At 42.5% G+C, this 1,029,391-nt stretch overlaps 3 protein-coding genes and 2 long non-coding RNA genes across 15 annotated transcripts; 2 read left to right on the forward strand and 3 right to left on the reverse strand.

Moving 5' to 3' along the window:
- Window positions 1-20,044: 20,044 nt before the first annotated feature.
- Window positions 20,045-683,577, reverse strand: ATP8A2 (ATPase phospholipid transporting 8A2). 3 transcript variants are annotated; one of them, XM_038388027.2, is made up of 37 exons: window positions 683,468-683,577; window positions 600,204-600,330; window positions 570,182-570,281; window positions 567,228-567,326; window positions 563,834-563,879; window positions 558,705-558,745; window positions 556,248-556,321; window positions 551,747-551,816; window positions 547,757-547,884; window positions 545,758-545,869; window positions 543,518-543,683; window positions 539,414-539,541; window positions 538,316-538,393; window positions 532,052-532,140; window positions 530,677-530,721; window positions 526,037-526,112; window positions 514,094-514,199; window positions 511,165-511,247; window positions 508,753-508,802; window positions 503,899-503,968; window positions 501,628-501,712; window positions 498,734-498,873; window positions 489,020-489,158; window positions 474,759-474,823; window positions 393,745-393,917; window positions 266,964-267,147; window positions 259,433-259,543; window positions 198,715-198,789; window positions 187,760-187,882; window positions 186,526-186,604; window positions 178,807-178,868; window positions 178,448-178,504; window positions 172,309-172,416; window positions 64,159-64,247; window positions 53,967-54,071; window positions 36,052-36,143; window positions 20,045-20,438 (listed from the first exon to the last, which is right to left on the reverse strand). In XM_038388027.2, the coding sequence occupies exons 1-37, from the start codon at window positions 683,541-683,543 to the stop codon at window positions 20,341-20,343; spliced, it is 3,549 nt and encodes a 1,182-aa protein (XP_038243955.1). In that variant the 5' UTR covers window positions 683,544-683,577; the 3' UTR covers window positions 20,045-20,340. The 3 variants fall into 3 exon arrangements, with proteins under 3 accessions (XP_038243955.1, XP_043360249.1, XP_038243957.1); XM_043504314.1 differs by lacking the exon at window positions 683,468-683,577 and adding an exon at window positions 615,078-615,227; XM_038388029.2 differs by lacking the exons at window positions 556,248-556,321; window positions 570,182-570,281; window positions 600,204-600,330; window positions 683,468-683,577 and having other exon boundaries at window positions 567,228-567,317.
- Window positions 44,880-47,999, forward strand: LOC122457909. The gene is made up of 3 exons (XR_006277633.1): window positions 44,880-44,939; window positions 45,919-45,972; window positions 47,920-47,999. It is a non-coding gene; the product is annotated as an uncharacterized LOC122457909 (long non-coding RNA).
- LOC122457908 lies at window positions 679,796-681,919 on the reverse strand. The gene is made up of 2 exons (XR_006277632.1): window positions 680,934-681,919; window positions 679,796-679,914 (listed from the first exon to the last, which is right to left on the reverse strand). It is a non-coding gene; the product is annotated as an uncharacterized LOC122457908 (long non-coding RNA).
- Window positions 683,578-700,437: 16,860 nt separating the features above from the next.
- On the reverse strand, window positions 700,438-732,907 carry RNF6 (ring finger protein 6). 7 transcript variants are annotated; one of them, XR_006277634.1, is made up of 6 exons: window positions 732,655-732,847; window positions 731,982-732,208; window positions 726,359-726,571; window positions 725,590-725,697; window positions 718,928-719,712; window positions 708,242-708,255 (listed from the first exon to the last, which is right to left on the reverse strand). XR_006277634.1 is itself a non-coding variant. In XM_043504318.1 (5 exons), the coding sequence occupies exons 3-5, from the start codon at window positions 726,549-726,551 to the stop codon at window positions 700,986-700,988; spliced, it is 306 nt and encodes a 101-aa protein (XP_043360253.1). In that variant the 5' UTR covers window positions 726,552-726,571; window positions 731,982-732,208; window positions 732,655-732,847; the 3' UTR covers window positions 700,438-700,985. The 7 variants fall into 7 exon arrangements, 6 of the variants coding, with proteins under 6 accessions (XP_043360253.1, XP_038242667.1, XP_043360251.1 ...); XM_043504318.1 differs by lacking the exons at window positions 708,242-708,255; window positions 718,928-719,712 and adding an exon at window positions 700,438-700,990; XM_038386739.2 differs by lacking the exons at window positions 708,242-708,255; window positions 718,928-719,712 and adding an exon at window positions 715,271-717,842 and having other exon boundaries at window positions 732,787-732,907.
- Window positions 732,908-743,875: 10,968 nt separating this feature from the next.
- CDK8 (cyclin dependent kinase 8) lies at window positions 743,876-934,049 on the forward strand. 3 transcript variants are annotated; one of them, XM_038383687.2, is made up of 13 exons: window positions 743,876-744,419; window positions 826,334-826,409; window positions 849,256-849,366; window positions 851,918-852,058; window positions 894,006-894,063; window positions 896,938-897,069; window positions 903,390-903,533; window positions 906,349-906,418; window positions 907,905-907,977; window positions 926,668-926,765; window positions 928,237-928,315; window positions 928,432-928,590; window positions 932,771-934,049. In XM_038383687.2, the coding sequence occupies exons 1-13, from the start codon at window positions 744,292-744,294 to the stop codon at window positions 932,894-932,896; spliced, it is 1,395 nt and encodes a 464-aa protein (XP_038239615.1). In that variant the 5' UTR covers window positions 743,876-744,291; the 3' UTR covers window positions 932,897-934,049. The 3 variants fall into 3 exon arrangements, with proteins under 3 accessions (XP_038239615.1, XP_038239624.1, XP_038239628.1); XM_038383696.2 differs by having other exon boundaries at window positions 743,896-744,419; window positions 928,435-928,590; XM_038383700.1 differs by lacking the exons at window positions 743,876-744,419; window positions 826,334-826,409; window positions 849,256-849,366; window positions 894,006-894,063 and having other exon boundaries at window positions 851,926-852,058.
- The last annotated feature ends 95,342 nt before the right edge of the window (window positions 934,050-1,029,391 follow it).

The raw sequence follows: 1,029,391 nt of genomic DNA on the forward strand, positions 1-1,029,391 counted from the left end.
GAGCCCAGCAGCCACTATGAGGCTATCAGGAGTGAGAGAGGCCACTAGAAAGGCAGTATCCATTGTCCCTCCTCCCCTTCAACAGCAACTTTTAAGGGAGCCACAAGCATCTGAGATCCTCAGGGCATTCAGACCAGCTGTGGGAGTCAAATAAAACTGGCCACCACTTCCTCCACACAGAAGAGAAAGGACATCCACAGCCCTGAGCCCTCCTAACCTTCATTAAGAGGGGAAGAAGAGGTTGCACAAATGGGTTAAGTTCCTTCCCCTCGGTCAAGAGGTGGCAGCCATCTTTAAAATAGAGTCGTAGAATTTAAGGCCCAAAGGGGCCACTAGATCATCTAGTCTGGCCTCCTGTGCATCACAGGCCACCAGCATCCACACACCAAACCCAGCAGCTGAAACGAGACCAAAGTATTACAGCCCTGAGGAACCTGGACTGTTATGTGGCACAGGCTGACAATAGGAGGGACTGAGGGGCACCAGTGCCTGAGGCCCCTGGTAGGCAGAGACATTATTAAGTGAGAAATACTCAGATAATCCAGCCATGTGACCCGCCCCACATAGTGCAGAGGACGGTGAACTCCCCTCCTCTCCCCAAGGTCACTACTAATCTGATCTGGAGGTGAGGGAAGAGTATTCCTTTCTGACCCACACATATGGTGATCAGTTAGACTCTGAGCATGTGAGCAAGAACCAGCCAGAGAGAGACTGGTCAGTGTCACCTTAGAACCCTGTGCAGTGTCCCATCTCCAGCTGTGCACATCCCTGATACTTCAGAGGAAGGAGATATAATAATAATATAATATACACCCTCCATGGCTGGACTGAATGACAGAGTAAGGCAATGGCTGCCTCCAAAGCAGCAGCTCTTAAGGAAACAAGTAAGGCAGCGGAGATGGTCTTTCTGAAGACCTCTCTACCAGCTACTTATCTATTCCTATAAAAAGCTTGATTGCTCCAACTCAGCAGCAGCAGCAGTAACATAAGTAACCTCATCTCAGGACTTTAACCCATGCCACGGCAGGGTTGGGGTGACATGTCACTCTTTGGTTGGCCTGCAGAGAGCATGGAGGCATGTGAACTGTCCCTGCTTCTAGACCAGCCATAGAACTCTGTTGATCTATTCTATGTTAAAGGAAAGTGCAAACTTGGAAATCCGCTTTCAGCACAGGTTTGCCACAGCATGGATTAGCGAGGTGTTAATGTACATCCACTGCCTTCCCTGCTCCCACAGATCTTGTAATTTGATCACAAAAAAGCTATCATGTTTGCCTGGCTCAATTTGTTCTTTATATCCGGAAAAATCTCCCACACACTGATCCTGGGCTTTTTTCATGTTGCTTGTTAGTGGTACTCAGGGGCACATACCCCCTCACGTCCCTCTCCCCCACCTCCACACTGGGCATCATTTATTTCCTTCTATGGCTCTTGTTTTCCTGTGTTACCCAACCACTCACTCCTATAGGGTCCTTTGGATGTTTGTCTGTTCTGCATTACATAAAACTTTCCAGATCGCGCTCCTTAGTAAGCAAGGGGGTTAGGGCTGGAAGCATTGCAGCTCAGCTGAGGAGATCTGCTGCCATATGCATCCCCTACATATAGTTGCTCCATTAGCTAACCCTAAAATAAACAAATGGGGCAGAGGTATTAGTTGGTGCTGTTTAATATACCATGAATCCTATCCTAAACAGCAATTCAAGTCACTGACAAAAGCTTATAGTTTATTAGAAGTGGTCTTTATATGTGACAGCAGCAATGCGTCCTGGTTTGGGGACATGAAGAAGCTGCCAAAAAGGGTGGTGTCTTGTACAGGTCACACTGCATTGTAAAAGTATGTGCAGGCATTCAATACATTAAGATTAGACTTTCTACTGTCAAGATTTTCCAACTAGTATTAGCCAAAAACTAATGGCAAGAAGGCAAATGTTTCACCTGCAATGGCAGAAAACTTACTAGTGGTGTTGCAGGCTGTCTCCTGCTACTCCCTCATTTTCATTTACAAAAAAACTCCTGGCTGTACTAGCACACAGCTGGCAAATAGCCAAGAGACAAGGTATCTTCAGGATTGTGCTGGAATGGCCAGGGGCATTGGTTAATTTTATTTACTTTTAGTATTTACCATCTCCCTTGGGACTTCTTGATTATGTTTTCCAATGTGCAGACAACATTCCTAACAGAAACTTTTAGGATGTTGTCTTCTAAAGTTCATGATCCAGTAGTTAAAGGTGAACTTCAAAGGAAAAGGAGTTGTGGGTTTTTTTCCCTCCCTTTTTTGCTTCTTTAGGGTGTGTAATGAAGGAAAGTCTGTAAGGAAAGCTGTTTGTTTAAATAACAATCTCATTTTTTACATCAAGTTTTTTTCTACCTCATTTTTCATGGGTACCTGGAATACTAGTAGGATTATGACATCAGAAGGCAAAGAAAGTGAAGCTTGGTTAAGTAAAATGGTTGGTTTATTTTATTCAGACTTAAAACTCTGTTTTGTTTTTTTAATTCCTATTTAATCCAGATGCCCATCAAAAAGTGGGAATAAAAAGCCTCTTTGTTAAAGAGGAGCCTTTCTTCAATTAAGGGCTAAGAAAACTCACTCCTTTTCTCTGGGTGCCAAGGAAATCTTCAGCAAACCTAAGGACATAAAGACTTGATATCTCTAAGGTAAAAATCAAGTAGAAAAATAAATTAAAAAAAAAACAACCACCAACCTTTCAGACCCTTCAGTATAATTAATGAAGAAACATGTAAGAGCACAACCGCAATTACTTTTTCCTTTGTTAGTCACCTTTAAAACACTGCAATGGGACTACGGAAATCGGTCTTCCATAGCTGGGTCTGTGACTTTAGGCAAATCACTTCACCTCCCTGGACCTGTTCTTTCCCATCCATAAAACAGAGATGAAAATGCTTATCAGTCTCCCAAGATGTTAGAAGGCTTAATTCATTAAAGTTTGCCAAGTGCTTTGAGATCTGAGGGAAGGAGCTAGTGAAGTGTTTGAGACTGTTAGACACAGAGCCAAATTCAGCTGGGCAACAAACGCCACTGACATCAATGGAATTGTGCCCACTTATGCCTAGGTTGAGTCTGGCCGACAATTTACAGGATGTAAGTGAGGATGCTGATTTATTTTGAAGTCGCTAATAAGATTTATTACCCTAAAGGTAAATATTGTCTTAAGCAGCTGCTAATTCCCTCAATATTTACTCTGAGAGAATGACTCGTATTTATTCAAGACACTAGACAGTTTGTGTATTGTTCTGCACATTCGGTTTGTCTCTCACTTGCACCCGTGCAGTTCGGCAGCAACTTTGTTGAAGTCAATAGTTTTTTAAAGGTGTAAATATACTAAAGTCAGAATTAGGCTCTACATTTTAAAGTAAAATAGCTACCTTCACTAGGTATATATATATATGTTATATTCAATGTACATGATTTTTTAATGGCATATGTACATATTCAGAGATTAGGAATCAGGCATAATGACCTGCAATGATGGTGCAGTTTTGTATCAAGCTGTCCTTCAGCTTGTCCGATCAGCTGCATTCAGATATTGGTTTTTGCTTCTACATCAATAGAAAAGTAGGTTCATGTTAATTTTCTTCTGACTAAAATACTAAATTACTTTGCTTGGAAGTAGCTCCCTTTCAAGATTAGCAAGGTTTTTTTTCAGCCCAGTTATAAATCCAATATATATATTTTTTAAATTCCTTTTCCTCCAGTCGCCTTCCTCCCATAAAAAATGTGCAGGTGGCTGCTGTTATCCACACTGAGGGCTTGTCTACACCTGAAGTGCTACAGCGGCACAACGGCAGCACTGCAGCTGTGCCACTGTGGTACTCCAGCATAGACGCTACCCATGCGAACGGGGTGGGGGGGGGTTCTCTTGTTGGTGCAGTTAATTCATCTCCCAGAGAGGTGGATAGCTAGGTTGCCAGAAGAATTTTTCCATCGACCGAGCACTGTCTACACTGGGGGTTAGGTCAGCTTAACTACATTGCTCAGGGGTGTGGATTTTTTTACACCCCTGAGTGAAATAGCTGGGTCGACCTAGCTTTTTAGTGTTAAACCAGGCCTGAGTAAGAGGGAAGAATAGTTAGCTCAACAGCTTTGTTTGAGTCTAATGAATTGTTCTTCTTCAAGTGCTTGCTCATATTGATTCCAATTAGGTGTGCGCGCACCACGTGCACGATTGTCGGAAGATTTTTACCCCAGCAACACTCGGTGGGTCGGCTGAGGCGCCCCCTGGAGTGGCGCCTTCATGGCACCAGATATATGCCCCAGCCGACCCAGCGCCCCCTCAGTTCCTTCTTACCGCCCATGACGGTTGTTGGAACTGTGGAGCACAGTTGCCAAGTGAAGCAGGATGGCACTGGTCCTGGTCCCAATCTTGGTCCTGGGATCTTTCACGGCGTCACTCACAGTCCCAGCACCGATCTCATTATCGGCGCCAGTAGTACTCGCGACGCTGCTCCAGCTCACAGAGATCCGAATCGCGGTATGGCCGGTACCAATCAGACTCCCGGCACCGCTCTCGGTACTGGTCAGAGCGGCACTCGACCCGGAGCCAATTGTGGCACCGATCTCGCCGGAGGTCGTCATCGAGATCCAGATCAGGCTCCCGGTACCGATACGACCGCAGGCACCAATCGACATCTTGGTACCATTCTGCATCACACCACCGGTCCCAGCACCACGGCACCGTACAGCACTGAGGGACTCTGCGCCGACACATTCGGCACCGCCTTGGCCATCTAGCTCCACTTCCACATTGTCACGCCCAGGACCAGGGTGAGAACGGTGCAGGCCAGTGCTGCACGAAGGCCATGACCCGGGTCAAGGACCTCCACAGTGGTCTTTTTGGACCCCCTGGGCATACCATAAGGCCCAAGGGGTTCCCTTGGGGACTTCCCTTCCGCCCCTTCGGAGCCCTGAGTACCAGAGGTCACTGTGTCTCACCCCCACCCCCAGGGGGTTCTGAGATGATTGGTCCAGTGCCAATACAGGCCCACGCCCCTAGTGTGGTGGACCTTGGGCAACAAGATCCTCCACAAAAGGACCTCACAGAGGATCACTTAGTCCTGTGGGTATCTTCCTCATCCTCGCCTGATGAGGTAGTGGCAGGGACTACGGTTTTGGGCCCTCCTCCTATGGACCTCCGCGCCCACCAGGAACTGCTCCGCAGGGTGGCGCGCAATATGAACCTCTAGATGGAGGATGTGGTGGAGGTAGAGGACCTGGTGGTTGACATTCTGTCAGCGGAGGCACCATCCAGGGTGGCCCTCCCAGTCATACGAACTATACAGGCCAATGCCAAGACAATCTGGCAATTGCCAGCCTCTATTCCACCTACATCCAAGGGGGTGGAAAGGAAACGTTGTCCCCTCAACGGAGTAAGAGTACTTCTAAATGCACCCCCCCCAACTGGGCTCCCTTGTCGTGGCTTCGGTCAATGAGAAGGAACGGCACAGTCAGCAGGCCCAGCGCGTAAATCAAAGGACGCTAGATGCCTAGACTTTTTTGGGTGTAAGGTGTACTCGGCCGGAGGCTTGCAGCTCAGGGTGGCCAACCAGCAGGCACTCCTTAGCCAATGATTATAATTCGTGGCACTCTATGGCGAAATTCAAAGAGTTGGTACCACAGTAGTCCAGAGAGGAATTTTGGGCTCTAGTAGAGGAGGGCAAGAAGGTGGCCAGAACCTCTCTATAAGACTCTCTGGATGTGGGGGACTTGGCGGCTAGGACCCTGGCCTCGGAGATAGCCATGCACTGCATCTTGTGGCTGCAGGTCTCTGGCTTACCACCACAGTTGCAGCGGACACTCCAGGACCTGCCATTTTATGGCCAGGGCCTATTCTCCAAGAAGACAGACTCAAGGCTGCAGAGTTTGAAGGACTCGAGAACTATCATGCGCTCTCTGGGAATGTATACCCTAGTAATGCAGAGAAGGCCCTTCAGACCACAGCCTCAGAGGTCCTACCCTCCTGCTCAGCCAAGATAGGACTTCTTTAGAAGACGTGGCCGAGGTGGTAGAAAAAAACAAACTGTCCACCAAGCCAGACAAGGCCAGGGCCCTCCCAAGCCATCACCAGGGCCTAAGCAGAACTTTTGAAGATGCACCCAAGGACTGAGCACCAGTCTCCATTCAGGATCCATTCCCCGCCTCATCATCTCTCCCATTTCCTCCATGCGTGGTCTCACATAACATCAGAACGTTGGGTCCTATGCATGGTGGAAAGGGGTTACTCCTTTCAATTTGCTTCCCCCCCCCCGACCCCGTCCCTCTTCAGGGACCCTTCTCACGAGCACCTCCTTCTACAGGAGGTCCAATCACTCCTAACTGTGGGGGCGATAGAGGAGGTTCCAACAGAGTCAAGGGGTAGGGGTTTTTACTCCCGTTACTTCCTAATCTCCAAGGCCAAGGGCGGGCTTCGGCCCATCCTGGACCTACGCAGACTCAACACATTCATGGTAAAGTTGAAGTTCCGCATGGTCTCACTAGGGGCCATTATTCCTTCCTTAGATCCAGGAGACTGGTATGTGCCATCCTCGACATGAAGGACCCATACTTCCACATTGCAATCTACCCAGCGCACAGACGCTTTCTTCGTTTTGTGGTCAATCAACAGCACTTTCAATTCACTGTCCTTCCTTTCAGCCTATCCACAGCCCCCAAGGTGTTTACCAAGTGCATGGCTGTTGTGGCTGCCTCCCTTCATTGACAACGGATCCAAATGTTCCCATATCTCGATGACTGGCTTATTCAGGGTTGTTCCAGGGATCAGGTGCAGTCTCATGTCCAGCTCCCCCTGGGATCTGAGTAAGTTGGTGCCTATGCCGATATAGGTCTGCAGCGTAGATTTGGCCGTAGGCTAAGTCTACCCTACAGAACTATGCTGACAGTCCTCTTCTGTCGGCATAGCTGTGTCCATGGGCAGGTCTACATTACAGCACTACATCAGCTAGGCCAATGGGCATAATTACTCCACCTTGGTGAGAAGCAGAAGCTGTGGGCAGTGTAGATGGCTCGAAACATGCATTGCTGGGTAGGGGCTTTTTCACACCCCTGAGTGATGTAAGTTATATCGCCTTAAGGCTGTAATGTAGATCTGCCCTATCCTGGGGGTTTTGCTGGCATAGCTACGTTACCAGGGGATGCACTTCTTTCGGTGAGACAGCTATGTTGGTATAAGTTTGAAATGTAGACTAGCCCTAAGGCATTTGTGCCCACAATTTTAAAGGTGTTTCCCATATAGGCTCCTAAGTGCCTAAATCACTTTGGAAAATGAGCTTTGGGCTCCTAAATCAGTTCAGCCTTGCAACACTGAGCACAGAAATGCCTAAATAACTTTAAAAATCTGGGCCTTAGGACTTAAGTCTAGGTACCTAACTCCCACTGAACTCAATGGCAATCTAGGTGCTTAGGCACTTCTTTGAAAAATCCCACTACATACTTGTTTGCATCTGTGGGTGCTGAAGTATCTTTACAAATCTGGCCCTAAGTCCTGTTTCCTTTCAATGACTCTCAAGCCTGGTATACCCTTAAAAATTAGATTGACCTAGCTATGTCGCTCAGGGCTTTAAAAATGTAGTACATTGTGCAACATAATTTAGGGCTACCTAACTCCTGGTATAGACGAAGCTAGGTTGACTGAAGACCTAGCTACCACCACTTGGAGAGGTGGATTAACTACATGGATGGACCAATCCCATCTGTCAATAGAGGAAGCATCTATGCTACTGTTCTACAGTGGCGTATCTGTGACGCTATAGCAATGACCAGGGGTTTGTCTTACAACAACATTTTTGGTGGCCTCAGAGTGTGGCCACCAATTCTTGCTGGTGACTACTCTGACAGATTTTCCTAAAATACTTAATGAGTTTTAGGAAAAACAAATAAATATGCACTTATCATGTCCAAATCATTGTCATTCATTTAGGAAGGGTTTTGTTTTGTTTTTTTGCAGATTCATTAATAAAAATAATTCACATTGGGATTTTGGTGCCTCTGGCCCCTGCTGCCTCCCCCAGGCCTCCCATTGCCCCCTGGGCCCTGCTGCTTTCCCCCTCCCCCCCATTACCCTGAGTGGCCTTCTGTGGCCTTGCACTGCAGGCTCACCCTGCTCCTTGCTTCTTGACCAAGGTGCTGGGTACGGCCAGTACTGTAGATGCCTCGCTGCCCTGGGCTGGAGCCCAGAGCTGGAGCCCGGGGGCAGAAGCTTGGAGCCCGCTCCCAGAGCCCCAAGGCTAAAGTGGAGGAAGCTGAAGCCCACCCTCAGAGCCCTACAGCTGAAAGGTGGGGGAGGGGGCTGAAGTCTGCCACTGGAGCCTCTGGCTGAACTAGGGGAGGGTGGGGCTGAAGTCAACCCCTGGAGTCCCACAGCTAAAGCTGGGGGTGAGGGAACTGAAGCACAGAGCCTGCTGCCAGAGCCCCAAGGCCAGTGGTTCTCAAACTAGAGCCGCCGCTTATTCAGGGAAAGCCCCTGGCAGACTGGGCCGGTTTGTTTACCTGCCGCATCGGCAGGTTCGGCCGATTGCGGCTCCCACTGGCCGCGGTTCGCCGCTCCGGGCCAATGGGGGCTGCGGGAAGGGCAGCCAGTACATCCCTTGACCCGCACTGCTTCCTGCAGCCCCCATTGGCCTGAAGCGGTGAACCGCAGCCAGTGGGAGCCACAATCAGCCGAACCTGCAGATGCGGCAGGTAAACAAACCGGCCTGGCCCGCCAGGGGCTTTCCCTGAATAAGCAGCAGCTCTAGTTTGAGAACCACTGCCCAAGGCTGAAGGGGGAGAAGGGGTTAAGCCTGCCCCTGTAACCCCATGGTTGAAGCTGGTGGGGAGGCTGAGTCTGCCCCCAGAGCCCCTGGGCACTGCAGGGAGGGACTGCTGCTTTGCCCCTTCTCCCATCTCTGATGGGGAGGCTGTCGTGGCCTCCTGGGAAAGGCCACGTGGCCACGTGGGAAAACCCCGTGGTAGCCGCATGCCCGTAGGCTTCTATGTCACTTAGGTGCCCTTGGAAATTTTACCTTACATTCTGATATTACATTCAGCTGGAATGCCTTTATTTCTGTCAACTGTGTAGCATTATGGAACCCAGCACCTCCTGGCAATCTTGTAAGTTTTCATTCAATACTCCCATCATTTTTTAGTCCAAAGAGGAGATAAGGGAGAAGATGGTATCTGGCTAAAAGTCTCTGAGAAGACAAGGTTCTAGGATGGTAAGATACAGGAGAAATTGATAGCAGGGAATGGGATTTTTGTTTCTGAAATCTTCTTAACAGTCCGAAAGGGGACATTTTTAAGTTATACTTTTTTCATGCTCCTGTCTGAGGTTGAGCATGAAGCTGAGGGTGTAGACTTTGATTCCATTTTGTTCTGGTATGAGGCATTGAGAAACACCAGCGACAGCCTTAACAGCTGCTCCAGCAAATATTTGGCTTCAGGATGTGAATATTCAACACCGACAGCTTTGCAGTGAAGCAGTTTGAGGAATGAAGGACTTGGAACTGAGCAGAGAGACTTTAACTGATAGTGCTGATATTTACATCACTTTTCAACATTTATTTACCATTTCAGCTTAAAATTTTTTTATTTAGTTTCTTAAAAGTAGCACCTCTGGACTAATACTCTGTGTGAGAAATGGCAATGCAAGGAATAGGGTTCACTAAGGAGTGAGCTCTTACAGCAGTCGTCTTCAAGTTTTACTGTTAATGCTGTTTATTATTAATAATAATTGAGATGGACCCCACATGCGTGCCAGGCACATTACAGACAGTAAGAGCGAGGGTAAGGTTGCTGCTTGGAAGAGTTTACAATCTAAACAGACTACATGTAGGTGGGGGAGAAAGAGGGCACGTACTAAAGAGCAGTGTGAACGAATCAGAGAGCTGAGCATGTGACTTTAGTGCTGTGACTTCTGTTTAGTATGTTGCCATATGTTTGTTGGTTCTTTGAGCAGTAAAGGAGGGGTTAGAGTATTTTGCTTCTTGCATAAAAGTATTTTAAAGCAGTGTGTCCCACACGGTTGGTGTCCCCACAACAGGGGGTCAGGAGCCTGGTGTGGAGGGGAGGCCCCTGGTTGCGGGGAGGATGGTTGGAGAGTGAGCCTTCCTTGCACTCATCCCACAGCAGCAGTTCCTGTCCCACTGGGCTGGGCACAATGGAGGAGTGGACAGGCCAAAGCGGAGTGGCACTATGACCCCTGTGCCCAGTCACAAGTCACAATGCCCAGAGGGGAAGCTGGGTTCACCCCCAGGTCAAGAGCTACCACTATTGGGTAGTGGCAGGGCAGGCTCACTCGCCAGCTCCCTTTCCCAGGGACCTCCCCTCTGCACAAGGCTGGGGTTAGGGTTGCGAGGGTGGATGGTGCTACTACAGGTGGTGGGTGCCCCTTGGTGGGGTGAGGAGGAAGAGGCGCCAGCGGCAATGGGAAAGGCTGCTGGTCTATGAGTTTGGGGATGGGGGCATTCCTATGAATTTGGATGTGAGGTGGGTCACCAAGAAGCCAAAATGCAATTGGTGGGTCACTTTAAAACAGTGGCTCCCAAAGTTTTTACTAAAGTGCTTTAAAAGGTGACCTGTTACTACAAAAAACCTGGGTGGGGTGTGAATTGGGCTTGCATCCTTTTTTGCTTCTTTATAAAGTCCAGAGAGATTGTTATTTTGGGGGGTGGGGGGGTTGGGTTTTTTGTTTGTTTTTAAATTAAAAAATCAAGTTTTGCCAACCCTGGGAAAATCTGTAGTGACTAGAGCACTAGTTAAATCATGACATCATATGCGCCTGAACATTGAGTAACTCAGAGGGGCCCGGGATTTTTAGTCACACTCTTTCAAAAATCGTTTGTTTTGGTTTTGTTAACACCTATTTTCATTCTGCTGTCAAATTACGGGTGGGAGACAGGAAGGCTTGTTACAAAGCAAACATCAGTCACATTCAAGGAAGGTTGGAGAGCTCACGATATGCACTCCTGGAGCCCTCCGTTAAAACTCGGGAGGGCTAATCTTGACTGCAAAGTTCACTCGATTATTCTCGCTAATGCAAATTCCGTCCACACACACAAACCCTCAGCTGAAGTGTGGTGGTGCTCTGCACGCAAGCTGGCTGGCCCACTAGTGAGGGTCAGAGGGGGAGGAGAGGTTTACAGGCTAAAGTGTGTTAGCACAACTTGTCTGTTGCTAACACAACCACTCTGCTGTGTGGATGCCGGCTGGTGCTATTGAAGAGCTGAAAGTCCTCCAGTGCCTTCCCACAGTTCCCTCTGCATGTTCAGAAAGGATAGACAAGTTCCCCCATAATTCACTGGAAAAAAATTCATGGTGTGGTTCACCTTACTGGAGCATAAGGAACTAAGGGCTATGCCCCCAGGAGTCTTACTAATGCCACATACAAGTCAATGTGGTGCCGGTGCACTGGACACAGCAGCTAGAGTTTTACTTTGTAGCATGGCCAGTCTCACACAAGCTAGGCCAGCGGGTGTGGAGACAACTTGAGTTAACACTTCACTGAAGGCACACCCCGGGAAGAGCAGCCTTAATATTCCTGATCAGACTGTTGTCGGAGAGAGACCCTGTCTGGCCTTCTTTCCACATCATAAAAAAACCAAGAAAGGGCATAAGCCCAATGTTTAAAAACTCTTTGCACCTCCCCTGGTGAGACAGGAATGCAGGAGGTATTAGGCTTTACTGTTCCCCACACTGGTGCATGTCTGCCATTCTAGCTTCTCTATGTGGGTTTGAATATGCTGAGGGGTCAATAGACTGCCTCATCCTCACAGACATAGCTGTCCTTTAGTCAAGGAAACCAAGGGCAGTGGTATGAGAACACATCAGGCCACCACCTAGTTTTGTAAAAAAGGTAGGTTTGCCCTCTGGCTACAGTCAGAGGCCATTTGAATTGCAGGTGCAAGCTGCAAAGCAAGCCAGTGCCATTCTTATTTTAATTAGCTCATGCTGACCTTGGGGGCCTGATCCCCTTCACACTGAAACAATCATTGCTGGCAATGGGAGCCGGAGCAGTCCTTAAAAATCACCCAGTAAGTAACGAACGAGAGAGAACACAGCAGATTTGTGGGCTAAAGCTTGACTGCATTTAATATTGAACTTCTTTGCTGTAACACTCAGGGTGGTGAGGAAACAAAAGATAAAAATCCCCCCCCATTCAGTAATAAAAGATGTAGTGGAAATCTTTGTGGCCATACACCAATCAACAATACGGTTCAAAACTACACATTTACTAAGTTTACAAAACTGTCTAACTGTACAAGTAAATGACCTTCATTTGTATTCACTTTGGGAGGGAAACAAACTCAACTGTAATGCACTGCTGCTGTATGGAAACTACCAGAGGAGATTAATTGAATGTGAAAATGGTGACACTTCTAGAAGGAAAAAACCCACATACCAGCACAGCTCCTGTTTCTCTGCTGGGAGCCAATTAAATATCCCCCCACAGCATTGCTCCACTCTGCATATCCAGATTAAAACCTGCCCATCTGAACCAATATTTAAGCAATTGGCACACAGATATGACAGACAAGAGGGCACATGACTTTGCTCACTGATGAAAAAGATGCTGGTAAGGATCCTGTCACTTAAATGGCTATTTGACCTTCAGGAACAATGGGTTACACTGCAGTTGTAGAGAGACAGGATGTGGTTTCAAACAGAATGGAATATCCCCCATTCTTGCACGCTTTCACACACGCTCACTTTCTCTCTCTCTCTCACACACACACACTCCTGTCTCATGAGGCCTGACTGACTAATTGTTTTGCTAGCTTGAGTATCCTGGTTTAAAAGAGATGAGGACAATGCTAAGCAGCTTGTCCAGTCTAATACCTGCTGCTGCTGAAAGCTGTAAGCATTCACATTCATTTCCTGACCAAAGAGACAGACCTGTGGGGGAAAGCAGAAGTGTACACAACAGCTGTTGAATTCTGTTTTCCAAACATCCCTGCAGATGTTTTCGAATTGCTTCATTAATGCCAAAATGACGTCTGGAACAGCTTCTCACTGAAACCACCCAGCTAGAACACTCACAACCCAATGTTCGTGTCGGCTTTCTTTCCTTTTGCTTGGCCACTTTATAGTTACAAGTTTGCTGATGTCATCAGCCAAGTAGAGGTGTACTTAAGGCAGTCTTTCAGTCTAGCTTTGATCACTGGTTTTTTTCACAGGCGTCCCCATAGTCAGGCCTGGCCATTTGGAGGCTGTCGCTCTTCTGCATTTAGTTCCAGCTTACACCCATACAATCCCCTCTTTCCTGACATTATTGTCTGTCGAGCAGAAGTGTCGCTCCTGCCACCCAGAAACAGGCTTATCTCCTGCCGTACTTGCTCAGGTGAGCTGCAAATGTCTTTCCTGGGCGTATGGCTTCATTGATGAGTTAACTTGGGTGATTGGTACGCCAGTGTGTCCACTTCACTGAGTTCATACAGGGGCTGCACTGTCTCACATGAGGTGCTAGGACTTCTGGGGGCACATCCCATGCCCCTTAGTGCAGCCATAAACTGAAGTGAGCTGTAGCTCACGAAAGCTTATGCTCAAATAAATTTGTTAGTCTCTAAGGTGCCACAAGTCCTCCTTTTCTTTTTGAGCTGCTTCATGAACCTTTCCCAGAGAATTGTGAGAGCGTGTCTTGTTCGGCCTTTTATCTAGACCCATGGGGGAGAAGAAATGGTGGGTAGGAATTGGAGGGTGTGCAGGCCTGGTTTAGCCTGCATCCACACTGGCAAGAGGGTAGAGCCCAGCCCAGTGAAAGCAACACTCAGTCTTTAGACTGTAGCCTCTGGACGGGCCGACAAGCTGAGGTTGGAAGCATCACCACCCTTGTGAAAGTTTTTGTGTGTTGCTGTATCTGTGTCCAGCTGAGAGCTAGGCTAGAGGCCTGAGTAAGAGGCCAAGTTATTGCTGCAGTGAAGCCCTATCTCTGTTGTCTTCAGTATGACATAACTCAGGAGTTTTCAATCTTTTTGGGTCCACAATGCATACACTGCCCAAGAAATTGGTCTGTTGCCTACTCTGTCCCAAAGAATTGTGGGCTTTGGCTCACACGTAGAAACAAGGAAAAGATTTTGTGTGTTGTGGGGTGGGCGGTGGGAGATGACTGGTTGAGGATACTGCTAAAGTGAGCGGGTGCTAGTGGGGCTCTGGCATGGTGCTCCTCTTCCTTTCCCCAGAGCTCTGGAGCAGCATTTGTTCACAAGGCATTAAAGCCAGTGCCACAGTCCCTGGAAGCAGCACATCGCCCATCCCAGGGTGAGCCCTGTGTGCTAGTGGAAAAGAGCAGATGTGTGTGTGTGTGTGTGTGTGGCGGTGGTTGTTGTGATTGTTTGGAAGCAGAAGGGAGGCACTTGCTCCTCCTCTTGGGCCCAGCTGCAATACTCTGCCAATTTTTTTAACATTCTTGACCAAGTGGGGTGTGACCCACTGGGCCCTCCAGGCACCCATCTTGAGCACACATGCCATGGTCTGAGAGACGCCGAGGCTGGAACGTGTTAGCTGTGACCTCACTTGGGCATCATGTGTTGCCTGGTAGTGCAGACTGCGCCTTTCTGATTTTAATCTGTAAATAACAAGGATTGAGGGCTTCCTTGGGCCTACAGCACAGAACATACTGAACTGGCTAGAGTCTGTGGGTACCATTGCCTGAACGGGATGGAACAGAACTAGTTATCTGTGTGTCACAGGCCCCCTCTCTCAATGGAGAATTTCCTCGAGCTCAGATGGTAGGCGGACTAGCCTTTTGAATCAGGAGTGTCTGAGTGCTGTTGCTGTTGTTCTGAGTGGCCCTAAGAAGCAGCATTGCTACTAAGTCTATTAAATGGCAAAAAGAAAAGGAGGACTTGTGGCACCTTAGAGACTAACAAATTTATTTGAGCATAAGCTTTTGTGAGCTATAGCTCATTTCATCGGATGGCAGTAGCCGCTGTTGTGAGCAGTGGAGAGGCGGGGTTTGAACTCCTAGAAACCCCTGATGCTCAAGGACAAAGTTTGTCTAACTATGGGCGAATCTGAGCAACTGTGTTGGGCTTGATCTTGCAAGATGCAGAGTCCTCTAGCCCTGATCCAGTGATGTACACATAGACGTGCTTAACTTAAATATATTCCCATTGCAGATAATGGAACTGCTCATATGCCTGGCTAGTGCATTGCTGAATCTGAGCCAAAATGCTCTGCTCCCCTCTCAGGACTGAGCCCTACATGCACCATGCTCTCCATTCTGGATAGACTCAGCTCTGCTTCATTGTATGTCTAACGCCCTATTCTGCTAATGGCAATTGTCCAGGAATTAGGCTCTGCGTTCCTGGAGCAGGATGTTCTAGCTCCAGTGTTTCTGGGAATGGTCATGTGACCATTGTTTGCAGCATAAATAATAACCATACAGTTTCTACGTAGCCATATACTTATTAGAACTCAGTATAACAAAGCCCAGCTACCTGATGGTTCACTGGCCCCACCTGACTCCCAGGTGCTGCCTTCCAGCTCAGCTCATTTTGAAATGCCCATATTTCAAGAAGCTAAATATGGGGATAGGTCTCCTGTACAAAGGGCACTTGAGGGAAGTGAGTGAGGGAGGAGCATGCTAAAGAACAGGACTCTGCTCTTCGGTCATTCACTGGGAAAGTGCATATGCACTCTTGTATGGTGATCCTTTCACGACACAAGGGGGTCCAGACTGAAAGAACGCTGTTAAAAAACCCAGCTGTCATTTCCATAATTATCTGCCAGTCTCATCCTATCTCCGACTTTGGCTTTGAAAAACACTGGCGTGCACAGCAGTAGTTGCTAGTTGTACTGGGTGCCCAATCATCTGGATTTCAATTCACAACCCCTCTTTATTTGCACATCAGTGTGTCAGGTACTGCCTGGTTACAATGCTCTTTTTCATTACTCTCTCTCTCTCTCTCTATATATATATATATTTAGGGTCATCAGCAGATGAAGGCCTCATTATGACAACTGACTGACTTTTAAAATACTGCGTCAATTACTTCAGGTCTGCGACCTCACACAATGTGTCACAACTAGGTTAAAACATTTTGCCATGCTTCAAAACTAGGCGAGAGCTCATCTAACTCCACAGGGTTTCTTGGGTGTGACTCCCATTAAAGCAACTGTTTCCAGTTCAAATCCCTGAGTGCTGAGCATAAGAACAAGAACACACTCTCCACATTAGTTTAGAAATGAAATTAAAATTGACATCCATGCTAGTTATAAAGCCATGGCTGCTTGCAGAACAGACACCAGATCTTCACTGATTCATGCTGAAGCATGGAAGAACCAGTGCAAATTACTACATTTTGTGGATTAGCCCATAAGGGTGAAATTACCCGTGAATAGGGTAGAACCAGGCTTATGCCCCATTTAAGTCTTGTGTTGGCTCTCTGCACAGGGCTGAATGTTACCTTAAGTGAATAAGCACAAAGCTGGCATCACAACATGGACTTTTCACGTATTTTGCCCACCTTGATTTAGTTTTCATTATTTATGATAATTGATATTCTTCTAGCAAACACATTGTAATACGTGCTGTAAAAATTACATAATCTCAATAATAGACTTCACTGCAGCATCTGCTATTAGCTGTTAGCTGAGTGGTGGAGAGAGAATGCACATTTTTGGCAAACATTAAAAAGTGTGTGGTCTAGTGAATTGCAGATTAGGGAGGTTTGACTGTTATCTTAATTTACAGCCCATATAGTTTATGTTAACTTCTCATACATTTTTAAATATATTAGCAACTTAGTTTGACTCAGATACTTTTATTAGTTATTCACTGTTCCTCCTTGACAAGTTATTACTAACTTCTCCTGCTTGCTGCCTACAGCAAGACCTGAAGCTCTTGCAAGGAAATGAAAATGTCAACAGACTTCTCCGCAGCGCTCGGCTCAAAGCCTAGTTCACCGGTTTTAATTTACTAGGCATTTTGTTAAAGAAACAGTAGTTTCCATGCCCCACTCCAGATCATGCATTGTATTGATCCAAAGGGACAAATAATGTCTGTTTTTCACAAAGGAGCCTGGGCATAGACATGTCAGCTGTTCCCCAGAACTGGCAGATTGGTCAATGCAGAGAGCTGCCAACGAGTCCATTTTCTGGTCAGCACTGAAGTGTTAATACAGACTGTCAAGCAGAAATCTTTAGCTTATTCTGCTCTGCTCCCCTGTCTAGCTGATAACATTTTCACCATGTTGTTTCAAAGGCTACTCCTGCTGCTATACGCAGCTCTGTGATTGAACATGGACTTTTGTTGATACAGAGCTGTTGTGCTTCTCTTTTTTGCTAATTCGTGCTGGAATACTGTTCACAAAGACAAGGAACTAAAACAGCTAGGATATAGCTTACAAAATAGATCAGTGCTTGTAATGACTCCAAAAGACAAGAAGAATGCCAGGTCTTGACCTGGGTGGGTGCTGCAGCATTAACCCAGATCCACAGTAAGGTGCTTCACTAATGATAAAATTTGACCTACTAGTCCGCATGTCACATACTGTATAGCTGTGTGATCAGGCCCATGTGTAATTTCCATTGAGCTGACATAAGTGTATGTATCTCAGTTCAATCCACTATTCACTCTAGTGAGGGTTTGTGTGTGACACTCTCTGACCTCCATGTACAGCTGGGTCAAAAAGATACAGCCCATAGTCTGTGCTAGTAAAATAAATCACAGCAGCTGACAGCTGCTCCTCCACAGCATCCCTCATTTTGCTGAACAAAAGTTTGTTGCACTAAACAAATAACTGAAGCGAGTATGATGTCTTTCTATGCTCCCCTCAATGCATAAGCTTAGCTTGCATTGTTGTTCATACAATTTTTATGTACTTTTTCACATACTTTTAAAAAACCCTCTGAAAGTATTTAAATATTAACATTTGCGGTGTAGTTTACCGTACAAAGGCTTATTTTTGTCAGTGTAGGAAGTTAATTTTAATCTGTGGTGTTGGAACAGGAAGAAACATCAACTTTGTCCAAGTGCAGATTTATCTTGTGTAATTCTTAAGCAGGACTAGTTTCTGAATAAAAAGAAAATGTTTAATGTGTTGGATTGGCACAAAAAGGTTCTAATATGCCTGAGATCAGGTTTTGTTTTTTGTTTATTCGCCCTGTCTGTACTCACTCCTTTATGTCTCATACCTCTATCTCTCTCACTCAAACACACACACACACACACAAACACAGAGAGAGAGAGAGAGAGAGCCCCTTGACATTCATGCCTGTGGCAAATTACTTGCAAATTTTACTCATTGCATAATTCCCTCATTAGCACTGCAACTAGAAGGTGATGACTTTTCCCTCCAGATCATCACACTAATCCAGACTAGTGCTGTAGGACCAGAAAATTTACTGTTCAATGTGAGAGAAGTCAAGGCCCTAGAGGTGGCACTGGGAATTGAACTGTGGTGTTCAAGTGCTGGAGATCACTCAAGAGCCTTAAGTCAGTGAGCCAGGCTAGTGTTTTGCTTTTGCTTGCTGAGCATAAATATTCATATCTCTATTACTTTCAAATAGACTTAAATCAATAAACGCTCTGGATGATGGTCAGTAAGGCAAAAACAGTGTCGGCTTATTAAGTGCACATGTATAGCTTATGCAATAACTGAGAAAGTTGGCTGAACACAAACTGCGCAGCAATATTTACTTTATGCTATTCAAAAACATGGTTTGGTGACTAAAATTAATAGGCCTCATCTGGAGGACAGTATTAGCTTTCTAAGGGCTCTATTCAGTTCTTACTTCTGCCCCACTTCTTTCAGATTTTTGCATACTTCCAACATAGGCAATAGCAGGCCGTCCCATTCACAAAATAAGTCAGTAAAACCAGAATTCCTTTCAGCTTGCTGGATTCAGAACGTATCTCAGGAAATCTGGGGAGTACTCAGTTGGATCAGATCTAGGAAGGGAACTCAGTTGAACCCACAAACAGCTGGTCTTCTCTTCCCATCATGGCTAGCAATGCTCTTATGTGACAACATGAACTGATGCAATCATCCCTCACTTACTCTAAAGCAGCTGTGGCAGTGATCGGAGGGTCAGCTTTTCCAAAGGATGAAATGTCCTCAAACAGTTTCTCCAAAGCATTGGGCAGAAAGAGGCTTTTTTCCCCGTTTCCAAGTTGGATTTTTTGGGGTACAAGTTCCCTCCAGACTCCATGGCCATAGAGGATTTGGTAACGCACACTGATCTTTTCCACAGCCGTTCCCTTCTTGTACAGACATTATGCACATCTTGGCACGTGACAGTCCAAGATGTACTCTTGTTCCATGAGTTTACATAGAATCCACCAGTAGAGGATGTAAAGGCACCAGATTTTCAGACATTAGAAAGGAGAGTGTGAACCTCAGCATTGGGAGGAAATGTTGAAGCAGTTTCTGTCCCTGCCCACTTCCTATGAATTCCAATAGTCCTTCCACTACCCAACTCTTTGCTGGAGGTTGCTTCCTTGCTGCAGAATAACATGGAAGATACACTGAGCATTTCAGTTCTTGATGTTTTGTTATATAGTTTAAAAAGGGATGTCTCATGCCCAGATTTGAGGTTCTCATTCAAGTACAAAACTGTTGGAAAGGGGTTGTATATTTTTGGATGTTCCCTGTGCAGAATACATGCAATCACTGCACCTGTCCTGCCTTGCAACCTGAGGGACCTATAGATACTGTCCAGGTGAATAAGTTTTTTAAAGAAAGCTAAGATAAAGCCATAAAGAATCCTGTAAAAAGGTGATGAAATATTTTATAGACTTAATTGCCATACTATGTTAATTTGTCATGACCAGGTATGCAAAATAAGCACTTAGCTTTCCCAGCCTACCATATACTGTGTTGTTTTGTTCAATCAAAAAGTTTATACCTAATTTGTCCATTTAAAAATTCAATCAGCTAAAGTAAACAGTGACTGTTATAGGGTAAAGTTTACATGCAGCTCTGTGTACTTAATCTATGGGTAACAAAACAGGAAATGTCAGTACCCCATTCCAATTAAGCAAAGGCCAATTTCTCATGGAACATAAATTCTTTACTTTTCTCCCAGAACAATTTATACTGCTGTTTTAAATAGTGGTAAAACATAATGTTTTTAATTTCACACCTCACATAGCACAGTCAAATGCTTCATGACAACATAAACAAAAGTTAGGCAGAGCACTGCAATTGATTTAAAACAATGATTTCCCCACAATGTGTGCTCAAGGTCTGCAGGGGGAATACATAACAAATGTGTTGGCTAAGGCCACAGAAATGAATGTTCCGGTGTTTTAGCTGCTGCTGCCAACCTTAGTCAAGGATGTGTTAATAGTGGATGCATTGATCCAAATCTCATTATTCCCACTACCAATCAAGGAAAGAACTGTGTTATTCTACTCCAGCTCTCTGTTTGGTAGTGTCGTAGGATCGAACAACTTGAGACTGAGAAACAACTCCGTGTTCTTCTTGAGAAAATGCATAACCATCTGAAAAAGTGAGAACAAAGGCACAATGGAATCAGTTAAAGATGATAATCACAGTTAGACATTATTATATTACACTACTGGCGCTGTGGGGAAAGAGCACTTTGGTTTTACCAGCGAATTAGATTTCGGTGAAGTGTCTCCCCTCTTCTGGAACATGGTTCGTGTCACCAATGTGATTAGGACAAGCTGCTGCTAAGTTTTTGGAGTAGCAGCCGTATTAGTCTGTATCCGCAAAAAGAACAGGAGTACTTGTGGCACCTTAGAGACTAACAAATTCCGTTGAAGTGGGCTGTAGCCCACAAAAGCTTATGCTCAAATAAATTTGTTAGTCTCTAAGGTGCCACAAGTACTCCTGTTCTTTTTGCTAAGTTTTTGTCACTCTTCCTTCCTCTCTAGAGCAGCCCATGCTAACCAGGTGGTAACTCTTTTTTTATGACAACCTAACTAATAATCTACAGCTGTACAATGGGGCAAATGATACTGACCTCTTTTGTATGAAAAGCATTATGTCAGAGCTAGATATTAATTACTACTGAGAACAAGACAATGGGTTGATTTCTTGTGGAGAATCTGTAAAGACGTCACAGAAACAGAATTCTCTGGTAAGTACAAATTTGCTTTTCTGCTCAAGTCTCTCATTGTCTGTAGTATCATACCTAGCAGAACTTGAGAAACCCAGACTATGTGAGATGCTAAATCTGAGAGGAGACTATGATTAAGATTACAATTTTTTCATGGAGGTTGTGCAAGTCACAGAATCTGTAACACGATGCAGTGGCCGGAAGGTGCGGGGTACCCCCCCGCCTGGAGGGGGCCCCCCAGAACTACTGGCTGCCGTGGGCCCTCCAGAGGTCCCAGCCACCATGGGCTGCAGGGGTACCCCAGAGCTCCAAGTAGCTGCGGGCAGTGAGGGCCCCTGGAGCTGAAGCTCCCATGGGCGGTGGGGGCCCCCAGAGCTTGAAGTGGCCCCCGCAGCTGCTGAGCCGCTGCAGGCAATGTGGGGACCCTGCAGCTGAGCTCCCCATTTTGTCATGGATATTTTTAGTAAAAGTCACGGACTGGTCACAGGCGTCCATGAATTTTTCTTTATTGTCCGTGATTTTTACTAAAAATTTCTGTGACAAAATCCTAGCCTTAACTCTGATTAGTGTATCCAGAGGACTGCACCCACTACATTACAGCCAGCTGCAACATCTGAAGATGCTCCTTCATCTACCCTAGCGAAATGAGTGATTGTGTATATATACACAGGTGACAGCCTGGCAAACCTTATTGATTTTTCTCAGTCAAGAGGTTAATGTGTCCTGAGAGGAGCAAGCTTTAATATTCTGGGGTAAGTCTCCGAGACGCATATCCTTTTGGCTAGCACAGAATGGGAATCCTGACAAACACGTTTTGATTTTTTTTTAAACTCTCTAGTTCTGCCGAGAAAGAACTTCAGGTCTCTGACAATACCCAGGGGATGCCAAATTATTGATATAGTAAAAGGGAAGGCTCAAGAACTGACTCCTGTGAAACTTGGAACTATTGTAAAACGAGGCTTGTTCCTGTGGAATATTAGGAATGAGAATCTGCAGCACAGGGCAACAATGTCCTTGACACCTAGTCAGCCCTGAGGCCAGGTGGGGGAGGCTCCAGCTGTGAGCCTCAGACTCTGGCTGTCAATGCCCCATAATGCCCCACTTCGGTCAGTGCAAGTGCTCCTGGTGAGGACGTGCACCACCGGTGGAAGGAGGGTACACAAACAGCTGATGTAATTACTACAGTGGCTGTAGGTCAACCTAACTTAAGTCAACCTTATTTTGTAGTATAAACAAGCCCTAAGTAGCCTCCATTTCTTCTTCGAGTGATGGTCCCCAAATGTATTCCACATGTGGGTGACTGGCAATGGTATTCTGATTGGAGGAGGGTGTGAGGAAGCTGGTAGCAGAGATGCTTGTAGAACGGCCGTCATAGAATATCAGGATTGAAAGGGACCTCAGGAGGTCATCTAGTCCAACCCCCTGCTCAAAGCAGGACCAATCCCCAACTAAATCATCCCAGCCACGGCTTTGTCAAGCCTGACCTTAAAAACCTCAAAGGAAGGAGATTTCACCAACTCCCTAGATAACCCATTCCAGTGCTTCACTACCCTCCTAGTGAAAAAGTTTTTCCTAATATCCAACCTAAACCTCCCCCACTGCAACTTGACACCATTACTCCTCATTCTGTCATCTGCTACCACTAAGAACAGTCTAGATCCATCCTCTTTGGAACCCCCTTTCAGGTAGTTGAAAGCAGCTGCCAAATCCCCCCTCATTCTTCTCTTCCACAGACTAAACAATCCCAGTTCCCTCAGCCTCTCCTCATAAGTCATGTGTTCCAGTCCCCTAATAATTTTTGTTGCCCTCCGCTGGACATTTTCCAATTTTTCCACATTCTTCTTGTACTGTGAGGCCCAAACTGGACACAGTACTCCAGATGAGGCCTCACCAATGTCGAGTAGAGGGGAACGATCATGTCCCTTGATCTGCTGGCAATGCCCCTACTTATACAGCCCAAAATGCCATTGGCCTTCTTGGCAACAAGAGCACACTGTTGACTCATATCCAGCTTCTCATCCACTGTAACCTCTAGGTCCTTTTTTGCAGAACTGCTGCCTAGCCATTTGGTCCCTAGTCTGTAGCGGTGCATGGGATTCTTCTGTCCTAAGTGCAGGACTCTGCACTTGTGCTTGTTGAACCTCATAAGATTTCTTTTGGCCCAATCCTCTAATTTGTCTAGATCCCTCTGTATCCTGTCCCTACCCTCCAGCGTATCTACCTCTCCTCCTCAAGCAGGTGCGGCTTGAGTTAGAGCAGAGTGTGTCACGAACGTGTGGAAAGAGCTGCAAGTTGCTGCCCTGCAAATGTCCTGTAGCGGAATGTCCAATAAGGATATTGTGGAGACAGCTTGGGTTTGCATTGAGTGAGAGGTAATACCCCCATGCTAAGTTCCCTGTAAGCTGCGTGGCCATGCAGCAGCCTGTTTAGTCCTGCGCAGGTGCTCAGGGAACCCGCCTGGGCGCCTGCCAGGGTGCCCCTCCCCCAGCCCCAATGGTGATGCGGCCCGGATCTGCACCTTAGTCTGGGATGCTTGGACATGCCGGAGCAGCACAGCCCAGCCCCAGGTGTGGCTGGAGCAACCCGGTCTGGCCCCAGGCGCAGCTGGGGCGGCCCTCCCCCGGCCCAGACTGGCTGCGGATGGGGCAGAGGCACCTATCCTGCAGCTCCAGCCCCAAAGATGCCATGGCTGTGGGGAGAGAGAGCTGCAGGGAGTCCTCTCTCCCTACTGTAGACCCGGAGCACCCTCCTGTACCTGAAACCCCTCATCCCCGGCCCCACCCCAGAGCCCACACCCCAGCCAGAGCCCTCACACCCCTGCACCAAAATCCTCTGCCCCAGCCCTGAGCCCCTCATCCCCGGCCCTACCCCAGAGTCTGCACCCCCAGCCGGAGCCCTCACACCCCTGCACCCCAACCCTGTGCCCCAGCCCTGAACCCCCCCCAAACTCCAAACCCCTCGGCCCCACCCCCACCACATGAATTTTGTTATGTGCACCGATATGAAGGTGATGTGTGACACAAAGAAGGTGGGAACTTTCGTGGGAACAGTCATGGGGGAGTCCATGTGATCCATGTTTGGTTGGTAGGTGGAGTGGATCCAAGCTTGGAGACACCACAAGTGAAGTCTAGCCAATGGCGTCACGCAGGTGCATGTAGCCATTTGGCCTAATAGAGACAGACAACAGCACACCACAGTTCATTGCCTGCTCCACCAGGAACTTTTTTAGTTAGAGCTCTTGGGCCTTTCTAGTTTTGAGAAAGAAGGATTGACAGATACTGTATTTTGCAGAGAGACGTGCCTCACTCAGACAGTACAGGGACCATGGATGCTCATCTCTGATGGAGAAGGAGCAAGGGCAGGAGATGCAATTCTTGAACTCTGGGACTCTGGGCGTAGCCCCAGGGCCAGGGAGGATTTCCCTTGACTGTGGGGACACACACACGACTATTCTATACTAATTATATACTATACTAACTATAACTACTACGCTAAGATATACAACTATTTACAAAGATTTTACTTTACAGGTTATGCATGGATTGAAGAAGGACATGATTCTGACTCAGGCCATATGGCAGTAAAAAGGAACTGGAGAGGCATCAACCGCACTGCTTCTTATACCCTCAGTCAGGAATATGAGGGAGGCTACTGCGCATGTACGGGTCAACAGACATGGTTCTGAAGAGGTTTCCGGACCCAGATGCATGGCATGCATGCACATCCACATGTGGAATCCACATAAGGACCATCACTTGAAGAAGAACTTAATAGTCATACTCTAAGGAACAATGGGAGAAGGAGTTCTAAGTACTGTAATATGACCTGAAAGTTGATGGGCACTTGGACTTGAGGAGGGTCCCGTTTAACTTTCTCAGAGAGCCTGAAAACTCTCAGGGAGTCCTGTTCCTAAATCAGGCCTTGAAGTGAAACTTGGCTGGAGCACAGTGTAGAATGGCCCCTGTGATAGATGACCAGGTGCTACTGGCATATCTGTTGAGAAGGAAAATAGCCTCATTGTGCTGGGGAGAAAATTCTTTTCATTGTGAGGATCCTTAAGAGCTTGATTCAGTGACTTGCTGGAGAGCTTCTTGTCAATGTGAGCTGCTTGGAAGCAGGAGACGGAAGCTGGTGGGAATAGTGGAGTTTGGAATGGGGGAAGAAAAGCTCATCCCCTGAATTAGCCTCTTTAAGGGCCATCTCAACAATTAAATGAGTTCAGGGTTGAGACTGGATGCTCAAGGTTCCTGGATCTCATAAGAACAGCCATGCTGGGAAAGATCAATGGTCCATCTAGCCCTGTATCCTCTCTCTGCCAATGGCCAATGCTAGATGCTTCTGAGGGAATGAACAGATCAGGGCAATTCTGAGTGATCCACGTGTCATCCAGTCCTGGCTTCTGGCAGCTAGAGTTTATGGATGGCCCAAGCAGGCGGCTACATCCCTGACCATTCTGGCCAATAGCCATTGATGGACCTGTCCTCCCTGACCCTATATAATTCTTTTTTTTTTAACCCTATTATACTTTTGGCTTCATGACAACAAGTTCCACAGGTCTACTGTGCATTGTGTGAAAAAGTACTTCCTCTCGTTTGTTTTAAACCTGCTGACTATTAATTTCATCAGGTGCCCCCTATTTTTTGTGTGAAGGCAGAAATAACACTTCCCTATACAGTTTCTCCACACCAGTCCTGATTTTATAGATTTCTGTCATATCTCACCTTTGTCATCTCTTTTCTAAGATGAACAGTCCCAGTCTTTTTAATCTCTCTTCATATGGAAGCTGTTCCAGACCCTTAATCATTTTTGTTGCCCTTCTTTAAACCTTTTCCAGGTCCACTATATCCTTTTTGAGATGGGGTGACCAGACGCTAGCAGACATTTATTCCAGAACTTGTTTTTTTTAAATTTGCATTACGTTTGAGAATAGACCTCTTCCCACTGGGGTACTTCCAGGATCCTGTGCAACTCAGATCCAATATGATAACATGGCTCACTGTGTTTTAACATAAGCACGGTTACATGCTAATGACATGGTATACAGAAATACAGGGTGGACTTCCCTGTCTGTAACTGAAGGTGCACAGACTAATTTACAAAGTTTAAGACATATTTTAGCAAAGAACACATTCACATTGGATGCTAGCAAGGAAAGAAGATTTACGAAACATTCTTACAAGGGAGAATTCATACTTGCAAACAAATGCATTAAGTGTGCTTGTTCTATTCTAAGGGCCAGAATTCTGCAATCTTTAGGCAACAATCTCAACAAAAGTCAGCTTGGATAAAGACTGCAAGATTGGCCTTAAATAACTGAAGGCAACAGGTCATATGCTGCCCCAAATTAGGGCAGCTTTGCATTGTGCCCTGGAGCTATCTTCACTGACTGCAGGATTACCCCATACAGCAAGATCCTCAGGTGGTATCCAGCTGCCATAGCTACTACCAAGCCCCTTCACACCCCAGGCAATTACCCACAGACAATTATCTGTCATTATCCTAGGACTATTTAAATGACATTGAACAGAGCTTCTAGTTACTTTTCAATACTTGACTTTTTAAGATGCATTTTAATACTGGAACCAATGGCAACAAAGTCCTATCTTGCTGCAAAGTCAGACAAATTACAACAAAAGAGATGCCTGGTGAAACCGTTTCATGCAAACTGGTTAATGACTGTGGGACATACCTTGCCTTGGGAACTCCTTTTATTGTGTTTAAGAGAATCAAGGTTTGTAGGGCCCTTGATCCACATAGGGATCACTCTTTGGCATGTCCTTTCTGTGGGCAGATCACGGGCAGGGCATGTCCCCCAGTGTTGCTGATACAAACATATTGGTGACATCTACATTACTTTTGTCTACATTACACTTTTGGTATGAGTAGCTAGAGGCCACAGTGAGAAGCAGGCTTCATTCATGCTGTGGTGTGTAGCTACATGTCAGTGAAAAGTTCTGGCAGCAGGAGGCAGAGGGGAAAGGCTGAGCTGTGTCACAGATCCTGGGCTCCAGCCTGAGCCTGAATGTCCCTATTCTACTGGCGCTACATTGATGACATCTTCATCATCTGGACCCATGGAAAAGAAGCCCTTAAGGAATTCCACCATGATTTCAACAATTTCCATCCCACCATCAACCTCAGCCTGGACCAGTCCACACAAGAGATCCACTTCCTGGACACTACGATGCTAATGAGCGAGCGTCACATAAACACCACCCTATATCAGAAACCTACTGACCGCTATTCCTACCTACATGCCTCCAGCTTTCATCCAGACCACACCACACGATCCATTGTCTACAGCCAAGCTCTACAATACAACCGTATTTGCTCCAACCCCTCAGACAGAGACAAACACCTACAAGATCTCTATCAAGCATTCTTACAACTACAATACCCACCTGCTGAAATGAAGAAACAGATTGACAGAGCCAGAAGAGTACCCAGAAGTTACCTACTACAGGACAGGCCCAACAAAGAAAATAACAGAACGCCACTAGCCATCACCTTCAGCCCCCAACTAAAACCTCTCCAACGCATCATCAAGGATCTACAACCTATCCTGAAGGATGACCCATCACTCTCACAGATCTTGGGAGACAGGGCAGTCCTTGCTTACAAACAGCCCCCCAGCCTGAAGCAAATACTCACCAGCAACCACACACCACACAACAGAACCACTAATCCAGGAACCTATCCTTGCAACAAAGCCCGTTGCCAACTGTGTCCACATATCTATTCAGGGGACACCATCATAGGGCCTAATCACATCAGCCACACTATCAGAGGCTTGTTCACCTGCCCATCTACCAATGTGATATATGCCATCATGTGCCAACAATGCCCCTCTGCCATGTACATTGGTCAAACTGGACAGTCTCTACGTAAAAGAATAAATGGACACAAATCAGACGTCAAGGATTATAACGTTCAAAACCCAGTCGGAGAACACTTCAATCTCTTTGGTCACTCGATTACAGACCTAAAAGTTGCAATTCTTCAACAAAAAAACTTCAAAAACAGACTCCAACGAGAGACTGCTGAATTGGAATTAATTTGCAAACTGGATACAATTAACTTAGGCTTGAATAGAGACTGGGAGTGGATGGGTCATTACACAAAGTAAAACTATTTCCCCATGTTTATTCCCCATCCCCCACTGTTCCTCAGATGTTCTTGTCAACTGCTGGAAATGGCCCACCTTGATTATCACTACAAAAGGTTTTTCCCCCCCACTCTCCTGCTGGTAATAGGTCACCTTAATGACAGGTTTCAGAGTAGCAGCCGTGTTAGTCTGTATTCGCAAAAAGAAAAGGAGTACTTGTGGCACCTTAGAGACTAACAAATTTATTTGAGCATAAGCTTTCGTGAGCTACAGTTCACTTCATTGGATGCATTTGGTGGAAAATACAGTGGGGAGATTTATATGCACATACAGAGAACATGAAACAATGGGTTTTATCATACACACTGTAAAGAGAGTGATCACTTAAGATGAGCTATTACCAGCAGGAAGTGGAGGGGGAGGAGGAAAACCTTTTATGGTGATAATTAAGATGGGCCATTTCCAGCAGTTAACAAGAACGTCTGAGGAACAGTGCGGGGTGGGGTGGGGTGGGGAGAAATAACATGGGGAAATAGTTTTACTTTGTGTAATGACCCATCCACTCCCAGTCTCTATTCAAGCCTAAGTTAATTGTATCCAGTTTGCAAATTAATTCCAATTCAGCAGTCTCTCGTTGGAGTCTGTTTTTGAAGTTTTTTTGTTGAAGGATAGCCACTCTCAGGTTTGTAATCGAGTGACCGGAGAGATTGAAGTGTTCTCCAACTGGTTTTTGAATGTTATAATTCTTGACATCTGATTTGTGTCCATTCATTCTTTTACGTAGAGACTGTCCAGTTTGACCAATGTACATGGCAGAGGGGCATTGCTGGAACATGATGGCATATATCACATTGGTAGATGCCCAGGTGAATGAGCCTCTGATAATGTGGCTGATGTGATTAGGCCCTATGATGGTGTCCCCTGAATAGATATGTGGACAGAGTTGGCAAAGGGCTTTGTTGCAAGGATAGGTTCCTGGATTAGTGGTTCTGTTGTGTGGTTGCTGGTGAGTATTTGCTTCAGTTTGGGGGGCTGTCTGTAAGCAAGGACTGCCCTGTCTCCCAAGATCTGTGCGAGTGATGGGTCGTCCTTCAGGATAAGTTGTAGATCCTTGATGATGCGTTGGAGAGGTTTTAGTTGGGGGCTGAAGGTGATGGCTAGTGGCGTTCTGTTATTTTCTTTGTTGGGCCTGTCCTGTAGTGGGTGACTTCTGGGTACTCTTCTGGCTCTGTCAATCCGTTTCTTCACTTCAGTAGGTGGATATTGTAGTTGTACGAATGCATGATAGAGATGTTGTAGGTGTTTGTCTCTGTCTGAGGGGTTGGAGCAAATGCGGTTATATCGTAGAACTTGGCTGTAGACAATGGATCGTGTGGTGTGGTCTGGATGAAAGCTGGAGGCATGTAGGTAGGAATAGCGGTCAGTAGGTTTCTGATATAGGGTGGTGTTTATGTGACCCTCGCTTATTAGCACCGTAGTCTCCAGGAAGTGGATCTCTTGTGTGGACTGGTCCAGGCTGAGGTTGATGGTGGGATGGAAAGTGTTGAAATCATGATGGAATTCCTCAAGGGCTTCTTTTCCATGGGTCCAGATGATGAAGATGTCATCAATGTAACACAAGTAGAGTTGGGGCATTAGGGGACGAGAGCTGAGGAAGCGTTGTTCTTAGTCAGCCATAAAAATGTTGGCATACTGTGGAGCATGCGGGTACCCATCGCAGTGCCGCTGATTTGAAGGTAAACATTGTCCCCAAATGTGAAATAGTTATGGGTGAGGACAAAGTCACAAAGTTCAGCCACCAGATTAGCCGTGACATTATCGGCTGTTCCTGACGGCTTGTAGTCCATCTTTGTGTGGAATGTTGGTGTAGAGGGCTTCTACATCCATAGTGGCTAGGATGGTGTTTTTAGGAAGATCACCGACTGATTGTAGTTTCCTCAGGAAGTCACCTTAAGTGATCACTCTCGTTACAGTGTGTATGGTAACACCCATTGTTTCATGTTCTCTACGTATATAAATCTCCCCACTGTATTTTCCACTGAATGCATCCGATGAAGTGAGCTGTAGCTCATGAAATCTTATGCTCAAATAAATTTGTTAATCTCTAAGGAGCCAGAAGTCCTCCTTTTCTTACCGCAGTTAAACAGTCCGATAGCCTGATAGCCCGAGTCAGCTGACATGGGCCAGCTGCGGGTGTTTAATTGCAGTGTAGATATACCCTAGGAGGAGGCATCGATTGGGTGAATGGAGAGCCATGCAGGGTATGTACACACGCACACTCTTCAGGCATGTCTTTACTCACCTAACCCGTGCCGCATCAGCTGCACTGCTATTTATACCTGTGCTGGGGGGAAGTGAGGGGCTACATGGATATGCACATCTCGGAAAGAAGTGGGCAATGAAGATGCACTTATTCTCTCCACTCAGCCTGGGCTCAACATTTGACAGTTTATTTTACTTTTACTGTTGTTCTCAATAAGAGATGGTTATTTCACACTATGCAGTTCTTTAATCAACTCATTAAAGCTGTTCAGGCAGCTAATTATGCATCTAGCAGAATCAGAATGTGATGAAATGCTGTTGATTCTCCTAGACCTGGCTAACTGGGTCTTTCCACTATTTCCAGACACCACCCAAAACAATAAACGTTTCCATGGCCCGGTTACAATGGGACCTTTCGAAAGTCTGAACTTCTCCCAGCTTCGGCTTTTAAAACCACACCTCTCATTCTGCACTGGGAACAAAGCCCCCATTGTTCAGATCTTTTCCAGCAGTCCTAGCAGAGAGAGTGCTTCTTTGGAATTTTCAGTGAAGAATCTAGTCGCTACTGTTTCAGAAGTAAGACCCATCGTAGTCCGCATTCTGAGACTTTCAATTATTTGAGACTTTAAGTCAGGAGGATTTTAAAATATCTGATGGCTTGGTTCATTTGCTAGGAAGAGGGGGTCACATTCTAATCAAATATAAGGTTTCACAGATTCCGGATATTATCAGGCTACCTATTGAATTTTAAACGCATCTTGTTTGTTAGCTTTCACGTTCTGCTGTGAGGAGATCAGAATCTTGTCTCCCATTACTAGGTTTCTAGTTTAACAGTACCTTTTTCAGTATACTCAGCTGATTATTTTGTTCTATACAATGCTGTATTAGAGACATAAAGAACCATAGTCCACATATAGGTCCCAAACCTGTACACCTGGATGTAGGGGTCCACCCACACACTGCAGCTTGCAGAATCAGAGCCTGAGGACGTCCTGAACAATCTGTTTATTTCAGGAAATCCGTTACGGAAGTTCATGCATTGTTAGGTATTTAAGGGATTTTCTTTAGCGATCATCTCTCCTCATGCTCTCTTATTTGACAGTTGAGCTCAGGTCCATTGGGAAAGGACTTTTGTGCTGAGAGTTCATGGATTTGTTTGGCTCATGACTGGGGGCAGAGCAGCTCTCAGCGGAAACTTATCAACTCTGGAACTTCTTTCCATGCCTTGGGGCGACATACCCCAATAGCACAGACCTTCAGAGAATAGTGTCTCCAATTACTATTAAACACCAGTAATGTCTTGTCAATGGACAAACTTCACACAACTCTTTGAGTTTGTCAACACTGGGAAAGTAAGCAGTGTCTATATCATGTTAACTAGTGCATTTTAATTAACACATACTAAAAGACCCCTCATTTTCCCAGTTTTGAGAAATGATATTTTAAAAAGGACCCAAGGGGAAAAAATATGACGAACGTTCTCTAGAAACCAAAGTATTCACATTCAGGAAGCTTGGGACCAGATCTAACATCATTAAGCCAAACTTTCTCTTGCTATTCCTTTTCTTTTTAAGTAAATTTCGAAAGATCCCAACATCTTCATATTCAACAAATATCACTACAGCTATATTTGCTGTATGGAATTTGGCCAGAAAAAGTACTGAAGCCTTGATACCCAAAGAAAGAAGGTAATGGATTAATAATAATAAAAAAATCCCATGAAGTAACCTGATGGTTTTTCAGATCAACATGCATCCAGAGGAAAGTAGCAAGAAGGCAGCCTCTTTTAGGACACAATAAATGTCAGGACTAGAGCCTTCAGCATGAACACATTATTGTTATTTCTTATTCTCCAACCCCTATGCTGTGACACCAACTTGAAATGACAGGTGCTGTTTCTCTATTGATTAACAAGGTGTAAAATGTACTCTCTGTGTTGAGACTTACTCAATGCAGTTACCTTACACTGTCAAAGGAAGGGGTGATTTCCTCTGCCAGCATAGGAAATCTGGGCCAAATTCTATAATCTCTAGTCAGGCACAGCTCCTCTGGATTTCAGCGGGAGTTCTGCGGAGGGAAGGATTAAGGAGCGCAGGATTCAGCCTGCTGTTTTTAAATACGCAATAGGTCAAATGACAGCCCAGTGCTGACTGGAGGCAGACGAGGAGTGTTTTGAATTATGTCAGCCACTATACTTGTGGGATCATATGGAATAATCCAGGTGGCATCCAGGGGCTGAGGGGACATTGTTCAGTGGATTCCCGGAGCACGTGGGGAATGCCATCTTGGTAACACTGCTCTCCTTTTTGTCTCTAGAAACCTTTTTTGTGGGGATTCTGAGGGAGTTGGGGATCCGGGCTGGGGAGGGGAGTAGCTTGGAATTGGGGAGGAGAGTTGCTTTTTGCAGCTGTGGGGCCTCCATCTGTTCTTGGGTAACTGGCCAGGAGAGAAGTCCTCCACACTGTTGTCAAAGCAACAAGAGAGCAGTCCTATCATGGGGTCAGAAGAGGGCCAGAGGAGGCGGGGGCCAGAGGTGGAGGTTCAGGAGCTACAAGGCAAAAGCTCTGTTACCAACAGATTCCCTGGTATCCATGAGTTTTAGGAGCCAAACTACTCTTCCTTCCATGGAAAGGCAAATCCCCCTACACACACTTGAAGGAATGATGATAAGCAACATCTGTGAGAGGAACCTTGCAGCATTTCCTGCTCTCTCTCAGAGCTATTCCCAATTGTGGGCCAATCTCCCCTCTTAATTAGGGGGACTTGATGCTTTTCCTATTACTGGGATTTTAGAAAGCAGATGGGAATGGGAAATCTATTTGCAGATGTTATGCTGAGCTAACCAGCACTGATTTCATACAGGTGTCTCAGACAGGAACTGCACCAGCTCCTAGAGGCTAATGCCGTAATCACTGTACCATCTACTCATTTCCACTAAAACTTTTTGGGCTGCAGAAATGTTCAGCATGTAAGCTTGACAAAAGGTACAAAGCTCTTCTACTAAAAGCCACAGGATAATGAAATTCTAACTGGCATTGGCATCAAAATCTGAAGCTCAGTGGAAAATCTTTGTTCATTTTCATAAATCTTTTAGAAAGCCACGCCAGTCAGAAAAGAATGATGTGAACCTTGAGAGCCCAGTTAAACTATAGAACATTTCTGGCATTTCATCTGACACTCTCAATTCATGAACACAAAACCATGGCCATAAACAAATTAAAATGGCTGTTAGGGGCTAAAACTTCCAAGCTTCCTCCCCCCATTAGAAGTCGCCTAAAATCCATTGTTTGTGTGTATGTTGTCCTAGAACTAATGTCATTCCCATGTGCTTTGAGATCAAAGGTTTTTAATGCAATTTTATAGCAGCAAATCTTGGAACAGTTTTTGCCCCCCTCCTCCCCAAGTTTCAATATTGATTCTGGGTTATTTTATGATGTCTGATGGGAAACTGCCCTTATTCTCCCCCTCCCATTAACAGGGCAATGGGTTTGTTTCAGCCTTGTCAACCAGAACAAAATTAATGATCTTTGCTGTGTTAAATGCAAGCGTCCTGGCCTGAACTGAAGTCACATGATCAAGTTTTGGGATAGGCTGAACTCTTTGGGTGGGAACTTGGAAGCTCAGTGGAATCACAATGGCTCTAGAGAGCCAGAGGGTGTGATTCAAAATACATATTTACTATGACAAAACTACTGCCTTAGCCACCAGCTGCTTCTTTTGACACTTTTAAATATTTATACAACATTTGTTCAATTTAGATCCGTGAAACCAACACATATGTTCATATGGCCCTGCACATATAGCAGCTGTGCAATGTTTGAAAACAATGTTTGACAAGGGATGACAGAAGTTTTAGAGAATCATGGATCTGCCATAAAAGCCTCTTTTAGTCTTAACAACTTCACAATGAAAATTTACATTCATGTGAAAAACAGACATGCGATTGGAACTTGTCCTATCTGGACTGACTCATTTTACACTTAATCATTTGTATTTATGGGGAGCCAGTTAACTGAATCAAAGTTTATTTTGATATCTTATTCTTGTTTCCCAAAGCTTATCAGCCTATTAAAAACACAAAGATGCATTCTACAAATTGTGAGCATGTGGTTCAGATCTAACGGGTAACACAAGCATGCTGGTTTTCTGCACTGTCTGCAGGTTGGTTCGTAGGTTTTTCTAGCAGGTTTCCCTGATTCTTTTTTACAGGATTGTTCTGCCAGTCATCTCCTCTGGAATTGCTTCAAAGTGTCTCCATAGGTGCATGAAAGAGAGAGCTAAAACCAGCACCCTTTACCTCTGGACACAAAGGAACAAATCCTGGAAGCAGTGCACAGCCAAACTGAGCTTTTCTGTGGGGGTGAAGGAGAAATTGAATCCCTTCTTTCCAGACTTCACAATGGTAGTGGAGCTGGTCTGCAGAAGTTACTGCACCCTCAAGGATGCTCTAGCCCCTGCAGCCAGTGCACTCTCCCCTCTTTGGAGGAGAATGACCCAGTGGATCTGAACAGTCATGGATCTACCAGCCTTGTTCCTGTCCTGCCCTGAATCCCTCCTGAGGATCTGCAGGGGATCTCTGCATCCCATGTACGGGATTCTTAAATCCTACCCTATTTCTGCAGCAGAAACACACCAGTTCTTCTAGGTCAGGGTCCTCTGAGCAGTTATGATTCTGCTAAAGAAATGGGCACAGAGAAGAGATGAAATTTGGCTGTACCCCAACCTGCTGAAATCCTGACATTATACAGATCTCACCTTCAAAAACTCCCATCGTGTTAAATGGATGATATGGAGTCAAATCCTTTTGTCTTAGTGCTATCCTGCAATCAGCACCATTGCAGCTGATGGGGCTATTTCCCTTAGTAAGGTGAGCATGTTATTCATCAAAAATCTGACTGCAAAAGACAATCCACCCCAATAGCAAGACAAAATTTTTTTCTTAACTTTTACTAGCTCATGGTTCCCTGGGGGTTCTGGTCTGTGGAGTTCTCACATTCTATTTTAATGCTAGGGAAGCTCTGATGAAAATCCAGAAGTAGCAAGTAGAGATGCCAAGGACACAGGGCCTGTCTCATGGTCCTGTGCAGTGGGATAAACTGATGACCTCAGATGCAGTGTGAGAGATATTGTTCCTTTCCTTTAGCAGCAGCAGGCAGGTATTTTGCCCTTAACTTCCCCAGAACAGGCCAAGAAGAGGAATACACAAATGGCAGCTACAAGGACCTCCACCTGCTTATTAAAAACATTTAGAGTTTTTCTCAAATGGCACCGCTGAGCTATTTCTGTATTTTTAAAACCATAGTTAATAGCTATCATTTGAAAACACAGTCACCATTTAAAGCAGAGCTCTATTTCAACATTATTTTTTGTCCTGTCAAATTTTACAAGATCTTGAGAATATCAGGATTTTAAAGTTATGGAATTTCTGCATTGGGATTTTGTCATTGGGCCACTTGATTAGGTCCTAGGGAATTATCTACATGCAACTTCTATAAGCTTGGTGCCAAATACACTAATTCCCCTTCCAAATTTCTGACTCTTGGTTGTCAGATCAGTCTCTGTACCAGATTATCTCTACCTACAATTTAATTTAAAAAATAATCATCTTTCCCTTCATTCATTGGGGACTGACTGCTGAGAGACACACACTGGGTCAGGTACTTACGTGATACACCTTGCTGGACAGAATGAGCTCGGAAAAGGCTCGGAGGAGTTTTTCTGCCGAGCCTTTTCAACAAATGATCACGTTCGTTCAAGCTGGAAAAAAAGCCAAATACACAGTGAGTCCCTAGATAATTTCACTGCATCTCGAGTGTATTTAACCAAGTACTTTTGCTTTTTAAATAAACCAGTTACAGTATGTAAAAAACAATTCTTTTAACTTTCTTTACAGTGGACACCACCATCAGGGATCTATGATGACATGACTCCTTCTTTTTAAGGCATAGTGGTATAAAGTGTACATCTACTCTTTCTATCTCTGAGATGCTGAGGTTGCATCACTGTGGCATCTGGGTGCCTGATATCTTGGCCTTGGACATAACTGTACTGAACTTGGCATCCCATCTTAATTGTAGTAGATAATAAAAACTTCCTTTGTAGGTTGTGCCTTAGAGAGAAGGAGCAATGTATTTTTACTTAGTGTATGGTAAAGGCTTCTATCACACCTGCAGCATGGCTTGAAACAACCATAGAAGAAACCCATAATAATTCTTTCATGAATACAGCTCAGTTTTTTTCCCAGTGGAAAGTACAAATTTATCTCCAGTTTTTGATAAAAAAAGAAAAACAACAGAAATCTTCAGTTTTCACAATTCAATTTCTTGTCCTGTGTGGGTCTAAAATTAGCTTTTTAAAAGTTATTCAATTTTTACCACATGCAAATGCAATCTAGAGGAGAAAAACAAACACACTGACCAACCAAAAGAGACAGAGACAAGTGAATAGCTATTATGAATCTCTAGAAAGCTATACATGGGAATCAATAGCTACTATCTACCATGGATATTTGCACAAAACTATTATTTCAGTGAGAGTTTTGTTCACAGAATAAAAGGATAATACTGACCCTGTGGCCCTGATCCAGAAGAACACTTAAGCATGTGCATAATTTTAAGCACATGATAGTCTCATTGACATCAGTGGGCTTTCTTATACATTTAATATTATGCATGTTTATGTGTTTTGCTGGACTGGGGCCTTAATGATAGGCTTATACATCACTACATAGATTTCTTATTATGAAATATATATATTAGCATAATCTATTTTAGTTCAAAATGATAGGGGCCCTGTGTTTTCTCTCACACTCATGTAATTGTCCTGTTTGTAAAAAGAAAAGGAGTACTTGTGGCACCTTAGAGACTAACAAATTTATTTGAGCATAAGCTTTTGTGAGCTATAGCTCATTTCATCAGATGCATTCAGTGGATGCATCCGATGAAGTGAGCTGTAGCTCACGAAAGCTTATGCTCAAATAAATTTGTTAGTCTCTAAGGTGCCACAAGTACTACTTTTCTTTTTGCGAATACAGACTAACACGGCTGCTACTCTGAAACCTGTTTGTAAAGTTATTCCTGATTTACACTGGTGCCAGTGAACAGAGAATCAGACTCATTTTTGTTAACTCCACTGGCATGGTCTCATTCATACCGGTTTTACGCTGAATTTTCAGAATTCAGGGCCTGATTCTCTTCTCACTCCCTTTTTCCCAACCTCCACTGACTTCAGGGACTGACACTGGTTACACTGAGATCAGAATCAGACTACGTATACTAATGACTGTGCAGACATATCTGGAGTGAGGACCTAGATACCTTTTCTTGCTGACATTTAGGATTTCACATCCATGAATTATGTGAAATTTGGACTCCAAGAGGCACTGCTGCTACTGCTGTAGACAAGTCGATTGCAGTTTTAACAGGCCACTCTCTTTCACTGGAACAGTTAACTGCTTTAAACAAGAAGATGCCAGCCAGAATTTCTGAAATGTCTGTAACGTGCAATGCATCTTTGTGGGCTTTCACTCCACCTAGAATTTCATTAGATTCATTTCAAAGGTCAAATCCTCTCACAGCAAACTGAACAGTAGGAACATCCATGGAGGACAAAGGGAATAATCATCTCAAGTCACTTTGTGGCCACTTTTCCAGTCATGTGAAGTGGGGGTTAAATAGCCACTGGATCCTTTCCTAAATCCTTACATGCAAAGAGGGCTCAGACCACACTACACAGGACCTCAGACTTCTCTTGCACAGTGGAGCTACACATGATGCATTACAAGGCAGTCCCCTGAATCCATAAAGGAGGAGGCAAGATTTGTCTCCAAGAACAGAAGTGTGCACAGCATATGACTATTAGTCTTGATCTCAGTTTCTTTGCCTGACGGGGTAGGGATGGAGAATGCTAGAGGCAGGATGCTCAGCCTCTGTAGGAAAAGTGAGCCAAGCAGCTCCCTCTCTGGTGTCCCCTTCCGGCAGATGAATGGAGCTTTGGCAATGGGCCAAAAAGTGAGGCACCTCCAGCCATTTTCTATCATATGGAAAGTTCCAGCATCATGAGGCTTTGGAGGGAGGAGGCAAGGAGGAAAAAGAGGAAATATAAGGGGAATTCTTGGGGCTGTCAGAAACCCTTGAAATTACAGTTCCCCTGAGAAGCGCATTGTGTGAAGTACTTCGTCACACAATGCAGTCAACCCGTGCAACTCATTGCCAGGGAATGTTGTGAAGGCCAAAACTATTACGGAGTTCAAAAAAGAATTAGCTAAGTTCATGGAGGATAGGGCCATCGATGGCTATTAGCCAGGATGGTCACACAACCCCATGCTCTCTGAATGTCCCTAGCCTCTGATTGCCAGAAGCTGGGAGTGGACAAGAGAGGATGGATCACTCGATGACTGCCTGTTCTGTTCATTCCCTCTGAAGCACCTAGCATTGGTCACTGGGCTAGGTGGACCATTGGTCTGACTCAGTATGGCCATTGTTATGTTCTTATTTAGCTTTTCCTACTGATCACACTTCAGATGTATTTAAAATATGGGTTTTCTATGTCTCTCTCACCATTACCAAGTACAGCAACTACCAAGCAAAGCTGGAATGAAGCAAAATACTTTCTGCGTTGCCCTTTGTTTGAATAAAAATATTTTTTATGTCTTTTTGAAATGGCCAAATTGCTTTGTTGTCGCTTTTGAAGAATTCCCACTGACCTACAGATAAAGGTAGATGAGTCATATACCTGTACAGAATAAATCTGCCTATTCCTGAATCAAGCCACAGCACCTTCCAGTTTATTATTTTGGTTTCAGAAAGTGGAAACCTTTATAAATTCTCTTGTCTCCTGGAAACAAATATAAGGAAAAAACAAACAGATAATCCTAACAAAGTGTGCCAGGACACCCAGGACAGAGACACAAGACAGTATCAAACTGTGTGTGTCCAGGAATCATTCTGGACTGCCCAACTTAGAGCCATAGATTCCCACAAGCCTAGGAAACTGGCAGTTGTTATCCAAGGGAAGATGGCTACGCCTTGCAGGATCCTGGACTGTTTCTGTTCAGGTTCTAATGTTGTAGAAAGTCCCATAGTTTGAAAACCCTTTGGTTGCAGAAATATATTTAATTATTTCTGACATAGAATCTTCTCTAAAGCATGCTTAGAAGTTTGTGTGGGTTTTTTAAAATGCTACTTGGAAGAGCTTTGGTTTGCATCATTTTGGAAAAGACTTCCAAAGCTTGAAAAACAGTCCCCATAGTATTATTAATTATTATTTATGTTAGTGTAACACTCAACGGCTCCAGGCAGGATCAGGGTCCCATTGTGTTAGGTGCTGTATGTAGACAGAGGAAGAGCCAGTTCTTGCTTAAGGAGCCTACATTTTAAAAAAGACAAGTGACATATGGTGGGTGGGGATCGGAATATAATCAAGCACACATTTATATAAATGCCTGAGAATACCTGCTGCTTCTCAGCCTCTCCTTTCTTGTAGGTGCAGACACCAGAGTCTAGATGTGTCAGGAGTAGCAAAAGAAAGGCTTTCTTGCACTGCTTCCCATTTCTTCCTGCTGTGGGACTTCAACATATGCTTACTGAAAGCTCACCCTGGGCTTGTGTTGGCCAACTCATTGAGTACATCTTGGTGTTAAAGGGCTAGATCCAAAGCCCAGTGAGGTCCAGGGAATCATCTACTAACTTACATGGGCTTTGTATCAGGCCCAGTCAAGTACTGAATCATGAACATCTATATTCCGATCTAATTACCAGAAAGCTCTTTTGAGAGGAATGTGTATCTAATACCCATAACCAAAAACTTCATTTAAAACCAGGTAAGGCTGCTTAAGCGTGACATCACCTGACACAAACTCTTACAAGTAAGGAAATGCCAAGTTAAGAGACACCTTTTTACTGTACTCTCATGCCCACGCTGCTATTGAAAGACTCTACACCTCCACAGGGAATTTCTTTCTGCCTCCACAGATAAAGAAAACACACAGACCTTATTAATAACCCTCACACTGTAGCATAAAACCTTAACCACAATCTCATGCTTGTCCCACAGGCATGCACTATGCCACACACTTAACTTGGGCATGCCTGTCACTACTGAACATTTGCTGAGGTTGCTGAGGTCACAATTGTGGGTTTGTGACCTCAGTAAATACTGCTTCTGTGTTCAACGAGACTCTGTGCAGGTGTTTGAATTAACCCACATGGAACTTGTGCATGACTGGGCTACAGACTGCAATGGAAAGTGCACTGGGGGCAGAGAGATGACAGGTCTATTAACATATCTGGTGAGAGCACACCGGGAATGCCTCATACAGCTCCGGGCACCTCAATAACAGCACAATGTTACCAAACTGGAGGTAATCGAGAGAATATTCTTATAGGGGCCAGAAGGACAGATTTATGAGGAAGAATTAAAAGAAAGAAACATAGAATCATAGGGTTAGAAGGGACCACAAGGATCAATGTGTTGCTTGTTTAAACAATGACTCTGTGAGAGTTGAGAGGGAAGAGATATAATAATTGTTTACAACTATGTGAGGTGTAAAAGTACAAAAGATGTAGAAGAATTGCTTAAAGTGATAAAAAGGAGTTATGAAGTAAAATCAAAGCAATGATTATTTAGGATGAATTGTAAGGAAAATGTCCTTAGAATGAAGATGAAGATTGTGGCACAGTCTTGCGAGGAAGTGGTACAAAATTGATCATTTGAGTTATTTAAAACAAGACATTTAAAAGAAGGTGTCCTTCAGAGTTTGGTTCTTGGTCCTCTTCTATTTAACATATTTATCAATTTCCTGGAAGAAAACATGAAATTATCACTAATAAAGTTTGCAGATGACATAAAAATTGGGGGAGTGATAGATAAAGAAGTGCACAGGTCACTGATACTGAGTGATCTGGATCATCTGGTAAGCTGAGCACAGGCACACAATATGTGTTTTAATATGGCTAAATGTAAATGTATACATCTAGGAACAAAGCATGTAGGCCACACTAACGGGATTTGGGCGTCTATCCTGGGAAGCAGTGACTCTGAAAAGGATTTGGAGGTAATGGCAGATAATGAGCGGAACATCAGCTCTCAATTTGGCGGTGTGGCTAAAAGGGCTAATGCTATCCTTGGATGAAGTAAACAGGGGAATCTTGAATAGCAGTAGAGAGGTTATTTTACCTCTGTATTTGGCACTGATGCAACTACTGCTGAAATACTATGATAGTTCTGGTGTCCACAGTTCAAGAGGGATGTTGATAAACTGGAGTAGGTTCAGAGAAGAGCCTCGAGAACGATTAAAGGATTAGAAAACCTGCATTATAGTGATAGATTAAAGGAGCTCCATCTATTTACCTTAACAAAGACAAAGTTAAGACCACAATCTGTAAGCACCCTACTAGGGGAACAAAAATTTGATAATGGGCTCTTCAATCTAGCAGACAAAGGTATACCATGATCATTGACTAGAAGCTCAAGCAAGACAAATTCAGACTGGAACTAAGGTGCAAATTTTTAAGTGACAATAATTAGCCGTTGGAACAATTTACCAAGGGCGGTGGTGGATTTTCCATCACTGGCAAGTTTTAAATCAAAACTGAATATTTTTCTAAAAGATCTGCTCTAGTTCAAACAGGAATTATTTGGGGGAAGTTCCATGGCCGGCGTTATTCATGAGGTCAAACACAGTGGTGCCTTCTGCCTTCGATTCTATGAATTAACAATATAGAATATATTGTATACGGAACTTCCCTGCACTGGCTGCCTGAGATGGTCAAGACAACTTATTAGGTCTTTACCATTTCCAATGTGTATGATTCTTCTTGGACTATATCAATAACATGGCACTTGTTTGTTAAAGCTGATAAGGAATTGAAGGGACATCTTAAGGTGATACGTTATCATTTCAAATGATGACTTTTTCTATCCCATGCACAAAATCACTTTTGCATCCTGGGTACTAATTGTTCTAAGGCATCAGCTAAGATGCTTATTAACTGTGCTAAGAAAGTGGTTTTTGTCCTTTTTCCCCTCCAACAAAAGCAAACAGGCCCTAAGTATGGGCAACAAACATCTGGTTTTACACATTCAAATGAGGAGCATCAAAACAAACAGAATAATTCACAGCTGACCACAAGGTCCCGCTGGCTCATTTGTTCGAGTAATTAAAAAAAGATAAGCTTCACCACCAATTAACCTACTGAGCACTAATTAGCTTTAATGAGGATTTGAGGTACTTGGTACAGCTTGACCCAGAAAGTCCTCCAGAGTTCACTAATTGGCTGGTGGCAAAAGCAGGGCTCACAAAGAAGCGAAGATTAAAGTGGCTGCAGATGTCTCACTTAAAACAGAAAAGGAGTACTTGTGTCACTTTTAGAGACTAACAAATTTATTAGAGCATAAGCTTTCATGAGCTACAGCTCACTTCATCGGATGCTGTAGCTCACGAAAGCTTATGCTCTAATAAATTTGTTAGTCTCTAAGGTGCCACAAGTACTCCTTTTCTTTTTGCGAATACAGACTAACCAGGCTGCTACTCTGAAACTTAAAACAGAGTCTACCTGGAAAATATACGCACTTGTTGGGTTAATTTTTTTTTCTTTAGAATTGCATCAGAATCTCAGTGGTGATTTGCTAGCAGAGCTGCAGAATATAGTCAGGTTATTTATAATGGACAAGATAATTTAGGATTTTTTCTTAACCTAATGTGTCTGGATTATTTAAAACGTTTAGTCCAATACAAACACAATTATATGAGATGGTTTGTTTTTTCCTGCCCCTGCAGTATCCTGCAGGAAGAAATGTAATATTTGTAATTAAAGCCTTACAGGAGCCATAAAATCTGCAAACAAATTGTAAAAATTAAAAAATGTGTATGTATTCTCTGGCTGCTATCCCTCTACCCTCTGAATACATAGTAAATACAAGGCTGAAGTATGACCCACAGACTCCTAAATATAATAAAATATAGAGGATTACATACAGAAGTTTGAGCCAACAGGACAGGAAAATGCACAGCTGGTTTTCCTGTAACTTGAATATCTATGAATCCCATTACCCTTCTATCTGCAGGTACAGCATCACAATTTCTTCTAGTCAGTGCAGTAGCAACATTTAAATCATGGGAAGCTGTGACAGAAACCAGAAAAACCTCATAGTTCAAGCTGAAATTCTTCCCCCTTTAAAGGGACTAGTAAGTGGGCTCTGATTTAATATGTTGCTTTCTGCTTTGACACATCTTCTTACATATCTTCTTGTCTGAGGTATGTTCCTCAGCTCTGATCCTGCTAGCTCAGAAATAACGCCTCTTAAGCCAAGGGTGGTACACCAGGGCAGAGCAGGTGTGAGAGGAGAATCAGGTCCCCTTAACTTCAGTTAACTGGAGACTTTGCTGTGAGTCCAATAGTTTCCCTTTGTATCTTTTCTAAAGTTCATAAATAGTTTTAAAAGTACCTCGATATTTCTGTTGCTAAAAATGTTTGCTATGGGTTGCATGATTTGGGGGGAGGTGAATTAAACCTAGTTATGGGTTTCATCTGCCCCTTACAACCAATAGTTTAGCCTGGATTTTGCTGTTTCTATGTTGACATCAGTTCTGTTGCTGAAAATAACATTTCAATACATTGTTGAGAGAAGGAGAAAAGAACAAAGCCTCATGTTGAAGAGGCTCGGGTTTTCTTCCAGCTTTGGTCACCTCTAACAGTCACTACACCATTTACATGTAGATAAGTGTTTTTCATAGGTCCCCTTGCTCCCCTGAATCAGCCCATTTCTAACAGTAATTTCTACTAAAGGCTAATCAGAGGATTATACATAGTGAATTTTACAGCAGCACAACCATGGCACAGGGGGTTAGTTAATAGAGTCCTACCCGGCTATTAGAGTGTACCAATTCTTTTGGAGGATTCTTTCACTTCTTCACCACACTCATCCCCCCACTCTCTCTCTCTCTCTCTACTCTATATAAGGTTTTTCTATGTCATCCAGCACTCAACATAGTATCTAAGCACTTATGGTGTCCTGGTCACTGTTGGATCATATCCCCCATTCAGAGCCCATCAACATAGCTTCCTAACTGGCCTTAGAAGACTGATTCACAGGAGGACCCCTCTCCCATATATCTCTGATGTCTGATGGCATTCCCTGTACACTATCACTAGGCCACAAATGGTAATTTAATTGGTTTTCCTTTTAATAAACATTAAAAAAAATTGCTGATTTTTTAAAAAAATCCACTGTATTATGTGAGTTCCTGAAAGGGAAAAAGCTAAGATGGAACTATGCAATAGCAAGAGATGGCTGAAGAAGAGGGGTATGAGTGGCTTCAGAATGAGTAGAATGGAAAGGAAGGTTGTCATGGACTGAGAACTTAGTTAGATTAAGCAAATTCTGTGAAATTAGTTTAAGGTGACATTTACCCTAGTACTGAGGACTCATCAACACCCTGTGCATTACTTATGTCCCACTTAAGCCCACAACACAGATCTTAAGAGGAGCCGTAAACTGTGCCCATTTATGAGAGAGCCCTGTACAGGTGTGACTTTCACTCTCGGTGCATAGGTTAGTGGGTAATTTGAGTACTGATCAGCTGGGTTTTGGGCGTGTCAAGAAAAACAATGACTCTTACATGTCATGATGATAAGCACAAATAGCCAGGGGCTTGTGTTGATTTGTTTCTCAGTTGCAGTTCATGAAGGAGAGGTGTTATTTTTGGTTATCTGGCATCGGGTTGATGGAACCTTTTACTCTGTGAGATCAATCTGGGTAGGAGGTCTTTTTAATTTTAAAAGCAAACAGACTTTACTGATAATGAAGTGGCTATATAATCAGCAGAGATCTTCGGAGAGCTTCTTGAGGAAGTCATTTATGGCAGGGGTGTTTGATACCAATATCTGAAGTGAATAATTGAAATCTTCAGCCTTTTCTTTGCAAAGTCAGCATCTCAGCCAATATTCAATGTCACTCAAGTAGGAAGACAAATTATGGCTGGGGCACAAAGTGTAATCAGGGAGTGCAGAGAAGTGCACAGTGTTGCCCTAGATAAGCAGGTGAGTGACCCACCTGGGCATTTTTTCATCTTTACAATTCTAATAGATTTTTCAAGATTCTCTGAGAATAGAATGACGAGTTATTTTAAACACAAAACAAAGACTTATCAGTAGCCGGAGAGTCTGAGTTTAACGACCGATTATATTGTTGTCCTCTCCCTCTTTCTATGTACCTTAGAGATGATGAAAGTGTAGCAGTCAGGTTTCTAGAGGTTACACATCTGATGCCTGGGTCAGCTCAGTTCCCAGATAGCTTTTACCATCTGTTTATCCTCATCAGATGTCATGAAGGTTCAGAATATCACACAACATATATGGTGCTATTGCTATGTTTGGTTATGATTGTTATGGTTTATGAAATAGCTTGATAGCAAGAGGCCTTTATTTTACTGTATTTCTTGACAGTTCCTTTTACATTGTATATAACAGTTCAAACAGAAATGGTATTATATGGAAATTTGGGGCCAAATTCTTCTCTTTTTTCTCCCCAGGCAATCACACTCAGGAAAGTCAGCAAGGCTGCATGGGTAGAAGTGATTTTTAGGGTTGGTGTTCTTTTTTTTGTTTCAAATTATGTCTTGCTGAAGATAATACTTTCCTACTCACGGCCATGTAAAGACCACTTGGACCATCCTTCATTTTTCAGGATGTTATAACTGGAATTGTATTGTAACTTTAACTATAAAGGGTACTACCAAGCACCTACTTTAAATAAATGTAATTTAGCCACCTAGGAAAAAGATATAGACAGCACAGATACAAACAAAGCAATAAGCCTGAGATAGTCAAAGCACCGTTCATTTCGAAGTGCTTCAAATATTTTATATACTCATAGTGTGTGTGTAGGTGTGCACGTGTGCATTACTATTAAATGTCCCAAAACGGCATCAACACAGAGTTAAGATAGCTCCGTGCTGCTTCAGCTAAACTTAAACCTTTGAAAACCAGGAAATGAAGAGTGATTTATTGCTTTTCCAACCATCCTCACTTAAGTATCAGTGCTGTTTACTTCTTCTCCCTAAGTGCATCACTTTTCACCTACTGTGGGTGCTGGCAGTATCCTCTATAGATAAGGTTGCAATACAGTTCCAATTATAACATTCTTTTCCTACACACTCATATGTTTCAGACACAGTCACCTTTGAGGTTGAAATTTTCCATGCTTGATCTCTGCTCAAAGGTGATTTGTTATTGGAAAGTATAAACAAGATCCATTCAATCATTTTTAACTTTGGTAAGGGTAGGAAATATACTTTTCATGTTAACTACTCATTCCCCCCTCCAACCCCCTCCCCCACAAGAACCTCTTTTACTAGATTTTTTTTTGAATGCCAGGCCACTGTAAAAATGGATGAATTTTGAAACTGTCTGGGCATAGTTCTCAGTGCAGTCTATGGCATTTGCTTGGCTTGAAAAAAAAATCTGGTTGGATTGAGTTCTATGAGTATTTGGTAAAAGCCTACTGGGTACGTATACTGTGTAGTTGTAGCCATGTGGAGCTCAGGATATTAGAGAGACAAGGTGGGTTGAAAGCTTGTCTTTCTCATCAACAGAAGTTAGTCCAATAAAATATATTGCGTCACGCACCTTGTCTCTCTGCTGAGTATGGAGTATTTTCCATGTAGCCTTCCCTTGTTAAATGCAACCCTTAAAATAGCGCTCTTTGGGCTTGTCTACACCACTCAGATTTTAGCGACAAGGCTGTGTCAACACTTTTTGTTGGCACTTTTGCCGAAAAAATACTTCCAGCCCTACAAGCAGCGATAGATTTGTAGCTCCTGCCAACAAAGCCGCGTTCACCCTGCTACTTGCATCAGCAAAACTTTTGTCTTTCACGGGAGGGCTTTTTTAAGTACCCGTGAAAGACAAAAGTTTTGTCGACAAGTTTGCAGTGTAGACATACCCTTTGTTACTAATGTACGTCATAATAAAACATATAGGATGCAACTTCTCTTCCCTCCCCCGTGGGATTGGGCAAAGGAGGAACTCAGGCCAAAGAGACTGCTCAAGCTGTAGACTGGAGCTGTTGTCATGGAGCAGTTCTCCTGCTGTGCAGCCTGGAGGGAGGATTCCTTCCCTTTCCCCCTGTCGAGATCTCTAGAGCCTAACCCAGTAACTCAGGATTAAGCACTGGGGAGAAGACTAGCCCCTAATCAGTACTCATTCTCATTTTGTTATGTCCCCGCTGTTCCCACCTTTCCATTTCAATTTGCCGCATAATTTTGTCCTGTGTGTTTGTACCTCCTTCAGCTCTGATGTAGTCAGCAGATTTGATCACAGCTTCAAGCCTCATTCTGGATCATTGTGTTTTTTTAACTTTCTTCACTATTTTTTGGAAGGATAATTATTTGATAGGAATTATCAATGTGATGTGATGCGAACCTACTGTACTGTAGAGGGTGTAAGTATAATTCTATTAGTGTATTCTATAAGCTTGATCTAGCAAATTGTCACTTGGGAAAAAAATTAACCACCATGTTTATCTTTGCCAGGGCTATAGCTGATTTGCTGAGATGCTTCCCAACTGAAAGCAAGATCAAGCCTTGTGATTTGAAATGTCTTATGCAGAGGGGTCGAAGCACCGGAAATTAACAATACATATAAAAATGAAGAAAAAACTGTCATTTCTCCTTATCTACATCCAGATAAAATGGGATAGAATAAAATAAAACAATTTTATATATATGAGAGAGAGACAGAGAGAGAGGGAGCATTGATATAATTTTATAAGCATTTTGCTAGTAAAAAGAGTCTAATATCTTTTTAGTAGAAAAACTGCGAGAAAAAACCTTAAATGACAGTCACTTTATTGTGTACGTTGATGGAGAAATCTTTTCTTTCCTGAAATGGTGTGAAGAACATCTGGAAAATTTGCTAAGAAGTCCTCAACCTCAAAAAGAAAATATACCTCTCAACTGCAACCTAACTTTATTCTCCACTGCACAAGATGGGCCAGTTTCCGTTCTCAGAATTGTGTAAATCTTGAGTAAATCCACTGAAGTCAACATGTAAACAAGATCAGAAATTGGCCCAGTGTATACAATGCAATTTACCAATTACAACACATAAGTGTATTGTGTTTAATAAGATCAAGCCATTCTTTTGTATCTGTTGATCTGAAGTGCTTTATTGAAATGGTCTCCCTCTCTCAATTGTATGCTGATTGAAATGCATCAATACAAAATGACAAAAGGCTAGTACTTGGAAATATAACGAGCCCAAACCTTGATGTTAATGGAAAAATTCCCATTGAGTTCAGTGGCAGCAGGATCAGGCCCTTAATTTATGCAGAGGCTTGTTATAAAATATGTTTTAGCAATTCTATTTTTTCCTTTGTAAGACTGGAGGGTTTACAGCATTAGGCTACAGTACACAGTAGGGGGGCTGAGTCAGATTTCCTTGACTCTACTCTTTCTTCTCTCAAGGGGCCTATTGAATAAGCAAGCCTTCATAAGTTCCTGTGTCAGCTGGCTGAGCATTGATGGGGTCCTACAGTATCGAAATGACTAGATAGGCATCTGCATTCATGGACTAAGTAAACCAGAAGAGAAGATAAACAAGATAGCTTGCTCTAAGGAGGGAAGGCTAGTCATGCAGCTCCTTTTACCAAAGCAACAGAGTAAGTTGGACTCAGCAAAAAGCACTTAAATGAAAGAAGAAAAGGAGTACTTGTGGCACCTTAGAGACTAACAAATTGCCACAAGTACTCCTTTTCTTTTTGCGAATACAGACTAACACGGCTGCTACTCTGAAACCTTAAATGAAAGAGAATCTTAACCACAATTCAGCTGCTCGTTGGGCACAGACACCACAGAGACTGCTCTTTAAACAGGATCTGCTCTTTAAACTGCACTGAAAAACAGTGTTGGTTTTTCTTACCTGATGATAAAAATAGCTGTCTTTTAATGTGACTTTAAAGAGAGTTCAAATCATCAGAGTCAAATAAACAAAGTGTAATGAAAAATCCTGCATAGAAGTACACTCAAAGAACAGACCTACACCTGGTTGGCTCAGAAAACTGATTTTGCCTATTCCTGTGTTATTTTACATAGGGAAAGAAGGATAATGTTGCATCACAGTTCCAAATGATTTGGGGGAATTCTTTCCCTTTTCTAAATTATATGGACACTTTGCGGTTACAACCCAGACAAGTCCTTCAGTGCCTTGTAAGGGATGGAGTAAACTATTAAAGCATCAATATTATTCAGTATAAAATAAAAATCTCCTAACTCCCAACAAATAAACCATGAAGGAAGTTCTCTATGCAAGTCTGAGACATAGAAACCCTCTTGAATATCAAAATTCACATTCACAAAGCAAAGTATTTCACTGCTTTATTCACGGCCTATTGGTTGGACACGGTGATAATAAATGGACATGGATTTTCAAGCTAAAAGTCATTTTGGTCCCTAATCTGTCTTTATTCAGACTAAACTCGCACTGATTTCAATGAGAGGTTAGACAGAACAAACTAAATATGACCCTCTAAATTTGGCCCTTTATGAGCCATGATTAAAAAGGGTATTAACAAGTTTTAATTCAAAAATTTCTCCCCAGTTATTTTCAGAGTCACTTATGTATGTGGATCTGTAGAAAATGTGTTTGTTTTCTTCATGCAAATCTCACATAGCTCCTTTGGTCAGGTGTCCATGTTTGCTTTGGCATGTAAATTGCCCCCTCACCTTTCCAAGCTCATGTACATTTAGTGCTAAATCCTGCCTTTTGTTACATGAGTGTGCCAGGGAGACTATTTCCTTCCAGGACCAAGGCTCACTCAGGTTGCAACTGCACTGGATTCCGGCCCAGCAGTCTCTTGAGTGTCAAATTAGGGAGTGGCTCATGAGCCTGCAGATCCTCCACAGATAGCTTGCTGACTTGGGGGCATGGCAAAGCATCCTCTCCCTCTGCACACACAGAGGATTGTGAAGGTTTAGGATGCAGAATGTGTTGATCTCCTTCCCTTGAGCTGTCTACTTCCCAGCACAGGCAGGATGGCTCACTGAACCGAACATATGGCTGGCTCTACTGTTTCCTTAACTCGCCTGCTAGTCACAACACTGGTGAGTAAGGACAGAATTTTGCCCTTAGTATTTAGGTCATGAATAAAAATGATTTAGGTTCTAGAAACTAGTCAGATGGGGTTAAGATTAAGACGTGTTTAGTGTAATCAATGAAGGGGAGCTGTTTAATTTTCATTCATCTCAAACATTACAACTACAAGTGTGTTTCGTATAGATATTCTGATTTTGGATACATGTGCAAGACTCCCACTGATAGGTTTCAGAGTAGCAGCCGTGTTAGTCTGTATTCGCAAAAAGAAAAGGAGTACTTGTGGCACATTAGAGACTAACAAATTTATTTGAGCATAAGCTTTCGTGAGCTACAACTCATGAATGCATCTGATGAAGTGAGCTGTAGCTCACGAAAGCTTATGCTCAAATAAATTTGTTAGTCTCTAACGTGCCACAAGTACTCCTTTTCTTTTTACTCCCTCTGATGACACTGAGAACCTACCCAAGGCCAGAGTGTAGTCCATTGTGCTATCCTACCCAGCTTTTAAAAACCAAAACAAAGCCACCTGCAACCCAGAAGATAATTTGTGCCCCACACCATAATGCCATGTGCACTCCTGACTTCATGCGGTTTTTGAATCCCGTGCCGTTAAGCTGAAAAGTTTGTAATATCCAGAACGTGCTTGCATAAGTGTTCATAAGTCCCTCTCTTATCTTTAATTGGTGTGAAGTATTTTGTGATACTTTTCTGTGAAAGACACTATACAAAAATAGCATACACCACATGGGATAGGAAAGCAGATCCTGGTGACAGCCCAGCTTATCTCCCAGCACTGTCTGAACAAAGCATATATCTAGTGGCTATGTTTTCAGAAATACTTCCAACAAGTGCTAACATTTACTTAGAGGGAACTGGCCGTCCAGCACAGTTTTAATATAGCTTTACCCACCCCACTAGAAACAAGTGGACTCTGGTTACTCACTTCCCTTCCTAGGTAGTTCCAGGGTAAACAGAGATATCATGCCATCAGGGGGGCACCCAGCAGGAGCAAGCAAAGGAGCACAAATCACAGTGCTCCTGATTCCCAGCAGCCCTCAGGAAATTAAAAAAAACCCAAAACATATAGCCAAATGAGATAGACTGCAGCTCAAGGAAATCCCCAGTTTGCCTCTTTCCCATCTCCCTCCCTTCCCAAAGGACCAGCACATGATTTCAAGCAGGTGTGAAAGAGCCAGCAGACAAACAAAGGAGATAAAAGACATAATTCCAAGGAGCACTCAGGAGGCCACATCTTAAGCATGACACACCAACCTCTAGCAGACTGAGGCACTCCACCATTATCTACTTTACAGATGGACCACCCAGAAAATCTGGGATCAATTAGGAGGGAGAAAAAAATGCATGGGAGGGTGGGGGGTTGGGAAGGAGGGCCAGGAGGATTCCTTACATCATCTCCATGCAAGCGTTTCGAGAATGAAGTGAATCTATATGGAGGAGGAACGCAGATTAAAGTGTTTGCAGTGAGAATGCAATAAAATAGAAGGCTATGAAAACATGCGACATCTGAATGAATTACAACACAGATGTTAAATTTACAAAAAGCCACAACAATATGTAAACATAAATAGGGAAGCCGATCAAGTTCTAGGAGACACGTGCACATAAACAGCTTAAACTCCAACTGCTTCTTGATGACTATTAATGGTATTTCCTCCTGGTTTCACAACCCAGAGAGGCATTATACAAAGACAACAGTTTTACTTTCCCCCCTCTATTGGTGTCAATAACAGACAGTTAATTTTGTCAGTAAAATGCAAACTAACATAACACAGAAATACAGTTGCATATTCTGTACAAATACATGAACCACCCTCACAGCAGATTCCCTAATAGTTTAACAGAACTGAATGCCTGGGGGCTGAAGACAGCTTGTTCTCAGAGGAGTGCTTTGGACCCAATTCATTCCACTGGTCCAATAGGATTTGAGATTGTTGACTTTAGATCACAGTGCAAAGCATATATCTTTAAACAAGCTTTTGTCTGATTTTTAACAGGGCTGAGCACATTCAGTTCCCACTGACTTCAAGGTAGTTGCTCGGCACCACTAAAATTTGGGCCATTTTTATTTAGGCATCTAATTTTAGGCTCTCAAATTTCAAAATTTTGCTCTGAGCCTTTTACTTTTGTTGACTTTGCTCACTAAAGTTGCTTATTCATTTTAAATGATTCTAGGTTCACCCAAGCACCTTTGCATGTGGCTGCAATTTATAAATAAAACCATACATTTGTAGTACTCAAAAGCAGCAAGACAGAAAATGACTCACTGTTAATTAAAATGACCCCTACATATTTTGTTTTTTTTCTTTTTGTTTTGTACTATTTTTCCTTCGATCTTGATCCCTGAAATTGAGATCTGGGCACTAAGGGCATATTATACAAACATATTAAAATTCATACTAGGGAATCTCTAAAGCTTTTCAGTGTATTAGTCATGGTGGCAAATTCACTTCTTGGCAACTTGTGACTTGGTAGGCACTATCTGTAGAGAAATTAAGCTGAAAATTTATTATCCAGCTTGCCTCAGCAGCAGCTACAATACGGCAATTAGTTTACCTTAGAATAGACATCAAAAACTCAAAGGATGACCTTGCCCTGGAAGAATGAAATCTTTTTAAAAGCCCCATTCCACTCAGTTTGCTAGTTTATAAGGTTTGCTAAAATCCAGTTTAATGATCATGTAGTTTCTTAGCAGGTCATGTGGTGCCATATTGTTTAAGGAACACAAGAATTAGTTATAAACCCTTTTTGAACTCAGAGAGCTTTCCGATTTGCTGGGGCAGAGCCATTTTCTAAAGACGTAAATGAAACTGTCTGAAGGAAAAGCCTCACTATGATTTTCTTTAGCTTCTTTCACACCAGACAAAAGTTCCCACACAATATATACGCTCCCTTACAATGAAGCATTTAATAACAGCAATACATTCAGTCCATATGGCGTGGCTAGAAAGGAGAAGCGCAAGTGACTATGCTGAGAAGTCTGTACTCAGAGCCCTGTAAATTAAAGATGAAAAGTGAGAGCGCAAAAGCTGTGAGGTCAGACTAACTGGGCCAGGAACCAATGCAGACCTTATTTTCTGTTTTCCATTCTGCCTTTTAATGCTGGCCTAGAATTTTTCATGTCCGGAGTCATAGCCAACTTTTTTTCTCATCCGAATATTTGATCAAAACTCCTGATACCATCCAATATACAACAAACTTGGTTTAATCTGCTCTGGCGGCCAAGTGGTAGTGGCATATGCCATCATGAAGAAGATCTGAGTTGAAGTCTCAGATTTGGCTTTATGCAGCAATAATACAGGAGAGATGAAGTGGAAAAGATGGATTTAAAAAAAGAAGTGAGTGGATAAAATTGAGGGGGATACTTAGGGCCCCACCTAGAATTAGGTATGAATGAAAAAAGAAACTTGGGGTTGGGGGTGAAGGAGGAGAAATGTCTGTTCTTTAAATTAGGATGGAATTGCCTCACCTCTTTCCATTACTATCACGAAGCACAGCTTTTCCCAGTTCTTTGGTTTTGGTTTCCAGCTCCTGAACCTGCTCCAGCAAAGTTTTATGGTAGGTATGCTTGGCCCTGTATCACAAGGAAAAGACAAAAAAACCAAAAATAAAACACACATAAATGTTCACATGGCTGTAAAAGACCAAATTTCCTTCGAAGACAAAAAAGGCACAGAGCCTTTGATTTGGGAAGATTTGTGAAACAAGGCAATGCAAGAGTGTACAAGCACGGCAATTAGTCCAGATTCATAATATCTGGGTAATGTTACATGAAAAGGGCAGAACTGAAAGACTATAAACTCAGTATAGTTCATCTTCTTTAACAGAACACTCTGTCTGTGTAAAATTGTGCAGAACTGCTGGACTCTGAAGACCTGACACCACTGCCATGGGACTGCTCAAGACCCGGTCATCCAAACAAAAGAGCAGGGTTTCACTGAATATTCATTGAAGTAAAGCATGATTCCATTTTGTCCTTTGAGCCATACATTGCTGTGCACTGAAAACCTGATTACAGTCTCAGATAATCATTACCATTCAAACCTTCTAATTTTCATTTATGAGTATTGTGACACTGCATCCCAAATTCTTCATAGTGATATTATTATGATATGATTATAGCATAATTATGATGTGTTTTATGCAAGATAAGTCATGTGAGATGTCATTGGAAAAGTTATGATTTGCTGAATATGATTATCCTATTTGTATGCATGTATCATTTTTGTATCTGAAGTTATGAATATTGACTATATATCTGTATTTCAAATGTAGTTACACCTGGGTGACACCCACTAGACAAGATGCTTTCTGCTTCGATAGCTGGTTGGGAAGGGCCTATTCAGGGCAATGAGCCATTAGGGAAAACAACAGGCCTTTGGAGAAGCTAATCTCCCACCTGGTGAACCTTCCTGGAACACTCATAGATTCATAGATTCATAGATACTAAGGTCAGAAGGGACCACTCTGATCATCTAGTCCGACCTCCTGCACAGCGCAGGCCACAGAATGTCACCCACCACTCCTATGAAAAACCTCACCCATGTCTGAGCTATTGAAGTCCTCAAATCATGGTTCAAAACTTCAAGGAGCAGAGAAGCCTCCCTCCAGTCAACCATGCCCCATGCTACAGAGGAAGGCGAAAAACCTCCAGGGCCTCTCCAATCTGTCCTGGAGGAAAATTCCTTCCCGACCCCAAATATGGCAATCAGCTAAACCCTGAGCATATGGGCAAGATTCACCAGCCAGATACCCAGGAAAGAATTTTCTATAGTAACTCAGATCCCATCCATCTAATATCCCATCTCAGGGGATTTGGCCTATTTACCCTGAATATTTAAAGATCAGTTACTTACCAAAATCCCATTATCCCATCATACCATCTCCTCCATAAACTTATCGAGTAGAATCTTAAAACCAGATAGATCTTTTGCCCCCACTGCTTCCCTTGGAAGGTTATTCCAAAACTTCACTCCTCTGATGGTTAAAAACCTTCCTCTGATTTCAAGTCTAAACTTCCTGGTGGCCAGTTTATACCCATTTGTTCTTGTGTCCACATTGGTGCTGAGCTTAAATAATTCCTCTCCCTCTCCTATATTTATCCCTCTGATATATTTATAGAGAGCAATCATATCTCCCCTCAACCTTCTTTTAGTTAGGCTAAACAAGCCAAGCTCCTTAAGTCTCCTTTCATAAGACAAGTTTTCCATTCCTCGGATCATCCTAGTAGCCCTTCTCTGTACCTGCTCCAGTTTGAATTCATCCTTTTTAAACATGGGAGACCAGAACTGCACACAGTATTCTAGGTGAGGTCTCACCAGTGCCTTGTATAACGGTACTAAAACCTCCTTATCCCTACTGGAAATGCCTCTCCTGATGCATCCCAAAACCGCATTAGCTTTTTTCACAGCCATATCACATTGGCAGCTCATAGTCATCCTATGATCAACCAATACTCCAAGGTCCTTCTCCTCTTCCGTTACTTCTAATTGATGCGTCCCCAGCTTATAACTAAAATTCTTGTTATTAATCCCTAAATGCATAACCTTACACTTCTCACTATTAAATTTCATCCTATTACTATTACTCCAGTTTACAAGGTCATCCAGATCCTCCTGTATAATATCCCGATCCTTCTCCGAATTGGCAATACCTCCCAGCTTTGTATCATCTGCAAACTTTATTAGCACACTCCCACTTTTTGTGCCAAGGTCAGTAACAAAAAGATTAAATAAGATTGGTCCCAAAACCGATCCCTGAGGAACTCCACTGGTAACCTCCCTCCAACCTGACAGTTCGCCTTTCAGTAGGACCCGTTGCAGTCTCCCCTTTAACCAATTCCTTATCCACCTTCTGATGTTCATATTGATCCCCATCTTGTCCAATTTAACTAATAATTCCCCATGTGGCACGGTATCAAATGCCTTACTGAAATCTAGGTAAATTAGATCCACTGCATTTCCTTTATCTAAAAAATCTGTTACTTTTTCAAAAAAGGAGATTAGGTTGGTTTGGCACGATCTACCTTTTGTAAAACCATGTTGTATTTTGTCCCATTTACCATTGACTTCAATGTCCTTAACTAATTTCTCCTTCAAAATTTTTTCCAGGACCTTGCATACTACAGATGTCAAACTAACTGGCCTGTAGTTACCTGGATCACTTTTTTTTCCTTTCTTAAAAATAGGAACTATATTAGCAATTCTCCAATCATTCGGTACTATTCCTGAGTTTACAGATGCATTAAAAATTCTTGCTAATGGGCTTGCAATTTCAGGTGCCAATTCCTTTAATATTCTTGGATGAAGATTATCTGGGCCCCCCGATTTAGTCCCATTAAGCTGTTTCAGTTTCGCTTCTACCTCTGATATGGTAATATCTACCTCTATATCCTCCTTCCCATTTGTCATGCTACCATTATCCCCAAGATCCTCTTTAGCCTTATTAAAGACTGAGGCAAAGTATTTGTTTAGATATTGGGCCATGCCTAGATTATCTTTAACCTCCGCTCCATCCTCAGTGTTAAGCGGCCCCACTTCTTCCTTCTTAGTTTTCTTCTTATTTATATGGCTATAGAACCTTTTACTATTGGTTTTAATTCCCTTTGCAAGGTCCAACTCTACTCGACTTTTAGCCTCTCTGACTTTATCCCTACATCTTCTGACCTCAATTAGGTAGGTTTCCTTGCTGATCCCTCCCATCTTCCACTCCCTGTATGCTTTCTGCTTCTTCATAATCACCTCTCTAAGATGCTTGCTCATCCAGCTTGGTCTACAACTCCTTCCTATGAATTTTTTCCCCTTTCTTGGGATACAGGCTTCCGATAGCTTCTGCAGTTTTGATTTAAAGTAATCCCAGGCCTCAACTGCCTTTAGATCCATAAGTTCTTCAGTCCAATCCACTTCCCTAACTAATTGCCTTAATTTTTGAAAGTCAGCCTTTTTGAAATCAAAAACCCTAGTTGCAGATTTATTTTTGTTAATCCTTCCATTTAGTTTGAACTGAATTAGCTCATGATCACTTGAGCCAAGATTGTCCCCTACAACCATTTCTTCTATGAGGTCCTCGCTACTCACCAAAATTAAATCTAAAATGGCATCCCCTCTAGTCGGTTCAGCAACTACTTGTTGAAGGAATCCATCAGCTATCGCATCTAGGAAAATCTGAGCCCTATTATTATTACTAGCACTGGTCCTCCAGTCTATATCTGGGAAGTTAAAGTCTCCCATGATCACGCAGTTTCCATTAGTATTTACTTTATTAAAGACATCAAAAAGGGCTCTATCCATAACCAAATTAGATCCCGGAGGTCTATAGCACACCCCAAGCACTATCATAGGAGAGGCTTTACTAGTTTTCTTCCCCAATGTAATTTTTGCCCAGACAGACTCTGTCTTATCCATTGCATCGCTTCTTATTTCTTTACATTCTAACTCATCGTTGATATACAATGCTACTCCACCCCCTTTACCTTTGTTTCTGTCTTTCCTAAACAGCACATACCCTTCAATACCTGTAGTCCAGTCATGACTACTATTCCACCATGTTTCTGTTATCCCTATAATATCTGGTTTCACTTCCTGCACCAGTAGCTCTAGTTCCTCCATTTTGTTACCTAGACTCCTCGCATTGGTGTATAAACATCTTAATTTTTGCTGTTTGGCCTCGCTCACATTTTGTACCCTATTAGGCACAGTCATTCTACAGCCATTATAACCTATTAGACTAGTATCCACACCGCCCTCGCTCCTTATATACATTCTCCTACCCACGGCTGTATCCTTTCTTACTTCATCTTCTTCCCTCTCAATGCTAAAATCTGGCGTGGAGATTTTCCGGACATCTCCCATCCATCTCCCCCCAATTCCTAGTTTAAAGCTCGCTTTATCAGTTGTGCCAGCCTCGATCCTAGAAGTCTATTTCCTTCCCTACTCAGATGAAGTCCATCCCGAGAGAACTGACCTCTGTCCGTGAATGCCTCCCAGTGGCCATACATCCCAAAGCCCTCCTTATAGCACCACTGCCTAAGCCATCTGTTGACAGTCATAATCTTGTCACACCTTTGTTGCCCTTCTCTAGGAACAGGAAGGATCCCGCTAAAGATCACCTGAGCCTCAATTTCCTTAAGCGTCTTCCCCAGCCTAGCATAGTCTCCCTTGATACTTTCCAGCGAGAATCTGGCTGTATCATTTGTTCCCACATGAAGGATAATTAGGGGATTCTTTCCCGCTCCCTTGAGGATCCTTTTCAACCTCAGGTCTACATCCCTTATCTTAGCACCCGGAAGACAGCACACCCTTCTATTCTCAGGATCAGCTCTAGTTACAGGCCTGTCTATTCTTCTCAATAAAGAGTCCCCGATCACATAGACCTGCCTTTTCCTGGTGACAGTGCTATTCTCCAGTCTCTCCCCTGTTCCCTCTGGCTGCAAGTTCTTTCCATTCCTATTTTCCCTTACAATTCTCTTCAACCCATCCTGTATCCTCCTGGGGCTCATAATTGGTGTAGTCTCCCTTGACTCTTCCCCTTTTTCTATAGGGCTAGCCTCTCTTCTCTTCTTCCTTACCCTTCCACCTTCAGCGACTACCTGCTGAGCCCCCAAACAGCCTGTAACTAATGGCTGCTATCACTCTACAAGGACATGTGACCAGGCCACATGATTCAATGACATCTTGGGATGTCAGTATTTTTCCACAAACCAGTCTGGGAACCAAGTTTTGAAACAAAAGGTTCCCACCATAAAGCTATATAAGGCAGGGAGTGACATCATCTGTGGTGTTTCACTTCCTACACTAGAGGACTCCTGAAACATTTGAGGAACAAAGACTGAACTGGGGGAAGTGCTGGAACCAGGCTAAAGGGATTTCTAGCCTGTGTATGAAGACCTGAGAAACCCAAGCTGTAAAGCTAATGCAACTTGTTCCTTAAGAATCTATAAGTCTGCCTGTACCATCAGTTAGGCTGAGAATCTGCTAAGTCATATCCAATCTATTTAGTATATTCAGCTTAGTTTGCGTTTTTTGTTTATTTGCTAGGTAATCTACTTTGATCTGTTTGCTATCCCTTATAATCACTTAAAATCTATCTTTTGTAATTAATAAACATATTTTATCTTTTAATCCAAACCAGTGAGCTTTGACTGGAGTGCTTAGGCAACATCTCTGCTTGGTTATCACAAGTGTGCATTGTCCTCTTCACATTGAGGGAGAGGAGGACCATGAGCACAGATATGGAGCATTTCCTGTGCTCCAGGGATTTTATCTGTGCCCAGCTGCTGCTGCAGAGGGATGCAAGGAAGGAGGATGTGGAGGGGCTCTTTATGTTCTCCCCTCATCTGCTCCATTGGCAGAGCAGATGGGCTCAATCTGGCCTTAAGAAGGCCTAGATCTTTTACGCATTTCAAGATTTATTAATTAATGGGTGACTCCTGGTAATTCTGACAACACTAAATGATACATAGTTCAAGAGCAGTATTAATCACTTTTGTCCTCTTGTCCCAATTCACTACAACAAATTGTTTCATCTAATGATTCCCATGTATTCTTATAGGCTCAACTCTGCAACCCTTGCTGGTGCTGAGTAGCATTACTCACACAAGTAGTCCCAGTGACTTCAGTTGACTACTCAACTTAGTAAGTGCTTCTTATTGGAAGAGTTTACTCCTGGGGGAATTCTGTGCCACTGCGCACACACAGAATTAATTTCCCCCGCAGATTTTTTTTCTCTGCAGAATATAGATTCTGCTGGAGAGGTGCTGCAATTACACCTTTTGCCCCACCAGGAGCTGTTGTGGTGCCAGAAGAGAGGGCAGCCAGCCAGAGAAGCTGCGTTCCTCACAGCAGGGCCTGGTGAGGAGGCACTGGACAGACAGAATGGGGCACACAGGACTGCTGGGGATGTGTGTCACAGAATGGGGTTCAGAAGGGCTAGTGGGGGGAACAGACTGGGGTGCAGGTTCAGGAGCTAGTGGGGTGACAGCATGAGCCAAGGGCTGAATGGGAGGGGGGCTGCATGGCCACATGGGGATGGGGGGGGTACAGAGGCTGCAGGGGCACATAAAGACAGGGGGTAAGGAGTGCAGGGACACACGGGGATAGGGACAGATGTGCCTGACTGAAGTGTCTGTATGGGGTTGGCTCCCCAATTCCCTAACAATCCCTCCCCACCAAAAACCTCCCTGTTCCATACTTCTCCCACCCACACCCAACAACCCTCCAGGTTTGCTCCCAGACACCTTCCGTTAGCTTCTCCATTACCCTTGACTCCCCCAAGCCTTTTCACTGCTTTTGAGGTGTGCGGGAAATATGTTTCTGTATTTCAGTTTACATGAATTACTCAAAGTTCTGTATTAATATCCCTAGTAAGAAATCTATGTGTCAAAAAAAAATTCCTGATTTTTTTTGGTCTCTATTGTTACAGTCATAGAGGCTGACAGGTATTTTGAAATAAATTATCAAAATAATTGAAACGAACAGGATTATATTGTGTCATTTTGTCAAATAAAATATGCAGAATTTTAAAATTCTGGATGCAGAATTTTAAAATTTTTGGTATAGAATTTTTAATTTGTTGGTGCAGAATTCCCCAGAGAGTAAGAGTTGTAGAATTTGGACTTTTATAAGAAAGAAACAACCCCTGTAGATTTCCCAAAGCTGAAATTAGGAAATTGGGTCCAGAGTTAACAATGGGATATTAGAGCCAAGCACTTAATAGTAAGCGTCCTCCTCCTTCTGAAAAGAAAGGAAAATTTTCCATATTTTCTTGATTCAGTAAAGAGGTTTCAAGCACAGAGCTGCAGGGAACATGGGAGACAAGAGGTATGTTGACAACTATAGCCTACATAACAAAGGAAATATAAAACTAGCTGAAACTTGCCAACATTACACATTTCTAGAATGGGATACAATGTCCCAGATAAGAAATAAAAAGATTTGCATGGGTCTGGAAATATGCTTGTTCTTGTCCCTTTCAGTATTCTACCAGATGTAAACTGTACTCTGCACTTACTCTGTTCTGGCAGCATTCTGTACTGAAACTTAGCATATGTCTTTTGGGTCACAGGAATGCCCTTTCTGTGGACATATGTTTCATGTCCAAAAGGGACTGAAAGGGGTAAACTCCATGACCATGAAAAGCCAGAGCTTCTGGAATTTTATGTCTGACAATGGATTCTGCTGAATTATAGACAGAAGTATGTAGCTCCTGCTGCAGAAAAAAGCTGTCTAGTCCCTCTAATTTCCAGGGGCTTTGGTCATAGCTCAAGTTTTGCATGGCAAGCCTCTTGAAAAGGAAACAGACCTTTACTCCTCGCATATGGTAATGCTGATAGCTGTGTCATTTCATTTATCCTAGTTTAAATGTTAATGGTGTTAATTTTACAGCAACATCTAAAAAAAATCTTGTTTGGGAGAACAGATTCTTTGCTTAACATTGATAGGGGCCTCCTGTTTAAAATCTGTTGGACAATACCAAGTAAATCAATCTATATTTGTCTAGTGAGCTTCACAATCTATGTACATTCCTGGTCTGAACTAGTGAAAAGCACTGTTGCTGAAATCTCACTAAAAATATACAAAGAAGAATTATTCAGATTAAGTCAGTAATAGACATTTAATGACTAATAGTTTCTGATGACTGGCCCTTTATAAGATTTTACAATTCTTTAGTTATTCCTACTGAGCACTGATAAGAAGAGAGGGCAACTTGAGGACACAAGTTTGACCTGCACTAACTGTCAAGACAAACATTTTCAAAATCAGCTTGCTAACGTTATAAACACCTAAATCCATATTTAAGCCCGGTTCCTGCAAACAGTTACATACGTATGTACCTTTAAGCATGAGAATAGTCCCACTGAATTCCAAGTGGGTAAAATTAAGCAATGCATAACTCTGTGCACTACTGGAGCCCTAGTCACACTAATTAACTGACCAGATTTTCAGAGGTGAAAATCAGGCCACTTACATGCCTTACTTTAGGTACTCAAGTGTGACATTTTGGCCTCAGTAATTGTTGGACTTGTTCTACCATTTTCAAAAGAGAAGTCTCATTGAATACAACTAAAATGTCCATATTAAATCATATCAGTACAATGCCCATATTAAATCATATCAGGCTCCAATGGAAATGTTATATTACTGACATTAATGCTAGGGATGGTAATGCAGCTCATGAAAGTTAATCCAATGAACTTTAATGGAGGAAAAGGAAATATTTATTTTAATTGTTACAGATTTTTGGTAGGTAAATACAATTTAATTTTGCATTACTGTAAAGGCCACAGAAAAACACATTTACAATATCTGTACATGTAGCCTGATTTATCCTTTTATATTGACATTTTGAGATGTGTGTGCATATTGGGGAGGTTGTCTTACTTTCTACTGTATTTTCTTGATTCCTTCTGTACCTTCTGCTCTTTCTCCTAAAGACGAGACTTCCTCAGCTGGCCAGAAGCTTGATCCAGGGTGTACAGATTACAGGTTACGAGGCTTTTACCTTATGGCTTTGTGACAAATTACATATTAACCTTGCTATCTTCCTATTCCACTCCAGTGAGAATCTACAATACTAGCCCCAAGCCTGGAAGGACCCTGGGCCTTCCTCTGTAGAACGTAGTGAAACATGGAAGTACCTTTAATAAGGAACATAATGGTAATGCTTTCTTCAGATCATCATTATTCTTCTTCAAGCAGAAAAGAGCTGCTAATATAGTGATAGAAAAATCTACTTCTATTCTGAGTCCACGAGAATCACTTAGTTTAGGCTGATTATCGAGAAAAAGAGCCTAACAGATCTTAACAGTCACAAATATGACATTTTTGGAGGGAAGAAGTGGAAACCTGATTGCTTGAGACATTTAAAACTAGACTAGACAAAAACACCAGTAATTTTACAATAAAGAACAATCCTGCTTTGCAACGAGATGGAGTAGATGATGAAATCAGTCTCTTTCATCTCTAAGTTCTTTGAGTCTGTTACTTTCCTCAGTGCTTCCAACTCAGCTACGCTTGATCTTTCTTGTGTGAGGGAAGGAGTCATTAGGACTTTCTTCCAACAGTCAAGTTCCAGAACTATTATCCACTGTCCCAAGTACGTCCAGGAAGCCTCACCGTGGAAGGAGAGGCCTAAGAGTAGTTGACAAGCCAGTGGGTGTTTGTAAGGCAAACAGACTTAAAATTAAATGGCCAGACAAAATACAAAATAATTACCTATATAGAGAGCCACTGTTTCTCTGCCTACAAATTAATGTACTGTTACGTTCCACTTTCTGAATATCTAGCCAAAATGAATAAAGTTTTGACCCCCTTAATGCAGACAGGACATCTTTGGGGCCTGAAGCAATTGGCCCTCAGTTAGAAGTATACAATGCAAATAATCACAACAAGAAAGACCTTTATTGACCACAGTGAAGCATGTATCCTTAGAAAGTACTTCATGGATATTTTGGCTATTAATCTACTTATATTGCTTGTGTTATTACAGATGATGAACTCACACTGCTTTTCAGTTAGATTCACTTTTGCAGAAATGTCACTATAATTTAGCGTTCAGATAAAGTGTTAGTAGTTGTGTGATTGAAAGAAATGGAACAGAATGAACAATAGATGAAGAATGATTTCTAAAACAAATATAATTACTGTTGTATCCTTTAAACTTACGCTCTCCATGCCACATCTTTAACAAGGCACGCAGTGGGCACCAGAAATAAACCAAGCCAGAAGTATCCACATCTCAGAACCATTCCTGCCTATGAAGAAACAGAAATAATTAAGGGATGGATCAGCTTCATGTCATAGTGAGTAGGTGGTTGTTTGAAAAGAATAAGTAGGTGACAACATTATTAAATAGGCATACAGGGCCTGATCCAAAGTCTATTGAAGTCAATGAAAATAATCTCATTGACTTCACTGGGATTTGGATCAGGCCTATAATAAATAAATGGTAATGATACTTTACATTGGTATCATCCCTTTCATTCCAAAGGATGTCAGAATGTTTTAGAAGTACACACACAAATCAGTGCTAAGCCCACTGTTGCGATAAATCTGTGAATCCATCTATCCACACAGGTATATAGCCACATACGTAGAGCCATGTGATGTAAACCATTGACCATCTTTCTTGCCCTCTGCCTACTAATCCTTCAGGACTTTTGAACATTCCAGACCTCTGAGAAGCTTCAAATAACTGTCATTTAAAAAATTCATCAATTGGCCACAGAAATGTTTCAGCCTTTTCACACTTAAATATGGAATTTCCTCTCAAAATGTCTCCTACCTGAGACCCAGGATGGGCCAGATTCACACCTGTCCCCATTACAAGTTTTTCATACCTTCTAATATTTCACATCCTTGCAGGGTTAGCAACAAAAGCATTATAGTTTGGACAGAATTATTTCCAGAATTTCAATGGAGATCAGCACTCATGTCTAGCCCTGGAAGGCTCCATGATAAATTTACTTAAAGTCATGGCAGTGCTATTTATAGACAATCTATTTTAGGTAATATTTAGAGGTTTTTTATGTCTCCCCTCTGAACCTTGTACATTTAGACTAATGGTAACTAGAAGACCTCACTACAGGTAGGAGGGATACAAAAAAACAGTTGCTATAAAAATATTTAACTAAATGTGTTTTTCTATGAATGTGACATATATAGAATATGTGATGGTGAGGTGTGGTGTAAGGATTTTAGAACTTCTTTGGGAGGAGCTGCATAACTCATTTGTTCTCTCAGTATTCATGAATGATGTTCCCATTCATATTTAATCTTATAAACCTTTATCCCACATTATCTTGTATTCTATGCAAAATACCCACACTCACACGTGCACGCACACACACAGACACACACAAACTCCTCTTATTTATTTACATCTCTAAGGCATCCAATGGCACCTATGAGAGTAGGATCTTGGTATGTATATACACAGACTCACACAAATGGAAGAGCAGGCCCACCACTGAAATGCAGGCATATTTGATTTAACTATGCAACACCACTGCTCAACAATTTTGGGAAAAAGTGAAGAAGAATATTGTGTATAACTGAAACATCAGGGGTACTTAGGTAGATGTTGAGAGTGAATTTAGATATGCATGGAGTGTAAGAAGAATATAACCTCTGGAATTTGGACTTGTGATAAGAACTGTAGGATTTTCAGTTACACTTGGTGGTCAAGACCTTCGTTTTACACTTCAGTAGAAAAACAGTCCTCAAACCATGCAGAAACACTTGATCACTATAAAGAACATAAGAATGGCCAATGCCAGGTGCTTCAGAGGGAATGGGCAGAACAGGTAATCATCAAGTGATCCATCCCTGTCGCCCATTCCCAGCTTCTGGCAAACAGAGGCTAGGGACACCATCCCTGCCCATCCTGGCTAATAGGCTCCATAAACTTATCTAGTTCTTGTTTTAACCCAGTATTGGTTCTGGAGAGAAAACAGCCACACATTCAACTGCTAGTGTATCTTCTTGTAGCACCTGGAGTTCTTCTTGGTTTCTCATTATTTGATTTGTTTATAGGTGGCCATATCACAGTGCAAGTATAGTTAGCAACAACTTGTCCCTGATTAGTACTGGTTATAGGTAGGCGTTCCTGAATTCATTCATCAGTTGTTGGATGTTAAATTCTCCACACTATTTCTGGAGTGACAGATTAGTGGTAAATCTTTTACTGCAACAGAGACTAAAATATACCGAGTGCTAAAGCATTTATGGGATTTATGGATACTTTGCCACCCACTAGAACAGGAAGTAAACAAATTCCAGTCTGAGAATCAGTTCCAGGCTATTTGCGATCTTTCATTCCTGCTTTCAGATTAGAAATGCTTGCACCATATGGCCAGTTTTGATGTGTGATGCTTATCTAGGGAGGGGAAATCTCTATAGCCTATTATAAACCCAAAGGCTGAATGACAGGTTTCAGAGTAGCATCCGTGTTAGTCTGTATCCACAAAAAGAACAGGAGTACTTGTGGCACCTTAGAGACTAACAAATTGCATTATGCTCAAATAAATGTGTTAGTCTCTAAGGTGCCACAAGTACTCCTGTTCTTTTTCCAAAGGCTGAAATGTAACATAAACAAACAAACAAACAAACAAAAAGTACTGGCAAAATACCTTCCTAATTACCTTGTTACTTTGCCTTGGGTTTGCTCCTGCAGTCCTTGCATGATCCTGCCATCCTTGCACATACTAGTATTCCTTACTTACGTGAATATTCCCAGTGACCTCAGCTGGACTACTCACACAAGTAGGGACTAGTGCAAGCACTGCAGGATGAGGACTCGTATACATTTCCTAATATTTGTGCTTTTGATATTTTATGCTGTGTCTTTTGCCTTCAGTGTTGAATTTTGCCTTGGTGAAGTATTCTTAACATACAGAACAGTCTGAGACAAATTAAATAGAAATTTAAATATAATTATTTTACAGTCTTGTCAGTTTAATTAATGGTTATCATAGGTGGCAGGTATAATAGTCCAGGGAAGGCTTCGCAACCGCTGTCACAGGATGCCAGATTGAGGGTTTTCACTTATTATTATGCGCTATGCAGTTTCTGGGGCAGCTGAGGAGGTGGTATCCGCTATTCAACTTCCTGGGTTCATCAGTAATCTCCCTGGACTCCAGGGAGGGCCTGGCCTGGGGGCACAGCATGGGCGGGGCCACACTAGAATGTTTGGGAAAGCACAGCCTACCCCTGCCTATGATACCTGCCGCCCATGACTAACAGCGTTTTGTTCTAGTACATCAGAATCAGGAAGTCTTCCAAACAATCAGTGGGGCCACTGGGCAGTCGAGATACTAAAGGAGCACTCAAGGAAGACAAGGCCATTGCAGAAAAGCTAAATGAATTCTTTGTATCAGTATACACTGCAGAGGATGTGAGGGAGATTCCCACACTTGAGCCATACTGTTTAGTGACAAATCTGAGGAACTGTTCCAGATTGAGGGGTCAATAGAGAAGGCTTTGGAACAAGTTGATAAATTAATCAGTAATAAGACACTAGGACCAGATGGCATTCACCCAAATGTTCTGAAAGAACTCAAATATGAAATTGCAGAACTACTAACTGTAGTATGTAACCTATCATTTAAATCAGCTTCATTACCAGATGACTGAAGGATAGTAATACAATGCCAATTTTTTAAAAAGGCTCCAAAGATGATCCTGGCAATTACAGCCGAAAAGCATAACTTCAGTAGCAGGCAAACTGGTTGAAACTATAGTAAAGAACAGAATTATCAGACACATAAATGAACACAAAAAGAAAAGGAGTACTTGTGGCACCTTAGAGACTAACACATTTATTAGAGCATAAGCTTTCGTGAGCTACAGCTCACTTCATCGGATGCATTTGGTGGAAAAAACAGAGGAGAGATTTATATACACACACACAGAGAACATGAAACAATGGGTTTATCATACACACTGTAAGGAGAGTGATCACTTAAGATAAGCCATCACCAACAGCGGGGGGGGGGGGGGGAAGGAGGAAAACCTTTCATGGTGACAAGCAGGTAGGCTAATTCCAGCAGTTAACAAGAATATCAGAGGAACAGTGGGGGGTGGGGTGGGAGGGAGAAATACCATGGGGAAATAGTTTTACTTTGTGTAATGACTCATCCATTCCCAGTCTCTATTCAAGCCTAAGTTAATTGTATCCAGTTTGCAAATTAATTCCAATTCAGCAATCTCTCGTTGGAGTCTGTTTTTGAAGCTTTTTTGTTGAAGTATAGCCACTCTTAGGTCTGTGATCGAGTGACCAGAGAGATTGAAGTGTTCTCCAACTGGTTTTTGAATGTTATAATTCTTGACGTCTGATTTGTGTCCATTCATTCTTTTACGTAGAGACTGTCCAGTTTGGCCAATGTACATGGCAGAGGGGCATTGCTGGCACATGATGGCATATATCACATTGGTAGATGCGCAGGTGAACGAGCCTCTGATAGTGTGGCTGATGTGATTTATACTATATACTATATGCTATACTTCAACAAAAAAGCTTCAAAAACAGACTCCAACGAGAGACTGCTGAATTGGAATTAATTTGCAAACTGGATACAATTAACTTAGGCTTGAATAGAGACTGGGAATGGATGAGTCATTACACAAAGTAAAACTATTTCCCCATGGTATTTCTCCCTCCCACCCCACCCCCCACTGTTCCTCTGATATTCTTGTTAACTGCTGGAATTAGCCTACCTGCTTGTCACCATGAAAGGTTTTCCTCCTTCCCCCCCCTGCTGTTGGTGATGGCTTATCTTAAGTGATCACTCTCCTTACAGTGTGTATGATAAACCCATTGTTTCATGTTCTCTGTGTGTGTGTATATAAATCTCTCCTCTGTTTTTTCCACCAAATGCATCCGATGAAGTGAGCTGTAGCTCACGAAAGCTTATGCTCTAATAAATGTGTTAGTCTCTAAGGTGCCACAAGTACTCCTTTTCTTTTTGCGAATACAGACTAACACGGCTGCTACTCTGAAACCTATAAATGAACACAATTTGCTGTGAAAGGATCAACAAGGCTTTTGTGAAGGGAAATCATTCTTCATCAATCTTTTAGTATTTTCTGAGGGGTTCAACAAACATGTGGACAAGATCAACAAACAAGTTACTCCAGTGTACTTGGACTTTCAGAAAGCCTTTGACAAGGTCCCTCACCAAAGGCTCCTAAGCAAAATAAGCAGTCAGGGGTTACGAGGAAAGATCCCCTCATATATCAGCAACTGGTTAAAAATAGGAAACAAAGGTGGGAATAAATGGTCAGTTTTCACAGTGGAGAGAGATAAACAACAGAGTCCCCCAAGGATCTGTACTGGGACCAATGCTGTTCAACATGTTCATAAATGATCTGGAAAATGGGGTAAACTGTGAGGTTGCAAAATTTGCAGATGATACAAATTACTCAAGATAGTTAAGTCCAAAGCTGACTGCAAAGACTTACAAAGGGATCTAACAAAATTGGGTGACTGGGCAACAAAATGGCAGATGAAATTCAATGTTTGATAAATGCAAAGTAATGCCCATTGGAAAACATAATCTCAACTATACATACAAAATGATGGGATCTAAATTAGCTGTTACAACTCAAGAGAGAGAACTTGGAGTCATCATGGATTTCTCTGAAAACATCTGCTCAGTGTGCAGCAGCAGTCAAAGAACTAATGGAATGTTAGGAACCATTAGGAAATGGATAAACAATGAGACAGAAAATACCATAATGCTACTATATACATCCATTGAACTCCCTCACTTTGAATTCTGTGTGCAGCCGTCCCATCTCAAAAAAGATATATTAGAATTGAAAAAAGTACAGAGAAGGTAAACAAAAGGTGATTAGTGGTATGGAACAGATTCCATATGAGCAGAGGCTCATCTTAGAAAAAGATGACTAAGAACGGATATGATAGAGGTCTATAAAATCATAAACAGGTTGGAGAAATTGAATAAGTGTTATTTACCCCTTCACATAACACAAGAACCAGGGGTCACCCAATGAAATTAGTAGGCAGCAGGTTTAAAACAAACATAAGGATGGACTTCTTCTTCAAGTAGTGTCCCTGTGGGTGCTCCTCTTCAGGTGCACATAGGCCTCTCATGCCCTTGATTTTAAGGCCCAGCTTGTCTTAGTTGGGGTTGGTCCTGCTTTGAGCAGGAGATCAGACTAGATGAACTTCTGAGGTCTCTTCCATCCCTAATCTATGATTCTATGATTCTATGATTACAGGAACCCATACTTTGACAAAGACCCTTGCCCAAATCAGGGATGATGGAATCAGTCCTTGAACCATCCCCTCCCTGGATGTTCCTCCGCAGAGGCCATACTAGGATCCTTGGGCAGCATATTGGCAGTAATTTGCCATATCTGCACCATGAAAGTAGAGTCACACAGTCTCCTCCACCAAACCTCCAACATGAGGAGACCTTTGAAGAACAGGCTAGGGGGGCAGACAAGGAGTGTATCCCTCAAACCCCTATTCTGTCTTCGTCTCTGGATGAGGCTGTCTTGCCTCCACCTCCATCAATGGCTGATGATTTTTATCAGTTCCAGGACCTTGTGAAGAGGGTGGTGGACTCCACCAAGTTGCCTCTTGAGAAGGTTAAAACTTATATCACAATCTCCTGCACATTGTGCAATCATCAACACCCACCCGGTTGCACTACCCATTAATGAAGTGCTCCTGGGTCCAGCAAAGACTAGATGGCAAACCTTGCAGGGATATTTTGTGGATAAAAACCTCTGATGTCTGTGGTATCTTCAGATACTATTGTAATGGGGACCATAAAAATATATAAAGGATTGTGACCACCTGATTGTGGGTGGTACCTGTTTACCATTGGAACTAAGGCCCACAAAGTCCAAACTCCTGCCACCCAGGGCCGTCCCTAGCTATTCTGGGGCCCTACGAAGCCCTCACGTGGGAAGAGGCGGAGGAGGGGCTGGAGCAGCATGCAAATTTCCTGGTGCCCTACACAGCTGCGTACTTTGTGTATGGATAAGGGCGGCCCTGCTGCCACTCTACCGCCAACTTGTAAAAGGGCAGATAAGAAATGTTATGTTCCTCCCAGGAACTCAGAATTTTGTTTTTCCACCCCTCCATTCACAGTTGTCCCTAGGACAGACAGAAAAATAGAGGGGAACAACAATAGGTGATGTATATACAAGTCAACCTGATTCACTGTAAACAGAACGGCAGAAATGGGTATTTAAGGGTATGTCTACACTGCAATAAAAAAAACCATGAGCTCGAGTCAGCTGACCTGGGCCAGCCAGGTCTCTTATTGCAATGTAGATGTAAGCCCAGAGGAATAAATGTGGACAAGGAAGGGGTCTTACAGACAGGTTCACAGAGGTTGTACCAAGCTGGGGTGACTGTGTGGCTTGCAAGCAATTGTGTGAGAGGCTGACAGGTAGGCAGGCAGGCAGGCAGACAGGTAGGATCAGTGTCAAAGTGAGGGGGGCAGAGGAATTGAATAATTCAATTGTTATTGCACATTTTATTTATTCACAATGAACAAATAAAGAGCACAATCATGAGCAAAAGCATTGAGTTTGAGATTCTTGGGAACACACAGAGAATTCACCTTAATTTAACTGATAAGGTTGATGACTTCATCATAACCAATGTCAGGGGCAGCGGGTGGGCCCTTCCTTCAGAGAGGCTAGTCCCCCAGACCTGCCCCTTCTGCAGGAGGCCGCGCTGCCCCCCGCGGCCAGAGCCTTGAATCCCCCCCTCCCCTCCCAGAGAAGCCATGCGCCGGTCAGAACCCTGAGCCCCCTCCCCACCACCGGAGGGACCCTGGGCTGGCCCCATGTCAGTCGGCCGACCTGAGCCACCCCTGAAGTTCCACAACACCTATCTCAGCTATTCGGGCTGGGTAGGAGGTAGGGTCTAACTCAAATAAGAAAATAATATCACAGTCACTTTTTGTCTTCAACCACAGCCAGCCAATTAACTTTTTGGGAAAGGACATGTTAAACCCCCAGAACCCTGCCATGATGCCCAAACTTTTCTGTTTGAGGGTCAAACATATTATTTCAAAAAGGGCAAGGGGCCACAGTCAATGCTCAGCGGCAGATTTTCTACCCTTTGCACCACATCCAACTAGTACTGCTTTAACTTGTGCTGGAGCAGAGAATCAAGGACTCTTAACTAATGGGGAGTTCTCAGTGTTTCCTCTCACCCAGGCTGCCTGATACGTCTGTAGGGGAGGAGAGATATTCTTAGCTCATTGCTCCACTAGGCTCAGGCAGAGCCAGATGTATCTTGCTCTCCTTGGGGCTCCCACAGCCTGGAAAGGAAGCAAGAAATGGAGCAGCCAAGGCTATTCTCTCCTATGTGATTCCTGGGGGCCACAGAAGGGGATGTGGATAGTAAGGACAGAAGCTTCTAGGTGTGCTCCCAGCTGGAGCTCACTCTAGTGCAGCTTCTGGGACTGAGGAGAAGCCGTGCACCACGCTTCCCCTTCATAGCAACAGAGTGAATCAGAAACAGATTTACAATCTCAGGTCATGGCTTAGAGAACACAGTCTCAGTTCATAATTAAATACACATTTATTTTCATAACACCATTGCCCCTGAAGGCCTCAAGTGATGGCCAGGCTACATCTTGGACATCCTTGCTATAGATTTCCATAGGCTTCCAGTAAACACTTTAGGCCTGACTTCAATGGGAGCAGGATCAGGCCCCTAAATTGAAAAATCAACCACAAATGAGTGGAACAACATAGCTGCACAAACCCCTCAACAAGCAACTGATGGATCTACACACTTTTGTAAACCTTCTCGGAAAGGTCTTCTTCCTTTAGGAACTGAATATCTGCAATCAATGCAGCCCCTGCACATGCCGAGCTCTCTCTACATTGACTAGCTCCATGATAACCCAGGGTATTTTTCATGATTTAAAAGGCATTTTGAGAGGGTAAAATATGCCAAATTTGATCAACCATGGCTGTGTAAATAGCTCAGTAAACCTTAAGGAACAGAGGATTTAGGAAATATTAAGTGCATTCATAGCATGCAAACACTCAGAATATTTTCTATCACACAACGACGTATTTAATTATTTATATTCAGAAGAAGGAAAATAGTGAGGGGTTTTACTTCTCTCCATTTAAATGGTAAAATAGGAATAGCTAAATTCTCCGAACACCACTTATTGCTGTTCCTATTAGTTTTTGTCAATTGAATGCTCAGTAATCTCACCATACACTATTACATGGTATTAAATTTTTTTTATTATTATATGTATTATTGTAACACCTAAAGTCCCCAACTGCAAATGAGATCTCATTGTGCTAGGCACTCTGCAAACACATAGTAAGAGATAGTCACTGCCTCAAAGAACTTACAATCTAAATAGAAAAGACAGACACAGAATGGGAGGTCAACCAGAGGCACAAGGAGGTGAAGTGACTTGCACAAGGTCACATGGCGGGTCAGTGGGAGAGCTAGGAACAGAACTCATGTCGTCTCTTGAGTTATCCACTAGACCACACTGCAACAAGACTGAAAATTCTGTAGCATGAAGATGAAATAATTTCTGTTCAAAAATGTATACTGAAAGGTTTACCTTTAATGCCTGCTGGGGGCGGGGAGTGGGGAGGGGTTTACAGGAATATCCTGATTCTGGTATGCACATTCTGATTTGCCAAAGAATGTCAGATGAGATCTCAAAGGAAAGTCGGTGTCACAGTGATCATTAATATTGTTGTGAAATGTATGTAAAGCTACTATGTAAGGAGTTATGTGCGTGTATACATGTAAAATATGTTTTTAAAGTCTGTAACAAGATACTAGACACACAGCAAAGGTGAAAACCATTTTTCCTCCAGACAGGAAATATGAAATGTGTATCTGTCAGGATGTAAATTAAGCATTGTAAGCAAACACAATGGATGCCCATTTACATATGAAGTCACACTTTAATGAAGAGATGTGAAGTCAACAGGAAAAAAAAGCCATGGAGGGTTATTCGATCTATGGTAAAAACAATGAACTTTAGAGGTATTTCTAGAAGGCAAAGGAGACACCTCATTATCCTGCATGTAAAAAGTAAATGGACAGCTTGTTTACATTTTTGAAAACAGGATCTCAGACAGGATCTTGGTTGAAAATGCTGAAGAGGACTTTGGGTAAGCAACTTCTTTAGAGAGGAGGTTAAGCTATTCGTTAAGTTTAGTCTCTAGAAAACATGTTATGATTTTGTATTATATGTAAACATTTGTTTCCAATGTCTTACTCAATATCTCCTGAATTTCTAGTCTTTGAAAATAAACATTGTTGTTTTCACTACAAATATATCTCAGTGCTGTGGTGTTAAGCAAAATGCTGCTGGTCCTGAGCTGAATCTTACAAGCTAGTACGTGTACTGTTCTTTTGGGGACAGCAGACCTGGTATTTCTGTGAGTGTTCAGTGCACAAAGGAATGCTTGGAGAGGGCTCAGGGGTTGATGTGGGCCTGTCACTAATATGCCCAGAGAGAGTTAAGCCTGTGGGAGCCTGAAGGTAGTGCTGTGTTGCCAGAGGTTGGTGGATTTAGGGAGCTGATTCACAGCAAGCACAGATAAGGCTGATTTATGTTAAGGGCAGGTGAGGTGCCACACAACCCTGGCTACCCTTGGGAAGCATCACACCAGGGCACACTGGAACACAAACCGTACTAGTCACAGTCACATTACAAATCAGCTCTCAAACGTGACTGTATTTAGGATATTTTTTCTACTGTTACTGTAGTTAGCAGATTTACTAACTTCAAGGCTGACAGGTCTGATGGGCACATTTATTAGCTCCCGTCTCAAACAGATGTGTAAGCAGAAAATGTGCCTGAAGCCTCAGTGGCTAGGATTAGTAATGAAGTGATAAACAATTTGAGGCAGAGGTCCTGATTTTCCTCCTCCTTACACCTATGTAAATCAAAAGTGACTCCAATGAAATCAGTGGAGATATGGTGCACCAGAGTATTTCCAAGTCTGAAACAAATACGTGCTACTTTTCAGTAGCGTAAGAGTTCCTGTTGCCATGTGCACCGCTGTGGTTATGCTCTATTTTTAGCACACTAGTTCAATCAGAGCTAGCACAGGTATGTCTCCTCCAGCTGGAATTTATCCCTCCAGCTCAAAGTGTAGACATAACCTAAGCCATGCTAACATCCCCTCCCCCCCTGCCCTGTATCCACACATCCATGAGAGCAGCAGAGTGATAGGGGAAAATATCTGTAAGATTTTTCTCTGCTATTTTTTCTTTTAATTTTGCCAATTACTACTAAAACCCTACAGTTGACTAAAACCAGTAGGATTTTCTCCACATCTCTTTTCTTTATCCCCAGGACTCCTCTCCTCACTGCTGTGGATTTTGTTTTCCATTTATAAAGCTACATAGGAGGCATGGAGCATGCCCCCATCTAATTCATATGATAAAGAAGTAATGTTATAATTGGCCCACCTACGGGGTGATTCTCAAATGAAAAACTGACAGTCACATCATGGTCACTGCAGGGAGAGGGGTTCTGAACAGGAGGCAAAGAAGGCTAGAAAGAAGAACAATAATACGAGTATTATCAATTCTCACAATTTTGTCACGAATTTCAAGATACTTGTGGTTTTTGTAAAACCACAGCTCCTGTACTGGTGTTATTAGATGAGAATCTCGGCTTTATTTAAAAAACTAAGTTTCTAGCTCCCATGACTATAGAAAAGCTTGAAAACATAACAAGTGCACCCTAGAGGCTCAAAAACCAGAAAGCAAATAAAAATACCCATAATTATTATTTCATACAGTTTAATTATCTCATGTCTTTTTGGACCTTCATGATTTTTGAATTCTTGTGGCTGGCAACAGTGCAATACAAAAAACAATTAAGAAATTTCAGATATCTTCAGGAAAAACACACTGGCACAAGCCTCATTTACACTAGTGAAACGCCAATTAAACATTTACTTCTGATTTACACCAGGGTGGCAGCAGAATGAGACCCTTACATCTTCTTCTCTTTCCTCTTATTCCTTTATGACGACATATTTTTCACAGTGGTAGGATATATTTTACTGACATAACGTCATTTTTATTTTATTTTTAATTGCAATTTAAATATCAAATATTAATTTTAAAATTGCAATATTTTGGGTATACATGACTGGGTAAATGTATCTCTGTTTTGTATTAACTAGACACATACTCATGCATCATTACCCAAGAAAATACAAACTGCTATGTTTCACCTTTAAATTAATATAAAACAAAAAAGCTTCTCTGTGTTACTTTCCTATTATTACTCAAATGCTATAGAATTAAGAATGTTAATCCAATTGTGTTTTAATTTGATTTCATGGTTCATTGACAGTTTACACTACAATGTCATTTGATGCAGAGAATACAATGTCGAAACAAAATAATTCATTTACAAAGTCATTTAGAGGACACTGCTAGGTTAAAAGAAAAGGAGTACTTGTGGCACCTTAGAGACTAACAAATTTATTAGAGCATAAGCTTTCGTGAGCTACAGCTCACTTCATCGGATGCATTGTGAGCTGTAGCTCACGAAAGCTTATGCTCTAATAAATTTGTTAGTCTCTAAGGTGCCACAAGTACTCCTTTTCTTTTTGCGAATACAGACTAACACGACTGCTACTCTGAAAACTGCTAGGTTACAATCAGTTTCTTTTTTTGTTCCATAGGCGCCAACTCTGTGGGTGCTCCGGGGTTGGAGCACCCACGGGGAAAAATTAGTGGGTGCTCTGCAACCACCGGCAGCCAAGTGCCCCGCCCCGCCTCACCTCCTCAGCCTCCGCCTCCTCCCCTGAGCATGCCGAGTCCCCACTCCTCCGCCTACCTCCCAGCACTTGCCGCCACCAAACAGCTATAGCAAGCTCTGGGATGGAGGGGGAGGAGCGGGAACGTGGCATGCTCAGAGGAGGAGGCGGGGAAGAGGCGGAGGCGGGGATTTGGGGAAGGAGGTGGAATGGGGCAGGGAGGGGGCGGAGTTGGGGCGGGGACTTTGGGACAGGGATTGGAATGGGGGCAGGAGGGGACGGGGCAGGGGTAGAGTTGGGGCAGGGCCGGGGGCAGGATCAGCAGTGCAGACCCATACAGCATGTGCGATTGCCGCAACTTTCACAAAACAACTGGCCAGGTCTGACATTCTTGGTTTGAAATCAGAGTTTTCCTTCCCCTAAATGGACTGCCTGCCACAGCTAAAAGCCCCATCTGCCCAACAGAGGCACAGAGAGATCAAGTTACTTGCCAGAGGTCACCCAGGAGGTTAGTGGCAAAGTCAGGACTAAACCCCAGCTCTCCTGAGTCTCTCCAACTCCTGTACCCATTCCACTGAAGCACATTGCCTCCCTTAAGAGACATCCACTCCTACAGTACAATCACATTTCATGTAAACTGGCATCAGTGACATCTTTCAAAGATTTGTTTACAGAACGTCTCTTGAGTATATTACAATATATTATATTTCTACCCTGGATGAGAATCCACCATGTTCCTAGGTAAGTTGGCCCAACCTCACTGTTAAAAATTGGCACCTTATTTCTAGTCCAAATTTGTCTAGCTTCAGCTTTCAACAATTGTATCTCATTATGCCTTTTACAAGACTAAACAACCCATTTATTATCAGAAATTTCTTCCTGATGTAGGTACTTGTAGACCGTGACCAAGTCACCTCTTAACCGTCTCTTGGATAAACTACATAGATTGTAAAAAGAAAAGCAGTACTTGTGGCACCTTAGAGACTAACAAATTTATTAGAGCATAAGCTTTCGTGAGCTACAGCTCACTTCATCGGATGCATTTGGTGGAAAAAACAGAGGAGAGATTTATATACACACACAGAGAACATGAAACAATGGGTTTATCATACACACTGTAAGGAGAGTGATCACTTAAGATAAGCCATCACCAGCAGCAGGGGGGGGGAAAGGAGGAAAACCTTTCATGGTGACAAGCAAGGTAGGCTAATTCCAGCAGTTAACAAGAATATCAGAGGAACAGTGGGGGGCGGGGTGGGGGGGAGAAATACCATGGGGAAATAGTTTTACTTTGTGTAATGACTCATCCATTCCCAGTCTCTATTCAAGCCTAAGTTAATTGTATCCAGTTTGCAAATTAATTCCAATTCAGCAGTCTCTCGTTGGAGTCTGTTTTTGAAGTTTTTTTTGTTGAAGGATAGCCACTCTTAGGTCTGTAATTGAGTGACCAGAGAGATTGAAGTGTTCTCCAACTGGTTTTTGAATGTTATAATTCTTGACGTCTGATTTGTGTCCATTCATTCTTTTACGTAGAGACTGTCCAGTTTGGCCAATGTACATGGCAGAGGGGCATTGCTGGCACATGATGGCATATATCACATTGGTAGATGCGCAGGTGAACGAGCCTCTGATAGTGTGGCTGATGTGATTAGGCCCTATAATGGTATCCCCTGAATAGATATGTGGACAGAGTTGGCAACGGGCTTTGTTGCAAGGATAGGTTCCTGGGTTAGTGGTTCTGTTGTGTGGTGTGTGGTTGCTGGTGAGTATTTGCTTCAGATGGGGGGCTGTCTGTAAGCAAGGACTGCCCTGTCTCCCAAGATCTGTGAGAGCGATGGCTCGTCCTTCAGGATAGGTTGTAGATCCTTGATGATGCGTTGGAGAGGTTTTAGTTGGGGGCTGAAGGTGATGGCTAGTGTCGTTCTGTTATTTTCTTTGTTGGGCCTGTCCTGTAGTAGGTGACTTCTGGGTACTCTTCTGGCTCTGTCACTCTGTTTCTTCACTTCAGCAGGTGGGTATTGTAGTTGTAGGAATGCATGATAGAGATCTTGTAGGTGTTTGTCTCTGTCTGAGGGGTTGGAGCAAATGCGGTTATATCGTAGAGCTTGGCTGTAGACAATGGATCGAGTGGTATGATCTGGATGAAAGCTAGAGGCATGTAGGTAGGAATAGCGGTCAGTAGGTTTCCGATATAGGGTGGTGTTTATGTGACCATCGCTTATTAGCACCGTAGTGTCCAGGAAGAGGATCTCTTGTGTGGACTGGTCCAGGCTGAGGTTGATGGTGGGATGGAAATTGTTGAAATCATGGTAGAATTCCTCAAGGGCTTCTTTTCCATGGGTCCAGATGATGAAGATGTCATCAATGTAGCTCAAGTAGAGTAGGGGCATTAGGGGACGAGAGCTGAGGAAGCGTTGTTCTAAGTCAGCCATAAAAATGTTGGTATACTGTGGGGCCATGTGGGTACCCATCACAGTGCCGCTGATTTGAAGGTATACATTGTCCCCAAATGTGAAATAGTTATGAGTGAGGACAAAGTCACAAAGTTCAGCCACCAGGTTAGCCGTGACAGTATCGGGGATACTGTTCCTGACGGCTTGCAGTCCATCTTTGTGTGGAAAGTTGGTGTAGAGGGCTTCTACATCCATAGTGGCTAGGATGGTGTTTTTAGGAAGATCACCAATGGACTGTAGTTTCCTCAGGAAGTCAGTGGTGTCTCGAAGATAGCTGGGAGTGCTGGTAACGAAGAGCTGTTTTTCCAGACCTTGACTCATTCTTGTAGCTCTTTTCTGAAACCTTTCTAATTTTTCAATCCTTTTTAGTTTTTTATCAAAACTAAAATTATAATAACGCAGATACAAATACAAAGAATGTTTTGCAAATCACAATACAACTGACAATGAGGGAGATACCTGTCTCGTTCACATTTTTGTTTTCTCACTTAGGTGTGAACTGCTACATCGCACATGACAGTTACACCATATACTGTGTATCTTCAGTTAGTCAGTGCATCTTCATGTTCTTGTTTGGTATCCACATCTTTTTTGATTCATTTTTTAATAGTAGCCACTCTTACATAGTAGCTTCCCTTGTTTAATAGCTGGGTCTTTATCATGTAAGCTGCAGGGGGGAAATCAAATTTTACAGAACCCATCTTTGAATTAAAGGCTCAGAGGGAGTAATTATGTTTAGCAGAAACCATTGCTTCCCAATGAAGATATAAGCTACAGCAATACAGAACATTACATATGCAGAATTCGGCTGACATAGTTACAGAGGGAGCCCATAACCTTCACATTTCCTGATTTTTCTGTGTTTATATTTTCAACTGTATCACTGCATTCATATTTTTTTGTGCAGAGCAAATCTGTGTTTCAGGATGTTGTTCCTCCCCTACCTCTCCCGCATGCCAAATTAGTTAGGCTGTGTTACTGAGTGGTAACATGATTTACTGGGAAGAGCATAGGGTTTGTAGCCAGGAAGTAAGTTACAGTCCCAGCTCTTCCACTGAGTGACTATGTGGCACTGGGCATGCTACCTAATCTCTTTGCCACTACACTCCTTCATCTGTGAAATGGAGGAGATAAATACTTATCAGTCTTACAAAAAAGTATTGTGAAGATGAACTTGCTAATATTTGCATAATTCTTTGAAAATTTAACTTGCTATATCAGTGCTAAGCAGTAACATTTTCCCAGTTTCCTAAAACTAATTTTTTGGTATTCTACCCATTTCTCTAATATCTTTAAGTCCATTTTTATTTTCCCCCTATCCTCCAAAGTGTTTTCCACTCACTGTACCATTGTATCATCTCTAAATTTAAATGTACAGTGTAACTTCAGAGTTACGAACACCTGGGGAATAGAGGTTGTTCGTAACGGTGAAATATTTGTAACTGAACAAAACATTATGGTGGTTCTTTCAAAAGTTTACAACTGAACATAGACTTAATACAGCTTTGACATTTTACTATGCAGAAGAAAAATTCTGCTTTCCCTTAATTTTTTCAATAATTTACACTTAACATAGTACTCTACTGTATTTGCTTTTTTTTTAAAAATTTTTTTAAATGATCTCTGCTGCTGCCTGATTGCATATTTCCAGTTCCAAATGAGGTGTGTGGTTGATTGGTCACTTCTTAACTCTGGTGTTCGTAACTCTGAGGTTCTACTGTATGTGCTTTTGTACTGCCTTTTCCAGACCATCGAGTAAAATGTTTTTCACAGATTCATAGATTCCAAGAACAAAAGGGACCATTGTAATAATCTAATCTGATCTCCTGTACAGCACAGGCCATAGTACTTCCCCAAAATAATACCTAGAGCAAATCTTCTAGAAAAACATCCAATCTTGATTTTAAAATTGTCTGTGATGGAGAAGCCATCATGGCCCTTGGTAAGTTCTTCCAATGGTTAATTACTCGCACTGTTAAAATATTATACCTTATTTCCAGTCTGAATTTGTCTAGCTTCAACTTCCAACCATTGGATCTTGTTATACCTTTCTCTGCTAGATTGATGAGCTTATTATTAAATATTTGTTCCCCATATAGACACTAATAGACTCTAATTATGTCACAACTTAACCTTCTCTTTCTTAAGCTAAAATGATGGAGCTCTTTGAGTCTATCACTATAAGGCATGTTTTCTAAACCTTTAATCATTCTCATGGCTCTTCTCTGAACCCTCTCCAATTTATCAACATCCTTCTTGAACTGCGGGCATTATAACTGGACCCAGTATTCCAGCCGTGGTCGTATCAGAGCCAAATACAGAGGTAAAATAATCTCTCTACTCCTATTTGAGATTCCCATATTTATGGATCCCAGGATTCCATTGGACTTTTTGACCACAGCTCACATTGGGAGCTCACATTCCACAGATTATCCATCACAACCCCCAAATCTTTTTCATAGTCACTGCTTCCCAGAATAGTCTGTAAGCATGGCCTACATTTTTGTTCCTAGAAATACATTTATATTTAGATATATTAAAATTAGGGCTGTCAAGCGATTAAAAAAATTATTCATGATTAGTCACGCGATTAAAAACATTAATCACACAATTAATTGCACTGTTAAACAAAAACAGAATACCATTTATTTAAATATTTTTGGATGTTTTCTACATTTTCAAATATATTGATTTCAAATACAACATAGAATACAAAGTCTACAATACTCACTTTATATTTATTTTTGATTACAAATATTTGCACTGTAAATAAACAAAAGAAATATTATTTTTCAATTCACCTAATACAAGTACTATCGTGCAATCTCTTTATCATGAAAGTAGAACTTGCATTCAAAAATAAAACAATGTAAAATTTTAGCGTCTGCAAGTCCAATCAGTCCTACTTCTTGTTCAGCCAATCGCACAGACAAACAAGTTTGTTTACATATGCAAGAGATAATGCTGCCCACTTCTTGTTTACAATGGCACCTGAAAGTGAGAACAGGCATTCTCATGGCGCTATTGTAGCCAACGTCACAAGATATTTACATGCCAGATGCGCTAAGGATTCATATGTCCCTTCATGCTTCAACCACCATTCCAGGGGACATGCATCCATGCTGATGACAGGTTCCGCTTAATAACAATCCACAGAAATGGGGACCGATACATGTTCATTATCTAAGTCAGATGCCACCAGCAGAAGGCTGATTTTCTTTTTTGGTGATTCGGGTTCTGTTGTTTCTGCATCGGAGCGTTGCCCTTTTAAGACTTCTGAAAGCATGCTCCATACCTCATCCCTTTCAGATTTTGGAAGGCACTTCAGATTCTTAAAACTTGGGTCCGGTGCTGTGGCTATCTTTAGAAATCTCACATTGGTACTTTGCATTTTGTGAAATCTGCAGTGAAAATATTCTTAAAATGAACAACATGTGATGAGTCATCATCTGAAACTGCTCTAACATGAAATATATGGCAGAATGTAGGTAAAACAGAGCAGGGGACAAACAGTTCTCCCCCGAAGAGTTCAGTCACAAATTTAATTAATGTATTATTTTTTTAACAAGCGTCATCAGCACGGAAGCATGTCCTCTGGAACGGTGGCTGAAGCATGAAGGGGCATACGCATGTTTAGCATATCTGGCACGTAAATACCTCACAATGCCAGCTACAAAAATGCCATGCAAAAATGCCTGTTCTCACTTTCTGGTGACATTGTAAATAAGAAGAGGGCAGCATTATGTCCTGTAAATGTAAACAAACTTGTTTGCCTTAGCGATTGGCTGAACAAGAAGTAGAACTGGGTGGACTAGTAGGCTGTGAAGTTTTACATTGTTTTGTGTTTGAGTGCAGTTATGTAACAAAAAAAAAATCTACATTTGTAAGTTTCACTTTCATGACAAAGAAATTGCACTACAGTACTTGTATAAGAGGAACTGAAAAATACTATTTGTTTTGTTTATCATTTTTACACTGCAAATATTTGTAATAAAAATAATATACACTGATTTCAATTACAACACAGAATACAATATATATGAAAATGTAGAAAAAATCCAAAATATTTAATACATTTCAATTGGGATTCTCTTGTTTAACAGTGCGATTAAAACTGAGATTAATCACAATTAATTTTTTTAATCGCAATTGATTTTTTTGAGTTAATCACGAGTTAACTGTGATTAATCGACAGCCCTAATTAAAATGCACATTGTTTGCTTGTGCCCAGTATACCAAGTCATCCAGGTTGCTCTGAATCAATGACCTGTCCTCTTCATTATTTACCACTCCCCCTACTTTTATTTTGTGTCATCTGCAAAATTCATCAGTGATGATTTTATGTTTTCTTCCAGGTCATTGAAAAAAATGTTTAAAAGTGTGGGGCCAAGATCCGATCCGGAAGGGACCTCACTGTAAACATACCTGCTTGATGATGATTCCCTGTTTACAATTACATTTTGAGATGTGTAGTTAGCCAGTTTTTAATCCATTTAATGTGTGCCATGTTAATTTTATATCATTCTAGTTTTTTAATCAAAATGTTGTGCGGTACCAAATCAAAAGCCTTACAGAAGTCTAAGTATTTTACATCAACATTATTACCTGAACCAACCAAACTTGTAATCTCATTATTAAAAGATATCACGTTAATTGGACAGGATCTATTTTCCATAAATCCATGTTGATTTGCACTAATTACATTACCCTCCTTTAATTCTTTATTAATCAAGTCTTGTATCAGCTCTCCATTGCCTTGCCTGGGATTGATGTCATGCTGACAGGCTATAATTACCCAGATCATCCTGTTTATGCTTTCTACAACAGCACTACCTGTGCAACTCACTTGGACTGAATGTATCTATAAAAGTGGCACTATATCTTGTACTTTACTGAGGTACAACTAATGTCCAGGCACTCTTCTAGTGCAACCTCAGCCTTGTATTTAGATTGAAAACTGTGATCTAGGATCCATTATTACAGTTCTTATGCAGCAGAAACCTGGCACAACATCCTGATTCTATTGAAGTCTATGGCAAAATTTCCATTGATTTCAATGGAGCCAGGTTGTCATTCTTACTCCCTCAGTTTGCCCAGCATGAGCTATTTTTAATGATACAGTTGCTCTCTAGGGCCTTGAACCTGTAATTGAGGCAGTGAGCGCTAATACCGGAGTTTGCACAGAGCCCCACTGAGGTCACAGACCTGCATGGAATGAGTTGCAGAATCAGGGCCTAAGGCCCAGACTCACAAAGGTACTTAGGTGCCCAAGTCCCAGTTTTAGGATCCGCAAAATTCCCACCTAACCCCATAGGTACCTAAACTCACCTAGCACATACATTTTCACTGTAAAAGTTTCCTAAGTGGCTACATTTCAGCCCTGGTCATGCACACTACTGCCTCACTCTAGGTGTCCCAATGCCTATCTCCTACCTAAACTCCAGAGCAATTAATAAACTGGAGAAAAGAGTTATTTGCCTGTCTATCTCTCATGTGGGGCCTGATCTCCTAGGTATGCTCAGAAGCTGCCTTCCGGATCAGGTCCCATTCAAAATCTGGTCAGAGTGAGTGGTGTCACCCACCTTATAACTTCTAGTCCAGGGTGAGAGCACTCATTTGGGATGTGGGAGACTCAGGTTAAATTCTTTTGAACAGGGGTCTCCCCCACTTTCAGGTAAGTGCTCTAACTACTGAGCTATAGAATAGTCTGAAGCAGGGCTCTCTCAATCTCTCCTGTTGAAGCTGTTCCACTTTGTATAAATACTTAAAGCATCATTGGGCCACAGAAAGAGAAAGAAAGGAAGCACAACTCTATAGCTCAGAGTTTAGCACACCCCACATGGGAGACCCTATCCCCTGATCTAATGGCTCTTTAATTATTTATACAAAGTGGAACAGCTTCAACAGGAGTGACTGAGGGCACCCTACACCTGAATATCCCATAGCTCAGTTGTTACAGCACTCTCTTGAGAGAGAAGATTTGAGTAGCAGTCTCCCTTCTCTTTTTCATTATTTTCTGACAGCAATTGGCAATGGCACAGCATACATCTCTTCTAATATCCATAAGACCCTGATATATACATTATATTGACCTGCTAATTTGGGCCTCATTGCTGACCAGCCTCAACTCTTACTGCAGCCAATGTGAGTTGACACAACTCTGCACTTCAGAGGAGATGCTTAGCATCTTGCAGGGTTGGGTACTATATACTTCATTTTTAAGCAGATTTTTACCTGGTATTGATCCCTGTGATCTAAATCTTCATTAACATAACAGCTATTTCCTTGCACCATATATTTCTTTGATATAATATAGCTGTTCATTATTTGCCTACCCTTTTCATTACCAATGGATCTACAATGTCTCTGCTATTTTACCTGATCTTTTCCCACTGCTGTTAACCCAATAAAACCTTAATTTCTTCTGTTGGCTCCCTTCTCTCTCTCCTGAAGGCTTTAATTGACTAATTTTGCCAAATGCACGGCTGGTGTGAATGCAACTCCACGGAAGTCAATTGAGGTTGTGCCAAAAGTGACTCTAAGTAACGAGTATTTTCAGGTCTTAGTTAAGAAGAATGTTGCAGAAGCATGATAAGATTCTGCGGTACTTAGCTTTATTTTACTGTACTGATTTATGTTTTCCATTTAATTAAAGCTATCAGGAAAACATTTCTTTTACTTTCTGATAGGCAACTCCACTGACGCCTATTTCACAGAACTCCTTCGTGAAGGTTCAGCATGCCCTGTCAGTGTCTCTACAATAAATTACTTCCGCAAACACACAGGCCTAAAGCCTCGCTCAATCCTTCCCATAATCCCCAACATCTGTTCTGTATCCAATCCAGGCCAAATGTGGGAATCTGCAAGTATCTGCTGTCAGCATTAGCACAGATGAGTAAACATACAAGCGCCTGTGTCAGACTGTCATGTGATTTCAGCTGAAAACTAGGGACAAAAAGCAAGTTTCCCATTTAAACGATTCGTAACGTAAAGGAAACACCTGTTAAGAAACTATCCAAAATAAATTTGCCATGAGTCTTAAAAAAAAAAAAAAGTGATTGACAGCAGCAGTTCAAGATACAACAGTAGAAGTCAAAGCACTGTTACAAACTCTGGGCTGTAAGTAATACAAAGGAAGTTATCTTCTATCCCAATGATAACAGTTGCTATTTCATTTCTCATCTTTCATTTAAAGGGACACTCACAATGTTGGAAAGCCCAAATTTGACTTAGAATTCCCCCTCCCTCTTAACTGAACGCAATATACATTATGCTCTCTGTGCATGTGTAAGTTTTTGACTTCAAAACAAATGCTTCAGTGCCATTACTCATTCAAGTAATTAATGCTGGCAGTCCAGTCTCCGTGAACAATTTTAAAATAATCAGCATTGGTAAAAAAAAGTGCACGATGAAGGAGTTCTGTTTCAAGCTTGCATGGTGTTGGCAGCAGCAAGAGCAAAGAGTATTTTCAGAATTATTTACTAAGATGCCTCATGAGAATTTTTTTGTAAATATACAAAGGTTAAAGGGGCAGGACTTCAAAACCATTTAAATGACTTAGGAACACAAGTCCCCTTGACTTTCAATGGGACTTGTGCTCCTAAGTCATTTGGGCCCAAACCTTTAATGGTATTTAAGTGTCTAATACCTATTGGTTTCAATAGGAATTGGGTGCTTAAATATCTTTGAGGATCTGGGCCTTGGTTCTTCTGAAAATCCCACTCTTAATCTCTGTATATTAAAAATATTGTATTTTAAAAATATTATCCCCTTCAAGATTTCTGGAGATCTAAGGGAGGGACTGCAGCTTGCTTTTCTAGTCACTTCTCTTCAATGATCAAACTGCAGATGGGTTGCTAATGATACATTACAGTACAGTGAGGGTGGATTTTCAAATGGGCTTATGTGATTTAGGAGCACAAGTCCTACTGATTTTCAATTAGAAAACTGGTAACTAAAAATATTAGTAATTGTTTGTATTTCTATAGCACTTTCACCTTGAGGATCTCAAAGCACCATTCCACCATTCATTAACTTGTACATGGCACCAGGCCTGTGAGGTAGGCAAGTATTATTATTCCCATTTTACAGATGGAGAAGTTAACGTACAGAGCACTTAATCAATTTGTCCAGGGTCACATAGTAGTTCTGGAGCAAAGACAGGTACAGACATCAGATATCCAGGCTCTCAATCATCGATCATACCAACAACATCTGTTTCTCAAGACAATTTACAGTAAACTGCATCTAATCTGTGCACTCTTCCAAGGTGCTGTACATACACAAGGTCTTTTGGAATCTTGAGTGACGTTATAACGAACACCCTTCATTAACTAAAAATGGTGACAGCGTGTATGATTTACTCGTTTTTCCCTGGCTTCTGCAAACTGGCAGAGACTACAAGGCATGTGCAAGTCAGGAATGGGGATTTGACTTTCTAAACTTATCTTTCACCAAGGCTAGGCAGCTGCCTGTCTCAATGACACTTCAGTCAACATGAGGAGCTCTTCAAAGCTTTTAGTTTTGCTTAACTAAAAGTAACTTAACTTAACTAAACAGAATTGATAGCAAGGCAAAATCCATTTCAATCAAGAACTAAAAGGGAGAGAATGTAGATCTCAATTTGGGCACTAACTATACTGCTGTTTAAAGGACAATTCACTACAGGAAAGTAAATGTCAGAGTGGCAAACTTCAGGGTGAAACTCCCTCAAAATTCATGGTCTTTCAGCTCACAGAGTCACATGTTATAGCCATGCTGAATGCTCCCATTAGGAGAAGTGAAGCTCTAAAAAAAAAAAATCTCAGTGAGCTAATTCCATTTTACAAAGCACAGAAGGCAGTGGAGCTGCAGAGCTATACCCTATGGGAATGTTCAAAAGGATGTCAATGCATCTCCACTTTCTTGTGAGCATGCTTTTCATGTTAGGGGCATGTCAGAGGAAGAGCATGGACTGATCCCAAGAAACAAAATCTAAAATACCTTCCTTTCCTTCTTCAGAGAGGAGGGATGGGAAAGAGCTGGTCTGAGCAGGAAACTGCTCACAGAACAAATCCCACAACCATACATAATTGAATAATCCAGATTTTGACTTATTCAGGTTTTATGTGAACCAAAACATTATTTTATATGCTTATTTTTGCTCTTCTTTAACTTTAATTTGAGTTGCCCTAGGCTCAAAAGCCTGTCGAATTTGGGAAACTTTTTTTAAAGTACAGTAGCTGCTAGCCCTGGTGAGTTTTCCCACCTGGTTTATCCCTAAAGTTTGCCCCAAGCTTTATCATTTTTTTGTTTTTGTTTACCACAAGCTTATAAGCAATATGGAAATAAAGTAAACCAGGGGAAATTATTATTTTTTTATTTTCTGAAAAATTGCAACCACCAAATACATTAAATCTCTTTCGTACACTTAAGAGGTTCTCCTAAGAAGTTCAAAATTAACTGAGGTAAGACTTGGGGTTTTTTTTAGCCATATGTTGTGATATCCTGTTTGTTCCTCAGAACCTAAAACAGTTTTTCTGAATACCTTCTGGCTCACACAATAAGCCCATTTGCTACAGGCAGCCAAGGCATTTTCAAAGATTTCATTACAGTTGTCAAGTTGGAGTGATTCTACAACTGACAGAAAAAATGTGGGTTTACAATACCACCAAATGTATCCAATAGCTTCCGCCAATCTTTAGAAGGGTTAGAGCTTCACCAGGAAGAAATAATTCAGAATGTTTATGTAAAAGATATAAAATCGTTAAGCCTTTAGGAAGTTTTGCTGAGGTAAAAAGATTGATAAAAATTGTATAGCAACAAGATAATACCAAATGAAGGGAGTCATTATGCTATTGCACCAAAATGATTACATATCAGCAGGGGCGGCTCTACCAATTTTGCCGCCCCAAGCAGTTGCCGCCGAATTGCTGCTGTGCCCAGAAGAGCGGCGGAGCTGCCGCTGAATTCCCACCACGGGACACGGACTGCCGCCCCATTCTGAATGCCACCCCAAGTACCTGCTTGGAAAGCTGGTGCCTGGAGCCCGCCCCGCATATCAGTGCAAAGCTATTGATGAAGCAGAGAAAAGGCAAATTATATAAATGTGACTCTGAATCAAACCGAACACCTCAAGCAGAGATGATTCCAAACTTTAACTTTTGCTTTTGTTACATTCTACGTCTTATGAAACAACCCAAGAAAGAAAGAAAGAAAGAAATGTGTCTGAGGGCACTGCAGTATGGAAGAGAAGGGAATAACTCAAGGAAGATTTCAAGTGCCAATTCCCTATTAAAGGTTAAGATTAATTCAGATTGGATATGATCCTAAAGCCCTAGGGATTTACACATCCCTGCCTCAATTCAAGGAACTAATAACCAATCAGTAGCTTAGATAAGACTCTATAAATATTTAAAATTTTTAATCTATTGAGTGCCAAGAATAATATTTCTCATCTTGTCCTCGCCTTTCCCACAGTGACATTGTGGGATTTCTCATCTGGCACTGCTGGCAGCAGAATGCTGTCAGAATGTTTTAATAGTGGCAGTCAGTTAATTTAGAAAGTTATTTCTAATTGATCCATTTCCTGCTCAGATTATAAAAACCTGTAAACAAATACTTTCCCTAAGAAGAAGGGCTTTGTTAAAAAAAAAAAAATTAAACAGTGAAAGAGACTGTCTGACTAATGCTAGTTATGGCTATGTGAAGGGTTTTATTATAAATACTGTTTTTAGGGCCTTAAACCGACAATGTGAAATTAAATATAATGGGCCAAATCCATCACTGGTTTAGAACTTCAGTGGGATGAATCTGACCCATCAAATTTTTAAGGAATGAACTTACTTCCTTGCATAACTAATAGCACCTTACACAGTACTAGTAAAGCTGAAATAATTTTAAAAATCTAATTCTTTTTGCCATCTATTCTGTTTTATTACTTTTTATATTTCACTGAGCCTTGGATCAGGAAGCTAGATTAGCCTGTCTCACTTTTATTTCACTTTCACTTTTATTTCTATTCAGTTTCAACGTCTAGTTCTCATACACTAGCACAAAGCTGCGCTGTTTTCAAAAATGAAAAAAAAATCCAAACCATTTTCATTTCTTTCTTTCTTTTAAATTATGAAAACATTTCTATTAATATTAATCTTTGCAATCCTCAGCCTCCTCCACTTTAAAACACAAACAACTGCCACATTAAACTCCATCACAAATATTCCTCACTGGCTGACACTGGTTATAGAGGCATTTAATATCAGCCTTTGTTTTAGGTAAGCAACAAAACAACATGGGAGATCTGGGTTCAAATTCCTAATCCAAATCAGGCAAAGCAGGAACTTAAATCACCAGACTCTTGGCCATTCCAGGGGCTCTCGTTCTTTATTTTTTCATAAAAAAACTCAAAAGCTTTCAGTTTTGTCCTTATGCAGAACAGTCAACATTTTTGAAATGACAAAAATGTTCACAAGATGGGAACACTGTTTCCTGCCCAGCTCTAATATTCACATAATGCTTCAACAGATAAATCAAGTTATCTAAGAACAAGAACATTAAGGGTTCTTTCTTACTGTCTATTGCTATGGTTATTTTGACAGCTCCACATAGCCATTTGCTCTGACAAGTACAATCATGTACAGTCTATTGCAACAAGTATCATGACAATACAATTATTGAAAATGAGCCTATACTCATATACAGCTCAATTTTGCCTATTATGTTCTTTGCTCTTGTCCAGTCCAGGATGGGCATCCTAGCCATCTTTTATCTGACAATTTTAAACGTAGATATCAAGTTACTAGTCTGGGTTTGAAAATGAAAATTAAACAAATGATGTATTATTAGTATGGGAGTGGCTATGCTGTTAAACTTCTGGGCATGCTCAGATGAACTAAGCATTTTCTATAAGCCTGAGAAGGCTTATGTTTGTGCTGAGTACCAGTTAACAACTAGTGCTCAGCCTTCTCTCCTGAGAACACTGATTTTGAGAGCTTTACTAAACACTGCAATAAAATATACCATAATATTACTGGCTAAGATGAGCATAATCTGAGAAGAAGAAAACCTTGGAGTGCCAAACAGCAGGCTCCAAACATCTTATCCACCGCAAGTATGAACAAGAAATATAATAGCTGCTGCTAAAACAAGAGGTTGGCTTAATTTTGCTCTTTGCAAAATGCGGTGTGGCATGGTGAATGAAGAGGTAAGAAGATAAAAAGACCAAACCAGATCAAATCCACAAATCTAAGCCCCAAATATGACCACCCACCAGCAGAGAAAGCTTTTAAAGTATAAAAAGGAAAATGAAGATAGAAGGACAGCTGGCAGGTCCCAGGGCCCACTGAGTAGCCCGTGGGTGAGAAAATCTAGCAATAAAATCCAGTGCCACCAGTCTGCAAAACAAGCTAAAAGTGGATCTGCAAGTGGGCACATGACCCTTGCTGTCATGTAAAAGGACAATGAGCAAGTGGAGCATGATATAAACTCTGTTTATAATTCATTAATGTGACCGGGGGAAGAAGAATCATGACAACCATTTTGAGAAGGGACAGACAAGCAGTGAGGAAGTGGGATGATGGCTATCTCAAGAGGGGACTGGTGAGCAAGGAAGAAGTGACCCTAGAGCACTGAGGGACTAAAAAGTAACAAAACCTAGATGTCTAGAAAAGAAAGAAAACCTTCCCACATAAAGATCTCTTCTCCCCGCAAAACAAAGACATCACCACAGAAAAAGGATAACGCCTCCTCCAGCAAACAAACTATGGAGGCAGAAAGAGAGGCACCAGTCACTACAGATATCCTGAAGGATCTCCAAGCAGAAATTAAGAAGATGAATGAAGAGATGATAGAAAAGCAGCAGGCCAATATTAAAGACATCAAAATGAAATGAAGAGATTAATAAGAAAATAACATAGGTGGAAACAGGATTAGGTAAGCAATTGAACAATATTATCAATTTAATAAATATTTACATAATTGAACAGAGATGGTATTATAATTGGAGGACATGGAGAACAGGGAATATGGAAATAATATTAAGATTAAAGGTATGCCAGAGGACATTGAAGGAAGAAGTCTTCTGGGAATGATGAATGATGTTTTCTAACTGGGCAGCAAGGCATGCATTTGTACTGAAAGAACTCATAGATTCTTTTTTCCCCAAGCTCCCAGTAGGCTCCAGAGCAAGACATGTTATTGTCCATCTCCAGTACTACCAAGACAGGAAAAAACACTCAGTGCAATAAGGGAGAGATCTGAATCCCTAATGATTCTTCAATCAACCAATAAAAATCTTTTCAGATCTGGCAACCTCAACAGTTAGAAAACAAAGAATACTGCACCCGATGACTAAAATTCTTAGAAAATACAAATGAGGTTCTCACTTAGACCATCCTTTAATGGAAATGCAGATATGTGTCTATTTCAGATTCAATGGAAGGATAACAGATACTTATGGATACTAGTCAAATCAGCTCAGGATCAATAGACTGAATGGGAACAAAGACATCAGTCCTACCCCTCTCCAACAAACAACTGTGAATCATGGAGACCAAAGAGAACAATCCAAAAAGATGCACCATTAAGACAACAGGACAAACCTGAGAGCAGAAGTAGTAGTCCAGAGACATAAGAACAAGATCAGCATATGGGTTAAGACATTATACTAAGTAATAGATATATTTTTGTAGGGTTATAGTAATAAAGGAATACAATTAAATGGAAGTTGGACTGTACAGCACTGAGGAAACTTCATATATATACAGTACACTTAATATAGTTACAGTTAATTTAAGTATGTAGTTTATAGGATTTTCCCTCCCCCCCACCTGCAAATGTATCCAAAATTGACTACATCCTGGTCTCATCATCTTTGGTAGCAGATATTACAGACTGTGATATCATACCCCAAGTATGGACAGACCATACAATGGTTGCAACCCTATGTAAAATCAACAATGACGATGATCCTAAAGAAAAGACTTGGAGGCTAAATAACTCCCTAATAAAGCATTCAGTTACTCTGGACGCTATCAAAACAGAAACTAAGTTCTATTTTAATACTAACGATTAAGATCAAACATCTAAAAACATTGTCTAAGATGTATATAAAATTGTAATAAGAGGGAAATTAATTAGCCTAGCATCCCAGAGGGAAAAACAAAAGGGAAACAGAATAAGCAAAATTAACACAGGAGATTGGAAAACTGCAAGCTTTGCATAAAAGAGATGGTCTAGAAGTATATTTAAATGCCTCTGCTTTCTCAGAGAGCAACTAAATACTATACTTACAGAGAAAACTGAAAAAGCTCTCAGCTAGCTGAAACAGCAGTGTTATGGGAGGGGGATAAAGCTAATAAACTCCTCCTCTACAGACTAGGAAAAGAGAAGGAAGAGAGTCAAATACAGGTAATAAAAAATGCAAAAACAGAAGTAAAATTTAAGATTGTTGAAGAGTTCATGAGGTTTTATCCAGAAGTGGATATAATAGAAAATATCGAGACCACAAAAAGACAAACTGCTATACAGGATAATTTTGCTTATAATGTAGCTATCAAAATATTTTCAGAGACTCTTGCCAGAAGAATAGAAGAAGTCCTTCCTCAGTAAAACACACATTGATTAAACAGGTTACATGCTTAATACACAACTGACTGACAACATTAGGTGAATCACAGGAGTAATTTATAATATGAATAATAAACAAAAATAAAGATCCTTAGATCTTTAGAGACCTTTGGATGCCAAGAAAGCCTTTGATAAAGTAGCGTGGCCTTTCTTAAAAACACTGCTATTAGAGATGGGGTATCGAGGTAATATGAACATTTGGATAAACGTAATTACATGACTGTCCCTCAGCTAGGATAAAAATTAATGGGGTACACTCCAGAGAACTTCAACTACAAAGAGGAATCAAACATGGCTGTCTTTTATCCCCCTTGTTCTTCACCCTCTTTACTGAATCCCAGCACAGACACACACACAAAAAGGTCAGAGTAACAGGAGTTAAAATTAATAAAATGGAACATAAAATTGTGGTATGTCCGGACAACATGATACTAACAGTTACCAATCTAGTACAAACTATGACTTACATTCAGAAAGAAATGAATGAGTTCAGTGATATATCAGGCTTAAAGTTAATTATACTAAATCTGAAATATTAAACGTAGGGATGAAGGGATCTCTGATTAACCAGCTGCAAGGTACATTTGAGTGTGTGATCTAAACAAATAAAATACTGAGAGTCCATATTGCTTCCAACTTCAACTGGCTATATGAAATTAATTTTCCACCTATTATTTCAAAACTGAAAAATGATTTGCTGGATTGGAAAAAGGCTTGTCTTGGCTTGGCCGTATAGTAGGGGTTAAAATGAACTGGCTGCCAAAAATTAATTTCCTATTTCAGTACCTATCAATATGGATATAAAAAAGAACTCAAGAAGAAATTCAAACAAGAATTATTACATTTGAATGGAACAGTAAGTTCCCAAGAGTAAATAAGAAAACTCTCTACAGATCCCCAAGAGGGATTGGCAGCACCAAATGTTCTAAATTATTATTGGCCAAGTCAGATAAGATCATTATCAACTTGGTAGCATAGTGACCCCAGTAAACGCTGTTGGGGAACTTGAACAACATGATTTTAAATATAAATTTAATGCATTGATATTTTTACCTAAAAGACTAAGATCAACAAAAAAGGGAAACAACAATGTGGGTTTCAGTATGGCACTTAAAATAAAGAATTTCATGCAGTTAACAAAAAGAAAAGGAGTACTTGTGGCACCTTAGAGACTAACAATTTGTTAATCTCTAAGGTGCCACTAGTACTCCTTTTCTTTTTGCGAATACAGACTAACACCGCTGCTACTCTGAAACATGCAGCTAAGAGGTAGCTTCTTTTCATCTCTGCTTACACCCATCAGAGACATTACAGAATTTTAACCAGAGTTATCCAATCCAATATATAATGCAGGGGGGAGAGGAATGGTATGCAACCATTGGGCAGCTATTCTGTAATGATAAAAGTATGAAAACTAACAATATCAAAGAACACATAAGGAATATTAATATACCTGTTTTGGCTTATTTGCAACAAAAGCAAAAGCATTCTATCAAATCCCATGTAGCAAGACCAGGCTTCTGGAGATCATCAACGAGGTTAAAAACACTAGTCATGGGAAAGACCAAGACATGATTGATCTACATGTGGTATAATGAATTGTTACTGACAGATCTAGAAGCTAAGACTATACTTATGTAAAAAATTGGAAAAGAACCTAAAAACAGGTATCACTTTTGACCAATGTGAAAATATCTGGAGGAAACCCAAAACCTCATGCAATTTATTACAAAATACTTTATCCATGGTACTTCACTCCAATTTAAGAAAAATACATAAAAAGGGAGTGTAGTTGTAGCTGTATCAGTTCCAGGATATTAGAGAGGCCAGATGGATGAGGTAATGTCTTTTATTGGACCAAATTCTGTTGGTGAGAGAGAAGGCTGAGGGAAAGCTTGTCTCTCACCAACAGAAGATGGCCCAATAGAAGACATTACTTCAGCCACCCTGTCTCTGTAATATAAAAAAGGAATCATAAATGCTGGAGAGGACATGGAGAAATGCGGAGTCCTTCTGCATATATGATGGTAATGTCCTAATATAATAGTATTTTGGAGGAAAATAACAAATTGAATTTTCAAGAACACTGAAGTTAGGCTGGATTGTCCAAAATTTCTGGTCTGGAGAAATAAGGTATGAGAATTGCTTTCAATAGACAAAATGCCAGACAACCTTACATCAGGATCAAATAGATTCTATAATGTACATTTACCATTTTGGGAACTTAAATAAACAAACAGATAATGACTAGCGGATGCCCAAGCATAAATGGGTCTTTAAAGGGAGCAAGTACAGGTTAGCAATAAAATTTGTTAATGTATGTATGGAAAGTTCATATATGTTAGTAATGACATGATAAAAAAAAGTTTAAATAATAATTATAGCTCTTAACATCCTGGCTTAATGCCTAATGAATAGGCTCCATCTTTTAGCTACTGAGATTTAGTGGAGCAGGCAGCTGGTTAACAAGAAAACTAAATGCATTGCTACAGTGACTAGAAACACATGCCTCTGTCTGAGAGCTTTTCAAAGGGCTGCAATCCCATAACAAGATACTGTTGTCAACTTTGCACTACTTTTGCCTAGGCTTTAAATAGGCTGAATTTGTTGGTGTTCCTGGTATGCTGAAAGCCCACCTGTTTCCTTGGGCATTTGGAAAATACAGGGGTCTGAAGAGAGCAGTGTTCTGTGGTGGAGTGCAAGAAATGTTTACTCTATTGCTCTGATTGAATCTTTTGACTTTCTGGGGTGGGCTGAATGAGAGTGGCTGGCTACCTGCGACATTTTACTTAATGTAAAGGTGCTTAGTGTTACTGGTTAGGTTATTTTCTGTCATAACTGAATTAAATAAAATTAATAAATCATTATCCCAAATACTTGCAGTTTATCATACAGTTTGAAAGGACGCCATCAAATTTGGTAGGCCACAAGTTTGCTTCTTATTCCTAATACAAGTTCTCAAAGACCACGTTGTCTTTTATATATGACTTTCCCCGCAGAATACATTATGTCCGCAATCTCTCACTGCTGAGCTACACTATAATCACAAAGCAATGGCTGTCTCAAAGAAGGAAGAACAATTTGCTTAAGGAATTTCAGTCAGGAGATCCCAAGAGGCTGTTATAATTAAGAGAACAATGTGAGAGAGACAAGTGGGTGAGGTGTTATTTTTTATTGGACCAACTTCTGTTCGTGAAAGAGATACTGCTTCACTCATTGGTCTCTAGTATTCTGGGACTAACACAGCTACAACCACCCTGCAAAGAACAACGTGATTCAGACAATATCCGTGAGATACGGTGTTCAGTTCTGGTTACGCCATCTCAAAAGGATATAGCAGTAATAGAAGAGGGGGGCTAGAGATGAGAATGATTGGAAGCCTGGTAAACTTCCATATGAAGGGAGACTGAAGATTGGGACTGTTTACAGTAGACATAGATAGGAGGGCACACGTTAGAGATACACAGAATAATGAATGGTAAAGAGAAGGCAAACTGGCCCTGCTATGAACCCTTTCTCAAAATACAAGGACAATGGGACAGTCGGAAATAATTAAAGAGCAACAAATGTAAAACTAGGACACTGAAACAGAGACGTAAGTAGGCATTTTGGCCCTCGGGTTGAGTAAACATATTTGCATCCCCCTACCAGAGGCGATACATGGGAGAGGGAGGAGCATGCAGAGTCATGTCCTCCCCAGATTTTTTGGTTGCACCCCCACAACCCATACAGATCAGGAGGCCTGCTGAGGTGAGTCCGGGGGCAGAGGGGGTGTTCCCTCCCTCAACCCCACCATGCAGGCCTGGCCCTATAGGTGGAGTTTTACTTCTGTATTTGGGGGGGCATAGGGCTTAATAAAAATGTTTGTGATTAGAGAGTATGGAAGTTAGACACACAAGTGTGTGTATGTGAAGTGGTTGCACATTTACCCAATGACAGAACAGAGACAATGTGGTGTCACTTATCTGACTATTCATTACTAAATAACACATCTTAATTTTTGAATTTTGGGCAAGCCAGAATGCAGACATTATGAGTAAGTATCTACTGAGTGGAATCAATTTGAAGAAATTATGATCTTCCTATCTATACACCACAAACAGAAAAACGTGGCTCCATTTGCTGAATAAGTTATTCACTCAACTCTATTTAAAATCAGAAGTTAGAAGTGGAATAGACATATCGAGGTATTGTGTTTATCCCTTACCAGACTAGGAGCATGACCTTGATCCAGTGCATTCTTGTGTTCTTTATCTAGTCCAGTTTTATGAGGGGTGGTGGGGCTCTTCTCATTGCCTTTTGGACACTAGTCAGCAGTATAATAGGCATCTCCATTTACCCCAAAGTTTCCTTTGCTGAGTTTCACCCCATAACTCTTAGTTGTAATCCACTAGCATTACCCTCATCCAGCCATTCTCAGATTTGATCGACTGACCTTTTCCCGGTGGCCCTCAGAACAAAGCATTTGAGGAAGGACATACTGGAGGGATTGAGCATTTAGGAGTGGAGGGGGTCCCTGGAGGTATCTATCGTGTATGAAGTTGTCCAGCTAACGAAAGAGCTGGAAAACCACTGCTGTAAATAACATCTTGGGAGGGACAAACCTCAGATAGTTCAGAAGTTCAGTTCAGATATGAATCCAAACCTCTTTGTTCTGCAGAATATACTAGAAATTTCATAACTACAAGATTTGTGGTACTTCCTGCCTGGTCAGAAATACGACAAGAAAAGTGTTTCTCCCTCTATTATTTTGTCATTTCTGTTTCTGGTTCCAGCCACAGACTGAAAACAAATGGAAAACAGAGGGAAATAAATAGAAAATGTTAATCTATCATTTTCAAACATCAAAAAAGTTCTATAGCAGTAGAACTGGGCAAATAATTGATTTTTTTGGATTGATGGCTAAAACCAAAACAATTTTTTTTCACGTCCAATGAAAGGAAACATTTTATTTCAATTTTGGATGGTTTTTATTAATCTTTTTTTTTGTTTTTTTGCAGTTTATTAAATCTAGCTAAATTTCTAAACAGAACATCATTTTAGAAACAAAAAGCCAGGATGCTCCCAGAGAATGAGGGAGGGGATTTCGTGGGCGTCCACAGGAACTGCAGCAGGGTCTGTTCTCCCAGCACCTGATCCTGCCCCCATAATTTCTCCCTGCCCCCCAAAATATCTAGCTGCAGCTTATTGGCCCGGGGCTTCCCCTCCAGCTTCTGGGCAATGGTCTCCCCACAGCCACATGGCTCCCGTCCTGGGGCTGGCAGCCTGCCTGGGGTTGAGCCTGGGGTTGAGCCTTTCCCTCACTCCTGGTCCCAGGCTGCAGCAGCTGCTCCCCTGTGAGCTCCTGGGATCCTGCCCAGAGTTCCCAGGGAGGCTCTGGCCACCTGGCCCTTGTGGGGAAGTTTAACCCACCTTTTGACACCCCCGTCACCAGGGCCCCAAGGAGTTCACCCGTCGCATTTCAAGTGGCGCTTGATGAGGCAGAGGAGTGGGAGCACCCAGCTGGGGGAGGGAGCCCCTGGAGACCAGGGTGCCCTTCCCTCCAGCCACATACTAAGGAGACTCAGCTGTGGTGAGCAGATTCTGTGTATATTGCTGCCAAGGGGGGAGTGAGTCTGGTAGGCTCTGGAGCGCTGGGACAACTATACAGTTTGAGAGAGCAATGCCCCTGCACGCCCCTCCCCGCCCCAATCCACGGTGCTGGCCCCCCTCTCCCTCTCCATGCCCCATTTTTCCACCCTCCACATGGCTTTGTGCCCAGGGTAGCTGCCCTGGTTACAGTGCTGCACTGAAACACTTCAAAAAATATAATTAACCTGTGGAGATCATTGTCACAAGACATCACAGAGGCTAAAAGCTTAGAACGAATTCAAAAAAGGTGTATTCATTATAAATCATTAAAACATCCACAGGTACATTAGAGAGAATAGGGGTTGTCAAACTTCTTAACAGAGATGACTATTTTAGTGGATCAACTGTCTCCTGGATGGCCCCATTTTCGATCCCATAATAACCCTGCACAACTATGGAAGTTGCTTTCCCGGCAATGTCAATATCAGGAAAGTATTTGATGTATTTTTATCTGCATTTATTGCAATTTAGCAGCTGAAAACAAGACGACAAGCCAGCACCACGTGACCAGCTAGCCCTTTGCAGCCACCAGCAAGTGCTCCAGCAAGCATAGTTTGGGATCTGTAAAATAAGGAGGCGGGGGAATTTTTTTTCCAGAAGGATGTAAACTCTCACATTTCAGGGCATAAGCCAACCTCTAACTGACAGGGTTTAGGAAGAATCTTCCCCTATGAGCAAGTTATTCCATAATTGTCTGATACTATGTTTCTTGAATGCTTCTCTGACGCATCTGGGATTAGCCACTCTCAAAGATGGGATAGGGATTTAGATGCATGACTGGTCTGATCTAGTATGGCAATTACTGTGACTTTACCAGTGAGTGACAAAACTATCTGGATAGTGTCCTATCAATAATGAACTATCAGCTGTTTGAACATACAGTAACCATGGATTCTCCTAGCCTGTTGTGAAAATCAGAGAAAATCAACTATTCTGGATTATGTCTAACCCTTGCATACTTTCGAGATGTTACTGAAGCTTTGCTTTACAGGGTTGTGAAGGACACAGAAGAAAACAGCACTGCATTGCTTTTGGTGGAAATTTAATCTGGGCTGGTGATGTTACCAAACTGTGGTAATGTTTGATTTAAAGTTATATGTTTCCATATATTAACATACTTTCTACACTTGCTGACATCTGACCAAATAATCTATGAAATAAATATTTTCCACACTGTAAATATAGTACATATTTCTCATGCTCAGAGATACATCACATAATCAATCAACAGTAGTGCGAGCCAGTTTCTGCGACTAAGCCTTTCATGGTACTGCTTGGCTTGTGGGCAAGTAAGCAAATTAAATAAATTTTGCAGGCAGACAGTTTACTTTCCTTTCAGTTTATATTTCTCTTATACACATAAAATTTGTTTAAACTATTTAAAAAAAATAACCAATATCTACAGCATAACAGTAACTAGAACGTCATTCTGCCACCAAAGGAATGATTGAAACAAGAAAGGCTATTTCCTCCTTTTCATCTGCATGCACTACTCTGTAAATATTGATAGCCTATACAGTCCATGGGAGTTGGTGAGCTGGGTTAGTAGTATAAAGAGTGACCTGCAAAATATTTTTTAAAAATTGGTTTGTTTTTTTATGTTGTATAAAGAATGCCTGCATTTAAGAAAAATAATTTTTTTACTTTAGAAATAACAGCAACATCATTGTCTGGTCTTCCCTAGTTTTAGTAGATACTTAGTAGATACTAAAAGTTTATTGTAGTGAATCTTTAACAATGACATCCTTTCTCCAAAGTGTTCATTAGGCAATGGAATTAAATACAGGTTAACAAAAACAAACAGAAAAAGTTTTAAACCATCTGATTAAAAATCCCTTCTACTCCTGTTTGCTCAGCTTTCTTTCTCTTGTTTTGCCATAATTTCATTAGTTCTCCAGTCATCACAGAATCTATCAGGGTAGACAAGATGTGTAGTTATAATATAAAAACAAACAGAAACCATTTTTAATACAAAAAACCTTCTTTTTTAATCATAGAGAACCAAAAAATGGAATGAGCCAATTTCCTTTTCCTTTGCAGGTTATCTTTAAAACGTAACAAAAGAAGTAAAGAATGCAATCAGTTAATAACTACTTTAGGGGGAAAAAATCAGGTTTGTGTTATAATGGGTGCCAGTAGCAACTATTATAGTTAAGGCTGCAAAAGTTTCAATTCTAATTCCCTTTCTTATCATACTCAGAACTTTACAAAATGTTTATTTTGGGTGCTGAAAATTTCTATCTGCCTTAAGGTGAACTACTTTTAGAAAGTTCAAGGAAAATCCCTTCAGACCTTCTTGAGTTATAGGGGACTGAAAAAATACTCTTTCATTGTAAAATATATATAAATAAACTTAGGTTTCAGAGTAGCAGCCGTGTTAGTCTGTATTCGCAAAAAGAAAAGGAGTACTTGTGGCACCTTAGAGACTAACAAATTTATTAGAGCATAAGCTTTCGTGAGCTACAGCTCACTTCATCGGATGCATCCGATGAAGTGAGCTGTAGCTCACGAAAGCTTATGCTCTAATAAATTTGTTAGTCTCTAAGGTGCCACAAGTACTCCTATAAATAAACTTGTAACCACACCATTTTGAAAGAGGCTACTACAAAAGTAGCTGAAGTTTGAAACTTGGCCTGGGCATTGTCCTTAGTGAGAACTAGATTATTTATGTGATCTAGAAAAAAAAGTTGTTGAGTTTATCACTGATGGAAAATTGGCCAGGAAAGATTGTGTATTGATTGCCAGGGAGTGGGGAGTTCCTGTGCCCCAGGTGGTTAAGCATAATCAAAAGACAGCAACACTTGAGGAGTGCTGTAAACCTTAAATGTAAAGCAACTGCAGTATGCAACATTATGAAGTAATATCAGGACAAAGGGGTTATTCCTTTACCTGAGGTTATGAAATACAACTCTATTGCCTTTCAGGGCAGAGCAAGTACTCAATTTATCTGGAATTCACATCCTGAGAAGTTTCCTCAGCCAGGGTTAACAAATGCCCCAGTTTTACTGGGATAGTCCTAGTTTTATTGGAAACTGCAAGGCAGCATTATTAAATTCTCATGATCCACTCCCTAAAAAGCAATGAGGAAAATGTTTCCCCAGAGGAGAAATAACGATGATTGTAGAGTTATTGTGCATCATCTGTGCTGAAAAGGAAAATAAAAGAGGCAAAGGATCTGTGATGAAAATTTTTTAATAAAATTACTCTTAATTTTAGGAACTTGATTAGACCTTTGTGCCACGTCTCCTGGTATCTTGCCTCTCACAGTGGTTAATATCAGAGCTAGGTAAATTTTTTAAAATAGTTTATTTGCTGAAAAATGCTGTTTCGGTCTACCCAAATCTATTTGTGAATTTGACATGAATTCACTGAACAGTTTGGGCTAAAATATTTTGCTCAGGATCAATTTGCATGGGGACAAACACACCATTCAGGGAGAAAGAGGAGGTGGTGCTTGTGTTCCCTCAAATTTATAACCTTTAGACCACTGGCTAGAGCACTCACCTAGGATGTTTCACAGTAGCAGCCGTGTTAGTCTGTATTTGCAAAAAGAAAAGGAGTACTTGTGGCACCTTAGAGACCCAGCTTCAAATCCCAGCCCTATTTCAGGGCTTTCACCCCTTCCAGCTGAGTGTTCTAACCACAAGGCTATTCTGGGGTAGGTATCTGCTGAAACTGTTCCACTGTGTATAAATAATGAAACAGTCATTGGCGTAGGGACTTGAAGTTGGGTTTCCCCATATCTCCGATGAGTGCCTTAACCACCAGGCTATAAATTCATTCACACACATTGTCTCTCACCCAGTGACAATCCAAGTATTTTATGCCAAGTGGAACAGCTTCAAAAGAAGAGGCTGAAAAAGTTCTATGCCAGAATCCCCAATAGCTGTGAGGGCTAGGGGGGCATTATCTAGGAGGGGAAAAACATGGGTTCAAATACATGTTCCAGAGCAGGCACTTCCATATGAGTGCCCTAACCAATGGTTTAAGGGGAGTATGGCTCCTACTCCTCCAGCAATTTTGTGAATCTAGCCCTTTAAAAATGTCTGGAAACAAAACATTTCTGGTAGAAAGAAATGATGAGTTAGACCCAAAACAGATGTTCTGTCAACTTTTTTGATTTGATGAAAATTTCAAAAAGGTTCAGATTCAATTAGACCCAAACTAATTTTTTTTTCTAATTTTTCGGTAGTGCCAATGGATTTAAGAATCAGCTGTTTGCCCAGCTCTAGTCAACAGTGGTCCTGTAGTGAAGGGAAGCCCACCCACAAACAAACCCTGCAATAAATGATGCAATAGCCTTTTGTACAAATGGGCGGGAGATGGGATGTGTGTGAATGTTTCCTCTGAAGGCAATTTATGCCCTAAACCATGATATTTGATTACCCTTTTTAGCATCTTAGTTTGCACAGCTACAAACATTTAGTGATTATTAGTTATCCATTCCGTGTTCACACTTAGAATCCGAGCAATTTGCCTTGATGGCCTCCTGCTGCAGAGAATCACTCAGGATGATTACACATGCTAAAGGAACAAGATTCTTCTATTAGATCTAAACTTACAACCCATTCATTTCACCAAGTGGCCCCTTGTTCTTGCAGTATGGGATAGGATACAAAGATAGCACTGGTCAGTTTTCCCTGTGCTTTTCCACATTTTGAAATGTCTCAGGCTTTAACTTTTCTTCATTCCAGGCTAAATAATCCTTATCTCCAAAACAATCCTTCAATCCCGAAGACCCCACTACCACTTTATGGTACAAGTCTACATCTTCTCCACCTTGGGCCTGCCTGCTTCTGTCCAATCTCACATCTCTGCCTACCCATCCAACATCTCATCCTGAAGGCCTCATTGCCAACTCTTCATGCTACTTCTCTCCTACACACCTCTACCAGTCATGGCATCACCACCATCCTCTCTGTCACACAGGTTCATAAACATGATGTAATCTTTTCCTCTGTTCTCTCCTTCATGTAAGTGCACTCCTTGTTGTTTTCTCTCTATATCATTCTCAAAATCCATTTTTTCCTACCTGTTGCTATTTGTGTCCTTATTCAGGTAATTTCTCACTACTTTAGCCTCTCTCTCTCTAGCATTCCTACACCTTAAACCTCTGCATTAGCTCCCTCCTCCTTTTCTTCCTTCATCCCAAGCTCTCAGCCTTATCTATAAAGATAAGGTACTCAGTCCTACTTCATTGACCTCATCTCATTCTGCTCTCTTTGTTTCCAATTTCTTGAGCAGTTTTTATTTCATACTAGGACTTTGTCCTGCATCACATGGCTATTTATTTTCTGTAATAGAGTCATAGATATTAAGGTCAGAAGGGACCATTATGATCATCTAGTCTGACCTCCTGCACAATGCAGGCTACAGAATCTCACCCACCCACTCCTGCAATAAACTGCTCACCTATATCTGAGCTATTGAAGTCCTCAAATCATGGTTTAAAGACTTCAAGGTGCAGAGAATCCTCCAGCAAGTGACCCATGCCCCATGTTACAGAGGAAGGCGAAAAACCCCCAGGGCCTCTTCCAATCTGCCCTGGAGGAAAATTCCTTCCCGACCCCAAATATGGCGATCAGCTGAACTCTGAGCATGTGGGCAAAATTCACCAGCCAGATACCCAGGAAAGAATACTCTGTAGTAACTCAGATCCCACCCCATCTAACATCCCATCACAGGCCATTGGGCCTATTTCCCATGAATAGTTAAAGATCAATTAATTGCCAAAATCATGTTATCCCATCATACCATCTCCTCCATAAACTTATCGAGTTTAATCTTGAAGCCAGATAGGTCTTTTGCCCCGACTGCTTCCCTTGGAAGTCTGTTCCAGAACTTCGCTCCTCTGATGGTTAGAAACTTTCATCTAATTTCGAGTCTAAACTTCCCGATGGCCAGTTTATATCCATTTGTTCTTGTACCTGTTCCAGTTTGAATTCTTCTTTCTTAAACAAGGGAGACCAGAACTGCACACATTATTCCAAACGAGGTCTCACCAGTGCCTTGTATAACGGTACTAACACCTCCTTATCTCTACTGGAAATACCTCGCCTGATGCATCCCAAGACCACATTAGCTTTTTTCACAGCCATATCACATTGGCAGCTCATAGTCATCCTGTGATCAGTCAGTACTCCAAGGGCCTTCTCCTCCTCCATTACTTCTAATTGATGCATCCCCAGCTTATAACTAAAATTCTTGTTATTAATCCCTATGTGCATAACCTTGCACTTCTCACTATTAAATTTCATCCTATTACTATTACTCCAGTTTACAAGGTCATCCAGATCCTCCTGTATGATATCCCGGTCCTTCTCTAAATTGAGAATACCTCTCAACTTTGTATCATCCGCAAACTTTATTAGCATACTCCCACTTTTTGTACCGAGGTCAGTAATAAAAAGATTAAATAAGATTGGTCCCAAAACCGATCCATGAGGAACTCCACTGGTAACATCCCTCCAGCCTGACAGTTCACCTTTCAGTGTAGTCTCCCCTTTAACCAATTCCTTATCCACCTTTCAATTTTCATATTGATCCCCATCTTTTCCAATTAAACTAATAATTTCCCATGTGGCACCGTATCAAACGCCTTACTGAAATCTAGGTAAATTAGATCCACTGCATTTCCTTTGTCCCAAAAATCTGTTCTTTCTCAAAGAAGGAGATCAGGTTGGTTTGGCATGATCTACCTTTTGTAAAACCATGTTGTATTTTGTCCCATTACCGTTGACCTCAATGTCCTTAACTACATTCTCCTTCAAAATTTTTTCCAAGACCGTGCATACTATAGATGTTAAACTAACAGGTCTGTAGTTACCCGGATCACTTTTTTTCCTTTCTTAAAAATAGGAACTATGTTAGCAATTCTCCAGTCATACGGTACAACCCCTGAGTTTACAGATTCATTAAAAATTCTTGCTAATGGGCTTGCAATTTCATGTGCCAATTCCTTTAATATTCTTGGATGAAGATTATCTGGGCCCCCCGATTTAGTTCCATTAAGTTGTTCCAGTTTCGCTTTTACCTCAGATATGGTAATATCTACCTCCATCTCCTCATTCCCATTTGTCATGCTACCATTATCCCTAAGATCCTCTTTAGCCTCATTAAAGACTGAGGCAAAGTTGTGGGAAGTTAACTGGGAAGTTAAAGTCTCCCATGATCATGCAAAAAGAAAAGGAGTACTTGTGGCACCTTAGAGACTAACAAATTTATTAGAGCATAAGCTTTCGTGAGCTACAGCTCACTTCATCGGATGCATTTGGTGGAAAAAACAGAGGAGAGATTTATATACACACACACAGAGAACATGAAACAATGGGTTTATCATACACACTGTAAGGAGAGTGATCACTTAAGATAAGCCATCACCCACAGCAGGGGGGGAAAGGAGGAAAACCTTCCATGGTGACAAGCAGGTAGGCTAATTCCAGCAGTTAACAAGAATATCAGAGGAACAGTGGGGGGTGGGGTGGGGGGGAGAAATACCATGGGGAAATAGTTTTACTTTGTGTAATGACTCATCCATTCCCAGTCTCTATTCAAGCCTAAGTTAATTGTATCCAGTTTGCAAATTAATTCCAATTCAGCAGTCTCTCGTTGGAGTCTGTTTTTGAAGCTTTTTTGTTGAAGTATAGCCACTCTTAGGTCTGTGATCGAGTGACCAGAGAGATTGAAGTGTTCTCCAACTGGTTTTTGAATGTTATAATTCTTGACGTCTGATTTGTGTCCATTCATTCTTTTACGTAGAGACTGTCCAGTTTGGCCAATGTACATGGCAGAGGGGCATTGCTGGCACATGATGGCATATATCACATTGGTAGATGCGCAGGTGAACGAGCCTCTGATAGTGTGGCTGATGTGATTAGGCCCTATGATGGTATCCCCTGAATAGATATGTGGACAGAGTTGGCAACGGGCTTTGTTGCAAGGATAGGTTCCTGGGTTAGTGGTTCTGTTGTGTGGTGTGTGGTTGCTGGTGAGTATTTGCTTCAGATTGGGGGGCTGTCTGTAAGCAAGGACTGGTCTATCTCCCAAGATCTGAGAGAGCGATGGCTCGTCCTTCAGGATAGGTTGTAGATCCTTGATGATGCGTTGGAGAGGTTTTAGTTGGGGGCTGAAGGTGATGGCTAGTGGCGTTCTGTTGTTTTCTTTGTTGGGCCTGTCCTGTAGTAGGTGACTTCTGGGTACTCTTCTGGCTCTGTCAATCTGTTTCTTCACTTCAGCAGGTGGGTATTGTAGTTGTAGGAATGCATGATAGAGATCTTGTAGGTGACCCATAACTATTTCACATTTGGTGACAATGTATACCTTCAAATCAGCGGCACTGCGATGGGTACCCGCATGGCCCCACAGTATGCCAACATTTTTATGGCTGACTTAGAACAACGCTTCCTCAGCTCTCGTCCCCTAATGCCCCTACTCTACTTGCGCTACATTGATGACATCTTCATCATCTGGACCCATGGAAAAGAAGCTCTGAGGAATTCCACCATGATTTCAACAATTTCCATCCCACCATCAACCTCAGCCTGGACCAGTCCACACAAGAGATCCACTTCCTGGACACTACGGTGCTAATAAGCGATGGTCACATAAACACCACCCTATATCAGAAACCTACTGACCGCTATTCCTACCTACATGCCTCTAGCTTTCATCCAGATCATACCACTCGATCCATTGTCTACAGCCAAGCGCTACGATATAACCGCATTTGCTCCAACCCCCTCAGACAGAGACAAACACCTACAAGATCTCTATCATGCATTCCTACAACTACAATACCCACCTGCTGAAGTGAAGAAACAGATTGACAGAGCCAGAAGAGTACCCAGAAGTCACCTACTACAGGACAGGCCCAACAAAGAAAACAACAGAACGCCACTAGCCATCACCTTCAGCCCCCAACTAAAACCTCTCCAACGCATCATCAAGGATCTACAACCTATCCTGAAGGACGAGCCATCGCTCTCTCAGATCTTGGGAGATAGACCAGTCCTTGCTTACAGACAGCCCCCCAATCTGAAGCAAATACTCACCAGCAACCACACACCACACAACAGAACCACTAACCCAGGAACCTATCCTTGCAACAAAGCCCGTTGCCAACTCTGTCCACATATCTATTCAGGGGATACCATCATAGGGCCTAATCACATCAGCCACACTATCAGAGGCTCGTTCACCTGCGCATCTACCAATGTGATATATGCCATCATGTGCCAGCAATGCCCCTCTGCCATGTACATTGGCCAAACTGGACAGTCTCTACGTAAAAGAATGAATGGACACAAATCAGACGTCAAGAATTATAACATTCAAAAACCAGTTGGAGAACACTTCAATCTCTCTGGTCACTCGATCACAGACCTAAGAGTAGCTATACTTCACAAAAAAGCTTCAAAAACAGACTCCAACGAGAGACTGCTGAATTGGAATTAATTTGCAAACTGGATACAATTAACTTAGGCTTGAATAGAGACTGGGAATGGATGAGTCATTACACAAAGTAAAACTATTTCCCCATGGTATTTCTCCCCCCACCCCACCCCCCACTGTTCCTCTGATATTCTTGTTAACTGCTGGAATTAGCCTACCTGCTTGTCACCATGGAAGGTTTTCCTCCTTTCCCCCCCCCTGCTGTGGGTGATGGCTTATCTTAAGTGATCACTCTCCTTACAGTGTGTATGATAAACCCATTGTTTCATGTTCTCTGTGTGTGTATATATAAATCTCTCCTCTGTTTTTTCCACCAAATGCATCCGATGAAGTGAGCTGTAACTCACGAAAGCTTATGCTCTAATAAATTTGTTAGTCTCTAAGGTGCCACAAGTACTCCTTTTCTTTTTGCGAATACAGACTAACACGGCTGCTACTCTGAAACATGATCATGCAGTTTCCATTAGTATTTACTTCATTAAAAACATTAAAGAGGCTCTATCCATATCCAGATTAGATCCCAGCGGTCTATAGCACACCCCAAGCACTATCACAGGGGAGGCTCTAGTAGTTTTCTTCCCCAATGTGATTTTTGCCCAGACGGACTCTGTCTTATCCATTCCATCGCTTCTTATTTCTTTACATTCTACCTCATCATTGACAGACTACTTCACCACCTTTACCTTTATTTCTGTCTTTCCTAAACAGCACATACCCTTCAATACTTGTAGTCCAGTCATGACTACTATTCCACCATGTTTCTGTTATCCCTATAATATCTGGTTTCACTTCCTGCACCAGTAGCTCTAGTTTCTCCATTTTGTTACCTAGGCTCCTCGCATTGGTGTACAAACATCTTAATGAAGGTCCTTTTCAAAAGCTTTAGGAATATCCAAGGAATTTGTGCCAGCCAAGTCCTTGACCTTCCATTAACTTTTTCAAGAACCCAATATTTTAGAGAGTTTCCCTTACCAAAGCCATGTTGATTTGACTTATATTGAACTTAGATAATTACCCACCCACGCTGCCCGTACTTATATCTCGATGATCACATTTTTCTCTCAGTTATGCCAGTGTAAATCTGGAATATTTCAGGAAAGCCAATGGAGTTATTCTGGATTTTCACAGGTGTAACTAATAACATAATTTAGCCCTCAAGCTGTTTCCTTAAGAATTAAGGTTAGATTCACTGATGCCTAATTCTGGGGCTCTACCTGGGCTCCTTATGTAATTATAGGCTTTACATTAATGACTAAACTTTTCAAGAACACTTGCATCTTTAAAAAACACAGGGTAGGATTTTCAAAAGTTTCTCAGCATTGGTCTAATTCTGCTCTCATTGAAGTCACTGGCAGTTTTACCATTGACTTCACTGGGAGTAGAGTTAGGCTACTGTTTAGTGCTTTTAAAAATCAAACTCATATTGTACTGGCTTGTCAATATCTCCACGATCTCTATGTCCTGGTGATTTACTAAACTTGAACTTCGTAAGTGTCTCCTGACTTCCTTCGTAGGCATTTCGGGATTTGTTAAGGTCACACACTAATTTTCATGAAAAATGCCCTTGGAATAATAATTTTCCCATTGTCCTTTATGAAGAAAATAGATGTAAAAAAATTCATAGCTTTTCCAACTCACCATCTTCTTTAACTTCCCTCATCTCTTGATGCTCTAGGCCCAGGACTCTCCCTTACAGTCACACATGAAAGAGAGGTTTCAGAGTAGCAGCCGTGTTAGTCTGTATTCGCAAAAAGAAAAGGAGTACTTGTGGCACCTTAGAGACTAACAAATTTATTAGAGCATAAGCTTTCGTGAGCTACAGCTCACTTCATTGGATGCATTAGTGAGCTGTAGCTCACGAAAGCTTATGCTCTAATAAATTTGTTAGTCTCTAAGGTGCCACATGAAAGAGAGACCATGATCAGCTGATGTCACTGCCTATGGAGCCCACAAGAAGAAAGATACACTCCATAATATAGCTCTCCATTACCTCTTGTGAGTGATACCTCATTTGGCATCAGATGCATGGGGTTTGGTTTATGGGTGAAGCTTGGGTATACCCTCCCCACCTCCCTCTCCCTGTGGAGAAGGAAAAGGGGTCAGACAGAGCCAAGAGGGAGACAGGAATGAATGAGGTGGGTGTGGAAGAACCATGAAAAATGAAGGAACAGGGAGCAAAAGTGAGTGTGATGGAGTCAGGAGGATGCAGATCAGGGAAGAATGGGTGGGGTGACAAGAAGGTGGGGTACAGACAATGGGGAAGAGGAGAGAAAGAAGGTGAGAGGGCTGCCATGAAATGAGAGTGGAGAAATAGAGATGCTATTGTTCATGCAAAATACCTAACTACAAAAATATAAGAACATTTCCACTTTCTAGTGCCTATTAAGTACTTAAAATGCAAGCGCTTCTAGGGGTTTTGCCCCCTGACTCCCTCTGGGGTACTTGGCTGTGTCTAGACCCCCAACCATGATGTGTCCCACAAGGTCTCTCTGAAAACTTCTAAGATACATACGGTATTAGGTCAGAAACTTGGGTCACATCGCACAAATCTGCAGGGCTTCACTGGGGCCTGGTGACATCTTAAAAGCAAGACTGAAACTTGATTCATAGGTAAGAAAATAACCACATGTGATCATGTGACAAAAAGTGCAATCAGCTCCCTATACCATGTGTGCTGCTGTGGTGAAAGCCTTTCTTCCTATGAATGGCTCCTCAGAGGGAAACAAAGAGAACTTAAAAAGAAAAGGCTTGGGCTAATTACAGAGAATTCATTCTCAGACATGCTGAGCTCTCGCTCTCTGGAAACCTGACCAAATTCAGAATATTTCTAAGAGTGGCACCCAGGAACAGAGCAAATTTAAACGGAAAGAATTTAAGATGACTTATGTGAAATTAATCTATAATATTTTCTCTCCATTCATGCCCAGCTTATCAGCAAATTACTCAAGTATTTCCCCTGCTATGCTAATTCTCTGTTGGATGGCCACAGTTCTTGTTAAAAACCATGCAAAATAGAAAATATCCACTTAAAAATATCTGTCAACGTGCTACTCCCTTAGACATAACAAGGACAAGTATATTGTACAAAAGGCTGAGCAAAAATAGTAACGTTAACATTCTTACAGCACACTGATGTATGGTATCTTTGCAATTAATGCCCTCTTATGACAGAGAATAATGGATGGAATGAAATGAAATTCAGTGGAAGAAAATAAATCCTTCAGGTTTTTCTGGTGACCTTATAAACAAGAGAGAAATTAATATTATTCTTATTTCAACTAACCCACATCAATATTTTTTTTGCTTTGTGCATTTTTTTTTTGCAGGCCTGACTTTAGTGACCATGAAAATGAGAGACTAAAAAGCTCTGATTAGATCCAAGAACAGTTTGGCAAGCGCTGTGCAGGCTTCTCCACATCGCTCTGCCAACACACCTCAAGCCAAACCTTCAGGATCCTGACCTTCAGGGATGAGAGCTCTATTATAAATGAAACTGCAAACACATTTCCCCTGGGGATATGCTGTATGCATAGCTTGTCTGCATGATCAGGAGGGGGCAGGGAAGGGATTTTCCATGTCTGTATATGTTTGCCATATATATCTGCCAATCGTCGCTGGACTATTCCCAGGGCCTAGCCTGAGTATTGGTATAACTACTCTGTTGTACGCTATATTTTCTTTATAGATATTGAGTAAAATGCACAGGTATGGGCCAGTCTGGTCTCCAAGAAACTCCACTGACAGGAACTGAGTAACTAACACCAGTTGAACAGCAGTGTAACTGAGCAGAATTTACCTCTCAAGCCTGCAACCTCTCTTGGGAAATAGGAGTCAAAAGAAAATGTAAATATTAGAAGAGTAGATAACATAAAATGGTTTGGGATTAGTTTCTTTAAACTGAGGTTTGTGGAAATTTTATTTATGTTAATGACTCAGTATTCCTAAGATTAATAATTTACAATAATAAAATATGAGATGTCAAGAGGTCGGTGTAGGGAAGAGACAAATGTATATAAAGTGAAGAATGTCACCAGTAACACTCCCTACCCCTCCACACACACATTTTCACTTACAGAAACAAAAGCTTAAAAAAAGAAATCTCCAGTACAACTAAACTAACAGCACTGTCTACTATACAAATTACAGAACCTCTATTTGTAAGCTGCCAAACTACTAACTCAATCCCTTTTATTTCCTGCTTTGTCATTCTGTGGATAATTCTAAAAGCTTTCAGCGCATTTCCTCCCAGTTAAACTCAAATTAGTCCCCTCGACTGGACTCCTGCTGGGATGCCTTGGTGCATCACAGAACCCTCACTGAGAAAATCTCTTTTTCAGTAAAACACCTCAGTACCTGCTACTCTGACAAGGCCTGTGCCATTATTTATTGCATAATAAGCTTTTGCTGTTGAGGGTCAATTATTCCATTGACTGGGCATTACAATAATTCTTAGTAATTAAAAGAGGTACTTATGTGAATCTGGATGCATATTGAAAGAAACATTAGTCCTTTTGTTATCTTGGCAAGTCCATTGTTCCTAGCCAGGCCCAACCAATTAGCATCTTTTGCCAATCCCTGTCAGCTGGGGTTTGGAAAGAGTGAAAAGAGGGTCACTCAGATGCTAATTTAGATACAATTGTGACAGCAGAGTTTAGAGGGAGTTGCTCCAAAGGCGCCATCAGGGTTTAATGAAGCAAACAGCTTGGGTCCCAGTGACCCTGCAGGGGTAATTAAAAAAGACTGCTCTGTGTTGCTGTGCCAAATAAAAGAGTGGCATCATGAAGCCATTCCTCAAAAACATTTTTAAAGGACATATAATCATCCATTAAATCTGCTCATTAAACAAGTCTCTCATGCAGACTTAACATGAATTAGCACTTTATAAACGGCAAAATTTGACATAAAGCAGACGGTTCAAATGATTCTAAAGGTCATGATTCAAATCGGTTTTCCATTATTATTATAGGCTCAATTAATGCTAATGTATTAATATTTGGGAATATCAACATTTATGGAAGTCCATCACTCTAATACTGCTTTTATACAAAAATATGAACAGCCAGTTTTCAAAAGTGAAGTGTCTGTGCTATTGTCATCAGCGTTGTTAACCCACTAGGGCCCAGATTCTGTAGAGACCCTTACTCATGCACAATATGCACATCATCCCATTGATGTCAATGGGCCACATTCTGACTGGTGTCTAGCATCTGCATTTCCCACGGGATTTCTGTGGGTGCTCAGCACCTTTCAGGATTTGTCCCAACGAGAGGACTCTTATGAGCGTGTTCAGGATCAGTTTCTAAGGCTAAGTCCCTTCCAACCCTGATATTCTATGTTTTACACTAGCACTTTTGTAGGTAAAACTTTTGTCGGCCCGGGTTGTGAAAAAATACCCCCCCCGACTGACCTAAGTTTCATTAACAGAAGCACTTGTATGGACTGCACTATGTTGATGGGAGATGCTCTCCCGCCAATATAGATACCACCACTCATTGGGAGTAGTTTAATTACACAGACAGGAGAGCTTTCGCCCATCGGCATAGCGTGGCTACATGGAGACCATACAGTGGCGCAGCTGCAGCAGTACAGCTGTTCCACTGTAAGGTCTGTAGTGTAGACATAGCCTAAAACTTAAGCAGTAATATAATTCTTCACATAGTATTCTATCTATCTATACACAGACCCCCCCTCCCTCAGCACCTTCCCTGCAGCTGCCCTGCAGGAGGCCAGGCTTTAAGCAGCTGGAATCCCCTCTCTGCCATCATGTCCCCCCTCCTGGCAAAGGCAGCAGCAAGGCACATCCCACTGCTTCACAAGAGAGCGACAGAAATTAAAAAAATCCCTCCCCATTCAGGTCTGGGAACTGTCAAGAACAGACTGAAGTTAAAGAGGTATAGCCTATAGGGCACAGGGAGTCAGGAGACCAGAGTGCTATTCCTGATTGTGCCACTGCCATACTGTGTCACCTTGGACAAGTCAGTTTACCTCTCTGGGCTTCTGTTTCCCCTTCCACAATTTGTCTGTCTTGTCTATTTAGACTATAAGCTGGGACTGTCTCTAACTATGTTTGAACAGTGCCCATCACAACAGGGCCTGATCTCACTTGGGACTTGTAGGCACTACTCTAATACAAATAAGCAAGAAGAATTAAAAAGAGGGGGAAGAAAAGGGAGTGAGGGAAAAGGAATGGGGGGTGGGAGGAGGAGAGAGGGAAACACCACCTGCTTTCCATCATTGCATTTCAATACTGAAAAGATGACCTCCACCAGCTGTGTCTTTTCCCAGAACTTTGTATAAAGAGTCCACAGACGGCAGCAATTATGCTGCTCCCTGGATATTTAGCACCCTGATACATTCCATGTAAAGCAGCCTCCCACAGCATCAGTAACCCTCCATCCCAGTGTACTAACAAGAAGAATGAATCATCAGAAATGTCATCTTGGACCCAGAAAGAAAATCACAAGATATCTACATCCACTCAGCAGGCTCAGCCTATAACCTCCCTTCACACAGCCCCTAACCTGATCCCAACACCTGCTGTTCAATACTAGATCCTTGGTCAACAAGCAATTCAACATCTGCAAGTTGAGGAGAAACCACAGGCCCACTGCTAGCCCACCTTTTCTTTCTAGGTATATTACATCTCCCCCCCCCGCAGAATGCACAAAACTGAGGCTGGAATAGTGATCTTACTCCCACCCAGCCAGAGACAAAGAAGAGGTTCCCTTGGAAAAGCAGAATCCTTCAAGTGTATCCATCTTATCTGCTAATTCCTGCTACTCAGCAGTCCTCCAGACAGCAAATGCTTCCCAGAAGAGCTGATAGACATGCTGAATGACATGGTGGTGGGTTCCCCAAAGTTTGAACTCTGACCAACTTCAACATCTATGCAGATAACACCGCCGCTGACACCAAATCTCCTATCGACCATGGGTCCTGCAAAAGAGATCTGCAGGTCGCCCTCTTAGCTGGTCACATCCTGACAGGATCCTTGGCACAGAAGTGGATGCTAGTCAGTTTACTATCTCCTTCACAAGGACAGAGTTGAATTCCAGAGCAATGTAAATCTTAACCAACCCTCAGGCCAGGGAGAAGTAGTTGTGGTGAAACCTTACAACCACACATCTGGCCACTACTACTGACACTCTAGGTCCTAAATGTGCTCTTCCCTCCCCTCTCCATGCATCAGTTCCCCTCCCCCCCGCAAACAGATGAAGTGGGAAGAAAGGAAACTGGAGTATCATTGGCAGAAAATGCAAACAGATGCAGATAAACAAAGATTTCCTTAAATGTTACCCTGCAGCCACATTAGATGATAAGGGATCCTCCTTCTCATTAGCTGTCAGAATAGTTAAATCCCATCCTACATACATTTTCTGGACTATATATTGATTCATTAACCCAAACTCCTCATCACTCCAGAAACCAGTTCTGCATCACGTTAGGGAACAGGGAACATATTTCTTAGAGAAGATTATCTACATATGGGAAGTCTCCTCTGGACAGTAGCAGTTGACACTAAGCCCACGAAGTACACCTTCCCACCTCACAAATTTGGTATATGTATGGTATAAGATACTCTGAAAGTTCTGAAAAACATTCAAGTCACCACCTGTGATTCAAACTCTTGTCCATTATGGCTGAAGAAAGATGCCTCAGAGCATCTGCTGACACAGATTGTCAACCTAAGCTTTGTGAAGGGGAACCGGCTGTCTCTCTCTAAAGCACTACATAGTTCCAACAACAACCCACCTAGGGATCTAGTAGACCTTTCAAACAACTGCCTCGTATCAAACCTCCCTCTTTTGAGCAAGTTCCTTGAGAAGCTAATGAAAAACTGCCCACACCTGACCACTGCCTATATCTGGAATCCCTCCCAGTTGGCTTTCAGGTCAGGCCAAGGAACAGACTCAGCATGGACAGAGGACTTTTTCTTGTCCATAAACATGCAGGACTTCTATATACATCCTCTGGAATCTACCAGGAGCATTTGATATGATGACCAGGGCAGGCATACTACTTTCTTGGCTCAATCCCTTCCTCAAGAACAATGAAGCTGTTGACTTCAAGGGTGAATCTCTTAATAGGAGACAAGGCTTTCTTGTCCATTGGACCAAATCTTTGAAACTCATTGCTGGAGAAAATCAGAATGACCACAAATCTCATATCTTTCAGAGTGAAGTGTAAAATTAACTTCTTCAGATTACAATTTCCACACACACAATTAAAACAATGTAGAAAAACAGAAAGAAAAAGAAGCACATGCAAGGAGGGAAAGAGAGGGAACACAGAACGAACAGCAGGACAAGAGAGAGGGAGAAGAAAGTAAATTATCATTAAAATTAATTATATCCCTAAACTGCCTTGGGAGGAAAATTAGAGAATTAAACCACTAGTCTCCTGTGAGTTTGCTTATTATCTCTTGGGAGGTGCTCCGATATTATGGTGATAGTCAGCAGTACATGAACATATATATTCCTGTGTGTATAAATAAAATTACACACATACCCCTTGTATGTTTTATTATACTAATGAACAGTATCCCACGCAACTTGGAAGTAAATGGGGAGTACTTTATAAATAAAATTCTGATTCTGATTGTTCCTATTAAATTGTAGTTTGGTACCACTATTTGGAAATACTTTATTTAGCCCTAATTTTTTCTAAGTATAGATTCCCACTATGTCCCCACCACCCAGTAAATTTCTTAGCACACTTGGGGCAGTAATTTACTAGCTGGGCTAGTTACAACTAAACCTTTAGCTCTATTTAAAACTGCAAAAACAATGTGCTCTTTCTCTTGGGAGGGCTACACTACCATTTGGTCATACAGCAACACATTTTGGACACACTTCTAAAGTAGCTGCCTGCATCATGAAGATTTATGATTGGAAGGGGGTTGGGGGTACAATTCCGTGAAAAACATGTCCATATGGGAAAAAAATTCACACGTTAACTTCCTAAACAACTCTATGGTTCAAGCAGAGGGTGAGATTTTGTCATGTTACTTAGGTTTTTCTCAATTATAGTTATATGCTGCAAATGGCTCTGTAATTATAGTGTGATATACAATACTATTAGTGGTGTATACCTCCACTACTCCATCAGCATACGTGATAGTCATTCGAGACATTACAACCCTTTCTTTTTGTTTTTTTGGGTAATGTTCAGAAGGCTTTTGTTTTGTCCCTAGAAAACTTTATTTTTAAAAAAATCCTATGGCCTTAGATGTATCATCAATACAAGAATTTCTATAAACAAATACAGTTGTATAATAAACAGTAAAAGATTACCATGAGAAAATGTTGTAATAGGTATCATTCTAGTTTCTAAAGTCATATTAGCCTAACTCTGAATTTTAACAGAGTTTTAGTACAAAATAAAGTGTACTTAATCTCTGTTATACAATGAATAACTTTTAATCAGTGAACCATATTTCATTCAGAAATGAATTGTACTATTAAACATATGAATTACTAATATGAACACGTTAACTTATTAAAAGTATTCTTCGGAAAAAAACCATTAAGTACACTTTCTTATAAAAATTGGAGAGTAGATTCAGGCTCATATGACTTTAATAAATATATTTGCAAATGTATCAATACAGTGTATATCTCAAAATGTTCCTAACAAATAATGAATATTCATGACATTTCTGTCCAATCAATTAAAGAGTTATTTTGTTTAGTCATTAAGGTGGTAAAAGGTCTAAAAAATTATTGGTTTCTTCATGTTTTCAAGCACATGATCTCACTAAAATGGGTTAAATGAAATTTAAAAGCAAACTGAACAGGGATAAAACTAGTCTAAAAACTCACTCTCAGAATGTTTATTTCCCTTTAGCTAAACAACAGTGACAACTGGTATTTGAAATGTTTTCTTTATTTGGAGCTTGTAGCCTGAACAATAAGCCATGACAGCTCCAGCTCAGCCCTCTTGAAGCTTGTACCAAGTGAAGCCTAAACTCACCATTCAGCAACTGCATCAGCCATGGGATGTCTGGAATTTGTTGTGTGCACTCATCCTTAAAATGGAACAGCTGCTGTGAAAGGCGGTTACAAGACACCTATAGGGGCATAAGGCTCCAGTGACACCCTTATCTACAACTTGATATGAAGAGCATTTGCTGCAACACTGCTCCCATCCCCAGGTGTAAAGTTACAAGATACACAGTCCCAGAATACTTGGCTTAGTAAAGTGGAAATAAGTAAAGTTTCAGTGTTTCTTTTGGTGCCATTAGCTTTGCAAGATTTCTGAATGGATTAAATTGTCTATAACAATTATTTAATGTAACACATCAGTACACCCATTTTACAAACACACGCCTGTAAACGGCCTGCATTGTTCCTACCCACCCTTTTAAATGCCACAAAACAGCCATGCTCTTTGGTCCAAGTCCTACTTGTCTTACTCACTGTCAGTCCTACTGACTACAATGGGACTGCTCCCATGAGTGAAGCGAGCAGGATTTGGCAGAAAACAATAGCAATATAGTAAATAGCTCACAGAGGAACATAATTTCCAGAAAATATATTTTTGTAAGAAACATATTTGTAGAATTCTTATTAGCTAAGCAAAAGAGGAGAACTGATCAGTGATATAAAGACCCAATGGCCTGAGCTTTCTCCCACTGGAGACAATGGTAGATTTCCTACTGATTTTATTGGCTGCAGGATCAAGATCTAAAGTCAAAAACAGACAAATTGTCTGACAAAATTGTCAGAAGAGGAGGATCCTGTTTGCAAGCTCACTGTGTATCTGCAAAATTTGCACCTAAAATTGAATTGTGGGCATGAATAAGATTATGTATACTCTAAATACCTGACAGTGGGTGCCTAACCTGGACTAAAATTAGAACCCTAAATGTCTGTTTGGCCCAACAAGTCCTCTTTTTACAGTATAAATGTTAACTAAGTTTGTAACCAGTTAGTGAGATGGTTGACTCTTAGCATTTTTTGTATCTCCCCAACACATTATTAATACTCAATTAATAACCATGGTAGCTAATCACAGTACCCACTTTGTCCAAAGACTTGGCCTGGCATCTAGGTGTCTTCTTTTAACCAAGTCATAACACTGCTATTTTGATATGTGGATGAGATCCCCTAATCATGCCTGGGTAACTGGGGTGGTTGATTCTCTTTCCTCAGGTACAACATTCCTAGAATGCACTGTCCCACATGCGGCTCCTGCTCTATGTACATGTTCTCAGTGACCCTATCCCCAGTTGAGGCATTATACGATAGCTGCCCAAATTTTCCCAGAAGCCACTAATTTAACACACACATTCAGGAAGCATAGTAGGTTTGGATGCCGCACAAACATAGACAGCACATGGAAAATGCTGTTAAGTGGACATAATTCAACAGCATTTGTTGCAACTGGGTCAGATGAGAGCATCACAACCAGATTGCATAAACACAATTGTACATATAGCATACATAAGGCCCACCTCTTTGCTTTATTGTTATATAATCTTCAAACTTCTCTAAAGTGAGTTATTGCAGGGAGTAAGTAGGGAAATTCCCACTATAAACTATCTCTTCGTTGTCTCTTGTGGTTTATAAAACCACGGCCACAGAGGTCAATTGGATGGGGCTCTACATCAGCAGCACCTTCTGGATTCATTCCAGTTGCTTCAATCCTGAGGGAGGCAAAATGTCTCCAGGAGTGCTGGGGGAGTGCAGAGGAGCAGCTTCTGCACCCTTTGAAAGGATGCAGCATGTGCTCTCCACTTCATTCCAGCTGCTAATATAGAAGAGGGACAGAGCCAAATCTGTACTCCAACCTATCTGGAAAGTCTAGTTATGCCTGCAAAGCTCTTACTCTCCCAGCCTCTTCTTTTGTGCTCTGGGTGGGCAAGGATGTGGACTGTGGCTCTTCCCTGCATAGGTATGCAAGACTGTCGAAGACTATTTGCACTCTTCTTCACCTTGCACACCTGTGCAAGGCCAGACACAACACAGTCCTTAATAACTTTGTATCTATCCAGGTAGTGTAGTACCTGAGTGTCTCCAAAGTATTTACAAAGAGACATAAAAATAACACTCTCTCTAATGCACACTTTCTTCTTTTACAGACGTAGGAAACATAGCTTAGCTAGTTTACATTTAGTTAGAGAGAATGCGTGTGTATATATGTGTGAGAGAATGTGAGGGTTTGGCTACACTTCCAGCTGGAGGTGTAAATTCCAGGTCAAGGAGACATATGTGCACAAGCTCTAATCAAGCTAGTCTGCGCTAAAAGTAGTGCTGCTTTGGGGGTGTGATGTGTGAGTGGTGGGAAGAGCTAGTCGCCCTGAGTATGTACCTGCCCAAAATGCATTGTCCAGGGAAAGGAATATCTCACGTCTTCCATATCTTGGTTCCTTCAGGATCCATGTAACAACTTAGTTATATCATTACTTTGAGAAAGTCTCTGTTAGTATCCCGGCACTTCAGCCTCTAACTCTCAGAGGTCTCTTGAGGACTTCTCCATTGCTCACAGTTTCCTCAGTCACAAGCCTTTATGACTGCCTCAGCTTCATCCCCTTGTTAATAAAAATGGCTTACAAGTTCCAAGCTTCTTATTCAGCCCCAACATATTGAAAACAAAGGACAACACATCTCTCATGACACAGAATCCGAGAGACAACTCCCATTTTCAATCACTCACCACTTGCTACCCAGAATTTGTTGTTTCGGTAATCATATTGGAATGAGTCCCTGGGAACCCCACTGTAATCTTCTTTCATCCAGTTCTACAATCCAGCAATTCATTGTTCAATAATAACATTGCTTCCTTTGATTTGTATTGGATTTTATCCCTCTGTTGAAGTTTCCTGGTATTATTTATTTATTTTTAACTGCAGAGCTATACAGGGCTGATGGTTTCAAATGCATACAGTAACCTTCAATCTTATTCCTGGTCAGTGAACTTCATGACTGTTCCATTCATGTACTCTCCAGTTTTTCATGGTTGCCACTAGACTTATTGTTTTACATCTGCTTGCATTAAAGTGCATTTTCGACTTAATGACCTAATCACTTAAAAAACCCCAAATCCCTCTGAATCTGACTGCATAAATTCTGAAGTATTTGCCATTCGGTACCTCCAGCCTTGGTATCATCAGCTAACAACGAATATGATCTTACATCTGATATTCTCATCCAAATTATTTATGTACGTATTATTAAAACATGTGTTCCCCTAGAGTATACCACTGACAACCTATTTCCAACAAAAGAAATGATCATTTGCAGACACTTGCTGCATCCCATTTTGAACTACTTTTTAAGCCAACCAGCTTTTTTCGCTTTTTGTACCATCACCCTTTGGCTTAACCAGCAAGCTCAGTTGTGAAATCTTATCAGTTATTTACTGAAAATGCCAGTAATATACCCCTAAAATCCCCTTGTCATCTGTGGCAGTACAAACAGTATCTATTTACTCCATAACATAGAAAATAAAACACTAGCATAGTGCATCTGGAAATCCTGAATTCCAGTTGCAAAGGCTTAACGTGCAAAATATATTTGTTTTCACAAATAGTCCTGATTTTCTATTAAAAAATCTTGGTTTTTCTCCTCCTTGACTTAAACAGCAATAAAAAAAATACTTAAAAACAACCGTCTTTCAAGGCTATTTTAAAAAATGATACAGACATTTAAATAATTAGTTCTTGTCCATTTTTGTCTCTCTTGTCTTGCTTTTTGGTCCTTTGTCACTTTTTTCTTTCAGAGTCATCTCTGGTTTCTATGTCAGACAGTTGAGAGGTAGAAAGGGAAATGCTTTTAAAGATCAAAATTAAACAAACCTGACTGTGCACTTCAAATTTGCCACGGGACTCAATTATTTCTATTAGAAGCCCTTATTTTTAACAAGTAAGAAGTTATTTTTCTCAGCATCCCAATAATTATTTCTTATAATTTTGAAAATGTTGAGGCAGTTGTCTCCTGAGGGTTTACTAGTTAACTCTTTCACTGTCAGAAACAATGACAATAGGATTCTAGGGAAATGGAGACCTGATGCTTTCCATTTTGCTTGGGGACAAACAGGATGTAAAGGACTTTGAAATCCACAGCTGGAAAGCACTATAGATGTGCTAAGTATTGTTATTATAATCCATTCGTAATACTTCAGAATGGAATCACTTAAAGTGGACTCAATTCTCCCTCCCAGAACAAGTTCACTTATGGGTGAAATTCATCCAGTTGCAGAGGGCTCACACAGAGATGTGCAGTGACAATGTAACAGTTGTGCAGGCAGGGTCTCTGCATCCCTGTTTACACGTTTCCGCAACAGCCCTACACAGGCCAGCATGGAGAGTGACAATGGGGGTAAGCTGGGGTTAAAGCCACAGTATCTCTGCCTAGATAAATCCAGGGCCCTAATACGATGAACCTGATCCAGGAAAGTGCTGCATGCTCTGAACTTCCATTGCACCACACAGGAGGTGCTCAGCACCTTTCAGAACTGGGCCAACCCTGCATAAATGGGGCCTGAGTCTTCAAGGTGCTGAGCCTCCTCAACACCCATGGATTGCAGGATTGGATCTATCATGTGTAGGAAGTCTGGCTGCCATTACAGACCAAAGGCTAAAAGCAATGCGTAGGGAGCGTGGCAGGTGGGGTGGAGAGGAAGGCTGTACTGGAGCCCTAGTCACTTCAGACACAACAAGTCCTGCATCTTGGCAGGGGTTAGACTAGGTGATCCTTGTGGTCCCTCCTAACCCTATGAATCATAGAAGATTAGGGTTGGGAAGAGACTTCAGAAGATCACCTAAGATTAGGGTTGGGAAGAGACTTCAGGAAGCGGGTGGTGGTGGTTGGGGACTCTCTCCTCAGGGGGACTGAGTCATCTATCTGCCGCCCTGACTGGGAAAACCGAGAAGTTTGCTGCTTGCCAGGAGCTAGGATTCATGATGTGACCCAGAGACTGCCAAGACTCATCAAGCCCTCAGATCGCTACCCCTTCCTACTTCTCCACATGGGCACCAATGATACTGCCAAGAATGACCTTGAGCGGATCACTGTAGACTACGTGGCTCTGGAAAGAAGGATAAAGGAGTTTGAGGGGCAAGTGGTCTTCTCGTCCATCCTCCCCGTGGAAGGAAAAGGTCTGGGTAGAGACTGTTGAATTGTGGAAGTCAACGAATGGCTACGCAGGTGATGTTGGAGAGAAGGCTTTGGATTCTTTGACCATGGGATGGTGTTCCAAGAAGGAGGAGTGCTAGGCAAAGACGAGCTCCACCTAATGAAGAGAGGGAAGAGCATCTTCACAAGCAGTCTGGCTAACCTAGTGAGGATGGCTTTAAACTAGGTTCACCGGGGGAAGGAGACCAAAGCCCTGAGGTAAGTGGGATACCGGGAGGAAGCACAAGCAGGAGCACATGAGAGGGCAGGGCTCCTGCCTCATACTGAGAAAGAGGGACGATCAACAAGTTATCTCAAGTGCCTATACACAAATGCAAGGAGACTGGGAAACAAGCAGAGAGAACTGGAAGTCCTGGCACAGTCAAGGAATTATGATGTAATTGGAATAACAGAGACTTGGTGGGATAACTCACATGACTGGAGTACTGTCATGGATGGATATAAACTGTTCAGGAAGGACAGGCAGGGCAGAAAAGGTGGGGGAGTTGCATTATATGTAAGGGAGCAGTATGACTGCTCAGAGCTCAAGTATGAAACTGCAGAAAAACCTGAGAGTCTCTGGATTAAATTTAGAAGTGTGAGCAACAAGGGTGATGTCGTGGTGGGAGTCTGCTATGGACCACCAGACCAGGGGGATGAGGTGGACGAGGCTTTCTTCCGGCAACTCACGGAAGTTACTAGATTGCAGGCCCTGGTTCTCATGGGAGACTTCAATCACCCTGATATCTGCTGGGAGAGCAATACAGCGGTGCTCAGACAATCCAGGAAGTTTCTGGAAAGTGTAGGGGACAATTTCCTGGTGCAAGTGCTGGAGGAACCAACTAGGGGCAGAGCTCTTCTTGACTGCTGCTCACAAACGGGGAAGAATTAGTAGGGGAAGCAAAAGTGGATGGGAACCTGGGAGGCAGTGACCATGAGATGGTAGAGTTCAGGATCCTGACATAGGGAAGAAAAGAGAGCAGAATACGGACCCTGGACTTCAGAAAAGCAGACTTTGACTTCCTCAGGGAACTGATGGGCAGGATCCCCTGGGAGAATAACATGAAGGGGAAAGGAGTCCAGGAGAGTTGGCTGTATTTTAAAGAATCCTTATTGAGGTTACAGGGACAAACCATCCCGATGTGTAGAAAGAATAGCAAATATGGTAGGCGACCAGCTTGGCTTAACAGTGAAATCCTTGCTGATCTTAAACACAAAAAAGAAGCTTACAAGAAGTGGAAGATTGGACAAATGACCAGGAAGAGTATAAAAATATTGCTCGGGCATGCAGGAGTGAAATCAGGAAGGCCAAATCACACCTGGAGTTGCAGCTAGCAAGAGATGTTAAGAGTAACAAGAAGGGTTTCTTCAGGTATGTTAGCAACAAGAAGAAAGTCAAGGAAAGTGTGGGCCCCTTACTGAATGAGGGAGGCAACCTAGTGACAGAGGATGTGGAAAAAGCTAATGTACTCAATGCTTTTTTTGCCTCTGTCTTCAAGAACAAGGTCAGCTCCCAGACTACTGCACTGGGCAGCACAGCATGGGGAGGAGTGACCAGCCCTCTGTGGAGAAAGAAGTGGTTCGGGACTATTTAGAAAAGCTGGATGAGCACAAGTCCATGGGGCCGGATGCACTGTATCCGAGAGTGCTAAAGGAGTTGGCGGATGTGATTGCAGAGCCGTTGACCATTATCTTTGAAAACTCATGGCGATCGGGGGAAGTCCCGGACAACTGGAAAAAGGCTAATGTAGTGTCCATCTTTAAAAAAGGGAAGGAGGAGGATCCTGGGAACTACAGGCCACTCAGCCTCACCTCAGTCCCTGGAAAAATCATGGAGCAGGTCCTCAAGGAATCAATTCTGAAGCACTTAGAGGAGAGGAAAGTGATCAGGAACAGTCAGCATGGATTCACCAAGGGCAAGTCACGCCTGACTAATCTAATTGCCTTCTACGATGAGATAACTGGCTCTGTGGATGAGGGGAAAGCAGTGGACTTGTTGTTCCTTGACTTTAGCAAAGCTTTTGACACCGTCTCCCACAGTATTCTTGCCAGCAAGTTAAAGAAATATGGGCTGGATGAATGGACGATAAGGTGGATAGAAAGTTGGCTAGATTTTCGGGTTCAACAGGTCGTGATCAATAGCTCCATGTCTAGTTGGCAGCCGGTATCAAGTGGAGTCCCCCAAGGGTAGGTCCTAGGGGCTGGTTTTGTTCAATATCTTTATAAATGATCTGGAGGATTGCACCCTCAGCAAGTTTGCGGATGACACTAAACTGGGAGGAGAGGTAGATACGCTGGAGGGTAGGGATAGGATACAGAGGACCCTAGACAAATTAGAGGATTGGGCCAAAAGAAATCTCATGAGGCTCAACAAGGACAAGTGCAGAGTCCTGCACTTAGGACAGAACAATCCCATGCACCACTACAGACTAGGGACCGAATGGCTCGGCAGCAGTTCTGCAGAAAAGGACCTAGAGGTTACAGTGGACGAGAAGCTGGATATGAGTCAACAGTCTGCTCTTGTTGCCAAGAAGGCCAATGGCATTTGGGGATGCATAAGTAGGGGCATTGCCAGCAGATCGAGGGACATGATCATTCCCCTCTATTCGACATTGGTGACACCTCATCTGGAGTACTGTGTCCAGTTTTGGGCCCCATGCTACAAGAAGGATGTGGAAAAATTGGAAAGAGTCCAGCGGAGGGCAACAAAAATGATTAGGGGACTGGAACACATGACTTATGAGGAGAGGCTGAGGGAACTGAGATCGTTTAGTCTGCGGAAGAGAAGAATGAGGGGGGATGTGATAGCTGCTTTCAGGTACCTGAAAGACGGTTCCAAAGAGGATGGATCTAGACTGTTCTCAGTGGTAGCAGATGGCAGAAAGAGTAATGGTCTCAAGTTGCAATGGGGGAGGTTTAGGTTGAATATTAGGAAAAACTTTTCCACTAGGAGGGTGGTGAAACACTGGAATGCGTTACCTAGGGAGTTGGTGTAATCTCCTTCCTTAGAAGTTTTTAAGGTCAGGCTTGACAAAGCCCTGGCTGGGATGATTTAGTTGGGGATTGGTCCTGCTTTGAGAAGGGGTTGGACTAGATGACCTCCTGAGGTCCCTTCCAATCCTGATAGTCTATGAACCCCCTGCTCAGAGCAGGACCAATCCCAACTATGATTCTACTGCAGGAGGGTCATGTGATTAGGCAAGTCATGGGTTGAAGGGTAGATTTCACTTTCCCTGTCCACCCTCGCCTCACTTAGGTAAAGCCTGATTATTTGACCTTAATGCATAACAGGAGGTTTGTCATAACCGGAATTCCAATTAACAAATTCATAAAATCATAGAAATGTAGGACTGGAAGGGACCGCAAGAGGTCACCAAGTCCAGCACTCCTTCCATGCTTATGTAAGAAGAGTTTCATTGTATCAAAGCTTGCTATAGGCTGGTTTCATTTCACTTTTTATTTGCTAGATAAACTTTGTACCCTTTAACTTAAAATTCCCTTATTATGGATGAGTCAGTAAAATATCTGTGCAGAAGCTTCCTTGCAATGGTAGAGATTCTCAGCTATTTCCTGACCTTAATGCACTAGATCTTAATTTTTTTAGTGTGTGGGTTGTTTTGTTTTGTTCTTTGTTTTGAGGGGTTTTTTCCATTTTGAAATGAGGTATGTATTAGACAATATAAATGTTTCTGGAAAGTTAGATAGTAGGACATGGTATGGAGCTGAATGGGTTAGCTGCTCAGCAATCAATAGGCCTATGTCCTTTAAAAATATACTAGTTAAATCCTTTCATTGTCATTTGCATTTATCCAGAGGATAGTTATAACAAGAGTCTTCAGATGACTTTAATTATATTTTGCCTGCTGTAGCATCAGGCAGAACTAAGGTTCTGGGACAATTTTTTTTAGTAGAAGTGTGATTATTTTCTAAGTACATTTGAAAATATTCTCAGGTTTTTCAAAGAAAAAATGATAAAACTAAGTATATGATGTTTTTTCTGAGAAGATTCTTGTGGAAAGAGTAACACAAAACTAATGTAGAGTAGGGTGTACTGATTTAAATCAAAGTGATTTAATCTTGTTTTGCCTTTGAACTTTTTACTTATTTTCCTAAAGGAAGGTTGATTCTTATTATGAAAACATTTTGATTTGCAATTAAATATAGCCTTTACACTAAATATGGTGTTTCTTTATGATAATCAGGAGGAGACACTATCCACACCCATTTATTTGAACATTTATATAGCTTAACAGATGTTTATTCATAATATTTACATTTTTATTATGTTTGAAAACGGTAAATGATGCATTTCTTATGTGCTAAATGATTACTTTTTTACTTAGTGAAACAAGGTGGGCAAAGTAATATTTTTATTAGACCAACTTCTGTTCGTGAGAGAGACAGGGTTTTGAGCTACACAGAGCTCTTCCTCAGGTCTGGGAACGGTACTCATAGTGTCCCAGCTAAATATAAGGTAAACCAGATAGTTCAGCATAAGTTGTTATGACATGTTTTAAGGGACCATACAAGGTGAACTGACCCCTGTAGTCACAGGAAAGTGTTGGGCACGCTTCCTTTGAGGATGAGGATTGATAGGTCAGAAACAGAGTGATCGCTTTGTGAAAAGTGTTCACCCACAAGTGATATGGTATTTTTATGTTTTATCATTTTCCTGTGTGAGTTCATTTGAGAGTGACTGTCTGGTTTTGCCCACATAATTGTTATTGTGACATTTAGAATACGTTACAAAGCAACTAGACACCCATGTCTGTGCCAGCCAATTCGGGCTTATAGGGCTAGGGCCATGGGGCTATTTCATTGCTGTGTAGACTTCTGGCTTGGGCTGGAGCCCAGGCTCTAGGACCCTGTGAGGTAGGTGTGTCCCAGAGCTCGGGTTGCAGCCCAAGCCCTTATGGGTTCCAGTATGGAGTGTTAGGTGACAAGTGTTAGGTGACAGCTAGAGATGTGCAGTCAAAGGGAGGGTTATTTCTGTATTGAAGAATTGTTCAAGCTGATTGTGGTGTCCAGGAAATTGATGCTAGTGTCAGAGTGTTCCAGAGAGAGTTGAATGGACGGGTGGCGGTTGTTGAAGTTATGGTGGAAATCTATGAAGGAGTTTAAGGCCAGGTCTACACTGTACACTTACATCAGTGTAACTATGTCGCTCAGGGGAATGAAAAACCCACACCCGAGCGATGCAGTTATACCCGGTATAGACAGTGCTATGTCAAAAGGAGGGCTTCTTCCATCAACATAGCTACCGCTTCTAGCAGAGATGGATTAACTACACTGATGGGAGAAGCTCTCCAGTCGGCATAATAGTGTCTTCACTGAAGTGCTACAGCAGCACAGCTGCACTGGTACAAGCATGCTGCTACAACGTTTTAGGTGTAGACCAGCCCTTGGTCGTCTGTCCAGAGGATTCAAATGTTACTGATGTATCTCAGGTATATCATTGGATTTGTGGTGCACTTTGTGACACTACACCCTATATTTGTCATAGTAATATTATTATGATATGATTATGGCACAATTATGGTGCATTTTGTACAAGATGGGACATGTAAGGTGTCACTGGAAAAGTTATGATTTGCCAGATATGATTAGCCTATTTGTATGCATGTATCATTTTTGTATCTGAAGTTATACATATTGATTATGGAGCTGTATTTCAAATGGGCTTACTCTGGAAAACACCCACAGCCAGTCTTTCAGGTGCAACCATGAAGAAGCCAGACAGTGCTAATGGCTTATCAACAAAGACAATGGGCTGTGGAATAACCTTCTTGTAAATGTTTTGGCCAGCCTGTAAGTAATGGCTGATATGACTCTGCAAGGGCATGTGACCAGACCACATGACTTTGGATTCTATTTTGGGTATCTGTATTTTACCACAAACTGGTCTGGAAACCAAGTTTGAAGTAAAGGGTTACCGCCTTATGGAAAAAGCTATATAAGGCAGGGAGTTACATCATCTGTTGTTCTTCACTCCCCCACAGCTCAACACCTGAGAAAAGCTCTGAAGGAAAAGGACTTGGAACTACAAAGCAAGTGCATCTTGTGCCTCAAGAATCTGCAAGCCTGTTTGTACCACCAGTCAGGGTTAGAAATTGCTAATTAATATCCAATCTTTCTAGTATTTTAGGCTTAGTTTTCAGGTTTGTTTATTTACTAGATAATCTGAAAGGGATAGATAATAAGACAGAAAATATCATACTGCCTCTATATAAATCCATGGTACATGCACATCTTGAATACTGTATACAGATGTGGTCACTCAAAAAAGATATATTGGAAAAGGTTCAGAAAAGGGCAACAAAAATGATTAGGGGTATAAAATAGCTTCCGTATGAGGAGAAATTAATAAGACTGGTACTTTTCAGCTTGGAAAAGAGGCAACTAAGGGGGAATATGATAGAGGTCTATAAAATCATGAGTGGTATAGAGAAAGTAAATAAGGATGTGTTATTTACTCCTTCTCGTAATATAAGAACAAGGGGCGACCAAATAAAATTAATAGGTAGCAGGTTTAAAACAAACACAAGAAAGTATTTTTTCACACAACGCTCTGTCAGCCTCTGGAACTCCTTGCCAGAGGGTGTTGTGAAGGCCAATACTATAACAGGTTCAAAAGGGAGCTAGATAGATTCATGGAAGATAGGTCCATCAATAACTATTAGCCAGGATAGGCAGGAATGGTGTCCCTAGACTCTGTTTGCCAGAAGCTGGGATTGGGTGACGGGGCATGGATCACTTGATGATAACCTGTCTGTTCATTCCCTTTGGGGCACCTGCCACTGGCCACTGTCAAAGGACAGGATACTGGGCTTGATGGACCTTTGATCGACCCAGTATGGCCGTTCTTATGTTCTTCTTATGTTCTTATGATCAGTTTATTATCACTTATAATCACTTAAAATCTTTTTGTAGTTAATAAACTTATTTTTGCTGTATCTAAACCAGTGTGCCTTTGAGTGAAGTGTCTAGGGAAAAATCTCAGCTTGATTAATACAAGCATATTGTGCATATCCTTCCCACATCAAGGTGAGGGCGAACTTTATGAGCTTACATGGTACAGATCCCTATGCAGTGCAAGATGGAACAATTTTGGGTTTATACTCCAGCAAGGGTGCAGGGTGGAGGAGCTGGGAAAATGACTGTTGTCTCCTGCCTGTCTTTGAATAAGGCACTCAGGTAGTTCAGTTTGGGTGTGTGGAGCCACCTGCTGTAGTGCTGGGTGACCACAGGGCCTGAAGAGGCTGTGAGTCACCAACAGAGAAGTGTAGGAAAGGCTAGTCCAGCTGGGAGGTTAAAGGGGCAGAGTGGTTCCCACAGCTCCCAAAGGGGTGACAACCCAGCACACACTTGTCCAGAAATTCTTCTTCACGGTGGCCCATGAAGAGTTTGGTGTATTGGGAAGCCATTCTAGTACCCATGGCTGTTCCCCTGGGTTGGACAAGGTGTTTGTTGTTGAATGTAAAATTGTTATGAGTGAGTATGAAAGGAGGAGTTTGGTGATGTGTTTGGAGTGGATATCTGAGTGTTGTCCATTGTCTTGTAAATATATGAGGCAGGCAGCTATGCTGTCATTGTGAGGGATGTTGGTGTATAGGAAAATGTCATCCATGATGGCAAGGATGGTGTTCTAAGGGAGGTTGTTAATATCATGGAGTTTGTGGAGGAAGCTGGTTATGTTCTGGAGGAAGCTAGCCCTTTAAGTGGGGAGTGGTTTGATGATAGTATCAGGAGACTGGGTCATAGGCCATCAGGACTAGTGGTCAGAGCAGGAGTTAGGCCTAGTGGTTAGCATCTGAATGCCAAAGCCAGGGGTCAAGACAAGCCCAGAACCAGGGCTGAAGGTCACAACTGGAGTCAGAGTCCAAATACCAGAGCCAAAGGTTGAAACAGAAATGGAGTCAGAAATCAGAGCCAAGGCTGGGAACTGGATTATCAAGGCTGGTTCTGAGGCAGAAGAGCAGGAGTAGGGCTTGGTGAGAGATGAGCACAGGGAGACAGAGTCCGTAGGCATGTGCACTGAGCAGCCAATGAGTTGCTGCTGCTGAACTTAAGGATGGGAACAAGGCTGGGTGCAGGGAGGATCAGGACTAGCTGTGGAGGAGAAGAGCAGGAGCAGGGCTTGGTGAGACATGAGCAGAGTATCCAAGTTTTATCCAAGGATCATACTAGTCCTGTTTTTGCCACACCATCAGATTGGGCTCTTATGTTCAGTTGTTTACTTCCTAGGATATAGTCCCCCACTCTATTCAAATGGGCTGTATGCCTTTTTCCTAAATGTATGACACTGCACTTGTCTGTATTAAAATCCATTTTGCATATCAGGCCCCAATCAAACCAGTCACCCAGATCATTGTGACTACCCCATCTTCATAATTTTTACCATTTTGCCAATTTTTGTTTCATCTGCAAATTTGAGCAATGCTATGTTTAGCACCATATCATTGATGAAAATATTGCATAACATTGGCCTAGTACTGACCCCTGTGGAGCCCGACCAGAAACACCCTCATTCGATCATGATTCCCCATTAAGAACTATTTTAAGGTCTCTTAGTTAGTTTTTAATCCATTTAATACATGCTTTATGGATATCGTATAGTTCTTATCATATTGTTTAACCAGAATGTTCTTCAGTACTGTCAAACACCTTCCTTGTTTCTATTTCTGCATCCAGGAGTAAAGCATAAACTAATGGTTACAATTAGCATAGCCAACTATAAACACAACGTATGTGGATCATTTGTGGGGGGAGGGGCGAATCTGGAAAAAGATGGAAGAAGCAAACCCTCGATGACGTGAGTTTAAGGTATGTTAGCATGGACGCAGGAATACAATCTTAACCCCTGATGTGTTCTAACCACTAGAGGTTGACACAGCTCTATATGTGTTAGTGTGGGTTATACCAGACTGTAATTTGGCATATTCCTTCTGAAAGGCAGTATGACAAAGAGATGAAATTTGGGGCTGTTGTATTAGAAACCTGGTTTCTATTCCCAGCTTTGCTTCAAGTTATCTTGTGCAAGCTCTCAGTTACCTTATGTGTAAAATGTGTTCCTCCCCTAAGTAGCAGTGATTAATAAGAGCTGAGAAGATCACAGAAATATTATTAGGAGTCAATGGAAGAGATGGGGCTACAACTAACAGTGTTTTGGCCTGCAGCTCAGTACAATTTTGCTTATGCTACAGCGCAATATGTGGGCTCTCTCTTTTCCCAAATCATGAGAAGGCAGGATTTTACTGCAATTTCGCAACAGCTTCTGCAGCAGAGGCCAAATTCCCATTTCTTTCAGTACATTTGTGAAAGTTAGGAACACCGAACTGGATGCAGTGTGCAAGGAGAAGCTTGTGGAGGGATATGAAAAGAGGCATGTCTGATTGATCGGATGGGAAGATCATTTTAGCTGTTGCATCTTGGGAAAATTGAAGGAGAATGATTTGAGAATTAGGGATATTAGAGAGGAGGAGGTTGGAGTAAGTGAGGGGGAGATGGTTAACACAGAATAAGCATATTTTTAAAGCAGCAACTGCTGGGTCATATGTAAAATGTTTTTCTCTGACATAGGACTGCAGCCAGATTCCTAAAGGTATTTATGCCCCTAGTGGGATTTTAAAAAGTACCTAACAAGGTTAGACAGTTAACTCCCATTGAAAGTCACTGTAAATTAGTGCGATGGACTGTACCCTTGTATTCACCCTTTGCACAATATCGTAACAATCTTTGTTAAAATTAAGCCTTGTGAAGGTTTTCATTTGAAAACTCATAATTTGTGGGTCAGTATTATCTAGGTAAAATATGTGTGGCAACATTGTACGTAAAGTTATAAGATTCCACTGTATGATGTTACTAACACAAGTTCCAAGTCTGAGAAGTGGCCAAACCAGTGCCTCAGAGACAAAGCGCAAGCTGACACCTCAGCTAGGTGTAAACAAGGCCAATGGACCATTACATGCTAAATGGCCATTCTTTGGCAGGAAAGGGGGCATGGGTGAAAAAATCTACATTTTAGAAAAGAAACAGCATGGAGATCCCATCCACACAGACTGCCTGTTGCCATGCTCCCAGCTGGAAACGCTTCTCAAAGGGGGGAGAGGACTGTAAAAAGGGAGACACACCAAGAGCAACCCTCTCTTTCTCTCTGCCCACCGAATCCATGGCACCTGAAGGACAAAGGATGCAGCACTGGACTGGGGGAGGGGCCCAGACCTAAGAGTTCAGCCAGTAATCTGACAAAGCTTGTGGTAAGAAAACCTTGCTTTGAATTTAACATAGTTTAAATTAGGCACGAATTAAGTTTTATCTTTATTTTACTTGTAACTATTTCTGACTTCCTCATTACTTGTATTCACTTAAAATCTCTCTCTCTCTCTCTCTCTGTAGTTAATAAAGTTGTTTTATTCTTTGTTGTATCTGACCCAGTGTGTTTGAACTGAAGTGTCTGAGAAACTCCATTTGGGGTAACAGGACATCTGCATATCATTTCTATTAATTAAATGAGGGGCTTTATATAAGCTTCAGCTTGTATTGTCCAGGAGAAGGTTGGACAGTATGGGGTATATGTTTCTCGGGGAAAATCCAGGATGGGGGTGTGTTGGGGTTACCCTTGCAATATAAACAAGGCTGGTAATAGCCAATGTCTGTCTGTCTGTCTGCAGTTCACACACACACATACCTGGGAGTGACTTACATTCTGGATGCAGTTTGTGAGCAATCCAGGATTGGAGGCTACAGCAGCAAAGCAGTGTAATGGGCACCCCAGGTTAGAGGGCAAGTGGACACAGCTAGTCACTAGTCTGGACTGTACTCTGGGTATGTCACAGAGTTAGGTGCCTAACTCACTTAAGTACTTTTGCAAATCCAGTAGGGGCATCTCTGCATCTTTATGTGCCTAACTACCTTTGTACATCTAGCCCAATATTACCATAAATCACTGGGCCTAAGAGACGAGTTAAGATCAGTCCCTGCCTCTGAATCCACTTGCTTTTGTAAGTTTATATCCTATTACTACCACTAAACATGGACAATATGTTTGGCACCGTACAAGACAAATTACAGACAGTCCCTGCCCCAGAGAGTAAAAATCCAAACAATTACTATGACTGTAACGTAAGTGATACAAACACATTCTCGACTGCACATTTGTATGTTAGAAAGGTCCAGAAGGTGACAGCTAGCTTGATTTTAAAACGGTCCGGAGAGCAAGTGGAGGCTAAGGAGGCTAAGCCCCACCCCTAACGTCAGAACTGTGGTGTGGCTGATGCACCATAGGGTGCAGTGGCACAATTACCACTGGGGGCCTCCTGCTTGGTATTATGAGGTTAAGGTCTGTAAAATCCCCTGAGATCCTTAGATAGAGAGGGCTATATACGTGTAAGGTAATATTAATGTGTATATGCCGATTAACGTATTTCACATAAGCCACTGAATGGCTGCCAGACAGTAGTTGCTGTCCCCTGGATCTGGATTTCAACATGTTACCCTAAAGCTGAAAGGCGTATTAACCAATACCCCTTATTTTTCTTGCTTTTACTACCCACAGCAATGTCTTCCTCACCTTCCGGCTACAGGCATTCATATGGGTGCACAAGGGGTACTGTATGCTGCTTGTCCTGCTACACTGCTGAACTTAACACCCTGTCTATAAAAAGGCATGATCTCAGACATGCAGTGGAGACATTACATGCAAACGGGTAGCCAATGAAATGGTACTAACAGGGATTAAAAATAAAATCCAAAAGAAATGCTTAATCAGAGAAAAATGCTCTCCTCCAAAGGTATTTACTAGCTTCTGGACTGGAAGCTGATTCAGTACAAAAATCCACAACAGTATCTTTTCTTTTTGACTTTTTTGCTTGTGTGGTTAATAATCATTTGGAAAACTTTCTGGGCATTCCTGAATGGTTACAGATGCCTAGGGATGCGCACTGCAGGCCCCTTCATCAAGAGGATGACATAATACTGCATGACAGTTTCAAAAGTAGATCATTTAATACTGAACTTGCAGAGACGACTGTCTCAGTCCCACTGTGCACTTGTTTAAATTGATGGGATTAGAACAGCAGCTGGCAGCATTCGGTTCCAAGAAAGCTCACAGCATTATCCAGTCTTGATTTCCCCCTTCCTTTTTGTAAGCATTTGATCCATAATCTCTTTTATGGATTCTTAACCCTTTTGATGTACTTTCCACTCCACTATATATATATATATATATGTGTACTAAATAAATAAATAAAAGTTGATAATAAACTATATGGATGAGATTGTTAAAAAGTGAGACACCTGGGGTCACATGCAGCCGCATGCCTATTTGATATATGTAACTGCAGTCAATGGAGTGTGCAAATCAAATATTTGCACCAAATATCCAACTATGTATCATACGCAAATATGAAATTTGTATTTACACACTGTTAAAAATAAATTAAAAGTTTCACAGTTAAGCACTCAAATTCAAGAAATGACAAAGTTAAGGTTATGCATCTTAACTGTGGCCCCTTATGGATATGCATTATTGTTATTATAATTACAGTATTTAGAGAAGTGCCCACAATGTGCTATATGCTTTCCAAACAGAGTAAGACTGTTCCTGCCCCAAAATAGCTCATAATCTAAGAAGACAATCAACAGACTGGGAGGCAGTATTGCCTAGTGGACTGAGCACTGGACTGGGAATCAGAAGACCTCAGTTCTTTTTTCGGGTCTTCTACTGTCCTGCCTCAGGGCTTTGGACAAATCATCTCAACTAGCTGTCACAGTTTTAGGATCACAGCATCTGTATTGCCCCGCTGTGGTCACTTAAGAGCAACCAATTAAGGTTTTTAGATCCCAGCTGTCACCTCTCTTGGGCAGAAATCTATGCCTCTCCCGCTCCTGCCTGGGGTTTTAAGTTTGCACAGCTCCCTGCCTTACAATGCGATATCCCCAGCAGGCCAATACTTATGCTTTGCTTTCTCTCTGAGGGCTATGGACATGTATCACCAGCATCTACAAGTTACCACATAGCTCTTTCTATGCAAGTACATTTATTCTTAAGGCAAAAGCATTTCAGAGAAAACAAAAAAATCCAATAAACAGATTTAAACAAAGTTTAAATACCAGGAGTCACTCATCAGTCTCATGGGGCACTAGTAAGCCAAAGTCTTTCCAACCCTTCCACTAGGGTTGGGGGTCTCCTTGGACAGAAGGTCCTGTCTGTTTGCTGAATCAGAAAAAAAGGCCCCGAAACAGTTTAAATGCACTCTTCTGAAGCCGCAACCCTTTCTTTGTTTTCCTAGTCTCTGGATATCAAGTTTGAACCAGGATATGCGAGCTTTCCCTGGGGGTGGTACCTCTCTGGAGGGGTTTACAGGCAGTGATTCACCCTAGTCAACCTCCCGCTGTTTTAGTTCCCAAAGGAGCTGTGGTAACTCTCCCCCATGGAGTAGAACACAGTCATACATACAATACCTGGCCCATAGTGATACATACACTTCATACAGGATGTTTCCCCAAAGATACAGCATGCGGTTACGATATCTCTCACATAGGTACTTCAGCATCTCTTTGTTTCTGTCTTGTCTAATCAGAATGTAAACTCCTCAAGGCAGGGAATACGTCTCACTGTGTGTGCTGCCTCAGCTAGTATAATGGGGTGATGTGATCAGCTGTAATATAGGACCTACTGTAATATAAATTACAGGACCTACTGTAATATAAATAGTAAAGGTAACTGAGACTGGCATCCCTTACAAAGTAGAAGGGGCATGGTATGAGACAAGAGAAGATAAGCAGAGAATGGCAGCGTTGTGAAGGGCCTTGAACTTGTTGCAGCTGAAAATTCAAAGCGGGGAGCGGAGCAGTGGATTTAACAGCCACATTTGTAATGACTGGAAGGGGAGATGTGAGTATCATGACCACCAAGCAGGAGGGCTACCACATTCAAGGTGGGAGATAACAAAAGTTGTGGCTGTGTGTATGGGGAGAGGTCAGATTTTAGAAAAGTTTAGGAGGAAAAAATGGCAAGATTTTGATACAGTCACAATGTACAGGGCAAAGGAAAGGAAAGAGTCAATGACAACCTCCTGGTTATGAGCCTGCATGACCAGCAGGATAGTGGTGTTGCCAGTAGTGACATATGATAATGGGAAAGGAGACAGCTCAAGAGCAGAGGTTACGAGTTCAGTTTGGGCCATGTTGAGTTCAATCTGACAGCGATACATTCAGGAGGAAGCCTCAGAGAGATAGGCCAAGAGGTGTGATTCAGGAATGGAGACCAGTCAGGAATGGAGTGGTAGATTGGTGAGTCACTGGCAGAAAGATGGCAGTTGAAACCATGTGAGTGGATGAGATCATGCATGGAGATGGTGTGAAGAGTGAAGAAGAGGAGCCAAATATAGGGGTTTGAAAGCCCCTTATAGAGGAGTGGGACCCACCAAAAAGACACTGAAGGAGTGGTCAGAGAGATGATGAGACCAAGAGAGGAAGGAGGAACGAAAGTCAAGGTAGGGCATGATTTCAAGGAGAGTATGATTAACTGTATCAAGAATGGCACAGAAGTCAAGAAGGATGGAGTGGGAGCACTGAGATTTGGCCAGGAGGGGGTCTTTGGAGAGCAGGGAGAGAGCAGTGGAGTGGAGAGGATGGAATTAGATTGAAGTGATCCAAGATGGGGTTGGAAGAGAGCAACTTGTAAAAAAAAATAAAGGCTTTAAACGTTCCCTTAGAGATGAAGGGAAGAATGGAGATGGGACAGTAGTTTTAGAGGGAGGTGGGGCCAAGAATCCATTCCTGAAGATGGGGACACCAAAGCTTGCCTGTATTATGAAAGGAAGGAGTCAGAGGAAAGTGACAGGTTTCAGAGTAGCAGCCGTGTTAGTCTGTATTCGCAAAAAGAAAAGGAGTACTTGTGGCACCTTAGAGACTAACAAATTTATTTGAGCATAAGCTTTCGTGAGCTACAGCTCATGTAGCTCACAAAAGCTTATGCTCAAATAAATTTGTTAGTCTCTAAGGTGCCACAAGTACTCCTTTTCTTTTAGAGGAAAGTGATAGGCTAAGAAGGAGAGCCAGGGAATGGATGAGAGTGGAGGCAAGGAAGGTGAGGAGACAGTAAAGGCTTCTGGGACAAGTGGAAGGACTGGAGGAGAGTGGGTGAGAAACCTCAGTGTTGTTGACAGGAGAGAAGTAGTAGAAGGTGTTAAGAAGGGATGTAGGAAGCGTCAAATCCTGTCATTCTTCTCATGAAAAGTTGGTAAGAACTTGCATTGCACTGTAATGGTGTGGGAGTCAACGGTGGCAGAGATGACTGAATTTGTCAGTTGGGCAATCAAAGAGGATAGAAAAGTAGTGTTGGTTGTCCAAGAATATGTCAAAACTGGAGAGAGAGAATATACTAGCTCTGATTTTGCAATGAGATCCATGGAGAGCAATGCAGGACTAGGCCCTGAATTTGTGATGGGGGAAGTCTGCTGTCAGTATTTCCATGCCATCTTTTATTATGTGATCATATACCATTTCTCAGATGATACACCACACCATGCAGTTTTCTACAACCTGAGATTCACGTGTAGACTCTTGTGACTTTTTTCATTCTTGTCTATTTACATTATTCTCATTGTCAGAATGGCCCGATATATCTTTATTGAGTTAGACTTCTTATATTAAATATTCTCTTCTCTCTAAGGTATGCATTTTAATAATTTAGGCAGCACATCTTTACTGCATAATTTCTTTACATTCATGGAATGTTGCAGTCTACTACAAAGCTAATTCAACTGCAAGTTTAGGTGGCCTTAAAATGACCGCAAATTTTCACCATTGTCCTATATTGCAATATTTAATCTGTGGTATGTGGTATATTAATGGTACTATGTATTTTTCATCTACAAGATGTCAAGGGATTTCTTGTCTGGCACATAGTGCAGTAAATAGCACTATAAGATATTACGCTAATGTATTACACTGCATCTAAGGTTGATTGTAGAAGAAATGGTATGACATTACAATTTATTGTTTGAGAGGTAGTATGTGATCAAGTTACAGACTATATCATAAAGCATACACATAAAGGCAGAGTTAAGGTTGTGCATGCAAATTTATACCGACCTGAGACCCAAATGGGTAATATTCAGTCTTGCATCCAGAACAGATTTAATACCTCCCCCGGTGCAGGATCGCATATTACTCATTTATGATCTCATGCCCATGCAGAAGTAGAAACAGGAGACGTAAACCATTAGAGTGGGGAGAGTCCCATCCTTCCAACAGGAGACACACAGCCCTGAAAGGTTTCCAGACATTAGACTTTAAAATCAGGTCATTATTATGTGTGGAAAAGCTGTTTTTGCTCATTTTTAGAGGTTTATGAAACATATTAGTCACCTCCATCTCTCTCTGAGCCCTGCGCAGTTGCATTCCTGGTAACAAAGGAATCTGTCTTTACAGGTACAAACCCATGCCTGATAAAAATATTTCTTTAAAAATCTTCTAAAAACTTCTGCACCATATGTGGCTCATACAGAACATCTGATGATTTGGGCTGGTTAAAGGTTGTATCAGCATAAGTGTGAGATCAGCTGCTGGGAATCTCCCTTTTCTCTAGTGCTATAAACTCCTGTTTCTAGCTCTACAGTCAAGAGATATCAGACCTCACACCTGTCACTGGCCCATGACTGAACAATGTCTGTTCTGGGACTCTGGCCAGTGTAACTTTGGGGAGGAAATTTCACATTTGGGGGCAATAGAGGGGCACGAGGAGGAAATTCTTCTCTGGTAGGTTGATTCTACAAAAATGGCTTTTGGAAGCTGGTTCAGGATTTGGAATGTTACAATAAATCCTGACAGATTTCAGAGCAGCAGCCGTGTTAGTCTGTATTCGCAAAAAGAAAAGGAGTACTTGTGGCACCTTAGAGACTAACAAATTTATTTGAGCATAAGCTTTCGTGAGCTATAGTTCACTTCATCCGATGAAGTGAGCTGTAGCTCACGAAAGTTTATGCTCAAATAAATTTGTTAGTCTCTAAGGTGCCACAAGTACTCCTTTTCTTTTTACAATAAATCCTGGCAGGGATAAATTAAAAGGCAGAGGGCAAAGCTTGATGGCTAAAGGTGTATGCTAAATGCAATTTATTAAATGGCTCTTACAAAGTCTTACATAATTATCACCACATATGTAGCATATCGATATAGATGCATATGTGGATTTTAAAATCACGTTGTTTTTTAATTTAAAAAACTAAACATATCTCAATGCTACATTTCCAAGCACTGGCAAAAAAAGAACTGAAAGTTTAAAACTGTTTAATGGATTACACAAAAGGCCCACAGCAGTGAAACAGGAAAATATGGCTCTGGCTCAGTTCTGTAGTCTACTGTGATAAAATTCTTTTTAGGGAGGCTGTAACTCTCGTCCTAGTTGAGTCCCTTTTGTGTAAAATGGAAGGAATGGAGGATCATAATGCAAAGAACTGGCTGAAATCTACTGTTCAGGGTGTTCACTGCAGTGATGGCTCTAGGTCAAAATTGTACCTAGGCTACAGTCATACTCCTTAGCTGCACAGGCACTCGTTAATTAAGGGAACTTGGCAAAATGCCCTTTACTTGTCTGCTGTGGCTGCTGGCCTGTTCACAGAATTTCAGGTTTTCTCCCCACAGTCCTGCTACTCTTTTGAAACCCTGCTGGAAGGTGTGCTACACAGTCTGGAGCAAGAAGGCTGCTTTTTGTGGAAGGGACCAAATTGTTAAGCTAACAACTGGGGATTGCATAGAGAATAGGAAGGAAGGAGGGGTGTAACTACCACTCCTGCAGAGCTTGGGCGCCCTGCTGGGTGTTTTTACATGTTCGGCTGTGTGTGTGTGTGTATTCTCCCTGTGCGCTGTTCCAGCTCTGCACAGACAGCCAGCACAGCAGACTTCGAGCAAACTGCCCAATGACCACAAGATCTGTTAAGGTACAAAGGCCCCAGGCTAGGTTTATTATCAACGAAGCACAGTAATAGCACCTGGAAGACTCTATGAGGATGCTAAGACATATATGTCCGTGACAATGGACACAGCTCAGTGAATGGCAGGACTTTCCATTCCCCCCTCGGCTGGACAAAGACACTCTCTCAGAGATCCCTCTTTATATCCTGATATAAACAAGTTATGGACTGTCCCTCTGACATAGTTAGTTACTGCCCCCTGACGTAGCTAGTTATCACACATCTCCTTGTACATGTTAGTTTGATCAAAACATCTCTATTAATATCACTGTCATCCTGACCTTATCTTTTAGGAGGAGTCAATGTGTTCCTGTTACCCTTGGGAATGTTTTTGTACCATCCTTGATATCAGGATGTTCTGGTACCACTCTTCTGGAAAGTGTTTGTGTGAGTACTCTGTGCCTAGCATGTCTCAGGAATGTGTGTTTCTGCAGTATCAGCCCTGTTCTTGCCAGATTCTGTGAACCTGCAAGCAAGCAGAGCCTGACGTTTGCTCACAGCCTGACTTTTGCTAACTTTATATCAACACAGCTTGCCTACTACTTTAACTCAGGCAAGGCCTCTGATACAAGGGCTTATATCTCAGACTCTCTTCCTACTACACCTAGGGTTGCCAACTTTCTAATTGCACAAAACCAAACACCCTTGCACTTCCCCTGCCCAGCCCCTTCTTTAAGCTCCTGACCCACCCACTCCCTCCATCACTCACTCTCCCCCACCCTCACTCACTTTCACTGGGCTGAGGAAAGGGATTGGGGTGCGGAAGGGGGTGAGGGCTCCAGCTGGGGGTGCACGCTCCAGGGTTGGACCAGAAATGAAGAGTTCAGGGTGCAGGTGGGGGGCTCCACATTAGGGCTGGGGGTTAGGACGGGGTACTGAGGTGGGGCTGAGGGCTTTGGGGTGCAGGAGAGGGCTCTAGGCTGGGGCCAAGAGGTTTGGAGTGCAGGAGCAGGCTCAGGGTTGGGGCAGGGATTGGGGTGAGGGAGGGGGTGTGGGCTCTGTCTGGGGATGTGAGCTCTGGAGTGGGGCCAGGGATGAGGGGTTTGGGGTGCAGGAGGGGGCTGCGGGGTTTGGAGTGTGGGAAGGAGCTCAGGGCTGAGGCAGGGGGTTGGGGGTGCAGGCTCTGGGAGGGAGTTTGGGTGCAGGAGGGGGTTCCAACCTGGGGCAGGAGTTGGGAGGCACCTGGATATGTGGGATGCAGGGTCTGGGAAGGAGTTAGGGTGAGGGAGGGGGTTCTGACCCGGGCCAGGGGATTTGGGTTGCGAACTCCAGTCAGGTGGCGCTTACTTCAGGCAGCTCCCAGTCAGCAGTGCAGCAGGGTTCAGGCAGAATCCCTGACTGCCTTGGCTCCATGCTGCTCCCAAAAATGGCCGGCACGTCTAGCCCTTAGGTGGAGCATGGCCAGGCGACTCTGCGCAGTGCGTGCTGCCTGCATTCGCAGGCGTTGCCCCCGCAGCTCCCACTGGCTGTGGTTCCCACCTAATGGGGACTGCGGAGCTGAAACTTGAGGCAGCTTTCCTGACCTCCCCTGCATCTAAGAGCCATAGAGACATGCCAGCCACTTCCGGGAGCTGCGTGGAGCCAGAGCAGGTAGGAAGCCTGCCTTAGCCCTGCTGCACTGCTGACTGGACTTTTAACGGCCTGGTCAGCAATGCTGACCGGAGCTGCCAGGGTCCCTTTTTGACTGGGCATTCTGGTCGAAAACCAGACGCCTGGCAACCCCAACTACACCAGGAAACTGTGGCAGAGGAAGGCATCAAACTCTAGCCACACGAGTGGGCAGTTAGGGATGTGAGGGGGAAAGTGGGGTGAATTCCACAGTATGCTTGGGGCCCCAATGGTGTGGGTATGGGTATGGGTGAGAGAGATAAAAAGAGGATGAAGAACCCCAAAGGCATTTGTCAGAGGAAGAAAAGAGAATAGTGAATGCCTCTGGGAGAGGAGGAAAGGGCTAGCCATGAACACCTGATGAGTGAGGAGGAAAAGTAGGATTAACCCCCAAAGGTAGAGGTGGAGGGGTGTGTGTGGTGATTGTAGTATGGATTTTACAACTGGACAATCTCTTTTCTGTGCGATGTACAGGAGGAAAACTAACATAAGGCAGAATGAAAATGATAACTAAATTTTATTGCAGACAAGGCTAATAGCAACCCTCAATGCTAGGATACTTGTATCAATTTGAGAAGTCTCATAGCATTGCTGCTCAGAGGAAGGAACTCTCTCACCAGTGAAGAACAGGGTAAAGAATTATTAAAATTCAAGTTCTCCTAGATTGGTAAAGCCAGCCAGAGGCTACTGACCCAGAGGTAGATATTGAAAGACGGCAGGAGTGCACAGACCCTGCAATTATTCTATTGCTAAATCTCCCATTAGGTGCCGTTAGTAGTGTGGAAGGGGAGCTGGGCTGAAAGGAGACAAGAAACTGGATATAAACAAGAGCTTAAAAAAGGAGAGTGAGAAATGAAATTTCTAGGCAGTTTGCGCTGAGTTTTGACCCCCTCAGTCAGATCCCAGGAAAAAAAAGAAACATATGACAAGTTTGTCACTGAAGTTTCTCAAGGACTAGTAAATTCTCTGTTCTGTACTGTCCTGAGACATTCATGCCACTTTCAACTACGTTAATGGTGGTTTTGTATATGCATCAAAACATACCTATGTAACAGGATGGGCCTATTTTTTCAGCTCTCAGCTTCAGTAGCTTGTACCCCCATGCACTCATTAGTGCTCCAGTTTCAACTAAGCAAAATCCTGGCTTTGTTCATAAACCCAAGCCTCCTTTGTGACAGAGAGATTGAGAACATTGCTGATGATGCATAAGATGATAAGGTAAATAGCTTTACTGTTGCTGCTGTGATGTTTCTATGAGAGAGTAGAAGTAAAATACAAGTCCTGAGGCCCTATGGAATTCACTGAGCTGCTGTTTATGACTTTACAGTCACCTGTTGTCCATGGGATCTTTCTATCATACCCAACAAGAAATGTTATTGAAAAGTTGTACTGCATGCACATTTCAAAATGTTACTTAGGGGGCCTACTTTAATTTTTAAAAGTGCCTCTACTACACTATGGATGAATGCATTCTTACATTATATTATTGGTACAGTCTGGCATGTTCATTTAAAAATAAGTGGATAACACATGCACATACAGTATATGTATACAAAGAGAGACCACCAAGACACACATGTAGTAAACATCCAAGTAATAATACATATTTATTAATACTAACAATCCATAAACTCATCTTATTTTATTTCTATTACTCTCCCTATCCATTTCTCCCTGTTTTGACTTCACTGTCATGCCACATATTTGTTTAGGCCCCATCCTGCAAATAGCTACACATGTGCTTAACTTTAAGCATGTAAATATCCTCACTGAAATCAATGGCACTACACCCATGCTTAAAGTTAAACACTTGACTGTTTGCTGGATGGGAGTGTAATGCTACAAGTTCTTCAAAGGAGGGACCTTGTCTTTTATATATTTGTAAAGCACCTACCATGTTTCAGGTGCTATGTAAATTATAAATAGTAATCAATGATTTATAACATCCCTTTTAAAAATGCACTCTTATTAGCTATGAGTCTTAAAAAAGCAAGAGCATCAGAAATATTTTATTTATAGTTTCCATAACTTAAAGCCAGCCAAAACAAACCTTTGTTTTATTATTTTATAAAACCTGGGTTGAGAACTTGTAGGCCAAGCTCAAGCCCAGAACAATTATGAACAATAACGCATTGATAAAAAAATATACATACAAAGATCATGGAACAGTAAGTCAGGATACATCCCACTTGCTTTTTGTTGCAGCCCAATTCCCCTTCCCTCATCTCTATTGTCCATTAGGCCTCTGTCCTGTAATCAGAGCTGAATTTGTGGACCCTGTGCCCATGCAAACCAATTGAGGGCTCCCAGGGGTGCAGGGGTTCCCCAGGCTGGATCCAATTTCAGGAACAGGGTCACTGATTGTAAATTCTTCAGTGAGGGGATACCGTTCTCTTGTTTATCTATAAAACATCTTATTGTTGGTGCTATCTAAGTAATAAAATAATGATAACATTTTATAACCCTACAAAACAGAGACTTCTAGGAAAATACTGCCCGATAGTTAACTACAATGTCCCCGAATGGGTACTGCTATAATACATTGTTAAAAGGTTATAGTTTGTGTACCATGTAGCCATTTGGAACTTGAACTATGCTTGTAATACAGGGGAAATTGGGTAAGCCCAGTGTTTTTCAATAATTTAGTTCTAGTCTATGCTAATTTTGCCTCCAGTTCTACATGTCTGGCACTCAGAACAATTTTCAGATCTGCTTAAAATGATTACATCTTTTCAGTAAATATCTCTGTGATTGTTTCTTCTCCTGGCTGCATAGTCGCCTGCTTGCAATCTCTCAAAGAAAGCCAGGTTTTCATGTCCATTGGTCTCTGCATTCCTGCCAAAGCCCTGCAGAAATGAGAGCTGCTGCAGCTGCCAGGGTTTATTTACACACATTCTTGCCTCAAATTGAATTAATGAGCATAATTTAACTCAGGCAATGTCCTCCCAGGCTCTTGTTTCTCTTTGAGCCATTTGACATTTCTCTCTCTCTCACAACTGCTCGAGTAGTCTTAAGGAGGAGTCTAAAGTGACTCTGGTGTAACACATTGTAATTACAAATGCATTGCAGAGCCCACTTGAGTCACAAAGTAAATTCACACAGCTGTGCTTAAGGCATGTTTTAGGAAACATCTAGGAGCCCCTTAATGAATACCCACAGGGCTAACTAGAATTTACCTGCTCTATCTGATCAGTGTTTCTTGGTTTAATGATTAGCTTCCCATCAGACTAATCAATTAGATATAAAATATCAACTCCTGTCAACTTGGAAGGCATCCTGGTCCAGCACAACACACCTATCAAATATGCTTCTGGTGCACTTGATAAATCCTCTCCATGTATATCTCTAAACAAGCATTAGAAAGCCTACATCCAGGATTCTGTGACGTAACTTTGCATGCCCAACCCAAGTGGATTCAGCAAGGATTTGGTTCTATGCATAAGGTCTGTTTATTGCACTGAACAGACCAGTGAGGAATTTCCTGCATGTGATGTCAAAGGCAAAGTGCAAGACCATTTATCCGAATTCTTTACAATGAAATCAACAGATCTGTGTATTATCACACTATATACCAGCTCGCTTGAAACTTTGGAACAAAGTCAGTGTGATTCTACCAAAGGAGGAAGGGAGAGGAAGAAAAGAAAGAAATTGTACTTCTAAAGAGCAGTGTACTAGCTGATGTCAACATTTCACAGACAATACTCATCATGGACGAGAAGCTTCAGTAACACCCTTAAACCTTAGATCCAGAAAGAAACAGATCACATGGCAGCTGAGCCCCCCAAGAAGAGAATGCCAAATGGGTGCAATCATGTTGAAGCTTTTCCTTTCCCCAAACCATATTAGCTAAGACCATTAAACATATTTCGCAGAGATCGCCATACAAACACTGCGTTTAATGCACAAAAACCACTGTGCGGGCCAGAGTCTGCAACCCAAATTCACAACAAATATCACTTACCACTCAAGTGGTCCCAATAAAGCCAATGGGACTGTTTGCATGAGAAATTGCTGCTCACCATAACTAGGGGGTTGCAGACTCTGGGCCACGTGAGCATATCTTCAGGACACTTTTGAAAGGCTCTGTTGGAAAACTTGGTTCCAGATGGAAATGAGAAGCAGTGTTTAAGATGGACTACAGTGCACTTTCCCCACTTCAATGCACACAATGTACAATAGTGTTACCCCTTTTGAACTGAGTGGTTAGCCAAAATTTGGGGTCTTGCAGGTTGTTTCTGTTAGGAGAAACTGATGAGAGAGTCACATATTTCTTTGATGCAATCCTGTTTATTTACATAAGAGTTCTAGTTCCTTCAACACAGTAGGAACAAGCAACAGGAGACAGTTCCTTTATTCGCAGTTCCAAGCCTCTTTCCAGGCAGCACTTTACCCAACAGCTCTGTCTTCTCAGCTTTTTCTCAGGGTCACACTACAAGTACTTCACTGGCCACCCTTGGCTTTCTGCTGCCCTCTCTCTCTCTCTCTCTCTCTCTCTCACACACACACACACACACACACACACCTGCAATCCAATCAGTCCCCAGCCCCTTATGTGTTATCATAAGACCCTGGGGAATACCGCTCAGACTGCATGGCTCGACTCCTGCTCCAGCCTTACATGTGGCCTGTGTTTTGGGTGGAGGCCCCTATTGTTCAGCTATCTATTACAGAAAGCAGCTCAATTGTTGTTTTTACATTTATCCTGAATGAAGGGTAGTTGTTCAGCCACCAGCTTCAATGAGCTTTCACCCAACCTCCCTCCCCCGCATCATAACAATAGCACTTCTCCCAAGTAGAAGAGGAACACAGCTTGACAGAGCCATGCTTTAATTTTCTGTTATTCCACCAGCTATGACGACAGTACATTTTTATCTATGTGGAGTTTTACTCAGTCACATTGAAAATCCATTACATATATATGGATTTTCAATGTAACTATACAAGATCAAAAACAGCTGCCAGTATCTTAAAAAAATTCACCAGTGTTTCATCTAACATTTATATCACTATATTATTAAAATCCTGCCTTGAATTTGGACATATCTTTATTGAATGCAGCTTCTGTGCAAACATTGTTCTACATGGTTTTTCCTCATGTTTCATTGAAATCATGTGTAATGCACAAACTGAAAAATATTTTCCTTAGTTCATCCCTTTATTACAAAATAGTTTCCTTCTTGTAACAAAATGACATATGTCGGATACATCAGGCTGCTCCATTTTTAATATACATCTCATCATAAAACAAACTAACAGCATCAACAAATGTATCGGCCACTAATGTTTATTTGTGCAACACATTTAAGGGTTTTTTTGGTTTGTTTGTAAAAATGAATGCTTACTCACTCACTGGTAATGTATGTTTTTCCACGACAGCAAAATGGATGATGTATTTCTCAAGAGAAGTCCCTGCAAAGGTTACACTCACCTTTTGTACTAAGGGCTAAATTGTGGCTTTAAGTCACTGGCCACATTGGCTTCCTCTTTTCCAACAAATCAAACACAACCTTATTGTCCCTCTACACCCTGGCAGGCAAACTGCCAAATACCTATAATACACGGATTTGGAATGCGGATCTCCTTGAGCCCATCTACTGTACTCTATCCCCTCTCCCAACATTCCCATTCACTCTGCAGCCCAGCCACCAGATACAGGACAGAGAGTCACAGGTACCCCATGGACTATAGTAATATATAATACATAGCTCTTCTATAATGCTTTTCATAAGTAGATCTCAAAGCACTTCACAAAGGAGATCCATATCATTATATTCCCATTTTACAGATGGGGAAACTGGCTGAGCTGGTAATGCTGCCTATTAAGATTACCTCAACATTTCCCTTTTTAAAGATCCTACTTTCAGTTGCTGGTAACTTTGCCAAACTTTAAAACGTTGGGCTGAGATTTTTTTTCCATGCCAGTGTCTGTGGTGGGCTGAATTTTTTTGGAATGTTTCAGCCAAAACAGTGCCATGGTTTCAGAGAGCAATGCTAGGGAAAAATACATTGTTTGACCACATCAAAAAAAATTCTTGAGTCCTTTTCTTTGAAAAGGTCTAGTGCCTCCCTGCTTTACAGAAGGGTCTTCAAATTTGGCACTATGCTTTTTGCTGTCCCAATGGAGTTTCACCCAAATTTGGCCAACATAGAACACTCTGAAAAACCTCAGTTCACACATGCTCAGCAGAGACTTGGGGGTTTCTCAGCTAAATTCCCCCAAAGATTCAATGCTCACTGAGCATGCTCCAGCCCACAGCTGCAGAAGCCAAGCAGGACTTTCCCTTAAATTGCAGACCTTAACTGCTGCAGGACGGGGTGGGGCCAGGCACAGGAACAGACAGCAGGGAGACTTTCTCCTGTGTGCTCTCAATGACCCCATTGCTGGTGCCCTGGCAGTGTGGAGAAGGGCCACCTGAATTAAATGTAGAAAGGACAAGTACTGGACAGAGGGAGCCTGGGACTGGAGGCTGATGGGCCGGGGTGAGAGACTAGGAACCTGGGGGAAGGAGAGACTTCAACTGGCTGGGCAAGGAGACTAGCACTGGAAGCTGTGCAGGGGTGGAGAAATAGGGTTGCCAACTTTGTAATATTTAAAAACTGGACACTCCAGTGGGAGTACTGAAGCCTTCCCTGGCCCGCCTCTTGCCACCGAGGCACCACCCCTGTCCAGCCTCTTCCCCTGAATCCCACCCCTTCCTCCAAGGCCCTGCCCCTCAGTCGCTCCTCTTCCCCCTTCACTTGCTGCTCTTTCCCTCCCCACCCCACTGCCCAGGTCAGGAGCCACTCGCCTACAGAGCCTGGGAGCTGAAGCCAACTGATGCAGGTAGTAGTCGGCCCTGGCTGAGTAGGGACTGATACAGATGATGACCCAGCACCTCCGTCACCTGCAGTAACAGGACTTTGGGCGTTCCGTCTGGTCAGTAGATCAGGGAAGCCTGGCTATTTAAAAATAGCCAGAGCCTCGCGAACCAGCGGAGCGGCAGCGAACCAGCGGAGCAGCGGGGACAGCAGAGCAGCTCACAGCAGGAGTTTGCCTGGGAGTTCGCCTGGAGTGAGCCCAGTGAGGCTTACATCTTGCCAACGTCTCTGAGGAAGCTCCGTAGTAGGTAGGTGATATGGAAGGGGGGGATTCAGCTGTTGTGACCTGCACTGGATGTGCCATGTTTGTCTTTCTTCCACAGGACAGAAGCGACTTTGTCTGTACAAAGTGCAAGCTGGTCTCCATATTGGAAGAGAAGATTGAAGGTCTGGAGCAACAGGTAACGACCCTGCGTTGTATACGAGAGACTGAGGATTTTCTGGACCAAACTCAGGATAGCCTTCTAGGGGCACAAAGCTCTAAAGATGTAGAGCAGGTTGCACAGAGGAGCCAAGAGGCCAGTGAAGAAGCTTGGCAACATGTGACCTCCAGAAGAGGTAAGCGGAATGTCCGGGTTCCAGTAACACAGACACAGGTAACTAACCGCTTTCATGTTCTCTCCACAGGTACCAATGCGGAGAGTGGACCAGATGATATGTCTGGGGGGAGAAAGCAGAAGGAGACTCCGCTGGTTGGGAGGCATGAGATGCGATGTCCTGAGGTTGGGGGTTCCACGACCACCACTCCCAAGAGGAGAAGGCGGGTGGTGGTGGTCGGGGACTCTCTCCTCCGGGGGACTGAGTCATCTATCTGCCGCCCTGACCGGGAAAACCGAGAAGTCTGCTGCTTGCCAGGGGCTAAGATTCGTGATGTGACGGAGAGACTGCCGAGACTCATCAAGCCCTCGGATCGCTACCCCTTCCTGCTTCTCCACGTGGGCACCAATGATACTGCCAAGAATGACCTTGAGCGGATCACTGCGGACTACGTGGCTCTGGGAAGAAGGATAAAGGAGTTGGAGGCGCAAGTGGTGTTCTCGTCCATCCTCCCCGTGGAAGGAAAAGGCCTGGGTAGGGACCGTCGAATCGTGGAGGTCAACGAATGGCTACGCAGGTGGTGTCGGAGAGAAGGCTTTGGATTCTTTGACCATGGGATGGTGTTCCATGAAGGAGGAGTGCTGGGCAGAGACGGGCTCCATCTTACGAAGAGAGGGAAGAACATCTTTGCCAGCAGGCTGGCTAACCTAGTGAGGAGGGCTTTAAACTAGGTTCACCGGGGGAAGGAGACCAAAGCCCTGAGGTAAGTGGGAAAGCGGGATACCGGGAGGAAGCACAGGCAGGAAGGTCTGTGAGGGGAGGGCTCCTGCCTCATACTGGGAATGAGGGGCGATCAACAGGTTATCTCAAGTGCTTATATACAAATGCACAAAGCCTTGGAAACAAGCAGGGAGAACTGGAGGTCCTGGTGATGTCAAGGAATTATGACGTGATTGGAATAACAGAGACTTGGTGGGATAACTCACATGACTGGAGTACAGTCATGGATGGTTATAAACTGTTCAGGAAGGACAGGCAGGGCAGAAAAGGTGGGGGAGTAGCACTGTATGTAAGGGAGCAGTATGACTGCTCAGAGCTCCGGTACGAAACTGTGGAAAAACCTGAGTGTCTCTGGATTAAGTTTAGAAGTGTGTGCAACAAGAGTGATGTCATGGTGGGAGTCTGCTATAGACCACCGGACCAGGGGGATGAGGTGGATGAGGCTTTCTTCCGGCAACTCACGGAAGCTACTAGATCGCATGCCCTGATTCTCATGGGTGACTTTAATTTTCCTGATATCTGCTGGGAGAGCAATACAGCGGTGCATAGACAATCCAGGAAGTTTTTGGAAAGCGTAGGGGACAATTTCCTGGTGCAAGTGCTAGGGGAGCCAACTAGGGGGAGCGCTTTTCTTGACCTGCTGCTCACAAACCGGGTAGAATTAGTGGGGGAAGCAAAAGTGGATGGGAATCTGGGAGGCAGTGACCATGAGTTGGTTGAGTTCAGGATCCTGACGCAGGGAAGAAAGGTAAGCAGCAGGATACGGACCCTGGACTTCAGGAAAGCAGACTTTGACTCCCTCAGGGAACAGATGGCCAGGATCCCCTGGGGGACTAACATGAAAGGGAAGGGAGTCCAGGAGAGCTGGCTGTATTTCAAGGAATCCCTGTTGAGGTTACAGGGACAAACCATCCCGATGAGTCGAAAGAATAGTAAATATGGCAGGCGACCAGCTTGGCTTAATGGTGAAATCCTAGCGGATCTTAAACATAAAAAAGAAGCTTACAAGAAGTGGAAGGTTGGACATATGACCAGGGAAGAGTATAAAAATATTGCTCGGGCATGTAGGAAAGATATCAGGAGGGCCAAATCGCACCTGGAGCTGCAGCTAGCAAGAGATGTCAAGAGTAACAAGAAGCGTTTCTTCAGGTATGTTGGCAACAAGAAGAAAGCCAAGGAAAGTGTGGGCCCCTTACTGAATGAGGGAGGCAAGCTAGTGACAGAGGATGTGAAAAAGCTAATGTACTCAATGCTTTTTTTGCCTCTGTTTTCACTAACAAGGTCAGCTCCCAGACTGCTGTGCTGGGCATCACAAAATGGGGAAGAGATGGCCAGCCCTCTGTAGAGATAGAGGTGGTTAGGGACTATTTAGAAAAGCTGGACGTGCACAAGTCCATGGGGCCGGACGAATTGCATCCGAGAGTGCTGAGGGAATTGGCGGCTGTGATTGCAGAGCCCTTGGCCATTATCTTTGAAAACTCGTGGCGAACGGGGGAAGTCCCGGATGACTGGAAAAAGGCTAATGTAGTGCCCATCTTTAAAAAAGGGAAGAAGGAGGATCCTGGGAACTACAGGCCAGTCAGCCTCACCTCAGTCCCTGGAAAAATCATAGAATCATAGAATCATAGAATATCAGGGTTGGAAGGGACCCCAGAAGGTCATCTAGTCCAACCCCCTGCTCAAAGCAGGACCAAGTCCCAGTTAAATCATCCCAGCCAGGGCTTTGTCAAGCCTGACCTTAAAAACCTCTAAGGAAGGAGATTCTACCACCTCCCTAGGTAACGCATTCCAGTGTTTCACCACCCTCTTAGTGAAAAAGTTTTTCCTAATATCCAATCTAAACCTCCCCCATTGCAACTTGAGACCATTACTCCTCGTTCTGTCATCTGCTACCATTGAGAACAGTCTAGAGCCATCCTCTTTGAAACCCCCTTTCAGGTAGTTGAAAGCAGCTATCAAATCCCCCCTCATTCTTCTCTTCTGCAGACTAAACAATCCCAGCTCCCTCAGCCTCTCCTCATAAGTCATGTGCTCTAGACCCCTAATCATTTTTGTTGCCCTTCGCTGTACTCTTTCCAATTTATCCACATCCTTCTTGTAGTGTGGGGCCCAAAACTGGACACAGTACTCCAGATGAGGCCTCACCAGTGTCGAATAGAGGGGAACGATCACGTCCCTCGATCTGCTCGCTATGCCCCTACTTATACATCCCAAAATGCCATTGGCCTTCTTGGCAACAAGGGCACACTGCTGACTCATATCCAGCTTCTCGTCCACTGTCACCCCTAGGTCCTTTTCCGCAGAACTGCTGCCGAGCCATTCGGTCCCTAGTCTGTAGCGGTGCATTGGATTCTTCCATCCTAAGTGCAGGACCCTGCACTTATCCTTATTGAACCTCATTAGATTTCTTTTGGCCCAATCCTCCAATTTGTCTAGGTCCTTCTGTATCCTATCCCTCCCCTCCAGCGTATCTACCACTCCTCCCAGTTTAGTATCATCCGCAAATTTGCTGAGAGTGCAATCCACACCATCCTCCAGATCATTTATGAAAATCATGGAGCAGGTCCTCAAAGAATCAATCCTGAAGCACTTAGAGGAGAGGAAAGTGATCAGGAACAGTCAGCATGGATTCACCAAGGGAAGGTCATGCCTGACTAATCTAATCGCCTTTTATGATGAGATTACTGGTTCTGTGGATGAAGGGAAAGCAGTGGATGGATTGTTTCTTGACTTTAGCAAAGCTTTTGACACGGTCTCCCACAGCATTCTTGTCAGCAAGTTAAGGAAGTATGGGCTGGATGAATGCACTATAAGGTGGGTAGAAAGCTGGCTAGATTGTCGGGCTCAACGGGTAGTGATCAATGGCTCCATGTCTAGTTGGCAGCCGGTGTCAAGTGGAGTGCCCCAGGGGTCGGTCCTGGGGCCCGTTTTGTTCAATATCTTCATAAATGATCTGGAGGATGGTGTGGATTGCACTCTCAGCAAATTTGCGGATGATACTAAACTGGGAGGAGTGGTAGATACGCTGGAGGGGAGGGATAGGATACAGAAGGACCTAGACAAATTGGAAGATTGGGCCAAAAGAAATCTAATGAGGTTCAATAAGGATAAGTGCAGGGTCCTGCACTTAGGATGGAAGAATCCAATGCACCGCTACAGACTAGGGACCGAATGGCTCGGCAGCAGTTCTGCGGAAAAGGACCTAGGGGTGACAGTGGACGAGAAGCTGGATATGAGTCAGCAGTGTGCCCTTGTTGCCAAGAAGGCCAATGGCATTTTGGGATGTATAAGTAGGGGCATAGCGAGCAGATCGAGGGACGTGATCGTTCCCCTCTATTCGACACTGGTGAGGCCTCATCTGGAGTACTGTGTCCAGTTTTGGGCCCCACACTACAGGAAGGATGTGGATAAATTGGAAAGAGTACAGCGAAGGGCAACAAAAATGATTAGGGGTCTAGAGCACATGACTTATGAGGAGAGGCTGAGGGAGCTGGGATTGTTTAGTCTGCAGAAGAGAAGAATGAGGGGGGATTTGATAGCTGCTTTCAACTACCTGAAAGGGGGTTTCAAAGAGGATGGCTCTAGACTGTTCTCAATGGTAGCAGATGACAGAACGAGGAGTAATGGTCTCAAGTTGCAATGGGGGAGGTTTAGATTGGATATTAGGAAAAACTTTTTCACTAAGAGGGTGGTGAAACACTGGAATGCGTTACCTAGGGAGGTGGTAGAATCTCCTTCCTTAGAGGTTTTTAAGGTCAGGCTTGACAAAGCCCTGGCTAGGATGATTTAACTGGGACTTGGTCCTGCTTTGAGCAGGGGGTTGGACTAGATGACCTTCTGGGGTCCCTTCCAACCCTGATATTCTATGATTCTATGATATGATTCACCTAGCCACCCTATGGGGGAAACAACGGCATCCTTCACTACACAACCCTGATCCATTCCAGAGCAGAATCATTCTGTGCACTGAATGAAGCAGGAGTTCTCTGGAATAAAATATTAATTAAAGGCTGCATCATAATGCATGTGCACAAGGGAGCCAAATTAAGGTTGCACTGGGAACCTTAATTCTGACATTTCCTAACTTCTGAGTGCCTGACTTTGCAACTTTAATGTTCCTTTAAACACAGCACATACATTGGTCACAGTTCTAGAGGATTCCTTGTACCCTCCAAATACAGGTCATTCTGCACATGCAATATGATGAAAAGCTGGATGGGGATGATATCATACAACAAAAGCCCACATTACAACCCAGGCTGAGCGCCTCCTTGTGGATGGTCTCCAGGCTGCTGTATTAGATCCAAAGTTTGGATCCCATGTGCTTTTGCTTTTAAGCCTATTGAGTCTGAGCCTCGTTTAGATGCTATGTCTAAGTCAGGCTTTTCAGGCATACTCTCAGGGCACAGACTCCAGTGCTGGTACTTCCTTCTTGGGATGTTGAACCCTGCCCCCAGCCCTAAGATCAGTGCTGACCCCCCCCCCAAATCTCCCAAGTAGCTTAAATACACCCTCTCTAGAGCATCACCTGCATGGACACTCCGGTTTACAGATTAACTCTTTGTGGACTTTGAGACAATTAAAGCAAGTAAAACAGACTTTGCAAAGGCATTTCTAAGCCACATGCTTTACTCAGACCACTCACAATAGCTATACAGATCTATTCAGAAAATAACTAATATCTGCATGCACAGCCCTCCCTCAGTTTCCTCACCCCTTCTGACAACCCTGTGGGTCTTCAACAGTATCCTTCAGAGAGTCTAGCATCCTTATGCACCCCCTCTCTTCCTGCCCAGCCTTCTCTTCTGGTTCTGGTCTGTCCTGCCCTTGCTAGAATCAGTCTCCTTCAACAGCAGAGTCTAACATTGTCTCTTCCTGACCTTCCTCTGGGGTTTTTCCATTCTCGAGTGGACTCACTGTGGGAAGCGCACAGAGGGGCAGAGGATGCTGAATGCTCCGAGGTCAGACCCAGGAAGGTGGAAGCTGCAGGACACACAGCTCACACAGACAGTCTGCTCACAGAAAGGAGACTTCCCCAGAGTCCTGACTGGCTTCATGGGGAGCAGTTCCAGAGAATCGCCTGGGGACTCCATGACAACTCAGTCCTCTAGGGACTGCACCCTCCAGTCCTCTGTGTTCCTTACAGAGGATAAGAGTCAGTAACAAGTCAATAGTATTTGGCCAGTAGTCTCCATTTTCCTGTTAAGGTCTTGGCTCTGTCCTAAGTTGGACATGGATGTGCTCCCCTTGGACAGGGACAAAACAACAGGTCTTGACACCTGTATTGTTTGTTAAGTATCAATGACTGGGCTATCTAAACCACTGTCTGCCTTCCTGCAGCTATGTCCAACCCCCGCCCCCCAAGTTAACTCTTTGTACCCCTGTAACAGAGAGCATGAAGTAATCAATAGAAAGTACACCAAATATTCGTAAAAAATTATACAGATATAACCCACGTTATTTACAACCACATTGTTATTATGTGTGTGCACAACATGGCAAACTGAAGGTTATTTCAAGTGGTGAATGGTGGGGTATTGAAATGGAGAGTCAGTGAGGGGAAAAAGGACAGAGATGAAGTTGGTATTGGGAACTTAAAAGTGAATTTTCTGACTTTTGAGGGTTCAGTTCATTTGAGCTGTAACACTATTAATGTTACACATTAAAGATTAATGTGTTCTCAGTCTGAACTCTAGCTAAAACTTTTGTCTGGGGCCCCAATGATGTTTTACCCTTTTGTCTTTCTTGTATGGTGGGCAGCTGAAATGGGAGCACTTTCTTCCAAATCTAAAACCTTTATAAAGCCCCAAAACTCATGTATCTTATTGAAACTTTATCAGACATCTCTCAGAACTGTTTTTGCCATCCCTACCGTGCATCTTCCAAGGAGCTCTTTTCCCTCCAGGCTTCTTTAAGCTAAAAATAATTAATAACTTTTTAACCTTTTAGAGATTGTGTCCCTTGGCCCCTTATCCTCAGTCTGGTCTCCTGTTCTTGAAACAACAACTCAGACTCCTCTGATCAATAGGTTGAAAGTTATCTGGTATCACTAATGTCTATTTTAGATGTTTACAGACTACTGTGTTAAAGTTCAGTGCTAACACTCAGTGAATTGGAGGAGGTATTCTACAACTTCCCATAGCAACAGTATGCCCAATGAACTATTGTTCATATCGCTCACCAATGTTTCAAGAAAAACAGCATAACCAAGCTACTATGAATCATAACTCTAGCCCTCTCTGTATTGACACTGCTATACTCTACAGTGAGAGGTACGTTTCCCCCAGTCATACAGCAAGAAAAGGGGACAAAATAGAAACATTTTTCAGTTCTCAATGGACAAGTGCCCACATCCACCAATTATCCATGGCTCTAGATGGAAGGGGGCATCGTACAGGAAAGAAAAAGGTTGAGAAGCATGCTTAGATCTTGAGCTCATCAGGGATGCTCATGTTTGTTTGTACAGTAACTAGCACAATGGTGCCACTATCCTGATTGGTTTGCGAATGCAGCCGTGTTAGTCTGTATTCGCAAAAAGAAAAGCAGTACTTGTGGCACCTTAGAGACTAACAAATTTATTAGAGCATAAGCTTTCGTGAGCTACAGCTCACTTCATCGGATGCATCCGATGAAGTGAGCTGTAGCTCACGAAAGCTTATGCTCTAATAAATTTGTTAGTCTAAGGTGCCACAAGTACTGCTTTTCTTTATCCTGATTGGGTTTTCTTGGCATTGCTGGAATATAAATATCAAAACCAACAAAAACAGTCAAGTGAATCTGGGCATCTTACGCTCACAGGCCAACTATACAAATACTGACCTCACACGTGTAGACATGTTATGCATACCCTGAGTTTAGGTTGTTCAGTGCACAGCCTATTAAGATTACCTCTGTTCCCAACATGCCCATCCTTATGGGGAAGATGGGAGGCATGAGATAAGCATCATCGCCACAGCCAACTGGGTTAATCAGGAATCAGTGGAGGGACAGATGGGGGTGGCTGAACCTATAGCACCATGTGGGATACTCAGGAGGCCTTGCTCTGCTGCCAAGCTTGCTGCTTCTGAAGCCCTTGCACCCATGTTAATGTCAGCCCATTATTATGGAGATTATTTCCCCTCTTTGGGGCTTTGGGTTCAAATTTTGTCCTTCAAGTGCAGATTTTTAAAAGTAAAAAACATCATAATAAATACCATAGGGACGTAAGGGAATAAAGGCATGCTTTGAAATTAATTTGGAAAGATATTTTCCATCTAAAATGACTGGAGCTGCCTGCCCACAGAGATCCAAAACATAACATCAGGGAAGGAATGATTAAGCACGGTGAAAAGATAAGAAAACCAGAAAAACAAATTTACTAAATAACCCCTCCCCCAACAAAACTGTAACATACTGTTCCCTCTCTCTCTCAGCTCCCAAGCAAAGGAATGAATAAGAAATGGCATCTAAACAAAAAATCAGCAGTATCTCCTAACTATTAGCCAGGATGGGCAGGGATGGTGTCCCTAGTCTGTTTGCTAGAAGCTGGGAATGGGCAATGGGATGGATCACTTGGTGATTACCTGTTCTGTTCATTCCCTCTGGGGCACTTGACATTGGCCACTGTCGGAAGACAGGATACTGGGCTAGATGGATCTTTGATCTGACCCAGTATGGATGCTCTTACGTTCTAACTACCGTCTCCTGTTCAGCCACAATACTGCACAGCCACAATCATAGGAGGACTCAAGTGTGACCCGAAAGAACCATTTAAATGCTGATTGCAAAAGTCACAGCTACCCTATTGTGTACTGCCCAGCCTCAGCTGTAAAAGTGTTTCCAGTTTCCAGAGTGGCCACAACCTTCCTGCTCTGGACCCCAGATGAAACTTTGTGATTTGCCCAACACCACCTCACCCTCTAAAATCATGGAACTATCACAACGTTTGCCCCCATCACACCGATCACTCTGTTACACCGCTTTTCCCTAGCCTTTGTCTGTTTAGACAGGAACCTCTTCTGGGTAAGGATCATCTACTACTGTATGTTTGTGCAGTGCCTGATGGGGCCCAGTTCTCGGATACTTCACGAGCACCATCATAAACATAATATTGATGACGCTGTTATGGCAAATCAATGGCAGTGCCAGGAACAGAATCTAAATCTTTTCCAATGGTTGATCCTCTAGTGGGAGGGTTCTCAACCTAGGGTCCATGGACCCACAGGGGTCTGCATATTATGTCTAAGGGTTCCGCAAAAAGTTGTCATTACCATAGTGGTTTTCAACCTGTGGTGTGTGGATTTCCAAAGGGGTCTGCACCTCCATTCAAAATTTTTTAGGTATCCACAAATGAAAAAAGGTTGAAAACCACTGCTCTAGTGCAGTCTTCTCACCACTAGCCAACAGCGGCTACCGTCATTTGTTTAGAATCCTCCTTACAAGTAGATTGATGAAAATAGATCATAATGGCTCCTCAGGAGAAATTAAGAAACTGAAAAGTGGCAAATTCAACACTGATAAAAGAAAATATTTTACATAATGCACAATTTTTCACAAAACACACATTAACCCATGGAATTTATTACCACAAGATGTCATTGAGCTTAGCAGTATTCATAAAAAAATGGACAGCTGATACCTAGTGTTATACTATTAAATATTAAACAAACAAACAGACAAGTGTTTTGGAAAGGCTGTTTAAATCCTCATGCTTCAGGGCATAAACCATCCACTAATAATTGGGGGGGTTAGGTGGAAATTTCCCTGGGGACAAGTTATTACTGAACTGCCTACTGCAGGGGTGTTTGAATCTTCTTCTAAAGCACTTGGATCTGGTCACATTCCGACACAGGATACTAGACTAGATGGACCACTGCTGGGCAATTCTTGTGTTCCTAGGTTCCTTTCCTGTCACTATAGCTCAAAATGCTGACAGTTTTTCATAGTATAGGACTGGAAGGGACCTTGAGAGGTCATCTAGTCCAGTCCCCTGCACTCATGGCAGGACTAAGTATTATATAGACCATCCATGACAAGTGTTTTTTTGTCTATCCTGCTCTCAAATTTTTAGTGATGGAGAATCCCAAACTCCCTGGCAATTTATTCCAGTGCTTAACCACTCTGACAGTTAAGAACTTTTTCCTAATGTCCAACCTAAACCACCCTTGCCGCAATTTAAGCCCATTGCCTCTTATCCTATCCTTAGAGGTTAAGGAGAACAATTCTTCTCCCTCCTCCTTGTAACAACCTTTAATGTACTTGAAAACTGGAAACATGTCTCTCCTCAGTCTTCTCTTCTACAGACTAAACAAACCCAATTTTTTTCAATCTTCCCTCATAGGTCATTTTTTCTAGGCCTTTAATCATTTTTGTTGCTCATCTCCAATTTGTCCACATCTTTCTGAAATGTTGCACCCAGAACTGGACACAATACTCAGTTGAAGCCTAATCAGCGCGGAGTAGAGTGGAAGAATTACTTCTCAATTTTGCTTACAACACTCCAGCATATACATCCCAGAATGATGTTTGCTTTTTTTGCAACAGCTTTACACTGTCCTGACGCAGGGAAGAAAGGTAAGCAGCAGGATACGGACCCTGGACTTCAGGAAAGCAGACTTTGACTCCCTCAGGGAACAGATGGCCAGGATCCCCTGGGGGACTAACATGAAAGGGAAGGGAGTCCAGGAGAGCTGGCTGTATTTCAAGGAATCCCTGTTGAGGTTACAGGGACAAACCATCCCGATGAGTCGAAAGAATAGTAAATATGGCAGGCGACCAGCTTGGCTTAATGGTGAAATCCTAGCGGATCTTAAACATAAAAAAGAAGCTTACAAGAAGTGGAAGGTTGGACATATGACCAGGGAAGAGTATAAAAATATTGCTCGGGCATGTAGGAAAGATATCAGGAGGGCCAAATCGCACCTGGAGCTGCAGCTAGCAAGAGATGTCAAGAGTAACAAGAAGGGTTTCTTCAGGTATGTTGGCAACAAGAAGAAAGCCAAGGAAAGTGTGGGCCCCTTACTGAATGAGGGAGGCAAGCTAGTGACAGAGGATGTGGAAAAAGCTAATGTACTCAATGCTTTTTTTGCCTCTGTTTTCACTAACAAGGTCAGCTCCCAGACTGCTGTGCTGGGCAACACAAAATGGGGAAGAGATGGCCAGCCCTCTGTAGAGATAGAGGTGGTTAGGGACTATTTAGAAAAGCTGGACGTGCACAAGTCCATGGGGCCGGACGAATTGCATCCGAGAGTGCTGAAGGAATTGGCGGCTGTGATTGCAGAGCCCTTGGCCATTATCTTTGAAAACTCGTGGCGAACGGGGGAAGTCCCGGATGACTGGAAAAAGGCTAATGTAGTGCCCATCTTTAAAAAAGGGAAGAAGGAGGATCCTGGGAACTACAGGCCGGTCAGCCTCACCTCAGTCCCTGGAAAAATCATGGAGCAGGTCCTCAAAGAATCAATCCTGAAGCACTTAGAGGAGAGGAAAGTGATCAGGAACAGTCAGCATGGATTCACCAAGGGAAGGTCATGCCTGACTAATCTAATCGCCTTTTATGATGAGATTACTGGTTCTGTGGATGAAGGGAAAGCAGTGGATGTATTGTTTCTTGACTTTAGCAAAGCTTTTGACACGGTCTCCCACAGCATTCTTGTCAGCAAGTTAAGGAAGTATGGGCTGGATGAATGCACTATAAGGTGGGTAGAAAGCTGGCTAGATTGTCGGGCTCAACGGGTAGTGATCAATGGCTCCATGTCTAGTTGGCAGCCGGTGTCAAGTGGAGTGCCCCAGGGGTCGGTCCTGGGGCCCGTTTTGTTCAATATCTTCATAAATGATCTGGAGGATGGTGTGGATTGCACTCTCAGCAAATTTGCGGATGATACCAAACTGGGAGGAGTGGTAGATACGCTGGAGGGGAGGGATAGGATACAGAAGGACCTAGACAAATTGGAGGATTGGGCCAAAAGAAATCTAATGAGGTTCAATAAGGATAAATGCAGGGTCCTGCACTTAGGATGGAAGAATCCAGTGCACCGCTACAGACTAGGGACCGAATGGCTCGGCAGCAGTTCTGCGGAAAGGGACCTGGGGGTGACAGTGGACGAGAAGCTGGATATGAGTCAGCAGTGTGCCCTTGTTGCCAAGAAGGCCAATGGCATTTTGGGTTGTATAAGTAGGGGCATAGCGAGCAGATCGAGGGACGTGATCGTTCCCCTCTATTCGACACTGGTGAGGCCTCATCTGGAGTACTGTGTCCAGTTTTGGGCCCCACACTACAGGAAGGATGTGGATAAATTGGAAAGAGTACAACGAAGGGCAACGAAAATGATTAGGGGTCTAGAGCACATGACTTATGAGGAGAGGCTGAGGGAGCTGGGATTGTTTAGTCTGCAGAAGAGAAGAATGAGGGGGGATTTGATAGCTGCTTTCAACTACCTGAAAGGGGGTTTCAAAGAGGATGGCTCTAGACTGTTCTCAATGGTAGCAGATGACAGAACGAGGAGTAATGGTCTCAAGTTGCAATGGGGGAGGTTTAGATTGGATATTAGGAAAAACTTTTTCACTAAGAGGGTGGTGAAACACTGGAATGCGTTACCTAGGGAGGTGGTAGAATCTCCTTCCTTAGAGGTTTTTAAGGTCAGGCTTGACAAAGCCCTAGCTGGGATGATTTAACTGGGACTTGGTCCTGCTTTGAGCAGGGGGTTGGACTAGATGACCTTCTGGGGTCCCTTCCAACCCTGATATTCTATGATTCTATGTTCACTCATATTTAGCTTGTGATCCATTATGACCCCCAGATCTCTTTCAGTAGTACTCCTTCCTAGGAAGTCATTTCCCATTTTGTATGTGTGCAACTGATTGTTCCTTCCTAAGTGGAGTACTTTGCATTTATCCTTATTGAATTTCATCCTATTTACTTCAGACCATTTCTCCAGTCCAGTTTGTCCAGATCATTTTGATCTTATCCTCCAAAGAACTTCCAACTCCTCCTAGCTTCATATCATCCACAAACTTTCAAGTGTACTCTCTATGCCATTATCTAAATCATTGATGAAGATATTGAACAGAACCGGACCCAGAACCGATCCCTGCAGGCCCCCCACTTGTTATGCCCTTCCAGCTTGACTGAACCATTAACTACTCTGGGAACGGTTTTCCAATGAGTTACATACCCACCTTATAGTAGCTCTATCTAGGTTATATTTCCCTAATTTGCTTATGAGGAGGTCATGCAAGACAGTATCTAAAGCTTTACTAAAGTCAAGATATACCACATCTATAACTTCCCCCCTATCCACAAGGCTTGTTACCATGTCAAAGAAAGCTATTAGGTTGGTTTGACTCAATTTGTTCTTGACAAATCCATGCTGACTGTTACTTATCACCTTATTATCTTCTAGGTGTTTGCAAATTAATTACTTAATTATTTGCTTCATTATCTTTCTGGGTACTGAAGTTAGACTGATTGGTCTGTAGTTCCCCAGGGTTATCCTTATTTCCCTTTTTATAGATTGGCACTATATTTGCCCTCTTCCAGTCCTCTAGAATCTCTCCCATCTTCTATGACTTTTTGAAGATAATTGCTAATGGTGCAGGTATCTCCTCAGTCAGCTCCTTGAGTATTCTAGGATGTATTTCTAATGTCAATGCACATTGTCTTCAGTACAGTACAATACAGTAGCTACTTCTCTAAGTTTAAAAAGTCAGTTGGTTTTAATTAAGAAAACACTTAATAGGACACCTTCAAACCAACTCTGCAAGAACATGCAAAAAGCTTTGCTGCCCACAAAGAGAAACTTCTAAATACAAGAACAAATGAGTTGGAGAAATCTATAAAAGACCTTAAGCAACCTCATATTCCAAACTGTGAATAATGATACGATTTTTGAGCATATCCCATTACCATAGGACTATAATTTATATCTGAGGGGAAAGGGCTGGTTTCTCTGTTTTCATTAACAGAACTATATACTATTTCCAAGGCAACAAATCTGGATATTCTGCCAATTATCTATAGATGTAAAGGACCTCTACATATGCTGCTTTTCAAATTAAGTTACAGGTATCTGGTTTCTAACTATAATTTGACGAAACAGTGTGGACAGGGGCCAGTCCATATTGGAACAATGTTATAAACCGTGGTTAAAGCCCCATGCACACTGCCTGTCAGACTGTTAGAAATTGATTTACCTGCAATCAAGTTACATTTTGTTAATTGCCTGTACGTATAATATGCTAATCCTGTAGCAAGAATTCTTACAAAATGAGATACAAAGTCCCAAAGTAAGGATACTCAATCAAAGGAAGCTCCTTTTCTTCCATATAATTTTTTATAGTTCCAATTAGCCATTTCCATCAAATATTCTAATGATCTTAAACACATCAAAATAGGAGAAAGATTCTCTATAGTCCTTGTATACTAGAAACTTATTGATTTACATAATTGGTCTGAAATCTTCCCTTCATGATCATTTTCTAAGGGCCCTCTTTGTCATGATACCAACATTTGCAACCTTACATTTATCAAAAAATAAAAATAAAAAAACCACTCCAAAACCTTCAAACTTGAAGTTTTCCAAAATTTTATTTTTAAGAAAAGTTGCTCCTAGTTGATCAAGTGAACCACATTTTCAGAAAGTGGCCTTTGATTTTGCATTTGAAAAACTGAGCAAAGAAAATTTGCACAAGCAAAATTCAAAGTTAGGTTAAGGCTGGCTTAATATTTGGCAGTATATTGCCAATTCTGAGTCCAAGGTGATTTTTTATAGGCAAGGTTTAAACCTGTGAAAACGAGTTCATATGGGAAAAGCTGACACAACCTTAGGTACAGCTGCATGAATGTAACAGCTTTAAGATCTCCACAAGGATTAAAATCATATGAGCAACAAAATTATACAACTTTAAGACATTCCCAGGAGAGATTTGCTGATAAGTTGCCAGTAGGCAGAGAGGTGTTCTTGTTTATAGGAAGCCTCTTCATGGTGTGCATGTTTATTCAGATAATTTTACATTCACAATATGCCCTTTAAAAATATATTGCCGTTTCATTTTATTCATCTATATTTTTTTGGTTTTGGCACATCCTACAGCATGACAACATCAGAGACCTACAATGGCAGATTTGCTTATGAAAGTCACTCACGGATCACAAAAAAACTAAACCATTTCCTAAACAGATGTGTAAAAGAGGTATGCATACTTCATTACCCTACTTTAATTTATCTACTCAAAGCACAGGCCAAAACTCCAGAAAAAGAATAAGTTCCAAAACCACATCTAGTGCAGTGGGGATCCTTACACATAATTATAAAAACAAACAAGATCAGAAGGCATGAGGACTTCAGGCAGAAGTCTGATTTCTGACTAACATCTGAATGAAGAGTTTCCACAGACTGAAACACTGACATCACAATGTAATGTGAGAGTGATTGCAGAGAAACAAACTACAGTCAGAACAGCCAATTTTCTAACCAGCACCAAACTCTGTGGAAATGAGATGCCAAAACAAAACTCTGGAAAAAATTTTAAACTGAGAAGACAAAAGCAAAAGGACTCATGAAAATAGGAAAATATAATCTGAGCTGTAGATATTGTCAACAGTTGTGTAAAAAATTAAAAGAGTAGTAATGTGAAGCCTGTTTAACACGACCATGGAAATATTGCAGATTATGCTGCACTGAAAACAGGGCTACTCTTTTGTGCAGGTTCCTCTTTTCACACTCCGTAACATAAATACAGACTCCCTCAAGTAGCCATGAGGTGTACTCAGACTAGATTTTAGACAGATGACTGGTCACATGACCAATGGGTTCTTCTAAAACTTTATAGTCCTGGCCAGCCAAACCATTTTTTTTGGGAGAGGGGGACAAAAGTTAAGAGGACTGACGAAAGAGCTAGAGGTAGGTACATCATGCTCAGAGAACATGAACAGGAAAAGCAAAGAAACTTTCTGGGGCCCTGGGCCAGAGCAAGTGGGGGACCCCTCCCCACTCCTCCTGCCTGTGGCCCCACCCCATTCCACACCCTTTGCCTGCGGCCCCACCCACAGCCCCACCTCTTTCTGCCCCTTCCCCAGGGCCCACCCCTGTTCCACCCAGGGTCTGCTCCTATTTTGCCCCCCCTCGCAACCCTTTTTGCTCTTCTGCCCTCCCACTCTGTTCCCCTGCCATGGCCCTGGGGCGCAGTGGGGAGCAAGAGCTCCTCCAGTTCCAGGGCTACAGCGGGAGTCCGGGTGCTGGGGTTTCCCCTGACCTGTCTGCCTGGCAATTCTGCTGGAGAGTGGGGTTGGGGGTTTCCCCTGCTGCCCCACAGCTTCCGCTAGGGATGGAGTCAGAGGGCACTGGGGGGGAGGGGCTTCTCCCATCCCATGGCTTCTGCCAGAGTCAGGGGCCATTGCGGGGTGGGGGGAAGGGAGGTTCCCCCATGCCACAGATTCTGCTGGGGATGGGGTCAGGGGATGCAGTGGTGGCGGGGAGGGAACTTTCCCAATCCGGGGATGGGGTTGGGGGCCGCTGGGGCTTCCCCCACTTTGCCCGCTCACCTGGTGCTGCTGCTGGAGAGTGGGGTCAGAGTGCAGGGGCTTTCCCTGCCCAGCGGCTGGGTCTCTGGCCTTCCACTCTCCAATGACGGATTTTTTCTGGGGCCCCCCAGTTGGCTGGAATCCCTGGGCATGGGCCCCGTTGGTCCAGTGGTTAATCTGCCACTGCCTAGAAAGCCAGGAAGCTGGCAACAGGCAGGGGCTGCTGCTGGAAAAGGGTAGTCACTGCCTGGGAAGAGGGAGGAGGGTTTGGAGCTGGTACTCCTTAGAGGAGGGAGGTGAAGGTATCAGAAGGGTAGAAAGCAGTCCAGGGAAGGAGCAGTGAGGCTGGAAGAGTAAAGCCAAGAACTGCTGGGTTGAGGTTCTATGGACAGAAGCCAGAGAAGAGGGTGGGTGCTGGTTCTCCTACCAGCCACTGAGGGAGTGGAACCTGAGGCAGTGAACAGCGAAGGGGGAAATGCTAAGTGACCTGGCCAGAGAACTGAGTCATAAAGAGGAGGCTGCAGTTCCTGGACTGAGGTGGGGCTACAGACTAGAGAGACAGACCGAGTGATGACGTGCAACTGTGGGAAGGGGTGTTGACCTGATGAGCTAATCCCCAGAATGGCCAGGAGAAGGTGCCAGACCAGCGGTGAGTGGCGCACACCGTGTCAGACGCTATCCTTAAACTCTTTCTGAAAGCACTAGATATGAACTAAGAAGCTATCTGATAGACATTTTTGACCTAGTACTGTACTCAACTCAGCCTAAGAAGTGTCCCACTGAAAGCAAAGTAGACAGCACCAGGAAAGAGAAATAAAGCTTCCCATTGGCTATAAGAGCTAGAAATCTCTCAAAATTCATGCATAAAATTCACTGGAGTGGCCCTGATCGTTTGCTGTTTCCATTAACCAAACGTAGGGCTGATGGTTACAAAAAATATATTTTGGTTAAGAGATCAGTGAGTCTCATCTTGACAAAAGAAAAAGGTAAGAAGAGGCAAGAGAAGTATTAGAAGCTAGAAGCAGATTTACACACAAAAAACTTGAAGGTACAGTGCCAACTCTGGCTCTTCCAACTATTGGGAGGGCAAAAAGCCTCAAATGTGGAAGACGTTAGTAATGCTGATCTGTAATCAAAATATTGTGGTCAAAACAATACTTAAATCATAGGTCTGGAACATGACTGCATACAACATGTCACCCAGCAAAAAACCCAAAACAAAACCTCACCACCAAATGCCGAACACGGCAGACTAACCACAGCACGGGAATTTTTTATTTTATTATTTTTTAAAAGAAAAAACAAGACTAAAAATGGACAATGAAGTTTATGTACGACACAAATTACCTTTGAGCCTTTGGAACAAAATTAACGAGGCAAAGACCAACATAAGATGCTTATATAGAGAGGGGGAAAAACAGGAACTGTTAAATTGGAAGAGATCAGTGGTATCCTGTCTCTACCAATGGGTAATTCCAGATGCTCCAGAGAAAAGCATAAACCTCCCATAAAGCATATAACAACAACCTGGGAAGAGAGGGTAGGGGGGAAATCTTCTTGAGCCCGGCTGGTATTCAGATTAAGACTTGAGGCTCAATATATTTTTATTCTAGTGAGTGCAACCACATATGTTATTCTTATTTACATAGGGCCAAAGTCTCCCTTGACTTTATGTCTGGCACTCAGTGAGGAGAGAAGGACAAAAGAAGAAGTCCCCCCGACCCCAGAAACCCCATTTATGTGGCCCAGGTAAGGGACAGGCAGAATTGTAGCCCATCCCTATTCCTTTTACAGTACCATGCACCCCAAAAGGGATAGGAAATGGGTAAGGCTGTGGCCCTGCACCCTGATGTGGCTGGCCGGCCACATAAAGGGTAATTAGCTGCAGCTCAAAAAGGAGTTTAGTAGAAGACAAGCAGCCTCTCCCTAGCTAGCTAGTCCAAACTGGCTCATGTGCACAACTCAGGCCATGCAGAGGCAAGGATTGTAGATCCCTTTCTTTCCTCAATACTACCTCCTGTGCAAAAACCAAAACAAAAAAAACACCCAAAGAGGCTCAAGAAAACAAGGGGACTAGGCTGAGGACATCCCTGTCATATACAATTTTAAAGCCTTCTGGAGGTGTAGACTTCAACTCCTGTTTCTAGTACTGTTTAGGGAATGAATGTATGGATTTAAAAAAGCTACCACCAAAAAGCTACCAAAGATTTTCTACTTAATTTCCAAAGCGTCAAATCTCTTATTATTGTAAAATTTCCATTAAGTTCCACTGGGATTTTATCACTGCTTTGTCTTATTAGCACTATGTTTCATTTATTGTTTTATGAAATGCATTAAATGAAACAAAACAAATATGTTGTCTGACAGTAGAGAATAACTAATTCAGTAGTTACTTCTCTTTGCCCTGAAGGAAAAACCTGCTTTTCCCCATATGAGAATGCTCCAAACATAATGTACAAGAGAAAAATACTTACTCAATAGTTTAATAAACCCCAGCAGAAACAATACATCTTTTCAGATGCTTGAATATCTGAGACTCTCCATGCAGACATTTGGTGAATAAATGGAATAAAATGCTTTGCATGTCATATTTTTGACTCATGATGGGATGTACTGGTTGTTATAGACATTAACTAAGCATTATACTCAAAAAGAACTAGGTTGCTTTTAAGTGCTATAGCATTTTGTGTAGTAGAAGTGTTTGATACATGTTGAAAATTAGTTTACTTAAACTAGAAACACTCTAATGAAAGAGATTTAAAAACTATAAACTCTTCACTGTCCCACCTTGCTTTTAACACATCTTGATTACTTACAATTGCAAAAAGGAAAAGAGATGGAACAAAGGAATATTTAAAATAGCCTGGAAGAAGAGAAGCAATTCATTTTACAGACTGTAGCCTAGTATGGTGCCTGCTCATTTGACCATGGTTTGATATTGTGCAGCAAATTACTTCAAGAGCCTCTGTGCAAGTTAGTGCAAGTTCTACAGAAGCTTCCTCCATCTTCGGGATCTTCCATCATTTTTAAGAGGTAAAAAAAACAAAAAACAAACACTTTTTTCACCTCTCTCCCCTCAAAGCATATAAACTAGGGAGCAAAAATATAACACTACAACACAGTGGTACTGTTTAATTTTTATGCTGAAAACATATTATATTACATACGACTCCCTGGTCCCCAAAGGCTCTTGTACTTTTGTTAAGATGATGAACAACTCCATAATGGCTTCAATAGTGATTACTGATCCAGGAACAGCTATGCAAGTATTGGGCTACATTAATGATCTCACTCAATCACTCAGAACATAAATGTTGTGCTCTCCACAAGAATAAGGATTGTTTTACCCTCAGCAAGATATTAATGTCATATCTCAAGACATCATTTGTTCTGGAAAACCAAAGAGTATAAAATAACATGGCTTAAGTAGAAAAACGTTTTCTAGAAAGTATTCAAGCAAAAATAAAATGCTATTTAACATCAGTTTCTTTGCTCTGGGACCTGTGGGTTACATTGTGGTTAATATCCACTCCAGTCATGGTCCTTTTTTTGGGGGGGGGTGTTATTGCAATAAAAAAAGAGTTCTAAAAACCACTGCATTCTGGAACTGAACTCTATAGTCTGAGCCTTCTAATATGTGGGACTAGTTTTCCCTCACACTTGTGCATTAAAAATGCTGACCCATTAATAGCAACATTAAGAGTCTGCTGTTATAGATTGCAAAACCAACTCATGGCTAAAACCTAATCAACTTTCAGCCTAATTTATGGAAATATGAATTAGAGTTGTTGATGCAAATGTGCACTGTGAAACACACTGAGGACATGATGAAATACTATCAAAGGAATTTGGTGTTTGTCTCTGTCAGTCATATGATGGCTGATCCCATCCTGTCATTCTCTCTCCTTGCTTTAGAAAGCTGTCCATGATAATCTACTAAAATCTCCATTATCCTCTGCATTGTACCATAATCTAATGAAATATTTATTAGACCAGAACCATGCTGAAACAGAATGATGCCAGAATTACTACATCATAAGCTTCAATTCCCACCGTTTCTCACAGACGAAAGGATGCCAACAACTATATGAAATTATGTGATAAGTAACCTTCCAAATCATTAAGTTCGTTCATGGGTGCTTTGCGTTTCTGATGTGCAAATTATAAAATTAATTTGCTTAGGTCCACTATTCTAACCATTCTCTATAAACAAAGGCATCTTTAAAGGTAACTCCAAACTTGCTGTAAGAGCATCTTTTCCAGTAACTTACTCTGACGGCATTGGAGTTTGCTTGGAATAGTATTTTATGGTATATTTGCTAGCCCCCCATTTCTGAGGAGTCTCCTATTCTAAATACTCTCACTGAAGGAGAGTTGACAGGCTCATTATTCTCTCTGTTCACCACAGGTTGAAATTATGACAGGGTGAATTTCACCACCTGCAACTGACAATGAAGGAACAAATCCAGAACTCCACTAACATTGTCTGGGGACCTATAACGTATAAGCTTCCCTTCTATTTCTGACCATCCCATAAGTTGTTTTCAGGTACATACTCCATTTTCTTTTAACAAGTTAGGGGAAAGGAATAGTAGAAAACTGAGTATAAGAACAGAGGACATACACAACCCAAAGTTTTTAAAATATCAAATTTTTGTCTGGCATTTTGTCAAACCTTTGTTACCAAGAAAACCTCCCAAAGTCATTATTAATGAAGAGCTTAGGTCCATGCCCACTCAAATCAATTGGAAAACTTCATAGACTATCTACAGCACATACAGTGACTTACATTTTGAATAGGTTTGAGAACCAAGCTCACTGATTTTAATTACTGTTGTAAAACTTTAACACTTGCAGGGTGCAGGGATGTTTTAACTAAAGCTTAGGTGCACCCACTGAAGGCATTTCCTTTACAGGCATCATCCTGTTGCTGTATGAGCACTGCAGGTAGTATTACTTTCCCCAGGCACTGAAGACAAAAGGCTGCAGTTAGAAAGCACACTCACCAATCTTTCCCATATCCAAGCATGAAAACTAACCTGTCCAAGCATGTCTGGTGCAATGGGAATAGTGGGCCAGATGGCAGAGTAGACTCCGAAGAACACCAACCAGAGCAGCATGCTTCCCCAAACGGCCAGGTGGCTAAACTGTAGAGGTGACAAAAGAGAACACAGTACAGCTATCTTTCCACTTAATAATGCCCACATTATTATTTTTCTCCTAGGAGTCTTTTTCTGTCCAGATCTCTGTCAGTCTCAACTCACAGCTGTCTACTGTACTTGGTTTTAGGCCTGTGGCACAGACTGGTTTAAACAGCACAGAACAGCTCCCCTCTTTAATCTTTTCTCCATGACACAGACAGACAGCCTTTTCAGCTAGTCTATCTTACTTGTAGCTTCAGAAACTCATCAGATTTTCCTTGGAACTCTGAGGTGCCCTCTGACTCCTGGTTCCTATTTTACTTATACTGAGTTATGTGATGCATCAACGTGGATGTTTTCAAAGGTACGAGTTAGAGATTACACCCACAAAAGTCCTATTATGCCATTGCATGTATGCATATAAGCCACATGCACCACTAACATAGCCATTACTGGAAGAATCAAATAGTGTCTTATACACATTGGCTACAAGAATAATCACTATTATGTACTGACTATTTTTTAAATGTGCTCTAGGTGATATGGATATGCAAGACAATCCTTGCCCTGAAGAGTCTACAGTCTAGACAACTAAAAGGAATGGATGAGGGAAAAGGATGCCATAATACTAAAGTGATCAAGGAGATGTGCTGCAGAAGTTGAATACAAACAGTGTGACGTCATAAATGACTGTATACTGTACATATACACTATTGACAAAGGAGGGTTTACAGACTTAAGATGGAAAGTTGAGTTTACCTTTAATACCAAAGATGTGAAAGCTGTTTTATTTGGGCTCACACACACTGTGTTACTGTATTTCAAAAAAAAGGAGAGTGTTATCTAGCAGCAGGACACCAAGATTCTGCTCCTGAAACTGTCACTGATTTTTCTAGGTGACAAATCACTTCAATTTCCAGGGCTGCAATTTTCTCATCTGGTAAACAAGTAAAATAGTACTTGCTTTGCATGGGTACGGTAAGGAGAGCAGTGGAGGCAAAAGACATATCTGGCTTCAAGACTAAGTTTATGGAAGGGATATGATATGATGTCATAGCCTAATTTTGGCAATTAATTGATCTTCGACTATTAGCGGTAGATATGCCCAATGGCCTGTGATGGGATGTTAGATGGGGTGAGATCTGAGTTACTACAGAGAATTCTTTCCAGAGTGTCTGGCTGGTGAGTTTTGCCCACATGCTCAGGGTTTAGCTGATCACCATATTTGGGGTTGGGAAGGAATTTTCCTCCAGGGCAGATTGGCAGAGGCCCTGAGGGATTTTTGCCTTCCTCTGCAGCATGGAGCACGGGTCACTTGCTGGAGGATTCTCTGCATCTTGAAGCCTTTAAACCATGAGTTGAGGACTTCAATAGCTCAGACATAGGTCAGGGGTTTGTTACAGGAGGGGTGGGTGAGATTCTGTGGCCTGCGGTGTGCAGGAGATCAGACTAGATGATCATAATGGTCCCTTCTGACCTTAAAGTCTATAAGGCTTAATTAATGCTCGTAAAGCGCTTTGAGATCCTGGATGAAAAAGGCACGACAGATGCTGGGTATAGTTCTTAATAATAAATACATATTTTAAATGCTGATCACAGACGTACGTTGAACTTCCTGATTATGTGTTAAGAGAATCTTACTAATCCATGTTTTGAGATGTGAATGCTAATGACCTTTCTGGAGTAAAATATGATGGACCATCAGGGCATTTAACGAGGTCCTATTTTGCAGTTTGCATTCTCATGCATATGTATTTTGACAGCTTGTAGGTGGTTAAAAAAATCAAAAAACAAGTAAAAAAATATTTAGAATACATACCGGACCAGAATTTTTAAACAAATAATTTTAATAGTATTTTCATTACATTAACATTACATATTTAATACCTTTTACATAGCTAAGTGTGTTAAAGTTGCTTTATAAAATGAACTTGTTAATCTTCAAAACAGCCTGATGGGGTGATTTGGAAATATTAGTGCCTTAATTTTATAGATGGCAAAATGTGAGGCAGAAAGCTGGAATGATTTATTTGCTTAGCACATACTGTCTCCTGAAGAGGCAGCTTGTAAAAAAAACTCATTTTATTTACTATTTTAAAAGTTTTTAATGTTTTATTTCATTTTAAATAAATGTAAATAATACAGGGGCAGCTTGTTTCTGTTGGAGCTGTGAGGAACCTGCCAACAGCTCACTATGGGCTCAATCTCACAAGATGTTAGTGCCATTATCTCCCACTAACTTTAGTTCTGATTGAGATAAGCACTTAAAACATGTGATTAGGTCCTTTCCTAAATAGGGATGGACTTAAGCACATACTTAAGTGCTCTCCTGAATCAGACACTTCCATGGTAGCTGAGGGCACTGAACACTTCCCAGCATTCGGCTCTTGTGGTGCTGCTGCAGGAATTCATATTTAAAGAAAAAATGAAATTACATGAGAAGAAAACCCTTCAAAAAGTCATATTTTCAGAGCAGATTACTGCTCCCTCTGAGCTGCAGCAATTTCAAGCAATAAGCCAGCAGACTTAGCACTGTTCAGACTGAAGCTTCTGCTACAAGTTGCTAGAGTCACTAAGATTAAAAGAGACAAAAATAAGCAGAGGAAGATCTAAGGACTTTTTTTTGCTTTTTAATAGGTGTATTTATGTAGACTGAGGGTGAAAGAGCATCTTCCTCTCCCCTTGCTCCAACCACATTGCCTCTCTCTGCAAACCCTTCACTAGATGCTTCTCTAATTCTAGAACAGCTTTAAGCTCTTCAGCCTCACTGTCATCATGCTGTGATGCTGCCCCTACTTACATCTCTTCTCTCACGTCCTCCCCATCTTTCTTCTTATGGCCATGTCAATCACTTCTCCCAACACTTTATACGTGTCGTTTTCTAGCTTTCAGCCACATGCCTTCTTTCATGATCCCTTTGCTTGGAACAGCCTCCTACTTCCTGTATACCATGTGCCCTCCCTCTCCTGCTTGAAATTCCTCCTTAAACACTTCATTTGGGTTGTCTCACATTGTTGATTTCACACTAAAATGAACTGGCTGATTAGTCTGATGTACATAGGTGTAAACCAGACGTAACTTTTGAAGGTCTAAAATCAATGCAAGTCAAAGGAAGATCACGCCCATAGTGGCTCCAGTTTCCTCTTGCTGGTCTGTGTATCCTATCTGTTTAAATTCATTTGTAAGCTCTTCTGAGGTAGGAAGCCGAGTTACTATAAGTGTTAGTTGTGAAGAGCCTGTGGCCATGCTACATATAAACTACGTACAACAATAAGTCATTCTGAACTGTGCCACTCTAAAGTTTTAGCTGTACATCATGGAATGACCATTGGTCAGACCATTCCCTCCACCCTGCTTACTGGATCAGTCAGGATAAGAACTGCTATGCATCTGTGTCAGTTCTATATTTAGAGCTTTCAGTTATACCTATCACATTCTCTCATGTGGCCAAGTGTATCTCTCACTCTTGAGAATAAACCTGCGTGTAACCAATCCACTTGATGATGGAGAAGAGGCTCTCAGTCATACATTTAATACTCTTCAAGTACTACAAATGTTCCTCATGCATTGATTCCTTCACAGCTGAAATAATAAGTGATACCAACACAAGGCCCCCAAGGAGAAGAAAATCACCACAGGGCCCAAGCCAGTGAGTGAGGAATTAGGAAGAACATTTCTTTATATTATTTTTATATCAGAAAAACTCATGCGACTAATATATAAAAGAAAGGAGAAAAAACCTTGTCCTCCTGACAGGGAAGATTTTTTGCACATGCTGACATCAATTAACATAGGGATTTATTGACCAGCATAAGTGCCTTTTTGGCTAAATTCAGAAAGCAGGAGGGTCAATAATTGGTGTCTTTTCAGTCACATGGGGATAATTATTCAGGGAAGAGGGATAAGAAACATCAAATTATTCTGAATGTTACAGGATTTGAAGAGGCCCCATATGTCTAGGAAGCAGATTTGGATGCATTCACTTAGAGTGTGTGGGGGGGTTCATTTGTTTTTAATAAATGTTTTTACATTTTAAAATGGCACTGAACTACACATCATAAAATCTATGAACAAACAGCAACAAATATAGCACTTATGTTTTTATATTTTTCAGATGAGGGAATGAGGCACCACATTCAAAATAATAAAATCAAATAAAATGATCCACTTTTTCATCTTCAACATGTAGAAACATTAACTAACTAATCCTCATGACTCCGTGAGGTATATAAGTACTGTTACATTTTAAAACTGGAGGGACGGAGGCAGTGAGATTAAAGGATTTGGCCAAGTCCATTAAGGGAGTCAGTGGGGTCCTGATGGGATATGAACGCAAGAGCCCCTGGATCACATGCTTGTGCGCAGAACACAAGTCCACATCACTCCATTTATACTAGTAATATCACCGGGTTAAACCTTTGTTACTATGCAAATAAGAATAAATGATTTGTGAGAAACTTCACAGGTATAATAGCCCCTGTTCCAAAGAGTTTGGTATAGTTAACAGTTACAAAAAGAAAGTTATTTGCAGCTGAACTATATATAACCTGCAGAGTACTCTGTGGCCTACATTTTTAAGTGAATTTGAATGCCTTGATTCTTATGTGCCCCACTTAAGACACCTCAAACTCCTAGAAGATGTCTCAAATTGGGTGCCTAAAAATTGAGCACCCCAAAAACACTGGTCATTTTGGAAAATGTAGGTGTTAATATTTCTTAAAAAATTCTGTTAAGAAGGCATCAAGAGAAAAATCATTGGATTTCTGGGATGCTATTACCCTAGATTCTGCCACCTATGGTATGCCTGCCTATTGGACAGCAAGTAATAGCCAATCATTGCTGTGAATGACTCAGGAATCTGAAGTTCAGAGAATATGTACGGTTTTCAATTATCCCCACTTCTAATCAATTCTGTGGTTCAGAAAATGCAACAATATTTGGAAACACAAAGAGAGCACTAGTATATAAAAACCTCTGTGGACTTGAAAAATAAAGAATTGCCAAAAAAAAAAAAGGGTTTGGCACGGAAGTTAGTGGAAGTCAAGCCCTAATTGCCTATTGGTTGCTGGACACCTTTTGTTTGGTACTGCATGTATTCCTTCCAAAGTGGCTGTGTAGTGGATTAGGTAATGGAAAAGACGTAAATTACAGGCCAGATTCACTGACTTTAATGGAGGTATTCCAATGGTGGCCATACCCAATAAATTAATTTAGACTGTCTACAGGAGCCAGGCTAATAAAAAAAAATGTTTCTCTTTCCCCACTTCAAAGTTTTGATGCCATGTCCTTGTCATTACATTATGCTTAGCGCCTACCAAATTCCCAGTCTATTTTGGTCAATTTCACAGCCATAGAATTTTTAAAATAGTAAATATCATGATTTCAGCTATTTAAAATCAGAAATTTCAGTGTTGTAACTGTAGGGGTCCTGACCCAAGACGGAGCTATGGAGGGGTCACAAGGTTATGGTAAGGGGCGGGGAGTTGTGGTACTGCTACCTTACTTCTGCGCAGTTGCTGGCGGGGCGCTGCCTTCATAGCTAGATGCCCGGCCAACAGTCACCACTCTCTGGCTGCTGAGCTCTGGAGGCAGCACAGACGTAAGGGTGGCAATACCGCGACCCCCCCATAATAACCTTGTGACCCCTCTGCAAATCCCCTTTGGGCAGGATCCCCAATTTGAGAAAGGCAGGTCTCCCCTGTGAAATCTGTATAGTATAGGGTAAAAGCACCTAAAAGACCAGATTTTATGAGGGGAGGCCAGATTTCACGGTCTGTGACGTGTTTTTCACAGCCGTGAATTTGGTAATGTCATCTGCAGTTATCCCCTAATACAAACATACTCTATGAAGTGAAAAGCAAGGAAAACAGTGATATAACTCCAGATGAGAGATAATTGTAACCCAGATGAAAATTCACCTACACTCTCTCCACTTCAAACCTGAATATGAAAAGTTGTAAATTTCTATATTAAAATATAACATACAATATGAAGATGTGGGCAAGAAAGATACCAAAAAAGATTGAGGACCACTTACTTTAGTCCATGCTGTAGTTTCTAAACCAGCTTTCAAACAAACAGTAACCACAACATACTGTGGAAAGAAAGAAATGGAGGAAATATATTATATTCAGCATGTATATCCCACGCCTAGCTGTTTAACTTTCCCCCTTCTAAAAATAATACTTTTATTTATATATTAAAGGCCTCCGGGCACCTAACAGAACTAATAGCATAATTTTTATACAATATTGTTCAGTAAATTTCTGAAGGAGGGAATGAAAAGGAAAAGACAAAACATTTACACACACACACACACGGTCTAATTCTGATCTAAGACTTAAAGCAACTCTACTATTCAGCAAAATTGCTAAGATATAAATGCTAAGAACTTACTGTATAAACGATATTTCCCACAAATAAATAGTCTGGTCCTTGGCCATTTGTGAACATAGAATCTGAAAGAGAGATAACAAAGCTTATCATCATATTTGATAATCAGTGTATCAACAGAATGGAATAAAAGGGGATATTTTCAAAAGCAAAGATTTTCAATAACGTGCTTGAAAGAAATCTCTCCCGAATTTTTCTTTGTAGAGTGCCTTTCATACCCTATGCTTCTCAAAGCACTTTAAAAAAAGCAGTATGTTAGAAATTGGTATTGCAGTGTTGTGTTTAGATGCTCAGAAATAGCACTTTATATGCTCAGAAATAGCATAGTCACAACCTTAGTTGTTAAAAACTACTTTAGTGAGAGAATGAATGTTTGCCAGGCACTAACAAACAAATTGTCTAGAAGAGCTAATGAATTTTCTGTGTCACTCTGTGCTGCATACTGATGCCGCTAATATTTTTAAAAATTTGATATTCCTTTGAAGTAAATAGTTTTTAAACACAAAGTGATTTGTAGCCAAATGAGGGTTTTTTTTTTAAAAAAAAACCCAAAAACAAACAAACAAAGGGAAGACATTTGTAGTGGATACATGCAACGCCTAAAAATCTTAAATGGGTGTTAATGTATCAACTGACTGGCATTCAGTCTCAGACACACCCTTTCTCCTGGCAGAAAGAGTGCAGAAGGGTGAGTACAGGTTGATCTATCACCTGAAAGTGCCAAGCTTGGCAATACTTCAAGTGTCCATTTAGTCATTCTTAGCACTTGCCAACTTTAAATAGATGCCTATGAAAGAACACGACAGCCACATGAATGCCAAATGGATTCATAAATTACTGGAACCTTCAAGCATTACCCAAGCACGAGCACTATTTATGTTTTCATAGGTTTCAAGATGTCTGCTAGAGAAGTATACAAGTCTGGAGTTGGAACAGACCTATGATAAAACCTTGGGCCTGATCCTATAAACACTTATAGAATTGGCATAGTGCTTATGACCTTGACTGGTTTCACTTTTTGAATTTATGTGCAGGACTGGACTTCATATTTGCAAACTGGGATCATTTACTGATATGACTTGTAGTCTTACATTGATCATGGATCTTCATTCGGGCAGAAGCAGCAGCTCTTTTCAGCTTCCCGACAGAGTTCTGCTGATGCAGCTCTGTCCTTCTCATCAATATTTTCAATTTTCAAACATTAACACTTTCTTGAGTAGGAGCTGTCAATCATGCCTACTTTAGTTATTCCAAATTGTAGTTAGGTGGAGAAAAGTCCATTAAAGGCCCGTTTTCACTTGTGAACTAAACAGCATTTGAACTTAGATCTTTGTAGGTAAAAAGACATTTGCAATCACCTATTGTCCAACCAGTGTAGTTACACTGACCACCCAGTTTAGATTTGCTGCTCAGTCATTACATGGAAGTGGTACTGGACACTGCTGCAAAATTCTACCTCAATGCCTCAAAGTGGCACAGATGCCTTGTCTGACAGTGAGGATAGCTGAGTGTATTCTTCAGTATATTCAACCATGCTATTAAGGTGTGAAACTACCAGCACAGGGAGAGGACAGCTGTCCTCCTTCTTGAGGTAGTGTGCTAGCTAAGTTGAGGAGGTAAACATGCCACTGACAGCACAGCCAGTGGGTGGATGAAAAAATGGCTAAAACATGAATAAATGGGCCCCAACTCCTCATGTGCACCTTGATCCATTTTACAATAGTGGGGGAGGGAATTCAGTTGATGAGAGGCTGTTAAGAATCTCAGGAGCCAGAAAAAGGACTGCCCTTTCAGTGTGCAACTATAACTGCAGGACACTGATGAGAGGCAATTCTATCAACCATTTAATGGAGGAGAAGGCAAGGACAGCCTGCGGCATCCTTGGTCTCTGCCAAACGCGACAAATAAAGGAGATTAAAGTGAAGTGGAGAGACAAAAGTACCATCATGTTGGGAAAAGGAGAAGGACCGTTGGAGGAACTGGCTTCATCACCAACAAGGAATGGTCTTCAAAAATAATCTCCTGCAAGTTCAAGCCATCGTGCATTGGAGTGCTACACCTCCAACTGAACAAGAACAGCACCCTCAAGGTTATTCAGATCTGTGCTTCCACAAGCACAAGCAAAGATGACAATGTGGAAGAATTCTATCAGGAGCTTGAGGAAACCCTCGCTCAAAAATCCACATATACGATTGTGAAGGGAGATTTCAGTGCTGAAGTTGGAAGAGGGAAAGAAGGTGAAAAGTTCATTGGAAGGTATGGCACTGGCAAACAGAATCCATGAGGAGAGCAACTGACAACTCTGATGGAGACGAAAGAAATGTTCATTGGTAACACCTGGTTTAAGAAGAAAGTCAAGAGGAGGTGAACATGGATTACGCCCAATGTGAAGAAGAAAAAAAAAAGAACAAGACTGATTATATTCTGATAGATAAGCAGCGCATTGTATAAGACATCTCAGTAGTACCATCATTTATCACCGGTAGTGACCATCACTTGCTCAGAGCACAGCTGAACTTCAACGAAAAGGTGGAGAAGAAAGCACTACAGATGGCAAATCAGAGACAGCAGCCAAAAATATTTGACAAGGCAATCTTGAAAGTGAACATTTCCAAGGAAGACTGGAGTTTTATAGATAACTGCAATGAGGCTTATAAAAACTTCACTGATAAGTTGAGGCAATGCGTGAAATTAGCCGAGAAAGAAAGACTGAAAAGAGCGAAGGGAAGAATCTCAGAGGAAATGCAGAACTTGCTAGAGAAGCGGAGGAATCTGAAGCAAAATGATGGTGATAGGAAGATTTTATTGTGAAAAGACATGGCTAAACATAGAGAAGGAAGGCCAGGATACGAGAAGAATGGAAGATGTGTTGTGACTGGTGCAATCTATACAAGGGCTGAAGGACGGATCGATTAAGGTGAAGGTACTGGACAAATGATGCGGGTCAGAACTGTAACTTACTTTTCCTCCTCTGAATCTTTTAGCCTAGGCCTTGCCAATTTGGCATCCCTGGCTACTGAGAGAGATAAAAGTTATTTACTGAAAAAGTGTTGTGTGATTTAAAACTGCTTCCTAGCCAGTATGGATGGGAGCTTGTTTAGTTTCTTGTCATAGGAATCTGTAATCACTTTATCTCTTCTTACTGAACACAGTGGTCCTGATCTCCATTGGTTTTTGCCTTGTGTAGTCCTCGACACTAGTGTAAACTGGGTGTAAAATGTTACCAAATCAGAATGGGAGGATTACCTACACTATGTTCTACCTTTGCACTGGTGTAAATGAAAACAAAGCTGAAGAGCAATGAAGAATCAGGCCTATTATCTCTAGTGCATCTTACTGATCCCAAGAGAGGCATACTTTAGTGTCTGCTGCGTAGGTTTGTAGTGAAATTTGTCTGTGTGGGGCCATATTGGTTGTTACGGATTGAATGTAATCTGGCCTAGTTACTCTGATTATATGCTATTTATAATACAGTGTCATGGGAAACACATTCAGATTATGTAATTACTAGATTTTTAAAAAAATATTTTATTATATTGCATGACCTCACTCTTTGGGAACCCAGTGGCCCTGCAAAGAAAGACCTTTCTGTTAATAAGAAAGAATCAGAAGATATGCAGAAAACATCTATCTTTAGGGCTATACAAGTGCCCATTCACTGAACATATGCAGTCTTTATCCTAAGGAACTCAAGTGGGTAAAGAACATCCCAGTGTGAATGAAACATTTTTGTCTGAAGCTTTAAAAACACTTTTTACTCCAACATAAAGAAAGTAGAAAACTTTATATTCAGCTCTCCTTGGAGAATAAGAAACTATCTACACTCACATTTAGCATAATTTTTCAGAAATGAAATTATTAATATTGGAGAAGAATGAGCTTCCTAATCTATTTTATTTGTTGACACCTAAAAGGGCACTTTAAGAGAATATTTGTATTTAAAATGGTTAGGGACAGATCAAGAAGTTAAGGAAAAAATATAAACAAACAAACAAAAAAGAGGGGCAAAGTGGTTGGAGCAAGGGGAGAGGAAGATGCTCTTTCACCCTCAGTCTACATAAATACACCTATTAAAAAGCAAAAAAAAGTCCTTAGATCTTCCTCTGCTTATTTTTGTCTCTTTTAATCTTAGTGACTCTAGCAACTTGTAGCAGAAGCTTCAGTCTGAACAGTGCTAAGTCTGCTGGCTTATTGCTTGAAATTGCTGCAGCTCAGAGGGAGCAGTAATCTGCTCTGAAAATATGACTTTTTGAAGGGTTTTCTTCTCATGTAATTTCATTTTTTCTTTAAATATGAATTCCTGCAGCAGCACCACAAGAGCCGAATGCTGGGAAGTGTTCAGTGCCCTCAGCTACCATGGAAGTGTCTGATTCAGGAGAGCACTTAAGTATGTGCTTAAGTCCATCCCTATTTAGGAAAGGACCTAATCACATGTTTTAAGTGCTTATCTCAATCAGAACTAAAGTTAGTGGGAGATAATGGCACTAACATCTTGTGAGATTGAGCCCATAGTGAGCTGTTGGCAGGTTCCTCACAGCTCCAACAGAAACAAGCTGCCCCTGTATTATTTACATTTATTTAAAATGAAATAAAACATTAAAAACTTTTAAAATAGTAAATAAAATGAGTTTTTTTTACAAGCTGCCTCTTCAGGAGACAGTATGTGCTAAGCAAATAAATCATTCCAGCTTTCTGCCTCACATTTTGCCATCTATAAAATTAAGGCACTAATATTTCCAAATCACCCCATCAGGCTGTTTTGAAGATTAACAAGTTCATTTTATAAAGCAACTTTAACACACTTAGCTATGTAAAAGGTATTAAATATGTAATGTTAATGTAATGAAAATACTATTAAAATTATTTGTTTAAAAATTCTGGTCCGGTATGTATTCTAAATATTTTTTTACTTGTTTTTTGATTTTTTTAACCACCTACAAGCTGTCAAAATACATATGCATGAGAATGCAAACTGCAAAATAGGACCTCGTTAAATGCCCTGATGGTCCATCATATTTTACTCCAGAAAGGTCATTAGCATTCACATCTCAAAACATGGATTAGTAAGATTCTCTTAACACATAATCAGGAAGTTCAACGTACGTCTGTGATCAGCATTTAAAATATGTATTTATTATTAAGAACTATACCCAGCATCTGTCGTGCCTTTTTCATCCAGGATCTCAAAGCGCTTTACGAGCATTAATTAAGCCTTATAGACTTTAAGGTCAGAAGGGACCATTATGATCATCTAGTCTGATCTCCTGCACACCGCAGGCCACAGAATCTCACCCACCCCTCCTGTAACAAACCCCTGACCTATGTCTGAGCTATTGAAGTCCTCAACTCATGGTTTAAAGGCTTCAAGATGCAGAGAATCCTCCAGCAAGTGACCCGTGCTCCATGCTGCAGAGGAAGGCAAAAATCCCTCAGGGCCTCTGCCAATCTGCCCTGGAGGAAAATTCCTTCCCAACCCCAAATATGGTGATCAGCTAAACCCTGAGCATGTGGGCAAAACTCACCAGCCAGACACTCTGGAAAGAATTCTCTGTAGTAACTCAGATCTCACCCCATCTAACATCCCATCACAGGCCATTGGGCATATCTACCGCTAATAGTCGAAGATCAATTAATTGCCAAAATTAGGCTATGACATCATATCATATCCCTTCCATAAACTTAGTCTTGAAGCAGATCAACCTAAAACAGAATTTAGAGAGGAGCTGTTTAATTTAACCCAATAACAACACTGGTTGTTATGCATGATAAGATATGAGTAATCCTATTTGAGTCAGCTAGATAGACTGTAAGAGTTTGTCCTGTCCATGTATACTCCTGAGGGCACTCTGTGCCAAAAAATTTGTGCACAATATTGCAAAATTCTCCAAAATGTATTGGTCATATAAATGTGGAGGCTCCAGCATGGCATTGGGGAGCACAGGCCACTGGCTGCACAGAGGTGGGAGATCACTGTGCAGCTCCCCACAGGACACAGACTCAGCGGTAAGATTGCACCCAACCCTGACACAGTGCAAGGACTGGGCCTGCCCAGAAACACTGAGGCCCTTCCCCTCAGTGCCTGGTGCAACTGTGTGGGCAGGCAGGCTCAGCAAGGCAGGATCCAAGTATGGAGGGGCTTAGCGTGGGGGGATCCAGGTGTGAGTTGAGAGGGCACTGTGTGGGGCTATCTGGGTGCAGGCCTCTCAGTAGGGGATCGGGGAAGGAGGTGGATCTGGATGCACAGGGGCTTGTTGCGGGGTTCTGGGTGCAATGGTAATGGAACTCTGAAAGGGGGTCCAGTGAAGGTGGTTGGGGCTCAGTGGGGGGTGATCTGGGTGTGGGAGGGAGAGAGCTCAGCGGGGGGGGGTCTGGGTGTGGCATGCTCAGTGGGGGGGTTCCAGTTGCTGGAGGAGTGGAGTTCAGTGGGGTGGGGATCCATGTGCAGCTGGTTGGGGCTCAGTAGGGTGGCAATCTGGGTGTGGTTGGATTGTTGGGGTGGTCCAGGTGCAAGGTGAGTGGGGCTGGTCGGGGGAGTTCTCAGTGAGGGAGATGGGGAGATAAGGCTCGGTGGGAGGGTCTGGGTAAAAGGGGGTCTGGATGCATGTGGGTTGGGTGGATGGGGGAGCAACTCACTGTACAGTGATCCCTCCCCCTGCAGCTGAGGAGCTGATGGGTGCAGGAAGCACGGGGAGGGTGGGAGTTTGCAGAGCTTTCTACAGTGGGGGGAGAAATCTGGGGGTGGATCCGACATGGGCCCGGATGCTGTGCAGGGGAAGAAGTCATCCCATCCTCTAGTAGCTGAGCCCAGCACAGGGTAGGAGCCACCAGCCAGGTCTTCCCCAGTCCTTTCCCCTGCCCACAGTGATGTACCTCTTTGCTGGCTGCCCTGGGCACTGGAAACATACTGCAAGGGAGGGTCATCTGACCACTCTTGTGGCTTCTTTTTGCTTCCCCATCAGAAAGTCATTTTTCTGCAGGGAAGAAAAATCTGCACATGTGCAGTGATGCAGAATTCCCCCAGGAGTAATGCTATGTACAAACTGGCTGGGTACATGGTGGGATTTCTTGTCTTTCTGTAAAGTACCAGGCAGTTGCCATTGGCAGCTGCAGGATACCAGACTTGAGGATGTCATTGTCTCATTTGAGAAGGCAAATTCTGTTTTCCTAATTTTTCTAACTCTGAACCTGATCCAGCTTCCACTTAAGTGAATAGAAGCATTTCCATTTACTTCAATGGGATTTGGATGGGACACTCTGGGAATTACCCTGCATTTTGTAGGCAATTTGGGAAGAGTCTATTGTAGAATTTAAAAGGCCCAACAAATAAAGCAAAAGGTTCCCTATTGTAAGGATATAAAACACACTATATGAACACTGTACAAGTATGAGACATGAGGAATGAAAATATTTGAAAAGGAAAGAAAACTTAAGATTGTGTGTGCCTGAACCCATGCTTTATTTCAGAACCTTCAGAAGACATAAGTGTGTGACTGAAAGAGGCTTACTAAAAATTAGGTATGGAAGATATCTATGTCAAATCCAAGAATAGTGGCTTCCAAAGGTCAGCACTGATAAATGGTCAAGGCTAGAAGCTTTAACCGGTCCAACTGTCTATCATCATTAGTTTTCTTAGAACCAGTTGTGACCTCCAGCTCTGCAAACACATTGGCACTGGGAAGACTGAATGCGACTTGCTGACATTTGAAATAATGAAGCAGTTACCATGTTCCAGCACTTTCAGTGGAAACCAGAAAAGAATGATGGAGTGGATCAAGGCGTTGATGCAGTGACCCCAGAAAACCTGAGGGAAAACAAACCAAGAAAGTCAGGAGTCCGCCAAAAATCTTGATCTCTCTCTAACTCCCAACAAATGCTTCATTGTGAAGTTTACTGGCAGACTGTAATATTTCTCCTAAGCTGCAATACTTAAATTTTCTGAAACATATTTCACTATCCACTTTTTACATAATTTTTATGCTACCACCAGACAACTCTGCTTCAATTGAAGGATTTTTTTAAATACAGTATGTCAGATTATACTAGGGCAAACATATTACCCCCCCAAAATCTTCATCAGAATATGAGCAGGTGGATTCACCTTTGCTTAATCGCTCAAATTATCATGGATAGACAGGACTATTAATACTTTATGTTCTTTTAATGAGTAAAAGTACTTTTTGTACCCCACAATGTCCCATTTAAAAGTCTTATGTTTCTCATATGTCAGAGGTTTGATATTCAGCAGTTTTGTTCTTTGAAATCTTAGAATCCCTCTGACAAAACAAACCTAGGACCTTGCTTTGTTTCAAGAGTATATTTAATTACTCATTAAAAAAATCCAGAACCTCAAATGGTGAAATTTCTTAGCACAAAGAGGTCAGTAAATCAGTGAAACAAAGTGTAGGATATTCTCCAAAATATTAAAAGAAAATATAAGAGTGTAACTTTATCTGCATAATTCTCAAACCTCAGCAATGACAGGAAGAATAAAATCATCCTAACTTAAGAAAAACTTTAAAAAGATACTGAGCAAGGCTGGTAGGTAGGATTATGGCAGCATTTCAATATGAAACTCAAAAAACAGGCACAGCTCATCCAGTTTCTCTGAAAGATGCAGACAGGCCATATACTGCGAGGTAGAATAAGCTACGAGTTGCAAAATTCATATTCAGATATGGGCCCTAATTTGAACTTCCCCAAAATGTGGATCGACTTCAGGACTACTATTCTAGTTCTGGCCTCTCTTCTAGTCAGTACTCAGAAACAGCAAATTATTTTCAAAAGAACACAACATTCTAGGAAGCAAGGACAAGCCTTATTTCAAGAGAGTTATGCTGGTATAAAACTGAAGTAAAACTGAATGAGGCCTTTAAGATTGAAAAAAAACAGGACTTGAAGATATAATGCTAGCATTTTTCTTTTAATTTTTTTTTTTAAATAAAACATTTCCCATTACCCTCGTGTTGAACCCATCTGCATTTTGAGTAATTTTGTAGAGCTGGGGAAATCTAAGCATGCTGTCTTGAGTACATGACCGTTCAAAGATTCCCAGAGTGAAGGGTGGCAATGCTGTGAAAATCTACAAAGAAAAACAAACAAACACCTATTAACTTTATAAGTAGGTCCAAGATAACGTTTGAGATCTAGGGTGAAATCCTGGTGCCACTGAAGTCAATGACAAAACTTCCATTGAGTTCAGTTGGGACAGAACCTCATTCCCAGAGTGTAATTTGACATAATTTTCAGTCAAACCAAAACCTGAAATGCAGTGATTCATAAATTATTGAAAAAAAGAAAAAGGAGTACTTGTGGCACCTTAGAGACTAACAAACTTATTTGAGTATAAGCTTTCGTGAGCTACAGCTCACTGTAGCTCACGAAAGCTTATGCTCAAATAAGTTTGTTAGTCTCTAAGATGCCACAAGTACTCCTTTTCTTTTTGCGAATACAGACTAACACGGCTGCTACTCTGAAACCTCTTATTATTAATTGTACTTAACCTAAGCCAGAAAAAAAGAAGCCAGAAAAGATAATTCTTACTCTTGCTGTTAACTAATAAGCTTAAGAGAAACAAGCTGAGCATCAGTATTTCATGTCATATTAGCCAACTAGTCTAGTTACATTAAAATGTATCTAAAGCCTGAAAAAGAAAGGCTGGCGTGTACATTATGGAAAAGATTTGAGGTAAGTTGGTTCAAACATAGCTGCAACTGGAGCTGTAATAAAGTATTTCATTTGTTTTACTACTACTACTTTACTAAAATAAAGATTATAAAGACATTAGTGCAAGTAAATATGGAAATCAGACAAAAACTTCTATCAAGGTTCATGCCTCGCTTAGACACCACAGAAGGCCAGAAATAACAGAATCCAGAATGTTCTTTATTTTTTAGGAGTATGCTAACTCAGACTGAATCCAGACAAAAAAAAGAAGTGACATTGCTAGGTCAGAGGAACATCTAGAGAAAGAAACAGAGACCAGCATTTTGTTTCTATTTCTTTTCTGCTTTTTCCCCCATGAGTTTTTGGAGGAAAGATCTGCTCATGAGATATTTGGAGTTCAGAACTTTGTCTAATAATTACTGTTCTGCATGTATATACTTTTTTAGAGCAGCTATAGAAAATGTTTACACTAAATGAAATAAATACAGACATATTATTTGTATTGCATTAAACACCCAAGGGCCCCAGTCAGGATCAGGATCCTGTTGTGCTACGGAAGGCACAAACCCATAGGATCCACCACAAACATTTCTGTGTGATCTGGGGAAAGTCACTTAGGGTTTGTCTACAGTGCAATTAAACATTTGTGGCTGGTCCATGCCAGCTGACTTGGGCTAACGGGGCTCAGGCTACGGGGCTGTTTAATTGCAGTGTAGACATTTTGGCTTGGGCTGGAGCTTGAGTTCCGAGACCCCAGGAGGTGGGAGGGTATGAGAGCCCTGGCAGCAGCCCAAACCACAACATCTACACCACAATCAAACTCTGTGATTCTATGTGATTCTATTCTAAAAATGTGCATAGGTACTTAGTGGGGCTTTCAAAAATGCCTAGGTACTTAACTCCCACTGGGAGTTGGCACCTACTGGAATTTTTAAAAATGCCAAATTCCCAATAATGGGAGTTAGGTATCTAGGAGATTTTGAAAATCCACCACGGCATCTATCTGCATCTTTAGGCTCCTAAATACCTTTCCAAATTTGGCCCTTCAGAGTTCTGCACCTCAGTTCTCCAACTCCAGAACAGGACAATTGTATGAGATGAGGACTCATCCTTGAACAAGAGCCTGATTAAGCCACATTAGAATGGCCACACTGAGACAGACCAATGGTCCATCTAGCCCAGGATCCTGTCTTCCAACAGTGGCCAGTGCCAAGTGCTTCAGAGGGCGTGAGCAGCACAAGGTAATTTAACACGTGTTGTCCAGTCCCAGTTTCTGGCCGTCAGAGGTTTGAGTCCCTGACCATCTTGACTAATAGTTACTAATGAACCTATCTTTCATCTAATTCTTTTCTGAGCCCAGTTATACTCTTGGTCTTCACAATACCCCCTGGCAACAAGTTCCACCAGCTGAATGTGCGTTGTGTGAAGAAGTACTTTATGTTTGTTTTAAACCTTCTGCCTACTAATTTCATTGCATGACCCCTGGTTCTTGTGTTATGTGAAGGGATAAATAATTCCTTATTCACTTTCTCCATACCATTCATAATTTTATAGGCTTCCCTCATCTCCCCCAAGTCATTCCTGTGCTAGGCTTTAGCCAATCCACAAGCCAGGAGCTGATCTGGTGATTCTCATGGGAGATATACAAGCCTCATGGGAGAGACAGCAGCTCAGTCTGCCCAACATCACTTCATGGCTTGGAACTGTCCCCGCCTGAAAGTAAGGACTGACTCCACATGCCTTAGCCTACTCCAGCTCTGCCCTTGCTCCAGCCTTGCTCCTAGCGCTACTTTTGCTTTGTTCTTAATCTGCTCTTGACTCTCGAGTCTGGCTCTGACCTATGGTTCCAGTTCCTGGCCTAGCTGACACTGCACCAACCACTAGGCAAGGCTGCCTCTGCTCCAACCACTAGGTATGACTGTCCACATCTCAATTTCTGAGTTTGGGCAGACTGTGCTATCAGGAACCAGTGGCCAAGATGGTTCTTCTATGCCTGCAAGTGCCCCCTTACAGTCAAAATGAAATCTCCAGGCACTCCTGCCATTGAGATGGCAGAGCTAGTTCAAACCACCAGAACCAAGTGGCCCAACTATAATGGGAAAATGCCTTCCTGCACTCACATGTCCCAGCAGTCCTGGGTCTCTCTGCACCATTAGCCACAATAGCCTAATACTTAGGTCTGAAGATCCTACTAACAGAGGGATCTGAATTCTGCTGGAACTTTCAGGAGTTTCTCAATCAATGTCACCTATTGTTTCTGTTGCGGTCCAGTGATGTACCTGAATGACGAAATCAAATGACCAACTGTGCTGTTGAGGACGATGAAAGTCTCGGGGAAGGAGATCATCAAGCTGGAGCAGAGGAAAGAAATTCCATAGTTGGAACCCTCCTTCCAGATGATGTCACGGTATCCTCTCACACTGAGGATACCTCTCTGGGAGAGTGGACCTCTGTTGTTAGTAAGAGACAGGTAATAGTAGTGGCGGATTCGATTATTAGACATGTAGATAGTTGGTTTGTGATGACTGGAAGATCTGCATGGTGAATTGCTTGCCGGGTGTGAAGGTTGAAGACCTCTCAAGACACCATGATAGGCTTATATGAAGTGCTGGGGAGGAGCCTGTGATTATGGTACATGTAGGTTCCAGTAACATAGGGAAAGGTAGGATAGAAGTCCTGGAGGTCATAGGTAGGCTGTTAGGTAAGAAACTCAAGTCCAGGATGGGCTCCACCTAAACCAAAATGGAACCAGATTGCCGACATGTAAAATTAAAAAGATCATAGAGGAATTTTTCAACTAAGGGCTGAGAGAAAGCTGACAGGTGCAAAGGAACATACAGTCCAGACAGCTACATCCCTTAGGGGACGATTTATTAAAGGGGATACTCTATATCTTGGTAAAGAAGAGATGACAGAGGTTGATAAAGTACAGGTAGGAACTGAAGAGAAACAGTCAAACAAAAAAAGAGTCCCATTCAATTACACCATACAAAGGCAGACAACTAAATACTGACAATTTTGTAAGTGCTTGTCTACAAACACAAGATGACTAAATAGTAAGATGGTGAACTTGAGTGCCTGGTATTAAGAGGATAATACCATTTTAGAGGCTCAAACTATACATATGCACACACATATTTGACCAAAAAAAAGTAAGATGACTAAAAAAATGCCACCTTGACTAAGCAGAATAAAAGAGGTGGTTAGAAACAAGAAGACATCCTTTGAAGTTAAATCCTAGTGAGGAAAATAGAAAGGAACAAACTCTGGCAAGTTGAGTGTAAAAGCATAATTAGGCAGGCCAAAAAAAGAATTTGAAGAGCAACCGGCAAAAGACACTAAAACAAACAGTAACATTTTTTTAAGTACATCAGAAGCAGGAAGCCTGCCAAACATTCAGTGGGGCAACTGGGTGACTGAGGTGCTAAAGGAGCACTCAGGGAAGACAAGGCTGTTATGGAGAGGCTAAATTCATTCTCAAAACTCTCCCCTGTCTGATAGTGATGACAAACTCCATCCACAAGCCTTACCTTGCTCCAGCCCTGCTCTTGCTCCAGTCTCGCTCCCAACCCTACTCTTGCTTTGTTCCAAACCTGCTCCTGAGTCCAGGTCGGACCTCAGGCTTCGGATCCTGGCCCAGATGCCACCACACCAAGCACTACACCATACTGCCACTGCTTCCACCACTAGGTCCAACCCTCCACATCCCATTTTTGACAAATAGTACCTCACCAAGGTGTTGTGAGGAAAAATACATTCAAGATTGTGAAATGCTTGTACACTATGATGCCGGAGAGCATATAAATAGATAGATTAGATATGATCTTTTATGCATAATCTAATTAAAGGCAATACTCAGGTGAGTGGAGGCAGGAATCAGGGAGGGAGCATGAACATAACATTAACATGGTCACTGTGGCAAAATACCTTGTTCGCCTCAGTAGGCTCAGTCCTTTTTAGCCTTGGAGACTCAGGTTTGGGGCAAGGTGAATCCTTATAGGTGGCACAGGGTCCGGGTCCGGGTCCGGGTCCTCTCCTCTCCTCAGTCAGTCCCTTGTGCATGTTTTCCTTCCCTTCTGGGGAGTGAGTGTACTTCCTACTGGGAAGGTCTGGTGTCTTGCTGCAAACAGCCTACTGGCAGCTTCCCTGCTCCTCTCACTTCCTCACTCTCCCCCTCCTACCATCCAGGGGAGGGTTTAAAAAGGTCCCAAGTAGTTGGTGTGAGCTGAACCTAATTGGTTCCTTAGCAACCCCTTTTCCAGCTGAACCTTATTGCCCCCTGGTTCTCTCTCTTCAGTGGATAGGGAGGGGCCTTTTAATTCCCTGGGACTAATTACTACCCCCCTTTTGTAGCTGTTTGACCTGGGTATACCACATCACACAGTTCCCTAGGTTAACAATGTGCATCACCTGATTCTTCTGAAGCGTTTAAAGTATTGGGGTTTTTAAATTATCACTTCTAAAAATTCCCTATTAAGCCACAGCCCCTTGTGCAGCTCCCTTAATATTTGCTTTCACCACCACTCTGGCTGAAAAGGGTGACCCAGATTTTGCCTACTGTTTAATTTATTTATTTTGAAGGGCTTTACACAGTCTATCCCAACCACTCCTCTATCTAGCATTATTAGTGCCTTTTAAAAACTACAAACTCTTCCCACTCTCCTTAGGACAACAGACCCCCTGTTTACATTTTCATTTTTTTATTTCAACTTCTATAAATCATTAAAAAAACCCTATATTAAAGCTGTAGGCACCTTTAACATACCATAGAAAAATCAAATACATTTGACGACATGTGGGGACTCAGAGACCACTAAGACCTCAAGGGTTATCCCACTCTCCCTGATGCATCCAGGGGCAGGAATGGGTCCATGCAGCAGTAAACTATAAGAAATGAGAAAATCCTATTCCCTTGCTCAGTTAACTACCTACCCCCTTACCCACACCTCCCGCACCCAACAGCCAATCTCCCAACACCACGAAACAGCTCAGAGACCAGAACTGCTGATATTATAGGGTTCCTGATGCTGCTGGGAGGAGGGGTTTCTGGGGGGCATGTGCCCCTAAAGTTTTCACCCACCCCCAACACCTTGTGCTACTGACAGCAGTGGCTGTGGGCACTGCTGCCAGGCCTTTCCTTTTTGAAGGATGCTGTGGTCTTCTCAAAGGAACACTCAGCTCCAGAACTACTGTGGAGGGCTCAACCCCACATTGTGCTCCTGCGAAGGGAGAGGGATTGCTAGGGCCATGTACCTTCAGATCCTGGCCTGTGTCAGAAGGGAGGAAAGGAAGAGGGAGACACACCTTGGGTAAGTCACTTTGGGCTTAATTCTGGCAAACCTTACTCACAATGAAAAGTACTCAGACATGTGAATAATTCCATTGAAGTCAAAAGGATTACTCCCATGAGTAACGGCTATTCAATGTGGGTAAGTGTTGCAGAATTGGGCCCTTAATCTCTCTTTGCCTCAGCCTTCTCCTCTGTACCATTGTGACAATCATACCTACTCTACAGTGGTCCTTGGAGACTTAATTCATTTGCTAAGTGTGTTGAGAATCTTGGATGTAGCCTAAAACTATACTCTCCCTCCCTCATCTTCACCCATCTTCTAAACTGACAGCTTCATGCTGGGAAATTAATTTCTAATCCAATTTTCTACAGTTCAGCTAACAATCTCTGATTAGATGCAGTTTTATTTATTATCTTTACAAAATCTTTTGCTTGCCTGCTGGATTGTGATTCCTGCCAGCAATGCATACTATGTCTGGAGGGTGCAGGTGACGATTCAGCTCCACATAAGGCTGGATATTAGTGGGGATCAGTAATTGCAAGCACATTTTCTACATGAATGATATAATCTTTTAAATTAGTCATAAAACAACAGGCCAGGGGCTGCAATGGCAGCACTCTCATACGGGATATGAGAGCCAAAACTAAGGCCACTAGTCTAATGTGCTCCGTGAAGATTCCATGCTATAGGATGGATTTAAGGTGTCTCCAGGGATTTTTGGTATTTCCCAAGCTTTCTGCAGTATTTACATTTTCATTTTAAAAAAAGATCTTTTAGCCCATCTGGTTATGAAGGTACCTTCCAAGGTGAACCTATGCAAGGCCACAATTCTGGTTCTACCAACCGTACCCACACTAAGTAACATTGTGGTGGGACTACTTATGAAGGTGCTGGAACTAGGGGAGCTTGGGGTGCTGCTGCTGCTGCACCCCCTGGCTTGAAGTGGTTTCCATTATATCCAGGGTTTACAGTTTGGTTTCATGGCTCTCAGCACCCCCACTATACAAATTGTTCCAGCAGCACCCCTGACTACTTATGAAGAAGTAAAGGATTATTCAGTGTTGGTGAAAGTAGCAGAATAGGGCCACACAGTGATATCCTAACTCCTAATCCCTTTGAGTTATTGAGTGCCTCCAGCACTCTGCAGGATTCGGTCTTTAGTGACTCTGGACTATATAGACATAATGAAACAATAGCTTTAGGATTAGACTGAACTGCCATTCATCTGAAGAGAACTAACCAAAATGTTAATTCTGAGACCTACTAACAGTAATTAAAGACAACATGGTTTACTACTTCTTCATTGCTTTCAGCAGCAGTAGCCATTTAAAGTACTTTAATTTAAGGTAGCTAGATTCATCTGGAAAGAAATCATGTTAAAAGATTTATAGTTGCAAATATGTGGGGTGCTTTAGCAAAACTTCAAGATCTCTGGTGAGGGTGATGCAAAGAACTGTGAGAATGTAAAATCTCTGGCCTAAAATCTTTTCTCATTTGACATTGAGTTGTGTGGATTATAATTTTTAAATTTTAAAACAAGTCCTGATAAAATAAAAAGTAAATTTTACTTAAAACTATTCATTAGTGATATAAACAGTTTATTTGGTGACTTTTGGTGTTTTCACATATTAGGAGTAAATTTGTTTTAAAAAATCCAAAAGATTCCCAAAATAACTCAACACACAATGGGGAAATTTCACACATACTGGCAAAAGTTCCTGCAGTTTCCCACTTGCCTTAGTCAAGGCTTGTGGATCCAGGCACCAGACTAGATGTAACTAATAATGTCACTAGTAGATGTCAGTGAACTGATAGACCAAGTTTCTATAAAACCAGGGAACAGAATAAATCTTTAGCATTGATTGTGGAAGATAAATGTCTAAAAATGGCCTCCCATGGATGAAAACGATAAGGGGCTTTAGAAGCTCCCATAATACAATAATAAATGAAGGACAAAAAGTCCAAAAACATGGTACAAGATAAATATATGGTTTCAGAGTAGCAGCCGTGTTATTCTGTATCCACAAAAGGAAAAGGAGTACTTGTGGCACCTTAGAGACTAACAAATTTATTTGAGCATAAGCTTTTGTGAGCTACAGCTCACTTCATCGGTGGCATGCAGTGGAAAATACAGTGGGGAGATTTTATATACACAGAGAACATGAAATAACGGGTGTTACCATACACACTGTAACGAGAGTGATCAGGTAAGGTGAGCTATTACCAGCAGGAGCGCGGGAGGGGAACCTTTTGTAGCGATAATCAAGGTGGGTCATTTCCAGCACTTGACAAGAACGTGTGAGGAACAGTAGGGGAGGGGGGAAATACACCAAGTAAAACTATTTCCCCATGTTTAATGACACATCCACTCCCAGACTTTATTCAAGCCTAAGTTAATTGTGTCCAGTTTACAAATTAATTCCAATTCAGCAGTTTCTTGTTGGAGTCTGTTTTTGAAGTTTTTTTTGTTGAAGAATTGCCACTTTTAGGTCTGTAATCGAGAGACCAAAGAGATTGAAGTGTTCTCCAACTGGTTTTTGAATGTTATCATTCTTGCCGTCTGATTTGTGTCCATTTATTCTTTTACGTAGAGATTGTCCAGTTTGGCCAATGTACATGGCAGAGGGGCATTGCTGGCACATGATGGCATATATCATATTGGTAGATGGCCAGATGAACGAGACTGTGATAGTGTGGCTGATGTGATTAGGCCCTATGATGGTGTCCCTGAATAGATATGTGGACACAGTTGGCAACGGGCTTTGTTGCAAGGATAGGTTCCTGGGTTAGTGGTTTTGTTGTGTGGTTGCTGGTGAGTATTTGCTTCAGGTTGGTGGGCTGTCTGTAAGCAAGGACTGGCCTGTCTCCCAAGATCTGAAAGAGCGATGGGTCGTCCTTCAGGATAGCTCAAGAACAAATCCGCACAGACACACCCCTAGAACACCGACCTGGGGTATTCTATCTGCTACCCAAGATCTATAAACCTGGAAATCCTGGACGCCCCATCATCTCAGGCATTGGCATCCTGACAGCAGGGTTGTCTGGCTATGTAGACTCCCTCCTCAGGCCCTACACTATCAGCACTGCCAGCTATCTTCGAGACACCACTGACTTCCTGAGGAAATTACAATCCATCGGTGATCTTCCTGAAAACACCATCCTAGCCACTATGGATATAGAAGCCCTCTACACCAACATTCCACACAAAGATGGATTACAAGCCATCAGTAACAGTATCCCTGATAATGTCACGGCAAACCTGGTGGCTGAACTTTGTGACTTGGTCCTCACCCATAACTATTTCACATTTGGGGACAATATATACCTTCAAATCAGCGGCACTGCGATGGGTACCCGCATGGCCCCACAGCATGCCAACGTTTTTATGGCTGACTTAGAACAACGCTTTCTCAGCTCTCGTCCCATAATACTCCTACTCTACTTGCACTATATTGATGACATCTTCATCATCTGGACCCATGAAAAAGACAGACAAACACCCGCAAGATCTCTATCAAGCGTTCTTACAACTACAATACCCACCTGCTGAAGTGAAGAAACAGATTGACAGAGCCAGAAGAGTAGCCAGAAGTTACCTACTACAGGACAGGCCCAACAAAGAAAATAACAGAACGCCACTAGCCATCACCTTCAGCCCCCAACTAAAACCTCTCCAACGCATCATCAAGGATCTACAGCCTATCCTGAAGGACGACCCATCACTCTCACAGATCTTGGGAGACAGGCCAGTCCTTGCTTACAAGACAGCCCCCCAACCTGAAGCAAATACTCACCAGCAACCACACACCACACAACAGAACCACTAACCAAGGAACCTATCCTTGCAATAAAGCCCGTTGCCAACTGTGTCCACATATCTATTCAGGGGACACCATTATAGGGCCTAATCACATCAGCCACACTATCACAGGCTCATTCACCTGCATATCTACAAATGTGATATATGCCATCATGTGCCAGCAATGCCCTTCTGCCATGTACATTGGCCAAACTGGACAGTCTCTACGTAAAAGAATAAATGGACACAAATCAGACGGCAAGAATGATAACATTCAAAAACCAGTTGGAGAACACTTCAATCTCTCTGGTCGATTACAGACCTAAAAGTGGCAATTCTTCAACAAAAAAACTTCAAAAACAGACTCCAATGAGAGACTGCTGAATTGGAATTAATTTGTAAACTGGACACAATAAACTTAGGCTTGAATAAAGACTGGGAGTGGATGTGTCATTACACCAAGTAAACCTATTTCCCCATGTTTATTCCCCCCCCAACACTGTTCCTCACATGTTCTTGTCAACTGCTGGAAATGGCCCACCTTGATTATCACTACAAAAGGTTCCCTCCGCACCCCTGATGGTAATAGCTCACCTTACCTGATCACTCTTGTTACAGTGTGTATGGTAACCCCCATTATTTCATGTTCTCTGTGTATATAAAATCTCCCCACTGTATTTTCAACTGCATGCCTCCGATGAAGTGAGCTGTAGCTCACGAAAGCTTATGCTCAAATAAATTTGTTAGTCTCCAAGGTGCCACAAGTCCTCCTTTTCTTTTTTTGAAGATAAATATATATTTATGTTGACTAGGAAAAAAGAAGAAAAATAAAAATGTTTAAATATAAAAAATTGTCTGAAATACTTTGAACAATTTGAATTGCATAAACATACAGAGAACTAATGAAAGAATATTATTAAGAAAAAAATGTTAATATTTTCAAGGCACTATTCCAAATACATTGGCTGTGATTAAAAATAAACATCCAGGATCTTTTGCATCTACAGTCTAGGGCAGATCAACAAAGGCCCTAAAAATGCATTTGTACTTCATGATATGTATGCAGATGGTTGGCTGAGATAAACTGCACAGACATAAACAACAATGGAATGTCACTGAGGTTCTGCATACCATCAAGCCGAGATACGGAATACTTACCACATTGTACAGGCCGATGCACCATCGCTCAAATAAAATCTGCCCAGAAAATCCATTAACAAATGCAAACCAAAGCTGAAACAGAAGAAAGTTACACAAAACTTTAGATCAATATTGCGCTAAATGTTTCCACATATTGAAGAGGAGAGAAGGGTGTGGAATGTGGACCACCATCTGAAGACAGCTGCTTAATGTGCTCTAAAAATAATTATCAGCAGTGTCCCACAGTTGTTTCTTTTAAAGTCCTGAAATTTTAAATAGCGCTACAGAACTGCTTATTTAAGTTAGATCACTAAAGTGATGGAGCAAATTGTAGTATTGGCATCATTGCACTAAAAAAAAAATCCCTAAAACTATTTATAGACTACTGACAACTTGTTCATGTACGCAAAGTTAGAAGCTATCCTGGTTTCCATCACATCTTAGCAAGTGTTAGAAATTTCATGGTAAACTTACTCTGAAGTCTGTAATGTCCCATTTGACACTATTGGATAAAAACAGCAGCACTGTAATTCCTGGAAATTCTTAGAAACTATTGCAACCAGAATGCTATGTTGCCTTAAAAATGGTGAGAAGCCAGCTTCCTTGACCTTACTTCTCACATTGCTCAACCAGTATCTTGACATGTTTAAGTACATATGCCAGGTGCAATGCACAGAGCAGGTGAGGGGGGAGAAAACAAAAAGAGAGATGAAGAAGCATTCAAATTCCTTAATTTCCATAAGCAACACCTCCATTCCATCAGGGCTTCCACTAGCCAATACAAATACAAAAAGAAAAGGAGTACTTGTGGCACCTTAGAGACTAACAAATTTATTAGAGCATAAGCTTTCGTGAGCTACAGCTCTGTTAGTCTCTAAGGTGCCACAAGTACTCCTTTTCTTTTTGCGAATACAGACTAACACGGCTGCTACTCTGAAACAAAACAAATACAGCTAATTTTCTGAAACATATTCCCAGATCTTGGCAATGGGGATCCAGGTTTCTTTTCTATAGTTCACTGTAGCTACGAATGAGGATGCTTATCTCAGAAACAATGATTTCAGAATACAGTAGTCCATCTGTCTACTCAGCAACATAGGCATCCCAGTGCTCTGCTCAGTTCTCTGGAACCCCAATGAACAGAGTCAACTTCAAGGCTTTGGTAACAAGACTCTTTCTGACGCTTTGAAACATTTTCCCCTTGAAAAGTTTGTCTCCGACTTAGCTATACAAATAACATTTGTAGTATTTTATTAAGTTTCTCAGACTAAATGTTATCAGTTACAGGTGCTAGAAATTTTATAGGAAAAATCAAAATCTTCTGAAACCTCATCCGATCCTAAAAAGTATCTTTTATTGAAATAATCATATGTTGGATAATCAAATACACTTGTTTCAAGGGAAATACTATTTAGATGGGCAAGAATGAACGAAAACACAGATTTTAAAAGAATATTTTGGTACTTTAAAATCCAAACTTGACAGTTTTCCTTTTAGCAGGCTCCATACAGGTAAAACTGAAGCAAAATGAGAACATGCTGTATTTTCAATGCTTACACAAGCTTACTTGCATTACCCTCTTTCTAAACATGAGATGGAGTTGTATGGTTATGACACACTATAAAATAATGGCTATGCTTGTCTTTGCAGGGTTTCACACTAGCAAATGCCAATCAACACAACAAAGAATCCATGGTCTATTTCCTTAATATTTTAATGTCAAGGAACACAAATCATGGAGTCTCAGTGTACAATAATATACAAATATATTTATTATGAAGCTGACGTAAGCCATAAATTGTCATGTGTAGTTTGTTAAATACTATTTGCTTTTACAGACTATGTATTACTTTTTGAGGTTATGGAAAAAAATCCTCTGTCTTAATGTTCTTGTTAACAAGAAATACTAAATACAATTGAGTCTGTGCAAGCCACAACTACCCATGCTTGACTCAGACTTGGTGAGTCGCTCAGAAAACTTGCCAAGTCTGCCTGGCTTGCCAAGCTCCTGGGGTTTGTGGTGCTTGAGTATAGTCTTGCTAGGTGCAAATGGACCAAATGTTATTAAATGGCTTTTCTGGAAAAGAAACGTTCTTTTCAATTTAACTATTGCCTGACTGCCAAAACAGTTGGAACACTTTATTTATAATTCAGTTATAAAAAAAATATGTCCAGGGAACATAAGACATCTGACTTTAATGCAAGGAAATTCATGACTGAAAACTAAGATTGAAAATCCAGGCTGACACTCTATTATTACCTTACTTTATTATGGCTAATATTGCAGAGATCTGAGATCTCTAGGTAATGTTATATATTATCTTCCGCAGTATCCAAAAATGGAGCACATTAAATACAGAGATACAGTTCACAGCTGCGGCCTTAAAGCGTGGTTGCATTCTTTATATGTAACAGGTTTCAGAGTAGCAGCCGTGTTAGTCTGTATTCGCAAAAAGAAAAGGAGTACTTGTGGCACCTTAGAGACTAACAAATTTATTAGAGCATAAGCTTTCGTGAGCTACAGCATCCGATGAAATGCATCCGATGAAGTGAGCTGTAGCTCACGAAAGCTTATGCTCTAATAAATTTGTTAGTCTCTAAGGTGCCACAAGTACTCCTTTTCTTTTTATATGTAACGACTCTCATTTTTGAAAAACTCAGTGCCAACTGTACATGGGCACCTGCACACTACGAAATCAGATCACCACCTTATTGTAGAGGTCACTGAATAGCCGACAGATGGTAACAACTTTGCCAATACTGATTTGAGCTGGATGCAAGCTGGTGACCTAAAGGGGAAAAGTTCAATATTCCATTACCAATATCCTGAGCCACACAGTCCATCCACCTGGCTTTAAAATGTATTTTAAGAAAAGAGCAAGTGACATTTTCAGAAAATGTTCCCACTCCAGTAAGTTTGAAGGCAATTTTAATTGCATTTTTATTTCCTTATGCATAATTATTACTTCAACATTAATGCTTGAAAAAGTAGGAACTAATTTATTTAAGCACTCTAAGGTAATCGGATAGCAAACCATCTATTCTAAATGTGTATATTTATGATGTCTTGATAATAGACAACTTAACGAGTACTAGAAATGTTTTCCCAATCCTGCTAAAGGGCACAGAAAGCTAATATAATCAGGGTATCAACAATTGCCACAGGCACCAGTTACAGCTAGATGCCTTTACTATATAGAGATGAGTTAAAATCTCAAAATATTCTCTCTTAACACACACATTTTGCATGCTCTTACCAAATAAACTCATTTACAGTTTGCCTAATAAAGCAGGTTTATGTATCTCATATGCAATTTATTAATAATGTATCCTGATTAAAATCCTCTTTGTTCCAGACGTATCTCTCAATGCAAGACTCTAATTCCTGCTCAAGTGCACATAGACCTAATATAATCCTTTCATTAAAGTATATATGTCATCAATTTTATAATATAGCTAAAGAATCTCTTTAATAAGATTTGAGAGAGTAGGCCTGGCTTCCTGAAATTCACTTGACTTACCAAGGAATGTTTTTTTGCTATTTTTCTTTGCTTATTAACTGTTAAAAGGAGAAAGAAAATTGTTCTTCTTTCAGTAGTAGAAAAACAATTTTTTTCTAACCCAACCCACCCTAAGCAGATATAATTTAAAATTAAAGGAATCTCTAACCTTTTCTCCCAATTTCCCAATTATTCCAAGTTTTAATCTGATTTTTTCTTTTAAATTACTAAAATTTATACAGCAAGAGTTGGTCAGATAAATAGCTTATAAGGATATAGAAGCAATCTCAATAGTAGATGTTTCCTAAATTTTAACACTAATACATTTTAAAAATCCTGAACAGATGTTATTCCTTCTATTGCTGTCTTAATTTGAAGACTATAGTTGATATTTTAGTATACTGGAATTACAAAAATGTACCATTTTGGTCTTTCATTCCTCTTTAATTACACAGAGAGAAACACCTAGAAATTTATTTTTTCCCTTGAACATATTGCTTCTATGCCTTCTCTTCTAAACTTGAGCACTGAACACTGTAAAGATCTGGGTCCCTATCATCATGGAAGACGTGCACTCACCCCCAAAACCCCATAGAAGTCAATGGGAGTTATATGGCTGCATGCAACATCTGACATAGGGAAGGGTAGGAGAAACGTCTTGGAGGCCAAATTTAGGCTGCTAGGAAAGAGACTGAAATACAGGACCTCTATGGTGGCATTCTCAGAAATGCCTCCAGTTCCATGCGCAGGGCCAGATAGGCAGGCAGAGCTTCAGAATCTTAATGCGTGGATGAGACAATGGCGTAGAGAGGAGGGGTTTAGATTTATTAGGAACTGGGAAACTTTTGGGATGGGGGAGCCTGTACGTGAAGGATGGGCTCCACCTAAAACAAAGTGGATCCAGACTGCTGGCACGTAACATTAAAAAGGTTGCAGAGCAGTTGTTAAACGAAGAGATGGGGGAAAGCCAATTGCTGCAGAGGCGCACATGGATTGGACAGAGACTTCTCTTACAGGAGAGTCTATTGATAGAGATTCATTAGGTTTTAGTCAGGAGGAGAGGATGGAAGAGGACAAAGTATGGGCCAGATCAGATGAGAAACATTCACATAAAGAATCTGACACACCAGAAAAGGGCAGACAAATAAACAGTGACAAGTTTTTAAAGTGCTTGTACACAAATGCTAGAGTCTAAATAATAAGATGGGTGAACTAGAGTGCCTCGTGTTAAAGGAGGATATTGATATAAGAGGCATCACAGAAACCTGGTGGAGTGAGGACAATCAATGGGAGACAATCATTCCGGGGTACAAAATATATCAGAAGGACAGAACAGGTCATGCGGGAGGGGGGAGGGGCACTATATGTGAAAGAAAATGTAGAATCAAATGAAATAAAAATCTTAAATGAATCCACATGTTCCATAGAATCTCTATGGATAGCAATTCCATGCTCTAATAAGAACATAACAGTAGGGATCTATTATCGACCACCTGATCAGGACAGTGATAGTGACGATGAAAGGCTAAGGGAAATTAGAGAGGCTATCAAAATAAAGAACTCAATAATAGTGGGGGATTTCAATTATCCCCATATTGACTGGGTACATGTCACCTTAGGACGAAATGCAGAGACAAAATTTCTCGATACTTTAAATGACTGCTTCTTGGAGAGGCTGGTACAGGAACCCACAAGGGGAGAGGCAACTCTCGATCTAGTCCTGAGTGGAGCTCAGGATCTGGTCCAAGAGGTAACTATAACAGGACTGCTTGGAAATAGTGACCATAATATAATAACATTTAACATTCCTGTGGTGAGAAGAACACCTCAACAGTCCAACACTGTGGCATTTAATTTCAGAAAGGGGAACTATGCAAAAATGAGGAGGTTAGTTAAACAGAAATTAAAAGGTACAGTGACTAGAGTGAAATCCCTGCAAACTGCATGGACACTTTTCAAAGACACCATAATAGAGGCTCAACTTAAATGTATACCCCACATTAAAAAACACAGTAAAAGAACTAAAAAAGAGCCATGGTGGCTTAACAACCACGTAAAAGAAGCAGTGAGAGATAAAAAGTCATCTTTTAAAAAGTGGAAGTCAAATCCTAGTGAAGTAAATAGAAAGGAGCATAAACACTGCCAAATTAAACGTAAAAATGTAATAACAAAAGCCAAAAAGGAGTTTGAAGAACAACTAGCCAAAAACTCAAAAGGTAATAACAAAATGTTTTTTAAGTACATCAGAAGCAGAAAGTCTGCTAAACAACCAGTGGGGCCCCTGGATGATCGAGATACGAAAGGAGCACTTAAAGTCGATAAAGTCATCGCAGAGAAACTAAATGAATTCTTTGCTTCCGTCTTCACGGCAGAGGATGTTAGAGAGATTCCCAAACCTGAGCCGTCTTTTGTAGATGACAAATCTGAGGAATTGTCACAGATTGAAGTGTCACCAGAGGAGGTTTTGGAATTAATTGAGAAACTTAACAGTAACAAGTCACCAGGACCAGAGGGCATTCACCCAAGAGTTCTGAAAGAACTCAAATGTGAAATTGCAGAACTATTAACTAAGGTTTGTAACCTATCTGTTAAATCAGCTACTGTACCCAATGACTGAAAGACAGCTAATATAATGCCAATATTTAAGAAGGGCTCTAGAGGTGATCCTGGCAATTACAGACTAGTAAGGCTAACATCAATACCGGGCAAATTAGTTGGAACAATATAAAAAATTAAATTGTCAGACACATAGAAGAACATAAACTGTTTTACACAAAAGTCAACATGGTTTCTGTAAAGGGAGATCATGTTTTACTAATCTATTAGAGTTCTTTGAGGGAGTCAACAAACATGTGGACAAGGAGGATCCAGTGGACATAGTGTACTTAGATTTCCAGAAAGCCTTTAACAAGGTCCCTCACCAAAGGCTCTTAGGTAAATTAAGTTGTCCTGGGATAAGAGGGAAGATCCTTTCATGGACTGAGAACTGGTTAAAAGACAGGGAACAAAGGGCAGGAATAAATGGTAAATTTTCAGAATGGAGAGGGGTAAATAGTGGTGTTCCCCAAGGGTTGGTCCTAGGACCAATCCTATTCAACTTATTCATAAATGATCTGGAGAAAGGGGTAAACAATAGGGTGGCAAAGTTTGCAGATGATACTAAACTGCTCAAGATAGTTAAGACCAAAGCAGACAGTGAAAAACTTCAAAAAGATCTCACAAAGCTAAGTGACTGGGCAACAAAATGGCAAATAAAATTTAATGTGGATAAATGTAAAGTAATACACATTGGGAAAAAATAACCCCAACTATACATACAATAGGCTAATTTAGCTACAACTAATCAGGAGAAAAATTTTGGAGTCATCGTGGATAGTTCTCTGAAGACGTCCACGCAATGTGCAGCGGCAGTCAAAAAAGCAAACGGGATGTTAAGAATCATTAAAAAAGAGAGAGAGAATAAGACAGAATATCTTATTGCCCTTATATAAAACCATGGTATGCCCACATCTTGAATACTGTGTACAGATGTGGTCCCCTCAACTCAAAAAAAATATACTGGCATTAGAAAAGGTTGAGAAAAGGGCAACTAAAATTATGAGGGGTTTGGGTCCCATATGAGGGGAGATCCCATATGAGGAGAGATTAAAGGGGCTAGGACTTTTTAGCTTGGAAAAGAGGAGACTAAGAGGGGATATGACAGAGGTATATAAAATCATGAGTGGTGTGGAGAACGTGAATAAGGAAATGTTATTTACTTGTTCCTATAATATAAGAACTAGGGGCCACCATATGAAATTAATGGGCAGCAGGTTTAAAACAAATACAAGGGAGTTCTTCTTCACATAGTGCACAGTCAACCTGTGGAACTTCTTGCCTGAGGAGGTTGTGAAGGCTAGGACTATAATAGGATTTAAAAGAGAACTGGATAAATTCATGGAGATTAAGTCCATTAATGGCTATTAGCCAGGATGGGTAAGGACTGGTGTCCCTAGCCTCTGTTTGTCAGAGGGTGGAGATGGATGGCAGGAGAGAGATCACTAGATCATTACCTGTTAGGTTCACTCCCTCTAGGGCACCTGGCATTGGCCACTGTCGGTAGATAGGATACTGGGCTGGATGGACCTTTGGTCTGACCCAGTATGGCCATTCTTATGTTCTTATGTTCAAGGAGATAATCAAGCCCCTGAAGACTCTGCGACTCACCTATGCTATTATGGCTCATTATCAAATTGTGATAATGCCCAACAGCCCAGTCAGGATCTGGGCCCCATTGTATGAGACATGACCCCTGCCCAAAAGAGTTCACAATGTAATTCAAGACAAGGTGCAAAAAGTCAGTGTAATAGCAGAAGGGAAGGAGGGAGGATGGACAAGAATAACAGAAATGAGATACCAGTCACATAAATTAGCTATTAGCACAGTCCCCACTGGCTTTTTTCCCAGATGTTATCACTAGGTAGCACTCTGGCCTCTTGGTTAAAAGGCATCATGCCAGGATACTGTACCCACTGCTGACAATATAGTATTTAGGGATGTTATCTTGTTAGAGGGGCTAGCTAAGAGGAAATATTAAACTGAAGTCCCTCTGGTCATCTCTGGTAGCACTTTTTAAAAATTAGATAACCCTTCAACATTCCTTCTCTTAATAAAAGCAGGTTATAACAAACAAAGGGGTGTTTGAACTAGGCAACTGAGTACCCAATGACTCCATTTGCCTAAACCGAGCCACATTTTCTAACATGGGCATGTAAGCAGGATGTCCATATGATACATTTAAGTGCTCAAATCAGCATTTAGATACATAAATTCTCACTTTAAACATCTAAGAGCTAAACTGAACATATGATCTGGATGTCTATTACAGTGCGCAGCCAGGTTTTCTTCTGCTTTGGTTCTATGGGGAATGGTATCTTGAAGAGGTGAGCTTACATCATGAGTTGAAGATGGTAAGGGTGGAAATTTTCTTGATCTTCTTTGGTGCAGATTTCAGAGCCTTTGGTCCTAAGGCCATAGGTCAGCTATGGAAAAGGCTTCTCCTCTGATTCCCTTAAGTCACTGTCACTAGTGAGTCCACCATGTGAAGACTATAAGTTGCCTGAGCTATCAAAGGTCAGATTTACTCATCTGAAGGCCAGATGGTAGAGCTTGCCAGTTGCCCAAAACATTTCCTTCTTACAGTTAGCTTCCGTTCAATCTTTTCTGGATTAATTTCTTCAATCATGCTCAAATTTCCTAAGATACCAGGAAAGCGGCACTGTCTGCGCTAGATGTGAGCATAGGTCCTGGAACTAGGAGTGCGGCAGGGTTTTGAATCATATGCAAGGTTTTGAATCATTTACAGTTTGGTTAAATGGCTCTCAGCACCCCCACGATACAAATTATTCCAGCGTCCCTGGATGTGAGAGTTACACAGAGCTGTGTGTTGTCAGCATATTACTGGCACTGTATCCTGTATTACTGGCATGATGTTCCCTAATGGCTGTACATACATGTTACACCAGAGTGGCGTCATGACTCACCCACCATGACACTTTTTAGATCTGCTGGAAAAGGAATGAGCAAAGACAACTTTGTGACTCAGTCAACTCCGGCCAGGACACACAGGTGTTTCAACCGTACCTGGTCAAGGTTGTCTAAAACTGCTGACAAAGCAAATAGTTGCAATACTGTTGTTTTACCTCTGTCCACCTCTGTGAGGAACTCATCCATCATTGTCAGAAAGGCCATTTCAGTTTCATTATCAGCCTGAAACCAGACTGAGATGAATCTAGGATACCATCTGAGATGAGATGTTGCAGAAACCAGTCAATCATCAATAATTTTGCCCAGGAATGAGAGGCTCAAGTGAATGGTAGTTAGAGAGGTTGTAAGTGCTATGCATTTTGTTTCTGAGGCTAGGCCAGGATATTACTTGCTTCAGAATAGTTGGAAGAAGAAGTTATTCATCTTGTGCAGTAACAATGGTACTTCAAGATGTGTCCCCCTGTACATGTGCTTGTGTCCCTGTGCCGCTGATTTGAGAACTTTGGTAGCAGTGTCCATTAGGCCAGCACATGCGCTAGCCCTCCTCAGGTCCTTTTCTACCACAGAGCCATAGACAAGTACTCCGAAGTCGAGGGGAGGAGGGTGAGTTGTGGAGCACTCATAGGGACCCACATCTCGAAGAACCATCATTACTGCACAAGGTGAGTAACTACTACTACTACTTCTTCAAGTAGTGTCCCAATGGGTACTCCACTGTAGGTGATTCCCAAGCAGTATCCCTTCTGGAGGGCTGGGACTTTGGAGTTGGGTCAGTTACAGATGACAGTACTGTGGAGCTGAAGATGGCATCAGAGGCTGAGTCCCCAGTGATTGCATAATGTTCTGCAAAGGTGTGTACCATCACCCATGTCGCCACTCTACAGATTTCTGAGATAGGGTCATTCTTGAAGAAGGTGATGGATGAAGAGATCAACCTTGCGGAGTGTGTATCAATAGTATCTGGAGTGGTCATATTGCAAACTTGGTAACATTGGCTAATGCAGTTCGAGAACCACTTGGAGAGTCTTTGGGCTGATATTGCTGAGACCCTGGATCTTTCCGCAAGGGAGAGGAAAAGCTTAGGGGAGATCCTGAAACCCTTCGTCCTATCCAGGTAGAAGGCCAGGCTCTCCTGACATCTAGAGTGTATAATATAGCTTCTCTGTTGTCTCGGCGGTGAGGCTTTGGGTAGAAGGTTGGAAGGTGAATCAGTTAGTTCATGTGAAACTGGTAGGTTACCTTAGGGATGAATTTTGGATACGGTCTGAGCATAACCTTATCCCGAAAGAATATAGGGGGCGGGGGAGGAGAGGAGGATTGTGTCATTAGGACTGCTATTTCTCCTATTCTCCTAGCTGAGGTGATTCCTATCAGGAAGGCCATTTTCATTGAGAAAATGTAAGTGTAACAGGACCTTAAATAATCTGCTGGCCCTTTTAAAGGTAAGCAATATTTTTAGTGACATTTCCTAAGCAATTAAATGTTTAGCACAGATATGCTCTCTTGTGAAATAAAGGACAAAAGAGCATTAAGCATTTATTAAACAGTTGAATTTAACAGTTTTTATATAAACTGTGTAGTGTTTTATCATCCAGGTTTGTATTTGGTACCTGATCAAGTTTTTAGCTAAGTACATAATATCAGATCATTTGAAAATGTGGATTTCTCACATCCCTAGTCACAGCAAGAGTAGTGATGTCTATAGTAGAGACCAAAGGAGTTATTTGAAAACAGGGCCCTTATCATTAATCTAACAGCAGCTGCTGTGTGGGAAGGGGAATGTAGGAATTGCCATGCCAGAGCAGACCAATGGGCCATCAAGTCTAGCATCCTGCCGCTGGTAAAGTCTAATACTGGATGTATCAGAGAAAACAAAAACACATTTGATAGCTAGCTAGTAGAGCTGTATGTCCGGGGTCTACAGGAACCTGAATAAAGTGGAACAGCTCATTGTTCTGATAAACCCAAATATCTCATCTTATCCAGTAAGACTAGCAGATTTAGTGTTACTGTGGTACCAGAAATTGCTCCTTAAAGCATACAACAGGGAGCTTATGAGAAACCAAAAACAATTAAATAAACTTCAATACTATGACCTTACTGTGAAAAATTATAGTACAGAGGAAATTCTTCCAAAATCCTGATCGTATACGGCAATCATCTTACACCCTGAAGCACAGCAGAGCAGCATTTCTATCACCCCAATCTGTACACACTGCTGCCCCAAGTGGTGAGACGGCACCTATGTTAACTTTCTAAATTAGTTTCCTTTTCTCTCTTTCATCACAGTTTGTTGAAAAAACCAGCTAACTGTCCAATATGTTTTATATTCCATTACAAGAGCTCTGAAGCATATAATAAAGCTTCTTTGAATCTAGCAATAAGCACCCTTTAGTGAGACCAGGGGTCAGATCTGGAGGTAATGTGCTGACAATGGCAAAAGGACAGTTTAAAAGGGCACGTATTTCAGATAGTAGCTTTTTACTGGACCAATTTCTGCTCGTGTGAGAGACAAGCTTTCAAGCTACACAGAGCTCTTCCTCCGGTTTAGTATAGACAGCAGGAATTTGGGTGCCACAACGAAGCCCACAAGGATCAAAATATCCCATCGTCCACCATTCTGTGCATCCTAATGTCTCAACTTGTGAGGCGCTGCATAGCTTCAACTTCCATTCATTTAATGGAAGCTGAGGTTTCTGAGCAAGTCACAGGATCAAGTTCCAAGTGACCAAGATAAAAATAGCACAATTTTTGCTTTTTTGTTCTATGTTCAGATGTCAGACATCTGGTCCAGTAGCTGTAACACTGATAAAGTAACAATGGTATTTGGGATATGTACTGCTAGAGAATGTTTTTCTGTGGTGATATCAACTTAGGAATCATGTGCTGTTGCACTGCTAAGTGGAGTAAGAAAGTAACAGTATGGGAAATCTGATACAGATCTACATTTGTGTTCCTCTAAGAAACAGTTACTTATTGTGACTGTGGTTCTTCGAGATGTGATGCAGATATGCATTCCACTTAGGTGTGAGTACGCCCAGCAGACCGGAGCTGGATAATTTTGTCTAGCACTACCTATGGAGGAGTGGCACTTGCGCCTCATGGCCATAGCCCCTTCTCTGATTATGTGAAGCCCGATCCCCTTCAGTTCCTTCACACCAAATTCCCAGAGACTGGACTCTGATGCAGAGAGGATGGAGGGTGGGTAATGGAATACTTGTCTGCATTACATCTCAAAGAACAACAGTTACAGTAAGTAACCATTTCTTCTTCTTCTTCTTCGAGTAGATGCAGCTGTATATTCCACTTAAGTGACTCACAAAAGCAGTACCCCTTTGGAGTCTATTTAAACAAAGACTGCAGGACCACCTTCCCAAAGTTTGCATCTTGTTCTGTATGCCACAGTAATGGCATCATGGTTTGTAAATTTATGCACTGATGACCATGTGGGAGCCCTGCAAACATCCAACACTGAAATGTCACTTAACAACAAGATTGATGTTGTTTGTGCTCTCATAGAATGAGCTCACATCTGTAGAGAAGGTGCAGCTGAAGCCATTTCATATGCAGTCTGGATGCAGGGAGTTATCCACTTAGAGATAGTCTGTGAGGAGACTGCCTGTCTCTACATATAGCCTACACCAAGAGATGAAGTGAAGCTGACAGGGTTTAGTCCTCTCCAGATAAAAGCCCAGACATTTTCTGGCATCCAATGTGTGAAGATGCTGCTCCTCTGGCAATGAATGCAGCTTAGTTAAAACACAGGCAAATATACCACCTAGCTTAAATGAAACAGAGACCACTTTAGACACAAATTTTGGGTGCAGCTGCAGCATGATGAGGAATGCAGTATTTTTTTACATAAGAAAGGAAAGGGGCAGGATGCCAGAGTTTTGAATGGACATCCCATGAGAGCTGCTAAGACCGTGTTAAGGTCCACAAGGGAACTGGTTTCCACCCCAGCAGACGGAGATGAAGATTCCTTTGAAGAATCTTGCCACCATAGCATTGGAAAACACCAATCTTCTACAAATGAGTGGATGAAAGGCTGAGATCGCTGCTAGGTGTGCCCTCAACAAGCTAAGTGTAAGGCCTGAGAACTGAAGATGCAGCAAACACTCCAAAATGTCTTGGATACTAGCCAGGGTCAGCTGAACTCCAGGGGCCAATAACCACATTGAAGAATGCTTCCCCTTTGCCGAATAGACCATCCAGGGAGAGAGTTTTCTGCTATTGAGTTGGATCTGTTGAATAGCAACCGATCATTGCTCCTCATCATTATTCAACCATGGGACGACCATGTCATGAGATGCAGAGAGCTGAGCACAGGATGCAGAGTGAGACCGTGATTCTGTGTGAGCAGGTCGGGATGTAGAGGAAGGGATATGGGAGGCTGAATCGACATAGCAAGAAGCTCAGAAAACCAGCACTGCCTTGGCTATGCTGGGGCGATGAGATAAGCTTGGCCTGATCTGACCCACATATCAGGGAGGCATCAGTGACAACATCCCTGGTTGGTAAGGGCCAGACGAAGGGAATGCCTTGACATACATTCCCCTGAACATTACATTCCACTGAACAGTGTTCCCTCTAATTTTTCCCATGCATGTGCGGAATGAATTTTGTTCTGTGCACCAATATGAAGACGATGTGTGACACATCATCTCCATATGTGTGAACATAATAAAATTCATGTGGCGGGGGTGGGGCTGAGGGGTTTGGAGTGTAGGAAGAGGTTCAGGGTTGGGGCAGAGGGATAAGGTGGAGGGGGGTGAGGGCTCCAGCTGGGGTGAGGGCTCTGGGGTGGGGCTGGGATGAGGGGTTTGAGGTGCAGGCTGCCCTGGGGCTACAGCGGGGAGAGAGGACTCCCCCCAGCACTCTTTCCTCGCAGCAGCACCTGGACTCGGGGGGGAGGGAGGAAGAGGCATCTCTCCCTGACACAGCAGCTCTGGGGCTGGGGCTGCAGGATAGGCGCCTCTCCACAAGCCACGGCAGGTCCGGGCCGGGATGGGTTGGGTCTGGGGGAGGGGTGCCCCTCCCCTGGCAGCGGCAGACAGAGGAGCCCTCAGCCGGTTGGCTGAGAGGAGCGAGTGGGTGTAGGAGGGGCGGGGCAGAGAGACGACCTGGGCCAGCGGGCCTAGAGGAGCATGGGGGAGGGGCCGGAGAAGAGAGGAGCCAGCACTGCGGCCGCTGGACCTCAGCGCAAGCGAAGTGGAGTGCTGGGCCAGGCCAGCGGGGCCCCTGCTGAGCGTGGGCCTGCCACCATTATAAATCAAGTACTGTCTGGGCTGAGGTAGGGCCGCGGGAGGGATGCCTCTCCCTGCCATGGCAGGTTCTGGGGTGGGGGAAGAGGCATTTCTCCCCACCGCAGCCCTGAGTGCCTGCGCGGCACTTAATAGGCTGCTGCACAGCTGCACAACTTAGAGGGAACTTAGCCCCTGAACTATCAGCCGTTGCAAGGAGTATAGGATTGATGGAGGGAGGCAGACCAACCTATCCAGGGGGTGAAGGGTTGGACAGTAAACAGTTCTAAGCCACATTTGCAGAGGGTGAAGGCACAACCTTGTGAATGAACCACCTGCATGCATGTGAACATGGGGCCTAAGACACATCCGAACTGTCGGGGAAGGTTGAGACTGCAGACCAAAACAAAGGTGGCGAATTGTCTGGAAACGGTTGACCCGCAGGAATGCTCTAAAATTCAGAGCCTATTAGGGCCCCAGTGAACTCTATTTTCTGAGTGGGAACTAGCATTGACTTTTCTGTGTTTAGAATGAGACCCAGAGGGTTCAGTAAGCACAGTGTAATGTGTGAGAAAGGATCGCCCCCCCCAACCCAATGGACAATGTTTAACCCCCAGTTAGGGAATCGCGGGGGAATACTTAACTAAATACAACTAACACTCATCTAACTAGCACTAAGGGTACTACCAACTATATACATCTAGAAAAAATGCTCAACTAGTGAGAGAATGTGAGTCTAAAACCACACAGAGCTCTGATTCCAGTTACAAGCAGTGAGAAGGAACTGAGGGGGCTCAGGCTGCACTGCCTAATATAGCCAGGGGAGGGGCTGTGGCAGCAAAGCACAAGCACTGCCCCTCGATGGGTACTGCTCAGCAAAATTCTCCAGCTCTGGTGTGCTGGGCGCGTGCACACACACACACACACTCACTCTGAAGTGGAATACACGGCTGCATCTACTCCAAGAAGACCTATTAGTGATCAGAGGCAGCATTTAGTGGATGAGGAAGACAAAACAAATACAAATTTTTTAAAAAGCCACTTTTCTACAAAAACACTTTGCATGTCCAAATCCAGAGGAGGGCTGATTCAGGCCTTCATCCTTCTGCACCAGGTAAGCAGAATTCTGCAGCATTTACTGCATGTGTGGTAACATGCCAGATAAGACATTAAAAACGAGGTCCTTTGTGCTCTGAATGGCTGTTAAAGATCCTAAGACGGGTTTTGTAAAAGGATGGATTTGGTCCAGTGTCCTTGGGCAAAATTTTCCCTTTCCTGCACTTTTGGAAGTGTGCCAGTTGGTGGCTGCCAGCCAGTGTAGATGTAGCTGCAATTAGAGAGGGGCAAATAATTGATTTTTTAGTTTGCCAGCAGTTCTGAAAATAATGTAAAGAACTTGGTTCAAGTGGAACGGAATCCAGAAATCAGTTTCAGGTTGGACAAATTGATCAGAAAACAGATTTTTCTGGGAGGCACTGGACTCCCTTACAATTTTCAGCCCAGTGCGTAGGGCACTCACTTGGAATGCAGAAGAACTGGTTTCAATCCCCCGTCACTGATGAGGAAAAGGGATTTGAACTTGGGTGTCCTACATGGCAGGACTGTACCCTAGCCACTGGGCTATAGGCTACTCTAATAAAGGCTGCTCTCATTTCCCATGGAAGCTTTATCACTGCCTAAATAAGTAAATAGTCACAGCAGAAACTTGAAAGTGGGTCTCCTATAGACAAGAAATCATTCTGACATGCTTTCATTAGCCCAATAACTCTTGATTGGCATTCATAGTGGCAATATGTAGTCATTCATATTTGTAGTCAAAGTCTCAGTATCAAATTCACAAATAATTTCAGGTTGACCAAACTGCACTTTTTGGTGAATAAACTATTCAGCTGAAAAATTTCACTCTCTTTTAGCTGAAATTAGGTGGTGAGAGAATTACTTCTCATATGTATGCAAGCATATAATTGTATATATCTGTATATGTCCTAAAATGCTTTGGGATCTTTTGGGATGGAAAGTGATATATAAGTACAAGATTAATATTAATTTAATATGCCCAGACAAAAAAATCAACAAAGATGATAAACGATTGTATTTTTTGCATAACTTTAAACCTAGGCAATACATTATATTAATGGAGACTGATATTTAGTTTTTAACTTTATAAATAGATACAAGTTACTGGCATCATTTCCCGCAACTCCCTAAGGAATCTGATGGCAAGTGAATCCTTGACTGTTGCAATCCAGCGACCCATTTCATCTAAACAGAACATCTTCAACCATTTCTCTCCCCAGCTTTATTTGCAGAAGTCCCTCATGTTACTATTATAAACCCACGTTCACAGCATTCACTTTTCTCTTGTCATCACATAAAGGAATCCTTCAGTAGCGCTGCTGAATTAAGTCTATAGGAGCAGTTCTGTAGCAAGGTCATTTTAGTTCTGGAACAGCTGTCCCCTCAGGATTCCAAAGTGAACTGCCAGTTCCCCCTTGAAAGTCTCAGGTTTTTTGTTTTTTTTTAAATAAAGTAAAATTCATTTTGTGTAAGATCTTGGATTTAGGAGCTTTTACAGAAAGTTTATATAAAGTTTTTTGACAGCTTGGAACCAGTGAAAATAGCAAAATTAGTAACAGATAAGCCAAACCACTAAAGTGAACCACAGCTAGGCTCTTCTGTCACACTTGACAATAATAAACCTTTACAGTGGTAATCTCAAGAACAGCCTACAAGTCTCATTACCCACAGCTTTATTAACATCACAACACTGAAACTGAACAGCCTGGTTCGAAACCACAAGGATACACAGTCTGACTTAAAGGATCACTATGAACTCTTTTATCTATGTACTGTAATTTTGTTTATGAATACAGTACAACAATTTTCTTGGCAGTGGGAATGTAGTACAATATAGGCAAGTCTCTCTTTTATAACAGTTGTTTAAGAACTGGCAATTTCCTCCCTACCTCCACCAAAGCTTATTAATGAAATATTCCTCTCTTCTGCTCTCTCTACCACTCCTCCCCTGAAAAATATTCCAATGCAATGCTGGTAAAATACATTTATGTGTATTTCTATATATACTGGCAAAACCTAAAAGGATAGATCGCAAACAAATCTTTTGCCAACATATACACTGCACTGAAAGCCCACGTAGTCATTTCACTGGCAAAATATTTATTACTTTACTTTTCACTATAAAAAATTATCTGTTTGGACTTGTTTTTGGAACATGATTAGCTTTCTTTTGCTGCAACATATAAAAGGAAATTCTTAGTGGCCTGCACATTCCTTTTTATGTGTGTGGTGTTTTCCAAAGGAGTTGATTTAAAAAAACAACAACAGAAATTCGACAAAATGCCTCAGACAAATAAAAGAAGAAAGCTAGAAGTTCAGATACTCGATAAACACCTTTACACACTTCCTGAACTCTTGGAGCAAATCTGCCAGGTTTTGATATGTGGCTTTGGGAGAGAATATTCAGGATAGTATGCTCTAAGCAAAGAAAATAGGATAGGTGCTGTTTGAAACTACAAAATGAATAAATTCCATCAAAAAGTCCAGGCTAATTATTAACTAATTGCAAAATGACATAACATTAATTTCCTGTAGACAATTGTCTTAGTCTCATGGCATATTTCAGGTAAGTTTTTACCATATTTAGTTTATGTATGCAACAGCCTCTGCATATCTGCTATGTGCAGAATCTATCATTCTCTCCAGAGGGAGAAATACCTCACAGTAAATGACCAGCAAATTGCCTTAGATCTTAGGTCAGGAATATGCCCTCTGGTTTCCATAGCTTTTCACCAGGTTCTGTAGGAATACATTAGACTGAGTGATTATTCATCATGAAAATCTGAGATGGCATCTCAGTATATTTACAAGGAATGGGCTATTCCAGGGGTTCTCAAACTGGGAACCCCTCAGGGGGTCCAGAAGTTACTACGTGGGAGGTTGTGAGCTGTCAACTCCACCCCAAACCCCGCTTTTCCTCCAGTATTTATAATGGTGTTAAATATATATTGAACAGTGTTTTTAATTTATTAGGGGGGTTGCACTCAGATGCTTGCTATGTGAAAGGGGTCACCAGTACAAAAGTTTGAGAACCACTGCACTATACAAAGAATGGTATTACCTACTCTCAAGTCTCAGTAATTACTGTAACTGAGAATAAAGATGAATTTAATGTTGTTTTTTTTAGGTGATACCACATGATATAAACAAAACTATAAAGCAAAAGTCAGCCAAGAGATGTGTACTTTTGATTTAATTTTTTAATTTTGGCTTGTGCACCTAGAACTAGATAGATGGATGTGTAACATTAAACACCCAGAGCTATATTAAACAAGTAAACTCATATAGGACTTGTGCGCACTGGTGAATTTATGTACTGGATAGTGTTTTCCATACAGATTGTAACATGCACAAAGGGCTAGATTTGAATAAGCAGCCTTACACCTACCCTCTGCCTTTGTGTATAAATTTCCCCAGAATTGCAACCCTGCGGCCAAGGAAGATCAGAGCTGATTCAGAGATGGCCTCCACGGAAAGAACAGTCCCCCCTAAGGAGGCAAGGATGGGTAGGTAACTATAGCTCAGTTTTCCAACCTGCTAGCCAGCTGAGCTGACTGGCTGTGCTGGAGAGCCAGGAGGATATGGGAAACATGCTATGCCTCTTTAAAGGTACTGGAGATTGTATTCACCTTGAACATGGGGGAGCTCTATGAGACACTCTGCTTCTCTAAAGAAGTGCTCTGTATAGCGTAGTGTGCTCCCATGGTACCCCCAATGCAAGGCTGTACCTTAAAAGCATTATCTATCCCAAAAATGTTCCCACAAATTTTAGCCCTTATTGGTGAAAGAAATACCATATCCTTTTTTATTTTAGTGTTAGGGAATAGTCAGATATTCATGTTACATTATCATCATGTTTCCAGCTGGAGTGTGCAGGTGAGTTCTGCCACTTAATTATTACTAGAAATGATCACAATAAATTAGTTTTCATTGATGCTTCAATTCAAAGAGAGTGAAAATCAGATTTACACAATGTTTCTACTTCTGCACTATTTTACCAGCACTCTGCAGTTCTGCCTACTTTGGAATCCAATTACAAAACCTTATGTGCTATTGACATGTAAGCATACTTTGATCTCTTAGAAAATGTCCAGTCTGAGTGGAAAGAATCATAGTATCTACCCCAATAACACTAATTATTAATATGTTTATCCAGAAAAAAAACATGCACATTTCCCTTTGGTGATGTTACCCACACTGTTATAACTTCTATAACTACTAGGCAATTAGTAATGCACTTGTAAGGACTCAATAAGCCCCTCCTGAACTTAAAATCAAAAGCCATTTTAATTTAAAATAAAATAATTACAGCTAAATTATAATTACATACCTTTACAATCAAACTTTACTTCCAGATGAATACTCAAATTCACCATTAATAATGTAAATATAACCATTGTAACATGAATAAACAATGACTGACATTATTTTGAAGTGTAATTTGATATTTTGCTGTAATTGATTGTACTCAGGCTTTCTTAAATTAAAATGTCCAATTTGTTAAGAAAACTGATCTAATTAAAATTGTATGCAATGTAGTTGCAGCCTTATCAGTGCCAGGATATTAGAGAGAAAAGGTGGGTGAGGTAACATCTTTCATTGAACCAACATCTGTTGGTGTGACAGAGAGAAGCTTTCGAGCCACACAGAGCTCTTAATGAAGAAGAGCTCTCTGCGGCTTGAAATCTTGTTGCTGTCTCACCAACAGAAGTTGTTCCAATAAAAAGTATTACCTCACCTGCCTTGTCTAATTAAAATTGTGTATTTATATACAATATAAATTATGTCTACAAACTGACATACATTGCATTATTGAAGCTGAAGATACTCCTTGAAAGCCAGTATTGGCACTCTGGATTTTGGAGATTGGATCTAAGCCAACTCAGTCACATTTTTAAACAAAGCAATAATATAAGAATTTTTTTCTTTGTTTATGCTTACTAGCAAGATTTATTATAGAGTGACATCTGAATTTGGCCCTAAATCAGTCCAGTGATATTTTAGTTGGTTTAACTTTCACCTTCTTGTACCCCACCCCACCCCACCAATGAGTATTTCACACCAATTTAGACTCCTTTTGACTTATATACACTTGGGGATTAATTATGCCCTCAGAGATGCACAAACATTGCCCACTAGTTTCAACCAGAGTTATGCAGGTTTATGTGGGAGGAGGGGCTTGATTGGGGGGAGGAAGAGATTCAGCTCTAAATTCTCAAATCATCATACCAATGTGAAATTTATTATTTAAATATTTATATTACAGTAGCATCCTGAGATCCCAATCAGGTTCAGGATGACAACACAAACTCTGCACACAAAATGCATAATCTAAGAGTTTACAACCTAAGGATTTACAGCCTTTACTCATTTGTACATCACTTCTGAACTTGGTTCACCTCGTCTAACTCAGCAACCAGAAGAAAGGAGTGTACTAAGCAAAAGCAATTAACTGCACCACCTTACACATCACCTTTTAACTTAGCTTATACTCTACAGTTACATCCTTGTGTTGTTCTTATTAAGGCACTGAGAGGTTGTATTTCACACTTACATTTTGTATATGTGACATAACACAGCAACATGTGCTTGCTGTAAACTGCAGCCAGCACTGTCTGCACTCCCACCAGCAGGCCAAGGCCAGAGCCTCGCCTTCCAAAATGGCAGATGACTTTTGGTCTCTGCAGGCACCTCCCACATCTTATATGACAGTGACAGCTGCACCATACAATCATGACACCCCATATATTTTAGAATGTGGAAAATCCAAATGAGATTAGAATTTGCATCAAGAAAATAATTACTAAAAAACAACAACCCATTTTGAATGGGAAATGGTGGCAACTTCCAAGATAACTGCATTATTGTCTTGACTGAAGCTGAAGTGCTGAACAAAACAGAACATGCTTTTACATAGTATCTTTCATACACAAGGTATCACAAAATGTATTACAACAATCAATAAGAAAATGATAGCAGATGAAAGGCCCTACCTCAAGTCTGAAAAAACAATGTAAATTATAGGGTTTACAAAAATGGATTCCATCCCTGTACATTATTTGCTAGCAGACTGGTGAGATAACTGACTTATGGCTGCATTCCTCTTTGTGGAGACTGGATTGATCTGTTTTTTGTTGATCAATGCTAATAAATAATAGTGCTAGAAGGCAATCATTTATATGTCATAGGCTTGCACAGTGCTTCATACACATAGAGATGTGCTGCCTTGAAATGAAGAAAGTAATAGCAATTAATGGACTTAAACTCCATGAATGTATCTAGTTCTCTTTTAAACCCTGTGATAGTCCTAGCCTTCACAACCTCCTCAGGCAAGGAGTTCCACAGGTTGACTATGCACTGTGTGAAGAAGAACTTCCTTTTATTCACACAGCACACAGTCAGCCTGTGGAACTCCTTGCCTGAGGAGGTTGTGAAGGCTAGGACTATCACAGGGTTTAAAAAAAAGGCATGAGAATACATCAGATGGAACTAAATTACTGTGTCCTACAACAGTGGTAATTGAAGAAGTAGTTGAAGAAGTCCAGCAAAATTCTAGTTACATAATCAAGAGAGGAATTGTAAATGCTACTCCTAGTTCAGGTAGGATTGCTCTTACTAAACCAGCCTTTACACAGTGTAGAAAAATACTCTGGTCGGGCCCAAACAGCCTTGGACTTCGGAGTTTATTTTGTTCCTGTGGTCAAATCCTCATTCCAGTTTTTCATTACCTGGATTGGCAGAAGTAAGGAAAGCTGTGAACAAACAGAACCTAATGAATCACTTAGGGAGAGGCTCAGGGACTACCTTACATCCCATTGCAATGGTCCCTCTAGAATGATTAACGAGCAGTGGCATGGGATTGCAAAAGGAGTTCCATTAGCTGAATCTGGATCAGAATGTTGATGGTGCAACAAATGTAAGAGACAGTCAAGGTGGCACTACATATCATAGAATCATAGAATATCAGGATTGGAAGGGACGTCAGGAGGTCATCTAGTTCAACCCCCTGCTCAAAGCAGGACCAATCCCCAACTAAATCATCCCAGCCACGGCTTTGTCAAGCCTGACCTTAAAAACTTCTAAAGAAGGAGATTCCACCACCTCCCTAGATAACCCATTCCAGTGTTTCACCACCCTCCTAGTGAAAAAGTTTTCCCTAATATCCAACCTAAACCTCCCCCACTGCTACTTGACACCATTACTCCTCCTTCTGTCGTCTGCTACCACTGAGACCAGTCTAGATCCATCCTCTTTGGAACCCCCTTTCAGGTAGTTGAAAGCAGCTACCAAATCCCCCCTCTTTCTTCTCTTACACAGACTAAACAATCCCAGTTCCCTCAGCCTCTCCTCATAAGTCATGTGTTCCAGTCCCTTAATCATTTTTATTGCCCTCCGCTGGATGTTTTCCAATTTTTCCACATCCTTCTTGTAGCGTGGGGCCCAAAACTGGACACAGTACTCCAGATGAAGCCTCACCAATGTCGAATAGAGGGGAACGATCACGTCCCTCGATCTGCTGGCAATGCCCCTACTTATACAGCCCAAAATGCCATTGGCCTTCTTGGCAACAAGGGCACACTGTTCACTCATATCCAGCTTCTCGTCCACTGTAACCTCTAGGTCCTTTTTTGCAGAACTGCTGCCTAGCCATTCGGTCCCTAGTCTGTAGCGGTGCATGGGATTCTTCCGTCCTAAGTGCAGGACTCTGCACTTGTCCTTGTTGAACCTCATCAGATTTCTTTTGGGCCAATCCTCTAATTTGTCTAGGGCCCTCTGTATCCTATCCCTACCCTCCAGCGTATCTACCTTTCCTCCCAGTTTAGTGTCATCTGCAAACTTGCTGAGGGTGCAGTGCACACCATCCTCCAGATCATTAAGGAAGATATTGAACAAAACCGGCCCGAGGACTGACCCTTGGGGCACTCCACTTGATACCGGCTGCCAACTAGACATGGAGCCATTGATCACTACCCGTTGAGCCCGACAATCTAGCCACCTTATAGTCCATTCATTCAGCCCATACTTCTTTAAGTTGCTGGCAAGAATACTGTGGGAGACCATATCAAAAGGTTTGCTAAAGTCAAGGAACAACACGTCCACTGCTTTCCCCTCATCCACAGAGCCAGTTATCTCATCATAGAAGGCAATTAGATTAGTCAGGCATGACTTGCCCTTGGTGAATCCATGCTGACTGTTCCTGATCATTTTTCTCTCCTCTAAGTGCTTCAGGATTGATTCCTTGAGGACCTGCTCCATGATTTTTCCAGGGACTGAGGTGGGGTTGACTGGCCTGTAGTTCCCCGGATCCTCCTTCTTCCCTTTTTTAAAGATGGGTTCTACATTAGCCTTTTTCCAGTTGCCCGGGACCTCCCCCGATCGCCATGAGTTTTCAAAGATAATGGCCAATGGCTCTGCAATCACATCCGCCAACTCCTTTAGTACTCTTGGATGCAGCGCATCTGGCCTCATGGACTTGTGCTCGTTGAGCTTTTCTAAATAGTCCCGAACCACTTCTTTCTTCACAGAGGGCTGGTCACCTCCTCCCCTGCTGTGCTACCCAGTGCAGCAGTCTGGGAGCTGACCTTGTTCGTGAAGATTAGAGGCAAAAAAAGCATTGAGTACATTAGCTTTTTCCACATCCTCTGTCACTAGGTTGCCTCCCTCATTCAGTAAGGGGCCCACACTTTCCTTGACTTTCTTCTTGTTGCTAACATACCTGAAGAAACCCTTCTTGTTACTCTTAACATCTCTTGCTAGCTGCAACTCCAGGTGTGATTTGGCCTTCCTGATTTCACTCCTGCATGCCCGAGCAATATTTTTATACTCTTCCTGGTCATTTGTCCAGTCTTCCACTTCTTGTTAGTTTCTTTTTTGTGTTTAAGATCAGCAAAGATTTCTCCGTTAAGCCAAGCTGGTCGCCTGTCATATTTACTATTCTTTGTATACATCGGGATGATTTGTCCCTGTAACCGCAATAAAGATTCTTTAAAATACAGCCAGCTCTCCTGGACTCCTTTCCCCCTCATGTTATTCTCCCAGGGGATCCTGCCCATCAGTTCCCTGAGGGAGTCAAAGTCTGCTTTTCTGAAGTCCAGGGTCCATATTCTGCTGCTCTCCTTTCTTCCTTGTGTCAGGATCCTGAACTCGACCATTTCTTGGTCACTGTGTCCCAGGTTCCCATCCACTTTTGCTTCCCCTACTAATTCTTCCCGGTTTGTGAGCAGCAGGTCAAGAAGAGCTCTGCCCTAGTTGGTTCCTCCAGCACTTGCACCAGGAAATTGTCCCCTACACTTTCCAAAAACTTCCTGGATTGTCTGTGCACCACTGAATTGCTCTCCCAGCAGATATCAGGGTGATTGAAGTCTCCCATGAGAACCAGGGCCTGCGATCTAGTAACTTCAGTTAGTTGCCGGAAGAAAGCCTTGTCCACCTCATTCCCCGATCCGGTGGTCTATAGCAGACTCCCACCATAACATCACCCTTGTTGCTCACACTTCTAAACTTAATGATATGATAGCCTACAAATATCTGACAGGAACCAACAGCAAGGAGGGAGAAGAATTACATAGAGTGGTACAAAAGATATATCTAGGCGATATTAGATGAAGTTAAAAAACAAAATTTTGTTAAACATCAGGAAAATTTCTCTGATTGGAGCGTTCAGACTATGAAGTATCTCTCAAGGGAAGCAATGGAAGCCTGGGGACAATTGAAGCTAGGACATAAAACTGCATAGGTAGGGAGGATGGATTGAATAAGCTAACTACTAGGTATTCTCTATCACTTATAAGAAAAGGAGTACTTGTGGCACCTTAGAGACTAACAAATTTATTTGAGCATAAGCTTTTGGTAGCTCACAAAAATTGGGAGAAAATTGGGGCACTGTAAAAGACTTATAAATGAGATGTGGAGGACCAACTGGGACTTAAAAAAAGTGAATAAAGGACATCTTTACTGCAAGATGGACAATTAGCCAACACATAGGGGCTTTTCTGCAATCATTTCAAATAGTGCCAAGGAATCATTAAATTTCCAGATAGAACTAGTTTAATTGTTTATCTGATAAATGATGCCTTTAATATTGCAGCATAAATCCTGGATTTTAAACTAATTTAGTGAAGCCAGTGGGAAAGGCTGTCGGGACTATTATTTCACTATTAAACAGGCTTATTTTCAACCAAAATAAGAGTGTTCACAGAGCCTTTTGAACCAGTTTCACTAAATTGGTTTAAAATTCTACCTTAAGTTAAATCCCTGCAACTTTCCCATGTAGACAAGCACCCAGTATGGCAGGCAAGTGAACATCTGTTCACATTTGTTCTGGACCAATACAGAAGGCGAAAAGAGGTCAGAAGGCGCCTTTGCTTTGCTGCTTGGGGATTTCAGACTAGAGTATATTTTTAATTATATACTCAGTTTAAAATATTAGAAAGCATTTAAATCATCTTCACCCTAGTCTCTACTCCAGCCACTCAATATAAACGAACAACAGACAACACTGAACACGGAGGTTCCGATAATACCTTGGGGACAAATACAACTTGGTTTCCATGAAACTGAATCCAGTACTCACATGTGGGTTATTTCACCCTTTGTAATTTCCATCCAAACATTTGTGGAAAATTAAACTATCAAATACAATTAACACTTTTAATCTCTCTCATTTTTTGCTCCAGTCTAGCCAAATTTCTTCTAATCCCTACAGGCACTATCCAATTCACTTTTGCTGTCACTGTACTAACTACTCAGATAATTTAAAAAAGATGTCAAGTGCTTGTTTGCATTAGTCATCTTGTCAGTCAGATGTTTTTCTTTCAGCCACTGATGTAAATAACATGCACAGCATGACCTCTAGCCTTTGAGTTGCCATATATATGGTATAGCTAATCTCAGGACTTCAGTAGGCTGAAAGTTCAGTGCAAGAAACTGACCCTAGAGAATTGAATTCTTAAATCCTTCAGTTCATTCCCATGGAGCTATTCTCTACCTTATTTGTCTTATTAATGACAGGATCTAAAATTCCACAAGTTTCTTTTGTTCAGATACTACAATGTCCTATTTGAGGGCTACTGAATATTTTTATAGGACGAAAGAATGATATAGATCACTCCTCTTCTGACAATTTAAGAAATATTTTCTAGAATGAAAGTTATAGTAGCTGTATTGGAATTGTTTCATTGATAGCAAAGGTATTTGTATATTTATGTTCAGCTCTCCATTGTGGTCAAAATATTTTGTATCTTGTCAGTGCAAACAGCATGCATCTCTTAAAGCTACATTTAAAATAGTTCTGTCCATAGGTACAAACGTGCAAACATTTTACATGTTTCCAGACTTGGATACATAAGACGTAGTCTAATGCTTACAAATATATAACCTTATTACATGCTGTAAAAGTTTCAGTCCTTTGTGTTATTAGTAAATTGCAATGGATGTTGACACCTAAAGAAACTGAGGTGTTTCCAAAACTACTCTTGAGTGACCTTTTTTGTAAAACAGGACACCTCCCTATCTATCTAATCTATCTATCTATCTATCTTTTTGTTTACCTTATGCTAAGTATCTTTAGAACAGACTAACCGCATGGAAAATAAGCTCATTTTTCACTACATATCTTAATTTTATTAAACCTTATATCAACTAGTGAGTATTCTCATGGGCAAATCTATATAGTTTGAGGTAGGTCAAATTGAGAACAAACTGTCATGCCAAAAACACTATTTTATGTTTGCCCCAAAATTATTGGAAGAACATGAAAAACGGAATTTTATTAGTTGTAATTTTAATCTGCATATTAAAGAGAAGGTCAGTTGTTCTTTGAACATAGAACATGAAGCCTACGAACAAGTTTCCTTTATCTCACTGTGACCATTCAGACGTTTTAACGGAAAATTAAAAAAAAAACCCATTTTTAAAGGTCATTTCCACTGTAGCATGATGGCTTCTGCACTGAGTGCTAAATGAAGAGCAGCTACAAATAATTTCACTGTTTTACAAAGATTAATTGTATATCTTTGAGCAAAGCTGGACTCTGTAAAATTACTAATGTCTTGGGTCGTTTAAAACCAGAAGTATGTCAACCAGAAGAGAGCTTGCTGCAAGCTATTTCTGTGTGACTGACAATGTTCTTGTCATACCTTCCTGCTAGTGGCCATTACAGAAATATTCCTTATTTAGATTACCGTACGCCTTGCAATCAGCTTGTCAGAACACAAATACTACAGTCAAGCCAACTACATCCCAACATTCCAAGAAGCCACAAAAAGCAATTGCCAAACTGGAGCAAGAAATTCTTCTTTTCATGACAAGGCCCAGGACTCACTAATGGCTTCTACTGAATTATTATGGGACTTTGGGCAAGTCTAACTTCTCTGTATCTCCATTTTTCCATATGTAAAATGGGAGATAATCATTCTTAACTCACTGATGGGGCACCTGCCCCACACTGGGCTCTCAGGGGTTAACAGAACCCTAGGGAGGCTGTGCAGGAGGCAGCTAATCACAGAAGGGCTTATAGGAGCAGCCAATCAGGGCCAGGCAGGCCCATATAAGAAGAGCTGCAGTACAGAGCAGCTTCAGTCACTCCCTGGAGCTTGAGGAGGGAGGAGCACCGGCTGCCTTGCAGACGGAGGGCAACAAGCACCCTGAACATAACAGTGTTGCAGGCAGAGACCCAGGGAGCTAAAGGCAGCTCCTGGCAAGCTGCAGGGACTTGCAGGTTAAGGCGATGAGGCAAGGGCAAAGAGGATGCTGGGGCCGCAGGGAAGTGGCCAGGGAGATCTTCAGAGGGGATGAAGCAAGTGGCGGCCATCTACAGGGTCCCTGGACTGGGACCTGGAGTAGTGGGTGGGCCTGGGTCCCCCTTGCCCCTACTTGCCACTGAGGAAGTGGCTGGACTGAGGGAGTGTGAGGGACTGTGATACTGTCCCCCAGAGGGGGAGATCATGGAGTGTGGCATAACTGGAGGGCTGTGTCATGAAGAGGATGCTGCGGTCCTGGGAATGACATGGGTCCCTGGAGCAAAAGTGATGGTTGTGAGATATCACCAGAAGAGGGCATTGTCATACAGAGCTAATTCCCATCACAGCCCTCAGAAGGTGCCCCAGTAGTGAGTTGAACCCCGTCACACTCATCTTTATAAAGTGTTTTGAGATCTATTAATGAAACTTCTATAAAGTGCTAAGTATTACTATTAACTTTGCAAAGAGGTACAGTTTTCTAAATCAGTTAATTATATTATTGTATTAACTACATGCATCATAGGTTATCACTGGAAAACTGAACAGAGGACCAGATGTCTGGTTTAATACCATTTCTGTTCCCTGAATTTTCAAAACATTGCATGGGGTTTCAGCTGCATGACTCCAACTGACTTTAATAGGAGTCATGCAGCTATATCTGTGGGTGCCACTTTGAAAATATAGAAATACTGTATTTATTTTTGTTTTACTGATGCTCTTCATGGAGTGAGTTAAAGCCGCTTTTTCCTCTCAATCTTTTCTCTAAATAACTATACTTCAAACTATAGCCATGTTTACCATAGAAAAATAGCTGAAGGAACTTCAGTGGTTTTCAGTCCAGTCAGTTATATGTCCAAATGCCCTTGAGCATTCAACAAACTTCTTGTGATGCCATAATTTTTTTAAAATTAGCAGAACTGAAATAAACAAACAGTCATTTACATTTTTAGTAATGGGCGCATATGTGCTCAATTTTACTGTCTGAAGAACAGTACTAGATGGCTGGAACAGGTTTCTCCAAATCAGATTACCAAAGTATTGTGCACGTTCATCTGGATTACAATGCTAAATCAGCATATCATACTCATTATGACTGACTACTTCTTAGTCAAAAAGAAAAGGAGTACTTGTGGCACCTTAGAGACTAACAAATTTATTAGAGCATTAGTCTCTAAGGTGCCACAAGTACTCCTTTTCTTTTTGCGAATACAGACTCCTTTTCTTTTTGCGAGTACACGGCTGCTACTCTGAAACCTACTTCTTAGTCAGTATGTAAACTATTTTAATACCCAGATGTGATTACAAGTAGTACAGGTGATTCACATCTGAATCAAAACCTCAGTATGTATAGTAAAGTATATACCACACAGACAAAAGCTGTTTAGGAAAGCAATGCGACAGCTTCTGTAATTTGAGCAGGGGGCACATAGCACACACACAAAAAAAATATATATACTTCTGCCACATGCAACAGACAATTAGTTTGGACTCTATTTAAAGACCTATTTAGCAGTTCCCGTATTGAAGTAACTACAGAAAAGTTTAGGAATACATTTTTAGTTTTCTCTCATCTTTAAAGGAAGGTGTTTAAAAGGTTTCTTCTCCTTATCTTAAAAAGGGAGGAGTAATCTTTCCCTTTTAAAATAGCTCCCATAATCAGATGGTTATTAGCAACACTACCTTCAGCTTCAAGCAACAGATCAGAGTTTTAAAAAAAGAGCTTGGACTTGAATTTAGTCCTGGAATACTACAATAATTCTGAGTGGACAGCCAAAGAACCATTAGGCCTGAAAAGGAATAAAGGGATAGAAAGTGCTTAGATATTATACTTAGCTACTCTTAATGCTTACATGCTGTGATATAAGTGCTATAGCAAAAACTTAAAATGGATCAGACAGAGAGAAGAAAGTGAGTGCTGCACAGATCCAGGAGCCATTCATACAAGGTAACAGTGAAACACTGAAATGGCAATCAAATTCCCTTCCATGCCAGGTTGCTATGAGTGAGTTTAATAAAAATTTTAAAAAATCCCCACAAAGGGGTCTTTCCTTTAGCAGAAGAGCAGAATGGGTAGAGAATTATTTTGAATGGATGTGCACTGCTGCTGCTACCTAAACAGCTCATAATTATTATACAGTGTTAATTAGTGGATCATAAACCACAAGTTTTATTAAAATGCCCTGCTGCAGTTTCTAAAGATTCTCATGATTCTGAGAATAAGTAAAGCAATACGAGTTTGCCACTATCAAGAATGAGATAATATGCTGCATCCCTGTAGGGTTTAGCCATCATGTCAGTTTCATCTCACATTTCCTGCATTTCTTAAGAACTCTGGGCTCAAAAGGGACTCAATTCTAACTAAAAATACACACACGACACATCCTGTGTCACTCTGCTGACAATCTGTCATCCTGAAGGCACTCCCCAGCTGTCAGTTTTGAATGGTATTGGAAAGGAACTGGCTAAATGCTCTGCATGGGCACATGCAGCGGGATAAGATCTTCTCATATTGTTGTTAAAAAAAGTTTCTTTAAAGGAAAATATTTAAAAATTGGGTAGAAACAAAAAAGTGCTCTACATTTTCTAGAGATTGTAAGCTTTTTAAGGCATTAACCATCTCTTACAGTGTGTGAACTGTATCTAGCACATTGCAGGTGCTAGTGCAAAACAAACAAAGTAATAAACACACTTTCTCCCAGCATGAGCTTGTGCTGCCTTCCAGTACAGATTTTTCAGCAACATTTCCAGAATTGTTCTGCAGCTGTTTATTTGATGTCTAGAATAGAAATGGGCTTGAAAAAGAAGCACATTTCTGAGCACTCTGGAAATTGGGAATTGCAACACTGGACTTTGTACTATTTTTACAATGGGGCCAAATCAGAACTAGGGCCAAGATTTTCAAAAGTGACTAGTAATTTTGTATGCTTCAATTTGAGTCACCAACTTAAGACACCTTAAAGGGGCCCAATTTTCAGAGGGAGGATGCTCTGTGTTTTCTGAAAATCAAGTCCCTTGAAGGCTCTCAAGTTGAAAACTCGAAAATGGAGTCATGTAAAGTCTCTAGTTACCTTTGAAAATCTGGGATTAAGTACCTAAACATTCCTCACCATGGAGAAAGTGTGTCTGAGTCTGAATTTCATAGCTCTGACCTATCTCTCTCTCACCTGAAAGGAATCCCTCTATTTCTTCAAGGTATAAACCATATATTAAAATGATCTAATGTAACTATCCAGGCACTTATACAATGCCCATGACACATCTAAGTGGTTATATTTGTGTAATGTACATAGAACAGACTAGTAAATATCAGGGGCAGCATTTTGGAGCAGAGCGGTCATCCCTTCAGTATTGCATGGTGTGAATGGTGGACATAGCCTGAGCATCCTATGCTGTGCCAGCTGTCATGAGCAGAATGCTGTCAATTTTCAACATGCTGAAGATTCCTGGGTTGAGTACAAAGTCTAGGTCTCCAATGCTTTCAGCAAGAAGTATTAAATAGAACTGTCAAGGAATCCACTTGTGGCCATCTCATATTAACAGCTGGGCTTCTTCAAGGGTGACAGTAGCATTAGCAGCACTTGCTTATAACTTATGCCTCCAAGTTATAGAGAGTTATTCCTCTCAGTAACTTTATCTTGGCTGCCACAGATATGTCAGTGAGTGACACAGTGATGGCACTGGCTATCGTTTTCAACTTAAACGGATGGATCAGGAACACAGCTATCACAGAGAGGGCCCCAGTAAAGAGGTTGACTTGTTCCTGATCTCCATCGCTAGTTGTAAGAATGAAGACAAACACAAATGAACTCCCAATACATGGGTAAACTAGCATTAGATGGCAAACTAAGAGTTTTGTTAATTGTGGACTCTAGTCTCTGAAGCAACACTTGACCAGATGATGCTCTCCTGGTTCCTATAGTAGCAGGGTATGAATCCCTGTTAGTATGCATTGCACTGATTACTGAACAGCTTTCACAATATCAGCTGCGGGCATTGTTAGGTCATTTAAATTTACCTACAGTATCTCCTGGCCAGCCATTTGCAGATGGTTGGCAGGGGACCATTGCTAAGGTTAACAAGCCACATCATTATGTAATTCTGTCATTTCAGCTCAAGGAAGACCTCAGGGTATGTAAGTGATTCCTGGATCATAATAATGAGGTATGATTACAGCATCCTGACTGTGCACAGCCTTTTGATTTGTAACTTTTTTCTGCTAATATGTGTGGATGATTTTGTTATTTATTTTGAAGACTCTTGATATCTAGCCGATTGGTCTGTCAGGGGTACAAATGGGTAGAATTTTGAAAATTGGGGTTGTTTTTTTTTTTTTTTAGAATTTAGCTAGTAAATAAACAGATTGTTTTACTCAAGCAAACAAACATAACTAAGTTCACAGAGTCTCTAGTCACAAATGGAAGACTGCAGCATGCATACAGGATATACAATGGACATACATATATGAGGCATATGTTTATTTATTTCAAAAGATCCATCTGAGCTACTATAGTTTCATAGATACTGAGGTCAGAAGGGACCATTCTGATCATCTAGTCCGACCTTCTGCACAACGCAGGCCACAGAATCTCACCCACCCACCTACGAAAAACCTCACCTAAGTCTGAGCTATTGAAGTCCTCAAATCATGGTTTAAAGACTTCAAGGAGCAGAGAATCCTCCCTCAAGTGACCCGTGCCCCATGCTACAGAGGAAGGTGAAAAACCTCCAGGGCCTCTTCCAATCTGCCCTGGAGGAAAATTCCTTCCTGACCCCAAATATGGCGATCAGCTAAACCCTGAGCATATGGGCAAGATTCACCAGCCAGATACTACAGAAAATTCTTTCCTGGGTAACTCAGATCCCACCCATCTAATATCCCATCTCAGGGGATCAGGCCTATTTACCCTGAATATCTAAAGATCAATTAATTACCATGTGACTACTACAGAATTTTCTGTTTCATTATTTAAACAAAGAGTACATTCCAGGGTCACACTCTCCTTGTTCAGGAGCTGCTACATGTATGTGCAAGATTTAGAGAAGCCCTAGAGGAAGCAATCGCTGAGAGAAAAGAGCTTTTTATATGTTAAGACTATAGGCTGGCACAGCAAAAATGTCTTTTAAGGCATTTTATTTGTTTGAAGGTTACAATATGTTATTACCTATAAGCCCCATTACTGAAGTTAAAGCAATAACCTGTTTGTAATAAAACTGGAGTTGCAGTCAATTAACAGGTATCTTAATCTACCTCATTTTTCTTATATAAACTAGACAGAAACCTGATTGGCTACAATCAGTCAACGTGAGCCAATTAGACTTGGTAAAAAGACTACTTGCAAATGTGTGGGAACACAGAGGCATTAGTCAACAAACAAAACTGAAGGTCTACAAAGCCATCCTGTTGCCAACTCTGATGTATGCATGAAAAACCTGGACGGTGTAAGATGCTATGCTGTGAAGCTGAATCACTTTCACAAGGACTGTCTGAGGAAAAAGATGAGGATAAGATGGCTAGACAAGGTTCCAGATACTGAGATTCTCAGATAGGCAGGTATTTGAAATCAGAGAATGGGCAGACCATGTCACCAGAATGTCAGACAAGCGACTGCCAAAGAAGATCTTTTATGCTGAGCTAAAGGAGGGAAAGCGCTCTCAGGGAAGCCAGAAGAAATGTTTCAAGGACTTCCTCAACTTATCCTGGAGACATTTCAACATTGTCCAAGAGTTTGGGAAAGATCTCGCTCATGATTCTTCTACCTGGCAACGCCTCATCCATACTGGAGCTACAGTCTATGAGCAGAGGAGAACTGCTGAGGTAGAGCAGAAGCACCAGCAGCTGCTGTTAATCAACCCATAACAGCATTGCTTGTTCAGTGTGCCACAGACAATTCAAAGCTTAAATTGGCCTGATCAGCCACTTGTGTTCACAGAAACTAAACCATGGCCTGCCCATCTAATTGGGGATGTCATGGTCATGTTTGAACAGCATCTTAATCTGCCTCATTTTGTCTTATATAAACTACTAGACAGAAGCCTGATTGGCTATTATCAGTCAATGTGAGCCGATTAGACTTGATAAAAAGCACACAGAACTTAATCAAGCTCACTAAAAGTTGCCTATTGTTGCACAGATTCCTGCCAAGCATGTTCTACACACAGACTCTTAGGCTCAGATTTTTAAAGGCATCCAGGCGTTGCTGCAACAGCTAACTGATTTAGGGACCTAAATATCATTTTCAGAAGTCCTCAACTGGCAATGGGGTTTTGGCTTCCTAGTTAGGCCTGGGCCTAAATGACTGTTTAAGGATGGAGTTTAAAGCTCTAATACTGCGTTGTAATGTGCGATACCATTTCCCTGAATGTAAACTGAGTTATTTTATCGGTCACTGCTGTGAAGACTACTGTGAAAATAATGCTTGGCTAAGTTACTAACACTCTTCTGAGGCAAGGGAAATGAACTACCACAAAGGGCCAAATTCTGTTTTCAGTTACACCACCCACTTCAAGGGAGTTACTCCAGAAATAAATGGTGTAATTGCAAGTAGAATTTGGCTCTAAGAATGGTTGAGTGAAGAAGAATTTGGAATGTGACTGGAGGCCACCTAATGTATCAGCTATGGCTGGTCATTTTATTGTCAATGGTAAAGTGCACTGAGCCAAACGACAAGCTGAGGAACCCCGCAACTAGCCTGCTCTAGGCTGCCTTTTAAGGGCTGTTCTGTGAAGTTTAAGTGTGGTTACAGTAAGGGCTGGCACTTGGGGCAATTATCTCTTGTATACATACAGGTAAGGCCTTGCTCGATGCCACCCATACTAGACACAATTAGACACAATAGATTCACAATAGATTCTAATTCTAATAGACACAAATACTATTTTGATGTCATTTTTCATATCTTTCTTTAAGAAAGGAGTATGATGCATCATTCTTGCTCTTTGTGTTTCATTACAGCTTTAAGTGGTAACGGTATGTACCAAAAGCTACAGAAACTTACTAACTGTTTTTTGCCAAAGATTAGGCTTCCCACTCCTCTTATCATGGAGAAATCTCAACTGTCCCTTCACAGTGGATGGTATAGTAAGCTAATGTTATTCAAGAGCTGATAGGAGATATGTTTCTATTACCACTGACAAATACAAAGTCTTCAACACACTGTAACAAGGTAACAACAAAAAGCCAGGTTTGGTACAAAACTTAACATTGGCCAATACAAACCTTTGAAAATTAATTTCAAAGTAAAATATTAGTACCTTTATGTATTGGGGAAGTGGCTAAAAATGGGTTTGCTGGAGCAAAGAATGTCATTCCAGAAAAAAAGGAACAAAGCAAGATGGTTAATCTTGATTTTTTATTTACATTGTGTGCCATTTATTTTCTTACACGTAGCTGCAAAGCCAGCTGAGCTATAACCCTATGAATAGATTCTTAGATTCATAGATACTAAGGTCAGAAGGGACCATTCTGATCATCTAGTCCGACCTCCTGCACAGCGCAGGCCACAGAATCTCACCCACCCACTCCTATGAAAAACCTCACCCATGTCTGAGCTATTGAAGTCCTTAAATCATGGTTCAAAGACTTCAAGGAGCAGAGAAGCCTCCCTCAAGTCAACCATGCCCCATGCTACAGAGGAAGGCGAAAAACCTCCAGGGCCTCTCCAATCTGCCCTGGAGGAAAATTCCTTCCCGACCCCAAATATGGCAACCAGCTAAACCCTGAGCATATGGGCAAGATTCACCAGCCAGATACCCAGGAAAGAATTTTCTATAGTAACTCAGATCCCATCCATCTAATATCCCATCTCAGGGGATTTGGCCTATTTACCCTGAATATTTAAAGATCAATTACTTACCAAAATCCCATTATCCCATCATACCATCTCCTCCATAAACTTATCAAGTAGAATCTTAAAACCAGATAGATCTTTTGCCCCTACTGCTTCCCTTGGAAGGTTATTCCAAAACTTAGAAATTCCTCTATCACAAAAGTCTAGAATTAGCTGTAAGATTAGATCCTGCCTTTTGTTTATGGGAAATAACAATCACAAACTCAAATACTGAGCACGTTATTAACTGTTTCTCCAGATCATATTCTTTTAAACTTTTTTAATAAAGGTAAACTCTAACTTATTTTAAGATGAGAGATACATTACTGTAGCTGGTAAACCCCAAGTATGTAGCCTCTGCATTGTATACAAAAATACAAACAATACAAATCTCAAAATAATTTGGGAAACAGCTTAGCCAAGAGTATCACTCACACCGAAACACTTCCTGTGTGCAGAAATGTATCAAGGACACAGATGGATGAAAGGATATGAATGAATCAGCACGAAATTCTGCACAGGAAATACCTAAGCTCTTAAATGTTTTGGATAAAATTAATTCCCACCGACCATTGCTAGATATGTAATATGAGAATTAATATCTTAACATAACTGCCCTAAAGTTGGAACTGTTTGGAATACTGCTGAGAAACCTATAAATCTCATTGCATTTTGGTGCTGGTACTATTTTTGTCCACTCTGACCCCTGGAAACCAGACATAACTTTTTAGGAGAATTATAACTGGTAGAATGTTTGTTACCACCTACTTGGAAACCGACTTCTATCCTTAGCGAACAGTAGGCAGTTGCTTTACTGATGCCTGAAAATGTTAACAAAATATCTTAAATGAGGCAAATTCCAGCTTATGTACGCAGCGTTGTAGCCGTGTCAGATCCAGGATATGAGAGACACAAGGTGGGTGAAGTAACATATGTCACTGGACCAACTTCTGTTGGTGAGAGAGAGACAAGCTTTTGAGCTTACGTAGAGCTCTTCTTCAGTCTGAGAAACTTACTCATATTCAAACTTACACATTTGATCTAATAAGGAACCTTGTCTGGCTTACTGAAAAACACTACAGAAGCCATACAAAATTCCTCATTTCTAGGATAATGGATTAGCCTAACTATATCTAAACCAGATATTACAGTGACGGGCACTTTAGCAATGCTTAGATACAAGCAGACCAACCGATTTCTCAGGGTATGTCTGCACAGCAATGTAAGCCCAGGCTTGACCCCGGACTCAGGCCTAACCCCCACTTGTGTCCACACACCAATTGCATTAACCTAGGGCTTGAACATAGGTCCCAAAACCCTGCAGGGCTGGAGGGTCCAAGCCAATATTAAGCTGGGACCTAGACTCCGAGCCCTGTTGCTCTCCTGTGTGCACATGGCCCTGGCTTGACTTGGGTCCCAGAAGTTCTCCATATGTATCCCAGAGCTCCTTGGGGCAACTTCCTTAGTCCTCTCTATGCCAACAATCTGTGGTGCAGTCTATTGCAAATGGAAGCCACACCTCTCTTTGCAAAGGGCAGCCGCTCAGATCAGCATTAACCCATTGTCTGCTGAACACTGGTCTGCAAACGCACTATCATACAGCCTGCAGGGTTTTCAATGCAGACTTATCAGAAGAAGCTTTTTGCAAAGACAGCTGCTTCCTGGTCACAAGAGCACAGCCAGATTTTGGTGTACACACTGCCCAGGCACCCTTGCACATGCAGCCCCAGGAGAAAGGCCTGAGAGCGGACTGGGGACTAAGCGACTGCCTTGCAGGGAGGAGGAGTGGCAGAGCTCCTTGCTCAGCACAGCCAGTGGAGGATGACCCCCACTCTGGCCACTCTCCCTCCCTATGTGGCAGCTGCTTGGTCTCCGCTCTGCTCTCCAGCCCCCCTGCCCTCCCTGGAGCTGTGTGTGCAGGGGTGCCTGGGCAGTGTGCACGGTCAGGGCAATGAGAGGCAGCCAGCCCCAAAACCTCCCTGTAGTCTCCAGCTCTCTTTGCTGTTGTGCAGAGCTTGCACAGAGCAGGGACCAAAGCTAACAGGCAGGAGACAGCTCCCAGCTGCAGGATGCTGAGCTGGGAGCTCTGCACTCCCCCTCCCTATAGGGCAGCCGCTTAGTCCCACTCCGCTCTCAGGCTCTTGCTCCTCCCCACAGGGCTGTGTGTGCAGAGATGCCCAGGCAGCATGCATTGTGAGGGCAGTGAGTGGGAGCCAGCTCCAAAACTTCCCCCAAGTCTCTCAGTGATCCCTTATCTCTGCCTCCCAGGGTGTGGCAGAAGTAGATATAAGAGATCCTGGGGGGTGCTGGAGCACACTGCACCCCAAGCCCTGGGGATACACTTCACTGCTTCACAGCCAGCAGCAGCCAGGCTGGGAGGGTGGGGGCGAGATTCCTCTGAAACCTACATTTTATGTGAAACCTCAAAACACTCAAAAATAAATAAAAAACAAACCAAACAAAAACAGCGTTAAAAATTAAGAATTGCTAAGTTTCGCTGTAATAGTTAGACAGCCCTTGAGACTGACGTCCTAATTATCCTCAGAAGAGATGCACATGGGCATTTTCCTGCCAATGTGACTCAGCCTACTGGTGGAGAGCCCAATTTTCAGGTTAAATAGTAGTTCAGTATAAAGCCTTCTGACACTGCACTCATTCTGCTGAGACAGCCACCAAAGGAGCTAACTATGTAGTTTAGATACTCGTGTGCTCCTTATAAGCAGCCAAGTCCTATCAATTGCACCATCACAATTAGGAAACCATGTGGGCAGTAGAGTCTTCCCACAGTGCAACATAGTCACAGGGCTAGCCTGTCAACACTGAGGAGGGGTGGTTCGTGCTAGGCATTTTGGGATAGGGTTACTTTGACTTGGGTCTGTGCACTGCAGTGTGGACGCCAGAGCCCTAGGTTCGAGCACGGGTCAGAAAATTCTTAACCTAAGTTTAAAATGCAGTGTAGATGCTCAAGCTCAGGGTTCCCTGACACGGGTCTACTGACTCGAGTCTGACTAACCCTACTCTTACATTGCTGTGTAGACATACCCTTGGGGATCACCCTAGAACAGGGTGTTAGACTAGATGGATAGGTAAATTTTTATGGGTACATTTTAGATAAATCTTGATTTAAAAAAAAAGGATAGATTTGCTTTTATTAAGTAAGATAGGTGGTTGTTCTATCATTATATCTGATTAATGTATGTTATTTCAATTTTTGTTTTATTTCTGAAAAACCAATAATTAAGGTTTACCAAACCCTGTGATCAGATGCATGCGCACAGCTCCCATTGACATCAATGTGTGATTGTAACTAGGTTTTATATGGGTGCTTAACGAGAGCTGAGGGTGCCTACAACTAACCTGTACACGGACCAGCCACACTGTTGGTCCTTGCCCTTAGGGAGTGCAAAGACTTCAAAAAGATACCACTGCTGTTGGAGCTAGCCCCTCTAGAAGGGGAGGGGGTTTTGTCCCTCATTTCTGCACCAGTCCCAACACAGCTAGTTACGTACTGTGAGGAATGGACACTGCACTTCATAAAATAGCACATTAAAGATCAGATCCCTCGATACTCAAAGACATATACTATTAATTCCTAGCAGTGTTTTTGATTTGTGAATAAAATAGGGACTAGCTGAATGGAACAGAAAAGCATCTACTTTGACATTCTATAGCGTATCGTTCTTCATATACTGCTAAATGTAGGTGGTCAGCCACTGAAATCCATTTTGGGCTGGGATAAATAACTATATCAGAAATTGCCTGGGAACATCCCAAATGAACTGTGTTCATTTGTGCCAGGCAGGTAAAACTTTGCTTTGGTCTGTTTGCCACAATTATTTAATAATTGCTTCTTTTCAACCTGTGACAGTCACACCATAGATATATGCTGCTCTGCAGATTGCTGTCTACTACAATGGCTTCTAGCTATTTCTCAGAATGGGGGCATATAGTAATTATTTAAAGTTACAGCTATCTTAATTATTTTAATGTGACAGCAGTAGGTGGCCAGGAGATGCTGATTTTGTATTATTAAAGCTACAATAGAACATATTTGCTTGGAAAAGGGAAATCTAATCAAATATCTGATCACAGACTCAAGATTAATTAATTTTATTTACTGTATAAAGGTGATATATTTATTGTTGATGTGCTGCTATATTAGAAAGCTGCAAATGCACTTCTTCACAGAGAAAAAGAGACAGCAATAAACTATGTCCCTAATAGACTGTAAATAGTCTAGTTGGAAAAAAAAATTTTTTTAATCCTTTGCTGGCAGATCAGGTTTTCACTTTGGCTACTCTCAGAAAAAATAAGTGCCATCCAAACAAATATAAGGCAACATCACATTGTTCTTACTAAGGCTAAACTCCCATTAACTTTAGTGAGAGTTATGAGTAAGGCTACGATTAGGTTACGGAGGTCATGGAATCAGTGACTTCCATTAACCTCTAGTCTGACATTTTTGCCCCGCAGCTCCCAGCCCCCGCCCTGGTGGGGGGACCCCACAGCTGTCCAGCTACAGCAGGGGTCTGGCACACCCCGCAGCCGTCCAGCCACGGAGGGACCCCCGGCAGCTGTCCAGCCGCGGAGGGCAGCGGGGGGACTCTGCAGCTACCTGGGGCGAAGTGACGCACTGCAGCAGGGGAACCTGGAAGCCCCAGCAGCAGTGGGTGCTAAACCCACATACCTCTTTTGTCGGGGATATTTTTAGTGAAAGTCAGGAACAGGTCACAGGCTTCTGTGAATTTTTGTTTATTGCCCAAAAAAGCAACAGGGGGTCCAGTGGCACCTTAAAGACTAGCAGATTTATTTGGGCATAAGCTTTCGTGGGTAAAAAAACCCATGATGCATCTGAAGAAAAAGCCTCTCTTGCCCTCTTTTCCCTCCACCCTCTACCCCATCCTTTTCACCCCCCCTCCCTTTTCGTTCCATTTAGCTATCCCCGCCAAAAAGAAAATTCACACACACACCCCCTCAGAAACGGAACTAACCTGATGTTTGTTGCCATCACATTATTTATTCTCTGTGTGTGTGTTATACCCTCATGTGTTATATACACATCATGTGTCTGTCTTGTCTATTTAGATTATAAACTTGTCAGAGTAGGGATCATCTATGTGTCTGTTTGCACAGTGCCTAGCACAATGGGGCCCAAATCTTGGCTGGTCCTTGGATGCTACCCTAATAAACATAACTAATGAACTAGAGATGGTTCTGATCCTAGGAATCTATTTAAGTTTCAAAAACTGGGACTTAAAGTTCCCTTAAGGTGAATATTTGGCCAGTTTCTACATAATACATAGATGGGTAACAGAGAAAAATATATTTTACTACAGTTCCACAACTGAACCCCTGTGGCATTACTCAGGCTGTGAAAAAACAAATGCCAATTCACCCCATTTCTTCTCCTTCCAGACTCTTGGCCATTTCTCCAGATATGTGGGCAAAAGCCCACTCTAATAGTACCGTACTTGTCATACTGTACACAGTTTGGGGATTTGCCTTCATTTGGAACAGATCTCACATACAGATTTTACAAAATTCACATGTGCACAAAAAAAGCAATTGCTTTCACAACCACAGCTTGGCTGCATTCCGCCTAGATAATCTTATTTTATTATATAGGCTTCCTGTATTCAAATGTAGCTTAATTATGGTTGCTGTGGGAACCACACCTTTCTGTTTTCTGATTTAGTGGATTTAAATGTTCAGTCATAACACTGCAGAAAAAATAAAGAAAAAGACAGCGGAGCGCAAAAGGAAGACATTTATTAATCAGGTGCCTATCCTATCCATGGACCCACAGGTACTAACAGGCACACAAAGGTTTCTCAGTGGTAAGACCATATGTAGTTTTTGACTTTTTTTTTTTTAAATGATTGCCAGCTAAAGTAAAGTAGAGACTGTCCATCATGCTGACTAGTCAGACTAGACACCTGTCATTCTTTGGCAACTAAATGCTAGGGATGTCATGACACTGTTAGCAAAGTCCATCTCCTCTTTGAGTTTACTATCAAAATTGATCCCAAAAGGAATTGTCATCTCCAATAACAATAACAAATGACCCTCTCAGCATTAATGACTTGTACTTTCTACTACACTGACTGTTTGTTCTGGTATTACTGACTTGGACTGTACTTGTCAACACTGACCCCCTGGCTGAGAAGTAGAGTCTCAGGTTTCTGGATGAGTAGATATGGTATCACAATAAACAAAACAAACATAAACTAAACTGGTGCAGCTCCCCCAAAAGGCAGGAACCCAATGTCATTATTATGACAGATAAAATTAACACTAATTCACCTCTACTCCTGTTCTTCCAGACGGTTGACAGTTTCTACCAGTATGTGGGAAACAATCAATGGGAATATACAGTTCAGTACACCCTCTGTATAATGCCCTTCATAATAACGAACCTTTGGTTATAATGAACCCAGTCCCTGGATCCAACCTCCAGGTCTGTCACTGCGGCGGGGGCTAGAGGAGCTGTCAGCTGCCTCCCCCCCAGAAGGTGGGGCTTTCGCTACAAGGAACCCCTGACTATAACAAACAAATGGCTTGGATCTTGACAGGTTGCTTACAGCGAGGGTGTACTGTATTGGAATAAAGAAGATAGAGTAAATTTTCCCCATCACCTTTCTGTTAGGGCCAGATCCGGCTCCTAATGATGTCAATGGCAAAGCTCCCATTGACAGCATGTGCAGGACAAGTTTTTAAGTCAATGGCACTAAAAATAGGTCAAAACCACAAATCTGGATCTGAAATCAGATCAAACTTTTCCAAAGTATAAATATGTATAAATCTGGGGTTTTGGCATGGGCATGTTTTTGGGGACTTTGTGGAAGTTACCAGTACTGTATTTATACAATATAAAGGCTTCATCTAACTTACATTTAGCCTGATTCTCCTCTCACTTACACTGATTTTATATGGGTAGAATTTCACTAAATTGTAGATTCTTGATCCTGAAATCTGAAATGTTACTTCACAGTCAATGAGTCCTTGATTGTAGTGAAGTCACTCCTTATTTTCTCTGGTCTGAGAGAAGAATCAGGCTCATAATGTGTAAAGTAAATGATAAAGTGAAGATTATAATCAAATATATCAATTACACTGATGAAAACAGAGCCATGAATATAAGAGGGCTATCAGAATTCCTAATGTTTGGGGGAAGAGCTGGAATGGTATCCTGGTTTATTGGCAATGTCTATTTCATAAATGTGTGTTGTGTGGTATTGTTTCCATATGCTGTCCCTACATTTTGTAATTTGCTACTTGTATTTGCATTTAATATTATCTTAAAATCTTTAATAAAGACAGGTTTGTTGCTTTTAAAGATAATTAGATAACATGTTTATAGGCCCTGATGCTGCAAGGGGCTGAGCTCCACATGGGAGGTGCTGGACATCCTCAGCACAAACTGAAAGCAACGAGTGCTCAATGCCTCAGAAGATTAAGTGACCTGTCTTGTTCCAAGAAAAGGAGTACTTGTGGCACCTTAGAGACTAACAAATTTATTAGAGCATAAGATTTCATTAGCTACAGCTCACTTCATCGGATGCATTCAGTGTATTACTGAGTGTGATGAAGTGAGCTGTAGCTCACGAAAGCTTATGCTCTAATAAATTTGTTAGTCTCTAAGGTGCCACAAGTACTCCTTTTCTTTTTGCGAATACAGACTAACACGGCTGCTACTCTGAAACCTGTCTTGTTCCAGAAGCTCCTACAGTAGAACCTCAGAGTTACGAACCACAGGTTATAAACTGACCAGTCAACCACACTCCTCATTTGGAACTGGAAGTACACAATCAGGGTGTAGCAGAGTCCCCCCCCCCCACAAAAAAAAAAAAGCAAATACCTATGTTAAATGTAAACCAAACCAAAAAAAAAAAAAGGAAAAGCAGCATTTTTCTTCTATATAGTAAAGTTTCAAAACTGTATTAAGTCAATGTTCAATTGTAAACTTTTGAAAGAACCACCATAACGTTTTGTTCAGTTACGAACATTTCAGAGTTACAAACAACCTCCATTCCTGAGGGGTCCGTAATTCTGAGGTTCTTCAGAATGAATGGAGATTTGGGGCCAGATCATTGGTCTTACTACAACTATTCTGCACTTTTCTGGCAATAAAAAGCATTCATAATGCCAGTTTAACTGGCCAGTGAAGGATTCCCCCAGATTGGAAACATCCCCTCAAGTTACAGAGTTGTCATTGCTCCCTACTCCCCTGCTCAACTTCAGTTCCTTGCATAGGTGTCCCTATGCTCCAGATCTCCCTGACTTCTGAAGTAGCTGCTTAGGGCAACAGGCTGCCAGTTTAAAGCAACAGTAAGGCTGCTCTGACTTACACTGGGGATCTGCCTGGTCCCTATTTCAAAGAGGAGGATTATACCACCACCCCACCCTTGTAAGCCACACCAAACACAGCTCAGCCCAAGGAACTAACACAAAAACAGTACACTGAATCTCAGACCCCATATTCTGCCCTCTGTACATATATTATGTATTTTGTTCTAAATTCTGTACATGCAAGTAGAAAATGGGTTACAGATTCCTATTATAAATCTCCATATAAAATAAATCTCTCTGGTGGTTAATTAGTGAGACTGGGTAGAAGTGTTTTATTGTTGGTGTTCATTCAAGTGAATTGGAAAAACTGTTTTTCAGTAGTACAGAAAAACTAGCAGAGCCTGTATTTGCTCAGCAGATTAATTCACTGTCCTAATGACTTTGTGTCATGCTCCTGACAGGTCTCTAAGCTGGGCCCACTAAATTCACTACTTGGATGGGAGGTATACAAAGAAATCCTAGATCTGGTAAGTCTTGTTGGCAAGATAAAGAGCTAGGTGTTTTGCCTCTGAGTCCTGATCACATCATTAAAAATCTATTGGCACTTTCTTTCTATTACAGACATTAAGATGTCGATGTGCCAGCTACATTCCAACATTGGCAACTACAATTTACTTTCCAACATTTTCTCTATGGTTTTTGAGTTGTTTTCCATCAGCTTATGTTCCAACAATCTTGAACCTGGGCCAGTATCTGCCTATAAAATGAGCATAATACCTATTTATTGTACTTTGCAGAGGTGTTGTGAGAATGTCGGTAAAACATTTGGAGAACTGTCAATGAAAGGTACAATGCTCTAGGTTAGGAGTTCCAAGTTTATTATTAGATTATCAATATTCAAGTAGCATCAAAAGGCCTGATCCTGCAATATCTCATTACAGAGCATGCCGCTTCCAACCAGGAATAGTCCCATTGACTTCAGTTCAGACACCAATGAAATGCAACTATAGGTGGGCTGAAATACCACACAGCACTACTATATCACACACCCTTTTAGGGAATAAGTTAAGACTATTTTGTCAAAATAGCTGCAAAGTGAAGCAGAGTAGAGTTACTTAGTTTGCTGTATTCATTGGCTTCAATGAGGCCTCTCATGGCAGCAAGCACTAAACCCACAGGTGTATATGTTTCGAGGACTGGACTCCAAGACACAATTCAGAACGTTGATTGGATTATATCAAATTAAAAAAAGGTAGGAATACTCCATGAATAGTCACCTGCGACTAGGGACCTATATTGGTTCTGCACCAGCGTAAGCAGCTAAAAAGACACAAAAGATGCATTTTTAGTCAGGAAAGAAAATTGGGGCAATCCTTATTGACCTGACAGTAGCCTATGACGCTGTGTGGCATGCCAACCTGCTGCAAGTTATTCCTTGTAACTGATGGTGCAGTCCATCCAAGGAATTATTAGTAACTGAAGCTTCATCCTGCAAGGCAGGGAGAAAAATGAGTTGCCTTAAACATGTACCCAGTGGCCTTCCACAAGGACCAGCCAACAAGTATGTGTATGCTGATAACATCTATATTGCTGTCATGACAACTTCCACAGAACTGAAGGGAATCTCAGCTAAGACATGGATACTTTGACCACTTACTTCCAGCAATGATGACTAATTCTCGATACCAATACAGAGGCAACTATTTTCCATCTAAATAATCATCTTGCGAATCAACCCATCCATGTCTAAGGAAGGCCACTGCCATTCATCCAGTTGTCACCTATTTGGGAGTAAAACTCGACTGTAACCTGACATCCAGGTCAGGCAGGTAACACCTGAAAATGAAGAGGTCTTCCAGTACCACCTTGATATAAAACTATTGGGAACCTCATGGGAAGCAGACCCTACAGTCATTCGTACATCTATACTGGTGCCCTGATGTTTGCTCCAGCTGATACCTCTCTGGTCTAGGGGTGCAGCCATCACACTCCTCTTGTCAATACTGAGCTGAATTCAGCCACTTTTATTATAAATGGCTGTTTTTACTATATACCAACTTCCAATCTATATGTGCTAGCACATATAGCTCTGCTAGATCTTCAACAATATACCACTACAGTTAAGTCTGCTAAGAGAACTGCAAACAGATGAAACCAACCTATTACATCTCTGGATGACTAATGCCCCATTCTCAGACAGGGAACAAACACTATACCAACTCAAAGGTCTGCTCCTACTCCAGGGACTCCTGTGGATGCGGGGTGGGGTGATACCATGGCTGATCTCTCGACTCCTCTTTGTGACAGCAGCTCATACACTCTTGGACAAGAGTGCTACCGGCCCTTTACCATGCACAGATGATCAGTGCCTCCAGGGAGCTGAATATTATGCCCTTACACAGTGGAAGCATCAGTGGAGAAAGTGTGTCTAACATGCTAAGTAAATTCAGGAATCCATCACTGCACCTGCCTTCTTGTCCTGGACAAGGCTCTACAGGCTACTCCCTGATTTGACCAGAGTTGCCACAACCATGCGCCAGTTTGGCCTAGGTTCCTCCCCATGCTGGTTTACCGGTTTCCCCTCTGAGTGTGATGGGGTATCCACGCCCCATAAGACCCCAAGGGTTAGGGTGGCAAGGTGGGCCAATTTACTGCATAATCTGCACCTGAAGGAGGAGCCAGAAAGCAATGAGGATTAATTAAAGAGGAAGCTCAGCTGGACAGGAGCAAGAGGGGCCCATATAAAGCCCAGTACCTAAGAGCAGAAAGGGGCTGCAAAGAGAGAGGAAGGAAAGGGAAGGAAAAGGAAAAGGAAAAGGCTGGCTGGCTGGCTAGCTGCAGTCACTGTTGGGCTAAGAGGAGGCAAGGTAGGAAGTAGCCCAGGGATACAGCAGTAAGGTTTAGGATCATGTAGACTTTGACTACTAGTTGTAGGGTCCCTGGGCTGGAACCCAGGGTAGAGGGTGGGACTGGGTTCCCCTACCAGCCACTGTGGAAGTGGCACAGTTAAGAGGCAGTGAAAGGGAAGGCTGCCTGGGACAGTAAGTCCCCAGAGATCTGGATACATACCCATCCCCTGGAAAGGGAAAACTACAGTGACCTGGCCAGAGGGCTAAGCCACAAAATGGGAGCAGGAGAGTCCTGAGAGAGCGAGACTGAGACAGTGATGAAGTGCAACTGCAGGAAGGGGCATCGACCTGGCAGAGCTCATCCCCAGATGTGGACAGAAGGAGGCATTCCAGAGATGAGTGAAGAGCAACCTGTGATGCTGGGTCTCTCCCCTCAGATCTACCCCTGTACTCTGTAGCCACCAAGTGCTTCCCCACCCTCTTAATTGGCAAAATGGGAGTACTTGTTCTGGCACAGAGGAGCTGGACATATTTCATTTACTGGGGCCAGCCACCCTGTGACAGAGACTAATTGTAAGAAAGCTATTATAAAATCCAGCAGTGTGTATGGAAAGAGGATTATTTGTAATAGGCTCTTTGGCCCAAATATTGGTTTCACTTACACCAGGTTTACGCTGGTGTAATTACTTTGACTATAGTAGAGTTATTCCTGATTTACACTGGAGTAACAGAGCAGAACCAGGTCCTGTATGGCTCTTGTTCATGAGGAAGTGTGTTTATATCAGTATTTTTTCTCCTTACCATAGGTTGAAACTATGAGATTGGCATTGGGGAGAGGGGTCTTTTCATCCTGCGATTCATTAGTTAGAATAGCTATTTTTAAAATGTATTTGTAAAGTAACTTCCTTCCTTTTGAAAGTTGTAATATAAACCACTGTAAATGAAATTACTGTCTGACAGAGTATTTGGTGATAGACTCCTGCCAAAAAGACTCACTGGCATAATGGATACATTAGTGTATGATTCTACTTAGGTTTAGAAGCTCTTTGTTGAATCCAAGATATTAGAAATTGCCATGCAAGCATATGTGTTTTAAAATTGGAAGATTTTATTTCTTTAGTATGAAACAAAGTCTAGCTATTTTCATGCCATTCATTAGCTCAATGAGTTGCAACAGCTGCCATTTACATGGAGTGGGGAAGTTAAACATACAGGAGCACAAGTAATATTTAAATACAAAACTAAGGTTAAACATGGGTTTTGAAGAATTTTTCTATGTTTGACTTTTTAATAAAGTGGTTTTTTTTTACTAGAATGGTGATAAGATGGTCTCTTGTATGTAGACATCAGAACTCAATGTCCAGGTTCCATAACCGGACGATGGCCTCTGAGGAGGCTAAGCATTGTAGACAGCCCTCCAGATGCCAGCTTGGGCACTCTTCTACCACATGAGTTATTTTCTATGATGCTGCCTTGGCTTACCAGGTCTGGGTCTGTCAGGAGAAGAGGCAGCAGCTGGGAGATTGATTGTGGTTCTTGGGAGAAGGCTGAAGACAGAGCAGCAAGACAGATTTGTTGGCTGGCGTCCCCAAGCCAGAGAGTCACGGCCAGAGGGCTGAAGGCCAAGGAGCAACAGAGGCAGTTGCCTGCTGGCTCTAAACTGGACAGTTGGAGCCAAGGGATGGAGAGCTGAAAGCGGGGAACAATGGAGGAGCTTGTCAGGGCTAGAGGGCCGAACCCAGATGAATAGTGAAAGGGCTGTTAGGGGGAGTGAGAGTTTATGTCCCGGTAGGGAAAATCTCCTAGCAGAGAGGCTATGGGGGTTCCCATTTGGAAGGGCTGGAGTGGCTGTCCTGGCAGAGGGACAGAAGAGGACCAACAAGGAGGCTAGGTGAGGCGGAAGACACCAGAGTGTGGTACAGGATGACTCCCAGTAGAGAGGCTGGTAGGGGTGCCTGCTGGGAAGAGCAGGGTATCAACGACTATATTCAGTGGGTGTGGGAAATAGAGACTATTTGAGCTATGTTTTCGTAATAAACTCTGTTGATGGACTAGAGGATAAGCTTACATGCAGTGACTGGGGACTCTGAAAAGGGAAACTGAGGCAGATGTGCCTGTCATGCCTCGGCCTGCCACAGGAGGGCACTCCAGGCAGGGCCATCCTATGAGCGTCCCTTTGGTGCAGTAGGATGTATGTACCTAAATTCAACATGAACTCCTTGAATACAGGTTATTCCCTGATCAGCCTTATTGACACATTCTAATGTTGATATGAATTTACAGTTTGCAACTGATTCTCATCTGAAACAGTTATATTTCCACTATGTCACTGAATTGACACCAGTGTAAGGGAAAGTAGACTCTCCCATCTCCTGCTTTGTTTTTACTGAAATAAGAAGACAAGCAAAAATTACTGAATTGTTTAAAAAGAATTCTAAAGAATAAAATAGCTTCAAATTAACTATAACATGTTGGAGTCAGTTATAATATGACCTGAAATTTAAAAAAAAAATACTTTTGCTGCACACACAAGGCCGGATTCTGATCTCCTTTTCACACATATCAGAACACTGTAATTTCAGATATATTTTTTTAAACAAAACAAAAACACCATTTCTACAAACACTGGGCTTCACTTAATCTCTCCAGGATGATTCTTCATGATCAGAGCTTTTCTAGCCTCCATAATATATTCTGCCCTTCCAACACTAAAATGCATTTCCATTGGTGACAAGGATTAATAAGAGACTGGAGATGTGTATTTATTTACTATATAGAATTCCTGCTTTGATAAAGCCACAGCTGAAGAAATTGATTACCAATATATTTCATACACAAGAAAAACACCAATTTAACAGGACAGCATCAACATTTTTCTCTTATTAGCCTACATGTGGGAATTGGAGCATTTCATACAGAACAGAACAAAAACTTCACACACAGAGACCCACACTTTGTATTTGTCTAGTTCTACTAAGGTATAAAGTTCTACTAACGTATAAAAATCTAAGGGATCTTTCAGCTCCAGGCATAATACCTCCCACAAATAAAATCAAAAGAGATCCTTTCCCACACCAGAGTCTTTTGCAATACGCACTGCTACTTGCAGATGTTGCACTAGGGAGATACTCAGAGACTTTGGGACCTAGCCATGGAGCTTAATTTGTCATTCATAATAATGGTACTTTGTTGAAAAAATTAACAACTATGCCATCTTTAGGATGTATTCCAGAGTATGTTTAGAAGAAACAAACAAGCAAGCAAGCCAAAAAGCTATGTGTTTGATCATTTGTGGTTGAACATTTGAAAAATGTTAAATCTAGCGCTTGAGGCAAACCCTTTTAATAAAGATGGACTCTCTTCTAATGATTCATGTGCAGCATACATTACTGCAAGGAAAGGAAAAATAGTATGGATTTATCTTTGTGACTGACTCCTTCTAAACTCGTGGGATTAACATATTAAATTAGGAATCCAAAAACAAGAAGTCAATCATGGATTAAAGTTGAAGAAGGGACTAACCTAAGAGCAATTCAAACAATTTCTTTACACAAGGGGGGGTTGCAACATAGAATAAACTGTCAGCAACAGTAATAGAGACTAGCATTCGTACACTGGTTCAAGAGGAATTTGGATACATTTCAAAGAAAGAAAAAAATCAAAGGGTATAGTCACTTCCTAGACATTTTTGGATTAGGGTGATGTGATATGCATAAACCATATCTTGTTTTATTTGAAACAACAATTTGGAAGGCCATTTTAAGGATCTGCTTTACGACCTCCATAATAATTAATAATAGTTTTACTGAATTGGAGTATATACGATGCATATTTTCTGGTTATTTGTTTGGCTGTATTTTATGCTGACCTAGATCTTCCAGCAAAAATTTTCTGTTACTCCTGGGGATGAAGCTGATAAAAAGAAATTCCATACAGAAAAGGACAACTCTGAAATAAGGACTTTTTTAAAAAAGTATAAAAATACAAACTGCTGAATTTTATCTACTTAGGTTCTCATACTGCATCCATCACCATGCTATCTGAGCTTTTTGTGAGGCTATAATGCTCTAGTTAAAGTCTGATTCGTATTATTTGGATGTTTACTAATATAGCCATGACACTGAGTTGTTCAGTGAAACTATCCATTGAGAATAACTTCTTTTCTACAGATGGACATTTACCTATAAGACGACATTTAAAGGCCAGATTTTCAAAAGACCAAAAATGTATGCAAAAATGTACGTGTTTAAGATTTATGCCTAATTAGTAGGCACAACTGCTGCTATAAGTATACATGAAGACTGAGTATTTGCAAATACAAACTTAAGTTTCCTAACTGGCTATTTGTGTGGGTAAACAAGGAACTCAATTGTCTGCATATCTTGTGTGTAGCTCTAGGTTTTTAAGCGATTTTGAAAGTTTGGCTCTATAATTGCATAGCCTGAACATATCTGTATTTTGGATACCTGATAAAATGATGAATTATTTAGAAACATTTGTTACAAAACAACTTCCTATAACTTCAACTACGACACCTACCACTTGAAAAATGTCAGACTTGGGTATTGTATAGTGTCTTAGGGAATACGCTGAATCCCTTCCGCCATTTTAGGTTCCAAGGATGAAATCCTTATGGCTGCTTGTGATAAAAATGAAGATTTTAAAGTGTTTTTAAATCAAAAACAGCATTTTAAAAACAAAATGGAACTTTAACTATTTCAAATGTGGTTTCTAGCTACATGTTCTATTGGACAAGTCCAAAATGGTGGTCACAAGGAGGACTTCACATGTTATTCATAACCCAGTCTTGTGGGACTCCTGAATCTAACACATTTTTAAAAGTATGCTTATCTAAGCAGTAATATGTTTAGACTTTTTTTGAGGGTTTAATTGAGTTCCAAATGGGAAAACCATGAGGCTGATGGCTTAGTGCCTTATTCTCCTCTAGCACCTTTGTTTGTTTTCTCCCTTACTGCCCTTACAAATAGGAAAAAAACCTCTATTAAAATCTATAAAGCCATCACCATCAAATCTTGCCTTAAGATTTAGATCTGTCATGATGACTAGAAAACCTGGCCATCTGACAAGGGCTAGGCAGATGGTGAGCTGAGAAAAGTGCTATTTATAACTCGTTCCTCTTACTGACACCTCATCCTCCCATCAGTACCCCCTTCTCAGTTTCTTCCACCTGTTGAGTCTTGTCACAGTCCTAGATAGTGCTTGCATCAGAGGTCTCACTATTATTTTTATTTGTTGTACAGTACCTAGTACAAGGGGGCCTTGATTCTTAATTGGGGCCAGTAGGTTTATTGTACTAATTTGTTCAAATGAAGGAACCAGCACTCCTTTCCTGTATAATAAACCTGGACACTGCCTTCCATATACTGATCAAGGTATCACTCCCAAATGGTTTGAACTTTTCCTTGGCATTTCTGGTATCTTCTTTGATCTTGCCATGTTTCAACTTCTAAGCATGACATGAAAGAGGTTTTGGTGTCCTTTTACATTTGAAATAATCTCTCTCTCTCTCTCATAGCTCTGATATCATCAGAGACTTGATATCATCTGTAGTGAAATATCTGTTTCACATCTGTTGGATAGATCTCTTATTTCACCAGCTGGTATAAAGACAGGTAAATAACTAACTGAATGGGATGGAGACTTGTAATGATGCCCAGCTATTTGTCTGTGGAGTCTGTTTGCGGACTTCGTGTTTCAGGGGTGATTCTGGGACAGCATAGAAGTACAGTGTGAAGATTTAAGTAATCTTCTCCTGCAGACAGACAACAGGAGTCTAGGAGCGAACCTGACAAAAAGGCATTTTATTTGGGATCTGCTCCTCTTACCATCTTGGTCACTTTACAAACAGAATTACCCTCTCACAGTTCAGTGCCTGGCAGAACAGGGAAACTTCACTGCTGATTTTGCTGAACCTGCTCTATGGATAAAGGGCCTGATTCTCATTTCCAGAAGGGTCTCTTTGCACTGCACTGGCAGCATAACTGGGCCTTAAGTGAGTGAAAATTACATTTACATCTTCTTTAAGGTACCCTCATAGTGCCAGAATGGCACATAGGGGCCTTGGGGAAAGGAGAATCAGGCCCAAAAGACTTTAATTTCCCGGGCTGTCATTCAGCAGGGAGAAACAAGCAGGGAGAACTGGAGGTCCTGGTGATGTCAAGGAATTATGACGTGATTGGAATAACAGAGACTTGGTGGGATAACTCACATGACTGGAGTACAGTCATGGATGGTTATAAACTGTTCAGGAAGGACAGGCAGGGCAGAAAAGGTGGGGGAGTAGCACTATATGTAAGGGAGCAGTATGACTGCTCAGAGCTCCGGTACGAAACTGTGGAAAAACCTGAGTGTCTCTGGATTAAGTTTAGAAGTGTGTGCAACAAGAGTGATGTCATGGTGGGAGTCTGCTATAGACCACCGGACCAGGGGGATGAGGTGGATGAGGCTTTCTTCCGGCAACTCACGGAAGCTACTAGATCGCATGCCCTGATTCTCATGGGTGACTTTAATTTTCCTGATATCTGCTGGGAGAGCAATACAGCGGTGCATAGACAATCCAGGAAGTTTTTGGAAAGCGTAGGGGACAATTTCCTGGTGCAAGTGCTAGGGGAGCCAACTAGGGGGAGCGCTTTTCTCGACCTGCTGCTCACAAACCGGGTAGAATTAGTGGGGGAAGCAAAAGTGGATGGGAATCTGGGAGGCAGTGACCATGAGTTGGTTGAGTTCAGGATCCTGACGCAGGGAAGAAAGGTAAGCAGCAGGATACGGACCCTGGACTTCAGGAAAGCAGACTTTGACTCCCTCAGGGAACAGATGGCCAGGATCCCCTGGGGGACTAACATGAAAGGGAAGGGAGTCCAGGAGAGCTGGCTGTATTTCAAGGAATCCCTGTTGAGGTTACAGGGACAAACCATCCCGATGAGTCGAAAGAATAGTAAATATGGCAGGCGACCAGCTTGGCTTAATGGTGAAATCTTAGCGGATCTTAAACATAAAAAAGAAGCTTACAAGAAGTGGAAGGTTGGACATATGACCAGGGAAGAGTATAAAAATATTGCTCGGGCATGTAGGAAAGATATCAGGAGGGCCAAATCGCACCTGGAGCTGCAGCTAGCAAGAGATGTCAAGAGTAACAAGAAGGGTTTCTTCAGGTATGTTGGCAACAAGAAGAAAGCCAAGGAAAGTGTGGGCCCCTTACTGAATGAGGGAGGCAAGCTAGTGACAGAGGATGTGGAAAAAGCTAATGTACTCAATGCTTTTTTTGCCTCTGTTTTCACTAACAAGGTCAGCTCCCAGACTGCTGTGCTGGGCATCACAAAATGGGGAAGAGATGGCCAGCCCTCTGTAGAGATAGAGGTGGTTAGGGACTATTTAGAAAAGCTGGACGTGCACAAGTCCATGGGGCCGGACGAATTGCATCCGAGAGTGCTGAGGGAATTGGCGGCTGTGATTGCAGAGCCCTTGGCCATTATCTTTGAAAACTCGTGGCGAACGGGGGAAGTCCCGGATGACTGGAAAAAGGCTAATGTAGTGCCCATCTTTAAAAAAGGGAAGAAGGAGGATCCTGGGAACTACAGGCCGGTCAGCCTCACCTCAGTCCCTGGAAAAATCATGGAGCAGGTCCTCAAAGAATCAATCCTGAAGCACTTAGAGGAGAGGAAAGTGATCAGGAACAGTCAGCATGGATTCACCAAGGGAAGGTCATGCCTGACTAATCTAATCGCCTTTTATGATGAGATTACTGGTTCTGTGGATGAAGGGAAAGCAGCGGATGTATTGTTTCTTGACTTTAGCAAAGCTTTTGACACGGTCTCCCACAGCATTCTTGTCAGTAAGTTAAGGAAGTATGGGCTGGATGAATGCACTATAAGGTGGGTAGAAAGCTGGCTAGATTGTCGGGCTCAACGGGTAGTGATCAATGGCTCCATGTCTAGTTGGCAGCCGGTGTCAAGTGGAGTGCCCCAGGGGTCGGTCCTGGGGCCCGTTTTGTTCAATATCTTCATAAATGATCTGGAGGATGGTGTGGATTGCACTCTCAGCAAATTTGCGGATGATACTAAACTGGGAGGAGTGGTAGATACGCTGGAGGGGAGGGATAGGATACAGAAGGACCTAGACAAATTGGAAGATTGGGCCAAAAGAAATCTAATGAGGTTCAATAAGGATAAGTGCAGGGTCCTGCACTTAGGATGGAAGAATCCAATGCACCGCTACAGACTAGGGACCGAATGGCTCGGCAGCAGTTCTGCGGAAAAGGACCTAGGGGTGACAGTGGACGAGAAGCTGGATATGAGTCAGCAGTGTGCCCTTGTTGCCAAGAAGGCCAATGGCATTTTGGGATGTATAAGTAGGGGCATAGCGAGCAGATCGAGGGACGTGATCGTTCCCCTCTATTCGACACTGGTGAGGCCTCATCTGGAGTACTGTGTCCAGTTTTGGGCCCCACACTACAAGAAGGATGTGGATAAATTGGAAAGAGTACAGCGAAGGGCAACAAAAATGATTAGGGGTCTAGAGCACATGACTTACGAGGAGAGGCTGAGGGAGCTGGGATTGTTTAGTCTGCAGAAGAGAAGAATGAGGGGGGATTTGATAGCTGCTTTCAACTACCTGAAAGGGGGTTTCAAAGAGGATGGCTCTAGACTGTTCTCAATGGTAGCAGATGACAGAACGAGGAGTAATGGTCTCAAGTTGCAATGGGGGAGGTTTAGATTGGATATTAGGAAAAACTTTTTCACTAAGAGGGTGGTGAAACACTGGAATGCGTTGCCTAGGGAGGTGGTAGAATCTCCTTCCTTGGAGGTTTTTAAGGTCAGGCTTGACAAAGCCCTGGCTAGGATGATTTAACTGGGACTTGGTCCTGCTTTGAGCAGGGGGTTGGACTAGATGACCTTCTGGGGTCCCTTCCAACCCTGATATTCTATGATTCTATGATTCTTGGAAGTTTCATAAGCATTAAAAAGTTCACTTCATTTAAAAACAAAAAGCACAAATATTAAATGGGCTCCAATCCAAATCCGCAGAGTATGAGGACTTAGTTTTTTCTTGATGATTTTCTGCATTCTCTTTTATCCAAGGGCTCTGTTCTACTCTGACATTTTAGTCCTCTTGTCACAGGAGACAGTTTTAATATGGGCATACATTTCAGCAGCAATGAATGCAGCTAAACAGCAAGCTCATGTATTTAGATAACTAACTTAATACAACCCCGCCCCCATTCACAAAAATACCATCACACACTCACTGAACAAAAATATGACCAGTGTCAGCTCAGCAGACTCTAGTACAAGTTACACCTACAGCACAAAAAAGGTGAGTGCTCTGGATATCTAGACCCAGAATTTTGTTTTTTGAATACCTTTCCAAGCAGTTGGAGGAAAATCAATCACAAAAGCGTGGAAAGTCACAGTGTGTGAGAGGATATTGCTAGATTCCTCCTGGTGCTCTCACTAGGTACATTTCTGGGACCAATGTTTAAATCTGCTACTGGTTTTGAGCTATATGATGATCCATGCACCCAGAGATGTTAAAGTTCTTCAGACATTTCTTCATTGTTAGTTTAACCCATATTAACTTCTCTCCTAACTGAAGCTCTCTGTGACTTTCATTCCTGACTGTACTCAGGCTTCCTCATTGAGAACAACCTCTTATTTCTACTCTGTGGCTTGTATGAGAGGAGGTAGGAACAAAAAGAATTACAATGACACTCAGCATTGCAGACCTGTGAAATTCAGTTTACTTCAGTATAAAGTTTACTTCAGGTGTTAAACCTCCAGTGAAATAAAACACATAACGGTAGAAAAAGCATAACTAACAACCCTGTCACTCTGACAGACATGCTCGTCAGTTCAACTCTACAAATACTTAGTCTTTTGAAAATTAGCTTGTAAGGAATGTAATTCAGGTAGAAACTCTGGTTTCACTGTGATGTCAAAGAAAAAACTCTCTCTGCACATGGCAAGTCAAAACAGACAGTGGGAGGTAAAGCCCAAGCTTGTTCAGAGTGTCAGGGAACAAACAATAATACTGCAGCAGCTACTCAAGGGCATGCACCACTGTAGAGGGAGGTGGGAACCTCACGAGCTGTGGGTTGTGTGTCACGGTGGAGCTTCTCTTTTCAATGATCACCACACCACACAAAGAGTGAATGGCACTCAAAGGCCTCACGCTAGAAATGTAAAATGGCATGATTTTCCTTGTGTAAAGCAAAAAGTTTAATTGTGGTCTGGAAAGTGACTCCAGTGCTGAAAACTCAACATGGCAGCTGAAAATCAAAAATGAGTGCTCTCAAGCTTAGGTATCTTCACTAGTATCAATGCTGTAGGTCAGTTCCTGCCCTCAGTTACACAGGTGCAACCCCATGGGCTTCAAATTCTGCTTCCACCTATACCTCATTGCCAGCAGCAACTTCCTTGTGCGTGAATCTTACAGGTATGTAATGCAGATGTACAGGTGTAAGTGGGGGCATAATTTGGCCATGCAACAGAAACTACTGTCATTAACAATTCTGTTATGCAGATGCATTAGCCAGAATGGAATCCAGCTCATTCTTAGCTGTATTGGCTCTGCAGTGCCAACAGAACTAAAAAGGAGTAAAAGTTAATTTGTCAGTGAAGCAAGCAGACAGGACTCTGAATATCCAAAGGAAGCAGATGAGGCTAGAAAGAAGAGGCCATCTTTACACAGAGTACTTTCAGAGTAGACATGCATTTTAAACATCTCAGGACATCTTATGGTTAAGGCTGCGAGTCTGTCATGGAGGTCACAGAAATCATGGATTCTGGGACCTCAGTGTCTTCTGTAGCAGCCAGTGTGGCTGACCCCAGGGCCGCCTGAGCAGCCCCAACCTCCCCCCCACCCCGGAGCACCAGCGGCGCCCCGTGGGCCATCACCCCCCAGAGCACCAGCAGTGCTCCATGCCCGCCCCTGAGCGCCAGCGATGCCTGGAGCCCCCTGGCCCAGAACACCAGCAGCACCCCCAGAGCACCTAAGATTTAGTCAGGGGTATTTATAGAAGTAGTCATGGACAGATCAGGGGTCGTGAATTTTTTTTTTTTTTTTTTACTGCCTGGTGACCCGTCCATGCCTTTCACAAAAAAATACACATGACTAGATCTTAGCTTTACTTATGGTTAGGAAGACCCCTCCCCACAACAAGATGATTTAACAGAAACACCTAAGGCTTGAGGTCACACAGTTCTTCACCAATCTTTAGCCCTTCCATGAGTGGCTTTTTCAGCCTTTTCACATGTGAGGAGTTATTATTTAGCACTATAGTATTTTATACAATATTTTTATTAGCTGTAACAAGTAATTATTGAAGCAGAGCCATGTTACACAATAATCTATAAGAAAGTTTTTTTTTTTTAAAAAAGTCCATGAAATGGAAATAGAACTCCTAGAGAAAGAAAAGTAATTGTGAAGCTGCTAAGGGTATTCCAATCAAAGAGATAGGGGAAAAAATGCCTATTTTTAAAAAAAAAAATTGGTAATGCCCAATTATTTATTCATATTTTGCTTCAGCACTAATGAATATAATTATTCTCATCTCCAACAACACTTAGATCCTCTTATTGAAAACGGTTTTGTAATTATGAGCCAAAAAACTGTCTAGAAAAATAGTCAATGAGTGAAATCCGGTCATGCCAGAACCCTTCCATCTCCTAAATGCCTTGTCTGAAAATTTTACGAAAATTTCTACATTATGATAAGACCATGTGTCAAGGTTCCTTCCCCACTCTGAACTCTAGGGTACAGATGTGGGGACCTGCATGAAAACCTCCTAAGCTTACTTTACCAGCTTAGGTTAAAACTTCCCCAAGGTACAAACTATTTTATCTTTTGCCCTTGGACTTTCGCTGCCACCACCAAACGTCTAACCAGGTTTTTTATTAGGAAAGAGCAGTTAGGAAATACCTTTCCCCCAAAAATCCTCACCAAAACCTTGCACCCCCCTTCCTGGGGAAGGTTTGGTAAAAAACCTCACCAATTTGCATAGGTGACCACAGACCCAAATAAGAACAATGAAAAAGCATTCAATTTCTTAAAAGAAGAATTTTAATAGAAGAAAAAGTAAAAAGAATCACCTCTGTAAAATCAGGATGGTAAATACCTTACAGGGTAATTAGATTCAAAACACAGAGAATCCCTCTAGGCAAAACCTTTAAGTTACAAAAAGACACAAAAACAGGAGTATCCATTCCATTCAGCACAGTTTATTTTCTCACCCATTTAAAGAAATCATAATCTAACGCATATCTAGCTAGATTACTTACTAAGTTCTAAGATTCCATTCCTGTTCTGTCCCTGGCAAAAGCATCACCCAGACAGACACAGACCCTTTGTCTCTCCCCCGCTCCAGCTTTGAAAGTATTTTGTCTCCTCATTGATCATTGTGGTCAGGTGCCAGCAAGGTTATTCTAGCTTCTTAACCCTTTAAAGGTGAAAGGGCTTTTCCTTTGGCCAGGAGGGATTTTAAAGGTGTTTACCCTTCCCTTTATATTTATGACACCATGTCTGTGAAATATACATGGATTTAAGTTTTGGCAAAGACAAAGGACAATCAGAATCTATCTTATAATGAAGGAGAATTTTAACCTTAACCCAAATAAATTTGGTAGTCTCTAAGGTGCCACAGGGACTCCTCGTTGTTTTAGGAGAAACTAGTGTCTCTGCATACAATTCTGCAAAACTGAAATTGCTGTCTGTAATAGCTGTAATATCACTCTTAGCTATGCTACACTCACACACCAAAAGAGTACTGTAGTGTTGGTGGGCTGAATGCACTACTGACATAGAAGCAGTTGGAAATGACAGTTTGACTCTTCAATACTATGGTAGCTGTCCACATGTAGTAAACAGACTTTGAACTGTATTGGAAATGATAAACTCCAGAAAGTAGAGGTCATTCAGATACATTTAAGAAAAAATGGAACATGTTAGCTGAGAATTCCTGTTATCCATGAGAATAACACATGAATAAATGATGATCAGACCCTGAGGGAGTCAGATATGTACACCGACCATGTTATGATTTATTGAACAGTAAAACATTTCTGACCTACTGTCTCCTGTAATCTACTCTAAGTGTCTGGCTAATTATAAAGTTCTCATTTTGTTGTTTATTATCCCTCCCTCTTAGCATCTATTTATTGGAAAGAATGAAGAAAAACCTTCAACTATTTTTTTAAAATAGATTTTGAGCACTGGTTCAGCAACATAGAATTTGCCATATCAGATCAGATGATTGATCCATCAAATTTGGTATACTCATGATATACACGGCCAAATGTGCAATAATGTGCATTCCTGACCATTGCTACAATCAGTTTATACCCTGAAACAGGATATTTGATTTCTCCCATCATCTCATCAGGCATAACTACACATAGTATTAAAGGTCATAAATGTATCCAACTTCTTTTAAAATCCAGCTTCACTATGTGAATAAATAAAAGCATTAACTATAACTAGGTACTAGTAACAGTACATGAAAGTATATGGCAGTGAACTCCACAAAATGAATACATGTCATGTGAAGAGAGCATTTCTTTTTGTTTCAAAATTAAATGTTAATAATTTAATTTTAATTTACTAATTGCAACTGTTACTGTTTGCCAAACCAATTTACCCATTGCCAAAACCCATTCTCTTGACTGTTCTTACCTCAATAATATACAAGACCACATTCTTGTAGAAGCAATACAATATGCATTTGGTCACTCGATTGTAACTCCAGGCTCCATGGACTAATAATAGTTTCTCCAAGTAAGAAAACTAGAAAAAGAAAAATGGACACAAGTAAAATAGCCTCACATTTTACAACTCTATACAAAGTAAATGAAATTTTGATCAGCTATTAAATCCATTCCAAGAACTTCCTTTCCATGAGAGTAATTTTGACAGATTAACCACAAACAAAACATTTTAAAAAAATCACAGCAAAACATTCCTTTTTTGGAATAAATCTTTTAAACATGATTCCATAAATTTGATCCTTATTTGTTTTAAACAGGAAGAAGCCTTCAATTATTATTACTATCCTGATAGCAAAATGAGGCAAGGTTAACATAATAGGGCCTATTGGATTAAATATAAATGCAAACTCTTATTTCATGGCAAGAGAAGATGACTGTGTTTGAGGGTTTAATAATAAGTGTGTGGTACAAGGCTCTTCTCTGTGTTTTAAAAGGAGCAATGTGGTAATAAGAAATGTTCTGGGCTAAAATGGAGACTGAAAAGGCAAGAGTTCTCAAAAGAAAAAAAACAACACTAGCAGCTTTTGAAAGAAGATGGGAACAAATACATTTTTATTAACATTTACAGTTCACTAGATAATAATAAATATGGTCATATACGAGCATCTATAACAAGTTGTATATTCCTTTTTCCCCCTTAAATAAACCCAATTAGTAAATGAATCTAATGTTTATGGAAATTGCTGCCTAATAATACTAGTTTGAACCACAAAGATGACTCAGTTCTACTCCTATTTAATTCAGTGGGATTTCTCACATTGCCTTCAATGAGAGCGAAATCAAGCCCACAATGTGGGCAGGAAATGTGTGAGCTCTGTCAAGGAACGCACTTATGACTTGCAACATTCCTTTTAGTTCAGCCTCAGGCCCCCCATGAGAAGAGACTGAATTTCACCATTTTGTGTGGTGGTTTTGGGGAACCAAAAGGATGCCAAACTCCTCATTTCCACTTCTGGGCTAGTGATATGCCACCTTAAAAGTTTTGGAGTTCAAGTTTCAAATTCTGGTTCAAATTTATTATTCATCCAAAGCCCATTTGAAACTCTGGGATCTCCAAACATAAGCTAGAAATTTCATGATATATAGCCTCTCTCCCAAGATCTCCAGCACTTAATGCATTTGCTGCAAATACCACAAGAACAGGCTCTCCGGTGGTATTTCAGCAAAATAATAGAAAACAAAGCAAACCACATTATAATTCAGTTTGGATTCAGTCTCTATCCAGCCTGCATCAGGATTGGAAAGTAGATAATCAAAAGTGACAGGTTTCAGAGTAGCAGCCGTGTTAGTCTGTATTTGCAAAAAGAAAAGGAGTACTTGTGGCACCTTAGAGACTAACAAATTTATCAAAAGTGAATGGCCAATAAACATACTAACCCATTAACTACCTACCAACCTACTCTCTCTCTTCAGTCCTGCCACAACTTTAATGCTTCCCAAGAGTCATCCTTTGACAGAGAGGCAAATAGTGTAAACTTCAGCAAGGCTGGCATGTATTCCATTGATATACTGTAGAATAACCCAAAGTGGAAAAACTGCACAAATGGTGTGCCATAACTCATACGATTTTAACAATGATTTAGTTACTATAATGCTTCTCACTGGGTTTGTAATCTCTCAAAAAAATGCAAAAGTGCTACCTAAAAGAGCTGAGGAAATGATGCAACTCAGAAAGAATAAGATTCTGATACTTAAATACACGCGAGTTGTCCCACTGAGCAGTGACAAGGAATTAAATGAAACAGAGCCATGTTTTATTTTAACAGAGCTCAGTGGAGCTACTGACATGCATTGAGTTACTTACATGAGTAAGTGTTTGCAGGAAGAGGGGGTCTAATAATAAGTGAGATACAGAGCATACGTAGGTGCCAGGAGATTTATAAATTGTAAGGCCAAAAGGGACCATTATGATCATCTACTTTGACCTCCTGCATAAAACACAGGCCATAGAACTTCTCCCAGCAATTTGTGCATCAAACCATATCTTCTGTTTGAGCTATAACATATCTTCTAGAAAGAATCCAGTCTTGATCTAAAAATGAGAGATGCACTACCAAATAAAAAGGTGTGTTTAGAGTACCAGTACTCATTATTTAATATAACTGATGAAATTTAGGAAAAAGAAAACATCTAGAATACAACCCAGGCTTCCCCATGAACAAAACTGAACCATGAACTCAACATTTATTTTAAAGGAAGAATTTCCCTGAGCAATTTTCCCCTTTAAAGAATTCAAAAAAGCAATGGTCCCTAGACACTCCAGATTCCGCCTCTGGATAAAAAAGTATCTTTTCTCAATAAAAAGCTTTACTAACTTTTAGAACCATGTAAAGAACTTCAGAATTTTGGTTTAGGAATACTTTGAAAATGAATCGTGGGGACAACAACGTTTAAAAAAAAAAGATGATGCAAACATACTCTCTGTATGAATGGAAGTTATTCTTTGGGGCACTGGGTCAGAGGCAAACTTCCTTTTTATTTGTTTAGTTCAATATATGATTCCTTGTGAAATCATTAGTGAGTCTTTATATAGAACTTTATTTTTCCATGTCTGCCCACTTCTGGAATCACCGGATTGGAAGTATCATTTGGGTACAAGATACTACATTACAGTGGCCTACTTAAATTTCTCAGAAGAACATTCTCCCTTCAAGGCATGCATATAATTTCCACTAAAGTTGTTACCATATATGTCTGCACTGAGGAAGAATACACCATATGAAGCCCAAGTTTTCCTTTTGAAAACTATTTAGTGTTATTTTAGCCTAGTATTTCTCCTATTGCAAATAAGTCCATCTTATTTTATTAATCAGCACACAACACAAATTTGATTCACGTTAACACAGCAATATACTGTAATCTTTCAGGTTAATAAAAACACACTTCTCCCCTCTAAAACGAACAGTTCCATGTTATTAAATTTTGTTTCCAAAATTAAAACTGCATGTTTTTGGTGCCAGCAACTTAAATAAAAGCATTAACTATAACTAGGACGGTCAATTAATCACAGTTAACTCACGCGATTAACTCACAAAAATGAATCACACTTATAACAATAGAATACCAATTGAAATTTATTAAATATTTTTGGATTTTTTCTACATTTTCAATATTATTTCAATTACAACACAGAATACAAAGTGCACAGTGTTCACTTTATATTATTATTTTTGATTAAATATATGTTCTGTAAAAACGATAAACAAAAGAAATAGTATGTTTCAATTCACCTCATACAAGTCCTGAAGTGCAATCTCTTTATCGTGAAAGTGTAATTTACAAATGCAGACTTTTTTTGGTTACATAACTGCATTCAAAAACAAAACAGTGTAAAACTTTAGAGCCTACAAGTCCACTCAGTCCTATTTCTTATTCTGCCAATCGCTAAGACAAACAAGTTTGTTTACATTGACGGGAGATACTGCTGCCTGCTTCTTATTTACGTCACTTGAAAGTGAGAACAGGCATTCACATGGCACTGTTGTAGCCGGTGTTGCAAGGTATTTACATGCCAGATATGCTAAATATTCGTATGCCCCATCATGCTTCGGTCACCATTCCAGAGGACATGCTTCCATGCTTATGATGCTTGTTAAAAAAATAATGCGTCAATTAAATTTGTAACTGTATTCTTTGGGGGGGAGAATTGTACGTCTCCTGCTCTGTTTTACCCACATTCTGTATATATTTCATGTTATAGCAGTCTCAGATGAAGACCCAGCACCTGTTTTGTTTTAAGAACACTTTCACATAAGATTTGACAAAATGCAAAGAAGGTACAACAGTGAGATTTCTAAAAATAGCTACAGCACTCGACTCAAGGTTTAAGAATCTGAAGTGCCTTCCAAAATCTGAAAGGGATGAGGTGTGGAGCATGCTTTCAGAAGTCTTAAAAGAGCAACACTCTGCTGCGGAAACTTCAGAACCCAAACTATCCAAAAAGAAAATCAACCTTCTGCTGCATCTGACTCAGAAGATGAAAATGAACATGCATCAGTCCTCACTGCTTTGGATAGTTATCAAGCAGAACCCATCATCAGCATGGAAGCATGTCTCCTTGAATGGTGATTGAAAAATGAAGGGACATATGAATCTTTAGGCGCATCAGGCACAAATATTTTGCAACGCCAGCTCCACAGTGCCATGCGAACGCCTGTGCTCACTTTCAGGTGATATTGTAAACAAGAAGCAGGCAGCATTATCTCCTGCAAATTGTAACCAACCTTGTTTGTCTGAGCGATTGGCTGACCAAGAAGTAGGACTGAGTGGACTTGTAGGTTCTAAAGTTTCACATTGTTTTATTTTTGAAAGCAATTTTTTTGTACATAATTCTACATTGTAAGTTCAACTTTCATGATAAAGAGATTGCACTACAGTACTTTTATAAGGTGAATTGAAACAAAGTTTTTGTTTTTTTACAGTGCAAATATTTGTAATAAAAATAAATAAAGTACATTTTGCATTCTGTGTTGTAATTGAAATTAATATATTGGAAAACGTAGTAAACATCTAAAAATATTTAAAATAAATGACAAGTTTCAGAGTGGTAGCCGTGTTAGTCTGTAGAATGAGGAGTACTTGTGGCACCTTAGAGACTAACAAATTTATTTGAGCACAAGCTTTCATGGGCTAAAGCGACTAATAATTGCAACTTTGGTCTGTAAAGTCACCTACTACAGGACAGGCCCAACAAAGAAAGTAACAGAACGCCACTAGCTGTCACCTTCAGCCCCCACCGAAAACCTCTCTAGCGCATCAAGGACCTACAACCTGTCCTGAAGGACGATCTCTCACTCTCACAGATCTTGGGAGACAGGCCAGTCCTTGCTTACAGACAGCCGTCCCAACCTGAAGCAAATACTCACCAGCAACCATACACCACACAACAAAAACACTTACCAAGGAACCTATCCTTGCAACAAAGCCCGTTGCCAACTCTGTCCACATATCTATTCAAGGGACACCATCATAGGACCTAATCACATCAGCCACACTATCAGAGGCTCGTTCACTTGCACATCTACCAATGTGATATATGCCATCATGTGCCAGCAATGTCCCTCTGCCATGTACATTGGTCAAACTGGACAGTCTCTATGCAAAAGAATAAATGGACACAAATCAGACATCAAGAATTAGAACGTTCAAAATCCAGTAGGAGAACACTTCAACCTCCCTGGGCACTAAATTACAGACCTAAAAGTCACAATTATTCAACAAAAAAAACTTCAGAAACAGATTCCAATGAGAAATAGCAGAACTGGAATTAATCTGCAAACTGGACACCATTAAATTAGGCTTGAATAAAGACTGGGAGTGGACGAGTCATTACACAAACTAAAACTATTTCCCCATGCTAATTTTCCCCCTACTGTTACTCACACCTTCTTGTCAATTGTTTGAAATGGGCCATCCTTATCATCACTACAAAAGTTTTTTTTTCTCCTGCTAATAGCCCACCTTAATCGATCGGTCTGTTAAGAGTTGGTATGGCAACCCCCATTTTTTCATGTTCTGTGTGTGGGTGTGTATATATTGATCTATCCATCTCTCTCTATATCTCTCTCTCTCTATATATATCTTCCTTCTGTATTTTCCACTGCATGCATCTGATGAAGTGGGCTTTAGCCCACAAAAGCTTATGCTCAAATAAATTTGTTAGTCTTTAAGGTGCCACAAATACTCCTCATTCTTTCTTAAAATAAATGGTTTTCAATTGTTGTTTAATCGCGTGATTAATCGCGATTAATTTTTTTAATCACTTGACAGCCCTAACTATAACATTATCTCTATTGCTATTGTCAATAATCCCCAAACCACAGTTAAACTGAGCACAACCCATTTTCACCATTCTTAGATTAACCCGAAAGCCACTTGAAAGTGACACATGAATATCAAATGACTTCATCAGGTTTAAACTAATTAGATTAAATGCCAAAGGCATTAATAAAATGTGATCGGCCATCTATGGACAAAACTCTGACTACCTATTCTTTTACACTGTCATTTTAATAAATAAATTGAATCTTATGAAGTCTCTGTAAATACGGATTTTTTAAATGAATTGTGCCTCAAAAGTAATATATGGTAGAGGGTATGAAGATTAGTAATGTAGAGACCACTGCTGGACAATGTAACCGTTGTGATCAAGGCAGTTGAAGGTTGTCTTAGTGTATTACTTTTTTGGTGTCATACTATATAAGTGTACTTGCAGTATACTACTGCCTATTACCAAACTAATATTGGATGAGGTTTTTAACCTGACATTTTAAAAATGCATTTAGTGCTTGTGAAAATTCTCAGATGACCACCCCTGGATATGGAGGCTCTCTGCCTGACCACGGCACATACACACCATGGCAGCAGCAGTGCATGGTTCCTTGATTGCTCTGTCAATGGGTCAACCTGTTTAGGAACAACTGCCTTGAGGAGCAATAGGGGAGTTTGCCTTTCTGCCCTTCCAATCCTTCAGCTATCTGCTGAAATTTCCAACAAGGGTACCAATTAGTATAAATTGTAAAGGAAGATTTCATAGTGAGTTCATCTGACAGCTACATGCATGTGGCAGGAAATCCCAATCCATTTCTCACAGGCTACCAAAGAGCCAGCAGACTGTAACAACGTTTGGTCATTACCCTGTTCTAGATTTGCATCTAACCTTCTTGTATTATTACCTAATATTAAAGATTTTCTTATCACAAGTGATAGTGAACATGATACCTTAACCGTAAACAAACAACATTCACAGTACATTTACATCAGCAAAAGTCTCTTTTCTTTCTTTTGTTGCTTTTAATATGTTTATATTTTGATTTGTTCAATTAAACAAAGAGCTGGCGCAATCTGCATGGCTTCCCACTACTGCCTATAGATAAAGTAATCAGTGCTGAATTTGATGGGATGAGTTGGGAGCATGTACCCTAGTCACTGTCACTGCCTGAATTATCTCAAAATCTTGACCAGCTTTTTAGTATTTGAATAACTGATTCTTTAGTAGTTTAACAAAAACGGGGTAAAGAGACTTCGAAATAAAAGAAATGTCCCATCATCATCTACCTCTTTTGGACATTAATATAGTTCACCAACAGGTGTCAGTGACAAGTGCACACTGAGGAAGATAAATTATAATTAGAAGCACATTAAATGTAACTGTCATGAATGGCGCCTTTTCCTGATTACTGAACAGTTTGAATGTTCCACAGCTGGCAAGAAGAAACCTAAGCCTTTAGGAAAGGTTGATCATTGCCCCAAAGGGCACAACAAGATCAAAACTAAAATGATCCCTAATACATCCGAGGTATCAGTTTTAGATGGCTGTCTCAAGGAGGATATGAACAAAGATTCTCTCGGCTTGAAAGCCAGCAATGAAGCGCTTATGCTGACACACAGCTGATACCTCTGTCAACAAAACATGGCAGCTGCTTTTTAGTGCCTCTGACCTGTGCTATGGAGTAATCAGAAGAGTTGGTTGCCTGCATGCCCTCATTCCCACTGATCCCGACTCCCACATGCGCAGTTTGGATCATTCCCACATCATTGGCACCGTCTCCGATGGCTAATGTGATAGCATTTACATGTTTCTTTACCATATCTACTATTTCAGACTTCTGCAGAGGAGACACTCTGAAAAGGAGAAGAGAAAATGTCAGTTTCCCACATGCTGAGTTATGTATGCCTTTCCAAAAAGACAGCTGTAATCTAGATTTAGATGTGCTGCAAGGGAGTTACTGGAAAATTGCCCAATTCAACACTCAGAGTTTAGAACATGTGCCAAATGTTTTCAGAAAGAGAAAGAAGCATTTTCCATTTTTATAAGCTAAAATGAGTGAATAAATAGAGATCATAAACAAAAACATCAAATTGATTTTTTTGTGTGTGAGAATTTAATGCTCATGAGAGATGCCAGATTTAAAGGCTTGGAGACTGAAGTCTTTTCTTTATCTACTACATCGTATGCATCAGCTGTGCAAGCTTCTCCACTGCCCCAACTGGATAGGCCACTTTTAGGTTAGGAGGATAAGTCATTCTCTAAGGTGCTTTCAATACTCGGCCTCTTTACAGAGACTTCTACCAAGGGGGTCAATTGGTACAAATAGTGGTCGTGGTTTTTGAGGTTGAAGGACAAGATTGTAGTAAGACAAGCAACTACCAGGAAGAAATAAGGTGGTATAGGAAAAGTCCCTTCTTCCCACTTATTTTACACCTGCTTACTCCTTGCTGTGGGTTGCTTTTCCTCTGTTACAACCCCATCTATTCATCTCTTTAGTTGGTAAGTTATACCACCTTAATGCTATCTTATGTTGGTATGTCTGCATGTAATGTACATCAACATTGAGATCACCTCATAACTTGTCCAAATAGGTTACTCTTGGAACCTGACAGCTCATAGTTAACTGCTGTGCCAATATGCTGCAAGTGTAGGCTACTAAATGAAATACGAGTCTTCTCTGTGCAGGATGAAGACCCCAAAGCTGCAACTGCTCTCCTGTAAAACAGCCATAGACACCAATGGCATTTCTGCATATGGGCCAGATCCTTTAGCTCTGGCCATTTCAAAGTGTTGAATAAGGGCTTCACTCAGATGTCACTTACTTCACTTTGACAGTTGTATACCTCCTCTGACTTCAGTGGAGTTACGCTGCTATCTACATCAGTATAACTGAGAACAGAATGTGGCCCTATGATTCCATAATGTATTTATTCTCATGTACACTCATATCTATCTTATACGTCGATATTTTGAACCTGATTCTTCTCATTTACCTCAGTTTCAACTTGACATGCCTCCACAAAATTCAATGGAGATACATTGATGTAAATCAGGAGTAAGTCAGAGAAGACTCAGAACCTTTATGTAATACTTTGAATCATCACACACTCAAATCAACTTTTATTCAGGTACAATACCCAGATTATTGAAGGGTATTTTGGCAATACCCACAAATAGCCAGTCTGAGTATTTTAATTCTAGGCCCATCTGTACAAACAACCTTAATTCCTTTCCAAATCACTTTTAGTCAAATGAAGTCTCAAAACTACTCTACATACCCTTCCATAAAGCTTAGACAAAGCTGTTTCACAGCTGAAGCAGGCACATGCACTCACAAACAAAATATAATTGATACCCAAAGGCTTTACTATTAACCTAAGGATTTTTATACACTATTTTTTCAGACTGCTGCACTCTGTGGGAGTGACATATTTATCCCTTTTATACATCTGGCTGGATCATAGCTGATCAGGAAAAAGCATATGGCTTTTGGTAGGCCTTTCACTTTAAGGGCTTGATCCTGCCTGGTGTTGAGCACCTTTTAGGATCAGGCCTGATGACTAGTTTGAAAGGTTTTTTTTTGTTTTTGTTTTAAAAGTTACTGTGGTTGATCTTCATACGTTAACAAAAACATTTAGAAAAGCTAGCAGCTGTCGAGTTTCAAAAAACTGAAAGCAGAGAAAAGTTGACTGGGCCATAAAAACCACTTAATCCCAACAACTTTGTGCATGAAATTCTCATTGGACAGATTTATTAAACCCTCAGTTGTACAGCAATGTAAAACAGTACTTAGCACTCCAGGGACTCAACTGTACTGGAAACAGAAAATACAGACCATATTACTAATCTATCTTGTAAATTAGATGTAGAGTATAATTATAAGGCATCTCTGAACTTAATTTGAGTCAAATTTTAACTTTTATATATGTTAATGGTGTAAAATACTAATGAGAATATGCTCTATGTTGATCTCTTACAAGAGTGTCTGTGTGTATGCACAGAACATCATTTACATGCCTCTGGTGCATTGGAGGCAAGATGCAAAGCCAAAGACCTTTAGCCACATGAGAAGTGTAATTTCTCCATAACTGCACACCCTGCTGTAGCTCCTTTTGCTTACTTATAAAATGACTTTGGTTTGTTTAATATGTTTAAAACGGATGTTAATTTTTCTACTTACCAATTTATCTGAATTGCCTCAGTGTAAAAAATAGCTAAAAAGATGACTATTACATATACTGTGTTTAAAAGTACTTAGTACTTTTAAAGTACTGCTCTATACTGGGGGGGGAGGGGGGAAATCGATCTAAATTACACCACTTCAGCTATGTGAACAACATAGCTGAAGTCAACATTCTTAGATCTACTTTTCGTGGTGTCTTCACTGTGGTAGGTTGACTGCTGATGCTCCCATTGACTCCACCTATGCTTCTCACCAGGGCCGGCCTACAACATTCTGGCACCTGAGGCGGGGAGCTCAAATGGCGCCCCCATACCCCCTCGCTTGGGCCAAAACTTTGAAAGGTCTCAATTCTGCCTTCTTCCTGTTCTACTCCTCTCATGGCACTGCTCTGCTACCTACCCCAATAAAGGAGAACTAACAACTTAAAATGTCTTGTTCAAAAATTTTAAGTAACATTTAACTTTCAAACGCTTGAACAGCGAATGTAACTTTTCTTGTCTGCATAGGTTTCAGAGTAGCAGCCGTGTTAGTCTGTATTCGCAAAAAGAAAAGGAGTACTTGTGGCACCTTAGAGACTAACAAATTTATTAGAGCATAAGCTTTCGTGAGCTACAGCTCACTTCATCGGATGCATTACCGATGAAGTGAGCTGTAGCTCACGAAAGCTTATGATCTAATAAATTTGTTAGTCTCTAAGGTGCCACAAGTACTCCTTTTCTTCTTGTCTGCATAGTAAACACTGGCATTTTTATTTGTTTGAATAATAAAAATGGTGCTTTCCGTGCCTTCTTGGTTGCAAAGATTTGAACTGCTTCCTGCTGAAGGTCCACAGTCTGGGCCAGCTCACGCTCTATTGAGATGGTTGCAAGGCTGATCAGCCTTTCCTGTGTCATTATGGAGCGTAAATGTATTTTTATTAACTTCAATTTGGAGAAGCTTTGTTCTCCACTGGCAATTGTTACAGGAAGTGTTAGAAGTATGCGCAGGGCAACAAAAGCATTTGGAAGGAGGGTGGTCATCTTATTTGTGCACATATGTTCCAGAACAGCCTTTGGAGTTGATACTGCTGAAATGTGTCTTGAAAGGGCTTTCAGTTCATCACCTAAATCACTAGCATCAATATGGTGCATGTCATCATGTGTCACTGTCTCTAGTGCACTGCAATGCTGGTGTAAGTCTTCAGGTATAGTGAGGAGTTTTGGAATATTCTACAACATCCCAAATATACTGCTGTGTTCCTTGAGCTGCATGAAACGTTCAACTGACTGTTTTCAGAGTAGCAGCCGTGTTAGTCTGTAATCGCAAAAAGAAAAGGAGTACTTGTGGCACCTTAGAGACTAACAAATTTATTTGAGCATAAGCTTTTGGATGCATCCGATGAAGTGAGCTGTAGCTCACGAAAGCTTATGCTCAAATAAATTTGTTAGTCTCTAAGGTGCCACAAGTACTCCTTTTCTTTTCTACTGACTGTATTGCACAATCTGGCACCTGGTTAAAGAATTCAACTTTGAATTGTTGTTTGGGGTCTCTTATGGGATTATCCTGGGCCTCGTAATTAAAATGTCATCTTCGGTGACTCTTGTATTCTTGAATGGGTGGGAAAATAGCTTCAGTGTGAAGTTCCTATGCCAACTTCTGTGCACTCTTCAGAACATTTTGAAATCCCTTATCTGACCAGTAAGACTGTAGGTATGACTTTGCTTTGTCCAGTTGTTCCATTGCTCCAGATACATCAAGGACAACACCTTGGAGTCTCTTGCTTACAACATTTATTTCAAACAGTATGTCATGCCACAACACTAAGCCACACAGCAATTTGAAGTTACGTATGTTTCTGGTGATTCCATTTCCCTCTGCCACTGTTCTCCCACGAACAGTTCCTGTCATAGCATTATTCTCCATAATGGCAACTATGGCATCATCTATCTTCCCAATTTGGTGTTTAAATAGGCTTTATCACCTCCACTTGACTTTCCCATCATGTGGCACTCAGTGGTTTCAGTGTCAGAGACGATGTTCCCAGATGTTGCTTCAAAATTTGCCATTGATGAGTTGATGCAGAGGAAAACACAGATGCTTTGAATTATATTAAAAAGATTCAGCAGCCTCACTAGAAGCTGATGCTGCATCACTGACCACCAAGTTCAATGAATGAGAACTGCATGGGACAAAAAAAAAAGCAGCTTGAGGGTTTAACTCTTGCATCCATGTCTGCGTTCCTCTGTTCTTTCCTCTCATGTTGGCACCATTATCGTAGCCCTGACCTCTCATGTCCGCTATCGCAATTCCCAGATCTTCCAGCTTTTTAAGAAGCACATTTGTCATACCAGCTCCTGTAGTATCAATGTCAATAAATTCTAGAAAATGCTCTCCGACAGTCACCATCGCAGGGACATTTTCACTAGGTTCTGTTGGTGTTACAAAACACACCATTAAAGTCATTTGTTCTGTATGGCTGATGTCAGGTGTGCAGTACAGAATAACAGAGTAATATCTTGCTGACTTCAGATCTGCCACAATCTTCTGTTTGACTTTTGTTGCCAGTAACTTTATGATCTCATTTTGAATTGTTTTCCCAAGGCAGTGGTGTGTGTACATTTCTTGGGTGGTGACTCTTCTTAGATGCTCCTGGAGTACAGCATCAAACTCAGCCATCAGCTCCACAATTTTAAGGAAGTTTCCATTGTTTGGCACATACAGCTGACCTGAAGTGCCACGCCGTGTTAGGTTTTGGCTAGCAAGCATTCCGACAATGGCAATGAGCCTTTTCAGAACATTTTGCCAGTAAAGAGACTCTGATGCAATCTTCTCTTGATGCTGATCATCTATGGTGGCCTTTAACCTTAGTCTCATCTCAAGCTCTTTCCATCTATGGAATGCTTTCTGGTGATTTGCTGTCTTCTCATGGCATGCCAGATTTCTAACCAGATTTTTCCAGTCCTTTTTTTCCTGTAGAATCCAATGTGGCTGCAACATTAGACTGGAAGAGTTTGCAACAGCATGCAGCGTTCTGAGTTTTTGAGTACATAAGCCATGGCCTCTCCACTTTGTCACCATTGGAGATTTCACGCCAGTAATGTGATGGACGGAAACTTCTATTTTCATTGTCTTTGGAGAACATGAAGTTTTTCACTTGCTGTGGCCCATGCAGTACAAGGAAGTCCCTCAGGCTACTTCTCAAGTGGGTCCAGAGTCCTGGATCATTTAGACTTAAGGAACTAAACTCAGCAGCAGCTGTTTCTTGTGCCTCCACCACACTCTTCTCTGATATACACTTTTCTTCAGGAATGTGCATGGTTACATCCATTTGAGATGGAGATATGGATGCTGCAGTAGCTGCCAGGTCACCTGCACTCTAACTGGAAGATTGGGCATCTCCTCACCACTCACATCCTCACTGGGGCCAGAAGGCTCACCCTGAACATTTGTGTCTGTGTATCTCAGAAGAGCTCCTTCCTGCTTAGATAGAAAAGCTGCCTTTGCTTTCTTTCTTTTTCTGAATGCTGCCCCAGAGGGGCGTTTTCTTCTTTCACTGATGACTCCTGTTCTGTGCCAGTTATAGTGGCTCTCAACACTCAATTGAAGGGGACAAATAAGCAGGCTGGTAGCAGGGCCTGCATGAGGAAAGATATCAGTGTCTTAAGGGCCTAACTGGCTCCTACTACTTCAGTTGACTGCCTGTTCTCCTCAAGTGGGTTCAGGGAAGCAGCAGGAAACAGGAAGCTCCCAGAGAAGCTGGTGTTAATCAGTCCAGGCTCCTGGGGGTGCAGGAGAGGTATCTAAGAGGCTCCTCCTCCTCTCTCTCCCTGCAGCTCCTGCTGCTTTCTGTTATTCCCTTTCACCTTTTCTCCGCCTGCCTGTTATGTCGCTTGTGCCCTTCTTCCTCCAGCACAGCACTCCACCATCTCTGTGCATCTAGAGCAGAGAGATTACACATGCACCAGCAGCAGACACAATTTTCTACACTCTGGGTCCTAGTAGCTCCCCCCCCCAGTCTGGCACCTGAGGCGGCCGCCTCAATTGGCCTCATTGTAAGTACTGGAGTCGATGGGAGAGCACTCGGCGGTCAATTTATCACATCTTCACTAGATGCGATAAATCGACCCCGCTGGATCTATCACTCCAGAGGTAAGTGTAGACATGCCCTTAGAAAAAAATGTTTTTCACATATGTAGACTCTATTGTGTATTGGAATCTGCTAGAGCAGAGCCCTGTGTCCATATAGGGAGTCTTGCTAACATCAATGGGACTCTAAACAGATGCAGAGATCCACGTTTGAGAATCCTGATAGAAGATCAGGACTATTAATGCATTCTTCTAAAGAGTCCAGACACCAGCTATAACAAAGATTCCCTCAGGGCTTCCCTGGCACCCCCATTTGAGGTGTTTACAACTTGCTAGTGGGTAATTTCACTCATGGGCTCAGAATTGGTATCTAAGTTTTTCTTTCAAAATTTCATCCATGTCACAGTCAGAGCAGGGCAATAAAAGAAGCAAAATCATATGACAACTAATTTGAAAAATATGACTGTGGTTGTATTCTTTGACAAGTAATATACACAAATGAAAAATCAATATTAATTCAGGTTTCTCAGTTTCCTGACTTTTGAGAGGTTAAGACCAATTTTTTTCTAGATTGAACACATGGGCCCAGATTATCTGGTCGAACCAGGCAGCACAGGGTAAGGGCTGGGGTTCAATTGATACTAGATAGCTGAGGGTAGGGCCAGCTTCATCATAAATTAGAGCAATCTGAAGGCTGCTATAACTCATACTTGGTCACCTATGGCCTCAAGGTGCTGTTTTTACATTTTCTCTGGCCATGCCTTCTATTCCTTCTACCACATTCCCGGGTTGAGAGGAGGAACAAGTCCCATAATCTTAACCCCTTATAACTATGAAACAGGATTGCGTTTTTAATTGAAGTTAATGGGGCTTCTCAGAAAAGTAAAGTTAAGTACATGAATAAATACTCGCAGGATTGGGGTTAAGCTTCCACAAATGTTGATTTTGCATTTAATTATACGTCATTTGTCAGTCAATAAAATATCATAATACAAACTGGATTTTTTATTAAACCCTACATACTGTACACATATTCCATGTACCAATGCTGTACTATTCAGTTAAGGTGGTCAATGAATAACTAATACCCAAAGGTGGAACAATTTTTTCTTATTATCTTATTAGCACTTATTACCTCCCAATTCCAGAAACGTGTTTCAATCACATTCCTAGTAATATATCTCTATGGTAGATACAGATAGACTATACCCACAGCTAACATATTAAACTGTATTTCACTATATAGTTTAACATCCAAATAAGGCTCTCTTTATTGTAAGATAGATGTATTCAATTTCAAACTAAGGCCTATAATAAATGTATGCTTTTATAAAATGCATATTTTCCCCCCTGAAAAGTACGTTTCCTGGCTCCAGAGAATATTTTTTCATGCATACAGTATATTAGCTGTAGAAGTTACAACTTGAGATGGTCACTGATTTCTTGAGGGATTTTGTATTTCTTTTTAAACTTTTTTTCTTCTCAGCTTCCAAACTGTCTCTCATTCCTTTTAATCTACCTTGCCCGATTGTGTGGTGCTAGATAGCATTAATTCTCTTAGATCGTCAGAGCTGTGATTCATTTCTGCACTTTTGATAAGCTATCTACATGAATAATTAGAAGATTACAGCACAGACTACTCAACTAACCTGAAGTTCAGGTGGTATCTTGATAGTTCCCCTGCTTTTCCAGTTCACAAAACTTCCTGGATAAATGAGTAGCTCAAAGTGTACTGAAAATTAACTGACTGCTTTGGAACAACATGTCATTGCAGAATTTAACAATCCATAACTGCCATTTGGCAAAATGTGTCTGCTTTCACTACTTGTCTTACCCTAAAAATAAAACTAGGAAGGAAACTATGCCCCGAGATACATCCATGCACATGGAGATTAAGAGAAGTAGTAGTATACAGAATGGCATGTTCATCAAAACCCACCTCCTCCGGTATTCTGAGACTGGCAAAACTGGAGTGCATCTATGAAGGTTCTCAGTGTGCCTGTCTGGAAGACTATAACCCCAAAATGGGACCGACCAAAAGTGAAATATTTTGCATTGGTTATTTATTAATAGGCTCCTACATGACCGCTGTGAATTTGTTTGGATGCAAGAGAAAGCAGAATTTGGAATAAAACTCTTATGTTAAAGGTACATCTCTGGGCAAGGGAAGAAGGATTATGATTCCATTATACTTATTGGGCCAAATCTTCAAGTATCTGCTTATGCCCAAATGGTCCTGTCTGCTTCCATAAGTAAACACAGGCATATGGATTTAGCCTTTGGGGCCAGGACTGGGTCTTCTGTCTTTACAAAGCTTCTAACACACTTTTAATGCTAATGCAATATACATACTATAAATAATGACTATCCAAGTGTGTGTGTTTGCAGAAAGGTAAGTGTTAGCCCTGGGAGAACTTGAAACAGGGTACCTGGGGAAGAAGTGGTAGCAGGAATGCAGCTGTTCTGAGTCAGGCATCCTCAATGAAGCTAGATGGCTGATTATTCAAACCTCACTTACCTTAAACCCAACAGGGGACAGGACCCTTTGGCATAAATGGGACTGGGGATAAGTGAGGTTCAGATGTTTTATTATATGCATATTATCACCATCTTGTGAATTTTCCACTTAGTATGAAAATTATAGGAAAATTGCACAGGGCACACTGAGGGGTTACATGACTTGTTCATACCAAGCACTTTAAAATAGATTTCCATTGACTTCTATTGCTCAGCACCTGCAACTGTCATAAAAAATTCAATTGGAACTGTGAGTGATCAACACCTTTCAGAATCAGGCACTTAACTGGTAATGAATTTGATAGTCATATCTCTTGACTAGAAACTTCCTTAATTAAAACTATATTTTGCCTTTCCAGGAAAAAGTTGTAGGATTTATTTTAAAAAACCTGAACCTTGGGGTAGTTCTGCAGAGGTTCAGCTAACCTTTCAGCTACAAACAACATCTAGGGCAATCGCAGCTGCTCTTTTAAGCACTTCTAACTGTCCTAGAAGTCAATGGGAATTGTGGATGCTCAGCATTTTCAGGTTCCAGTCCCAAGACTGCAATTACAGAGTAATTATGGCTGCACTGTGAGAGACATCCAGTGTCTGAAAGTCAAACATAGAAATGCAATTACATAATGGAATACTAATTTTTTTTTGTTTATATTACATTATAGCCTAGAGTCCCAACTAAGACTAGGGCCCCACTAGACAAGGCACTTTAAGACAGTCCCTGCCTCAAAGAGTAAAATACACAAGACGAAGAGCAAGATAAATTAAGTATTATTAGACCCATTTTACAGATGGGCAAGCAAAACAGAGAGATTACGTGACTTGCCCAAGTTTATGCGAGAAGTCTGGGATAGAGTCAGAAATTGAACACACATCTCCAGATTCTAAAGCCACTAACTGAACCACAAGGCTATCCTTTCTCACTAGAGTTCAGTAAATAGACCAGTCACACAAAGCCTTACACACTGAAGGCTTTGCTGGTTCTGGTTCTAGCAGTGCACTCCTTTCATTTCTTCATAAGAAGTATGTAAGAAAACAACAGAAGGAAATGTGACTCACCCTTCGAGATGCGTGCTCCACTTCTGGTGCATGTGAGCCTCTCAAGCCCTTGATCAGAGATTTCTATCAAGCAGTGCCTTTTCAACCAGTGCTCTTTGCCTCCTTGTGGCAGACACCAAGGATATATAGGGATATGCAGGCAAACTGCACTCAGTTCCTTCTTTACTCAGTCATTCTCTAGGAACAACCAAAGCAGAGGGGAAGAAGGGCAGGTAGTGGACTACCCATAAGAAAACATCTCAAAGAACAACAGTTACTGCACAGGGTGAGTAACGTTTCCTTCTTCTTCAAGTAGTGTCCCTATGGCATCCCTAGAAGGAGGAGGGAGCTTGAGAACAGGATCCAGGACCAAAGACAGTACCAATGGCATTAAGCAGGGCACAATGCTTTGAAAAATATATGGATTGAAGACCACATAGCAGCTCTATGTATCTTAGACACTGGAACATTCTTCAAAAATGCAGTGAATGTCACTTGCAATCTGGTTGAATGCACTCTTCCCCCACTCCCCCCGGGGTACAGATACAACCAGATATCCATTTCAAAAGTCTGTCAGCGGAAATGGGAGCCCCAAGATCTATCTGCAAAGGATATGTAGGGTCTAGGTGATCCTCTAAAGTGCTTAGTTTTATCCAGGTAGAAGGCTAAGGCTATGTTAATGTCCAAGGTATGGAAATAGGATTCCTACTGGGAACTGTGAGGTTTCAGAAAAAAACAGTAGATTTGTTGGTTAACATAAAAATCCGAAGTAACCGTGGGTAGGAACCTTGGACATGGATGTAAAGAGAACTTACTGCAAAAGAATATCGGATGGGGGCGGGGGTAACTAGGTTGGGGGGAGATTTGCCATGAAGGCTCTAATCTTCACAACCTTACAGGCAAACATGATGGCGACTAGGAAGATCACCTTCATAGATAAATGAAGCAGGGAGTAGGTAGCCACTGGTTCAAATGGAGGTCTCATGAGCTGCTTGAAAACCAGATTGAAGTGCCAGGATGGAGTGGGAGGTCTAATATGGGGGAAAAAGATTACTCAGACCCTTAATAAATCTGGACAATACTGGGTGAGCAAAAATGGAGAATTCCTCAATTGGAAATGAAAGGCTGACACAGCAGCCCAGTGTATCTTGACCAAACTGATGGATAACCCAGAAGTCTTTGGATCCAGCAAGCAATCTAGGATGAGGGAAAGGGGAACCAACTCAGGCCAGAGGAAGTGAAAACCACACAATGGGCAAATCTCTTCCATTTCTACAAGTAATGGAGGTTGATGTTTTAGAACACGCTATACCTCTGTAGAGCAGGCAACTTCTATTCCGGAGAACCAACCAGGAGCCAGGCTCTAAGATGTAGAACTCCCAGGTTGGGGTGAAACATGCTAGCTGCACCCAGAGACAGGAGATGAGCAATGGTGAGGATCTTGATTAGCAGATGAACACAGAACTGAAGCAGGTAAGGATACCAAGCTTGTCTTGGCCAAGTAGCTAAGGGTTCATGGACTAGAATCTGGGTCTGCAGAGCCTGGACAGCTGATGTTCCCCACAGTGCCACCAGAAGGCCATGCAGAGCTGTAACCAGGGAGCACTGTGGAGAGTAAGTGCTGCAGGAAGTACCACCCAAGGGAGCAGAGGTGCCAACTTTGTGATTTTCCTGGGGGTGCTGGACCCCTGCTCTGCCCCAGGCCATGCCCCACACCAGGCCCTGCCTCTTTCCACCCTCACTCCACAGGGAAAAAGTAATGGGTGCTCTGCACCTACCGGCAGCCAAACTCCCCGCCCCTCTGGGTCACCTCCTCCTCCTAGTGCGCCGCATCTCTGCTCCTTCGTCCCTCCCAGTGCTTGCTGCTGCCAACCAGCTGTAGCAAGCTCTGGGAGAAAGGGGGGAGGAGCAGGAATGTGGTGCATTCAGGAGAAGAGGCAGGGCTGGGGCGGGGATTTGGGGAAGGGTTTGGAATGGGGGCAGGAGGCGGCTTGAGCACCCACCGGCACCAGAAGCAGTCGGCACCTATGGTTCTGCCTCTTCGTGCCCCCACACCTCCCCCTCCCCCCAGCGCCTCCTGCACACTGCTGAACAACCGATCGCGGCGGGCAGGAGGGGCTGGGAGGGAGGGGGAGGAGCTGATCGGCGAGGCTGCCCATGGGTGCTGAGCATCCACTTCCCACCCCATGGGAGCACCCACGGAGTTGGTGCCTATGCAAGGGAGCCAGCACAACAGTACCCTGTAGCCCTATAAATTGGCCAAGCACCCTATTTAACTCCAGGGGTTGCCCCAGGAAGCTGTCTGGGCAAACACAGACTTCAGCCTGCTGTGACTCCAGATTTCACCTTGTCTCCTGATCTCCAGTCTCTGATCTCAGCCTGACTCTTGTGTCCTGACTCTGGCCTGCTACTGTTTTGTTACAGGCACCTTAGCAAAGCCATGCTTACTCCCCTTGGAGCTCCAACAAGCCTGCTGGTTCTGGAGGAAGAATCCCTGGCCTCAACAGTACCCACTGAGACAGAGGACCTTGACACAGACCTGGTCTTTTTTGGATCTAGCTCTTTAGATATCTAGAGTCCATACTCCTTTTCTTGGCAGCCTTCCCAGTGTGCTCCAACGGCTTCCCTTTCTTAGGAGAAGCTGCTCTGAGTTGACAGGGCACTGGATCTCTCCGGGGACAGGTGTGTGTGTGGAGGAGGAGAGGCAGTGTCTCCTGACGTGGCTGAGAGGGTGGTTGCAGGGAACATGGAATGGGCAGTGCTAGCTAGAAATCTTTGATCAGGGACTCGAGAGGTGCATGTGCACCTGAAGTGGAGCACCAGAGAGAGAGAGAGCTTCAAGAAGGAAGATGTATTTCTGTTATGATTTATGCAGTTTCCCTCTTCACTGAAATCTACTTATTTTAGTATATTTTCACTCATGCTGTGTAGTCTTTAAAAGTTCTCTGTGAAAAGAAGAACGCAAGAGCAGAAGCTGTGTTTTAAATAAGTGATATTATATCCTTATTTCCATGTTTCAACAGGGATTGAAACAACACATTTAAATACCTTAATGTCTTTAACATGAAACATGCTAATTTGATACTCTGCTTGCTTGAAATGCTTTGTTAATGCATGCAAGAGGCTCTTAGAAGCCTACCTTTCTTGAAATTAACATAGATTTACCCTATTCTACCACAAAGTACACTGGTATTTCAAAATGCCATGCCCGAACGCATCTGCAGAAAAGGTAGGATGGGAAACAGCCCAGAAAGAAAGCTGAGACATATTAAGGTTACTGACATTTAAGAGCATGCAATGGCCCCTAGAGAACCATACAACTAATATATCACTGAAATTAATGTTCAAAAACTTGTCAAATGGTGCTACCAAAACATCATACTTAACAGCTTCTTAATTTGAGTTAAGCCTCCCTTGATACATGCCCTGGAAATCAAAACAACTAGCCATCTGACTACCAGTTCCAAATAAGAGCCAGACTGTTATTACACTCAGTAATACACTGAATGCATCTGATGAAGTGAGCTGTAGCTAATGAAAGCTTATGCTCAATTAAATGTGTTAGTCTCTAAGGTGCCACAAGTACTCCTTTTCTTTTTGCGAATACAGACTAACACGGCTGCTACTCTGAAACCAGTAATACAAAGGCTGCTCTAAGAGACATCTTATCACAGATCTACAGCCAAACAAAGGCCTCCACTGCAGACTAACTGACATGAGTAATTGGATAAAATATGGATGTGTCGTTGAACCAAAGTATGCATTGTGTCCAATGTATTTTACAGAGTAAATCTCTTAATATTTAATCTGATGACAACAACTACTAAATATATACTGGGCTCTGATGCACTACTTTAAAAACTTTGCAAGCAGCATTGTATCATCTGTTGATGATCTATACAATATCTGCAATGGGTGCTGTGTTCTTTTAACAAATAAAGAAACAGCCCCTCATTTCCAGAGCAGAAAAAGACAAAGCAGAGAATAAGAATACTGTTTCCTTCTTATAAATTGTTTATTAATAATGATTTGCCAAGCTGTTGTGGAATAACTCTACCTCTTCCTCTCTTCTCTGATGGTGCTGAGTGAACCCGTCTCCAGTCTTGTCCTTCAGGACATTGCTACTAATTATGTCTAGACTACATGTCCAAACCATACACAATTCTTGCTGCATCTTCCTCCATAACATTTTCAAGAGCCAGCCTCTTCTCTACACCCACACAGGCAAAACTGTTACCCAGGCCTTCACCATCTCCCACTCTGAGTACTGTAACCTCCTCTTCTCTGGCCAGTCCAACAGCTACGCCCAGTCTTAACACCCATCTTTGTCCACATCTTTCTGGCCATCACTCAGACCATAATGCCCCTCGATGACTCCCTCCACTAGGTCACACCTTTATTCACCACATAAAATACAAGTTTCTAGTCTTCATCTATGGCAGATATTTTTTTAAAGTAGTTCAGTGTCTCAGCCATTGTAGATTCACCATTAATTTCATCTCCTTTGTCATTTTATTAGTGGCCTCAATTTACATCCCAGGCATAAATGTGAAGAGCTCTCTTAACCCCTTTAAACTCTCTGACTAGCTGGTAACCTGTTCTGCTTCCTGTATGATTTCTCTGCAAGCTTCAGCTCACCAGGTATAGTCTAGTTGGATGCGCATACACCATTGGCTGGGTTATCTTTATAATGGGAAACAAATACATACAATAAAGTTGTTAATTACTTTCCGCCTCCTCCATTTCCAGTGCATGACAATAAAAGTTTCTACTTCAACATCCCCTAACAAGAACTGCCAATTATGAACCCATACGACTGTACACATTCTTCTGGGCTGGAAACCATATATTGCAATTAGTCATTTTTCATCACACAAATCAATGCAATTCTCTGTGAATTCAACACCTTCTTCTGTACACCACTGGAGCACCCATCCTTTGGCTCTAGTATCAGACCATCACTTCTCATCACTCTAGTTGGCACAGGAAGGATCTTCACAGGGTGTGAACTATGAGGAATCTGTGCCCTGGGCTCAGTGCAGTAGGCAGATTGGTCAAGGTGCAGGAGCACAACCTGTTTCTGGGTGAACAAAGGGTTAATTTGAAATCAGCTCTCTCTCCCCCTCCTGCAAAGGTGAAGAGCTGAGGAGTATTTGCTGAGAATCCCCACCTTCAGCTCAAGCCTCCCCAAAATGCTTTTTGGGCAGAGAGCAAGCATTAAAAACTAAATCTGAAAGATGAATCTTGAAAAGCAATCAGCATGTATAAATAGGGTGCTATACTGGAGGATATTTTGCATACTTATCGATAATGGTTGCTAGTGGCAACTGCTAGAATACTTTTTTAAAAGTGAAATTAATGTATCCAGTTAATTTTGATCTTTCCTCACCTCAAGCTAATTAATGCATATTTGTTTCCATGCTAATCAGCCTGAGTGGTTTGCATGCAATACAGATGTCTGTCACTTTCAAGGACAGTGTAAACATTTTTACACTATCTGTACAATGTACAAATTAGTATCTTTACAGTATTAAACACGGTATAGCATATATGGTGACTTTTATATAGCAAAGTTGCTTACAGAATTTTGAAGAATATGGTAAAATTAAGTGACAACTGAAATTGTGTTGATTAACAAGTCACTTAGAGTGGTTCTGCCCTGGGGTGAAGCTGAAGGCTAAAATAGGATAGCCATGATAAATACCTGCCTCTGGACTCTGAACAACAATATTGTCACCAGTTTCTCTCAACTCATCTGAGTTGCGTTACCACATAGTAAGCATTCTGTTCCTCCACACCAAAACACTTTCCAAAAATACACTATACTGTAACATGTAACAATTTTGCTGCTATTCCATGAAACATTCCTTTTCAGCTCAAACCACTCAACAAAAACAAAACAAAAATAATGGAGGGAGATATGCTTTTAATATAATTAATAGATTTGAGATTTTATTTTCCCAGAGCAACTATCTTGTCATTACAGCAGTACTGTTATTTCTCTATTCCATCTGAGCTCTAACAATACAGTAACGTTTTCTGTCTTTCTGAAAAAAGGCCTCTTGTAGTTTAAATGAAGAAAACAAATGAATGAGCAAACTCTGATTACGTTCTGCTGTTAGAAAATGTAAATATTGGAGTATTTGGTGTGACAGTACATAAAGAGATATACCTTAGTAGGAAAGTTAAGCATAAACCATAACTGCCATCAGAGGGCTGTACTATCTGCCAACATATCATATTGACTATTCGTGACACAAATTGATAGGAATGCCTGATTTAGAAGAAATGAAATTTTAAAGTCTTGGAGTAGATTAAACAGTACAGATTAATATATGTTGATGTAGTGTCATTGGGATAAAATGATATTAAAATATATTGCGTTTTAGAACTGATTTGAGGTAGAACAGTTCTAAAAATATATATATCAGAAGTCTCCAAAGACAATTTTTTTTAAAATGGGTGCCTAAAGTTAGGACCCTAACAGGAAGTGGTCTGAACTTTAAAATTTGAAGCACGCAACAGTTTCCATAAGTCAAAGAGTGCTGCCACTTATTTAGATGCTTTGGGAGTCTGATCTTGGGCAGACATTTTAAAAAATGTTGGCCAAACTGTTTAACTTGTGCCCAACTGAGAACTGGCAGATTATTAATTCTATTATTAATACATATTCTATCAGCACCTACAGCATGCTGTGAATTTTACACAACAAATGGTTGAAGGAGGATACCCCTGAAGCGTTTGCACTCTAAACTTTACATATGATACAGGAAGCAAGTGTAACACAGTAGGGAGGGGATGGAGAGGAAAGGCAGAGGTCTAGTAACAATATCACAATAACTCAGTTTAGGTACATAAATATCTAGAATCGTTAACATAAATTGTCTTGAGGTATGTTTTTGTTACATTCAATTATCACTTTTCCTGTGAGTCATTATATCGAAGGTAATATATCTCAGACATGATAACTTGTAAGGTACCTTTGTGATTTTAGTGCAACATTAACAGCCCATATGGGAGTATTAAAATTCATTACCTGATCATATGCTTTGAAAAAAACCTTGAGGCTGATAGATTGAATAGCCATAGCCTAGAAACATAACTTTAGTTAATTTGAAACTATTTCCTTTACTTAATCCATGGAAAGCTACTCCCAATTCGATTTAGGCTTTGTCTACACACAAAAGTTGTACAGCTTTAACTCCCAACTCCAGTTGTGGACAGTTACATCAGCATAAAAGGAGTAAACTAGAGCAGCATAAGCTCAGAGTTCATTCCTGAACAGGAAGAGAAATAAGCACTTTAATACCAGTATAACTGCATCCATACTAGGGGTTGTAACAGTATAACCCATGGCAGGAGGGGGAGAAAAAAAAAGTCACACTCCTAACTGAAATAGTTATACTGATACAAAATCTGTAAGTAGACAAGGCCTAAGTTTGAACAAAAGCAGCTCCTGGAAAAAATGAAATGGTTACTCCCTTTACAAAAAGGTAGTGATCGCTGAGCTATATTTGATATGGCAGAAACACTATCACTATAGGCAATAATAGTATTTAACAGTTCAAAAAAAATAAATAGCTAACAATTCAATCCTTCAACTTGTTCTGCATAGCAGCTGGGACCCTCAACCTGTGTGAAGTCCCAGTGACTTGGATTTAGGAATTTGGGGCAATATTTTTAAAGGTATTTAGATGCCTAAGTGCAGATATGTACCTAGTAAGATTTTTTTAAAGTGCCTAAGAAAATTAGCCACCTAATCCCTGCACTCCTATTTCACTTAGGTATTTTTGAAAATTTTACCCATAAATCTAGTTTGCCCTTTCCTATGTTTATTCTTTATCTCCAGTATCCATCTTCCCTTTGCACAAATACTTCTATCATTTCAAGTTGCTTAGTCACACCCATATTTTTGTTTGTAGTAGCTTTATATTACTAACTCTTGATCACACAAAACTCCCATTAACTTCATGTGGAGCTTGAGGGTGTCCTTGGTGTGTTAGTAGAATAAAAATTGTAATGCTATGTTTATAAGAAACTCAATGAAAAATATATTGTCTTAGAAATCTCTAAGATGCTTTCAGATTTTTATAAAATGTTCCAATTTTATGTGACTTACCAAACCTATCAACCTGCTAACATCAGATAAAAGGCACATCCCTTTTAGAGTTAACTCCATTGAAAATTATTTGAAAGAGAGAGCTTTTAAGCGGAAGAGTTGAAAAATAAAAATATTTTGCTAAAAAGCCAACCCATCATTATCCTTCTTAAATAGGGATCATTAGGATGTACACATCTAGGAGCAGATTCCTCACTCTCTCGCCCTTTGTGTAGTAGTTTACATTTGTACAAAGAGGCTGTAAAATGTTGCAGTTCTGATTTGGTAACTTTTCACAGATGTAAATAATTGTGCATAGTGCCAAGCAATGAAGAATCAGGCCACACAGTTTTCACCATTATTTAAAAAATGTTTTTTAAAGTGAAGATAACACAGGATCTTGCAGACTCTGAGAATTTTGCTGCAGTCCAATTAAGTCATATCAGAACTAATGCCGTTACATATTGGGATTTTCAGGAACAAAAGTTGGTTGGGTATTTTTTAAAAAAAGTTAACCTTTTCCTAAAGGCAGACAGAAGGATATTGCCTGAAGGACCCTGCGTCCTGGAGAGAAACTGGCTTTGAAAAGTTTCAGCAGGCAGCATGGTAATGAGCCCATTTCTATTGACTTGTTATCTTCAAAGGTGAACTCTTGGGCAGCAAAGAGGCAGCATTCAGCACCAGGCTGTTACTGTGAAAAAAGCCCTTCTTATCCATTTTCATACCAGGGTGATTTATACCATCAGACAGTCAAGCCTATTACTGCCACAGTGATTTAAAACACCAGACAGTACAGACTGCTAGCACCACAGTGATTTAAAATTTCAAATAATCCAGATTATTAGCACAAGGGTAATTTAAAATACTAGTCATCCCACCTTGTTGATGCCAAGGTACTTTAAAATACCTATCAGCCTAGGCTACTGGCACACAGAGGTGAAAGAGCTACACTGTATAAAGCAGCTTTTTATAGGCACCATGGAAAATGAAAAAAAGGATTGCCAAAAGTTTTACTGCATTCATTATTACTCTTCATGACTCGGGCAAGATTATAGGTAGCAACCCTGTGAGGAAATGGATGACTTGCCCATTGCTGAAATATTCATTGACTTAGTGGGGGATCAAGGTTTGGGCTTTTGGGGATTTTTAGACAAGGTAACTTAGTCATGTGCCAGGGCATGACCAAATAGATTGTTGTTGGGGGGTTTTGTATCCAATTACAAAAAACAAAGTCAGCTCACAGGATTCCATCTATATAACATATATACTCTTCCAAGGTTATTAAATGGCTATTGTAGCAACATGTAGATTTCTATAAACCAGCATACTGAATGTTACTAAGAACTCAGGTTTGCTTTAAATGAACAGCTGAATTTTGTCAACATGAGATAACTAATAAGCCAACATTTACAAAAGAACGTGTGCAGAGAAAAATCGGTGTGCATTCAGCCCAGGCTATCCCCAAAAGGATGGATCATTAGTGAGGTATAAAACATATGAGCCCCACATTCAAATACCACCATCTCTTTGCCTTCCTGGCATACCACAAACTCCTTGGGATGATGTGTTGCAAAACATGCTCTGGAAAACTCCTTGGAATGATGCATTTCAATGTTCAAAATGCTAAGTGATGTGGACAGCACTTCTCTTGAGGGGCTGTAAAAATTAATTTACAAGGCAAAATAAAAGCAGTACCTAGAACAGAGCTCAGCAACAAGGAGGGGCAGCTGTCTCAGACTACAATTACTAGAATTGTACACCCACGAGCCAGACTGGTTCAGGCCCTGATTAATTCTGTCACATCTGCTGAATAAATGGTTTCACATCGAGGTCTCTAAACTGGCACAGCTCATTCACTGTGGGAGATTCTCTTTTTGCCCAGAGATGTTTTGTCAGTCTGCAATACTGTCAATCTGGCAACTTTAAAGAGCACTGAATTCTCTTAAAAATAAGAAATTAAAGTAAATGCATTACTTTACCTAATCTCATACAGTCTCCTACAATCCGATTGGCAGCATTTTATTATTTCTCCAAACAGGATTAATAAAGAAGGCTCAAATATGCTATAAGTTGCACTGGCAGTGATGTGGAAAGTAATGGGTTTACAACTGCAGGGTTCCACTAGAGTTAGGAACTTTAACATAAAAAGTTGTCAAAACACTGAATTCACGAAGACAGGGAACTATCTGAGCAGCCCTTCCCCAAGTGCACTGGAAAACAACAAGATTACAGTCTACAAATAGCAGCTTTACACTTAGATTTTTGTTAATAATCAAATGGAAGCTAAAAACATTGCAGTCTCAAACATTCAGTGAAAGATGGGCTGAAGACATCCAAAAAAGTTAATTACCAAATCTTGTATTTAACAAGATTCTAAAAAAATGTACAATATAGGATACTAATATCTGTTTATTCTCAAAATGCCCTTGGGTTATAACATTGGTGCTTCGCGGGATGGTCTTTTTTCCCCCCTCAAAACTATGGAACTGATTCCCCTTTGCACCCTTTTCACTGCCACAGTTTCCATGACACCATATGACAAGTTTACATGTCACTGCAGTTTGACACAGTCTTAATGTGCATAAGAATCAGTCCCTACACACTTATTTTTGGAGTCATGTAAACTCCTAATTTCTTTTAAATGCATTTTGCACAAAATTCTTGCCAATTTTGGGTGAGAAGTCTATAGGTTTAAAAAAAGTATAGGGGCATCATCTCTCCTTATAGGAGCTGATCTAGATTCTGCAAGGGTGGCCATGTCAAGACATGGCTATGCCAGCCAAGCCCCCTAGTGCAGATGCAACGTAAACTGGCAATAGTTCTTCTCCTAGTGTATCTACCCCATTCCCCCATCATCATTAACTATGCTGACAGAAACAGTGTTTGCCAGCACAACTGTATCTACTCTGTGGATTTGGCCAGCATAGCAATATAGGCTAAGGGTGTTATTCTTTCCACACTCCTAGATGATATAGTTATGGTGGCAAAACTGTGTAGTGTAAACTAGGCCTCACCAGGCAATGGAACAATCTTGGGTCATAACTTTGCAAGGTCGTGGCTGGATTAGATGAAGACGGGCTCCACACTAAGGAAGAGGCATACTCCACATATAGTGAGGCAGACCATGATTGGTCTGCTGTAGGAGAGAGGGTATGGCACAGATCCTTCCATCCCCCTCACCCTGTGCATGGGTGATAACTATGCTTTGGACAGTGTACCCACTGGACTCCATGGCTTCTCTGCAGATGGGGTGAGGAGATTCCTTCTTCCAGTCTTGCCCTGCCAGCCCACTCCTCATGCATGATCCCTGCTCAGTGTCAGAATTGCTTCCCATAACCTTCACTTATCATGTCCGTAGTGTGTAATGGTTGTTTTTACTGTAGTGATGTATGTAATGATAGATCTCTATTGGAATTGCACTTGGTAACCATAATGATAAGTTAAAAATGTGATTGTATGGGAATAATTATAAAAATTTCTCACTATTTTACTTTTATCCTACAACTGTTTGAAAAAGCAAGTATGATTTGTACCCAATCCATTATAACTGTACCCCACTTGGCTAAGTATACCACCTGAGAGCAATATAAAGCCAATGTAGACTCAACAGAAAGAGTGGTCTGATCCTGCAGTCCATACACAGGCTAAACTCCCTCTGTAGGCAATACTTTTGCCTATAAAGAGAATGAAAGATTAGCCCTATGTGTACGTTTCTAATCTATTTTTTAAAAAGCACTTTCAATTATCACAGAACATTTCAAATCTATCAAAATTGCATATTTTAGCACTGTCACTAGTACATAAACTCTGAACATATCTCTTCTTAATTCAAGGGGAAATCAAAATGTGTTGAACCTGTTAACACATTTTTAGCTTCCTTCCCTGAGCTCTGTTGGAGAATGGGAAATTGAGAGCTAAACCTACTTCTCCTAATTAAGGAAAATCAATCAGGAACAGCAAAAAACAGTTTCAGGAAATTGACCATTAGTCTCATTTCTACATCACAGCTGCTGAGAGACAAATAGGAAAGTGGAATCTTTTAAAACTTAATTTCATGATCTTACTTTATTAAAATGCCCAAAACAAGACAACATCTGATCAAAATAAGAAGATGAGGCCCTAATAATAAATAAAAGTAAACACAGTTTTAGGAATGTGTGATCATAAGTATGATTCATTTAACTGAATTTTATAGCAGGGATTCTCAGAATTCCATAATGTGAACCACAGCTTGATATGCAATGGCTTCACGAACATCTCTCCTCATATTCATGATCTTACAACATCCCTATGGCATCTACAGTGATGGCTTATATGGCAAGGTGATATTAGAAAAGTATTAGATATCTTGAATGCAATTTAGCAGCTGAAAAACAAAAAGCTACCAGCACATGCCTGACCCAAAGCCCACTGATATCAATGGGAGCACACTAACTTTAACGGGCTTGAATTAGGCCAATGTGACCAGCCAATACAGACCATAGTTTGAGAACCACTGTATAGATATATTATGTGTAAGAAACAATTTTCAAGGCAAGTCATTTCTGAAGGTCATATGAGCACACTTTGCACTCTTGCAATTAGCAACATAAAACTTTCTCATTACATTACTATTCCCAGCACACGATGTGGCAGCTGAGAAAGAAATCAGCTCAATTATGTGTGTTGGACAATGAATGAACCAAGTCTATAGTAGCCTTTTTATAACAAAAAAGCCTGAGTAACGAGATACTTGTCTGAATTATCAATGAAAAAGGTAAAAGGGGAAATGATCTTCCGTTTCTTAAGCAACTTTCTAAGTGCTGCTCGCTCAAGAGAAATCTGTAATGAACTCTTAATTTTTTTTTAATCTTTAGCTTTCAGTGTCACATTAAAGGGCATGGGCACATCAAATTTTGCCCCAAATGTAAGTTTTGTAACAAACAGTTTACCAGGATATTACCAAAGCCTACAACTACAGGAATGTTTCCATATTTTTTCTATTATTTTAGTATCTAATGCAGTTTCTTTAATCAAACAAACCTCCTCTGCAGCATTTGCAGCCAAAACATTGCTCCTTTGTGTTACAGCATGAGACTCAAAATGAAATTGACTAGAAAAAAAAAATCTAATCTTGACCAATATTGAGAGAAATGAAAAACTAGTAGCTCTGGCCCCAGCATACCCCACTCAATCCCTGCCTAATTAGAGTGCTTGTATCGGGAATGGATTTCCAGAGAGGCTAAAATTGACTCATCCAAAGGTCACAGAGGAAGTCTGTGACAGGCACTTGAACCCAGGTCTTCTAAGTTCTAGGCCAATACCCTAACCCAGGGGTGGCCAACCTCTGGCTCTGGAGCCACATGCAGCTCTTCAGAAGTTAATATGCGGCTCCTTGTATAGGCACCAACTCCGGGGCTGAAGCTACAGGAACCAACTTTCCAGTGTGCTGGGGGGTACTCACTGCTCAAGCCCTGGCTCTGACACAGGCCCTGCCCCCACTCAACCTCTTGCTGCCCCCTCCCCTGAGCTTGCCATGCCCTCGCTCCTTCCCCCCCCCCCAAGAGTCTCCTGCATGCCAGAAAAGAGCTGATTGGGAGGTGCGGGGAGTGACAGGGAGGCACTGATCGGTGGGGCTGCCGGTGGGTGGGAGGTGCTGGGAGCTGGGGGGGGGGGAGAAAGGGAGGAATGGGGAGCTGATGGAGGCAGCTTCTCAGTCTCAGGTTGGCCACTCCTGCCCTAACCACTGGAACATCCTCTTCCTTTTTCCTGAAGACTTCCTACCAGGGACTCTTCTGACTACAACTTGCTCCAAGTGAGGATCTCCATGGATAAAATAATACAGCCCTAGGATGTGCATCACCCCTGTTCTGCTTACTCCTTCCCCTGGCCTGTCCAGTCACCAACCCTTAACTTAAAGCAAATTCCAGACACTGAGTGCCTTCTGGAGGGACTGAAAGAGAGAGAGGGACAGTTCCACAGGAGAAATTCAGCCCAGCCTCTCATAGAAGGGGGAAATCTGAGCACACATAGATCTTAGGTGGGATGGGGAAGCAACCTGAGCTTGTGGTGTTTAGAGGTTGGGAGCTAAAAACCAAAGTAACCTATGATCAGCAATGTGTGTACTTGAGAGGACTTACAATGCAAATGAGCTTCATTAATCATGAGCTAACAGTCATGAGTTCCTTGACAGCCAGTTTTAGGACCTTTCCAAAAAAGGAATTTTAATTGGCTTTCTAGATAGAGAGCAGTGCATTTTTTTTTTTAATAAATACTGTGGTCTGGCAGAGTCCATTCTCAAACCACATCTTGACCTCCTAGATGGAGCTATAGGTAATTTCCAGTGGCAGGAATGAAACACATTAACGCAGGAAGCAATTACATTCTTTGCTGATTGTGGCAGTGGAGGATCACCAGCTAACTACAGCACTTTTTAAAGGAAAAAGTCAATTTCCATCTTTTAGTTTTACTTGTAATCAGCCATCACCATGAAAGCTACTAACATTTCTCTCTCACCATCTATACTCTCTTGGTTACTGAAGATACTAAAAAGACACAGGATTAAAATAAAAAGGGGAGAAGAAAAAGACTTTCAGAACCATATTATCTAAATTAGAATAATTGCTAACACAAACAGGCTCATTGCCAAATGTACGTGGGTCAGAAGTAACAGTCCACCACAAAGCAGCTGCAGCCATACTACTTACTCTTTTTTTTTAAAGCCTTTTCCTCTGAGCAGATCCTGAAGCAGAAACATCTAAATGTATGCTAATGCCCAGCAGAGCAATAGCTTCTTTTGATTGATTCAACAGTACTGAAAGATCAAAACACTTATTATACAAACAACCCAAGTCTTCAATATGGTACATGTCTACATGAAAGCTGGAAGGAAGTGAACAAGCTAGCTACTAATGGCTTACATGGATCTGAAAGTGACAACATTTTTAAATGCTTAGAGATAAAAGTGCATTTTTCTTAAATTGTCACATCAAGCCATAAAGTTCTGGAAAACATGTCATTCTACTGTTAAAGGAAAGAACTTGTAAGATTTATGAAGGGAAAGCACTTCTAGGAACTTCAGGAAAACCATGAGAGTTTAAAATAAACACAGGATAATTAGGTAATTTTCCAGTCAGTTACTCTCATGAAATAGGGTTAAATCCATAATGTAATGTTACATAAATTCATAAGAAGTTAATGAGTGTCTGCTGCTGGAGCTCAGTGACTAACGCCCTTAGCTAGCAGACAAATAAGCCTCTTATATGGACTTGTCACTACAGATTCACACTGGAGTCATGTGGGCTATATATGGAAATATCCTACTAAAATGACAATACCGAATATCCTAATAAGGAAAGGCTAAAATGCGGTTCTTGTATTTATCCTCTAGAATTCAGTAGAATCTATAGCTGTCTCCACGGTGGCACTGCAGGATCATGGAACATTGTGCAGCCAAGTGTCCTCCTAAATCTTTGCAAATGAATCTAAATCCTGACAGCAGTATTCTTGCTGTTCTACTCATGGGTCTCTCCTGGGCACAGACTGTCAATTGTCCTGAATTATAACCCTTTATGATGTGGATAAAGTCCACCAAAGAATGAATGAAACCAAACAAATTTTCATTTATGTTCTAATTATTTGAAACCTGATTTCAGGTGACAAATAACGATTGTGTGTTTAATGCAACCATCCACATCCAATACTTTTTTTAAAAAAATGCATGCTGGAATATTTTATTTTTCATTTGTTTGCTTTAAAACTGTGCAATAAGTGGGATAGATCATATTGGATTATCTTCATGTTCGTACATTCTTAGCTCACAGGTTTCACTACTTTCAACTCCCTCCAGGAGGTTCTTTTTTGGGTTTATCCCTATGAAGCAGCCCCTCAAAAGTAAACTATCATGTGCTTATGGCTACATTCAAAGGCTCACTTCTGTTCCTATCCTTCCTGATTTATCAGCTGCATATAACAATGCAAATGTAACTTCAACTTTGGCATATACTGCCATGTTTTTCCATCTCATTTCTTTGGTGATTCTCTTCCTACCTCTGACAGAAATAATCAGCCCAAGAAAATCACTCTCACAAGAAGAGGATAAAAGAAAGAGAAGGATATGAGAGAGAGAGAGAGAGAGAGTTCTCCAGAGCTCTGTTCTAGATCCCCTATTTCCCCCCACCCCTTTATATTTGCCTTCTTGTGATATGTTTGATCAGTTTATAATGCCATATGTACACTAAAGACACCAGGCATAGTTCTGCTTTTCGGTCATCTCCTTGCACATTCTTGACTCTGTCTTCTTTGATGAGAGCCAGCGATCTTAAATAAAAGATGGTCAAGATAACATTTTCTCTTCTATCACAATTGAAGATATTAACATTAGAGACTGGCAAAATAAAAATATCTTAGGTATTACCTTTGGTCAGAGATTCTTTGTGCCACCCACATGTTCCAACGTGCTAAATCCTGTTCATATCACCTCTTGAACATCTTTCCCATCACTACATTTTATTCTTGATGCAGATACTACTAGAAATGTAATCCTACGCTGGCCTTCTTGAATCTATCCTTTGGCAGCTCCCATCTGCTAAAAAGCAATGGTATCACTTTTGAGTTTTGCTCTGCAACTCTCACATCTTTCCCTCCCTCAAATGACTTCTTGATTAGCTGCATTGACATTTTAAAACTCTAATCCTTACAATGTTATTGCATTGCACAGACCCTTCATTCTTCTTATTTAGCCAATGCTTACTCTATGTACTGTCTCTCCCCCAGCTTCAACGCTTGAAAATTCCCTCTACCTCTTTTCCCCTAAGTGACAAATCATTAATTGTGAAAAGGATTGTAATGTACAAGGAAATGTGTTTGTAAGCCGCATATGTGCAGGGAAGTTGTCTAAATAGCATTGCACTCTGTGGATAAAATGCAAACAGTGTAGCTTAAGCAGAAGCAGCACAGAATTAAGGAAAATGCTGGTAGTCAGGGAGTAGCCAGGAAAGAAAGGCTTCTGGATACTGGGTCCAGTTCTGCTATCCACACTTCCAGGAATATGCTGAAAAATTGGAGAGAGTTCAGCGAAGAGCCATGAGAATGATTAAAGAATTGAAAAACCAGGTCCTATAGCTACTGAGCTGGAGTCTATTTTGCTTATCATAGAAGGTTATGGGGTGTCTTGACCCCAGTCTATAAGCACCTACATAAGGAACAGAAATCTGATAATACTGTGCTCTGTAGGGATTATAAAGGGATGAACAAGATCCCATGGCTGAATGGGAATCTAAAAAAATTGCACCTTGCGCCTACATCTTTCACCAGTGATTAACCACTAGAACAATTTACCAAGGATTGTGGTGTATTCTGCACCACTGGAAATCTTTAAATCAAAAGCTGATGTTTTTCTAAAAAACATGCTGTAGCTCAGCCATACCTGTTGGAGTTGAAGCAGGAATGAACTGATGGAAGGCGTTATGCAATAGGTCAGATATATTATCAGTGATCTCTTCTGGCCATAAAAATATATGAATACATTGCACTGTTGTTCTGGAAACAGCATGGAAATACTGATGTACCAACCTGTTGAAACTGATGTAAGCAGTGTTTACAATAATTTGAAGTGTGATGCTAGATATCCCTGTATTCACACCCTATACACTACTGCAATAATATTTATACAAAATACACCTTCTGAGGTATCATATAAAAGCTAACACCACACTGGTTATTGGCAACATTGTAAAATTCATGTGTTCACAATATATATGAAATTATAAATTCCCTCTGTATGTTACAGCAACATGTTTAAGACTAGACAGCCTCGCCTAGATAATGATGATAAACAGGTCAATCCTAGACAAAGGCATGTGGGTTTAGGTCAATGTACATAGTAGCTGTAAACAAAGCTATCAAGCTAAACCAGCAGGGGTTATCCTGAGCCTGAACTCAAGAGACAAAATTAACATAGCTCCTCCACCTGAGAGAAACACAAAGGAGACTGAGTCCCCAGGAGGCCTTCCTGACTTGTAAGACAAAGACATCCCTTTGGGAACATAAAGAACGGAGAGATACTCTCTTTATCCTTCATCTTAAGGACACAAAGAAACCAAGTGAATTGATCTCTGTGATGGGTCCCAGTCAGTAAGAAGCTGGAAAGGAGACAAAGTGAGAGAAACCATCTTGAAATGCTAGATTATGTTTTAGACTTTTAGAAGTGTTTTCACTTTTATTGCCTTGTAACTGTCGTTTACTTCTGTACCGGATATGGACTGGTCACAGCTTGCTTATATACATCAGATGTGTTCGTTGGAAGATCCTTTAATGCTCTGCCAGGTATGGCTGAGGTTAGCTCAAATAAAGGTATTTTATACCTAGTGCCATCTAGTGGTTCAACAATCTAATACAATTTAGCATTCCATTACAGTAACCATCTCTATCTAAATCTCTTTTACTTGGTCTCACGTAATCCATGTTCTTTTGTTAATAAAGTTGTTGTACTTTTACTACAAACCAATTAGATGATGTTTTTGAAGGGAAGGATATATTTTCCTCAGTTAAATTAAAAAGATGTGATGTACTGACTCTAATAAAGCAGCACACTTAATATCATCTGTGAATGCACAGTGGTAGGAGCTGTGCAGAAACATCTCTGAGAAGCTCAGGAGTTCACTGACTGTTATCTGGTAGGTAAGGTCCAAGCCTTGAAGAGTTTGAAGATGAGGAAGACAGACTGGAATGGCAGGGAGCTGACCAAGTCTAATTGCCAGCAAAACTCACTGTGACAGAGAGGTACAGGGCTGAAAGCTCTGGGTAACCCCAGCAGCCTGTTACACTAAGTGCAAGACATGGGAGGCTGTCTGGAAGCAGATCTGGTTGCTCCTGAAATCATAGGGGTCTATATTACTTGAGGTCTAGAACTACATTCACCATACACCTATTTGCTCTCAGAATCCATCGCCTACACCAGGGGTTCTCAAAACGGGGGTTCTCAAACTGGGGTTTTTAATTTGGGGGTAGGGGTGTCACACTCTGCTTGCTGTGTGAAAGGGGTCACCAATACAAGAGTTTCAGAATCACTGGCTTACACATGGAATCAGATCCACGGGGATGATCTGTGCAGTGAATTTGTGATTCTGCTGTTCCTCGCCATGATTTTACTATAGGGATGATCAGCCACCCCCCATTTCCTCTGTGCAGAAGGGTAAACTTCATTCTCACAACGGCATGACACCTTGGGATGATCTCCGTGTCTTCAGTATCTTATTATTGACCACAGATTTTTCATTTGCAGGAAATGAAATGGTGTTTTTATTTATTTTAAATATCAGATCTAATTCTCCCTCTCTTCTTTCCCTGAACGGCTATCCATTGTAAACCACTAATTCTTCTTATCTCCATTTTGTAGTCCAGCACTGCATCTGTAGTGCAGCTAACAGAATCATAGAATCATAGAATCATAGAATATCAGGGTTGGAAGGGACCCCAGAAGGTCATCTAGTCCAACCCCCTGCTCAAAGCAGGACCAAGTCCCAGTTAAATCATCCCAGCCAGGGCTTTGTCAAGCCTGACCTTAAAAACCTCTAAGGAAGGAGATTCTACCACCTCCCTAGGTAACGCATTCCAGTGTTTCACCACCCTCTTAGTGAAAAAGTTTTTCCTAATATCCAATCTAAACCTCCCCCTTTGCAACTTGAGACCATTACTCCTCGTTCTGTCATCTGCTACCATTGAGAACAGTCTAGAGCCATCCTCTTTGAAACCCCCTTTCAGGTAGTTGAAAGCAGCTATCAAATCCCCCCTTATTCTTCTCTTCTGCAGACTAAACAATCCCAGCTCCCTCAGCCTCTCCTCATAAGTCATGTGCTCTAGACCCCTAATCATTTTCGTTGCCCTTCGTTGTACTCTTTCCAATTTATCCACATCCTTCCTGTAGTGTGGGGCCCAAAACTGGACACAGTACTCCAGATGAGGCCTCACCAGTGTCGAATAGAGGGGAACGATCACGTCCCTCGATCTGCTCGCTATGCCCCTACTTATACATCCCAAAATGCCATTGGCCTTCTTGGCAACAAGGGCACACTGCTGACTCATATCCAGCTTCTCGTCCACTGTCACCCCTAGGTCCTTTTCCGCAGAACTGCTGCCGAGCCATTCGGTCCCTAGTCTGTAGCGGTGCATTGGATTCTTCCATCCTAAGTGCAGGACCCTGCACTTATCCTTATTGAACCTCATTAGATTTCTTTTGGCCCAATCCTCCAATTTGTCTAGGTCCTTCTGTATCCTATCCCTCCCCTCCAGCGTATCTACCACTCCTCCCAGTTTAGTATCATCCGCAAATTTGCTGAGAGTGCAATCCACACCATCCTCCAGATCATTAACAGTTATTAGCCTGGTCCAGCTTTTCAGTTTAAAGTACTTGGTACGTTTGCCATGTTTGCTATATTTCCTTTGTCATCACTGCCTAAGCTTTGCTGTTAAAAGGCACATTATCAATGGAAAGTGTTTAAGTGTCTTCTGTTGTCACTTAATGACCACTGAAATGCCCCTCATAAGGCATTATGAGCTGTATTCTGTCTTTTGCTGCACAAGTTTTCTACTTGGGCAGAGAGATTATAGGAAGTCTCTTTTTCTCTCAGTGCAGTGATGTGGAAGCCAGGTGGAATGCTGACCTGGTACTTCCTGATCAACACACCTGCTGATGCTCCATAGCTCCAATGGTCAATGGCGTGACCAGGCTCCCTCCAGCTCAAGCATACGTGCTGGCACCCCAAGCATGCATGAAAACACAAACTGCTTGTTCCTATTCCTAGGTATTTGGTTGAGCAGGCTCCCACCAAGACACAATAAGCCATTCTGCCTCTGTATTCTGTACTCAGGCAAATGTTTAGGGTCTACCATAGCTCTGCCCCTGCTCTGTATGCTGAAGGTAACACAAGCTCTCTCCATTTTCTCTTGAGTTTAACATGTATATAAGGTACAGATCCCTATGAATTTAATATTTTCAAAGAAAAACATACAGTGAAATGTTCTTATAGAATCAGTTTGTGCAAATCCTCATTTAATCATTATTCTTGATTAATCACTATGTAGTTAGCAAGCATCCTAAATCAAATGTGCACAGAAACCAAACCTCTATCTCAGAAGGACTCACCTCCTGCACGTTGCAGGGCACAGAATCTCACCCACCCCCTCCTGTAATAGAGCCATACAATACAAGTTCCACATTATATTTAATGTCAAGGTGAGTCAGCTCAATTATACTTGGCTCTCATTTGGCAAACCATGGGCCAATTCAATGCACTGTCCCTCGATAACTCTCAATCAACTCTAGGTAAAGATAGTTCCTGCCTTTGAAAATAAAGAAAAATGATAAAAATAAAAGTTTTCCAGAGCAGCACAAGTAAGGTGAAACCACACAAGCACACATGGAGATGGACATTTGGAAAGTAAGATTTGATCCATATAGATGAAGGATAGCAAATGGCCATCAGTTATTAGTAGAGTTTTTGTGGGAGTTTGGGGGAAGGTTTTTCCCCCCTTCTCTCTAAGTACAGGGTCTAGGTAGAGAAGACAATGATGGTACTGAGGCATCACTAAAAGAGACCAGAGGTGGAGAGGAGAGAAATAAGATAGATTCAGAAGCTGCAGGTTGTACATTGTCCTTGAGAGGGCATCTGATAGGAGCTACTTACTTATGAAATGTCACCTGGCAGAGAAGATTCAAGGATTAGAAATGCAGCTGGAGACAATGACAGAATTTAGACAAGGATTTGAAGGTACAGTGCAGGAGGGGAGACGGTGCAGACAAGCTAAGATTTGAGGACACCTCCTCAACAAAAGGACCTGGAGAGCAGACTACCAGAAGAAGAAACTGACCTGTGGAAAAACATGGCCACAAGGATAAGGCAGAGGAAGGGACCAGCTAGTGGTAGTGAAATCAAGTTGAGTAACAGGCTTGCTGCACTGGGGGATGAGCAGGAGAAACAGGTAGAAGTAGAGGTAGTAAGGAAGAAAAGAAGGGAAGAGAGGAAGAAAAGATGTAAATAGCCAAGGACAAGAACCTAAGAAAAATGGGGATGTTGTACAAGGGACTGTGAGAGAACATAAAACAGATTTATACTAATGCTACCAGGAAGAGACAGATCTATGTGATTGGGACTCCATGCTTAGAAGATTCTACTGGCCTGTTACCACACCAGATCCAGAGAACAGAAGAGTGTGCAGTCTGCCAGGAGCAAAGATACAAGATGTGGACATGAGGCCAAAAAGAGGATCCTGATGGAAGCAGGGAAAAATTCACTGATTGCGCTGCATATCTGGACAAAAGACACTGCTAGGTTCCCACTGGTATGGATCAAGGACAACTATGCTTGACTGGGTAAGACGCTTAAAGAAGTGGAAGCTTAGGTGTTTTTCAGCAGGATACTTACAGTCCCTAGAGGAGGAGGGTGAAAGCATGACAAGATAAACGAAGATCAACACAAGACTCAAGGATTGGTGTGAGGAAGATTTTAGATGATCAGCCATTAGGAGAAATTCATAGAAAGATGACTCTTATCAACTGATGGACTCCACTTGAGTACTTGAGGTATTAAAGCTTTCTTATCAATTGTGTCAAGGGTAAATTAGAAGACGATGGCAGGAGGATGGAAGAAACTTGTGAAATCTCCTGGTTTCAATACACAGGAGCAGAAAAAATCAGCTAAAAGTATGATATAGTAAGGGATAACTGAACCCCACAAGCTAGAAAATGGGTGAGGTTCAAGAGAAACAACTGAAATGCTTGTACACAAATGCAAGGAGTCTGGATAAAATGAAGGAACTGAAACTACTGGTGCAGAAGGTTAAACCACCTATTAGAGGGGTTACTGAGGGATGGCGGGAAAAACGTATGACTGGAATACAGGTATTGAAGGGTATGCACTGTTTAGGAAAGACAGGAACAAATGTAAAGGTCTTGGGGTAGTGTTGTATATCAAAAAAGCAGTAAACTCAATACAAAGTGATGCTATGAACTACACAGAATCTGTCTGGGTCAAAATCACTTTGGGGAAGGATTGTAAAAGAGGGTCTGTTGGGATGGTGTTACAGGTCTGCTATATATTCCTGAGGTCAGATTCAGACCTGGATACTGATCCCTAGTATTATTAGGGAGAAATACTTTTGGAAATTGTGTCATAATGAGAGACTGACTTCCCAGATATAGATTGGAGAATAAATGCTAATAATACTGGTAAGGCCCAGTTATTCCTGGGTGCGATAGATGAAAAAGTTTTCTTCATCAGATCATCACTATACTAACAAGAGGTGATGCAGTTTTAGACTTAGTTTTAGTAAGTAGGGAGGACATCATGGAAGAGCCGGTCACAGGAAATAATCTTGGATCCCTTGATCATGAATGGACTCAGATTAAATTAAATGGAAGGATAATAAAAACCAGGTAGTCAGTTATGATTTTTGGGAAATTAAGGGAATTAGTTAAAGTCAGCTGGACGGAAGTGCCCAAGCACTGAAATAAAGAGGAGGCTTGGAATTTCTTCAGTTCAACTATACAGAACCATCTAAAATTTGCATACTAAGTAAGGGGAAGAAAATGGCAGGGAAAAGATCCAGACCCATCTGGGTGAATATCCACCTCAAAAAGGTTGTTGGGGTACGCAGAGAGCCTATAGGGAATGGGAAAAGGGGTTGATCAGCAAAGAAAGCTACATTGTGAAGGTTAGAAAACATAGGAATAAATTTGCTAAAAGTCAAGCTGAATTAATTCTTGTCAAGGAAATTTTTAAAATTAGGGTTTTTATTTATATAAATAAAAAGAGGATAAAGGAGGAGGAGATTAGGACACTATGCAATGTGCATGGGAAGGAGACTAAAGATTATCTAGATGATAATTAAACTAAATGAAAATTTTGCCTTGGTTTTCATTTACAATGATAAACTGGAACATGTGACTAAAGGCAGTTTGGCTGGTGGAAATGAGTGTCTAGAAATGGAAGTTACCAAATCTGAGGAGGAAGAAAAAAAACCTTTAAGCGTTTAATATGCTCAAATCAGGGGAACCAGATAACTTCCACCCCAGATTACTGACAGAACTGGCCTGGGAGATTTGTTAAAAAGCTTAGCTACTGGACTACCAATCTATCTATTCAGAAGTACTGCCATATGACTTGAGAATAGCTAGTGTTGTACCTATATTTAAGAGAGGGAATAAAAGTGACCCAGGCAATTATAGACTTGTGAATCTTACCTTATTAGTATGTAAGGTTTTAGAACAAGTTGGGAAGGAAAGAATAATTAAAGGGGATAGAATTCAGCATGAATCTACCAAAAAGTAAATCATTTCCTTTTTTGAGAAAATAAATGATTTTTTAGATAAAGTGCAGTAGATACTTGGACTTCAGTAAAGCATTTGGGACAGCACCACAACATGGGAAATTAATTTAGGGAAGATGGGGGTTAATGCAAGGACTGTAAGGCGGATAAGGAATTGGCTAGAGGGGAGAAAACAATGGGTTGTGCAGAAAACCGAATTAGCAGCTAGAGGCAGGTTTCTAGTAGGATCAAGTCATCAAGTCTTGGACCTCATGTCTTGGGAAAATCTGATTCAATATTTTTATTCATAACTTTGGCACAAAAAAGTAGGTGCACTAATGAAACTTGCAAATGCTACTAAATAGGGAGGCAACATTATACAGGAAGATCTGAATGACCTTGAAGACGTAAGTGATAGAAATGGAATAGAATTCAATAGCACAAAGTGCAAGGTCATGCACTTAGCATCTAATAAGAATTTCAGCTGGGGGCTCAAATCGGAAGTGACAGAAGAGAGAGACCTGGGTGTGAGGGTTAATCAGAGGATGATTATGAGCCGCCATGTGATGTGGCTGTGAAAAAGGCAAACATGATCCTAGAATGTATTAGGCAAGACATTTCTAGTAGAGATAGAGAAGTATTAATGCCATTGTACAAGGCATCAGTAAGACCTCATTTGGAATACTGTGTACAATTCTGGTCACCCATGTTCAAGGAAGATAATTTAAACTGGAACAGGTGCAGAGGAGGGCTACTAGGATAATCAGGGAAATGGAGGGCATATCTTATGAAAGGATACTGGCAGAGCTTGGCCCATTTAGTACAGCAAAATGGTGGCTGGGGGAGGATATGGTTGCACTCTAAAATAGGTTGGAGGAGGGGGGTGTTAAATACCAGGGAGGGTGAAAACCTGTTTAAGCTAAAAGACAACGTTGGCAAAAAAACAAATAGATATGAAGTGGCCATGAACAAATTCAGGCTGGAAATTAGAAAGTTTCAAACCATCAGAGGGGTGAGATCCCAGAACAATCTCCCAAAAGGAGTTATGGGGCAAACAACAATCAGTTTTAAGAGAGAGCTGGACAACTTTATACGTACAATTGTATGGCAGGGGTTGTTTGTGATGGTAGCGGGAGCCAGCGGATATGCCTGTGCTGGAGGGAGCCTGATCACGCCATTGACCATGTCCCCTTGGAGCTATGGAACATCAGCAGGTGTGTTGACCAGGAAGTACTAGGTCAGGAAGGGATTCTCCCCTGCCAATGTATTCTGGGAGGGGATCTTTTTTAATCTTCTTTCTCTGAAGCATCAGAAGATGGCCCCAGCTGGAGGGGCCATGGCTCTGAAGCGGCACCGAGCAATCTCTTTCTGATGCTTTTTTGGCTGGTTCTTGCTCAAGTCCTGAGGGTCTAACTGTCATTCATGGGGCTGGGAAGGAATTTCCCCCAGGCCATATTGGCAGTAACTGTGAGGAGTCTTCACCTTCCTCTGGAACATGTGGGTGTGGGTCACTTGCCAGGATTACCTGTATATATCTCAATAATTTCCTGCCATTGCGCCATTTGACAGAACGAGGAGTAATGGTCTCTAGTTGCAGTGGGGGAGGTTTAGGTTGGATATTAGGAAAAACTTTTTCACTAGGAGAGTGGTGAAACACTGGGATGCGTTATCTATGGAGGTGGTAAAATCTCCTTCCTTAGAAGTTTTTAAGGTCAGGCTTGACAAAGCCCTGGCTGGGATGATTTAGTTGGGGATTGGTCCTCCTTTGAGCAGGGGGTTGGACTAGATGACCTCCTGAGGTCCCTTCCAACCCTGATATTCTGATTCTATGATTGTGGGGGCCTCAGGCACTGGGGCATCTCAGTCCCTCCTATTCTCAGCCTGCAGCACTTAACAGTCTAGGTTCCTGTGGGCTGTAATACTTTGGTCTCATTTTGGTTGTTGAGTTTAATGTGTGGACGCTGGGTGGAAGAGGTGGCCTGTGATATACAGGAGATCAGACTAGATGATCTAGTGATCCCTTCTGGCCTAAGAGTCATAGGGTTTAAGAAGAAGTGATCATTCCACTACATATTATTTAACACCAGATTTCTTTGTAGCTTATGATAGTTAATGAATTAAAATGACACTATGACTACATCCATACAAATAAGTGTTGAAGTTTGGATTATGTGTAATTGAGATTCGTCAAGAATTAAATAGTGTTTTACAATGGGTCTCTGAGAAAGAATATGAAGTCTTCTCCACCAAACAGTGGACTCTCACAAAGCTGCAGGGTTCGGTGAGAATGACCTACACTGCAAGCACGTTAATATACAGTTAACTTCCTTCTCAGCATCCTGTCAAATACCACAAGGGTCTGATCTTATTTCATTTGCATATGCCATAAAAATCTTTCCCAAAGAAGAATGTTGCACTGCTGTATGCAGATTTTCAAACAGGAAACTGAACTTGAGGACAGCACTCAGGAGAATCAGCTCTAAGAAAACAAATCTTGTAGGCAAGAAAAAAGAAACAAGACGCAGTTAAGCTGGCATTAATTCTTCTACAGAATTTTCCCTTGTTTGTTCATAAAGAACTAGCGAATATCTGCACTGAGGGGAAAAAAAACACGTCGAAATCTAGGACTGGCTTCTTTTTAGTTGGGTAAATGAATAAGCAAAGTTAACACTAAAGTTCTTCACTGAATCATAGTCTTTTCATGCAGATAGCAGTCCTGCCGATAATCTCACCTCTGAATGGATATGGAAGTTAAGCCCGATATCCTAGCTACTTCAGTCCTGGGGTCCTGCCGAATGGAGTCTGCCAATTATGCCAAATTTTGCAATATTATATGCAGTGCTCCCCTTACGTGTCCCCTCAGCTTAGACTAATAGCTCTCTGATACTTCTTGTTTGTCAGAACTCCAAATGAAACAATTGAAAAAACAAGACAGCAAGTAAGTGTCCCTCTATCCCTTCTGGAATAGATTCAACACTACTGAATAAAAATGTGTGTTTCCCATTTCCTAATGTGCAATATCTTTTGACACCAAAACTTCAATTTTGGACAGCAGGATTAGCCTCCCATACCACTTCTACCACTCAGCTCAGTCTTCTGGAACAGTGACTTATACAGCAAGTGTCAGGAAGTTCATTATCCCAACAGACGGAGCAGAGAGAGTTAAGCTTAATAGAGGCCTGCCCTCAGGCTTGAGTGGATGCAAGAAAGAAGTTAAACAGAGATGGAAAATAAAAAATGGCAGGAAAAGGGAAGGGGAAAGGCCAAAGAGATAGAAGCCCGTGCAAATACATATAAAGCAGAAACGGACATCTACAGTTCCAGTATTTCTAAACAGGAATGAGACACTTCGGGGCCTACACGAAAAGAAAAGTAACAAGATACTAAAAGGTCATGCCATGAGGCACTGCAATGTTTAAACACAGACCAAAGCTATTTCCCATTTTAAAATGAAGATAAAGTATCAAATAGGAGCAAGCCGACTGATTTATGGTAACATATATAATCAAATTCTGTTTTTATGAGTTGAAATAATAGGGTTGTTCCAGCATTTGTTATGCTATTTTCCAGGATTTCACTGGTGTTAGTGTTTTAGTTTATTTACATATCTAGACTCAGGTGCCAGTCTTGCGCCCCCAAACATAAATGCAAGCTCGACATTTGCTCTGGTGTAATTGAAATTCTACTCTGCGGCTTTGAGAACTCAAACTTGCCGATCTCCACCAGTTAATTTCCAGAATTTTGATAAGGCCACAAGGGGGTTCTGCATCAGAAAGGAAGGTATGTCTGTGGCCACCAGGAGACAGAATCAAGATTAGAAGATTAGGGTTGGCAGAGACCTCAGGAAGTCATCTAGTCCAACCCCCTGCTCAAAGCAGGACCAACCCCAACTAAATCATCCCAACTCCAAATTGATTATATTGGACCACTGCCTAAAATGGCCTGAGGAAATCTATATGCTTTAGTCATTGTGGATGCTTTCCCAAAGAGGTATAAACAATCCCTATGAGACACAATAAGGCAGCTGCTACAACTTAGGTTTTACTTGAGCAGATCTTTACCAGATGGAGACTTCCACAGGTAACTGACTCAGACCAGAGGATACATTTTACTGGTGATGTAATGTGTAACACCATGCTAATGCTGGGAATATAGCAGAAACACATAGCCTATCATCCACAATCATGAGGACTGGTAGAAAGAAGTAATCAAACCTTAAAGGTGATATTACTTAAAAAGACCTTAAAGAAAACAAAGAGAAATTGGAACATCAAATTACTCTTAATAAGGATGGCACTTTGAGCTATTCAACAGAATGATGATGTAAAATAGTGTTGCGTGAACACCTGCTTGGTAATGTGCCTGGCTTGGTACAACACTGTTGTAAATAATCAGTTAAAGGAAGAGCTGAGAGAAGTTAATTGGAGGGCAGCCAAAACTATAAGTATGAGACAAAGAGACTGCTGATACTTAGATGCCACAACAAAATTGCAAAAGTGGCAGATAAGAGAATGAGTAATGATAAAAACCTACAGCAAGAAAGGAAACCCTTGACAGCCTGGTTGGGATGGGCCCTACTGTATCATAGAAAAAGCAAGTCCCAGTGTTTATTTGATGCAAATTGATAAGGGCAAGTGAAAAATGGGACAAATGATTTCATATTAATCAGATGAAATTTTAAAGGGGAAATCTAACTGCTTTATTTTGTCATTTATGCTAAATTACTCTATTATTTGGATATGTGCTGTTTAATGAACTATGGACTTGAACTTATCCTCTGTATATGGAAACTGAACCAACTGAAATGCATAATCCATGTGCCTTGGCTTACCTATGATTGGTCAGTAGGATAACGCAGAGGACAAGACGAATTTCAGCATGTGCCATATATCAGCTGGATAATTGGAGATTAGATGTAGTCCACAGGTTGTGCAGTAGAGATTCAAAATTATGCTAGAAATAGTGGAAGATTGGAAGTGGGAGTATTCTCCCAAATGTGAAAATGGGGTTGTAAAGTGTTATCTCTTAGCTTCGCGTGCACGCACACACCCCCACCCCCACCCCCTTCTCTCTGAATGCTGTAGAATAAGACTAAAATTTCTTTTTGACCAACTATAAGATCTAATACCAAGCAATTCCACAGTAGGGATCCAACAGTCAAATGTAAGAGTCTCCTATTTAAATAGGACACATGAAGACAAGCAGCTGAATACTGACAACATATACAAGCACTAACATACATACGCTAGAATTCTAAATCTTAACATGCATGAACTTGAGTGCCTGGCATTAAATGGATGATATTGATACAATAGGAATTGCAGAAACTTGGAGAAATGAGGAGGATAATGAGTGGGACATGGCAATACCAGGGTACAAAATATATAAGAATGCACTGGTGGTGCTATGTGAAAGAAAGAATCAAGTAAAAGTAAAAATCTGAAATGAATCAAGTTGCATCACTGAATCTCTATGGGTTAGAAATTCAACAATAAGATCAATATGACTATAGCAGTAAGAATATACTACCAACCAACTGGCCAGGATGGTAACAGTGACTGAAATGTCAGGAAGGGATGCAGAGATAAAATTTCTGGATAGATGATTGCTTTTGGTGTAGCTTCTTCTAGAACTCAAAAGGAAGAGGCAATTCTTGATTTAGTCCTAAGTGGAACACAGGATCTAGTCCAAGAGGTGAATACAATTGAACCACTCGGTAATAGTAACCATAATTTAACACACTTGTAAGGGGAAAATGCCAAAGAAACCCACCACAGTAACATTTAACTTCAAATGGGGAACTACACAAAAATGAAGCTAGTTAAACAAAAATTAAAAGGAACAATCACTCAAGTGAAATGCCTACAAACTGCATGAGTTAAATTGAAAACACCAAAATAGAGGCTCAAACGAAATGCATACCCCAATATATACATATTAAAACATCCCCACACACCAAAAGCAGCAAGAAGACAAAAAAAATGCCACCATGGCTAAACAGTAGAGTGAAAGAGGCAGAGGCAAAAAGGCATCCTTTAAAAACTGGAAGTCAGATCCCACTGAGGAAAACAGAAAGCAGCATAAACTCTGGCAAGTCATGTGTAAAAATATAATTAGGCAGGCCAAAAAAATAATTTGAAGAGCAACTGGCAACAGCAATTAAAAAAAGAATCAGAAGCAGAAAGCCTGCCAGAAACAGTCAGTGGGCCCACCGGATGACCAAGGTGCTAAAGGAGCAAACAAAGACAAGGCTATTGCTAAATTAATTCTTTACATAGGTCTACACTGCAGATGATGTGAGGGAGATTTCCACACCTGAGCCATTCTTTTTAGGTGAAAAATCTAAGGAATTGTTCCAGATTGAGGTATCAAAAGAGGAGGTTCTGGAACAAACTGATAAATTTAACAATAAGTCACCAGGACCAGAGAGCTCACCCAAGAGCTCTGAAGGAACTTAAATTGCAGAACTTCTAACTGAAGTACATAACCTATAGCTCAAATCAGCCTCTGAACTAGATGACTAGAGGACAACTAATGTGACACAGATTTTTAAAAGAGGTTTCAGAGGCAATTACTTGCCAGTTAAGCCCAACTTCAGTACCAGGCAAACTGGCTGAAACTACAGTAAAGAACAGAATTATCACATGCAGATGAACACAATAGCGGGGGAAGAGTCAACAGGGCTTTTGTAAAGGGAAATTATGCCTCACCGCTCTATTAGAATTCTTTGAGGATGTCAAATCTGTGGACAAGTGAGATCCAGTAGATATAGTGTACTGGACTTTCAGAAAGCCTTTGACACGTCCCACACCAAAGACCTTTAAGCAGGGTCGGTGTAACCGCTAGGCGAACTACGCGGTTGCCCAAGGCATCAAGTGATTGGGGGCGCCAAAAAGTGGTGCCCTGGCTCGGCAGGGAGGATCCTCCTTCTGGAGGCACCAAAGAGCTAGCATGGCTTGCGGGGGGTGGAGAGCCCCAGCTATGGAGGAGCTGGCATGGCACAGGGGGGCAGCAGCCCTGCAAAGGTGTGGCATCACTAGCGGGGCAAAGCTGTGCCCCCTGCCCCTCCTGCCCAGGCTGCAGCTCAGCACCCCCCCAGGGGCTCCTGCAGGCTGCAGCATATGCATGCGGGTGCTGGCCCCCGTGCGCCCCCCCCGGCTCTCCCCTTATCGCGCTCGGGGTCTGCGGCTCCCGGGAGTGTGAGCCGCCGCCGCCCCACCCACTGCCCCAGCACTCTGAAAGGGAGGGGCTGTGCGCATGGCAGCGTGTTTTGCCTCCATGTGGAGCCAGCGTCTGACCGGCATGGGCATGGTAAGGGGAGTCCTGGCCGGGGGACAGTCAGGGAGCAAGGGTGTGGACAGGGGTCAGAGCAGGGGGGGTTGGATGGGTCGGGGCTTCGGGGAGCTGGCAGGGGCAGGGGTGTGAGAGGGGTCAGGAGTTCTGGGGGTCCTGTCAGGGGGCAGGGAGCGGTTGGATGGGGTGAGGGAGTACCAGAGGTGTGTCTGGGGTGTGGATAAGGGTTGAGGCAGTCAGGGGAGAAGGGAGTCAGGGAGGCTTAGGTAAGGGGTGGAGTTCTGGGGGGGAAGTTAGGGGCAGGGGTCGGAGTTCTGAGGGGGGCAATCAGGGGGTGGGAAGTGGGAGGGAGTGGATGAGGGCAGGGCTCCCCCCCATCCCCTTTTTTGATTGCTGAAATATGGTAACCCTAGGTGAGAAGTGTGTGCAACAAGAGTGATGTCATGGTGGGAGTCTGCTATAGACCACCGGACCAGGGGGATGAGGTGGATGAGGCTTTCTTCCGGCAACTCACGGAAGCTACTAGATCGCATGCCCTGATTCTCATGGGTGACTTTAATTTTCCTGATATCTGCTGGGAGAGCAATACAGCGGTGCATAGACAATCCAGGAAGTTTTTGGAAAGCGTAGGGGACAATTTCCTGGTGCAAGTGCTAGGGGAGCCAACTAGGGGGAGCGCTTTTCTTGACCTGCTGCTCACAAACCGGGTAGAATTAGTGGGGGAAGCAAAAGTGGATGGGAATCTGGGAGGCAGTGACCATGAGTTGGTTGAGTTCAGGATCCTGACGCAGGGAAGAAAGGTAAGCAGCAGGATACGGACCCTGGACTTCAGGAAAGCAGACTTTGACTCCCTCAGGGAACAGATGGCCAGGATCCCCTGGGGGACTAACATGAAAGGGAAGGGAGTCCAGGAGAGCAGGCTGTATTTCAAGGAATCCCTGTTGAGGTTACAGGGACAAACCATCCCGATGAGTCGAAAGAATAGTAAATATGGCAGGCGACCAGCTTGGCTTAATGGTGAAATCCTAGCGGATCTTAAACATAAAAAAGAAGCTTACAAGAAGTGGAAGGTTGGACATATGACCAGGGAAGAGTATAAAAATATTGCTCGGGCATGTAGGAAAGATATCAGGAGGGCCAAATCGCACCTGGAGCTGCAGCTAGCAAGAGATGTCAAGAGTAACAAGAAGGGTTTCTTCAGGTATGTTGGCAACAAGAAGAAAGCCAAGGAAAGTGTGGGCCCCTTACTGAATGAGGGAGGCAAGCTAGTGACAGAGGATGTGGAAAAAGCTAATGTACTCAATGCTTTTTTTGCCTCTGTTTTCACTAACAAGGTCAGCTCCCAGACTGCTGTGCTGGGCATCACAAAATGGGGAAGAGATGGCCAGCCCTCTGTAGAGATAGAGGTGGTTAGGGACTATTTAGAAAAGCTGGACGTGCACAAGTCCATGGGGCCGGACGAATTGCATCCGAGAGTGCTGAAGGAATTGGCGGCTGTGATTGCAGAGCCCTTGGCCATTATCTTTGAAAACTCGTGGCGAACGGGGGAAGTCCCGGATGACTGGAAAAAGGCTAATGTAGTGCCCATCTTTAAAAAAGGGAAGAAGGAGGATCCTGGGAACTACAGGCCAGTCAGCCTCACCTCAGTCCCTGGAAAAATCATGGAGCAGGTCCTCAAAGAATCAATCCTGAAGCACTTAGAGGAGAGGAAAGTGATCAGGAACAGTCAGCATGGATTCACCAAGGGAAGGTCATGCCTGACTAATCTAATCGCCTTTTATGATGAGATTACTGGTTCTGTGGATGAAGGGAAAGCAGTGGATGTATTGTTTCTTGACTTTAGCAAAGCTTTTGACACGGTCTCCCACAGCATTCTTGTCAGCAAGTTAAGGAAGTATGGGCCGGATGAATGCACTATAAGGTGGGTAGAAAGCTGGCTAGATTGTCGGGCTCAACGGGTAGTGATCAATGGCTCCATGTCTAGTTGGCAGCCGGTGTCAAGTGGAGTGCCCCAGGGGTCGGTCCTGGGGCCCGTTTTGTTCAATATCTTCATAAATGATTTGGAGGATGGTGTGGATTGCACTCTCAGCAAATTTGCGGATGATACTAAACTGGGAGGAGTGGTAGATACGCTGGAGGGGAGGGATAGGATACAGAAGGACCTAGACAAATTGGAGGATTGGGCCAAAAGAAATCTAATGAGGTTCAATAAGGATAAGTGCAGGGTCCTGCACTTAGGATGGAAGAATCCAATGCACCGCTACAGACTAGGGACCGAATGGCTCGGCAGCAGTTCTGCGGAAAAGGACCTAGGGGTGACAGTGGACGAGAAGCTGGATATGAGTCAGCAGTGTGCCCTTGTTGCCAAGAAGGCCAATGGCATTTTGGGATGTATAAGTAGGGGCATAGCGAGCAGATCGAGGGACGTGATCGTTCCCCTCTATTCGACACTGGTGAGGCCTCATCTGGAGTACTGTGTCCAGTTTTGGGCCCCACACTACAAGAAGGATGTGGATAAATTGGAAAGAGTACAGCGAAGGGCAACAAAAATGATTAGGGGTCTAGAGCACATGACTTATGAGGAGAGGCTGAGGGAGCTGGGATTGTTCAGTCTGCAGAAGAGAAGAATGAGGGGGGATTTGATAGCTGCTTTCAACTACCTGAAAGGGGGTTTCAAAGAGGATGGCTCTAGACTGTTCTCAATGGTAGCAGATGACAGAACGAGGAGTAATGGTCTCAAGTTGCAATGGGGGAGGTTTAGATTGGATATTAGGAAAAACTTTTTCACTAAGAGGGTGGTGAAACACTGGAATGCGTTACCTAGGGAGGTGGTAGAATCTCCTTCCTTAGAGGTTTTTAAGGTCAGGCTTGACAAAGCCCTGGCTAGGATGATTTAACTGGGACTTGGTCCTGCTTTGAGCAGGGGGTTGGACTAGATGACCTTCTGGGGTCCCTTCCAACCCTGATATTCTATGATTCTATGAGAGGGGACCCAGGGGGAGCATGGGGGCTGGCGCCTGCATGCATCTGCTGCAGCCTGTGGGAGCCCCCAGGGTGGGGGAGGGGTTTGCCGGGCTTCAGCCTGGGCAGGAGGAGCACGGCTGCTCCCCGCTAGCAACACCACCACCTTCGCAGGGCTGCTGCCCCCCTGCGCTGCGCTGGCTCCTCCATGGCTGGGGCTCACTGCCACTGCAAACGGGACAGTCTGGCTCTCCAGTGCCTCCGGAAGGCGGCTCCTCCCTGCCGAGCTGCTGCAGCGGCCGAAGCCTGGCAAAGCCAGTGAGTGGACTCAGGGTGCGGGCTGTTGGGGAGGGGGAGGGCTTGCGGGGGGGCTGTACACCCTCCAGGGGAGTTGAGGGGGCAGGGAGGGGGGAAACCTGGTCTGGGGAGCAGCCCCTGGGCAGGCTGGTCCTGGGGTCTATAAAGGCTTCTTGGGATTTGCCCGTCAATGAACCATTGTGCAGCGGGGGGAGGGGAGGGTGAAGCAAGGTGGAAGTTTCTCGTAGAGCGCAAAGTATTCTTGCACTGGCCCTGCTTTTAAGCAAAGTAAGGAGTCATGGGCTAAGAGGGAAGGTCCTCTCATGGATCAGTAAACTGATTAAAAGATAGGGAACAAAGGGTAGAAATAAATCAGTTTTCACAATCGAGAGCGGTAAATACCAGGGTTTCCTAAAGGATCTGTACTGGGACCTGCGCTGTTCAGCCTATTTATAAATTATCTGGAAAGAGGGGTGAACAGGGAGGTGGCAAAATTTGCAGATTATACAAAATTACTCAAAATAGTTAAATCCAAAGATGACTGTGAAGAGTTAAAAAGGGATCTCACTATACTTGCTGACTAGGTAACAAAATGGCAGATAAAATGCGAAGTGCAAAGTAATGCTCATCGGAAAAAATAATCCCAGCTATACATACAATATGATGAGGTCTAAATTGACTGTTACCACTTAGGAAAGATCTGGGAGTCTTTGTGGATAGTTCTCTGAAAACCTCTGCTCAACATGCAGGGGAAGTCAAAAAAGTAAAGAGGATGTTGGGAACCATTAGGAAAAGGACAGACAATAGAATAGAAAATAGCATAATGATGCTGTTTTCATCCAAGGAAAACCATTACCAGTTCTGGGTGCCCCACCTCAAAAAGATTAGAATTGGAAAAGGTACAGAGAAGGGAAACAAAATGATTAAAGGTACGGAACAGCTTCCATATGAGGGGAGAGTAATAAGACTGGGACCGTTCAGCTTAGATGAGAGATGGCTAAGGGGGGGGAATATGATAGAGATCTATAAAATCATGAATGGTGTGGAGTAAGTAAACGTTATTTACTCCTTCATGTAACACAAGAACTTGGGGTCACCCGATGGAATTGACAGCTGGCAGGTTTAAAAACAAACAAAATAAAACACTTCTTCAAAACAATGTACAGTCAACCTGGGAACTTGTTGCCATGGGATGGTGTAAAGGCCAAAAGGTTTAACCAGGTTAAAAAAAAATTAGATAAATCCCTGGAAAATAGGTTCATCAATGGCTGTTAGCCAAGATGGTCAGGAATGCAACCCCATGCTCCAGCAGTCCCTAAACCTCTAACTGCCAGAAGCTTGGACTGGATGATGGGATAGATCACTTGAAATTGCCTTGTTCTCTTCATTCCTTCTGAAGCATCTGGCACTGGCTATGGTCAGAGACAGCACATTGGGCTAGATGGACCATTGGCCTGACCCAGTGGGATCAATCTCATGTTCTTATTAAAAGAGGACAATACCAATAACACAAGCATTAAAAATGTATAAGGAAAAATTGGAGAACATATACATCATGAAGGAATATTGAGAAAAAGTGTAGAAGAGATTAACCAATACTTATGATAGTATCTATGACAGTCTAATCACTCAAACAATATAGTTTTAGAATATGAAGGGCACAATATAACTCTGCACTCTATTTTAAAAGGAAAAGGCAAAATCTGAGGTCACTCCTTGTAACATGGAAATTCATTTCAAATGGTGTTAACATTCATGTATTCAAGAGGGAAAAAGTATGGGCCATGCTCTAATGAAGAGAGAATGTGTTTATAAAAAAGGTCATGAACACAGCAGAGAACAATTTGTAAACGAGGATGTAACAGGGAAGTGTTTCTATGGTAATTCAAGATGTTCAGATCATTGATACTGGAACATATCAATGTACGGTAAGAGAAAACTTCCAGAAATGGGAAATATGTAATAAGGAAATGCATAAAGAGACCCAATGGACAAGGCCCAAATTGGAGAAACACCAGACCAAAAACTAAAAGAACAGGACAGAAGGACCAGATCAGAGGTGGTGATAGCCATTGTGAAGTACAGGAGAATTTCCCGGTGTCCTGGAATACGATAACTTGGGCCCTCTACATATTCCATCTTATCTCTGTTAGTGGTCTGTCATAAATAGCTGTTCAGACACTAAGTGAAAATAATTCTGTCTGAAATTGTATAAATAAAAGGCAAAAATTGATTAAGCCTAAAAATTGGGTGGACTTCTGATTCAGTTTCCTACCTTACACTCCCAGCTCTACAAGGCAACTATACTTCCATTTATATAGTCAAAGTTATCTTTGCAAGCAGAAGGGGGGGGGATCTTTATTTTTTTTAAATGAAAGCTTAGATTCTGGAGAATACAACAAAATCCATCTGCATGCCCTAATTCCATTTGTCTATCCATGTTTCCATGAACACAGAGAATCTGTGTCCCTGATTATCATGTACATTTTTTATCAGTTTTCTAGGCAAGAATATTAAGTGTCGCTTTAAAAAAAAATTCTAGACTCCATTCAGTTGAAGATGTTATTCATGCTTAAGGAAGACAACTGTATAAAATATTGCATCTCATGTCTGAACAGTACAATAGGTAGATTGGCTTAAAGATCTCAATATAAAGTAAGCACAAGTTCAAATACTCTATGACAAGTAGATTTGCAGAACAGTATTGGATACCTCCACAGCTCACAAGTGTAACTGGTAAGGTCCCTGTCCTGATCATAGTTATCTAATTATGTCTAACTATTGTAGCACAGAGCAAAACACCAATGGTTTGTTTCTCCCTCTTCCCCCCACCAACCCAAGAAAAATATGCAAAGTTATTCCAAAGATGTTGAGCATTATGGGGGAAAATAACTATTTGTAAAAAAACTAGAGCAAAATTTGCAGAAGTAAAGTAGTTTTTAATTTGGTAGCGTACATACCAGGAGAATCAATGGAGCAACTAACTTACTGCCCCTAAGGACAGGTCTACACTACTGCTTAAGTTGATCTAACTTATATTGCTCAGGGGTGTAAAAAGCCCCCCAACCGTAAGTAATGTAACTTTTGTGCTGCCCACACTTGCACTATGTCGGTGGAAGATGTTATCCTGACAACATAGCTTCTCACCGAGGTGGAGTAGTTATGCCAACAGGAGAGCACTCTCCCATTGGCATAGCGCATCTTCACCAGAATCATCAGTACATCCGTACTGCTGGCCAATGTAGCACTGTAGTGTAGACTTGCCCTAAGCTTTTCATAGAATCCATTAGAACTAGGCCAGCTACTGCCCTAGCAAACAAACAAATCTGAAAGAGACCATTTTACACCTACTTTTCTTGCATTATGTTGACCTAAATGTTGAAAACCAAAAAACCCCACATTGTGATCCACATTTGTCACTAGCCACTATTATGCCATAATATTCCCCTTGCTAAATCCCACAGAACCTTGCTGTGTGTGTCAAGGTGTTTGAAGATAATTGTCTTAGACAGATGTTGGTTCTCACATTTCTCAAAATTTGCAGCTGGCACGGAGCACCTCTCCCCCCTCTCTGCTGTGTTTCTTCACACCAATGGCTGACTGAAAAAAGCCTAGACAGAACCTCCCATGTCTGAGAATGTGAATGTCAGAACCAGGGCAGAAGACAGACTTTAGGTTGCTTTGTGGCAAATTGATCAAATTAGTAAGTAAAAAATTTCTGCTGGGGGTTGTTTCCCTAAAGGTAACAGCACAACTTCCACATTCCAAAAATAATTTTAATCTCTCTTGACCACATCTAAAACAGACAGACACAGTTCCATTGTTATAAACTCAGACTGGAATGTTTGTTTTCTTGGATTAAAAGAGAAGAACTGTCTAGTATTTCAGATTCTGGTGTACACTCCAAATTGCAACTAAAAAAGAAAAGTATTCCCTCCCATCGAAGTCACTCCTGCAAGAAAATTCAAGTGAGAGCTCTACATGTCATTAGAGAGTTCAGCATTCAGCTGTCCCTACTGAATATAAATGGAATTCAATGTCTTCCTTCCCACAGAATCCAGACACGTTTTAAGAATGAGATATTCTCAGTATACAGTGGAAGAAGAGCTCTGTGTAAGCTCAAAAGCTTGTCTCTCTCACCAACAGAAGTTGGTCCAATAAAAGATATTATATCACCCACCTTGTTTCTCAGATATTCTTAAGTGCTAACTGAAATATTACTACAACAGACCTACAATATGTGAATTTACTGAAGAGCCCTGATCTTTTTCTTTATATAGAGAAGATGGCATACATTTGCTCTGTTCTTAAGAGAGAGGTGGGCTCTCCAGGCAGGATTCATTTACAGTATATTATAAAACACTGCAAAAACTCTTGTAATTTGATGCAATACCATTTAGCCAATGCCAGCAATGAATAAATCAACTATTAAAAATGAAGTATGAATCCCACAGTACCACATTCCACCTCATTAGTTAATAAGGTTTTCATAACTAGTTAACATTGTTATTGGTAAAAAAGTCAAGCAACAGGTGAAACTGATCAATCCATGATTGAAAACTGCAGAGCAAAATCATTCTGAGTGGGCCTATGATTGTTCTCAAGTCACTTGTGCATAACATTTCTCTCATCACCTCCGTCAAGCCAAGCACATTCTGTGCTACAATTTATGAACATTTACAAAAAGTGATGAAAAGTATAAGTACTAGATGCCATTTACAAAAAACCCACCATTAATTAGATCTGTTTGCTTCAATTTGTAGGTATTACTTCACCATTATAATAATAGTAAATCTGGGGAATTAACTGATGCAAACAATTTTGGGATGAAAAACAATTGTGGTATATAATGGGGAATATTTCCTATCACGTATGTTTTTACACTGGTGACCACAATGGAGCTCTGGAGCGCTTGCATCTAGCTGATAAGACAATTTAAATGTTAAATAAATAAATAAATAAATAAATAAATAAAATAATGAAGCATTTGTAGTGTGTTGAAAGTAGAGGAAAGTGTAGTCCTGCTGTGGCTGTAAATTCAACTTTTATATCAAACTTTACCCTGAAATTTTCTATATCCCAGAGACTGAAACAAATCTATTTTCAATTATCCCACACAGAACCTTTTTCCAACCAAGTTAGACTGCTGGATCTCTTCATTTAAAAATAACTGTCTAAGATTGTTTCCAACTGGAACAATTTCTTTGATGTGACTTTAGAATTGTAACCATTGACACAACATACGCTTCCTCATCGTCTGTCAATCCCGTCATGTTCATTTTCAAAATACACTTGTCTATTTTCTTTATTTTTTTATGTATAAATTCCATTTAAAAGCAGTCAGACATTCAAAGCAGCACCTCTCATGGAGATTACTACACTTGGGTGGTTGCTTAGCCTTTGGCCTATCTCTTATAATACCACCTGGGGCATGCTATAATTGCGCAGAAATGCTATGCCTATCACACTTGTATATTTACTTATGCAGGAAGTAAAAAAAAAAAAAAAACCCTGACTTTTATTGATGGGTTGCTTTCAGTTAGGCTGAAGCACACAAGAAGCCTGTTCTTTAGGCCACTTAAAATGAAGATATTCAACAATCGTAAAGTGAGGAACGATCACTCCATTTTTCAGACAAAATGACTACAGCTATACCAATCCTTTGATTGAGAAACAACGGGTCCAGTCCTGCAAGGTGCAAAGCAGCCTCACCTCCCACTGAGGTCAATGGACATTGAGCATGCTCCAGTCTTTTCAAAGGGTACTCAGCACCAGGCCTGATCAGGCCCAATATCACTAGACTAGAATGCTGTCCTACATAGCAGCAATGTCTCAGGCATTTTCTAAATACACATCTGGGATTTCTTTCAATACTGTGTTTTTGATACAAACGTTTGCTTTTCTCAGACTTATCAAGAAGACCATTATTTTGAGACAGTCCATTTGCTCTTATTTTAAAATCATACTATAAACCAACTCTCTCAGCCAATCAGATTACTCACGACTATTCGGATTTCCTGATAATTTAATTATAACTCAATGTGTGAACATATTATGTGGCTTCATACAATTAGGGCCAGATTCTGATCTCACTTTCACTAACATAACTCCAAAGAAATTATTTCTGAATTACATCAGTATACATGTTTCAGAGTAGCAGCCGTGTTAGTCTGTATTCGCAGAAAGAAAAGGAGTACTTGTGGCACCTTAGAGACTAAGAAATTTATTAGAGCATAAGCTTTCGTGAGCTACAGCTCACTTCATCGGATGCATTCCGATGAAGTATACATCAGTATACATGGAATCAAATAAGACCCTTATCTGATATCTGTGTAACACTTTGAAAAATGTAGAGCACTGCATAGGTGCTAACTTATTAATTGCTAGTGCTACTAAATGGTGGCATCACAGCAACCTAAAAATTCATGTACGTAAATTTCATTTAAGAGCCTAATCTCAGAAGCTGCTAAGCATTTGGCATCTAGTAGCAGCCACCCCAGCACCCTGCAGAATCAGGCCATACACAAATTAAACTGCTTTAAAAAAATCCTATTTGTTAAACCTCACATATAGCCCAACTGTGCTCTCAAGTTGTGTATGGGTAACTCATATTGACCTCAACAAGAATAGCAGCACCACGGTGTCGAAAGGTACAACTTGGCTCTTAACATTTGGTTTTTTGCTGTTAACATGGTTAAATCAAACAACTGAACCCATGGAACAGTGCCAGCCAACCAAACTTTTATTATAGGATTGATGCTCTTTTCAGTAATTTACAATAGTTTCCAAATGTCTCCTTTCCCCCGTTTCTAATCACACCTCAAATATAATAGGGGCAGGCAATGGAAAGGATGTGTTCTATGTCTCAGCACTAGTCCAGTTCCCTTGCTGGGATTAAGTACTAAGGCTTTGTCCCAACACTTTATCCACTTGGGGACTAGATTTCCCCCAAACAATGAGTCTAATCTAATTACATAGGCTTAAATTGTGCTATTTGCATGCGCTCCAGTGGCAGCACCAGAAGCCTCAGAGATGTAGCACTTGGAGCAATAAGTAATTTGCAAAACCCCTTTACGGGTACAACATACTTCTTGTCTGTGCAGCCATTCACCTCTGCTTGCTAGCATGGGGTGGGGGAAAGCTGAAGCAACAGCTCTGCCTACTCTTCATTCTTCCATGCCTTATCGGTCTCAGTAGGGGAGCATCTGGTGCAAGGCCCATGTGCTCCCCTGAGCTCCTGGAATTGTGGTAGGAGCAGCCATGTATGCAGGACATCATCCCTTCCCTCTCCTACATACTTTCAAGGAGGCATAAAAGCTAGGCATAGTTCAGCCCTTAATAAGAGCTGTGTCAATTGCCCACTACCCATGGTAAATATTTAAAAGCATGTATGCGTCCCAATAAACAAAATGCTCACATTTTAATGTAGCAAATAGTTCCCTTGGGGACCTTTCAAATCACTAATGTAAACTAAGGAATTTTGATATGCAACCTTTTGGGAAAGTACTGAAGTTTAGTTTTATGAAACTCTACTAAGATAAATCAGAAAATTATATTGGTTCAGGAGCACATCAGCCATTGTTCAAACATATCTAGAAAATAGAGTTTTATCACCATTGTTAGCAGCCATTCCAGTTACACACCAATATTTTTGTTTAAGTGATTGTTCATTACTGATCACTTCAAAGTGGCCATATATTAGGATACACTCTTTAGAGGAAACGTACCAGGTTAATATACTGAAGGATACGGTGCCTACAAATCTGTAGGGTTTTAGTTCATATTGCAGAGACACTGATCATCATGAACATAAATCACAGTACAGAAAAACTGCTCCTTATTTGTAAATTTCTTTTATGTGAAACTGGATACCTGGCAATTCTGTACAAATTCATAGGTTGCCATCATCAGGGGAATTGGAAGCAGTTGCAGCCGACTTCCACAAAGAGGCACTAGAACTTGACACCCGCCCTACAACTACTCTGAATGGCTTACACTAAAAGCTGTAAAAACAGAAGAACTGGCTAATAGCTAGATACTGAGGTATGTCTGTGACACACTATACGACAAAGTGGCACCCTGCAACCCCCATATTTATTATTCATATATGGTTGTGATATTTCATACAAAGCATGTAAGATATCATAGAAAAGGCAGAGTGGGTAATAAACTTACACTGGTCAGGCTTGTGACCAGGGCAAGATGGTATATTCCTGGGGTGCAAGACTGGGGGCTTGGGAGATTTGCTGGTACCTCTCTCTCCTGTGTGATTCATGAATGACTCAGGGAGCATTCATGCAATCCTCATGCTGTTGTACTGAGTGATTACAGTGCCTGGAGGGGCTTGCTGCTTGTCACTAGCAAAGCATTGTGAGAGTCCAGGCTGGAGAGTTAAGGGGGACAGTGGTACCCCAGTTCCAGATTATCTATACAGGGATAAAAGCCCCCCGCTCCCCACATCCGATCTGGCCATGGTTGGCCTGGGTCAGATGACTCAGGTTTCTCAGGGCTCAGGGCTGAACAATTTCTGTGTTGATGTTCTGCCTCGGGCTGGGACCCTCCACCCAGAGCTTGGAATCCAGCCTGAACCCAAATGTCTACACAGCAATTTTTCAGCCCCAGATCCGAAGTCCCATGAGCCTGAGTCAGCCAACCCAGGCAAGCCGCAGGTTTTTTATCCCCATATAGACATGCCCCAAGAGCCCTTAAAATGCTTTCAAACTTAACCATATCCATTCCCTTTTCAGAGCCATTATTCTAAAACCTGAATTCCAGGGTGAGGCAATACTGCCAAACACACTGCTCCAGCGAAAGGAAGCGTACATATAGCAGTAGTAAGAAACAGTAGTAAGAAATTTTCCTCTAGTAAAATTATGTCTGACAACTCTATATATGTGCAACTTAACTATTAGTGAGTTCAGGAAGAAGGGGAGAAATCAAACATTTTTTTAATGAAACATTTATTTTATCACAAACTGTAAAATTCTTCTAATAAAAGTTTTAGCTGTAGAGTTTATGTAGAATTTATAATGTCTGGAAAACACTTGGCACAAGCAATATTTACTTTGTTCTCCTTCTCCACAAGTGCTTCTTCCATATGTGCACATTGTCATACATCAAGATAGTAATTTCTTTGGGAGCAGGGCTTGTCTTTTTATACAAGTACTTCATGCCTGTCCCACACAAAACACAATGTGGCCCTAATCCTTCATCATACTGTAGTGCAAATAAAAAGAGATAAATCGGTATTTTTACTTTTATATGATGGGAGTAAACTAGAGTGCCTGACTGACTCCTATGTCATTTTATACACAACTGATATGTTCTCTACTATTAGTTTTCTTTCTAAATTAAATAGTCCTAATCTAATATTTTTTCCTTTATTTTCATATTGAAGGTTGCCCTGCCTCTAGTAATTTTTGGATGTCCACCTGTGCACTGAAATCGAAAAGATCCTGAGAAGGATATGTCCTAATGCCACCTTGGAAAGTCAACCCTTTTGACCCTGAAAAGGGAGAAGAGCGAGAGACTCCATGGAGCTCTTTATGGACTTTGCTGCTGCTATTTATGTTATCTGGTACACACTCAAATATTACAGAAAAGGTTAGCAGTACAAAACCCTAAAATAGCATAGAACAGAATAATAGTCCTAACAGAGAAGGTGCACCCAAGTATATAGGAATGCCAGACGTTTTCAAAAGTAATGGATATTCCATGTTGTAAAATTGTAGACAAAAAAGTGTTCATTCATTATAATGTATGTGTGCAGTGTATAATTAATTATAATGTATAATTAACTGAACATAAACTCCCAAAGCAAGGCTGGGAACAAGAGGGCTAATAAGATGTATAAACAGGGGACTACGCATATGAGTAGAGAAATGGTATTATTTCTGTAAACTGCACTGGTGAGACAATTACTGGAATACTGTGTCCAATTTTGTTGTTCATAAATTTAAAAAGGATCTTGAAAAATTGGAGAGGGTTAAGAAAACAGCAATAGGAATAACCTGAGGTCTGAAAATCCTGCCTTACAGTCAGAAACTTAGCAACCTCAGTCACCTCAGAGAGAAAGTTATATATATGATCAAGTCATAGTCGAAGTACCTTCATGTGAAAAACATTTCTAACAGAAGAGGGCTTTTTAATCTAGCAAAGGCATAACAAGATCCAATGGCTGGAAGCTGAAGCTAGATACATTCATAGTAGGAGTAAGGCACTTTTTTAACAGTGAGGATAATTAAACACTGAAACAACTTACCAAAGGATAAGGTCCCGGTAACTTGGGGACTTTAAAATCCCTTTAAAAGATGTACTGCAGCTCAGCCAGAGTTATGAGCTTGATGTAGGAATTACTGGATGAAATTCTTCGGTCTGTTATGCAGATCAGACTAGACGATGATAATAGTCCCTTCTATCCATGAAATCTCTGGGTGAAATTCTAGCCCTACTTTTATCAAAGTCAACAAGAGTTTTGCCATTTATTTCAGTAGGGTCAACATTTTATCCCATGACTGAATGACGCCACACTGACTTTTGTCCTTAGGGTTAGGGGCAGAAACTACATCTAGTACAAAGTTTATGCCTGTATGCTCTTGCTGTTGGCTCCTGGAATAGCACTTCCTAGGAACAGTGGCATGGTATATTCATCAGAGGTCCCTAGCTTGTGGAAACTGCTGCCTCTGATGACTTGCAGATTCTGGCTATGGTGGAAAACTCATCTGTTTACTCTGGCTCTAAAAAAACCCCACTATAACAAGGTATGGGTTACACACAGTATTGTGTAGCCCCATTTGGGAAATTCATATCTATTGATTGTAAATTATTACAGCAGGAAGGTAAGAGGTTCTTGCAATACTGAGCTTTTTCTAAAACTGGATGTTGGAAACTAAGTGAACCATGGAAACAAGGAGCAAGTGAAAGAAGATCCTGTTCTGCTACCAATCAGGACCAGAGATAAGAGGGAGCTCCCACACTGATGTTTGAGGGTATTGTTTCTTCAGATAAAGGAATCAAGAGGAGTTGCTCAGCAATTAATTACATTTATTCAAAAAGATCCAATTCTCTGTAACTTAAAGCTCTACAATCCTCACAGAATCAAACTTTTCAAGCAAATTCAGACAACGATTAAGAGGACACAGATAAAAACAGTGAGCTGAAGGCTCAGATAGAATTTATTTTGAAAAGGCAAGATATTAGAGTCATGACAGTCACAGGTGAGAAGCAATTAATTTTTCCTTGTGGGGTAATTGAGGGAGCATCTTGTGTGTCTGGCACCTGTGCAAACTTATAAAAATTTATAAAAATTCGGGTGACTAAAGTTAGACACTTAAATTCACGGCCTGATTTTCAGAAGTGCTGGGAATCCATAACTCCCACTAAGGGTCAGTAAGCTCGTCAAAGCAGGAACTGGTCCTTTTGTAGGTGTGTTCACTGTGAGTTTGGGCCTCTAAGCAGCACTATAATACAAATAAATAATAAAACGAATCTGTCTGTTAACCAAAACAGACCTCTTAATCTTAAATATTCTGTCTGGCCCCCGAACACACATGGAAGACACCATTTTGTAGAACAAAGCAGCATCCTCTGAACCATGTAACCTCACTCACCGGACATGAGAGGTCATGCCACATGGAGGATGACATTTTCTGGAACAATCGATAAAAAGGCATGCAAGTCTAGAACTGAATATACAAGGTCTGAATGGGGACTTGCCACTATGTAATTATAGAAGGGAACATCTCTTTGCACGACTCAGTGATTCAATAATTGTTAATCAGACATCATGCCTTTGTACATTTCTGGCAGATGATTACATTAAGTGCATTGCAGAAGTTTAAACATCGTTGAGGTTTGCATTTGGATACCAAAACTTTAGCGTATAAGATGAGATTATAGCTATGGGGAAACAAGGAGTTCTTGAGGTGAATCAGTTTAGTGCATTTCTGCATAAAGGACTAAAAAGACATTCAAGCATAGAACTGAATTGTTCATGACAGAGCAGAGCTAGCAGCGCAAACGCTTGATCAAGATGGTAATTTAGTGCAAAATTGATTCATTAATTCATTTAGTGAAAGAATATATATTTGGTGTATTAATTTCTACATGCATGTCAGATAAAAAGTTTTTTTTAAATCTGTCAACTAGAAAGTTGTTGTGTGCCTTAGGCTTTGTCTACACTACAGAGTTTTGTTGACAAAAGTCAGCTTTCATAGACAAAACAGTGGATGTGTACATACTACAATGTGACTTTTGCCTACAAAACTCCCCGGTTTTGCCAAAAAAATAAAAACACTTTGATGAGAGATACAGAGCTTTTTGCGGCAAAGTTAGATCGACAAAGTGTCAGTGTAGACCTGCGCCTGGATTTGTTGCTGTAAATGTCCTCCACGAGGTGTCCCACAATGCCGATATTGACTGCTCTGGTCAGCAGTTCAAAGTCTGCTGCCCTGCACTCTTTAGAGGTACACAGGAAGCTGCCCCTCCGCCTTTAAAGGCCCAGGAATTTTTGAAATTCCAATTCCTGCTGCTCAGTGTGTAGAGCTCATATTGCATCTTCCCTGCTGACTATGCCAGCTCCACGCGGCGAATGCTCTCCTGCTTGGAGCACACATGAGTTGTTGAATCTGCTGAGTATTGGGGAGCGGAGGCTGTCCAGTCCCAGCTGTGGTCCAGCCCTAGGAACCTTGATACCTACAGGCAGATTTCTTGTGGCTTGTGTGTAAAGGCTATGAATGGGACACAGTGCAGTGCCAAGTGAAGATAAAGGAGCTGAGGCAGACATAACAGAAGGCAAGGGAGGCAAATCATCACTATGGTGCTGCACCCAAAACCTGCTACTTCTATAAGGAGCTGGACGCCATCCTTGGTGACAACCCCTCCTCCACTGCTAAGAGCCCTGTGGATACTTCAGCAGCGCTGGAGGCAGCAGACAGCGGACCTAACCCCAAGGACGAAGTCATGGACGAGGAGGTCAAGTTGGAGTATGATGTGGAGAACACATCAGGGTCATCCGGTGGCACACCAAGTCAGGACCACTTTTCCACTCTGGAGGGATCTAGATAGTCCCAGAAGTCTGTCTGGGGCATGCATGATGCAGCAGAGGAGAGCCCTGGTAAGTGATCTTTTTTAGTTGATGCTGCTCAGTTATGAGGTACAGCTTTCCTTTGCTCTGAATACTGGAGAAGTAGGTGAAGGGATAGAAATGTGCAACCTGTGTTTGAGTGTGCTCCACATTCCCTGATGCACCTAAGCAGTGTGGCAGAACAGTGTGTTAATGCACGCCCAGATTTCACAGCAATCCTCCAGAGAGATTGCTAGAAAACTTTCCTGGAGTTATTCGCCAATCCTCTGCCAAAAGTTCCTTGGCAGAGCTGCTTTGTTCCTTCCCGCATTGTAGGAAACTTTCCTGTGGCATCCGGCAATCACTTGTGCAAGGACCAAAGCGGCACACATATGAGAAGCTTAGGGACCAATTCTGCAATCTCACACATGCGGTAGATGCACCCTTGCATCCTTGCTTACCCTCAGGAGTGAGATACCAGATTCAATGATCTCCGCCTGTGGAAAATGGTGGCAGAATTTACAGTATTGTCCCTAGTCGCCTTCACGGATCCCCTGAAAACATCACCTACACTCTTTGCCCCATCTTGAATGTCCACTTCCCACCCGGGCTGAATTCACCATGCTTTGGGTGTTCGCCAAGATGCGTGCTTGCCAAGGATCAGTGAGAAAGTGATTGGTATGGTACAAGAGGTACATTTTACTGTAATGATTGAATACTGTTTGTGAACTAACAATCATGCTTCTGTGTATTGTTTCTAGTGCTTCTGCAGATGTGGCCTTTGGGAGAACCCCCTACACACTGGCAGAGTGCCTTCACCAGATAAGGAAGCAATCAAGAAGGAGCACATGTTCCGAGTGGTGCTCCAATCCTCAGAGGCAGAAAAAAGAGAATGCAGGGAATGGAGAGAAAGGGAAAGGAAGGACAGAAAGGAGAGTAAGGAGTGCATTCTAAAGGGCCATGATAATCTGATAAAAGTGATGGAGGAAACAGAGATGTTGAAGTCCCTAATCACGCTACAGTTGGAATAGATGCATGCTCACCCCCGCCCCCCAAACCTGACACAGAACTGTTTTCCATGTCCTCCCCAAACTCCTCAAACACATTCCTTGTAACTTCCTGGCACTTCTTGCTACCCCATTGACTCCACCCCTTAGTCCAGCTACCATTTTGGAAGCTGTCCATACACAGCTCTGAGAGCTTACACTGCCCTTCACTGATATCTCCCTTCCCACTGAGGAAGTAGAGGAAAGGATGAAGGGAATTTGAACGCAGATATCTTAAGTTTTAGGAATAGAGCAAGAGTCAGGCTAACACTAGCTCTGAAAACGCAAGACTTTAAAACAGGGCCTGAAAAACAAGTGGGAAAGAACTTTAAGATACTGTTAGCCTTTTGTGTGTGTTAATTGGTGTTTAATATAAACAAACTGTCTGAAATAGAACCACTCTTTATTTGTGTCCTACACATAGTGATTGCTGCTGGTAGTAATACGCAGATGCAGTTTAATCATTTGCTTAGTACAAATCCCGCTCGGAAAGCATTACAATTTTTAATCAAAACAAGGTAACTGAAGTTAATGAATCATGTGAGATTGCTGTACAGAAGTACACACAACTGGTGCTCATTATCAAAAGGTTGCCTCAAAGCCTCCCTGATTCCAATAGCCACCCATTGTGCCCCTCTAATAGTCCTGGTATCTGGCTGCTTAAAATCAGCAGCCAGGCAATCTGCCTCAGCTCTTCATCCCAGGGAAAACTTTTCACCATTAGCCTCACAAATATTATGCAGCACACAGCAGGCTACTATGACTATGGGAATATTTTCCTCATTTAGGTCTAACCTGCCATAAAGGCAGCACCAGCATGCCTTTAAACTGCCAAAAGCACATTCCACAGTCATTCTGCACCTGCTCAGCCTATTGAGGAAGTGCTCCTTGCTGCTGTCCAGGTTTCCCACATAAGGCTTCATGAGCTATGGGAGTAAAGGGTACGCTGTGTCTCCAAGAATTTATATGGGTATTTCAACATCTCCCACAGGAATCTTCTGGTCTAGAAAAAAAAGTCCCTGCTTGTACCTTCCTGGACTACCCCACATTGGTATCAGTGAAATGCCTACGGTGATCCAAAAGCACCTGCAATACCATTGAGAAGTACCCCTTTCTATTGATTTACTCTGTCACAAGATGGTCCAGAGCCAAAATTGGAATTTGGATATATATATAGTGTGTGTGTGCGCGCAAGAGTGCGAGAGAGACTGCACCCCATATTCTTCATATATTATGATACAATTATGACAGTTAAGGTCTTTTATGCAAGATAAGTCACGTGAGGTGTCATTTGAAAGGTTATTTACTGAATAGGATTATTCTATTTGTATGCATGTATCATTTTGGTATCTGAAGTTAGAAATATTGACTATGTATCTGTATTACAAATGTGTTTACACCTGGGGTACGCCCACTAGACAAGATGCTTTCACTCTGAAAAGCGGGTGGGGAAGGGCCATTAGAAAAAACAATAGGCCTTTGAAGTGGCTTATCTCCCACCTGGGTGCTTTTCCGCGGACACTACAGACAGCTTCCAAGTAATAGCTACAGTGACACTACAGAGACATGTGACCAGGTCACCTGGTACTGGTATCCACCTTGGGATATCAGTACTTTTCCACTGGCTGGCCTGGGAACCAAGCTTTGAAACAAAGGGTTCCTGCCATATGTAAAAGCTTTATAAGGTAAGGGAATGATATCATTGTGATTCTTCACTTACTCCACACACAGTTGCAGGAAGGTGGCTTTCTGCATCTGAAAGTTTTGCAGCCACTCCTCATCATCCAAGACCTGCATAATAATGTAATCCCACCACTCAGTGCTTGTTTCCCAAGCCCCAAAGTGACGGTCCACCATGTGCAGCTGCTCCATGAATGCCAAAAGTAATCTGGTGTTGTTTCTTGCCATGGCACACAGCAGGTCAGGCAACTTGGATTCCTGTTCAGATGGGAGCTCATGATATACTGCAAGACTATTCACAATGTGTTCAAAACAGTGACCACAACAGTATAAAGCTGTGCGCGATCCATCCTTTCAGAGACAGATGGCAGGTGCATAGTAAACAGGGGCCGCTGAAAAATGCCATGAAATGCAGTCAGAAGCCCATGGAATGCTGGGACTGAAAGAACTGCATCATGGGACATTGAACCCACACCCATGATGCGTTGTGATAACTCTGCCTTTCTACAACTCCTAGCTGCCCAAGGGGGTGAGTAGCACAGTGGGATAGCTACACACAGTGCACTGCTCTCACTGTTAAGGACAGAGTACCAAGCATGGATGTGCTCTCCTGACAGAGGGAGTGTAGTGTAAACATGAACTAGTGATGTAATTATATCACTTTTTGATCATCAGCATAACTTGTTGACAAAAAGCTGTAATGTAGACAAGGCCTTATTAAAGAGGTCACTGCATGACACTGCTCTACTGCCTCCCCCTATTCCACTGCATCAAACACAAACTTCTTTTTCACTTAAGGCCCTTCATGGCCTATCCCCTTACTACTTCTCATCCATTTTCAAGACACCTGCCAAGGATGCCAACCTTTTTCTCCCATATCACTTTCTACATGTAAGTGGGGTCTGAATGAGCCTTCCCCATGAATTGAGGGGAAAGACTTCAGGAGCAGACTGTATTTGCATAGACGCACCTACTGTGCCTACGTGTTCAGCTGGTTTGTCAAAGTGATCCATTTGGGCTGCTTTTGGGTTACAATTCTTTTTGTATTCAATGTGGGTCATACTACTTAACCTCACTTGCTATGCAGGGACCAGGGATGCTAAATCCCAGTAAAAGAGAGAGGGGGTGGGGACTGGTGTACCTACCTGGAGGTGTGGACTCTGCTTAACAAGAACCCTAGACACCATTTGACCCTCTCCTCTCCAGTGTTTAAAGACAGCTAATCAGACTTAATGGAGTGTCCTTGTTTCTGTTCAGTGATAATTAGAGCTAAAATAACTGATATGCAGGTCTAGGGGTTAAGCCTTAGGCACGCTGTGTGGATAGTGTTGCAGTGAAAGGCAATGCAGAGACTGCACTAGCAGCAACGTTCCCTACTACCCAGTGAAATCACTAAGAGCTGTGTGAAGTGGCAGAACCTCAGAGCTGCAATGCAGAAGTGGCAGCGAGCAGCAATCAGCAGAGCTGAGCTGTGGCAGACAGTGGCAGCAGAGATCACAGCCTCAGCAAGTGGTGAGCAGTGGCAGAATAGAATGGCAGAGGCACCAAGGACAGCCAACTGTTAGCTGGGTGCAGCAGCAGGACACACAACTATGCTAAAATATTCATTCATTGGACTTTCACACCACAAGGTGGGAAATTGAGGCAAAGGACACTGCTCAGCGTGCTGTAGGGTGGGTGTTTGCTTATGGTTACATGCTTTTCAATCATGATTATATGCTTTTGAATCCTGCTTGTGGTGTTTTCCCAAGTTAATGCTGAGTTCCCTCTCAATAAAAGTTATATTTTGCTATACAGACTCAGTGCTTGTGAGTGGGGAAGAACTGTCTCTTAGAGGTGCCCAAGGGTGGTATTTTATTTTCCCAGATTACAGGGCTCAAGCCAGTTCTGTTTTATATTGTTAGAGGAATCCCTAGATATTGAACCCAGCCCTTGCTGCTGTGGACACCACCTAGCAGAAGGGTTACATACACATGGAAGGAGTTCGCCATAAACACCCACAAAGCCATTCCATTGTCTCTTAAAACTTAGGTCTGCTATGATACCTACTGTCATAAATATAAAGGGAAGGGTAAACACCTTTAAATCCCCCTGGCCAGAGGAAAAACCCTTTCACCTGTAAAGGGTTAAGAAGCTAAGACAACCTCACTGGCACCTGACCAAAATGACCAATGAGGAGACAAGATGCTTTCAAAGCTGGAGAGGGAGGGGAACAAAGGGTTCTCTGTGTGTTGCTTTTGCTGGGTCCAGAGCAGGAATGCAGGTCAGAACTCCTGTAAAGAGTTAATAAGCAATCTAGTTAGATATGCATTAGATTCTGTTTTGTTTAACTGGCTGATAAAGTAAGTTGTGCTGAATGGAATGTATATTCCTGTTTTTGTAACTTAAGGTTTTGCCTAGAGGGATTCTCAATGTTTTGAATCTAATTACCCTGCAAGGTATTTACCATCCTGATTTTACAGGAGGTGAATCTTTTACTTTTTCTTCAATTAAAGTTCTTCTTCTAAGAACCTGATTGCTTTTTCATTGTTTTTAAGATCCAAGGGTTTGGGTTTGTGTTCACCTATGCAAATTGGTGAGGATTTTTATTAAGCCTTCCCCAGAAAAGGAGGTGTAGGGTTTGGGGGGGGGGGGGGGGAAGATGTTTCCAAGTGGGCTCTTTCCCAGTTATTTGTTAGACGCTTGGTGGTGGCAGCAATAAAGTCCAGGGACAAGAGGCAAAATAGTTTGTACCTTGGGGAAGTTTTAACCTAAGCTGGTAAAAATAAGCTTAGGGGGTTTTTCATGCAGGCCCCCACATCTGTACCCTAGAGTCCAGAGTGGGGAAGGAACCTTGCCACCTACAAAAATCTAGACAATGGTTAAGCAGCTGGTGTACTGACACCACTGCTTATAACGATGTTCATAATCATCTTATTGCTACCTTGTGCTTCCCATAGCTGTTCATTGTATCCTACAGTTTTGTCTCATCTTATAACTAGATAATGAGCTATTTGGATCAGACTTTTTTTGTTATATGACTGTACAATGCCTATCACAAGGGGTCCCAATATGGAACCCCTTGGCACTATCTTCAATTCATTTAATAAATATTTGAACAACTCACATTTTCTCCATTTGCAAAATGAGAGCAATATTTCCCTTTCTGAAAGGAGTTGTAATGGGGCACACTCACCTCTTACGGGTGCCCCCTTGGTTGAATGCTCACAGCTGTACTCTCTCTTTGATTGTCCCTCCTCTGGGATAGAGCAGCACCCCAGGGCTTCCTCCTTGGAGACAATGTATTCACCCTCTTGGGGCTTCCTGACTACAGTAGCCTAGCTGGGCCACTATAGTTCTGTTCCCCCTCTGGGGTGCGTCAGCATCCAGGCCACTTCCTCCCTTGGCTAAAAGGGGGGAGTGTGTGTGTGTGTGTGTGGGGGGGGGGAACTCAAGCCCACCCACTACTCCAGATCCCAACCCAGGGGCCCTGTAGCTCAGAGCCATCTGCTGTATCCCTTTAACTATGTCACACAGCTTCTCTAATTCCCTGGGTCACTTCCCCACAGCTCCATGCCATCTTCATCCCAACCTCAGAGCCTTGTCCTAATGGAGTCTCAGCAACCAGCTCAGGGCTCCTTTTCACTCTCCCCATCTTCACTCTCTCGCTGCCCTGTCTGGGGTTCTGTGGCTCTATCAGCCATCCACACTCCTACAGCTCCATCAAGGAACTGAACTCTCTCTGGCCCTGCAGCTCTTCTTATACTAGGCTGCTGGGCCGGGATTGGTTGTGTCCCATACAGCCACTCTAGGCAGCTTGGAGGACCCTCTCCACTGCCCTTTATTTTTGGGTCAGGGTGTGGCAGGGCCATGAGGCCTCCAGGAGGGGGCCTCAGAGTGTCTGGTATACCCCATCACAGGAGTGTTGTGAAGATTAGATAGTTTGCAAAATGTTAATATTTATGTATTATTAGTTGATAGACATTCTACGTAAAAATGCTGGACACACTTGTATCAGAAACACAGGGGTTAAGAACTACCTCAAATAAGATACGTATTTTAAAAAAGTTTGACAGAAATGCAAAGTACAATAAACACATTAGCTTAGTTACTTGACGTGACAGTTGGAAGGGTCTAAAAATTCCTTAAAAGCATCTTTCAAGGAAGAAAGAAATGGAAAAGTTTGTGCATCTCTGCTACACACGGCATTAAAAAAAAAAAAAAAGAAAGGCAACGTTAAAGTTCAGGCCAAAAATATCAATGAGGAATTTGGATAAAACTCGGTGTCTGAGATTTTCCATTAGAAAACTTCAGAGTAATCGGTTTTCTTTACAATGCACACAACTGATATTTAACATTTCTTAAAGTAAGAACCCTTGATAGTTACATATGTTATTAATATAATTTGTAAAACAATATGTTTTCCCCAAATTGTAATAATATCAAGCACTAGTTACAGCAATATCTAGTAAAACCGTTTTTGGCAGTGCTTTTGAATATAGCACTTTCAGACCCAGAATTGCTCTGCTCCCTGCAAGCTAATGAAGTTTTGAATATAATATATCTATTCAAAGAATATCATAGCAGTGAGCTTTACTCAAAGCAGGGTTATAGCAGAAAGGATGTTGATGTCAGCTACTTCTTGCCTACACAACTTAAAAAAAAGCTTTAATGTAAAAATACACTGGCAGTCATTCACTTGCTTCTCCCCAAAATACATCATGGGCAGCAGCACATCTGGGCAGAAGTTGAGGGGATACAGCTGAAGTCTCAATCTCTCCCAGTAAGTGCTCTACATACTGAGTTGGAGAAGTTTTTTTCATTGACAGAGTTACTATTGAACATTTTGAGAGACAGTACTTTGTACATACACCATTTAACAATAGTTGTGCTATAGTATAGCTCGGGGCATTTAAGTTGTGTGGTAGTTGTATGTCTTTACTGTGAGAACTTTTTAAAAACATTTGGTTTGATCTTCTGAAGTGCTGTGTGCCCTCATTTCTCATGTGCCCTGGGAGTTGAGGCCCCTCAGGAGCTAATAGAATCAGACACATTATTTGTGGGGCAGGAGAGAATACAGTTTTAAAATTGCATGGGAAAGAAGTCTTCTTATTTGTTTCTGGACTTGCCATGCACTTAATTTGAATACTTACCCTGGCTCTTTATTAAGAACAAAAATCCAGCAGTAACTCTGACTCCAAAAACAGGCCTACTAATATTACACAGTACCATGTAGGCAATGCAGTCAGTGAAGGGAGCCACCATCCCCATTTGCAGACTATGTCTGTCAAACCTCGTTGCTCCAAAATATTTTTTTATACTTAAATATATTTTTGTTCAGCTTAGTCCCATTACTTCTCCTTAAGACCTTTCTTGGATCACGCTAAACAATTCTTCTCTCTTGAACCTTATTTTGATATTCCCTCCCTATACCTTTAACCTCTTTGAATGATTTCACTCTTCAGTTGCATTTGCAGCACCTCTCAATTTAGAATTATTTGTAAATTTAATTGATGGCCATTTTCCTCCTCTTTCAGATAATTTACCATAGAATTGTAGAACTATAAGAGACATCGAGAGGTCTTCTAGTCCAGTCCCCTGCACTCAAGGCAGGACTAAGCATTATCTAGTGATGACAGGTATAATGAAGATGTGCAATAGAACCAGACCTAATACTTAACTGTTTCTTCTTCAACGCAGTCACAATTCAAAACACTATCATTTACCATTACTTCAGCACATTTTCATCCCCTGTGACAGCTAAGCCAATACAAATTGATTTTTCAAGTAAAATTTCATGGGCCACTTTTTTGAATAGCTTTTTAAAGTCTGACTGTCGAGGATTTACAGTATTCCCTTCATCTACTCATACTGTAAATTGATTACAAAAAAAGGAAATAGTTGTTTTTGCTGATTTATTCTTTACAAATCCACGTTTACTACTTATGGTTCCATTATCTTCTAAACAATTACCAGTGTTTCTTCTAACATTAGTGACATTATTTTATAAAAGACTGAAGTTAGAATTGCTGTTCATTAACTTCCATGACTATCCTTTTCTAGCCACTGTCACCACATTTTTAATTCCTGACCTTTACTAGCTACCCAGTTCTCCATGACTTTTCAAAAATTGGTAGTAGTTTTGTAAATTCACTAGTTAATCCCTTTATGATGCCAGGACATAAATGGTCTTCAGTTTTATAAAAATATTTACTGTTACACACATTGTAGAGTAAATGATTCCCAACCCCAGCTTGTGTGCAGAGCCACCTCATTGTGAACGAGAAACAATCTAAATGTTGATGTGGCCCCTCTCAAGGTAGTATCCGAATGTCTCACGAACACTAATTAATCTATTCTCATAGCTCCTCTGTGTATTATCCCCATTTTACAGATGGAGAACTGAGGTACAGAGAGATCAAGTGCCCAAGGTTACAAAGGAAATCTATATCCAGTGCTTAATTTGTGCCAGGGCCTGCCAGGACTGAGCAACAGCACCTCTGGGCTTGCCGTGTCAGTTACGAAAGTAAAAAAATTGCTTGAGTCCCGGCACCTAATTGCTTGAGACTCAATACCTCTTTCATTACAAATTACACAGTCTTTATCAGAGTCAGGAAACAAACCCAGATTTCCTGAGTATCCATCTAGTGCCTGCCACACAAGATACTTCTTTCCTTCTTTTAAATGTTTCTCAGAAAAATCTCCTGCAATGTGTGAAAGTCATGTGGCCCAAAAATGTTCTCCGAACTGGTTCCCTTGCAGGATAACAGCTTTCATTACCTAAAGCTTGGACATTTGTGGCAATACAACTTCCTAGATTTCAAATTTGTGTGTCTAACTTAAATGTGCACGTGTCATGGTCCAAATGTAATTCTCATGTACATAAAGAATAACTCCATTGATTTCAACAAATTTACTTTAGAGACTAGTGTAACTGAGGGCAATATGTGGCCCCCATTTGGGTACATCCATTAGCAATCAGAAATACAAATTCCTGTTTTAAGTGTCTATATGCAGAGTTAAGTGTCAATATAAAAGATTTAAAGGCCTAATTTAGGCTAGTTTGAAAACTGGAGTCTCCTGATTAAATTCCTGATGGGAACTCATACTGACCACATTTAGACCAGTATACTAAGAATCAGTGTTTAACACACTATACAGAGTCTGCTATAGCTACTAGCTATTGGAGACACCCCTTAGCTCAAGTGCTATAGGCCCCTATTTAGTAAAGAACATTCAGGGTTCAAACCCCACTGAATACTTGAGTCCAGGGCTGTTATAAATGCACTAAAATATGAGGCCTTTCATCTAGATTTCTGATCTCAATTAAATCAGCATCGGTACAGAGTAATTCCATTTCCTTCCAGGGTATTACATTACATTTATGCCTGTGTAACTGAAATCAGACTCTAGCCATCAGTAAGATGAATCACGTTGTTTGTAACCTCCTTTTACTTGAATATTCTTCACCTTTTGTTGTTTGTTTTTATGGCTCAGGGGAGAGTATAATTACCCATTAGTAAACAAAGCCTAGATTTTATTCTTGGATTCACACTAGGATATCAAGATGGATCCAGGGGATCTAAATCTTTACTAAGCATGTAGTTAAACAGGACTCAGAGAAATTGATCCTTATGTGATGCTATCTAAGCTGCAATTCAAAGAGACTGAGAAAGACTGAAGTCTTATTTATTTTAACCACTAAAATGTACAGTAACTGAAGTCCTCTTTCGTTGTGCAGCTTTCCATTCAATAAGATTCCCCATTTGTCTCCCCCTCCTCACTCCCACCCCAGACTCCTTTCCCCTTGCTAATCAGTGGCAGCCACCAATTAGGATTGATAATAAAAGAAAGTCTTATGATCTTTAGTCATCACAATATAAAACAAAGATGACAGTTCTTTCCAGTCATTTTTTTTAACGGCACCTTAAAATAATTTGCTTGTGTTTTCATCTTATTGTTGGGCCCCAAAAAATTCTTCACCATTTCTCCCATTCTGGGTGCAGTCTGTGAACGCTGAGCATGCACATTTATCAGCTGGCTGCAGCCTCTGCTAAATTGCTGCTGCTGCTGCTGCTATTCCTGTTCTCTACTACCTGGTAAAATATTGATTTCTACAGCACACATTAGAAAAAAAAATCAATATTTCCCTAGACACAGCATATTGGCAACAACATAACACAGATCAGCCTGGTGAGCAAGACCAGCATCCAAAAATGAGGTGAAGCAGCAAAAGGGGGGGAGGGGATAATGTGGGGAGAGAGGCCATGGGTGATGGAGACAAGGAGTAAAACAGGGATTGTGAAAGGGAGCCGACATGCAGAGTTTGTGGTGCTTTTTAAAATCGTTGTTACAGAGCTTCTTATTGCACCTCCATAATCTATCAGCATTTCCCTACAATAGTCAACTGTCAAGTCTATATAATTCAGCCACACAAGTCTGCTGTGAGCACACAAGGCCTCTGCCCTGTGTATTTTTTTTTTTCAAAATGCTGATCTATACGTCTTTCACTTGTATTGGTGAAAAGGAAAAAAGAATGCAAACTTCAGAGGTTTGGATCCATTTTACTCTCAGAAATTCCTTTGACTGAAAAACCTGAAGTGTGGCAAGAAATGAGTGTGTAATGGATATCTATATAAAATGGCAGGAGGATTGCAGTATGTGGCAATGTGTATCAGCTACTCAAAGATTCCTACCAGAAATCCATAAAATGCAGACTATGGTTCAAAAAACATTTGTCTGCAAGCATGTGCTGTGAGACAGATTGGCTTGAAAACCACTGCCATGTGAAGGAGGGATAATGAGATGCCCGATGCTAGAAACAGTGGCTTGAAGCATTAGTTGTGTGAAAGACACGAGTCTACAAAGGAGCAGCAACTGTCCATGGGTCCAGATCTAAAGCATCCAAGGATGCTGAGGGAATTGGCTGATGTGATTGCAGAGCCATTGGCCATTATCTTTGAAAACTTGTGGCAATCAGGGGAGGTCCCGGACAATTGGAAAAAGGCAAATGTAGACCCCATCTTTAAAAGAGGGAAGAAGGAGAACCCAGGGAATGACAAACCTGTCAGCCTCACCTCATTCCCTGGAAAAATCATGGAGCAGGTCCTCAAGGAAACCATTTTGAAGCACTTGGAGGAGAGGAAGGTGATCAGGAACAGTCAACATGGATTCACCAAGGGCAAGTCATAGAATCATAGAATCATAGAATATCAGGGTTGGAAGAGACCCCAGAAGGTCATCTAGTCCAACCCCCTGCTCAAAGCAGGACCAAGTCCCAGTTAAATCATCCCAGCCAGGGCTTTGTCGAGCCTGACCTTAAAAACCTCTAAGGAAGGAGATTCTACCACCTCCCTAGGTAACGCATTCCAGTGTTTCACCACCCTCTTAGTGAAAAAGTTTTTCCTAATATCCAATCTAAACCTCCCCCATTGCAACTTGAGACCATTACTCCTCGTTCTGTCATCTGCTACCATTGAGAACAGTCTAGAGCCATCCTCTTTGAAACCCCCTTTCAGGTAGTTGAAAGCAGCTATCAAATCCCCCCTCATTCTTCTCTTCTGCAGACTAAACAATCCCAGCTCCCTCAGCCTCTCCTCATAAGTCATGTGCTCTAGACCCCTAATCATTTTTGTTGCCCTTCGTTGTACTCTTTCCAATTTATCCACATCCTTCCTGTAGTGTGGGGCCCAAAACTGGACACAGTACTCCAGATGAGGCCTCACCAGTGTCGAATAGAGGGGAACGATCACGTCCCTCGATCTGCTCGCTATGCCCCTACTTATACATCCCAAAATGCCATTGGCCTTCTTGGCAACAAGGGCACACTGCTGACTCATATCCAGCTTCTCGTCCACTGTCACCCCTAGGTCCTTTTCCGCAGAACTGCTGCCGAGCCATTCGGTCCCTAGTCTGTAGCGGTGCATTGGATTCTTCCATCCTAAGTGCAGGACCCTGCACTTATCCTTATTGAACCTCATTAGATTTCTTTTGGCCCAATCCTCCAATTTGTCTAGGTCCTTCTGTATCCTATCCCTCCCCTCCAGCGTATCTACCACTCCTCCCAGTTTAGTATCATCCGCAAATTTGCTGAGAGTGCAATCCACACCATCCTCCAGATCATTTATGAAGATATTGAACAAAACGGGCCCCAGGACCGACCCCTGGGGCACTCCACTTGACACCGGCTGCCAACTAGACATGGAGCCATTGATCACTACCCGTTGAGCCCGACAATCTAGCCAGCTTTCTACCCACCTTATAGTGCATTCATCCGGCCCATACTTCCTTAACTTGCTGACAAGAATGCTGTGGGAGACCGTGTCAAAAGCTTTGCTAAAGTCAAGAAACAATACATCCACTGCTTTCCCTTCATCCACAGAACCAGTAATCTCATCATAAAAGGCGATTAGATTAGTCAGGCATGACCTTCCCTTGGTGAATCCATGCTGACTGTTCCTGATCACTTTCCTCTCCTCTAAGTGCTTCAGGATTGATTCTTTGAGGACCTGCTCCATGATTTTTCCAGGGACTGAGGTGAGGCTGACCGGCCTGTAGTTCCCAGGATCCTCCTTCTTCCCTTTTTTAAAGATGGGCACTACATTAGCCTTTTTCCAGTCATCCGGGACTTCCCCCGTTCGCCACGAGTTTTCAAAGATAATGGCCAAGGGCTCTGCAATCACAGCCGCCAATTCCTTCAGCACTCTCGGATGCAATTCGTCCGGCCCCATGGACTTGTGCACGTCCAGCTTTTCTAAATAGTCCCTAACCACCTCTATCTCTACAGAGGGCTGGCCATCTCTTCCCCATTTTGTGTTGCCCAACACAGCAGTCTGGGAGCTGACCTTGTTAGTGAAAACAGAGGCAAAAAAAGCATTGAGTACATTAGCTTTTTCCACATCCTCTGTCACTAGCTTGCCTCCCTCATTCAGTAAGGGGCCCACACTTTCCTTGGCTTTCTTCTTGTTGCCAACATACCTGAAGAAACCCTTCTTGTTACTCTTGACATCTCTTGCTAGCTGCAGCTCCAGGTGCGATTTGGCCCTCCTGATATCTTTCCTACATGCCCGAGCAATATTTTTATACTCTTCCCTGGTCATATGTCCAACCTTCCACTTCTTGTAAGCTTCTTTTTTATGTTTAAGATCCGCTAGGATTTCACCATTAAGCCAAGCTGGTCGCCTGCCATATTTACTATTCTTTCGACTCATCGGGATGGTTTGTCCCTGTAACCTCAACAGGGATTCCTTGAAATACAGCCAGCTCTCCTGGACTCCCTTCCCTTTCATGTTAGTCCCCCAGGGGATCCTGGCCATCTGTTCCCTGAGGGAGTCAAAGTCTGCTTTCCTGAAGTCCAGGGTCCGTATCCTGCTGCTTACCTTTCTTCCCTGCGTCAGGATCCTGAACTCAACCAACTCATGGTCACTGCCTCCCAGATTCCCATCCACTTTTGCTTCCCCCACTAATTCTACCCGGTTTGTGAGCAGCAGGTCAAGAAAAGCGCTCCCCCTAGTTGGCTCCCCTAGCACTTGCACCAGGAAATTGTCCCCTACGCTTTCCAAAAACTTCCTGGATTGTCTATGCACTGCTGTATTGCTCTCCCAGCAGATATCAGGAAAATTAAAGTCACCCATGAAAATCAGGGCATGCGATCTAGTAGCTTCCGTGAGTTGCCGGAAGAAAGCCTCATCCACCTCATCCCCCTGGTCCGGTGGTCTATAGCAGACTCCCACCATGACATCACTCTTGTTGCACACACTTCTAAACTTAATCCAGAGACACTCAGGTTTTTCCACAGTTTCGTACCGGAGCTCTGAGCAGTCATACTGCTCCCTTACATACAGTGCTACTCCCCCACCTTTTCTGCCCTGCCTGTCCTTCCTGAACAGTTTATAACCATCCATGACTGTACTCCAGTCATGTGAGTTATCCCACCAAGTCTCTGTTATTCCAATCACGTCATAATTCCTTGACATCACCAGGACCTCCAGTTCTCCCTGCTTGTTTCCAAGGCTTTGTGCATTTGTATATAAGCACTTGAGATAACCTGTTGATCGCCCCTCATTCCCAGTATGAGGCAGGAGCCCTCCCCTCACAGACCTTCCTGCCTGTGCTTCCTCCCGGTATCCCGCTTTCCCACTTACCTCAGGGCTTTGGTCTCCTTCCCCCGGTGAACCTAGTTTAAAGCCCTCCTCACTAGGTTAGCCAGCCTGCTGGCAAAGATGTTCTTCCCTCTCTTCGTAAGATGGAGCCTGACCAACCTGATTGCCTTCTATGATGTTTCCGTGGATATGCGGTAAGCAGTGGACATGATATATCTTGACTATAGCAAAGCTTTTGATATGGTCTCCCACAGGATTCTTGTAATAAGTTTAAAAAGTATGGATTAGATGAATGGACTATAGGGTGGATAGAAAGCTGGCTAGATTGTCGGGCTCAATGGGTAGCGATCGATGACTCGACGTCTAGTTGGCAGCTGGTAATGGGATGGATTGTTCCCTCAGCAACTTCACAGATGACACTAAGCTGTGGGGGGTGGTGGAGAGGTAGATATGCTGGAGGGTAGGGATAGGGTCCAGAGTGACCTAGACAAATTGGAGGATTGGGCCAAAAGAAATCTGATGAGGTTCAACAGGAAAAGTGCAGAGTACTGCACTTAGGAAGGAAGAATCCCATGCACCACTACAGGCTGGGGACTGACTGGCTAAGCAGCAGTTCTGCAGAAAAGGACCTGGGGATTACAGTGGATGAGAAGCTGGATATGAGTCAGCAGTGTGCCCTTGTTGCCAAGAAGACCAATGGCATATTGAGCTGCATTAGTAGGAGCATTGCCAGCAGATTGATGGAAGTGATTATTCCCCTCTATTCGCCACTGGTGAGGCCACATCTGTAGTATTGCATCCAGTTTTGGGTCCTCCACTACAGAAAGGATGTGGACAAATTGGAGAGAGTCCAGTGGAGGCCAATGAAAATCATCAGGGGGCTGAAGCACATGACTTACGAGGAGAGGCTGAGAGAACTGGTCTTGTTTAGTCTGCAGAAGAGAAGAGAGAGGGGGGATTTGACAGAAGCCTTCAACTACCTGAAGGGGGTTCCAAAGACGATGGAGCTCGGCTGTTCACAGGGGTGGCAGCTGACAGAACAAGGAGCAATGGTTTCAAGTTGCAGTGGGGGAGGTCTAGGTTGAATATTAGGAAACACCATTCCATTAGGAGGGTGGTGAAGCACTGGAATGGGTCACCTAGGGAGGTGGTGGAATCTCCATCCTTAGAGGTTTTTAAGACCCGGCTTGACAAAGCCCTGGCTGGGATGATTTAATTGGGGTTGGTCCTGCTGCGTTGAGCAGGGGGTTGGACTAGATGACCTCCGGAGGTCTCTTCCAACCCTAATCTTCTATGATTTTATGATTATATACCCTTTAAAACAGTGGTCCCCACACTGTGGGTGCACCCCCTAGGGAGGCTCAAAGGAACATTTAGGGGGGCATGGCAGGGCCCAGGCCAACCCACACGGGAAGCGGAGAGGGAGCACTACCCAGCACCGCTCTTCCCCCAGCTCTTCTCCAAGCTCCTTGCCATGGATCTGCTTCCAACGCCAGCCCCAGCTGCCGTCCTGGCCTTGGCCCCTGGCTCCCAGACTAGCTGTGGCTCCGCACCAAACTGTGGCCCTGGCTGCTGGCCCCGATCATGGGTGGGCTACTGGCCCCAGCAACAGCCCCAGCCTTGGACCCCATCCCCAAATGCAGCCCCGCTCCTAGCTGCAGTCCCAGCCCTGACCATGATCCCACTCCCAAACGCAGCCCCAGCCCCGACCATGGTCCAATTCCCAGCCTCCAACCATGGATTGTGAGGTGTGAGGGGCTAAGAGGGAAACCACTGTTTTAAAAGGTGCTTTGCTTTTCCTAGACTGCCAGCCATTGAAGAGGAGGCAGGGCCCTTGCCTCTGTCCCAATTGGGATGTCTAGGATTACTAATCCCCTTGAACTATGGAAGTGAAAAAATTATTATTGCTTGCTTCCTACAAAAGGGCATGTGGCTGGAATAGCTTCCTGAATGTTCTTCCCTTTGCACACCCAGAAACCAGGAGCCAGAATCTGACCCTTTGATGGTCACATATCAGCTAGCATGAATGTGTGTTAACAATTTGATTCCAAACCAGTGGGCCTTTGCACAGATTGTAAGTGGCCCCAACTGTATAAAAATATAGCATACTACTGAGCTCCCAGAGCTCTGGGAGCTCAGTAGTACCGAGGATATCCAAAGGATATGGTACCAGGTCCAGAATACATATTTTTAAAAGGCCCCTAAATACACATTCATATAATAAACCACAGATGCTCCAAAAAGCTGTTACCATCTGTTCTGTTGACTTTCAGACACTTCCGTAAGACTCTTCCCCTCACCCATATCCACTTTCTTTTCCTCTTTTTCCTAAAATACTGTTATACAAGGGAAGGACAGAGGAAAAGAAAAGGAAATGAAAATGCAAGAGCTGATTCCTTAAATCAAAACACTGCGCCGGGGTATTGTAGGGACTTCTAAAGAGTGAGTAACCTTTTGTGTCATAAGTCCAGCAATAAAAACGTGGGTTGTGGACAGAGTTTCATCCTTAACTCAGAATTTCCTTGCTTTTCCCATATAAGTCAGACCCATAACTTTTTCAGGTATGCAGTTATTTTGTGGTTTAATCTACATTCATTTATTACTTCTAATTTGAAACAGACTTTATATTCCCTTGTTTTAAAACTAAGGTTTTTTAAAAAAAGTTTGTCTGGCTAAATTTTCCTTTAAACTTTTCCTCAGCTCTTCAATTAACAGACACAGCAATGGTATACAGTGACCCTGTTCACCCGGTTCTCCACACCCGCCCCCCATCACCACCCCAGATCCTAAAACATCACAATGTCACATACAATTCCAAACTCAGGTTTAAATAATTTCTATTCTGTACTAGCAGGAAAAAGGACACAGTGCAGCTTAATATAATTGACAGTAACTGTGAGAATACATTATTAGAATGAAATACTTTTCAAGCAGCTTCCCTGAACTCCAGAAAACATTTGGATTCACTCTTTAGTACTAAAATCTGAAAGCAAAAAGTGTGTGTGTGTGTGGGGGGGGAGAACAGGTGAGATTGTTTCAACTTTTCACCCTCTCTGAAGAAACTGAGATGTTAAGTGGATGCTTTACAAGCTCAATTCTGAGGTACTCACTCAATGTTTATTCAGAGCAAGACTGTGGCTGGCCCTTATGTAGCCGCACTGTGGGTTAGGAGGGAGGAAGAAGCCTTTCTTTCTTCCTCCCATAGGGCTTGCTTAATGGCCAGCTTAGTTCCACTAATACAGAGACTACTAGTAAACTGCAATTTAATGTATATCCTCGACGTGCTCAAAAGGGGGCAGAGAGAGGCAGAGTGATGGCTCTTCTTCTATGCAGAGAGCTGGGCAGTTGTGTATGGGGGAGTATATTACAACCTTTAAGAATATGGTACCTCTTGATGTTCCGGGGGTGGAAAAGCTCCACACTGCCTCTAACTATAGGCTGTGGCTAAAAATACCAAATCTAGTCCTCAGTGCTTACACAGGCAAACTCCTGAATAGGTTAAATAGAGTTTGTCTGAGTAAGCACTCAGTGATTTTCAGAACAGGTTTAAATCTTATATTGGGCAGTCAGCATGGACAGGGCCAAACGATTTTTAAAATGAACTTGGAACTGTTCTAAGCTATGTTTTAAATTAGGCCATTAAATCTAGTTCCTGGCCCATTGCAGATGGGATCTAAGTCAATCAAATCAAGTTGCACAACCCAACCTATATAAAATTTTTTCTTTTCTCTGGCTTTATATTCCAGGAGACAAGTGGCTAAACTGGAATTTTGAGTAAGTCTGTTCTGTTCTTTTGACTGGGACAACATATATTTGAAAGTAGGGACTGGCTAATGGAAACTTGAGGAGCCAGGAGCTACCTTCTAATGTGCGATGGCCCAATAAAACTACTGTATTGTCTTGGAGTAAGAAATAATGAGATAGACCAACAAACTCTGAATTGTTCTCACCAACTTTGAAAAGAAGGCACAACACAAGATTCCTGAGTGCAATTTTAAACAAACAGAAAGGGTACCAGTTTTTAACAGGGAAAAGGAGGAGTCCCACATTCAGAATAGGTAGATATTTTGATACTTACATTACATTTAGGGATAACTTTTGAAAAAGCTACGTGAGCAAAATGTACAAGTTGTGCACAAAGTTAACCTGAACATGCATACAAATCAGGTAACTGTATGCAAATGAATATAATTAGCCCATAGTTTGCAGTCACACAAAGTAGGCATGTAATTTTGGTGGACAAATATATCCCTATTTTTTTTAATTGACATTAAATGTAGTAAGAACAAGTATAAAAATGTTCACCCTAAAATGCATGGGAAGCTTTCAGCCCAACTCTGCAAATGTGTGTGCAATTACACACCAAAGCTTCCTGAAAATCTGACCCTTACTGTGCTGCAGTTTCAGCCTGGATAGCAGCTCCTCTGAAAATAAACTTTACAATGTCTGTAGTATACAGTATCTGCAACAATATAGTGCTGCTCATTATCCTTCCAAGTACTGAACTAGGATCTAGTGGTGGTACTTCTGGAAAAGACATTAGCAGGTTGCCAGCCAAGCAGGCACTCTTCAGAGGTCTGTGGTTAGATGTGGGTATTGACTAATCTAATAGCTACCTCTGCCATTTATAAACATGGCTTTTTGACTTCTAGCAAAATAATTAAATAGGATGCTAACTGAAGAAGGGTGACAGCCAGGCTTCTAAAGATGTTTTTGCCTTCTTAAACTGATACATCATTAAGTGGGCTAATGCACCATCTAATTTTCCTTTTATCATCCAATTCTACTCTAATATCCCTACCCATCTATCTATCCAGAAAGAAACCAGAGAGGTTTGGAGGATATGTTAAGATCCTCAAATATAGTGATAGTTGTCAAAATGTTAACTGAATTCTTACACTTAAGCAGGATAAAATTCAGTTCTCCGTCTCCTTTTTAAGGAGGACTCTTTCCTTTCTCCTTCAAAACACACAATAGTCCAGCCAACACTGAAGAAACTTACCCAGGACATCAGTTCTAGCCAACCACAGCCAAGTGTCAAATTTCCCATACCTGAACAATCTCACACAGAGAAGCTACAAACTAATCTAATTTAAGCTAATTATTTTAGACCTGGCACAATCTGGATTCAGGCCAGATCATGAAACAAACTACTTTTGTGACACTGATAGAGGACAGACATCCATTCTCATTCTCCTGGATCTCTCTGCAGCATTCAACACTGTTAGCCATGAGATATTTCTGTCCTGCCTAAGAGTGGTGGCAGGGGTCCCTGGGAATAAGCTAATATGGGTTGAATCTTACCTAGAGGGACACATTCAACAAGTAGTGCTGGGAAACTGCATCTTGACTATTAAACCCCTGACTTGTGGAGTCCCACAAGGATCAATTTTCTCTTCAGTGCTATTGAACATATACGTGCAAGCATGAGGTAAATGAATCAGACAACACAGACTCAAGTGTAAACTATATGCAAACAATTCACAGTTCTGCCCATCCACCAATGTATACGATTGTACCATTACCACCAACGTGGCCCTGAGCTCGGATGAGATCAGCTCATGAATGAACAGCTGGTTGAAGCTGATCCTGAGTAAGATGGAGATTATGCTGGTGGGGAGTGGTGTGGTAGTGGGCATTTTGACAAGTTTACCGTCAAACAAAGGAGATGGCATAGTAACTGCAAACACTCACAACTGGTCAGGTCAGGCAGTAATTTAGGAGTGTTCCTGGAGTCCTTGCTGAGTCTAAGCTCTCACATAGCACCATCCACAAGTAACACTTTCCATCATTTTCACTTGACTAGGAGACTCTGTCCCATCCTGGTGAACAATGACCCCAGGCCTTAGTTATTCGTTCCTTTGTCACCTCTCAATTGGACTACAGCAAGGCAATATGCCTGAGCACAGTACCTACAGCACTTAAATTCCGATGAGTAAAGAATGCTGCAACTTTTCCTTTCAGCAATGCAGACCACCACCAAGACGACATCATAGCTGCTTTCCATTCCTTATGCTGGTTTCCCATAGCATACTGAATCAAGTTCAAGGTCTCAGTCCTTATCTTCAGGGTACTCAATGGTCTGGGCCCCAAGTTGTTTAAAAGACATGAATGCCGGCTTCACCCTTCTGGCACAATGGAACTCTCTACAATAAGGGTAAAGTTCATTGTGCGGGGAGACAGCTTCCTCTGGGCCAGCCCAAGACCATGGAATGAGCTCCTAAAGGAACTAAGGATCATCACAAACCTCACCTCTGCTCAAGTGAATTTCTTTGACCTTGCCTTCTTCTCTAAACACATAAAACTACCTATATTACATTAAACCTACCAACACAATACACTCCACTGCACACACTTCTCCCCCATAGGGAGAGGATGAGAGAACTAACAACATATGATAGATGTTAGTTACATCACTTAGGGCTTGGCTTCACTAGCACTTTACAGCGCTGCAACTTTCTTGCTCAGGGATGTGAAAAAACACCCCCCGGAGCACAGCAAGTTGCAGCGCTGTAAAGCGCCAGTGTAAACAGTGCCCCAGCACTGAGAGCCATGCTCTCAGCGCTGGTAGCTATGCTCTTGTGGAGATGGGTTTTCTTTTCTGCTGCAACCACACAAGCCATGTTAAAGTGCTGCCGTGGCACTGCTGCCGCAGCAGCGCTTCAGCGTTGCCAGTATAGACTAGCCCTTAATGAACTACCGGAAGGTGCTCAGTCGGGTGAGGAGCATGTTATAGGAACCTACCTAGAATTGAATTGCACTCTTCCCTCAGGGCTGAGGCTATAGCTCTCAACCAGTATGCAGAGCATTCAGGACAGGTGGTGCCTTACTGCAGTCCAAGCTCAGTTTGCAGCTCTCTCTCACAAGTTCATACAGGTGGTTAGCTGTCTAAATTCTATTTAGCCTTTTTTTTTTAATTTTTATCAATAGTGGATTGTTCTTGCAAAACTGTATATACAGGGAAACAATTGCTGGTGAAATTTTAGTGCTGTTTAAAGGAGATTTTTGAAAACTTCCCAGTAGGGACTTTCGCTCTGTATATGTTGTATTTAAATGAATATACAGCACATTAGAAATATATGCGTACACACACGTACTGTATTTTATAATGTGAGTCACCTCTCAGGAGACCTGTGAGATGGAAGTGCCTGCAATCTTAAATGTTGGATATGGCACAATGAGAGTGAGAAAGAAACACTAGGGAAGGGAAGGAAAGGAAAGCAAAGCATGGAAAGACAAGGGCTGTAGCATTACAATCACATAGTTATTTAGTACAGCCATGTACAAGTAGGTAGAGCATCAGGTTTTATCAGAAAAATACACATCTGAATTAGTGACCACATTGAATCATTTAATGTAGGAATCAGAGGAAAAGTGAGTTTCCAGGAGGGCTTTAAATTAGAGGATAGTGACTTACATGAGCTCTCCTAGCTTAATAACTTTAAATATTCTAATCATGTTCATTATAATTTTTAGCACTCAAGAAAATCTATTATTCTCATAATTAAAAGTAGAAAAAATCTAAGGCATGCAGGCTGTGAAAAGTTACAATATAAGATCAGCTTCTGTGGGCTATGCCATAGCAGAGGGTCGGGGGGGGGGCTAAAATTGAATTTTAAGACAAGGCATCAGAAAGGCCTAAGGCTAACACTGAAACTAACTAGCTGCTACCAATTCATAAATTCTTACTGGTTTTACCCTAATGGTTTTTTGACAGATATTTCCTTAGAAAGCTGCCCTGCCTTAAGCTGAACAATAGCTTGATTTAGAATGCATAGAGCACACCGTAACTCTTCTGATATATCTCAGAATGCAACTCTGCAGGACAGATTTCAAAAAACACTTGTTGCCATATGTGTCTCCTGGAGAAAGAAGAGTGGTATGTTTTTGTGGGCAGAAGTGCCTCAGTATCACCAGCAAAAGGGTGTTTTTCAGTGGAGGGGCTGAGTGTTACTTTTCATGAACATAGGAGTAGGCACTGCCTACTGAGCGCCGTCAGCTGTTGCCAGACTTTGGATAATCCAGAACCCTGCTTGCACATGAAGAATGGCATACTCCCACTCCCTTAGCAAGTACGGGACAGCCAAGAAAAGGAATCAACTTTCTAACAATGTTACCACCAGTGGTGCAAGTAGAATTCATTTCTTACTGGTATGCTACACCAGCTAAAAGAGGGGGGCATGTGACCTCCTCACATGACTCCTCATGTGACCCCCACCCAGGGCCCCGTGCTCTCCCCCACCCCTCCCCATGATCCATCCCACGTTACCTTGGGGTGGGGATGTCTGTTCTCCTCCCACTGCACCAGAGACTTCTGAACCGCAGGGCTCTTCGGAACCACAGCGGCGAAAGGAACAGAATGTGGGGCCACCTGACAGCTCAGATCTCAGAGCTCCCAGTGGATGGACACGGCACAGCTGCTGTGTGGGCTGCTCAGAGAAGAGGAGGACTTGCTCTCTGGAACAATAGTTCATTGTCACACCTGCTTTGGGAATTGCCAGCAAAAGAGCTTCAAACCAGCTCCCTCTGAGAGCAGAGAAGTTTTTTTTCAGACACGCTGACAACCGAGCCCATGCCAGCAGCTCCTCTGGAGTGGCTATGCCGCCCCCAAACCTGCCCCCAGCCCTTCCGGATACAAATATCTTACTGGTACGGCTACCGGACTAGACCGCCCTACTTGTACCACTGGTTACCACATAGCTGATGCTGGATTTCACACAATCAAATAAGGAATGATTGATTTGTGAGTGCACAATAACCCTAACCCAAATTGCCCCTCAGAATTAGCGTGGTGGGGTATAATGGTGTGTCATATATTAGCTGTCAAAAGAGCTACATTTAACAAAAGGAAAGCAAATCACCACATCTCACCACACTCCAGGCATATGGGAAATCTGCCAATCACATCACAACAGCGTATCATTGTGGTCAGAAAACTGTTGATCATGAGATTCTGCTGTCTCATGTCAGAAAAGTGGCAGGAGTCCAGGGGAATGTGCTAAAATGGTTTGAGAGTCCTTCCTTTCAAAAAAGTAGTGATGGGAAACAGTTCCTCCACCTCTAGACCTCTCACTTGCAGAGCTCCACAAGGATCAATTCTCTTTCCTGTCCTTTTCAACATCTACATGCAGCCTGTAGGTGAACTGGTCAGCCAACAAGGACTCAAGTGCCAGCAATAAGCAGATGATACACAGCTGTACCTACCCTTTACCACCTATGACCACACCACTCCCACCAAGACAGCCCAGTGCTTGGATGAGATCAGGTCTTGGATGAACAGCAGATAGCTGAAGCTGAACCCAAGCAAGACAGAGGAGATGCTGGTTGGCAGAGGAAATTATTTTGAAGAGCTTGCAGCCATAGTGAAGTTTCTGTTGGTTCAAGATACACACCCAGAGCTGGTTAATTCACTCCTTAGTCCAGAAGTGCTCTTGGATTCTTTGATGACACTGAGGATGACTAGGAAACTCCATCCCATTCTGGCAGACAAAGTATTGAGTAGATTAATGCTTTGATGAACGGAATACCATGTAGTTTGCTGCAGAACTAAAACAGAACTCAAAACATAATGCCAGCTCTGTGTTTAAGTAAATAATATATCTATAATCCTCAAATAAAACTTCTCATTTGAAAAAAGTTTATTTTTGTAGACTTAGAACTATTCGTCTATAAACATTTACATTTAATAATTGGGCCACACTATTTGCAGAGCATAAACCCAACTTCATCCCTTTTCCTGTTTTGTTTTTTTGTAAACTTTCAAATCCTTCCTTGAGTTCCAAAACGTATTCGGATACAGATTTTTGTTTTCTTCCGATTTTAGTGTCTCATATCTTTAAACTGTTATCTGTTAACAGCTTGAAATATGTACATGATGGGTGTGAGATTCATCAGTATGTTCAGATGCACACGCAGTGCCTGTTTATTGTGTGCATCTTCTAAACTAATACATAGCCTCCAAGAGGCAGCTTTGCATATATACACAGACTAATATATTATCCTAATACATATATCTTATGCAATGTATTGTATTTTCCTAATAAAACAAACTATTTTTTATATATATTTAATGATACAAAAGTAGGGTGCAAGTGCGATGGTGCCCCCCATAGGGCTTTGTGGAAATATGCTTATGAATGTATATATGACACAGCTGAAATATGTTTTATGCTACATATGCCATGTACCATCTCTCTGTAAAAGTTATGATCTACTGAGTCTATTCATCCTATTTGTATGCATGTGTCTTATTGTATTTGAAGTTATGAATACTGGCTGTATACTTGTTTGATTTTAGTAAGGCATTTGGTCAGCTTCTTTAAAAAGGAATTTGCAAGTTAAATGCCCAATCAAAGAAGAGCTTAACACACAATGACTCTTGGAAGGCTCCAATCCACATAAGAAGTCTACATGAGGACGTTCAAGGTAGCATGTGAACAATGGCTGCTGCCTGTAAAAAATGAGTCATGCATAGACATGTTTCAGAGTAGCAGCCATGTTAGTCTGTATTCGCAAAAAGAAAAGGAGTACTTGTGGCACCTTAGAGACTAACAAATTTATTAGAGCATAAGCTTTCGTGAGCTACAGCTCACTTCATCGGATGCATATATATCACATCACATGCATAGACATGTGACTTGTCCAGGTGACTCCAAAACTCCATCTTGGAGCTGGACTTTGCATAGGAGAGAGGAGGGGATCTCCACCCACAAGAGAAAGTCTATTTAAGCCCGAGGGAGACCCCTCCATTTTGTCTTCAGCTGGCTCAGGAGATAGCCGCTCCATCCCCAAGGATACCGGAAAGAAACTGGAACAAAGGACAGTAACTACACGGGGTAAGAGTGATTGCTGGACCCAAACTAGAAGGAGACTAGTCTGTAAAAGGAAGCTTACTGGAACTCCTCTGAGGGTGAGGTTTTATCTGTATTCAGTTTTCTTAGACACGGACTTGTGTGTTCTATTTTATTTTGCTTGGTAATTCACTTTGTTCTGTCTGCTATTACTTGGAACCACTTAAATCCTACATTCTGTATTTAATAAAATCACTTTTTACTTATTAATTAACCCAGAGTATGTATTAATACCTGGGGAGGCAAACAGCTGTGCATATCTCTCTATCAGTGTTATAGAGGGCGAACAATTTAGGAGTTTACCCTGTATAAGCTTTATACAGGGTAAAATGGATTTATCTGGGGTTTGGACCCCATTGGGAATTAAGCATCTGAGTGTCAAAGACAGGAACACTTCTTAAGCTGCTTTCAGTTTAAGCCTACTGCTGTTAGGGGACGTGGTTCAGACCTGGGTCTGGGTTTGCAGTAGGCTAGTTGGTCTGGCTCAAACCAGGCAAGGCACTGAAGGGCAAGCTGCCAGGGCAGAAAAACAGGGGCAGAAGTAGTCTTGGCAATCACTTGGCAGTTTCCAAGGGGGTTTCTGTGATCCAACCCGTCACAGAAAGAATATCACTTTTTGTAAAACCTGGGATTTCTTCAGTAAAAACAGGTTTAAACTGAAAATGAAGGGACTTACACATACAGAATATTTATATCAGACTCACCACACACCTAGGAGAAGCTAGTCACTAAAACAGAACAAACTACCTTACACTTATACTTCCACAAATACCCTGGTAACCATCCACATAATCTCTTTCTCTACGCAGGGTCCCTATTCCCACCCTCAGACATTGATTTATGCTGAAACCACAAATTAATGAGAAATTTCTCCACCTGTTTTCCCTCCCTGTGGTATATTAGTGTCCTAACTTCCTAGAATATTAAGTTATCTAGTTAAGAAGACATTATTAAATACGTAGATTTTTAAAATTGATGGCACCACCATAAGCATCCATTTTAATGCAGGCTATAGAATTTCACCCAGTGATGCCTGCAGGCAGCCCAGTGACTTGTGGTTCAACTGCAGAAAATTACGTATAGGTAGGTGTTCTGATTTTTGGTAGTAACCAATAATCACTCCCCCTATGGAAGTTATTTATCCAGTAAACAAACACCAGAATGATTATTTAGATATAAGAGCTTGTTTACAGGGAGCAATAATGTGGATTACAAGGGGTGTGACTGCTAAAAAAACATTAAAGTGTAGAGTACTAATTGGTCTGTGTAGACCAGGCTGGTGCACACTAGAGATTCCCTAGTGCACTTCAAACAACACTAAAGTTAAAACAGAACTATGTGAAAGGGCATTCTGGAACATTACAAAGAGATTACTCACTATAATATATACTACTGTAATGATTATATATAACATACATTACATATTACAGTATATATGAATAGAAAGCCACAGGAAATTTTGGATATCTCCACAAAAAACTCTAAAAATTGCTAAAAATTAACCCCCCCAAAATTAAATTTATAAACCTGGAAAACCAGAAACCCTACCTATAGATTGCTTTTGTGTAAACCTAGGAGCTTCTGCTAACATTTTAGATTTGAGCTTTTCATTTCGCCCATCACTTCTGATAAACACACAGTGAGTCTTGTTTTGGTACAGCTCTTAGCACAATGGTGCCTTAACCCTGGTTTGATTTACTATAATAAAATATTAAACACTTCTATAGCATCTTCCATTGGAAGATCTCAAAGTTCTTTTATAAACACAATGAATTAAGCCTCACAATACCCCTTTGAGGCTCTCTCCTTTTGTAAATAAAAGCAAAGAGCATTTAAGTGTCTTGCCCAAGGTCACATAACAAGCCTAAAGTAGAATCAAGAATAAACCTTAGACGTCTTATTTTCATGCCTGTGACTTAATTGTTAGATATTTTTATTTCTAGATGTTTTGTAGTTTCCTAGTAAAAAGTACTAAAATGCTAAAAGGAAATTTGAAAAAAAAAAAAAAACAAAAACATTTGAGCTGAATACATCTAATTATTAGTTGGGCTGCTTTAGCAAATACAGAATGTGCAAAAGAATGAAAAACCAATGTATAACCTTTCCATGAGCCATGAGGTTGTATAAGCAGAAAGGAGGCTTTACACAATTATTTGATTTACATTTAGATTGTTTGCATTCGACATCGGCTTGCCTATTTACATCGTAAGTCTTTGAAGCCATTATCTGGCCAGGTACTTAAAAGTGTTTGACACACAAACCATATAAAAATGTAGTTGAAGTTATATTCAGGTAATTTACAGACCCACACTAGCATATGGGAAATAAGATTCTCAGTTTCAAGGCAAAAAAGATTCTATAGCTGTTGTAGCAACCAGGCAAGGTACTAACAAATTTCAACAGGACTTTATTTTTAAAGTGGAAACCTCTTTACCAAGTTGCTGCTGCCCCTTTAGTAGCTCTCACTCCACCTCCTCAACTTCCCCCACCTCTTCCTGGTTCCTGTCCTTTCAGACTCCCAACAGCCAGTGCTCCCAGTTCTAATAATTACAAGCAGCATCTAAACACCACATTCCCTCCTCTCTTAAGAAACTCTCCTTATTAAAATAAACATGGTTGTTCTAACCACAGGAACAAATATGAAACAAGACACATACTGTTGGCAGAAATATTACATTGAAAACACTGTAGATACTACATAACAGTCTCTAGTCCAGATAGGTGGTCGTCTGGGTCTGACAGGCTGTCTCTCAAGCCCCAGTTCCAGTGCAATGTCTTGTTGTGTTGATACTATGGTGAAGTCATCCACTGCAGACTGTGTGTTGGCATAATCTCCTCTTGGTCCATAGGCAGGTGCAAGATAAGAAGCATTCCATACCCACCCAATCAGAAAGTTGATAGGTGTAAGGTCTCTTCTTCTCTATGATTTTAAGAGGAGCTGTGAATTTATGGTCCCCTTTGCGTAAAATTCCAGGTTTTCGTATTCTAACGAAGGAACCACACTGAAAGTTTGGTTCCTTAGCACCCAGCTGCTTGTCTGTGAAAGCCTTGTACTTTGCTTGGTTCTGTTCAACTGTTTTTCTCATATCATCCTCAGTTGGGGCATCAGGTTGTGCCTTTAACAATCCAGCAATGTTCAGTTTAGTATTCATCTGTTTCCCATGCAGTAACTCTGTGGGTGATCTTTGTGTTGTGGCATGTCGTGTAGCCCGGTATGCTTGCAAGAAATCAGTAGTGAAGGTTATTCACAATCGCCCTTCCAGTTTAGCCATTTGCAAACTCTCTTCAAACTTCTGTTAAACCGTTCGATTTCCCCATTCGCTTGAGGGTAATATAGGGATGACCTTCTGTGTAAAATGTTCCTCTCTGCTAGAAAAGTTTCAAACTCCAGAGAAGTAAATTGACTACCATTATCTGAAACCAGTTCTTTGGGGTTACCTTCCCTGCTAAAAACTGAAGAGAGGAACTTAATTACTGCAGCAGAAGAGATTTGCAATGTAAACGCTACCTCAGGCCATTTACTGAAATAGTCTATTAAAGTGATGGCATAACGGCAGTCACTTGGAGCAGTATCAAAGGGTCCTACAATGTCAATCGTCACTTTTTCCCCATGCAGATTTGGGAAGAGGAACAGGCTGTAATGGAGGGGTACATGTCACTGCTGTCTTATAATGCATTTGGCAAGTGACACAGGATTTTATGAGTGCTTCAGTTTGAGAGTCTATCCCTGGCCACCAATACAGATCCCGTAGTCATTGTCCGGTTCTGACAATTCCTTGGTGAGTATTGTGTGCCAGCTGTATGAGTTTTGACTGTAATTCTTCTGGCACAAGTAGCCGGTGTGTACCTCATAGCACACAGCCATCAAGCAAAAAAAGTTCATACCGAACTCTAAAATAAGGCAGCAATACTGGGTCAAGTTTTTAGGGTTACTGAGTCATCTCTTTGTCAGAAATTCCCATAGTTTTTGTTGAATTGGACATGCTGAACAAGCAGCTTGAAATTGTTCTTTTGCAACTGCAGAAGGAGTGCTTGTAATAAGCGCAACGATTACATCCTCATCCTCCGGTGGACCATCTGGTGAAGGCAAAGGCAGGTGAGAAAGGCAATCAGCTACCATATTTTGGTTTCCAGGCTTATATTCCAGTTCATAATTGAAAGAGTAGTCTTACAGACCATGTAGCAATATGATATCCTGCTCTTCCCAGTCCTTTCGTGGTAAGCAACGTCATCAAAGGGCTGTGGTCTGTGCACAACTTGAACATCAGGCTGCACAGGTAAGTTGTCCATTTTTCAGTAGTCCAGACACAAGCAAGTGCTTCTTTTTCGACTATAGAATATTTCCTCTCAGCACTACTTAGTGTTCTTGAAGGAAATGCAACAGTCCTCTCTGTGTTGTCCTCATGCAGTTGTGTGAGAACAGCCCCAAGTCCATAATTAGAAGCATCAGTAGTTACAATGGTGGGCAATGCAGGAGTGAATAGTGCCAGTATTGGACTATGTACAATCAAGTCTTTCACCGTTTTGAAACTAGCTTGTGCATCCGTTGTCCACACTAAGGTTGAACTTCTCCATAGTAACTCTCATAACGGTTCAATGACAGAAGCATAATTGGGAATGAATTTTTGCATACTAGGAGGTAAGACCCAAGAAGGAATGTAAGGTTTGCAAATCTGTTGGAGCAGGAGCATTTGAAATTGCCAAGATATGATCTGGATCAGGTTTTAGTCCAGCCTGTGAAATTGTATGCCCCAGAAAGGAGAGTTCAGTTTGTCTAAATTTGCATTTGGACCTATTGAGCTGGAGGCCTGCTTTGCTGATGCAGTTTAGTACAGGCTGCAGATTATTGTCATGCTCCTCAGAATTATTTCCAAACACGATAATATCATCCAGATAGCACTGAACTCCCTGTTGATTCTTCAGAATCAATTACATCATTTTTTGGAAAGCACTTAGGGCAGATGCGAGACTGTATGGAACACGTTTAAAACAAAATAGTCCCTCATGTGTAATAAATGCTGTGAGGTCTCTGCTATCTTCATGCAACATAACCTGGTGGTATGCGCTCTGCAAATCAAGAATAGAAAACATCTTTGCTCCACGGAGTTCTGCAAATACTTCTTCTATGTGAGGAAGAGAATGGCTGTTAATCACAACAGCTTTATTTGGCTCCCTTAAGTCCACACAAAGGTGAATGCCTCCACCCTTCTTCTGCATCACTACCATAGGTGAAACCCATTCCGAGGAGTCAATCTCTTCAATAATGTCCTTTTGAACAAGTTTTCTAAGGTCCTCTGAAACAGCTTCCCTGACTGAAAATGGTAAGCGCCGTAACTTCTGTCATACAGGCATCACATTATTCCACATTTTAACTTTATGCAAAAACCCATAAGCACAGCCAAGTTTCTCCTCAACCTGGTGTTGGGTCCCAGCTGAAACTGGTGTGTGTACTGCAAGAGTGCTTTGCTGAGGAAAATCAATTCGTCCATTAACAACCCTGAGATTTAAAGCAGCCAATAAATCTCTCCCAAGGATAGGAGTGCCTTTGTGGACAATGTAGAACTCTGCAGTTACACAGCAATCACCAAAAGTAACTATTGCTGGCAGGCAGCCATGTACTGAAATATGGTTTTTCAAATAGCACATCAAATTAAGTTTGGGTTCAGTAAGAAGCACATCTTTAAAGTAATGCAAATAGATGGAATCAGGTAGTATAGATACTGCTGAGCCAGTGTCCAACATTAGCTGAATACAGTGCGATTTGCCTGAGGGTATGGTGGAAACGTTTACAGTGCACTTTATTTGTTCTGGAATATGTGCATGAGTGATTTTGTCCATGCTCAGCACAGTAACATCTGGTGTTGTAACTGCATGCACCTGTTGATTGAACTGGCTGCTGTGACATACTTTAGCAAAATGCCTATCTTTTTGCAATTATTGCACTGAACTACTTTTGCCAGACATCCTGTGTAGCTTGCAAGATGTTGTGGGGATCCACAGCGAAAGCATGCTTTTACTGTATTTTGAATTTGCTAATTCGGTGGTTTTCCATTAGTTTTGCTCTTGTAATCGTTTGTCTGCAGCAATAGTGAACTTTTCTGCAAAGGAGTCACAGCCTGGACTGTGCCTCCTGTACCCATGCCCATTATTTTGGCTTCAGCTGTAGCTGACTCAATCTGACTAGCAATGGTTATTGCTTTTTCTAGTGTAAGTTGTGGTTCTAGAAGTAAACGTTCTCTTACACGAAGCATGGTTGTTTTCTCAATGAGCTGGTCTCTAATCATCTCATCTGCCAGATTCCCAAAGTTACAAGTTACAATCAGATTCCTCAGGGAAGCAATATACTGCACTATAGTCTCCCCTGTTTTCTGCTCACGCTGGTGAAATCTGTAGCGATTAGCTACTACATTCACTTTTGGCACAAAAACGTTCTTTAATGCAGTGAGTGCAGTCTCATATTTATCATCTGCAAGTGGAAATGTGTAAAATATACGCTGCCCCTCTGCTCCAAGGCAGTGGATTAGCAGAGCAAACTTTCTTACTTCAGAAATCTCTGTAGCACTGATTGCAAGCAGGTAAGTGTCAAACATATGGATCCAGGCAGTAAAAGCAATTGGAGCCTCACCTGGACTTTGCAGAAAGGGTGCAGGTGGATTCAGTGGCAGAAGATCCCATCCTCATGGCCAAAATGTTGTAGCAACCAGGGAAGATACTAACAAACTTCAACAGGACTTTATTTTTAAAGTGTAAACCTCTTTACCAAGCTACCCCTGCACCCTCGGTAGCTCTCAATCCCCTCCTCAACTTCCCCCCCTTCCTGTTTCCTGTCCTTTCAGACTCCCAACAGCCAGTGCTCCCAGTTCTAATAATTACAAGCAGCATCTAAACACCACAATAGCTGAGACGACAAACTGCATCACTGTTCAAGTCTGAATCATGCAAGGACAATCCCCTCCACTGACAACCAAGAAGAAGAGTTCAGTAAGATCTTTTAACTTGCCCTGAAGTATTACAAAGCCAGATATAATTGATTTTGTTTGAGGTACCTCTAGGCAGCAGGGGACATGGAGAGAACATCAATTGCTGCTTCAAAACACCTGAAAAGGAGTGGCATCTGACACATTGTTTTCCTTTGTCTACTTAAGAATATGATAGCCAGAAGCAGAACACATTATCTCAAAATATACAGGACACAGAGACAGAAAACCAGTAAATGAACGGTCTTTGAGAAGTAACTCTAAATCACAGTTACCTTAGGAGCAGGCCAGATGAAAATAATCTTTTGCCCCTGTATAGCACTTTATATTATCAGAGTGCTGCAAAAGTCCAGTTGAAACAACATTCACTGTAACTGCATACAAGCATACAAATACCATACAACATACATTTACAGGCAAAGCTCATAACATCTGCCTACCACATACATAAGTTAAAGAAATAAAAAAGTTAAGATAAAGTGAAAGACCTTTTTTATTATATCAGGGAGAAATGGTTACTCACACTGATGTGTTGTATCAGATAAAAATCCACTGGATTTTAAGAAACGTATTTCAAGTTAGAGTAACTTCCTTATAACTTACTTATCATCAGGTTTTCTGTCTGTTACTCAGCCAGACAGAGAATAAGTAAGCTATCGGTGATTCACCTCCATTTTTCTGCCCTCCTCCTGTCATCCCACACACAAACTCAAAGTCTTGTTCAGTATCAGGGCAGAATATTGCTCAGATACGAGTCAAGTGTAGTTCATTAGCTTCTTTCAGGCACTGTATTTTTTTAAATGATCATGATTTGAAAAAGATAAATAGTAAGAAAAACATTTAAATAACCAGCTTGTAGGGTTTCCACTACGTGCATCTGACGAAGTGGGTACTTACCCATGAAAGGTTATGCTCCTGTACATCTGTTAGTCTATAAGGTGACACAGGACTCTGCCACTTTTACAGATCCAGACTAACATGGCTACCCCTCTGAAGTATGTAAGGTGGGATTTTTAAAAATGCTAAATGTGGGCCTGCGTTTCCATTGAAGTCAAAGGTAGAGCTCCTATTGGCTTCAATGTTAGAGTTCCCATACCTGTGGGTTTTCCCAGACACAGCCGCTTTTTTGAGCCTCTTTTCTCTGTCGGGGGAGATTTTTCAAATAATAGGAAATGTCTTGGGTTTCTGCAAAGCAGACAAGCTGCAGCTCAGAAAGTGCCCTGATTGGCCCGCTTCCCAATTGGACCCTCCCCTGCATCTGCAGCTGATTGGTCCATTCCCCTGCAAACTACAGCTGCCGAATCCCAAACACCCAGGCCCCAGCTCCCAGCCCTCAGGAGAGTGTCTCACAGGGAGACACTGACTGACAGCTGTCTCTGCATCCTGGGCAGTGTCCTCTTCAATGCGAGCAGAGTTAGGCAACAGAACCAATTCTTCAGTGGAATGCCTTACATACTATTATTATTAAGGTTAAGATTTTGTCACAGTTATTTTTAATAAAAGCCATGGACAGGTCATGGGCAATAAACAAAAATTCACAGAAACCCACAACCTGTCCAGGGGGTGTGTGTGGGAACTGACAGCCCGGAGTCCCACCATGTGGCTAAGCTGAAGAAGACACAGAGGTCCGCTAAAGTCACAGAATCCGTGATGAAATTTTATCCTTTATTATTATTAGTTAGCTGTATTGAACTAGTGCCCAGAGGCCCCATTGGAATCAGGGACCAGGAGTCATGCTAACACATGGGATTACATTGCCTCTGCCCCAAGGAGTTTACTCTCTAGGCTTCTGGATTTAAGTACAGTAGTGAGAAATATAATACTTTAAAGCTGGCAATGTGAGACAGTGCAGGATTTGCTGGGTTCTGCCAAAGAAATGAAATCTCCGCTGGTTTGAATGTACTGCTTCTGAATGAAACTCAGCAGCCCCTGTTAAACCTTTAAACGCCCTTCTTCTCTACAATGGCATATTGGAACATAGGTAATTTTAAAATATGATTTTTGTAAGCAAAAACAAACCTTGAAATCTTAAAAGAGAGTTATGGGTGTTATCTTAGTTGTATTCATACCTTCCAAGGAAAGTTTTAAAAGTCTTCTTAAGAGCTTTCTTGTCAGAAGAGGCAAATTCAAAATATTAGCTGCAAGCTGGGCTGCAAAGATTTTTCTACTTTCTTTACATCTCATAACATTAATCAGAACTCATAGAATCATAGAAGATTAGGGTTGGAAGAGACCTCAGGAGGTCATCTAGTCCAATCCCTGCTCAAAACAGGACCAACACCAACTAAATCATCCCAGCCAGGACTTTGTCAAGCCTCCAAGGATGGAGATTCCACCACCTCCCTTGGTAACCCATTCCAGTGCTTCACCACCCTCCTAGTGAAATAGTGTTTCCTAATATCCAACTTAGACCTCCCCCACTGCAGCTTGATTCCCTTGCTCCTTGTTCTGTCATCTGCCACCACTGAGAACAGCCTAGCTCCATCCTCATTGGAACCCTCCTTCAGGTAGTTGCTATCAAATGCCCCCTCACTCTTCTTCTCCTCCTAAGTCACATTTTTCTGTAGTGGGGGGGGGGCCCAAAACTGGATGCAATACTACAGATGTGGCCTCAACAGTGCCCAATAGAGAGGAATAATCACTTCCCTCAATCTGCTGGCAATGCTCCTACTAATGCAGCCCAATATGCCGTTAGCCTTCTTGGCAACAAGGGCACACTGCTGACTCATATCCAGCTTCTCATCCTCTGTAATCCCCAGGTCATTTTCTGCAGAACTGCTGCTTAGCCAGTTGGTCCCCAGCCTGTAGCGGTGCATGGGATTCTTCCTTCCTAAGTGCAGGACTCTGCACTTGTCCTGTTGAACCTCATCAGATTTCTTTTGGCCCAATTCTCCAAATTGTCCAGGTCACTCTGGACTCTATCTCTACTCTCCAACGTATCTACCTCTACCCCCAGCTTTCTGTCATTGTGAACTTGCTGAGGGTGCAATCCATCCCATTATCCAGATAATTAATAAAGATATTTTGCAAAACCGGCGTGAGGACCAATCCCTGGGGCACTCCGCTTGATACCGGCTGCCAACTAGACATTGAGCCGTTGATCACTACCCGTTGAGCCTGACAATCTAGCCAGCTTTCTATCCACCTTATAGTCCATTCATCCAAACCATACTTTTTTAACTTGCTGGCAAGAATACTGTGGGAGACCATATCAAAAGCTTTGCTAAAGTCAAGCTATATCATGTCGACAGCTTTCCTCATATCCACAGAGCCAGTTATCTCATCATAGAAGGCAATCAGGTTGGTCAGGCATGACTTGCCCTTGGTGAATCCACGTTGACTGTTCCTGATCACCTTCCTCTCCTCCAAGTGCTTCAAAATAGGAGCTTTCTTGAGGACCTGCTCCATAATTTTTCCAGGGAGTGATGTGAGGCTGACCGGTCTGTCGTTCCCCAGGTTCTCCTTCTTCCCTCTTTTAGAGATGGGCACTATATTTGCCTTTTTCCAATCGTCCAGGACCTCCCCCAATTGCCACGAATTTTCAAAGATAATGGCCAATGGCTCTGCAATCACATCAGCCAATCCCTCAGCACCAGAGGTGAAAGTAAGCCAGTATGCCCCAGTACAGCGTACTGGCAAGAGCCGGTACGCTGTACTGGACTGGCTTCCTCAGGCGGTAGTTTAAAGGGCCTGGGGCTCCCAGCAGCAGCTGGAGCTCCTGTCTCTTTAAATTGCTGCCAGAGCCCCGCTGATGGATCCCCCAGGTAGCAGAGGTGGCCGGGATCCCTGGGGCTCCAGTGGCGATTTAAAGGGCCTGGGGCTCCACTGCGGTAGTGGCAGCTTGGAGCCCCTGGCCCTTTATATCACCACCAGAGCCCCACCACCGCTACCCCAGGGCTCCGGCAGCAATTTAAAGGGCCAGTGGCTCCGACTGCCACTACCACCTCTGCAGCTGGTAGCTCCCGGCAGTGATTTAAAGGGCCCGGGACTCCCAGCCGCCACTACCGCAGCCAGAGCCCGGGGCCCTTTAAATATCAATTTAAAGGGCACGGGGCTCTAAAGGCCCTGCCTCTTCCAGTTGAGGCCCCGCATCCTGCTCAGCACTCCTGAGTACTGGTAAGTACTTTAAGTTACTTTCACCCCAGCTCAGCACCCTCAGAGGCATTAGATCTGGACCCATGGACATGAGCATGTCCAGCTTTTCTGGACTCAAAGAAGAGGGAAAGAATATAGGGATGAATGTTGATGAGCAGATGATTAAAATCCTTCTTTGTGTAGCCAGAAGCCCATATAGCCAGTAACAGTAGAAAGTAGGAGTCACTCCATACGTGGACTCACTCTAGCCTAAGTGAACAACAGGGGGTTCAATGAGGGAAATGCTGAATAGTCCAGCTGGCAGCCTACACTTGTTTCTAAAGCTTGTGGGGAGTTTCGATGGGATATAAACAAACAGCAGGGAAGAAGCCAAAGGGAGATAGGAATAGCAGGCTGGAGGAAGGCACTTGTGTATTAAGGGTCTGGTTGTACTGTCACTGAAGAGAATGTTAATACTCCCATTAACGTCAACAGTGCAGCATCAGGCCCTAAAGCTGTTTGGCTGAGAAATGCTTCATCTTTACTTTGACACTTGGCTGAGAAAAGACAGAGTGCACTTCTTTAATGCTTAAACTACAGTGAAAAATCAGTATATATTATTATAGCACAACTTTATACCCTCCCACACAGGGCCGAAGTAGAACTCCCAGCTTACCTGATTTATCTGGCATGTTTGGAAATACTGTAGTGTGATTGTACCAGACACTGATATATAGTATGTACATGAGGTGATGCTCTCATTTTTTTTCTGTCAGTGATTACATCATGTTAAATATATATAGCATAATTCATAAAGGAATTCAAAGCACTGTATTGATATACAAGGTATATCATATCACAGTTTAGGGGTAACTTCACCTGTATTTCCCCCTCCCTGGGCACTCACAGGCACTCTCTTAAAGGCTTCCAGCTCCCAACCATTACCTCTGTTGGGCAGAGATCTGAATCTCACTCCTCCTGATGAGAGGGGTTTAAGGCCGCACAGCTCCCTGGATTACACTGAGATATCCCCAGCAAGCCAGACTGCCTAAAAAGGCCAGTGCCTCTACTTTGCTTTCTCTCTAAGGGTTATGACCAGCTTAATTAGCAGCAGTTACAAGGTATCAAACAGCCCTTGTAAGCAAGCATTTATTCTTCAGGTAAAAGCATTACAGAGAAAACATAAACACTGTGTTCCTATGCACATGCTAACAGCTTACTAGGTCACCCATCAGTCTTCTGGGGCCACAATAGGCCAGACTCTTTCATCCCTTTCACAAGGGGCGGGGTACCCCTTGGACTACGGGTTCTGTCCCTTGCTGGATCAGACAGAAGGCTCTGAGACAGTTTAAACTCAGGTTATTTATCCAAATGTCCCTTCTTTGTCTGTTGGTCTCTGGAGAATCCAGTTTAAACTAGTATATGTGAGCTTCTCTAGGTGGTGGTACTTCTCAGGAGGTTGCCACCTGAGTTAACTCCCCCCCACCAGCACATTGTTAGTTCCTGGGAGCTATGCTTACCCTCCTCCATAGAATTACATACAATCCCTGCCCCACAATGATACTTAAACCTAATACAGCAAATTCTCCCACAGATACAGCAGGAAATTCCCAGATCAGTCACACACTATTTAGAGAAGTTAGTTCATCCATCTCATTCATGAGCTAGAGAAGACTCATGTAAACCCCTTCATAACAGATCTGACCTTTGGGCACCAGGAAGGAGTAATTTTCATTTAAAATATAAACTCTGTTTCCACCCTTTTTACTTGCAACAATAACCTTGAAAACATAAAGCTGAAAGGAACAAGCAGCTGGGTTTCACTTCTGCAGCCGGGTGCTTATATGTACCATACCTAAACATCCACATCCACACACACTGTTTGGGTAAAAGGAGTCAGTCAAGCTGTTGGTGTTCCAAACAACCATCTGATAACCCTACCCAAATCCTTACCCAGGCCCGTTTACTGTGATGTGAGAACAATGAACAAGAAATGAATATGTGGAATAACCAGCACTAGAGGAGAAGAGTTCAGAGATTGTGATAGGGCATGCCTACAACACACCATACCTCTTCCACAAACAGACTGCTCCAAGACCTGCTGTTAAGGACCAGACTGTGGATTGTCTTGCCTAATGGTCATGCAGGAGGCTTGCCTAGTGCTTGGAGCAGAGGTGACCAGACCTAGCAGCTAGAGCCCTAATCAGGAGCTGAGTTACCAAGTCCAGGGAGTGAGCCAGCATCAGGAATCAGGAGCCAAGGCTCAGTGTCATAGTCCAAAGCTGAATACCAAAACCAAGGAGCAATCCAGAACCAATGGCCATAAGTCAGAGGTCAGAGCCAGAAACAGCTATAAGCCTGGAATGCTATTGAGGAGCCAGAGATGCAGGCCTGCTGCAGGTTTTCAGAATGTGCCTGTTGGAAGCTTTAGCCAACACAGGGGCCAGGTTCATTAGATGAATCAGGTGTGGGTAATGAGCCATATCTGGGTTCACCTGTGGTGGATCCCTGACACCTTGCTTCTAAACAGCAGCATGTACTTTATTTACAATGTCTCAACCTCTCCATCCCTACTTATCAGTGCAGCCACACCTTTGCACTATTTCCCAACTTTCTGGCCCCCTCTCCCAGGGAAGCATGGGCTGAGGTGTCCTCGGATCAGGTAAACATGTATTCCTGCCTCCCCCAGGCACTTCCCTCCTGTGCTCTTTATAAATCACTTGCCTGTTAATGGCCCAATTAGCTCATTAATTCCTAGATCCAGTCTGACCTGGCAATCAGATCCACCCATGTCCAATTAGGCCTTCTCCAGTGGAAGCTAATTAGTGCTAATAGTGAGCAGAGTGCTGGTTCAAGAGCCATCTCTCAGCACTATCACAGGGGCCTACACCAAAATACTGAGGCTAGCTCAGCTTGTTCGCATTTTCAGTCCCACTGCATCTGGGACTGAGCTGGTTGCAGTTTAAGCCATCACCGTGCTGCAACATCCTCTCCACTGAGGGAGGGCCTGCACCCTGTTGTCAATCTGGGGGATGGGAGTGTATTTTAACTAGAAATGTTACCTGAATTGGTAACAGAGACAGAATTTTTTGAAGGAGTTTAATATTGGCAGGACATTACTGAATTACCTTTGGACTGAAACCTGGCAACTGTTGGAGTTCAAAGTGATACTACGCAACAATTTCAAGCAGGAAGTGAAGAAGAATACCATATCCAATTGAAAAGGCAAGGGGAATTCAGGTGGAAAGAATGTAATTCTCCAAACTAGAATTTGGCCAGCACAGAGAGAACAACACACCTTTTCTTGTGACACTACCCCACCCAGCACCATGGGGTTTTCAGTCATCAGAGAGGGTTTCAAACCACCATTTTATATCTCTTCTGAAATATAGCACATCCAACAGCACAGGATGCCTAACATCATATTTGAGAAGACAATAAGTTTTACTTTAGATACAACCTGGGAAATATAATCCTTAAGGTAGATATTCAGTGCAAGGTAAAGCACTGATGCTGAAAAACAGGTAAGGGTGATTGTGGACAACAAATCTGATATGAAATCATGATGCTATGAAATATGAAGAATAAAAAATGAACGCTATTTTAAACTGCACATGCAGAGGTAGCGCATAATTGCCAAAGGAGGTAACAGACCCATTATATAAAGCACTAATGTGAACATACCTAAAATACTGCTCATGATTTTGAGCACCTCTGTACCAGAAAGATGATGACAAATTGAAGGGAGTTCAAAGGAGAGCAACAAAATAACTAAGTGGCTGAATGAAGTGACATAAAGAAAGCTTTTAAAAAATAGCATAGCTTGCTTAGATTATACATAAGGGGGAATGTGATAACTATCTACTGATATTGGAGCACTTACCTTCAACATTTTTCCTATGAACATTGCTTCAAATTAAAAAAGATTAATATGCTTTGGCTATGTTGGCACCACTTTTCCAAAAATATTCTAGTTACTGGCAAGAATATTTAGAGAAACAGGGAACTTTAAATGAATATTGCAGAATATTTGAGAAAAGTAAGTGTTTAATTCACAACCACACATATTTGCATGAAAAATCAGGTTCTAAGAGCTAGCTCATCCAGTAAGGAAACAATGCTATGCATTCTGTGTGTCCAATCAAGACTGAACAACACATTGTGAATTTCAAATGTATGCAATAAACTACCTGTGTCCAAACTACAGATTTATTAATTTATGCAAGAATTATTCATTAAAAAGTACATAGTGAATAATTTCAAAAAGCATATAAATTCTGCAAATTGTAACAAGTTTTGTGACCATGAAAAGTGGCTGAATTCATCATAAAAATTGTTACAAATTATTCACTCAGCTTTCAGGTAAACACCAAGGAAGGGGAGGAATTATTAAAAGTATATGTAGAGCTATAATAATGGGATGAAATTAAGCAAAGGAAACATTCAACCAAATATCAGGAAATATTTCCTGTATGTGTGGTTTATAAGGCTGTCTGTGCTACCACTTAAGCCGGCAAAACGTATGTCGCTCAGGGGGCTGAATATTCCACCCCCCTGAGAGACATAAGTTATGCCACTGGTTGGGGAGTGGATTAGTGATGTAGACAGGAAAGCTCTCTCCCAATTGCATTGAGCGGCTACATTAGAGATCTTAGAGCAGCGCAGCTGCGTCAGTACAGCTGCACTGCTGTAAGCTCTAAAGTGTAAACATAGCCTTAGACTGTAGAATAGTTATCCAAGGGAAGTAGTGAAAGCCTCTTCACTTAAGTAATTAAAAAACTAAACTAGACAAGTCACTTGAGAATATGCAGTACTGAACAATTACTTCACAGAGAGATGGACAATATCACCAAATAGGTATTTTCTCTAATTTCTTTTAACTCCTAGGAATGTATGGATCTGGTGTGTGCCATACTGAATATACAGCCTGATTACTGATCTATTGTTTTGGTTACATAGTACTGTTCTCAAGTTAATATGGATAAGACACTCTGAGATCAGACAAGGACTTTGAGAATATTTACTTCTTGTAATATGTAAGAGATAGTGAATTAACACTATTTAACTCGTCTAGATTTTCAAAGACTTTATGGGTCCTAACCTTACTTACATAGCCATCTCAGACTCTTCCATTTAAATACCAGAACTGTTCAGCTCCATTTACTAACGTAGTCAAGATGTATGTCCCAGATTTAAGAGAAGAGAATAAAGGTGTCATTCCCATTAATTTTAATAGGAGATGCACGAGCACACTTAGAAGTGAGTGCTGCTATTATTTGATGGAAAGATAGCAGTTGTAAAATACATTATTTAAAAATATTGCAGTACTCAGTTGTGTAAGAATTGTGTGTATATGCCCTTTAGTGTCTTTAAACAATGTTTTTTCTTCAGTAAAACTGTAAAAATAAGTGCTAGAAAAGTGAACAAATGGTTCACAGATGTTTTTGACTCGATAAGCATGGATTTCTTTATAAGAGGATTATTTTAAAACCGGGATGTTTACCTTGGCCTTCAGTGGTTAACATATCCAAATGATACAGCAACATCATTGAGAACCATTAATACCACATACTATGAGAATAAATGTTCACGCACTGGGTTCTCAGATGACTTGTACAGGTGACTGGAATTAAGGGTAATTTTTTTCTTTAAACACTAGCTATTGTGGTAGAATGAGCTAAACCATCTGAGACAGTGAGGCTCTGGAACTCTGTCATAGCTCAGGAAGCTGATTAACAAGAATGAACACAAGCCAGATCATTCAGCAGAAACTCACTCTTTCTGCTGACCTTACAAAGCTTTGCAGATGACAAGGATAATAAAGCTTAGAAATCACCAATCATAAAACTCAAACACAAACCCAGCTTTTTCCTAAAGATTAGCTATTTGGGATTCAAACAGAATATTATCTGTTTTGCAGTGTTACCTATACCTCTGAAAAGCAATCAATAGAGCTTCTAAAAACTGGACTGTAAAATATAAATTGCTGGAATGGTCACACACACACACACACACACACAAACACACACACACTCTCTCTCTCATATACACTCATTTTGGACAGATCTGTTTGGATGGCTATTTCCAATGGTGTGTGTATGAGTGCATGCAAGCATGAGTACACGGATGTGCCAAGTCTGACTGCAACTCCAAACTTTCCTCCCACTTCAATTATCTACAAACATTAAAGCTGCCAGAATGATTCTTCTCTTATGGTTTTCAAAGTCATGAGATGAGTGCTGAGCTGTCATGAGTTGTCAGAGGTAGAACAAGAAAATATGCATTGATAATTCAATAGATGATAGATGAGGGAAAATGTCAGATGTGTATACAGGAAAATGGAGCACATACATAATTTTCTTTGGGACCAATTAATGTTAGAACTGGTTTGCATAACCTTAATAAAAAATGTGTTGTAATTTTCCTGTCATGGGAATGGGGATCTTTTCTAATGAAAGTCAACAAGACACTTTTTTGTTTTAATAAATAAATACATTCTGAACTACACCACAGTATAATCACTTTGTCAAGTACTAACACCAGCAACAATATGGGACTTAAAGGCATAAATATTTAAGATCTATTCCAGATGTTCATTTTGTGCACTGTATTATTGATGTCAAGTATCAGGGGGTATTATTGATGTTTTTTCTGTGTGGTGACGGAAGACTAGAAGCATCAAACTGTGGTCCAGTACTTTGGCACTCTGGGCTACTTCCCCCCCCCCACATCTACATTTCCATTATTTAGCTGAAAAATCATGCCACAGGTTAGCCAGCAGAAGGCAGGAAGTGGGGGAACGGCAAAAAAAAAGCTATTTCTGCAGAGTGGTGATGCTAAAACTCTCCTCTCGAGACTGCAACGTACCAACCTGAGTACCTGTCCGAATTACAACAATCAATACCTGTTTTCTAGGAATGGTCTCAATACAGTTTAGGCATTTTTATCACCCTACCATCAATACCTCACTTGAAGTTGACAGGTTTCAGAGTGATAACCATGTTAATCTGTATCAACAAAAACAATGAGGAGTCCTTGTGGCACCTGAGAGACTAACACATTTATTTGGTTATTTATTTATTTGACGGGGCAAGGCCAGATGGCTATAGAAAAGTAGTCTTATTGGGATCCGGGAAGTGGGCGGGCTATAGAAAAGTAGTCTTATTGGGATCTGGGAAGTGGGCGGGCAAAGCCCATCCACTGCTAAAGGATCCCCCCCAGCCGAAAAGGGGGATCCACAGGACCTAGATGCCCAAAAAAATTCCGGGGGACAACTAATAAAATAACAGGGACAGGAGTGCGGTCAAAGGGTCAAACAAAGGGAACCGGACGGGGACACTGAGCAGAGAACCCCGGACAGCGCCCACTGCTCCTCAAAGGCGTCAAGGGAGTCAGAGGACGCCGCACAGAGGAACTCTGCCTGGATACGTGAACGGACCGAAGATCGGAAATAGGCCCCACAGTCACAGAAGACTCCATCGGCCAACCTCCTCACTCTGGTTTTGTAGATGACCATTTTAGCTAGGGCCAGGAGGAGGTTGACCAGGAGATCCCGTGACTTTGTGGGGCCACGGATAGGGAGTGCATAAATGAGAAGGTGAGGGGAGAAGTGCAACCAAAAACGTAATAAAATATTGGTGAGGAACCGGAATAGGGGCTGCAGCCTGGCACACTCCAGGTAGACACGTGCCAGGGTATCCCTCACGCCGCAAAAGGGGCAGGTGTCTGGGATTGAAGTGAACCACGCCAAGTACACGCCCGTGCTCACGGCTCCGTGAAGGAGCCGCCAACTGACATCCCCGGCGGGCCTTGGGACTAAGGTGGAATATAGGCTGGCCCACCGGGGCTCCTCACCCTCCAAAGGTGGCAGGAGGTCCCGCCATTTTGTATCAGGGTGGGACACGAGGGTGCGGGCGTGAAGCACGAGCGTGTAGAGATGTTTTCTTGGCGCGGTTTGAAAGCAGACAGGCTGCATCTCGTGCAGCCAGCTTCTAGTGAAGGGGTGAAGGGGTTGGTTGGGTCCACGGGGCAGGGGTTAAATTAAAAGGTCCGGTGGGCCTGGGGTAGCGGGTGGGCGGGGCATGCCCTCGTGCAGGACCCGGTCGAGATAAACCCGAGCAGCGGGCGGCAAAGCGGCCTTCACCTCCTGAAGTATGCGCCGGGGAGTACAAGGTCTGGAAAGCCCCATGAGCTGAGCGAAGGTTAGGGGATCCAGCCAGTCTCCCCGGTTGTAGTCCAGGAGGTCTCAGACTCTTGTGACCTCTGCCAGGACCAAACTCTGGCGCACCGAGCGGGACTCCGCCACCTGCACACGGAGCTGGGGGTTGTGTAGCAGGGGCTCCGCGAGGAGATCTGCCCCCTCGGTGGCCGCCACGGTCCTGGTCGTTGTAAAGAGTTTCCAGGTCCGGAGGAGGTCCTGGTAGAAGACCGGCAGCCTGGAGAGGTCTCGCGGAAGACCTCTCGGATGGAGATAAAGGAGCTGCCGGTCGTATCGGAGTCCTCGGAAGCGGCGCAGGAAGGTGTGCGCCAGTATGCTGCACGCCGGACTACCTGCACCATAAAGGAGCCTCTGCAGGGTCTGGAGGCGGAAGACATGGACCTGAGTAAGCAGACATTTTAGGCCCTGCCCTCCCTCCTCCAGAGGTAGATGGAGAACCCCTGCAGGGACTCAGTGGAGTCCTGACCAAAAGAACTCCAGAATCGATGTCCGCAGGTTGGTCAGGAAAGCCGGGGCCGGGACCAGGGTGTTGAGCCGGTACCAGAGCATGGACAGGACTAGTTGATTAAGCACTAGCGCTCTCCCTCGAAGGGAGAAGCACCGGAGTAGTCCTGTCCATTTCTGGAGCCGCTCTATCACCCCGCCCTCTAAATTCTGCCAGTTCTCCGGCGGAGAGGGATGCGTGGCAGAAAGGTAAATGCCCAGATAGAGCAGCGGACCCGTGCTCCACCGGATGGCCTGAAGCGCAGGTGGGAGGGAGCTCGCCTGCCGCCAGTCCCCTACCACCAAGCCAGAGCTCTTGACCCAGTTGACCCACGCAGAGGAGGCTGCCGAATAGATGGCCTGGCAAGCCTCCACCCGCACCAAGTCACCTGGGTCCTGGACCACGAGGAGCACGTCATCAGCGTACGCCGACAGGACCAGCCGCAGCTCCGGCTCCCGCAGCACCAACCCTGTCAACCTCCTTCAGAGGAGACAGAGGAAGGGCTCGATCGCCAGAGCGTACAGCTGGCCTGAGAGGGGGCATCCCTGCCGTACTCCTCGCCCGAAGCTGACCAGTTCGGTCAGGGTCCAGTTGAGCCTGACCAGACGCTCTGCGGAAGCGTACAGCGCCCGGAGAAAATTCACAAACCTGGGTCCGAAGCCAAACGCCTGTAGAGTGCTCAGGAGATACCCGTGATCCACCCTGTCGAACACCTTCTCCTGATCTAAGGACAGGAGGGCGAACGACAAACCATCCCTACACCCAAGTTCCAATAGGTCCTGGACCAGATATAGGTTGTCGAAGATGCTGCGGCCCAGGAGGGCGTAGGTCTGGTCTGGGTGGACCACGGACCCTAGCCGCACGGACCCTAGCCGCAGCGAGATGGCTTTTGCCACGACTTTGTAGTCTGTGCTGAGGAGCGAGACGGGATGCCAGTTTCGTAAATCGCGGAGGTCCCCCTTCTTCGGCAATAAGGCCAGCACGGCTTGCCTGCACAAAAGAGGGAGGACCCCGCTCTGCAAAGACTCGGCCCAGACGGTGACTAGGTCTGGGCCCAGGATGTCCCAGAACACGCGGTAGAACTCCACGGTCAGCCCGTCCATGCCCGGAGATTTATTGGTGGGCATGCGACGGAGGGCTTCCGAGAACTCGGCCAGAGTGAGAGGCAGCTCTAGCCTGTCTCGGTCGCCCACGCTGACCGTCGGGAGCTCCTCCCAAAGCACTCTGCAAGCGTTAGGATCGGTTGGATCTGGGGAGAATAGGCTTGCATAGAAGGCTCTCGCCCTCCCGCACATCTCCATCGGATCCGTGAGGGGGGTGCCATCTTCTGCCAGTAGGCAGATGATATGTTTCTTAGCCCCCCTCTTTTTCTCCAGGGCGTAGAAGAAGCGGGAGCCGCAATCCATCTCCCGAAGGAGACGGATGCGGGATCGAACAAAGGCACCCCAGGCTCGATGGTCCTAGAGGGTCCGGAGCTCCTCCCGCTTCTCCCGGCACGCTCCGCAGAGGGGTGGATCCTCGGGGCTGGCAGCCAGACGCCTCTCCAGCTCTAAGACCTCTCGTTCCAACTGCTCTATCGCCGCATCCCTCCGTCGGCTGGCGCCCCGGGTGTAGTCACGGCAGAAGAGCCGGGCGCGCACCTTCCGTTAGTCCCATCACCGCCGCGCCGAGGGAAAGGCACGCCGCTGCCCTCGCCAAGCCAGCCAGAACTCCCAGAAGGACGCCACGAAGCCCGCATCCTCCAGCAAGCTGTTGTTAAAATGCCAATAGGCCGGCCCCAGCCTCTCCGCGCAGAGGGAGGCTGTAACGGTGGCTATATGATGGTCAGAAAATGGGGCCGGCCGGATGCTGGAGGAGTGGGCTCATGAAAGATGAAAGCGTGATAAATAAATGTGGTCCAACCGGGAGTGGCGCGACCGATGGGCCTCCACCCGGACAAAGGTGAACGTGGAAGTGTCATCCGGGTGGTGGTCGCGCCAGACATCCACCAGGGAGTGGTGTTCGACTATCTCCTGGAGGACGGTGACGGCGGCCGGGCTCTGCTCGGTCCCCGAGCGGTCCCGCTCCTCAAGGGTGATGTTAAAGTCCCCTCCCAGGACCAGGCACTCCTGAGGATCCAAGGTGCCGAGGAAGGCGGATGCCTGCTGATAGAATTGCAGCCGCTCCGGGCTCGCTGCTGGAGCATAGATGTTGACGAGGTTGACTACGAGCCCCTCCATGCGGACCCAGAGGTGCAGCAGGCGGCCTGGCACAACCTCAGTGACCCCCAGCACCTCGGGCCGTAGGTCGGGGGAGAACAGGGTCGCCACTCCAGCCGTATGAACTGTGAGGTGGCTAAAGTAGACCCTGTCCCCCCAATCCAGACACCAGCTGTCTTTGGCGTTCGGATCCGTATGGGTCTCCTGCAGAAAAACCATAGAGTACCTCCCCTCTCGAAGGAAGGAGAGCACCTGGGACCTGCGGAGACCCATCCTACAGCCATGGGTGTTCAATGTTGCGATGGTAAAGGGTGCCATGAGGAGGGCTGGGGGGGATCCTCGCCAGCAGGAATGCTCGTGGCTCCCGGCGGGCCGCGCAGCAGTCCGTGACCCACCCTAGGTGTAGGTGAGTAAGGAGTCACGGAAGTGGCGGACCCGCTGGTAGGCCGCGGTGCCCTGCCTCCCGGTCCTTTTACCCTCCCACATGAGGGCCCTTGCGGCCCGGAGGATTTGATTAAAGTCCCCCCATCGCTGGAGGGCAAGCTGGACTTTGTTGCGGGAGCCACGGACGTCTTCTAGAAACTCCCGCAACTCCTCTCGCAGCGCATGGGGGGCTGCGGTTATGGTCTGGTTACTCCCTGACGGGGCCCTTGCTACAGCCCCGTGGCACACCGAGACGGGCAGACAGGGTGCGGACCCCCGACGGGGCTCCTGATGGGTTGACCTGAATGCTGGGGCGATAGGGGGCGGCGGAGGGAGGATAGCAGACCTGGTGGGTTGGGATGGGTAAACACAAAGGCCACTCCCTGGGAGTCATCTGTTGGAAAGGGGAAGGAGACAGTCCCAGGGGCGGCAATAACATCTCGGAGGGTGGGCGGGATAAGGGCAGGGGCAGGGGTAGAGGTGAGAGTCTGGGTCGGGAGAGGGCTCTCACTGATGCCGGGCGCAAGCTCTCTGGTGGATTTGGCAGCCACAGCATCAGGAGGTGGACTTTCTTCTGTAGGGTCCTCTCCCGGGAAGGAGGTCGAATGCTCCTCACCAGTGAGGGATGCCCCTGGTGGCTCAGGTTCCAGCCGCGTGGCACTGGCCGTCGCCTCAACTGGCTCGGCGGCTCTCAGCGGGGTGACATCTGCAGCCGGGTTGATGGAGGAGTCCAGGGGCTCCTCGGAGGTGAGAGCAGAAGCAACGGTTAGGGGGAGGGAACATGGGGAAAGGGGGGCTGGAGTGAAGTCACCCAGATCGAGGCCCGCTGGCATAGGATCGTCCTCCCCCTGGGTGACCGGGGTCAGACCCAGGGCCTCGATCTCCTCATATATAGATGGGAAATTGTTTTCCGCTACCCTGGGATTCTCCCCGCCGGCACCTGACGCGACAGTTACTTCGGGGTACACTGGGGTTTCAGATGGTGCCTCGGGGGTCTTGGAGGGGAGGGACTCCCGTGGAGGGGAGATACTGCCTTCCAGTGCTGCCACATCTTCCCCAGCCGGCTCTGGTAGATGGAACACACCCATGGGTAGAGCGGAAGGCTCGGCATCAGTGCCCCCGTTCCTGGTCTTCCGGGGGGCCTCCGCGTCAGATGGGAGGAGCGGAGCTCGAGCCTTCCGCTTGCCCCGCTTCCCCTGGACTAGGGCCCAGCCCTCCATGGCATCATCCGGGGGCTGGCTAGCAGGGGTTGTATCAGGGGGCAGAGGCGGTGGCTCAGGGACTCAAGGGGGTAATGGTGGAGCAGCACAAGGGAGGGAAGATTCCCCTTGGGGTGGGCCCTCTCCCATGCTTGGCGGTGTCCCTGCCGCACCCTCCTCCACAGGCCCCGCCAGACTGCAAACAGCGGGGGCGGGGTTCTCCCGCTCATCTGAGCATAGTTGGGGAGGTGCCCCTTGGGCCTGAGTGGGAGCAATGGTGGACTGGGAAGGAGGAGGGGTGGTTTCGGGTGCCGGGCAGCCAGGGGTGTCGGCGATGACGGGGCCGGTGCCCTGCCGGGGCTCGGGGATCCTGGACGTGCCCCATCGCCCGGCAGAGGTAGCACCGGGTCTCCCCCGTGGAGTAATGCACCCGGTAACGGGCCCCCTGGTAGGGGACTAGGAAGGACCCCTCCAGTGCCTCTCCGTCACGCGCCGCCGGCGGCAGTTGAAGCTGCACTTGCCGGCGGAACAAGAGGACGTGACGGAGGGCGGGGTCTTTGCAGTCCAACAGGAGAGGGCTGATGACAGAGATGGGCTTCCACAAGGTAGAAAGGGCGGGTAACAGGGCGGCATTAGGGAGAAAGGGAGGGACGGAGGTCAGGACCAGGCGGACGCCCAGGTCCTCTAGCAGCTCTACAGAGACAAAAACGCCCCCTACCGCCAGGCCCTTCTCCACCGCCTCCTGGGCGGCGGCCTCCGATGTTAAGAAGAAGACGACCTTGCCATACATTTTGGAGGCCCCCACAATGGCCGTGGGCCCCACCACCCTTGCCAACGCCCGCACGTAGGTCTCCATGTGGGGCGAGGCGGGCACCAGGAGGCAACGAACGCCATGCTTCCTGGTCATGGTGGGAAAGGGGCCCCGGCCGCTATAGATGGTAGCAGAGGCGGTGGGCTGGAGAAATGACGTAGCGGCAGGCGGGGGGGCTGCCGCCACCTGGGCGTATGCTCTGGGGGCCGTGGGAGGGACACCTGCAGAGCTGGTGGAGGGAACAGCAGGGAGGGGCGCCCCAGCTGGAGATGGGGCCGGGGCATTGGGGGCAGCCCCTGCCATGGAGGGCCTGGTCTTTTTAGCAGGGCCCTTCCCCTTCTTCTTCCCCTGGCCCTTCCCGCCAGCTGGGGGGACTTCCCCCGAATCTGAGGGGGTGATAGACGTGGCAGCAGTGGAGGTCACCCCGGTGCCCGTCGCTGCTGGTGCTCCAGCGGGGGCGATGGCAGATGGTTCGGCGGCAGAGGTGGAGGCTTGGGGGGGTAACAGAGGAGCAGGTGGGGGAGGGGTAGCTGGGGCTGCTGGAGGAGCCCCACCCATCTCATCCCCCTCCATCATGAGCAGGGAGGGAAGGAGAGACACCAGAAGGAGGAGGGGAGAGGGGAAACAGGTCGACCACTCCTCCCCGCTAGGCTGCAGGCAGGGGAGGAGGGCGCCAAAAGGGGTAGGCTGGACGGGGGCAATCAGGGGTTAGGGATCAGTCACCGACACAAGGTGGAATTCCGGCTCCTCTTGGTGCACTAGGGTAGGGGGGGATACAACAACATTCGGAGTGCAGTGAAAGGGGTTGAAACTAAAATGGGGAGTTGCACAAGCGCATGGGAGGGGGCATGGGCACACGAAGCGAGGGGCTAAGCGGTCTGGAGGTAGAACAGGGAAACCAAGGGGCTAGCTTCAGAGGCTGGGATGGGGCAAACAAACAAAGGCTGCAGAAGGAAATGGGTGGGGCAGGCAAACAAACTGAAGCTAGTAAGGGGGGCTGGGGAAAAGAGGGGGCAAAGCAAGTGGCAAATGGGGCAGGTAGTAAAGGGCAAAGCTGGGGGGTAGGCAGTCCGGGGGGGCACATGTGCCCATGTGCACTTGCACAAGACAAATTGGAAGATTGGGCCAAAAGAAATCTAATGAGGTTCAATAAGGATAAATGCAGGGTCCTGCACTTAGGATGGAAGAATCCAATGCACCGCTACAGACTAGGGACCGAATGGCTCGGCAGCAGTTCTGCGGAAAAGGACCTAGGGGTGACAGTGGACGAGAAGCTGGATATGAGTCAGCAGTGTGCCCTTGTTGCCAAGAAGGCCAATGGCATTTTGGGATGTATAAGTAGGGGCATAGCGAGCAGATCGAGGGACGTGATCGTTCCCCTCTATTCGACACTGGTGAGGCCTCATCTGGAGTACTGTGTCCAGTTTTGGGCCCCACACTACAGGAAGGATGTGGATAAATTGGAAAGAGTGCAACGAAGGGCAACGAAAATGATTAGGGGTCTAGAGCACATGACTTATGAGGAGAGGCTGAGGGAGCTGGGATTGTTTAGTCTGCAGAAGAGAAGAATGAGGGGGGATTTGATAGCTGCTTTTAACTACCTGAAAGGGGGTTTCAAAGAGGATGGCTCTAGACTGTTCTCAATGGTAGCAGATGACAGAACGAGGAGTAATGGTCTCAAGTTGCAATGGGGGAGGTTTAGATTGGATATTAGGAAAAACTTTTTCACTAAGAGGGTGGTGAAACACTGGAATGCGTTACCTAGGGAGGTGGTAGAATCTCCTTCCTTAGAGGTTTTTAAGGTCAGGCTTGACAAAGCCCTGGCTGGGATGATTTAACTGGGACTTGGTCCTGCTTTGAGCAGGGGGTTGGACTAGATGACCTTCTGGGGTCCCTTCCAACCCTGATATTCTATGATTCTATGATTCTAAGTCTTTTTTAAGCTGGCTGCTGCTTCTGGCCCAAAGGGTGGAAATAGGGTGTGGCAAGCCAAGCAAGCAGCTGAGTCCAGAGGCAGGAGCTGAGGCAGATGGTATACAGCCAGTGGGGGGGGTGGAGGGGGCAGTGGTGGTGGTAGTAGTGGTGGGGGTTGGGGGGACACACAGATGGATTGGGGGGCAGCTCCACACCACACCCCCTGTGTCCCTGGAAACACAGTCAAGACCCCCACCACAAGAGCACAGTTTGAAAATTACTCAGTCTTAGGCCCCCTCCGCGGTGGTCTGCAAAGTCTCTAGGTGCTCCCTCACTGGTAGATGGTCCTCTTCTCCTCCTCCTCGGGGCTTCAGCAGCTCCAGCCAGCAGACTCCACAGCAGCAGCAGCTCCAGGAACTCCAGGTGGTGGTCCAGGCAGGCAGAAAGGACCCCTCTCAGGTGGTGGTGGTGTCCACAACAGCAATGGCTGGGGTCCCTCACTCCTCCTCTCTGGGGAGTGGGCTAGCAGCCCCCACCCCGGAACTGCAGTTGGAGCAGTAGCAGCACCCGAGAGTGGGGGGTCCAGCAGCCAAGTAGCAGAGAATGAGGGGTGTCTGGCCGAGCCAGGGGAGCAGCTGGAGCATCAGGGAGAGCTTAGGGCCCAGCAGCAGGAGTAGCAGCTTCCCACCTCCCTCCAAGCTAGAAAGCTATGGAAGAGCAGTGGCAGAGAGAGAGAGAGAGATTCGCTCAAGGCTAAATAAATCCCTGGTACCAGGTTAAGTGAAATGGAAGCTGCTCCAGGTCAATTAAGACATCTGGAGCCAATTAAGAACTTTCGAGAAGGCAGGGAGAAGGCTATGTTGATTGGGACACCTGAAGCCAATCAGGACCCTGGTCCCGGCTCCGGGTTTCCTGGCCAACCTCTGGACATCGATTCTGGAGTTCTTTTGGTCAGGAATGCACTGGGTCCCTGTAGGGGTTCTCCATCTACCCCGGAGGATGGAGGGCAGGGTCTGAAGTGTCTGCTCACTCAGGTCCATGTCTTCAGTCTCCAGGCCCTGCAGAGGCTCCTTTATGGTGCAGGTAGTCCGGCGTGGAGCATACTGGCGCACACCTTCCTGCGCCGCTTCCGAGGGCTCCGATATGACCGGCAGCTCCTTTATCTCCATCCAAGAGGTCTTCCGCGAGACCTCTCCAGGCTGCCGGTCTTCTACCAGGACCTTCTCCGGACCTGGAAACTCTTTACAACGATCAGGTCCGTGGCAGCCACCGAGGGGGCAGATCTCCTCGCGGAGCCTTTGCTACACAACCCCCAACTCTGCGTGCAGGTGGCGGAGTCCCCCCTCGGTGCGCCAGAGGTTGGTCCTGGCAGAAGTCACAAGAGACCTCCTGGACTACAATCGGGGAGACTGGCTGGATCTCCTGACGCTCGCTCAGCGCATGGGGCTCTCCAGACCTCGTACTCCCCGGCGCGTACTTCAGGAGGTGAAGGCCGCTTTGCCGCCTGCTGCTCGGATTTATCTCAACTGGGTCCTGCACGAGGACATGCCCCACCCATCCTCCACCCCAGGCCCGCCAGACCTTTTCATCAGGCCCCTGCCCCATGGACCCAACCGACCCCTTCACCGTGAGCCAGCTGCACGAGCTGCAGACCGTTTGTTTCCAGACTGCGCCAATGAAACATCTACACACACTCGTGCTCCACACCCTTCGTGCCCTCACCCTCGTGTCCCGCCCCGATATAAAATGGTGGGACCTTCTGCCACCTTTGGAGGGTGAGGAGCCCCGGTGGGCCAGCCTTTATTCCATCTTGGTCCTGAGGCCCACTGGGGATATCAGTTGGTGGCTCCTTCACGGAGCCGAGAGCATGGGCATGTTCTTGGCGCAGTTCACCTCTATCCTGGACACCTGACCCTTTTGCGGCATGAGGGAAACCCTGGCACACATCTGGAGTGTGCCAGGCTGCAGCCCCTATTCCGGCTCCTCGCCAATATTTTATTACGTTTTTGGTTGCACTTTTCCCCTCACCTTCTTATTTATGCACTCCCTATCCGTGGTCCCACAAAGTCACGGGATCTCCTGGTCAACCTCCTCCTGGCCCTAGCTAAAATGGCCATCTATAAAACCAGAGTGAAGAGGTTGGCCGATGGAGTCTCCTGTGACTGTGGGGCCTATTTCTGATCCTCTGTCCGTTCACGTATCTGGGCAGAGTTCCTCTGGGCGGCGTCCATTGACTCCTTTGACGCCTTTGAGGAGCAGTGGGCACTGTCCAGGGTTCTCTGCTCGGTGTCCCCGTCTGGTTCCCTTTGACCACACTCCTGTCCCTGTTATTTCATTAGTTGTCCCCCGTATTTATTTGGTGTCCAGGTCCTGTGGATCCCCCTCTTAGGCTGGGGAGGATCCTTTAGCAGTGGATGGGCTTCACCCGCCCATTTCCCGGATCCCAATAGGATTACTCTCCTATAGCCATCTGGCCCGACCCTGTCACAACTGCTGTCTATACTATACACTGAAATGTAAGTACAATATTTATATTCCAGTCTATTTATTTTACAATTATATGGTAAAAATGAGAAAGTAGGCAATTTTTCAGTAATAGTGTGCTGTGATACTCTTGTATTTTATGTCTGATTTTGTAAGCAAGTAGTTTATAAGTCAGGTGTAACTTGGGGGGTACACAAGACAAATCAGGCTCCTGAAAGGGGTACAGTAGTCTGGAAAGGTTGAGAGCCACTGCACACAGGTGTTTTTTGTTTTTTTGTAAACAGCCCAGAAACTAGGATGGCACGAATACAACAAAATAAAAATAAAGAAATTGGTTGCAATAGAGATGTTCTATGAATTTAAAAACAAAAGATTATGGGGCAGATCTTCTGTGGGTATAAATCACCATAGCTCCATTTACTCTAAAAGCATGTCTACATTATGGGTGCAACAGTCGGAGAGCTACAGCACTCTAGTTGTGCTGCTGTAGCGCTGTAGTATAGACACTTCCTAAATCACTGGAATGCGATTTTTGGTGAATGTAGCTAACCCACCTCCACCTTCCATGGACCTCTGTGTGTACATTGGGGATTAGGTTGGCTTAACACTGTCACTCAATTAGGTCTATCTAAATTTGAAGTGTAGAACAGAGCTAATAAATTTATACTTATTTACACAAGGTGAGGATCTGACACTGTGTCTAAAGTTCAGAATAAGCAGCAGGAATTGATAAATTCTTAAGTAACAAAAATATTGTTCTCACAGATAAGAATGGCCATATTGGATCAGATCAATGGGTCCACCTAGCCAGGTGTTCTATCCTCCACCAGTGACTGGTGCCCAATGCTTCAGAGGGAATTAACAGAACAGGGCAATTTATCAAGTGATCCATCCCTGTAGCCCAGTTCCAGCTTCTGGCAGTCAGTGGTTTATGGACATCCAGAGCATGGGGTTGTGTCCCTGAACATCTTGGCTAATAGCAATTTATGGACCCATTCTCCATGAACTTATCTTTTTTGAACCCAGTTGTAATTCTGGCCTTCACAACATCTCCTCGCACCAGTTTCCACAGGTGGACTGTGTTTTGTAAGATGAAGTACTTCTTTGTTTTTTTTTCATAACTAATTCCCTATTCATTCCACTGGGTGATCCCCAATTCTTGTGTTATGTGCAGGTGTAAATAACACTTCCTTATTCACTTTCTCCACACCATGCCTGATGTTATAGACTCCCCCTCCTGCCCCACTTAATCGTCTTTTTTCTGAGATGCACACTCCCAGTCTTTTTAATTTCTCCTGTAGGGAAGCTGTTCCAGACCCCTCATCATTTTTGTTGTCCTTCTCTGGACTTTTTCCAATTTTAATTTTTTTTTAAAGAGATGGGGCAACCACAACTGTACGCAGTATTCAAGGTATGGGCACACCATGGATTTATATAGTAGCATTAAGATATTATCTTATCTATACTTTTCCTAACGCTGCCTAACATTCTGTTCGCTTTTTTGACTGTAATTGCACATTGAGGAATGTTTTCAGAGAACTATCCACAATAACTGCAAGATCTTTCTTGAATGGTAACAGTTGATTTAGACCCATCATTTTGTATGTATAGTTGGGTTATGTTTTCCAGTGTGCATTACTTTGCACTGATCAGTATTGAATTTCATCTGTCATTTTCTTGCCTAGTCATCCAATTTTATGGGATCCCTTTGTAGCTCTTGGCAGCCAGCTTTGAACTTAATTGTCTTGAATAATTTTATAGTGTACAAACTTTGCCATCTCACTATTTTACCATTTTTGCAGATCATTTATGAATATGTTGGACAGCACTGGTCCCAGTACAGACCCCAGGAAAAAGGGGTAAACAGTGAGGTGGCAAAATTTGCAGATGATACAAAATTACTCAAGATAGTTAAGTCCAAAGCAGACTGCGAAGAGTTGGTATCTCACAAAACTGGGTGACTGGGAAACAAAATGGCAGATGAAATTCAATGTTAATAAATGCAAAGTAACGCACACTGGAAAACATAATCCCAACTATACATATAAAATGATGGGGTCTAACTTGGATGTTACCACTCAAGAGATCTTGGAGTAACTGCGGATAGTTCTCTGAAAACATCCACTCAATGTGCCGCGGTAGTCAAAAAAGCTAACAGAATGTTGGGAATCATTAGGAAAGGGATAGGAGTACTTGTGGCACCTTAGAGACTAACAAAATTATTTTATTATTATTAGCTCACTTCATCGGATGCATTCTGTAGCTCACGAAAGCTTATGCTCAAATAAATTTGTTAGTCTCTAAGGTGCCACAAGTACTCCTTTTCTTTTTTGCGAATACAGACTAACACGGCGGCTACTCTGAAACCTGTTAGGAAAGGGATAAATACTAAGACATAAAATATCATATTGCCTCTATATAAATCCATGGTACACCCATATCTTGAATACTGCATGCAGATCTGGTTGTCCCATCTCAAAAAAGATATATTGGAATTGGAAAAGGTACAGAAAAGGGCAACAAAAATGATTAGTGTTCCCATTTTCAAGTTTAAGAGGATTGTGGTTCCACCCTCAAAATGTACTGGGCTCCAATATGTCTTTGCAGAGCCAGAGCCAGAGCCAGAGCCTTCCTGGCTAGAGGAAGGAGGTGCACTGCCTAATGTTACTAGCACCGCTGTCTCCTATTATGCTATAAGAATGCACTGGACAGGGATGCTTTCTACATCTGTACAACAAGCATAGTCAGCACTCCATCCAGAAGGCATCGATGTGGGGCGGGTGGCTCATGGCCCCCACCCTCAACATGCCAAGACATGCTCCTCCAGAGACACTTGTGCTGCCAGCACCTGTAGCCAAATTACACATTTACCAAGCAGAATTACATGGGAAGGTTCACAGGAAGGGCTCATGGTGTTCTCTAATGTCCCCCTCTCCCAGGCTCCTATGGTAGAGCACCAAGAAGTTACTCAGAAAATGATTTTTAAAAATGCTACAGAAGCTGCTTTCTTTATATGAGCTCCTTTCTACCCTGCATGCTGCTAAGTTGGCTCCAGCTCAAAGACTAGTGGGAGCAGCTTCAATGTAAACCTGAATAGAAGTTCTGCTAAACAGACAACAACCAAGAACCTCTCTCACTGCACAGGCCTGATTTCAACCTATGAAATATGATGTCTGTGCATCGTGATGTCTTTGTATACAAATATCTTTGTACTTGTTAGCACTGCAGTGTGTTTAATGGCTTTCACCAAGTACTTTACAGCATTTCATTTGCAATTTTCATATTCAAAGCATGCCACACATTCATCTTTCCCGCAGATTAGTTTGTAATCGTAGGTATAGCAGGAGACCAGTGAGCCAAACCTTACAGTACAAACCCTGACAAAAAATGTGTTTGTCAGAGGAAACACTTCTAAAAACTCACTTCTTCTGCCAAACCCATGATAATAGTTAATACTGTCACTTACTCACCCTCCCTCCACCCAAAAATACAACGTTCTTCTGGCAAAATGTGGCCCATAGTTAAAAATAACAAAGTAAAATAAATATAATAAAAGTCTTGGAAATATAGTTCACTCAGTGGTGAATCTCTGTTGGATATCTCTCCAACTCATTTTTGAACAACTCTTACCCCACTGAATAGCACTTTACTCCATGAGTAACTCCATTATTTCAATGGATGACTTGCAGAGCAACATGCTACGAGTCTGCAGAATGCTATTTCTTATCAATCCTATTCTTTAAGCTTAGATTTGCTAATTCTCCGGTTTTGCAAGCTTACCGGGTCTGGAGGAGTGTATTTTACAACTAATCCTCTTTTTAGGAACACCGATAGTGTACAATTTAGCTAGTCAGACAATACCATCTTCTTCTTTCTTACTACAAAATGGGGGCAAATTTACTATCGTTTCATTTTAAAAGATTACTCCTGAGAGCCAAGTTCAACTACAGTTTATGTCTAAAGCCTAGCAAGTGATTATACAGTATATCTTAAATATGTTTAAAAAACGTCATTGAATGGGAAATGCATCTGAAATGCCCCAGTGGGGATGAAAAGCTTGTACTGAATTTATGTTATAATAAGTCCCATGAATTTATGCTATGTTAAGTTGAGAACAGCAATGTAGCTCCTTCTAGAGTGTAGCATCAAGTTTAAAAAAAACCACACACCCAAAAAACCAGATCCCCTCCCAATTAATGTTTTTGTTTGAAGGCTGTAACTCTATTTAATTTGAAATTTCCTCTTGCTCTGCCAATTACATTTTAAACTTCTTCCTGTGAAGTTTTAAAGTGCACTGTCTCATTTGACACACAGAATACTATTAAAACGACCCAGAGTGGGATAAAAATGTTTTTCTTTCTTTAGTATCAAGCACCTGGCAAGTAAATGGAACGTTTCTGTAAAGCCTTAAAGGCTATTAAAGGCATTCCTCTTTTTCCCTGGGGATTCAAAACCCACTTATTTTTATTTCCTGTTTTAAACCTATGAAATTACATCACTTTTTTCCTTTGATTTAACATTTTGCAGTATTTTTCCACATTGTTCCTTAGTTTTTTAACCCACTAATAATTAAAACTGCTGTTCTGGTAGACCACCAGAGATAATGGGAGAGGAGATGACTAATATTAAATTAGTCTTGGCAATGGGGAAAGAGCATTGACTATTTGCAGTAAGTCATATGACTTAGGGTAATTTAAATTAAGGTTTTGCTGACGTGAATTGCATTGGCTATATAGGCCTTTGGTCTAGCCCTCTCAAACCCTGGTGGAGGGGGAGTGGAGCAATCAGGGCTGGATTCTGGGTTTATAGGATCCGTGTATTCAAAATATTGTGGCAAGTATCTAAAACTAATAACTTTATTGAAATAAATTATAATGTGGGAACCTAACAAAGGGGTTAACAGCTACTGCACATATACTTAATTCTGAAGTTAGATGAGTATTTAGGGATAATAACATATGTCATCAAAATGGATGGGTTGTAAAGACCCAGCGGACACATGATACGTTGGGTCAAATTCATCCCTAGTGTAACTCTACTGGTTGAAGTTGAATTCATTGTGTTTAGGAGGCAGGATCATTGCATTTGAGTGGTTTTCCTATTGTGTTGCAAAACACCTACAAAGAGGACAATCCACTTCCCCAGCACCCAGAACCATATAGCCAAAGCATTCTCAGCATTTAGAAGATGTAGAGAAAACATCAAATGATGCAGGAGGGATGGTTTAAGATTGAAAGCTTCTACAACTGAGAACCATTTGGAATAGAGTTTGGGAGAAGCACAAAGAACACTGTCTGACTGGAAAACTGAGAAAGTTCTGATGTCTGCAGTATTGAGAGTAGCTGCACTTGGAAAAAGAATCAAATCACAGATGGAAAAGACCTACAAGTCCATCTCACTCCAATGCAGGACTGCTGTTGCTTTTGCCATCTAATATCGCTACACAGGTGTGCACCTATTGGTCGATAAATTAGACTAAGCTATATTATTCTGGTGTTTGGGAGCATTCATGTCTCTTACCAAGCAAATCTCACTTCCGGAGTCCAAATACATTTTCTTGTCCACTCAGAAACCGTAACAATACCTTTTGCGCCCTCACCTTCCCCCATAGGCCGAACTACGCCAAACAAACAAAGTGCCCTTGAGGCTACACAAACTTTTTGAAAGTCTAAGAACGATACAGCCTTACTGCTAGGCAAAGCAAACCTGGCTGGTCTTCATATTTTACTTTACTGGGCCTCCTATTTCCTTCCTTCCTGAGAAATCATGACATGGGGACATGTTTGTAAGGCTAGATACACACATGGACCAAATTCTGCTGTGAAGTAATGAGATAAAGAGCGGTGTAAGTTATATATCTGATGGGATAGTCACAAAATGGGTACAAGTAATAAAGTAGTATGATTTGTGCTGATTCGGTTGTAGAGATGCAAAAGAGGAGGTTACTGTAACTGGAAGTTCTTCGAGACATATGGTCCCTATGTGTATTCCAAACACGTGTGTGCATGTGCGCCAGGCACCAGAGCCGAAAGATCTCTGTAGCAGTATCCGTCATATCGCATGTGCACTGGACATAGCATCATGTTGCAGGTGAGGTTATGAGATTGTGCAGTATGACGCCCCCTCTTTCATCCTCTTACCACCAAGCAGTGTGGACTACAGCAAAGGAGATGGAGTAGTGGGCGGTGAGGGTATGCACGGAACATCATGTGGCTGCCCGGAAGATGTCATGCCAGTATACGTCTGCAAGGGAGATGGAGATGGCCATCTGCACCCATGTTGAGTGTGCCATAATCTGGCCAGGAGGCAGGATGTTAGCATGTAGCACTCTTAGATGCAGGCAGAGACCCATTTTGAGATACACTGGGAGGAGAGGGCTTGAACCTGGGATCTGTCTGCAATGGCCACAAAGTGGCATGGAGAGACACGAAAGGCATGGGTTCTGTGAAGGTAGAACGCAAGTGCAAGGTGGACATCAAGCAAGTGCAGGATTCTATCTACAGGAACAGCATGTGGCTTAGGATGGAAGATCAGGAGATGAATAGATGGGTTGAGGTGGAAGTCTGAGACCACCTTTGGGAGAAATTTGGGATGAAGGCATAAGGAAACCTTGTCCTTATGGAAGACCGTATAAGGAGTATTGGCCATCATGGCGGCCAGCTCACTGACCCGCCAAACAGAAGTGATAGCCACAAGGAAAATGACCTTCATGGAAAGGTGGGAGAGGGACCACATGGACAAGGCCTCAAAGGTGGCTGTGGTGAGAGCGGAGAACATAAGATTGAGGTTTCAGGAGGGTGTGGGTACAAGCAATGGCGGGAAGGTTTTCAGCAGCCCCTTCAGGAAGCAGGTCGTGGTGGGACGAGGCAGGTGATGATAGTGAAAGGCGATGATGCCAAGCCCTGAGGATGAAATGCGTCCATTTTTCTGTGTACCATGCTCTGGTGGAGGCCCATCTACTGTGTGTAAGGATGAGTCCCACCAGTGTCAAACAGGCATTGTCTGTATGCAAGCTCCGTCCAAAAACCAGACCGTGAGGCGAAGGGGGCTGGGATTGAGGTGGTGGATTCTGCCCCAGTCCTGGGTGAGGAGATCCAGGAGCAGGCAAAGGTGGAGTGGGGGGGTAGGTGGAGAGACGGAGGAGGACTGGAGGGTGGCCCTTGAGTCCTCAGGTGGTGAAGCCTCGTGCTTGTCTGCTCCGAGAACAGTGAGGAGCCTTCAAAAGGGAAGTCCTAGATAGATTTCTGGACCTAGTGAGGAAGTCCCAAAGACTGGAGCCAAGAGCAATGCCTCACTGGGACAGCTGAGGCCATTATCCTGGCTGCCATGTTGGCTGCATCCAGAGCCGCCTGGATATTGGTCCTGGCCACATTTTTACCCTCCTCCAAAAGGGCAGTGAATTCCTGACTTGAATCCTGAGGTGGAGAGTCTTTAAACTTGGCCAGGGAGACCCACAATTGTAATTGTATCTCCCCAGAAAAGCTTGCTGGTTAGACATTGTTGAAGGCTACCCATTCAATAAACCTTTCTCCCAAACAGATCCAGTTTGTTTGTGTCTCTTTGTTGACGGATAGCACTTGTCTGGCTCTGCCTGGCCCTCTTGTTGGCTGCCAACACAACCAGGGAACCCGGGTGTGTGCACGAGTACAGGTACTCAAACCTGCTTGCTGCTACATAATATTACTTCTCTGTCCTCTTTGAGCGGGGGAGGGCAGAGAGGAAGGAGTTTGCCAGAGGGCCTTGACCAGACCCATTACAGACTTATTAATGGTAAGGCCACTGTGGAGGGAACTGCCACAGCCAGAATATTAATAAGGCTGTGGGATATTTCCTTAAGCTCCTCAGTCTCCAACCCCAGGTTAGGTGTTATCCTCTTCAAAAGGTCCTGTTGGGCCCTGAAATCAACCTGTGGAAATGAGCTACTGGACCCTGAGATAGCCTTGTCTTTTCACACAATACACAGTCAACTTGTGGAAGTCCTTGTCAGAGGATGTTGTGAAGGCCAAGACTATAACAGGGTTCAAAAAAGAACTAGATAAATTCATGGAGGATAGGTCCACCAGTGGCTATTAGACAGGATGGGCAGGGATGGTGTCCCTAGCCTCTGTTTGCCAGACATTGGGAGAGGGCAACAGGGGATGGATCACTTAATGATTACCTGTTCTGTTCTTTCCCTCTGGGGCACCTGGCATTGGCAGGATACTGGGCTAAATGGACCTTTGGTCTGACCTAGTATGGCCGTCCTCTTTCTCAGCCTCAATGATATCCATGGGAGCCACATCTTGGATGTTGGTACTGGGGTCAGTACCAGAGTCAGAGTCCAGTGCCGAGTGGGAAGGGATGGTAGCCCACCTCTCCGAAACTACCGACTATGATCAATGGGAGGGAGGACCTGGTACTGGGGAAAACCCCAAGGGTTCCAGTATGGCTACTGTATATGCCACTGAGCCATTGGCCAGGTGCCAGCTGAGGTCTGGTGGCACATAGGCTGGGTACCACTAGTGAGTCTTAGGCTGCACGTAGGTTTCCCCTTTGGACTCTGATGAAGAGTCCTCCCTCGGTGACCACATTGGAGTGATGCCCCACTCTGCCTCCATATGGTGCTCAGAGTCTGGGGACTGGCGGTGGACTGGAGAGGGCCGTGATGACAGGATTGGACCCAATGTGCCCCTAGAGGGTGCTCGGGGTGCCTGGTGCCATAAAGGAGTTTAATGCTCCCTGATCCTTCCTGCTCCCAGTCATTGGAGCCAACAGCTGTCCCACTGGAGTCAGGGAGACCGGGAATGATAGTAAATCACTGGCCACTGCAAAGATCTCCAGAGTCAACGGAATAGTCAGACCGCTGGTACCATGGTGGCTTCTGGGTGTTGGCAGTGGGTCCTGAGTCAACACTCTGGGCAGAGTTGATAGTGCCACCATAGGACCAGGAGTGCAGGAGTGGCCCAGCATAGGTTGCACTGTGCTGCTTTCCCCAGGCTTGACCTTTTTCTGCACCATTGAGCGCCCTCTGTCAGTATGCTACTTTTTGACACTGGAGATGGTGAACAGTGCCAGGAAGAGCATGGTGCTGGAGGAGGGCTTTGTATCAAAGCCAAAGTGCTTGGTGCAGAATTGGAGTGACTTGGCTCTGAGGTTGGTCTGAGGGCGGCTTCCATTAGGATAGCCTTCAGCCTTATTTCTCTGTCCTTTTTGGTGTGGGGTCAAGTCCCAACAAATCTGGCACTTGTCCCTCACATGAGTTTCTCCCAAGCACTTCGAGCAGCTGGAGTGCAGGTCACTGATGGGCATACATTTTCCACAGGAGGCACAAGGTTTGAAGCCAGGGACTGGGGCATGCCCGACCTCTCGGGTGAGGGGAGTTCCTCGATTATAGAGATTATCTATCTATACTATTTACACTAACATTAATTACAAAATCTATGTACACTAAAACTATGTATAAGGGGAGTAATACTGCTCTACTGCTCATAGGAGTGTTCTGAGGATAAAATATTACAGTAATGAGCAACATAAAATATCTGTGGCAAATTGCCAGTACGATTATCATGGGTCCCGCGCTTCCTCTTCTTGGGAGGGGGCGGGTTTCAGGGCACAGTTTCTTGCCCCTGAACTAGGATATCTACTGTCCCACTAGTAACCCAGAGAAGGGTAGTGGAGAAGGAGGGACATGGGCCCACCCTCTACTCCGGGTCCCAGCCCAGGGGCCCTAGGGATAGTGGTAAACCACTTGAACTAGTGCTTTCTTTCCCTGGGCTACTTCCCTCTCCTGCTCTTCAGCTTGTGGGGCTTTCTGCCCTCTCCCTCTGCACAAGCCGGCTATCTCTTTACCTAGGGTCTTGGTCTTCTAGCCAGCTACGGCACTTCTCCAAACTCTCCTCTACTTCAACTCCTTCAAACTGCTTTCTGCTCCAACTCCTTCCCCCAGCTGATTGAAGCAGGGGTTTTTTATCAGGTGATTAGCTTCAGGTGCTTTTAATTAATCTATAGAAACCTTTCTTCTCTCTACAGGGAATAAGGCTTCTCCTCATCCTGGGACTTACATATCTCTCCTACATTACTCTCCTGCTGCCTTCTGGACATGCTGTATCACATATCCCATGAGGAACCTGATTTTTGTGTTCAGTGCAAGGTTTGGATGGTGTGCAGTAAATAAGGCTTAAAGCTAAACACTGAATGATGAGCATACAAAGAAATATTGAATAATGACCCTTTCAGTGAGGAACATCCAACCTGTGCACTGAATGAGGGGTTCTGTGATAGCATGTAATCATGTAATTAAAAACTACATCATATAATGCATACACACGAGGGGTGTGATGAGGTCCCCGGGGTGCAACCTAGACTGTGGAACTACTGAGCCCTCCAAAACCAACCAGCCTGGGTATCCCTCACACTGCTACACTGATGTCAAACTACAAACCTCTGATAGGCAATGCACTTGCACAGACATCCACAGGCAGGGACACTCCCAACCATGTTACATGAATGATCTCCCAGCCACTCATGAACCGTCAATCAGGAGGCTCCAGCCAATTCCTCCCAGCTTTCCAGCCTGGCAACCCAGAACAGTCCCATCTTGCACGGGTCAGAAGCCTGGCCAGTGTCAGTTCATTACCTAGTTCACCACTCCAGCAAAAGGGTAGTGGACATGCAACAGCCCTTGTTAACCTGAGCTGAGATTTACCAAGCTCTTCAAACAAAACACACTGTTTTAGGTAAAATATAAAACGGATTTATTAACTACAGAAAGACATGTTAAGTGATTATAAGCAGTAGGCATAAAGGTCAGAGATAGTTCCTTAAGAAAATAAAAAGTAAAGATGCATTCTAAATCCTAAACTTTTAGTCTAAGCAAGAGTTGAATCAAACAGCTTTTCTCACTCTGACAGATGGTAGAAGCAGGTTACAGTTCCTCAGTACACAGACTGGACCCTTTTCCAGCCTCGGACCAAACTCCCTCAGTTCAAAGTCTTTGTCCTCCAGGTGTTGAGTTAGATGGGGGGAGGGGAGGAGAGGCCAAGTGATGATGTCATTTCCTCTCTTTTATACTTTCTTCCAGCTTGCTGGAAATATCTTTGCTGTGATGTGGGGATCAGGCTGTCCCCACTGGTCTGATCCTTCCTTGGATCTTTCCTTTCCCCACTGCCTCCCCTCTGCCAGAGTCTTTCACTGTTCCATACACTGTCCCCGCCCTGAGCACCAGCTCCACAGCTCCCATTGGCCACAAACAGCAGCCAATGGGAGCAATGCCTGCAGATGAGGGCAATGCGCAGAGCCCCCTGGCCACCTCTGTGCCTAGGGGCTGCAGGGACATGCTAGCCACTTCCGGGAGCCGCCTGAGGTCAGCACTGCCCAGCTGGAGCCCACACCCCAACCCCCTGCCCCAGGTCGGAACCCCCTCCCGCACCATAACTCCCTCCCAGAGCCCACACTCCAACCCCTGCCCCAGCCCTGAGCCCCCTCCTGCACTCCAAACCCCTCATCCCTGGCCTTGCCTCACAGCCTGCACCCCCCAGCCAGAGCCCACACTCCCTCCCACACTCCAAACCCCTCAGCTCCAGATCAGAGCCACCTCATGGCCCCCAAACTCCTCATCCCCAGCCCCACCCCAGAACCCACATTCCCAGTCAAAGCCCACACCAGCTCCTGCACCCTGAACCCCTCATTTCTGGCCCCAACCCAGAACAGGCACCTCCAGCCAGAGCCTCACCCCCCTACTGCACCCTAACCCCCTTCCCAGCCCGGTGAAAATGAATTAGGGTGGGAGAGAGCAAGCAACTGGGGGATGGATGGATTGCGGGAGTGGGGCCTCACAGAAGGGGCAGGGCCTTGGAGATGGGGCGGGGAAGGGAGCGAGGCAAGGATGTTTGATTTTGTGCGATTAGAAAGTTGGCAACCCCACCTTGAACCCAGTCTCTCATGTGAGTAGCCTAACCACTGGGCTATTCTGGAGCAGTTCGCTCTCCATATCTCTTGCTGAATCTGTTCCACTTTGTATAAAAAAAATTTACATAGGCACTGGGCCAGAGATACAATGACTAGCCTATAGTCTACTGGCTTGCATGCTCTCCTGGGAGACCTAGGTTCCAGTTCCTGCTTCAATTAATATTTAAGTGTTTTGTACAAAGTGGAACAGTTTCAGCAGGAGAGACAGGGCCCCACGTGAGAATATTCATAGCCCAGCAGTCAGGGCATCTCACCTGTGAGGTAGGAGACCTGGGTTCAAGTCCCTGCTCCAAGTCAGGCAGAGCAGGGATTTGAAATGGGACCTTCAGGGACTCACATTGCAGGTGAGTGCTCTAATCCCTAGGCTAGCAATTGGGTAGAAGGGAAGCATAGGCACCTCTCTCCACTCAACCTGTGTAGGGCCTGGTCTGGTAATTATACTCTAAGAGGGCCTCTGAAAATGCCATTAGATTGAGCACTGCAGGTGAGATAGGTGGGAGAATGCCCAGGTTGAGGATCCCACTGGCTTAGCCATAAGGTAGGTGCTATACAGCTGAATGGCCTCAGGACTTAGGGGGGGTATGTATGTACACCAGCAGAAAATTCAGGTGCCTGGGGGACTTTACCAGTGGAAACAGGTGCCCACAGGGTTAGGCAAAAACTAAGCAAGGGTTCTGAGGATCTAAATTTTGGACTTAGGTTCTTAAATCCCTTTGCGGATATAGCCCTGTGTGTCTAAGATTAGCCACTCAGAAACCAAAGCACCCCAAATTAGAGGCCAATTCTGAAAATACAGGTCTTAATTTTGCTGTTTCTTTCTTTCTCCATCTATAAAATGGGGAAATATTTTCCTAATTACCAACAATATTGTGGAGAATTAATTGGCTAATATTTGTAGGTTGCTTTGAATACACGTGAAAAACTTTGCTCAACAACTACCATCATGCAATCAGACTCTGCCCCCCACTTTCAATGAAAGTATTATCAAATATTACCATTACCACTTCTACAAGGTATTAATTGAAGTCTTCTGTAAATTAACCTTCAAAACAATAAGGAGGGAAATTTCTTTCATTACTCAGTCTTCTGAGTGCCTCTTTTCTTCCAAAAAAAGACCCAATAAAAACAGCCTAGTAGTCCAAACACTCATCTCCTCAACTCATCTATTTTCATCAAAAGGTTTAAACTCAGCAATGGAATGTTCACAGTGTTCTTTGATTACAACATAGAAAAATGCTGAACACTAAACCCTGTCAGAGCTCAAAGCCATCGCAAAAGACTACTCAGCAGCAGAACATCATAGATGGCTACCCTCTGGGGAGGGCCACGCAAATGAATTACAATCTAATAACTTGTACTATTGGGGTTTCTGTACAAGCTAACATATTTAATATTGTTTCCTTGCCTCTCTGTGCAGTTCTGCTTAATGAAGAGCTGCCATACCAAGTGGAGGCAACCTCTGGCTATTTAATTCCCCCTGCTTAAGCATGATCACAGGTGTAACATCACAGCTCCTATTATTCAGTGTCTCCTATAATCAAGGGGTCAGGGAGGCCTGTTTCCTCATTATCTCCTATCACTTTATAAAAAGCTATCCGGCTCAATTTGGAGGAAAATCTGCATAATTAAAAAGCATTTCTATTTTTAAATAGGGGAGAATCCTGCCTGTTCATCTGAAGCAATGACATTTTCTATCTATCTTTTAAATACCATACTCATCATGATAGTACAGTTTTTGAGAACCAAGATAGTTCCATTGCTGAGGGGCATTCAAGACACGGAGACTCCATGAAAAGTGTATGCATCCCTGGGCACTGAACAGGGGCTCTTTCTGTCTTCTGACTGCAGGGTTTTGGGTTAGTAGAGGGGAGAAGTAAAATCCAAGACTACACTGATCTGCCAGTCACTCACACACGACTGCAGAGTGCGGGAGGAGGGGGGCATAGCTATGGTAGCTACAGCAGCTGCAGCAACCACAGAGAAGCCATTAGAGGGGAAATATTCCTTGCATATAGCCCTTGTGGGATAGTCCCAGTATACAGCCCTGCTTCCCAATAATTGTTCATACAGATAACTCACAACTGTGTTTGAATAAACAAGCGACTTAAAGCAGACAGCTCATCTCCTCTTAAATATTAACCTGTAAGTTTCCTTCTTTTACATTTCCTGCATGTGCTGTAAACCTGAAGGGGATAAATGGCAGGTGAAGAGGAAGAGTTACACCAACTCCACACCATTGTCTCACTGGAGAAAATCCCGACATTTCTTACCTGCAACAGATGACTGCCTTGCAGGACAGTGCTAGGTCCAGGAAGCACTGCCGGACTTCAAATGAGAGAGCATACTTCAGAGTCTGGCCATCAATAATGAGAGCTATATCATTTTCTTTTCCCAGTGAATCTCCTAGGTTTGTACAGTGATGGGTCAGGGTTGCTCTTGTTGCCTAAAGTACAAACACACACACAAAAAAGAAAAAAATGTTTCTTTCCCTGACAGTCTCCAACTGTCTCTCTAAACCAGCATTAGCATCCTTGACACATTCTCAGACTCAAAGGTGGGTTAGAATAAATGGGGCCTGGTTCTTCCATGGCTTTTGCCACTGCTTCCCCCTAAAATATTATGGATTTTTTAAACTTCCCTCCCAGTGCCTACTCCAGAAAAACTTACATTTGGAAAATACTTTGAGATCTACTGTTGAAAAGGGATACATGTTATTATTGTTTTACCATCTTCCCAAATGACTCAATCTTCAGCTCTCAATCTTTTCCTCAGATTGTTAAGGTAGGAATCGAAGAAGTGCTTACACTGGTCTCTCTTCCCGTTAAAGGCAGAGTTTTACCATTGACTTCAATGGAAGCAGAGTTAGGCCAGTACTGAACATTTTTGAAAATGTTAGTTTCTCAGGACCAAATTTTCAAACTTGCATGTAAATTGTGTGTATTGTTTTGTGTGCGCAGAAGTGTAGCCCTCACTGTTTCACTCCTGGTTCAGGCTCTCTCAGGCCACCAGACTTGGATAACAAAGACTTTAATTAACCCCTACTCAAGCATGGTACTTTGATAAAGAAGATGCTCAGTAACTGATCGCTTATTAATCTACTACCAGATTCACAGTTCTCTTCTGTTTTTTTGAAAATCAATGGTTATGAATTGAAATTCACAGCATGTTGTTTCACCAGATTTACTCTAACAAAACAGCTCTCCAAAAGTGTGTCTACGTTATCTACTGGTTTGTTCAAGTTTTTGGGGACATATTTGGAAAGTAGAGGGACAAAGATTGCCCATGGATCCTAGAAATCTGTGTGGAAAGGACTCTTCAGAGGCTGGGGCAGTCTACTGAAATGGTGCTTGCCTCCATGCTTCTGCACTAGGCTCTCCTTTAGAAGCAAAGCTGATTTACCCCCTGCTTCCTGGTAGAAAGGCTCAGCGTATACTTGGTCTATCCAGCTTCCCAGCTGAGAACACAGATGGCAAAGCTGAGTGCCTGACTATGCAGCATGGACTACATTGTTATTGCTTTTTTGAAGATCGGATGGGGCTTCCCTCACACACTGTGGCCTAGAAGGAAGGACTCAGAGTTGCCAACTCTCATGGTTTTCTCATGCATCTCATGATAATTATTCTTTTCCTTAAAGCCCCAGCTCCTGGAGTCAAGTGGATAAGTGATGATTTCAGTCTTCATTGTTAAAGAAAAAGTAAATTTCTAGTCTTTGTGTCTGTGGAGAAAGCTTCCAAATGTGATCCCAGTGCACCCTAAAGGCTCAAAAAACATAAGGCAAATAAAAAGAATACCAAATCTATTATCTGTACATAATTGCATGATTTTAAAGCCAATCTCATTATTTTTGGTGACCTGACTCATGATTTTTGAACATTTGGGGTTGGCAGTACTGATGGTTTGCTGCCTCCATTGCCTCCAGGGGGATTTCTAGCACCAACCACATCTGACATTTTCTGTAAGCAATGTCCATTCTGGTATGATCTCCAACACACAGTGTTGCAAAACAAAGTATCCTTTTTTGCTCATCCCAGAGCTATGAAACTTTAAAAACTGGTGCCAACTTAACTGTCAAATATGTATCTCAGTGTATTCATGCTTAGATGTGCTTCCTTTCTTTGAATGCTGGTCTACAGGAAAAGGTACCATTTCTCTCTATCTAATATGAACAATACTGGAGCAGGATTATATCTGTCAAATGAAAATACTATATTTATGTCTCATTGTAATCCATTCATTGTTTTATGAAACCACATTTCTCCAGGGAGAGCTACAAATCCACAAGCAGTTGCTGAGTGCTGCATTTTCAATTTGCATCTCTGATTTAACAGACAGATGTAAAAAAATAAATGTAGCCAAACTGCTCCCTACAGACTACACATCTGCTGGTACTGAAGAACACAAATTACTCCAGTTAAGTTCAGCATTAACATACAGTCAGGATTTCCCCTACACATTCACCTTATGGGATAATATGGCTTTGTGGTTGGGGTTAATCAAAAAACATACGGACACCAGAACATCCACACCTTTTGGAAGATGGAGACATACCAGCAGACCAATTTTCTACAATAGGAAGTAAAATCAGTAAGACTCCATCTACACTACAAATTCAACTGAGGGTATGTCTACACTGCAATCAGATGTGTGACTGTAGCACATGTAGACATATGCAAGCTAGCTTTGGTCCAGCTACCTCAAACAACAATAGTAGAGAAGCCACAGCAGCGCGGGCATCAGCATTGGCTGGATACTTGAGTACACACCCAGGTTCCTGGGCTGGCTTGCATAAACTGTACTACTGCCTATGCAGTGTGCTGCACAGCTTCACTGTTGTTATTATTCAAGATAGCTAGATTGAAGCAACTCAGGTATGTCTACATGTGCTAGAATTACACCTCTGATTATAGTGTAAACATATGCTGAGTTAGGGGCCCAAGTACACCACAAAACATCATTGAAATTAATGACTGCTTAAGTGTAAATGAGGGTAGAAATGTCTTCTATCCCTATTATATATGCTGAAATGTTTTCTCATGCATCTTGCCACCAAATAAATAAAAAACCAATGACAGAAGTATAAGGGGTTTTTTATGTATTACAGATTCTTCACTTCCTGTCCTAAACTGTTGCTAAGCTTCTGTGCACTGTGAAAACAGCTGACAAGCTTCACCCTAGAGGCTGGTGTGTTTTAGAGATGAATGAAGTGATTCATGTGTATAATTTATACATCAATTTGTTGTAGAATGCTGAGAGATCCTCTTGGATGCAAGGTGAAGAATACATGTAAGACAGTCATCATTACATGCATACAGTATACACATATTGGCAACCACTGTGATTTTCTGTGGGATTGCTGAGATCATCAAGTTCCCAGCTAGACTAATAGATTGCAAATGCAAGTTTCTTCAATATTCTGAAATATCACATAAATCACTTTCTATTGGGATTTCACTTTCCAACTGAAAGCCATTATATATGTAAACACAACCATTCCCACATAGTTTGCCAGACTGCTAACAATCCTGCAGAAGAGGGAAATGCCTGCACTGTACTTAAGAATAGTTTGATGTGAAATGGAGATGTCTTCTATTTCACGGATCTTTCCATAGAGTCAAATATGCTTGTAATATAGGTTTTTTTCTTTTGCTTAACTGAGATGCTTAACTGAACAGAATAAAAGTTATTTCCACAGCAATCTAAAACAGAAACAGCCATGCTACCATTACCAGTGAAAATCTATTCCGGGGTTTTGTTTTTTAGTTTGGTCGCAACAAATATCATGTTGCAACACTAATTTTCAGGACTTTGGCTTTGGCACAATTTATGGCTAAAGCCTGAACCATTTTTCAGGTATGTCTACTAGAATTACACCTCTGATCGTTGGAGCCATGGGTGCATAAGGACCCCAGTAATGATCAAGTGTTGAGAGAATATGGAATCAGTCAATGCTACGCTCAGCTCATGTGGCAACTCATGGTGTCAGACACCATCACGTGATCGAGGGACATCTACCTAGAACACAAGAACAAATGGGTATAAACTGGCCACCAGGAAGTATAGACTTGAAATTAGACGAAGGTTTCTAACCATCAGAGGAGTGAAGTTTTGGAATAGCCTTCCAAGGGAAGCAGTGGGGGCAAAAGATCTATCTGGTTTTAAGATTCTACTCGATAAGTTTATGGAGGAGATGGTATGATGGGATAATGGGATTTTGGTAATTAATTGATCTTTAAATATTCAGGGTAAATAGGCCTAATCCCCTGAGATAGGATATTAGATGGATGGGATCTGAGTTACCCAGGAAAGAATTTTCTGTAGTATCTGGCTGGTGAATCTTGCCCATATGTTCAGAGTTTAGCTGATCGCCATATTTGGGGTTGGGAAGGAATTTTCCTCCAGGGCAGATTGGAGAGGCTCTGGAGGTTTTTCGCCTTCCTCTGTAGCATGGGGCATGGGTGACTTGATGGAGGATTCTCTGCTCCTTGAAGTCTTTAAACCACGATTTGAGGACTTCAATAGCTCAGACATAGGTGAGGTTTTTCGTAGGAGTGGGTGGGTGAGATTCTGTGGCCTGCGTTGTGCAGGAGGTTGGACTAGATGATCAGAATGGTCCCTTCTGACCTTGGTATCTATGAATCTATGAAACACACCACTGGACATCAGCAATAGCAAGAGGGATGAATCATAGAAAATCATAGAATCATAGAATATCAGGGTTGGAAGGGACCCCAGAAGGTCATCTAGTCCAACCCCCTGCTCAAAGCAGGACCAAGTCCCAGTTAAATCATCCCAGCCAGGGCTTTGTCAAGCCTGACCTTAAAAACCTCTAAGGAAGGAGATTCTACCACCTCCCTAGGTAACGCATTCCAGTGTTTCACCACCCTCTTAGTGAAAAAGTTTTTCCTAATATCCAATCTAAACCTCCCCCATTGCAACTTGAGACCATTACTCCTCGTTCTGTCATCTGCTACCATTGAGAACAGTCTAGAGCCATCCTCTTTGAAACCCCCTTTCAGGTAGTTAAAAGCAGCTATCAAATCCCCCCTCATTCTTCTCTTCTGCAGACTAAACAATCCCAGCTCCCTCAGCCTCTCCTCATAAGTCATGTGCTCTAGACCCCTAATCATTTTCGTTGCCCTTCGTTGTACTCTTTCCAATTTATCCACATCCTTCCTGTAGTGTGGGGCCCAAAACTGGACACAGTACTCCAGATGAGGCCTCACCAGTGTCGAATAGAGGGGAACGATCACGTCCCTCGATCTGCTCGCTATGCCCCTACTTATACATCCCAAAATGCCATTGGCCTTCTTGGCAACAAGGGCACACTGCTGACTCATATCCAGCTTCTCGTCCACTGTCACCCCTAGGTCCTTTTCTGCAGAACTGCTGCCGAGCCATTCGGTCCCTAGTCTGTAGCGGTGCATTGGATTCTTCCATCCTAAGTGCAGGACCCTGCACTTATCCTTATTGAACCTCATTAGATTTCTTTTGGCCCAATCTTCCAATTTGTCTAGGTCCTTCTGTATCCTATCCCTCCCCTCCAGCGTATCTACCACTCCTCCCAGTTTAGTATCATCCACAAATTTGCTGAGAGTGCAATCCACACCATCCTCCAGATCATTTATGAAGATATTGAACAAAACGGGCCCCAGGACCGACCCCTGGGGCACTCCACTTGACACCGGCTGCCAACTAGACATGGAGCCATTGATCACTACCCGTTGAGCCCGACAATCTAGCCAGCTTTCTACCCACCTTATAGTGCATTCATCCAGCCCATACTTCCTTAACTTGCTGACAAGAATGCTGTGGGAGACCGTGTCAAAAGCTTTGCTAAAGTCAAGAAACAATACATCCACTGCTTTCCCTTCATCCACAGAACCAGTAATCTCATCATAAAAGGCGATTAGATTAGTCAGGCATGACCTTCCCTTGGTGAATCCATGCTGACTGTTCCTGATCACTTTCCTCTCCTCTAAGTGCTTCAGGATTGATTCTTTGAGGACCTGCTCCATGATTTTTCCAGGGACTGAGGTGAGGCTGACCGGCCTGTAGTTCCCAGGATCCTCCTTCTTCCCTTTTTTAAAGATGGGCACTACATTAGCCTTTTTCCAGTCATCCGGGACTTCCCCCGTTCGCCACGAGTTTTCAAAGATAATGGCTCAAAGATAATGAGCTCGAGTGCCGATAAGAAGCGCAGTTGGGAAAGTAACTGAAATACTTCCCTGATGGATTGTATTTTCTAATTGGACAACCTACCCTAAATTCTCAATTACCGAGGGACAATCTTCACTCATTGGCAGCATTGTGCTTTCCACAACCAACTCGCAGTATAACTTTTTATCAGTGATGTACCCAAATATTTGGATGCTAATATCTAAACTGTATTGCTAAATTTATTCACCTAAATTTGGGTTATTGGTGATTATGCACTATATGTATGTATCTTATGACTTTTAAAACAAACCTTTTATTTGTGGATAATCTAAGCACGATACCCAGATGTACTGACACTCTTTTCTTAACCTATGTATTGTATAATTTTTTAACATTAGCTTTAATAAAATATTTACACTAAAAAGATTAAATGTAATACCAATGAGAAAAGTGAGCATTTTATTTATTTACCTATGGATCTCTCTACTATTTACAATCTGTTATTTTGAGTTAAAAATAGTTTACAAATTATTAATAGTTTCCATTACAGCACCTTTTGTTCAAAGGTTTATAAGTGCTTGTAAGAATGCATCTGTGACTTCAGAACAGAAAAACTTGCTGTTCATTCTATCTTAAACAAGGTTGGTCATCTTTAGACAGAAAAAAATACACCATGGTTTCAAGTTATGTACTTTCACCAACTGATTATTTTCATTCACAACACTGAGTGACCTTGATATGACCTTCCAGATAGCAAATACACTATACTTAGTAGCAAGACAGACATGGATGCTACATACTGTTGCTTGTCGGATGAGTAATGAGAACTGCCTGAAAATTAAGGCAGTATTTTGAGCCATCTCAAGTTCACAAACTGCCTGCTTAGTTAGCTCCTAAATGTCAGTGATTAGGTCAACAATTAATACAAATAAAAATGACCTGAAGTGTAAACATTTCCAGAAGTCTAGCCAAACTGTACCAACCAATTTGCTGAGGTAAATCTACCAAGGGACAGAGACATATGTCTCAAATGATTTCTGAATCTTAACTTAAAGCAGTCTGAACCCTAATAAAAATTGCAGTCAGTAATTGCAGTATTAGCACATTTATATTTCTTTTTGTGTACACCTTTAATCGAGTCTGAAAAGTGATGGAGAATAGCATTTCACAGTTCAAGGGCCAAATACATCCCTGCTGTAATGCCACTGAAGTCAGTAAGGGTGAATTTGGTCTTATGTCTTGAATGAACTTCTTGGAGGTTGTTAAGACAGATAGATAAAAACAGTCTGTGACAGCATGTAACTTACAGGTAAGATTCAGGCATCCTTACTCACACTGAATAGCACCGGACTCTACAAGCAGCCCCACTGACGTAAGTAGCACTAATTGCAAGATGAAGTACTGCTTAACATGAGTAAGTGTGGAACAATCTGGCCTAATTCAGCAGTCTTTCTGCACCTTGGGAAAGTAAGCAGTAGTGAGGAGGGCAGACAGACCTGCTTGGAGGTTGGAAGTAGCAGGGGCTATTCAGTGCCAATACCTGAAGTCTAGAAGACATGCAGGGACAATCAAGGGGAGTGAATTTATGCTCCTTATTCACTTCTATGCCCCTCCATGGCAGCATAGACTAAGTGGTCACAAACTGGCCCTATAGTACCCTGGGGAAGGCCATGATCTGATTTCACAACAGGGGGATATAAAAGAAAGACGATACACTGAGTAAAACATTTCTCCGGGAGAATTAACTCTCTTGCTCCTGATTTAACAATAGGAATTGGGGAAGGGGGTGGGTCAGAAGGTAAAAGCAGCTGGGATGTGCAAGTTGACAGAAAGGGTGGATGTGGTGCTCCTGAATAATGAGGTTGAAAGCAGAGCAAGAATGGGAAGAGTAATGGCATGAGAGATGTCCAGTGAGAAGGAAATTGGAGGGTATGGCAGAGCAGAGAATGAGTAATGACACTGTTGGAAGAAGCAGGAGAAGAAAGGAGGGAGGACAGGTGGGCAAAATGCTGACTGTCTGAAAGAGCCTGCAATGCCATGCCAGCCAGCTGGGAGGAGTGAAGAGCTACTTAAAATGTGGCAAGAAGACAGGAGCTGCTTTACAGCTAGCTTTCTATAATCCAAGGGGTCCAGCACTCCTGGTGAACTAACATGGCAAATCAGAACTAAGGTACCAATACCAAACTGGAACCAAAATCACAGGTTATACTGTGTTTAATTTTAATGTGTTGTGCTATTTGTATTGTATGAAATAATTGCTAGCATGAGGGATATGGATTACTGTGTTCTATGCCTTCTTGATTTCTATTACTGAATAAACTACTTCCTCCATCAAACTGTAAGGAATTAGCTTTCAGACCTCATGGGAGGATGTGCTTATACTCTACCAGTGTACTCAAACTACAACAAACTCAGTCCAGGAAAAATGAAGGCATGTTTTGGGGAAGGATTAGCAATTTTGTCTACTATAAAAATTGTAATATGCAATTATAACAATCTACAGTAATTCAGTGCACAGAGCATGGGTCTATTTTTGATGATGGCTTCACATCATATATGTAATAGCAAGAACAGAAATTCGTGTTAACCCTAAGAACACCTATCATTAGTATTCTAAGGAGTTCAGTAGCAGTTGAGAAAGATCATTCCTAAATATTTGCTTTTTCCATACTTGGAACGCATAAGAACATTCAGATCCTGAGCTTATAAACAGATATTTTAGAAGAGTGAAACTACCTCAGATCTCAGAGGATAATGGGGCAGCTCTTGATAAGTAAATTGCTGCACAGGTAGTTGAAGTTGAAATTAACTGTTTAAAATCCAGTAAAGCTCCAGGTCCCAGTGGGTTTTCTGAGGAGTATTCCGGAGCTCTAAAGCAAATGTTGGCCCCTAATTTAAATTTATTTAATGGTATGTTGCAGGGGAATGAGATTCCAGATTCATGGAAAGAGGCAAAAATTGTGATCATTCCTGAAGAAGGGAAAGATCTTACCAACTGTGCATCATACAGACTTATTTCTTTAATTAATGTGGATGCTAAAATTTATGCCAAGGTACTAGCAAACAGACTGTCACTCTTGTTCACTCTGACAGGCCTTTGTTTGTTGCTGGTAGACATCAATCTAATAATACTGGAAGAACTCTGAATTGAATCTATATTGTTAATTTTAGCAACTCTTCCTGTGCACTGCTTTCGTTGGATACTCAGAAAGCCTTTGACCGGTTGGTGTGGGAATACTTTAGACAGATTTTGGTAAGGTTTGGTTTGGGTCATCAGTCTTCTGTGGACATATTGACCATGTATACTCATCCTCATGTGTCTGCTTTGGTTGATAGTCATTAATCCCTTCCTTTTAAGTTATCTAAGGATATGAGTCAGGGTTGCCCTTTATGCCTTCTGTTTGCCCTGACAATGGGGCCATCTGCAATAAATGTGAGAAACAGGCCCTTAGAAATGGGCATCAAAATGTCTTCTGAGTTAACTCAAAATAGCTTTGCTTGCTGACAACATCCTGTTATATTTGCATGATCCAGAAGTCCCATTAAAATTATAGTACAATTGGCTTTGACATTTGGGCAGGTATCAGGCTTCAAAATAAATTACAGTAAATCTAACATTTTAGGAATTAATATTCCTGAAAGGGTTAAAACAAACTGCTATCAGCTACATAAGTTTAAATGGGTAAAGAAATCTTAAAATATTTAGGAATAAATATTGTGAAGAAACAAATATCTTTTTAAGGCAAACTGCCCTTCACTATGGAATAAAATAATAAGACTTGGAGGAATTGAACAAATATGAAATTTCTTGGCTAGGTAGGGTAGCACTGGTAAAGATGAATGTCCTCCCAAAGTTTTTATTTTTCTTTCAATGCATCCTTGTTGGTATCCCTAACATGACATTAAAACTTGGCAGAATACACTATTAACATTCATATGGAACCATAAAAGATAAAGGATGAGTTCTAAATTCTGTTTAATCCTACCATATACGATGGACTGTCTTCCCCTACTTTCGTTTATTAATTATTATTATTACTATTATTACTATTATTATGCACCACAAGTAAAAAATGTGATCAACTTGGTTAACAATAGACCATCCAAATGCTTGGTAAAACTCAAACAGCACTGGAGCCCAAATACAGCTATTTATAGTAATCGTTACATTAAAGAGAAATTTAGGTCATCAAAAAATAAATCACCCATTCATCCAGACCACTTTAGCAGTTCTGGACACATTTTTCAATTTTTCCACTGCTTAGCCCTTCTCCCTTAGCCACTTTCTTTAATAATCAGGAATTTATCTCTAGGAAATACCAACATGACTATTCGTTGTGAGTAAGAACTGTGATTACTCAGTTTGGACAGCTATTCCTGGGTCCTCATTTGAAATCATATCAAGACATATGTAATAATGTAAATAATTTAAAGCTCCCATATTTTCAATATTTACAAGTCAAACATTTTATGGTGAAATCTGGATCTCCTATCTAGACCTTTAGCCACGTTTGAGGAGTTGACCCAGGAGCAAGCTGGATCAAAGGGTTTAATTTCTAAAACATATACAATTTTGACTGAAAAGATGTTGATAAGAAAACTCAGCTGAAAAGATGGAAGAGAGATTTGGATAAAGAAACTGATTGGGAACAGCGGATCTCTATCTGGGAAAGGGGATAAACATCTTTAATTTGTGTGGCTCATGAAGAATATTCTTATAAGTTACTGTATAGACAGAATAGGATACCAGTAAATATCCATCATATTTTTGCTACTAGAGAGGTGCTCTGTTGGAGGGTTTCTGGGGGAAAGGGAACATACTTGCACATGTGGTGGTTGTAACGAGGAATTAGACAGCTTGAGGAAGAAATTATCAAAGCAATTCATCTCATAACAAAATGCCAGCTTCCTAGAGATACCCTGACCTGCTTACTTAATGCTCCAGTAAAAGATCTACATTTTAAACAGAATGACAAATTAATCTCTTTTTACTGTGAGGAGCAAGATTTTGTATTGCACATAATTGGAAAAATGTGACTCTTCGTCCTTGAAATTGTGGTATAGTAAAATATGCACTGTCCTTGTAACAGAAAAGCTTTCATACTAAGTATGTACACAAGAGAAGTGCCAAAATAAGAATAAAATTCAGAAATTTGGTCACCTTTTTTAGTGTACTCAGAGGAGAAGGGCTCCCCAGCCAGCAAGCCATTATCTTTAGTCAGATTCTTTGAATATTAACCTGATCCTGAATAAGTAATAAGAAATGTATGATAAGACCAGAACATAAGAACATGATGCAGTAAGTTACAGTTTTATTGTAACTTAGACTTAATAAAAAGCAAAATACAAGAAAAGAAAGATACTTCCTCCTCTCTCTCCTCCCATCTCCTCTCTTGCCCCACCTCCCTCTAAGCTTTCTCTTGCTCCCAAATACAAAATATGACCTCTTTCACCCGCTTGACCCACCTGAAGGGTTGAAACTGATTTCTACTCCCCTAAATGGATGGAGACAACCTCCTGTCCCTGCCCATTGCCTAGTTCTCTGCCAAGAAGTCCTCTCCTCCTGCCCTCTGCCGTCTCTTGATACCACCTGTACCATAGGCTTCGTGGTTGCTCCAGGGCTGACTGCAGGACAGATGCTGTGACTCCTTCTCTGTCTCCCTTTCCTCTGCTAACTGGTCAGTGCTCCCTCCCATTTGCTCTTTTCTTCCTCTCCCCTTCTGTATCTCGTTAGGAAAGGAGACCGGAGTACATGGTGGGTATTAACTGTCTAGTATGTGAAGATGAGGAGAGAGACTCAGCCACTAACCTTAGTCAAACATGGAGAAATCAACAGGGAGTCCAAGGAGCCAAATAAGATGCCTGAAAAGTGGAGCCTCATGTCAAAAGCAACAAATCAGCCAGGCCTATAACAGCCATCAAGAGACAGCAACTAGGAGTCCTACCCAACGTTTCAATCCCTGGCCACAGAGCCTCTTTCCTTTCTTTGTGCAGCAATCCCTGGGGCAAATGTTCAATGAGCCAGTGTTCTATATCACAAGAGGTCATAAATCAGAGATATCTTCTCACCTAAAGAATGTTTCAGGAAACATTTTATGTGGCACACTCTCCAACATCAAATGATAATCCGTAACCCAGCAATTTACACAGCAAAATGGCACTAATTCTCACAGCAGATAAACACACACCCTGGAAAGTGGCATACTCCTTTGTACACAATTTGTCACTGATGTTAAAAAAAGTACAGGTGATTCTGCTCACATATCCTGCTTTTATTCTACACTCACCAACCGGGGACCAGTCTTCTATTTTTCTTAATGCTTTAAAAGGGCCAATTTTACAAAGCTGAAAACAATTATGAGTCAAATCAGTTGGGAAGAAGAATTTAAACAGCAAAACATAAATAATAATTGAGAATTGTTTAAGTACATTTTACTGGATGCCCAAAATGCTACAATCCTACTACTGAGAAAGAAGGCTGTGCTGTTTAAAAAAACAACTTGGCTTAGAGAGAAAGTAAATGCAGGTATAAAAAAAAAAGATAATGAACAGAACAAGGGGGAAGTTCATAGTAAATAATATAAATCAGAAGCTAGGAATTGTAGAAAATCTATAAGGGAAGCTAAAAGATACACAGAAAATCTATGGCCAGCAGAGTTAAGGGAAACAAGAAGGAGGGGTTTTTTAAGCATAAGAAACAAAAAGCAGCTTACCAATGGTATTGGTCCATTATTAGTGGAAATGGTAGAACTATCAATAATAATGCAGAAAAGGAAGAACTGTTCAATAAATATTTCTGTTCTGCCTGAAAAAATGAACCTGAACATCCTGAAACATTTCAGCTCTATCTTTACAGTTCATCCACAAATAGGGATTGGGGGTAAGGATGGATCTCAAGAGGGAATATATTCAGAGCTCTCCAGTTATCAACTATCCTAGTTTTTCTCCTTCATGAAATTGCCTGCACAGGTCCCCAGTCTTAGAGATTACCCATCACCCTATCCTAGGAGGAGAACTGAAGGTGGGATACTATAATAAAACATCCCTGAAATGGGCATCAGACCTAACATTCAAATTAAGACCTTGAGCCACAAAAGAATTTCTGCATTCTAAGGGCTGGTCTACACTAACGCTGTAAGTGGACCTAAGTTACGGTACTTCAGTTACATAAGTGACATAACTAAAGTCGATGTAATTTTGGTCCACTTACAGCGGTGTCTACACCATGCTATGTCAACAGGAGACGTTCTCCTGCTGACTTCACCTCCCCAAGAGGTAGAAGGTGAGTACAGACCTCGGGAGAGAGCTCTGCCATCAACTTAGCTTGTCTTCACCAGACCTGCTAAATTGACACAGCTGCATCGATCATAGCAGTGCTGATTTAGCCAGAAGCATAGACAAGCCATAGACTCCTACTGAAGTCAATGGGACAGCACACAAAAATAAGGGTTCCATCCCCAAACAAGGCCCTGATTCAGCAAAGCACTTAAGCACCTGATTTCAATGGGACATAAGGAAATTCTTAAGTGTTTTGTTAAATCAGAGCTAAAGTTTCATTGTTTTAAATGCGAGCATAAGAATCCATTCATGCAGATCCCTTTGCAGGATCAGGGCCTGAGAGTGTAAAATTAATAAAGATGTATCTTAAGCTACAAGGGGTACATCGGCAAGTCTCACACATAGACAAGTTATACATATATGGCTGCGGAAGCTAACTGTGGTGGCATGATCTTTTTTTTCATTATTTACTCTTTATTCTGCTTTCTATTGGTGCTATGCACATAGAAAAGAAGATTTAAAAATCTAAATCAATCAGACAGAAACAATACATAAGTTTCAGGTTTTAGTTTCACTCCTGGGAGCCTACGTACGTGCTTTCAATAATTTCTCCTGTGGACAATTCCCTTCCATAACAAGTCTACCCTGCAGACATTTTTCCACCATTTTAATTTTCCTACTGCTATTCCCCATTTTAACAAGTGACTTGCTCAAACTCTTGGTAGACCATTTAGTTGTAATATTGCTCTTAACATTTTATTTACCAAGAAGAAACTTCCTAAGTTTTGTACACTGTGTAAATGTAGTTTCATTCTGCAGATCACCATATGTTGAGGAACACTAGGGCACTGTTATAAATCTTAGCAGCAGAGTACAATTTGTTGACAGGCAGAGAATTAGAATATCCTGAAGCAGAGTTCATGTGTGGTCTTCACTCTAGACCACATCCTGCCATTCTGTATGAAACCTTGTAATGGCTTCTTTGTATTTTGTCACTTTCTAAAGCCTCACAGAAGGACCCTGCCTTACCAGGGTCACTCAGTATCTGAAGGATAAAGCAGACACATTAACAACCCATAGGGTTCTACACAGATTATTAACAAGAAAATGGCATTCCATTTTGGAATTTAGCACCAAAAGGAATGCTATATAAAATTTCACACACAACTCTTCCATGGACCAAATTCAGACTTGATGTAAGTGGGTACAACTCCATTGATTTCAATGGAGTTATACATTCTTACACCAAATTTAAGGTTGGTTCATTACCTGTAATTTTAAAAAGCCAAATAATAAAAAAGCTAGAAAAACTAATAAAAGTTTAAAAAAGGAAATGATATGGACTTTGTGGCTTTGGAATTTTTAGCAGCTGCATTTTGCGTACCACGAATGACAGTAGAAAAACCTGGCCCTATCTTCACAGAGACTATATTCACATTTCACACACAGTTTAAGGCTCAGTGTAGTGGAGAACAGGGGTTAAAAGCAGCCAAGCTAGGCTGATTGGGAAAGCAGCCACAGCTGTGGCCAGCTCAGTTAGAACTCAGCTGGCCCTTATAAGAGGTCTGGGGGCTAGGAGCTGGAAGAATCTGTCTCTCTCTCTCTCTGGAGAAAGAGAAGGACCTAGCTGCCTGGGAGAAAAAGGTACCTGGAGTGGAGCAGGGCTGGGGAAAGACTAAAGGAGCTGGGGAGCTCCCAAAGCTTAGGCCTTGGTATAGGCCTATGCAGGTACTGGGGCTGGGAGGTGCAGCCTAGAGATAGGCAGAGGCAGCTGGTCCAACCTCCTTGCCAATGATGAGTGGCCAGGACAGACTGCAGTTTCCCCAGTAAGTGAGGGCTAGATGATGACTGGCAGTAGCCACTGAGGCAAGGTGGGTTTAGAGGGTTGGGGGTTCCCCTGGGAGGGGAGACCCAGACTGTGGGTTACTGCTGGGGGCAGAACCCCAAGGTAAAGGAGCACCTGGGCCTGGGAGAGATACAGGGGCCTGAGGCAGGTGAGCCACCGGCCAGCAGAGGGTGCTCTGAGCCGGAATCGAGCTAATTCTCAGGATAACCTGCAGGAGGTGGTGCACCGGTGAGTCTTCAATTCGCTACACTCAGCATTGACCCAGATGAAGCAAAAGATGTGGAGAAGAAAAACAATATTGAAATAGACTGGTTATGGTGGGTATCAGACAACAAATATTCTTTTTCTAGTTAAGATGGACAAAGAAAGCACTGACTGTTGGGATCTGTGGCCTCCATCAAGCACATTGCTTACTAAAGATGAGAGCAACTATAGGCTGCATTTTGGCCACTCCTGCTTTAATATTTTGGATACCATTATCACATGTTCCTTTTTTTAATCTCAATAGAGTTAATGCAAGAGAAATTCCAGGATGAACCTCTAACAGCTATTAAACTTGAGTTCCTAAAGTAAACTGTTCATATTGGTACCTGTTTACATATCATATCTATTATAAATCTTGGAAGTGGTGTTCAATTCCTGTAGTAAGAAGATTAAATGGTTTCTAAATTCTAATGAATTTTTCTATCACCAGATAATTCACCCCCAGAACTACTGTCATATTTTGTGTGATCATATAAATCACACAGAATCTGTAGCTCATTGTTTCGAAGGACACTAAACTGCCAATTGGACATATTTTACCAATATGAGGGATTTATTTTTTACTGCATTTGCTGTTTCCTGCCTACATCTGGATAGTGTGAACAGTTAAATGTGATACAATTGTTTGAATTTATTGGAAAAGTAAAGTTTTTTGGGTTAAAGTGAAATGAGTCTTCCACAGAGTGCTGTGAAGAACAGAGGACTTAACTGCAGAACCATATTCAGGGAGACACTTTGCAGCCAGGTTTGAAACACTTTCCACTTAACCGTGGTTTAAAGGGTTGACCATCTGTTTGGTGAAGAGCATTTCACTTGAAGCTGTCTAGTTCCTGAGCCCATGGGACCTATGGACATCTGGCATAACGCAGTGTACAGTGGAGAAGGGATAATGAAAATAACAAAGGAAAGACTAAATAATGTTTAAACCAAAGCTAGCTGAAACAGAATACAAGTATTCAGGGCAGCACCTGTTGAACTGAGGATGCAGAAAAAATATTTTTTTACAATAAACAGCACATGTTCCAATATCAGCCCAGAAATAACACCTCCACAAAAATGAAGTACAGTTAACTGCAGGCACAAATGACCCTACTTGATTTGCAAGAGTAATCAAACCGTCAGATGTCTAAATTCTATAATTCCTGCCTGGCACCTAGAATTTGTGAAAGCAAAATTTCAAATTCAAAATTGAAGGCAAATTTCAAAAGCGTAACCTTAAATTTTGATAAAGGGTGAAATTCACATCGCTGCAAAGCTTGAATAATTGCAGGGATTGCAAAGAATAGGCCTCTCCCTCATACCTGAACACACACCACAAAGTCCATTAGCCATGCTCGGCTGCTCCCCTTCCAAAGTGCCTTATTACAACCTTCTTAAGATCTCTCACAGCGTGAGCTACCTCAGAGCTTGATTCTCCAAGTGATGGTTCTTGTGCATTTTAGTCTTTCTGTCAAACTCAGATTCCCTAAAGTCTGTGAGACCTTGTGTAATATACATGTAACATGTTCTTCTGCACCAGTCTTGCGTATGTATTCCTGTTATCTTCCTACTTGATCTGTAAGGTAAGGAAATCCTGTGGCCTTTTTTTAACTTTAGAAGTCTGGCTGGACCTGTAAATGAGTTTAAAAACTCTGGTGCATAAACATAAAATTATTACCCAACAAAAAATACTATATTTTAAAATATGCAATTTATTCTGTTACATAACATTGAACTTAAACTTGTGGTTTGTGTCACAATAAATGCAAGCTCTCAATAGATAGTGTGACAAAATTCCTCCTCTACCTTAGTGGGTCTTGTGCTTAGTGGCAGATTTGCTCACCTTGGAGCTTCACGGCAGCCCTCAGTTTGGCTGTTTTCACGAACCCACAGTCCAGGTCAACTCCTCCTGTGTCTGACCAGGAGTTTGAAGGTTTGGGGGGAACCCGGGCCTGCCCTCTACTCAGAGTTCCAGCCCAGGGCCCTGTGGAATGCAGCCATCTAGAGTGCCTCCAGGAACAGCTGTGCGACAGCTACAATTCCCTGGGCTACTTCCCCATGGCTTCCTCCCAACATCATCTTTATCCTCCCCACAGGACCTTCCTCCTGGTGTCTGATAAGGCTTGTACTCCTCAGTCCTCCACCAGTATGCGTTCTCACTCTCACCTCCTAGTGCCTCTTGCTCCCAGCTCCTTACACACGCACCACAAACTGAAGTGTGCTCCTTTTTAAACCCAGGTCCCCTGATTAGCCTGCTTTAATTGATTCTAGCAGCTTCTTGATTGGTTGCAGGTGTTCTAATCAGCCTGTCTATCTTAATTGTCTCCACAAGGTTCCCAATTGTTCTGGAACTTTCCCTGTTACCTTACCCAGGGAATAGGGACCTACTTAACCTGAGGCTAATATATCTGCCTTCTATTACTCTCCTATTACCCTCCACCCTAGGCCTGCCGGACTTTTTCATTGGGCCCCTGCCCCATGGACCCAATCTACCCCTTCACCGTGAGCCGGCTGCACAAGCTGCAGCCAGTCTGCTTCCAGACCGCGCCAAGGAAACATCTATACACGCCCCCACCCTCGTGTCCCACCCCGATACAAAATGGCGGGACCTCCTGCCACCTTTGGAGGGTGAGGAGCCCCAGTGGGCCAGCCTATATTCCACCTTGGTCCTGAGGCCCACCAGGGATATCAGTTGGCGGCTCCTTCATGGAGCCGTGAGCACGGGCATGTACTTGGCACGGTTCACCCCTATCCCGGACACCTGCCCCTTTTATGGCATGAGGGAAACCCTGGCACACACACATTTGGAATGTGCCAGGCTGCAGCCCCATTCCTGCTCCTCACCAATATTTTATTACGTTTTTAGTTGCACTTTTCCCCTCACCTTCTTATTTATGCACTCTCTATCCGTGGCCCCACAAAGTCATGGAATCTCCTGGTCAACCTCCTCCTGGCCCTAGCTAAAATGGCCATCTATAAAACCAGAGTGAGGAGGTTGGCCGATGGAGTCTCCTGTGACTGTGGAGCCTATTTCCGATCCTCCGTCTGTTCACGTATCCGGGCAGAGTTCCTCTGGGCGGCATCCACTGACTCCCCTGATGCCTTTGAGGAGCAGTGGGCGCTGTCCGGGGTTCTCTGCTTGTTGACCCCATCTGGTACCCTTCATTTGACCCTTTGACCACACTCCTGTCCCCTTTATTTCATTAGCTGTCCCCCGGATTTATTTGGTGTCCAGGTTCTGTGGATCTCCCTCTTAGGCTGGGGGGCGGGATCCTTTAGCAGTGTGCAGGCAAAGGCCACCCACTTCCCGGATCCCAATAGGATTAATCTCCTGTAGCCATCCAGCCCAACCCTGTCACAATAGCAAACATATTAGTAGAATTTTCTAGATACTGGGAATGGTGAATCTACTTTTTATTCTATGTGCATCATTATGGTACCGAAGTTACCACCTCCCTTTCACCTCAAGGCTCATTTATACACTGTTCACAATCACTCTCTGAAGTTCCTCTCTCCAGTTCCATCCATTCCTTTCCCCTCTGGCTTCCATACCTTTCATTCCCCTGAAATCACTCTTGCCAAAATCTTTAATGGCCTCTTCCTAGCCAAAGCTAAGAATCAGTGATCCATTCTCATTCTGTCAGCCACCTTCCACACAGTTGGCCATGCTCTTCTTGAAATCTCCTCCTTTGGCTTCCAAGACTCTGTCCCCTCCTGGTTCTCCTCCTACCTCTCTAATTGTTCCATCACTATATCTTTCGGAGGCTCCTCCTGGTGTCCTCCTCAGCTTTCTGTGGTGGTCCCTTAGAGCTCTGTCTTCAGTCCCCTTCTCTTCTTCCTCTGCACCTTACCTCTGGGTCGTCTCATCCACAAACATTAATTCAACAACCATCTCTATACGAATGATTCACAGATCTACTTCTACACTCCAGGCCCATCTTCTTCTGTCCAAACTAGAATCCTGGCCTGTCTCAGACAACTTCTCAGATGTCAAACTCAGCCCAGCTAAATAAAGCTCTCAGTCTTCCCCCACAAACCTTCCCCACTACCTCTTTTATCACATTAGAAAATTCCATCATCTCAGGCCAATAACGAGGTGCCATTTTTATCTCTGACTTCTCTCTAGGTCCTCATATACAGACTGTCTAAATCTGGCTGATTCTTTCAGCCTAACATCTCTGAATATTGCCTTTCCCGTCTGTCCAAACAGCAAAAACTCTCTTTCAGGCTCTCAATATCGTGCGTCTTGATTATTGCAACACCCTTTTCTCCGGTCTTGCAATCATTTCCATTCAGAATGCTGTTATAAAGATCATTTTCCTAGTCCATCTCTTTGATTATGGCATGCCTCTCTTTCCTTCCCTCCACTTCTCTATCACATCAAACATAAGCTACTTGTCTTCATTTTCAAGACCCTTCGCAGCCAATCTCTCACTATTAAGATGTCAGCCTCTGCTGTCCATGACGCCAGCCTCCATTGTACAGTTGTTAAATTTTCAAACAAGCATTTTTATGCTTGCTTTCATGCTGCCGCTCATGCTTAGGAAGAGCTCCCCCAATCATCCACAAAGCTACATTATCTTCCTTCAAAACCATTCTTAAAATTCTCCTTTTCATTGATGCCTATGAAAAACTTGACAATGGTAAGACTGCTGCTGTGCCAAGACCACTCCCTATCATGCTGCCCTGTACTCACTCATTGTTTCTTTGTAATCAGTTCTCAGCCCATCTGTGTCCATCTGTTCTCTCTTTTTTTAATATATACTTAAATTGTGAGCTCTCTGGGGCAGGAACTGTCTTTTTGTTCTGTGTCTATACAGCACCTAACACACTGGGGTCCTGATCCATGACTTGGGCTCCTAGGTGCTACAGTAATACAAATAAAATAAGTAGTATTTAAACTGGCATTCAGATACTAACATACACAAAGGATCTCTATTTCTTTCCCCCCCATCCTCAAGTTAGCTGGAATTTTCCCAACCATATAAAAGATATACACACTAATTATCAGTAATAATTTACAGTGATTGTATTACACTAGCATCAAGAAGCACCAATCAGGATCAGAGCCCCCATTATGATGGGTTTCAGAGTGGTAGTCGTGTTAGACTGTATCAGCAAAAAGAATGAGGAGTACTTGTGGAATCTTAAACTAACAATTTTATTTGAGCATAAGCTTTTGTGGGCTAAAGCCCACTTCATCAGATATATATAATTTTCCTACCTTCCTACTGTATTTTCCACTGCATGCATCTGATGAAGTGGGCTTTAGCCCACGAAAGTTTATGTTCAAATAAATGTTAGTCTCTAAGGTGCCATAAGTACTCCTCGTTCCCATTGTGATGGACTCTGTACAAACATGGAACAAAAGACAGTCCCTGCCCCGAAGAGATTAAAATGGAAAACTTCCATCCTGGAAAGATTTATGCTGACTAGAGAGAAGTCAGAGATGAATAACCCATCAATTTTAGTCTTCACGTGAGATTCTTAAAGAGAGAGGTTCCAGTTTTCAGATTTTTCTTTCACAAGCAGGATTTTCAAACTAGTGACAATTTAAATGGGTGAGTGAGGAGAATTTGGAGTCAGATTTTAAATGTCTCAGTGAAACACTGCAAAATCCTTTAGGACGAGAGAGAGAGAGAGAGAGAGAGAGAGAGAGAATGAAAAATTTCTAACTGATAATTTCCTTTCTGCTAGCAGCATCTCCTACAATTCTTGACATCTTGGCTATTCGTCTCACTCTTCAGCTTCATGGAGGCAGTTTTTGTGTATCGTTTTGGCAGGGACAAAGTAGCTTCTCTTTGACCTCTGAGGGTGGGGGTGCATAAGGCAGTGGTGTGCCAGACCACTCTGGCTGTCTCCATGGTTTTCTCATTAACTATGAATGCCACCTTCCTCAGACAAGTAGTCTGCAGAGAAGGGGCTACTAGGATGATCCGAGAAATGGAAATCCTGCTTTGAGTGGAGACTCAAAGAACTTGACTTGTTTAGCCTAACCAAAAAAAGGCTGAGGGGAGACATAATTGCTCTGTATAACTATATCAGAGGCATAAATACCAGGGTGGGAGAGGATTTATTTAAGTTAAGTGCCAATGTGGACACAAGAACAAATGGATATAAACTGGCCTTCAACAAGTCTGGGCTCGAAATTAAGTGAAGGTTTCTAACCATCAGAATAGTGAAGTTCTGGAACACCCTTCCAAGGGGAGCAGTGGGCCAAAAAGCCTAACTGGCTTCAAGACTGAGCTTGATAACTTTATGGAGGGGATGGAATGATGGGACTTCCTATGATGGCATGTAGCCCACGGGCAACTGCCTTTAGCAAAAAAACCCAGCAGCTGGAGATGGGACCTAGATGGGGAGGCTCTGAGTTACTACAGAGAATTGTTTCCAAGGTATCTGCCTGGTAGGTTTTACCCACATGTTCAGGCTCTAACTAATTGCCATATTTGGGGTTGGGAAGGAATTTTCCCCCCGGTCATATTGGCAGAGACCCTGGGGGGGGGTTGCCTTCCTCTACAGCATGAGGCATGGGTCACTTGTGGGTTTAACTTAGTGTAAATGGTGAATTCTCTGTAATTAAAAGCTTTAAACGTGATTTGTGGACTTCAGTAACTCAGAGGTTAGAGGTCTATTTCAGGAGTGGGTTGGTGAGGTTCCGTGGCCTGCAATGTGCAGGTGAGACTACATGATCACGATGGTTCCTTTCTGATCTTAAAGTCTATGAGACTATCCAGGAGACAATGCTTGGACCTCCTCCACTGGTATTGAAGATTCTCTGGCAATTCTCTGAAGCAGCTCCTGGTACTCTCTATCGTCATTTGGTGGAGATGGTGAGGATGGAGTGCCTGCTTCATCCAGATGCAAGGATGAGATACCTATTGGTACCTGTGGATACCTCCTCCTCGTACGCTGTTGGATCTGGTGGGTGCTGAGTAGAAGAGGTGTGGCAAGATTCATAGATGGATCTGGGGCATCTCCCATAGGGGTAACAGGGACTCCAATAAGGCCAAAAGCAGGGACTGACCAGATAATAATAGTAATCTGGAGAATGAAGTGAACTATTGCGCATGCGTGGGCCAATGATCACTGCTTGTTAGAATTTCACAGCTCAAGCGCATGGCACGCATGCACACGTGAAATACACATAGAGCACTCAAAGAGGAACCTGTGATGGCATGGTCTGATTGGTATGTGGAGATATCCATCTGCCAGATCCACTGAAGTCAGACAGTACCCTTGGGACAGGGATGAAACTGTAGAGATTAGGATCCGGAACATCGTTTTCTTCATCTACTTGTTGAGCCTTTTGAGATCTAGAGAGGCTCAGATTCCTACTCTACACTTCTGAATGATAAAGAAGATGGAGCAGAAACCTAAGAATCTTTCTTCTGGGAGAACAATTTCTATTACTCCCATATCCTAGTGCTGAGAAATATTAGACTGTGCCCAATGAAGCTGTTAGAGATAGGGGACTGGATGAAAAAATGGATGGCAAGGGAGTATCCCTGACTCACTATCTCCCTGGCCCACTAATCTGTGGCCAAAACAACCCATTCCTCCAGGAAATGGGAAATTCTACCCCCTAGCTTCAGCTCCAAGTGGAGATCTATATAGTCTTTGTCATAAATAGGGCTTGGGAGTGGCAGAGTTCTCTCAGGACTTTCCTTCCAAGCCATGGTTCCATGGCGTTCCGCTGGAGTAGAGGTTCTCAACCTTTTTCTTTCTGAGGCCCTCCCCCCAACATGCTATTAAAAACTCCACAGCCCACCTGTGCCACAACTGTTTTTTCTGCATATAAAAAACAGGCCCAGCAATAGGGAGAGCAAGCAGGGCAATTGCCCAGGGCCCCGCACCACAGGGGTCCCCCTGAAGCTAAATTGCTCAGGGTTCACCTTCAGCCCCGAGTAGTAGGGCTTAGGGCAGTGGAGCTTTGGCTTTCTGCCCTGGGCCCCAGTGAGTCTAATATTAGCCCTACTCAAGGGACCCCCTGAAACCTGCTTGTGGCCCCCCAGGGGGCTGCAGACCCCTTATTGAGAACTGCTGCTCTGAAGAACCTGTTGTCCCTTCACTGGTATTTCTGCAAGGATGAGGGCCGAAAGGAACATCTTTGTCTAAAGACCAGCCTTAAAGGCATGGTGTGCCGTCGGAAGGGACTGTTTAGATTTTGCAGTACCCTAAACCACTACCATGTTTAGCTTCTCTCCAAAAAGCTGAATTTGGCAGAGTACAGAACCTACTTTGAGTGGCTATCCATCTTCCAGGGACAGACCCATAGGTGGTGCCTGGTCACTAAGGGGGAGGCCATGGCTTTGGCTGAGAACCTTATCACTTGGGCCCTACCAAATTCACGGCCGTGAAAAACGCATCACAGACAGTGAAATCTAGTCTCCCCTGTGAAATCTGGTCTTTTGTATGCTTTTACCCTATACAATACAGATTTCACAGGAGAGACAAGCGTTTCTCAAACTGGGAGTCCCAACCCAAAAGAAGGCTGGTGGGGGGGAACACAGGGTTATTGTAGGGGGGGTCTTGGTATTGCCACCCTTACTTCTGCACTGATTTCAGAGCTGGCTCACCGGAGAGCAGAGGCTGCTAGCCGAGGGCCCAGCTCTGAAGGCAGCAGCACAGAAGTAAGGGTTGTAATACTGCAACCCTCTTACAATAACCTTGCGATCCTCCCCGCCAGCCCTCTTTTGGGTTGGGACCCCCAGTTTGAGAAACACTTGTCTCTCCTTTTGTGTCAGGACCCCTACAGTTACAACACTGTGAAATTTCAGATTTAAATATGTGAAACTTACATTAAATCCTATGTCTGTGAAATTGACCAAAATGGACCGTGAATTTGGTAGAGCCCTACTTATCCCATCCACTGAGGTATCAGCAATGAACACTGCTGCCAGGAAAATTTTCTTTAAATTAGAGCCAAAGTCAAGATAATCTCTATTCTTGAGAGCTCTGAGATCTTCAAGCAAGCAGTTCTGAGGGCCGGCCTGAGAGAGGCTGCAGAGACCTCAATGTCATTTTTCTATTTATGGGGTCCTTAGGATAGAACTCTCCTTTCTCAGAGGATAACCACATCTTTAGCCAGTGGCACTACAGCAGAATCAACCTTTGATATCTCCGTAATCAGAACCTTTGGTTCCTGTATCGTGTAGAACCTGAGATCATTTCTGTTAGTGTGCCTGCCCCTTGTCTGGCTGGTTCATCCCTGGTTATGTCTTTGAAGGAGGAGTATGGGGGAATCACAGCATCAGGGGAGGATTTTGAGGGAAGATATTTGCTCGGAGGCTAACTCTCAGTGTTCTTTTGGGTGCAATCTGAATAGGGGATACAACCTTGTTGCACCTGGTCTCAAATTTCTAAGATCTTTGAGTCTTTCCCTGCAACTGATCGGAGTCAGAGCCCGACAATTCACCATCCTCTGTGGAACAGGAAGAGAAATTAGAGCAGGGAGTAATCAGAGGTGTTTCAGGGGGTACATCAACTCATTTAGATGAAGGTAGTGTCATAGATGGATCACCATTTGGATTTCGCTTGCTCGGTTTTTTAGACTACTCTGCCATACCTGGAATATGCAGAGGTGTAAATGGGGAGGTACTGCAGCTGAGGCTCCAGGGATTCCAACAACCACCTAAAACTGGCACGGGGGAGGAGGGGCTGGGAGGGAGATGACTGCTTACCACTTGCCCAAATTTGAAACCCCAAACAAAAAACCCACAAACAAGCCTTAGGCAGATGAAGGCAGGAGCCTTCATACCACTGTCCTCAGCTGACATACAGGCAGACAAAACTGGCTAAAAGCAGGAGCAGAGGGGTGTGGCCAGAGCAGAAGCCCCAAAACACTAATCTGTCTCAGTGAAGCCACAGAGCGAGGAGAGCAGCCCAGATGTCAAGAATTGTGGGAGACACTGGGCTGCAGAAAGAAAGAGAAAGCAACTTTAGCAATGTCTTAAAATTAATCCTAAATGAGCAAGTTTCATATTCAATACATGGAACTTAGCAGATCTGAGATAGGGATAAATATTTTTTTAATTCTCCTTTCCAGCTGAAAACATTTTTCCAAAATAGTTTAATGTTCAATTGCTCTTCTAATGGTTTTATTCATACAGCTCTTCCTATTAAACTATTCAAGGTGTCTTACAATAAAATAGAAAGTAAATGAATACAAAGGTGCAAGAAAAAAGAACAACAATTAATCACAGGCCACAAATGAAGTTCAAAGTGCTGTGTAAAGGCCTTGGGAAATAAAATGGTTTTGAAACTGATTTTAAAAAAAGATTAGTACTGTTGTCATCCTTAAGCTAAATAAAAACAGGACATTCCCCTGCTCCAACACTACAGCAATGGTACAAGGAGCTCCCTTGCCTCTGAAAGCTGCAAACAAACTCTTTGGGCTTGAGAGAACTCCCATAGACGGTACACAGAGAGAAGCTCAGAAAGGCATTCAGAACTCTGTCTCTGAAGGGTTTTATAAGATAAAAATCAATGTTATATTCACGCCATATGCACAAAGGCAGGCAGGGAAGGGAACCACAGTAATAGGAAGGTACTGCCCCTTTATCCATCCTCAACAGCATTCAAGCCATGACATTCTGTACTAGCTGCAGGCAGTGATCAGCCTTTTGGGTAGCCCCATGGTAGATAGCATTACAATAGTCAACTTGTGTGTCACATCTTGTCAGATGAGCATGTGAGCAATATGGGAGCACTCTGGAGATGTTTTTAAGATGATAAAAACCAGCCCTGACCACTCTTGATACTTGATCATCAGCCCCAATCAAGAGCTACTCCTAAACTCTAGCCCTTTGAAGTGATTCACCATCAAAGGTTGGAAGGCCTATCAAAATGTCTCCTTCTCTCTTTCATGCAATCAGCAAGATTTTAGTCTCAGTTCAATCTTGTCCAGTTTTCAGCCATCCAGTCTCAGATTTCTATGACAGCACTGCCAAGACAATTTAATGTCTTTGGAACATGGTGAAATCATAAATCTGTACATTTGATAATTGGGGATAACCTAACCCAAATATTTTACAAAGCTCTCCTAGAGGTAACATATAAGAATTTTAGAACATCTGAGCCAACACTGGCCAATGCAAAACACTTCACATAGTCCCATCAAGACCCAATGAGAATTCATCCAGTGATACGATTAATTAATAGATTTTGAGGCCAGAATTATGTTCATCTAGTCTGATCTCCTGCATAATGCACCTCGCAGAACTTTGCCCAGTAGTGTCTGCATTTGCATCAGGTAAGAATGACACAAATTCAAATGACAGGTTTCAGAGTAGCAGCCGTGTTAGTCTGTATTCGCAAAAAGAAAAGGAGGACTTGTGGCACCTTAAAGACTAAAATTTATTTGAACATAAGCTTTCGTGAGCTACAGCTCACTTCATCGGATGCACTCTTTCCACTGAATGCATCCGATGAAGTGAGCTGTAGCTCACAAAAGCTTATGCACAAATAAATTTGTTCGTCTCTAAGGTGCCACAAGTCCTCCTTTTCTTTTTACAAATTCATATATTTCCAGTCTCTCACAACCAATCCAATAAATCATCCAGTGGTCCAAACTAACTCAGTTACAAGGGCAGTCTCACTACTGTATTCACCTGAAACAGACCGAAATGGATAATCAGTGCTATGTAAGTGTTACCATAGCTGTATTGCTAGGACCTTCTCCTGAGCTTCAGCTAAAAATGGCAGGCTAGAAATCAGTAAGTAATTCCTAAACACATATGCATTGAGCAAAGGGGACTTTGTAACAGAGGCTTCACTGCCAGCTTTTCAAAACAATATGAATATGTATATCTAATATTTCAATTATGCCTGAAAAGACAGGCATCCAGCTTCCCAGCCCTCCAAGACAGACATTATGATATAAGGACATACGGATATTAGATGGGCTTATTCACACTATTTTCACAGCTTTGAATCTGAAACTATCCTGAAATTCCTTCCCAGAAAGCCAAGTAATCTGAGACCTCAAAATGTAGCAAAAATTCCTTAACCCGAGACATGCTATGCAGATTATCACATATGGACTAAATCTTGTTTTCAAAAAATTAGATAAATATATCATATTTTTATCCTGATGTTGTCTGCAGTGGCTGCTGAAAGTCCAGATGAATCAGACCATCAAAAAACTTAACGAGAGCTGTGGACAATTATCCAAGGATGCTTTATCAGTCCTGAAACAGAAACTCATTATGCAGAGGTCATAGTATCCTACTGATAGGAAAAATATACCCTCAACGCAACTCTGCCCTGTATGCAATGTATTTATTTGCACCTAATCCAGTTCAGGCTAAAATAAACTACAGAAAAATACACCTACAGTAAAATTACCTAAAAACCTATGGAAAACATGTATTTTCTTTTATTACAGTATTTGAAATATCATCTGAAAAAATACCAGTCAAGATAGTTTGTAAAGTCATAAAGATCACTATAAAGAACTGCTTTTGATACATGAAATTTCAACCAAAAAAGAGAAGATTACTTACCTATAAATGGAGGTTCTTCAAGATGTATGTCCCCATCTGTATTCTACTGTTATGCATATGCACCATGCACCTGGAGCATGGAGCAATTTGAAAGTAGTGTCTGTTGGTCTGTGCATCCACCCTGACTCGCCTAGTGCTTCCATCTGAGGCGATAAAGGATGGAGCAGACCGAATTCATCTCCAGTTCTTCTCAAATCTGTAGCAGAGGGGAATGAGGGCAGGTAGTGGAATATACATAGGGACCATACGTCTCAAAGAACCTTCAGTTACAGGTCAGCAACCTCCTCTTCTTCTTCAAGTCATGGTCCCTGTTGTATTCCAGTGTGGGTGATTGGCAAGCAGTACCTCAGTAGGAGAAGGTGAGGATGAAAGGGTTTTGCGGAGAATCGCCATGCCAAAGGGGGCACCCACTGTCAAGTCCTGCACTAGTGCATAGTGTGTTGCAAATGCGTGGACAGAACTCCACACACCTGCTCTACATAAGTCTAAGAAGACGCACATCTTGAAGATATATTGTGGTCACTGCTTGAACTCTATTGGAGTGAGCCTGCATCCCACTGCCGGGAGGTAGGTTTGACAGTAGGTAGTAGAGTTTAATGCAGCCAGAAATCCATCTGAAATTCTCCAGGTGGAGATTGCATGTCCTCTGATTCTCTCTGCTACAGCAATGAACAGTCTAGGAGACTTCCTGATTGTTTTGGTTCTCTGTAGGTAAAAGGCCAAGGCTCATTGAACATCGAGGGAATGGAGGGAATAAATGTCCTATACAACTGAGGAATGTGCCCATTATAAGCTTGAGGCCCATCCAAATACCATAGTTTGAGGTGGAGCAGTCCTGGATTGGGATGTTTGATTCTGCCATTGCACTGGATCAGAAGACCGGGGAAGTTCGGGTTGGTAAATCGGTAGATGGGATGACATGTGCAGTAGGTTGGGGAACCAGAACTGTCTAGGACAGAAGGAGGTGATAAGGATGACCATCACTTTGTCTCATTGGATCTTGTGTAGCTCTTGAGGTAGGTGCAGCAGTGGGGGTGGAGAAGGCACAGTTAAGCTGATCTGACCAGGAGAGAAGGAGATCACTGCCCTGAGAGCAGTAACTGAGGGCTCCCCTGGAGCAATATCCATTTGTTGTTGGCCTGAGAAGTGAATAGGTCTCTGGTTGGGGTTCCCCACTGCATGAAGAGGTCCTGTAGTACTCCGTCATGAAGTTCCCCACTTGCAGTCAATTGCAAAGTGCCTGCTGAGTGAGTCTGCGAGCACAATCTGAGTCCCGAGAAGGTAGGCTGCAGCTAGCATCTGATTGCTGATGCACCAGTTTAAAGATTGACCACTAATGTGCTTGGGGCAGTGTGTTCGCTGCCCCGCATTTGTTGATGTAGAAAACAGTGGTCATATTGTCTGACATAACTAGGCCATGATGGGAGCAAATGAGTGGAAAAAAGAACTCGCATGCCTTCCTTACTGCTCCAAGTTCCAGAATATTGATGTGCATTCTGGATTCTTGAGGGGTCCATGTCCCTTGTGTTGTGCAGTTGTCCATAGTGCTTCCACCTGAGGCAAGTCAGAGCACACATGTGGACCAACAGACGCAATTTTCAAAATGTCCGACTCCACCAGGAGCATGGTGCGCATGTATAACCATAGTGGAATACAATGGGACCATCACTCGAAGAAGAATGTACATGTTTAAGCGCTTGTTTAAAACTGATAGCATGAGTCACGGTTATTCTGGGAAAATTTAATATGTCTGGCACATAATTTTAAAGGGCCCAATGCTGCATTTCTTTCACACCCAAAATTTCCACTGAAGTTGTCAGCAGGCTTTTTGAGAGCATAAAAAATGTAAGATTGCCTCTGAAGCAAGGGGTTATTTTTTCCTCCTTCAATTCTTCTAGAAATGCTAATTTGTCCAATTTTTCATTAATGAATTCTCGTTCCATTTAGCAATACTGAACCCAATGGTGATGTAATTGCCAGAAACTGTTCTCTCATTATAAAGCTATTTAGGGTACAGTATGTGAAAGTATAGATACAAAATTAATTTGACAGTATCTCTGTTTTACAAGAACTAAAGAAAACAAATTAAAAGAGTAAATGGAGTCCACCACTCAATTTAATGGGGCCACTCTCCATTGTGAAAACTCAACTATAATGCTTCAGATTGGGGCAAACCTCAGGGCTTACTGCTCCAGACTACCAAACTAAATCTGGCAACGTTGAATGCACATTGGAAGCTGGACCACAGAATAGTTTATGATGCATACCATGGAATATTTTACAGTATATACCAAGGAATGAGCATTAAAAAAACACTTGTTCTGGAAGCATTAACATGTCTATGTAATTATAGAAAGCAACAGTACTGCAGCCAAGCGAAAATGGTCCACATTAGTTTTGCTAATGAGCTGGAATGCCTCAACATATTTAGATTTGATTATATAAATAAAATGGGTTTTGGTTTGGTTTTTACTTCTCCCTGTGTTTGTCAAAAACAAAAATTCAAAATGTGGTTCACTTCTTTCGAATTCTGTAGTTTGACTTCATTCAACACTGTATTATTGACATGGCATACCAGCCTGCCTGCAGTGGAAGCAAATCATTGCTTAGAACTCCATGGTGATTTTACATCTCTGCCAATTAATTTCCCCAACTAAAGATAAAAATAACATTTCAGCCATCTGACTGGAATGTTGGCAGAGTATCCTCTGTGTGAGGCCAGGAATAACATTAGGGCTCCTTACTACTCTAGCTCATGAAGATTTAGGTTCCTACTCATCAATATTTTATTTATTCATAGGTATCTTTCTAGTTCAGAAATTTAGCACATCCAGATGGCCATGTAATCTGGATGATAGGAAAAAGGAAATTCTGCATGTGGTTACATACTGGCTTATTCGGATCCTAAATTCTCTGAAGCAGGAATTATGTCTTATGTATTTATATGGTGCTTTTGGGATCCTGTTCTTGGTTAGGGCCCCCATAATACAAGTAATGGCCCAGATTCAGGAAAACACTTAAACACATGCTTTATTTTAAGCATATACTTAAATCTCATTGACTTCCATTCAAGTTAATCACATGCTTAAGTGTTTTACTAGAGAGGGGTACTTTTTTGAATAGGAATCATTAACAGAATCAGCCAACAACAACATAGGCAATTGCATATTTGCAGGAGTTCATCAATACTAACAGGTAAACACATTTCCTTGGTTTAATAAAATAGCTGCATAAAAAATGAACACAAACCACTGTGATTAGTGCAGTATAAATTAGTCAGAACATCATTTCTCAGAACAAAAGAACTGCGCCTGGGAAACATGTACAGGTTAGTTCAATGCCAGAGAGCAACAGGCCTACCTCAGCCTGGCTTCCTCATGCAGCGGTAATCTACTACTACAGCGATGAGTACTTCAGAAATTCAAAACCAAGACTGTTGTTTGAAAAAAGAAGCTAAGGTTGCTAAGTGAAAACAGTGTAATCACCTAATTGCACCATTTGTAAAGCATAGGCACTCAAAAGCAAGGAAAGGGATAGCTGGGGACACCGTAATGGAATTTATAAACCCCCATACTGAGCATAGGCAGAAGAGGGAGGGGAGTCTTCCCTGTTTACAGGCAATCAAGCTGACCATGCCCCAGCATAACCACCAGTACTGCCAATCATGGAGACCCACCCACAGCTGAGACCAATAACCCCAACTTGTTCTCCAAAGGAAGAAGAGCAGTGAGAGAAGGAGGTACAAAGGCTGGGGACAGCAAAGGGGTAACAGCCCTGCACCAGATTGCCTCTAAAACACTGACAGGGACACAAAGGCAGACTGCAAGCCCTGGAGTTGAAAAGCTGTGTGATGAAGTAGAGCAGCAGCCAGCAAACACATCAGGGGTTAAACAGAGCCTCTGGGCACAGCTAGCCCTGCCCTGTTATACCTACAGCCAATGCCATGCCTGGAGGGAGGAAAAAAGTAAAGAGGCTGGCTCAGTTTGGGACTGACTGATGAAGGGGCAGGAGCTAGCTGCCTCTCTAAAAGGGGGAGAAACACTAAACTGCCGACCAAGGCAGTCACCTGGGAGTAAGCACTGGCTTCCCAGCCAAGGGGGAGTGTTGGCAGAGACCTAGGAGCTTCCAGCTCCAGAGGCAATTGAGTGGGTGAAGCCCAGGGACATTGTGGGGCTTTGCCCCACAATTTGCAGCTACCAGCCAAAGGAGCCTGGGACCATGATGAGGTACTCAAGACCCATGAGAAGGACCCTAAGGTAAGCAGATTACCTAACTAAGCAGACTAGAGGGGCCAGGCCACAAACCATACCTACTGGTAGGAAGTAGCCCAGGGCAGTGAATTTAGCTGGCTGGTAGGGCTTCCTCTGCTCAGGGATTCACAAACACAGGGCCCTGTGCTGGGACGCAATGGAAAGTGCAGGCCTGGGTCCCCCTATCTCCTCCCCAGACTTAAAGACATAGGCCCCGCAACCAAGCAGGGGGCTGGGAGCCATGCACTCTAACCACAAGGCTGTCTGGCCCTCTAAGCGGCCCATTACAGGCTGATTGACTCATTTTAGATCAAGTTAATGGACAGGGCGAACTGGAAAGGAATAAAGGGAGACCTGTTAGGAGAAAGCTGGGATCTCTAGAGAGACCACTCCAAGAACAGTTGACAGACACCATAAGTCTTAGCGTGCTCACATGATGAATGCACTAATTTTATCTTACAAATATTAAGGGTTGAAGTTAAGGTTGGATAAACAGGATTTTCCCCTTTATTAACATATATGTTTTGAATGGATACATACAGGTCAACTTTGATGCAAAAACAATAAAAACTATTCAGTTTATATTTTTTCATAACTTTCATGAAGAATCATTTTGCCCAAAACAATAAACACTCTGATCCTAGCGTTTGCTAATCAAAAATTGCGGCAAGTAGGCTCGTGTAACAAAGTGGAGTGACGTGAACAGGCATTGAAGTCGTCAGCAAGGAATTAAACCCAGGATCTTCATAGCCAAATAGACAGATTCCACCACTTGAGAAAAATAAACTGCAGTTAACTCATTACTAAAAGCAGGCTAAATTCCCACTGGGGCAAATCACTAGTGGGAGACACAATCGCTTGCACTAAGCCAGTGTTTTGTTCTAATACATGAGAATCTGAGAGTGAAACTAACAAGGCTTACCTGAGAATTGCAGAGAGTAGCTGAGTAGTGAAAAGTAAATTATATTTTCAGATTATTTCATCCTTCATATTAGAAGGTGTTCTTAATGCCCTACTGTAAAAGGAGAGTGGCTTTTTAAAGTGTGATTTTTTTTTTTATTAGTCAGTTTTGCTTAAAAAGCCTGGCTCTGGATGCATAACATAGCTACTGTAGAACAACACTGAACAGCCTGCAGTTCCTGGAATTCTCCTTGAGATTTTTTTTTTTTTTTAAAGTAAGATATCAACACCAAGAGCTACTCTTGCTCCTTAGACTATAAATTTTTTTTTTACCCACTGCAGAATGAAATGCTAAAGTGAAATGCTAAAGTATATTTTCTGGAGGATTTTATGTTGGAGTCGTTTTTGCATAATCTTATTTCCATTTTTGAATGGCACTGTGAGAATACAGGTGATGTACTTGCCAACTGTCCTGGTCCAGCTAGGATTTTTTTCTGTGTTTATCCTGTCTCCCAGGAGCTCACAGACTCAGCTACTATCCCAGGCAGCTGACTAGCTCATCTATTAAAAAAAAAAAAAAAAAAAAAAAAGGCTTCTTCTAGCACTAGTAGCTTCTACACAGAAGAAACAGGATGCCAGAGGCTACCCAAACTGTTTTCTACCCACCTCATCGACATCTCTGCACTCTGCCCAGCCCCTTGGCTGAATGATGAGAAAGGGTGGCTCAATTCTGATGCTACTTCTTTTTTTATGATCCAGTATCAGAGTAATGTAACTGGGGACAGTAATATGTAATTACTAAATGTGTAATCTAACTGGGGACAGTAAGGAAGAAAAAAAGCACTTTGGAGGACATGGATGGAGAGAATGTGGGGCGTGCACACCCATTAAGAGACAGACGCGGACATACATGAAGGTGGAACACTTCCAGACACTGAGGGATAATGACGGACACAGAGAGGAGGAACATGAGGGAACGCACAGTGGTGCAGGGGAAACTGGGGGATTAGAAAAATCCCAAATCTTCCCAATTACCAGAAGTGATCATGAAAGCTATAGGTATCTGACAAAAAATCAATGGCCACTAAAGGACAACAAAAAACAAATGTCTTAAATACATCAGGAATAAAAAGAATCCTGGCCATGGCCCATTAATAAATGGTAAAATGGTCAATAATGATGCAGAAAGGGAACAAAAGTTCAATAAATATTTCTGTTCCCTCTATTTAGAAAAACTGGATGATGTATTCACATTGTTACAATTATAACGAAATACTTTATATTCCAACAGTAACTAGGGAGGTATTAAGAGGTGTTCATCTAAAATTGGAGATTTTTTAAATCTGCAGGACAGATAACTTGCATTCAAAAGTTTCAAAAGACTTGGAAGAGGAGCTCTATGAACTACTGCTGTTGATTATTAATAAATCTTGTAATAATGGGGAAGTTCCAGAGGCCTAGGGGAAAAAAGCTAATATTGTGTAAATGTAAAGTGAGTAAATGGGGTATCTAGTCCAATTAGCTTGACAATGATCCTGGGAAAAATTACTTATGGGTGATTCAATCAATAAAGAATTAAAGGATGACAGTATAATCAATGCCAATCAACATGGTTTTTATGGAAAATAGATCTGTCAAATGAACTTGATATAATTTTTTGATGCGATAACAAGTCAATAAAGGTAACCATGTTAACATAATATACTTAGACTTCTGTAGGGCATTTGACTTTGAACAATATGAAATTCTGGTTTAAAAATTAGCACTATGAAAAATTAATGTAGATGGATTAAAAACTGTCTAATTGATCTCAAAATGCAATTGTTAATAAAAAGTCATTATCAAAATGTGATGTTTCTAATGCAATGCTATAGGGATCTGTTCTGGACCCAAAGTTATTCAATATCTTTACAAATTATCTGGAAGAAAACATAAAATAATTGCTGGTAGTTTGCAAATGATAAGGACAAGTCAATTTTCAGAGTGATCTGGATTGCTGGATAAACTGGGCTCATTCAAACAATATGCATTTTAATACAACCAAATGCAAAATAATTTATCTAGAAGCAAAGAATGTAGGTCACATTTACAGGAAATGGGCCTGTATCCTGAAGAGAAGTGACTCTGAAAAGGACTTGGAGGTCACGGTGGATAACCAACTAAGCAAACTCCTACTGAGATGCTCTGATTAGGAGAGCTAAAGCAATCCTGGGCTATATAAACAGAGGACAATCCAATCCAGTATGTGTCAGGACGGGGTATTATCTTTGTATTCAGAATTGGTTAGACCATTACTGCAATGCTGTATCTGGTGTCCAGGTTTTAAAAAAATGTTAGAAATTTTAAAACGGCTTAGAAAAAAAGAGACAAGAATGACTCGAGGTCTAGAAACACAATCTATTTAGATTATCAAAAAGAAGGTTAAGAGGCGAGTTGATCATGGGCTATTAGACAAGAAGAAGGTTTTTTGATACTAGAGAGCTCTGCAGCCTAACAGACAAAGGCATTACAAGATCCAATGGCTGAAAGTTGACGTTAGATGAAGTCAAACTGGAATAAGGCACAAATTTTTAACAGTTAAGTTAATTAACCACCAGAGCAACTTACCTAGGTATGCGGTGGATTTTCCATCACTTGAACTCTTTAAATGTCCTGCCAAGGAAGGACTAGATATGCTCTAGTTCAATCAAAAGTTATGAGCTAGATGCAGACATTATTGGGTGAAGACCTATGGCCTGTGTTATGCAGATGTCCAGACTAGATTATCATAATGGTCCCTACTAGCCTTAAAATCTATAGTGTGGGGGAAAACAGATGGGAAACATGGAGATCCATCATCCTCCAGTAGAGAATGAGAGCACAAATGTCCCCTGAATCTGTCTGAGGAGGAAGCGGGTCTACTGTTCTTTCCAAGCAGATGTGAAAAGTAGCATTTTAAGTCATTGGGCCTGCTTCCCCCATGAAGGAAATTACACAATCTTGATGAGGGAGAGTTTGGGGACAGAGGATCAAAGAGACCCTATAGTTTCAGATCAATATATGGATTTCTGGATGCTGATATGAGCCGTTCATAATTATAAGACAGCTGTATTAAAAAATCATGTAAATCCCATGATAGCCCTCAACTTTATTGGGACTAGTTCCGGGACAATTTTTTTTTTTAAGTGTTGGCAACTGTGTGCTCAAACTGCTGCTGTTGTCTGCTTTCTAAGATACTACAATCACACACGCTTATACCTCCACGTATATAACCAGGCACTAAGGGCTTGTCTACTCTTCGGGCTAAATTGGCACTGCTGCAATTGATGCAGAGGTGTTGATTTAGCAGGTCTGGTGAAGACAAGCTAAGTCGATGGCAGAGCGCTCTCCCATCGACATCTGTCCTCCATCTCCCTGAGAAGCAGAAAGTAAGTTGGGGGGAGAGAGTAAATACCCCTGTAAGTTGACCTAAGTTGCATTGACTTCAGTTATGTAACTGACTTCAGTCATGTAAGATTGATTTACAGAGTTTGCATAGACCAGCCCTAAGACACACAAACTGAACACATACAACAGTTCAGTTTTCTGGTATCTGTTTGGAAAACTTCAGTGCTTGCTACAGAAGACATGCTGGTTAAACATACTGCACAGCCCTCAAGACATATGTACTGCTCATCCAGGGGACCACATGACCACAAGTCCCAAACAGACCTGTTATCGTTGCTTAAACTGGGTTCTACTCAGCAGACATCAAAATTGTTGCTGCTCTGCTTGGTGCTATTGGAAAAGATCATTTGCCAATGTGCACGTACAGTTTGAAATTTAAATATAAAGTTGACCTTCTTCAATTATCCAAACACCCAACAAGTCTTAAGGTTCTCCAAAAACTAAGTGTGGACTACCGAGGTGCCTAGTGTTGTGCCAGTTTGCAAGGGGAACGGAGAGATTGCGCTTCCTGTGCTCTCTTCTCTTGGTACCGGCAATCACAAGTACAAAGTTGGTGCCAATCCAGCATCACCTGCAGCTATGGCCATGCCTCCTTGCATTGCTCAACAGAGCCAAGCGAGCAGGGGGGTGGGTGGGGTGCTCGCTGTATCCTTTCAAAGGGTTTAACCAGGTGCTGAGCTGGCCCACACTCCCAGAGAAGACATGTCAGGCACAATGCCTCTAAAGAGCTCCTGCTAGGGCAATGAACCTCTGCACCTACTCTACCTTTGGGCAGTGGCCAAAGTGCCACAATTTAGCCTTATGTGGCATAAAAATATACAATACGTAAGAGAATCGGGGAGGTGAGGGAGGAAAGAAATCTTTCAGCCTGAGGCTTATGCAGGAGTGGGCGCTAAGCTGGGAGCAGAATGAACTGGTACCTATTTGTACAATATACCGGCACCATTCACTGCCCATCTGTCCACACATTCACACTCCCCAGCTGGATGCAGAGATGTGAATGTGACACAGAAGTCCACTGGTGCCAATGGGCACAGGGTTCACTACTTTGTGTCAGCAACTCCTGATAGGGCTTACAAACTCACTAAACCCAACACATTATCTTCATAATATGTATCCAAGAGGGTCAAGCTTATGTCATATTGATTTTCATAACTGTTGTGAGATGTATGTACAGATGATATTTAAGGAGTTGTGTATTCGTACTGAAAATATATTTTTAAAGTCTGCACCAAGACAGACTTTCCTGCCAGACCAGAGATGTTTATCCATCTCTCTGTCAAATGTAAATTAAGCACTTTAAGCCAGCTCAATGGAAGCCCCACCTACATACCAAGTCAGAGACATGTGAAGTCAACAGGGAAGAAGCACACAGGAAAAACAAGCAACAGCAGCGAAGTGTCTTATCTCGAGTGGGGGCACATCAAAGATTTACTGGACTGTAACTGCGGGACAAGTAAGACACCCTGTTTCCATTAACTGAGGAAACCTCTTGAAGAGTGGAGGGTGTTCATGAATGTTTAGATCCTGATTTGACTGAAAACAAGCCAGCTCTGCAAAACACTGACTCCTTGGGAGAGTGGAGAGAAATCTACTGTATTAAATAGGAAAGGTAACCATTGAAAAATGTAGACCCAGGTTTGCATTTGCATTTTATGTTTTTGTTTTATATGTAACCATTCTGTTTCCATTATCCTTGTTAAAAACCAGCCTTTGATAATAAACTTAGGATTATTTTCATTATAAATGTATTTTAGTGCTGCGGTGATATATTGGAGCTGAGACGAACAAGCTGAGACGAACAAGCACCGTTCCTTTGGGGACAGCTTGCCTAGTAACTTCTGTGTCCAGTAATTTAGGGCTAGACAATGCAAGGAGTTCTCTGAGGACTCAGATGCTAGTGTGTGTAGCTTGTACAGACAGAGCAAGGCCTGCGGAGACCGGAAAAGCAGTACTTGTTTGGCCAGACGCTGTTGGTTTTGCGGAGCTGAGCTTCAGAATGCACTGATAAAACTGCTTCATGCTAAGGGCAGGTAGTGGTAAGGTACCTAACAACCCTGCATATCTCTGGGGAATGACAGAGTGAAAGAAACTAACAGCCCTGAAAAAAGAAAAGGAATACTTGTGGCACCTTAGAGACTAACAAATTTATTTGAGCGTAAGCTTTCGTGAGCTACAGCTCACTTCATCGGATGCATTTCATGGAAAATATAGAGGGGAGATTGATATACACACACACAAAGAACATGAAACAATGGGTTTTATCATACACACTGTAAAGAGAGTGATCACTTAAGATAAGCCATCACCAGCAGCGGGGGGGGGGGGGGGAATGAGGAAAACCTTTCATGGTGACAAGCAAGGACAGATCTTGGGAGACAGGCCAGTCCTTGCTTACAGACAGCCCCCCAATCTGAAGCAAATACTCACCAGCAACCACACACCACACAACAGAACCACTAACCCAGGAACCTATCCTTGCACCAAAGCCCGTTGCCAACTCTGTCCACATATCTATTCAGGGGACACCATCATAGGGCCTAATCACATCAGCCACACTATCAGAGGCTCGTTCACCTGCGCATCTACCAATGTGATATATGCCATCATGTGCCAACAATGCCCCTCTGCCATGTACATTGGTCAAACTGGACAGTCTCTATGTAAAAGAATAAATGGACACAAATCAGACGTCAAGAATTATAACATTCAAAAACCAGTTGGAGAACACTTCAATCTCTCCGGTCACTCGATTACAGACCTGAGGGTGGCTATCCTTCAACAAAAAAACTTCAAAAACAGACTCCAACGAGAGACTGCTGAATTGGAATTAATTTGCAAACTGGATACAATTAACTTAGGCTTGAATAGAGACTGGGAATGGATGAGTCATTACACAAAGTAAAACTATTTCCCCATGTTATTTCTCCCCCCCACCCCACCCCCCACTGTTCCTCAGATATTCTTGTTTACTGCCGGAAATAGCCTACCTTACTTGTCACCATGAAAGGTTTTCCTCCCCCCCCCCCCCCCCGCTGCTGGTGATGGCTTATCTTAAGTGATTACTCTCCTTACAGTGTGTATGATAAAACCCATTGTTTCATGTTCTCTGTGTGTGTATATCAATCTCCCCTCTGTATTTTCCACCAAATGCATCCGATGAAGTGAGCTGTAGCTCACAAAAGCTTATGCTCAAATACATTTCTTAGTCTCTAAGGTGCCACAAGTACTCCTTTTCTTTTTGCGAATACAGACTAACACGGCTGCTACTCTGAAACCTAACAGCCCTGAAGCACCTTAAACTACCTCTGAAGTGGTAGCGCTAATGATTCCTTTGCTTGCTCTGCTCCTCCCCATTCCACAGCTCCCTTCTCCTGAGGGGCATGGGAGAAACAGAGCAGGTGGAAAAAGGGGCAGGAAGTGAAGCACTACTGCTACTACCCCTCACTGCTGTTGCTTATCTTCATTTAACACACGAGCATTGAAATCCCACTAGGTTGTGGAACAACGGGAGCCACAGAGAGACAGGGGCAGCAGCACGAGCTGACAAGAGAAGGCACCAGAAAGCAATCAGGTGGAAGTTGCGGAGCAACAACAAACGTAGACAAGTGAGAAATACAGAATAAAGACAAAGATAGAAAGAGGGCGGAAAGCTATGGGAGAGAAGAAGGACCAAGTGTGCATCACGGGAAATAGGAGGAAGAGTGGCATCAGCAAGGGGGTTAAAGTGACAAAAGAAAATTATATTTTCCCTATAATTTTAAATGATCTGACATTGAACCATATTTGTAATAAATGTAAATAACCTCAAAAATTCAACACTTTTTTTAAATGAAAAAATTAAAATATCCTCCTGCTTAAGACAACAGCTTTGTCACAGACTTCAATGGTAGTCTTAAATATGAAACAATTATGTCCAAATATTAAATTTGTAATGGTGAATTTTGTAGCTGTGTATGCGGTGCATTGAGAATTTTGTAATTCTGGGGTGCCTGACTGTAATATCACCTATCCCTAGCTGTACTAAGTATCTCTTATTGTTTAATCATCTGCCCATTCTACTGGAAGATTATCAACTACTTAAAAATCTTAAGAATCCAGAGTTTTAAAAAGCAGCACCCTAAAGATTTGCAGAGCTTCTCTCATCAGTGTTGAGTAATACACAATTAAGGAAAGCCATGCATCACAAGTCCAGGAATAAATTGTTCATCGTTAAATCATATAGGCTGCCTGTTCTTACCATGTGAACTGAAATCCCATCAGCTGGGAGTTAGGGATTCAACCATGCACTGAATATAGAAATTAGCTATTGCAGAACATTGACTTTGAGAAGTTCCTGACCTGGCTTACATGAAATGTAACAGTCATATAATCAGTGGCTTGGCCAGTGGTCCTCATTTCTGCAGTGACTGCATCTGTACTTTTCTGCCCTGAGCCTCCTTCAGGCCCTAGTTAACCTTTGCTCATAAAGCATCATGTGTTCCAGAACTGTTTAATGGGAAAGAATCTTGTAGCCAGTACTTGGTACATGGGGACCCAAACTGCAGATTACTGAATTTATTGGGCAGTAGATAGCTTAAAACCACACTGTCAGCTTTTCAGCAACTGTTTTTGTTTCCCCACTTTTAAGACACTTGATACTATAGCTAAATTATATTTTAGTTTATTTCCTTTTAACTCTGGCCTTCTGAAATGCAAGTTTGTGTCAAACTTCCCACTAATTTAAACTGCTACAGTAATACAAGTAGGGACATAAGTTATTATTTATTACTAATATTAGAGTAGCATTCAGATGCCCAATTAGGATTAGGCCCCTCTGTGCTAGGCACTGTACAAACTGAGAGATAGACAGTCCCTTATAAGTCCATTGGTTAGCTAAAAATCAGGAACTAATTATGTCATTGCATTATTGTTTAGACAAATGTCCCAGCTGAATATTTATCATCCCTTACACTCAAATATTAAGGTACGTAGGATCCTTCTGAAATAAAATTTTAATTCCAGTTTCAGCTGCATTGTGAAATAACTAGAATGATGACACAGAGAGCTCTATAGAACTTAATAATAAAGAAACATCTTCTGCATGATGCAGCCTTTGCTTCTGGTGAGCCCATCTCACTATGACACTGCACTGGTTACAGCAACAGCAACTCTACTTGAATTTCTTGAGCTCAGCTCTCTCATGACACAATACAAAATAACTGCTACTGACTTAAAGTCAAATTACTCATATTCTTGGAACACAAGGTCTCCTAATGTTTTCTCCAGGATTAGCCCTCAGTTTTGCAGGCTCGTTTGCATTTTCATGATCTCTCTTTTTGGCCCAGTTATTCTTTTATTATTTTATCCACAGTGGAACAGCTTCAACAGGAGAGTCTGAGATAGCCCCACTTCAGAAGGTGTTATAGTCCAGTTATTTTGGCACTCACCTCAGAGGTGGTACAGCCCCGTACAAAATCCTTCTCCCCTCAGACGGGGGGGGGTGGGGGGGAGGGAATTGAACTTGTGGGAGGAGTCTCCTATATCCCAGGTGAGTACACTAACCATTGGACTAAAATAGATGAGACAAGTGTCTTCTTCATCTTGCTTCCCTTGCTAGCCACTTTGTGTAAGCTCACCAATAGCGGCCTGATCTGATAGGTGAGCCCTGAGTATGGCTACTGGATTAGGCCCCGCAGGAAGAAATGGGAAGGAATTCCTATCCTTCCCTGGTTTATGAAGGGGACTTAGTCTTCCAGACACTTGGCATGGGGCAGCAGTGCACATGCTCAGAGGCAGAAGCATAGTCATCTTGCAACTTTTACTGCAAAAACTTATGCACTGAGTGAGTTTAGGCACCCACAGGGTTGAGTGGCAGCTGAGCAGGGGTTTCATGAATTCCAGTTGCCTAAAGGGGCAGTTAGGCATCTAAATCCCTTCGTGAATCTAGCCCATTGGCTCTTCCCCTTCTCCGTTCCTCACATGTCCCCCACAAGTCTCTGTCTCCTCCTCCATACATTCTACTCCCCCAAGACTCTAGGTCTTTAACCTTCCATCCCCTCCCCCTGAAACAGATTTCTTCACCCCATCCTTCCTGGACACAGGCTTGATACAAACAAAAGTACAAGGATTAACAATATATTACAATAAATATACCAACTGTTTAGAGCCACTCATTGATGACCTGCCAATAATGACAAGCCAGTTTGTATAATACCAACAATGATATAATGGAGGAAGTAATTAACAGTTATTGTTCTTTAGTTAGGATTGATTATTTCACATTAAAAGGATTACAAGTGAGTTTACAAAGATGGGGTTGGAATGTTGCAGGAGCTGCGATAAAGCAGCATGGAGCCTCTTGTTTGTGCTAAGCCTAACAACGCAGGGCACGTCTTCACTGGCAACGTTAAAGCGCTACCATGGCAGCACTTTAAAGTGGCTTGTGTAGTCGCAGCATAGCGCTGGGAGATAGCTCTCAGCACTCTAAAAAACCTCCACGAAGGGCGTAGCTCCCAGCGCTGGTGCACTGTCTATACTGGTATGTTACAGAGCTGAGAACTTGCAGCACTCGGGAATGTGTTTTTTCACACCCCGAGCGAGAAAGTTGCAGCTCTGTAGAGTGCCAGTGTAGATAAGCCCTTAGAATGGTTTTCATGTGCTAGCAGGTAGCAGATACAAGCTGGCATTTAAGCCTAACACCCTTGAGGGACTAGGGAAGCAGTGTTGAAACTTTGGAGTGATAGCTGTGTACTGTAGGTTTATTTGTTTGTTGAATGTGTTTGCCTCTGTTAACATCTTTTTAGTAGAACCCTTCAGACAACTTTAGACAATAAAACCATGTAGACAACTATTCTGGATTTTCAGAAAGAATTAACTGGGATTTTACAACATTTTCATAGCAGAAACACTGAGTATCCATGATAACACGAGGAGATGGACTCATTTGCTTCTCTTCCATCCTTACAATTTCCTGTATTTCTGGCCAAGAATTATGGAGTATTTCTGTTAGATTTTGAAACAGTACATCCTGAAAACGTAACTTCACTTTTCCAGTCAAGTAAGTGCATTACTTGATAAGGTCCCTAGCTTTTAGAAAGTCTTTTATTGTAGAAGAAAACAGAAACATTCAGTTTCATATCAATTTACTTAAATGTGCCCATCTTTCTAGAATGTTTTTATTAAAGTTTATCTAATAAATGTGATACCCACATCAATTACTGACAAATAATTTTAATAAGAAAAAACAAAACCATAAAGATCAAATTTAATTTTAAAATTGAACTACTGAAGTCATTTCCCTAAAGACCACAGCTTTACAATAGATTTCTTTATTAATATTTACTAAACCTATTAATTCCATCCACTGAACTGTGAAGTACTATAATTTCTCCATCAATAGCATGACCACATAACTCCTTGGAACTTGATAATGTTATAGTTCTTGGATGAAGTAAATCTAATAGACCTGGCAATTAAATTCTAATAACTTTAAAAGCTCAGTGAAAGTTTTCCAAAACCAACCTCTTATACTTTTGACCTAAGTCTCCCTTCCTTATTATATTAATGAATATTTCCCAATTTATCTGTGAAATAATCATTGAATCATAATATTTTTCATTATAGTACAAACCTGATTTACTAAAAAACCCACTTAACCAATTTCTTTTATCCACCCAAGTTGCACTGGAGAGACCTTTGCTCCTACAAAGCTACTAAGCTCCACAGGAGAAATTAAATGCCCTAATGACCCCCTCTTCCACTGAGACAGGTGGATTGTTGAAGTCCAACAATTTTGGTCACAATTAGCTAGTAATATGAATGGCCAATAGTTTGGGTTCTACAAAAGGTGAAGTTTTATAAATCCACACTTCAACTATGAGACCCTAATTAACAACAAGGGCCAAATTCTGCCATCCTGAATCCTATAAAATTCCCTGTGACTTAAATGGGAGTTCTGCTTAATTATAGACCACAGAAATAACCTGTGTATTTACTTCAGTCAGATAAGTACACCTCACAACAACAGAAGCCTTCCAGTATTTGCAGGTATTGACATTGGTTTTCTAATTACCACCTCATTATCACCCCTTCTGAAAGCAAAACATGGATTGTAAAAGAAACTTATTGACATAGAATCATGAAAATGTCAGGCTGGAAGCGTTCTTGAGGGATCATCAAGTGCAGCCCCCTGGGCTGAGGCAGGACCAAGTAAACCTAAACCTTCCCTGACAGATGGTTGTCCAACCTATTCTTAAAAACCTCCAGGGCTGGGGATTACACAATCTCCCTTGGAAGCCTATTCCATTACTTACCTGGCTTTCTAGTTAGAAAGTTTTTCCTAACATCTAACCTATTTCTTCATTGCTGCCGATTAAACCTATCACTTCTTGTCCTACCTTCAGTGGGCCTGAAGCACAATTGATCACTGTCCTCGTTATAACAACCCTTAACATATTAGAAGACCGTTATCAGGTTTTCTTCCCACCCCATCTTCTTTTCTGAAGTCTAAGCATGTCTAGTTTTTTAACCTTTCTTCATAGGTTAGGAACCTTTTTTTCATTTTACTGCTCTTCTCTGGACTCTCATCAATTTATCCAAATCTTTCCCTAAGTATGGAGCCCAGAACTGGCACAGTACTCCAGCTGTGGCCTGACCAGTGCCAAGTAGAACAGGACAGTGTCTTACATTTGACACTCCTGTTAATACATCTCAGAATGATATTAGGCTTTTTCTCCAACTGCAGCACATTGTTAAATCGTTCAATTTGTGATCCATTATAACCCCCTCAGTCCCTTTCAGCAGTACTATCACCTAGGCCATTTTATAGTTGTGCATTTGATTTTTTCCTTCCTAAGTGAACTACTTCAGATTTGTCTTTATTAAATTTCATTTTGTAGATTTCAGACCAATTCTCTAATCTGTCATGGTTGTTTTGAACTCTAATCCTGTCCTCCAAAGTGCTTGCAACCCTACCAGCTTGGCGTCATCCACAAATTTTATAAGCATACTTTCTGCTCCATTATGCAAGTCATTAATGAAAACATTGACTAGTACCAGATGCAGAACTGACCCTCATGGGATCCCACTAGATATGCCCTCCTAGTTTGACATTGATAACTCTCCAAGTATATTCTTTCAACCAGTTGTGCACCCACCTTATATTAATTTTATCTAGACCACATTTCCCTGGTGGAAATGATTTTATCTTGCCCCTAACAATATCACCAAAATCCACTAAAACACATTTTATAATTACAGCACATTTTGAAAGTTCTATTAAACCATACATTGTACACCAGTAACACAATGTATCTATCATTTTCTACCTACTTGATGCACTTATGTAGCCCCCATTAACATAGTAACCAAGTACTTCGCAATCTTTAACATATTTACCCTCTCAACACTCCAGTACAGTAGGGAAGTACTATTATCCTCCCAATCTTATAGATGGAAACTGTGGCACAGAAAGGTTAATTAATGCCCAGGTCACACAGGAAGTTTGTGGCAGAGTAGTATGAGCGGCGAGTATCATAGGCAGGTGGAGGCTGTGCCTCCACAAATAGCCTGGCATGGCCCCGCCCACACTCCACTGCCAGGTCCCCTCCTGTAGTTCCCAGAGCTCTTCCGTGGCCCAAGCTGGTTGGGGCAGGCCGGCCTGCCACCGGGACTTGGGGTAGCTTATGCTGGGGCCTGGGCCGCGCTGCCTGCCTGGCGCTCAGACTGCACCACCCGGCGGCCTGGCACTTCAGGGTTGGGTGGCTGGGACCAGGCCACCTGGCACTCGGGGTTGGGGATACTGCTGCTGCTGCGCCACCTGGTGCTCTGGGGCTGGGGGCACTTGGGCAGCCCGGGGCTGGGGCCAGGGGCCGAGATAGGGGTGCTCTGGGCTCCTGTAGGGGTGGAGGGCAGAAGGGGAGGTGGAAGGGCGGGGCCTCGGGGAGAAGGGGAGAGGCTGGGGCTAGCCTCCCCCAACAGCCCTTTGATCAGCTGCCCATGCAGAGTAGGGAATTGATCCTAGGTTTCCTGCATCCCCAGTTTCTGCTCCATCCCCTGGACCATCTTTCCTCTCTTATTTTACTCCTCTCTCTTCACCACTGATATGATCCTGAGCAGAAAACATTGCTAAACTTGTATATTTGATAAAAATTTGCTTTCTCCAGGGAGTCACTTTGGATCACAACTGATTGCTGGCTATACCTTGGAAACCTCAAAGGATGCTGAAACCCTCTAATTCTGTCAGAGTAACAGCTAAGTTAAAAATGTACATCCTGTTTATATCTGCATGAGCTTAAATTTCTTACCTACAACTATTGTCGTTTATTAGTATTACAGTGGTAGCTCTGGTCCTGATTGGGGCCTCATTTTGCTGAGTGTTCTACAAAAACATAGCTCTTGTCTCAAAGAACTTTGTCTAATTTAGGACATCCTCATTTCAGTATTCGTAGCACTCCACTCTAAAGCAAAGGGAAGCTGAAATAATGCTTGTGTCCTGATCTTTTCTTATTTCACCTCACAGAAAAAAAACAACCCAAAGCTATGTTCTCTCCAACAGTAGGCTGAAAAACTGACATCCTGAACAGTAGTATTTGACACTATATCAGAATTTGGACTGAGAGCTTCATTGAACTGGATCAACTGGATTTTTATATCAAATACTTAAACAGTAAATAAGTACCACCAGCACTCTTCTGAGAGCAGGTTAATTTGATAATGGCTAGAATCATCCAGCTTTAATTTAAATGCAGTATTTTCATAAACTGCCCAGAAAATGCATAACTGAAAAGAAACCCTCCCTCTCTCTCTCTCACACACACACACACACTCTAAATTTTCAGTTCACTCTGTCCCTATTTACATTATTTTTCCAAAGAATAAAATTTGTTGTATATGGTTACTGTTAGTCTAGTTCCATCCATTTATTATGGGGTGGATACATTCTGCTCTCCACCCTAGAAAATAAATGCCAAATATTCGTAACAAACATCATATGTAATGCTGAATCACTTTACCCAACAGAATACACATATGCCATACACTGAAATGTATTCTACAACAATACATTTTATTTAACAATAACATGAGTTAAATTTTCAATGACAAAATTGTTTCAATATTTGTTTGATCACACAGGTTTGGAACAACTGCCAGTCTCTGTTCAATGAAGCCTCGTATACGAATAACAGACTATAATGGAGATCAGGAATGAGAAATCTAGACAGAAAGTTAGCTTCTATATCTCATGGCCTATTTTAGCTCAATGGTTCTTTGTGCTGCAGTAGGAGGGGCTAATCACAATTTAAGGGAAATCATATTTTCAGAGTTAAGTATTCCATGTCTCCCTTTTCTCAAAAGCACAGCAGTTGATTCATATATGAATGAATTTGGGAGAATCCATTGAGCAAGCCTGGCAGATTAATCAAGATCTATCTTCAAGTTTTCTACACCAGACATCACCATAGAACCTAAGGTGATGGTGGGAAGTTAAATCTGCTTGTCAAGGTCCCTCGTGGACATGAAGGAATTTTCTGTTCTTCGCAGCTCCTTGGTTAAAAGATGCTCTGCTTAGGGAATCAGTCTCTTGGTCAATGTCTATAGGCTTTGGAAAAGCTTAACTGGGTCATGACTAGGTGGTTGACCTGTAGTATTGTTGTGTAGGTAAAGGCTAATGGTTTAAAAAACAAAAAACCTTTACTTGGTTGAACTAAGGGGTAGAATTGCTAGTCAGACATGAACAAGAAAAAGGCTATGAACAGTCCAAAGATTTAACCAAAAAGAAAACTGATTGGGGAAGGGGGAAATTCCCCTCCCCAAACACGTACGTAACAGTTTTTTGGAGAAAGAGGATTCTTTTTTTCTTATTTATCTTTCATCACTCCCAGCTAAGCCCTCCCCTCTCCCTTTTGTGCAACCACACAGGGCTAATCATAATCTAGTCCTGAGGGTGATGGGATGAAATTAAAGATAAAATTTAGAAGGAATATGCGAAAAACTTCCTGAGAATGAGATGTTCTTGGCTGTGGAATAGTCCCTTCAGAGAAGTGGAGAAAGCCCCACGGTTTGTGATATTTGAAACCAAAGCCCAGAAAAAAATCACTAGAAAATGCATTGTTGGGAATAACCCTTTTCCCCACCTTTAATTTCTGTATTGACATAACAGAGCATTTTAAAGGATTTCCTGTAGAACTTTTCCGCAAGGAAATATTATGTGAGACTCTTTCCCTTAATACCAGATCAGCACCTAGAGATGCTTTGCAAACTACACTTTTAACATTAAATGTAATCGGCTCTAACTAAGCTAATTTCATCAAGGATGTGAATGCTAAAGCTTGTAAAATAAACATTAAAGGTGGGGAGAAATTGGCAAAGAAAACTTGTTGCTAAGCAATGTGTCACAGGTAAGATGGGTTCCCTGTTTAGAGAGACTGATTTCCCTAAGTCTTTGCATTCCTTGAGTCAGATGACTATATACAAGAAACCCAAGGATCACCATAGTTACTTCCACAGACCCAGAAACCACCCCAGACACACCAAAAAACCTGTTGTCTAGAGTCAGGTACGCAGGTACCATAGAATTTGCTCCGAAGAGAAAGTCCTGGATACGCACTAGAAAAAAATTCAACTGATTGCACATCCCTACCTGTCACCTACCACTCCACACTGGATCTCATATGGGATATCAAACAGCTACAACCCATACCTGCTAGGGATCACATCCTGAAAGAAATATTTCCCAACCCCCCTATCTTTTGCTCTCTCAAACAACCCCTCACCCTTTCCAAGCTCAACATCAGAAACAAGCTCCCTGCAGACTGAACACACCAACAAAAAGCAGCACTAGACCCTGCCAGAACAATAGATGCAAAATCTGCAGACATATCTCCACTGCTCCAATGAACAATATCTAGCACAACACACTGTCACGACCCACAGGTCTCAAACCCGGGGCTCACAAGAATTACAAGAGTAGCCATTCTGTAAACCTCCACCTGGCAGCCTGCTGACAACAGCTGATCCAGGAGCGATGAAACTCAGCCCCAGTTTGAGGCTCCATCCCTGACATCCCATTGGCAGAGTCCCAAAGCAGCCGATTGGCCCACTGGCCCTACTTAGGCCAGCAACAGGAACAGAAAGCTGTCTGAACAACTGGAATCATAGAAGCATTGGACTGGAAGAGACCTCAAGAGGTCTTCTAGTCCTGACAACTGCACTCAAGGCAAGACTAAGTATTATCCAGAAATACAATATGGGAAATGACTCCCTAGAAAGGAGCCTGCAGAACGGGATCTGGGGCTCATAGTGGATCACAAGCTAAATATGAATCAACAGTGTAACTCATTGCAAAAAAAGGGAACATCATTCTGGGATGTATTAGCAGGAATGTTGTAAGCAAGACACAAGAAATAGTTCTTCCACTCTACTCCGCGCTGATTAGGCCTTAGCTGGAATATTGTGTCCAGTTCTGGGAGCCACATTTCAGGAAAGATGTGGACAAAATGGAGAAAGTCCAGAGAAGAGCAACAAAAATTATTAAAGGTCTAGAAAACATGTCCTATGAGGGAAGATTGAAGAAATTGGGTTTGTTTAGTCTGGAGAAGACAAGACAGAGAGGGGACATGATTCCAGTTTTCAAGTACATAGAAGGTTGTTACAAGGAAGAGGGGGAAAATGTTCTCCTTAACCTCTGAGGATAGGACAAGAACTAATGGGCTTAAATTGCAGCAAGGGAGGTTTAGGTTGGACATAGGAAAAACTCCCTAACTCTCATGATCGTTAAGCACTGAAATAAATTGCCCAGGGAAATTCCACAACCTCCATCATTGGAGATTTTTAAGAGTAGGTTAGACATACACCTGTCAGGGATGATCTATATAATACTTAGCCGTTCCTTGAGTGCAGGGGATGGGACTAGATAACCTCTCGGGATTCCTTCCAGTCCTATTATTCCATGATTCTATTTGTCAAAATCAAATCTACAACAGCTTTTTTCTTAGAGGCTTTCTCCACTTTCTGAAATAAAAAATTGTCTCCAATATATTCCAAGAAATTGTTGGATAATCCGTGCACTGCTGTGTTATTTTCCCAACAGATGTCTGGGTAGGTGAAGTCCCACATCACCACCAAGTCTTGCGCTTTGAACGATTTTGTTCGTTGTTTATAAAAAGCCTCATCCACCTCCTCTTCCATGACATCACCCTTGTTTTTTACCCATTTTATCCTTACCCAGCGACATTCCACAAGTCTGTCTCCTATTTCCATGTCAGCCTCAGTCCAAGCATATACATCCTGATATATAAAGCAACAGTACTTGTCCTTTCTTTTTTCCCTGCTCCATCCTGCCCTGGACTGTGTACCTTGTGGCTCCTGCTCCTCCAGCCTGACTTCCCGGTATCCTGACCTGGTTTGGCTCCAGACCTTTGGCTTGTGGTTCTTATCTCTGGTTTGTCTCCTGCCTCTGACCTCCTGGTATCCTGACCCAGCATGACTCTGGTTACCGACTTGTGGTTCTGATCTCCAGTTTGTCTCTTGCTTTTGACCTCCCAGTATCCCGACCCAACTGACTCCTGACCGAGGACTCCAGCTCTGACCACAAGGTCTGCCTGCCCCCAACACAGCCCTGCCAGCTTGTTCAGACCCAATAATCCTATGAGACAGCCCAGTGCAAGAAGGCTGGACCGAGCCACACTGCCACCTCCACCGCAAGAATCGCATTCACCTGATTGGGCCCTCTGCCTGCAGGTGGATAATCAAGCTCTGCAGGCCCAAGTTGTGCAGCTGATTGGGGAAAGCAAGTGAGGCAGCTCACTGCTGAGAATGCTGTACCTGAGCACTGCTTGCAGTGCCTTTCCCTGAACAGGGTCTCGCAATACCCATGCCTGAAAGGTTCAATGAGAGCTACTGGTGGTTCTGGGGCTTCATGAACCAATGCAGGCTTTTGTTCCTGATGCACCCCCAGAATGTACGTCTCTGATCAAAGGTGGCTTTGGTAATCAGCCTGCTGACAGAAGATGCGTTAGACTGGGCCTCCCGCTGCTGGAAGGCCATAGTCCAGTGCTGTCAAACTGGGAGGCCTTCCTCTGGTCGATATCAACCATCTTTGATGCCGCACCAAGCTTGAACAGCTGACGCTATCATGAGGAGACTCAGGCAGGGGTCAGGCACAGTTGACTCCTATGCAGCCAACTTCCACTGCTTCATAGCAGATACTGAGTAGAATGAAGCAGCACAACTATACCAGTTCCAGTGGGGCATGCAGGAAAAGATCAAAGATGAACTGGACCATGTAGAGATGCCTATCGGCCTAGATGCCCTTGTGGACCTTGCCATCTGCATCAATGATCGGCTACAAGAACGAAGAGAGGAGAAAAGAGGTTCCGTGCAGTCCTGTTACCCATGTACTGGAACCTCACCTCCTGCATCACCCACCAAATCCACACAAGCTAAACTGACTCATTAGTGGCTCACCCCTGAAGAAAAATAACGGCGCTGTCAGCTCCACCTATGCTTCTACTGTGGCCAACCTGGCCATGCCATCTCGAACATCAAGGAGCTTTGCAAACCAAGCCGGTTCAAACATGGTGGGGGGAACCAACCTGGTCCTTGAGGAAAATGTGTGTCCTTATACTCCAGTCCTCACTGAGATACACCCTGAGCCCCATCTGGGGGCTTTCCATTTACTGGTGCCTATCCAGCTGCACATCCCAGGGAGCCCCGGTAGATTCCCCTCCAACAGGTCCTCATCGATTCGGAAACAGCGGATAATTTTATGTATGCCGCTATCAGTCGCGCCCTACAGATTCCCTTGCAACACAAGGCCACACCAGAAATGATTAAAACTACTGATGGCTCTCCACTATCTTCAGGTGCAGCTGTGGAGGGGACTGTCCCCCTGGAGGTCATTATTCAGGGACACAGAGAGATAATTCAATTTGGTGTGATCCATTCCTTACATTTTTCCCCTGATCCTTGACAACTCCTGATTAGCCTTTCACAATCCCATCTTTCAGTGGCGAGAACAGAAGATCACTTTCCCACTGGAATTCTGCCAATCGCATGACCAGGGACCAGTGAAGGTTGCACCAAGGCCCAAGAAGGACCAAGAAGGTCTAGTCAGCTACATCAAAACCCCTAACAAGGGAACTATCAAACGCCCTCTTCTCTCCCCCCCCCCAAGTGCTGCAACTATGTGGACATCTTAGAAAAGAAGATCAGGACTATGACTCTCTCTTAAAACTCCAGCCAGAGGTTCAGATACTGTTCGGGCAGATCTACGTAATTTCAGAGCTTGAACTGGCAGTGTTGCAGGAATAACTTCAGGAGGAACCTGGTCCAGAAGTTCATCCACAGGTTCACCTCACCAGCCAATGCCCCAACCCTTTTCATAAAAATGAAAACCTTCATCTCTGCGTCTATTACCGAGCCATAAACCAGGTAACAATCCACAACCGTTGCCCACTACCACTAATCCCCAATTTGTTGGATAACAGAGGGGCCACCCACAAATTCATTAAACTGGACCTCTGGGGAGCTTACAATCTAATACATATCCGAGAGGGGGACGAGGGCAAAGCTGCCTTCCAAACCCGCTATGCCATTTTGAATATTTAGTCATGCCATTTGGATTGACCAATGCCCCAGCAACATTCCCGCACTTCACTAACAACATGTTATGAGACCTAATGCAATAGTTTGTAGTGATATACTTGGATGATATATTGATTTTCTCGGATGACTTGGACCAACACACCATTTATATTTGCACAGTTCTGGAGAGACTATGGCAACCTGGTGTCTATGCTAAACTGGAAAAGTGCGCATTTGATCAGACCTCAACTGAGTTCCTGGGTTTCATCCTGTCCACGGACGGAATCAAGATGGACCCGTGCAAGGTCCAGGCTGTACGTGAGCAGGCAGCCCCTCATAATTAGTGGAAGCTACAAAGTTTTCTAGGCTTTGCAAATTTTTAATCGGAGGTTCATCTCAAATTTTTCAAAACAAACAGAGCCACTCATTGCCCTGCTCCAGAAGAACGCCCAATTCCACTGTCGCCTGAAGCCCAGCACACATTCAAACAGCTAAAACTTGCCTTCGCCACTGCTCCAGTATTGGCCCACATGGGCGATGAGTATCACAGACCAGGAGACTGAGGCTCCCCAAACTGCCTGGCATGGTCCTGCCCATGCTGTGCCCCCACGACCCTTCCTACCTGCTTCCAGTTCCCACTCTTCTGCTGGGGCTCAGGCTGGGGTCGGCTGGTCTGCAGCCGGGATTTGGGGTAGTTGGGGCCACACTGCCCACCCAGTGCTCCGGGGCTGGAGGCATTCCTCTCCCAGAGTAGCAGACCCAAGCAAGTACTACACCCCTGTCAAGGTTCCTTCCCCACTCTGAACTCTAGGGTACAGATGTGGGGACTTGCATGAAAACCTCCTAAGCTTACTTTTACCAGCTTAGGTTAAAACTTCCCCAAGGTACAAACTATTTTATCCTTTCCCTTGGATTTCCACTGCCACCACCAAACGTTTGACTGGTTACTGGGAAAGTATTGTTTGGAAACGTCTTTCCCCCCAAAATCCTCACCAAAACTTTGCACCCCCTTGCCTGGGGAAGGCTTGATAAAAATCCTCACCAATTTGCATAGGTGACCACAGACCCAAACCCTTGGATCTTAAGAACAATGAAAAAAGCATTCAATTTCTTATAAGAAGAATTTTAATATAAGAAAAGGTAAAAAGAATCACCTCTGTAAAATCATGATGGTAAATACCTTACAGGGTAATTAGACTCAAAACATAGAGAATCCCTCTAGGCAAAACCTTAAGTTACAAAAAGACACAAAGACAGGAATATCCATTCTATTCAGCACAGCTTATTTCCTCAGCCATTTAAAGAAATCATAATCTAACACATATCTAGCTAGATTACTTACTAAGTTCTAAGTATCTTGTCTCCTCATTGGTCATTGTGGTCAGGTGCCAGCAAGGTTATCCTAGCTTCTTAACGCTTTACAGGTGAAAGGGTTTTTCCTCTGGCCAGGAGGGATTTTAAAGGTGTTTACCCTTCCCTTTATTTTTATGACAACCCCACTGTCTACAACTTGAGAAAGCTTACCCCTGCTTATGAAAACTATGAAATCCTGGGCAAAGAGCTCTTAACAATCAAGACTTTCTTTGAAGAATGGCAACACTATTTGGAAGGGGCCCATCGACCAGTCCAAATGTTTACTGATCACAAGAATCTGGAGTTCCTGTGTTGGGCCAAGGCCCTAAACCAATGACAGCTTCAGTGGGCCCTGTTCTTCTGGTTTCACTTTACCTTGACCTACCACCCTGGAAATACAAATGGCCAGGCACTGCCTTGTCCTGAAGGTATAGCCCTGATCTACAAGGCCCCAGTTTGGGACCAGCCCACATTCTCAAGTCCCATAACTTTCTCAATGCGACCCACCACCACAACCTGCTCCTACTCATCTGCTCTGCCTCTGTCATTCCACCCGACAAGATGGCCATGATCAACCTAGAAACACATGATACTCGGGAGGGGATCATGTTCAAAGGGGACCACATCTATGTTCCCCCCAGATCTGCGAGAGTGGCAGTTCTTCAACTGTGCCATGACTCCAACCTCGTTGGACACTTGGGGCAACATAAAACCTTCCAACTAACATTCCAGTACTTCTGGTGGCCCAGTATGAGCCCCACAATGAAGACCTTTGTTGCTTCCTGCCAGGTGAGTGCTTGCACCAAGATCCCATGCCAGAAACACTGTGGCCTCCTCCAACCCCTGGACACCCCATCTTGGCTCTGGGAGGCCATTTCCTTGGACTTTGTGATGGAACTACCAGAATGCAGTTGCTTCATGACCATCCTGACAGCAGTGTATTGCTTTTCAAAGATGGCCCATTTCATTCCCTACAGGGGTCTACCCTCTGAAGGGGAAACCGCTCAGCTCTGGATAAACAATGTAGTCCATTTTCATGGCTCCCGGATCACATCACCTCCGAATGGGGGCCCCAGTTCTCTGCCCACTTCTGGCATGGAGCCCTACACTTGTTAGGAATCTCTGTGCACCTGTCCTTTGCCTACCATTCTCAGTCAAATGGCCAAACGGAAAGAATCAACAAGATCCTAGAGCAGTACCTACGATTCTACACCAACCATCACCAGGACGAATGTTCTGTACTATTACCATATGTCAAGGTCTCTACCATTCTCAGTCAAATGACCAAACAGAAAGAATCAACCAGATCCTAGAGCAAAACCTAGGATTCTACACCAGCCATCACCAGGATGAATTGTCTGTACTATTACCATATGTTGAGGTCTCCTATAATAATGCAGACGATCTGTCCAAGTGTCACTACCCTTTCTTTGTTAACTATGGGTACCACCCGCAATTTCACGCACAATTACCAAAATCCTCCCCAACCCATCGACCTTGGACCTAGAACAGCATATCCATCACACCCAAGAAGAAGTGAAGGAACACCTGGAGAAGGCAAGGGAGGATTATAAAAAGCATGCAGACAAATGTAAGGAACGAGGCCCAGCCTACTCTGTGGGACGAAGGCCGTCGCTCTCTAAAGAACTCCTCCACACAGACAGACTCTCTCAGAAAGTATACCACTGGTTCTTTGGCCCATATTGGATTAACAGATCAACCCAGTCACCTTTGAGCTCCACCTCCTTTGATCATTTATAGAGTCCATCCTGTATTCCATGTCTCACTCCTAAAACCCTATGCTGAGAACACATTTCCCCATAGACCCCAATCTTCACCTCCACAGTGAAAGTACAAGATTAGGAAGAATAGATTTTCCACAAAGTCTTTGATTCCAAGGTCAGGGGAAGTACCTTGTGGTACCTGATTAACTGACTGGGAAGGTTATGGCCCAGAGGAACGCATCTGAGAGCCAGCAGAAAAATGTTCAAGCTCCCACTTGGATTTGGGCCTTCCATAGGCGATACTCCAAGAAACCTGGAACCCTGTCACCCAGAGGGCGCCCCAGGGGAGGGGGTAGTGTCATGACCCACAGGCCTGGAAGCCTTCTGATAACAGCTGAACCAGAATCCACGAAGCTTAGCCCCAGTTTGAGCATCCGTCCTCGACATCACATTTGCAGAGTCCCAGAGCAGCTGATGGGCCTGCGGGCCTTATATAAACCAACAAGAGGAACAGGAAGCTGTCCACCATACTCTGGACTGTGTACCTTGTGCCTCCCGTCAAACTCTCCTGGCCTGACTTCCCGGCAGCCTGACCTGGCTTGGCTCCAGACCTCTAACTTGTGATCTGGTTTGTCTCCTGCCTCTGACCTCCTGGTATCCTGACACGGCCTGACACTGGTTACCGACTTGTGGTTCTGATCTCCAGTTTGTCTCTTGCTTTTAACCTCCCAGTATACCAACCCAGCTGACTCCTGACTGAGGACTCCAGCTCTGACCACTAGGTCTGGCTGCCCACAATCTGGCCCTGATACACATCTTTCAAGGACCACGAGTCCTATACATGCTTATCACAACATGTGGTGTACCTCAGCCAGTGTATCAAATGCCTCAAAAACAAATACGTAGCACACTCTAATCACTGCACTTTCAAATAAACTCACATAGGAAAATGATAAAAGGCAAAAACACACCATCACCTGTGGGTGAACACTTTTCACAAAGCAATCGTTCCATATCTGACTTCTCAGTTCTCATCCTCAAAGGAAACCTCACAACACCTTCAAAAGACAATCCTAGGAACTTCAATTTATAACTCTGCTGGACTGAAAATCATGGATTTAAACAAGGATACTGATTTTATGGCTCATTACAACAATTTGTAATACACCCTTCTGCCTGCTAATCCTTAACTGCTCACTTCACTTTAAGTGGTCTCCTACAGCATGGGTGAACCCCTTATGCTCAACAATCTATCCCACCTTGTATTTAGCTTGGACACACTGGTTACCTTCCCCAGACCTGAGGAAGAGCTATGTGAAGTTTGAAAACTTGTCCCTTCCACTAACAGAAATTGGCCTAATAAAAGATATTACCTCACCTACCTTGTCTCTCTATTGACATTCACAGGGCAGCATTACATGTGTACATAATACTGAAGTTTTAAGTGAGAAATTGCCAGAAGTCCAATAAGGGGCCTAGATGAATCGTCTTCTGGCACATTTCACCTCTAGCTGTAAATATTTCTTCCGAGAAATTAACAAAAATGCCTGTGTTCCATTAGCACTAATTGTATGTGTCTGAGAAGCTCCCAGCAGCCGCCAATCAGTAGATGTACTGGCATTCTGTTACCCTCCAAAAGGTCCATTGTGGCATGGCTTGCATATACTGTACAGTTGTTTGCATGAAAAAGGGGGGATGGTTTAAAAATGTAAAGTTTTAGCCCTATACCCCAATTATTTCCCTAATCCTCTCTGAAACTAGAACATCTGGGTCACATTCCAAGAGCCTGTACTTACTCAAACAAACAACTTACAGGAGCAGACTCCAAAACATATTCAATAGGTAACAGTCTGCCTACATGTATCAGGGGGGTAGCCATGTTATTCTGTATCCACAAAAATAATGAGGAGTCCAGTGGCACCTTAAAGACTAACAGATTTATTTGGGCATAAGCTTTCGTGGGTAAAAAACAACTTCTTCAGATGCATGGAGTGAAAATTACAGACACAAGCATAAATATACTGGCACATGAAGAGAAGGGAGTTACCTTACAAGTAGAGAACCAGTGATGACAAGGCCAATTCAATCAGGGTGGATGTGGTCCACGCTCAATAATTGATGAGGAGGTGTCAATACTTAGGGAGGGAAAATTGCTTTTGTAGTGAGCCACCCATTCCCAGCCCCTATTCAAGCCCAAATTAATGGTGTTAAGTTTGCAAATGAATTGTAGTTCTGCAGTTTCTCTTTGAAGTCTGTTTTTGAAGTTTTTTTGTTGAAGAATGGCTACTTTTAAATCTTGCATAATGACAGGTTTCAGAGTAGCAGCCGTGTTAGTCCGTATTCGCAAAAAGAAAAGCAGTACTTGTGGCACCTTAGAGAGTAACAAATTTATTAGAGCATAAGCTTTCGTGAGCTACAGCTCACTTCATCATCCGATGAAGTGAGCTGTAGCTCACGAAATCTTAAGTCAGAGGTTAAAATGCAAAATCCAGAACTCCCAGACATCATATGGATTTGTGTTATTTTTGGAGTACCACAAGTTCATAAAATAATGAATGGATTACACTTTCCCACACAGGTAGTCTTCCACCTGAGAAATATAACATGAAGAATAGTTTTTATTTATAACAAGTAACCCCAAAATAATTCATCACAAATTGCCAAAATACATTAGCACAGTTCTTCATTTTATTTAACTGTTCCACAACACCATGATTGGGAAAACACAAATAAATGAAAATCAACCATACAAAATGTGGAGTAGAGGCTGACCCATCTGGAACACAGTGCATGTCTCATGGCAAAGTGAAAAGCCTGAAACATGACACGCTGGCTTTGCGACTGTAGGATGCTGCCCAGGCTGTAGTGTGTCAGGTTCAAAAATCCATTTTATAATGTGCCTTTCACTTCACTGGGAGGGATGTCACGACGGATGTTGCCAAAAAGGCCAATGGCATTTTGAGATGTATGAGTTGGGGCACTGTCAGCAGATCGAGGGACATGATCGTTCCCCTCTATTCGACATTGGTGAGGCCTCATCTGGAGTACTGTGTCCAGTTTTGGGCCCCACACTACAAGAAGGAGGTGGAAAAATTGGAAAGACTCCAGCGGAGGGCAACAAAAATGATTAGGGGACTGGAACACATGACTTACGAGGAGAGGCTGAGGGAACTGGGATTGTTTAGTCTGTGAAAGAGAAGAATGAGGGGGGATTTGATAGCTGCTTTCAACTACCTGAAAGAGGGTTCCAAAGAGGATGGATCTAGACTGTTCTCAGTCGTAGCAGATGACACAACATGGCCTCAAGTTGCAGTGTGGGAGGTTTAGGTTGGATATTAGGAAAAAAATTTTCACTAGGAGGGTGGTGAAACACTGGAATGCGTTACCTAGGGAGGTGGTGGAATCTCCTTCCTTAGAAGTTTTTAAGGTCAGGCTTGACAAAGTCCTGGCTGGGATGATTTAGTTGGGGATTGGTCCTGCTTTGAGCAGGGGGTTGGACTAGATGACTTCCTGAGGTCCCTTTCAACCCTGATATTCTATGAAATGCTGATGCCCTCACAGCAATATATCTGCAGTACACATTAGTGAGGTATATAGCATTGCTTGATTATAAGAGTTTACAGTATATTCTTCCCTCATGAAAAAACACAGGAAATGAAAAGGTAGTCAGGAACATTCCAGGGCATTTGAGTGACAGAAATCCTGGCAGATTCTCTCTTCTGGGAGGAGAGGTTAGCAACGGCACAGTGGGGATAAGGACGTGGCTCTCTAATTTCGCACTCTTCTCAACATATTACACCAGGCCCAAAGCTCTGGTGGGGAAAACTGTCTGTTTTAAGCTTAGGCAGATGGTGCTCCCTCACTACTTCACCGAGGTAGCATGGAGCCCCCCAAAAGGGGAAGGAAGGACAGAAAGCAGGTGGCTTCACCTCAATAAGTTGGCAAGCAAAGCTGGCTGGCTACACAGAGAAGAGTATTTGACAAACAGTCCAGCAGCACACATATTTATTTCCCCTGTACTGTGGGGAAGCTTTAGAAGGCCTTCGGTCTCTCTGACTTCCCTTGTGACACTCCTGAGGCAAGTTGTGGTTAAAATGCACAACTGAGGATTTATGTAGGTCTGAAAAATATGCCCTCTCTTTAGAAGGCTGAAGAATTGTTTAATCATATTTTATGGCAACATCAACTCCAACAGCCTGAGAAGCCTCTTGAAACCTGATGGGACACTTTTGTGGTTTCTGAGCAGGATTTAAATGCCAGTTTGTTCTTCTAAATTCCTGTGTGTGAAGAAAATGAATTCCTTCCCTGGCTGGTGGACAAGGAAGCTTGAAGCTGTAATCAGCTTTTAGCTAAGGCAGAAAGGTGATCCCACTCTAAGATTTGAGAAATTCCTCCTCAAAGAGGAAAATACAGGGCCGATCTGCCAGAAAGAGAGAGCACACTTAGAAATGCAGATCTCTATTTTTGTCCTTCTGAAGGTCCAGTCACACTCAAATCCTGCAAGACCTTGTGGCTCCAAATCATATGCCAAATCCCAAAAGATCTCAAGCCTACCCCCGAAGTACTGTGAGAGCGGGATATCTTGCAGGACCTGGCCCATCCTGTCCTTTTTGCCCTCTCCAATCGCAGGAGCCACCTCAATTCTTACAAAATTGCACCATTTTTTGGCTGATTAAAGCACTCTACCCTACCAGAGAAAATGAATCATAGTAGCTTAGCTTGGCCTATCTAGGCCTGAAGCTAGGGAACATTGTGAAATTCAAGCCAGCACCCCCAGCAAACCTCAATTCTCAAACAGGCTTTTGTAGAATTTATAGAAAAAACCCTAATGAATGCAAAGGAATCAGGTATCAGAATAAAGCTATCCTGATATAATGAAAAGTCATTAGTCAGTGTGTTTTGTGGTTTCGTCCCTTCCCTGTAGAACAAATATTTGAGTTGTTACATATCAGCTGTAAAAACAATTAAGCTACAACCAAAAGGCACTGTACCCAAAATTCAGTAGGTACTCTGATCGTAGAGGCAAACAGACATTCTTTTCCAAAAACAACAACATTTAAGAGCATGCATTTCTGGGGTGCCATTCTTACTGAAGGAGAACCTACTTTAACTTAGTTACATGTCCCAAGTATCTTTTCCATGTGCCTATTGCAATTCTTTGTGACACTGAAACTAATACATTACTTGTCACCTAGTAGCAGTGCAAAAAGGCACTTCTTCTTTGTCCTATTAGAGACCTTTTTGTTTTTGTTAACTATGCAAAGTAAAACAAACCTGTACCAAACCCAAGGTGATCTATTAAAGGTAAGCATTCATGTATGTAAGTGTCGCTTGCATGTCTTATAGGAAAACAGAACCAATTTTTGTTTGTTTTCTCAAAAGTATCAATGAATTATTCTACTTTTGCATATCAGATTTCTTACAAAACCACTGTAGATTTCAAATGGAATTTAAACAATGCAAACCATTCATTTTTATTTCTTTGATATGATTAATTCAGTCATACAAATTGGTGAAACATGAAAATTGGGTTCATCCTGCTGATGTTTTAGTCAAATGAGATAGAAATCTATGGCATAAACCTGAAAAAAATCTTTCAGTCAATGGGTGGCCTTTTCCTAAATTTGATCACTGACATTAAAGCTAAAGCAATAAAGGCAACAAAACAACTCACAATAATGTCTTTGTATCCATGTGTATGTTACTATTTTTATTTTGCTGTACTCTCCTGCGATAGAACTCTAAATTCTTTGCAGACATAATTTTTGAATTGCTTTCAAAGGACCATTGGCCCCCTTCTCTACCCAAACAAATGTTGAAATCTATATTGCCATCTTGCAATAAAAATACAGTAGCTAGAGAACACTGAGGTACAAAAGCATGAATGAGATTAAAAACCAAAAAAGCCCAACCAAAAACCAACCCATCCATAGCTCACAGCTCAAATCCATTAATATTACTTCCTCAAAGAAATGGTAACCTAAATATTCGAATTATCCAATTCAGTGTATATTTAAACCCGGAGGCCCAATTAGCAGCTAGAATTCAATAACTATGCTCTTGCTCATGTAATTTAGACAGTGGCTTCAGACTAAGAAGAAATTTCTTGATGTAGAGAGCTGTATATTTATTTCAGATTTGCATACTACTTTGATATACATATTATTGAGTAGCTAACTAATGCTCTGAAAGGGTACAGTTGTTTCACAAAAAGAGAGTAACAAAAAAAGGATTTCTCTCTATTTAACAACACTTCTCGCATTTCAACTGATTATTGGACATAGCTCCTTTCGCAACTACTCATTAGCCTGATGTCTCTGAGTCTCTATATGATTACGAAAACTAAAATCTTAGAGCAATAAAAACTGACAGTGAATTTGACCTCAAATGTATTCTCTCCCCCCCAATTTTCCTAATTAGTTTCCTTTGCTAACTCCCACTACTGAGTGCAATAATGGATCTCAATTACTGCCTGGCTGGTTAAGATAACTACTCAGCCACAAGATACTGTTAGAACAGTCTGGCTGCCTCCCTCAAGGAGAGAGTTGAAGGCTTTTAAAAGCTGACTCTATACCCTACTTTTCTCAGGTATTTATATCACCATTTTTCAAATCACTGTCTTTGTATGTTAAAATGTTTGTGCAGATTATGGAAGGTTGTGGAGAATCACATCATTTGCCTCCTACATACAAAGTACATGATATCAGCACTAACATATTACTTGATACATAACAAGTCACTAAGCGGGTAAGTGGCTACAGTTAGCAAGGCTGAAAAGCAAAAGACGACTAGAGGAAAAAAAGAGCAGCACTAGCATAATTACACAAACCACAGTTCATGAATAAAACAAACTAATGCATTTTCTGAAAAACTGGCTGCATAAACCAGACTAGCCCCTGGGCAAGTCTAACTTAAACAACCAGAAATCGCTCAACAGATATACAAACCTCTCACAAATTTTATAAACAGAACTATGCATGGAATTGAATGCACAGACATTTCTATGACAGAGAATACAGCTAAAATAAACATCTGTATTGTGATCAATGCAAGGAAATATCCTTTCTCCACTTGTGATTGAATTTCTCCTGGCCCATTTACTTTATAATATCACAGGGCATTAAAGTAATACAGGATTCTTTCCCCTCCTGCCAATCCATTGCTGTGCCTTTTCAGTCTGACTTCAAAGCTCAACTGACACCAACAGTTCATAGTTGTATGCAGTGTTGTAGTCCTGCTGGCTCCAGGACATTAGAGAGACAAGGTGGGTGAGATAATAGCTTTTATTGGACCAACTTCTGCTGATGAGAGAGATAAGCTTTCAAGCTGCACAGAGCTCTTCTTTGGGTCTGGGAAATGTACTCAATGTCACCGGGCAAGTTTACACTACAAACTTGTATTGGTATAACTACGTTACTCAGAGGTATGAAAAATCCACAACCCTGAGCGATGTAGTTATGCCAACCTAACCCCCAGTGTAGACAGCACTATGTCGAAGGGAGAGCTTCTCCTATGAACATCGCTACTGCCTCTTGGGAAGGTGGATAAACTATGCCAACTGGAGAAGCTCTCCTGCGGGCGTAGTAGCGTCTTCACTAAAGCGCTGCACTGGTGCAGCTGCGCTGCTGCAGCACTGTACATGAAGATAAACCCTCAGCTAAACACAGGTCGAACAGATCATTGAGAATAAGTAGTTAATTTATTTCAAGGGACCATTTGAAGTGAAGTGGCCCATTAACACCTCTCCAGTCATAGGGAGGAAAGGAAAAAAACAACCACTGCACGACACCCCAACATCATCAATTTATCAAGACTACCCCTACCTGAAGCTGAATTATTTGTGCTCTCCAAGGGACTCAACTTCTGCCTCACCATAGCACCTAATACCATACTAACACAGAGAACTAGAAAAATTATTTTGCTGACTCCACCTCAGAGAATTATTTCACAATAATGACACCATGACCCACAATTACCATGTCCCTACCGACAGTCATAAGAAAAAAAGAATCACAGCGGAGAAACCGAACTCTGGATCATTACATTGATGCTTCAGGACAAAAATTGACGGTGAAATCCTTACCAAACATCACACCCACCACTATCTCTCCATCACCTAGAGAATAGCTAGACATTCCCTGAAATCCAACCACCAAAGTGATAAAACCAACAGACAAAGGGGGCGCCATCATATTCCTCAACAGTGATGACTATGTTAACGAGGCCAACCGACAACTCTCCAACGTCACCTACTTTAAAGAACTCGAAGACCTCACACCACAATTTACTTGGGAATTTAAGGATACCATCAAATCCTTCCACAAACAACTCAAAGAGAAACTTTACAACCTCATCCCCCACAAAACCACCCAGGGACCTTCGATATGCTTCAAGATACACGAATAAGAGAAGCCAGGCAGACCCATTGTATCAGGCCAGGGCACTTTTACTGAAGGAATATTAGGATTCATAGAAACCATCCACAAACCACTCACCACACAATGGGCCAGCTTCCTCCAGGAAACAACACACTTGCTCCAGAAATTCTGCAACATTAACAACCTCCCTCAGAACACCATCCTTGCTACAATGGATGTCACCTTCCTATACACCAACATGCCTCACAATGATGACATAGCTGCCTGCCTCAAATGTTTATAACATAATGGAAAACCCTCACATATCTACCCCAAACACTCTGCCAAACTCATCCATTGCATCCTCACCCATTATAATTTTACATTCAACACCAAACATTTTTCCCAAACAATGGGAATACCCTTGGGTATTAGAATGGTTACCGAATATGACGACCTCTTCATGGGCCACCTTGAAGAAGAATTTCTGAACAAAAATGCACCACAAAACCAATGACAGACCTGAGATACATGGATGATATTTTCATCCTCTGGACAGACAACTTAAACTCCCTCATAGATTTCAACCACAACTTCAACAACCATCACCCATCCATTACATTCTCTCAAGAACACATCCACACTAACATTAACTTCCTGGTCACCACAATCAGCTTCAACAACAGACCCCTACAGACAACAATATACAAGAAGCCCATGGATCACAAAACCTATCTTCACAGATGCAGTAACTACCCCGAACACACCAAGAAATCTATCTACAGCCAGGCACTCAGATACCATAGAATATGCTCCAAGGAGAAAGTCCAGGACATACACCCTTAGCACCCTCAAAACTGCCTTCATCAAACAAGGACACTATACCAAAAAAGCAGATCGCATCATGGAATGGGCTACACAAATATACCAATAGAACCTGCTTCAATACAGAAATAAAACCCCCTCTGACCGCACATCTCTAGTTGTACCTCTAGTTGTCACCCCGCACTGGAATCCGTATGGGGTATCATCAACCAGTTATATACAATGGGGACCACATCCTGAAAGAAATCTTTCCCAATCCCCTTCTTCTGGCCTCTCAAGCAACCTCCCAAGTTCACCAAGCTCATCATCAGAAACAAACTCTCCACAGACCAGGACACACCAACTCATGGCTCACAGTGGCCGCAGGCTGCTCCAGGCCAATGGGAGCTGCTGGAAGCAGTGGCCAGTACGTCCCTCGGCCCACTCTGCTTCCAGCAACTCCCATTGGCCTGCAGCAGTGATCAGCCGAACCTGCAGATGCGGCAGGTAAACAAACCGGCCGGGCCCGCTAGGGGCTTTCCCTGCACAAGCGGCGGAACAAGTTTGGGAACCACTGCCTCAGAGCACTGGTCCACCCTTTTTGGTGTCCCATCTCCAGTTATGGCCAATCCCTGATGTTTCAGAGGAACATGAAAAACAAGAATACATCTGGCTAATTGAGCATTGGAGAGAAAAAAATCCTCCTTGACTCCTTCAGGTGACCATCTGAAGCATAAGATTTAATTATAGTTATTGTCATAATGAAGACCTTCAAGTGTTATGAGCATGCTGAGGGTAATGCAGAGCTTCCTGTTCTCCTTGTGGCCCACGGAGGAAGAGGAAGAACAAGGGGATTCATAAATTCAGACTTCAAAGCCAGAAGGGACCAGCATGACCATCCAGCCGAACACACACACACACACAAACAGGCTGCAGATTTTTCTCCCAAAAACTGGATTAAAGCCTATCTTTAGAAAGATATCTAATCTCACTTTAAAGACTCCAAGCAATGGTGAGTTCACCACCTCCCCTGTCAGCTGCTCCAATGTTTAATTACTTCACACTGCTAGGAAACTGCATCTTATTTGAAGGTTAAATTTGTCCAGCATCCAGCCACTGGATCTTGTTAGGTCTTTGACAGCAAGGCTGAAACCTCCACCCCCACTCCTCACCCCCAGGAGATATCTTTTCCATGTGTACGTACCTTCACACCGTGATTAAGTCAAAAAGAGACTTACAGGCTGGCAAGGAATGCTGGGGTGGGGGAGGCTATATATAAGTAATTCCCCCTGCCACAGTTAAAGTGAGTTTGGAAGGGAACTAGTTGTGGGTCTCTCATGCTCTTCGTTAGAGAGCTGAGTGGCTGTTGAAGAAGAGAGCTGGCTAAACGAAGAAGGAAAGCTAAGTTTTGTATCAACACAGGGAATAAGTATTTAGTAATGGGCTCTTCAATTTAGCAGAGAAGGGTGTAACCCGATCCAATGGTTGGATGTTAAACCTAGATAAATTCAGACTGGAAATAAGGTGTAAATTTTTAACAATGAGAATAATTAACCATTGGAACAATTTACCAAGAGTTGTGGTGAATTCTCTGTCAAGACTGAATCTTTTTCTAAAATATGTTCTCTAAGGGATTACTTTGGGCAAGTTCTATTGCCTGTGTTATACAGGAGGTCAGACTGGATGATCACAACGGCCCCTTCTGGCACCAGAAAATATGAATTGCCCCTCAGGGTTTTGCCTTAGTCCAGAAGTTCCCTGGATCCCTGCATCTGAGGGTGCTAAAGGAGTTGGCGGATGTGATTGCAGAGCCACTGGCCATTATCTTTGAAAACTCATGGCTATCGGGGGAGGTCCCAGATGACTGGAAAAAGGCTAATGTAGTGCCCATCTTTAAAAAAGGGAAGAAGGAGGATCCGGGGAACTACAGGCCAGTCAGCCTCACCACAGTCCCTGGAAAAATCATGGAGCAGGTCTTCAAGGAAACCATTTTGAAGCACTTCAAGGAAAGGAAAGTGATCAGGAACAGTCAGCATGGATTCACCAAGGGCAAGTCATGCCTGACTAACCTAATTGTCTTCTATGATGAGATAACTGGCTCTGTGAATGAGGGTAAAGCAGTAGACATGTTATTCCTTGACATTAGCAAAGCTTTTGATATGGTCTCCCATAGTATTCTTGCCAGCAAGTTAAAGAAGTATCGGCTGGATGAATGGACTATAAGGTGGATAGAAAGCTGGCTAGATTGTTGGGTTCAATGGATAGTGATCAATGGCTCCATGTCTAGTTGGCGGTCAGTATCAAGCGGAGTACCCCAAGGGTCGGTCCTGGGGCCGGTTTTGTTCAATATCTTGACAAATGATCTGGAGGATGGCGTGGATTGCACTCTCAGCAAGTTTGTAGATGACACTAAACTGGGAGGAGTGGTAGATGCATTGGAGGGTAGGGATAGGATACAGAGGAACCTAGACAAATTAGAGGATTGGGCCAAAAGAAATCTGATGAGGTTCAGCAAGGACAAGTGCAGAGTCCTGCACTTAGGACAAAAGAATTCCATGAACTGCTACAGACTAGGGACCGAGTGGTTAGGCAGCAGTTCTGCAGAAAAGGACCTAGGGGTTACAGTGGACGAGAAGCTGAACATGAGTCAACAGTGTGCCCTTGTTGACAAGAAGGCTAACAGCATTTTGGGCCATACAAGTTGGAGCATTGCCAGCAGATCGAGGGACGTGATCATTCCCCTCTATTTGGCATCTGGAGTACTGCATCCAGCTTTGGACCCCACACTACAGAAAGGATGTGGACAAATTGGAGAGAGTGCAGCAGAGGGCAATAAAAATGATTACGGGGCTGGAGCACATGACTTATGAGGAGCGGCTGAGGGAACTGGGATTATTTAGTCTGGAGAAGAGAAGAATGAGGGGGGTTTGATAGCTACTTTCAACTATCTGAAAGGGGGTTCCAAAGAGGATGCATCTAGGCTGTTCTCAGTGGTAGCAGATGACAGAACAAGGAGTAATGGTCTCAAGTTGCAGTGGGGGAGGTTTAGGTAACCCCTAGGTCCTTTTCTGCAGAACTGCTGACTAGCCACCCTAGTCTGTAGCAGTTCATGGGATTCTTCTGTCCTAAGTGCAGGACTCTGCACTTGTCCTTGTTGAACCTCTTCAGATTTCTTTTGGCCCAATCCTCTATTAGGAAAAACTTTTTCACTAGGAGGGTGGTGAAGCACAGGAATGGGTTATCTAGGGAGGTGGTGGAATCTCCTTCCTTAGAGATTTTCAAGGTCAGGTTTGACAAAGCCCTGGCTGGGATGATTTAGTTGGGAATTGGTCCTGCTTTGAGCAGGGGTTTGGACTAGATGACTTCCTGAGGTCCCTTTTAACCCTGATATTCTATGATTCTATGATTCCCACTCTTTACAATGCTTCTTTCAGGGGTTCACAGCCTAGCTAAGGCTCCTCCCCATCTGGTTCCTGCTCTCTGGAGATGTGTCCCGCTCTGGCCTAACAGGTTCATAGAGCCCCCTCCCAGGTCCTTCCCTGCTTCTGGGTTTCTCCAGGCTCCTTCCCTTGCCTAAGCGGTAGGACACAATTTTTTATAAAGCACATGAGTAGGAGCAGTCCTGTGACCTACAACTACAGATCCCAGTTTTAAAAGGCCCCAAAACCATAACATGTGCAATGGGATATGCATGTGCACCACAAGGCCTAAGTCTTGTGAGACATATTGCCCATATGCTACTAATTAATCCCAGATACAGAGCCACACACTTACTAACTCAAAAATGAACACTGATGAGCACCACTCTGAAAACAAACAAGTTTTAGAAGATTCACTCATCCATATTAAATTCAGCCACTCCACAAATATACAGCATGTGCCAGTGGTCCATCATATGTGTGAGAATATAAGCATTTACTGCTGCCCAGGCCAACGTAAAGGTGCTTGCTCTTTTCTCACATGTAAATATCATCATGAGCCTAGAAATCTTTATACATATGAATAATCTTTACTTGCACGAGTAGCCCCACTCAGGCTACTGGAACTAATGGCATGAGAAAGGGCAACTCTTGTAAGTAACGGTTGCAGGAATGCGTTATCCAAGTTTGTTCCTCCAATCATTGTTCCTTCCTTTCTTTAACTCTCAACTTTTTAATATATTACCTCAAATTAATATGTAATCTCCTATGCCATACTCCTCAAACAGGCAAAGCTTTTGAAATCAAGGGGAATTCTGCCAGAATAATGAGTGCAACACTGGGCCCTGAATACCTTTATACCCATAAAAGAAAACATTACTTCATTCATACCTAATTATATACTCCTTAACCCAAGAACTGATAAATGTTATTTCCAGCTCTCCCTTCTGCAGCTTTAAAAGTGGAAAATTATGCTGTATTTCTTACCCATAACCTTATGTGCCCATATCATGGGTTTTTCAAGGCCTTTACTTTGGGTATCTGATAGATTTCTTTTACCTTTTTCCCTATTCTCCCACACAATTCAGGGTCTACACTGAGACATCGACAAAAGAGATTTTTCCAGGTCAAAAGCAGCAAAATAAGATTATTTTTACAGTGAATTTCCAACCTAGTTAAAAAAAGAGAAATGGAATCTAAGAGACTCTAAGTGATTTCAAGCTGAAAAACTCAGTTAGGAAAGTGTGAGCGAAAGTGAGCAAGTGAGTATGAGTATGTGTGTGTGTGTGTGTGTGTGTGTGTGTGTGTGTGTAGTCTTAAATCTATAAGGGATCAAAAACTTTTGCAGATTAGTATGGTAAATTTCTGGAATTCAGTTCAACTAAGTACAGGATTATTCTTTTCAGAGAACTACTGGGAATGGAAAAGAACAGAAGTGACTGGGGTTGTTCCCCACCCCCCAACTGTATGATTTAAAAAACACACACCCACTCAACAAGTAAAGACAGTTGTTCAATCACATCTCATCTACTGTCACATGGCAAGGAATAAAACAGAAAGTCCCACAAGGGGGAAGTATATTCATTTTTAAAAGCTCCAAACTCAGCTAGGGTCTTGTAAGGATTCACTTTTAGATTAATGATTTTGAAGGTAGAATATATGAAATGTACTTCCAATTCATAGGATTTTAATTTAAGATAAAATGTATTGATACTAGATTCAAAAAGGCTAAATTACAATAGTATCCATATGTTTAAACCATTTCTACTACTGATACAATATACAAATTAAATAATTAATATTATTTCTGTTAAGAAACCATTAAATTTAAAAGAAAATTAGGGATAAACTGTTAGCCAGTCAAGAAGAAAGGACTTACTTTCAAAATAAAGGAAGTGACGATAATCATTATTAGTCAAGTACACATAACGTTTTTGTATTGGATGCATTTCAGTAGCCCTGCTCGATTAAAAATAGAACCAGGTCACTGGAAAAGTTTAATGGAATGTAATGAACCTAAATCACTGATAGCTGCCCTTCGAAACTTGACCACAGAATAAACCTTATTGATGAAGAAATTCAACTGACTTAAGCCTCTGATGTAATGATAACTTCTTTGATATACTGCTTCAGTAGCTCTGCAACAATAAACTTGCTAGCTTGTTATGGTGGAGAAGCATGTTATCTGAGCTCAAGCACCACAACCACCAAAGATATTAGATATTTCTCATGGCATACATTCATGACATACCATGTAATCACCAATTTTCTTCACTTAGGAGGCCAGCAGTTATAAATCAACAAGTTCTTGGGTTGTCTGACAAGCTATGGATCTTTCTAAGTTTATCTCACTGTATGCCCTTAATGTTTTCAGGGTTCCCGTTAGTTCTGGTGTTTATGAAAGACATCTGATGCTTCTGTATCACTTTTTCCTCTACACATCACTGCATAGCTGGATTTTACAACCATCCAAAATCTGCTATAAATAAAATCAGGACTGTCAAGTGATTAAAAAAATTAATCACGATTAATTGCACTGTTAAACAATAATAGAATACTATTTATATAAATATTTTGGATGTTTTCCATATTTTCAAACATACTGATTTAAATTCCAACACAGAATACAAAGTGTACAGTGCTCACTTTATATTTATTTATTATAAATATTTGCACTGTAAAAATAAAAGAAATAGTATTTTTCAATTCACCTCGTACAAGTACCGTAGTGCAATCTCTTTATCATGAAAGTTGAACTACAAATGTAGAATTATATACAAAAAACATTCAAAAATAAAACAATGTAAAACTTTAGAGCCTACAAGTCCGCTCAGTCCTACTTCTTGTTCAGCCAATCGCTCAAACAAACAAGTTTGTTTACATTTACAGGATATAATGCTGCCCACTTCTTAATTACAATGTTACTTGAAAGAGAGAACAGGCATTTGCATGGCACTGTTGTATCCAGCGTTGCAAGATATTTACATGCCAGAGGCACTAGAGATTCATATGTCCCTTCATGATCCATTCTGGAGGACATGCCTCCACGCTGATGATGCGTTCTGCTCGGCAACAATCCAAAGCAGTGCAGATCAATGCATGTTCATTTTCATCATCTGAGTCAGATGCCACCAGCAAAGGTTGATTTTCTTTTCTGGTGGTTCAGATTCCGTAGTTTCTGCAAAGGAGTGTTGCTCTTTTAAGACTTCTGACAGCATGCTCCACACCCAGTCCTGATCAAATTTTGGAAGGCACTTCAGATTCTTAAATCTTGGGTCGAGTGCTCTAGCTATCTTTAGTAATCTCACATTGGTACCTTCTTTGTGTTTTGTCAAATCTGCAGTGAAAGTGTTCTTAAAATGAACATGCGCTGGGTTATCATCCGAGACTGCTATAACATGAAATATATGGAAGAATGTGGGTAATACACAGAGCAGGAAACATACAATTCTCCCACAAAGCGTTCAGTCACAAATTTAATTAACACTTTTTTTTAACGAGTGTCATCATCATGCATCCGACAAAGTGGGTATTCACCCACGAAAGCTTATGCTCCAATAAGTCTGTTAGTCTGTCAGGTGCCACAGCACTCTTTGCCATCATCATGGAAGCATGTCCTCTGGAATGGTGGCCAAAGCATGAAGAGGCATATGACTGTTTTAACATATCTGGCATGTAAATACCTTACAATGGTATTTACAACAAAAGTGTTTTTGGCTACAAAAGTGCCATGCAAATGTCTGTTCTCACTTTCTGGTGACATTGTAAATAAGAAGAGGGCAGCATTATCTCCTGTAAATGTAAACAAACTTGTTTCTCTTAGCAATTGCCTGAACAAGAAGTATGACTGAGTGGACTTATAGGCTCTGAAGTTTTACATTGTTTTGTTTTGAGTGAAGTTATGTAACAAAAAAATGTACTTTTGTAAGTTACACTTTCATGATAAAGAGATTGCACTATGGTACTTGTATGAGGTGAATTGAAAAATACTATTTCTTTTGTTTATCATTTTTACAGTGCAAATATTTGTAATAAAAATAATATAAAGTAAGTACTGTACACTTTGTTTTCTGTGTTGTAACTGAAATCAATATATTTGAAAATGTAGAAAAACATCCAAAATATTTAATAAATTTCAGTTAGTATTCTATTGTTTAACAGTGCGATTAAAACTGTGATTAATCATGATTAGTTTTTTTAATCGTGATTAATTTTTTTGAGTTAATCGCATAAATTAACTACGATTAACAGACAGCCCTACATAAAATCCATTGAATATGAAGCAGCTGTTTATTATATGTGATATCTGAAGATAACAGTGGAAAACTGAACACTTGTATACTGTCTTTTTGCAAAAGCATTTTTGCATTTACAAAAAATTCTAAGCAAGCAAAATAGAAATAATATAAAATATTAGATTTACATACTGATTTAGCTGAAGATTTCAAGGTTGTTAGTAGAAAATGCCTGCTCTCATTAAGCAGATTCTTACCGAGGAATATTCATTGCTATAAAAGTGTCAACGGGGGGTACATTTTGTGGTTTCTTCAAAGTATAAAACTAGCATTTAATGCTTAAATACTCTGAGATACTAATGAGTGGGGGCTCTGAATGAAATTCTTCACTAATCATAGTGAATGTTTGACAGAAGTGACTATCATCTTCCAAACTTTAATCACTTGGAGAGCTATTACAACCCCATTCTTAGGATCTGGACTGAAGACATCTATGGCTGAAGATTTAGTTTGTCATTTCTAAGTCTGATTTATTTAAAGTTACAGGCCAGGAAAAGGTAGAGGTTAATCACATCATCTAAAATTTGTAATTATAAAGAATTATTTTAAAGCAGCAAGGCTAGGGGAAAGAAAAGCACAAAGGATGAAGACACTGACCTTTCACACCTTTAAAATTGCCATAGTCTCTTTGTCCATGTATATTTTTAAGGCTTGTGACAGTGTGCATTGGCATAACTGGCTGAAACCAGCAGAAGATAAGCAGGCTCTCTGAAATCATTCCTCCATTGCTCTGCCATGGAAAGGCATAAATGGGCACCTCTTGCTATGAATTTAACTTCTCCCAGTGATTTTTGTTGTTGTTGTTGTTTTGCCTAGGCTTAATCACTAGGACAGGATTCTGCGAAGTGTTTACCTTATGTGAGTCCTCAAATTCAATGGGACTGGAGGTCATTCAGCATTTTGCAATATCAAGTTCTTAACCAAGATCACAGCTATCAGGGCAATCTATGTCGAGAGCCAAAAACTCACACCTTCTTTCACTGGGTTGAAGTCAGACGTGGTTTTCCAAACTTCTGCTGGCATCTGAGATAACGGGGTAGGCCACAGGAACATCAGTGCACCCTACAACAGTTTATCTTTTATTGTCTAATATTTTAATTAATCACAAACTAATGACCAAGAGTAATATAAATAGAGGATTTATGATAGCCATAAGATAACCATACATTTCAGTGTTTATTCCATTCTTCTCTAATGTTATTTCCCGATTTATTTGAGTACAAAACAATAGCGCTCCCGAGACACTTTCTATCCCAAAATACTCAACAACCTTTAAGCAAAACAGCCACTGCAGCTCGTCTGCATGGTCAACAAACTCATGTTATGAGAGAGCAGTGGAAGGGGGGATGACCGTATGTCTGGGTACTTATACAGTACCACGCTCATCACCAGTATCTTTGCACCCTACAGAATGATACCATTTAAATTGCAATTGCACTAGCTGTAGTTTCCAAGTATTTTTCAGGTATAGAGAGCATTATAGCACTCCAATTTCCAGGTGATAGAGGCAAGAATACCACTGAGGATATCTACATCTGAAAAAAGGTTGCAGTCTCTTTGCAGGGGTGCTAGAACAATTTGTATAGTGGGGGTGCTGAGAGCCATTGAACCAAACTGTAAACTCTGCATATGATGGAAACCGCTTCAAGCCAGGGGGTGCAACAGCACCCCCAGCACACCTAATTCCAGCACTTAGGTCTCCTTCCCAGATGTAAACAGGATAAAAACCAGCAGAGAATCCAATATGATCTCAAGATTGCCCCAATTTTTTAATTGATAAATTTATATCAATTGATATTTATAAATGGATAATATTAGGGAAAAAATTGCTTCTTTTCCCTGGGGCAAAGGAAAATACACCTAGGTAAGAGAAACCCCACAAAGGTTCTATTAAATAAAACAAAAGTGATAAAATCTGTAAGCATATTTCTCTTCCTCAAACAGAGAAAGACATGTTGTGCAAATGAAATGCTTTCACATTCTGTATGTAAAACAAGAACACAATCATCAAGTTCCTGATCTACTAACTAGTTAGGCCTAATTTTTGCCCTTAAACAGCAATACAGATTTACCAATTTAGCTTTTCAGCACAGACTATTGTGAAGTTTTGACCAAACCAATCCACTACAATTAAGTATTACTGTCAGTAACCTGGCTAGAAAGGAGTGTAGAACTTATAAAATGTGACAAATTCTGAATTAAATTATCTTGCTTTTTGTGATTTTAATGCTAAGTTTTACTACTATTTTAAAGCAACAAACTGTGATATAACCTCCTTGACAAACACAGATTTGGGATAGAGGTCTATATCTTCAGTTTTACATGGTAAAAGATGGAGGGAAACTCAACACATTTCATTAGCCAGATTTCAGCCTCTTCTTTTCTACTGTGGGCCAGACATATGACCTTTGTATTTGGCATCAGTCATGTTGGTTAAGTAACAGGAAAGGCCCATTGCTTTTCTGAATACTTTTTTTTTTTTTAATGATGTCCTCGTGTGGCTCCAGTTCACGTTGTTAATTACATCAAGCCAGCATTCCACAGAGACGGTTGTAGCAGTGGCATCAGCCTGTAATCTGTCAAATTCCTTTGAAATCTCCTTCAACTGCTTTTGTAATTTTAGTGCCTTTCCGAAAGAGTCTCTATTTGTGTAAAATGTGTGAGATGTTTTGATCAAAATCCTCTTTGTGCATAGTGTAAAATGTAACATTTTATGGGTAGTGGGATGCAAATGCAGAGTCACAATTTTCCTGAGAGTGCCCTTGATTGTTTCGAGAAGATGGGATATCAATCCTCCTTTTTTCAGAAATTTCTTTCAGCTTCCAAAATTGGTGTTACAACTCTTAGTTGATACTTCCTTTTCATGGCTTAAATAAATAGCTCTGAACACCCATATCAGGGGTGCAATCCTGGCTCCACTGAAGTCCATGGCACAAGTCCCACTGACTTCAATGGAGCCAGGATTTCATCCCAGAAATTTACAAGTATTTATGCCCAAGAAGTTCCCACATTTTTTATTTTATTTTCCATTGTCTAAGCAAATGGGAAAAACCTCTGCCATACCTTTCTCTGCATTCTTGAATCACATTTTCAACAACCTGTACACAAGAGAGTCTGCATTTTTCTTTTCAGACAGAATAAATATCAATAAGGAGGAATGCATCATTCCCTATACAGATCCTTATAGCCATTATTTGGTAAAAGTCTCATGCCTGACCAACCATTCTGCATTAATGTTGATTCTTTTCATTCTTCCTCCTCCTGCACATTTCTCCACGTGCAGCACTCAGCAGTGGGCCCATAAGTTTAAATCGGTCTATCCTTCCAGGATGAAGTGTTTCAGCCATTTCTTTAAATTGCTGATTTTGTGACACATTGAAGGAGATGTTAAAAGAAGTCTGAAACTTTTTCAACAAGTTCAAGTCTTTCAAGCTGTTTACAGCATTGCCACAGCCATTTTTAAAAAATGAACAGAGACTGCTCTTCAATAAAGCTGATGATGAAGAGTTGCTAGAAGGCTTGGGATAGAGGGCTTTAATTATCATTACGTTTATATTTCAGTGAGGACAACAGCATTGAAAATATTTAATTTACAGGACAAGGTGGAGGAGTACTTGTGGCACCTTAGAGACTAACAAATTTATTTGAGCATAAGCTTTCATGAGCTACAGCTCACTTTGTTAGTCTCTAAGGTGCCACAATACTCCTTTTCTTTTTGTGGATACAGACTAACATGGCTGCTACTCTGAAACAGGATAAGGTGGGTGAGGTAGTATCTTTTACTGGACCAACTTCTGTTCGTTAAAGAGACAAAACTTTTGACTACATGGAGCTCTTCTTCAAGCCTGGGAAAGGTACTCAAAGTGTCACAGCTAAATACAAGGCGGGATAGATAAGAAGTTCACACATGTTGCAAGAGACCATTGAAGGTGAAGTGGGCAGTTAAGACCTTGACTGTCATAGGACAAAGGAGGGTTAGTGGGTTATAGATTGTTGTAATGAGCCATAAATCCAATGTCTTTATTAAGTCCATGATTTTGGTGTCTAGCAGAGTTATGAATTTAAACTCCAGGCTCATCTTTTGAAAGAGTTGTTCAGGTTTCCTTTGAGGACAAGGACAGAAAGGTCAGATAAGGCGTGATCAGTTTGTAAAAAGTGTTCGCCCATGGGTGAGATGGTGTTTTTGTCTTTTATCATTTTTCTATGTGAGTTCATTCAAGAGCATAGTAATTGTCTGGTTTCACTGACATAGTTATTGGGGCAGTTAATGCACTGGATGAGGTAATCCTATGTTGTGATAGGCATGTGTAGGAGCCATTCATCTTGAAAGGTGTGTTTTGGGGGGTAGAGAAAATCATAGCAGTGGAGATATGACTGCAGGTTTCACATCTGTTGTTATGGCAAGGGCTAGTGCTGCTTTGAGTTGGTGTGTCCTGCAGTGTTCCCGCTTATTTTTTACATCCATGCGCAGAATGAATTTTGTTATGTGCACCAGTATGGAGATGATGTGTGGCGGGGGTGGGGCCGAGAGATTTGGAGTGTTGGAGGGAGCTCAGGGCTAGGACAGAGGGTTGGGGTGTGGGTGGGTGAGGGCTCTGGCTGGAGGTGCGGACTCTGTGGTGTGGCCAGGGATGAGGTGTTTGGGGCGCAGGAGGGGACTCAGTGATGGGGCAGAGGGTTGGGGTACAAGGGGTGAAGTAACTCCAGCTGGGAGTGAAGGCTCTGGTGTGGGGCCAAGGATGAGGGGTTTGGGGTGCAGGCTGCCTGCGAGCTGCGGCAGGGAGAGACAACTCCCCTGAGCCCTCTCTAGCCAGAGCAGCTCAGAGCCGGAGGAGAGGCGCCCCTCCCCGCCTGCGGCAGCTCCAGCAGGGCTGGGTTGGGCTGGGCCTGGGGCACCTTTCCCCAGCTGCAGAAGCTGAGGAGCCACAGGGGAAGGGGCAGAATGGGGGGGGGACTCCAGGCTTGGAGCTCCACCACTGTAGCGCCCAGCCGGGAGTGGGTGAGGGAAGATGCTCTGGGCTCGGAGTTATGGCCAGGGCCAAGAGCTCTGCCACGGTCCCAGCTGGGGCTGAGAGTTCAACCCTGGCCAGGGCTGAGCTCTGAGCCTCCCCTTGTGGCCCCAACTGAACTCTCAACCCCACCTCACCTCAGCAGGGGCTGGGGAGGAGGATGAGAGCAGTGGGCGTGGGCAGGGCCTTGGCCGGAAAAGGCATGGCAAGGGGCTAGCCTCCCCAAGGGGAAGCTTTACCCGCTGCCCATGATGTAGGGTACACGTAGCTTTACACCACAGTGAAAAACAGGCTGCATCCATACTGCAGTGTAGCAACGTGCAGCAGTGAAAGGCTTGGGTGTGGGGGAGGCTGCAGGGAAAGACTTTCGCTGCCAGCAGGTCATTAAACTGCTAAAAATAGCAGAGTAGGCTATGCTTCGTTGTGTAGAGAGCCATGTAGGATACATACCTAAGGCTCTGTAGTGTCTTTACGCACCTAAACAGTGCCTCTCCATCTACACTATTATTCACACCCAGGCTGGGAGGCATGCAGTGTATGTACTCCACATGCCACCATAAGTGTAGACATAGTCTCTATTAGAGATCTGTACATCTCTCCCAGCTGGCTTCTTTTGGAGGTGCTCTCATGAGCTGTTTGGCAATATCAAGAACCAATGCTGATGTTCAAGCCACACGTGACCTGCTTTTGGAATTGGCACAGGCATCACCATTTCAGAAGGAGACAAGATCTGTGGATCACCTCAGCACATAACTAATTATTTGGGTACTACTGGAGGAAAATGCCATTCACTATACATGAGCCAAGTACTGAGGACATGAACAACTACAATGCTCTTTTAATATTGCTTACATCTCAAAATGATATACATTGCACAGTGAATTTACGTATGTGTATTTCCCCAGCCGATTTGCAACCATCTTAAATGTTGCCCAAAACATCTAACGTCAGATACAGCTTTATGAGAACAAGAAACATCTTGGATAACTTGTTTTCCCTTAGCAGGAAGACTCCTAGTGGAATTGAGGTGTGCACAATAAATGTTAATTAAAGCCCAGCCCTGTTCCTACTGATCTGTTGAATCACAGAACCATAGAAGATTAGGATTGGAAGGGACCTCAGGAAGTCATCTAGTCTAATCCCCTGCTCAAAGCAGGACCAACCCCAACTAAATCATCCCAGCCGGGCTTTGTCAAGCCAGGCCTTAAAAACCTCCCTAGGTAACTGTGGTGTTTTGATGTTGCTTGTAATTATTAGAATTGGGAGCACTGACTGTTGGGAGTCTGAAAGGACAGGAAATAGGAAGGATGGGGGAGGAGTTGAAGAGGCTGAGGGAGAGCTACTGAGGGGGCAACAGCAGCTTGGAAAAGAGGTTTCCACTTTAAAAAATAAAGTCCTGTTGAAGTTTGTTAGTACCTTGCATGGCTACTACAACATTTTGGCGACGAGGATGGATCTTCTGCCACTGAACCCACCTGCACCCTTTCTACAAAGCCCAGGTGAGCCTCCAATTGCTTTTACTGCCTGGATCCGTATGTTTGAGACTTATCTCCTTGCAATCAGTGCTACAGAGAGATTTCTGAAGTAAAAAAGCATGCTCTGCTAATCCACTGCCTTGGAGCAGAAGGACAGCATATATTTTACACTTTTCCCCTTGCAGACAATAAATATGAGACTGCACTCACTGCATTAGAGAAATTTTTTGTGCCAAAAGTGAATGTAGTAGCTAATCCCTACAGATTTCATCAGCATGAGCAGAAAACATGGGATACTATAATGCAGTATATTGCTTCCCTGAGGAATCTGATTGTAACTTGTGAGTTTGGGAATATGGCAGATGAGATGATTAGAGACCAGCTCATTGAGAAAACAACCATGCTTCGTGTAAGAGAACATTTACTTCTAGAACCACAACTTACACTAGAAAAAGCAATAACCATTGCTACCCAGATTGAGTCAGCTACAGCTGAAGCCAAAATAATGAGCATGGATACAGGAGGCACAGTCTAGGCTATGGCTCCTTTGCAGAAAAGTTCACTATCGCTGCAGACAAACTATTACAAGAGAAAAACAGTTGAACAGAACCAAGCAAAGTATAAGGCTTTCACAGACAAGCGGCGGGGTGCTAAGGAACCGAAGTTTCAGTGTGGTTCCTTCGTTAGAATACGAAAACCTGGAATTTTACGCAAAGGGGACCATAAATTCACAACTCCTCTTAAAACCATAGAGAAGAAGGGACCTTACACCTATCAACTTTCTGATGGGCAGGTATGGAATGCTTCTTATCTTGCACCTGCCTATGGACCAAGAGGAGATTATGCCAACACCCAGTCTGCATTGGATGACTTCACCATAGTATCAACACAAGAAGACATTGCACTGGAACCGGGGCTTGAGAGACGGCCTGTCAGACCCAGACGACCACCTGTCTGGACTAGAGACTATGTTATGTAGTATCTATAGTGTTTTCAGTGTTATATTTCTGTCAACAGTACAGTGCCTTGTTTCCTATGTTGTTCTAACCACAGGAACAAAATGTTTATTGTAACTGGGAGAGTTTCTTAAGAGAGGAGGGAATGTGGTGTTTAGATGTTGTATGTAATTGTTAGAATTGGGAACACTGGCTGTTGGGAGTCTGAAAGGACAGGAAAGAGGAAGGAGGGGAGAGGAGTTGAAGAGGCTAAGGGAGAGCTACTGAGGCAGCAGCAGCAGCAGCAGCTTGGAAAAGAGGTTTCCACTTTAAAAATAAAGTCCTGTTGAAGTTTGTTAGTACCTTGCCTGGCTACTACAAAAGTAACCCATTCCAGTGCTTCACCATCCTCCTAGTGAAATAGTGTTTCCTAATATCCAGCCTAAACCAATGCGGTCAGTATCAAAGTAAAAAGCAAAACTACTGATGTAATGAGCCAATGATCATAAGCTCCATGTTTTGATAGTTTAGTGAAATAATTCTACAGCTCTATGATGAAAGACCACAGAAACCCAGCTTAGTACACCCCAGCCTTTTTTCATGTAGCTGAAAGTTGTTGATTGGTAGCTTTCTAAAATGAGCTCTGATTTTAAACTATTCCTGAAGCAGAATGAGAAAATAAAACAAATGCAACCCAAATAAAGGACTGAACCAAGCACTTCCACGGAAAGAATTACTTACATCCAAAGAATCTTCATTCACTAGGATGAGAGACATATTCTGAGAAACAAGCCTGCAGGAGTACCCTGTAAAAGATAAAAACAAGTGTTTCCTTGTAAAGATTACAAATATTTTAATTTCACTTTTGATATAGCACCTTTTATTTGAGGTCTCTAATGGCCAGATTATGAGCTCCATGGTGAACAGTTACTTACAGGGGTAGTCCGTTGTGAGTAACTGATTAGCAATATGAATAATGAATGGAGCAGTTTTTTGTTTGTTTTTGTAGGGGTGGCACACGGAGACACACATTAACAGCAATCTATTTCCTTAAATTAAGTATCCTCACATCTTCTTGTCAATTATCTAAATGGGCCATCTTGATTATCACTACAAAAGTTTTTTTCTCCTGCTGATAATAGCTCATTTTAACTAATTAGCCTCTCACAGTTTGTATGGTAACTTCCAACTTATCTGTATATGTGTGTGTGTATATATAATGTTCCATTCTATGCATCTGACGAAGTGGGCTGTAGCCCATGAAAGCTTATGCTCTAATAAATTTGTTAGTCTCTAAAGTGCCACAAGTACTCCTGTTCTACTAACAGCAATGTAAGTCATTTAGTCAGACTACAAGATTTTTCATTGTGCTAGTCTATTTTATAGGAGTTATTGAGGACTGACATATGAAAGAATCATTTCAATCTATAACTGAAATGCAGCCTCCTCTTGGGTGGAAAATCGCAGCTGTTTAACAGCATACAGCTGTACTGCACAACATTTAGGACAGTAAATAAAGAAGAATTTTGAAAATTTTAATTATTATTGTCATGGATGTTTCTGCCTGATGCTCTTCACAACTTACGTTAAGTATAATTATGGCCCATAATAATATAGCTTTGCAATAATATTTTGGGCAATATTTTGCAATGAATACATTTGTGTCGACTAGATAAGGATTACTTTCTACAGATAAAAGAGGATGGGGGCCAGCTGTAAGACTGTATGCCTCTGTTGGGAAAATGATGAAGCATAGCTAGTAAAACAGGGTTCACAATAGGAAAGCTGCACAGTCCATGATTTTCTATGCTATTCCACCCAAAGAGACTCACTATCAGAAAGAGTAATTAAACCTTTTAGTGGGTAATGACAAACAAAAAACAGACTTCACAAGAAAAAACACATAAGGATTCTTTTGGCTCCGGTGTAATTCCAGCCTACTACTTCCATTCGGGTGGGGGGGAAGTCCCACATGCTGAATTTAAGGGGGAAAAAAATTCGGATTTTTAAATTAGCTCCAGACTGAAGAGCTACATTTTTATTTTCACTGAAAAAAATGGGATATTACAACTTTAATCATTTCCCTCCATGTTAGGCTTATTCTTTCCCCAGGGAAAGGCTGCAGCTTTATGCAGTAGACTGTTACAAATTCAGTATAACTAATTCAAAAGGATTTTCTAGTAGTTTTTGATTGGAACAACAGCTGCAACAGTGAGCAGTAATTTTGAAACTGCTGCTCGCTGTTTTATTTTACATCTTTCAAATCAAGCAAGACGCCATTTGACAGCTGGAGCAGGATGAAGAAGTTCTGGAGAAAACGTTAAGCAGTTCTGCTATATGTCTTGGCAATTATGGAGTCAAGAGGGCCCAATCGTGCAACCAGTGAAGTCAACTGAAGTTTCATTATTGAGATAAATAGGAACAGGATAGAGCTCAGAAAGAGGGCGCAAAATACAAACCTATCACCATTTTATAAGATACTTATATATTATGCACAATTTCAGACCTCTAACATCTTAAACTATAACATCAGTGTGTTAAAAGTATAATAATTGGCACTTAAAATTGCTAAATGACGTTTATGACTATATATTCTATACAAATGGTTAATATAGTTACTTCTGGCAGTGCTAATATGGCAAATTAAAACTAAAAGTTCAGACACTCCAGTTTCGTAAAATGAGATCAATTTCTGGATCAAAGCTAGGTATAAAATGTAATCCACACTTGTAAATTGGAGTCTAGATCCTTAATCCAAAAATTTAACTAAGTCCATAAAGTGGCTGAGAAGGCACCTCTGGGACTTTTATTTACCTAAAGTTAACCGTTAAATTAAAGCTAGAAGGGTGCCAGAAATTATGCACAGTGATTGTAAACCTTTGTACTTACAAGAGAACTTTAAAATGTAATTTAAAACAAGCTTGACAAATATGATTCAAACTGCACACAAAATGTTACTGCTAAACATTAGACTAATTAGAGTGATAATTTAAAGGCACAGTTTTTAAAAGGTATCCCTCTGCATCCCAATATTTGCTTTATTTTGAGCCTGTGTACAAATTTCAAAAAGATATGAATTAGTGGAAAACAATGTCCCTCTCTGTCAGGCCAGATACGATTCAGTCAGTCACAGAACAAGCCTATGTAAATCATATGACTTCACCAATTAACATAGACACTATTCTGAAAGGTCTGTACTGACATCCATTGTTGCATTTTACTAGCTATGGCAAATAAAAAGAAAGTGCTTTTGTGATCATTGATTATTGTCCTTTGAGGAGCAAGCTGAGATCAACAAACTGATTTTACAGAAGATTCACACCAGAAGCAGTGGTAAATGACTCCTAAAAATATTTAGATATTAAGCCACCCACCCTATTTCTACTAGAAATAGTACCATTTCAGAAAATTCTGTTTAATCCATTTTACTGCCTTTGAATTCTACAGGTACACTGAGATCTTACACAATTCCAGTAAGCAAACAATAACTATATGAGTCATGCAGACTGCATCTGAAATTTCACTTAGACTAACTGAAGCCAATTTTAAAGCTAAATAATGAAAATTACTGAGTGTCTGAAACTTTGCTAAAGTAATGCATGTTCGGTCACAGAGTTCCAGAATTTTGGCAAAAGGCCACTCAGAAAATTACTAACAGTCTACCTGCAGATCTGTGTACATAATGGCTCATAGGTCACTTTTGTTCAAACAGCTAAAGGCCTTAAAGTCAGAGCTAATTTGAGGATGCTAAGAAAGTATCTGCTTCAACAAAAAACCAGCATGTTACTAAAATAGGTAATTCCTAAAAGAAAAAAGCTAACGGCTGTTGGTAAAGATTTGTAAACCTGCAAACAAAGAAAGGCAAGTGTGAGTGGTGCTTTATACAGGCTAACTGTAGCTTTCTTTGAGAACTTTTTGGTAAGGATGATGTCTGCAGACTTTGGCAACACGGTAATACCGGGACTATGTATGTATATATGTGCATGACAGCCTGTCCATTCACAAGACCAGACAGAGTGAAGCTCTACTTCTCTTCATCTGATAAGAAGGCCTGAAGGACTTTAGGATTAAGTAGATATTTTGGATTAAGTAGATAAACTGTACTTGCTTGTCCTATATGACAGGGTGGTAAATCCATAAGCACGTGAGACAAGTAAACATATGGGCACAAGTTCCATAGAACAACAGATGTTTGCTATGGGATAGAAATCCAAATTAGGAAATTTGGTTCCAATTCTGTTCTGTCTTCCACTGAACTTCCTAAAACTGTTTGGTACTTCAGGATCAGGCTTGAGATGCATGCATTGCTCATCAGCCTTACCAAGAAAATAATTCAAGACCTGGAGAGATGGTGTTCCATTTGTTTCAAACTCATAGGCTGTGTTTTCAAAGAAGCCTTTAAAAATACATCTAAAATATATATATTTTTAAAAAATCCACATTTGCAATGCAAAACAGACAGACAGAAGGACAGCTGCTCCTTTTATTATATTATTACTATTTACTATATGTATTGCGGTATCACCTAGGGCTCTACTCTGGTCCAGGACCCCACTGCGCTAGGTGCTGTACAAGCACAATAGATATGTATGCCTGCTTGCTCAGATAACTGAAGGGGTTTTCATAAGCAAGCTGTTGCACTCGCACACAGTGCAGGCACTTTTTCCTAGATGGTCTTGGAAAAATTGGCCTCCTCTACCACAGCACTGGGAATGAGGGGTTCTTTAAATTGCTTACTAATAACCAGTTGTTTATTTCTACTGTAGACTTTCCCTTCTTGTATCTTATTAGAGGGCAGTGCAACATTAGAATATTCTGTCACAGCATGAAGGGCAGTGAAGTAGAAGCTGGCACCCAGATAGTTCCTGTAACATTCTTTGATGGGTCTCAATGGCATGAATCAAAACCAACTCCTGCTCCCTCTTATTGACATGAAGTTGTGAAGGGGTCAATCTACCATGATTATACACCTGTAGGTGAAGACAAGCTTGTCACACAGCACAAAAACTAGCGTTTTCACACAGGTGAAGCTCTCGAGGGCTGAGCTGGATAGGTCCTTCCTGAGCACTGTGTTGGTACAGTCAGTTTGGCTCTGCTGGCATGGTGGCAAAGAGCTAAGGAAGAAGTGACTCAAGAGATGCGGCACTTTGTAGTACATGCTGATGGACAAGGATATCTTGGCCAATTGCCCTTACCTGTTCAAACCAGACATATTCCACTGGCTTAAAACTAGCAGGTGACATTTTCAACACCAATCTCCAGAGCCATCTGAATACCAGCCAAAAAGGTCATGTGACCATGGAAAGTTATAGACAAAGATGGAAAACAACATCCATAATCCATCCCCATACCTAGTCTGTATTGTTCTTACGGTGGTATTTTAGCTGCTCTGAAAGATCTCAAGGAAAGAGCCACCACCACTTCCCTGAGGCTTGGTCTACACAAGGAATCTCTGTCAGTCTAACTACATCACTCAGGGCTGTGGAAAATCCACACCCCTGAGTGATGTAGTTATACCAACCTAACCCCTGGTGTAGACAGCGCTACGTCGACAGGAGGACTTTTCTCATCGACATAGCTACCACCTCTTGGGGAGATGGAGTATCTGCACCAATAGGAGAAGCTCTCCCATCAGCATAGGTAGCAGCTTCTTCACTAAGTGCTAAAGCAGTGCAGCCACACTGGCATAGCTGTGCCGCTGTAAGTGTAGACAAGCCCTTAGAGTATTTACTCCACCATCTAATATGTCTCACTGCAGGACGTTTCTCCTACATTCTTTTTTCTCTAATTTCATACCATTTCTTCAAGTAGTTCCCCTTTGTATCATGCTGAAAAATTCCTCTCCCTCATTAGTATACACACTCTTGTAGTCATGACTTAGCCAAGATTCAGAGATTTAGGGTGAAATCCTGGCTCCATTGAAGTCAATGGCAAAATTCCCACTGACTTCAATGGGGCCAGGATTTAGCTCATAGTTCCTTTAATCTTTCCTCATATGTCAATCCCTCAGACAATTAATTTTTATTTTTATTTTTTTTGCTCTTCTCTGAACTCTCTCCAGTTTGTCTATATCTTTCTGGAAATAAGATACACAGGACTGAATGATATATTCCACAGAAGACTTTCCCCAGTAGAAATCAATATGATATTTACATATACACTACACAGGAAATACTACAATAAAAGAACATTAAGGTTGAAAAGCCAAGCATTCAGATGTTAAGAAATGCCAGAATAAAAGTTCCCTGTGCAACTTTATTTCAGCCCCAATTGTTCATATGCATTATCAAACTGTCTTCAGTCACATCTCATTTTTTCACAGGACACCTGCCTCAGGATGGACAGCGTTCACTTAATGAGCAGCTATCTCCCCTCCACATTGTTCAATGTGTGGCCCTACCCCTTAGTTACTGCAAACTATTCAAACCCTGCTCTGAAGACAAATGAATATCCTCATAGGCTTTTCTATGGTGCTCATCATTATAGTATGTGAGTGTTTCACCATTTATTTTAAGAACACCTCTGAGACAAGGAGGTATTTATTTGCTCTGTTTTACAGATGGGGAACTGAGGCAGAGAGAGATTCAGGTCAAAAGTATCTACTAATTTTGGGTGTGATACCTAGGATCTGATTTTTCAGAGTGCTTCGCATCATATAGCACTTTATATGCACAAGCACAGCTCCCAGTGTCTCCAATTGCAGCTTTGTGTAATGAGCACTTTTGCCAATCAGACCCTAGGATCTCAAGTCAGGCAACTAGAAAATGAGAAACACACAATTAGGATTTGCCTACACAACCCTCAGCAGTGAGCCTCTAAGCCTGGGTCGAAAGACTTCCTAAGAATAGTCACCATGCTACAAACAGGGCTGGATCTACAGTGAAAAAAACTGCCGCCGCGACAGCAAAAGGAAGAAGCTGCTGCTGAATTGCTGCCGTGGCCGGAGGAACTGCCGCCCCTTTCCAACTGCCGCCCCAAGCACCTGCTTGGAACGCTGGGGCCTGGAGCCAGCCCTGGCTACAAATAGCTGTGTAGATGTTGAAACTCAGGCTGGAACTTGGGCTCTGAAGTCTAGAGCGTGAGCTGCAAGTTAAAAGCACTGTCCATACAGCTCTTTAGCACGGTAGTGTGAGCCCCACAAACCTGAGTCTGTCAACCCAGACTTGGAGGTTTGCTGCCATGGGCTGCTGCCAGCTATGTAGATGTACCCTCATTGACTACTCTGAAAAATTTGGTTTAAGTGACTTGATTAGCATCACATACGAACTACAATCCAATGCACCAGGGCAGCATTCAACTGCCTTCTCTTTCTGTAATCCCCTGGCTCATTCACTACACATCTCCCAACGGGTGCAAAAAATTAAGCAATGGCCTGAAAACAGACTCCTTCGGTACACAACCCTGATTCATCCTCAGAGCAGGTCTGTTCTATGCACTGAATGAGGCAGGTGTCCTGTGGAAGAAACTGTATATGATCATGTAATTGAAGACTGTATCATAATGCATAGCACATGGGTCTGAATTAAGGTTGCACAGGCAATCTTAATTGTGGTATTTCCTAAGTTTTAAGTGTTTGACTTTGCAACTTTGACAAATGTTCTTTTAATTGATTTTTGTATATAATTTTCTGTGTTTAAAAAAAACAACTGAAAAAACAAACTCCATCATATTGATACCCACATGGGTCACCAGCAGGGTTGAAACCTTTACATCCATAGCACAGCTCTCTGCCGCTTGAGCTAATGGAGTAGCTGACAGCAGAAGTTGTCATCCTCTGTGTGGACAAGCATTAATTAGAGGTGAGACACACACACTTTGCCAGTGGGTTTCACAGATATTTGTTGACAGCAGAGGAATGGTGAGACTCCGGTATGTTGGGTTGCATTCCAGGTTCTGGAGGGGAGTGAGCTCTAATGGGCACAGGTTCTCCTACCTGTGCCCTCCAAGTTTGACCCTTTCTGTCACATCCCTTCCAAACTGGCCATGTCCCAGCCCTGTCTTCCCCATTTCTAGCTCCTCATTTCAGTCCCATTCTCCCTGACTACCCAGCTTCAGTCTCCATTCCTCAGGTTCCTCATCCCAAACCAAGTCTTCTTTGCCCAGTAAATCCTTGCCTCACTCCGTGGATTTCTCAATCCCAGTCTTCTTGTCCAGCCATTCCCAGTTCCTATCCCCACCCTCTAGCTCTTGAACCCTAGTCTCTTTGCCTAGCCAGTCCCTCCTTCCCTCCCAGTTCCTCATCTGCTCAGTCGCTCATTCCTCCAGTCTCCAGATACACTCCACATCCCCATGTTCCCTGTCCCTTCCGACTCCCAGTCCCAATCTCCATCCCTAGATTCCATGTCCAATCTCAGTCCCTGCCTTTCCCATCCAGGCTCCTTAGAATCATAGAATCATAGAATATCAGGGTTGGAAGGGACCCCAGAAGGTCATCTAGTCCAACCCCCTGCTCAAAGCAGGACCAAGTCCCAGTTAAATCATCCCAGCCAGGGCTTTGTCAAGCCTGACCTTAAAAACCTCTAAGGAAGGAGATTCTACCACCTCCCTAGGTAACGCATTCCAGTGTTTCACCACCCTCTTAGTGAAAAAGTTTTTCCTAATATCCAATCTAAACCTCCCCCATTGCAACTTGAGACCATTACTCCTCGTTCTGTCATCTGCTACCATTGAGAACAGTCTAGAGCCATCCTCTTTGAAACCCCCTTTCAGGTAGTTGAAAGCAGCTATCAAATCCCCCCTCATTCTTCTCTTCTGCAGACTAAACAATCCCAGCTCCCTCAGCCTCTCCTCATAAGTCATGTGCTCTAGACCCCTAATCATTTTTGTTGCCCTTCGCTGTACTCTTTCCAATTTATCCACATCCTTCCTGTAGTGTGGGGCCCAAAACTGGACACAGTACTCCAGATGAGGCCTCACCAGTGTCGAATAGAGGGGAACGATCACGTCCCTCGATCTGCTCGCTATGCCCCTACTTATACATCCCAAAATGCCATTGGCCTTCTTGGCAACAAGGGCACACTGCTGACTCATATCCAGCTTCTCGTCCACTGTCACCCCTAGGTCCTTTTCCGCAGAACTGCTGCCGAGCCATTCGGTCCCTAGTCTGTAGCGGTGCATTGGATTCTTCCATCCTAAGTGCAGGACCCTGCATTTATCCTTATTGAACCTCATTAGATTTCTTTTGGCCCAATCCTCCAATTTGTCTAGGTCCTTCTGTATCCTATCCCTCCCCTCCAGCGTATCTACCACTCCTCCCAGTTTAGTATCATCCGCAAATTTGCTGAGAGTGCAATCCACACCATCCTCCAGATCATTTATGAAGATATTGAACAAAACGGGCCCCAGGACCGACCCCTGGGGCACTCCACTTGACACCGGCTGCCAACTAGACATGGAGCCATTGATCACTACCCGTTGAGCCCGACAATCTAGCCAGCTTTCTACCCACCTTATAGTGCATTCATCCAGCCCATACTTCCTTAACTTGCTGACAAGAATGCTGTGGGAGACCGTGTCAAAAGCTTTGCTAAAGTCAAGAAACAATACATCCACTGCTTTCCCTTCATCCACAGAACCAGTAATCTCATCATAAAAGGCGATTAGATTAGTCAGGCATGACCTTCCCTTGGTGAATCCATGCTGACTGTTCCTGATCACTTTCCTCTCCTCTAAGTGCTTCAGGATTGATTCTTTGAGGACCTGCTCCATGATTTTTCCAGGGACTGAGGTGAGGCTGACCGGCCTGTAGTTCCCAGGATCCTCCTTCTTCCCTTTTTTAAAGATGGGCACTACATTAGCCTTTTTCCAGTCATCCGGGACTTCCCCCGTTCGCCACGAGTTTTCAAAGATAATGGCCAAGGGCTCTGCAATCACAGCCGCCAATTCCTTCAGCACTCTCGGATGCAATTCGTCCGGCCCCATGGACTTGTGCACGTCCAGCTTTTCTAAATAGTCCCTAACCACCTCTATCTCTACAGAGGGCTGGCCATCTCTTCCCCGTTTTGTGTTGCCCAGCACAGCAGTCTGGGAGCTGACCTTGTTAGTGAAAACAGAGGCAAAAAAAGCATTGAGTACATTAGCTTTTTCCACATCCTCTGTCACTAGCTTGCCTCCCTCATTCAGTAAGGGGCCCACACTTTCCTTGGCTTTCTTCTTGTTGCCAACATACCTGAAGAAACCCTTCTTGTTACTCTTGACATCTCTTGCTAGCTGCAGCTCCAGGTGCGATTTGGCCCTCCTGATATCTTTCCTACATGCCCGAGCAATATTTTTATACTCTTCCCTGGTCATATGTCCAACCTTCCACTTCTTGTAAGCTTCTTTTTTATGTTTAAGATCCGCTAGGATTTCACCATTAAGCCAAGCTGGTCGCCTGCCATATTTACTATTCTTTCGACTCATCGGGATGGTTTGTCCCTGTAACCTCAACAGGGATTCCTTGAAATACAGCCAGCTCTCCTGGACTCCCTTCCCTTTCATGTTAGTCCCCCAGGGGATCCTGGCCATCTGTTCCCTGAGGGAGTCAAAGTCTGCTTTCCTGAAGTCCAGGGTCCGTATCCTGCTGCTTACCTTTCTTCCCTGCGTCAGGATCCTGAACTCAACCAACTCATGGTCACTGCCTCCCAGATTCCCATCCACTTTTGCTTCCCCCACTAATTCTACCCGGTTTGTGAGCAGCAGGTCGAGAAAAGCGCTCCCCCTAGTTGGCTCCCCTAGCACTTGCACCAGGAAATTGTCCCCTACGCTTTCCAAAAACTTCCTGGATTGTCTATGCACCGCTGTATTGCTCTCCCAGCAGATATCAGGAAAATTAAAGTCACCCATGAGAATCAGGGCATGCGATCTAGTAGCTTCCGTGAGTTGCCGGAAGAAAGCCTCATCCACCTCATCCCCCTGGTCCGGTGGTCTATAGCAGACTCCCACCATGACATCACTCTTGTTGCACACACTTCTAAACTTAATCCAGAGACACTCAGGTTTTTCCACAGTTTCGTACCGGAGCTCTGAGCAGTCATACTGCTCCCTTACATACAGTGCTACTCCCCCACCTTTTCTGCCCTGCCTGTCCTTCCTGAACAGTTTATAACCATCCATGACTGTACTCCAGTCATGTGAGTTATCCCACCAAGTCTCTGTTATTCCAATCACGTCATAATTCCTTGACATCACCAGGACCTCCAAAGACTTGTCAAAGACTTTGCCCAGCCAATCACAGTTCTTCCCCCTCATCTCAACCACTCAACAGATCAGTTGTTGCTCCCTCTCCCAACTTCTTCCCACAGCCTCACTTGTTCCCAGTCCAGTCTCCCATGGCAGGTTCCTTGTCTCAACTTATTTGCCCCTAGAACCAATTCTTGCCCCTTTGCCTTCCAATCAGGCAGCTTCCTCCTCCACATTGCCTGGGGCCAAAGGGGGGCATTAGGAAGACTAGAGAGCAGCTTCCCACCCTCAGTTCATGTGCTTGCCAGACCCTGGCCCAGCCACAGGTTCCCAGAGCTGCAACTGCAGGTAAAGTCCTGCCTATTGCTGGGCTGCACCATATCCAGCGTGGATGGGATCTTTGGGGAATTAGCTCCAAAGCTCTAGCAAATCTCTGAATTTATGCAAACTGACTTTTCGAAGGCTTAGGGCTGGTCTACACTAGAAACTTACATTAGCATAACTACATCTCTCAGGAAGGTAAAATCCACACCTGGCACGGACATTTTTTTAGCCCAAGTGGTTAAAGTTTGGCAAAGTTATAAGCAACTGGAAACAGGGTCTTATCATAGGTAGGATTGGGCAACCTTAATAACAGGGGATTCTACAGCCCTCTAATGAAAATTACATTATATATGTGTGTGCAAATGTGTGAGACAGACAACATATATAAGTTTTGTAATCTTGTCATTTAGTGGGGCTTTCGTCTTCTTGTTTCCTTTTTGTTTAGGTGTATGTATGCCATCTGTGACTCACACAGTTAACTCTGTTAAGGTATTTGTGCACCGTGATAGATCAATTTCAATTTTTAAAAATACTGTTCCACCATGCTATATCTTTTTAAATTGTCCCACCATAATGTGTGTAAGTCTAACAAAGTCATTGCATGAGTCACAGATGACATATATGCTTGTGAAGAAAGAGGAAACAAGAATGCAAGAAAAAACCCACTGGTTAAATGGCAAGGTTCAAGAAGTTATTTGAGCTGAAAAGGCATCCGTCCAAAAATAATAAAAATAAAAAAAATAAAAAGGAAATAGAGAAGCAATAAGAAATGGGCATAAGTTTTAGGCTAAATGTAAGATGGAAATTAGGAGGACTTTCTAGAGCAAACAATCACACATAAGACAGTAATATTTTTTTTTTGTAAACTATATCAGAAGGAAGAATTGGTGGGTTCACGAAACTCCCAGGCAGTAAGCAGAGTAATTAAGGTAGATAAGGATCATTGCAGAGAAGATAAATATTTTCTGAACATCCAGCTTCAGTACAGAGCGGTTGGGGAGATACCTACATTTTACAGGTAATAGAGATGTGGCACAATCAGATACTTGAGATGCAAAGGCAGATGTAGCTTCCTGATTCAGTGGGTGCACTGTACTAAACTGCTGAAGGGGCACTAACAACCTGCTGCAGCACAATGTGCCCCACCACTGCAACCCTAATCCCCGCCAGCTCAAGGGGAGGCCCTGGAGGAGGGAGCGGAAGCTGGAGAGTGAGCCCATCCTGCATTCACCCTACAGCGTTTGCTCCTGTCCCGTGGGGCTGGGCCCAGCTCCATAGTCTGAGCATTGTGACCTGGCACATGGGGTTGCAGCACCACTCAGCATGGGCGGTGGGTACCATACACTGGGGGAGGCTGTGCCTCCCCAAACAGCCAGGTGTGGCTCCGCCCATGCTGCTCTGCCCTTAGCCCTACCCCCCAACACACGCTTCCCGCTCTGCATGCATGGCTCCAGTCCTCCAGTGCTGGCCCTGCCTGGGGCTGGGGCCATGCCGCCTGCCCTCCCGGCACTCCAGGGCTGCACGCTGCCCACTGTCCCAGAGCTCTGAGGCTGGAGGGGCACTAGCCTGGGATGGGGGCTGGTGACCATGGCAAGGGGGGGGGAGACTCTGGGTTCCAGGAGTGGGGGGTAAGGGAGGGGCCTTGGGCAGAAGGGGCAGAACTGGGAGCTAGCCTTCCACAGCCAGTGGTGCACATGTCACTCAGGTTTGGCCCAGACATCCCTCCATCATGACAGCAGCTGCCACTGTGGAGCAAGTGTGGTGCAGGCTTGCTCTCCAACCTCTTTCCTGGGGTCTCCCCTCCACCCTGGGTAGGAGAAGTGTGTATGTTTACCAGATTTTGCACCCTTAGCTTCATGATTTCTGTCGGTGCAACTGAACCCGTGAATTCACAATAAAGCTGCCCTAGCTTATATGTCAAAAAAGGAGAAACAAAATGTCACAGGGGCCAGATAGAATCAGTACAGAGTTCTGAAGGACCTCAAGAATTAGGTGGCAGAGCAGCTCTCAAAAATATGGAAAACTTCATTAACCAGCTATTGTGTTAACCCATTTCCCGTTAATACCCATTTGTGATGGGGTGCACAAACTCCATGCTGAGCTTGAAGGGGTTAAAGGACAATACTGGGTCCAGGTAGCCCCACCCCTCCACACCTGCAGAGAATGCTCCAACTGGAGAAGAGACCAACTCAGCTCAGAAGGCGGAAGACTGGGGAGGAAGACAGACCTACTGGGAGCGCTCCTGGACAAGAGCACCGGAGGAGCCTAATGAGAGGAAGAAGACTGCATGCTGAGCACAGTTGGGTCTGAACATTTAGTTCTTTTCTTTTTACCTTATATTGGACTTTGAGCTGGGGGAAAGAAGCAGATGGTAGGAAGTGACCCAGGGAGGGTAACTCAGAGGGGACTCTAGAGTGCTAGACATTGTTGACCTTATTAGGGCCCTGGGTCAGAGCCCAGCAGAGCGGGAGGGCCCAGGCTCCCCTACCAACTGGTCCTCGTGAAGGAGGAACTTAAGTCTCATGCCCACTTCATTCCCCATCTGGTAAGAAGAGAGACTGGACTGAAAGACTTTCCCACTGGGAGGTGGCACTAGGTGTGCTACTCACTAGGCCACCTACCCAACGAGGTGTATTACACAGTCATTACAGGAGATGCTAAAGAAGAGCTAGTCCTGGCTGAGATGGAGGTATTCAGAGGAATACCTGGTTTGGATGACTCAATTCCTAACATGTGCACATGATGACAGCAAAATTCTCAGGAGAATTTCTTATTGTCAACAGAAGAGAGGTCACAATTTTGTACAGCTGTTTCCTAGGGGACTGGGTTCTATGAATCGGTCACCCAAGGAGTGTATACTAGAATGATAGGTTGAAGCTTATGTAGCTTTATGTATACTAGAATGATAGGTTGAAGCTGGGGTAAAAATAGGTTAAAGTACGTAACCATGGCCTTTTTCCTACAGTAGATGTCTTTTACTTCAATTAAGTGATTATGGCATACCTATGCTCTCCATAGTTCCTTTCTATGGTGCTTCTCTCTGTAATTTGTTTTCATATCTATGGGCAGGTTTTTTTTCCTCAATATTGAGTAGCACCTGTTGTGGAACAGCTACACCGTTATAACCTAAAGGTTATAACCTAAATTCTCCTCAAATATGTTCCATGGATAGCAATTCATTTCAGACAATCTGATCTCCCTCTCCATGTACAGAACTGCATGCAGAATTGAGAGATTTTTGTTATTAAAAATTATAATATAGCCCTAAGCTATTAATGTCAAGAACTTTTTCATACAAGCTGATTTCCCCCTTCTGCTGGAATGTTACTTTCACCTTCAAATATATGAACTAGATTGAACCTTAAACTCTAATTAACATTTTTCATTCAATGGAAGTTACAATGTCTTCTTAATCACTAACACCAGTTACCTTAGTGAACACATTTGCTACATATCTTCACAGTTCTGTATCAGGGGGAATTCAAAGCAAAATAAAATATGAAGGTTGCTGTTGCTACCTATGTTGAGAGCTGTTTCCTGTTTGTCCCCTGTCAGGATCCAAATCTTGATTTCTGCTTTCATTAGTGTTGCTATAGTTTCTGGAACACCTCCTTGAAGGCGGTCCTCAATAGCTGTAGCTCCAAGAAGCAGTAGATCCTGAAACAAACATAAGAATTTGAGAGATTGTTTTCTTTAGGGCAAATATCAGCTGAGAACACACTCAAAAAGGGAATTAATGATGCATGCTGTACCTCATCACTAATACGTTTTGACAAGAGATGAAGAAGTTACTCACCTTGTACAGAAACAATGGGTCTTCTAGATGTGTGTCCCTACGGATGCTCCACTGTAGGTGTGCTTGTGTCCTTGAGCTGCTGATCGGAGAACTTCAATAGCAGTGTCCAGTAAGCCCACACATGCACTCTCTCTCCTTGTGCTGTGCCCGAGGCTAGTCAGTGCATGCGGGCTAACCCCCCTTAGTTCCTTCTCTAGCACAGAGTCATTGATAAGAACTCCGAAGTAGAGGGAGAAGGGTGGGTTGTGGAGGGACACATATCTTGAAGAACCATTGTTACTGCACAAGGTGAGTAACTTCTTCTTCTTCAAGTAGTGTCCCTATGGGTGTTCCACTGTAGGTGACTCCCAAGCAGTCTCATTTCTGGAGGGCCAGTACTTCAGAGTCTGGTCCATTATAGATGACAGTACTGTGGGGCCAAAGATGGTGGCTCTTTTTGTAGTAAACTCTCATGAGTGGGACAGGAAAGGGTAGGGAGGTAAAATGAATGGAGTACCCGATCTGAATGATCTCTAGGACTGGGACGAAGAAGACTGTGGGCCTGGTGGTTTGCGTTTAGGGAATTTCCCTTTCTTTTTTTGTGTCTCATAATGGCACTGACGATACTGAGATGTGTATGGTCTATGCTGGGATTGGGAACTAAATCTTCTCTTTTATCACAGCACGTAGACACCCAGCAACTAGAGAGTAGCCATGAAATCCTTAAGGATGTGAAGGGAAGCATCAGTCTTCTCACCGAAGAACTTTGTGCCCTCAAAAGGAAGGTCCTTAATGGCAGACTGTACCTCTTTCAAGAAGCCCGACAGATGGAGTCATGACACCTGTCGCATCACCACAGCCATGGAGATGGATTTAGCTGCTGTGTCAGCTGCTTTGAGGGCAGATTGCAGCAATGTCTTTGCCACTAACTGACCTTCCCGGATAATGGCCTTGAATGAGTCAAATGTGAATCTGATATCTGCTCAGTAAAGTCACTTAAATCTGAGTAGTTTATATAAACATATTTTGCCATGAGGGCCTGGTAGTTGGTGGTACAGAATTGGAGTGTGGCTAACTTTCTACCAAAAAGGTCTAGGCACTTCCAATCTCTCTTGTTCAGAGTAGCCCTCATCTGGTGTTGTCAGTCATAGAATCATAGAAGCATAGAATATCAGGGGTGGAAGGGACCTCAGGAAGTCATCTAGTCCAAGCCCCTGCTCAAAGCAGGATCAATCCCCAACTAAATCATCCCAGCCAGGGCGTTGTCAAGCCTGACCTTAAAAATTTCTAAGGAAGGAGAGTCCACCACCTCCCTAGGTAACGGATTCCAGTGTTTCACCACCCTCCTAGTAAACAAGTTTTTCCTAATATCCAACCTAAACCTCCCCCACTGCAACTTGACACCATTACTCCTTGTTCTGTCATCTGCTATGACTGAGAACAGTCTAGATCCATCCTCTTTGGAACCCCCTTTCAGGTAGTTGAAAGCAGCTATCTAATCCCCCCTCTTTCTTCTCTTCCGCAGACTAAACAATCCCAGTTCCTTCAGCCTCTCCTCATAAGTCATGTGTTCCAGTCCCCTAATCATTTTTCTTGCCCTCCGCTGGACGTTTTCCAATTTTTCCACCTCCTTCTTGTAGTGTGGGGCCCAAAACTGGACTCTGTACTCTAGAAGAGGCCTCACCAATGTCAAGTAGAGGGGAATAATCATGTCCCTCGATCTGCTGGCAATGCCCCTACTTATACAGCCCAAAATGCCATTGACCTTCTTGGCAACAGCACACTGTTGACTCACATCCAGCTTCTCATCTACTATAAGCCCTAGGTCCTTTTCTGCATAACTGCTGACTAGCCATTCGGTCCCTAGTCTGTAGCAGTTCATGGGATTCTTCCGTCCTAAGTGCAGGACTCTGCACTTGTCCTTGCTGAACCTCATCAGATTTCTTTTGGCCCAATCCTCTAATTTGTCTAGGTCCCTCTGTATCCTATCCCTACCCTCCAGCGTATCTACCTCTCCTCCCAGTTTAGTGTCATCTGCAAACTTGCTGAGGGTGCAATCCACACCATCCTCCAGATCATTAAGGAAGATATTGAACAAAACCCGCCCCAGGACCGACGCTTGGGGCACTCCACTTGATACTGGCTGCCAACTAGATATGGAGCCATTGATCACTACCGTTGAGCCCGACACTCTAGCCAGCTTCCTATCCACCTTATCGTCCATTCATCCACCCCATACTTCTTTAACTTGCTGGCAAAAATACTGTGGGAGACCCTGTCAAAAGCTTTGCTAAAGTCAAGGAACAACACGTCCACTGCTTTCCCCTCATCCACAGAGCCAGTTATCTCATCATAGAAGGTAATTAGATTAGTCAGGCATGACTTGCCCTTGGTGAATACATGCTGACTGTTCCTGATCACTTTCCTCTCCTCTAAGTGCTTCAGAATTGATTCCTTGAGGACCTGCTCCATGATTTTTCCAGGGACTGAGGTGAGGCTGACTGGCCTGTAGTTCCCCGGATCCTCCTTCTTCCCTTTTTTAAAGATGGGCACTATATTAGCCTTTTTCCAGTCGTCCGGGACCTCCCCCGATCGCCATGAGTTTTCAAAGATAATGGCCGATGGCTCTGCAATCACATCCACCAACTCCTTTAATACTCTCGGATGCAGCACATCCAGCCTCATGGACTTGTGCTCGTTGAGCTTTTCTAAATAGTCCCGAACCACTTCTTTCTTCACAGAGGGCTGGTCATCTCCTCCCCTGCTGTGCTACCCAGTGCAGCAATCTGGGAGCTGACCTTGTTCGTGAAGATTAGAGGCAAAAAAAGCATTGAGTACATTAGCTTTTTCCACATCCTCTGTCACTAGGTTGCCTCCCTCATTCAGTAAGGGGCCCAGACTTTCCTTGACTTTCTTCTTGTTGCTAACATAATGTCATAGGAGTTGACGGCATCCACCACGATGGAGTTGGGTAGTAGGTGGATTCTTTGGTGGGGACACAGTATTTTTTATCCACCCGATTGCAAGTACGTGCTACTGACAATGGGGTTTGGTATATGGTTCTTGCTGGGCAAATGGCCTCAGTAATAGGGAGGGCGATCTGTGAGGAGGAGGAGGAAGACTGGAGGATGTCAATGAGTTGATGGTTGGTGTCTGCCACTCTCTTCCAGCTCCTGGAAGAGACGAAAGTCATCTACAAAAGATGGTGGGGGAAGCATGACGGCTTCATCAGGAGAAGAGGAGGATATGGTCCTCAGCACCAGTTTTTCCTGAATACCAGCTTCCTGCTCCAATATGTCTTGTGGAGGGAGGTTCCAAAGCTCTGGATGCTGCAGCCGATGGGGTGTGTCTTGAGGGTTCTCAGGCAAGGCTTGAAGCTTCAGAGGCATGCTGGCAATATGCACCCAATGGTAATGGTTGTATAGAGCCCGACAGTGGCACCCATGGGTGGCGGTACCAAGATGGTGGTGGTGGGGCCATCTGTGGGTATATCCTTGGACTCTGTTCGTATTGAGCACCTTATGGGTCTTGGGAGAAGTACTGCAACACTACCTCCTGTGAGCTCACTGTCTGAACCCTTGCTAGAGAGTGGAGAGGCATAGCATGGCAATGGGGATAATTCCCATGAATGGTAAAAGCTCAGTGTAGAGGTCTCAATACTGAGAGGTGGTGATTCCAGCATGCGGAGGTCCCTGGAATGGTAGGATCCCATCAGTACCGGTAGCAGTTCCAGGGGTACAGGGATCTTGTCCAAGCCAGTTGCTCCGATGCCAGGTGAGCCATCACTGGTGGTACCAATGTGGACTTGCGTACCAGGAGCACCTTTTTAGTGGAGTGCTTACTCCTGTCTTTCGGTGCTGATGACTTGATGCCCATACCCATCAGGTCCATAGGCCTGTCAGAGGTACTGTTTGCTGTCAGTCTCTGTGAATCATGGGTGCCGGACTGAATGGTCTCAGTGCTGATGGTGCCGAAGATACTAAGCGAGATGGAGATCGCTTATGGATATCTGAGGGCTCACTGTGTGGGCTTCCCGCTATCTTCTTAGATGATTTATGAGAGGGGTCTGCAACTTGTTTCTTCAACCCACAGCCCTTAGATGTAGAGGGCTGTGGGGAAGACCCACATCTGCCAGGTGACTCAGGCCTGAGAGCCGCCTCCATGAAGATGATCTTTTGTCGGAGCTCTCTGTCCTTACAAGATCGTGGATGGCAAAGACCATGCTTCTGCTGGATGTGGCCTTCCCTGAGGCAGTGAATGCACTGGGAGTGCTTGTCTGCCATCGGAATTGCCTCTTTGCAAGTAAGGCACTTCTTGAAGCCTGGGAAACCAGGCTTACCCCATTGGTGGGGAAGGGTCCCCAGAGGGGGAGAAAAGAGAGGGGAAAAATAAAGTATTTTTTTATTATTATCTTCAAGGGTAAAATAAGAAAGGAGAAAAGAACTAGAACTAGAACTCGGAGACTAACTAGCTATAGATATATAAAATAAAGCAATACTCTTATAATATTTCTGTCTCTAGCCACGGGCAGTTGAGAAGAAATTGAGGGGGGCTTGCCCATGCGCGCTGACTAGCCTCATGGTGAAGTACGAGGAGAGACCAGCACATGAGCAGGCCTAGCAGACACTGCTACCGAAGTTCTTCGATCAGCAGCACAGGGATACAAGCACCCATACAGTGGAGCACCCACAGGGTCACTACTCAAAGGAGAAATACAGAACAGTAACTTTTTTGTGTGGTTCTTCTATTTCCTCTGCACACAATCCACATTTCAGAGGTGTATAATGAGGCCAGTGAAGAAGCTTGGCAACATGTGACCTCCAGAAGAGGTAAGCGGAATGTCCGGGTTCCAGTAACACAGACACAGGTAACTAACCGCTTTCATGTTCTCTCCACAGGTACCAATGCGGAGAGTGGACCAGATGATATGTCTGGGGGGAGAAAGCAGAAGGAGACTCCGCTGGTTGGGAGGCATGAGATGCGATGTCCTGAGGTTGGAGGTTCCACGACCACCACTCCCAAGAGGAGAAGGCGGGTGGTGGTGGTCGGGGACTCTCTCCTCCGGGGGACTGAGTCATCTATCTGCCGCCCTGACCGGGAAAACCGAGAAGTCTGCTGCTTGCCAGGGGCTAAGATTCGTGATGTGACGGAGAGACTGCCGAGACTCATCAAGCCCTCGGATCGCTACCCCTTCCTGCTTCTCCACGTGGGCACCAATGATACTGCCAAGAATGACCTTGAGCGGATCACTGCGGACTATGTGGCTCTGGGAAGAAGGATAAAGGAGTTGGAGGCGCAAGTGGTGTTCTCGTCCATCCTCCCCGTGGAAGGAAAAGGCCTGGGTAGGGACCGTCGAATCGTGGAGGTCAACGAATGGCTACGCAGGTGGTGTCGGAGAGAAGGCTTTGGATTCTTTGACCATGGGATGGTGTTCCATGAAGGAGGAGTGCTGGGCAGAGACGGGCTCCATCTTACGAAGAGAGGGAAGAACATCTTTGCCAGCAGGCTGGCTAACCTAGTGAGGAGGGCTTTAAACTAGGTTCACCGGGGGAAGGAGACCAAAGCCCTGAGGTAAGTGGGAAAGCGGGATACCGGGAGGAAGCACAGGCAGGAAGGTCTGTGAGGGGAGGGCTCCTGCCTCATACTGGGAATGAGGGGCGATCAACAGGTTATCTCAAGTGCTTATATACAAATGCACAAAGCCTTGGAAACAAGCAGGGAGAACTGGAGGTCCTGGTGATGTCAAGGAATTATGACGTGATTGGAATAACAGAGACTTGGTGGGATAACTCACATGACTGGAGTACAGTCATGGATGGTTATAAACTGTTCAGGAAGGACAGGCAGGGCAGAAAAGGTGGGGGAGTAGCACTGTATGTAAGGGAGCAGTATGACTGCTCAGAGCTCCGGTACGAAACTGTGGAAAAACCTGAGTGTCTCTGGATTAAGTTTAGAAGTGTGTGCAACAAGAGTGATGTCATGGTGGGAGTCTGCTATAGACCACCGGACCAGGGGGATGAGGTGGATGAGGCTTTCTTCCGGCAACTCACGGAAGCTACTAGATCGCATGCCCTGATTCTCATGGGTGACTTTAATTTTCCTGATATCTGCTGGGAGAGCAATACAGCGGTGCATAGACAATCCAGGAAGTTTTTGGAAAGCGTAGGGGACAATTTCCTGGTGCAAGTGCTAGGGGAGCCAACTAGGGGGAGCGCTTTTCTTGACCTGCTGCTCACAAACCGGGTAGAATTAGTGGGGGAAGCAAAAGTGGATGGGAATCTGGGAGGCAGTGACCATGAGTTGGTTGAGTTCAGGATCCTGACGCAGGGAAGAAAGGTAAGCAGCAGGATACGGACCCTGGACTTCAGGAAAGCAGACTTTGACTCCCTCAGGGAACAGATGGCCAGGATCCCCTGGGGGACTAACATGAAAGGGAAGGGAGTCCAGGAGAGCTGGCTGTATTTCAAGGAATCCCTGTTGAGGTTACAGGGACAAACCATCCCGATGAGTCGAAAGAATAGTAAATATGGCAGGCGACCAGCTTGGCTTAATGGTGAAATCCTAGCGGATCTTAAACATAAAAAAGAAGCTTACAAGAAGTGGAAGCTTGGACATATGACCAGGGAAGAGTATAAAAATATTGCTCGGGCATGTAGGAAAGATATCAGGAGGGCCAAATCGCACCTGGAGCTGCAGCTAGCAAGAGATGTCAAGAGTAACAAGAAGGGTTTCTTCAGGTATGTTGGCAACAAGAAGAAAGCCAAGGAAAGTGTGGGCCCCTTACTGAATGAGGGAGGCAAGCTAGTGACAGAGGATGTGGAAAAAGCTAATGTACTCAATGCTTTTTTTGCCTCTGTTTTCACTAACAAGGTCAGCTCCCAGACTGCTGTGCTGGGCAACACAAAATGGGGAAGAGATGGCCAGCCCTCTGTAGAGATAGAGGTGGTTAGGGACTATTTAGAAAAGCTGGACGTGCACAAGTCCATGGGGCCGGACGAATTGCATCCGAGAGTGCTGAAGGAATTGGCGGCTGTGATTGCAGAGCCCTTGGCCATTATCTTTGAAAACTCGTGGCGAACGGGGGAAGTCCCGGATGACTGGAAAAAGGCTAATGTAGTGCCCATCTTTAAAAAAGGGAAGAAGGAGGATCCTGGGAACTACAGGCCGGTCAGCCTAACCTCAGTCCCTGGAAAAATCATGGAGCAGGTCCTCAAAGAATCAATCCTGAAGCACTTAGAGGAGAGGAAAGTGATCAGGAACAGTCAGCATGGATTCACCAAGGGAAGGTCATGCCTGACTAATCTAATCGCCTTTTATGATGAGATTACTGGTTCTGTGGATGAAGGGAAAGCAGTGGATGTATTGTTTCTTGACTTTAGCAAAGCTTTTGACACGGTCTCCCACAGCATTCTTGTCAGCAAGTTAAGGAAGTATGGGCTGGATGAATGCACTATAAGGTGGGTAGAAAGCTGGCTAGATTGTCGGGCTCAACGGGTAGTGATCAATGGCTCCATGTCTAGTTGGCAGCCGGTGTCAAGTGGAGTGCCCCAGGGGTCGGTCCTGGGGCCCGTTTTGTTCAATATCTTCATAAATGATCTGGAGGATGGTGTGGATTGCACTCTCAGCAAATTTGCGGATGATACTAAACTGGGAGGAGTGGTAGATACGCTGGAGGGGAGGGATAGGATACAGAAGGACCTAGACAAATTGGAGGATTGGGCCAAAAGAAATCTAATGAGGTTCAATAAGGATAAATGCAGGGTCCTGCACTTAGGATGGAAGAATCCAATGCACCGCTACAGACTAGGGACCGAATGGCTCGGCAGCAGTTCTGCGGAAAAGGACCTAGGGGTGACAGTGGACGAGAAGCTGGATATGAGTCAGCAGTGTGCCCTTGTTGCCAAGAAGGCCAATGGCATTTTGGGTTGTATAAGTAGGGGCATAGCGAGCAGATCGAGGGACGTGATCGTTCCCCTCTATTCGACACTGGTGAGGCCTCATCTGGAGTACTGTGTCCAGTTTTGGGCCCCACACTACAGGAAGGATGTGGATAAATTGGAAAGAGTACAACGAAGGGCAACAAAAATGATTAGGGGTCTAGAGCACATGACTTATGAGGAGAGGCTGAGGGAGCTGGGATTGTTTAGTCTGCAGAAGAGAAGAATGAGGGGGGATTTGATAGCTGCTTTCAACTACCTGAAAGGGGGTTTCAAAGAGGATGGCTCTAGACTGTTCTCAATGGTAGCAGATGACAGAACGAGGAGTAATGGTCTCAAGTTGCAATGGGGGAGGTTTAGATTGGATATTAGGAAAAACTTTTTCACTAAGAGGGTGGTGAAACACTGGAATGCGTTACCTAGGGAGGTGGTAGAATCTCCTTCCTTAGAGGTTTTTAAGGTCAGGCTTGACAAAGCCCTAGCTGGGATGATTTAACTGGGACTTGGTCCTGCTTTGAGCAGGGGGTTGGACTAGATGACCTTCTGGGGTCCCTTCCAACCCTGATATTCTATGATTCTATGATTCTATGAATGAAGCCAAATGTTTCTGATCAGAAAGATGGCAACATTTCAAAAGCAGTTAATTGAAGTTACACAACTTTAACGTTAGCCAATGGATGAACATACATATTGGTGCATTCACTAATCACCATAGCAATATTCTTGAATGGTCACAATCTGTATTTCTTATTTCTCACAAAACAGAAATAATTTGACGTCACATCATCTAAACTATTTTCCCTCCCATAAAATGTATACACAGCCTGCATACAATCACTCAAGGCTAAAATTATTGCTATTATTTACGGACATAATCACATCATATGTAACACAAATGGAATGAATATTGAAGAATCCAAGTATCTGTACTGTATATATATATATGCATATTCCTGGAAAGAAAAAATGTCCCATACAACTAGTAGGTGCTACAAAGCTGTGCATATTTTTCTGACATTTTAGTGCCATTGCAGGAAAGGATTTGGCCATGTTACAGAAAATATGGCAGACAACATGCTGCAGAAATAAAAGCAGCAAACTCTGCCAAATAAAGCAGCAGTCCTATCTGTCAGTTTTAACCCTGAAACCATTTTAATAATTCTTTGGCCAAAGGAGAGGGGATTTTTTATACATTTTGCAATTATTTAACTTAGTTATTTGTAACTTTACAGATATTGTACAGGAAATATTTCAGCAGCATAGACTGAAAAAAGTGTCTTTTGGATTGAGAATTAGAAAAATAAATATGAAAACTGGAATGGATACAACAGTAGAAAAGTGAGAAAGAGCAAGAACATGTATACGTATGTGTAATATATATATATATATTTTTTTTTCCAGCAGATGTATTTATTAATTCAACGTGATACATTTAGCAAAATAATCCTGCTTGGAACTATTCACATGAATAAGGTAAGCAGGAGTTAGCCTTCAGTAGCATAAACGCCTGCAGTTGTTACCTTTTCAATGATCTCATAGCACTCCTCCATCTTTTGAGTTCTGTCTTTCAAAATTGTGCTGGCTTCATTATAAACATTTAACCACTCTTGATAAGAATTTTCTGACAGGTCCACATATGCAATGCACAGAGTCCTCAAACCTACGAAACAGAATATAGATGTGGCACACATTAACCTACTGATAGGGAGGATCGCATCATTAAAATCCTTCTATTGAATGAACCAGCAGATGCTAAACCACATTTAACCACTCTCAATAAGAATTTTCTGACAGGTCCACATATGCAATGCACAGAGTCCTCAAACCTACGAAACAGAATATAGATGTTGCACACATTAACCTACTGATAGGGAGGATCGCATCATTAAAATCCTTCTATTGAATGAACCAGCGGATGCTAAACACCTGGCCCCCTCACTGGAGTCAATGAAAGTTTTGCACACATAAGTAATGCAACATAGAGCTCTAGAAAGGCAAGACAATCTCCCAGTACAGTTTGGAAACATTTGGGTTTTTCCACCAACTTCACCCAAATGGGGCAGATTGTGAATTTACTAACACTGGCGTAAATCTAACCAATTTCATTGACTACGCTGGATTTACACCAGTGTAACCAAGGTCAGTAGCTGGCCTAACATGCACAAATCTCTCCCCAATTTTCAGTAATCTAGTAATACTGGAGCAACAACAGTGTCATCTTTCATCTAATTTTCCATTTGAGGCTGAAAGTGATTTGTTTTAAATGTTAATTCCTATAAATTACACAACCCCAATGAGATTGGTAAGTATTATCATTAATATACTTCAACAGCAGGTATTTCATATATGTAATACTACTCATCCCAAATTATTGCTTATCCCAATACTTCCTTTCAGAAAAGAGAATGTATTCTGCCCCTCCATGCATGCATATTACTCATAGTTATGTGAACGGAAGTTACACCTGCACAATAAATAGAGAATAGGCCCCATGGAGTATGAAAGAGATCATTTTAATAGATGGCTGATCAAGTTTAACATATATGAGACCATGTCTACACTACAAAATAAGTTAACCTAATTTACACTGACATACAGCCATTGCAGTTATTAAATTGCTTGTGTGTGCATGCACATGTGGCACCTTGTGTCGGCCGTGCATGTTCTTACCAGGAGCACTTGTGTCAATTGTATTGTCAGTGTGGGGCATTGGGGCATGACTCCTGAAAACCAGCAACAGTTGATGTAAGCATCAATTATAGAAACTGTGACTCTACGCTGCTCAGGGAGGTGGTGTTACTGAATTGGCATAGAGAGACACTTACATCAGCGGTAACCAAATTTAAATGCACAGTCATCCACAGCCAGGTCGACACAAGGAATCTTACATCAACCTAACTGTATAGTGGAGACCAGGCCTAAGTAATGATTTTTATTCTGGCATGGGTCAGTCAGAAAAAGGAGGAAGCATGTCATATAAAATGGAAAGACTTTATTATTTGGGGTTAAGGGAGGTCAGAGAACAAACCGGAAAAATATTTAAAGTCTGAATAAATAACATTTTCAGACTTAGGAAAAAATAACCATCAATTCATGTTTTTACAGTAATGAAGCAAAAGGTATTGTGACAGGGTCGGGCCAGATGGCTACAGGAGAGTGATAGAAGGCAGATATATTAGCCCCAGGTTAAGTAGGTCTCTTTTCCCTGGGTAAGGTAACAGGGAAGGTTCCAGAACAATCAGGAACTTTCTGGAAACAATTAAGGCAAACAAGCTGATTAGAACACCTGCAGCCAATCAAGAAGCTGCTAGAATCAAATAAGGCAGGCAAATCAGGGCACCTAGGTTTAAAAAGGACCTAACTTCAGTTTGTAGCATGCATGTGAGGAGCTGGAGCAAGAGGCACTAGGAGCTGAGTGTGAGAAGGCATACTGCTAGAGAACTGAGGAGTACAAGCATTATCAGACACCAGGAGGAAGATCCTATGGTGAGGATAAAGAAGGTGTTGGGAGGAGGCCATGGGGAAGTAGCCCAGGGAATTGTAGCTGTCACACAGCTTTCCAGGAGGCACTCTAGACAGCTGCATTCCACAGGGCCTTAGGCTGGAACCTGGAGTAGAGGGTGGGCCCAGGTTCCCCCCAAACCTCCCAACTCCTGGTCAGATACAGGAGGAGTTGACCTGGACTATGGGTTCACGAAAACGGCCAAACTGAGTGCAGCCGTGAATCTCCGAGGCAAGCAAATCCACCAATAAGCGCAAGACCCACCAAAGTAGAGGAGGAACTTTGTCACAGTATAAAAAAGGAACAAAGCCCATATCTCTGTTAGCACTTACTTGTGAATGAATGTGTCATGAATTTGTCACCAGTAACATAAAGAGTTGGCATGTTTGATTTTAGATTGTAAGCTCCTAGGGGCAGCATCAGTGAGCCAGATTCAGACATGAATCTATATGAGTTGAAGTTGTAATGCACATCTTTTTCCCAGCTCTCTCAGCTTGTATGTTACACAAGTTTAGACACTTAGGGCCTAATTCTCATCTCTTCTGATTTTACACTGCTGTAATTCCATTGATTTCAATGTAGTTGCTCCTGATTTACATGTGTAAAAGTGAGATCAGAATCAAGTCACTACTCACCCTTATTCTTATGCAGGACTCAGAACTGCTCCCACTGAAATCAGTTTCACCATGGTTTCAACAGAAGCAGGATCAACTTGTAAACTCCTTTTTTAGACTTAAACTCACTACCCCATGTGTATCTTACATATACGATACATCGCCTATGAATTTGTCTCTGTGTCTTCATTTTTGTCTTGCTCAGCACTGAACAATTTGATGGCATTTAAAAATTAATACATAAAATACGACTAATAATGCAAAAATTTGATTCATACTTGTGCGTTGTTTCACTTACCTTCTGTGGCGAAGTATTCAAGATGCAATAGTGTTTGCTCCATATACTGGGAATCTTTTGAAAGTCTCTCAAAAATAACATTATCCTATCAAAACCAAACGAGATATAAAGAGTAAATTCACATGTAAACTTTTCATTCATGTACCTACAATGCACAAGTGTTCAACCCCTCTAGATCTAACTGATGTGAGGTGCCTAAAGTGGACATGATAATATCTGCAAATGAAAATACATACAATAATGAATTTTGGTTTACCTATGAAACGGATCTAGCTCCTCTTAGAAAACCAAAGCTGGAATGCTACAGTTTTTACCACCATATATGAACTCCAAGCAGAAGTGAAAAGGGGTAGGATACTATAATTGCTTTGCAAATACAAAAACACACACATTGTTTCTTTAGATTTTTCTTCCCTTACCCCAAACTTGTTACACTGTTATTTAAATTTAGAATACAGTACAGCAAAGATGGAATGCTCCATTTTGAATGACTGAAGTGAGACTGGGTTTTCCAAGAACAGAAGAGTCCTGAACAATAAAAAACACAGTTCCAACACAGACCCATACTTAAGAGCTTATCATGAAATTCTTACTCAGGCAAAATTCCCATGTATGTCAACGACAGTTTTGCCTAATTGAGAAGTCAGAACAAGCTTATGCTCAAATAAATTTGTTAGTCTCTAAGGTGCCACAAGTACTCATGTTCTTTTTGCGGATACAGACTATCATGGCTGCTACTCTGAAACCAACATAGGTTGGATTCCATTCCTGGGAATTGCCTTAGAAGCACCATCCATTACTGACTGTGGTTATTTTTGGGACTGATAAAGGTCTGGGGTGAAGGGGAAATGAAGGAAGAAAGGTTGCCTGAGAAATCAGGAACAGAAAAAAGGTGTAAAAGACATAAAAGAAAAGGAACTTCATTTTTAATATCTAGATGAACTTCAAATACAGTTGAACGTAAATAAATAATTTATAATATCACCTTCATTATTTTATGAGACCAAGACAGGAATATATTCAGGGTTCTGCCCAATAAATGCAAACTCACTTTCAAAAGTTATGGCACTATTTTTCTTAAAACAAAACAAGTTGATTTTTGGTGCCATTCTTGCCTCCCCTAATCTTATGGTTGTTGCGGCCCCTTTGCTGCTGCTAGAGGGCATTCGCCTGTTCCCACTGAAGTCAGTGCAAATCTTCTACTAAAATCTATGGAACAAGATCAGACCCACAATACCTCTTCTCTTTCTTCTTCCCAATACTAGTTTTGTGATATGTAACAGCTGTAACACTCAGCAACACAAAACTGACAGCAAGAGAAAGAAAGAGCACAGCAGTGTGAAAACAAAAGTGGTAAGAACAGTAATGGGACTAGAAAGGCAGATGTCAGACATGGTCAGTTCTGTTGGGTCCAGATTTGTGTGTGACTTTCAAAAGTTTTAAGCAATGTATAATTACAGTGGGCTTGATTCACCTCTGTTATTCCACTTTCATGTTGACATAACTCCACTGAAATAAGTGGAACTACACTGGAGTATAGTAGAGATGCATCCAGCTCTGTATTTCAAATGATTTTTTAAACGTGTGTTTAAAACACACACACACACACACACTGTAGTAAATTAGAGCTTTAAGGTAAAACATCACAGAAGGAACACTGTTAAAACAAACAGAGATTTAATTCCACATGATAAAACTGAGCCACCCTCCATCACTTTCCACTGAATTTAAAGCCACACTCTGCTGTGATTGTTGATGCCTCTGATTTTTTACAGTCATTGCATTTTGATACATTATCCCTCCTGTTGGTGAAAGTAGGAGCACAGCATATTATGAGCAGGGACAACTAGCAGCAGCAGTAGATGCAGAGATGGGAGAAAGCAGAAGATCACAAGACAGACAGGGAGAAATGCTTGAGAACAGACTCCAGTTTTGAAGATTCAGACCACAGTATTTAGATGTCTAACTTCCTGACTGTACCTGCGTATCAGGGGAGACATCCTGCCTGCACTGAAGTCAATGGGAAGACTCCCATTGACTTTAACGCAGGCAGGATTTCAGTTCAGGCACTGAAAGGCGTAAATACTATGTGTGCCTGCAAACAAAATCAGAGAACAGGTTAAGGCTCCTTTAAACATTCGGCCCCTAATATGTGCAGCTAACAGATATTCGTTAGAATGGACAACATTTCAACATTTTACAAACAATGTGACTGCTGCAGCAGCTTGCGGTATTTCTATCATTCTCTGTTAGTAGTAGCAGATTACTTACAGCCCCTTTACAGTACAGACGAAGTCGCCCCGTTGGAGTCCGAACTATTACAGACATTCTCTTTCTGTTACTATGAGAAAACAAACAAACAGTCATTTTGAATTGCTTTCTAATCAGATCTATGGTTCTAGGAGTAAAAACACAGTCTGATCCACAAGTTTTCTTCCATACGCTTAGCACATTTTAAACCAGGTCATACAAAAACATTAGTGAATGTACAATACATAACAATCTTACACATTCCATCTTCCAATCCTATGCTTCTTTAATCAATATGAACATAAATGGTCTGATTTATAGTAGTTTATGGCATACAGATGCACACCCACATTTGCATTCCTAATGTACATAGGCAATTACTAGGACTGCCTAAATTAAGCTGATAGTCCTGAAGTTGGTAATCTGCATGCACAAATACTGGCTCATGCAATTAATGTAATTACACACACAAATTAGGCATGAATTGCATGTGAGAGTTTCTATGCCTAAAACTTTTGAAAATCGTGCCCCAAATAATTTACCATAACTTTTCAAAAACAAAAGATAAACTTACTGAATGCTCCAGTTTAAAAATACAATGGATTATCATATAGAAACATGTATTTTGTTGAACTTGATACCTTGCTCCCAGTGCTGATACACTTCAAGATTGCAGGGGCAGAGTGCTCATCCTCTGAGAGAGAGGGAATGCTTTGCACTGCCTAACTACCACTCCTCCGGATCTTTCTTAAGGAACAAAACTAATGGGCTCCCATCAGGGTCCCACCTAATACAGAAGGATGGTGGCTAAGAAGTGTGTCCTGGAAGTTCAAGGAGGGAGAAGATTTTGTGGAGTGTTGTGTCCAGTTCTGAGTTCCACATTTCAGGAAAGATGTGGACAAATTGGAGAGAGTCCAGAGAAGAGCAACAAAAATGATTAAAGGTCTAGAAAACATGACCTATGAAGGGAGATTGAAAAAATTGGGTTTGTTTAGACTGGAAAAGAGAAGACTGAGAGAAGTATGATAACAGTTTTCAAGTACATAAAAGATTGTTACAAGGAGGAGGGAGAAAAATCGTTCTTCTTAAGTCTGAGGATAGGACAAGAAGCAATGCGCTTAAATTGCAGCTAGGGAGGTTTAGGTTGGACATTAGGAAAACTTCCTAACTGTCAGAGTGGTTAAGCACCTGAGTAAAGTGTCCAAGGAAGTTGTGGAATCTCCATCTTTAGAGTTTTTTAAGAACAGGTTTGACAAACACCTGTCAGGGATGGTCTAGATAATACTTAGTCCTGCCATGGGTGCAGGGGACTGGACTAGATGACCTCTCAAGGTGCCTTCCAGTCCTGTGATTTTATGTGTCTGTGTGCATGTGTAACAAGGCTGGAGGTAATATCACTGTTGTATATGACAAGGCAACACCTTTAACTCTGGACAGCAAAAGATACTAGAAAAATATCAACAATTTGGAGGGAATTCAGAGAAGAGCAACAAAAATGATTTTAAAGATTTACTTGCAAGAAAAGAATAAAAGTATATGAGGAAAGAGTTAAATTACCATGGATATGCTAACATTCTATCTACCTTATGTATTTTTGACCCCATGAAGGAATAAGAATTGGTAGAATTGTTTAAGCAGGTATAACTAGGAGTAATGGGATAAAAATGAAAAACAATTAGGCTGAATGTTAGGAAAACTACGTTTGGGGTATATTAGATGGCCGAACAGTCTCCCATAGGAAGTGGTGGTAATCACTTGAATCATTTCTAACTGGACATTCAAGAATATACTGTAGGGAATAATCCTGCACTGGCAGGGGTATCAATTAGATGACTTAATGGGTGTTTTTCACTTCTAAGTTTTATGTATGTTAGTAAGGGACCTAGGCACTGTTCCCACAGATGAAGCAAGAGGGCTGATTTCATAATCGCTGGCAAAATGCCAATAAAAAGAATACTATCAGTACACTGTAAACTATGCAAATAAACCTCCTGCTTTAGGAGAAGTTATGCAACAAATGAATGCAGGGTTCTTCAAAACATACAAAGGAGTGAACAATGGGGACTTTCATGTTCCTCTTAAAAACATTAATTTTGCCTTACTAGTAAATTGCATTTTGTGAGTTTCCCCCCATTTTCCAAAAAAAATGATTGGTTCATCTGACACTCTACAAAGCTAGGCAGAATCTCCCACCACATGGAGTTTAGTGCCTCTTCCCAGTAGCAATCTGTGCACTAAAGATTCAGACAAACTTTCCTAGCAAATAATTAGCTTTACATTTACCTCCAAAATAAAACAAACTATGTAAAAAGAACACTAGGATTTCAAAGTAGAGCATACACAAGTCAGGAAATGTCAAAGTTAAGATTGGTCTCACATCCTTAACTCTCTCCCTGCAACTTTAACTCTGCCCCTTGTTCACACACATTCAGTACCAGGTTTGAGTCTACAAGACTTTTACATCAGTCTAAACTCAATGAAATCAAACAAGTTAGACTGGCATAAAACAGAGCGGAGAATTGGGTCCCGTGAATGAAGCAGGGCTATCTAATGAATAGGGCCCTACCAAATTCACAGTCCATTTTGGTCAACTTCACAGTCATAGGATTTAAAAAATCATAAATTTCATGATTTCAGCTATTTAAATTTGAAATTTCACAGTATTGTAATTGTAGGGGTCCTGACCCAAAAACAAGTTGGGGGGTTGCAAGGTTATTGCAGGGTGAGTTGCGGCACTGCTGCCATTACTTCTGCATTGCTGCTGGTGGCGGCGCTGCCTTCGGAGCTGGGCAGCTAGAGAGTGGCAGCTGCTGGCCAGGAGCCCAGCTCTGAAGGCAGAGTTGCTGCCAGCAGCAGCGCAGAAGTAAGGATGGCATGGTATGGTATTGCCATCCTTACTTCTGCACTGCTGCCTGAAGATCTGGGCCCTCAGTCAGCAGTTGCCACTGTCCGGCTGCCCAGCTCTGAAGGTAGCAGCACAGAAGTAAGGGTATCAATACCGCGACCCCACTAAAATAACCGTGTGACCCCCCTGCAACTCCCTTTTGGGTCAGGACGCATAATTTGAGAAACGATGGTCTCCCCCATGAAATCGGTATAGTATAGAATAAAAGCACACAAAAGACCAGATTTCTCGGGGGGAGACCAGATTTCACGCTCCATGACATATTTTTCATGGCCACGAATTTAGTAGGCCCCTAATAATAAATGAGACATGGCTCTTAGTTCAGAGCCTCAGTTTGGTTGAAATTCTGAGGCTATTTTGGAAACAACAGAATGCAATGGTGGAATTAAAGTATATTGTAAATACACAGGCACAAGGGGATAGAGTAAGGAGTTTCTGAGCAATCTTAGCCTTGGCATGTCTGCCTTTTCAGTACTTCACTTTACAACCTTTTTAAAAACAAAAAAACAAAAAACAACAGTTTTTTGTAGAACTTTGCTTCCTTCTGTGTGCACCTTCAATCACCACATGGAATGAAGCAGGACTCCTGGTAAGTCCAATAAGATAAAGTACATGGGAGAGTATTTGTCTTCCTTGTCTCTTGGACTGAACTTTCTTCTGACAGGCTCTGCCATGTTGAGTCTCCTACTGATGGCAGATATGTAGGACACTCTTTTATCAAAAAGAGTTCAGAAACTCTGCAGCAAACTATTAGGCCAGGGGCGCTTCCACCCCCTCCTGGATCCTGGAATTGTGTGAGCAACCTCATCCTCCTTGCTGAAGTAAGATGCTACTATGGATGAGGGAGGGACAGGATAACAACAAGAGAGACTTCTATCTGTGGGCCCAAAGAGAATCCATAAAGGGCCAGAAAAGACCCCTGTAGTCAAAAGATGCAGGGAATTTCTGTGACCAGAAACCCTTCTACTCCCAGTGCTTGGGTCCCTGGATGATGACTCCACTCCCTTTATGGAGGTCACAAAGCAAGTCCAGACATGCACAAGACCCAGTGAGAGCATGGGGACACATCTGAGGAACATTCAGAGAAGGCAAGGAAGAGGGAAACACAACCTAGCCAAACCTTCTCCCTCACCATCCTCTTCCTCCTCAACAGGCCAAGTCAGCTTGTCACAGAAATAGGGAACAAAGAAGGCCCAAGCAACAGCTGAGTCAAACCTGGCCTTGGCCCACAGAACTGAGGGGGGCCAGGCATTAGAAGTGGCAGAAAAACCCAGTCTGACTGGTACAACACAAACCCAGGCGCAAAGCACGAAACATCTCCATCTTCTCAGCAGAGGGAGAATCTATGTGCCTGACCCTGTTATGCTAAGGTTCTCTTTTACAGCCAGAGTGGTGCAAAGGATCCTTAGTGTAAATGAGAATTAGGCCTGAAGTCTCTCCTGCTGGGAAGCAGAAGGGAGACTGGAATATGGGTGGTCAGGCTTCTCCCAAAAAAGGGCATGAAATTTCCCTCAAGTGGGAGATTCCCTCTACTTGCATGGAAATTATGAATTATATTTTGCACTTATACAGTGCTTTTTATCTGACATTCTTGAAGGATTTTACTAAGGCAAGGTGAGAATCATTAGCCCCATTTTACAGGTGAGGAAATTTAGGCGCAGAGAAGTGAAGTGATCTGCTTAAGGTCACACTGAAAGTCTCTGACAGAGCTAGAACTAGAAAAGATGTCCCTTTTCCCCCACTTCCATGTCTAACCACTAGACCTCTAATTCCCATTTGTAAAAAGGAGCAATTTATTCACCCCAGATTGAGGGCAACAGCAAATCTAAAGGAAAATGGATGATTTAACTAGCCGACCAACTATAATTTCTTTAAATTCCAGTGAACCTGATCATTAGTAATGTTACTAGCACATTTTTTTCTTTTATTTGCTGCCTTGCATTTATTTAATATCTGCAGAAGTAACTTACCTAGAAAACTCCAGCACATTAAGAATTTCAAAGGCTTCCTCTTTCCCCAGCTGCAGAAAAATACATTGTACAGAAAATTAAGATGATATGAATGATGTATATATGTATAGAAGCATCATGATTTTCAAATGCCCATGTCACATGATTTCAAATGTGATGTGATGATAGCTCCCTCTTCTGGTTAAAGAGGTATACTATCTTATTTCATTTATTTGACTATAAGCTTTCGTGAGCTACAGCTCACTTCATCGGATGCATCCGATGAAGTGAGCTGTAGCTCAAGAAAGCTTATGCTCAAATAAATTTGTTAGTCTCTAAGGTGCCACAAGCACTCCTTTTCTTTTTGCGAATATAGACTAACACGGCTGCTACTCTGAAACCTGTCCTATTTTAGTCTAACTGTGAAATGGCAAATTCAGCCCTCATTTGCACCTGTAAAACTCCAGTGACTTTCAATTTCTTTATTGCTTTATGAGCCTGCAGTCACTGATTTTAGCAGGGTTGCATCTGTATAACAGAGGAAATTCTAGCTCCCAATCTTTGCATGCACATAAGTACGCTTTAAAAAAAGACTAAACATTTAAACCTGCTAAGTAAGGCCATTGACATAAGGAAAGGATTTAAATATGGACCACCTGGATAAAAATTTTCCCAGCAGAAGCAGAGATGTTACTGTGGTAGCATATCTGAACAAGCCTGGTAAGCAGGACTCCTCAAAAAGTGTGCGCATTTATTTCAGACTGCAATGTACAGGACTAATATGCAAAAGAGACTAAGATTTTCTGGTGAAAATTGCCGCATTTAGGAGCAAACCCTGGTATTACCAACAGCCCTCCCCTGCACAAGCCAAACATTTCACAGATGCAGTGAAACCTGTTTGATTCTACTGCATGGCGAAGCAAGCGCTGAGGGATCCAACGAAAGGACTGGTGGGGTTGAGTGTGGGTGGGCTGAGGGAAAAAAAGTGAAGGGTTTATGGATCCACAACCAATCCTGTAGCAGAGCAGAGGTCCAGGACCCTCAGAGCTGCACTGGCAGCTGCAGAGTTTGGCCTATGGAGGGAGGATTCCCTACCCTTAGAAGCAGCATCACACAGCCCAGATACAGTGCTCAAGCTAAAAGAACAGGAGTACTTGTGGCACCTTAGAGACTAACAAATTTATCAAAGCATAAGCTTTCGTGGGCTACAGCCCACTTTATCGGATGCATAGAATAGAACATATAGTAAGAAGACAGAGAAGGTGGAAGTCGTCGTACAAACTGTAAGAGGCTAATTAATTAAGATGAGCTATTATCAGCAGGAGAAAAAAACTTTTGTAGTGATAATCAAGATGGCCCATTTAGACAGTTGACAAGAAGGTGTGAGGAAACTCAACATGCGGAAATAGCAAGCTGTGTGCTGGAGGCAGGATTTGTCTTGTGCTCATATGGGCTTAGCTATTTTAGCGATAGCACCGAGTGCAGAGCTGGTGGGAAGGCCCTGGGCAGTTCCAGACAACACTGCACATCCAGGACCTACAGCATGCTTTTTAAACCAAATAATAATGTTTTGAAGTATCCTAACAACTTTCATGACTTCCTCTAAATAACACTGAGAAAAGGTGGCCCTCTTAGGAAAAAATCTATACTAAGGCCTGGCCTGGAAATTACAAGAGTGATGGCTGTGCCCCACCACCACCCTCTTGAGGGTGTATTCAGCCTTTGTTACATTGTAGCTAGAAGGGGTGATTTACAAAACAAACGCATATCCAGAACAGCACACAAAAGTAACACATTAAACAAGCAAAACCCAAAGCCCTTGGATGTATCCCATGGACCAAGTTCTTCTCGGTTGCACTTGTATAAATCCAGAGTTAAAGTACCTCACACAGATGGCTGTAAACTGGATCAGAATGTGGCCCCATGTCAATGGAACTGTCCACATATATTAACCTTGATCTGTTCAATACACTGCACACACACAAAGCATATCTTCAGGAGGATATACATTCAGTGAGGAATAGAGATTCAGCTCTAGCACATGCCAGGACGTAGAAATTAAAGGGACAGTTACATATGTAATTACACTAAAGTATATATTTGTTCCAATCCATGTATTCTCTTTTCTCTTTTGGGGGAAATCTTCTCCCCAGTGCCCAGCTCAAATGACTGTGCTTCCCAAAGCATCCCATGGGGCAGCTTCAGTTTACTGCCATGATTAGTATCTGTTGCTCTTTGCCTGTTCCACTGAGGAAGGACCCAGTGATTCACCTCGAGACAGATCCTTGGCTCTGCCCATCCCACTCTGCCAAAACCTGTCTGCATATGGCCTCGGAGGGAGCCCTGCAGCGCTGCTCTTTAAACCATACAAAGGGGATGTATCCCATGCACATATCCTTGAAAGCTACTGTACACTGCACATGCTCCACTTACCGCATCAATGATAACTGAGTGTGGAGTTCTTCCTGTGAAGACATAGCCAAGCTTTTTTGCTCCTTTCACTAATGCCCCTTCATCTGTCAATACAAGGAGTTTTGCTTTATTGGGGACTAATCAGAAATATAATCAGATGTCAATGGAAAAAACCTACTCCCATGAGCACTGCATTGCCATGATACAGGCAATGGCCAGCTACTGAATCAGAAATGTCTAAAATCTGTTACCGAGATGAGCTGTATCAGCAGCAATTAAAAAGTTTCCATCATAACCCTTAGATACACCAGGCTTGCACTGGCATTCCTCCTACAAAACTGCATACAGATTACCAGGGCTGCACACATATACTTTATACTTGGCATTCTGTATATAATGCATTGTATTTGTTGAAGCATTAGCCTATCCTAAATGCTCAATTACTGAGGGACAAGCTATACTCCTTGCTATATTTGTTTTCCACAACCAACTCTTAGTATAAACTTCCATGAGTGATGTACCCGAATATTTGGATGCTAATACCTAAACTGTATCGTTAAATGTATTAACCTAAATTTGGGTTATTGCAGATTATGTACTATATTAATTTTATGAAGTTTAAACCAAACTTTGTACTTTTGGATAATCTAAGCCGGATGGCCAACCTGTGGCTCCAGAGCCACAAGCAGGTCTTCAGAAGTTAATATGCGGCTCCTTGTATAGGCACCAACTCTGGGGCTGGAACTACAGGCGCCAACTTTCCAATGTGCCGGGGGGTGCTCACTGCTCAACCCCTGGCTCTGCCACGGGCACCACCCCCTCCCCTGAGCCTGCAGTGCCCTTGCTCCTCCCCCTCCCCCCTAGAGTGGAGGTGCGGGGAGGGAGGCGCTGGGAGCGGGCGGGGAGAAGTTAATGGGGGTGCTGCTGACATATTACTGTGGCTCTTTGGCAATGTACATTGGTAAATTCTGGCTCCTTCTCAGGCTCAGGTTGGCCACCCCTGATCTATGCACTATACCCAGTGGGAATGTAAATAGCAGTTAAAAAAGGAACCGTGTAACTGATTAAAATTTTATCAGTTACATAGTCAAATGTTTTATGCAGGGCTCCGCTGCCGGCCCCCGCACCTGGGGATCCCAGCCACAGCCCACCACTGAGCACTCCGCCGCCCGCGGCTGGGGATTCCGCTGCCAGCTGCTGGCCGTGGCAGCCGGGGTCCCGGCTGCCTGCCTGTGGACTCTGCTGCCAGCCCTGCGCCCAGGGTCCCCCTGGGCTGCTGCCCCCAGAGTGGCAGTGGAGCCCTGGGCTCCGGGCGCAGCGGAGTTTAATCGTTAACCAAAACCGATAAGACTGATGCTTATCGGTTAACCGGTTAAACATTTACATCCCAAATACCCAGATGTACAGACACTCCTTCCTTAACCTGTACTCTTATACAATTGTAACATTCGCTTTAATACCAAATTTTAAATCCGTTACTATTGAAGAGCCACAGTTTGTCTGTTCATGTTCTGTAAAGTTTTCTTTAAACTTGTCTGGAAAATTAGGAAGATCAAAGCTACATACGTCAATATTTATACAACATGTATTTAATCCAATTTCAGCTGGAATGACTCAACAAACTTCTCTCCACAAAAAAATTCACCAGATTCTATTGGAGACTGGGGAAAATAATGACGAGTTCAAATAATTCTGCAAGTTAGAACTCAGAGGCAATGCCTCAGGCAGTGGGATGTACCACATGCTTAGAGAAAAGGAGTACTTGTGGCACCTTAGAGACTAACAAATTTATTAGAGCATAAGCTTTCGTGAGCTACAGCTCACCACCAAATGCATCCGATGAAGTGAGCTGTAGCTCACGAAAGCTTATGCTCTAATAAATTTGTTAGTCTCTAAGGTGCCACAAGTACTCCTTTTCTTTTTGCGAATACAGACTAACACGGCTGCTACTCTGAAACACATGCTTAGAGAAAGACAAGTGGTAAGGTCTGAATTCCCCTGTACCAGTGGAGTTTGCAAAGTCCAATTCCATAGATCCTGGTATACCCATGAGGAAAGCCTTCCTGCATCCTGGCAGTAGAGCTCACAGCTGAGCCTTCCTGTTGTTGGCTCTTCACCCCACTCCTGTACCCAAACCTCCTTGAAGAGAGGTAAGAAGCACGGACAGGAATTCATGCTCCTTGGACCACATTAAGCACTGAACAAATCTCCAAATGGTAGGATAAAAAAATCAAGTTATATAAAAAACCCTCAGTCATTGAGGGGAGCTTGCCACAGAGCTACTCCCCCCATCCCAATCTGCGGGGCATGTTTGTTTCTTCTGATCTCCTTTGTTCCCCTCAACAGCACAGAATGGAGGGGAGCATGGGCCCAATAAATTCTGGACCCAATTCTTCATTGCCTCATGTCCTGAGTAGTAATTTACACCTACATAAAGTGGGTGCAGGATGCTGCCAAAGCAGAATGGTGGCAGTGTTTATGCTCATTTCGCTCAGGCATAAAGGACTATACAAAGGACAAAGCAGTGGACAATCAGGTATTGCTAGCTCATTGACGGGGCTAGCTTGTGATTGGCTGCTACAAGGATACAAAAAGGGGATGGGGGAGTCAAAAATGGAGTTTCACCTGGCTAGTGGCCTCAAAGGGGTGGCAAAAGTCTTGGGTTGTGGCCCCACTCCTCTACATAAGCCAGCAGAAGCAGCTGGTAGCAGCGGGGATCACCTCTGAAGGATGAAGTAGTGGCTATGCTCTCTCTGTCCAATGGGGAGCTCTGGAAGATAGTGTACCCTCTGTGCAAGCTGATATCTTGAAGGTACCATAAAGTCCATTATTAGTCATACAGGAAAGGAGATTTTGTTTGCTTTTAAACATGGTTTTTAATTTAAGAGCATTTTTTTAAAAGCTCTTGACTTCTCTCCTCCACCCACAAAAGAAGGAGAAAATTACCAACCTGGTGAGGAGGCCTGGTAGATTATTGTATTTCCATCTCTCTCAGGAACAACAGTGTGACACACAGCCAGCAGAGTGAGGAACTCCTGTATGTGAGCAGCTGTGGGCTACAAAGAACATTACCAAGTTAGTCTGGTACTTTCATTACATGGAGACTAAATGTACAAGACATAGGCATGTTCTGGATTTTAAAATAGAACTCAGTCTGTTTAGATCTGCAACACCCATCTCTCTAACTCAGTGTATTGCCTCTTTCACCTCTCAGCCATGCTAGAATATTGGAGATATCAAGAGCTAGTGCTAATGAACTCTCATTCTGTGTGCAGCACTCAATCTACAGATAAATTATACATACGCACAAGAGTTGGAAATCCAGAACCATTGTCCTTGCACTCAAAAAACAAAAGGGGCTTGATCTTCTACAGCCTTGCACCTTGTGTAGTCATTTACATCTTTGCAAGGTGAAAGCAAAGGAAGTAGTATAAAATGCTACCATTGGTCTAGTGCAGGAGTGGGCAAACTTTTTGGCCCGAGGGCCACATCGGGCAAGACAAACTGTATGGCGGGCCATGAATACGCACAAAATTGGAATTGGGGTGCAGGAGGGGGTGCGGGCTCTGGGGTGGGGTTGGGGATCAGGTATTTGGGGTGCAGGAGGGTGATGTGGGCTGGGATCGAGGATATTGGATAGCGGGAGGAGGATCAGGGCTGGGGCAGGGGGTCGGGGCGTGGGGAGAGGCTGAGGGGTGGTGGCTCCGAGCAGTGCTTACCTCAAGTGGCTCCCGGAAGCAGTGGTATGTCCCTTCTCCAGCTCCTACACGGAGGCGTGGCCAGGCGGTTCTGCATGCTGCCCCATCCGCAGGCACCGCCCCTGCAGCTCCCATTGGAGCACGTAGGTGCCAGAGTGGGGCCATGCCACGGCTTCCGAGAGCCGCGTTTTGCGTCCACTGACCCAGCGCCTCGGCTGGAGCGAGGCCGAGCCGGGTGGTCTGGCCCCTGACCCAGCACCCCGGCTGGAGTGGGGCTGAGCCACATGGTGCGGCCCCAACCCAGCACCCCGGCCGGAGCAGGGCCGAGCCACGTGGTGTGGCTCACTGGCCAGCTTAAAACGGCTCGCGGACCATATCTGGCCATTGTTTGCCCACCCCGGTCTAGTGACTGGAAAAATTTTGATTTGTTAGCATTTATACCAGATTTACACAGGTGCAAATGATTACATAAGGAGCAATGTAGTCTAGGATTAGGCCCAAGTGCTCTGCTAAAACTGTTTGTCTTCACAAGTCTTACAATTAATTCTAAGGCAGCCGTACAAATTTATGAGTGGGATTATATGACGGGGTTGCTCCAGATGGCTGGGGGTGGGGCTCGGCAGCACTGGGGCTCACTACTGAGGTCATGCCGAGAATTTTCTCTCTCTCTCTCTCTCTCTCGTGCCTGGTTCGCTAGTTCTTACTCACATGCTCAGGGTCTAACTTATTGCCATATGTGGGATTGGGAAGGAATTTTCCCCCAGGTCAGACTGGCAGTGACCTCAGAGGGGGGTTGCCTTCCTCTGCAATGTGCAAATGCAGGTTACTTGCTGAGATCATCTATGTATCCCTCTCAATCAATTTCCTGCCATTGCAGGGGCCTTGAGCATTGATGCACCTTTGTCTCTCCTATTGTCTGCCTGTGGCACACAATTGTTTAGTCGCCTGTGCGCTGTAATACTTTGGTCTAATTTCAGTTGTTGGGATCAGTGTATGGATGCTGGTGGCCTGTGATGTCTTGGAGCATCAGGAGGTCAGACTAGATGATCTTGTGGTCCCTTCTGGCCTTAGACTCTATGACTATGACTTGAGCTAAATCCTGAAGCTGACAACAGTAATAAGTTCCTTATCCTCTCTGTGGGCGGCCAGTAGAGGACAACAACACTCTCCCATCTTGTAAACCTCAGCCTGAATTTTACACAGCCAAAAATGCACAATCAGCTACTACACTGTTCTGCTAGTGTAACCCACACACCTTCTGGGTGTGGTGTTCTGTCATACCTAGTGGCACCGAGACCACTTAGAGAGAGATTAATGAGTCTGCTCTACAGCCTTAGCTAATGGGCAGTTGGCTTTTAGCTTATGCAGTAGAGGCTCATGCACTAAGCTCCAGAGGTCCCCGGTTCGATGGTGACCGGGGTTTGTCGGCATAACAAGTGGGAGCTCGTCCAGGATTTCAACTGGGAAGACTCTGAAGCTTGGGACGCGCTTCCTCAGCTAGGGGAAGTATGTAACCCACACACCTCCTGGGTGTGCTGCTCTGTCCCATCCAGTGGCACCAAGAGCACTTAAAGTGAGAGATAAGATGAATCTGCTCTACAGCCTTAGCTAACAGCCAGTTGGCTTTTAGCTCATGTGGTAGAGGCTCATGCACTAAGCTCCAGAGGTCCCCGGGTCGATCCTGCCCATCAACAACTGGGGTCTCTCAGGTTATACTAGCACAGTAGCTGGCCTGGTTGAATAAGAGCTGGTATGACCTGAGACTTTATTATTAAAAAAATGACTCCAAGATTTCCAGTACTCACTTACAGATTCAAAGTTTAGAAGGGACCACTGTAATCATCTAATCTGACCTCATATATAGCACAGGCCACAGAACTTCCCCAAAATAATTCCTAAAGCAGATCTTTAGAAAAACATCCAGTATGGATTTACAAATTGTCAGTGATGGAGAATCCACCATGACCCGTGGTAAATTTTTCCAATGGTCAATTACCCTCACAGTTAAACATTTACACCTTAGTTCCAGTCTAAATTTATCTAACTTCCACTTCCAGCCATAGGATCGGGTGATATCTTTCTCCACCAGACTGAAGAGCCCATTATCAAATATTTGTTCCACAGGTGGGTACTTATAGACTGTAATCAAGTTACTCCTTAACCATCTCTTTGTTAAAATAAACAGATTGAGCTCCTTGACTCTAATCACTATAAAACACATTTTCTAATCTGTAAATCATTCTCATGGCTTTTCTCTGAACCCTCTCCAATTTATCAACATCTTTCTTGAATTCTGGGCAACAGAACTGGATATAGTATTCCAGCAGCAGTTGCTCCAGTGCCAAATACAGAGGTAAAATAACCTCTCTACTCTTACTTTAGAAGTAACGGAAGAGGAGAAGGACCTTGGAGTATTGGTTGATCATAGGATGACTATGAGCTGCCAATGTGATATGGCTGTGAAAAAAGCTAATGCGGTTTTGGGATGCATCAGGAGAGGCATTTCCAGTAGGGATAAGGAGGTTTTAGTACCATTATACAAGGCACTGGTGAGACTTCACCTGGAATACTGTGTGCAGTTCTGGTCTCCCATGTTTAAAAAGGATGAATTCAAACTGGAGCAGGTACAGAGAAGGGCTACTAGGATGATCCGAGGAACGGAGAACTTGTCTTATGAAGGGAGACATAGGGAGCTTGGCTTGTTTAGTCTAACTAAAAGAAGGTTGAGGGGAGACATGATTGCTCTCTATAAATATATCAGAGGGATAAATACCGGAGAGGGAGAGGAATTATTTAAGCTCAGCACCAATGTGGACACAAGAACAAATAGGTATAAACTGGCCACCAGGAAGTTTAGACTTGAAATTAGACAAAGGTTTCTAACCATCAGAGGAGTGAAGTTTTGGAATAGCCTTCCAAGGGAAGCAGTGGGGGCAAAAGATCTATTTGGCTTTAAGATTAAACTCGATAAATTTGTGGAGGAGATGGTATAATGGGATAATGTGATTTTGGTAATTAATTGATCTTTAAATATTCAGGGTAAATAGGCCTAATCCCCTGAGATGGGATATTAGATAGATGGGATCTGAGTTACCCAGGAAAGAATTTTCTGTAGTATCTGGCTGGTGAATCTTGCCCATATGCTCAGGGTTTAGTTGATCGCCATATTTGGGGTCAGGAAGGAATTTTCCTCCAGGGCAGATTGGAAGAGGTCCTGGAGGTTTTTCGCCTTCCTCTGTAGCATGGGGCACAGGTCACTTGAGGGAGGCTTCTCTGCTCTTTGAAGTCTTTAAACCATGATTTAAGGACTTCAATAGCTCAGATATAGGTGAGGTTTTTTGTAGGAGTGGGTGGGTGAGATTCTGTGGCCTGCGTTGTGCAGAAGGTCGGACTAGATGATCAGAATGGTCCCTTCTGACCTTAGTATCTATGAATCTATTTGAGACTCCCGTTTATGCATCCAAGGATCACATTAGTTCTTTTGGCCACAATGTCACACTATGAGCTGATTATCCATGATTATCCATCATGACCCCCTAATCTTTTTCAGAGTCACTGCTTGCCAGGATAGAGTCCTCCATAATGGAAAGAGCATTATCACTCTGCATCATCTGTTTTTCCCCCAAATTCAAAACAGAAATATTTATTGAATACTTCTGACTTTTTTGCATTATTATTGATAATTCTACCATTTCCAGCTAGTAATGGACCAATATCATTGTTAGCATTCTTTTTGTTCCTAATACATTTTAGCAACTCCTTTTTATTGTCCTTACCTCTTCTGGTCATAGAATTCTACTTGTGTCCCTTGGCTTCCCTTATCAATTTTCTACAATTCTTAACTTTAGATTTATAGTCATTACTGTCAACTTCCCATTTCTTCCATTTGTTATATTTTTTCAACTGCCTTTCACTTCCCCTCTAATCTAGATTGGTTTTTAACCAGCACAGCCCTCTTCCTCAATTGTAGGATTGTGGCTTTTTGGGCATCTAGTAAGGTGTTCTTAAAACAATTCTCAATTATTCACCTTTTTTTATTAAATTCCCTCTGCCCAGCTGACTTGACTCATAATTGTTTTCAGCTTTGTGAAATTGGCCCAATTAAGTGCCGTGTGTGTGTGTACATATACAGAGAGAGAGAGAGAGAGAAAGAGAGAGATCTGGACTTTATTCTGCTTACACATTATAAATGTGATCAAATCATGATCACTTGTACCTAACCTACCATTAACTTTTAGTTCTGTGATCAGTTCCTCTTTATCTGCCAGATTCTGTGAGCAGGTCCTCTCATACCAGGCCTCTAATACAAGGGCTTATGTCTCAGGCTCTCTTCCTACTACAAGTGACAGAACCAAAATTAAAACTCTGGAGTTCCTGTCTCCAAGTTCAATAATTCAACTACTATAACTTCCCCTCAACTTGCCCCTTTTTTACCATTAAAAATATAAATTTTGTGCAGCTTCAGAGGTAAGGTTAAAAAAAATTCTGCATCAAACTGCAGTTCTACAGCAAGGACAACCTAAATAATAAAATTCTAGGACGGTCACTCTTTGAAGCCTAGAATGTCTGTTGAGTCAGCATGAAGCAAAGGAAACAGCTACAAACATTGTTGAGAGCTCTTTTGTTTAGACTATCACCAGGTTGAATAATCCCAGGATTCACTGAGAACAATTTTTAAGTTCTTAGCCATTTTGACTTTACAAATTACAAATAATGCGAAAGCAAGACACATATTTATGCCAAGCCTAGAGTCCTAGACCATTGTGATAGCATAGATAACTCACCCAATTACCATCCTTACTCTACAGCTAATTTGCATGTAATAATTTCATTGGTTGTATGAGGGAGACTGCACAGATGGTGGCATACTTGGCCCAGCTGCCACAGTTCTTCAAAACCACCCACACAGCACCAAAACCAGTACACACAATACCCCCAAATACACAGAGCCCCTGATGACAGCATGCATTGCTCATTCCCCATCCGCACAATTCAACACAATCTTCCAGCACAACACAGTCCACACACAAATCAACACAACAATCCACTCAACAATACAACCAGCAGAGACAATAACCCCAAACTTCTCTGAAGCCCAGAATGCCCTGAGTCAGTGTGAAGTGATGGAAACAGCTATAAGCATGGCTGAGAGCTCTTTTTGTTTAGAATCTGAGCAGGTTCAATCCTCTGTGGGATTCACTGTCTGTTTCTACCCAACTTTTAAGTTCTCAGCCATTTTCAGCTTTTATTTTAAAAGCCACACATGACTTTACTAATTATACCCATGCAGAGGAAAGGGCTTGCAGCTTTTAGTAATGCATAACAGCCTACATTATACTTCAACTGTAAAATCCAGCCGCACTGGCAGGGTTTCAGATTAACTCTTTTTTCACAATACTAAGGTCGCAACATCTTGCAACAGCTCCTGCATGACACTTCAATTAAAAACAATGTAAGATCAAAAATTGTTGGGAAGCAGATGTCGTAACATGTCTTTGAAAAAAAATCCAGCACACCTCGTACATATATGGTTAGTTTACTTTAAAATAGTCACAATATACAAAAAATATACAATGTCCCATGTACAGTTAAGAATGGAATTTGGCTCCCATCGTTAGACCCCTATGGGATTGCCTGGGTACATCTTGAGCTGAATTTGGATAGATCATGAGCAAATAATCATCTAATTTATTATTATACGAGAGAGCAGAGACTACATTCAAAGACATGAACAGATGGTGTATCATCAAAAAGAAATGTGAGAAATGGAAATTTTTATTGTCCAGGAGGTTACATGCAGTTGCTGTGTTATTGCTAATGAAAGCAGTGAAACTTATACCCCCATTTCCACAAAATATGCAGCCTGCTGGATTCTCATTTCAGCATCTGTCACTGCAAGCCTTTGATGTCCACATAACAAATATATTACCTAGCCTATTATGCACTTTCACAATTTCTTTCCATCTGAACCTGCCTTCCCCCGCATCATAGGTTTTAAGTGCTATCCCCCCCCCCCCCCATTTGGCTTATATGAAGCCAGCAATTTAATTTGTTGCTGTCTTTATGTTTTCACAGTTTACAACGGATTACATGGCAACCTCCCAATTCTATAGCAACAGATCACCAAACAGTGAGGCCTATCTCTTCAGCTTTCACACAGCTGCCATTTGTTTTCTTGCTATATTGTTCCAGCATTGTATCAATAAAGATTGAGACAGAATGTTCAAAATACTACCTCAGAATTATGTGCAAAGAGCCTCATGTTCATTAACAACTTCTGTGGTTATAATTCTGATTCTCCATTTGAAGTGTACCCCCTGCCCCCATAGGCTATCAGATTCTGCATTATTGGTTATGGCTTTCATTTAATAGAGGAGAACCAACCACTCTGTCACTGAAATTCTAACAGCGGAGTATTCCTTGTTTAGCCCCTTGGACCATGCCCCAGCACAGATGCCACCACTGCTTTAACTCTCTATTCCCCCGCCCCTTCTAGTCCCATTTTTCTTCTTTATATATCGGGGAGTTTTCCTACTTTTTTATTTTGCTCTTTATCTTGTTTTGCTCCCCATCTGCCCACTAGTAGCTCCCACTCCTACCAGCACCATTGCTTCAATCAATCTTCCGTCTCCCAGGCACCAGTTATTCCCATCCAATCAGGTTAACCCTAATTTTGATGTTTGTGCTTAGAAGTAGAAATCTATTTCTTTTCAAGTTTCACCTTAAAAAGAGAACCCCTTTGGTATATGTAATCCTTACCAAAGCACACCCTGGCCCAGATCCTCAACCCATATACATTACATCCAGTGCACACATGCAAGTCCAGATTTTTTAAACACATGTAGAAACATGCTCAAAAAAATCCAGATGTGCAAGTATGATGATGCCTTGCTTGGGTTATGTTTGGGGAACTGAACCCAGAGCCACCTAATCTAAAAGCATGACCCTTTACTGCTTGAGATAAAGGGCAGGGTCTGTCAAATCAGGAGGCAGCGGCAGACTTACAACACCTCATTATGTGGTTTGGCCACTAGAGGGGGAACAAAAACTCATGCTTGGTTAATACTGGGTCCTCTCTGCCAGCAGAGTGGGTGCATGCACAATCACAAGTACACAATTTAATTGTCGTGGATTTGGAAATCTACCTCTGTGTGCCACAGCAGATAGAGCACCGTTGTTTCTAGCCCCAAGAATCTCCAGACAGATACAATGACAAAAAATGTAACAGAAAAAAGACTTTAAAATGCATCTCTAACTTGGTAGTGACATGTAATATAAGATCAGCTCCATGGTTCATAACATTTCCAGAAAGGAAGTAGATTGACTTATTTTTCAGTCAGTTTGTTCATAAAGACTTACAAAACATTTTGCAGGGTCACATGACTTGTATTTACTACCCACAAGTAACAGTTCTACCACCAGCACAACTAGTAAAATAATTATCCATTTTAATCCCAGGTGGGCTTGGGTCTCACCATTGCTAAATGTCTTTAAATCAGTGGTTTTCAACCTTTTTTCATTTGCAGACCCCTACAAAATTTAAAATGGAGGTGCGGACCCCTTTGAAAATCTTAGACAGTCTGCAGACCTCCAGGGGTTCACGGACCACAGATTGAAAACCACTGTTCTAAATGCAATATGACAAGAACAAGTATCACTTCTCAAGTCTACCACACCTGTTTTAGGCTCAGTCCTGTGACATGCTGTGCACCCCTGAAACATGAAGTCATTAGGAGTTGAAGGTATTCAGAACCCTTCAAGCACAGACATAGAAATAATTCATATCTGACCTCTCTCAATAGCCAAACAAAACTCATTTTCCTCTAACAGTCATGGTCTGAAGGTCTCACAAACATGGGAGAAGACGATTTGATTAACAAATTGCCAGCCGTTACCGAATATCTGGGTTTTTTTTTTAATTGCACATACCAATGAGAAGGAAGTGGAGCAGGGGTGTGGAGAACCAGATTTTAAAAAAATATATTCTTTTTCCTCCAAAGCCATGGCAATTTCTTTTTGTTTTGTGCTGATGAGTGGGCAAAGTTTGGGCTCAAGCAGTTATTTCCTGAAAAGTGTCACAATCCCCTGAAGCCTCCTACAGACTCTTAAAAACTGCAGTATATCCACACCTGCGTATTTTATTGAGATGCAAGTCTAGCAGTGTAGAAAATGATGCAGTATTTTTTTATGCCTGTGATAAAACAGAACAGAGTCAGGGCACGTGGGCTAGTTCTCAGCTCAGCGTTGTGGGTATTTACTGTGCATGTGTAATGCCGACAGACCACAGTCGTGGGCGGGTGGGATGGGACCTCTGAAGCTTAGTGCATGAGCCTCTACCACAAGAGCTAAAAGCCAACTGGCTGTTAGCTAAGACTATAGAGCAGATTCATTTTATCTCTCTCTCTAAGTGGTCTCGGTGCCACTAAATGAGACAGAACACTACACCCAGAAGGTTTGTGGGTTACACATACACAGCTTTGAAGTTCCATCAATAGATTTTTCCCAGTTTATAAACAGTTTAATATACTCAGGAAACATTCTTTTAAGTCCTTGAAATGCCAGCTACTTCCATTCTAATAAGAACGTAGGGCTTTCTTCCTAAGGATACAGCCTGTATAATCTCCTTGGTGCTGTGGCAAAAAACATCCAATGGAAGCAGCTGCGAAAGACAAATATGAGCATTCTTTCTTCCCTGAAAACCTAATGAAGAGGTCATGAGGATCCATCCATATATGTCAAGTGGCAAATAATTATTTCTCCCAGAAAACTTTCTATGGAATAATATCTCCTTGATTGACAGTCAAAATTGGATTTGTTCATCAGTCAATATTCAGAGTTAACAGTGGACAAAAGAGCTAAGAAATTTAAAGAAGATGCAGGTGGACAACAATATCCCCGGCTGATGGAGAACATTCTCTGGGATATAAGCTAGACTTGCAACCTTGGGCTGGGAAGTCTGTGTGAAATCAAGGGCTATGCTAATGAGTGAGCACGTGTATATTTAGTGTTTGTGAAAAGCAATCACAGATTGCTGTAGAGACCAAGGTCCACAAGTTATGCACAAAACACATACAGCACAGGCAGACAATACAAGCTTCCCCATAATGCTACATCAGTGTTGCTCAGTCCTTAGTTTAAGGGACCACCTCTAAGACTGAGAGAGTAATTCAGTCTCCCCAATCCATCTGAATTGGCCTTTTCTCAGGGACTACTAATGAAGGCACCAATTAGTGTAAATTGTGGCATCCACCGAACGATACATTTCTCATAGACCATCGAGCTGCCATCAGATGTTAACTTGCACTCATTCCAGACTAACACCATGTCTATACTACAAAATTAAGTTGATCTAACTTATATCAGCATACAGCTGCCGCAGTAATTACCTCACCTGTGCGTGGCTACACATTGCTCCCTGTGTCAGCAGTGTGTGTCCTCACCAGGAGCACTTGTATTGACTGTACTGTCACTGTGAGGCACTGTGGAACAGCTCCCGAAAGCCAGTAATTTGGAAATTCAACCTGTGATCAATGGACCCCCTACCATGAAAGTCTTAGACTGAAAACAGACTGAACAGAATTCAGCTATAAATATTGCATGTGTTCAGCACAGCATTTGATGCAGCGTGAGAAAGGGCACTAAACTGTTGGCTTCTATGGTAACAACACTTCTGGGTTTTGACCTGTAGATGGGGGTGTTCACATACTTTTGCTTGATCAGAAGAACTGAATGCCTTTTCTGGGATCTGAAACTTGAAACGATGAAGGGAGCTGTAGCTCACGAAAGCTTGTGCTCAAATAAATTTGTTAGTCTCTAAGGTGCCACAAGTACTCCTTTTCTTTTTAAAATTTTATAGTCATCTTTTGCAGACCCCTTAGACATAATCTTCAAACCCCTCGGGAACAACAGAGGAAAGGTTGGAAACCACTGATCTAATAAATAAAAATCAGAAGAATGTAAAGATATCCAAACTGGGCTGTGGTGATGTGCATGGGACAGGAGCTTTTCTTGATGCAGTTTACTGCAATGCAGGGTCAAGTAAAAGAATAAAATATATTCTGCTGGCTGGACTACCTCTCTGATGAATAGATGGAAACTGAAATCCACAAACATCTGCAGAATCCATGACCTTGAGCAGTACATTATGCCATTGATCATTATTAATTCATTAAGCCTTCAGGCATTCATATTATGTTGTAATTATAGTTCTGAAGTATTAGAAGGTGTAAACAGAAGAGAAAGTCATGCAGTTGTCCTTAAAACTTCTTTTAATACAAAGATTCCTCACCAAATAGTACTTTAAATACTGTACTTTAAATATTGTATAATTACTAATGCTAATCTGACCATTTTTATTTTTTTAAGCTTGGCACCCATTAGTTTACAAAACCAAACTGTGAGTTATGGTGGTAGCAGTCTCTGAGATACTAAAGAGAAAGGTAAAGGCCAACATTTTCAAAAGTGAATTTGGGTCACTCAAAGTGCCAAGTTCCCACCTGAGGAAAAAAGACCCCTTCAAGACACCTCCAGTTGGGCACCCAAATCTGGGCCACCTAAAATCACTAGTCACTTTTAAAAGAAGTCTTAGCCTAAATTCATTTTATTATTAAACTTCCTCTCACGCAGGTCCATATAAGTTAATTTCAGAGACTGCCTTTGGGATAGTGCAGTATTTAGTGAGACCTGCAGAAAGCACCATACTGTCAATATCAAGGACCAATGTTACAAGGATCAATACTTCTTTCAATGGAAGTAAATTGTTTCCATAGCACAATATCTATGGAACATCTCTGAAAAGTCTAGTATTACTGAACCTGTAAAATCTCTCTCTCCGGGTTAGTATTCTTACCATCCCATGTTATAAAACTACAGCTGTTAACAGAAACTAGCTCATACCCATATAAAAGTCACTGTTTGGTCAGAGTTCAACATCAGAGATAGCACTCTCTCCTCTTTTTTACTCTTCCCCTTTAGTTCTCCATTTCTTCTCCCTTCTCATCTCAACTCAATTGCTTTTCTCCCCCACTTCCTTTCTTTAGTGCTTCTATGCACTGTAGAATGCACCAGTAGTAGGTGACATGATCATACACACTTGAGAAAATCTGCCAATGACCTTCCATCCCAGGGAGAGCAAACAGAAAGACCTAGCATATTTTTGAGACATCAGTTAAGTAATATATGAGAACTAGACTTACATGGTCACTTTCAATATTCTGCAACAGCCTTGGGTCATCAAATTCACATGATTCACTGGTAGAAGGAGGTAACTGGCTGTGGAGCAAGAAAAGGGGTAATTATATTTAACACTACAATGGGAACATTTTCTTTTCCATTATTAATATAGACCTTCACAGGAAATATTAAAGGGACAGTATCAACTGAAAAACGAAAATCACATTACTGTCTAAAAACATATTACCTACTATTGTTACACGTAGCACCTAATATTACTGTAAGTGAAAGGGAGAAGCAGGCATTTTCACTCTTTCTCCTGTATAGTCAGTGATTCCTGTTTGTGGGTCTTTTACTCATCAACAGAAGAAAGAAAAATGCTTTAAAAAACAGAAAAACTGTGGTTGTAAAACCATAGGAATTGGTTGGAAACCCAGGGCAGGTGTAGTATCAAATATTACTTTTAAATATGTTTGAGATTACTAGATTTTGTTTGAAATAGACTAAATTTAAAGTTGACTGTGTTCCTTTGAATTAGGTTTCTCTGTTTAATTTAAAAGTTTTGATTTTGACCATCTCAAAATTTATCATTTCTGTCTCTCAATCTCTACTCCTCTCCATCTAACTTTCCTACAAACAAACAGTCTCTTTTGGGATCTTTCATATCAATAAAACCTGCCTGAACTTTTCAAGTTGTCCTGTAGGCTCATGCTTATGCAAGTGAATGATGCTAACATAGTATAGCACTGCCTAGCACATTCTCAATAAAGAATCCTCCATGGTACTGTAAAGCAGAGGCTGGGAAGCACTGTGTTGAGTCAAGAAGCAGCATTCCCCCCTCTCTTGTAGGTAACACTGTGTCATGTGTACTACAGTAGCACCAAGAGAGGTCACATCAGAGAGATGGAAGGGAGCAATTGCAGTGGGGAGTGGAGAAAAGAAGTGCAAAAAGGTGGTGGAAGGGAAAAAACTTTTAGAGAAAGGGGAAAAAAAGAGGAAAAGATGCAAGAGGAAGGTAGGAAGGAAGAGCAGAGGAAAAGGAGACCACGAGGGAGGGGGAAAGAAAACACAAGGAAAGAAATAGGTTGTGGGCAAGGAGAAGAGAAAGATGGTGGAATAATGATGGCAAAGAAATGCACAGAGGAGGAAACGGAAGAAAAAACAGAAGAAGGAGAGACAGAAAATCCACCCCACCAAAAGTAGCACCTCATGTCAGTTAGACAGGAAGAGCTTCTTCCTTCTTAGAGGGCACTTCAGGACCTGGGAAGAGGCAGGATTAATAGGGAAGCCACACTCACTTAGCCAAAGGTAAGAAAAATGAAATTAAAATGAAACAAAAACACCGGTAAGGACAGAGGGAAGAGGCTCAACATTTTTGGCAGAAAGGGAATTGCATCCAGTTTTCAACTGTTTCCTGGGCCAGAAACTCCAACGCACACCTTCCTCATCGCTAACCTGTATTTGTCATTCACAGCCAGTTCACATCCTTTCTCTGCCATCTCTTCTTTCTTGCCTCATTTCAATCTGAATCAGTTACAGTGGCAGTGACAGTTCTTGCCTAAAGCTCCCTGCCAGGGTTTCGCCATGAGACCCCTCTGGAGGCCTCCTATTTTTAAAAATTTTTCTATTTAAAAAACTGTTTTAAACAAAAGATGCCCTCATGTCAGCTGCCTAGATATTTCCATTCAGAAGGTTCTTGATCAGATTGCAAGTTAACTTTAGAACATAAGAACAGCCATAGTGGGTCAGACCAAAGGTCCATTTAGCCCAGTATCCTGTCTTCCGACAGTGGCCAATGCCAGGTGCCCCAGAAAGGATGAAGAGAACAGGTAATCATCAAATGTCACACATTCCCAGGCTCTGGCTAACAGAGGCTAGGGACACTATCCCTGCCCATCCTGGCTAATAGCTATTGATGGCTCTATCCTCCATGAATTTATCTAGGTTTTTTAACCCTGTTATAGTCTTGGCCTACAAAACATCCTCTGACAAAGAGTTCCACAGGTTGACTGTGCGTTGTGTGAAGAAATACTTCCTTTTGTTTGTTTTAAACCTGCTGCCTATTAATTTCATTTGGTGACCCCTAGTTCTTGTATTATGAGAAGGAGTAAATAACACGTCCTTATTTACTTTCTTCACATCAGTCATGATTTTATAGACCTTTATCATATCTCTCCTCATACAACAGCTGTTCCATACTCCTAATTGTTTTTGTCACGTCTTTTCTGAACCTTTTCCAATTCCAATATATCTTTTTTGAGATGGGGAAACCACATCTGCACACAGTATTCAAAATGTGGGAAAACCATGGATTTATATTGAGGCAATATGATATTTTCTGTCTTATTATCTATCCCTTTCTTAATGATTCCGAACATTCTGTTAGCTTTTTTGACTGCTGCTGCACACTGAGTGGATGTTTTCAGAGAACTATCTACAGTGACTCCACGATCTCTCTCTTGAGTGGTAAAAGCTAATTTAGACTCTATCAATTTATACGTATAGTTGGGATTATGTTTTCCAAAGTGCATTACTTTGCATTTATCAACATTTAATTTCATCTGCCATTTTGTTGCCCAGTCACCCAGTTTTGTTAGATCCCTTTGTAGCTCTTTGCAGTCTGCTTTGGACTTAACTACCTTGAGTAGTTTTGTATCATCAGCAAATTTTGCCACCTCATTATTTACCCCTTTTTTCAGGATCATTTATGAATATGTTGAACGGTACTAGTCCCAGTATAGACCCCAGGGGACATCATTATTTACCTCTCTCCATTCTGAAAACTGACTGTTTATTCCCATCCTTTATTTCCTACCCTTTAACCAGTTACCGATTCACAAGAGGACCTTCCCTTTTATCCCATGACAGCTTACTTTGCTGAGGAGCCTTTGGTGAGGGACCTTCTCAAAGGCTTTTTGAAAAGAATTCTAGTAGACTGGTGAAGCATGATTTCTCTTTACAAAAACCACGTTGATTCTTCCCCAACAAATTATGTTCATCTATGTGTCTGACAATTCTGTTCTTTACTATTCTGTTCTTTACAGAACAAGAAGCAATGGTCTCAAATTGCAGTGGGGGAGGTTTAGGTTGGATATTAGGAAAAACAATTTCACTAGGAGAGTGGTGAAGCACCCGAATGGGTTATCCAGGGAGGTGGCGGAATCTCCTTCCTTAGAGGTTTTGAAGGCTCAGCTTGACAAAGCCCTGGCTGGGATGATTTAGTTGGGGTTGGTCCTGCTTTGAGCAGGGGGTTGGACTAGATGACCTCCTGAGGTCTCTTCCAGCCCTAATCTTCTATGATTCTATAGTTTCAACCAGTTTGCCCGGAACTGAAGTCAGGCTTACTGGCCTGTAATTGCAGGATCACCTCTGGAGCCCTTTTTAAAAATTGGCATCACATTAGCTATCGTCCAGTCATTTGGTACAGAAGATGATTTAAATGATAGGTTACAAACCACAGTTAGCAATTCTGCAATTTCACATTTGACTTCCTTCAGAACTCTTGGGTGAATACCATCTGGTCCTGGGGATTTATTACCGTTTAATACAACAGTTCTCAAACTTTAGCAACCCGAGGACCTCCATTTTGATTAAAAATTTTTTGCCCCAACCCCTCTGCTCAGCCCCAGTCCCCACCATCATTCCACTCCTTCCCCAAAGCCCCACCCCGACGCTCCTCTTCCTGCCCCCGCTCCACTGCTACCGCTTTCCGCCCCCTCCCCGGAACGTGCCCTGTCCCAACTCCTCCCCCTCCCTCCCAGTGCCTTCTGCAAGCCGGATAACAGATGTTCCTGACCTGCAGGAGGTGCTGGGAGGGAGGGGGGAAGAGTTCAGGCACGGAGAGGGAAGTGGAGTTGATCAGCGGGGCCCGCGGACCTCCTGGAGTACCCTTGCAGACCCCAGTTTGAGAAATGCTAGTTTAATACATATTTAATATATACATAGTTACATATTTATTATCATTTATAATATATGTGTCCATCACAGAGCTTTGGGGGCCATTCAGAAATTTAAAAACACAATTAGTTTGGAAACACATCAGCTACAACAACCTGAAGTGTAAGCATTCCCCTAAATTAGCAGCACAAACTCTAAATCAAGACTCTTTCCTACTCAGGTAGAGACCTGGAACAAAATGAGTGTTTTGTACCATGCTCTGAAGGAAAAGCTCTTTCCCCCTAGTTTGTGATCCCTCTTGCCAGTTATTTAAACCATATTCACATACCACATTTTATAACAAAAGTCTCCTCTCCCTTACTCCCTCTGCAATCAGTAAATTTAAGCCTCTGGGCAAGATTCACTACTCCTGCACCTATGGAGGCAGCTGTACTATAAGGAAGCTTCACTCCAACTGTGGCTGTGGCTGAGTTAATATCTCCCACCCAGTTTGATCCACTCACTCCTATGTTAGTCCTACCCAGTTTGGGGGCTCTACTGACTGGCCTCAGCGCCTCAGGCAAAATCTAAGTTTCACCTCGGCACCCTAACTGTAAGTGGGGCAGCCATGTGGGGCAGACAATTTAGAAGTGACTATATCCCTTGGGCTTTTCCATTCTAGCTCTAAAATTTGGACAAACAATAATCTTTTATTTATATGTGTTAGATATGTGTTAGCTGTCTTCCTTTGTATAGTCCCAAACTAGTTCCAGTCAATGATTATTACCTGAAGTCTTCTGATGAACGTTCTCTTTCCAACTCTGGAAAGTGACTAAAAGAAGGAAAAAATGTATAATTATTGGCTAGTTTGATAAAAGAAAGGGAGTACATGACAACATAGAGCTAAGTGGTTAAAAAAAAAATCAGGTTTGAAACACTAATACCTTGGAAACTTTTATCAAATTGTAGCATAGATTTAAACTTCCTCCTTCCAAAGACTTAAATTAAATACCATGTAACATGCCCTGAAAGGCTATTTTGGATGGGACCTTAAATACTGATGACACTTTCTGCTTTCCATCAACATTAATGGATAGATTTTTAAGGAATCAGAATGCTAGGGACATGCCCCAAAATACACTAATAACAGTAGGTGTAATTTGTACAAGCAGTTACCAGGACAACATGTGCAAATGGCCAGATAGGCAATTGATTTCAAATGGGACAATTCATATACCTTCACAAGAGCTTTACAAACTGGCAGACCACATAAAGTATAACCAGTTTTTTAGGAGAGGCAAAAGAGAAGAAATTAAAGACATATAGACTTTATGTTACAAAAACTTGACCACAGAAGATTCCATACTGGGGATTATGCACCCCTGCACAGGTTCCCAGGAGCTAGAAACCAAATTGATTCTTTGTATTAAAAATAAATAAACCCAACAATTTGAAGCAGAATGCATAAAAATGAGAAGTAGTTGCCCTTTCTGGGGGAGTGTTACCAGACAAAAGAATAAAGAATTAGTCACTAAATATGAATGATGGGCTAAATCCCAGTTCAGCTGAAGTCAATGATTTTATTTGGATAAGGTCTGGACCCAACATTGGGTTCCCCTAAGAAAAACCCTATTATGAAAGGCCTGAAACTCATTTAGAACCACTTGTTTCATTCTAACCAGTTAGGTAAGAGGAAGAGGAGAACATCTTATTCAAAAAAAAGAAAAGGAGTACTTGTGGCACCTTAGAGACTAACAAATTTATTAGAGCATAAGCTTTCGTGAGCTACAGCTCACTTCATCGGATGCATCCGATGAAGTGAGCTGTAGCTCACGAAAGCTTATGCTCTAATAAATTTGTTAGTCTCTAAGGTGCCACAAGTACTCCTTTTCTTTTGTGAATACAGACTAACACGGCTGCTACTCTGAAACCTGATCTTATTCAAACAAACCCTTCCACCATCACATTTAAATTATTTCAACCTTTGCATTCCATAATTCACACTGCAGGAGAAACTAACAATTTATTTTATGGGCACAGAAATGAATTTCTGTTAATACAACCACACAGTTAAACTTAATTTTGTTACAGAACAGAATACCAATTTGCGGAATTAATAAAATTAATTATTAAGCTATGGAGTTTATAGAAATAGTACCTACCCGTATGTCACTCCAGCAATACTACATTTCTTGAAGTTCATAATATTGCATGTTAGCGTGCCTGTTTTATCAGAAAACAGGTATTTTACCTAGAATACAAATGAAACAATTGTAGCACGTTCACAGGATTAACTTGCATAGAAGAACAGTCCAAACAAAAGGAAATATACATTAAATCAGAAAAAAAAAATCACAAGGAAGTATGCATGTTTAGGAAATACAGCAGTACAGGTCAATGCAAACTTGCTGCAGTTTGTCAGAGATGATTAGTTCTATCTTACAAAAGCTACAGGCAAATTCCCAGGAAAAATATTTAAAATAAGAGTTAATATTGGTAATATATTTCCTCTAAAAACAAGTAAGGATCAGATCCTGAGCGAGTATATTGTCAGAGCTTCACTATAATCAGTGGAGCTATGCTGATTTACACCAGCTGAAGATATAGTGCCAGAAGTTTAAATGAACAAAATGCTAAAAAAGTGTTTGTAAATTCTCAGTTAAGGATCCAACACCAATTTTAATTCAAAAAAATTCTGTATGAGGTCCTGTGAACTGAAAATCCATTCATCACTTACAGGCTGGAGACCAGTACCTCCTCACATTCATGTTATGAATCAGAGACCACGATGTCCCATTGCTCATTTTCCATATATCTGACAGGGAGGAGGAGGTGATCTGGGGCAGGGGAATGTGAAGGGGGCAGCCCGCGCAGCAGCAGGTAACCCGGGGGGCGCGCAGGGGAACCCCGCCCCAGCTCACCTCTGCCACCCTCGGCCTGAGCAGGAAGCCGCCGCCTGCTTCTCAGCCCTCCCCGTCTTCCCGCCAAACAGCTGATTCGTGGGAACCTGGGGGCGGGGGGCATGGAGAAGCAGAGTGGGGCAGTGCATTCAGGGGAGGAGGCGGAGTGGAGGTGAGGTGAGCTGGGGCCGGGCGCAGGGCAGGGAGCTGCTGGTGCATGCTCTGCACCCACCAAATTTTCCTGTGGATGCTCCAGCCCTGGAGCACCCAGGAAGTTGGCACCTAAGGTGCCACTTTTGATGTGATCAGTGGGGAAGTGGCCGCTCCCCCGGCTCCCCCCCAGCTACGCTCCCCCACCCCTAGGAGCCAGAGGGACCTCCCAGATGCTTCCTGGGAACTGCCCCAGGTAAGCACCTCCGGGACTCCCCACCTCACCCCCCGGCAGGTGCCTCTGGCTCTTAGGGGTGGGGTCGGCACCCACTATGGTGGCCCACGAGACCCTCCTGCCTGGTTCTGGGGGCAGTCAGGGGACGGGGAAGGGGATGGATGAGGCAGGATTCCCAGGGGGCGGGGGTGGGGAACCCACTCGTGGGGTGAGGAGGGAACCCGTTGTTAAGATTTTGGCAACTCATCACTGCCTCTACACCTTTATAATAAAGGATATTAATTCCCCTGTACCAGCTATAAGCTGAAAGGATCATACCTTCAAACAATAAAAGTCTTATGCTCTTGTGACTCACACATTCAACAGGAGTACTTGTGGCACCTTAGAGACTAACAAATTTATTTGAGCATAAGCTGCATCCGATGAAGTGAGCTGTAGCTCACAAAAGCTTATGTTCAAATAAATTTGTTAGTCTCTAAGGTGCCACAAGTACTCCTTTTCTTTTTTGCAAATACAGACTAACACGGCTGCTACTCTGAAACACATTCAACAAGGCAAACTTAAGTTTCTTTCATAGGAACTTGGCGCTGGATCCTTAACAGAATTTCCAGATTTTAGAACATGTCCTTATTATGTTATTTTAATTTTCCTATGAATCTGGTTTTAAGAAAGATCTTTTCTCAGCCTTAACTCTATTTTAGCAGTGCTTTTGTACTAGGATTTCCTTAGGTTTATTTAAAAGTAATGTACCAATCCTTTTATACTTATCTTCATGAGGCCTCAAAAGGGGCCTCTAGAATAGACCTGGGCTAATAATGAAAATATATTCATTGTATTAATAAAATTTCATATAATTTATATTTCTTGACTATTCAAGAATTACCATGAAATACATTAAAAATTATTCCACAAATATTACCTGATCAGCCCTAGTTATATGGTGAGCAGTTACAACTTGTACCTTATGTAACCCACTTTGGCTTTGCACAACTTAACTGGTAAAGTAAACTTTAGAAAGTAGAGTCAGTCCATTGCACACATTTTTATGGAGTCCTACTATGGAAGACACATTTGTAGATAAATCGAACTGTTGATTTAAACAAATTATAAAAATGTCCCTCAGAAGAAAAAAGCATTTCATAGAAATGAAGGGCCGGAAGAGACCACAACAAGTCAGGTAGTCCATTCTCCCACACTAAGGCAGGATTAAGTATCCCTGACAGGTGTTTGTCTAACCTGTTATTAAAAATTTCCAGTGACTGCAATTCCACAACCTACCTACATACTCTGGTCATTTTTCGAAGATTCACAACTCAAAATTAACTTGTTCTATCAGCTAAACATGAAGGCCTACCTTTTCAAACATGACTAGTGATTTTGGGTGCCTCAACTTTTGAGTGCCCAACTTGAGTTAGCTAATGGGGGCTTAAATTCAGAGAACAGATATTCAAAGCCTCCTGTAAACTGGTGTCTCGAATTCATATATCTCAGAGTGAGTAGCCAAAAGTTGAGACACTCAAAGTTTTATGTCAAAGAGGTTGCCTAAAACTGGGCTTAAAATGGAAACTGTCTTCCAACCCAGTGTGACTCCTAATATATTCAGCACTGATTATCATTTTAGACAGAGGGACTTTTATGATCCAGCTATCAAATTGAAAATACAAAAAACCCAAGACAAGTTACCTAATTACCTCAAGCAAATGATAATAAAATCAAGGACTGATGGATACATTAAGATATATGTAAATTAGATGCATGCTAGCCTAATTAAACTGTATGTTTCATTAAGAGATATGAAAGCCCTGAGGATCCAAAGGATTCCAGATTAAAATTAGAATTTCCACTGTTCAAATTGTTGGCCTGGGGGAAAGACCAGTCTTACTCTAAGAAGTCAAAACAGGGTCAACCACCCTGTTAAAAACTGTACTTTCAGTAAATCTGTTATGCACAAGCCTAGACCTCTGCTGGGAAAGGGCTTTAAATAAAAAGGTCCATTATAAATTTTCAGTGTAAAGATTTGGCATATTAAAAAGTTAAATAATAATGAATATACATATCTAACAGTGATAAACATTTTTGAATGTTACAACAGAAATTCTGCCTGTAAGGTCTCCACATTTTCTGGAATTTTATTTTGGGAAAGTTGATTGGGAAGTTCCTTAACTTTGAAAAATTTTCTATTTGTTATTCAGAATTGTACAGAAAAGTTCTGAGCGACCACACATATTTTATACATTAACTAGAATAGGTTGAGACATTATTATCACTAATTATTTGTATTAGCATAGTCATGAACCAAGACCTCAATGTGCTAGCTCATGTACAAACACAACAAAACAGATGGTCCCTGCCTCGATGGACTTACAATAAATGCTCTTGTAAGAATGCAAGTGTCATGACTCCACAGGTTTCAGACCTGGGCCAGCAAGGTTCATGAAAGCAGCTTCATGCCAGCTCCTCACTTGGCAGTTACTGGCAACAGCTTACCTGAGATCCATGAAGCCCGGCCCCAGTGGGAGGTGCCATCCCTGAGGCCAGATTGGTGAAGTCCCAGAGCAGCTGATTGGCCTACTGTCCCTACTTAAGCCAACAGCAGGACCAGGAAGCCATCTGAACAAGTGGGCTCTACCCTGCTTTAGACGATGGCCTTGTGCTTCCTGCTACCAGCTCCTACTACCTGCTCATGCTTCCCTGGCTTGATCCCTTGGCATTCTGACCTGCCTTTACTCAGGGCATCTGACTTGTGGTTTCTGACTTTTAGTTTGTTTTCTACCTCTCACCCACTGGTATCCTGACTTGACCTGTCTCTTGTTCTGATCGCCAGTTTCTCTCCTGCTTCTGACCTCCCAGTATTCCAAACCAATTGATTCTTGACTCCTGTCTCATGACCGTGGACTCGGGCTCCTACTATTAGATTCGGCTGCCTTCGGCCTAACCGTGACTGTGACTTGCTCTTCATCCAGTTCAGGAATGACTGAATTGGATGAGGAGAGACTCACTAATGTCTTTCTATTTTCCTTGTTGCACAATAAAGAGTACAACATTTGCACCTGGTCTTATAGGAAGTTAGAAGGCACAGCTAGGATTTAATGAACAATTTAATTAGAGATCCAGAGTGCTGAATTAGAATGAAAGCTTTGGAATAAAATCATGCATCTACTGACCTGAGATAAAAGGTCACCACCTTTCTAAAAAGGTATGCTGTTTTTCAACTGCAAGTTATGGTGCTTGATGCAGGAATTACTGGCTGAAATTCTATGTCTGTGTTATATAGGAGGTGGGACTAAGATGAGTATAATGGTTCCTTCTGGCATTAAAATCTATGAATCTCTCATCTCTAACAAATACTCTGCAAAGAGGTCAGTGAGGGAAGAAACAGCCCTTCCCCCAACCTGGTTTCCAAAATTGAGAGCTGTTAACCACACTCACCAGAGTTCAATATCTCATATCTCAATAGATAGAATGCAGTCCGTGTGTCTGTAGGACAGTGAGGGCACATGGACAAGCCTGCAGCCTCGGAGTAGATTTATGATGTTCTAAAACAGACCTTAATAAAAACTGAGGCAACACTTTAGACCAAACTATGCCCTCAAATATACTCCAGCAGCTCCTACAGAAATTAACAGGAAGAACACTGACTGAATGCACCCCTGTATTAAAACCCTTCACACTACTGTAACAATCTTTGTACAAAATATGCCTTGTGATGTATTATTTGAAAGCTAATAACTTGCTGATCAATAATATCATGGTGAAATGTGGGTAGCAACACTATATGTAAAGTTATGAAGATATGCTGAAATGATGATGGAAATGTGTTTATCAGACACATCTGGGGAAGGGGTAAGCCTGTTTATCAAAGACAAAGGACAAGCTGACACCTCTAGCCAGGTGTCATCAAAGTTAATTAATCAAGTGGCCATTCTTTGGCAACGAAGGCAGGCAGGGACAGATCTATCTGCATATTAACAAACAAAAACATGGAACCTCTTTCACCACCAGACTCCATGTCTCCATCCTCAGAGTGGGAAGGAACTTTATCTAGGGGTAGCCATCAGGAAAATGCATTTCAAATAGTGACTGGACTATAAAAGTGAGGGCCAAAAGCACTCCGGGTATTATCTCTTTTATATCTCTCTTTCTCTCTTTCACCCAAGATGACAAAAGCACCAGCTTTTGATTTTGGGAAGGACCCTAACATGAAAATTTGGCAAGCAATGTTGCTGGGAACACGTGGTACAGATTTTACCTAGAACCAAGTCTAGCTCGGTAAGTTTTAGTTACTAGAAAGTATTTTATCTTTATTTCTCTGGTAACCATTTCTGACTTTACTGCCTTGTTCTTGTACTCACTTAAAACCTATCTCTTTGTAGTTAAATAAACTTGTTTTAATCAAAAATAATCCAGTGTTGTGTTTAAACTGAATGATTTGGGTAACTCCAGTTAAAAAGCAAACTGTTGAATATTGACCCCTGGCAAGGGAAACAGACCTCTAATATCTGTATTGTCCAGGAGCGGGCTGGACAGTGCAGAACACACGTTTTTAGAAAAATTCAGGGCAGGATGTGTTGGGGGTCACCCTGAAAGTGGTAATCAAGGCTAGTGGAAGCCATGTGTGAATGGAGTGTTGCTAGGAAGCTGCAGCTATACACAGATACTCAGGGGGTGACCTGCATGCTGTTTGGCTGGTTCTGAAGGGCCCAGGTTGGGAGTTACAGCAGCAAAGAATTGGGAGCACCCAAGCTTTCAGGGCAAGTGGTGACACAGCCCTTAACTGGTCTGAACTACACCTCAGAATTTGACAACATACACATTCCAGGGCAGAATCTGGCCCCTTAGAGGAGGAAAGATGGTCTTTTGGTTCAGGCACTGAACTGGGACGCAGGAGATTTGGGTTCAAATCGTCTATGTCAGAGTCAGGAATTAAGTGACCTTGGACAAATCACTTAATCTTGCTGTACAGCTCTATTATCTACCTGTAAAATAGAGCTTCCCTATCTCAGGGTCAGATATTACATTGAGGTGGACCAGAGAAAAGCCTGTAATTATTATAAGAATATCATTGCCTTTCTATGGTACCTTTTCATGCGCTTCTCCTAAGTTATAGGACAAGTATGGTATTCCCAATGAGGTTCTCTCACCTGCCCAAGCTCCTCATTAAGGTTTGATGTTCTGGCCATTGCAGGTGTATCTGTTTCTTGATAATACATATCTATGTCCTGAAAGAAAAGTGAAAACAGATACATAGTTTAATCAACTTAGAAGTCCTCACTTCTAAACAGAAAAACTGCTCACCTATACTACAACCAGTTCTGTTTATATCATTGCATTTAATTGGAATACATTGCAAAAATAGTTACTGCATGTGCCAGTAATCTGAGAAGCAATTTTCCAGATGACTCAGCTTGGAAATGATTCAGTTATACTCACATAAAAATCGCATAGGCAAAATAAATGTATCTTTTTTTAGAGGTCTTCTTCTACAGCCTCGTTGAAGCCCTGAGGTTGTACACATGCACACACCCAGTCAGATGCACATGATACATTTTCTACAACTTCCACCCTCCAGGCACATCACAGACATCATCTTTATGCCCCAGGGGACTGAGTGGGAATCCGTATGAAAACTACCACTTCAGTTCCTTACCTGACCAGAGAAGTCACTATTTAGTGACATGAGCCACTCCCCACCTGCACTCTGTGGACAAACATTGCAGCTCAAGCATCACCAGAGTGAAAGTGACCTGACCATTTTTACTTTCACAGTGGCCCCCAGGGTTCTGAATAGGATAACTGAAAAAATGACAAGATACTGATCATTTTTCACTATGCTGAATCTTAGGAAACCTATGAGTTGCAGAAAAGTCACTACAGTGGTTTGCAAAAAGGCTCAGGAAGATGACACTACCTGTTCACACTCATTTCATGTTCAGAAGGCTTTCCTAGCTACCAAAAGTGCTAAAAGCTATTCTTTTTTTCTAATGGAAGCTTAGAAACTGCAGAAGTTGATGGCACTCATGCAGGAAACCTTTCTACAGGCAAGTGGTGTTTTCAAGCCCTGGTGGCATGGATCAGTAAACTAGCATTGACCAGATTCACTGAACTATTAATTGGTCTTGCAAAGGCAAAAGCTAAAGAGACACTGACAAAAAGGTGACAAATTTAATTTTAAGGTTTTTACACCAATGCGACATTTAAAACCACAATTTATTAACCAACTTTTTGTTCTTGCTACTTACCCAGTTTATAAAAAGAGCCTGAGTAAACTTGACGACTTCCAGGGTCACCAGGAGACTGATGGGAATGAGGTTGTTGTACAAGATTATGAATGTTAGAAGATTGTATCCAAAATTAACATAGAGCTCTTCTGTGAACCGAAAGGTATAGGGTAAGGTCACTAACAAGGCATGTGTTCGTATTCAATCAAGCATGCATTTTTACAGTGTTCATACTGTGGAGAGTTCCCATTTAAAACCAAAGGCATAAACAGATGAACATCTATTTTCTCCATGAAACAGACCTTTTCAATTTATTGAATTTATTCAATTTACTGAAAAGGTCTATATTGTGTCTACCCTTATGTGGGTAGGTGAGGGCTCAAAGCCTTCCTCCTTGTGCCCCTACACAGGAGACAAGCAAAATCTTGCTTCTTGCTTTCATAGCACACAAGGTTCCAGTGCAGAAAGCAATGCCAGCATCGGGTAGGGCAAAACTAAATCAAGGTCATGGCCCTGCCCCACTCCACTCCTGCCAGCATGCTTTGTTCTGTTGAAGGTTGTAGACTATGCTGTTTGTGTACATGCCTGGATACCGTGGTCCTTATCCTGATCTCACTTACACCAGTACAAATTCAGAACAAACTCCAGTTAACTTTCTGCAAAACAATGTAAAAAATGGTGCAATGCAGATCAGAATCAAGCCCATTATGACTGCCTCAGATGCAATGCCCCAGGAGCTGTCATGGTGCACATAACTTCTTTATCCTGGTTCCCCTCCCATAACAAGTGCTTAGACAGCATGGTGTAAGAACCTGAATAGAATAAAACAGAACTGAAAAGTGAAAATCTCACCCAATGTGTTGTTTTTAAAGATGGTAAACAAAAGAAGACTTTTTACCTAAAAAAAAGGCAGAGCCACCGCCAGCAGCAGCGCAGAATTAAGGTGGCAACACCATACCATGCCATGCTTACTTCTGCACTGCTGTCTTCAGAGCTGCGTGGCTGGAGAGCGGTGGCTGCTGACTGAGGGCCCAGCTCTGCAGGCAGAAGCACAGAAGTAAGGGTGGCAATACCAAATCATGCCCGCATCCTCATTTCTGTGCTGGTGCTGGCGGTGGCTCTGCCTTCAGAGCTGGGCTCCTGGCCAGCAGCCGCCACTCTCCAGATGCCCAGCTCTAAGGGCAGCACTGCCACCAGCAGCAATGCAGAAGTAAGGCTAACAGTACCGCAACCCATCCTACAATAACCTTGTGACCCCACTCACCTCCTCCAACTCCTTTTTGGGTCAGGACCCCTACAATGACAACACCTTGAAATTTCAGATTTAAATAGCTGAAATCATGAAATTTACAATTTTTAAAATCCTGTGGCCGTGAAATTTACCAAAATGGACTGTGAATTTGGCAGGGCCCTACACATATTACATCCAAATTCATAAAAAGGGAAAGGCTAGCTATGCTACATGCACACTGTGTGAAACATGAGATTTAGATTTGTGAGTAACTGAGTTTATTTTCAGTTCTGTAAGCAGGTTACTAGAAGTGCAATATTCCATATTACAGTCCAAAGGGATCTGGTAATCCTGTATACACGCCATCTGTCCCCACTGAAGAGCTACAGATATTGTGTTTCTAGCAGCACATTTTCACTCTGAATCTCCAAAAAGCTGGTTTTGTTCCATATATGTTAATAGAGTTAGAAGGTGTGTCCCAATGATTTTCACCAAACATCTGTATTTATAGCTTCCAGTGTTGGCAAGTTCAGTAAACTATTAACTCCGGTGAGAATTGAAAAAAGATCACAATCAAAGAGTTGTGTAATTAAAACTAAATAAGATATCCAAATAAAATTGTTTGTTTTACCAGCAGTGAATATGCCAGATAAATTGCCCAAATAAATGCACAGAAGTAACCAGTACAACTGAGCATAAGAAAAACAGTCATTTAAAAGTATAGGAACTGAAGAATCCAGGCAAATTAATCTGGGAGAAAACTGAAAAGGCAGAGGTGAGAGCCAGAGATGAACACCCCTGAATGTTCAGAAGTTTTGAAATCTAGTTTAAATCTAAATTTTTAAATGGCTCGATATTTATGACATGCTAAACCAAAATCTGGGTCCAAACACTTCTGAATTTGGGAGTGTTTAAAATCCAGATCTGGAGAAGAATTTTCTGCAGCTTGGATCAGTCTCTAAGTAAAACCAAGAGGCAAACTTAATGGGCAAAGAAGTTTTTTTCTACCCAGACATTTGTGAGAATTAGGCACTCTGGTTAGGCACCCAGGTTTGAAGTTTTGATTCTGAAAGAATAAAGTATACTCCCCTTTTCTGACAATAAAAAAGAATGACCAGTTCTGTGTGTGTAACTCATAAGACTGCTTTGAAAATGCATCTCCCTAGGTGAGACCATATTTGTGGGCCAGTTGACTTCAGTTATACCTGTTTTTCAGGAATGATACTACATTGATTTCAGCAAAGTTCTTCTCAATTTACACCAGTTTGTGAGATCAGTCCCTATAACTTTTGAGTACTTTCCATTACAAATCATATTCCATTTGTTTCTCTTCATCACTGCTTCCTTCAGTCATTTACATATCTTGTGTTTCATATTTTTCCTGTATAGAATTTTTATTTTTATTAGAATCTGGCAACATTATTTTTGAGAAAACAATCTCTAGTAGCAGTAACAATGATTAAGATGGAAAGACCATGATTGCCATAAACTGAAGACAAAGCTCGTTCAATGAAGAATGTGTCTTAAGATCTATGAGACTAACAAATTTATTAGAGCATAAGCTTTCGTGAGCTACAGCTCACTTCATCAGATGCATCCAGTGAGCTGTAGCTCACGAAAGCTTATGCTCTAATAAATTTGTTAGTTTCTAAGGTGCCACAAGTACTCCTTTTCTTTTTGCAAATACAGACTAACACAGCTGCTACTCTGAAATCTTAAGATCTATATACCCTGCCATCAATGCTACTCCACTCCTCCTCAAAGATTGGATCTTTTTCAGTAAAGGTACCATAATTGCAGTTCATCTGAAACAGATGACAGCTCAGCCGTTGCTAGCGGTTTTACCACTACCAGTGAAAGATTTACACAATTCCAGTGACATTTATTTATTTAGGTCTGCATCCCAAGATAGTGTCAGTAACACAACAGCCAATGTCTGACACATTTTGTAGCTGACTGTAATATAAATTGAAATGCCAAAAATCTCTCTCCTGCAGAATGACTTATATTCTATCTTGAAGTGTTTTCACAATATCCATATCTTTGTATTACTATTTAATCTCATAAGTAAATAGAGGTAGCAAAAAGGAAGAAAAATTGAGTCCTTAAATAAAACACACACACTATACAGGATCAGAGATTTGCAATTGCAAAATTACCCTGTCTGTTGTAAGCTAGAACAGCCTGGTCCAGCAAATACAAAGACAGCAATAATTCTTAGTGTGGGAACATTAATCTTCAGGATATCCATATAGGGGAGATCATCTCCTCCAATTTATAGATGGGCTAACTAAAATGCAGAGGGACAGATCCTCAGTTGACATAAATCAGCATTAAAAAAAAAGTCAGTGGAGTTATGACACTTTACACCAGCATAGGATCTGGTGAAAAGAGGTTATGGCTGAAGTATGTAGACAAAAGGATTGAGAGACAGAGAGGAGGCTGATACCACAAATCCTGTATCCAATTCAGTAAGTTACACTGCCCCAAACAATTTTTCATAACTGAAATAAGGAGCCTTTCGGTCATCTCTGAGTGGCATTTTGTACTGCTGTATGCGGCACTTGGCATTTGACTCTCCTTCTTGTTGTCTCACATCCCCCTTTATTTTTGGACAGCTGCCTAGCAGCATTTTCAGATCTTGGGAAGGGGGAACATCTTGCATCCCTCAACAGCACATTCGCAGGCAAGCTGGGCTCCATAGTTACTGCAGTCTGTTTCTAGAATACATTGTCAAATAAAGTTAGCTGCTGGCTTTGATTTTTATTTATGGGCCTCTCTGTATTTATTTGGCAAAGATAAATGACCTGGCATGCTCTGTAGAATCCTCAAAATTTATAAGCTCTCACTGTTTTAACACATAGACAATAGGCCAACTGCAATCAAACTCTCACCATTTGAGCCAAGGTACCAGATGACTTCACCGTGTGTTCTGTTCCAGAGCAAGGCACCCACAGAACTCACAAGGGCCATGACCAGAAGGATGCAAAACAAAACCAGAATCTGCATGTTGGTCACCTTCTCCACATTTGATCTCTTCAAAGGGGCTTTGGTTGAATTCTGAACAAAAGCAGAAACAGCCTTGAGAATTGGTTTAAGTATGGCAATAACAATAGCAAATGGTGAGAAAAACTGCTAAATAATATTACAATAACTACAAAGGTGGGACTGTTCTCCTTAATTCTTTGGTGCATAGTTAATTTTCAGAATCTTAAAACTGTGGACTTAGCTATTTTGTTCTCAAACTCCATCCCCAACCAGTTAAATATTTTATTTATGCAAAGTCTATGACTAGGGCCCCTAGCCACTATGGTGGTATTATATACACAAACACAGACACACAGAGACTAACAGACTACTGTTGTGAGTCAGACATAGGGACCATGTACTTTGCTCAGTCTCTTCTGAGGGCTCAGCATACTCCCTCCCGCCAATTCATCCCACTCTGATGGCCAAGGCAGGTAAAGAACAAGGCCGTGTCCCTGCCTCTGAGGGTCTAGCTCAGGGGTGGGCAAACTTTTTGGCCTGAGGGCCACATCTGGGTATGGAAATTGTATGGCAAGCCATGAATGCTCACAAAATTGGGAGTTGGGGTACAGGAGGGGGTGAGGGCTCTGGCTGGGGTCGTGGGCTCTGGTGTGGGGCCAGAAATGAGGAGTTCAGGGTGTGGGAGGGTACTCCGGACTGGGACTGAGGGGTTTGGAGGGCAGGAGGGGGATCAAGACTGGCGCAGGGGGTTGGGGCGTGGGAGGGTATCAAGGGTGCAGGCTCCGGGTGGTGCTTATCTCAAACTGCAGAGGCGCGACCAGGCGGCTCTGCGCGCTGCCCTGTCCACAGGCGCTGCCCCTGCAGCTCCCATTGGCCGCGGTTCCCGGCCAATGGGAGCTGAGGGGGCAATGCTTAGGGTGGGGACAGCGTGTAGAGCCCCCTGGCTGCCCCTACGTGTAGGAGCTGGAGGGGGGAACATGCTGCTTCTTCTGGGAGCTGCGTAGAGTGGGGCAAGCCCCAGACCCTGCTCCCACCCCACTTCCCGGCAAGAGCTCGAGGGCCGGATTAAAACGCCTGGAGGGCTGGATACAGCCCCCGGGCCATAGTTTGCCCACCCCTGGTCTAGCTCTCAGGGGAACACTAGCAGAGAGCAGCCGTTACGTCCTCAAAAGAACGCAGGGATTGGAATTTTCTCTAGTTTCTGCACAGGGCTCTAAGAGGGAGAATGCTCCTTAAATCCTCCCCTCAGCTCTTGTGCACTGCAAGTTTTTAGACACAGTTCAACAGTAGCCAAGTATAATTGTCTTTTATAGCCTTAAAACTTAAACGAGCTGAACTAAAGTCTGGTGGAACCTGGCTGAATAGAACTACTTGCATGCATCAGGGCACATATTAATGCAGTTTTAACTGGATTTATTGTTCTAGAAGTAGATAATTTCTTCCTAGATTACAGCGCACAGAAGATTGCTTGTTCCAAAAAGTGAACAGGGGTATACTGCAGAGTCACAGTTGACATTACTTCTCCTTGTTACTATACTTCTCTGCGTGAGAGACAGGAAAAGCTTGCATTACCATGGTGCTCTGGAAAGGCTGCAATGGCACTTACTTTATAAATTTAGATTAAAAATAGTTAGTACTATATATCATGTACAAGGATACGAGTCTGTCACAGATTCCATGATTTTTGGTGACATCTGGAATTTAAGCCCCAGGCAATGGGACTTCGGCTGTCAGCTCTGTGCGGTGGGGCTCAGGCAATCACCCCTGCGCTGCGGGGTAAGCCCTGGGCAGAGGGGTTCAAGCTGTCACCCTCCACCCCACATTTGGGCAGTAGGTCTTAGGCTTCTATGAATGTTTATTGACTGTCCGTGACTTTTACTAAAAATAACTATGACAAAATCTTAACCTTAATCATGTATAAAATGTATGTTGTAAGCTCTTCCTGGCAGTTACTAAGTGCACATACTGCACCCAGCACTCTGGAGTCCCAATCTCACTCGAGGCTTCTGGATGCTATTGCATTACAAATATAATGACTGACACTTTATTTTGCATAATCAACTCATAAGGACAGGCAGAATACAGAAAGAGAGAATACCGAGTTCCATCAAAACACACATGAGATATTATTTCCAATCCATTTTACCTGCATGAGCTTTGTATCATGTCCTGTGTATACAACTATTCCCAGAACCCATTGGGTGTTTCTAAGCTGTGCACCTCTCAGCAAGATCTGGTCAGGCCCAATGGGAACCGGACTAGAAGTCAAGAACAAAGAAAAAAATAAGAACAGATATTTTAAATGACTCTGAAGATACTCTAATTCAAGAAAGGTATTTTTCATTATATGAACACATACTTCTTTTCTTGGTCACTCCCCTTTCACATCATTTACAAAACCCAGCACTTGGAAGGAAATGAATAGTCAGGGACCTCCAGTATAAATCTGCCACTGCCCATCCATAAATAAATACATTGAATTCACTCCTCGACTGTCTTCCAGTTTCTACACAGTGCAGCAAGGTGGGGGAGCTGCAAAGGAGCTGGCTACAGTTCCCAGTTTGTCATCCCGCATATTATAGAACAGCCTCAAGGCTGCCCTAAATAACACCCCAGCTAATGTGATTTCTATTGAGCAAACAGAGGGACATAAACAGCACTACACAATTGGCAAACTTTTCAAAAATGAGCCACTACAAAGACTTTTAATCTTAAAAAATACTTAGTCACTAAGTAACCAACATTTTCAGAAAGCAGCAGGATCCAGTGGACTGTCCGAGGGGAGTCAAGTGCTATTCTCAACTCTGCCACTAGCCTGCTGTGTTACCTGGGGCTAGTCACTTCATCTCTCTGCGCCTGAGGGCATCTACACTTGAAATGCTACAGCAGCCACAGCTGAATCGCTGCGCTTCAGTGTAGACACTATCTGTGCCGGTGGGAAGGGTTCTCCCATCACCGTAGGTAGCCCACCTCCTCGACAGGCGGGTAGCTCGGTCAACAGAAGAATTTTTCCATCAACCTAGCACTGTCTACACTGGGGCTTAGGTCAGCTTAATTACACTGGTCGTATTTTCTAGTGTAGACCAGGCCTTAGTTTCCCCACCTATAAAATGAGCATAATGACACTTCTTCTTTTTAAAGCACTTTAATTTCTATGGATTATAATACTTGAATTTATACATTGGAAGCATGAAACTTTTTCTTTTAAGAGTTACAAGAGGGAACTAAATTACCCTTAAAAAGGAACTGTGGCTGCAAGCTCAACTATGAAGGGGCTATCACTTCTCCCATAATAAACATTCATCATTTGCAAGGTGGGACTGGAACCCTGGCTAAATCCTCTGTAATCTGCACGGGTCGCACAGCGGCCTATTTAGCGCAGCGCATGCGCTCAGGGAACCAGGGAGCTGTCGCGGCTGGGGGAGGGCATCCCTCCCCCGGTCCCAACCTAGCCCTACCCCTGGCCTCAACTGTGGCACGGCCCAGATCTGCCATGGCCAGGGCGCCCCTACCCCAGCCCAAACCCGGGTAGCCCAGCCTGACCCCAAACCTGGATGGCCTGGCCCGAACCCAGCCGGCCCTCCCCAAACCCAGCCCCAGCCCGGACCTGCGGGGACCAGGGGAGGGGTGCCTATCTTGCAGCCCCAGCCCTGGAGCTGCCACTGCAGGGAGGGGTGCCTCTCCCCACCAGCCCAGGTGCTGTGGGGAGAGAGAGCTGGGGGAGTCCTCACACCCCTGCACCCCAACCTTCTGCCCCAGTCCTGAGCCCCCTCCCACACTTCAAACACCTCGACTCCACCCCACCACATTAATTTTGTTATGTGTCACACATCATCTCCATATTGGTGCACATAAAATTCATTCTGCACATGGGTGTGAAAAATTAGAGGGAACACTGAACCCTGGTCTTCTAGTTCCAGAACTCACAGACCTCTCTACCACTTAAGGTAAAGACTGTCCATTGAAGTCAATAGAGCTACACCATTTTACAGTAGCTGATGATCCGGCCCATGCACCAGTTAGCAGTCACCCATAGAAATATCTTTATGTTCTTTCTATTTTACCAGGGACGCCACAGTGCACAGATACACATAAGACATATTTCTTAACAGAAGACAACTGTAGTTTTTCAGTAACGTTGATACCTTTGGCCATCTAAGCGCAAGTTTCCAATGAAGTCATAGAGGTGCCGGTTCGGTCCTTCACATTCTATCTTCCCACACACTTTCATCAAGTCTTCTCTCGACTGCAGACTAGCAGTTTGAGTCAACCCCTGCAAGAGACCAAGCCAGAGGAGATGCTTGTCAATTCAACTTTTCTTGTTAGTTTAATTTTCCACATGTTGTTCTATAATGTATCCCAACAAGTGAGAGACAGAGGCATAGCTTAGTATATTGACTTAGTACTCGAGCTTCTTCTGCTGCTTATGGGATTCAGGGGGTCTGTAGCCCCACAGAAATTGCTGACTTAATAAGGACCAGATTTTGCCCTAGCTTGCATGGTCACTCTATGCAGTAAAGTGGCATAAGGCACCTCCTTACTAGCTTGAGCCAGCTGCCTCTACAACCATTCATTGCGCTGGACAGAAAACAGTCTTCACAGCACTGTTATGTTCCCCTACTCGGCGCAAATGGGCGGGAGGGAGTGGGAAGAAACAAGGAATGAGAGCAGCTTTGGTTCTGCCCTCCCACCATCCCTACATGGGTCAATGTAGCTTTTTGACACATGTATGCTAAGTCCCACTCTCCCCTCAAGGGCCGCTCCTGGGGCACTACAACCATGCTTGCCCTTGCTCAGGGTTGATTGCTAACTCACCACAGATTAATAGATTCCAAGGCCAGAAGGGATCATTGTTATCTAGTCTGCCCACCCAGTATAGCAAATGCCACAGAACTTCCCCAAAATAATTCCTAGAGCATCTTTCATGAAAACATCCAATCTTGATTTAAACTATGCTGAGTGTCAAACTGGTCCTCTCTTGCCCCAGGATCGAAGAACTGCATCCAGCTCCATTGCAGCTCTCCCATCCTATTGCATTCAGTGAAGACTGCGTATCGCAGCCAAGAATTTAACTCAATGTATTAACTTATTGGGAGGGCAGTGTAAGATTTATCATAGGTATCACTAGCCATACCCTAACATGCAATTTTCTGAAATTTAGAAACCACATGCCTGATTCTTCACTGCTTTTTGCCTAGTGTCATAAGTTACCCTTGAGTGAAGGGAGTGGAAAGTGAGTGTAAATCACTGCCATATACCCATTTTCCATCTTGTTTGCTCAAGTGAGACTCCACGTTGCAAGGCAGTTAGAGAATCAGGTCCACATTTTTTAAATGCAGTGACCCATATATAAACACAATCTGCAGAGGATTCTGCCCCAGACTACTGTCCTTGGTATCAGACCTGTAGATACAACCACAATTTCTCAAACAAAATTAAAATGCAGGCAAATATAAATGTATTCAAATATGAATTGTAAGTTACAATGGCATTAAGATGATGCATTTTGTACAAGATGGGTCATGTGAGGTGTCATTGGAAAAGTTATGATTTGCTAAATATGATTATCATATTTATATGCATATCATTTTTGTATCAGAAGTTATGAATATTGATTACATATCTGTATTTCTCATGTAAACACACCTGGGTGACACCCACTAGGCAAAATGCTTCCAGTCTAGATAGTCGGCTATGAAGGGCCTATTCAAGGTAATGGGTCATTAGGAAAACCATTAGGCTTTAGGAGAAGCTTATGCCCCATCTGGTGAGCATCCCTGAGAATGCTCCAAACAGCCTGTAAGTAATGGTTGCTATGACTCAGCAAGGTATGCAAGGGCATGTGACCAGGCTACATGACACAGAATTTCATCTTGGATATCAGTGTTTTTCCCTAAACTGAGTTTGGGACAAAGGGCTCCTGCCATATGCTAAAGCTATATAAGGCAGGGAGTGACATCATCTGTTGTTCTTCACTCTCCCACAACTGAAAACCTAAGAGAAGCTCCTAAGGAAAAGGAGTTGGAACTGGGGTGGGGATTCCAAGCTAGTACAACTTGTGCCTTGAGAATCTTCAAGCCTGCTTTTACCATCAATCAGGGTGAGAGATTTTTAATTCAAATCCTGTCCTTCTAGTATGTTAGGTTTAGTTTGAGTTTTTGTTTATTTACTAGGTAAGCTGCTTTGATCTGTTTGTTATCACTTAAAATCTATCTTTTGTAGTTAATAAACTTGTCTTTGCTTTATCTAAACCAGTGAGTTTGAATGAAGTGCTGCGAAATCTTAGCTCACAGGGCAAAGGCTGTTGCATTTCCTTTCCACATTGAGGGGGAGCCAAACTGGATAATAAATTCATACTGGTTGGGATTTTGAGCAGGGCAGGACGGTACAGCTCTGGGATCCTAGGCTGGGGAGCTGGTGGTTATTTTGGCTGCAGGCTCTCTATTGTTGGTTTATATAGTGGCCGGCCAGCCCCCATGTAACTGCAGCTGGGTGTGTCCCTGCCTGTGTGAATGCTGGTGGAAGTGTAGGACCAGTAGCGGGTCTGCAGCTTGTCACAGCAGCACAGGGTGAGAGAGAGCCCAGGTTGGTGAGTCAGAGGGCTCAGTGGTATCCCAGTTCCAGGTGGCACCCAGGGGAAACCCATCACACCCTGCATCTCTTATAAATGAAGAGCTGTGTCAACAAAACTGGGTCTCTACTTTGGGCAGCTAAATTCCAACTCTGACCACAAGTACAGTGTGTAATAATAAAATCACAGCATTTCAAATACACTTGTCATGGCTTATTGCACTTGAAACCCAGCACTTTCCTTCCTTTGATAGTTCCTTTAGTAAACCCTAAAGGTATCTTTGATTTGTTAAGCATCTGGCAGTGAAGTACACAGGTTTCTAAGTGCTGCTTTGATACTTTCAGGGGTATGCTGCAATCACATGAAATTGCTTCTTAATGTGCTCAATGCCCTGAGTCTCCTCGCACATTAGTTTTAGATTTGAGCAGCTGCAGTGTCTAAATAGAGTTACTCCCAATTGACACCGGGGTAAGTAAAAGAGAATCTAACTCCTCTTCTCTGATAACTTTACATTTCCCAAACATTTAAAATACAAACTTATTTTCTCACCTCTAAATATTCTCTTATATTTTACAGATATATTTGCATAAAATAAAATGTGTCCTTCTGGGTGAAGTTTACCATGGGCACAGCGTGACTGACGCCCCTTGGTACAGAACAACCACTGTATCCATGCTGCACAGGCTATGGAGAGGGCACTTAAGGGGACTCCACACACCAAAGATTCTGCATCAGCTCTGATAAACCACGGCAGGGGATGTTGGGGATGGGCAGGAGGAGGGTGGGAGCTTGGCCTCTCACTCTGTAATTACTGGGATCCCCTTAAGCAGGATGTGCATAAGAGTCTCAGTTAATTCTTTTTACTCACGCAAAAGTACCAATCTCTGCTCCATGCTGCTCCCCACCCAAAGACTGAGGTGCTCACACTTAGGAGTCGGAGAAAGCCTGGGTAAATACACAGGCCCTGATTCACCTTTACACCTCTCTGGCAGTGTAAAGAAGCCTGGAAGCGGATATGTCTAATTCACACTCTTTAAAGGTCTATTTACGCGGCCAGGGTTGTACAAAGCAGCCTCAGTGTAAATGAGAATCAGGCCCATACACTTTGCAACATGACCTAAAGGTCACCAAATGCAGGTCCTGTAAGATGGAGAGAGAGTAAATTCATGTTTAAAGCACTTACCAAGCATGTAATTACAGCAGCCCTGGGAAGAATACTGCTGTTATTAGAGTGGGGGAAAGTGAGGCAGAGAAGTTAAATATTTGTTTGAAGGCCACACTAGACATAAGTATCATAGCCAGGATCTTCCTGATGTCCATTCCCATGTTTAAATCCACTGGACCATGCCTCTCTTTAATTCAGTCTCTCAACAAATCTGTACCACAATTATTACCACCTCCATTCAATAGATGCAGAAACTGGCAATGAGAGCATAAGTAACTAGTCAAGAGTTATACAGCTGCATTTAGAATCCAGATCTCCTCACACCCAACTCCCTTTCCTAACTGCTAAACAGGACTTTCTAGTTAACATTATACACTAACAAAATAAATGTGATTTTACCTGTCGTATTTTAAGATTAGTCTCCCCATCAAGATTAGATGTTTCAATATAGCACATTGCCTGAGGTTCACTGCAGAAAGCACAGTAAAATTTTCATGATTAAACATTTTATAAAACAATTACATTGAAAGTACCCAATTATAACTATTCTCAATACATTATATGGCAAAAAGTTAAATTCTGACGGTGAATGACAGAGTGCAGTTTTTTAAAAATCCCTTTGAAAATTACTTCACTTAAAAATGACTTAAATGATTTCTTAAAAAAAACACTTCTATCTGAATCAATACAGATGCTATCCAGGAAAAACAAGCAGGTTTAACATAAGTACACATCACTTCTAGAAAACATTGAAGAATCTCTGCTTCAATTCTTCACATTATTTAATAACTCAGCTGTTTCACTTTTGACAAGTTCTCCTTCTAGAATTTTCTTCCCCAAATCTGTTGAGCAAGAATGCTGGAAAACCATAGCAACATTAAAACAGGGGAGATTTTCAAAATACTAAGGACAATTAGGCACCAGTTCCCTTTATACCATTGTACATTTTTTCCCCATAGAGCCAAATCTGGCTATAGGATGCTCATACAATGCACCAAAAAGCCATGGCTGTAAGGGTAGCAGAGGATGTTAATGTTCCACCTCCCTGATTCTAGTTCCCCCTAAACTTGCAGAGGCTACTCCGCAGGTGTCCTGTGGTTAGAGCCACAGAGAGGCATTCTGGAACCAGGGTTAGACTCAAGGGGTGCGGTCTATTAGAGTGTTTGTGCCCTTACACATCCCCACACAACCCTGTCTTACAGAAATTATTCCTCTTCCTGGCTGGAATAGGTTGTCCGAGGGTGGGAAAAAGCTAAGTATGGGTCAAATTCAGGTACACAATGATGATGCTTTCACAGAGTGCCTACTCTCAGGGCACACCTGAGGAGTATTAGAATCTCGCCCAGAGTTTGTACTCATTTATCATGTCCTATAGTTCATAAATTCATAGATTTCAAGACCTGAAGGGACCATTATGACCATCTGAACCCCTTTATAACACAAACCATAGAACTTCCCCAAAATAATTCCTAGAGCGTATCTTTTAAAAAGACATCCTCACTTATGTCTATGCATCACAATGAAGGAATTCACTTCCTACTTGGACCCAGATACGCATTTCATCTTCCAGTGTTTGCAGACTACTTTCTATACATTGAGATGCTGTTCTATACCTCCTGAAGCAATCAGATTTAAATTAACCCTTGTATTGCTGCCATTTTCCTGACTGCCAGACACCTGAATGCCAGACAGATGCAGGTATGCAGATCTAGCCATATACGCAGATATGTATGTGGTCTCCAGAGAAATAAATTTTCTTTCAGAAATCATACAGCAATGGGAGCTTGCACACAGGTTCCCAGCTTCCCACATATGGTCAAACTAACAGATCAAATCCAATGGACACTACAGACTCTAATACATAAACCACAATGGTTCACATTTTTGGTCATATTATGAACAGCAAATTCACTGTAATCTAGATGGTGAATCAGACGCAGCGCTTATATCACAGGCCAAGAAATTTTTACACTCAGTTCTTCATATCTATATATATATACCTGAAAATGCCTCTTATACCCAGTGCAAATGAGATCCAAATATGATCTTTAATTGCTTTTGGTCTTTTTTTCTGCCTTAAGAATTTCTGCTGTCCGTAAGATCCCTTGAATGTCATCTTTATGTGAATAATCAAAATAATAGACAATGACTCCTTAATTTATTTTAACAGTCAAAACAATATACCTGTACACACAATACCTTAATACAGCACATACCATATACAAATCAAACAATCCATCCTTGCAGAGCATGCAAAGCTTTCTGGTGAACTGAGGGCTATTATTATTATTATTACCATCTCAAAGAATTTATTATGTACATAACAAAGCGACCATGGTAAAAGCAAAACCACAATAGAAATGGCCAGTACTAAAAGCAAAGCATTTCATAAATTAAACAGCATACTCAGGGCCAAATTATGCCCTCAGTTACACCAGTGTAACCTCACTGACATCAGTGGGGTTACTGGGGTGGTACTGACAGAATAATTTGGCCTATGTAGCTTAAGAACTAAATCCCAGTGAAGCAGGTAAGTGGGAGAGAAAGTTTAAATATAAAATGTTGGGGGAGAAATCCCAAAATGGAATGAGTATCCCTCAAAACTGGAAATTACCATTCTGATTAGAGTGTGGTTGTATCCCGTACCTTCACTTACATTTGGGAGCCACCTGGCTAGCAATAAATAATCAATAATAATTTGGGGCTTTTATTTAAATAAATCTTATTTTTAAATTTTGACCTAAATCCTAGAACCAACTAGATATTTGAGGTACCTCAGTTTTTGGGTGCTCAACCTCAGTCATGATTAAAGGGACAATATTTTCCAGACTTACTGAGCACCCTCAGGACACCTTATGGAATTTCAATTGGGCACCCTAAAACTCCAGCACCCCAAATCTCTAGTCACTTTTGAAATTTTAAATCTTCATTTTTACCTGCTATCTATCTCCACCAGAGACACTGCTTCTCCTGGTGACACAAGAATGAGACAGAAAGTGAGGGCAAGGCAGGAAATGTAGGCCAATAGCTCAGAAAAGGCATTTCTCAGAAGGTTAGTCATCTGTTTCCCTCTCCAAGAGGGAATTTCAGGGCCTGGGGATCAGGGTGACCCATGGCCATTGCTAGTTAGAGAGAAGAAGAATACCCACAAGATCCCTTGTTTGATGTTTGGGTGGTGAAGAGAAGACCTGCAGTCTTAGGGTGTGTCTTCACTGCAAAGTTAACTCAAATTATAATTCAAATGTTGCTCCTAACTCAAGTGTGGTGGTGCTTTTTTAAACACAACTTGGCTGGTCCATCAGGGGGTACAGGCTAAAACTTCAGAGAGCGCAACTCAGCAGATGCTGGCATGCCCACTCTAGTGTGGCCACAGGCTATTCCACTCGAGTGCTGACAGTCCTCCAATGCCTTCTCATAATTCCCACCCAGGCACCCAGAGAGGACAGACAAGTTCTCTCATAATTCACTAAAAAAGAATTTACAGAGCAGCTCATCTAACTGCAGTGCAAAGACCCATGAGATATGCCCCCAGAAGTCCCAGGGCTTGTCTACACTTACTGTGCTGTGGCACTTAGTAAAGATGCTACCGGTACCAAAAGAAGAGCTTCTCCCATCAGCGTAGGTGCTCCACCTCCTGGAGAGGTGGTCGCTGTGTCAACAAGAGAAGCCCTCGAACTGTCTATACCAGGGGATAGGTTGGTATAACTAGGTTGCCCAAGGGTGTGGATAAGTTTGTAGTGTAGACTAAACTTTCATAGAATATCAGGATTGGAAGGGACCTCAGGAGGTCATCTAGTCCAACCCCCTGCTCAAAGCAAGACCAATCCCCAATTTTTGCCCCAGATCCCTAAATGGCCCCCTCAAGGATTGAACTCACAACCCTGGGTTTAGCAGGCCAATGCTCAGACCACTGAGCTATCCCTCCCCCTTATTTAGTGACACGCATGAATAAGTGAAGCACCAGAGCAGTGGACACAGCAGCTCAAATGTTATTCTGCAGTGTGACTGCTTTCTCTCAAGCGAGGCTAACTCAAGAGAAGTAACTTGAGCATACATAACTCGAGTTAATTGCAGTGGAAGAAGGCAGCACAAGTACCTGGGGGTGGGGCACTAAGCGTGGGGGGAACTTGCTGGAAGTTTTTCAGTTCAATTAATACAAGGAAACAAAACTAAAGTTCTTTTGATCACCTCCAAAAATCACTTAGCTGCAAAATCCGCTGAAAGCTTCTCTTCACTGTTAAAAAGGGTGTGTTTTATACCTCTGGGTGAGTAACATACAAGAGCAGTCCTGAGGTAAAAAACACAGTGAGGACAAGACACTTTAGTTCTATCATGAGCTGAACAGCTCTACACCCCCCTTGACCTCAGTGAATTTACCTCACGATAAAACTAATGTGTCAGGTCTTCACTGTGTTTTTACCTCAGGACAGCTCATGCTTCTGAGGTAAACAAATTGCCCCCCCCCCCTTTTTTTTTTTTTAGCAGTGAAGACCTTTTAGAAGTGAGAGACCTTTCAAAAATCACTGAGCAATTTGACTGCACTCAGCATTTGTCAAATCCCCAAATCCCCTCCCTACAAATCTGATAGAGCCAATTTCCCAAAATGCTACCGTGAGCTCAGTTTCAAGCACCACCAATTTGAACACCATCTTACCTGGCTGCTCTTGAGAAGTTATTCACAATGCAAATGAAATGAGAGAGTGACTGAAAAGGATCATTTCTTTCCCTGATAAGGCAAACATATCTTTTTGATGTAGAAATGTTGTTCTCCAGTTTACACAGTGACGAAGTGAGGGGACTGGCATATAAGATCTAAGTTTACACGGCCTAATGATGAAAATAATTTCTTTAAAACCTCAGTTCAGCAGAAGCATCATGTCACACACTCAGTATATCTGACCTGGAAGATACAATGATCATGTCTGCTGGAAGATGCTGCCCATTGGTGACCTTCACAATGTCTCCTACTGCCACCTATTGATACAGGGGCAGGAGTGCAGCAGCAGGGAAGAAGAAAAAATGAACACAGATTGTTCATCTGGATTATTAATGTGTTAACTATTCCCTTCACAAAGAGAGGAAGAGTTCTGTATTTTACAAAGAACATCTACAGTGATGCTTTGAATTCAGTCTGGTTATATACCATTGAGAAGATAAAAGTTCAATGTCAGGGCTCATTTCACACATTTAATGAAGGGAAACAGTGTCCACCACAGACGAAAAATATAAGTCATAACTTCAGAAGTAAATTTCAAGTTTTAGTTTTTCCTTACTTTAGATAAGGTGATTAAGCCCCTCCCTATTACTCCTACTGCCTGAACTAGCTTGTTTGTAGGCTGTGGCTCTTCTTGATAGCTGATAAGAGATGCTTTCCCAGGTGACATAAGTTTTCTTATCTTTGCTTTTGTCTCTACCTCATCTGTTTAACGTATCGTCTGTTTTACTCTTCCTCTGACCTCTACTCTTCCCTTTTCTTTCTTGGTTCCATGTTTTCTCACTACTCACCAGCTTGCTACTCTCCTCTTACCTGAACTCTTCTCACATTAGATGCTTTTCATCTTAAGCACTTGTAGCATTAAACATAAGCAGGTGCTCTAGTACGTATCAACACAAACTAGTGGTAGATGCTGTGAACACTACCAGCAACTGTGTTTCACTTCTCACATCTCACCTGATTAGATGTTCCGTGGCCTGTTCCTAGAGATGCTGAGCACCCACAACTCCCATTATCCTCAATGGGAGTTGAAGGTGCTCAACAGCTTTCATGCCTAGACACAATGGAATCATTTAAGGACCCACATGTCATCTGTCCTTGTTCATACAAATTATGAACTGCTGGATTGAGATTGAACATCAAGACATAATCCTAATGTCGGAATGGACCCTGAAAAGTCAAGCAGTTTCCAAAAGTAGATGGAAAGTTTGTTTGCTTTAAACAGTAAACTTCACTGGAGAAGACAAGCCTGACCCTATTCCCACTGAAGTAAAATTCCCATGGACCTCAATAGTAGCAAGATCGGGTCTAATAACTTCTAACAAATCAGATCTGATATTTTAGAAGGGTGATATACTAAACACAGCTGAGTAATTATGACAAAATAATGGATAAACTGGAATCCTCATGACTCAAAATGAAACACTTATAGTCAAGAATCTTTGTTTAAATGTGAAGACTGTAACACAATGTGAAAACATTCTATGTTCAGCTGTATGTGACATCTCTAATTCACAATCTGGTAGAAAAATTAAGATATAGTGGCACGTCTCAGTGTCAGCTTTACATTCCCTGGGATTCATTGGTTTCCATCAGAGCCTTACTGTTGTTTAAATATAATTTTATGGGTTTAATTTCCTGATTTGGGTTTCAAAGTCCTTCTCAGAAAGTTACAAGGGATGTACATTATTTATCACTTACCAGAATGAAGCTCAAAGAGCTATTTTGAACTTTCTGGTAAATATAGATTTATAATAAATTCTCTAAGCGTCACAGGCCTGACCTGAAAAATCTGTACTCACACGAGTAACCTCATTAAATACAATCAGAGTATTCACCTGGGGTTAAATTCACAATTGTGCAGAGGACAAGAACCAGGCTTATGCATCACTGAAGTCCCACTTAAGTCTTAAAAAAAAATTGAGTTTAAGTGGGATTTATGTGGCCATGCATAGACCTTGTGCTGGCTCTCTTCACAGGCGTTCATTATACCTGTACAGATTATCCTTGTGATTGAGGGATTGTAGAACCTGGTCTCAAAAAAATCTGAACTTCTTACAGGGAAAAGTTCTCATTGATTGGGCCCCAGAAACTACCAAAAGTTAAATAAGTATTTAAGTAAGGCCCAGATCCTTGAAGGTATTTAGACTCCTAACTTCCAAAGCCTAAATACTTCTGAAGATCTGGGCCTAAGACTTCAGAGAAAAAATTCCCATAGATCTGCAGAGAACATATAAAGTTGTTAAAAACAATATTAATATAGCTGTGCCATTGCAGTGAAACTAATTAACTTTTATTGGGATAAAAGCAATGTGCTACAAAGGAGCAAACAGCACAGGGTTCTAATCTCTATGGTAATATCAATAAGACGTAATTGTTATTATAAAAGTAACAAATGGACAACTGTTACTGGAAAAACAGATGAATGGGACACAATCTTGGAGCCCATATCTGACAGCTCTGCATTGCTACCACAGTGCAAAGCAGCCACTAAAAGCTGCCCTAAACAAGCAGCCAAGGATTCCCCTATCACAGGGGACTCATTAGACAGTGTAAATCCAGTGTCGTTGGCTCTGCGCTATCCTAGAATCATTCCATCAAAAGTAATTCTTTTCAAAACATTTTAAAAGTTGGGTTTTTTACCTCTTTCCACATAATGGTCCGCCACAATCCATTTCGTAAAACTGAAATAAAAATCATCAACTTTAATTAATTTGTATTTATTAGAATGCATTTCAAAAATCAAGATGACTTACACTATCCAAACAACTTGAAGCACAGGAAGCATATATGCCAAAGTCCAAATGAACTAATGGGCAGGGATACAATCCTAAATATTTTTTCAGAAGTTGGGATCAAATTTCATCCTCTGATGTGTGTGAGTGCACACATGAATAGGAGCCAGGCACACATGTCCCAGGGCAGAATCTGGCCCTCAGTACATACTATTTCTATGAAATCACCCCAACATTGTGACGTTGATTACACAGCCAGAAATACTGCTGGGAGTTGCATACATGTTACAGAGAGCAGTAGGTGGCCCACTATCATTCAATTTCCATTATTTTCAACTATAACATAGTCTTATCTCCCATTTGAGATATGAAAATGATCATTCCTGAAACACATTATGTTGCAGGGGAGGGGGATATTTGTTGTACATTACTGGGTAACGGCAAAGAAGTTAAAAATGACTTCATCACACCAAATGATTTATCTAGAATGTTTTCATTCATTCTTTTGTACTTCACTCATCCCAGAAAATGTATCTAGGAAGCCAACAAAAGAAGCAAGCTATTACCTCCATGGCAGGAGGGTGGAGGAGGTCCAGCTAAAAGGCAAACACTGTGTTCACAAGTTTAAAAAAAAATAATTAAAATTCATGTCACTTCTACCCCAAAACCAACCTCAATATAGCGCAATCTGATTTTCCTAAATTCATTTAGCTGAAAATCCCAGTTAACAAAAAGTCACTTCTGTCATTGGAGGTTACACTAGCTAAAGATCCTGCAGATCTCTACAGAGGTGGTGATTCAGTTTTAGAGAGTTTTAAGTTCCACAGGACTGAAACTTAACCCCTGTGCAACTACTAAAATCACACAGGACTAGGTAGCTTAGCTTCAGGCTTCCTTGCCAGGGGATTCCTAAGTTCTCAGTGCTGATGTTAAGTTCCTATAGAACTGAAGACCTCTGGTAGGCTTGAAGGTACTGACTATCTGAAGTCCCACTTTTATGTAACTTTTTGAGTGTCCTCTGAGATCTTAAAAAAAATAAATCAGGGTTCTATTGTGTTGATGAACAGACATCAATAGTGATGCAAAAGTGGTTATAAATAATTTTATTATAATTATATATAGGTTTAGGTTATTACATATTTGCCTTCATCTTTAATGAAGATAAGGCGATATTTCCATTAATTTCATACACATGATGAGTGAAGAATGATCATTCACATGCTTATTAAAAATTGATCTGGTTACTAACTAAAATGTTCAAGCAAATTAAAGAAATTCCTAGGAAAGCTGAGAATCCTCACCAAAAACGTCAAAGAGGATGACATCTGTTTAGGCATGAAACCATATTTGTTGCTTCTAAGTGTGTTTACACAGATTCTTTATCTCATGAAAACTTTCTTAGGATATTTATGTTTTAGAAAGAGACCTGATTGTGTAAAAGAACACAAGGATGTTCTTTATACAGGATATAATACCTTTCCAGGATACTGTACCCCTTTCAGTAGTCTAATTTGTCTTGCGTACCTCCAAGCTTCACCTCACTTAAAAACTATTTATTTATAAAATCAGACATAAAAATACAAAAGTGTCACAGCATACTATTACTGAAAAATTGCTTACTTTCTCATTTTTTAAAATAAATCAATTGGAATATAAACATTGTGCTTACATTTCAGTGTATAGTATATAGAGCTGTATAATCAGGTCATTGTCGGTACCCCCAGTTGAGAACCATTAGTCTATGATACCAAGGATGCTCTAAACTTAGTCATAGAAGTAGACTTCTTTACTCCTCCTCTTTGCAAAGAGATAAGCCTAAGTTTAAACCCATAAAAAGAATTCTGAAAATATTCTTATTGAAAAAACAGATTTCTTTTACAGCCACTTTGAAGTTTCATTATTCAAACTTTAAGGGTGGCAAAATTATGGTTTGGAAATATTTTTCAGATGATATCAATTACTTGTATCTAACTTTGGGTTTGTCTTAAAGGTTGTCCCTCAAATGTTTAAGATGGTATAAGCTTCCTTTAAGATGTTTATTTGCAAATATTTTCTATCTAAATGTAAATATTTCATATAACAACAGCCAGATACCATTATTATGTGAATAGTCAGATGTTTTATATACAAATATAGCAAGGTCTTTTTATGCTGTAACTGATTACTAACACAAGAAGCTATTTAAGTATAAAATTGTTATATTAATTGGGGAAATAATTAGTTATCTGATAATGAATCAGCAACTCCTTATTCAGAAATCCCCTCATGGGATTTTGTGCTGACAAAGTCAGCATTAACTCCTGCCAAATCCCTTTTCCATGACGTTGACCTCCCTGTGAAGTTTTGGAGGGAGGAGGATGCAGGTACAAGGAAGACACTTTCAGTTTGGCTGCTGCAGGGGGAAAGAGTTGGGAAAAGTACAGAGAAGCTGTCCAACATATTAATACCCTGAAATCCATTGGATTTCCCTGTAGATCCTGGAACATTCATTCTATTCAAGGAGGAGAACTCCTCCTAACCTATAGGGCAGCAAACCCACTCTCCCAAACAGGATTCTTGGATGTCTTTGTGAGTGTCAACTCTTGGAGTTTTTCATGTAACTTTTCTATTATTTTTATTTTTCCAAAAATTACTAACAATTTATCGTCTACAGAAACAAAAAAATGATAGGCCATATCTTAACTGCCTCTCTTAATGCTAATTCTGGTATGTGACCACCACTATTTTAGTCAGATGGGGTTATTACTGTGCCTTAGGGGACACCACAAGACAAGCATAATACTTATTTTATTAATTAATAAATTGATAATATCACTTAATCATTTATCAATTTTATAACTAAAGAAAGGAAAATAAAACAAAAACAGAGCACTACCTAGTAGTGAATAATGGTTACTTCAGTTATAATCTCTTCTGTGTGTCCTTCTATGCAGAGCTTTCAAGAGATTATACCTTAGAGGTGGTCAGTCTTCTCTAGGTAAAATAAGACCAAAGTACATTAATCCCAAAATAAATAGTAAATCCTGCTTCTGTGCATCTGGGGTGAAATCTTCACTGCAGAGTTAACTAGAGTGTAGATAACTCCTCTCAAATTAGCCTACATTGAGTGAGAGTAGTCATGTGGCAAAATAACTCGAACTACACAGTAATTGTATTAGCAACGCAGAATGATTGTGTTTGCAGCTGTCATAAATACAAAGGGAAGGGTAACCACCTTTCTGTATATAGTGCTATAAAATCCCTCCTGGCCAGAGGCAAAACCCTTTCACCTGTAAAGGGTTAAGAACCTAAATTAACCTCGCTGGCACCTGACCAAAATGACCAATGAGGAGACAAGGCACTTTCAAATCTGGAGGGGGGAGAACAAAGGGTTCGTCTGTGTGATGCTTTTGCCGGGAACAGATCAGGAATGCAGCCTTACAACTGTTAGTTAGTAAGTAATCTAGCTAGAAATGCGTTAGATTTCCTTTTGTTTAATGGCTGGTAAAATAAGCTTTGCTGGATGGAATGTATATTCCTGTTTGTGTCTTTTTGTAACTTAAGGTTTTGCCTAGAGGGATTCTCTATGTTTTGAATCTGATTACCCTGTAAGGTATTTACCATCCTGATTTTACAGAGGTGATTCTTTTACCTTTTCTTTAATAAAAATTCTTCTTTTAAGAACCTTTAAGAACAAAGAACTTTCATTGTTCTTAAGATCCAAGGGTTTGGGTCTGTGTTCACCTGTACAAATTGATGAGGATTTTTAATCAAGCCTTCCCCAGGAAAGGAGGTGTAGGGCTTGGGGGGGATATTCAGAGTGGGGAAGGAACCTTGACAGCAGCTGACAATTTTTGCTCACTCTTGTTGTAGCCTATGCCCCTTGACTGGTAAAAACACCACCACTCTCGAGTTAAGGGTTTGTGTGTATGGATGGGAGTTGAGTTAGGGGCAACACTTGAATTATAAGTCAAATTAACTTTGCAGTGAAGGCAAGCCCTGAGATTCCTCTTCCCCAGTATTTTCGGACTTACTATGACAGGATTCTCTCTAATCACATCTTTGCTGCCCCATATGGATGTAGGGATGATATTTCCCTATATTTCCAAAGACTACATTAACCAATACATGCTCATGAACTAAATGCTCTAGAGAGCCACAGAGAAGTTTCAATGAGAGAAGACTATTCGGTATTTGAAAGCCATAGCAAGGAATGCCCTACGTCAAAATGTTGTTGTAAAGAACCAAAAGCCAAAATCTGCCTTTGGATTCACACAAGAAAGTCCCCTCAAAATGAGTGGGCTGTACGTTCAAGTATATTGGAGAATATTTCGGTCTGACAGAATGTCAAAAGTACAGAATAATAGCAGACTATATCTGGTTTGGGTAATACATTGCTTAGAGATCAAAACCCCAATGTGCAACCAACCAGCAGTTATTATACTAAACTGCACTTAGGTCATGCAAATACCTGCAAAGAACACACACTAGTAGATCTTCAAAATTTTAGCAAATTTGCTCTCCAACGTGTTTTTTTGGAGGCTAAGCTATTTTTTTTAAAGAGTAATGAAACTATACCTTAACATACAGTGATTTCACTTAAAACATTTCTTCTATTTGAAAGATTCTAAGTGCAACCAAAATACTGCTCATATTTTTTCATTTTAATATAAGTTATGGATGAACTGATATAGCAACAGTAAGGCTTGCATTAACAAATAGCAATGCCTCCAGGCAGTTATTCAGTAAGACTGATGTCCTAAGGTTCAAGAAAAACAGAGGTCTCTATATCCCAGGACATCACACCCCTTATTCCACCAAGTTCTTCATATCATCATTCATAATGAGACAAAAAACTAATGATGACTAATTATTAGCACCTAGCATTCAAACAGTCATTCATGTACATCTTCCTCTAGTTCTTTAGAATTTACAGAATCACAAGATAATACATGATTAGTTTTAAAATAATGATTCATCTTCACAATACATTTGCATCTGGCCATTCCTACTGCATAAAAAATAGTTTTAAAAAATGAAACTACATTAGGATCTTACCTATTGTTTTCTTTTTGTTTACTGTACTGTCTGCCTTATGTCGTTTCTGTCATGAAACAAACAAAAAACAACAACACTTAATTACACTCAGGAAGATTCCACATTAGTAACCCATGTGCTGAATAAACAAGGCAAAAACAGGAGGAGTAAATGACAAGGCAGAAATCTCTCTTTTGTCAATTAAATTGGATAATCTATGCTGTTTTATGCACCTTTTTGCTTAGAATTACAAAAGACCGATATTGACTTTTTGCATCTAAATTAGGAGGTGGTATTCACTAGCCGAATAACAGGTAACAAGGCAAGTTAAAAGCTGCCCCCCAAAAAATGCAATGAGAACAAGTGAATAATTCTACATGATAGGAGTTAGAGTGTGTTGCCTACACATATTCTATGTGTAATTTGTCCTAGCATTATGTATTCAAAGCTTCTAAATATACAGTAAAAAAACCCTGATATAATTAATTCAAGAGCTGACCGGAGACAGACCTTTTGACTATAACCCTACTTTCCTGGAACCCTGTAATCCTTTTTTTACAAAATAGACTGCTCACCTCAGCAGGAATTTTTCTCCCCCCCATTTGTATTTGTTACTATTTCATCTTCACTTGCCAAGTGTCAGAATTTGTCTGAAAGGCTTTCTCTTAAATTACCTTATAATCTTAGGGTGCTGAGTATACTTATACCTAACTAAGAAAGCAAATGAGGGTGCCTTTCTAGGTAGGGAGTGTGGATGAGAATGCTAGGAAATAATATTTTGAGAAAGGATGGGAGAAAATCCTCTCGCCTCTATTTTTAATTTTTTCCATATCCCTTCCCTGTTTATCATATGTCTGGAATGGAAACTTTTCCTAACTTAGCTCACTTAGCTGCAGGACCTCAATTTGAGTCAGCAGCTTTGAATGTCAATTAAAATAGTTGGTATTGTTTTGTCTAAGCCTGTTGGATGTAAGAATATACAGCCTGGGAAGTAAGAGCACCTATTAAATGACCAGAATGAGATGCACAGCTTTTGTTAGGTCTTCAATTCTTTTTACCACCCTGGATCATTGTCACAAGGTAGCTGGTCCCTGCAGATAGACTGAGCCCAGCTCCCCCTGGACTGGAGCAGATGAGCCCAATCCAGCTAATTAAAGGAGATTGGCCTATACCTGGGCCTATAAAGGTCTACTAGTAGGCAGCTAGATGAAGGAAGGACTGAGACAGCTGAGCCCTGGGGAGCAAAGTCATGCTGGAGCGGAGCTAACTCTTGTGGTGGGCCCCTGAAGCAAGGGGGCCAGGGGCTGAAGGAACCAACCTGTTGGCTGGGCTTCAATGGGTCCATCTACGCAGCAAAAAAAACCCCGCGGCTAGCCCATACTAACCGACTCGGGCTCGCAGGAGTCAGGCTGTAGAGCTGTTTCATTGCTATGTAGATGCCCAAGCCCATGCTCTAGGACCCTGTGGGGTGGGAGGGTCCCATTGTTCAGGCGCCAGACAGCCCAGAAGTCAACCCAGCCATGGGTTTTTCTTTGCTGTGTAGGCATTCCCAGAAGGGGAGCGGAGCTGTTGGAGGAGGAAACTGCCAGAAATAGGAGTGCCAGAGACCCCTGGGACAGGTGACCAGGTATTGATTTAAGATGGTGTTCTGTTTGTTTGGTAACTTTTGTTATAATAGAATTATAAACCTCCTTGACAGAGACTGGGCGTAGCAGCACATGCTTGGAGCTGGGGAGAAACAGCAGCCCCTGGTGACAGACGTCCTTTACATTGTCTTCCAATCTGTTTGTCAGGAAAGGTCTCTTGGCTACTGAGTTTACCTACGTTTCAAAGTCAAAGGACTAAATTATTCTGGCTTACTACAAAAGAAAGTCAGTTCTGATTAGGGTGTCTTTTTATTTGTCAGATGAAATCCTAATCAGGGTGTCTGATTAGGATGTCTTTTTATTTGTCAGATGAAAAGGGTATGTTGCTTTCAGTTTTCCTTTCTTTTTGGCAGAGATTTATTGCTAAATAAAATGCTGTTTTCCGAAGACGAATCTAAATTCCACTGAGGGGCCAAAGGTTCTGTTCAGAGAAAAATCCAAAATGTGTATGTGTATCCAAAATATATCCAAACATTGGAAGGTTCCCTAGCGATCTCTCTGTCATGTGTCAATGGCCCTCAATATCTTCCTTCTGATATTCATCCACCAGTGACACTATTGCTCAACAAATTGGGCATTTTAATTTCTTTGATAATAAAATGTACAACTATACCTTCTCCTTTCTTAAAGAAAGGGCATAATTAAAGGCTCTAGCATTGTGTATTTTAGAGACCAGACCTAAGATACTGTTCAGGATGGCAAAATCTAACTTTTGACTACTTAAAGAGAACATTCAAGACCTGAGTTGAGAGGAAAAGAAAACAAACAGCTTTTTTTTTTTTTTTGCTGACATATGTAATTAAAGAGTCAATTTGTTGGCCACAAATAAGCGATTTTGTTTCTACTCAGAGAAGCCTTTGGGCCAAATTTTACAAAGCAGCGCCTAAACTTGCACAAATAGAACAGCACATATTTCTTTTTACACATGTAATTTTAGGCAGTGATTTTTTGCACCCTGATCCTGCTGGATACAAATGTGCAAACTGGATTACTAGATAGCTATTGCTCTACTTGTGCAAGAAACATGGAGCTTTGGAGTGTGCAAAACGAAACACTGCAAGCTAAAATTTGGGCATGCAAATTCACATTCTCTGGGGAAGCCAATCTGAAAGTTTGCTCCTTTATGTGCAATTATTGTGCTACACGTATTAGAACGTGAAAAGAGATGAGATTTAGTGAGTGTGATTATTCTTACAAGTACAGAAAGATATTTATATTTCTCACACTTCCAATTAAAAATATATGTATAGCCTCTTCAAAATTTGCTTTTCTCAATATGTTTTAAACTTAGGAATTCTCTTGATAAAATAAATTCAAATATTTTTATTGCTATACTATGAGGCAGATTCTCCGCTGATATAAGATATAAGGTGCAGCTCCATTTGTTTTAATATTATGTTTTTGTTACCCCGTTCAAAGTTCATCAGCATTTCCTATTGTACATAAGCTTTCACTTCAACCCACCAGCCCAGATCCATTCAATTATTCAAAACAGACAGCACACCTAGTAAGACATACATATGTTTAATAAAGTAATATTAAATAATGATAATGAGCCAACTCCTGAGGTTCTGTCTCAGGCAAACTCCTCTTAAAGTCAATGGACTATTTACCTGACTAAGGGCTGAGTAACAACTAAGCAAAGATCTCACGATTTGATCCAACAACAACGATTACTGTGTCACTCTTAAAGATGTATTTACTAAAACTGTATGTGCTTCATTGGTAGGAAGCCTACCTGTTTCCCAAATTAAATAAATTATACTCACGTAGTCTTCTATAATCTCTTTGATGCCAGCAACGGTTAGAATAAATAGCAATGGCACCAAGGTGGTATATCTTCCTGTTGGAGAGACATCTGGAATTTGCTGTAAAGGAAGAAAAAAATAAAACTGTTTTATGCAGCAAATCTATGATTTATATCAGGTAAAGTTTAGTATTTTATGAATATATCAAGTGAGAAGTGAAACTAGAGCAGCAGCAATAAGGGATGGAACCTTAACCCTCTCAGCTACACTCTGCAAACTATCCCACATATACTGGAACTTATTCTGACACAATAAACTTTTGGACGATTCAAATAGATCCATTTTCAAACCAATTAAAAACAACATGTCAGAAAAATGTTTCCTTCTTCCCCTCCCACCCAAGTGTACAAGTTTCTCCTAAAAATGTATTGGTCAGAGGTGCAAGATAGATCATAGTCAGTCCTGTATCACCAAGATATTTAAGATTCAGGACCAGAAAGGGAAGCTTTATAAACAGTGGAAAGTGGAGATTCCCATCTTCTCAATGGTTTATAAGCACTTGCTTACTGCTCTGAAAGGCCCTGAGATACCAGACCTTTACATCATAACATTATTTCACAAAGGAAAGCTATCATAGGCCATTTTAGAATTTCTACAACTATATTACTTACACATTTCTCTCTCCCTCCGAGGCCTAGACAGTTGAACTCATTTAGATGGTGTAAATTAGCAAACCTTCATTTTCTTTATTTACACCAGATGAGTATCTGGCCCATAGTAACTAAGACAACCTGGCTTTACATGCACATGTATGCAAAAAAAGAAACTTTTTTAGTATCTTCGGTTAGTTTAATAGTGATTTACGGTGAAATTAAAAACAAGACTTCTTATAAAATTGGAATTTACTTTGCAAACAGCTTTCAAAATCTCCAACTACCCTTTAATTTCCTGTTTAAAGTTATGTACTTCACACTGTGATAATGGTGACTACTTTATCTTCATCCAAGAATATTAAAGGAATTGGCACATGAAACTGCAAGCCCATTAGCAACGATTTTTAATGAATCTGTAAACTCAGGGGTTGTACCGTATGATTGAAGAATTGCTAACATAGTTCCTATTTTTAAGGAAGGAAATAAAGTGATCCGGGTAACTACAGGCCTGTTAGTTTGACATCTGTAGTATGCAAGGTCTTGGAAAAAAATTTGAAGGAGAAAGTAGTTAAGGACATTGAGGTCAATGGTAAATGGGACAAAATACAACATGGTTTTACAAAAGGTAGATTGTGCCAAACCAACCTGATCTCCTTCTTTGAGAAAGTAACAGATATTTTAGACAAAGGAAACACAGTAGATCTAACTTACCTAGATTTCAGTAAGGTGTTTGATATGGTGCCACATGGGGAATTATTAGTTAAATTGGAAAAGATGGGGATCAATATGAAAATTGAAAGGTGGATAAGGAATTGGTTAACAGGGAGACTACAGCAGGTCCTGCTGAAAGGTGAACTGTCAGGCTGGAGGGAGGTTACCAGTAGAATTCCTCAGGGATCGGTTTTGGGACCAATCTTATTTAATCTTTTTATTACTGACCTTGGCACAAAAAGTGGGAGCGTGCTAATAAAGTTTGCAGATGATACAAAGCTGGGAGGTACCGCCAATTTAGAGAAGGACCGGAAATCATACAGGAAGATTTGGATGACCTTGTAAACTGGAATAATAGTAATAGGATGAAATTTAATAGTGAGAAGTGTAAGGTTATGCATTTAGGGATTAATAACAAGAATTTTAGTTATAAGCTGGGGACGCATCAATTAGAAGTAACGGAGGAGGAGAAGGACCTTGGAGTATTGGTTGATCGTAGGATGACTATGAGCTGCCAACGTGATATGGCCGTGAAAAAAGCTAATGCAGTCTTGGGATGCATCAGGCGAGGTATTTCCAGTAGAAATAAGGAGGTGTTAGTACCGTTATACAAGGCACTGGTGAGACCTCACCTGGAATACTGTGTGCAGTTCTGGTCTCCCATGGTTAAGAAGGATGAATTCAAACTGGAACAGGTACAGAGAAGGGCTACTAGGATGATCCAAGGAATGGAAAACCTGTCTTATGAAAGGAGACTCAAGGAGCTTGGCTTGTTTAGACTAACTAAAAGAAGGCTGAGGGGAGATATGATTGCTCTTTATAAATATATCAGAGGGATAAATACCGGAGAGGGAGAGAAATATTTAAGCTCAGTACCAATGTGGACACAAGAAGAAACGGATATAAACTGGCCACCAGGAAGTTTAGACTTGAAATTAGATGAAGGTTTCTAACCATCAGAGGAGAGAAGTTTTGGAATAGCCTTCCAAGGGAAGCAGTGGGGGCAAAAGACCTATCGGGCTTTAAGATTAAACTCGATAGGTTTATGGAGGAGATGATATGATGGGATAACATGATTTTGGCAATTAATTGGTCTTTAAATATTCATGGTAAATAGGCCCAATGGCCTGTGATGGGATGTTAGATGGGGTGGAATCTGAGTTACTATAGAAAATTCTTTCCTGGGTATCTGGCTGGTGAATCATGCCCATATGCTCAGGGTTTAGCTGATTGCCATATTTGGGGTTGGAAAGGAATTTCCCCCAGGGCAGATTGGAAGAGGTCCTGGAGGTTTTTCGCCTTCCTCTGTAGCATGGGGCACGGGTCACTTGCTGGAGGATTCTCTGCTCCTTGAAGTCTTTAAACCACGATTTGAGGACTTCAATAGCTCAGACATAGGTGAGAGGTTTTTCACAGGAGTGAGTGGGTGAGATTCTGTGGCCTGCGTTGTGCAGGAGGTCGGACTAGATGATCATAATGGTCCCTTCTGACCTTAGTATCTATGAATCTATGAATTATTCTATTGAGGTACACTTGATTTTTTTTCTTTTAGTTTCTTTGTAATTACATTGGAATTTCTTTTGAATCAAAGGTAAAAAAATAAAACCATACCTGCAGTAAGGCAATGAAGAGGAAGAAAGCATTAGCAGCTTTTCTAATCTGCTCATAGAGGAATCGAGGTAGAAATGTCACCACACTGTACTTAGCTGTACTGTAGGTTCAAAAAACAAAACAAACAACAACAAAAACTTGGTTAAAGTACAGTACTGTAACCAAAAAAAACCACCAAAACCTGAAGAAAAATGATAGTGCCCCAAGAGCTAGCAATGATTTCATTGTTCAAAGTTAATATAGGAAGCTGTGGGTAAACATTAAGGAGATGTATAATGTATAGAAATATAATGTAGTTCTCCCTTTTGAGGGAGTGTGTATTGGACCCTGAAGGCTCGCAGAAAGACAGGAACTCTGATCATTACAACAAATATCACCTGATGGTACAGTCAGAAGACAAAAATTGTCTATTTAAAATATCTGTCCAAACTCCAATACTATGGACAGTTCTCTCTAACACTTACATTTGTACTTCATTAGGAACCGAGTTCAGAAAACCACTTAAGCACGTGCTTATCTTTAAGCATGTGGTTAAGTCCAATTAATACTACATTTGTTATTGTTATAACCTGGAACAGTTATAACCAGGCTATAGGCTGGAAACTTCACAACGCCATTTTTTAAGAGTGATTTTTCAAAGTACAGCCACACTTTAAAGAATTAACAGCTATTTTAATTATGGAAATGTGCCACACAATTTACAATCTGCCTTTTATTCCATACTCTGAGTCACTTCTTGGCTCAGAACTGACCTAGTATGATGAACTCAAAGCCCTCGTTGTGAGCACTAAGCTACCAAAAAAAAAAAAAAAAGATAATTTCATAATTAGCCTTGCTGATCATTTTGTGTAGCGATATCTGGAGGCAATTACATCATAGGAAGAGTAATGCAAAAGGTGATATACATCTAGCCATACCAACAAATTAGGAAGAAAACTCATTTCTCAGATAAATTGTATCATTTTCTCAGCTAGCTGCATAAGGGACATCTATTAACAAATAACAATAGATGTTGTGATAAAAATGAAAACATGGTCAATTTCAGGAGAAAAGTCTATAAAGCCCAAGACTTTATATTGTTCAGTTTTGTAATGGGCCATGTCCCAATGACAACACAAAAAGTGGCTGACAGGTGACCAGTGCAAACATAAACATGAGTACCAAATAGAATTCCTAGGCTCATGAACCTCTACAATGTATAGAGAACTGGAATTGAAATATGTTGGGCCAGATCCTGCAGTATGATGCATCCACTTTGTGCTGATCGGGCAGCGCAGACTGGTTGGGTTCTGACCATAAGTGGCCAGTGAAGATTTATCCTTGGAGAAGGGATTTCTCTGTTGGCATAAAGCTAGTGAAATAGGTAGAGCTGGCTCCCATTCCAGCCACCCCTTCATTCCACCTTAGCAGACTCTTCTACACTCCAGCGGAAGATGATATCTAGTGGTATAAGCTAGAGTAGCACCTGAGCTACTCTAAGGAATGTCAGGGCCAGCTTGGTGCTGAATGAGGAAGCTCACTGTACCTAGCTCCCCAATGGCCACCTCCTTCCCCTCACAACAAGAAAACCCCAGATGCAGGGGAAAATTCAGCTCCTTGTTTTTAAGTAATAAATTGAGGTAGAGCCCTCAATATTAATGCAAAAATTATATTAATACACTATTTTAATGTTATGTAATTAAGCTTCCCTGTGCCTTTACTGAAAACTAGTGTATATTTATCATTACTCTCATATATATGGTACTTGGAGAAAAGTACCTCACATATATATGTTTTTGTTCATTCAACTGTAGAAAACATTCAAACTAAGGAGAGCAATTCCAAGAGGCTTCAGCTTTCTGTCACCCCAGAGACAAACAAACCAGAACATCTCCCTTTGTATAAAATACCAGTTTGGTACAAATGTAATCCTTGTCTCAAGAAAACACACCATACAAAAAACATTCACCTTTTAGGAAAAGGCCTGTTTTGTGAAAAGGAATGTAGGGTTGAGTTATCAAAGGATAAATCTAGGCATAAAGTGGACTTTTTCACCCCCCCAAGAAAAATTTCAGAGTAAACCTACACAAATAATTCTAGAAATATCCTTGTTGAATTTTATAATTACTCTAAAAACTTCACTCAACAGTGTCTAGGAAAAACGTGTAGTTGGAAATGTTTTAAACCTTTGTTTATTTCTTCAATTGTGAAACGGCAAATCATTTTTGGCATATTTGTAAGTATTTTAACTAAATGCAAAGCACTAAAGTAATTTCCTAATATCATTGCTATGTAAATGGTAAAGTGGTCATGTACTAACATAGACTCTAATGATCGTCTTAACTAATTATTGATGTAAGAAGCTGTTAGGATATAGATATTCAGGCCTGTCTGTAAAGGCCTATACTCTAAGAATTTAGGTGTATTCTTATCACTTGGCTAGTTAGAGGTATAAAAGAAAGAATCAAAATCACTGTCTGCCAGTGTAAGGTCCTTCTCTTATTGTGACAGTCTGAGGCCCTGTTCTTAGGCTAAGGCCTTTGGCTAGGCAACAGAGGCAGCCATAAATTGGGAAGCGAACAGTCACATCCTCACATTCCAAACTAGTCACATTGAAATAAGGTGCTATTGGGCTGTTAGGAATACAATCCTGTCCTGATAATGCCCATCGCCTCCAGAGAAAGGGAAGTGCCTAGAAAATGTAAAAGGAAACTTAGTTTGATAGCATCCTGTCTGGCAAGAACTCACTTATCAATAGCTGGGATGTGAAATCCTCACTTCTGTATTGTTTTGTCATTATAGTTCCCACTTTGCTATTGTTTATTTGCATAGTCTCTATCTGGTTCTGTGATTGTTCGTGTCTGCTGTATAATTAATTTTGCTGGGTAAACTAATTAAGGTGGTGGGATATAATTGGTTACATAATCATGTTACAATATGTTAGGATTGGTTAGTTAAATTTCAGGAAAATGATAGGTTAAGGTATAGCTAAGCAGAACTCAAGTTTTCTTATATAGTCTGAAGTCAATCAGGAAGTGGGTGGGTGGTAAATGGGAACAGGGAATGGGGGTGGGGAAATTGGAATCATGTTTGGCTAAGGGCAGGAATGGGAACAGGGACACAGGTGTAAGGCTCTGTGGTGTCAGAGCTGGGAAGGGGGACACTAAGGAAGGAAACTGGAATCATGCTTGCTGGAAGTTCATCCCAATAAACATCGAATTGTTTGCACCTTTGGACTTTGGGTATTGTGGCTCTCTGTTCGTGCGAGAAGGACCAGGGAAGTAAGTAGATGAAGGAATAAGCCCCCTAACAGAAGCTATTTAAGTATAGAATATTTGTATTAGTAGAGAATTAATTAAATTGGCATGCTTAAATAGCTCCCTCAACCAACTCAAGATTACAGGAAAAATCAAACTTAAACTACAAAAAAACCTTAAATAATTACTCAAGTAGTTGTTGATTCTTAAACTAAAGATGTTCTAAGAATTATTTAATTTAAAATGACTGTTAAGAACGAAAAAGATTCATAAAAAAACAGGATTGTTTGGACTTTTTAAAAACAATTTAATTTCCTGTTGAACTCTAAATAAACTGAAGGACTATGTCAGACAATGGATTGAATAAAAATAAAATGTTAACCTTTTGAAGTTAGAGTTTATCTGGGATTTTCCCAGCACAAGAACAAAGGCAGTTAAAAAGTGCTACATATTCATTTAATGAAGAAGCTCCTACAGAAAACCCATAAAGGTACTAGGCCAGTGAAAGGATGATAGTAACCAACTTTGAATCTACACAAGCCTGAAAGAGGTATATTTTCCTATAACTTCATGAACATAGAAAGAAGAAGGGTATAAAACTCCAAATGGAGCACTCTTCACACACACACCTCTGCTACCTTGCTTAAACAGTAAGCACTCCACAACTCATCCTGTCCATCTCTACAAGCAATCTGCCACAATCAGATAAGAAAAACAGAGAAGACTCAAAAGGAAAGCAACCCAAGGAAAACCTCCCCAGGACTTCCACACAGATTGGTGAGAGGAAGTTAATTTAGAGACTGCCAACAGATTAAATTTAAACTCTTCTGAATATTTATTGGGATAAGGAAATGTACATTTCTTAATATTCATAATTGTCCCATCTCAAGACTGTCCCTTAAATGACTCCTTTTGAGTAACTGGTTTAAATATTTTCTTTGATTGCACAGGACTTAGTTAATATTACTTACTTTGCCCAATGATCAACTGTTTAGGTTATCAATGACATACCAAACAAGCCTCACCTGCTCTTAAATTCTTTTGCCCAATTATAAACAGTTTAAGTATCTATGAGATATTAAGATGGGCTCACAATAAATATGGAAAACAGTGAAATTTGGTCTTAACTTATGAAATGAATAACACCTCCAAACGCAGTCTGCTGTCAAAAACTTAATCTCTCCTAAAAGCTCTCCGCAGGGAAGCATACAGAAGAGATTGTAACTAAAGTAACCAGTTAATCACTTGTATTCTGTCATTTGTGGTTTTTTGTTTAACATTTTCTTTTCCTTTCTTTAATAATAAAATAGCCCTGGTTAATAACTATGATTACTTTGCTTGGCTTTAATCCTGGCATCCATGAAGGTATGTCAAAGAACCCCTCTTACTAACATAGCGGGAGTCACATCACCTGAAATAAGAGAAACAAGTGGTAAGAGCTGGCCAGTTATTTCTTGTTTCTCTGGACTAAATATTTCTAGTAATTTTTAACATAAAATTACTTGTTATCCAACAAATTTACAATTACTCCCTTCTGCCCCACAAAATTAGTATGTGTGCGTGTGTGTCTTCCATACCAGCAGCTTTCACCATGACACAATGTCGGCTATTTCCAGAAATGCTAGTATCATTCTTTGGGACAGCCCATCTACAGCTGTACTACTAGTGCAGTACTCACAGTGCAGCTGCCATCCCCTGGCCCCTGAAGACTGACACTATAATCTCTACAAGAGCCAACAGAGTATCTGGGACAAACGGATTATTTTTAACTAGCTGTTTTCAAGGGAACCGTCCTCTATATCGCTCTTAATCTAGAGGGGTTAGATTGTTTTCTCCACTCTCCTTCTTTAGGATCCACACAGCAGGACCCAAGACACCACCACATCTGAGCTCCCGCATGCACATAAGGAAAGTGCAGACTGTATCAAGCCAGTAAGCCCAGCCTTCTCTGTGGGATGCACCAAGTGAGCGTTTCCAGTCCTCCCCAAGAAGTCTTTTGCTCAATTTCACTGAACGACAACACTGATATCCAAACTAACAGCAAGGTTCAGAGTAAGACTGACACATACGTAATCAAATGGTCTTTTAAAATCCAAACAAATTACACCTACCATGTGCCCTTGATTGTCATATTAAAACAGGTTTCAGCGTAGCAGCCGTGTTAGTCTGTATTTGCAAAAAGAGGTATTCACAAAAAAGTCTTTTTCCATTTAATTAATTGCCATGCATAATGATTACCTAATAAAATATAAGTCTCATTACATCCTCAATCATGCAAATACTTATGAACAGGTTAACTTTACTTACAGAGTGAATGGGACTTCACATGTGAGAAAATTTAAGCATGTGTATAAGTGTCCAGGATTAGCAATCTGTTATCCTTCCACTTTAACCCTCTTTTTTCCCAACTGTTAATGGGATTTTGCTGTATCTAAGTATGAATAACAAAATTATGAGAGTTGGCACCTGCATATTTTGGTGCTTGGGGCTGATTCTATCCCCCTGATGAAGATCTGCCATTCACTGCAATGGCAGCAGAATCAGATCTTTAGTGAGACACGTAAAATTAGAACAAAGTTAAATAAAAAGTTAATTTTTAAAATTGTGGTCTGTACACAATTGTTAAAATTGATGACGTAATTAATTTGTCATTTCATTTTTACAGCTCCATTTAATTTAGTTTGTTTGTTTACTTTGTGTAACCAGAGCCTCTTGGTGTGGGGGGAAAGAAAAGGAGTACTTGTGGCACCTTAGAGACTAACAAATTTATTTGAGCATAAGCTTTCGTGAGCTACAGCTCACTTCATTGGATGCATGAAGCTGTAGCTCACGAAAGCTTATGCTCAAATAAATTTGTTAGTCTCTAAGGTGCCACAAGTACTCCTTTTTCTTTTTGCGAATACAGACTAACACGGCTGCTACTCTGAAACCTGTTGGTGTGGGGGGATGTAGCCTAGCTCAGTTACCAGTGTACCATCCTCTCTCTAGAGAAGATAACATTCTTTACAATCATACCGAGCACATAGATGTTATACTGCATACAGAAAGTCAGAGGGAGATCATACATTATGTACTGTGACAGGGTCGGGTCAGATGCTATAGGAGAGTAATAGAAAGCAGATATATTAGCTCGAGGTTAAGTAGGTCCCTTTTCCCTGGGTAAGGTAACAGGGAAAGTTCCAGAACAATCAGGAACCTTCTGGAGACAATTAAGACAGGCTGATTAGAACACCTGCAGCCAATCAAGAAGCTGCTAGAATCAATTAAGGCAGGTTAATCAGGGCACCTGGGTTTTAGAAAGGAGCTCATTTCAGTTTGTAAAAAGAAAAGGAGTACTTGTGGCACCTTAGAGACTAACAAATTTATTTGAGCATAAGCTTTCGTGAGCTACAGCTCACTTCATCGGATGCATTTGGTGGAAAAAACAGAGGAGAGATTTAGATACACACACACAGAGAACATGAAACAATGGGTTTATCATACACACTGTAAGGAGAGTGATCACTTAAGATAAGTGTGGTGTGTGTGTTAGGAGCTGGGAGCAAGAGGCACTAAGAGCTGAGAGTGAGAACGTGGACTGTTGGAGGACTGAGGTGCACAACCATTATCAGACACCAGGAGGAAGGTCCTATGGTGAGGATAAAGAAGGTGTTGGGAGGAGGCCATGGGGAAGTAGCCCAGGGAGTTGTAGCTGTCGCACAGCTGTTCCAGAAGGCACTCTAGACAGCTGCATTCTACAGGGCCCTGGGCAGGAACCCGGAGTAGAGGGTGGGCCCAGGTTCCCCCCAAATCCTACCAGCTCCTGGTCAGACACAGGAGGAGTCAACCTGGACTGTGGGTTCAGAAAAATGGCCAAGCTGAGGGCTGCCTTGAAGCTCCAAGGCGAGCAAATCCGCCAATAAGCACAAGACCCACCAAGGTAGAGCAGGAACTTTGTCACAGTACTAAATGTGACACTCCAACACAATCACAAGCGGTCACAAAATGTCGTCATATTTAATGAATCATGACAATTAACAGGATTTAGATGTATTATTTTCATATATTCATGCTTTCAATATAATGAAGACATCTCTGACAATAAGGTGTACTTGTGGCACCTTAGAGACTAATGCTCAAATAAATTTGTTCGTCTCTAAGGTGCCAAAAGTACTCCTTTTCTTTTTGCGAATACATACTAACACGGCTGCTACTCTGAAACCTGTCATCTCTGACAATGTGACTGAATTTTCAATAAATTATTTCCCCTCCAAGTTAATGTTATTTTAGTTGCCATCAACTGTGATTACTTGAAAGGATTCTTATCTAGTTTTCATTCACATTTCTATAGTCCCAAGTGTAGCACGATACTCTTGTAATGCAGACTGTAATTAAACGCACAGATCTCTCTAGGGTTTTCACATACTTTAAAACAATGCGGAAAAAATTAATGGTTTAACCAAGTTAACATTTTAGACCATTGCAGTCACTTCTGTAACAAAGAGATCCCCAACCCCAAGTACTGTTTTATTTATAAGTACAGTAGAACCTCAGAGTTACAGACACCTCGAGAATGGAGGTTGTCCATAACTCTGAAATGTTCGGAACTCAGAATAAAGCACAGTTCAGGCTCTAGATCCAGCAGCTGACACTCCCAGCCAGGTTTCAATAGCAGTTGAGCTCTTTACTCAGTGCCGCATGAGTTTGCAAGCTTATCCCCCTCCTGCAGAGGGAGGTGTGTGTGTGTGTGTAAACAGCATGTCCCACTCCCAGGAGTGGGGGAGGTAAAAACAGCTCTTCCCCCTCCTGGCTGGGGAGGGGCAGGGGGTGAAAGCTGGCAGCCCCAGCGTCTTGTTGTATGTAGCTGCCCCATGCACGAGGGTGGAGGGGTGTGGACAGGCAGCCCAGATGTCCCTACCAATATGGGGACAGTACATTATTTGTTTTTGTTTGTTTGTTTGTCTCTGCTGCTGTCTGATTAGTTACTTCCGGTTTCACATGGTGTCTGGTTGATTGGTCAGTCCATAACTCTGGTGTCCATATCTTTGATGTTCTATTGTATATGTATACATTAACAGATGAATGTTTCCTAAATATGCTTCAGGATCATCACAGAATGCTGGTACCAAAATCATCAACATGAATTCCATGTTTCTTTGTGCTCAGATAATACAAAGCATCTCACATACACACTTTCATAACACCTGAACTCTAGGTGAAGAGCCTTCGCATAACTAAGAAGGAAAAGCAAAGTTTTACTGTCATATTATTAATGGTTTGTATTAATCATAGCATCTAAGGGCCTATTGTGCTATGTATTGTACAAACACAAAACAAAAAGACAATCCTTGGCCCCATAGATTCACAATCTAAACATAAGACACGAGACTACGGATGTATACAGACAAGCTGAAAGGGGAGTACAAGGACGCAATGGGACAATACTGTTCAGCATGATAGGCAGTAGTGACACACACTAGCAGACTAGCCTAGCCAGTCAATTCACTAGGATTAAATCATTGAACAACAATATCATCACATAAAAAACTGCATTAAAATTCTGAAATATGTACAAGGTAACCACCACCACAACCCAGAAATATATTCAGCTGCCCCACTCTTTCTGAGCTCCAGCAGGCTTGAAATACAGTAGGCTTGTTCCAATTATTGTACAGTACTATGCCTCGTACAGAGATCATGCCATAAAGCTTCTCCCGAACAAACTTTCCACATTCCAAATCCCACTGGTTAAGCAGCTCATTTCCCCAGTACCATACGATGCGTATCTAAGCTGACATCAGAATAGCTCTATGCACAAAGGGGAAAATCCAACCCCCTACCGCTGCAGCCATGAAGGTCTCCCTGGAAGTGGGAACCATAGAATCATAGAATATCAGGGTTGGAAGGGACCTCAGGAGGTCATCTAGTTCAACCCCCTGCTAAAAGCAAGACCAATCCCCAACTAAATCATCCCAGACAGGGCTTTGTCAAGCCTGACCTTGAAAACCTCTAAGGAAGGAGATTCCACCACCTCCCTAGATAATCCATTCCAGTGCTTCATCACCCTCCTAGTGAAAATTTTTTTCCTAATATCCAACCTAAACCTCCCCCACTGCAACTTGAGACCATTACTCCTTGTTCTGTCATCTGCTACCACTAAGAACAGTCTAGATCCATTCTCTTTGGAACCCCTTTTCAGGTAGTTGAAAGCAGCTATCAAATCCCCCCTCATTCGTCTCTTCTGCAGACTAAACAATCCCAGTTCTCTCAGCCTCTCCTCATAAGTCATGTGTTCCAGTCCCCTAATCATTTTTGTTGCCCTCCGTCGGACGTTTTCCAATTTTTCCACATCTTTCTTGTAGTGTGGGGCCCAAAACTGGACACAGTACTCCAGATGAGACCTCACCAATGTCAAATAGAGGGGAATGATCACGTCCCTCAATCTGCTGGCAATGCCCCTACTTATACAGCCCAAAATGCCGTTAGCCTTCTTGGCAACAAGGGCATATTGTTGACTCATATCCAGTTTCTCATCCACTGTAACCCCTAGGTCCTTTTCTGCAAAACTTCTGCCTAGCCATTCGGTCCCCAGTCTGTAGCAGTGCATGGGATTCTTCTGTCCTAAGTGCAGGACTCTGCACTTGTCCTTGTTGAACCTCATCAGATTTCTTTTGACCCAATCCTCTAATTTGTTTAGGTCCCTCTGTATCCTATCCCTACCCTCCAGAGTACCTACCACTCCTCCCAGTTTAGTGTCATCTGCAAACTTGCTGAGGGTGCAGTGCACGCCATCCTCCAGATCATTAATGAAGATATTGAACAAAACCGGCCCCGGGACTGACCCGTGGGGCACTCCACCTAATACCGGCCGCCAACTAGACATGGAGCCATTGATCGCTACCCGTTGAGCCAGCTTTCTATCCACCTTACAGTTCATTCATCCAACCCATACTTCTTTAACTTACTGGCAAGAATACTGTGGGAGACAGTATCAAAAGCTTTGCTAAAGTCAAGGAATAACACGTCCACTGCTTTCCCCTCATCCACAGAGCCAGTTATCTCATCATAGAGGGCAATTAGGTTAGTCAGGCATGACTTGCTGTTGGTGAATCCATGCTGACTGTTCTGATCACTTTCTTCTCCTCCAAGTGCTTCAGAATTGATTCCTTGAGGACTTGTTCCATGATTTTTCCAGGGACTGAGGTGAGGCTGACTGGCCTCCCCGATTCTCCTTCTTCCCTTTTTTAAAGATGGGTACTACATTAGCCTTTTTCCAGTCTTCTGGGACCTCCCCCAATTGCCATGAGGTTATGTGGAATAAGAAAGTATGTTCGATTTGAGAGGGGAGAGGTCTCATTTAAGGGGTTGCACACTGCCTGTACAGAGTGCGATCCAGCTCAGTGGTAACTCCCTGAACGGCAACCCTCAGGACGGGAGCGGTAATATAGGCAGGTCTCCCCCAAACAAGGAGGAATGGGGAAGACTACTCACTAAGTCAGCACCTGTTACAAGATAAAATACTGTGTGGATCAGTGGTCAACAGCATTAAAACAGGTAGGTGTTCAAATATTCCACTGGAAGAGATCTGCCTCCTTAACATCTGCTACATAATTTAGGACCAATTATGCTCTGAGTTATTCCACTGGAATTACTTTCGATATATTTCAGTGCAGCTGAAAACAGAGTATGGCCCATGGTCTCCACAACAATGCACTAAGATTTTCTAAAAGCAACTCCTATATAATTTGAACAAATTACTTTCATTCATTTAGTTCCACTCATTACCATGCTACTCCTAAGCACTAATGATGAGTCATCATTTTGATAATATTCATATAGATACTAGCAAACATTGTAACCTGTTTTTTTGCATGCAAGAATGATTCTTCATTTTCCAACCTCAGTATATTTTTTGTATAATTAAACAAATTTCAGTTCCTGTATTTCCTACCACCTCTTCCCTCCCCACAAAATAAATATCCTGTGCCACGATATTGCAAAACTTGGCTGCATTGAATTATCCTGCAAATGGCCAGGAAAGTTCCCAACAACAAAGCAAGTGCATGGAGATTGCTCCTCGCATTTCAGGCAAGCAGATCTGGAGGTAAAAGGGGTTTGTTTTTTAAAAACTAAACAATTATATTTACAATGGCGGAGACATCTGGGATCCATCTTTCTTCCTCACTGGTTGGAAGATTTTTATTTAAAATATGGGTTATTTGGAAATGCTGGACCTGAATGTTCTTTAAATTTATCTCCTACAGGCTTCAGTGGGAGAAAATTTAAATAAGAGCTATACTCGGACACTTGTGTTCATACCTACCCAGTGCTGATTAGCAGTGACATATCGACCTCTTGTCACAAACAGTCACCCCACTGCTGTCTATTCAATATTTCAAGGTCCATTCTTGTACTTGAACATACTATTTTTATAGTTTAAATATAATATTTTGTGCCCGTAAATTAAATCAGGACTGGGCTGCAGCAGTGGCAGTGCTCAGCACTGTCATTCAGAAGACCTGGATTTGATTTATGTTGGCCTCCCTCCAGTGTAAAATTAGAAGATCCAGTTTGTAGCCTCCAGGCTCAGTCCCCTTTGTTTCTAAAGTCCAGTGTCAGAACAGCAGCTCCTGAATCATGGTATACAACCAAAATCACTTGCAACATGCTTAATACTTGGCTTCCTCTCTCCTTTGGGTTCCATTCTGAAAGGTGAACTTGGTTCAAATTCTTTATTCCCTGAAGACTATGTAGAACAGACTTCCCCACTCTGCTCAACCAACACGCCTTAGTAGAACTGGAGAGACAGCTTCTAAGGATGAGAGGTTTCAGAGTAGCAGCCGTGTTAGTCTGTATTCGCAAAAAGAAAAGGAGTACTTGTGGCACCTTAAAGACTAACAAATTTATTAGAGCATAAGCTTTCGTGAGCTACAGCTCACTTCATCGGATGCATTTACATTCATGCATCCGATGAAGTGAGCTGTAGCTCACGAAAGCTTATGCTCTAATAAATTTGTTAGTCTTTAAGGTGCCACAAGTACTCCTTTTCTTTTTAAGGATGAGAGGGTAATTCAGTCTCCATGCTCACTTAATCATTAGCCTCTTTGCTGAAACTTGGAATTGGACTGAGCCTGTCAACACATTCACACAGACCTACAACTAGTCATGAGATAATTATATTAAGTAGCTACTAATTAGGGCTCGGTATAAACAAGTGACCCAGAGATGGGAAGCTTTGTATTCCATTAGCAGGCCTAAAGCACAGTCTTGGCAGGCACAAAATCTGACTGCTTTTTTTTTTTTTTCGAACTGGGTCCAGATGGTTACCTCTGCTCCATGCTATTCCCCTAATGCCTTGTCTGACAATATGGTTATCGGCTGAATTATGGTAGTAGCTTCTACAGGCCTAACAGATCAGGTCCTGGCTGCGCTAGATGCTGTACAAATACACAGTAAGAAAGAGCTCCTCCTCCAAAGAGCTTACAGTCTAAACAGGCAATATAGGCAGAGGATGGGAGGGGAAAGAGGCAAAGAGAGGTGAAGTGACTTGCCCAACATCATACAACAGCTCCATGGCAGAGTTGGAAACAGAATGCAGGTCTTCTGAGTCCCCATCAAGTACTCTATCCACTGACCTGCACTGCCTCCCTGATCTGCAAACAAGGCAAGTCACATCAGGCCCTCATATATCCCTGTGTCAAAGGGAACAATGAGGCCATTCTAGAAACCTCAGCCCCTCATACCTTCCCATTTCAACCCTTGTAACTATGGAGGAAAACTCCATGGCAAAGCCTCAGCCTTGCCTATTACCACTTGATCTCACTACTCCTATTCACTGCTTTAGAATGCAAACTATTTTTTTAAGGGAGGAGAAAAGCAGAGGTTGCAGAATCATTAGAAAAACGAGTTCCTATTTTAGTGATGGTAGCAATGAATGATAAAGTATCAAAATAATGAATCTAAAATGCTGGCCAAATGTTCTTTACTAAATGATGCCTCCACTGTATATACAGTAAGAGCTTTAAAGAGCATACAAAGCAACTTGGGGGGGATCAATCAAATGGAATTTATAGTTAGGAGAGTACTAAATATTACTGTTTTATCCTTAAATGAAACACAAACCTAAGCTCAAAAGTTTTCATTTTAAGACCATTTACATGCATTGCCCGAATCATTATTTGGGGCAATGCTTATTTTGCATTTCCTTTATACCTGTCATGTTATTTTGCATTTGATATAGAGATTGGCAAAGGTAGCAATGAAGAAGGCACTGAAGTAAGAAGCTCTCCAGAAACCAATCTTTGTTTGAAACATCTGTACTCACATCAAGTCAGTCAGTTGCTAGTTGGTATTTTGGGGATGAGGACAAATTTGGCAGCCACAATCTGGAGAGACTAGTGGTCGGGAAAGGAGAGGAGTGTGGACTGGATTAGGAGGCTACAGTAACCAAGATGAGCGATGAGGGCTTAGACAATTTTTTTTTTATGCACGCCAGACAAGGTTTTTTGCCATTGGAACAGATAGGAAGAGTCAGATTTTCAAAATATTGTGGAGAAAGTAGCACCAAGATTCAGGGAACCTTCCTCTTCCAAGAAATGTTGAGATAATTGTGGCTTGGCAGCACTGGCATTATCTGGGATCCTGGGATTCTTTTGTAACCCACACACCTCCAGAGTGTGGTGTTCTGTCCCATCTAGTGGCATCTAAGGGACAGCCACATGGCCCTTAACTAAGGCTCTAGAGCAATCTCATTAATCCCTCTCTCCCTAAATAGTCTTGGTTTCACTAGATGGGACAGAACACCACACCCAGGAGCTGTGTAGGTTACACTTTATTTCAGCTTCCCATTTATATCAGCTGCTTAGAACCAGCATATCCTTCACAATCATTTCTCTTAAAGCAGCACTACCTCTGAACAGGAACCTCTACTGTCCCCTTTCTTTCCAACGGCTGTCCCCCCATTTGGGAACGTCTTTCTCTGCTCTGGACACCGCTCCTGCATTTCTCTTTGTGGCCCAACCATCCCACGTTCCATTCCTGGTGTTCACCTACTGAACTCAGTGGAGTTATTTATATCAGGGAATGAATTTATAACTGACAAGATGTTAGAAGAAGAGACAGTGGAGAGCCCAGTAGGATTGATTTGATCATAGGGAGAATTGCCTTTTGCAGTATCTTGTACTATGATGACTCTGTGTTGTGATTTTCAGGGATTGGCCCTATGAGCCTAACCCCATATTCCGCATGCAAGAAAAATTCCCACTGAAATCAATAGGGGTTTTCTTCTGTAAGGAGTACGTAATTAGACCCCTGGTCCTAAAGATGCACAAGAACAAAGATATCTCAATTGTAGAAAGAGCTAAACACACATTTTTTAAAGTAGCTCAGTGACAGGACAAGTTCATTTTGTAGAGTGCTCTCCCAAATATTCTGAAGCAGCAGTCAAAAAAAGCCCAGAGCTTGGTGCTGTCAATTTTAATGGAATTATAGCTAAATAGCATTAGTTACCAACAAAAAAATTATAGAGAACTAAGGTTAAAGGTGTGTTTCAATGGAATCCATCTACACTTTAATAAAAATTTTACACCTTGTAAACAGATAAAGGATCCAGCTAGTTCCCTGCTACAATATCCTATTTTTCATCACTTACTACTACCCCACGCAACTTGCACCATTTGTTCCCTTTCATTGGTCCTTCAATGGAAATGTGCTGTTGAATGTAAACTACTGATTTTATACATAGCTTATAAATTATATATTGTTTATTATATGTGTAATAAAGATTTCAAAAATAATATAATCCCAGAGCACACTAAGTTATGTCAGTTTTCCCTACATTCTCATAGCATGATACAGATCACGAAGAGTGTTGACTATTCTATCGTAATCAAGTGTCAGCATATACAAACCTCATGGGTTTGGGTATTTAACTCTGAATATTATTTAGCAATCAGTATTTTGGTACTTATATTGTGTAGGTGATAGTATTCGGGAACTAGAACCTTGAATAAGAAATGGGAATTTATAAATCAGTAATTTATTGTGTGTTCATTTTTCAGATGTCAATGGGAAATGTAAGGGTAGGTGAGTAGCATAAATCAGGTGGAGTGAGAGAAGGATGAAGGACTACAGGGCAGTGGAAAAAGTCTGGAACTCTTAACTGTTCCCTTCATAACATTTGCGTTTCACAAAAAGTATAAAATAATTTTAAATAGGGTTGCTATTTATGTTTCCTACGAGGGGAGCTCTGCTCTGACAATTCTTATGAGGCCCATCAAAGCAGGATTCTCCTTCTCCAGACTTCAGCAAGTCCATAGGAGGTGTGTGTGGTGGAGGGGAGTTATATCTGTGTGGGATATTGGGGTAGTGGAGAAGAATGGAAAGGAAACTTTTATCCATATTGAAAACTAATTGTTTTAATTAAGGTTTCATAGTAGCAGCCGTGTTAGTCTGTATTCGCAAAAAGAAAAGGAGTACTTGTGGCACCTTAGAGACTAACAAATTTATTAGAGCATAAGCTTTCGTGAGCTACAGCTCACTTCATCGGATGCATTTGGTGGAAAAAAATGCATCCGATGAAGTGAGCTGTAGCTCACGAAAGCTTATGCTCTAATAAATTTGTTAGTCTCTAAGGTGCCACAAGTACTCCTTTTCTTTTTGTTTTAATTAAGTTTAAGATAGATAAAAACCCTATGCTTTTCCATGCCCCACTCTGTTCTCCTGCCCTCCCGCACAGCCTGTACACACTCATCCTCCAGACCTTTCCCAGTTTCATGTATTTCCCCATTACATCCCCTTCCTATTCTGCACTCTCCCACTTCCTATATCTGTTACTCCCCTGATTTCTGCATTCCACAGCTCCAAGCTACCAAGTCTCCCTAGTCCCAGTCCTCCTTGCCCACCATCTCCACCTGGACATCCCCTTCACATTTCTCACCCCACTCCCAAGTTCTTGCCTGGATTCAATTAGCAAGTCAATTTTAAACATTTCTCTGTATACAACCAAAAACACTCTGTGCAAGGGTGGCCCAGGCCATTGTCACAGGCAACAAAGGCAGAAGAGAGTCCAATGGGGGAGTAAAGAAACATAAAACTGCATCCTGCCACCTGCTGGGACACCGAACTCTGTGCAATTTCAAAGATTGGCTTCTTTTTGGGGTAGTTGTGGGTGAAATTGGGACTTGGAAAAAAAAATCAGGCTTATCACGGACATTAGCCTTTGTTCCATAATGCAGTCCTGGCCAGATCCTAATTATGTAGGCCTGATCTTGCAACACCTATACATTTATTTAACGTTATTGACTGCAATGAGACTACTCACATGTTTAAAATGTCTATAGAATCAGGGCTGCAGCACACAAACCTATGCCATTTATTTCAAAACCAAAACTCCCACTCGACTTCAATGAATCATTGAATCATAGAATATCAGGGTTGGAAGGGACCTCAGGAGATCATCTAGTCCAACCCCCTGCTCAAAGCTCAATGGCTCAAGATTAGGTCCTCAGAAAGCAGAACCAGCACCAACTTATGCTACTGTCAGATAAATACTGTTACTGTGGGAAGGCATAGCAGGCATCTCTCGAATGATATTTAACTACATCTTACAAGCGTAAGGCAGCAAGAGATATTAAAGCACTCAAAGAAGGAGCCAAACGTGCCCTCTTTACGATAATGACTCACTAATGAATAACAGGAATGCTCCACATCCCAGGATTACGTACCTTCAGATCTACAAATTATTTTGTACAGAACAAACTTTTTGGCAGTCAGTGTTTCATATTTATTCATACGTAGACAGTATTTGTCATTAGCTAGCTCATGTAACTCCTTTTGCATAAGTGGCAAAGATGACATTTTAGGCTTTTTCTTGACATTTCTTTTTGTCTCACAGAGATTGGTTACATAAACAAATTCAAATCATCCAGGGCAATAACATTCTGGAAACTTACAACAAAGAGAAGCCTCTGCTTGTATCATATAGCATAATATTTTCATATCAATCATTAAGATATTATACTTCAATGTTACAGAATTATGGTAGATGTAAGTAGCACTTAATGTCATTAATGTTGAACCCCATTTTTCAGCTGATTCTAACTTTCTCAGATAAGTCCCTTTTGGAGTGAACTATTCCATGAATTCCCAATGGTTATTTTTAAAAGGAGAAAATGAGTAAAATCAGTTCTGCTACTTCTAAATTATTCAAATATGCAAAAAAATACACTTTTTCATCTGCTTTGAAAATAATTTTAATGCTATAACAACTCAAAATGGCTATAGGTACTAACTTCAAACTTGTTATTTTGTAGATCTAAGAGGTAAAAAGAAAAATAGGCTAGTCCAGAAGAAAATCAGTTATATATTTTCATGGTTTGAAGTGTTTTTAAGTTGTGAATTCAAATATGACCATTCAAATGTTTCTATGAGGTTTCTTGCTGAACTTTTTAACTAGAGCAGTTTCTAGTACTGTATGCATATGCAAATTAAGGATACCATGGTTAAGAATGTAGCTGTTAAACTCTGCTCCTGAAGAGCTCCTAAACTGTGAAAGACTGCAGTTCTGGTCCAGAGCAAGGCAATACAGGAAGAGTTTGAAAATTTCCCAAGCTGAAAAGCTCCAGATTTCTCTTAACACCCTCTAATCCCACAGCTCTTCCTTCCCCTTAGCCCCCCCAGGAAATTAAATGCAAAGAGGAAAATACAAAGCTATATCAATGCAACAATAAGGACTGAAAAATCTCACACTCAGAAGACAGGAGACTCCAAAAGCTGACATTGTTCGTGAAACTCTAATTTAACCATGTTGCATCTATTAGTATTTTCTATTCTTCCTTCCCATGTTCAATTTAACGTTTAACATATTGCATGTATTATAAATGTGCACACCATAATAAATATAAGAGATATAATGTGGCAATGTTAACTTTGCTAGACCTAGCATTAACTTGTGGGTTTTTCTGAGATATCAAAGAGGCAGCCGTGTTAGTCTGTATCAGCAAAAAAAAAAAAAAAAATAAAAAAAAAAAAAAGGAGTACTTGTGGCACCTTAGAGACTAACAAATTTATTTGGGCATAAGTTTTCGTGGGCTATGTTTTAGCCCACAAAAGCTTATGCCCAAATAAATGTGTTAGTCTCTAAGGTGCCACAAGGACTCCTCGGGATTTTTTTTCTGACATATCAGTTTTTCATTTCCCATCCTTAATGATGCATAAACCATAGTTATTTGTGAATACAATAACTATCTTTTGCTTTCCTAAACCATCTTTTTATCTAAGGATCTCAAAGTAGTTTAAAAAACTGAACTTCATTTACACCAACAGGTGCAGCATGGTGCAATATGCAGCGGGGGTCACCGTACCTTGGAGCAATTCATGTTCAAAAGTTTAAAGTTGACTTAGTGGTGCAAAGGGAAAGAACATCAACTCCTCCTCAGTTCAAAGATCCTCCAAAGAGCACCACTTGCCACATCTGCTCCCTAAGTAGAGCCCCTCTTTTGAAGCAACACTGGCCAGCTCCAGGCTCCCCAGCAGAGCAAGTGTTTTAGGTGTCATGCCTCACTGCAATTCCCTTCAAGATGGGTTTACCACCAAAGGGGCCTGCTATCCTGAACAGAAACAGTCACGGCCCAGGCCTGAATTTAGTCCATTAATAAATTAAGCCCCACTATGCCACTATGATACCCATTTCCTATGAGTTAAGATGAGGCACAGAAAGTTACAGTCATACTGGTAATTAGGAATAGAATTGGGAATCAAATCCAGGAGTCCCAGACTCTTACTGTAAATCACCAAAGTCAGTGAGTTTGATTCTCTTTTCCAGCTGGACCAGCTGGACCCTTCTCCTCCTGTTTTCAAGACCCCAGTTCTGTCTGCTTAAGCTGCCTTTTTGCTTCCCCTATCCTCATGTTAGCTGGACTCCATTTTAATCTGCTCTAACTTATGTCTGGCTGCTCATAGCCCTCTGGCTCTGAATAGCAGAGTGCAGCAGCACTCCATGATGGGATGGCAGGCCCAGGACTTCCTGATGCTTCCACTGAGAAGATTTAGTCCCCTACCTCATTCAATGCAGGGATGTGCTTTTACAGGTGTGTTCATAAATGAAAGCAGATTCCAAGTCAAAGCCCAAAATATGAAACTACCAAAGATGCTTCAAGATATAAGGCCCTATCCAGCAAATCCTTTTATTCAAGTGAGGTGTCCTGCTGAAGGCAGTGGAAATAAAAGCCAAGGTGAAAAAGGACCAAAAATCCTATACAAACATAACCAATTTTCAGATCAAACATATGGGCCAAATTCCACTCTCATACAGTGGCACTGGAACAACTTTTTATAGCGGAGGTGCTGAAAGCCCTTGAACAAAACTGTAAACCCTGTATGTCATGGAAACCACTTCCAGCCAGAGGGAGCTGCTGCACCCTCCAGCATCTCTACTTCCAGCACCCCTGCTCTCAGATAGCGTGGAATAAGTCTAGGGTACTAAAAACTCCACTGATTTCATGATTGAACTGTAACATATTTCCCTTTCCACTCCACATGCTTTGCTTTTAACAATAGTCCTCATGCTGACAGGGATGAATTGAGCTCCCTGGGAAGTCCACCTAATGCTAATAAATTAGCAGGTATTGCTGCAGAATATCCCAAGGCTAATCCCTCTACTACCCCATAAATGGAGCATGCCATTTTCACAGCACTCAAAGCTCCCTTTCTATGTCAGTTTAAGAACAGAAAAGATGGAATGCATAATTCTTACATCATGATAGCATCAAACAGAATGGATGAAACTGGGAGTTACACTCGGGATTAATCTGGCCAAAGATGGTTATGTTTGTGTGTGTTGAGATTTTTTATGACAAATTTTAGTGCAGAGAATTTTTGGGGGGATGAGAGGTAACACTCTCTTCCAATTAACATTTTAAAACAGATAAATGGGCAATTGCCACTGTAATATATACACACGAGTTAATGTTTATCCCACTTAAGCACAGCATTTGATACAAATTTAATATAGTGTGATAAATTAATACTAATAAGATCAAATGAACTATTTCCTTCATGTTACAAAGGTAATGCACCTATTAAATATTAATACAAGCTGCATGAAATCCTGTAAAACTGTGAAAATGAAGAGGCAATTACTACCTCATTTACTGATTAGCTTTTAATTTTTATTGAAGTATATTATTTGTCAAATAAATAGGTAACAAGCTTAATTTCACAAACAGGACACAAAGTTTATAAGCCGAATTCATGCCTGGTCTATGTCCATCTCTCAGTGGAGTTACACCAGAATTAATTCAGTGTTCTTGTATCTTTTTATTGTTACAGCTTAATCAACTTTTCTTACTATTAAATGTTATCTGCCAGTAGCTAAGATAATGGTATGAAAATGTCACATGCAAAGATGTGCTTATACGGGCTGTCATCCACTGAAAACACATGCCAATCCTATAAATAATCCATACATTAACAGGAAAATTATGGCTCCCTCTACAGGGCCTAATCCTGCAGTCTTTACTTCAGGCAAAACTGACTTCAGTGGGAGTTTTGTCTAAATGTGGATTGCAGGGTTTTGCCCATATTTAGGAATAAATTATAGAATTAAGAGACTGTAACATTGCTACAGAAATAAAAAGTCTATCTCATGAAAATAATTTCAAAGCTTCTTCTGGTAGTGTCCAAGAAGAGAGTTACAAAATAAAAAGGGTTGTACTGAATATATACTCAAGACTAGTGTGTAGCTTGGCATAATGGGTATCAGGTTTTTGAGAAAGAAACGACAGTATTTTTTACTCCTAACTTTGCGCATTCTGGATATTTGGTTAAACAACCTGCCATCCAAGCAACAAGACTGTCCTTGTTTGTTCTCTTTATTTACACAAATCCTCTACAAAAAAAACAGACATGTAGTTGATTAGTATTTTCAATTATGAATTTATTGACAGCTAAGATGGTTTATGAACCAGCACAACCAGGAAAAGCTGCACAAACTGCACAGAAACAGGGTATTGTTTATAACACAGGCCCATGTTAGCAATGTTTCACTGCAAAATGTCATTGCCACAGTAACACAAACATTTTCTCGCTTCCAACAGAAGTAGTGACTATGTACCTAGCCCTACAGTCAGCTGGAAACTTTGAATAAAAAAATAAAATATAATAATTGGTTGTGGTAGCTAACTTGGAAATACTAACTGCCCAAACAAAGGAAGGGTAGCAGTAACTGAAGTCAATGGATATACTCCACTCACCTAACTGTGTTCCAGAAGGTAAACTGTCAGTTTCTTGCCAACGCTCTTGTTTGTCAGACCCTTATTACAATAAAGGTAAAGGAGCCACATTAGGACTAATTAATGCAAGATAGCTAACTACAAATACAGGGAGGATTCCACCTTTAAAAAATAGCTTAGTATAGCACAGCATCTTCACTTTAAAGTGATTAGAAACAAACTTCTGATTTTTTAAAGTTAAATTTCTTATCATTAGAACTCTGCGTGTTCAGGCTCTGATGAGAAAAAACAAACTTTATTTATACGGTTAATGTATATTGCTGTACCTGTAATCCATTTTTATAACACACTTTTCAAGGTCTTACTACAAAGCAATGTATAGAAAGAGCTACAATTCAGGCAAAAGCCTGGTTAAACAAATGGCCCGGACCTCCTTCTAGCTCACTCAAATATGCTACATTTCACTCCACAGAACTCTGATTTGTCTATACCAGGAAATTTTCCCTATATTTCCCTCCATTTCCATTGGTTCACCTCCACCAGAGGTAGAAATAGTGGAGGCAGAAGGGCACATAAGGCACCGCAGCCAGCATTTTAACCCCCATTTTGTGTGGATCTGCTCTGAGCCAGGTATGAGTTTACACCATCAAAAAATCTGGTTTGTGGTGCTTAAAACATTGGTGGACTGCTCCATAGCTGCTATAACTAGTAAAGCTGAATGGGTGGTATCAACAGTGGGAGACTTCAGAAAAAAGAAGTAATTCTACTATACACACAACATGTATGGGCCAAATGCTGGTGGATTTGCTCAGTTTTGACTCAGTCCTTATTCAGGTAAATTCCCCACTTCAGCAAATGGGTGTTTGCTTTTGTAAAGACGAAGTCAAAACTGACTAAACACTTACACAGTTGGGCCAATGTTTGTTGCCTACGTTAGTGGAAAAAACAGTTTTGTTTGTACAAAGCCAGGCTGTACTTTTTAAGCATTGGCTTCTAAGGCTGAAAGTCTTCTCTCTCATCCTCCTGCCAGCGCCCTAGACTGCTTGCTGGGGCCCTCGCCCTGGCTGAGGGCCTAGACCCCCTGAACCACTTGTGGCTACCCGGCCTAAAGGTTAAGACCTTCAACTGTGTGGTGCCCCACCCTGGCTGAGGGCCTGGGCCCCTGAACTATATGTGGCCCTATCCTGCCTACAGGTTGGGGCTGGATCCGTTAATTTCCCCATTTACTTAGCCAGTCGTTTCAGAAGCGTGTGTAGCAAAGGGGCCTGGCCTCCCTCACACACCACAGCGAGGGAGAGCCACACCTACCTATACGCTTACAGCATGTATGAGTAGTGCACACCGCTCCACATGACATGCCTGGCCACCTCTGCAGACTGGTGCAGAAGAAGGTAGAACCATGGTTCCAATTTCTCCTTCCCCATTTTGGGATGGATTGTGCTGCTATGGGCAGTGGCACTGGGACTGTGTCCTGTCTCTATGCAGGAGTCAACGAGAAGGAAGGCTGCTACCACCCTCCTTCTCCATCTTTAACTTGAGTATAGGACTTGGAGATGTACTGGGTGAAATTCACCCCAGTGCAAAAGTCCTGCACAAGGTCTTATCCCCCACTTAAGAAGTGTGTTAAGAGCTAGAGTGATGTCGTAAAGCTTTCTGCAGGCTCTCTTTCATCATGGATGAAATTCACCCATAATAAGAGACATTATTTCACCCACCACTGAAATACTTCCACCTCTAGAGTGAAATGTAGCAAGTGTTTAACAATAATAATACATAAGCAAAAAACCTTGAGGAATATTTCTTCCTTGAGGAATGTCAATAGCTGCAAACCACTCTGAAATAGATTAAGACCTCTACATAGTTTTTTGTAGTGTATTAAATTTTTATCACAGATGTCTTTCAGAACCTGTGATAAAAAAAAAAGCACCAATGTAACATTTCAAAATGTAATGTTGTTCTGAACTCCAATAAGTGCTCTGTTTTCATATACTTGCTTGGCTTTATTCTGTTCTCAGCAGTACAAAAACAATACAACTGGCTATTGTTTCTAACAGTAACCAAGAATATTATTCATTTATTGGAAGCTTAATAACAAAGTCACACATACAAGCATAGAGCTGTTTATTGATGCAGCATTTCACTTTAAGAGGTATGTTGATCAACAGTACGTGGAGTACTGCACATACTGATTTTTTAAATCATATTTTCAACCACAAATCCAGAGCGCTCTGCTAGATCAGCATTGGTACAAGTAACGTGGAAAATACATAAAGTACGGACTCGAGATTTTAAAACATTTTGAGAGTATGAACCACATTTTAATACACAGATTGTCTCTATGACAATCTTCCCCCCATTCACAATCACATAGACCACCTCCTCCCATTTGCAAGTGTATAACATCCTTGTGGCAATTACAGCTCTTGTTTATATGGCAAAAATATCCTATAAGTATTTAATATATGTTTTATTTCTTTTAGTACAGTTTCAGAGCTGGAAATAAAGAGTCAGCACCATGTGATCAAACTGCTCTCTGTCCATAACCAGCAAGTGCTCTGTACATCACAGCTTGAGAACCTCTCTAAGACAGCGTTTTTCAAAGTTCGGGTCACAACCCAGTACTGGGTCGCGGCATGTAAGGCACTGGGTCGCTCTGGTAAGCGCTACCGACCAGGACGTTAAAAGTCCCATTGGCGGTGCTGCCCAGCTAAGGCAGGCTAGTGCCTACCTGCTCCAACACCACGCTGTGCCCCGGAAGCGGCCAGCAGCGGGTCCGGCTTCTAGGCGGGGGAGCCATGGGGCTGCCCCCAGCCAAGCACCGGCTTCCTGGCCAATGGGAGCTGGGAGGGGTGGTGCCTGCGTGCAAGAGCCACACCTGCTGCTGGCCGCTTCAGGCGCAGTGCGGTCTGCGGTGCAGGACAGGCAGGAAGCCTGCCTTAGCGCTCCTGCTGCACCATTGACAGGAAGTCGCCCGAGGTAAATCCATACCCCAACCTCACACCCCAATCCCCTGCCCGAGCCTGAGCCTCCCCAATGCAGAACCCCTTCCTGCACCCCCTCATTCCCAGCTCCACCCCAGAACCTGCATCCCCAGCCCAGAGCCCTGACCCCCTCCTGCACCCCAACCCTCTGCCCCAGCCCAGAGCTCCCTCCCACAACCTGAACCCATCATTCCCGGCCCCACCCCGTAGCCCTCACCCACACACCCCAACCCTCTGCCCCAGCCCTGAGCCTCTCCCACACCCCAAACCCCTCATCCCCAGCTTCGTTGGGTCGTGGGCATCAACAATTTTCTCCAACTGGGCCCCCCAGAAAAAAAGTTTGAAAACCACTGGTCTAAGACATATGGATGGCCTTATAGCTGAAGCACAGAACTTGTAATAACAAGAGCTCTAGCTCTGTCTGTGCCAAAGTCTTCCTGTGTGAAAGTTACATCACCTCTCTGGACACCAGTGTGCACACCTGTAAAATGGGAAAAATAATTCCCTGTCTCACAGGGCTCCTTGAGGCTTATGCCATTGTTTGTAAAGCACATTTTTTACTGTAAAACTGAAGGACTCTGGTCTATTATCTTCTTTCCTGGGATGATTTACCTTCTGTCTGTTCAGAAGATGACAGTTAATCTCAGTACATAAGAAAAATCTCATCTGCAGAATACCAAAGAAGTCCCACAAGATTCATGTTCCAAGACTGTAAACCCAAAATTCTGCTCTCAGGGTTGTTGATGGGCGATTTTTACAGGCAGAATGAGCAAAATATTGGAATCAAGATCCACCATATGTATTAGAGAGCAAAATTCTGCCCTTACTGATTATGCCTTTTTTATACACCTACTTGCAGAAGCTGAACCTGCAATCCTGACACAGGCAAAATCATGGGACTGTGTCCAGGCTGCAGGATCAGGCCTACAGTTTGTAAGTATCAGTTTAAACAAAGACCGCACCAGTTATAATAGCTGTTGTAATCAGAATTTAGTACTAAAATTTGCCATCAGATCCATAAATATGGCTTCGATCATCTGTTATTTAGTTATCTGGCTGCATCAAGGCATTGTTACCTAATCTCTGCAAGAAGTACTACTAATTGCAAACCATTAAAAATTGCATTATCTAAAGAACTGGGAACTCAGCATAACTGCTTATTATATTTATTTGTTCTCACTTCAGAGACAGTGGATTTATAGCACTGCTTCTTCCTTTTGCTGCTCCCAGGACACACTTGGAAATGAGATGTTTCATCTCTAGGGGGTTGTCCTGGTAAAATACTCATATAAATCATTAAAACAGCCAAAGTGCTTTTGATTTTATTTTTGTAAGAACAAAAGAACATGCCCTTCCTGAGATTTCACTCAGTCCTTACTCAAACTCTCACTGAGGTTAGCCCATAGACTGGCCATCATCTAGGACAGTAGTTCTCAACCAGGGATCTTGGGGCCATGTGGGGGGGCTGCGAGGAGGTTTCAGAAGGTCCACCAAGCATGGCCGGTGTTCGACTCACTAGGGCCCAGGGCAGAAAGCTGAAGCCCGCCACAAGGAACTGCAGCCCAGGGCCCTGAACTCCTCCACCCGGGGCTGAAGCCAAAGCCTGGGCAACTTAGCTTTGCGGTGCCCCCTGTGGCGTGGCACTGTGGGCAACTGTCCTGCTTGCTACTCCCTAGCGCTGGCTTTGGATTTTATATGCAGAATAATAGTTGGGGCACAGCTAGGCCATGGAGTTTTTATAGCATGTTGGGGGGCCTCAGAAAGAAAAAGGTTGAGAACAACCTTTTTTCATTTGCAGACCCCTAAAAAATTTCAAATGGAGGCACGGACTTCTTTGGAAATCTTAGACATGGTCTGCAAACCCCGCCCTGGCATCCACAGATCACAGGTTGAAAACCACTGCTCTCTGCGGCCCAATTGGGCTGTGGTGTGATACAGAGCGACACTTCCTCAAAGGGAGCTCCTAGGTGACCAAGTGAAATGGGACTGTGCACCACCCCTTAGGATGTTGTAGCGGGCTCTGCCTGTGTATTTTTCCAGCTCTGCCCTTGTGTTCCTGTGCAAGGGACAGCCACAATCTGAGGCACAAATTCTCCTCATACTTCCCCCAAAGTCCTTTTTCAACTGGAGGAGGAGGCATCAAACCCAGAAGGCAACAAGGAATGTGCCTGCACTTGGTGTGTTTGTAGACGAGGTAATGAACAGTGGATGTAGGCATCCTCCTAAATAGGGGAAAGATGCCTCAGCCGGGTCTGTAGTAAAGAGGGGTATAACCTGAATCCCAGGTGCCTCAAGTTATCACAGCAGAATTCCAGTCAGTCAATGTGTGGCAGACACCTCATGGAAAGGGAGCATGAGCTGTGAACACCAAGCTAGCATTTTGACTTATTCCTGGTGGGGGAGTGCCCCTATAGCAGTGCTTTTCAAACTGTGGGTCACGATCCAGTACTGGGTCGCAGAATGTCAGGCACTAGGTCACGGCAGCTCTGGTCAGCACTGCCGACCGGGCCTTTAAAAGTCCCGTCAGCAGTGCTGCCCGGCTAAGGCAGACTACTCCTTACCTGTTCTGATATTGCACTGTGCCCCAGAAGCAGCCAGAAGCAGGTCCACTCCTAGGCAGGGGGCCACGGGGCTCTGCGCACTGCCCCTGCCCCAAGCACTGGCTCCGCACTTCCAATGGGAGCTGCGGGGGGGGGGGGTGCCTCCTGGCGAGAGCCCAGTGGAGCTGCTTGCGCACCTCCACCTAGAAGCCACACCTGTTGCTGGCCACTTCCAGGGTGCAGCATGGTCCACAGTGCCAGGACAGGAAGGAAGCCTGCCTTAGCAGCCACGCTGCACTGCTGACTGGGAGCTGCCCCAGGTAAGCCTGTCCCCCCATCCCCTGCCCCAGCCCTGAGCCTCTCCCCAAACGCAGAGCCCCTTTCTGCACCCCAAACCCCTCATTCCCAGCCCCACCACACAGCCCTCACCCAAACCTTCTGTCCCAGCCCTGAGCCCTCCCACACCCCAAACCCCTCATCCCCAGCTTCGTTGGGTCACAGGCAATGTTCCCTCAAATTTTTGACAGGCCATGTGTGCAAAAAATTTCTTCTGTGCAAATTTTTGACAGGCCGTATGCGCAAAAAATTTCTTCTGTGCAAATTTTTGTGTGTGAGATGTTTCACCATGTGCGCAGGGTTTAGGATCTGTGAGGGAACAGTGGTCGTGGGCATCAACAATTTTCTTCAACTGAGTCGCCAGAAAAAAAGTTTGAAAACCACTGCCTATAGCCCAGGAACCCTGTGTCTGAAGCAAATAAAGAAAGAGACAGGAGAACTGCTAAATAAAAATCTCCCTGGGTAGTACTGTTGAAAAGGTTGTTTAGGCACATGTACTGGATGGCTCTCAAAAAGCAGCTATGGGTGTGCAACGGTTCCCCAACTACCAGTAACACAGTAATAGGAACTGATCTCTTATTGTTTATTTTAACCAGCCCTCTCTCCTATCTTCCCCCCACCCCCCGCCCCACGGTATTTCCTTTTTGCACGCAATTTAAGACAGCCTAGGACAACAGAATCCACCTCTCAAAAACCTGCACACTTTGGTCAATGTTCACTTTCTGCCCTTCACCCTGCAATGCTCTACGGGAGAGAGAAAGGAGCACAAGTGCTCTCGATAACTAAAAAAAAATTCTCTCAGCCCACAAACAGGCATTTAGCAAGAAGGAAACAGTGAAGTGGAGAAAGTTACAGAAAAGCTAAAGATCTTCAACATTCTACACAAGTTCTACACCAGAAAGCTTATAGGAAAAAATATTCATTGGAAATATTCCAAAAGAAGGGATTTAAAGCAAGGGAAAATTGTAACCAAGCTGTTTAACCCATATAAGATTCTTTCAGGATAGAATGTACAATATCCAAGCTAAAAAGAATGCATCCGATGAAGTGAGCTGTAGCTCACGAAAGCTTATGCTCAAATAAATTTGTTATTCTCTAAGGTGCCACAAGTCCTCCTTTTCTTTTTTGCGAATACAGACTAACACGGCTGCTACTCTGAAACCTGTTAATATCCAAGCTGTAGATAAGTCCAATATAAGCATAGTGCTGCCCTGTTCAGAACACCAAAGTTCTCAAACCAATTACCACTGGTAACAGACATACTAGAACAGCAAATAGAAAGTGCCATTCTAGGTATGCTTTGAAATTTCCTTTTCTTCACAAAAGCATTAATAAATTATTGTATAACAAACTAATCTCTGCCCAATGAATGAAATGTCAAGATTAAAGCAGCAGAAAATCCGCTAGACAAGAAGCTTCCTTAAATTATTGAGCACCTGTCTCTGATATTCAGCACCATTCCTATTATCCACCCAAGTAACCATTCTGAAACTAGCCCATGTCTCATAACTGCCACATGCACACATAGTATTTAGGTTGCCAAACTCAACAGCCTAGTAGGTATTAAACTTTCCCACAGAAGATGTTTAAAATACAGAAAGCATTTGAAGTAATTACTGTAACAAATTCCTACGGATCTCCTTCAAAGATGCACAAAACTCATTGGCCATGATCTTTAAATTATTTGGGCTTATGTTGCACACAAACATGTATATTACTGCTATGCTAGCCCAGTTAAACTTGTATTACTTCCTATTACTATTATGTCACATTTTTAAAAAAATCTATAAAGAAGGTATGTCTTTGAAAACAGTAACAAAATGCAAAGATGTAGACTCCAGGAGGCCTCTTCCAAACAGTGGGCCTAATTCTGACCTCTCTTGCACCAGTTTTGGCCCTAAGTAACTCCTATTACAGAGTTACTTCTATTTTACATCAGAGAAGTGAGATCGGATTGAGACCTACTATCTCTACTTCTCATCCACTATTGCCTTTCATCACTGGGGCTGCAAACAAGAACCCTGGGTTTTAATATCACCTGTGAGTAGCTCTCACAATTGTGCTCCAAGGAGTCTTGTAATTATCTCTCGCTACTGTGGGACGAAAAGTTTATCACCTGTAACTAAAGGAGGACTTGTGGCACCTTAGAGACTAACACATTTATTGGAGCAGAAGCTTTCGTGAGCTACAGCATCCGATGAAGTGAGCTGTAGCTCACCCAAGCTTATGCTCCAATAAATGTGTTAGTCGCTAAGGTGCCACAAGTCCGCCTTTTCTTTTTTGCGGAGACAGACGCACACGGCTGCTCCTCTGAAACCTGTCACCTGTAACTGACTCTCTCATTTTTGTGCCACAAAGCGATTCCATTGTCAACGGCCTGCCTTTCACGCGTCTCTCCCTCTGCCCGCAGCTCCCCCCGGGCCTGCAGCCACCCCGAGGCCGCACACCAGCTACTGCCCTGACTACACGTACTACGACGCCTGGGTGCCCAAGAGGCAGAACTTCTCCAGCAGGGAGCCGGCTGAAGCGCCGCGTCGGCCCCAGGCTGCCAACCCAGCGCTCTCCCCGGGGGCGCCGGCGGCAGCCGCAGGAGCCCAGGCGCTTGCCGCGTGGCCGGGGCTTTCACGGGCTGCGGCGCCGCTTCGCCCGGGGCTTAGCGCGGAGCAGGCGCGAGGGAAGGCGGCAGGGGGCTCCCGCCCCAGGCGGCCGCGCGCTCTCACCTGACCCGGTTGTCGCGGAACTTGCTCGGCTGGGGCTGGTTCAGGTAAATGGTGCGGTCCGCTGAGGACGTGGCTCCGGACATCTCATCGTCCGCCTTCTTGTAGCCCGAGGGGGAACAAACGGGTCCTGCAGGGAACAGCAGCAGGGAGAGCCCGAGTCAGTGAGCAGCGCGGGAGAGACTCAGGGAAGCGGCGGGCGGCGGCGGCGGCGGCTGCACACGGCACACGGCACAGATCCCGCCCGTGCATCTGGCTGTGCCTGCGGGGCGGCAGCCGCTGCCTCTGGCCGCCGGCAGCAGCAGCAGCAGCAGCCCGGGCGTTGCACGCCTCCGTGGCCCAGCCCTGGGTGTGCAGAGCCGCGGCCCAGGGAGGACGGCGGCTGCCTGACCGCGGGAGGCACAGCCCCTGCCCTGCTCTCACCGAGGCCGCTAATCGTAAACAAAGTAAGAGCGACAAAAAGGAGGCGTCGCGGCCGCTTGAACCCACCCTCCTGTCTGCAGCAGCCTCTGCCGGTCCCCAGCGCCCCTGCCCCGATGGTGCCTTAGTGGGGTATTGGGGGGAGGGTGGGGTTTTTAACAAGGGCGTGGATAGATGGGAGTGGGACGACATGAGCTGGGATTGACCCTGGCCACGGGAACCCCTATAAAACAACACACCCTGGGGATGAAAAAGGCGGGGGGGGGGGGGAGAGATGACAGACTGAAGCGATCTTGCCTTTAGGAGTTTCCTCCCTGGTGTTTAGCCAAAGCAACGGCTGATGATGAATAATGCAAGCTCCAGTGGAAAAAGCGCTCGCAAGCACTAGTGTAAAGGAGGATCACCTAAGGCGAATCTGTGGAGAGGCTGTAGCCGCGTCTTTCTTGCCAGAGAGGGCTTCCCAAGGATATGCTTCCTGTTGCTGTTCATTTGCTTTAGAAAGGGTGACCATACCCCCGTTCTGGCCAGGCCATCCCCTTTGCAAGCCTTGTCCCGGCCGTCCTGACTCTTTTTTTTTTTTTGGCAAAAGTGAGCATTTGTCCGGTTTGTCTTGCAGACTTGATCAGCTTTGTCAAAAAAGTGGGGTGCAGTGCAGAGGAACATGTGGCGATACCAGCCCCGCATGGGCAGGGGAGGATTTGGGCCAGCCCCACAAGGTGTCCCGTTTTCCCTTTGGGAAATATAGTCATCCTAGTTTTAGGAAGAACACAAATATGAGGGGAAGGATGTTCGTGGGGCTTGAGCAAAAGAGTGAGTGTCAGGACACCTGGGTTCTGTGCTTATCTCTTGCCACCGATTTCCTCTGATGTCAGAAAGTAACTGACCCTCAGGATGCCTCAGTTCCCCCCTTTCTTTAAAAAAAAAAAAAAGATATCCCCACATCCATCTCTCTGGCAGGAAGATTGTGAGGTTTAATGTTTGCAATGTGCTTTGGGATCCTTAGGTGGGAAGTGATACAAGCGTACAAAATATTTTAATCACATTTTACCATCCAAATAATAACTTCTCACCTATATAGTGCCTGAAGCACCAGAATCTGAAAACATTTTCACAAAGGGGGGGATTACTATCCCCATTTTACAAATTTCATTCAGTCTGCACTGGGCTGGGGTTTTTGTTTGGTTGGTTTTGGGCAGGTGGGGGGTTCCATTTTTCTGATTACAACTGTGTCAGTTCAACCTGGTTCTCCAAAGGGTGCCTTGTATAGACTAGCACTCATGCAGCTAAAGTGTTGGTAGCTAAAATTCACTAAGATAAGCAAGGTCACTGACTTCAATAAGAGCAAGTTCGGTTCTCATAAAAGAGAAAAGTTTAATCAAATTTTGGGGCATTATAAGCTCTTTGGGGGTAGGGACTGTCTTTTTGTTCTGTTTGTACAGCCCTAGCACAATGGAGTCCCGGTCCACGATTGAGCTGCCTAGGCACTATGAAAATACAAATAAATAATAATAAATTAGACTAAAAGTTCAGCATGTTTTTTCACTTGCAGATTCTGGGCCATTTTTGGACAGAAAAGCAGCTGTACATATCTGACCTGTGGGGAAAAATTCTTCTGAAAATCCTTATGATTGGGATCCTGTATTTTCAGGCTGTCACACCTGAAATAGTTTGTTTCATTTCAAACAGTGTCATTTTGATCCCTTTTTCTTTATAAATATCAGTGCCATAAAGCAGCAGTGTATGAATAATATAGTTAATTAAGTAGATTATTTCCAGGATAGTCACATTTTACAAATACTACAAATTGCTGTAATGAGCCATAAAACCAGTGTCTCTTAGACCATGGTTTTTAGTATCTACAGAGGTATGAATTTAAGTTCCCAAGCTCATCTTATGAAGGTGTTATGCAGGTTTCCTTTGAGGATGAGGACTGATAGTCAGATGCAGAGTAACTGCTTTGTGAAAAGTGTTTGCCCACGGCTGATAGGGTGTTTTTGTCTTTTATTGTTTTCTCAGAGACACTAGTTTGGCTCATTATGATTTGTAACCTACTAATCCTCCTTTCATCCTATCACTGTTAATTGCCCCTTCATTTTAAGTGGTTTCTTGCAATATGTGTGACCCTCTTCTGCTTAACAATCTCTCCCACCTTGCATTAACTGTGATACTCTGGTTACTCTTTCCAGACGTGATGCAGAGCTCTGTGAAGCTAGAAAATTTGTCCCATCTCACCCACCTTGTGCGTCTCATATCCTGAAACCAGCATGGTTACAACAACACTGCAAATTACAAATGGAACAGGACATCCAGTACTGTCTCCAACGATGTGCTAGAGGAGGCTTCTAGGGCTTCCAAAGAGCCTATTGTTAACTTTTCTACAGAAAATTCAAAGAAAGGCTGGGCTGATTTCCTTGCCTGTGATGGAATTTACCCTTGGCTCAAAGGTGCTCTTGAGGAATATTTTTAGGTTTTTGGAATGGAGCAAACTGCATCCAATGGCACTTATTTTCAGCAAAGTGACTAGGAAAGTATATGCCACTGGTCCCCTCTAGTTTTTTGCTTTTGTTTTTTTTAAAATACCTCAAACCCATTTCAAATTATACATGTATAGATTTTTCTGATTTGGTTTCAGGGCAACTAAAACTCCTGAAAGAGAAAAAAAGTGAGACTATTAAGGGCTAGTTGATCCACTCAGGAGGCCAACTGCAGGTAGCTGAAGCCTACCTCTGGAAGATAGGAATGCTAACAACCTAATGCATCTCAGTAGAAGCTAATATTGAGATCCTGGTGAAAGACCCCAACACTGGTATTAATTTTAGTGCAAAAACTTATTTATTAACTTGAATAGTTGAGATAATCGATACTCAAACAAAATTCATAGTAATGAAATTGTACTCAAAGCACATGTATGTATCTGAGGCTGCTTACAACACACACAAATAATCAGAAAAGAGTTGAGAAGCATTTATGGTAAAAATACAGTTCAGTATGTGTCAGTGATAAAATACTCAGTCTTTCTTGAAGTCATCTTCATTCCCATTGAGAGCACATTCCTCAAACTACAAATGAAAGAAGTAGGGCTGTCAAGTGATTTAAAAAATTTCTCACGATTGTCACGGGTTGGACCCGTTGGGATGCCACCTGCTGTGCCACTGAGTCAGACAATTCTGCTAGCCTGGGCCCCCTTTTACCTGGTCTTGCTGGGCTAGGCTCCCTAGTCTTTTCCAGCCAAGCACACGGGCAGGGCCACACCCAGTTGCACAAAGAGACAGAGATCTGCTCTGGGAAGGCTCAATTTAAGGGGCTTGCCACAGCTCCCAGATGACCACCTCCCTTTGGAACATAAACCCAAAGTTATATGAAATTCGCCCCCTCCCTCAATGTGAAGAGAGGTGTGCACACTTCTTGCCCCCCGGCCCCGTTAGAAATTACAGAAACTGAGTTTAATAAACAAAACAAATTTTATTAACTATAAAAGGCAGATTTTAAGTGGTAAAAGGGGTAACAAACAGAACAAAGCAGATTAGTAATCAAATGAAATCAAACATGCAAACTAAGCTTAATATACTAAAGAAACTGGTTACATGTAAGTTCTCACTCTAAATGTGGTTCTACTAATCTTCTTCACAGGCTGGATGCCCTTCCAGCCTGGGTCCGGTTCTTTCCCCCAGTTCAATCTTAGTTGTTTCCAGCAGTCATCTTGGGTGGGATAGCAGGGGAAAACTCACGATCAGGATTATCTCACTCCCCACCCTTAAATAGGAATTGCATAAAGTGGGAATCCTTTGTTTCCTAGTTTGACCGCCCCTCCTCCCCCACTTCTCCTGGAACAGTACAGAATTTAAGATGGGTTCCAGTATCAGGTGACATGATCACATGCCTCTGTAGAGCCCCTAGAGCCATTCTTCACGGGCTGACCCACACATTCACAGGAAGACTAAGCTCTTTTGCAGTCCATTGTCTCTTGCTGATGGGCTATCAGCACTGTCTGGCTTTTTCATTGTTGTACCTGAAGTGTTAGCAGGGGGTGTCACCCAAAGTAACATAGTTGAAATATAGATCCCTAGTCAATGCTCCTAATTTCAGATACACAAATGCTACATGCATACAAATAGGATAATTATTATTCAGTAAATTATAATCTTTCCAATGATACCTTACAAGAATTATCTTGCATAAAACAAACATATCTTAATTATGTCATATTGTACAAAAAGCATATTTTCATAAATAATATGGACTGTAATGTCACAGCAAATAATCACACTGTTAAACAATAATAGAAGACCATTTATTTAGATTTTTTGGATGTTTTCTACATTTTCAAATATGTTGATTTCAAGTACAACACAGAATACAAAGTGTACAATACTCACTTTATATTTATTTTTGATTACAAGTATTTGCACTGTAAAAAAACAAAACAAATAAGATTTTTCAATTCACCTAATACAAGTATTGTAGGTCAATCTCTTTATCATGAAAGTTGAACTTAAAAATGTAGAATTATGTAAAAAAAACCCTGCATTCAAAAATAAAACAATGTAAAATTGTAGACCCTGCAAGTCCACTCAGTCCTACTTCTTGTTCAGCCAATCGCTCAAACAAATAAGTTCGTTTACATTTACAGAAGATAATGCTGCCTGCTTCTTGTTCATAATGTCACCAGAAAGTGAGAACAGGCGTTCGCATGGCACTGTTGTAGCCCACATCGCAAGATATTTACATGCCAGGTGTGCTAAAGATTCATATGTCCCTTCATGTTTCAACTACTATTCCAGGGAACATGTGTTCATGCTGATGATGGGTTCTGCTTGATAACAATCCAAAGCAGAGCAGACAGACGCATGTTCATTTTCATCATTTGAGTCAGATGCCACCAGCAGAAGGTTGATTTTCTTTTTTGGTGGTTCAAGTTCTGTAGTTTCCGCAACAGAGTGTTGCTCTTTTAAAACTTCTGAAAGTATATTCCACACCTCGACCCTCTCAGATTTTGGAAGGCACTTCAGATTCTTAAACCTTGGGTCCAGTGCTGTAGCTATCTTTAGAAATCTCACATTGGTACCTTCTTTGCATTTTGTCAAATTTGCAGAGAAAGTGTTCTTAAAATGAAAAATGTGTGCTGGGTCATCATCCGAGACTATTATAACATGAAATATATGGCAGAATGAGGGTAAAACAGAGCAGGGGACATACAATTCTCCCGCAAGAAGTTCAGTCATAAATTTAATTAATGCATTATTTTTTTAACGAGCATCATCAGCATGGAATCATATCCTCTGGAATGGTGGCCAAAGCATGAAGGGGCATATGAATGTTTAGCATATCTGGCACATAAATACCTTGCAATGCTGGCTACAAAAGTGCCATGCAAATGCCTGTCCTCACTTTCTGGTGACATTGTAAACAAGCAGCAGGCAGCATTATCTCCTGTAAATGTAAACAAACTTGTTTGGCTTAGCAATTGGCTGAACAAGAAGTAGGGCTGAGTGGACTTCTAGGCTCTGAAGTTTTACATCGTTTTGTTTTTGAGTGTAGTTATGGAACAAAAAAATCTACATTTGTAAGTTGCACTTTCACAACAAAAAGATTGCACTACAGTACTTGTATGAGGTGATTTGAAAAATACTATTTTATTATTTTTACAGTGCAAATATTTGTAATAAAAATAATATACACATTAATTTTAATTACAACACCGAATATTATATATATGAAAATGTAGAAAAACATCATAGAATCATAGAAGATTATGGTTGGAAGAGACCTCAGGAGGTCATCTAGTCCAACCCCCTGCTCAAAGCAGGACCAACCCCAACTAAATCATCCCAGACAGGGCTTTGTCAAGCTGGGCCTTAAAAACCTCTAAGAATGGCGATTCCACCACCTCCCTACATAACCCATTCCAGTGCTTCACCACCCTCCTAGTGAAATAATTTTTCCTAATATCAAACCTACACCTCCCCCACTGCAACTTGAGGGCATTGCTCCTTGTTCTGTCATCTGCCACCAATGAGAACAGCCTAGATCCATCCTCTTTGGAACCCCCTTCAGATAATTGAAGGCTGCTATCAAATGCCCCCTCACTCTTCCTTTCTGCAGACTAAACAAGCCCAGTTCCCTTAACCTCTCCTCATAAGTCATGTGCCCCAGCTCCCTAATCTTTTTCGTTGTCCTCTGCTGGACTATCTCCAATTTCATCCACATCCTTTCTGTAGTAGGGGGCCCAAAACTGGATGCAGTACTCCAGATGTGGCCTCACCAGTGCCAAATAGAGGGAAATAATCACTTCCCTCGATCTGCTGGCAATGCTCCAACTAATGCAGCCTGATATGCCATTAGTCTTCTTGGCAACAAGGGCACATTGACGACTCATATCCAGCTTCTCATCCACTGTAATCCCCAGGTCCTTTTCTGCCGAACTGCTGCCTAGTCACTCGGTCCCTAGTCTGTAGCAGTGCATGGGATTCTTCTGTCCAAAGTGCAGGACTCTGCACTTGTCCTTGTTGAACCTCATCAGATTTCTTTTGGCCCAATCCTCCAATTTGTCGAAGTCACTCTGGACCCTGTCCTTACCCTCCAGTGTATCTACCTCTCCTCACAGCTTAGTGTTATCCACGAACTTGCTAGGGTACTATCCCTCCTGTCATCCATATCATTAATGAAGATGTTGAACAAAACTGGCCCAAGGACTGACCCCTGGGGCACTCCGCTTGATACCAGCTGCCAACTAGACATCGAGCTGTTGATTACTACCTGTTGAGCCCGACGATCTAGCCAGCTTTCTATCCACCTTATATTTAATCCAAAATATTTAATAAATTTTAATTGGTATTTTATTGTTAAACAGAGTAAAACTGTGATTAATCATGATTAAATTTTTTTAATTGCGATTAATTTTTTTTAGTTAATCGCATGAATTAACTGCGATTAATCAACAGCCCTAGAAAGAGGTAAGTGCCCCAAATCCAGTACCACTAGGTTGCAGCATATACAGCACTTCTTGTGCTCTGTTGCACAGGCTGCTAATGTCCCATTTTTAGTTTTATTACTTTAAAAATCCAACACATACCAAAAATAGAGCTTATATATATTTTTAAATATTTCACTCATTTAACTGAATAATTCTCCCTCACCTATTTTTCATGAATCTTCACTGTGAGGGGAGGTACTCCATAATTTAAGTAAAAAACATTTGGTAGAGAGAAGAGTAACTACTGTCTGGTTTACAGCTCAGACTGAATCAAAGTACTATTAGCACTGTTTTTAAAAAGTTCAAAGCAACAAAACATACCAACCAAATTAGCACTATGTCCACCAAAGAAGTCACACCAGTGCCTCTATAGGATGCCCCAATTGTTGTTACTAATTTTATTTCAGTAAGATTGAAAAATATTTTTTTCTGTCAGCAGGAAACTGACATAAGAGAGGACAATCTTCTAAGATCTTATTAATATAAACAGAAAACACAGAAGTTCAAGTCCCACTTCCCCATAAACTGATTTAAAATAACATTGTGCTATTGCAACTGTGAAGATACCAAAACAGCACAGTTATAAATGAAAGCTCAAAGCTGCCATTTCTATAGTCAGACATGCACTCTCAGACTCCTGTAAAATAAGCGAACTTAAGAAAAGTTAAATTATTCATATAAATGTGCTCACTTCTTTGGACAAAATTACAATATTACCGAATGAAGGAAGCATTCAATGTAGTTGGGGTAAATTTGATGAAGATTTTCATGAAATCTTTGTTTACAAGTTAATCCAAATTGGTTTGGTTATCTTCCCTATTACATGGGATGCAAAATGCCTGAAAGGAAACACAGACAACGACTGGGGTCAATATTTCAAATTATGGCTAGGTGTCCATCAGGCTGCCACCTGGATATGTGATCAGCCTAAAATTATTAACCATTTCATTACTGATCTAGAAGAGATGAGTACCATGGTAAATAAACTTAAAATCAGCGGAGGTCCACCCACATCGAGTCAGTTGCTGGAGCAAGGTCTAAAATAGACATCATTTTCAACACAAGGTAAGACCAGAGAAACATTACAGGACTTAAAATGGAAAGTTGCCAAATAAGATTTAACCTGGATGGTAACGTATATGAGGAAAAATAAGCAAAACTACAGATTTAATTAGGGAAAGTAATGCTAACAGAGGTCTAGTGGTGGTAGTATAAGAGATACAATGCAATATAGTGGCAGAAATACCAGTGCAATTTTCGGCTGTATACACCATCTTATGCATTCATATAACATGGAAGTTTTAGCTTTTCTCTACATGGATCCAATGATACCATTAGAATAGTCTTTAATTCTGAACAACTCCCCAGAAAAAAGATGTTGACAAATTACTGGGGATTCAAAGAGCAAACAAAATTATTAAGCAGTTTCATGGATTCATTAGAATAACTAAAGAAATAGCTTAACCAAAAAATGATTCATGAGGAAGGTGCTTATGACAACTATCGACAAGTACTTAAGTTTGAAAGATTGTAGATTTTCTGAGGCAGGGGTTTATCTTCCTAGAGGTAATGGGGAATTAATAAAAAAAATTAGGCTAAATATTAGGAAAAAAGTGTAAATGATGAAATCAAATAGGTTTGGAACAGTCTCCTAAAGGAGGGGGCAGCAGTTCTATCACTTGAGGCATTTAAAACTAGACTGGAGAAAAAGAGTATAAGATATGCTGCAGCAAGTAGTCCTGCACTGGTTTGTGGGGAATCGATGAATGACCTAAGATTGCTATTTTCCATCCCAGGCAAATTCTCCCCATCTAGTGTCCCATCACTGGCCGTTGGGGATATTTGCTGCTAGCAGCCACAGATTGGCTACATGCAACCATAGGCAGTCCCATCATACCACCCCCTCCATAAATTTATCAAGCTCAGACTTGAGGTCAGTTATGTTCCCCTCTCCCCCCGCTCCCTTGTATTTATCCTTTTGATGCATTTATAGAGAGCAATCATGTCTTCCTTCAGCTTTCTTTTGCTTAGGCTAACCAAGCCAAGCTCTTTGAGTCTCCTCTCATAAGGTAGGTTTTCCATTCCTCTGATCATCCTTGTAGTCCTTCTCTGCACCTGTTTCAGTTTGAATTCATCCTTCTTAAACATGGGAGACCAGAACTGAACACAGTATTCCAGATGAGATCTCATCAGTGTCTTATATAATGGTACTAACACTTCCCTATCTCTACTGGAAATACCTCACCTGATATATCCTAGGACTGCATTTGCCTTTTTCACAGTCACATCACATGTGAGCCCAAGTCAGCTGACACGGCATGTAACACAAGTTACAGTAAGAAAATACCCAAATTCAGCATCATTGATTTCTCCTCCAATATGAAACCAACCTGCAAGGCCATGAAATCTACCGTCACTTAGCAGAGGGGTGACAGAATTTAGAAACTAGCTACTTTACCAGAATATATCAGAAACAGAAGAGATCCACAAAAAGTAAACAAAAGCATTTTTGTAACAGAATGTATTCAGAGTTGACCTAAATGTCAGCTGACTAACAGCCAGAATCTTCCCCTTTATGTTCCATCCCCAGTGTTTTGAAACACCACCTGTGTTTCAGCAATGTTTAGAAACTGGACTAATCAACCAGAAAGAATCAATTCAGCGATGATCAACATAGATTAGTCACAGGTGCCATATAAGAACCTAGGTAGCTAGAGTGGCTGGATTTATAGTGCAATTACATTCTGAACAGTAACATTTTTGGGGGTCCATGTTTAATCTTTCTTACTGATTGTTACAACCTGGCCCAGTCCCTCTCTAGAGGGTCACCAGTCTGTTGTAAATAGATTCAAACACTGGGTCACATATGCTTTCAGGTCAACTGGATTTGTGTCTAGTCACTGTTTCTAACTTTGGGTTTCTAGGGAACACTCCCAAATTCAGATTTCTTGTCTGAGCCCTTTCTTGGGTCTTGGGACTCTGCAGTTCAGCTGCCCTAGTCCCCAAAAGCAGCACCTCAGACCTCCCAAGCCCCCTATTTGCTACCAATGGTCCTTCAGAGTTTCACCTAGCTGTGGACAAAATGGCTTCTAGGTTAACCCCTTTGGAGGCCACATGGCAGAACACAGGTTTAGTATGGAATTTCTTAACTACAGTCACTTTATTCTTAAAAAGCTACAGAACTGTATAAATCTTTGCAAAATAAAAGCCCTGGAATGTACCCTTCCCTAGACTGATCTCACCCCTTCTAGGAGTCTGAGGTTTGTCAACATTACAAGGCTAGGAAGAGTCTCTCCTCCAGGCTCTCTCTCCAGCCTGTCCTTCTTACAACAGGCCATGTGCGTTCACCCTTGCTCAGAAAAGCACCCTCTTAAATACAGTTTGTCTCTTTTTGCCACATCTCTTGGCTGAAAAGCTCGACCAGCCACCTGTGTAGAAAAAACATTGTTCCATGGGGTTGGGCCAGCAGTTGAGAAAATCAAAGGTGATGGCTCCATATTGTTCTGTGATGGCTTCTCAGTGTTAGTCCTTCAAGAAGTCTTTCCTAGGCAGGGCAGCTCTCTGGACTACATTACAATAGGCTTGCTTTGGGAAAGATTAGACACGTGTTCGATATATAATACAAAATGGTGGTCCTAATATAAAATACAGTTTACAATTTCATATAAATATATCCCACTCTGTCACAGACTCTATATCCAATTTGCTCCATTTACACCAGAAGACTATTTTTCCAACTGTTCAACATGCAAATTCAACCTGGGATTTGGAAATCAAGCTATGTTCTTTCAAAATCCTATATCATCATTAGTAACAAAGATTCCTCAATCAAAACCTGGCAATTTTGTTGATGAGGCACAAGGAATAGAATCCAGCTTATTCCTCCATAGCTGTATTGGCTCTCCATTGCTAACAGCAGTAAAAACTTCCCTGTGTCAGTGAAGTGAACAGCTATGGCTCAAAGATGCACAGAAATCTGGTGCATCTTTATTGCACCAATCTGGTGAATAAAGTGTTGCCATTTTTACAGTCCTTTTTCTGGCTATATCACAGTTTAAAAGACAAAAAAAAGACATCATATCCTTGTTACTCCCATATACCTCATGATATATCATGTCATGTCACACAACTCAATTTAGGGCCTGAACCTGCTCCCATTCAAGTCAACAGTAAAACTCCCATTGACATCAACGATGCTATGGCCCTAAGTGCACTCTGATTTAGAACTGCAATTCTATTCTTTTTCAAATTCCATGGAACAGTGGTGCTATCATGTGACACATCAGGCTACCTAGACTTATGAATGAATTTGTGCCCCTTTGTGTTTCTTTACAATATATTTTTTACTTTGCTTTTTACATTAGAAATATCATGAATGTCAAATCTCATCTTCCCTGGTTTTGTTAGAGGACTTCTTGGAGGTCGCAGCTGTGGATTGTGTTCTTTCTCAATCCAAAACTGAAAAAGTGTTGTGGGGGAGAAGAATCTTTAATAAAGATTCTTAATAAAGCCATATTATTGCCCAAGTGTTTATAGGCATTTGAGTTCAACAGACATTGACCAAAAAAAAAAAAAACAACCACAGACAAAAACAAGTCTTAAACAATCTGAGAAAATACTTATTGTGGAAGAGAATCTGATCCATAGAGCCTAACTGTGCAAATTGTGTAGCACCTTCTGAGAGTTCTGTGTGCCCTCATTTCCCACTTAGTAAATGCTTTAATGGCCCATGATTGTAGAGTGTCCTATAAGACCCAATCAAAAACTTTGCCTTGAAATATTTTCTTTGAATACCACACAAACAAATAAAAGTCACATTGGAAGGAGAACAGGTAGGGTGGCTTTCAGGATACATAGGACATTGTTTCTGAAGAGACCATAAAAGTGCATTGGGATACGACACTGATTTATATTTCTCTCCATAGTCTAGCTCAAATGCATCTTACAGAACTGCTATTATTGTATGTGTCCACCTAACCTTAAACTGCTTGAAGTTCCTACAGTATTTACAATTCTTTGGAGTGGGTGCTTTTCTTGACTTTGCTTCTCACCTAATTCATTCCTAGTTTCCATCCACCCACTGGATTCCTTTGTCTAAAATACATGTTATCCAAAATCTTTGAAAATATTTTAAATCAGTTTTGCTTACTACTCAATTCATGTATGTTTAATTACTTTGGCCTGCCAATTTTAGGTTTGAGACATAAGTCATGTTACATAAAGATTAGAATAAAGTTGCATACAGAAAATGTTCAATATTTCTCTGAAATTCAAATTTAACAAAAGATATACTCTGATCCTTCATATCTTCATACACATACATAGAGCACCTATATGACGACTAAACACGTGACAGATGAAGACTGTATTGCTAAAGCAAAATGAAAAGCAAACTGTACCCCTCATACCTGAGCCTTATCCTAGATGGTAGTGGCTTTTGTCCATAGGAGATCATTCTGCTCTAAATTTTACGCTCTAGAGACATCCTCCCATTCACAGTATACTCACCACTGTTCCCTCTAAGCTGTGCGCGTGTGCGCACGCACACAGATCCTAAACCCCGAGCACACAGCAAAATACCGTGCGCACAAAAATTTGCACAGAAGCACAACAATTTGAAAAGAAGAAATTTTTTGCACACACAGCCTGTCAAAAATTAGAGGGAACATTGATACTCACCGATTTATAACAGCAACTGTAAACTTTTCAAACTCCATGCTTTAAAGCCTTTTTTCCTTCCCTTTTACTAGTTGTAGTTTCAGAGTTTTATTAGATTGATCAAAAACATGTAAATAAATTAGGGCTGTCAAACTATTTTAAAAAAATCTCAATTAATTGCGAGATTAAAAAAATAGTCACAATTAATCACAGTTTTAATTGCACTGTTAACCAATAATAGAATACCAATGTAAATTTATTGTAAATATTTTTGGATGTTTTTCTACATTTTCAAATATGTTGATTTCAATTACAACACAAAATACAAAATGTACAGTGCTCACTATATATTCTTATTTTTATTAAAATATTTGCACTGTAAAAAAAATAAATATTTTTCAGTTCACCTCATACAAGTAAGTACTGTAGTGCAATCTCTTTAGCATAAAAGTGGAACTTACAAATGTAGAATTTTGTTTTCACATAACTGCACTCAAAAATAAAACAATGTAAAAATTGAGCCTGCAAGTCCACTCAGTACTATTTCTTGTTCAACCAGTCACTAAGACAAACTAGTTTGTTTACATTTATGGGAGATGCTGCTGCCCACTTCTTATTTACAATATCATCTGAAAGTGAGACTAAGCGTTCACATGGCACTGTTGTAACTGGCGTTGCAAGGTATTTACGTGCCAGATAAGCTAAAGATTATTATGCCGCTTCATGCTTAGACTTGTAGATTGCACTTTCACAAAAATAATAATATAAAGTGAGCCCAGTACACTTTGTATTCTGTGTTGTAACTGAAATTAATATATTTGAAAATGTAGAAAAATATCCACAATATTTACAATAAATTTAAATTGGTATTCTATTATTGGTTAACAGTGGATTAAAACTGTGATTAATCATGACTATTTTTTAATCTAGTTAATTTGTTTTGTGTTAATTGCTTGAGTTAACTGCAATTAATTGACAGCCCTAAAATAAATCCATACCTCTTATGTCATCTCATTTCCATACTTCAAATTACTAAAAGCCAGGTTTCTGAAGCCCTTATTCATAAAGAGTATTTCCTTACTCTTTGAGTGGTTCCACTGATTTCAAATAAGATACTGTTCTAGGTGAGTGAGGGTATCAGAATCTGGCTCTAAATAATAACACGGACCAATAATGCCTATTAGAGTTAGCTAGTTAGTTATTCCTGTCATTTATGAGCCATGGAGGTAAAATGAATAAATTAATAACATGCATAGAATAGATCTAATAGGCTGAATAAAGAGAAATATTTGAAAGTATACTTATCAGACATTTCCCCCAAACAACTGCCAGAAAGCACTAATCTTTAAAAGAGATGAGCAATAATGTTTCTTTCTGTGCCTTGTTTCATTTTATTAATATTGGCTGAGGCTAAAAATATCCTTGGCTCATACTATCTCTCTATTAGTATTCCAGCACACAACTGCTATTTTTTTCTTACTGCATTTCCATTCCTGTGGAATTCATTAACAGCTCTCATATTTGTCAGACTAAGGTATAAGAAGCTATGATATTGCTTTCTAGAAAGCTAAGACTTCAACCAGAAAATGAAAAACAAAACCAGAAACCAACACTATCATTCTGTATATCTAAAATTTAAAACTATCTGTATTCTGGTGCCTAGTAAAATCTGAGGCCTACAACCTACAGTTTATAGCTAGTACCGGATTAAAGATTTACTGAATACCAGCTGACTTTCTGCTAAACAACACTGATCTTATTATTTCTGTGTTCACCCACACTTACATTACATGCACAACAAAAGCAGCTGACAACTGTACAATTACCTACAGAGATGAATCTCTTCCAGCGGTGGACTATCAGAGGCATGGTGTTCAGTCTGGCTTTTGCACTGGCTGCGTGAAGATAAAAACAGCAGCAGTGCTTGAAAGGTTTCTACAGCATTAGTGGGCTCAAAGCTGATTAAAATGATCCCTCTGGTAAATCTGTGAAATATATGATTTGCACTTTCAAACTGCTCTGCATTTGATTTACAGAAGGAAGGTACAGAGTATGTGTGTACATAAAGAGAGGGCTGTAGCTCTGACTGGAACATTCTGATAGATTTCAGCTTTAAAAAACATTACAGGCATAGTTCTGCACTTCAGTTTTTAAAATAACAATCTGAACCATTTACTCCCTCTGCCCCCACCCTCTCCATTGAGTTTTAAACCAGCATGATTCTGAACAAAAGGAAATCCAAACAGAATTTAAGCACAGACCTTTGACAATCTCCATACATTGTTTCCCCAAGGAAGGGATGTAATTGTATATTTAATTGGGGGTGGGATAGGGTTACCACCTGGCTTGTATTTGACCAACCTGGATGGTTTTTTTAATGGATTTGCCAGTTACCAGAAAAACAATTTAATCTGTCATTTTTTTCTTGGGTCTAAAGATTTGCACTATCACCACATTATACTAGGATTTCTAATGTTAAAAGTTAGTGTCCCACTAAAGAAGCTGCAGTATTCCTACTTCCCGGATGACTGGAAAAAGGCTAATGTAGTGCCCATCTTTAAAAAAGGGAAGAAGGAGGATCCTGGGAACTACAGGCCGGTCAGCCTTACCTCAGTCCCTGGAAAAATCATGGAGCAGGTCCTCAAAGAATCAATCCTGAAGCACTTAGAGGAGAGGAAAGTGATCAGGAACAGTCAGCATGGATTCACCAAGGGAAGGTCATGCCTGACTAATCTAATCGCCTTTTATGATGAGATTACTGGTTCTGTGGATGAAGGGAAAGCAGTGGATGTATTGTTTCTTGACTTTAGCAAAGCTTTTGACACGGTCTCCCACAGCATTCTTGTCAGCAAGTTAAGGAAGTATGGGCTGGATGAATGCACTATAAGGTGGGTAGAAAGCTGGCTAGATTGTCGGGCTCAACGGGTAGTGATCAATGACTCCATGTCTAGTTGGCAGCCGGTGTCAAGTGGAGTGCCCCAGGGGTCGGTCCTGGGGCCCGTTTTGTTCAATATCTTCATAAATGATCTGGAGGATGGTGTGGATTGCACTCTCAGCAAATTTGCGGATGATACTAAACTGGGAGGAGTGGTAGATACGCTGGAGGGGAGGGATAGGATACAGAAGGACCTAGACAAATTGGAGGATTGGGCCAAAAGAAATCTAATGAGGTTCAATAAGGATAAGTGCAGGGTCCTGCACTTAGGATGGAAGAATCCAATGCACCGCTACAGACTAGGGACCGAATGGCTCGGCAGCAGTTCTGCGGAAAAGGACCTAGGGGTGACAGTGGACGAGAAGCTGGATATGAGTCAGCAGTGTGCCCTTGTTGCCAAGAAGGCCAATGGCATTTTGGGATGTATAAGTAGGGGCATAGCGAGCAGATCGAGGGACGTGATCGTTCCCCTCTATTCGACACTGGTGAGGCCTCATCTGGAGTACTGTGTCCAGTTTTGGGCCCCACACTACAGGAAGGATGTGGATAAATTGGAAAGAGTACAACGAAGGGCAACGAAAATGATTAGGGGTCTAGAGCACATGACTTATGAGGAGAGGCTGAGGGAGCCGGGATTGTTTAGTCTGCAGAAGAGAAGAATGAGGGGGGATTTGATAGCTGCTTTCAACTACCTGAAAGGGGGTTTCAAAGAGGATGGCTCTAGACTGTTCTCAATGGTAGCAGATGACAGAACGAGGAGTAATGGTCTCAAGTTGCAATGGGGGAGGTTTAGATTGGATATTAGGAAAAACTTTTTCACTAAGAGGGTGGTGAAACACTGGAATGCGTTACCTAGGGAGGTGGTAGAATCTCCTTCCTTAGAGGTTTTTAAGGTCAGGCTTGACAAAGCCCTGGCTGGGATGATTTAACTGGGACTTGGTCCTGCTTTGAGCAGGGGGTTGGACTAGATGACCTTCTGGGGTCCCTTCCAACCCTGATATTCTATGATTCTATGATTCCAGAGTTTAAGTAAGAAAATAATTTTATCAATCTTATCTATATGTGTTATCTCTCTAGATACTATAACTTTGTCCTCACCGATAACTATTTCACATTTGGGGACAATGTATACCTTCAAATCAGTGGCGCTGCTATGAGTACCCGCATGGCCTCACAGTATGCCAACATTTTTATGGATGACTTAGAACAACACTTCCTAGGCTCTCGTCCCCTAATGCCCCTACTCTACTTGCGCTACACTGATGACATCATCTGGACCTATGGAAAAGAAGCCCTTGAGGAATTCCACCATGATTTCAACAATTTCCATCCCACCATCAACCTCAGCCTGGACCAATCCACACAAGAGATCCACTTCCTGGACACTACGGTGCTAATAAGCGATGGTCACATAAACACCACCCTATACCGGAAACCTACTGACCGCTATTCCTACCTACATGCCTCCAGCTTTCATCCAGACCACACCACATGATCCATTGTCTACAGCCAAGCTCTACGATACAACCGCATTTGCTCCAACCCCTCAGACAAACACCTACAAGATCTCTATCAAGCATTCTTACAACTACAATACCCACCTGCTGAAGTGAAGAAACAGATTGACAGAGCCAGAAGAGTACCCAGAAGTCACTTACTACAGGACAGGCCCAACAAAGAAAATAACAGAACGCCACTAGCCATCACCTTCAGCCCCCAACTAAAACTTCTCCAACGCATCATCAAGGATCTACGACCTATCCTGAAGGACGACCCATCACTCTCACAGATCTTGGGAGACGGGCCAGTCCTTGCTTACAGACAGCCCCCCAACCTGAAGCAAATACTCACCAGCAACCACACACCACACAACAGAACCACTAACCCAGGAACCTATCCTTGCAACAAAGCCCATTGCCAACTGTGTCCACATATCTATTCAGGGGACACCATCATAGGGCCTAATCACACCAGCCACACTATCAGAGGCTCGTTCACCTGCGCATCTACCAATGTGATATATGCCATCATGTGCCAGCAATGCCCCTCTGCCATGTACATTGGTCAAACTGGACAATCTCTACATAAAATAATAAATGGACACAAATCAGACGTCAAGAATTATAACATTCAAAAACCAGTCGGAGAACACTTCAATCTCTCTGGTCACTCGATTACAGACCTAAAAGTGGCAATTCTTCAACCAAAAAAACTTCAAAAACAGACTCCAACAAGAGACTGCTGAATTGGAATTAATTTGCAAACTGGATACAATTAACTTAGGCTTGAATAGAGACTGGGAGTGGATGCGTCATTACACAAAGTAAAACTATTTCCCCATGTTTATCCCCCCCCCAACCCCCACTGTTCCTCAGACATTCTTGTCAACTGCTGGAAATGGCCCACCTTGATTATCACTACAAAAGGTCTCCCCCTCCCCCGCTGTCCTGCTGGTAATAGCTCACCTTACGTGATCACTCTGGTTACAGTGTGTATGGTAACACCCATTGTTTCATGTTCTCTATGTATATAAATCTCCCCACGGTATTTTCCACCGAATGCATCCAATGAAGTGAGCTGTAGCTCACGAAAGCTTATGCTCAAATAAATTTGTTAGTCTCTAAACTGCCACAAGTACTCCTTTTCTTTTTGCGAATACAGACTAACACGGCTGCTACTCTGAAACCTATAAGTAGCTGTTGAAAGGGAGAGGGATTGTGAAGTTGCCTTGTGGTTGGGATTGCTGAGAGCTTGCCTTGTGGGGGTTGCCAGTTTTTTTGCTATCAAAGGTGGCAATCCTAGAATGGGTAGAGATTTTAAGTGCTTTTATTCTTTTTTACCTAGCTTTTTTCCTCATTTCAGTTTTGAAAAAGCTTAATTGATGCTACATAGCAAAGTATATGGTATATGTTTGGGATCTTGAGTGAATAAACAAACCAACCAGCTGAAAAAGCCAAAACATTCAGCTGAAGTGGGTGAGGTAATATCTATAATTGGACCAACTTCTGTTGGTAAGAGAGACAGAATTTGGTTCAATAAAAGATATTACTTCACCCACTTTGTCTCTCTCATATCCTGGGACCATCACAGGTACAATAACACTGCATAAAACATTCAGCAATCATTTGAACTGAAACAAATCTTTTCTTCTGAGTTCAGAATGGATGGGAGAAGGTCCTGCCCTCATTCCTTGCTTCCTTCCTCTCCAAGACCTGTGATAACTGCCCGCTCCATTGTGGGGGCCCCATTACTATCATAGCTGAACACCTCACAATTTTTTCAATGTATTTATTCCCCCAGCACCCTCATACGCATGTATTATCCCCATTTTATAGACCAGGAACTGAGGTAAAGAACAGTTAAGTAACTTGCCCACGGCCATATAGGAAGTCTCTAGAAGATTAGTGACTCAAACTCAGATCTTCTGTCTCCCAGGCTACCACTCTAACCACTAGACCATCCTTCTTTTCAGTACATACTCTCCAAAGGATTTCCTTTTAAATCTCTGGTACCCAGGCCCAACAGAGTGGCTGCAATACAGCTAGGCCTCAGTGGCATATGTGGTGTTAGAAGAGGTTGATTGCAGGACTGTTGTGCAGGAAGCAGTACTTAATTTGTGCCAGGGCTTTCCAGTGCTGAGCCGGGCCCAGCACCTCTAGGCTTGGCAGTTCATAGCTCCAGCACCTGTGGGCTTGCTGCATCAGTTATGAATGTAAAAAAATTGTTTGAGCCCCAGCACCTCTTTCATTACCAATTAAGCACTGGCGGGAAGGTAAGGCTGTGGAATCTATAAACCAGAAGTGGATACCGAGAAAGACAACTGGAGGTTGTGAACTACTTGAACTTGCACCAACTTCCTTAGTTGCTTTTCCTGAGATAACTGTCCTCCCCTTCTGCACCCTGAGGTTATAGACAGAGGGAGGTGGAAGGAGCTCCCAAGAGTTTCAACAAGCATCTGAACTTTCAGATGCTTATCCAAAGCATACCTCCAGATCTTTTCAGAATTTCCCTTTAGTGGGATGGATTAAAGCAGGATCCGTGGGATCCAGTCCCCACGTCAGAGGGAGACTGGATGGAACAGTGAGTCAAAGGTAAAGTAGTAGGTACAGCAGACTGGCTGATTGCTAAGGTGGAGTGAGTAGGATTGTCTCACCCGATAGTAAGATCAAACATCCAGGAGTGAGAAGATAAGAGTCGGGTGGCGGTGGGAAGGTGTTGAGGACGAACCTGCTAGGGGCGGGCAACAAAAGATGTCTCTTGGAGGGAAGAAGCATGAGATTTTAATTGCACCAGCTCCCATTTAGCCTTAATTCACCTCTGCCCATCCCTAAGAAATATTACTATTGCATAACATGAGGGAGATCCTAGTGCAAATATGAGGAATCCTCAAATTCTCAGGAACATTATCCATCCGCTACAGATGAATCCATAAACACAATAAAATATAGCTATTTGTGTGTGCTTTCAGAAACACTGCTGTCAACAATCCTCACATTAAAGCTAGCAAGAGCAGCCTGTCCAGTGATCTGGTTATAGTACCCTGCTGTATGTCATGTGGGAGACCTGGTTTTGATTCATAGATTACAATCCCTGAAGGGATTATTATGCCCCTGTAGTCTATGGCCTGTGCGATGCAGGAGGTATCTGAACTTCCCCAAAATAATTCCTATAGCAGATCTCTTAGAAAAACATTCAATCTTGCAGTGGCATTGGAACAATTTTTATAGTAGGGGTGCTGAAAGCCATTGAACAAAACTGTAAAACCTCATGTACCCCTGAGTAAATTGCTTCAACGGTTAATTACTCTCACCATTAAAAAAGTTATGCCTTATTTCCCATCTGAATTTGTCTAGCTCCAACTTCCAGCCATTGGTTCACATTGGCTTTCTCTGCTAGGCTGAAGAACCCATTATTAAATATTTGTTCCCCACATAGATACCTGTAGACTGTAATCAAGTCACACCCTAACCTTCTCCCTGTCTCTCTCACCAGGCCAGCAGCACCGAAGATTACGGTTTGTGGAGGCAGCATCTGTCACACTTGGAGAGGTGTAAGCCAGTGAGCTAACTCAGCGGCCTCTGCACCAAAGAAAACACTGCACCCATCTCATTTTAGTCCCTTTTTCTTAAGGGCTTCAGCTTTATTTCTTCAAAATAACACAAATTTATCACATCAGTCATGTATCTTCCCCAAAACAGAGGCCACTGCAGGGGCCTAACTACACACCATAGGATTTCGCTCTGCAGATTATCTTCCGAGAAGCCAGGCAAATCTCTCTGCTTCCTTCTACTTCATAACATGCTCCCTGCAGGATCATGCTCAGCACGCCGTCTGCTTGAGAATCACATATAAACTGGAACCCAGATTCACAAAAGGATTTAGGCATCACTGCAATCCACAAAACCCTTACTCGGCTGCCGTCTAACCCTGTAGGAACTTAAGGTCCTGCCTCTGGACACGTACACTGCAGCCTCATTCTAAGCTCCTGGACACCTAAGCCCCAGCATGATCCTCAAACCAGGGGAAGATAGGCACATACCTCCCAACAGTCCTGGGTTTCATGCAACTGTCCCGCTTTGACCCCATAAACCCTGTGTCCCTGTTGAAGCGGCTCCTGTCCCACAGGGCTGGCTGGCTGGCCTTGGCTCCCTGCTCCCAGCATTACAACCTAGTCCCTGACACAAGAGGTCATGGAGCCACTCACTCAAATTTGGCTCGGCTACTTCCCTCACTCTGCAAACCTGGGGAACCAGGCCAAACCTGAGTCTTTCAAAAGGGAAGAGGCCAGTGCACTTGTGACTAATCAGTTCACTTCAACTGCGCTGACAAAGGAGTAGGTGAAAGCTGCCTGAGAGGTCCCTGAAGGAAGACAGGAAGGGGCAGGTGAGAGCTGTCTGAGCGCATGAAAGTGTCAGATAGGAAAGGAGCAGAGAGAGCAAACACAGGGCTGTCACTGCCTGAGAGAGGACTCTAGAGCAAGAGGAAGGCCCAGGAGAGTGCCTTGTGGCCACTGTCCTGTACAAGGGCCTGGGAGCTGGGAAAAGCCCAAGACGATGTGAGCCTTTTATTAAGCCTAGGATGGTGGACATTGTATTATTGTTTCATTTGAGATTTTGACTCTCGCAGGGAGCTCTGGGGGTAAGCCCAAGAGCCCTCCAGTCTCAAGAATAATTGAGACTGATGAAGAGCCTGGTGTCACAGAAGGTGGCAGAGCCAGAACCCTTTGAGTTCTGGTATTGAACTTTATTTTGTGATTTGAGGTGTCCATTAATAATAAGTGTCCATGTTGCACACTGCAGTTTGTGTTTGAGAAGTATTCTTGAGAAGGGAAACAGGGTAGGGCACCTGCCGGGCCACCCGATGCCAGAAGAGGACACTCCCAAGATGATGACCTTTCACAACGGAGTAGAGACTGAATGACAGCTTTTATGATTACTAAGTTTTGTTGGCATATTGTCAGAATCTCTTTATTGACTGTATCTGTTATGAAGTTCTGGAAGTTGTATTTTTCTTACATCTTTCCTGCTTTAATGGGGAGTTCTTCCATGTCATTGGCTCTCTGACAACCTATAATTCAGATTAATTTCTGGATGCTTACCATCAGGGTGCCTTTCCCAAACTACTCTAAAATAAAATCCACACTTAGTCAAATCCCATGGCTCACACTTCCCATCCCGGGGTGTGGTTCTCTTATGAAACTAAGTGTAAGGCCCAGATCCTCAAAGGGCCTTAGGCATTGTGACATGGAGCACTACAATGCCTATCTTTTAGGTCTCTAGAAAATCACAGTAACAACACTGTGATCCACAAAGCCTGGGCTAGGCATCTAGGTTCCCTGTACAATGCACAGGGAGAGGCGCCTAAGAATGCAATCCACAAAAGCCAGCAAGATAGGCAGGGAGCTGCCTAATCTACCCAATGGGAGATGCTGGTGAGAGGAGTGTGTGCTAAGCCCCTCCCGCTCACAAAGATAGGCACCTAAATCCAGGCTCCAGAGAGCCGCCTAGTTCAGTTTGCGATCCACAAACCAGGGGAAGATGGCGGGGGGGCAGAAAGGGGGAGGAAGAAGAAGAGCTCCCTTATAATCTTTAGCCCAGTGATTAGGGTTCTCACCTGGGATGTGGGAGACTCCAGTTCAAGTTCCTTCTCTGTCTGATGAGAAGGAAGTTGAACAGGGATCTGCCACCTCCCAGCTGAATGATCTAACCACTAGGCTTTAAAGTGATTCTCACTCTCTCTGGCCTAACTATTATTTAATTCAAGTGAAACTTATTTGGACAGAGTGGGAAACTCCACATCAGAATATCCTACAGTCCAGAACACTCACCTGAGTGGTGGCAGATCCATGTTCAAATCCCTTCTCTTTATCCGCATCCCAGCTGAGTACCTTAACCACTGGGCTAAAGACAGGGCTTTTCTCCTCCCCATCCCCCAGCTGTTTTGTGTGGAACTAGGGGGCCTCTAAGCATGCCCACTGGATCAGGTCCCACACACAAGTTAGACAGAGGATTGCCCGTCTTCCCTATTTTGTAGATCGCTCTGGGGCTTACATGGGAGATAGGTGCCCCAGTGCCTAGACTGAGGCAGGAAAATGCACATGCTCTGAGGCAGGAGCATAGGCACTGTGATGGGGCAGCTGCCCCTCACTGGCAGAAAAAGGGTTAAAAGCAGCCCTAGGCAGGCTGCACTGGAGGCAGCCAATCAGAGAAGGACTGAAGGGAGCAGCCAATCAGGGCCAAGCAGGGAGAAGGACTGTGCTTCTGGAGGGCTGAGAGAACTGCCAGCATCCTGGACAGAGCAGTGCTGCTAGCAAGGACTGGGGGAGCAAGAGACAGCTCCTGGCTGGCTGCTGAGATTTGCAGGCTGAGGCCATGAGGCAAGGGCAAAGAGGATGTTGGGGCTATGAGGAAGTGGCCAGACTATTCTCAGCAGCAGCCACTAGGGGAAGTGGCTGAAAAGTGGACTCCAGGTCCCCCAGAACAGGGGAGCACAGTGTGTGGCATGGCCAGAGGGCTGTGTCACTGAAGAGGATGCCATGCCATCTCTCTTGGAGAGATGTGGGTCCTAGAGCAGGAGTGACAGCGGGAAGGCACCACTAAAAGAGGGTTCACTAACATGAGGAGCTAATTCCCAAGACAGCCAGCAGAAGGTGCCAGAGTGGTGCATGAACCGCATTACAGGCACGTAGAGAACTTCTGCTCCCAAAACTTAGGCACTGAGTGAGTTTAGGCACCTACTGAGTTGGGCAGCAGCCGAGTGGAATTTTTGTGAATCGCAGTGGTGCCTAAAAACAGGGCTTAGACATCTAAATCTGGGGGTTAGGCACCAAAGTGCTTTTGTATATCCAGGCCTCAGATAACAAAATTCAGCTCAAGCCTTTGCCCAGCTTGACTGGTCCTAGGGTTTCTCTCTCCAGCTTTCCACACTTTATGGGCTCTAGTCCAGATCCACAAAGTATTTAGACTCTTAACTTCCACAGAAATCAACGGAAGTTAGGAGCCTAAATACCTCTCAGAATCTAGGCCTCACTCCATACAAAACTACTCCAACCTCACCTATTTCCAGGTGGGGTAATGAGCCATTTGTCTCAGAATCAGCAGAATCCATGTAAGCCATTCCCACAAAGATCAACACCTGTTCACAGAAGAGGGTGTTTCAAACAAACACTTGCCAGCCTGTTACAGAACTACTGTATATGTTCTTTGTTATTAATATAGTTTTGATGATTGCACACCGAATTTTTTCAGTACTGGTTATTAGGAATTCACTATTGCCAGCTTAAGGGTTCAAAAATCGTGAGTCTGGTCTCAGAATTATGTAACTAGCTTAAAAATCATGAGATTTTTTTTTTAATAATAAAAAAAACTCTGGGTTCTTTTTATTTGCCTTATGGTTTCTGAGCCTTTAAGGTACACTCAAGGCCATGTTTTCAGGCTTTTCTCCATAACCATGAGGGCTAGAAAAAATCTGTAATGCAACCTGAGCATCTAATGTGATAAAGCTCCAGCTCCTGGAATCAAGTTAAGTAAAAGTAAAACAGCAACATAGGAACAAGTGGCTCAAATTAAAACCATGAGATTTGGGAATTTGTTTGACACCCTGGATCTAATCAGATATAATAGCTATAGCAGTCTTTGAGTGATGACATAAGCATAGTGAAAGTCAGGCCAAATAGTTACTCTGGATTTACACCAGTGTAAATTAGAGCAGAATTTGGGCCACGGGATGCAAATCATTCAAAAACAGGGGTAAATGAACAAGCATTGTAACTTGTACCTATTTGGCATTCAGTGAGTGTGCAAAATGAGTAATTTATACAAAGGGAATGGAAGAAGTCAGATAGTTAAAAACAAACAAACAAACAAAACCCCAAAACAAAACAAAAGCCCAGCCAACCACAGGAGGATGTAAACTATTTTAATTTACCTCAACCCTCTTATTAGTAGCTTTTCGTGATATTTGCTTATCTCTTCTGTACCCTCAGATTTTCCTGGTGTAAATCTGAAGTAACCCCAGTAACTTTAACAGAATTACTCCAGATTTACACCAGGATAATTCAGATCGGAATCCGATTTGGTATTTATTAAACTGAACAAAGTAGGTTAAATAAGTACATTTACATGGCTGAACAAATAGTAGGGTTGCCAGGTATCCAGTTTTTGACAGGAACAAGTGGTCAAAAAGGGACCCTGGCAGCTCCGGTCAGCACCGCTGACCAGGCCATTAAAAGTTCAGCTCCACGCGGCTCCCGGAAGCAGTGACATGTCCCTCCTGCTCCTAAGCGGATGCCAGTGCAGCCAGGGGGCTCCGCATGCTGCTCCTGAGCTCCCAGGTGCAGCTCCCATTGGACAGGAATGCAGTAAATGGGAGCTGCAGGGGGTGGCGCCTGTGGATGGGAGCAGAGCGCAGAGCCAGCTGACGTCCCTGCACCTAGGAGCCGGAGGGACATGTCGCTGCTCCTGGGAGCAGCCTGAGGTGAGCGCTGCCCAGAGCTCGCACCCCAAACCCCCTTCCCCATACTGCCCCAGCCCTGATCCCCCCCACACCCAAACTCCGTCTCAGAGCCCACACCCCCTCCTTCTCCCACGCCCCAACTCCCTGCCCCAGCCCTGAGCCCCCTCCCACATTCTGAACCCCTCAACTCCAGTTAGGACTGCCAATCTTCTATTTGCAGAAAACCAAACACCCCTTCCTTGGCCCCTGCCCCTCTCATTCTCTGAGGCCCCACCCCCTGCTCACTCTATCCTCCATTCCTCCATCACTTGCTCTCCCCCACTCACTCATTTTCACTGGGCTGGGGCAGGGGGTTGGAGTGTGGGAGAGGGCGAGGGCTCTGGGCTGGGGGCTCCAGAGTGGGGTGAAAAATTAGGAGGAGTTTATGGTGCAGGAGGGGACTTTGTGCTGGGCAGGGGATTGGGATGCAGGAGAGGGTGAGGGCTCTGGCTGGGGGTACGGGCTCTGGGGTGGGGCCAGGGATGAGGGGTTTTGGGTGCAGGAGTGGGCTCTGGGCTGGGATAAGGGGTTGACGGGCAGGCTCCGGGAGGAAGTTTGGATGTGGGAGGGGGCTCAGGGTTGGGGTGTGGGAGGGGGTAAGGGCTCTGGTAAGGAGTTTGAGTGCGAGACGGGGCTCAGGGCTGGGGGTGGAGGGTGGGGTGCAGGAGGGGATTTGGGGTGTGCGCTCTGGGTGACACTCACCTCAGGTGGCTCCTGGAAGCAGCAACATGTCCCTCCAGCTCCTAGGCACCAGAGCAGCCAGGTGGCTCCATGCGCTGCCCCACACACAGGCACCACCCCGCGCAGCTCGGGGGCAGCACACAGAGCTCCCTGGCACCCTCTTAGGAGCCAGAGGAACATGTCGCCAGTCTGGTAGCCATGCAGAGCCAGGCAGAGAGCCTGCCAGCCCCGCTGCGCCGCAACCAGACCTTTAACAACCCAGTCAGCAGTGCTGATTGTAGTTGCAAGGGTCCCTTTTTGACCAGGTATTCTGGTGAAAAACCAGACACCTGGCAACCCTAGCCTGAGCCCCCTCCTGCACTCCAAACCCCTCATCCCTGGACCCACCCCAGAGCCCGTACCCCAGCTGGAGCCCATATCCCCAGTTGGAGCCCTCACCCTCTTCTATACCCCAACCCCCTGCCCCAGACCCCTCCCACACTCCTAACCCACTGGCCCCAGCCCAGAGCCCCCTCCTGCACCTCAGACCCCACACCCCCAATTGAGGTGCAGGAGGGGGTGAGGGTTCCAACCCACTGCCCCAGCACAGAGCCCCCTCCCATACCGTGATACCCTCATTTCTGGCCCCATTCTGGAGTCCCCAGCACAGAGCCCGTACCCCCTCCCACAGCCCAAACCGCTGCCCCAGCCCAGTGAAAATGAATGAGCGAGGTGGGGGAGAGTGAGTTATGGAAGGAGGGGGGATTAAGTGAACAGGGGGTGGGGCCTTGGAGAAGGACTGGGGCAGGGGTTTGGGGAAGGGTACAGGGCAAGGGTGTTCGGTTTTCTGCAAATAGAAAGTTGGCAACCCTAGCAATTAGGGAGAGGACAATTTTTTTCTGAAGATCCAAAAGAACAAAGGGTTCTCTCATGCAATTTCTAATTTCTGTAACTGGGCAGTCATGCCACACAGTCTATGGAATGGCTTACAGATATGTCTACCTCTCTACTTTCATGTCTGACCAATGTAATGTAGATTAGCTGTGGTGTGCCCTGACTGCAGTTAGCACTGATTGACACATTCACTATGGCCATCTCATCTGGGCCAAAGTCCTGAAAAAAGCCGATATTTACTCATTCTTCTCTCTTTTTATGTCTCTCACCCATTATGATTTATTAAGATCTAACTATGCCAGAAGTCTTGTTGCAACCTTAGACATGCAAAACATTAAGTTGCAGCTCTCAAGCAGTTATTTTTTATATACCAGATATTAAACACAAAAAATTGTGTTTGCAAATTTGGCATCTTGCACAAATGGCAGACAGGATTTTGTTTTTATATCTATGCAATCACAAAGCGTTATGTGTTGGGACAAACTGAAAAACAAGGATGCATAGTGATCCAACACTTGCTTAGTGGATCTCTTGTTTCACTAATATGACAAGGATAAATATGCATTTATTAATATTGCACTTTTTATCTGGGAATCTTAAACCACTTGGTTTACAAACATTAATGAATTAAGCCTACAAAACCCCTATCAGACAGATATTACCACCTCATTTTGCAGATGTGGATCAAAGGCACAGATAGGGTTAAGTGCAGTGATGAGCTGGAGCCGGTTCACACTGGTCCGCGCTAACCGGTTGTTAAATTTTGAACCAGTTTTAAAACCGGTTGTTAAAAATTGTTACGGCTCCCTGAGCTCCCAGCCGGGGAGGCTCCCCCAGCCCCTCCCCTGCCTTACCCCCCTCTCGCAGAGCCTCAGTTTGCCACGCCGCCGGCGCCAGCGCTCTGGACCTCTCCTGGGCAGCTCTGCAGCTCCTGCTGCTTTGAGCGGCCTGCTAAGGAGGTGGGGCTGCGAGCTCCAGCAGACCGCGTGGCATCCATACACGGTGCCCTGAGCAGCATGGTAAGGGGCCCAGGCTGGGGCTGGGAGGAGGGGTTGGATAAGGGGCAGGGAGCGGTTGGAGGGGGCAGAGGTTCTGGGGGGGCGGTCAGGGGATGGGGAACGGGGAGGAGGTTGGGTAGGCATGGGAGTTCCGGGGGAGTCTGTCGGGCAGGTCCGGTGCAACCACTAGGTGGACTAGGCAGCCACCTAGGGCGCCAAGTGGTTGGGGGTGCCACAAAGCGGTGCCCCCCCCAAAAATTTTAAACAGCGGAGCACAAGGCTACTGCTGCTCCCTGCCTCCCAGCTCCAGATGGGCCACCCGTGGCGCAGCCAGTCCCTCCCCCCGGGGGAGCAACCGGCAGCGGAGCAGGGAAGGGGGGGGTCTAGCGCTAGCAGCTGTACCTTCTTTCCCCCACCGTGGGCCAAGTTGAGCTCCCTGCCACCCCGGGGCTCCCAGCGGCAGCTGCTGCCGCCGCCACTCCCGGGGGCAGCGGGGAGCCCGGCTCGGGCATTGGGGGGCTGGCTGCCACCACCACTCAGAGCCCCAGGGACAACGGGGAGCCTGGCTCGGGCGTGGGCGGGGCTGCCGCCGCCACCGAGAGCCCCAGGGGCCGTGGGGAGCCTGGCTCGGGCATGGGAGGGCTGGCTGCCACCGCCACTCAGAGCCCCAGGGACAACGGGGAGCCCGGCTCAGGCGTGGGCGGGGCTGCTGCCGCCGCCGCCGAGATCCCAGGGGCAGTGGGGATCCTGGCTCAGGCGTGGGAGGGCTGGCAGCGCCGCTGCCGCTCAGAGCCCCTGGGGTGGTGGGGAGCCCGGCTTGGCCTGCAGCATGGGGAAGAAGGCGCAGCTGCGCTCTGCTCTTCGGGCGGAGAAGCCGAGTGTCTACTCTGCCTGCAAGGTACTTAGCCGGGCCGTGGGAGCCTGGGGAATGGTGTATGTGGGAGCAACCTGGGCACCCCTCCCCCAGCCAGTACCACCTCCTCCAACACCCACCAACAAGCTACCTTCTCCCCTGTGCACCTCCCCCACCCCAACAACCCACCCTGTCCTGCCACTTTTGCCTCTGGGTAACCTCCACCCGGCAACCCTTGCCCCCTCCAGCCAGCCACGGTCACCTTCACCCCTGAATCAACCTCGGGATCCCCCCCTCCGCCTGCCATCTCCTCCTGCCCACTCCTCCCTTGTGCAAACCCCTCCCTGCCACCTTCACCCCCCCTGCTACAACCCTGGGCACATACACCCAGGGTTACATCCACCAGATTTTTGTCAGAGAGATACTTTAAAAATGCTCTGTATACAACTTAGTAGGGAATCACTAAACACATCAGAATTTGGCCAACTGTGACCAACACAGCATTGTAGTTCATTTCCACTGTTCCCTTCCCAGAGTACAGGAGTTCTGGGAAAGCATCCAAGAATTTATTAGAGAAATCATTGGCTTTTGCCTGGCCTTGATTCCTTTTGGTAACTATCCATATGGCATAGTCCCCTGAGGAATAATTACTGTGAGCTGTGTTCCCTTTTGTTAAAAGATGCCAAGAAGCTAATTGCCTGAAAGAGGAAACTTCATGAAGACATAAATATGCACATTGCATAGCTCCTGTTTCACATGTAAGACAGCAAGGTCGAGAATGGAAAAGCAAAGTATCTTTCCCCAAGATATACACAGTATGTTCTTTTGGTCCCCTGTTTCCTATCCTCTAGCCATATTTAACTACTCATGCACGCTTGCAAAAATATAACATTATTGAGCCCATGCATAAATTATACTAGCCCATTCTTTACAATTATGATGATAATAATGAAAAAAAAATGATTTACTCATCCTTCAAAAAAAAAAAGTTGTCCCACAACAAATGGGTGAGAAGAATTTTGTAAGGCTGCATTAATGATAAGTGTTGGTGAAACCAAAGCTCATATGGAGCCCCAAAGTTCCACCAAAGCAGGTTATCTGAGCTCAGTCTTACGTTGTGATTATTTTCTCTTCTCCACTGACTCCATTTACAATACAGAAAGTGCACTTGCACATCATAAAAGAAAATCCCCATGTATTGAACTGTAAACATAGCTGTCATATTCAAGACACTTAGGCCTTCAGTTAGACTTGTTCCTCTATGTCACTGTACTCCTAAATGTAGTTTAGTCTCTTGTGTGTCTGACATTTGAACCTATACAATGAATACAAAGGTACAGCATATATTATCTTTAATATAGCAACAAAATAAAGAGAAAAATTAAACTATTAACAGATCACTATAATCCCTGGATAGGTTAACTTGGCCTCACTTCCCCAAAATCCCCTAGAGGAGGGTCAAACATACATATAACTGAGTAATAATATTACTGTATTAGTAGGAGCATTGCCAGCAGATTGACAGAAGTGATTATTCCCCTCTATTTGGCACTGGTGAGGCCACACCTGGAGTATTGTGTCCAGTTTTGGTCCGCCCACTACAGAAGGGATGTGGACAAACTGGAGAGAGTCCAGCGGAGGGTAATGAAAATGATTAGGGGGTTGGGGCACATGACTTACAAGGAGAGGCTAAGGGAACTGGGGTTATTTAGTCTGCAGAAAAGAAGAGTGAGGGTGGATTTGATAGCGGCCTTCAACTATCTGAAGGGGGATTCCAAAGAGGATGGAGCTAGGCTGTTCTCAGTGGTGGCAGATGACAGAACAATTTAATAGCTTGGCTGTGACATATTTCAATGGGATGCAAGAGCTGATTTCCATGCACAGAGCTCATCTCACTGCATGAAAAGCTCATGTCAAACTGACACCGGACAATGTCCCCAGGGGAACAAGGGCTCAAGGGGGAGTGCACTTGAGGGACAAAAGGGACGAAGGCTAGAACAGGGGCTCACAGGGACCCACTACTGCCCTGGCCTGCCTTCCCTTGAGCTCCTATTACCCCATTTCTGTCCGCCCAGCCTGTTCCCCTCATCTCCCTGCCCATAAGGCAGTGGGCTCTTACCTCCCCTTCCTCCTTCCACTCTCTCTCCTCCTCAGCAGTTCTACACTGGCTTGGCATCATCAGAAGAGCACCAAGTGGAAAAGAAAGATGAGGGTCCTCCTGAGCACAAAGGTGGCGACACAGCAGCCCCTCGTATAGAGGAAGAACCGTCACAGGGATCAAGGTCAGTGTTCTGCATGTAGTGCACAGAGATCATATAAAAGACAGATTCTGCCCCAAAGAGTTTCTCTCTGTATCTGAGTAGAGACAACAGGCAGAGAAAAACAGACAGACGAGGTGGTGAAGAGAGAGATCAGTAAACTGATTTTGGCATAATAATCACTGCACCAACTGCCTACCCCATGTCTAAAGTCTTGCTGGCATCAGTGCAGAGGTGAGTTTGAAGCAGAGATTTGAAAGAGGACAATACAATTGCCTTGCAGATTTTTACAGTGAGTGCTGCATAGATTTGGAGGCTGCCAGGGAAGGTCCTTGAGAAAAAAATCGGACTACTGGGCGATGAAAGCTGGTATCATGGCCAGAAAAGAAGTGAGGGTTGATGGCTCAATGATATATTAGAGTTGATCAGTAGAGCATTAGCTCTTGCAAAGGTGGGGGTTGGGCTTATTTAGCTTTGATGAAAGTGGGGCCTAAGGCTAAATGGTATGAGATCCACCAAGGGTAGGGGCTCAAGCTAGTAGTCTCCTAAGCCTCTCCAGTTTAAACATAAGGGGGTAATGGTTGTGTAGCTTTATTTAAGAGAACAAACTTAACTCTGGAACATACAAACTGCCTTGGCTTTGTTAACCTTCAAGGAATCCTGCAAGAGGTGTATATTTTCTCCAGTTTTCCTTAAGGAGATGGGCTTAATAGGAGCTGGAGAGGGGGGAGAATCATAGAATCATAGAATCATAGAATATCAGGGTTGGAAGGGACCCCAGAAGGTCATCTAGTCCAACCCCCTGCTCAAAGCAGGACCAAGTCCCAGTTAAATCATCCCAGCTAGGGCTTTGTCAAGCCTGACCTTAAAAACCTCTAAGGAAGGAGATTCTACCACCTCCCTAGGTAACGCATTCCAGTGTTTCACCACCCTCTTAGTGAAAAAGTTTTTCCTAATATCCAATCTAAACCTCCCCCATTGCAACTTGAGACCATTACTCCTCGTTCTGTCATCTGCTACCATTGAGAACAGTCTAGAGCCATCCTCTTTGAAACCCCCTTTCAGGTAGTTGAAAGCAGCTATCAAATCCCCCCTCATTCTTCTCTTCTGCAGACTAAACAATCCCAGCTCCCTCAGCCTCTCCTCATAAGTCATGTGCTCTAGACCCCTAATCATTTTCGTTGCCCTTCGTTGTACTCTTTCCAATTTATCCACATCCTTCCTGTAGTGTGGGGCCCAAAACTGGACACAGTACTCCAGATGAGGCCTCACCAGTGTCGAATAGAGGGGAACGATCACGTCCCTCGATCTGCTCGCTATGCCCCTACTTATACAACCCAAAATGCCATTGGCCTTCTTGGCAACAAGGGCACACTGCTGACTCATATCCAGCTTCTCGTCCACTGTCACCCCTAGGTCCTTTTCAGCAGAACTGCTGCCGAGCCATTCGGTCCCTAGTCTGTAGCGGTGCATTGGATTCTTCCATCCTAAGTGCAGGACCCTGCATTTATCCTTATTGAACCTCATTAGATTTCTTTTGGCCCAATCCTCCAATTTGTCTAGGTCCTTCTGTATCCTATCCCTCCCCTCCAGCGTATCTACCACTCCTCCCAGTTTAGTATCATCCGCAAATTTGCTGAGAGTGCAATCCACACCATCCTCCAGATCATTTATGAAGATATTGAACAAAACGGGCCCCAGGACCGACCCCTGGGGCACTCCACTTGACACCGGCTGCCAACTAGACATGGAGCCATTGATCACTACCCGTTGAGCCCGACAATCTAGCCAGCTTTCTACCCACCTTATAGTGCATTCATCCAGCCCATACTTCCTTAACTTGCTGACAAGAATGCTGTGGGAGACCGTGTCAAAAGCTTTGCTAAAGTCAAGAAACAATACATCCACTGCTTTCCCTTCATCCACAGAACCAGTAATCTCATCATAAAAGGCGATTAGATTAGTCAGGCATGACCTTCCCTTGGTGAATCCATGCTGACTGTTCCTGATCACTTTCCTCTCCTCTAAGTGCTTCAGGATTGATTCTTTGAGGACCTGCTCCATGATTTTTCCAGGGACTGAGGTGAGGCTGACCGGCCTGTAGTTCCCAGGATCCTCCTTCTTCCCTTTTTTAAAGATGGGCACTACATTAGCCTTTTTCCAGTCATCCGGGACTTCCCCCGTTCGCCACGAGTTTTCAAAGATAATGGCCAAGGGCTCTGCAATCACAGCCGCCAATTCCTTCAGCACTCTCGGATGCAATTCGTCCGGCCCCATGGACTTGTGCACGTCCAGCTTTTCTAAATAGTCCCTAACCACCTCTATCTCTACAGAGGGCTGGCCATCTCTTCCCCATTTTGTGTTGCCCAGCACAGCAGTCTGGGAGCTGACCTTGTTAGTGAAAACAGAGGCAAAAAAAGCATTGAGTACATTAGCTTTTTCCACATCCTCTGTCACTAGCTTGCCTCCCTCATTCAGTAAGGGGCCCACACTTTCCTTGGCTTTCTTCTTGTTGCCAACATACCTGAAGAAACCCTTCTTGTTACTCTTGACATCTCTTGCTAGCTGCAGCTCCAGGTGCGATTTGGCCCTCCTGATATCTTTCCTACATGCCCGAGCAATATTTTTATACTCTTCCCTGGTCATATGTCCAACCTTCCACTTCTTGTAAGCTTCTTTTTTATGTTTAAGATCCGCTAGGATTTCACCATTAAGCCAAGCTGGTCGCCTGCCATATTTACTATTCTTTCGACTCATCGGGATGGTTTGTCCCTGTAACCTCAACAGGGATTCCTTGAAATACAGCCAGCTCTCCTGGACTCCCTTCCCTTTCATGTTAGTCCCCCAGGGGATCCTGGCCATCTGTTCCCTGAGGGAGTCAAAGTCTGCTTTCCTGAAGTCCAGGGTCCGTATCCTGCTGCTTACCTTTCTTCCCTGCGTCAGGATCCTGAACTCAACCAACTCATGGTCACTGCCTCCCAGATTCCCATCCACTTTTGCTTCCCCCACTAATTCTACCCGGTTTGTGAGCAGCAGGTCAAGAAAAGCGCTCCCCCTAGTTGGCTCCCCTAGCACTTGCACCAGGAAATTGTCCCCTACGCTTTCCAAAAACTTCCTGGATTGTCTATGCACCGCTGTATTGCTCTCCCAGCAGATATCAGGAAAATTAAAGTCACCCATGAGAATCAGGGTATGGGTATCATGAGAATCAGGGTATCAGAATCTGGTAGATGGGGAGACATTTTGTGGATATTTGTTCCAGCTAAATTTTCTATATAGTTAGAATTCTGTACAGTGGTTCAAGTGTTTTTTATTACATTGAAATAAACATAATGAAGCTAAATTCTGGCTTCAGGTCTACATTCCATATCTAAAACCTATGTTAAGTTAATCGACTAAGGTATTGACAGAAGCCTCTTCACTAAGGGCCTGATCCAAAGCCCACTGAAGACTGACTTTGGATTAACATCTTAAATTAGCATTCACTGATATTCTGTCTTCTCTGGTTTCAGAGTAGCAGCCGTGTTAGTCTGTATTCGCAAAAAGAAAAGGAGTACTTGTGGCACCTTAGAGACTAACAAATTTATTAGAGCATAAGCTTTCGTGAGCTACAGCTCACTTCATCGGATGCATTTGAAAAACTGCTTTTTTTGAAGGAATTGATGACCACATCAAAGGCTTCTGATGTTATGAAAATGGTTTCTGACTTCATTTTCTTTAAAAAAAAAAAAAAAAGACTTTCATGGGAAAAACTGGTTGGTGTATGCACACAGACAGTGCTCCAGCGATGCTTGGCTCTTGCTCTGGATTTGTGAAGAAAAAAATCCAGCAGTAACCATGACTCACCGATTCATACACAGACAAGCGTTGGCTGCTAAAACCCTTCCAGATGACCTATGTGACTTATTGAATTTGGCCATCAAAGTTGTCAATTTTGTGAAAAACAGTGCTTTAAATACAAGACTTTTTGCAGCTCTTTGCACAGATTTGGGAGCAGGTCATAAAATTCTTTTGTGTCACATAGAGGTATGATGATGCTTTCAAGATTATTTGAACTGAAAGACGAAGTGAAAATTTTCCTCAAGCAACAGAAAAAAAAAAGAAGAGTTATATCATGGTTTATGGACCAAACGTTTCAACTTTCACTAGCATATCTCGTGGCCATTTTTGAATTTTGAACAATCTCAATTTGAAGCTGCAAGGAAAAAATGCTGCAAACATTGTAGTGCACCATGATGCCATCAAAGTATTTATGGAAAAAAAATCAAGCTTTGGAAACGTCAAACGAAAGCGCAGAAGCCTAACTTTGTCTTTTCCAACATTTTCATCACTTGCTGAAAATGAAGGTTTCCAAGAATTTTGTAAAGAGGATGAGAAGAACAAAATTGTGTTGCATCTGGACTGACTTGCTGACGAATTCATCCGCTATTTTCCAGAAAACTTTTCTGGCAACCCCGTTCATAAATTAGCACGTAATCCGTTCAACGTTGATGTTGATTCATTGCCAGAAGTACTGCAAGAACAAGCACTTGAAATGAAATACGATTCAAGTGCAAAAGATATTTTTGAAAACTTAAGCCTGGAGGAATTTTGGATAAAATATTTCCCAATTTATCCAAAAGTTGGAGAAGCAGCACTATGTATTATTCTTCCATTTTTGTCGACATACCTCTGTGAAAAAAGCTTTTCAAGTTTAGTCATAATAAAAAACAAAACAAAGGAATCAACTGGATATCGAAGATGATTTGCGTTTTGCACTTTCGTCTTTCAAACCTAGGATTTCCCAACTCGTGAAAAAAATGCAGCAGCATCCTTCACATTAAATTAATTTTGTTTATGCTATTTCTTATTTTAAAATTACATTTTTATTAAATTTTTGTGCCAAGAAAAACTATTTGTGTTTATTTTTAATTTTAAATAAAAATAATTTATACCAAGTTTGTTTTTATTTTTAATTTTAAATTACGAATTGAATGTGTTAAAAGTGGGGTTGGATGATGGTAAAGGAGAGGTGGGGGGCATGAGGGTTTCTCAAAAATTAAAAAGTGGACGTGATGCCGAAAAGTTTGGGAACCAATGGGCTACATGAACCTTATGTCTAAGCTTGCATGGATAAGTGGATATAGTACATCCACTATTCCCCTCCAATCGAAGACAGGTGGAACCTTTGTTTTACTTCCAATGTACAACCAGCACAGTTTGGTGTACAAAAGGGGTAGGAACTTGCTGCTGGTATAAGTCAATAGGGAATTACCACCACCATGGAGCCAGGAGGGAGCAGGGAGGAAATTGTGGTGTCCTGTATCACTTTCCTTCCCTGGAATGCTCCTGGTTGACATGGCAATGTGGCACCCCTTACTATGGGCTGTGTCCTTGTGGCAAAATCTACCCCTTAATTAGGCTGCAACTCCCTACTTTTGTCACTTCCCATTCCACCTTCAATGTTTTTACACTGTCTATCTACATTTTAGTCTCTTCCAGGGAGGGAACCAGTCTCCATTGCCATCTGCAAAGCATCTAGCAACTTACTAATTAATTATAACGAATATCACAAGGTCAAATTCTGCCAACCATACTCATGTGAAGAAGTAGCTTATTACTTGAGTAGTTCTGTAGGCTCTAGTCTACATGAAGACTGGTAGATGAGTAAAGGTGTTAGAATCAGGCCCATAAAACTGTGGTTTGTTTTACGTCTGAATCCCCCTGTGCCCATGGTTCAAAATAGATTTACTTATGGAATTTTCCCTCCCCCCTCTTAGTTTTCTTCCATTCTTTTAGTATGAACTTTTATCTGTTTTACAGTCTGGATAGCATTCTACCTCCCCTCAGCCTTGTCAGCACACCAGTACCCCTTCTACTCAGCATTGCCTCTCCCATTGCAGTTTATTACATCAGTTCCAAAACATGCCACAATGCTCTATAAACATGTTCTGAACTGCAAAAATTTTAGACTTATTTTCAGGTTTCCAATCTGCCTCAGTTTACCAGCCTCTACAGTGTGTCTCTTTAGTAATTTGGGAGGAAACTAGGCTCAAGAGCCTGCCCATAAACTTATTTCATAATTGTTTATGTGCATGATCCTGTTCCTACTGAAGTCAATACAGCAGGATTGAGCCCTAAATCTAGTTTGCAAGACCTCCAGTCTAACTCTGCTCTCCAATTGGCACATAAGAAGGCAGTCAATAATCATTACTATTACAAATATCAAAATAACCAAACATCTACTTTTTACCCTAACTATACAAAATCACCCAAATTCTACAATATATAGACAAATGGACTAAGGAGACAAAAATTATTAAGAGGCAAAAATGACTTTGAAAAGATTAGAAGGGGAGAAGAACAGCCATGTATTCAGGAAGGTTTTTAAATAACTGAAATAGAAGAGCTTGCAGACACTAAGGATGAGGTAGAAACATCCTGGCTCAAAATTAGAAGCAATACGTAAGCAAGTTGATGCTAAAAAAAGTCTATTGACCTCTTACAGAAGGAACATTTTGAAAAATCATTAAATGTTGTTTGAAAACAAATCAGCTCTCAGGAAATCAAAATCGGCCTGTCACTTATACAACAGTCCCTTCAAAATCATTCCTAACCGCAGTAAGTGTAAGTTCTTTGTGGATTATCTATCCTTGGTTTGGCTTCGATTTATGAAAATCAAGTAATTTACTGGGCATCAAGAACACTTTCTTGTCTTTCTTTAGCAGATTACAGTACAAGAATCACACATCTTCGTAGTGCAGCCCCTTTTGAGGTAGCAAGTGGCAATTGTTTAGCAGCACACAAAACACTGCTTGATAGTTTAGGTCAGGAAGTGATGAAGAATAGTAAATCCAAATTAAATCGTAAATGGCACTTAAGCAGACAGAACATAATTACACAAACTGGATCTGGCCAATATCCCTGCAGTTAGCACCCCTTTTCTTGCAAAAATGCACTGGGATCTCTGACAATTACCTTGGTTTAACTCTCATCCAATGACCACAAGCACCTTCAACAATATAGTGCCCCATCACCAGACTGCGACAATGCGCCTGTACTGACTCAAAGGGAATTGTAACCTACTGAATCACCAAAAATACCACGTAGGCTTTTCTAGGAGATCTCCCATCAGTTACCAGGAAGGCTTGACCCTGCTTAGAAAGATGTTCTGAGCACCCAACATGGAGGTATAGTTGCAAACAAAGACATGTTCAATGTACTTGCACAGGTCTTTAGGTATTTTTAAATTACTTTCATACTTTTTAATTTCTGTATCTCGATGATATGTTGATTTATGCTTCAGTGCAGCTGGATTTTACTGACAAAAACAATTTTATTACTGAATATTTATTTTGCATCACATTCATGCTTAGAACAGCAGCTTGGCCTATTATCAGGTTTTCCATTTGTAAGAAATTCACTAAAATGTTAGCAGAGATCTCTCCAGTAAATGCTCTATTACAAATGTATCCTTGTCTGCAAATCATTTTCCAGTTTCTTTATGCTGTATAGGACCAGATTTTCAGAAGTGCTCACATTCATAATCAGTTGCAGATTTTCAAAAGAGCTCAACACACTGGGTGCTGAGAATTTCTGAAAAGCAATAGTGTGTACTGAGCATTTGAAAATCTGGCCCTGTATTCCTGATCATCAGCTTCACCAATATGTAATTGACAAGAAGAAACACAAAGTATTGTTGAAGAGCAGCATAAAGCTCATGGAGTACAGAGCTTTGTTTGAACTGTATAAAAAACTTTAATTTTTCAAAATATCACTGGATAAGTATTTACCTCAATTTCAGGAAGGCTTTGCTAAAGTAATAAACAATAATAGCAGACATTTTTAACATTTTACACTTAGCTCAAAATATTCTGAAGCTAGGAGTCAGTCTAATGATATAAACCAGAAATTAATGAAGAACTGCCCCTAAGAAAAAGAAAAGCAATTACACAGTGTGTGGCATTTACTTCTTCTCTGGGTCTTGATTTAATTTGAAGAGACCACAAACATTATCCTGTATTTTTAGTAAAATTACTCCAAGGGACCATGTGGTCTGGAATAAAGTCCATTGTTCAATATAATGTAACAATGGAGACTTTTACAATAATTAAAATTCATAAAAAAGACAAATGATTTAGCAGTTATTTTATAGGAAGATAATGTGCATTTACATCCTAATTTAGGGCTGGATCCTGCACCAGTGAAGTCAAGGGGAATTTTACCACTTACTTCAATGGAAGCAGAAGCATCCCTCAGATAAATTCTATTTAGCTGTTTATAAAACATCTAATTGCAGTGGCAGGAAGAAACAAATACAAATATAAGGATCACAATACAGTTTCAATAAAGGAGTCTGCTTTCTAATGCTTGCTCTATCTGCATATATTTAGAGTTCTGGGTTGGCTTAGGGCTTTTTTTCCCCCTTCCCTATTTTCACCTCTATTATCAATATTTTTTTCCTTTTTTCTTCTTTGTCTTCTTTCTATCAACAAGAAGAGAGAAAGAACAAGTATCTGCCTAGCCTGAGACTTTATTACACAAAAGTCAAATCAATAACTACACCCTAGTGTATTGAAGGGACAGTTGCATAATAAGAACAAGGCCCCATATAGTGCATGGCAAGCTGGGCCTATATTCTGGAGCACAGTCCCTGGGTTCTGCAGGCTCTGTAGAAATTCTGGAGATTGTGTGGCAGTTTCAGAAAAATTTAAACAATTGAGATTTTTTAATTCATTAAAAATAAAAATAGGAACACAGGAATTTCCAGAATGGATTAGCCTCAAGATCCATCTAGTCTAGTATCCTGTCCAAGAGGAAGATGTAGGAACCTCCCAGAAGCAGATGTGCAATAAACTGCCCCCAACATCCAGTCTCATCTTGCTCTTTAACAGAGGTTGGCTTAAACCCTGATGTATGAGGTACAGTGTACCTTCCAGAATTTGCATTGTCATTATGATAACTCTGGGTACTCTTGTTGTTCATATACATGTTCAATCCCTTTTTTAAAATCTTGCTAATTTCTTGAATTATACAGCTAGAGTAGCCCTTCTGTTACTTATTTTTATTCAACTTATTTTATGTGGTCCTCACATTTTATGTTTTTAATATACCACAGATTTTTGCATTGACAATGCCCAAGTGAACCATAGAAGTTTTGGAGGAAGCCAATGGAGATTTTGGGAGCTAGACTGAGACTTCTGACACTTGGGAAGCATGGTAGACAGTTTGAGATTATGAGATAAATAGACTGGCAGGATAAGTCTGCTAAAAGGATGAGCCATGAAATCATGAACAGGATTCAGCATGCCATCTTTAGGTTTCAGAGTGAACAGCTTGTTTCAATGAATGGGGCCACTCACATCTCTCAGAGCCATTGTTTCACACTGTTCAAGATTCACAAAGACAATACTGGATCAATTAACCTTACATTTACTTTTTCAGGATTATCATCACAATCATGAGGGCTATGAAATAAATTCATAATCTGAAGCACAAAACTGCAACCCTGGTTAAATCTATAGCAAATTCTGCAGTCATGGAATCCACAGGGGCCCTGATTAAGAGCCCTGGTAATCTTGGTTGCATTCGGCTCAAAAAATGTTAATAAAAGTTTATTGATGTTAATAACTTTATTCCAACTAGAAACCATCAATGGCCACTAAAACTGATTCTCTGAATCTATTTGAAGATGTGGTTTAAATAAGAAAAAAAAATACTGTGCTTTTATGTTATTTGTTGAAGGTAAAGGTCATAATTAAAAACAGTCAAAGACTCTCTGTTTATGGAAAGATTATGTATAATTAACAACTATGCACCAAAGCCATATTGCCACAACATCTAAACAGAGGACTTAACAGCTGCTGAACATATGATCATGATATTATATGTTTCTAAGATCAGCAGAACGTGCTGAATCTTTTATAAGGGAGGCCTTACCTTCACTGACACTTTCATCCCTCATATGACCCCTCATAGGTCATTTTCCTCCAGCATGACTGGTTTTCTTCTCTACAAAAGACTAGTTACAGCAACTCCTGTAAGATCTTGCAAGTTAAGCAGTGTCAGTGCTAGCATGGGAGACCTCCCAAGAACGCCTAGGTGCTGCTCGAAGGGGTGTTGGTGGTTCAGTCAGTATCGCTCCTCGCAAACTTTCCTTCTGTGTCAGTACCGAGCCATCTAGCCCTGCAGATTGTTAGCAGGCCCTGTGCTTTTGAAGCATTATTGAAAAGGAAGCAATGCATAATTTAAAAACATTTCTCCCTATCTTAGGGGATTGATTTCCTCCACAATCAGGACCATAATTTCAGTCTAGAAAATGACACTCAAAAATAAAACCTGGGACTTTAGAACTGAGCTAGTCAACTAGTGATATAATTGAGAATGTAAAATGAATTTGCTGCAGGTACTTTTCTCCAGTCTTTTATTTTAATTTTACTTTCACTAAGATTAGCTAGTTGGAAACAAGACATGTAACTGTAGAAATTTCTTCTCTTTTTCAGTGCTACCCTGTAGTGCCATATCTAAATCTTAGACCTTTCTACACAATAACTCCTTTAATTACTAGCATTTAAAAGGCTAGATAAATGAAGACTAAGAAAGGAGTTGTGTCTCCTGAACCCAACCTTACCACGTTTCAGCTCCAGGGAGATTTGCATATTGCTGAGGGAGACTGGGAGTTTGTCTCACCCTTCACTTCTCCCCTCTTGGTGTCTCCTGCTTTGCTCTCCCCCTTGTTTTTGTCTCTTACCATTTAATCTCCCTCCCTCCTGCCCTACATCTTCCCCTTCTTCAGGCTGTGAGTTGATTTCTCCTTCAGCCTTTGATCATCAGCTCTCCCCTACTGCCTCAATGAAGTGGGCAGACCAGGGATTTGAGAGCTGACCAGAGGACCTGTAGCATGTGTTAAACTGAGTGAGGTGTTTTCCTCAGATATATAAAAGCTAAGTATTATTATGTCTCAGAATAATACATTGCACACAGTATTATATATGCTTATTCACACTCCATCAGAAACCTGATTTCCTGGCAGGAGTGCAACCTATCTGCAAGACTATAAACCTCAAAATAGGCACGTGAAATGTGCAAAGATTGGAAAGCCATATGTGGTGGCTTGATTGAGGTCATCTGCTATAAGGTCAACACCCCACTTCCTGAAAAATGTCTTATTCAGATTTACCAGGTAATTGGTTTCAAATGTACTAAATTAATCATAATGATTCCAGATAACAGGGCACAATCAACTCAGTCCTGCAACCCTGACTCACATGAGCAGCTCCTTTGAATTCTATGGATTGCAGGACCTCGACTGGTGGGATTAGCAATACCCATACCAAAATACCCCACTCATGGGATAATGATAATGTTTTGAATAATATTTCAGGGCATAATTATTCAATCCTGGGATCTCTTTGTATTCACACTCTCACATACCTCGATAAAACACTGGGTGATTTTAAAAGCTTTTTAAACAACCACCCATCTTTGACACAAACCAATAAGAACAAAGAAATTAAGAGTTGGCAGAAATTACATCTTTTACCTGTCCCGCTGTGCCTAGGAGATCCAGCAAATATGATATGTGAGGTCAATTGATGCTCAGAGGTGCCTGCAATACCTTGGCAAAACAGAATGGATTAAGGAGGGCTTTCACCCCAAACTCTGAATTTCCTTGCTTTCATCAGTATATTTTCCCCCACAAATGTTTCCTCTCTTGACTAATTTTTTCATCACAAAATAGAATGACTGAGAATATATTCTTGTAAAAACACTGGGGAAATTAAATTGGGACTATATCATGCACAATGGTTTGCATCTTTCACAAAGCTTGTGTCTGTGGATTTAGTACTTGTGAAAGCTGCCCAAGATGGGAGGCAAGTACTTTGTTTATAAGAACAAGTATAATCCGGATAGCAACAGTGCAAGTTTTTCCTCACTGTCATGCCAACATGGTTCAAACCTTAATAAAGGTAGGAAACCTGACCTGGTAGGAAAACCTCTAGATGTGTTCAGTCTAGAGTTGCCAACTTTCTAATCGCACAAAACCAAACACCCTTGCCCCGCTCCTTCCCTGAGGCCCCACCCCTGTCCTGCCCCTTCTCTGAAGCCTCATCTCCCACTCACTCCATCCCTCCATCACTTGCTCTCCCCCACCCTCACTCAGTTTCGCTGGGCTGGGACAGGGGGTTGGGGTTTGGGAGGGAGTGAGGGCTCCAGTTTGAGGTGCAGGCTCTGGGGTGGGGCCATAAATGAGGGGTTATGGGTGCGGGAGGGGGCTCTGGGCTGGGGCAGAGGGTTGGGGTGTAGGAGGGGGTGAGGGCTCCAGCTAGGGGTGAGGGCTCTGGGGTGGGGCCAGGAAAGAGGGGTTTGGGGTGCAGGAGGAGGCTTAGGGCTCGGGCAAGGGGTTAGGGTGTGGGAGGGGTGAAGACTCTGGGAGGGAGCTCAGGGCTTGGGCAGGGGGTTGGGGTGTGGGAGGGGGTGCAGGCTTCAGGAGGGAGTTTGGTATGGTAGGGGGGCTCAGGGCTGGAGCAGGAGGTTAGGGTGTGAGGTGTGGGCTCCAGGAGGAAGTTAGAGGGGAGGAAGGGGTTCCAACCTTAGGAAAGGGGTTGGGGTGCAGGAGGGGGTGCGGGCTCTGGCCAGGCAGCACTTACCTCAGTCAGCTCCTGGAAGCAACTGGCATGTCTAGCTCCTAGGCAGAGGGGGCAAGGGGCTCTGCAGGCTGCCTGCGCCCACAGGCACTGCCCCCACAGCTCCCATGGGCAGCGGTCCCTGGCCAATGGGAGCTGTAGAGCCAGCACTCAGAGCAGGGGCAGCACACGGAGTCCCCTGCTCCTAGGAGCCGCAGGGAGATACCGGCTGTTTCTGGGAGCTATGCGGAGCCAGGGCAGGCTCCAGGTCCTTTCAGTTCTTGCCTCTGTGCTGAACTGCTAATAAGTATGCAGACAGTGCCAACAGGGATGGGCTTTGTGATGTGGCTGCCTCTTCAATGGGGACTAGACTGCACCTTCCATTGTTGTATGCAGTGTTGCTGTGGCCATGTTGGTCCCAGGATATTAGAGAGACAAGGTGGATGAAGTAATACCTTTTATTGGACCAACTTCTGTTCGTGAGACAGACATGCTTTCAAGCTTACACAGAGCTCTGAAACCTACCACCTCATTCATGAGACTCATAACTTTACTTGTCATGAGTTATCTGGGAAGGAATTTTTCCCCAGTTCAGATTGGCAGGGACTGTGCAGTTTTTCACCTTCCTCTGTGGCATGGGGCACAGGTCACTTGCTAGGATTATCTGAGTATACCTCACTAAAACAATTTCCTGCCATTGGAGGGGCCTCAGGCACTGGTGTACCTCAATCCCTCCGGTTCTCTACCTGTGGCACAAAAAAAAGTCTCCTGAGGGCTGTAATACTTTGATCTAACTCTGAATCCTGGGCTTGGTGTGGAGGTGACTGGGTGGTGTTTAGTGACCTGTGATATACAGGAGGTCCAACTTGATGATCTGGTGGTCCCTTTGGACCTTGAATTCTGACTCTATGGCCTACCTGTGATAAAAGTCAGAAGTACGCTGCTGCTTATTGTGTGTGGGGAATTCAGAGGTCCTGCAAAGAATGCGGTGGAACTGCCAGTGTGGGGCTGTGCAGCAGGTTCTCCACACTACTTCTTCATCATGTAGGAGGGCTCCACATCAGCCTCACATAAGCCAGCATGGAGGGTAATGTTTGGGGTGGGTCAAAAAATTGCTCATGGGATCCATGATTATGCAAACCTGGAGGTCCCAGAATCCTAGCCAAGCAGCACAAGCTTGGGAGGTCTCTGGTACTGCTCCCACAGGCTTGAGTAGTGGGTGTAAGCGGAATAAAGGCAATCCTGTGATTTGGCCCTATGTAGGAGATCCACATGCATCCACACACACACTTCATCCAGCTAAAATTCAATCATTTGGACTAAAAGAAAGTAAAATGAACTTCACTTTAAACAACTTTCCATGTTTTAAGAGCTCGATGAGGCCTCTGGCCCCAATCCAGCACGGCACTTAAGAAAGCGATTAGCTTCAAGCAGATGAGTAGTCTCACTGTCATCCAGGCTTGACGCCAATCTGAATGTATCCTGTATTATGTGAATGTGTCCTGTCTTTATATTCTGGAAATCTTGTGAGAACAGACTTCGCCATGACATTGTCAGTACATCTTGGTTTAAGTTAGGTAAAGTATACCTAAAGAATAGCATTTTTATGGTATTATAATTCTGCTTCTGGTCTGATAGAATTAGCTGTGTCAAGATGGGGGAGGGGAGGAATCAAAGCAATAAAGTAAATACTTAAAATTAAGAAGTAGCAGAGCAAATATCCCAAAGGGGTAACTGGAGGCAGAAGAAGTTTGTTTTGTATTTGGAAGCTGGCACCATAGTTAGTGAGATCTTGTGGCCACAGGTAATGAGAAAAAAAATACATGTAAAACACAATAAAAAAGGCATGTCGTGGAATGAAAAGCTTTCTCCCATAGAGCACACTATTCATGTTTAAGCAATTTGGTGTTAGCATCCCAGTCATTCTATGCTATTGAAAGAAAGAATTCATTCTGTTGTCTCTTGTCTTATACTTGGTTGTAAGCTCTTTGGGCAGGGACCGTCCTTTTGCTCTGTGTTTGTACAGCACCTTGCATATTGGAGTGCTGGTCTGTGACTGGGAGCTACAGTACTACAATATTATACAAAAATCATAAATAAAAACAAATAATAATTAAGAAATGTGAAGCAAAAAATCACCAACATCAATTTGATGTTAACACCTGTTTGGGGCTTTGAGCTGTGTTTTTTTAACCTTTGTCTTACAGAAGAGAAAAACAATGTCCACAATCCTTGGTGACAAGACCAAACTTGTCAACAAGTCAGTTTTATCATGGAGTCCAATCCTGCATTCTTCACATACCCAGAACAGCCTTCAATGGGAATTTTGTCTGTCAAAGAAATGTAGAATCAAGTCCATTGTTAATATTTTTAACAGTGAGATTCAAGACAGGTCTACACTACAGGGTTAAGTCGACGCAAGTTACGCAACTCCAGCTACGTGAATAATGTAGCCGAAGTCGACGTAGCTCAGGTCAACTTACTGCTGTGTCTACACCGCGCTGGGTCAAAAGGAGAAACTCTCCCGTTGACTTACCTTATGCTTCTCGTTCCAGAGGAGTACCGGAATTGACGAGAGAGTGATCGGCAGTTGCAAGACCCACTAAATCGACTCCCGATGGTTCAATCACCGAGCATTGATTCCCCAATAAGTGGAGACAAGCCCTCAGATGTTTGTAGGATTTGGCCAGCATGGCTAAAGGTATCTGAATACCTTGTCCTCATCCCCAACTAACCTGGCCCCCATCTACACAATTTAGAACACATGGGGCAATTCTGGCCTCACTTATGTCCAAGGGACTCTACTGATTTTTAGCGCTGTATTTTCATTGTCTGGGGTTGCAAGGATATAAGGGAGAGTGGAATTTGGCCCCAAGCATAACACTACATTGCCAACTCTCACAACCTTATCATGAATCACAAGATATTTGGGGTTTTATTTAAAACCCCAGCTGCTGAGCCCTCACTGAGAAGAAGAAAAGCTTAAAAATGTGAACTCTAAATGCTTCAAAACCTGGAAGCAAACAAAACCCAAAACTTTAAATCTTATTTTTGGGACTTGACTTGTGATTTCTGAGTGCTTGGTGATGACAGTACAGGGTACATTTGTGCTCCAATTTTCTGGACTATAAAATACCACACCACCCTTATGGGCCAAAGTCTATCTTCAGCTGCATTGCTGCAACTCCAGTGAGTTCACAGGAGTTGCAGGGGTAAAAGAGAGAGAATTGGGCCCTTAAATAGGAATTCTGGGTACAGTTCACTCATCAATGCTTTTGTCTCTTAAAATGAGGTAATTTATTATTTTAATGTGGAAAAGCCTTTTCATTTACATCAATATATTAAAAAGAAAAGGAGTGCTTGTGGCACCTTAGAGACTAACAAATTTATTTGAGCATAAGCTTTCGTGAGCTACAGCTCACTGCATCCGATGAAGTGAGCTGTAGCTCACAAAAGCTTATGCTCAAATAAATTTGTTAGTCTAAGGTGCTACAAGTACTCCTTTTCTTTTTGCGAATACAGACTAACACGGCTGCTACTCTGAAATCAATATATTAGTCTTTCAAAAGGAGGAAGTTACCACAAAAGATGAAAAATTACCAATAAATAAATTCTCTTTACTCCCCGAGACACTAAAAGGGAAGGAAAGGAGACATAATATAGACAACTCATAAATATTAATGTTAAAATCCCTCTGGTTGGGTTATTTTAAGTGGTCTGTGGCCATTACAGCATTTTGTTTTTTTACTGATGTATTGCATTAGCCTAATAATGACAGTACTAGTACAAAGCTAATGTTTCCAAGAGGATTTGGTTGATTATTTCATTTTAAAGACAAAGATCTTAAGGTTTCAGTAAAGAAAACGAACATTTAAGATAGCAAAATCTATGCAGGATCAATGACATGCCACGTAAGTTTGCTCTCTAATGGACAATATAGAATAGAGGACCCCACGCCCTGTAACACCAGCACTTAAATGGTCTCCAAGAGCCAACAGGAAGAGGTCACTAGCTAGCCAATACAGGACTTTTATCCAATAAGTGAGAAATAAATTTTAGCATAGGCAGTCTACTAATGCTGGATAACCCCCTAAAAAGAATTAGTATTGTAGCACTTAGCGACAGTTCTCCTTTCTAACAATGCTTTCCGGCAGTGTTTCTATTCTTTATTATAAAGCCTGCATACTAGACTAAGGTTCACAAATACTGTAATTCCTGAAGACGACACACACACACAAGGCCAGATCCCGTATTCTTCACAAGTTCCCAAACCGTGGAGATTTGGTGTATATACACACACACACACACCTAACTTCAAATGGAGTTTTGTGTATTCAAGAAATACAGTATCAGGCCCCACACAAAAATATGACAGATACACAGAGAAAGGCCTGAGCTGGGCAAAAACCATGACACTATTAAATCTGTCACAGCTACATAGTGGTGATTGTTAGTTATCAGTGTTCCCTCAGACTAAGGGCCAGACCCTAAACTCAGTTACACCAGTGTAAATCTGGAGTAATTTGACTGAAGTCCAGATTCTCATCTGAGTCAGATAACAATGTGGCTTTATGCATCCTTCAACATTTCAGTAAAGCTGCAGAAGGAATCTTCCCATCTGCCACTGGTTAGGCATATGAGAAACACACGTGCCTTGCTGGTTAATTATTTACAGAGCACACCTGCTCTACATGACCTTACTCTGTCAGGACCTGACATTATCAGGCATATTCACAATGTAATGAACATATGAACTGACAAGAGGAGGAAATGGAGAAAGATCAAATGCAGCAAGAAAAAACAAATTTAATACTAACATTACCCTGTTAACTAACCAAATTGGGCTGCCTTGTTATTTATCTACTTCATTGGTTTTGTTACCAAGTCAGATTAAACCAGCCATTTGTTCAGTAGGTAATCTTGGAGGAAAAACCATGATTTTACTAATAAAACTCCTAGATAGAATTGCTTCTGCCTTTGGGGCACTGCAGCACAGGCTATATATGATGAGCGTGATCAATAAAAAGTCATTCCTTCCCCACCAGCCAATGAGAATCTAGGATTCTGCAGATCAGAGCATCATTCCAAGAAGCTCTCAGAAAGCTGGAGGATTCCGATTGGTTGGCAAGGTCAGTTTTCCTCATGAAGGAACAGTCCATTATTTGAGGAGTGTTTTCTCCTCAACAAAATGTCTTATTCATGATATGGATACCAGGACCTTGCATCTTTACTTTACATTGCTTTCATACACACTGTTCGGGAGATGTCACTCCTATATCATAAGACGCATTAACTTCAGGTTGCAGGTATGCTCATCATAATCCAAAATAATACACACAACAGAAGGCATTAGTTTATAAAATTGCATTTTAGCAACCAACATTGCTGCTTTCCAGGGCCCTATCCCCACTGGGAGCAGAGCTCCACTTACAGCTGAATTAAGTCAATTTGGGGCCCTAAGCACACCTAACCCGGTATCCCCATAGTCTCCCTCACAAGCCATGGGCTCATCCCTCATTGAAGTGGCAACAAATTTCAGAGTTAAGATAGGTGGGGCAGTTCAGTCCTCTGGAAGCTATTGTTTCAGGCTGTTGGCAGACTCAAAGAGGCATCATTTATGCCTGCGTCTTGTTTTCAAGATTTTCTATGCATCCATGCAGGATAGAAATGCATTGAGAGTAGGGCTGTTGATTAATCAGTTAATGCACGCGATTAACTCAAAAAAATTAATCCTGATTAAAACAATTAATCCCGATTAATCGCAGTTTTAATTGCACTGTTAAATAATAGAACACCAATTGAAAGTTATTAAATATATTGGATGTTTTTCTACATTTGCATATATATTGTGTTCTGTGTTGTAACTGAAATTGAAGTGTATAGTTTTTGCTTACAAATATTTGCACTGTAATGATAAACAAAAGAAATAGTATTTTTCAATTCACCTCATGCAAGTACTGCAGTGCAATCTCTTTGTAGTGAAAGTACAACTTACAAATGTACATTTTTTTTGTTACATGACTGCACTCAAAAACAAAACAATGTAAAACTTCAGAATCTACAAATCCACTCAGTCCTACTTCTTGTTCAGCCAATCACTAAGATAAACAAGTTTGTTTACATTTAAGGGAGATAATGCTGCCCGCTTCTTATTTACAATGGCACCTGAAAGTGAGGACAGGCATTTGCATGGCACTTTTGTAGCCAGCATTGCAAGGTATTTATGTGCCAGATATGCTACACATTTGTACGCCCCTTCATGCTTCGGCCACCATTCCAGGGGACATGCTTCCATGCTGATGATGCTCATTAAAAAAATAAGCATTCATTAAATTTCTGACTAAACTCCCTGGGAGAGAATTGTATGTCCCCTGCTCTGTTTTACCTACATTCTGACATATATTTCCTGTTATAGCAGTCTCAGATGATGATCCAGCATGTTTTTCATTTTAAGAACACGCACTGCAGATTTGACAAAACACAAAGAAGGTACCAATGTGAGATTTCTAAAGATAGCTACAGCACTCGACTCAAGGTTTAATCAAAATCTGAGAGGGACGAGGTATGGAGCTTGATTTCAGAAGTCTTAAAAAAGCAACACTCCGATGCGGAAACTACAGAATCCGAACCACCAAAAAACAAAATGAATCTTCTCCTGGTAGCATCTGACTCAGATAATAAAAATGAACATGCATTGGTCCACACTGCTTTAGATTCTTATCGAGCAGAACCTGTCATCAGGATGGACGCATGTCCTCTGGAATGGTGGTTGAAGCATGAAGGGATATATGAATCTTTAGCGCATCTGGCACGTAAATATCTTGTGACACTGACTACAACAGTGCCATGAGAATGCCTGTTCTCACTTTATGGTGACATTGTAGACAAGAAGCAGGCAGCATTATCTCCTGCAAATGTAAACAAACTTGTTTGTCTGAGCAGTTGGCTGAACAAGAAGTAGGACTGAGTGGACTTGCAGGCTCTAAAATTTTACATTGTTTTATTTTTGAATGCAGGTTTTTTGTACATAATTCTACATTTGTAAGTTCAATTTTTATGATAAAGAGATTGCACTGCAGTACTTGTATTAGGTGAATTGGAAAATACTATTTCTCTTGTTTTTTTACAATGCAAATACTTGTAAACAAAAATATAAAGTGAGCACTATACATTTTGTATTCTGTGTTGTAATTGAAATCAATATATTTGAAAATGTAGAAAATATCCAAAAATATTTAAACACGTGGTATTCTATTATTGTTTAACAGTGCAATTAATCGCACAGTTAATTGCTATTAATTTTTTTAATCGCTTGACAACCCTAATTGAGAGGATTTTTTTAACGAAAACAGATTCTGATGTCACATGATTCCAGGAGCAGGAACCTAGCAACAATTTTTTAAGACACAGATTGACCCTGAAAAGATCTGTCAGGTGGCAGTTCTAGCGTCACTGTCACCATCTAATACTTCTCCTAGCAATCTGCTACACAGTAAAGGTAGTATTTTATAGCCAAATCAATTGGGAAGAATGGAAATGTCTCAGGCAAGTCTCTCTAGAGTGGCCAAGAAAAAAAAAACATTTAAAATGTTCAAAAATTCCCTAATCCTGTCAACCTGGCATTTCCACACCCCACAAACTGCCCCCTCCTTGTCATCCTCTCAAAGATCCACAGATTTAATGACACCTTCCCCATCTTTGTTACAGTTTCTGTATGCCCATCCTCATACCAGAGAAAACACTAGATGACTCTTGCAGTCCCTCAAGTTTTAACCTATGATTCTATCGTGATCAAAAGGCCAATCGTGTGACCAAGGTGGGTCAATTTCTCAAAGCTGAAAACAATTATGAGCCAAATTAGCTGGGAGGAAGAATTTAATCAGAAAAATGTAAATGATAATAGGGAATTATTTAAGAATTCTTTACTAGATGCCCAAAAAGCCACGACTGAAGAAGAAGATGATATTGGTTAAAAAACAATTTGGTTTAGAGGGGAAGTGAAGGCAGCTCTAAAAAAAAATAGTAATAGTACATAACAAATGGCAGAAAGAGGAAGTTGATTGTCATGAATACAAATCAAAGCTAGGAACTGTAGAAAATTGATAAGGGAAGTGAAGGGACACAAGTAGAAATCTATGACTAGCAGAGTTAAGGATAATAAGAAGGAGGGTTTTTAGGATACTAGGAACAAAAAGAATCCTGACGATGGTATTGGATCATTACTAGATGGAAATTGTAGAAATATTAATAATAATGCAGAAAAGACAGAAGTATTCAATACATATTTCTGTTCTGAATTTGGGGAGAGGGGAAACAGGTGACAGAGTTATATCCTATGATAGGTTTCAGAGTAGCAGCCGTGTAAGTCTGTATCTGCAAAAAGAAAAGGAATACTTGTGGCACCTTAGAGACTAAGAAATGTATTTGAGCATTAGCTTTCGTGAGCTACAGCTCACTTCATCGAATGCATCCGATGAAGTGAGCTGTAGCTCACGAAAGCTTATGCTCAAATAAATATCCTATGATGATGATTATCATGATGATGATAGTAACGCTCTTTTCATCCCACTAGTATCTTGGAAGCATGTTAAATTATCAGCTTAGCAGCTACTGAAGTTAGACATTTTTAAATCAGCAAGTCCAGATAGCAAGTCCAATAGTTTTAAAAGAACTGGATGAGGAGCTTGCTGAACCAATAAGTCTTGTAACATCAGGGAAGTTCCAGAAGGCTGGAAAAAAGCTAATGTTGTGCCAATATTAATAGGGTATGCCGGGTAATTATAGGCCTGTCAACCTGATATCAATCCCAGGCAAGATAATGGAGCGGCTAATACAGGACTTTATTAAAGAATTAAAGGAGGGCAATATAATTAATGCCAATAATAGAATCATAGGACTGGAAGCGAGCTTGAGAGGTCATCTAGTCCAGTCCCCTGAACTCATGGCAGGACTAAGTATTATATAGACCATTCCTGACAGGTGTTTGTCTAACCTGCTCTTAAATATCTCCAATGATGGAGATTCTACAATCTCTCTAGGCAATTTATTCCAATGCTTAACCACCCTGACAGTTAGGAAGTTTTTCCTAATGTCCAACCTAAGCCTCCCTTGCTACAATTTAAGCACATTGCTTCTTGTCCTATCCTCAGAGGTTAAGAACAATTCTTCTCCTTCCTCCTTGTAACAACCTTTTATGTACTTGAAAACCGTTATAATGTCCCCTCACCGTCTTCTCTTTTCCAGACTAAACAAACCCATTTTTATAGCATCCTCCTTTTAATAAGAAATAGAATTATACAACCTCATGTATGTGTTTCCCATAGGCCTAAACCATTTCCCTTCACTCCATATTGACAGAATTTTTTCCCTAGACCGTATTGTGCTCTTTCTAGGAAGTGTCCAGTCATAGGTTGACAGAGGCTCTTTTGGTTAAGGTACTGCACAGAAAGTCAGGATGCCTGGTGTTTATTCCTGACTCTGCCACCAATTCCCTGGGTGACCTTCAACAAGTCACTTCACTTTTTTCTGCCTCACTTTCTCCCTCTCTAAAATGGAGTTAATGATGGCTGCCTGATGGATTGTTGTGAGGTTTAGCTCATTGATGTTTGTAAAATGCGTGAAGATCGTTAGAAGGAAGATACTATAAAAGTTTTAAAATAACACGCCACACTGAAATTCAAAGTCTCTAGCAGATAGATCTGAAGTGCAGTACAATTTGAGCAGGTTTAAAATAGTGATGCCTCGAAACCCATCCTGCTCCTCTTTTCTCCTTTTATAATTATTATTCCCATGGCCCCCTCTCAGGCTGTACACCAGAGAGCCAATCCTCAACTGGCCTATTAACTTCAATGGAACTATGACAACTTACATCAGCAGAGGATCTGCCCCCATTTTTCTAGACACATCGTCTGCCAAACAGTTGAAACATGACATGTTCACCTCCACGGACACTTGTGTTCTCTGGGCTGTTCTCTTAAACAGGTCACTCATATTTTATTTATTTTCTTTTTACTTTCATTGTTCCTAATTTTATTGTATTTTGCTCTAATCCTTCCCCCTCCACCCCAATAATTTCTTTAAAAAGAAAAGGAGTACTTGTGGCATCTTAGAGACTAACAAATTTATTAGAGCATAAGCTTTCGTGAGCTACAGCTCACTTCGTCGGATGCATTTGGTGGAAAAAACAGAGGGGAGATTGATATACACACACAGAGAACATGAAACAATGGGTTTATCATACACACTGTAAGGAGAGTGATCACTTAAGATAAGCCATCACCAGCAGCGGGGGCGGGGGGGAAGGAGGAAAACCTGTCATGGTGACAAGCAAGGTAGGCTATTTCCAGCAGTTAACAAGAATATCTGAGGAACAGTGGGGGGTGGGGTAGGTGGGGGGGAGAAATAACATGGGGAAATAGTTTTACTTTGTGTAATGACTCATCCATTCCCAGTCTCTATTCAAGCCTAAGTTAATTGTATCCAGTTTGCAAATTAATTCCAATTCAGCAGTCTCTTGTTGGAGTCTGTTTTTGAAGCTTTTTTGTTGAAGGATAGCCACTCTTAGGTCTGTAATCGAGTGACCAGAGAGATTGAAGTGTTCTCCAACTGGTTTTTGAATGTTATAATTCTTGACGTCTGATTTGTGTCCATTCATTCTTTTACGTAGAGACTGTCCAGTTTGGCAAATGTACATGGCAGAGGGGCATTGCTGGCACATGATGGCATATATCACATTGGTAGATGCGCAGGTGAACAAGCCTCTGATAGTGTGGCTGATGTGATTAGGCCCTATGATGGTGTCCCCTGAATAGATATGTGGACACAGTTGGCAACGGGCTTTGTTGCAAGGATAGGTTCCTGGGTTGGTGGTTCTGTTGTGTGGTGTGTGGTTGCTGGTGAGTATTTGCTTCAGACTGGGGGGCTTTCTGTAAGCAAGGACTGGCCTGTCTCCCAAGATCTGTGAGAGTGATGGGTCGTCCTTCAGGATAGGTTGTAGATCCTTGATGATGCGTTGGATGAAGCTGGTGATGGCTTATCTTAAGTGATCACTCTCCTTACAGTGTGTATGATAAACCCATTGTTTCATGTTCTCTGTGTGTGTATATCAATCTCCCCTCTGTTTTTTCCACCAAATGCATCCGATGAAGTGAGCTGTAGCTCACAAAAGCTTATGCTCTAATAAATTTGTTAGTCTCTAAGGTGCCACAAGTACTCCTTTTCTTTTTGCGAATACAGACTAACACGGCTGCTACTCTGAAACCTGTTAATAATTTCTTTGTAACTCTCTCTAATCCTTCTGAGCTGCCTATAATTATCTCTCATATTTCAGAGCTTGGTCCTTGATCCCTTAATTGGCTTTTTAGTCTTTGATCCCTTTGTAGCTTCCTATGTGTCAATCCATTTTCCATTTCACAGGTAGACAATAAACAAACTCTTTCAATCTACAGCTTCACCTATTCTATTCCTTTTTTATTTTTTGCCCATTAGGCAATCCTTTCCAGATTGTCTCCCCCAGCCCCCAGCTCTCCTTTGACTTTATTCCTGATTATTTACTTCCCATATTCTGTTCTCTCCTACTAATCCAATTCTATTTTTGGCTCATGGCTGAAGCATCACCAAGCTTCTTAAGGAAGACTCCTCACAGTTAATTTATTAACAAATACAAGGATGAGAAGAAAGGTCACCTCTGCTCACCTGACCACTCAAGAATATCCACAATGGGCCACCTGAGTCACCTCTCACTTAACAGTGATACAAATCGGGTGTATCTTCACTGAAGTCAATGGAGTTACAGTCGTGTCATAGAGAGAAAAATTAGGCTTAAGAGCTTTCCATAGCCACAGCACTGAACAGGCATTAACTAACTAATCCTCACAGCACCCCGTGAAGCCTGTAACTATGTATTATTACTCCCATATTACAGAGGGGAAACTGAGGCAGAGAAATGAAGTGACCTGCCTAGAGCTGCACTGCAAACCAGTATCAAAGCTGTGATAACAATTAAACAGCTCATTTTCTGCAGCCCATACTACCTATAAAAAAAGGTCATAGAAACTAGCCTGTCACCATCTTTTTTACTTTCTGTGATTCAGCAGTTATTGTGACCCCTGGCTTAGAGCATTAACCTTTTATCACTGTGAGCCCTGGTACATGCACCAACTCTGGTCACAATTGAAAATAAGTTAACTGCTCTCATTCTGGTCTCCATTTGGGACAGGCCCTGACAGAAACTGCATCAAGGAAGGTTGGGACGGTTCAAAATGGCAGCAACACCCTTTCTACTGGGCACCACAGAGGCCAGCATAGTCCCGAAAGTTGGCAATGCTGGCTGGGTATGGCTGAAGTTGGGGCAGCTTCAAGGTTTGTTAATTCAGGGCATCTCCTGAGCAGCCTCCATCAAGAAGGTTCCTCCTATCACAGTTTAAAGCTGCTCCTCCGCAAGGAAACCAATGGGATCATGGACTCCAGTAACACCCCCTCACCCTACCTCCCATCCCCCAGGCTGAATTTGCCCAGGAGATGTAACTTGCACCTCTCGGTGCCATGTGGGACAAAACTACACCCGTGAGCTATACAGCACAAGAGTGTAAGTATGTCAAAGTTCTTCTGGACCTTTCAGCAGAGTGAAATAGAGATCTGGCAAAGTGCTGAAAGGAATGGGAGTGGGGAATATTTGGCTCCTCTCAAGAGAGGCTCTGAGGAGCAGGCCATGTATGTTTCCAGGTTCAACAGTAGAGTAGCCGTTCATTGGGTATATACTGTATCTAAAAGGATAATTAATGTACTTTTGTGTGAGATGTGAGAATATTAAATGGGTTATAGGAATTTAAAGACACTGGACCACATTCTATTCTCAAAAACAGTGGTGTAAATCAAAGTAAACCCACTGGCTTCAGTGGAGAAACTCAGGATTTACACCAGTGAAGGTGAGATTGCAATCTGGCCCACATAGCTAAATTCTTCAGTTAGAACAATCAATCAGAAAATCAGCCATAATGCATAAGGTGTGAAAGAAGAACTTAGCCTTAGTGTCTGAGAAAATCTGGAGGGGGACAACGTGAGATGATAGTGCAGTCCTGCTTTCTGATCTCAGAGCTGCTCTAACCTATGTTGGTTTGGACAGCCCCTAGGAGCTGTTCTGTGGGCTAGGGATTACCAGAGCGAAGTGCACTCTGGCCACACTCCCTCCAACCCCTGCCATGCTCCCTCCTAGCCCCCCGACCCCTAAACCAGCGCCATGTAAGAAAGAGGTATAGAGCTGGCTATTCCAACTCTTCACCTATCAGGGTTCCCTTGCATAAGGAAATCCACTGCTTTCTGACCCCTTTGCACCACAGAAACCAGGACACTAAGAGGCCAAAGGATTGAGGATCTGGCTGACTAACTGCTAGGGCAGCAGTATAAGGAGTGTGCAGTTGTTTCTTGGGGGCCAGTTAAGCCATGTGCTGTCTTCTACCCAGCACAAAGTTGCATTTTATTTGCCAAATCTTCCTCATGTCAGATTTATTGTTGCTGATATTCCAATTCTGTTCCATTTTTATTGTAATTCTTTTTTGCTATCCTTCCAAAAAATACTTTAAGTAAACAGCCTGGCCAAAATGCCACATAAACCCTGCCCAGTGCTCAAGACGGCAGAATTGTATTCTCCTAGGAGCTTACATTTGTTTGTTTTTTTGATAGTGGAAGTTGTTTAGTACTGTTGAGATCATGATCTAAAATACAAGTCCAAAATGTTAATTGCTTTATCCTGCTATGGACCCAAATCCTGGGTCCTTACTCAAACTCCCCCAAAGCCAGTTTTACCTGAGTAAATCTGATTAAGGTCCCATGCTGAGGGACCATTGTGGAGGCTGAGCAAATGGACACTTTAATATTTTTGGAATATAAGATGGTTTTAGCTTTTCCATTTCCCTCTCTTTATAAAACTGACTGGCACTAAGATGAATGGACTTCATGAGATATACAAAATACTGGCCCAGTGCACCTTCTCCCAGAGAAGCAGGAGGGAGGAAGAAACCTCCACGGGGACCTCTATATGGGCTTCAGGACCTCCAGTAACTCCCCTCAGCTTCCTAATAGCTCTGCTCTGAAGAAGCTGGATCCAACAGGATCCCCTCCATTTACAAGATGCAGGCAGTTCACAGCACTGAGATGTCTATGAGGAGAATAATCCAGCCTAGGCAGTACCTTTTCCTCTGTAGGGCAAGTGGGAGAGACAATATAGGGTGACCCCTCAGACTCCCACACTCCCTGTGGAGATCTTGAAACTAAAAAGCCCTCCTGTTCTTCTGTAGGGTGTCAGGAAGAAGATATGATGCCAGAGAGGCAACTGGCACCACTTCCACACAGGGCAGGGGAGATCTATGTACTGAGAACCTCCTCTGCACACAGCTGTTGAATGCATTAGCTAGAGAATTAGGTGGGCAATGTGTACTAAGAATTATGGCAGAGGAGCTCTCAATAATAATCAGATAGACATTAGCAGGATTGCAGGACCTGAAGAGGCATAAGAAACTCTCCCATTTCTGGTCATTGATCATCAGGTATATTATAAAATTTAGAAACCTACCTATACCCCAAGCACTAATGAATAGCCTGCTTGTGTTTCAGAGTGTCAGCTGGAGCATTCAGGACAGCAGCATGTTGTGCTTCCTTCTGCGCACATTGTCATTATCAAAAACAGAAAAGATGAGGACTCCCCGTTTGCTCTTGGACTGAGTGAAGTACACCCGGCAGGAATGTACAAATGTTCTTTTTTCAGCCTGGACCAGTTCTTCAGATGCACTAAATTATAGCTGCCTTCCATAGTCTTCAAAAAGAAAATGTGTTGCTCTTTTCTAGGACATATGCCAGCCAGGGGCTGTGATTATACAACACAGCAATCTTCACCTTCTTACAACTCTTGGAGTAAGACCTGATTTATGCCTATGTAATCATGCATAAGGCTCTACATTTGCACTTCAGAACTATGATGGCAACTGTATTTGGTATTCTGTCTCTCCTTTGTTACTCCTCCTAAATAATAATAGTAAACAGCTTGTATTTTACAGTTATCACAAGGTGGCATTGATTTTGGGTGGAGTCTTTGAACACAAACACAATACCACTATAGCTTTTGTTTCAAATGCTCTTTGTACATAAGATCCAGGCCTGAATCATTAGAGGGGTCAGTTGCACACTGTATAAGATTTATGTGCCTCCAGAGGGTTTGAGGAGAATGAGTAGATGAACACTGAGTTAGCAGGAGATAAAACCTGAACACTCCTACCATTTGAGGCAAAGTGAATGAGTAAGGCCATTATTCACTAACAAGCTGCATTCGATAGATTAGGAATTTAAAAGCAGAGTTGCACAGGTCAATTTTCTCTACAGAGTTACAGGGCCTTATTCTTGACTCCCTTACACCAGTTTTACACTGACTTCAGTAGAGCTAATCCCGATTTACCCAAATGTAAATGAGAGCCAGATCCACTGGGGCAGATCCTCAACTAGTGTAAATCAGCATAGGATCATTGAAGTCAATGGAGCCTTGTAAACTGGAGTAATAGTAATAGGATGAAATTTAATAGTGAGAAGTGTAAGGTTATGCATTTAGGGATTAATAACAAGAATTTCAGTTATAAATTGGGGACGCATCAATTAGAAGTAACAGAAGAGGAGAAGGACCTTGGAGTATTGGTTGATCATAGGATGACTATGAGCTGCCAATGTGATATGGCTGTGAAAAAAGCTAATGCGGTTTTGGGATGCAACAGGAGAGGCATTTCCAGTAGGGATAAGGAGGTTTTAGTACCATTATACAAGGCACTGGTGAGACCTCACCTAGAATACTGTGTGTAGTTCTGGTCTCCCATGTTCAAAAAGGATGAATTCAAACGAGCAGGTACAGAGAAGGGCTACTAGGATGATCTGAGGAATGGAAAACTTGTCTTATGAAAGGAGACTTAAGGAGCTTGGCTTGTTTAGCCTAACTAAAAGAAGGTTGAGGGGAGATATGATTGCTCTCTACAAATATATCAGAGGGATAAATACAGGAGAGGGAGAGGAATTATTTCAGCTCAGCACCAATGTGGACACAAAAACAAATGGGTATAAACTGGCCACCAGGAAGTTTAGACTTGAAATCAGCCGAAGGTTTTTAACCATCAGAGGAGTGAAGTTTTGGAATAGCCTTCCAAGGGAAGCAGTGGGGGCAAAAGATCTATCTGGTTTTAAGATTCTATTTGATAAGTTTATGGAGGAGATGGTATGATGGGATAATGGGATTTTGGTAAGTAATTGATCTTTAAATATTCAGGGTAAATAGGACTAATCCCCTGAGATGGGATATTAGATGGATGGGATCGGAGTTACCCAGGAAAGAATTTTCTGTAGTATCTGGCTGGTGAATCTTGCCCATACGCTCAGGGTTTAGCTGATCGCCATATTTGGGGTCGGGAAGGAATTTTCCTCCAGGGCAGATTGGAGAGGCCCTGGAGGTTTTTCACCTTCCTCTGTAGCATGGGGCATGGTTGACTTGAGGGAGGCTTCTCTGCTCCTTGAAGTCTTTAAACCATGATTTAAGGATTTCAATAGCTCAGACATAGGTGAGGTTTTTCATAGGAGTGGGTGGGTGAGATTCTGTGGCCTGCGTTGTGCAGGAGGTCGGACTAGATGATCAGAATGGTCCCTTCTGACCTTAGTATCTATGAATCTATGCTCAGCTAGCATCGGCCTAGGATCTGACCCAGTGTCTTAAACATCACGAATAAATCCCCACTCTGTTTTGGGAGGTAAGGTCCCATTCACCTCCACTTCACAGTGACATCCTGATCCAATAGTTTCCATGCTCCGACAACTGAACTTTAAAAAAAAAATTAAAAAAAAAACAACTTTTGAAAACATAGTACATGAAGGAGGGGAGGCAGGGGAAGGAATGGAAATATAAAAACAATTCACAAGCTTTTTTGCTGTTGAATCAATCATGATTTGATGGTGTTCAGACTGTTCTCAGTAGCTGTCCAAGCAATCCATCATAAGCTATACCTCCACTTTCTTTTCTCATTTCTTCTGGCTGTAGCTGTTATTATTGCTGAAGGCAGGAGCTACTACACTTCAACACCAAGGGCCACCTAGGAAACTTCTTAGGAGCCAGAGACCTCATCTAAGTAGCATACATATGTACACTGAATTTTAAAAAGATGTTGTATGATCGTTTCCTTCTTCCCTGAGAAATTAACAGTAATACATTGTTGTTTGAGTTCCTCAACAGTAAAAGCTGTATTTGATCAGCTTTGTCCTCAACCTGTAGTTGCAACCCTAAGCCACATTTTAGGGTGGGCTGCATTTGGCAGATCTGCCACTGACTTCAAAAGAACACTTGCTTCCTGTCATCTATTCCCCTGAACTAAACACTAGATCTCATTATTAAAAAAAAAAAATCTTGCTGGGGCAACATTTACTGATTCATATAAAGCCTGGGTTCTCAACCTTGGGCAGGCGGGGGGGGGGGGAATCACGATGCCCTGGGTTTTTCCACAGAAGTACAGGGGACGGGGATGACCCTCCCTTTGTTGATGGCTGAGTAAGAGGCAGTGTCCTGAAATATTTTTCTGTAATGACATGGGGGGCACAGTATGGAGAAGGCTGAAAACACGACTTGCTGAAAACTCCAAACATAGTTTTACCAGAAAAAGTGAAAACATTTAACTTGTTTTCACATTGAACTGTTCAGTGCTGAAACATTATATTTTCTCAGTTTTTCTGTGAATTTTTTTTGCAATTTTTAACTAAAACCTTATCAAAATCACTAGACAATATTTTGTTTACAGAAAAGCAAAAAAAATTGACAACCATTTTGTTATTTTCAACAATTTTTCTTAAACTACTGAAAAAAGGCACAACACTTCACATCAGCAATTTTTCACAGAAAATTATTTAGGAAAAAAGGCCATTTTTCAATAAAACAAACCAAAAAGTTTCAATTAGCTCTAGTTGAGAATTGCTGATCTAAAGCTTTCAGCGGTGTTGTGCTCTCACATAAGTTATCATCTGCAATTCCTCTGAAAGGCTCAGCCAGGTAAGGAATAGATTATGCAGTAATTGTAAACTGAAAGGAAAGCACTTTATATATGTTGATCAAAAGGACAGGTCTGATCTAATTAATGACTGACCCTGGAGAAGAAAGCTATTGCTGCTGCAGAGATACCCAACTGACTTTTCTATGCCTTTTCAGCAACATTTGTAGTGCTGCTGAGAAGGGGAGTGATTAACCATTCATTCACAGAGGTAAGGCACTACAGCAGCTGTTCAAGTTCTGTAGATAATTGTCAGTAATTGGTATTCTAACATTTGCATTACTACATATTAGTGAAAATTAATTCAAATATGCCACAATGCAACATGATACAGGAAAAAACAAACATCAAATACAAATTTCTGTGACAATGCAGCTGTCCTAAAAGCTTAAGACATTACTGTATATTAGGAGGTTGGCAGCAATAAAAATTATCTGGAGAGAGCCATTTGGCATGATAGTTCACAGGAGAAAGGTCAAAGGGAAAACAGACTTGGCTAAGAGTGCCAACTTGTGCAGGCTACACAGAGCGCAGTTTTAGCTAACCTCTTCAGCTTATCAGATGCATAGGAGGAGGATTTTCATCTTCAATGGACTGAGAATGGCTGCTATGCTGGTACAGTGGACCATAGTGTCTCAGCAAATTTTCACTACAGTGCAAAGATCTTGTGTAAAAGCTGAAATTTCAGACATAGTTACTAATTCTGAGTGCTACAGTTTCTGGGTGCTCAACCTGAGACACCGTAGGGCCAATTTTCAAAAGTACTGAGTACCCAAACTCCAATTGAAGCCAGTGGAAGTTGCAGGAGCTCAGCAAACCCAGTATGTCTCAGATTGGACATACACAAAAAATTAGGCACACTGGCTTTTTTGAAACATTGGGCCTTTACATATAAAATCCTCACTCTATTGACAGCCAGGGTGAATACAACTTCTTTAATACCTGCTTACAACAAAAAAGCTTACAACAGTTCTGCAATGAAAACTTCCTTAATATGGTTTCCTAGTCTCCTAAGATCTTTCTGTAGGAAAGAATGTTTTTCCATTACAGAAAATGAATTGTTTTTTGGCAGTTTTAAATGGCTGACATTCTAGGTACTGTGACAAAGCTCTGTCTTTGCCTCTGTGAGTCCCACGTTTCCTGGAAGATTTCACTAACCTCAGAGGCTCACTGTGACCCTCCATGTAACCCTTCTTTCTCTAGAGACAAGGGTCACAGTCTACTGGCCATTTTCATCATAAGCCAGCGAGGGAGGTGAGGAGAAGTTATCCTTCCTCGCACAGTCTCTGTTGTCTCCCAGTCTCAGTGATTAAACAGGGGGCAAGGGGGGGGGAGCCCAGGCCCACCCTCTACTCCGGGCTCCAGCCCAGAGACCCTAATAGTATCAGCTATGGTAGCTGACCTTTTAGAAACATGACACGTACAATTCCCTGGGCTACTTCCCCCACAGCAGCCCTCACTTCCTCAAGCTCCACTTCACCCTTACCTCAGGGCCTCCTTCCTTGTGCCTGATATGGTGTGTACTACTCAGCCTCTCCAACAGCACAACTTCCTCTCACAGCTCCTAACATGCACAGACACCTGACTGACTGGGAGGCTTTTAACTAGTTTCAGTCTGCCCCGATTGGCTTCAGGTGTCCCAATCAACATAGCCTTCTCCCTGCCTTCTGGAAAGTTCTTAATTGGCCCCAGGTGTCTTAATTGACCTGGAGCAGCTTCCATTTCACTTAACCTGGTACCAGGGATTTGTTTAGCCTGGAGCTAATCTCTCTCTCTCTCCCTCCCAATGCTCTCCCATAGCCTTCTAGCTTGGAGGGAGGTGGGAAGCTGCTACTCCTGCTGCTGCTAGGCCCTAAGCTCTCCCTGCTGCTCCAGCTGCTCCCCTGGCTGGGCCAGACACCCCCCGTTCTCTGCTACCTGGTTGCTGGACCCCCCACACTTGGGTGCTGCTACTGCTGCAACTGCAGCCCGGGGGGGGGCTGCTAGCCCACTCCCCAGAGAGGAGGAGTGAGGGACCCCAGCCACTGCTGTTGTGGACACCACCACCATTACCACCACCTGAGAGGGGTCCTTTCTGCCTGCCTGGACCACCACCTGCAGTTCCTGGAGCTGCTGCTGCTGCTGCTGCGTCTGCTGGTTGGAGCTGCTAAAGCCCGAGGAGGAGAAGAAGAGGACCATCTACCAGTGGGGGAGCACCTAGAGTCTTTGCAGACCACCGTGGAGGGGGCCTAAGACTGAGTAATTTTCAAACTGTGCTCTTGTGGTGGGTCTTGACTGTGTTTCCAGGGACACAGGGGATGTGGCGTGGAGCTGCCCCCCAATCCATCTGTGTGTCCCCCCAACCTCCACCATTACTACCACGACCACTGCCCCCTCCACCACCCCCACTGGCTGTATACCATCTGCCTCAGCTCCTGCCTCTGGACTCAGCTGCTTGCTTGGCTTACCATGCCCTATTTCCACCCTTTGGGCCAGAAGCAGCAGCCAGCTAAAAAAGACTTGTGCAAGTGCACATGAGTGCATGTACCCCCCCCCCCGGACTGCCTACTCCCCAGCTTTGCCCTTTACTACCTGCCCCATTTGCCACTTGTAGCTTTGCCCCCCCTTTTTGCCCCAGCCCCCCTTACTAGCTTCAGTTTGTTTGCCTGCCCCACCCATTTCCTTCTGCAGCCTTTGTTTGTTTGCCCCACCCCAGCCTCTGAAGCTAGCCCCTTGGTTTCCCTGTTCTACCTCCAGACTGCTTAGCCCCTCGCTTCGTGTGCCCAAGCCCTCTAGCATGCGCTTGTGCAACTCCCCATTTTAGTTTCAACCCCTTTCACTGCACCCCGAATGTTGTTGTATCCCCCCCTACCCTAGTGCACCAAGAGGAGCCGGAATTCCACCTTGTGTCGGTGACTGACCCCTAACCCCTGATTGCCCCCGTCCAGCCCACCCCTTTTGGCGCCCTCCTCCCCTGCCTGCAGCCTAGCGGGGAGGAGTGGTCGACCTGTTTCCCCTTTCCCCTCCTCCTTCTGATGTCTCTCCTTCCCTCCCTGCTCATGATGGAGGGGGATGAGACGAGTGGGACCCCTCCAGCAGCCCGAGCTCCCCCTCCCCCACCTACCCCTCCGTCACCCCCCCAAGCTTCTACCTCCGCTGCCGAACCATCTGCCACCTCCCCCGCTGGGGCACCAGCAGCGACGGGCACCGGGGTGACCTCCACTGCTGCCACGTCTCTCACCCCCTCAGATTCGGGGGGAGCCCCCCCAGCCGGCAGGAAGGGCCACGGGAAGAAGAAAGGGAAGGGCCCTGCTAAGAAGACCAGGTCCTCCATGGCAGGGGCTGCCCCCAATGCCCCGACCCCACCGCCGGCTGGGGCGTCCCTCCCTGCTGTTCCCTCCATCAGCTCTGCGGGTGTCCCTCCCCCGGCCCCCAGGGCGTACGCCCAGGTGGCGGCAGCCCACCCGCCTGCCGCTACATAATCTCTCCTGCCCACTGCCTCCACTACCATCTATAGCGGCCGGGGCCCCTTTCCCACGATGACCACAAAGCACAGGCATCCTTTGCCTCCTGGTGCCCGCCTCGCACAACGTGGAGACCTATGTGCGGGCGTTGGCGAGGGTGGTGGGGCCCACGGCCATTGTGGCGGCCTCCAAAATGTATGGCAAGGTCGTCTTCTTCTTAACATGGGAGGCCGCCGCCCAGGAGGCGGTGGAGAAGGGCCTGGCGGTAGGGGGCGTCTTTGTCCCCTTAGAGCCGCTAGAGGACCTGGGCGTCCACCTGGTCCTGACCTCCGTTCCTCCCTTTCTCCCCAATGCCGCCCTGTTACCCGCCCTTTGTACCTTGGGGAAGCCCATCTCTGTCATCAGCCCTCTCCCGTTGGGCTGCAAAGACCCCGCCCTCCGTCACATCCTCTCGTTCCGCCGGCAAGTGCAGCTTCAACTGCCGCCGGCGGCACGTGACAGAAAGGCGCTGGAGGGGTCCTTCCTAGTCCCCTACTAGGGGGCCCATTACCGGGTGCATTATTCCATGGGGGAGGCCCGGTGCTACCTCTGCCAGGCGCCCGAAACCACCCCTCCTCCTTCCCAGTCCACCATTGCTCCCACTCAGGCCCAAGGGGCACCTCCCCAACTATGCCCAGACGAGCGGGAGAGCCCCGCCCCCACTGCTTGCAATCTGGCGGGGCCTGTGGAGGAGGGTGTGGCAGGGACACCACCGGGCATGGGAGAGGGCCCGCCCCAAGGGGAATCTTCCCTCCCTTGTGCTGCTCCACCATTACCCCCTTGAGTCCCTGAGCCACCGCCTCTGCCCCCTGATACAACCCCTGCTAGCCAGCCCCCGGATGATGCCATGGAGGGCTGGGCCCTAGTCCAGGGGAAGCAGGGCAAGTGGAAGGCTCGAGCTCCGCTCCTTTCATCTGATGCGGAGGCCCCCCGGAAGACCAGGAAGGGGGGCACTGATGCGAGCCTTCTTCTCTACCCACGGGTGTGTTCCATCCACCAGAGCCAGCTGGGGAAGACGTGGCAGAAGTGGAAGGCAGTATCTCCCCTCCATGGGAGTCCCTCCCCTCCAAGACCCCCGAGGCACCATCTGAAACCCCAGTGTGCCCCGAAGCAATCATCTCATCAGGTGTCGGCGGGGAGAATCCCGGGGTAGCGGAAAACAATTTCCCGTCTATATATGAGGAGATCGAGGCCCTGGGTCTGACCCCGGTCACCAGGGGGAGGACGATCCTATGCCAGCAGGCCTCGATCTGGGAGACCTCACTCCAGCCCCCCTTTCCCCATGTTCCCTCCCCCTAACCGTTGCTTCCGCTCCCACCTCCGAGGAGCTCCTGGACTCCTCCATCAACCCAGCTGCAGAGGGCACCCCGCTGAGAGCCGCCGAGCCTGTTGAGGCGACGGCCAGTGCCACACGGCTGGAACCTGAGCCACCAGGGCACCCCTCGCTGGTGAGGAGCATTCGACCTCCTTCCCGGGAGAGGGCCCTACAGAAGAGAGTCCACCTCCTGATGCCGTGGCTGCCAAATCCACCAGAGAGCTTGCGCCTGGCATCAGTGAGAGCCCTCTCCCGACCCAGACTCTCACCTCTAACCCTGCCCCTGCCCTTATCCCATCCACCTCCCGAGATGTTATTGCCAGCCCTGGGACTGTCTCCTTCCCCTTTCCAACAGATGACTCCCAGGGAACGGCCTTTGTGTTTACCCGTCCCGACCCACCAGGGGCTCTATCCTCCATCCGCCGCCCCCTATCGCCCCAGCATTCAGGTCAACCCATCAGGAGCCCCGTCGGGGGTCCGCACCCTGTCTGCCCGTCTCGGTGGGCCACGGGGCTGTACCAAGAGCCCCGTCGGGGAGTAACCAGACCGTAACCCCAGCCGCCCATGCGCTGCGAGAGGAGTTGCGGGAGTTTCTAGAAGACGTCCGTGGCTCCCGCAACAAAGTCCAGCTTGCCCTCCAGCGATGGGGGGACTTTAATCAAATCCTCCAGGCCACAAGGGCACTCATGGGGGAGGGTAAAAGGACCGGGAGACAGGGCGCCGCGGCCTACCAGCGGGTCCGCCTCTTCCGTGACTCCTTACTCACCTACAGGGTGGGTCACGGACTGCTGCGCGGCCCGCCAGGAGCCGCGAGCGTCCCTGCCAGCGAGGATCCCCCCCAGCCCTCCTCATGGCACCCTTTACCATCACAACATTGAACACCCGCGGCTGTAGGATGGGTCTCCACAGGTCCCAGATGCTCTCCTTCCTTCGGGAGGGGAGGTACTCTATGGTTTTCCTGCAGGAGATCCATATGGATTCGACCGCCAAAGACAGCTGGCAGCTGGATTGGGGGGACAGGGTCTACTTTAGCCACCTCACAGTTCATACGGCTGGAGTGGCGACCCTGTTCTCCCCTGACCTACGGCCCGAGATGCTGGGGGTCGCCGAGGCTGTGCCAGGTCACCTGCTGCACCTCCGGGTCCACATGGAGGGGCTCGTAGTCAACCTCGTCAACATCTATGCCCCAGCAGCGAGCCCGGAGCGGCTGCAATTCTATCAGCAGGCATCCGCCTTCCTCGGCACCTTGGATCCTCAGGAGTGCCTGGTCCTGGGAGGGGACTTTAACATCACCCTTGAGGAACGGGACTGCTCGGGGACCGAGAAGAGCCCGGCCGCCGTCGCCGTCCTCCAGGAGATAGTCGAACACCACTCCCTGGTGGACGTCTGGCGCGACCACTACCCGGATGACACTTCCACGTTCACCTTTGTCCGGGTGGAGGCCCATCGGTCGCGCCACTCCCGGTTGGACCGCATTTATTTATCACGCTTTCATCTTTCACGAGCCCACTCCTCCAGCATCCGGTCGGCCCCATTTTCTGACCTTCATATAGCCACCATGACAGCCTCCCTCTGCGCGGAGAGGCCGGGGCCGGCCTATTGGCACTTTAACAACAGCTTGCTGGAGGATGCGGGCTTCGTGGCGTCCTTCCGGGAGTTCTGGCTGGCCTGGCGAGGCAGCGGCGTGCCTTTCCCTCGGCGCGGCGGTGGTGGGACCTAGGGAAGGTGCGTGCCCGGCTCTTCTGCCGTGACTACACCCGGGGCACCAGCCGACGGAGGGATGCAGCGATAGAGCAGTTGGAACGGGAGGTCTTAGAGCTGGAGAAGCCTCTGGCCGCCAGCGCCGAGGATCCACCCCTCTGCGGAGCGTGCCGGGAGAAGCGGGAGGAGCTCTGGACCCTCAAGGACCATCAGGCCCGGGGTGCCTTTGTTCGATCCCGCATCCATCTCCTTCGGGAGATGGATCGTGGCTCCCGCTTCTTCTACGCCCTGGAGAAAAAGAGGGGGGCTAAGAAACATATCATCTGCCTACTGGCAGAAGATGGCACCCCCCTCACGGATCCGGTGGATATGTGCGGGAGGGCGAGAGCCTTCTACGCAAGCCTTTTCTCCGAATCCGACCGATCCTAACCCTTGCAGAGTGCTTTGGGAGGAGCTCCCGACGGTCAGCGCGGGCAACCGAGACCGGCTAGAGCTGCCTCTCACTCTGGCCGAGTTCTCGGAAGCCCTCCGTCGTATGCCCACCAATAAATCTCCAGGCATGGACGGGCTGACCGTGGAGTTCTACCGCGTGTTCTGGGACGTCCTGGGCCCAGACCTAGTCACCGTCTGGGCCAAATCTTTGCAGAGCGGGGTCCTCCCTCTTTCGTGCAGGCGAGCCGTGCTGGCCTTATTGCTGAAGAATGGGGACCTCCGCGATTTACGAAACTGGCGTCCCGTCTCGCTCTCAGCACGGACTACAAAGTCGTGGCAAAAGCCATCTTGCTGCGGCTAGGGTCCGTGCTGGCGGACGTGGTCCACCCAGACCAGACCTACACCGTCCCGGGCCGCAGCATCTTCGACAACCTATATCTGGTCCGGGACCTATTGGAACTTGGGTGTAGGGATGGTCTGTCGTTCGCCCTCCTGTCCTTAGATCAGGAGAAGGCGTTTGACAAGGCGGATCACGGGTATCTCCTGAGCACTCTGCAAGCGTTTTGGCTTCGGACCCAGGTTTGTGAATTTTCTCCGGGTGCTGTACGCCTCCGCAGAGTGTTTGGTCAGGCTCAACTGGACCCTGACCAAACCGGTCAGCTTCGGGCGAGGAGTACGGCAGGGCTGTCCCCTCTTGGGCCAGCTGTATGCTCTGGTGATCGAGCCCTTCCTCTGTCTCCTCCGAAGGAGGTTGACAGGTTGGTGCTGCAGGAGCCAGAGCTGCGGCCGGACCTTTTAATTGGACCTCTGCCCCGTGGACCCAAGCGACCCCTTCACCCCTTCACTGGAAGCTGGCTGCACGAGATGCAGCCTGTCTGCTTTCAAACCGCGCCAAGAAAACATCTCTACACGCTCGTGCTCCACACCCTTCACGCCCACACCCTCATGTCCCGCCCCGATACAAAATGGCAGGACCTCCTGCCACCTTTGGAGGGTGAGGAGCCCCGGTGGGCCAGCCTATATTCCACCTTAGTCCCGAGGCCTGCCGGGGATGTCAGTTGGCGGCTCCTTCACGGAGCCGTGAGCACGGGCATGTACTTGGCGCGGTTCACCTCAATCCCAGACACCTGCCTCTTTTGCGGCGTGAGGGATACCCTGGCACATATATACTTGGAGTGTGCCAGGCTGCAGCCCCTATTCCGGCTCCTCACCAATATTTTATTACGTTTTTGGTTACACTTCTCCCCTCACCTTCTCATTTATGCACTCCCTATCCGTGGCCCCACAAAGTCATGGGATCTCCTGGTCAACCTCCTCCTGCCCTAGCTAAAATGGCCATCTATAAAACCAGAGTGAGGAGGTTGGCCGATGGAGTCTCCTGTGACTGTGGGGCCTATTTCCGATCCTCGGTCCATTCACATATCCGGACAGGGTTCCTCTGGGCAGCGTCCTCTGACTCCCTTGACGCCTTTGAGGAGCATTGGGCGCTGTCTGGGGTTCTCTGCTCGGTGTCCCCGTCCGGTTCCCTTTGTTTGACCCTTTGACTGCACTCCTGTCCCTGTTATTTCATTAGTTGTCCCCCGGAATTTTTTGGGTATCTAGGTCCTGTGGATCCCCCTTTTAGGCTGGGGGGGATCCTTTAGCAGTGGACGGGCTTTGCCCGCCCACTTCCCGGAGCCCAATAAGACTACTTTTCTATAGCCATCTGGCCTTGCCCCGTCACAGTACTTATACAGAGATATAGGGCTCCTTGGAACATCCTACTGTCAGGTGCTTGAACCCTTCATGAAGATAAACTCCTAAGTCCTACTAGCAGGTGAGCCTTGCTAGCTCTAACCAAAATATAAAAGGCATTGAATTATCAAGCTTGACATAAGGAACTAGGGCCTGGGACAGAGAGGTCCTGCAGGAAAAACATTGCCTAGGAACAGCCAATCTTAGGGGAAAAGCTTAGGCTGTGGTACATCTGGCTGTTTATATTTGAGTTTATATTTGCGTTACTAAAGCCAAAGCAGAGGAAGGACTATATAAGGTGTCTGAATATTCTATTCAGAATTGTGTGGAAATGATACGTGCTTATCTATCTATGGTACTTATATAGCCCCCACCACCACAGTATCTGAGGACCTCATAGTCTTGAATGTACTTAACCACACAAAACCCCTGTGAGGTAGGGAAGTACTACAATCCCAATCTTATAGATGGGGAACTGAAGCACAGAAAAACTAACCCACGATCATACAAGAAGACTGTGGTGGAACTATGAATTGAATCCAACTCTCCTAAGTCTTAGGCGGGTGCCTTAATCACTAGACCAGCCTTTCTCTCCTTATAGTTTACAATTGTGTATGATCACATGTTGCATGAGAATGGACTGCATTGTGTTACCCTTTGTGATATTATAAAACAAGACACTAGTGTACACCATTACAACACCCTAAGCAACATATATGTTAATTTATCATCAGTTGTTACTGAAAGCAGGCAAAACTCTCATTGATCTTAATGGAATAGGGGTCAGGCCTTTGATGTAGATTGAATAAGCTGCTCATCATATTAAATAATGTGCCAGTTAAACATGGATAAAAAGAAGATGCAGAGTTCAATAACACTTATATAATTGCCACCAGACAGCTCAAGCGTACGTGTGCTCACGTGTATGTGTGTACCTCCGTTTGGGGGTGTTATTTGACTTGAATCTCCTTGCCAAATTATCTGTCATCACTAATTATTTCTACTCAATCTATCACTGTGATAGGTAAGCAATGTGAGTACAACAAATTCTTCTCTGGATGTGCATGTGTAACTCATATCAATGCTAAGGAAAACCCATACCTCTAAATTTGGGCCCAGCAGTCACAAAAACTGGCTGTTAACGTTCAGTCACAAACTAAAGCAGTGCCTTTGCCTTTGGTTAGGAGTTCAAAATGCTAACCATTTTAGGAGCTTGTTCCTGTGGTCAGTCCATGCGTGAAATTCCCATCAAGCTGTTCACTTGAATAGCAGTGAAGCTCCCACTCAGATTGGTGCTCCTGCAGACCCACTTTGTAAGGATTTGTCTATGCTGCAGCTAACTCAAGTTATAACCTAAGTCCCATCCACACACAAAAATCCTTACTTCAAGCATGCTGGTGCATTTCACTCAAGCGGGCAGCCCCACCAGGGGATACAGGCTACAGCACAAGAGAGCACAACCTGTCAGCTGCTAACACAATCACTCCGGGCTGCTACAGCAGTGGCTGTCAACCTTTCCAAATTACTGTACCCCTTTCAGGAGTCTGATTTGTCTTGCATACCCCCAAGTTTCACCTCACTTAAAAACTACTTACAAAATCAGACATAAAAATACAAGTGTCACAGAACACTATTACTGAAAAATTGCTTACTTCCTCATTTTACCATTTTAATTATAAAAGTAATCAATTGGAATATAAATATTGTACTTACATTTCAGTGTATGGTATATAGAAGAGTATAAACAAGCCACTGTCTGTATGATATTTTAGTTTTTAATCAATTTGGCTAGTGCTTTTTATGTAGCCTATTCTAAAACTAGGCAAATAGCTAGATGAGTTGATATACCCCCTGGAAGACCTATGTGTACTCCCAGGAGTACACATACCCCTGGTTGAGAACCACTGTGCTAGAGTGTTATTTCACACAGGATATGTCTACACTACATAGTTAACTTAGGTGATTGGCACCAGGGTTAGTCTAGCCTACGTGTGAGTACTCCCACAGCAAAGCCCTACCCACATTACTGTGTCCTCACCATTTCTGCACTTGCCTGTGTGCATCCGGGGTAGGGAGAGGCATATCCCATGGTTCTTTGTGCCAGATTCCTCCAGGAATCTTGTATCAATTGCAAGAGAACTTGTCCTTCCTTCAGGGGGAATTTAGGGAAGGAAGTTAGAGGACTATCAGCACTCAAGTAATTTCATCTGTGTCCTCACTACATAGTAGATGGTTTCCAGTTCACATTAAAGTGGAGTCTGGGGTCTACCCACACCTCCAGCTGGATAAACTAGCCCAGGCTTAAAGCACCTTCAAACCCAGGATTAACTGAGCAGTATAGACATACCTAATGTGGCTGCTCTCACTTGAACTATGTGGACTCGAGAAGAGTAAAGTCGAGTGTATATAACTTGTTATCTCTGCAGTAAGACCTAGCCTCAGACTTCACTGTGCTTATTTCTGAAGCTGATCTTCACAATAAAAATAATTAGTGAGGTCATTTCCTAAAAGGTACATCAACCTAAATATCACACTCCTATTTGAAAATATTTTACCTACTAGAATTACAAGTAACCTGTAAAATGACCATAAATGAAAGCAATTAGAGGAACAAAGTTTCTCTATTTCAGCCTTTTACTATGTACATTTAGCAGAACTTTGTGCATAATTAGAGTTAATTATTTGTATTGTGGCAGTGCCTAGGAGCCCTAGTCATGGACCAGGATCCCACTGTGCTAGATGCTGTACAAATACAGAACAAAAAGATAGTCGCCAGCCCAAAAGAGATTACAATCTAAGTATAATCAGTCTCAGCATTTCTCTTATGAAGTAAAGAGCAGCAGCCTTTACCAACCAGAATGTAGTAGGTTTCTGGGCCACTGTATTAAGAAAGACTAAATTCTTCACATGAACAAATGAAATAAATATTTAGAAAAGAAATTTAGGAAGAGTAGGGAAAGTATTTTCAGTAAGCTTGATGGTTTTGTGCTACAGATCCAAGATTTATAATTCAGTTCTCAAAGTCTTGAGAAGAAAGACTAATTTCCTCTCTACAAGAGTACATTCCAACTTCGGTCATACCCACTGAAGATTGTGGGGATAGACCACAGTGGATGATAACAGGATATTTATTTTTAATCTATTTGATCTCTACATTTTTACTGAAACCTAAAAATAAAAATCCAAAACCCTGTTTTGCAACCATCTAGTGCATTATTGACAATCGCTTATTTTTAGTGAACTTAAGGAGCCAGGAAGGAAAGGAAGAGGTACATCTTTTGATGTCTGTGGCTCCAAAAGCAAAGAGTTGGAGGCTTCTTAGAGAATAATTTAAATCTAATCAATCTGATCTAACTGGTACCGCATCATTGCAATTAGGGTTTAGATATGCAAAGTAAAAAAAATTTAAAAATCAATGAAGAAATGCATATAACTGGCCAAAGGGGCTAATTGCTTGAGTGGCAGGAGGGGCTATGCACTCATGGTGCCTGACTCTTCACTGCCTGGCACTCTGTGTAGTTATTTGCATCTGTGCTATTCCTGCTACCAAATAGATTGGTTGTGCTTTACATCCACTTAGCACAGGTGCAAATGACTAGACACAATACAAGTCTTTTCAATTTACTGTAGTACGGGCACCTTATATTAATTCAAAGTACATGTACTTGCTGCACCCTGTCCAGCTATAAGTCACTGAAACACTCAAAAAAAGAGAGAATACTTTACGGTCTGTAAGAATCAAAATGACAATATTCTAGACAAAAAGTTAACTCCTTCATGTAAGGGGACTGTTGCCCCATGACTAACATTCAGTGGGGGTGTTTTGGTTGGCTAGCTCCCAGTACTAAAAGGGGAAGAGTCTATGGAAAATCAGGACCCTGAGATTGATAGTCCCCAGCAACAATGGGGAGAGGCCAATGCTCCAGGTCAGCTTGAATGACAGGGCGGGCAGGGTAATCAGGGAGTCAGGAGGCCAGGGAGGTCCTACCTCCGTGTGAGCTGGATTTGCCTGGGTCAGGCAGAGTGGGGCCGAGCTAAGGAGAAAGCAGGGGCCCGAGCTGAGCTAGGGAGCAGAGCCGTGCCAGATCCAGAGAGAGAAGATCCAGTCCTGGGAGCAAAGCTGCAGCCCCAAAGCCAGAGGCACAGCCCAGAGAGAGCAGACTTGCCCTGGGAGGAGAGCTGCAGCAACCAGAGCCAGAGGGGCCAGAGAAGCAGCCCAGGGAGCTGGAGGCAGAGCAGTAGCAGCAGCAGTGCAGAGACAGAGTGGTGAAGCTGGGGCTGGAACAGTCCAGAGCTGGGTGCGGTGAGCATCTGGGGAGAGCGAGGGGGACCCTGAGCAGTGGGCCCAGCACAGGGAGATGCCTCAGTCAAGAGTTCGGCAGGCCAGGCTTGGATCATAACCCTGATAGGGTGGGGGCGACACTGGTAAGAAGGGTCCTACCACTTAGAGCCTGAGAGCGTAAGCCACCACCAGAGCAAGTGTCCAACACACAGCATCCCTGCAGCACAGCTAGGGCCTGAGAGGGCGGCCAGGGATTTACAAGGAACAGACTGTGAACTGCCCTGACATTCCAGAGACACTGTTTGTGATGTTCCCTGCCACAGAGCGGGGTGATGTGTTTCCTTTAACCTTTCTCATTTTCCCTTATTCTTTTTAAAATTAATTGTTGATTAAATAACTTGCATTTGCTTTAACTTGTATGTAATGGTCAGTGGGTCAGAGAAGTGCCCAGTGCAGAGAGAGTACCCCAGAGTGGGGACACCCTAACCCCTATCCTAGATAACCGCAGCAGGATTGGAGGTGGAGCCCCCCAGGAATTCTGGGCCCAGCCTTTTTTGGGGTTACGAGGACTCTGCCAGACAGGAGAGTGGAAGGGGAGTCCTCAAGGGCAGGGAGGCCACTGGGTAAAGGAAGTGGGAGCGAGGACTCAGATCCTTTCGCTAGCCCACTTCACCGGGGTAGTGCAGAAGCCAGGAAAGTTCCCCACAATAGCGGGACTATTCCCCCGCTTACATTAAAATAAAAAAAGTCCCCTTAAAAATAAATGGGGCTAGATTTTTACCAACAGGCGAATAAAAATCAGTGCTTTTTAGGTTGGAAATGTTCTGTTATCAGAGCTGAACTGTGAGAGGGAAAAGGTCTGAAATGGGATAACTAAGGAAAGTGTGAATAGCAATGGATCAAGACAGGGTTACCAGATCCAGACCATATATTCAAAAAGATACACCCACACACACATCCCATCACTTCTGAAAGGGTCCCTGCATTTTGCAATGCCATCACACAAACAACTTTGAAATTCAGTTGATCCTGACTGTGTGTAGCCTCAGACAGTTCCTGACTGTGAAAATGCATAGCTGGTTCCATTCAGCATAGTTAACTTTTCCTGAGCAAATTGTCTAGTCCGTTTAGTGAAAAAGAGATGCATGTGGCTATTCAAAGTTTTCTATCATCCTCCAGATAAATACTCAAAATAAAACGTAATTGACCCGTTCACCAAGCAATTGTGATAGTAATACTTTGTAGCTCTTGAGCAAGCAACCTTTGTGTCACTTTTCTAAATAGCATCTAAGGCCTTGTCTACACTACAGAGTTTTGTCAATGTAAGTTACACCAACAATCAAAAACTGGTATAATTACATCACTTGTGCATGTTCACAGAACGCTTCTTCTGTCGGTTGAGAGCGTCCACAGTGACAGCGAGAGTAGTGCCTGGTTAGTAGCTATCCCACTGTGCAACTCGCCACCTTCTGCAGCTAGGAGTTGTGGAAAGGCAGAGTGGATCACAGAGCATCATGGGTGTGGGCTCAATGTCCCATGATGCAGTTTTTTCTGTCTCATCATTCCATGGGCTTCGGACTATGTTTCAAGTTACTTTTCAGCGACCCGTTTACTATGCGCCCACTGTTTCTGCCTGAAAGGATGGATCCTGCACTGCTTTCTACTATTATGGTTACTGTTATGAACACAACGCGGCTGATCATGCAGTATGATGATCAGGTAGGATAGGGTAGGAAAGGGATAGGGTCCAGCATGACCTAGATAAATTGCAGGAATGCCCAAAAGAAATCTGATGAGGTTCAATAAGAACAAGTGCAGAGTCCTGCACTTAGGATGGAAGAATCCCCATGCACTGCTATGTGCTGGGGACTGACTAGCTAAGCGGCAGTTCTGCAGAAAAGGACCTGTGATTACTAAGGACAAAAAGTTGGATATGAGTCAACAATGTGCCCTTGTTGCCAACAAGGCTAACGGCATATTGAGCTGCATTAGGAGGAGCATTGCCAGCAGATCAAGGGAAGTGATTATTCCCCTCTATTTGGCACTTGTGAGGCCACATCTGGAGTACTGCATCCTATTTTGGGCCCCCCACTACAGAAAGGATGTGGATAAATTGGGAAGAGTCCAATGGAGGGCAATAAAAATTCTTAGGGGGTTGGGGCACATGACTTATGGGGAGAGGCTGAGGAAACTGGGCTTATTTAGTCTGCAGAAGAGAAGAGTGAGGGGGGATTTGATAGCAGCTTTCAACTATCTGAAGGGGAATTCCAAAGAAGATGGAGCTAAGCTGTTCTCAGTAGTGGCAGATGACAGAACAAGGAGCAATGCTCTCAAGTTGCAGTGGGGAAGGTCTAGGTTGGATATTACAAAAATCTATTTCACTAGGAGGGTGGTGAAGCACTGGAATGGGTTACCTCAAGAGGTGGTGGAATCGCCATCCTTGGAGGTTTTTAAGGCCCAGCCTGACAACGCCCTGGCTGGGATGATTTTGTTGGTGTTGTCCTGCTTTGAGCAGAGGATTGGACTAGATGATCTGCTGAGGTCTCTTCCAACCCTAAAATTCTATGATTCTATGATATCATGGGCTCCCAATCTGAACAGGAATCCAAGATGCCTGACCTGCCGTGTGCCATGGAAAGAAACAAAACCAGATTACTTTTGGCATTCATGGAGCAGCTGCACACAATGGACCGTCGCTTCTGGGGACGGGAAACAAGCACTGAGTGGTGGGATCAGATCGTTATGCTGGTCTGGGATGATAAGAAGTGGCTGCAGAACTTACACCAGAAAGGCACCTTCCTGGAACTGTGTGTGGCACTCGCCCCAGCACTGCAGCACAAGGACACCAAAATCAGAGCTGCCCTCTTGGGGGAGAAGTACGTGGCGATCACTGTGTGGAAACTGGTGACTCCAGACTGCTACTCATCAGTCACAAATCAGTTTGGAATTGGGAAGTTGACCATTGGGATTGCATTCATGCATGTACACAGGGCCATTAATTGCACCTACTATGAAGAACTCTTGGAAATGTGCATGAAATGGTGGATGGCTTTGCAGCAATGGGATTCCCTAAATGCGGTGGAGTGATAGCTGGAACACATGTCCCAATTTTAGCCCCAGAGCATCTTGCGACTGAGTAAATCAATAGAAAGGAGTATTTCTCTACGGTACAGCAGGCACTTGTGGATTGCCGTGGACGTTTCACTGATATCAATGTGGAGTGCTCAGGCAAGATGCATGACGCATGCATCTTCAGGACCACTGGCCTGTACAGAAAGCTGCAAGCAAGGACTTTCTTTTCAGAACAGAAGATGCCTGTGGGGGATGTTGAAATGCCCATAGTGATCCTGGGAGACTCAGCATACCCCTTATTCCCATGGCTCATGAAGCCTCACATGGGAAACCTGGACAGCAACAAGGAGCGTTTCAACAATAGGCTGAGCAGGTGCAGCATGACCATCCAACGAGTATTTGGCAGTTTAAAGGCATGCTGGCACTGCCTTTATGGCAGGTTAGACCTAAGTGAGGAAAATATTTCTATGGTCATAGCAGCCTGCTGTGCGCTGCATAATATTTGTGAGGCTAAAGGTGAAAAGTTTCCCCCGGAGTGGAGTGTGGAGGCAGATCACCTGGCAGCTGATTTTGAGCAGCCAGACACCAAGGCTATTAGAGGGGCACAACAGGGGGCTATTTGAATCAGGGAGGCTTTGAGGCACCATTTTGACAATGAGTTCCAGTCATGTGTCTTTCTATAAAGCCTTCTGCTATGATTTGTTAACTTGCTGCCTTGCATGAAAATTTTGATGATTGCTTCCTATGATTTGTAGTCTGCAAATGTACCAATTGCCACTGTGTATTAATTCCAGCAGCAACCACGGTGTGTAGGTGACAAATAAAGATTGATTATCTTTCAGAGAGTATTTTTTATTAAATACCAATTAACAACACACAGAAAATGCTTGCTGGAAAGGGAGATAACAGTGAAGGGCACTCTTCTGATGGAGTCTCCCATAGCTGTGTGTAACTCCAGCTAGCATTTTGGAAGCTGTCCGAAAGGGTGGAGTGAACGGGGTACTGGGACAGGATGGGAAGCTGCAAATAATGTGTGGGAGGAGTTTGGGGAGGGCATGGCAAGCAGTTCTGGATGGGCTGTGGGGGTGGGGGTGAGAACTCACGTATTCTGCCTGCAGCATGATTAGGGACTTCAACATCTCTGTTTCCTCCTCCATCACTTTTATCATCTGCTCCTGGCCCACTAAAATTTGCTTCTCGCTCTCCTTCCTCTCCTGCCTATCTATTTTAAAATTTTCATTTACTATTTCTCTCACACCCTGTGTTCTTGTTTTGCATCATCAGAGGATTGGGGGCACCTCCCGAAACATGTCCTCCTTGTTCCACCTCAGTCACTTCCTTATGTGGCAGACGAGCTCCACCGGTGTGTAGGGGTTTTCCCTGAAGGCCACATCTGCAGAAACACAAGAAACAATAAACAAAAGCATGACTATTACTGCACTCACAGCATCGAATCATAATAGTAAAATACACCTCTTTCTCACTGTCCCTTGGCAAGCACACAGCTCAGCAAACGCCCTACATATGGTGAGTTCGGCCGCTGGTGGGGGAGGGCCTCAATATGAGGAAAAGGATCTTGGTGTTTTTTTAACAGGATCACTGCAAGCAACTAGGGACAGAATTGTAAATTCTGCCACCATTTTCCATGGGCAAGGGTTCTTGAAGCCAAAATCTCACTCCTGAGGACAAGCAAGGATACAAGGGTGCATCGCTTGCATGTGTGTGGCTTCAGACCGGTTCCCTATGCTGCTTGCCTTTGTGTCACTTTGGGCCCTGCACAAGTGATTGCCAATTGGAGGAGGAAAGTTTCCTGCAACGGGGGCAGGAACAAAACAGCTCTGCCAAGGGATCTTCGGCAGAGGATTAGCAAGTACCTCCAGGAAAGTTTCCTAGAGCAGTGGTTCTCAAAACTTCAACCCCCTTCTGACAACAAAAATTACTACAGGACCCCAGGAGAGGGGACTGAAGACTGAGCCTGCCTGAGCCCCGCCACCCCTGGTGGTGATGGGCGGGCAAAGCTGAAGCCCAAGGACTTCTGCCCTGGGCAGGGAGCATGTAACCTTAGCCCAAGGCAGTGGGGCTTGGGCTTCAGCCCTGGGCAGTGGGGTTGGGCTTCAGACTTGCTGGGGCCCAGGGTCAACACCAGCCTTGGCGACCCTATTAAAATTGGAGTCCCGACCCACACTTTGAGAACCACTGTCCTAGAGAGAACTCTGGATGATTCCCATTAAATCTTGTGTATTAACACACTGTTCTGACCCACTGCATAGCTGCACAGGGAAATGTGAAGCACAGGCAAACACAGCTAGTCTTGTACATTTCTATCCCTTAACCCACTTCTAGCATAAAACAAAGCAAAGGACAGCTCTATCTCATATAACCAAGCAGCATCTATTCAAAAAGATAACTTACCAGAGCTCCCCTCTCCTGCATCATGCCCACCAGAGATGGACTGCTAGGACTGGCTCGAACCGTCGGGGGTCAAGAAGACGTCCTGGCTCGCCTCAGTACTGGACGACCCTGTCACCTGTCCCATCTTGTCCTTCAACTCCACTTCCTCGTCCACCACTTTGTCCTTGGGGTTGAGTCTGCTGTCCACTGTCTCCAACCCTCCTGAAGTATCCCTGGGGCTCTTGGCAGTGGAGGTGGAGTTGCCACTGAGGATGGCATCCAGCTCCTTATAGAAGTGGCAGGTCTTTGATGCAGCACCAGAGCTACGGTTTGACTCCCTTGTCTTCTGGTATGCCTGCCTCAGCTCCTTTATCTTCACATGGCACTGATGCGTGTCCTGTTCATAGCCCTTATCCAACATGCCACTAGAAATCTGACCATAGATACTGAAGTTCCTACAGCTGGAGCAGAATTGGAACTGCACAGCCTCCACTCCCTACAGAGCGAGCAGACCCAACAACTCATGTGAGCTCCAAATGGGAGAGCATTTGCTGTGTGGAGCTTCCATGGGAAAATGTGGGAAGGAAACGCCAAGAAAACAGAAAGTGGAATTTCAAAAATTTCCTGTCCTTTAAAAGGGATGGGGCAGATGCTTGTGACCCGGGTGCAGTGCAGAGGAGTTCAAATTGCTGACCAGAGAGGTCAGGATTGGCATTGTGGCACATCTCCTGGAGGTCATTTACAGCAACAACCAAGCACAGAGTCTACACTGACACTTTGTCTATCTAACTTTCCCGCAAAAAGCTCTACACCTCTCATTGAGGTGGTTTTATTATATCCGCAATGGAAGAGCCTTTTGTCAAAGGCAAAAGCATTGTAGTGTGTACACCTCCACTGTTTTGTCGGTGAAAGCTGACTTTTGTGAACAAAACTCTGCAGACAAGGCCTAATTCTGCTCTCACACCAGTGTAAAGCCTTGTCCAGACATAAAAGTTGCACAGTTTAAACCTGGGTGTAAACAAGGATTAAATCAGAAGTACCTCCACTGAGGCTATTGAAGGTATATAATACAGTAAGACTGGCATAAGTGAGATCAGAATGGGAATCTTTTCATTGGGGATTCAGTGGAGCCAGGATTTCACCCCAAATTATTCTAGTTTCCTCTTCTTTCTTATGAAGCAGATTAAAGGAATTCACCTACATGGACATTTTAGGAAATTTTATAATCCATCCCTAGGCAATCCTACAGTCATATCAAATGGCATATTGCAATAAAGTTGACTTTCATCGTATGCAAGTGAAGGCACAAGTGAAGTTCCAGTAACTACTAAGTGAGCTGTAGCTCAGGAAAGCTTATGCTCAAATAAATTTGTTAGTCTCTAAGGTGCCACAAGTACTCCTTTTCTTTTTACTGGCCCTTTATTGACAAGTGCCTGCATTAAGATTTCTCCAATCATGATCAGAGTTTCAGTGCAAGCACATTCACTTATGAATGTGCTTGCTGGTTTACCTCCAGTAAAAAGAATACTTACCTCATCCCCTCCCACCCCCCATCCCCCACTACAGGAAATAAAACAATTTTATAGGCGCATAAGGAATTCTTCTGCCTAAAACAAACCATCAAAAACAGAGGGGGGCACTGATTACACAGCTTCTGAACCTAGAGAACATGTCCTTAGCTATGCTATGTCTAAAGGGCAGCATCCTTTCTATGAGCCCCAGATTCTCTACACTCAGGGCTTAACGCACGCTTCATAGCGTACACGGGAAGGGATCATCGTTGTGAAAGACAATTCAGGTTACCAAAGCTCATATGCATCCTGTGTCTGTTTGCGTAGACTTTTGTGTGTGTTGGTGCAGATGTGTTGTTTGTGTGATTTTGTGTTCTTATGTACGATTTACGCGTTCTGGGTATGGCAGCGCCGGTGTATTGTTTTGTGTGGCGTGTGTATTTGTGTGTTGTGCGGCTCTATTGGTGTGTGTGTGTGTGTGTGTGTGTTCCTCGTGTGTGCGCCCACCTATTGCACGCCCACCCGAACCTGCAGCGCTGTGACCTGCTCGTAGCTCTGCAGACTGCAGCAAGCCCTTGCAAAAGTCCCATATGCAACAACACTGCATCAGAGCAAACAAAAGCACCCAGCCGGGACACGGCGTCGAAAGCACACCACGAAACCGCTGCTGCGGAGAGAACTGGGGCTTCTCCCATCCTTTCCCCCAGCAAAAGGGGAGATGATTGCACCCCGAATCAATGCGCTCATTGGCTGGCGGGGGGCGGGGGGGGGGAGTCTAAGCCTGAACAGGATTCCCGCTGCTACTGTGTCTCATTAAATTGGCAACCGCTATAAATTAGCTTGACAGCTGACGTCAAGCTGCAGGATATTAACAACAAACCAACCAACCCCCCCTCGCTCCCTCCCCCCCCCCGGCCAAGAGAAGGAGGACGAGGCGGCTGCTGCGCGACGGTCGGGGGTAGGTTCCCCCTCCTCCGCCAGACCTGTCCCTCCCCCCCCCCCTTCAGGCTGCGGGGCATCCTCGCCCCCCCCCCCCGCCCTTACCAGCCGCGGAATGGATCCTGGACTTTCTCTGCAGAGACATCCTCAGCGCCCTGCCCAGGCCAGCCCCGCTCGGCATGATGCTGCCGCCGGGCGCGGGGGGGACACGCGCCGCCGGGCGGGGGCGAAGCCCGCAGGCCCCGGCGAAGGCAGCAGCCGGGGCAACACGCGCGCCGCGCCGCTGCGGCTCCCGCCACCTCTGGGCCGGCTGCGCGGGACGGGAGCTCGGGCGGGGGAGCTGAGCTGGAGGCGCGAGCCGCAGGAGGGCGCAGGGCGAGAGATGCCTTTGCGGGGGGGGGAGGGGGGCGGCGGGTCTGCCTCGTGTCAGCGGGTGGCAGGGGCTGCCCCGTGCTCTGGTCAGGGCTGGAGCCCCCAGAGACAGCCATTTGGCAACGTGGGCCCGATCCTGTCCCCATGCACTTCAGTGGGGGCAAGACCAGGGCAAGGCTCTTGGTTTGTCCAGGAAATGCATCCGATGCAGTGAGCTGTAGCTCACGAAAGCTTATGCTCCAATAAATGTGTTAGTCTCTAAGGTGCCACAAGTCCTCCTTTTCTTTTTGCGAATACAGACTAACACGGCTGCTCCTCTGAAACCTGTCCACACACAGTGTGGCTGGGCGCTGCGCAGGAGGCAATCACAAGATGAAAGCAGCCCCCTGGGAATGCCGGCCTGGAGAGAGGCCTGCTCCTGGCAGTGAGATAAAACTATCAAGTGCCTGGATGAACCTCCAGCCTTGGCTGGGCATGACTTTTTCACTCTGCTAATGCAACAAAGCCATGGGTCTTTTTTTTTTTTTTTAAGAGTTATTTTTCGAAATCTGAGCGCCGCATTATCACAAGGGACATCACACTGTTCACCAAGGTCAGGCACTCAAGACAACAGGAGCATTGTGGAAAAATCGAAGGCAGGATATAGAGCCAATTCTTTACTACCCATGCTATTGCTATTAATAAAAATAATGTATACTGCCTGTCACAAGAAGCTCAGGATGCTTTGTAAAAATACGCGGTTACTGCACTCATCACCATGGTAGAAGAATCTAATGCTTCACAGCAATACAGGGAGGTATGTATACATTATTGGCCCATTTCGTAGATAGTACAGAGGAATCTGACTCTGATTCTCTACTGCCTTGCACCTCAGGTAGCCATTTGTGCTTGAGCAAAGTACTACTGTTGTGAGTCTTATCAACTTACAACCTAATTTGCACAAGGTTCAATTCAATGGAGAATTATCCCCACACAGAAGTAAGCGATTGGCCCTAGATTGTACAGGAAAGTCTACAGCAAAGCCAGGCCTAGTACCCAGATCTCCTGACTCCTAAGAATGTACCTTCAGTCATTCAGAAACTATCCTTCTCCTGTGCAGCAAATTGCACACCTCCTTCCAGTTTATAAACAGAGTTTATCCAAAATATGTAGTTCTTACATAGATGTAACCACCAAGTAAATCAAGGATAAGTAAATTAAGAAAAATATTAATCCTAATATTGTTTACCTTTTACAGTACATAACATTTTATTTCTTCAGTATGTTGTGCAAATGTTCACAGCACAGAGGTACCAAAGATAGCCAAGGCTAGGAGGAAAATAAAAAACAAAGTCGCGTCAGCCAAAATTTTCAAACTGGGCACTTCAATCCATATTTAGTCACCTGATCATTAGCCTGATTTTGTGTGGCTCTGAACCCACATAACTGCCATTGGAGTGGCTTCCCTCTCCTCAATGCTAAGAGATAGTGACTCTCAGTAGCAGTTTTCAACAGACTCTACATTGCAGGGCCAAATTTCACTCTCAGTTACATGGGTGAGCTCAAAAACAGCATGCTGTAAAGGATATGTTGGAGTAAACAAGAGGTGCCTGTCAAATCATTCATCACCCACTTTAAAGAGGTCAAAAAGGCAGCATTTACTGGTTGTAGCATCCTAGAGAAAATTACTTCAAGATTGTTTATTGGAGGTATATTTGGTTAAACTTAAACAAATGTATAAAATAGCTCTGGTCTCATTTGGAGGAACATGGAATCTTTATACACTGATGGTGGACTTGCCCAAAGGTATGCAATTTCTGGGCATCAGTAAAATGTTAGAGCCATACACAAACACTAATATATACATACTCCAAATGCAGTCTCTCAAATGATCCAGTAAACTCCACATAGATTTGTCTACGCCTATGGAGATCTTTGATTCCACAATATATCAATCTCACAGTTATTTGTAGCTGTGAGACTGATCTTGTCTTGAAGCTTGAAACAAAGAAGGTATGCTACTATGGTAGTATGTGAGTTGTAGTGGAAATGGAAAAACGAAAACCCCGCATTTGAACTAAGTGATGGAGACAAAAAAAAGAGACAAACATTTGGAAACTTAGGCGTCTTTTAAATTTTTTATTTAGGACCTGTTCAAAGCCCATTGAAATCAACGGAACTTTTTCAATGGACTCAAGTGTTCATCAGCAGTCGAACCAAGACATTTCAGATAATTTTTGAATAATGAAGAATAGGCATGTGGAGAAAAGTATTGTGAGTATAATAAAGGTGAAACAGTGGAAGAATAGAAATCTATGCCTGGGAAACCTGAAAGAAAATAGGGACAATGCTTAGGGACAAGGTTAAATTTAACAGGTAGAAATTATTAATTACATATACAAATAAGGGGAAACACAAGAGGGGAGTACATGAATTGAGTTATATGGTTGCTAGATCGTATGCTGCAATTCTTTGAATTTTGTGAAATACACAGTCTTATGCTGGCAGACCTGGTGCCAACTCTTGCCAAGGCTTTAGGCCTCAGCTGAATACTTACAAATTCATTGCTGGAAATCAGTCCATGTCACCTGTGTGTTAGTATGGTTAAAATGGGTATTGAATTTATAACATGTTTAGATTATGAAATTCTTGTAAGTTGATGCGTGCATTAGTCTCACTTATAACATCTTTATCACAAGCTATAAGGTAATATTTAATTGTTTTGCTTTACGACTGTAAAAAAAGCTTGCTCTGAACTTTTAAATCCAGTCAGAAGGGATCGTCTAACCATCAAGAAGGCCTATCAAAAGTAAATGGGCCATTGTGGGACACTACTATAATAAATTTTAAGTATACTAAGACTATGCTAATTGCCTCTCACACCCATAAAGAGTGTAGAGACTCTCTGGTTTGGCCAGTGTACATGGCAGAGGGGCATTTCTGGCTCATGATGGCATGTGGAGGTCAACGAATGGCTACGCAGGTGGTGTCGGAGAGAAGGCTTTGGATTCTTTGACCATGGGATGGTGTTCCATGAAGGAGGAGTGCTGGGCAGAGACGGGCTCCATCTTACGAAGAGAGGGAAGAACATCTTTGCCAGCAGGCTGGCTAACCTAGTGAGGAGGGCTTTAAACTAGGTTCACCGGGGGAAGGAGACCAAAGCCCTGAGGTAAGTGGGAAAGCGGGATACCGGGAGGAAGCACAGGCAGGAAGGTCTGTGAGGGGAGGGCTCCTGCCTCATACTGGGAATGAGGGGCGATCAACAGGTTATCTCAAGTGCTTATATACAAATGCACAAAGCCTTGGAAACAAGCAGGGAGAACTGGAGGTCCTGGTGATGTCAAGGAATTATGACGTGATTGGAATAACAGAGACTTGGTGGGATAACTCACATGACTGGAGTACAGTCATGGATGGTTATAAACTGTTCAGGAAGGACAGGCAGGGCAGAAAAGGTGGGGGAGTAGCACTGTATGTAAGGGAGCAGTATGACTGCTCAGAGCTCCGGTACGAAACTGTGGAAAAACCTGAGTGTCTCTGGATTAAGTTTAGAAATGTGTGCAACAAGAGTGATGTCATGGTGGGAGTCTGCTATAGACCACCGGACCAGGGGGATGAGGTGGATGAGGCTTTCTTCCGGCAACTCACGGAAGCTACTAGATCGCATGCCCTGATTCTCATGGGTGACTTTAATTTTCCTGATATCTGCTGGGAGAGCAATACAGCGGTGCATAGACAATCCAGGAAGTTTTTGGAAAGCGTAGGGGACAATTTCCTGGTGCAAGTGCTAGGGGAGCCAACTAGGGGGAGCGCTTTTCTTGACCTGCTGCTCACAAACCGGGTAGAATTAGTGGGGGAAGCAAAAGTGGATGGGAATCTGGGAGGCAGTGACCATGAGTTGGTTGAGTTCAGGATCCTGACGCAGGGAAGAAAGGTAAGCAGCAGGATACGGACCCTGGACTTCAGGAAAGCAGACTTTGACTCCCTCAGGGAACAGATGGCCAGGATCCCCTGGGGGACTAACATGAAAGGGAAGGGAGTCCAGGAGAGCTGGCTGTATTTCAAGGAATCCCTGTTGAGGTTACAGGGACAAACCATCCCGATGAGTCGAAAGAATAGTAAATATGGCAGGCGACCAGCTTGGCTTAATGGTGAAATCCTAGCGGATCTTAAACATAAAAAAGAAGCTTACAAGAAGTGGAAGGTTGGACATATGACCAGGGAAGAGTATAAAAATATTGCTCGGGCATGTAGGAAAGATATCAGGAGGGCCAAATCGCACCTGGAGCTGCAGCTAGCAAGAGATGTCAAGAGTAACAAGAAGGGTTTCTTCAGGTATGTTGGCAACAAGAAGAAAGCCAAGGAAAGTGTGGGCCCCTTACTGAATGAGGGAGGCAAGCTAGTGACAGAGGATGTGGAAAAAGCTAATGTACTCAATGCTTTTTTTGCCTCTGTTTTCACTAACAAGGTCAGCTCCCAGACTGCTGTGTTGGGCAACACAAAATGGGGAAGAGATGGCCAGCCCTCTGTAGAGATAGAGGTGGTTAGGGACTATTTAGAAAAGCTGGACGTGCACAAGTCCATGGGGCCGGACGAATTGCATCCGAGAGTGCTGAAGGAATTGGCGGCTGTGATTGCAGAGCCCTTGGCCATTATCTTTGAAAACTCGTGGCGAACGGGGGAAGTCCCGGATGACTGGAAAAAGGCTAATGTAGTGCCCATCTTTAAAAAAGGGAAGAAGGAGGATCCTGGGAACTACAGGCCGGTCAGCCTTACCTCAGTCCCTGGAAAAATCATGGAGCAGGTCCTCAAAGAATCAATCCTGAAGCACTTAGAGGAGAGGAAAGTGATCAGGAACAGTCAGCATGGATTCACCAAGGGAAGGTCATGCCTGACTAATCTAATCGCCTTTTATGATGAGATTACTGGTTCTGTGGATGAAGGGAAAGCAGTGGATGTATTGTTTCTTGACTTTAGCAAAGCTTTTGACACGGTCTCCCACAGCATTCTTGTCAGCAAGTTAAGGAAGTATGGGCTGGATGAATGCACTATAAGGTGGGTAGAAAGCTGGCTAGATTGTCGGGCTCAACGGGTAGTGATCAATGGCTCCATGTCTAGTTGGCAGCCGGTGTCAAGTGGAGTGCCCCAGGGGTCGGTCCTGGGGCCCGTTTTGTTCAATATCTTCATAAATGATCTGGAGGATGGTGTGGATTGCACTCTCAGCAAATTTGCGGATGATACTAAACTGGGAGGAGTGGTAGATACGCTGGAGGGGAGGGATAGGATACAGAAGGACCTAGACAAATTGGAGGATTGGGCCAAAAGAAATCTAATGAGGTTCAATAAGGATAAGTGCAGGACCCTGCACTTAGGATGGAAGAATCCAATGCACCGCTACAGACTAGGGACCGAATGGCTCGGCAGCAGTTCTGCGGAAAAGGACCTAGGGGTGACAGTGGACGAGAAGCTGGATATGAGTCAGCAGTGTGCCCTTGTTGCCAAGAAGGCCAATGGCATTTTGGGATGTATAAGTAGGGGCATAGCGAGCAGATCGAGGGACGTGATCGTTCCCCTCTATTCGACACTGGTGAGGCCTCATCTGGAGTACTGTGTCCAGTTTTGGGCCCCACACTACAGGAAGGATGTGGATAAATTGGAAAGAGTACAACGAAGGGCAACAAAAATGATTAGGGGTCTAGAGCACATGACTTATGAGGAGAGGCTGAGGGAGCTGGGATTGTTTAGTCTGCAGAAGAGAAGAATGAGGGGGGATTTGATAGCTGCTTTCAACTACCTGAAAGGGGGTTTCAAAGAGGATGGCTCTAGACTGTTCTCAATGGTAGCAGATGACAGAACGAGGAGTAATGGTCTCAAGTTGCAATGGGGGAGGTTTAGATTGGATATTAGGAAAAACTTTTTCACTAAGAGGGTGGTGAAACACTGGAATGCGTTACCTAGGGAGGTGGTAGAATCTCCTTCCTTAGAGGTTTTTAAGGTCAGGCTCGACAAAGCCCTGGCTGGGATGATTTAACTGGGACTTGGTCCTGCTTTGAGCAGGGGGTTGGACTAGATGACCTTCTGGGGTCCCTTCCAACCCTGATATTCTATGATTCTATGATTCTATGTATCACATTGGTAGATATGCAGATCCTCTCTTACAGACAGCCCCCCAACCTGAAGCAAATACTCACCAGCAACCAAACACCACACAACAAAAACACTAACCCTGGAACCTATCCCTGCAACAAAGCCCGTTGCCAACTCTGTCCACATATCTATTCAAGGGACACCATCATAGGACCTAAACACATCAGCCACACTATCAGAGGCTCGTTCACCTGCACATCTACCAATGTGATATATGTCAGCAATGCCCCTCTGCCATGTACATTGGCCAAACCGGACAGTCTCTACGCAAAAGAATAAATGGACACAAATCAGACATCAAGAATTATAACATTCAAAAACCAGTCGGAGAACACTTCAACCTCCCTGGACACTCAATTACAGACCTAAAAGTCGCAATTATTCAAAAAAAAACCTTCAAAAACAGACTCCAACGAGAAACAGCAGAACTGGAATTAATCTGAAAACTGGACACCATTAAATTAGGCTTGAATAAAGATTGGATGAGTCATTACACTAAGTAAAAACTATTTCCCCATGCTAATTTTCCACCTACTGTTACTCACTCCTTCTTGTCAAATGTTTGAAATGGGCCATCCTGATTATCACGACAAAAGGTTTTTTTTTCCTCTTGCTGATAATAGCCCACCTTAATCAATTGGTCTCATTAAGAGTTGGTATGGCAACCCCCATTTTTTCATGTTCTCTGTATATCTATCTATCTATCTATCTTCCTACTATTTTTTCCACTGCATGCATCTGATGAAGTGAGCTTTAGCCCATGAAAGCTTATACTCAAATAAATGTGTTAGTGTCTAAGGTGCCACAAGTACTCCTCGTTCTTTCTGCTGATACAGACTAACACAGCTACCACTCTGTGACAAGGTGGGACTGTTCTTAATGTTTCCTCTGAATACTGTAGGGGTGCCTCAGTTTCCCCTATGCATTTCTTAAGTCTCTAGGTGGTGGGATAAGGGGGTGTAATTGTTGCAGAGCAAAGGGCCAGTTTACATAAATGGCCGACACTCTGTCTCCTGACAACTGATGGCCTGGACCCTTCCCCCCTGCAAAGTGATAGCTAAAGGGTTGGAGAACAAAGGAATCAGGTGACCTCCTGGCCTGGGAAAGGGACAAAGCCCAGAGGAGGAGGAGGTAGAGGGTGAGTCAGTTTGGGCTGGCTGGGGACGTGGAGTGAAGTGCAGATGTGGTTGTCTGGCTTACTGCCCCCCAAAATGGACCTGGCTGAGTGGTCCTGTTCTCTGTACCTACAAGCTCTGTTTTAGACCGTGTTCCTGTCATCTAATAAACCTCTGTTTTACTGGCTGGCTAAGAGTCACTTCTGACTGCAAAGCTTGGGTGCAGGACCCTCTGGCTTCCCCAGGACCCCGCCTGGGCGGACTCGCTGTGGGAAGCGCACGGAGGGGCAGAGGATGCTGAATGCTTCAAGGTCAGACCCAGGAAGGTGGAAGCTGTGTGAGCTTTTTGCCCTGCAGACAGTCTGCTCGCAGAGAGGAGACTTCACCAGAGTCTTGACTGGCTTCATAGGGAGCAGTTCCAGAGCATTGCCCGGGGACTCCGTGACACACTGTGAAACCTGTCTCCAGACAATGTGACACACAGTTATACCAGTTATCTATTCAATAAGAAAGATGTAAAACATGAGTTAAATTTAAATGTAATACAACCTCAAAATATGTCTGCTCATGTAAAAAAGTTATGTCAATGTAATGAATATCTCACTAGGCTTTCCGTTTTTTTGATGTCAGCAGTAACAAAGAAATGCTTTGCAAAAATCACTTTTAATGGATAGATTATAAGATATATTTTCCAAGGCAGAGCATTAAATAACATCCATAGCCATACATAATTAGGCTTGGAAGGGTTAGATTATTGTCAGTAAATGTCGATTTCACCATACTCACACAAACTGATGAAAAAGTATTTCCATTGATAACAGTTGGAATTTAAATATAGAAAGAGAATGAAAAATGCTGCTTGAAAACTTAGTTTGATTTAAGGATATTTACTGTGTACATTTTGATGTGTGATGTTGACAATTTGTGTTGTACCAATTATAAAGTTTAATTTTTTTAATCTCAACATCTGTCATTAAATATTTGTCTGATGCCCCATAATTTCCTGCAAATATGAACATTTAAATTGATAAAAAATAGGGAAAATGCTTAAAACCCATAATTTTGCATAACTGAAAAATTAAATAAATAAAAAAGCAGGGGAAAATGCTTAACAATACATTATTGAAAAACAGTTGAACGGCAAGTTTTCATGACATGATAAAAACACTCCACCAAAACTCTGGCTCCTTTCTACTCTAACACTTGAACAGTGCAACAACACCACTGTTGAATAACTGGTACTATTTTTTCTATTGATGTCAGGGCCTTAGATACTGTGGTGGTGACTATCAGGGCTTGTGTACACAAGAAGGTTACTTTGGATTAAGATGGGAGATGAATTTAAAGCACACTAGCTACTCTTAAATAACTCCATGTGTAGACAAGCCCTTAGAAATGGTTTAGGCAGAGAGCTATATATAATATTGAATAAGAACTGCAGGAGATGCCCTCTAGGTGGCAGGATTCTGAATTGTGCATATACTTTTATTTTTTAAACGTTTATGTTCTGAAGAGTGTTAATGGATTGTTTTAACATCTGTTTTATAAGTAACATGAGATATAAACTTGGAATGTTGAAAAGCATAAGGACTGAGTAGTACTGAACAAAAAATTAATTACCTGAAACAAAAAAGAAAAGGGCTAAATAATTGAAGAATTTAAGTAAAATCATAAGTTTCAAAGTCGATTTGGATTTTGTTAGATAATTATTGTGTATTAGATGTGTTTTCACCATGTTCAGTCATTTTCTTAGACCTCTTTAAAATGCAGGAAATACAAGTGTGAGACTGCCTTGTATGTTGTGTTTTCATCAACACCAGTGCAAATGGAGTGCAAAGCAGATGTAAAATGCAACCATTCTAATTGGTTAAATATTGTTGTAGAGAGCTATACAAAAAACAAGGCAGAGGAAAAGTTAGGCCTTTCATATATTACATGCTTAAGAGTGACCATAAATCAACTAATACTAGAAATGCAAGTGTCACTGTATCAGATTTTTATATAATCAGACATTCAAGACATCTTTTAGTGAGTGACTAATTTTTAAATACAGACATATTCAGGGAAAACTACATACTGCAATAAATATAACAGCTCTTCTCTAACTATATGTTCAGAATTGTTCAGAGCTGTCAGGTTGTTGGCACTAGAGGTCAGTGTAAGTTAAGAGTAAAAATTAGTTACCATTATTTTAAAAATGTATGTACATAGGAAAATTTAAAATGTAGTGTTTCACATAAGCTGGTTCATTGAAAAGCATAAACCACTAGGCTAATACATAGTTTTGATACAACTGAGAGTATTTTCCCCCCATATTCTACCAAGCCCAGTTTATTTAACTTTCAGTGTTTTGGATTACTTGGGAACAGTGTAAAGTGATCCTCTTCATCCCTGCTATGTGGGAAACTGTTACAAAGTGACTCTAGTATATGACAATGAGATTATTTTCATGTCTGAGAATGTCTACTGCAGTACAGAAGTGTGTTTGTTAGGCATAGCAAGAATACTGCTCTCATAAAGGGCTTTGCATTCATAGACTCAAAGTGTTTACAAAGGAGGTAGGTATCATTGCTTCCCTTTTTGCAATTGGAGGGGGGAAGCACACAGAGAGAACGTGGCTTGCCCTTAGTTGCCCAGAGAGCCAGTGTCAGAGCTGAAAATAGAACCCAGATGTCCTGAATCCCAATCCAGCGCTTTATCTCCTGAGCTACCTGTGTCCCATATAGTAAACATTATTGCTTTTATGAGTGACATCAGGATGAATGTATTATACCCATACAGTCCATAGGTACGAAGGCCTGGTCTACACTTCAAATTCAGGTCAACATAGCTGTGATGCTCAGGGGTGTGAAAAATCCACAACCCTGCATGACACAACTATTCCAGCCTACCCCCAATATAGACACTGATAGGTCGATTAGCTACTGTCATTCAGGGAGGTGGTGTTCTTACACAAACAAAAAAATCACTTTCAAGCCTGTAGGCTGCATCTGTGCTCCAGGCCTATGCTGCTATAGTTCTCATAGTGTAGACCTGGAAGAAAACAGAAACACGAATCTATATGGAATCTACATGTCTTCTGTATGAAAACCAAGAGAAACTGCAGCACCATGGATAGTTCCACAGTGTATGTACTCACATACTTCCTCCCTCTGCATCTTCCACTACCAGCTGTGGGTCTGATTATGCAGCCATAGCACTTCAGTGCTCCCTAAGTAAAGTACAAGTGAATCTGAATCAGGATTTTGCGATTCGGTCCAATTACTTGTGTAGCATGAAGAGTACAAAGCTTTTGGAACAAATCAATATATTGTGCACATCTGAACATTTCACAGTTCTGATAATGGGAAGGATAAGGGAATGAAAAAGAAAGATACAGTCAGTTTTATTTGCCCTTACAATATTTCTATAGCTTACAGCAGCAGTTCTCAAACTGTGGGTTGGGACCCCAAAGTGGAGTTGCCAGGGCTGTCTTAGACTTGCTGCAGTTGCTGGGGCTTGGGTCTGAAGCCTGAGGGATTCAGCCCTAGGTGGCAGGGCTCAAGTTACAGGCCCCTGCTGGGGCTGAATCCCTTGGGCTTCAACTTTGACCCGTTCTCCACCCAGGGCAGTGGGGTTCAGGTTTTGACTTTGACTTTGCAAATTAGGCAGACTCAGGCTTCGGTTCCCCCTCCTGGGGTCATGTAGTAATTTTTGTTGTCAGAAGCGGGTCGTGGTGCAATGAAGTTTGAGAAGCCCTGGCTTAAAGAATAATTTTATTTTCCATCTGATTGATTTTAATGTTCACTTCTATAAAGAAAGAGAGGAATCCAGTTGGCTAAATCCTGAAATTCTTACTCCATTTTCACACAGGCAATCCATCATAAGCTTCAAAAAAGCATTTGCTTGAGGATGGTGTGATGTTGCACTCCATATTCTTTATGAAAACATGCTTATGATATGAATATGATATAACTGAGATGTACTTTATGCTAGATGGGTCTTTTAAGATATCATTGGAAAGGTTATAATTTACTGAATGTGATTATCCAATCTGCATGCCTGTATCATTTCTGTATCTGAAGGTAGGAATATTGACTATGTATCTGTATATCAACTATGCTACTTTGGGTAACACCCACTGCTAAGTCTTCAATGTTAACAATGGAAAAGCCAGACAGGGCTCATGGCCCTACAGCAAGGACCATGGACTGTGAAAAGGCTTGACCTTTTTGTGAACTCTCTATACTGCCATTGACTCATGGACGCCGTGATACTACAGAGTCAGGTGACCTGGTCACCTGATACTAAACTCCATCTTGGACTGCTGAACTTTTCCACTGGGAGGTGGGGAAATCCTATATAAGGTGAGGGAGGAAAACAATCAGGGTCTTCAATTCATTACTCCTCCGTCTCCCCACCCAAAGAGATACTTAAAAACACCTGAAAAAAAAAAGACTGGAACTGAGGGGAGGGGGAAGAACTGCTTGACCAAGGCTGGAAAGGTATCTAGCCTGTGAAAGAATCTACCTAAAACAATATCTAGGGTGAAGAATTACTATTTGTAACCAATTTCTTTAGTGAATCAAGCTTAGTTTGCGTGCTTTGTTTTATTTGCTTGGTAATCTGCTTTGTTCTGTTTGCTACCACTTTTCCACTTAAAATTCACCTTTTATAGTTCATAAACTTATTTCTTGTTTATAATATAATCCAGTTTATGTAATTTCTAACTGCGGTGGGGAGGAGACAAGAAGTTGTGCATATCTCCCTCCACATTGAGGGAGGGGATGAATTTCATAAAACCTTTGGGTTTGTACCCCTTAAATGGAGTGGGCACCAGAGAGTTGGGGCAAGCCCCTAAGGCAGAATCTTTCCAGAGAGGATCTCTGTCTCTGTGCAGCTGGGCGTGTACTTGCCTGTGTGCTTTGCTGGAAGAGGCTTGTGAGCCTAGCCTAGCAAGGCCAGGAAAAGGGGACCCAGGCTGACAGAATAGGCTGACTCACTGGCATCCCAGCACATCCAGTGGCATTCGGGGGGGCAAACTGTCACAGATGGGGTAAAAAAAATATTACTAAAGGCTTCAGCTTTGGCCCACTGACTTAACTGGAGAGGCAAATGCTTAGCATCTGATAGGATTTAGCCCATTTACTTCATGTGAGAGTTTTGCCTAAGTAAAGAAATCAGGATTGAGCCCTAAGTTAGTACAATAAAAAAGCAGTGCAGTGAGGGACACAATTCTAGAAATACAAAAGTTAAGGCTGAACAAGCACCATTAATCCTTGCATTATGATACCACTCTTGTAATCACATACCTTTCCCTACATAATGCAATGCAATAAAATGCTATTTTTCAACAATATTAGATACTCAGTTCATACAATGAAATCCTGTAATTAAAGACTGTACCATAGTACATACACCCAAGTTAAAGTTGTTTGCTCAAATGCAATATTTGCATTTTCTGTCCCTTGAGTGCTTCTAGCTGCTGCCTTAGTGTGGCCCTAACATAGGAACTTGCAAGCAAAATTGGTTTTGTGAGGGTCTTTTTTGTTTGTTTTCTTTCTTTCTTTTTTATTAAGGCAACCAAGCTGTCCTGTCTGTGGATCAATTGTCAGGGTAAGGGCAGGATTCCCACACTGAAATAGCAGCACAGTACACTTTCCATGTACTTTCTGAGCATCCATGCCTAAGATTAAAGGGATGAGCCACCATTAATCTAGCTCAGAGCTGCATTAAATTCAAAAATATCTCACATGGCTACATACGGTGTGTTCTGGGGGTGTTTAGCAATGTAGAATTAATGTTGCATAGGGAGAGAGATTATACTGAGAATTGTCATGGACAAAGGCTTAATAGACTAAGGGAGCAGGCTAGAGCTGGGAAGGGAAGATCTTAGAATAAAAATTAATGGGCCTTTTGCAGAGCCTTTAGTAGTAACAAATGTATCATTTCTATCTCAAACTACCGAGAACACACACTGGCTGTTGTTGTAAAGCCCAAGTTTCTACATGCTTAAAAATAATAGGCCAGATTAATCTCATTCATCCCATTATTGAGAAAGATGTAGAAGAAAATTGATTTGGGGTTTGTTTTTTTTGAATGATATACACGTTTTGTATTTGCCTTTCAACCCTTTGACATTGTGGGCTAAATTCAGTGGAAAAGCAAGTGGTGGTGTAAGCTACTCAGAGAATGGGTGTAAAAGGCAAAACAGTGCTACAAAGATTTGGAACACAGTGAGTCTCATTCAGACTCGTCTAAATCAGGAATAAGTTCAGTGAAGTCAATGGAATTATACTTGAAAAACCAGTTCAACTGAGATTTGAATCAGACCTGAGCTATTCTTGGCACAAGACCCGAGAGGCTGGTGGAAAAGTGGCCTTAAGCCAAATTTGTGTTCCCCTGATCCTGGGGCCAGCGCCAATCCTTTGTAAATTAGACAGCCTGAAGGAGCTTCAGTAGTTGCAGGGGGAGATCACAGCAATGTAGCTATCATGTAATGCATTTCCCTTCGTGTCAGTTCCCTTCTAATAGTTGGGAATGCAATCTGAAGCCTGAGCAGCAGAATGGTGTATGGAGAAGAGCTTTGCTAAGGAAATGAACTGTTATGTATTAAATGCAATGGGCGCAAATGAGTCTTCTTTCACTCACACTGATGTGAATCCACTGAAGCCAATAGAGCAGCTCTGGTGTTCTTATGGTGCACTCAAGAGGGGAATCAGACCCAATGTCCTCATCCTACAAACGCTGTGGGCAGAACCTAATCTCATTAATGCCAGTGACTTCACTCCCACAAATGGCAGATGTCTGAAAGAAATAATATCTTTGAGTCTTGGATTGCTGTTACTCCCAGAGATTTCTGAGACCTCTCTGGATCAATAGTTCATTTCCAAGGACACTATGCTTGAAGAATAGTTCTTCTAATAGAAGGGAAGTAGGAGGTTATGACCTACAGCAGAAGTAAGGTAGATAGTGATGCTGAGTCACTCAGAGGTACTGAGTGTCCTGTGCTCCCATTAAATCACTTTGCATTTGAAGGTGCTCAGCAACTTGCAGAATCAAGCCCATGATTTGTAATCTCTCACTCCCCTCCTGGACTATGGATATATGTGAAGTCAAAGCAGAAAGCACAATGCAAACACTGTTATGTTACAATAAATATCATTATCGTGTGATACAACATCGCCTTGTCACAACTTAAAACATACAATGTCATTATATTGGTCCAAAAAATATTTTGGGACACTTTCAGTTTAACAACCCTTGAGACTAGGACTGAGCTCTGAAGATGGGGATATGTGGCTATCATAGTTCCTGAGGTAACTGCATCTCTGATTCCTTTATGACCTCTTTAACAGCACCCCCATCAGGCCTCCAGCAGTCACCTTTCTTGGGGTGGGATCACATGATCCACTCCCTCCAGACCAGGGATTTAGGAAGCAGACTCCTGCAATTCATTGTGCTCACCTCACCAAATCTGACTTTAATTCAGCACCAACAGTCTTGTTCTCTCAGGGGGAATGACAAGGTTAACCAGTCACCAGCTGGCCTTCATAAAGCACATTATTTATTAACTGGAACAAAAGCATGTCAGAGAAAACATATTTTGAAAACACTAAACAGTCTATATTCATTCCTAGTTTGCCAGGCATCACCTGTTTTCCACCTGGAGACTCTCAAAGGTTTCAAAGTACTTCAGGTCCTCTCACGAGGCCTGTCCCTCTTGGTCACAGTGGCAACCTTACTTCCCCCCAAACTTCTTCTTCCCTTCATACACACAACTGATGCCAGTTCACCTGGAGTTCTTTGGTAGTGCCAGAGGAAGGCACTTTTTGGAATACAGTGTGCTTCTAGGATGAAGGAGTAAATGCTGCTGTTAGAAGCATGACAAGGCTTAGAACAGTAGCAGGGATGGAAACTTGGTGGCTTAGAAACAGGAAGAGCAAAGAGGCTGTGGAGCAGAAAGAAGCAGTCCAAGATTTCTGTCCAAGTTGTGGTTATGTGACTTTACATCAGACAGCAGGGATCTATTTCTGGTTACATGAGACATCAAGGAACCATTAGAGAGAAATATAGGACAAGTAAACCACTTAGAAAGTCAGTCATAGACATTAGAGATGGAAAAGGCCTATTAGATCACCTAGTCCGTCTCACTGAGAGTGCCAGATTTTTCTATATGTTTCCTAGAGCTCTGAAAATCTAGTTTTCTTGATCTGTTTCAGCATTACAGCTTCCCAAGTTTGTCCCTTTCTTTGCATACATTAGTTTGGATTAGTTTTCCCCAGATGACTGAGCTTGCATTTTCCAGCTGGAAACTCATTTTATTATTTTCTGCCCATACTTCTAAACTCTAGGCTCTTTTATGTTACATTTGTTTTGAATAGTGCTCACAGCTCCTTAATGTAACATTTCTGCAAATTTAATGAACATGCTATTTACTCCTTCCTCCAGGTCACTAATTAAGTTGTTAAGGCTGATAGCAATACCAGTCCCTGCACCACCCTAGTAGGCGCTATCTCCAACTTGATGATATTTTTCAATTTATCATTAAAATTTATTATTTAGCAGAGTTTAACTTCTTATAGAGTATTTCCTGGAGTCGTGGGGCTTCTGCCTCATGGGGTGTGCCAGGGCTCAGGGCTTCTGCCTTGCAGGTTTGAAAATATTTACCAGAGCTCTGCTCTGGACATCTCTGGCTGAATTTAAGCCCTGTTATTTAGCCAATTTTCAAACCACACAGTTGTGCTTATGGTTAAACTTATATATGCCAATTTGAATTAGTTGTTTAAGTAGAAGGTATCATATCAGAATGCCACTACATAAATCCATTATATACCCATATCTGGAATATCGCATTCAGTTCTGGTCACTCCATCTCAAAAAAAAAAAAAAAAGATATCTTAGAATTGGAAAAAGTCCAGAGAAAGGCAATAAAAATGATTAGGGGTGCGGAACAGCTTCCATGTAAGGAGAGATTAAAAGACTGGGACAGTTCATCTTAGAAAAGAGATGACAAAGGTGAGATATGACAGGAATCTATAAAATCTTGATTGGTGTGGAGAAAGTGAATAGGGAAATGTTATTTACTCCTTCACATACCACAAGAACCAGGGGTCACGCAATGAAATTCATAGGCAGAAGGTTTCAAACAAACATAAAAAAGTACTTCTTCACACAACACACAGTCAACCTGTGGAACTGGTTGCCAGAGGATATTGTGAAGGCCAAAAATATAAGTGGGTTAAAAAAGAATTCGATAAATTCATAGAGAATACGTCTATCAAGAGCTATTAGCCAAGATGGTCAGGCATGCAACCCCATGCTCTGGATGTCCCCAAACCTCTTTCTGTCAGAAGATGGGATTGGACAATGGGATGGATCATTCAATAATTGCCCTATTTTGTTCATTTCCTCTGAAACCTTTTGCACCAACCATTTTCAGAAGACAGAATACTGGGCTATTGGTCAGACCCAATGTGGCCATTCTTATGTTCTTAAGGTGCTCAGATAGTATGAGGATAGACACTGGTACAATCCCAAGGTAGATAAATAATAATATTTCTAAACCTCCATTAAATTTCAAAAATATGAAAGTAACTGCCTTTTAGTTTAATATCAGATATTTAATTTCTCTCTCAGCATTTGTTCTTTCATCATATTAGCAACATAAGTTAGATTTATTATATAATTTCCAGGACTGCTTTGCTTTCTCTGTTTGAAAATTGGGTCAATATTTGCTTTCTCCAGATTTACAGTACCTCGCTCCCTTAGCCATGAGTTTTAAAAATAATTGTCAGTAATAACCCTAAGGCCTTGTCTACTCTGGCAGCTTTAGGGAAATCTCACACCAATGCAATGCACCAAGGCAACTCCATCAGTGGGCTAATGTAAGTCTGCCACGAGTGCTTTCACCACTGCTCTGTATAGACTGGCTCAGAGCTTGTCAGTATTGTGTCAGTTTTTATGGCTTCTTCCTTTGCTCTATTGGATCCTCCCAAGGATTTACTGCTGTTCAAGCCTCTTGTACCTTTTCATCCTGAAAGGAAACCACATATAGTTAATTCAAATGTACCCCATCAATTGAGGAAAATTAACTTGAGACAACTTCAGCACCCAAAAAGTCCTGTCAGGATCTGGGTCTAGCTGTGCTAAGTGCAACACAAACATACAGAAATACATGGACCCTGCCCTGAAATACTTCCAACCTAAGGGCCCACTCCCACAAAGAGAGGAGTGCAGGGGGGTGCCTGTGTAGATCCACAACGGGGACTTAGATCCACAAAGTGGACTTAAGCTCAACATTGCAATGGCTTAATTTAGCCATCCTGCCACTTAATGGCATCCTCAACCATGGGCGGTGGGTATAATAGGCCAGGGGAGGCTCTGTCTCCTCCAACGCTGCTGCAGCCGCCAGATCCCCATTTGCAGGGTTTGGCAGAGACGTTTTTGCTTTATTATGCCCCATGCAGGTTCTGGGGCAGCTGAGGAGGCACATACCACCTCAGCTGCCCTGGAACCTGCATGGGGCATATCAAAAGCATCTTCTAACAGATGCTTTTCCCCTGTGTGGGTTAGGTCAGGGGAGGGGAGACATGGCACAGCTGCGGCCAGCCCCAGGCTCCTCTGCGGGTGGGGGGCTTGGGGCTTTGGCCAGCCCAAGGCTCCTCCAGGCGGTGGCTGGGAAGGGAGGTTCGGTCCTTCGGCCAGTCTGGGGCTCCTCCGGCTCGGGGGGGAGCGCTCAGGGCTTTGGCTGGTCAGGGCTCCTGCAGCCGAGAGGGGTGGCGCTCTGGGCAGGAGGGTGGCAGGGGGGCAGCGAGGGGTCTCGGGCTCCGGCCATGGGAGGGCGTGGACGGAAGGGGCAGAGCCGGGGCCTAGCCTCCCCAAAGGGTGGCTCCACCCGCCATCCATGTCCTCAACTCCATGTTAGGTACCCAGTCTCCCTATAAAAGGCATGGGGAGAGTTAGGCCCTTAAGAATGGGATCCATAAAAGACAACATGCTGAGCTGGAAGCTACCTAAGATCACCAATAGGCTACACCTCTGTCCTTTGCATTTCCTAAGCACCTCTTCTCCAGGGGACCTCCGTGCTTAAATCCAGGTCAGAGGAGATGGTGCCACCTCCCCTTAAAGCACTCACTCAGCAAGTGGAGAACCTCAACCCCACCTGATGTAGAGCAGGGATTTAAACCTATGTCTCCCACCCCTCAGGAGAATGCTCTAAGCTATGGGGTATTCTGGAGGGGGTCTCACTCTCTCCTGTTTAACCCTTCCACTTTATATAAAAATACATTGGAATAAGAATTTGAATGTGTGTCTCCTCCCACATCCTGCTGAATGGTTTAACCACCAGCTTATACAGTCAATCTCGCTCTGCCTGGCCCATTCACTAAGTACTTATACAAAGTGGAATGGCTTCAAAAGGAGCGATTGAGACCTCCCCAACCCATAACAGCCCGATGGTTAAGGCAGTCTCTGGAAAAGTGAGAGATGTGAGTCCAAATCCCTGCTCTACAACAGGCAGAGGGGGGAACTGAATCTGGGTCTCCAACACCCCTATGTGAATGCTGTAACCACTGGGCCACAAGTTACAAGAAAAGGCCAGGGGCGTACCAGTACCAGTGTTTGGGGTGGGGTTAGAGTCCTCTAAGACCATCTGGCTCCATCAGTTGCAGATGGTTTTGGGTTCTGAGTCATGAAGTTTCCCCCTAGCTCCCTATCCCTGTCCTTGGCTAATCCATGCCCTTCCTTCCTAAACTTCCTGAGAATCCATCTCTCTTCTACCCTTTGAATCTTTATTGAAGCCGCTAATTGGACTCACCTGGCTTCCTTTGTTCTGCTCCTGGTAAATTCCTCTCTCCACTTCCTGCCTCCCCTCAGATAAAGGGTAAAACTGTTTTTTCCTAGGCCTAAATTCACCCATTGTTCCAAGATGTTATCACCTGAATAGGGTCATTGAATTCTAATGATCCTCCATTGTATGTGGTCTAGTGACACAGCCCTGCTAGCCTATGGTGGGTACACATAGCTGGAAGAGCATTCATGCTACAGCAATTTTCATAGTAACTTCATTATCACACCCAGAACTCATAACTTGTACAGGCAGAACCCCAAATCATCCCAGAATATACTTTATAATTTCCCATACACCATACCCAAGAAGTTCCTTGTTTTTTCTCTTTCACCCTTTTTCATTGATCCACTTTCCTACAGAAACAATTCAGTTCCTTTGCCCATATTTGTGCAACAATTTCCAGGGATGCAACCAAAACTGTTTAAAAAAGTGCCTGAGCATTTTAATGGCACTAGTAACTAAATCCGTTGGGAAACCCTAGACTAATTTATGTTCTTTCTTTCTGTACAGTAATTAAATGTTAAAGGTCTATTAATTACTGGTTGACCATTTAAATTCAGCAATTCAGCATGCTGTGTTACTGATGCGATAAAATTTAGGAGCAGCTACAGCCTGAATTAATTTATGAGGCTACTTCTTTCTAGGTATACTTGGTCTGGCCTCAGAGGAAGGGATGGACTTGATGAGCTCTTGTAGCCCTTTCTTGGATTTCTAGGATTCTGGACTGATGGTGGAACTGCCTCGATTCCTAGAATTAATTTTAGTACAATATGAAAGTGTTGCAATAAGTCTTCAGGGAAGGGTGGTTATATTTAGAAGTCCATTTACTTATTTTATGTACTGCAGGCACTATAAGCAACAGTGAAGTTCTGATATTTCTAGGTTTCGCTGCTTGTTTGGCAGTCATATTTTATACCAGCCTGAGAACAGCAGTATATTTAACTGCCTGTAACTGACTGGCAGCTATTGTATTTGATTTCCTGCCTGTGTCCCCAACATGTGTCAAGGGTTAAGCCTTATTCATTGCATTCTTGTGTAAGACCCTCCCCTATGTTTGAACCTTTACAATGAGATGGGTTAAGGATGCTGCATGTAGGGCTTGAAAAACCTTGGTCACCAGGTTTTGGTTTTATGGAACTGGATATGAACCATCCTTTGTTTCTGTTATATCCACTCAACCAAAATATAAATTGGAGCAGAAGTGGGGGTTAGATAAAAAGTTACAGGCTTAGCCCATTATATGCTTAGGATTCCTCATAACAAGTATATTCATTCTCCACAAATTATACTGACATCAAGTGGAATCACCCTCATTAGCTTGGCTCCCCTTTGGCTGCCAATGCAAGGCCTCTTCTGCACAGCTCCTTCTCTTCAAAATGCACACACCCACCTTGCCACATCTACTTTTGAAACTGCTAGAAAGCTTCACTCTTCCCAGCTGGCTATACTCACTAAGTGGAATGGCCCATTGAGCACTGCAGACTTTGAATCCACAGGCAATGTTCATAAAAGCAAGGATTACCAGAGGCTCTCAAACTTCATTGCACCGCGACCCCTTTCTGACAACAAAAATTACTACACGACCCCAGGAGGGGGGACTGAACCCTGAGGCCGCCCAAGTCCCGCTGCCCTGGTGTGTGTCAAAAATGAAGCCCGAGCTCCACCACATAGGGGTGGGGGTGGCAAAGCCAAAGTCCAAGGGCTTGAGCCTTGGGCAGGGGGCCTGTAGTCTGAGTCCCGCCACCCAGGGCTGAAGCCAAAGCCCGAGCACTGTCACCCAGGGCTGAGAAGTCCATGGGCTTCAGCCCCAGGCAGTGGGGGTTCGGGCTTTGGTTTCAGCCCTAGGCCCCAGCAAGTCTAACACCAGCCTGGCAACCCCATTAAAATGGGATTGCAACCCACTTGGGGTCCTGACCCAGTTTGAGAACAGCTGTATTAAGTGGTGTAGCCTCAACCTCACAAGGCCCCTTGCACTCTCCATATTTCAGTGTTTACTGAGGCCTCATGGGAGCTTGCAGTGGATCAGAATAGGGTCATAGTAACTAAGCATTTATGTAAGTTAAAGCTGAGGAATGTTGCTTAGAAGTGACTGCATGGAGCAATATAATCTGTAAATTACATCTTTACCATCAATCACATTTATTAAAACCAGTAATGTACCTAAATAAGTCCAGAAATATTTTTAAAAGCCCCACCCCCCTAATTCATACCCTGGGCCTGGTTCCCAAATTTCCCCTTTCATGGGGTAACACATAGATGATCCAGAGGTACTTCCTATATTTCATCTCTCAATCCCTAGCTCAGAAAGCATTCCAAAGAAAAAGGGTCATGGCTAGGAGGTCTCTGTTCCTGGCGATCTCTGGTTGCTGGAAGAGGCCCTTGGAACCACAAGAAGCCCCCCCCCCATTATTTTTAAGTGAAAGTGGGACGGGTCATGGGCTCCTGTGAATTTTTGTTTATTGCCCATGACCTGTCCCTGACTTTGACTAAAAATAATCATGACAAAATCTTAGACTTCTCATGCCTCAATGACATGAATGAATGAAAAGGGACTGGACTAGATGACTTCTAGTCCTACATTTCTGTGATTCTATATTTGGCAACAAGAACCTCTTTGAAAACAAATCAGACCTCTTTTTACATTATCCACTAATAAGAACCACTCCTTTTGGACTTTCAACTGCTACTCAGAAATTGACTGATATACTGCAAATGAGAATTGTGGTGTTGCTAAGCGAACAACTATTTCCAAATTAAGTATCATTTACACACAGTTACTTTTGTGTATGCCTTCAGTATATGCAAGCAGACATGAGGCTGTAGCATTAATTAGACTATTTTCCTGAATTTAAACAGGATGCATGAAAATACTTGACACTGCATTTACTGGTGCATAAACTTGAACAGACAATTTGTCTCCGAGGTGTGTTAATTTACACATTATAGGTTTCTTTTTGCCTTTAGGGGAGATGGCACCTTTGTAAGGCTGTGTTTAGATACCAAGCTCAGTGGAGAAAACAAATAAGCGAAGGCTACTGCAGCTTTATGTTGAAGTTATATTTAGTAAGATTATTCCTCTTCTACATACATTTTTAAAAAATCTGGGGAGAAGGACAGTTTGTTTTGAGATCCTTTATATGTTAGTGGAACAGAAGGCTGTGATAATTGAAAATGAGAGAAAAAAAATCTAGGAATAGAGGTGTGTATACAAAGAGCTAACGGATCATCACCATAATTAGTCCCTGAAGAGTAGACTTATGAAAAAAGAGATGTTTCTATCTGAGTGAATCTCCAACAGAAGACATTAAGATTTGAAGGCAGAAGGAAGTTTCTAAACAGACTCTGAAAAGGAAACCCAACAGCAAAGAAGTAATTTGGGACCATTTAAATAGTTAGAGCATAACATAAAAAACAAGGAAGTTCAGAGTTTGAGCTTTTAGCAGCAGGAGCAAACCCACCAAATCAAACAAGCAGCTGTTACACTGCTGGTGAGACTTCAACTACTGCTCAACATCAGTTGCTTAGACAATTGAAAAAGGAACAAATGATGTGCTTGTTCTTGCTTCCACTGAATTCAGGAGTAGAACTCCTAATGACTTTAATAGAGGTGTAGGTGCCACGGTATTCTGAAGACTGATATTTAAATGGCATGGTGAGCTTTTTTTCAACTTCCCCATGTCTAGCAAATATATTATTATCTGCGAAGGAAAGAGATATAATTTCCAACTTTCAAATGCCAGACCTACAAACTCAAGCTGGAGTCAGCAAGTCAAGTTAGGTCTTTTTCTCCTCTCCCATCACAACCAGAATGAAAGTTAATCAAGCCAACTTATACTGTCATTTACAGCTGTGGAACCCCAATTGTCTTCCATACATTTGCTCAGGGATGTGGGGAACTGGCTCTTAAACTCTCTTGAAGATGTACAAGGAACACTCTGATCAGTACAGGCTTCCCAATTCTCACATATACAACCTGAATACTAAAACCTTGACTTCACGTACATAGAGTGGTTCTGTCGATTAAGAAGGCACAGTTTCTGAAGTAATTTTAATCAGCGCTGTGATTTTTGTAAGACCCACTGAAAGATCGTATTTCATGCATACCTATGGAAATTCAAACTTGTACTAACAATAACAGAAATACATATCAATCTTCATATCGAAGCCTATGTCTTCGTTGGAAAGCCCCCACCTGCATTTTGGCATGTGCATGAAGAGCAGCTCATTCATAGACAGACATTTGTTTTCTAAGGATGCATAACAAATTCTTGCTCCCTCACTGTGGCAAAATCCTGCATGGGACAAAGGCCCAATGAATCTCTCTTTGCTCCTACTGCATCCATGCACAAAAGCTGGCCAGGATTCCAACCTAGTGCTCGAGCAGTAAGTGGAGCAGCTAACATGACTTCTAGTGTCACCATGACCCAAGGGGCAGCATATAGCTAGGCCTCTCCCTCTTCCTACTCCACCCAGGCATATGTTGCTTTTGGCAACACAAATGGGGCTGTGAGGGTGAGTAGTACAGTATGCTAGTGTGTTCCGCGAACTCCCCAACCATAAGTCACCCTGCTCCGTGCTGACAGAATGGCTGTGGAAACCTCCATATGATCTGGTCTACTCTCTTATATGCCCCCATACTGTAAGAACTCTAGTTGAGAACTAAACTTGAAAGCATCCTGATTACTAACAAAGCACTGGTAGGCTTTGCCAGGTCAGATCTCCTCTCCAAATGTGCCACTTGGCTCACTAGTGAGGCTGCTTTCAATTTTAAATTCTAAAACTGAAGTTCTTATTGCACAGGGGACTTATGAGTAGAATGGGGAGAGGTATTAGGCACACATACATTTAGCTGCAGAAGTTGATTACATTTAACAGAAATTAGGGAAGGAAACTATAATCCTGTGCTGACAGTCACATTTAAATCCCCCACATTTTAGTAGGACTAGGATGGCATCAAGGAAAAAGAGGAAGTACTGTTTTCCATAATTAGTGTCTAAAACCACATTATGGCAGATTATATCAAATCCTTATACAGATAAAACACCTCTATATTTCATAAAGGTTCTACAAAAGAACTATTTATGGGAATAAAGTAGAATAGCTTACGTTGAATTTGTGAAAGCCAACTCTCCAGCTCTTAGCAATTATTAGAAATTTCATCTCTTGCAAAATTATAACAATTATATTACAGGAACATACAGTATGCAATGGTAACTGTCTATCTTGAAAGACGATGGTGTAAGCATAAAAGCAGTTCAGTTACTGTGTGTCGGACAGCAACACTGTGAGTGGCTAAAAGGTCTAATTCTTGAGAAACAGTTCTGGGCACAAACAATGCAGGCATAATGCACAGGGTCAGAAGATGAAGACAGTGCACTACTAAAGGTTTAGGCCTGCTGTGCTTTCCTCTTCACTTTTCTCTCTGCCAACCACCTCTCATCAGCCTCTGACTCCCTGGTGCAGCAAGGCCCTCCAGTGTAAGGTGTTGCTAGCTACATCTTCCCCGTTTGTGGTATCAACGTCAAAAGTTTTCAAGTCCCTCTTGCAAGAATCCTTGAACTTGAACCTAGGTCTGCCCAATGGCTTTGAAACATGTGCAGGTTCTCCATATAGGTGATCCTTTGGAATGTGTCCATCTGGTGCAGATGACCAATCCAATGGAGATGTCTGTGTTTGAGAATAGTGATTAGACTCGGTAATTTTGCTTCCTCAAGTACTTTGGTGCCAGGAACTTTGATTTGCCATTTGGTATTTAGAATATGGCAAAGACAGTGGGTGTGGAAGGGGTTTAACTTCCTCTCATGCCTGCTATAGATGGTCCTGTCTTGCCACCATACAGCCGTGTGCTCAAAATGCACATCTGGTAGACCTGTATCTTGCTGTTTAATGTCAGTTTCTTGTTATTCCTCATGAGCTTTGTCAGCTGGCTGAATGTAGTGGCCAAATTAAGCTCATCTTCCAAAAATAAGTTATCTGATGCAGTTGATCCTATATACCAGAACTTGTGCACAATGTCTAACATGATCCTAGCTATTAAAACTTCTGGTGCAGTCTAGACACCTAGTGTCATAATTAGTCTTCTTTAGACCGATGGTTACTCCAAATTCATCACAATCTAGCACAAAGCTATAGCCAAGTTGCTGATGCTCCTCTTCGCTGTGTGTGACAAGCACTGCGTCATCAATGAAAAGAAATTATGTTATCAGCAGGTGATTGACTTGTGTGGAGATGTACACCCTTCGTGCTAGATGAGAAAACATGACAAAACCTCAAAGAGGAGAATATACTGAAGAGTGCCAAAAACACATACATTTGACACCAGAGGTTCAGAAAGCTGTCAGACTGAGCATCATCACACTGGACTGTAGCCTTCATTCAATCCTTCAATGATGATGACATCAGATTGAGGACTGGGGAGCAACCTCTTTGCTCTAGCAACTGGAAAAGGCCCTTTCCACTGACCATGTCAAACACCTTTTTAAGATCTATGAAGGCCACATAGAGAGGTTTTCCTTGTTCTTGACACTCTTCATGTGATTGCATTAGTGTGAAGAGCATATTGATAACTGATCTACCCCCATGAAAGGCATCCTGTGTGTCTGGATATACATGTTCTGTAAGAACCTGCAGTCTTTTGAAACTGACCTATGCAAATGCCTTGCCAGCAATGCAAGGGAGAGCGATTCCTCTGCAGTGGTTCCAATCACTTCCATCTCCTTTGTTTTTATACAGCCTTATGAAGTTGGCATCCTTCACATCTTGTGGTACCCTTTCCTTCCTCCAGAAGGTAAGCAGACATTGTGCAGATGTTTAAGCATACCCTGTCCTCTTTGTTTCAGTACTTCAGATGAAATTCCATCTTTACCTGTAGCCTTTCCTGGTGCTAAGGAGATGATTGCCTTTTCAAGTTCATTTATACATGGTGCTATATCAAGCTTTTGACAGTCTGGAGCCTGGGGGTTACATGTAGTGCTACTTCAGAAACAGTGGTTTTACTTGTTTCAGAGTAGCAGCCGTGTTAGTCTGTATTCGCAAAAAGAAAAGGAGTACTTGTGGCACCTTAGAGACTAACACATTTATTAGAGCATAAGCTTTCGTGAGCTACAGCTCACTTCATCGGATGCATTTGGTGGAAAAAACAGAGGAGAGATTTATATACACACACAGAGAACATGAAACAATGGGTTTATCATACACACTGTAAGGAGAGTGATCACTTAAGATAAGCCATCACCAGCAGCAGGGGGGGGGGAAAGGAGGAAAACCTTTCATGGTGACAAGCAAGGTAGGCTAATTCCAGCAGTTAACAAGAATATCAGAGGAACAGTGGGGGGTGGGGTGGGGGGGAGAAATACCATGGGGAAATAGTTTTACTTTGTGTAATACTCATCCATTCCCAGTCTCTATTCAAGCCTAAGTTAATTGTATCCAGTTTGCAAATTAATTCCAATTCAGCAGTCTCTTGTTGGAGTCTGTTTTTGAAGCTTTTTTGTTGAAGGATAGCCACTCTTAGGTCTGTAATAGAGTGACCAGAGAGATTGAAGTGTTCTCCAACTGGTTTTTGAATGTTATAATTCTTGACGTCTGATTTGTGTCCATTCATTCTTTTACGTAGAGACTGTCCAGTTTGGCCAATGTACATGGCAGAGGGGCATTGCTGGCACATGATGGCATATATCACATTGGTAGATGCGCAGGTGAACGAGCCTCTGATAGTGTGGCTGATGTGATTAGGCCCTATGATGGTGTCCCCTGAATAGATATGTGGACAGAGTTGGCAACGGGCTTTGTTGCAAGGATAGGTTCCTGGGTTAGTGGTTCTGTTGTGTGGTGTGTGGTTGCTGGTGAGTATTTGCTTCAGATTGGGGGGCTGTCTGTAAGCAAGGACTGGCCTTATTCCCAAGATCTGTGAGAGTGATGGGTCGTCCTTAAGGAAAGGTTGTAGATTCTTGATGATGCGTTGGAGAGGTTTTAGTTGGGGGCTGAAGGTGATGGCTAGTGGCGTTCTGTTATTTTCTTTGTTGGGCCTGTCCTGTAGTAGGTGACTTCTGGGTACTCTTCTGGCTCTGTCAATCTGTTTCTTCACTTCAGCAGGTGGGTATTGTAGTTGTAGGAATGCATGATAGAGATCTTGTAGGTGTTTGTCTCTGTCTGAGGGGTTGGAGCAAATGCGGTTATATCGTAGAGCTTGGCTGTAGACAATGGATCGAGTGGTATGATCTGGATGAAAGCTAGAGGCATGTAGGTAGGAATAGCGGTCAGTAGGTTTCCGATATAGGGTGCTGTTTATGTGACCATCGCTTATTAGCACCGTAGTGTCCAGGAAGTGGATCTCTTGTGTGGACTGGTCCAGGCTGAGGTTGATGGTGGGATGGAAATCACCTTCAGCCCCCAACTAAAACCTCTCCAACGCATCATCAAGGATCTACAACCTTTCCTGAAGGACGACCCATCACTCTCACAGATCTTGGGAGACAGGCCAGTACTTGCTTACAGACAGCCCCCCAATCTGAAGCAAATACTCACCAGCAACCACACACCACACAACAGAACCACTAACCCAGGAACCTATCCTTGAAACAAAGCCCGTTGCCAACTCTGTCCACATATCTATTCAGGGGATACCATCATAGGGCCTAATCACATCAGCCACACTATCAGAGGCTCGTTCACCTGCGCATCTACTAATGTGATATATGCCATCATGTGCCAGCAATGCCCCTCTGTCATGTACATTGGCCAAACTGGACAGTCTCTACGTAAAAGAATGAATGGACACAAATCAGATGTCAAGAATTATAACATTCAAAAACCAGTTGGAGAACACTTCAATCTCTCTGGTCACTCGATTAAGACCTAAGAGTGGCTATCCTTCAACAAAAAAGCTTCAAAAACAGACTCCAACGAGAGACTGCTGAATTGGAATTAATTTGCAAACTGGATACAATTAACTTAGGCTTGAATAGAGACTGGGAATGGATGCGTCATTACACAAAGTAAAACTATTTCCCCATGGTATTTCTCCCCCCCACCCCACCCCCCACCGTTCCTCTGATATTCTTGTTAACTGCTGGAATTAGCCTACCTTGCTTGTCACCATGAAAGGTTTTCCTCCTTTCCCCCCCCTGCTACTGGTGATGGCTTATCTTAAGTGATCACTCTCCTTACAGTGTGTATGATAAACCCATTGTTTCATGTTCTCTGTGTGTGTATATAAATCTCTCCTCTGTTTTTTCCACCAAATGCATCCGATGAAGTGAGCTGTAGCTCACGAAAGCTTATGCTCTAATAAATTTGTTAGTCTCTAAGGTGCCACAAGTACTCCTTTTCTTTTTGGTTTTACTTGAACAGAGTTTGAGATATTGTCCCCCCAGTGTTGCATCTGTTTGCTTTTGTCAGTGATGATGTCTCCTATTTGGAGAGATTTCAGTGGGGTAGTCTTCTTGGCTGAAGGACTGTAGCTTTCTTGATGCCATCATACATACTTCTTAGATATCCATTTTCAAACACATTTGTACCTTCTCGCATACATTGAGCAAGCATGACTGAGCTCATTGCCTTGCTGTTCATTGCAATGCACTTTCAGACAATGTGAGGTTATCACGCCTCAGGAGTGAAGTTCATGTTATGGCAGAGACATGCTATTCATTTTGCTTCATAATTAGAAGCATTTCTTCAGTGTATGCTGCAAACCCCTCTTTATCTTGTACAATCTTTTGGTAAAAAGCTAAGATTGCAGTTACATGCATCAACATTCAAGGAAGCCTTACTTTGAAGTGCACTAGAAGTGCATGGTCTGTACCACTGTCTGCACTGTGAAAACCCCAAGTATGGAGAAAATCCTGTAGGTGTTTTCTACGGAGGATAGTTAAATCCAGTTGGTGCCAGTGTCCAGATCTGGGGTGTCTTCATGAGACCTTTCGGCAGTGACCACCCTGGAAGTAGATGTTGCTAATGCACACTCCTCGGTGGGTCTTTGCCAATTGTCATTCATTGGCCATCATGGAGTGGGAAAAATGCATAGTGGCCACATCTCATGATCTGAACCAACTCTAGAGTAGATAGAGTATCCCAATAAATAGTCACTTAGCTGGTAGTAGCTTACTGATGATACTATTGAGTTGCTGATGGAACAAGTCCTTCTCTCAGAGATGGAGGGAAGTGTTGGGACACATGTACTGAGGATGTTGGCAAAGCCACCTGTGGCTGATATTCTTAGTGAAATATGTTCTGATGTTGCAATGGAACATTTGACTGTGGGTGCTAATGAGTTTTTCACAGCAAAACCCATCCTGTGTTTATGGTGGTGATTTGCTTTTTCTATATAAGAAAAGGCATAATGCATCTTGCATAGAGAGCTTGTAAACTCAGTATATGGTTTAATTTACAAGATTTCTTTGAGAATTGTGCTAAGCTAAAGTGCATGAGATTTTAAAGACTTAGCTTCGGCGGTTAAAGATATGAATAATTCACACCCGAGAGACGTAGTTAAGACAACCTAAGCCCCAGCATGCAGTGCTAGGTCAATGGAATAATTCTTCCATCAATCTAGCTATGGCCTCTCAGAGATGGATTTACTACAGGAATGGAAGAACCCCTTCTGTCACTGTAGTAAGTGTCCAAATTACAGCTGCTATAGTACATCTAGTGTAGACATACCCTAAAATTCCAGTGCTTCATACAGACTTGAAAGAATTTTGAAAATGAGCCAGACCTGCTCTGAAATGCACATTAAAGCTTCCATTAAAGTCAATGTACACATATCCATATTCTGTTACAGTTGTGTATGTCTACACACACCTGGAACAAAGGAAGCTAGGCTTAACTTCAGTGTAACTGTCATACATTAGGAATATCTTTCTCCCAGCCTATGGAATATGATGCAATAGTGATTCACATGAAGCCTTCATTTTGTTTTGTTTGTTGCAATTTTATGACTTTATAAGTTATTGGCTTAAGTTTTAAGGTCCAATTATACAGGATTTTGGGAAGGAAGCTTAGATTTCTTTTTACTTTTAGTGTCTTGCCAATTGGTCATCAGAGAGAGTTATCTTTAAGAGAACTAATATTGTAAATCTTTGTGTTTTTATACAAAAAACACAATAAATATGTAATTTCAAGTAGGATCTAGAAATCATGCCAGTTTTTTCCATCTTCAAATTAAAATGTCTTAAAAAGAAACATGAGCTAGGTGTGACACTGCGCCCCATATTCTTCATAGTGATATTATATGATTATAGCATAATTATGATATATTTTGTGCAAGATGGGTCATGTGAAAGGTCATTGGAAAAGTTATGAATTGCTGAATATGATTATCTTATTTGTATATGTATCATTTTTGTATCTAAAGTTAGGAATATTGACTATGTATCTGTATTTCAATCGTGCTTACTCTGGGGGACACCCACAACTAGCCTTTCTGGTACAACAACGAAGAGGCCGGACAGTGCTGATGGCCCATCAGCAAAGACAATGGACCCTGGAAAAACAACCTTCCTGTGAACATTCTAGACAACCTGTAAGTAATGACTGCTATAACTCAGCAAGATATGTAAGGTCATGTGACCAGACCACATGTCTCTGGACTCCATCTTGGGATGTCAGTATATTTCCACAAACCAAGTTTTGAAACAAAGGGTTTCCGCCATATGCTAAAGCTATGTAAGGCAGGGAGTGACATCATCTGGTGTTCTTCACTCCCCACACAAGAAGACTCCTGGAAACACCTGAGGAACAAATACTGAACTGGAGGAAGTGCTCGACCCAGGGTAAAGGGATTTCTAGCCTGTGTATGAAGACCTGAGGAACCCAAGTTGTAAAGCTAATGCAGCTTGTGCCTTAAGAATCTACAAGTCTGCCTGTACCATCTGCTATTCATATCCAATCTATCTAGTACTGTATATTAAGCTTAGGTTATGTTTTTGTTTATTTGCTAGGTAATCTGCTTTGATCTGTTTGCTATCACTCAATCACTTAAAAGCTATCTTTTGTAATTAATAAAGTTTATGTTTTAATCTAAACCAGAGATTTTGGACTAAAGTGCCTGGGAATCTTAGCTCAGAGAAGATGTTGCATATTCCTCTCCACACTGAGGGAGGGGAGGGAGCGAACTCTATAAACTTATGCTGTACAGTTCCCTGTACAGCTCAAAATAATATAATTTTGGGTTTATGCTTTAGAGGGAGCACATGCCTGGAGAGCTGAGAGTTACCTTGGCTTTAGCCTTTCTACTGTTGGTTCGTTCAGTGGCTAGTCAGAGATCCTGCATGTAACTGCAGCTGGGTGTGTCCCTACGTGCGTATGCTGGTGCAAGTGTAAGACCAGGAGCGTGTCTGCAGCTTATCACAACAGTGTGAGAGGGAGCCCAGACTGGTGGATCAGAGGGCTCAGTGGTACCCCACTTCCAGGTGGCACCCCAGGGGAAACCTGTTACACTAGGATTAAATAATTTTAAGTTGCATAAAAGCTTCTTTAACGTTTATTATTTTTTCAACAAGTGTTTATGTTCAAATGAGGCAGGCATTCTTAGAATTGTCATTTTGACTCATCTGACTGCTGTCTATTGGAAGACAATAATTGTCAGAGACACTGCATAGAACTATGTACATTTCAAAATGTCACTAATCCAATCCACTTTCAAATAAGAACTTGTCAACATTAAGCATTGTGTAAAACCACATGCAAAAATTGCTATAAAGAAGCTTAAATAGAACCAAACTTGCAGGTTTTCAGAAAGGATATTTCAATATTAAAAAAATATACTGTGTATTAAATTGAGCATTTCAAGTAACTTAAATATCTTTAGCAAACATGTCTAGCAAGATATCCTTCTGTAAAAGAAATTGTTCTTAGAACAAAAAGCTAATGAATGGCTATTTAGACACCGATTTCTCAACACAGTAGCAAGCCTGTGTGAAACCATGTGTAATCTAAATAAAGTGAGTCCACTGTTAAAAACAAACATACATTTAGTAGGACTGATTAACTATTACATTTCTATATATACAAAAGTGCTTAGCATAAAAATATTACCTAAAAAAATATAAATTTTATTAAGATCATTTGGCTCTACACATACTACTAGATCTGCGCTTTGGAAGGAAAAACATAGTATTTACACTAAGTTTAGGCAACTTTCCTATACTGTATCTTTAAACAAGTCAAACAAAAATCTCCACGCAAATGTACCTTTATCCAAATTATAATTCATCCTATTTGGCTCACCATAAATATAGCAATTCATTGAATACTAAACAATATAAATAACTTTATCCATTGTCTGCTGCGTTAGTCCCTAATACAGGCTGCCGACAAATTGGGCAAGTAGAATTTTCAGAAAGCCAGCGATCAATACAATGAATATGAAACTCATGCATGCATGGTAACTGCCTTAGCTTGTTCCCTGTTACATATTCGTTGATACAAACACTACATGTTTTACTTATTTCACTCTCTGTGTGGCTGTCCCCATAGTTCCGGGTAGACAGATTGTCAATCTGCTCTTTGGTTAAACCTCTCAAGTGCTCGTCGTCATCATCTTCATTTAGCAAGAAGAAATGTGCAAGTCGAAGAATGGGCAGTGTTCCATTTTCAACCAAGCTGTTTGCCTCTTGAGACTGTCTGCTTTCCCGATTTTCATTATTGAGACTATAATGTTGAGTCCCATCATTCTCTCCATTTGTTTCACTACTACCTTCTTCAACATATCTATGCCTAACTGAAGTCTCACTTAATTCACTATTATCATTTACTGTGTGTGAGTTATTCACCTCTGATTGTATATCTAATAAGTGCTGACTGCCCCTTTGAATTTCTGAATTTGATTCAGTCTCCATTAAGGAGCTTAGTTCTCCAAAACCAGTCATAATTTGCCTTAGAATTGATCGAAGAGCCACTGATGAAGGTTCACCAACACCAGTTTCTGAAATTCTACGAAGAGGTATCCTTATAGTGCTAACGTAGGTTCGTATACCTGCACGTTCTGATCGGGAAATTGTACGGCGAAATCCACCACTATCACTTTCGAAAGTAACTGTGTTTTCTGCTATTCCCACTCTAGAGCGTGTTCTACTAGCAATACTCTCCCTATCTCTATTTTCCCCAGGACGAATTCTTCTTACCTGAAGATCTAGTGTAATAGTTGGATGTCTTCTAACTGCAGCTGTTGATCTACTAGATTCATCCTCTTCCAATGTTATTCCTAATGTTGGGGCTGAATTAAAAAATTGTGGTGTCTGTGTGCTACCTACTGTTTGTTCATCTGGCTCAGAGGGAGGCTGAGCTGTATATCTCCTAGTAGACCTTCTAGAGATTTGCTGTAAATTCCTACTTTGCCTCAGACTCTGCTCCTCAGAATTAGTAGAGTCATCTTGTCTTTGCAGTGGAGAACGGCTTCGACTACTCAAGGTAGATCTTAACCTTAGAATTCCTAGTCTTTGTCTTCTACTCATATGAACATTAGCTCTAGCTCTACCTCTCTGGAGACCAGCGGATGTGACTGTTTCTTGCATTTCCCTTCGCCTAACAACACTGTGTTCACCAGTATCTGAAGAAATATTACGTGCAGTGCTTCTTGTTCTGTAAAGGCCTGTTGACTCCCTAGTTCTGCTTCTGAGCCTTCCCAAGACAGGAGAAGAGGTTTCTTCAGCACTTTGTACCACAGAACTTCTCACAGTTCTGGTTCTTGCAGTGTTAGAAGTTTCACCATGAGAATCTCTTGATGTCCTGCTCCTAGTTCGTGTAGCTACAGGACTGACTGCTCTTTGATGTCGATTGTCCATATGCATTGTGCTAGTATCCAAGTGTGAAATGTCCATATATTCATCACCAGAAGCTTCAAAACTATTATGTTCATGATTTATGTTGATTTCAAGACTAAACCGGAATTCCCCGCTATTTGGATTTGTCCGACTCACAGCTCTCCAAGTTTGGTTCCCACTCTGTCCACTGCGAGTAGCATTTCCCGTACGACGAAATGTGTTCAGCCACTCTAGCAGAGAGTCACCATTTGAATTTTCCCCAAGAACATCTGAATCTGTAAGAAGCAGATAAAGAACTGTAATTTACACATTTTGCATATCATGATGCACTCTAAACCATATATTACCTACATGCCTTTTTAAAGCTTTCTTCTTGATTTACATTGTTTCATGCATCCGACGAAGTGGGTATTCACCCACGAAAGCTTATGCTCCAATACATCTGTTAGTCTATAAGGTGCCACAGGACTCTTTGCCGCTTTTACAGATCCAGACTAACATGGCTACCCCTCTGATAATTGTTTCAGTAGTGTGTGAGATTTGTGGCAAAGATTTAATAGATTCTGAAGGTCAGAAGGGGCCCATTATGATCATCTAGTTGGACCACCTGTTTAACACAATCCATAGAATTCCCCCAAAATGTTTTTTAGAGCATATATTTTAGAAAAAATCCAACCTTGATTTAAAAATTGCCAGTGATTGAGAATCCACCACAACTTTTGTAAATTGTACCCATGGCTAGCTACCCACACTGTTAAAAATGTTTGCCTTATTTCCAGTCTGAATTTATCCAGCTTCAACTTCCAGGCATTGGCTCACCTTATATCTTTCTCTACCAGACTGACAAATTTATTTGAGCATAAGCTTTCGTGAGCTACAGCTCACTTCATCGGATGCATTCGATGCATCCGATGAAGTGAGCTGTAGCTCACGAAAGCTTATGCTCAAATAAATTTGTCAGGCTCTAAAGTGCCACAAGTACTCCTTTTTTTTTTGCGAATACAGACTAACACAGCTGCTACTCTGAAACCTCTACTAGCCTGAAAAGCCCATTATCAAATATTGGTTCCCTGTGTAGGTACTTATCAAGTACATGTAATCAAGTCATCCCTTAGCTTTCTCACTGGTAAACTAAATAGACTGAGCAATTTGAAGGGCATGTTTTCTAATCCTTTAATCATTCTCATGACTCTTCTCTGAACGCTCCCCAATTGATCAACCTCAAAGCTGAAAAAAGGTAACTAAAGGAGACCAGGATTTTAGTGATTTAGAAAAGGTGTAGTCATTATTAGATGTCACATAATGGATTCTAATTCCATTCATATGATGCTGAAGATGCAATGTAATCATGGTTTTCAACAGCCTCTGAAGATTTAAATGAGATCCATATAGATACTCCACACTGGATTGATTTGTAGCATTTTTTAAGTCCAAGTTGTAATTATGGGTAATGAGAAAAAGGCACTATATTTTCTGCTTTACCAAGAGGTGTATCCATTTGCTAGATTTTCGTATGTCTGCAGTGCTATAAAAGAAGAGTTCCCAATGCACCCATTCCCACTGATTAAACAAGTGGTCCCCAAACTGTGGGGCATGCCCTCCTAGGGGGCATGGAGGAACGTCCAGGGGGTGCAGCGGGACCTGGGCCTGCCCCTATGGAGGAGGGAGCACCACCCAGCCCCGCTCTGCCCCCAGCTCCACCCTGGCCCTGCCCCCACTCCTGGCCGCTAGTCCTCCACTCCCACTTCTGGCTACAGTCCCTGGCCAGGCTATGACTCCACACACGGCATGGGGGACACAGGCACATTCCATTACTTCTGGTGGGTGGGGGGGACACAAGAGGAAAAGTTTCCTCTGGTACCATTGGATTAAATTGTTTTTAAAAGTGAGGGAAGAAGTCAAATGGAATTATCAAACCCACACAAGTGCACTGGGGATTATATGAAGATAATCAAATATGATTAACTGATTTTTAGTTTCATAAGATCTTGGCTATAAATATAAACAGAACAGTTCATTGCAAATAATTTAATTAAAATTATAAGATATCATTTAGCTGTTGATTAAGTCATCATATCCAGTCATAATACAGAATGAAAATGTATAAATCCTCATGCTTCAAGGTACAGGCCAGCCACTAACTGTCTGGGGTTAGGAAAAAAAGTTTCCACCTGGACAGGTTACTTAATAACTGGGTATTATGAACTTTCTTGCATCTTCCTCTAAAGTATTGAATACTAGCCACAGTCAGAAACAAAAACTCTGGATTACAAGGACTAACTATCTGATTTAGTTTGGCTCTCAAGTATATGAAAAGCATACATGAAAGATATATGCCCCACAACATCTATGACTTTGCTTTCCCAACCAGTTACACATAATGACTTAATCAAGGTATTTCTCCTGCAAACTGGGATGGAATAAAGCCACTTATTTTCAGTTTAATTTGGCAAGCATTCATATGCTATAGGGATGGAGTCAATACAAGCATTTGTCCTCTGATTATGTGAATTTATTCTACTTGAGAACTACTAGGTAGCTGGTATGCTGAGATGCTTATTATATACTACTCTTTCTTTATGCTTCCTCACTTGTCTGATTCTACCTGTTGTCTTCTCTTACTTTTAGATTGTCTATTGCAGGGGTCGGCAACCTTTCAGAAGTGGTGTACCAAGTCTTCATTTATTCACTCCAATTTAAGATTTCGTGTGCCAGTAATACATTTTAATGTTTTTAGAAGGTCTCTTTCTATAAGTCTATAATATATAACTAAACTATTGTTGTATGTAAAGTAAATAAAGTTTTTAAAATGTTTAAGAAACTTCATTTAAAATCAAATAAAAATGCAGATCCCCCCGGACCAGTAGCCAGGTGAGTGCCACTGAAAATCAGCTCGCGTGCCGCCTTTGGCGCATGTGCAATAGGTTGCCTACCCCGGGTCTATTGTTTTATTATGCATTTGTACAGTGCCTAGCACAATGGGATTCTAAATCCTGGGTGCTACAACACTAGAAATACTACTACAACTGAAGCCACTACATTACAGCCTTCATCAAGAAAAACTGGCTGATCATTCAGCATTCTCTCAATGGTTAATGAAGACACAGACAAAATATTTCAATTTTAAAGTGCCACATTTTTACTGGTTTCAGAGTAGCAGCCGTGTTAGTCTGTATTCGCAAAAAGAAAAGGAGTACTTGTGGCACCTTAGAGACTAACAAATTTATTAGAGCATAAGCTTTCGTGAGCTACAGCTCACTTCATCGGATGCATTTGGTGGAAAAAAACAGAGGAGAGATTTATATACACACACAGAGAACATGAAACAATGGGTTTATCATACACACTGTAAGGAGAGTGATCACTTAAGATAAGCCATCACCAGCAGCAGGGGGGGGGGAAAGGAGGAAAACCTTTCATGGTGACAAGCAAGGTAGGCTAATTCCAGCAGTTAACAAGAATATCAGAGGAACAGTGGGGGGTGGGGTGGGGGGGAGAAATACCATGGGGAAATAGTTTTACTTTGTGTAATACTCATCCATTCCCAGTCTCTATTCAAGCCTAAGTTAATTGTATCCAGTTTGCAAATTAATTCCAATTCAGCAGTCTCTTGTTGGAGTCTGGTTTTGAAGCTTTTTTGTTGAAGGATAGCCACTCTTAGGTCTGTAATAGAGTGACCAGAGAGATTGAAGTGTTCTCCAACTGGTTTTTGAATGTTATAATTCTTGACGTCTGATTTGTGTCCATTCATTCTTTTACGTAGAGACTGTCCAGTTTGGCCAATGTACATGGCAGAGGGGCATTGCTGGCACATGATGGCATATATCTCATTGGTAGATGCGCAGGTGAACGAGCCTCTGATAGTGTGGCTGATGTGATTAGGCCCTATGATGGTGTCCCCTGAATAGATATGTGGACAGAGTTGGCAACGGGCTTTGTTGCAAGGATAGGTTCCTGGGTTAGTGGTTCTGTTGTGTGGTGTGTGGTTGCTGGTGAGTATTTGCTTCAGATTGGGGGGCTGTCTGTAAGCAAGGACTGGCCTTATTCCCAAGATCTGTGAGAGTGATGGGTCGTCCTTAAGGAAAGGTTGTAGATTCTTGATGATGCGTTGGAGAGGTTTTAGTTGGGGGCTGAAGGTGATGGCTAGTGGCGTTCTGTTATTTTCTTTGTTGGGCCTGTCCTGTAGTAGGTGACTTCTGGGTACTCTTCTGGCTCTGTCAATCTGTTTCTTCACTTCAGCAGGTGGGTATTGTAGTTGTAGGAATGCATGATAGAGATCTTGTAGGTGTTTGTCTCTGTCTGAGGGGTTGGAGCAAATGCGGTTATATCGTAGAGCTTGGCTGTAGACAATGGATCGAGTGGTATGATCTGGATGAAAGCTAGAGGCATGTAGGTAGGAATAGCGGTCAGTAGGTTTCCGATATAGGGTGCTGTTTATGTGACCATCGCTTATTAGCACCGTAGTGTCCAGGAAGTGGATCTCTTGTGTGGACTGGTCCAGGCTGAGGTTGATGGTGGGATGGAAATTGTTGAAATCATGGTGGAATTCCTCAAGGGCTTCTTTTCCATGGGTCCAGATGATGAAGATGTCATCAATGTAGCGCAAGTAGAGTAGGGGCATTAGGGGACGAGAGCTGAGGAAGCATTGTTCTAAGTCAGCCATAAAAATGTTGGCATACTGTGGGGCCATGCGGGTACCCATCGCAGTGCCGCTGATTTGAAGGTATACATTGTCACCAAATGTGAAATAGTTATGGGTCAGGACAAAGTCACAAAGTTCTGCCACCAGGTTAGCCGTGACAGTATCGGGGATACTGTTGCTGACGGCTTGTAGTCCATATTTGTGTGGAATGTTGGTGTAGAGGGCTTCTACATCCATAGTGGCTAGGATGGTGTTTTTAGGAAGATCACCAATGGACTGTAGTTTCCTCAGGAAATCGGTGGTGTCTCGAAGATAGCTGGGAGTGCTGGTAACGAAGGGCCTGAGGAGGGAGTCTACATAGCCAGACAATCCTGCTGTCAGGGTGCCAATGCCTGAGATGATGGGGCGTCCAGGATTTCCAGGTTTATGGATCTTGGGTAGCAGATAGAATACCCCAGGTCGGGGGTCCAGGGGTGTGTCTGTGCGGATTTGTTCTTGTGCTTTTTCAGGGAGTTTCTTGAGCAAATGCTGTAGTTTCTTTTGGTAACTCTCAGTGGGATCAGAGGGTAATGGCTTGTAGAAAGTGGTGTTGGAGAGCTGCCTAGTAGCCTCTTGTTCATACTCCGACCTATTCATGATGACGACAGCACCTCCTTTGTCAGCCTTTTTGATTATGATGTCAGAGTTGTTTCTGAGGCTGTGGATGGCACTGTGTTCTGCATGGCTGAGGTTATGGGGTAAGCGATGCTGCTTTTCCACAATTTCAGCTCGTGCACGTCGGCGGAAGCAGTTTATGTAGAAATCCAGGCTGCTGTTTCGACCTTCAGGAGGAGTCCACCCAGAATCCTTCTTTTTGTAGTGTTGGCAGGAAGGTCTCTGTGGGTTAATATGTTGGTCAGAGGTGTGTTGGAAATATTCCTTGAGTCTGAGATGTCGAAAATAGGATTCTAGGTCACCACAGAATTGTATCATGTTTGTGGGGGTGGAGGGGCAAAAGGAGAGGCCCCGAGATAGGACAGATTCTTCCGCTGGGCTAAGAGTATAGTTGGATAGATTAACAATATTGCTCGGTGGGTTACGGGAACCATTGTTGTGGCCCCTTGTGGCATATAGTAGTTTAGATAGCTTAGTGTCCTTTTTCTTTTGTAGAGAATCAAAGTGTGTTTTGTAAATGGCTTGTCTAGTTTTTGTAAAGTCCAGCCACGAGGAAGTTTGTGTGGAAGGTTGGTTCTTTATGAGAGTATCCAGTTTTGAGAGCTCATTCTTAATCTTTCCCTGTTTGCTGTAGAGGATGTTGATCAGGTGGTTCCGCAGTTTCTTTGAGAGTGTGTGGCACAAGCTGTCAGCATAGTCTGTGTGGTATGTAGATTGTAATGGATTTTTTACCTTCAGTCCTTTCGGTATGATGTCCATCTGTTTGCATTTGGAGAGGAAGATGATGTCTGTCTGTATCTGTGCGAGTTTTTTCATGAAGTTGACAGATTTCCACTCTATACGGCTAAATTCAGTGCCTTGCATAATGACAGGTTTCAGAGTAGCAGCCGTGTTAGTCTGTATTCGCAAAAAGAAAAGGAGTACTTGTGGCACCTTAGAGACTAACAAATTTATTAGAGCATAAGCTTTCGTGAGCTACAGCTCACTTCATCGGATGCATTTGGTGGAAAAAACAGAGGAGAGATTTATATACACACACACACACAGAGAACATGAAACAATGGGTTTATCATACACACTGTAAGGAGAGTGATCACTTAAGATAAGCCATCACCCACAGCAGGGGGGGGAAAGGAGGAAAACCTTCCATGGTGACAAGCAGGTAGGCTAATTCCAGCAGTATTCAGGGGATACCATCATAGGGCCTAATCACATCAGCCACACTATCAGAGGCTCGTTCATCTGTGCATCTACCAATGTGATATATGCCATCATGTGCCAGCAATGCCCCTCTGCCATGTACATTGGCCAAACTGGACAGTCTCTACGTAAAAGAATGAATGGACACAAATCAGACGTCAAGAATTATAACATTCAAAAACCAGTTGGAGAACACTTCAATCTCTCAGGTCACTCGATCACAGACCTAAGAGTGGCTATCCTTCAACAAAAAAGCTTCAAAAACAGACTCCAACGAGAGAGTGCTGAATTGGAATTAATTTGCAAACTGGATACAATTAACTTAGGCTTGAATAGAGACTGGGAATGGATGAGTCATTACACAAAGTAAAACTATTTCCCCATGGTATTTCTCCCCCCCACCCCACCCCCCACTGTTCCTCTGATATTCTTGTTAACTGCTGGAATTAGCCTACCTGCTTGTCACCATGGAAGGTTTTCCTCCTTTCCCCCCCCTGCTGTGGGTGATGGCTTATCTTAAGTGATCACTCTCCTTACAGTGTGTATGATTAACCCATTGTTTCATGTTCTCTGTGTGTGTGTATATAAATCTCTCCTCTGTTTTTTCCACCAAATGCATCCGATGAAGTGAGCTGTAGCTCACGAAAGCTTATGCTCTAATAAATTTGTTAGTCTCTAAGGTGCCACAAGTACTCCTTTTCTTTTTGCACATTTTTACTGACTACTTAGAATTATCCCTTGGACTCTGGAAAATTAAGTCTGTTTCCCTGCCCAACTCTTTTCTTCCACCCACTTATATGTACAGGTTTCCTTCCTGCCCAGAGAGAGGGAGGGATGTTAAGTTTTGGCAGGATTTTGTTTACAGAAAAAAAAAAAAAAAAATAGATTCCTCACTCTGAAAAATGAAACCCCTCGTCCCTAAACTAATAGAGTAAGATTTTGGCCCAGTGAGATTCATGAAGGAAAGAAGTTAATCAAATTTTGGGCCATTAATTTGGGAATATCCACTTAACTACTGATAGCCTTTTTTGACCTAAACATCTATCTAGGGAGCTAATATTAATTTCAACATAGAATTTACCTTGTTTTAAAGAAGGGAAAGTTGTTGTTGTTGTTGTTGTTTTTTTTAAAAGATTAACTTTAGTTTTTCAGATGGCTTTTACTTCTCTCCTTACGTTAGCTGTTTTGCCAACTTCTATAATAAATAAGAAAATAGCTTAATCTAGCCTTATTTTTAAGAGGCAGAAACAAATAAGTTATTTCTGTGCAAATATTGCTTTTTGGAGGGGAATGGTCAGGGTAAGTAATTTGTTGCAAATCTAAATCAGTTATTGTGAAGTACTATAAGTTAATTTACTTTCACATCATTAGGATATACATTCTATTCATTTTACTACTTGGAGAAAAAGAGCTACATAGAACAAAGATGAAACAGACTTAGTATGGATGTCACTTGAACAGGCCAGTATTTTAATATACAGAAAAATGTAATGCTTTATCTATAGAAGTAAATAAAGAAAGCTTACCTCCAGCAGTTTCTCCTTCACCTTCCCTATTTTCTACATCAGTTTGTGATGCTAGATGCTCCTTTGCCCCCTCTAGACGTTGCTGTAGCTCTTCTGCTGTTATTTCTCCTGAAATAGTTCACATATTTAGGTAATATATGCCCTCAGCCTTTCAGTAAGATATTTTGATTGTCTCAAAAATGTTTGCATATTACTTGTTTATACAAGCATAACAATGAAACTGTTTCCTATATTTCTTTTGTTACTGACAATTTTCAGAAATAAAGTAAGAACAGTAAGACATAGGAGAGACACCAGCATGATTATAAATACAATACAAATACAGACAATACAATAAAAAAGTAGGCACCAGAAACAAAGAGGCTACATGTATCTAAGCATGTCATTATAACCTGCCAACCTATTAGTATCAGTGTGTTCTAAGAATTCAGATGCTGAAGAAATTCTCTTCCATACAAGGTGTACTTTAAGTATGATATTTGTAAATGAATATTTTAAATTATTGTATGTGTGCCCAGAGGTTGTAACTTGGATGCATATTATAAATCTAAACATTATGCTGGGAGAATGAATTTTTGTTTCTCAAGCTTTAATACCCATTTAAAATTGTTCATTTTTTAAGGGAGGGGCCATCAACTTTAAAAGAAAAAAAATCTCAGTCATTCCCCAGACACACAGACCAAATTGTATTTTCAGTTACACTGACATAACACCACTCCACATTTATACCAGTGTATTGTCTCATCTGCTGTAGCCATCCATATCTTACCAGGAGTGCCAAGAAGACTGTGGTCTCTCATTAACCTGTAGTCTTCATCACTCAGTTCATTAATGAAGTGGTAATAGGCCTCTTCTCTGCTAAGGCGCTCCTGCTGCCACTGTCTCTCCTCTTCACCATGACTGTGTTCTAGGGGAGAGGCTTGTTCATCACCTCCCCGCAAACGAGACCTAGGTCGATCCATGCTGAGATAAACAGGCTGTTCTGAACAAAACCAAAGATCAGTACTGTGAAGTATAACTCCAGGTTATCAGTTGCTCAGTTTCTCATTTAAAGTAGTTTACCTATTAATATGAACTTGACATGAACTAGGTTGTATGTCCCTATTTGCCAGGTCAATTCACCAACAAAGAGTTTATTGGGCAAATATCTTGCTTCTTGGCTGTTTAAAACAATAATGAAAGTCACCCTCTCGGTAAAAAGACAAATAAGTTAACATACCAACTTCTTAAAGATAAATCAAACAACTACTGTTTTATTCTTAGCCTTATAAGAATACCTTAAAAATATAAAGAAATGAACACAAAAGTTTGTTTTCTTCCTCTCACTGCAATAGAGCCACTCTGAGGTGAATCACAGCAGTGGTTTGGGAGTAAGGTGAAATAGCATGGGAAATTTTGGTAAATCAAATGTAATTACCCAGCATAGAATTCTGATGAGATAACAGAGTTATTACTATAGAGAAGAGTACTAGCCATTCAATCTTTAATGACAAATAGTTAGGACTGAAGTTTTACAGCATATCTAAGGGATGCCACTTCCAGCAATATAAGATCCATAGCACCATGCTGGGGAATTGCTTCACTTCTGATAGTGTTTTTAGGTTTTTCTTCCAAGTCTCTCATCCAAACTGCAGACTGACAAAGGGATGTATAACTATGTCAAGCTCAGAATCGTAGCGGAAAGACTGGATTCTCACACACACTCTTTGTTCCTTCTGCTGCCAAGAAAGACAGGAAATCAAGGATACATTGACTGCAAAACTTATTAACAAAACATGAGCAAGCCCCCTTGTACTGGCAGATCAGCATTTTAATAGTCCATTTTTACTGGTTACAGGTTAATTAATCTCCCCTTCTCACACTCGCTGGTGGAGGGTCTCTTTTTGTCCCATCCTTGGTCTCTTCACTTTACACTCTTTTCTTGAGCAATTTTATTTGCCCCAAGGGCTTCAGCTAACTGTCTTTCCAATCACTTCAAATTTACCTTCCCACTGACCTGTCTCTCTTTATTCAATTTACTCAACTTGTCTCTCTAACATCCCCTCCTGGACGTCTCATTAACTTAAACTAAAAATGGTCAAACCAAATTTCTTTCTCCCCCCATCAAACACTGCCCATTGAGCCCCTATTAGCTGTCTCTTTTGACAGAAATACCATCCCTTCTATAATTCACACCCATAAGCTTGGAGTCATCACTGACTTCTCTTTCCTTCATCCAGGCTGTGGCCAAATTTTGTTGTTTCTTTCTCCACAATATTTTTATGATTAAACACCTTCTTTATATCCACAACCAAAATTTTAGTCCAGGCCCTCATCTTTCCCACGTTGCTTATTGCATCCTCTTAAACAATACACATTGCCTTTGACACAATACACATTTGACTTTTCAATCCGGTCAAAACATAGCTGCTAAGTCAATCTTCCTGACCATGTCACCACTTCGCCTAATCCAACTTCCACTAAGAAAGGTCTCCCCTACTGACTTGAACAGGAGTTGGATTGGGCTGTAAGTTCCTCCATGGGCTCCCTTTTGTTCACAATGTTAAAATTCAAACTTCTTGTTATCAAGGTCCTTCAGAGTTCTGCCTCCCTCTCTACTTATCTTATTTCTTTTCACATTCACCCAAGTTTCCACACTTGCACTGATGCTAGCTTTCACTAGCCCATTATGTCTTCTTCTCCCATAATTGTCTTTGCACCTTCTTCAATGCTAATTATTGTCTGGCAAGTACTACTATACAAAAGCTTAATCAGACCCAAAAGGTTTATAATCCAAAACAACAATCAAACAACATACATAGCACAGGAAGGGACATCCTTGGTCATTGAGTCCAGTCCCCTACTATCATAGGCAATCCAGTCAGACAATTCCATATTTTAAATTTATCAAGCTCCACCTTAAAACTAGGTAGCTTGTTTGCCCCCATTACACCTACTGGAAAGCTGTTCCAGAACCTCACTCCTCTGATGGTTAGAAACCTCCTTCTAATATCCAGCCTAAATTTATTCATGGCTAGTTTATACCCTTCTATGCTTGTGCTGACACTGTCCTTTGCCTTAATTAGCTCTTCTCCCTCCATGGTGATTGCCACCTTGACGTATTTAGAGTTAACAATCATATTCCCTCTCAGCCTAAATTTTGCTACGCTAAACAACCCAAGCCTAGTAAAATAGGCTCTTCATTTCCCTGATTATCTTAGTAGTCCTCCTCTGCACCTTTTCCAGTTTGAAATCATTTTTCTTGAACATGGGTGACCAGAATTGTACACAGAATTCCAGCTGAGATCTTACCAATGCCTTGCACAATAGCATTAGTACTTTATATATTCCTCTATTGGAAATAGCTCACATGTTATTGTAGGATCATATCTGACTTTTTCACAGCCACATTATACTGGTAGTTCATACTCATCTTGTGATCAACTAATGCATGTGGGTCTTTCTCCTCTGTTGTTTCCAACGGTTGAGCCCCAAGTTTAAAACAGGAATTCTTGTTATTGCCTAAGTGCATGAGCTTGCACTTTGTATTATTAAATTTCATCCAATTTCTATTACTCCAATTCTCTATATCACCCAATTCCTCATATATAATAGTTCAGTCCTCCTCTGTACAGATGCCTACCAACTTTGTGTCATTAGCAAATTTCATTAGCACACTTCTACTTTCTGTGCCATGGTCACTAATGAATATTAAAGATTGGTCCCCAAATAGATCCTCAAGGAACTTCACTAGTAATCTCCCTCCAGATAGATAGCTCTCCTTTCAGCATAACCCTGTCTCCCTGTGATGGGGTATACCAGGACCTTTGAGGCCCCCTGCTGGAGGCCTTGCTGTCCTACTACACTCCACCCCAGAAAAGGAGCAGCGAAGGTGGGTCCTCCATGCCTGCCTAGAGAAGCTGCAGTAAAGTGGCCAATCAGCACACAGCAAGCCCGGTTAAAAGGAGCCGCAGGGCCTGAATAGATCAGTTGCTTGCTGGGACCTGGGAGGTGAGGAAGGTGCTCTTTGCTGGCTGTAGGAGCTCATGGGAGAGCTTCAGTCCTTAGGGTGGGGTAGGGGCAAGGCAAGGCAGCTTTTTACAGGCTCCTTGGCTCATGACCTGGAGTAGTGGGTGGGCCCGGGTCTGGCCACTGGCAGTGGCCAAAGCCTTGAGAAGGGGACATGTGTTGCTTAGAGGCCCCAGTGAAGGTCAGGACTCCATCTCCAGGGAGAAGGCCATGGGGTCACTACTCTATAACAGAGCAGGGATAGATTTTAGACTAGCCCAGAAAGGGCTGAAAACTGAGTCTAGAGACAGGGCTCAATACATTCCAAAGGCACTGTGATTGGCCCTGTTAGAGCTTTTTGTTTGTGTGGTTAGACATGTAGACTAAACATAGCTTAGCTGGAATGATATACCCCTGAAGACCTGCCTATCAAGGTTTACTGTAAACAGGGGCACTGCATGCAGAGAGCACAGATCTGCACCCACCTGATGGAGATGCTCATTAGAGGTGGGTGGCCCTGTCATACCCTGTAATAGTCAGTTCTTTATAGTTACAGATCTTGTACTAATCCCCATCATCTGCATTTTAACTTATTTCATGTGTGGGACTCTGTCAAATACTTTACTGAAGCCCAGACAGATTAGGTCTCCTGCATTTTCCTTGTCTAAACATACCTTTGATTAGATAATGGATATCACGTTAGTCTGGCAACATCTAATTTGATAAACCCATGTTACATGGAGGTAAACAAAAAAAGGAATAAATTGCAAGTCTTCTCTCCCCCACCCCCCGGGTGATGCAAATTCCAGATGGAATTTCTTAAAGCAAAGGTGCAAAAACTAAGCTTCCACCTTTAAGTCCCTGAGCTCTTCAGTCCAGATGACTTTACTATCTAGTTCCCTTAATTTCCCCAAATCTGCCCTTTTGAAATCAAAAACCTTAGCCAAAACTAGGTTGTAGCTATTCTCACATTTAATTTACACTGAGTCAACTAGGGATCACCTGATCCAAGGTTTTTTTTTTATGACCAGTTCTTCTATAATGTCTTTACTCACTAAAGCAAGTCCAAAACAGCATCACCTCTTGTTAAGTGACTATTTGCTGAAGGAAATCTGGTCTGTTATACCTACAAATAACTAGGCCCAACCATTATTAACAGCATTTGTTCTCCAATTTATTAACTGGGAAGTTAAAATCTCACACAAACAATTTCTGGTAGTATTTCTCTCTCCAATATTAAAGAGATCTCTATGCACCTACAAATCTAGTCCTGCCTACAGCAAAAGATGAGAAAATTGTGAATTTATAAAAAACTAGATCTTTATAAAATGAGAACTATTCCTGCCTCCCCCCAACTTTGTCAGCTACTTAATTTCTTTAATGTAATCTCATGATGTACAGGAAGATGCATATACAAATAGTTATAACAGTTTTCAGCTTCAGGAATGTCAGCTAATCTATCTAACTTCAATTTAAATTCTCAAAACTCTTTTTCCCCACTCCCTTTCTCATGAACAATAACATATGAGCCCTCTTTCTTTAAAGCATGTATGTGGTAGAATAAAACAATTAAGTGACCATTTTGTTGAGTCTTATGGTAGGATGGTTAAACAGGCTCTAAGTGACTCACATAAGAGCATGCAATGTTGTTGGTGTAGGTGTGTTGATCCCAGTATAAGGTGAGTGAGGCAATATCTTTTTATTGAACCAACTTCTATTTGTGAAAGGAGCTCACACAGACATGAACTGTGTAAACTCAAAAGCTTATCTCTCTCATGAATAGAGGTTAGTTCAATAACATTCTCACCCACTTGTGTCTCACCTGAGAACAGTAAGTATGAAATATTTGGTAACCCAGTCTGGTTAAAACAACAGTAAATGGCATCTATGCAATCTCATATTTAACCACCAACAAAACAAGATACTTTTGTATCTGAAAGCATCACACTTGAAAAATCAGATGGACCCAGCTATGTCACACACAGTGTAAAAAATTCACACCCCTGAGCGATGTAGTTAGACTAATCCAACCTAAGCACTTGTGTGGACAATACTAGATCTACAGAAGAATTCTTCTGTTAGCCTACCTACAGCCTTTCAGATGTGAATTGCCAATGTTGACAGGACAACTCTTCCTGTTGACTTATTGTACACAGTCTCTATACTGAAGCGCTACAGTTCTACAGCATCAGCACTAAATGTAGACAAGTCCTAAATTAAGGGGGTTAAACTATTAAATGGAACAAAAATGGAAAGAATAATTCAGGCATAACTCAGAATTCTCCATTTCTAATTTCCCACAGTTTGAGAGAGAGAAGTTATACATACCAATATGGTTTTATTCTATTCACTTGTAAATTCAGAACGAATACCACAACCCTTTCTAACAAAGAATGTGCACTCACTTTAATCAAAGCGCTATATAGCTGCTTATTTTTCCTCTTGGCCTCTTTCCATTAATTTGTATCCAGGATTCAAATAAGTGATAATTTTCTGAAAGGCCCTCCCATGGCTGCCAGGAGGGCGAGGGTTGAGTTTAGAGGCGGCGGCCTCCCTGGCAGACAGGCACACACGACACTGCTGTCATGCCTGACCCTCCAGGCGAGACGAGGTCCCCGGCTTTGAAGAATACCTGAAACAAGGGAAGTATCCCCAAGTAACTAAAGATGGGCATAAAATCTGACGCAGCGCCAAGAGCTGGACTCCCTGACCTGGCCCCACACCCGCCCCAGCGAAGCCCACGCAGACGCCAGGGACTACGGACCCTTCCCTCCCCTAGGCCTCAGGGCCCCTCCAGGCGGGGAGGCTCAAGGCTGCTGGCCCTTCCCCGGCACTCACGTGGGGGGAGGGATCGCTCCACTGCGGCTCTGACGCCCGTGGGGCGGGCTCCCCGCGGCCCCCTGCCCGGCGCAGCCATTGCCTGGGGCCGGCGGCTGTTAGCAGACCCAACGCTGGGAGTGACTGACAGCGCTCCTCTCCAATCACCTGTCCCAGCCGCGGCCAGAGACCAATTACGGCAGGGCGAGGTGGGCCCTGTCTCTATCCCCCAGCCCCAGCCCCAGCCGGGACTCTGCTCACCACGCGCGCTGCAGAGGGGTCCGCCGAGGCGAAGCCCCCTCCCCGCTGCGCGGAGCCGCCCTATAAGAGGAGGGCAAGAGGAAGAGCCCGGCGTGGGGGCGACGGAACACACCGGCCCCGCTCACTCCTCACCTCCGAGCAGCCGCCAGCGCCGGAACAGAACCCGACTCCCCAGCCCCGCGCGCTAGAGGCGCAGCGGTGATTCCCGTCCGGGTGGCCGCACTGAGCAGGGAGCAAACGTTCCGCACTGAGACGGGGCCGCCCGGGGCATGCGCACAGGTGGATCTCTTCTCCCGTGGCGCATAACCTCTGGCAGGCCCCGGGCGGCTCGCGAGCTGGACCTTCTAGCGCGTGAGGGAGTCTGGGGGGCTGGGGCTGCAGCCACGAGGCGCTGGGAGGCGGGGGCGCGCTTGAAGGTTTCCTTTGGTCAGTGCAGTATTAGCAAGCGCAAGAGGTAGAAAGAAGAACTGGAGTTCTCGTGGCCCCTTAGACTAACAAATTTATTAGAGCATAAGCTTTCGTGGGCTACAGCCCTAATTTGTTAGCCTCTAAGGTGCCACAAGTACTTCTGTCCGTGCGGATACGGACTAACGCTGCCAACGCTCACTCTCCCCCACCCTCACTCCCTCTCACCTGGTGGGGTTGGGGGTTGGGATGCAGGCTCTGGGAGGGAGTTGGGGTGCAGGAGGGGGCTTGACTGGGGCAGGGGGTTGGGTGCAGGAGGGGGTGAAGGGTACTGGCTCTGGGAGGGGGCTCAGGGCTGGGGCAGGTGGTTGGGGAGAGGGAGGGGATGAGAGGTGTGGGCTCGGTCTGGGCAGTGCTTACCTCTGGTAGCTCCTGCGCAGCTGGGTTAAGGCAGGCTGCCTGCCTGCCCTGGCCCCGGCCCCGTGCTGCTCCTGGAAGCAGCCAGCACATCCTTGCAGCCCCTGGGCAGGGCAGGGCAGGGCACGGGGTTCTGTGTGCTGCCCTGCCTACAGGCACCGCCACCACAGCTCCTATTGGCCACAGTTCCTGGCCAATGGGAGCTGCAGAGTTGGCGCTCAGCGCAGGGGCAGTGAACGGAGATCCCCTACTCCCACCTCCAGGGGCCACAGGGACATGCTGGCCCCAGCCACTTCTGGGAGTGGCGCAGGGTCAGGGTAGGCAGGGAGCCTGCCTTAGCCCCAATACGCTGCTGGACTTTTAGCGGCCTAAAATCTCCTGGTTTGGCTTTGGTGACCTCTGGGAGATGGAGCCCGATTCTGTGAGACTCCTGGCAAAACAGGGAGGGTTGGCAACCCTATCAGTAGGTGAAAGGTAGTGAGCCCCACACCTGGCATGGTGGATTGGCTCCAGAGGGAACCCCCCCCAGATTTTTAAAGGTCTTATCAACCCATGACTTTTCCTTAGGCTTTGGGTTCCCTGACTCCCCTCAACTCCTGCTATGTGTGTTTGACTTTTCAACCTCATATTAACCAATGTTTGGTGCACTCTATGCATGCCTCTCCTTGGCTGCTCATGGGGAGATGCCATTTACCCCCTCCTCACCTCAAGATAAGGGAACTGCCATCCCTGGCCTATATGCAGTGTTCTTGTAGCCCTGTCAGTCCCAGGATATTCAAGAGACAAGGTTGAAGGCAAGGCTCAGTAGTAGAGCAGGTCTCTCAGACATAGCTCTGCCCAGCTCTGAAAATTGAAGGATTGGAGGACCTTCTAGTACTGTGCAACAGATCCTCTGGCAGAGGCCAAAATCTTGTAACTCGCAATCAATTTGTCAGACTGTAGCACTGCCTTCCCTTGGCTATGCAGAAGGCACTCTCCTGACCCATCATGCCCCTAGGCTAGGGGAGCTGACATCCAATCCCTTCCTTTTCCATGACTGTCTTCTGTACCCCACTCAGCCTCCCCATAAATCTGCTTCCTGTCCCCCCTCATTCTTCCCATCCACCTTCAGAGTGACTCTGTTGTTCCTCATAGTGCCTGTCTCCTGTCTAGACCCTTGGACTATAGAGTGGTGACAGTCATTTTGCCTATGGACATGGCTTCACTCCCACTGGAAAACAATGGGAGGTGGCAGGCAACTTTATTAAGGCCAGCCTTGCTTCCACATGCAGATACTGTGGGAAATAGTGGCCATTTTGTTGGCTTCAACCCCATGAACGGTAAAAGGAGATGGTGCCCATTTTGAATAAGAGGAAATTTGTGAGTTGACAACCTTTTACCATGTTTTCATGAGACAGGTGAAAAATGCCCCCAAAATCCCTGGAGTTGCAATAAAAACAGAGTTGGCACTACTGCATTGTCCAGGGCTGCTACAGCCCTGACTCACCAGCCAGCTGGTGCAGCAGACCCCTGCATCATCCCCATTGATGCTGGGGACATGGTGGGAAATCAAGGTCATTGCACCATTAGGTTCTATGCTGTTAGGCTGCAGTCTTGGAAGGTGAGTTATTTTTGCCAGTGTGGTGTCACAACTAAGTCAGTGGGGTGTACCAGGGCACAGGAGTTTGAGCATGTAGAATTGATTGGAGATTGGGATTTTAGCATTTTGGACCATACTGTCTTTTCACTTTTTGGATAGCCATCTTTTCTGCCCTTTGTTTCGCTTCCTTCCCCACAATCTGCCTTCTATTTCAGGGGTTCTCAACTTTTTTTTCTGAGGCTCCCCTACAACAGGCTACAAAAACTCCAGGGCCCTGCAGGAGTGGGGGGCGACCTCAGAGCTCTGGGCTGGGGGTTAACCTGGGTTAGCCCAAATAGATATTCAGTGCTGACAAATTACTACAATTCTGTCACCTTTTAAAACCATAGACTAACTAGTGTATACATGTTGCTTGCTTTAACACTAAGTAACTGTAAATAACACTAAGTTCTTCTTCCTAGTTTAGTTAACTAACTAAGGATTTATTATAGGATTGGCTACAAATGTTGTCTTTGCTGTGAGATCTGAGGTACAAATTGAGCTGATCTCTTGGGACTGGAAGCAACCTGAATCTTTGGTGTAAGCACCAACTATCAGTAGGTCAAGCTTGTCTGGGTGGAAAGATAGACTAGAATACCCAAGGGGACTGGCTGTGGCTCCATGGTAAGACTGGTACAGTGCTTCAGGAGTTCACATTTGTTACTGGGCTAGTGAAATTTAGTTATAGACCATACCATGAGTTTGCGGTGTGTGCCCTGCTATTTGACAGTCTGCCCTGAGGTTGGCACTCACAATTACAAACCAGTCCAGAGAGCATGACACATTTCCCCTCCCACCAAGGGAATCTACTGGCAGCAGATGGGATGTGGCAGTTCATAGTCTATATTTTCCTCACCACATTCAATAGCAATTTGCCACCCTCTCTCAATTTCCTGCACCTGTAGACACATCAAAATGTATAATTCATGAGAATCCATTTTCCATCCAGAATAAAAATCAATGTACCTGCCTCAACATATATAATCAGTTCATTTTTTCCCATTGTGACTCAATTCTACTTGACATTCATTACAATCAATTTTTCCCTGCAATCAGTTTTTCCAATAAGACCAATTTCCTTTAGTCAAATCAAAATGTCTCCTTCCCTCAAACTCACCTGAGGGTTGCTCCTCCAGAAGATGGGAGAGGTATGTTAAAAGGGTACAGTGAGGAAGCATAAACTGTTCCTGTATCTGTCCTGCTTCCTCTCCTTACACAACTCACATTGAAGTACAAAAGGAAAAGTTACTAAGAATTTGTGCAATAAATTTGGGGATAGAATATGACAATTGAACTATTTTCAATTAATCAGACTGATCTCTCCAACAATACAGGAAAATTTACAGTATTCTCTTCCAATATGCATATATTTTATTAAGAGTTGTAGCTGTGCTGGTCCCAGGGCATTAGAGACAAAGTGGGTGAGGTAGTGTCTCTTACTGGGCCGTTTTCTGTTGGTGGGAGAGACAAGCTTTTGGGCTTACTCAAAACTCTTCTTCAGAGCCTGAAGGTTCTTTGGGGACCTGAAGAAGAGCTCTGTGTAAGCACAGAAGCTCATCTCCCTCCCCAACAGAAACTGGCCCAATAAAAGACACTACCTCACCCATTTTGTCTCTCTAATACATCCATACTCTTTTCCCAAATATGTATTGCAATTATATTTTTACAGTAGAGCCTTGATTTTTATGAACAACCAGTTACACTAACCATTTTTCCTGATTTTGGGGGGGAGGGAAGTCACCTAATGAAAGTTGATAAACAGACATCCCCTTCCCATTCCAATGCCTTCAGTGCATTGGAGATCACTGAAGTTCCAGAAAGTGATAGAGAGCCTCATACTGCAATTTATATACCATGCCTACTGTAATTTTGAGATGTTCAATTTTATGAACTTCTCAATCCCCTGCTTTGTAAAATAGGGGTTCTACTGCACTTGGAAAAATAAGTAGTCTATAGAGGGCAGCAAAACTCAGATAATTATGGAGTTGCTGTAGTAACTGTAGCTAGATACTGTAACTGTAAGCCAGATCTTGATTTCACCCCATGCCCACCAAAGTTATTCAAAAATTTACTCTAGCGTGTTTTATTGTATATTACAAATAAAGCAAAATCTATCTTCAGTCAATAGACAATGTATTTGAAGGTAATATGAAGATCTTTATTTTTAGCTTTCTGCCCCTCCCAAATAAGGACTTTTTTCAATAACATACTGCCAGTTTTCACAGGCAAAATTGTCCTGCAGCCATAGGCACCCTTTAGAATTGATTTTTTGTGACTTATCATGGTAATCCCAAAGTGATTTAGCCTTCCTGTAGATTGATCTGGGTGTTACGCAATCTCTAGCTAGGGCATTGAGGTGGTCTGGCTGGATATTCAGTTTGTCAGTCACTGATGATTGTATTATGCCACTAAAGCTTTTGGTGACTACATGATCACCACACAAATAGCAACATTCCTTCTTTAAAATGTGTTGGTCTTCCATCCTAATGTCTGTACCAAGAAAGCCACTGAAACCAAACCAGTACTGATGGAGGCAGCTGCCGGAACACTCGATCAAAAAGGGATCCTAGTGGCTCTGGTCAGTACCACTGCCTGGGCCATTGACTGGCCAGTTGGTAGTGCCATAGGGGCGGTGCCTGTGGATGGGGTAGCGCACAAAGCTGCCTGGCCACGCCTCCACGTAGGACACGCGTGGGGGGGACACGCCACCTGGAGCCTGCACCCCGGACCCCCTCCTGGGCCCCAACCCCCTGCCTCAGCCCTGATCCCCCTCCTGTCCTCTGAACCCCTTTGTCCCAGCCCAGAGAACCCTCCTGCACTCCAAACCCCGCATTTCTGGTCCCACCCTGGAGCCCACACCCCCAGTCAGAGCCATCATCCACTCCCATACTCCAGCCCCATGAGCCAGCCTGGTGAAAATGAGCAAGTGAGGGGGGGGAGAGCAAGCAACAGAGGGCTGGGGGGAAATGGAATGGGGCATGGGTGGGGCCTCAGAAGGAGTGGGGCATGGGTAGGGTAAGGGTGTTCGGTTTTGTGTGAGTAGAAAGTTGTCAACTCTACACTTAATGTGGAACAGCTGATGAAGATGACAAGAATAAATAAACATCAATCTGGTTTTCTTCAGGGTGGGCAACTTCTCCCCCCCCGCAAGGGCCATGTCTAGGAATAGAAATCCTATGGTAGGCCACAAATGCTCACATAATTAGGGTTGGGGTGCAGGAGGGGGTGTGGGCTCCAGAGTGGGGCCAGATATGAGGAGTTCAGGGTGTGGGAGGGGGCTCCGGGCTGGGGTGGGGGAGTAGGGTGCGGGGCAGGTGAGGACTCTGGCTGGGGGTACAGGGTCTGGCGATGAGGAGTTTAGGGTGTAGGAGGGTGCTCCAAGCTGGGACCAAGGGGTTTGGAGGGTAGAAGGGGGATCAGGGCAGGCGGTTGGGGTGTAGGGAGAGGCTCAGGGGTGCAGGCTCTGGGCAGCGCTTACCTCAAGCGGCTCCCAGAAGCAGCAGCCATGTCCCCACTCCAGCTCCTACATGGAGCTGCAGCCAGGTAGCTCTGTGCACTGCCCCATCTACAAGCACCTCCCCTGCAGCTCCCATTGGCCGCAATTCCTGGCCAATGGGAGCTGCAGGGGTGGCACTTGGGGCAGGGCAGCATGCAGAGTGGAGCCCCCTGACTGTCCCTACACATAGGAGCCACTGTTGGGCAATGTCGCTGCTTCTGAAATCAGTGTGGAGCGGCCTCCAACCCTGCTCCCCGGCTGGAGTCCCAGAGCAGGACAAGCCCCACACCCCACTCCCTAGCGGGAGCTCAAGGACCAGCTTAAAATAGCCGGTGGGCTGCTTCCTGCCAGCCATAGTTTGCCTATCTCTGCCTTAGTCTGAGAAGCGGTGCTTTTTTGAAGTAATGTCACAGTGTGTACCTGCCTTATCACACCTCTTCTTGCCAAGTGTGGCACTGCAGTTGCTTCCTGCTTCAGTACTTTTGACTTGCGCTATGTCTACACTACCGCAGTAAGTTGACTTATGCTAGGCAACTCCAGCGACATGAATAATGTAGCTGGAGTGGACATACCTTAGGTCAAGTTACCACAGCATCTATGGGGGAAACTCTCCTGTCAACTTACCTTACTTTTCTCATTGGGGGTAGAGTACAGGGGTCAACTGGAGAGTGATCTGCTGTCGATTTAGTGGGTCCGGTGAAGACCTGCAAAATCGACCGATGGTAGATCGATCTCAGAGTGTCGATCCCAGCTGTAGTGTAGATGTAGCCTGAATTGTCTCATATTTTTGGACTGTGGGGAGTTAAGTCTCCATCGGATATATGTTAAGTTTAAAACTGTGTTCCTCCTCTTTGCTTTTCTCCATCTGTAATGACTGCAAAATACAGAGGAAATAAATAACTCCTGTAAAGCTAAAGGTTGGGGTGTGGTTGGTTGTCCAGTGAGTTATTTGCTCTATACTTAAGCATCCTACTTAAGTAACATCCTACTGTCTTTCAAAATGGGTGTCCAGTACTGCTACAATTTAGATACTTCTTTGGTTAGTGTCCTACTCCAACAGTTAGCATGTGCAGACTGCTAGAGCTCAGCCAGACTTGTACGCTTCAGGAATTTTGCTTAAAAATAAAATTCCCTACATTCAGAAGCCGTTAATGATGATTCCCTGTGACTTCCCTGCTCTGTTCTCAGAACAGAAACTGTTCACTTTAGTACCCGTCTCCACTGATCCACTTAATTCCATGATCAATGCTAAGATTAGTCACTTCTATTTGATAACTGGCTTTATTTAGACGAGTTGGCCTTTCAAGCAAGGTAACAGGAAGAAGCTTACAAAAGGAATGTGAGGATGGAAAAACACAGCACAACCTGGAGTAAAAAGATCATGGCAAGAAGGATATGAAGAATGGCAAAGGATGGGAGTAGGAGGAGAAGAGGTATGAAGCCCTATATTAAACAAACAATTAAGCATTGTATTTAATACTTTGCTGAATCCATGTATGAATGACAGCAGGGAGGAGAAAAGACAAAGAAACAGAAGTGGTACGTGTACGTACACACACACACACACACGAAGAAAAACCAAAACTTTTATCCTACCATAAAAAGCACTTCTTGTCAGTCAAGAGAAGCAGCAATGTCCTCAGAAAAAAACATTTTAGGCATTGTGCTCTCACCTACTACTCCCGAAACTGTCATCTCCCTTTAAAAGTGGGCCAAAACCTTGTTGGGGGGTGTGTATGTGGGTGTTGTTTTTTTTTTGGTCATTGGTAGAACTCTGTTGCACTTGACAGATTTCTGAAATAAACCACAGAAAAGTGTCTTTTCCATGAAATATATGTACTAAGATAAAATTGAAAGGTGATCCTGAAATGTCAGCAGCAATTTTTTTTTGTTAGAATATCTTAATCTTTTTAACTTAACTCGCTACTGGTATCATTTAGCTCCATTTTATAGATAGGAAACTGAGGCACAGAGAGGTGAAGGAACTTGCTTATGGTCATCCAGCAGGCCTTGGAACAGAAGCCAGGTCTTATGAGTCCCAGTCCAGTATTCTGTTCATTGAGCCTTGTGTTAACATATTATGTTTCAGGGTAGCAGCCGTGTGAGTCTGTATTTGCAAAAAGAAAATGAGTACTTGTGGCACCTTAGAGACTAACAAATTTATTTGAACATAAGCGTTCGTGAGCTACAGCTTATGCTCAAATAAATTTGTTAGTCTCTAAGGTGCCACAAGTACTCCTTTTCTTTTAACAGATTATGTGTTACCCATTATGAACACCTGGATTGGAAACCAGAGCAAAGAGCTGAAAGGTTATAGTGAGGAGGAGGCAATTTGGACACAAGTATTCCAACTACTGTGACAAACTCATGCAAGAGAAATATTTGTAGGAAGACAATATTCTAAACATTCTTCCAAAAAGATTAAAATCCAAAAGAGAACATAGACTTCTGTTTTTAATGTGGTTTTTACTCCTGAGATGTTTGGCGTATGAAAGCTTTTCCAGCTTTAGTGTAAATATGTAGAATAGATGGTGCAGATCCCCAGAACTCTATTCTTGATCCTATATCTTTGTGTTCATATCCTTCTGTAATAAGCATTTTTTGGCAAGGTCTACACTACCAACTTACATTTGGTATAAATATGTTGCTCAGGGGTATGTCAGCTTCTCCCATTGATATAGCTACCACTTCTTTCAGAGGTGGATTAACTAACTGTGCTGATGTGAGCTCTCCTGTTGTAGTAGCATCTTCACTAAAGATGAAGCTGTGCTGCTGCAGCTTTTTAAGTGTAGAGCTGCCTTAACTCTTGTCTCCTTTCACACCTCCTTAGTTTTCAGAAATCCATCTTTATGCTTAGACAACTTAAAAATGAAGGATTTTAGAAGGTTCCAGAAAATCTAGTTTCAGAGTAGCAGCCGTGTTAGTCTGTATTCGCAAAAAGAAAAGGAGTACTTGTGGCACCTTAGAGACTAACAAATTTATTAGAGCATAAGCTTTCGTGAGCTACAGCTCACTTCACGTGAAGTGAGCTGTAGCTCACGAAAGCTTATGCTCTAATAAATTTGTTAGTCTCTAAGGTGCCACAAGTACTCCTTTTCTTTTTAGAAAATCTAGTGACTTTTTTAAAGGATAGACTCCAGTGTTGTCTAATGTGTGGTTGTTTTTTTTTGAAGTCTTGAGTTACGTACTTCAAAAATGCATTATAACCAACCCAGTACACTAAACATGAAATGTGGCGGTGGGGGGGACACGACAGTATTACATGCATGACCAGTAGAAATGGCCAAAGCGTGGCTGGACTGGTTCTAGTACCTATTTGCCACATTCTGATATTACAGAACTTGCATAGCGTATCATTCTACTGGCTTTCATGGGATTATTTGTGAAGTAAATTTCTATTCAGCATGAGTAAGGGAAGTGGGAAATGGCCCTTCATTGGCTGAAAAGGCACAGATTTGCTATAAAGCATACTGCTGCCTTTTTTGGTTGAAACCATAGCGACTGTGGTCCAAATTTACCTATGCATTTACACACAGGGCTTTTCTTCACTTAAAAAAAAAAAACCCAAAAACTTGAGGAATTGTATGAATAAAAATGGTTAGATGTGACTTTATGGTTAATATAGACAGGCACTGTCATGTTTGACGTCTTCCCTGCTGGTCTGGGGAAGATGCTTCTGAAACCGTAGAGTTAACCATAACTAAGCTAACAATGTTAAATATGATGTGGGGGGGTACCCTGTCTACGCTGACTGCAAAGTCAAATTTAACATCATGCTAGTTAACATGACTCCTCAAAGCTGTGCTCTAGCACAATCTAATTTTCCAATGAAGATGAGTCCTTAGAGCCCAATCCTGCACATAACATAATTCATGGGCAGTCCTATTGCCCCGAGCCTGCCATGCTCCTCCAATTCCTTACAGACCCTTCCACTCACCATCTCTTTCCCAAACCTTAGGAGCAGGCAAACTAGGAAAGGACCCCACCCACCAAATCCCAGAGTATCCACAAACCTGAATCTGCAGACCACGTTCCCCATATCTGAGGCCCCCCTCGCCTCTGCCTTGCAGACCACATCTCCCAGTAAAAATGGGGTGTGCATGTGGGCATCACTGCGCAGCCCCCTCTCCACTGGCCTGGGCTCTGCTAGAGGAGTGTTCTGTGCCCCACGTGCCACTGCACAGGCAGTGAGCTCAAGTGCGTCACAACAGGCAGCCAGGCTAGCAAGGACCTGCTGCCTATGACTCCTACACTCCACTGCTTGATTCACTCTCAAGACTTTGGCGCACTGCCTACATGTCGGAGACACTTTGAGCTTGTCCCTTAGTCTACAGCCTTAAGCGTGCAGCACCTCACTGTGACCTGCCTTCCAAACTACAGCCCCTGGTATGCACACCCAACCATGACCCCTCTCCTCCCGTAAACTACAGTCCCTGCCCACCAGCATGCAGTGCCCCACCTTGACACCACCCTCCAAACTACAGTCACCAGTATACAGGACCCTACTGCACACCCCTCCCCCCTTAGAATCATAGAAGACCAGGGTGGGATGAGACCTCAGGAGGTCATCTAGTCCAACCCCCCTGCTCAAAGCAGGGCCAACACCAACTAAATCATCCTAGCCAGGGCTTTATCAAGCTGGGCCTTAAAAACCTCTAAGGATGGCGATTCCCCCACCTCTTGAGGTAACCCATTCCAGTGCTTCACCACCCTCCTAGTGAAATAGTGTTTCCTAATATCCAACCTAGACCTCCCCCACTGCAACTTGAGACCCTTGCTCCTTGTTCTGTCATCTGCTACCACTGTGAACAGCTGAGCTCCATCCTCTTTGGAACCCCCCTTCAGGTAGTTGAAGGCTGCTATCAAATCCCCCCCCCCCACTCTTCTCTGCTGCAGACTTAACAAGCCTAGTTCCCTCAGCCTCTCCTCGTAAGTCATGTGCCCCAGCCCCCAATCATTTTTGTTGCCTCCAATTTGTCTACATCCCTTTTGTAGTGGGGACCCCAAAACTGGACGTAGTACTCCAGCTATGGCCTCACCAGTGCGCTTCCAAACTACAACCCTAGCAGGCAGCACTCCATCGTGACCACTCTCTAAAATAAGCCCCCAGCACTACACATTGCTCTGCCCTCGCTCTTCCCCACTTCAATTACATCGCCCGGTATAATTCACCCGCCAGACTACAAATCCCAGCCTGCAACGCTCTAACATTAGCTCACCCCAGACTACAACGCCCAGCATGCAAAGAGGGGCCCTTTAACGCATTCTGTACTACAACTCCCAGCATGCAACCCCCCTCCTCCGCCGCCCGCTGGCGCAATGCATGCCGGCCCCGGCGCTGGAGTGGGCGCTCTCAGCCGGCTAGATTCCACGTGGTGCGTTAGTCCCTGCTGCTGGGGAGGTGTCGCTGTGAGAGCGGCTTGCGACGCTTTTTCAACAGTGCGGTGAAGCGGGGCTGCCGTATTCCGGGTGAAATACCGGCTGTTGTGCCGTTGCCTGGCTGAGGCGGGGAGGGAGCGGCAGGAGACGGGGCGAGAGAGGGGAGGGAGCAGCCCTCGCGCCCGCCGGCTTCCCCCTGGATGGTCCGTATCGCTGGCGCGGGGCCTCCTCCTCCCTGGTCCCTGCGGTGTCCGGCGGCGCGGCGGGCTGTGAGGCGGCCGGAGGCGGCGGCGGCGGCGGGTCCCGGCGGCGGGCGCTGAAGATGGACTATGACTTCAAGGTGAAGCTGACCGGGGAGCGGGAGCGGGTGGAGGACCTGTTCGAGTACGAGGGCTGCAAGGTGGGGAGAGGCACCTACGGGCACGTCTACAAAGCCAAGCGGAAAGACGGGTGAGTGAGGAGGGGGCTCCCCGTGGGTCTGCCCCGGCCCCCTGGTGCGTGCCATCCCCGGGCCGTGCCTGCCACCCCCCGCCCGCCTCTTGCTGGCCGGCCTGCCTGCCTGCCTGCCTTCCTTCCCTGGAGCCTGCTGCCTCATTAACTCCCGGCCTTTTGCCCTGTGTCTGCGCCCTCTCCCGTCCCTGCTGCCCTGTTACCCCCCGCTCTGCCCCGTTCGTGCTGCCGTATTACCTCCCCGTCCCCGCCCTGCCCTGTTCCTGCTGCCTCGTTGACCCCCGCCGCATTATCTGTGCCCTGTCCCGTCCCGGCTGCCATATTATCCCCTGCTGCCACCTCCCCTGTGTCTGTGCCCTGCCCCGTCTCTGCTGCCGTATTACCCCTACCTCCGCCACTCTGTACGTGCGCTCTGCCCCATCTCTGCTGCTGCTGTATTGTTCCCAGCCACTTCCCGTGTGCCTGCAGCCTGCCCCCGTCCTTCCTGCCTCGTTGCCCCCCTTGTCTCTTATGCGTCTGTACCCTGCCTCTGTCACTCCTGCCTCATTGTCCCCTGTCACGTCCCCAGTGTCTGTGCCTTGTCCCTGTACTGGCTACCTCATTTCCCCCCCACGCATCACCTCCCCCTGGCTATGTCTGTGCCCTGCTTCATTGCTGCCGCCCCCCCCATGTATCTGTGTCCTGTCCCAGTCCCACGTTACCTTTCTGCTCCCAGTCAGCTCCCTGAGCTGTGCCCTTCCATACACTGCCCCACATCTTGCTCCTCTATACCCTTTCCTCCACTGCCTCTACCCAATGCTGCTTTACTGTCCCCCCTCATATTGTCTCCCACTCCCGTGACTGCCATATCCCAATGGCCTCTGTTTGTGTGCCCTATCTCTGCCTTGCACCCTTAATATTGTTTCCCCTCGCTCTCTGCCTCTGTGGCTCTATCTCTTTCCTTTAGCCTTAACCATCTCCTTGTTCTTTACTCTGTTTGTCTCCACCTGTCATTGTTGGGAACAGTCACAGATGAAAATACTTTCTCCTAACCTTAATGCTGGTGTCTCTTATTAGTACTAGCAGCTTTTGAGTGGAAAATTTTCTTTGGTTGAAAAATAATCCATATAACTTTACTTCTGGGTAAATGGCTGTATGTTAGAAAAGCCTGTCTGCCACCATCTCTTTTGCGAGATTGGATTTAATTTTCATGGTGGGTTTGTGTCTGATTTATTATTGCTAGTCACCATTTTGAGTGTTCTTGCTGGTTGCTCCTATGATTGAAATCTTAGTCCTTGAAGGGTTTTAAAGCATTTTTGAAGATGATCTATTTTTATGGCCAATTCATAGTACAGTTTTTGGGAGATGGAGGTACAGGAAAATGGAGTGATCTGTAAAAATTATTGAAAGAATACGTATGGCAAACTATAATTTAGATTTATTAATCCATAGCAAAGCATCACTTTTTCAATACCCCAGCAGTAGGAAGTGGGAAGCAGGAGATATGGGAAATGCAGAGCTCAGTATTCTCACTCGTCCCCTAAATTTTAGCAATGTTTGGGTTGTTCCCTTTATCTTAATTCCTGTCTCAGATTTTCTCATTCCCTCCCTCCACTCTCTTGGGATAACTTTATTAGTCTGTCACTGGTAATTTTCCCACGAATGTTATGATGGTACATTTTAACCATTTAAAGGGGCAATGTTTTTATGTTCAATAAACTAACTTATAAAAAACTTGCTCCCCAGTTACGGGTGAAAATTTATTGGGCTTGGTTTTATGTACTTGTACCTTATCTGAATGCTAATGTCATTATTACATAGAGAACTTTTATGTAAGGGAAACTTTTCACACTTTAATATTAAATTTTAAAGAGAATTTTAAGCATGCTTATAATGACCTTGGGATAATCATTACGGTAACTGTTTTGGAAACGATGCAAAATCTTGACAGTTGTAGTGGAAATATAGGTGAAAATTATTTAACTAAGTTTTAATGAAGCGCTGTTCCACTGTTTTGGATATGTATTGTTTAGCAAACATTTCTCAAGTTGGTGTGTGTGGTTTTTTTTTTTTTTTCATTGATATTTTAAAAAGGAATGCTAGTCTGTAGCCTCAAGAACAGAGCCTCAGGTATTGAAGGGTAATTGTAACTAGCTTCTGTGTTTACTTTGGAATTTTTTTTGTAGTCTTTAAGCATATTGGACCTCTGCAGTGATAGGAAATTTAAAATTTGATACTACTTGTGATACATATTTTAAAAGTAGTTTTTCAGCAGAATCATCAGTCAGTGACATTTAAGAGATTACTTTCTGGAGTTACTGCTGGCTGTATTATCGTTTGTCTAATTACATTTGTCCTGAAATATGACTCAGAATAAATGTGCATTTAAAAAAAAATAGTCTAGCTAATTTTTTGCAAACATGGTCATTAAAACAGGATTTTCTTCATGGCTGTTTATACTTGTATACGCTTTGAAATTCCCAGTCTTCGGAAGTAAAATATCAAGGTATTTGATGTATTGCTTTATATGTTTTTCTAGCTGCTTCTATTGCTGCTTTTTTCCTTTTTCCTCCCTTCTCCCTCCAAAAAAAAAAAAGCCTTTGAAGTAGCTCATTGATTTGTTTTAGTTGCCTATTACATGGTACAATTATAAATATTCAAACCAATATGTAATCAGTGTTCTACTTGAATGTGTGCTTAAAAAAAAAAATCCAACTCTTTTGCTGGGATTTGGGAGAGGCAGGGATTAATTTAAATATGAAACATGACTTTTTTTGTTGTATTAACTTAATAAAAGGAACATTGTTTTACAGACATAAATGTGCAATTGTAAGAATCTCAGTATTCTGGGCATTTTCTGAAACTAAGAAAACTAAATATTTGGGAACTGATTTTTTTTTTTAATATAGATGTTTAAGTTCCCTGCATGTGGATGCCCAATATTTTTGAGTAATTACATTATAAAAACAGCATGAAGACATTCAACAGAACTAAGTTTAATAAACCAACATATGCTACTCTACATTTGAAGGCTCTGGCTGGATTTTTTACATCAGTCTAGTAGTAGCAAAAATGATCTGTTAGGGCACCTTTCTTCTAAAATGCTATGACAGTTGCTTCACAAATCATTCTCACTGACAGCTTTCACAGTTACCTCTGAGGCGAAATATACCACTTTAAGCAGCAATATATCACAACCTTAGGAAAGGAATTATAAAATAAAAATCTAGTTGGATCTAGGTTCTGGATCAAGGGAATATTTTTAAGTAGGCAGAATGTAATAATCTTGGTGTCATAACCAAATGCTGAACTTCTGTACTCTCTGAAAAGTGTCAGGGCTCTCTAGTAACTTGATGAGGTCATGTTAGGTTTTATGCCACATCCCACAGATAGCTACTCTAACTGTGCTGTGCCCTCTGGCACAATCTGTGAGGACTTCTGTTCAGGACTGAGTCAGTCAAGAGATTATCATTTACTGAGTCACCGGCATCTAATTCCATGGAGGTTTCTTACATAAGTACTGACACAACCTGAACCTGCCTAGTTTGAGATCATCTGAATAACAGTCTATGGTGGTACGACCAGAGTTCCAGGTATTTTACAAATATGCCGTGGAATCCATTGCCTGCTGCAATATTGTACTTGGAACTTAAATTTTCATATTAAAAAATAAGTCTGCAGCCTTCATGACTGCCAGGAATCTTCTGAATATAAACCAAAACAGAGTTGTCTTCCTGAATTTTCAAAGAACTACAAACAGTTGCAAGGCAAGTGTGAACTGTCCCAACTATGTTTTTGTTAACTCTGAAATCCAATGATGGCAATTCAAATGTAAACATTAATTGTTTCTCTGCTCAGACATTAACAGAAATATCAAAATTGCATGTTCATTTGTAACTGTTTAAATTACACATATTGGGATGGTAGGCATGCGGGCATTTGAAGCGTGCTCCCCAATTTAGCAATCAAGGCACCAACATTTTAAACTGCATAAATTAGGTATAATCTGGTATGAAGTACATAGAACATTGATTATAGCTATTAGGCCATGATTTCTTGGTTTGTTAGGAAGCTATGCAGGCTCCTCCTTTTCCAAAAGTGTCCCCAGTTCCTAATAAACCTAAATCCCTCCTCCAAAGACCATCTCTTCCACACATTTAGAGACGGGCAGAACTGCAGGGTATGTGGCCCTGTGCGTGTAACTGGAAGCATTTCAGAGAGAAGTTAATCATGTTAGTTTCAATGTTGCCTACAGAGCTCTGAATAATACCAGTGACACTAACTAGAGTTTTGTAATTCCATTCTGCTGCTGCTTTTGAGAGGCCTAAGAAACAGCAGTAGTAGTACAGCTGTCTGTCTGCTGATGCAGGAGTGCTTCGATGCTACAGTGATGGAAGGCCATATAAATGGATGGATAGCATTGCATTAATTCATATTTGGAAAGTGGTTTTTGAAACCAAGGATTAGAATTTCTTAAACTTAATTTACAGGAGGAAGAAGCAGGGGAGAGGTACAGGCTTCTGTGCCTGCAAGGGCTGGGAGGGTGGGGCGAAAGGAGGACACTAAGGCCTAAGAATAGTAAACTATGCTTTATTGAAGGAAGGAAGAACTTGCGCTCCAATCTGCGTGGGGAGCCCCCACGACACACGGAGGGGCTGCAGGGGACTCTGGCCATTCAGGACAGCTGACCAGGCAGGACTCCACTGGGGTGGGGGGGAAGGAGTCCTCTGCGGCGCTGTATTTTCCATGCTTATCTTGGGGTACATGGGGGTCAACAGCTGGTTACATTCTTATATATATAATTATGCTTATTACATAAACTGACTCGTTTACAGGCAAAAATATGCTGAGCTATGCTACAATATCTTTTGGCAGGGACTATCGGACAAAGTTCATTGAAACTGCCTGCATCCTCCGCTTACATCCAGTCACATACTCAGTCCACCACTTAGCTCCTCGCCAATCTTCCGCAACCTTGCCCCTACTCTTCCCAGGGCTGAAATCACTGACCTAGGGGGGCTTAGTGGGTCTTGCACAGTGATCTTGTGGGGAGGATTCCCATTGGCCAGGGGATCTTGGAGTGGGCTTTGAATAGACAGAATGGCTGAATTCCCTGGCTGAGCCGCGTTTCCTTCTTAGAGCTGGGAGTGGGACAGGAATAATCAGGGGAAAGTTGGGGACTTTCCCAGGGCTGAAATCATTGACGGTGGGTGGGGGAAACAGCAGAGAAAGTCCCTTTTCAGGGAACTTCAGGAGTAGTGACACAGCTCTGGTGATCACAAGTTTCCCTTTGGCAGGGGGCTTAGGAGTTCCTACAGAAGGATTGAGTGTTGAAGGGTTCCCCTTCCCCAGATTCGCTAAGAGCTGGCAGCAACCTGGAGTGCAGGCTTTTCCACTTGTGCCAGCAGCTGGACCACCAAACTAGGATGGGATGGTGGATTTCCTGGGCCCTGTCCAGACATTAGGGGGCTGGCACAGCAAGCCCCCCTGTGGGGTCAATGCCTGAATTCCACCACCCTCTAGGCTGTATGTAGACACAGGACTGGTATAATGGTTAGTACCCCACAGAGTGTGGGTACTTCCAGCAGCTGAATATTGAAAATCAAACACCTTCAGATCCCCTCAGAGAGAATGTAGGGACATGGGTCAATGCGATTGGGACTGCTTTCCATGTATTTGGGGGAGGGAGGAGGGAGCATGGTGTAGTGAGTGCCACTGCACCTAACGGTCCCAGTCTTTCAGCAAGGCAAGCTTAACCATAAGTAGCTGCTCCAATCATAGTGTACCTTCTCCATACTAACAGAGTTAATAGGGCAATATATAGAAAGCTATGATGGACGGTAGGGCAGAGAGCAATAAGAAGGGCATAGAGTAAGTTGGATCTAGGTAGGTGAGTGTCACCTGTCTGAGGTGTGCAGATGTTGTCAAACAAATAATTGAAGAGAGGCTTGGCCTTATCAAAATATAGCAAATCAGTTTGCCAGGCTCATAATACATTTAGGGATATAGCATGGGTCCGTTTGAGTGAACTTAGATTGATGGCTCCACTGTGTATGGGAATGAAGTGGGACCAGGCTGAACGTGAAATAGTTAGAACCGATGATTTTGGATTGTCTGGTGTCCATCCTTTATACTGATAGTGGGTTATAAGTTCCACCTATAAAGCTAAAAGAAAAGGAGTACTTGTGGCACCTTGGAGACTAACAAATTTATTTGAGCATAAGCTTTTGTGCGCTACAGCTCACTTCATCTTAGTTAGTAACTATGATTAGGGCTGCAAGTCTGTCTATGGAGGTCACAGTTTCTGTGACCTCTGTGACTTCTGCAGTGGCCCGGGCAGCCCCTGGGCCAGCAGCAGCACTTTGGGTGTGTGGGAGGGGGCTCGGGGCTGGGGCAGACAATTAGAGTGTGGGGCGGGGCTTACCTTGGGGTTGGGGGCTCTTCGTCTCCAACTGATATGGCTCTGTAGCTTCTAGGCAGAGGGGCCAGGGGGCTCAGTTTGCTGCCTGCCCCTGAAGTTCCCTTTGGCTGCAGTTCCTGGCCAATTGGGAGCTGCGCAGCCGGCGCTTGTGGCGGGAGCAGTGTACGGAGCTCCCTTACCCCATCTGCCATCTAGGAGCTGCAGGGACATGCGGAACCAGGTAGGGAGCCCCTGGCAGTCCAGCCCCTCCCCCCAGCACCAGGAGGGGTACTGGGCCACCTCCCCCAGCACCCGCAGTGCCCCCAGATTGCCTGCCCACCCCAGAGCACCTGAAGTCCTCCGCCCAAGTTTTATTTAGGGGGGTATATAGTAAAAGTCATGGACAGGTCACGGGCCGTGAATTTTTGTTTACTGCACTTGACCTGTCTATGACTTTTACTAAAAATACCTGTGACTAAATGTAGCCTTAACTATGATGAGCCTTCATTGACAGCAAATGTTGGAACTTGCATTAGATACAAATATGGAGGGGGAGAGGGAATGTGATTGTGGGAAAAATTGGTGCCTCACAGAGCTCACATTTGCTGCAGTGTCCAGTGGAGGGTGATATCCTCTAAACAGGATTGGAGCTTGTTGGATGATCCCCATTTAGGCTCAGGATCAGTAGCAGAAGCATGGGAATGGCCTCCTCCACAAATGACCTCAAGAAAATATGGGTACTTCTGTCGGATTGCTCTCCCTTGTCATGGTATAGTGGAGAAGAGTGCTCACTAGGACTAAAGATATTAGAGGTAGACTTGATAGAATAATTCTTAACTTTGAAGTCCTTAAGACGGTTTATATCTCAGTCAGAGGTAACATTTTTGTTTTAAAGTTCAGGGATTTTCAGGATAGTGAATCTGTGAGCCTCTCTTTTGACCCTAAAGGGTACGTGTGGAATATTAGCTTCATATGAGGAAGCTAGTGAAAGATGGGAAGGACCAGCAATAACTCTCATTTTTCCTTAGTCCAGTTGTAGATTAGGAGTAAAGTATCATATTGGGTAGCTTTCTGGTTATTTTCGATATCCCATGGACTTCAATCTGCTGATTTTTTTGTTATGAAGATCAGATTATTTTAATAGGCCAATTACTTTGATAGGCAAAGCTCATGGATGCTCGTGATCATGCTCAGCCTTTAAAGGTTCAGCACCGTGTCAGAGTGGATAGTGGCATGCAGGTCAGGTTGACTCAAAAGATACAGGTATATTAGATGGTAGGTTAGGAATGCTAGCAAAAGAAAATGGAAAAGTGGAGCTCAAGCCTTACTATGCTGGCTTATCTGGAAGACTGAGTTAGATACAGAGATGGGTGTACTCTACTCTCCGCTAATATACTGGCAGGATTGTGGCAGTTGGCTGGGATATCTGAGAAGGCTACTTTGTGTGACAGGGTCGGGCCAGATGGCTATAGGAGAGTAATAGAAGGCAGATATAGATTCATAGATACTAAGGTCAGAAGGGACCATTCTGATCATCTAGTCCGACCTCCTGCACAACGCAGGCCACAGAAGCTCACCCACCCACTCCTACGAAAAACCTCACCTATGTTTGAGCTATTGAAGTCCTCAAATTGTGGTTTAAGACTTCAAGGAGCAGAGAATATTAGCCCCAGGCTCAGTAGGTCCCTTTTCCCTGGGTAAGGTAACAGGGAAGGTTCCAGAACAATCAGGAACCTTCTGGAGACAATTAAGACAGGCTGATTGGCTGCATATCTTCTAATCAAGAAGCTTTTAGAATCAATTAAGGCAAGCTAATCAGGGCACCTGGGTTTGAAAAGGAGCTTGCTTCAGTTTGTGGTGTGCGTGTGAGGAGCTGGGAGCAAGAGGCACTAGGAGCTGAGAGTGAGAACGCGGACTGTTGGAGGACTGAGGAGTACAAGCATTATTAGACACCAGGAGGAAGGTCCTATGGTGAGGATAAAGAAGGTGTTGGGAGGAGGCCATGGGGAAGTAGCCCAGGGAGTTGTAGCTGTCGCAGAGCTGTTCCAGGAGGCACTCTAGACAGCTGCATTCCACAGGGCCCTGGGCAGGAACCTGGAGTAGAGGGTGGGCCCAGGTTCCCCCCAAATCCTCCCAACTCCTGGTCAGACACAAGGGGAGTCGACCTGGACTGTGGTTCAGAAAAACGGCCAAGCTGAGGACTGCCATGAAGCTCCAAGGCGAGCAAATCCGCCAATAAGCGCAAGACCCACTAAGGTAGAGCAGGAACTTTGTCACATTTGCATGAAATACAAACTTGGCCGTCTTCAGTTTAACATACCTGTTGGTTTCCTTGGGATGGGTGTTTTGCACTTTGCCGTCAGCTGCTTCCTTGGGCATGGCTAGTTCTAATTCATTAACTGGTAGAGAAATTGTGGTATCACAGCCCTATTAAAGTTCCCCCTGCTGAACACTCAGTAAGCTGATGTGTTTGGGTTTCCACATGTTGAACTCATGTACTCCTCTTAAGCTTTCCTTGGCCTGGGTGGGCTCCAGCAATCTCTTTCTTTGCTGTCTCTGGCATGCTTTCTGGTCACAGACTTTCTGATACCCCTTCAGGAGAAGTGGGAACTTCTGGTCCAGCTGCCCTGGGACCCCACTAGTTAAGCACATCCTTTCCCAGAGCTCCAACCTGGTGGACGCTCTGGTTTACAATTTTCCTCTTCAGGGACATGTGATAGTTGAAGCACATAACACACAGGCATTGTAAAGGTTTAACAATTACTCTAATTATCACAAGAAATATATGGATCTAAGTAAAACACCTATACATCGTTTCCTGCCTCAGTGTCCTCACTACTGAGTGTTCTTTGGGATTTGGTCAGAGTCTCTAGAATTCCCTTCCTCTTACACAGGGCTTCTCCTCTGAATCATGGCATCTCTGTCTCCTAGAGCTAGCTTTCTTCTGCTTTTTCTGCAGTTTGATATAGATAGAGAGAAGATTCCCTAATATCAAACAGAATTCATAAGCTGTACATAGATAAATTCCCCAAGTCACAGATGGATTTATTAACTGTTGGATAGTTCTTGCATCAATGCACTAGGGTTTCTTTTGAAGGGAGGATTGGAAGCCATAGTCAGATCTGAAAGCCAATTTAGATGTACTGGGGGATAGCAGGTTTGGGCTTTCCACTAGAGCAAGCAGGCTGATTGGATCTGGATAATGAAAGATAGAATGGTCTGGGAGGTTTTTTTTTCCATCCTAATGGCAGTGACTATCTACAGGGATAAGGTCAGAACCAACAGAGGTGATTCTGAAGTTTAACCAGACAGTGGTCCATGTTGATACTTGTCCTTTTCTTTAAAGCACTCACTATAAGGTGGGCAGAATTTGAGACTTGGTGTTGGGAGCTAGCAAGGAGCCCATTCAGACACGGCTAGACTTCTGAAACCTTGGTTCTTGACTGTTTAACTTTACTCCCAGGGGCATTCTGTGGCAAAAAATTAAATTCTTCAAATTTTATTTGTCAAAGTAACACTACATAATCACGCCAGTTTCAATTATTTTGGTAATTTATTTCAAAATACGTGTCAGCAAGTATGTCTGTAACAATATGGGGGGATACACAAATTCCCCCAGGAGTAGAGTTAAAGAAACCCCTATGACAACCCAGTTCCTGTTTCTCTGCCCCCTTCGCATGTATTTGCTCGGGACGGCCAGACACCCAGTAACCCTCCCCCCCCACAGAGCACCTAAAAGGCCCCTTGAGCCAATACATCTGAACCGCCCTCCTCCTCAGAGCCCAGCTGCAGAGCCCCCACCCACCTTGCCCAGACACCTGTCCCCCTCTACTGCCCAGGGATCCAGAGGGAGAGAGAGCCTGATGCTTGGTCCCAGACTTGCACAGAGTTTCTTGCGCGTGCCACCCTCTCCTTCCCTCAGGGCATGCTGGGAACTGCAGCTGCCAGGAACCCTCTAGCTCCCTCTTCCTCCCCGCAACAGTGTCTTCTATGTGCAAGCTGGGCTCTGCTGAGTCCAGTGGCTCCTACTGGTTGGTAGCAGCACTGCAGCCCACTTCTGTGGGGGAAAGGAAATTCTGCATAGACAACGTTAATTTCTGCAAAATTCTGCATTGCACAGAATTCCCCCAGGAGTATTCTTTCTATGTGGTGCAAAGCAATTAGCACTATAAACATCCAGAGTCTGTTGTGGGGTGTTGAGGAATTTACTCTCCGTCAATTGGAGGTCAGGGGTGAATTCTCTCAGAATTTGACCTAGTTCTGTATTGGATACCACAATCTATGGTGTCATGGGTATGCTGTGGGCAGGCATCATATGCTATTTTGGGTCTTTTATTGAGCAGTTAGCTTTGCAGGAGGTTATACAGGGCCACTGGAACCCAATAGCAGGTTTTAGTTAGGCTCTAGGAACTGTCGTCTCAATCAGGGCTGTTTAAGAGGTTAGCAATGTAGGATTTAGATAAGGATTTTTGAAGTAAGGAATCTGCTGTGGAGGGGTGGGAAATGGGTAGAGGATGAAGCTTTGTCACTGAGTCTGAGTATCAAAAACAAAAATCACAATTAAGGTATGACAAAGTGAGTCCTAGTATTACAAAAGTGTGGGGAGGGTGGGATTTGCCCAGTAAATTTATCTATTTGCTTAGTGCAGAGGTCTGCTGGTGTGAGGCCACTCTTTCTTCATGGGGAAGAGAGTTACTTCTGAAAAAGACTTCAATTCGTGGTGATGTTGAAGAGCATGTATTGAGGTTCCTCTGGTGAATTTGGATCCCATTTATTCAGGACTGGAATGGCTACATCCACAGCAGAGCTTGGAAAAGGAGCTGTGATAAATGAAGGGAGGGGAGTAGCTCCCTTTTATGGATGGCCTGCCAGCCAGTAGCTATAAAATTCCTCTTAGTAGCTTTCTCTAATTGCTCTACCTGTAAAGGGTTAAAAAGTCTCACTGCTATGCATAGCTAAAAGGAAGTGAGTGGGCACCTGGCCAAACGAGCCAGTGGGAAGGCTAGAACTTCTAAAAATTGAAACAAGACTCCCCTTTTGTTTGTCTGTGGTGGTTCTACCGGAGGGAGGGGACAGGGCAGAGTAATGCTGTGAGAAGCTTGGGGCCAGGTATGAAAAATCCTCAGTATCATACCTAGAAACTACTCATTTAAACCCCATTTATGTAAGTAGATCAGGAAATGTCTAGGAAGATGCAATTAGGTTTATCTCTTTATGGCTCGTGGACTCCTGTGTGCTAACCCCAGGTGCTTTTGTTTTGCTTGTAACCTTTAAGATGGACCTCAAGAAAGCTATTCTTGATGCTTAATCCTTGTAGGGTTTTTTTTTTTTTTAAATCTAGCAAAGGCCTAAGTTCCCAGATGTACACCTCTACCCCAATATAACGCAGTCCTCAGGAGACAAAAAATCTCACTGCATTGTAGGTGAGACCATGTTATATCAAACTTGCTTTGGCCCCCCCGTTGCTTGTTCCCTGACTGCCCCCTCCAGAGACCCCAGGACCCCACCTTCTACCCAATCCCCTGCTCTCTGACCCCTGACTGCTCCAACGCCTATCCACACCCATTGCCCCAACTGGCACTCACCGGCAGTGGCGGGAAGTGGAGCAATGCGGCCCCAGCCCGCTCCACTCTGCCAGCTCACAGCCACAGCGCTCCGCTTCCTGCCGCTGGTGAGTGTGGGGAGATTAGGGAAAGGATGCCCTTCCCAAAGCCCCCTCCCCCAAGCGACGGGGCTGGGGCGAGGGAAGCGGAGCGGGCTGCTCACAGCCCCCCACTAATCCCCTGGGCCACTCTGGGACTGTGGGGCCCCCAACAGTGCCATCCCAGAGCTCCTGCCTCCCAGACCTTGGGGGGCAGTGAGGAGTCCCTGATTGCTCCCGAGACCCTTTGCCCCTTATCCAACCCCTCAGGCCCGGCCCGGCACCCTTAACACGCTGCTCAGAGCAGCGTGTCGGAGCTTTACTGCATTGTATGCAAACTCGTGTTATATCGGGTCATGTTATATCAGGGTAGAGGTGTATTTTCTTTTTTTTATTAATAACGTTTACCTTTTTTAAGAACAGAATTGGATTTGTGTGTCTTAAGAGGTTTATGCACATATTGTTTAATTAGCTGGTGGCAACAGCTGATTTCCTTTTTCCCCTTTCTCAGCTCTTCCCTGGCAGGAGGGTGAAAGGGCTTGGGAATTCCCTCCTGTAGGGTACCCTCAAGTGTGCCTTCCGGGGCTCTCAAAGGGGTCTGCATTTGGGTGGTGGCAGCATCTACTAATCCAAAGTCAGAAAGAAGCTGTAGCCTTGGGAGTTTAATACAAGCCTGAAGTGGCAAGTAATAGTTTTTAGAGTCTTTGCAGGCCCCCACCTTCGGCACTTGAAATGCCAGAGTGGGGAAACAGCCTTGACAGGAGCCAATTGGATTCTATCAGTAGTGGCATCTGAATGCATACAAGGGAAGCCACTGTTTGGGATGATGATTCAGGGGTAGAAGTGTGGTAAGCTTTTCCTGTTTGTGCCTCCATTCAGGTTCAAGAGGATGGGATTCAGGAGTTGGCATCTGAATGTACGGGCATAGTGTTGTGTATTTGGCTCAGTCAGTTAGCCACTTACCCCGGGATGTTCACAGCTAGGCCTTAGTGGGTGAGGTAGCTCTAAATTGGCATGGATGGAGGGACACGCTTTGGGGGAGGAGGATTAGTGGCTGCCCTTTCATGTTTGGCAAGGGAGGGATCACATGAACGGATCACTGTGCCCATGGGGGAAAACTATTTGGGGATTTAGTAAAAGGGTGGAGTAAAGGACTAGGTCAAAGATTAGAGGAAGAAACAGGTCCTCCTTTTGTGGGGCGGGGGTAACTGTAACCTGAGTAATTCAGGGAAGAGGTGGTACACTTCTCTGACAGGGGAGTGGATATGACTTCTAACCATTATTAGGGAAGAAAGAATTAATCTGGGAATCTGGCAGGGTGAGGAGAAGCAGCCAAGCAAATTGTTGGCACCACTTGATGGCAGGTGCCCAGTGCAGGTAATTGTTCAATAGGGGGTTCGGTTCCCAGATAAGTGGAGAAAGCATTGGGAAAAGACATGTTCTGAAGACGGTGGAGAGTAGCATTGGAATGCCTAATGTCTGGTACAGTGAGGAGACAATGCCCTCTTCCCCACCTCCTTTACCTAATAGGAGGGGAGGGTGGTGGGGTCCCAGCAGTAGTGCTAGTAGCAGGTGGAATGGAGGCTGGGGGATGGGTGGTCGGGGCTGAGGCAGCCCTCTACCAGTTGAAATGGATTATATAGGAAAGATCACCTGCAATAGACAAGTTTCAGAGTAGCAGCCGTGTTAGTTTGTATTCGCAAAAAGAAAAGGAGTACTTGTGGCACCTTAGAGACTAACAAATTTATTAGAGCATAAGCTTTCGTGAGCTACCTTAGAGACTAACAAATTTATTTGAGCCTAAGCTCACAAAAGCTTATGCTCTAATAAATTTGTTAGTCTCTAAGGTGCCACAAGTACTCCTTTTCTTTTTGCAATGGACAAGTTATTGCTGGCTATTTCCCACGTGTTAGAGTTGTGGCCTAGTTAAAACACATTCCTGGCGCTTTGTCTGTCTTCCTGCAGTGCAATAACTGTTTTGTGAAATTGGTATTTAGTGATATTCCTACAAAAAATATATCCAGTCTAGCATAGGTAAAGAGAATAGATGATTTCTAAAGCTCAGCATAAAAGTGAAAATGTTGTTTTAATAATTTATGGAATACATAATTTGCTGCTGATGTATAGAGTGCTCAAGATGAGAGAGTTGCCGAGTAAAATTATTCTAGAGATTTGAAATTGCAGCTCTGTGGTCGGAAGTTGTTGCTCAAAAGAACTATCAGGCTGAAGGCTTCTACCCACACACCTGTCTTCTGAACAATCTCATAAATTGTTGGCCATCTGCCCAAATTAATTGAAAGGTAGAAATAAAACTTGTCATTCTAGAGCACGTTAGCTAGAACTTGGTATACAGTGGCTAAGGGAGGAAGTTACTTTTCTGCAGTTTACATGTTGCAAATATAATGTGCTATATTGCACAACACTCCCAATCTAACTCAGTTTTAAAAGTGAACTTCTTATGGTAGTTTTAGCAGACTTATTTGGAAACTAATAAAATTAAAGCCACAGTTAGTCCTGTTTTGTTCTTGTATTTTATAGATATCTAATTTTGCCTGTACTGACTTGTCTTTATATACACAGCCACTAATAAAATGACCAAATGCTACCTCCTTTGCCAATTCAATTTGCAGTTTTAGAATGGCTCTGGATAAAACACTCCAGGAACTGCAGTGTCCTCTTCATGACTCGGCCTAGGTCACTCAGCGTTCCCTCCCTTCTGGGATTTATCAAAAACTTTCCTTCAGCAGTCCCATTTACTGCCTCAGGTGCCACTCCTTCAGTGGCTGGTAGGGGAATCCAGTCCCGCCCTCTACTCTGGGTTCCAGTCCATGGACCCTCAACCCAGCAATTCTGGGTTTGCTCTTCCAGCCCTCACTGCTCCTTCCCTGGACTGCTTCCTACTCTTCTGGTACCCCTCCCACCCCAGAGTACCAGCTCTAAACCCTCTTCCCAGGGAGCGACTGCTGCCCCAGTCTGTTGCCAGCTTCCTGGCTTTACAGGCCCTGCCTTTTCCTTCCCAGCTGAGCCTACTCGCAATCAAGTCTTGCTCCCTGGCTCTTCCTCCAGTTGCAGCCTGTAAAGTTAATAGGTATACTTGGCCACCTTAACCCCTTCCAGCCCTGTGTGGAATGGACACCCCATCACACAGGCGTACTAGGAATATTCAGAGGTGATGTGTAATATTTAGTGCACAGGCTTATTCCGAGTCAGCAATCTCCATCATATTGCGTCTTAAGCAGCCTGGTCACCAAGACTGGTCACCAAGTGGTAGTATAGCAAAACTACATTGCTTCTCAACTCTGGTACCCAAGCAAAAAATGTTAAGCCAGATTTAAGGCTGCTAATATCAGTTATTGAAAGGGTAAAATCCTTAAGAGAACATAGTAACTATCAAACAACAAATGATAGACTAAGTATTCAAAGCTAAATTTGAAAAAAAAACACATGCATCCATTGAAGAATGTGGAAATGCATAGTTAAGGTCACCCAAACAAATGTAATCTCTCTTCCAAAAACATTCCACCCTGTCTACCCTTCACACCTCATGTGCAAAACAGTGATATTAGAATAAAGTAGTGATAAGAACAAGTTAACTTCGAGCTTGTCTACACTGGCAATTTACAGTCCTGCAACTTTTTTCTCGTTCAAAAAACACTCTCAGGAGCGCAGCAAGTTTCAGTGCTGTAAAGTGCCAGTGTAGACAGTGCACCAGCACTGGTAGCTACGCCCCTCGTGGAGGTGGAATTTTTAGAGTTCTGGGAGAGCTCTCTCCTAGCACTGTGCCGCGACCACACAAGCCACGTTAGCGTTGCCAGTGTTCACTAGCTCCTTAGTGAAGTTTGTACTTGGCTCTAATTCTGACTTTACAAACAACTGTGATACATAAGAAGATACAGAATATGATAGTGAGGTAAAAGTTTAGAAGTTGTCTTAGGGTATGTCTACACTACAATATTAGTCGAATTTATAGAAGTCGATTTTTATAGAAGCAATTTTATATAGTTGATTGTGTGTCTCCACTAAGCACATTAAGTCGGTGGAGTGCATCCACTGTACTGTGTCTAGCATCGACTTTCGGAGTGGTGCACTGTGGGTAGCTATCCCACAGTTACTGCAGTCTCTGATACCCACTGGAATTCTGGGTTCAGCTCCCAATGCCTGATGGGGCAAAAACATTGTCACGGGTGGTTTTGGGTACATGTAGTCAGTTGCCCCCCCTCTGTCTGCCATTGCTTTCACAATCATTTCGCGCCTTTTTTCTGTGTGGACGCCATACTGCTTTCAGCAGACGGTGCAGTAGGACTGCTAACCCTCATCATCCACTGCTTCCACTGCAACTCTGCTCTGCTGCTATTGTCTCAATAGTGAATTTCTCCATGTTGTCTGCCATGGGCTCCTGGGCCCATGTGTTCTTCCTTGGGAAACGTTTGTGGTCTAACTGTTGTCCTCCACAGCTTCCGCTGCAGCTCTGGTCTCATGAATCCACCTTGCAGGTCCTCTTGTCGTTCTCTATAAATATCTATTCTCCTGGCATCTGTCGTCAGCCACTGCTTTTGCTGCAACTCTGCTCTCCTGCAGACACCATACCACGGCAAGCATGGAGCCCGCTCAGATCACCATGGCAGTTATGAGCATTGTAAACACCTCACGCATTATCCTGCAGTATGTGCAGAACCAGAAACTGCAAAATCAGATGAGGAGGTGATGGCAACGCAGTGATGAGGACATCTCTCAAAATACGGGCCCCGGCAATTTGGACATCCTGGTGCCAATGGGGCAGGCTCTTGCCATGGAATGCCGATTCTGGGCCCAGGAAACAAGCACAGACAGGTGGGACTGCATAATGTTGCAGGTCTGGGATGATTCCCAGTGGCTGCAAAACTTTAGCATGCGTAAGGGCACTTTCATAGAACTATGTGACTTACTTTCCCCTACCTTGAAGCACAAGAATACTGAGATGAGAGCAGTCCTCACAGTTCACAAGCGAGTGGTGATAACCCCCTGGAAGCTTGCAATGTCAGCTACCGGTCAGTCGGGAATCAATTTGGAGTGGGCAAATGTACTGTGGGGGCTGCTGTGATCCAAGTAGCCAACACAATCACTGAGCTGCTGTCACTGAGGGTAGTGACTCTGGGAAATGTGCAGGTCATAGTGGATGGCTTTGCTGCAGTGGGATTCCCTAACTGTGGTGGGACGATAGACGGGATGCATATCCCTATCTTGGTACTGGACCACCTTGGCAGCCAGTACATAAACCGCAAGGGGTACTTTTCAATGGTTCTGCAAGCACTGGTGATCACAAGGGACGTTTCACTGACATCAAAGTGGGATGGCCAGGAAAGATACATGATGCTCGCATCTTCAGGAACTCTGGTCTGTTTGAACAGCTGCAGGAAGGGACTTCCTTCCCAGACCAGAAAATAACCGTTGAGGATGTTGAAATGCCTATAGTTATCCTTGGGGTCCCAGCCTAGACCTTAATGCCATGGCTCATGAAGCTATACACAGACAGCCTGGACAGTAGTAAGGAGCAGTTGAACTATCAGTTGAGCAAGTGCAGATTGGTGGTAGAATGTGCATTTGGATGTTTGAAAGTGCGCTGGCGCAGTTTACTGACTCAGACTTCAGCGAAACCAATATTCCCATTGTTGTTGCTGCTTGCTGTGTGCTCCACAATATCTGTAAGAGTAAGTGGGAGACGTTTATGGCGGGGTGGGAGGTTGAGGCAAATCACTTGGCCACTGATTATGAGCAACCAGACACCAGGGCGATTAGAAGAGCACAGCAGGGCGCAGTGCGCATCAGAGAAGTTTTGAAAACCATTTTCATGACTGGTCAGGCTACGGTGTAAGAGTTCTGTTTGTTTATCCTTGATGAAGACCCGCCCCCTTGATTCACTCTTACTCCCCTGGAAGCCAACCGACCTCCCGCCTTCAATCACTGCTTGCAGAGGCAATGAAGTCATTGTTGTTTCAAAATCATGCATTCTTTATTAATTCATCACACAAATACGGGGATAACTGCCAAGGTAGCCCGGGAAGGGTGGGGGAAGAGGGAAGCACCAGGTGGGGTGATGGATGGGGGAGGAGGGAAGGACAAGGTCACACTGCACTTCAAAACTTACTGAATGCCAGCCTTCTGTTGCTTGGGCAGTCCTTTGGGGTGGAGTGGTTGGGTGCCCAGAGGGCCCCCCACCCCCTGCGTTCTTGGGCATCTGAGTGAGGAAGCTATGGAACTTGGGGAGGAGGGCGGGCGGTTACACGGGCTGCAGCAGTGGTTTGTGCTTCTGCTGCCTTTCTTGCAACTCCACCAGACGCCGGAGCATATCAGTTTGATCCTCCAGTAGCCTCAGCATTGCATCCTGCCTCCTCTCATCACGCTGCCGCCACCTCTCCTCTTGCTTGTCCCTCCTGTCCTCGCATTCGTTTCCTGCTTTCCTGGATTCTGCCATTGTTTGCCTCCATGCATTCTGAGCTCTTTCAGTGCGGGAGGATTGCATGACCTCAGAACATTTCATCGCAAGTGTTTTTTTCGCCTTCTTATCTGTGTTAGCCTCTGGGACGGTGATGATAGGGGAGTGTTGAAACATTTGCAGCTGCAGGAGGAAAAAAGGAGAGTAGTATTTAAAAAGACACATTTTTAGAGAACAATGGGTAGACTCTTTCATGGTGAACCAAGCTGTTAACATTACATAGCAGATGTGCTTTCGATACAAGGTCACATTTTGCCTCTTTTATATTGAGGCCCTGCCGGTTTGGTGTGAGAGATCACGCATGCAGGGCTGGGCAACAGAATTCGGCTTGCAGGCAGCCATGGGAAACCACAGTCTTTTGGATTCTTCAGCCTTCATAATGTGGGAATGGTTTCAAACAGCAGCGCCCTCATTTCCCATACCAAGAACTCGTTGGGTTGGCCATTTAAAAGGAGGGGCTGCGGTTTTTGGGTTAATGTGCAACACAACCCCAACTAACCCCCCCCAATTCTCTGGGATGATTGCTTCAACCCTCCCCCCACCGCGTGGCTAACAGCAGGGATGATTTCTTTTCAGCCACAGGCAAACAGCCCAGAAGGAACAGCCACCTCTGAATGTCCCCTTAATAAAATTCCCCTATTTCAACCAGGTGACCATGAATGAGATCATTCTCCTGAGGATAATACAGAGATAAAGAACGGATGTTGCTTGAATGCCAGCAAACACTGGGACCATACGCTGCCATGTTTTATGCAATGATTCCAGACTACGTGCTACTGGCCTGGTATGGTAAAGTGTCCTACCGTGGAGGACGGAATAAGGCTGCTCTCCCCAGAAACCTTTTGCAAAGGCTTTGGGAGTACCTCCAGGAGAGCTTTATGGAGATGTCCCTGGAGGATTTCCGCTCTATCCCCAGACACGTTAACAGACTTTTCCAATAGCTGTACTGGCTGCGAATGCATCCCAAGTCTTCAGGGCAAATTAATCATCAAACACGCATGCTTTTAAACCATGTATTTTATTTACAAAGGTATACTCACCAGAAGTGCCTTCTCCGGCTTCATGCTCCATCAGCCTGGGTTGGAAGGGTATTGACTCCAGGGTGATAAACAGTTCTTGGTTAATGGGGAGAATGGTTTCATCCTCTGCTGCCTCCTCATCTTCCTCGTCCCCCAGATCCTCATCCCTGTTGCGTGAGACTTCCCCCCGCCCCTTGCAGGAGTCCACGTACAGGGATGGGGTAGTGGTAGGGGCACCCCCTAGGATTGCATGCAGCTCATCATAGAAGCGGCATGTCTGGGGCTCTGACTCTGAGCGGCTGTTCGCCAGTCTGGTTTTTTTTTTTTTTTGGTAGGCTTGCCTGAGCTCCTTAATTTTCACGCTGCACTGCTGTGGGTCCCTGTTATAGTCTCTGTCCATGCCCTTGGAGATTTTTTTTTTTTCCAAATATTTTGGCGTTTCTTCTTTTGGAACGGAGTTCTGATAGCATGGATTCGTCTCCCCATACAGCGATCAGATCCAGTGTCTCCTGTTCAGTCCATGCTGGAGCTCTTTTGTGATTCTTGAACTGCATGGTCACCTCTGCTAATGAGCTCTGCATGGTCACCTCTGCTGATGAGCTTGCCACCCTGGCCAAACAGGAAATGAAATTCAAAAGTTCCTGGTGCTTTTCCTGTGTATCTGGCTAGTGCATCTGAGTTGAAAGTGCTGTCCAGAGCAGTCACAATGGATCACTCTGGGATAGCTCCTGGAGGCCAGTACAGTCTAATTGCATCCTCGCTACCCCAAATTTGACCCAGTGAGGTCAATTTTAGCGCTACTCCCCTCGCCAGGGAGGAGTACAGAAATCGATTTTAAGAGCCCTTTAAATCGACAGAAATGGCTTTATCGTGGATGAAGTGCAGGGTTAAATTGATGTAACGCTGCTAAATTCGACCTAAACTCATAGTGTAGACCAGGGCTGAGTGTGGTTGTACGCTGAAAACTGGCATAATCTTTACACAGAGAACCATCTACTAGTTATCCGGCCATATCTGCTTACATTAGTGAATAAAGTAAGATGACTTTTTTTTTTACTGCAATTAGCTGTGTCCTCTATGCAATATGAGACTGAGCCAGATTCTGTTCCTTCTTAGATATCCGTTTTTTACAAATGTCCAGTTAGAATTAGTTATACTTGTGCAAACTCATTCGATACAATGAGATTGCAGAGGTATTACTGAGGGCAAAATTTGAAGACACGGGGGTTGCAAGAAGTGTGAGAATAGAATTTGGCAGGTTTCAGAGTAGCAGCCGTGTTAGTCTGTATTCGCAAAAAGAAAAGGAGTACTTGTGGCACCTTAGAGACTAACAAATTTATTAGAGCATAAGCTTTTGTGAGCTACAGCTCACATGAAGTGAAGAAAGCTTATGCTCTAATAAATTTTAGTCTCTAAGATGCCACAAGTACTCCTTTTCTTTTTGCGAATAGAATTTGGCTTACAGAACTTGTTTGTGATATCTAGTAAGGAAGGTAGCTTAATTCTGAGCTTACAGTATGTTTGCCGTGCTGGCAGATATGCCAAAAGCTAGAAAGATTCTTTTTTTTTTTTTTTTTTTTAATTTTCCCAGTCCAAGACATTTGGGATGAATCTCTTCCTCCAAGTACCCTAGGTGGCTAAGACTTGGCTTGGCCACGCCCCTTGGCCATTGCCAAATTCAGTATCTGGCAGAGTGAGATGGATAAAGGAGGGGTGATAGTGTTCTTCCAGTTTAACACTATTTTTAAAGGCGGTGCGTGCGGTGCAGCGGGGAGACATGTAACTTCAAACAATCATTCCCCTACTTCCTCACCAGAATGTTATCTCCGGGAATATTGCATAAAGTAATCTAGAACTACCATGTCTGTGGGAGTGACACCAATTGGAGAAAGGATGCATTGGAAATCCCACCTGTAGTAATAGTACTGAATACAGGGTAAAAGGTGATATCCCCCTTTTTGTATGTGCTCTGGTGAAGCAGGGCTAACACTGTCACAAGCTGAATGTAACTTCTATACAGAGAAGAGTAGAATTGCCACTTCAGACAAGTGATATTTTTTAAAATAGCTGGAATGTTGGAGGAAACTTACCTCTTCTTTTTTTTTTTTTTTTTTTCTTTTTCTATGTGTAGCTCTAACTCCTCCAACTCCCCCAACCCCATCCCCCATTCTGAAGGATATCTAATTACTGGCAAAAGTTCACTGTATCCCTTCTGTCCCTGCACCCCATATAATCTTCCTTTCTTTCTCAGCTGAACCAAGGGGAGTGAGACATTATTTCCTTTCTTAGGTTTCTGGTAATACTAACCATGCAGGAGTTCTAACATTGTGAAAGTAATTGACTTTTTATATTTTTAACTAGTGCATCCAGTGTGTTTGGTTTTCTAACTCATTGCTCTCAAAACTTCTTCACGTTATCAGGTTTCAGGGTAGCAGCTGTGTTAGTCTGTATCTGCAAAAAGAACAGGAGTACTTGTGGCACCTTAAATTTGTTAGTCTCTAAGGTGTCACAAGTACTCCTGTTCTTTTTTCACATTATCAGGTGTTCATTCATCTAACAACATCTTAATATACACTTTTCGCAAAATCTTAGACAAACTTCAAAGGACTAAGTGTTCTGACGGTATGGTGGTGACGAGTGTATATAGATTGCTATTATATTTGAGTGCACTTCATGCACTCTTCGCAAATATAACTTTCATCTCTTTCGGGGGAAGGGAGAGACCATGTGGGTCCCCTGCCTTTGGGAGCAACAGTGAGGTATCCTGACCCTGACCCGCTGGGGATAGAAGTGGTTGGGAGCACAGTTTTGGCAGGTTTTTAAACAACCTTCTACAGGAGGCTGAGTTGGGTGCAATGGGAGGGCAGTTGTGGGTAAATCAGGGCTATGGAGGAGGCGGTAGTTATGAGGACGGTAAGTATGGAGAAATTGTAGAGTAACTGACTGATCATGTTAATCTTTTTAGATTGCAAGCCCTTTAGCACAGGAATGCCTAATCCTTTGTTAGTATAGTGTCTGACACAATGGGAGTCCATTCTCAATTGAGCATTATTGTAATAAACATTACTAAAAGTGAACCTATTTTAAAATTATGCAGTATTAGCTTTGAGTCTGCATAAAACTTGAAGCAATAACTTTGAGGATATTGTCTGTCTTTTTTTAATCTCCATATTGACTGCTTCAAGTCTAATCATTTTAGCAGAAACATCCAGCAAAAGTGCTTATCCCATAACTCCAAAATGTCTTCCACACCTTCCTGGGTCCTAAAAATTCAAACTGTCCCATACTTGGCTGGTAAAACCTTCAGCTTACCCTTCCCTGAGGTCTCCAGTGAATGTTAGGCACTGTCCAAATAAATAAATAAATGATCTGGGACACAATCTTCATGTTTAGGGGCAGAGTATATTAAAAAAAAAAAAAGGTTTTAATACTGAAATAAATGCACAAGTGATCTTTACAGATTGTATTCTTTACTCTTATGTTAACTTCTGTTTAAAAAGTTTACCTGAATCTGCTTCAGTAAAGTATCACAAAAACCAGCAGGGTCAAGCATAGCAATCCATCATTACAACATGACCTGTTCCTGTGGGTTATATAAAATGAGGAGAGAAAATTGCTCTGTATATTCAGTTCCCATTGGTATCAATGGGAAGTTCCTCTGTATAACAAGTGTATAGGGAATTAAGACATTTGCAAGTCTCATGATTTAAAGAAACAAAGAGAGAAAGAAAAAGGGACAACACTTTGTCAAATAACTGAGGCAAACTTCTACTTTAGAAGAATATTAAACTGAATAGTATAGCATGTTGGCAGAGTAACTTTTTAAAATTTCTGATTTTTAAATGCACTAATGAGAACCCTTTTTTTAAAGCAGCATAAACTTGCTGTTTTCTCCAATATGAGCAAAACACAGGATAAATAAAATGGGTTTGGAAATTACTAGTGAGGAGTGCATTTAAATACAAATAACAAGATAAATGTTTCTACATCTCTTTACTAGCTTGACTGTCTTTCAGAGTTTGAGTTTCGTGCAATCCTTATGCAACTTTATTTATATTCTCTTCCAAGTTTCTGGAGTGACTGCTATAAACATGTAACGTTTTTGAAATTTATAAGCTCCTTGAGGAAAGAAAACTGAAACAAGTAATTAAATGCAGCAATATTTTCCACTTATGAAAGACACATGGTTATGTAAGATAGTTATGTATTACTTTTGAATGAAAATAGTGCTAAAACTGTTGTGTGATTTAATAAGACAAGCTCCAGGTTGCTTTATCTAGTAATCTGTGAAGTACTCAAATAACTTAATACCTTATTGGGAAAATATTTTCAATGGTTGTTGCACTTCTGGTGAAAACGACTCTAAGTTGGCTGTTTCAGCTTCAGACATACTTTGATTTTTGAATCTTTTTTTATGCTATATTTAAAAAAAACAAAACAAAACCTAAGAGTGCTGGTGAAATATCAAAATGCTTTGATAAGAAGTGTCGTCGTAGCCATGTTGGTCCCAGAATGTTAGAGACACAAGGTTGGTGAGGTAATGTCTTCTACTGGACCATTTCTGTTGGTGTAAGAGAGAAACTTTTGAACTTAGACTTGAAGAGCTCCATGTAAGCGTGAAAGCTTCTCTCTCACCAACAGAAGTTGGTCCAATAAAAGGTATTATCTCACCCACAGTGTCTCTTGATAAGAAGCTTTTCAGCTACAAGAAGATGTGGAATGTTTTGGCCTATTCCAGAACTTCAGCTGAACGCTCCTAGCATCATGAGTGATAACCCATGCAACCAATGATGAAGTCTCAGACCCCTGTCGTGGCAAACCATGGTTTTCACAAGTAGTCTCAGGCCTTCATACTAGGTTGATGGTCCTGGTCCAGGCCCAGTAATCCCTTTGGTTTGGAGTCTTCTGGCTAGTCCTCCAGGTGAGGCTGAAGGGGAGCCCAGTCCCTCCCTTTTCCCTGGCTTCTAGCCCAGGGATCTTTGTGGCAAGTTAAGATCTGTCTGGTCAGACCTTACTTGCTTCCTAAAATGCAACCACCTTTCCCCCAATGAACTCGTATTCTCAGTTGGGTGTGGGGTGGGGAGTCCTGTACCAGGGCCTAGCTAGCTTGGTTCTCTGCTGTGCTCCTTTCTGGGAACTGAAGATAAGAGGTCTGTCCACCTCCTAAGGCTGGACCCATCCACACTGAGCTTCTCCCTTTTTAAGGCTCCTTCAAGATGAGCATGCCTCTCCAGTGTAGCAGATGGGGCTGTGTGGACCCAAAGTTGCTCCTTAACTCCTTCTTTCCTAGTGGTGGGGGGTGGGGTTTGTACACAGTATCACAGAGGGTATTTATTATTTTTTCTTTGCTCTAAAAGAGAATCAAAGCTGAGGAAGTGGTTGTCCTCCAAACACATGACATTACAGCTGTCTCTGAAGGGCTAATAAGTGCCAGTTTCTCCTCAGAGTTTATCAACTGTGGATAAGCTTCATACATGCTCACTGGAATGTTGTTATAGTGTTTCTCATGGGCTGTAGGCATCAACCTTCTCTTTTTGGGTATAGAGATGAACACTAAAGTATTTGATTTGAAGGAAAGATACCCCAGTTACTACAGACGGTGCAATCTGATAAGGAGAAAAATAATTGTTTTAGCATGTCAGCCTTAACAATGCTCTAAAAGTATCTTGATGATCTAGGGAGAACTTGAATTTCTTGTTCTGGCCTTCAATTTGTTTGTTGAATTAACAATTCACTTAACTTTGTATTATCTTGTCTTGATGTAGGTTTTTTTTTAGACTCTATTCTGATGGGTCATGTTACAATTTTTACTGGTATTTACAGAAATGACCGCTTGAAATAACAGAACTTGTAGTTGTATGAGCAAGGAATGTTTCATCCCTTTGATTCTTAAAAAATAAGTTTTGATTTTAAAAAATTAAGGATTTTTATGATTATCTTATCTAAAATCGAGTGGAATGGAATATATTGGAATAGAAGCTTTTCCACAAGAACACTCTGATCTTCAGATCAGAGTTCCTTTGGGATGTCTTGTGTTAAATTTGAAAGTGACTTCATCTCTCTTGTAAGATGCTCAGCCAGAGACTGAGTGAGCCAAGAATCAGCTTTTTTTCAGTTGCTCATTGAATTCATGATTCCTTTTGCTGGCAGAGCTGATAATGCACTACCTGTTTCTTGCTATGCGAACAACTGTGGACAGCTATTTTGCTGATAATGTCCAAGATGTTTCATATTTTCTGTTTAAGAAATATTAATATTGAGTAATTTCCTCTGTGGGGAGGGGGTGGTTTTTAAAAAAAGCAAACAGCTCATCCTAATACATACCTGTTTAACGTAGTCCAGCCAGCTTGTTTAGCTATTACTATCAGTCAGTTGTCCAATTAACTTCTCAGATTCCTAGTGGAATGACTCAATTGTTTCCTAGTTCAGGTTTATCTTAATTTCATTCTGACTGGCATATCAAGTGCTTATTAACATGTTTAAAGCAAAGTTCTTAAACTAAAATGTAAATGCACTGAAGTCAGGAAATTTTTTGTTTCTTCAGTGTGTAACAGGCTACAATTTTGTATTTGTATATCTGATAAACTCGTGTTCACTGGACTCTGACTATTTAAATGATATTGTAAACCAATTTTTATCATATTACAACTTGAAGGACTAAAACTGAATATTTTCAATAGTCTGCTTCTCAAGATTTGATATTTGCCTATGCAGAGGAAAAGTAAACAAAGAAATTTCGCTTGTTTTACTCTTAGGTGTTTAATGCTTAAGTACTTTGGTTGCAATTACTGTAGAGAAATGTTTGTTTAAAAAAAGTCAGTTGAAATTTAAATTCATGGAAACCCTTATTTGATACTTCAGTAAAACCTTGTTTCTACAAAAATCTAAATTTTTAGGCCCGTTTGAGATGATTGGTGATCGGAATGTTTTGGCAGACTGTCTGAGCAGATCCTTCAACCTGGATCACAAATGGTCTCTTAACATAACCATTCTAGGATTAGTTTTTTGAATAGGAGGATTTCTACAGTGGATTTGTTCACAACATGGCAGAACAAGATATGTCCCCAGTTCTGTTCAAGAGCAAGTCAATCCTTGGTCCATTTAGGACATTTTCCTGTTCCCACAGGACAAGGCCTTCTGTATAACCATCTCTGCCACTCATTCACAGAGTTATCATCAAGCTAAAGCAAGAACCAGGCAGAATGATCCTCGGAGCTGTAGGCCAAACAGCTAGGTTAGTGGTTAGGGTATTTTCAACAGAGAACAGAAGTCTGGTTAATTTTCCTCTACCTCAGCAAAGTCATTTTTGGGAAAGCAATACAGATACAAATTGACTTTGCCACCAAGTAATCAACTGTGTATAGATGTATGTCTGAACTATTAACTTTGTTGGATAATTTTCTTATTTGCCCATCAGAAACATAAGTATCTCAGGGTGATTGGATGAACAAATTTCTCAAGGATCAATTTAATAGTAAAATACTGAGGGAGAGTGGTGGGGTGGGTTGGAATGATATACCGATCGTGATCCTGTTGATTTAAGGCTAGTAATATGCAATATGTTCATGATAATGAAAACTACAAAATATGTAATTAGGGAATATATTTTTCTTGTCTGAGAAGTTGCCCATCTAGACATAGGGAATAGTTTAGAAAGGGAGAATTTCCTGTAACTTTTTTGTTCTTTGAGTGCTTGCTCATGTCTATTCCATGCTAGGTGCTGGTGTGCCATGTGCACAATTGCCAGAGATTTTTCCCGCAGTGGTATCTGTTGGGCCAACTCTAGCGCCCTCTGGAGTCGCACACGTGTGCTGGTATAAAGGGCCAGCCCCGTACCCTCTCAGTTCCTTCTTGCTGCCCATGACGGTTGTTAGAATAACCCTCTCTTGCTGTAGAAAGGCTTCTTTCCCAGTGCTTTCCCAACTGTTTCTGTTCATCTCTATCTTCCACAATCACAGAAGATTGTTAGGTTTGTAGTGGGTCAACGCCACTGCCAATTCACCACTCTTCCTTTTGGTTTATCGGCAGCCCCATGGGTTTTCAAGAAGTGTATGACTGTAGTGGTAGCCTTCCTCAGGCGTTGAGGCATGCAAGTCTATCTGTACCTTGATGACTGACAGATCAATGGGTTTGTTGCAGGCTCAGGTGCAGAACAGCATCAGTACAGTGTAGTTTACCTTTCGGGCACTGGGTCTGTTGATAAATGAGTAGAAGTCAACCCTGGTTTTGGTTCAGACAATAGAGTTAATTGGGGCAGTGCTCGATTCGACCTAGGCCAAAGCCTTCCTCCTTGAAGCCTGATTCCAGGTTATGTTGGACCTGATTTCCAGGGTCATGATCCATCCAATAATGACTGTTTGGGTCTGCCCCAAACTATTGGGTCACATGGTGGCATGTACCTACATGGTGCAGCATGCAAGGCTACACCACAGACTTCTTCAGATGTGGCTGGTATCTGTCTACTCCTTGAACAGACACTACCTGGACTTGATGCTCATGATTCCACCTTTGGTCCTTGTTTTGCTGATCTAGTGGAGACACCCAGGATCTATAATGGAGGGGGTAACATTTGTTGCCCCTCAAGCATTAGTAGATAGCTGAAATATCTAGATCAGTGTCTCAATAATAATAATAATAATAATAATAATAATACTAGTCTCAATCGTGTCAGAGCTGGGGTGGGGAACCCACCTCAAGAGACTTAGCTCTTCCTGGGACCAGAGGCCCTGAGTCCTCTCTGCTTGGCTCACCAGGTGTTTCTTCCCCAGATTTCAGACAAAGTGTTGCAGGCCTGACAGATAACATTGCATCAGTATTCTATATCAGCAAGCATGGAGGGGCTCAATCTTCAGTCCTGTGCCAGGAGGCCTCCAGATGTGGGACTTCTGCACAAAACACACCATTCACCTGGAGGCATCCTGTCTCCCGGGAGCCAAAAATGCACTGGCGGATCACCTCAGCACATCCTTTTCTTCTCACCATGAGTGGTGCCTTCATCTGGAGGTAGTCGGTGTCATCTTCCAGAGGTGAGGGCCTCCCCAGGTGAACCTATTCATTGTGCGGGCACAGCATGGGCTCCCACTCCGATGTCTTCCTGCTCTCTTGGGCAGATCACCTAATGTACATCTTCCCACCGATCCCTTTGGTTCACAAGGTCCTCCTAAAAATCAAACTGGACAAGGCGAAGTTTATCCTGGTGGCTCCAGAGTGGCCACACCAGCATTGGTTCGGTATGCTTCTTGACCTCTCAGTGGCACCTGTACTCATGCTCCCACTCCGCCTGGACTTGATTTCACAAGACCATGGCTGGTTGTTTCACCTGAACATCACCTCCCTGTACCTGACTGCATGGCTGAACCCTGAAGAGCAGGCCTGTTTGGAGCTGGTTCGACAGGTCTTGCTTGGTAGTAGAAAGCCTTCCATCTTCTACATGGCCAAGTGGAAAGAGAATCTCTCTCCATGCTGACTTTTTCTCTGTGGTCTGTCTTGGACTGTCTGCTCCACCTAAAGCATCAAGGTCTGGCTCTTTCATCTATTAAGGTTCTCTTGGAAGCCATTTCAGCTTTCCATCCTCTAGTGTATGATCAGTGTTCTCCCAGGAGATGACGGTCAGGTTTCTCAAGGGACTGGAAAGACTCTACTCAGGTTTAAACCTAGTCCTGTTGAAGCTTGCAGGGCATCCCTTCAAGCTATTAGCATCGTGCTCCCTATTTTGTCCCTGTTGGAAGATTGCCATCCTTGTGGCGATCACCTCAGCCAGAAGAGATCAAAGCCCTGACATCAGGACCCTCTTATACAATTTTCTTCAAGGACAAGGTCCAGCTGTGGTGTTGCAATTCCACAACAATCAGGATGTTCTTCTGCTTGTGTTCTTTCCAAATCCTCTCAAGACCACCGAGGAACATCAGCTTAATATGTTGGATGTTAGGCTGGCTCTCACCTTTTATATTGAGAGAACTAAGTCCTTCCCAAGTCCACACAACTCTTTTTATAGCTGTAGCAGAGAGGATTAAAGGGCTACCTATATCATCCCAAAGAACTTCGTCCTGGATAACCGCCTGTATCTGAGCTTTCTATGAGCAGGCAAAGGTTCTGCCTCCAGCCATCGTCACCTTTCATTCCTCAAGAGTCTAGGCTTTGTTGGCAGCATTCTTCACACAACTACCACTCCAGGACATCTGCAGAGCCACAACTGGCCATCGGTTCATACCTTTGTGTCCCACTATGCCATCACCCAACAGACCTGTGACAATGCCAGTTTCGGGAAAGCAGTATTGTAGTCGGCACGTCCATGAACTCTGAGCCCACCTCTGGGGGTACTGCTTGAGTCACGTAGCATGGAATATGCTCAAATAAATTTGTTAGTCTCTAAGGTGCCACAAGTACTCCTTTTCTTTTTGCGAATACAGACTAACATGGCTGCTACTCTGAAACCGAGCATGGAATGGACATGAGTAAGCACTTGAAGAAAAAAGAGTTACTAACCTTTTGTAACTCTTGTTCTTCTTCGAGATGTGTTGCTTATGTCCATTCCATGACCCACTTTTCTTACCTCTCTATCAGAGTTGCTGGCGAGAAGGAACTGAAAAGGTGGGGAGGCCAGTGGTGCCCTTTATACTGGTGTGTGTGCACATGACTCCAAAGGGTGCTAGAGCCAACCTAATGGATATCACTGAGGGGGAAAATTCCAGCAACTGTGCATGCGGCGCGCGCACACACACCTAGCATGGAATGGACACGAGCATCACATCTTGACAAACAATAGTTATGAAAGGTGGTTACCTTTTTTCTCTGCATATAAAATTCCTATGTCTCTAGAGTGACCTCCACAGTAGATTGAAAAACTGAAATTGTGATGAATTTTATTATACCTTTGAGATTTTTATAATTTTTTTCCATATTGTATAAAGCATGTAAGTAACTTTTTTTCACAATCTCTTATTCTGAATTTACCGTGAGTGAAGAACCAACTGCTGAGTTATTTGTAAAGTGGGGATAATACCTTCTTACCTCAAGTGCTGTGAAGTTAAAACTCATTTAAGTCTTGTGAAGTCCTCTAATACTCAGGCTTTTTTTTTTTTTAATGGCAGAGGAGATTAATGCTATGTTCAGTGTAGGGCTTGGATAGCGTGCTGTGAACGAGGCCTGCAGCCACAATTGAGTGATAAACACAAAAAAATAGTTTTCACAAAATGGGTAGTTAGCTTGTCCACTGAATGAGGCAGGGATCCTGTGGAAAAAATAGTAAATGATTGGGTAATTAACAACTGTAATGCGCGGCGTGTGCACATACAAAAGGGCTGAATTAGGGTTGCACAGGTAACCTTAATTCTGGCATACCCTGACTTTTTGAGTGCTTTGACTTTGCAAACTTTAGTGATCTCTTAATGTAGGTTTTTGTGTGTAATTAATATATTAACACCAGTCCTAGTACAGAACCTTTTAATACGTTTTGTCTGGCCAAAAATTGCCCAGTTGGTCCTATTCCCTGTTTTTGTTTTAAGCTACTCTAGTGATGTGACAACTTTTAAAATGTCATTTAAAAAAAAAAAGTTGTATTTGAGCTACAGTGATATGAAGTGCAGTCCAACCACAAAGCTTACTTTCTTTGTGCTACTACGAATTAACATTTTGTATGTTTAAAAAGCCAGAACCAAACTCTGGATCCAGAACTTGTATGCTGAATTTTAGTCTGTTGCTGTGTATGTTCAGGGAGAAAATGAAATGCAAGTAGCATTGCTGAGGCAAATGGATTACTTTTTGTTCAGGGAAATGTTTTCTTTTTGGAGGGGGAAATATAAACTGAATTGTATTCCCCTCCCTCCCTCCCCCCACGGGAAATGTTTATAAGCTTTCTTGTTGTAACTATTTTAGTTTCCTCTAATTTAATTGTAATTTGCAGATGTTTTGAAAAATAAATTAGGCTACTTTTCTTCAGCCAAAAAATTTACCAGAATCTGAGTAAGCTCAGAATGAGTGGGCTTTGGTTGAGCAATGAAGAGGTAAATGCCAACTGTACATCTGGTTGAGTTTCATTTTTGTCTTTCTTGTATCCAGATTCCGTGTTCTCTCCCCTTCACTGTTTTTACACAGCAGAGATGTGACTAAAATCATAGAATCGTAGGACTGGAAGGGACATCAAGAGGTCATCTGGTCCAGTCTCCTGCACTCAAGCCATGAATAAGTATTATCTAGACCATCCCTGATAGGTGTTTTGTCTAACCTGCTCTTAAAAATCTCCAATGGTGGAGACTTCACAATCCCTAGGCAATTTATTCCAGTGCTTAAATACCCTGACATTTAGGATTTTTTTTCCTAATGTCCAACCTAAAACACGCTTGCTGCAATTTTAAACCCATTGCTGAGCTTTTATCCTCAGAGGTTAAGGAGAACAATTTTTATCCCTCTTCCTTGTATGTACTTGAAAACTGTTATCATGTCCCCTGTCTTCTCTTTTCCATACTAAACAAACCCAATTTTTTCAGTCTTCTCCCATAAGTCATGATTTCTAGACCTTTAATCATTCTTATTGCTCTTCTCTAGACTTTGTCCAATTTGTCCACATCTTTCCTGAAATGTGGTGCCCAGAACTGCAAACAGTTCTGTGCTGCGGAGTAGAGTGGAAGAATTACTTCTTGGGTTTTGCTTATAACACTCCTGCTAATACATCCCGGTGTGATGTTTACTTTTTATGCAACATTGTTACATTGACTCATATTTAGTTTGTGATCCACCATGACCTACAAATCCCTTTCCCTTCCTATACAGTTAGTTCCCATTTTGTATGTGTCCAATATGTATTGATATCTTAATGTTGTGCATTGACTTTTAAAAATTGGCCACATTGATAATTCTCATCAACCAATTTTTAAAAAGAGCCTCCAGAGGATATCTCAAGTGCTTATATACAAATGCACAAAGCCTTGGAAACAAGCAGGGAGAACTGGAGGTCCTGGTGATGTCAAGGAATTATGACGTGATTGGAATAACAGAGACTTGGTGGGATAACTCACATGACTGGAGTACAGTCATGGATGGTTATAAACTGTTCAGGAAGGACAGGCAGGGCAGAAAAGGTGGGGGAGTAGCACTGTATGTAAGGGAGCAGTATGACTGCTCAGAGCTCCGGTACGAAACTGTGGAAAAACCTGAGTGTCTCTGGATTAAGTTTAGAAGTGTGTGCAACAAGAGTGATGTCATGGTGGGAGTCTGCTATAGACCACCGGACCAGGGGGATGAGGTGGATGAGGCTTTCTTCCGGCAACTCACGGAAGCTACTAGATCGCATGCCCTGATTCTCATGGGTGACTTTAATTTTCCTGATATCTGCTGGGAGAGCAATACAGCGGTGCATAGACAATCCAGGAAGTTTTTGGAAAGCGTAGGGGACAATTTCCTGGTGCAAGTGCTAGGGGAGCCAACTAGGGGGAGCGCTTTTCTCGACCTGCTGCTCACAAACCGGGTAGAATTAGTGGGGGAAGCAAAAGTGGATGGGAATCTGGGAGGCAGTGACCATGAGTTGGTTGAGTTCAGGATCCTGACGCAGGGAAGAAAGGTAAGCAGCAGGATACGGACCCTGGACTTCAGGAAAGCAGACTTTGACTCCCTCAGGGAACAGATGGCCAGGATCCCCTGGGGGACTAACATGAAAGGGAAGGGAGTCCAGGAGAGCTGGCTGTATTTCAAGGAATCCCTGTTGAGGTTACAGGGACAAACCATCCCGATGAGTCGAAAGAATAGTAAATATGGCAGGCGACCAGCTTGGCTTAATGGTGAAATCCTAGCGGATCTTAAACATAAAAAAGAAGCTTACAAGAAGTGGAAGGTTGGACATATGACCAGGGAAGAGTATAAAAATATTGCTCGGGCATGTAGGAAAGATATCAGGAGGGCCAAATCGCACCTGGAGCTGCAGCTAGCAAGAGATGTCAAGAGTAACAAGAAGGGTTTCTTCAGGTATGTTGGCAACAAGAAGAAAGCCAAGGAAAGTGTGGGCCCCTTACTGAATGAGGGAGGCAAGCTAGTGACAGAGGATGTGGAAAAAGCTAATGTACTCAATGCTTTTTTTGCCTCTGTTTTCACTAACAAGGTCAGCTCCCAGACTGCTGTGTTGGGCAACACAAAATGGGGAAGAGATGGCCAGCCCTCTGTAGAGATAGAGGTGGTTAGGGACTATTTAGAAAAGCTGGACGTGCACAAGTCCATGGGGCCGGACGAATTGCATCCGAGAGTGCTGAAGGAATTGGCGGCTGTGATTGCAGAGCCCTTGGCCATTATCTTTGAAAACTCGTGGCGAACGGGGGAAGTCCCGGATGACTGGAAAAAGGCTAATGTAGTGCCCATCTTTAAAAAAGGGAAGAAGGAGGATCCTGGGAACTACAGGCCAGTCAGCCTCACCTCAGTCCCTGGAAAAATCATGGAGCAGGTCCTCAAAGAATCAATCCTGAAGCACTTAGAGGAGAGGAAAGTGATCAGGAACAGTCAGCATGGATTCACCAAGGGAAGGTCATGCCTGACTAATCTAATCGCCTTTTATGATGAGATTACTGGTTCTGTGGATGAAGGGAAAGCAGTGGATGTATTGTTTCTTGACTTTAGCAAAGCTTTTGACACGGTCTCCCACAGCATTCTTGTCAGCAAGTTAAGGAAGTATGGGCTGGATGAATGCACTATAAGGTGGGTAGAAAGCTGGCTAGATTGTCGGGCTCAACGGGTAGTGATCAATGGCTCCATGTCTAGTTGGCAGCCGGTGTCAAGTGGAGTGCCCCAGGGGTCGGTCCTGGGGCCCGTTTTGTTCAATATCTTCATAAATGATCTGGAGGATGGTGTGGATTGCACTCTCAGCAAATTTGCGGATGATACTAAACTGGGAGGAGTGGTAGATACGCTGGAGGGGAGGGATAGGATACAGAAGGACCTAGACAAATTGGAGGATTGGGCCAAAAGAAATCTAATGAGGTTCAATAAGGATAAATGCAGGGTCCTGCACTTAGGATGGAAGAATCCAATGCACCGCTACAGACTAGGGACCGAATGGCTCGGCAGCAGTTCTGCGGAAAAGGACCTAGGGGTGACAGTGGACGAGAAGCTGGATATGAGTCAGCAGTGTGCCCTTGTTGCCAAGAAGGCCAATGGCATTTTGGGATGTATAAGTAGGGGCATAGCGAGCAGATCGAGGGACGTGATCGTTCCCCTCTATTCGACACTGGTGAGGCCTCATCTGGAGTACTGTGTCCAGTTTTGGGCCCCACACTACAGGAAGGATGTGGATAAATTGGAAAGAGTACAGCGAAGGGCAACAAAAATGATTAGGGGTCTAGAGCACATGACTTATGAGGAGAGGCTGAGGGAGCTGGGATTGTTTAGTCTGCAGAAGAGAAGAATGAGGGGGGATTTGATAGCTGCTTTCAACTACCTGAAAGGGGGTTTCAAAGAGGATGGCTCTAGACTGTTCTCAATGGTAGCAGATGACAGAACGAGGAGTAATGGTCTCAAGTTGCAATGGGGGAGGTTTAGATTGGATATTAGGAAAAACTTTTTCACTAAGAGGGTGGTGAAACACTGGAATGCGTTGCCTAGGGAGGTGGTAGAATCTCCTTCCTTGGAGGTTTTTAAGGTCAGGCTTGACAAAGCCCTGGCTAGGATGATTTAACTGGGACTTGGTCCTGCTTTGAGCAGGGGGTTGGACTAGATGACCTTCTGGGGTCCCTTCCAACCCTGATATTCTATGATTCTATGATTCTATGATATCCCAGCAATTTCAGGCCACTAAGCCTAACTTCAATATCAGGCAAATTGGTTGAAACTATAGTGAAGAACAGAATTACCAGACACATAGATGAACATGATATGTTTGGGGAAGAGTCAACATGGTTTTTAAAAATGGAAATCATACCTCACCAATCTAGTAGAATTCTTTGAGGGGGGTGAAAAAGTGTGTGGACAAGGGCGATCCAGTAAATATGGTGTATTTAGATTTTTCAGAAAGCCTTTGACAGAGTCCCTCATCAAAGGCTCTTACGCAAAGTACGCTCTCATGGGATAAGAGCGAAGGCTCTCTCATGGGGTCAGTAACTGGTTATAAGATAGGAAACAAAGGGTAGGAATAAATGGTGAGTTTTCAGAATGGAAAGAGGTAAATAGTGGTGTCCCCTAGGGGTCTGTACTGGGGCCAGAACTGTTCAACATATTCATAAATGATATGGAAAAAGGGCAGAGAAGTGGCAATATTTGAAGATGCTAGAAAAATACTCAAGATAGTTAAGTCTCGGGAAGACTGCAAAGAGTTAAAGGAATCTCACAAAACTGAGCGACTGGGCAACAAAATGGCAGATGAAATTCAGTGTTGATAAATGCAAAGTAATGCACATTGGAAAACATAATCCCTACTGCACATATTATAAAATAGGGTCTAAATTAGCTGTTCCCACTCAAGAAAGAGATCTTAGTCATTGTGGATAGTTCTCTGTAAACATCCACTCAGTGTGCAGTGGCAGTCAAAAAAGCGAACAGAATGTTGGGAATCCTTAAGAAAGGGATAGATGACAAGACAGAAAATATCATATTGCCTCTATATAAATCCATAGTATGCCCACATCTTGAATACTGAGTGCAGATGTGGTTGCCCCATCTCAAAGAAGAGATTGGAAAAGGTACAGAAAAGGGCAACAAAAATGATTAGGTTATGGAACAGCTTCCATCCGAGGAGAGATTAATAAGACTGGGTCTTTTCAGCTTGGTCAGACCAATGTGGTCGTTATGTTTTTACATTTTAACTCAACTTTGTCATCTTCAAACACTGGAGAATATTTAAATTTCATGGCATGACTGTGGTGAGCTTTCTAAATCTTATCAAAGCTCATCACTGTGGTTAGACTATATGTGTTAACTGAAAATATTTTAAACTTCATGGGTAGATGAAACCTAGATTTCAGACACACTTCTAATAATGCTGTAAATTTAAAGGATACATTGTGTCAACTTGATGAGGTCTTAAATTTAGTTGGGGATTGGTCCTGCTTTGAGCAGGGGTTGGACTAGATGACCTCCTGAGGTCCCTTCCAACCCTGATATTCTATGATTTTAAATGATTGCTCTTTTTTCCCCTCTCCAATTGAAAGTTAGAACTTAACCTCTGTCTGGATTTTCTCTAAGGGCTTGTCTACACTGGCACTTTACAGCGCTGCAACTTTCTCACTCAGGGATATGAAAAAACGTCCCCTGAGCACTGCAAGTTTCAGCGCTGTAAAGTGCCAGTGTAGACAGTGCACCAGTGCTGGGACCTATTCCCCTTGCGGAAGTGGGGTGTGTGTTTTTTTTTTTTTTTTTTTTTTTTTTTTTAAATACAGTGCTGGGAGCTCTCCCAGCGCTATGCTGTGACTACACAAGCCATGTTAAAGCACTGCCTCAATAGCGCTTTAACATTGCCAATGAAGATGTGCCCTTAATCATTCCTCTTAAAGATGTTCTGGGGATATTCAGAAGTAGGGGGAAGGAGGTGTAAGAATAACACCTGCTTCCTCTTCCTGTTTTGTACTGTAATATTATTATTCTAGGTATACAAACCAGTTATCTCAGCTGATCCTGGGCTCCATGCCTTGATATATTTTTCAATACACTTTTAATGCTCCTTTGATTGCGGTTTGTTTTCTAAAGTTCTTTAAAGCCAGGTGGACCAAGTCTGTGTGTGAAGTCATTTGAGGGGAGAAAGCAGGCAGTGTTAATTTTCTGTACTTTAAAATTGAAGGACTATTGAGAGAGCCAGTCCCATGAAACTTCCCCTGGGGAGTGAGCAGAACTTTATAGTTTCAGGAACCCCACTAGCCTTGTCTGCTCTATTTAAAAACTACGCAGTGCTGCACCTGAAAGGGTGCCAAATGTCATTTAATGGTGAGTGTAGGCAAGATAAACTGTGTTCACCACCATTTCAGAAAGTGGGTTTATTCTTGTCTCCATATGCCGTTAAACATTTGGCACTGGTTCGTCTTCACTTGCTGACAGGTTTTCAGCAAGAAATGACTTCATAGAATAGACACAGCTTACAATTAGAGCCGAGTGAATAATTTACTTTTTGATCTGGAGGCCAAACAGGAAAAAATATTTGTTTTTTGAACCAAAACTGATTTGTTTTTGATTTTCACAACAAAGTGCAAAAAAACGGAATAAATTTTGTTGGGTCAAAAGAAAATATTTTCAATGCCCAATTGAATTAACATTTCTAAATTTTTGTCTTCGGGTTTGTTGGCCAAAACTATTGATCACATTTGACCCAAATTTGGGAATAGTTTTGTGCCCTGAAAAGTGTATTTTTCAGCACACTTACTGTTTACTGAAATTTTTTAACCCATTTTACTTATGATGCTAGCACTCTCAGATCAAGCTTTTTTTTTTGGTGAGGCTATGAGGTTAAGTAGGGAAACAAGCAGTTTTCCTTAAAGATGAAAACATTTGCTAGTTTTTCTGTTAATTTGTTTTGTTATCTGAGTTGGTTGTCACTATTGGTTATTATAAATTTCTTTTATTAGCACATCAGTTTTGAGAGCAGGTTTCCTTGTGAATGACCTTTGTTTTCTTGGGTGTTTTGTGTGAAGAGAGCAAACAACAATCTTGTGACATAGGTCTAAGCTGATTTTTTTTTTAATGCAGTCAAGTACTATGGTCATGGATAATATGAAATTTGAATTAGATACCCTGTTAGCAACTTGGGTGACACAGTTATGAAAAATCTTCCTTTAAAGTAGAACCCATATAGTTTTTGATAATACATAAGCAAACTATGCAGAAGTTAATCTGTTTCTTCAACACATTTGTGGAAAGACTTGAATAAGAACTGATAATTGGACTATGACATTTTAAAATTGTTATATATCCCACTGTAGGTCTCAGTTAAACCAACAGGAATCAGGAGTTTTAGCTAATGCTATTGTGATTTGCTAATGTAAATGACATGGTCTTCCTTTTATTTAAAAAAAAAAAAAACCCTCCAAAGAAGAAATGAATTTTATATACCTCATTCAAATGGGATAAATATGTTTGTGTATATGACACCTAAATATTACAACAGTGGACATTCAGTTCCAGGGTTCAGGGCTGTCCTTACCCATACGCAAAGCACGCAGCTGCGTAGGGCACGGTGCCCTGCGCGGCTGCATGCTGCTCCAGCCCCAGCCTCCCCTCAGCACTCACCAGTGGTGAGGGCAAGGCCGGGTCACTGCACTCCTGCTGCTGGTGAGTGCAGGCCCCGCCCCCACTCCCCTGAGCTCTGCAGCCAGGCTGGGCCTGCACTCACCTGCAGTGGCAGTGCAGCGACCCAGCCTCAGCCACACCACCGGTGAGTGCTGGGGGGTGGTTCCCCCCTGCCTCCAAGCCAGCCCCCCCCCCCCCCAGCAGAGGCCTGAGGCCAGCCCACCTGCTCCCCCACAAGTGTAGGATTGTGGATGGCCCTGCCAGGGTTAGCTGTTTTCATGCATACCTTAAAAATAAAACTGCCTGTTTCTTTTGCAGTATTTAGTGTTCTGCCAAATGGAAATTATATCCCATAACCAGTACAATACACATTGTGGGTTTCCACACATAAGTGTAAATGCAGTCTCTGCCAACTTGACTTGGAGGAGAGCACCTCTAGCAATGAGAATAGCAATCGTTCATTCACTTTTTTAACTCTAACTTTATGATAAATATTTGATACTCTACTATATTATTGTAGTCTAGCCTGCAAACAATTAATTGTAGTAATATGGGATGTCACTGTAGCATCTGTACCAATTCTTTGTTTGCTAAACCATTCATTTTATAATCAAAGTTTTACTCTAACTTACACCTAGGTTAAGTTACTCTAACTTACTCTAGGTGCCATAAGTACTCCTTTTCTTTTTTCACCACTGTAGAAAGTTTGAACTATTTTAAATCTTCCTGAAGCTACAGGTTCAAAACTAGTTAGGATTGGCTCGGCTATTGTCATCAAGTTAGATAGGAGGAGTTCCATGCAGCTGGCTTCATTCATTTTTGTGGTAAGACATTAAAACTAGAAACTGCCAGTGTGTGAAAGTTAGTGCCTATTATAATGCCTTTTGTAAGATTTGCAATTTGTACCAGTGTCACTCTATTAGAATTTTCTCTTCCTACTCATGGACAGCATTTATGGCTGTTACACTCTATCCTAGAGACCTGTTACAGCTACCTGTATTCCAAGGAGATGCTTGTTTTTAGGTGCCTGCTGCATAGCTATCAAGATTTGTACAACTCCATGTGCCACTTTTTGCAGGTTATTTCATGAGCTTATTTGCAGGTTCAGCTAACTTGTGTCTAACCATAAACACCACTTTTGTGTGTGTGTGGCTTTAGTGCATGTGCAGCGAAGGAGCAAGCTTCATACACTGCAGTGCCAGCAGGCAGCAGTTTTGATTCAGGGGCAAATTCTTTTAGGGGTAACAAGGTGTCAAGGCTGAATCCCTACTCTGCCACTCCAAGTGCAGAAAGTGGGGCTCCACAAAGATTCTAAAAATTTAATTTTTTGGCACTCCAGGCTTGTATTAAACACCCAAGGCTACAGCTTTTCTCTGACCTTGGCTTGGTAAACGCTGCTACCTCCCAAAAACAAAAAAAACCAACCTTTTAACCCAGGAAGGAGCACTTGGGAATTCTTCCCTGTGGGGTACCCTCAAGCCCTTTCACCTCCCTCTGGGGAACAACTGAGAAAGAAAAAAGGAAATTAGCTGTGGCTACCAGCTAATCAGACAACATGCACAAACCTCTTAGGACACCAATAATTCAATCCTGTTCTTAAAGGTAAATTGTATTAAAAACAAAGGAAAAAATACATTTGGAACTTAGGCTTTTGCTAGATTTTAAAAGAGCAATTTCAAAAATTAAGCACCCAAAATAGCTTTCTTGGGGGTTCATCTTAAAGGTTACAAGCAAACAAAAGCATCTGGGATTAACACAGAGGAGATCCACAAGCCTTAAAAAAATAAACAGAAATAAACCTGATCGCATCTAGCTAAACATTCTGATCTACTAACACCTTTGGGTTGTTAAAAGTAGTTCTAGATATGATCTGATGATTTTCATATCTTGTTCAGACTTTACACAGCATTTCTGCTGCCCCCTCTCTTCAACCCAGAGAACAACAAAGGGAAAGTTTCTTTCCCATTTTAAAAAGTTGTAGCTTTCCCATTGGCTCTTTTGGTCAGGTGCCCACTCCTTTATTTATTTTATTTACTTATTTATTTATTTATTTTTTAAACCTGTGGGCTTGTTATTCCTTTACAGGTAAAGCAAACAGAGGATAGCTACCAAGAGGGATTTTACAGATAGTTGGCTGGGTGCCCATCAAAGGGAGCTAGTCCCCTCCTTTATTTATCACACAAGGGTTGTTCATTCTCCATGGCCTATGAAGCTCTTGGTCTCTCTTCTGAGTCTGCCAATTAAGACAAAGTCTGGTGATGGATTTGTGATATGGGAGCTCGACCAAACTCATTTCCTATAGGGACTACCAAATATTCATTAGATGGGAACAGCTTTTAATCCATATTGAGTTGGGCTGGATCCATACAGGTGACCTACAGGCAAAAAGCTCTGAAGCTTATCAGGAATGCCCTGAGATATTCAGTTTCCTAAAATGCTAATGTTACAAATGAAGCTTATTTTCTGGAAAAATAAACTTCTTTAAATCAAATTCTGACCTTTGTGGAATTTACATAGGCAGATTTGAACTAACACCTTTCACAGCACAGACTTCTGCCCCTTCAGCAGTTGAAGTAATTGGTTGGAGAGGCATGTTGTTGTTTCTTATAAGGGGGAGACACTATCATTGGGTTATACAACTTTTTGTGAATTAGCTCTAGAGAATATTGGGATTCTCGAATTCTGTTTCTCACTCTGGGAAGAGTATTGTACAGGATGTGGGGGATGTTTCTGTTGTCTGCAGGCGCTGATCCTGGGATCTCTGGATGCAAAAGCACAAGCTTCTACCACCTGAGCAAAAGGACAATGCATATTAATGTAACAGACTAAAAAACCTCCGCAGTCTAGCAGTTAGAGAGGGACAAAGATCCATATTGTTATCATGAGTTAGACAAACACGTAATTTGGCCCACTTCTTTTAAAGGCAAAGTGCGTGCAGCTTGCATCTGACATATGATAGACCTGGGTTCTAGTCCCATCTCTGTCTGTAATGATCTTGTGCATCTATTACCTTATCTGTAAAGTATCTGAATGATAGTTGCCTCTCCTAAGGTAGGGGCATTAGGTTTTCATTAATAAGGGTTTTGAAGGGTATAGAAATTAAGTCAGAGTTGGGGTTAGAGTTCATGGGCTTTTGACTTGAAGTTCTGTGCACCTTCTCCGAGGCTATAGGGCATTGTGTGTGGAGCACATGATCATGCTTCTAGCTCCCCAGTAGGAGACCTCTTAAAAGGGTCTGAGTTTTTTTTTTTCCAGAATGTGGGTACTTGGTACTCTTTTGAAAATTGGGTCCTGTTAAGATGTCTCAAATTGGAAGACACTTAAAATTGCTAGTCACTTCTGAAAAGTTTAAGCAATAGCTTCACAATTGCATACTATTTTTCTGCTAGACTTCCGTCTGTCAGTGTATGGGATGCTTGATACTCGGTGAATGCAGCAATATTTTAAATATTTTTTTTGTTCATGGTGTGGCACATCCCTCATCTAGTTCACAGTATCCAACCACTGTACTGAATACAAAGTAAAATTCCATAAGCTTTTCTGTGGGGTTTATCAGCACACATGAGCTTCTCACCTAGGTTAACTTCTCCTCCTCACATCTTCCTTTTTTTATAGATGTAAAACTGAGGAACAGACCTTAAATAACTTGCCCAGTGTTGCAGAGGAATTCTGCTGCAGGGTGGAGAACAGAGCCTAGCTCTCTTGGGACCAGTCCAGTGCCTTAACCACAATACAATTTTTTCTGTTTCAGAATACATTAGCTTAATCCTGATACACCATAGAATTGTAGGAGAAATCTGTTAAGGCTCAACTCTGCCTCATTTACAGTTCAACTTTTACTCTGAAACTGGAATCCTATGCAAAAAATTACTCTTTTAATGCATGCACATAAAGGGGCAGAGCCCAACTTAGTGCTACTACTCCGCAAAGAACTTTGAAGAAGGGATTCTCTTTTTCATGGTCTACATCACTTGGGGATACCTGCTACTTTCCTCCTGTCTACTGGAGGAGGGGGTGTTGGAGCCTGCTCTGCTTCCAGTAATCAAGGATTTTGGGAGTGCCCTTTCACTCTTTCTCCCTGCCATGTTCTCCCTGTCCTACAGCTCCAGCAGCTGATTTGCCTTATGCTGTGAGTTCTCAACCTGGGGTTTGTGACCCACATGGGTGTGGCAAATTGGTGTTGAGGGTCAGGACCATCTTATCTTTCCCATAGTATAAAATGGGTGGAAGGGTCCTGGTGTGGGGAAACTCTGAGAACCTTGTATAGCCCAGCCCTGCTGCTTCATCTTCAAATTCTGCATTTCTGTGCTTTCTGATTTTGGGTCTCAATTTGGCTTAACTTACTGATAATTGTCTACCTATTGGCTTTGTCTAACTCACGAGTAGTATCCTGTTCATTCCATCACAATAGAGGCAGTTTAGGCTACCTCATTTCTCCTTTTGAAATCAGACTTGGTTTTTCTGCAGCACCATATTGTGACCCCAGCCTGCTCTGCCTCTATCTAAAAGAGCATGTTTTGGTGAGAATATGAACCTAGACAGTTTTAAGAGTAAAAAGAAAAGCAGTACTTGTGGCACCTTAGAGACTAACAAATTTATTAGAGCATAAGCTTTCGTGAGGTACAGCTCACTTCATCGGATGCATTGGTGGAAAAAACAGAGGGGAGATTGATATACACACACAGAGAACATGAAACAATGGGTTTATCATACACACTGTAAGGAGAGTGATCACTTAAGATAAGCCATCACCAGCAGCAGGGGGGGGAAGGAGGAAAACCTTTCATGGTGACAAGCAGGTAGGCTAATTCCAGCAGTTAACAAGAATATCAGAGGAAACAGTGGGGGGTGGGGTGGGAGGGAGAAATACCATGGGGAAATAGTTTTACTTTGTGTAATGACTCATCCATTCCCAGTCTCTATCAAGCCTAAATTAATTCTATCCAGTTTGCAAATTAATTCCAATTCAGCAGTCTCTCGTTGGAGTCTGTTTTGAAGCTTTTTGTTGAAGTATAGCCACTCTTAGGTCTGTAATCGAGTGACCAGAGAGATTGAAGTGTTCTCCAACTGGTTTTTGAATGTTATAATTCTTGAGGAATTCCACCATATTTCAACAATTTCCATCCCACCATCAACCTCAGCCTGGACCAGTCCACAGAAGAGATCCACTTCCTGGACACTACGGTGCTAATAAGCGATGGTCACATAAACACCACCCTATATCGGAAAACCTACTGACCGCTATTCCTACCTACATGCCTCTAGCTTTCATCCAGATCATAACCACTCGATCCATTGTCTACAGCCAAGCGCTACGATATAACCGCATTTGCTCCAACTCCTCAGACAGAGACAAACACCTACAAGATCTCTATCATGCATTCCTACAACTACAGTACCCACCTGCTGAAGTGAAGAAACAGATTGACAGAGCCAGAAGAGTACCCAGAAGTCACCTACTACAGGACAGGGCCCAACAAAGAAAACAACAGAACGCCACTAGCCATCACCTTCAGCCCCCAACTAAACCCCTCCAACGCATCATCAAGGATCTACAACCTATCCTGAAGGACGAGCCATCGCTCTCTCAGATCTTGGGAGACAGACCAGTCCTTGCTTACAGACAGCCCCCCACTCTGAAGCAAATACTCACCAGCAACCACACACCACACAACAGAACCACTAACCCAGGAACCTATCCTTGCAACAAAGCCCGTTGCCAACTCTGTCCACATATCTATTCAGGGGATACCATCATAGGGCCTAATCACATCAGCCACACTATCAGAGGCTCGTTCACCTGCGCATCTACCAATGTGATATATGCCATCATGTGCCAGCAATGCTCCTCTGCCATGTACATTGGCCAAACTGGACAGTCCTCTACGTAAAAGAATGAATGGACACAAATCAGACGTCAAGATTATAACATTCAAAAACCAGTTGGCGAACACTTCATCTCTCTGGTCACTCGATTACAGACCTAAGAGTGGCTATACTTCAACAAAAAAGCTTCAAAAACAGACTCCAACGAGAGACTGCTGAATTGGAATTAATTTGCAAACTGGATAGAATTAACTTAGGCTTGAATAGAGACTGGGAATGGATGAGTCATTACACAAAGTAAAACTATTTCCCCATGGTATTTCTCCCTCCCACCCCACCCCCACTGTTCCTCTGATATTCTTGTTAACTGCTGGAATTAGCCTACCTGCTTGTCACCATGAAAGGTTTTTCCTCCTTCCCCCCCCTGCTGTTGGTGATGGCTTATCTTAAGTGATCACTCTCCTTACAGTGTGTATGATAAACCCATTGTTTCATGTTCTCTGTGTGTGTATATAAATCTCTCCTCTGTTTTTTTCCACCAAATGCATCCGATGAAGTGAGCTGTAGCTCACGAAAGCTTATGCTCTAATAAATGTGTTAGTCTCTAAGGTGCCACAAGTACTCCTTTTCTTTGTCCTGGGTTAGTGGTTCTGTTGTGTGGTGTGTGGTTGCTGGTGAGTATTTGCTTCAGAGTGGGGGGCTGTCTGTAAGCAAGGACTGGCCTGTCTCCCAAGATCTGTGAGAGTGATGGGTCGTCCTTCAGGATAGGTTGTAGGTCCTTGATGATGCTTTGGAGAGGTTTTAGTTGGGGGCTGAAGGTGATGGCTAGTGGCGTTCTGTTTTCTTTGTTGGGCCTGTCCTGTAGTAGGTGACTTCTGGGTACTCTTCTGGCTCTGTCAATCTGTTTTCTTCACTTCAGCAGGTGGGTATTGTAGTTGTAGGAATGCATGATAGAGATCTTGTAGGTGTTTGTCTCTGTCTGAGGGTTAAGCAAATGCGGTTATATCGTAGCGCTTGGCTGTAGACAATGGATCGAGTGGTATGATCTGGATGAAAGCTAGAAGCATGTAGGTAGGAATAGCGGTCAGTAGGTTTCCGATATAGGGTGGTTTTAAGAGTGAAAGTTTGCTCCCATGTACTTCTGGGAACTTTAAATGAATTTGATTTTTAGAAACTGGAAACTATTGGACTTTCCGTTTACAGTAACCCACAGACAGTGTTTGCTGAATCTGCCTTCCTACTGGCTTCTTCAGTGTGGCTTAGTCCAACCTTTCGCTTTACCTCTCCTTCTATTAGCTTCTGTGTTATGCAGCCAAGTAGTTAGCTTTCAGTGTCTCAGTGGATATCTCTATTCTTGACAGCTCTCAATATTTGTCATGGTGGCCAACTTGGCTATTTCTCCATACCTCAAAGGAGAGAAGGTCCAAAAAAGCCAAAGCTGCTCTGTTTTGGAATGAGTATGTCTAATCTAGTGGGTGCTCTCCATTTGTGTCTCTAAATATAATTGCGGCTAAAGAAACTTACTTACTCTAATTCACTTCAAACATCAGTATTAAAATACAACAATACTGGTTTTTATAGTAGTGCTTAAGGGACCCCAGCAGGTTTGAGGGCACCATTATGGTAGGTGCTGTACAGGCATACTGTCCCTGCCCCACAGACCTTATAATTTTAATTAACTAGATGAACCAGATGGGTATAGTAATACATGCATGTGTTAACATAACTGCCGTACTGGGTAAGACCCTGGTCCATCTAGCCCAGTATCTTGTCTTCTGCTAATAGTTGGTGCCAGGTGCTTCGGAGGGAATGAACAGGACAGGGCAGTTTATCAAGTGATTGGATGCCATCCAGGCCTAACTTTATGGCAGTCAGAGGTTTGGGATAAAACCCCATGCTCTGGATATCCCTGACCATCTTTGTTAATAACCAGTGATGGACCTGTCCTCCATGAACTTATCTAATTTTTTTTTTGAACTCCATTTTATTTTTGGCCTTTCCAGCACCCCCGGCAACAAGTTCCACAGGTTGACTGTGCATTGTGTGAAGAAGTACTTTCTAATATTACAGTAGAACCTTAGAGTTACAAACACTAGACTTACAAATGACCAGTCAAACACACACACCTCGTTTGGAACTGGAAGTATGCAATCAGTCAGCAGAGAGAAAACAAGTATAGTACTGTTAAACATAAACTCCTTTATGTAAAAAAGGGGGGAAAAAAAGGAAACTGTTTCTGTGCTTGTTTGTTTCATGTAAAAAAAGATGGTTAAAAGCATTTTCTTCTGCATAGTAAAGTTTCAAAGCTGTATTAAGTCAATGTTCAGTTTTAAATTTCTGAAAGAACCATAATGTTTCGTTCAGAGTTACAAAAATTTCAGAGTTACGAACCACCTCCATTCTTGAGGTGTTGGTAACTGTAAGGTTCTACTGTAGTTTAAACCTGTACCTATTAATTCTTGGGTGACTCCCTCATTCTTGTTTTATGTAAAACAGTAAATAACACTTCCTTGTTCACTTTCTCCACACCATTCATGATTTATCAACCTCTATCATATTCCTCCCCTTAGTCTTTCTCATTTCCAAGTTGAACAATCCTAGTCTTTTAGTCTCTCCTCATACAGAATTTGTTCCATATACCTAAGCACTTTTGTTGGCCTGTTTGTATTTTTTCCAATTCTTGCGTCTCTTTTGAGATGGGACGGCTAGAACTGCACACAGTGTTTGGGGTATGGATGTACCATTGATTTATATAGTGGCATTATGATATTTTCTGTCCTCTTATCAATCCTGTTCCTAATGGTTCCTAACATTGTTAGCTTTTTTGGCTGCTCCTGTACATTGAGCAGTTGTTTTTAGAGAACTATTCACAATGACGCCAAGATCTTTCTTGAGAGGTAACAGGTAATTTAGACCCATAATTTTGTGTGTAGTTGGAATTATGTTTTTCACTGTGCACAGGTTAGCTATGTTCATAACTTGTAGGTATAGTTTGTGGGTTTTTCTTGTTCTTGTAAATGAAGACAAATAAGCAGATCAGTTGTATCGACCTGAGAATGCCACTGCTGACATCCTATTAACATTTTATCAAGTTATGTTTGCATATTGCCAACCTTAACTCTGTTTCAAATGTTCCTTTTTTGTCTGGGACTTTACGAAATTCTTATTTTTGGTTTTGTAGCTGTTGAGGATTTTTATCCTAGTCAATTATTGGGCGTGGACAATATCCACCCTGGCTAAATTGGCCTTCAGCATTGGTTCTCCATCTGTAAGGTAACTCCCTTCTCTTCATGTGCCAATATATACACCTCTATACACCTCACCTGATATAACACGGTCCTCGGGAGACAAAAAAAAATCTCAGTGCATTATAGATGAGACCGCGTTATATCAAACTTACTTTACCCCCTCTCCCCCCCACCCCCTGTTCCTTGTTCCCTGACCGCCCGCTCCAGAGACCCCAGGACTCTACCCCCTACCCAACCCCCCCTGTCCTCGACGGTTCCAACCCCTATCCACACCCCTGCTTCCCGACAGGCACTCACCAGTAGCGGCGGGAAGCAGAGCAACGCCAGCCCTAGCCTGCTCCACTCTGCCACCTCCCAGCCGCGGCGCTCCACTTCCTGCAGCCGGAGAGTGCAGGGAGGTTGGGGAAAGAATGCCCCCCCTACTCACCTATGGTGGGAAGCGGAGCGCCATGGCCCCAGCCCGCTCCGCTTTCCTTGCCCTGGCCCCAGCCATGTCACAGGGTGGGGGGATTTGGGAAAGGTCTCGCACTCACTTGTGGCAGGAAGCGGAGTGCTGCAGCTGGGAGCCAGCAGAGTGGAGCGGGCTGGGGCTGGGCTGCTCTGCTGCCGCTGCTGATGAGGGCAGGGGGGATCCATTCCCCCGAACGACACGGCTGGGGCCAGGGCAAGGGGAGTGGAGTGGGCTGCTCCTGCCCCCCTGCTAATTCCCAAGGCATTCTGGGACTGCCGGGCCCCAAAAGTTCCCCCTCAACAGCTTTCTGCCTCCGAGATCCCGGGCTGCCCTTGAGACGCTCTGCCCCTTATCCAACCCCTCAGGCCCAGCCTGGCCCGGCACCCTTAACACACTGCTCAGAGCAGCGTGTCGGAGCTTTACCATGTTGTTTGCGAACCTGCATTATATCAGGTCGCGTATCAGGGTAGAGGTGTATATATATTTATGCCTGTATCTGTAATTTTCACTCCATGCATCTGAAGAAGTGTGGTTTTTGTTGTGGTTGTGTTTTTTGTTACTCACAAAAGCTTATGCTCAAATAAATCTGTTAGTCTTTTTAAGGTGCCACACAGACTCGTTGTTTTTGTAAAAGATTTGTTTGCTTATGAGCAAGCATACTATTCTGATCCAGGTGTCGTTTTCCTGCATGGGGTTTGAATGTTTTAGCTGTATGTCTTCACTAACTTCTGCATTTCGTGTTTCCATTCGTTACGGGATTTGAGGTTTGCAAACGATTTCCAAAGTTATCCAACTATACTCTTAACCCAGCAGAAGAATCTGTCCTATATCGGGGCCTCTCCTTTTGCCCCTCCACCCCCACGAACATGATACAGTTTCTGTGGTGACCTAGAATCCTATTTTCGACGTCTCAGACTCAAGGAATATTTCCAACACACCTCTGACCAACATATTAACCCACAGAGACCTTCCTACCAACACTACAAAAAGGATTCTGGGTGGACTCCTCCTGAAGGTCGAAACAGCAGACTGGACTTCTACATAGAGTGCTTCCGCGACGTGCACGAGCTGAAATTGTGGAAAAGCAGCATCGCTTGCCCCATAACCTCAGCCATGCAGAACACAATGCCATCCACAGCCTCAGAAACAACTCTGACATCATAATCAAAAAGGCTGACAAAGGAGGTGCTGTCGTCATCATGAATAGGTCGGAGTATGAACAAGAGGCTACTATGCAGCTCTCCAACACCACTTTCTACAAGCCATTACCCTCTGATCCCACTGAGAGTTACCAAAAGAAACTACAGCATTTGCTCAGGAAACTCCCTGAAAAAGCACAAGAACAAATTCGCATAGACACACCCCTAGAACCCCGACCAGGGGTATTCTATCTGCTACCCAAGATCCATAAACCTGGAAATCCTGGATGCCCCATCATCTCAGGCATTGGCACCCTGACAGCAGGATTGTCTGGCTATGTAGACTCCCTCCTCAGACCCTACGTTACCAGCACTCCCAGCTATCTTAGAGACACCACTGACTTCCTGAGGAAACTACAGTCCATTGGTGATCTTCCTAAAACACCATCCTAGCCACTATGGATGTAGAAACCCTCTACACCAACATTCCACACAAAGATGGACTACAAGCCGTCAGGAACAGTATCCCCGATACTGTCACGGCTAACCTGGTGGCTGAACTTTGTCCTGACCCATAACTATTTCACATTTGGTGACAATGTATACCTTCAAATCAGCGGCACTGCGATGGGTACCCGCATGGCCCCACAGTATGCCAACATTTTTATGGCTGACTTAGAACAATGCTTCCTCAGCTCTCCTCCCCTAATGCCCCTACTCTACTTGCGCTACATTGATGACATCTTCATCATCTGGACCCATGGAAAAGAAGCCCTTGAGGAATTCCACCAGGATTTCAACAATTTCCATCCCACCATCAACCTCAGCCTGGACCAGTCCACAAAAGAGATCGACTTCCTGGACACTACGGTGCTAATAAGTGATGGTCACATAAACACCACCTTATATCGGAAACCTACTGACCGCTATTCCTACCTACATGCCTCTAGCTTTCATCCAGATCACACCACACGATCCATTGTCTACAGCCAAGCTCTACGATATAACCGCATTTGCTTAACCCCTCAGACAGAGACAAACACCTACAAGATCTCTATCATGCATTCCTACAACTACAATACCCACCTGCTGAAGTGAAGAAACAGATTGACAGAGCCAGAAGAGTACCCAGAAGTCACCTACTACAGGACAGGCCCAACAAAGAAAATAACAGAACGCCACTAGCCATCACCTTCAGCCCCCAACTAAAACCTCTCCAACGCATCATCAAGGATCTACAACCTATCCTGAAGGACGACCCATCACTCTCACAGATCTTGGGAGACAGACCAGTCCTTGCTTACAGACAGCCCCCCACTCTGAAGCAAATACTCACCAGCAACCACACACCACACAACAGAACCACTAACCCAGGAACCTATCCTTGCAACAAAGCCCGTTGCCAACTCTGTCCACATATCTATTCAGGGGACACCATCCTAGGGCCTAATCACATCAGCCACACTATCAGGCTCGTTCACCTGCACATCTACCAATGTGATATACGCATCATGTGCCCGCAATGCCCCTCTGCCATGTACATTGGTCAAACTGGACAGTCTCTATGTAAAAGAATGAATGGACACAAATCAGACGTCAAGAATCATAACATTCAAAAACCAGTTGGAGAACACTTCAATCTCTCTGGTCACTCGATTACAGACCTGAGAGTGGCTATTCTTCAACAAAAAAGCTTCAAAACCAGACTCCAACAAGAGACTGCTGAATTGGAATTAATTTGCAAACTGGATACAATTAACTTAGTTTTACTTTGTGTAATGACTCATCCATTCCCAGTCTCTATTCAAGCCTATTTCTCCCCCCCACCCCACCCCCCACTGTTCCTCAGATGTTCTTAACTGCTGGAAATAGCCTACCTTACTTGTCACCATGAAAGGTTTTCCTCCTCCCACCCCCACCCCCCCCCGCTGCTGGTGATGGCTTATCTTAAGTGATCACTCTCCTTACAGTGTGTATGATAAACCCATGTTTCATGTTCTCTGTGTGTGTATATCAATCTCCCCTCTGTATTTTCCACGAAATGCATCCGATGAAGTGAGCTGTAGCTCACGAAAGCTTATCCTCAAATAAATGTGTTAGTCTCTAAGGTGCCACAAGTACTCCTTTGCTTTTTGTAAATGGGTGGTGTGTACTTTTGTTTTTGTTTTTTGTTAATGTTTTAAGCTTCTTTGATTTCTTGTTTAGACTTTTAGGTTGGTACCTGCATGATCAGGTCAATAAATTCATGACCTGCAACTGGAATGTGAATTGTTCTCTTCTGCGAGTACAGTATTCTATGGTATTTATTATTTAAAATGGATTCTCAAACAGTTTTAACGAATTATATTTAATATAAAAACGATAAAGTAATAGGCCTAACCTCAACTCACAAAAAGCAGGTTAATTCAGCATTAAAGAAATCGCCATGTCCTTAATTCACCCTGTTACTTATAGGCATTGCAGTGGACTTAAACAATTTGGATAATCCTGCATATTTAAAAGATGGAGTGACAGACTCAAGTCTGAATGACTCTACTCGTATAGATTTATTAGCTCACTTACTTTAAGAACAAAAATGTCTGTCAGGCAAATATGATCTATACAAATGCACTAAGGGAAAAATAAGACCATTGCCCCCACAAAAATGAAAAACAACTAGATAAGCAAACAGCATACGTAGAAATTTGAATGAAATAATCAGCTTTCATCACTTTCCCCCTAATTCTCTTTCCACCCTTAAAGCATTGTGGATTGGGATGGGCTTGTTTTCTGTAACTTCTTATTCTGGGCTGCCAGTCTTCTCATTGCCCAAGTTATTTTAACCATTTTTCATACCAGCAGGCACAATTTTTGCATTTACTACGGGGGAAAAAAAAAGACAGCAACTGTATTCGTAGTACACCACTAGTTTCCAGGATGTGCAGCAATGCATAATCACAATATCTGTCTCTTTCCAGCCAAATTCAAGAAATGTGGCTGAGACTTCCAAAGCAATATAGAGAATTTAGCCACGCATCTTCAAGATGTGTAGCTCAACCCGCTTACTCTGCTTTGAAAATCTCAGGCCAACCCTGTAACATATTCCAATACCAGATCAACCACCAGTCATACATTATGGTTATTCTTTGGGTTAACATTTAATAAAATTCAAGTTTTATTTTGTAACTAAACTGAACCTCAAATACATTTTTTTTAATCTCGTTTCTGAGTTTTCCTTGTATTAAGCCATGTGGTGCAACACATTTAATAGAAAGAAAGCACAATGGAATTTCTTCTGCTGAATGACATTCAAGTGATGAACAAACTTGGATACTGAATCATAGAATATTAGGGTTGGAAGAGACCTCAGGAGGTCATCTAGTCCAATCTCCTGCTCGAAGCAGGACCAACTCCAACTAAATCATCCCAGCCAAGGCTTTGTCAAGTTGGGCCTTAAAAACCTCTAAGGATGGAGATTCCACCACCTCCCTATGTAACCCATTCCAGTATTTCACTGGGAGGATGCTGAAGAAGTATATATCCAAATATCCAGCCTAGACGTTCCCCACTGGAACTTGAGACCATTGCTCCTTGTTCTGTCATCTGCCACCACTGAGAAGAGCCGAACTCCATCCTCTTTGGAACCCCCCTTCAGGTAGTTGAAGGTTGCTATCAAATCCCCCCCCCCCACTCTTCTCTTCTGCAGACTAAATAAGACCAGTTCCCTCAGCCTCTCCTCACAAGTCATGTGCACCAGCCCCCTAATCATTTTTGTTGCCCTCCACTGGAAACTCGCTCCAATTTGTTCACATCCCTTCTGTAGTGGGGGGCCCAAAACTGGACACAGTACTCCGTGTGGCCTCACCAGTGCCGAATAGAGGGGAATAATTACTTCCCTCGATCTGCTGGCAGTGCTTCTATTAATACAGCCCAATATGCTATTGGCCTTCTTGGCAGTGAGGGCACACTGTTGACTCATATCCAGCTTCTCATCCACTGTAATCCCCAGGTCCTTTTCTGCAGAACTGCTGCTTAGCCAGTCGGTCCCCAGCCTGTAGCAATTATGGGATTCTTCCTTCCTAAGTGCAGGACTCTGAACTTGTCCTTGTTGAACCTCATCAGATTTCTTTTGTCTCAATCCTCCAATTTGTCTAGGTCACTCTGGACCCTATACCTACCCTCCAGCATATCTATCTCTCGCCCCAGCTGAATTGCAATAGCGTTTCCATATTCTCTAAGAAAGCTGGTACGTGTTAGTCTGATATTTTGTTATCTTGTTAGGTTTTTCAAATGTGCAGTACACCATGTAATATTTTTGTTTATATCAGAATGGTTACTTTAGCACTACAGGAGTTCAGAATCTGCTATCTATAGTTGAATCTCTTTACACATGTTTGAAATGTGTAATTGCTGCGCTTGGCCTCTTGGAACATAAAAATTGCCATATCGGTTCAGACTGATGTCCATCTAATCCAGTATCTTGTCTCTGACCGTGGCTGGCAACAGATTGCTTCAGAGGAAGGTGTAAGAATCCCACAACAGGTAGATGTGCGATAATCTGTCCTGCACATTAGGTCTCATTCTGCTCTTTATTATTCAGATATTGGCTTAAGCCATGAAGCATGAGGTTTAAACTTTTTCAAAATTTGTTTACTATTAATATCTCTGGATATTATTGTATCCATATGTTTCCAATGCCTTTTTTAATCTTGTTAAGTTCTTGGCCTCAATAACTTTGTGACAATGAGGTCCAGAGTTTAGTTATACACTGTGTGGGAAAAATATTTCCTTCTATCAGTTTGACTTTGCCATCTTTTTAAATTTCACTGAATGTTGTTGTCATCTTGCATTATGAGACAGAAGAACAGAAGCTTCCAACTGACCTTTTCTACCATTGTTTATTTAACATACTTATATTGCATGCTCTCTTATTTGTCTGTTTTCTAAGGTGAACATTTCCAGTCTTTTCACTCTCCATGAGTTCCCCCCCCCATGTCCTTATTTCATTTTTGTCTCTGACCTCCCACCCCTCAAATTCTTCCTTTTGAGGATGGGATGAGGAGGCAACACTACTCAGTATATTTCAGATGAGGCCACGCCATTTAAATACCAAATGGCATATTTTCTATCCATTCCCTTATGCATCCTAACATCGTGCTGGCTTTTTTTGAGCCACTACTTGCACCATGAGGAGAGCTCTTTATTGAGCTGTCCACAGTGATGCTAAAGTCCCTTTCTTGAGTTGGCACACTTCATTTAGGTCCTTGTGAGGTGTATGAGTAGCTGAAATTTTCCACAATGTGCATTACTTTGGATTTATTAACATTGAATTTAATTTGCTATTGTTACCCATATAACTAGTTTGTTTTGTTTCAGAGTAGCAGCCATGTTAGTCTGTATCCGTAAAAAGAAAAGGAGGACTTGTGGCACCTTGGAGACTAACAAATTTATTAGAGCATAAGCTTTTGTGAGCTACAGCTCACTTCATCTTCCCCCCAGTACCTCGTTGTCCCTCCCGACTGTTGCTTGACCTTGCCTTGAGATAGGGGTTCCAGTATGAGCTCCAGTAACAATTTAACTGCACTTATGAGTTCCCACTATGTTAACAAACCCATCTGGCCTAGACAGAAGCAAAATACTCAGTATCTTTGTCCTTTGTTTACACAGATTAGTAACAATGTATGTATATCAAAAAAATCAAACAGGCAAGCAAAAGTCAAAATACTATCGCAGGAGAAAATACAGCCCTGAATGCTATACTGGCAGTAGCACTCCTCGAAACCTCTATCAGAATTTCTTCCCAGAGTCCTTTGCAGGACATGAGTTTCAGCTCCTTGGGGGCTTTCAGTTGTTCCAGCTCGAGGATGGCTCATAGAATCACAGAATCATAGATTAAGGTTGGAAGAGATCTCAGGGGGTCATAGTCCAAGCCCCTGCTCAAAACAGGTCCAAACACCAATAGAACATCACCAGACAGGGCTCTGTCAAGCCAGGCCTTAAAAACCTCTAAGGATGGAGATTCCACCACCTCCCTAGTGAATTCATTCATTCTAGTGCTTCACCACCCTTCCAGAGAAATAATATCCAATCTAGTCCTCCCCCACTGCAACCTGAGACCATTGCTCCTGTTTCTGTCATATGACAAAACTCCTAACAGCCATGAGCCGAGCTCCATCTTCTTTGGAACCCCCCTTCAGGTAGTTGAAGGCTATCGAATCCCCCTCATTCTTCTCCTCTGCAGACTAAGAGGCCCACTTCCCTCAGCCTTGACTCGTAAGTCATGTGCCCCCATCCCCCTGATCATTTTCGTTGCCCTTCGCTGGACTCTCTCCAATTTTTCCACATTCTTTCTGTACTGGGGGCGCCCAAAAATGGACACACTACTCCAGATATGTCCTCACCAGTGCTGATCTGCTGGCAATGCTCCTAGAAATGCAGCCCAATATGCCATTAGCCTTTGTGGCTAAATGACACACTGCTGACTCATATCCAGCTTCTCATCCACTGTAATCCCAGGTCCTTTCCTGCAGAACTGCCGCTTAGCCAATCGGTCCCCAGCCTGTAGCGGTTCATGGGATTCTTCGTCCTAAGTGCAGGAGTCTGCACTTGTCCTTGTTGAACCTAATCGGATTTCTTTTGGCCCAATCCTCCAATTTTTCTAGGTCACGCTGGACCCTATCACTACTCTCAAGAGTATCTTCCTCTCCCCCCCGCTTAGTGTCATATGTGAGCTTGCTGAGGACGCAGTGCCTCCCATCATGCAGATCATTAATAAAGATGTTGGAAAAAATGGCCCCAGGACAGACCCTTGGGGCACTCTGCTTGATACCGGCTGCCAATTAGACATCAAGCATTGATCACTATCTATATAGCCCAACGATCTAGCCAGTTTTCTATCCACCTTATAGTCCATTTATCCAATCCATAGTTTTTAACTTTATGGCAAGAATACTGTGGGAGATGGTATCAAAAGCTTTACTAAAGTCAAGATATATCATATCATCACTTGCCCCATATCCACAGTGCCAGTTATCTCATCAAAGAAGGCAATCAGGTAGGTCACGCATGACTTGCCCTTGTCCACTTCTGTGAATATGGATAATGAACCACCAGTCTTAAAAAGGTCCCAGAGAATTACTAAGAGGTACTGGCTGTTAAACCTTAGAGAGTTGGGGGCAAGGGATAGCTCTGTGGTTTGAGCCCTGGCTTGCTAAACCCAAGGTTATAAATTCAATCCTTGAAGGGGCTTTTTAGGGATCTGGAGCAAAAATTGGAGATTGGCCCTGCTTTGAGCAGGGGGTTGGACTAGATGACCTTCTGAACTCCCTCCAATCCTGATACTCTGATTATTATGTTGTTGGTTCTATGAAGTGTTTTAATGACTATTGTCATGGGATGTTAAATATGTTAAAGCTTCTTTTATTAGTTCATAGATTTTTATATAATATAATGCTAGTGAATGGTGTTAATATGGGATGCGGATGAGCTGATGTGAACAATCTGGGCAATGGGAGAATTTTAGCCAGGGGGAATGTAAGGGGACTGTTGGCCCCTCACTAAAAGTAAGTGAGGATTTTGATTGGCCAGCTCTCAGTAACCAAAGGAAAGGGAAGGGTCCATGGGAAACCCTGAGCCTGAGAGGCCCTAGAGATAATGGGGAGAGGCCAAGGCTCCCAGTCAGCTGGATTGATGGGGCAGACAGGCCAAATAGAAAGTCAGGAGGCCAAGGATGTGCTATGCTCCATATCAGCTGGGGTTACCTGGGCCAAAAGAGTGGCCGAGCTAACAGAACACAGGGGCCCAGGATGATCGGGAGCAGAAGTGCACCAGCCAGAGGGGACAGAGAAGCAGCCCAGAGAGTGGCTCAGTGATGGGAGCAGAGCCACAGCAGCCAGAGCCAAAGCAGCAGCCCAGAGGGCTGTCTGGGAGCAGAGCTGCACCAGCCAGAGCCAGAGGGGACAGAGAAGCAGCCCAGGGAACTGGAGGCAGAGCAGCAGCAGGGCTGGGGCTGGAGCAGTCTGGAGTAAGGTGAAGTGAGCAGTGAGGAAAGCAACGGGGGACCCTGGATAGAGGGCCCAGGACAGGGGGATGCTCTCAGCCAAGAGGCCTTGCAGGCCAGATTTAGCTGGAAATAATAACTCCAATTGGGGTCGACTCTGGGAAGAAGGGTTTTGCAGCCCAGAGCCTGAGGCATGTGGCTACTGCTAGAGCAAGTGTCTGACCTCTGGTGTCCCTGCAGCAGAGCCTGTGAACTGCCCTGATGATCCAGAGACAGCTGCTTGGAGTTTCCCCCCATGCCATAGAGCGGCTGTGATGTGTTCTCCTTTCCCTTTTCCTTTTTTTCCCTCTTAATTGATTGCTGCTTAATAAATTGTATTTGCTTGAACTGTCTGTAATCATCAGTGGGTGAGGGAAGTGTCCAGAGCGGAGGAGAGCACCGCAGAGTGGGGACATTCTAGCGCTGCCCACAGCAGCGCCCCAGCAGGGTGGGGGTCAGGCCCTTCAGGAATCCTGGTCCCAGCCTGTTGGGGATACAAGGACTCTGCCACACAGGAGAGTGGAAGGGGAGCCCTCGAGGTCAGGAAGGCATCTGGGTAAAGGGATTGGGAGCGAGGACTCAGATCCTTTCACTAGGAAATTCCAGCAGGAAGTGTCTAAGCCAGGAAACAGATTTCAGAGTAGCAGCTGTGTTAGTCTGTGTTCGCAAAAAGAAAAGGCGGACTTGTGGCACCTTAGAGACTAACAAATTTATTTGAGCATAAGCTTTCGTGAGCTACAGCTCACTTCATTGGATGCATTCAGTGGAATATACAGTGGGAGATTTACTATACAGAGAACATGAAACAATGGGTATTACCATTCAGACTGTAACAAGAGTGACCAGGAAAGGTGAGCTATTATCAGCAGAAGAGTGGGATGAAGTGGGGGGGAAACCTTATATAGTGACAATCAAGGTGGGCCATTTCCAGCACTTGACAAGAACAGTACCTATAAACTATTTCACATTTGGGGACAATGTATACCTTCAAATCAGTGGCACTGCTATGGGTACCCGCATGGCCCCACAGCATGCCAACATTTTTATGGCTGATTTAGAACGCTTCCTCAGCTCTCGTCCCCCTAATGCCCCTACTCTACTTGTGCTATATTGATGACATCTTCATCATCTGGACCCATGGAAAAGAAGCCCTTGAGGAATTCCACCATGATTTCAACAATTTCCATCCCATCATCAACCTCAGCCTGGACTAGTCCACACAAGAGATCCACTTCTGGACACTACGGTGCTAATAAGCGATGGTCACATAAACACCACCCGATACCGGAAACCTACTGACCGCTATTCCTACCAACATGCCTCCAGCTTCCACGCAGACCACACCGCACGATCCATTGTCTACAGCCAACCTCTACGATACATCCGCATTTGCTCCAACCCCTCAGACAGAGACAAACACCTACAAGATCTCTATCATGCATTCTTACAACTACAGTACCCACCCTGCTGAAGTGAAGAAACAGATTGACAGAGCCAGAAGAGTACCAGAAGTCACCTACTACAGGACAGGCCCAACAAAGGAAAACAACAGAACGCCACTAGCCATCACCTTCAGCCCCCAACAAAAACCTCTCCAAACGCATCATCAAGGATCTACAAACCTATCCTGAAGGACGACCCATCACTCTCAGATCCTGGGAGACAGACCAGTCCTTGCTTACAGACAGCCCCCCAACTCTGAAGCAAATACTCAGCAGCAACCACACACCACACAACAGAACCACTAACCCAGGAACCTATCCTTGCAACAAAGCCCGTTGCCAACTCTGTCCACATATCTATTCAGGGGACACCATCATAGGGCCTAATCACATCAGTCACGCTATCAGAGGTTCATTCACCTGGCCATCTACCAATGTGATATATGCCATCATGTGCCAGCAATGTCCTTCTGCCATGTACATTGGCCAAACTGAACAGTCTCTACGTAAAGATTGAATGGACACAAATCAGACGTCAAGAATGATAACATTCAAAACCGTCGGAGAAACACTTCAACCTCTCTGGTCACTCGATTACAGACCTAAAAGTCGCAATTCTTCAACAAAAAAAACTTCAGAAACGGACTCTAAGGAGAGACTCCTGAATTGGAATAATTTGGATACTGGACACCATACATTAGGCTTCAATAAGGACTGGGAGTGGATGTGTCATTACACAAAGTAAAACTGTTTCCCCTGTTTATTCTCCCCACCCCCCACTGTTCTTGTCAACTGCTGAAATGGCCCCACCTTGATTATCACTAGAAAAGGTCCCGCACCCACCCCCCCGCTCTCCTTCTAGTAATAGCTCACCTTTCCTGATCACTCTTGTTACAGTCTGTATGGTAACTCATTGTTTCATGTTCTCTGTGTATATAAAATCTCCCCACTGTATTTTCCACCGAATTCATCCAATGAAGTGAGCTGTAGCTCACGAAGCTTATGCTCAAATAAATTTGTTAGTCTCTAAGGTGCCACAAGTACTCCTTTAGTTTGAGGAATTCCAGAGATACCAACACACAGTCCTTCTTGGTCTTGGCAAATTACCATGTAATTTACATTAATCAATTTTGCTACCTCACTACTTTGCAATCCACTTTCAGAACACGTGTGGTTATCAAGCTACCTCCCTTTCCCTGCTGTGTCTGTCTTTTAGGCTTTGATCTTGAAAATTGATGCATATGAGCAGATCTCTGTGTTCAGTGATGCTCTGCAGGTATACATTTCTGCTTGTACAGATCAGATTTCAGGATTTGGGGCCTTTGGATTATAAAATGTTTGAGGCAGGAAATGTTACTTTTTGTTTTTTACAGTGCTGAGTACAGATGTTCTTGGGTTTTTTTTAAGCTTAGAACTTTTAAAATTACTAAAGCGGTTGTTTCAATTTCTTTTGGCTTCATTTGTTCCAATTTTTTCTTCCAAGGATTTAACTGCTTCTTTAGATCAATTGCAAAGGGAGGGGGCGAAGCCATTCTAAAGAGTTTACTAAAAGATGTAATGTTGCCATCATAACTTGGACACTTTCAGTGTTGGATTGAGCTTTAAAAATACATAAAATATAATTCAATTTAGTTGTAGAGCTGTTTGTATACGCATATAAAAGTTTGTATATACATATAAAAGTTTAGGTTTAAAGTAAACCTTTTGTTACTAAAATTAATTCCATTATATATAACTCAGTTAAACAAATTAAAGCTAAAAGTTATTCAGAACCTATTGCATCATTTTTTTCCTCTCACCAGTGAGCCAGTTCAGTAAGCTCTGTTCCATTGTGGATTGTGAAGTGTTGATGGTTTTGATCACACCATCTTTCCCAACCACTTCTGTCCTCAATCTTGTAATGACTGACTCTGTCACACACTGCATTCATGTTTAAACTTCTTGTCCTTTGAGTCCACACACAGCTCTGCTGCAGCTGTATCTGACTGTATCAAATCATCCTGTAAAAGAACAGGAGTACTTGTGGCACCTTAGAGACTAACAATTTATTAGAGCATAAGCTTTCGTGGGCTACAGCCCACTTCATCAGATGCTTAAAATAACATAGTAAGAAGATATTTTTACATACAGAGAACATGAAACATCCTTCTATTCCAGTCTTCATGCCTTCTTCTATACAAACCCCTGTGGATACTTTTCATCACCAATTCACCACTCACTACTGCTTTCTGCTTATAGTTCCTTAAAAACTTTCTGCTTCTGCAATGCTCACAAGAAATGAGTTTGAGTGATTTAAAAAGTTTGTTCCATGTTCTTCCCATTCTAGAGTTCCCACTGAATCCTACCTTCAGTATGTCCCTCTTAACTTTAAGCCCTTAGGTTTGTGTTCTGTGTGCTGTATAATACTAGACTGTCAGTGATTAACAAGGGAATATGTGGTTCTACACTTTGTACATCTAAGAGTGAAGCAGTGGCATTGCGTACATAACAGAATCTAGAGAGTTGGAATTTGGAAGTTATGGAAGAGTTGCTGTGGTTAGGACTACTGAAGAAGGAGGTATGAATTAAGACTTCAGCAGTAGACCACATTGGCCAATACGGAAATTCTGCAAAGTAGGTTGTATCAACATAGATGGGATGAAGAGGCAAGAATGAGTTCATGGTCTGTACAGTACTATGAAGGCACATGGAAGGTCTGAATCAAGGAGTTGGAGGTTATGGACCCGTGTCTGAATGAAGAATGTGACGAGAAGAAAGTCTCATAGACTTAGCTAAAGGAAACTATAAGTTGATTACGGAAGATTATTAGATTCCCTCTTTATAGCCATTTTCATTGTTATAATTTTGATTTATGTACATAATGGGTGACAATGAGATTAATTTTATACCTCCCAGTGTATCAGTGAGGATCAGATTTTTTTTTTTTTTTTTTTTTTTTACTTCCGTGAACTAGGTCTTCCCTTCAGTAGTGAACTACAGAAGCTGGGTTTTTTTCTTCCTGTTACATGTTAAATGATGGAATAAAATTACACCACTTCTAAAAGAGAAACAACTTGTCAAATGATAAAATACTCAGTGTTAACATTAAAGCATTTTTTGCCTTTTTAATGCGTTTTCTTCTGCTTCCTGCTTTTGATTTAAATGTCGTAATTACTCTGGAAACAAATATAGGTGTGATTGGATAAACACTGGGTTGTGAGCATGGTTTCAGCTGTATGTAGAGTGAAAGGTGTACTAAAGGTCAAACTTATTTCCTTCTCACAAATAAAATACTGTACCTCAATGATTGAGTCCACGGCAGATTGCTTAAGAATGACTGTTAAAGAAATAAAAAGAGCAGCTCTGTTCGGCAAGTGGTCTTAAATTCATACTGCTGTTTCTAAATGAAATATCTCTTTAGAAAGCTAAGAGAAGACTTTTTGTCTAATGGTGTATTTTGCAGTGATGAAAAATATGTACATCAACAAGCACTGTTGTACATAAGTGATTATGCGATGTTTAAACTTTTGAGAGGTAGAGCCCAAGATGAGTGCATTACATGCACGCACGCACACACACATCAGGCTGAATTGCCAACCATTTCTACTCTGTTTCTTTGTGGGTACATTTAACGCACATACTGAAAATAACTTATAGGAGTTATACTTGTTCAGTGAGGAAAGATTATACCTCCGTTCCTAACTTGAAATACTTATTCATGATAACTAAATTAAGATTCTCATAATTATAACCATTCCACATGGTATAGTGCCATAGCTGCTGTCAATGGATTCTCAAAATAAAGCTCCCTTTCTTTTTTAGAGGGGCTACTGACAGCATCTTATGCAAGGGGAGCCAGTTTTTGGAATTCACCCACCTTTCTCCCAGGTCCAAAATAGTCCAACTCCCTTAACCTTCAGTATATACTGCTAGGTAGGGGATGATGAACTGTGGTCTGAGCTGTGTGCATTGGGGCAGGGATTTGTGCTGGAGCAAAAAAATTTCTCTGCTTTATGGATACTGCTACATTTATTTTTGTGGGTTTTTTAATACATGGTGAAGATGCTTTGGATAAGTGCCTTTTAATTTTTTTAATATAGTGGGATCCTGTTTTCAGTTGCTTATAACTTTTTTCCAAATTTAATCATTTGGGCTGCATGCTGGGTGTTGGTCTCAGGTTGAAACTTTCGTTTATGTGGCCTTTGAAAAGGAGGTTAGGTAAAAATACTTTGCTTTGCAATGTTAAAATAATGCTGGTTACTTTTTTTCTTTTAAAAAAAAAACAAAAAAAACCTCTCTAGTGCTCCCATACTTTGGAGCAGGGACTTGAAATTTGACTGGTGACCTAGCACAGTGTCAGGGATGTACCTTTTGCTGTTCCTGTGAAAATCTGTTCAAATTTGGCCTAGTTGTAAGCCTTTGGGGGGAAAAAAAAAATCTGTATGCACATGCTCAGATCTGAGAGTTTTGCGGCTAAAATCTCTAGATTTCATCCTTGCTGAGCCAGGTCCCATTGCGGACCAGATTCTGTGCTATCCCCACAGAGTGACCAAATATGCTCCACCCTGGTGCTGTGGGGTCAAAGCTGAACTTTTTCTGTAAATTGCTTTCCTGGCTCACTCAATGCACATGGTGCTTGAGTGGGGAAGAGAGAGGAGGGGGAATCAGGACTGTGCAGTTAAGGACATTGTAGGACCTCTGCCTCGTTTGTCGTTGAAGTTGGAAGGTATATAGTGAATGAATAAGGGATTACAGGGAAAAAAAATGCATGGGCTGTCAGTTAAATATCATCCTGGAGATTTGGATTCTATCCCTGCCTCTGCCACAGTGTTCCCAGATGATGGAGATGTAACATAAATTAAACGTTTAGCAGGTTCTCACTAATTAATTGTGTTCTCCTCCTCATATTCACCATGCCCGACTTGAGACCTGAAGTGCTAAGTGCTCATATCTGCAACGGAAGTCAGCGGGTGCAGTGCTTTGGGCATATAAAATGCTATATGATGCTAAGATCTTTAAAAATCAGATCCTAGTTGTCTAACCCAAATTATGCACCCAAATTAGTGGATTTTTTTAACTTTAATCTCTGTCTTGGGTTCCCTATTTGTGAAATCAGGATAATACTACCCCCTCACCTTGTAGGGATGTTGTGAAGATAAATTAATATTTCTGCAGCACTTTCAGGCACTATAGTGATGAGCATAATAGAAAAGCCATAGAAATTAAATAATTCTGTCTTCAGAGCAGGATTTGAATAGTATACATTGAGTAAGGCATTGGGGTCACTCTTTGAACATTGGGGATAAAATATTGAATAACTGCTTATTTAGTGTGCACCATTTACCCTTTGTGGTGGGGGGTGGCATGTGGGAAAAAATGTGATCATATAATTAAAGACTGAATCATAATGCAGGTGCACAAGGGGGCTGAATTAAATTTTGGCATTCCTATATGTTGAGTGCTTGACTTCGCCACCTTATAGTCTTTTTTTTTTTTTAAATATAGCTTTCTTTGTATGTAATATAAAACTGAATTACTACTACCTTGTAGTAAACTGCTTCTAAGGAAGATGAAATACCGATTATTTAAAGGACAGTTACTCTAAGGATTTAAGTTAAGTAAAGAATATCTTGTCTGGAACATAAGCAATTAAGATAATGAGCCTCCCCACAGACCTTGTGTAAGCCCAATTCATATTTTAAAATTTGTATTTAATAACAATACGTATATCTGTTTTTACTCCCTGCATCAGGAAAATAATATTCATATGTATCATGCTTTTCTGGAGTGCGGAGACTCAGAAAACAAAGCAAGGAAAGATGGGTAACATGGGCTATTAAAACATGCAGATTGTGTATGTCTATTTTGGCAACAAGCAATCAGTTTTCTAAATAAAACATAATTCTAATGTACCAAAAGGAGAGGAGGTGGGTGAAAAGCAGTTATTTTATTTAAATGTGCATTTTTACATAAAGAAAATTCTATCCAAGGCACTAGGCATCTTTTCGGTATATTAAAATTGCAGCCATATAAACAGAAGTAAACCTTGCCTTGCAACCTCTGCAAAACTAGGAGGGAAAACTAAAACTGCCCCAAAACCAAATCCCATGACTTTCAGCCCTCAGTGCAAGCCTTTTTTTCCAAAACTCTAGGAAAGAGAGTGGCTTTGCAGCATGCTCTGAATCTTAATTCAATATTGGCTGCTTTTGGACAGGGTGGGATTCTTGTTAAGTTAATGGAGAATACACTGTCACTACCTCACATCCTTTTAAACAAAAGGGACTATGGTTTGAGCTCCTTTTGTGGACTGCAATTATGGCAGTATTACAAGGGGAGAAAGGCAGGTCTCTTTAAAATAATTAGCTTAATAGTTGTCTGGACCACTGATCATGAAACTGGAGACATTCCAGAGGGTGGGAAGAAAAGCTGGTGTTTGGTCAATAGTGATTTGGAGAATCTGTACAACTTAGGAATTCTGTTTGATATTGAAAACTGTGTGTATGTATCTGTATGCAGTGTTGTAGCTGTGTTGGTTCCCAGATAATAGAGAGAAGGTGGATGAAGGTCTTTTATTGGACTAACTTACGTTGGTGAGAGAGAGACAAGCTGTGGAGCTTACACAGAACTCCTCAGGTCTTGGAAACTCCCTGTCTCTTCTAAATACAAGATGGAACAGATTGTTTAGCATAAGTAGTTAACACGTATTTCAAGGGATCATTCAAGGTGAAGTGGCCCGTTAACACCCCACAGTTGGGTGTGTGTGTTGTAAATGGGTTATAGATTGTAATTGGCCATAAATGCAGTGCCCTTATTCAGTCCATGATTTTTAGTGTCTAACAAAGTTATGAATTTACACTCCCAGGCTCATGTTTTCAAAGTGTTGTGCAGGTTTCCTTTGAGGATGACAACTGATTGGGTCAGATATAGAGTGATCGAAAACCATCTTCATCAAACAAGGACGCTCCACCAGAGAAGTAGATTGCATCATGGAACAGGCCAGCCAGCCAAACACCCTGAGAGAACTTGCTTCAACACAGAAATAAAACTCCATGCACATTCCCAGTGGGGTGGTAGATGAAACATTTGTACTCGTATGGAATAGCATCAAACAATTACAACCCATATTCAGTGAGGACCACATCCTGAAAAATCTTTCCTGAATCCCTTGTCTGGCCTTCAGACAACTCCTCCCCACCCCAAGCTCATCATCAGAAGCGAGCTCCCCATGGAGGAGGACACCAACTCAAAGCAGCACTAGATTCTGACAGAACAGATGCAAAACCTGAAACATATTTCCATTGCTACAGTGATCAACACCCCAATAGCACGCCTTTCAAGATTCCCTGGGTCCTACACATGCCTATCACAACTTTGTAGCTCACTGAATGAGGTGTACCACATGCCCCAATAGCAACTATGTGGGTGAAACCAATCCAGTCACTATACTCTTGAATGAACTCTCACAGGAAAATGATTAAAAACACCACATCGCTGTGACGTGAACACTTTTCACAAAGTGACCATCTCACCTATCAGTCCTCCTCATCAAGGAAAATTGCACAATACTTTCAAAAGACGAGCCTGGGAGCATAAATTAATAACTTTGCTAGACACTAAAACCATGGACTGAATAACAACACTGGATTTATGGATTATTACAATGATCTATAACCCATTTACAACTCCTCCCCCCTCCCCCCATTACCGGAGGGGTGTTAACAGGCCACTTCACCTTGATGATCCCTTGAAATACATGTTAACCACTTACGCAAAACAATCTTTCCCCATGCATTTAACTGTGACACTCGGGAATGTTTACACTTGATGCTGCGGTGATTGATGCACCGGGGGTCGATTTAGCGGGTCTCCCCTTGACGCTGGTACTCCCACAGAATGAGAAGCATAAGGTAAATCGATAGGAGATAGTCTCCTATCGACCAGTGCGGTGTAAGCTACATAAATTCCAGCTACATTATCATGTAGCTGGAGTTGCGTAACTTAGTCGACTTGCCCTGTAGTGTAGACAGGCCTCAGAGTTAGGGAATGTCTACAGCAAAACATATGTCACTCAGGGGCGTGAAATAAACACCCTTAAGAGACGTAAGTTACACTGACAAGCACTGGTTGTGGACAGCGCTATTTTTGGAAGGAGAGCTGCTTTTGCTGCTCATTGGGGGTGGTTTAATTACGCGACTGGAGAGCTCTTTCCCGTCGCATAAAGTGGCCTACACAAGATCTTAGTGGTGCAGCTAGTTAGACATAGCCTTAGTTTCCCAGACCTGAAGAAGAACTCTATGGAACCTTGACAGCTTTCTCTCTCGCAACAGAAGTTGGTCCAGTAAAAGATATTGGACCCAACCTGTATGTATGTATGTATCTGTCAGACTCCATGTTGGACTGGTATTCCAACAGGAAAGGGCTGACAGAAGAGGGTGTGAAATTTGGATGGTCTACCATTTCAAATACAAATAGCATGGTCAATAGAATAACTCAGACAGGGTGATAGTTTTTTCGCTGGGAGCGTGGCTTCTGTTGATAAGCTCTGTCTATACTGGCGCTTTTCAGCGCTAAAACTTTTGTCGCCTCAGGTGGTTTTTTTCACACCCCTGAACGACCTAAAGTTTTCGTGCTGAAAGTGGCAGTGTAGATCCAGCCTAATTCCAGGGACTGGGAATATAGCCATGTGGTCTAAACTCTCAGGACCTGAGAGTGTGCTAGGGATTCCAAGACAGGAACAGTGACTACACTCTTTTCAGACTCCAGGGGACTTAAAACTCCGAGGGATAGGTTTACCTACATTGCCTATTTTTTGATCCTCTGTCTGGGCAGATTTTTCAAATAAGAGGTAATGTCTGGGGTTTTTGTGGAGTAGGTGTTGCAGCTCAGAAAGAGTCCCAATTGGTCCACTTCTCAGTTGGTCCCTCCCCTTTAGCTGCATTTGATTGGTCCCTCGCAGTTGCTGGATCCTGCACCACCCAGGCCCCAGCTCCCAGCCCTGAGGAGGAAAACGACCCACAAGGAGGTGCTGATGGACATCTGTCTCTGCGTCCTGATCTGCGACAACTGCCCTGCCGCTGTGACAGGGAGCAACCACTGGCCTCGAGCGGAGTCCCCAGGTACCTCTTCCCATACACACATAACCCCTCTGCACTCTCCAATACCCCTCCTTCCCCTCCAGCAGTATCCTCTTTTTGGGGACTTGAAAAATGGTAACCCTACCAGGGATTCAGAGGCTAAGCAATATGAGGGCCTACAGGAAGGGGTACTACTGGGGGCATTCTGCTCTAAAAAATTAAAATTCTGCACACTGTTTTAAAACTCTGCAAAAATTCTGCAAATTTATTTGTCAAATAACACTACATCGTCACGCCAGTTTCACTTATTTTGGTAATTTTATTTCAAAATACTGTCAGCAAGTATGTCCGTAACAATATGGACACACACACAAAAATCCCCCAGGAGTAGAGAGTTAAAGAACCCCTGTGACAAACCCAGTTCTTTTTTGCCCCCCCATCCCCTCTAGCCAATACACCCAAACCTGCTCCCCTCCAGAGCCCCGCTATGGCCCCCGCCACTTGCTCAGGTACTACCTTCCCCCCGAGCCCACTGTGTCCCCCCCACAGCCCAGACAACCGCCCTTTCCATTCCCAGAGTCCAAGGGATCCAGAGAGAGAAACAACATGATGTTGGTCCCAGGCTTGCATGGCAGTTTTCTGCACACCGCCCTCTCATTCCCTCAGGGAACTGCATGTGCCAGGAACCCTCTAGCTCGCTCTCTTTCCCCCTAGCATTGTCTTCTATGTGCGAGCTGGGCTATGGCAAGGTCCAGTAGCCCCTGGAGGCAGCTAGCAGCACTGCAGTGCATTTCTGAGGGGGGGGAAAGGAAATCTGCAGACACAACATTAATTTCTGAAAAATTCTCATTGAATCAGTGGTGCAGAATTCCCCAGGAGTAAAGGGGTGCCAAACCAGATCTGTGACAACAACTAATTTTAGGCTGACTCGCTGATATCCATTCTAGGCAAAACTAATGAATGTCTGATAAAGGACTCTCTTCAATAAAGAATTGTAATATAACTCAATCAACATGGTTTCAAGAAAAATAAGTAATGTCAAATGGTCTTGCTTATGTAGCTCGAGATCATAAGGTTGGTGGGTAAATGTAACCTTTGATGTAATTAGGGCTGTTCAAGCGATTAATTGCGATTTTTAAAAAAAATCATGTGATTAAACAATAGAATACCAATTTATTTAAATATTTTGGATGTTTTCAAATATTTATTTGTTACAACACAGAATACAGTGTGTGTACAGGACTCACTTGATATTTATTTTTTATTACAAATATTTGCAGTGTAAAAAACAAAAGAAATAGTATTTTTCAATTCACCTCCTACAAGTACCATAGTGTAATCTCTTTATCATGAAAGTTGAACTTACAAATGTAGAATTATGTACAAAAATATGTGCATTCAAAAACAAAACAACGTTAAACTTTTTAGAGCCTAGAAGTCCAATCGGTCCTACTTCTTGTTCAGCAAATCACTCAGAGAAACAAGTTTGTTTACATTTGCAGGAGATAATGCTGCCTGCTTTTTGTTTACAATGTCACCTGAAAGTGACAACAGCCGTTTGCCTGGCAGTGTTGTAGCTGGCGTTGCAAGATATTTACGTGCCAGATGCGCTAAAGATTCATATGTCCCTTCATGCTTCAACCACCATTCCAGGGGACATGTGTCCATGCTGATGATGGGTTCTGCGCGATAACGATCCAAAGCAGTGCGGACCGACATGTTCGTTTTCATCATCTGAGTCAGATGCCATCAGCAGAAGGTTGATTTTTCTTTTTGGGTGGTTTGGGTTCTGTAGTTTCCGCAGCATACTGTTGCCCTTTTTACAGACTTCTGAATGCATGCTCTACACCTCATCCCTTTCAGATTTTGGAAGGCATTTCAGATTCTTAAACCTTGAGTCGAGTGCTGTAGCTATCTTTAGAAATTTCATATTGATATCTTTTGCCTTTTGTCAAATCTGCAGTGAAAGTGTTCTTAAAATGAACAACATGTGCTGGGTCATCATCCGAGACTGCTATAACATGAAATATATGGCAGAATGCAGGTAAAACACAGAGCAGGAGACATACAATTCTCCCTGAAGGAATTCAGTCACAAATTTAATTAATGCATTATTTTTTTAACAAGCATCCTCAGCATGGAAGCATGTTCTCTGGAATGATGGCTGAAGCATGAAGGTATGTAAATACCTGGCATGTAAATATCTTGCAATGCCAGTTACAACAGTGCCATGCGAACGCCTGTTCTCACATTCAAGTGACATTGTAAACAAGAAGCAGGCAGCATTATCTCCTCCAAATGTAAACAAACTTCTTGTTCAGCCAATTACTAAGGGCTTGTCTACACTGGCAATTTACAGCGCTGCAACTTTCTCGCTCAGGGGTGTGAAAAAAACACTTCCCTGAGTGCAGCAAGTTTCAGTGTTGTAAAGCGCCAGTGTAAACAGTGTGCCAGCTCTGGAAGCCCGCCCCTTGCTGAGGTGGTGTGGTGGGGTGTGTTTTTTTTTGTTTTTCGTGTTTTTTTTTTTTTGTTTTTTTTGGAGTGCTGGGAGAGCTCTCTCACAGCGCTGCACTGCGATCACACAAGCCACGTTAGTGTTACCACGACAGCACTTTAGCATTTCCACTGTAGACTAGCCCTGAGAGAAACAAGTAGGACTGAGTGGACGTGTAGGCTCTAAAGTTTTATTTTGTTTTTGAGTGCAGTTATGTGACAAAGACTACATTTGTAAGTTGCACTTTCATGATAAAGAGAGTGCAGTATAGTACTTGTAGGAGGTGAATTGAAATACTATTTTGTTGATCATTTTTACAGTGCAAATATTTGTAATAAAAATAATATAAAGTGAGCACTGTACACTTTGTATTGTGTTGTAACTGAAGTCAATATATTTGAAAATGTAGAAAAACATCTGAAAATATTTAATTGCAATTGGTATTCTATTAACAGTGCGATTAAAACTGCTATTAATCAAGATTAATCTTTGAGTTAATAACATGATTTAACTGCGATTAATCAACAGCCTTAGATGCAATATATTCAGACTTCTCTAAGGCGTTTGACTTCATATCACATGGTATTCTGATTTAAAGATTAGCAGTACACATGACCATGGCACATATTAAATGAATTAAATTCATTAACTGACATCTCAAAATGTAATTGTTAGTCATGAAATGGGGATGTTTCTAGGGGATCCTTCAGGGATCCGTTCTTTGCTTAATGTTAGTGGCTTTTAAGGTTGAAAAGGGAATGTGTATCTTTATTCAGACTGACTTGCTGTTTGTTCCTCTCCTCCTCCTGCTGTAAATGCAAGGCATGTTTCTTTGACCTTGCCTTCTCTAACATAAACATCCAGCAGTAAAACACTCCATGTCCACGGCATGCATTTCTACCCCTGGGGAGAGGATGAGGGAATCAACACTTGACATTATTAGTCATACTGCTTAATGCACTACAGGAATGTGATCAGATACTACAGAGATGAGCATGACAGAAGAACCTATAGAGAACAGAATAGAGTTCATAGGATCAGAGTTCCCCTCCAGGGAATTTTGTTGGCTTGTTGTTCATGTCAGGAAGGGTTTCTCTGAGCATGACTCCTCAGGCTCTTCAGTGAGTGCTGTTGTCTGCTTTAGGTGCCTGGTCTACACGTATGGTGTGCTAGGCTAATACTTTGAAAAGCCTAACTAGCCTGTTTTTGGTTCATTTTAAGCATAATGAGGATATAGGCTCTGGCCTGTGATTAGCACAAAATAGAAGTGCCAGAAATTGACTGTAAGTGTTCCTATTTATGATTTACAGAAATCTTTTGTTCTTTTCAAATCTGCAGCCACTTTCTCTGACTCTCCCCCCACCACCTGTACTTACTCACCATTAGGTGCACATGCTCAGAAATGCCATGAGTTTGTAGGTGCTTTATTTCAATACATTATTTTGGCGAGTACCAGTAGGAATGCTGCAGTTTAACTCTGTATTAATTTCTCCATCATGTATTGAAGATTTGATCTTTAGAACTTGGATGTATTGTGATAATGCCTGTAAATAAAATATAATAAAATTAAACAAAATATCTGTTTCCAGCTTCATTATTCAAAGTTTAGTGCTTTTCAGGGTTTAGGGGAATCCATGGCTATTAATTGTTTTCCCCTTATCTAGTTTCCCAGTGCATCTGAAAATTGAAATCCCTCATAATTACTAATTTATACCTAGTACTTGGTGTTTTAATATTTCATTGTTAATAACTAAACTGACTGCTATTGATTATACAGATTTTGTGGAGGTCGGTGTACTGCACTAGTCTGAGTTAATATGCAAAGATAAAATAGCTTAAATCAGAGATTCATTTTTAATTGGATGAGTTAAATCCAAGTTACAGTATCTTAGAAGGAAGCTAGATATGGAAAATTTTAAATTAGTACTGCTGAGACTAAATTACTTTGTCATTAATAATTGTATCTGTTCTTTAGGATGTTTTCGTTCTAATACTGTTAATGGTGTACTCGAGTAGAATTTTATATATCTATATCGAGAGTATTTTTTAATTATCAAGATTTCTCTGTTCTTTAGGGGAGTAAGCACATTAGATAATTAAACACTTCATTAGAGTTGCTATAGTGCAGACACTTCAAAGGGAAATGAGAATGTTTCAGACAGAATAGTATTCTTCTATCAGATATGTAGTTGAAAACATGTGGCTCTGTTTTAAGAAGCTGTCCTTAAAATGTGACAAATGTAATTTAAATTCCAAGAGAACTTTTTACTGTAACTTAATATGTTTTAGTTGGAAAAACCACACATGATATTGATGCTTTTAAAGCTTCAGCACAATATTTTCTCTTGCTATTTTATGACTTTATTCAAATGATTTGATCATCAATGTTAAAATTAAGTAAAGACCACATAGTAATACAGTGTCCCGGGTCCCAGTCAGGATTGGGGCCCCATGTGCTGGGCATTGCACATACCTATAGAAGACTAGTCCATTCACAAGGAACCTAATGTACAAAAGGTTAGATCCTACAAAGTTCTAAGCAATTCCCAGAGGTGCAGTCAGTAGGAACTGAGTACTAAGCAACAGAAGTTGGGGGGGGGGGGATGTGCTTAGCACCATCTTAAGTGGGTACTCGGCACCACCTGACAAGGCAGAATTGTCCCTACAAGATGAACATGTGGTGTAGGAAAACACCTTGGGGACTGGTAAGAATCAGAGTTTTGTAGATTACCTACATGTACAACTTTCAGCTTTGTAGGCTTTTAAGTAGGTAAGTGAATAGTAACTTAAACGGATCTCTTAACAGGCTACCTACCTAACAACAGTTAGCAATTTGTAGTAGGTACATTTGAACTCACTTTTCTTTTTCTTTTTCCACTGTGTGGCAACTATTTTGGTTATATAACATTCTTTATAAATGTAGCTCATGCTCTTATGCTTTTGGTAAAATATTTACACAATAATATAATACACAATACAAAATTAGATTAAAATAGAGAAAAATGGATGTGCTGTCAATACTGTAGGATATTTCTTTTAACTAGTTCACTGGTCACTAAATTTTTTGTTTTACCTACAATCTCTACTAGCACTGTCATTACTTAGGACTTTATATGGGTGGACCTGGTAGCACTGCCTGTACTTAAGTTTGCCTGACATTTTTGATTTCAGTACCCTATTTGGTTTCTTATGTGCTGTGTGAAGTTACTTTTTCAGCAATTTTGAATTTGTCACATTTTAATTTGACTGTCCCTTTTTGTGTTGAGTTGGGAATAATAGAAGCTGTTGATCTTTCTCTAAACCAGTCATCATTTTACATACTTGTATCCTATCCCCTCTGTATTCACCACCTTCCTAAGGTAAACAATCCCAACCTCTCTCTCTCTTCGTATGAGTGTTTCCATTATACTAATTTTTGTTGCCATTCTCTGAACCCCTGCTAATCCTAAAATCTTGGTTTTAGACAGATAATCAGTAATACACACTGTCATAAATATAAAGGGAAGGTAAACACCTTTAAGTCCCTCCTGGCCAGAGGAAAAACCCTTTCACCTGTAAAGGGTTAAGAAGCTAAGACCACCTCACTGGTACCTGACCAAAATGACCAATGAGGAGACAAGATACTTTCAAAGCTGGAGTGGGGGGGAAAACAAAGGGTTCCCTCTGTCTGTGTGGTTCTTCTCTTCCCCCCCCCCCCCAGGACCAGAGCAGGAATGCAGGTCAAACTCCTGTAAAGGGTTAATAAGCAATCTAGTTAGATATGCCTTAGATTCTGTTTTGTTTAAATGGCTGATAAAGTAAGTTGTGCTGAACGGAATGTATATTCCTGTTTGTGTCTTTTTGTAACTTAAGGTTTTGCCTTGATGGATTCTTTGTTTTGAATCTGATTACCCTGTAAGGTATTTACCATCCTGATTTTACAGAGGTGATGCTTTTACTTTTTCTTTAATTAAAATTCTTCTTTTAAGAACCTGATAGCTTTTTTCATTGTTCTTAAGATCCAAGGGTTTGGGTCTGTGTTCCGCTATGCAAATTGGTGAGGATTTTTTTATCAAAGCCTTCCCCAGGAAAGGGGGTGTAGGGCTTGGGGGGAATTTTGGAGGGAAAGACGTTTCCAAGTGGGCTCTTTCCTTGTTATATTTGTTAGACGCTTGGTGGTGGCAGCAATAAAGTTCAGTGACAAAAGGTAAAATACTTTGTACCTTGGGGAAGTTTTAACCTAAGCTGGTAAAAGTAAGCTTAGGGGGTTTTTCATGCAGGTCCCCACATCTGTACCCTAGAGTTCAGAGTCAGGAAGGAACTTTGACACGCACAATATTCCAGATGAGACCTTTGGGTGTGTAGTGGACCAGTGTTAACTAACATTGAGATCTTGATGATAGAGTTGTTTACATTAAGTATCAAAGATATGAAACAGGGAATGTCTGCAAAAAAAAGTTTAATATTCAGTTCAGTGGTTTTGCAAGTAGACTTGCTTGCTCTGTATGGTGATATGCATTAGTAGTAGTTTTATAGCAGGTGAAAATGAATATTTTTTTAAAATGTTTTTGCCCCTAATGTGCTAGCTTATTTACTTCATACCTTTATAACTATAGTAAACACTTAATACTCCCAAGACAAACATGGTAAGAGAACTTCCATTATTCCCATTAGAGTCTACCAACTGCCCATCACCAGCAAGGACATTTCTTACAGTTGTGTTGAAAATGCAAATCTATGAAATATTAAAGAAGTCATGGTTATGTGATTTGTGGATTACAAAGCTATTGGTAAGAGTGAAAGAAAATTAGGTCACAAATTACCTCCTTAGGCCTGGGCTACACTGCGGGGAGGGGGGTTTCAAACTAAGATACGCAACTTCAGCTATGCTATTCATGTAGCTGAAGTTGAAGTATCTTAGTTCGACTTACCTGGCTGTCCTCACGGCGGTGAGTTGACCGCGTCGGCTCCCCCGTTGACTCCGCTTACCCCTCCTCCACTTACTCCACCACCCGATCCGGTGGATAGTGAAGACGTGCCCTAAGATAGTCCTGCTATTGGATGGAGGATTAGTGTGGCAAACAGTTGCCTTCCCTTTCTTGCCTGCCTGTTAGAGAGAGAGAGACTGTGCAGAGCTGACCTACCTCAGAGCCCCACTGGTACAAGGCAGAAATGAAGTTGACAACATTTATGAGCCTGCCAAGAACCCAGAGCTTGGGTTGGCAAGCAATCACTTGTACTAGTTCTGCTTATATTTGGCTGTAAAAGTGAGTTGTAAACTTATTTCAGATTACTTTGACTGTTAATCTTTTATATAGCTCAGTTTCTGTAAAATATTGTTTCTGCTTTTTCCTGCCCATTAAAGGGTTGCCACCTTTCCTCTTATTTTGAAGGTTGTGTCTTTGTGTCAGATAGCCCAGGCCCTGAACAATCCAATATATAAGGTCCTTTGGTCCATACTTCAGCAAGGTTCATACATTGTGATAAAAACTTACCATGAATAAAACATTGCTGGGTGCTGTTCTTTAACCTAAGATTGGTAATTTTTCACAGGATTGTCCCTAATTTTCTTCTTGCATAGGAACCTGCATTTGAAGTTTACAATCTAAATTAGACCTTGCACAGCAAGGAGGGGGTCCAAAAAAAAAAAAGAAAAAAAGGGGAGGTTTATCACAAGTGTTAATCACATTGTAAGATTGAGGTAAACTCCTTTTTATGAATCTGTCTTGATATTTTAAAAAATGTATCAAAATTTCAGGAAATGTATTGAAATACATGGTGGCAGCCAGAGATAACCATTATTATTTCTTCTTGTATTTAGACACACAAAAAGCTTCATTACAAGAAAATTACATTTGCAAAGTTAAGCTCTCAAATTTGTGTAATATATGAATTAAGATTGTACATGTAATCTTAATTAAGACCCCTTGTGCATATGCATTATGATAGTCTAATTACATGATCATATACTATTTTAGAACTCTTGTCTCATTCAGTGAACGGGATGCACAGTGCTCACAGAGTGGGTAGTTATTCAGTATTGCTTTTTCTTGATTGAATGTGTGGCCCCAGGACATGTTTATTGCACACCAGTCAAATCCTGCACTTAATACAGTATTTTCTTATAGTCTTTTCTGTGGCAGTATTACAGTCACTGGGCTAACTGTGCCTCTAACTCCTCATCCAATCTCTTTGAGTAAACTGGCTCTGAAGCCTCAAGCTGTCACCTCTGAGTGGAATCAGGTGAATCTCCCACTCAGACTGAGCTTTGGGATGCAGTCCCTAGGTACTAACTGAGATTACCTCATCAAGCCCGACTTAAGTTTAATACCTGCAGTTCTGCTCCTCTGGAGCTATACTCAATGGCATCCAATGACCAGACATCCTTTTAAAGCAAAATATTGTTTAGAACCAAAGCATTTCAAAACTAAAGATCTTAAAATAATAAAAGAAAAAGAGTACTTGTGGCACCTTAGAGACGAACAAATTTATTTGAGCATAAGTTTTCATGAGCTACAGCTCACTTCATCGGATGCATTCAGTGAAAAAATACAGTGGGGAGATTTATATACACAGAGAACATGAAACAATGGGTGTTACCATACACACTGTAATAAGAGTGATCAGATAAGGTGAGCTATTATCTGCTGGAGAGCGGGGGGGGGGACACCTTTTATAGTGATGATCAAGGTGGGCCATTTCCAGCAGTTGACAAGAACGCCTGAGGAACAGTGGGGGAGGAGGGGGGAATAAACATGTACATTGGCCAAACTGGACAATCTCTACGTAAAAGAATAAATGGACACAAATCAGATGTCAAGAATTATAACATTCAAAAACCAGTCGGAGAACATTTCAATCTCTTTGGTCACTCGATTACAGACCTAAAAGTTGCAATTCTTCAACAAAAAACTTCGAAAACAGACTCCAACGAGAGATTGCTGAATTGGAATTAATTTGCAAACTGGTTACAATTAACTTAGGCTTGAATAAAGACTGGTAGTGGATGGGTCATTACACAAAGTAAAACTATTTTTCCCATGTTTATTGCCCCCCTCCACTGTTCCTCAGATGTTCTTGTCAACTGCTGGAAATGGCCCACCTTGATTATCACTACAAAAGGTCCATTTTCCCCCCCTCCCCCCGCTGGTAATAGCTCATCTTAAGTGATCACTCTCCTTACAGTGTGTATGGTAACAGCCATTGTTTCATGTTCTCTGTGTATATAAATCTCCCCACTGTATTTTCCACTGAATGCATCCAATGAAGTGAGCTGTAGCTCACGAAAGCTTATGCTCAAATAAATTTTAGTCTCTAAGGTGCCACAAGTCTTCCTTTTCTTTTTGCGAATACAGACTAACACGGCTGCTACTCTGAAATCTAAAATAATATAGTCTGTACACATGCTTGCCTTTCCTAAGGCTTAACATCCTTTGCAAGCTTGGGAAGTCCCCAACTGTTTCAGACTCTCCCACAGAACCTGTCTCTGTGCATGTCAGTCTGTGCACATCAGTTCACTGACCGTTCTCCCTTCCCCCTTTCAGAAAGTCTGTTTAACCATTTAGTGTTCCTTTGACCTCTTGGCTCCCAGCATTGGAAAAACGGCTATTAAATTTTGGCTGGAGTGTGGAAATAGCATTTTCATTAACAGCCTGGCAGTTGACTTGTAATAACTTGTGTTTATTGGGAGGCTGCTTTTCTAGAGCTATGGTTTGTCTTCCTGCTTGTTTTCCCATTAAAGTAAAGCAGTACTACTTTGGGTAATGGTCCCAGTTGTATTCCACTGAGGCTTACGTAGGCATCTGGAGTTGTAGAATTTGAAAGTAGTGTCCATTGGTTTGCTCAGGTGCCCTGGATTGCCTCGTGTTTCTGTCTCAGGTGATAAAGGGCATGGCAGACTGACCACATCTCCAGTTCCTTCTCATCGCCGTACCGTCTGGATTGGACCTTTGTCATTGTTTCTGATGCACTTCTAAAAACAGTAGTTGTACAGAGTTTATAGTAGTTTTACTATTTTTTTTCTTAGTTTTAATAGTTAATAGTTTCATAAAATCATTATATAGCAAGCAGCAACATGTCTGCCACAGATACTATGCTAAGGTATCTGAGTGTTTCACAAACAATTTTTTTTTCTTTATACTATCTCTACGAAATAAGATGACGGTATTTCCCCCCATTTTGCTCGGAACTGAAGCACAGGAAGACTAAGACCAAAATTGTCCACTAATTTTAAGAGTCTAACTTGAGATGCCTTGGGCTTTATTTTTATTTCAGAATATTTAGCGTTTGTGTAGCACTTTTTTGTTCAGAACATAGCTCCTAGTGACTTTATTTGCAATTGTGAGTGCACAGTACTTCTGCAGATCAGGCCCCAGGTGTCTCAGGGCATGCAGAAAATGAGGAAAATACTGTGACCACCTGTGAAAAGTTTGGAGTCAGTGATTTGCCCAGGACCACCTACAGATTCTGTTGCAGAAGCAGGAATAGAATCTGGTTCTCCAGGGTGGCTTTGACTGCCATAACCACAAGACCATCCTTTTTCTTCCTGCAGTCCTCTGCCTCATTCACTACATACTTTACAACTTTTGTAATACAGTAGAACCTTAGTTACGAACACCAGAGTTACGACGAGCTGACCACAGTCCTCTTTTGGAACCGCAAGTACGTAATCAAACAGCAGCAGAGACTTTTTAAAAAAAAAAAAAAAATGCAGTACAGTACTGTGATATATGTAAACTACTAAAAAAAATAAAGGGAAAAGTTTTCTTCTGCATTGTAAAGTTTCAAACCTGTATTAAGTCAATGTTCAGCTCTAAACTCTTGAAAGAACCACCATAATGTTTTATTCAGAGTTATAAATATTTCAGAGTTACGAACAACCTCCATTCCCAATGTGTTCCTAACTCTGAGGTTCCGCTGCATAGAAGTAACTGTATCACTCACTCTGCAGTCTTGACTAATTGCTTGAGTATCGTCCCTCCTATGCACTGAATGAAGTACAGGTCCTGTGGAAACAGTATAAGCTAGTTTAGTTAATTACTATCATAATATGTATGAACAAGGGGGCAAATTAAGGCTTCACAACTGCTGCAAATAGCTGAGGAATGTTCAGAGTCATGAATCCTGGATTCTATTCCAGGTTTGAGAGGGGAGCATTCTGTACTGGTGTCTTTCTTTCTTCAGTATGTCCTACATTTGCCTTTATCCCCTAGCTGTCCCTCTTTAGCCTGTTCTCTTCTGCCGCTTTCCCTCCTCCTCTGTCCTGCCTTAGCTTGCTGCTATCTACCTTTGTCGTTGTCTTTTTTGAACAAGTCAGGTTACTCTCACCTTCTCTGTATTACTTGGAAGCACTGATAGCACAGGAGAGACAGTCTATTTGTTGTCAGTTCCAGTTCCCAGGGCCATAGTGGCCCGGCTGTCGGAAGGAGCGGTTTAACAAAAAGTCCTACTCAGTTCTGGACTGGAGTATGCTTACTAGCTGTGTGTAGGTAGAGCATACTTGGGGTAGACAGAACCTTCAGAGAATAATTTTCTAGCCTGTTACAAACTCTTATGAAGCATGTGCAAACAGATTGGAAACCTTGTTTTACTTAGTATTCTGGGTTCCGCCTCATAGTGCTCCTGGGACAGGAAAGACCCTGGTGGTGTGTGTGCGGTTAAAGTCCTGGCTTCCCAGAGGTCCAGGACAGGTAGCCCTTTTCCCCTATTGCTCCTTGTAGCTACAGCTGCTAACAGGCTTCAAGACCAAATATAAAAATAAAATAAATAGCGTCCCCCTCCCCTGCTGTCCACAACTTCTAGTTTCAGGTATTTCACATTTATTAATGGTGAACTAGAAGAGTCTTCAGTTTGCAGGGCGGATCAAAATGATTCTTAGATACTAAGGTCAGAAGGGACCATTCTGATCATCTAGTCCGACCTCCTGCACAGCGCAGGCCACAGAATCTCACCCATCCACTCCTACGAAAAACCTCACCTATGTCTGAACTATTGAAGTCCTCAAATCGTGGTTTAAAGACTTCAAGGAGCAGAGAAGCCTCCCTCAAGTCACCCATGCCCCATGCTACAGAGGAAGGCGAAAAACCTCCAGGGCCTCTTCCAATCTGCCCTGGAGGAAAATTCCTTCCCGACCCCCAAATATGGCGATCAGCTAAACCCTGAGCGTGTGGGCAAGATTCACCAGCCAGATACTACAGAAAATTCTTTCCTGGATAACTCAGATTCCATCCATCTAATATCCCATCTCAGGGGATTAGGCCTATTTACCCTGAATATTTAAAGATCAATTACTTACCAAAATCCCATTATCCCATCATACCATCTCCTCCATAAACTTATCAAGTAGAATCTTAAAACCAGATAGATCTTTTGCCCCCACTGCTTCCCTTGGAAGGCTATTCCAAAACTTCACTCCTCTGATGGTTAGAAACCTTCGTCGAATTTCAAGTCTAAACTTCCTGGTGGCCAGTTTATACCCATTTGTTTTTGTGTCCACATTGGTGCTGAGCTGAAATAATCCCTCTCCTGTATTTATCCCTCTGATATATTTATAGAGAGCAATCATATCGCCCCTTAACCTTCTTTTAGTTAGGCTAAACAAGCCAAGCTCCTTAAGTCTCCTTTCATAAGACAAGTTTTCCATTCCTCGGATCATCCTAGTAGCCCTTCTCTGTACCTGCTCCAGTTTGAATTCATCCTTTTTAAACATGGGAGACCAGAACTGCACACGGTAGTCTAGGTGAGGTCTCACCAGTGCCTTGTATAATGGTACTAAAACCTCCTTATCCCTACTGGAAATGCCTCTCCTGATGCATCCCAAAACGGCATTAGCTTTTTTCACAGCCATATCACATTGGCAGCTCATAGTCATCCTGTGATCAACCAATACTCCAAGGTCCTTCTCCTCTTCCGTTACTTCTAATTGATGCGTCCCCAACTTATAACTAAAATTCTTATTAATCCCTAAAATGCTGAAGTTACTGCTGGGTTCTAAACTGCTTCGAGGGCCAAATTTGATTTGTAGGAACAGGTTTTTCAGTATGAAATTTTAGTTTGTGAGGTTTGGAGGAAAGGGAGGATAATTTTCCTTACATGCAAGTTTTAATTAATTTAATGTACCTCTTGGGATATAAAAGTATGCATGATTGATTGTTCAAAATCTGTACTGTGAGTGTTTCAGAGTAATAAATTTTATTTCTATGTAAGCTGATGTACTTGTAATTTTATCAACAAATTGTTTATACCCCAGATTTCTTCACTGAAAGATTAACTTCCCATATGTATAAAAGTAAAATTATGTATTCTTTGAGGTCATTGTATTGAATAGAACCTTAAAATGTTTTCTAATATAATAATTACTTGTATTTGAGGTTATCAATCCAGGTGCTGGTAGTTAGTACAGTTTAGTTCTTATTTCTAAAGTAGCAAACCAGGCATTAAAAACGAACAAAGGATCAAAAGAATGATTTACAGAACTTAAATTGCTTGGAAGCTGTTATCTGAGTAGTGCATAAGTTCGTTCTGAATGCACATAGCAGTGTGTTTAAAAACTTCTTTTCTTCTTTCACAGGAAAGATGATAAAGATTATGCTTTAAAACAAATAGAAGGTACTGGAATTTCTATGTCTGCATGCAGAGAAATAGCAGTAAGTAACAGTCTCTTTTTTATCATCAGTAAGATATTAATAAAGTATTTTTTGAAGTGAATGCATCTTAATTTAATGTTTTAGTTTCAATGAATCCTCTACCTTTCTAAATACAGAAGAAAATCTTAAATTTGAGGTTTAAAGTAAACCTAATTCCCTTATATAAGAGTTTGAGTCTATTAATTTTTCACTAAAGAATGGTGCAATTCCTAAATTACGTTTTTATTTCATATTTAAGCATAATAAATCATAATTATCTTGACCGCTGAATGCTTATTGTTTAGTACTGGAAATAAGTATGATTTTCTCTTTATTAAAATAGTGACTGTCTGAACTTTGTTATATTTTTCAGCACTGTTCGTTATAGTAAGTTTGGGTATAATGGTTTAATTTTAGTTTACAATTTATTTCCTGTCCCATTGAAAAACCTTGTACCCTTAAGAGTAATATAGCCATATCTGATTGCAAGGGGAGCGCTCAAAACAAATTTCCAATATCTTCAGTTAGCAGATATCAAATGCAATTTTGTGTTTTAGATTTTATGTTCTGTGATTTTTATTTTTTTTCCTGTCTAATATTTAAAGAGGAAAGTCATAGAACTACGTTTTAATGCAAATAGTTTTAATATAAAACTTCAGTGTAAGACAGAATATATACATCCTGTAAATATTCTATTATTCATATAGAACATTGATTAATTTTTTAGATTTGACAGTGCACCAGATCCACTTGGTGATACTAAGACCCTTAATTATTTAAATGTCAAGAATTTGGTGATTCACTAATCTTAAATAAAAAATTTTTTTCTTTGGTTAAATGAGCTGTCACTTCTTCGTAAAATACAGACTCCTGAATCTTTAAATATATCTTTTTGTTCAGGATCATATTTGTGTGGATCCCTTGATTTCTTATTTTGAACCTAAATGATTTCTTAATGGTACAGAAACATTGTTTGTGGATGCAGATAATTGACCATTCTGGTAGAAACATCTTCCTGAAATTAATGCTTAGCTTTTTTTAATGAAAAGTTGATATGAGAGAGGTGAGGTGTGATGCTTTTGATTTTGATAATTTTATTACCAATGAAATAGATAATATAAGATTAGAATTGTATTTTAAAGACCTAAGCCAAGACTGAGACACGACTAGTAATTTTTGGGTGCCTAGCCTAAGACATCTTAAAGGGTACTGACTTTAGAGAATAAACGCTCAATAGCACTTCCTGAAAATCGGTCCATTGTACTGCACTTCAAGTTCGGCACCCAAATACTGAAGGTCTCCCTCCCTCCCTCCTCCCAAAAAAATCTCCAGTCACTTTTGGAAAACTTGACCTTTTCTTAAAAGTGGAAAATCATAGGTGTGTTTTGGTTCGTTTTTAGTTTTATTAACTTGTTGTGGATATGATAGTGTGACACAGAACTGAGTAAGACTGTGAAGGTCCATGAAAGAGTTTGGGTGAGAGACTCAACATTTTATGAAATAACATTCTGTACATACTTAGAATGCTGCTGCTACTAAGGGTTTCTTGACACTTCCCGTTATAAGACCCTGTTCTCAGTTGCTTATAATTTTGTGAAACTCTAGCCATTTGGGCTGAAATTTCCCATACTGAGTATTTGCCTTAGGGTGAAGTTGTTTTGGAGAGTTACAGCTAAAACAGTTCAGGTGTTTCAAAGAGAGAGGAGGTGAAAATAACTTTTTTTTTTTTTTTTGGCACAAATGTTAAACAATGCTCATAACGGTTGCACCAAGAAGCTATAGTCCCTCCCTGATTTGGAGCGGGGTCTTGAAATTTGGTAGTGGGAGTCACTCTTGTGATAAGAATGTGCCTTTTGCTGTGCCCATGAAAAGTCACCTAAATTTGGCCAAGTTATGAGCCTCTGAAAATGTCAGTTTGCACATGCTCGAGAGACTTGGATACAAAATTCTCTAAAGATTCCAGTTTTGAACATGCTCCGTCCCAGGGCTGCAGGGACTGAACAGGACTTTTTCTGCAATTGCTCTTGGACACCAGGGGCCACTATAGTGCCAGCTGTTTGGAATTGAGAGTGGGGAGATGCTCACAGTGCTCTTGTTGACTGGATCCAGGAACTAAGGAGAATGCACAACAGCGAGATATAGAGCGGTCGGGAAAAGGGGTGGGAGGGTGAATGGATTGTAGGAGCCAAAGGATCAGGAGGAATAGAAGCGCTAGGCAACAGAAGCTAGGTGGGTGTGGCAGAGGGAGTACAGGGGCAGAAAGGTCTATGTTCCTTCCTTACAGAACTTGGAATTGAACCTCAAAGTCATCAGTTGCTGTATTCCTTTGTCAGCAAATAGCTGTGAAACCTATTGGCAAAGTGTCTCATCATTCTCCAGGGATTTGGTCACATAGAGAATAACAGCCTTCTGGGGCTTCCAGTAACTCCATTTAAATCAAGTGAATTAGAAGATTACTATTAGCAGTACCTACGATATGCTAGGTGCTGTCTAAGCACACAGGAAGAACAGTCTCTTCTACTTTCTGAGCCCCTCTACCCCATCCCTTTGCCCTCCCAAATGCTATCTTGGAGCATTCTGTTTGGTTTAGTGCACTGATGTTTGTTTAATTATCCAGCTGTGGATCTAAAGGTTCTAACTCTTCTTATGATCCAAGCTGAAGATTAGTATGGTTTCACAGTACGGAACTTCTGTTTTTCAATTTAAAAAAAAAAAAGGAAATTTCCTTAAAATTATCTTTTAAAAAATGTCCAGAGAATCCAGTTTTCCAGGGTAGCAATCAGCTGCCTTAAGTGTGAGACCATTCCTTCCTGCAATCCACTCCCTTGTTCACTACATTCTTTCCAACATTTTCAGCAAGTGAGGCAGAGGTCCTGTAGACCAGTCTCGTTCAATTCACAACCTTGATTCGTCCCCAGAGCTTCAACCATTGTGTGCATTGACTGGGTCTGGGTTCCTGAGAGGGGAAAAATAGTATGTGACCATATAATTAAAGACTTCGCTGATGCATGCTGTGATAAAGTTCCTCCTCTGCCTTGGTGGGTTCTGCGCTTTCTGGCGGATTTGCTCGCCTCAGAGGTTCACGGCAGCCCTCAGCTTGGCTCCTTTTGTTAGTGGCACAAACCTGCCATTCACTCGGCAAACCTCATCACTGGCCAGCATGGAGAAAAGGAGAACAATCCCTGCAGTCTCTGCTGGGCCACCTAATGCATCGGGGAGCAGGCCAGAGACCTCCCCTCTTGTGGGACCCACAGTCCAGATCAACTCCTCTTATATCAGATACAGAGTTGGGGGGGGGATGAGGGGGAACCCGGGTCCGCCCTCTACTCCGGGTTCCAGCCCAGGGCCCTGTGGATTGCAGCTGTCTATAGTGTCACCTGTAGCTACGTGACAGCTACAATTCCCTGGGCTACTTCCCCATGGCCTCCTCCCAATACCTTATTTGCCCTCACCATGGGACCTTCCTCGTGATGTCTGATAACGCACTACTCAGTTCTCTAGCAGTACGTCTACTCGCTCTCAGCTTCTTGTGCACCTCTTGCTCCCAGCTCCTCGAACGCACCTCACTAACTGAAGTGAGATCCTTTTTAAACCAGGTGCCCTGATTAGCCTGCATGTCCTAATTGATTGTAGTAGCTTCTTAATTGGTTCCAGGTGTCCTAATTAGCCTGCCTGCCTGCCATAATTGGTTCCAACAACTTCCTGATTTGTTCTGGAACAGCCCATTATCTTACTCTGGGAAAAAGGGACCTGCTTAATCTAGGGCTAATGTATCTACCTCTATCACTCTCCTGTAGCTATCTGGCCTGATCCTGTCAGAAAGTGCACAAGGCCACTGAATTCGGGCCTTAATTCTGGTATTTCTTAATTTTTGAGTTCTTGACCTTGCAACTGAATGTTTTTATTGTAGTATTTTTTGAAATAATATTATAGATTGTCCTGAAAACTGCATTATTTTTATTGTTTTAAAAGTAATAATAATAAAAAAAAATGCTTGATATTTGACATCTGAGTGGAGAGACAACAGTTATAGAATGAAAGAAGGCCTGTAATATGTACTGGGCCAGAGTGGGATCTATAGTTCCTCTCCATCTTCTCTATTTGTATTGTTTTGTATCTGATGTGTGTGTGTGTGTGTGTGTGTGTGTGTGTGTGTGTGTGTAGGAAAGGAAAAAAGGATACCAGCAGCTTTATATTGAACAGCAATGTTATATTTTAAATAAACTTCCGTCTACATCTAATTAATAAAACTGTTTGATATAATCATGTAATGAATTTTCAAGGCAAAATTAATAAATGCCAGTCTTGTTAATTTAAGAGATCTTCTAGAGTATAATGTTTCATTATATGCATTTGAATGCAGGAGTAGTCAGAGGAAGTAGGAAGGCTTGACTTGCATATGTAATGAATTTCTATTTCAAAATATAGTTTCCTCAGAAATTGAAACTCCTGTATTTCATGCATCTGGGTAGCTCTTCACCTGGAAAGAATACATTTTTGAAGTAAATATTCATCATGTGTGAGCCAATCATCTGTTTTGACAGCTCTGCCCTGTCCCCTGATTGTCTTCAGCTCTGTCCCAAACAATAACACCTGTGTTTGTGAATGAGAGATTAAATTCCAGTTTCAAGCTTCCAAAGAGTTGTATCTCTAACTTATTTTCAGTATGCTCAGCACTCCCTTCATCTAGCACCTATTGGATCCAGATATTTGAGCTAAAGATAGGATTGATAGGGACTGCCTGAAGAAAAAAAATTGCTGTTGTGCCCTGGATACAGGAAAGAGCTATGAAGTGGGATGGAGTCTGGAGCTGGAATGTAGGCTGTCACTTGCTGTGTGAACCCCCCCAACCCCTCATTCATTTGTTTTTCAGGCTTGCATATGAGCATTCTTATATTTTATTATAATTCTTCTTCAACTTGAGTACCTTGACTGAACAAGTCTCTCTGTTTTGATCAAACCAACTTCCCCATTTATTTTGGTAGAACAGTTTCAGTACTTATGGAAAATTGAATTCTGTTATATCATGTTCATTGAAATACTTACCTAGTAAGAGATACTACTGAAACATTCTCCTCTTTGCCTTTCACTATCTTTCACTCCTCCCCCCCCCGACAACCCCTACACTTCTCCAACATGATAAATGTTTGTGAAGCCTTCCTCTTACATAATTTTGGCTGAATGTTATACTGTATTGATCCTTTAGTTGAATGTTGTTCTGTGTAATTATTCAGTGATCTACACTGCCTTGCTTTTTCTTATTTTTTTTCTGCTGAGTTTACTTAATGATAGAGCTAGAGAAGAAGCATGAAGAAACCATGGTTTGCTTACAGTAAGATTTCATGCACTGAAATATCAGTTTCTAATATTTTGCATTTATGTAGAACTTTACCTCTGAGGCTTCAAAGTATATAACAGACATGAAAGAACTGAACCTTTCCTCAGCCCTATGAGACAGGTAAGTTTCAGATGGGAAAACTGAGGTACGGAGAAGTGAAGTATCTTGCATAAGTTACACAGGAAATCAACCCAAAACTCCTGACCGCCAGTCCTGTAACTTAAACACAAGAAAATCCTTCCTCCCTTTTTAGATGGGGTACTATATCAGGAAACTATATGAGGTGACACCTCCGAGTACGTGAGGAATAAAGGAACGTTAGGGAGGAAATAGTGGGCTAGTACCTGCCCTTCAGTTAATCCCTCTTTAAAAGTGCATTGGATTAAGTGTGTTTCAGTTTAGGGAAGGTTTCTGTATGTGTCCTATCAACAGGCTAAAAAAAGCCCTAAATGAACCTATATTACATTGAGTTTATTATCTTGGAGCCAGCTGGTGCAATGAGTTAAAGGATCATTGCACCACTATGCTAGACACTGTTCAAAAACTTAGGAAGACAATTCCCCCACCCCACCCCCCCCGGTCTGCATTAGGGCAGTCTGTTTTAGTGCATTGTCATTTGATTTATTCACTTGGTTGCCTAACATTTTTTCTTTTTTACTTTATTAATTAGCTTTGTCATTAGATGGTCTCTTGACCTTGTAGTTCCTTTGTAATATTTGTCCAGCACTTCAATAGTAAATAGCGCTCTATTAATGTAGTATAGCCTAATGATCCAGTGGTTCTTAACCTGGGGTGCATGCACCCCCTGGGGCTGTGAGATGTCCTTTCTGGGGGTGCGAGACATGCCAGGTTTTTTTTTTTAGAAGGTAAATCATCTAAACACATTAAGCACAGGCACGTAAGTACAACTACTTTGTTTCATCAAACCTATGTATTTATATATTTTTTAACTATTACAAACAGGTTTAAAGAACTGACCTACTTCAACAAATTTTGATAAGGGGTTCGAGAACATATTTTGAGAACCAAAGGGGTACAGGCTGCAGTAAAGGTTAAGAACCACTTCCTTCTGGAATTTTATATGCACTGTAACCACCACAGTTTGCTATGGGTAGTAGGCTGTGAAAAATCCTTGTTCTCTAAATATGCACAGTCTAGCAACGTTTTAGCATGAGATCAGATTAGGAATGCTCCATAGATGAAATTCAGAGTCGTTAAAGTACCACCTTGCAACAAGAGATACAATCCTACCCAATTATCGGCGCTTTTGCTTTGACTTCTGAGGATTATTTTGCTATCAGAAAGTTTCTGTGCAGTTTAGCTTTGTAGTGAAATGGGAACTTCTGTGAATTGGCATGGTGGTTTTGTCTGCTCAGGACTGAGGTGGATGGACAAAAATGTATGGGGAAAGCTTGTTTTGCATCTGGGTGCTCTATTTGTATATTATAGCTAGTTTTTTTTGGTTCAGTTCCTTTTCTTTTGGTGTTTGGCTCTGGGATAGGGTGGAATGATTTAAACCAGTGATTAAATCACTACTTTAATTAATTATTTAAATCAGTAAGCAGGAAACCTTGATTTAAGTAATCTATGTTAATTGTTTTGCATTTATACTTACTTTCCTAAAGAGAGGTTCATTCCCATTGTTTGGTGTAACCATTAAAACATGTCTCTTTGCAACTAAACATAGCCTCTACACTAAAGTTGGTATTTCTTTTTGCTAACCAGGAGGATACGCTGTATCTATACATACTTATTTAAGCAGTTTTATAATTGAACATGCTTTTATTCAGATTCTTAATTTTTACTTTTTCATGTTGGACAATGATGACTGACACATTTCTGTGTGTGTGTGTGTGTGTGTGTGTGTGTGTGTGTGTGTGTGAGAAACTTGTGATTTGTGTCAAACTGCATTTGGTTGGAAATTGGAATTCAATTTAAATGTACAACAGCATTTAAAAATTGTATTAGTTAAAACTAAATTGAATGTGCTAGATACATAAAGAAAAAAGTTGATCAAAAGATATTTTGCATTTAAAACTGACTTATTAAACAAAGGAAGTATTATCTGTAGTTTTGAATTTTAGGTGATACCTTCTGGTCACGAAATCCTTCAGGTTTTGAGAACTTCTAGGTCTCATCCTCTCCCATATTGTTTTTGTTCCTAGATTGGAAGAAGGGAGAAAAAGCTTTGCTTTTTCAACTCCCATTTGGTGTCTCAATTTGGAGTGAACTAATCCAAATTAAAAAAAATATTTTCTCAGCACCTGCAGAAAAGGCAACTGCTGCCAAAAGCTATTTAGTGCGTCTTCAACAAATGGTGGTTCCAGGGCCTTAGCCCGTGATTTCCACCAATTCAGTAGTTTGCCTTGCTGCCAAAGTTTTTAAGAAAACTTGTACTGCTTGCATGGTTCACCTCTAGCCCTGAAATTCATTGTAGTTGGCATGATTATTAGATGCCAGTGCTATAGCAGTGTTTTTTTTTTTTTTTTTCAAATGTTAAGCATCTACCTTGGTACATTGTTGAGAATATTGTTATGGAAATGCAGCAGAGAATTGCTTCTTCATTGCTGATAATTTAGCTTTGTTGGGTTTTTTTTTCAGACTGTTTCTTGAAGTTCTTTCCAAATTTCAACAATATCAGCAATAGAACAGCTATCCTTTTTGTAATTTATCCAGTGCTATGGAAATAGGATTCAGTATGTTCAGCATATTTTCTGCATTTCTCTTCAGTTCAATTTTTAGTGGTGGTGCATATTATTTTATTTATTTAAATGGTTTAAATAGATTATAATACATTTATACCTTAATGTAGATTGTCATAATTTCACATTTAATTTTAAATAGGTTTATTTTGAAATTAAATGCATTTTTCTTTTTTAATCAACAACATCTAATCTTTTCTTAATCTATTTTTTTTTATCCATTGTCCTGTTGGGAGGAGTCACTCAAGATTGTAGTAGGAACTGTTCTAAATTGTGAAAGTAATAAGTTCTTTTCCATATATAAGATAACTTCCTGGGAACTCCTTTTCTTAAGGATGATTGATCAGTCAAGCAAAGGATGGTTCAAGTCTGGAAGGTTATTTCGTCAACCCTGTTGGTTAGGTGAAGGAAACATTTTCCACAGTAATGAATTCTTGTCTGGGTGGTTAGGGAAACCATGTTAGCACCTCCCTTACAAAGCAATCTTAATGGTTCTTGTTAGAAGGTATTGACATTTTCTTAACAAAGGTAGTCAGATACTTTTTGAATGAGTCAGATTCTGTCCTGCTAGAGAGTCCAGAGCAGTGATGTCTGACTTTTTTTCAGCCTGGGTGTTGAACATGCTTTATAAAAATCTGGGGGGCGAAGGGGGTGTCATAAACATAATCATAATAATTTGGGGCAGCCGTTCTCAAAATATGGGACGCACCTCCCAAGGGAGGTGCGGGAATGTGTAAAGGTAGGCTGTGGTACTCTTTGCCTGAAAGCAGCACCCTAGAACCCCCATATTCACTATTGTCATAATTATGATTTGTTCAAAGTATGCCTTCTGAGGTATCACTTTAGAAGTCTTGATCTATATACAAATGCACAAAGCCTTGGAAACAAGCAGGGAGAACTGGAGGTCCTGGTGATGTCAAGGAATTATGACGTGATTGGAATAACAGAGACTTGGTGGGATAACTCACATGACTGGAGTACAGTCATGGATGGTTATAAACTGTTCAGGAAGGACAGGCAGGGCAGAAAAGGTGGGGGAGTAGCACTGTATGTAAGGGAGCAGTATGACTGCTCAGAGCTCCGGTACGAAACTGTGGAAAAACCTGAGTGTCTCTGGATTAAGTTTAGAAGTGTGTGCAACAAGAGTGATGTCATGGTGGGAGTCTGCTATAGACCACCGGACCAGGGGGATGAGGTGGATGAGGCTTTCTTCCGGCAACTCACGGAAGCTACTAGATCGCATGCCCTGATTCTCATGGGTGACTTTAATTTTCCTGATATCTGCTGGGAGAGCAATACAGCGGTGCATAGACAATCCAGGAAGTTTTTGGAAAGCGTAGGGGACAATTTCCTGGTGCAAGTGCTAGGGGAGCCAACTAGGGGGAGCGCTTTTCTTGACCTGCTGCTCACAAACCGGGTAGAATTAGTGGGGGAAGCAAAAGTGGATGGGAATCTGGGAGGCAGTGACCATGAGTTGGTTGAGTTCAGGATCCTGACGCAGGGAAGAAAGGTAAGCAGCAGGATACGGACCCTGGACTTCAGGAAAGCAGACTTTGACTCCCTCAGGGAACAGATGGCCAGGATCCCCTGGGGGACTAACATGAAAGGGAAGGGAGTCCAGGAGAGCTGGCTGTATTTCAAGGAATCCCTGTTGAGGTTACAGGGACAAACCATCCCGATGAGTCGAAAGAATAGTAAATATGGCAGGCGACCAGCTTGGCTTAATGGTGAAATCTTAGCGGATCTTAAACATAAAAAAGAAGCTTACAAGAAGTGGAAGGTTGGACATATGACCAGGGAAGAGTATAAAAATATTGCTCGGGCATGTAGGAAAGATATCAGGAGGGCCAAATCGCACCTGGAGCTGCAGCTAGCAAGAGATGTCAAGAGTAACAAGAAGGGTTTCTTCAGGTATGTTGGCAACAAGAAGAAAGCCAAGGAAAGTGTGGGCCCCTTACTGAATGAGGGAGGCAAGCTAGTGACAGAGGATGTGGAAAAAGCTAATGTACTCAATGCTTTTTTTGCCTCTGTTTTCACTAACAAGGTCAGCTCCCAGACTGCTGTGCTGGGCATCACAAAATGGGGAAGAGATGGCCAGCCCTCTGTAGAGATAGAGGTGGTTAGGGACTATTTAGAAAAGCTGGACGTGCACAAGTCCATGGGGCCGGACGAATTGCATCCGAGAGTGCTGAGGGAATTGGCGGCTGTGATTGCAGAGCCCTTGGCCATTATCTTTGAAAACTCGTGGCGAACGGGGGAAGTCCCGGATGACTGGAAAAAGGCTAATGTAGTGCCCATCTTTAAAAAAGGGAAGAAGGAGGATCCTGGGAACTACAGGCCGGTCAGCCTCACCTCAGTCCCTGGAAAAATCATGGAGCAGGTCCTCAAAGAATCAATCCTGAAGCACTTAGAGGAGAGGAAAGTGATCAGGAACAGTCAGCATGGATTCACCAAGGGAAGGTCATGCCTGACTAATCTAATCGCCTTTTATGATGAGATTACTGGTTCTGTGGATGAAGGGAAAGCAGTGGATGTATTGTTTCTTGACTTTAGCAAAGCTTTTGACACGGTCTCCCACAGCATTCTTGTCAGCAAGTTAAGGAAGTATGGGCTGGATGAATGCACTATAAGGTGGGTAGAAAGCTGGCTAGATTGTCGGGCTCAACGGGTAGTGATCAATGGCTCCATGTCTAGTTGGCAGCCGGTGTCAAGTGGAGTGCCCCAGGGGTCGGTCCTGGGGCCCGTTTTGTTCAATATCTTCATAAATGATCTGGAGGATGGTGTGGATTGCACTCTCAGCAAATTTGCGGATGACTAAACTGGGAGGAGTGGTAGATACGCTGGAGGGGAGGGATAGGATACAGAAGGACCTAGACAAATTGGAGGATTGGGCCAAAAGAAATCTAATGAGGTTCAATAAGGATAAATGCAGGGTCCTGCACTTAGGATGGAAGAATCCAATGCACCGCTACAGACTAGGGACCGAATGGCTCGGCAGCAGTCCTGCGGAAAAGGACCTAGGGGTGACAGTGGACGAGAAGCTGGATATGAGTCAGCAGTGTGCCCTTGTTGCCAAGAAGGCCAATGGCATTTTGGGATGTATAAGTAGGGGCATAGCGAGCAGATCGAGGGACGTGATCGTTCCCCTCTATTCGACACTGGTGAGGCCTCATCTGGAGTACTGTGTCCAGTTTTGGGCCCCACACTACAAGAAGGATGTGGATAAATTGGAAAGAGTACAGCGAAGGGCAACGAAAATGATTAGGGGTCTAGAGCACATGACTTATGAGGAGAGGCTGAGGGAGCTGGGATTGTTTAGTCTGCAGAAGAGAAGAATGAGGGGGGATTTGATAGCTGCTTTCAACTACCTGAAAGGGGGTTTCAAAGAGGATGGCTCTAGACTGTTCTCAATGGTAGCAGATGACAGAACGAGGAGTAATGGTCTCAAGTTGCAATGGGGGAGGTTTAGATTGGATATTAGGAAAAACTTTTTCACTAAGAGGGTGGTGAAACACTGGAATGCGTTACCTAGGGAGGTGGTAGAATCTCCTTCCTTAGAGGTTTTTAAGGTCAGGCTTGACAAAGCCCTGGCTAGGATGATTTAACTGGGACTTGGTCCTGCTTTGGGCAGGGGGTTGGACTAGATGACCTTCTGGGGTCCCTTCCAACCCTGATATTCTATGATTCTATGATCTGTTGAACTTTAATATCCTGTTTAATTGTATGTGCTACCATTGTGTTTGAGGTTATGAAGTTTTGCTATATGTGTTACTGAACTACGTTGGAAGTTGGAAATGCCCACAACCAGTCTTTCAGGTACAACAGTGGAGGAGCCAGATGTGCTAATGGCCCGTTAAAGGGAATACACACTCACAAGGATTGTCCCAGGAATCATATGCAATGGAGACTTCTCAGAGATGTCTTGTAGACAATGGAGACTGACTGAGCCAGGAAACAAGCATAGATGTTTCCAGCAAGCTGGAAGAAGCTATAAGAGGGGGAAGTGACATCATTTGGCCTCACCCCCCCCCCCCAACTCAACATCTGGAGTACAAAGATTTTGAAGGGGGGAGGTGGTCCCAGGCTGGAAAGGAGAGTCCCAGCTTGTGTATTAAGGAACTATACCATCAGAGTGAGACGCTGCTTGATTTAAATCCAGTCTAGTTTATAGATCTAAGACTGCAGATTTATTTTATTTCTTAAGTAACCAACTTTGATTTGTATGCTTACTACTTATAATCACTTAAAATCTATCTTTCTGTAGTCAATACATCTGTTTTATATTTTACCTTAGTGTGTTTTGGTTGAAGTGCTTGGGAAATCTGCTCGGTGTACAAAAGCTGATGCATGTCCTCTCCACGCTGAGGGAGGGGCAGGCTGGGTAATAAACTTGCACTGGTCAGGCTTCTGACCAGGGCAGGACAGTACAGTCCTGGGCTCCTAGGCTGGAGAATTGGGGGAATTGTCTGGAACCTCTCTATTGTTAGTTCATAAATGGCTAGGAGATGCATTCAGCTGGGTGTGTCCCTGCCTGTGGATGGCTGTGTAAGTGCAGTACCTAGAGAGGCTTGCAGCTTGTCACAGCATCACAGTGTGAGAGGGAACCCAAGTTGGTATGCCAGAGGGCTCAGCAGTACCCCAGTTACAGGTTGCAACCCAGGGAACACATCAGAGCCATGAGCGCTGTGTGTGTCTATGGGGGGGGGGAGTGCGTTTAATAGCTTTGGCTGCAGCCATGGGCAGCTGAGGCTCATGCAGAACGTTCCATTCAAACCTGGGGTTAGAGGATAAAGGGGACAGCTGGAGCCCAAGCTGCCCTGGGCTGAGAGCTGTTCATCAGGGCCCATATTAAATTCAGATAGATGAGTCTACTGATGTATCAAATACTGCACAGCTACTAGTATATATTTGTTTTGCTACAGCAACAGAATTAAGAGGGGATTTCTGTTTTGCCATCGACTTCCAAGACGAGGAAGTGGTGAAGAGCTTTTTAAACTATTAAATAGTTTTGTCCAAGACACAGGCCTTGATTGGGGACATTGTTTTGGAATTTGCAATGATTGAGTACAATCTGACAGGACAGGGTCGTGAGAAGGGTACAAAAAATGGCCCCTACAGCAACCTGGAATCATTGTATGATCTTTTGAGGCATATTTGAGACAGGCAATGGCTGCTAAGAAGATGCCAGTGGAGGTCAGCAATGTTCTTTCAGTTGCAGTAAAAATTATAAGCTTTATAAAGTTGCACCCAGTTAATTCAAGGGTTTTTGCCATTTTATGCAGTGATGGGGGCCATACTTAACACAGTTGTTACGTGCAGAAGTTTGTTGGCTGTCCTAGGGCAAGGTGCTGACAAGATTGTGAACTGCATGAGGATGTCTGTATTTTTCTTGCCGATAATAACTTGTACAGCATTTCAGTGACACTTAGATATCCTTGTTGTCACATCTGGCAGACATATATGAGCGAATGAATTCTTTGAATGTGTCACTTCAGGGATGAGATGCAAATGTTTTCATTGCTAATGATCGGATAATTACATTCACGAACAAACTTGAGCTGTGGTCTTCACATTGTAAAGTGGGGATCTATTTCCATATTTTCAACAGTGGAGAGTGTTGTGCAACAGTGTGGTGATCTGTCAGTTGACAGTATCCAGAACCTAATTGTTCAGCACTTAGGTGGGCTGCAGGAGCAGTTTTGTGAATACTTTCCTGAAGTGGACAAAGAGAAATGTAATCAATGAGAACCTATTCAGCTTTAACCCAACAAATATGTTGTCTTTAAAAGAAGAGGAAATTCTTATGGACCTGTCAAGCGACAAAGAACTGCAGCACAAATTTTCACAAATGCCAGTTGCAGACTTTTGGTTATCAGTGGAATTTGAGTTTCATGTGTTAACACACCAGGCTGTTAAAGCCCTCATTCCTTTTCATCCACCTACCTGTATGAATGAGCCTTCTCAGCATTAACCATAATCAAAACAAAGTATCGCTCCCAGCTTGCTGTTGAAGATGACTTGCATCTCTTCCTTTCTACACTGCAATTTCGAATGCTATTACTTTGGACAGTGAGGAAACACACCCCTCCCACTGATAATATAGGACAGCTGGATATTGTACTGAATTAATATATCATTGTTTAGTGTCATGTTTTCTAAAATGTTTGTAGAGTTTTACTTTAGCTGCTTCCATTTGTACATTCATTTTTTGCAACATATAGGATTTTGTTTGTTATATTGTATTAGTAAACTATGGGGAGGAGCAGTAATTTTTTTCATAGTTCAGGAAGGCTCACTGTGACAAAATTTGAGAACTCCAGCTTTGAAGCATATTCTCTGTATTATTGCACTCCCTTTATTTCACTGGAGCAGCACATAAGGAGCAGAAACCGCATACCCAGAGCAAGACTATCTAAGCAAGAGATGATGTATCTAGCTCCTATGCATCCCTCCCTATAGCTTCACATGGGGTGAGGAGGGAAGTGGCTGGGAGCATGCTGAATGCTGGTTATCTTCAGTGGTGCATGGTTCCTTGGGGGCCATAGCCAGCTCCTGTGAGCAAGACTGCTCTGACGGTGTAAGGACTGGAACAAGAAATCAGGGAGCCATAACTGGTTGACTTCTCATTTTCCACTCTGTTGGGCTGCCCTAGCTGGAGGGGAGTTGTCCTTTGCTAGGCACTCTCCTAGCCTGAGGCAGAGCCAATTGAGCTCCTAATTTGCTCTCCTTAGGGCTTCCACAGCCTGTCAGAGAGAATAAACAATGGAGTTACTACTTCTCTTCCTTCCATGTGGTATAGCAGGCAGCAGTGGGGGAGCTGCTGCAGTGCTGTTCAGAGCACTCCAGTCCAGGTTAGAGTTGACCGCAAAAGATAGTGGGACACAGCTGGGAGGGTGGTGCCTCCTATCTTCATAGCAGTGGGCTGATTCAAACACTTCTGTTGAAAAATTGCAGTGATTACTTGTTTTCAGTTTGTGACCAAATATACATTTTCTTAGCAGTCATGCCCAAGGACCACAAAACATAGACATGGGCATAGACAACTTTTTTTTTTAATTTGGTACTAGAGTTGGAGGAAAAAAGAAGGCATATGAAGCCAGGCATGCTATCTTTTTTGTCTTTCCTATGCAAAGTTTCTGGATGAAGTAGGAATCCAAGGCGGTTACATAAGAAAATCATAAAAGCAATTGTTTTCTAGTGTAATCAACAAATCAGGTATTGCCTTTCTTCATCTTGCCACAGTAGAGTGTTCTACAAAGAACTGAGTGACTTTAAGCCATTACCTGCAACAGGAATTTAAATGTCAGTTGCCTGATACCGTTAGCATTTCTGTGACACCCGATCAACCATTACTTAAGTCTTTCCCTTTGTGTAACTTTGTGTAACAAGGCTGTTTTTTCTGTTTATCCAGTTTTGATGATTTTCAGTGGCTGTTGTTCTGAAGCTAGTGACATCATACTTGTTTCTACCATTGTACAGCTTTTAGGCACAAACTACTTTTGACTAAGTACACAGATGAAGCTTTTAGACCATCTGGATTTTCTTAATATGAAAAAGATGAGAAAAATTTAAGAGGCAACAAGCTTCTTCATGTCACCACAAAGCAATTGTGTTTTTCAAAAGACCACAAAGAACTTAGCATGTCATCAACATTTTCAGTACTCTTGGAAGAAAAAAGAAAATAGGAAGATCCTAACGAAAATAGTAAGTAGTATAAATTACGTTTCCAGACAAAGACTTGTATTTGTGAGGCAGTTATACTGAACAAGCTGAAAATATGCCCTTATATGGCAAGGTTGACTGCAACTTTATTCAGCTGCTTTGTTTGCAGGCAGAATATGATCTTGATATTTCAGGGTATCTGAAAGAGTCAAAACAAATTCACAAGTCCGATTATTCAGAATGAGATAATTGAAATTATGGCTCTTAAAATCATGAGTGGTATTTCTGATAAAATTTCTGGAGGGTGAATTATGCTTGAGGAAACAGACTTCTCCAACAAAGAGCAAGTATTGTTTTGCCTGCAATTTGTGGATGATAAGAGGGAAGTTCATGAAGAGTTCATTGAATTGCACAATATTGCCTGTACATCAGTGCAGGAAATTGTATCCGTAATTAAGATATATTATTGCATATAAATCTGAGAATCAACAATTGCAGACAATTGATATGGCAGGCTTAGTATAAAATGTAGCAGTGTTTCTCAACCTTTTTGTGCTGGTGACCCCCTTTGGACTTATGACCCCCTCCTACACTAAAACTGGAAAAAATTGTGACTTCCTACCTTAAATATCATTATGCAAATTATGAATAATACTGGCCCACCAGCGTTAATAAGCTAATGTTTCAAACCATCACAAATATATTGAGTAATTTCAGTTCTTATACTCTTTTATGTTACCAAAGAGATTTCTGACCCCCAAAAATATGCTGTCATTAATAGTAACAGGCTTCACACAATCACATGATTTCACTGCTGCTTCCTGTCTAGACAGTGGTGGTGTTCTTCCCAGCTAGCAAATAGTGTGTGCACACTTTTTTCAGCGAGGTCATCTTGTGCAGTGGATACATTTTTAACAAGAGCGCAACCAAGTACTTCACAGAATGAAGGCGTGAAGAAGATGACGTGCAGAAAATACGATTGCATCTGTTTTAATGTATGGTTTTACAGCGATCGGGGAAAAAAAAGCTCATTGTGTTTTGTGTGTGGTCAAGTGCAAAGTTCTGAAAGCATGAAATCTTCAGAATTAATTCGGTGTTTAGAAAGTAAATATTCACAGTTAAAGAACAAGCCTCTTGAGTTCTTTAAGGGAAAATTGAACAGTTTGAATAGTCAGCAAACACTGATGTTGAATACAAGTAATCTCAGTAAGAATGCTCTTGAAGCTTCATATCTTGTCACTTTGTATTGCCCAAAGATATAGGGCATATAGAATAGCTGAGAATCTCATAATTACTGTAGCATTAGATATGATTACAAGCATGCTCGGCCATGAAGAGGCAAATAAGCTGAAAGCTATTCCTTTGTCAAATGATAGAGGTTTCGAGGTGTATTAATGAACTGATTGACATTTGTGAGCAGTTGGGAAATTTTTTTTGAAATGATGCAGGTTTTCTGGCTGTTCAGTCTGATGATTTAACAGATATTTCAGGCTCAGCGCAGATCTTAGCTTTTGTTCAGTATAGTTCAGATACTACTGTTGAGGAAAATATGCTCTTCTGTAGAGTGCTGCCTAGCCACACGACTGGTGAATGTCTAACATGTTTGAAGTTACTGAATATTTTGAAATCGATCGGGGACAAATCTGTTGCTATATGCAGTGATGGTGCCAATGCAATGGACTGGCAAGAAAAGTGGGTTTATTGCAAGATTAAAAACAATTATGCCGCATGCAATTTGGACCCATTGCTTCATATGTCGGCAAGCACTTGTTTCAAAAGGAGGAATGCCTTCTGAGTTGCATCAGGTGTGTGATGAGTCTGTAAAAGTTGTGAATTTCATAAAAAGCCAGCCTCTATCAGCTCACTAGTTTGCAGCTTTATGTGATGAAATGGGCTCATTTCATAAAAGCCTTCCCTTGCATGCTGAAGTGAGGTGGCTCTCATGGGGAAAAGTGTTAGGCAGTCTTTTTGAATTGCAAGCTGAAGTACTTGTGTTTTCTTCAGGATTAGGGTTCTCCTTTTGCTAAATCCATTCAGCGACCCACCATGACTTCTTCAGTTGGATTACTTAGCCAGGCGTCTTCAGTCATCTGAATAAGCTGAATAAGAGTTTAAGGATGACACAAATACATAATTGTGTTGGGAGACAAAGTGAGAGCCTTTGGAAGTAAGCTTGGAGCCTGGTCTGCTCAGCTTCAGAGTGGAAACTTCGAGTCATTTCCTCTGAGCTGAGAATTTATGAAATTGATTGCCGATGACGAGAGTGTGAAACAAACATTGATTGAACATGTTCTTGAACTTAAAAAGCATCTCCATGATTACTTCCCACCTGCTGACGAACTTGACAAGAGGTGGATAATCAATCTGTTCAACAAAAGAGTAGTTGTCTGCCGAATTTATAGGAAACCTGTAAGATAAACTGATTGAGCTTTTATCTGATAAAACACTTCAATGTTTGTTTTCTTCAGAAGGCGTATGCACGTTTTGGATGGCGCAGAAGCATGGGTATCTCGAGCTTGTAACCGAAGCTTTGAAAGTTTTTAATCTAATTCACAATGTCCTATATATCTGAATTGGGATTTGCATTGATGGTTGTGATAAAAACAAAGTAATGAAATAAATGATCTGTGGAGAAACACCTACTGCTGAGTGTTTATTCTATTCAACTCAATGTTAAAAAATTAGCTGGTACAAAATGAGCACAAATGAAGGACTCTGTAAAACTTGCAATTTGTAAAAAAAAAAAAAAAAAAAAAAGTGAATTTACAATTTTTCTGTGTAAAAATGAACTTTGATCTGGCGCACACAGGTTTATTTCTTACCTTGAATTGTGACACACCCTCCCCCTACCAATAACCTGTCCATCAAACTCCCCTCCTTCCCCCGGGGATTATGATCCTCCAGATTGAGAAACACTGAAATGTAGCAACAGATTGCAGCAGGAGGAACGATAAGCTATATTTACTTATTGCTATAGGCGTGCCTTGAGGTTGGTATGCCCAGGATGCTATTAAAAATAATACTAACCTAAGAAATACTGGTGCCACTGTTCATAAACTCACAGAATTAATTAAAACCTCACCCAGATGAGATGCTGTGTTTCGGGACATTAAACATGAAGTGTTAAGTACATTAACAGGAATCTGTGTCCTCTGTCCAAACAGATGGACTCTGTGAGGTAGCACTGGATTCAATTTCTGAGAACTACTTTGCGCTGGTTGCAGCTTGGAAGGATACAAAGGATGCAATGAATCCTTAAAGGAAAGCACAAATTGGTGGCATTGCACTTAAACTGGAAAAGTTTTTAATGTCCTTGTTTTTGTGCTAAGTTGAAAAATCCTAAATATAATAGACAATTTGTCCAGCCTCTGCAGGGTCAGACATTTCAGGAACAGAAGGTCAATCAATTTCTTATGAAAATGATGTTCACTTCAGTCTATCCGATCAGATTCATAGATACTAAGGTCAGAAGGGACCATTCTGATCATCTAGTCTGACCTCCAGATCAAAGCCGCCACTTATTCTGGGATAAGAGTTTAAAGAAAGTTGACATGCCTGAGCTTCCAAGGAAGAGAAGTTCTCAAGAAAATATAAATAGGAACAGGTGACCTCAGCTATCCAAATACAGAAAATGTATTTTTAGAAGAACATCTGCTTTACAATAATTGACTTTACAGTGTCCAGTATTCAATCAAGATTTGAACAGAGACTACAAAATTATTCAGCCTTGAAACTCTCCACTCGAAACATGAAAAACTCAGGTGCAAGATGTGGTTGTTTGGTTCTGATTTCAAGTAGGATCAGCTGATTACTCAGCTTTATCTATTGCAAACAACTGTCAGCTTTCAGGAAGATAGTTTGAAGTCAGTTCAAAAATATGTTTGCTCAGCCAGACTGAATGTCAGCTTCTTTTCCAAAGTGATGAAGTTGATAAATATTTTGATGGTATTGGCAACCAATGCTATATGTGAGTGTAGTTTCAGCACTCATTGTTTTAAAACATGGTTTCAATCCATAATGGGACAATCATGTCTCGACTGGCATATGATTTTATATGTACACAAGAACATAACTCACTCACAGTTTACAGATGTTGCCAGAAGTAATTTAATGAAAACTAGGGTGAAGATGGTTGTCTGAAACTGTGTCAAGTTTGTAAATATTTTTTTTAAATTGTATTTTAAAAATAAGGCTTTGAATAAGCAGTTTTGTGCCAGGACTGAATTTGTCCACCTTTTAATAAAGATAAATGAACTATTTGTTTCAAACTCTCTGTTTCCTTTATTTATTAATGCAAACCCTACATATTTTGAGGGGTTGGGAGGAAGCTATAGCTCCCATCCTGCAGCCCTCATCTATTCCCATGGTTGGTGTAGAACAGGGGTTTTCAAATTGGGGGTTGGGACCCCTCAGGGGGTCGTGAAGTCATTATGTGGGGGATTGCGAGCTGTCAGCCTCCACCCCAAACTCTGCTTTTCATCTAGCATTCATAATGGTGCTAAATATATGTATTTTTAATTTATAAGGGAGGTTACACTCAGAAGCTTGCTATGTGAAAGGGGTCACCAGTACAAAAGTTTGAGAACCACTGGTCTAGAGTAAGTCTGTGGGTAGGTAGGATAGTAGTAAGTTTCTTTTTGTCAAAGTAAGCAGAGTTTCTAATTTCAAGTGGAATTTTTTTTAAAGCGACTTAAAAATCATGAACTTTAAAATAAAAAAGACCCAGAATGTTTGAGGGGGGTTTGGACTTCTGGTTTGAGTGTTTAGATTTCATGTTTTTAACTTTCCCCTCCCCCCCCCCCCCCGCCAATCATTAGGGCTAGAAATATCCTCTTCTAAAAAATGAGAGCTGAGATTTTCATAATGACCCTATTCCAGGAACTGGGACTTTAGGAAATGTACCAAATACTATAAGGCTTCCAATAAAATCATTAGAGTTGACAATATCGTATAATCTTTCTTTATATATTGGCTTTTCTGTTGCAAGCTTTCTTGTAGAACACTTTCAAATAATAAAGCAATGCTTTATGTTTTCATCGTATCTTTGCATTTTGGTCTCCACTTTTAGTGTTGTGGAGCTGAATATTTGGTTCATAAGAATCCACAACTTTATTAAAGTATATTTACATAAAACCAAGCTTGGAATGGAAAATCAGATATGAAACTCAGAAAATTTGTGGATTGAGAACCTGCATATTAAAATGCTTCTGTTTTTGTTATATTTGCACTGTGTTCTTAAAATCAACTTTTAGTTTAAAAATTTTTTTGGATTGAGCAATAAGTGATTTGCAAGGTGGTTTGAAATTTTTTTGCTTTATGAAGCATCTATCAGGCTAGGTGTGTAGGGTTTTGTGTGTTTTGGTTTTTTTAGGTAGTACACAAATGTATTCAAACATCCATTCTTCTATCACCATTTCAGTCAGGGCTAGAATTGTCATATGTAATTGACTAATAAAGGACTGATAAAGTGGAATGGAGCTGGCTGGCGTAAGCTATAATTTTCCCTTTGTTAGTTCAGCAGTATATTTCCAGTTACATCAGAATCTTTCCTTTGAACTCCCACTTCCAGGGAAAATGATTTATTAGAAGCAGGCTTAATTTTATAAATAGAAAATGTTAATCTGTTTGTTTCTTCAACATTTTATATTTAAATACTATTTTCATTAACTTTGCTTATGTTAGTTAAACTAGCCAGATGCTGTTTTTTTGTTTAAGTGTGATCTTCTCTGGCAGACTTAATGTATTATCTTGTAATGAGACCTCTTAAATATGCATTGAAAATGAAATCTAAAGTTAGCCATGGCTTGTCTTAAGTGTTCCATTTGCAACTCACAAGTTGGCAAAATATCCATCTGTTCTACTTTAATAATAAATAAGGATGCAATTTGGTCTTGAATTCCATGACTTTACTGGACCTCTGTAGCTTCAGCTGTCAGCAGCAGGGGGCAGAGCCAGGGCTGTGCCCTCCCCAGTGGCTGCAGCCAGAGCCAGGGCTGTGTGCCCATTGCTTTGGCCAAAGTTGGGCTGCGACAGGGGCTGAAGCTGGCGCTGTGCCCCCCTCCCATGGCGGTGGCCTGTCATGACTTTTACTAAAAATAACCATGACAAAATCTTAACCTTAATAATAAGCAACACTTCTTAAAGAAACATCAAAGCAAAATATTTTAAAGTAACATCTTTACAAACCATATGATTTTTGAATGTGCATTAATTGCAGAGTTGTTGACATGAACAAGAGAACCCGAACAGGCTTGTTCTGCCTACTGTCCTGGTCTTGTAAACGTAGGTCTCATACTTCTTTCACCTAAACTCATCAGGTAGTTGCTTACTCCTTCCAGTTGATTGTTATTGACAATCTCTAAAGAAGTCCCATCCTTAAATGTCTGTAAGGCTTTGTCTACACTGGAAACTGAACAACAAAACTTTTGTCATTCAGGGGTGTGAAAAAAAACACACACCACAAATGACAAGTGTTGCTGATGAAAAGCGCTGATGTGAACAGCACTGACAAAGCTACCACCATTTGTTGGGGGTAGAATTTTTTTGTTGGTGGGAGAGCTCTCTCCTGCCAACAAACAGCAGCTACATTGTGCCTTTTAGCGGCATAGCTGTAGTGGCCCAGCTGTGTTGCTAAAAGGTACATAGTGTAGACAAAGCCTTAGAGTAGTGATCAGGATGCAGGGCTTTGAGGTGGTTTGGAGCTGGTGAGGAAGGAATTGGGGAATTAAAGGCTATTATCAAGTACGGGAACTGATGAGGAGGGAAAATTTGATATATGTGAACTGTGAGTTTTCATATTTGTAGAGAACTGTTGATCTCGTGAAAAGTTATAAAACTTTAATTAAGTAACTTAATTTACTTGTTTAATTGAGGTAAGTGCTCAAAAAAATTATACTTAGTCTATAGATGGCCCTATTTTAAGGGAGATGTTTGACCCAGTTTGTCTGATTTCAAATTCACAACTATTTCCTTCAATAGAAAAAACAAATAAAATGAAACATATGCTGTTTTTCTGTGGATTAAAGGCCTCAAAGATTAATTTTAAAAAATAGACTTCTTTACAGGGTCTTAAATTACAAACACATTATTTGGCCAATCCCACCTGACCCTATTGCAGTCTCTGGTGGCATAGATGTTTCTGTAATGGATTTTCTTTGTTTTGCAGCTGCTGCGAGAGCTCAAGCATCCAAACGTCATTTCTTTGCAAAAGGTGTTTCTGTCTCATGCTGACAGGAAAGTGTGGCTTCTCTTTGACTATGCTGAACATGACCTCTGGGTAAGATGAATTGCTTGTAGATTATGGGTTTGGGGTTTCAGTCAGGAACAGAAACTGATAAATAATATAAGTGTACCACAACTGACAAACAATGTGTTGGGGGAAGAGATGTCTCATACTTTACATGGTGTTTGCTACATTGTTAACCTTTATTTTCAGAAGTAGTATTTAGACTTGCATTCTGCAGTGATATTTACAAAATTAATTACTGTAACATTTGTTCAGATATAGTGTATACCTTTCTAATCATGATTTTATTAATAAAAGCTTTCATATTTTAGTTAGATTGCTGTAATTTTTGTCAGAAAATACCATTTGATGTCCTTTAGAATGTAAGGAAAGACTCCGGGACACACACTGTGTATCACAAACTGAGATCAATGGTAAACTACACTGGAACATGCCTCATGCTAACTTGCATTATATCTGACCTGTGAATAAACCAAATAGGGTCAATCAAAATGTACAGAAATAAAAAGTTCATTGACTTATTTCTGAGTTGGGGTTTTCCCGCTCATCTCATGTTCTCCCTCTACAGGTTCATCTTTTGTAAAATAACTAGCCTTTTTAGTTGTGAATTAAGTTTTTTTTTAAAATATAAATAAATGTACTGCATCCAGAGAAAATAAAATAGTAATGCCAACAGAAGTGCCAGGCTCCCCTATGATTTTCATGTCATTAACTGGAAAATTTTACTGTAAGGTTGGTAAACAAGTATCCAAAACACCGTCATTCAGCTTGAGTTCACTGAAGTTTAATTTAAAGGGACAAAATAGGTTGTTTTGGATTCTGAGCATAGCTGTCAAATCTTTTGACCTACTGTGACATTAAAAAAAAAAAAAAGTGTTACAGGGTTTCAAAAAGAGGGACACAATGAAAATATCAACGTTTGAGTGAGAAGGGATTTACTTATGTACTTGCATAAAGATTTCCATAACCCCTTTCATGATGTAGCGTTTCTGTTCTTGTAAATTGTAATGGACAGTGAGATAAAAACACGTCTATCTTGGATGGAAATAAATTTGAATGTAAAATATGTGATGTGCCTGATAATTAGGCATAGTAGGCTATGACTAAGTGCAAAGAGAAACCATTCTCAACTATAACTTGACACGGGTATTCTATTCCAGTTTAGTACTTGATATATTGCTGGTACTAAAATTTAAAACTTTTAGGCTTACCTTTTACATTGGTATAAAAGTGGTTGTAGTCATGGTATTTATCTTACAGACTACTAAATTCTGGAATATAGAGAGCATAAGGCTAATGTGTCCCTTTTTTATGTTTTGCCCATGTTCATGAAATGATAAAGTACAGATGTTTAGGAACACTTTAACTTTTTTTTATTATGATTTTGAAGGATAGAAAAGGTGGGCATTTAAACCCCTTCCCCCTCCCCCCTAAAATTCTGAATTAGGTCAGAGCATTGTGATGGACAGTTATACCTTGGAGACACTGAGCCAAATAGCAGCAGCACATGAGCAACACTCAGCTTGAGGTCTCTTGCATTTTATATAAACATCTGAATTCCCGAGCTGTTTTGTCTTCTGAATTATGACTGTACCTGAACGAAAAGAATCTGGCTGTGCTGTGGTAGTGCCTAGAGGAGACTCTGACATGGATCAGGCTCTACCATGCTAGGCACTATACAAACACATAACAGAGATAATCCCTGCCCCCAAGGTACTTGTAGAAAGGAGGAAATACTTGAAGTGGCAGCTAACACCATGACACCACCTCTTCTGTTGAAGGTGGTAGCATCGGACCTTCAAGCATCACTGTATATAGTCTAGAAGTCCTCTTGGATTTCTTTGGTTCTGGGTATGCAAATATTCACAACCATAATAAACACTTTCTACCTATGACTTATTGGCTGATTATTAACTTTGGATGGATGGATTGTGAACCTGACAATGTTCTTGGTGGAAGCAAACAGCTGCACACACATGCATGTACATTTCATGGTCAAATTACTGTAAAAGAGAGTTTTTAAATTTCCAAAGGAAAAAGTTTGATGCAAATATTGCTTTGCAGTGATTGTAACTCAAATATTGTGTTGCGCTAGTGTAAGAGAACCTGAAAGTGATATGGACTATAAACTGACTGATTTATTATTATTGTGCTGAGATGCAAAAAATAAATGGCACGTCTAAGGAGAATAGATTAGAGTTGCATTCTTTTTGTTTTAATAAGCGACTGTGTTAATGAGGGATTGAGGAAATTGTTTTGAAAACTGACTTTTAAACGGGTAGTAACCTTGTAAAACATTTTTTTGATTATGGTAATTTATATAAAAAACTTCCTTGGGATAACTTCTATCATTTTAATTTCCTTATTAGTTCTTACCAGAAAATGAGTGTATACTAAGTATCTTAATACTTTAGATGCTGTTATTCTTGTAATAACTTTTAAATTACGTGGTTTTAAAAATGTATAGCAATAAAAAAATTAAAAAAGCAACTGTCAGGCCTACATAGGGAATCACTGGTGGTTTCTCTTTTTTGTAAAACGTTACTTTTTTTCTTGTTACTATTGATATTTTCTCTTCCAGCACATAATCAAGTTTCACAGAGCTTCTAAAGCAAACAAGAAACCAGTTCAGTTACCTCGGGGAATGGTGAAGTCACTATTATATCAGATCCTAGATGGTATTCACTACCTGCATGCTAACTGGGTGTTACACAGGGATTTGGTAAGTTGACCTGCAGTGGGGATTAACATGGGGTAGAAGATTTGAGAGCAAAGATTGTCTTTACCAGTAGTCATTAGCAAATAGACCATTATGTGCTAAGTACGTAAACAAGTAACTATATGTGTATATATACTGTCCACTAAACCTTAATGAATAGACTTGTACTATGTGTGTAAAGCCTACTATTATTTGACAGACATTGGATGGTTCCATTCTTATAAAAATGATGCATGTCTGATTGGTTTTTATTTTAAGTCATTAGGAGTTGCATGTGTATGTAACTGGGGGTGGATATTTGGCTGTTAGCAACTTTTAAAGTAAAAAGGCATGCACACAATTTAAAAAAAAATCTGTTAAATGTCAGAGGTACTACTATATATACTTTAATACATTGGAATGTAAAACATGAAAGGTTATTCAAAAGCTACCAATGTTGCTCTGTAGATATATATATTTTTTTTTTGGAAGGCCTTTTGCAAATAGCCCTTGTTTATTCTAAATACATTACAAGCAAAACTTTGACTGCCTGAACAAGTGTTTATTAAAAATCCAAATAAATTGCAGTTAACATCTGAACTTGATAAACACTTTTTTTCCATTTACTATATATTTAGTTGCCTCTGGAACATATGCTCATGACTTTTTGCATAGAATAATAACAGATGGTGTGTTTGACTGTTCCATCTTCAGAGTTAAAGCCTAAATTGCCCTTTCTTGCTGCACAATTATCTGTAGCTTTTCTTCTTTTCTTCTAAAAGCCAGTAAATATAAGGAGGTTTTTAATAGCACGTTCTTTTCAAACTCTCTGAACATAATGCTGTAAACGATAATTCAGCTCCTAATCACTGAAATTTCAGTAATGCATAGAAGTAGCGTATATAGCTTCTGATGTAGAGCTAGTTTGACCCTTCACATACGCATGCCTGCAGTGCTAGTGTTGATTTATACTTAATGCTTTAAAGCCCATTTTAGCTACTGCAGTATCAGTTTTTAGGCCTTTCATCTAGCTTTAATGATCCTCCTTAAAATGTAGTTAATGATGGTTATTTTATCTTTCATGCTCATGCCTAGCAAATGTTTAAAATAGTGCCAATGGTACTGTGTAAATGCATGAAACAGTTTTATCCTCTCTGTAAAATTGAATTTTCAGAGAACTGAAAATGTAAGGAAACTTTATTCATGAAAGTAAATAATTGTACTGCGTGGATATTACTTATAATTCTCTGCCAGTTTTATAAACTTGAAAAAAGAAGCCTCAACCACTCAAAGGAAAATATTTCATTGTAAAATTTGTGGTTAATATTTTTTTGTTTTTTTTTATGAGCTAGAAGAGTAAACTTCAAAAGTATGTAGAAATACATAAGACATCCATTCTTGTAATTGTTTAGAAACATCTTGTTTCAAACCAAAATATGCTGTTTGGGTTTTTTGCAACTTTATGCCTGCTCCTTTATCTTTCAGTGTCTTTTTGTTAGAGTGGTAAAGAAAGCAAGAGAACTGTCCTCAAGAAGCTAAATGTGGCTACTGTTTGACTTCCTACAGTTTCAGAAAATTTATGAACACCTTTAAAAAAACAAAAAAACAAACAAAAAAAACCAACAACCTTGTTCTAATCGGAGTGCAAAAATTAATCATACATTGTGAACTGGATGGCTCGGGAGATGGGTAATTTATGACGGAGCCTTTCACATCTAGGTTTGTGGTTTGAATATGATCTAAGTTGGTAGATGCCAAAAGTTATTGCCAAAATCATGGCTAATTGGTGGTCTCAGTCTAGCATACAGGTTTTCCCATTGCAACAACCACCATTGCAACTGGCAGCCGCCTTTTAGTAGTTTGAGCAAAGAGGCCAAGAATGGGCAAGGAGACTGAGCTGCCTTTTCATTCCAAGATGCTGTGCCTACAGAACACTGCTGAGGTTCATTTGCCAGAAAGTTATTTAATAGGTCTTTAGGTACCACTGTAATAAACATAACAAGCCTTAGGTCATATTGTGCTAGGCACTATACAAATAAAGAGTAGTAGACAGTCCCTGCCCTGAGGAGCTTCCAATCTAAATAGACAAGACAGAGACTGGGTGTGGGAAGGGATATAGCACATAAGCAGAGTGAACGATGTGGTGGCAGCAAAAGTCATATTAGGGGCCACAATTTTTGTGTTTGTGGATTTAGTTCAGAGGGTATCAGTTAAATGAAAAGAAAAAGGGAGAGGAATGGGATTGAAAGGGGACAATACAGGGGAGAAGAGATGGCATGGAATGAAGCTGAGGTGAAGAGACTGTGAGGGAGTGGGAGTATTAGCGGGATAGTTGGAGCAAACAGCTAATCAGCACAGGAAGTCCAGTTAAAATTGTAGAAAGTTGTTCACGTGACTAAGGACCGAAAGCCCCTGCTTTGACTGCATCTGCCCCTGCTGGCTGGAGTCTCTGCCTGGCTCCTCTCTGCAGTTTTCTCCCAGGCTTATTTGATGGGGGAAGGGGAAGCATCACCTGGGTGCAAGTGCTCCCAGAGTTGAAGCGTCTCTCCTGCTCAGTTTTTGGACCAAAAGGGTGCTGGGAAGTAGGAGTAACCATGGTTGGACCCCATTTTACCTTCTCCCCTCCAGTACAGAAGTTTGTTCTGGGGCTGTCCATGCTATATACGTTCACACGTAGCTTCTGTTTCTCCGTTGTCAATCAGAAACATTCATCAGCAGAGAAAATCACTCAATTTAAAATGTACTTAAGTTACACTTTAGGGGATGATAGTGTATATATTAGAGGTGTTTTCTTTAGTTATTCCAGGGCCATTGGAAAATTGTCTATCTTCTGTGGAGATTCTGTCTGTAAAATACTTGCTTGGTTCCTTTTTTGAATCAATGTTTCTGGCGTTTAATGAGGCAGAATCATACTAGAGCAAAATGAGTTTGCAAAACAGAACTTGGGTGAGCCTGTGTCTCTAGCTATAAAAGGCAGGGTAGTGGAAGTTCATGCTTAATTTGGGAGTAGAAAATTGAATCCAAATGTCAGCTATAAAAAAATGTCTTTTGCCAGTATATCTGAGTGTGCAGGGCTAAAATGCCAGCCTTGTAACTCCACAGCAATCCATTAACTGAGTAAAATATTGCTACTCTGTTCCTTTTAAAAACTCTTTTTCACTGCAAGTCAAAATGCGTTCTCTCTTTATCTCAATTGTAGGTATGTATAACTTGTACAGTAATGTGCAACAATAGCTTAAAATATTTATCTTCATTTTAAAACTGTAGGAGAGGTGGGAGAAATTACAGAAGAGAATTCCAATGATAGAATCATAGGACTGGAAGGGACATCAAGAGGTCACCTAGTCCAGTCCCCCCCACTCATGACAGGATTAAATATTATCTAGACCGTCCCTGACAGGCGTTTGTCTAACTTGCTCTTAAAAACTCCAGTGATGGAGTTTCCACAACTTCCTTAGGCAAATTATTCCAGTACTTAATTACCCTGACAGGAAGTTTTTCCTAATGTCCAACCTAAACCTCCCTTGCTGCAATTTAAGCCCATTGCTTCATGTCCTATCCTCAGAGGTTAAGGAGAATAATTGTTCTCCCTCCACCTTGTAACAATCTTTTATGTGGTTTGAAAACTGTTGTTTTTCCCCAGTCTTCTCTTCAAACTAAACAAACCCAGTTTTTTCAATCTTCCCTCGTAGGTCATTTTTTGTAGACCTTTAATCGTTTTTGTTGCTCTTCTCTGGACTTTCTCCAGTTTGTCCACATGTTTCCTGAAATGTGGCACCCAGAACTGGACACAATACTCCAGTTGAGGCTAATCAGTGTGGAGTAGAGTGGAAGAATTACTTCCTGTGTCTTGCTTACAAGATTCCTGCTAATACACTCCAGAATGTTTGCGCTTTTTTCCCATGCAACGGTGTTACACTGACTTATATTTAGCTTGTAATCCATTATGACCCCCAGATCCCTTTCTGCAGTACTCCTTCCTAGGCAGTCATTTCCCATTTTGGATGTGTGCAACTGATTGTTCCTTCCCAAGTGGAGTACTTTGCATTTGTCCTTACTGAATTTTATATTGTTTACTTCAGGCCATTTCTCCAGTTTGTCCAGATCATTTTGAGTTTTAATCCTTTAATCCAAAGCACTTGCAACCCCTTGCAGCTTGATATCATCCACAAACTTTATAAGTATACTCTCTCTATGCCATTATCTAAAGCATTGATGAAGAAATTGAACAGAACCCAGAACTGATTTCTGTGGGACCCCACTTGATATGCCATTCCAGTTTGACTGTGAACCACTGATAACTACTCCCTGGGAATGGTTTTCCAACCAGTTATGCACCCACATTATAGTAACTCCATCTAGGTTGTATATCCCTAGTTTTGTTTATGAAAAGGTATCAAGATGGTATCAAAAGCCTTACTAAAGTCAAGATACACCACATCTACTGTTTTTCCCCCCCATCCATAAGGCTTGTTACCCTGTCAAAAAAAGCTATTAGGTTGGTTTAACACAATTTGTTCTTGACATATTCGTGCTGTTACTTATCACCTTATTATCTTCTAGTTATTTACAAATTGATTGCTTAATTATTTGCTCCATTATCTTTCCAGCTACTGAAATTAAGATGACTGGTCTGTAATTCCCCAGGTTGTCCTTATTTCCCTTTTTATGGATGGACATTGTATTTGCCCTCTTCTAATCCTCTGGAATCTCTCCAGTTTCTTCCATGGCTTTTCAAAGATAATCAGTAATAGCTCGTCTCCTCAGTCAGCTCAGTATTCTAGGATGTATTTCATTTGGCCCTGATGACTTGAAGACCTTTAATGTGTCTGAGTGTTTTTGAACTTGTTCTTTCCCGATTAAAGCCTCTGATCCTACCTCATTTTCACTGGCATTCACTATGTTAGACATTCAATCGCTGCTAACCTTTTTGGTAGAAGCTGAAACAAAAAAGTCATTTAGTGCTTCTGCCATTTCCACGTTTTCTTTTATTTTTTTTTTTCCCCCACTCAGTGAGTAACTGGCCTACCCTGTCCTTGGTCTCCCTCTTGCTTCTAATGTATTTGTAGAATGCTTTCTTGTTACCCTTTATATCTCTAGCTAGTTTAATCTTGTTTTGTGCCTTAACCTTTCTAATTTTATCCCTATATACTTGTGTTTGTTTATATTTTACTGAGTGGCCAGAGAGGTTGAAGTGTTCTACCAGTTTTTGAATGTTATGATTCCTGATGTCAGATTTGTGTTCATTTATTCTTTTGCACAGAGACTGTCCGTTTGGCCAATGTACATGGCAGAGGGGCATTGCTGGCACATGATGGCATATATCACATTGGTAGATGTGCAGGTGAACAAGCCCCAGATGGTGTGGCTAATGTGATTAGGTCGTGTCATGGTGTCACTTGAATAAATATGTGGATAGAGTTGGCATTGGGCTTTGTTGCAAGGATAGGTTCCTGGGTTAGTGTTTTTTGTTGTGTGTTGTGTGGTTGCTGGAGATTATTTGCTTCAGGTTGGGAGGCTGTCTGTAAGCGAGGACTGGTCTGTCTCCCAAGATCTGAGAGAGTGAGGTATCATTTTTCAGGATAGATTGTAAATCTTTGATGATGCGCTGGAGAGGTTTTAGTTGGTGGCTGAAGGTGACAGCTAGTGGCGTTCTGTTATCTTCTTTGTTGGGCCTGTCCTATCGTAGGTGACTTCTGGGTAGTGAAGCAGTTTCAGAACCATTAGCAATTTATCTTCAAGAACTCACGGAGGGCGGGTGAGGTCCCAGAAGACTGGAGAAGGGCAAGCACAATACATACCTTTAAAAAGGGAAGCAAAGAGGACACATGAAATTATAGATCAGTCGGAGTACCTTTGATACCTGGAAAGAAACTGGAACAAATTATTAAACAATCACTTTTCCTATTATCCTCTAAGTGCTTACAAACTAATAGCCAACATGGATTTGTCAAGAAAAAATCATGCCAAACTAACCTAATTAACTTTTTTGATGATTGGCCTACTGAATAGCGTGGAAGCAGTAGATGCGATATATCTTTTAATAAGGCTCAAGTAACTTGTGACGTTCCCATAAGCAAACCAGGGAAATATGGTATAGTTGAAATTACTAAAAGATGGTGTACAATTGATTGAAAAACTGTAGACAGACTGCTGCTATACTGTGAGCTAAAGTTGTGATTCTCTTGCTTGTGTACACATCTAGTGGAGTCCCACAGGGGTCAGTTCTAGGTCTGGTATTTAGTCAACATTTTCATTAATGACTGGGATAATAGAGTGGAGAATATGGAGAATATAAAATTTGGGGATGATGACAAGCTGGGAAGGGTTGCTCACACTTCGGAGGACAGGATTGGATTTCAAAACAACCTTGATAAATTGGAGAGTTGGTCTGAAATATAAAATTCAGAAAAGACACAAGGGCCAAGTACTATTGTTAGGAAGGATAGTCGGTAGTAGTGTAGTAAAGAATCTGTGGGTTATAATGGTTCACAAATTGAATATGAGCTAACAAATTGGGACAAGCAGGAATGGGCTTAGTCTGCAACAAGAGATATTTAGGTTAAATATTAGGAAAAAACTTCCTAACTATAAGGGTAGTTAAGTTCTGGAATTGGCTACCAAAGTATGTTTGGAATCCCTGTCATTGGAGGTTAAGAACAGGTTAGACAGATAACTGTCATGGATGGTCTAGGTATACTGGATCCTGCCTGGCTGGACTAGGTAATCACTCGAGATCCCTTCCAGCGCTACATTTCTGTGATTCTATGTGCAAGTATATTGTAAATGGTGTAGGGACACTAGTGACATAAACTCAAAAAGTTAAAGCATATTTTGGTAATGGTATTCTTTAATTCTCTCTCTAGTATAGAATCCATGGAAGGGGTAATTGGAAGAAGCAGCTGATGTGAGGGAGATGCCTACTACCTGAGAAACTATATTTTTGAAAGAACATAAATGTAGTTTCACCTTTTGTAAACTTTTATGATGCGTACCTCTAAATTACTTAGCAAATAAATGTCAAAGTTCACTTAGATGTAAACTGTTTATATATTGATTTGACATTCGCTTTTGATGTTGTGACTGACAGCATTTCAAAGGCAGTTGGTTTACTATTGCTCTGTCCGTAACATGGAGGTGAATAGGAATGGCTTTTTAATTCTCAGTGAGCTTGCCTTAAAGTACCTCTTATCATTTTAATAGCATATTGCATTTAAATCGAATGATTAAGAGCACATTTATTATAACAATGCAATTGGGTGGCATAAAATGTCTAACATAATTATAGATGCCAGTCCTATACTCAAAGAGCTAATCTCACACTTTAAAGTCACAAAATAAAAAAGGACTGACCATAGATATACACTAGAACCTCAGAGTTACAAACCCCTTGGGAATGGTGGTTGTTCGTAACTCTGAAATGCTCATAACTCTGAACAAAACATTATGGCCGTTCTTTCAAAAGTTTCAGCTGAACATTGACTTACTACAGCTTTGAAACTTTACTGCAGAAGAAAAATGCTGCTTTTAATCATTTTTAATTTAAATTAAACACAGAACCAGTGTCTTTACCTTATAAAGTCTTTTTTATTAAACTTTCCTTTTATTTTTTAGTAGTTTGTTTAACACAGTACTATATTGTACAGTATTTGCTTTTTTATTTTTTTCCCCCCTCTGTCTGCTGCCTGATTGTGTACTTCTGGCTCCAAAGGAGGTATGTGGTTGACAGGTCAGTTTGTAACTCTGGTGTTCTACTGTACCTATTCCAGCCTATACTCTCCTTAAAAGCCTTAGAGAAGAGAGACAAAAAATGGGCTTTGCAGCATGCCTGGAAGACTAATGTTCTGGACTCTGGTAGACCACAAGAGGTGGAAGGTGGAAGTGAGCTCCAAAACAAGAGACCCGCTACCCCCCACACGGAGAAGGCTCTGCCAGCATCTCTCTCTCTTTCTATTAAGGGAGCTTGAGCTCAAGTGCCCCTTGCTGATCTCAACTGTAACTAATATATTATGGAAAGAGATGAATTCTCAGGTAACCAGGTCTCAAACAATGTAGGCCTTTATGGTTTAAAAGTAGCACCTTGAATTCCACCCAGAAATCCGTGTAGGTCACAGTGCACTGGTCTGATATTCATCTCAGATTAAACAGGCTGTAACATCCTGCGCTGTATTCAGTTTATGAATGATCACAAGATGCATCTCCTGTAGAATGCATCACAGCAATCTAATCTCATGGTGACAAAGGTATGGCTATTTGTGAGAAGGTCTCATTGCAAGGCACAGATGGAGAAAAACATTCTTAGACACAGCTACTACCTGGGCATGGAGGAGCAGCCCTGGATCAAACCACCAAGTATGGTCTTCTCTTACCAAATAGTTGCCATACTTACTCAATAAAGGGTGCTGACATAACTCTTCTAGCTGCTTCCCCAAGGCTGTCAACATTACCTATATTGAGTCACAGCCAGCTAGTGATAGTCTAGACACTGGGTAGTTTGTTACTACTACAGCTAGGTCAGAGGTGACAAAGATGTAGAACTTAGTAGCATATTAAATGCATTGCAGCCCTTATCTTTTCACTGGTTCTCTGAGGCCTCATGTACACTTTGAACAAGAGCAGCGACAACATAGACCATTGTGATGCCTGACCAGAGAGAACCCTTGAGCAAGGGAAACGATTCCCCACACCTACCCTTAGGCTTATCTCAAAATGACAGGAACAGAGCCACTCAGCAGCTCCATCCATTTCTGTTCATTTCCACTAACTAGACATTTTTTCATAGCCAGTGATACCAAAGGTTTCTAACAGAATCTAAATGAATCTACAGAGACTCTTTATTTTTGCTCATTTCAAGGAAGAAATCAATGTATGCGAACCGTGTAGTTTCTATCCCATATTAAAACCTATAACCGGATTGATAGGGTTCAAAGAAATCTGAGGAAGCAATAAACTGCCCAAGTTGTCCTGCCATAACCTACTAGTGCACAGTTTGTAAAGAAAGCTGGAGGAAGCATGTGTATTTAGTTTGTTGTGAAACTACAAAAAGAGTGAAGTGTTAGCTTTAATTGTCAAGTACTGTACTAGATTTCAAAGTATTTGAATTATGTAAACAGTTACTTTCCTATCTGTGTCCTTCTTGGAGTTCATGAATGTGTTTAGTAAAGTATTGTTTTCTTATTTAGTCTGTTAGAATCATTGTTTCTTTGTTAGAATTAATTCTGATTTTCAAACACTATTGTCAAAATAGTATCTAGTGAATAGCTTTTTAAATGTTAGTTATTGTCCTCAGGGAGCGGAGCCTTGTTCGCTGCCTGTCTTGCCATTCTGGACTGCTTTCTCACTTTTTCTTTTTGGAATGACTTTAATGCTCATAAGATCAGCGCTCTTCTATGCAGAAAAATAACTGTAAAAATGACTTGATAGGGTTCCATGTTTGTATCAGTTATTCTTTATAAAAAATATTGCTCTTGCAAGTAAACACTTCCCCCTTTCACCCCTCAACTACCCGCCATACAGCTCAATCAGAGATTTAAGTCAGACTATTTCCTTACTTCTTGCACATCCCCAGTAATGATTCTGTAGGCCAAACCCTGTTCTCAGTAATACCCATGGAACCCTGTTTGAACTGTAGCTGATTAGAATCTGATAACACATTTTGTTGATGCATAGGAAAAAATATCTAGCTCAGTGATCTCTGTAATGTGAATAGGAGCAAAGGTCTATAGGAGGGTTTGCATTGATACAAATTATCCTGAAGTAATAAATATACTATAGTAGAACCCTTATTTTATGAACTAATGGGGGATTTAGTTAATAAAATTGAACATCTCAATTACATGAGATGTAGTGTGGTGCACTACGTCACTTTCTTCTTGTCCTTCAAACCACAACAAAGAAATTTCCAATACATTGAATGCATCAGCAAGTTAGGGGAAGTTGACTTGTTCTTCATAGACATTACTTTGTGATTTTTATGTTTTTTCCCTCGTCAGGAAAAATTGTTTGTATAACTGATTGTAAGATTGGTGTCCGTAAAATCAAGATTGTATTGCAATACTACCAGCTTTCAGATAAGCGAAGCTTAAAAAGATCAGAGGTAATAATTATAATTTTTATATATAAGGGGTGATTTCAGCTAGATATATGTAAACAGGTTAAGTAGTGGAGGAAGTTAATTGATGATTTAATCTCTCTTCCAAGAAGAAATCATTTTAACTGACTCAGAGTAGACTTTCAGAAATTGGAAATCTAGCCCAAGATAAGCTGATAGACAAACAACTTTTTTACTTCTGTCTTCTTCACAGGACCATTCTTTCTAAGTGATAAAGGCAGGCCTCCCCAAGAGGCTGTTAAGGAAGCTAAGTGGTCATGGGGTGAGATAAATTACTCTTTTTTGGATTATGAAGTAGGATAAGTACTTTCTGAGAATGAAAGAGTTCCCCTACTGAATCAATTCTACTTCCTGAAGTGTCTGGGGGTTCCTTTAGGGTTTCCTATTTAAACTTTGACTCAGCATGGCCTTACTTAACTGCTGATGGTGGCTCGCAGCACAGAGTTGAAGTGCAGGAGTCTAGAGCTCTGATTAACAGCATGTAGAAACAATCCCTATGTCATCCCCTTTAGGACACCAAGTGTATTTAGTACAGGTATCAGAATAGTTTAACTCTCAATGTTTTTGATTAACTCTCAATGAAGAAACATTACATCTTTCTGTAGCTACCTGTCTTTGTATTTTTCCCCACCTTTGGAGATAGGACACTTCCATAATCACAGTACATCTGAGGAGGTGTATTTGAGCTTGCAATGTCGAAAATGTACTAATCCTATATTGTCCGAAATGTTACCTCTCACGTACCCCCATTGGATTAGAACTGTTCAGCACTACTATCAATCGATTTCATTAGCTAAAATATTGGGAAGTGATATTTTCCAGTTGTGATTTCAGTGTAGACTGACTTTAACTCTGTGAAAATATAAATTAAAAACTATTAATCTGATATACTTCTCCAGACATAATTTGGCTTTACAGTATTTTATTTCATAGCCTTCTGATGACTTGCATATTAACTTAATCTTAAAAAAATAAATAGTCTGCTTGGTGTCTCTAAACCTGCAACAGCCGGAAGCTGGGACTGGACAATGGGGTGGATCACTCAAAATTGCCTTGTTCTGGTCATTCCCTCTGAAGCATCTGGTACTGGCCACTGTGAAGACAGGATACTGGGCTAGATGGACCATTGGCCTGATCCAGTATGGCCATTCTTACGTTCTTATTTAGCTGACAAGAGAAATGCTAATATCTGAAAAGCTTATTTTAAGTCTTCACTGGCCATAGTTACAAATCTTTAATAAAATTTTTGAATTTTATCACCTTAATTCTGAATTTCCTCTACCTAAATGAAAATCATGGGGGGGGGCAGGTTTTATGAGTAAATAGGTGACTATGGGCAATGGCAGAGTAAAAATTTTCATATAGACTATATCATAGTGAACAAGTGAGGCAAGCAGGCCTACCAGGGAGTCTTGTTTGACGACAATGAATAGAGAGGACTTTGCAGTCACAGGAAACAAATCCAAGAAATTCAATAAATGCAATATTTTTTACGATATAATGCTGTTTAATAATTGATTGACCTTTGTGAGTAGGTGGTGATAGGAAAAGGAACTTGAGCCAGTTCAGGAGTAAGCTCTATTGATTGTCTTTCCTGAATGAGTAAAGTTTAAACAGTACTGCAGAGGAAAATAAATAAATTGAACCTAATTTCCATACTGACATCTCAGTGGTATGGACTTTCTCATTCCAACCCACACTTTTAAGGTTCCCGCCTTATCTAGGTGCCTTAGGGGAGGACAAATCAGACTACTTATCCTCACATCAGCTTTTAAAGAAATTCCTAAAAGCAATGGAACTGATCAGTCTTCCTCCAATGTATTGACTTCTAATTTGGAACTTAAGTCCATCAGTAGCTTGCCTCTTAACTGCTCAGACAATATCACTATTTCCTTTCCATAAATGTGGGTAATCTCAAAACAGTTACATCCTTGAAGTATTTCTGAACTAGGAACAATGTCTGTCAAGCCCTAATACTGTGTTTTACAATGACAAGTTGGCGCCGAGGACAAATTTTCCTTCATTCACAAAGATGGCTTTTTGATAGATAGCTTTACTATTTCTGCCTGAAGCCTGAAAGAGCGAGAGCCGCACAATCTAGATCAGTGGTCTCAACTTTTTTGATTGCGCACCCCTACCAGTAAAAATTTTTGAGCGCGCATCCCCAATATATGTATATTTATTTATAAATTATGTACATGTACTACTGTACTAATGTTATGTACATTATAAAACATACACAAAAATAGAAATTAAAACAGGATGAGATAAAGATTAAATAAATATTTTTAAAATTTATTTTATTAACTACAAAACCCCTTTGCTCACTAAAAATTATTGTTAATTTTTAGTGAGAGCAATGTGATTTGAATATGCTTTATTTTTGAAAATCTGGGTTTAACACTTTGTGATACAGTGATTTGAAGGTCTGGTTCTAAGTTCAGTTTATTTCGATGCTTGGTTTTAATGGCTGTCGTAGCTGAAAAAGATGCCTCGCAAAGATACGTAGATCTAAATGGAAGAAGTGCATCGTTGGCTGCGCTTACGAAATCATGATGCTCATTTTTCAATCCCATCCACCAATTATGCAAAGGTTTTTGTTGAAATTCGGCTAGTAAATTTCCATCTTCCCTTATGTCAATCAGTTGTTCTTGCAAACTAATCGGAAGGTGTTGCATTTTTATATTTTTAACAAATGGGTTCAAAACCCACTGAAACTGTTCATTTGGAAGATTTTTAAACAAGTTAGAAAATTCTGTTTCCAAGTTTAAGTGTGAAGATATGAGAGTATAGGTGACACACTTGCATCATTTTCGGCAACAAAATCACATAAAGATGGAAACATTTCCAAACATCTGTTTTCAAAATGCTCTCTCCATAGCACGAGTTTCTTTAGAAAAGTAGTTACTTTCTCACTCATAGTTAAAATGTCACTTTTACCTTGAAGGGACAGATTAATTGTGTTTGTGTTTTTTTTTGAAAATATCTGCTAGGTAGCATACTACTGACAGCCACTTGTCATCACAGAAAAGGTCAGCAAATTTGGAACACTTGTCTTTTTGTAAAAGAAAAATGCGCAACTCATCTTTAAGTTTGACAACTCTTTTAAGCACTTTGCCACGAGATAACCAGCGAACCTCTGTGTGGTACAAAAGATTTTCATGATCATTCCCCATCTCATCACAAAGTATTGTAAAGATTCTACTATTTAAAGGTCTTGTTTTTATAAAATTAACCACATTGATGACATCCTTTAGCACTTTGTGCACTTCTGGCTCCAACTTCTTTGCTGCAGTAGCTTGCCAATGAATGATGCAGTGAATGAATTTCACGTGTCGTGCTATCTCTGCAACCTTATCCCGGAATCCTTTTTTTATTCCAGTCAGAGTAGCCATTCCATCCGTGGTTACACTTACACAGTTTTTCCATAAAACATTGTTTTTATTAAAGAAGTCATTTACTGTTGAGAATGTATCTTCTCCGGTACATCTTTCCTTTAGTGGCTCACAAAAAAGTAGTTCTTCATGTATTTCATTATTGAAACAGAATCTAGCAAATACCAGAAGCTGACACATGTTAGAAACATCTGTACTTTCATCCAACTGTATAACAAACCTCCCACACTGCGTAATTTGTTCAAATACTTGTTTCTTCAAATCTTCAGCAATGGTTTCTATGCGTCTTCCAACAGTATTTACTGACAAAGGAATGCATTTTAGTGTCATCATATTGTTTTCCGTGTATTATTTCAGCCATTTTTACCGCGGCAAGAAGTGATTCCCCAAAAGCAAGTGGCTTTTTGTCTTTCGCTATTAAGTAAGAAACCTCAACAGAGGCTTCTAGACATTTGTCATCAAGTTTAGTGAAATTTTGTAAAGTACTAGATTGAGTATCACATGACTTTACATGTCGCTGAAAAAATTGTAAAGGTTTGTCTTCATGTTTTGGATGCTTAGTTTTTAAATTTAAATTTAAATTGCTAATCGTGATGGCGTCGTACTATCATTAGCTAATATCTCAAGGCACAATATACAATTAAGGTGAGGTTCATCGTTAATGATAATGGATGTAAATCCATATTTCAAATAGTCTTGATAATTTCAAACTTTTTGGGCAGACTTCTTGTCAGATCTGATTAGATTGTCATTGTTTTTACCTTGTGATGTGCCTGACAAAGAGCTCGTATTTGGAGTAGAGGAAGCGTCAGCTCTGCCATTTTCTTGTTGTTCGCTTGTGCTTGCATTATTAGTATTATCTTCAATCCGCAGTTTCTTTGAGGAAATCTTTTTAAGACATGTCCATTTTGTTAGTTTCGTTAAAACTAGATAATATAATCTGGGCACGCGTAAACTGCAATACATCACAATACTCTGAAAGCGAACGAACGAGTGAGGGCGCCATTGTCAATCGCTCTGCATTGTGGAACTCCTGCTCTTCCCTCAGGATACCTTGCAGGGATGGTTCCAGGCACCAGCGTAGGAAGCACGTGCCTGGGGCGGTACACTGTAAGGGGCGGCATTCTGGCCAATCTTAGGGCGGAGCTCCTCCAGCTGCCCTTTTTGTTTTTTGTTGTTTTTTTCTTTTTCCTCCTCTGGCGGCTCTCCTCTGGCCGCGCCGCCCTGTTCGTTCTCCGCAGCACTCCTCTGGCCACACCGGCCCCCAATGGATGGTCTTGTGCGCTCCCTGTGGTGTGCGCACCCCACTTTAGAGACCACTGATCTAGATGACAAAAGAACATTACAGATTTACTTAACAAGAATGTAACAAGTCAGAAAATCAAGCTTCCTGTTAATTCATTACTGTTTAACAGCGCAAGGAGGGAAGGCTTCTAAACTTGGCGCAACCAAGTAAATCAAATTTTCCAGAGGCCTATAAAGTGAAAGGCAAGAGTCTTTTAAAAATGTTATAGGTCACTTTGCTAAATGAGCAGAAAAAATTATTCTGAGAGGAACCTGAAGTGAAGTATCTAGTTCATCCATTTTCAAGCCACTGCAAGTGAGGCTTGCAAATCTCATTTGGTGCACTCTTTTGAGTGAAGAGCCTTGTGTATACTGCCTAAATTATTATTAAATATCTTCCCAAAGTGAGACCTGTGACCTGCACTTCTGTATGTACTTACTGTAGTACTGGAAGAAGTAAGAACTAGAGAAGAAATGATTTAGTCAACAATATTTTCTCCTGACAATTTGTGCGTCCACATAATCCTTTTATATGGTTAAGAAACACACTGATGCAAAGGAACCTTGTTTTGCCTTTTCACTTTCTTGTATCAGCAGACGACTTAGAAATTATAGTGTATGTCTCAGAAATGACCTTGATAGAGACTTGAGGTCTCTGTCATCTTGCAATCAGGCACTCAAACTATGCTTCTCTGGTGTTTTTCTTTAAGAATAAAGTAATTTGCTCTAAAGCATTTTAGCTTTTACCACTATACAGTGAAACCTGTCTGAAGTAACTGTGCAAAGGATAACTGAACATTTGTTTTCTATTAATGGCTGATCTTTAAAAGGACAACAAAATTGTACAGAAATTAGAAGGTGACCTGCAAAGAAAACAAAATTTGGCTTGAATTTTTTTGCTACTTTCTGATAAAAAGCCAGAAGTGTGTTCTATTTTGCATTTGTTTTTTAAATTCTGCATATTTTTTTCCCTCCATTAGAGGAATCGGGTCCTGTCTAGGCTGGAACATTCTTCAATAACTGGAAAATAAGTGACATGGGGACATCACTGAGAGTGAAAGTTGAATTTTTAAGTCACTGTTTAAAATCTTGTTTTTTGTTACTACCTGTTTACATTCAATGATTAGCATTTTGGATAAAGGAAGTCTTTACTAAAGGTTCCATCTCTTTGCTCTTCAGTTAAGGTGCTATGAGCTCACAAATGTCTTTGACCTTCTGAAGAGCTTCCAAAAAAACCGGAACAGACTAGCTTTACATTCCTAATATTTCTAAGATAAAACGTTTAAAAGCCTTCTAGAACTTCTTTATTAATCATAAAAGGCACAAACCCCATTTAAAAAATAATCTTTTGCAGTTCACCTTTAAGAAGGGAAAGTATTGCCTGTTGAAGGTGCCCCTTAGTGCAGGTTCACTATATTTTGCATATGGAACATGCCACAAATTAGATACAGACTGAATAGTTTCTGTACTAATAAAGAGATTATAGAAGTATCAGAGCCTTGTTGATTAAACATGGTTTCTTAGATGTTATCACATTTCTCCCCTAACGTACAAAGAAAACATCAGAACTCTTCATATACATATTTTTAAAGGGAATGCATAAGAAAGATAGGAGGGATAAAATCGGGGACGTGTTGGGTTTTTAATGTCATTACTTGCAACAGCAAACTCATTTCCAGAGTATGTCGTTATAAATGGTAATGCCTATTGCTAAATCCTTGTGTAAAGAGAAGTATAATTAAATAGTTGGAAGGTTGCAGGAGTTTGCTTGCATCTCCCTTGGAAGAAACTTCCCTTGAAAGTTGTTCTCATTGTTTGCCTAGCGGGAATATATGCAGATTGTGTTAATAGTTACTTAGTAAGAGGTTTTTGTTTGAAAGTGTATAGATGTTGGTCTTAAATCAATTGCATATAATTGCCTGATACATTAATGGGATCTCATCTATTTTTACAATAGTAAAAACAAATAAACTAAAAACTACTCATATCTATTTGAACTATATTGAATAATTTTATACTTAAAAAACTATGTATAAACCATTCAAATATGTATAGTAGTAGGCTTGTATTGTTGCTCTCTTGTAGGCTCTCTTGCTGTTGTGAAGATATCATGGATAATTTTTGGGGAAATATTAGATTGTTTCGGAAGGGTAATATGGTAAACCTTCAGTATTAAGTTAGGAGAAATTTGGTTTGGAAAAGCACTGGTATCTGGTTGTCAGTGGGTTTTTAAAAAAATAAAAACTTGGTCTAGCATTCTCAGAAATTGAGGTATCTGCAGAATGATAGTTTGATGCTAATACTTAGGATTTCAGCTGGGAAAAAAAAGCCCTTTTTTCCGAGGATACTAAATATGGCAGAAAGCATGTGATTTTAAAAATGTCCTGCTCAAAAATTGAGCTTTTGGACTGTGAAAAGCTGACTTTCACAAAGAGTGTACTTTTTTACTGAATTATTTGGGGCAAGTGTTGTGCAAGAACGTTTTGTTCTTTTTCTAGCCGCAGTAGATACAATTTTAATCTTGCTAACAGAAAGCCTAGTTTAAGCAAGAATGGTTCCTCATTCTGTTCAGTCACTGTACTTTCTAGGGAAAAATGTAAAATAATCAGTTTGACTTTTTCCTGTTTGTCTGAGAAATTTAGTACTTTGAAGTGCAGAATTGATATCCCTAGAGTACTTGTGGCACCTTAGAGACTAACAAATTTATTAGAGCATAAGCTTTCGTGAGCTACAGCTCACTTCATCGGATGCATTTCGATGCATCCGATGAAGTGAGCTGTAGCTCACGAAAGCTTATGCTCTAATAAATTAGTTAGCCGCTAAGGTGCCACAAGTACTCCTTTTCTTTTTGCGAATACAGACTAACACGGCTGCTACTCTGAAACCTATCCCTAGAGTGTGATTGATGCCTTCTATATAAGAGGAAACATTGTCAGGTCAAATTTGGGTTTTGTAAAAAAATAAACCTTCAAGAAACCTACAACAAATAGAAATACTTTTGAACACCTGTAATTCCAAATGAAAGGTTGTTTAAAGTAAAACAACCCTAAAATTGTTTAAATAATTTAAGGTGTTTAAAACAAAGATTTAAAAAAAAAAAAGTTTTAAAATTACTTTTAATCTTAGTTACCTTAGCAACAAAACAAGGCAGTGTAGGATGCCTTGCCTGTTTTTTCCTCAAATCTGATGTAACGGGACCACCTTGAGGGAGTGAACTGATGATAATCTCCATGTCCATTCAGTCCTTGGTCTCTTTGCTCAAAGCACAAGGATGTCAGCTACTGGGTTTTTTTTTTAATTGTTTGAACACCTGCCCACTGGGAGTTACTGGAATGAGATCATTTTGTTTAAGTCACTGAACTGTTGTCAGGTAACTTCTTAATTGGGCTGGATTAGAATTAGTGGTATACAGCTAGTGGTAACCAGTTTTAATTGAAAGAGCAGAAATGTATTTGAAAAATTATTCACTTTTATTTTAGCTGAGCTGTTCTAGAGTTTATTCTCTAGGTCAGGGATCTCAAACACGCGGGCCGCATGCGGCCAGCAGGGTTATTTTCTGCAGCCCACCAGCTCCCTGTGGCTGCCCTCCCCTCCTCCACCCCAGCATTTACCTAGAGTGGCTCCGGCCCGGCATGCACCGGGGACAGGGCAGGCTCCCTCCCTGCCCTGCCCCTCCCCCCCGCCACTCCGGGAAGTGTCCGGGACCTGGGGGAGGGGGGCCACAGGGGTCTGTGTGTTGCCCTGGCTGCTCCTCCAGGTACCTCCCCCAAAGCTCCCATTGGCTGCAGTTCCCCGTTCCCGGCCACGGTTCCCATTCCTGGCCAATGGGAGCTTCAGGGGAGGTACCTGGAGGAGCAGCCAGGACAACACACAGATCCCTGTGCCCACCCGCAGGCCCCGGCTGCTTCCTGGAGCAGCACGGGGGCCAGGCAGGCAGGGAGCCTACCCTGCCCTTGGTGCGCGCCGGGCCAGACCCGCCCCCCCCGAACCGCTCCTGCAACCGAACCCCCTGCCCTGAGCCCCCTGCTGCACCCCACACTTCTCCTGCATCCCAGCCCCCTGCCGAACCCCGACCCCCTTCCCTGAGCCCCTGCCGCACACCTCCTGCCCCTCCTGCACCCCAACCCCCTGCCCTGAGCCCCCTGCCGCACCCTGCACCCCTCCTGCACCTCCTGGGGGCAGGGAGGGGGCAGAGTTGGGGTGGGGATTTCAGGGAAGGGGTTGGAATGAGGGCAGGGAAGAGGTGGGGCAGGGGTGGGGCCTCACGGAAGGGGTGGAGTGGGGGCAGGGCCAGGGAAGCAGGTGAGTGATCAGTGGTGTGGTCCTCTGGCTAATGTACTAGTCCTCATGTGGCCCTCGTGGTCATTTGAGTTTGAGACCCTTGCTCTAGGTCCTCTTCACACATACTATCTCCCAAAATTGTTAAATAAACTTTAAATTCATTTTCATTCTTCAAAAAGAGTAAAATACCAAGTTTTCAGACTTTTTAAAAATATATCAAATTTAGTTTATTTTGGTACATGGACTACTCTGATTTCAAACAGGGGAAAGGGAAACAAAAAGAGACCCTAAACTTTCACTTTAGCTGAAGCTTTCATTTAAAATAAACAAAGTTTGTTAATTTAAAAAATGAATGAAGTAGTTTTGGGTACTGTACCAGCCACTGACTCTCTGCACATTTGCAGAGTTTACAACCACATTTTCCTTGTCGTTCTGTCCCTTGTTGCTGTATTAAAGATTTGCATGTAGACTGCACATATAGCTGTGACTGGATAGAGCCACAGGTTCTCCTAGGGCAGCAAGTCTGAATAGTTCCCTGGGGAAAGCAAATGCATTGCCTCTTTTGTTCGTAGCTTCTATATTGTTCCTTCATCTGTCTATCCTTTGCTTGATGGGAGGGCTTTTGTATTGAGCATCTTTTTTCTTTCTCATTACACAAAATAAAACTATTTCCCCATGTTTATCCCCCCCCCCCCCCCCGCTGTTCCTCAGACATTCTTGTCAACTGCTGGAAATGGCCCACCTTGATTATCACTACAAAAGGTCCCCCCACCCCGCCCGCCAGCTCTCCTGCTGATAATAGCTCACCTTACCTGATCACTCTCATTACAGTGTGTATGGTAACACCCATTGTTTCATGTTCTGTGTGTATATAAATCTCCCCACTGTATTTTCCACTGAATGCAGCTGATGAAGTGAGCTATAGCTCATGAAAGCTTATGCTCAAATATATTTGTTAGTCTCTAAGGTGCCAGAAATACTCCTTTTCTTTTTGTGGATACAGACTAACAGGGCTGCTACTCTGAAACCTTTTTTCTTCCTGCATCATACAATAAAACTTATTTTCTGTATTGTATTAAAGCTTTGACTACTTTGGTTACATCTGTTAAGCATTTTCACATCTTTTGGGTACTGATTTGCTAATAATCCAGTGAGTTGTGGATAGACCGTACAGGATTTAGTAGACAAAAGGGACATTTGACTGTACATCTCAAAGGGGAAGGTGATTTGTGAAACTCAGGATCAACATTAGGACACAGGTGGACAAGCAGTCATAAGTTCCTCCCTGACAGACACATTGAGCACAGATTGGGACTGGTCAGAGGTATGACGTCTAGGTATGATAAAGTGTATATATCTTGTAGCACAGCTAAACTTTTGACCGAGTCAGAAGAGGTGTGTATATTTTAAATAAAAAAGGCAGTGGGAAGGCAAGGGCAAGTAAAAGCATAGTTGTGGCAAGGAACAAGAACTATTGAGTTAAACTTAAAGAAAAATTGAAATTCAGTTCCAATGAAGCAAAAATGTAAGCAACTAAATCATAAGTAAATAGTCAAATACATGAAAAAATAAAAATCTTTAAGCATATTGGAGGCAAGTAGCCTGTCTGGAAACTGCTGGGTCTGTTGGACAACTAGTGAGTAAAGAGAGAAATTAATGAGAGTAAGCAGAGCAAAAAAGAACATCTTTCATCCATATTCACCCCTGATAATGTTGGTAGGATACATATTCTTTTGAGTAATAAAATTACCAAGTGTCATATCAGGGTGCTGGAACAAAGTGATATAGTGAAGCAAGAAATCTTCAACAAAACGGAAGGAATAAGAATGAAGTGGCTAAGATGCATGTCATTATAATAATCTTCTATACTAGAAAACTAGACTTCAGCACATATACTCTTAAAGAGCTAGTGGGATGATCCTGGATATTAAAATAGCGTGCTTCAATTCAGTACCAGGAAAACTGGTTGAAATTATTTATGAAATACTTAAATGAGTGTGGGATGAGGACAAATAAGCAAGGCTTCCATAAAGGAAACTTTAAAGATAGTCTCAGTTCCACATTCTCACTTCTGGCCTCTGAACAGAGGTAAGAGACCATAAGAACTCGGCTGCATCAGTTAGAACAATTGACAGCTGCAGCCGTGGCCAACTGTGGTTAGAAAATAAATGTCTGGAAAATTCCTAAGCCTCTACGCTATCTGTGGTGGAGCATGGTCAGTAAAACTTAGCCCTAGAGAATGCCTTCAGATTCCTCCGTGGATAAAAGTCTTAAGAGGTAGCATAGTTTCCTACAGAACTGTCATCGGAGTTGAGATCCAGGAGTGAGAATTCTACATGAAGATGTGTGCTCAATTTTGCTTTGAATCTTCTAAACTGTTTCAACAAAATAATGGACTTGGTAGATAAATTTATTTTTTTTAAATTACAAATTGGCCTTTGACAAGGTTCTTAAGAGAGCTTAAAAAGTCACTGGGTAAGAAGTAAAGTGGAGCAGAAACCAGCTAAGAGACAGGACACAGAGTTGGAGTAAATGGTCAGTTTTCATCCTTTCAAAGGATTAACAGTGGGGTGCGCAAGAGATTTGTAAAAAGAAAAGGAGTACTTGTGGCACCTTAGAGACTAACAAATTTATTAGAGCATAAGCTTTCGTGAGCTACAGCTCATGCTCAAATAAATTTGTTAGTCTCTAAGGTGCCACAAGTACTCCTTTTCTTTTTGCGAATACAGACTAACACGGCTGCTACTCTGAAAGAGATTTGTATCAGAGCTGCTGTTCATGATCTGGAGAAAGCAGTGAATAATGGGATAGTAAAATGTGCATGTGACATAATTATTTAGGGATTTAGTCGTGCAGTTTGATCGTTCACACCACCACAAGTGGTGTAAAGTCACTTTTTGTGCCACTTCCTCTCTTGCCCCTCCAGGCTGACTCTTTTAGGATGAACAGTATAGAACCTAGCCTCTGCGGTATCATTGTGAACAGATCATGTGTCCTCTGCTCAGTGCATAGTTGTAGTCCTAAAAGCAAACAAAAGTTAAAACCTATAAAGAACAATGTAGAAACTATTGAAAATATTATAGAGCCATTCTAAAATTGGATGAAATACTCTCGCCGAGAACATTATTCAGTTCTTGTCACCCAATCTGGGGAAAATATTTTTGTGTCTCACAAGTTAAATGACCCAGAGATAAGCTGTGAAGATGACAAGTGGAGGCATAGAACGATGTCCATATGATCGAAGAATGAAAAAAAAATTAGGATGGTTTTAAAAGGGAGGGGGCATGTGGGCAGGGGAAGGAGAGAGACCTGAGCAGTACATAAAATGAATGGTAAATTGGGCACTCCTATTTTCCCTTGTTTGTAATAAGAGTAGTTGATGAAACTGAATGACAATAAATTTAAAGTTGGTAAAAGCAAATGTTAGTATGCAGACTCTTTTGTGGAAATTGCTGTTACAAAAACCAGTAAGTCCACAAACCTGGCATTCAAAACTAATTAGTCATTTGAATGGATAATAAAAAGCCACAGTTTCATTAAGTAAAAAGATAAATATAGAAGGGATAATAAGCCCTTCTGCTTCAGGGCATAAACCAAGTTAACCACCAACTGCCCAGAGTTAGGAAGAAACTTCCCTTTTAGGCAGGCTATTCCATTTGAGATTCTTCCACCTGCATCAGAAGTCTCTGGTACTGGCCACTGTCAGAGACCAGGTACTCAATTACATGGACAGTTGGTTTGATTCAATATGGCAATTACTATATTTTTATATGATTTATAGACGTTAAAGAGCATAATTCTGTTGGATGCAGTCTGCATCCTGAGTCCTGTTGGTGGAAAAGGGTACAATGATTGGGTTTTGGACCCTTGAAATCTTGCCAAAAGCTCTATAAATGATCTCCAAACAGTGTCTAGGCTACTAGGACTACCTCCTTATTTTCTGTATAGAGTTATAGTTTAATTATGCAGTGTCTACTAAAACTACAGCTGCTCTTTTTTTCCTCTTTAACATTCTGTCCTTATTCTAGCATGTTCACAGTAGTCAGGTTTAGCTTCCTCTGAACTAAGGTCTAGAAAAATCGGGAAGATCATCTATAGCAAAATGAGCAGAAAATATTTTTGAGCAAGACTAGAAGCCCAAATTGTTGCATTTAAAAAGCTTGTGTCTTTTTAAATGTTGTATTTGTCTAGATATATAGTCACTACTATGAAAAACTCCAAGCTGTTGTATATTTCAAGATTCACTCCTAAATGTTTATCAACTATTGAATTTAACAATCACTTTTCCTATGTAATAAATTTAATTTTCATCATATTTTTAGAACTTTTGAAGATCTTCATTCCTATACTTTTTAAATTTGAAATGTATTACCTAGATCTAGAACTTTTGCCACTGTTCATTTCATACCACTCCAACTTTTTTGAATTAATGTTAATTAATTAACCATATAATTTCTGACACTATTGTGTGGGGTCAAAATGGGTAATTTTAAATTGTTGGATGCCAGGTAATTTTATTTTTAAATAAATATTTAGAAATGGTAGGCCAGCTCTTGTTAATTGTTTCTTTTATTGCCAACTCAGGAGTGTGGCACCCATTGTTTAATCACAGGGGCAAAATAATTTAAGGGCAAGTGAAGCCTGTCTAGTTATTAATAACTTAAACAGTTTATAATTAGGCAAAGTAAGCAATATTATCTAAATCCTATGAATCAAGAAAAATATTTAAACTAGTTAATTAGAAGAAGCCATTTAAGGAGCTATCTTAAATTTGAATATTAAGAATCTTAAATCCAGTTAAGTTCCAAATAAGTCACTCTATTTGCCAATGGTTAGCCCATCTCCTCTCCAGGAATATATGGTTTAACCATCTTGTGATTAACTGGAAAAATTGTTAGTAATTTATGTTACAACAGCATTTTCATATTCCAATAAAACCATTACAAGAGTTTAATATCTTGGCATTATTTTAGTAAATGTCCTCTTGCTAATCTATGTTGAACTTTTTGGGGTGGATTTTCTTGATTCAAGAAGAAATGAACTCTTCTTTGTTTTTCTTATCTTTGACAGCTTTCTTGTAAAGATAGAGAGGATGAGTTGTGGAGTGATTGCTGTCTAAACAGAGTAGGTGTGGGAATGGAAGGGCAAAAGGGTATCAGTCTTTAATATCTTCTCCTTCCTATTTTCATGAAATTCTAGGAAAAAAACAGCTCTTTCAGACTTGTTTAGATTCAAGTGGGTTGCTCTTTCATTGGCTCCATGCCTTCGTGGGTAGTCCTTAGGAGCCTCTTCATCTTATGAATATGTAGTTTATTAATGAATATGTAATGTTTTTAATTGCCTTTGCTCTTGTGGCAGGAAAGAAAGAGTTAAAAACTAGTTTTGAAGGTTTTTATTCAGTACATTCTCTGAGACATTTGTTCCATCTTATTACAGTTTGACAGGAAATGAAATTCTGTTTACAAAAAGTCCAAACGCTCCTGTTCTTTTATATTAAAACTTTCAAAACTTTTTTTTAAAAATTAAATAACTTTTAGGAAGTCTTTAGCTGAAGTTTCATTGGGTGACCAGTTAAGACACCAGATTAGACAAGAAAGTACTTCTTCACATAACAGACAGCTGACTTGTGGAACTTGTTGCCAGGGGATGCTGTAAAGGCCAAAAGTAAAACTGGGTTCAAAAAAGAATTAGATGAATTTCTGGAGGATAGGTCCCTCAATGGTCATAGATAAGAAAAACAGAGAAGAGGTCAAGAAAATCCACCCCAAAATCCACCTCAATGAATATTAACTGAGATGGTCAGGGATGCAACCCCATGCGCTGGGTGTCCCTAAACCTCTGACTGCAGTATAAACTGGGACTGGATTACAGGGGATTGAGCACTTGAAAAATTGCCCTATTCTGCCCTGTGATGTGGGAGGGTCCCAAAACTCGGGCAGCAGCTAGAGCTTGAATGTCTTCATCGTAATTAAACAGCCCCTTAGCCTGAGCCCCAGGCACGGCCCAGCTGTGGGTGTCTAATTGCAGTATAGACATACTCTCTGAAGCATCTGGCACTGCCCATTGTCAGAAGACCCAGTGTGGCCATTCTTATGTAAGCTGTTGATTCTTCATGGCAGTTTTTAGAAATATGATTTTTCTTGTCTTCCTTACATGGGTAAGGGTTTGCTTTTGCCTTGCCAATAATTAATTAATGCCCCATTAATATAAATGTTTCTATATTTAAATGGCTTCTTACAATAGTTTAGCAAAGTTATGTTCCACATAGGTACGTACATAAAAGCATTTTACCACTTACATAGCAATGATATTAGGAGCTTTGCATTTAGCTAACATATTTACAAGTCTCCATTTCACAAAGTTTTTTGCCATTTCAGCATTTAAGAAATAAACAGAAGTTTTAAACATTTCCAAGTACACATTTTCCTCTATAGTTTTTTAAGAACGAAAGCAGTTTTTCTTGCAAGAGGGTGGGAATTGGTAGAGCCCTTTACCTAGACTTATTGCTCTGATAACACACCCTACATTCCTTTCACAGACAGTTTCCTAAAACATGAATGTTTTACATGGTTTGTCATGTTGATGTTTGCTTGCCTTGGGAGATGGAAGCAAAACCTTCTGGAATTTCTTTGATTAGCTTTAATATTTTGTAACATACCTAGTTTTATATATGTATTATTTACATAGATACACAGATACTAAGGTCAGAAGGGGCTATTCTGATCATCTAGTCTTACCTCCTGCACAGCGCAGGCCACAGAATCTCACCCACCCACTCCTGCGAAAAACCTCACCTATGTCTGAAGTCCTCAAATCGTGGTTTAAAGACTTCAAGGAGCAGAGAATCCTCCATCAAGTGACCTGTGCCCCATGCTACAGAGGAAGGCGAAAAACCTCCAGAGCCTCTCCAATCTGCCCTGGAGGAAAATTCCTTCCCAACCCCAAATATGGCGATCAGCTAAACCCTGAGCATATGGGCAAGATTCACCAGCCAGATACTACAGAAAATTCTTTCCTGGGTAACTCAGATCCCACCCATCTAATATCCCATCACAGGCCATTAGGCTTATTTACCCTGAATATTTTAAGATCAATTAATTACCAAAATCACGTTATCCCATCATACCATCTCCTCCATAAACTTATCGAGTTTAATCTTAAAGCCAAATAGATCTTTTGCCCCCACGGCTTCCCTTGGAAGGCTATTCCAAAACTTCACTCCTCTGATGGTTAGAAACCTTTGTCTAATTTCAAGTCTAAACTTCCTGGTGGCCAGTTTATATCCATTTGTTCTTGTGTCCCCATTGGTACTGAGCTTAAATAATTCCTCTCCCTCTCCTGTATTTATCCCTCTGATGTATTTATAGAGAGCAATCATATCTCCCCTCAACCTTTTTAGTTAGGCTAAAGAAGCCAAGCTCCTTAAGTCTCCTTTCATAAGACAGGTTTTCCATTCCTCGGATCATCCTAGTAGCCCTTCTCTGTACCTGTTCCAGTTTGAATTCATCCTTTTTAAACATCCAAACATCCTGGCTATAAAATACTTGTATCTACCTCTTAATGTTCAGCAAAGGTGAAAAACAAGTTTGCAACAACCTGCTAAGTTACAATAATTTTTTTAATCATTTTTGCATAAATGTTGGTCTCCTCTACTATTATGATAGTCTTTTCCATGAAACTGATAATATAAAGATATATTTGCTTATTGAAATCACTCCTTACCTCCTTACATATATTTAATGTAGAAAAACAATTTTTCTAACTTTGGTCTTGCTTTTATTTTTTTTCGGGCCTGAAATGTTTAATTACCTAGTATATTCATGTTTTGACCTATTCCTTTTCAACTGTAGTCCAGCCCGGATCAGAGTGACAGAAAGCCCTGGTTTTAATACTTTATATTGCCCCAAGTTGTCAGTAATTGAGTGACTGTATCGCAAAGAAGCTGTTGGACTGTGTTCAGAGCATAAAACTGTAACAATGAATCCAAAAGCTTCCATCTGGCTGAAGCAGAGATGCAGTAAGCTGATGTTAACTAGCAGAAAGCTGTTCTGAATGACAGAGATGTAAGATGTGGCAGAGATTCTTGCACCTCCTTTCTCTCCTGAAATCAAAATACTTTGAAAACATTAACACACTTAGCTTGTTATATACTTGGATAATGACTTAGTATTTTGTTTTTGATAGACTTTAAAGATTGTTTTAACAATCCTTGTTTTAAATGGGACCCCCGCAGTACTAGAGCCACCAGCCCCCATGGGTAGTGGGAGCTGGAGCATTTCCTCTCTCCCCCCAACAGCAGGGCTTGAGCTCTCATCCACCTCTGTGGAGCTCAGGCTTCGGTTGCCCCATTTTCCCCCATCATTTTTAGTAAAAGTCACAGACAGGTTACGGGCTTCTGTGAATTTTTGCTTATTGCCCGTGATCATCCGTGACTTTTACTAAAAATTATGACAAAATGTTAACATTACTCATCACGAAAATCTTCCCAGTAATCAGTGGTGAGTAAATGTTTCAAATCATGGTATAAGGGGTAAAAGCTTTCTTTATAACTAATCTTTTTACCATAACCATGATGTCTAAAAATATTTGATTTAATTTATAAATAACTTCATACACAAGCAGGTAAACAATTTTTTTAAAACAATTTCTGAATTTAGCACCATCTACCTAGTAAAATTACATTTCTCAATTAAAAAAATTTCCTATCAGAGAAAATAAATTCTTTAGCTCCCCCCCATCAGATAAATGTAATATTTAGTATTTCCATTACATTTTGGACCTCTTATATTTTAATATTAGAGAGACAAGTTGGGTGAGGTAATACATTTTATTGGACCACTTCTGTTGGTGTGAGAGACAAAACTTACTCACTCAGGGTGGTGGGGGTTTTTTGTTTTTTTGTTTTGTTTTTTTAACACTGCTGAGCAACAAAAAATTTGCCCACATAGGCCATGTGAACACTAGCACTTAACTCAATGTCGCTGCTAACTACAATATTTGAACAGATTGTTTAGCATAAGTAATTAACACACATTTCAATGGACCTTTCAAGGTGAGGTGGCCCATTAATACCCCTCCAGTCATAGAGAGGAAAGGAAGGGGGTTGGGAAGCAGCTGGGGGGAGGGGTTGTAAAGGGTTACAGATTGTTGTAATAAGCCATAAATCCAGTGTGTCTATTCAGTCCATGATTTTTAGTGTCTAGCAAAGTTATGAATTTAAGCTCCCAGGCTAGTTTTTTGAAAGTGTTTGCAGATTTCTTTTGAGGATGAGGACTGAGAGGTCAGATATGGTATGATAGCTTTGTGAAAAGTGTTCACCCGCAGATGATATAGTGTTCATCATGGCTTCAACAACGCTGCATACAGTATTTTAATATTGTGTCTCTAAGAACATTCTTTCAGACCTGTAGGTAATCCCTGGTAATGAGTATGGTATAAATGCCTAGATAAAGCATGGACAACTGCACCAAAAAGGAAGCAGATATTTTTCCATAGAAGTTCAAGCTCCCATTGCCTCATTGATACACACATTCTGTTGTATCTGTGCATTAGTATTTTAGAATTCCTTGTTTACCTCCAAAGTGTAATATTCATTATTCTTGCATTTTAACACAATTGCATTTCCATAGTCCCTTCCTTTGTGGTTTTTGAAACACTATCAATTTGATAAATTTTGCATCACAAAATACTCTTTTGTGAGGAATTGTTCTCTGTTTTATGGGGATGCACCTAGTAATGTGACTTGCTCAAACGTTAGGCAAGAAGTCTGAGAAGGAATAAGCAGATATTTAATCATGTGCCTTATACATAAAACCATCCTTCCATTGGAATGAAATAATCCTGTAGGTCTGAGTTGTTTAATTTTTTTAATATCTTCTTTCTCTGTGCATCTGTTTGTTTATTGCTCTTAAGTCTTTGAAGTACTTAGTTGTGCATTATTCTACCAAATGAGAACAAGTAGAACTGTACCTGTAAATCTTAACAGCTTTGCACAGTTGCATTTAAGTAAATCAGGCTTAAGCAAATTGTTCCCTTCTTCAGGGGATAAGTGAAACATGTTTTTACTGGAAACAATAAAAAGTATATATCTGCTGCCTAGTGATTTTTTTTTTTAAATGTGGTAGTTTAGTAGGGTTTTTTTTTTTTAGCACACAGTATATGCAGTACTAATGAAACACAGTTTTACTTCATTTCTGTACTCTTAACATATGCAGTTGAGTTAAGTTCTTTCAGTACCATTAAATGAAGACCGAGGTTTAAGGAACATAATGCTTAAGCTTGAGATCTGTCTGGACCTCTCCATTGTTTTTTTGTGTGAAGAAATACATTCATTTCAAAAAGACTTGCAGTTGTTCAGATAAACAAATATGAAAGACTTCTTCTCTCCAGTAGGCAGATTTAGTTGATTCAAAAAACCATATAAATAGACTTCCTCGTTATCGTTTATAATTGCTGGACTTCTTAGTCAACTGATTTCAAATGACTTTTCTGGACATGTTTAGTAAGAACACTAATACCACTCTTCAGTACATCTTTTTATTGACATACGCTCTCCCACAAGAATTAAATATTGATGTGTAATCCCTTTTGGGAAATTCTTTGAAACCAACTAAAGATTACCAGGCCACACATTAGTGATTTATAAATAGGAAGTTTCAGAGTGAATGTTCTTATTCTTTAATGTACTTTAAACTATTATACCTTTTAAAAATGATAGGACAGCTAGGCATGTAGACACTACAGCAGGGGTGGGCAAACTCTTTGGCCCGAGGGCCACATCGGCATTGCAAAACTGTATGGAGGGCTGGGTAGGGAAGGCTGTGCCTCCCCAAACAGCCTGGCTCCCGCCCTCTATCTGACCCCTCCTACTTCCCGCCCCCTGACTGCCTGTCTCAGAACCCCCAACCCATCCAACCCCTCCGCTCCCTATCCAACCGCCCCTGTCCCCTGACTGCCCCCTAGAACCCCTTGCCTATTATCCAACCCCCCGGCCCCTTTACCATGCTGCTCAGAGCAGCATGTCTGGCAGCCATGCTGCCTGGCCAGAGCCAGACACACTGCCACGCTGTCCTGCAGGAGCGCACAGCCCTGCTGTCCAGAGCGCTGCCCGCATAGCGGCGTGGCTCCAGGGGAGAGGGGACAGCGAGGGAGGGGCCGGGGCCTAGCCTCCCTGGCTGGGAGCTCAAGAGCCTGGCAGAATGGTACCACAGGCCAGATGTAGCCCGCAGGCCGTAGTTTGCCCACCTCTGCACTTCAGCCTATAGTTGGAGCCCAGCTGACTTAAAAATATATATAATATGTATGCTCACTGAAGGGCCTTTGGATCTAAAAAACCATCTGTTTGTATTATGGACCACATCAGTCTCTCTCTGTTATGGTCTTCTCCTACTGTGACTTACCGAATCCTGTATCTTGTGAGGTTAGGAGAATACTTTTTGGGATACTAAATCTTTTGTGTTTGACTTTAAACCTTTCTGTATGTAACCCTTCTGCCAGGTGAAGTCAGGAGTGACAAGGGCCAGGTTCAGTATCTAGGGGTTCCTCTTAACAATACAAAACAGAACCAGTTCAAGCCCCCACCCAGTAATCTGGGAAAATTAACCACCATCACTAGGCTCCTCTAAAAGCCAATATTTCAGCTCTTGAAATCATTGAGTCTATATGTAACAAAAGAGAACTTTTAATAAAATGGAAAGGGAGCCAAGAATTAGTTTGAGGAAACATAACCACATTCAAAAGCATGTGACCATAAGCAAAACCTGATCCCACAGTGCATTGGGCTGTGTCCTTTGCCTCAGTTTCCCACTTGTTGTGGGAAAGTCCAGTGAATGAATGTCCATTTAACACATCACTCCCCTTGTCCCCCATTCACTGCACCCCACTCACAGTTGGCTCTCCTTGATTAGCGAAGACCCAGAGTTCAGAGATGTATTCATGGGGGGTTCACCTCCCACCCCAGAAAGGTGGGGCACATGTTGAGCAATGACACTGTGGTTGCTGTGTACCTCTGCAACTGGCTGTTTCATGCTGCCTCTGCTGCTCTTCTCTATTGCTGCTGGTCGCTTGCTGCCATTGCTTTACTCTGCTGCTGTTGGAGCTCACGGCGGCTTCTGCACTGGCACGTTCTGAGGTTCCACTGCTTAACCCCAGGTCTTTAATGATTTCACTGGGTATCAGGGAACCTCCTTGCCGGTACAGCATCTTCATTGTCTTTCCTTTCACCACTGACAAGAGCGCTCCAGCGATCTGTGCAATGTGACAAGATGGAAAATGACATGAAAGAGTAGTTTATGGGGATGGAACAGAGAGATTTATGGGAATTTGACCCCAAACTCCTACAGTTCCCTGATAGGAGTGATGATATTTCACAATACACTGCAAAGATTTCTTACAAGGTAATGTGCCAAATGGTGGCATGGAGGACATCAGGATGCCTACTTACAGTGTCACATGTCTTCTGCTGATGCTGTGAGAACATGCTACATTACAAAGGCAACCAAATATAAATGCACTCCACTGAAATATCTATGGGATAGCAGTGTGCAGACAGAACTTTTGACAGTAAAACTTTCAGGTGCTGACATGGCTTTACATTTACCCAGTCTTAACGCATGAGCTCTCATCAATGATCCACAGAAATGCATGATGGGCTGATTTTAAAGTTCCGGGATGATTTTGCAAGTTCGCAAATGACATTAAGCTGCGGGGAGAGGTAGATACGCTGGAGGGTAGGGATAGGGTCCAGAGTGATCTAGACAAATTGGAGGATTGGGCTAAAAGAAATCTGAGGTTCAACAAGGACAAGTGCAGAGTCCTATACTTGGGAAGAGAGAATCCCATGCACCGCTACAGACTGGGGACCAACTGGCTAAGCAGCAGTTGTGTAGAAAAAGACCTGGGGATTACAGTGGATGAGAAGTTGGATGTGAGTCAGCAGTGTGCTCTCGTTGCCAAGAAGGCCAATGGCATATTGGGCTGTATTAGTAGGAGCATTGCCAGTAGATCGAGGGAAGTGATTATTCCCCTCTCTTTGGCACTGATGAGGACACACCTGGAGTATTGCATCCAGTTTTGATCCTCCACTACAGAAGGGATGTGGACAAATTGGAGAGAGTCCGGCGGAGGGCAACAAAAATGATTAGGGGACTGGGGCACATGACTTATGAGGCTAGGCTGAGGGAACTGGTCTTCTTTAGTCTGCAGGAGAGAAGAGTGAGTGGATTTGGTAGCAGCCTTCAACTACCTGAAGGGGGGTTCCAAAGAGGATGGAGCTCGGCTGTTCTCAGTGGTGGCAGATGACAGAACAAGGAGCAATGGTCTCAAGTTGCATTGGGGGAGGTCCAGGTTGGATATTAGGAAACACTATTTCACTAGGAGGGTGGTGAAGCGTTGGAATGGGTTACCTAGGGAGGTGGTTGAATCTCCATCCTTAAAGGTTTTTGAGGCCCGGCTTGACAAAGCCTTGGCTGGGATGATTTAGTTGGTGTTGGTTCTGCTTTGAGCAGGAGATTGGACTAGATGACCTCCTGAGGTCTCTTCCAACCCTAATATTCTATGAGTCTGACTATATAGTTTGAAAAAAAAATTCAGCAGTGTTTAATACCCTTTTTTTGAGGTACTTACACATTGCAATAATGTAACCCACATACCTTCTCCTTGTGCAAGTTGCATAAGTTTTTCTGAGTAGCAGCCATGTTAGTTAGTAAAAGGAAAGGAGTACTTGTGGCACCTTAGAGACTTAACAAATTTATTTGAGCATAAGCTTTTGTGAACTACAGCTCACTTCATTGGAAGCATTCAGTGGAAAATACAGGTTTTCTGCATATCATACTAGTATAGTACTAGTGTGATTTATAGTGTAAAGTTTCTCTTGCTGTTAGAAAGGTAATGGAACATACCTCATCTAGAATCATAGAATCATAGAATATCAGGGTTGGAAGGGACCCCAGAAGGTCATCTAGTCCAACCCCCTGCTCAAAGCAGGACCAAGTCCCAGTTAAATCATCCTAGCCAGGGCTTTGTCAAGCCTGACCTTAAAAACCTCTAAGGAAGGAGATTCTACCACCTCCCTAGGTAACGCATTCCAGTGTTTCACCACCCTCTTAGTGAAAAAGTTTTTCCTAATATCCAATCTAAACCTCCCCCATTGCAACTTGAGACCATTACTCCTCGTTCTGTCATCTGCTACCATTGAGAACAGTCTAGAGCCATCCTCTTTGAAACCCCCTTTCAGGTAGTTGAAAGCAGCTATCAAATCCCCCCTCATTCTTCTCTTCTGCAGACTAAACAATCCCAGCTCCCTCAGCCTCTCCTCATAAGTCATGTGCTCTAATCATTTTTGTTGCCCTTCGCTGTACTCTTTCCAATTTATCCTCATCCTTCTTGTAGTGTGGGGCCCAAAACTGGACACAGTACTCCAGATGAGGCCTCACCAGTGTCGAATAGAGGGGAACGATCACGTCCCTCGATCTGCTCGCTATGCCCCTACTTATACATCCCAAAATGCCATTGGCCTTCTTGGCAACAAGGGCACACTGCTGACTCATATCCAGCTTCTCGTCCACTGTCACCCCTAGGTCCTTTTCCGCAGAACTGCTGCCGAGCCATTCGGTCCCTAGTCTGTAGCGGTGCATTGGATTCTTCCATCCTAAGTGCAGGACCCTGCACTTACCCTTATTGAACCTCATTAGATTTCTTTTGGCCCAATCTTCCAATTTGTCTAGGTCCTTCTGTATCCTATCCCTCCCCTCCAGCGTATCTACCACTCCTCCCAGTTTAGTATCATCCGCAAATTTGCTGAGAGTGCAATCCACACCATCCTCCAGATCATTTATGAAGATATTGAACAAAACGGGCCCCAGGACCGACCCCTGGGGCACTCCACTTGACACCGGCTGCCAACTAGACATGGAGCCATTGATCACTACCCGTTGAGCCCGACAATCTAGCCAGCTTTCTACCCACCTTACAGTGCATTCATCCAGCCCATACTTCCTTAACTTGCTGACAAGAATGCTGTGGGAGACCGTGTCAAAAGCTTTGCTAAAGTCAAGAAACAATACATCCACTGCTTTCCCTTCATCCACAGAACCAGTAATCTCATCATAAAAGGCGATTAGATTAGTCAGGCATGACCTTCCCTTGGTGAATCCATGCTGACTGTTCCTGATCACTTTCCTCTCCTCTAAGTGCTTCAGGATTGATTCTTTGAGGACCTGCTCCATGATTTTTCCAGGGACTGAGGTGAGGCTGACCGGCCTGTAGTTCCCAGGATCCTCCTTCTTCCCTTTTTTAAAGATGGGCACTACATTAGCCTTTTTCCAGTCATCCGGGACTTCCCCCGTTCGCCACGAGTTTTCAAAGATAATGGCCAAGGGCTCTGCAATCACAGCCGCCAATTCCCTCAGCACTCTCGGATGCAATTCGTCCGGCCCCATGGACTTGTGCACGTCCAGCTTTTCTAAATAGTCCCTAACCACCTCTATCTCTACAGAGGGCTGGCCATCTCTTCCCCATTTTGTGATGCCCAGCACAGCAGTCTGGGAGCTGACCTTGTTAGTGAAAACAGAGGCAAAAAAAGCATTGAGTACATTAGCTTTTTCCACATCCTCTGTCACTAGCTTGCCTCCCTCATTCAGTAAGGGGCCCACACTTTCCTTGGCTTTCTTCTTGTTGCCAACATACCTGAAGAAACCCTTCTTGTTACTCTTGACATCTCTTGCTAGCTGCAGCTCCAGGTGCGATTTGGCCCTCCTGATATCTTTCCTACATGCCCGAGCAATATTTTTATACTCTTCCCTGGTCATATGTCCAACCTTCCACTTCTTGTAAGCTTCTTTTTTATGTTTAAGATCCGCTAAGATTTCACCATTAAGCCAAGCTGGTCGTCTGCCATATTTACTATTCTTTCGACTCATCGGGATGGTTTGTCCCTGTAACCTCAACAGGGATTCCTTGAAATACAGCCAGCTCTCCTGGACTCCCTTCCCTTTCATGTTAGTCCCCCAGGGGATCCTGGCCATCTGTTCCCTGAGGGAGTCAAAGTCTGCTTTCCTGAAGTCCAGGGTCCGTATCCTGCTGCTTACCTTTCTTCCCTGCGTCAGGATCCTGAACTCAACCAACTCATGGTCACTGCCTCCCAGATTCCCATCCACTTTTGCTTCCCCCACTAATTCTACCTGGTTTGTGAGCAGCAGGTCAAGAAAAGCGCTCCCCCTAGTTGGCTCCCCTAGCACTTGCACCAGGAAATTGTCCCCTACGCTTTCCAAAAACTTCCTGGATTGTCTATGCACCGCTGTATTGCTCTCCCAGCAGATATCAGGAAAATTAAAGTCACCCATGAGAATCAGGGCATGCGATCTAGTAGCTTCCGTGAGTTGCCGGAAGAAAGCCTCATCCACCTCATCCCCCTGGTCCGGTGGTCTATAGCAGACTCCCACCATGACATCACTCTTGTTGCACACACTTCTAAACTTAATCCAGAGACACTCAGGTTTTTCCACAGTTTCGTACCGGAGCTCTGAGCAGTCATACTGCTCCCTTACATACAGTGCTACTCCCCCACCTTTTCTGCCCTGCCTGTCCTTCCTGAACAGTTTATAACCATCCATGACTGTACTCCAGTCATGTGAGTTATCCCACCAAGTCTCCGTTATTCCAATCACGTCATAATTCCTTGACATCACCAGGACCTCCAGTTCTCCCTGCTTGTTTCCAAGGCTTTGTGCATTTGTATATAAGCACTTGAGATAACCTGTTGATCGCCCCTCATTCCCAGTATGAGGCAGGAGCCCTCCCCTCACAGACATTCCTGCCTGTGCTTCCTCCCGGTATCCCGCTTTCCCACTTAGCTCAGGGCTTTGGTCTCCTTCCCCCGGTGAACCTAGTTTAAAGCCCTCCTCACTAGGTTAGCCAGCCTGCTGGCAAAGATGTTCTTCCCTCTCTTCGTAAGATGGAGCCCGTCTCTGCCCAGCACTCCTCCTTCATGGAACACCATCCCATGGTCAAAGAATCCAAAGCCTTCTCTCCGACACCACCTGCGTAGCCATTCGTTGACCTCCACGATTCGACGGTCCCTACCCAGGCCTTTTCCTCTCACTGAAAATGTACAGCTTTATTACACTCCTCAAAGAACCTCTTCTTTTTTTAACTTGTCCACAGAAAAAAAGATTTAATCACTCATTCCTGCAGTATGTTGATACCTTGTATGTATGATTACTATGCAGTTACACTAATAAAGCCTTGTTCGAGCCTTTTATAGGAATAATTATTAATCCTGCAAATAAATTGCCTTGAGGTACTTATTTTAATGTGCCTTATTTTATATTATCCTAATTTTTTATGAGATGCTGCTCAAAAAATTCCTTTAAAAATCATATATATGTTTTTACACAATAGCATGATGGCTGCAATATTCTCAATAATGAAAATTTGAAAACTTGCCTAAAACCATGTTTCTGTGATAAATTGTAGTCCCCTCTTCAGAGCTATTGGGAACAACCATATTAATTCTTTTACAGCTCAGATTTCCTTGTTGGTGTAGGTAGGGAAAAAAGTAGCAAAATAACTAACAATCATCCTCTTTGCAGTGGCTTAAACCAGGAAATTCAAAGCGAGAGCTCTAACTGTTAAATTTACCATCTTCTAGCTCGATATGGCAGTATAAGGGCTTATCTAAAATCAGCCACTATTAAGGGACCTCATTAAGTCTTTAAATTTTCTGTATTTTTCTCAAATCACGCAACATATTTTTTTATTTTAATGCAGCTTTGATTCACCCACAAAAAATGTTAGCATTTGAGGAATCTGTGCCCATCTGATTTCAAGGCAGAGGCTAGTTTATAAAACACATTGTTCGTATGAAGACCTGAGAAAATGGTGGCAGAGACGGGGAAAAACTACCAAGATTAAGAATTGAAGGGTCATAATGATAAGTAGCCCAATTCTGTGGCTACATTTAGTACTCCTGGGAGATTTCTGCTCCAAAAAAATAAAAATTCTGCACACAATATTTTAAAATTCTGTATATTTTATTTGTCAAAATATACAATATAATCATACCAGTTTCAATTATTTTAGTAATTTATTTCAAAATACCTGTCAGCAGGTATGTTTGTAACAATACAGATAAAGATTCAGGAAATGTTATTTAGACAAATAAATTACTTAATAGGCATATTAATACAGAACTTTGACTAATAATTAGGGCTGACAAAGGATTTTTATAAGTTTATTTACTTTTACAGGAGATAATGCTGCCCACTTCTTTACAATGTCACCTGTAAGTGAGAACAGGCATTCGCAGGGCACTGTTGTAACTGGCGTTGCAAGGTATTTACGCTCTAGATATGCTAAACATTTGTATGCCCCTTTATCCTTCAATCACCATTCCAGAGCATATACTTCCATGCTGATGACGGGTTCTGCTCGATAATGATCCAAAGCAGTGCAGACTGATGCACATTCATTTTCATCATCTGAGTCAGATGTCACCAACAGAAGGTTGATTTTCTTTTTTGGTGTTTCGGGGAGTTACCAAATTGGACTGTTGCTTTTTTAAGACATTTGACAGTATGTTACACACCTCGTCCCTATCAGATTTTGGAAGGCACTTCAGATTCTTAAACCTTAGGTCGAGTGCTGTAGCTATCTTTAAAAATCTCATATTGGTACCTTCTTTGCATTTTGTCTAATCTGCAATGTTCTGAAAGTATTCTTAAATCGAACAACATATGTTGGGTTGTCATCCGAGATTGCCATAACATGAAATATATGGCAGTATGTGGGTAAAACCACGGAACAAGAGATGTACAATTCTCCTGCAAGGGGTTCAGTCACAAATTTAATTAAGGATTTCTTTTTTTTTCTTTTTTTTTCTTTTTTTTTTAAGCGCATCATTAGCATGGAAACTGGGATGTTCTCTGGGATGCTAGTTGAAGCATGCAGGGGCATATGAATGTTTAGCACATTTACCACATAAATACCTTGCAACGCCAGCTACAAAAGTGCCATGTGAATACCTGTTCTCACTTTCAGGTGACATGGTAAATAAGAAGTGGGCAGCATTATCTGTCGTAAATATAAACAAACTCTTTTGTCTTCGCGATTGGTTGAACAAGAAGTAGGACAGAGTGGGTTTGTAGGCTCTAAAGTTTTACATTGTTTTGTTTTTGAGTGCAGTTATGTAAACAAAAAATAATGTACATTTGTAAGTTGCACTTTCATGATAAAGAGATTGCACTACAGTACTTGTATGAGGTGAATTGAAAAATACTAGGGCTGTCGATTAATCGCAGTTAACTCACATGATTAATTCAAAAAAATTAATAGTGATTAATCACAGTTTTAATCGCACTGTTAAACAATAGATTACCAATTGACATTTATAAAATATTTTGGATGGTTTTCCACATTTTCATATATACTGTATAATGTGTTGTAACTGAAATTAGTGTGTATTTTTTATTATAAATATTTGTACTGTAAAAATGGTAAACAAAAGAAATAGCATTTTTCAATTCACCTCATACAAATACTGTAGTGCAATCTATCATGAGAATGCAACTTACAAATGTAGATTTTTTTTTGTTAATAACTGCATGAAAAAACAAAACAATGTAAAACTTCAGAGCCTACAAGTCCACTCAGTCCTACTTCTTGTTCATCCAGTCACTAAGAGAGAAACAAGTTTGTTTACATGTACAGGAGATAATGCTGCCCTCTTATTTACAATGTCACCAGAAAGTGAGAACAGGCATTTGCTTGGCACTTTTGTAGCCGGCATTGCAAGGTATTTATGTGCCAGATATGCTAAACTAAAGTCTTAAAAGAGCAACACTCTGATGTGGAAACTACAGAACCTGAACCCCCAAAAGAGAAAAACAACCTTCTGCTGGTGGCATTTGACTCAGATAATGAAAATGAACATGCATCGGTCCATACTGTTTTGGATTGTTATTGAGCAGAACCCGTCATCAGCCTGGAAGTATATGCTCTGGAATGGTGATTGAAGGATAAAGGGGCATACAAATATTTAACATATCTAGTGCGTAAATACCTTGCAAATACCAGCTACAACAGTGCCCTGCGAATGCCTGTTCTCACTTTCAAGTGACACTGAAAACAAGAAGCGGCAGCATTATCTCCTGCAAATGTAAACAAACTTGTTTGTCTAAGCAGTTGGCTGAACAAGAAGTAGGACTGAGTGGACTTGCAGCCTCTAAAATTTTATATTTTTTTTATTTTTGAATGCAGTTTTTTTGCACATAATTCCACTTTTGTAAGTTCAACCTTCATTATAAAGCAATTGCACTACAGTTCTTGTATTAGGTGAATTGAAAAATACTTTTTCTTTTTTTTTTACAGTGCAAATACTTGTAATAAAAAATAAATATAAAGTGAGCACTGTACACTTTGTATTGTGTTGTAATTAAAATCAATATATTTGAAAATTAGAAAAAATCCAAAAATATTTTTAATAAATTTAAATGGATATTGCTATTAACAGTGCAGTTAAAACTGTAATTAATTTTGTTTGTTAATTTGTTTTGAGTTAATCATTTGAGTTAACTGCAATTAATTGACAGCCCTAGTAATAATTCATTTGAACTACACTACAGAAACTTATTTCCCCAACCCTTCAGGAGCACTGAAAGGCTTGGGGGAGTCGGGGTAACAGAGGAGCTGAGGGCGAGGGAAGCAATTATTGGGAAGGTGCCTGGGAGTGAACCTGGAGAGTTGTTGGTTGTGGATGGGAGAAGTATGGGACAGGGTTGTGGGGTTTTTGGTTTTTTTGGTTTTTTGGAAGAGGGAATTGTTAGTTTAGGAGCCTCACCTATGTAGACCATTGCAGACCCCTTGCCTTTCCCATTCAATCAGACGCATCTGCCCCTGTCCCAGTGTGTCCTTGCAGCCCATCCTCCCCCATCCCCATATGGACCTGCAGCCCCCCTCTCATTCAGCTCCTAGCCCAATGCTGTCACCCCACTAGCACCTGAGCCTGCACCCCAGTCTGCCCCCTCTAGCCCTTCGGAACCCTGGTCTGTGACTCCCAGTAGCCCGGTGTGCCCCACTCTGTCCCATGCTGACTCCATCTAGCCCTATTGTGAGGGATGCATCCTCTCTGCAGGCTGGCTGCCCTCTTTTCTGGTCACAGCAGCTCCGGTCGGCAAAAAGTGTAACAGCAGTTCCAGCTCTGTGGAGAAGAAAAAATGGGTGGGGGGGGGACATGAATTCGGTGTGTGCGCAGTTGTGCAGAATTTCCCCATGAGTAATCTAAGTTCACACCACTGGTGGCAGCATATAGGGTATGTATAACTACACACCATAAAGGCTGCCTTTGCACTGTGGTGTGTAGCTGCACACTTTAATGAAAGGTTGTAGAAGGGACCTGGCTGTGTGGAGCTGCTGGAGTCTTTCTCCATTTCTGGAGTCTTTCCCTGTTAAAAATTGCAGTCTAGATGGGATAGCACTGCTTGGGCATGTAGGGTTCATACCCAAAGACTCGTAGATATTAAGGTCAGAAGGGACCATTATGATCATCTAGTCTGACCTCCTGCACAATGCAGGCCACAGAATCTCACCCACCCACTCCTGCAATAAATTTCTCACCTATGTTTGAGCTATTGAAGTCCTCCAATCATGATTTAAAGACTTCAAAGTGCAGAGAATCTCCCAGCAAGTGACCCATGCCCCATCTACAGAGGAAGGCAAAAAACCCCCAGGGCCTCTTCCAGTCTGCCCTGGAGGAAAATTCCTTCCCGATCCCAAATATGGCGATCAGCTGAACCCTGAGCATGTGGGCTAGATTCACCAGCCAGATACCCAGGAAAGAATTCTCTGTAGTAACTCAGATCCCACCCCATCTAACATCTCATCACATACCCACTTTGTTCAGGTGTATCTTTACTCACCTAAGCAGTGCCTCATCACCTACACTGCTGCTTATACCCATGCAAGGGCTGTGTGCAGGGTATGTACTCTACATGCCACCAGAAGGAGAGTGGAGTGTAGGTCTTTTATCAGTGGTGTGTTTTTTTTTTTTTTAAAGTGAGTAAACAAACCTAAATTTAACTCCTTATTTCCCAAATTAGAAGTGGGTAAACTCAGTGTACCTGAGTTTATGCTCGACTACGCTACTTCGTAGTATAATGTTGTAACTCATTTCCTTAGTATAGAGAAAAGGAAGAGAAGAGTCTTACTTCTTAATATTTGGTGGCCATTATAGCAGTGGGAGAAGCATTTAGACAATAGTTTTAAGGATATGCTTTTATTTTCAGTCTTAAAGCTGGATGAATTAGTGTACTATATCAATCTGGAATAGTAAATTTAGACGGGTCATGTAGATTTTCTGTGGAATATATTTATATAGTGACTGATATTCATACTGTATTTTGAGATTTTTCTTGTTAATGTAAAATGTCTGTCTGAAGATGTGCCTAATGACCCTGGGCAAAACATATGTTGCAGAGATGACATCTTACACCCAGGTTCTTTGTTGTTGTTTTTTAAGTGGGATGGGGAAGAGGCAGTAAAGTACCAGCTGTGCACCCTGGTGAGCTGACCAGTTTATAGAGTGATGTTTCTGGAAGTCTTGAAGGCTCATGCTTGCTTGCTATTGCAGGTAGAAGAAAGACACCACAGTGGCAGTTAGTCTGGGGAACATAATTTAAAAATCCCTGGAAAAAGGAGATTGTGAGGGAAAACCTGAGAGGCAGAGGTAGCAAAGGAAAGCCTGTGTTTTGGATACTTCCACAGCCTTATCATAAAGTAAATATCTATGACTTTATCATGCTGCATTTGGTTTAAAACTGGTGAAACAAAGCTAATTTATTGTTTCAGAGACAAATGTTATTTAGGTTTATCTTGGTATATGTATTGTATATTTATTTTTTTTCCACAGAAACCTGCTAATATTTTAGTTATGGGTGAAGGTCCTGAGCGAGGAAGAGTAAAAATTGGTATGTTATATCTTTGATAAGTCCCAGTGTAGCATTTAAGTTAGAATGTTCTGAAGGTGCAGTTGCATCACTTAAGATAGTTACTTAAAATAATAATAGTATGTGACTGGAAACTTTATCAAAAGCTATTTTGAGTGACTGGCTTTTTGATATCACACCTGTGCACCAATTCCCAATGTGCACAGCTGCAGCCTCATCAATGAAAAGGGGGAAAACATCCCTATGCTATTATATTATATGGGTGCGTGCTGGGAGGGGGATTAATATGGGACAAAGATAATGGTCAGCTTGGAAGAGTGAAGGAAAATAAGTGAGATTTTAAATGACCTCCTTTTACCACCAAAGTGCCAAGACACTAACTTGCTCCGTATTATAAAATCTAAATAGGGAACTGTTCACTATTCGGAATATTAAATTTTATAATAAAAGTGAGAGTGACTGTTGATTTATGAACTGCCCTTGAAAGGGTAGCCAGATTTCTGGGGGAGACAGGAAGCAAAAGGAGTCTTAAAAAGTCCAGAAAATGTTGATTAAGAGAGAGACATTTGGTAAGAACTAACACTAAATATATTCAAAATGGTGAGGGGGAAGTAGGGTGGGGGGAAGAAACCGAAACTTTCCCACTATTTTATCTTCTGGTGTCAACCACTTTTCTCAGTGAAAGGATAATTTGCAGAATCTCCAAATCGTTCTATAAAGTCTATTTTAAAAAGTAACTAAAAATAATCTAACCATAGTCTAACAGTAATGAGCCACACCGTGGCATGCACTAGTTCATCACTGATGCACCAATAGCCTTCTAATGCACACCCTGTATTGTTATACTAATATAGTCAGGCAGTCCAGTTTGGCAGAATTTTTTTTAAACAGATTGTTTTTCACTTCCCTCGGACCTTTTTCTTTTATGAGATGATTCTTCCGCAGTGTCACTCTGTATTCTTGGTGGTTTTAACCAACTGTTAATCACTAATTTGCTAATCAAGGGTGGAATTTTCCTGAGGTGCTCGGCACTGGCCTAACTCTGCTCCCATTGAGAGCAATGGGAATTGACTTCAGTAGGAGTAGAATTAGATCAATGCTGAGCACATCAGAAAATCCAACGCCTTAAAATTTTAGCACCCTTTTGAGGTGTAAGATTGATGATAGAGACCAAGGTCTTCTATCTGCAAAACAGGTACAGCATGGACAGCAGAAGTGAACATTTCTTCCCATTACCTTAATCTTCATTGAGCATGCACTTCCAAGAGTGAGCGTGTAGGTCAGTCTCCAGGCACATTTCAGTGTCAATTGTGTTGGTGATTTTTGTGACGTAGACAATTATCCATTAGTATTTGCTCACAGACCACCAACTTATTTCGCAAGTGGTAGTTACGTGCGAAGTCATTTGGTAATAACTTTAGATTTCTACTAAATTTGGTCAGACGTTGCTGATGGACAGGTGAAAGATTCTGCATCCGACCACCAGTCCTCTGAGCCATCCAGTCCCAACAGTAGAAAAGCCTTCATTTCTAAGTGTGTTATCAGTTTGAAAATTTTGCAATTTTTTTAAAGTTTTTGCAACAGTAGGAAAAGAATGCACAAGTATCCCCATACCAGGGGCTTCCACTCTTCCAGTATTAATACTTTTTTAAAAAACACATAACTGGTATATTTAACATAAAATAAGCTTTATAGACTTTTTATGATATTTTGAGTCCACTTTTTACTGGGTATTTTTCCACATTTTTTCATAGATATCTATGAATTCTTCATATCATGGGTTATCTTGATTTTTTAATATAGAAAATTATAAAATGTCTCTTTTTAAATGCAATAAAATAATTTAAAGTAGGGAGGCAAATAGTTACTTTAGATTGTGGAGCAAAATTAGATATGAGTATTTTACTCTGCAAGTTTTCCTCAGTAGCTGTTTTCCTTATTGCATGTGGCATGGGTTTAACCCCTTCTCTCTCAAAACTGCTATAGGCCTCACGCTCCTCCCCAGTCCTATTCAGTATATATAGGCTCCCACACCACCATACCAAATTCTTCGGTGTTTGGGACTTCGAAAACCTGATTTAGTGGGAATACCCCCATTCTCTATCCTCTGTCCATCTTGTCCTGTACCATCTAAATTCTGGTCAGTTCAGATAGCTCTGTGAGAAACTGTAGATTACAAATCCCAACAAGCAGTTTAGACAGAATATTTTTCTTAAGGTTTTATTAGTAAAGGGAAATTTTCCCAAAATGAAAGACATTTTAAAAGCATAGCTTAAATGGTTTCATCTTGGTACTGGTGATACTCTGTGACCAATTTAAATTGAGAGAAGGCTTTCAGGGAAGAAGATACTCTCATGATTGGAATCACCTCTTGTCTGGGGCGTGAAGGAAACCCTGCTTCAATTGCAACCAGCTTTTCATAAGTAGTTCTTGTGTCATACATATATGTATTATAAATCATTCTAACCTTTACAGAATTACTATTTCACCCATTTTCCCCCCTTTAATGTTTCCTGAACAAACAGCCCTGTGATAATGGCATATTCCACCAGGCAGAAAACAGACCCTGGCTGGCCAATAAGGACTTACCCAATGTTCTGAGAGCTACACAAGTTGGAATGCTTTTTTCAGAACAGTGGTAAATTCTTGATTCTAAATGGCTTGCTTTAGTAATGATTTATAATGATATACTTCATAGGTGATGATGCTGAATAGTTTCAACATAAACTATAAGGAAATGGTAAAGTTAGACTATCAGGATTCGTATTTATTACAACGTGTTTGCTTTTTAGCGCATTTTTGGTAGATCTAACAAACGAGCTCAATCGTTTCATTTGATCAATGTGAAGTTTTCTTAACTTTTTAAAGCTTTTTTTTTTTTTTTAAATTTTGCAGCTGATATGGGCTTTGCCAGATTATTTAATTCACCTCTGAAGCCTTTAGCAGATTTGGATCCAGTAGTTGTAACATTCTGGTATCGAGCTCCAGAATTACTTCTTGGAGCAAGGCATTATACCAAAGCTATTGGTAAGTAAAATTAAGTACCAATTTATTAATGTTTTAGATAGGCAAAATATACCTGAATTGCTGAAACATTGGCATGTGAATACAAGTATGGGAAAAGTTAACACGGGTAGAAAAGTACACCATTGAATTACTTGAGGAAACATTAATCACTGACATTTTATTTAGTTTAAATACTATTCTTAAAACTGTTTCCTGACTAGTAAATATAATAAACTCAGATGCCCTTGATGTATAATTTTATGTAGTTTCTTATCTAGAAATTTCAAAAAGCATATTACTGCTTGCAATAGAATGAAATATTGACACAACTGTTAAAATTGTCAAAATCCAGAAAATGACAGCAGGGAACAGAGTACTTTAGTTTTATTACTTTGGGTTTTTACTACTTGGAGTTTAACAAGCACATAAAGGAAAATTTCAGTTTATGAAATGTATAGATTGGAGAAGGTATTAGCTGCACTGAAACTATGCTGCCGCTGTCAAGATTGATGTGGCTGTGACACACCTTTCATGACATGAGGTTTGAACCATCCTTGTGATGAAATGTAAATTTCTTGTTTACACCTTCCCCACTACTGGAGAATGATTGCTGAAGCAGGTGATAGCCCTTTAACACCTGGCTGGGTGTTATTCTGTCCTTTGTTCCTGAGAAATTGGTTTAGGTTTGCTTTTCTTAAACTTGGAGAATGTTACAGCAATGATACATAGTAGAATCTTATAACTTCACATACGTTGTTGATACATTTATTTTATCAGGACAGTAATGTTCAGCAGATTATGACATTTCAAACAATACTTCACAAGGCATACTTTTTATAAAATTTATCATAGTCTCATAAAAATGGTGAGTTGTATAGACCATCATAATCAGTACGGGCAAGTGGGTATTAGATATCGTTTCAACAGGATACTCCATCCACTTTACCTTCCTCCCTGTATATGACCCCTTTGCCTGTGCCTCTTCAGGTACCCCTCTCACAAGCACCTGTTGCAACAGGAAATTGACACTCCCCTAAATTTGGGTGCTATAGAACCAGTTCCCATGCAACCCAGAGGGAAGGCATTTTATTCTAGGTATTTCCTGACTCCAAAAAAGGGAGGTGGTTGAGACCTATTATAGATCTAAGATTACTCAACAGATTGCAAAGATTCAGAGATTCAAAATGGTAACTCTTGCAGAAGTAATTCCATTATTGAACCAAGGGGACTGGTTCTTGGCTTTCAACCTTGAAGACACTTACTTTCATATAGCGATCCACCCCAGCACAGAAGTTTCCTACACTTCACTCTGGGTCAAGAGCACTTTCAATACGTGGTGCTCCCGTTTGGTCTCTGGTCACGCCTAGAATGTTCTCAAAAGCTTTTTCTGTGGTAACAGCTCATCTTTGCAGACGAACTGTGATTTTTTTCCCCCTACCTTGACTATTGCCTTGACGATTGACAAAGAGCGATCTTTTAACCGCTCTTTTAACCGTAGTGCTTCTACGGCCACTCAGAGGGCCATTGACCTGTTTCTGAGACTGGGACTACAATTAAACATCCGAAAGTCTACCTTAACTCTGGTGCAAACTCTGGAGTTCATAGGAGCTTGCCTCGATTCAGTAACAGCCAATGCGTTCCTCCCTTCACACAGGTTGATAACCGTAACCATTTAGGCACTACAGTCCAAGTCAGCCCTCAAATATCAGCCAGACATTATCTCCAGTTATTGGGACATATGGCAGCTGGCATCTTGGTAATAAAACATGCAAGACTTCACATGCACTGCCTCCAAGGGCTGGCTCAGAACTGTTGATTCATCAAGCAAACAATTCTCCATGCCTTTGGCAGGAGAAAAAAAATCAACTAGTGGAAGAACCTACATAATGTTTGTTCATGGATCCCCTTTGCTCAGCCATCTCCAACATCAGTAATAACAACGGCTGCACCGCTACTGGGACGGGGAGCTCACCTAGATGCTCACACTATTCAAGGCAGGTGGTCTCCTCTCGAGTTCACCCTTCACATCAACTTGCTGGAACTCAAAGCCATCAGAAATGCCTGTATCCATTTCCTTCTATTGACCGGGGCAAATGCCTAAAGATCATGACGGACAATATGTCATGCATGTTTTACATAAACGGTCAAGGGGGAGCTAGATTGTCTTTCTTTTGCACCGAATTGGTGCAAATGAAACTAAATCAACATCTCAGCAGCTTACCTTCTGGGCGTACAAAACAATACAATGGATGCTCTCAGCAGACACTTCTCATAAGATCATGAATGGATCGACTGCACATTTTAGTGTTGGGGTGTCCCACAGATAGACCTGTTCTCCCCAGCCAAGAACAAGAAGCTCTTGAAGAAGTCTGGATCACAGCTCCCTGGGAGATGTCTTTCTCCTTCATTACAGTCCAAGCCTTCTGTATGCATTTTCCCCGACTTCCTTGATATCCAGGTGCTGTTCAAGATAAGGAAAGCCAAAGTTATTCTTTGTTCAGACATGGTCAAGACAAACATGATTTCCTTACGTGTATCAGCTCACTGCTTGTCAATTGATCACTCTCCAGACTGTCCCCCATCTTTTCTCTCAGGACACTGGTCAAATCCATCACCCCAACCTTGGGGTTCTTTTGCTCAAGGCATGGCTGCTAGATCAGGGGAAGGCAAACTACGGCCTGGATCCTGGATCCGGCTTGTCAGGGCTTTCAATCTGGCCTGCGAGATTGCCAGCCCCATGGTGCAGTGGGGCTAAGGCAGGCTCCCTGCCTGTCCTGGCCCCATGCCACTCCCAGAAGTGGCCAGCACCATGTCTCTGCGGCCCCTGGGGGAAAGAAGAGCAGTGGGCTTTGTGCAGCGGCCTTTGTCTGCAGGCACCGCCTCCTGCAGCTCCCATTGGCCAGGAATGGGGTACCGCAGCCAATGGGAGCTTCGGGAGTGGTACCCACAGGCGAGGACAGTGCACAACGAAGCCACCTGCCTGACCCCACCCCCAGGAGCCACTGCTGAACATATTGGCCACTTCTGGGAGCAGCATGGGGCCAGGGCAGGCAGGGAGCCTGCCTTAGCCTGCTGCGTGCCACTGCCACCCCAGAGCCACTTGAGGTAAGTGGTGCCGAGCCAGAGCTTGCACCCTGAACTCCAGAACCCCACGTCCCAATCCCCTCCATTGAGACCCCTGCCACACTGCTCCTGCACCCCAACCCCCTTCCCTGAGCCCCCAACCCTCTCCCTTGCTGCATCCCTCCTGCCCCCCAACCCCCTGTCCCAGCCCTACATTCATGGCCCTGCATACAATGTCCCCACCTAGATGTGGCCCTCGGGCCAAAAAGTTTGCCCACCTCTGTGCTAGATGGTTTGCACGGTTAGAAACAATCCATTCTGAGGATGTAAAGAGAGTGCTGTTACATAGCAGGAAACAATCTACTTGTGACGCATATACTCAAAAGTGGATGAGTTTCAAACACCGGTGTGACATAAAAACATCTTTCACCTACATCCTCTCTCTCATTTGTATTAGATTACATTTTAGAACTAAAAATGACAGGATTATCTTTAAACTCCATAAACATGCGTTTGGCAGCTATTATGGCCTTCCATCATATAGTAGAGGGTTTTTCCGTTTTCATTAATTCTACAACGAGGAAGTTTCTCAAAGGACTGGACAACATCTTCCCACTAATCAGATGCCCTACACTGGCATGGTATCTCAACTTGGTACTCGGATGTCTTACAAGGCCTCCCTTTGAACCTTTAGCCACCTACTCCCTTCTGCCTTGTCTATGAAAACTGCCTTTAGTAGCCATTACTTTGCTCTAAGAGTGGGGGAAATAGGGGCTAAAATGACATACCCCACCGCCACAACCTTCTTTAAGAATAATATCACACTGCGACCATATCCCAGATTACTGACAAAGGTATATTTGGACTTCCACATAAATCAACCTATCCACCTTCCAGTTTTTTTCCATAAGCCGCATTGGGATAAACGAGATGCAACATTACATACACTTGATGTCAGGAGAGCATTAGCCTTTTACTTAGACAAGACTAAGCCCTTTCGGAAATCTCCCAGATTATTTCTCTCCATTTCAGATAGAATAAAGGAATCTCCGATTTCCAAGCAAAGACTCTCTAGATGGCTATCTGGCTGCATTACCTTCTGCTATCAGTCTCATGATCTTCAACCTACCTCTAAAGTATTAAGTCACTCCATGAGATCCCTCTCTACAGACTTTCTTAAGAATGTTCCCAGTCACAGAAATATGTAGAGCTGTGACTTGAACATTCATTCATTCATTTGCTGAACCCTGTGCAGTCACACATGCCTCAGTTTCTCATGCCATATTTGGTTCTACTGTTCTACTTTCAATCTTTGACTTGACTCCGAAGCCCCGCCCCTCTGTAGATGGTACTGCTCAATAGTCACCTAGAGTGAAGCACACACAGGGGCACTACTCAAAGAAGAAGAGAATGAGACTCACCCTGTGTAATAACTGTGGTTCTTCGAGATGTATCCCCCTATGAGTGCTCCACTACCTGCCCTCCTCCTCTCTGCTTCGGAGTTCTTTACAACCCGCTTTGTGGTAGAGAAGGAACTGAGGGAGGTTTGCCTGTGCAACTCTACATCGCCTTGTGCCTGGGCTGAATGGACCCTGCTACCTAAAATCTCCAATCTGAGGCACATGGGGCAAAAGTGCACCTAGAGTGGAGCACCCACAGGGGGACACATTTCAAAGACCTATAGTTACTGCACATGGTGAGTGACCTTCTCTTCTTTCACTAGTGCATTTTAATCATTCTGTGAAACACATGGATATTGTCCTATACTTCAATAAAACACCCATTGCTGGCCCAACCCCTCACCCTCCCCATTTGCGGGATCCAGTCTGAGCCCAAATATCAACACTGCAATTTTATAGCACTGCAGCCCAAGCCCCATGAGCTAGGCCAGTCACAGATGTTTTATTGCAGTATAGATGTACCTTAAGACACTTGTGCATAAATTTATTGCTCCTGTAAAGCATTATCTTATACCTCACCATTGTGTAATTCCAATAGAAAATGTTAATTATTTTACAGCTTTTTTAGGTTGAACACCTAAAAAAAATTTCCAGCATTACTGCCACCTTTTTCACCAAGAATATTCTCACATTAAATACATTTTTTAACCTATGATCTCTCCTCTTTTTCTCTAAACCTTTGCTCGTTATCCTATTGTTACCTCCTTCTGTAGCAATGTATCAGCTCTTTATTTTCTGCTCACAGCACATGGAGCTGCAGAGAAACTCATGGGCTTTAGCGCATAACTTCTTTTCAATATAGATAAAAACTCCATTTTATGTGAACATTGAATGGTGGAATTAAGCTGAGTACATCATTTGATTCCGTCCTTGTTCATTACCTTTTATTACTCATTCAAGATGCTGCTGAGCACAATGGTGTATTAGTTAGATATCTTATAAATGCACACTATAGCAAATGTGATCTAGAAAATGCAATGTGTCTATTGAATTTACAAGCTAAGGCACATCAGTAAGTTTAAAAGTTTTTCCTAAACACGTATTGATTTTGGAAAGTATCTTAAATATGTATATAAACAGTACATGGATGTATATACTGTTAATTTTAATGCTCTTGAAAGGGGCAATGTGATATGACATTCTAATAGTGGTTAAAAGGAGGATTGTTCCTTATTTCTGTCATGTTTTTCAGTTTGGGAGATGAAGTTTTGAAAGTGAGTTATCTCCGAGCTTTTGTAGGGAAAAGTCAACATTTTTTCTTATGAAAATTTATTTTGAACACATACCTTTTTGGGAGTTTATTAGTATTCAGGAGCACCTATGGGCCTCTGAAATTTTGAAATGTAAAAAAGGCAAAGGGCAGGGGAAAGGGACACAACATAAAAGTGAAGTGGCGAAGGTGAAAAGTGATTTATAATCAAGACTTGATTTGTTTATTTAGTTAAGATTTATAGACAGTTCCCTTGTAGGCTCCCAATTTAGTTATTAGTCAACTAACTTCTTGTCCCAGTGAGTAGTAGTTGCAAACTTTTAAGCTATTGTATGCTTTCTCAGTTCTCATCATAAAAAATACTGTGCATTCTTGAAAATGAATTACTTACTGTGCTGTACACAAATGATTGCAGCCTAAAGGTAAAATGTGAAGTGTTTCAATCTTATAATAGAAATCTCTAGTTCCACTTGAATACTTGACATTCAGGAGCCTTATTTCTTAGAATTTATAAGATATTTAAGAATTATACTTCTACCTGACTCAGATCTGTGTTTTCTTTTGGAAAAATCCATTTGATTTTATTTCTTTTCTCCTTTTTAAAAAAGATATTTGGGCGATAGGGTGTATATTTGCAGAGCTGCTAACATCAGAGCCAATATTCCACTGTCGACAAGAGGACATCAAAACTAGTAATCCATATCACCATGACCAGCTGGACAGAATATTCAATGTAATGGGATTTCCTGCAGGTACATATTGTGTTTTTTTTTTAATTACTGCTGTTCAAACTAAGATATGTGTGTGTGAAATTGTTGCCATCTTTGCATATGAAGGTTACAGCTGATCAAAGCAATAAAGCTGTTCAAATATGATCTTTGTTTCATGAATTGCAAATTCAAGAGCGAGTCTAAACATAATGCTGCTACCAAGTGGAATTTTGTATTACTACTACTACTGATAGGATTGACTTTGTAACATCTGTGTGTATATTCAGTATTTTACCATATTTAAAAGGATTGAATTTTCTTACAGGGAAATAAAAACATAAGCAGTATTTCTGCGTGTCTCCTCAGTGTTGTGTCTTATATACTTTAAACTTTGCAGAGGACTGACAGATGTAGGCAAAAATATTGCACCCCACTGGTAAATCTTTTGCAAATGTTTAATTATTCTAAAAATTAATGATTTTGCATTTTCATTTTCAGTTTTCTGTTGTGGCAGAAAATATATTAGTGTGTCTTGATTTGGAAAAATGCTTTAGTATAACCAGAAAACTGAGGGTCAGGCCTAAGCCCAGACCCAAAGCAAATTCCAAACAGCGAGCCTCTTGCTACGCCTTCCCCTCAACTTCTGGTAATACCTTGTTTAGATGCCCCTGAACATCTGTTGGATTAATGGAATGTCTTTTGGTGTTTATGTGGCTACTGGTGTGTTGTCAAAATGATAGAGGCCTTATTTTAATATTTAATCCCCCTCTCCTCATTGTGTGTGTTCCCTCCTCATCCAGAGTCCATTCAACAGGCTTTTGCTAATAGTCTTGTTCTTCCACCACCTTGTTAGACTCTCCTCATTGGCTTCCTCTCTTACCACAAGGAAGTTCAAACTCTTTGTCCCCACTGTCATATTCACCCCCTAGTCACTCTTCTTTTTTTTTTTTCTGAACACTTCATTTCCATTTCCCACTCTTGGCTTCATGCCTTCCATCATGCTACTCCCAACTTGTGGAACAATCTTTCTTTCCCCATCTATCTAGTGTGCCTTCTCTTTCCTCCTTCAAAAAGTCTCCTTAAAGCGGATATCTTTAAGCAATCCATTCTTCTCTCACTACTAAACTATTTTTTCATCTTTATCTTGCTTTATTTAGACTCTAAACTCTTTTGGTGCAGAGATTCTTTGTTTGTGAAGTTCTATGTAAATATATAGTACTGTATTAATGTTTTGTAATAAGTTTGGATTGTATTGTGTGAACAGTTGATCTTGGTTTGAAGGTCCCCACTTCTTACCCAAGAATATATTTGTTTACCATTTTATTACTTTAAAACCTTTTCTTGTATCATTTGCCATTTGCCATTATAAAACCATTAATCTGGTGCAAAAGCAGACAAATATGAGAGGGAGGAAAAGGAAATACAAACAAAATACAAAGCAGGAAACAATTAGATAAATTCCCTCCGTAGTTGTTTCTAGATTTTTATTGACCTCATCTTCTATCTAGATGGACCAACAAAGTCCTCAGTTTTTCAGGCTGATGTCCATTCTCTGTCATTAATGCCATGCAATTATAAACAGTTGTAAAGTTCTGCCGCTCATAAAGTTCCAGGAGTACAAACCTAAATTATACAGATGGTTAGATTTTTCAAATACATAGCTACAGGAGACTGTCATACAGTCTCTAGGCCAGAAACATGATTCTTTGTCTTCAGAAAAATGGTAAATGCCATCCCAGAGAACAGGAAAAAACTTAGAAGAAAAAGAAGCTACCAACTTGGAGCTTTGGGATTGACTATATGCTTAAAAATTATTTACAAAGTGAAAGATACTTCACAAACTTCAGGGTCACATTAAAATAGTTTTAAGTTATTTGATTTTTTTTGCCTTATATATTAATAAATTAAGAAATAGGTTCCTTATCCATAGTATATGCTTGATATACCTTAATAATTGCTAACATATATCCTTTAATTACAGCGTGTGTCTGGGATAGAATTGGCTAAAACTTTTATATTTGTTGAAGGGGGGGTGCAGCTATAGTGGCTGCTGCAGATTATGGGTAATGCCATCCCAAGCACCCCAATGGCAAAACAGATGATGCAGAACCACTCCACTAAACCATTAGGAACTTGGGGCAGTTAGAACAGGAAAGACTGAGAGGAGGAAATGATACAGCTACTGATTTCCTTTTGGGTTCTCTGATATGGTGGTTGTGATTGATCTTGGTGGGTTTGACTTTGTGTGAATCACTTGTCCAAGGCAACTTTTTAGGAGGAGTGGAATGTACTGCATCTTTGGGCCTCATTATCCATCTTAGTGAGCAATGAAGGTAGTTCCTGTGGATTGGGACTGACTCAAGCAGGTTTGTCAGTGTGTCTTTGTGATTTCCTGTTAGATCAAATTTGTCACCCTGATACAAACTCCTTAAAAAATAAAAGAACCTTAATCAAAATCTTGTATTGCTACTTTCTCAACTACCTTAACGTCAGTATCGTCTTTAAATAAATGAATGAAACCTAATCTGGCAGGATGGTAATTGGAACATGATCAATTCCTGCTGGCATGTTAGTTTCATGTAAAATCTTGTACATAGTTTAGCAACTATTATTGTAATTGGGGGTGGTATTTAAGGTTCTTAAATTGAGGAGTTAATTGGCACATTGTCAGAACCTGTTCCATTATTGTCCATTGTGAAGAGATATTGAGGGCATTCAAGGAATGTAGAGACTAGGACAAAGCCAGGTTAGGTATGTGGGAAGAGAAAAATAAGATTAGAAAGAGATTTTGAATGTCTTTTCCTCTATATACAAAAGAAGGCATATGAGAAAGTACTAATGCATGTTGATCTTGCAGATAAAGATTGGGAGGACATAAAAAAGATGCCTGAACATTCAACGTTAATGAAAGATTTCAGACGAAACACGTAAGTTAAAATTTTGCTGAGCTTTTTAGAGAGATTAGTTGTCTATTTCATCTTAATTATAATTACCTTATTTAAAAATACTTTGCTGTAGTAGGCACCATCTTATAGCCATATGGTAAAGGATGAATATGAAATTATTATGGCTTAGATGATGGAGGAAATACGTAATTATATTTAAATGAAATTTCTTAAATACTAGGATGCTTAAAACTCAGTGTACTGTGGCTGTTCAAGTGTAGAAAATGTTAGAAGCCAGATACTGGTTATCCAGAAAGCACTGTATAGTGAAATGAGAAGTAAAGTGGCAAATGTGAAATTGATGATGTATGGGAGCAGAACTGGATGACTCTTGAGGTTGCTAATCACAGCCTTTCAAAGTTACAACTTCAGATTTGTACCAAATCTATGGTGATGGAAAATTGTTCCTTTGTGATAAATATGTGAAAAGAGTTAGTGGCCTGACCCTACTTCCACACAAACTGTCAGCACAATTGGCAGTCTCAGGCTTGGTCTATACTAACGAGGATCTAAATTACGCTTGTTAAGTTGCATAAATGATGTAACTGAAGTCGAAGTAGCTTAGATGGACTTACAGTGGTATCTGCATCACACATGCTCTCCCATCTACATAGTTTCCGCCTCTCGGAGAGGTGGAGTAGTGAAGTTGATGGGAGAGCGCTCTGCCATCAATTTATCATGTCTTCACTAGACTCACTAAATCGATGCCCGCTGGATCGATCGCAGCCTTGCCAATTTAGCCAATAGTGAAGACAAGCTCTCAGTACATGGGTCAAAGCTAAATAGGGGGTGAAGACAAGGGGGGTCTCTTAGAACTGGGTTTAGTCACCTTGACAGAGTAGTTTGGCTTTGTCTGCAGTAGAGAACTGAACTATTCCTACTTGAACCTGTTGGATAGAAACAATTTAATACAAATGGCTTAATGTGTCCACACTCACCAGGCAGATTCTGACCTGTTGCAGTTTAGCCTTGTGACTAAACTACTATGTTTTAAACAATAGCAGTTGCATTGCCTCTGGGCACCTATTCCAAAAGCAGTGAATTTTGGGAGATTCTGAAAGGCAACCCATTATATTGTTAGGGCAGCGTTGAAAAGGCTGACTAAATATTTAATTCCCATGCACGCTGGCACTAAAACAGTACAGACTGATAAAATGATATTTAAACTTGCTAAAAAGGAAGTCTAATCGAAATAGGATTTGAGACACATGTAAATCATTCAGAGCACTTTTGTTTGTGGTCATTTTGTATGTTTTACAAGCATGCTAGGAGGACAAAAGTGTTGTTTCTCTATTGTCAACAAGGAAGCCTCTGCTGCTGGTGCCTGTGCCTTAGCTGTTCAATGGACAAAAATCGAGCTTTAGTCTCCAGAGCTGTCAGTCAGCATCTTTCATAGGCACTAGGTTAATTTTCTCTAAAAATGCCCAGTACTAATATTGATATATACAATACTTTTTTTTTCCCCCAGGTATACCAACTGCAGCCTTATCAAATATATGGAAAAACATAAAGTTAAACCAGATAGTAAGGCATTCCACTTGGTAAGCTTCTGGTAATCATATCAATTGAAAAAGCCACATATATGTTAACAGTGGTCAAATTTGCGGCTGGGCTGGTGCCAAGTGCTCTTTCACTGAATTTATTCGCAGTGCTCCAAACTATTAACATGTATTTTCCAAATTGGAAACACTGCAGAGTACTTCTCATTTATTGCTCCTGACTAAGAATAATTGCATGAAGAATTTAACTGGTTTGGAATTTGAATACAATACATCAGAGGTTTTCTATTTTTAATAATCATGGTAAATTTGTGGTTTTATTTTTGTTACTGTAGTTCTGTTTTTAATCACTTTACTGCTTTTACATTTGTGTGTATTTTAAAAAAACAAATTAAAATCTATTTTTGATACAAAAAAATCATTAATTCTAGAGGATGCATATTGATTTGAACGTTTTCCTTATTTAGCATATCAGATATGTACTCTGGGAAATATTGTATTAAACTTTGAAAGTTTAGTTTATCAAATTTAAAGAGCCTGCTTCCTAGAGACAACTCTTTTTTAATGGCTTATTTATAGATACTTCCTAGTAAAACGTTCTTCTCATAAATTGTGATAGCTGCATACCAAAATGTTTCCTCACTAAAACTCTGATTCAGCAATGTACTTACACTTTTGTATAACTAAAAGACATAAGTAGTCATATTGCTTAAATAACTTGCTGAATTGGGGACTGATTTTTTTGTGTTGTGTTTGCAGACTACTATATTGTAGAACTGTTGATATATTGCTTATTTTTAAAGAGCATTTAGGCAAATTTAAAAACCTAGATATAAAGTACTGCTGACCTCTGTCAGCACGTTTAAAGAGAAACAAGTCTATCAATTTAACTTGGAGAATTCCAGCATCTTCTTTCCAATGTAAAGATATAGATATATACTCAGCTGGTAGGTGGAAGCGTGGCCAGGCAGCTCTGCATGCTGCCTCCGCCTCCAGCCACCGCCCAAGCAGCTCCCATTGGCCATGGCTCTGGGGAGCCCCCCAGATGAGCACCGCCCAGAGCCTTTCACACCCTATCGCGTGCCCTAACCTCCTGCCCCCTCCCATATCCAAACTCTGCTGCTGCTGGGGGGGAAGGGGAAGGCACGGAGCCAGGTAGGGAGCCTCCCAATGTCCCCTCTCCTCCCCTCCCCCCAGCACCAGCTGCCTGGCCACACCTCCACCTAGGAGCTGAGCGAGGGGGATGTTGCCACTTACAGGGAGTCCCCCAGGTAAGTGCCGCCCATGAGCCCCTCTCACCCTGTCCGGTGCCCCTTCCACCTCCCACACCCAAACTCTGCTGTGCGGGACCCCGCGGGAGCACGAGACTGTCCAGCAGTGGCCGATGCACCTGGTGCAGGAGCTGCCTGAGCTGCCCCTGAGCCAGGCACATGGACCACTGTGGAGGTCACGGAAAGTCATGGAATCCATGACAAACTCGCAGCCTTATCTATAAGTGAATAATACGCCTTTGACAAGTGCTGTTGGACGTGAAGTTTTAAATGGTGAGACAGACAATACAACATCGCTTTTGTACTAGTCTCTAATTATTGTGATTTGAAGTGGGGTAAATTATAGTTTGTAGAATTTGGAGGCCTAACATGCTTCCAATAATTCCAAATGCTTTTTTCTTCCTTTAGAACAGATGCACTGCCTTCTGCCTGCAGGTTTGATCACATTTGACACTATTGTAGGCTAAAGATTTCACTGCTAGCTCTACATAGGAATACAAAATCTTAAAGTAGCACAGAATTGCTAGTTAAGAATAACTGACAAATTTCTCTCCCTCCTTCCCCCCACATACACTATTTTATCCTAATTCTACAGCATGTAAAAGAGGTCACTTTATCAAGTTTTCAGATCTCCATTAGGCAATCTAATAGCAAATCCAATTATGCAAATTTTAGTGTCAATCTTGGTAACTGATTCATACTGATCACTTCAGCCTTAGGTAATGCACTTATCATATAAACCCAAACTGCTTTTCATTCCTTGCCAGGAGCCAAAAATCCCTACTTTTCCCTACCTAACTGCCGAAATCTCTAGTTTCCTCCTGACAGATTCTGTAGTACAGTTAGGCATTTCCAGTACAAAATTCTGGACCACTTTGAAAATGAAGATTAAAAATATATGGGCAGCATAACATAAATTTAATATAAAATTAAGTATCACTGGGAATGCTGTAGTGATTCTATTATTCATTTTCATATTTAATTCCTAAAGGCACAACTGGAATTAAATCAATTTTTTAATTTATCTGAAGCTGCTGCATTTCCAGTCTGCTGCAGGGGTCTTCTACAAAATGTAGGTCAAGCTTGCCATGTAGTACAGGTCTTGATAATAAGCACTTTTAGTATCCCACACGATAAGACAATGGGTCACTTTGGTTCAGAGCAAATTAGCTTAATTGAAGAAGGGTGAATGGTCTGGCCAAGTTGGCCTGAAAACTTCTCCTTTGTTTTCCAAATCTTGAAGGTCTTGAGATTCATTTTCCTGTTCAGTGGAGACAGTCAGTCACAAAGTAATCATGGATAGGATGTGCTAACAAAATGTTTTGTATTTGTCCTCCCTCTCCTCCCCCCCATGGTATCACTACAGGGCAGCAGTTGTTAGGATACCTTAACTGTGTATTTCTTACCTCCAATGTTTTTGGATTTCCATCCAAAAGAAGGGATTAAATCAGGGTGCAAGATCAGGGCTATCCATATTAATTCCACCAGAGCTTTTGGGACAAGCCCCAGCGGGAAGATTGAGTCTGAAAATGTTCATGCAATTACACATTGATTTTTCCCTCTTGAAGTTGGCATTTCTTTGGAATTGTTCCCCTGACTCACTCCCCCTTTGTTCCTCTTCAGCTTGATGTATTAAGGTGAGGTGCCCTCTTAGAGACAAAGAACTAGCTTTAGTACCCCTACTTTGACCTTGAGCGCAGAGTGTGGTCCTTTATAGTACACAGTGTGGTTGCTCCTCTGCTGCTTGTTTTTGGGGCAAGCCCTCTTTACAATCAAGCTGTTGGTATGGATTAATCACCAGAGGGTGAATCCTGCTGTCTAGTTTCAAAACACCAACTAGTCCCAGTGAGAAGCCTCCATCTGTTATCACTTCACATTCTATAAGTGGGGGGTTTACCCCACTGAACTCAGCCCTTACCCACTAGTCTTATTTGCAATCTCTTGTTTTGAGGAAACTTGGATTGTAAAGGAGTTCAATGAGGTTTATGGTTATTAATTCCAATAAGAAGCTTGTTATTTTCAGCTCATGTTAACTTTACTCTTTTGGAATTTAAAAGGAATTGTTCTGCCTAATGTTTCATGTGGGCTTAGACATTGGTAGGGTCTCTTCCTGCCACTCCCGCAATGTCTCTGTCTGATAGATTTGTGTTGATGGAATCTAGCTCTTCAGGTTGAAAGATGCCTTAATTTAATTCCTGTTCCAAAGGGTAAAAGGAAAATTGTCCCGTCAGTTTGTGATAGACATAGCAGAACACTAGAAGACTCAGTCAGTTCCCCAACACAGTCTGCAGCAAACCCATGAAATCAGACTCTATGGGAGCCATAAGAAAAGGAGTACTTGTGGCACCTTAGAGACTAACAAATTTATTTGAGCATAAGCTTTCGTGAGCTACAGCTCACTTCATCGGATGCATGAAAATCCTCTGCTCTCTCTGCACCAAGCCCCTCCCAGACCTACTCAAAACTCCTCTTTTTTATTAGGCACGTGTTCTTAGGCAAACTCCCCAGTACCCTCAAAGACCCTCTCTCTCTCAACCAGAGCAGACAAAACACTTGCATAATTTCTTTATATTTTATTATACTACTTTCTGACATCCTAATGTAATTAGAAAGTATCCCAGAACCCAGAATGTTCTTCGAGTAGTTCCTATGCGTGTTCCACTGTAGGTGTGCTTCCGTTCTTGCACTGCTGATCGGGGAACTTTGGTAGCAGTGTCGGGAAGGTCCGCACATGCTCTCTCTTTCCTTGCCACAAGGCTAGTCAGAAGGTGGGGGCTAATCCCACTGAGTTCCTTTTCAACCACCCTGGGTAGAGACAGAGCTATTAGCAGTCCATTAACGACTATTATCTCAACCTTACTTTTGTAGCCTAGAGCTTAGTTTTTAGTAGTAGTAATTTCAGTGTCTTCTTTTCTCAAAATAAATAAATAAATAAAAAGAATCTATACATATAAAGAGATTTTTATTTGTTCCTGCCCTTTCTTGTTGGGGGCCCTTCCCCACAACGGGGTATGCCCGGTTCTCTGGGCTTCAAGAAGTGCCTCTCATTCAACAAGGCTATCCCCGTTGCAGACACATATTCATGGTGCTTTCCTTGCCTCGGGGAAGGACATGTCTCTCTAAAATATGCTCTCTGCCAGCAGCTTAGACCTTGGTCTTGCAAGGACAGAGCTGAGGCAGAAGATTATATTCATGGAGGCACCCCTCACACTTTTACAGACCCACAACAAGAGTCACCAAGCAGATGTGAGTCTTCCCCACACCCCTCAATGTCCAAGAGCTATGAGGTGAAGACATCAGCCGCTGATGTCTCTCATAAATCAAAAAAGAGAGCTGGAAGTCCCCCCCAGTGAGCCATGAGCTAGCCGCAAACAATCCGCAGCACGGTTGGTATCCTCAATACTGTCTGCACCGGGACAGATCAAGCCTGAGTACTCACGGCTCAGGACAGTCTATAGCGGCAGGTACCATTGACACACCTCCAGATCCAGTGGGCATGGGCACTGAGTCAGCAGCGCTGAGGGGACAGGAGCAAGCACTTAAAGGCGCTATCATTACCAACATTACATCTGGTGCGGGCAAGATCTCTGTCCTCCCTGGCACCACCAGTGGCACTGAGCTGGTCAGCACTGCCGCAATTCCATCAATCAAGGGACCTCCGTATAACCAGCGTGCCAGAGTCTCCTCTCCTCAGTACTGGGTCTTTGTCCAGCACAGGAATCTTCCCCGCTGCCTTGCCACGCTCCCCTGTTCTCTAGTGCAGACTCGGATAGCGAACCAGAGGAGGGGGTTCTCAGTACTCCTCCCATGTTCCCTACAATGCCAGATATTTATAGGGTCCCCGGGCATATCCTCATATGGCCCCACCACCGTTATCCTGGTACGGTCAATCACGGACACTATCACCGGACTCTATGCCACCACCACCCCAGTGGCCGTACTGGGACCCCGGGCTCTACATACTGCCCCCATACCTCTGGAGCTTCTAGCCCCACCCGAGAACCCCGAGACATGCTCCCTCGGCCCCGGCATGCAGGGCTTCAGAAACTCCAAGAGAAATCCTGGAGAAGCATAAGAGCAATTTTGAGGAAGAGGTGACCCCAAAGACCATATCCTTTTCCATCTCAGATGGGGCTGTCATGCCTCCCTCACCATCCCTGGCAGATTATTTTTGCCTCTTCCAGTATCTTGCAAGGAGAGTTGCAGACTCTCTCCAGATACCGCTGGAAAAAGTCAAGGACACACACCGGAAGCTCCTTGACATTCTCCATTCATCTTCCTTCTCAAAAATTTCCCTCCCTATTAATGAGGCTCTCCTTGATCCCGCAAAAACCAGATGGCATATGCCAGCATTGCTAACTCTGACATGCAAGCGGGTGGACAAAAGAGAGACAGAATTCCTGGCAAGAGAGACAGAATTCTTCTCCCACCCAACTCCATTGTGGTGGATGCTTTAAATTCATTGTTTTAATGTGATTTAGATGGAAGGCGAGCCTCTTAGTTAATGACTGCTGCTCTCCTAATATGGCTGCTGACAAAGGCCTTAGGCCTTACAATATGGCTACAGAAAAAGGCCTTATCCTTACAACGTGTTGGTTGAGGTACCAATAGATCACTCCCCAGAACTTCTACAACCAACCACCGCTACGCACTCATTTGGCCACCGGCTGGCAGCGAACTGCAGCACCTGGGAGCACACAACATCGGACCAATGGGTCTTAGAAATTGTTTGTAAAGGGTACTCTACCCATTTTACCTCTCTGCCCCCTCCACAACACCCTTCCCTGACCCTTCTCACAAGAGTTTACTACGACAAGAGGTAGATTATCTTGTTAGGAGCCAGAGAACCAGTACCTCAATGTCTGTGAAACATAGGGTTCTACTCTTGCTATTTCCTAATACTCAATAGGAAGGGAGGTTAGAGACCCATATGAGACCTCAGTTTGTAAAAAAGTTTGTAAAAGCTCAAAAATTCAAGGTGGTCACTTCAGCAATGATAATTCCAGTGTTGGAATAGGGAGACTTGTTTTCAGCCCTTGACCTTTAGGATGCCTACTTTTAATCATACCGACTCACAGGTGGTTTCTCAGATTAATTCTTGGGCAAGACCACGACCACCTCCACTACAGGGTGCTCCACTTCTGGCTATCATTGGCCCCGAGAATAATTTCCAAGGTTCTCTCAGTGATGGCCTCCCACTTACATGCCCAAGGGGTCATGATCTATCCTTATCTGGACTATTGCCTCCTCAAAACCTGGTTTCTCCAAGAGGCTCACCGAGTCACCAAAGCTGCAATGTACTTGCTTATAGAACTGGGCCTACAGATCAATGCCTAGAAATCATCCCTCGCTCCAATACAGTACCTGGAATTCAAAGGCTCCGACCTCAACTGTTTACAGGCCAGAGCTCTCCTACCTCAACACAGATTCCTCTCTCTGGCTACACTCACGGAAACCATTCAAAAGAGCCCACAGATATCAGCCAGAAACAGCCTACAACTCTTTGAGCACGTGGCAGCAGGCACAGTGGTAATACCTCACACCAGGCTTCACATGTGGTGCCTTCATATGTGGTTCAACTCAGTTTACAGACCAAACAGAGACAGACTAGACAAATCCCTGTCACTCCCCACAAGGGTCAGCATTTCCCTAGGCTGATGGAGAGGCCCAGCCAACATTTGCAAAGGGATCCCCTTCTTGCAAACCCCCCCGTTGTTGCTTCTCACCAAAGACGCATCGCTCAGAGGGTAGGGTGCACATCTAAATGTCCTTACAACACAAGGCAAATGGTCTCCCCCAGAGATATTCCTTCACTTCAAGCTAAGAGCAGTCAGGAATGCTTGTGCCCAGTTCCTTGTCCTGATCAAAGGATCACACATGAGTCCATAAGATGAGTAACTTCTTCCCAGCACCTGTGAATTCCTGGGTTCTGTGATGCTCCCAGCAACACTTTTTTTTCCAATTTTCATAAATGGGGCAAATTTTCATAGGCTCTTTGATTTCTCAGAGTCTTTTCCCCTTTTCATACTCTGATCCTTACACACACACACCCTCTCCCCAGGTAGAACTTATCTGGGACTTCTCTAGGTTCTTCTTCCCATGTTGTTTATTATCTCTTTTTTTATATAATTTTTTATTTCAATTTTCTTTCCCTGAGTTCCCCTTATGTATGCCTATGGTCATGTGACAGTGCACCCAGCCACTCTGCTCCTACTATGCTAAACTGCAGAGTCCCTTCTGGAAAATTAGGTGAAACCTCATTTCCCTTCCCAGGTACAATGTAGCAAGTCTCTGTGCTGACAGGATGACATCACAGTACAAAGCTGAAGGCACTCTCTGCACTGTCTTTCCTTTTTCCCAGGGTTAGACAATTTTTACTCATTTTTTTTGATGGAAAGTCTTTTACTAACAGATACTTTTGCACTCCCTGAGTGGAGCAGAAAATGTCTGAGTTTCAATCTCTTCTGTCGTGATAGTTATATAGTCATTCATCTCTGAATTTCCACTGTGTTTTCTATTTTCTCCTGCCAGTTTGTGATCCAGTGTGCTTAGAACTCATCAGCATCTTACTGATAGCCCTGTAACCTAATAACCAAAATGCTATGCCAGGATGTTGCTTTGTTTAGTTTGTGCTGTGAGATTGCCATTCAGTGTATCGGCTCTCCCTCTTTCCTTTTCTGGTGCCTGAGTCAGTGCAAGAAGAGTTCCATTCAAACTGATACTTCACAAAAGCCATGTGCAGACCGTGAAGAACTGCTTGTGAATCTCATGCTGTAAGTTGTGTATAACTATTTTAAAGACTTCCATCAGTGACTAGGTGTGACTAGAATCTAGTAAACCATTCTGTCAGTTATGCACAAAAGAAATAGTTGGCTTTGCTAACAGGAGTAAAGAGCAATTGAAAAAAACAATTTATCACTAAAATAAACCAAAAACCAAATACAAGGGGCAGACATGGAATTAAAAGATTCCATTTTTATATAGTCACTTTTCAAAGTAGATTCACACTTGTTTATAAAAGCAACAAAGGTTGGAAAATACAGCAGTCCACATACTGGGTGATGTAAGTAATGAGAGCCCATTGCCTTGTGCGCCTTTCTTTGCATGGCTTCATCATTCAATAAAGCATTAAGTTCAGAATTTTCATCTTTATCTTCTAAGCCTGCTATGGGATTTGCCTAGGTACATGAAGGACCATCTCATTCTACACAACTTCCCCTGTCACAGTTAGATTCCACTATATTAATGGAACTGTCAGAGAAGGTGAAACTCGTATGTGTGGAAAGCAGGGTTCTCTGTGTATATGGCACTTGGTCTAGAAACTACTACATATCTCGCCGCTTTAGATTGAATGGAAACCCCACTACTTTGACCTACTCTTCTCACAATAAAACAAAAATATATTCTGTGAGAGCTGGAGAAAATGAGAATTTCTAGGCCTTGTCTAGAAATGTTACATCAGAGTAACTGTAGTTAGTTTGCCTTAAAGGGCCTTGTGTCCACTCACAACTTGTTCTTAAACCAAATTATTTGGCATCTTAGATTGCAGTAAGTAATCCTTGGAATGGAAGCAACTCTACTTCACATTGAGTTTGTTCGCTTTAATGTTTGTGTGGACACATTCTTAGCTACTCCACTTCTGACAGTCATCCAACTACTATACCCCACACTGCATTGCTTCGCAGCTGGATGAACTTGTTTCTGGGCCGTCCACTTTTCTGGGGTCATCTTGACTGATGTCACCTCTTGGTTTAAAGAGTGGCAAGCAGCCAAGAGTACCGCTTTTCCATACCAGTATTCAATAGTAAAGAGTTCACACACCAGAGTATCCATATCCATTATAGCAGCCATGCTCCCCCTCCCTCATGGTTCTCTGTAAACCCTTGCAGAAGTTCTGGACTTGATTGCTGTCTTTGGAAGAGCTGCATGTCCAGTCCCATCTGTAGAAGAGTCACTGGAATATAGATATCTACAAGATACCATTAGAGCAAATAAAGAAGAGGGGCTCTCCTAGAGATGTCCCAAATGCCTAGTCAAAACAAAGGAGCTCTGGCAAAAGTACCTAAGCACAAGGGACCTCTGGAAATGCTCCCACTACCTGCTCATATTCTGATGATCGTGACTGTGTTTTGCAAGGAATGCCACCACCAAACCTGAGAATTATGTGGTGGATAGTTATCCACAAAAGACCCCAGACAAAACAGAAAGTATCCAAGCCAACATGGCAACGCCCCAAATCCCACCAAAAGCCTGGAACCCATGTTTGTCATGGGCTCCAACCAGAAGGAGATTTATCAGGGTAGCCAAGAACCATGAAACAGCAGATTTGGACATTACATGAGAACCTCACGTAGACACACTGCTGTGGAGAAAATCTCTACCAGCTGCCAGACTGAAATTGCTGCAAAGGGCAGCTCTGCCAGTAAAAATTGTATTCTGTATTATGACATAACTGCAATAGGTGATTTAAACTACTTTTTCTTTCCTGACACCATACTTTACAGAGCTGGGAGTCTTCTTCCACCTACTTGCATTTAACATCCCCCTCCCCAGCATGCTCAAAATGATATCTACGCTGGAGACTTATAGCTGTTAAGTTTTATTTCTCTATAGTATAAAATCCTGCCACCACTAGCCACACTTATCACCTCCATAGCACCCTCTTCAAGCTGCTTCCCATTCCCTCTCCCTTCCTCCCATTCACCCCTAGGTCAAAAAGTCAGCACCAGAGGAGCTTTAAATAAATAAATCAAACACATTGCAAGGCAAGCATGTTTATTTTAGAGGAAGGTCCAGAAAGAAGAAAAAATAGTAAAAAGGTACATTGGTTCATTTTCATCATTGCAATCCGTTTTAGTAAAGTTGAGATTTCTTGAGGTATTTGGCCCAAAACAGGAGATATCCCTTCTGAAATGTGTCTAAGACATTAAAAGGCATTTGGCTTTTAGAACAGCTAGTCCAGAATTCTTTTAACTTTGAAGTATACTTTATGTAGGTATTCTAAAAGAGAACTTAAGGCAAAGTTAGTGGTGTGTCTTGTCATGCATCACACTGGAAGGCACAGAAGCTCTCTGAGGATTTCCCATATATCTAGTGCAAGGGTCAGCAACCTTTCAGAAGTGGTGTGCCGAGTCTTCATTTATTCACTCTAATTTAAGGTTTCACATGCCAATAATAAGAATCCATGTGATCCATGCTGAACTGTGCCCCCTCTTGGCCCTGTCTGCACCCCTCACAGCCCCAGGCTGGGGCCAGAGGGCCACTGCTGGGGGCTGCTGCAGAGCCCGGGGCCGGCAGCCAGGACCCCGACCGGCAGCAGAGCCCCCCGGACCGGTGGCCAGGACCCGGGACTGGCAGCGAGCTGAGGGGGCCGGCAGCCAGAACCCCGGCTTGCAGTGTGCTGGCGGCTGGTTCCCCAGGCCAGCTGCGGAGCCCCTGGGACTGGTGGCCATGAACCGGGGCTGGCAGTGGGCTAAGTGGGGCTGGGGCCATGAACCCCGGCTGCCAGTGGAGCCCCTGGACCGATGGCCAGGACCCGGGCAGTGTGAGTGCCACTGAAAATCAGCTTACGTGCCGCCTTTTGGCACACATGCCATAGATTGCTTACCCCTGATCTAGTGTTTCTGTTCCACTCGTGCACCATGTATGAGGTAAACAGGCGTAAATAGGTTGGTAAATAGCAATGCTGTGTATCTTCCTGGTTTGCCCATTGCTTCAGGATTTTCCTCAGGGTAACATATTCCAAAGTGAGGATAAGCCTGCAGGGTTTCACATGGAATAACTAGCTGGCTGACTGCTGCCCCTGTTCACACATCCCTGTAGCCCTCCACCTACCTCAAACCAGCACAGACAACCAACTATTCTCACACCTACTCAAACTAGCACAGTTACTCAACCTTTGTTGTAGAGGGCCTATACTAGAGGGAAGTAATTTGACAAAACAATTTACCATTTTGAAGGGAACCTCTGCATGGGAGAAGATGGGAATGACATTCCAAAATTGTGGAAAAGAAATATTTTATCGTTGTTGGCCTGGAGACTAGGATTGATGCAATAAATACTTGTGCTTTTTCTGACTTTCCAGACTGCTGAATTGGAATTAATTTGCAAACTGGACACCATTACATTGGGCTTGAATAAAGACTGGGAGTGGATGTGTCATTACACAAAGTAAAACTATTTCCCCATGTTTATTTCCCCCCCCACACACACGTTCCTCACACGTTCTTGTCAACTGCTGGAAATGGCCCACCTTGATTATCACTACAAAAGGTTTTTTTCCTCTCCTGCTAGTAATAGCTCACCTTACCTGATCACTCTCATTACAGTGTGTATGGTAACACCCATTGTTTCATGTTCTCTTTTATATAAGATCTCCCCCTTGTATTTTCCACTGCATGCATCCGATGAAGTGAGCTATAGCTCACAAAAGCTTATGCTCAAATTTATTAGTCTCTAAGGTGCCACAAGTACTCCTTTTCTTTTTGCGGATACAGACTAACACAGCTGCTACTCTGAAACTTGTTACCTGTGTTTTTTGTTAACGCAGTGAATTCATTTTGGCTGAAAAAATTTATTGAGGTACATCTCCAGCCGTAAATGGCATAGTATTAGTATCCCCCATACTCTCAATTCCTAATAAAAACAAATACATATTTCCTTGGTTCCAGTACATTCATTACCACGGCTACTTCCTGACCTGAGAGTAGAGCACAATGCACTCCTGATGCTGTTTTCCCTGACTACTTTGGGCGTGTTGAGGGAGGCACCCTCTCTAGCTGTCTATAATGTTCAGAAAGTCACACCACTTCCTGTTCCCACCCACCCTCCCTTGCGATCACATATCTTGTGCAAAGTACAGCAAATATTTATCACACAGGGCACGTAATTAGGAAACATTCAGCCTTTTTATAAGTCACTGCCACCTAAGCTTCATTCTTCCAAAAGCACCCTCCACTGATATTCTGCAACTGCTCAGTACAAAATTAAATTGCTTCTTTCTCTTGTCCAAGCAGCCAAGGAAAGTCTTCACAAGCTAGGGAAGCAGAAGGTAACTGTGTCTCCAGGAATGACAGGAGGAATCATAACTCCGTTACTGTCCATAGTAATTAATCTGGGAGGGCAAACATTTTCTTGCTCATTCCACACAGACCAGAGTTTCTAAAGATACTGGCATCATGGACCTTTCCAAACCACCCCATGTTAATATTGGTGAATCTTTCCTGGAGAGCATCCAGACAGGCATTGGAGCTCCAGGGAGAAATATCCCTTCCTGTTGGTTAAGTCTTTGGCCTGGTATGGAGGCCAAAAATAGGCAATAGCCCCAATATAGTTTGAGAGCCCCATCTAAGCAAATAAACGTTTGATTATTGCCAAGCTTTATGACATAGCACAGCAGTGCCCTCTCCATAGTATCACAAACCTCCTTGACAACAGCCCCAACAGTTAATCGACTAACATCGAACTGGTTAGTCACTAATCAGGAGCACTTAGGAGTAGCAAACTTCCTGATGGTGCTAGCAGCATACTTTTCCCTGATGAGGAGAGCTCTCTTGTTTGGTGTTCCAACTCTGCAGCTCCAGGGTGAGCTCTGCACAGACTTATAGGAAAGTACCTTTCTTATCTTGAGGTTCTGCCACGATAGCTGGTTGTCCCTGTGGTGCATTGCTACTCTGTCCTATCATTCACAGTTAGCTTCCTGAGCCCAGAAGTGGCACTTTACTTAGTAAAGCTACTCTAGATAAATCCTCTGCAGAAGTAACTGCTCAATTTCATCCTCATCCTGCTTCTCCTCCTTCATTAATCGTATCACTCTGGCATTCAAAGCCCTATGAAATGGCAGGACCAAATCCATCCACAAACAACTGCCAATGTATGTGCATCCTGTTCATATTAATGACTTATCATGGTGCTCAGCAGCAGGGTGGATTTAATTTAAATCAAATTGATTTAAATAATGATTTAAATCACTCGTCAGGAAGACTCAATTTAATCATGTATTTCTACATAAAAGTGCATTCTTGTTGGTTGTTATAACCTTAATACATATTCTTCACAACTCAGAGATTTTAAAGTGATTTATTTTGAAAACTTTTCAGATTAGTTTTACAGCTATATCAGAAAATGAATGATTGTTTGGTTATTTCATTTACCAAAGGTAATTGAAGCAAATATTTATGAAGTCATTGGGAGGTGAACTATCTCCAATTCAACAGGTTAATCATTAATATTTGGAGAATTTTTGCTGTATTAGGAGGAGAACGTGACCAGACAGACATTTAAATTGTTTTATTTAACTTAAACAACAACATTACATATTCTGGATTTTTTTCTTCAGCAGCAACCATATAATATTTTAACAAAACTAACATATGAATTTTTGAATTTAAATGGTCAAGTTTTTTAAAATCAGGTTTGTTTTTGTTAAAATTGTTTTTAACTAAAATAGTTAAATAAAATATTTTTAAAAAAAATTAAATAGACTGTAAGCCAGGTCAACATGAGAAACTTAAAATATTGGCTTCTACTGCAAACTCAGTCATCTTCACCTTCATTTCCTGTTTGTTCATAATCTGGAAAAGAAAAACAAGCTTTTCTGTTTTTTCAGGTCCCAAACGATTTCTCGAATTTGGAGTGAATTAGTCCAAAGGAAGAAAATTTTCTTTCTACATCGGCAGAAGAAGCTACTGCTGTTTAAAAGTGAAATTATCACTTCAGCAGTCTCTGAATTCAGTTCACTGGTGTGACTTTCTTTAAAACATCATCAACAAACATATTTCTTGAATGGTGCACCCTTAGCTCTGAAGTTTATTATAGTTGGCATTATGGAGGGATGGTTGCTGGATGTCCATGTCATAGCCAACTCCTCTTCTTCAGCAGTTAAGGTTTGACCCTAATACCCAGTACTGAGAATATTTGCAATAAAATAAGCTGGAGATAGTGTTTGTCCCATTTGTTTTTTTAATGCTTGTAATTTAACTCTGTCATTGCATATTTCTCTTTTTAAGATCTCACTTAGTTCCTTCCAAATTTCAACAGCGTCAGCAATAAAACAGCTATTTCCCTGCATTTTATTGAAGACTACAGAAATAGGCTTCAGGGTACTCAGCATATGTTCAACATTTCTCTTAAGCCCAATGTTGAGAACTTTGGCTGTGACAGTGCCATCTATTTTTTCCACAGTTTTTTTCACAAACTTTCATTACATTAGACCAGTTCTTGATATAGTGCTCAAAACAGTCCACTACTGAGTCCATCGCACACCTTATGGGAGAGTTAGCTTGGTTCCTCCCACTTTTTTCAGAGCAGCTGCTGCAAAGTGGTTGTTACAGAAGTCTTTTGCAATTTCAACAACATTAGCCTTTATTTCTGGAATACTGAAGGCTTTGGCTAGGAGGTGCATCAGATGAGCACCACAACTGTGTTGTTAGCTTGGGACTCTCTTCTACATAATTTCTTCTCATCTTGGATACATTTGCAGCATTATCTGTGACCAAGCTGTGTACTAGACATTTAAACTTTTTTTCAGTTTGTTATAGCTTTTACTGCTACTTCTTATAAGTATTCTGCTGTGTGTACATTTCCTGATGTATCAATTGTTTCTGTAAGGAAGACATTCCCTTCTTCTGTTGTCACACAAGCACATACAACAGGATCAGTGTGGGCATTGCTCCACCCATCAAGACTCAGGTTAGCAATTTCACCCTCTAGACTTTTTGCACACTGCTCAATTTCTTTCATACACTATATCCAACAATTTGCCTGCGACATCTGCTCTGTTGGGTGGACTGTATCCTGGTTTTAATGACTACCATGTTAATGAAGTGTGGGTTCTCAATCGTAAGGAAAGGAGAATTTGTTACATAAACAAACTGGGCAATTTTTTCATCAATTACCTCTTTTTGTAATCTGCTGGTTCTTATCACAAACTTATCTATATAGTTGTTTCTGGATGATGGAGATTTTTTTTTTCTTTTTGCTACAGGTGATATACTGTGGCTATGAGACATACATGATGAGACTAAAACATTATCGTTGGCAGATAACTCTGAAACTGTAGAAAATCATCGTGATTTTGAAGGTGGATAGTCTTCAGAATCCTGTATATTGAGGGTGGATTCTAAACAAAATAAACCAATGCAGTTATTTAATTATTATTACCATACTGCTCATTTAGTATTTACTCATTACATTCACTGACACTCAGTTCTATTTTAAAGGTGAAATTGTAAAAGGAAGATCTGCCTATTTCAGCTATTTATTTTTTATCACAACTGCATCTAAAATGGTAGTGCCATAGAGTAACAACTATATTTTTTGCTCAAACATGAGAATTCAAGAATAGTCCAGCATGAAGACAGGCAGTGCTTAAGAAAGAAGTATGAAATAAAAAAGTTTACCAACCTGAAGATCGTGCATGTTCAGATATGTTCCTTTCATTGTCTTCAACGCAGCTTCCTCCTGAGAAGGAACACTTCCCATTATGTTGTTTCATTTGGGCAACCAAACTTTGCATTTCTTTGTTGCACTGTTTGCATTTTGCATGCATGCCTGTCTTACCCAGAGGTAGAGGAATTTCATTAAAATATTCCCAAACTGGGTCTCTCTTATGGCCTGCTGCCATTATAGTTTTCCCTTCTAGTGAGAGAATGGTATGGTAGATCTCAAATCAATGAAGGCTACACTCAGAAAGACCTCAAGACTTCTGAAATATGCTGCTCAAACAGTTTCACTTTTTTTCTACTGCCTGTCCCTCCTTTCTTACATTTATCTGAAGACTTCTCCTTGTCCTGATCTATTCCACCCCCAACAATCTTATATTCATTGAAATTTTTGAAACTTTGCACTTTTAGAGAGAAGTAAGGGATTGACTCTGTGTACACAAATTTGCAGAGGGACAATAGGGTTGAGGTCTGTTATTTCTCATCTCTATATTAATTATTTAAAACATTTTTGCTGTTAACAAGCATATTATCTCTGGAGACACAAATCCACAGTTTGAGAACTGCAAAACTAAGCATCTCTGGTGGTATCTTCTAGACTGAGCACTGAGTCCCATTGGGTGGGTAGATTAACCCTAAATAATCTATACAGAAGCCCCTGGAATCCAATAAGATCCGTGAACTATTGGAACTCATTTACAAAATGCTTCTTAAATGTTACATGAATATATTGTCTCATGCTATAGAATTAGAATTTATAATCCCTATTCCATGATGAGATATCTTTGAGCTATAATGTATCTTAATTATAACTATCTTTAGATAGGTTTTTTCCTCAAAAACCATTTTATCCAAAAAATCTGATTTTTTTAATTTATTTTTTTAAAATCATTGATTTTTATCCACCCTGCCCAGCAGTGCCTCCTCCATGCTGTCTGACAGCAGTTCAAAAATGGCACTGACAAAATTACTGGATGCCAGCAGAGGAATATGGGGAGTTTGTTAATTTGAACACTCCCCCACATACCCTAATTTCCTGCATTTTCCAGTAGGCATGCACTTACTGATGAGGCATCCACAACAAGAAAAATCACAAAACATGGATCTTTGTGGTGGAGCAGTGCACCATGGGATATCTACCCAGAATACTGAGCAAATAGTGCAGAGCTGTGGGAATATAATGAATAACAGATAGAGGCACCTTAGGCTGGCATGACAAACTGGTGTGGGTGCACTTCAGTTTGATGTAGTTAAATTGCTGCACTCACAGTGAACAAACTAATGCGATGTAACATCCCTGTGTCGAGAGGGCCCTAATGTGTTCACTTCAGAATTTGTAATGTGCTGAGGATGCAATAGTGATGAATGCAATATAAATGCGCAGAGAGCTTCTGCAACATTGTGTTCCTCTCATAAAATCATGCTGACTGACTTTAAGAGCAGTACCACACTTGGATATTTTAAGGGTTAGATCAATTATTCCAACTTGGACTGAATTTACACCTAAAGAGTTTGTATCTCTGCCTATACATGTGAGATTATGTAACAGTAAGCTTTAAGACCAGTTTCTGCCTGCTAGCTAATCATTTCCTCAGAGCACATAACTTTGTTAGGAGTATTTGAAAACCATTTCCACCTAAATCCCTATTTTATTTCACTGTGATTAGGACAATCTTTGTTTTTCCCTCCCCTCTGTATATACTGTTTTAGGATTTTGTACTGCTATCTGTTATGTAAGTATCTGAATGCCTTCTACATAAAATAGATTGACAATAGCAAAATCCATAGAGAACTTCTTGAAGACACTTGCTCTACTATCTTTTTGGTTATAGAAAGCTCTGCTTGGGTTAGTGCTGTTTTGATTGGGGGAAAACAGAAAGAGAAGGAGAGAAGTGGGTTAGTTTTGAAAGTTATTCTAGTTATGATGGAAAAACTATGTCAAAGGAGAAGGTTTGTAGTATTTCGTGAAAGTAGTCAGGTTAAATTTCTCTGATTTCCTCTAGAAATAGTCTTATACTTTGCTTTGTCCTTGGTGCTCTCATGCTTTGTGATCTGCATTGTCCCAGAGAAGCACGACTTTCTTAGCATTGGATGAAATATGAAATATGATCTTTAATGTAGCTGATACCTGATCTATTAATTAGTATGAAGATTAAGACAATGACCTTAAACTGGCTATGGAAGTGGATTCGCACCCAGCTGAGGGACTAGAGCACAGGCTTGATGTGCTCATGGAAGAGGCGGGCAGCTGCACCTGCTGGAGCCTTTCCATTGATTTCACTTGTAGTTTGAGATCAATAAATAAACTAAGATCTAAGATTTTGCTCATCCCCCTCATCTGAATACCATTCAGACATTTAAAATACAGTGAGCCTGCTATCCTCATAATTAGTATGCGCACATTGGATCACGCTGTTTGTGAGTTACGTGGGCAGGTGGAGTTTCCTATCCCATCTAGAAATGCATTACCTTATCATTTCCACTTTCTGTGGTGGGTATTCCATGTCAATGGTGCTATATAAATAGTACTGATAATGGGCTGTAGTAAATGTGGGGCCTTGGTCAGAATATTTGTTGTCTGTAAATCAAATGAAAATTCCTCAAAGACAATTTCTTCCAAGTAAATGTTCATGTCAGTGTGACATAAAATCTCAGTTATTGTGTATGAATTCATTTTAAAATAAAGCTTCTTCACTAAGAAAGGGCAGACCAACAAAACTACAGTGATTGATTTATTGGGGCAGGGGAAGTTTCGAGGATTTTGTTGGTAGAGCACTTATGGCAAAGCTAATTATTTGAGTGAGTTTTAAGTTTTATAGGGAGAAACAAGTGGTTGTTCAATAACAAATTCAATTAATATTTAAAACATGATGGGAAAATATGGTTCATATTTGCCATTAGTGATTGGGGTCTAGAAATTAGATCATATGAGTGGCAGTGTGGCATGTCAGAATACAGGAGGACGAAGGCTTTTGTTAATAGTTTTTGTAATACTGAACTTTTTTTAAAACTTTGCTTAGCTTCAGAAATTGCTTACTATGGACCCAATAAAGAGAATTACCTCAGAACAGGCTATGCAGGATCCTTATTTCTTAGAAGATCCACTTCCCACATCTGAGTAAGTGGTCAGTTTTTATTAATCCATTAGCATGTTCAGATTTTTTTTATGTATGCACTTTGTTTACTGCTTACTATAAATACATACCTATGTGTGTGAATAATGAATTAAATACCTACTGTCTGACAAGTAAAGAAAAAACTATAATAACTAAAATGCCACTTGCAGTTTTTAAAATTAAGTAGCGTTCCTATTAATCTCTTGCTTTATGAAACTTTGATCCTGTTAGTCACAGCACTAATCCTGTTATTCACTGACAGGGTGATTATGCATGCTACAGATCTTTGTGGACAACTGCTAAGTGCCTGCAGGTCCAGTTCTCTGTTTTAGAATGCCAGATGACATTTACTAATTAGTTTACATTTTTCCATCTTATCCTTTGTTGTAAATTCAGTAGATGGGAGGTGGGGGGATGGGGGAGAAATAGTACTGTGTCCCTGTACTTTCATACTTCACAGCCTAAATCCATTTTCCGTAGATACACTTTCTTTTCAACTGCACAGGGAGATTTCTAAACATAAGAAAGCTTACCGACAAAAAGGATGAACAGTCTATGATAAAGCATCCTAAGATGGCCAGCCAGTGCTTGAGTGGCCTTGTTTTAGAAAGGCCAGTAGCATATGCGCGTATCATTCTTTTTTTCATTATTAAGGGAAGAATTTATAAAATGTGTTGTGTATATTTATAACAGTTAATTAAAATGAAATTAATTCAGCTCAGCTTAGTGAAATATTTATAACTGTCCTGACCTGTCTTTTATATACTAATGCTGTCGTGCAAGTGGTTTGGTTTTGCAGAAACTGCTCTTAGGTCAATACTCTTTTCCCTCAACCTTAAATTGGCAGCGTTTTAATACAAAATGAATAGCATGTTCGCAGAGGCTAGTTATAAATAAAGGTATATCCATATGATTACTAGTGGAGAAATCTTAGCTTGGGTTAGTAGTAACAAATTCATTCATGTATGTCCATGAATCTAAGGTGAGAGATCACATACCTCCAAAGGCTTCCACATCGTGTCACAGTTAATTTTTTTTATTTGGTAATGGTGTTTTTAACCATCTGGACCACAATTATTGATGACCTTTATGTAATTCAACATTTTATGAATTTCTTTATACCTGGATGAAGGGAACTACATTGTGCACTAATAGAGGAATTGACTCTGCTATCTTATAGGACTCTTCCATCTCTCCAGCTCCAGTCTGGTCACCTCATTATCCAGAAACACTGACAAATTGTAGGAGTTGGGAGGAGAATAGAAATGACCAAAAAGTTAAAACAAATACATGGGAATACCTAGGCTAAGTAAATGATGTTATTAAGAAGGGTTAAACTTCTTGACAGTGAGATATATTAGGCTGTGGCTCAGGAAATTTGAAACTAGACCAGACAAAATACTAGTTCTTGATCTACGACTAACCTCTCTGATTCTAGGCAGATATACCAAGTCTGCTAACTTGTTTTTGCAGTGTTTTTGCAGGTTGTCAGATCCCCTACCCAAAACGAGAATTTTTAACAGAAGAAGAACCTGATGATAAAGGAGACAAAGTAAGTATTAAAATACAGTATCATCTTGTCTCCTTGAGCTTTACCTCGGTATTTCACATTTGCTGCTCTTGTACTGCTTCTGAGTTGAAATTTTTCTTTTTGTTTAACCAATTGAGAAGAACCAGCAGCAGCAGCAGGGCAATAACCATACTAATGGAACTGGTCATCCAGGGAACCAAGACAACAGTCATACACAGGGACCCCCATTGAAAAAAGTGAGAGTTGTTCCTCCTACCACTACCTCAGGTGGACTTATTATGACCTCAGACTATCAGGTATTTCAACTTCAATTTTCCATATATTATATATTTGTCTCTTGTGTATTGTAACTTAGAAGAAACTACTTACAGTGCAACTCTACTCTAAAAACTATTTTGAATAATGGCATGGTGGGGTTCCGTATTTATTGTATCTCAGCTTCTTTCAGATCAAGTGCACTCAGTTAAAAAAACAAGAATTTTTTTACAAACTATCAATCCTGCAACTTCAACTTCTGAGGGGAGTCAAGTTAGGAGTGGCAAGGAAACAACTTTTAGTGATTATTATTTATTAGTATTACCTTAGTACCTAGAAGCCCTAGTCACAGAGCAGGACCCCATTGTGGTAGGCGCGGTGCAAACAAGAGACAACAGATGGATACAGACAGCTCAGGGAGTATAAGAAAATGAGACAATATTGGTCAGCATGATATAGGGAGTCGTCTCAGGACAAGAGCGGCCTAACTCTTGTCAAGCTGGAAAAGAAGAGTTTCAAGGAGGGTTTGAAGAAGGATAATATAGGGCAGCATGGCAGAAAGTATGAAGGTGCTTGTTTGAAAATTTAACAAGTGGGCCAGGGAGGCAGGAGCTAACATCTCAATAGTGAACAACAGATGATAGCTAGGGTGGGATGGGCAGTGAAGAGCCTTGAATGTAAAGAAAAGCAGTTTGTTTTGTGATAGAGAAGAGGGAGCCAGTGGAAGGATGCAAAGGGGGTGGGATGATGTGGTCAAAGTGATAGGCTAGGAAAATGATTTGAAGCAGTATTCTGAATGGATACGACTTGGGCAAAATTGCATTTGCCGGAGAAAAGGACATTGCAGTAGTTGAGATGCGAGATGAGAGCCTAGAAGTGAGTTTTAGCTGTGTGGATGGACTAAACAAGGTCATACCTTAGAGAAGCTATGCAGAAAAATTGGCTAGATTTAGACATAGGTGGAGGACCTAGAGAGAGGTCGTAGTCAAAGCTGGTGCCCTGATTATGGGCCTAAGTCATAGGCAGGATGGTGTGGTCCACAGTGATTGACAAGCAAGGTAACAGGCAGGCTTGTGGGGGAAGATTAAGAGCTCTGTTTTAGCCATGTTGAGATGAGCCGAAGTCCAGCAACAGACAGAGATTTTAATTTGGACAAAAGTAGACCTTTCTGAAGTAGAGAGGTGCATCTGTGAGTAATCAGCGTAGAGATGGTGCTTGGATTTGTGTTTGTGGATGAGATTACCCAGAGATAAAACATAAAAGGAGAAGAGAAAGGGACCAAGGTGAGAGCCTTTGGAGCAGTGGAACAACTAAAGAAAGTTGGAGGGAAGATGTAGAGGATTTTCCAAAGGATATTCTGAAGGAGCGATTAGAGAAGTAGGAGAGGACAGAGTCATGGATGCCAAGTGAGGACAAGATTTCAAGATGAAGAGCATGCTCAACAGTGTCACAGGTAGCTGACCAGAATGGAGTACTGACTTTGAGCTTTGCCTAGAGAATAGGTCATTGGAGACTTTGAGAGTAGGTTTAGTGGACCGCAAGTGGCAGAAGCTGGATTGGCAGGGATCTAAGATGGAATAGGTGGAGAGGAACTCTAGACAGTGATTGTATACAGGGAACAGGAGATGGGTGGTTAGTTGGAGAGGCCAGTGGGGTCAATGATGGATTTTTCAAAATGAAGAACTAAAGCATGTTTATATTGTGAAAGATACAACACTTGAGGAAAGTGAGAGGTTAGATCCCCTGTCTCTGTAAGATAGCTGCTGTCAGTTTGCTTGCCATACCCCGTTCACTACTTCATAAAACAAGAAAGAAAGTCCAATAACTTTGAAATAATCGGCTTTTAAAACTGGTTCTTGGGATCATTGACTAGATGCACTCAGGTAGCCCAGTGGTATGTCCCAGATTCTCATAAAGCATAGAGTTTTCCCCCTCACTGTGCGCACACAAAGGTATAAGAACCTAAAAATTTAAAGGCAGGTCATTTTGCAGGAGCTGAATGTCATGAGCTCCATAGCCAAATGACCCTATATTTTCTTCACTAATTCTACCCCAGGACTTCAGCTAGTGTATCAATTTTCAGGTCCATTTCACTATGCATGTGGGTTTTAGAGCATTTTGAATAATCAATTTTAAACAGAAAGTTCTGTTCAACCTTAACCACTGTCCAGCAGGGCTACCTCAGAATGTAACTATAATATTCTATCCTTCAGTGGAGTGTGCATTCACAAAATATTTGCCAACACGAGGGTTGATTCCTCTTAAACCTGCAGGCAGCTAAGTCAGTTGCTCTCCAGAGATTATTTTGGCATAATTTCTGCTGAGTCATTTCTGCCTGAGTCTCTGAAGAAAGCAGATGCCGCAGAACCTCTTGTCTCTCTCCCATGCTGACTGACATAGCTAAGGAAAAGAGGTGTAGAGGGCTTGTGTGTTGGGGCAGGGGAGCTCCACTTGCTTGCACTATTCACCCCACTTCACAGTGGCAGCTGATCTGAGAGCATGGGAATCAGAGCAAACCCAAGCTACCTCTCCTGTGAGCATGGATTGAAGTCTACAAGCTGGGAAGTGAAGGGGCTCTGAATCACCCTCTGTGTACCCAGGGATTGTTTAGGGAGTCCACTATTACTCTCATTTAGGTTGAGGCAAGCTGTGCTCCTTCCTCAGCTTTCTCACTCCACTGACATCCCTCCCAAGCTTATTGCCTGACAGGGCAGTGTTTTTCAGCAAGGGCCATATAGGGGGATTCTTGCTTGGAGTAGTGGTAACTGCCCCTTCACTGTCTCAGCAGCTCTTGCAAGTGCTTTGGCTCCTCTTGACTGCTCACCTTTATGCCATGCCTTTGAAAGACATATTGTTTGACTTTCAAAAATTCAGTCTATTTTCCCCAGAATTTTAGGAAGGCAAGAATGATATTGCACTCATGAGTTTACATATAGTAAATAAGGCAGATAGAAGGAACTGACAGCACTGAGGCCAAAGCAATTAAATGCCATCTGCTGATGGATACACATCTCTCTGAGTCTCCCCCTAAGATTCTTCAACCCAAGGAGGCAGGAGAAAATTTTAAAATACACCATTGTTTTGACCAAACACCTGTCCCTTGATTCTCTCATACTGTTACATCTGAGCCCAGTAAGGGAAATAACTATCCCTTGAGGAGGTTTACTAAGACATCCCCTTAGCAGCTAAATCCTTCATTTAATCTCTCTGAACCAAGCCTATAAATTCTCCCCCTACACAACCTTTTCTGTCATGCATAAAAGCAATTAGGTAAGGATTTTTACAGGTATATAGACTTCTGTGTCCCCTTGGTTTCAGACATGTCAACTTGCACATTTAATGTGACAACACTGAAATGAATTGGAGCAGTCCTGTCCCTGGAGGATGTAACAAGCTTTTGTTTTATGAGGAGAGGGTTAATGGTGTTTGGAGGTAGAGCAGGCTGGGTTGTTTGGAATTTTTACTTTTGTTTTTTAAAAGTCACTTGTTGCTCTACATGATGTGAACACACTGAGTCATCTTGTAATTGGCCACATAAAATAAATAAGCAACATTTTTCAGTAGTCATATTGTGAAAGCCTATCTATTAACTATATTATAAATAAAGATTCATGGCCAATTTTAAACTTCAAAGTTTTTTTTTTTCAGTTTCCTGCATACTTGAGGCACATTTTGCCAAAAAGTACACCCAGAGAGTTTTGCACTGTTAAATGTATCCTTTATTTATTATACAGAACTGGATCATGTGATGGCTGATCTGTTACTCTGACACTTCTCATTAAGTGAGTAGTGTGTCTCTCAAGAGCGAAGATAAATGTCATAACAGCTCAGCCATCATATGAGATGTGATGTACAGCAATGCTAATTTATTCCTGCTGTCTGAAAATACTGTTATAACCATTTCTTTTCCTGTCCACACCTCACACTTAGAGAGTGAATCAGTCCCTTAAATGCACGTGTGGAGAGTATCCACCTACCTTGCTTCCTTTATTTTTATTTTCCCAGTAGGTAGCCATCTCAACACATTTATTGAATCTAACTTAACTTCTGATCTAAATGAAGACTCATGAAAAGCAGGAGTTTGTGCTTAAACTAAAGAAATAAATCCCATATCAATTACAGCTTTTTAAATTGTAACAATTAAACAAATACATCTTTTTTATTTGTATTATAAATGCATCCACTGTAGGGATCAATTCTCTTCTCCTTCATTGTTTCCAGCGTTCCAATCCCCATGCTGCATATCCCAACCCTGGACCAAGCACATCGCAGCCACAGAGCAGCATGGGATATTCAACTACCTCCCAGCAGCCTCCACAGTACTCACATCAGACGCATCGGTACTGAGCTGCACCTGAATAATGTCAGTGCACTGTTGCTAATGCTGTAGGACGGCCATGCAGCTGTCTGCCTGGAACCTGGCTTGGGCCACAAGAATGTACTGTACAACCACACCTTCAAAATGTCTGATAGCCAAGTTCCACCACTTTTCACAGAATGGAGTAGTGGCTCCCAAATTGTACCTGTTTTTGGGTTAGACTTGAAAAGAAAGTGCTAGCACAGTTTGTGTTGTGGATATGCTACTTCCATAGTTTACTTGACATGGTTCAGACTGACCAATGCATTTTTTTCAGTGACAGTCTGTAGCAGTTGAAGCTGTGAAATGTGCTAGGGGCAAGCATTTTTTTTATTGTATGTGGTGAATTCTCTTGATGTAACAACATTATCTGACCAATAGTACACAAAATCCTTTAACTGGTACTTGAAGCATACAGTATATGTTAACATGGCAAAAAAGCAAAATAACCGTGACTCTAATTGAGATAATTTTGATATACATTTATTTTTAGTGACTTTTGTGCGTTGGTTCATTTTCCACATTGATCAATGTTTTATGACCAACAAAATTGCTACAATAAGATTTTTTAAGAAAATGAGAACATTTGCATTTTTCCAGCAGATTATAAGCCTCCCAAAGATTAATTTCCAACATATAAATTTGTTTTTGTTTTTAAATCTATGACTTGACTGGTATTAAAGCTGCTATTCGATAGTAAAATAAGTTTGTTGTCATTGATATAAACATGTTTGGTTCAGCAAACAAACTGAAATGATTGTCATAGACAGTGTTTTATTTTTCCTATTATTGTTGCTGATTTGTGAGCATGCTTTGGGATTAAAAAAGCATGAATTATATTTCCTAAAAAGGTGCGGTATCCATTCAGATATTTCGTCATGATTTTTGAGATATGGATTGGTGTAGTGGATTTTAAATTTTGTTCAGTTAATTATTTTTTAAATATTTTCGCACGTTATTAGGGATGCCCTTGTTACAGCAAAGGATGAGGTGTTAGGAGAGCCTTAGAATTTGAGGGAAAACTGTAACATACAATGTACTGTATCAAACTATTTTACATGAATGACGCAAGTATTCTGAATAAAAAACTGAACATTGTTAAAAACAAGGTGTTATGTAATAAATTTATTTTTCATAAATCTGCATATGAACTTTGCTTGTATTCCTTATTATCAACAGACATGAAATACTTTAATGCACTAACATCCATATAGGCACTGTCTGAATAAATCAGTTCAGTTTCTTAATTCAACAGTAATTTTCTGTAGCAAGTAGACAGGTTTCTCTTAACTGTTGCCTCTCATCCATTTAAGTATTGCAAGAACTACTATAACCCTCTTACTTATTACCCTTTTATAACCATGTGCAGATAATCAGCTATGCTGTACTGAGTTACAAAATATTAATTACATTTTATAGATGATGCAACTGGTCCTACACAGAATCTAGAGATACTAGTATCTATAAAACCACATCTAAGGTTTTCCTTAATCATTTGTCACGTTGGTATCTAATCCCACAATGCTATCTCATGGGGCCAGCATCCCCCTCTGCTTACACCACTTTTTTTTTACAGGTGAAAGTGTTCAGTATTATTCCAATGTGATGATGCCATTATATTACATGAAGGCTTATTCATTGAGATGCCTATGGTAAGGTAGAGGAAAGTTTAAATCACAGGTAAAGTGAGGAGTGGACCAAGTATCAAATTGGAATAAAGGATATGAGTAAACAAGAAAATCAATGTGTTCAAAATATTTAATATGTTTAGATGTTAATGTTGATTTTTTAGTAAGTCTTGGCACTCTGGGGAAGTTCTAGAAGACTGGAAGAAAACTAATATTGTGCCAATATTTTAAAAAGGTAAACAGAATGACCCAGGTAATTATAGATTTGACAGTCTGACTTTGATCCTAGACAAGATAATAGATTGGTTGATATGGAACTTGATTAATAAAAAAAAAAATAAAGGAAAGTAATGTAATTTATTCCACTCAACATGAGTTTAGGGAAATAGATCCTGTCAAACTAACAATTTTTTTTTCTTTTTGATGAGATTACAAGTTTGGTTGATTAAAGTAATAGTGTTGATATAATATATTTAGACTTCTGTAAGGTGTTTGACTTGGTACCTTGAGACAGTTTCATTAAAAAACTAAAACGATATAAAATCAACCTGGCACGCATCAAATGGATTAAAAGCTGGCTAACTAATAGATCTCAAAATGTAGCTGTAAATGGGGAAAAATCGAAAGGGTTTGGTTTCTAGTGGGATCCTGCAGGGATTTGTTCTTGGCCTTCTGCTAGTCAACATTTTATCAATGACCTGAAAGAAAACATTTTCAGATGACAGAAATATTGGGTGAATGGTATAAAAAAAAAAATCTGGATCACTTAAGCTGGGTGCAAGCAAACAATGTATTTTAATATGTCTAAGTTTAAATGTACACAGTTGAAATAAAGAAAGTAGGCCATACTTAGAGGATGGGGAATTCTATCTTGAAAAGCAGTAACTCTGAAAAAGTTTTGGGGGTCGTGATGGCTAATCTGCCGAACATGAAGTCTCAGTGCAAAGCTGTGGCCAAAAGGCTAATACAATCGTTGGATGCATAAACAGGTTAATATAAAATAGGATTAGAGAGGTTATTTTGACACTGTTGCGACCGCTGCTGGAATACTGTGTCTAGTTCTGGTGTCCACCATTCAAGAAGCACATTAATAAATTGGAAAGGATTCAGAGAGGAGCTACAACAATGATTAAAGAATTAGAACCCATACTTTATTCTTTGAGTTCTTGCTCGTGTTCAGTCCATATTAGGTGTGTGTGCTCACCACATGCACTGGTGCTGGAAGTTTTTCCTGTAGGGGACCGGCTCTGGTGCCCTCTGGAGTGGTGCCTGCGCCTGGTATAAGGGGCGCTGCTGGCTCCCCCCACCCTCAGTTTCTTCTTCCTCCACTGACAGTGCTGGAACTTCTGCTGCTTCAGCTAGCTTTCACTTAGTTCAGTGTGTCTCACGAATGTTTCTTTGTAAAATAGTTGTACATAGTTTAGTATTTACCCTTAGCAGTAGTTCTAGTTGGTTGGTCCCGGAGGGGACTCAGCCTAGGGACCGTGCATGCCCCAATCCCCAGGCTTTAAACCATGCGATCATTGTAAGCGGCCCATGCCCATCAGCAACCTGCACTGTTTAAGGTGTCTAGGAGAAGGACACATAAGTGACAATTGTTGCATCTTTAAGTCGTTCAAACCCAGAACAAAAAAGGAGAGACATCTATCTCGGGGCATGCCTGATGGAGTCGGCACTGATCCTTGCACTAGAGCAGAGGTCCGACTCAGCCCCAAGCACCACAGCATCAGTACGGAACACCCTGCAGGTGCTGTCTACAAGCCGGCACCAATCCCCAGCCAAGAAGCCCAAGAAGTCCATGATCTCCCACTTCCTGTAAGGAAAAGGAGCAGGCCGGAGAAGAGCCAAGACCTGTGCTGGGCGGCTCGACACCTCTGTCAGGGAGTAAGGCCCCAGCTCATGTCGAGCCCCTCCCGTACTCTGCCTGCCACAGCGGACAGTGACAAGGGCTTCTGTCAGTTCGAAGTCCCATTGATGCCCGAGGCCCTGCAGGCAGCACAGGAGATCCTGACGCTACTGGTGCCACCCACACCAGCTCTGGTGGTACCCAAGCCTGGTAAACCTGCCTTGGGACCGTTCCGAGTCCCTGCCTCCACAGCATCGCTCCCCATTGCGGGAGACATCCCGCCAGTGCTCACCCGGATGGAGCCGTCATGCCTCAGACTTTGGGAGGCAGGCTCAGAGAAGCCCTGTTCAGTTTCCGGACCCTGGGCACCAACAGCAGGATTTGAGGCACAGCTCGCTGGTAACCTGGTGCAGACCTGCGGACGCATGTGCCCCCTGGCCTGAGCATCGAGACTGACCCATTGGGTTTCCAATGTCTCGGCACCAGTCTTGCGACCGATTGGTGGAACGGGGTCACCAGTCCCACGCCTGATGGCACCCATCACCGAGATGCGAATCCCCTCGATCGGGAAGATTCCATCGACAACCGGCCTACTCCGACTCCCAGTCCTGCTCTAGATCCCAGTACATGTCAACCAGTGTGAGGCATAGATCACCAGTCTACCTAAATAGATCCGCCGAATGCTGAAGATCCGTGGGATCCCATGGGAGGAATTCGTCCCGATCCGACAAGTTGGCATCGCACAGTGGCTGGCTCCATGGTGAGTAGGGCCGCTGAGCCAGCCGGTCACAGTCACTCAGGAGCATCCATTCCACTCACGACTCCGGTGCTGATCAGGAATCCCTGGGAGCAAGACAGGCCCTGGCACCAGTGGTACTGTCAACCTCATCAGCACCACAACCGACCCCGTGGCCTCCAGGGCAATGACCGGCAGCATGGTATCCTTGGAATCCATGGGGTTACCCAGCCTTTCCAGGCCACCCGATCAGTGGCGGGGTCCTCAGATAGGCCATAAGCTGCAGCATCCACCCTCCTCCAGAGTGGAGGTCCCACAGGGAAAGACCCCCCCAGGCCCATGAGAACCTAGGAGAGCAGCCAGTTGGACCACCAGGGGATGTGGTGGATCCCTTGGCACTGGCTTTGTCCTCATCATCGCCGAACAAAGTGATTACGGGTCCCCCTCACCCAGTTCTGCAAGATGATGCCAAGGCTCATCAGGAGCTTTTGAAGAGGGTCGCCTCTAACCCAGGGCTCCAGGCAGAAGAATTTTGAGGAGCCGTTGGACTCATTCTTCGATGTCCTTTGCTCCACAGCACCCGCTAGAGTGGCTTTACCCCTACACAAGGGGGTATTGAAAATAATTAATGCCCTATGGCAAACCCCCTTCTCCCTGTCACACATCTCAAAAAGGACTGAGTGCAAATATTTTGTGCCAGCTAAAGGCCATGAGTATCTCTATACTCACCCGGCCCCAAACTCCCTTGTACTTGAAGCCGTTAACTAAAGGGAGAGGCAGTGTCAACCCGGGGCTAAGCCCAAGAATAAAGACTCGAAGAGACTGGATCTGTTTGGGTGAAAAATTTATTCATCTTCCGGCTTTCAGTTGAGAGAGGCCAACTACCAAGCCCTCTTTGGCCGCTATGACTACATGTGGCAGTCTGTGACCAAATTCTCGCTGCCCAAAGGGTCCAAGAAGGAATTCCTGGTGATCCTCAAAGAGGGTACGGCTGCAGTGAGAGCAGCCCTCCAAGCAGCCTCGGATACAGCAAACTCCACGGCTCACACCATGGTCTCGGCCATCATGCGAAGGGCGTATTGGGTGCTGCTTTCGGGTCTGTCAACAGAGGCTCAGCAATTGATGCAGGACCACCCCTTCGATGGCCATGGACTGTTTTCAGAACAGACGGATGGTAAACTGCATGGCCTTAAGGACTCCCTCACTACCCTGAAAACTCTGGGGCTGCACGTTACCGATCCAGCCTGTAAGTGGTTAAAACCACAGCAATCTCAGGACCAAGAGAGTCAGTCCCTCCAGGAACCCCCTCCCATTAGAAGTGAAGGGGCTACAAGTGCCGCCTGAGCCACCCACCTCTACCCTCTGCCCAGTCAGGCTTGACCCACAATAAGCAGAGGGGCAAGCAAGCGTTTTGAGGGTGCACCCGAGGGCAACCTAGCAGACTATATCCCGGATCCGTCTGTCCTGCTGTTCTCCAATCACCTTTCTTTTTTCCTCCCTGCTTTCTCGACTGCTATAATTTCAGACCACTGGGTCCTCAATACTGTGGGGAAGGGTTATACCCTACAGTTTACTCCCCCCCACAACTCCCTTTCCCCATTCCTCTTCAGGGATCCTTCTCACGAGAGTCTCCTGATGCTGGAAGTAAAGGGGTTGCTACAATTGGGTGCTGCAAGAGGCACTCCATCTGTGGGACTTCTGCATCAGCCACAAAATCCATCTGGAAGTTTGTCATCTCCCTGGTGTCAAGCACATACTAGCGGATCACCTCAGTAGGGACTTCTCTCACCATGAGTGGTCGCTCCACCCAGAGGTGGAGAACTCCCCAAGTGGACCTATTGGCCACCAGTCTAAACAGGAAATGTCATCGATTTTGTTCGCAGCCAAACCTGGGCAAGGACTCCCTCTCCGAAGCCTTCCTCCTGTTGTGGTCAGGGAACCTGATGTACACGTTCCCTCCAATTCCTCTCATCAGGGTCCTGGCAAAAATTGAGAGATAAGGCACAGGTTATAATGATTGCCCCATGGCCTGGACAGCACTGCTTTGGCACGCTCATGAACCTGGTAGCAGCCCCTCCCTGACCCCCCGATCAGACCTGCTGTCACAGGACCATGGTCAGCTTCTGCACCCCAACCTCATGTCCTTCCACCTCTCGGCATGGATGCTGCGTGGTTGAACCCAGAGGAGCAGATCTGCTCAGATGAAGTCCAACAGGTCCTCCTGGGAAGCAGGAAGCACCAGCATGGCTTACCTGGCCAAGTGGATGAGGTTTTCCCACTGGGTGTCAGAGCGTGGCATATCTCCCTTGCACTCTTGCAGACAATCTATTTTAGACTACCTGCTTCATCTGAGGAACCAGGGCCTGCCACACTCTTCCATTTGAGTGCATCTCACAGCCATCTCCGCTTTTCACCCACCAATCCAGGGCCAGATGGTGTTTTCCCATGCCATGACAGTCAGATTCTTGAGATTCTCGAGAGACACTTCCCACAGGTATGGACTCATGTCCCGCAGTGGGATCTTAACTTGATCCTCTCTAGGCTCACTGGCCCGCCCTTTAAGCCGCTGGGTTCCTGCTCCCTTTCCCACCATGGAAGGTCGTGTTGCTGGTGGCGGTGACATAGGCAAAACGGGTCTCTGAAATGAAAGCCTTGACCTCAGGACCTCCGTACATGGTCTTCTACAAAGATAAGGTTCAGTTGTGGCTCCTTCCTTCCAAAGGTGGTCTCCACCTTCCATATGAACCAGGATATCTTCCTCCCTGTGTTCTGTCCCAAACTGCACAAGACCAGTGAGGAGAGGTGTCTTCACTCCCTGGATATTTGGAAGGCGTTGGCTTTTTACTTAGAATGTACCAAGCCTTTCCAAAAATTGACTCAACTCTTCATCGCTACAATGGATAGGATAAAGGGTCATCCGGTGTCCTTGCAGAGGATTTCCAATTGGATCACCTCATGCATAAGGACCTTTTACAACTTGGTGAGGGTTCCACCACCACCAATTGTCAGAGCCCAATCGACTAGAGCTCAGGCATCTTTGGCGACTTTCCTGGTGCACATCCCTATCCAGGACATCTGTAGAGCTGCAACGTGGTCTTCTGTTCATGTTTACCGCTCATTATGCTATCACTCAGTAGGCCAGGGACGATGCTGGGTTCGGCAGAGCTGTGTTACAATCTACACGTCCGTGAACTCCTACCCACTTCCAGGGGTACTGCCTTGGAGTCGCCTAATATGGAATGGACATGGGCAAGCACTCAAAGAAAAGACAGTTACCTTTTCCGTAACTGGTGTTCTTCGAGATGTGTTGCTCATGTCCATTCCACAACTCTTCCTTGTTCCCCACTGTCGGAGTTTCTGGCAAGAAGGAACTGAGGGTGAGGGGAGCCGGCAGTGCCCCTTACACTGCACCATGGAGGCACCACTCAAGAGGGCGCCAGAGCCAGTCCCCTACAGATAGTGCTAAGGGAAAGTTTCCAGCACCAGTGCATGTGGCAAGCACACACCTAATATGGAATGGACAAGCACTCAAAGAATACCAATTATAGAAAAGGTAACGGTTTTTTATAGTGTGCTCAATCCATTTAGCTTAGAAGAGAGATTGTTAAGGGATGACTTGCTTCACTCTATAAGTACCTACATGGGGAACAAATCTTTAATAATGGGCTCTTCAATCTAGTAAAGGTATAACAGGATTGAATGGCTGGAAGTTGAAGCTAGACAAATTCAGACTGGAAATAAGGCGTGAACTTTAACAATGAGGATAATTAACCATTGGAACAATATGACAAGAGCCAAGATGGATTCTCTGCCGCTGGCAATATTTAAATCAAGATTGGATGTTTTTCTGAAAGATGTGCTATGTAGGTATTATTTTGGTGACGTTCTCTGGCCTGTGTTATACAAGAAGTCAGACTAGATGATCACAGTGGTCCCTTCTGGTCTTGGAATCTGTGAATCTAGAATTTGTTTAAATACAGTTTCTTTAAATTGAATTTAGATCTAATGCCCAGTCCTCTTCTTTGTAGGGGAATTTAAATAAGTAAAGTACATAGCTTTCCCTGATATTTGGAATAGAAGCAAATACAGTTTATAGACCACCCTACACATAGCTAACTTTTCTCTTTTCACTCATGTATGAATGAGAGTGGCTTTGAGGTAATTATACTTTTCATGTCGCTAGACCTCTAGCCTGGACTGAAACTGCAAGTAAGATGTTTAATTTCACCAGAAGTTTTATATGACCCAGAATATTGCTTACCTAACTTTTTGGTTTATTTAGCAGGTTTTTAAACATTAATGCAGGTTATATTTGATGTCAATATATTGTGGAAATTTCCCAAACTTCAAATGTTTTAAGTAGTGGGTTCAACTAAAAATGATAGGTTCTCTAAAGAGAAATACTTTTTTTCCCAACTAACAAAACAAATTGCTGTTCATTTGCACTTGAATTTAATTTTCTTATTAACAAACGTGTCTGAGATGAAAAATTTCAGCTTCTGTCAGCTGACAACAATATAATTTAGTTTTATATTATAAGATAACTTTATAGTGGTTTCATTATTGCCTTCTACTTTTAGTAAATATATTGCAATTTACATCAACAAAGCAGGATCCTACAGGGGACTATCTTAATAGCTTAACTTGTCTTGGGGGGTGAGGGTTTGCACTAGGTCTTTTGTTGCAATTTGAGGGAAACAAGAATGTTTTAAAGTGCTTTATGTAACCTCTGATATCCAGTAATACTGAATTTGGTCAAATTAATTTTAGTCTTATCCCTGACAGTCATAAATAATATACCCTATCAAATATGAGGCTCTTATTTTCACTTTTAAAATATTGAGGCTTTAAAGTATTCATTCCAAATAATAAAATTGTTCACTGCTTTTGTCAGACCTTGAAATATAGAAAAAACTTTCTGATTAGACACATTTTTTGGTTGGGAAAAAATGAATTTTAGTCAAAATACTCTCCTATATAATGACCAAATTTTCTAGAAATGATGACCCAAATTCACCACTTCGTAACACTCCAGAAGTCAGTGGAGTAGTGCGTGCTCCCTGGGACCAGGATTTTACCATATCAATTGTACTGGCACATTTCTATCTCTAATGAACATTCTTTTCTTTTGTTTGTTTGTTTTCAGCTTATTTATTTTCCAGCTGTTAAATACATACCTCAGGCAGATAACCTGATAAATAGCTATGAATGGATCAGTCTTGTTTCATTATTTTTCAGACAGGTTTGAGTTGTATATTTTAAGAAAATAGCTTTGAGCATGCTGGCTAGAACATTTAAGCAATATTATTAATGTATTTTTGAGAGAAATTGTGTTGATTTGGAAGACAAAAACTTAACAAATTGCACCCCCACAGAGTATCTTTCCTTGTAATTTAGAGCTTTGGCATGAGGGACGGGCATTTCAAAGCTGTTTAGTTTTCAACAGATAGTCTGGGCCAGTTTGAGTTTATTCCCAAGAGCAACTTCATGGAGGTTTCGTTTAGTTTAGTCTTATTATTCTAGAAATTATTCTCCCTTTAATGTCATGTTGGAAATGGACCATAAGCTTATAGCACTGATCACCAGTTTAAATATACTATTTGCACTTTAACCTTGATGGGGGAGCGGGGGTATACTCTACGGCAAGGTGACAACGTTTTCATAGCAGAGACACTGCTATGCCTGAATGTAGCGCACACGGCAAGGAGCAACACGTATGCCCCTTTTTAAAGAAGCTGTCAGCATGAAGGACATGGGGGGACCAATCTGTTCTAAGAAGGAAGATTGGACTCCAATATTCTGCCCTTTATTGGTTTCATTTGAGCTTGGTGTGTGATGTAATTATGCCCTGAGAACAGTGGTCTGGCATCCTCGCTCCATTCCTGTGTGGGGAGACCCAGAAGGCCTACTATGATTTGCCTGAAGAGGCTGCAGCAGACTACCCCCAGCTGAAACGAGAGACCCTGGCCAGATCTGGGGTAAGGACTGCAGTGCAGGCCCAGCGATATCATGAGTGGAGGTAACAGGAAAACAAAACCTCGCAGTCCCAGTTACATGACCTCATCCATCTCACACGAAAGTGGTTACGAACGGAGTCCAAAGGAGATACTAGAGGTTTTGGTCATCGACTGGTACATGAGAAGACTACTGCCAGACCTTTGTGCCTGGGTAAACCAGAACGAACCCTCCACCTGCGACGAGGTTATCGCGCTGGTAGAAAGGCAAAGGATGGCGAGGGAGCTGACCCGACCAGTTAAGGAAGAAGCACCCCAGGTTAAACTAGCAGCACCAAGCCCTAAAGCTCAGGTGACTGGGCCACCAGGAGAACCCAGATGGAAAAAGAGTGGGGCTGAAGGCCCACCAGAAGCCACAAAGAGTCGGAGTGCTGAGGGGGAAGAGGATCGTGATGTTAGACTACCCAAACCAAGAGACCCGGGGAATGCCTAGGGCTCCATACAGATGTTACGCCTGCGGGGAGTGGGGACACATAGCTGCACCATGTCCCAGTGCCGAGGAGCCTATGCAGTGTAACCTGGGGAACTGGGCAGACCCGTGCTCCCTAATCCTCCTTGTGGGGGTCTCATTAACCCCACATATGTACATTAGACTAATGAAGCTAAATGGGGTAGAGACCACAGCACTGGTTGATTCGGGGAATGCTATCACGCTTGTCTCGGGGAAGCTCGTGAAGCGTAGTCAGCTGCTGTGGGCTAAGCATACGGGGATAACATGCATCCATGGGACAGTTGGTTATTACCCCACCATCCCGGTAAAAATCGAGATTCAGGGGAACACTACTAAGGTAGCAGCAGGTGTAGTCCCTAAACTCCCATACCCAGTGCTCATAGGGACTTTCCAGGGTTTGGAGACTTACTCCCGGTAGGGGAATTGGAGAAAGGAGAAAGCCCTGAAAGGAGTGAGGCATCCACAGTAGACTGTCAACACCCAACCTTCTCTGAAATATCCCCAGATTTGTTCTCCACTCCCAGACAGCGTAGAAAGATGAAAAGGGAAAGAAGGGCAGCTAAGGCCTTGGGAACCCGAATACTGGCCCAAAGCCAGAGGGTCACTCTAGTAGGTAGGCGGACCCGAGCAGCTGAAAAGGAGACCACCCAGGAGGGAGAAGCACCCGAGTCTGACCCACACCCTAACGCCTCTGAACCAGTAGAGGCAATAGAGACTGGCCCCCTAGATCTCAGGCAGATTAGCCCCGGGAGAGGAAATTTTGGACAGGACCAGGCTGAAGACCCAAGGTAGGACAACATTAGAAAGGAGGTGACCGAAATAGATGGGGTCCCCGTGGAAGGGAAAATCCAGGGACCAGGACCCTACTTCATAATGAAGAAGAATCTCTTACACCGGGTTGCACCAGTACAGGGGAGAAGGTACAGCAGATCCTCAAAAACACCAGAATGCTGTATTAAGTCTGGCCCATAGTCATCTTTTTGGGGGGCATTTGGGGGTAAAGAAGACCCTGGCTCAGGTCCTGCGACGATTCTTCTGGCCCGGAGTATATGAAGAAGTGCGGAGGTACTGAGAGTCCAGCCTGGAGTGTCAGCTGCACAGTCCCCGTCCCCACTTAAGGGCACCTTTAGTACACCTTCCCATCATAGAGGTCCTCTTCGAGCGAATAGCCATGGATCTAGTGGGACCCCTGGAGAAGACAGCCCGGGGCCACCAATTTATACTTGTCGTTCTGGATTATGCTACTCGTTACCCAGAAGCCACTCGTTACCCCCTGCGGAACACAGCCTCTGAAACGATAGCTAAAGAGTTGGTGGGGATCTTTGCCTGAGTGGGGCTACCAAAGGAGATATTAATCGACCAAGGTACCCCATTTATGTTGAAGCTAATGAAGGACCTCTGTACTCTGCTCCATATACATACCCTGAGAACTTCAGTCTATCATCTGCAGACCGATGGGCTGGTAGAAAGGTTTAACCGAACCCTCAAGGCAATGATAAGGAAAGTGGTAAGTCGAGACGGGAAGGATTAGGACACCCTACTACCCTACCTTATGTTTACAATCCAGGAGGTACCTCAGGCCTCAACTGGGTTTTCCCCCTTTGAATTATTATATGGTCGCCACCCCCGTGGCATATTAGATATTGCAAAAGAAATCTGGGAAGAGGAACCCAATGAGGGGAGAAATATAATTGACCATTTGTTGCAGATGCGAGAACAGATAGCCCGGGTCACCCCTATTGTACGGGAACATTTGGAAAAGACACAGGAGGCCCAGCGAACCCATTACAATCGCCAGGCAAAAGTCCGATAATTCCAACCAGGGGATTGGGTGATGGTGTTGGTACCCACGGCAGAAAGCAAGCTTTTGGCCCAGTGGCAGGGGCCCTATGAGGTGGTTCAACCCGTGGGGGAAGTAACCTACAAGGTGCGGCAGCCAGGACGCCGGAAATGAGAACAAATTTATCATATTAACCTCTTAAAGCCTTGGCACCAACGAGAGGCGTGTGTAGTGGCCCAAGAGACCCTGATCCAGGGAAATAATATGCAGGAGCAGATCAGGATATCCACTGATCTGACACCAAACCAGAAAAAGGAGGTAACTGAGATGATCAACCAATACCAGGATGTGTTTTCAACCAAACCAGGCCGGACCACCGAAGCATATCACCACATTATCACAGACCCTGGGGCGAAGGTAACTTTAAGGCCCTATCGGGTCCCAGCAGCAAAAAGAGAGGAAATCAAGGCAGAGGTAAAAAGAATGTTGGAGCTGGGAGTCATCGATGAGTCCCACAGTCAGTGGTCAAGCCTGATTTTGTTGGTGCCCAAACCCGATGGCACCACTAGGTTTTGTAATGACTTTTGCCGGCTGAATGAGATATCCAAATCGATGCATACCCCATATTGATGAGTTAGTTGACCACCTGGGTAATGCCCGATTTTTGACCACCCTTGATTTAACAAAGGGATACTGGCAGATTCCCCTTGCCAAAGATGCGAAAGAAAAGATGGTATTCTCTACACCAGAGGGTCTGTTTCAATATACTGTTCTTCCTTTTGGACTGCATGGGGCACCTGCCACCTTCCAGCATCTTATGAACAAGCTTCTACGGTCCCATACCAGTTATGCAGCGGCATACCTGGATGATGTGATTATTCACACCCCTGACTGGGAAACTAGGAAAGGTGGAAGCGTTTCTGAACACGCTAAGACAGGCTGGCCTCACAGCCAACCCAGCCAAGTTTGCTATAGGGCTAGTCGAGGCTAAATACCTTGACTACATTGTAGGAAGGGGCATGGTCAAGCCCCAACTAAACAAACTAGAGGCTATCCAAAATTGGCCCTGGCCGAATCAGAAAAAGCAAGTCCGGGCATTCCTGGGTGTGGTGGGGTACTACCGACGATTTATTCCCCATTTTGCTACCAGAGCAAGTCCCCTGACAGACTGGACAAAAGCCCGGGGTCCAGACATGGTGAAGTGGACAGATGCCGCAGAGAAAGCATTCATGGATGCATGGATACAGCCCTCTGCAGTAATTCTGTGCTTATAGCCCCAGACTTCAACAAAGAATTCATTTTACAAACAGATGCATCTGAAGTAGGATTGGGAGCTGTCCTATCGCAGATGGTCGGAGATGAAGAACACCCAATCCTCTATCTCAGCAGGAAACTCCTCCCGAGAGAGCAGAAGTATGCCGTGGTTGAAAGAGGGTGCCTAGCTGTGAAATGAGCCATGGAAACTCTACATTATTACCTTCTGGAACGACGGTTTACCATTGTGACCGACCATGCACCCCTCCAGTGGATGCAGTGAAATAAAGAGAAGAACGCAAGGGTGACCACATGGTTCCTGTCCCTACAACCTTTCCAATTCACCATACAACGCCGGGCTGGAAGCCATCATGGCAATGCCGATGGCTTGTCATGAGTACGCTGCCTGACGTCCCAAGTTGCCCAATCCCGTAGTGTTGAGCAGAGGGGGGGATATGTGACAGGGTCGGGCCAGATGGCTATAGGAGAATAATAGAAGGCAGGTATATTAGCCCCAGGCTAAGTAGATCCCTTTTCCCTGGGTAAAGTAACAGGGAAGGTTCCATAATAATCAGGAACCTTCTTGAGACAATTAAGACAGGCTGATTAGGACACCTGTAGCCAAACAAGAAGCTACTAGAATCAATTAAGGCAGCCTAATCAGGGCACCTGGGTTTTAAAAAGGAGCTCACTTCAGTTTGTGGTGTGCGTATGAGAAGCTGGGAGCAAGAGGCGCTAGGAGCTGAGAGTGAGAACGGGGACGGTTGGAGGACTGAGGTGTACAAGCATTATCAGACACCAGGAGGAAGGTCCTATGGTGAGGATAAAGAAGGTGTTGGGAGGAGGCCATGGAGAAGTAGCCCAAGGAGTTGTAGCTGTCGCACAGCTGTTCCAGGAGGCACTCTAGACAGTTGCATTCCACAGGGCCCTGGGCTGGAACCCGGAGTAGAGGGCGGGCCCAGGTTCTCCCCAAATCCTCCAAACTCCTGGTCAGACACAGGAGGAGTCGACCTGGCCTATGGGTTCATGAAAACGGCCAAGCTGAGGGCTGCCGTGAAGCTCCAAGGCAAGCTAATCCGCCAGTAAGTGCAAGACCCACCAAGGTAGAGCAGGAACTTTGTCACAGTACACACTCTCATTATTTGGGAAATAGAAAATGAAATTAACTTACTATTCTAGTGCCAGAGGAATGTCCTATCATGCAGGAGATCAAAGTTCAGATCATGGTCACTCTATCTCTTCCTGGATGGGTCTGAGCCACTTACAGGGCCAACCCATTTAGTTCACATGGTTGTCTTTCTCTCATGATCCCTCTGGCTTACTCATAAATAGTGTTGACAGGCTCCACGGGCACCTACATTCAGCCCTCCTCAGCAGGAGGCAACAGCACCACCTTACAGCTGGGCCAGACAGTGAGAAACCTGTAGGAGGCTAGTTTAGAAATGAATGAAATAGATTAAGTGATTTAGTATCAAGCCAGGTAATATTGAAGGATAGCTTGATTCAGCACAATTTGCCTGACATACCAGCCCCCTGATGAACAAATACACTGCAAGCTAAGGTGGTGAAAGGCTGAATAGTGGGAAGGAACACACTGTAGCCATGTAATATATACAAAGGGTTATTCTTGTAAACACAACAAAAATTAATTAAACAAAACAGAACAAGCAAAAGATCCAAAGACCAAAGCAACTCTCTTCTATCAGGATTTCAGTGCTAAGCTTCCCTTTGCACCATTTGTCATTCCAGCCTTGTCACAAACCTTCACTTACCAGGTGGTTTATTTAGAGAGCAGCCCTATCTCTAGCAGGGATCCCATGAGGCTGCCTTTGGTTTAAATCACTTCATTTTAATGGTGAGACCTTGGCTTTAGCATACTATTAATGAAGCCTTAGAAGCACTAGGAGGAATTCCCTTAGTAAAGAGGTGGCCAGTCAATGAAAAGAAAGAAAAGAGGAAGTTTGATACCAACCCCATTCATTTTAGGTAGCACCAATGAAGGACATGAATGTGGAGGAACGCTAATGTACCTTACTCCAAAAACTCCCCTTTCAGGGACCTTTTAAAAGGAACTAGTGTGGCCATTTTTTGTTACAAGTGGTTCTCACGGCAAAAGTTAATATCATTCCCTTAAAGGCTACTCTTTATACCTACTTAATGAGGGATGGAGCACATGCCCCCTCGCAGGATGGGAAGATGTGAGAAGTAGAATGGAAAGAGCTTGTCCTTGAGCAGTGTGTGGTTATTGCAGTGCTGTCCTGGAGACAAAGTTGCTTTGGATTATTCTGTTCTGTAAAACTGGGAGGAAAAAAAAAATAGAACAAAGATGCGGTGTGCAGAATAAGCTTTAAAAAGATAGTAGTGGAGACAGACCGCTTGAGTGGTGGAAACGCCAAGCAGGATACAGAAACTGATGTAAATAGTCTGAATGATTTGTTCAAGGAGATGCAGAGCCCACCTCAGAACTGTCATTAGAAGTTGTGGTCCAGCATTCAGACCATATGCCATGGGTACCTCTTTTAATAAGTTAAGTTGAAGAGCTGAAGGAAAGTTGTGTGTTTATATTGTCTGTAGACTTAGGGCTTGTCTACACCATGCAGCTATTAGCGACAAGGCCTTATCGCTAAATGTTAGCGTGTGTAAACACACTTTGTCAGCGCTTTGGCTGACAAAATACTTCCAGCCCCGCAAATAGTGTTTGCTTTGTCGGCAGGCGAGCGCTTCTGCCGACAAAGCAACATTCACACTGATGCTTGCAGTGGCAAAACTTTTGTCTTTCGTGGGAGGGTGGGGTGGGGTTGTGTGTTAAAGTATCCATGAAAGACGCAGGTTTTTTCGACAGCTTGGTAGTGTGGACAAGCCCAAAGTTCAAGCTACTCAACTTAAGGGTCCATTCTTTCTCGGGACTTACTGTGCCAATAATTGACTCTTCCCTTTCAATATAGTCAAGCTGGTCACTCTGAGTAGTTAGCAGCTGTAGTCTTCTCAAAAGATGCTTGCAACCTGTGGGTGGAATGAATTTTTTCTGAATTTTGTTTCCTGAAGCTCTTCTAGTATGTTTCAAGAGTTCTTGAATTTACATGTAAGGGTATTTAAGTGTGTGTCCTCACCTCAACACCCTCTTGCACCTGGATTTCAGTGTTGCAGGTGTAACACTGACAGATCCCGGTTGTCGGCAGGCAAGATCGAACTGGGTTCCTCTGTAGCATGAGCCTCTACCACATGAGCTAAAAGCTAACTGGCTGTTAGCTAAGGCTGTAGAGCAAACTCATTTTTACCTCTCTAAGTGGTCTCGGTGCCACTAAATGGGACAGAACACCACACCCAGGAGGTGTGTGGGTTATACAGGGACTTTATCTCTTGCACCCCACCCCACCCCACCCCTCGGCCAGCTCCTAAGCCTGCAATGGCCTTTCTCAGTCTGTCATCTCCTGATTTTTCCTCTGGGTGCTCCATGGCTGGCCCTCTGCTCAAGTCAGATAAAAGTCTAAACCCCTTCCAAGATACACAAACAAGTTCAAATACAGATTCAAACAAGTCATCAAATGTATAGCCCAGCCACCCCTCCCAGGCTTCACTATAGGTCCCTTGTTGTATCCTTCCTATTAAGCCCTAGTCCAGGGTTTCTCTCCATCAGAAAGACCTGCCTCCTCTGCTGTGTCTCCCCTCATCTGAGCATCCTTACTCAACTTAGCTCTGCCTTCTCCAGGAGGCAGTTAGTCGTTTTCCCCCCCATCCCATTCAGAGTATGACTAATTGGGTCCGTTTCCTTGCCTTGCAGGTGATGGGGGTTAAGCCCCCATCTATACTCCTCTTGCTGCAAATTCCAGGTAGTATTAATAGGACTTCCATGTGCAATGCTGAGCAAAAGATATACTCATTGTTCATAACATTTCAATCTTGTGACAACCATGTGACACCAAGTGACTTTAATGGGAATCATGTGACTAAAGCCTGGTCCACACTAGCGGGGAGGGGGCGGGGGGAGATCGATTTAAGTTACACAACTTCAGCTATGTGAATAACATAGCTGAAGTTGACGTACTTAGATCTACTTACCATGGTGTCTCCACTGTGGTAAGTTGACGGTTGGCCCTCTCCTGTAGACTCCACCTGTGCCTCTCGCCCTGGTGAGTACTGGAGTCGACAGGAGAGTGCTCGGTGGTCGATTTATCACGTCTAGACTAGACGTGATAAATCAACCCCTGCTGGATTGATCACTGCCCATTGATCCAGCAGGTAATGTAGACAAGCCCTAAGACTTCTGGTGAGCTTTTGAGAACATAGGTCGCTAGGGCTAAATTCTGCATTTGGATGCCCAAGCAAGGCTACTATTGTCTCAGAGGGAGGGGTGTGCATCTAAGGGTGAAGTTCATCTCAGTGCAGAGAGCTAGCAGGAGATCTGTCCATTACTTACATCCCACTGAAAATGAAACTTAATGTGTGCCAAGACCTTGTCCTGGCTCTCGACATAAGGGTTAATGTCTTGGCACAAGAACAAAAAAAATGTAATCAGAATATTGCACCAGCATCTTTTCCTTCCTATATATTTTTTAAAAACATAACTTTACAAAATAGCAATTTTAAAGTGTGTGTGTGTGTGTGTGTGTATAATATACATAATGTTTTTAAAAACCTCCTGGGGTGTGCTGTGGACTTAAGATCAGAATTTCCTTTCTTGAAGAGCAGCATGTGTCTCTGAATAATAGTGGACAGAAGCCATCCTACATTCAGAGCCTGATGGCTGATTAGCAGATCCTTTTCTTTGTCAGATCTCAGCAAGCCTCTGCCACATCAATAATTCTGCTTGAGCGATGATGCTGTCATTTACAATCATGCGCTTTTCCAGTTCATAAGGAAGCATACAAATTGTTGATCCGCTCAGATGAAAGGAAGAAGAAAACCACCTAAAATGAAGAGATGCTAATCAACCAACTAGGTGAGTCTCATACCAGCCTCGGTGCTGCTATGGCAATGGTGGCCATGAAGAAAACTGTTTTTAACACTGGTTTCAGAGTAGCAGCTGTGTTAATCTGTATTCGCAAAAAGAAAAGGAGTACTTGTGGCACCTTAGAGACTAACAAATTTATTAGAGCATAAGCTTTCGTGAGCTACAGCTCACTTCATCGGATGCATTTGGTGGGAAAAAAAAAAGACTTTGATGAAGTGAGCTGTAGCTCACGAAAGCTTATGCTCTAATAAATTTGTTAGTCTCTAAGGTGCCACAAGTACTCCTTTTCTTTTTACTCTTTCTCTAGTTAGCCTGTTTTTTCTAAATGGTTTACTAATATTTATTGTAGCATCTGGACTCAGATTGCAGTCTTCATGAAGTCAGGCTGTAGGTGTAGGGAAAAGAAAAGGTGTAGGGAAAGAAGAGGTAAGTCTCTTTTGCTTGATAAAAACAATCAACTTTCCAGCACCACTGAAAATGTTGGCAAAGATGGATGGTAAGCAAAGAGCATTTATGCAGAGATTTCTGACATTTATAGAGATTTCTCGCTGTGAAATACCAGATAAACTAAAACTAAGGACTGCTTCTCTTACAATTGCAGGGTCATGGTCACAGGACAATGATACTCACCATAAGTTACATACTCAGAAGAGGCAAACAAAAATGCACAAAATGGATGGATTTTGCAAAAGTTTGATGCAGATTTTTCACCTTAAAGGAATAACGCCTACAAGAGACTTGTTTTAACAAAGCCACAAGGGGAGTGAAATTAGGATGTTATGTAGTCACATCAGGCATTGCTGGAGTGAGTGGAGGGAATGGGGGGAGCTGCCTCTGTGGCTGAATACTTGCTACTCCACCCAGCAAGTATTCAGGATGCCTCTGTGACTGGGAAGTTCTATTTTAAATTGATTTTGTCAGTATACCTAATTCTATTGTAAGATATTTGTGAGTATGTATGTGTTCTCGGAGGTTACCAATGTAATAGAAACAACAAATAGTATGACAATAATTAATAAACTTTAATGTTCTCATCTTGCTTTTTATTTCTCTTTTTTCTCTCTCTCCCTTTTAATTATTTTTGTTTTGCCCTGTTGTGTATCTGGGCTGGACATTGTGTGCAGATGCCTGACTCTTGCCTCCCAAAACAAGTCCTCTATTCTCATCTCACCCATGGTCAGAGATCCCATGGTGGTCAGAGGAAATGCTACAAAGACACACTGAAAGTGTATCTCAAGAAAACTGATGCGGATGTCACAAGCTGGGTGGAACAAGCCACCAACCGACCCCAATGGCGCCACATCCTCAATCCGGCAGTGGCCCAAGAAGCGCCTTGCCCTTGAAGCTGAAGAGAGAGAGAGAGAAGAAAGGAAAAAGAGAACTTTCTCCCAGCAGGCAGATGGCCCACCAGGAAATGTCTGTACCTACTGCAGGCGGATCTGTGGTTCCAGAATCAGACTCCTGAGTCATCTCAGGATCCGTATGACTAATAAATCTTTTAGACAATTGCACTCCAGAGATGGATGCTGTACTGCTGTGCAGTGTTTTCTAGCTGTAAGAAAGCAGCTTGAATATCCAAACACTTGATATATAGTATCTGTCACGAGAAAAAATGCCTCAGGATGAAATGTCTTTAACAGAGGGAGGTTAATGTGTTAGTGATTTATCTCATTTTGGTAAGATCATACTTGTAACTCAGTAATCCCAGGAGCTGAATTTAACATTATTCAGTGAAGATGAACTAAAGAAGTCTTTTGTGCCAGTGAAAGACTCAAAACTGGAGGAGAGAATCTATAAATGAGGCAACGTTGAGTAAACAGGGACCTCAGAGAGAACCCATTCTTGCAAAGGGCGATAAACACATTGAATCTGTTACTGGGGCAGTCATTAAAGTAGAGTATATCTAGCTTTGTGAGATGCCCAGATTTATTTCTAGGAAAGGAAGGGATTGTGAGATTTTATTTATTAAAAAGCCCCCTACATTATGTTACAGTAATAACCTGCAGCAATACTGTTGTAAGCTTCACCTCTGGGACCATTCCTGGGGAACAGTATAGTATAATAATAAAATAAGAATATTTTGTAAAGGGAAATAGGAAAGTTAGTTTGAGAGCAGCCAGAATGACTAGGCATGATAGGCCCAATGGCTTTTCCCTGAGCCTGATTTGGAAATTTAGGCATGCAAAAAGAACAAGGAGTTCTTGTGGCACCTTAGAGACTAACCAATTTATTTGAGCATAAACTTTCATGGGTTAAAGCCCACTTCTTCAGATGCATGCAGTGGAAAATACAGTAGGAAGATATAGATACACACACACACACACACACACACACACACACACACACACACACACACAGAGAGAACATGAAAAAAGGGGGGTTGCCATACCAACTCTAATGAGACTAATCAATTAAGGTGGGCTATTATCAGCTGGAGGAAAAGAAAACCTTTTGTAGTCATAATCAGGATGGCCCATTTCAAAGAAGAGTGAGTAACAGTAGGGGGGGAATTAGCATGGGGAAATAGTTTTTAGTTTGTGTAGTGACTCATCCACTCCCAGTCTTTATTCAAGCCTAATTTAATGGTGTCCAGTTTTCAAATTAATTCCAGTTCTGCAGACACTCGTTGGAGTCAGTTTTTGAAGTTTTTTTATTGAATAATTGTGACTTTTAGATCTGTAATTGAGTGTCCAGGGAGGTTGAAGTGTTCTCTGACTGGTTTTTGAATGTTATAATTCTTGACGTCTGATTTGTGTCCATTTATTCTTTTGTGTAGAGACTGTCCGGTTTGGCCAATGTACATGGCAGAGGGGTATTGTTGGCAGATGATGGCATATATCATATTGGTAGATGTGCAGGTGAATGAGCCTCTGATAGTGTGGCTGATGTGATTAGGTCCTATGATGGTGTCCCTTGAATAGATATGTGGACAGAGTTGGCAACGGGCTTTGTTGCAAGGATAGGTTCTTGGTTAGTGTTTTTGTTGTGTGGTGTGTGGTTGCTGCTGAGTATTTGCTTCAGCAGGGGGGCTACCTGTAAGCGAGGACTGGCCTGTCTCCCAAGATCTGTGAGAGTGAGGGATTGTACTTTAGGATAGGTTGTAGATCCTTGATGATGCACTGGGACACTCAATTACAGACCTAAAAGTCGCAATTATTCCACACAAAAAACTTCAAAAACAGACTCCAATGAGAAACTGCAGAACTGGAACTAATTTGCAAACTGGACACCATTAAATTAGGCTTGAATAAAGACTGGGAGTGGATGAGTCATTACACAAACTAAAAACTATTTCCCCATGCTAATTTTCCCCCTACTGTTACTCGCACCTTCCTGTCAACTGTTTGAAATGGGCCAGCCTGATTATCACTACAAAATTCTTTTTCTCTCCAGCTGATAATAGCCCACCTTAATCGATTAGTCTCGTTAGAGTTGGTATGGCAACCCCCATTTTTTCATGTTCTCTGTGTGTGTATCTATCTGTCTATCTTCCTACTGTATTTTCCACTGCATGCATCTGATGAAGTGGGCTTTAGCCCACAAAAGCTTATGCTCAAATAAATTTGTTAGTCTCCAAGGTGCCAGAAGTCCTCCTCATTTTTTTTGCTGATGCAGACTAACTCGGCTACCACTCTGAAGCCTTTAAGCACGTAGTTACACTTGCAAAATGCCTGTCTGATTTGCGCAAGCAACTGCACATGCAAATTGTATAATTACAGCTAAGCTGAACATTGAACTGGCCAGTTGCATCTGCAATTACCTGATCTGTAATTACTGACCAGTAATTACAGTGACAAATTAGGCACACAACTGCAGGCTTTAAAGTGTTCCAAAATCAGGCCCCAAATGACTTTGTCCTAAGAAGTTCTTTCCCCTATTTAAAAACAAACCAGACCAAACCTTTCCATTGTTGACAACAGTTGTCCAAAACACAGCAGTTTACCATAGTGTGACTACAGTGTTCTGGGCCACTGCTTGCAGAGTTCTGTCATACTTCCTTTTTTAAAATAAGGGTTTATATGCAAGGGAAAGGCATTGGACTCAGATCCTCAGCTGGTGTAAACCGGAGTATTATTACTTGGCATTTGTATGGTGGTAGTGCCCAGAGACCCTAACCGAGATCAGGGACCTGTACAGCCCTGTGCTAGGTGTCGTACAAATGTAGTAATTGACAGTGCCTGGCCTGTAGGTCCATTGAGCTCAATATAACTGCACCAATTTAAACCCATCATGTCTTATCATTGTGTCATGGTTGTCATACAACTAGACAAATGAGCAGTTCGCAGCGGGGATGAGGGTTAAGAATGTATTTCAAAGTCTGTGGAGAAGCCTCTGTTCATTAGAAATTAAAGGACTAAGGTGCAGCAGTCAGGCCTGTGGAAATGAGATTGCAGAAGTACTTCCTGAAAGTGGAACGCAAACACTGGTACACTTCTTGGCCACCTCCAGCAGATTTACCAGGGAGTGGAGACATTTAAGATCCCTCAGGCATGAGTGAGCCTTGGATTACTCTCCATGTAGACCAGCTCCATGCCAGGTAAGCACAACCAGCCAATGCTTTCCAGATTGCAGAAGGTGCAGTTCCTAAATAAATGGTACTGATCTGTTTGCCAGTGACATGATCCAAAGCTCATAGACATCATTTCAAATTTGGCCTTTGGCTACAGTGGGCTTTGGAGCAGGGGTTCCTCCAGGATTTAGTCAGGAAATAGGAGGTTTTTATTGAATTTGTTTGGGTCAGCTTCATGCAGAACACCTGATGACCCGTAATCACTGTGAACCTCTCAAGGGTGCCCGTTCCTTCAAAAGAAGGGCACTTGGGGGTGTCGATCTAACTCTTCATTCTTGGGTCACCTTCTTCCCTTTTCTCCCATAAATAACTCTACTGTTTCCCTTGCAGAAGGCCTGATCTGACTTCCACTGAAATCTTCACAGTGACTTTCAGGGGAGTTGAATCAGGCCCAAAGGCAGTTGTGATCACTGCATTCGCCCAGGGGCTTGGAAAACATGCAATCTATTCTAAGACATCAGAATTGCTCTGTAATCAAGCTACCCAAAGTTGCTAGCGCTTGAGATGTGCTCCACCTTCCCACAGAAGAGCAGAGAGTTGCTTTAGGATGTGCCCAGTTCAGCAAATTAACTGGCTGATTCCCCTGCCCAGAATTTAGTTTTGTGTATTTATTTAAGGTGCCTCTTTAGTCATTAAAGTGTCCATCACTATAGTACCTGGGCACATTTTACATTTATAGGAGCAAACATTTCCCCCAACCAAGGAGTCTGGTGCTTTGCACAGCCCAATATACGCAATATGGAGTCATCTTTCTGCTTAAGACGGGGTGTGGGCACTGAAGTCTTAACCAATGCTAACATTCACTGCTCCTGAAGTACCCTGTGAGGAAGTAAAACAATATGAGGCAATATGAATGACATGAGGAAAATGGCAAGTCTCTCTCCAGCTCTGAGAAAATCAGCCCTTATAAATATGCAGGGTAATAAAACTGTTAATGCTGCATGATTAAATAGTAATGGTTCCCACAGCAACCAGAACTCCCTGCACTGCACATGTGTAAGATGGGCTATTACTGAATACACTGTTCAGTTTATGCCCTGCACAATGTAGCGGTACAATGTGGCTGAGTGATGGTTGCCATGGGAATCAGAGGTCAGATTTTGCTCTGTTACACTGGTGTGGGTTGGAGTAACTCCACTGACTCCCTCAGCACCATAATTTAGCATTTTAGTGCTGTCACGTTCCATTGCCTTGGCTGCTATAAACTTCCTCTGCTCCAGCCTCCCTACTCTCCCTTTGTCCCTCTGTTCAAAATGCCGCAGCTAAATTAATCACTCCTCCCTTTGCTCCAGTTGTGCCTCTCCTCCCCTCCCCAGAGCCCTGGCTTCCCTTCACCTTCCACATCAGTTTCAAGTTTCTGATCTTCAGCTTTAGGACTGAAATTGTAGCCCCAGCCATGTCAATGGCACAACTCCCATTGACTTCAGTGCCGCCAGGATTTCACTTTTTAGGCTTTACATAGTGTGACGTTCCCGTGTCTCAGTTCTCATTTCCTGAATTGCTCCTCTCATACCCTGTGCTTTGTTCAATCCTGTCTTTAAAGTGCCCCTGGTCCCTTCCCCTCTCTCTGGTTTGTGCCTTCTTTCAGTCTGCCTCCTTCACATGATTCAGCACCCTTCATCTGGGAGTTAAGCTTCCTCTCTCTCTCTCTCTCTCCTTTATATTAGCGATGAGCTAATAATTGGCAACAAAACTATTTATCCAATGTATTTCACCATTATTTCTCTTGGTGAATTCTTCTCCCACAGGTGGGAATATTTTCCTATTTATTGGTCAGAATTATTTGTTAGTATCTTCAGCAAATAATTTTTGTTGTGCTCTAGCTGCAAGTTATTGGATTTGATGCTGGAATTACTGGGTGAAATGGTACAGCTTGTGTTATGCAAGAGGTCAGGCTAGATCAGTGGTTCTCAATTGGGCACACGTGCACCCTGGGGGTACACAGAGGTCTTCCAGGTGATACATCAGCTCAGCTCAGTATTTGCCTAGTTTAACAACAGGCTACATAAAAGGCCCTAGTAAAATCAATGCAAACTAAAATTTCATACAGACAGTGATTTTTTTATACTGCTCTATGTACTATACATAGAACTGTAAGTACAATGTTTATATTCCAATTGATTTTTTTTATAATTATACAGTAAAAATGAGTGTCAGCAATTTTTCAATAATAGTGTGCTGTGACACTTTTTTGTATTTTTATGTCTGATGCAAGCAAGTAGTTTTTAAGTGAAGTGAAACTTGGGGGTATGTAAGACAAATCAGACTCCTGAAAGGGGTACAATAGTCTGGAAAGGTTGAGATCTACTGGACTAGATGATCATAATAATCCTCTTTGGCCTTAAAATATATGAATTTCTAACTGTATATTCAATTGTAATTTTGCAATTTGTTCACTGATTGGATGACGCATGTAATTTACCAACACAGATCAGACATGATGGCCTGTGACTTATATAACTAATCAACAAAACAGGACTTGTAAACTTTGAATTTTGCCATCAAATATATAACCCATAATTTTATTTAAGCACCTCAGAGACTCATAGACTTTAAGGCCAGAAGGGACCGTTGTGATCACCTAGTCTAACCTCCTGCACATTGCAGGCCACAGAACCTCGCCCACCCACTCCTAGACCCACAACCTCTGTCTGAGTTAAAGTCCTCAAATCATAATTTAATGATTTAAAGTTAAAAAGAATCCACCCTTTACTCCAGTTTAAACCTGCAAGTGACCCATGCCCCAGGCTACAGAGAAAGGTGAAAAGCCCCCACGGTCTCTGCCAATCTGACCTGGGGGGAAATACCTTTCTGACCCCAAATATGGTGATCAGTTGGACCCTGAGCATGTTGGCAAGACCCATCAGCCAGATACGTAGGAAAGAATTCTCTGTAGTAACTCAGAGCTCTCCCTATCTAGTGTTCCATCACTGGCCGTTGGAGATATTTGCTGCTAGCAGTCACAGATGGGCCACATGCCATTGTAAGCAATCTCATTTTACCATCCCCTCCATAAATTTATCAAGCTCAGTCTTGAAACCAGTTAGGCTTTTTGGCCCCCTCTGCTCCCCTTGGAAGGGTGTTCCACAACTCCACTCCTCTGATGGTTCAAAAACTTCCTCTAGTTACTGTTTCATCGTTACATTTAAAAATCCACATTTAATGATTAATTCACACAAGCAAAGCTTGAAGGTTCCAATGGTCTTTGACAAGGAGCACAAAATGGTCTCTGCCACAGTTAACCTGAAATTCACTTTCAAATTTTAATGAATATTTGTGGACTTTTTTTCCCCTTAGCTCTCCTTAAAAAACAGCTTGTCATGTCCCTTTCCATTGCTGATCTCTTTTGGCTCTGTCCATCTGTCATGCCTCTCTCTCTAATTTTGTTTTGTATCTTTCCAAATGAGATTATGAACTCCGTAAAGCAGGGATTATAGACAATTCCATTTGCAAAGTGCAACCTATGATGCAGTAAGAGCAATTATTAATACAGTTACAATAACAAACGTGTTGCATAAAAACACTTGCAAGAACATTAGGAACTACAGAAGCAAAATCCAGCATTCAAACAAGCCCCAACTTTGGGAGAGTTTGGATCTGAATTTTGCAACTCAGGCTCATTTTAAGACAGTTTTCAAGTCCCTCTTGCCTATTTAAATGCTCAGATTTGGAACCAAGATTTTGAAATATCTCTTTGGTAAAATACCTCATTTTTAAAATCTTTACTAATCTAGGTAACCATTTGCCAGGAAGTCTTACTTCACTCAGTTTTTGCCCACGAAATTCCTTCCAGCGTTACTCTTAGAATTACTCTCTTTTTGTCCTGTATCTTAAATGTGACCTGAGATGTATTGGTGTTTTACGATAGCAGAAAACAAATTGAGTCTGTTTAAATTTCATCAAAAAGGCTGAGGAAAACATGCTGCTATGAATGGTGAAATTCTGTCAATCTGAATATGAAGTCTTGAGATTTATTTACAGATGAGGAACTCAGGGTTTGACAAATAATTAGCTTACATTTGTAAAAAGAGAAATAAGAATAATCCAGGAAATTACAGACCAGTCAACTTAACTTTTGTACCTAGAAAGATAATGGAGCAAATAATTAAGCAATCAATTTGCAAACACCTAGAAGATAATAAGGTGATAACTAACAGTCAACATGGATTTGTCAAGATCAAATCATGTCAACCCCCCGATAGCTTTCTTTGACAGGGTAACAAGCCTTGTGGATGGGGGGAAGCGGTAGATGTGGTATAGCTTGACTTTAGTAAGGCTTTTGATACTGTCTTGCATTACCTTCTTATAAACAAACTAGGGAAATGCAACCTAGATGAAGCTACTATAAGGTGGGTGCATAACTGATTGGAAAATCGTTCCCAGAGAGTAGTTATCATTGGTTCACAGTCATGCTGGAAGGGCATAATGAGTGGGTTCCTGCAGGGATCAGTTCTGGGTCCGGTTCTCCAACATCTTCATCAATGATTTAGATAATGGCATAGAGAGTACACTTACAAAGTTTGTGGATGATACCAAACTGGAAGGGGTTGCAAGAGCTTTGGGGGATAGGACTAAATTCAAAATGATCTGGAGATACTGGAGAAATGGTCTGAAGTAAGCAGGATGAAATTCAATAAGGATAAATGCAAAGTACTCCACATAGGAAGGAACAATCAGTTGCACACATACAAAATGGGAAATGGCTGCCTAGGAAGGAGTACTGCAGAAGGGAATTGGGGGGTCATAGTGGACCACAAGATAAATAGAAGTCAATAGTGTAATGCTGTTGCAAAAAAAGCAAACGTCATTCTGGGATGTATTAGCAGGAATATTGTAAGCAAGACATGAGAAATAATTCTTCCGCTCTACTCCATGCTGATTAGGCCTCAACTGGAGTATGGTGACCATTTCTGGTGCCACATTTCAGAAAAGATGTGGACAAACTGGAGAAAGTCCAGAGAAGAGCAACAAAAATGATTAAAGGTCTAGAAAACATGACCTATAAAGGAAGATTGAAAAAATTGGGTTTGTTTCGTCTGGAGAAGAGAAGACTGAGGGGGGGAACATAAGTTTTCAAATACATAAAAGGTTGTTACAAGGCGGAGGGATAAAAATTGTTCTTAACCTCTGAGGATAGGACAAGAAGCAATGGGCTTAAATTGCAGCAAGGACAATTTAGCTTGGACATTAGGAAAAATCTCCTAACTGTCAGAGTGGTTAAGCACTGGAATAAATTGCCTAGGGAGGTTGTGGAATCTCCATCATTGGGGACTTTTAAGAGCAGGTTAGACAAACCTGTCAGGGATGGTTGAGATAATACTTAGTCCTGCCTTGAGTAGATGCCCTCTCAAGGTCCTTCCAGTCCTATGATTTTATGATTCTATGATTTTTCTACCTTGTTTTTCTAGTGGAAAATGTGCCTGTGTGATCAGATATTTCACATACCAGATAAAAAGGATGCTGCCATCCTATTAACTTTTTTACAAGCACAAATGCAGCAAGTCATCTGCAATTTCTTCTGAAACCGCTAGAGGGTGAATGGTAGGACAATTTTTAAAATGAATCTGTCAACCTCTTTATCTTTTTTTTTAATGGAAGCTTTAGAAAGTTGACCCCTGACTTTAATACAGAAGAGTAGATAGTTGAGACTCATTAATATTTATAGAAGCTCACTATTTTTGTGGTGGTGGCATTTCACTGTGGAAGTGAAGTGGTTGCAGTAGCTCCTTTGCGAACTCTGAACAGAATTTACTTCAGTGTTAGTAAAACACATACTGGTTTACATTAGTTATTTATTATTTGTGTTGCAGTGGCACCTACATACCCCATATCTGTAGAGAATACAGATATATGCACCAACTGGTATTTTCCATTCAGATTGTCTAAAGTTTCTGTTTCCTAAGATCTCACTTAAAAATCAGATGACATGAAGAATTTTATGTACAGGGCATATGAACTATATACAGCATATCTGACTTTGCTCATTCAACATATATAAATGTTGATATAGAGCTGTTGCAATTAGCTACATATTAAAAATAGTTGCACAGTAACCAAACTCAGTCAGCTATCTCCCAAAATGTTATGAATTTAACATAGTGCATCGAGGAAAAGTGGAGCAGTTCAAATGTGAGTTATGATTTCACCACATAGGCTTATTTTGTTGGTACACATGATGATTCACAAAAAACAAATCCTCTATTCAGCTCTAGATTTGATCCACTTAACCATGACTGCTTCCTACTGTCCAGTACCCAGTATCAGCACTGATAGGCTGCAGCATGAATTAGAAGTGACATCCTACTTCCGATCCGTTAAGGGAAAACTTATGGCAATTAAAGGAATTGACAGCCCGGTGTTCAGTGAACATGAGTAATCAATGAATCTACATATACTAATGGAATTTGTAAAACAAAGACTCCTATTGTGTCAAAGTGCTGAATAAAGACAACCACTAGCAACAGGATCCTCAGGACTAGAGTGGAAATTCAGTTGAGTCTTCTCTATATTGTATTTGCCTGTATGCTCAAGGGAAGGAAGCTTGCTGCTATTCCAGCTCTTGAGCCTATATAACCTTCAAAGGGGAGGGTCTGTCAGAGGATGTTGTGGATGCTACAGACTTTCATGTTGCCAACTTGTGTGATTTTATCACAAGTGGTGGGATACTTTGTTTTTCTTCGAGTGCTTGCTCATGTCGATTCCATTGTAGGTGTGTGTGCACCCACGTGCACGGCTGTCAGAGACTTTTACCTTAGCAATGCCCATAGGGCTGGCTGTGGCACCCCTTGGAGTGCCACGCTTATGGTGTGGTATATCAGGTGCCACCAGCCCAGGCCCTCTCAGTTCCTTCTTACCACCTGGGGTGGTCAGTCGGAGCGCCTCTGTCCCTTGCTTCGCAAGTGGTCAGTGTTTTCCTCGGCTGTTTAGCCTTGTGCTTCTCTGTAAATAGTTTAAGTGTTATTAGTTAGTAGTAAGTACCCGTTAAGTGTTAGTTAGATAGTGTCCCAGCGGAGACTTCGCCCCTGGTGGGGCATGCCCCGATCTCCAGGTTTCGTGCCCTGCTCGTTATGTAACAGGCCTATGCCTGTTAGTGACCCGCACAGGAGCTGTTTACAGTGCCTTGGGGAAACCCATATATAGAAACACTGCCATATTTGTCAGAACTTTTGTCCTTGGACTCAGAGGGAGCACGACATCCGCTTCAGGGCCTTCCTGATGCAGGCGGCCCTGTGTCCAGCTTTGGAGCAAGCGTGGCCCGAACCGGCACCCAGAGCTTCACCCTCAGTAAGTAGCGTACCTCCAGAGCCAGGGTCTTCCTGGCACCGATCCCTGTCACCGGTGCCAAAGAAGAAGCCTAAGAAGACCGCACCAGCCAAGCCCGACCAAGGGACTCCGGGCAAGGGACCCTATTTGGGCCTTATGCCCACTCTGGACCCGTCTAAGGGCTCAGCCATGGGGGGTTCCTCCCCCAGAAAGGACCTGCCACAGATTCCAGGGAGCAGTAAAGGGCCTAAAAAATTTGGCACAACAGGCACCCTTTGAGGGCCTGGTGCCAGGAGAGTCCACAGCACCTCCGCCACATGTGGCAAGGGACCCGGCTATGGCTCCCTGCAAGGGTAAGCCCGCCGAAAAGGCTCGCACAAGTCAGGTGAGAGCTACTAGTTGCCAGAGCCAAGACAGAGGGAGACAACTTCTCGGGCTCAGAGGCATAATTCAGTCCCTCACCCGGACACCATGAGTGGGCTCCAGAGGGCGTATCGGTGGCATTGGTGCCGACCTGGCACCAGACTCAGTGGCCGACACAATGGCCTTACTGGAACACTTGAGGTGTCCCAGTCATGCTGGTGCCCCGCTCCCACAAGCCCTCAGTCATTGCCTCAGACAGACACCAGGCGGTGCCCCCTGCACCTGCGGCGCTGGGCCCGGTGTAGGATGCCTCAGTAACTGCTTTGGGTGAGGAGTTGGTAACCACCCCCAGGGCCGCCCTCCCTGGTGGGTGGGGACACTACAGAAGCTTACCCGGCTCCTCCTTCCCAGACAAAGCGGTAGCGGGACCGTCCAGACCTAGCCCACTGGACAATTTCTGCAAGCATCAGACTTTCCTCTGTAGGGTGGCAGATAACTTGGACCTCAAAGTAGAGGAGATGGAGGAGCAGACAGACAGCCTTTTTAACATGCTGTCTGCATCCAGCCTGGCCCAGCCCAGGTTGCGCTCCAGGTCCACAAAGGGGTTCTGAATATCACCAAGGCCATCTGGCAGACCCTGTCCTCCATCCCGTCCACCTTGAAAAGGGTGGAAAAGAAGTAGTTCATTCCTGCGAAGGGATTCGAATACCTATATACTCATCCACCACCAGGTTCGTTAGTCATGTCATCAACCAACAAACAGGACAAATGGGCACTCTAGTTCCACTCCTAAGAATAAAGAGGTGAAAAGACTCGATCTAGTCGGCTGAAAGATTTATTCTACGGCAAGCCTACAATTTCGGGTGGCGAATCACCAGGCCCTCTTGGGATGCTACAATTTCAACTTGTGGGACTCTCTCCTCACATTCAAGGACTCCATGTCCTAGGAAGTGGCCCAAGAGTTTACCACCCGGTCCTCTCTCCAGATGGCCTGGGATGCTGCCAGTTCAGCTACCTGAGTGGTTGCCTCAACGGTGGTCTTGCGGCACAACTCCTGGCTCCAGACCACTGGCCTGTCCAAGGAGATGCAGGCCTCGGTCCAGGACCTTCCATTTGATGGTGTTGGCCTGTTTTCTGATCAGATGGATGCGCGTCTGCACGGCCTGAAGGACACAAAGGCAACCCTCCGCTCCCTGGGGATGCACACGCCTTAGTCATTGAGGCAGCCATTCTGGCCTCCCCCACCTCCTAGGCAGTGGCAATGTTGGCAGGGGCCTGTGAGGAGAAGAGACACAGGGTTTAGCTGTCGCCGCCCTTCGTCGTCCTGGTCTCTGGTGCGGCCTGCCCCGGTGAAATACCAAGGGGACCAGATGTACTCATTTTGAAGGTGCGTCCGGGAGTGACGCACCAGCCAATAACCTGGATCCTGCCTGCCCGTTCCTCGACCACCTTTTCTCTTTCCGTTTGGCCTGGTCACAGGTCACCTCAGACCATTGGGTCCTGGACATAGTGGCTCAGGTTATACCCTGCAATTTTTTGCCGCTCTTCCTTCCTGCCCCCCTCCCTTCCCAGTCCCTCTTTAGAGTCCCATCTCATGAGCAACTCCTCTTTCAGGAGGTAGAAAACCTCCTGCGGGCTGTGGAGAAGGTATGCAAGGAAGAGGGTTCTACTCCTGCTACTTCCTAATCCCAATGGCAAAAGGGGGGCTCAGACCTATCCTAGACCTGCGGAGCCTGAACAAATCTCTCAAGAAGTTGAAGTTCCTCATGGTTTCCCTGGCCTCCATCATCCCCTCCCTGGATCCGGGGGATTGGTACACCGCTCTCGACTTGAAGGACATTTACTTCCATGTATCCATATTCCCGGGGCCAGGCATTTCCTGCGTTTTTTGGTGGTAGAGCGCCACTTCCTGTTCATAGCACTGCCTTTTGGCCTGTCTTAGGTCCCCAGAGTCTTCACAAAGTGCGTCGCTCCAGTGGCAGCCTACCTGAGGCATCGAGGGGTCCAGATCTTCCCATATCTTGATGTTTGGCTCATCAAGGGCAGGTCTCTGGAGGAGATCCAGAGGAGCCTCGATCTGGTGCACTCCACTTGAAGAGACCTGGGCCTCCTAATAAACACAGAAAAATCCATGTTAGCACTGGTTCAAAATATAGAGTTCATTGCGCGGTTCTCGACTCCAGGTGGGCCAGGACATTCCTGACTGAGGCACGGTTTTAAGCCATGTCAGACCTGATCACTTGCATATGGAGCCAACCGCTCACCACAGCCTACACGTGTCTGCAACTGATGGGCCACATGGCAGCATGCACCTATGTGGTAAGCCATGCGCGGCTTCATCTGAGGCCCCTGCAAATGTGGCTGGCCTCTGTCTGCATTCCCAGCAGGCACGCCCTGGACTGAGTAGTCAGGGAGCCGAGCCACATCTTCTCATTGCTTGACTTGTGGCGGGATCCTGGGATGGTGCTGCAGAGAGTCCCTCTCTCACCCTGGTGTCGAACGCATAGGACCTGGCCCTAGGGGGCCTATCTGGGCTACCTCAGCACCCAGAGCCATTGGCTGCTGCATGACCTGGACCCTCTCATCAATGTCAGGGAACTCAGAGCAGTTTGCCTGGCGTGCCAGGCTTTCCTGCCCTGCCTGGAAGGCAAAGTGGTGCAGGTCCTGACAGACAATACAGCCGCTATGTACTACGTCAACAAACAGGGCGGTGCCAGGTTTTCATCCCTATGTCGGGACGCACTCAGTCTTTGGGACCTTTGTGTGCAGCACGACATTCACTTGGTGGCCGCCCACTTGCCTGGAGCTGAGGACATCCTGGTGGATCATCTCAGCAGGGCCTTCTCATCTCACCACGAGTGGTCACTTCACCCAAAGGTGGTCAGCCTAGTTTTCCAAAAGTGGGGGACTCCCCACGTGGACCTGTTCGCATTCAGACAGAACAGAAAGTGCCACGTGTTTTGTTCTCTTTAGGGCAGGGAGAAGTGCTCCCTGTCAGAAGTCTTCCTGATCCCATGGTCTGGAGCGCTTATGTATGCCTTCCCGCTGGTGCCACTAATCCACAGAGTCCTGCTCAAAGTGAAGCAAGACAAAGCTGCAGTCATCCTCATAGCCCAGGCCTGGCTTTGTCAGCACTGGTTTGCCATGCTCCTGAGTCTGTCGGCAGCCACTCCATTACAGCTGCCACTTTGGCTGGGTCTTTTGTCCCAGGACCATTGGAACCTGCTGCATCTGAACCTGGAGGTGCTGCACCTCACGGCCTGGTTTCTGCATGGCTGAGCGGGGAGGAGCAGCAGTGTTCTGCCAGTGTCCAGCATGTCCTGCTTGACAGCAGGAAACCCTCCACCAGGGCTACCTATGTAGCAAAGTGGAAGTGGTTACGTGTTGGGCCTTGGATCGCCGTGTCTGGGTGGAGCTCCCTGCAAGTCATCCTGGACTATCTATCATCTCTGAGGTTCCAGGGCCTGTCGCTGTCCTCTGTTAAGGGGCACCTGGTGTTCCTCTCGGCCTTCCATCCTCCGTTTCACAGCAGGTTATTCTTCGCCTATCCCATGACAGTGTGGTTTGGAGCACTTTTACCCTCAGGTCCAGGACTCAGTGCCTCCTTGGGACTTGAACCTTGTGTGGTCCAGGCTCATGGAACCCCCCCACTCTGAGCCCCTGGCATCCTGCTCCCTTCTGTTCTCTCCTGGAAGGTCTCCTTTTTGGTCGCTATAACCTCAGCCCGTAGGGTGTCCGAGAACAGGGTGCTCGTGTCTGAGCCCCCTTATACGGGTCTTCTATGAGGACAAGGTCCAGCTGCGCCCACACCCAGCCTTTATGCCCAAGGTCGTTTCTCAGTTCCGTACTGGTCAGGAACTATATCTTCCAGTCTTCTGCCTGAAGCCTCATGCGACGGATGAGGAATGCAGGCTGCATTCCCCGGACATCAGGCGGGCATTAGCCTTCTACATAGAAGGAATGAAGCCATTCCACAAGTCTTGGACAGAATGAAAGGTTGCCCGGTGTCCATCCAGAGAATCTCGTCCTGGATCACAGCCTGCATCCACTACTGCTATGAGCTAGTGAAAGTGCCCCCTCCAGCAATTGTGATGGCCCACTGAACTAGGGCGCAGGCATCATCAGCTGCCTTCCTCGTTCAGGAAATTTGCTGAGCCGCGACCTGGTAGTCCGTCCACACGTTTGCTTTGCACTGTGCGCTGACTCAGCAGGCTCAGGGTGATGCTGGTTTCGGCAGAGCAGTACTCTAATCTGCAAGACTGTGAACTCTGAGCCCGCCACCATGGATTTTGCTTGTGAGTCATCTACAATGGAATTGACATGAGCAAGCACTCAAAGAAGAAAAGCTGGTTACCCACCTTTTGTAACTGTTCTTCGAGATGTGTTACTCATGTCCATTCCATTACCCACTCACCTCCCCTCTGTCAGAGTTGTTGGCAAGAAGGAACCGAGAGTGCACAGGGCCAGCAGCTCCTGATATACCGCGCCATGCGTGCAGCACTCCAGGGGGTACCACAGCCGGCCCTATAGGTACCGCTAAGGCAAAAGTCTCCGATGGCTGCACACATGGGCACACTCACACTTACAGTGGAATGGACATGAGCAACACAGCTCGAAGAACAACAGTTACAAAAGATGGGTAACTTTTTTTTTTTCTTGAAGCTCCAGCTTCTGGAGGCAGGTGGTTATGTGAGAATCTCAGCTTTCATTTTTTTAAAATGGAAGTTTGGAGCTCTCATGGCTGCAGAGAAAAGCCTGAAGATGTGTTAACTCTAAAGGCTCAAAAGCAGGGGCCCAACACTTCCTATTTTTTTTAAAATCTCTCAATTTTTTTTGAGGGCTTGGCTGATGATTTTTGAGTGTTTGGGGTTAGCAATACAATGGCCTTCTGCAGTCCAGTTAGCATTTTGGGCATCAAACCAGCAATTATGGTAACATATAGAATTTGCAATCCTTAATGTACAGGGCTTTGTTGGGGGAGGAAAATGAGGATTCTCCAGGATGTTCTCAAAAGGCCCAACATCAGGTGTGTGCAAAGGCTTCCAGTATAAGTTAGGACAACCTTAGGGGCTGCTCTATCTTGCCTTTGCAGTAGCACCTCCCTGGGGCCATGACCCTTCTTAAATGCCCCCAGCACATCACCTATGCTGGACAACCCAGGAACAACTATTAACTCCCCTTGTGCTTCTGGGATAGCCCAGGGGGACTGGAAATACAGCAGGATCTGACCCAGGAACATTAGAACCAACATAATAACCAACCATTCACCATCATTACCAGAGCCGGTCAAATAGTGTAGGAACCTGTTCACAGACACTGAATCTTGCAGTTTGGTTTAGAATTTGGTGAAGAGTCTCTTCCCCTTCCTTATTACTGTTCACAGACATTGCACAACAGCAGTCATGTTGGCATGGATGTTGTCGGAAAGCCGACATCAGGGCAGGAACAGATGCATTTAATCAAGGGGCAAAATTCAGTTAATTTTGGATGGAAGTGGGTGCAGTTTAGTAGGTTACGTTGTCCAGTTAGGGAACAGAAACAACACCCAGGAGACATACAGTACCAGGAACAAAGGAAGAGAACTCAATTGCCAATAATGTATTTTAATAGGCTTCCCGTCTCCCAGAAGCTGCGTTGCAGGGGTGTATGGTCTGAGAGAGGCTGGGGGAATTATTTTTAGAGGTTGGAGCTGTCACCTGTGCTGGAGGAGGCAGGTGCTGCTGTGGGTTCAAGAGCTCTGACTGCATTAAAGTTGGTTGGATTTTTTCCAACAATATGGTCTCTTTCATTTTTTTTTTATACCCCTAATGCCACAGTACAATTGACTAAGTATTCAGCACAGATAGTCTATCTCAAATGTGTTAATATAAACACATTACTCAAACAGATCGAGGCTAGTTTAAGTGATAAGATACATTCTACAGTTAATAGTTCTGCAATATCATATTTGAGTTCCTTAGAACTTTTGGGTGAATACCATTTGATTCTGGTCAATTATTACTATTTTATTTATCAATTTGTTCCAAAATGTCCTCTACTGACCTCAATCTGGGACAGTTCCTCAGATGTGTCACCTAAGAAGAATGGCTTGGGTGTGGGGATGTCCCCCATATCCTTTGCATTGAAGACTGATGCAAAGAATTCATTTAGCTTCTCTGCAATTGTTGTCCTTGAGTGCTCCTCTTAGCGCGTAAATTGTCCTGTGGCCCCACTGACTGTTTGACAGGCTTCGTGCTGTTGATGTACTAAAAAAATTTTTCCTGTTAGTTTTGTGTCTTTATCTAGTTGCTCTTCAAATTCTTTCTTGGCCTGCTTTATTGTACTTTATTACACTTGACTTGTCAGATCTTATGCACCTTTTTATTTTCCTTACTAAGATTTGACTTCCACTTTTTAAAGGGTGCCTTTTTGCCTCTAATTGCCTCTTTTACTTGGCTGTTTAGCCATGTTGGCATTTTTGGGGCCTCTTAGTGTTTTTTGATTTGGGGTATAGGTATAGTTTGAGCCTCTATTAAGGTGTTTTTAAACAGTCTCATGCAGTTTGCAGGCATTTTACCCCTGTGAGTGTGCCTTTTACTTTCCATTTAACTAGTTTTCTTATTTGTGTATAGTTCCACTTTTTGCAGTTAAATGTATCATAGTCTGAATTTTTAGGAAGGAAAAAGTCAAATGCAGAATCACAAAATGGATAATAACTCGCTAGGTGGGAGTGCTGCTGAAAAGGATCATGGGGGGAGGGTAATAGTGGATCACAAATTGAATGTGAGTCAACAATATGATGCAGTTTCAAAAAAGGCTAATATCATTCTAGGGTCTATTAACAGGAGTGTTGTATACAAGACAGGACAAGGAAAATAATTGTCCTGCTCTACTTGGCACTAGTGAGGTCTCAGCTGGAGTACAGTGTCCAATTCTGTGCACCATACTATAGGAAAGATGTGAACAAATTGGAGAATGTCTAGGAGAGAGCAACAAACATGAAAAAAAGTTTAGAAAACCTGACCTATGAGGAATGGTAAAGAAAACTGGGCATGTTTAGTCTTGAGAAAAGAAGAGGGGGGTTGGGTGGGGTGGGGCAGGGAGGGTGGACCTGATTACAATCTTAAATACCTAAAGGGCTGTTGTAAAGAGGACTGTGATCAACTGTTCTTCGTGTCCACTGAAGATAGAACAAGAATGGATTTAATCAGCAGCAAGCGAGATTTAGGACAGATATTAGAAAAAACTTTCTAACTATAAGGATAGTTAAACTCTCGACTAGGCTTCCAAGAGATGTGATGCAATTGCCATCACTGGAGGTTTTAAAGAACAGATTGGACTAATGCCTGTCAGGGATGGTCTGTTTACTTGGCTCTGTCCCTGTGCAGGGCCTGGACTTGACACCCTCTCCAGGTCCCTTCCAGTCTTATGTTTCTATGACTCTGATTCTGTTTATTGGGAATCCTGGCCACTTGCAATTGCACTTGGTCCTGCACAGATACTGATTTTTAGAAGATGGAAAATCTCTCGTGTTCTAGTTTTACCAGTTTGGTGTATGAACATGGCAGAAACTGCTCCTTAGAATCATCTAATTTATAAGATGAACGAAGAATGATGTATACTATGCTAGGGATTTACGTCACGTGAAAGCTTTGTAAATGAGAGCTGCTTGGGAGTGTTACTGTGTGCATCTGTGATGCATCAGGAAAAGTGGCGCAGCCGCCTGGTCTTTTGTATGTGTTGTACTTTTTTCTTTCCCTTTCCACAGTGTTTGTTTTATGAGTTTGTCAATCTCTTAAAATCGATGAAGACATAACATAAAAGAAGGAGACCAACATTGGCCAATGTTCAAGCAGCACAATTTCAGGCATGTCTTGTCTCCAAAGAGTCACCCACAGTACAGAGTCCTGATAATATGCAGTGGTATGTGCAGCCAGCAACCGAGGCTTTACTAGCTTCCAAATCCAGCAATAACGTGAGTGGGGTCATTGGGTTCTAAAGCCCAGTCAGTCCCCTTAGAAGAAAGTGCCAGGAGCCAGAGAAGTCTGGTCCTGGGAAGCTTTTTTTCAGGTGCTGAGTCTGGGTCCCTTTATGCAGGGCTAAGATTATTTTGCCAACTACGTAAACAAACTAGGGAAATGCAACATATTAAAACATCCGGATTGGTTAATAATTAAATCACACAGGGTTTTAATATCATTCTGCAAAGAGCCTCAGGAGACACATTAAAGAGGCACTTGTGGCTTACAGGCCTCAGTCCAAGTACCACTGGCCTAGATAATACTTAGCCTTGCCTTGGGTGCAGGGGACTGGACTAGAAGACCTCAAGAGGTCTCTTCCAGGCTTACATTTGTAGGATTCATTTTGCTAACATGTTGTTCCATCAGCAGACACCAGATGGAGATATAGAGAAAATAAATATCACTGCTTGCAGAGGCAATAAAGTCATTGTTGCTTCACATTCATGCATTCTTTATTATTTCATCACACAAATAGGGGGATAACTGCCAAGGTAGCCAGGGAGGGGTGGTGGAGGAGGAAAGGACAAGGCCACACAGCACTTTAAAAGTTTAAAACTTTAAAACATATTGAATGCCAGCCTTCTGTTGCTTGGGCAATCCTCTGGGGTGGAGTGACTGGGTGGCCAGAGGCCCCCCCCACTGCATTCTTGGGCATCTGGGTGAGGAGGCTATGGAACTTGGGGAGGAGGGCGGTTGGTTACACAGGGGCTGTAGCGGCGGTCTGTGCTCCAGCTGCCTTTCCTGCAGCTCAACCATACACTGGAGCATATTAGTTTGATCCTCCAGCAGCCTCAGCATTGAATCCTGCCTCCTCTCATCATGCTGCCGCCACCTTTCAGCTTCAGCCCTCTCTTCAGCCTGCCACTTACTCTCTTCAGCTCACCACCTCTTCTCCCGGTCATTTTGTGCTTTCCTGAACTCTGACATTGTCTGCCTCCATGCATTCGTCTGTGCTCTGTCAGTGTGGGAGGACAGCATGAGCTCAGAGAACATTTCATCGCGAGTGCGTTTTTTTCACCCGCTAATCTTCACTAGTGTCTGGGAAGGAGAAGATCCTGTGATCCTTGAAACACGTGCAACTGGTGGAGAAAAAAAAAAAGGGACAGTGGTATTTAAAATGACACATTTTCTAGAACAATAGGTACACTCTTTCATGGTAAACCTTGCTGTTAACATTACATACATAGCACATGCGCTTTCGTTCCAAGGTCGCATTTTGCTTCCCCCCACCACGCAGCTAGCCCCTCCTGCCTCCCCGTGGCTAACAGTGGGGAACATTTCTGTTCAGCCACAGGCAAACAGCCCAGCAGGAACGGGCACTTCTGAATGTCCCCTTAAGAAAAACACCCTGTTTCAACCAGGTGACCATGAATATATCACTCTCCTGAGGATAACACAGAGAGATAAAGAACGGATGTTATTTGAACACCAGCAAACATACACGGCAATGCTTTGTTCTACAATGATTCTCGAGTACGTGCTACTGGCCTGGAGTGGTAAAGTATCCTACCATGGTGGACGGAATAAGGCTGCCCTCCCCAGAAACCTTTTGCAAAGGCTTTGAGAGTACATCCAGAAAAGCCGCAAATGGCAGGGCAAATTAATCATTAAACACTCTTGCTATTAAACCATGTATACTATTTTAAAAGGTACGCTCACCAGAGGTCCCTTCTCCACCTGGCGGGTCTGGGAAGCAGCCTTGAGTGGGTTTTGGGGTGTACTGGCTCCAGGTCCAGGGTGAAAAACAGTTCCTGGCTGTCGGGAAAACTGGTTTCTCCGCTTGCTTGTTGTGACCTATCTACAACCTCAGCATCATCATCTTCCTCATCCCCCAAACCTGCTTCCGTGTTGCCGCCATCTTCATTGAAGGAGTCAAACAATACGGTTGGGGTAGTGGTGGCTGAGCCCCCTAAAATGGCACGCAGCTCATCATAGAAGCGGCATGTTTGGGACTCTGACCCAGAGAGGCCGTTTGCCTCTCTGGTTTTCTGATAGGCTTGCCTCAGCAATTTAAGTTTCATGCGGCACTGCTTCTGGTCCCTGTTATGGCCTCTGTCCTTCATGCCCTGGGAGATTTTGACAAATGTTTTGGCATTTCGAAAACTGGAACGGAGTTCTGATAGCACGGATTCCTCTCCCCATACAGCGATCAGATCCCGTACCTCCCGTTCGGTCCATGCTGGAGCTCTTTTTCGATTCTGGGACTCCATCATGGTCACCTCTGCTGATGAGCTCTGCACTCACCTGCAGCTTGCCACGTTGGCCAAACAGGAAATGAAATTCAAAAGTTCGCGGGCCTTTTCCTGTCTACCTGGCCAGTGCATCTGAGTTGAGAGTGCTGTCCAGAGCGGTCACAAAGCAGCATTCTGGGATAGCTCCCGGAGGCAAATACCGTCTAATTGCATCCACAGTACCCCAAATTCGACCAGGCAAGGCCGATTTCAGCGCTAATCCCCTTGTTGGGGGTGGAGTAAGGAAATAGATTTTAAGAGCCCTTTAAGTCGAAAAAAAGGGCTTCGTCGTGTAGATGGGTGCAGGGTTAGATCGATTTAACGCTGCTAAATTCAACCTCAACTCCTAATGTAGACCAGGGCTGAGATATACACACCATGCCTGGAGCTCAATAGCAGGGATTAACTGTGAATGATCTGGGGACAGAGTTTAGCAGAGTGATGCTCAGCCAGGACATGGGCAGCTGTTACCCCTCTTGTCTACAAAGTGAAATCTCTCCGGCTGTGAGAACTGTGACTAGAAGACCGAGAGAATCTTGTGCTGACAAGGTCCATGGGATGCCAAACCTCTTTACCATAAAATGACTTGGCAGAACTTAGAAAAACTTGCTGCTGTAGGAGATGCATCCAACTGTAGCGCTAATGCCCATCTTGCATCCATGCACATGATTATATTGCACATAGTGCAGAGAAACCCAGCTGCCAGGCTGCTTTGCTGCTCACTTCCCCCAGAATCCACCTCCAGGGTGTGGAAGCACATCAGAGAAGAGGAACCATGTGCACTAACATTGCCACAGTCAGCATGAACTTGGGGAAAAAGCGTGTCTGTGGAAACAAGCCAGCAAAGGCTGTGGATACCCTTTTTCAGCCAAGTCCTTCCATGCCTGGCCAGCCCAGCTCTCTATCTGCCCAATGGGTTAAAAAATTAACTGGATAAGTTCATAGAGGACTGGTCCATCATGGTCAGGGATGTAACCCCAGGCTTGCAGAGACCCTAAACCATTGACTGCCAGAAGCTGGGAGGGCAAGACAGGCATGGATCACTCCAAAATTGCTCTGTTCTGTACACTCCCCTGAAGCTCTGGCACTGGCCACTGTCAGAGAAAGAATAGTGGGCAGGAGGGACCATTGGTCTGACCCAGTATGGCTGTTCTTATTTTCTCACCCTGAGTCCCATTGACAACCCCAGGGGCTTCTGTGGGATCAAGGACAGAGGAAAGACAATGCTGCAAAAGTGGCCCTTTCCCTCCTCCAACTGGTTTTCGCAGAGGTTGGGGGATGGTTTGTCCTGTCCTCCCTATTAGGTGCTGCATCGTGGGTGTTAGTGACCATGTAATGGGTGTTTATTAAATTTTCTATGAGAGACATGCTAGAATTAATGAGAAGCAAGCATGATCACCTTCTTGGATTTAAGTTCTAATCCGCCTAGGTTAGAATCGTAATGGCACTATAGTTATTTAAAGGATTGTTTAACTTAAGCATTAGTGAATTCAGGAACATTTTCTGTGGAGATTGAAAATGGAAGATAACAGTGGGAACTCAGTGAGAAGAGTAGGGAGAGAATGTGAAGGGAGCTTTTATAAAAGCCAATAAGAATCACCGGCTGAGGGTTTTCTTATTTGCATTTAGATACTATATAACATCCATGGCTTGGGGCGGAAAGGTAGATTTTTGAGGCTTCTGCATGGAATGCCTTAAGTTTGTGGTCTCGGTACTGGTGTTTCTGGAGCTGGAGAAGTATTACTAGTGACATAAGTTTAATATGTTTTATAATAAATGTTAGAATAAAGAAAATAAGGATTACACAGTAGGTATAGTACCAAATTGCATCATTAGCTGTTCTATTGTGGCTTCTCTGACATGGTTGCAGCTCTAGCCTGGCCAGTGGGTGTCAGTGAAGAGAAGTTTCATAGTAGCAGCTGTGTTAGTCTGTATTCGCAAAAAGAAAAGGAGGACTCCTTTTCTTTTTAGTGAAAAGAAGGTAGAAATCTGAATGCCTGTGTTGGAAGGTCTGAGGCTTTTTTCTGCAGTAAGCAGCAGCAGCCACAGCAGGACAGGAGCAGCCGTGAGTTAAGAAGCAGAGAGGGCCACGTCCTCACATTCCATCTAAAATTGCATCAAAACAATGTAATATCGGGCTATTAAGAAGGCACTTCTGTCCTAATGGTAGCCAGCATCACCAGATAAAGACACAGATCTTAAGACGGTTAAAGAAAACTTTGTCTGATAGCATTCTGTCTGGCAAGGAATCACTTATCAGTTTTCCACCGCATCCGATGAAGTGAGCTGTAGCTCACAAAAGCTTATGTTCTAATAAATTTGTTAGTCTCTAAGGTGCCACAAGTACTCCTTTTCAGTTTTCACAGTGACAGTGAAATCTATTCTTCTCTATTGTTTTGCCTTTATCGTCCCTACTTCTCTATTGTTTATCTGTATGGTCTCTGATCCTTTGTTTCCATTTGTTGCGTAACTAATTTTTCAAGATTTAAATCAACTAAGGTGGATATGATTAGTTAAAGAATTGTTATGTAATGGGCTAGTGTTGGTGAAAAATACTGTTTTGTAGTACTTTAGCTCTACCTTAACCCATTGTAAAACTAAATAGGATCCAAGTTTTAACTGTATAAACTGGGGTCCAAAAGAAAGTTCTTTGGAATCTAATTCTGGAACACAGCCCAAGATCAAGCTGCCAGATCTCAACATCCTGCCAATTACTGTGCAGAAGCTGGAGCCCCGGACGATCTAATCTTGACTGGCCACCAAGAAAAGTTCATCTGCCTTATTGGGAGCGGTGAGCATTGTATGCTTAGTGTGTACATTCTGTTTTGGTAACTGTTAATAAATAGAGGTTACGGATATTACTGTGTAAGGCTCTTTCACTGGTAAAAGGCCCCGCAAACCCGCAGAGGATTTAAACCTGCGCCCTAGGAACTGGATGAGGGTAGGTGCCTTTCGCCTCAAGCTATAGGAATTGGGTAAGGGTGGGGTGCCCTGGCGTGTGCGGGAAACAGTGTCAACAGAGAATCTTAAAGGCAGGGAGCAGACCTAACAGTATGGTAGCATGTCCTATTTGAACCTCAGAATGACAGGGTCCCTCCACTGGGAAAAGCTTTCACTATGTGAAAAGACAGATGTGTTTTATAAGCTGCCATCAATTTCATTTTTTTTATATCTGTAAGAAAGGTATATGGGCAGGTCCACTTTCACATCAGTTCTCATGAGTCCCTACCTTTCATATTATGTTGAAGGGATTCAGAGTGAGCTGGGGTTCCTAAATAGCTGTGGGAAACCAGTGGTCCTGAAAGGCACATGAAGGGGCATCCAGTAGCCCCTTTGAGAAGTTATAGGGGTGGGGATAGGAAGCCACAAACTATGGTATAAAGACAAGGGTTTGTATCCTGTTTAATTCCTCTGGTATTACAGTCCAGTTCAGTTCTGCAAGGAGCTGTTTTTGTTCCTACATGTTCCTTTCCCTCCCTCAGTTTAAGAATGCTACAAAGACACAAACTGACTGAGTGTGAGAACTGTAAAAGGAATTCTGAAGAGAAGTGGGAGCTGAGGAGACTGCTAAAAAGCTGGGAATTGGAACAAGAAGGACCTATGTATGTCCTGATTTGGCTTCAGGGAATTTAGAGCTTATCCTTTCCTGAATCTCGGAGACCGGAGCTGGAGCTGCACGGGTGTCAGGAGGAAGGTGAAGATATTTATTATGCATAGTCCCAGGAAAGCTGTTATACCTGAAAAAAGACACGTTGTGTGTTCTAAGGGGAAGGGACTGCAAATCATTGAGAGTCAAATCCCCTTCATCTAGAACGGTGCAAAGTTCTTCCTTTCAGCTGTTAAAAACTCAGTTTTAAAACAGTACCTTCCTTGTCCCATCCTTTGCTTTAAAATAACAATAAATAGACCTATGCTAGCAGAAGATACAGCAGAACCTGACAGAAATAGGTAACAATATAAATAAGAATGAATTGTGTAGTACTGAACCCTGCTAGGTGACTCTGCCCTGTTTTATTCTTCCTTCCATGTGTTTCTAGTATGCTGGATTCTAGTGGCTGTTCCACTGTGACCTCCCCCATGCACAGACCTGCTGAAGTGCATGAAGTGCTTTTGTATCAGCCCTCCACACCACCATGAATTTCCTCCAGAAATATAGTAGAAACATACTCCATTCTGGTGCCAGGAAATGTTAAACCTTGTGGCTAAATTTTTAAAACATAGGAGCCTAAAGTTAGGAAGCCTGGGCTCCATTCACTATTTGGCTGCACCTCGTAGAGTCATTCACCCCACAGCGCAGAGGGTGTGAAATAGCATGCTTCTGATTCAGGAGTGTGAGATGCCTGCTTTGCACTGGTGTAAACGACCATCTGAAGTGCAGGGCCATGGTGATTTTGCCCCCACCCCCAGACCTTATTTCGGTAAAGGCTGCAAATATTTATTTAAAACTGTAGAAACAACAACAAATTGAAATGAGCTGTTAAGTTATCCCCCTCTCTCTGGGCTCCATGAAGTAACAACATTGTCATCAATAAGGCTGTCTAGATTTACTGTGAGGGCTCTGGAAGCTGTCTGCTAAACAAGCAACTCTTGGTATCACAAAGTGTCTTGCACAGCAGGGCAGTTGTGCTTCGGTTTAGAGATGGTCTTACCTTTGGTAACAGTTTAAGGTAGTTCTGTTTGTTAATAGAAGTCCTTCTTTGAGTGTTTGCAGACGTCTATTCCCCTCTGGCTTTGGTGCTCTGAGCACATTAGAGCAGTTCTCGTCAAGGCAGTGCTTGCACCCTCTGGCCCTCATATTTTGGGGCAGCAGTGCCCCACCCATCCTCATTTCCTTCTGTCACTGCCCACAGCCTGAGTCAGACCTTCCTGTGTGGGTTTTACCGCATGGCTGAGGTTTTGTAAATAGTTCATTTAGTTAGTAGTACCCTTGTAACTATGTACAGTAGTTAGTTAATTTAGTAGTTAGTTACTATTTTTTAGTACTTACCTGGTGTAATGCCCTCACCATTTTAAACACTGTCCTTCATGTGGAGCAGCTATTCTGAATAATGACCCCCAAGCTTGGTGCTTGTTATGGATAAAAGAGGGGCATATTAAAGACATGCTCCATTTGTCGCTCCTTTAAGAAGATGACTCAGCTTCAGCCGGGGACATTTTTGCTTATTTATTATGCCCCATGGAGGATCCAGGGCGGCTGAGGAGGTGGTATCTGCTGCTCAGCTTCCTGGGTTCAACTCTCTGAAGTCCAGGGAGATTACTGATGAACCTGAGAAGCTGAATAGCACATACCACCTCCTCAGCCACCTTGGAACCTGCATGGTGCATATAAAAGCTCAGTGGCAGCGTTCTCTGTCCTGCCCACCGCTACTGCAGGCTCAAATGGCAGGCTCAAAACTGCAGGCTCAAATGGCAGAGCCTCTGTAGATGCAGTCTTTCAAAGCCGGAGTGGCCCTAAGTCCACATCCAAAATTTTTGTCTAAAGTGGTTTCACAGTTTCACCTTAATCAAACAACGTACTTACCTATATTCTCTGCCCCCCCCCCCACCCCATGCTCCCTCCTCAAATGCAGATGAACAGTGCCTTCATATGTTGGGTACGAGACGACGCTTGGCGAAGTGTCTGGAAAGGACTAAATCATTTTGTTCATCGCCTCAACTTTTTGTCTCCTATACAGATTGGATGAAGGGTCAGGGTTGTTTCCCCACAGACAACTTCCAGATGGATCGCATCCTGCATTATGGTGGTGTACAGGATAGCTCAGATTGCATCTCCACAGAGACTGGTAGCTCATTTGACAATGGCCCAGCAGTTTCTGTTGTGTTTCTCAGTGATGTTTCTACACTGGATATTTGCAGGGCAGTTACCTGATCTTCTGAACGTATGTTTACCAGACACGATGCGTTTATGACTTCATCAAGGTCAGATGCAGACTTTGGAAAGGCAGTTCTGCAGCCCTGTTTAAATAGACTGTGAGCCCCACCTCGTACGAGTATTGCTTGCAAGTCACCTGAGTACAATTCATGTCTGCCACCACTCAAAGGATGGGGGAGGGATAGCTCAGTGGTTTGAGCATTGCCTGCTAAACCTAGGTTGTGAGTTCAATCCCTCTGGGGGCCATTTAGGGGTCTGGGGCAAAAATTGGGGATTGGACCTGCTTTGAGCAGGGGGTTGGACTAGATGATCTCCTGAGGTCCCTTCCAACCCTAATATTCTATATGATTCTATTCTATTCTGTATGATTCTAATTAAAAACAGGTTTCAGAGTAGCAGCCATGTTAGTCTGTATTCGCAAAAAGAAAAGGAGTACTTGTGGCACCTTAGAGACTAACAAATTTATTAGAGCATAAGCTTTCGTGAGCTACAGAAGTGAGCTGTAGCTCATGAAAGCTTATGCTCTAATAAATTCGTTAGTCTCTAAGGTGCCACAAGTACTCCTTTTCTTTTTAATTAAAAACAGTTACTTACCTGTATAAAACTGTTGTGGTTCAAGATGTGGGTGCAGATGTGTATTCCATGACCCACTCTCTGTCCCCTCCAGTTTTGACTTCTGGTGTGAAGGAACTGAGGGGGTTGGGGCAGCACAGCCCTTAACAAGTCAGGGGAGGGGCTATGAGGACTGGAGGGCGTGAATGTCGCCCCGACAGATACTGCTAAGCAAAGGTCTCTGACTATGGCGTGCTGTGCGCACATGCACCTGAGTAGAATACACATCTGCACCCAAATCTCGAAGAACAACAGTTCAGTGCAGGTAAATAACTGGTTTTTGTGTTCACCGACAGTGGTGTGGGTTTTAGTTCTTCATTCCCTGGTCTGTCTGAAAGTTTATGTGACTGAAGTCTAAGGGAATTAGAGACTTTCCGGTGCAATATGAAGGTGTAAGAAGGGCAGAAGTATCTCAGCAAGAGGACTGGCAAGAGAACTTGAAGGAACAGAATAGGCCCCATTCAGAATCGGCAGCTGAACATCCTTTCATGTCCATGTTTCTAGAATTGCAGGAGTCTCACTAGAGTGAGACTGATATAGTGAGAAATCAGAGGATATAGAAGGAAACACTTAGGAAGCTAGAAAATGAAACTACAGGCATGGCATTGTGTACTGCTATGGCTTTAGAGAATTAAGAGCTGATCTCTTTCCTGACACTCTGAAGGAGATTGGAGTTTTTGGAACTGTACTGTATTTGAATTAACCAGGGGAATTTACACTCATTTGTACTGTGTGTGTGTCTGAACAAAAATGGGTTTATTCCAAGATAAAACGATTAAACACAATGTATTCTAGATCTCTGTAGGTGCCACTGATAAATGTTTATACTTTTTTTTTCCAGTCATTCAAGTTCATTTTAAGGTGGTTCATTCCTTGTCTGGACATTTGTATTTAATTAACAAAGAACAGATGGGTGCTACAAGCTGCTAAATTTCAAACAGAGCAGAAACTGGTTACAAATTGGTTGCAGCTAGTAAGATCTGCTGCTGGAGCCTGTAAAAAAAAAAAAGGGGGGGGGCAAATGATGGCAAATAATAATAATACAGCTCATCCTGTAGGGAAGTAAGTTTTAGGTAGCTGTTCCCAATATGATGTCTCTGACCACAATTAGTTCCCTGAAACGTTTGAGTTCTGTGAATGGTTTTGAGGATTGGGGCAGGGGTACACTACGCTAAGCCCATGGGAGTGAGCCCTCCTGTTGGCTTAATAACTCCACCTGCATTAGAGGCAGTCAAGGGGAGAAGCCCTCCCACCAACATAGTGCTGTCTACACAAGGGGTTAGGGTCGGTATAATTATGTCACGCAGTGGTGTGGATTTTTCACACCCTGAGTGACATAGTTATTCCAGTGTAAGTATGTAGTGTAGACCGGGCTCAGTGTCCTGAATTTTAGGATTTTCTGGATTTCTGAGAGTGCCAGTCCACAAACTCACTGGATATGTCTCACAATAACTATATTATAACTCACAAATGACCCCTGTTCAACAGTGAGAAAGATCAGGGAGAAAAAATTCTTATCCAATTATGTTTACTTCCTAATAAATTTCACAATATAACAAATGCAACAACATCTTTCCTTGAGGCATAAACCTTTAGAGAAAATACCATGACCCTAAAATATTGAAAAACTTCATAGGAAAATCAAATTTTTAAGTAGTAAGTATTTTAAATTATCATCCACTTGAAACAAGAGGCACCTATGTGTAGAGAAGAACAGATTGTATGTGTGTTCATGTGCACTGCTTTCCCAGGTTAACTGGGCTGACACAACCTTATTACTGCACTGTACAGTGCCAGACTGTTTGTGCTTAATAAGGACCTGAACCAACTCTCATTATAGTCAATAGAAAGACTCTCATTGACTGCTCTAGTTCTTGGATCAAATACCTAAATAAACACTAATAATAAATTGACATCAAGTAGCTAGCTTTTGTGTCAAGAGGCCACCTCCCACCTTATCTCTCCATGGCTTTCCTCTGGCTGGTCTGGCATTCAGCTAGTGTAGAAGACTGCACATCCAATCTCTTGCTTTTGAGTCTGGATTTCATAATCCACTGTTCAATGAACCCTGTGGCTCATATCCTGTTCTAGATCTGTTTCCAGCTCCAGCTGATTTTACTATGTTTAATGAACAGATGGATGAAGTGGTGTTTATGAGAGTCATGGTCATATAAGGCCATGTCGTGAACTTATTCTACCCATACATCTTCCAATGAAATCAACAGCAGCTGCATGTGTGGCTCACATGCATGATATGGGCCTATATTTTTTCAGTTTACCCAGGAACCTGGCATGCACTACTTCATTTTGTTTGTGGTCAGGGTATTCACAAAAACCCTGAAAGAAATGAACATGCTGCCATAGACTTGTCTAACCAAGATTGCACCTGAAAACTGGGTTGGCATCAAAGGCAGCGGTATTGGCAATCACCACTAGAATATTCTGCTGCACAGGTAAGGCCCTGTGTATTCTGTGACAGGCTGGACCTACATTCTGCAGCAAGGTCCTCTGGTTTCTATAGCACCTAGGTGCTGACTTCTGCAGAAAACCGGGATCTATTCTAAAGATATTACAGTGATTACATACACACCTAGCGAGATAAACAGAAATTCAGTGGTAGATTCATATAAAACCCAAATGAAGATTTTTATTGAATGAAATGTTAAAAGGCATGACACAATAGTATAGTATTCCTTGTATGCTAATTTTGCTATTCACTATATTTTATGCAGCTCACAAATTTTCAATGCGCCCACAGTTTTTTGTGATGACATTCTATCTGCATTGTGAAAGCTGTCAGATGCGGAGATGGAGGTTTTGGCAAAGTAGGAACATTTGGCTTTAGGAAGATGTGCAAGGAGGTTTGGGGGTTTAGCATTCAGAAGACAGTGTGCACTGTCACATAGCACACCTGGGCTTAGGCGAGGGACATCTGATTGCATTTGAAATTCTCTTTAAGACTTTCTTATGCTTAAAAACATATCCAAGATTTTGTAATGAATCAATTGTAAGATGGGCCAGGATCACAGACTATAAAGAAATCTAAAATGTGTTCCACTTGAAACTGTATATTAGCTAGTTCCTAAATTGCTTTCCAAAGTATTGCACAACCATTTGCTAAAATTTGGTTTTATGAATCATTAAGATATTCCTGTCAGACTACTGGGAAGCAGCAGTAATGATTCACTTTATGGAAGCCCATTCTTTTAGCTATAAGGAAGATGTATGGATGGTACCTTTGCAGAATGACAAGATGTATCTTATAAGTGCCCTTAACATATTTTAAGACTATTTTCAGGTTTCCCCCTCTGACTTTTCTCAAGACTAAACGTGTCCAGTTTTTTTAACCTTTCCTCATAAATCAGGTTTTCAAAACCTTTTATCATTTTTGTTGTGCTCCCCTGGACTCTCTCCAATTTGTCCACATCTTTGCTCAAGTGTGGCACACAGAATTGGACACAATACGTCAGCTCAGGCCTCACCAGTACTGAGTAGAAAGGGACAGTCACCTACCATCTCTTACATACAAAACTCCCCTCAATACACCCCAGAATGACATTAGCCTTTTTTTGCAACTGCATCACATTCATGACTCATATTTCAATTTGTGATCCATTATAACCCCCCAACTCTTTTCAGCAGTACTACTGCCTAGACCAAGGATCGGCAACCAACGGGGCGCGTGACCTGTCAGAGAAATCTGCTGGAGGGATGGGATGGTTTGTGTACCTGCAGCATCCACAGGTTCAGCTGATTGCAGCTCCCACTGGCTGTGGTTCACTGTTCCAGGCCAATGGGAGCTGTGGGAAGTGGCATGGGCCAAGGGATGTGCTAGCTGCCACTTCCCGCAGCTCCCAAATACACCCCTTAAGCAGGGCCGGATTAAGACATTTAGAGGCCCTAAACACTGAAAAGGTTATGATGCCCCCCCCATATGCAATTCAAAATAAAAACAATACTATATCGTAAAATAAAATTTTATTTTTTGAAATGACACAAAACTTGCATGTATGCTGAAATTAAAATAGCTTCTTTTTCGATTTTCTGATTGAAAAATTCTGGATAAGTTCATCGAAGCTGACTCGACAAAGCATGTTCGCTTGTCTGTCCTGAGACACTGTTGTTCTCTGAGGATTTTTTATTCTTTTCAGCTGAGAAAAAGTGTGTTCTGCGGAGCAGTTTGTAATTATCAATGTTAGAAAAATACATAGTGCGATCTCTACATTTGGAAATACACATTGTATTCTGTCTTTCAATATTGTGTCATGAAGATCAATGTGACTGACTTTAATTTTTCCTGTTTCATTAAACTTTGTGTGCATATAACAGTGGAACTGCCGTACTTCTCCACAGAGATTCATGTTCAAATCAACAGGATATGAGTCAACTAGCTTTTGGGAACCTTGTGAATATTGTTCATCAGATAAGTCCATATCATTTAGAAAAGAAAATCTACTTGATACTTCTTTGTACACTTCATCTCTCCTCTTCATATGAACTTCAAGTGTATCAATTATAGCGTAGTAAGTAGATACGCAAAATTTGTCTCTAGGATTCAATGCTCTTTCTGTTGCCCCGCTATTATTTTCTTGTTTTTTGCAGGACTGGGCTTCTTTGTAGTTAGTATCAGGCAAGATATCTTTTGATATGTCTTCAAATCTTTCAAAATCATTCCTCAAAGTGGGTAAGTGGTCTGCTAATGATTGATAGAGGTCTGCACATATTTTCAAATCCAATTCTTTTCCTTGGAGAGCTTGACTTGTGTGGTAAAAGTGTTGTAAAATTTCATTCCACATAGTCAACATGAATACAAACTCTAGTTCTTGCATCTTGTTTGCAATGTTTTCTGCCTCTCGTATGGTTTCTCCCTTTTGTGATTGGTCTTCAGCTATACTTTCTAATGCATCCACAATCTTTGAGTAGGACTCCAGAATTGCACTTGTTGCCACTGCATGTGCCTCCCAGTGAGTATTAGAAAGAGATTTCAATACACGATCATTGCCCAAATATGTTTTAAGAACTGCCCATTGGAGTGTTGAGACAGAGAAAAATGTATAAAGTAACTGGACTGTTGAGAAAAAACTTACTGCCACCAGACAACAATCAACAGCACGGCGGCCAACAAGATTGAGAGAGTGTGCAGTACATGGTATGAACATGGCATATTTGTTCTGTTCTAAAAGCTTCTTTTGCATTCCTTGATAATGCCTTGACATGTTGGCAGCGTTGTCATAAGATTGACCTCTGCACTTTGAGAAATCTATTTTGCAAACTTGGCACAGATAATGCAGTACTTGATTTGCCATTTCTTCACCAGTGTGGCTTTTCAAATTGAGGAATATTATAAATCGTTCAAATGGTTTTCCATCTGTGGGAGTCACATATCTTTGTACAATACTCAATTAAAACAGTATTCCGCCAGTCACTAAATCTATCTGCAGCAAACCCGGAATGTTGAAGGTTTATATGCAAAAAGTTTGCAAACAAAACAGTACACAGACCCTGTTGATGGTGAATACAGTAGCCATTCTCGAGTGCATTTCTCCCCATTTGCTTTCATGCCGAAAAATATTTTTTGAGGACAATATCTTGTTTGTTTGCCATTGGTAAAAGTCCAACATGATTTCTCAAAATGGCCCAGTTGGTGTTGACAGTCATTTGGTCCACGATCTATCCAGTAAGCTACATAATCAGTAGCAAAATTAACCCACATACCAGGATCTTTTCTCCTATTATTTATAGCATGAGCAGGTTCAGTTTCTGACACATCCACACCTTCTAGAACAAAGTCTGTTTTACCACCAGGAGCAGGATGATCAGTTACAGTCTCTGACACATCCACATGTTCTGGAATGGTGTTTGTTTCACCAATAGAAGAAGGGTCAGTCTCTGAAACACCTACAGGTTTTGGAATGATGTCTGTGCTACTGAGAGAAGATGTTGCTTCTGATGGATTTGCTTTGAAAAATGTCAGCTTTGGAAGATTTGGGAAAATTTCACTAGTTTTTTGTTTGTTTTCTTCCTCCAGTTTACGTTTCTGTGCTATACTCAGATGGTTACATTTCATCCTGCCCCTTATCTCAGTTATCTGAACTAAAAAAAAATAAAAATAAAACATTACACAACGTATACTATATATATGAAAAAAACGAATCAAGTACGTATAACTCAGAAGAACATATCAATAATAAAACATACAATTATTGCAATACATGACAGGATCTGATTTCCTTGCATTATTTCGATCGATGTTAGTAGGACACTCCCCTGGTTTAGCTGGGGATAAGTAATAAAAAGAGAACAGAAAAACGGGTGAAGAGTGCGTAGTGGAGTGTAAAGAAGTCTAACAAAGTTCTGATTTTTCCCATGATGACTACTTCGATCCTTCTTTTGAAATATCAAATATCAAATTTTTTCCAAAAAAAATCTCATTTTTTTTTGGTTCTCCCTGCTTTGCTGGTGCCCTAAGCATGTGCTTAGTCTGCCTATTGGGTAATCCAGCCCTGCCCTTAAGCTTTGTAAGATGTGGAATGCCACATTAGCAGGGACATATACAATTGTTTGCCTGTAATATATAACATTCATTTCTCTAACACTGTGTAGGGTGTATAATTTGACTAACACAATTGATTACACAGTTGTCCAGCAGAGGCACAGCATGCTGGCAGACCCAGTGAGAGAGGTAACATTGCAATGGCTGCTACAGAGCTTGTGCAACTGCACATAACTCCCACACCTGCCCTGAGAATCAAAGGAAATGCCTCATAGGGCAGAGCTCTTCTGGACCTGCTGCTCACAAACCGGGAAGAATTAGTAGGGGAAGCAAAAGTGGATGGGAACCTGGGAGGCAGTGACCATGAGATGGTCGAGTTCAGGATCCTGACAAAGGGAAGAAAGGAGAACAGCAGAATATGGACCTCGGACTTCAGAAAAGCAGACTTTGACTCCCTCAGGGAACTGATGGGCAGGATCCCCTGAGAATAACATGAGGGGGAAAGGAGTCCAGGAGAGCTGGCTGTATTTTAAAGAATCCTTATTGAGGTTACAGGGATAAAGTATCCTGATGTGTAGAAAGAATAGTAAATATGGCAGGTGACCAGCTTGGCTTAACAGTGAAATCCTTGCTGATCTTAAACACAAAAAAGAAGCTTACAAGAAGTGGAACATTGGACAAATGACCAGGAAGAGTATAAAAATATTGCTCGGGCATGCAGGAGTGAAATCAGGAAGGCCAAATCACACCTGGAGTTGCAGCTAGCAAGAGATGTTAAGAGTAACAAGAAGGGTTTCTTCAGGTATGTTAGCAACAAGAAGAAAGTCAAGGAAAGTGTGGACCCCTTACCGAATAAGGGAGGCAACCTAGTACAGAGGATGTGGAAAAAGCTAATGTACTCAATGCTTTTTTTGCCTCTGTCTTCATGAACAAGGTCAGCTCCCAGACTACTGCACTGGGCAGCACAGCATGGGGAGGAGTGACCAGCCCTCTGTGGAGAAAGAAGTGGTTCGGGACTATTTAGAAAAGCGGGACGAGCACAAGTCCATGGGGCCAGATGCGCTGCATCCGAGAGTGCTAAAGGAGTTGGCAGATGTGATTGCAGAGCCATTAGCCATTATCTTTGAAAACTCAAGGTGATCAGGGAAGGTCCCGGACAACTGGAAAAAGGCTAATGTAGTGCCCATCTTTAAAAAAGGAAAGGAGGAGGATCCGGGGAACTATAGGCCAGTCAGCCTCACCTCAGTCCTAGAAAAATTATGGAGCAGGTCCTCAAGGAATCAATTCTGAAGCACTTAGAGGAGAGGAAAGTGATCAGGAACAGTCAGCATGTATTCACCAAGGGCAAGTCATGCCTGACTAATCTAATTGCCTTCTATGATGAGATAAGTGGCTCTGTGGATGAGGGGAAAGCAGTGGATGTGTTATTCCTTGACTTTAGCAAAGCTTTTGACATGGTCTCCCACAGGATTCTTTCCAGCTAGTTAAAGAAGTATGGGCTGGATGAATGGACTATAAGGTGGATAGAAAGCTGGCTAGATTGTCCGGCTCAATGGGTAGTGATCAATGGCTCCATGTCTAGTTGGCAGTCGGTATCAAGCGGAGTGCCCCAAGGGTCGGTCCTGGGGCTCATTTTGTTCAATATCTTCCTTAATGATCTGGAGGATGGTGTGGATTGCACCCTCAGCAAGTTTGCAGATGACACTAAACTGGGAGGAGTGGTAGATATGCTGGAGGGTAGGGATAGGATACAAAGGGACCTAGACAAATTAGAGGATTGGGCCAAAAGAAATCTGATGAGGTTCAACAAAGACAAGTGCAGAGTCCTGCACTTAGGACAGAAGAATGCCGTGCACCACTACAGACTAGGGACCGAATGGCTAGGCAGCAGTTCTGCAGAAAAGGACCTAGGGGTTACAGTGGATGAGAAGTTGAATGAGTCAACAGTGTGCCCTTGTTGCCAAGAAGGCTAACGGCATTTTGGGCTGTATAAGTAGGAGCATTGCGAGCAGATCAAGGGATGTGATCGTTCCCCTCTATTCGACATTGGTGAGGCCTCATCTGGAGTACTGTGTCCAGTTTTGGGCCCCACACTACAAGAAGGATGTGGAAACATTGGAAAGTGTCCAGAAGAGGGCAACAACAATGATTAGGGGCCTGGAACACATGACTTATGGGGAGAGGTTGAGGGAACTGGGATTATTTAGTCTGGAGAAGAGAAGAATGAGGGGGGGATTTGATAGCAGCCTTCAACTGCCTGCAGGGGGTTCCAAAGAGGATGGATCTAGACGGTTCTCAGTGGTACCAGATGACAGAACAAGGAGTAATGGTGTCAAGTTGCAGTGGGGAAGGTTTAGGTTGGCTATTAGGAAAAACTTTTTCACTAGGAGGGTGGTGAAACACTGGAATGCGTTACCTAGGGAGGTGGTAGAATCGCCTTCCTTTGTGGTTTTTAAGGTCAGGCTTGACAAAGCCCTGGCTGGGATGATTTAGTTGGGGCAGGGGCTTGGACTAGATGACCTCCTGAGGTCCCTTCCAACCCTGATATTCTATGATGAAATCTTTGGTCTCCTGTGGCACACTTCGTGCTGGGGGCAGGAAAAAAGAAGCCCAGGCCAGTTTCAGGCTGCAGCTACACAGAATAGTAGGACGTTTTGTTACTTCATTGCTGTGCATAGTTCCTGTTCATAATTAAAGGGTTTATCTTGACACCAGTCTGCTCATTAGGGAACACTACATCTGTGACCCATTCACCTCATATAAGCTCAACTGATCTGATAGGGAATCCAGGAATCCCCTCCTATAAATATAAACCCATGGGAGCTCATGGGGAACACTCACCTTGGCACCCACCCCCATGGCCTTTTACCTTTTTACCCCTATGCAGACTTAGCCTTACTGGGCCATTTGGGGTATGCACTGGCCAGGAAGCCTGCCTCTACTACATTGCCCCCCTAGTTAATCTCCCTCCCCTTGAAAACATTGTAGGTCTGCTCAAGAGAGGCAGCTTGTACAGTCCCACAGACTGTGCCCAGAGGAACAGGAGAGGGTGGCTGAACACCTGCAGAAAATGGAAGAGCATTGGATCCCAGCAGACGAGAGAGAGGTGCTCTTCACTTTTAATCAACTAGATTATTTACAAATATTTCAATAACTTTTGTGTCCCATGGCACACACCTTAGCAATCCCTGTGGAGGGAATGCAAGAAAAATCCCATAAGTTTCTGGGCATTCTGCGCTCCTCCATGCCTGAAAGACTTGCCATGCCCATTACTGAGGGGCTACCAGAACCAGTAAAAAATTGGTGACAGCCCCAGCATCTGTAGCACACATGTCTAAACAACTCAATTTATTTGGCAGAGATTTATTCACCATCATGTCAGCAGATTCATATCTCAAATTACTGGGTGTTTCTGTCAGAATATGATTCCCTCCATGGGAAAAGGTGTCACAGTTTATGGAAAAGCTCCCTTCAATACATGGAGAGGAACACAGTTTTCACAGGTGAAAATGTTGACATGAGGTACAATGCAGCTGAGAATCAGGGCCATGATGAATAGTGTTTATAAACCATAAAGCCTGGCTCTGGAAAATGTTAGGGTATTTCCATGGCACAATAAGGAGTTTCTGAAGGGTGGTTATTTCTAAAAGAGGAAAGCAGGGGCATTGAAGAAATGAGCTGGAGTGGAAGCAGCGCAAGGGAGGAGGAATAGGAATAGGGTCTTAATCAATTTATGTAACACTCTAGACCACGTGCTATGTGCTGGTTGGTACAATCCTGAAATACCAGGAACAATCAAGGAGTCAAGTATCTCTCTCAGACACTGAGAATTGTCTGGGATCTGCATATTTCATAGCTCTGTACTGTAGCTGCATGCTCCTTTGTTCCCAAGGGGCTCTTGACAATTCAGAATGATACTTGTAACAGGACTCACTGATGGGAAACTCAGCAGGATCCTTTCCACAAGCCACAGTCCAAAGGAGCCTCAGATCTAGCAATTCCAAATCCTCCCTGGATTTGTCCAGCTCTGTAATTAAACAGGTGCACCCCTCAGCCTCTAGCCTACACAAACACAACACAAACACAAACACAAAGCACTCTGCTTTAAACTCTCTTCCACTAGAGCCTTGTAGAACAATTCCCTTTATCCAACCCCTTCTCCCCTGTGGATAAGCCAAGGTAAATTTCTTGACAGAGCAGGAAAGAGTGAATTCTTTAGCTATGCCTATCTCAAACTTGATCACATGTGATCAATGCCTGGTGTTGTGAGAGATTACATTCTCCAGGTTCATTCAGTGGTGACATGGATTATACCCTGGTATCTGAGATGTAAATTGCTTTGTGCCAAGACCACCCATTTAATCCAAATGATCTTCAGATGGTTTTCTTTGCAAAATGCCCTGAAACCTGGAAAGGAAAGGTGCATTCTGAGACAGGAAATTACTAGTCTTTCCTTTGGTCTAAACAGTACCCCCCCAAACCTTTCTCCATATTATTTGAAAGATAGCACACAGCAAATATCAATCACTGCTAGTCAACTGAACTAGAAAATGAATAAACTAAGGGACTAGCTGTGTGATGTTTATTATTAATAGTTTGCATTAGAAGCCGTGTATTTTATTTTTAGCCTCATATTGGTGAAGATGATCTTTTTTTTAGCATTACCCACTTATACCTTGAATTCACTGCAGCTGGGGACTTAAAAATAGCTACAGTAATAACAATTTAAAAATTCTTATTGTAATCTCTTGCTTGAGCGGCTAATGCTGCTAAACATGGAAAGTTTTGTCGAGCATTGTGTTTAATGAAGGATGATGTACAAGAAAAGAATCAGCGTAACAATACCATTAACACAAATTACAAACTGCTTCAGAACCATGTTTGACAGTAAATTATAGACTGCAACTTCCTTATTGCAGCTGTGAGTTGTTTGCTGTTTGAATATGCAACCCTAAATTACTGGGCAGTGAAAAAGATGGGAAATGTAAGTTGAATGCATGCCCTATATCTGGAGGGTTTATCTTGCTTGCCAATTGACCATCCTCTCCTCATTGAAATTCCTCTTTAATTCACATCTTCCACAAAAGCTTTCATTGCTAATCCAGCATTTAAAGATATTTTATTATAAAATAAAAAAATGAAAAGGTTTCAAAAGTAAAATGAAATCTATGAAGCAAACAGCTTTTACATTCTATTCTCCATGGGAACCTGCAGACTCAAAGGGAATTATCCCCTCATTTCATATATCATTATCTTCCCCACTCATGCTCAGCCTTGGTCGTTATCTTTTCACGGCTTGATTTGCAGAGGTACTCAACATTCACAGCTCCCATTGGAGCCAATGAAAAGAAGTGGCAGATGCAGGAAATCCCTCTAGAAATCCGACCACTTACTAAAGTAGCTAGAGAGGTGGATGCCTAGCTTTTGGCATCCAAGTTTGCAAATTTCAGCCAAGGATTTTACATTTCTGCAGGGCAGATTTTGGAAGCACTAAGGGAGTGCCTGAACAATGAGGGTTAAGGGAAAAGCAACAAAGTGGAATTATAAATTGTGCAAGGAACAATGGCCAGAATTTTTCAAAGAGTGTAGGGGTGAAATATTCGTACTATTGAAATGAATAGAAAAAACTCCCATTGACTTCAATAAGGCCAGGATTTCATCTTAGATGCCCAAATCCTGTTGAACTCCAGTGTACGTTTGGCACCTAACTCCATTTGAAAATCCCAGCCACTGGCCTCAGTCCTTGACTGTGCTGTACCTGCTTCATATCACTTTGCTGGTGCAAAGCAACCCTAAAACTGGCTCTGTTAGCCACAGGGCAATAACTGCTGTGGAAGGGGATCCACCATTTCATAGACTTGGTGGAAAGGCTCCTACACATCTAAGTGCGGCTAGGACTTCTTTGCATTCCATGAGTCTTGGCTGAAGATTTCTTTAATTTACACTGGGGATAGGGTGACTAGACAGCAAATGTGAAAAATCGGGACGGGGGTGGGGAGTTATAGGAGCCTATATAAGAAAAAAACCCTAAAATCGGGACATCTGGTCACCCTAACTGGGGATGAACCTGTATGTGTCTGGCTCAGGATCTGGGGCGTGCAAGGGTGGGGCTTACAGCTACTTGACTTCCGCCCTCCTAAATTGTGCTCTACACTCCTGGGCAACAGCTAAAGATGAGGGCCGTTTAGTGCACACCTCTGGCTGTTTGTCACATTGAACTAAATATAGCAGCATTATAACAACAAAGATAATAAGGAAGAATACAGCAAAGAAACAATGAAGAACCACTACTAATACAAGGAAGAAAGAGGGAGACACTTCTGAAATGAATCAGTGAGTTAAAATTTTATAAGAAAAACTGAGAAAGAAACGAAAAATTACTCAGTTCTTCAAGCATTGAAGGAGTCATACAGACAGAAGGAGTAGGATAAAGGGCAGGATTTAATGACAGGCCAGGAAGGAAGGCACACAATGGTGTTGGATTTTTTTTTTTGGCCTATTGATTACCATTTCTAAAGCACACAGTGTCATAATATCTGGGTGCTCTGATTTTTAGAAGTGAGGACGGCAGATGTACCACAGACAAGTTGATGATTTCTAGGAAGGGAAACAGAAGTGCTCAAGGGCCTCAGAATCACAACAGAATAGTTGATGAAGAAATAAGGGTTCCTATGAAATCCTCAGAGAACCCAGGTCAGGCCAATTCTTCTGTTGAGTGCTGAAAATAGTAGCAAAGGAGGAGAGAAAATTCTGATTGAAGTACAGCATCTAACAACTCATTGAGCCTCAGCACAAGAAGGCAGTGAATGTTACATTCAGATTTAAGAAAGGATTTAAGGAAAATCTAGGATCTATTTTTTGGGGAAATTGCTTGCAAGAGCCTGTCTCATTTATTAAAATGTACTGATTTATAACTTACCATTGCTTGTGGCTCGTGTCTTGCCTGGTCCCTCTTTCTCTCGTTGGCAATTAAACTGGTCATATCTAGTGTCAGCTAACAGAACAAGATAAATATCATGAAAATGCAGAAGGTAATGCAGGTATTAAAAATCTGATGGGATTAGTGCAAGGCTCAGTCTTTAGCATTCAGCACTGCCACACACGAGAGCTGGGCTTGGCTCCTAACTCCTCAGCAGCATTGTCAGTCTTGGTTGGGCGAGAGCACCTGTGTCACTCTGCAATTAGCTCTGTGACTTGTGTCGGAGCAGTGCTGATGGGACTGATGGGGGGAGTCCCATCCAGTCCTTGATCAAGGGTGATGAAATTAACGGAGGGCCTTGAGGGAAGGAGGAGTTCTCTGTTGAGGACAAAAATAGGTATTGAAGGGGAAAGGTAATTAGGCAGCTAAGCTGGCAGGAATAAATTGGGTCTGTATAGAGCTTTCTTGGAAAACTTTCAAAGGCTTTTAAAGCAATTATTATGAACCATCCTGCTGGCTGTGAGAATCCCCTTTGAAAATCATCTCCCACTTGCACTTTTATAAATATAATTTACTTTTCTAATGTGAGTTTTGAACTCATGAAAGGTGCTGGCTTGACAGCTCTGGAGAGTGAGGTTTTCTTTTTGGAACAGATGCACCCCAGGCAACAGCAGTATTGGCGTCCCCTCACTGCCCTGCCTGTTTGCTCAACCCTGGCTTGAAGAGACCGCAGCTAGGGGTGAAAGGGCAATTCCTCGTCAGGGCTTGCCTAGCCCTGGTCTCTCTGCTGATACTGTCAACAAGGTTTAAAATAGTGTCAGTTGTCATGGTGTTTTCTGATGCCGATACCTGTCCACAAGGAACCACGCTGAGATCTAAGGTTAAGTTTTCAGAGACAGCAAGGAAAGATAAGTGGGAACAGGAATAGTTATACATATAAAACAAAACATAGAACACAATCCTAGTTCTACACTTATTAATGGTTACCCTTCCTATTAATAAAGTAGATTTTCTCCCAGGGAATCAGTCTTTGACAGAGCGGCTGGTTTTCAGTCAAACCCAGGATCCAAGTTTTCATAAATACCCCACACTCATCATTCCTCAATCAATGGCTACCAAAATGGCTTTTTTTTGCTTCTCTTTATAGTTCCCCAAAATTGTTTTGTCCCCCAAATCAGGATGCCTTGGTAACCTTCATGGTGCAGCAGCTCCAAATTGACGTCATATCCTCATGTTGATTTAGTCTCTAAATGTAGCTCCCATTGTGTTTGGTTTACAATGCTTATTTTACATCAGAGACTGATAGATGAGCAGACATGCTTTGTTTGTCAGAAAAAGCTGTTTGTCAATACTGTCTTGTTACATTGTTTAAAACATCTTTTTAGTGGTACCCACAATTCTTTAAATATTGGGGCATACATTTCACAACTATATCAATGACAACCATGACACCAGCTTTCATTTGATACCTTACAAGACAATATTTATGGATAAATACAATGAACGCAGTGTGTGAGGTGCAGTGAGTTTGTCAGGCCTGTTAAGAGTTGATGACACAGAGTAGTGAGCCCTTTGCCATCTGTCAGCAGTGGGCCCCTGTGGCATAACCAGCAATTCAGATCCTAATTCAGGAAGCACCCTGATTTAGGACAGCATTTACGTATGTGCTTAACTGTAACTCCAGACAGTGCTGCGTGAGATGGAGGAGGCAATCCAGAGCTATCTGCTAATACCCATTTCGATCAGGAGTCCAGGGCCTCTGACCAGACCTTCCAGTAAAGGAAGAGGTACCCCCAAATCTCTGAAATGTCAGCAGGCAAAGATTTATCAACTGGGAACTTTACTCCCAAAGTAGCTGAAAACACAGGAAAATGGAGGCACCCCAACCCTCTGAACAAGATGGCTGCTGCAGAGAGCACTGTGTCTATGATTGCCCTTCTGGAGAAAACTGTTGCAGATACAGTAGATATCCAGGTCACAATACAAGTGACTTTTAACTCTTGGCAAGCACTTACATATTCTCTGCAGAAGGGAGAATATCATCAGTGGAGTACTGGGTACAAGGGCGCTTTGCCCAGGTGCAGAGAAGCTGCATAAACTTATCTTCTCTTAAATCTAAAGTGGCAGACCTCGAGGGAAGGTCTCGCTGAAATTTGAGAATTATGGGAGTACCTGAAGGAGCAGAAAAAGGCAGTTCCCAGCTCCTTTCAGAATTGCTCAACCTGATAGATGATTTGAAATTTGAGTTAGAGAGAGCTCATTTGTCCCTGGCTCCTAAGTTGGTCTCAAATGCCAAACCTTGTGCTTTGGTTGTCAAATTTCTCAGATTTACTGTAAAAGAAGAAAAAATTATGCAGCAGGCTTGTGGGAAAGAAAGAATTGTGTTGGGAGATTCCATAAAATAAGATAATGATTTTTCAAAATTTTGCAAAATATGAGGTTGAATGGTGATCAGCCTTTAGAAGAGCAAGGGAATGTACCAAGCTGGGATGCTGGAACAATTTGTATAGTGGGGGTATTGAGAGCCATTGAACCAAACTGTAAACCCTCTATATGATGGAAACCAGAGGATGTGGCAGCATCCCCAGCACCCCTAATTCCAGCACCTACGTTACCAAGGGCTTAACTATTTTTTTATAAAATTTCCAACTCAGTTTCAGGAAGAACAGCTGTACCAAAAGCCACAAGAAGTAGAATGTTTAACATTTTTTAAATAGCCTACAGCAGCGGTTCTCAGACTATGGGGCATGCTGCCCAAGGGAGCCACGAGTGTGTGCTCTTTTTTAATTAAGAGCTCTGGCCCTCAGCCATGGGTGGCTGGGGCTCGTGCAGAAGGGCCTCCCTGGAGCTGCATCTCTGGGGCTGATAGCTGGAGCCCCGCTGCCCAGGTTTGGACTTTCCTTCTCCCCCCAATCCCTTATCGGGATGGGAGGGCTCCAGGTGTCAGCCCCGGGGTGGCAGGGCTCAGCTGTCAGCCCCAGGGAGGCAGCAGTAGCACAGAAATAAGGGTGGCAATGGGACACAAAGTCTGCTGTGAACACTGATATTGACAAATATCACTTTTCACATTGCCACCCTTACTTCTGTGCTGCTGCTGGTGTGATGCTGCCTTCAGAGCTGGGCGCCTGGCCAGCAGCCACTGCTCTCCGCTCTGCCTTCAGAGCCAGGTAGCAGTATATGTACTTGGGGTGTGGGCGTAGACCCAGTGTCTTTTTATGTTTCCATAAAGAAAGCTGAGATGTTTCAAATAATGAACTAATGCAGCCTTCCATTCCATCAGACTTCTCTGCTTTTTCCCTCCCTCTTCCCCACCCACCCCTGAGCCCCTTCTGCGCCTTCCCTGGTTTGCCTATTTGTGAATAGTTTGTTTTTGATACAGCCATTTCTTGTTAAGGTGGAGTATAATATTGTCTGATTTTGCATTGCAGCTTTGAGATGTTGTGAAGTTGAGTAACTGCATAATGTTACTGGATATCCTGTGAAATGTGTGATATTTGATTATGTATGCAAGCTGTAAGTAGTTTATCTTTGTGTTTGTTTTTTTATTCAAATTAATAAAAACTAATCACAAAAAAGTATGTGCTTAACTTTAAGCACATCCTGTTGACGCAAATGGGACTTAAGCCTATGTTCAGGCTGTCCTGAATAAGGATGGATTGAAATGGGTACTTAAGTGTTTTCCTGAATCGGGGTCCTAGACCTAAAAGTTTCTAAGCAGAATCCTTCTGCTGAAAGGAAAGGATCTGGAAAGCTGGCTTAACCAGCCATATGAAGATTGCTGGTCTAAAGCCTATGAAGCAATTCTTACACAAATGTACTGCAGGCATCCTGGCACAGAGAGTGTGACTAGGGTGTATCTAAACCTAGCAATATATTGTGCCAGATTAATACCTTGGCCATAGGCAGCTGAGTATAAATTGGAGGAGCCCTGAGGCTGCTCTGACATGCTGAGGCTGAGCTGGCCACAGGGTAAGTGGGAAAATATATGTGCCTTAAAGCAATCTATGTGTCACCTCTGGTCTTGTGCAAACACCGCTTGGCCAGATCAGAGAATCTGAGTTTTAGATCCCATTATCAATCTTTTGAGTTCTTCAGACCTCTTTTTTGTGTATAATTTGATGCATTTTTGCAGGGGTGGAGGATCAGTGCAAATGCCAAGTAAATATATAATAGTTTAGCATATCATTATTCATTGTTGTGATGCCATTAAGCATTTATATCCACATCTCGGAGGCAAACGCCCCCTCACATCCAAACATTATATATGTAGAGTATAATTTAATTTGAGAAGCAGAATTTGCAACTGAATTCCATAAATGCTGTTAAAGTTTAGGGCTGCTTTAGGTTGATATGATTTTGCATTCCCAAGCTGTTTGTTTCCAAGCAACGCTACAGATTCTGGTATGTGTTTACTTATCTCTAGTTAGCTGCTTTACCACAAGAGCTTTCAAAAATAGCCATGCAACTGATAATAGCAGGCCCTACACACAAATAAAAATTATGACTTTGATTTAAAAGATGTAATATTTGTCCCCTTTCTGGATTCTGTTTAAAGCAATGGTGCCCCAACTTTTCCTCTCATGCCTCCCCTTACCAGTAATGGAATGTGTCCCCCTCTACCCCCCATGCCGGGAGTGGAGTTGCATCTGGGCTGAGGTCCGGGCCCAGGGGCCACAGCTGGGGACAGAGCCAGGGGTGGCGGTCGGGGGCTAGGGGCCAGGGGCTGAGCCGCAGCTGGGAGCAGAGCCATGGCCGGGGGCTGGAGGCATAGCTGAGGGTTGAGCTGAGGAGTGGGGCCTAGAAGCTGTGGCTGGGGGCCAGGAGTGGAGCCGGGGCAGCAGCTTGAGCTGTGGGCGTGGCCAGAGTGGACGTGGGACAGAATGGGGCTGGGCGGCGCTCCCTCCACACCACCTGTGAGGGCTAGTCCAGGCCACACTGCAACCCTGGATTTTTCTCTGCATTCCCATAGTGGGAGCACTGGTTTAAAGGGTGTTTCGGTGGATGTGCAGGGTTACTGAGGGGTGATTTAAGAAGAAGTGGCTTATGCTGCAGTCAGTAACATGCAATGCTTCAATATGCCCTTTTAATTGAACATGGAGTTTTGAAAGCTTTAATGCAAAATGCTGGCACTCTACTAAAGAATGACCATACAAAGGGCCAAATGCCACTTATATTACTAATGTAAAACTCCCTTAGTTTGTTGTGATGAATTCAAGATTATATAACCATGTATATCATCTAACTTTCTGTAAACAAATTAGTATTTTTTTTATAAAACTCTCAAACATCTTACAGTTAAGTACACTAAGGAAAATATAGATGGCATCTACTTGATATTTTGCTTATATACAAAACTACCCAGATACTGCGGAACTGATGAATCTTCTACTAAGAACAGAGCATTTTGAAGCAGATGATTGGCAGGATATATGCAGAGTATTTTTAACCCCCTTTACACTAGGTTGGTCCCTTTGATAACATAGATTCATAGATGCTAAGGTCAGAAGGGACCATTCTGATCATCTAGTCTGACCTCCTGCACAGTGCAGGCCACAGAATCTCACCCACCCACTCCTATGAAAAACCTCACCCATGTCTGAGCTATTGAAGTCCTTAAATCATGGTTTAAAGACTTCAAGGCGCAGAGAAGCCTCCCTCAAGTCAACCATGCCCCATGCTACAGAGGAAGGCGAAAAACCTCCAGGACCTCTCCAATCTGCCCTGGAGGAAAATTCCTTCCCGACCCCAAATATGGCAATCAGCTAAACCCTGAGCATATGGGCAAGATTCACCAGCCAGATACTACAGAAAATTCTTTCCTGGGTAACTCAGATCCCATCCATCTAATATCCCATCTCAGGGGATTTGGCCTATTTACCCTGAATATATAAAGATCAATTACTTACCAAAATCCCATTATCCCATCATACCATCTCCTCCATAAACTTATCAAGTAGAATCTTAAAACCAGATAGATCTTTTGCCCCCACTGCTTCCCTTGGAAGGCTATTCCAAAACTTCACTCCTCTGATGGTTAGAAACCTTCGTCTGATTTCAAGTCTAAACTTCCTGGTGGCCAGTTTATACCCGTTTGTTCTTGTGTCCACATTGGTGCTGAGTTTAAATAATTCCTCTCCCTCTCCTGTATTTAACCCTCTGATATATTTATAGAGAGCAATCATATCTCCCCTCAACCTTCTTTTAGTTAGGCTAAACAAGCCAAGCTCCTTAAGTCTCCTTTCATAAGACAAGTTTCCCATTCCTCGGATCATCCTAGTAGCCCTTCTCTGTACCTGCTCCAGCTTGAATTCATCCTTTTTAAACATGGGAGACCAGAACTGCACACAGTATTCTAGGTGAGGTGTCACCAGTGCCTTGTATAATGGTACTAAAACCTCCTTATCCCTACTGGAAATGATGCATCCCAAAACGGCATTAGCTTTTTTCACAGCCATATCACATTGGCAGCTCACAGTCATCCTATGATCAACCAATACTCCAAGGTCCTTCTCCTCTTCCGTTACTTCTAATTGATGTGTCCCCAGCTTATAACTAAAATTCTTGTTATTAATCCCTAAATGCATAACCTTACACTTCTCACTATTAAATTTCATCCTATTACTATTACTCCAGTTTACAAGGTCATCCAGATCCTCCTGTATAATATCCCGATCCTTCTCTGAATTGGCAATACCTCCCAGCTTTGCATCATCTGCAAACTTTATTAGCGCACTCCCACTTTTTGTGCCAAGGTCAGTAATAAAAAAGTTAAATAAGATTGGTCCCAAAACCGATCCCTGAGGAACTCCACTGGTAACCTCCCTCCAACCTGACAGTTCGCCTTTCAGTAGGACCCGTTGCAGTCTCCCCTTTAACCAATTCCTTATCCACCTTTTGATGTTCATATTGATCCCCATCTTCTCCAATTTAACTAATAATTCCCCATGTGGGACGGTATCAAATGCCTTACTGAAATCTAGGTAAATTAGATCCACTGCATTTCCTTTATCTAAAAAATCTGTTACCTTTTCAAAAAAGGAGATTAGGTTGGTTTGGCACGATCTACCTTTTGTAAAACCATGTTGTATTTTTGTCCCATTTACCATTGACTTCAATGTCCTTAACTAATTTCTCCTTCAAAATTTTTTCCAGGACCCTGCATACTACAGATGTCAAACTAACTGGCCTGTAGTTACCCGGATCACTTTTTTTCCCCTTTCTTAAAAATAGGAACTATATTAGCAATTCTCCAATCATTTGGTACCACTCCTGAGTTTACAGATTCATTAAAAATTCTTGCTAATGGGCTTGCAATTTCAGGTGCCAATTCCTTTAATATTCTTGGATGAAGATTATCTGGGCCCCCCGATTTAGTCCCATTAAGCTGTTTCAGTTTCGCTTCTACCTCAGATATGGTAATATCTACCTCTATATCCTCATTCCCATTTGTCATGCTACCATTATCCCCAAGATCCTCTTTAGCCTTATTAAAGACTGAGGCAAAGTATTTGTTTAGATATTGGGCCATGCCTAGATTATCTTTAACCTCCACTCCATCCTCAGTGTTAAGTGGCCCCACTTCTTCTTTCTTAGTTTTCTTCTTATTTATATGGCTATAGAACTTTTTACTATTGGTTTTAATTCCCTTTGCAAGGTCCAACTCTACTCGACTTTTAGCCTGTCTCACTTTATCCCTACATGTTCTGACCTCAATTAGGTAGCTTTCTTTGCTGATCCCTCCCATCTTCCACTCCCTGTATGCTTTCTGCTTCTTCTTAATCACCTCTCTAAGATGCTTGCTCATCCAGCTTGGTCTACAACTCCTGCCTATGAATTTTTTCCCCTTTCTTGGGATACAGGCTTCCGATAGCTTCTGCAGCTTTGATTTAAAGTAATCCCAGGCCTCCTCTACCTTTAGATCCATAAATTCTTCAGTCCAATCCACTTCCCTAACTAATTTCCTTAATTTTTGAAAGTCAGCCCTTTTGAACTCAAAAACCTTAGTTGCAGATTTATTTTTGTTAATCCTTCCATTTAGTTTGAACTGAATTAGCTCATGATCACTTGAGCCAAGATTGTCCCCTACAACCATTTCTTCTATGAGGTCCTCGCTACTCACCAAAATTAAATCTAAAATGGCATCCCCTCTAGTCGGTTCAGCAACTACTTGATGAAGGAATCCATCAGCTATCGCATCTAGGAAAATCTGAGCCCTATTATTAATACTAGCACTGGTCCTCCAGTCTATATCTGGAAAGTTAAAGTCTCCCATGATCACACAGTTTCCATTAGTATTTACTTTATTAAAGACATTAAAAAGGGCTCTATCCATATCCAAATTAGATCCCGGAGGTCTATAGCACACCCCAAGCACTATCGTAGGAGAGGCTTTACTAGTTATCTTCCCCAATGTAATTTTTGCCCATACGGACTCTGTCTTATCCATTGCATCGCTTCTTATTTCTTTACATTCTACCTCATCATTGATATACAATGCTACTCCACCACCTTTACCTTTATTTCTGTCTTTCCTAAACAGCACATACCCTTCAATACCAGTAGTCCAGTCATGACTACTATTCCAGCATGTTTCTGTTATCCCTATAATATCTGGTTTCACTTCCTGCACCAGTAGCTCTAGTTCCTCCATTTTGTTACCTAGGCTCCTCGCATTGGTATATAAACATCTTAATTTTTGCTGTTTGGCCTCGCTCACATTTTGTACCCTATTAGGCACAGTCATTCTACAGCCAGTATAACCTATTAGACTAGTATCCACACCGCCCTCGCTCCTTATATACATTCTCCTACCCACGGCTGTATCCTTTCTTACTTAGTCTTCTTCCCTCTCAATGCTAAAATCTGGCGTGGAGATTTCCTGGACATCTCCCATCCATCTCCCCCTAATTCCTAGTTTAAAGCTCTCTTTATCAATTGTGCCAGCCTCGATCCTAGAAGTCTATTTCCTTCCCTACTCAGATGAAGTCCATCCCGAGAGAACTGTCCTCTGTCCGTGAATGCCTCCCAGTGGTCATACATCCCAAAGCCCTCCTTATAGCACCACTGCCTAAGCCATCTGTTGACAGTCATAATCTTGTCACACCTTTGTTGCCCTTCTCTAGGAACAGGAAGGATCCCGCTAAAGATCACCTGAGCCTCAATTTCCTTAATTGTCTTCCCCAGCCTAGCATAGTCTCCCTTAATGCTTTCCAGCGAGAATCTAGCCGTATCATTTGTTCCCACATGAAGGATAATTAGGGGATTCTTTCCCGCTCCCTTTAGGATCCTTTTCAACCTCAGGTCTACATCCCGTATCTTAGCACCCGGAAGATAGCACACCCTTCTATTCTCTGGATCAGCTCTAGTTACAGGCCTGTCTATTCTTCTCAATAAAGAGTCCCCGATCACATAGACCTGCCTTTTCCTGGTGACTGTGCTATTCTTGGGTCTCTCCCCTGTTCCCTCTGGCTGCAAGTTCTTTCCATTCCTATTTTCCCTTATAATCTTCTTCAACCCATCCTGTATCCTCCTGGGGCTCATATTTGGTCTAGTCTCCCTTGACTCTTCCACTTTTCCTATAGGTTTCAGAGTAGCAGCCGTGTTAGTCTGTATTCGCAAAAAGAAAAGGAGTACTTGTGGCACCTTAGAGACTAACAAATTTATTAGAGCATAAGCTTTCGTGAGCTACAGCTCACTTCATCGGATGCATTTGGTGGAAAAAACAGAGGAGAGATTTATATACACACACACAGAGAACATGAAACAATGGGTTTATCATACACACTGTAAGGAGAGTGATCACTTAAGAGAAGCCATCACCAACAGCAGGGGGGGGAAGGAGGAAAACCTTTCATGGTGACAAGCAGGTAGGCTAATTCCAGTAGTTAACAAGAATATCAGAGGAACAGTGGGGGGTGGGGTGGGAGGGAGAAATACCATGGGGAAATAGTTTTACTTTGTGTAATGACTCATCCATTCCCAGTCTCTATTCAAGCCTAAGTTAATTGTATCCAGTTTGCAAATTAATTCCAATTCAGCAGTCTCTCGTTGGAGTCTGTTTTTGAAGCTTTTTTGTTGAAGTATAGCCACTCTTAGGTCTGTGATCGAGTGACCAGAGAGATTGAAGTGTTCTCCAACTGGTTTTTGAATGTTATAATTCTTGACATCTGATTTGTGTCCATTCATTCTTTTACGTAGAGACTGTCCAGTTTGGCCAATGTACATGGCAGAGGGGCATTGCTGGCACATGATGGCATATATCACATTGGTAGATGCGCAGGTGAACGAGCCTCTGATAGTGTGGCTGATGTGATTAGGCCCTATGATGGTATCCCCTGAATAGATATGTGGACAGAGTTGGCAACGGGCTTTGTTGCAAGGATAGGTTCCTGGGTTAGTGGTTCTGTTGTGTGGTGTGTGGTTGCTGGTGAGTATTTGCTTCAGATTGGGGGGCTGTCTGTAAGCAAGGACTGGTCTGTCTCCCAAGATCTGTGAGAGTGATGGGTCGTCCTTCAGGATAGGTTGTAGATCCTTGATGATGCGTTGGAGAGGTTTTAGTTGGGGGCTGAAGGTGATGGCTAGTGGCGTTCTGTTATTTTCTTTGTTGGGCCTGTCCTGTAGTAGGTGACTTCTGGGTACTCTTCTGGCTCTGTCAATCTGTTTCTTCACTTCAGCAGGTGGGTATTGTAGTTGTAGGAATGCATGATAGAGATCTTGTAGGTGTTTGTCTCTGTCTGAGGGGTTGGAGCAAATGCGGTTATATCGTAGCGCTTGGCTGTAGACAATGGATCGAGTGGTATGATCTGGATGAAAGCTAGAGGCATGTAGGTAGGAATAGCGGTCAGTAGGTTTCCGATATAGGGTGGTGTTTATGTGACCATCGCTTATTAGCACCGTAGTGTCCAGGAAGTGGATCTCTTGTGTGGACTGGTCCAGGCTGAGGTTGATGGTGGGATGGAAATTGTTGAAATCATGGTGGAATTCCTCAAGAGCTTCTTTTCCATGGGTCCAGATGATGAAGATGTCATCAATGTAGCGCAAGTAGAGTAGGGGCATTAGGGGACGAGAGCTGAGGAAGCGTTGTTCTAAGTCAGCCATAAAAATGTTGGCATACTGTGGGGCCATGCGGGTACCCATCGCAGTGCTGCTGATTTGAAGGTATACATTGTCACCAAACGTGAAATAGTTATGGGTCAGGACAAAGTCACAAAGTTCTGCCACCAGGTTAGCCGTGACAGTATCGGGGATACTGTTCCTGACGGCTTGTAGTCCATCTTTGTGTGGAATGTTGGTGTAGAGGGCTTCTACATCCATAGTGGCTAGGATGGTGTTTTTAGGAAGATCACCAATGGACTGTAGTTTCCTCAGGAAATCGGTGGTGTCTCGAAGATAGCTGGGAGTGCTGGTAACGAAGGGCCTGAGGAGGGAGTCTACATAGCCAGACAATCCTGCTGTCAGGGTGCCAATGCCTGAGATGATGGGGCGTCCAGGATTTCCAGGTTTATGGATCTTGGGTAGCAGATAGAATACCCCAGGTCGGGGCTCCAGGGGTGTGTCTGTGCGGATTTGTTCTTGTGCTTTTTCAGGGAGTTTCTTGAGCAAATGCTGTAGTTTCTTTTGGTAACTCTCAGTGGGATCAGAGGGTAATGGCTTGTAGAAAGTGGTGTTGGAGAGCTGCCTAGTAGCCTCTTGTTCATACTCCGACCTATTCATGATGACGACAGCACCTCCTTTGTCAGCCTTTTTGATTATGATGTCAGAGTTGTTTCTGAGGCTGTGGATGGCACTGTGTTCTGCATGGCTGAGGTTATGGGGTAAGCAATGCTGCTTTTCCACAATTTCAGCTCGTGCACGTCGGCGGAAGCAGTCTATGTAGAAATCCAGGCTGCTGTTTCGACCTTCAGGAGGAGTCCACCCAGAATCCTTCTTTGCCACACTATCAGAGGCTCGTTCACCTGCGCATCTACCAATGTGATATATGCCATCATGTGCCAGCAATGCCCCTTTGCCATGTACATTGGCCAAACTGGACAGTCTCTACGTAAAAGAATGAATGGACACAAATCAGATGTCAAGAATTATAACATTCAAAAACCAGTTGGAGAACACTTCAATCTCTCTGGTCACTCGATCACAGACCTAAGAGTGGCTATACTTCAACAAAAAAGCTTCAAAAACAGACTCCAACGAGAGACTGCTGAATTGGAATTAATTTGCAAACTGGATACAATTAACTTAGGCTTGAATAGAGACTGGGAATGGATGAGTCATTACACAAAGTAAAACTGTTTCCCCATGGTATTTCTCCCTCCCACCCCACCCCCCACTGTTCCTCTGATATTCTTGTTAACTACTGGAATTAGCCTACCTGCTTGTCACCATGAAAGGTTTTCCTCCTTCCCCCCCTGCTGTTGGTGATGGCTTCTCTTAAGTGATCACTCTCCTTACAGTGTGTATGATAAACCCATTGTTTCATGTTCTCTGTGTGTGTGTATATAAATCTCTCCTCTGTTTTTTCCACCAAATGCATCCGATGAAGTGAGCTGTAGCTCACGAAAGCTTATGCTCTAATAAATTTGTTAGTCTCTAAGGTGCCACAAGTACTCCTTTACTTTTCCTATAGGACTAGCCTCTCTTCTCTTCTTCCTTACCCTTCCACCTTCAACAAGTACCTGCTGAGCCCCTTCTTCATTTTCCAACTCTGCAAACCTATTCCTAAGCTCTATTTCTCCTTCACTAGCCCGTCTTTTCCTCTGCCTGGTTCTTTTAGTCACATGCTTCCACTGACCACTTTCCTCACCCAGTCTCCCCTCAAAATTCCCCAGCCCTGCTTCCATCCGTGAGTCTGAGCTTTTCCCTTCAGATACCTCATATCTTTGCTCCATCATCTGCTCAAACCCCTTCCTAAACTCAACGAGACTTTCCATCTGCATCTCCAAACCTCGGATCTTTTCCTCCATCAGCTCTATCAGACGGCATTTCATGCAGAAAAAACTCTTACCGGTTCCCCCCCTCCAGGATCATGTACATACCACAGCTTCCACATCCAGTCATCCTCAATGTGTCTTCCACTACAGGAGTCACTCCCACAGCTGCCTCTGTATCTGTCATTGCCTTCCCATCTAAATCCTGTTAATCTGGGAAACACAAGCCACACCAAAAAGACCACCCCCCCAGCAAAAGCAAACCCCAAACAGGCACCACAATACAAAGTCCCCTGTTTAGAGCTCTGTTTGCTAGCTCCTAACATAATAGGAGAAATACAATTGAGAAACCAATACTTACCCATTTTGTGTTTCAGGGTATGGCTACACTGCAACATAAGCCCACTCTCGAACCTGGGCTCATACCTAACCCTCCTTGCATCTACATTGCAATTGTGCCAACCCAGGGTTTGGATCCAGGGTCCCAGAACCCTAGAGGGTATGAGTTGGAGTCAAGCCAGGACCCAGGGCCCGATCCCATTGCTTTGCACAGCCCCACTTGACTCGGGTCCCAGGTGGCATCCAGAAATATCCCACAATTCCATAGTTCTTCTTTAGTTCTCTTTATCCCAACAATCTGCAATTCACTCTATTGAAAACGGAAGCCACTGCCTGCACTCCTTGGTGAATGGCAGCAGCTCAGGTCAGTGTTAACCCATTCTCTTCTGATCACTGGTCTGCAAGCACACTATCAGTGAGTCTCCTAGGTTTGCAATGGAAAGCAAGCCAATCAAGCCTTTTGCAAACTGAGCTGCTTTCTGGTCATGGGAGCACAGCCAGATTTTGGTGAATCTCTGATGCAAGGCCAGCAAAACTGTGGACTTCAGCAAAAGCACCAGGAATGACCACATGTCCCAGAAGATAGCTAGAAAGCTGGAAGCTCTGCAGATTTTCCGGACAGGTGATCAGTGCAGGGAGAGCATTAAGAGGCTGAAGAGTGAGTACCAGAAGACCAGAGACAAGAACTGCACATCAGGCAACTCACTAATGACATGTCCATTTTATGATGACTTTGGCTGGGTCCTGGGCACTGTGCCCAGCTCTGAGCCAACCATTCTTCATGATGACCTGGTCAGCTGAGATGGTGCCCTATTGGCCCCTAAATCCAGCCTGGGGATTGATGGGAGCTAGCAGCAGGCTGCCAGTGAGGAGTATGAAGTGACTCTCTTAATGAAACCAGTCCTAGAGCAGGCAGTGGATCAGAATCAACAGCATATTCTTGGTCCCTACTCAGAAGAGCTGTTTGATCCCCTGCCCTGCCGAGGAACAGTCCACTGCCAAATCTGGAGAGAACCCAGTGGAGACAGAAGCTGCCCCAGAGCCCAGTAAGTATATCACTCAAATTAAAACTTCAGAATTACAGTAGTGGGAGGGACTTCTGCTGTAAGAAAAAATGCAAAAATGATAAGCCCCAGCTACCAGTGTTCGGATATTAATGGTGGACTGTATCACAGTGCCTAGGTGTCCATCCCCCCTCCTCGTACTTTGTGGAGTTCAATATAATGACTTGGGATTTCAAACATTCATAAACAGCTTCAAAGGTTATTTTAACTGTTAAGTCACAGAGGTTTGCCAGCGTCATTCATGTTTTCCTTTCAGTAGTAAGAAATTTGCCACTCTGTAAATCACTCCTCCTGGGTCTATGGTGCCATCTGTAAACAGTGAGCTGAGTGTGTGTGTGTGTGTGTGTGTGTGTGTGTGTGTCCATTTCAGCTAGGGGTAGGACATGCAGTGTGAGTCACCAAATCATTTCTCCAAAGTACAAGGGCAGTGTCAATTATTTCCCAGAACTGTGACGGGTGCAGGGTGGAGTGAAACTTCCAATTTTGCCCAGCGTCTTTGCATGCGGCAGGAACAGAGTAAGCCATGTGTGAGCTAACCCAGGATCGTGCTAATTCCCTCATGGATTCCAACTCAGTCCTGGCTGCTGGTAGCTGCAAGCTTTTCCTGAAGCAAGAACCCCAGATAGTTAGTCACATTGTGGGGACAGGCCTGTTTTCTGGGCCACTCTGTATAGCTGGCTATTCACTCCACTCACAAATGTACTGTTTGGTAACTATACTTTTGAATACTTCAGCTGAGTAAGCTACAGGTTTCCCTCCAGCAGCTTGGAATAACATCCCCTCTGCCAATAGGCCACCACAAGAACAGTTATGTCTTCCAAAAAAATGAAAGGCCAGAAATGACAGAAAAAGCCTGTCGCAGTGAGGGCACTATACACACCTCCCCATCCACATGGCAATTAGTTTTGAAATTTTAATGAAACAGAGAAAAGGTTATAATTTTAAACTTACCATTGTCTCTGCACTTCTGTAGCTGTGATTACCAAGGCTGTGTTGAGAGACAGTGTGAGGACTGCAGCATCCCCTTCACAATATGTGTAGGTTCACTTTAGAATTGTTATAATTTATGCCTTTGTTGTTCACAAGTATTAATTCTGTGCTCCTCCACAGAGCTACTTTCAACAATAACCCTCTGTTTCTTGTCCTATTTCAGGACCCTTATCCTATACTACCTGCTGTTCTTCAGGAACTCCATCTGTGGCTCAACATACCCTCAGGACCATTCCAAAAGGAAGCGTTTCTGTGAAAAACACATGGTCGATGTTCTTGAGAGAGCAGAGCAGCGGTTCCAGTATCAGAAGAAGAGGGATGAAAGATGGAAAATGACAGGCTGACAGACAGGAGGTGAGGTTGAGGCTCGCTGCCCAGCTGGAGGCAAGTGTTTCAGCAAGGGAGCAGGCCCTTGCATAGCAGTTCCTGGAACAGAAATGGTGACTAAGGGAGGAGGACGGAGCCCAACAAAGACAACTGTTCCAGCAACTGCGGTCTTAACTGGCTCCTGCTGCCTCTCCCACAGCACGTCTTGATGCCCCAGCAACGTACCCTCAGCCCAGCAGCAGCTTGCACAACTCCATGTTGGGGGAGCCCATGCATTCAGGACTGGTGAGCAGCTGGGCTGGGCAACTAAACCCCATGTAGCCTTCCTTCTTTCAGCCCTCTTTGGTGGAAACTTCCACCCCCACCACCAAGTGAGGAGAAAACATGTAAAGAAGGGAAAGGAGAATGTGGTGGTAGGGGGATTGTGTTGGGTATTAACTATTTCCTTACCTTTTTGGGGTGTGTGATATTGGGGGTGTGAATGGCAGCTGGCCTCCTAAGACTGTGTGAGTGGTTTACTGTTTTCAGATCTGTTTACAAATAAAGCATGTCCTGTTTTCAAAAAAGTTTATTGCTATCACTGCATCACATCATACAATCATGATTTGAGATGATAAAGCTCAAAACAGGTTCAGGAGCAAAAAAGCATTAGTAACCAAACTGTATTCTGCTATTTAGCTAGGTACAGCAATTCACATTTCAATTAATTCCATCTGTACAGCCATTGTGCCCTCCCTTCCAACCAAGGCATTATTCATCATGCCATTCAGACTTACATGGCAATCAAGCCCACACCCCTTCCAAACACTGCTCCCCGCAAAAAGTTAATGAACCAGTTTCCCACCCCACCCCTAAGCACATTCGTATAAGTGCTTTTCTCCCTCTTTCATTGGGCCATGCAAGTCCATAATGTGCTCACTCAAAGCATCTCTGATTTCTGCTGCCCAGGGGCAACCAGCTCCTACAGTGGTAGCTGCACTTTCTGGCTGAGGGTGCCGATCCAGCGTTTCCACGCAGTCATAGAGCCATTCAGGGGAAAATGGCTCACCTCGGATTTCACAAAGATTGTGAAGAGCACAGCAAGCCACAGTAATGTGGACAGGATTGATGACACTGGCATCAAAATAGGTTTGTAAACATCTCTAACATGATTTTAATCTGCCAAAAGCACATTCAACAACCACTCTAGAGCCGCTGAGAGTATAATTAAACCTTTTTTTTTTGGCCAGGATCTCTGAAATCAGGGTATGGTTTCATAAGACAAGGCAAAAGGCAGTTCTCGGGGTCCCCCAGAATAAGACAGGGGACAGTAATATCATTTATCTCAATGTCATTTGGTGGGAATAGTTTTCCAGCCTGTCCATGAATGTAGACTCATAAGTGGCTAAAACCTCTGGCATCATGAACTTTTCCTGTACAGCCCATGTTGACTTTCATAAATCTGCCTCTGTAGTCCACTAGTGCCCACATAACAATGGAGTAGTACCCTATACAGTGTATGCACTCATGCTCCTGGAGGAGGGCAAACTAGGGGTACCTGAGTCCCATCAATAGTCCCAGCACAGTTAGGAAACCCCAGTCTCTCAAAGCCCACAATTACCTCTGAAATATCTTGAATGCCTGCCACCTTGGGGTAAACCTCATGCCTGATGGCATCAGTTATCTCTGCCACTACTTTACTCACAGTTAACTTGCCAATACCAAACTGTTTAGCAGTGGACCTGTAGCAGTCTGGGGTAGCCAGCTTCCACACAGTTATAGCAACCTGCTTCTGGACTGGCAGGGATAACCTCAGATGGGCTGCTTTAAACTGGAGTGTCGGGGCAAGCTGCTCAGAGCTCCAGAAATGTGGCTTTCTTCATGTGAAAGTTCTGGACCTACTACCGGCCATCCCAGGTCTCACAGAATCATAGAATATTAGGGTTGGAAGGGACCTCAGGAGATCATCTAGTGCAACCCCCTGCTCAAAGCAGAACCTAATCCCCAACTAACTCTGCATGACTATGTAATCCCTCCAGTCTGTGCTTGTGGCCCTGTGCTAGCAGGAGCAGTTTACATAGGGGGCATCAGTGGCTATTCCAATTATACTAAGAAGCATCTGCCAGTGAGAGTCTGTGATGTCAGGGTACTCCTCCTTCTCCTGCAGTTCCATCAGGAAATCCATCAGGTACCTTTTGTGAAACAGAAAACTGCAGCCAAAATGTCCACCAGTGTCTTGTGGATGCTCTTTCAGCTTCCTGACATGGAGTGAAAGTACAAGCAAGAGAAGTTTGTCAAAAGGTGCCTTTTCCACATTGCTGGCTCTGGTAGGTTGGCGTGCACGGACCAAAATGACTGCTCAGCATGGGTGGTGGGTGTCACAGGCTGGGGGAGGCTAAGCCTCCCCAAACAGCCCTGTGTGACCCTGCCCACGCTCTGTTCTGAGGCCCTCTCCTGCTTCTCATTTCCCCCCTTGGCCCCAGCCCAGGCAAGCTGCTTCTTTTCCTGGAAGAGTTCTGGGGCTGGGGATAGGGTGGGCCAGCCTTCCACTGGGACTTGGGATGGCTCGGGGGCCCCTGGGCACTGGGGATGCACCATATGGGGCTGGGGGTGTTAGAGCTGTGGTGCTCAGCACTCTGGGGTTGGGGCCACTTGGGCAGGGCGGGCTGGGGCAGCGGGGCTGGTGGCTGTGGGGGGAGGGAGGGGCTCAGGGTTCCGGCCACGGAGGGAGGGGAGCCTTGGGCAGAAGGGCAGGGCCGGGGGCTAGCTTCCCCAAACAGGCAGCTCATGTGCCACCCATGCTGCTCAGAAGGCTGTGTTGGCGGGCTGTTCAAACTTCCTGTAACATGCAGGGAGGGCAGTAAAATTTTCCCACAGTGCACAATGGCTCTAAGGCAGCAGTTCTCTAAATGTGGGTTGGGACCCCAAAATGGGTCACGATCCTATTTTAATGGGGTCACCATGGCTAGCGTTAGACTTGCTGGAGCCCAGGGCCAAAGCCGAAGCCCGAGTCCCACCACCTGGGGCAAAAGCCAAAGCCAAAGGGCTTCATCTCTGGGTGGCAGGGCTCAGATTACAGTCCCCCTGCCTGGAGCTGAAGCCCTTGGGCTTTGTCTTTGGCACCCCGCCCCCGCCCGGGGCAGCATGGCAGACAGGGTCAGGCTTCAGTCCCTTCTTCTGGAGTTGTGTAGTAATTTTTGTTGTCAGAAGCGGGTCATGGTGCAATGAAGTTAGAGAACCCCAGCTCTAGGGCTAGAGAGGCCACATTTGGAGAGGCACTAGGGACTCTGGGATATGGTTATTTTGACTTGGGTCTGTGCACTGCAGTGTGATGCCAGTGCCCTAGGTTTGAGCATGGGTTAGAAAAGTCTTAACATAGGGTTTAAATACCATGTAGATGCTCAACCCAGAATTCTCTAACATAGCTCAGCTATCTCAAGTCCCACTAACCCAGGGGCATGTTACAGCATAGATATTGAAATGTTCTGGGTCTTGCACTCAGACTTGGGGATCCCCACACAGCTGCCATAGCCTGGCCTCCACCCAATGGTTCCTAAAACCTGGTGGGCTGAGAAGCTACTAGGGCTCTAGACCCAGCCACGCACCACTCATGGGAGCTCTGACTGGAGGATCGCTGGGCTCCACTGATTGGGCCAACTATGCTATTTAAGACAGGAGAAGGAACAGGAAGTTTGTCTGAGCAACAAGGTGATTTTCTGTGTTGGCTGTATTGGACCCTGCTTGTGCCTGCACCCAACCTGGTTTCTGCCTTACCCCCAACTTTCCTCCTGCTCTATGCTTGATCTTTGCCTTTCCTCCTGCCCTTAGACCTTACCAGTGACCAGTACTGGCTCTGGCCTCCAACTTCTGACCCAGACTCTGGCTTGACCCTTGACTCTGACCTCAGTTCCTGGTTCTAACTCTGGCTTGACCCCTGGCAGCTTGCTCTGCACACTTAGGGTGACCAGATAGCAAGCGTGAAAAATTGGGATCGGGGTGGGTGGTAATAGGAGCCTATATAAGAAAAAGACCCCAAAATTGGGACTGTCCCTATAAAATCGGGACATCTGGTCACCCTATGCGCACTAGACTTGACTATTAGGCCAGACCGCCTACATTTCAGTCCCTAACAGCCATGTCCCTCAGAAGGGTTGCCAGAAGAATGCAGTTAAATGTCATTAATGCATTTTCTTTAGAGTAAGAAGAGTCTTGCATTTATATGTAGTACTTTTCATACAATAAGAAAAGGAGTACTTGTGGCACCTTAGAGACTAACAAATTTATTAGAGCAAAAGCTTTCGTGAGCTACAGCTCACTTAGCTCACGAAAGCTTATGCTCTAATAAATTTGTTAGTCTCTAAGGTGCCACAAGTACTCCTTTTCTTTTTGCAAATACAGACTAACACGGCTGCTACTCTGAAACTTTTCATACAATGGATCCAAAAGTGCTTTATAAACTTTACTGACTATTGTAGGCTTAGCTGAACATGAATAATTAAACTTGGGGAGGCCTCATTTCTTGGAAAACAGGATTAGGGAGGTAAATAGATCAGCAGGCTGAAAATAGGATGTTTGTTCTAAGTAAGGATAGGTAAATGGGTCATTAAGCTAAACAACAGCTAGCTAAGATAAGGGGAGGAACACCCAGGAAACCATTTACAAAAACAAGATAACAATGGACAAGATAAGTCAGGAATGTAAAGACTAGGTAAAGAGTAGGTCAAACTTGGATAGTGCATGGACAGAGCATGCTGTACAAGGATTGATTCTTACAAAGTAACCAAGCCAATCCCAAAATGTGGAATGCAATGTATAGTAAATGCAATATGATGTGTAACTATGGATCTGTGATGTACCCTGCATCCATGGCCTACATTTGATTCTGATTACCTCAGCAGAGCATTGCTGTATGCCAAATAAAGACACTCGAGTGACCAAATCTGGAGTCAAACTGAATGTCTTGGGAAGCCAAGTGGAAAGAGGTCTCAGAAGGAATTCTAACATCGTGGTGCTGTGACTCAACCCAGATTCCATTTGTCTGGAGAAGGTCACATATAGCTTATTATATGTGAAGCTTTCCTGTAAAGCATCACAACCAGCAGCTTATCAATGCTCCTCCTCTTTTCTAAGATGTCAAAACTGAACTCATGGTCTTCCGTGTTCCTACATTATGTAATGTCACTTTATGTACATAACTGAAATTCAGTCACCTCTGGAAAAAAAATATATCAGTTGTTTAACTGAGCATAGGAAAGTTGCATAAAGTTTAGGATTGGAAGTGAAAAATACTATAGCTCATTGAAACGTCAGGGGGAATTTACGATGGCAGAATGTAATTACCCAAATAGTTAGGATGCTGTGATTTTATACCTCTACTAATGAGAAAAGTGCCATGGGATTATTAACGACCAGTTCCATGTCTTACCCACATGAGAGCACTTCTAGCAGTGCACCACAGCAGTGTAATGGTCTGTCCCTGTCAAGTCACCTTATTACAGCAATGCGAGAACACCCATGGTTAGAAGTCTAGTGATGGAATTAGTAAGGTATGGAGCATACTGATGCAGCTCCATTATTTATAATGTAGTATTGCCTAGAGGCCTCAGTCTGGAACCAGGGTCCCATTGTGCTAAACATTGTTCACCCATGGAATGAAAAGATAGCCCCTGTTAAGCGTTTATCATCGAAGTATATGGTGGAAGACAACAGATGTATATAATGGAATGGCAGAAGTACAATATAACAATGGGATGATGATTCATATAGTAAGTACTATATCACAATCCATCTACCTAGATCTTTAATCAAGATCACAGCTTAATTTAAAAATAGAAGAATTAAGAATACTATTTATAACACTTTCGGGTCAACTGAGATTGTTTATACAAACAGAGCAGTAGACCATCTCTGTTCCAAAGACTTTACAGTCTGAGTAGACAAGAGACACAAAGGGTCAGAGAAAGGACTATACCATACAAGCACTGTGAACAATGTGATGGTTTTCAGATGTGTTGTTAGTTTAGTTCTATGGGTATTTATGGGGTGTGGGAAGAGATTATGAGTTTAATTTTTTTTTAGATTCTTTGGATGGAGTTTAATTAGGAGGGAACTAGCTGAATGGAAAGACAAAGGAAGAGAAAGACAACGTAGAAGGAAGGAGAGCAAGGGAGAGATGGCAGAAGAGAGCATGCTGGGCAAGTGGAGTGAGCCTGTAATGAAGAGACTGAGTGAGGAGGTTGGAGGGAGCTACAGGGCAGTAATGGTCAGAGTGAAAGCTATAGCAAGCAATCTAATGACATCTTCAGTGTCTGGTGGTCCCTGGAAACTGTCTCTTGTGTTTTTCTGGATCCTCCCAATCTAAGTAATGGGATGTCACAACCATATGCCAAATTATCTTTTAACACAAGTCAGTATTTTATTATTGATTTTCACCATTTTAAAGAGTCTAATTTTCTTTTCCATGTACAGAAATATCAGGGTGGATTACCTGTGAGGCAAGTGTTTTTATCTTAAAATGTAAATGGCAGAACAGTAAAATCAGCGCCCATAATCTGCTCTCAGTTACACTCATGTAAATCTAGAGTAGCTCCATTGATGTTAATAGAGTTACTCTGGATTTACACCAGTGTAATTTAGAACAGAATTTGGCTCTTAGGTTTCTGGTAATATGAATAGGAGATGTACCTCTCAGTACAGTGATCATGAGGTTTTGATTAGCTGAGTGGTAGGAGTAGAGGAGTCTGTATGACTAGACCCCCGAGTCAGTCTCAATTTGTGCATCACATTGGTTGGTCTGTGTTTTCTTTTCAGAGGGCTTGGCTAAGTGTGCATTATTTGGTTTCCTTTTGGTGCCTTCCTCATATCCTCCTTAAAATTGCCAACCTCCAAAATATCCAGTTTATAAAACATTTCACAATGCCCTTTTCAAAGGGCATGACAGCTTCAGCAAATATAATGGAGCCTTGGCTGTAAATCTTACGCAGTAAATAAAGATACAAGCCATAAAGTCTGCTGACCTTCATGGCACACTGCAAGACCTATCTGTTTCCCCTGGCTTATGAGAAGGGAGGATTAGGAAAGTGCTTATGGGCTTAAGGGGAATGGTTATTCATAGTACTGATGAGTCAACTGGATGAAGAAGTCTTCCTTTTTCACTGGTTTATTTGGCAAGATTAGTAATTGCTTTCCCTGTACATGTCCCTAGTGCAAATAGATGGGTCCTAAATGAAAACATAAAAATAAAAGAAGTGTTGAAACAGGGCTTGTGGTGAAGCATTCATATAATAGAACATTAATAATCTATCAACAGAACTCCTAGGGAGTCACTACTGCCAGTCAAGTCAAGAGTCCTTTGTAGACATTTAGTATTGATTTACATACATGTTAATGAGGGATTATGATTTCTTTTTATTTACATGCAATGGGGATTGGGGGAACCAAAGGAAAGGAACAAGATTCCCTGCATTTAAAATTGGCAATGATGCAAACTAACACCAAGGAAACCCTGACAGCAGTATAATAACTTCACTCTGCCCACTGCAGTTTGAAAGCATCCTCATGGTGCCATCAGATATCTCTGTCCTTGGCCAAATGTAAGCATCCAGGGTCAGACACACCCTGTGCATGTAGTTTCTAAGCCTGTGTTCCTGTGGGAGCAGCTGTGTTATAGGGGATTCACCCATAAGGTAGGACTGTGGCCCTGCCCCCGAGCATGGCTTCATAGGAACTCCACGGTAAGGCTTTCTGTAGGTGGTGTTGAATCAGGGCTTCTCAGGCAAGGTGGCACCACCTTCCACCAGGCTCACTGTACCCATTAATGGGGTAGCTCTGCCTGGCTCTGAGACTCCCAGCACAGCACCGCTGTGCCCCCACTCCTGGAAGACTTACCCCAGTTGGAGGACTGCAGCCTGTCTTGCGCCAGCTTCTGCCAGTGCAACCCAGGGAGTGAATTGAGCCCACAAGCTATTTGTTTTGTCTAAATCTCCTTTAAATGATGTCATTAGCTACAAGAGAGTCTCAGATCAGTGTGTAACATGGGAAATCATATTTGCTTTCCTATCACCAACCATAATGCAAAGTGGTATTATGATAGTGAGGTGAGTAAACAATAGAAGAGCAGCATTATCTTTAAACTTATCTGGGTTCCTGTCTTAACAATATCATGATGTACATACTGTCTGCTAATGTATGTGAGTGTGCGTTGTAAACATTACAAAAATCAGAAAGTTGTTATCTACTGCTAATCTCTCTCAATTTATACTGCAGTATATAGCGGAGAGAGGCGTGAACTGTCCAGGGTGCTGACTAGAGGTTAACAAAGAAATGAATAATCAGTTGTTTAATAAAGGATCAGAGAGCTCTATAATCAAAGAATCAGCTATAAAAGGTCCTGGAGCTATTCTCTACATCCTTTAAGTAACTTTAGTGCTGTGTCTTCTTTAATCCTTTACAGATCACCATGTTCTTGTAAATTGATGATTGCACAGCCTTTCCCTTATTTTGGTCATGGAGAGAGTACTTTTAATTCCCTTAAAAAAGGAGCTGAATGAATATTCTGCCTCACTTTATAGCCTTTTACCTTGAATTACTATTCTAACAACTGTGCAACAGATGTTTTTCAATCTGGATTTTCCTGTCTTAGTCCTGCTAAGAATCAAATGAGATTAATTAAATTAGTGTCCTCATCAGTGAACGACTCTACACATTTATAGTGCCTATTTCACTTTTTCTGACTTATCCTATCTATCTACCTATCTAATATTCTGTTCCCAACATAGCTGATAAACACTGAAAGACTACTTCCCTTTAGTTTTTGGATTAAATTTTTAAATCCTTAAGGTAACCGCAGAAATAATGATAATCAGCAGGGAGCATGAGACTGATTGAGAGAGGATCCTGTTGTACATTTAGCTTGTGGTGACCTTTGTGAGAGACATGAATTTTATTTTTACTGATGTTTTAAAGGCACAGGCAAAGTCTTGACCTTTCTGATCCAGGGTGACCATTATGAGCATCCTACTGTGAATTAATTAAAGAGTCTGAAGCTGCTCCAAGATGCCTTTATTGGACTACCAGAAAAATTATAAAAGCACTCAGTATGCCCACTAGAAAGATGATATTATAAAAACATTCCTTGGTGGCTGATGTGATGTCTCAGGAAGTCTAGACTTGTTTGTTTTTAACTTTGCCTATTCATTAATGAAATGTTAGTGCAATAATTGATGCAAGGATAAATAAGCTGATAGAAAATGTTGATACTAGTGTTATGTTTTCCATACAAACAGCTGTGTCTTTCAATCTAAATTACTTTTGTTTTAAAAGAGCAGACAAAGAAGAAAACTAGAAAGAATGAAAGTAAAGTCTCCATTAGAAAAAGCAGTGTGTCTCTTCTGTGATAGGTTGTTCCTGCTCCTTCATGCAGTATCCTAGAAATTTAGAGGTCCAGTACATAAAAAACAAAATAAGAACAGTTACTTAACTCCAGACACCACAGTAAATTATTAAAAAAAGAACAAGGGATATTATCATTTTACTATACTTACAGCACCAGGGTGCTGGACACAATTCAGACACACAGGAAGATAAGTCCCTACCCCAAAGAAGAATTGATGGGCAAAGAGAAGTAAACAAGGAAATTAGGCAGAACTCTTTTATACAATGACTTTATGGAATAAAATACCAAGAGGGAGGCAATTGAAGGAGAAGGTATTAATAAAATAAAACAAAGCTAGATTTGGTTTTGGAGAAGGATTTAATTGAGAATTATAATTAAAAAATCAGACATTTGGATTAACCTAACCAGAAAAGAGCAGACAAGTTATAGAAGATGATCTTTTTTCATGGCCTTAAAATAAATAAATAAATGCTATGTAATGACAGTTCTTTCTAAACAGCATGTTTTTTGTAATGTTTCCCATGAGGTATCAGTTGAAAGGAGAAACAAAAAAGACACATAAAAGCAGACAGTCTGTATTGAACTGTCTTGTTTCTTGAATCCCAGAAATCAGTTTGATGTATGGCAGAAAAATCATCTAGCTCAGATTCCAGTTAAAACTAAACAAGCAAATTAGTCTTTTATTTCCCCCTTCAGTGCTTCCTTCTCTCTTTCTCTCTCTCTCACAGAAATTTCCAATCTCCCTTTCTGTGGGTCTTCTAATATTTCTCTGTTTCTTTTTCTTGTTACAGGTTTTTGCTCTGGCTTGGTACACATGTCAACTCATGCACTCCTTTACCAACTCTTGTGATTATTTTATTAGCTAAATGACAGATCTTCCTGCAGCTGAAAATCTGCACCTACCTAGGACTTGTTTAGATCTTTCCTTTATTCAGTTTCTACATTTTTTCCATAACAGAAATGGAGAGAGGCGAAACCGCATTTTGTAGGCTCAAATTTTCAGCAAATTTTAATTGCAAGTTCTGCATTTGTGTTTGTTATATACACATAACTCTGGATATCTGAGCATAACACTTCACATAGTCCATTTTCCATGCACATATGTAGGATTTGCTTACATAGGAGGAATTTGAAAATGAGGAATATGTACTCATACATCTTGCACATACAGATACCATAAATCAATGGTCCCCAAACTTTTTCTGTCATGCCCCCACCTTACCCATAGTGGAATCTGTCTGCACACCCATCCCTGGGAGCCACAGTGGGGAGCTGGTGCCAGGAGCAGAACCACAACCGAGCTGGAGCTGAGAGCGGAACCATGGCTGAGACTGGGAGTGGGGCCATGGTCAAAGCTGGGAACCAGGGGCCAAGGTTGGGGCTGGAGTGGAGCTGGGGACAGAGTGAGGCTGAGTGGTACTCCCTCCCCACCCCCAGTGTGGGCTGGCCTGGGCCCCACTGTGCCCTCCCCCCCACAATGTTCCTCTGTGGGGTGCACCCTACAGTTTGGGGACCACTGCCTTAAATGTTCATTTAATTCAGGGCTCAATCTTTCAAGGTGCCAAGCACTCTGATTCAACCTAGCAAAGCACATTCTTAACTTTAAGCATTCTAATATCCCTGTTGAAATCAATAGGATTACTCTGGTGCTTGAAGTTTAGCATGTGCTTAAATGCTTTTGTATAAAACAATTAAAGCAGGGATTCTCAAACTTCATTGCACCATGACCTCCTTCTGACAACAAAAATTACTACACAACACCAGGATGGGGGCCCAAAGCCAAAGCCTGAGCCCCATGGCCCCATGTTGGGGGTGGGGGAGATACAAAACTGATGCCCAAGGGCTTCATCCCCAGCCAGGGGGCCTGTAACCTAAGCCTGGCCACCCAAGGCTGAAGCCCTCAGGCTTCGGCCCAAGGTGGTGGGGCTCAGGCTTCAGCTTCGGCCCTGGGCCCCATCAAGTCTAAATCAGCCCTGGCAACCCCACTAAAATGGGGTCGCGATCCACAGTTTGAGAACTGCTGAATTAAAGAATATGTTTAAAACCAAAAATCCATGCAATGTGATGTTCTCAAACTGTTTCAAAAAGGGATTCTGGTTTTTAAGCTTAAATGTATGTGTATATTTATTGGTGAAAAATCCCATTTCCACCCTCTCCCCGTGTATTCTTAATCTATGAATTGTGGACTTCATCTCACTCTTAGCTAATTTCACAGTGAGAAGTAACGCAAGAATACTGGTGAGGGATATCTTTTGGAAGAAGTAATAATAAGTTGCTAACATATGCTTTGATAGTTAAAAAGCTTTGCTTCATGTTTATATGCTGAAAATTACCCCCAGTGTACTTTGACATATTAATTATACATTAAGTTTTGCATTTCCAAAAATGTACTTGTTTTTCAAACAAGCTTACCTTATTATTATTATTCTCAATAAGATGTTACTCCCAGATCAGGAGCATTTCAAATATTTTATGCTATTATGAAGATGGGAATTATTTTCTGCTTATTTTTAAAAATTAAAATCAGGTGTTTGACTGTGGTCAAAACTGATCGCTGGTGTTTCTAAAATATGAACCTTCACTATTAATTATGGCCTATATTCAATTCTGGGTTACTCAGCCAGTTTAGCCCTGTGGGCAGAGCCTGCTCAGGTGGGGACTGCAGCAGGCTATTTGGGTATCTGAAGCCGATTGTGAAATTATAAAATATCAACTTTAACTATTTCACTGTTGATATCTTAGCAGAAATTTCCAGTGAATGAACCCATGTATTACTGGTGGATATTGGGTGAGGGTGGGGGTCTGGCAAATAGCGGTGCTGGGGTGTGACACTAGGGGTTCAAATCTCCCTAAAATGTAAAGTAACCTTCAGCTCTATTCACGTGATGGAGGGAAAGAGTAAATGTACCCCTGGCTCAATGCCCAAAGCCTCAAGTGCCTTCTGAATGCCAAATATCCAAACTGTTTCCCCAGTACCCAAATCCCATCTTTGCCTTCTCCTTGTCAAATACTCCAACACCCCTCTGACAATGCTACCATGTAGTTTTATGTTGCCAGTAGAAATTCATGTGGCCTGGTTTAAGTTTGGGGGCAGCATAAAATTAAACAAATTTAATATAAAAATAAATAACACCAGGGTAGTGTACTGATCATACAAATAATTTTCATCTTTAGTTTAATAGAAACCTCTCCTCACCTAGGATTTATGTTATTATTAGTTTATATGGGACCCAATCAGGATCAGACTCTGTTGTGCTAGGTCCTGTACAAACACATAGATAGACCTGATGCCAGTTCTGCAAAGGTTACAATCTAATGGCATGCTCCTACGAATGCTTAGGAATATCACCAGCAAACTAGGAAAATGTGGTCTAGATGAAATCACTATAAGGTGAGTGCTCAGTGGGTTGAAAAACAATACTCAAAGAGTAGTTACCAATGCTTTCCTGTCAGACTGGGAGAGCATATCTAGTGGAGTCCCTTAGGGGTCTCTTCTGGGTCTGGTACTATTCAATATTTTCATCAATGATTTGGATAATGGATTGGAGAATATGCTTATAAAATTTGTGGATGGCATGAAGCTGGGAGGGAGTCGCATGCACTTTAAAGGACAGAATTAGAATTCAAGATTACCTTGAAGAATTGGGGTATTGGTCTGAAATCAACAATGTGAACTTCAGTAAAGACAAGTGAAAAGTACTCAGCTCTAGGAAGGAAAAATCAAATGCACAACTACACAATGGGGAATAACTGGCTAGGCATTAGTACTATTTAAAAGTGTCTGGGGGTTATAGTGGATCACAAATTGAATATGAGCCAGCAATGTGATACAGTTGCAAACAAGGCTAATATTATTCTGGGATGTATTAACAAGAGTGTTGTATATAAGACACAAGAGGTAATTGTCCTGCTCTACTTAGTACTGGTGAGGCCTCCGCTGGAGTATTGTATCCAGTTTTGGGTATCACACTTTAAGAAATATGTGGACAAATTGTAGACACTCCACAGGGAAGCAACAACAATGATAAAAGGTTTAGGTTTGTACAAACTGGGTATGTATAGTCTTGAAAAAGAAGACTGAGGAGAGACCTGATAACATATCTGTTATATGGGGACAGTGTTCAAGTGTCTCCATGTACAGTGAAGATAGGACAAGAAGTAATTGACTTAATTTGCAGCAAGGAAGTTTTAGGTTAGATATTAGGAAAAAACAAATTAAACAAAATAAGGCTCTTATCTTGAAACTTTCTAATAATAAGGATAGTTAAGTGCTGGAATAGGCTTCCAAGGGAAGTTGTGGAATCCACATCAATGGAGGTTTTTAAGAACAGTTTAGACAAACACCTGTCAGGAATGGTCTACATATCTTGCCACAGCAAGGAGAGTTGGACTAGAATAGTGGTTCTCAACCTGTGGGCTGCTTGTGGCCCAATCAGCACACAGTTACAGCCCATGTGACGTACTCAGAGCCATACAGGTAGTATATATATATACATAACACAGAGAGAGCTGCATATGTGGCCCACAATGGTAAATAGGTTGAGAATCACTGGGCTAGAAGATTACCTCTTGAGATCTCTTCCATTCCTACATTTCTGTGATTCTACATCTTTACTCACATGAGTTGTTCCATTGATGCCAATAATCAAACCTCATACTTGCTGATGTTAATCAAATAGCTATGGTGCTACTTGGTGAGTAAAATTATGCATGTGGGTACATGTTTGCAAGATAAGAGCCTTATTTTGTCTATTTTTTCCTTCCTTTGCTTGTATTTTTATTTTCAGTGTTGTTCTTATTTATGTATTTTTGTTACAGAAACCATTATGCATTCACTCATTGATGTACACCCACTATAACATGTTTTTTATAAAAGAAAAAATAATTTAACCCAGTGCCCTCATTGCACCTCCCTCACCATAATCACCTCCTACCCTTTCTTTCAACTAAACCCTATTTCCTAGACTACAGTAAAAGTCCAAAGAATGTAGGCCCCACTATGACATTTCATGATTATGAATTTCAATGTCTGGCTCCAAGCTGTTGAGGGGAATCTTGAGTTTTCCAGTTGGTCAAGCTCTCTCTGTTAGAACTCCCAGTATTGTTCTCAGTCTTCTTTCTCATCCTTTAGGTGGCTCACATTCTTATATTAACACCATAGAAGGTGTTCCTGACTGGTGTGCACTTTCTGTGGCAGACTGGCTCTTCCCTGATCTTCTGGGGTTCTTATACTTCCCGTGACTAGACTGGTACTTTCTTGACCAACTGAGGATATTCTATTCTTTTCTATGTGCTCCATGGGAGAGGTTTTTAAAGGCATATTGCAAGTCAAAAGAGCTAGGCATATGCCATTTGTGCCTTTGAAAACCTCCTCCACGTTACTACAGAGATACTGACAAAGTGACTCATGTTGAGAAGTACAAGAATGATCATTGGACTAGAGGGACTGATTTACAAGGAAAGATTAAAAGAGCTGACTATGCAGATCTCTAAACACTAAGAAGACAGATCATTTGGTGGCTGTGTTACATGAGGTATAACTAGGACTAATGGGATGAAACCAAGAAAGGAAAAATATAGGTTGAATATCTAGTCAGTGAGATTTATGAGGCCATGGAACTGTTTTCCCAAGGGAAGTAGTGGGATCCCCTCACTTGGAGCATTGGGAACTAGATTGGACAGAATACTGGAAAATGTACCACACAGAGTAATCTTGCATTAGCAGGGGATGGACTAAATTATCTCTTTTTCCTCTCATTTTTATGAATCTTGGAGATCCCAACTGGTGCATATTTATCATAGACACAGTAGTCCTTTCCTGATCCTTCTGGGTCTTACTTTGTTTTGATGACCAATTTTGGGGGAAAGGAGGTTGCTACAGTGTCAATGAATCCCCTCCCACCAAATCTCTTACTAGACAAAAGTGGGTTCTTTCTCTCCAAGAAAGTTTCAAACCATAGACAACTGAAAGGAACGCTTTTTTTTATATGTGATATAATCCTCATTCTTCAGGGCATAAGCCAACCAGTAATGGGTGGGTGTTAGGAAGAGACTTTTTTAAGTAAGTTATTTCACACTTGTCCTCTGTGGAATTTCTTGTACCTTCCTCTGTAGCATCTGGTACTATCTGCTATCCAAGATGGCTACTGGACTAATGGGACCATAGGTGTTTCATGGTTTGGTGATTCCTATATTCCACAGGGTTTATTTTTGTTCTTGAATATTTCCTGATTGACCATGAGCTTGGATGGGTGGTTTTTCATGTTTATTTTTAAAAAGGGAGTCTGATCAACAGATAGGTTCTTAATGGTTTCGTAGCACTATGTTTGTTCCTGCTACAGACTACTGGTTCCCATCTCTTATGATATCCTATCACAGAATGCTAATGGACCCTGGAGCCAGCCTAGAGAAATAATGTAAGTGCTTTAAATGGTAAATACTTTGTATGAGATTAACCTCATGGGCCTTACTCATTACTTGTGTAATTACAGATCTTGTGCAGTTGATGAAAGCATGTGGATTGAAAAATTGTTGGTCTTACCTTTTGTTCTTGCTTTTCTGCATTTTTTCACAAGATCAGTTACAAATGAGATTAAATAATGCCACTTCACATTTATATCTTTCTACTAAGGACCTAGTTGAATCTAATCTTAATATAATTTACTAGTTTCTCCATATTCCAGTAATTTGAGTGCATTAATGTGAAGTAGTGAAGAAAAAAATTGCAAATAAAATTACAGAATAGTCAGTGACCTCATAAAAATTTGCCTTTTGTTTTCTTTAATATGGATATACTTATGAAAGCTAAGGAAAACCAGCCCTGAAAACTAAATTCCTCTAATGCATATGTAGTAATCCATAATGTGGTAATGCATCTTATATTGTGCATTGCAAGTATCTTCTAGTTGTAGTAAATCAATTTCCTCAGTCAAGACATGGAGGCCTTTTTGTAGGGTGTAGCTGGAGGAAAAAGCAATTTATTTCAAATGCTGATTCAACACTAAACACTTCTGAGACATAACCATGTTCTATTAATAATAAGAGGCACTGTAATGATTTTCAGGGGATTGTATCATTTGTGGTTAGATTGTTTATTTTAACATTACTCAGCAATGTTATACTTTCATAATACTGAATATTGTTGTCTATAAAAACTCTTTTTATAAGCTACAGCAGAGAACAGACGTCCGAAATGTTATTTAATGTTATATTTTTGTGTGAAATACACAATTTAAGAAAGTAAGGGCCTCATAATGCTGAGCTGAGTCATTTACATTGCAAACAGCTTATCATGCACACTTCCACAAATAGCTCTGTAAATATATCTCAATACTGATGTCTAATATTCCTGCATTATCACTTCCAATTGCAGCACCCATTGGGAGTTTTACTTTTGATTTCATGAGATGGAGGGTCAAGCCCCTGGTCCTGGACATCTCTTAATAGCCCAGACCTGTAGACATTAGTTCCAGAGGGTTTTCCTGAAACTAGGACTGAAGGATTTCACCCCAAAATAACAATACCTATAACTAGAACTGTTTGAATGATTCATTGTAAATAATTTATCCCGCAATTTTTATCACTTAATACAAAGTTTTATCCCTTACTTAATACAAAGTAAGTTATAAATGTAGGACAGACTATATACAAGTGGCTTGGCAGTTTGCATTATTAGCAAATTCTAAGACCAGGTCAAAATAGCAATGTGAAAACTTCTTCTGATTTCCACTTCTACAAACATTTAGAAATTATTGTAAAAAACAAGTATTGGTGCAACAATGTCACTAAAGTATGAAAAGAAGAATGTAAGCTGAGAAGAAATCCAGGAGACTGGAAAGTGGATGGAATAAATATGCATTAATTTCTTGCTTCATGCAGAATATTTACAGTTTCTATTGCTGTAGCAGAGAAAAATTACTGGTAGTAATAGATCCATTTAAAATTAATGTTTCTTAAACCCTAGAATCTCAATGCCGCTATAAAATATTACTGAACCAGTGCTAATGTACTAGTGTTTTAACAATGCTGAGTAATTTTCCAGCTGTCTTGTGATACTGTCTCTGAATAATTTTCTCTTTTGCTGTATGTGTGTTAGGGGAAGCAATTGCCTTTTTAACAAAACGATTTCTTCTCAAAACCTTCTGAGACCATCCTCTCTAACAATTTTTGCCCCATTGGACCCTGATATTGAGGAAGAGGCCATCTCTTTCCCCCATGTAAGTGATGTTGCCTAATGACACTTAGCCTTCTGTATGTTTTACCTCAGTGATTTTAAAGCTACCATCATCTGTACTGAAAAATGTAAAAAGCCATACTGCTTATTGGTTTTTGTCCCATAACCTTGGAGAGTTAGATCAATGGTTCCCAACTGCTGGTTCCTAATACTATTGGTACTTCCAACTTTTCTGACCCTAGGTTCAACTTCCATATCTTAGAGCCCGATTTTGCTGTCTTTACACTGAGTAGAATCTTAATGTCCAAGCCATTCTTCCAAAATTAATGGAAGCACTTGGATAAAATATTATTTAATAATAAATGTGGAAGAATCAAGGCCATAGTGGTTTATATAGGGCCCAGCCGCTCTGCTGCCTGCTTCTCATGTAATTGTGCGTGCTTTATGCTGTATTGGAGAATGATGTGCTCCAAACACCTGTTTTGTACTCTGTTCCCACTATGGAGCGAAGTATGTATATCTGAAATGGGAGCTGGTGGACTCTAGATCAGAGTTTCTCAAACTGTGGTCCACGAGCTCCATTCAGGTGGCTGCAGATAGTTCCCACTAAGGTGCGTGCCTAGGCGGCCGTACATGAAAGAATGAAGGGCCACCCACCTAATTAGTGGAGCCGCGCAGGTGTGGCTCCACTAATTAGGTGCCTTGACCCTGGAGAAGATGCACATGTAAAGTGAGGTGGTGGCCTTGGGGGGGATAGGGTGTAGGTGGGAGGGGGCAGTGGGGTGAGGTGGGGGAAATAGGTGGGGGGCACAATGGGGTGAGAAGAGGGGGTGAGGGAATTTGGGATGTGCAGGGCTGCGGCGGCCAGAGAAAGAGGCGACTTTCCCCAGTTCCAGAGCTGCGGCTGCCAGCGAGAGACCCCCCTCCATCCCAGACCCAGCTCAGGGGCTCCTGCGGCTGGTGAGAGAGGGCACATCCATTGCATTAGAAAGGTAAGACTACTGATATTAAAATATGAGTTGTGTGCTTTTATTTGTAGAACAAACAACTGTTAATTATTTTTTTAATATAGCACTTTTATCCAAAGCACTTTACAATAGTTAGCTAACAGTACAAACAACATTTGGAAAGTGGTCCGCCGAGACCCTCAGCAATTTTCAAGTGGTCCATGAAAAAAGTTTGAGAACCACTGCTCTGGATAGTACAGCTGAGGTTTCAGCTGAGTAAACTTGCAGTTGCCTGAAAAGGTTGAGTCCTTTGATTTAAGATGTCTTTCATTAATCCTCTATTTTCAGCGGTGATTATTTAATAAAGTGCCCTGAGACATTAAAGTTCATTTGGCAGTTGTTTTTCCCCCTCTCCAAAATCTTACTCACATGATAGAGTCTGACTTAATGTTTTATAAAGGGCTTTGCACTGGGAAACAAAAAACCCAGTTTCAGGACCAACAACAAAGGACAAAACCCCAGCAAAGAAGGAAATATTGTTCATACTGTGTCAGCAGCTGCAGCTCTCACAATGCATCCTGCTGGCAGGGCCAGGGCCACAAAGTCCTATGGACTCCCTGCAACTGTTCAACAAGGAGCCCTCCCAGTCTCATTGGCCCCGGAATTGAGGTGGGGGAGTATCTGCATGTGGAACCCTGGTAACTGGGAGGTTTTAGTAACTGGGATGGGATGAGAGATTCCAGGACTGGGTCTAGGGTGACCAGAAGTCCCGATTTTATAGGGACCGTCCAGATATTTGGGGCTTTTTCTTATACAGGCTCCTATTACCTCTGTCACGATTTTTCACGCTTGCTATCTGGTCACCCTAACTGGGTCTGTGGGGAAAACCCTGGAAATGGAGAGGAGGAGGCTGTGGGGGGCCCTGGTAAAGGGAGGGATTGGGGATCCCTAGAAGGGATTGTGGCGGAGATATTGACGGGGCCTGTGGCAGACTCCAAGTGACTGTGATGGTAGTATTTAAACAGGGGTTTCAGCAGAAAGGGCCCCTGGTCACTGTGCGTATGGAGGGGAGGGCAGGTGCCCCTGGTAGTGGTGTGTTGTGTGTTTGTGGAGGAGGTAGGGGCCCTGGTAACTGGGGGGGCCCTTGAAATTCTGCATGTGGGGGAAAGTGGGGGTGGCTCTTGTTGCTGTGTGTGTGGCGGGGGAACTGGTAACTGTGGAGGCAGCCCCAATAATGGGTGAGGGGGGGTGAGAAGGGCTGGTAACTCAGTGTGTGTGTGTGTGGGGGGGGGAATGGTCCTGGCAACCTGGGGCTGGGGACTGGTAACTTTATGTGTGTGGGGGGGAACAGCTCTGGCGACTGGGG

This window comes from Dermochelys coriacea, chromosome 1, assembly GCF_009764565.3.
Source record: "Dermochelys coriacea isolate rDerCor1 chromosome 1, rDerCor1.pri.v4, whole genome shotgun sequence".
NCBI lineage: Eukaryota > Metazoa > Chordata > Testudines > Dermochelyidae > Dermochelys > Dermochelys coriacea.

Excerpts from the sequence above, each read along its gene's own strand:
- RNF6 (XM_038386739.2), bottom strand. The coding sequence starts at position 726,551 with ATGGATCGACCTAGGTCTCGTTTGCGGGGAGGTGATGAACAAGCCTCT. Across the intron at positions 725,698-726,358 it reads CAGTCTTCTTGGCACTCCTG|GAGAAATAACAGCAGAAGAG; the intron begins GTAAGATATGGA and ends GAACTATTTCAG. Across the intron at positions 717,843-725,589 it reads TGAAGGAGAAACTGCTGGAG|ATTCAGATGTTCTTGGGGAA; the intron begins GTAAGCTTTCTT and ends TGCTTCTTACAG.
- CDK8 (XM_038383687.2), top strand. The coding sequence starts at position 744,292 with ATGGACTATGACTTCAAGGTGAAGCTGACCGGGGAGCGGGAGCGGGTG. Across the intron at positions 852,059-894,005 it reads GGGTGTTACACAGGGATTTG|AAACCTGCTAATATTTTAGT; the intron begins GTAAGTTGACCT and ends TTTTTTCCACAG. Across the intron at positions 903,534-906,348 it reads TGTAATGGGATTTCCTGCAG|ATAAAGATTGGGAGGACATA; the intron begins GTACATATTGTG and ends TTGATCTTGCAG.
- ATP8A2 (XM_038388027.2), bottom strand. The coding sequence starts at position 683,543 with ATGCCGAGCGGGGCTGGCCTGGGCAGGGCGCTGAGGATGTCTCTGCAG. Across the intron at positions 530,722-532,051 it reads ATTGCTGGAGTGACATACGG|TCACTTTCCAGAGTTGGAAA; the intron begins GTAGGTACTATT and ends TCCTTCTTTTAG. Across the intron at positions 178,869-186,525 it reads ACTGAAAGTGCTGGAACATG|ATTCTATGTTCACAAATGGC; the intron begins GTAACTGCTTCA and ends TCTCTCTTTCAG.